This window comes from Cotesia typhae, unplaced genomic scaffold (assembly GCF_013202065.1).
Source record: "Cotesia typhae breed Kobodo isofemale line unplaced genomic scaffold, CoteBio_Ctyphae scaffold_152, whole genome shotgun sequence".
Lineage (NCBI taxonomy): Eukaryota > Metazoa > Arthropoda > Insecta > Hymenoptera > Braconidae > Cotesia > Cotesia typhae.
The window spans coordinates 5,866,670-6,918,385 of NW_027423776.1; the positions used below are offsets into that span (position 1 = coordinate 5,866,670).

The 1,051,716-nt window shown below is 29.5% G+C and overlaps 111 protein-coding genes, 10 long non-coding RNA genes, 2 other non-coding genes and 1 pseudogene across 214 annotated transcripts; 69 read left to right on the forward strand and 55 right to left on the reverse strand.

Annotated features, from left to right (window-relative positions):
* Positions 1-4,498: 4,498 nt before the first annotated feature.
* Positions 4,499-8,772, forward strand: LOC141536175 (uncharacterized). Its single transcript, XM_074256508.1, has 3 exons — positions 4,499-4,823; positions 5,794-5,881; positions 7,914-8,772. Exons 1-3 carry the CDS (start codon positions 4,809-4,811, stop codon positions 8,168-8,170), a joined length of 360 nt encoding a protein of 119 aa, XP_074112609.1. The 5' UTR covers positions 4,499-4,808; the 3' UTR covers positions 8,171-8,772.
* A 313-nt stretch (positions 8,773-9,085) lies between these two features.
* Positions 9,086-15,261, forward strand: LOC141536174 (uncharacterized). The gene is made up of 6 exons (XM_074256507.1): positions 9,086-9,485; positions 10,090-10,159; positions 10,546-12,139; positions 13,588-13,841; positions 14,091-14,253; positions 15,092-15,261. Exons 1-3 carry the CDS (start codon positions 9,468-9,470, stop codon positions 11,814-11,816), a joined length of 1,359 nt encoding a protein of 452 aa, XP_074112608.1. The 5' UTR covers positions 9,086-9,467; the 3' UTR covers positions 11,817-12,139; positions 13,588-13,841; positions 14,091-14,253; positions 15,092-15,261.
* A 6,628-nt stretch (positions 15,262-21,889) lies between these two features.
* LOC141535784 (uncharacterized) lies at positions 21,890-31,815 on the forward strand. Of its 2 annotated transcripts, none has more exons than XM_074255893.1 (6): positions 21,890-21,915; positions 28,008-28,159; positions 28,234-29,256; positions 29,338-29,577; positions 29,646-29,996; positions 30,062-31,815. In XM_074255893.1, exons 1-6 carry the CDS (start codon positions 21,904-21,906, stop codon positions 31,239-31,241), a joined length of 2,958 nt encoding a protein of 985 aa, XP_074111994.1. In that variant the 5' UTR covers positions 21,890-21,903; the 3' UTR covers positions 31,242-31,815. The 2 variants fall into 2 exon arrangements, with proteins under 2 accessions (XP_074111994.1, XP_074111996.1); XM_074255895.1 differs by lacking the exon at positions 21,890-21,915 and adding an exon at positions 22,768-22,941.
* A 262-nt stretch (positions 31,816-32,077) lies between these two features.
* Positions 32,078-37,170, forward strand: LOC141536166 (uncharacterized). The gene is made up of 5 exons (XM_074256500.1): positions 32,078-32,453; positions 33,960-34,333; positions 34,864-35,289; positions 35,720-36,145; positions 36,482-37,170. The coding sequence occupies exons 1-5, from the start codon at positions 32,307-32,309 to the stop codon at positions 36,837-36,839; spliced, it is 1,731 nt and encodes a 576-aa protein (XP_074112601.1). The 5' UTR covers positions 32,078-32,306; the 3' UTR covers positions 36,840-37,170.
* Positions 37,171-37,264: 94 nt separating this feature from the next.
* Cad74a (cadherin 74A) lies at positions 37,265-45,341 on the reverse strand. The gene is made up of 5 exons (XM_074256840.1): positions 45,327-45,341; positions 44,525-44,825; positions 43,109-43,984; positions 38,547-42,687; positions 37,265-38,470 (listed from the first exon to the last, which is right to left on the reverse strand). Exons 1-5 carry the CDS (start codon positions 45,339-45,341, stop codon positions 38,257-38,259), a joined length of 5,547 nt encoding a protein of 1,848 aa, XP_074112941.1. The 3' UTR covers positions 37,265-38,256.
* An 8,376-nt stretch (positions 45,342-53,717) lies between these two features.
* Positions 53,718-55,861, forward strand: Tap (basic helix-loop-helix neural transcription factor TAP). The gene is made up of 2 exons (XM_074256657.1): positions 53,718-53,970; positions 55,155-55,861. Exons 1-2 carry the CDS (start codon positions 53,779-53,781, stop codon positions 55,677-55,679), a joined length of 717 nt encoding a protein of 238 aa, XP_074112758.1. The 5' UTR covers positions 53,718-53,778; the 3' UTR covers positions 55,680-55,861.
* Positions 55,862-66,914: 11,053 nt separating this feature from the next.
* LOC141536681 (uncharacterized) lies at positions 66,915-67,708 on the reverse strand. Its single transcript, XR_012480777.1, has 3 exons — positions 67,606-67,708; positions 67,087-67,527; positions 66,915-67,007 (listed from the first exon to the last, which is right to left on the reverse strand). It is a non-coding gene; the product is annotated as an uncharacterized LOC141536681 (long non-coding RNA).
* A 1,820-nt stretch (positions 67,709-69,528) lies between these two features.
* On the reverse strand, positions 69,529-71,463 carry LOC141536483 (uncharacterized). The gene is made up of 3 exons (XR_012480734.1): positions 71,387-71,463; positions 69,727-70,587; positions 69,529-69,628 (listed from the first exon to the last, which is right to left on the reverse strand). It is a non-coding gene; the product is annotated as an uncharacterized LOC141536483 (long non-coding RNA).
* Positions 71,464-74,349: 2,886 nt separating this feature from the next.
* On the forward strand, positions 74,350-79,236 carry Gc (gamma-glutamyl carboxylase). Of its 2 annotated transcripts, XM_074255968.1 has the most exons (5): positions 74,394-74,442; positions 74,663-74,811; positions 74,962-75,254; positions 75,961-77,743; positions 78,733-79,236. In XM_074255968.1, exons 3-5 carry the CDS (start codon positions 74,978-74,980, stop codon positions 78,908-78,910), a joined length of 2,238 nt encoding a protein of 745 aa, XP_074112069.1. In that variant the 5' UTR covers positions 74,394-74,442; positions 74,663-74,811; positions 74,962-74,977; the 3' UTR covers positions 78,911-79,236. The 2 variants fall into 2 exon arrangements, with proteins under 2 accessions (XP_074112070.1, XP_074112069.1); XM_074255969.1 differs by lacking the exon at positions 74,663-74,811 and having other exon boundaries at positions 74,350-74,442.
* A 293-nt stretch (positions 79,237-79,529) lies between these two features.
* LOC141535884 (organic cation transporter protein) lies at positions 79,530-82,591 on the forward strand. Its single transcript, XM_074256048.1, has 6 exons — positions 79,530-79,810; positions 80,293-80,535; positions 80,792-81,050; positions 81,243-81,411; positions 81,486-81,742; positions 81,966-82,591. Exons 1-6 carry the CDS (start codon positions 79,658-79,660, stop codon positions 82,466-82,468), a joined length of 1,584 nt encoding a protein of 527 aa, XP_074112149.1. The 5' UTR covers positions 79,530-79,657; the 3' UTR covers positions 82,469-82,591.
* Positions 82,592-83,068: 477 nt separating this feature from the next.
* Positions 83,069-85,360, forward strand: LOC141536582 (uncharacterized). The gene is made up of 2 exons (XM_074257205.1): positions 83,069-83,214; positions 83,754-85,360. Exon 2 carries the CDS (start codon positions 83,754-83,756, stop codon positions 85,317-85,319), a length of 1,566 nt encoding a protein of 521 aa, XP_074113306.1. The 5' UTR covers positions 83,069-83,214; the 3' UTR covers positions 85,320-85,360.
* A 9-nt stretch (positions 85,361-85,369) lies between these two features.
* On the reverse strand, positions 85,370-91,452 carry LOC141536581 (protein lin-54 homolog). 3 transcript variants are annotated; one of them, XM_074257201.1, is made up of 7 exons: positions 91,300-91,452; positions 90,857-91,065; positions 89,542-90,045; positions 88,038-89,404; positions 87,526-87,769; positions 87,239-87,438; positions 85,370-86,866 (listed from the first exon to the last, which is right to left on the reverse strand). In XM_074257201.1, the coding sequence occupies exons 3-7, from the start codon at positions 90,025-90,027 to the stop codon at positions 86,680-86,682; spliced, it is 2,484 nt and encodes an 827-aa protein (XP_074113302.1). In that variant the 5' UTR covers positions 90,028-90,045; positions 90,857-91,065; positions 91,300-91,452; the 3' UTR covers positions 85,370-86,679. The 3 variants fall into 3 exon arrangements, with proteins under 3 accessions (XP_074113302.1, XP_074113303.1, XP_074113304.1); XM_074257202.1 differs by having other exon boundaries at positions 90,857-90,947; positions 91,300-91,450; XM_074257203.1 differs by lacking the exon at positions 90,857-91,065.
* Positions 91,453-93,012: 1,560 nt separating this feature from the next.
* Csn4 (COP9 signalosome subunit 4) lies at positions 93,013-96,041 on the forward strand. Its single transcript, XM_074257206.1, has 7 exons — positions 93,013-93,215; positions 93,310-93,389; positions 94,063-94,181; positions 94,255-94,391; positions 94,466-94,770; positions 95,176-95,553; positions 95,646-96,041. Exons 1-7 carry the CDS (start codon positions 93,133-93,135, stop codon positions 95,777-95,779), a joined length of 1,236 nt encoding a protein of 411 aa, XP_074113307.1. The 5' UTR covers positions 93,013-93,132; the 3' UTR covers positions 95,780-96,041.
* LOC141536584 (voltage-dependent anion-selective channel) lies at positions 96,030-99,235 on the reverse strand. Its single transcript, XM_074257207.1, has 6 exons — positions 99,110-99,235; positions 98,016-98,336; positions 97,661-97,782; positions 97,451-97,559; positions 97,018-97,226; positions 96,030-96,773 (listed from the first exon to the last, which is right to left on the reverse strand). Exons 2-6 carry the CDS (start codon positions 98,333-98,335, stop codon positions 96,682-96,684), a joined length of 852 nt encoding a protein of 283 aa, XP_074113308.1. The 5' UTR covers position 98,336; positions 99,110-99,235; the 3' UTR covers positions 96,030-96,681.
* A 1,051-nt stretch (positions 99,236-100,286) lies between these two features.
* Positions 100,287-102,706, forward strand: LOC141535805 (SET domain-containing protein SmydA-8). The gene is made up of 5 exons (XM_074255938.1): positions 100,287-100,362; positions 100,451-100,509; positions 100,662-101,297; positions 101,635-101,861; positions 101,947-102,706. Exons 1-5 carry the CDS (start codon positions 100,348-100,350, stop codon positions 102,534-102,536), a joined length of 1,527 nt encoding a protein of 508 aa, XP_074112039.1. The 5' UTR covers positions 100,287-100,347; the 3' UTR covers positions 102,537-102,706.
* A 110-nt stretch (positions 102,707-102,816) lies between these two features.
* Positions 102,817-105,786, forward strand: LOC141535906 (SET domain-containing protein SmydA-8). Its single transcript, XM_074256071.1, has 5 exons — positions 102,817-103,245; positions 103,329-103,814; positions 104,198-104,482; positions 104,538-104,748; positions 104,807-105,786. Exons 1-5 carry the CDS (start codon positions 102,982-102,984, stop codon positions 105,115-105,117), a joined length of 1,557 nt encoding a protein of 518 aa, XP_074112172.1. The 5' UTR covers positions 102,817-102,981; the 3' UTR covers positions 105,118-105,786.
* Positions 105,787-106,355: 569 nt separating this feature from the next.
* On the forward strand, positions 106,356-108,356 carry LOC141536529 (erlin-2-B). Of its 2 annotated transcripts, none has more exons than XM_074257118.1 (4): positions 106,356-106,516; positions 106,638-106,747; positions 106,815-107,004; positions 107,513-108,356. In XM_074257118.1, exons 2-4 carry the CDS (start codon positions 106,640-106,642, stop codon positions 108,202-108,204), a joined length of 990 nt encoding a protein of 329 aa, XP_074113219.1. In that variant the 5' UTR covers positions 106,356-106,516; positions 106,638-106,639; the 3' UTR covers positions 108,205-108,356. The 2 variants fall into 2 exon arrangements, with proteins under 2 accessions (XP_074113219.1, XP_074113220.1); XM_074257119.1 differs by having other exon boundaries at positions 106,360-106,516; positions 106,586-106,747.
* Positions 108,357-108,563: 207 nt separating this feature from the next.
* Positions 108,564-109,686, forward strand: Lamtor3 (Late endosomal/lysosomal adaptor, MAPK and MTOR activator 3). The gene is made up of 3 exons (XM_074257121.1): positions 108,564-108,794; positions 108,863-109,090; positions 109,374-109,686. The coding sequence occupies exons 1-3, from the start codon at positions 108,786-108,788 to the stop codon at positions 109,509-109,511; spliced, it is 375 nt and encodes a 124-aa protein (XP_074113222.1). The 5' UTR covers positions 108,564-108,785; the 3' UTR covers positions 109,512-109,686.
* Positions 109,687-109,830: 144 nt separating this feature from the next.
* On the reverse strand, positions 109,831-111,762 carry LOC141536530 (glyoxylate reductase/hydroxypyruvate reductase). The gene is made up of 4 exons (XM_074257120.1): positions 111,509-111,762; positions 111,321-111,448; positions 110,703-110,892; positions 109,831-110,640 (listed from the first exon to the last, which is right to left on the reverse strand). The coding sequence occupies exons 1-4, from the start codon at positions 111,577-111,579 to the stop codon at positions 110,070-110,072; spliced, it is 960 nt and encodes a 319-aa protein (XP_074113221.1). The 5' UTR covers positions 111,580-111,762; the 3' UTR covers positions 109,831-110,069.
* A 1,089-nt stretch (positions 111,763-112,851) lies between these two features.
* Papi (tudor and KH domain containing protein papi) lies at positions 112,852-120,680 on the forward strand. Its single transcript, XM_074257116.1, has 7 exons — positions 112,852-112,993; positions 113,090-113,353; positions 113,506-114,103; positions 114,203-114,360; positions 114,433-114,650; positions 118,847-119,030; positions 119,865-120,680. The coding sequence occupies exons 2-7, from the start codon at positions 113,258-113,260 to the stop codon at positions 120,270-120,272; spliced, it is 1,662 nt and encodes a 553-aa protein (XP_074113217.1). The 5' UTR covers positions 112,852-112,993; positions 113,090-113,257; the 3' UTR covers positions 120,273-120,680.
* LOC141536527 (uncharacterized) lies at positions 119,978-135,082 on the reverse strand. Of its 4 annotated transcripts, none has more exons than XM_074257112.1 (10): positions 134,871-135,082; positions 132,460-132,672; positions 131,776-132,026; positions 130,544-131,431; positions 129,560-129,911; positions 128,055-128,460; positions 127,678-127,937; positions 127,298-127,482; positions 126,358-126,562; positions 119,978-120,115 (listed from the first exon to the last, which is right to left on the reverse strand). In XM_074257112.1, exons 2-9 carry the CDS (start codon positions 132,559-132,561, stop codon positions 126,499-126,501), a joined length of 2,508 nt encoding a protein of 835 aa, XP_074113213.1. In that variant the 5' UTR covers positions 132,562-132,672; positions 134,871-135,082; the 3' UTR covers positions 119,978-120,115; positions 126,358-126,498. The 4 variants fall into 4 exon arrangements, with proteins under 4 accessions (XP_074113213.1, XP_074113214.1, XP_074113215.1 ...); XM_074257113.1 differs by lacking the exon at positions 134,871-135,082 and adding an exon at positions 133,634-133,772; XM_074257114.1 differs by lacking the exons at positions 119,978-120,115; positions 134,871-135,082 and adding an exon at positions 123,571-123,705 and having other exon boundaries at positions 132,460-133,181.
* Positions 120,692-124,689, forward strand: LOC141536532 (uncharacterized). The gene is made up of 2 exons (XM_074257122.1): positions 120,692-121,105; positions 123,291-124,689. The coding sequence occupies exons 1-2, from the start codon at positions 121,094-121,096 to the stop codon at positions 123,606-123,608; spliced, it is 330 nt and encodes a 109-aa protein (XP_074113223.1). The 5' UTR covers positions 120,692-121,093; the 3' UTR covers positions 123,609-124,689.
* A 144-nt stretch (positions 135,083-135,226) lies between the features above and the next one.
* On the forward strand, positions 135,227-138,162 carry L(2)10685 (5-methylcytosine rRNA methyltransferase l(2)10685). The gene is made up of 6 exons (XM_074256515.1): positions 135,227-135,379; positions 135,722-135,907; positions 136,179-136,779; positions 136,850-137,136; positions 137,223-137,485; positions 137,974-138,162. Exons 1-6 carry the CDS (start codon positions 135,299-135,301, stop codon positions 138,116-138,118), a joined length of 1,563 nt encoding a protein of 520 aa, XP_074112616.1. The 5' UTR covers positions 135,227-135,298; the 3' UTR covers positions 138,119-138,162.
* Mfs3 (major facilitator superfamily transporter 3) lies at positions 138,132-143,007 on the reverse strand. Its single transcript, XM_074256516.1, has 8 exons — positions 142,902-143,007; positions 142,769-142,824; positions 140,926-141,149; positions 140,467-140,700; positions 139,928-140,392; positions 139,094-139,226; positions 138,781-139,022; positions 138,132-138,702 (listed from the first exon to the last, which is right to left on the reverse strand). Exons 2-8 carry the CDS (start codon positions 142,788-142,790, stop codon positions 138,526-138,528), a joined length of 1,497 nt encoding a protein of 498 aa, XP_074112617.1. The 5' UTR covers positions 142,791-142,824; positions 142,902-143,007; the 3' UTR covers positions 138,132-138,525.
* Positions 143,008-143,411: 404 nt separating this feature from the next.
* LOC141535782 (sperm flagellar protein 1) lies at positions 143,412-144,277 on the forward strand. The gene is made up of 2 exons (XM_074255892.1): positions 143,412-143,685; positions 143,769-144,277. The coding sequence occupies exons 1-2, from the start codon at positions 143,562-143,564 to the stop codon at positions 144,275-144,277; spliced, it is 633 nt and encodes a 210-aa protein (XP_074111993.1). The 5' UTR covers positions 143,412-143,561.
* Lsm3 (U6 snRNA-associated Sm-like protein LSm3) lies at positions 144,278-145,340 on the reverse strand. Its single transcript, XM_074255889.1, has 3 exons — positions 145,172-145,340; positions 144,982-145,089; positions 144,278-144,531 (listed from the first exon to the last, which is right to left on the reverse strand). Exons 1-3 carry the CDS (start codon positions 145,190-145,192, stop codon positions 144,349-144,351), a joined length of 312 nt encoding a protein of 103 aa, XP_074111990.1. The 5' UTR covers positions 145,193-145,340; the 3' UTR covers positions 144,278-144,348.
* A 167-nt stretch (positions 145,341-145,507) lies between these two features.
* Scar (wiskott-Aldrich syndrome protein family member 3 SCAR) lies at positions 145,508-162,664 on the forward strand. Its single transcript, XM_074255888.1, has 7 exons — positions 145,508-146,003; positions 156,470-156,802; positions 156,989-157,142; positions 157,791-157,905; positions 158,997-159,295; positions 159,674-160,404; positions 161,058-162,664. The coding sequence occupies exons 2-7, from the start codon at positions 156,529-156,531 to the stop codon at positions 161,237-161,239; spliced, it is 1,755 nt and encodes a 584-aa protein (XP_074111989.1). The 5' UTR covers positions 145,508-146,003; positions 156,470-156,528; the 3' UTR covers positions 161,240-162,664.
* An 877-nt stretch (positions 162,665-163,541) lies between these two features.
* On the forward strand, positions 163,542-166,685 carry LOC141536216 (activator of 90 kDa heat shock protein ATPase homolog 1). 2 transcript variants are annotated; one of them, XM_074256579.1, is made up of 7 exons: positions 163,542-163,852; positions 163,955-164,166; positions 164,535-164,722; positions 164,801-164,921; positions 165,280-165,494; positions 165,954-166,189; positions 166,302-166,685. In XM_074256579.1, the coding sequence occupies exons 2-7, from the start codon at positions 164,007-164,009 to the stop codon at positions 166,384-166,386; spliced, it is 1,005 nt and encodes a 334-aa protein (XP_074112680.1). In that variant the 5' UTR covers positions 163,542-163,852; positions 163,955-164,006; the 3' UTR covers positions 166,387-166,685. The 2 variants fall into 2 exon arrangements, with proteins under 2 accessions (XP_074112680.1, XP_074112679.1); XM_074256578.1 differs by having other exon boundaries at positions 163,542-163,827.
* Positions 166,686-169,692: 3,007 nt separating this feature from the next.
* Positions 169,693-183,701, forward strand: Machr-a (muscarinic Acetylcholine Receptor, A-type). 2 transcript variants are annotated; one of them, XM_074255614.1, is made up of 6 exons: positions 169,693-170,397; positions 172,904-173,146; positions 175,434-176,420; positions 179,787-180,193; positions 180,300-180,590; positions 181,744-183,701. In XM_074255614.1, the coding sequence occupies exons 3-6, from the start codon at positions 175,964-175,966 to the stop codon at positions 182,320-182,322; spliced, it is 1,734 nt and encodes a 577-aa protein (XP_074111715.1). In that variant the 5' UTR covers positions 169,693-170,397; positions 172,904-173,146; positions 175,434-175,963; the 3' UTR covers positions 182,323-183,701. The 2 variants fall into 2 exon arrangements, with proteins under 2 accessions (XP_074111715.1, XP_074111716.1); XM_074255615.1 differs by having other exon boundaries at positions 180,303-180,590.
* Dysf (neuronal PAS domain protein dysfusion) lies at positions 180,461-196,547 on the reverse strand. The gene is made up of 9 exons (XM_074255613.1): positions 196,410-196,547; positions 196,050-196,231; positions 192,541-192,599; positions 191,090-191,359; positions 189,257-189,441; positions 188,812-188,918; positions 188,506-188,659; positions 186,323-187,291; positions 180,461-180,579 (listed from the first exon to the last, which is right to left on the reverse strand). The coding sequence occupies exons 1-9, from the start codon at positions 196,418-196,420 to the stop codon at positions 180,546-180,548; spliced, it is 1,971 nt and encodes a 656-aa protein (XP_074111714.1). The 5' UTR covers positions 196,421-196,547; the 3' UTR covers positions 180,461-180,545.
* Positions 194,428-195,424, forward strand: LOC141535621 (uncharacterized). The gene is made up of 3 exons (XR_012480623.1): positions 194,428-194,500; positions 195,229-195,274; positions 195,351-195,424. It is a non-coding gene; the product is annotated as an uncharacterized LOC141535621 (long non-coding RNA).
* A 294-nt stretch (positions 196,548-196,841) lies between the features above and the next one.
* Positions 196,842-199,135, forward strand: LOC141535620 (uncharacterized). Its single transcript, XM_074255617.1, has 3 exons — positions 196,842-197,056; positions 197,524-197,707; positions 199,002-199,135. The coding sequence occupies exons 1-3, from the start codon at positions 196,842-196,844 to the stop codon at positions 199,023-199,025; spliced, it is 423 nt and encodes a 140-aa protein (XP_074111718.1). The 3' UTR covers positions 199,026-199,135.
* On the forward strand, positions 199,042-201,075 carry Rpl11 (ribosomal protein L11). The gene is made up of 4 exons (XM_074255616.1): positions 199,042-199,182; positions 199,489-199,806; positions 200,424-200,571; positions 200,869-201,075. The coding sequence occupies exons 1-4, from the start codon at positions 199,177-199,179 to the stop codon at positions 200,994-200,996; spliced, it is 600 nt and encodes a 199-aa protein (XP_074111717.1). The 5' UTR covers positions 199,042-199,176; the 3' UTR covers positions 200,997-201,075.
* On the reverse strand, positions 201,012-211,774 carry Qtc (GRIP domain-containing protein quick-to-court). 3 transcript variants are annotated; one of them, XM_074255609.1, is made up of 7 exons: positions 211,271-211,774; positions 208,743-209,210; positions 205,448-206,425; positions 204,085-204,321; positions 203,865-203,957; positions 203,402-203,503; positions 201,012-202,150 (listed from the first exon to the last, which is right to left on the reverse strand). In XM_074255609.1, exons 2-7 carry the CDS (start codon positions 209,199-209,201, stop codon positions 201,944-201,946), a joined length of 2,076 nt encoding a protein of 691 aa, XP_074111710.1. In that variant the 5' UTR covers positions 209,202-209,210; positions 211,271-211,774; the 3' UTR covers positions 201,012-201,943. The 3 variants fall into 3 exon arrangements, with proteins under 3 accessions (XP_074111710.1, XP_074111712.1, XP_074111713.1); XM_074255611.1 differs by lacking the exon at positions 211,271-211,774 and adding an exon at positions 210,733-210,859; XM_074255612.1 differs by lacking the exon at positions 203,402-203,503 and having other exon boundaries at positions 211,271-211,769.
* A 475-nt stretch (positions 211,775-212,249) lies between these two features.
* Positions 212,250-213,624, reverse strand: LOC141535755 (sentrin-specific protease 8). The gene is made up of 2 exons (XM_074255859.1): positions 213,523-213,624; positions 212,250-213,026 (listed from the first exon to the last, which is right to left on the reverse strand). The coding sequence occupies exon 2, from the start codon at positions 213,009-213,011 to the stop codon at positions 212,370-212,372; it is 642 nt and encodes a 213-aa protein (XP_074111960.1). The 5' UTR covers positions 213,012-213,026; positions 213,523-213,624; the 3' UTR covers positions 212,250-212,369.
* A 321-nt stretch (positions 213,625-213,945) lies between these two features.
* On the forward strand, positions 213,946-215,592 carry Prosalpha4 (proteasome alpha4 subunit). Its single transcript, XM_074255857.1, has 4 exons — positions 213,946-214,154; positions 214,273-214,399; positions 214,888-215,135; positions 215,220-215,592. The coding sequence occupies exons 1-4, from the start codon at positions 214,053-214,055 to the stop codon at positions 215,490-215,492; spliced, it is 750 nt and encodes a 249-aa protein (XP_074111958.1). The 5' UTR covers positions 213,946-214,052; the 3' UTR covers positions 215,493-215,592.
* Positions 215,593-215,661: 69 nt separating this feature from the next.
* Positions 215,662-216,681, reverse strand: Emc5 (ER membrane protein complex subunit 5). The gene is made up of 3 exons (XM_074255862.1): positions 216,493-216,681; positions 216,352-216,404; positions 215,662-215,881 (listed from the first exon to the last, which is right to left on the reverse strand). Exons 1-3 carry the CDS (start codon positions 216,572-216,574, stop codon positions 215,690-215,692), a joined length of 327 nt encoding a protein of 108 aa, XP_074111963.1. The 5' UTR covers positions 216,575-216,681; the 3' UTR covers positions 215,662-215,689.
* A 257-nt stretch (positions 216,682-216,938) lies between these two features.
* LOC141535754 (uncharacterized) lies at positions 216,939-218,624 on the reverse strand. The gene is made up of 4 exons (XM_074255858.1): positions 218,442-218,624; positions 217,954-218,174; positions 217,381-217,543; positions 216,939-217,297 (listed from the first exon to the last, which is right to left on the reverse strand). The coding sequence occupies exons 1-4, from the start codon at positions 218,509-218,511 to the stop codon at positions 217,086-217,088; spliced, it is 666 nt and encodes a 221-aa protein (XP_074111959.1). The 5' UTR covers positions 218,512-218,624; the 3' UTR covers positions 216,939-217,085.
* A 32-nt stretch (positions 218,625-218,656) lies between these two features.
* LOC141535758 (14 kDa phosphohistidine phosphatase) lies at positions 218,657-259,420 on the forward strand. 2 transcript variants are annotated; one of them, XM_074255860.1, is made up of 4 exons: positions 218,657-218,808; positions 219,620-219,784; positions 256,885-257,018; positions 259,201-259,420. In XM_074255860.1, the coding sequence occupies exons 1-4, from the start codon at positions 218,673-218,675 to the stop codon at positions 259,291-259,293; spliced, it is 528 nt and encodes a 175-aa protein (XP_074111961.1). In that variant the 5' UTR covers positions 218,657-218,672; the 3' UTR covers positions 259,294-259,420. The 2 variants fall into 2 exon arrangements, with proteins under 2 accessions (XP_074111961.1, XP_074111962.1); XM_074255861.1 differs by lacking the exon at positions 218,657-218,808 and adding an exon at positions 219,120-219,168.
* On the reverse strand, positions 219,815-245,805 carry LOC141535752 (phosrestin-2). Its single transcript, XM_074255856.1, has 10 exons — positions 244,909-245,805; positions 239,106-239,283; positions 231,863-231,916; positions 230,483-230,618; positions 230,132-230,284; positions 223,752-223,899; positions 222,374-222,574; positions 221,989-222,152; positions 221,167-221,454; positions 219,815-221,064 (listed from the first exon to the last, which is right to left on the reverse strand). Exons 2-10 carry the CDS (start codon positions 239,243-239,245, stop codon positions 220,774-220,776), a joined length of 1,575 nt encoding a protein of 524 aa, XP_074111957.1. The 5' UTR covers positions 239,246-239,283; positions 244,909-245,805; the 3' UTR covers positions 219,815-220,773.
* A 36,255-nt stretch (positions 259,421-295,675) lies between the features above and the next one.
* LOC141535986 (barH-like 1 homeobox protein) lies at positions 295,676-314,781 on the forward strand. The gene is made up of 3 exons (XM_074256181.1): positions 295,676-296,717; positions 305,242-305,467; positions 313,985-314,781. Exons 1-3 carry the CDS (start codon positions 296,255-296,257, stop codon positions 314,469-314,471), a joined length of 1,176 nt encoding a protein of 391 aa, XP_074112282.1. The 5' UTR covers positions 295,676-296,254; the 3' UTR covers positions 314,472-314,781.
* Positions 314,782-351,667: 36,886 nt separating this feature from the next.
* LOC141536067 (ATP-dependent DNA helicase DDX31) lies at positions 351,668-363,402 on the reverse strand. The gene is made up of 10 exons (XM_074256305.1): positions 363,266-363,402; positions 362,700-362,958; positions 360,957-361,664; positions 360,615-360,881; positions 360,311-360,531; positions 359,640-360,189; positions 359,297-359,557; positions 357,440-357,782; positions 354,008-354,209; positions 351,668-351,851 (listed from the first exon to the last, which is right to left on the reverse strand). Exons 2-10 carry the CDS (start codon positions 362,769-362,771, stop codon positions 351,722-351,724), a joined length of 2,754 nt encoding a protein of 917 aa, XP_074112406.1. The 5' UTR covers positions 362,772-362,958; positions 363,266-363,402; the 3' UTR covers positions 351,668-351,721.
* Positions 363,403-363,420: 18 nt separating this feature from the next.
* LOC141536068 (uncharacterized) lies at positions 363,421-365,872 on the forward strand. Its single transcript, XM_074256306.1, has 5 exons — positions 363,421-363,677; positions 363,784-363,931; positions 364,528-364,610; positions 364,709-364,868; positions 364,948-365,872. Exons 1-5 carry the CDS (start codon positions 363,615-363,617, stop codon positions 365,166-365,168), a joined length of 675 nt encoding a protein of 224 aa, XP_074112407.1. The 5' UTR covers positions 363,421-363,614; the 3' UTR covers positions 365,169-365,872.
* A 16,251-nt stretch (positions 365,873-382,123) lies between these two features.
* Positions 382,124-385,188, forward strand: Ints10 (integrator complex subunit 10). The gene is made up of 7 exons (XM_074255865.1): positions 382,124-382,318; positions 382,390-382,457; positions 382,832-383,075; positions 383,156-383,660; positions 383,748-384,067; positions 384,505-384,669; positions 384,740-385,188. The coding sequence occupies exons 1-7, from the start codon at positions 382,166-382,168 to the stop codon at positions 385,163-385,165; spliced, it is 1,881 nt and encodes a 626-aa protein (XP_074111966.1). The 5' UTR covers positions 382,124-382,165; the 3' UTR covers positions 385,166-385,188.
* A 372-nt stretch (positions 385,189-385,560) lies between these two features.
* Positions 385,561-387,678, forward strand: LOC141536252 (pseudouridylate synthase TRUB2, mitochondrial). Its single transcript, XM_074256642.1, has 4 exons — positions 385,561-385,754; positions 386,271-386,679; positions 386,770-386,906; positions 387,341-387,678. Exons 1-4 carry the CDS (start codon positions 385,598-385,600, stop codon positions 387,619-387,621), a joined length of 984 nt encoding a protein of 327 aa, XP_074112743.1. The 5' UTR covers positions 385,561-385,597; the 3' UTR covers positions 387,622-387,678.
* On the reverse strand, positions 387,618-392,360 carry Drosha (ribonuclease 3 drosha). The gene is made up of 2 exons (XM_074256630.1): positions 392,227-392,360; positions 387,618-391,596 (listed from the first exon to the last, which is right to left on the reverse strand). Exon 2 carries the CDS (start codon positions 391,578-391,580, stop codon positions 387,693-387,695), a length of 3,888 nt encoding a protein of 1,295 aa, XP_074112731.1. The 5' UTR covers positions 391,581-391,596; positions 392,227-392,360; the 3' UTR covers positions 387,618-387,692.
* Positions 392,361-392,533: 173 nt separating this feature from the next.
* Rab9 (RAS oncogene family member Rab9) lies at positions 392,534-396,462 on the forward strand. Of its 3 annotated transcripts, XM_074256648.1 has the most exons (5): positions 392,534-392,855; positions 392,966-393,080; positions 393,616-394,083; positions 394,156-394,412; positions 394,725-396,462. In XM_074256648.1, exons 3-5 carry the CDS (start codon positions 393,649-393,651, stop codon positions 394,750-394,752), a joined length of 720 nt encoding a protein of 239 aa, XP_074112749.1. In that variant the 5' UTR covers positions 392,534-392,855; positions 392,966-393,080; positions 393,616-393,648; the 3' UTR covers positions 394,753-396,462. The 3 variants fall into 3 exon arrangements, with proteins under 3 accessions (XP_074112749.1, XP_074112748.1, XP_074112750.1); XM_074256647.1 differs by having other exon boundaries at positions 392,534-393,080; XM_074256649.1 differs by having other exon boundaries at positions 392,536-393,080; positions 394,739-396,462.
* Positions 395,929-399,400, reverse strand: Ctr1a (Copper transporter 1A). Of its 3 annotated transcripts, none has more exons than XM_074256652.1 (5): positions 399,153-399,400; positions 397,775-397,992; positions 397,439-397,671; positions 397,294-397,323; positions 395,929-396,725 (listed from the first exon to the last, which is right to left on the reverse strand). In XM_074256652.1, the coding sequence occupies exons 2-5, from the start codon at positions 397,988-397,990 to the stop codon at positions 396,524-396,526; spliced, it is 681 nt and encodes a 226-aa protein (XP_074112753.1). In that variant the 5' UTR covers positions 397,991-397,992; positions 399,153-399,400; the 3' UTR covers positions 395,929-396,523. The 3 variants fall into 3 exon arrangements, with proteins under 3 accessions (XP_074112753.1, XP_074112752.1, XP_074112754.1); XM_074256651.1 differs by having other exon boundaries at positions 399,103-399,398; XM_074256653.1 differs by lacking the exon at positions 397,294-397,323 and having other exon boundaries at positions 399,103-399,392.
* A 413-nt stretch (positions 399,401-399,813) lies between these two features.
* LOC141536257 (uncharacterized) lies at positions 399,814-401,261 on the forward strand. Of its 2 annotated transcripts, XM_074256655.1 has the most exons (4): positions 399,814-400,058; positions 400,601-400,660; positions 400,727-400,918; positions 401,106-401,261. In XM_074256655.1, exons 1-4 carry the CDS (start codon positions 399,933-399,935, stop codon positions 401,109-401,111), a joined length of 384 nt encoding a protein of 127 aa, XP_074112756.1. In that variant the 5' UTR covers positions 399,814-399,932; the 3' UTR covers positions 401,112-401,261. The 2 variants fall into 2 exon arrangements, with proteins under 2 accessions (XP_074112756.1, XP_074112755.1); XM_074256654.1 differs by lacking the exon at positions 401,106-401,261 and having other exon boundaries at positions 400,727-400,968.
* An 89-nt stretch (positions 401,262-401,350) lies between these two features.
* Positions 401,351-504,818, forward strand: Eip74ef (Ecdysone-induced protein E74). 7 transcript variants are annotated; one of them, XM_074256632.1, is made up of 13 exons: positions 401,351-401,440; positions 401,603-401,723; positions 402,580-402,759; positions 403,347-403,656; positions 403,935-404,177; positions 411,673-411,829; positions 434,186-434,439; positions 435,092-435,365; positions 435,443-435,547; positions 482,757-483,005; positions 484,439-484,606; positions 485,483-485,722; positions 502,915-504,818. In XM_074256632.1, exons 7-13 carry the CDS (start codon positions 434,293-434,295, stop codon positions 503,460-503,462), a joined length of 1,731 nt encoding a protein of 576 aa, XP_074112733.1. In that variant the 5' UTR covers positions 401,351-401,440; positions 401,603-401,723; positions 402,580-402,759; positions 403,347-403,656; positions 403,935-404,177; positions 411,673-411,829; positions 434,186-434,292; the 3' UTR covers positions 503,463-504,818. The 7 variants fall into 7 exon arrangements, with proteins under 7 accessions (XP_074112733.1, XP_074112738.1, XP_074112737.1 ...); XM_074256637.1 differs by having other exon boundaries at positions 485,486-485,722; XM_074256636.1 differs by lacking the exon at positions 411,673-411,829.
* Lsm11 (U6 snRNA-associated Sm-like protein LSm11) lies at positions 419,879-434,160 on the reverse strand. Of its 3 annotated transcripts, XM_074256643.1 has the most exons (7): positions 433,864-434,160; positions 433,497-433,706; positions 433,083-433,326; positions 432,963-433,014; positions 425,464-425,603; positions 422,943-423,081; positions 419,879-420,285 (listed from the first exon to the last, which is right to left on the reverse strand). In XM_074256643.1, exons 2-7 carry the CDS (start codon positions 433,559-433,561, stop codon positions 420,134-420,136), a joined length of 792 nt encoding a protein of 263 aa, XP_074112744.1. In that variant the 5' UTR covers positions 433,562-433,706; positions 433,864-434,160; the 3' UTR covers positions 419,879-420,133. The 3 variants fall into 3 exon arrangements, with proteins under 3 accessions (XP_074112744.1, XP_074112746.1, XP_074112747.1); XM_074256645.1 differs by lacking the exon at positions 433,864-434,160 and having other exon boundaries at positions 433,083-433,266; positions 433,497-433,700; XM_074256646.1 differs by lacking the exon at positions 433,864-434,160 and having other exon boundaries at positions 433,083-433,255; positions 433,497-433,638.
* On the reverse strand, positions 455,456-462,281 carry LOC141536259 (uncharacterized). The gene is made up of 3 exons (XM_074256656.1): positions 461,882-462,281; positions 457,300-457,441; positions 455,456-455,808 (listed from the first exon to the last, which is right to left on the reverse strand). The coding sequence occupies exons 1-3, from the start codon at positions 462,004-462,006 to the stop codon at positions 455,692-455,694; spliced, it is 384 nt and encodes a 127-aa protein (XP_074112757.1). The 5' UTR covers positions 462,007-462,281; the 3' UTR covers positions 455,456-455,691.
* On the forward strand, positions 471,987-475,845 carry LOC141536250 (uncharacterized). Of its 4 annotated transcripts, none has more exons than XR_012480705.1 (5): positions 471,987-473,421; positions 473,866-474,435; positions 474,565-474,876; positions 474,966-475,081; positions 475,219-475,353. XR_012480705.1 is itself a non-coding variant. In XM_074256640.1 (5 exons), exons 1-5 carry the CDS (start codon positions 473,049-473,051, stop codon positions 475,244-475,246), a joined length of 1,371 nt encoding a protein of 456 aa, XP_074112741.1. In that variant the 5' UTR covers positions 472,005-473,048; the 3' UTR covers positions 475,247-475,384. The 4 variants fall into 4 exon arrangements, 3 of the variants coding, with proteins under 3 accessions (XP_074112742.1, XP_074112741.1, XP_074112740.1); XM_074256640.1 differs by having other exon boundaries at positions 472,005-473,421; positions 474,565-474,848; positions 475,219-475,384; XM_074256641.1 differs by lacking the exon at positions 475,219-475,353 and having other exon boundaries at positions 474,966-475,120.
* A 4,848-nt stretch (positions 504,819-509,666) lies between the features above and the next one.
* On the forward strand, positions 509,667-517,824 carry Arp5 (Actin-related protein 5). 2 transcript variants are annotated; one of them, XM_074256922.1, is made up of 8 exons: positions 509,667-509,924; positions 510,031-510,141; positions 510,518-510,832; positions 511,196-511,476; positions 511,620-511,838; positions 511,921-512,222; positions 512,403-512,583; positions 512,663-517,824. In XM_074256922.1, the coding sequence occupies exons 2-8, from the start codon at positions 510,039-510,041 to the stop codon at positions 513,284-513,286; spliced, it is 2,025 nt and encodes a 674-aa protein (XP_074113023.1). In that variant the 5' UTR covers positions 509,667-509,924; positions 510,031-510,038; the 3' UTR covers positions 513,287-517,824. The 2 variants fall into 2 exon arrangements, with proteins under 2 accessions (XP_074113023.1, XP_074113024.1); XM_074256923.1 differs by lacking the exon at positions 510,031-510,141 and having other exon boundaries at positions 509,671-509,924.
* A 1,898-nt stretch (positions 517,825-519,722) lies between these two features.
* Positions 519,723-521,036, reverse strand: LOC141536439 (uncharacterized). 2 transcript variants are annotated; one of them, XM_074256956.1, is made up of 2 exons: positions 519,970-521,036; positions 519,723-519,895 (listed from the first exon to the last, which is right to left on the reverse strand). In XM_074256956.1, exons 1-2 carry the CDS (start codon positions 520,883-520,885, stop codon positions 519,861-519,863), a joined length of 951 nt encoding a protein of 316 aa, XP_074113057.1. In that variant the 5' UTR covers positions 520,886-521,036; the 3' UTR covers positions 519,723-519,860. The 2 variants fall into 2 exon arrangements, with proteins under 2 accessions (XP_074113057.1, XP_074113056.1); XM_074256955.1 differs by having other exon boundaries at positions 519,749-521,036.
* Positions 521,037-522,365: 1,329 nt separating this feature from the next.
* On the forward strand, positions 522,366-525,828 carry LOC141536441 (zinc finger protein 346). The gene is made up of 6 exons (XM_074256957.1): positions 522,366-522,579; positions 522,922-523,091; positions 523,348-523,486; positions 523,766-523,795; positions 524,448-524,629; positions 524,718-525,828. Exons 2-6 carry the CDS (start codon positions 522,930-522,932, stop codon positions 524,985-524,987), a joined length of 783 nt encoding a protein of 260 aa, XP_074113058.1. The 5' UTR covers positions 522,366-522,579; positions 522,922-522,929; the 3' UTR covers positions 524,988-525,828.
* Positions 524,425-530,813, reverse strand: LOC141536413 (dynein regulatory complex protein 1). Its single transcript, XM_074256917.1, has 10 exons — positions 530,203-530,813; positions 530,002-530,110; positions 529,563-529,913; positions 528,810-529,207; positions 527,885-528,101; positions 527,662-527,788; positions 527,368-527,582; positions 526,008-526,703; positions 525,873-525,931; positions 524,425-524,555 (listed from the first exon to the last, which is right to left on the reverse strand). The coding sequence occupies exons 1-9, from the start codon at positions 530,319-530,321 to the stop codon at positions 525,878-525,880; spliced, it is 2,286 nt and encodes a 761-aa protein (XP_074113018.1). The 5' UTR covers positions 530,322-530,813; the 3' UTR covers positions 524,425-524,555; positions 525,873-525,877.
* A 3,518-nt stretch (positions 530,814-534,331) lies between these two features.
* On the forward strand, positions 534,332-625,995 carry LOC141536407 (uncharacterized). 5 transcript variants are annotated; one of them, XM_074256893.1, is made up of 10 exons: positions 534,332-534,484; positions 600,035-600,328; positions 606,212-606,672; positions 608,103-608,908; positions 609,629-610,101; positions 610,579-621,457; positions 621,679-621,795; positions 622,441-623,190; positions 623,638-623,796; positions 623,911-625,995. In XM_074256893.1, the coding sequence occupies exons 1-10, from the start codon at positions 534,402-534,404 to the stop codon at positions 624,037-624,039; spliced, it is 14,151 nt and encodes a 4,716-aa protein (XP_074112994.1). In that variant the 5' UTR covers positions 534,332-534,401; the 3' UTR covers positions 624,040-625,995. The 5 variants fall into 5 exon arrangements, with proteins under 5 accessions (XP_074112994.1, XP_074112995.1, XP_074112996.1 ...); XM_074256894.1 differs by having other exon boundaries at positions 534,333-534,484; positions 608,142-608,908; XM_074256895.1 differs by having other exon boundaries at positions 534,333-534,484; positions 608,202-608,908.
* Positions 625,996-628,640: 2,645 nt separating this feature from the next.
* Positions 628,641-637,185, reverse strand: Nprl3 (GATOR complex protein Nprl3). Of its 2 annotated transcripts, XM_074256931.1 has the most exons (10): positions 637,101-637,185; positions 636,856-637,012; positions 636,241-636,468; positions 635,907-636,178; positions 635,671-635,766; positions 634,798-635,016; positions 634,376-634,709; positions 633,747-633,923; positions 631,974-633,116; positions 628,641-631,191 (listed from the first exon to the last, which is right to left on the reverse strand). In XM_074256931.1, the coding sequence occupies exons 3-9, from the start codon at positions 636,400-636,402 to the stop codon at positions 632,739-632,741; spliced, it is 1,638 nt and encodes a 545-aa protein (XP_074113032.1). In that variant the 5' UTR covers positions 636,403-636,468; positions 636,856-637,012; positions 637,101-637,185; the 3' UTR covers positions 628,641-631,191; positions 631,974-632,738. The 2 variants fall into 2 exon arrangements, with proteins under 2 accessions (XP_074113032.1, XP_074113031.1); XM_074256930.1 differs by lacking the exons at positions 636,856-637,012; positions 637,101-637,185 and having other exon boundaries at positions 636,241-636,557.
* A 421-nt stretch (positions 637,186-637,606) lies between these two features.
* LOC141536410 (low-density lipoprotein receptor) lies at positions 637,607-680,763 on the forward strand. Of its 6 annotated transcripts, none has more exons than XM_074256907.1 (11): positions 637,607-637,954; positions 650,775-650,900; positions 666,171-666,290; positions 669,709-669,831; positions 674,943-675,374; positions 675,995-676,306; positions 676,633-677,225; positions 677,333-677,813; positions 678,631-678,711; positions 679,044-679,318; positions 680,188-680,763. In XM_074256907.1, exons 1-11 carry the CDS (start codon positions 637,852-637,854, stop codon positions 680,230-680,232), a joined length of 2,691 nt encoding a protein of 896 aa, XP_074113008.1. In that variant the 5' UTR covers positions 637,607-637,851; the 3' UTR covers positions 680,233-680,763. The 6 variants fall into 6 exon arrangements, with proteins under 6 accessions (XP_074113008.1, XP_074113009.1, XP_074113007.1 ...); XM_074256906.1 differs by lacking the exon at positions 669,709-669,831 and adding an exon at positions 671,711-671,833 and having other exon boundaries at positions 637,608-637,954; positions 680,188-680,756; XM_074256911.1 differs by lacking the exons at positions 637,607-637,954; positions 669,709-669,831 and adding exons at positions 650,463-650,578; positions 671,711-671,833 and having other exon boundaries at positions 680,188-680,751.
* On the reverse strand, positions 652,743-652,814 carry Trnad-guc (transfer RNA aspartic acid (anticodon GUC)). The gene has a single exon. It is a non-coding gene; the product is annotated as a tRNA-Asp (tRNA).
* Positions 680,764-682,308: 1,545 nt separating the features above from the next.
* LOC141536419 (uncharacterized) lies at positions 682,309-684,835 on the reverse strand. The gene is made up of 3 exons (XM_074256924.1): positions 684,676-684,835; positions 684,415-684,505; positions 682,309-684,341 (listed from the first exon to the last, which is right to left on the reverse strand). The coding sequence occupies exon 3, from the start codon at positions 684,272-684,274 to the stop codon at positions 682,469-682,471; it is 1,806 nt and encodes a 601-aa protein (XP_074113025.1). The 5' UTR covers positions 684,275-684,341; positions 684,415-684,505; positions 684,676-684,835; the 3' UTR covers positions 682,309-682,468.
* A 174-nt stretch (positions 684,836-685,009) lies between these two features.
* Positions 685,010-686,261, forward strand: Tfiia-s (general transcription factor IIA subunit 2). Its single transcript, XM_074256966.1, has 4 exons — positions 685,010-685,320; positions 685,403-685,507; positions 685,934-686,063; positions 686,142-686,261. Exons 1-4 carry the CDS (start codon positions 685,249-685,251, stop codon positions 686,171-686,173), a joined length of 339 nt encoding a protein of 112 aa, XP_074113067.1. The 5' UTR covers positions 685,010-685,248; the 3' UTR covers positions 686,174-686,261.
* Positions 686,262-687,049: 788 nt separating this feature from the next.
* On the forward strand, positions 687,050-690,792 carry LOC141536430 (uncharacterized). 3 transcript variants are annotated; one of them, XM_074256940.1, is made up of 4 exons: positions 687,050-687,066; positions 688,161-688,288; positions 688,524-688,709; positions 689,351-690,792. In XM_074256940.1, exons 2-4 carry the CDS (start codon positions 688,185-688,187, stop codon positions 690,450-690,452), a joined length of 1,392 nt encoding a protein of 463 aa, XP_074113041.1. In that variant the 5' UTR covers positions 687,050-687,066; positions 688,161-688,184; the 3' UTR covers positions 690,453-690,792. The 3 variants fall into 3 exon arrangements, with proteins under 3 accessions (XP_074113041.1, XP_074113040.1, XP_074113042.1); XM_074256939.1 differs by lacking the exon at positions 687,050-687,066 and adding an exon at positions 687,176-687,353; XM_074256941.1 differs by lacking the exon at positions 687,050-687,066 and adding an exon at positions 687,177-687,353 and having other exon boundaries at positions 688,161-688,307.
* Positions 690,793-691,566: 774 nt separating this feature from the next.
* LOC141536438 (growth hormone-regulated TBC protein 1-A) lies at positions 691,567-693,767 on the forward strand. The gene is made up of 5 exons (XM_074256954.1): positions 691,567-691,650; positions 691,810-692,011; positions 692,125-692,625; positions 692,775-692,960; positions 693,237-693,767. Exons 1-5 carry the CDS (start codon positions 691,631-691,633, stop codon positions 693,342-693,344), a joined length of 1,017 nt encoding a protein of 338 aa, XP_074113055.1. The 5' UTR covers positions 691,567-691,630; the 3' UTR covers positions 693,345-693,767.
* Positions 693,434-694,975, reverse strand: LOC141536447 (mitochondrial import inner membrane translocase subunit TIM14). The gene is made up of 3 exons (XM_074256965.1): positions 694,835-694,975; positions 694,050-694,184; positions 693,434-693,972 (listed from the first exon to the last, which is right to left on the reverse strand). Exons 1-3 carry the CDS (start codon positions 694,835-694,837, stop codon positions 693,757-693,759), a joined length of 354 nt encoding a protein of 117 aa, XP_074113066.1. The 5' UTR covers positions 694,838-694,975; the 3' UTR covers positions 693,434-693,756.
* On the forward strand, positions 694,907-696,757 carry LOC141536443 (transmembrane protein 256 homolog). Its single transcript, XM_074256960.1, has 5 exons — positions 694,907-695,035; positions 695,153-695,378; positions 695,441-695,594; positions 695,664-695,773; positions 696,422-696,757. The coding sequence occupies exons 2-5, from the start codon at positions 695,289-695,291 to the stop codon at positions 696,563-696,565; spliced, it is 498 nt and encodes a 165-aa protein (XP_074113061.1). The 5' UTR covers positions 694,907-695,035; positions 695,153-695,288; the 3' UTR covers positions 696,566-696,757.
* A 350-nt stretch (positions 696,758-697,107) lies between these two features.
* On the reverse strand, positions 697,108-709,665 carry Ctrip (E3 ubiquitin-protein ligase ctrip). Of its 7 annotated transcripts, XM_074256898.1 has the most exons (11): positions 709,471-709,665; positions 707,880-707,950; positions 705,648-705,989; positions 705,242-705,547; positions 703,708-705,155; positions 703,220-703,600; positions 702,560-703,130; positions 702,239-702,479; positions 699,727-702,157; positions 699,343-699,661; positions 697,108-698,749 (listed from the first exon to the last, which is right to left on the reverse strand). In XM_074256898.1, the coding sequence occupies exons 3-11, from the start codon at positions 705,958-705,960 to the stop codon at positions 698,553-698,555; spliced, it is 6,207 nt and encodes a 2,068-aa protein (XP_074112999.1). In that variant the 5' UTR covers positions 705,961-705,989; positions 707,880-707,950; positions 709,471-709,665; the 3' UTR covers positions 697,108-698,552. The 7 variants fall into 7 exon arrangements, with proteins under 7 accessions (XP_074112999.1, XP_074113003.1, XP_074113006.1 ...); XM_074256902.1 differs by lacking the exon at positions 707,880-707,950; XM_074256905.1 differs by lacking the exon at positions 709,471-709,665 and having other exon boundaries at positions 703,708-705,131; positions 707,880-708,026.
* Positions 707,984-710,241, forward strand: LOC141536451 (uncharacterized). 5 transcript variants are annotated; one of them, XR_012480729.1, is made up of 5 exons: positions 707,984-708,118; positions 708,184-708,621; positions 708,682-709,363; positions 709,659-709,886; positions 710,103-710,241. It is a non-coding gene; the product is annotated as an uncharacterized LOC141536451 (long non-coding RNA). The 5 variants fall into 5 exon arrangements; XR_012480730.1 differs by lacking the exon at positions 707,984-708,118 and having other exon boundaries at positions 708,208-708,342; positions 708,452-708,621; XR_012480726.1 differs by lacking the exon at positions 707,984-708,118 and having other exon boundaries at positions 708,229-708,621; positions 708,682-708,809; positions 708,860-709,363.
* On the reverse strand, positions 709,893-713,040 carry LOC141536416 (uncharacterized). Its single transcript, XM_074256921.1, has 5 exons — positions 711,737-713,040; positions 711,581-711,666; positions 710,973-711,288; positions 710,658-710,761; positions 709,893-710,567 (listed from the first exon to the last, which is right to left on the reverse strand). The coding sequence occupies exons 1-5, from the start codon at positions 712,725-712,727 to the stop codon at positions 710,013-710,015; spliced, it is 2,052 nt and encodes a 683-aa protein (XP_074113022.1). The 5' UTR covers positions 712,728-713,040; the 3' UTR covers positions 709,893-710,012.
* A 147-nt stretch (positions 713,041-713,187) lies between these two features.
* Positions 713,188-714,110, reverse strand: LOC141536445 (follicle cell protein 3C-1-like). The gene is made up of 4 exons (XM_074256962.1): positions 713,973-714,110; positions 713,621-713,911; positions 713,456-713,527; positions 713,188-713,381 (listed from the first exon to the last, which is right to left on the reverse strand). Exons 1-4 carry the CDS (start codon positions 713,973-713,975, stop codon positions 713,280-713,282), a joined length of 468 nt encoding a protein of 155 aa, XP_074113063.1. The 5' UTR covers positions 713,976-714,110; the 3' UTR covers positions 713,188-713,279.
* Positions 714,111-714,201: 91 nt separating this feature from the next.
* LOC141536363 (uncharacterized) lies at positions 714,202-715,666 on the reverse strand. Its single transcript, XM_074256841.1, has 4 exons — positions 715,466-715,666; positions 715,218-715,385; positions 714,694-714,966; positions 714,202-714,656 (listed from the first exon to the last, which is right to left on the reverse strand). The coding sequence occupies exons 1-4, from the start codon at positions 715,572-715,574 to the stop codon at positions 714,214-714,216; spliced, it is 993 nt and encodes a 330-aa protein (XP_074112942.1). The 5' UTR covers positions 715,575-715,666; the 3' UTR covers positions 714,202-714,213.
* A 1,530-nt stretch (positions 715,667-717,196) lies between these two features.
* Positions 717,197-721,952, forward strand: LOC141536421 (arylsulfatase B). Its single transcript, XM_074256927.1, has 7 exons — positions 717,197-717,447; positions 718,253-718,412; positions 718,503-718,735; positions 719,089-719,329; positions 719,417-719,574; positions 720,075-720,656; positions 720,746-721,952. Exons 1-7 carry the CDS (start codon positions 717,325-717,327, stop codon positions 721,013-721,015), a joined length of 1,767 nt encoding a protein of 588 aa, XP_074113028.1. The 5' UTR covers positions 717,197-717,324; the 3' UTR covers positions 721,016-721,952.
* Positions 717,415-718,306, reverse strand: LOC141536454 (uncharacterized). Its single transcript, XR_012480732.1, has 3 exons — positions 718,184-718,306; positions 717,679-718,114; positions 717,415-717,552 (listed from the first exon to the last, which is right to left on the reverse strand). It is a non-coding gene; the product is annotated as an uncharacterized LOC141536454 (long non-coding RNA).
* Positions 721,953-722,536: 584 nt separating the features above from the next.
* LOC141536423 (arylsulfatase B) lies at positions 722,537-726,696 on the forward strand. 2 transcript variants are annotated; one of them, XM_074256929.1, is made up of 8 exons: positions 722,537-722,600; positions 723,910-724,069; positions 724,203-724,429; positions 724,524-724,791; positions 724,860-725,017; positions 725,434-725,722; positions 725,955-726,238; positions 726,399-726,696. In XM_074256929.1, the coding sequence occupies exons 1-8, from the start codon at positions 722,598-722,600 to the stop codon at positions 726,552-726,554; spliced, it is 1,545 nt and encodes a 514-aa protein (XP_074113030.1). In that variant the 5' UTR covers positions 722,537-722,597; the 3' UTR covers positions 726,555-726,696. The 2 variants fall into 2 exon arrangements, with proteins under 2 accessions (XP_074113030.1, XP_074113029.1); XM_074256928.1 differs by lacking the exon at positions 722,537-722,600 and adding an exon at positions 722,832-722,981.
* Positions 726,697-727,732: 1,036 nt separating this feature from the next.
* LOC141536436 (protein Wnt-11b-2) lies at positions 727,733-739,894 on the forward strand. 3 transcript variants are annotated; one of them, XM_074256951.1, is made up of 9 exons: positions 727,733-727,901; positions 728,056-728,323; positions 728,385-728,593; positions 728,667-728,897; positions 728,996-729,107; positions 734,611-734,852; positions 735,775-736,127; positions 736,289-736,560; positions 739,179-739,894. In XM_074256951.1, the coding sequence occupies exons 6-9, from the start codon at positions 734,729-734,731 to the stop codon at positions 739,354-739,356; spliced, it is 927 nt and encodes a 308-aa protein (XP_074113052.1). In that variant the 5' UTR covers positions 727,733-727,901; positions 728,056-728,323; positions 728,385-728,593; positions 728,667-728,897; positions 728,996-729,107; positions 734,611-734,728; the 3' UTR covers positions 739,357-739,894. The 3 variants fall into 3 exon arrangements, with proteins under 3 accessions (XP_074113052.1, XP_074113053.1, XP_074113051.1); XM_074256952.1 differs by having other exon boundaries at positions 728,385-728,508; XM_074256950.1 differs by lacking the exons at positions 727,733-727,901; positions 728,056-728,323; positions 728,385-728,593; positions 728,667-728,897; positions 728,996-729,107 and adding exons at positions 730,242-730,310; positions 730,401-730,602.
* Positions 739,629-744,631, reverse strand: LOC141536414 (EF-hand domain-containing family member C2). Its single transcript, XM_074256918.1, has 9 exons — positions 744,414-744,631; positions 744,034-744,346; positions 742,977-743,443; positions 742,655-742,881; positions 742,334-742,531; positions 741,153-741,629; positions 740,969-741,082; positions 740,666-740,845; positions 739,629-740,161 (listed from the first exon to the last, which is right to left on the reverse strand). The coding sequence occupies exons 1-9, from the start codon at positions 744,480-744,482 to the stop codon at positions 739,936-739,938; spliced, it is 2,271 nt and encodes a 756-aa protein (XP_074113019.1). The 5' UTR covers positions 744,483-744,631; the 3' UTR covers positions 739,629-739,935.
* A 441-nt stretch (positions 744,632-745,072) lies between these two features.
* LOC141536420 (X-ray repair cross-complementing protein 5) lies at positions 745,073-747,419 on the reverse strand. Its single transcript, XM_074256925.1, has 3 exons — positions 747,129-747,419; positions 746,795-746,996; positions 745,073-746,681 (listed from the first exon to the last, which is right to left on the reverse strand). Exons 1-3 carry the CDS (start codon positions 747,300-747,302, stop codon positions 745,255-745,257), a joined length of 1,803 nt encoding a protein of 600 aa, XP_074113026.1. The 5' UTR covers positions 747,303-747,419; the 3' UTR covers positions 745,073-745,254.
* Positions 747,420-748,049: 630 nt separating this feature from the next.
* On the forward strand, positions 748,050-750,389 carry LOC141536437 (uncharacterized). The gene is made up of 2 exons (XM_074256953.1): positions 748,050-748,918; positions 749,002-750,389. The coding sequence occupies exons 1-2, from the start codon at positions 748,528-748,530 to the stop codon at positions 749,685-749,687; spliced, it is 1,077 nt and encodes a 358-aa protein (XP_074113054.1). The 5' UTR covers positions 748,050-748,527; the 3' UTR covers positions 749,688-750,389.
* A 191-nt stretch (positions 750,390-750,580) lies between these two features.
* LOC141536435 (uncharacterized) lies at positions 750,581-757,672 on the forward strand. Its single transcript, XM_074256949.1, has 3 exons — positions 750,581-751,501; positions 751,585-752,584; positions 752,660-757,672. Exon 3 carries the CDS (start codon positions 755,568-755,570, stop codon positions 756,807-756,809), a length of 1,242 nt encoding a protein of 413 aa, XP_074113050.1. The 5' UTR covers positions 750,581-751,501; positions 751,585-752,584; positions 752,660-755,567; the 3' UTR covers positions 756,810-757,672.
* Positions 757,413-764,203, reverse strand: Esyt2 (extended synaptotagmin-like protein 2). 4 transcript variants are annotated; one of them, XM_074256915.1, is made up of 14 exons: positions 764,073-764,203; positions 763,195-763,583; positions 762,964-763,104; positions 762,813-762,889; positions 762,521-762,733; positions 762,192-762,312; positions 761,963-762,133; positions 760,252-760,343; positions 759,628-759,676; positions 759,463-759,552; positions 759,140-759,385; positions 758,516-758,792; positions 758,134-758,428; positions 757,413-758,041 (listed from the first exon to the last, which is right to left on the reverse strand). In XM_074256915.1, the coding sequence occupies exons 2-14, from the start codon at positions 763,537-763,539 to the stop codon at positions 757,696-757,698; spliced, it is 2,463 nt and encodes an 820-aa protein (XP_074113016.1). In that variant the 5' UTR covers positions 763,540-763,583; positions 764,073-764,203; the 3' UTR covers positions 757,413-757,695. The 4 variants fall into 4 exon arrangements, with proteins under 4 accessions (XP_074113016.1, XP_074113013.1, XP_074113017.1 ...); XM_074256912.1 differs by lacking the exon at positions 760,252-760,343 and adding an exon at positions 760,568-760,668; XM_074256916.1 differs by lacking the exon at positions 760,252-760,343 and adding an exon at positions 761,499-761,584.
* Positions 764,204-764,719: 516 nt separating this feature from the next.
* On the forward strand, positions 764,720-767,739 carry Tms1 (serine incorporator TMS1). Of its 3 annotated transcripts, XM_074256945.1 has the most exons (8): positions 764,720-764,920; positions 765,003-765,167; positions 765,252-765,436; positions 765,738-766,216; positions 766,292-766,492; positions 766,565-766,600; positions 766,922-767,069; positions 767,155-767,739. In XM_074256945.1, the coding sequence occupies exons 1-8, from the start codon at positions 764,894-764,896 to the stop codon at positions 767,291-767,293; spliced, it is 1,380 nt and encodes a 459-aa protein (XP_074113046.1). In that variant the 5' UTR covers positions 764,720-764,893; the 3' UTR covers positions 767,294-767,739. The 3 variants fall into 3 exon arrangements, with proteins under 3 accessions (XP_074113046.1, XP_074113047.1, XP_074113049.1); XM_074256946.1 differs by lacking the exon at positions 766,565-766,600 and having other exon boundaries at positions 766,907-767,069; XM_074256948.1 differs by lacking the exon at positions 766,565-766,600 and having other exon boundaries at positions 764,721-764,920.
* Positions 767,740-767,875: 136 nt separating this feature from the next.
* On the reverse strand, positions 767,876-776,600 carry LOC141536415 (nose resistant to fluoxetine protein 6). 2 transcript variants are annotated; one of them, XM_074256920.1, is made up of 12 exons: positions 776,467-776,600; positions 775,322-775,506; positions 772,809-772,955; positions 771,498-771,736; positions 770,994-771,202; positions 770,626-770,881; positions 769,724-769,884; positions 769,437-769,605; positions 769,184-769,377; positions 768,750-768,879; positions 768,403-768,595; positions 767,876-768,180 (listed from the first exon to the last, which is right to left on the reverse strand). In XM_074256920.1, exons 3-12 carry the CDS (start codon positions 772,828-772,830, stop codon positions 767,876-767,878), a joined length of 1,878 nt encoding a protein of 625 aa, XP_074113021.1. In that variant the 5' UTR covers positions 772,831-772,955; positions 775,322-775,506; positions 776,467-776,600. The 2 variants fall into 2 exon arrangements, with proteins under 2 accessions (XP_074113021.1, XP_074113020.1); XM_074256919.1 differs by lacking the exon at positions 776,467-776,600 and having other exon boundaries at positions 775,322-776,028.
* Positions 776,601-778,104: 1,504 nt separating this feature from the next.
* On the reverse strand, positions 778,105-779,776 carry LOC141536453 (uncharacterized). The gene is made up of 2 exons (XR_012480731.1): positions 778,547-779,776; positions 778,105-778,385 (listed from the first exon to the last, which is right to left on the reverse strand). It is a non-coding gene; the product is annotated as an uncharacterized LOC141536453 (long non-coding RNA).
* A 140-nt stretch (positions 779,777-779,916) lies between these two features.
* LOC141536446 (uncharacterized) lies at positions 779,917-787,213 on the forward strand. Of its 2 annotated transcripts, XM_074256964.1 has the most exons (5): positions 779,917-780,050; positions 780,120-780,232; positions 781,644-781,755; positions 782,715-782,957; positions 784,366-785,014. In XM_074256964.1, exons 2-5 carry the CDS (start codon positions 780,230-780,232, stop codon positions 784,428-784,430), a joined length of 423 nt encoding a protein of 140 aa, XP_074113065.1. In that variant the 5' UTR covers positions 779,917-780,050; positions 780,120-780,229; the 3' UTR covers positions 784,431-785,014. The 2 variants fall into 2 exon arrangements, with proteins under 2 accessions (XP_074113065.1, XP_074113064.1); XM_074256963.1 differs by lacking the exons at positions 779,917-780,050; positions 780,120-780,232 and adding an exon at positions 786,458-787,213 and having other exon boundaries at positions 781,215-781,755; positions 784,366-784,431.
* A 147-nt stretch (positions 787,214-787,360) lies between these two features.
* Positions 787,361-792,419, forward strand: LOC141536433 (gustatory receptor for sugar taste 64f). Its single transcript, XM_074256944.1, has 11 exons — positions 787,361-788,822; positions 789,057-789,136; positions 789,201-789,324; positions 789,755-789,873; positions 790,321-790,515; positions 790,711-790,991; positions 791,396-791,550; positions 791,627-791,789; positions 791,857-791,946; positions 792,029-792,121; positions 792,238-792,419. Exons 1-11 carry the CDS (start codon positions 788,761-788,763, stop codon positions 792,256-792,258), a joined length of 1,383 nt encoding a protein of 460 aa, XP_074113045.1. The 5' UTR covers positions 787,361-788,760; the 3' UTR covers positions 792,259-792,419.
* Positions 792,420-792,492: 73 nt separating this feature from the next.
* On the reverse strand, positions 792,493-796,673 carry LOC141536428 (gustatory receptor for sugar taste 64e). Its single transcript, XM_074256935.1, has 8 exons — positions 796,113-796,673; positions 795,807-796,038; positions 793,952-794,087; positions 793,538-793,737; positions 793,142-793,454; positions 792,897-793,062; positions 792,721-792,810; positions 792,493-792,659 (listed from the first exon to the last, which is right to left on the reverse strand). The coding sequence occupies exons 1-8, from the start codon at positions 796,326-796,328 to the stop codon at positions 792,594-792,596; spliced, it is 1,419 nt and encodes a 472-aa protein (XP_074113036.1). The 5' UTR covers positions 796,329-796,673; the 3' UTR covers positions 792,493-792,593.
* Positions 796,674-797,077: 404 nt separating this feature from the next.
* Mrps14 (mitochondrial ribosomal protein S14) lies at positions 797,078-798,657 on the reverse strand. The gene is made up of 3 exons (XM_074256961.1): positions 798,393-798,657; positions 797,421-797,648; positions 797,078-797,316 (listed from the first exon to the last, which is right to left on the reverse strand). The coding sequence occupies exons 1-3, from the start codon at positions 798,459-798,461 to the stop codon at positions 797,131-797,133; spliced, it is 483 nt and encodes a 160-aa protein (XP_074113062.1). The 5' UTR covers positions 798,462-798,657; the 3' UTR covers positions 797,078-797,130.
* Positions 798,658-799,198: 541 nt separating this feature from the next.
* On the reverse strand, positions 799,199-803,476 carry Ef1a-f2 (elongation factor 1-alpha F2). Of its 2 annotated transcripts, none has more exons than XM_074256942.1 (5): positions 803,372-803,476; positions 801,812-802,009; positions 800,970-801,578; positions 800,463-800,738; positions 799,199-800,228 (listed from the first exon to the last, which is right to left on the reverse strand). In XM_074256942.1, the coding sequence occupies exons 2-5, from the start codon at positions 801,953-801,955 to the stop codon at positions 799,872-799,874; spliced, it is 1,386 nt and encodes a 461-aa protein (XP_074113043.1). In that variant the 5' UTR covers positions 801,956-802,009; positions 803,372-803,476; the 3' UTR covers positions 799,199-799,871. The 2 variants fall into 2 exon arrangements, with proteins under 2 accessions (XP_074113043.1, XP_074113044.1); XM_074256943.1 differs by lacking the exon at positions 803,372-803,476 and adding an exon at positions 803,325-803,342.
* A 5-nt stretch (positions 803,477-803,481) lies between these two features.
* Positions 803,482-806,656, forward strand: LOC141536425 (uncharacterized). Its single transcript, XM_074256932.1, has 5 exons — positions 803,482-803,570; positions 803,648-804,134; positions 804,221-804,534; positions 805,053-805,286; positions 805,355-806,656. Exons 3-5 carry the CDS (start codon positions 804,397-804,399, stop codon positions 806,561-806,563), a joined length of 1,581 nt encoding a protein of 526 aa, XP_074113033.1. The 5' UTR covers positions 803,482-803,570; positions 803,648-804,134; positions 804,221-804,396; the 3' UTR covers positions 806,564-806,656.
* A 1-nt stretch (position 806,657) lies between these two features.
* Positions 806,658-812,072, reverse strand: LOC141536449 (uncharacterized). The gene is made up of 2 exons (XM_074256969.1): positions 811,268-812,072; positions 806,658-808,367 (listed from the first exon to the last, which is right to left on the reverse strand). Exons 1-2 carry the CDS (start codon positions 811,517-811,519, stop codon positions 808,287-808,289), a joined length of 333 nt encoding a protein of 110 aa, XP_074113070.1. The 5' UTR covers positions 811,520-812,072; the 3' UTR covers positions 806,658-808,286.
* A 747-nt stretch (positions 812,073-812,819) lies between these two features.
* On the forward strand, positions 812,820-815,068 carry Sin1 (SAPK-interacting protein 1). 2 transcript variants are annotated; one of them, XM_074256933.1, is made up of 7 exons: positions 812,820-813,039; positions 813,151-813,288; positions 813,347-813,645; positions 813,738-813,907; positions 813,985-814,281; positions 814,365-814,603; positions 814,680-815,068. In XM_074256933.1, exons 1-7 carry the CDS (start codon positions 812,967-812,969, stop codon positions 814,880-814,882), a joined length of 1,419 nt encoding a protein of 472 aa, XP_074113034.1. In that variant the 5' UTR covers positions 812,820-812,966; the 3' UTR covers positions 814,883-815,068. The 2 variants fall into 2 exon arrangements, with proteins under 2 accessions (XP_074113034.1, XP_074113035.1); XM_074256934.1 differs by having other exon boundaries at positions 812,821-813,039; positions 813,368-813,645.
* Positions 815,069-815,082: 14 nt separating this feature from the next.
* On the reverse strand, positions 815,083-816,391 carry LOC141536442 (uncharacterized). The gene is made up of 2 exons (XM_074256958.1): positions 816,097-816,391; positions 815,083-815,608 (listed from the first exon to the last, which is right to left on the reverse strand). The coding sequence occupies exons 1-2, from the start codon at positions 816,254-816,256 to the stop codon at positions 815,172-815,174; spliced, it is 597 nt and encodes a 198-aa protein (XP_074113059.1). The 5' UTR covers positions 816,257-816,391; the 3' UTR covers positions 815,083-815,171.
* Positions 816,392-816,442: 51 nt separating this feature from the next.
* Positions 816,443-816,901, forward strand: LOC141536450 (COP9 signalosome complex subunit 9). Its single transcript, XM_074256970.1, has 3 exons — positions 816,443-816,579; positions 816,664-816,736; positions 816,804-816,901. The coding sequence occupies exons 1-3, from the start codon at positions 816,511-816,513 to the stop codon at positions 816,839-816,841; spliced, it is 180 nt and encodes a 59-aa protein (XP_074113071.1). The 5' UTR covers positions 816,443-816,510; the 3' UTR covers positions 816,842-816,901.
* A 267-nt stretch (positions 816,902-817,168) lies between these two features.
* Positions 817,169-821,280, reverse strand: Dp (transcription factor Dp). 3 transcript variants are annotated; one of them, XM_074256937.1, is made up of 9 exons: positions 821,128-821,280; positions 820,846-820,945; positions 820,177-820,365; positions 819,967-820,064; positions 819,697-819,845; positions 819,088-819,612; positions 818,928-819,010; positions 818,761-818,844; positions 817,169-818,285 (listed from the first exon to the last, which is right to left on the reverse strand). In XM_074256937.1, the coding sequence occupies exons 2-9, from the start codon at positions 820,892-820,894 to the stop codon at positions 818,047-818,049; spliced, it is 1,416 nt and encodes a 471-aa protein (XP_074113038.1). In that variant the 5' UTR covers positions 820,895-820,945; positions 821,128-821,280; the 3' UTR covers positions 817,169-818,046. The 3 variants fall into 3 exon arrangements, with proteins under 3 accessions (XP_074113038.1, XP_074113037.1, XP_074113039.1); XM_074256936.1 differs by having other exon boundaries at positions 821,037-821,212; XM_074256938.1 differs by lacking the exon at positions 821,128-821,280 and having other exon boundaries at positions 820,846-820,996.
* A 370-nt stretch (positions 821,281-821,650) lies between these two features.
* On the forward strand, positions 821,651-823,775 carry Fsn (F-box synaptic protein). Its single transcript, XM_074257265.1, has 3 exons — positions 821,651-822,038; positions 822,117-822,390; positions 822,974-823,775. Exons 1-3 carry the CDS (start codon positions 821,734-821,736, stop codon positions 823,157-823,159), a joined length of 765 nt encoding a protein of 254 aa, XP_074113366.1. The 5' UTR covers positions 821,651-821,733; the 3' UTR covers positions 823,160-823,775.
* Positions 823,776-824,024: 249 nt separating this feature from the next.
* On the reverse strand, positions 824,025-827,125 carry LOC141536615 (transmembrane protein 164). 2 transcript variants are annotated; one of them, XM_074257262.1, is made up of 4 exons: positions 826,918-827,125; positions 826,071-826,519; positions 825,083-825,262; positions 824,025-824,988 (listed from the first exon to the last, which is right to left on the reverse strand). In XM_074257262.1, the coding sequence occupies exons 2-4, from the start codon at positions 826,503-826,505 to the stop codon at positions 824,704-824,706; spliced, it is 900 nt and encodes a 299-aa protein (XP_074113363.1). In that variant the 5' UTR covers positions 826,506-826,519; positions 826,918-827,125; the 3' UTR covers positions 824,025-824,703. The 2 variants fall into 2 exon arrangements, with proteins under 2 accessions (XP_074113363.1, XP_074113362.1); XM_074257261.1 differs by having other exon boundaries at positions 826,071-826,522.
* Positions 827,126-827,661: 536 nt separating this feature from the next.
* LOC141536612 (nicotinamidase-like) lies at positions 827,662-829,307 on the reverse strand. Its single transcript, XM_074257259.1, has 3 exons — positions 828,888-829,307; positions 828,393-828,637; positions 827,662-828,284 (listed from the first exon to the last, which is right to left on the reverse strand). Exons 1-3 carry the CDS (start codon positions 829,107-829,109, stop codon positions 827,714-827,716), a joined length of 1,038 nt encoding a protein of 345 aa, XP_074113360.1. The 5' UTR covers positions 829,110-829,307; the 3' UTR covers positions 827,662-827,713.
* A 356-nt stretch (positions 829,308-829,663) lies between these two features.
* On the reverse strand, positions 829,664-831,019 carry LOC141536616 (exosome complex component RRP4-like). Its single transcript, XM_074257264.1, has 3 exons — positions 830,812-831,019; positions 830,325-830,565; positions 829,664-830,250 (listed from the first exon to the last, which is right to left on the reverse strand). The coding sequence occupies exons 1-3, from the start codon at positions 830,943-830,945 to the stop codon at positions 829,738-829,740; spliced, it is 888 nt and encodes a 295-aa protein (XP_074113365.1). The 5' UTR covers positions 830,946-831,019; the 3' UTR covers positions 829,664-829,737.
* Positions 831,020-831,091: 72 nt separating this feature from the next.
* On the forward strand, positions 831,092-831,952 carry LOC141536618 (uncharacterized). The gene is made up of 2 exons (XM_074257266.1): positions 831,092-831,202; positions 831,436-831,952. Exon 2 carries the CDS (start codon positions 831,448-831,450, stop codon positions 831,931-831,933), a length of 486 nt encoding a protein of 161 aa, XP_074113367.1. The 5' UTR covers positions 831,092-831,202; positions 831,436-831,447; the 3' UTR covers positions 831,934-831,952.
* A 140-nt stretch (positions 831,953-832,092) lies between these two features.
* Positions 832,093-837,759, reverse strand: LOC141536611 (b(0,+)-type amino acid transporter 1). Of its 2 annotated transcripts, none has more exons than XM_074257258.1 (5): positions 837,049-837,759; positions 833,620-834,695; positions 833,151-833,364; positions 832,786-833,091; positions 832,093-832,529 (listed from the first exon to the last, which is right to left on the reverse strand). In XM_074257258.1, the coding sequence occupies exons 1-5, from the start codon at positions 837,071-837,073 to the stop codon at positions 832,465-832,467; spliced, it is 1,686 nt and encodes a 561-aa protein (XP_074113359.1). In that variant the 5' UTR covers positions 837,074-837,759; the 3' UTR covers positions 832,093-832,464. The 2 variants fall into 2 exon arrangements, with proteins under 2 accessions (XP_074113359.1, XP_074113358.1); XM_074257257.1 differs by lacking the exon at positions 837,049-837,759 and adding an exon at positions 834,816-834,950.
* LOC141536620 (uncharacterized) lies at positions 832,917-836,340 on the forward strand. Of its 4 annotated transcripts, none has more exons than XR_012480758.1 (6): positions 832,917-833,058; positions 833,145-833,362; positions 833,611-833,735; positions 834,831-835,124; positions 835,795-835,968; positions 836,081-836,340. It is a non-coding gene; the product is annotated as an uncharacterized LOC141536620 (long non-coding RNA). The 4 variants fall into 4 exon arrangements; XR_012480760.1 differs by having other exon boundaries at positions 834,831-834,936; XR_012480757.1 differs by having other exon boundaries at positions 834,831-835,968.
* Positions 837,760-837,912: 153 nt separating the features above from the next.
* Cyt-b5 (Cytochrome b5) lies at positions 837,913-839,723 on the reverse strand. Of its 2 annotated transcripts, none has more exons than XM_074257268.1 (4): positions 839,382-839,723; positions 839,129-839,257; positions 838,621-838,694; positions 837,913-838,422 (listed from the first exon to the last, which is right to left on the reverse strand). In XM_074257268.1, exons 1-4 carry the CDS (start codon positions 839,520-839,522, stop codon positions 838,401-838,403), a joined length of 366 nt encoding a protein of 121 aa, XP_074113369.1. In that variant the 5' UTR covers positions 839,523-839,723; the 3' UTR covers positions 837,913-838,400. The 2 variants fall into 2 exon arrangements, with proteins under 2 accessions (XP_074113369.1, XP_074113368.1); XM_074257267.1 differs by having other exon boundaries at positions 837,913-838,387; positions 839,382-839,722.
* Positions 839,724-840,048: 325 nt separating this feature from the next.
* LOC141536614 (torsin-1A-like) lies at positions 840,049-842,308 on the forward strand. Its single transcript, XM_074257260.1, has 3 exons — positions 840,049-840,341; positions 840,789-841,054; positions 841,165-842,308. Exons 1-3 carry the CDS (start codon positions 840,188-840,190, stop codon positions 841,774-841,776), a joined length of 1,032 nt encoding a protein of 343 aa, XP_074113361.1. The 5' UTR covers positions 840,049-840,187; the 3' UTR covers positions 841,777-842,308.
* Positions 842,309-843,047: 739 nt separating this feature from the next.
* Positions 843,048-845,879, forward strand: LOC141536537 (torsin-like protein). Its single transcript, XM_074257131.1, has 3 exons — positions 843,048-843,614; positions 843,909-844,174; positions 845,251-845,879. Exons 1-3 carry the CDS (start codon positions 843,431-843,433, stop codon positions 845,824-845,826), a joined length of 1,026 nt encoding a protein of 341 aa, XP_074113232.1. The 5' UTR covers positions 843,048-843,430; the 3' UTR covers positions 845,827-845,879.
* A 168-nt stretch (positions 845,880-846,047) lies between these two features.
* On the reverse strand, positions 846,048-851,586 carry Vav (Vav guanine nucleotide exchange factor). Of its 2 annotated transcripts, none has more exons than XM_074257130.1 (7): positions 851,065-851,586; positions 850,291-850,911; positions 849,825-849,893; positions 849,531-849,660; positions 847,781-848,869; positions 847,003-847,274; positions 846,048-846,907 (listed from the first exon to the last, which is right to left on the reverse strand). In XM_074257130.1, the coding sequence occupies exons 2-7, from the start codon at positions 850,698-850,700 to the stop codon at positions 846,550-846,552; spliced, it is 2,328 nt and encodes a 775-aa protein (XP_074113231.1). In that variant the 5' UTR covers positions 850,701-850,911; positions 851,065-851,586; the 3' UTR covers positions 846,048-846,549. The 2 variants fall into 2 exon arrangements, with proteins under 2 accessions (XP_074113231.1, XP_074113230.1); XM_074257129.1 differs by lacking the exon at positions 849,531-849,660 and adding an exon at positions 849,091-849,289 and having other exon boundaries at positions 846,049-846,907; positions 851,065-851,583.
* Positions 851,587-852,404: 818 nt separating this feature from the next.
* LOC141536541 (uncharacterized) lies at positions 852,405-857,240 on the reverse strand. Its single transcript, XR_012480740.1, has 4 exons — positions 856,963-857,240; positions 853,705-856,387; positions 853,325-853,591; positions 852,405-853,130 (listed from the first exon to the last, which is right to left on the reverse strand). It is a non-coding gene; the product is annotated as an uncharacterized LOC141536541 (long non-coding RNA).
* Positions 857,241-857,358: 118 nt separating this feature from the next.
* On the forward strand, positions 857,359-864,732 carry Dnaseii (deoxyribonuclease II). The gene is made up of 6 exons (XM_074257139.1): positions 857,359-857,580; positions 858,036-858,213; positions 862,589-863,180; positions 863,965-864,067; positions 864,161-864,299; positions 864,436-864,732. Exons 1-6 carry the CDS (start codon positions 857,477-857,479, stop codon positions 864,592-864,594), a joined length of 1,275 nt encoding a protein of 424 aa, XP_074113240.1. The 5' UTR covers positions 857,359-857,476; the 3' UTR covers positions 864,595-864,732.
* A 208-nt stretch (positions 864,733-864,940) lies between these two features.
* Positions 864,941-868,884, reverse strand: LOC141536540 (uncharacterized). The gene has a single exon (XM_074257140.1). It carries the CDS (start codon positions 868,731-868,733, stop codon positions 867,939-867,941), a length of 795 nt encoding a protein of 264 aa, XP_074113241.1. The 5' UTR covers positions 868,734-868,884; the 3' UTR covers positions 864,941-867,938.
* On the reverse strand, positions 868,773-898,350 carry LOC141536538 (uncharacterized). Of its 6 annotated transcripts, none has more exons than XM_074257137.1 (14): positions 897,873-898,350; positions 890,253-891,542; positions 886,583-886,860; positions 885,583-885,824; positions 885,195-885,409; positions 884,760-885,015; positions 883,672-883,926; positions 883,398-883,528; positions 877,853-877,993; positions 877,182-877,334; positions 876,358-876,495; positions 870,731-870,883; positions 870,275-870,652; positions 868,773-869,047 (listed from the first exon to the last, which is right to left on the reverse strand). In XM_074257137.1, the coding sequence occupies exons 2-14, from the start codon at positions 890,884-890,886 to the stop codon at positions 868,773-868,775; spliced, it is 3,249 nt and encodes a 1,082-aa protein (XP_074113238.1). In that variant the 5' UTR covers positions 890,887-891,542; positions 897,873-898,350. The 6 variants fall into 6 exon arrangements, with proteins under 6 accessions (XP_074113238.1, XP_074113236.1, XP_074113237.1 ...); XM_074257135.1 differs by having other exon boundaries at positions 870,731-870,898; XM_074257136.1 differs by having other exon boundaries at positions 876,346-876,495.
* Positions 875,636-885,714, forward strand: LOC141536542 (uncharacterized). Its single transcript, XR_012480741.1, has 5 exons — positions 875,636-875,886; positions 875,959-876,024; positions 879,036-879,161; positions 879,234-879,518; positions 885,590-885,714. It is a non-coding gene; the product is annotated as an uncharacterized LOC141536542 (long non-coding RNA).
* LOC141536543 (uncharacterized) lies at positions 897,978-899,913 on the forward strand. The gene is made up of 3 exons (XR_012480742.1): positions 897,978-898,119; positions 898,209-898,384; positions 898,461-899,913. It is a non-coding gene; the product is annotated as an uncharacterized LOC141536543 (long non-coding RNA).
* Positions 899,914-902,080: 2,167 nt separating this feature from the next.
* Positions 902,081-911,878, reverse strand: Pbl (epithelial cell transforming 2 pebble). Of its 9 annotated transcripts, XR_012480647.1 has the most exons (17): positions 911,155-911,877; positions 910,328-910,538; positions 909,858-909,993; positions 909,575-909,784; positions 909,106-909,252; positions 907,990-908,997; positions 907,625-907,759; positions 907,298-907,547; positions 906,826-906,953; positions 905,870-906,707; positions 905,227-905,381; positions 905,042-905,127; positions 904,702-904,794; positions 904,081-904,255; positions 903,774-903,801; positions 903,477-903,595; positions 902,081-902,830 (listed from the first exon to the last, which is right to left on the reverse strand). XR_012480647.1 is itself a non-coding variant. In XM_074255912.1 (16 exons), exons 1-16 carry the CDS (start codon positions 911,219-911,221, stop codon positions 902,788-902,790), a joined length of 3,792 nt encoding a protein of 1,263 aa, XP_074112013.1. In that variant the 5' UTR covers positions 911,222-911,878; the 3' UTR covers positions 902,081-902,787. The 9 variants fall into 9 exon arrangements, 8 of the variants coding, with proteins under 8 accessions (XP_074112013.1, XP_074112014.1, XP_074112012.1 ...); XM_074255912.1 differs by lacking the exon at positions 903,774-903,801 and having other exon boundaries at positions 906,826-906,944; positions 911,155-911,878; XM_074255913.1 differs by lacking the exon at positions 903,774-903,801 and having other exon boundaries at positions 904,756-904,794; positions 911,155-911,876.
* Positions 911,879-913,568: 1,690 nt separating this feature from the next.
* On the reverse strand, positions 913,569-916,766 carry LOC141535801 (choline-phosphate cytidylyltransferase A). Of its 3 annotated transcripts, none has more exons than XM_074255932.1 (9): positions 916,623-916,766; positions 915,731-915,855; positions 915,383-915,491; positions 915,195-915,311; positions 914,952-915,103; positions 914,615-914,836; positions 914,346-914,513; positions 913,866-913,987; positions 913,569-913,776 (listed from the first exon to the last, which is right to left on the reverse strand). In XM_074255932.1, exons 2-9 carry the CDS (start codon positions 915,806-915,808, stop codon positions 913,671-913,673), a joined length of 1,074 nt encoding a protein of 357 aa, XP_074112033.1. In that variant the 5' UTR covers positions 915,809-915,855; positions 916,623-916,766; the 3' UTR covers positions 913,569-913,670. The 3 variants fall into 3 exon arrangements, with proteins under 3 accessions (XP_074112033.1, XP_074112032.1, XP_074112031.1); XM_074255931.1 differs by having other exon boundaries at positions 916,299-916,745; XM_074255930.1 differs by having other exon boundaries at positions 916,290-916,745.
* A 1,071-nt stretch (positions 916,767-917,837) lies between these two features.
* On the forward strand, positions 917,838-919,937 carry Surf4 (Surfeit locus protein 4). The gene is made up of 4 exons (XM_074255934.1): positions 917,838-917,963; positions 918,036-918,183; positions 918,837-919,511; positions 919,592-919,937. Exons 2-4 carry the CDS (start codon positions 918,133-918,135, stop codon positions 919,676-919,678), a joined length of 813 nt encoding a protein of 270 aa, XP_074112035.1. The 5' UTR covers positions 917,838-917,963; positions 918,036-918,132; the 3' UTR covers positions 919,679-919,937.
* Positions 919,938-920,369: 432 nt separating this feature from the next.
* Positions 920,370-923,740, forward strand: LOC141535800 (rab-like protein 6). The gene is made up of 4 exons (XM_074255929.1): positions 920,370-920,573; positions 920,626-920,677; positions 920,998-921,179; positions 921,458-923,740. The coding sequence occupies exons 3-4, from the start codon at positions 921,053-921,055 to the stop codon at positions 923,404-923,406; spliced, it is 2,076 nt and encodes a 691-aa protein (XP_074112030.1). The 5' UTR covers positions 920,370-920,573; positions 920,626-920,677; positions 920,998-921,052; the 3' UTR covers positions 923,407-923,740.
* Positions 923,741-924,833: 1,093 nt separating this feature from the next.
* On the forward strand, positions 924,834-927,049 carry LOC141535721 (uncharacterized protein C6orf136). The gene is made up of 5 exons (XM_074255816.1): positions 924,834-925,107; positions 925,667-925,921; positions 926,047-926,135; positions 926,307-926,528; positions 926,849-927,049. The coding sequence occupies exons 1-5, from the start codon at positions 924,988-924,990 to the stop codon at positions 926,985-926,987; spliced, it is 825 nt and encodes a 274-aa protein (XP_074111917.1). The 5' UTR covers positions 924,834-924,987; the 3' UTR covers positions 926,988-927,049.
* A 204-nt stretch (positions 927,050-927,253) lies between these two features.
* Positions 927,254-928,869, reverse strand: Rpb7 (DNA-directed RNA polymerase II subunit RPB7). The gene is made up of 7 exons (XM_074255818.1): positions 928,713-928,869; positions 928,537-928,646; positions 928,316-928,475; positions 927,762-927,812; positions 927,536-927,673; positions 927,424-927,457; positions 927,254-927,353 (listed from the first exon to the last, which is right to left on the reverse strand). The coding sequence occupies exons 1-7, from the start codon at positions 928,722-928,724 to the stop codon at positions 927,337-927,339; spliced, it is 522 nt and encodes a 173-aa protein (XP_074111919.1). The 5' UTR covers positions 928,725-928,869; the 3' UTR covers positions 927,254-927,336.
* A 3,516-nt stretch (positions 928,870-932,385) lies between these two features.
* On the forward strand, positions 932,386-935,312 carry LOC141535973 (uncharacterized). The gene is made up of 2 exons (XM_074256164.1): positions 932,386-934,202; positions 934,281-935,312. The coding sequence occupies exons 1-2, from the start codon at positions 933,722-933,724 to the stop codon at positions 934,571-934,573; spliced, it is 774 nt and encodes a 257-aa protein (XP_074112265.1). The 5' UTR covers positions 932,386-933,721; the 3' UTR covers positions 934,574-935,312.
* Positions 935,313-935,513: 201 nt separating this feature from the next.
* On the forward strand, positions 935,514-937,719 carry LOC141535971 (splicing factor 3B subunit 2 pseudogene; annotated as a pseudogene).
* Positions 937,720-937,963: 244 nt separating this feature from the next.
* On the forward strand, positions 937,964-941,052 carry LOC141535972 (uncharacterized). Its single transcript, XM_074256163.1, has 2 exons — positions 937,964-938,635; positions 938,748-941,052. Exons 1-2 carry the CDS (start codon positions 938,380-938,382, stop codon positions 940,034-940,036), a joined length of 1,545 nt encoding a protein of 514 aa, XP_074112264.1. The 5' UTR covers positions 937,964-938,379; the 3' UTR covers positions 940,037-941,052.
* A 650-nt stretch (positions 941,053-941,702) lies between these two features.
* Positions 941,703-944,242, forward strand: LOC141535685 (pelle-like serine/threonine-protein kinase pik-1). Of its 2 annotated transcripts, XM_074255760.1 has the most exons (5): positions 941,703-941,826; positions 941,928-942,075; positions 942,411-942,746; positions 942,908-943,344; positions 943,684-944,242. In XM_074255760.1, the coding sequence occupies exons 2-5, from the start codon at positions 941,961-941,963 to the stop codon at positions 944,026-944,028; spliced, it is 1,233 nt and encodes a 410-aa protein (XP_074111861.1). In that variant the 5' UTR covers positions 941,703-941,826; positions 941,928-941,960; the 3' UTR covers positions 944,029-944,242. The 2 variants fall into 2 exon arrangements, with proteins under 2 accessions (XP_074111861.1, XP_074111860.1); XM_074255759.1 differs by having other exon boundaries at positions 941,735-942,075.
* A 17,331-nt stretch (positions 944,243-961,573) lies between these two features.
* LOC141536713 (U1 spliceosomal RNA) lies at positions 961,574-961,734 on the reverse strand. Its single transcript, XR_012480780.1, has one exon. It is a non-coding gene; the product is annotated as a U1 spliceosomal RNA (small nuclear RNA).
* Positions 961,735-992,077: 30,343 nt separating this feature from the next.
* LOC141535803 (uncharacterized) lies at positions 992,078-1,017,003 on the forward strand. Of its 2 annotated transcripts, none has more exons than XM_074255935.1 (6): positions 992,078-993,121; positions 999,239-999,491; positions 1,001,884-1,002,157; positions 1,003,277-1,003,441; positions 1,014,932-1,015,008; positions 1,015,281-1,017,003. In XM_074255935.1, the coding sequence occupies exons 1-6, from the start codon at positions 992,656-992,658 to the stop codon at positions 1,015,879-1,015,881; spliced, it is 1,836 nt and encodes a 611-aa protein (XP_074112036.1). In that variant the 5' UTR covers positions 992,078-992,655; the 3' UTR covers positions 1,015,882-1,017,003. The 2 variants fall into 2 exon arrangements, with proteins under 2 accessions (XP_074112036.1, XP_074112037.1); XM_074255936.1 differs by having other exon boundaries at positions 1,015,293-1,017,003.
* The last annotated feature ends 34,713 nt before the right edge of the window (positions 1,017,004-1,051,716 follow it).

Sequence of the window (1,051,716 nt, forward strand, 5' to 3'; positions counted from 1 at the left end):
AAATGGTTCCGCCTTCGCTGACCAGCAGAAGCGAGTACGCAGAGTATCACAATCTTCGGAGAAATGGGAGTACTCAACCGCAGCACGATCGGCCTCGGATGGTTAAGGCTCTTAGTCATCAATCGGCGTTACGGTTCGGTGGATCGCGACCGCGTTATTTTGTGACAGGCCGTGAAAAAGGTGACAATGAGAAAGTATCGGAAGGTTGGAAGAACAATCGGTTTATCTCGAGGAAGTTTGTCATTTTAAGGAAAAAACGGGGAGTGTTTAGTGCGCCGATTGTGGTTGATGAGGTTGTTAATGGTGAGTTGGACAAACGGTTTTCTGAAGACGGGGAGGATCAAAGTGGTGAAGAGAGCTTGGAGGTAAATCAGGAAGAAGAAGAAAAAGAAGAAAAGGTTGAGGTCGAAGTGCCGGAATTCAATTTTGCAGAAGTCGTTGCTCAGAATAATAAGTCCAAGACTGCAAGTAATGATAAGGGTGATACTGATGATGGGATTGATGAAGAGAAGTATCCTTTTTATAACTTAATGGAGCATTCAACGGCATTGAAGTATGTAATCAATCCCAGTTTCGTTCCAAGAAAGACTTTGGGAGGTTCGGAATTCTACGATTCGAGGGACAAGTACATGAGCTGTGAAGATGTCGAGCCTGATTTATCGGAAGAAGTTCCAGAGAAGGAACCAGGTACTACGGAGAAGAATCTCCCAAGATTGAAGGGGTTGGGAGACAAGCTGCTGTGCTTGAAGGAGAAGTACTTTGACGAGAAGCCATTAGACAATCCGTTGTTTGTGGAGAAGCAGATAGAACCTCCGACCATGCCTACAGAAATGGACCCAGAAGCATTGAGAGCTAGGTTTGAAAGCTTGACGGAAGACTATGAAGACAATTCATTGCGCAGGATGTCAGGTCCAGTTGACCTTAGGTCTGTAGAAAGCAGAATTGAAGAGAGTGGTGATAAACAGGAAGGGAAGTGGAACAATCATGCTAAGAAGTATCGAAAACGAAAGCGGGTTTCTCCTACAGTTTCGCCCTATCAGAGAGAAGTTTATGATGATGTAATGGGGACCATCAAGAACTTGGCGACGATGTACAAAGGAGTTCATGTTCTGAGCACCCGCCCTCCTCCGAAGAAGAAGCGGCAGGATTCTAGGGAGAAGAATGACCAGGTGAGGATCAACACTAGTTCCAGAGATGTTGTGGTTCCTTTAAGGGCGAGGACCAGGCATCCGAAGCTTGGAGGGTACAGGACAAACAGGGTCAGTTATCGGACTAGGCCGATGGTGAAAGGATTCAAAGGAACGGACGGAAAGGTCGTGGGGTTCTTTAAGACGGTAAGGGTTCACAAGAGGGACCTAAGGAATGTTGAGTCTAATTTAGAGAATGTGGGGATTTTTGATTCAAGGAAGATTAGGAATGTTTCCGGGGTAGAAGGGAAGAATTTCAGCAGAGAGGACAAGAATTCCCGGCCCAGAGGAGCAGTCAGGTTCGGGAGGTTCCAGGACCCTGGAGGTCAAGAAAGGAGAAATGAACCTAGATACACTGCAGTGAGGAAGTTTGATGAGGTGTATGAGGTTGAAACCAAGCGACAGGAGCCCAAGAAGGAGGTGGACCAGTATGATGTTCATGAAGACGTTCAAGAAGCTCCTGAGAAGGTTGAGGAAGGAAAGGAAATCTACAGGCCTGCTGCGAATGAGAATGCGAAGAATGAGGATACTGAAGGGACGGAAGATGATGAAGAGGAGGAGGAGGAGGAGGAGGAATATGAAGCCAATAGTGGGGATGAAGAAGAGGCGGATGAAAATGATGGGTCGGAGTATCTTGGAGACTCAGGATCCAAATCAGAGTCAGAAGAAGTGTCTGCAGATGCAGAGAGGAATTACAAAGAAATGTCTGAAGGAGAAAAGGAGTTTGAAAGGTTCAGTTTCAGGCCTTTTTCGTCTTATGAGAGTTACTATGACCCAAAGTACGCGCACCTGGGGCCGAGGGTCAATAAGCCTGCCTTCCATCATCCTTCTTTTGATTCATTAGAATCAAATAAAAAAGACTCGGAGGAATCTGAAGAATACGTTTTTCCTTGGCATGAAGATGAGGAAGACGCTTCTGAGGAATCTAGGAAGCATGAAAGGTTCACGGGAAGACATGAGTACCCTTGGGAACGCCGAGATAGGGTGAGGAGAGAGCGGGGGAAGAAATATGGGCCTGAGTGGAGTCCTTCGGAGAGCAAGACTTATTTTAGGAAAGCTTATCCTTGGGAAAAATATTCTGTGCCTTGGAAATATGGAGGCAGGAGGGGACATTTCTGGCCTGATGAAGATCAAGGACAAGGAGGTGGTAAGCACACTTATCCTAAATCTAAGTTCAAGTTCAAGAAGCTGATAGGCAAGGGAAGAAAAGTTGATCCTTCGACGACTTCAACGCCGCAAATTCCTGCGACTGAAGAAATGTCTAAAGTTGAAGCTACGACTCCACTGATTTTTACCACGACGACGCCGATTGTTTACACGATTAGGCCCAGAATTAGGAGGCCGGTCACGCAGAGAACCATTGAGAGCTTGAAGGAAGATCAGGCAAAAGCACATTCCAGCCCTAGGGCAGTAAAAGCGGTGCCTGAATTCAGAAAATCGGCGAACAGGGGAACTATAAAAGCGAATAGTTCAAATTTGGAAGTTCCAAGTGATCGAAGAATTCGGGGAAGTGCTACGACTAGGCCTTCTAGAAAGTTTTTAGATAATACAACGCCGCCGTCGAGGAAAGTGGAGCATCGGTCAAAAGTTTCGAAAGAAGAGATCATCACGATGTCGTTTCCAAAAATGGGTAGTAGTGAGTCTGCAGAAGTGAAAGACAACTCATCTGCCGGGAAAATCGTCCAGAAAGTTTCGATCCTCACCAAAGAAACTCCAGAGCACATTTACCGCACCCAAGAAATAGACAAGAATGGCGTTAGGGACACTATCATTTCAGTTATTCCGAATAATAGAACCGGTTCGCTTAAGTCCATGTCTATCGACCGGCTTGATATTAATAGTAATGACGGTAATAATAATAATAATGGTAATAATGAACAGTATACACTAGATATTAGCTTACCGTTGAATAAAAATCTCCAGTTGACTGAGCACGGCACTCGGAAAGTTATTTCGTCTGTTTCCTGGATTGCCGAGAATTACGACTACTAATTTTATTGTTTAATTAAGAAATTAATTGATAGTTGATAACTGCTAACTGCTTATTTAGTTTATTATAGTATAATATTGTATTAACATGTATATAACATATTATTATATTAAATAAAGGAAAATGTTTCAGCGTAAAAAAGTGTATTGGTAATTATAGTTCTAGATTATTTATTTTTATTAAATTAATATTTATAAAAAAAATATTTATCAAAGTTTGTAAATTTTATATTATTATTATTATTATTATTATTATTATTATTATTAATATTATCTTAGTCAATACCGGTAAGTATCTTTTGAAATTAAAAATAATTTAGAATAATTAAGTAATTATAAAATATTCGTTTGATTAATTGAAAGATTTTTTTTTTATGATTTATTGAAACTTTAAAAAACTTTCATTGACAAATTTTTAATTAAAAAAATCTTTTGAAGAATTTTTTAATCAAATCAAGACAAAAAATTTTAAATCAAGTTAAAATTATTAAAACCAAAAAAAATGTTCTTCGAGAATTAAAAATTAGTCAAAAATTCTTTTTTTCAATCAAGTTAAGTTTTTTTTTTGATAAAATCATTTATAACACCAAAGAAGATTGAAATTTTTATCTACATATTTTTGGCTGATTTTTTTCCAAAAAAATGTATTTCTGTAAGCCACCCAAAGCTCCCCCCTTTTCTTCTATTGAGCAAACTATCACTGCGTCAACAAAAGACGACTTATAGAGCCCAGGTAAAGGTAATTGCCGATAATTTAAAAAGAATTCGTTAATTGAGTAAAAGTAGCAGTTTAGCCAAGACCTTGTACTGAAATAATTGCTCCGGTCAATAATCCTGACCAGGTGACCCCGACCCAATTTAATTATTCAAAACAAGATAAGATTGAAGAAGAAATAACAGAAGAAAAAGAAGAAGAAGAAGAAGAAGAAGGAGCGAACAATGATAATATGGAAATGGATCAAGTAGTCTAGACTATTAAGAAATGCATTTGAGGATCGGAATCGATAGTCGGTCCAGTCGCGTGATTGATGACTATTGATTGGTGTCAGGAGCGAGGATTGTGTCGATAAATGGATAATTGTCCGGGTGAGTGATGGATATTGACATTGTTGTTGTTATTTTAATGAGTTATTATTTAAATTGTATCAGCGGGGTAAACAGAAGATAGAGGACATAGATAGAGGATAAGGCGACTAAGAAGTAAGTGTAGAGCCTTGATCGTCTCCAAAGGCACTGATGTGAGAGGTAGAACCTATACTTCAAGGTTTAGGCGTTACAAGTAATACGAGTTACTAGTTACGAGTTGTTACTACGTTATAAGCAACGAGCTACCAGTGATATACCTGGATGGCAAACCACCATTTGCATTATTATAGTCACTGATGTGTTGTGCGTATGGAAGCTGATAGTTATCGATATCTCCGATCGTGTACGAAAGGAAATACTAAATACTAGATTCTTATTGGTAGAAACAAAGCACGCTTAAGTATAAGTTGATCTTGATGCTGATGTTGATACGTTTTGTATGTATGTAATTCAGATCATTGGTGACGACTGTCTGAATCATATCACTTCTTTTTGCTGGTTGTTGTCGTTTCATTAGTGTCGCTTGTTCGGGCGAGATCTGTCGTCATGGTTTCACTTAAGGTAGGTGTTGTGCAGTTTAGAGTTATTTTTAAAAAATTATTTTTTGTAGACGAAAATTTTTTAATCAACTACGGAAATTTTCGAGATTTTCATTTCTTCTTTTGAGAATTTTTTAACCATTAAAAAAATTTTTTTTATTTAGGAAAATTAGAAAATTTTTATTTTTAAGGATTTTCATTGGTAAAAAATTGTTTTTGTATGAAAAAAATTTTTATACAAAATATGTAGATCAATTTGGAAAAAACAATTTTCATAATGATCAAAAAATCTTTTAAAAGAAGAAATATGTTGATAGTTTTTTTTTTTTTTTATAAAAAATAAATTTTTAAAAAGAAGAAATAAATATTTTAATTATTTTTTTATACTTCTATAACTGCTAAAAATAAAAAAAAAATGCTAAAAGAAAGAAACGTATGAAACATATAATTTTTTTTTGATGAATTAAAATTCCGCGCTTTGAATTAAAAGGTGTGAATATAATAAATGAGTGGGATGAATTAAATGTAACTTTTATAATAGTTGTTGTTTTTTGTGTGAAGAATGAAACGAAGCGTAACAAAAACTGCTACATAGTATAATTTGTGTTTTGTTGTGGTGATTCATGAAATTTTATAAAGAATTATAAACACGAAACTTTTTTATTTTATTTAAAAATTTTTTTAAAATGTTTTGAAAACAAAAAAATTGACATTGACTATTGAGATGAAAAAAAAAATTGTTATCGGATATAAATTAGAGAAACAAAGAAATTGAGGTAAAATACAAAAGAATGGATAAAAAATAAACAAGTTCTGAAAAAAATATGTTAAGTATATTCTTCAACTAGTTTTTTTTTTTTTTTTTTTTTTACTTAAAAAATCTTTAATAAATATTTCAATGACAAAGCAAGCTCTACGTCAATCATTAATAATTACTTTATTGCAAATGCAAATCAATAAATCGTGAATAAATCAAGCGTGTTTTATTCCAGATATTTCTAATTAGCCTTACAATAATTGGTATCAACGCATTTCCAGACAGTGCAGGTATCGTTGAAATGGTTAATGGACTTGCTTACGGTGAGTAATACTATTTTATCATTTTTCATCAATAATCATTACAAAATTAGGTATGTTACAGTTCTATGTCCGGTTAATTACAAAATAATTTTTATTGATTTAATTTTTTGTTATTTCTCAATAAACATTAAATATAAACATCATTAAATAAGAGTTTGTTTATTTATACGGAAAATTTTGTAATAAGAGCACAATATTTTATATAACACTGTAAATTAATAATAATTCATGAATAATATTAAAAGTTAAAAGGACAAAGTTTGAAGTTTAAAATAGTGCAGAAATTGAAACAATTAATTATAATTATTATCTGGCAGTAATCATCAATTAAAAAAGTTTATTTAAAAAAAATTAATATTATATAAAACTACAGAAAATATAAGTATAAAAATAAAATAAAAATTTATATTTCAAACTTTACCAAGAAGATAAACATAAAAAACTTATATTAAAAATACATAAAATATATAAGTAGGAAAATATTTTTTTTCAAAATTCTATATAATTTCAAAATATTTAAAATGAAAATTTATTTTTTAGAAACATCTAATTTAATTTCTTATGTTCATCATTTATTTTTAATATATTTTTATATAAAATTTTTTTATGAGCTTCATAATTAATTAATCATCACTTTTTTTATAAATTATCATTTTTTTTTTCATATCATTAATTATTAAACATTTCAAAAATCTCTAATAAAGTAAAAGACCCAATTATTGACACTGGACTAGTTGTTTGACACTTACAATTTTATTTTAGTTAATTTAAAAAAATTAAATGTTCTCAAAAAACGAATTTTCTTAAAATTTATAATTTAAAAATTATATGTATAAATTTATTAGAGCTGATTTGGATTTTTTTTAAATAAAATAGAATTGCAAGTGTCAATAACTGAGGCGTTGAGTTTCAAAAGGGTATCTTTTCATTTTTGATTAATCGAGACAAAAAACTGGTTATCTTCAATCACAAATAATTTTATTGAACTTTTTCAAAAATTAGCTACAAAGTGCTATTGTTTATAAAGCTACAATTCGATTTTCATACAGAAATATTTATAATTCTCGAAGTACTTAATATTTAAAAGATCAAAAAACGGTTTTTTTTAAATATGAAAAGGAACTCTTTTAAAAATCAGCTCTTCAACTGGGTCTCTTACCTTACAATATTAAAATAAAAGTTTACCCCACGCCATCGAAAGATGTCTCACTTACCTCCGAAACTAAATAACTAAATTATCAAAAATTCCCAATGATAATATAATTCACTAATTTTCCTCAGTGCTTCGTTGATAAAAAACCAACAGTTGATAAAAATACTCATCCGTAGCTCGAGGATCAGCTCAGAGAGCGCGGCATCAACCGGTTGTACTTTCTCGATTCCTACAAGCTATAAATAATACTAGTAATTAGTGTTATTATTCCTAATAATCGCTTTGAACTATATAACTATTAAAAATAATAAAATATCTCGCGCAACAGCTCTAAATGTCAAATCCCGCTAAATTGCCACCAAGTTAAATGTCTTAATATAAAAATTTATATTTACAAAATTTTACTCTGGCAAATAAATGAGTCACCAAAGTTTAATTATAAATAATAAATAACTTTAATTACAAATAAAAATTTATCGATTTGACCGAAGGTAACTTTGGTAATAAAATATTTGTTGTAAACACCAAAAGTTCATCTCTTTTGTGACAATAATCTTTGGTATTTCTGTCATTCTCGACTCCTTTCACTTTTGCTCCCGCCTTACCTGTAATATAATGTAATGTAATAACATATTATATACAATATTATTATATATTATATATTATATATTATATATATGTATATAAGAAACCTCATTCACAAACGCCTTCAGCATAACAAATTTATAGACTACATTTATCACCAACAGACGTTTTTTATTCAAAAACAATTCATTAACATATTCAGTGATGTTTGTCAATAATTTATATCATTATCGTATGATAAATACCACTTTTAAATAATTAACAGATTTATTTATTTAAACTCCTGTTTTTTAGGTGGAATTCCTTACGGCAGCCGGTCCGGAGATGTCGGGAGGCAAAACTCAAACCTCGGGTCTTACTCCGGGTACAATCCGAACCAGTACCGACCTCGGCCTGCCTATGAACCAGGATCTACTGTCGTTATTACGCCTAATTACCGAGCGCCGGGACTAGAAAGACGCCGACGAGGACCCGTTCAAATTTATAAACTTCCTGGGGTTGTTGCTCCTGGTGTTATTGGAACTTTGACTCAGATTGGGTTCAAAAAATAAATTTAATTTCTTGTTCATATTTTAACTTATTTTTTTTTTTTTATTTTAACAAATCGGCGAAAATATTAAAAAAAAAAAAAAAAAAAAATAGTTAAGTCTTTTTTGAAAAAAAAAAAATTAAAAATTGACGTTTAAATTTTAAAAAATATATTTATTTCAATTTTAAGAAATTTGTATGTACATATTTTTTAAAGTGCATTTTTAATGAGGAAAAATTTAAGGCAAACAAGAAAAATATTTAGTGTATTTAAAAATTCTTAATTTTTTCTTAATTAAAAATAAACTTAAAAGTAATATTCGTGAAAAAGTTTCTAATATGGTTATATAGCCTGATTTGGTTGGATAAAAACACTGATAAAAAAATTAACTTGACTCAAGAGTCAAAATCTTAAACCAAGAATAATTTCTTAACTCAAAAATTTATTATCTTAAATCAAGAAAATCATTTTCTTCAAAATGGTATTCTTGATTCAAGATTTTGACTCCTGAGTCAAGTTCATTTTTTTATCAGTGAACAAATAAATCATTTATTCTAATTAATTTAATTTTTTTTACTAGTTAAAATTATTTTTATTCATTTAATAATAATAAAAATTTTTTTGATTTTATTTACTGAGACAAATTTATTGAAAATATTCATTAAATTTTTTTTTTTTACTTAATTTAAATTATTTGCATAAAATTTATTTAAATATCGATTCAACAATTTTTTAAAAATGTAAATATAAAGAATTTAAAAAAATTCAATTTTGAAAATAAAAAAATTGTTAAATCGACTATGTTTTTAATATGTTAATGTTATTGTACTTAGTTATGTTATACTATAATAGTTAATTAATTATGCTAGTAATTAGGCGCGGTCTGTAAATTATAATGTATAATTTATAATATGTAAAGAATTGTAATCTAATGTATTATCATAAATAATAATAAAAATAATTGCACAATAGTTAAGTAGAAAAAATTACAATGATCAGCAAACTAGGCAGTAGGTAATAATAATTATAAGTATGTAAAGTATGTAATACGTATGGATAGAAAATGTAAGATGGAAGAAATTAAGTATTTGGCAAAAAGCGTGATGACCGCAAACGCGACATCCTGTCCCTGTCGTGTATGAACATTTTCCGCGTCAAGTAGCATTCGTTTTAATGAATGGGAATGGATGTGAAAATATGCGAGTTATTTATTTTTTTTTTATTATTATTGTTGTACGTTTTCGCGAGTCATGAGTGCCGAAGTATATATGACTAGGAGCACCATCAAAATCTTTTAGTCTCTACAGAAATAAGGAATCATGTGTCGTACTTTGCATGTGAGTACTTCAAAATTTGTCGGATTTTTTTTTCTGTATTTGATTTAATTATTTTAAATTTAATTTAATTTTTGCTGTTAAAAAATCATCGGACGTTTTTATCAAATATTTAAATGTATTTATTTTTAATCGTGAGTGTCCTCCAAAATTTTATTCGCCAATAAATAAAATTTAATCGCTAATTATAAATTACTTGAAATAAACTCGGCTTTTTGATGCATTTATTTTTTATTTAAATCTACGTTCAAAATTTTATTTTTTAAAGGAAGTTTTTTAATATTGAATTAAGTATTCAATTTTTTTTATATTCGATCCTGGTGTCCTTGAATTTTTAAATTTAAATTGAGAAGTTTTTTTTGTGATTAAAAAAAATTGCGGAAGTTGATTTATTAACAAAACATAAAACTTTGTAATGATTTAATACAACTATAAGTTTCTTTTTGTGAATTCTGAATTTTAAGTGAAAAAATTAAGAAGACATTTTTTTAATTTAATCCTAAGCTTGTTGAGAAAAAAAAATAAATTTTTAGTGTTCTTAAAATGTTTTTAAAATTTATCAGATACTTCAAGTTAATAACAAATTTTTGAAATATTTGGTTTACAGATTTTTTTATGTGGAATTATTTGCCTGGGAATTTTTGACAATGGATACACAGTGGAACATCCAGTTATAAGTAAGTGAATTTTCAAACTTGAAAATTCAAATATATTAATACGAAAGTTTTTAATTTTATTACAAAATTTTTATCCAAAAAAAAATCCTACAAAATTATTAAATAATATTTAAGCAATTTTTGAGTAATAATTCAATTCCCAAATTTATTCTAGCCCTAAATTAAATCTACCAAACCAAAAATAAAATTTTCCAAATATGATAATAATACAGAATTTTTTACTAAAAAAATTTCAAACAATTTTTAAATAATAAGTACTTAATCAATTTTTATTCAAAATTGAATTTCTCGCCTTAAATCAATTTCAAATTTTATACCAAACTTTACTGAAAGAAAAGTAGTATAAAAACTCATAAAAAATGACTAAATTTCAAACTTTGTTCCAGCGCCAAATTTACTTTCATCTCTATCAGCAAATGTGGGCGCCATTTTATCCCCAAACCTTCTGAAAGAGATCCAAAACCGCGCATCAAACCGCACCGGCAACAAAGAAAGCCATGAATCTTTCTACAACGACCCGACAGCCTTGCCCGCAACGCCCACTAAGCCCAAGCCAACCAGATTAACCTCAAAAAAACTAAAAGTTGCTGTGGTCCCAAATTCCCACCTCATAAAATCTAAAGAAACGGATTCTCTCCGAGCGCCACAAACTCAGTTAGAGAACCAATTTCCCTTCGACATAAGGAACAACTTCCGTGATTTCGGTACCGGGTACCAAGGAGCTGGGCGCCAACTTTCCGGGCAGTTCAACAACCAACTGGGCCAATTTGGGCAGTTCAATGGTGGATTGGGAAACTTTGGAGATCCCTTTAACTCCGACATCTACCGACCTTTCGCTTCGCTCGACGGTTCTCGGGCGAATGACAATGGCGCCCAGCCCCAACAATTCGCGGGTCCAGCGAACCAAAATAACGGCGCAAACGCTAATAGGCAGTTCAATTACCCCGCGAACCCACAGGACTTTAACAGGTTCCAAGATTTCGGAAGGTTCGGGTTTAATGGACAGTTTCCGGGGAATCGTTTCTTCGATCCCTCCCAGAGACAGAACCAATATTTGAATTTCCCGCAAGACCCCAGAGCCTTGGGGCCAAACCAGCAGAATTTCCAGGACCCGAGGGTCAATTACCAAAACCCTGATCAGGCTAGACTCGGACAAGGGTTAGGGCAAGGTCAAGGACAGGGCATTGGACCGGTAAATGGAGCCTTCCAGCAACAGAATTTCGCGAACCCGCAGAACTACGCGCCAAATTTCAACCTCTTGCAGAATCAAAGATTCCAGTTACCTTTTAATGGAAACTTTGACAGAAACGAACAAGAAGGCTTGAACCCTAACTTCCCCTTCTTCCAGGGCCGTCCTGATGGCGCCCAAGCCCAGCAAATTCCTGGAAACAACAACGGACAGAATATCAACGGGCCAATCAACCCTCAGATTAATTCTTCCCGGAGATCTGAAGAATCTTCCCAAAATTCGCAGAGAAAAACCCCGACACAAAAAACAACCACCACAATTCCCGAAGTAGAGAGTCTACAAATTGAAAAATTGTTCTACCCTCCGGTTAATGATTATTCAGATGTTCGTATCAATTCTGATGCCTTCAAACAGCACTCGGTAGGCGCCAATATTGTTGATAAAAACCCAAAAACTAATATTGTATAAATTTTTTAGCGATTTATGATTGTAAAATTGTATTGTCTTTTTTTTTTACATGTATTTAAAGTTTTAATAAATGTTATTGCAACGAAATTTGTCTTTTTTTAATGTAAGCAAAGAATTTATTTTAATTAGATTTTATTTAAGTTGTAAGCTGGATTTTTAATTATAGTCAGGTTTATTTTATTGTATAATAAAAAAGTTTCTTAATCTTATCGTTGTTACTTAATAACTTTGAGGATGATAGAGTGACTTTAACCCAGCTTTTTATTTATGTTAATGTAATCATCATGTGGAGCAATAAAATGTGGAATATTGTAGTTACTATGGTAATTATAATTGAGATTTTTTAATATTTATTACCATGTTTGTGATCAATTGCGGGATTTTAAATAAATTGATGCTTTTCGATAAGTTGAAGTATTGAAAATAAATTAATTTATTCGAAATAATTATTAAAAATTATTGTTATCATTATTAGTTAAGTAGTTTATTGATAGGTTTAATGGATCGGATGAATTAATGTAGATAGTAAGACACTTTTTATATCCTATAATGGCCAGATATTGATGCAGTTTAATTATAAAAGATAATTTTATGTAGTTGTTGATTTTTTTATAATACAAAATCTGAATATTGCAAAATGCTATTTAATAAAATATTTTAAGCACAAATATTGATTTATTTTATAATTGTTATTAGGTATTAATATTCTGTAATAATTCTAATTATAAGAGAAATAAGCGCTCAATACATCATTAAAGTTCATTAATAAGTTATGAAATCTTTAAAATCCCTTGATCAATCATTAGTATCAATAAATTACGTATTTATTTCCGAAATTAGGTATTAAAATTTCTAAACTACTTGGCAAAATCTTGAAAAAATAAATTTAGATTCTTAAATTACTTATTAAACTTCCTAAAACTACAATAAAGATAGAAACCATACTGAACAAAAAAATCTCAAAGATATTAAACAATTATTAAGATTCCTAAAATTCCTGAAAATTAATCACGTATTTAAATCCTTAAAATTTCATTTAAAATTTCAAAAATCTTTGAAGTACAAATTAAAATTTTTAAGAGACAAAAGAAAAATCTTAAACCACATTAGGGTCATTAAATCTCAAAAATCCTTTAAGTGCTCATTAAAATCTTTAAATTAATATTTCGAGCCTTAAAATCACTAATTAAAATTCTTAAGGTGTCATCTTAAAAATTCATTAAAATTTCTGATATTTTTAAACAAAAAATCAAAATCCTTTAATTACTTATTTAAATCTCTAAAATAATTAAATCAGTAATTAGTATTTTAAGAATAAAAATCAAATTCGTTAAAATTCTTTAAATTAGTCAACTGCTTATGAGTGAAGATTAACTCCGGAAAATAAAAACTTAACAAAGTAATAAACAATAACAATAACTTAGTAATAAACTCAATAAAGTTATTAAAATATAATAACATAAAAAATAATAACACATATTACATAATAACAAAAGAAAAATCTAAACATATCTTTGGCATGTAATTCTGTCATGGATATACACTAATAATTGGTGACAACGGTTACACACAATGCACCCAGATTATCAGCGTTGATTTCTGGGTGGGAACTATTTTGGATGTCAAGGTGCGTTAACCACTCGTGTATAATAAAATATTAAATATATATGGGCGGGGTGATTCGATAGACTGTGTACAGTATTCAGTGTCCTTTACACATTTAGTTACTTATTGTTATTTCATAATCCGCACAAATATACTTTTTTCTTAGAGGAAGACCAACGTTGTTTGACAATGAAGACTATTATTATTCGCATGCGTGTTTATTGAGAAAAATAAGAGGGGGGGAAGCTATGCAAATGTCAATGCATTGTCACGAGTGGGGGTCAGGGAGGAAGTGCTTTTTGCATAAAAGAACTTCCCAGCAGGTTGATCAGTACACTAAGACTGACACTGTCTTATCTTATAGTTCAAATTGTTCATTCAAATCTTTGATCCATCGACAGTATGGCCTGCACCAAGATCGTAAGCTTTTTTCAATATTAATTTCCATTTCGTCTCAATATATTTTTTATTGCTTTACAATTTTACTCTTTTTTTAAACAATATTAATCATTTTAATTAATTTTCATTTCTTCACAGTTTTATTTTTTTTGATCAATATAAACAATTTTCATTTCTTCACTATTTTATTTTATTGTTTTTCATCAAAATTGACAATTTAAATTAATTTATAATTGGAATTGGAATAATAATTATTGTTAAAATAAATAGCTCTCACTGCTATTGATCGCCGTGATGATCAGCGTTGCTACTGCGCGCCCTGGTGGATTCTATGGTGGATATGGTGGATTTGGATATGGATATGGGTTAGGTTACCACTATCCTTACTATGGCGGATACTACCGTTATCCTTTCTATGGCCATTACTACGGGGGTGAGTTTTCGAAAATTTTACCTAAAAATTTCAACTTATTTTTTTTGAGATGTTAATAAATTTGAAATAATCATTATATAAATAAATTAATATACGCAGTAAATTTCCAAGCACTCTAAATGAGTTCTTCAACGCAATACAATGATACGGTGTGTCAATAATTAGCAAATAGCATTGTCAATAATTAACACCGAGTATCAAGCTTTGAAGAAAGAGTGAATCATCGAGTTGTGTTTAGCAAAGACAATTCTCATTAGATAAACATCTATTTATCAACAATTACTATTATTATCATACATTATTCATATTAATTTATTTAATAATTTCTTCTCATACAGAAATTGATCATTGACAATTTTATTTCGTTTCCAAAATTTTATTTTGCATTTTAAAATTCTAATTCAAAATTTTTCTTATGAAGTTTATATATATATATATATATATATATATATATATATATATATATATATATATATATATATATATATTTTTTATACAATTCTATACAATTTTTCTTTCGACAGTTTTAATTTAAGATGAAAAAAAAATTGTTTCAATTCTTTTTCATTTAAAATTTTTAAAAAGTTTCAATTTTTCGTTTGGAAATTATTTTAAAACTATTTCTTGCAATTTCTCGTTTGAATTTTCGCTTAAAGATTTTGCAAGAAATTTTAAACTTAAAAATTTATCTCAAAGCATAAAAACAGGCTTATGATTTTTTATTTGAAGTTTGAAGATCGCTTTTGCAAAGCATTGGCCAAATTTGCTAGCAATGTTCATTTAAATTTTTATAAAAAATAATCTACAATTTTAAAAACGAAGGTGGTTCTCATCCTAGGTTATCCCTACTACGGTCACGGCTACGGAGGCTACCACTACCTTTAGGCGGCTTACCCAACCTAGGACTACTCGGACTGCTCGGCTGATATGATTTCTTCCTAAAACTTCTTTTTTTACTGTTTGTTGTTTGATAAAATGCTTTAATAAACGCAGTGTTAAAAAAAAAAATATGATCTATCATTTAATTCCTTCACCTTGTCAAATTTAATTGGGTATACTTATGAATTAGAGTATTAGCATGACAAATCCTGTCCAGGAAACCAGACGTCCTTGCCAGTTTTAGAAACTCGTCGGCGTTAAAAATAGATAAATATTTCTATTTTTATATTAACATAATTATTTTTTATGTCCGACATAAAAATGGTGTCTGGTCTCAATTTTTTATTTTATCATATTGTATATTATAATTTATAATTATAATTTGAATGGACTTACGCAAGTTAATTTAACCGATTAATTAAATGTCTATTACTCGTAAATTAATTCTTAAATAATTTATTAGAAGCGGCTAATAGTGTAATAGTGATAGCGATAGAAAGATAAACAATTAATCACAGTCGGTCAAAGTTTCTTATTATCTGACAGATGATTGACCGTCATCACCAGCGCTCCCACCACCAGCGTCATCATCTTTTTCATATTATTAGACTCGTCTTCTTGTTCTGAACAGCTAGACATCTAGGAGTGGCAAATACATTATTTATTGAGAAACTTGTATCGAATTGCGACGCTAAATTATATTTTCTTCTTTTCGTCCGTCAGAAATTTATCTTTCAAATGTTCATTTTTTAAATAAATTAATGGTAATTAAAAAGTCTTTCTTCATGTTCAATAATTTTTTTGTGAAGAAATTTTGGTAGGGGAGGAGGGGGTCAATTGAACCACTCGACTTGAAGAATTGAAAAAATGCTTCGTGCTCTTACACAGTAAAAAATTTTTCATCATTGGATAAATTAAAAATTTTTATAAATGCACGTTGTTTACTGACTAATTTATGTGTTGATAATGGAAGTTGACTTAATAAAATACTATTCCAAGAAAAAAAAATTATTATTAAGTTCTAATTCAAATAATAAAAAATTGCTAAGTTTTTTTTGGTTCAATTGACCCCCTCCTCCCCTAATAATTATTACTGAGAAAAAAATTGTGTTTTCTCCATAATTTGAATATTTTCTGTTAATTTTTTTTTTTTTTCATTGAATATTTATTCATCTGTGATTAAAATTTTTTGTTAATAATATTAAATTATAGAAATTTAAAAAAATTATAAAACATTAATGTTAAAAATATATTTTAATTTATTTACAACAAATTCAATTACATATTACGTATAATTTTTTCATAAAATACATTATTATTTTTCATAGATAAAAAATAAATCACAGAAATAAAAAAAAAAAGTGTTTAAAAAATAAAAAAATAATTATTTACAATATTCAATTACTTACATCTAAAATCGAGTTACAATTTTTAAGAAACTTTTCAATTTCTTTGACAGTTATATTTTTAATCCTTCATTTTTTTTTTTCAATTCAAAATACTTTTTCCCAAAAATTGCAAGATTTCGCCGGTCAGCATCTACATCATAAATTTCAGAAATTTGATCTCCCAGCGATAGAAGTTTATCCACAGTTTTCGCGTATTTTTTTCTCAACCCCAAATACTTAAAGCATACGTCTTCGTGGAAATTATTCATCATAGCTTGCGCTGCCTCACACTCCTCTAAGTACTTGATATCTCTGTACAGTTTAATCATACGCTGAGTTCTGGTTACTTTTGCTTTCAACCACATCCATTTCAATTTTAGAAATCGCTCTGGCGATACACCCTTGACTACTAAATGAGCATAATGCATCATGTATCTTTCCTGTCTTATGATGTCTGTATGTGAAAAAACTATTCTTTCTATCACCGTGACCGTTTCCTCCACTGAGTCGTCCATTTTCACCATGCAGCGGGGTGAACAATCACAAAATAACTAAAAAAAAATTTTTTACATCAAATATCTTGGATTAAAAATATATACACGCACAAAATATACAATTTCATTCTTTTAAGTATATGTTGTGATAATTTTGAATTAAATAAAAAAACAAATTTTTTTTCTTACGATTTTTAAAAATTAGTAATTATTTAAACTTTGTTCAAATTTTTATTTAAATTAATTACGTATTTATATAGATGCTAATTTTTGAAAATTATTTTTATATTTTACACGTAATGCGACACCAAACTATATATTGTACACAGCTCTCACATTATCTCAAACTGAGCGGTTGGAAAGTATAGTATGGGTGAGAAAGTTTATAAGATGTTAAATTTTGAGGAGCTAATTATAAAATATAATACATACAGAAGATCACTTAGCGCTATCATGGGAATATTTTGAAACTAATTATTATTAACTATTTGAAAAATGAATTTTTTTCTTCTAAAATTGAACAATAGATTAGATAATTTTTATCTTTTTTAATAAGAATCAGCTGAATTTCAATGAAAAAATTATTAAATATATTGCAAACTAATTTTTAAAATTTATTACATGCAATATCGAAATGCAGCAAAGTTTATAGAACAGACTGTACATCTGGTATAAATATAATAATAATGCATGCAATATTTGTTTTTTATTTTCTAAATATTAAAACACTTTCGTTTATATTTAATCTTTAGTTTATTTATTACTCTTAGACTATACAAAATTTTGGAATTAACAATAATAAAAATATTTATCCAAAAATTAAATAAATAATAAAATTACAAAAATAAATAGAAAAAGAATTATTTGAAAACATAATTGAAAAATTTACATAAATTACTCAAATTTTTTGAATTAATTAATGATTTATTTATTTTTAATAAGCATAATCAAATATTTTCATAGATTAAATTAATTTTTATTTTTTCCTTAATCATAAACAATAGTCTTAAAAATATTTAAAACTTACACTCTAGAATTAAATACTTATAAACAAATATTTACATTTTACAATCTAGACATCTATAATTAAAAAATATTTACAATTTACAATCTATAAATTAACATTTAAAAAATACTTAAAACTTACAATTTAAAAAAATTAAATATTTAATAAATATTTACAATATTGATAATTTAATTACATACTACCTTAATTTAAAATATTTAACATATTAAGAGCTAAAAATTAATTTTCAATTTTTAGCTCTTTAATTCTGATCAACTCCTTATCATTCAGAGTTGATTCAGCCAAACGCTTCGTTCTCTCTGCTAAAAAAACCAAATATTCTTTCTTAAAAGCCAAAAACTCTTGTTTTTTGGCCTCAACCAGTTCTTCCCAATCTCTGGTCGTAATTCTTGTGGAGAGAAACTTTTCAATCATCTTTGAATGTATTTTTCTAAACTCCACATATTCTTTGAATTTTGGTAGTTTTATTCAATCACGCAGAAGAGTTTGAGCCAATTTACAATTATCTATATATCTAATCATATTGTAAAAAAAAAACCTAAAACTAGCTGCACAACATCTTGCTTTTAGCCACTTGAACTTCAACTCCATGAATCTTTCCTCAGTGACACCCTTTGCAACTTCTATAACATAGTCAGAAATTGATATTTCGTTATCTTGTAGAGTTGCATACTTGATGAAGAGGCTAGTGATGATCAAGCGCATGTTGGTGACAGGGTCGTTTGTCTTGGAAATACAATCAGATCTACAATTGCAGGATTCCTGAAACATTCAAAATTTTACTAGTTAACTTCTCAATAAATTCAATTTAAAAAAAAAAATTTTTTTTTTCAAGTTATATCCTCGTAAATTATACTGTGATATCTGTGGCGAAAAAAATTTCAGATAATATCAAATATACTCCAAATTATAAAAAATTATTTTTGTATTATACTCAGTGTAATCTCCGATTTGACCAAGTAATTTTTCTGGTTATGCCGCGTAAGATTACACCGGATATAATTCGAAAAAATATGCTGTATAATTTGTATTATCACGGCAAAAAAAATTTTTACATAAAAAAAATTTAAATGGTCACTCTTTAAAATAATTCACTGACTTATATTTTATTAATGCTCAATATACTGATTGACTATAACTTACAAATTGTAAACAGCACTTCACGGGCAGGCACAGGAAAAAAGACGGCGGAGTTTTCGTGGATATAATCAAAATTTCTACGGAGTTTAATTCAAATTATACGGCATATTTTTTCGGATTATATCCAGTGTAATCTTACGTGGCATAACCAGTAAAATTACTTGGTCAAATCGGAGATTACACTGAGTATAATACAAAAATAATATTGTATAATCTGGAGTATATTTGACATTATTTGAAATTTTTTTTACTATAAATCAAAAAAATAATTTTAAAAGGCTCCAACGTTTTGATTTAAGTAGAAAAATTATGATGAGTGTTAATTCAGCCAACAACAATTAAATTGCAATTTTAAAATTAAATTTTTATTTAGGAATATTGGAAATATGTGTTTTTCAAAATCGATGAAATTCAGTTATTTTAACAATTTTTTGTTTTCTAAGTTTCACGAGCAAACTGTTATTTTTGGTAATTTTGACAGATTTTTAATTTAAGATACTTGTTAAAGTTTTTAATTGTCATTTAAAATGAAAAAATTTTAATAAAATTAAAAATTAAAAAAATTGTTGTTGTAAACAATTCAAATACACATCATTATCACTTTAAAAAATCGTGCGAGTCGATATTTTCATGAAAATATTGATGGTTAAAGTTTTTTAATTGTTGGATAACTTCTAAATTCATACTCATAAATTATGAAATGAAGAAATTTTTATCGGTTTTATTTTTTTTTTCTTTCAAGAATTTTTGTCTTAATCAATCTTATTTTTTTTAGTGTTAGAAAATTTATTCAAAGATTTATAGATAATTAAAGATTGGTAATAACTCACCATTTTTGATGATGAACTTTGTTTAAAGCCTTGAAGACCGCAGATGTAATGTTATAACTCGAGGTTGTGTTGTGAAATACACTTCAATTTTTTAAATGCAATGATTAAAATGCGTTTCAATAACTGAACTACTTGAACGCTAAATGGCCAAATATTTAATGCCAAAACAACATGGTAGTTTCGAAGTCAGAAGTCGGAAGCCGGAGGTATAGTATGCCGCACCGACGTACTACATGATATTCTATAGAATATCACTTGGCGCGATCTATTTAAAAAATTGCATGACAAATATTTTTTTTTCATAATTTCTAAATAGTTTTTCCATAAAAAAAAAATTTGTAAGATCTAAATTTTAATTTTCCGTTAATATTCAAAAATTTTGAATCAAAATTTAATTATTAATATTTTTATTTGCCAATTTCGTTTTTATACAAAACAATTTTAAAAAACATAAAATTTTTTAACACTAAAAAATTTATTTAAAAATAATTATAAGTAAAAAAATTAAAAAATTAACTTTATAGTTAATGATTATCAAAGATTTACTGCCATTATCACAAATCACGACACCAAATAAATTTAATTATTTTCGCCGGTGAAATAACAGTGCTAAAAACTTAATCACGATAATTCGAGATAGTTAATTATCATTTAGAAATCTCACTTCTTTGTCAACAATTAAATTTTTATCAAGACTTATTACAAAGATGAAGATGATGATATTTATCTTTTCCTGCAAATTAACTTGTGAATATCGAAGATGCGATTGTTAATCGGGCGCATTTTACGATATTGTGTAACCTCATACACATTAAACTTTGTAAATATATACAAGTATTATTATCTAAAGATATTATTATTATTACCAAGAAGAAGAAGCTAATATAAAGATGAATATTTGAAGCTTTCACCGGTGATTTTATCTGGCCATAAATATAAATATTTAATATAAAAAACTACTAGAAATGTTTGAAGAACTTGATCTGACTATTAAAACTAAATTTTATTTTCTAATAAAAAAAAATAATCAGTGACTTTTTAAAAATAAATCTATTGCATAAACTTTTCTTAAATATTTACCATGTCACTCTTACTCACGAATAAAATTTTTATTAAATGATTAAATGACAATACAGAAACGTTGAAATAAAGGTCAACAGCACAATTACAGTGTTATTTAATTACTCTTTACTTAATTTTATTTTACAAAATAAAAATAACAAATTTCAAAAAGTATTTTATTTTGAATTTTATAGTTTCTCAATAAAAATATAAATTATTAAATATATTTAAATGCATTCAAATAACATAAAGAAGAACGAAGACGTTCAATGCCGTCTGCCTTACCATCACGACACATCACATTACATATTAAATCTCCAAATCATAAATAATTAACCGGCTGAAATTCTAAAGAAAATTAAGATTCGACCCAAATGACCGACCTTTATTGCGCTCAGTGAGAGGCGACCTTGGTCATCTCCAAAAATCGAACCTCCATTACGATTAGATCGGCAACTCTCCATTTCATTTCCGCTTGCGACAGTAATAGGTTATAACGATAATAAATTTTATTTATTTATTTATTTTTTTTTTTTTTTTTTTACTTTATCAGCCTTTAGGCCATAACAATCTAATGCCTGATTCCGTAACAATAATTCTAATACTTAAATACTAAATCATTTTTAAGATGTTTTGCGCAATTTAAAGGTCATCATTAGTGGTGTCGAAATCGGACGATGCTTATCAAAATTATTACTCCGCCAAATTATGCCTCGATTTTTATAATTTTAATGTTCTTTTTACAATCATTAGTATCGTCTGCGATCTTAACCTCAAAACTTGACATTATCCTTGCTGACTCAAAAACTTCGACACCTCGGGCTACTTCAATGGAGGTTAAGGTAGCAGTTTTTAAGTATTAACACACTAATGGGGCAATATGGCGGTGATTAAAATGGCGTTGGTCGATATAAAAAATTTTTATTGATAGAATTTCAATTATTCTGACTAAAGGATAAGAAATAGCGAAAAAGCAACAGGGATCTTTGTTATAGAAAATTTAATTCTCTACAAAAAAACATTCTTATAATTTTTTTGTATCGTCAATATTTAACCTAGAATTTTGATTTAAACTTTGACTAATTAATTTTTTATCAGATTACTCCAAAAAAATTATTCTTAAGATTTCATTCAAATTCTGGCTGAAGGAAGAGAGATATGAAAAAATTGATAAGGAGTTAATTGGTTGAGAATTAAATTTTCTATAAAAAAAGTTTAGTACAATTTTTTGTATCTTTAATAGTTCGCCCAGAATTCAAGCTTAAAGTTCAGAAACTGTTATTCTAATCAGGATTTCTTTCTTCAAATTTTTATTCCAGAAGAAAAAATAAAAAAACTATTTTAAAAATGAATAAATTAATTTTTATTTACTTTTAATTATAAATGTAAAGTATTAAAGATTTTGTAGTAAAAAAAAAAAAAAAAAAAAAATCAAATGCCTGGCGAATTTTGATGGACGGAAATCCCCAAAGAAATTTGGTTATTAACAAGAGAATTATTAAAATATACAATCCTAGAAAATAATAAATAACTTAGACCAATTAAAGCCCACTACACCGAGGGGAATAATTATTTCGGCAAAAAATCCTGTCGCAAACAGCGCGGCCCTGGGTCAAAACCGGGGAGAATCGTCCCCACTTGCGAGGCCAAGATGAGAGACGAGAAGAAAAAGTTACAGCATCTTCCACACACCTGTAATCACTGGACCGTTTGCCGTCCCCCCACCCGGGGGCCAGAGAATCCTATAAATGCTTCTCGATAACCGTTTTGAAGAAGTCTATTCCCGGGACGCGTGCTCCCGCATTCGGGACTTTTTTTTACACTTATTAATGTTTGTTTAATCACTGGATCGCACCCTGTTTAAGATGGTAAGTGGTGCAATTATAAAAAATGTGCAGTGGTTTATTGAATAATGTTTATGTTTTCTGTTTTACTTGTGGAAATTGTGATTTTTCTGCCATGAACCTTTCGATTAATGAAAGACTCTGATTGTATAAAAGGTTACAGATTGCAAAAATACTTACGGGATTATTTCTTATTGATGTCTTCGGAATGCCCATAGTGAATGCATTTTATATGAATAAACGCAGTGACGGATTGCTGTTGTAACATTTAAAACTAATCATTAGTTTTATTATATTATTTTTCTTATTTAAAAAAAATTTTTTTTCTAGTGAATTATTAATTAATTTTTTAAAAATTGTTAAAAATTTTTTAAAGCTTACATTTTCATCATAAAAAATTAATTGATTTTTATTACAGAAAATATTTTGAATTAATGCAATGCATAGATTAATAAAAAAAATTCACTAAATTCAAGAGAAAAATTTTCAAACTAAAAAAATCATTTACAAGAACTTTTTTACCGTGAATTAAAAAAGAAATTATCGAATAAATTGTTTTCTTTGATTAAAAATGAAAAAATTCTTCAAAATATTGATTTCAATAAAAAAATTTTTTTTTTCGTGCATTCAGTTTCATTTTTTATCATATAACAATTTTATTTCTAAATCTTGGTACAAAATTCTTATAGAAGGCTTATTTAAAATATAAGATATGAAAAATATTTAATTTTTTTTTCAATAGAGCAATTTACAATAATATAGAAAATTTAATGAAATTTTAAAGAATAGAATTTTATAAAATAAAATTAAAATTTGATTAAATTTTAGAGGAAAATTTTTAAGACCAAAAAAAGAAAGAAAAGAAATTTTTTATCCAGAAATTTTAAAATTTTAATTATTAATAATTATTATCAAGTTTTTTTTTAAGGACAATTTTAAAAAAGCAAATTTTTTTAAGACTGAAAAAATCATAAAATTATTGAAAATAATTAAAAATTAAAAGTTTCTATTATTAATTATTTTTTAAATCGCTAATTAAATCATTTATTTTTCACATAGCATACCAAAAACTCTGTTAGTTTATCGTCCTAAAGTATTTTTCTGACTCATACCCGGACCTAATAAAAATAAAACCAAAAAATATTTCGGTACCGATCGGCAAGGTCAACCTGAAATCAGAATGTGAATCTCCATAACTTTCCATCATTATGTAGATGTTTCAAATCCGAGGTTTCAGTTAATTTTATGGTAATCGATTGCGCAATATAAAACGTACAACATTACTTTGTATTTATCAATTTGGGGTTTAGTTTATTGGGATTGTAACTAAATGAGATTTTTTAGTCGACAAGCCATTGGTTCACAAGAGTTTTATAGCAAAGGTTCCAGGTTGCCTAACGACTTAGAATATGTTCCTGCTTATTGATCTTCGTTACGTAACGTGACATTATTCTTTTGCTCCCAGAGGGTTTTCATTTTTTGAAATTGGTTATTTAGGCTTCAGGCCGGATAAATCGTTTGTGCTTGGGGTCATAGTACGCTTAGAAAGTTTTTTTTTAATTGAACGTAATTTAAGGATATTATAATTTTTTTTTCTCTAATTTTATAAATAATTACACTTACTTTTTACCAAATTAAAGGTCATTTTTAATAAACGAAAAGCGTAAAAATAAAAAAATTTTCGAAAATTTATTTTAATAAATAGAAAAAAATTAATAAGTTGGAATTTTTTTTAATTAAAAAATTGTTTATGCAATATTTTTAATCAGGATACATTTTTTTAATGAAACAAAATAATAAATATTTGTTCAAAGGAATTTTAAAAAATTTTTTTCAATCAATGGAAATTTTGAGTTATATATTCTTCTGAAGAAAAAAAAATATTTTTTTTTATTAATGATCTTTTATTTATTTTCAAAATTTACGTTAACTATTTTTTTTTTTAACTTAAGACTTATAAAAGGTATCTTTCTCTTTTATAATTAAACCTAATAGTAATTATAATTATAATTACCTATTATGGATTAATCTTTAAGTTTGCATAACACACATTTCATTATTTAAATTTTACAGAGAATGACGTAAAATTTAATGAATGTGTAAATTAATTCAAAATTAAAAATTCTGAAAATTAATAAATAATAAATTATATAATCGTAATACGAAAAATGAAGAATATTTAAAAAATTTCAACTTAAACATGGAACATTTCACTGTTAATTATTTACATAAATCACCGATTGAAATGTTAATCCTGAAATAAAATTTATTGAAGACGAAATACTTAATATTTATATCGATAAAAAATAAAGTTTCTAAAAATCTACAAGACGCGACCCCTTAAGTGATTGAAAGCCACGCTTCCGAAAGGTGAAGGTTTCAATGTAGCCAATAAATAAAATAAAATAAAATAAAATAAAATCTTAATATCATGGCACGGCTAATTATTATCAGAAAACTTTTTTCATGTAACCGTCACACATCGTCATCGTATTTCACCCGTCATCGTCATCACTAACCTTTTGATAAAATAAAAAAATAGGAGTGAGATAAAAGCTGTGATCATGTGGCGAATCTTAACTTATAATATAACAATTTATTACTCTATACGATGCATACGATACACGCTTCTAAGTCACGATCTAATCCTTATCCTTGTAATTATAGACTGGGACTGAATGGAATGGCATGGGGATGAATCAGTTTGTGTGAACTTCAGAAATTAAAAACAATATGCATAGTTTATGTATGCTTAGTGGTCATATCATATGAGCATAAGTAAATACAAATGATTTACAATAATAATAAACTTTAAAGGTAGTTATACGAAACAATAAAAGTTTAAGTCTTTATTTTCAAAATTCTTGGTAAAATTGACAAGAAAATTTTTTTTGTAGAGAATTTAAACTTCTACAAAAAATTTTTTTCATAATTTTTATATTTTAGCCAAAAACAGGCCTTTAAACTTTTAAGTAAAATCTTCAGTTAAATTTGATAACTTTAATTTTTAACTTTAAATTCTAATTTAAAAAAAAAATAAAAGATAGAAAAAAATTGACAACTTTTTTTTAAAAAATAAAATTTTTCATACGAAAGGTTTGATATTATTTTTTTTTATTTTCAATATTTGAATTGGAAATTAAACATAAAAAATTTTAATAATGAAAATATTCTTTTATTTGTAAATAATAATTTCTTAAGATAAAACAATGAAAATAGTAATATTGTTGGTCGTTATCGTAAGTTGAATATTGAATGAAACAAAAAGCCATTGAAATTTCAATCGGAATACCGTTTATTGTACTTGAGTAATTACGACAAGTTTACGATGGTTATAACAATTCCGTGAATTTTCCCTGGACAATGTTAAATGTTGCAACGATAAGATAAGATAACTTTCCAAATAAAAGAGTGAGCTACTTTCTCTTTGAAGTTCTTTGAAGAGATCGCTACGTGTGTACTTATTCTCATTCGAAAAAATATTAATAATTAACTTAAACTTAAACTGTTGGTAGCAGGATTGAAAAATGTATTTGTGGTAAATTATATATATATTAAGTAACGACAAACCAACTTTGACATTTGATGATGCAAGATGACCATTTATACGTAAACGGTAAGCGCTTATTGGCCCACGGTGGGTTTTTTATAAAGGCCATCTCGTATATTGGTCATCCATTATCGTTCTGTACTGAGGATGTACAGCAACTCGTCCATAATAATAATATAACTTTCTCTGTCGTGGTTAAAAATTATCGCGTGAAAATCGGTATGATAATAATTATTATCGAAATTATTTTTTTTTACATATTTACAGTTTATCCTTTAAATATCTTTTAAAATTAATTGTTCGACAATTGATTTAATTGAAGTATTAAAATAAAAAAAAAAAAATTGCAAAAATTGATGAAGATATTGTCGGGGAATCGAACCCTAGTCTCTTAATTATTAAATAATAAATTTACAGTAATTGTTTTTGAATTTTAACTTAAAAAAAAATTTTAAGTTAATATTAAAATTTGGTTAAAAAAAAAACAAATAATTCTAACCCGTAAATTATTCTTAAATATTAACAAGATGAATATTAAATTTTTTTAAATGAAAATCATTCCCAAACTAATTTAAATCTTAAAAATTTGACATTAAACATCAATTTTATTATTTAACCTTTAAATTTAAATAAATTAAAAATAATTACAACAAACTTCAGCCTTTAAAAAACTTCAAATAGGTTATGGGCCGAGTAACTTAAGATGAGTTTCATTGTATTCTAAACACCCGCAACATTAAATTAAATTTGATAAATTATTTAAAAATAAATGAATGAACAAGGCTGTTAATAAGCAGTGAGTCAGTCGCGGCGGCTTCTGGTCCACGAGTTCCATTCTTTTACCTCTAAACCATAACTACGAATACAAATATATAAAGTTGCAATGACCTTTCGAAGATCGTGCTCACGAATAGTGACTAGAATCTTTCTAAGTTATAACTTATAAAACACTCGTGCTAGTCCTTTGCCGTACTCAATCTTCTATATAAATTACGCTAAAGGTTATTGGGCGCCAAGTGCGGGTCATGCTGCATCAAGTCCTATAATTTTATTATTTTTTTATTTTTAATTCATCCACCGATTGACGAAACTCAAATTTAATTCGGAGAAATTTAATCAGTAAAAATTGGCGATAAAAATAAATGATTAAATAAAAAATCAGAAGAGTCCAATAGATCGCGGACAAAAACCTTTCACGATCATACCGCACTTGGTTAATTCGATGTCGTCTTGGAGTAGTCGGGATATTCTTATATAAGGCCTTGTATATATATAAATAAATATGTATGGATGTATGTATGAATTACCATTGAAGGAGAGGCGTGAGACTATCCCACGAGCCAACGATAATACTCACCGTAATTGCGTAATATTAGTATTTAGTGCAAAGATGCGCGTTATTCCAATAACTTTCTATTAGCGGATAAAATAAGAAGAAAAAGGATTAATTAATAGTTGCTGATTATCATTAAATTTGCTTATAAGTGTTAAATAATAGTAATTGCTATTGCTGTTATTATAATGACAATTTTGTTTACAGTGGAAGCTCTTATGGGCCGCCACGGTAGTGGCGGTTATTTCCACGTGCCATGTAGATGCTAAGAGCAAGCGGGCGATTGATAGTTACCCAAGTCAGGAGAGTAACGGATATTTCTATGATAAGCCTAAGAATCCTCTTACTTTTCCACCTGCGTAAGTATTTTATTTTATCTGGACTTCTTTTTAAATTTAGATCCAGTTTTCATTTTTGAATTTTCATTTTCAAGGAGAACGACTACGCCGGCACCAAGGCCGCCAGTAACAAGACCGCCGATAACAAGACCGCCCATAACAAATCCGCCGGTAACAAGACCGTCTGTTACAAGACCGCCTGTAACAAGACCGCCTGTAACTAGGCCGCCAGTAACAAATCCACCAACTAGGCCAACAACAACACGACCTCCTCCAGAGTACACTTATCCTACTCCAGGAATACCTTTCGATGAGACAAAAACAACTGAAAGGCCAATAACAAGACCACCACCTCCTATTACAACAAGGCCTCCACCTCCTGTCACAACGAGACCACCACCTCGTACAACGAGACCTCCGCCTCCTATAACAACGAGACAGCCAACAACAGGATATAGTTATCCAACTCCTGAAATTCCTTTCAACCCTCCAGTTAGACCACCACCTCCAACTTCCAGACCTCCTCCAGAGTACAATTATCCATCTCCTAATGTTCCCTTTCCTAGTCCAGCACCAAGGCCATCACCACAACCTCCAGCGAGACCACCATTACCACCTCAACCTCCGAGAAGACCACCTCCTCCACCACAACCTCCAGTGAGACCGCCTCCTCCAACTCAGCCTCCAGTTAGACAACCACCTCCAACTTCTAGACCTCCTCCAGAGTACAATTATCCATCTCCTAGTGTTCCCTTTCCTAGTCCTGCACCAAGGCCATCACCGCAACCTCCAGCGAGACCACCATTACCACCTCAACCTCCGAGAAGACCACCTCCTCCACCACAACCTCCAGTGAGACCGCCTCCTCCAACTCAGCCTCCAGTTAGACAACCACCTCCAACTTCTAGACCTCCTCCAGAGTACAATTATCCATCTCCTAGTGTTCCCTTTCCTAGTCCTGCACCAAGGCCAACACCTCAACCTCCAAGAAGACCACCATCACCTCCTCAACCTCCAAGAAGACCACCTCCTCCACCACAACCTCCAGCGAGACCACCATCACCTCAACCTCCGAGAAGACCACCTCCTCCACCTCAACCTCCAGTAAAACAACCTCCGTAAGTATTTTTACTCTGACAAATTTCAAGCGATCGAATAATATGATAGCAGAAGTACAATTCAGATGTTTTTTTTTTAAGACAACCCCAGCCGCCGTCATATAATTACCCGATTCCGGAACAGGAATTTCCTCCTCAAACAACAAGAAGGCCACCAAGCACTCCAAGACCATCGACGCCTCTCGATATAACTCCACCACCGTTTGAGTTTACCAGAAAAACAACTCCAAGAACAACGCTACAAGACAGTTACACTTATCAAACTCCAAAGGTGCCATTCCCTTCAAACCCCGATAGGGTTACATCCAGGCCACCAACAAGGTAAGTTTTTCATTTTAGTGCATTTTTTATTTGAAATTTTAAGATTTAAGCTATCGATGACTTTTCAGGCCTCCATACAATCCATCACAACCTCAACCACCAACCAGGCCACCGTACAACCCACCACAACCTCAACCACCAACAAGGCCACCGTACAACCCACCTCAACCTCAACCACCAACCAGGCCACCGTACAACCCACCACAACCTCAACCACCAACCAGGCCACCGTACAACCCACCACAACCTCAACCACCAACAAGGCCACCGTACAACCCACCACAACCTCAACCACCAACAAGGCCACCGTACAACCCACCACAACCTCAACCACCAACAAGGCCACCGTACAACCCACCACAACCTCAACCACCAACTAGAGCTCCATACAACCCTCCACCGCCGCAAACTACAAGAAGGTAAGTGTTAATATTAATTTATCACTCTAGAATCTTCTTTGACATTAAAATAATCTTAATTCCAGACCATCCCCACCAAGTCGGCCACCATCTACAAATGCTCCGGATTACCTTCCCCCCGTAAACAGACCATCAACTACAACTCAAAGACCAATAACTAGGCCTCCAACAACAACCACCCAGAGGCCAATAACTAGATCACCAACTACTACAACTCAGAGGCCGATAACTAGACGACCAACAACAACCCAAAGGCCAATCCAAACATCTCCCAACAATATCGTAACCCGAACAACGCCATACCCAGTAACTTCTCCTAGAATTACTTTCTCGACTCCAAAACCAACAACCAATGGCCCCGAATACTTACCTCCAGTTACTGCTCCTAAAACAACCAGGTACCAACCACCACCAACTCCTCCAACAACCAGATACACTCCTCCTCCAACGACAACCATTAGAACTACTAAGTACCAACCACCACCAACACCTCCTTCAACCACCAGATACGTCCCTCCAGTCACTCCAAGAACCACCACCACCACCAGGATTCCATACATACCTCCATCGACGACTCCTGCGGAGTATCTTCCTCCATCAGTTAAGACTACGAGATACACGCCACCTCCAACTCCTCCTACAACGAGGTACACGCCACCTCCGACTACAACAACTAGAAGGACTACCAGGTATCAACCACCACCTACTACTACAACTCCAAGGCCGTTTAGCAGATCTACGACTCCAGCTGAATACTTGCCACCAGTTACCCAAACTAGACCGACTCCTCCTCCAGTTACCCAAACCAGACCAACTCGACCTCCAGTTACCCAAACTAGACCGACTCCTCCTCCAGTTACCCAAACCAGACCAACTCGACCTCCAGTAACCCAAACTAGACCCACTCCTCCTCCAGTTACTCAAACCAGACCCACTCCTCCTCCAGTTACCCAAACTAGACCCACTCCTCCTCCAGTGACTCAAACTAGACCAACTTCTCCTCCTCTACCTCCAAGTGTAAGACCACCGCCATACTTGCCTCCTTCAACTCAAAGACCAACTTACTCAACCGTCACCGCTCCTCCATTCCCGACCGTAGTCTACAGTTCAACCTTTAGCACTGTAACCTACAGACCCGTGACTGGCAAACCTTACTCACCTCCAACCTTACCTCCTCCAACCTCCAGGCCCTCGGGATACAACTACCCCATTCCTGACATTCCCTTCGAGTTCCGTAAACGCTAAAAGTTACGATGATGCATGGAAGACATTTTGAAAAAGAAGTACAGTAGAATCTACCAGATATTGTGGATCTCGATCTTACCGATTGTTCAATCACCAATTATTTATTTCTTGTAAAAAGAAGTAGAAAAATTGCCAACGCTGATTTATTAATCAGATAATTATAATTTTTCTTTTCGTAATTCCATTTTGTGGAAAGTGTCTTAAAGTTTTTAATAATTCTTCGTGTAGTTAATTTAATTTTATTATCAAAAAGAGTAAAAATACAATTGTCAAATGTCTTTTGTGGCTATCATAAAAATGAATGAATTAATTAATTATCAATTGATTGCGGATGCTGCCTTATTATCTATAAGAGCTAAGAACTAAAAATTAACACTTAAAAATAATTAAATAAATATTAATTAATTAATAAAATATTAAAATTTTAAGTTAGGGTAAAGAGATTAATTAAACAGAGATATAATTCACTATTTTTGTCATATGCACATAATCATCAAGATACCGCCAGATTGTCTGAATTTTTTTACTTTGTACTAAACGTTGTACTTTTTATACTGATTACTGATTATAAATGTAAAAATATCCAATTAAGTAAGTGTAATCGCTTAAAGAAAATAAAACTTTTTTTTTTTAATTCAATAAACTGTTTATTATTATTTTGTTTTTTTTTTAAATAATTACATATATGTAAGATGTAATTAAGAATAATTGTCAGTCTCAGTGTCATTATTCATTATTATCCTCACACCTTACACAAGTAGATTTAATATAAAGTATTTAGAATTTAGTCATTAGGTAAGTAGCTCACACATTCATAAAATCTCCCCTACCAAACCTCAACCCCCACAATTTAGTGTTTTCTCTCATCTCCGGTGAAAATTATCCTCAAGTTAGGATCCTCTTGTCTTCTCTCAGTGTTAATCTTCTTGAGTCTCGAGATCTTCATAAGTTTCACAATCATTATATCAAGTATCAATTTTTTATCAATTAATTAATTAATCGATAATTGTCAATGATTTTTAATGTGAAAAATCACGATGGCTTGTGAGTAACAGGTTGGAAATAATGTTTGAAACTGGTCGCAGATCGGCAATCAGCAGCTCGGAGCTCGGACTCTACTCAGACAGATCGGATTATTACAATAACAATAAGTACGGACCTGTTGTCAGGAAAGTTGTAATTGGGATTATGGCCGTCGTTGCGGTAATACTGGTAATTATCCATCGATTTATTTTTAAAAGATGTTAGCGGTGAGATTACGTTTTGTGTTTACTGTTACGCTACTTGTTACTCAGTAGTTAAATTAGCGTAGTCATGCGGAAAAGAAATTGTTATACTTAGAATAATGTAATCGTTAAGTCATACATATTTAATATTATAATAAATAATTTTTGTATTTTTCAAAATTTTTAAATTGTAAAAATTTTTTATTTTTAAGTAGAATTTTTTATTTTTAAAATTTCTGAAAAAATTTTTGTTTTAGTATTTATTTTATTTTCATGTCATTTTTGAAACGATATTTAGATTTTGTAATAAATTTTAAAAAAAAGTTTTTTAATTTTCCTAAAAATATATGAAATAATTTTTATGATAAAATTAAACTTAAAAAAAAAATTTATACTTATTATTAACTCAATATAAATTTGTTAAATTTTTTTTGTAATAGTCTCTATAAATTTTTTGGTAATTTATTCCTACTCTTCCATTAATTTTTGTCGTATGAAAAAGATATAAATATTTCTAATATTAATTACATTAAAAAAAAAATAATGAAATTAAAATCACTTTTTTAAAATATTTATTTTGTCATAAATTAGTTTTTATGTCGTATTTTTCTCAGAATAAAATTTATTACGAAGCGAAATTTTTTTTACATATAGATTAAAATAAAATAAATGTAAAATATAATTTAATTATAATATATTGCAGTTTTAATAACTATTTCAATTAGAAAATAATAAAAATACAAGGAGAATAGTAATTGTTAGAAATTAACTTTGAATTATTGGAATTAAATGCTATGAAATTCTTTAATTGCTTCTTTTCATGGATCGTTTTCTAAACCAAATGTTACTTGAACCTACTTACAACATCGACGAGACTTTCAAAATTTTTTTGGACAAATTAAATGAAGAAATCGTTTTTACAATTAAATTGAGTTGCTTCATATTCATTTTTTATAAATTTTTAATATTTATTCACTTTATTAAAAAAAAAAAATAAATAAATAAATAAAAGTTTTTACAAAAAAAATATCATAATTTTCATTATCAAAAATTTAAATTAATAAAATCTGAAAATGATCAAAAATTCGATTTAAACTTCTAGATCGAGCTAATTATTTCAAAGTAATAAAATCCGTGATAATTAAAATGATTATGCGATATAAAAATTTTCTCTTAACACCCTAGAGCATGACGCGGATCGGAATGGCTTGAAGATACTTACAACAATGTAATGAGAATAACAATAGTCCTTATCTTGAAAGAAGATTTCTGCATGCTTCACATATAGGGCGTTAACAGTGCTTTGACACACATTGGACACTATAATTCCACAATGTGAAATTAAATTAAACAACACAGAAAAACACCTTACTGCTTATCTTTATACAGGATTAAATTTAATTCATTGAAAATTAATGCTAATTATTTTAATCACAGTCTTTGTTTCAAACTTTCGATTTAAAATTTGGAAATTTTATCATTAATTTATTAGGCAGCCATCTTCATCTACGATTTTGCATCCGGAGCAGTCGCGAGTAGCAAAGTCAGCCAGGAGACCAAACATGTCTACATCCTCCAAAATCCTCTGAAGAAACCGAATTACTTGAAAAAGTCCCCGCAACCTGATGCAGAAAAATCGACCGCAGAATTACATGATCGGTCCGATTTTGATGGAAATATTTCTTACGTAGACGCGAGCGGAAGGAGCAGAAGTATCGACTTCGATCTTCCGGAAGTAAGGAGTCAGAATTTAGAGAATTATAAACTAAGGAAGAGGATGATGGACTCGGAAGACAATGTCGAAGAAAAAATTGAAAGTAAAGAGGTTGTTAACAATCACGCGGTTGTTTATCGAGTCAGGCAAATGTAAGTCAAATGTCAATGTAATTATATTCGAAAAAAAAAGTACTGTCAAAATTTCTGAAAAATCTGTGAAATTTATAGTTTTACTGTCAACATATAATTCTCAAATTTATATTTTTAAAAATGTAATTTTTACATTTTAAAAAATGTAAATTTAAAATTTGGAAAAATTTTTATTTTAGTTTGCAAAAAATAAAAATTTGGCATGTGGAAAAAATTTTTAATTTACGTGGAAAAAGTAAAAATTTATCATAGAAAAAAAAAAACGATAAATTTACACGGAAATAAAATGTAAATTTAGCAAGTAAAAAAAATATTAAATTTTCACGAAAAAATTCATTCGATAAAACTCGATAAAATTATATGCGGTCAAAAACTTATATGTTATTTTATATGAACATTTACATATATTTTTATATAATTACATGAAATTTGTTTTCTCGGATGAGTAATTTTTACAATTCCATAATAATGTTTTTTTTTTTTTTTAATTTAAGATGATAAATAATTACTTATTTATAAAATTATATTAGGTTCCATCCGGAACCAGTAGCCCAAGTGGAGCCACTCGAATCCAAACCTACGCCATTCCACTTTGAATTAAAAACTCCTCAACCTACATCGTTCAGACGAATAAAATTTCCGCAATTGACGCAGTATCGGTACCCACATCCTTCAAGAAATATCCAGGAAATCATAAAATACTTGACAAACGATCCTGCTACTACGAAACACGGGATTAAGTTCAGCGGAGTTTACATGAACCCGAAAAAACATAACTTTCCTGAAATGGGAAGTTTAGTTTCTAACAGCGATCGCTCGGAAATGGCAAGTGATTCTGAAGAGTATGAAGAATCTGAGGATGAAACTGTTCAATTTTCGGGAGGACATGACCCGTTTTATCCGTATAAGCCAAAGTTTCCGGGAGATGTTAATCTTCTAGCACCCGCTAATGTTAGGTTTGTTGTCTAAGTTTTTTACTATTTGAAAAAAAATTTTTTCTTCACTGTTTTTAAAATGAATTCTAATAAAAAATTAAATTCAAAAAAAATTAACAAGTACCTTACATCAAAATAAGAAATTTGTATTTAAAAATATCAGCAAATTTTTATAATAAATAATTTTTTTTTTAAATACTTTACTATTATAAATTTAACATTGTCTTTCATTTTGTTCGATTTAATTTAATTTTCTTAGTACCAAAAAAATTTCTAGATAAATTAATGCTTAACCATAAAAAATTTCCTTGGTTGGAAAAAAAATTCAAAATGATTGACAATATTAATTCTTCATAAAAGAAAAAATTCAAAAGTATTAAAAAGAATAAAAATTCCATTATTTCCAATACTTTTTAATTTATTTTTTTTAATGAGAGTTGAATTTTCGTAGATTTTCTCCTACAGGAGTCCACCGCTACAATCCATACCTGGAGCCTCCATACCACCGACCAATGCCTCTGAACCGACCAATCACTGCAGAATCCAGCTACGAAAATTCCATCAACGCTGGAAACTACGGAAAAAAGCGGAAACCGAAGCCTTTCAGCGTAATGTTAGACATTTACCCTATCACAGACCTAAATGACCAGCCTTCAAACAAAATCGCCCGACCTAGACCGATTTCCGAAGAGTTTTCCGAAAGCATAAGGCCCATTTTCGGCCGCGCCAACCGCTACTATTCAAATGGCGCCCAACCAATTCCTCTAATCGCTTTGCCAGCCGCAACCCAGAACGGGCAGACTTCCGAAGAAGAAGAAAAGAAACAAATGATCTTTCACCTCAATTTGTACCCTCGGAAGAAGGCCAAGCTCAACAGGTGATTCATATTTCGTAATTACTTATTATTCTTACAGCAAAATCCGAGGTTAGTTTAAAAAGACGTCAATTAACAAAAGTTTCTCTAATTATCTTTGGTTTGTGTTAGACTTGCGCTAATAGAGCGTCGTTAATAGAATAAACAGAATGACTTTCACTGAAAACGTAATCCTCCGTGTAGTAACATGACCGCGGATGATTAGCGAAATGTCATCACATTACATATGACGCAATCCGAAAAATATAGTAATAATATTGGAGAATCAAAGTACTAACTGATGATTTTTTTTTCTGTGCTTAGATATTTATTTATTCATTTATTTATTGTGTATTCCAGAAATGACGTACGCCAGAGATCGGAGGCTATGACTACCGAAGACAAGCAGCAGTTCATTGAAAAGGTCATGTCTCCGTTCGATACCATCACCAAACAGTTGACAGACCAGTCAGCCATCGAGGAGTTAAAGCATAATAGCGACGATACTCCGAAACATTTTCCGCTGATCAGAACCCGGGATCAAGAGAGCTTTCTAGAAATGCCTAACGAGAAACCCGCTGACAAAACTGATAACCTCTTCAATCACAACCACAATCATAAAATGGCACCCGATGATCTGAAAAATGGAACCGCAAAAATTTTTACCACTACTACGGAAAGTCAGAAATTCGCTGACGGGCTTGTTGCAATTGATTAATTGGAAATTTTTCGACTAAAATGGAATTTTACTGTAGAAGAAGAAAAAGAAGAAATATAATTTAATAATCAGACCTTGGCCAATTAAAAGTGAAAGTATATTATTAATCTGATGATTGTAATTTGTAATTGTAAAAAGTATGAAATTAAAGCGGTTAACCATTTCACTATCTGTAACTTTTAATGTTAATCGATTGTTAATATCAGCTCTCTACTAATCTCTGCACGGAAAGCGGATGAGTGATTCGTTAATTATTTTTCATTTATAAATATTATTATATATTTTATATTTTATAAACTCGCTTGTATATTATAGATGAGAGTAAATCATGCTGGAGAAAAAATAAATTAATGTTGCTAGTAATTTTACCTTGACATTTTCATAGAAGGTATATCAATCCTAATTTTAATTTAACACTCAAGACATCGTTTGAAGCTTTTTATCTCTTCTTTTTATATAAATATTGTAAAATATACATATACATTCTTTTTTATATTTCTATTTAAGTTTATAACGTCGTATAACTATTTTTTTTTTTTAACTATACTTATATATAAATTTATTTATATTCGAAAACTAGTTTTGCATTGTATTACGCTATAATTTATAAGTTATATTACAAAACGCAATTACGTTCTAATGTACAGTTTTTTAGTGGGACTTGGTCCCTATCTTTGAGGGTTTGGCAATGCTGTCACATTAAATTGAGCGTAAAATGTTAACTTCTAAGAAGTAAAGTATGATTTTTACAAGTAAGAATATTTTGCACAAAGTAAAAAATTTCTTAATATTAATATTACATTTATAGATGAAATTAATATACATATTCAAGATATATCTTTAGATTGTATTTTAATTTATGTGAATTTTAAAAGTTTTCAATTCATTTAAAAAAATTATTTTTAGGCTCAGTTAAAAAAAATTTATTGAATTTATTGAATTAATATCAATTTATTGGAAATAATATATTTTTTAGAAAAATGTTAAGATCGAACCAAGCCAGGATTCGAATCTGGAATTATTTAAAAAAATGTAGAGCCCAAAAAAATTATAAGATTTTTTAAATAAATTAAAAATCTCTAAAATTTACATAAATTAATATCGGTTTTATCATTTATGACACAAAATAATGAAAATGAAATTAGCAGATATTTAAAAATTTTTCTTTTTAAAAAAATAAAATGTAGAAAATTTGAAAAACCATAAATGTAATTTTTAAAAAATACATTTTTAGTTTTAATTTAACTAATAAAAAAAAATGTTTAAACGTCTGCTGATTTCAGTATCATCACAAAATAATGTTAGTTATTAATCAAAACCTAACTCTAGAGACTCAACCAAAAAACTTATGGCATTGCCAACCTCAAAGAAGAAAATTTAAATTAGCACCACTATTTATAGTAAATTTACACAACACCTAAGACCTAGACAAAGTGCTAGGATAATAGAGTGTCGTATCAGCACCCCACTCATATGGGCCTTCATGGGGCTCTATCGTCACCATAGTACCAGGCAGAGTTCCCAAGGTCGTGTGAGATTGAGCATTGACCATTCCAGACCCTGAAGAGACGTAGCTCAATGGCGGGCGAGTTTGTTCCCTGATTCTGGCCCGCTTGACTCGCCTTTTGTACCTAAAAGCCAAAAATTGATTAGCAATCACCAACACCAACAATTAAGATTCATCAATCATCCAATAAAAAAACTTACTTAGAATGCATACAGCAAAGCGTGCAGCTGGAAACAACAGCAGCAACCCCAACCAAGGCCGCAATGGCCAGGACCCACATTTGAGTCCTAGAAGCATCAGCCCTGGCAACAGTTGCCGCACAATGCTGGACCCGTTCAACATGGAACTTCTCGTAGACCTTCTTTAGCTCATCATTCTTCGGATCCCTGAGCAGCGCCTTCATTTCTGCAAGATCATAGGCCTCTCTTCCCACCATCTGGAAGCAGGAACTCGTCGAGGAAAAGTCAAGACTATTATCGTCCTTGGAGTAGAACTGGGTGTCATAGACATTGACAGTGATGGGAAGAGCCAGCGCCTGCTGGACTGCCTTCTCAAACTCCTCCAAAGTCTTCCTGACCTCAACCGGCGGTTTGGAGAACACGAACTTCAGCATATCTCGGTCCCTTAGCAGGAAAATCCTCAAGGTGACCTTAGTTTCCCGCCCAGGAACCCCAGAATTGTTCGCGGTGATCGGAACTTCCATGAAGCCGTCCGAGAAACCAGCCATAGAGCCAGTTGTTCTCAGTTCTCCAGTGGTAGGATTCAGCGCCAAGTAGGAAGGGATCTTCCTCTTGGCCATGGAAGGCTCTGCCAGGGATGTGAAAGACACTTCACCCATGGTGTAGTTAATAGGAAGCGCGTCCGAGTCTTCATCATAGGCCTCCAAAGTGATCAGACTGGTGTCTATTGGCACGTTCAGTCTGACACCTATGGTGATGTTGTCCTTCCTGAACCTAGGCTTGTTGTCATCGACGTCTATCACCCTGATGAGCACCTGTCTCTCCGAGGGATCTTGGCGATTGTACGGCTTGGGTACCACGTCAGACTTCTGGACCGGGTACTTGAAGCACTTGACAGTGATCAGATGCTTGGCAGAAGTTTCTCTATCCAAGCGACCAACTGTTTTAATAACAGCAGAGTTATTTGGAAGCCGCTCAATAGCAAAGAGGCTGCCTTCGTTCCCGTAAATAATCACGTAGTCGATCATTCCGTTCTCTCCGATGTCTTCATCAATAGCTTCGATCACGCCAATGACCGTTCCTTCAGGAACTTCTTCCTGGATGCTCAATTCTACTGGCGGGCTGTCTAGAGATCTTTTGAAATGAGGCTTGTAGTCATCAATATCATTGATTATGACCTGCAAGACCCTGGAAGCTTGCTGGGGCGGGTCTCCCAGGTCCTGGGCGATCAAAATCAGGGTGTAGCTGTCCTTAGCTTCCCTGTCCAACAATTTTCTAGTAGTGATCAATCCAGTATCTCCGTTGATCCTAAAAGCACTGGCATCGTTGCCAAAATTTCCGTCTTCCAGAAACTTGAAAGTTATTTTTCCATTGGGCAGATTCGGATCATCAGGATCTGAAGCTACGACCTGGAAAACTGGACTGCCGATGGTTGAGTTCTCTGAAACGTAGGCTACTTCATCCAGAGTTGGACGGATAAACAGAGGAACTCCATCGTTGCTGACCACATCGCCAATGTAGAGTGTCAATGAAACATCAGAGTGCAAAACAGGCTGCCCTGAATCTTGAGCTCTAACGCGCATCATGTAGGGTTCGGTTCTGCCTTTTCCAGTGAGCTTCTTCTTGGAGGAAATCTCCCCAGTTTTGTGGTTGATCTTTAACAACCCATTAGCTTCCCCTTCGTCGATTATTTCGAAGTGAATTTCACCACCCTTGCCTTCATCAGGATCAGTCGCTGTGATGTTCACAATGCTGACGTTCATCGGCGCATTTTCAGGGATCACTGCCGTGTAAGAAGGCTGTAGGAAACTAGGAGCGTTGTCATTGACATCGAGTACGTCTACCATCACCAGGACCCGAGCAGTCTTCTGTTCCGCTCCTCCTTGAGGCATGTCCGAAGCAATGACGAAGAACCTCAGCACAGACTGCCTTTCGCGGTCAAGACTGGTGTTTTCAGCGATCTGGATGTTCCCGCTCATGGGATCTATTTCAAAGAGATTAGCATTCTCTCCAGTCAGAGCGTACCTCACCTCGCCAAATCCTCTTCTGATTTCCTGTTCAGTGGTCGAACTGTCCATATCGACCGCTTTGATGTTCAATATGATCTTCCCTGGTTTAGAGTCCTCTAGAACCACGATCTTGTAGTCCTTTTGCGTGAAAGTCGGGCTATTGTCATTGACATCCTGGACCTCGACGATCACAGTCGCCTCGGACATCCTTCTAGTGATGTCATAATCCAGCGCTAGGGCCCGAACTTTGAACTGAATGAACTTCTGGCTCAAGGATTCGTAGTCCAGCCGCTTGCTCAGGACAACATTCCCACTCTGAACTCCAACGTTGACGAAGTCGTGGTCCTGATCTTCTCTGACCAGCTCAAACCTTTGGACCGCGTGCCCGCTGAGTTCCTTCGCAGACAGCATTAGCAAAGTTGTTCCCAAAGGCTGCTCTTCTGGGACAGTCACTCTGATCACCGGGTTGTTGACAGACCAGCCGGGGTTAAGGAAGATTGGATTGTCGTCGCTGAAAGCTTGGATGTAGATGGTAACCTCAGTTCTGTCGACCTGCTGTTTCTTGTCTACTATCGCGTTGACGTCCTCCACTTGGACTGTCAGGATAATCACCGCCGCGACCTGGTAGTCCAGAACTTTGTTCACCGAAATCAATCCGCTGGTTGAGTTTATCCTGAACGCGCTCTTGTAATCGTAGGGAGAGGTGCTTTTCAAGGCCACCCCAGTCTTGTCTACTGCGTTGATAGGCTCTACTATCGAGTACTTCAACTTGGAATCAGTGTCAGGGTCAGCGGCAGTTACCTTCAGCACAGAATCGCCTATCGTAACGCGTTCCGACACGTAGACCAGGTAAGTTGAGTTCTCAAACTTCGGCGGCTTGTTATTGACATCCAGGATGGTCACCGTGACAGTCGTAGTCGCTGTTTCTCTAACGGGAGTCCCGGAATCTACTGCGTAGATTATAACTTCGTACTTTTCTCCTCCACTGTCTAGATCCAAACGCGCGTCAGGCGAAACTGTGATGATTCCTGAGCTCGAATCGATGACAAAGTTGTCCTTAGCCCCCGAAGCGATGTAGTATTGAAGCAAGCTGTCTCTTCCATCAGGATCATTCGCTACCACCCGAATAACTTCAGTCCCGGGACTTGCGTTCTCCAGAAGTCTTGCGCGGTAGCTGTTGGGACCCGGAGGACCTCCCTTGAAGTTTCCTCTGAAGACTGGCCGCTGATTCCCAGGAACTCCGACACGAACCAGCAGCTTTGCTTCGGAGTACAAGGGAGGGTAGCCATGGTCAGTCGCTCGGATGTCCAGCTCATAAAGTCCTCGTTCAGTGTCTCCAGATTTAGCTGGAGAGTTCATCAAGACTTCGCCAGTTTCTGCGTTAATTTTGAAGACATCTTCAGTCATTCCGTTGTGCCGAGCTATGGAATAAGTCACCTTGCCATTTCCGTGAGCGGGACCGTCAATGTCTATCGCGCGAACGAACATCTGGGGCTCGAAACTGGTAGCACCTTCGCGGACTGTTCTGGAGTACTCTTTCTGCTCGAAAACTGGAGGATTGTCATTGACGTCGTCCAGCTCGATCAGAATGTTGACTGTAGAAACTCTTCCGCCCCCGTCCCGAGCTTCCATTGTCAGCGAATAGGACTTCTGGGTCTCATAGTCCAGAGGCTTCGCAACCCAGATTCCTCCTTGCTTGGAGTCTGTTCTGAATTTGTCGGCTCCGAAACCTCGAAGGGTGTAGGTTAGTTCGCCGTAGGTTCCGCTGTCCAAGTCTATGGCGACTATATCGCCGAATTTGACCCCCGGCTTTGAGTCTTCGCGAACTGAAAGCTTGTAAACTGCTTCTGTGAACTCTGGAGCATGATCGTTGGCGTCCAGGATACTGATGTGGACTCTGGAGAATGCTGCGACTCGGTCGCCGACAGAAGCAGTCACGTCAAATTCTAGTTCCCTTTTTGTCAGGATTTCTACGTCGTAGTCAAGGACTTGGGGATCTCGCACTTTGATGACTACTGGGACGCGACCTTGAGCGTACTCTGGGGTGACTAGGAAGGCTCTGCTGATTCCTGGGTAGCCTGGAGCGTCTCGGAGAGATAGACGGAACTTGGCATTATCTCCTACGTCGTCGTCGCTCACCACCATGTTGAGGCCTGTAAAATAGATGATGTTGGAGAAAATTATTGTGGAAGTTAAACTGAGTTGTCGTTTAAGAACACAGTAACAGCAGAATTCTTAGTTTATTATTATTATTATTATTATTATTATTATTTGAGAATTTTTCAATTGAAAATCTTGTTTGTAAAAGCAGAATTATTTTTCAGTTTATACTGTAAATATGAAAAATTGCAAAAATTTATTGCAATTTCAATTTTTTATCAATTTAGAGTTTCAATTTCTTCTCATAAAAAAAATTTAAAACATTTCAAGAAATATCAATTCTAAATCTAATTGTTCATCAATTTATAATCTAAACTTTTTCCATGTAAGGAAATTTTTAAAAACGCCATCAATTACTGTGTTTAAAAACGAATCAGCCTAAAAATATTCCAATATGGCAATCAACAAACGAACCTGGCAAAGGCGTGTCCACCCCAATATCTTCCAGAACTTTAATGCTATAAAAACCATCGCTGAATTTTGGGGAGAGATCATCAACATCCGTGACAACAATGGTCACCACAGAAACCGTAGAATCCGCGGGAATTTCATTATTGATCAACTCCGTGGCCCTCACACGGAAGGTATAGATGCCTCCATCACGCAAAATCCTGGACTCCTCCCTATCTAGAGGGATTTCCGTGGTAACGAGAGTCCCCACAGTGATATCTCCCTCCCTAGAAGTCTTAAGATCAAAATGATTAAGATCATCACCCTCTAGAGTGATCAGAACACTGCGTGACTGTCCAGTATCTCCATCCCGGGCCTTGATGGTCATCACCGTGTACCCGGGGGAAGTGTTTTCCGGAATCGCGGCGCTGTAGGGAGCATTCAGAAAAATTGGCGGCTGGTCTTGGACGTCAATAACATCAACAGCTACTGTTGCTTTGGCATGCAATCTTTTTGCTGGGTCGCTGGCTCCGTCTGTGGCCAGGAGGGTAATCAGGTAGGAGCTCCTCCGCTCGTAATTCAACGGCTGCAAGACACTTATCCTCACGTCATACTTTCCATCGGTTATTTTCTCGGTCGTGACGCTGAAGACTGAACAAGTGTCGTCGTCGGTAGAAGCTGTCACGCATCTGACATCAACGTCTGCGTTTACGCCCCCGTCGTGATCGCTCACCGTAACAGTCCCCTCTGGGAGCAGCAAACTCCCAACGCTGGCGCTCTCAGGGATCCGCGTCGCGTACGGTCGTCCGTGGTAGACCGGGGGGTTGTCATTTTCGTCCAAAACCGCGATTTCGCGGCGTAAAGACACTGTGTTTGGCTCCGAACCCGCTATTCCTTCATCTAAAAATTATTATCAGGTATTAATTATTTATCTATATTATTTACACTGATAAAAAACTTGGAAAATTCTTGAGCCAAGAACATAATTTTAAAGGATTTGTTTTTCTTGAATCAAGTAAAAAAATTCTTAAATTTACTTGATATCCAAGAATTTTTTGTATTGATTCAAGACATTCAAATTCATTAATGAGTATCTTGGGCCAACAATTTTTTCTTGAATCAAAAAATATTTTTTCAGTGGATGATTGAATAAACAAGGGAATATTTTGTGTCCAGGATATTTATATGATAAAATAGCTTTATTTAATTTAATTTTGTATTATTAGAAAAGTCTTGACCTGGATTTGTACCTTTTAAAGGTTTTGTATGCTTTTCTAAAATAGCTAATTAATTAGTTATGATGTTTTCGGAGTAGTTATTAATAAATTTAAATTTCGTGCTCGAAAAAAATTGGTTTATTTATTTATTTTTCTTACATATGTAAGATTTGTTTACGAGCATGTATTTATTGCAAAATGTAAAAGGTTTCTTCATAAATACCTGTGATACTAATTATAACCTCAATGATATCCTGCGCTTCGCGGTCTAGAGATTTACGCAGCGTGACCACTCCATTATCTCTATTGACCGTGAAATATTCCCCGCTGATCGAGTAATGGAGTTTTGAACCTTCTGGGTCTTCTCCTTGGAGTGTGTAAACCGCAACACCTGGCAAAGTACCCTCGGAGACCGCGAGACGCGACATATCACCTCCATGGATGAAATGAGGGGCTCGATTTATAACTTGACCTCTGATTCCAGAGGTCAGCAATGCAAGCCATATTAATATCCTCATTATCACCTAAAATTATTTTAAATTAGCATTACATAATAAACAGTCTTCAAAAGTGTTGATAATAATAAAATAATAAGTTATGATTTAATGACTGTGAAACTTCCCCTATTTTATAAGTTCATAATTTTTGTGACGGAACTCAATTGTCTTTATCGCTTCCTTAAATCGAAGATAATAATTCATTACTGTTGACTTTTAAAAAGTATATTAATAATTTATGGTTTAGAAAGTTATTTGTTTATTTTACGCCCACGCATTAGATAAAAAGAAAATCAATTCTAAATAATTTATAAAAAAAAAGTTAAAAGAAAAAATTTTATGGGAGGAAAAGTTAAATTCTGTTTTTGGTAAATTCAACTTAATTTAAACTCACAACATCATTTTCGACGTATAAAGTTTTTAAATTTCCTAATTTCTAGCTATTTGTAGCCTTATTTACTCAATATAGTAATGTTAACTGTTAACTGTTCATCATTATAAAAATTCTTTAGTTTCAATTCAAGTTACTTCACATTTCTCCATTTCTTGAAGTATTTTAATCAATAATTTTTGTTATTTTTTACTATTTTAAGTATTCTAAATTTTGCAATATATTTTCGAATAGGTAATTAAAATTAAAAATTGAAAAATGATTTTAATAAAATTTTTAATTAAAAATCAATTAAATTTTATGCAATAAAAAAATAATTTATTGCTCAAGTTTACGTACTAATTTTAAAAACTAAATTTATTTTTTCAACTCTCTAACAATTTTTTCGGTCTTTATAATAATTAAATTTTTATGAAAAAAAAAAAAAAAAAAAAATTACTAAAAAACATTTACATGGATAAAATTAAAAAAAATTATAAATGCGAATTTTTAAAAAAGAAATAAATAATTTTTAATTTTTAGAACGGATGCACTAAAAAGGTAAATAAAAAACAAAAACAAACACTTAAGTATTAATAACTATAATTGCAAGTTGCCAATAAGGAAATTTGTGGTCGGCTCAACGCTACCGGTTTCGTGGCCGCGGAATCGCATGATATGAAAAGCCGTTAGAAATTATCAACCCATTTCTGGATCAGAGGCATTAGTTCGTCCCTAATTTCATCCAGAATTGCATTAAGCAGACTTTCTACAAAACTTCATTCCCTGAAGAGAAAACAGAAGTTGAAGTGAAGTAAAAAAATCGGTTGGTAAATTTGTCGAATGAGAATGATGAGTAATTTTCGAGGTATGCGCTCGTACCGCATTCAGATGAGTCATTACTTTAGTTATCTTCATAGACCATGGCGAAAGTGAAGTGATAATAAATTCCTAGATCGACTTTTTCATTATACAATTACAAGTTATTTTATTTATTACTATACTTTCAACTGATCCCGCATCTCGCATCGATGGTGGATCAACTCAAGTGCAAAGGGATGTTGCGCAATCGGTACATAAGATCACCATCTGGAAACGCAATAAGAGATACAATCATATCGGAATATAATCATTTATTTATCCAGAACAATGAAGAAATGAGCTCTCTAGAAACCGAGGTTATAAAACTGAGAATTCGTTGTATCATGGTTCGTGATATAACTAAATCTAAAACACTCTGGGTGGATATATAATATACAGAAGAATAACTTTTAAAACTCCGTTATCGTTTGGTAGCCTCCTTGTTATTCCCTTCACGTTAAAGTTATATGTTACATATTATATGTGCATTTAATTATCCACCAGGAAATACCATGACTGATTTTACACTTAAAAGTTGTAATTATTTTCTAGAAGGAAAAATTAAATAAATAGTGATTGTTATTATCATTATAATTACTAGTAATAATTTAAAGAGCGAAACGTATTTGATTCTAATACGAAAGCATGCTGGCTGACATGAACTTTGATGTGGATACTTAGAAAAATTTTAATGTTAAAAGTCTGTGGTTTTTTTTTTTTTTCATTTTTGAATTAATTGGGATGGAAAATTTTTTTAGATTTTTTTTTAGAAGCATTTTTTTAAATTTATAAAATTCAAAAATTGTAAGATGCATATTAAAGAAATTAAAAATCAAAAAGATTTTTTTGTAAACAAAAAAATTAATTTAAGAAGAAATGTTTGAATAATATCTTTTTTAAAAATTTAATGATCTTGAATCAAGTAAAATTGTTTTTATTAATAATGACAATAAAATTAAAAGACATTAAATCATTTTTATGATTTTTTTAACAAAAAAAAATTAAAAGAAAAAATTTCCTGCGAAGAAATTGTAAAAAACAAAAAATAGTATTTTTTAAAATAATTTTCTAGCATTAATTTATTTGTTTAATAACATTAAAAAATTTGTAATAATAATTTTAACTAAAAAAAAATTTATTGATTTAAGTACTTTTTTTTTTAATTAAAGATCATCAAATATTTCAAAATAATTTTTTTGCTTCAACATTTCTCTTCAATTATTATAAAATTCTCTCTCTAATTTCCCTTCCAATTACAACAATGTTAATTTAAAAGAAGAAATGACAACTATCCAAAAGTAACTCTACTGAAGAAATTTCAAAAATTAAAGTTCAAAGTTCGTAATCTAACTCAGACTTATGCAGTCATTAAAATCTCCGTAGCTCGTATTTTCGGGGTTACTACCCGTAGCAAAAACATCGTCTATACAAATATACATTCATCCCCAACAATTCCTTTATGTCATTTAGAATACCATCGATAACTAAATCGAAACTCAGTATACAACAAATATCAATATCAATGACACTAACAACAACAACAATAATAATGTGTCAAGTATCAAGAAGACTCGTTTTCATTTGATCTGATGGGAAGACTAGAGACTAGACACCGGGACATGATTAACGGCAAGTTCTAACTGTCTTACCACAACTCGATGGCCTCCTGTCCCAGAGTCTTAATCACGGATAAAAAAGTACCGTTACAGAACGGAGCCTTGGAATGCTTGAAATATGTCATCGTTCATTCAATCTTAACTTCAACTTCAACCGAACATTTCCCTGCCCGCTTCCACTCCAACTTTGAACTTTGAGCTTTGAATTTTTGAATTTTTGAATGAAACTTCAACATACTTAAAAAAAAAATCTTCTCGTCCTTGAAAAACTCACCACTAAATCCACCAGTGGTGTAAAAGGTCACCAGTCACCTCACTCTCATCCTCACTGAATAAATCCTTTGGATCCTGATGAACTGGATCAGTCAAATTTATCAAATCATTTAAATTATTTTGACAGAAAATTAATTGATTAATCACAAATTTTTTGGAGTTTTTTTTAATTTTCGACCAAAGAAATTTTAAATTGATTTCGGTAAAGCTAAGCCGGTGTCAGCGAGGCTATGGACAGGCGCACACTGCATCGTAAGGAGGTATGTGGTCTCTAGCACTTGGCTGGGGAGTGGAAGAAGGACTGAAAGAGAGAAAAGAAGACAAGAAGAAAGAGAGAGAAAATAAGGCTAGAGTCGAGTTGTTCTCGGTATACTCCAGCTGTATTAACGTAAACAGGTAATCGAGTGGAGGTAAGGACTTAACATCCTATATCGTGATCGTGCGCTCCGGTGTGACTGCCCAGGATCCAGCTGGAGAAGGAAAAGGAGGTGTGCGATCTACGATATAGTACATTAAGGAGCTGTTTTATATATATGTTTGTATAAGGTTGGGTGTGTAGCAAGATTGTAAGTAAGAGTGAGATTTGAGAGAGAAGGAAGAAAGAAGAAAGAGAGATCTTATCCGTTCACCTACAGACGCTCCATAACTTACTGGTAGGACGTGAAACAGGAGAACTAGAAACTCAAATAATTCTAGTCCTAGATAAGCAAACCAGTCAAATTAAGTCGATTGGACCATACTAATTTCTATTGAGTCAGACGTAGGTGCAAATTTTAAGGAACGTTTATTTGGGCATGATACACAATCTGTCAAATTTGCACCTTTCTAGGATGACCCAAAGTTGCTGAAAAAAATTATTAAAGTCTTAAAAAACAGTAATTTATCAGTTTTCAGCTCGTCACTCACAAACGGCTTGAGTTAAAGATATTTTTCATTAATAACAATTGTAGAAGATAAAATTATCAACAAAAAAGTCAGCAGCAACAATTTCCTACCTGTAAAAAATTAATAAACAATGGCTAATGTAAAAAAAAAATGCTTGAAATCATTGAATATTTGAAAATTTTCAAAAACATTAAAGGAGTAATAAATTTGTTAGATATCAACACGTTCAGATAAAAGAATGTATTTTTTGAATTTGTAGAGAATAAAAAAATTTATTTGGTTGTTTATGTTCAAGGATCAGAGTCCTAAGAGTTGAAGTTTTCTTTAACTTGTCTTAAAATAACAAATTTATTAATAGGAATTTTACTGGACTGGTAAAAATTAGTGATTTTGGAAAAAAATATGAATTCAGTATTTTGGGGGTGATTGAAAAATATGAAGAAGATTTTAGAAATTTCTGGTTTTTTTTTTTTTTAAAACAATTAGTGGTGAAATTTTTAAAAATGAATTAATTTCTTGATAAAAAATTGGTGGTTTTTTGTAGGATTTTAATTTTACATTTGAATAAAAAATTTTTATTGCATTGGAAGAAATGTATAGAACCAAAAAACTATTAAAAATTCCTTCAAAAACTTGACATAAAAAATTAACTATCACCAAAAAATATATAAGATCTTGAAAAGGAAAAAACTTATATCAAAAACTTTTTGATCATACTTTTTGATAAAAAAAGGTATAATTGATAAAATAACCAATTAAAAAATATATGAGAGGAAAAAAAGTTCCGAATGCTTTATAAATATTGAGAAGTTAATTTTTAAACAAAGTATAAATATAAATAATAATAATATGATGATGAAGATGACTTATAATAGGTTTGAGAACGTGTGAAATGTTAAAAATACGTAACACCAATTATAACAATAAATAAATTATGTAAAACGTACATCATCTAAAAGGTAAAAAAACGTTCTCCTTTCATGTAGAACAATTGACGCGCAACAAGTGTTGCGCTTCAGGCTTCAAGTAATAAACAATTAAAATTAAAATAATTTTACCGAAAATTGTTCGCTGAACTCTTTTATAAAAAGAAAAAAAAACCATTCGACTGACTAGGGTTTACGAAAAAATAAAACCTATTCGGGTTACAGTATCGCAATACATAAAATATCTTGCGTGAAATCGACACTCGGGAGCAATATAATAAAAAATATCGAAAATTACACGAAAGATTGCTCGCGGGGCGTGAAAAATTTTCGATCAAATAAAAAGGGTTTTTTTTAATTTTTTTCGCTTCTATATAACGATTCGCTCCGATCGTGTAATTTATCGCTCATGGGTTTCCTGTAATTGATTGCCAGATGTCCTCTGTCTGTGTCTTACAAACCGTAATAATAATAACACTACGACCTTTTACATTAAATAAAATATTGCGAATTACAATTAAAATTATAACAATTACATAAAAATAAAAATGATTTTTGAAAACTACAATTAACAAATAAAATATTTATATTTTTCCATAAATGGGATCCAGAGTGAGAAAAGGCATCGTGAGAAGTGGGTTAACCGTCTATCACCTCCACTCCTTCATATTTTTCGCATCTTCTCATGCAGTAACTTTATAATGTCCGGCATTTCCCAGGATATGTTTTGCCGTTTACCTCAGAACTGCATCACGAAATCCGAAGTGCCTTTCCCTCTTCTCATTTCTACTCGCTTGTACCCTTCTCTATGCAACTCACTGTATCTCATGCTTATAATAACTATCTAACTATTATTTACTATTGTATGCATCACATATAATGTATGATACAATTCTCGCGAATTTCCCAGATTATTTTTATATTTTATTTACATAAATTAAAGCTATCATATAATTATAGTTGTAATTATAATTATTCCGTCCAATGACCTTTACTACACTGATAAAAAATTAACTTTATTAAAGAATTTTATCATTGAAAATTTTTGTTTGTTTTAAGAATTTTTCTTATTAATGAAAAGAAATTCTTAAAAATTATTTTCTTAGTTCAAGATTTTATTTCTTAAATTAATTTTTTTATTAGTTTAAAATTACACTATTGTAAAAAAAATGTATTGTAATTTTTTATTACGTCTAATAATAAATTTTTTGAAAATTTAGTCTTCAGACATAAAAAAAAATTACAGTTTAAAATTGTAATTTTTACAAATTTTATAAACATTTGAAACTGTAAAAAGTAACATTTAACTAAATTTATAAGAATTTAATTTCAAACTTTAATTTTTCCAACAATTTCTTCATATAAATAAAAAATAGTTTAAAAACACACTTTTTATAGAAAACCAAACTAAAAAATAGAAAATGAATTTGAATTAAGAACAGTGTAAAAAATTTTAATAAATACATACTAATTAATAGTGTAAATAAGAAAATAATGTATTTTATTTAAAAAAACTGGAAAAATTACAGTTTCAGATTTTAATTATTACGGATTTTGTAAAAATTACACCGTAAAATATAAATATTACATTAAAAGCTCGGAAAATTAACAATCAAAGTTTGAATTTATAAAAATATTATTTCGAAGTGCAATTTTTCTAGTTTTTTATATGAAGCGACGCTCATTATTATTTATAATGTAATTTTTCACCTTTTCTCTTTTCCGTGTAATATTGCAATAAATTAATTGTAAATTTTTTTCGTAAACTTGATATTTAATTTTAACATATTTTTGGATACCAAAAATTTATTAAATTTTTTAAAAGTATATTACAATGAAAATTTTAATAACAATAATAATAATTTAAATAATTTTCTATCCACTTATCATCATTGATCCCCAATATATAAATAAATTTATTACCAATAATTCGTCACAGAATGTCGTCGAATCCTTTATCCATTTTACACATTTATTTTATACAAATAGCATGTACCATAGTAGCATATGTGATACAATATAACATGAATATGTGTTTACGTATCAATATCAATGCAGAGCCAATCACCCGAAAATTCACTGCTTATTATGCATATGCTAATGAGAGGCATCAAACAAAATTCACCCAAATATATGTATATTATACTCATGCAGTCATAAATATTTTAGATCTACATAATAGAGTGCGTAATCCTCAACCTGCAGACTCTTCCTCTTGTACGTCCTCTATATTTATGTGTATGTATATTGTATTAGTATAATATAATACAATGCCTGATATGTACATGACAATAAAAACTACCTGATTCATGAGGCGTATGTTAATGAATGAGGATCGTAAAATAGCGACAAAGAGATGACAAACCGAAAGTGGGCCACTGTACCGTAGACTTTTTACGCCGGGGGTTTAAAAATTAAGTAACTGTAAAAGAGAAATGTAATCCAATCCAATCTGACTATGATATTACATTTAATACTTAATGATAGTGATAATGATAATGATAATGGAGCTCACCGGTTTCTATGGCAATTTCTTATCGAACGCGACATATGGTCAAGGATTATCTTCCAGTATTTTTATTTTTTACGGAGGTACGGCATTTTTATTTCTAACTCTGCGGTCGTTTATTCTGCATCTGAAGAGTGAGTATGCAATTATTAATAATTTTTTTGTAATTTGTACATAGATATAATTTTTTTTAACAAAATTTTTAATAAATTATTAAAGAAAAAAAAATTGTTGATCTTAGTTTTCAATATTTTTATCAAATTTCGAATTTTTTTGATTTAGTAATAAAATTTTAATGTAAACATTTATAACTTTTTTGGTCGTCATAATTTTGAGCAAAAGAAATTTTTTAATAAATTAATAAACTAATTTTTTGATTAGAAAATGTGTAAAGTGAAAATTCATATAAGTAATTTACAAATTTTAATATTTAAGAATAAATTTATTAATTTTCTTGAAGAATTTTCCAGGATATAATTTTAAATTATTTTTTAAAGTGCTAAATAAATTAATTTAATACTTAAAAAAATTTTATCATTATTTATTTTAAAAATTATTTCTTCACAATAAAGGTGTAATAAAAAATATTCAAATTTATTTAATAGTCAAATAAATAATCAAAAAATAAACTAAAAAATTTTTTCTTTAAAATAAGTATTAAAGTTTGATTGAAATTAATTATATTTCATAATAACAAATCCATAAAATCTTACAAAAATGTATATTAAAATAAGAATTATAATACTCTAAAAAAAAAAATTAATTAATTTTCATAATTATTTTTCTATTAAATTACCGATAATTACTACCATAATAAAATTTTCCATTATATGAATCATAAAATAGTAAATTAATTAACCCTCAAATATTAATTAGGGTCAAAAAACGTGGGTGGTTTGTTAGCGAACAAAACAAACCTAAAAGTAAAAGCCAAGTGAAATTGTGCAGGAAACCTCTAATCCGAAAATGAGGCGTCTAGTAGCTTTTATATTATACACATTTCTCTATCGGCTAGGACGTATAGCACGCGCTTGTGTGTTATGACCGTATGACCGTGTATGGATGTAGATGCACATCAGATAGAAGGTAGAGGCACACATATACGTACACATATATTATATATAGAAAGAAGCAGGACCCCTCTTATTCAGTAGACTGCGTGATGTCGATTACGGGGTAAAACTGGTAGGTTCGGGTGCTTACGGGTACCCCAACGGTAGTTGATTATGGAGGGGGGTACTATAAACTACCCTCGAGCTACTCCTATATATATATATATCTCGAGAGACCCTTAGCACATGCAGTGACGAGTCGTACCCCGAGTTTGGAAGGTTCCTTGTCAGTTACCAGTGATTTCGATCTTTCGAGTACTCTGTTATTGCCAGTATATTTTTAGATTTTTATTTTTGTACATTGGTCCTAGTTTCTGGTGTCCTAGAAATAATAAAAGTGTGCTGATTAATTCAAGTAAAACAGAGTGGAAGAAAATTTACATTTTATTTATCAATTGTCATTGTTCTGTTTGATTGGTTCAGAAGAAATGTCTTCGGAGTACTCTTACTGCAGTGAGAACGGGTTCGACGAGATGTCAAGCTCGTCTGATTCGGGGTTTGACGTCAGTTTTGAGTCCCCGAAACACGAAATTAACTCGATGGTTGATTCTCTGTTTCCGCCGATCAAGGAAGAGAAGAAGAAGAAAACCAGGAACACAAGGTGCAAAAGTCCAACGCAGGTAAATTATAATTTTGAATTTTTTTTTTATCTAAAATTGAAGGAAATTTTTTTAAAAATTTGAGTACTAAAAAATTATTTTGACGAAACACGGGATCTTGATTTTTAGGCGAGAGTAAAGAAATCTAGGTATGCAAAATGTAAAGAAAAAATGAGATAATTTTTTTTTTTTGAAGAATTAATTGTAAACAAGTATTGAAAAATATTTTTTTTTTGTTGTGGAAATTAAAGTTTGTTTTAATTTTTTCAAGGAAAAGAGTGAAAAATTTATTTAGTATTAATAAAATAAATTATTAAAACAAAAATACATTAGAAAAATAAAAAAAAATGAATAATGTTACTTTGAGTCATAGAAAAAAAAACTAGTTGAAATAATATATGTATAATATATTTGAAAGTTTGATTTGCGCTGAATACATACCGAAAATTATGCTTGTAATTTTCAAATCGATGAAAAAAAGTTTTCTTTATACAGAAAATTGATCGATAGTTTACTTCAGTAGTTTTTTACTTCGAAAATAAATTGAAGTATAGTTGAAAGTAAAAAGTATAAATTTAACTTTTAAAATAAATGTATAAAAAAATCTCTGAAAAATATTTTTTAAAGGAATTTAAGTTGAAACATCTATAAAATATTGTTTTATAAAAACTTTTGTTGAAGTTCTGTAATTTTTACTGAAAAAATTTTAGTTTAAAGTAACTTCAATACTTGAAAGATTTTTTTTTGATATTTAATAATTTATTAAAATTTTTCTTCTGTTATTTTATTTCATGCTAGCTTTTACCCGCGGCTTCGCTGGCGTTGAAGCCTTTAAACGAATATCAAAGATCATTACATACCAATAGAACTGAATCAAAGTGATCCTAATTTTTTGACAAACAATTTTTTTATCTTTTGTAAAAAATAAATTTTTTTTTTTAATAAAAAGTACTTACAAACAAACTTACATTCACATTTATAATATTAGTAGGGATTAATATTATTTTAAAATTGAAAATTTTTCAATATTTAAATTTTTATTTAAAAGATTTCTTTTCACACTTGAAATAATCAAAAATATTTTCCTGTACTCAGAAAACTAATAAAAAATATAAAACTAAAAAAATAATGAGTCCAAAAAATAAAAACAAAAAATCCAACGCTTCCCGGACTAAAATACTAAAAAAATATTTATTTTGTGACAGGTCCTGAAGCTCAAAAGAAACCGGCGAATGAAAGCCAATGACCGAGAACGTCACCGCATGCATACGTTGAACGACGCATTGGAAAGGCTGCGAATGGCCCTGCCCACATTTCCCGAGGACACCAAGCTCACGAAAATCGAGACTCTGAGATTCGCCCACAACTACATATGGGCGCTATCCCAGACCTTGGGGAACAGCGAAGCCGGGGAAATCACCGTCAACGTCGGCAACGTCACCGTTAGCATCAGCGAGACCGGCAACATGATCACCTCTTCTACTGGAAGCTGTGCAGTCGCGGCCCAGAAAAGATTAGGACCCAGCCATCCTGCGTTTCCTTACCCCCAGGAGAGATTCGTCCCCGAGTGGCAAGAGTACGACTGCTACAGCGACCAAAGTGTCAGCCCTCCAGTGCAGTACCAGGCCCACTGCTACGATCAGACCCCGATGTACTCGATTCCTCATCAACAGATCAATCAGACGCACTTTGCTCATCATAATCACACTAATATGTACCAGTGTCTCTGATTTTTATTTTTTGGTTTTAATTTTATCTCTGAAATGAGTAATTATAAATTTAATTAATGTGCAGTGTTTTTTTATGTAATACTGTAAAAAATTTTTAGTGATTTGATTATAATTTTCATGTTTAATAAGTGAAAATTCTTTATTATTATTTGATTAATTAGATCGTTTTTTTAAAACGTTTGCAAGAAATGAGATGTGAAAAATTTAATTACCATTTTTATCGATAATTAAATTTGCTATGAAAGTATTCAGTGATTTTTTCCGAATTTTTAATATTTTACCGAGAAGTTGAATTTTAACGCTAGGAAAAAATTATTTGATTTTAAATCTTAATTTTTTTGTTGAAGTTTTTTGATTTTTCTCGAAAAAATACAAGATACGGAAAAAATGACTCGGATCTTTTTCATAAAAAATTCAATTTTCTGTAAAAAAGATCTCTTATGATTTTTTTATATCTTCAATATTTTGCCCAAAAAGTAAAGTTTTCAGTTTTATAATTTTGTTAGACACCAAAAATTTTTTACAGTAAAAAATGTCAATGTTATCTACTTTGTAAGAGATGTTTTATTTATATACATTAATTTTAGCAATTAGTAATAAATAGTTTATAGTTAATAGTTAATTACTAATGCTTGACTGATCAACTAAAGTTCAAATAAATCAGACTGCATTAATATTTTCTAGTCAAAGAACTAATATGTAAATGATCTCGTAATATTTTCTATTAAAATATAAGCTTGCCATTGATCAGAACTTAAAATTAAGATTAACTATTGATAAGATAATGCCTATGACAGTGCTCTTAAAATTTATCTATTCAGGGAAAATATATATGTATTAATAATAAATATTGTACAGATAAATTTATAATGAATATTGAATAAAGTAATATTTTACCAATTGTTGGTGTTATGATTTTAAAATAAAGTATGCACGAGTGTGAGTGAAAAAATTAATCCACTTTACAGGAATGGAATAAATTGATAACACGTGCCTGAGTTGCCGGGGCACGTGCCGCTTATTATACTTTTGTGAAGATCAAAATCACGGACAGATGTATCACTAATTCTCGAGTTTGTAATTTCCGATGCGGTTGGTAATCCATCGGATTACATTTCTATCATGTTTGTCAAATTTTCGCAGGATTTATATTTATATTAATATTAATAATATTTAATATAATTAGATTTTGATACTACTCGTGTATAGACATGTGGAACGTCATAGCATGACCAATCGAGCCGATCAATCATTCAGGTGTTAGAAGGACTATCGGGATTGTAAAAACATATTTCCATAACAAGGGTACCCTACTTGAACCTGAAATAATAAACATTGACGTTTTGATCAGTTAAAAAACACTCGATTTAACTTTGAGATTAATTATACAATAATATTAATATTTTTTTTTCTTTTGGATAGTTAATTGTGTTTCCAAATTTTGACTTGTCCAAAATTTTTGTTTAAAAATTTGTTTTGAACTTTTGAAATTTTTTTTTCACTATTCATTGACTCTAATGGGTTTAAATAATTTAATATTCAATTAATTTTTGTCTTTTCTTCAGAAAAAAAAAAAGTTTATTGTTATTATTATTTAAAATTATTATTAAAGTTGAAAACTTTATATCTATAATCATAATAATAAAAATTTTAAGATTGAATATTTAAATAATTTTTTTATTTCTTCTTTAAAAACAAAAACTTGAACAAAATTCAAATTTGATGTTCTTTAATCATCACCACAAATTTAATGTATCAAAATTTATTGATTTTTTTTTCAAAATTTCCATACTTAAATTGAAATAATTTATGTATTTCTTCTTTAGACGCAAAAACATTAAAATTTCGGCTTAAATATTCAAAAATTATAATCAAAATTTAAATTTAAACTTCTTTAATCATAATTAAAGTCAGTTACCATTTAAATGTATCAATTTATTCATTACTTCTCAAAATTTCCCCACCAAAATTTAAATTCTTCTAGTCTTCTTTCTTCAAGACCAAAGCAATTAAAATTTTGACCTAATTAATCAAAATTTTCAATCATCATTCAACTAATCATCAATTGAGGAGCATTTAAATATTAATTACTTCGAGAATTCTGAAGATTTTTAAATTAAAATCGAATTATAGCTTCATATCCGATAGCACTTTATAGCTAAATTAAGAAAATTCAATAAAAATATTTATAATGCATCAATATATCCAAATTTTCTCAAAAACTCAACTAATCATCTTACCCTTTCTTCAAATTCCAAAACTTCCAAAAATTCAATCATTTAATTATCGAAATCAAAATATCATCACAACTTACCTAAAAAAAAAAACATTGAAATCAATTCCCAACTTCCTTCAAACCCTCCAAAAAAATAAAAATAAATCTACCCAGCATTTACCTAAAAAACAAAAAACAAAACCCCGAAAAATATAAAGATTAACTTTATCCATGTAATTTATTCGAAAAGTAATAGTTATAGTTACAGCAGTTATAGTCGCAGTCATTAATCATCGATTAAGTGCTCAAAGTGATTGGTCAGGGTAATTTTTGTGAATTTCCGTGAATTGGGGAAAGTTTGTCCCCCAGGCGTTATTTGGACTAGTCATTTTCTCTTTCTTCCACACTCAATTCCACATCATATCAATACAAGTTTGGTCCGCACTCCCCTTGGCCCCCTCGCCGCTAAAGGGTCACCTATGCCACCAGTATGTCATTCTACAGACCAGCACCCCTGTACAATCAACAGCCAGTAGTAGTAGTGTGTACTGACTGCTATATACTTCGTACAGTACAGCGAACTGCTTTTCTACCGAGTATCAACCAGCCGACAGCTCAGATGCTTTACCAACTTGTATTATATTATTAGTCCGATCGATATGTGCACTCGACGGTAACGATCATACGGAGAAAGAGAGAGGGAGAGAGGTTCTCCTAAATCACTACCATTAAACAGACATCAGACATTTTGATTTCTATTCGTAGGCATCGTGTTATTGATTTTGAAACATTAAGTATCAGAAAATGCTCAGTCTTGTTTGTTAAATGGTTCCTTCCTCATGCCGTCAGATAGTACTTTGGATATGAATACCTTTCCTTTCCTTCTTGCTTTTCCTCTTTCTTTTCCTACCTGGAAAATTTTAAGTATGGTGTTAGATATGAGCAGGAAAAAAATTTAATGAAAAGGCTACCCCAAACATAAACGCCGGCTGTCACTTTCCCGCTATATACAGAGGTATTGGGTATTAGGTGGTTGCATGAATGAAATACAAACGAAAGAGAGAATTTGGGGAAACGATTGAATCGTGGAACTAACGGATTCGACACAGCTTGCAAGTTTGTTTGCAAATAGCTCTTTTATTCTGAATTAATCATTGGTTTCATTTTTGAGTGATTGGTTCTCTTTATTTATTTTAATACCGAAAAATATTTGATTGGTTGTTAACTAGAAAGATTAGTCAAAAATTGTTTACTGCTTTTTAAATATTATTTTTAGAAAAAATTTGAGTTTTTTTTAAACTTTGATAGGAATTTTTAGAAGAATTTTGATGATAAAAAAACGCTTTGGCTTAAAATAAGATTTTAGATTACTCCAAAATTTATGTCTCTGAACTGCTAATTGGGTTGGGTTTTGCTGTGATTAACATAAATCTGAGATCAAAGAGAATAATGGATATTCCATATGTAAGATCGCACTTTTCCTCGCGCTCTTCGTTATATAAGATATCCAGGCTTATTAATGAATGGGCTCCTGACGTAAATTTGTTCGAAGCATCTTTGGGTAACATTTTTAGTAGAAAGAAAGCTACAAAAGTATTTTTAAACTGATTATTTTGGGAATTATTATTGTTATTATTTTTTTTAATGTTTTATATTTTAAAAGTCACCCTTTCTTTTTTTTTTAGTATAATTTTCATGTACAATTGCATTGAAGTATTTCAAAAAATAAATAAATTTTTAACATTTCATAAAATTGCCTATGCATAGAAGAAAAAATTGATTTGAATCAAATGAAAAATTCTTGAACCAAGTAAAATTTACTTAAACTAAGAAAAATTTCTTAGTTTAAGAATTTTTCTACTCAAATCAAGAAAATGAACTTCTTCAAAATTATTTACTTGATTAAAATAATTTTTTTTTTTTTGTGTGTAATTTTAAAATCTTCTAATCCTTTATAAAATGTTTGTCAATGTAAAAAATTCTAAGATTTAAAAAATGATTTAAATTCTCGTAAAATTTTTTTATATTTTCCAAAATTATCCATTAAAATTAATCAAATTATTTATTTATTTGTCAAATTCATCAAAAATAGTCTTGAAAAAAAAAATTTAGGGACCCTTTCCAAAGCGCAATTGATTCTTCCATACCAAAAATACTAGCAAATAAACAATAGAATTTTTTAAACACAAGCTCATCTGGCAAAAGACGAGTTTGGTTATGACTATAACTATAGACATAGATAAAAGAAAAATTTAGACAAGCATCTTCAGCATCAAATTTCCGCATCTGTTTGAATATCTTTCAGAATAGAGTGTGCTGGTGGTACAAGGGGGTGGCCGCGGCTTTTCATGGCAAGGCATTTGCAGGCTTTTGTAGTTAAACCACGAACAAAGAGCTTAGAGACCACCGCAGGGATATATGTCGTCCCTTTGACATTGACAGCGACTGCGTTCGATCACGGCGACTCTCTTAATTCCGTAAATATGGAAATTCTGTTTGCTTTTATCATTTATCCATCGACTATTCTTCTTTCTCCTTTTCATTATCCTTCAATGGAACTCGGGAGGTTCCTGCCCAAACTATTCTGCAAATAAACTTTATATAATTTTTTGCGGGCAAAAAATTAAACGCTGGTTCCATTTAATAGTTATGTATAAGTATATAGATATATATTTACATGTACAATATAAATTATGAGCACACTAAAGCTGAACTGGGACGATGAATAGAAAAAGGCTCTTACTCTCGCTCTTTAGTACTTGACCATTAATTATTTTACTGCTGAAAAAATAGGACATTGTTGAAGGTATATGTGTACGAGTTTGACTTTTGCGATGGAAATATATATTATATATTATGTATATATATAGTATAGAACGAAATAGTGGGACAGATGTCTATGGGGGGCAGGTGTAGGCTGACGTGCGCGTGCCAACCAACCCCCCGTCGTGTCGCCATTCAAGACTATAATTTACTTGAAGAATACCCTCTACTCTGGAGCATGAGCTGGAGCATTCAGCATTCAACCGCGAATCCAGTTAACTCAACTTTACATTCAATTTTCTTCTTAAAAAAATGACTTAATTTCAAAAATATTTTCACAAACTTTTGATAAATTATTTTGGATAAGATTTTTGAACCGATCAATTTTTTTTAATTTCATTCTTTTAATGTGGAAATATTTGACTATAAACACAGAAAATTTAATGACAATTGAATAATTACTTTCAAAGATATACTTGTAGAGCCGACTTGGGCCGAGGTCAAAATCTTCAAATCCCTTTTGCTCAAAACTGTCTTTTTAAAATCGCTAAGCAAGATTTATCAAAAACGGCTGATTAAATCAATCTCTAATTTTTACAAAATTTTCTTAACTATATTTTCCAGTAAAAGATTAATTAATACGGTAATATTTTACATTTCATAATAAAATAATTCAATTATTATGTTAAAAATGAAAAACTAAAACTTTCATTGAAAATCTAAATTTTTTCTTTGTGAGCTTGCGATTTTGTAAAAAATAAATATTTTAAGAATTCCTTCGATGAATTACTAGATTATATTTTATTTTAGTAGAATTTTTTTGGATTTTTAAATTCTTATGATTTTTTTATTTTAAATTCTTTGAAATCTTTTACAAAACTAAATTTCAAAATGGCTAGTATACATATCTTCATTTTTATGTTAATTAATTAAAAATCTTTTTCAGAAAAAATGATCCAAAAATCATTTTTTGTGACCTTCCAAGTGCATTCAATCTCTCAATTTTAACAATAAAAATAAAAATTAAATGTTTGTATTTTTCTTTCGGAACTATTTAAACAAACTACTGAATAATTTACTGAATGTCACTTCCCCGTTTTAATCTGATGTAAAGAAGAGATTTGACATTTGTGACGAGGCTCAAACCAAATCGATGATATTTAACACGAGCAGATAAAAAACATTTTATTAGGCCGTTGGGGCAAACTTAAGCCGGATTACAACTGAGTGGATTTTATCTCCCATCTCTTTCTCTATCTTGGTTTATCAGGGTCCGAACTGGGCCCCGAGTTGAGCTGCAGGAGGTACATTCTACCAGCAGAAGTTCAGCATCCACAGATAATAGCCCATATCAAATTCACTCACTCGAATTCGAGAGCGCTAGACTAAACACTAAAAATGATTTTCCTTATTAAAATTCACTTTAGCCACGCTTCGGCGATCTCACGTCTCAGGTTACTTTTTTCGCGATATTTTTAAATTACCCGTATAATGGAAATTTAATATGAAAGTAAAATTTAATTTACCTTAACTTAAATTTGTTAGTTTTTATTTATTTATTTATTCAATGTATCTTAAATTTTATATTTGGACGTCTTTTTCTTTGCGTAATTTGATATTTCAAATTTTACGGGCTTCTGGTTTTTCTCTAAATTGACGCTTTTGAATTTAAACTCCATATATTAATACTTTACATCAACAATGAAGCATTAATAAAAATTATTAAACATGCACGTCAAATTTTTTGTACACTTAAAAAACTTTTCAATGGATAAAAATTATTGCAAAAAATTTTTCTTAGAAGAAAACGTTTAAAAAAAATTTTTAAGCTTATTGAAATAAATATTGATAAAAATTTTATGAAACTAAAATTAACAGACATGTGTCAATTTTTTTTAAATTTTTATCTCTAAATTATTATGTTATTACATAAATTTTAATAAAAAAAATTCAACATTTAAAAATTTTTAAGTTACAAATTTAAAAAAATCATTTATAGCATTTTTTAATTTTGCTAAACAAATAAATAAGTTATAAAAAATTATTTTAAAAAACTTACATTAATAGTTTTTTATAATTCCTGTAGGAATTACATATACGTATGGAATTTTTTTATTACAATTTTATTTGATAAAAAAAAATTATCAAATGTATTTTATATTCATTATCATAAATATTTTTTTTTTTTTTATAATTGATTTACAATAAAAAAATAAAAATTATTAGATTTTTGTTAATTTCAGTGTTATAAAATTTTCAGTACTATATTTAAAAAAATTCTTTCTGTTAAAAAATTTTCAGATTAAAAAAATCTATCGATAAATTAGCCGTAAAATAATTTGAAATGCAAAAATAAATAACCGAAAAGTGATAAACACAAGTGTGTTATTTCAACACTTTATACGGTCAGACCCGGTAGTAGTCAAGTGCTTAACGTCACGAACGACCAAGGTACCCTTTCCCCCTTCCCCTTGGTAGTATCCTTCATTTCGTCGTCATCACTATTACTATCAATAGAACGAAACCAGCGAAACTCTGGTTAAGCCCTGGTAAGTCGGCATTGGGTATGTAGTACCCTTCATATTCGAGTTATACGGCAGCTCATTAAACACCCACGGCACCCCTCGACAGGACCCACACCCTGATTTAACCATTGTTTGGGGTTCACTCTTCATATATATATACATACATGTACGACGAAATAGACTGGGGCAACGACTCAGCCATCTGCCGTACTTTCTGCACTCTGTACTTGTATGCGTACGAATGACAGTGGTGCTTTTTTTCGCCAGCAAAATCTACAAAAAATCAAATTATATGTTAGCTGGAAGTTGCATTGTATTATTATGAAAATAAATAATTTTTAATGGAGTAAAGATCATGCGTAGCTTTAATTTTATGTTTTATGTTTGAAAAAATATCACGGTTTGCTGGATATTTTATAACGGAAATTTTTCGGGGGGAAAAACTGAATTAATATACAAAGTGAGAATCACTGAATGCAGAAATGACGTGTTCGCTGATTGTGATCGCATGCAGAGATTATTTCACTGAAGTGTTAGGTTCAAGTTTTACTTAATATTAAAAAAATTTTTTATTTTTATTTATTACACAGTAAAAAATTTTGCATCAGTGCGTCAAAAAATTTTTATGTTAAATATTTAACACTTTTTTGTGTTAATTTAACACAATAAATGTTAAATTTACAAATAAAAGTGTTAAATATTTAACACAAAATTTTTTACGCAATGACGCAAAATTTTTTACTATGTAGGTTCAAGTTTTAGTTAATATTAAAAATTATTTTTTTTATTTATTGAACACTAATAAAAATTTTTATATTACTTAAATTTATTTAAAATACTAATTTTAATATTTTACAGATATGGATCAAATTTCCATGTAATAAGAAACACGCGGTAGCCTTTTGTATAAATAAAAAAAAAAAAAAAACACCCGGCATTTAATTAGTTTCAGATAAAACTATCCATAGTTTTTAATTTTCATTAGCATCAAGTCACTCAAAATGTAAGTTAATGTTAACTAGCTTGAAATTACATAACCGGGTGATTTCACGTACGAGCAGAACCAAGTCTAATCGATTCGACGCTGCTCTTTCACGTCGGGCATATAATTCAAAGTATATGTGCATACAACGAAAGTTTGAGCATTAATATTTCCACTCCTCCACTCCAATCGAACCCTCTAATCACGAATAAAAATAACTTATATTTATTATAAAATAGCCGAACAAAAAATTACTTCAATATTAGATACATTTATGATACACAATATGTTATAATATCTGCCGGATGCAGGAAATCAAATCAACCAAAGTTTCCGGCTATAAATTTCATTATTTAATTAGACATGATATCAAAATCACCCCGATTTGTTAGTTTGATGTTAAATCACTGGAATAGTTATAGTTATTGTATAAAAAATGTTTTCATACAAATCCACTGAAGTACAGGGGGTAGAAGTAGGAAACCCCGAGATCTCACGCTCAAGTTGATAAATTTCATAGGTTTACCGAAAAGAAATAGACAAATAGTGTAAACCCATAAATAAAAGTAACAGTAACAAGTAAATTTACAGTGGGAACCAACAACATAGTCAAGAGCGCGAAAATCCGACTAAGACGGCTCTGCCTCTTTGACCGCCGGCAGTAGTTGTAGTTGAGGGTGGATTTCAAAGACACCGCTCTTTGTCGCTAAGTAGCTGTGAAATCGGGCACACATTTCATTTGTAAACCACCGGTTTCCTTGTACATCACACAGTTAACACATTTAAGATCTATTACGCCGAACACCTACCACGTCTGCACCCAGAAATTTGAGACCCTGAGAAAAAATAGATCAACATTTTTAAATCAATCACTTAATTATTGTGTTAAAGTTAAATACTAGTAAGAAAAGATTTATGGAAAATAAACAGTAATAATTATTGAAAATAAATTTTTTGTTAAAAATTTTGATCTTTTTTGGTAATTATTTACAAGTGGGGTCAACCCCACTTTGGGCCATAACTAGGTGAAAAATTAACATTTTCAAATTTTTTTTTTATTCTGCTTATTTTTACGGCGGATTTATGATAAAAGAAAATAATAAAGATTTCGATAGCTTTTTTGCCTGAAAAAGTTGGAAAAAATTTTGGTTCTCATGTTTTTGGATAAAATTTCTATTTTATCTTTTTTTGATATTTTTGATATATATTTTTTTGAAAAATTCATAAAAAAACGAACAATTAAAAAAAAAGTTGAATATCACAATTTTCTAAAAAATTTGAAAATTTGTTAAAATTGTGACAATCAATTTTTTTTTTTTAATTATTCATTTTTTTTATATACTTAAAAAAAAAAAAAATATCAATAAAATCAAAAAAAAAAATTCGTTAAAAAAAATGAAAATTAAAATGAATGACCCCAATTGTAAATATTTACCTCTTTTTTTTACAAGTAAAATTTTAATTCAAGACAATATTTCGGAATAAAAAATTTTTTTATTACAAAAAATGTTTACTTACTACCTAGCCTATTTATACCCCCAACTGTAACTTTAAAAAAGGGGTTTAGTATTAAAAGGATGTCATATTATTTGAGATAGATCATTTGATGAATAGTCAAATGCTTTTAATAGTCGGATTAAATTCAAAAGTCAATTTAATGGACACTTGATGAAGGTATATTTGATTTTTTAAATCAAACGTTCGGGTCAAACATACATATAATCAATCATTGATCTCTAAATTTTATCCTCTTCAAATAATATTATTTTAACTTACACAGAAAAAAAATTTTTTTAATTAAAAAGAATTTCTCTTTCTTCTGAAGACTCTTCAAAAAATTTTATATCTAATAATCAAGATAACTATTTCTTCACCGTCATCCAGTCCTCCCCTCAGTTAGCCTAAACAATAAACATAAACATAAATAAAGATACTAATAATACAATAAAACATTTTATTTATTTTATAATAGCAATGAGTCAGCTGTTTACTTACAAAAAGTTATCACGATGCCTCCTGTTTAATTTACTTTTATTAACGTTTTGAGTGACGTAATTGATGAGATAAATACATAGATATACACGCACCGACAATGTGCGTATTCTTCGGCCAGGAGCCCAGGGCGAATCACGTGGTACCTAAATACTAAATATTTGTCGACTTCTGTTGAACATTAAACATTTAAATATCCCAAGGCGGTATTTAAGTTACCCATCCCCCGAATGAAACTGATAATATACTGTACCTACGAAGAATTTAATTTTACGCATCACGTATGAAGTGTCAATCGCAAATTGCATGATGCAAATTACCGCTGTTACATCTCATCTAACATGTAACATAAATAGCTTTCTTTTTAAATTTATTTTTGGTCCAGTTATTTCATCTAGCTACAGTAATGAAAAATTAAACTCAAAGTAAATAAACTTAAAGGGCACACTTAGTGTGACAGCCTAAAAAAGGTGATTTTTGGGAATTAAAAAAAAAAAAAAAACTACTGTATAAATTATTTTAAAATTCCTTGTGTGAAAATTGTAAAAAAAATTATCAGTGGAAATTTTTTTTATTTAATAAAATTGATTTGTTATAAAAATTTTGAAAAATTGACAGTATCATAAAAATGTAACATAAATAGTCTAACTATGGTACTGATGCTTCAACAAGCCTTGGGGAGACACGTGCGAGGGCGTTAAGTCGCGGTTCCATAAGCGAAATCCTTGATATAAAATGAACGATCTATCTTGAAAGTAATGATATCTCAATTACGGCTAACTTTTAACACGTGCCGAGCCGATAATTTCACACCGTGATACAAGCATGAGCCACTTCCTTGATACACGTGCCTGTAATGTAAAAGCCCTTCATTATATGGGATATATTAGGCATGCTAGTATTATTTTTATCATAAATGATAATACTTACATTAAAAGCGGCTCATATTTGTTAAAAAATATTGTATGTTGTATATTCTTCGCGCATATGGATAATTTGTGGGAATAAAGCTTTTGTATATCTATTAATATTGATATTAACATTAATATTGCCACTAAGACACTCGAGACGGCACGCGGCCGATAGGATTATTATTTTATTGTGTTTTCTTAGGGATCCGCGGAAGCGATATCGTATCAATCCCAAAAAGTATCAGTATCTCTTCAGCTTTAAGCTCTACTATTAATACACAATCCACACCAAAGGATGCGTGATATCGAAGGAATAGAAGTGTTGGGACGTTACTAAAGTACGTGGTCACGCACGTGCCGGACACGCGGCTGACACCCGGTTGATATGTGTTTTGTCAATTATCTGCACAGTTAATTTTCAACGGGGTGTTTTTTACTGTGTTGTGCCAACTGGAACTATCTGTTTAAATAGATCTTTTTATTAAGTAATATTTAAGTTTTTTATTTAAAATTTTAAACATTAATCAACAATATTTACCTGAGATAATTCTAAAAAATTATCTGAAAAAATTTGTAACTCTTAGAATTTAGAATTTCGTTTATTAATGCCATTTGCCATGGAATAAATTATTACATAAAGAAACATATAGTTGTGAGTACATATATGTACTCACAACTATAGTACTATAGTACAACTGTATAAAATAAAAATATGTTAGATAAATTTGGTTTACAACTATATCGATATTTACTCGGTAAACAATTATGAAAAAACAAGAATTTAAGGTAAAAAGTCTTAATTTCACTTTTACTTAGTTCAACTAATAATTCCATATATTGCACTGAGTTTATCCGGTAATTAATTATTTACAAGTGGGGGTCAATCGTATTTTGGGCCATAACAATTAAATCAAATAGAAAATTCGATCAAAAAAATTAAAATTAAAATGGTTGACCCCACTTGTAAATATTTACCGTTTATCCTTATCACAGTCATTAAAGAATCAATTTTTGACTTGAGATTTCATCATATATTTACTCTTGAAGAAATAATAATAAATCACAGATTTTTAAGAGAGAAGTTAAAAAATGATTAAATATAAATTTTGTCTTCTATTAAAATTCAATGACAAAATAAATTTAAATTGAGTGATACTTTGAATATCATAAATCAGATCTTAAAAGTTATTAAATAACTTATTAGTGGTTTGAATAGTAGTCTTCAACAAAAAGAACCAGGTGAGTTTACCGGAGCGCACGACGCCTTTTGACGTTAATGCCACTATTTCTTTTTATCTTTCAATCCTATCCTGAATGGCAGACCTGAAAATAAAAAATGAGATTCCTTTGGCATGAGCATGAACAGAAAGAACTATTAACAATGATTTGATCAAAATCTCCTGTATTTACTTGTAAATATCCAGTGCTTTAATTCTCTAAGAGTCGCCATTTTAGCATTTTAAGCTTTTAATATATAGTATATACTTGGTATTATATTTTCAGTGCGGCTATCATTTCATTATTTCACTTATCTTGGATCAAAGGACGTCAATGAATCCCCCATCAGACTCATATCCACCATCCACTACCCGCTATCCGCAACGATCTGTCCACCATTTTCTTTTCAACTACCACGCAGTTTTTGGGGCGAATATCCACCATGAACGGGCTATTAGAGATGGATGTATGGAGAGTTTTAAAAGAAGAAATTATTTTATCAGCTCCCTATATACTATATGCTATATTCTTCCTCGGCAAATGTATCCTTTGTTCTGGGATGAGCGATCTACAATCGAGGATAGACTCCAAGTCCCTGGGGAGTCCTGCTCGTAACTCCCTTCATGATCATTATCGTTTTTACGACTGAGACCGATCATCTAAGAAATTATAAAAATATTCTTGGTAATAAAATAAATCCCTGCTGATATTTATCGACCATAAATCACTATTTACAAGGATCATTATTTTTTAGAAAAATGAAAAAAATTATTTTTCTGTACAACAAGCGTAATAATTACCTGATTAACCAAAGAGGTTTGAACAAATCACAGCAAAAAGTCACCCTTACCTCAAGATCATTTTTTTTTTTTTTTTTTTCATAAATATTACTTTTTAAAAACTATTTAATTTTACGGTTGACGCTGAGGGAACTCACCCTCAAGATTTCCGTTGAATTTCAATGACGTCTGAATTTTTCCCAAGATTTTTTTCAGTAATCACCTATTGAAAAAAATTTTTATTTTAGTTATATAAAATATAATTTTATTTTCCCAGGTTTTTAATGTTGATTCAAAAAAAAAAAAAATCCTGAGTGTAAAATAAATTCACAGAATTTTATTTCGTACTGAGCTTTTGAAAAAAAAATTTTTCTAACGAAAAATATAAATAATTCAAAAAATTTATTAAAAAATCTAAATGAATAATTAATTATTCCAAGGTATTAACTATTCATACTCCGATAATTCGCATGAAGTCTTCCAGAAGGTGAACTAGAATATTTATCCTCAGTTGACTGGTTGTTTGCAAATTTAATAGACGAAACATTCTAACGTAAAATCGATCTGAAAAATAAAATGTAATTTATTGATGATAGTATTAGCGACTCGTTAGCATGAGTTGATAATCTGAGGAACAGGATTAACTCCCCTTTTCTTCTTACCTTCGTGCCCTACTGCACCCTTATTCATTTTATATATAAAGCGTATAGTAAATCCTATTCTTCGTGGGCGTTCGCCCGGAAAGACGATCAGGGACAACTTTTTGGCATTAGGGCAGGTACAACAAAAAAATAAAGTGTCTAGTTCTGCTGGGGGTCCACTACAACAAAAAAGACATTTATTATAAATTGATATTGAAGATTGAAGCTCCGATGCTCTAGATAACTCAGGACTTTACTCCGGGGAATTTAAAAACTGAAAGTTGTAAAAAAATTGCAGTCTCTTGGGAGAGAGACTAGACGGGTTCCTTGAAGTTGGGGTCGGATGTAAGAGGGTGAAAATTTGTTCCCTTGTTCGGCTATTACCTCGAGTGGACATAAAAAAATAAAATGAAAATATTAAGAGTAGGGATGCTGGTTTATAATAAAATTCAGAGACAATGACACGCTTCTGTTTATTTACTTTTTTAGGACCATTGTTCTCGGGAGTGTATGATGTATGAAAATATGAGGAAGCCATGCGTGGAGCTTTTGTTATTGGCATGTATTATTTTTATCAAGCAACTGTTTCACTTGCGATGACGGTCCACTTAATTTTCAAGAGTCTGGACGTAGTTGTACTCTATGTGTACGGAGAAGAGCCAATGATGGAGCATCTGCAGCTGAGTATAGATTCAATGAATCTTCCATAGGTGAGTGAGCGGGTAAACGGCTGGAAATCCTTGACACGAGATCAATTATTGGTAATGTTTTTGAATATACATTTTATTTTGGTTTTATGATTCAATTTTTTTTATTTTCAGGCTCTGGAGGTCAAGAACGCACACCGGTTTTGACAATAGTCAATTATGGTGAGAAGGACACCTGGAAGAAAAAGATATTTTTGTTATTAGAAGATTGTTTTGATACCAGGAAATATCCTGGGAAAAAGTGAAATTTACTTTGGGAAATTTTTTTTTTCAGAAAATAGAAAATTAATGATTTCTAAAGGAATAAATTTTTATTTCAAATATTCTTCATTTTAAGTTGTTAAATCAGTAAAAAAGGAGTAAATAAAAACATGAGACTAAAATTAGAAAACCTTTGAAAATTTTTTTATTTTTTTTCATTAATTAAATAAAAATTTTTGAAATATTTTTAAAAAATTGTTCTTATAGTTTTTTAAATCTACAATTCAAATTGTTATTATAATTTGTTTTTAATAAAAAAAAATCAAGAATTGTAATGTATTTTAATTTTCATTTAAAAAACTAGTAAATTGTCTTAAAATTAAGAATTTCAAAAATACATACTTATTTATTGTTTTTATTAAAAAAAAAAAATTAATTAGTTTAAAAATTTAACAAAAAAATTTGTTCCAAAAAATTATTTTTAAAAAATTGCATTAAAATTTTTTTTTTATTTCTACATGTTAATTTTTTTAATCATTTTTTTCTCGTCATAATTTATTTGTTACAAAAATTTTTTAAATTATCAAATATCTGCTAAATTAATTTACACAAACATTTTATCATTCTAATATCAGCCATTTTATGGAGCTTATAAAATTTCTTCCCGAAAAATGTTTCAACCCCAAAAACAGGTTATATAATCCACTTGAAACAATAACCAATTACAATCAATAACCGTATAAATGTACGAACAAACAAACAAATCAGCTCACCACCGTGGAGACGCTGACCAAGCAAAGCACGTGTCAAAACCCTACCGTCACGGCGCTTTAAAGGATTACACGTCGATTACAAGGATTAATTTAAAACTCTCATCTTTCATTGCCGGTAACTCCGTGTACTACGTGGACACCCTTCTGTGGGTTACTCCATGGTTTTACAATCAGTCATCCGTGCTTTGACATGCATAAGGGGTTGCCTGAACTTTAAACTGAAAGAGTCAGATTAACCGGCCTCGTTAGGACACTTTCTCTTCCACTGGGACACTTTGATGCATCGATATCTGAAATAAAAAACAAACAATTACTTTCATTTTACTTCACCCTTTACTGGATTCTTGCCTGTCATTGTTTATCCCGCCCAAGTCCGCTCCGCCCTTTTCCGAAAAGACACTAAACTTCGTTTTACTAAACAGGAAAGCAAACCACAACGTCAAATTTTTATTAATCATTAATTTTTTAAAACTTAAAATTAATTATTTGCTTCTTTACATCCAGAAGAAGGTTATAAAGAACAACGATAAATAATAAGAATAAGTAATAAATAATAAATGATAAATAAAAAGCGGGTACCAGTAGTGCGGAGCTTTTGAGAGATGTTAAAGCTGGTCCCCCGGTTAATGCACAAGGTGCCCCTTGGCTTTTTTTCTACCCATGAATGATGATGTATGAGATGTTGGCTGGCTGCTAGGGGCTCGGTAAAGGGTTCCTTTGTTGGCTTCCCCCTGGAAAACGAGGTCCTGCGAGCCGCGGGGGACAGTGAAATATTACGCAAGCAAATACTTTTATTGCACTGGGTAATGCTACAGTAAACTTGCCCAAAGGTTTTTTACCTTGACGAGCAGAGGACTCCAAAATGTCAGTGCGGCTGTTTATTTTTTTAGACCAGCTTAGGTATGAAAATGAATTTAACAGATAATTTAATGATTTTAAGATTTTTATTAACAAATAAATTATGGCAAAAAAATTGACTTGTATAAATTTTGCAAAATGAACAATTCAATTTTTTAAAAATAATTTTTTTGTTAAATAAAAATAAAAAATTAGTGAGTGATTGCTAACTTTAAAGTCGTAAAAAAATTCGACATTTGAAAATTTTTTAAAATTAAAAATGCAATTTTTTAAAGGGGTACACGACTGTGACAATCGAAAAAAAGGTGATTTTCAGGAATTTTTTTGACAGGGAAAATAAAGGAATTTGGGGATCGGATTTTTTTTATTTCATTAAGGGTACATTAAAGATTATGACCCTAAATTTTTATTAAAAAATATTTAATTATTACAAAGTTATTAACAATCTCGTAGAGCACTAGAAAAAATTTTCCCCTCCATGGTCGGTTCGATAATTCAAAAACGGATCATCTGAAAATAAAAACCTAAATTGTTTTTTAATCAGTAAGGATGTAGTTATCGTCGCACGTACGGATTTTCAAAAATTTTTATTTTAAAGATTTTTTTAACCGGGTTAAAACAAAAAAAAAAAACAGTAAGAATAGTAAGAAAATTTTCAATCAGCCACAATTTTTTTTAAAATGGAAATTTTCTTAAAAAAATTAAAAAATAGTAAAGTAATTGCTGACTTTAATGTTATAGTTAGATCATTTTTTTGAGAAAAAAAAACCAAAAAATGGTGTTAGAACAAAGCGTTAAATTTATATCAACGTTTTTAATTTTTTTTTTGGGGGGTGATGGAGGACAGACATGTAGGGTTAAACGAACTCGAAATTCAATACTCGAGGGAGGGATTTTGAAAAAGAAAAATATGAAAGAGCATCAAAAATACAATATGCAAATATGATCGGACATGGTTAGGATTCGTACATTAAATTTAGTGTTGAGCCCTTGTTGTTGTCATGAGCCAATGTAATATACATACAGTAAAAGAAGAGGTTGGATGACGACAATGACTTGTATTGGACCTGGCACACGCTTGCATTATATTACATACACATATACATGTCTGGCTTGTGACAATAGAAAATAATAAACCGTGATAAATAGCCTAGCAAATAGACTCGAATTATTCGAATCCAGGTGCTCGAAAATATTCCGTATGATATTTTTAGTTGAGCAAATATTCATTCGGAGCTTTGATCTTTGTCAATAAGCTGCGAGAAAATTAATTTACATTGCTGCTCAAGGGTTCTTGTTCCTCGTTTGCGTGTATTTGACTAAGACATTAATTTGACACGTCAGTGAGTCCATTTTTTTTTTTTTTAGCTACTGCTGAGTGATTTTACTTGGTACTTGTGCTGTTTTATTCTTCAAGTCAAAGCAGTCACGTTTTATAAAATTATTTGCGACAAAAAAAAATAAGAAGCGAAGCATCATTAAAAAGCGAGTAATAATATAATTGATGATAATTAAATTAGCCGACAGCTGAAAATTTTTAGAATTTTTTTATTTAAAAAAAATTTCGACATTCAGAAAATTTTAAAAATTCTAAATTCAATTTTTAAAAATTTTTCAACAAATAAATTATAGCAAGAAAAATTTATTTAAAAAATTCCATCGTTAAAAACTCTAAAAAATTATAAATGCAATTTTTTAAAAATAATATTCTAGGCCTAGATTATTATTTTTTAAAAAATTATTAAATTGCTGCTAATTTTAGTATTATTATAATAATTAAAAAATAAAAGTGTTGATAAAATCTTTGCTCATTTTCCGTAACTCGATAGTTTACGTGCCATGACAATAGATGCACCGATACTTGACACTCGATTCCAGTGCATGAAGCTGATTGCAAAAAGTGCACATGCACTTTTTAAAACAACCTCAAGACGTACAAGTATCAATCTAGTAACGATAAAATATAATTGCGCGGGCGCGGGTCAATAGTCAGACGAAGTTGCCGCGGCGACGTGACGGTACTGATTCATCTGCCTCCGACGCCGGCTGCTCCGTCTACTCTGTATCGCGAAACCTTCTACACATAATTTAGAGACGGCTACAGACGATACCATACAATAGTTAACTTTGTATTACTTAAACTCAGTACATTTACAAGTGTCTCGTGGTTTTAAATCAATTTTGCAAACTGGATCCAGGTAATTTTCCAATTTTTCTCATTTATAAGACTTGAAATTGTTTTATTTTTTTTTTTTTATATTTGTGCAAAATATTTATACAAAAAATGAAGAAAATTAAATTCATTCATTTTTTTGCAATGAATTAATAATCAATTTATTTTTTTAATAAATATTATTTTCATATTTTCATTTAAATATTTGAGATTAAAAATGCGATAAATCAAAATCGATTCCGCAGGGACTTACCATACACGTGCTGGTAGCGCGTATGTGACACATGTGATTATGATTACAAATCACGGAATTAAATAACACACACTAGCTTACGTAGCACTTGCGCTACACAATTGTCACGCGAGTTTACAGTCAATGAGCAAAAGAGGGAAGGTAAAAATGTCAATTGGCTATAAGTCATAACTGCATATGAGATTAAGCAATCTTTCAATTATTGGCATTATTGTTCTCTAAACATTTTTTAATAGTCATAAGTAATGTATAATATCTATCTAAGCTTATGATAGTTGTTGCGTGTTTCAGGTACTCAAGGTAAATTATGACAATGAAAAGTAAAGTCGACGTTATCAAAGGGAAGAAAGCTGAAAAGAAGCTAAAATATGAGTACACTGAAGTGAATGATAAATTTTTACTTGAGAAAGTTGATAAAAATGAAAGTAAATTTGGAATTGGATTTTGTGGTAGTAAATTTTTTAGGAATTTTGAAAGTGCTTGCGGGTTCAAGTTTGAGGATTTGAAAAGTTTTGATAAGTTTGTTGCTCTTTTGTATCGCCCAACTGATCCAGCTAGTTTGGGAGTTGTTCGAGCATTATTTGGTAAGTAAATTTTTTTTTACATTAAGGGGTCACATAAGTTTCCTCCGGAAAAAAATTTCTTATTTTCAACAATTTTTTTTTAATAAAAAAAAATTAAATATTTTATTCAAATTTTTTACTGTATTAAAGATACATGTTTAATAAGAGATTACTGGAATTAAAAAAAAATATGTGCTTTAGTTAAGGCTTCAAACTAAGTTTTGAACGGAGGAAAAAAAAATGAAAATTGAATTTGTGGCAGAGGTTTTTACAAAAAAATTAAAAATTTCGCGGCATTTTTTTTTTAAATAGTTGTAATTGAAAAAAAAAATCTTCCGTTCAAGACTTTGTAAATTATATCTCAAAGACCTGTCTAAAATTTCATCAAGATCGGTTGAGTAATTCTCGAAAAATCTTGGTCACCGTCTTTGAATACAACAGTTCCTTGAGCGCGCAATTTTTTAAAACTGTATCTCCGAAACTATTATTCAAATCGATTTAAAACTTTAGGACAATATTTTAGAGATTTTGTAGAATTTAATAAGACCCCCATTTAATAAGTAACCCCTTAACAATTGTTAGTTTTAAAATAAAACTTTTCTCGATTTGCAACTTTGTCCAGCTACTATAGAATAAACAAAAATTCAAACAAATTATCTTCAATTTTTACATATAAGCTTGTTTAAAATCTCCAAACCTGAAACTAAAAGATAAAACATAATTACAGGATTATGTATGGTGTTAGACGTGGTCGAGGAACGAGGTTTAGCAGACATTGATCTAAAATGGGGAGATCCATACAGCTGTCACTTTCCTCTAATCCACGGGATGCGTCCGCCAAATTTACCCTGGATGATCCTTCTATTCACGGTAATGTGGTTGGGAGCCTTCGGAATCATGCTAGGACTCTGGTTCAAGCTGGCCTGCATCTCATTCCTCCTTCCCTACTGGTACATATTTCTTCTAGACAAAAGTTTGTGGAACAATCACAGTTACCTCTACGGAATTGTCACAATGTTGCTATTAGGCACCCAGGCGAATCGATATTTCTCCATCGACGCGCTGCTGTGTCAAGACAGTAAAAACAGCCAAAAAATTCCTCTGTGGAATTACTTCATCATAAAGTTTCAGTTTTTTGCCCTGTACTTCCTGGCAGGATTAAAAAAATCCAACCGAGAGTGGCTGGAAGGCTATGCGATGACTAATTTATCAGACCACTGGGTCTTTGACCCCTTCAAGATTTTTCTTACCACCGAACAAACGGATTTCTTTGTTGTTCACTGGTTTGGGTTCATTTTCGACCTCACCGTCGGGTTTTGGATGCTTTTTGACAAGACTAGACTTCCTGCGATGCTTTTCTGCACAACTTTTCATCTTATGAATTCAAGATTATTCAGCATAGGGATGTTTCCTTACGTTTGTTTAGCGACGATGCCGCTTTTCTGTCATGTTGACTGGCCTAGAAAAGTTGAAAGTAAATTAAAAACATTGTTTGTTAGTTCAAAGTCAATTAATCAAGCCTGTGATTGTGCATCTAGTGAAAAAAGTACAAAAACTTCGTTAATAAATGAAGAAAACTCGTTGTGCGAAGAAAAAATACCCTTTAAAATAAAGGAACCGAGTTTTGAATCAAAATTAGAAATTGAGGATCCAAGACCTACAAAAAAACAAAAATTTGTAGTCACTTTATTATTAATTCATATTTTTTTACAATTTTTCTTACCTTACTCCCACTTTATCACCAAAGGTTACAACAATTGGACTCCTGGGTTGTACGGGTACTCTTGGGACATGATGGTGCATTCCTGGGACACGGTTTTAATCGTAGTTAGAGTTCACGATAATGAGAAGAACGAGGACCACTTTGTAGACCCACAGGCTTGGGTCCAGAATGATAAGTGGTCAAAACATGGCGACATGACGATACAGTACGCTCAGTGTTTGAAAAATAATTTGCTACACCGGAAAAAAGAAATATTGAAGAAAAGAAATTTTGGCATGAGTCACGCTCGAGACGAGTGGTCCCAGATATCTGGAAATCTGAGTATTTATATTGATGTACGGTGCTCTCTGAATGGGAGATTCCAGCAACGGATTTTTAATCCCGAGATCGACATGTTGACGGTTGACTGGCACCCCTTTAAGCCGGTCAGCTTTCTGATGCCGCTGCTCACTCAGTTCAGTGGGTATCGGAAGAAGATGGACGAGATTACGAGGCACGTGTACTCTTGGTCTAATTACACAGATGTCTTCTTTGTGGCTGACTACCCTGGAATGGTCTTGGAAAATTACTTCAGTGAGGATTTTAGTAATATTTCGCTGACAGTTCTCGAGGGAGAGGTCACTTACGTTGAAGAAGACTCGAAGAGTAAAGTAACGATTGCCAAGGGTCACAGTGTGGGAGTTTCTTGTGGGAAATTGCATGAAGTTACGACTGTCAGTGCTTATCCGTCTTGTTATATGTACACTTATACCAATCAGACGAGACAAAATTTGGAGATCATTGATCAGTAAGTTTTTTTGAGTATTTTATTTTTATTTTAAATAATACTCTGAACCCTACAGCAAAGCCATTGAGCGGGTTCCACTAGAAAAAGAAAAAATAACACTTACAATAGTAATTAGTAAAACAAAAAATAGTAATAATAGTAATGAGTCTGTATTTAGCGTAACAGGTAAATAGAAAAAAGGATCTGGCTCAGTCTCTGTTTAATAAATATAAATTCGAGAAATAATCAACAGTATTAATCAATTTTTTATCATATCTTCCCGAGTTGAAAAACTTAACTTAAATAAACTTAACTGCTATAAAAAACAATTGATTAAAGCTCATGTGAATTCATTTTTTCGACTCGGGTTTACTGAAAAAAATTAACTTGAATCAAGAGAAAAATTCTTGAACTAAGAAAATAATTTTGAAGAATTTGATTGTCTTGAATTAAGTCAAATTTACAAAACCCAAAAAAAATTTCTTAGTTTAAAAATTTTTCTTTTCAAAGCAAGAAAATAAAGATCTTCAAAATTATTCACTTAATTCAAGTAAATTTTTTTTTCTGTGCTGATTTATACTTTAAAAATCCACAAAAAAATAAAAAAAAAACTATATATATATATTTCACAAAGTTACACGCTGTTGAAGTAGAGGGGAAAAAAAAGCGTGTCCATCTTGTCACGATTCCTATGGGAAAGGTACACCTTTCTGATCTTCTGAGAAAGAAAAAAAAGGAAATTCTTAATTAGTACAAAAATCTTTGTGGTAGGAGCCAGAAAAAATAAAAAAAAAAACTTCCTTGTAAAATAGCGACGAAAAATCAATTGATGTATATCAATCCAATAAAATTATTCGATCAAAATTTTTCAACTTTCTAAACTATTAATAGTATATTCTGTTAAATGTATGACAAATCTTTTGAAGATTTTTTCGGGAATTTCCTGAAATTTGTATATTATTTATTCATTATTAATTAACAATAGTGTTTTTTTGCAATTTGCTCACCAGAAATCCCGAATCAGCAAGACGTAGATCCGGATGGCCAATAATGAAGGAATTGAACTACAAAATAAATGCCTGGTGGCGTGTACTAGGTCACATTGCCAACGCATTTTTTTACCTCGTCTATGACGTTCCAATGCTAAGAAGAGTTCCACGCTTACTGAATTACTACGAGTATGACTAACCGCTAAATTTTAATTGCCAAAACTTATCCTAAAAAAAAAAAAAAAAGAAGAGATGACAGCACTCCTGGAATTTATACTGATTATTATTATTATTACTATTGTTATTAATATTGATTAAATCAATTAAAATGTTGATAGAAAAAATTTAAAAAAATAACTGTGATTGTATATGTAGATGATATTTGTAATTGATGTAGACTTTGTGTAAGTCAAACTCAGTAATTTATGAAATTACCTGAGTAAATAAGTATAAATATATATTTGTAATGTGTAATTAGATATATATTTTTAAATGCTGTGAAAAAAGTTTATACTATTATGCATATTATTTATCATAATCAGTAAATAAAAACAATGCCTTATATAAAATTGTTTTTATTTTTTGTTACTTGACAAAAGAAATGATTTATTACGTGTTTTATTAAAAAGCACGAAATTAAACAATAAATATGCTAATGTATTTTTTTTTTTTGTGTTGTCAGCAGATAAAAGAATTTTTAAGACAAACAAACATTTAAAAATAATGATAAATCGCTTGCTTCCAATTGAATGAAACTTTTCTGAATTAGGTTTATAAATAAGAGTTTATATTATTGCGTATTTCCCAAAGTTTGGTCAGTTCTCAAACGACCGAACTCGAGTTAGGTTTATTTTAGTTCTTAGTTCCGCGAGTTTCAGTTATCACCGTTAAATAACATATTTTTTTTTTCTCGTCTTATCAATATATCAACAAATTAAATTAAATTATGGACAGTGGAGCAAATAAAAATGTAGATATTTCGGTAGCGCTCGATAAGTTAGGACGAGGTTCAAAATTAGTTTGGACTGTGTTTTTCTTCACTGTGCTCTCGACATTCTTCAGTGCTTTGCACACTGTGTCTTATATATTTACTGCTGAGGTAACAAGTTTTATTTTTGTTATTATTATTAACGATTCTGAAATCAAGAGATATTTGATCATTTTTTTAACATATAAATTGTAGCAATAAAAAAATTATTTAAAAAATTCCACACGGTAAAAACAAGATTACACTGGATATCATCCTAGATTATACTGAGTGAAAAAAAAATCCAGATAGTAGCTAGTATAATCCAGATTATAATGAGTATAATCCAGATTATAATGACTATAATCCAGATATCACTGAGTATAATCTGGGATGATATCCAGTGTCATCTTGTTCTTTCTGTGCACGTGAAGAAATTGTAAAAAAATTTAAGTGCAATTTTTTAAAAATAATTTTTTAGATGCAATTTATTTATTAAATAAATTCTTAAGATGGTGAAATTTCTTCTAATTTTATTTATTATTATTGTTATGTATTTTGTTCACAATTATTTGATTAATTAAAATTCTTAAATTGCAAAATTTATGTCTTAGATTCCAGAGTACGCATGTTCAATCCCGGAACTTCGAAGTGTCAATTGGAGTGCAAGTGAAATTAAAAATATCTCAACAGCAAGTGGATCCTGTAAAAAATATAATTATAATTACACTTATCTAGCTGATTTGAGTTTTGAAGATGCTTTGGAACAGACAAAACCTTTACAATCTAAGCTAGAAGTGATAACTTGTTCGACATTTACTTTTGGAGATAGTAAATGGCTGACAATTGTTGAAGAAGTAAGTACCTCTCTTAATTGTTCTTATTAATAAAATCTTTCCTAAAATTACTCGCGTAGAAGAAAAAAAAAATTGAATGATTAATTAACATTGATCTTGAAAAATAAATCTTGAGGTTAACGGCTTTACAAAATAAAGTAATTCTAAAGAAGACATTAATTATTCAATTTTTTATCTGCTTGCATACGGCTATTGAACCAGCCTTCCGCTCAATTAATCTTATTATAATGCTAATCACCACAAATTATTTTTACAGTGGGACTTGGTCTGTGAAAAAGAAATGTATCGAGCAAACTCCTACCTCGTGTTTGTACTTGGAAAGCTTGTGAGTTCAGGAATATTCGGAATACTTGCCGACACGTATGGTCGCAAAAGGTCAATTATTATCGGAGTGTTAATGCAAATAATTGCTGGGCCTCTTTGTGCAATCGTGCCCTGGTTTTGGGCATTTTTATCGCTCAGATTCATTATCGGTATGAGTTTGACAGCTATTCAGTTTTCTTCATTAACTATCTGTAAGTATAATTAAGGGGCACACCTAGTGTGACAGTTTAAAAAAAGGCGATTTTTGGGAATTAAAAAAAAAAAACTGCTGTATCAATTGTTTTAAAAATTTAAAAGTATATTTATACATATTTTAAAAATACACTGTAAAATTTTTGAAGAAAAAAATTAAATATTTTTCGAGTTACATATTGATTTTTTAGTGACAGAAATATCAACTTCAAAGTACAAACGATGGCTTGGAGTGGCTTTCAATGTCGGATATTCTATCGGAACGATAATTGTTGCTGGTATCGCTTACTATTTACCTCACTGGCGTCATCTACAGCTTGCGATATCTATCAGCGCAATTGTTATGGTGTTTTATACATAGTAATCAAATTAAATATTTAATTAAATTAACGACTGATTGTAGTTCTGGTTTAATTAAAAATATATTTTTTTAGCTTCATTCCCGAGTCTCCGAAATGGCTTCTAACGCAAAATCGCTTCGAAGAGGCTAAAACAATGGTAGAAAAATATACAAAATTAAAAATATCTCAAATTGATCTCCAGAAGGATGAAAGTGAAAAAATTGATAATACTTATTCCAAAAATAGCCTCGAAAATCTCAATATTTTATTTTCAAGCTCAAAATTGAGAAAAAGACTGTTTTCTATGAACTTTTCGTGGTTCATTTCTTCTATGACAAGTTTCGTTCTCGGTAATTATTTCTTCTTTTAAAGACACTGAAGTTAACTGATATTAAAACATTTTCAGAATTTTACAGCAATGAAATTACTGCCAAAAAATTTAATTAAAAAATTTTAAATATAAAAATTAAAAAAATGAACAATTGTCAGCTAACTTCAGTATCATCTATCTTCTTTTAAGCAAGTATAATTATTTCTTCTTCATAATCTAAAATAGTGGTATTAATATTTCAGTGTTAAACATCGATAATTACAAGTCTAACCGTTACCTGTACGTGCTGATGATGGGTATCACGGAGATGCCGACATACTTCGTAGCATCAATAATTTTGATATTTATGGGTAGACGCAAGTCTACTGTAATTCTGTACCTGATAACCTGTGTCTGCTTATTAAGCATAGTAGCCGTTCCACATGATCATAAAGGTCTAATAGTGGGAATAACATTGGCTGGAAGGTTCGCTTTGAACGCAGTTTCTAGTATCATTATACTAATTACCTCGGACTTGTTTCCTACAGAAGTAAGGAACTCTGCAGTAGGAATGAGCTCGCTGATGGCGCAAATAGGTTCACTAGCGGCGCCTTATGTTGTTCATTTGCTTGGAAAAGTCGCCTGGTGGGCGCCGACTACTCTTTGCGGAATTTTAGCATTCGCTACTGGAATTCTTTCTATCATGATTCCGGAATCTGAGGATACAAATTCGGAAACTAATCTAGAAGAAAAAGTAGTAATATAATTTAATGATCTGTGATTAAAATTAGACTGAATTTTGTTATAATAATTTATTAATTGTAAATTATTTTTAAATAGTTTTTATTGTTGGAGAAAAATAAAGATATACTCTGTTATTAATTTATAATTTATGAAGTTTTCTGAAATTTAGTAAATAAAAGTCAAGTTATTTAAAAAATTGTATTTGTTCCCGCTAAAAAAAATTTAAAATTTTTAAAAGTTGGGAAGTGTTTTATTAAACTTCTACCATATTTTTGAGCTCTAAGAGCACAAAAAAGTATTAAGTAAAATTTTAAGCACTTTTTAAATTAATTTATAAATAATAATATTAATGATACTAAATTTTTTTTTTATTTATTAAATTAGACCTAAAAAATTTTTTTTTTAAATTGCACTTATAGTTTTTTACAAATCAAATCTTAAGTAATAATTTTTTTCAATAAAAAATATTTTTTAATTTTTAATGTCAGTTAAGGTCAGTGTCTTTATTATAAAAATAAATTACTTTAGATTTTTGCACTAGTTAATATTTTTGCTACTTTGACAAATTTTCATGTTTTTTTTTCTTTCATGTATTGTGACACGTGGTTATTCCAAGCCATGCGCAGAAGAATTTCTAAATAAATCAGAAATTATTCAAAGTTTAGTATCTCTGTAAAAAGTGAGGTTATTTCTCATCCATGTGGTCGGTAATACTTGGTTATTAATATTTATCGAATAATCTACTTATTAAAGAATTAAAAAACAAATGTAAGTACTCCAAATTTATTTATTAAAATATCTACCAACTTTTTTTTTAATATCGATATTAATTATTGAAAAAATAACAACAGTTTATTTTTTCTTAATTTTTAAAAGAAAATAATCTAAAAAATTTATTATAATGAAATCAGCAGACTGTTGATCATTTTTTTAATTAATTAAATTATTAAATTACAGCTAAAAAAATATAACACTGAAGTTGACAGATATTAAAAATTTTTTTGGAATTTTACAGCAATTAAATTATTAAAAAAAAAGTTTCACATGTGAAAATTAATAAAAATTACAAGTGAAAATTTTTAGAAGCATTTTTTAATTGTAATTGATTTGTTAAAAAATTTTTTTAAATTGACAGCTGACCGCTAACTTCAGTGTCATAAAAAAATATATAAAAAAAATTACACTTATAGTTTTTTCAATTTTCTACATGTGGAATTTTTCTTATAATTTTTTGTAATAATTTTTTCACTAAAAATCCAAAAATTTTTTTTCTCTATGATGGTAAATATAATAAATATTATTTACAGATGACAAGATTTGCACGAGCGAAAGGTTCCAAGGCGTCAAATGAACGGCTACCTGGCGAAGCGACTCCATGGCACGTGATGAAACAGCAGCTGGATACTGTTAAGGTCAAGGAAAGTTCGGAGAAGCCAAAAAATGCCAAAGAGCTGTTGAAAGAAAAGGATGATCCTTATTACTGGGACACAGTAGTGAATAAGACTGAATGGGCGAAGCTTGATACCGACGGACCTTCAAAAAGTGTCAAAAAAAATAACCCTGGTAAAGTTGAAAAAAGTTCTCCTAAAAAAAGTGCCTCGAAAAAAGTAAGTCTTGATAATTCAGTATCTCTTAACGATTCTAATGATGATAAATCTCGAAAAAGGAAACCTGAAGAAGTTGAAAAGTCTGCTGGTGAAACAGAGAATGTTCCTAAGAAGAAGAAGAAAAATAATAAACCTGCTAATGATCAAGTAAATGTTGTTGGAGAAAATAAAAATGTTCCTAAGAAAAAGGAAAATAAACTTGCTAATAATGGAGAAGAAAATGTTTCTAAAAAGAAAAAAAATATACCTGCTGTATCTTCTGAAGAAAATTCAACTGCTGATAAAAAAGTTGATGAAAATAAAGAAGAAAAAAAAGTGAGTAATGTTAAACTTAGTAAAAGACAAAAACGTAACAGGAAAAATAAAATAAAAAATGATAATTCTAATCAACAAGATGAAGTTAGTACACCAATTACTTTTAATGTCGAAGGAAATGATTGGAATAACGACATTAAATTCGGATCCGGTGATGGTAAATCTAAATTTAAGCCTAGGAATAATAATGATAATTCTAAACCTGAGAATAAAAATTATCCCAACAATTACAACGATAAAAGATTTAACCAGAAGGTAGTAAAACAGAGACCAGCGAAAATCCGCGATAATTTGGAGCACAAGCGAAGAAAACCAGAACCTGGAGCACAAAAGGTGATAATTAATGGAATGGAAGTGGAAATAGTCTTGTACGACGGATTTCCGGTGAGAAAAGACGACGCGGAGAGATTAAAGGAACTAAGGAAGAAGTTGGTGATGAACGGAATCCCCAAACCTGACATTGACAGGGCGATGAAACTGGAGAGACGTAAAGCTGAGAAAGCTTTGGCAAGGATTAGGAAGAATGTTTGCTTTCACTGTCGGAAGGCCGGTCACAACTTGTCGGATTGTCCTGAATTGGGGCGGGAAGAAGCTGCTACTGGGATCTGCTTCAAATGCGGTTCTACTGAGCACACGCATTTTGAATGCAAAGTTAATAAGAAGGAAGAGTTTAGGTTCGCAACTTGTTTCATTTGTCGGGAACAAGGTCACATTGCTAAGCAGTGTCCAGATAATCCTAATGGTCTTTATCCTAAAGGAGGTGCTTGCAGTAGTTGTGGAGACGTTACGCATCTTAAGAAGGATTGTCCTACTTTGATAGAACAGAAAGAAGGAGCTAGGATTACGCTTAGTACTATTGCTGATGTTGATTCCGTGGAGACGATTGATGGTTTAGATAATAGTAAAAAGAACGAAGTTGAGAAGAAAAGCAAGAAAATTGTTAAATTTTAATGTAAATTTTTTTAATAAATTTTGTATAAAGTGAATTTTAATTTTTGAGGTAAACATCATTATATTTTTGATAATTTTTTTTTTTTCAATGATTCACTAATTTTGTTATTAAAAAGGATAGCCACGGTGAAATTTAAAAAAAATTTTTTTTTTTATTAAAATTTATACATTAAAAAATATGTATCTAAAGTTTTATATAAAAATTCCGAATATTTTTCAAGTTATAGTCATTTTTGTAACAGTGAAAAAAATTCCCAAAAATCACCTATTTTTTCGATCTTCACAGTGGCTATTCACCCGTAATTCTGAAAAAAATTGACAAGATAAAACACTAAGACTTACTTTAAATTGAATAAATAAAATTAATTTGTATGAAATGAATAATATTTATTTAAAATTACATGTATGAGTTATACATATTTTTAATACACTTTATTTACCGATCACCTAATTTATTTATATTTTGAAATTTACGATAGAAATAAAAGCCGCTAATTTTTTATTCTTAAATTTTTATTTAATATATGAAGTACCGATGAAATAATATCATAGCTACAATAAGTAATTGTTTAAATGAATTTCATTGATGGTAATTGTATTAAAAGAATACATTTATATTAAATCATAATTTAAAATTTAAATATTATATTAATTATAGTAATAATAACAACAATTTATAATTACTGTTATATCATTACTCTACTATAGATATTATGCAAAAAAAAAAAATTCATTGCAATCTTTAATAATTAACGTAATATATCTTTTGTAATATTCAATAATTAATTTAACTAATATTTTATTTTAATATTTGTATTAAATGTATTTATATTTTCACCTATATTACAATATCGTTATTAATTCATTTAATTACGTCATTTACCAACATTTATATAATTATCTATATATCTCCATCATCAGTAATAAAATTATAATTATTTTACGAACGGTTAATTTGTGATGAAATTTATATAGTGTAAAAAAATATTGAAACTAATGGTAGTTAAATATCATACGATAGCACTTTATAAAAATAACCTTTTAGACAATTTAATAATAATAATTATAAATATTAAAGGTATTTAACATTAATCCTTTCGAAAAATTAATATAATTCAATACAAATGTTGTGTCCTGTCACTTGTAAAATAAGAAATGCAAAAATACTTGTAGAACACAATCAATAAGTGTTTCATACTCTAACCGTCTTTGGTTAGCCCGTTAGTTCACCACATACTTATTATTTTGATGTTTTACTTTTAATTAAACGTTTAATATTTATAAATTGTACACATGGTGTCTGACGTAATCAGAATCCTCAAATCGTTTACCCCAGAGATGGAGATTCATAGGTCATTTGCTAAGTCGCTGTCTCGGCTTTGTGGGCTGAGTCAATTATTTCTTTGAGGCATCTACCGAATTCTTCGATTATCATCCTCTCGGATGTGTCTTCGTTGAACATACTGCGTTCGGCTTCATCGGCTTGCGCCATCAAACATTGGCATGTTATCTCTACGACTTTGTCAGTCAAGAAATTGAATGGTTGTCTGCAAAAATTTTATTCAATTATTAATTATTAATTTTTAAGTAATAAAAAAAATCTAAAATATAATGATATTGAAATTAAGAGACATGTAATAATTTTTAGAATTTTTAAAATAAATAAATTATAGTAAAAAAAAATTTCATATTTAAAAGCTCTAAAAAATTATTAATGCAGTTTTTCAAAAATAATTTTCTAGACCTTTAAAAAAAAAATCAACTTTAATTTTTTTAATTAGAATAAAATTGCAAGTGTCAATAACTGGGTCTGTTACCTTAGTATATTTTTCAAAAAAAAAAAAAAAAAAAATGTCAAGTATCTGCTAATTTTAGTGTCATAAAATATAAAGTACAGCATAAAAATAAGTAAAACATACCTAGCACCAGAATTAGAAGCAGCAGGAACTCTGAAAGCCATTTCCGAAAGTTGTTGAATCTTTGTTTTGTTTAGTGTCAACTGAGCTGCCCTAACTTCAACAGCTTCTGCTAAATCTTTCAAAGTTTTCTTCTCAACAGCTGGGTCTTCAATATTTCTGCAGCCTACACATTTACAATTACCTGAGCAAGGAATTTTTGCCTGTAAAGAGAAAACACAATAAATAAAATTATAAAATGTCAAAAATAAACTGATAAATCAATAAGATAGTAAAAGAAAAAAAATTACCTCATAACATTCACAGTAATTTTTAAGACATCCACTGCGTTTGCAGTTGCATCCTTTGTTGTGTCTTCGTATATCATCTCCAGTTTCACGAGCTTTTCCAATCTTGGGACGAAAAGCACTTGGATTGCGTTCGAGACATGACTTGATAGCACGTTGTCTCTCTTCTTCATTGCCGAGATTGTTCGAGCAGTTGTTACAGTTACACATGTGACAAAACTCACCATTTGCAAAGCAATCGCAGTACCTTAAAGCAAACATATCGATGCTAATAAATGGACTATAAATATTATTCAACAGAAAGAATATTAATTCATTTTCAGTAATTAATGCAAAGCCTGATAGTCTTTTTTTTTAGAATAATTAATAAAAGACAACCGTCAATACTAGCCTTTCAAACAATTGACGTTCTAATTACTTGAAAATAGAATAAATATTTTATCTGTTGAGTAAGTCAATATTTTTTATAAATATCTTTAGACTTTTAGACGGACTAAATTAAAAATTACACTTACAATTTAAGACACTGCGACTTGGTACAGTTACAGGGTTTTCGTGGCCTGATACCATTGGGCTCCAAATTAGATTTATTTTTTGGAACATCGCTGATAGTTATCGACTGAACGTTACCTCCCGAAGAGGACTGCGAACTAATAACAGTAGATTTATTTTTATCATCTGCATTCTGCTGCTGAATGTACTGAGCGGGCAAGACCACGATATTTCCCATGTTGGAACCAGTCGACAGAACAGCTTGTCCTGAAGTGAGCTGGCTCAAAGCAGAGGCTGGAATGGCCAGTGCATTTTTCGTTGAATTTCCTGATGCAGGTATCAGCAATCTCTGAGTTCCACCACTGGTGGTGATCGTCGATTTAGGAGCAACTGTCCTCAGTTGGTGATTCCCAGAAGTGTTGAGCGGTAAAACTTTGATAATCTGTTGCTGACCACCAATTTTTTGGGTGATTCCAACCGACTGAACTGTCCCTCCAACTTTGGGCTTACCAACAGTAACAACATTAGTCGTCGTCGCTGGAGCCGTGTTAACTAATCTCACATACTGGACTTGCCTTCCTGGAACTTGAATCTGGTGAAGTTGGTTCGACGAAACAATATTTTGATTAGCTGGAATTCTTATTATCTGCCCGCTGCTGACAACTGACCCGGGTTTCAGCGCGCTTTGTCTGATTATCACCTTCTGCGAGTTCTGAGGCGTTCCGGGCTTAGAATTTACGAACTGCGAGGACCTGGCCTGAGTAGTTGGAGCGGGAAGAATTTTAGCCGGAGTTTTCATGGAACTTGTGGGGATGAGAGTCAACTTTGGCGGCTGCGACGAAGTCTGGATGACTTTGTTGACAATTCCCTTCTGCTGAGGAGACGGTAGAATGTGTTGGACTTTCCCAGGTGGCATGAGACCCATCTGCTGGGCTTGAGCTAGAGTTATTGTCTTGGTAGAGCTAGAAATTCCTTGACTCACTCCAGAAGTTACGACTTTGTAAGTAGGGCCTGCTGGAGAACCCTCGGCGACTTCGTGGCCTTTACTTCCAGAAATTATCATCTTGGCGAACACGTTCTTGTTCTGAGACTGCGCTGGTCGTTTTATTGACGTCGCAGTCATCTTTGAGATTGGCGGGACGTTGGTCAGAGTTATGTTTCCAGACTGACAGGTAGCGACGTGAGGCTTTCCGGGGTGAGCTGATCGAAGGTGTACTATATTTCCCTCAGCAGACTTGGCAGTTATTAGCGAGTGACCTATTGTTTGTAACTGAGAACTTGATGTTGGTGTCGAGTGGGATATTTTGAGATATTGGCTTGTTCCTTGGCCTGCTGGGGATACTAGCATAATTGACTGGCTCTGTGTTGATGGTGTCGATGTTGCTTTTGGCTAAATTATTAAAAAAAAAAATTAATTATTTATTTTATTTCTAGTATTTAAAAAAAATGCATTATTAATTTTATCTCTAGTATTTAAAAAAAATTAATAATAAATTAAATAAATAAATAAAAAAAATATTTAAATACCTGAATATTAGACATAGAAGCTCGAGCTGCTGATTTATTTTGATACGTATTCTGTGTAACCTTAGAAACAGGCTTAAAAGTAATCTCAGGTTCTAGCTCTGGTTCAGGTTCAGGTTCTGGTTGTGCCTCTGGCTCTGGCTCTGGCTCTGGTTCTGGTTCTGGCTCAGGTTCATGTTCAGGTTCGTGCTCAGGTTCGTGCTCAGCTTCAATCTCATTCTCAATCTCAGCTTCTTCAGTCTCCTCGTGCTCTTCAGAGACGTCAGCCATTTCTACGTCTTCACTAATTTCTTCGGTCTCCACGTGTTCTTCTACCGTAACAATCTCCTCTTCAGTGGTCGTCACTTCCTCGGCGTTCATTGACTCCAGCTCGGCTTCGATGCTGGCAAATTGGTCATACTCGCTGGTGTACTGCTCAGAACTGTGTTCCATATTCAGAGCGTCCTCCCCTGATGACTCCAAAGCAGTTTCTGATTTTATACTCGCCATTGCACAAATGTGCCAATCCTGGAATTAAAAATCACTTGTTTATTATTTATATAACTATCATCATCATGATTATTATTGTGATTAGTAATTTAAAAAAAAAAAATAATAACAATCCAACTCAGATATTTAAATTTTCCGGATGAAATGTCGTAACAAAAAGTAACACATGATTCTTGAATTAATTGTAATGATTTAGACGGGGCCTACATCATAAGCGATAAAGTCATTCATTGGGCCTAAATTTAAAAATTCAAAAATTCAAATTCAAAATACCTTCCTTTAAAATTTATCAAAATTTTTACAAGATAACCTCAAAAATGATTAAATTGGGCGAAATAATCGGATATTTTTAAAATAATCACCAATAAAAACCTTAAAAATGTTATAAATATTGATAAATTCGAAGGAACACTCCAATGGTTAGAGACATTAGCGCCATTTATTGCTCGAACGCGCCATTTTCCATTTAACAAATATTTATAATTTATATTTTTTAGAGTTTTAAAAACTCCAACTCCAAAAAACTTCTTCAATTTATCTGCAAAAAAAAATAACTACAGCGCGTAATTATTGACAATTACTCCTAAGAGTGAATTAAGTTGATTTAGAATAAATAAATTATAAAAAAATAACACAAATAGTAAACATAACCTCACTATTTTAAAAGTTGATATTTTGTGTTCATTATGCAAGATGGGGGCGTGCCTAGCGTTTTACTTAATAACGACAATTAAACAGCTGTATTAATTTCCACTAACTGTTTGAGAACACTTACTTGTGCCTGTTGAATTATTTAAATAATATTAATAATTTAATAAGTAGAACATACCTGGTTAGTTATATTGTTATCACGGAATTTGTTCAAAATCACGCGCCCACCATTGCTATCCCAGCATGCACTGGAATGTAAACCGCTGCTGCTGTTGGTGGGTTAAATAATGTATTATATCTAATGTATAAACACTAGCAAAGGTCGTTTTATAAAATATCACCAATTGTCCTAATTAAATGTCTATCGTTGGTACTAAGCCTAAAATGCTGTTCAATATTGATTATTAATTATTAATAATGGTTAATCAATGGCGTTATTTAATTAATTACTCGATTTATCTGGATTCTGTTGAATTTTTTTTCGCGCACTTTGTAAAATTTTACCATTTATTTGCTTTGCATCGCGGCTAAAAACACGTCAGCCTCTTACCGCCATCTCTGCGCCCAATCAAATCAACAGATTTCTCAAATAAAAAATTTTTTTTTAAATATTATAATTACCTTGTTATTTATTTATTTATTGTTTCAGGTTATTCGTGGAGACCAGAAGTCAATGAAGAGTTGGTGGTTGTTGTTTTTATTTTTACAAATGCTTTTGAAGCTCAATTATTTGTTAATTTGTTGCAAATGTGACGCGTATTCTCGCGGGAAACGGAAAAACAATAAAGTTCGTCGCCTACTAAAATCGAAAATAAAATTACGATTGTCCTGACGCCTGGTGGCAGATTTTTGAGTAGTTCTGAGAACCTAAAAATTTTTAATTCTATTTTTTTAGTGTAAATAATGAGTATTTATAATTAATTTTCGTAATTATTATAATTAATTTATGTTTTTTGTTTTTAATTTAATGAAATTTATTTTTTTAAGGTAAATGCATATAAATATTTTTTTTTTTCAAGAAATTTATTTGTACTGACTTACGTTGTTTTTAAAAAGGGAGAGAAGTAAAAATTATCACTTATTATTGGTAAGATTGATACTTCAACGAAGCGAAGTTTATTTTTTCAAGTATAGCACCTGGCTTCTGTTAATGTGTTTATAAATTAATTTCAAAAAAACTGTACCAACTTCAAAAAAGTCTTTGACACTTTAAAGTTTTATAATTAATTTATGAAAATTTTTCAGATTCAATTTTACTTTCACAGAAAGAAAAATTGCAAATCAATATTGAAAATGGCCCAGACTTTTGAATGTATTTGCAATTCAATAAAAAACGTAAATAATACAGTAATTTAAAATGAAAAATCAACTGAATTTTAAATAAATAATTTTTATATTTGTTTAAATCATTGATTGTAATTTATGATCAACATCAAGGTAAATATTTATAAAAAAACAATAATAATAAAGCTAATAACACTGAAGTTGACTGATAATAAAAATTCTTTTAAATTTTATAGCAATTAAATTATTAAAAAGTTTCACATGTGAAAATTCATAAAAACTACAAGTGGAAAATTTTTAGAAGCATTTTTTTATTGTAATTAATTTGTTAAAAAAATTTTTTTAATTGACAGCTGACCGCTAACTTCAGTATCATTGAAGTTAGCCGACATTTTTGATTTTTTTATTTTGCTTAATTTATTAAATTATAACTAAAAAATATTTTTAAAAAATTGCACTTGTACTTTTTGAAGTTTTTAAAAAATGAATCAATTTTTTTTTTATTATTTTGTAACAATTTTTTAATAAAAAAAATCATAAAAATTTTTATATGTCGGCTAACTTTATTTTCATTAAAAAACATTACTGTAATAATAAATTACACTGAAAATAGCAAACACCTGATGATTTTAAGGTATACATTAAATTAATTATTAATGTAAGAAATTTTATAAGAATTACATGTATCAATTTTTTCATTATTTGTTTTGTAATAATTGCCACATGTTTGCTAACTTCAGTATCATAAACTAAACAATTGATTGTAATTTTTTTCTAGAATCTCATTTTATAAAATGATACTTTAGCTGTTGACATATAAAAAAAAAATTAAAATTAAAATAAATGAAGAAAGTTCCGACTGGAATTTAACAAATTATTAACATGGATAAATTTTATTTAATAAATAACTTATTCATGATAACAAATTTATAAATGAAAGTTGTGGAATTGAGTCACGCAGTAGTAAAAGCATCTGAGATGAAAGAAAAAAAAAACTAGAGGTCGTGGTTGTGTACCTGATTGAAGGAATCTGTGATTGTATTGAAATGCTCTATGGTTTAGTGACTAGAGGCAATTGCACGTTTGATGCGTAAAACCAGATAAATAACCAACCGTTTATTTATTAATAAACGTTTATATTTATATATTTAAGAGTTAATTAGCGTAAGGATGGCGATGACTGTAGCCGTGGTGCGCCAACAATTGGCAAATCTCGCTAATTCCGGCGGATCTCACAAGGATCAAGCTGAAAAGTAATATTTTGTTTTTATTTTACATAACCAATCTTTGATGTCAATTACTTTTTATCTTACCTAGTTAATTTTATTTTTAATTATTTGTTTTTAGATACCGGTCAATCCTAGACGGAATTTTGTCAACGTCAAAAGATGATCTTGTTGATAATTTGAAAATTTTTATTGAAGCCAGTAAGTTTATTTATGAAAATTAAATTAGCCGACATCTAAAAATTTTTAGATTTTTTTTATCGACAAAATATTGAAAAAAAATTTTTCATTTGTAAAAAACTTGAAAAACTAAAAGTGCAATTTCTAAAAAATATTTTTTAATTATTGTTTAAGGAGGTTCTTTCATCATCAATGTTAAATAAAAAATATTCGACTAATGAGAATCAATTTAGGAGACAATAATTAATTTAAAAAATTTTTTTAACAAATAAATTATGGCAAAAAATAATGAGAACAAAAAATTGACATTTAGAAAATTAAAAAAATAAAAAATGCAATTTTTCGGAGCAAATTTATTTATTTAAAAAAAAAAAATGATCACAGTCAAATTAATTTTGTATTTAACTATTTTTTTTTTTTTTTTATTTAAAAAATTTCAACGATTAATGCCTCTATTTATTTTTTAATTTTAGGGATTTTTATAGGTTTTTTATTATAATTTATTGAATATTGATTACTCCAGTTTTTGTGATTCAACCGGAGCCAAAGGACTTCCTTATTAAATGAAAAAATGTAAAAAAAATTTTAAACGTCGGCTAACTTTAGTATTATGTTTATTTTGACAATTTTCTCTTACCAATTATTAGTCAGTTTAAAAATAATTTTAATTAATAATTTTTTTTTCTTGTTACAGTTGTTAATGAAAATGTGAGTTTAGTTATTTCACGACAAGTTTTAACTGATGTTAGTAATCGATTGTCACAGTTAGATGATGAAATATCAAAGGCTGTCTCACATTATACCTTAGACAAAGTATTTATTTTTTTACAATTAATTTTTTAAGAAAACCGTCAGTTTATTAATAAACAACTTTAATTATTTTCAGGTACAACCTAGAGTAATATCTTTCGAAGAACAAGTTGCTAGTATTCGTCAGCATTTAGCTAATATTTATGAAAGAAAACAGGACTGGAGAGAAGCCGCCAATGTTCTAGTGGGAATCCCGTTAGAAACTGGCCAAAAGTAATTATAAATTTTATTATGAATTATTTTTTACATGAAGAAATGTGTCTAATTATAATGATTGAAAATTACAGGCAATATACAGTAGATTATAAGCTTGAAACTTATTTAAAAATAGCAAGACTTTATCTGGAAGATGATGATCCGATTCAAGCCGAAGCTTTTATAAACCGAGCATCATTACTACAAGCAGAAACTAAAAACGAACAGCTACAGATTTATTACAAGGTTTGCTACGCCAGAGTGCTGGATTACCGTAGGAAGTTCATCGAAGCTGCGCAAAGATACAACGAACTGTCATACAGGTCAATTATTCACGAAGACGAGCGTATGACAGCTCTTCGTAACGCTCTTATTTGCACAATCCTTGCTTCAGCTGGTAATTATTACAATTTAATAGTCATAATTAAGAAATGACCTTGTATCTCGTGAACTATTGACATTTTTAAAGATATAAGCTCATCCCGATGTTACACTCATCGAGACCTTTCATTTGAGTACCCACATCAATTTTTCACATATTTATATATATTACATATATGTATATATGAAAAATATATCAAAAATGCATGTGGGTACTCAAATGAAAGCTCTTGACGAGTATAACATCGGAATGAGCTTATATCTTTAAAAACATCAATAGTTAAAAAAGTAATTTTTTAACAAAAGTCACTATTTAATAAAGCAAAATTTTATTTATTTATAGTTTACAAGCCACGGCAGTCACATAGTCACTGCAAGATTGCTAGTTAATTTATTAATCAATTTATTTAATTATTATTAGGTCAGCAAAGAAGTCGGATGCTCGCTACTCTCTTCAAAGACGAGCGTTGTCAGCAGCTTCCAGCGTACGCAATCCTTGAAAAAATGTACCTGGACCGCATAATCCGTCGCACAGAGCTACAAGACTTCGAAGCGCTGCTACAGCCTCACCAGAAAGCTTTGACACGTGATGGACTTGGATCAACAATTCTCGACCGCGCTGTCATCGAACACAATCTCCTCTCGGCCAGTAAACTTTATAATAATATTACTTTTGAAGAGTTAGGAGCTCTACTGGAAATTCCCCCGTCTAATGCTGAGAAAATTGCCAGTCAGATGATCACAGAGAGCCGCATGAATGGTTACATTGATCAGATTGATTCAGTGGTTCATTTTGAGAGTAAGTTTTTTTTTTTTTATTTTAAGTTAAAATAATCTTGGTTTATATTATTAGCAGACAAGTAATTGATTGATTTATTTATTTATTTTTAGCTCGTGAAATTTTACCAACATGGGACAAACAAATACAATCTCTTTGCTACCAAGTAAACCAAATAATTGAAAAAATAGCTCAAACACAACCAGATTGGATTGCTCAAGCCATGGAGGATCAATTGGTCCATTAACAAATGTTAATCGTCATAAATTAATTTTAATAATAATAATAATATGAATAAAAATTAAAAAGAAAAAAAAACAATGAGTTTTGTAATTGATGCAGTGTTTTGATGTAAAAAAAAATTTATTAAGCGATTCAATAAAACTGCTTACCAAAGTAAAGTTCCATTCTGCAGTAAACACACATTGTTAAAGAAATCAGTTACATATTATTTTTCCTGTTTCTAAAGTTAATGTAAATAAATGAATACTTGATACTTAACATAACAACTGTGTTTAACTTTATTTTTTAACTTAAGCGTCTTTTTTAATTTTATTGACAACTTTAATAAAACACATTTTTAAACAAAGATTCGTGTCATCGTAACATAAAATAAAACCCAATATGACCTGATTTTAAATCATTAATAATAATTATAATAGTTTAATATCAATAATAATAATTAAAAATTTTAAAATAACGGTGCTGGTGTTTTACAAAGCAAAGTCTATTCCTAAAGATTTTCATACTAATTAAACTCATAGAGCGTTTAAGCGATAAAAGAAAATCCAATTTAGAGTTTTTAAACGCAACAATTTTAATTATTTATTTTAATCTTTGTTTTAATCATCTGCTAATATTTTAATATTTAACTGTACCTAGATCGAATACGTAGACAGAAAAAAGATTTGTTTTATTTTAAATTCATTTTTATTTATCATTTAAGTCTGTCGCTCATTACGTTACTCTGATTAACGTTTTATCTACCTGTTTTTATTTTTAAAATTTTTGAATTATTGGTATTGATCCACATCAAACGTAATTTCTTCTCTTGATTTTAATTACGACTTTTATTAATCTCGATATTTATTTGAGAGTCAAATGGAACAGAAAGTTGGTGTTAAGATGGAGAAAAAATATATAAAGTTATTAAGCTTCGAGATCGAGAGCCAAACCGATCTTGTGGCCTCCTGAGCCGAAGTTTTTGCCGTCGATGTTCGTTGAGAGACTGAGAGTTACGCCTGAAACAAATAAAAAGATTCATAAGTATTATCACTGTTGAAAACCGCTACTGAGCCTCGGAGTTCTAGTTCGTACTTAAGAAAATATACGAGACATAATATAAATAGATTAGCACGTGAAGCTTCTATAAATACTGAAGTTAGTCTACCAGCTTTTTGTCTCGACAAGGGCAGCTCAAGTTTGTAAAGACTCCCGCTATGCAGTAAGATCTTTTATTGTAATACTGTTAAAGTAGCTACGTACCCTCGCGCATTTTTTGCTGATACCCCAACCCGATCTGGAGTTGAGAGTTGACCTTGGCTCTTACACAGGCATCATTGTCAAGATCGTACTTGGTACCAAGACCAAATTGTGTAGAATTGTTGCTTGAATTCCACGCAATGCTGATGGCACCCTCCAATCCAGGTTTTACCTTGTGATAAATGGATCCGTTGAACTCGCGACCGTTGTTTCTAAATTAACAATTTTTTTTATGTATTTAGCTGTTTGTTTGTTAATGAAGATGTTAATTTTTAAATTATCTATCCATTAAAAAATAAAATAAAAATGTTGTAATTATTTTAGAGTGATAAAAAATTTTTAAGGCAATTATCTTTGAATAAAAATTAAAAGTTGGCAACTGTAGTTATGGTAGACATGGTAATTATATTACGTAATAAAGAGTACGTTGACTTACACGGAAGTGTGAACACCAAAGTCTTTTGCCGTGAAGCCCAAGGCAAAGTTGTTCTTGGTTATCTTGTTTCTTTGAGCGTCAAATGATGTTTGATATCCAGCAAGCCATCCTATGTATCATTAAAACAAACGTTATTAATCATTATCAATTTAAATGTAAATTACAATTAATGATATTGTAAACCTAAAAAATAATTAAAAAAAAAAGTACCTTGGTAACCAATGACAGCTGTTGAATGGATCAAAGGAGCAGCGTTTAAGCTTAAATCAAAATCAGCTGTGGCTGATACATTTTCGTGTTTGTACGTAGTCTTCAATTTTCCAGTCTTGCTTCTAAATGATAAAATGCAATTAATTTTTATTTATTTATTTATTTATTTAATTAAATCGTGAGCAATTTTATAAATTTTTTTTTTTATAAATTAAAGTAAATTTTTATAAGTTTTATAAATTTAAATGAGCATTTGAGAATTAGTTTTTATAAATTATAATATAATTATAATACTATTACATTAATGTTTTTTAATGTAATATTGAAATGAATAAAAATAAAAATAAATATTTACCCGGTCTGGGGAGAGAAGGTACAACTGTATCCAATACTGAGTCCTTGAAGAAGTTTGTCGGTCATGGTGACATCTGTACCCAGAAGATTGTCTGTGTTCCATTTCTCAGAGAAAGTCAATCCATACTCCTTGATCTTGTACTTGGTCTCCAAGTTTCCTACGACGATTCCAGTGTCTTGGTTCGAGAATCCTCCGCTGCAAAACTCAACACCAGATTCGGTTTTGGTCTTTACGTCGAGCTTCAGTAAACCAAAGTGGTATCCTCTGCCGAAGACATCACGGGCGCTTTTCCCCAAATCACCATACGTTGGAGGAGCCATTCTGTAATTTTTTAAAAATTATGTCAATTTTTTATAAAAAAAAAAAAAAATTATGTCAATTTTTTGAATTACAGTGTTTAATAAAATTAAATGAGAATAAAATGGAGAATTGACCGCTTCCCAGTCTAGTTTGCTCTAGTTTTAACTGAACAAATTTTGATAGAATAATTGATCACTGTCACCCGTCTTTCAAAAAATACCAACTGTACGCGTAAAAAAATGTCATATTTGATAAAAACTAATAAATATTAATATCAACATTTACTTGGACGTCTAGATAATTTATTATCAAGAATAAAAATGAAAAAAAATTTATCTAAGGCTTCTTGAAAAAGGTTGGCGTCACAAGGCGTTGCATATAAGCATTATTGACCTGCTACGGTTATTACATAAGCCGTAGATCGTGTATATTAACGCTAAATAAGAGTGAGGTTGAAGTTCTCTCTAACATCAGAGATATAAATTAGACAAGGCTGGGATTTCCCAAAAACTGACCAGGCCGAACAGTCAATAGCTCCAGCGGTGATATGAACTATTTAAATCACGATAAACTTTCAGACAAAGTTAAATTTCTCAACGGGAGCCTTGATCTCGCTGCGTAGGCTATTCTGCTCGAAGGTCACCTAGTACGACATTACTTGTCGGATCCAACCGGTCGATCAATAAGCTCTGATAAATAATTTATTATGAATGAATGCTCGTGTTTTAATTGATCACTTTTCTGGGAAATTAATTAATTTAATTATACGTTTTAATAATTATATTAATACTCACGTTAAATGTTAATAAAAGGGAGTTGATGCAGAAAACGATTATATTCACAAATTTGCGTGCGCGCAACGATGAACGATCTGCCGGCCAAGGAAATTGCTCGTCAGGAGATTTTTAAGGCGCGTGCGCACTTTTACGTCACCACATCCCCTGGATTGTTACTTTTAATTTGTTCCGATGGATGGAACCACTTGGGACTTTTTTTGATTAATTTTCAATTTTGATTGTCTGAAAATTCTGATTCTGTTAACTGACATGTTCAATTTAAAAATGTGCAGCAAACTTCAGACTATTTTTTCGTTTTATTTTTTTTTCAATTTAATTTTTATAATTGAAGAAATAGTTTTGAAAAATTGCATTTTTCATTTTATTGATTTTTTAAAGATCAGGTATTTTATTGTTCGGGTCACTTAAATTTAATGACACTGAAGTTAGCAGACGTCTGAAAATTTTTAATTTTTTTTTATTAATTAAATTACAACTAAAAAAATATTTCTAAAAAATTGCACTCATAGTTTTTCCATTTTTTTACAGGTGAAATTTTTTTTTTAATTGTTTAATTGAAATTTTTTCAATAAAATATTTCCAAAAATTTTGAAATGTCAGCTAACTTCATTTTCATTATATTAATATTTTAAGTGCTCTTCAAAATTAAATTAGCAAAAATCTAAAAAATTTAGAATTTTTTTTTATTGAAAAAATGATTACAAAATAATAAAAAAAAATTTTTCATTTGTAAAAAACTTGATAAACTGTAAGTGCAATTTTTTAAAAATATTTTTTTAGTTCTAATTTAATAATTTAAAAAAAATCAAAAAATTAAAAACGTCAAAATTTAAAATCAAAAAATTCAAACATCAAAAATTTTTTTAAAAATTTCGTAAGTAAAAAAACTTAAAAGACTATAAGTGCAATTTTTTAGAAACATCTTTTTAATTTTAATTTAATTAATAAAAAATTTTAAAATTGTTTAGACGTCTGCTAACTTCAGTGTCATTACTTTCATGATTTTTTCCGAGTAAATTAAAAAATAATTTCGTCTTAACACAAAACGAAACGTTTAGAAAGTGGTAGATCTGTGAAGTACAATCTAGATACATCCATTTTGGCAAACTACCCAACGACTTGCAGATGGAAGATATTTTTAATTTTGATAAGAGTATAAAAGTGTTGAGTTGATCGGCTGGTTTAGTCGCAAATAACGCTAGTCAGAAACAACAAGTATTATTATAAATATAAATATGATAGATTCACAAGTGAGTTTTATTCAATTAAATATTTTATTTTACAACACAAACAATTATTATTTATTTACTTACTTGTTTATTTATTGGTATTTTTTAGAGTAAGCCGCTTTTGTCAACATCAACATACAATGTTCTTCAGAATGATAAAATTGGAAGGTAAGTTCATTGACTGTGCTATTTTCTATTTTAAATATTACGACATTCTGATGATTAAGACATAACATTATTTTATAATTAAAAATTTTTATAAATTGTCATAATTTTTAAATTTTAATATTTTTGACACTACCAATAATAATTCTTTCCAGATACATGGTGGCAAGTAAAGACCTGGAAGCGGGTGAGGAAATTCTGTCCGAAATGCCATTTGTGGTAGGACCCAAAGCATCGACATACCCACTCTGTTTGTCTTGCTTTTCTTCCTGGCCACAAACTCCAGAGAAGACATTGTGTTCAAGATGTAGTTGGCCGGTCTGTAACGAAGATTGTGCTAACGCTTCAATCCACAAGGATTACGAGTGTCCAATTTTTGCAGCAGTTGGTGAGAAATTCAATGTTTCCGCTGCTTTGGAAGAATCCAATGTCACCAACGTGCCTCAGCTTGAGTGTATAACCCCGCTGAGACTTCTTCTCGCCATGGAACAGTTCCCTGAGAGATGGGAGAAAGAAGTTAGGATTATGGAGGCTCACAACAAAAATCGCTCGGATAAGAAGCAATGGAAAACTGACAATGTCAACATCGTTTGCTATCTCAGAGACCGGTTGAAACTTGACAGGTTCTCTGAAGAAACCATTCAAACAGCCTGTGGAATTTTGGAAATAAATTCTCATGAAGTTAAAACTCCCATGGGATTCAGTGCTCGTGCTTTGTATCCAACAGTTGCTATCATGAGTCATTCTTGTATATCAAATACTAGTCATAGTGTTTGTTCCAATGACTTTAAGTAAGTTGAAAAAAAATTTATGATCGTGATTTTTAAAAATTCTGATTTTTTAGTTTTTATAAATAATTAACTAGAAATAAAAATTTTTACTAGAAATAAAATATTTATTTAATGCCGTAAAATGGATGGTGAAGTTCCTAAGATGGTCCACCTTTACAATTATGGAATGTGAATATTATTCATACATGCTTGTAAATTAAAAAAAAATTAATTAGAAAAAAAATTCTTTTAAAAAAAATTTCTACTAGAAATAAAAATTTCTATCTAAAAATAAAAATATTGAAATTTTTCTCTTGAATTAATTAAAAATTTTCTTTTTAAATTAATTATTTTTCAGAGTAATTTTACGAACTACCGTAAAAGTTCCCAAAGGCAAAGAACTGTTTGGAAGTTACACACATTCACTGTTACCGACATTGATGAGAAGAGAAAATTTATTGGAAGGAAAACATTTCTCTTGTGCTTGCGCAAGATGTTCAGATCCAACAGAAATGGGAACGCATTTATCATCTTTGAAATGTAACAAATGTGACAATGGAGTTGTACTTGCTCTAGACTCATTAGGTAAGAATTAATTTCTTCCTTCACCAGCTATAATAATGCCCGAGAAGGAATTAGTATTTATTAAGCATTAAATATTAATTAATAGATGCAGAAAGCGGTTGGAAATGCACTCATTGCGAGTTCTCAACATCAGGAGCAGCTGTCAAAAAAGTATTCGACGTGATAAACGCCGAGGTAGAAGCCGCCGAGTCCTACAACGCTCTAGACGGCGCAGATGCAGTGCACATCCGCGAGAACATAATGAAGAAATACCACTCTGTTCTTCACCCTAGACACGCGTTTCTTTCAATTCTCAGAATGTCCTTATCGCAGCTTTACGGCCGAGTTGACGAGTACAATCTCGACGATTTGCCGGACATCGTTCTTGAACACAAAATAGACATCTGCCGAATGCTACTCCAGGTCTTGGATGTTATTGAACCAGGGTACACCAGAGCAAGAGCGTTGACACTCTATGAGCTTCACGCGCCATTACTCTTCATCGCAAAGTCTCAATGGAACGCTGGAACAATTGATGACGCAGCTTTGAAGTCCAAGATGACCGAAGCTGCTAGTGTTCTCAAAGAAGCAGTCACTATTTTGAGTTTAGAGCCTTCCGTAACCATTGAAGGACAGCTTGCCAATGTCGCTAAAGAATCATTAGCGCAGTTAGAAGAGTCGATTAATAATCTTTAATATTTATTTATAAATATTGTATATTTATATTTTATAGTATATATAATTCCAAGTAAATTTATATTTATATTAATTATATTAATCTATATACTTACTATTGTTGTTTTGCAAATTAAATACATATTTTTAAATTATTAAATGACATCTATTAATAAATTTTAATATGTTGAAAAGTAGTACATATATTGTGCTTATTTACATCAACATTTATCACATCAGTAAGAGTTAGTATATAAATGCTTTCTATTTTAGTTTTAACTTACAGAATAAGCGAAATGCATTTCAGACGTACTATATTTCAAGTGTTGCTAATTTTAAATAACTCATTGGTACTCTCTACAGTAATCGAGTCGATTTAAACGCTTCTTAAGAAAGTCGTTGTTGTGCTTTCATTCTTATTATATACATTTATTTATTCTGTATTTTATAAGTTAATTATAAAAAAATGCGCATTGAAGAAGTAACTACCGGTATTGTTAAATATAAAGAGTCTTATTCTGATAAACTTGGCCGCTACTTAGTAGCAGCTAAGAAAATATCTCCCGGCGAAGTTATTCTACGTGATAACCCAATAGTTGTTGGTGCTGCGTCTTTCAACGATAATTCTCTGTGTTTTTCATGTTTCCGTGTGATAGAACCAAAGCCTATCGGCTTGAAGTTTCCTTGTCCTAAATGCAAAGTCGCAATCTTCTGTTCAAAAAATTGTGAGGTAATATATTTACTCTTTATCATTACCGTATTCAATTAACATCACTTTGCACTAAAACTAGACTTTCACTTGAATATTTTTAGACACGAGAGTCATTCCATACGCCAGAAGAGTGCAAATTACTAAAAGACAAATTATCTGAGTCAGTAAATCTGGATGTTAGAGGAATATTGCTGCTGATTCGATTGCTATTGATAAAAAAAAGAAACGCTGAGCAGTGGAACCAGATAATGAATCTTGAAGCTCATTTGGAGGAAAGAAGAAACACTCTTGTATGGAAGGAACGTCAAGAAGAAATAGAAATTTTGAAGTCGTTTGAATTTTTTGAAAACGATGAAGATCTTCAAAGATTGTGTGGAATTATTGATGTAAATTCCTTTGAATTAAGATCTCCAGGTACTCTTGATTCTGCTTTAAGGGGATTGTATGCGGAAGCTGCTTTGATGGCTCATGATTGTCGTGGAAACACTCATCTTACTGTGGATGATGATTTCCAGCTTACTGTCTACGCAAGTCAGTCTATCGATGACGGAGAGCTAATTCTATTTAATTATACTTCTTCTTTACTGGTTAGTTTTATTCCCTGTAATTTATAATTTTAATATTTATTATTCCAAAAGACTGGTTTATAATACTTTTCAGATTTTTCCGTTGATTGGCTATCCAGTCTTGTACAACAGTTTTTTTTTTCTCTAATTTTTCGTAATATTGTTAGTCTGTATTTCTCTCCATAAGAGCGTATAATAAAAATGCTGTTTTTTTTTCTAAATCCAAAAAAATTTTTAGTTTGGAGAAAATTTTTTTTTAGCATTTCTCCACATTTCGAACAAAACTACGTCGATGCCCGAAAAAAAATTTTTTATACGCCCTTATGGCTTTTCACCGGGACCTTTTGCCGGTATATGCTCTCATGGCATTTGGAATGCGATATTGTTAAATGTTAATTTTTTAGGGAACTGCTGAAAGAAGAGAGCATTTAAAAAAAGGTAAATACTTTGAGTGCAATTGTCCGATGTGCGAAGACCCAGAAGAGCTTGGTGCGAATCTCAGCAGCATTTATTGTCCTCGATGTAAAGAGGGATTAATTAGGTATGAAGGCAAAAAAATGAATCCTTATTTGAGAGAGAAGAAATGGAAGTGCAAGAAATGTCAGAGGTTCTACTCTGGAGCGCTAATTAAAACTACGCTGGAATTGACCAAGACACGGATTGATCAAGCTGATGAATCTAGAATTAAAGTAATATTTGTTTGTTAAATAAAAAATTGTTATTTAAAATAATGACATCTTTTAGGAACTAGAGACCTTATTGAAGAACTTTTCGGCTATGTTGCATTCAAACCATTTTCTGATGATGAGTTTGAAACAAAAATTGCTGGCATTGTACAGGAAAGAAATAACTTGCTTGAATCCGAAGAAAAAAATTTTGCAGCGCATGATGGAACTTTGCAAAGGAATTCTGCAGGTTTTGGAAATTGTCGAGCCTGGAATTTCGAGATTAAAAGGTTAGATTGTTCTTTATGTAGATTTTATGTAATTGTTGATTTTTTTTTCTTTTTTTAGGGATAATATTATACGAAATTCACTTACCGATAATAATAATAGCGAATAAAGACTATGCACTTAAAGAAATAACTTCTGAAGATCTGGCAAAACGGCTCGAAGAAGCTGAAAATTATTTGAAGAAATCGCTGAGCATGCTGCTGATAGAGCCGGCATCAACTCCTGAAGGTGTTTTAGCGAAACGCGCTCTTCAAGAATATAAAGTGCTGAGACAAAATTTGGATGACGTTAGATCGTTACCGCCTTCGTTGGATTATAAAAAAATTGATTTTGAAATGATGAAAAAGCGGAAAAATAAAAAAATTAAATGAGTTGCTTTTGTATTGATAGATGAAATTTATAAAATAAATTATGGAAGAAATTTGTTTTACTTTTTATGATACTGACGTTGACAGACAGAAACGTCTTTTAGAATTTTATGGTTATTAAATTATTGTGGAAAAAATTTAATTGAAAAATTCTACATGTGAAAATTAAAAAAAAAATATCAGAGAATATTTTTAAAAGAATTTTTATTATTGTAATTGATTTGTAATTTAAAAATTGACAGTTGTCAGCTAGCTTCAGTAGCATTAATTTATGACACTGAAGTTAAACAGACATCAAAATGACGTACACTGAAGTTGACAGATATTAAAAATTTTTTTGGAATTTTATAGCAATTAAATTATTTAAAAAAAATTACATTAAAAAGTTTCACATGTTAAAATTCATAAAAATTACAAGTGAAAAATTTTAGAAGAACTTTTTTATTGTAATTAATTAGTTAAAAAAATTTTTTAAATTGACAGCTGACCACTAACTTCAGTATTATAAGATGACACGAAAATCAGCTGACATTAAAAATTTTCTTTTATATTTCTAATAAATTAAATTAGAACTAAAAAAATATCATTTAATAATTGCACTAATAGTTTTTCAAATTTTTAACGTGTCAAAAGTTTTTCTTTTTATTTTTTTCTAATTTATTTAATCAAAAAAATTCTAAAAATCATCCGAATTCTGCTAATTTTATTTTCATGACGTGAGAAATTTTTTTGGAATTGTTTCGTAATAAAATTATTATGAAACATAATATTTAAAAAATTTCACGTGTGAAATTAAAATTAAATGAAAAAAAAAATTATAAGAGGAAATTTTTTAAAGTATTTTAATTATTGTTATAAGAATTTAAAAATTGACAGCTGTCAGCTAACTTCAGTATCATTAATTGTTCAAAATATACTCTTTATTTTTTCTCTCTTACAAGTATTTGAAATTCTTATCTAAAGTCTGTTTTCCTTATCGCTTATAAAAATAAACATTGCATGATAAAAAAATAAAAACACATTAAAGATTATAAATTAAATGTAAAAGTCAATAAGAACAAAAAGTTCATTTGAATAATCTAAAATAGTCAATATCAATTAGAGTCGAGGAAAAAATAAACAAACGCATGCGCCATTTAAATTTTATTATTTGGAAAATGTGGAAACACCAATGAACACCATCCACCCCAATAATAATATCATAATCGGACATGACGTAGTACGAAAATTCTTTCCTCATTGTTGTTTATATAGTGAGCGATGCCAGCCGGTACAGTAAACGCATAGTGATTTATTATACTTAATAAAAATATGATAAGTACGTCTAATTAAATTATTCGTCCATTCCAATACTACTAAGCACACCCGCCAAGTTTTATTTCGTATCATTTAGACTTCTCAGGTACAATTATATTTTTTTAGCTATCATTTTCGTACATAACCTCCGCTAACTGCTGTATTTTTTTTCAAGTATTCTTATCGAGTAGTAATTTATAGTAATTATAATTAATAATTATTCATAGCCATGCTGGATCAAAGTATCATCGGTCTTGGTATTATTATCACCTTGGCTGCGGTTTTTAATTTTTCAATTCATAAAATTGATGAGGGTCACGTCGGTGTTTACTTTCGAGTAAGTCATTGCATTGAAGTAAATCTAGTGTTAATTTTTTAAATTATTTATTTTTATTTTTTATTAGGGAGGTGCATTATTACCACAAGTTAGTCAACCAGGATTTCACATGATGATCCCACTGCTAACTACATTTAGGTCTGTTCAAGTTACCTTACAAACTGATGAAGTTAAAAATGTTCCTTGTGGTACCAGCGGTGGTGTAATGATTTATTTTGACAGGATTGAAGTTGTTAATATTTTAGATTCTAATGCAGGTAATTTAATTAATTAAAACGTTCATTACTTTGATTTATTAATTCTATGATATTGAAATTAATAGACATCTGTCAATTTTTTACTTTATTAAATAAGAAAATCGATACCAAAAAAATACTTAAATAATAAAAAAATGTCCGGGTCAGCAAAAAACACCCTTACAGAGAATCACCCATTTGGAAGTCACTTGACCATTTTTTAATTTTAATTAACAAACGTATTTGTTCAGAAAAATTATTTTTAAAAATTGTATTTTTCAATTTCTACATATCAATTTTTTTTCTCATAATTTAAAAATTTCTACCTGTAGAATTTTTTTTAAATTAATTTTATATTTATTTGATTGAGAAGAAAAATTCTAAAAATTGTGAGGTGTTTTTTTATTTCAATATTTTATTAATTAACTATACCCAAGAATTTTGAAATTAAAATAAATGTATCAATAGTATAAAATAATAATTATTTTCACTAATTTATAATTAATAAATTATTCAATTTATTTTTTAGTTCACAATATGGTAAGAAATTTCACTGCAGACTACGACAAGACGCTAATCTTCAACAAAGTTCACCACGAACTTAATCAATTCTGTTCCATTCACACTCTCCACGAAGTCTACATTGATTTATTCGACCAAATAGACGAAAATCTAAAGAATGCGCTGCAGAAAGACTTGAATGAGCTTGCTCCAGGTCTAAGTATCCAAGCAGTCCGGGTAACAAAACCCAAAATACCCGAAACAATACGGAAAAACTACGAGTTGATGGAAGGCGAAAAAACTAAGCTGCTGATATCAATCCAGCACCAGAAAGTTGTCGAAAAAGACGCAGAGACAGACCGAAAAAAAGCGTTAATTGAAGCGGAAAAAGAGTCCCAGGTTGCGGCGATTCAGTACAACCAGAAGATCATGGAAAAAGAATCTCTGCAACGTATGGCTTCGATTGAAGATGCGATGCATTTAGCGCGCGAGGAAAGTCGCTCTGACGCAGATTTCTACCAGATGAAAAAACAAGCTGAAGCTAATAAATTATTACTCACCAAAGAGTTTCTGGAACTAAAGAAGTACGAGTCCTTAGCCAAGAACGCTAAGATCTACTACGGGCAAGACATACCCAAGATGTTTGCAATGGGAGGATGCTCCAACGACCCGAATCTTGGTGTTCATTCTAGTGCAGATGATAAGAGTAATGAAGTTTAAAATTTGTTTATAATTAATTATTTAAGTATTAAATATATTTTGTAATTTAAGTTTTTATTACCATAATTGATACCTGATAAATAATAATTATTTATACCTCCTGTAAATCATCAAATTCGTTTAAGTTAAATAAAGTGTTGTTTTATAAATTACATTCATTCAATATTATTATTATCTTTTAATTTTTCATAGTTCACAATTCGGCAGTCATATAATAACTGTAAGGTTGCTAGTTTTTATTATTTAATTCCAAAACTAAAAATAATTTTTTTTTCTATTGTCAAATTTGAATTTCCCGCTTCAAGTTTTTCGAACATCTAACACTTGCGTCGCTTCTGACAATACTAAAAAATAAATATTTATCAAAACAAACCTAAAAGACTGTTTTTGTATCACTTGAATCTAAAATAAACAAACTTGTAAGTCTTAAAAAAAATAAAATAAGTAAAAAAGTAAAATCCTAATTATTTAAAAAAATTTTTCACAAAATTCAAGAAAGCATAATCACACGTGACATATGATTCAGATTTTTACTCAACTTTACTACACTTAATTAATATTATCATTTTATCATTTTCATCATGACAGTTGTAAGTAGAATTTTTTTAATATTTTATTTTTTTTTTTACCAAAAGATTAACAATAATTTTTTGTCCAGGAACTGAAAAAATTTTTGTATCAATTATTGACAAGTGTAGAAGGACTGCACAGTATTTTAATAACTGACCGTGATGGAGTTCCAGTTGTGTCAGTATCTACAGATACGGCTCCAGAGTTGGCGATGAGAACAAGTTTCCTGTCAACTTTCGGAATGGCCACGGACCAGGGTAGCAAGTTGGGTTTAGGGAAGAATAAAACTATTATGTGCATGTACAGTAGTTACCAGGTAAAATTAATCATTAATTTACGCAAAAGAATGTTTGATCTATTGCTGTGATAATTAAAAAAATTATTTAAATGATTTACGTTGATTGAATTGTTCAAACATAATTTGGACTTTAATAACATATTTAAACTTTCAATTTTTATTTTTATATCTATTTTTCTTTTTGATTGTTTTCATAAAATTATATACTATGTATTATCTTTGTATGGACAGCCGTAAGAAGTTTCGACTTCATGGTTGATGAATAAATAAATAAATAATAATAATAATAATAATTTTTCAGGTAATCCAAATGAATAAATTACCTCTCGTAGTCAGTTTCATAGCATCGCAATCCTGTAATACAGGACATATTCTGGCGCTTGAAAACCGTATCGACCCGATCCTGTGTAACTTAAAATGCGCTGTCGTGGAAGCCTGATGGTTACCAATAGTCCACTATGAATGATAAACTGTCTTAATCTTAATCTGTCAATTTTTTACCACCGGAAGTATCTACGTGGTCGAGTAATGGATTATGACTCATAATTAATGACAATGAAAATGATTAAAAATAATTTTTAAGAGGAGACGACATACATATTTTAAACGAAACAAATTTACATATATACATCAGGTATGAAAAGCCTAACTGAAGTTTGTAAGCTAATTTTGCTATTTAACAGAATTAATATATAATGATGATTATGATTATTAATTTATAATAGTAATTTATAATAATTATTACTGACTATGTATGATTTGTTGGTAATTGTATATCGAATTGTATACATTTTATTAAATATTGTAAGTAAGCATTTTGAAGGTATGTTAGATATAAAATTATTTAAAATATTAGACCAATGTTAATAAACACAAATTTTCTTCATTATATCAAAGACTGCGCCGTGAAATAATAATATTTTTTTCTAATATTATTTTAATAAAATTAGATATTTAATTTGACACCTATAAATTCTTACGAAAATTAAATTTTATTTTATAAAGGGTAAACGAGTGGTTTTCCATCGAGAGCGTTGATAAGATTTTGCGCAGCGACGATTGCCATGTTATTGCGAGTTCTTACAGTCGCGCTTCCGATATGAGGAACTATTTCTAAATTCGGGAGTGTTAATAACTCGTGATCTTTGGGTAGAGGCTCGGGATCAACAACATCCAACCCAGCAGCGAATATTTTTTTTTCCTTGAGCGCTCTCAAAAGCGCGTCTGTTTTTACAATAGCTCCACGACCGATGTTGATGAACACAGCAGTTTTCTTCATTTTGTCAAAAGCTGCGTCGTCAAAAAGTCCATGAGTTTCGATTGTCAGTGGAGTTGCGACGATGACAAAGTCACTGCGCTCGAGAAGATCATCCAGGGACACAAACTCAGCCCCTATTTCATCGGCAGATTTTTTAGGAGAATGACCGGTGTATAAAAATCGCCCGATTTCAAAAGGAACTAGCCTTTTGGCGATCGCTAGGCCGATCATTCCTAGTCCCACGATGCCCACTGTAGATCCTCGGACATCCCGACCCAGGAGCCATTGTGGTTTAGCTTCAACCTTGCCTCTAAAATGTCAGCTTGTTAAGTTATCAAAGTTATTCATTATTTACAATAGATATCTTGTTACCTTTCAAGTAATGAACGACTTTCATGAGCTCGTCGAGCAGAATTTAGAAGTAGCATTACAGCAATTTCCGCAACTGCTGCATTTAACACTGTTGGAGTGTGCCCTACTTTAATTCCTCGACGTTTAATTTCTGGAACGTCAAGATGATCAAACCCAGCAGAAATTGTTGAAATTACCTTCAGCGAAGGTCCTGAAATTTCATCCATCAAGTTATTAGCAATGAATTATTATATCTTGCATTTTTTTTTTTATAAATTATACATAACCTTTTTTCATCAATATATTGATAAAAAATGACACCGAAGTCGACAAACAGAATTTTCTTAAGATAATTTTAAAGCAATTCAATTATTATGAAAAAAATTTCACATGAAAAAATAAAAAAAAAAAAATTAATTGAAATAATTTCACATGTAGAAAGTTTTAAAAATTATGCGTGAAATTTTGTAAAAATATTTTTTTTTTTCTAATTTAATTTTTAAAAGCAATCTTATGATTGTAATTGATTTATCATAAGAATTAAAAAATTGACAGTTGTCAGCTAACTTCAGTATTAAATTGAAAACTTACATCCTTTTTTTTTGTAAATAATTATACATTTTTTATTAAAAAAATTACCTGCAATGTCTAAAAAGTCTGTATTGACATTAACATGGCCAAAAAAATAAAATCCATCATGTCCAGGTATAGCTCGAAGAATTTCTTCCCTGGTTGAATTCGAACCCGGAAGAATAGTCAGCTCGCATCTGTAATAAAAAGTATTGTTAATTAATAAAGAAAATTAATAATAAAAAAAAAAAATTTACTTGGTGCGTAGAAGATCTAAGCCAGCTGTAGGAATGTCGTCTCGATTAACTAGAACCTTTGGCTTCGACATGTTTATAACTTCTCAGTAAGCAAAGAGTTTCTCTAATGAATACTTCAACTGATAACAAAAGTATATACAGTTGACTAAGGTCTTCACGACCTTGAGAACTATCAAATATTTATTGCATTAAATCCACTTTTGTTATATTTACAGAATCTTTTATCAAAGACAGATGTCAGTGCGCAAGCGTAAATTTACCGCGATAATTCATATCTTTTTCCTTTCCCGAAAAATTAATTAATTAACCACACTGCAAATTTCCTGCAACAAAAATATAATAAAAGTTTATAGTGCGGGACAAAACATTTTATTTAACTCTTATTGTGGGTAATTGTAATTTACGCGAATGTTATAACGCAAATAGAGCTAAATAAAATTGAAGGAAATTTAGAAACTTGTACCGGGAGAGTAGGCTCGCGCGAAAATCAAGCAGCGTTGTTACTTCCTCGCGCTCCTGCTACCCTGATCATATCAGGCGTTACTTTTCTCCGAGTGACGGACAAGTTCATGTCTGTTTGACCCGGTCAATTGCCTTGAGTATTGCTTGTATTTATATTATTATTGTATATTATAGTAAAGTACGTACTTGCGTCCATAGGTATTTGTCTGATAATAATTTCTCATGTCATATACTTGATGTTTTCAATACAATATTTGATAAATTAAACTTTTTTTTTTTTAATTTAATTTGTTTACTTGATTAAGAGAGAATTATATTTATAATGGAAGATCAAGTGTTTATCATTTTTCTTACAAAATTATGAAAATGAAGTTAGCCGACATTTCAAAATTTTTAGAAATTTTTTGTTAAAAAAATTTCAATTAAGCAATTTAATAATAAATGTCACATGTAAAAAACTTGAAAAATTATAAATGCAATTTTTTATAAATATCTTTTTAGTTGTCATTTAATTAATAAAAAAAATCAAAAATTTTTTGACAACTGCTAACTTCAGTGCCATACAAAGTTTTAAGAATACAGTAAATAAAAATATTTATGACATTAAAGTAAAGTTAGCCGTCACTTAAAAATTTGTTAATTTTTTTTAGTTAAAATGATTAAAAACATTAAAATTTTATCTGATTTGTTATTGGTTGAAATTAAAACGCGCGCGCAGTACAAAATGTCAACAAAAATTATATTTTAATCATATAAAATATTTTTTAAGAAATAAAAATAATAAGAATAATTAACAATATTATTTATTTATTATAAATTTTATGATTCTTAATTTTAAAATAGTAACATGAATAATTAATACCATTTTTGAATTTTAGTGCAGTCTCCATGACATGACAGCGCCAGTGTTCCCGAGATAACTTTTAAAAAACAACTATATATGTGCAATCAACTGTTAAAAGTCGTTACAATTTCTATGAAATTATTTCTCCTACGACAGTTAATCAAAAATAAAAAGTCATTGTAAGTAAATAAGAATAAATAAAAATTTATCATGTAGAAATTAACATCTAACCACTAAAATTCCTCGTAAATAATTAAAGTTTGTTTTATTTGTAGGTTATCGAGTATGCGCAATTACATCATACTGACGCATTTAAAAAACTAAATTTACTCTGTACTGGTTTCTTATTTGTTCAGAAGCATTTGCATGGGTTGACAAAGCCCTAGCTTACGTAAAATAGAGATTATTAAATTAGCAGCAGTTTACTATCACCGACAGCTAAGATGAGTTGGGCAGCAAGACATGTGTCGATACCCGCGATCATTGGTCTTTCGTTAACAGGTGTCTTTGTTGGATTGTATTATTATTTATACAAAAAAGTAAGTACTCGAAATACCTATGATGTCATGCTTAGAAATGCCGTCAACTAGTTACTCAATTACTCAATTTACATGACGTACACATTTACATTAAAATTTTATCATTTATAATTTTATTTAATAATTATATTTATTAATACTTGCAATTTAAGGAAGAAGAGTCCAAGGCTCCAATAACCGTCCGCGAGAAAAAATTCATGACCATCGAGGTAAAAGTACCCAGAGCATTAGTGCCCGCAGTAATAGGTCGCGGTGGATCAACGATAAAGGACATTGAACAGCGCACTTCCACTAAGATAAAGTTCTCTGAAGATAATGTTGATAACTCAACGAGAATCTGTTTCATAAAGGGCACTTTTGAGTGTATCAAGCTCGCCGAAGCTTTTATTATAGATATTGTCGAAAACCAGCCGGTTATAGAGACCTATGAAATGTTTGTACCCACGCGAGTGCGGTCATTGCTTCTTGCAGATCGCGGGGAAGTTATCAACACGATTCAGGCAACTTCTAACGCCAAGTTGATAATAGAAAAAGGCTTTAGCGCTGATGACAAAAAACGCATTATCATCAAGGGAACTGCCGAGCAGATTGGATCCGCTGTTTGCTATCTCGAGGAACTTGTACAAGAGTCCAAAGACACTCAAGAAAAACTGGAGGTCAGTCAGAGCTCTAGGTCTCCCAGGGGAAGAGTTTCTCCTAGAAGTACTTTTACTCAGTCGGATTCTGTCCAAGCTATTGATTCTTCACAAGGTAAGTTAATAAATAATCTATATTTCGCTTAGTCACTGCAGGTTGCTATTATTTATTTTATTTTCTTTATTTTTTTATTAATTGATAAATTTCTTGCAGACGGCGTGATGGAGGTTTACGTCAGTGCTTCTGAAAGTCCCAGTCAGTTCTGGATTCAGGTGGTAGGAAATAGTATCCTTGAGTTGGACAAACTTATTGATGAGATGACCGAGTATTACTCCAAAAAAGAAAACCAAGAGCTTCATGTACTGAAAAATGTAAGCTATTAATTTATTTATTTATTTATTTATTTATTTTTGTTGGGGCTAAGTTGAATTATTTTGCTCCAGATCTCGGTGGGACAAACAGTCGCCGCTAAATTTAGCTTCGATAACCGCTTCTACCGGGCTGAAGTTATAGCAGTCATGGACGAAGGGTTCAATATTCACTTTCTGGACTATGGAGACCATGAAATTGTTGAAGGGACGGATTTATATGAACTTAGAACAGATTTTCTGAGTTTACGGTTGCAGGCTGTTGAATGTTCTTTGGCAAATATAAGACCTCCGTGAGTATTAGTCATGTTAGTCAAGTTATTTATTATCAATTTAGCGCTTGAGTATTTTTTAATAACTTAACAAATTTAAAAAAATTAACTTTAATAATTATTATAATACAATTTACAGGAAATTAATGATTTAATTAGATTTTTATATTAAATTTAAAAAAAAAATCTTCCGGATTTTATAAAAAATATCAAGCGACGGGTCTTTTTATTAATCATAATATCTATATAATAATAATAATGAATATGAAAATTTATAATACAATATAATCTAGCGGTGAGTAATTAAATTATTCACTTCGGTCTTTTGATCTCCTGCTTGTCTGGCAGATTTGTCAATACTCGCTGGCACGTCGCTATGAGAAGCTCTGACATTTGCGTGCCCTGGAATTTCGTCTTGACCCTTGCTACAGATAAACTTGGTGTCCGCATCTCTGAGATGCCTGGTCAACCTCGCTGGTTCCTATCAATGGAACTGGGAATTACCAATTAATGCTTCAATATTTAACCAGTAATTGCAGATCAGTTACCTGTTTATCGGAGTCGTACTCGGTCATTTGTATTTTTACTACCAGCTTGATCGCTCCATTCTTCAAATGTCTCTCCACGACTGATAGCTCTCGATATCCCAGAGAAACAATGTCCGCTGTTGACTTTAGCTCGATAATTGTTCTACCAATGTTGAAGTACTCCCATTGATTTACTTCAGCATTGTAAATTCCAAATTGAAAGCGAATTTTTGCTTGCTCTGAAGAGTTTATTTTACAGTTTAACATATTTAAACACAAAACAACTGGATTTTTTAATCTCTTTCCTGGAAAAATTATTTATTATCAGTATCGCTTATCTATATTATTAAAAGAATAAGCAAAATTTTGTGGTCAGTGTATTTATAAGATAAAATGGGTTTTCGTAGTTAAATTTGGTATCGTTGGAAAAGTCTTGACCTGGAGTTGTAGCTTTTCAAGGTTTCAAATCATTCTCACTGATAGTCAATTTATTATGATAAGTATTTAGGCTGTATTTGAAAATGATCTATCTCTAGATACATAATTAAGAAATGACCTTGTATCTTGTGAACTATTGACATTTTTAAAGATATAAGCTCATTCCGATGTTACACTCATCGAGACCTTTCATTTGAGTACCCACATCAATTTTTCATATATTTATATATATTATATATATGTATATATGAAAAATATATCAAAATGCATGTGGGTACTCAAATGAAAGCTCTTGATGAGTGTAACATCGGGGTGAGCTTAAATCTTTAAAAAAGTCAATAGTTAAAAAAGTACAGTGCAATTTAACAAAGCTAAATTTTATTTATTTACAGTTTACAAGTCACGGCAGTCACATAGTAACATTGAATTTAATTTTTGTAATATTTTTAAGATGGAGCAGACGTTATATAATTTAAAAAAAATTTTTGAATTAAGAAGATAATTTACCTTCTGGTCCTTTCCAGAATCTGATGGACAGATTCCATGAACTGTGAATTCCATTAACATTGAGGTCAAAAGCTGGACTGTCGATAGAAGTATTCTTCTCGATTATTTTCTTGTAATTTTTTATGGTCCACGGATATTGGAAAATAATATCCGAAATAGCCGGGACGAGTAATTCCATTCTTAACTTTCACTCTCAATACGTTCTATCTCTACTTACTGAGTGTATCTCTACAATAGAGGCAGTATCATCATAGGCTGTTCAATGAATATGATTAAATTACTGTACGTCCGTGTAATTCACTGCAGCTTGCCTTGAATGCAAAAAAGTGAATGTAAAGTACACTTGACCTTAATTTATTTCAGTTTATAGATACTCGACATTTTTTAATAATTATTTGACAAAATAATCCAGAAGTATTAATTTCTAATATAAATAATTATACCTCACTGAGAGCCGAATTTAAATCAATCTCGTGAGTAATGAGAAGTGAGTTATCATTAAAAATTCACGAATGATATAATATGGTTTTTTTATTATCGATTGGGATATTGACCCCCGAAATCTTAGAGGAAGTTTAATCTCAATCTGTTAAGAATTCAGATTTATCGTTTAAATGAGACGTTATTTTTGTTTTAATTGTTGTGAGAGAGAGAAGAAAGATTTTGTAATTATCTTCAAGATATTGTTGACGTAATTGATAAAAAAAATTGGTGAGATTTGTAGATAATAATCTGCGGAAATTAAAAAATTTTTTAATCATTCAATGAATAAGAAAATTAAATTAAAAATTATTGTTTAAAAATTCAATAAATAAAAAATTAAATCAAAGAATTTTCTTTTTAAAAGAAAATTAAATATGCAAGTAATTCTCATAAAACTAAAGAATAGAACAATTTTATGTAAATTTTCGCAGTATAACTGTGACAGTAATAATAATTTAAAATATTCTATTATATTCAGAAAAATAGAATAAAAGAGTCTAAGTAATTTAAATGAAAATTATTTCGGTCATGCGTGCGCTCTCGTACGTTATAGATAGGGTCAGGCAATTGTTTGGCATCACAGGAAGTGCAATTGTACTTTCATCAGATCGTTAGTGAAACAAGTAATTAAACTGCTTTCCGTATCTATCGTTAGTCTGAATCTACAGTATACTTTTTAAAACTAAAAGTTTAACTAAAACTACCTATCATTTATCAAAAACTTGGATATTTTTCACTAAAGTAACAATAACAATTTTATAAATTATTTACAATAAAATTTAACATAAATTCAATCCAATAAAATAAAAAAAATGTTTTTTAAAAAAATTTTTTTTTTGGTTATTATTTACAAGTTGGGTCAAACCCATAAGTAGGTAAAAAATTAACATTTTCAATTTTTTTTTTATTCTGCTTGTTTTTACGGCGGATTTATGATAAAAAATGTCATGAAAGAAAAAAAATAAAGATTTCAAAAGTTGAAAAAATTTTTGGCTTTCATGTTTGTGGATAAAATTCTTATTTTATCTTTTTTTAATATACATTTTTTTTAAAAGTACATAAAAAAAAAAAATTAAAAAAATAATTGAATATTACAATTTTTTTGAAAATTTGTTAAAATTGTGATAATCAACTTTTTTTTTTTAATTGTTCATTTTTTTATGTATATTTAAAAAAAAATATATAAATCAATAAAATTAAATAGAAATTTTTTACGTTCAAAAAAATGAAAATTAAAATGATTGACCCCACTTGTAAATATTTACTTTTCTTTTTAACAACCAATTATTTGATTTGATTTTAATGATGACAATTAAGTTATCGGAGAATTTAAGTGAAAGTATGTAAATTTCAAATAAACTCCCACATAAATTTATAAATATTTGAATGGACGTTGATAGAGATATTGATTAACATTTCACGACTTAATTGGAGTAGGTTGTTTGCAGTATAATTATCGAATGCACACGAATATTCCGATGATGATGATTTACGAGTACGATTCCAATCATTAATATACAGAGAGCAAGTAGTGTAATTAATTGAGAAATAATGACTTTATTCAATCCGCTACTAATATTCGTGAATACATATATTACATTTACAGAGTATCAGCATTGGTATGTGCTTCTATTCCTCAACGGAAACTATTTTAAGATTGAATCCCTAAGTCTCTAATCGATTATCGTTGATAATATAAAACTCATGTATTTCCCGAGTGTAAAAGCTCGGTAAGATCTTGAGACTTGAGGACAAAATATAATACAGGACCTTGACTTACCTAGTATAAGTTCTTTCAATCAATATATTTTAATCTATATCCTATTTACTGTTTTATTTTTATTCTTCCAGTCAATTCTAAAAAATAATTTATTTAAAAGATAATTAATTTTTTATATTCTGCAGGAGTACTGCAGTAAATATTTAAGTACCAGCAGTAGTTACATCCAGCAATTTAAAGATAAAACTAAAAACTCATACAAAAGACAATAACTTTTTTTCTTAAAAAATTTTTCTACAGCAATTATTTTTCATTTAAAAGACTTTATGATACTGAGGATAAATCTCAAGAGAAACTATGTCAGACAAAGTCAATTTTAAAAATTTAAATGGAAATGGAAGAACCTTGACTGCTTATCCATGACTAAAATACACTCAATTAAATAACATGTTATTGTACTTAATGTTTAATTGAGATAAATAAAACTAAACTTACTCACTTTTATTTTTTTACTTATTATTATTATTATTAATTATTTTCAGAAATGGATATGAGTGGAGTGACCAAGCTTGTGATAGGTTCAGTGATTTATCTTGGGTCGCTCAGTGGAAAGTTCTTATTACTAAAGTTCGTGGCTTCAAGGAGCGAGTCATTAGTCAAGGGACTAGTCGAAGAGAAGGCTCACCTATTCCATGTGTTGACCTGTATGATAAAAATGATAAGAAGGTAATATAAATCATCACAGATATTCTCGACGATAACTTTTTTAATTTAATATTTGGAGACACGGGTAAATATTATTAACAATAATTAATTTCGCTTTTTGGTAATTACTTATAAGCCATAGAATTTTTTTTTTTAATCAAATTGATCAATTGTTTGTTTTTATATTTAAAAAAAAAAAAAAAAAAAAAAAAAAACATCTAAAAAACATCAAAAAAAGATAAAATAGAAATTTTATCCAAAAACATAGAAGCCAATATTTTTTTCAATTTTTAAAGGCTCAAAAATTTGTCAAAATCTTCATTTTTCCTTTCAAGACATTTTTCATCATAAATGCACCGTAAGAAAAAGCAGAATAAAAAAAATTTTTTTAAGGGGATAATAAAGACTGAGATAATAAAGTAATTTGAGGAGAATTTTCAAATTTAATCATTGGAAAAAAAAATAACAAAATGATAAATAAATAGGTAGTATTTGCGTGTAAAATTGTCTCATCTTAAGACTCATCACATATTCAAGTAAATAAACTCTACTATAAAGAAATTACTAATAAACATACAACCAATATAGTCTTTGAGATTAATTTAATTTTTTTATTATTCTCTATTTTAGTTTAGATTACTTATAAGTTATAAGACAGAATTATTAAAATGCAGTTTAGTTAGGGTAGAAAATTAATTATCAATAAAAATTAAATTTACAATCAATATATTCAATTGAGATATGTTGTCACTGGTCTAGACTGAATTACCGAAATCAGACTGTACTACATGTTCTCAATATAAATATTTACTCAGAAGATTGCAAATGATAATTTAATATTTAATATTTACACAGGATATTGATATTGGCAAACAATTGGTGATGGAAAATTTAGCGGTTCTCGATGACGGCTCTTGGTCGACTGCCAGCTCAACCGCGTCATTGTTGAAGCAGCAAGATGTTTCGAGTCCCTCTCGGGACAGCACGCTACCAGTGACCACGAAATCCAGTTCACCGCAACGCGAAATCACTCCAGAAGTAATCGACTTGACCACCCCACGCAAGCGAGTCATCGAAGAAGTCGATTTGGTGACTCCGCAAACCAACTGGAAGAAAAAATCAACTTTTGACAAGAAAAAACAGGGCACCAAACAGGAAAATGAAACTGATAAAAAACTTCCTGTTGATACACAATCGCATAAATATTTGCCAGGTGGTGAAGAGAGTTACGACGAATATTCTGATAAACTTGAAATGTTTTGATTAACACTTGTTGAGAATCTCAAGATATTTATTTATTTATTTTTTTTTTTTTATTTAATTGTTATTTAGTAAGAAGTTTTTTCGCTGGTCGAAAGTTTTCTCTGCGTAAAAAGAAATATTTAATTTTTTCACGGAAGTTTAAGTATACAGGAGATTATTGTCGCTATTATTAGTTATTAGTTATTATTATTATGAAAAAAAATTATTCTCCGTGCCTTACTATCTCATTATCCAGAGGTATAAATATTAAATTATATTTTTATACATTAAAAAAAAAACTTTACAATGTTTATAAGTCATTAAGATTGTTTATAGTGTTATCAACTAATTGTCAACTTACCATTCATTTATTTAATTCATTAATTACTAATTTTTTGCTTTAATTATTAACTAAAAAATTTAATGATTTTTTTTTATTTGCCTATACGTAAGATTCATAAATAAAATAAAAAAAAAAGTGTGATAAATAATTAGATAAAAAATAACGAATAAAAGTAATTATTATAACAAACAAAATATTGAAATTTGTCGCAACAATACTTTTAAAAGTAAAATAAAAACGTGATCGGAAGTCAACAGTATCTGTTTTTTTTTTGCGGCTGCGGTCGTGTCTAGTTGTCGATTATGAGATAGCGGAACGAAGCGATACAAGAAACCCGGGTTTTATAGAAAAATTCGTGAAAGCTGTGGTGATGTCTCTATAAAATCCGGGTTTGCTTAATTTCTTCGTCATTGATTGTCAGTAATCGAGCATTACCAGTTGGTACTTGTCAGTGAAGTAAAACGGCTAGAACAATAACATCGACAACAACACCGGCGCCATGAATTATCTGGTAAATAACATAAAACAAGTAATAAAATTTATCGAGATTGTATAGACCGTGTAGCTCATTGTTTTAAGTTATAAGGAAATTGAATTAGTGGTTGAGAACAATTTGTCCCTTATTGTAGTCTACTGCGGTTTCCTGTATAACGCACCACTCTATTTTATGTATGCGTATGTAGTTTATAATAGTAATAGTAAACACGCTCTATATTGTCTAGAGAGCAACATCTATCACACACACGTGACGGCATTAATTTATCAGGGCAGCTTTAATTACTTGTCGTCTCCTAGTATCAATTATTAAATAAACTAGCGTGTTATAGGTCAATTAAAACACGTCTCCCATACTCTCTTTTAACGATAACATATGTTGCCATTAATTTTTATAATTACTCATAATAATTACACTTTAAAGTTGCTGGAGAGAATTATAGAAAATTTTAACAAATTTAAAATTTAAAGATTTGATGTAAAAAAATTTTTTGTAATATTTTATGTGCAGATAAAAAAATTAATTTAATTTAAAAAAAAAAAAAACTAAAATTCTTGATCTAAGAAATTATTTTTGATTGAAATAAATTTTATTTGATTTAAAAATTTTTCTCTTAAATCAAATAAATTTTTTTATCAGCATGTAAGATACAATTATCAAGATTTATTTTCTACATTTGATATTAATAATGTTAAAAAGTATTATTAATTTCGAAAGAACATTAAAGGCGCCGTCTCTCTGTCTCGACACGACACGACAATGTTTTTTAAACTTTTCGATCCAATATACTAAGACCAGAATTGGGTCACTGTACATAGCAGAGTAACACTTTGTATTTACTGAGAAGTAGTATTTGCCCTTTTGCGTATAGTACACTACACTAACATTAGTCAATATAGCGTATGATGTTTTATATTCCACCCTCGAGTCGTGCCATATTATATTTACATTCAGCGTCAGTTGGTTTATGTTCCTCGACAATAAAACCAATTCACCGCTGTCCATTGTTCGCAATAAATATATAATGGCCATACGTACCCATTACATTTACAAACACTCTAGAATTTCCGTATGCGCTTAGAATTTTTTACAATACCAATACCAATACAAAACAGCTCTATGCGATTGCATTTGTGGGACAATACCTTGACCTTAGTAGTTAAATAGAATTTATTTTGCTGTTTACTAACTATTAAGTTGTAAATAAATTTAAAGGGGCCAAATAATACCCATAATTTGTATTTTAAAATTTTATCACTCATTTTTAATGTCATACTTATTTTGATTTATTGATTACATAAAAATATTGGCATTGGTATTGAAAAATATAAAAAAAAAATTAAAATATTTATATTTCTTCTGTATATGCTAATTACTTCTCACAAGTCTTCATGACTTGACGTCAATATTTTTATTTAATATTGATGTCTATTTTTTTTGTTATATGATACTGAAATTAGCAGACACTTGACAATTTTTTTATTTGTTTTGGAAAATAAACTAAGCCGAGAAAATTGTTCTAAAAAATTCCATTTATAATTTTTTAGAGCGTTTAAAGATGGAATTTTTTAAATAAATTTTTTTTCTGATTATTAGTTTACAATAATAATATATGAGTGTATCAATTATAATTTGACTCAGTATATTTAATATTTTAATAAAAAAATTTATCTGTTAAAAATCACTTAACATTTTTATTACTTCTTTTTTAAAAGTATTGTAGATTCTATTAAAAAAATTTTAATCGTTATAATTTATGTCTTAAATAATTTTAAAAAATTATCACATGTCTCAATTTTAACATAATATTTTTTTTTTAATTTCTCGCTGTAGAATTTTTTTCATAAAAATTTTTTTATAATAAAGTTGTTATAAAAATCCAAAAAATTGATGGATGTCTGTTAATTTCACTATCATTATTGTAAAAATTATTTTTCTTACCAATACATATAACGTAGAAAAAAATATAATACTAAATTTAGGCGACGTTTTTAATTTTTTGATTTTTTTTAATAATGAAATTATAACAAAAAAATTTTTTTGAAAAATGCACTTATAGTTTTTCAAATTTTTTACAAATGAAATTTTAAAAAATTTTTTTGTGATAATTTTTTCAATAAAAAAATTTCTAAAAATCTTTAGATGTCGGCTAACTTAATTTTCATAAAAAAAATGTATTTACTTGATGAACTCTGTTTAGAATTTCTTGATAGTAGTGTGCAGTGTTTCCATAACCACCGCGGCAACAAGATATCTCGCGATACCAATCGACGGAATGGACATAATTGAAGTTAATCCGCTGCAACAGCAGCTCCACCCACAGCAGATTCAGCAAAGACCACCGAGACAAACAGAAGCTTATATACCGCAAATTTTGTCACACGGTCAGCAATTACAGCAAGAACGCCAGCAACCGCGAATTGAGAGATCACCCATACTCGATTACGTAGACTTTGGCGCTCAAACTGGGAATAATGGGGCTTATAACTGGTTCGTTGACTATCCTGCTCATCGTTAATTTTCTCTACAACAACAACAGCAGCAGCAACAACAATTATTAATTACTGATTGATAATTATCAATTGCTATCATTACCATATCGCCAATCTGTTGATCTGTAAATAAAATAAGTTGATTATTGAATTACAATTTTTAATAGATTTACAGTAATAGTTATGTAGTTGTTTTATTTTAAATTACATCACTCCAATTCCTCATATATAATAAATAGTTGTTATAATTTTTTACTTTTCAGTAAAGCTTTGATTTTTTGAAATTACTATTTTATTTCTTCTTTCATTTATTCATCATACACATAATAATATTTTGGGTAGTTCAAATAATTATTCTGCAGTGCTAAAGATTTTTTATAATACTTAAAAAGACCGCTTTAAATATTGACTGTGCAAACAAACGGAAAATACTTTGTTTGTTTACATTATGCATGTATTTAAATATTTTTTTTTCTTTTTATAATAAAAATCGATAAATTCTGCCGAGTAGGAATTAGAGAGCATGTCCAGTCACGCTTAACTTTCACGTTTCGAGATTGAAATCGACGTAAAGAAAATACAATAAAAATACTTCTTACATTATACTTATACATTTCTTCTTCCTTATTTTAAAACTCAATAGTCTTTTTTTTTTTTTTTTTTTTTTTTTAAGCCAAGTCGAGTTCAAGCTCGAATGTATTTTAATATTACGCAATCAATATTTCTGTTAACAATATGGTACATCGAAACACTTAACATAATAATTATAGCAATTTAACATCAATTAACATTTTTTGTTACTTTGTTTCCTATTAATATATTTGCTCTCGCTCTTCTGGTCGTTGATAAGCTCAATTACCCTCATATATGTTATTTATCCGTTTACATAATATTATTTTATCGCATTATAATTTTTAAATTCGACCATCCAAGCTCTGGCACTATAATTATATTTATATATTTTTTTTTCTTCTATTTTTATTTTTAAATATTCTTCTACAATAAATTGATTTATTTTTCTCCAGAACACTTTAATTTTTTGATAAGTATGATCTTTTTTTTTTTTTTTTTTTTTTTTTTTTAATAAATAAAAATAATTACAACAAACGAGATCAGATTTTCTTTTATTTTTTTTTTTTTTTTTTTGTAAAAATATATTAATTATTATCAATAATTTTAAAATGAAGTAGTTACTTTAGGAAATTTGCACCATAGCAAAATACTTGTTTTTTAAGCCTATTCTTAGATAGCGCCTCAGTAATTAAAAAATTTTAGATCTATTATAATTTAAATAATAAAAAAATTTTAATTATTAAAATTTTGCTTTATAAAAAAATTAATTAAAATATTTTAAAAATAAATTTTTTGGTTCCAAAAAAAGGCACAATCTAAGAATGTCCTTAAATTCTTAATCTCAAAATAATTTTATAAAAATTAATTACAAAAAAAAAAGAATTACTTAATCTTTGCAAGTCAATGACTTATTAAATACTGCAGACTGAAATATGCTTTTACAATACACATATATATTATTAATATAAACTAACTTAGTTATCATCTTAGTTATGAAATACAATTAATTAACAAGTTAATTAATTTATTAATTGATGTATAAAGCGCGATCACAATAAAATAAAACAAAATAATAATTGTTAAATTTATATAAACAAAAATGGTAGTGCGTTGAACGCATGTTGTACTGCAATGGCATAAACTATAATTAATTGGCATGCTCAAATGTGATGCTAATTATAGTTAATAATAATAACAATAAATTATAAAACAGGTACGATGTTCTTACGATAATCGTTCCAAGGAGTCGAAGTTAACGATCTAACAATTTTGTTGAAAAAAATATAAAAAATTTGTCACGTTATTACAATTTAAATTAAACTTGTCGACTTTAGTTAATAAAAAAAAAAAATAATTATAATCATAATTATACTTATAATGATAATAAAGTTAACACCAATCTTGACACCAGGTACCCTCGTTGGCAATTTGTCATAAATACTTAACTTATTTTATTTATTTTCAGTGCAGAGTATTTTTATAACTCTAACAGAGAATTTACTCTACACAATAAAGATCAATAGACTTATTGAACCGATCATCAATTGTGATGGATAATATATACATACAGACAGTATTATGCTCACAAAGTGTTAATCCAAAGAACAGACAATGTTAGATTCTTCTTTTACTTTTTCTTCTTCTTATTCTTATTATTATAATTTTTTTTAAATTTTTTTACTTGAGTACATAAATACATATAGCTTCAGCCTCTGTAATAGCTTATTACACAAAATTTACGTTAAGTATCCATCATTGAATAAATTTATACACAACCCGATATGATTAATAAAAAGCTCATGACAATATCAATATTATTTATATACGTTAGATATTTAATAATAGTATTAATATATAATTTAATTAATAAATTTTTATTTAAATAAAATTTCCGTGCCATTGCCGATGCACAAATGATTTTCTTACGCATTTAAAAATACTTTTGATTATTATCGATAAGGGTTTTTATTATAATTTCCTTCCAGTCGCCGGCTTAAGGTTAAATAAAATGTCAATGTCGTAGTCGTGGTAGTCATGGTCGTCATTGTTGTCATTATTAAACTCTCGTATCCCTATTTAATTCTCTGTACTCAACTTGCATGTCCCGACGAATTATCTCAAGTTATTCTTAAACTTAACTCAATATTAATGTTTTTATGTAGCACAGAATGTATGCATGTTGGTTTGTTTGTATTTACTCACTGTAAATATTAATAGAATCAGTAGAGTACTATTCCTTGAGATTATCGACCAATTCAACTTCTCTTACATGGTGTACTGGGACAGCAAAATTCGGGGCGTTGTAAATATCGTGGTACCGGTTGAACCGGTCATTGACTCGGGTCAGGTGGTGCACCACGCTAACACCACTTTTTTAAATGGTACGAAGATAGCACGTTCTGATTCACTGTAACAATTTTTTAAACAAACATTTGTAACGTTCCCGTTAAATTTATAATATTTTATTAAATTTTTAATTTAAAAATTTTAACTGCCTAAACATCGTAAGAGCTGGACTCCGATGACTTCTCTATCTATTTGTTAAAGTTTTCTTAAAATATATTTCATTAATCGGAATTGATATTCTTTAAATTTATTTAAATCTTACAATGATAAAATCCTTAAAAGTTAAAAGAGAGCTTAGCAACAGGCCCACCTGAGGTCTATTGACACCCTAATGAGACCAACCTGGAATTAAAAATATTAAAATCATGTCCTGGAAAATCCAGAACGTTACACACATTTAATTAAAAGTTATTAATTATTATATTTGTAATGGTGGGTTATAATTTCCCCAGTGTAAATATTTGATATTTTCCAGTTCCACCGTCAACCTAAGTCAAAACAAGCACGTCTTCTCACAGCAAGGCCACCAAAGAGCACGAACGAGTTATCTTGCAGTAAAATAGCCGCTGTCACGAAGCTAAGTCAGTAGTTGAAGAGTTTAAAAGCATACAACTATTGTTAAATTAGATACAATACACATGTGTATTGCTGTTGTATAAATAAATATGTTTATATGGTAGCAATATAATAAATTAAACTCACAATGGTAATTAACAGTTTCACAACTACAAATATTATTTTTAATTAAATTAAATATTGAAGAAGAAATAAATTAGTTGAAGAAATAAAATCTCACCAGTCGAAGAATCTTCGTCCGTGAAACGTGCCATCTGAGGAGCCGCTTTCAGTTGGCAATTCGACACCCACATGAATCTCTTCTCTGCCGGGAACTGAACCAACGTATCGTACTTTGCCTTGAAGTACGCGGCCTTCGGGTGATATTACTTTTACAAGGTGATCTAACTTGAGATCTCGTGGAACCTTAACAGATTGTTAATAATTGTTTGAATATCCTTCAACGGGAATTTGATTATAATTTAATCTCGTGAATAAATTTAGTTACTATACCAACATCATCATTATTAACAACAACAACAACAACAACAACAACAACAACAACAACAACAACAACAACAACAACAACAACAACAACACTAATTGAAATAAGAAAGTTACTTTTGGTAAATAAGGTCGAGCATCTTGGGGTGGATTCCATTCACTAAATAAATCAGGCTCTGAGTGTCTTCGTGCTCTTCTTCGTCTAGCAGACTGTCGGCTCCAATAATCAGCACTGGATATTGTTAGCATGGAGTCGATGCTACGTCTCAAGTAGTCCTCGGCTTCATCAATCAGCGATTCTGTTGAATCACCACTATTCTCACTGACAATTAAATCAGATCGTAAGTTTGGCAAGCTTCCGCGTATCATCGGACACTCTGAAATAAATACAAAAAAAAAAAAAAAAAAAAAAAAAAAAAAATTGTTATTAAAAATTTTTACAATTTATTATTTATTAAAAAAAAAAAAAAATAAATAAATACATAAATAAATACCTTGGAAGGTTACTTTGGATCTAGTTCTCTTGGGAGGATTCTTAATAATTCTATTGGACACTGAAGGCGGATGGACGTGAGTTGGCGACGAGGGCATCGAAGACCAAGTTGGACGAGGTGTCGACGTCGCAGTTGGCACTTTCCAAGTGTCAAAGGAAGCGGCATTAACCCGCCAGGAATGTCTTCGAGGTGGTCCTCCTACAACTTCAAGCCCCGGCGAGGGTATTGAGGTCAAGGAGCCGCGATATCTTGAGGAGTAGAGATCTGTTGATAATCGACAGTCACAAGGGCTTGATAATCCGGCCCCGAGATTACACCGGGGCCAATAACTTGCTGGTGACCCCAGTGATTCACGTCTGTTGACCTCCGGGGTGCGTATTCCACATCCACGTGAATTGAAGCAATTCTAAGATAAATTCAATTGTAGTTCATTAATTAATTTACGGTTGAGAAAATTTAGATTGACGTTTTACCGATAATTACATCTATACAATAATTGTTTTACTTATTCAGATAAATTTTCATTTTAGAGTTACAATTAATTGTTTAAAAAATTAAATTAATCCCCCATCATTGACACTGTAAGAGTGGTCATGAATATTTGAATTTTTTTATCGTGTTTCAAATCAATGTTGTCAAATTTTTTTTTTGTATTCCCATTATTGACATCCGCTATGCTAAAATTAATTTTAACTCGATAAAGTATAAATAAATGATTATTTAGACTATAAATAATTTAAAATAATTTTAAACAATGCAATTACATAAAAAAAACATTTAGAAGTATGGATTTGAAAATAATTCCTTTCTTAACGATATTGTTAAGAAATTACAAACGTATAAGCAGTTTTAGTACATTTGAAAAAATGAAATTTTTTTACGATAAATAGTTTATATTTTTAATTTTAAAAATATGTAAAATTGCCATGAAATATCAAAAATTATCAACAGATTTTAATAATTAAATAATAAAATTAAATAGAGTATCAATAATGGGAGCTTTTACCTTATTTAAATATTTAAAAAAATATAATAGTTACATAAAAACTTGATTTCGGAATAAAAAAAAAAAAATATTTTCCATTATGTCATAAACAAGGATGTTACAAAGTAGTAGCAAATATAAAACGTAAATGGGTTAAATGAGGACATTTATTTTTCTCCATGGTTATTATTGTTATTATTATTATTATTATTATTATCGGCATCAGTAGTAACGAGATATGTGTAAAATACACGGTGAGTGCATGTTATTACGGCTAATAGAAGATAGAACACACCTATTGTAAATTGTAAAGACATTGCTGAGAAAAAAATGAATGTGGTAATTAGTCATCGGCAAGTAGAGTGCATGTCAGCGTTTAAGAGACCATGGAAGCGAATCAAAATAAAGTGAGTCACGTTTCCTTGGCTCTCGCTTTTATTCCCGCACAAGTGTGTGTTAGTAATAAAAAGCGGTAATAATGTAAGTAAAACGGTAGCGATTGTTTGCAAACAATATTCACCTGAGAATGTGGATCGTGACAGAGATGATCAGCACTGCGAGATAATTCAGGCACCATGCTAGTGAAACTTATGTCGGAGAGCATAACTCTTCTGGCCTCACGTGTCTTGTCTGAAAGCCGAAGTCTGCCGGCTACACCCGTCGGAAGAGCAAATTTGCTCGGCAGAGTCGTAAACGTATGGGCAACTTTATGAGCCAGATAACTTTCTGATCGCCATTGGGCAGGAAGCGCTGAAATGTCTGTTTGTGCACCGGATTCACGTCTTGCGCCACAACTCCGGTCCATTACCGGGCGTAATGGTGTCGAGCTCTTTCTACGACCTGCTGCTAGAGCTTCACGATGGATTATGGGCCTGAATAAAATTATACATAAAAAAATAATAAGTATATACTTGTAAGTTATAACTTGGAATAAAAAATAATAAAGTGCTCCGGAATAAGAGATACTTTTCCCGAGTAAATCTACGTTTTTTATAATATTTCTTCTCAGTATATAAAATTGAAAAAATAAAAATAGTTTAAATTTAAATTTAAATTTCAATTACAATATTATGTAATTATAAATACAGATAAATCGATTAATAAAAATGGTGGCCAATCTATATTATTCAATTGAGCTTATTATCTCAAAGCAATCAGGTTTTACGGTGAGTTGGCTCTAATACTCCAGTACAGTTGCATTTAATCAATACTAGACATAGTGGAGTAGAGAAAACGTTTCGTTTCCAGTATATACTATTACTATTATAGATATACATATATACAGAATATAGAATCCAAACGCCGAGAAACAGATGCCTATTACATAATACTGCTTTAAATTCGATATGATACTTTCCATGTGAAATTTGAATATTATATTTGCACATATCTATACACCTATTCATTTGAATACGTTTATCTATTAAAAAAAAAATTACAATATAATATAAAATGATAAATAAATACTTTAAAAAAAAAAAAAAAAATAAAAAAAAAATCTCACCTGTATGCGGTCGGTGGAGCAGCAAGAGTATTTCTCCTCGCCGCATGTTTCGCCGCGTGTTCTGGTTCTTCGACAACGCCACACTTGCTGATGTCAGTTTCCACAAGAACCGAACACTGTGACCACATTTTGTTTAACCGCGTGTTTGAACTTTCGTCAAAGCGATCGACACTTTCTTCACGGTCGATTGACGAGCTCTGAGAAGACACCGGTTCGTCGACGGAACTGCCGACAGTCTTGTCGCCACTGCAGACTCCGGCCTCGTCCGCGGACTTGTACTTCACCAACATTGGTTGTTCGCCAGTGTTATTATTGTTGGTGGTAGAGTCGTTGTTGTTGTTATTATTATTAGAATTGTTACCGTGCCAATGATCAGTATCAGTGATAGAAACCAAGTCTTCTTGGAGTCCAACGTCGCGACAGGATTCCTCGGTGGTGAAAATCAACTCGATATCGTCCAATTCCTCAGACTCGTTTTCCGACTCCTGTTTTACTTCTGGCGTGAACAGCTGAAGATTTTCGCTAATAACGGAATTGTCTCCGTCAGAAACGCTGCGAAGACTCATGTCCTTAGGATCTTTATCTGGAACGTCGAGGAGGTCCGCTGGCTCGTAAATTTCTTTAGGCGTTGCGGGAGCATCCAAAACGTCAACAGATTCTTTTTCTGTATTTTCATTTACCTCCGGAGTTATTTCTTCCAGAGTTTTAGGCGACTCAGTTATTACTACTACAGAAGTATTTTCAACATTTGTTTCATCTTTATTTTCTTCTGTGATTGACGGCTGTTCAAGATTTATTTGGCTCTCCGCCTGGTCCAAGTCCTTTGGCGTATTCTCTGGTTCAGTGTCCATGACAGTACTCACTACTGGTTGCGATGTTTCTGACAAACTGAACGAATGGATAAAACTCGGTTATATAGAAGCAAACGCAATAAAGTTATTTATAGAAACACTACGCGGCAAACTGTTATTTTAATTGTTATTTAACGTTTTAATCTCCGGTTCTCTGGCGATCCAGCCTTCATTCTTAATTTTAATAATATTAAATAATTTTACATCGTATGTTTCATTTTGAATTTACAATTAGATTTTTTTAAGTATCTAAAATAAAAAATTTTTTAAAATAAAATTCTGCCGAGAAAATGAATATAAAATTCATAAAATAATTCACATTAAAAAAAAAAAAATATATATATATATATATAAATACAATATGAAAAATGAATAACTCACTCTTCAATAATTAAAACTGGTGACAACTGAAGCTTAGACCTCGCGGCCGCTTCCGCAGAACTAATCGACACATCCTTAATAGCTTCGGTTTTAACTCCGTCGAGAATTCTGCGACGCAGCACGTGGTTCTCGAGCGACAGACGTTCAACTGTCTCAACGTAGCTCTCTCCACGAAAGTCGCCAACAATCTCTCGGAGTCGACGCAATTCCTCCCGCGATGAGTCCAGTGCAGATCGCAGGGAGATAATTGTCTATATTCATTCCATAAAATATAAAATTATTAATAAATCTAAAATAAAATTTATAATAAAAACATCAATCATCAAATTGGTATTAACATTTACATTAAAATTAATTATTTTAGCTACCGTTACCATTTAAGATTATAACTAATTATCATCCAAGTCAACAGATAGGGCAATTATTCCTATCGTAACTTTACATAATATACAACGTAAAAATACAACAAAGTAAAGACTCATTGCGTTTGAATTTAAGTGGGAGTATACATTAGTGCGCAAATAAATGCTTAGTTGGATTGATGATAATGATGATGATAATAGTAATAATAATAATAATAATATAATAGTGGGAACGGTACTATATTTAAACATATATACATATATATATACTACGAGTTGTCGTTAAATATATAATGGATTGATGTTTGGTCACAGAACACACCTGGTGCAGGGCTCTTACGACATCAAGTCCGGGGATGCCCGGTGGTAAAGTGAGTTGGTGGTGGAGCCCCTGATGAGCCAGCCGGCTACCTTCAGCTTCCATGCCTCCCCGCCCAAAGTTTCTAACACATTTTTCCAAAAATTGATCATGCCGGATTCTTATTAGATCACTAACTTATGCTATCACTCCTCACACCCCATCACGCTTGTCACTCTAAAAATAATCCAAAAAATGAGACATAAATTAATAAAATGAAAAATGGTATGCTATTAAAATATTAAAAAAAAAAAAAAAAAAAAATAGAAAAAAAAACCAGTGATATGAGTTATGATAAAAATACGTCATGCGCAACACAGATGCACGCACAAAGTAACGAGAGTGCTTAACATTCATACATCAGAGCTAGCACACCAATGTAACACAACGTCATCACGAGACATTGATTTCTACTCAAAGCTTTGGCTCCGCATCCACTACACGCCCAAAGAGCTTGCATACCAGTAAATGCGCTAACAGGTGTCACATTCTCATCCTATTCACCGGCATGATTAATTGCCGATTATCCAGGACGATATACTCTGCTTATAATTAACGACTATGACAAATAATAATAACAATAATCAATTCATTATTATATATTACATCACACCGCTAAACGCGATATTATATCAATAGAATTAAGTCTATGATAATAGCTTCTAATATCTAAATTAGTTCGCTTCTATTTGAAGACTAGACACCGAGCTTATCTGTAAAAAAAATTAACACACGTTAGTTTAACGTCAATACTATTGCTAGTGCTGTACTACTGATTATAATAAGTAAGTCTTTCACAATACTTGTATCGACAAAGCCTGTCAATGAACTCACGTAATTCAATTGTATTGAATAACGTTGGACCTCGAGTCATGCCCTTAATGAACATCTATCAGCGCTAAATAAAATCTCAATAGTAAACACCGATGATAAAAAATATATATAATTATTATTATACCCCGGTGTAGTACTATACCAAGTGAAATAAAAAAAGCGGGAAAAGACCACGGGCAAGCTCTTCTAATTATAGGCCGCGGGCTTTAGGAGAGCGAATCGATCCCGACGGCGAGTCATGCGAGAGGGACCCCTCGTTATTTTTCCTTTCTCTTTCTCCCTTTTATTTATCTTGCTCGCTCACTCTCTTTATTCTTCGTTACGTAGTATCATTATTATCGTTATTATTCTCGGTGATCAGTCCGGTCCATACCACTCCTAAGACCCGTGGGGCTCGCTTTACTATTGCTATCCGTATCCAGTTTCTCATGATTCACGATCGGATCTATGTACCATTACTGAGTACCTATGTACTGCACATGATAATATAATACTGTAAATATAAATACAAATACAATTGTAAATAAAAATATAAATAAAAAATATAAATAAAAGGAACTGACTTATTCATACAACTAATACTAGGAAACGGTGATGCGCTTTGTTAGAAAGTGACGCTGCTGCTGCACTGATGTTTGATGTTGATGTTGATGAACTTACACTTACATGCATTTTACTCGGTACTAGGTACTGGAATACTACACTAAAACTAAAGAGTATACTCTCCAGAGCATCGGGTCTTTATCTACCTCTTTGGTCTATGTACTCTATTATACACATATAGATTTAGATTTTGTAAGTAAGTATGAGCGGTGAAAACTGTGCAGTGTGGTAATATTAACTCTCAAATCACTCGGGCATGATGTTTTTTAAAAACAAAAACATAACGTAACAAATGAATTACATTTAATCCATATTGCATGTGAAGAATATAAAAAAAATGCAAATTTTTTTTCTTTATCTGAAATTAAAAAAAAAAATAAATGTTAAATATTTGAAAAATAATTAATTAAATATGACACTGAAGTTGACAGATATTAAAAATTTTTTTATAATTTTATAGCAATTTAATTATTATAAAAAAAATATTATTAAAAAGTTGCAGATGTAAAAATTAATAAAAATTACAAGTGAAAATTTTTAGAAGCATTTTTTTATTGTAATTAATTTGTTAAAAAAAGTTTTTAAATTGACAGCTGACCGCTAACTTCAGTGTTATAATTAAATAATAAATTAAAAAAAAAAAAAAACTTCCTGTGTGGTTTAATTACGACACCCTTCACGACTAATTCGGATATTACTTAACTGATCAATATGGAGCTTGAGCTTGTGAAAGGTAAACAAGGAAAAGCGTCTACAGGGCCAGTGTATGCATGGACATTAGACATTACATTAATTTAACAGCAGAGTGCACGATTAAAGGCCAAGCCCTTTGATCAGCGCCTTTTTATAAAAAAACCTCAACCTCTAGACTAGTCGATTCAACCGGGAAGTGGGAGCAGGAATAATGTGACATAAAAAGTTTTATTTCTATTACTCACTTTTTAAAAACTAAAACATTAAAACATATAAACACTTTTTTAATATAGTTTAATTACACATTGAGTCAGTAATGATAACTGTTTTTGTTTTTGTAGCATTCAGCTGGTATCAGTTTTATTTAAAACAGGAATCGGTCACACACGGGATCAAAAATTTATCGCGGTTTTCACTCGAATGTCAACAACGCGCCGCTCGAGAGCTGTCATCCTTTTTGACGCAGACGAGTACGCAGAAAAATATAATTACGACTGATAGAACAGGCTGCCAACTGATTTCACTAGATAGTTCTTTATTTTTTTACTAGCTAGGGATTTTCTGAGACAGCTGATTGTTGGTAAAACAGATAAAACAAGCATGGTTTTAACCTTTCAGGACATAGAATGTTGTCATTGTTTAGTTAATAATTGTTTATTTATATTTTTGCAGAATGACATATATTTTAAGGAAGATTAGAGTTGGTTCTTTAATTACAGAGCCCAGGAGGTATAAACATGGAGTTGGTAAATGGGTATGTCGGTTTTTTTTTTTTAAACAAACACTAAAAGACGTCTGATATTTATTTAATTATTTTTAATTAAATTTTAGTATAAAAATTATAATACTGAAGTTAGCGGTCAGTTGTCAATTTTAAAAATTTTTTTAATAAATCAATTACAATAAAAAAATGCTTCTAAAAATTTTCACTTGTAATTTTTATTAATTTTTACATGTGAAATTTTTTTTTAATTTGTTGAAACCAGCTACCTTCAGTTTCATAAAAAATTAGAAAACTGTCAGATGTCTTCTACTGTGTATTTTAATATTTATTTACTTTGTTCACACAAAAATTTTTCAATTATTTTATTTTCAGGTAGCGTTGAGAAATAAGCAAAATTTACCAAAAGAAAAAGCTTTGACTTATTTTGATGACTTTTATCAGACAATATATAGGTCGATGTGGCCAACTATCAGGGAAGCGATGTTGTGTGAAACTCATAAATATGTAGCAGTTGTCAATAATTTTGCAGATACTGAACCAATTGTTCAAAAGCTTCAAGTAAATATTTTTTACACTAAAATTTTATGACACCGAACTTGACAGATATTAAAAATGTTTTTAGAATTTTATAGCAATTAAATTATCATAAAAAAAATTTAATTAAAAAGTTTCACATGTGAAAATTAATAAAAATCACAATTGAAAATTTTTAAAAGCATTTTTTTATTTTAGTGAATTTATTAAAAAAATTTTTTAAATTAACAGCTGACGGCTAACTTCAGTGTTATAAAATTGTTTATTTCTATTACTCATACTCTATTATTTCTAGTTATTAGGAGCTTTGAATGTAAGTGACTTGCATAGAGTCCATAAAGAAAACTATGAAGAACGATTGAGAAGAAGAGATGACAAAGTTTCACCACAACCCGACTCAGAGCCAAAGCTAGTTAGTCAATCAGCGATTGTTAATAGATTAAAATCAAAAGCTCAAGAAGAATTGCAGTCACTGTTTCCTCCCGACTATGATGCTGCTGGACAGTTCATGGACAATAAGGAAAAACACAATGAGGACGAAAATTATGAAGATGAAGTGCCGAAAATAAAAAAACTACTGGAGCCGTCGCAGATGAGACCGATAGAAGAGGATTTAAAGTCTGCTAAGGCTGACGAGAATCGTATTGTCAAACCGTCGATTGGCTTGACCTCTGCAGCTTTGCAAGAATTTATTCCTGCGACGAAGCTCAAAGGTCTGGACGACTATATTCTCGAGTCAGATCCCTATCAACATTACAAAGAGGGTTCTGATTTTCAAATTAGGGTCGAGCCTGAGCCAACGATTGAATTTCCGGAGCATTTAAAGATTTTCGCTTTCGAGGAAGGGAATAATTCAAGGTTTCCTTCTCCTAGACGTTCATTAAATGGCACTTTCGGTAATTGAAGGTTTTTACTTATTTTTATTTGACTTATCATGAAATTAATTGTTATAATTATTTGATTCAGACTATTATTTGATGGATGGAGCTTCAATTCTTCCTGTATTGGCTTTGGGTCTCAAGCCAGGTGATACGATGCTTGACATGTGTGCTGCACCAGGTGGAAAATCTCTTGTTGCGCTCCAAACTCTATATCCACAGATCTTGGTCTGTAATGACATTAAATTGAGTCGGTTACATCATTTAGAAGATGTCATGAACGAATACTTGGGTAATCTTGATCACTGGGAAGAAAGATTGTTCTTAACCAATAAGGATGCCAGAGAAATTGAAGATAAAAATGTTTATACTAAGGTATACCCTCTAGTGGATCAATTGTAATGATTATTTTATTTTAAATAATTTATTTTAAGCAAAATATTTTACAATTTTTATTTTAGATTTTAGTTGATGTACCGTGCACCACTGATCGTCTCAATCTTCATACGGAAGAAAACAATTTATTCAAACCATCTAGAATAAGGGAAAGACTTCTGCTGCCAGAACTTCAAACAGAAATTTTATTACAGGCATTAAAAATCATGCCTGTCGGAGGTACTGTGGTTTATTCAACGTGCTCACTTAGTCCTATTCAAAATGATGGAGTTGTTCAGATGGCTTTGAAAAAATGTTGGGAAGAAACACAGTCAACTATGATTGTCAAGTATATAATTTTATTTCCAAGCTTTTATAACTTATTAAGTAAAAATATGGTAATTATTTACAAATGGAGTTCGACATTTTAATTTTCATTTTTTTGAACAAAATTTGTTTTCAAAAATTTTGATATATATATATATATATTTTTTTTTTTTTTTTTTTAATATAAAAAAATGAACGATTAAAAAAAAAGTTTATTATCACAATTTTAACAAATTTTCAAAAAAATGTATAAATTTTTTAGAAAATTGTGATTTTTTGAATTGTTTGTTTTTTTATGTACTTAAAAAAAAAAAAAAAATTATCAAAAAAAGATATTTTCGATATCACCACCATAAATCCGCCATAAAAACAAGCAGAATAAAAAAATTGATTAAAAAACATTAATTTTTTACCAAGATATGGTCAAAAATAGGATGGTCCCCATTTACAAATAATTACTAAAAATGTTATTAGAAATAAAAATATTAAATTAATTATTTTTATTTACAGAGACTTATATGAAGCGTTGGCACCACTACGTTGTATATACCGCTTTGGAAATGACTTTGGATTAAAATACGGTAACATCGTAGTACCGACTCCTAAACATAATTGGGGTCCTCTCTATTTTTGTAAAATAGTTCGGGTTAATTAAAATGTACATAAGATTAAATGTAATAAATTTTTATTAATTATTTACACAAATTGTTTTTTTTTGTACTTAAAAATAAATATAGTCTACGCATTTGATAAACTTATCCCTGAAATCAACTTCCCACTTAGATATTTTTATCTACATTTATATATCCAGCAATATATATTTTTAGTTAACTAGAATTCAAATTTGCGCGCGCAAGCGCGCGCCTTACTATAGCGTTTGCATATATTTTCATGCTCATGATATATTCGACCAATCACGTTATGAATAATTTGATGCCACATACATTTCATCTCAATTTTATATAAGGATACTTTTTTTAGTGATTTCATCAATTACCATACTCATGCAAGAAATCAACGTGATGTCATTGATTAATAAGTTATATATAAATGAAATTTAAATTAATGTCTGTTTTTTTCCTCGAGAGGAAGAGTTTGATCGCTTGTTTCTTCGTCATGGGACTCAACGTTATTCCAAGATTCTTCTTTACTCGACCCGAAAATACTGAAGACAACTACTTCGATCAGCAAAAAGCCAGAAGTTATGAAGAAAATAATTCTCCACGTTGCGATTGATGGCTGAAAATAAAAATTGTTATAAAATTTTATCATACTTAGTACTAAGAGATTAATTAAATAAATAAATTTAATGCTTACATCTTTTGAAGTAATATGCCCAATAATAATCGGCATAACAATTCCCGGAATAGTGGCGAAGAAATTTGTTATTGCTACAAGAGTACCAGCGAAGTTAGGAGCGATATCAATGTGGTTGCCTAGAAATCCGCTATACATAGCACCCATTGAAGTTATTCCAATGGTCATAAATGTAACAGCAACTTCTCGATTATTTCCAGCGAACGCCACGATAATCAAGCAGATTGTTGGTATTACAGAGCCTTTAAATTTTTTATTTATTAGAATAATTAATTAACAATTTTAATTCATTAAATTTAATTTAATTACTTACTGCAGAAGGTTCCAATTTTTCGTGAAAGAGTTCTAGAAATCCAGTTCTTTGCCTCACATATTGCTAATATTTTACTGATGGCCATCGTGAAGAACCACATGCATAAGTACGGAATAGAAGAGAGTGTTGTATTCTGTAGGCAATTTATCAATATTAAAATAATTATTAATACGGAAATTGAGAGACATTTGATAATTTAAATAAATTTTTCATCTAATAAATTATAGCTAAAAAAATGTATTTTAAAATTTTCATCTTTAGAAGCTCTATAAAATTATAAATGTAGTTTTGGTAATTATTTACAAGTGGAGTTTACTATTTTAATTTTTTTTTTTTTGAAAAATACATAAAAAATGAACATTTAAAAAAAAAAGTTGATTACCATAATTTTAACACATTTTACAAATTTTCAAAAAAAAGTTGTAAATTTTTTATAAAATTGTGATTTTTTAAATTGTTTTTTTTTTTTTTTGTATTTTTCAAAAAAATATATATTAAAAACATCAAAAAAAGATAAAATAAAAATTTTATCCAAAAAGATGAGACAAAATTTTTTCCAACTTTTCAAGGCAAAAAAGCTATCAAAATATTAATTTTTTGATATTTTTAATATTACCACTACAAATCCGCCATAGAAAAAAGCAGAATAAAAAATAACTAAAAAGTGTTAATTTTTCACCTCGATATGGCCAAAAATACGTTTGACCCCACTTGTAAATAATTACCGTAATTTTTCTTAAATAATTTTCTAGATCTAGTTTATTTTTTAAGAAAAATCTAAAATTTATCAAATGCCTGCTAGTTTAAAAGTCATAATAATTAAAAAAATTTTACAGATTTTAAATCAAAGTGTAAAACTTGCTTCATGTAGGTTGGGAGTTGTGTGAGCATCATATACCAGCCAACATTGCTACAGAAGTGTGAAACCAAGATAGCGAGAAAAGGTATAGATTTAAGAACTTGTCCCCAAGGAACCGCCAAATTATGATGCTCCGTATTTCCACTCTGACCAAGCGATTTAAGGATGTAATTTTTTTCTTCCTGGCTGATGAATCTACGCTGCTGTTCTGGAGAGTCTTCAATCATCAGCCACCAGGCAGTACACCAGATAAGACAAAGGAGTCCTTCAATATAGAATACCCACTCCCAGCCCATACTAGCAGCGATAATCCCTGACAGTAATGTCGCGATCACAGTTCCAAGTGCCGTTCCCGCGTAGATGATTGACGTCAAGACACTTCTCTCATTTGGGGGCGCCCACTTGGAAATCATAACATGCATCGCTGGGAAGCTGACACCCTGAAGTAGATGTAATAAATAAATTAATAAATTTATGTCAGAGGAAATATAAATAATTTATGTTAAAGACTTACTCCGCCGATTCCTTGAAGAAATCTCATGAAGACAAATAGCCAGTAATGCCCGTAAGCTGCGGGTGGTGACAACACAGAAGCCGCAACATTGAGAAGAACTGCGCCATTCATCACCCACTTCGCAGATACTAATTCAGACATCCGTCCGCCAGGAAGCATCGAAACTAAATAACCAGCAAAGTATGCTGATAAAATAACGCCCTGCATGCTTCCATCCCAGAGGAATGGTCCGTCCTAGAGCAAAGAAGAAAATAATAATGAAGCATTGTAAATTATAATTTACAATTATTCTCACCGCTCTACTTCCTAGATAAATTGACTTTCTACATATTTATAAAAAACGTGCGTATAATATGCCCTACTTTTAAATATGCAGTAAAGTTAAAGAAGAAAAACAAAGTATGTATACTTGTATTTATAACTTGGTGTATTTATATTACACTTGGTAGTTATATTTACTTCTTTAGATTTAGATGTCACATTGAAGTTCACTGTCTCGTTGATTGATGTGAGATTTTCCGGGCCTTTAAGTCCCGTATGATTTACCATTGCCACTATGGCTATACTGACATTGACCTTGAACCCATAGATAATTGCCAGACCAATTGAACCCATTACCGCCATAAGATATCGGATGGCGAAGCATGATTTTGGTGGAGTCCGTTGATGGACGCCTCCTGCCGCTGAAAGAGAGAAGAATATATTAATTGTTTATAAGGTCATGTTGTGTTACTTATTACTCATTATTTATTTATAGAAGTACAAATAAGTTATGTAAATATTTTTTAAAAATTATTTTTTGGTTTTTCAAAGATTGTATGCAAAAATTTGGGATAAAAAATTTTCAAAAAAAGATAAATTTTTAATGAAAATTAATTTAGCAGATATTTGATAATTTTAATAATTTTTGTAACAAATAAATTATAGAAAAAAAATTGACATGAAGAAATTTGAAAAAATAAAAAATACAATTTTTTAAAAATAATTTTTCGGAAGAAATTTTTTTTGTTAAATAAAATTAAAAAATGATCAAGTGAATGTTAACTTTAAAAACGTGAATCCTATCTTGTCCACATTCCTGAGATAAAAAATGTATTTATGCTAACTTTAACGTCATAAATTTTTCTGTCAATCAATCACTAAAAATGTTAAGTGAAGCGTAATATCAATGATTGAAAAATAATTCGTATTTATGGTAAGAATTTATTCATTAAAATAAAAGAATTAATTTTTTGAAAGTTCAAGAAAAAAAATAAATAATGACATTAAATTTAGCTGTCACTTCACAATTGTTTTAATTTTTTTAACAAATAAATTATAGCAAAAAAAAATTATTAAAAAAATGGACTTGTAGAAATTTTAATAAATTAAAAAAGTAATTTTTTAAAAATAATTTTTTAGAACAAATTTTTTTGTTTAAGAAAATTAAAAAATTGTCAAGTGGCAGCTAACTTTAATGTCATAAATTGTCAGAAATATGTTACTTTGCTCATATACATGAGGCACCATCTATTAGACGTTTAAAGTAATTACTAGGCATCTAGAGTAGTCTCTTACATTGTGACATACTCACTCTCGACTATATATATATAGCTCTGTACCGATCACACGTGAATCTAGAAGTTCAAAAGGTGCAACTACATATAGACGCATATATAATCAAAGTGTTATATTATTACTAGAATAGTCATCCTTCCTATTTTCCACAAATTATTATAAAAATCCTTCATAAATAAATATCGGTATGACAATGATATAAATTTGATTCATTAATATTTCATCAGCAGTACAGATGAAAAAGGAATTATGGGGCCACGTGTTAGCAGTCACGTAGGACGCTTTTGGGCGTAAGAAGTTTTATACATTTATTTTATGAGGCTATCGTTGAAGCAGTTAGAAGGAATAAATGATATGATGCAATGGATTCACGTAGATTTTCATTATACCAATATATGCCAGAACTAATTTTCTACTTAATCAAATCTGGATTAATTATTCATAATAATAATAAAAATAATTAATATTATTTTTCTAATTGAATTAAATGAACAATTGAATCAACTCCAAACAAATTAATTCTATTCAAATGTAAATTAAAAGTGTTTAAAGATCCGTATGTAGTAGATTTCGCGCGCTTACATCGATCTGGAGGGGAAAAACACAAGGTCAAAAGGTCGAATTATGAAATTTCAGCACTTTATCCATCATCCCTTTAAATTAATGAAATTTAATTTTTAGTAATGATAATAAATTTGGATAAAAAAGTTAGTTTTACATAAATTTGTAAATAAAGAGTACTTACAATCAGGAGTTTCAACAGCCATCGCAACTTTTAAACAAAAATTACCGGCACTTTATCTGCAGAATTAATTATTATTGTATTAGATTACTATTGAATTAAAAAAAATATTGATTTAGATGGTTAAAATAAATACCGTTTAATATTAAACTCAGCAACTGCGTACGTGCGTACTGAAGACGCAGAGATGTGACTTAACTTGGGTCTTTTGGAGATTTGGAAGAACATTGCCGGGCGCGGCAGCGTGCGCGTCTATAAATATACCCTACAAACTACTACTACCAGTATCCATCACTCATACAGGTAAAATGCGCATGGGTGAGACTTGTTGAATTGTATTCGATGTCAAATACAAGTAACATGGGGTATTATTATCATTATTATATCAGTGAGTCGAGGGTTCATCGATTCTTCTAAGTTTTTCTTCTTAATTTATATCAGCCGCTTCTTCTTCTTCTTCTTCTTCTTCTTTTTTTTTTTTTTTTTAAACCAAAAAACTGAAATGTAAATTTTTGTTAATAATTTTACTATTAAAATAATTATTATTATTAAAATTTATAAACCTTTTAAGGGATGATGCAGCATTGCGCTGTTATAGCGAAATATTGAAGGATATTATTACATCAACTTAACGCGTCACGTTCAAATGGATTGCGCAATTGTCTAAACTACTAACTATAAGCTGCAAGTTCAAAGTACTTGTGTCCTTAACAACGGTCAAGAGTATATAGAACATAAATATGACAGATACAACTGACATTAACCGAGATTTAAGCTGTCGCTCTTCTTATAAATAATGAGCTATTGTATTAATACAGATGAGCTAAGTGATGAAAGTTTTTACGGAATTAACATCTGGCTGGATCAAATAACTTTCTCACGCCCGCGAAAAAATATCGCCAGAGATTTTTCTAATGCTGGTATTTAATTTAATCTAATCATAGCATTATATTTTTAAGATATTGACATCACTTTTTGTTTGTTTTACTTAAATTTAATCTAGTATTTATGGCGGAGTTGTTAAAAAAGTATTATCCGAGATACGTTGATCTTCACAATTATTACCATGGTAACAGTCTAGCTAAGAAACTTGACAATTGGAGAACGCTTAATAAAAAAGTTTTATTAAAAATAAATCTTAAATTGGATGATAAACAAATTAACGAACTTGCCACATGTAAAGATAAGGCAATCGAAAATTTGTTGTTGAAAGTTAAAAATAAAATTTGCTATGACTGTAACGATGAGAATGCGTCATTGTACTCTGTTGATGAGCAGGACATCGACCGAGTCCACACGATTTTCAATCTTAACGTCCAGAGCAAGGTTAAGCCCAAAAAAGTGATTTTGAAGCTCAAACAGGAGCTAGAAGAAAAAAGTAAGCTTGTTGATAAGCTCAATGAGAAAATCCGGAACCTAGAATGTCTTCTTCAGCTGAAAGAACAGAAAATTGAGGATCTTTCTGCGCAAATAGTTAGATTAAAGTTTGTAACGATGAATAAAACTCGGTGAAATTTTTTATATAAAGCATATTTAATGTCTTTGAGTGTTGATTGACATTTGGGTAAATATATATTTTAATTTCAACACTGAGCGCGCATACTTGGCGGTGAAACCAAAATAACACCATCTCCACGGACAAATAACATTGGGATATTTCTTTTGGTTGTTCTGTAAACTTCTTCGTAGGTTTCTTCGTCAATTTCGACAGTTGTTACCGTTTCTTCGGCATCTCCCAGGATCATATTTAAATGTTGATCATAAGCCTGTAAAGTAATTTAATTTTTATTTTTTAAAAATTTAATTTAAGGTAATTACAAAAATCTAAAAAATTTATGACATTAAAGTTAGCAGTCACTTTACAGTTTTTTAATTTTATTTAACAAAAAAATTTGTTCCAAAAAATTATTTTTTAATTTTTTTAACTTCTACATGTCAATTTTCTTTCTATTTTTTTTTTGCCTATGCTAAATTAATTAAAATAAAATTAGCCTATAGCGAAAAATTTTTATTTTTTTTTTTTTATTAATTGAATTAGCAATAAAAAAATATTTTTAAAAAATTGCAGGTATAGTATTTCAAATTTTTTACATGTGGAATTTTAAAAAAAATTTTTTTGTAATAATTTTATTAATAAAAAAAATTTTTAAAATTTTTAGATGTCGGCTAAAAAAAATTATTAAACAAAAAATCATGAATTATAAAAAAATTATTACATGTAAACGTCCGCGTAATTCACGTTCATTCCTCATTTTGACATAAATCCTTTCATCAATACTCAATTTAATTAAATCCAAAGGTTCCTTGACATTGATCGCCAAAATCTGCGTAAAAAAAACAACAATATAGGTTAGAATATTTTTTAATCGTCTTCCAAGACTCAGTCAAGTCAAAACTAAAAGTTACCTGCTCGGCTTCATCAGCCATTTTTTCAGTAATAATTATTTAAACAAAATAATTCCTCAAAAACAATTGTTACAACAATTATTTGTTGTTAATTTAAATCAATAAAAAACTGCGCGAGATTTCAAAGTTAATCTGTTTTGATCTGCTGAATTAAAGCTACCGGCTGGCTGACAAAAGTAGCTGGAAGATGTCAGCACCATCCAGTGAATAATTATTTATTGTTAAAGTTACATAGGAGGCGCTTTGATACAAACAATCAAGTCATCAACATCACACACCTCCGCAGCTCGTGTCCGTGTATTGAGCATGTGTGAGCTGAAGTGCTGTCGTGTAGTTGTGTAAGCAACAGCCAACGGAGTAGTACCTGCTCGTGATCGTGAACGGTGGCAGCCAAACCAACGAAACGCCATTTTCTGCGTGCTCTCGCGAGAGGGTTCATAACCCATTGCGCCGGATCCCCGATTTTAGTACACTAACTCAAACTGCAAACTATCACCAACACTACTGCACCAGGAACACCACACTATTTACAAGGTCTAGTGCTGGTGCTGAAACTGTCTCTTCCAAGTAAAGGCAGTATTTAAATTTACTATCCATCGTCTAAATTCGACGTGATCTAGTATGTAATATTTAATATGTTGGTGTTGTTTTATTAATTGGTGGATTTTTCAGTGAGTTTAACTGTTACTGTAGTGCTCATAGTGAAGATATTGAATTTTATTAAAATAATTTATTATTTTAAATATCATTCAATAAATCGAAATATTTGTGAAACTAGGAAATAACGAGGGCGATGCCCGGACACGCGACTGGGGGTGCGTCAGCGGATATGGTAAGAATTCTCTTGTCTCCCAGGGAGATTAATTTTAAGATAAACATTATTCCAAGATTATAACTGTATATTATTCATTTCTATTTTTTTTCTATGTATAGGTAACATTTTAATGTGCGTGTAAAAGCGTAGTACTCGTGACATCGCGGACGGTGTTGGTATCACGTCTAAGAAATAGTTAAGACTATTGTTCCGACTAATAACAATCATGTGTGTTGTGCTCGTAGATATTTTAAATATTTGGGTCTCACGAGCTACGCATATAAATAAAATCCCGTAATATCTGGTAGTATATTTACTCACCAGTCAGAAATATTAAATAATTATTTTATAATTTACGTAAAAGAAAATTTTTAATGGAACATCAGTAGCAAGATCTACGCAGATGTAGACGGGGAGGTTTTAGTAGGTGTGGCGAGTGTGTAAGTGTCTTTGAATTAATATTGTGGTTGATTGGTGATTTTATTAAATCATTATTGATGTAATTGCTCGGTACAGTAGTATTGTCGTTGTTATTAATTTATTTAACTGACTACTATTGTCATTTATTATTTTATTACCGATTTAATTACAATTATTATTATTATTATTTTAATTTGCAACCGTCGTTTCTATTCTGTAGATTGAGGGCGTCCGTCCAGAGTGCACTCGACTATTCTAAGGGTGGATTTTTTTTTTGTGAATTGTAGTTGGCAACCAGCCGATATTGTTTTTGATTTGGCTGCCAGCTAATTTGTTATACGAGTGACAGCCTCGACTCGAGTGGAGGCTTTTTATTTGAGAGACAGCAAGAGTTTCCAGTCACCATTCAGGGGGTGAATTTTCACCCGGCTTTTAAGTCTGCTCTCACTAGTACCAGTACAGGTTTCACGTACTTCTATGTAGCTAAAATTTTCTATTATTGAATTTCAGTTGGAATATCTCGTTATGATTTATAACAGATAATATGGCCTAGATCTAAATTTAATTTATCTGTAATTAATTGGCTCATTAGGTCGAGGTGCCGGTGGATGATGAAAAAAAAACAAAAAAAATCATAATGTAGAGTTCGATAGTCAATTAACTCAGTAATTGAGGATAATAGCTATGAAATTGTTCGTGACTGTTTCTATTACGTACCTTAGAAAGCCCATTACGTTTTTTTACTCATTAACTACTCATTACACATTACACTTGGCCATGGCTGTTGTAAATTTGTAAAGTAAATACCATTTGAGTAGATATTAGATAATAGAAACACGATAATGACGAAAGCAATGATGAAAAAAAAAAAAAAAAATATCAATATTAACATTTTAAAAACGATGACTAATCCCCGTAAATATTTATTATCTTCATCATAACACAATTGTATTACTGCATATTGTTTCCAGGTAATTGAGGATAGGATTTATTGGAAAAAAAAAATGCATTGCTGATATTATATATGCAGTACATACTTACATACAATAAGTGTGTTTAAACGAAAACAATTACGGCACGGCGATCGGAAATAAATGAGTATTTAAAACTCGGATTGAATGCCAATAGCATTCCTGATTAGATGTCTGTAAAGCGTCTCAGCTCTCAGTACCTGACTCCTTGATGTTGAATCCTTGTATGTACATTGTAGCGCATTTGTATTGCGACAAACTGTGCTCGTTGGTCAACAGTGTGCTAATTATGCATCACCCCATTTGGCCCGGTTGACATTCCACGAGGGTCGTATTCTACTCATTTTACCCTCATGTGACAAGCCAGCCCACGTCCTCCCTCCATAGAGTAAACTCTTGTATCTGCTAGGATCCGGTAATCGAGTTCCCCACCTCTGAGCTATACTCATCCACATCAAGCCTCAGGCTAATCTCGGATCATCATTTTTTCCACTCAAAAACCACAGAGGCCTCGTGGCTCTATTTCTAGTTTTTTTTACACGTGATAAGATGAACCTTTTAATTTAGTAGTAATTTTTTTTTTTAATTTTATTTTTTGGATACTCCTAAAAAATGAAAAATAAAAAAAAATTATTCTAAAGGTAGCAAATAAAATTATAAAAAGTCAGTGAACATAATTGTAATGTTTGTATAAAGTCTTACTGTTTCATAAGTAAACAACAAATGTATTTTTATATATTTAATCTCTGCCATTTTTTCCAGTTGTATGCTTTATCTTGAATTAAAAAGCATATCACCGCCCACATACGCTCGAAAAGCAAAACCGCTATTGCCATACAGAACACGTCATTATGAACGTTACGCATATGAGTTTATAAATATGATCAAATATGAACATCGATGACATTTGAAGTAATTTCATCAGCAGCAAGACACATGACATCCTTTCTCCAGCATAAGACCGACACCTAGACTACGTGAGTAGGAAGAGGAATTACTCGGATATTACTTGAGGTGTAAAACAACTCTTTTACTTCCTTATGGAGTCAAAATACAGAGTAAGATGTATGTACTTTGTACTCGGTGCTCTTTACAATGTATTTATGTTATGTTGTGTATATACAACGGATTGTTGAAAGATAAAAATAGTCAGCAGTTGGATAAAAAATTAAACAAGAAATCAAGTACAGCAATCTACAGCTGGCCACGATTCAAACGTAAATACCTAATCGATAGACTAAGATCTAGAGAGAACTCATTGCCTCTTATTTCTATTCCAGCAACAAAGGCACACCTCAGCATTACCTTCTCTTGCCTGCAATTCCATCTACATCTGGCTTGGATTTTATATTATTTTATAAAGATATATAAGTATAAAATACCCAATACGAATGTGTAGACGTACACAGTATTTGTAGTGTACTTGTATCGGTAAATTTGTACCAGTATATTTATTGTAAAAAGTACTATTATATAGCATACTGTGCGGAATATTTTTTACCGTTGACGTCAGGATTTATTTTTCAATCATGATGCAGAAGCACTTTAATCTCAAGACCCGATACGATACGAAGCCATTGAGAAGTTTTTCTATTACTATTTAATATGTTTAACGCATCTCTGGTTGTAAAGCCGATAGATTTTTATGTCACTGTGAGTATTAATGTCATGACGAAGAGCTTGACATGTGATAACTGATACTCTCTTTAGAATAGAAAAATTTTAAATGTTTTTCCTTGTTATGTTTAGTTATTGCTGTTGCTGCTATTATTCATTTATTCAAATGGAAATTCAAGATTTAATCTGGCGATAGCAGTATCAAAGTTGACAGCCTTTTGGAGATCTAAAAAACAATTTATTATTTAGAGAAAAAGATTGTCAGTGAAATGAGGTCTCACGTCTGACAAGTTACAGCTCCGGCCCGTTTAACGTCAGCGGTGCTTTTACTGGCATTCAATTGACTTTGTCCTAGACTTGTTTCCAAGACTAGAGGTCGACGTCTCCTCACTGCAGCATGACGAGTGCTCGACATAAACTTCTCTATCTCAGAGCCAGAATTACGTACATGTATATATAATTTCGTAAGACATAATACAAGAATAAGGTTCAAGTTCGCTTCATCAGTTTATTAAATTTTAACGGATTCACGTAGAGAGGAGAGGAAGTTAAGCTTACTACTCCCCAGGTGTTTTCACCAGCTTCTATGCATTATTAAGGATTTTCTTCACTTAATAAAAAGCAACCTGTTATGTCTTAACCAGCATTTAAGAGTGTAACACTCTTGTATCAACGAATGCGTGTAAACAGTTCACTCGTGCAAGGTTGTTGTAAGATTACAACCGGTTCTACGTGTTCCTCAGCTCATTTGATTGAGTTTTATTTAAAAATTACCCCAGGTACATTTAAATAATAATAACATTTCTGGATTATAAAGAATACAAAGTTAATGATGATAAGTTATAAGGCAAAATGTAATATCATTCACACACGCTAAGGTTACTCTTGTAATGACACGCTGGCCAAATTACTGGAAAATATTAAAAAGCTGGATAATGGAGAATTATTCATCCAAGGAAATTTTTCTCAGAGTTTATTTAAATAATTTTCATCGTTAAAAATTATCGGATTTCTTATCAAGTTATTCTTTGTTTTAAGTTTATAACAGTTTACAACGGTATATATTTACATTCATTCATTCATACATTTTATAGTAAATTTTTAATGAAATTGTAGAATTTAAATATTAATTTGTATTCGTTTATGAATATTTTAAAATAATTGTTATTTTTAAAGTCAGAACTATTCTTGAATTAGATTTACTATTTTATAACAATAAATAAACTATCATAAAAGTACTTTAGAAATTTTAAACAGAAAGAGATATTAAAGTTTTAAAATAGTTTAATTCAACGTCAAAGACTTTGTATACAACTTGCAAGTAATCTAAGATCTTAACTCTCAGTAAAATAAACATTTTTTAGGGCTACGGGGAAAATATTTCCGGATAAAATATATTTTATGCTAATAACTTTGAACAAAGTAAACAATAACGCGTATTAACAGTAATTTATTTTGTTAAATATTTTGCTTTAGAAAAAATTTAAATAATCAAACTTTGTTAATTTTAGAAAAAATTTTTCATCTAAAAAAATAGGAATAAAATTGATAGAAAATCCTTGGCCATCATGAATGCTCGTAACATCAGAGCAGAGCGATCCCATTTCTCAGAACATGAACATTTGGGTTTGGCTATCAACTTTGGCTTTTTTTATCCTCATCTTTTATTTAACTTTGGATTGACAGTCTGTTGAATTTTCCTTTTCAGTGTTGGGCTTTGAGCGCTGTGGACTCGACTTTACTTCAACTCGGGTACTACACGGTGACTCACGACCACGAGGGTGCTTTCCTTCCCTCAACTCGACTCGACTCACCCTGCTTCTGCTGCTGTGCGCTTACTATAACAACCAGCACGTCGTCCAACCCTCCCGTCCTGTCCTATCATACTACTACGTGTGTACTACGTACAACTAACACCGACACTGTCTATGTCGGCTTGATCAATATTGCGGAGAGAGCGCAAAGCCTGACTACCGCCCGAAAAAAAAAATATATTAATACATTACTTTGTTTATTTATCTCTCAAATCACGTAGCACAAACTAATGTTCAATTTCATCCATTTTAGATGCTTATTTTGTCGACTAAAAAATAATTTTATATCAAATCAACATTATCAATAACGACACTGCCGATTTGAAGGAATAAAACAGCAGTGTCTTGGATCATCTCCAACTAGGCTTGGATTACGAGTAACACAATCAGCAGAAAATAAATTCCTGGATGAAATTTAAGAACTGGAACTAGAGCAAGAGAATTAAGAAATGAAAAAATAGATAATAAAATTTCTACAGGGTTGATTACAAGCAATGTTGAGGGACTGTGTTCTCTTTGGCATCGTGCTCTTGTCATATCCGGTTTCACCCTTAAATTTTGTGGAAATACCGGTGTCCGTTTCCGGATGATAGACTAAAGAGACAAAAAAGTGCAAATATATGTATATACATACCGAGTATATAAATTACTCGCGTGATATGAAATATTAGGGGAGAGTTTAGTTGGCAAACTAAAACTTAAACTGCCCGCATAAGTGCTCTGACTCACTTCCCATTTCGCCCTTCTGTTTTCACTCATTACTTAATATTATTGTACACTACATACCACATTTAATTTATAATATTGAAGTACATTTGATAATTGAAATTTTTTAATAATGGCTTTATATTCTACATCTTTAAGTGAGAAATTAAATACAAGGCCGGATTTCACATGTTCTAGAGTTTGCTTGTGAAGCTAAAAATTAAGTGACTGATCTATAGAGCGTAGACTGGCAAAATTCAGGGTTTTTGTGCGTATGTGCACATATTAAAAATTAAAGAACCATATGGACAGCATGTGCCGACAAGCTCGTCGGTTAGCGGCATCGAGAAAACTTAATGTAAGGGGATCAGTCCGGAGACACTCGTCAACTATTTTTTTGGTTTAATAAAATAAGAGTAAGAAAAAGACACGGTGGTAGTGGAATTAAACGGTCTGCTCTGAATGTAGACGATGATGAACTAGATGAGAACCATTCGAGCTGATTATATTCTATTATCTTGCAGGTACCGGAGCTATACTCGACTCACCTTCTTATAAGAAAGCAGTTGGTATAGAAGTTGCCTCGAATAGAGAAGAATAGAATAGAAGGGTCGAGAGTCGTGAACGAGGAAGGAATCGCCGGTGGCGTCGAACGCGTGGGAGACTCTGTACTATATATAAATCTTGGCGTAGGGTCGAGGGACCTGTACAATACCATACACTATCATATTATATATACATACTCAAGCTTCAGGCCTTATATATTGTAGATCGGTGAACACTACACTAGTCTGACTCACGCGCAGTTCGCGTAAGCCGTAAGCCAAGGGGTGCTTTAAAATCCGTGGGAGGCTTTTGATAAATTATTCTGAGGCGTCCAGCTATCACTGGACTCTATAAAGTCACCAGCTACGCATGTACAACTAAATCTGTCTAGATATACGTTAAATAGAAGACATATTAATATTGTCTCTATCAAGATAGTATTGTCCTTGATGAATTACAAATCTAAAAAAATTTTTTTTTATACATTTACAATATCTTAAAAATTTTAATATTCTAAAATTTTTTTTTTTTTTTTTTTTTAAATTAATCGACTTCATTGTTACTATCATCTACTAATTGAAAAAAATATTAATTTACACTGAGAAAAAAAATTATTTTGAAAAAATGGGCATTTTTGTGACAAAAAATTAATTTGGTAAAAAATTTTATTTTTTAGATAGAGAAATAAAAATTTTTCTTACGGTAACTTTTTTGTTGAAAAAAAGTTTTATAGATTTCGAAAATTTGACAAATTGATTTTTTTCGAAAAATAAAATCATAACAATATTATGCAAAACATATTTAAAATTTAAAGGTCAAATACTTTAATAAATATTTTTATCTGTTGAATCCCATTTAATCAATGTTAAAAATTAACCATTTTTACCGTCTGTTGTAAAATTTTCTAAATGTAGGATACGACGTATTAGAATGACAGTATCGATTTATAAAAAAATAATTTCGGATGAAAATTAACAAATTGTCTATCTAAATTTTTTTTTTTTTCCAAATCAGCTAAACTTTTTTTTTTTCTACAAAAAAGTTACTGTAAGAAAAATGTTTATTTCTTCTTAAATTAATTTATTATTACAACATTGCTCATTTTTTTTCTCAGTATACATGTTTTGATATTAAAATTTTTTTATAGTTTGTATCTATCATAGAATTTCCGTTACTATCAGATATGTCTTAACTTTATAAAATAATTTAGAAAGTATAAAATATCTGACAAATTTCTAATTTTAATTAAAAGAAATTGAATATTTATATAATAGATTAAAAGAATCTTGATGTAATTGTACAAATAATACTTATGGCCGTTTTGGTATTAAAAATACTGCGTACCTATTAAGCAATAGAATTTAGCAAGATAGTTACTCGCGTGATGCCGATAGTAATCACTACGCAATGAGTTTCATTGAGAGGATTGGAGTAGTTACAAGTAACACTCTCTTTATGAGGAGGATGATGTCTTTAACGTGGGTAAAATGAGAGGCGAGAATCCAGGGGCCTTGCAGGCACACGATAGTTAAACTTGATAGCAATTCCTCTAGTAAAACTTTTTTCTCATTCATTCTTATTCTTCATATTTCTCGTTTTGTTTTTCTGCACTGGAATATAATAATAAGAATGGATGGTGAGAAAAAAGGGTGGATGGTCCTCAGGCCAAAGAAACAGTACTCAGATATGAAATAACTTTTTGCTCCAAGAGGTTGCTTTTGATTTACCATTTCAATGCAAATGTCCGTGTCGCCGCTTTGTTAACCTGAGCCGCGATTTTATTTTTTATTTATATTTATATTACATGAGTGTAAACAAAAATAACATAAACAAAAAAAAAAAAGAAAAACATTACCGCTTTCACACTTGGAGTGCAGGTGCAATGCGCTGTTTACCTTCACGATTTATTCGTGTTGTCGTCGACTGGCAATGAGAATGCTAATTAGACCAAGCCCCTAATAGTAATTATAATTATGTTTTATCTACTACCGCAGTTGTTTTAAGTTATAAGTTATAACAATAACTTAAGTTATGATAGAGCTAAAGTGTGAGTCGCCGGATAGAGTCACGCTCGCGGTTTTATAAGGCTTATCATTTTTAAAATTCGTTCCCACGTTATAATACCATGAATTCACTTCTACTCATTACCAGCGAGTTAACAGACCTGACTATCCCGTTGGATTTATTACATTACATTACATTAGTAGATAGTAACGTGTACTTGCTGCGAAACTCCACCAAGTATCGGGATATCGGGATATATAGGCTTGTATTATGTGTAGATATTTATTAGTAGGCCTGCAAAAACGCCTCTCGATAACACAAACCGGGACACGCATTAATTGAGGCCGATGGGATTACTTATACCAAGACTGGGACGTAAGAGAGGTAAACTGCCATCAAGTGACGTCACTTGTCGTTTAGTTGCTGTTTTAGAAACCATTTGTCATGACCTCTATTTTTTTATTTTATTTTTTTTTTTTTTTTTTTTATATTCTTCGCTTAGTTTCTCTATTTATAGAGTGTTTTTATCTTATTTTTATAATGTATGTGCATATAATGCTTGCGAGCTGTAAAACACCCAGTAAATCAGAGCAGAGATGGTTTTATAGATTTGCCGACGTTGAATTATTTAGAAGGATTATATTACGTAGCCCACACTGCTGGAAACTCTGGAAATGTTGGAATTCCTTTTTTATACTAAGAAGTATTTTATTAAATGATTAAGAAAAATAGTAAAAAATTTTATGACATTAAAGTTAGCAGTCTTGACCATTTTTTAATTTTTTTTTAACAATTTGTTTTGAAAAATTATTTTAAAAAAATTGCATTTGTAGTTTTTTATCATTTCTAAATGTCAATTTTTTATTCGAATTTTTTTTTGCCATAATTTGTTAAAACAATTCTTAAATTTATTAAATATCTGCTAAATTAATTATCGTAAAAATTTTTTTTTAAATGCGCGCCAAATTTATTTGTGCTAAAAATGAACTGAGGATGTCATTATTAATAAACTTTTTATGTTAAGTGTCATTGTCGGTTTTAAGATTCTTTTTTTAATTGTAATTAAATAACTGATGATGTAATAGTGAATTTCAATAGGCTTCTTGTCGCAAGAAATATCAATTTAATAAAAAAAATAATTAGGTCAATTAATAATTCCGTTCTCAAGTTATCGCGTTAAAAAGTTCCTTACACGATAGTTGTTGTAAAGTTATTTTTTTCTTTATTGAAATAACTTTTTTTAAACTCGCTTATTTATAATTATCTTAAAAATAGTCGATAAATCTGTAAGATATTATATCATTTATCTTTTATTATAGTTTATGCTGGAAAGAGTGTTACTGATTTATCACGAGCAAATTAGTGAGAAATTTCGACGTGATCGTAAAACATATCTCGAGCGTTCACGCTTTTTCTTCTATTAATAAACTTATTAAATTTAATCATCAAGAAATAATTTAAAACTTCAACACTTAAATTTATTTATTTTATATGTTAAATACATGTAAAAATTTTTAGAATTTTTTTTATTGAGAAAATTTTTACAAAAAAATAAAAAAAAAATTCATTTGTAAAAAAATTGAAAAATTATAAGTGCAATTTTTAAAAAATATTTTTAAGTTATTTCTATTTCTATTTCTAAATTAATAAATGAAAAAAAAATTTTAAGCGTCAGCTAACTTTAGTATTATCTTCGTTTTGAGTAAGATAAGATATAAATTTAAAACGTGAGGTGTTGAGTCTGTAAGTGGTATGCCCAATCCTTTAAACATTTGACCTTTAATAGACGCCTGTATACGTAGATCAGATAGGTCGAAGATCAATCGTCTGGAAGAGCAATATAATTCAACTATATAATACTCGAATGGTATTATACCTCCAAGCAAACGGTACACTCATACCTCCTTCCTGGAGCAGTTGTCTTCAATGAATAGTCTTCTCGGAAGACTGAAAAAGATTAACTGTCTTGGAATTATTCTAGGATACGGAACAGTGTTATGCATTTCAATCAACTGTTTCCGGATTCCGATCTCTGTTTTTTTATTCGAAAGTACAGAGGGACTTTAATAATAGCTTACTCTTTTAATATTAATGTTAGTATTATTATAAGAATATAAGGAGCTTAATATTAGATGAAAATAAAGTTAGCCGACATCTAAAAATTTTTAGAATTTTTTTTATTGAAAATATTATTACAAAAAAAAATTAAAAAAAAATTTGCACGTGTAAAAAACTTCAAAAACTGCAAGTGCAATTTTTTAAAAATATTTTTTTGTTTTAATTAAATTATTAAAAAATTTAAAACGTCGGCTAACTTTAATGATATTAATATTAGCTATATATAAGAAGAAATAATAAATATTAAAATTAATATACTTTTTTTTTTTTTTTTTTTTTTTTCTTCTAGGTAACCAGACTGCGGTGAGTGGACTTGATAAATAAATCCAGAGAGCTTAAAGCTCGAAGATGCCGCTCCCGAAGAGGCTGGTGGAGCCTGTCCACGTTGCCCGCGGCACGATCCCAGAAGCTTTTCCCTTGCCATCGGAGCTGGAGGCCGCGACGAATGGGACCCTGGCCAACACTATTAGACAGCTGTCAAGTTTATCGCGACACGCCGAGGACCTGTTCGGGGAGCTGGCACGTGAAGCTCATACATTAAGTGATCGAGCCAACTCTCTGCAAGCAAGAATAGACAGACTCGCGGTTAAAGTTACCCAGCTGGACAGCAATGTTGAGGAAGGTTAGTTTTCCAGGAATATGTGATATTACACACTTAACTTTTTAGTAGTAACTTAAAATAGATTTTATTACTCGCTAGTTATTATTCTATAGCTTCTTGGTATTACACATGTGTACTTTCAGGAGCTAGAACAGTTTAAAGATCTTATTTAGAATGTGTAATAATTCAGTTTGTTCTGTTTTTCAGTTTCACTTCAAGACATTCATATGAGAAAGGCATTCAAGAGCTCGGTTGTATTCGATCAGCAAGTCGTTTCACGTGATACCATGCCCACGGCGATGCGTGAGACTTATCAAGCATGTGATACTCCTCCACCATTAGATAAACTCAATGTTTACAGGTAAATATATGATTTAACTTCAGGAAGAAGACCAGTTTTATTTTAACTACCAATTACCAATCAAGCTTTATTATTATTTATTATTTTTTTTTTTTTTAACTAAACTGTATAAAGTTGAATTATTAAATTTAAGGAGGTCCTTTCGTTCCAGTTGAGTCACAACAACTCTAGTAGTCAATATTCGATAAATCATAATAAAAATTCTCATAAAAATTCCTAAAATTAAAAATTTTGAAAATTTGAAATTTTGAAAATTAAAAAAAAAATTGTTAAATACAAAAATTAATTTGACTCTTGTAAATCAGCTGTTAGTAATTTGTCCATGATTTTGCAACGTTATATTTCGATTGTTTACATTTTCATTCGCACAATATAACTTTAATCACGTTTAAGGTTTTGCAGTTTTAAAAATTTAAACGTTAAAAGTTTTAACATTTTTAAAAATTTTTTTTTCAAAAATTTGCAAGGTGAAGAATAAATTTAACTTCACTAGTAGATAAATAAGAAATTTAACTATTAGATAAAAATTAATTTTATGTACAATCTAATATTTTTTATTTAACATTAATGGCGAAAGGATCTCCTCAAATTATGAAATTTTTATGAATTATTTTTTTCGAATTTACTAATTTTTTTATCGTTTTTCAGAGAGGACGGTAAGGATGGATTGAAATTTTATACTGATCCAAATTACTTCTTTGATTTATGGAGTCAAGAAATGCTGAAAGACACTGAGAAGAAATTACATGATAGAGGGAAGAAGGTAATTTTGGTTTTTATTACTCTTCAATTTTATTTAATAGATAATAATAAGCAGTAATATTTCAATTAATAATTAAAAAATTGTCAGTGTATTTATTGATTTATTGAATTATTTTAAACAATACATTGAATCCTACAACAAAGCCATTAAGCGGGTTCCATTAGAAAAAAAAAATAACAGTTACATTATATTTAATAATTTAAATTTATATTACATATCCGATATTCTGTTAGTACATTCGGGGTTGAAATTACTGCTTATTATCATCATATGTTAATAAATTTAAAATACACAATACATTAGGTTTTTTTTTTGTTTTTTTAATAAACAAAAATATGTGATGATTAACCGTCGAAAATATCCCCTTGGTTATAGACCGAGTCAGAATATGCCGAACCGTTCAGAGAGGCAAGTCGATGGTTTGGATCTTTGTAGTTTTACTTTTACTATATTTATTATTTTAATTATTAATTATTGGTTAATATAATATAAATATTTTTTTCACAGTATTAAATTTTTAAGTCATCGATTTACTGTTGATTGTTGAATCACTATTCACGAACATAATATCGAGCTCACAACCTTGTGTGGATTTTTTATTAACTAACTTATTTGCGCTGTTAGAGTTGTTTGATTCTAGCTGCTCGCTTTAAACTTTTATATGTAGTTCCGCTAGGAAATAGTCTACTTAATATATTCATGATGGTTACATTATGTTTAAAAAAAAAAAAAAAAAAAAAATTAATAAAGTTTAAGAATGTAATTTTGTAAATTTTGTAGCCACCATGCATATTATCATATTTTTATGAAAAACTTTATGTACATAAATATATATTACCCATCTAGTAGTTGACTCAATAAAAGTTGATCAACTAGCTAATTTTTTTATTTAAATGCAGGAGTTTTTTCAATCAATCTCTTGCCATCAATCATAAAAATCATTGAGTGTGATCATCGTTTATATAAATTCATTCAATCACAAGTTGGAAATTTTGGCTTACCTATGTTTTCTTTGACATGCACTTTTAACTATCAGTCATTAATTGTTCAAATTATCAGAGCTATTACTAATTGTATTTTTTATCCCACAGCCTCATAGACCTCGGAATGACGGTGGTAATTCTGGTGGAGGTGGAAGACACAAGAAACGTGTAAGGCAACCTCATAATACACGAGAAAGACAACGACAGCTTGCAGTTGGACATGGAGAGTATATCATGCCGACCCAGGGTGTGCAATACAGGACACCCCATAATATTCCAGATGAATCGCTTCTGGGGATGGTGATGACCGAGCCACGACCTCCGAGACCAAATAGTATTGAGCTCAGGCGAAGTTACCCACCAGATGAACAGCATTTGTACAGTCCTCCTACTACGGATCATTACAGGTACTTATCTCTAAATGAATAATTAAGAAATGACCTTGTATCTTGTGAACTATTGACATTTTTTAACATATAAGCTCATTCCGATGTTACACTCATCGAGACCTTTCATTTGAGTACTCACATCAATTTTTCATATATTTTATATATTTATATATATTATATATATGTATACATAAAAAATATATCAAAATGCATGTGGGTACTCAAATGAAAGCTCTTGATGAGTGTAACATCGGGGTGAGCTTATATCTTAAAAAATGTCAACAGTTAAAAAAGTACAGTGCAATTTAACAAAAGTCATTATTTAATAAATCAAAATTTTATTTTATTAAACATTTAAATTAAAAGATAAAAATTAATAAATTATTTCAATTACAGAGCGGCAAATTACATGACCCAAGGTTACGACGATGGAAGTTTATACGGCTCGCACTACGCACCTGGACAAGGACAGCCCGGCAGCGAGGCTTACCAAAGTCCTGGACCAGGTACACCAAGTCGCGGTGGAAGATCGCGACCGTCTCAACCGCCACCGGCGCCACCGAGCAACGCTTCCAGCAATTCAACGCCCACAGTGGCGTCAGCTAATAACACACCGACTCGTGGAAGGTCTATGAGTACAGGAAGAGATACTTTACCACCTCCACCACCGCCTCCTGGTGAAGTAATGTCGCCACCGCCTATAAACGGCACGATACCGGCGCACCTGCTTAATAGAAATGGTAGTCGTTCGAACAGTCCATTACCGAGCCATCAATCGACACCGACTCCACCGAATCACACTCTACCTGCTGGGATCGATGAGCCGGATCCTGCGCCTCAGGATCTACCGCCGCCTCCACCTACTCCAGATCCAGCGCCATCAAGGCCTATATCACCGCCTTGCAACATTCCACCGCCTCCTCCTCCACCACCACCACCTCCTGTGCTTAATGGACCCATATCATGCGTACCAATTAGCAACGGTGATATTGCTAAGATAATTGCCAATAATCCACCGAAATTAAAGCCACTGAAAAGCATAGTTGATGGACAACTAAGGAAACCACAAAACCCCAATATTCCGATTGTTGATCCACGTAATGATTTGCTCAAAGCTATTCGTGACGGTGAGGATCCTTTGATACTGTTATTATAATTACTCGTATGGTTATGATGTTATTATTATTATCTATATTATTAAAAGGATAAGCAAAATTTTGTCACACATTTAAGAAATTACTTTGTATTTCGTGAACTATTGACATTTTTAAAGATATAAGCTCATCCCGATGTTACATTCATCAAGACCTTCCATTTAAGTACCCACATCAATTTTTCATATATTTATATATTTATATATATGTATATATGAAAAATATATCAAAAATGCATGTGGGTATTCAAATGAAAGCTCTTGATGAGTGTAACATCGGGATGAGCTTATATCTTAAAATATGTCAATAATTAAAAAATTACAGTGCAATTTAACAAAAGTCATTACTATTATTATTAACAAAATTTATTATTATTATTATTATTATTATTATTATTATTATTATTATTATTATCATTACTAGAATAAGGAGGATAAATTATTACTTAGTAAATGCTTTAAAAGTATTTGAAATATCAAAGAGTCGAGAAATTGTATTTCATTAATTTCTTGGCTACTGTGTTATTAATTAAAAGATAAAAATTTATAGATATTATCAGTAAGCTAATGAAATGTTTTTTTTTCTATTTTATTTTTTAAAATATAATGTATTTTTTATTATTACAGGAATTAAGTTACGTAAGGTAGAAAAAATTGAGCAGAAAGAAGTGGAGCGTGTAAACGCTTTGAACGACGTCGCGTCAATATTAGCTCGACGAGTTGCTGTTGAATTCAGCGACAGCGAATCTGCATCAGAAAGTGAGTGCGAGAGCGACGGATGGGGTGAACAAGACTCAAGTATCGCGTGACCCGTATCATTTCCGCCAACTGCATCTGCCTCCTAGAGTGAACCAGTCTTTTTAATAATAATACATTTTGTCTATATTGATCCATATAGGTATAAATTAACTTTGTATCAAACAAATGAAAACCCTCAGAAATTTTAATGATATTCTCCGCGTTTGATATGATATTACACTCATGTAATTTATCAGAGCTTTTAAATTATTTTATTATTACTATTATTATTATTATCATTATTATGAATATGGGTACTTTTTGTAGTACATATTGTAATCGCTATTACGTAACTACGGAATTAAGTGGACATTTAATTTTCTCTTGTACATTCCGCAGTACTATAAGTACTTTTGCATATATTATTATTATTTTTTTTATTTTTATTATTAATACTATTCTGATCATTATAATTATATTTGCATGATATAGATTAAAATAATTTTATAATGCAAATCCAGCGGTTAATTATTATTAAATAAAATATAAATTTTTTGTTTCAATATAAGTAATATGTAGGATATATTAAATTTGCTTAAATGAATCATCATCGAAAGCTAGTTATGATTACTTATTAATATAAATAAATATAAATAATTGTGAAGATGATGCGCAATATAATGTCGAGTCTTCCTCCAAGTTTATAACTCGTGAGGTGAGAAATGACTAATAAAAAAATTTAGTTGTAATTAATGAATAAAAAAGAAATAAAACCAAAATACTCCATTTGTAAGTGACGTAACAAAAATGTTTGTAAGTAATTTTGGATTTCCAAAAAATTATTGATTACTATTATCACTATAAGTTAAATAATTAAAATTATATTTAGTTTAAATGTTCATCTGCAACGACAAGTATACATGTACATTGAATTATTTTTGAGCCTTCTATCCATTAAAAAAAAAAAAAAAAAGTAATTGTTCTATGTATTTGTGAACAATTAGTGGATAAAGCTTCTCTGTAATATGTTTAAATATGAAAATATAAATTTATGGTACACAATATAAAAAAAATATAAATATATAAATAAATAAATGTAGAATAACTAGATCGATTTTAAGGATATTAATTATTATTGAATCGCCAATCACGACAGTATTTGTTCTGTAGGAACTAATTTTTGTCTTGTATTTAATATTTTATTTAAAAAAAATTTTTTTTTTAATTATTAATAAAATAACGTCATAAAAATAAAGTAACAGACGATCTGGTGCGATTTCTGGTAATTTTTACGATTTTCTATGTATGAGGACGTGGCTAAGATTAATAAGTAAACTTTTTAAAAAACTAACAAATAAAACAAAATCTTATGTGTAAACTAAATACTTGGATGCAGTTTTATCTGCTTTTAATAATCTATGTTACTGTATTAATTATAAATTTGTAGCAAAATGTACAGAGCCAAATAAATTAAAAATAAATGACGCGAAAATTTACATTTTTTCTTATAAATTTATCAATTAGAAAATACAATACAGATTTTTATTTTTAATTAATTACTTGTGAATATTTTTTTTAAGTCTCAGGTCTTTTTTTTTTTTTTTTTGTAAATTAGAAACTCTTCAGACACTGAAGTTGACAGATATAAAAATTTTTTTAGATTTTTGTAGCAGTTAGATTATTATATAAAAAATTTAATTGAAAAGTTTCACATATAAAAATTAATAAAAATTACAAGTGAAAATTTTTAGAAGCATTTTTTTATTGTAATTGATTTACTTGAAAAATTTTTGATTTTTTTTATTGATTAAATTAAAAATAAAAAAAAATTTCTAAAAAATTACACTTATAGTTTTTCAAGTTTTTTACAGGTGAATTTTTTTTTTAATTATTTAATTGTAATTTTTTCAATAAAAAATTTCTAAAAATTTTGAATTGTCAGTTAATTTCATTTTCATGTTTTATATACTTAATCCTTTGTTTCTTTTATAATTTCTACTCATATTATACTCTCTCAAAAATAAAAATAAAGACATTCAATTTAGCTGTCACTTGACAATTTTTTAATTTTCTTTAAGAAAAAAATTTGTTCTAAAAAATTATTTAAAAAAAATTGCATTTTTTATTTATTAAAATTCCTAAAAAAAAGTCTATTTTTTGGATCATTTTTTTTTGCCATAATTTATTTATTAAAGAAAATTATAAAAATTAAATTTTTATTTATTTAAATAATTCCCGCTTTTTTTTTAAAGATGTCGCAAGTTTATTATTCACCACAAGCGCGCCGATAAAAACGGTCTAGATTTCTCCAACGCGTGTTACAACTTCCGATAAAGTTCTTGAACTTTCCAGAAAATACAAAAGCGTGTCTCTAACCTCATCCAGCGAAAGCATAGACACTATTCACATTCACAAGAACTAGAACTGTTACTATTGCGATCGCATAAGTCGTATTTAATTTTTCGTGTAATTATTTGTACATATTTGTTAATTTTTAGTAATTTTTTATTATTATCAGCTCGACAAACTGTCAGTAATTGTTATTTGTGATTGAGTAAAAACAGCTGAGTCGGTGATACATTTTTTATTTTTAGCCAAACTTTTGATTAGTTGAATTTTGAATAAACGGATACAGTTGTGTCATTCGAGTTGTGTCACCGTAAGAATATTTAATTTATTCGTGTGTGTGTTTTTTTTTTTTAATTATTATGTCATGATTTTTTATGAATTAATTATTCAGACGCCTTCACTTAATTTAATTACAATTTATTAATTTTTTATTTCAGGGTAGAGAGTTTTGAAAATTGGAGTAGACTTTTACTTTTTCTATCGTAAAAAATGGCCAAGTGGGGTGAAGGAGATCCAAGGTGGATTGTAGAAGAGAGACCTGATGCTACAAATGTCAATAATTGGCATTGGACTGAGAAAAATGCGTGTGCTTGGTCGCAAGAAAAAATCAAAGAGTTGTTTAAGAATTTTAAAATTGAAGGTGACGGAAGTAAGTCAATTTTTTATTATCATTATTATTATTTATGATACTGAAGTTTACAGACATTAAAAATTTTTTTGGAATTTTATAGTAATTAAATTGTTATAAAAAATATTTAATTAAAAAATTTCACGTACGAAATTTAATAAAAACTGTAAGTGAAAATTTTTAGAAGCATTTTTTTATTGTAATTGATTTGTTATTTTTAGTAGCTCTGAAAAATTAAAAATGAGATTTTTACAAATAATTTTCTATGCCTAGTTTATATTTCAAGCAAAATTAAAATATTGTTAAATGTCTGATAACTTCAGCCTCATCATTATTTATTATTGTTTACGAATAGATCAGCTGATTAATTTTTATTTTATTTAATTCAGTCAGCTGCACGGTTAAAGAAGTGGAAACTTGCGATGGAGAAGCGGTTGTCAATAATCGCAAAGGCAAGCTCATATTTTTCTATGAATGGAACATTGCGTTGAAGTGGGACTCCAATGACGACTCGGATATCAGTGGGAAAATAAATATTCCAAACTTGTCGGAAGAAAACGATATCTCGGAAGTTGATGTGAGTTTTATGTCTATTGATTTTATTTTTATTAACACTTGATGTACAGATAATGAATATTTAAATTGAATTTTTTAGATTGAAATTACATTGAAGAGTAGTACAAACGAGGGGGAAAAAGTTAAACACTTCTTACACACTAAAGGAAAAGAGAAACTCAGAGACCGGCTGGCTCTTTATATATCTGCTTTGAAAGAAGGTAATGTTAGATTTTATTTTTATAATCTCTTGAAATAAGCTTTACTTTTATTATTATGACTGGAAAATATAAAGACACTCAAGAAGTTTTTTAAATGATACTGAAAGTAAAAGTAATTTTTATGTATTTTGCTTAAAAAAAGAAAAAATAAATTATTAAGAACGTGAAGAATATTTAATACGTAAAAATTTATTTATAAAAATATAATAAGTAAACTTCAAAGTTTTAAAGTCTTATAAAAACTTTCTACAGTTTTTTAAAAAAAAACATGAATACTACGTAAAAAAAGTTTGAGACTCCAGTCACTAAAGATTTATATTTATTTGTACAAATATATTATATATTTATAAATCAACAGAATTTTCCCGAGGGATGATACTGCCTCAAAAAAATAGAGTCAATAAAAATGTTGTAAATTCAGTGCCAGCTTCTAACATCAAAGCAAAAATGAACGAAGCTGTTGTCTCGTCAAATAAATCATTAGGTTACAAGATAGCGACAACGACAATTAAGCAGCAGCAAAAATTCCAGTGTAGAGGTCAGGAGTTCTACAATGTATTTACAACAACTGAGGTAAATTTAAACATTAAAAAATTTATTTACACAATAAACAATTTGTTCTTATCTATATTATCAAGAGAATAAGCAAAAATTTTTTGACCAGTGTATTTATGTCATAAAATGAGTTTTTATGGTTAAATTTGATATCGTTGGAGATCTTGACCTAAAAAATTCTATGAAAATCAAATAAATCCTCTCCCTCCAAAATATCTCAGAAAATGCCCAAACACATTTTGGCACACCCTAATATATCTATATATTTAAAAAATATATCAAAATGCATGTGGGTACTCAAATGAAAGCTCTTGATGAGTGTAACATCGGGATGAGCTTATATTTTTAAAAACGTCAATATTTAAAAAAGTACAGTGCAATTTAACAAAAGTCATTATTTAATAAAGCAAAATTTTATTTCAGTCACATAGTAACTGCAAGGTTGTTTGTAACTTATAAAATATTTATACATTCCAGATGGTACAAGCGTTCACGAAGGGTCCCGTTAAGGTAGATCCGAGAAAGTCCGGAAAATTCGAGCTTTTCGGAGGAAACATATACGGCGAATTTGAAGAAGTATCTCCAACGAAAATAGTCCAAAAATGGCGCACCAAACAATGGCCTGACGGGCATTTTAGCGAAGTAACCATTGACATTAACGAGAAGAGCGACCACACGGAAGTTAATCTCACACAAACCGAAGTACCATCAACGTAATTATCGTTTTAATATCGCATTAAATAGCATATGAGTTTTATTTGATGCTTATTTCTACACTGAGAACAAAGTAATTACTGTTGGCTAATTAATTATTCATTGTTTCAGTGAGGAAGAGTCAACAAAAGAGAATTGGGATCGGTACTACTGGGATGCTATAAAACGTACCTTTGGTTTTGGTTATTTTATGTGATCTAAGTTTCTCATAATACGTATTTATTTAATAATTAAATAGGTAGAACTATACACACAATTTTTATCATTTTAATCAAAGCTTAATCTGATTATTCATTTAACTTTAAAGAAAGACAAATCAATGCAGGATTTGAAACTACCGTTTTTGACGATCATGTCATCATCAAATTTATATGATAAGTTCTAAATATTGATAATTGATAATTGATAATAAAAACAAAACCATTAAAATAAGAAAAATGCTGAAAGTGTTCTGTACACTAATGATTTAGTTAAATAAAAAAAAAATCAGCCAAACTATTTCTTCCTTATTTATTTAGTTATTTATTTTTTATCTTCTTTACCGACGAACTCTCGCGAGATGCCGCTGTTTGTGCACTCCTGGTCGAGAGGTATATTTTTAAAATAAATAACTATGTAGGAGGAACATATAAGAACAAATAGAAAAAAAAAAAAAACGATTAAATCGAACAATAACTTTTCCTACGTCCCATAAGATATTAATGGTATTGATTTAAAGTTTTATTCAATTAATCGATATTATTTACACAGTGAATTTAATATTGATTAATTTGTAGACTGACAGAGTATAAACAGCCCGTATACTGGAAAACTTTTAGAAACCTTAACAAAAAAATCTGTTCCAAAAAATTATTTTTAAAAAATTGCATTTTTAATTTATTAAAATTTCTACATGTCAATTTTTTTTATAATTTTTTTTTTTGACATAATTTGTTTGTTAAAAAAAGTTCTAAAAATTATAAAATATCTGCTAAATTAATTTTCATTAATATATCTATGATATATGTCCTAAAATATGAAGACCGCAAACTTCCTGGTATGTCATCATTATTATGAATACTGACTGATTATTTACGACCTACTTCTTCATAAATAATCACCGATGAGTTGTAAAATAAAATGAAGATATATGTATATTTAATATAAAGAATTATCTGGTGAAGTAAGTCAGCCGAGTGTGACAAATTGCAAATTATATATGTCTCGTCGACTATCAATTGATGTAATAATTCACCTGTCGATGTCAGCTGTCAACAGGATTAAATTTTTTTATAAATTTTTAATAACTTTTACAGATTTTAATAAAAGTGAATTATCAAGAGAGCAAGTTTTAAATGAAAACAATTTCCCGTGGAACAACCTGTGCGGAAACAATCTCTTTAATAATAATTATTATCATGAATACTTTGATAAATCTGTGTAAAGAGAGACAGTGAATAACTTTGATAATTCAGTAAGTAAAAAAGCTGATTTATTTTTATTTTCATTTATATTTATTATATAATATTTACTTTACAATACTTGAATAGTAAAATATCATGACACTACAAATTGACAGATATGAAAAAATTTTTTCAACAATTCTATCGCGATGAAATTGTTATGAAAAAATTTAATAAAAAAATTCCATATGTGAAAATAAAAAAAAAATTATTACTGAAAATTTTTAGAAGTATTTTTTTATTGCAATTGATTTGTACAAAAATGTACAGTTGTTAAATAAAATTAATATCATAAAATAAACAGACATCTGTCAATTTTTATAAAATGATACTAAAGTTAGCCGACGTTTTAAATTTTTGTTTTTTTTTTTTTAATGATGAAATTAGAAAAAATAATTATTTTTTAAAAATTGCACTTACAGTTTTTTACAAGTGAATTTTTTTTTAATTTTTTTAAATCATTTTTTTAATGAAAAAAAATTTTGAAAATTTTTAAATGTCGGCTAACTTAATTTTCATTATTATAAAAAATAGCAATCATTTGAAAATTTTTTAATTTTATTTATCAAAAAAATTTTTTTCCAAAAAATTATTTAAAAAAAATTGCATTTTTTAATTTTTTTCATTTTTACATGTCATTTTTTTGCCATAATTTATTTGCTATAAAATTAAAAAAATTATTAAAGATATGCTAAACTAATTTAAAAAAAAAAATTCCACGTCTAAAAATATAATAAATTTATAAATTTTTTTTTGAAAAAATTTCCTTAAAAAAATAAAAAAAAAAAAAATTGTCACATGTAAAAAACTTAAAAAACTATAGGTGCAATTTTTTATAAATATCTTTTGAATAGTAATTTAATTAATAAAAATAATCAAAAATTTTTAGCCGTCTGCAAACTTCAGTGTGATAAAAATTGTTAGATATCTGTTGATAAAATTTTCACAAAAAATCTTATTCCTATCAATAGAGTATAGAGAGCCTATCTGGCATGAATGGGCAGTGCGGGGCGTAGTGCGTAGTACGTAAAAGGCTACAATTGTACTACGTACGTGTACCAGCAAAGAGAAGATTACACCAGCTCGAAAGAGATGTAACTTATTGGTATCTTCTAAATACTCTTGGTATCCATTGGAGGATAGCTGTGGTGTCTCTTCTATCGGTGCGTTTGCTCGTAGATCGGCGGCTATTATCCGCGGATATTCCTCGTATAAAAAGCCACCAGCAGAGGTAGGGGGATGCAAAATTTTCTCTAACCAAGAGAGGATGGGGACGGGAGTTGTGGGAGTAAAGTTGAGTATAGTAGAGTGTGGAGTAGTATAGAAGAGATGATATGAAGGAATGGATAGAAAGGCTCGGCAAGTGCGCGCGCCTGCGAAAATCAAAATCAATGTAGTCTGCTCGCGCGGTTCGCTCAGATTGCCCACGCCCTAGTCCATCGCGGTCCTCCACATCCACAACATTCGGGCTACATCATCAGTTGAGACAACTGCGCGAAAGGGGTAGCTTTCTGGATGACAGCCAATGTGTGCCAGTAAGATCCTGCTAATCGCGGCGATCCATTCACCCGCTCCGTCAACGTAACTCACTATTGGAGCTATTTTATTAATAATTGTCAATGATTTAACATCATCTGCAATAATAAATTTAAATGATTAATTAAATTGACAAAATTAAAAAAATAAATAAAAATAATTGCCAGAATGAAACAATATAATAATAATAAAATTACAGAGATAAATATCTGTAATAAAGTTTGGTGATGTAATAAATCCGCGAGTGTACAGCACGAGGTAAATTATCGGTTCGTAGTGCTGGTGGTAAATAACATTGGTCCCGTAGCAAGTTGGTGGGTGTTGTAGTATGTGCCCTAGTGGTGGTGCGTAGCCAACCCAATAGGAGGTGAGTCGAAAAAGATTAACCCAGCATCCAACATCGAGCATCGCATCGCATCGCGGAACGGTCAGCCGCGACCTCGTGACGACCCCACCGTATACACACAGATAGAGAATAGACACAGACAACAGAGTCTCAGCACGACCCCGTAGTGGCAGCAGCGTCGTAGGGAGTAAGAGGTGAACCCTGTGAGAGCATCCAGGAGAAAACCGCACCCTCGTGAGCACCTTCACGGACAGTTGTACAGTTGTACAGTTGTACAGTTGGTCAGTGGGAGTGAGCGTAAGGCGCGAGTTAACGTGTCACAACATTATATCCGGTCGAGCAATGAGACACTCTGCTTCGACACGAGGATAATAATTCATCACTGTCTTCCTCAGCACAATGTCTCTGTTACAGAGACTTATCGTTCACCGGGTATCAGTCAACACTCTAGATTTTAACTGGGGAGATATCATTTTCATGTAGACTCTAGTCAACATTATATTTGTATTTATTATATTTATTGGGGATTATATTCTCATATAATCTTCCCAGTATTTTTGTTATTATGTAACGAGCCACCAGTTAATCGGTCTTTATCTGTGCGGACTCGACAATTGTCCTGCGCTTCTGTGTGTACTCCCTCCATGAGATAATCCTGGACTGTCGACGTGTGTCCGATGTATACATTTTTTATATCTTCGTATTTTAATCTAAGGACTAACTGTAAAAAAATAGTTTTTAATATTTATTATAATAAGTGCGATGGGGTTGTGCCGGAGACGGTATCGACGAAGATCTAGACATCGTAGAGGCCACATTAATCAGACTACTAACTTTGAAGAATCAAACTCGCCTTACCTGTACCTTTTAGTTCCAAATAACAGTAAGTAGTCTTCTAACTTTTAATCTAATTATCTTACTTTTTAATTTTATCTCTACGATTTTATTTCTTCTTTTTCTTTTACAGAAACAACAAGTTGTAGAAGTAGTAGTGACAGTACACAAAAAAAAAAAAAAATTACTTGAATCAAGTAAATAATTTCATCTTCTTGATTTTAGTAAAAAAATTCTTAAACTAAGAAATTATTTAGGGTCTAAGTAAATTTTACTTGATTCAAGAATTTTTCGTCTTAATCCAAGATAATAAAAATCTTAAAAATTATTTTCTTAGCTTCAGAATTTTTCTCTTGATTCAAATTAATTTTTTTTTTCTGCATTATTATTATTATTATTATTATTATTTTTGGTGTTAAAAGAATAAATAGCTTTGTCAGGTTGCTCCAATTTCATCTCGCATGCGTGCCCAGTGTTGTTTGTTCTATTTATTAATATTTTCACTTTCAGGATGTCATTTTATTGGATTTCCCATTTGCATTTAAATCTATATAAAATATAAAATGTAACTTATATTATAATATAATATATCATAATATAATTTGAATCCTTTGGAGCGAGAGTGGCTCATGAAATTAATGATAAAAGAGAGTGTATTGCAGCTCTGAGAGTGACTCGGGCATTTACTAAGGGAGAAAGTCCCTGGGGGACAGAGTAACGATACAAAAGACTGCTAAAGAGACCCGGTAAAAAAATAATTTAAAAAAACTAAGCCAGTATAAAAAAGTGTACTGCTAATTATCGCTTGGCGTTATGACGCTCACTTTAATCCTCAGAGCGGTAATTCTTTAACAGGAGCTATTGGAAAATTTATTTTTGCACCGGCCAGGATGCTGCGATCTGTAATGGTGTATATGCTGCTGATGCTTACATGATCACGATACGCACGCACACTCATATATATATATATATATGTTTATGTGTTTATGTATTTACACCTATTGTTTGTACACAGGTGTAAATATCTCTCAGAAGTATAAGCGATGGGGTACATTGATGTAGTTATAGATATATCAAAATGGCAGGCATGTTGCATGAGGCGCGATGATTATCCCAGTAGCCTGTTGTCCGACAGAAACTAAATATAAACATATATCAACATCAACATAATATACAGGATCTATAACGTCAGTATCTTTCCTCCTTGTTTAATTCACTTACTCGGTCACTCTTGTTATTTTTCCGCTTTCATTATTAATCACTTCATGCACGAAATAATTTTTCCTCTGTATTAAGCATCGAGCTATTTTTCCTCTTCTTCGTCTACCCACTACTACAAACTAATTTATTAATAAATTAATAATTAATAATATAATATAAAAATTTATCTATATATTAATATTACAATTATAATTATTATTAAATTGTTAGTTGACCTGGTATTAATTTATTTAATTACTTTTTTATAATTGGAAATTATCTGACTTTAAATTATGCTCGTTTTTAATTATATTATTTCTTCTTTATCATATTTTCACAATTTTTTTTTAACAATTTAATGAATTTTAAATGAAGATACTCGCAAAATTAAAGATGAAATTATTTAAAAATTTTATGATTGTTTTTTAATTTTAAATGATTTCTTATAATTAAAATTAATATCTGAAGAAATAATAATTTAATTCGAAAAATTGTTCTAATAATTTTGAAAATGAGAAAATTGTAAGTTTAACTAATATTAATATTTTTTTTTACTAATTTATTAAATTCTATGTGAAGAATTAAATAATTTTTTAATTTTAATATTGATTTTTTTATAGTAAATATTTAAATTTGAAGTTATTATAAGAAGAAATAATATTTTAATCAATAAAATTATTCTAAGAATCATAAAAATAAAAAACTTGTGATTTAAATTAACATTAATTAAAATATAGAAATGTTTTTCTATCAAATATCTTACAAGAGAATTAAAAAAACAAAGTCAGCTTGAAAACGAGTAAAATTTGATTTTATTCACAAAAAATTTGTAAATTTACCTCGTTTTTTTTTTTTTTTTTTTTTTTTTATAATTACTTAAAATTTAATAAATCAAGAGACCCTAAAATTCAATTTATTAAACTCTGAAGCGTTCAATGCCCTATTTATTTTATTACATGTATAAATTTCTGAAGTTATACTATTTTATAAATTTAGCAAAAAATAAACAAATAAAATAATCTGTAAGAAAATTTTCGTTATGCGAGCTTAATATCTCCGTAATTTGTCTTGCGTATCAATTTTATCTTACTAAATCTGCTAAACTAGCCAAGATTAATTCAACTAGATACATTCAATTATCCCAATAAGTGTAATCAATTTCCTAGAAGTAAATTAAACGATTTTTCGTAGAAATTTCTGATGTAAAAATTTTGACAGATAAATTTAATTAAACGAATATTAATAAATAATAATTATAATAATAATAATGATAAAATTGTGAGCTGACCTGATATAAAATAATCAATAATTAAAAGTTAATTAAAATTAAAACAATAATATTTTTGTTATCACAGGAGGGCAGTATGCGATGTGCGGTTAACGGAGGTCCAGACGCGTTGTCGCGTCAACGCAACATGTATCACCGTGCAGTATCATCGTCATCATCAGCATCATCATCATCATTATCATTGTCATCAGCTCGAGCCCCAGCAAGGACATCAGAAGAAGTAGAAGCAACAAGAGCACCAGTCGCTCATATACTTCAACATCGATGTTGGGGTTTACAATGTCTACTGGAAGGATCATTTCACTGCTGAGTAAGTGTCCTTCACCATTCACCACTATCACTATCAATATCACTGATAATGGTTATCCTGGTGAATAATTAAAACCCAGATTAACTTAACTGCTGGGAGAAAATTTAAAAGTAAGAGTTAGTTAGTCAGTCAGTCAGCCAGTCAGTCATTCAGTCAGTATCGATAGCAATTCAAGTTCTCGCTTATCCGATTAATAACGATGGTTCCAGCGAAAAATAGTACTGTACCACCGATAAGTAATTCAATGAGTTAAGGTTTTATCGATAAATCAATTAGCCAATTTTAAAACTCTGACGGACACTCGATAGCTGACAGTATTATATTATAGGTATACATCTATCAGCCAGCTTGATTCGATGCTATGTTGGTGGTATGGAAAAAAAAAAAAAAAAAAAAAAAAATAACTAAAAAGAAGAAATATATAATCTAAAACTGACTTTTCAGATCCCGCTACGTTTTATGCCACAAAGTCCCAGACAATTACACGACAATCATGCTCTCGACACGCTAGCAAACGTGACAGAGATTCTTCTTCCTGTCCAACTTGTCTGTACTAGGCTAGACTAGAGTTTTTTTTTTTTTTTTTTTAAATTCGCAGTATATAGCACCAGTACGTGGACTATCTGGCTCTTCTCGGTCAGTGAATCAGAGTTACTTACTACGTCGAAGCTTTATAGTTTTAGGCTTCTGGTGTGTCTTTCACCAGAAGAAAAGACAGAGAAAGAGTCTGGATGAAAGAAGAAGATGAAGAAGAAGAAGACGAATAATGTAGAAGAAGAAATAGAAGAAGAGATTTTAGTGTGAAAGGAAGAGAAATGTGTCGGAGCGCAAGTGATATGGTATAAAGGCTTGGGCTGTAGGTGTAGGTATAGGTACCGTACATCGCACATAGATATTATATAGATATGTATATTGTATTATATATTATATAGCAAAGTAGGAAAAGTAGAGGCACGAAAGGGGATGATTGAAAGAGAGGATTCGAGGGGTGATTTTCTCTCTCAGTTTTTATCTCACACCACTTTGCCCAGTGGTATTGGTATCTGGAGCCGTACCGTGGTTCTCAGTGTAGGTATAGGGGGTCGATTGCGTTTTGGCGAGATACAGGAAGGGCGCTTTCGAGAGTACAGAAAGAGTACAGTATTATATGATGATATGAGGGTAGTTGTTGGTAGTACTAGTGCTGGTATCTGTGGTGGTGCTGTTACTGCTGCTGCTGCTACTGCTGCTGCTGCTGCTGCTGCTGCTGCTACTGCTGCTGCTGCTGCTGCTGCTGCTGCTGGTTATAGTATTAGTATTAGTCAAGTCGAGGAGTAAAGTTGATGCTAGTATACCCCAGTATTGAGAGTTCCAGGCGATGGGATATACGGGCATGCGTACAGATCCAGTGACTCTCTCGCGCGCTTAAATCCTCGGTTACTGGAGCACCGTCTGCTCCTGTGGCTCGCATTATTCAATGGCCTGCCGGGTAAGCAAGTCGACTACTCTCGAGTAATTACATCAGTGCCAATTTGGTAAGGATTATAATTATATTTCGTATATTCCGTCTGCTTGTGTGTATTGATACATTTATTATTATATTAAATTTACATAATTTATTATTATTTATTTTTATTATACTATTTTAGTGATATAATAATATTATCCGTCGTAATTGTTAATTAATTAATAATAATAATAATAATAATAATAATTATAATAATAATCGAGTGTGTAGTGTATAATTAAATAAAATGGTGAGTAAATTTATAAACCACCATTTTAAAATTCAACTTACGCACACACGATTCGTAATCTGTACTCGCGTGGTCATAAAAGAGAAAGGTAATATATATATATTTAGTTAGTGGAGTAAAGCGAGAAGAATATGAGGAGGGGAGTTGGCGGTTTAACCGCGAACTGAGATCATTGGTTGATGATCTGGGGGCCGTCACTTTTAACTCAGGCAACAAGTTTTACATTAAGTGTCTTGGATCTTGAATCTTAAATAGTTATTTCTTCTTTGTATTTGTGTGTTGATTTTATATAAAAAATAAAAATTTATATAATTTTATAGCGGAAAGATGAAATGTTAATGAATGAGATGAGATCAAATGTCCAGATAGGAGAGTTACACATTCAGATAGATTAATATCCTCAGATTATTGTATAATTGTATATATATATATATATATATATCATAAGCGTGATGATATCAGATCAGTTGGGTCCTCGATGTAATTAAGTGTCTTAAATAGTATCCTGTTATTTATGTTTGATACTGATACTTCTATTTACTCATTTTCAGATTGGATGCTCACGAGAACGAGGACAAGATCCGTAGGATGTAGTTGACGTTGCTCGTCCCTCCGGAGAGAACGCGAGTGAGCGTTGCAGAGGGTGGCGAGTCTGATAGAAAAGTAACAAGTAGAAGCAAGATATACTGAGGATAGGGGATAAACAGGAAGAAAAAGTCGGACGAAGGCTGTTGGAAATTATAGAAGGGTGGATTAGGCACTTTTCGGAATTTTTGGAGGGTGCTGAATGCGTTGTATGCAGCGCCCTTGTATCCTCAACGGTTCTGTTCACTTGACGACCCACTGGAGGGTGAAACTACTCTGAGAACTTTTACGCCGACGGTATTAACGTCGGTGAGAATTAACTGTTACAGAGAGCCGTGGAAACGTTTGTTGGAACTAAACCGAGATTTAAGAGAGAAAAATAATAATAAAAAAAAAAAAAAAGAAAAAAGAAAAAAATACAATAAAATATAAGAAGAAATATTAAGAAGAAGAGAAAGAGAGATTGAGCGGGTTTTAAACGCTCATAAGTGACGAAATGAACGTAACTGAGGCGTCATTAATAGAAAATGAATGCAATTTAACCGGCACTTCTAACAGCAGTGAGCATAAGTACGAAATTTGGGAAAAAGTTGTTATGACATCTATAGCGCTGTCACTCAGTCTGCTTACTGTTATCGGGAATAGTATGGTAATGATATCATTTAAAATAGACAAACAGTTGCAGACAATATCAAACCACTTTTTGTTCAGTCTCGCTGTTGCTGATTTCGCAATCGGGCTTATTTCAATGCCACTGTTTACCATTTACACTTTACTCGGGTACTGGCCCCTTGGGCCTCACGTCTGTGACACCTGGCTGGCCCTCGATTATCTCGCCAGCAACGCGTCGGTACTCAATCTTCTCATCATCAGCTTTGACCGGTACTTTTCGGTCACCAGACCTCTCACCTACCGGGCCAAGAGGACTCCCCACAAGGCTGGCGTTATGATCGGTAAATATTATATTTCATATTTCATTTTTTATTTAAATATTTAAATATTTCAAAATTTTTTTTTTATATTTGTATTTATTTTATTATTTTTTAATATTAATGTTATTAATGTTTACTTATTTATGGACTACCGGGTACAAACTTACGCACGGTCGGGCTAAGCGTAATTGCCGACTACTCCGATGTTATCGTTATCCTTGTGCGCCTGTAAGAGACTCTGTCGTGACACATTGCGACATTATATAATAATTAGAGAGATTCAACTACAGACATACCTAGAGTGGAGGCGTGTGAGTACGCGGTGTATGCGCGAGGATGATAACATTGACGATGAGTTTGTTGAAATTCCGTGGATACTTATGTTGACATCCGTACCAAAAAATAATAATCATCATCATCATAATAGTGGTACAATCTAGTTGCGAGCTATTTCTCATACGGTTCTTTCACTCCTCATAAAACAGGGCTTGGTTTTGCGCTCTTTACAAGCAATGACTAGATAATTTAAAAAGACTTTAAATTAAACTTTGGGCTTTTAATTTTTAATTTGCTACTATTACATTGAATTCTTAGAAAATACTTTGTAAAAATTTTTTTTTATGATTTAACTTGTAGTTAAATTAATCAGTTTTATCATCAAAAATAATTATTGTAATCTTTGCTTAGGAGTTATTGTCTATGACATAATTTGTCTGTCATTCTTTATGCATTTATAGTAGCAAAAAAAAATATTAAATTCTTCAAAGTTAAATTATTAAATTTATAAAATAAAAATTAAATTATTGCTTGTAAAATTGCAGCGTAAAACACTCATGTAAGTAATTAAATTTTTGGTTTAAAAATATAATAATGCCTGAATGGTAAAACATATTAAATGATTATTAGAGACTTTGAAAAAAAAAAAAAAAAATTAAAATTTAGACATTTATATAATTGAAATTTTTTTTACCTCTAAAAGCAGATTGTACCACAATAATTACTACCAAATGAATGGATAGTTTATAAAAAAGAAGACGATAACGTTATACATTGTTCCAGGAGATTTCCCCAGCAGAAATCCTTGTTACATGATAATAAACGACCCACATAGCTCATATATGTTTTAAAAATATCCATAAATATAAAATATATAAACAGAAAGAGATATAGCTGGTATGTGTATGGTATGAAAAATAATATCAAGTATGAAGCTTTGGATGTGCGTTTATGTATTATGATAGTTTACGTCGACGATAGATGTACGTGAAAAGCCGACAGCAGTGGTAAATAATAGCAGGCAGGCGTAGAGGACGACGGTAGATGATTGTGGCTTGTGTTTATATATCTTGAGTTAAAATACTGCGTTACCTGACACCTGTTGCCGACATATATAAAGAAGAACTGTATCGACTTATCGACATGCTGTGACAATGGACGACGTGCTATTTTGCATTTCTCTCTTTAAATGCACCCACACATCACCATCCACCGGATGGTGTTCTTGCTCACTTATTTATGTGCTTATAAATACCTGGTACCCACCCAACTACATTTACATTTACACACATCAGTGAAGTATATATAAATACAAAATACAAAATACATACACTAGGTACGTATGGAGTAGGACATAAATAGTCTATTTGCGTATTGAGTGTGTTATTGTGAGTAACTGAGAAGAGATGGATAAAAAGTTGTTGGTTTGTGCTTTAGGAATGAAACGAGATGACGAGCGGTGGCGAGAATGAGTGGCAGAGTCGTTGAGATCCAAATGAGAGCGCGTGGTCGGTAGTCACGTGCCGACAACCAACAACTGGTGTATGCTGGCTGCTGTGTGCTGCATTTCATACATTTATATATATAAATATATAGATATATGCCAAAGAAGATACGTGATATATATATATATGCCAAAGAAGAAACGTTGATGGCACTTCCGAGGTCGAGATTTATACTTGGCTGCGACTCGAGACAACACCACCTTACACACTTGAAGCTATACGCGAATCGCTTTAGCTTCTCCCTTTGTTCTTTTGTCTGTCTCTTCAACTCATTCCCTACACAACACTGTAATACTATACAGTTTACTGGGGTACTATACAGCTCTCTGGTGCACCTACTACATAGTAATAGTACTTACATACTGACACTGCTGCCTAAGACTCGACAACCTCGAGAGAGTCTTTATGACGACCTAATGTCTCTCGTTTTGTCCTCATTGTTTGATCTATTATTATTATTATTCTCATTATTGTCATTATTTTTGTTATTAATGTTATTATTGTTAAGCCATTGTTTCTATCGAGTCCTTGTTCGAGCGCCAAATCATTTATATCAAGAAATTTTACTTTTGGCGCACGAATGAGGACATCTTTTATTTATTACGGGATTATTATTTATTTTAAATCAGCTCGTTGTTATGGAAGTTTTTATTAGCTGTGAAGTTTAATTAATTTTTTAGTTATCATTAGGAAAGTGTAGTAAATTATTTTTAGGAAATTTCATTGGTCAATAATTTTGCAGTCATCTGCTGGAGTAATTGGAAATCGGTTCTTATACGATCGTTATTTTCATGCTAAATAACAATTTTTTTTTTTTTAGTATTGAAATTTTGTTAAATTACTTATACGTTTATGAATTATAAAAATTTTTTGGTAAAGATGGAATTTTCTAAAGTTTTTTATTTCTTCTTTCGGGTTAAATAAATATTCGGAAATTATTTACAAGTAGGGTCAATCCATGTTGGGCCATGTTAAATTTTTTTTTTTTCATGTACTTTTAAAGTATTTCATATACTTTAAAAGTTATTCCAAAAAAACCACATTTGAAAAAGGTTTTTTTTGTAGTTTTTTTTAGATTTTTCAAAATCTACTGGTTCGAATCGATCTAAATTGTATTCAAAATCTAAATTTGATCAAGCCCTTTCGATTGGCGTCAACCGAGATGAAATCGGTCAAGCCGTTCAAAAGTTATAAGAGGGTCATAACTTTCCGATTTTTGAAAATTTTTAATTTTTTTAGCGGGAAGTTAAAAATATATCAAGAACATAAAAAAAAAAAAAAAATGAAATAAAAATTTTATCCAAAAACACGAAAGCCAATTTTTAAAGGCAAAAAAGCTATCAAAATCTTTATTTTTTCCTTTTACGACATTTTTTGATGTTTTGATTTTGAAAAAAAATGAAAAAATGTTAATTTTTCATCCAGTTATGGTCCAAAACGGGGTTGACCTCACTTGTAAATAATAATCAAATATTTTTGGTAAAAAAATTGAAAGATTGTTCTGTTTTTTTTTTTTTTTTTTTAAATATAAAAACAAATGGGATGAATATTAAATAAATAAATAAATTAAAAAATTATTGTAAATTTTATAAATTTTTTTTTTCAGCTGGCGCATGGGGAATATCAGTGTTACTCTGGCCACCTTGGATCTACGCCTGGCCTTATATCGAGGGCAAGAGAACAGTACCAGAGACAATGTGTTATATTCAGTTCATCGAGACAAATCATTACATCACCTTTGGCACGGCTATTGCCGCATTCTACGTGCCCGTCAGCGTAATGATATTTCTGTACTGGCGGATATGGCGTGAAACGGAGAAGAGGAAAAAGGACCTAACGAATTTGCAAGAGGGAAAACAGGATGCCAGCAAACGCAGCAACTCAAGTGATGAGGCGTTAGATATGGACGGATACAGACGCGGTCGCAGTGAATCCAGCACTGGCGCTCATGAAATCGGCCACGCTAATCTGACCATGTCTTATCTCGAGAAGCATTATCCTGATTACAAAAATGTACGCACTTATTAATTTGATTAAATTAAATTAAATTTAATTAAATTAATTATTAAGCTGCGTGAAAAGCTTCTTGCTTTAATCAAAATTTATTCATTTCTCCCAGAAGCATCGACCATTTTCGTGGACGTCTTTGAAGATGTGGTGTGTTGCGTGGTGGCACAGCGGTCGCGACGACGATGACGACGACGATGAGGTCGGTGGGACAGACGTCAGCAGCAGGACTGTACATCCCGGGTGCGATGAAACGTTGACGCCGGTCTCTGCTGAAACTCCGTTCACCGACGGGCAAACTCTTGATGGGATGTCCGTGAGCACGCAGTTGACGAGCGAGCATCAAGATTACCGAAGATCACAGACATCTAGTCAACTTAGTAAAGATGTTTCTGGGGATAAAGTAAGTCATTAATTTTTTTTTTTTTTAAAGTTAATATACTGCAAGTAGAGATGGATCACCTCAAACTATCACCAACAAGTAAAAAAGATATTTTTCATTAGAAACAAAACGATTAATCACTACAAAATTACTGGGGTAAATTAAATTTACTTGAAAAATAAAATAATATTTTTACTGATTACTTTAATTATAAATTGTCGCTAATTAATTATAATATAATTTGTATTTATTAACACCTGTCGAAAATAATTATTTACTGCTCGAAAGTTGATTAAAGTTAATAATTAGTTTGTACTGCGATTCAATTATATTTAATATTTTTTTGTTAATTTATATAAAATCACAGTTGACTTTTGTTGATAAATGATTTTTCAAAGTTCTTGAGTGGCTCTAATTTGTTCAGATTGTTTAATATTGATTAATTGTTTTGTTTTTGACAGTTTGAAAGGCAAAACTAAAATATTCATTTCAATTTCAAATGAAAAATTATTAATAATATAAAACAAAACTTTATTGTTATTTCAAATTTTTATTTTTATTATTAAAAATAATAAACTAATATTTACTTATTTTTAATAATTATGTTTGAATTTTTCTATATTGTTAAGTTTGGAAAATAATCATCAAAAAAGAATAATTAAAAACTAGCAACCTTGCAGTCACTATGTGAACTATAAATAAATAAAATTTTGCTTTATTAAATAATGACTTTTCTTAAACTGCACGGTACTTTTTTAAATATTGACCTTTTTAAAGATATAAGCTCATCTCGGTGTTACACTCATCAAGAGCTTTCATTTGAATACCCACATGCATTTTTGATATATTTTTCATATACACATATATATAAATATATAAAATATATGAAAAATTGATGTGGGTACTCAAATGAAAGGTCTTGATGAGTCTAACATCGGGATGAGCTTATATTTTCAAAAATGTCGATAGTTCACAAGATACAATGTAATTTCTTAATTATGTATCTAAAGAGAAAGCATTTTCGAATAATCTAGATTAGTAAAAAAATTTTGAGGTGGTAAATTTCCAAATTATTTATTCATAATTTATTCAGATAATTTGATTTGATAAAATTTAATAATCCTTAATGATAATTGAATTTACAATTAATGAAGATGATAAATTGTGTGTTAAGGTGTATACAATTCTGATAAATGTGGGGCCAAACGAGCCAGGTAGAATACGTCTGTACGATGACCTGATGTTTCACGTTCCGCAAACGAGCACTGGAGTTGGGGAGGACAGTGTCAGTAGAACAAGTCGTCGCGTCGATTCTCTGTCAAATCAATCGACGTCGATGATACGTCGTCCATCCCAGATGCCGGATGTCAGGCTACCTCTCAACACCAAGAATGCTAACAAAGCTGGGGCTGCTAAAGGTATTGTTACCAAACAGCCAAACAAAAAGAAAAAGAGTCGCGCGCAGGACAAAAAGGCCGCTAAAACGTTGTCGGCTATTTTAGCGGCGTTTGTAATTACCTGGACGCCGTACAACATTCTCGTGCTGCTGAAGCCCCTTACTAAGGCGTGTGTCGTCGAGATTCCTGAAGAACTTTGGTCTTTTTTTTACTATCTCTGCTACATTAACAGCACTGTTAATCCGATGTGTTACGCCCTGTGCAATGCCACTTTCAGACGAACTTACGTTAGGATTCTCAAGTGCAAGTGGCAAAATAGAAACAGAGGCGCCGGCAGAGCCTATTGTCCCTCCTAAGCGTGCATTTATGTCCAATTTATTAATCAATCAATCAATAAATAAATTTATCGATCGGGTATTTTTCATAAATGCTGGATATTCGTTTTAAGTCGAACCGGACTCATCGCTATCCGTGATTTTATTTATAACTTACGACGCGTTATTATTTCTTCTTTTAACTTAAAAAAATTCTAATGATTTTTTTTAATAAAATAACTTATTAAAAATTTCATTAATTATAAAATTATAATTATTTTACATCTCATTTGTAAAAATTAATTTAAATGCCAAGAAAATGCCAAATTTTATGTTAAAATTAAAATTTTAAGAAGAAATAATAATTATTTATTAAAAAACCACCATTAGCGCTGGTTCTGTTCTTCATAAGCGAACCGATTAATTATTTTCAGACTCTCTTCTCACTTTATTGTCTATCACCAACAATTGACGAGAATTGAGAGACGATTATCGCGGACAATCGTGAAGAATAACTTTTAAAAATAATATTTATAAATATAAATAAATAAAAGACTTGTCATATTTGGCTTATTTAAAAAAAAAAAAATGAGTGATTTGAAAATTTTTTACTCGCGATCAAACGGTAAAATTATTTAAATTTTAGTCTCGTCGGGCGCGATACTAAAAAAAGTATATTAAAAATAATAACAATTATTAATATTGTTATTAATATGAATAATAAATAATAATTGATAATTGATAATTATTGTAAAAGTAATAAATTAAACTGAGAATACTTATGAAACACGAATCATATATGAATCGAAAACGCAAGTGAGATACTGCCAAGGGAAATTATCTACATAATATATATTTTGTTCGCCCGAAATTGTTTTCATCGAGAGATTTAATCGATTCACTATACAGGCAGATAAAATAAAAAAAAAAAGGTCACTGTCTTTTTGTTGGATTAATAATGATAAATTAAAAATGATAAATCCGCACAAAATAGTTAAAATATAAACGTGAAGGAAGAAATGATACAAAAAACAAATATAACAAAAAATAAATAAATAAATAAAAAGGTAGTTTGAAAGAAGAAAAAAGTAAATAAATAACGTGTGAATAAGTACGAGCGTGAGTGGGTGAGTGAATAATAAATAAAAAAGCAAGAATATAATTATTTGAGTGTACGGTAATAGATTTATTAACAAGTCGCAACGACGTTAACTTCATTGTACATTGTAAGCCCGTAGCAAGTGATATAAATTAATATTAAAAAAAAAATAATAATAATAATAATAACAAATAAATTGTAAATGAATGTTCTAAATGTAAACTCATGGGAGGTGGAGTATCAGAGATTAATATAGTCAAGCAGAAGCAAACGGTGGAGTGGCAGGAAATATACCGTCAGTTAATAGAAATCATTGATGAGAGGAAATAATGTTAAGAATTATAAAGTAAAATATAATGAAATGAAATAAAATATATATATATATATATATATATATATATATATATATATATATATATATATATATATATATATATATATATGTATTTATTATATATAAAGTTGAAAATGAAGGAAAATACTACACAAAATCGATTGCTTCCGTACTGAAAACATTCTAATTATAATACGTGCCAAACAAAGCTTTAAAAAAAAAAAAAAAAAAATTAAACAAAATAAATGAAACTAATATCGACGTAACGAATTTGTGACGCGTTTATAAAAACAAATAATAAAATGCTTTAGGAATTTCCATTTGAAGAACGGTTATCCGTTATCGATTGTAGTTCGTCAAGGTTGTGCGATCATAGTCATACTTATGGATCCAAAAAAAGTATAATTAAATAAAGCAAACAAACAAATAAACATATTTATACGTTATACAAATATATAGTAAATAAATAAAAAAAAAAATATATAAATATAATTATAAAATATGAAGCCAAAGCGAGATTTTCGGGTGCGAAATGTTTTAAACGCCATTGGCGTTTCTTCCAAGAGATAATTTTTAGTTTTGTACGCACGCGGTTTTTTTTTTTTTTTTTATATATATATATATATATATATATATATATATATATAAAGAAAAACAACTCACGAACCCTGATTCGAAGTGTCTTACGGTTGCATTACTTGTAGTGGACTAGACATACAAGTACAAGTACAAGTACAAGTAAACACGCAAATAGACGGATAAGAAAAACAGAACAAGGAAGAAATAAGAAAGAAGAAATGATTAAGATTAACAAAAAGGTCAACTTAAAGTTATATATTACTTTGCTACAGTATACTTCTTCTCTTTTATCACGTTTATCCACTTTTATGAGCACTCGTGAGACTTTTCAAACAGGGTTTTTATCCGACTACTGTAACAAACAGTCGGTTAAATTATTTCAGGGGTACACCCACTAAATACAGACATTGTATACAAACAAACACACAAACTTACATATAATACATTTACAAACGCACACAAACTTTATACATATACATATATATATATATATATATATATATACTTATGTAGTTATATATGTATGGATGTATATACACATGAATATACATAGTCATATTAATGATGCCCAAGGGGGTATAAACACACGTGGGTGCAATTGTACAGCGTGGGAATTGCACATTCGTGTACTGTACCGCGATTATACACAAGTACACATTTACGCACAAAATTTAAAGAATAATTAATAAATAAATTAAATTATAAAATATTAAATAAAAAAAAAAAAAAAAAAAAAAAAACATTTCTAATGGGTACTGAAGAAATATTTAAACAAATGTGAAATATGTACCCGTTAGTTTCTACCTGTCTGCGCTTCTCGAAACGGAGATATGCATTGTATTGTACTTTTTTTAAAAAGTAATATTTAATTATTATTGTAATGATAAATATACATTATAAATATATCTATACAGACATATGTATATTCTAAACACCGATGTATTCAGTCTATGTTTATATACGTGTTTTATATTAATAAAAAAAGAAATAATAAATTAATTAAAAAAAAAAATAAAAATATAAAATTGTGAGCGATGGACATAAATACAAAGAAGAAAGGAAAAAAAAATGAAAAAAAAAAAGTTTTTGTGATTTTTTTTTTTGTGAAAAGTACTGCTAATTATATAGATAATTACTTTCGTGAAAAATACAGTGAAAGAAAATAAAAAAAAAAAATACGTAAAGAGATGTAATTACGCATAAAGCAACGACAGGTATTTATGTATTGTATAAAAGAAAGATAAAAATAAAATATAATAAATGAAATTATAAAATAATGTAAAAGTTATTTATAAATTTATTTGTCGCGGGTGTAAAATTTGAGATAGAATTTTAAAATGGTGATTAAGTGTCACTATTAATATACAAATACAAAGTTATGGTTACGAGTAACGAGTTAAGGTACGACTGTAGGCAAAATGAGAAGAAATAAAATCTAAGACACATGGGCTTGTAATTGTTTATAGGCATTATGTAATACTGTCGAGCGATTGTCCCAGACAATTTTCGGTGAGAAACTCGATAAGACATATAAAAGACATTCATGTTTTTTACTCTGTAATTAAAGTGCAGATTACGATGATAATAAATGCTATTTGACGAGTGACGTGTGGTTTTTTTATTTTTATTTTTATTTCAATCTAGTCTTTTAGATTTACATTATTAATTTTTTTTTATTATTTTGGTTTTTATAAATAAAAATATTTGAAGAAATTTTTATTTAGAGAATTGTTTTGCCAAAAAATCAAGATTTAAATCGTGGGAATAAAACATATATTAATAATTAATAATACTCTTAATTAGAATAAGGCACATTTTGTTTATTCCGGACGGAAGAAATATATAATATAATATATTTATATATATATATATATATATATATATATATATATATATATATATATATATATATATATAAAATATAATATAATTAATTAAAAGTCTAATAAGTACCATTAATCATCACGTTCTGATCTCTACTTAATCTAAGTATCAACTATTTAAATTATAATAAAATGGTAATACGTCACTTGTCTTCATAATCTTTGCTACTGGCATCAGTTTGATTCTTTCTCCTGGGAAGGTGAAGGGTAAGCGGCTGCTGATTGTCTCTGTCCTGCCTCTGCTCCAGGTTCTTGCGGACCATAATCTTGGAACTAGGAACATGTTGCTCGTGGTGAGTCCAGTCAAAGTTAAAGACCGGGACTTCTGAGTGCAAGTCCGCGGAGTCTGGAGTGTCTACAGGAGTGGTCGGGGTAGTGATGTACATCGGACTGAGATCCTGGTGAACGACATCAGGAACCCTCTGGAGGGCGTCGGACCAAATTGGACTGGAGTTCCACTGGTCCATAGTTTCATGCGGATCAAGCATCATAATTCCGTTTGTTTTGCCTGCCCGCTTGTGTCCAGAGTTTCTCTCAGCACAAGCATCTCCGTAGGCTGAGTCCAGGTCAGTGTATTTCGGAGACTCGGCAGCCGACGAATACTGGCGACCATGCAGGTAATGAACCGCCAATTTACCCCTGTACCCACAAAACTTCGGCGTCATCCTCGCATGCTGATGTTGTTGGTGATAATGATGATGGTGCGCTGGAACTTGTCCGGGTACTTGCTTCGGGAACTCGATGTTTATCGGGTGAGACAACTGGTAGAGAGTTCGTGTCTCGTGCTCTCCGCTGCTGTTTATCGACATGTCAACTGGCTCGATGTCTTCTTGGTTGGTCACCTCCACTTTGGTAAGCGTCGACGCACTTGGTACCGGAGGATATTCCGCGTCAATTCGCGCTCGGTGATTGTCATCCAAGCTGTACGAACTTACGGATGCTTCGCTGGGGTGCACGGGCTGCATCAGAGCCGGCCTGCTGTAAGACTCTTGATACGACATCGTGCTCGAGTGCGAAGACTGGTTCGACGAGGGGCAGATTCCGTAAGTAAATTTTGATTGGGAAGAATATTGGTATAACCAGGAACTTGCTCGCATCACTTCAGCTTCTTTATCACTGAAATTTTTAGTATTTTTTTTTTATTATTTCTTCAAGAAGAAATTTTTTTTTGGTAAATATTTACAAGTCGGCGGCTGCCCGATTTTTAAATACAGTAACTGCAAAATTTTTGTACCTGATTTTTTTCAATATTGCTGCATTTCTTATAAATTTTTTACCTTAATTTCAAGTAATTTTTACTTAATGTAAATGAAGCTATTCTCTTATTTATCTTTTATCCAAAAATAAATATTGATGCTCTTCTCTTCAGAAATTATTAATTAATAATAATATTTGTTCATCATCGAGTATCTTGAACTAAGAAATTGTTAATTGAGTAAAAGTATTTTTTTTTCTCAGTGTATATCAAATTTTTTATCAATTTGGCGCGCAAACTTTTTTAAATAAGAAAAATTAAAAAAAATTTTTAAATTGTCAGTTACTGTGTCTTGAAATTGGGCAGCCGTGGGGTCCATGTTAATTTTCATTTTTTTGAACAAAATTTCTATTTGATTTTATTGATGTTTTTTTTTTTTCTAAAAAAATACATCAAAAAATAAAAAATTAAAAAAAAACCGTTATCACAATTTTTAAAATTTTTTTAAAAATTATGATATTCAACTTTTTTTTTTTTTAATTGTTGGTTTTTTATGTACTTAAAAAAAAAGAATAGAAAATAGAAATTTTATCCAAAAACATAAGAGCCAAAATTTTTTCCAACTTTTGAAGACAAAAAAGCTATCGAAATCTTAATTTTTTTCTACATCCAAATATGGCCAAAAATAGATCGGACCTCACTTTTAAATAATTACTTTTTTTTTTGAAGAAGAATAAGAATATAGTCTGAATAATTATCGCTTTTATTTTATAATTAAATTCACGGACAGTCTGTCGTTGAGTGAAGTTTGCTATTATATATTATGCATTGGATAAATATAGCACAAGATACAAGTAATAATATAATATAATGTGTTATAAAATAATACTATAACAAACAAGTTTTGCAAAGTTAACTTTGACTTAGTTTAGTTTAGATTACTTGTTACTTCTTCTTCTTCTTCTTCTTCTTGTTCTTGTGATATTTTGAATGCAAGTTTAAGTTAAACAATAAGTTTGTTAAGTGTAGTTTCAGATGAAAGAGAAGACAAGTTATAGGTATTAGCACCTTGAGTAAAATGGTGAGAAAGAGTTAAAGCAACCGCAATAAGGAGAAGAGAAAAGGAATGGATTACCTCAGCACTTGGTTTGTGCATACGATAATAGGATGTTGGCATTCTTCAGAAGTTTCCTTTACTTGTAGAACACAGTGAATCCAAAACCATTTGCCTGAACAACTTTGTAGCCTCAGTAGCGCTGTGCTCGTTCTCTCTTGGTCTGACTGTATAACTGAATAAATCAAATCCATTAGACGTAAGCCGTATATACACATGCTTAATTATAATCATGATATATAAATATAACTATAACTTATTTCATTGCGCAATGTAGTTCATTTCACTTAGCTATTTACTTTTATATATTTATATAGAGTGTTTTACCCGTTTGATGCTTGCAGTAAGCAGTCCTTATGCAATCCCAGTGAAGGAGGTTGTACCAAGAAACGCCAACTAACTCAGATCTGGTATATTCCAAGTGACTCTCGGCCCTAGGATTTTTTTTTTTTTTTTTTTTTTTTTAAAGAAGAAATATTTTAAAATAAATAAATAAATAAAAGGAAAACAAGTTGAGATCGATAATGCCAACTATATCAGCTGAATTGATCGATAATCACCGTCTATTCATAAAGTTTAAACTCCTTTAAACTAGCAATCTTTAAGAGAATTAGAGAGTACTCAGGAAATTGAGTGCCATTTACTTAACTTTAGTCGATTTTATTTTTTATAAGCTAGTTTATAAGCGCTTTAACGTTTCGAGCTTTAGTTTGCGGTGAAGATATTTTTAAGAAAACTTTTAAAAACTCAATACTTATTTTTATTTACTTACGTTTTGTCAATGTGTAAATATTTCATGTCCATTGAATGGATTGTCGTAAATATATTTGTTGCACCCTGTACAACGCTTTCACGGGTTTCAGGTAATACTACTGGTGTACATGAAGCCAAAAATACTGATTCGTTACGATTACATAGAGGTACAAATGGTAAATAATGACCTTCTACTAATACCACCTGGAAAAATTAATTTTTTTTTAATTATTGACAACTACACGGAAAGAACAAAATTACACTGCATATCCCCCGATATTATACTCAGTGACATTTGTGGGGAAAAAAAAAATTTCAGATAGTGTCAAATATAATCCAGATTATACTAAATTATTTTTGTATTATACTCACTGTAAGATTACATTGGATATAATCCGAAATAATAACCCGTATAATTTGAATTATACTCAGTAGAAGCTTGGATTATATCATTTTTTCGAAAATTGTGATATTAAACTTTTTTCTTTTTTAATTTATAAAATTTTTTAAAAATTTGTTAAAATTGTGATAATTAATTTTTTTTTTAATTGCTCATTTTTTTATGTATTTTTCAAAAATGCAATGCAATGCATAATAGAAAATATTTAAGGAACATTTGAGCACATTTTTTCTGTTAATTTGGAGTTTAAAAATTTTTGGTAAATATTTTCAATTCGAGTCCCATTTTAATTTTTATTTTTTTGAACGAAATTTTTATTTGATTTTATTGATATATTTTTTTTTTTGGAAAATACATAAAAAAAGTGAACAATTAAAAAAAAATTGATTATCAAAATTTACACAAATTTTCAAAAAAATTTTTAAACTAAAACAGAAAAAAGTTAAATATCACAATTTTCGAAAAAATTGTATAATTCAAGATTCTACTGAGTTTAATTCAAATTATACGGGATATTTTTTCGGATTATATCCAGTGTAATCTTACGCGGTAAAACCAGAAAAATTACTTGTTCAATTGAAATGTTAATACTTTATCTCAATTTATTTTTATTTTCTTTTTTCACCTATAACTAAATTTAATTGATGTAAATCTAATATATAAAGCCGATTGGCGTCTGAATGAATAAATAAATAAATAATACAAAAATGATTTAGTATAATCTGGATTATATTTGATATTATCTGAAAATTTTTTTTCCCACAGATAACACTGAGTATAATATGGGAAGATATGCAGTGTAATTTTGTTCTTTCCGTGTATCTTTAATAAAAAATTAAATTGTAAATCTATAATCCCTTCGACAAAAATTATTTCATTGTTTTTCCATAAATTTTTGCGGTTAATTATTTCTTCTTTTACAAATTCTAGAGTAAATAAACTGTTGTAAATAATGAAGTATGTAAAACAATTTCTAAATATAAAAAATCAATAACTTGACACCTTGTAACTATTAATAATTTTTATAATAAGAAATGTATTTAAAAACTAATGTTTCATTATTACTTCACTTTAAAATAATAGAATTATATTCAGTTTATACTTTCAGTCACCTGAAAAAGTTGCTATTTAAGTCGGTAAAAACTTCAATGACGTATTTGTTTATTATTAATTAAATAATTGATTATATTTATACCTGAATATCGGATGAGATGATAATAATAAGTTAAATGAAAATAACAAAGTAGTTTAAGCTCACTGTTTTGATCTGCCACTAGAGCAATTATTAATAACTTAGCGGTAAGCTCCTACAGGTTACAATTTGAAATTATAATTCAATATCAATATCATAAAGCTGCTCGGACAAATAATGAATCAATTTGATAATCAATTAGTTAATTAATTAATTAATAAATAATTAGAGTAATGAAGTGATTGATTGATTGATTTAACCTTCTGATCGCCAAATCGTAATTGACGTCGTGAATTTCTCGACACATTAATGCGACACAGAAATAACCGTTTGTCGTTGCTGGACATTGGTCCACTTCTCGCCAATTGATTTTGGACTACCATATGATCCTGTTTGTCTATAACGTCATACACACTGTCTCCGTGAATCAGCAGATCTTCCATAGAGTGCCCGAGATACTCAGCCGCGTTTTCAGATATGTACAGCAGTTTTCCTTGATGGGTCATCATCATAATAAATCCTGACATGGCCTACAAGAAAATAACAAAAATTCAATAAAAAATCAGCTGACATCTGACAGTTTTTTTTTTTTTTTTTATAGAATTAATTATAAAAAAAAATTTCCACTTATTTTTTAATTTTTAGACAAATTTTTTATTAATATATTTTCATAACAAATTAAATGACACTGAAGTTTGCAGTGATAAGAAATTTTTTTGGAATTTTATGGCAATAAAATTGTTATGAAAAAAATTTAGTAAAAAAATTCCACATGTGAAAATTAAAAAAAATTTTTAGAAGCGTTTTTTTTTATTGGAATTGATTTAAAATAAAATTTTTTAAAAATTAACAGTTGTCAGCTAATTTATGAAATTAAAATTACCCGACAGCGAAAAATTTTTATTTTTTTTTATTAATTGAATTAACAATAAAAAAAATTTTTTTTAAATTGCACGTGTAGTTTTTTTAAATTTTTTACAGGTGAAATTGTTTCTTTGAATTTTTTTGTAAGAGTTTTATTGTGAAAAAAAATTCTAAAAAAGTTTAGATGTCGGCTAACTTAATTTTCATACTAATTCGGTAATTATTTACAAGTCCACTATTTTAATTTTCATTTTTTTGAACGAAATTTTTTTTGAAAATTTTGATATATTTTTTTTTGAAAAATACATAAAAAAAAAGTTAATTATCACAATTTTAACAAATTTTTTTAAAAATATATAAATTTTTTAAAAAATTGTGAGATTCAGGTTTTTTTTTAAATTATTAGTTTTTTTTATGTACTTTTCAAAAAAAATATATCAAAAACATAAAAAAAAGACACAATAGAAATTTTAATCAAAATCAACTTTGCAAATAGTTGATAATTTTAAGAATTTTTGTAACAAATAAATTATGGCAAAAAAAAATTTATAAAATTCGATAAAACACACAAAATGTTTACTTAATTGTATATTTATATTTACATTAACATTGATATATATATTGATAGCAAGTGCGAGACGGTAAGTTGACTTTTATCGTATACTTAAAAAAGGTTATAAAATAAGTACGTGATAAAAATTATTGCCACAAACTATTTTAAAAATTTTAGCCTCGTAAAGCCTTGACTGTTTTCCTTTATTAAAACTTTTTATATTATTTTTATTTTGTTTCAGTTTCTTTTATTAAAAATAAAAAAAAATATTGTATAATAAAACAAAGTTATTACTTTTGAAAATCCAATATTTGGCGTCGGAATATTTGACTCTGATGGACTGCTCTTCAAGGCTAAAAAAAAAAAAAAAAAAAACAAATAAAGTTATAAATTAATAATAAATACTATACAATCTTAAAGTTATGTTTTTCTTTATCAAAGTTGAGTATCATCGCCAGCGGCCGGCTATTTAGCTCTGAGCTCAGAGCTGTTTGTTGAAAAAGGAGGAATAATGATAAACGTTTAACATGCTCGACAGTACTTTGAAATCTTGAGATTTTAAACTTGGAAATAGAGAATTATTAATCCAGGAAGATTTTAATTTATTTTTTCAAACTTGGAAAAATTAAAGTCAAATAAAAATGATAGGTCAATCTTTGGGATCATGAGAAGAAATATCTTAAAAATTTTCAAAGAAGTATAAAGGATATTTTTATAAAAAAATTGCAATGTATTATTTATTTAAAAGAAGAAAATTTCTTCTTTATTTATATTTAATATAAAAAATTTTAATAATTATCTTTCACAAATTTCATATTTGAAGGAATGGAAATTAATTTAGCAGATATTTATTAAATTTTAATAATTTTTTTAACAAATAAATTAAGTTAATAAAAATAAATAAAAAAATTGACATGTAGAAATAAAAAAAAAATAAAAAATGCAATTTTTAAAAAATTATTTTCTGGAAGAAATTTTTTTGTTAAAAAAAAAATTAAAAAATTATTAAGTGACTGCTAACTTTAATGTCATTTTGGAGGAAGAAAATTTCTTCTTTATTTATAATTAATAATTAATTCTCACAAATTTCAGCCAGAGAATTATAATGTATAAAAAGTATTGAATGTATTGAAGAGAAGAAGAGAAGCCCGGGGATGAAATTAACAAAATGTGTGGCCAGGATGGTTAAAGTAAGTATGCGCTTAAAAAATGTTCCAACAACGGAATTTATCCGGTAAATCAAATAAAACGGTTTTCACATGAGTATGAGCTAAACGTTGGGATTTTCAGGTTGTATTGATGCAGTAAAGGGGATGTAGTTTCTGGGAGTACAGCATCTACATCCATAGGAGGAACCACCGGTGCTCGTACCCGTACTCGGTGTATTGGTACATAGTCTTCCTCTTGCATGATACATGCTCGAAGGAGGGAACGAGCGAGGAGAGGACAAAGAGACTGATACGAGAGTAGAGAGAGAGTAGTAAAAGTATATAGATGAGAGTAGAGGTACTGGATAAAAACACAACCGTCTTTTATATATATATATATATATATAAATATGTGTGTACGTATAGTACATACGATGTACGATGTACCTGGATATATACCTTATGGAAGCGAAGGAGGAAGAAAGAGAGAGGACAAGGATGAGGTGAGGCGAGGAAAGAGGAAAGCACGGGCGCCCCGATGGGGGAGTATGGGTTACAGGAGCGTGAGAGTGTTGTTGCAGAGGCCGAGAGGTCAGCGGATCACCCGGAACTCGCGCTTAGACTTAACTTATACTCTCTGGTTCTGGGTGCTCGAAACGTCGAGTAGAGTTGAGACTCGAGGATACGAACCGTGCTGGTGAGTTTCTGTTCTGTTCTGTGCACGGACTTCATCCACGGCGTTCTCCCTTGCTCGGACTTTAAACTTTACCAGCACAACCTATTCCTTCTCTATATATTATAATACTATTTAATATATATATATATGTGTGTGCACAGTCCTGGTCTCTGCTCGGGTCCACGGTCTCCAGTTCTTACTTCTTACTTCTTAGTCCTCAGTCCTCAGTCCCCAGTCCCACTTCTTTTGTTAAACTCATTTTTATTTCTTCCCGGGCTTCCATAAAGTACCCTCGACGCCCGTCAAATTAAATGTCTTCGTGTACTTACATTTTAATATATTAATATGTATGTTTCAGAGATTTGTCCTGGTTTAGGATGATTGTTCTCTGGGAGACAAGACGGTGCTACAGCTTGATGATAAGTTGCGAGTAGGTGAAGAATAATAATAAATTTTAGTGTCGCGAAGAATACTTGCAAATTTTACTGACATTTTCTTTATTAATTATTTTAGAGAAAATTTTAGATTTGTTTAAAGTTAAAAATTATTAATGCAATTTTTTTATATTGTAATTAATTGTCTTTGAAATTTCTCATGAATTTTTTTTTTTTTTTAATTAAATTTTATAAAAAAATAATTGATTAAAAAATTAAAAATTTTTTTAATATTTTTTTTCATACTTTAAAAGATTTTATCATTCATTTTTACAATTGTACAGACATCTGATAATTCTTACAATTTTTCTTACAAATAAATTTTATGAATTTAAAAAAAACAATAAATGCAACTTTTTAAAATTCTAAAAAATTTTTCATGTTTGAAGTATGTAATACATTAGAAAGAAATGTATATTAGTAAAACATGAATTTTATAACTTTAATGTAAATTTTATAAAAGTACAATTCCTTGTACTTGTTTGAAAACTTTAAAACTTTGTACATATTTTTTCTAAGGTTTCAAAAGATTAACAAGGTTTTGTCTATTATTTTTACAACTTAGCACAAATATGAATTTTAAAAATTATAATTGCAATTTTTTAAAATATTTTTTTAGTACTAATTTATTTTTTAAATAAAATGAAAAAATTTTTTGCTAATTTTCAAATTATATTTATAAATAATTAAAAGAATGAAAATAATTAAAATTTTACTTTTCTAGATTTGAAAAAAAGTAAAAATCTATTGCCAATTAAATAAAAATTAAAGTGAGTGTGATTAAAAACAACAGAAAAATTACAAAATAACAAGATCAATAATTAATCACCCAATTTAATTTTCCAGATATCCTGATCAGATCAGACTACCCGCAAATTAAAACAAAAAGTTTCGTCGAAACTCTAGACCGTGACGAAAAGTTCTTAATTTATACCCCAGCTTAAATATTTATGTGTGAGAGAATTAACGAAAATGCATGCAGACATTAAAAAAAAAGTTTTTATCAGCATCTATTATTTATTTACTCCTAATAACAGGTCCGAGCAAACTCATTAATCATTAATGACAATGATAATGTTGATGCTGAGCCAGTATAAAAAAAAGAGTTCCCGGATATCTGTAATTTCAGTATCATCTCATCTCTTAAAAAGCGACTCGGAGGTTTGAGGACGAATGACGAAGAAATGAAGAGGTGACGGTACAGAGATTCTAAAGTTTACCAAGGGGGTCGAGCACCGCAGAGACGCGACCGCGACCGTTGCCGGGAGGTCCCAGGTTCGAATCTTGGAAAGACGTTCCGAGGAATGTCGGTATAATTTCAAAGTACCAGAGCCTCCGTATTATACTTATTCTCAACTCTCTTGCTGGCGATCAAACGACTGAAATATTACAACCAAGACTACCGGCTTTGAGCAAGTCTCTGGTAAATATGACAACTAATTTCCAAACCTTATATATATACCACTTACTTTATTTCTTCGAAGTACGAAAAAATCATGAGTATAATTTAAATATTTAGCTATGATAAAAAAAATATTGACTCACCCTGTTGAAAATAATTAGCTTTCCTCAGAAAAACACAAACAAGAGCCATCAGTTGCAACTGGGATAGTCGCTGTCTTGTCGAGGGTGGTAAAGGCAGAAGATCACGTAAATTAGCTATTTCGGCGTTTATCAGGTCCCTTCGTAGTTTGCTGGCGCCTTTCGTCGATTTGCTTGAATCTATCCTTCAAGAACACACCGTTTTGTCACTTAATATTTGATGGATCAAAAATATAAAATATCACTTCACAGGTAACAACGATAAACTCAATAAAAAAAATTGTAATAAACTTTTTCCAAAAAAAAAAAAAAATAAATAAATAAAATTTTTGCAGGTAGCAATTATAAAAAATATAAACTTACCGATTGAACATATTTTTCCTTACAAAGGGATGACATTAGTGTTGTACTGGGGTACGACGTCGAGCGGGACATCCGGGTCGGCGGCAGGTACTCGCGAAACTGCAGCTGCAATCTAACATCCGGGTCATAACGCGCTACTACAGTGAACACGTGGATACTGGCCTGGCAAAGGCACGTTCTCTTGGTTTAGTTGCCTCAACTTAACTCTATCCTACTCGGGTCCGCCGTACTGGTACTGTACTGCTCCCACCAGCAGAACAGTACAGTGGTTTGTTGCCTACCGTGATTTTCGTGCTCTTTCTCGAGCCGTAGTCCTACCCGGTAACTTTACTGTAGCTATTTAATGCGCCAAACAACTTTACTCGGCCCGTGGTGGTAACATGAGGATCTGATGCTGATGCAGGATGGAAGATCAACTGACGAGGATTGAGGATGCTGGTGCTAGTGGTGGTGGCGGTGTTAGTGATGGTGGTTCTTCCTCTTCCCAAAGAGGCGCCCGCCAACTACCGAGGCTCATATTTACAAACAACCCAGAGAGGAGAGACCAGAAAGGCTACCCTAATATCCAACCTGGAATTTGATTGTTGTGGACTCTCTGCTCGGGCTATTAAATTAAATCCGGGTCTGCTGATATTTAAATTTACTTGGTACCTATTTTAATTTAATAGCGATCATAGGCTCATAATAATAATAATAATAATAATTATTATTATTATTATTATTATTATTATTATTATTATTATATCCTGAATAATGATAACAGTAAATTTAATTAAAATAATAATAGAGTAAGAGATAGAGATAGAGACTATTAGATGTCAATTCAAGTGTTGATAATCTAAATAGCAATCCTGGTATTTCTTTCACTTAAAACTCAAGCATCCTCCTTACTTCTCTGCTCACTCTTACTCAATACTTGCGCTAAGACTCCTATCCAAAGGCTCTTAGCTCTTGGCTTTTAGCTCTTGGGTCTTTGGTCTTGCATAAACTCTTTCTCTTTCTGTCCTCTGGTATTTTACCAGTAAAGCGCGGGTGGACATACCTATCTGCAAGAGTATTTGTGTAAATATATGTATTATATACCTTTACTTTATATAAGTATGTTTGTTTGTAGGTACGGATGTATGTGGAGCCAGACTAACATCAACATCAACATCTCCTGTTGGGGGTATGGTACTTTACTTGGTCTTTCTGTTTATGTTCGGCTCCGTACTATACTGACCCACTCACTCTTGGCTACCACCCGCTTTATGCCAGGCTGTGTTGTTGCTCACCGTCCTGCTCCTTCTAAGTGTAAGGTACTGTAGTGGTTTCAAGGTTTTTATCACGCGACACCAGTCGCTTCAGTTTACTATTATAAATAAATACCTAACTATTGCCAATTTTCACGTTTCATCTTATGTATTAATGCTCCTGCTTTTTTTTTTTTTTTTTTTTTTTTTTAGATACGGGTTTTACGGTGTCAAAGGAGTGTGCTCGACAGATATTGATTACTTTGCTTTTTTTATCACTCGATCTTAGTTTACAAAAGCTCAAACGCGCTCAAGTTTTTTCGAAGATTTTTTTTTTTAATTTAGTTTAATTGAATTTTTTATTCAACAATCTTTTCAACCGGTTCTTTAAAAATTTTGATATAAAAGTTTTAAAATTCAAATCTAAAAATTTTGATATAAAAGTTTTAAAATTCAGAGTTATTTTTAAAATTTAGTTTTACTCAATTTGGAGTTATTGATCAAAAAGTTTAAATAGCTGCCATTCGTAAACTAATCAATCGATTTTACTCATTCCCGAACTTTATCTCGAAGATTGGATACAAAGTTTCAATGTTTACTTTATTTTATATATTTACGATTACATATACATACAAATATCTAAACGAATCTTTTTTAAAAGTTTATAAATTAATATATATTAATTGGTTAATTTTTAAGAATTTTTTAAATCTTATAAATTTGTTTTATATTTACTAAAAGTAACCTTCAGTAGATTTTATGTTTTTTTGTCGTTTAATTTTGTTTTATGACTCAGGCCATAAAAGGTTTAAATGTAAAATAAAGTGAGTCATCGGTAAAAAAAATAATTTTTAATCGATTTTTTAAATTTTAAATATTAAATTAAATTTATTTTTTGTTCTATTTAAATTATAAAATCATTACTCATCATTTATCACATTCCACTGTTATTATTTCATAGTACTAAAGTTTTTTTTTTAATAATTGATTTAAAACAAAAAAATATTTTTTTTAACAATAATTAAATTAAAACAAAAAAAAATTTTTTTTAAATTGCATTTTTAGTTTTTTACAAATGATTTTTTTTTTTTTATTTTTTTATAATAATTTTTTTAATAAAAAAAAATTTTTTTAATTTTTAAATTTCGGCTAACTTAATTTTCATAATATAATTATTTTACATATCTTCACAAATATTTCAAATAATAAACAGTAACTTCAAATTATCTTTAACCTTGGTGAGTTATTTTTATTATTATCCGAATTTTTATATCAGCTTGAGTAATTTTAAACAATAAATATTTTTATTTATTTTAAATATTTATCAAAGCTGATAAAATTGTTTTTTTTTTTTTTCCAGGTGCGGGTAAAAAACAATTTTTAAATTTTCGCGCGTAATTCCTATTAGCTTACAGCTGACCAATAGGCGACTATGAAATCTTAATTACGCCAGTGAACGGCAGAGTGAGCACGTGTTCCGTTCAGATAGAGAAAGAAGAGCTTCTTTTTATTCTTTTTGATCCGCTGCCGCAACGATGGTGGTGAGTCCATGTTATTTTTATAAAATTATCTTTAAAAATCCATTGTTTTCTCAATAATCTGTTTAAACAATGAAAAAATTTTAATTCTAACCCATAAATTAATCATTAAATTGCACAAAAAAGTCAATCTTTCGATGATTAATCTTTAAAAAAAATCGCGCTCGGTGAAATAATGACACTTGTGAGGTTAGCCATTGGTGTTTTGCGTCAGCATGTTCCACGTTAACTTGCAGTGAATTATTTATAAAGTTAATTCTGTATATTTTAATCATAAATTAAATTAATTGTTTTATTTTTGTGATCCAGGAAGCCAAAGTATCTGTCCCCGCCAAAAAGACCGGCGTAAAGAAAGACAAATCCAAAAAAGAGCCTAAGGATGCGTCGAAAAATGTGATGAGAGAGGTCAGAATCCGCAAGCTCTGCCTGAACATCTGTGTCGGTGAATCTGGAGACAGACTGACCCGTGCTGCCAAGGTGTTGGAGCAGTTGACCGGTCAACAGCCCGTTTTCTCCAAGGCCAGGTACACTGTACGTTCCTTCGGTATCCGAAGAAACGAAAAGATCGCTGTGCACTGCACTGTTCGTGGTGCCAAAGCTGAGGAAATCCTCGAACGTGGTTTAAAGGTAATTGAGTCAATATTTTATTATAATAACAATGATACTAAAATTGAGAGCAATTATAGCATTAAAAATTTATTTAAAAAGTTTCATCTTTAATAGCTGTAAAAAAAATAATGATATTAAAATTAGCAATTATTTGATCATTATTTAATTTTTTTTGCAAACAAATTATTTTCAAAAAATTGCATTTTTTATTTTTGTAAATTTCTACATTAAAATTTTTTTTTCGCTCTAATTTATTCGTTAAAACAATTATTAAAATGATCAAATATCTGCAAGATTAATTTTCATAAAAAATTAAAATGGAATTTTTTATAAATAATTTTCCAAATTTGGTTTATTATTCCAGAGAAATTAATTATATCAAAATTACCAGCAACTTGACATTATTTTATACACAAATTTGTTTAGAAAATTATTTTTAAAAAATGACATTTTAAATTTCTACTTGTTAATTTTTTTTTTGCCACAAATTATTTTTTAAAAATTTCTTAAAATTATCAAATATTCGCTAAATTAATTTTCATAGAAAATTGTCAAGTGTCAGCCAATTTTAATGTCAATAATAATATTAATTTTTTCTATTTTGAATATTGTTTTTAATTAATATGATTGTCTAGGTACGTGAGTACGAGTTGAGAAAGGAAAACTTCTCAGGAACTGGTAACTTTGGTTTTGGTATCCAGGAACACATCGATCTTGGAATCAAGTACGATCCCAGTATTGGAATTTACGGTCTTGACTTCTACGTTGTCCTCGGTCGTCCCGGTATGTTTAAATATTTTTTACAACTATTATTATAAATTAATTTGATGAATATTTTTAAATTAAAAATCTGCACTTCTGGCATTGTGGACATCATTGGTTTTACATTTTGTCTATTTTTATTTATAAAAAACATGTGCTAAATAAATTGCTTCATGTTTGCAACACATGCTCACTAATTTTACTGAGGGTGTTACTTAAATGTTGCGACAATTTATTAAAAAAATTTTTGTTTATTTTAATATCTTTTTTAATAACATTGAAAATTTATTAATAATTTATTATTTATTTATTTTGTAGGATTCAATGTAGCTCACAGAAGGAGAAAGACCGGAAAAGTTGGATTCCAACATCGTTTGACAAAAGAAGACGCGATGAAGTGGTTCCAGCAGAAATATGATGGTATAATCATAGCCAGCAAAAAGTAATTTACGGTCTGTGTGACTTTGATAAATAAAAAATAATTTACAACAATAAATAAAACAAAAAAAGAATATAAAAAAAAAAGCTCAAATTTTTTTTTTTGAATCATTTTATTTTATTATAATTATAATTAAAATTAATTTAAATATTTTTGATAATTAAATTTATTATTTGGACAGTATCTATGCAGGCATATAAAGTTATTCATTAAAAATAAGGTCGCTCGTACATATTTAATACTAATTACAATTATAAGTGAAGGACAAACTATCTTAGTATAATTGATAAAGGCAGAATATTCCCTCAGTCTCAATCATAATCTATTCCTGTGTCCAGGAATGAGCCACCAGTCTCCACCAACTTTCGTTAAATATATTACTTTATATTTATTAATTGAAATATAAATAAATAATGATTTGCTTAATCTAGTCGGTGTTGCAATCGTAAGCAAACACAGCCGTGAAATATATTTTTAAAAGTCAACATTAATTATTAATTGGATGTTTTATTAAATAATTGAAAAACTAGATTGCAGAGCTTGCAATTATCATAATTGATAATATTTAGAAATAACAATTTTTATCAAATATTTCTTTTAATTATAAATATTTAAAATTCCCCCCGATATTTTTAAATATTTGGAATAATGCATAATAATTAATCTAAAGCTATTATCTACTGATATAAATTACAGCTAATCAATAGCTGATCGTTACAAATCACAAACACGCTGATTCTCTTTTTACAATATTAATCTGATAATTAAAAACTTGATATTTTAAAATATATTAAAACATTTGATAAAAATAAAACTAAATAAAGTCTTCGATAAACTAGTGGTCAAATATTTAAAATAGTCTGTTGATAAAATAACTCAATACCGGCAGGTAAAGAATATTGATAATGCAATAATAAAAATAAATAAATAAATAAAGGAAGAAACTTAAACTTATTACTTTCGACTTGACCCGTAAATCCGATCAATGTTGAGCTTCTCGTTGTCCGTAAACCCAAGAATACTCTCAATGGCATTCAAGTGCCCGTGATGGTTTTCTTTGTCGGTTAAAAAGTAGTAAATAGCGGATTTCAAAAACTGTAGAGTTATTTCTGGATCTATTGCTGCCTTGTTGCGAGACTCGATTATTCTTCTGTACATGGCCTGGAAAAATAAAGTTTCTTTAATGTTTGCTACAAATATTTACCCTCGACAAATTTATCTACATTACAGAAAGAAGAATATATTTGCAAACATGAGTAGTTGAAGGTGTTACCAAAATTTTTGTTTTAAAATTTTGTTTAAATTATTGAAATTTTTTTTTTTTTAATCTTATTTAAATTATTAAACTTTTTTTTTCATAAAATCAACACAACATATTTTAATGATTGTGAAATCAGACATTGAAACATTTTTTGGTTTTTTTTTTAAATTAAATTAAAACTAAAAAAAAAATTTTTTTCAAATTGCCTTTACGATTTTTTAAAATTTTCTATGTATATGCAGAATTTTTGATAAATATTTACAAGGGAAGTTAACCATTTTAATTTTAATTTTTTTGAACGAAATTTCTATTTGATTTTATTGATTTATTTATTTATTTTTTTGAAAAATACATAAAAAAAAAAAAACAATTAAAAAAAATTATCACAGTTTTAAAAAATTTTACAAATTTAAAAAAAAATTTATAATTTTTTTAGAAAAATGTAATATTTATCATTTTTTTTTAATTGTTCGTTTTCTTTTTATATTTTTCAAAAAAATATATATCAAAATTATTAAGAAAAGATAAAATATAATATTTATCCAAAAACATGAGAGCCAAAATTTTTTCCAACTTTTTAAGGCAAAAAAGCTATCGAAATCTTTATTATTTTCTTTTATCATAAATCCGCCGTAAAAATAAGCAGAATCAAAAAAAAATTTGAAAATATTAATTTTTCACCTAGTTATGGCCCAAAATAGGGTTTACCCCACTTGTAAATAATTACCGAATTTTTTCACAATAATTATTTTAATAATAATAAAAAAAATCTTAAAAATTGTCAAATGTCTGCTAATTTTAATATATTTAATAAATTTATTTTTTTTTGTAATATAACCCGCATCATAACATCTTCATGCACCCATTCACTTAATTACAAAAAGAAGCAAAATAAAAGAGGCTGTTTCAGTCCAGGAATTTCGTACATGCTTACACTAAAATGTTATTAAAATTACACTAAGGAGTTTGGTGCGATGGTGAATAGCGAACGTGCACGCGATTCAGTATTTAATACTAATACGAGGTAACTGCAAATGAAATAGAAAAAAAAAAAAAGCAAAATAAAAAATACATAATAAGCAGTAAAATACAAAATAAGTATAAATTGGCACTGAAATAATTCACGTGGTGGACGTCCCGTAAATACAGACCTTACGTGTGGCAAGTACCCAAAGAGAAACAGCCTCCTGCGCACTTAGTAAACATTGGCTACGAGCGACTGAAATGTGAAGTTGTGGCAAGTAGTTTGTACCCTGGAATGCAAGCCGCGACAAAAAGTGGCAGATTGTTAGTAAAGACAATGCTGAGAGAGTTAATTCAAATAAGGGCTCGTGGTCAGTGGGCGAGATTGTGAAAGCAAGGACTAAGTAAAAAAAAAAAAAAAAAGAGTACGAGGATCTGTCTCTCCCTTTATTCTATCTATCTCTATCTCTATCTTGATATTTTCAATGTTATTATTTTTATAATAATTATTATCAAATAAAATAATCGTTGGCTCTCTATTGAATAACTATTTACTTGCCATTAGCCTTAGTAATCTTACTGACAGTAAGTATTAAAAAGTACCCAACGAACCACTGAAATGTCAATAAAAAAAAGTAATTTTTATTTCACCTTGACGTTCTCCAGTTCCGCTTGAGTAACGCTCAATTGTTGCAACAATTCGGTGACAGTGACATTTGGCGTCTCTGGTGCTTGCTCCGAAGCCTGAAAGCAATTCATATGTTAAATCTTCTTATTCAGCTCGAATATAATGCACATAAGTAAAAAGCTCAGCATGCCATGGATGTCTGGCTCGGAGCGAGCAATAAAGAGTCTGGGCCTGAGTACATACCGGATCATTTAGCTCAAGTCTTGCAGCCTCTTGACCCTTGGCATACATTTTCAGGTACATTTGCTTGTTCCTCTCTTCTTCCTCCTCGAACAATGCCTTTTGTTCCTCGAGTTGTGTCTTGGTACGCTCAAGCTCCGCTTCTAAATCTCGTACCTTCACCTCAGCGGTATCCAAGGACGGACGTAACTCGCAGTAACGAGTGTTCACTTCAGAAAGCTGATTCAGTAGACTCTCCACCTAATTTTTATATCAATTTTTTTTTTAGTATCAAGAGCCTTATCACATCATTATTACTATTATTGAAAAATAATAATAAAAAATTGGTAATTCTCAAATAATTGTAACTATATCTGTTATTTTTTGTAACTATCTTGATATGTTGCATAACTTAGATTTAATTTATTTATTTATTTAATTCTAGTTTATATAGATGATACTGAAGTTGAGACATATAATAATTTTTTTGAAAAAATAAATTACAATAAAGAAAATTTATTAAAAAAATTCCGTATTTAGAAAATCTAAAAAATTATTAATGCAATTTTTTAAAAATAATTTTCTAAAATTTATGTATTTTTAAAGAAAAATCCAAAAATTGTCAGTAATTATTTGCAAGTGGGGATAACCACATTTTGGGCCATAATTAGGTGAAAAATTAATACTTTCAAATTTTTTTTTGATTCTGCTTGCTTTTAAAAAATGTGGTGAAAGGATAAAAAATGTCGTGAAAGGAAAAAAAAAAAAATTTCAATAGCTTTTTGCCTTTAAAAGTTGGAAAAAATGTTGGCTCACATGTTTTTGGATAAAATTTCTATTTTATTTTAAAAAGTACACGGAAAAAATAAGATGATACTGGATATCGTCCCAGATTATACTCAGTGATATCTATGGCGAAAAAAATTTTAGATAGTAGCTAGAAAAATCTAGATTGTACTGCATGATATCTGGATTATACTCATTATAATCTGGATTATACTTATTGTAATCTGGATTATACTAGCTACTATCTAAAAAAAACATTCCACTCAGTATAATCTAGGATGATACCCAGTGTCATCTTGTTCTTTCCGTGTACTTAAAAAAACGACCAATTAAAAAAAAAAATTGATCAAAAAAAAAAAATTTAACATAGCCCAGCATGGGTTGACCTCACTTGTAAATAATTACCAAATTGTCAAGTGTTTGCTAATTTCAGTGTCATTTATATAGAATCAAACAATTAAAAAAAATTTTTTATAGCTCTGCAGAAATTATTAACTATTTATAAATATCTGTCTCAAGTGACGCTGTCATTGACCTATGAATGTCGGGTTTTAATAAAGAAAAATAAAATTATCTTTTTTAATATTGAGATAATAAAAACCTTATCATTGTGCTTTTCTTTGAGCTCTTGGAGCTCATCGATATGTCTTCGGTGCATTTCTTCAATCCTCTGTTCATAAAGATCAACTATTTTCTTCCTTTCTTCATCAGACAGCGTCGCGGGGTTATTGCTCCGAGATAAAGCGACACTTTTAGTATCTCTGGCGCCGAAAGTTCCGTCGACCGTTGAAGCACCAAGTACAGAATCCTTTGAATGAATAGAGTCATCTTCAAAGTGTCCCGAGTCAGCTAATGACACAAGACACTCTCCGAATTCATTAACACTATTATTAGGCGTAGGAGTACTATCAGCATTATTATTATTATTATTATTATTATTATTATTATTATTATTATTATTATTATTATTATTATTATTATTATTATTATTATTATTATTATTATTAGTACTAGAATTATCAATAGCTAGATGAGATTTATCAGGCGTACGTGGACTTTGAATCTCAGAATTAGAACTTTCTTCAGGAAGATCTTTGTAGGGTGATTCTGGTGAGAAAGGATTATTCTCACGGACGGTTAATGCCTCACTGCTGTCCGTTCTCTCATCGGGACTGTTGAGCGAGGCTTTATAGAGTCTCAGCTCAACGACTTCCTTCGTCAGTCTCAGTATCTCTCGGTCCTTCTCCTCAACCTCCTTTCTCGCCTCGCTCAGCAAGCTCTGCAATTTACGCACTTGTCTGGCGGCTCGTTGCGTTGGTGTGAGATACTGTTCGGTATCTCCATTGTAATTTGAACAGTGAACAACATACTTGCGCGAGCGCCCAGACCAGGTGGTGCCATTAAGCGCAAAGTGTGCGTGATCACAGGCACTTGCTGTGCTGTAAGCGCTACCATAACTCTTTACACTGTCAACATCACTGTCGTCCCCAGCTCCTGATGATAATAAACTCTCGCCAGTTCCACTTGTGTTCAGCGCCGCGTGTCCCAAACGCGGCCTTGCTGGTGTCAGTGAGAGACTCTGGAAATATTATTTAACATCAACATTTGCAATTTTTATTTTATATAAATATAATTATTAAACATTCTATATTTAAGTCCAAGATTTTTACCAAAAATATTAGTCTTATAAAAAAATTGTGGAAAATTTAATTTTTTGTCAAAAATGTCTTTTATAATTTTTTTATAAGATCAATTTTTTGTAATTATTTACAAATCATGTTAATTTTTTTTTTGTTGATCAAATTGATCAATTTTGTTTTAATCGTTCATTTTTTATGTACTTAAAAAAATATATATATATATATATATATATATATATATATATATATATATATATATATATATATATATATATATATATATATATATATATATATATATATATAAAAACATCAAAAAAAGATAAAATAGAAATTTTATCCAAAAACATGAAAGTCATTTTTTTTTTCCAACTTTAAAAATTTTTTCACTGTTGGGAAGCTACACTATCCCCGTATTATAATTTATATTATACAAATTATGATTATAAACTATCAGACATATTATGTTTTCCTTTTCTTTCAAATTTTTTTATAATTTTTTCTTTTAAATTAAAAAAAAATTTTTTTTTTTAATTTCTTAAATTTATCTTCTCTTTGCAGATGCTATATATTGTATAAAATACTAATACTATTACTAAATATTCTACACATAAAAATGTAATCATATTGTTGTAAATTGCCGAGGGTGTTTATTTACAAATAAATAAATAAATATTGAATAATTAAAGTTTTTTTGAAATTAAAACTTTCCTGTTGGTTTTTCAAAAAATTTATCAGAGACATTTTTTTAAAAAAATTAAATTTTGAAGAACGTTTATGTGCAATATTTTTTTATAAAACCAATATTTTCGCCGTAATATCAAAATTTCAACACGATTAATTATTAATTAATATTTTGAAATTAAGGCAAAAATCCTGGCTCTATTAAATAAATTAAAATTTTTTAATTAAATTATACATTCTCTAAATTCACGCCACTAAAACTCACAGAAGGGCAACTGCGTGAGTTTCTTTCACTCCGCGAGTCCGACCGAAGACTCTTCGACATCTAGGTATTGAATACCACTGATAAAATATATAAAATAATATTCCATTAGATACAAGAGTAAACACTGTTACAATATCTCTCTGGCTATTTATTTATTTAAAACATGTCTGGCTTCTTATCAACTGATTTAATTAATATATATTATAAATTAGAGTTAAACGGAGCTTAGTAAACACTGACTGTGATATACGAAGCTATTACTCGGACGTACTCCACGATAAACTCCACTAAAAGAATTAAGAAACACGACATTAACACACGGTGAATCTGCGCCGACGCGTAAATTACCAAAGGTCAGGGTGTCGCTACAACCTCTCCAGGAAGTAGCTAGGAAAATTGGAGCAAATCGTGAGGGTGCGCGCCAGGTCTTGTCTTTTGTCTTCTTTAAACAAGGTACGAGTCAACCGAACAGTTTTATCTAAATAAAATAAATATCCGAGATGGAGTAAAAAAAAATTAAAATAATTGGTACTGTTATTGACGTTTAGATTTTATCAATGTCTCAGTATTGTGTATCATTTATTTATTTAAAGATAATTGTCTGAAGGCAACAGGTACGCAGGATCCTCGAGCAGAAATTTTATCGATCCAAGTAACTTCTTATCTTACTTGAAATATAATGATACTGAAATCAATAGACATCTTAAAATTTTTTAGATTTTTAATAATTAAATTATTAAAAAAATAAAATATTTTACAAGAAATTTATAAAAAATTATTTATTTATTATTTATTATTTTTAATTTTTAAAAAAATTTTTTTTGCATCATGATTTGTTAGAAAAATTTAAAAAATTGTCAGATATCTGCTGATTTTAATGTCAAAAAATATAACACTGTTTTAAAACGTCGGATGTGATTGATAGTAAGTCTTGTCGATAAATTTTTGTTATCAGGTCAGACTATTCTAAAAGCAAAAAAAAAAAATACTGAAATTAGTAGACTTCTAACAATTCTTAAAATTTTTATAAAAAATCAATAATTATAAAAAAAAAATATTTTTTTTTAATTCACACTTATAATTTTTTTTAATTTTCTACATGCGAAATTTTTTTTATAAAAATTAAAAAAATTGTTATATGTCTATTAAATTCACTGCCATAGCAAAAAGATCTCAAGAAATAATTATCCACGTGACAAAATAAAAATTTGCAATTAAAAAAAAAAAAAAAAAAAATTAATGCGTGAAATTAAATTTAATTAAAATTAATCAGATCAAAGCAAGTAATTAAATAAAATAAAACTTACAAGAGAGCGGTGTCGCGGTGAGTCCAGACCATTCTCCGTGATTGCTGGGAAGATTTCCGTCTGGTGCGAGATATGATTGTGTCGATGGTAATGGTGTTGATTGTGATGATGAGACAAGGAACCTGGACCCAGTGACCCTGTCGTGCGTATGTTTTGCACGCGTTCTCCACGTATGCGCATGCTCGCTGAGCGACGCAGAGCCGTCGGAGATGGCCGAGGTATGCGCGAATCGGCATTGCTATTCCCGGATCCGGCCCCAGGAGACATTGACGAATTTAATGTGCTGTGGGCCTCTGGTGATCCTGCACCTAGAGGCGAGTTTCCGATTACTCCCGTTTGTCTCGGGGACGACGGCTGTGACGTCGGCGACGTCATTGGGGCGCGAGTTCCTGAAGTCGGGCTTTCACTTTGATTTAATCTCAGCGATAAAGGTGCTCTTTCACTTCTTTGTTGCACCATTCTCTTTATCTGAAATTATAATTTAGTGGGTTAATACATATTAGAAAATTTATGTATTTTTTATTATGTGAATTGCATTTAAAATACTGACAAAGAGAGTTTTTTTATCATAAATTAATTTTTAATTAAATGTGAAATTGAACTGATTGTTTTGAATTTAATTTTATGAGTACAAATGATAACCCGGTTTTTTTTTGCTTAATAATTTTTAATAAATTTTAAGAAATTGAAGTTAGCCGACGTCTGTCATTTTATTCGTAGATTTCATAAAAATCTAACTATTGCAATGGTCCGGAAAACGAAACTTTTGAAAAATTTTGCTCGACGAGCTGAGTCAGAAAATACATATGGTTCAAAAGTTTGTACTATGACAATATAATTTGTCTGTAAATTTTATATTTTTTTTATAAATATATATCAGTGAAACAAATATTTTGTTAAAAAATTACTATCAATAAAATATTGTCAATTTGACACTATTGAATAAAAATTTTTATAATTTCATACTATTAATAAAATATCCGCAAATATTAACATAAATAAAATAATAATACTTATTATCCTAAGATGGAAATAACAAGACTAATTTAGCTCATTTTCGAACATGACCTTCATATTTATCGGTAGAATAAGAATGTTAAGTTTGAAAAATTATCCGTATTCATTATGGCTATCGTCGTTTCCGATCAAAGTAATTTTTAGATTTTTAATCCAAATATTTAACTATTGTATTGTTTCACCAGTTATTATGGTTTCAAAATTTTCATGCATGTATAATTGCTTAAATATTCATTTTATTCTTTTCTATGTTTTCTTAAAATATTATTTAACATTGTTTATAATCTTGAAGTCGCTCATGACCATACTGTTTATGTGACTACTAAATAAACAAATTAAAAAAAAAAAAATATTAAAAAATTAAAATTATTAAAAAATTTTTTGACCTATCTATGAGTGAAATTTTTTATATAAATTTTTTTATAATAATTTATTTGTTAAAAAAAAATCCTAGAAAATATATGTCAGCTAATTTCAGCATCATTAAATTTTATATTCAGTAAAATTTAATGAAATAAAAAATGGAAAATTCTAAAATTATCCAAAAAAAATTTTTATAATTTTATTCAGTGTTATTTTAAAAAAATGATGAATATTATTTCGCAACAAGTCTTTAAATTTATCTAAATAGCTTGCGTGTAAAATAATGTCTTAACAATTTATAAATCTGTATTAATTTCTTAGCTGATACTGCTAACAAAAAACTAGAATTACAAGCGTAATTCGAGATCGAGAATACGAAACGTAGGGTCGAGGACATATTGATTAATGTTATGTATAATTTTATATTATGTCAGGTCACTTTCCTTCTCCTTAAAATTACTATATCGCAATGTTTTTTAGTTGTTGTTACATCACGCAAATATACATTATTGAAATATCAAGTGAAAGTTTAATAAAATTAAATATTATCAGTCAGCATAAATCATGGAGTTTAAATACCCGTAAAATAATGTCGTCATTAAATACTCACAAATAATTTCAGTATGCTTATTTTTTTACAACACAAGATTGTAAACTATACTTTATCAACAAGTACTTGATAATAAAAAAGACAGTCTCATAGATAAACAAGATGATGAAAAACAACAGACTGCAGCGGATTGATTCGTGAATATTGGATGTATTTTTAGCTTGCTTGCATTATACAATCCGATCGATTGTACATTCTGGTATCGTAAAAACTCATTAATATTTTATCACAATCTTTCATTTTTATCATATTGCTAATTTTTAATGATATTTTAATGATAATGACAGTCTTCATTTTCAGATCTATTATCTTTGGGAATTAGAGTTAGCTAAAAATTAAAAATAAATTATTCGCTTCAGACTAATGACTTGTTGATGTTATCATTATTATCTGTCTGTTTTATGTCTTGTCTGTAATTGAAATAGAGTCTGAAAAAACAATTGAAAATTAATATAAAAAACAAATGATATTGAGTGACTTTACAAAATAAAAGATAGACAGATAAACGTTTGTCACATCATAGACGCGTGATACTCACTTGTCACGTGATTTTGAATTAGCCGGCCTTTTGCATTCTGCGAATAAAAATACAGGTGATTATCTCTCTGATATTTATGTAGATTTAAATCAGCTGTCCTGGTGAACTGATGAACTTGGCGGTAAATAATTAATATTTAATCAACAATCCAGTCACATTAATTTCACCAACACATGGAATAAATATAGTTAATAAATTAGACTGATTAAGTGGAGCTTTAATGGTTAATAGTCGAATTGCGGAGTAAGGTTGTACCACTTGTGCTATTTAATAACTCGCTCGCGAATCGTTAACCAACACGTCAATTTTAAAATACATATATCTGCACATGGATGTATAAGCAGACGTCAATCGCAGGCCACGACGCGATTCTAACTGATGACGAAAGCAAAATTATTACAATTCTGCGGGAAAAAAACACGATTGGATGTTAAATGTGTGGTTGGGGAGGAACGACCACTTTATGACAACTGATTTTTCAGTGGCGCGCTCCTGCGGAAGCTTGTGCTGGACAGTTGAAGGTTGCTTGTTTTTCAGCAACTGGTAAGAATTTTCTTCATAAATTTTTTTTAATTTTTTCATACGTGTAAAAAATAAAAAAATAGAATATCATTAACTTAGCAGATATTTGATAATTTTAATAATTTTTTAAATAAATAAATTACTGTATTGAAGAAATAAAAAAAAAAAAAAAATGGACATTTAGAAATTTAAAAAGGAAAAAATAAAATTTTTCAAAAATAATTTTTCGTAACAAATTTATTTGTTAAAAAAAATTAAAAAACAGTCAAATGACAGCTAACTTTAATTAATATCATAAAAAGTAATGAAAATCAGAAAATCTTAAATTTTATGACATTGAAGTTTGCAGATATTAAAAATTTTTTTTCGAATTTTATAGCAATTAAATTATTATAAAAAAATTTAATTAAAAAGTTTCACAGGTGAAAATTAATAAAAATTACAAGTGAAAATTTTCAGAACCATTTTTTTATTGTAATTAATTTATAAAAAAAATTTTTTAAATTAACAGCTGATGGCTAACTTTAGTGTTATTAAATTTTGATTAATTAAAATAAATATTGTTTTAAAAAATAATTTATTGATGATTTTGTTGGCTTAATTTATTAATAAGATCAAGCAACTTCCGTCTTTTATATATACTTAAAGACTTAACTTTACAAAAATTACATGTTTCAACACTTGAACTAGATTTCAAGTGTTCCAAAATAGCATCCGTGAAACAAAGTACAAAAATACCACAGTCATAACCATTGTCCTGCTGCGGACATTCAACATTTTTAAAACTCGCAGTCTTGTCACCAAGCAACTGCTTTGATATTTTAAGCCCGAACGAACGAGCCTCAGCATTATTATTTCCATGAGCAGAATCAAAATGAAAACAAGTTTTTTCATTTTTAGAATACACCAGCAAGCTCCAGTGGGACCCACCAGCTGCATCAGACTTCTTGCAATCATTCAGAGGGAAGAAAATGTAATCCATGTCTGTGGAAATGAATGGGAACTCCTGTGCTGTCATTTTCAGCAGCTGAGTTACTTCAGGACTAAATAATTTTATATTTTTTGAGATATTACTAGCTTCAAGAGTTTGCTCCAAGTACTCGAAGTAGAATCCAATTATCACATCATTGAGCCAATGTGAATCTTTTAATAAAAATACGTCGCGGTCTCTCAACAAACTGTCGTGATAACTTAGTACTATTTTGTCTCGTTTTAACATTTTTAATTATTTAATCTGAAAAAAGTATACAATTAAATTATTATTTAAAATTAAATACAAAATAAACTGTTTAAAATTTTTTTTTAATTTTTTCATTAATTAAATTAGAAATAAAAAAATATTTTTTTAAAAATGCACTTATAGTTTTTTTAAATTCTTCTTATTAGTTTTTTGTTATTAATTTTTTTTAAAGAAAAATTCTAAAAAATTTTCAAATTTTATTTATTACTAACATTGATTCATGAAAATTAAGTTAGCTGACATCTAAAAATTTTTAGAATGTTTTTATTTTTAAATTATTAAAAATAAAATAAAAGAAAAAATTTCACATGTAGAAAATTTTTAAAATTACACATGCGATTTGTTAAAAATATTTTTTTTGTTATAATTGAATTTCTAATTGAAAACTTTATTATTATTATGATCATTAATTTTATTAAAAAATTCAAATGATTTCTTCTTTTCTATTTTCAAAAATTTTTTTAATTTTAGTGCTTATTTATTTACAAACCTTGTTGAAAAAAAAAAAATTGTAAACAAAACACACTGGTGAAATACAAAAAAACAATGGAGACTACTTATACACGTGTATCTCTATAAAAAAAAAAAAAAAAAAAAAATTACAATGCTGAATCATACTGAAGTTAGCCGTCAGCTGTCATTTTTAAAAATTTTTTTTAACAAATCAATTACAATAAAAAAAAAAAACTTCTAAAAATTTTCACATGTAGAATTTGTAATTAATTTATTTTAATAATAATTTAATTGCTATAAAATTATAAAAAAATTTTTAATGTCTGTCGTGAAGTTGCAACTGCAGTGTCATCATGTCAATTATTGATAAACAGAATTTCTGCATTACTGACAATTTAACGACGTCAGAATAAGTTTCACAGTGAGTCGTCAAACTTGTAACCTTAGCCTACTGGTATATAGTTATATATACTCAACCAAACATCACCCTGCCGGAATATTAAAAACGGTCGAGTCATTTTGTTAAAAAATTATTTTGATAAAAAGTTTATAACTTAAACCACTAAAATGTCAGCTAGGTACGATAGAGCAATAACAGTATTTTCTCCTGATGGGCATTTATTACAAGTCGAGTATGCCCAGGAAGCTGTGAGAAAAGGGTCCACTGCCGTGAGTTTCATTTATATGGACAACCTAACCTTATAATTAATATAAATTTATATTTGTTTACTTACTGAAATTTATTTGTTTATAAATTAAAAAATTTATTTTTTATTTTTTAATCTAGGTCGGAGTACGCGGTAACGATGTAGTTGTCCTGGGTGTTGAGAAAAAGTCAGTTGCTAAATTACAGGAGGAACGTACTGTTAGGAAAATTTGTCTTCTTGACGATCATGTTGTCATGGCTTTTGCTGGTTAGTATTTTATATCTTTTTTTTTTTTTTTTTTTTTCCATGACATTAAAATTAGCAGTCACTAAACCATTTAAAAAAATTTTTTTTGACAAACAAATTTGTTCCAAAAAATTGCATTTTTAATTTTGTAAAATTTCTATATGTCAATTTTTTTTCTCATTTCTTTTGGCATAATTTCTTTGATACAAAAATTCTTAAAACTATAAAATATCTGTTAAATTCATTATGAAAATTAATTCAGCAGTTATGTGATTATTTTAAGAATTTTTTTAACAAAAATTATGGCAATAAAACAATAATAAAAAAATTGACATGTAGAAATTTTAATAAATTAAAAATGCAATATTTTTAGAACAAATTTGTTTGTTAAAGAAAATTAAAAACTTGTCAAGTATGACAGCTAAATTTAATTACTTAAATTAATTTTAATTTTTTTTTTTTTTTTTATAATTCAGTACTTGATTAATAATGAGTAATTAAATTGACAGGTTTGACTGCGGACGCCAGAGTGCTGATAAACCGTGCTCAAATAGAATGTCAAAGTCACAAATTGACTGTTGAAGATGCTGTCGCAATAGAGTATATAACTCGTCATGTTGCTGGACTCAAACAAAAGTACACTCAGAGCAACGGACGTAGACCGTTTGGAATATCATGTTTAATAGCTGGGTTTGATTATGATGGAAGCCCGCATTTATTTCAAACAGAACCTTCAGGCATTTATCACGAGTGGAAGGTAAAAATTAATTATTTTTCAATTTTTACATTAAAATTTATAAAATTTATAAGTGATAATTAATTGTATACATTATTTTTCTAGGCTAACGCAACTGGACGTGCTGCTAAGACTGTAAAGGAATTTCTAGAGAAATACTACACCCCAGAAGAAGTAGCCACTGAGCGAGGTTCAATAAAACTCGCGATTAGAGCACTTCTTGAAGTAGTAACGTCCGGACAAAAGAACCTGGAGATCGCTATCATGCGTCGCAACGAGCCGATGCAAATGCTTGACTCAGACACGATAGGCGAGTACGTAACTGAAATAGAAAAAGAGAAGGAAGCTGAAGCCGAGAAGAAAAAACAAAAAAAGTGATCGAGTGATGTTATTTTGATTATTTTATATATTTCTCATTCATAAATAATAATAATAATAATAATGATAATGTATTATTCGGCATTGCTGGATAAATTTACTTAACTTGTCTTCTTTAATCCTTTAATCCTTAATTATTTTTATTTATAAAATTATTTTTTAGCTAGTTTTTATTTATTTATTTATTTATTTATTTATTAATACGGTGTATAGTCCGGTGATAAACATTTTCCTCGATGATTAAATATTTGGAATGACGCCAAGTTTCTCGTTGTTTCCCAGGTCTTGCTCTCTAGGTCAACAACTGCGCGAATTTCTTTAAAGTCTCCAGCGATATGTAACACTCCGTACATTACAATAAACAAACTAATTATTCCTTGGATCAATATCTAACAATAAAAAAAAAGTGACATGTAATAAATTTACTAGTACTGATGAATTTTATATAAAAATTAAGTTAGCCGACATTTAAAAATTTTAATAATTTATTTTATTGAAAAATTATTTAAAAATAAAATATTAAAATTTTTTTTGTAATTTTATAGCAATTAAATTATTAAAAAGTTTCACATGTAAAAATTAATAAAAATTACAAGTGAAAATTTTTAGAAACATTTTTTTATTGTAATTAATTTGTTAAAAAAATTTTTAAAATTGACAGCTGATCGCTAACTTCAGTATTATAAAAATTTCACATTTAGAAAATTTTAAAAATGACACATGCAATTTTTAAAAAATATTTTTTTGTTATGATTTAATAAATGAAAAAAAATTAAAAAATTAAGAACGTCGGGTAACTTTAGTATTGATGAATTTTGTAGTAATTTATAATTCTAACTAATAAAAATAAAATTCTTACATCAATCGGCAGTGTTGTGAATTCCTGCTCTGTTATTCTAAGGTAAGATCGATCTGAAAAAACATTTAAATTAATGTTTGTCATTTAAATAATTATTTTATTGGTATTGACATGAATTTGAGTTAAATAAAAAATGCTTACGTTGAGCAGCAGAATAAGCAGTGTGAAGTATTGAAATAAATCCAATCCATGTTATAAACTTGTGTGTTGACGTAGCAGGCATTTTAGTAAGTCAATAGCAAATTTATTTGTTAAATAATATTGATAGTTATTTACAATGACCTGGAATTATAGCTGGGAGGTTAAATAATAAACACGACAGCTTGACAACAATGAAAATTATTTTATTTTGGAGTTGGTAGTCGAGATGGTAGCGGCATCTGTCAATTTTCTGGAGTTTTATTCTTTTATTTAATTGGTTGAAAATATTCACGCAGCTAGACTCACTGTCCAATAAAATTTGAAGAAATATTTGACAGTTTGACAGATTTAAAAATTTTTTATTCTACGTCTAAAGAATGTTACCTAATTAATTAGTTATTCAAAACTAATAATAGGTATCTAATTAAAAAAAATCACTCTTTAAATATCTTAAATACTTTTATTTAAATTATATAACTTATATTAATCATGAATATTATTATTATTAAGTTAAACTTAAAAAATTAAAAATTAAAAGTATTATACAAAATTATTCCAGCATTTATGAAAAAAAATTCCGATTCCTTATTCAATTAATCTTCGTCAGAAAGAGTTGGAATTTCAACATCGAAACAAGTAAGATCGTTATTTTTAACCGTAAGAGAAGGATGATCTTGTTCTACAACTGTCAACAATGATTCGGAGTCGTCTTCAAAAGGTTTTATGACGTTATTAACGGGCTTATGAATTGCTGAAAGTTGTTTAGCTTCTTTATCGAGTGCATCGACTCGGCGTAATACTCGATCTGTGAAAAAAAAATATTTTAAAATTAATTTTTATATTTTATTATTTTTTTAATAAAATTTCATAATAGTTTAAGTAAATTACCAAAATTTTCTTCAAAGTTATAAAAGCCTGCTAATTTTTCTGGCGGTGGATAAACTTGAGTATTGACTTTAAGTGGCAAAGGTCTTTTAAATACTGGACTTACTACTTTGTGCGGCGATTTGGAGTTTGGAGATAATCCTTGTTTTTGCTTCTGCAGTAAAGTCTAGAGAAAAAATTTATCATGAGTTATAAGTTATCACTTGTTTTTCAATACAATAGAATTGATTGTTTCTAACTTTGTCAAATTAATGATGACTTTTCTTCAACGTTAATTGTTCACAGAAAATTTATTTGAATATTTATTTATTTTTTTTTTTTAACGACAATATACATTAATATATAATTTTTTCAATTTAATTATTAATATTTGGTATGAGAAGAAATTCATGACTAGTATGACAATAATTATCTTGACAATAGAATAAAATAAATTAAGAGATCCAATATTGATCGAGTATGTCTGACAAGTTGAACTTTTTCAAGTCAATAGTACTTTAATTATAAATTAAATTGACTCAATAATAATTTTACAATTTCTATCTAAAATAATGATAATAATAATAACAATCTAACCTTTGATACTTTATTCTTCAAGAGAGTTGATGTACTTTTTTTAGCTTCATTAACTTTAATAGTCGATGATGGTTTCGTTGGCACTGCAATATTCAAGTCAGACTGGGACCTGATGGATAAGCCCTTGGGTTTTGCTCCAATCGGCGTGAATGATTTTGATGGATAATTAACGTTGGACATCATTTTTGTTGAATTCGACATTGTTAGTGAATTAGCTCCATCTAATTAAAAAAAATGTATGCAATTAATCGTCTATGTCAATCATTTTAGGATTGAAGAAAATATTTCAAAAAAATTTATGACATTGAAGTTAGTAGTAACTTCACAATTTTTTGATTTAATTTAACAAAAAAAATTTCTGCTAAAAAATTATTTGAAAAAAATTCTAAACATTATTAAATATCTGCTACTGTAATTTTTATAAATATTTCTGGTTTACTTTGATAACCTTAAAATATTTGCAATATAGTTTTAATACTTTAACTTACGAAAATTGAGTTGATTTTCTGAAGTAGTTTTTCTTGGTGTGTGAAAAATACCAATTCCTCTGGTAGACATCCTTAAATATTTTAATATCAGTTTCAATAAGTTATTTTATTGTTTGTCTTATTCACTTAAGTGTTATTATTAATGTTTGCTTTTGTTCCGACTTCAGTAACGGATTTTTTGTTTTATCGGGAAATGTCTGATTTTCAAGTGACGATAAAATTTTTCTGTAGATGGCGACTCGGTTTTTGTTTTTTCGGATAAACAAGTTACGCTTATACGAAAAGGATATAAGTCTGTTTATGGCAGTCTCTGTTATTCTGTCAACATTTACTCGTGGTTTACAATCCGGCTTAAAATTTAACAAAGGTACACTTAAATTATCGTATTTATTGAATATAATGTATATACTACTTATGCAATTACTTTTATATTGTTTCAATTAGAAAATTGATAGTTGAGGTTAAATTCATTTTTTGTATTAAATAATTTATAAAATTTTTTTCCGGTTTTTTAAAATTAATTTAATTAAACAATTCAAAATTTTTTGACAATTATTTGGTAAAGACATTTGTAAAGAAATGACAAATTTTATTTTTGTATTGTAATAATTGTATGTAAATATTTATATATATAAAGTACTTTTTAAAAAATAATTAAAATTATTTTTAACATCAAGGGTTACAGAAATATTTATTTATAAATTTTGCGAATTTGACACTTGAAAAAGTATGACAAGTTTTTCTTTTAATTGATAATGTATTTTTAAAAATATAATACCAACGTTAGCCGACGTTTCTAATTTTTTAATTTTTTTAATTTGTTAAACTAGAATAAAAAAATATTTTTAAAAAATTGCACTGATAGTTTTTCAAGTTTTTTACAAATATATTTTTTTTTTGTAATAATTTTTTCAATAAAAAAACTAAAAATTTTTAAATGTCGGCTAACTTAATTTTCATAAAAAAAATTTTTTTTTTTAATTTTGAGTAATTCGAATTTTATAGAAACAAAAATTTTAGTTTTTTTTTTTTTTTTTAATTTTATGTATTGTTAAATAATTAAAAATTTCCAGACGATAAAAAAATATAAATATACTAATTATGATACAAAATTATTTAACAAGCTTAATGAAATCAATTTCAAAAATTTTTATTCCAATTAAATTTTTCTATTTTAGCTCCAATCAGAAGTCTGTCAAAAATGGCAACAGCATTGGATGGAATTCCTGATGTAAACATTGATCCCAATGGTGTTTTCAAGTACATTTTAGTGTATGTCCACGACGACAATACTAAGCAAAGCAAACCGATAGTTCGAGGGTACAAGAAATGCAAATTTCATGGTAAGTAATCATTGCTAATTTATTCATTTTATGGCTAATAAATTATGCCTGAGGAATATGGTTAGGGAATTAAATCAATAGCTCATGAAATTTGATAGTTTATTCAGGAACCAAGGAAACGCCGTAGACTACAGGGTTGTAACAGTCAATAGTTTTATTTATTCATTTTTGTGCATAATATCCAATTTATTAAACGAACATTACTTGACAATTAAACAATTACATTCCTTTGTACAAATCCAAAATAGGACTTTACTTATCTTATAAATTCAGCTGGCTTAAATAATTGCAGAGTAAGAAAAATAGGTAGAGTTTTTTTTTTTTTTTTTATGACAGATTAAATATCGATGGCAGTAAAAAGATATATCTGTTACCAGAAATAATAAAAAAAAGCTTATTAATTAAGTAAACAAATATACATATACATAGATATATAATCCTTTTTTCTTAAATATCTACTTTGGCTTCTGTACAAAAAAGATTTTCTAGTCTTAAAAATTTCTACAAGACTCGTAATATTCTCTAAAATATTTTCAGTTTTACTTCAGATCGAAATTTTCACTGAAATTTTAAAATTTACAGAACCAAAATAGACAATCATTCTTACAGTGAAAAAACATCCAACTTAAAAATTTTACCGGGACCGAGAATCGATCCCGACTTTCCCGCGCAAGAGTCACTTGCCCTCTACTCGTATCACCATCGTGAAAATATCCAAGAGAATAATAATCCTAAGAATAAAATTGACTCTTTTAGTTATAATTATAATAAACTTTTTACATAAAAGTTAATTAAATTTATACACCAATGAATATACACTAGGAGGCTCGTCGAAAGCAGAAACAAGCTCTTTGTATACTGAAACCTTCGTCACGATCTCCGTGATTGGTATTACCGAGAGTTCTCACAGCAGTACTTTGAATACTTTTATTATTATTCGAATTAATGTTACAGGGCTGACTTACGACAGTGTTAGCTTTAACCCGGTCTCAGGTGCTTTCAAAGAGCTTATTGTTCTCTTTACGATTCACGTCAGCCATTTGCCTGACTTGCACCAATGCAGTGGTAACTTTGTTCCCGTTAGCCTGAATAGATGTTTCCATTACTGCTAGCGGTTTTTTTTTATCTTCGCCTCCGCTATTTACGTTTGAAGTTTCTACCGGCGGGCTCTTCAGTGACGGAGAAAAAATCGATAATTCGGGATCTGGATCCGGTCGCATTAACGTAAAAGGCAGCTTCAGAGACACTGGGCCACACATCAGCGATACCTGAAGTTTTACCTGCAAGGTTGAATAGTTGTATAAGTTTAACTAGGTAATTGCATTACTCATTACACAAACTCATTGCTTAATACTCAGAGCTTAATGCATTTAATTAATTACTTGTACATAGTAGGAGACATTTATAGCATAAGGATTTCTGTCTTCTTCATTGTATACTGGAGAAATAATCGTCGACGCAAGACATTTTTCCTTTTCTTTCTTCGTATAATTGTATTCAAGGGCGATCCAGTTTTTCGTTGAAATCAGCGCCGGCTTCAGGCTGTAAGTTTTTGAAAATTTTGCCCCAGGAGCCAGGGGACAGTTTTCACGTTCTGATTCAGCTCCTACGACATTTTTGAACTTACCGTGCTTGTACATGCAGACGTCAACATGTTGCAGTAATATGATCTGTAAATTAATTTAATAATTTATATTATTAAGAGAATAGATAAAATTTTATGGCCAGTGTATTTATATGATAAAATAGGTTTTTATGATTAAATTTGGTATCATCAGAAAGGTCTTGATAAGAATTAGAGCATTTTGGCTTTACATATTTTTTAATAGTAAATTTTTTGGAGAAGTTTTTAATAATTTTTCGGTTTTATAAATTTTTTCCGTCACATTTCTCCATTAAATTATTTGTAATTGATCCTGTGATAGCACTATTATTTTTAAAATTTATTTAAAAAGTCCCCAAGCTATGTGTAGTGTTATAAATATAAAAAAATCATTAAGCCAAAGCTTTCTTATTCATAATACGTAAATCTCGGCAGTCGCATAGTGACTGCAAGTTGCTAGTTAGTTAATTAATTGATTAATAGAATTAATTAGATCAGACCAGCAACAGATTTTTTTAATTTTAGCATTCAGAGGGATAAATAGGAATATCTCATAATTTGTTCCGTTAATGTACAGTGACTAGCTGATTAGTTAATGTACCTCAATCCTCCTTACGGACCTGTGACTATCATTATTCACAGTTACGTGGACTTGTACATCCTCTCCGTGAGTATAATTAGCGCGGTCTAGATGCACCTCTAGGCGTATTGACCCGGCGTTAAGCAGAAGTTGCTTCTCTACAACTGCGTGGGGCGGTTGGAACTCTGGAAGTAGTTAAAATTTTTTTATTATTTATTAGAAGAGCATTACTTCTGATTTAATAAAAATAAATTGAGTGGATTTATTTTTAGGGGTTGATTAATTTAATAGCCAGCGGAGACAATGTAGCTGTATGTTTTAGGTTGATGCTTAAAAATTGAGTTAAATCTTCTTTCTAAGTAAGTTGGTTAACTGTTTAGTTCAATTCTCAGAGAATATTACTCACCGTCACACTCAACAACTTCATTCTCGCTCCCAAGTATTTGTGTCCCTTGCGGATTGCACTCAGATTGAATTGTTGCCTGTGGTGAAACCGTCGAGAGATTATTCACCGGTACAGGTGGTGAATTTGTACGGAGTATTACGTTTATTTCCATTCTAACTTCTGAACCAGGGTCTACTTTTTTGTCCGCTCGTTCAGCTGGAACTACATTTATATTTAAGATACATTTGTTTACCGTGGAATTTATTGTGTTTAAAATGTAATTTGTCTCTGGGGTAGGTAGTGTATGTCATTTGGTGTTAAATTTTTATTAACTTGTCTTTTTAAAAAAATTTTCTTAAAATGAAAAAAATTTTATTGAAATTGTAAATTTTTTATGACTCAAATTAGTCGGAAAACTTTTTTACGATTATCAACTTTTGATTGCCTGTCTTTTATTGATAAACTGATCGTGTTATTGTAAAAGTTAATAACAAATTTTTTATGATATTTCATATTAATTATCATCGATAGAAATTAAATTTAAAAGAGATTAAATCAATTCAAAAGAAATGAGACCTTGGAAAATTGGTCTCTATAATTAATTTGAACTTTGGAATATGAACTTTAGGGTCTTGTAATTTATGCTCGGAAATTTATGCGCTTGCATTAATGTTATAGAGAAACCAATGAGTTTTAAATGCTTTTATGTACTTACAGAAATTTACGTACTTTTATCGCTAATATCACATTTTTTTAAATTTAAATTACTATTTTAGTTTATCTAACCGTGTTTTTTAATTAAAATATTTTCATGTCAAAAGAAAAATTAAAAAAATATATGGTAAGGTAAATCATTGTCTCGCTTAGAGTCAATAATTCACAGAATACACATTTTTTTAATAATAAAATATGATACTGGTTTTTATTCAATCAGATAAATAAAAACGGTATTTTATTTACAGCGCGGTAAATATTTAGCAAAAAATATCCTTTGAATGTCAATAAATTTTTTATATACCGAAGTAAATATATTTTTTTATATAAAAAAAATTCATGCAAATTTACCGATAACTTTAATTACACATCATGTTTGCATTCAGGTAAAGAATAAATCGTTTAAATACAATATATTTTGTTGAAAATACTTTCTCTCTATTTCAGTATCAAATAAACCGATCCATGATCAGAGTACCAATTAATAAAATTGTAACAACAATTTAATTGATACTAAAAGTATTGATCAAACCAAAGTTTAATTTCAGAAGTTCAAATTGAAAAATTATCAAATAAAATTTCCACATTGTTAAATTTCGTTTCAAATTAAATTTTTAAATTAAAAAAAAATTAAACTTATTAAAAAAATAATTTATTTATTTATAAAAGTTAAATTAAATTTTACCAGCATAAATCGTAACAAGATAACTGGTGCCAATGGGCGCGCCATTATACTCTTTAGCCGGGTGAAGATGAACAGAAGGTGGTGCTACCGATGGTATTTCCAGGGAAAATGCATGAGCTGTAGGTCCTTCTTTTCTCATTATAAGATCCTGTATAACACATAAAATAAATGAAAAAATAAAAGCGATGAACGATGAACTAGATTAGTTTAGTTTTCTCAAGCCATCAATCTTACGTAATTTTCTCATATAACGAAACAGTGATGGATACTTTTCAGTCGGATGTTTTATCAGTAATTTTGATGGCAGTCGATGCCAACGTTTGCCGTGTTATAGATGAGGATATATAACTTTTATCGTGAAATGTATATCGCTGGGATAAATATTGCGAGACATGAGGGCGATGCTTGTCACAAGGTTGATATAGATTGATTAGCCATTTAATAACGGAAGACACCGACTCGGGAACAGGAAGTACGCGATATTTTATACCTCTAGTGTTAAGGTTTTCTTCTTATTGCTAAAGTTAATTTTTAATTATCACTAATACAAGTAGTATTTTTATTTTTATTATCTTTGTGATTAACACTTGTGAAACTCGCATGGGTAAATTTAAAAAGTTTGTTCGGCTTGTTTGAACTCGACTTTATTATACTTTATTACCTCTATTTCTCTAATTCACGAATATATCTAGTATAATTTGTATGGACAGCTGTGAGCATTTAAACAATTTAATTTTTTTTATCTATTTATTTTCCACTTTAAATTGCTCATGCCAGCGGATAAAATAAAAACTTTTTTAAAGAGTTTGTCGACTAGAAACATGTTCAAAGAATTCCTCTCGATGCATATAACTTATATTATTTTTTTTTCATTTATCAAATTGTTCAGACGGGTGACATTTAAACTTTTCTTTGAGTTTTACACAAACGGTTAATGTTACTTTTTTTTTTTAATACCTCTGATTTCACTGAAAATTATTTTTATTTAATTGATTATTGTTATTTTCTTAAAATTTGGAGTTCTTTTTTAACCAATTGAAGTAGAATTTATAGAAGGTTGGTGCTCCGAGAAAAAAAAATTTCAAAAATTACAATTATGAAAATCGAATTTTTACAAACTTTATAAGAATTAAATTAAACAAAAATATTTTTCAAATGATAAGAAATATATATATTTTGATTAATTCTGAAAATATTCATAGAATTTTATTTTTCATTTCAAAATCTTATGAAATTTTTTTTAGAAAAAGAAAAAAAAAGGAACGCACTATAATCGTAGATTCGTGACGTTACTCAAAGCTAATCAGAATTTTTAATTTTGTACTTATGTATAAAAAATAACTATTTTATATCAACCAATTTATAAAATACACAAATAAATGATAATAATAATTACAATAACAATAAATTTAAAAATAATGTTAAGAAAAATTTTTTCATAAAATTATTTACCAATTGTTCAATAAAAATAATAATAATTATTATTATATTAATATATTTCAATCCAGCATACATTAGAGTTTTCATTTTTACAAAAGTCACTTTGCATAAAAAAAGTAGGCTGGTTATTCCATGGATTGACAATGACATGCTTATACATTTTCATTTTATTTTCATTTCAGTTGTACATAATAAAGTGTGTAACGAGTGAATTGAATAATGACGCTGTATTTATGAATAATATAAAAAAAAGTTTTATAAAAATGGTTTAAAGCACTCTCGGTGACGAAGGTTTCGGGTTCGCGACTCGAAAAAAATTCTGTACGAGGTGTAGCAATATCGAATGGAAGCGTAAAGAATCTCAACTCATGCCAAAATTTATTGTTAAAAAATAACAATCCATTGTGCAGTTTATATTTTATTATTTCATATTTTTATTCCATTAAAAACGGAATTTTTACCAGCTGAGCTTTACATTATCCTTATTATATTTTAAGGAGCTTACAGATAAAACAAATTTGAAATAAAATAAAAGTAACTTTATCTTAACATAAGCCATAAGCTATTCTAAATAAAACGAGCTTTTAGCAGAGCGCTAAGCGATCATCCATCAAAGTTGATAGAGAGAGAGAGAGAGAGAGAGAGAGAGAGAGAGAGAGAGAGAGAGAGAGAGAGAGAGAGAGAGAGAGAGAGAGAGAGAGAGAGAGAGAGAGAGAGAGAGAGAGAGAGAGAGAGAGAGAGAGAATATTATAGTGATCGACCGAAAACCGAATACATTGAGGCGATAGAAGATAGATGGAAGAGCAGTAGTATGAGTCTATTTGAGCGGTACAAACCGCTGAGTTATATTGGACTTTGTATTCGGTGCGTATTCTATTCAACCACCAGCGCATTGTAGTCTAGTTCATACAAGCTTTGCTTTTCTTCGCTATATGTATTATATCTGGCTTCCGGCGGGCGGTTGCCACCCTTATTCTGTCTCTGTTCGTACGTTTATATCGCGAGCGCGAATAAAGGTGAAAAGATTTATGTTTACGGGTGAGTTCCCACTAGGACGGAAATTTAAGGGCGAACAGATGGCGTGTGACACGAGATACCAAGTTAAGCTACTTTATCAACTCAAATATGCTCTATGAATGCACTGTAAATAATTACTAGTCTCCGGTCCACTGTAAATTATTTAGTGTGAAAGTTTTCTACCAAGTTACTTTAACCAGTGCTTGAGCACTTAATTCTCCGAGTATGATAAATTACATATAACGATGCAAAAGAAATTACTTGATTCTCGATTATTTTTTTTTTTCAGTGTACTCGCATATAAAAAGTTGAAAATATTTTTTAGATTATGTTGACGGAGAAATTTTGTTTTTAAAAAGATTTTTCACCTATTTTGAATAAAGAAAATTTTTTTGAACTGCAACGTAAGATTTTTAAATAAAACGAAAGTATAATGAAGATTTCTTTGACAACTATAAAAAAATAATGAATTTCATGATGATGATCTTTGAGAAAAATTTTTAAAAAATTGTTCTGATGAAATTGACTAAATTAAAATTTTTTGAAAGCTAAAAAATAATTTTAAATATTCAGTACTCGTCAATTGACTAATCGAAAAAAAAAGTTCTTAAAAGTAAACGCAAGTATTTTTAGTAAAAAAGAATTTTCTTTATCGACTCAAGGTAAAGATTTTGTGAACCAAGAAGTTAAAATTCAAGGCCAGAAATTTTTGAAACTAGACAATAATTCCAAAAATAATTTTTTTTAGATAGAAATAAAAATTTCTTCTAAATTAAGATAGCTTTTCTCTAAACGTAGTGAATTTTTGCTTCAAAAAATTTTTTCTTTATTGTTGAAAAAAATTTCCTACACCGCTCATCAATAAAGCTCTCGGTTATTCATTGTCGATGTATATTGTACATTGTTCTCGGCCGTGATGTTGTAACTCGGTAGCCGGTCAGAAATAATTAAGTAGGTAGTAGCATCTATAACAGGCGAGACTCCTTCCGGACACAAGTTCGAGATAATAAATTTCGCGAGTAGTCCTTAGTAATCTTGACTCTGTGACCTATCAAAACATCCTCTTAATCTCGTATTGTTTCAATATATCGACTAGAGATGAGAGCTAAAATTGATGGCCTTCTAAAAAATGGCGTAGTTTACACCTGAAAGAAAAAATACGGTACACAATCTTCTCAACTATCTATATATAGTTGTCGTAAAGTGGTAAACGCGATTAAATTCGCGGTGGGTTTATCGAGTAGAGGCCAAGGTCAGGTCCCGATACTCTGACGTCAGAGTGTACATCTCTTCTGATGCAGAAAAATAAAAACGTTTTATTATTTCTTCTGGTGAAAAAGAATATGTTTCATTTTTTTTCTATGGTCACGCCTGTATCACGTATACTCAAATATATATACATAAAGATATATATGAATTCGTTTGATATATTTTTTATTATCAAAACCTCAATGGATCTTATATTCGATATTACATTTACATTTTTTCGTTTCGCTGAGTCAAGTAATGTGTCAAGACAAAATAGTAGCTGAATTCGAGTTTGAAATTGAATGTCGGCAACACAAAGTCAAGGAGGATTATGACGGTCGTTGGATTTAATATTCCGGATATTGATTACGGGTACTGTAATTATTATTAAATGGAATTCATGTATAATCGTCAAAAAAGGAGATAGACTTTTGACGTTAGATAATTAACGAAGATACTGTTGGAAATTTTCCTGAGAGTCAAAAGGAAACTCCTTAAGGGTATTATCATCTTCACAGTCTGAGATATTTGTTATGATGATAATTATGTTCTATGAAGATTTTCTTTCTTTTAAATTTACAGCCATTAATTGAATTTAAAAATTTTTTTCGTTTATTTTGTAAAGATCAAATCGCTTGTATTAAAAATTTGAAGTAATCCTCAGAAAAAGTTTTAACAAACGCTCTAAAAATCAAGGCTTTGTAGACTTAAATTGACAACTCTTGTCCAAGGTTATGCCACACTTAGAACTAGACTCAATTAAAACCTATCGAATCCTTTTTCTACGTCGATATGCAACAAATGTATCAATATTTGTCCTTCAGATCGAAATCGAAATCAATTTAACTCGAAATGACTATTCTGTGCTTTTTTTTTTATTATTTTCTGTTACCTTGCCATTTTTACAGTGAAGCGGTAATCGAACGTTTCGATTTGTCAAAATATTATCCTTTTGAAAATAGTCCTTCACTCCATAAATTTCTTCAATTTTGTAACAATCACTCACGAAATGAAAAAAAAAAAAAAAAAAAACGAAAATAAAAAATGTGAACTGTTGGATTTTTATCCTTTGCAACATTGTCATGTAAAACAGAATTTCAAATGCGAATAATTATTTAAATAAAACGTAATTATTTAAATTTAAACACGAAAAACCAGTACAAGAAAAATGAGTTCATGCATGCAATTACTCATTTTTAAAAACGCTGGAAAAAAGTATAAAGCCGAAATAGAAAAGGGGATATTTATGTGTTTTTAATAAAATGTAAGTTCCATTTAAGTCAGTACCTCTATTATAAAGGTTTTTGTTATATTCTATTATTTTCCTTTTTACTCGTTAGTGCTTCCTTCCTCATGGTCTATATTTTATCTGGTGTTTCTCATAGTGATTGTTTTTTACTGATAATTTACGAAAAAATATGAGGTCTGGCTTTACCAAATTTTTTAGGGTATTTATACATTTTGTCTCCCTTGATAAAATTTTATGATCTGTCTATACATAATTTTTGATGTTCTTATATTCTTATTTATTCCCTGATATGAAAATTGACTGTATCAAATTTTTGACAAAATATGGTATTTAAAATCTCTGACAGAGGTCGCATGGTCGCTGAATCATTTCCTTACAAGAGAGTTAATTTTAAAGTATTAAGTTTTTAAAATAAAAATAATTTCTTTTGACTCTAAAAACATTTAATTAGGTTTTTTAGACTTTTTTTACTTACATAAGAATAACAAATACATGATAGAGAACATGAACATTTATAAATAAAACAAAATGAGAAAAAATTGAGCCAAAAAGAGGAATTTTAAAATAACTATATTTAATTAAATGCCATACAATTAGAAAATTTTTTTACGGGAATTTATTAAATATTAATTTTTCATGAAAACCTTGAAATTCTTTCAGTGTAAAAAAAAAAAACAAAAATTTGTTATATTTTGTTTTAATGGAATAGAATTGTTTTTTATTGCAAGTATATTTTGTTGAAAGAGATCAACGGGTTCCAAATTTTAACAATATGTGTATAATGCATTTAATTCCGTTTATTGCCAATTTCAAAAATTTTTTGAAAAATAGTCATTTGTGTTCTTCCAACCTCGATAATCAACACTACAAGGGCAAAAATTATTAATATTTATATCTGTAAAGAATTTAATTTGATCTCAATAACTGGGATTAATTTTTCTGTTCGGGGATGATTTATGTTGTTGATGGTTATATTCATAGCAAAAGCAGTCGGTCATTTTGTTGTAGCCGTTATTCTCATTAAATTGATTAATGAACAGCCCGATTAGTAGTAGTAGTTATCAGGTGAGCTGGGGGTTAATCGAAATGTGCTGCTATGTTACATTACTGTTACCGTTGCATTAGTTAGTGTCCAGTGCGGACAAGTGGGTTATGAAAAATAATAAATGCGACGAACTATGTAATAACTCCCACTTGGATGATACCCGATAATTGTCGTTGTAATCGTAAATACCTGTTAATCATGTTATGTATGTTCAGAATTCAGAATCCAGGATCCATACATGTAGATAGTCACGTAGATGTATGACTATCATGGGTTGAATATGTATGAGCATATAGATGAAATGCAGATGTGTTGATGATGACAAATCGAATAATTTATCGAAGTGTCGCAGTAGATGTATTTTAGAGAACTCAGGCATACCTGTAGAGCTGTCGATGGCTCTTGGTGATCCGAGTCAGAGCATGGAGGATACAGTTGGGTGAAGCAGATTATTGCCTCGGTGCAAAATTTTATTCCCATGTACTCTTCATCCTCTCGTCCATATCGGAAGGTCAAAGTGACTTGTCCGTACACCTACCAACACACCGAGCATTCAATCGAGCATGAAATACCTGTCTATTGAGTACTTCATCTGGTTGATTCAATCCTCAATACATTCTTGGTACTCAGTATGCACCACACATATATGTCTATGTCTACAGTCTTGCATATATGTGTTCGTACATATGGTCCATTGTGCATCATCTATATATCAATACGAAAGTTACTTACCCGTTTGTTTTTAATGTATTCTGGATCAGCCTTTATTACGCCAAACAGCTTATCTATTTTACCATTGTTCACTATCAGATCCCGATTAATTAGGTAGAGGATTAGCTTCTCATTTCTCGATTCTTTTCTGAAGTACCTGAAACAAATAGATTCGAGATTATAACCAATTCATCTGGAATTTCAATGATTAGAGAGAATGTATAGTAGAATCTCGAACACTGATAAAAAATTTTGTCATGTTAATATACGAATATGTTGAAGTTACGTATTGAGTCTACGAAAAAAATTTACAATTCATGCATTGTAATTTTATGGTGTTTCCTTGCAAGTTTATAATCTATTTATAAAGTTTACTAATATTTGTGTACAAATGGTTTCAAAATCAGCTTATTATATAATTAACTACTTATTGGTAAGATTGTAAGACAAGAACGTGTTAAAATTAAATACCGAATTTAGCAAAACAAAATCAAAGTGAAGTTTAGAAATTTGAGATATTGAAAATTTTTACCAATTTAGGGTTGAAGTAAAGGTTTTAAAAGTTTAAATTTTAACTTCAAAGTTTATTTATTTGAAAATTCAATTTAGAAAAGGTAGATTTTTTTTAAATATTATTAATAAGTATTTTTGTAACTTTTCAACGAATCACTTTAAAAAAATAATCACTAAAAAGATTAAAAAAAATTTTCCGCTTGGTTAGAATCGAGTAGAAAACTTAAAAAATTTTTTTTTAATCAAGTTGATTTTATTTCTTCAAAAACTTTTTTGCTTTTCATTGAAGGCCAGCATTTGAGTTATCCGTTTGTTATTGAGGCTCTAAAGTATTTAATTAGTTGTTCGATGCAGTTGTGGATTTTGTGAAGTCAAAGTTATGGATATGAGTATTAACTTATAGGGCGTGTGTTTGATACACATAAAGAGGTTAAACAGAACATGGGTTAAAATAACTATTTATACCTTGTATTAATAATTATGTTTTGTAGTATTGATCATACATGGAAAAAAATAAAAATTAGTGAATTTAATTAAACTGATAATGAAGTTTCAATGAAAAGTATTTAACATTGAAAATTTCTAGTATCATAATGAAGACCAACGTGTTGCTAAATTTGTTGAATACAACGGTTCGTTAGTATTTATCACAGAAAGCTGTACGAAGGAAATGAACTAATATTGCACGAACAGTTTTAAATACTATATTAAAAAAAAAAAAATGATCGACAGTGATAAAAAAATTAATTTGATTGAACGGAAAGATCTTTAGTTTTTTATTTTAGTTAATAACTACAAGACTAAAGTTTACATTTCTTCTAATACTTCGAAAAAAAAAAAATCTTGCCTACGTGTAGGTATTAATTAAAAAGATAAATGAATGAATACCATTGATTGCTAAAAGTTGAAGCATTGATAGATGGCGAAATGGGGTGGGTGGCTCTGTAAATAATAAATAACAGTCGTAAAAATATGAGATGAAAATAGTATCGCGTGTCAATTGATAAAAAAGTTTGATGTACTGCTGCAAAATTTAAAATAAATATGCATTGTACATGATAATTTAATTGGGGTTGTGTTCTACGTGGACGAATTTGTTGACAATGGAAAATTTTTGATGCTTTAATATGCTTTGCATAAGCTATTCAATTTACCGTTGCTGCATACCAGAAAAAGAGGAAGCTACGTAAAAATTTCATATAGCTGCTATTACATTAAATTTTACCGTTGGATAATTATATTTGTACGGTATATTTGGTAGGAAAGCACTTTCGCATAACGAGATACCTTTATATAAAATAAGTATATATAAATAATGGATGGGTACTATATAGCGCAGGTATTCGTGTAAATATACATATAGCAAGTAGAGAAGATACAGTCTATGCTTATAATAAAATTGAATTTTTATCTTTTAATATTCTATTATTTTTTAATCAAGTTAGTTAGCAGCGTGCTTATTGTTGATTCACTGATTCACTCGGGTTATTAAGGAAAAGGGAAGAGTAATTTGATATTGTACTCTGACAAATAACTAATTAATTCAGGAAAAACATTCTTAATCACAAAATTATTTTGAAGAGAACCGACTGGCTCAATTTAAGAATTTCTTTTCTTTAAACTTATTTTCTTAAGAGAGAGATATTATCAAGAGATTGTTATTTTAGTAAGATATACATTCGAATTCATCATTTAAAAATACAATTCTTGAAAATGAATGATAATTACGTTTTCCTTTACAAACTTTATAAGAAATTGTTCTTAGTTTGAGGAAATCTTACTTAATTTAAGAATTTTTATTCTTGATTCAAAGTGAAGTAATTCTTAAAGATGATTTTTTTAGTTCAAGATTTTTGCTCTTGAATCTTTAAATGACTTTATCCCAGCAACGTAAAAAAATTCTATATTTTTTTGAGATACTATCGAATTTTTCAACGAAAAACACAATTCTTCAAAACTAACAATAATTTTATTTTTTTTTTCAAAGAATTTTATATTCTCGCTTCACGAATAAATCTTTTTATTCAAAGTACCAAGAAAAGTTAATAAAATAAATTTTTTACTTGAAGTTATTCTGAAAAGTATTTGAGACTTATTGTTGATGATATAAAAAAATAACCAAAATTTGAGCATAGTATTCTTGAAACAAAAAAAATTTATTTTTTTGTTTGCTTACTGCTTTTTTTAGTACTTTCAGCAAACAATTTAATATATGTTTTTCTTACACCGACTTTTATTAATAAATTTTTTAAATTTAGAGCGCACATTTTTTTATAATTTGAAAAATTTGAAAAATTTAAGAAATTTTAGTTAATGTATTTTGAAACGAGGCAGCTGAGTTAATAAAAAATAAATTAAGTGAAATATAAGATATTTTATTCAAAAATAGTAAATTGCTTCATTAAATTCTTAAAATTCTCAAATGTCAATTTTTTTTTTTTACGCTCAAGTTTTGTTTTCTTAACTCGCGCATTAATTCGATATTTCTTGAATTAATTCGACCTGAATATTTCGAAGCTAGCGTAGAATTCTCAAGTTAATTTTTTTTTTTTTTAATTCATTTAATTTTTTTTTAATGTACATTTTATTGAAATAAGTAAGGAATTTGAATCATCTCATTGAAAGTATATAGTTACAAGACTAACTTGGAGATTTAGTGGTTATTGAAATCGATTTTCTCTCATCTCGTACTTCCGGATTTTCAAGTCTCATTTTTCTATTTTTATTATTAATCTTCCTCGGAGAATCGACCGTGTAATGAGCAAGATACGCTAGCTGTTGAAAAGTTTAATGAGAAAATGGATGCAGCTTTAGGTCTTAGCTTATTGTATTGTAATATATACTGTATCTAAAAGAAAGAAGAAGTAAGAAATAATTTAGGATGTAATTATTATAAAAATAGAGTAGAAATTTTCCAATTGACTGCTATGGTTTCATTATTATTTCTTCTTTTTCAAGGCAACAAAAGTACCTTTGAATTGTGGTCTTATTTATAAAATAATTTAAGACTTAAACCAGACTAAAATGACATTTAAATTAGTAAATTGCCGTGAGATTTATTCAAACTGTTCCCCTTATTCTCCATCTTGAGACGAAAAATATTTATTTCAAACTTTTGTGAAAGATGTCTTACTAACGACTAAAACAATTTGCATTTAACTGAGGCAATTAAGAGTTACTATCTGGCAAGTGTAATTTAATTTTAAGATCAATGACTTCGAAAACTTGGTGGAAACTTTAATGAAAAAGTTTTCTGTTAATTTTTATTCATTTTAACTTTCTTGGGATGACTCGGAAGCTTCTTGATTAATTGATTTCTAAATCGAATTATCTTACATGAAAGTTGCAATTATCAGTTTTCACCACGGTATTAACGGAATCATTTATATTACTAAATTAACTTGATGAATAAGTTGTTTAATTTTGTTAAATAGTTAACAAAAATTTTTTTTTTGTAGTTAAAACTTGTGCGAAAAATGTGAGGTAGTTTTATATTTCTAATTATATTATCGATGGTTTGCTATAAGAAGTACACTTGAATCAAGTGTACTCTTGAGAGGTGAACTTGATGTTATTTTAGGCCTATAATATAAATTATCTAGAAAAAATTTTATGGACCGATTGGTTCTTTATTTCTTCGGGTACGTCTCCCAGAGGACTTGAACTGACCTTATTTTTTTATTTGCTTCAGATTTCTTTAACGGGAAAATTTATTGAATATCACTGAAGTAATCCGTATCGTTTATTTTTCGTAATTATATTTATTTTGACTTTTGACTTTTAATGGCTAGATTATAAAGTCATTAATAGAAAAAATTTTTTTATTCCAAAATATCTATAAAAATTAATATCAAGCAATTAAAGTTTTTCATTGATCGCTCTATTATAATTTTAAACTTTCTAAAAATCATTCAAAATTTTTTTTTACTATCTAGATTAGTTTTCTGTTATTTTATTTTTATGCTGTTAAAAATTAAATTTTGTTTTTTTTTAACTATAATTTTTTACATTTCGGGAACAGATATTTGACAGAGTTTCACCTTTTATAAATCCAGATACAATGGAGAAAAATGAAGTCAATTAATAAAGTCATCCAATACTACATTCGTTGATTCGAACTACAGATTAATTAACACCCACATCACAATTCTTCCAATTGGATTTTCTTTTATAATTGCTTTTCGTGAAAAGCTCTTCAGAGAATTGCATTTTTAGAAATAAAGTATTTTTTTTACAGTTTTATATTTTTTATAGTGTTATTGCTGCAATAAAAGAGTTTCAAGAAACCGGAGAGAATCTTGCAATATTATTTTCGATTTAAATTGCTATAAAAATTTTCAAAAATTGAAAATGGTGATATCAAAGACACTTGAAATGTTGTTTGGGGAGAAAAAACCTCTTAAGAAATTTTTATTCATGAGACTATTAATGCCATCTACTATGAAAAGAGAACTTGTCCGCTAAAGGTATTCACAAATGTTGAGACGTTTGTCAATTTTATCATAACTTTATTCAATACCAACCTGTCACAATTTATTAAAGTTAATTTTTTTTATTAATATGCTTGTCAGATTTTTAAGTGAAAATTATGTGCTGAATATTATCATTTAATGCCATGTATTGTGAAATTTTTTGATCATTGGGCATAAAAACTGCTGTAACTAGCTTGACGACTTGTGCACTCAACGGTACCCACGTATACGTAGGGTAATTATTTGTACTAGCTAATTAAATACTCCGTTGAGAGAATTCTGGTTTCTGGTGCGTAAATTTTAACTAAAGTTGACACATGTACAGTGTTTCATGTTGTAGGATATAAATTAGATATTTTATATCACTTATTGTAAAAAATTTGCCGTAAGTTTCTAAAAAGTTCTGATGGAATAAAAAAGATTTGAAAATTCTGGGCACATTATCAAAAAATGTAAGAGATTTCGTCAGAAGAAAATTGAACTTTCTAAAAAATATTTTCTTATCAATTTTTAGGATAGAGCTTCAATAGAAAGTAAAAAAAAATCGGTATTCTATTGGATGATTTTTTTTAAACCATTTCACAAAAAAATTTTTCAATTTTTTACAATATATCTTTCTATATTTGAAGGACAAACATATTTACTCCTTTAAATTGAATACTTGGGGAAAAAGTGATATCTAAATCGATTCATTAAAGATAAATATTATTTACGTTTACTTTTTTCAATTTTAAACATCAAACTGACGTTTTTATATCTACCAAATATTTCGCTTGATAAATATTTATTTTATCATCTTAAATTAATAGCGTATCATTTTTTTAGTGACATTAAAAGTAATTGAAAATATCGGCTTAAGACATTCATCTGTAAAAAATTCCGACATTGAATTTTCAATTTTCCGAATGAGAACTCGAGAAAATAAGTAATATAAAAAGTTGTAAAAAATATTTGATTGAACGAGAGATTTCCATCATCCGCCCGCTGAAATCTTGAACGTTAGGAAGCCGTAAAAATTAGCTATTGTTATTCGGAGAATATACTTAACTTGAAGTAATAAAGTTAAGTTCCAAGATAATAGAACCTAAAAATAGTAGATTCAATGGTACGCTTTTTATCAGTTAAAGTCTCTACTGTTCTTTTCGAAGAGAAGAAAAAGAAGTCCAGATGTATTTCTCGCGCTAAGGGAATAGAAAACAAGCAAACACTTGGGAATAACAACTAAAATAAGAGCATAAAACTCAATATTTATATACCTGTATCAAGAAAAAGAATCTAGTCGATTGAAATTTCTGCTGCAGTTTCAAGACATATGACACGCAGAGGAAATTTATTTATTCGCAATACTATATTCAAAACAATAACCGCGGTACAAATATTGTGAAATTGTCCTTGTGCGCATTGTCAGCCGGCTTTCAATATAAATTTATCAATACACCCACATCTACACCTATACACTTATAACATCTTTTATCTTAAATGCATCTTTTTATTTTCCTTAAGCTCAAGGGTGGCCTACTTTTGGCGAACTCGCGTAACCTTTTTGCCACTTTGTCTAACAAACACGCACACACAATATAGATTATTGGTGTATCGATTAACTAAAATGACAGCGTGTTCAAAAGATATATAATATTCATTTCATTAATTATTTTCGTCTTGGGTAATTGCCATCAACCGCTCCCTGCCTAAAAACCATTTTTTCATGATACCTAGCAATAAAACGATATCGAAGATCCGATAAACTCAAGCACGCTTTATCTTGTAGAGTGGTTTTCATGTTTAGTATTCTGTAATTACTAATTACTCTCGTGGTTTAACACGATGACCGAAATTTTGTCACATCGTCATTAGCTTTAGATTAATTTCTATACCACACAGGGATCGTCTGACCAAACTTATTAGGTAGATTTCATAGAAATTAACTTTCAACAAAAATTTATGAACAGTACTAAAACTTTTTTTTTTTTTAAGTGAATGTTTTTTTTTTTTTTTAGTGTGACGTAAAGATTTTTTTTTTAGTTTGTTTAAAGTCGCATAAACTATTAAAATCATGAGCGTCTACTGTAGGGAGTAAACTTTTTGTGGTTGGACTCGTTTTATTTTTTTTTTTTTTTGGACTGAGCAGAATAATACACAAATATTTAAAATATTCATTGGTGTACGCCGGGCTTGAACTCGGTCCTATGCTTTGGTAAGCAAGAGCCGGATCCGATAGGCTACTGCGCGCCTCTGATGTAAAGATTGTTGATAAATAATTTTACAATCTTTATAAAATTTTATATTACAATCTTTATAATATTTTACAGAATAATTTCATGCTAAAAAATCGTTTATTAACAGTCAATAAATCTCATCAAATATTAACAATTCCTTTTATCAGCGTGGATTAAACAAGGATTCTTTATTTAAACCAACGTGTCTATATTATAAGTTTTTTCCGGGTTTATAAGAAACTACCGGCAGAATAAATGATGAGATATGAAAGGAAATAAAGGACACATATACATTGTATGAGGGGTAAGATAGAATGGAAGGATGAGAGTGACAAGCGGGTCTAAGACGGAGACACTTTACCGCTGGCGCTATCATCGAATTGTATAGGGGTGGAAATTTCATTGTTATAGGAAGTATCACTCTTTTTTTTCCACATTTTATCATTATTTTCCGCCCGATATCCGCCCCAGTACATAATAGACATTTCGTTCCATCATGACCTGGGTTGTTCTTTTAGTAGATCAGAGAATAGTGCCTGAAACTCCAACCTGTAGAGTTTTAGCGATAAAACGCCTTATTTTCCGAATGTTTCCGAGTGGCTGCCACTCGTAATTGCGATGCGATACCTCTGTTGCTGGTGGAGCTATCCGTTAGCGATGTTATAATGTAATAAGAACAGCAACGTGCCGGCACATAACATTTCTGATATAATATTCATCAAGGATATAACTACATACTATACTAGTTACAGTCCATAAATAAAACATGCAATGTGATAAGCATCCCAGTATGTAGTCAGGTTACCTAATCTCATTAAATACAACCTTAGTTATCAAATTCCTGTCTGGGTTAATTGGATGGAAACAATGATTCAATGGTCGATCGCCTCGGTACATGGCTCGGGTCGAAAATTGTGCGGCTCTTTTAAACTTTTTTATTCTTTTAACAAATTACTTAATTACAAGAGCGCCTAAGGCACGCATATTTCTATTACTGCTCATATTTTATTCCCAACAAATTGACGGACTTTTGATTAATTTAATTTGTCAGCAAAAAGGTGGTGACTTAATCCAATAAAAGGGGTTGCTATTCCCAAGTGTTGGTGTTAATTTTGTCGGACTAGCTTTGTTATTCTTCCCACGTTTTTGAGTTCTCTTGTTTAAGGTTAAATGTGTACAAGAAACCAGTTATTTATAAATTGATTAATTATCCGAAATAGTTTATCGAAAGTTTAAGGAGCTTTGATGGGAAGTTTCCACAAGAACATTAACTACCAAGTTTCTCCAGCGTTCAGAATGTGGCTTACTTGGTTAGAGTTTTAAATTCGCTAAAGTGGTTCATAATGTCAAAGTAGGATAGTAGTTGACATAATACCATGTACAATGACTACGGTAGTGATAATGACAATGTAATTAAGAGTAAAAGGGTCGTATGTCTGTTACCTCGCAGAATATTCCATGTCTGTCTGTAGGTGATGTTGCAATTCACTTGATGTTTCTTCCTGACCCACATTTCTGGTTGTTTCCTCGTGCGTTTCGTTGTCATCGCTGTTGGCGTTTTCAATGGCATCGAGACTGTCCATTGTGGATAAGCTTCCTTTATTTAATATCCTAAAAGCACCTGCAATTTGATTTATTGTCATTAGTGACACATCGAAAGCAACATCAATTCCAATTCCAATGCTACCTTTGAAACACAATATTGGATAGATCGAAGATACGATAAGAATTTGTACACCAGAAAAACGGATTTTTTGACTCAAGAAATTTTTTTTTTGGCTTAAAAAAATTTTCTACAGCCTTTGATTGGAAACTGAAATTTTCTCAGGTTGAGAAAAATATTTTTGTTAAAAAAATGAGTACAAAAAAAAAACAACTTTTGATCTGGGATTTAGAATTGAGCATACAAGATTCTTCCGAGAGAACAATTGAAAAAATTATCTGATCTAAAATATTGAAATTATTTGAATGAAAGTTAAATATTTAAAAATAAAAAAAGTTGATTCATTCAAGAATTCTCCTGGTTTGAAATGTCAGTTTTTCTGGTGTATTCTTCGATTGTGTCGATGTCAGGATTAATCATTTGTCATATTGGTTAAATTTTTATCTCATGATTTACTGGTTGAATTTTTCATGTTGTAAAGAGGCTTAGCTGAAAACGGTCTGGCTTTAGAGGCTCCTCAGAGTTTATATAAAACCTAGATTGATTTTCTGGGGGTTGAAATCTATATGCCGTGGAGAGAGCTAGCCGGAGGAAATGAAAAGGAAAAAATGTGAATAGGATGAAAAAATTCCATGGAAACTTGTGGGATTGATTCTAAAGAATCAATCCGGAATTTATGGGCTTTTCAAACACTTAATGTTTATTTTCACCTACCGATTTTATGGGGGATAAAAATAAGAACAAGTATAAAATTTCGGCGCTCTGTTGTCGGTTATTTTATTCTGTTTTATGACGTTGTTCGATGGGATTTTACTCTAAAAAAAAATGATAAATATCTGGCAGGTTATTAATTATTGAAGACACAGCTCCTGCTTTATGAATAATAGACTTGGTAATCGGCCGTTAATAGAATGGGGCGTGATAAAAGGTGATAAGACTTAACTTGTGTACATTGATGCGTGTTCCTCGGAAATCCGGATCGAAAGGAGATTATTGTCCATTGGGGTTTATCTTTACAGGAGCGTGCTTCCATGTTATCTGTTTTTCGATTATACACATTTTCGTGTTGTCAACAATTTATTTTCGTGATACTTTAAGTAAGAGGGATATGATACTATTTTTTTTAGCTCCAATTGATGTATTGGAAAAACAATTATGTTACAATATGCACTCGATGGATTTTAAGAGCTTTATTCTACAATTTTTATTTGACTGATTTTTTATTTAGTTATTTAATTTTTCAATTTTTTGTACTAGAATCTCTTGTGAAGAGGCGGAAAATTAATGGGTAAAAGAGATATCGCATTAAGTGGGAGAAGCGGAGTTACATTTGTAAAATTAAGTAATTTTACAAAGATTTTTTTTTAAAAAGAATTTGATAAATTGATATCCGGTTCTGAAATATAAATTTTTTCATAGGTGAAAAATTATATTGTATTAAATTTTTTATTACAAAGGAATTTTTTATTCATCTATATTGAAACAAAACTAATTAGTTTAAAAAAATATTCTCTCATAAATTTCACTATGTTTTTGAGATAATAAGCTTTAATTAAATTTATTGACTCATGAATTGAATCGAAAAAATAAAACTTTTGAACAAAGAGAAAAAATTTTCCATTGGAGAATTTTAAGGATTCGATGAAACACTTTACTATTTGTAAACAAGATAACTTTTATTTCACCCAACAATTTTTCTCTTTAAAATTAAAATCGGCGGTAACATTGATTAAAGATAGTCCTGACTTGTTTTAAGAATACTAACTATGCTCAAATTTTTTTTTTATTTTGTATATTATCAAAAATAAGTCTTAAATTCATTTAGAATGGCTTCGAGTAAAAAATTTATTTTTCTTTGGTATTTTTAATGAAAAAATATCTTTTTAAAGTAAAAATATGAAATTCTTAAATCAAAGAAAAATTTATTATAAAATTCTAAATGAAATGATTGTTAATATTCGATAGTTGTACTTTTTTAGAAAAAAGGCGCTGTTAAAAATTATTTTCTTAGATCAAGTGATTTTTTTTCTGTATACTGAATGGAGTTTTAAACAAAATATTATTTAAATAATTTTGTAATAAAACATTTCTTGCTCCTATAGCAAAAAGAGCGTTAAAAAAATTGTTTTTTGCTGTAATCAACTTAGGAGTGCTAGAAATGTGAAAATTGCCTAAAAAAACAAAATTCAAGTTATTATAACACTTGGTTAAATTTATAAAAATGAAGCTCTTATCAAATTCCAACATTTTGATGTTCCGAGAGTCTACTGTAAGAAATTATTCAATTTTCATTGCCGCAGAAGTTAAAAATGTTTGCTTTCTAACTTGGTTACTTTTTTGCATATAAATATGTTTTGATCAAAGTCTTTCCATTAACTATATGATAATATTTTTGTAATGAAAAAAAGATTCAAGGCAAAAGAATTTCAAACAAACTTTCCAACCCCAAGTATCTCATTTATCTATTCTTTCAAGAAATTATCTAGAGTGTAAATAAAAATATAACTTCGGTAGCCAAACATAATTAATCCAATTTATAATCATGGAGATATTAAATTCATTAAAGCCCTAAAAAATTCAGCATGTCAGCAAAAACTGTGCACTTTTAATTAGTTCAACTGTTTTACATTGTTTGAATTAAAGTGTCAAAAGTGTTAGTATAATTATCACAAATTCAGAAGCCCGGCAAAATGGTTGCAGAGTTAAATTATATTAGAGAGTTAACAGTGATACATACAAACCGAAAAGAGCTTCACGCTTTACTGGTGGGTAATTTATAAAATCTAGTTCAACCAACGCCTCTTTTGCATTGAAATGAACGATTATAGCCAAGCTTTTTAATTAATTTTCAAATACACACTGTACTATAATATAGTAAATATTCACAAGCCACCGTTTATAGCTCTAGTATCTCTGATTCCCATTTTGTCTATCCACAAACCGTATCGAGATAAATTGTTGGTTAATGCATCCACACCAGCGCGGCAATTCAAAGAATGGGTGTAATTTTGAACACGCTCACCATCATACGTCCTTTTTTACCACATAGTGAAAGATAAAAAATTTAAAAAACGTTTCTGGCTAAAAGTGGTTAAAGAGTCAATAAATTGTTTGATTGTGCATAATAACAATAACAGTTTGAAGTCTCTTGAGTGTTACTTGGAGTCAGATTCCGAACAAAGCCCGTCATCATCATCTCGTGTCAAAGTCAAAAAAGAAGTGTCATTATCTTAGCGACGAAGACAAAGCGCGGAAAAAAATAAAAGTGATGAAGTGACTAAGTAATAGCTAAGCGTGTAAATAGCAGGAAGAAATTGAGCTTGAGCAAGACGTCGGTCATTAATTTATGATGACCATAAGAGAGTTAAATAGTTACAAGAATCAGAAGTCAAAAAAATTTTTCTTAAATTTCTTTAATGGAAAATTGAAAGGTTTGATATCGAGTAATTGAATAGTGAAATTAACAACTTATTTTTATAGTTTAATGGAATTTTAAAACCTTTTTGCGAGGAAAAATGAAAATAAATATTTTTTGAATCCCCCTATTGATTACACACGCGAGTTAATCGAGTTAGTCGGGAGCGCATTTCCACCTGGCTGATAAAACAACTAAACTGAAAATTTAGAACGAAGATTCGTATGAAATACGACTATCACTATTGCGTTTTCTTGTATTTTTCCAAAGGACTTTACGTCATTACATGCCGGATAACTTCTACCGACCTCGAAACATAATACATACTCAACAAGTACTCGTGGAACATTTCGTGTACTGTGTAGTATACCTGTTAAGTTAAGTGTGCTTATATGTGTATAGTATTCAGATGAATATATATTTATATATATTAATGCTACTTGGGAAAAGTACTAAATTTAAAAAGTTTATTCATTTTTCATAACTTGTCCTTGACTTAACGACGACCATCTTCGAGATGCTTTTGGCTATTAAATTAACTTTTATTTTCACTCCACCTGTGTTGTCAGAGCCATTTATTAAATTTTTGTCATTTATTTTAATTATTTGTTTATAATTTTTTTTTTAATAAACTGTGAGATATGAGGTGATATAATCTTAAATGTTTCCATAATGTTTTTCTTGAATTATTTTAAACTTTTAGAGTCAAATAAGTGTCAAATTTTATTAACTTTGCCGTACTATTGTTTTAAATATAATAATTTAATTTGGTTCTTTAATCAACAATTTTTTGTAAAAAATTAAAACTAAACAGATGAAAAAATAGTTTGAAGAGTAAAACTTTTAAATCAAGAAGAATTTATTTAAATCAAAAATGAATTTTTTTAGTTGATTTAAGATAGTCAAACTTAAAAAAATTTTGCTCTTATTTGAAGAATTCTAATCATAAATCAAGTTAATTTTATTATCAGTGTATTAAAAAAAAATTAATTTGAATCAAGAAAATAACTTTGAAGAACTTCATTGTTTTGATTTGAGTAAAAAAATTCTTAAAAAAAATTTTTTTTAGTTTAAGTAAATTTTACTTGATTTAAGAATTTTCCGTCTTGATTTCAGATAGTAAAACTTTTGAAAATTTTTTTCTTGATTCAAATTAATTTTTTTTGTGTATAAATTCTATTCGATACATTATCAAAAAGAAATAAAAAAATATCAAACAAAATTTATAATTGTCAAGAAAAAAAATCAAATTCTTGGTGACGGTAATTTTAACCAAAAATTTTTTCCATGTAGAAATTTCATCAGATCAATAAAATGTCTATCTAAAAAGCTGCCAACTTTTTCTGCAGTTGATAGTTTTATTGGCCACGATTTTTACGACTATTTTTTAGCGAGTTCAAGAACACCGATAGTGCCCGATCATTCGGTGATCACTAGAAGATTTACAATGTATCTCATGACTCGTTCGGTTAATCAAATGGTCGATGCCGAGCTTGATAAGGATTTACGTTTTTGCAAGACTCCCTTTTATTGGTCGAAACCGACTTTCTGTTCTTTGAACGCGACTAACCGATGATCAAACCCTCATCAAAAAAACTTTTAATGATTTATATTTCAAATAATCGATCTCCTTTGAATATTTACGAAATTATAAATAACCAATTTTCTTCAATCCAAAGTACATGTGCTGAAGTTCAAGTTTGTTAAATTAGTTTCATTGTTTCTAAATTATTTAAGTTATTACAAGTTACAACTTTAATTGAAGATTTATGAAGCATTCAAGTTCTAATTTTCAATTTTTAATTAAAAAATTCACGTTTTAAAATGAAAAATTAGTAAATTTTTGTCAAAAGTGACAAAGTGATTTTTACCTAAAAAAAAAAAAAGGTCTAAAATTTTAAAATTTAATAGACTTTAATTTCTTAATCATCTTAAAAGTTGAGTAAAAAATAAATTTTTAAACTTTATAACTTGTCAGCGACCTATCAAATATTGTTAATTAATTAATCAAAAAAAAAAAAAAAATAAAAACAAGGGACAGCACGTATAAATTTTCATTCCAACAAAATGCAGCCGTGATATTTTTTCATTTAATCTAACAGATATTTATAATCCGAAGCAGGAGAAAGTTGGAAAAGTATAATTTAAATTTGTTATAAATCATTTACCTTAGAAGATTTAATCTTCGTACCACTAGCTATAAGATATTAGCACTATATTTTGCTATATGACAAATTATATTAACTGTAATAGTATAACCAGTAAGGTTCGCTTGTTGCACTGCACGTTAAAGTTTTTATTATTATTTCTGTTCTGTTGATTCACTGCACGTTCGATCGAGTGATATAACGATGGGCACTGCAATCAACCACCATGTTTACAAATAATAAGTAAATAAAATACCGGTTGAATAGGCTTTTAATATCCTATAAATTTCACGAGCTCTACCATTATTTTATTTTATTTTATTTGTTGTAATAATAAATATAGATACAAATGTAAATTATAATATCAATAACGTAATTTTCCCTACTCGTTTATTCAAGTCACGCACAAAGATATTTTACCTATTTTCTTTCATGATTAATGTCCGAATGAAATACGGAAAAAAAATAAATAAAATATTTACATCATTTAACTATAGATGAACTGAAGAAACTTTTTTTACAATTAAATAAAAAAACTTTTCTTGGTTTAATTCTTGATCGGATGATTGTAAATAATTTCGTTGGATTAGCTTAATTACGATGTCAAGTGAAACTAGTCGGTGTAACATCAGACCGGTCCGATATCTGAAGCGGCTCGTCGAGCACTGAAGGCAACTCAGGGAAGCTCACGCAGGCGTTTCGGCATCATATCACGTTATTCTATATTATGAACAAACTTATGATAATAGGAGTCTGCGTTGTTATTTTCTATTTTATTTTTTTTTTATAAATATGGATGAACGAAGTAACCGAGGCAAAACGGAAATATGAAAATTGGTGGTCAAAATCGTATTTTTTTTTCTTTTTTTAAGATTAAAGCTTGTCATGTGTGATTCTTTTGGCACAGTGAAAGAAACTTGGTAATTACTTTTGGATCGAAAAAGTTTTAACGGGAAATAAGGTCCTGTTATTAATGTGCAATTATTTTTTACTTTATTGCTAACATTTTGTCAACTTTTTGGGGTTCTTTTAGCTTTACTAATGATGACATTAATTTACTAATACAAATTATTGAATGCTGGGAAGAAAATCTAGTGATTTATATTTTTGATCATTTATTTGCTTTGTTCAATTTTTTTTCATTAACAAAAAAAAATTCACTTGTAATTAAAATATTAATTAAATAGAAAATCTTTTAAAAAAAAAAAAAAAAAAAAAAAAAAAAAAAAATGATTGCAAGGTTTTTAAAATTTACACGCGTATATTTTTTTTTACATAAATTTATTCGTTTTTATTAAAAAAAATTAATTAATTAATTTTTACGCGTGGAATTTTTTTCAATTTTTTTTTTACACAACTATATTTGTTAAAAAAAAAAAATTTTTTAATTGATAAATGATATTTTTAGCGTCAAACTGACAAAACCGAATAATTTCTGATAGAAAATTTTTAATTAACAAAATTTATCAATTAAAAAACAACTTTTTCATAAGCCCAAAGCCAATACTTTCCGCTGTTACCCGCCATTAAAATGTCAAAACTCTGCAGAGTTAAAAGTTACAAGTAAAAAGTTAAAAAGTCAAATTTAAGAGTATGAGTCATTTAAATAGAAAAATGAAATCTTGTCGATAGTTTTTAAGTGAAAAATTTACAAAATTGCCATTATAAAATAATCTTCTACTTATATTATCATATCAAATCATTGTCACATTTATTGAGTCATTTTTAGTGATGATTTTATAACGAACACTTATATTACACTAACTTGGACTATTATCATCTCAGTACAATGTAATACTCCTGACTTTTCACGGTCAGAGCTTTTATTACAAGTTTTATTTCAATATAAAATCTTCAACAAAGATTTTATTAAATCAATTATAAAATAATCGAGAATATAAAACGCGATGGAGTAATTTTCGCTGACAATAAAACAATTAAAAATTAACGATCAATGTTAAACCTTTTATAGTTAATTAAATTTCTCAATGCAGAAATAAAAAAAAACGTAATATGCGTCTATGATGTATGCGGACGGTTAAATGCATAATCATGAAATTTATTCGATTGAATTGATTATTCCAATGGACATATGCACAAGTGAGCCCCAAGTGGTCGCCTATTGATCGGCGTTTTGTAATCAATAAAAAGGCAATGTCAATTTCTAGGCTCCCTACCGTGGCATTATTTCATAATTGACACGTTACTCTTAACACTTAAAAGCAACTGTTGAACATTTTTTAATATTTTAAATATCATCATTTTTATTTTGATTTTTTTCGTCGAAGTTTTTACAATGTAACTACATCCACGTGTTTGAAATAAAATGAATAAGTAAACGAATTTTATCTAGCATGAAATTATAATTTGTTTATAACTACAGCGAAAAGTTATCAGAATAAATTAATTATCGCTGAAAAGCATATGAAACCTTGAAAAGATAGATTCGGGTCAACACCTTTCAAATTGTATTAAATTAACTAAAAAAAAAAAAAAAAAAAAAAAAAAAAAAACATTTTATCCTATAAACAAATCAGAAAAAAATTTTTTTATATTTTCTTAATTATTAATTATATACACTAAAAAAAAAAATTATGTTGCTTCAAGAGAAAAAATTTGAACCAAGAAAATTAATTTGAAGAAATTGATAATTTTAAATGAAGTATAAAAATTTTTGAGCCAGGTAAAATTTACTAAATTAAAACTTATCTTGGCTCAAGAATTTTTCAGCTAGACTCAAATTTTTCAAAATAATTTTTTTAGTTCAAAATTTCTACTCTTGAGTAAAATTAGCTTTTTTATCTGTGTAGATAATTGTTCTAAATCTATTTCAAAGGAGTCAATTATCCGGTAACCGATACGACACCCAACATGTGTTGAATAAACTAGTGCACAGCATGAATGTAATAGACGAAAGCATTATTTGTGCAACAATGTCTTTAGTATTCCAAATTCGTCTCCGACATGTACAAGATTTTGCCTCTAGCTTATGTGTACGCAACTACTTAAGCTAAGCTGTTGCGCTTAGCAGTTAGAAAAACTATTTACAATTTACAATGAAAATTTGAATTTTTTTATTTGTAATAAAATACAGTTTCATTGAAAATATACATTCTTAACTTAATTATTTTATTAATAATAATAATGGCAACTAAGTTTGTCGAATTATGAAAGCAATGGGACTAATTCATATAACTGATTAATTATTCGTCCGTATGATTCGCGGCTGAAGCCCGTGTTTATATTTTAAGCTATTGCATTATTTAGCATTAAAATAAAGCAATTATTTAAATGCAAGTTTCGAATACAATTATTTATGTATAATATAAATAGCAAGAATTTTAATAGTAATATTAAAAAAATAATTTATTTATCAAATTTTGTTACTTTAATCAATAATATTACTTCTATATTTCATATTTGTATTTCTATGATATTTATTTTATAAGATATTTCAATGCCGCAAAAGTACTGACGGTTATTTATAAGGTTTTATTGTTAATTGAATTTTATCAATATACTTCAAGCTTTTTATCATAAAAGAAACTCTGGGCTTTTATATTGAATTTGAAATAATTAAATTTTTCTTTGTACCTTAAAAAAAATTGATAGAAATATCTTAAGTAATTAGTTATAAATTTATTAAATTTTACTTGAAAAGCGTAAAAATTTCTTACAAAAATTTTAATTATTTAAAAAAATTAATTTTTTTTTAATCTAACAAAAATTCAATTTAACTAAGATCAATATTTTTTCAAAATTATTTTCTTGGCTTAAAATTTTGCCTCTTAAATTTAGTCAATTTTTTTATCAATAAATCGTAAGTATCCTTAAAACAAAGTTAACGATTTAAAAGAAAAATTTTTGAATCATTTAAAATTTTTTTTCTCTATTCGATAGGATAAAATTTTTTCGACTTATAAATATTTTTTTTTAGCTTAAATTAATTGAAAAAAAAAAAATTAACAAATTTAAGGAAAAAATTTTTGAATTAAAAAAAACTCACTTAAGCGAAATCAAAGTTTCATATTTTATTTATAGACTCTACTGGGCCTATAACCTGTTGAAATATCAAAAATTTACTCTTGCTACTTAATAGTCATAGTCAAGACCCATTGTTAATTCCAACAACTTTAAGTAAAACTATAAAAGAACAGGGTGTCAATAATTGGGGCTTATTCTTATAAAAAGTAACACAATATCTTCCCTTGTTCATCTCAGAAGCGGCGTTCTATTTTACCCAGAATTCCGCATTATAATTTATAATTAAAGCATTCATGTCCTCACTTTCCATTGTCAGTATAAAGAATCCATATTTTCATTAAGACGTTACCACAATAACAAGTTATGCATACATTCACTCCCAGTTTAATTTTAATTTTAATATCAACACTGAACACCTACGTAATATAGTTCTAAATATTTATATTTATACCTATAATAATAATTTTATTACACAACAGAACAAGAACAAGAGTAAAGCATTTGTTTTCAGTGCTTCAATTACTAACAACAAAGAGAACTAATTAAAGTAGGAAGCAAAGTTGAAATATTTATAAATATTTTTTTATAATTATGTTGTGACGCAAGAGATGTTGCATGAAAACGTAAAAACGATATTTTATATTGAATTTCATGGACAGATAAGCGTATTTGAATGATGTAATGACAGGATCGGTGTGTAGGAGAATAAAAATGTCCTACCGGAAATTATAAGTGTCAAGAGAGGAATAAAGGAAGCAGTTAATCGGGATAAGAGAAAGCTTTTTACGGAGTTCTTTCTACTTTAACATTGTGTGGATGTTACCTCTAAGATCTCGGTTAACTTTTCTAATACAAGTATAAGTATAAATTTGATTACAAGCACACCCAACTTTAATAAGCTGGCTTAATGTTAAACTTTCTTTATCGAGCTATTAATTTTGTTCTTTTATTTGGCACGTGTGAAAAAATCTAATGATTCATTTTAACATGACATTTATGCGCCGGAATAGACTCACAGACGTGATGGAAATTTTCAATATAAATTATAAATACTAACTAATAATGGAGGCTTGATTTTAAATTGATCGGAATATGAGTTGCGGTGAATGTTTAAAATCTCGCGCACGAGCGATCGGCAATGAAATTATGTTTCTGTTAAAAATAGAGCTTTATTGTGGAGTTAATTGATGTTGTTGAACGCAGTAAATATGTATCAAGTTAATAAACAGCCCAGCGATTATTATTATTATTATTTTTTCTTTTCCATCACACAAAAATAATTTTGCGGATTTCGCATCCTGCCGACTATGTCAATTGATCTGATTACTTAAACAACAAGTCAATCTATTTTTGATGTACTCTATACAGAGCGCTGTATAAATAACCAAGTGGTAGAACTAGAAAGTTTATTCACTTTGTCAATATTTTATTTTATTCCAAATAGAAGGTTAACTCGTGATTAAACGAATCAAAATCGATGAAAAATTTTGTTGTGAAATTAAATATTTATTTCTTTGGCACTGGAAAAAAAAAAAAAAAAAAAGTATGTTCATCAAAACAAGTATAAATAAAAATTAAAAATGTAACAATAATTTTTTTTCAAGTTAACATCAAGAATAATAGTTCAATTCTATTTTCACCATTGTGTGAATTAAATTAATTGATTAATAGCGTGAAAAGCGGCTAATTTTGCAGAACATTTTAAAAATTTTTTGATATTTTCGAGCTCAAAATATTCAAAAATTATCCAATTAGTTAATTTAAGAACTTTTTTAAAACAAATTTTTTTTTCTAATTATTTTTGGTACTCATAATAGATTGCTTGAAAATTTTTCTGATCCGAAATAGAAATCTTAAAAATAGAAAAATAAACTGCAAAAATTAAATTAAAAATTTTTTTGGTACACACCGTATTAACGTTAAGCAAAAAATTATTAAAACTATATTGGAGAAAAAAAATTATTTTTTCTCTTTGAAATAGCTTGAACGACTGACATCAAAATCTAATCATATTTCTGTGATACATTCCAATTATCCCATAACCAATGAGCATTAGTACCGCTATAGAGTACTTTTGAGCTGAAAACTTTCTTGAATTATATTTATTAATATAAACGCTATAATTGTGAAACTTAAACGAGATATTTTGCCGGGATATTAAAGCATAATACATATTTGTTAGTTATTTCATAAAGTTTCTCAATAACTTGTGATGGCTGACGCAATCATGCTAATTAGTAATTACGATGGGATCCCCCATTAATGAGCTTAGTTGTTGATGGAATTACTTGGATAAATCTATACTATCTCTATTTTCTTTTTCCGAGCAATTATTTATTTATATTTCAATTTATATTTCTGGCATTCAATTACTCGCGGATGTTTTCTTCTCGGATAAACTTTTGTCTATTATAACAAATCGATCGACAAGTGTTGACTTCTCAACTTAGTGAAGGAAAATTCCCTAAAAGAAAACAAAGAAATTTAATTTCCCAGTTGGTATTTAATACCGCTTCGGTATTAAGTAATAAAAAAAAAAAAAACTTAAACAATATAACCCGTTGTTGGGTTATCTCAATTTTAACAAAGTTTCACAACTCCGACGGAGGAATTTACCCGTAAAAAGCTACCCTGAATGAGCAGCTTCTTCAATCCGTTAGATCTACCTTTTCAGGCCAAATAATATCGTTAGTAGCAAAACCCGATAGCAAAATATAAAATAAAAACACTCTCTAATTTAAAGAAGTCAAAAAAAAAATCAAATCAACACAAAATCCTGTTTGTATATAAATATACATTTGATTTTTTTCATGTTTATTATTAACATTCGTTATTTTTCTCAGCGAGGAATGCTCCAGAGAAAATAGCGAATTATGAAACGTCGAGATTTTATTGCGTTTTATTTCTAAATTTTTCATTAACTGGCAGCGGATAGTGGAAAAAAAACCTGACATTTATGGGCATATTCATGCTGATAAATATGAAAAAGTTTGTGACTGTCAAATAAGTCCGTAAACGTGACTTTTTAAACTTCAAATTCATATTTATGATTATAAATTCATCTGTAGTGAATAATAATCAATAAATAAAAATGAGTGTTAATAATCAGCAGGAACCCTTAATCGATCGTTAAAAACAAAATACTGGGGGAGTCTTTGCTTCCGTTAGCATACTCACCACCGGATTATCATAGAAATTATTTGCGCTTCAATGACGCCAAAAACTGTCCTATTTTTTTTACTCATCCAGTCAGCTCAGGTTAAACCATTTTAGGTGAGCGCTACTGGCAAGTATTCTGTCATCAATCTATTTCAATATTCTGATATCAGTCTACCTACGTTTACTCTTATTTCATCCTAATTTATTACTTATTTATATATATTTTTTTACATTGAGAAGGGTGGCAGAAATGAGGGAACTAAAGAAAAATGATCTTTCATATACTTGATTTGAATTTTTCACTCCTGACTTGGAGCTAGCAATTTATGTGTTTATAATAATTTTTATAATAAGAGTCTACACGGAAAAGAAGTAGGAAAAAATACAATTGTTATACCGAAATCCAGGATCAGACTTTCAATATCTTTATTTTGAGAATTTTACATTTCAAAATTTACATAAAAATTCATATATAAACTACTTTAATATTCACAATTTAGGTTTTTAATAGTCATTGTCACATTTTTGATACATTAAAGACAAACAAAATTTTATTTTGTTGAAGAAATTTTTTTATTGAATTAATTTTTTTATTAAATTAATTTTTTTTTTAATTAATTTTTTTGTAAAATTAATTTTATTTTAATTTACAAGCATGTATGGATAACACTCACATTCCATGTTTGTAAACGTGGACCTTCTTAAGAACTCCACCGTCGATCTTACAGCTTAAAACAAATTTTATTTTGTTTAAGAAATTTTTTTATTGAATTAATTTTTTTATTAAACTCCTTGATTTAACCTTCAATCTACATTTCATATTCTAACTTAGATCGTTCTTCCAGTGTAATAACATTCCAACTTCCAAAGATAGCAACGATTAATTTTATTTCCATCCTAAGTGACTCAAATTTAACATTAGAAACGATCGCCGAGTTGTGATGATAAATAGCAACCTTAGTAAATTTTTAGGAACATGATAAATGATAATATAATGATAATCTACCTTCCTAATTTCCTCATACCCTCTCTGTTGTGTCTCAAGATAACTCGGTTAATATTAAAAGGGTCGAATAAGGTCAGATCCATCGAAAATAACAATTACTGGCGCAGCTCTTGAAAATTTATAAGGGTTACCTAATACAATCTCGAGCATTTAAAATAATTTTTTTTTACTCCATTTAGTCTCTTCATCCTCACCTGCTCTGTTACGTACCTTGTACCACTCGAAACAAAGCTAATCGTTGTACAAATCACCTTTTACAAACTGCAACCCCAAATCTATCTTCTCATCTTTTATCTTTATTTGAATTTCCCAACTCGTATAAACCGTTCAAAGCAACGTTATATAAATGCATTAGAGTTTGCGTTTTTCATCGCTTCGCATACCATGAGCAGTGTTTGCACAACTTTTATACTCGTTAAAAGTAGATCCGATGGTACTACTCGTTGTCGGAATGTTGTGTAAAGCTCGTTAGCAAACAAAACCATCCCTATTACGCAACGCATACCTTTATTTGATACTCACTATTTTCTATTAATATAACTTAAACTATAAATTAAAATAATTATAATGATAACAATATTGATCATAATGACGATAATAATAGTAGTAATACATCATAATTATCGCCTCTTGAACTTCAATCCCCAATAGCCATCAAATTGTAATTGCGTGCCGTAAAATCGAGCAAATAACTCATTTGCGACTGAAGGGAGGACCCTTATATATATATTTACTATTCCGCAATAATAATGTGAATTGTTTCATTGTTAAATATTTATTATTTCCATCTGTTTGATCAAGCCAAGTCAATTTATATTAATAAATACAATCTTTTATATTTATTCATTCAATATTGATTCGGAGCGACGATAAAACTTTTTATGATACTAAAATTAGCGGACATTTGAAAATTTTCGAATTTTATTTGATAAATAAATTAGGACTGAGAATATATTTTATATAAATTACATTTATAATTTTTCAAATTTAAATTAAATTCGACACCCATTTTTTGAGACAATGATTTTTGATCGAACTTGAAAAATACGTAAATTTGTCAAATAATTCAATAATAATTGCAATTCAAAATTTTAATAAAATGCTACTATACTTTCACTGATTTTTCTTGAAATAAATTCTGAAAGTAAAGACCTATTGAATTTTTTTAAACATCTAAAAGCTCATTGAATGAGCTTTAATTTCCAGATCTAATTTTTTTTCTAGATCAACAATGACCTATTTTTCCACCTAATTAAAGAAATTTTACTGTTGCATTTTTTTAATAGATTCTGCAAATTTTTTAAAGTTTCAACTTCCGCCTGTATTTTTTTATTGTGCTGTAATTTTTTATTCATATTCTGTATAAAAATTTATTTACTTATTTTTCTCTCCTTGCACTCATCGAGAGAAACCGTACTATCTTTGTCGCACTTGCAACAGCAAAGCTATTGCAAATTTATGAATTTTCTATAAAAAAATAAAAATTTCGTAAAAAATTCTCTGATCGAAATAAGATAATTTAATAATCCATCGAGTATTAGAGAGTTTTTTCTAAAATTTTTTTTTATTTAGGAGAGATTTACAAAACTGCAATAGCTAGGACCAATCTAAAATTTATCAGACGTCTTTTAATTATAATACCATACTCTTTTTTATTGCTTCTCATGATTCCAGGTAGCTATAAGCTCTGTTTAATCGAATTTTTCAAATCAATCTCAAATTTAATTAATTAATCCAACGTTCATGTGTCCTTCGTTATGCATTTGATCGTCTGGAATGGAACTCAAGGTTAATAAAGTGAGTATAGTTCCGAGCGGGAAAAGCGGAGCTACATTTGTAATTTTCCCGATCAAAGCCAAAATACTTGGCAATTGGCCAATACGAATAAAAATATTAAATCAACTAATGGTTCCTAATTTATCGATTTAATTAATAGTAAATGTGCACTATAAAATTGAAATAATAATAAATAATTATTTTGGATTAAATGTACTAAAAAAAAAACATAAAACGTAAACTTTACGATGTTTTGCACTTAACTAGAGAGTAGAGACTCGGTGAAGCTTTTACTACCCACTGCGAAAACTTGATCGATTTCTAGTAATTTTCAGTTTACCTTCACCGGTATACACTTCCTGTATTCATTTTGACCTGTGTAAAAGCAAAAAAAAGAAAAACAAATTTTAACTACACCTGGAACGAGAAGATCGAGCAAGGACATTCTATAAATTAATCTATAGTTACCAGTTAATTTATTCCATTAGATAACAGTTAAATTTTTTCACCCAAGATTAAATTAAAGCTCCTGCTATTTTTACAATTATTGTTCAGTGCACAATATTAAAAACAATGGAAATAACAATAATAATAATGACGACTATAATAAACACATTTAATGGTTAGATTGCTTTGAATAATTTTCATCCAATGTTTATTTATTGGAGTAATTTACATGGCTTAATTGAATAAATTAAATCAATTCGGGCATTTGAGAATTCGTTCAATAGATAATATTTCTCGATTTCTGTGTTATGTGTACTTGTTGTTTGCTGTTTGTATTTATTCGCTAATTTTAGTGTAATGCAACATAATGAATAAATGCTATGAAGCAAATATGAATATGAACAGATGACAAATATGTTAGATATGTCATTGCTATTACTCTGATTATTGTGCAGTGATTTGTCATTAATTGTTATTGAATCGATTGATGGTAGTTTCATTACTTACTTAATTTTAATGATACAAAAAAAAAAAATGTATATATTTCTGAAATTCTATACAAAAGTAGAAAATCTTTAGCGCTTTTGTCAAAATGGTTAATGTCGACAATTTAATTAAACAATGATTTTACAAATTTTATTCATTAATATTTAATCGATGCCTTGATAACCGTTGCCATGGTGGTTACCATAGCAATGAAAATGTCACATCAACTTTTTAATAAATGATTTTGATCATTTTGGCAAGTCGTAAGTTTAATTATATTGATTTTATTTTTACAAATAAATTATTATTATTATTATAAATTTATACTATAAAATACAAATAAAAAGCTTATTAAAAAATTTATAAATCAATTCTTTGGAATCTAAGTGAATTAAAAAGTGATATTCCATTCTGCGGCAATACCAGTAAGAACCTTTTTTTCAGCTGAATATATAATGTTTAATGTTATCAACGATACTTCCAACAATACAATACAGAATGAACGTTGAATTCATTGTAAAATTTCTTTTCCTACAATACAAGTTTTAAGGAGAAAATTGAAAGTGTAACTTCTAAGTTGCTTTCAACCGTAAAAGTTTTTTTCTCTCAGTGTAAAAAGAGTTTATAGTGTTGACCTTGTCGTTTATGAATATATATTTCTTTTTAATTGAACAAAAACAAAAAAAAAACACTTAGATACTGAAAGTTTAGTGTAGTAATTAATTGAAAGTTATTAAAGCGGAAAGAGAGCGTATTCATAAATGTATTCAGTATTTTTAATACTTTGTGAAGTGGAAGTACATGAGAATTTTTTTATAAAAACTCGAGAGGGAAAATGTTATTTTTTTTTTTTTAATATTTGAATAGTGAGTTATTTTTTACGATAGCTAAAATTTATCTCAAATATTCTCACATGCATGAAGCACGTGGTGATAGAGAGCGAAGTTGCTAATTTGTAAAATTATCGAATTCACAGAAATATTGGATTCCGCGATCCATGAAGTTAATATTGCCGACATTATTGCATAAATCGTTGTAGGGATTAATTACAGGACTGGGTGAATTGGAGCAAGTTTAGTTGCGGGTGATTAATTTCAGTTTCTCTATTTATTGATAATCTTTCTTTTGTTTGATTACAGCTGATATCTATGAAACGATTGGAGAAGAGGAAATGAAAAAGTGTGGACCTGGGCTAGACACTGAATGCGTCGGGGGTGGCAGGATCAATCATAATGTCGAGGGAAAAACTATCAAGGTTTACGGATACTCACAGGTAGGGGAAAGTTATCGATTCCTTCGGTCACGAAAGAGTTCGAGGTTGATAGTTATAGATATTTTAGTACATTGGAAAATTATTTGGCCACGCGCAAGGTGTGAAATTTCGGGAGTTAAAAATTTTCATACAGAAAAAAAAGGATTTCTTACGCTAAAAAAATTTTGCACAAGACCAAAATTATTTTGTAGCAAGAATAAAATTTTTTGGCTCAGGAATTTGGAGTCAGGAATTTTTTTCTTTCTTTGGAGCTTTAAATATATTTGTTTAGTTATTCGTTTTAGAAAATTTTTTAAAATTTATTTTAAAATTACGAAATCTTGGATCTTGGTTAAAAAAAAAAATATCAAGTAATATGCACTGAAAAAAAAAAGGTATTGTTCTTATAAAAAAAGTATTGTGATTATCAGAGTATTAATATTTGGACAAAAGAATATCAATATCTGTTTCCATTATTATAAGCAAACAAATTAATGCTTCACTTGAATTGAAGAAACATGATTTTAATCAATTCGATCGACTCTTTAGACAAGAGAAAATTCTCCAGACATTGTTGGAAATTGTTAAAAATATACATTCTTATGTTAAGAACATAAATTCTTAAAAGACGTATTTTTCTTTTCAGTGCATAGCTATTTTCCCCCATGCAAGTATATTAAAAATTACTACGCCATCATATAGGAATAATTTCTATGATAATTTCAAAAATGTACTTTGTTGCATTAAAATATTTTCCATATTTTCGAAATTATTTAAAATCTGTCTTCTCATCGATCTATATTCAATTTTTCGACATTTATCTGCTATATCAATTGACATTCAGTGTAAACGTATTAATTTGTCAGTACAAGAGTCTTTGTTTCGAAGAAACAGTAATTTAGAGCCTTCTGAAGTGCTGATAATGCTAAGAAGGCCTTTATCTATTTCGAATGCTATAAAATTTAATAGGGGATAAGATAAAGATCTTTAGGGGATTTTTTCTTTTCCAAGGATTTCGAGGATTTTTACCAGTTTATTTTGATCCTTATAAGCCCGCCGGCCAAGTCTTATAGCCTTTCAGCAAAGAATATCGAATTGGTACCTGAGGCGAAAAACATTTAATTTATTGATGTTAAAATAGAGGTACAATACACAAGCTACTAAAACATATTAATTTTTATAAAATAGATCATTCAATTTTTTACGCTCCTCTAAATAATTATATAAGAGGTTATGCAATTGAAAATAAAATAAAGGTACATTTAATAGTAACAATAATTCCATCCAGATAGACTACAGCGGAAAATGAAAAAGAGCTTTTATTCTCTGTACATTGAAATAGGCGAATAAAAGCATCTTTGAAGCACTTACACAACTGACACCACTTTAAATATTTTTTCAAAGCTCGGATTTTTAACTTCACTTTGTTTGGTCTTTTATTTTTCTTTAACTAAATAATAAAAACTTTATCTGTTACAAAACCTTTGTCAGTAAATAAAATCAAAATTAAAATTAATTCCTGTTACCTTTAAACTTTTCAACATAAAATTAAACTTTTGCACGGTTAAAATAACATTATTACCATGGGTTCGGTGAATAAACAAACTTTGAAAATGTGAATTCTATTGTTTTCATTAAAACATTCAACAATTATTAATTTATTCTATTTTATTTTATTTAATTTTAATTTTTTTTTTTTTTTTTTTTTTTTTTTTTTTTCAAACAAACCGAATCCCCTTCACCTTTTATACGTATTGTCAAAAGTTAAATAAGTAACAAGCAACATTTGTTAACATCACTTCAATTCACCTTCTATTCCGCAGCTTGCTCTGGAAAGTTACCAGCTTATAGAAAATATAAAGTTTCGTTATCGGATTAATCTCTTAACAAAAGAAAATAAAAAACAACTCCCCTCATTGTTTAAAGATTGATTTTTTAATTGAACATCTTCATCAATAATAGACGGCTGTCTACTTGAAACTAATAACTCGTTTATAAATCAATACTACAGAAAAACGTCAAAATTTAATGTATTCTAATAAAAAATTCAAAAAGGATCCTCACAACGGCCGTATTTTATGTATACTGGCCTAAAAGAATAAAAAAGCCTCTCTGAATTTTCCAGACGCTTTTATTTCAAAGGAAATCTTTGATTTTATGTGTGAATGTATTAACTTAAATTTATTCACGAATATCATTCCAGGGATTCGGAAAAGCTGATCACACTATTGCGGTTGGATTGCTGAAGAAGAAGTACCCCGATTACACAATCACTTGGTCCGATGAAGGCTATTAGAAGGAGCAGCTACATTATTTTCCAGCAAGTACATTTTAATAAGCTCTTTAAATCGGAAATATTGTACAATATTCATTGTATTTTCAATTCTGCAAAAGCCGCATTCAAATAAATTATTTACGAGTAATTTTTTGCATTATTGACCTCGCTGTCGGTACATTAGTGACCTTTCATTTACGATACGATAGAAAAAATATAGAAAACATACTTACAGCGGGTATAATATTTTGCTTTGATTATCGAGGAATCTTCTTTTTCAACAGTCGATGTTACCGTAGTGTGCTAAAGTACATTTTTTATAGTACTTCTTGGAAATATTATTACAAGATGGAGTATACTGTGTCTCAAAGCTTTCATTTTTGCATGAAATTTAGCTGATAGGTATTGAATACAGAGAAGATTTAATTAGATAATTCAAAGATTTTTTTTTTAGACTTTGATAAATGTCTTCAGATATTTTTAGAAAAGAAAAAAATTACTAAATTGTCATTTCGATTATTACACGGAAAGATTAGAGCTTGACTAGTTCGTGTTCTGCACCAGACTCAGTCGTGTGCAAGAAAAATGGAAGAAAAATTAGTTAAAAAAAATTTTCATCAAATTTGACACAATTATTTGTGTTACTGACTGTTTTTACCGAAACTAATGTCAATTCCTGATTCTAGTGTGTTGAATCAACACATGAGAATATGAAATTTTATATATTAGAGTGTATAATATTCTACACAAAACTTTTTACACTTTACACAATGACGAAAAATTTTTTACAGTGTAGAAAATGGTTGATTAGTTAGGGCTCCAACTTTTAGATTTTTAACTCTAATGATATTTTATAGACAAACAAAATTCCTGAATTATTCATATTTATTTAATTTCTCATTAATTTATTTTTATAAAAAGATTAAAGAGCAAAAAACCTTGATCCAAGAATTTTTTTAATCGACTCTTTATGAGTAAATTGTATGAAGTTTCTCTAATAAATAAATAGCTTTGAAATTTTTGTTTTGGTAACCAAGCAACGATTGTTTACAACCAAATAAGTAACTATTAAAATTATCAGTATGAACTCAGCAAATAAATTTTTGTATCACGTAAAAAAATTACCAAACTCGCGAGCTTACTCCGATTTAAAATCAAAATGTAAAACATTGAGTGAAATTTACAAAACAAAGCCGGAACAATTTGGAAGTCCAGTTCCAAAAAATTCCATAGACCCCGGAGCGTTTGCCAACGAATTAATAAACTACGCACTCCCAAAATGTGCGCCTCCAAAATTAATCCCGCCAGATCCGTGTCCGTTTTCAATTTCAACTCCAATAAATTTTTCTGAAAAGAAGAATGAAAATTTCCACGAAAAATTCTTCTTGGCAACAAATCTTCCGAAACCACCATCACCCCCAGTGATTCTCTGCCCGTGTCCGCCACCCCCGAAGTTGCCTCCCGACTGTCCTCGAGTTTCAAAGATCGCGACCAACAGCCTTCAAGACTCGAAACCAGATTTTCCAAGTCCGCGACCAAATTACCGGTTTTCAAAATTCTGGAAGCGCTAATAGATTGAATAATGATAAATATTTTATATTAACAGTGTCAAAGTTGATTGAAATAAATGACTTATATATTCGGTGATAATCGTGATTGTTATTTATATAAATGTGAGGTTTACCGGATACGTGTGATGTCATGAAGACAACATATATAACATAAAGCAGCTATCATTTTATTGCGTATAAAAAACTCGCTGGGGGTGACCGCACACCCTCAGCATTTTTCTTTCACGTCTCTGTATTGTCCGGCTTGTCTTTTAGCATTTTTTCCTGGCACACTCGAGGCGCTTGTAATAAATAACACGATTATCCTTCAGTGAAGAGCATTAACGAGCTGTCAACTGTTTTTTCCTCCTACTTTGCTTTATTATACAAAAATAAAATTTTATTTATCAATTTGATGACTTTTAGTGAATAAAGGATTTTACAACATTTATCACTAATCACTAAATCATGTTAGATCATTTTTACGCACATTAAAAATTGAGAAAATCATAAAATAGAAGTTGAAAATTTAAAACTCAAAATATTTGAGTTTTTTTTCTATCAATTAGATTAAAAAAAAAATTTTTTTCATTTTTTTTATTATTCATTAAATTTTTTACAATTTCGAGAATTTAATTTTTGGAGTAAAAATAGGGAAAGAATTTATTTCCATAGAATGTATGGTTAAATACATTAACTGAAAGTACGAAAACACAAAAAATGTCTAAATTATTTTTTTACAAGTATAGCTAAAAAAAAAAAAATCCAATTTAAATGCTCATGTTAAAAATAAAACCCGGTAATAGCAAGTTTTGTTTTTCACAAAGCTTCAAGCCAAAAATTTTATTTGCGCTCATAACTGCTCACAAATTTCGCCCGTACGTGTCCTATAACAAATCTGTGATAACTCATGCATCGAATAGAATGATTTTATCGTTCATTTTATAACTGAACGCTCAATTAATAACTTAAGTGCATGTTTGTGTTTAGAAATATTTTGGATATCATCAAATTTTATTCATAAACATATTCATTATTATAGAAATAAAATTAAAAGGAGTGATATTGAATTGTGTCTGCATGAATTTATAAATAATAAAAAAAAATCAGAAAGATTTATCAAGTCTTCCGTGAGATGTCTAGTTAACAAGCTATTATATGTACTAACAAATATCAATAACAGTGTTGTTTCATTGGCTTTTTTAAAATAATTGTTGTGCTAAATAGATGGAACAATGTCAAGTTTGTTCATTAAGATTGAAGATAAGCGCAGTTACTTAAGCTTACATTTTATTGACAGTAAAAAAAATACGATTAATCTAGGATCACTAAATAGATTTTCAGATAGTTTTTACTCTAGAGACAGTAATAGTCAAAAGATATGAAAGATATTTGAAAAATATTTTAATTGAGCGCACGGAAAGAAATTTTCTTTAAAAATTACCGTTAAAATCACAGTAATTGTGGGATATTCGACAATTCCTGATCTAATTACAATTCTTTCAATAATTATTTACTCATACAATGTAAAAAAAACAGAAACTTAATGTATAAAAAAATATATATAAAATTGATAAAATCAACTAAAAATTTAATGTTGTTTAACTAAAATCCACTTTTTTTAAACGTAAATCGTTTAAAATTTATAATAATAATATTCCATTGATTCCATTGAAACAATCCGTACAATAATAATTATATTCCATCTGTGCGGCAAGCGGCATTGAAAATTAAAAAATTGTTTTTTACCGGAGTAAAATTTTTTACTTAATTTAAGATTTTTTTTACCCTTTACAATATGATCAAACTCTTGACGTTTGTTCTTGAATCAAGTTAATTTATTTTTGCTAATGATATATTTGGCTTGGTACCGTCCTATATTTTTTACAAAAACGATTTTTGCTCATGATAAGTAAAAAAATATGCTTTATTTAAATAATTTACAAAAAAAAGTGAAAAAAAAACTCATCAATTAAATTTTTGAAAATGATTTTCTGATTTCAAAAATTTTTTTTTTTTTGGATAAAATGAATTTTTTCTATCAATTTGTGCCTTCAATATAAACTACTGTAGAAAAAAATAAATAAACACACTGGCTGTTGTTTTGGGCGTGCAATATCGAATCGTAAGTTGATTGGCTGGTAGTCTATATCGCCGTACCCAAAGTTGGTAAATTCGGAGGCACTATCGTTCGCGAAACGTAAGTGACGTGTTCGATTCCAGTGCTGGGATAATCCGAGTGGAGGCGGAGGGTTGGCTTGGAAAAGAGAGTCCCGGATGGGTTCGCTCGATGGAAATGAGCGGGACGGATAAACTTTGAAGCGACTGGCCTCCAGGGTAATGCATAATTCAAGAATCGTCACTGCGAGGATATTGCCAATTTGGCGTCGATGAAAATACGATCGGATTCGTCGAGCCGACTCGAATAGTTTCAACCAGCAACTGGCTGCCTACGCTTGGATACAGTGAATTTATCTCTTAATTCGCTTTATCTTCTCTTTCTCTCTCTCGATCTCTCGATCTCTCTCTCTCTCTTTTCTCTTTTCTCCTCACCGCCGATAATCACCCTTGTTTATTGCTCTATTGAATTTATTAATTATCCAGCAACAAACTGCTTCAATATTTGTCCCCATTATTCGTAGTAAATAATAAATAATAAATAACAACAACGGCTATTTCATTAAATTTTAACGTTATAATATTATTAACTTAAATTCCATTTTTTTGACCTGAAAAATGTTTTCTGGTAAAAAATATTATTGATTAATAATTAACAAATATTTATCAACAGTTAATAAATTAATAAACATTTATTGAATCACTTAGTATAAGAAAATTTATTAACAGTTGAAGCTTAATACGTGGAAAGGAATTTTCTTCTAAATATACTTTTAAATTAACTTTAAAAATTATTAGCAATATTAAAAAATCATTTATTAACAGTTAAAAAAGTTTAATAAATATCAACAGGCTCTTCTATTAGTGTGTGGGCAGATATTTCAATTAAGATGTACAAATAAAATATAAAAAAAAAAAAGTATAATTGATTTGTGGTAGAAGGCGGAAGAGTGGGACTAGAGCTCGAGCAAGACGAATTTTTGATACTGATTGATGAAAGATGATCGCCGGACTTATAAAGCCCTGAAAAAATCCGGCGTAATGATTTTGCCACACGAAGATAAATTTAATATAAGAAGAGAATATAATAGAAGAGAATCGAGAGTATGAAATATTTATGGCTTATGGTAGCAGTGTAGGGTTTTGAAATATAAGAGAATAGTCAAAAGAATACATTGGTATCAATTCAATTTGTCAACACACTGGTAATTATGATATTATACCGCATGTGGGTGGACGTTGGAGTACGAACTCTAGGCTTGAGGATGAAAAAGGGGGAAGTATCGTTCGACCATCAATAATCTGTAAAAAGTTATTCTGTAACAATAACTCCGTGACTAAACGTGTAGACAGAGCTGCTGTGGATTACAAACATATTTCCCGTGAATTTGGTGATGCTGATCCTGATGGTGAGCACACGCTAAAAAATCGGGATTAGTTTTATCGGATTCTATCGTCACGCGTATGGCCACTAACCTTGTGCGAGGGTTCATGGTCCAGGTGGTTCATATCTTACTTGTTGTTGTATTAGTTATAAATTTATAATTATATTTGTATTGCAATACATGGATGCAGAGATCTAGTATAAAAAAATATAATATCTTCAAAATTTTACTCGTAGTAAAAAATATTAAGTTTGAATTCAAATATTTACTTTAATCAAGAAAATGAAATTAAAAGATAAGGAAACTAATTTGTTTATTTTAGAATTTTATGAATAGAGAAAAAGAGCCCAATTTAAAACTGTAATTTTTGCAGTTTTAATCACAGAGCGCCGATTTACATCATATAATGTAATTTTTCCATTTTTCTTTTTTCCGTGATGTATTGACAAATGATAATATACTATTGACGGAAAATTTCGTATCCCTTGGCTAGAAAATCAATTTCAAGGGAAAAAAAACTCTTGAATCAAGACAATCAGTCTCTTCAAAATGATTGTTTTGAATCAAGTATTTTTTTATCAGTGAAGAAAAGTTAAAAAAATTGAGAAGAGTTTTGAAAGTCGAAATTTTTATAATAATTTTTTGATTCTGGTATTTATAAGTATACAATAAATTAAAGAAGGGTAAAAAATTACGATTGCAAATCCGTAGATTTGGCTGTTGTGCAATGCCGAACTTGGGGGAGTAAGAAGGGGAAGGGGCAAAGAAACCGTTATTTATTGCCCGGATACGCGAATACGGTAAAACTTTCCTGATTCCGGATCCGGCGGAAACTTTCCTCGGTCTTTTCACGTCCTTTTTTGCCAGTTCTTCATTAATGTCACAATAGTGCTGAAAACAAACAGAAATGGAAGCATTGAGGGTCATCTTTGATGATACGCTTTTGTAATAGTAAATTATGTTGGACGTTTTGGGATGTAAAACAAGAGTAAAAAACAAAATCGACAATAGAAAAGAAGAAGAAAGTTTTATAGAATTTAAAAGTGAACAAATTGGATTTTCGACTCCCGGAAATTCGAGGGGTAAGCGTCCAAATGGTTCTTTTAAGTCTGGAAAAGCTTGGGCTCCTCACGGCACTTTATCTATCCATTCGTTTGTGCTATCCGGCACATCCAGAGCAATAAAAATCAATATGTCATCTTATAAAATATTAACAATGCACCTAACCATAAAAGACGCGAGTATTAGAGTAATGCGAGGTATTACTATTGAGCACGTCTGAAGTCTGAAGAGTGCCGGGCATTTGGTAGCAATTCTCTGGGATCATTAATATAAATGTGTCCCCTTACACTGCAGGAACTGGGAACACCCCATCGATAATTCTCATGGTAACCTCAAACCCTGCCACTTGCAAGTTGCTGTGGCAAGTTGGTTTCCCTTGATCACTTCAAAACAATAACTAGTAGTTATAAATGTATTTAACTGGCGAGTTCATTGTTGCATATTGTCAATCTCTTGAGTCATGTAACTCCGAGAGCTGAGAGCTCTTGACTCGATTTAACTCACTCCCATCCTTAACTCGGGCGCTACTAGTAACTGCTCAATTTCAGCCTTAACCGTGAGAGTTTTAACCCTCGAGCTCAAAGTAAACTGTAGGGGTCTCTCCAAACACTCGAGGAGTCATTACGGCACTTTGCTTGGAGCCAAGTGCTGCCAAATTAACCGTATGCTTTCAGTCAGTCATCGATCAACGTTTTCGTAGTCAGATCATTTTTATCGTAATCTATTTCGGTGATATTACTTTATTGTCTCATCAATTAAATCTTTTAGTTGTAGCTAATTTCGCTGTTCAGATCTTATTAAATATGACCAGTTTAGATCATAGGATAGAAGTACCGTTTGTGGCCAGTGTACCTTTTTTGGCCACTTTATTTTCAAATTATTGTACAAATATTTTTATAAACGCAAGACTTTAAGAATTCAATTCGTATAAATGTACTAATTTATAGATTTTATAAAAATTCTACTTGAATAGTTAAAATTTTTACAAATATAATACTAAAATATCAAGTGGCCAAAAATGATCCTAAGAGTCAAAATCGGTACTTTTATCCTATATGATCATAAAAACTGAATTTTGGTTCAAATTATTTTGAATTTTTATATTTTTTCTAATAAATTTTTCTAACAAAATCAACACCAATTTAATAACAAAACGATTGAATAAAATCGAAAAACTAAAATCAGTATCAAATCAATAGGTGATAGTTACCCAGGAGGTTTTCCTGGGAGTGATTTTCTGATTAGCGGAGGCTCGAGTGTTGCGGTTAACCGGTGTTAGGTGCGATTGGTATGCATGGGCTGGGACTATGGAGCCTCGGGCCGAGCCCTCTCACCAGCAATCTCTCTTCTCTCTGGTAATACTTTTTCCGGAATCCGCAATCCAGAATCAACTAAACCCGTATACGTGTATGTAGTTTCTGATAAACCATAACAGCACTAGATTATGGTTACACCCATCACGGAAATAACACAATCTACAAAATGACACTTAATAGTCATCGAATTACGGCTTTTACACCTACGTTCAGAATAAATTTACCGTCTTACATTACCGCATTATCCTTTCACGGAGCAATATTAATGTAATGAACAATAAGTAACATATAATATAAATTATTGGTCATTTTTCAACAATTGACTTTTGTTTGACACCAACCACTCAACATACATTAACCCTCCGCAAAGTGGAGTGTGTACACCAATTTCAAGGGATTTTCATGAGAAGGGGATTGTGTAATAATTCTCCTCCCTGTCTTTACATACAACCACATCTACATACATACTACATACTACATACTACATACTTCATACTACATATATGTTGGGGTACTTGCATTAATATACAGTCGCCCAATTGAGGGTTACTATTTCCCATGGGTTACAACACTTTGATTATCCCGTAGTATGACGACGTAGTCAAGTGACACGCTAAACCACGCCAATGCCACTGCAAAAAATATAACTAATGTTATGTATTATGTAGGTTATACTTCAACACCGTGCCAATACGTGATACGTTGGTCAATTGAGTACTTCGTTTATTGTTACTTAGAATCTGGGGAAAAGCAAAATGTCTCGAGAACCATCCAATGGTAACAATAAACTGCCCGCCAGTTGTTTTTAACCATTGTTTTAATTTTCGAGCGGGCCCTAGATAGAGCAATAGCTGTTAAGATTGTTAGGCAGCACTCATTGTCGCAATACGCCCCTCAGTGGAATCAAGGATCTGTGAATGAAGAGTTGGGTTGCAAAAAATATTTAACAGTTACTCATACAGAGTCAGGCCTCGATGTAAGACTTAATTAAATAAAATAAAATAAAATAACATAAATGACAAAGAGAGAGAGTTGCTGTGAAATATTTAGTCATGCATTCTTAATACTTGCTATTATTTAGATTTATGTTGATGTTTATGTTCATGTTGATGGTAATACTGAGTACTTGATAGTTTTTCAGAATTAATAAATCTAATTCGTGGCCGTTATAATGATAGCATTAGTCTCGATACTTAGCTCTCTTGGTGTAATCCAGGATCTCGTGTTTGATTCCGAATCGTCGACACGTGAAGCCACGTGTCTTACCCTAAGTTAGTCCTTGTACTCGATCAAATGTGGTCAAAATGTTCATTTTTGAATTCAAGTCTCAGGCTGAGTTTATAATACTTTTTTTTTTTTTAATGGTAGAAAAATTAAGCTCACGTTTGTCATTTGTAATCATTATTGTTATTATTATTTCTGTAAAAAAACTTTTATATGACAATATATAGGCACACATGACCCGATCTGATCTTAGATGGTTATATCAAGCTATGAATAAGAATAAAAAAATTAGTTATTGCAATTTTTTATTTTTTCTGTAAATATGTACGTCAATTAGTATATTGAATTCAATTAAAATTGGTTCAGTAGTTGATTAAGAGTCAGAAAAATAATTTTTGTTTTAAAACTTAAGTCGTCAAACTTAACTCTCCTATAGGGAGAAGATATTGCGACAATGCGCCATCTATCGGAGATTTTGAATACTCCGATTAAAAAATTATATATGGTCGAATCTGGCCAAATCAGAAATCTTTTTTCCAGTATTTTATTATTTTCATTATTATTATTGTTATTTACTAGTTTTATTTTTAACACGGATAATTTCGAGGGGTACTTTAATCAACTAATTTTAATATTCATGAGTAATTTCTGTTTAAATTATTTTCTTCGTCAGATATTGAGTTTTATGTCGGGTCATATGCATAAAGAACCTCGGAAGAATATTGCGCCCACGTTGCTTTTAATGTCATATTCTCGGATGCTTTACACTTTGAGAGTTTTTTTGTTAGAGAATGTGAAAATTCATTTATTGTGCTTAGAATGACGTGTCCAACGGAACGGCCTTTTTTAATAAAATGGAATTCGGATTTGAATAAACGGAAGCGGAAGAGTATGAGACAATGAGTTCTGGTTAATTGTTTCGTTACGTTTACTTTTGAGTTAAATAGCTTAATTTTTATGGTAATTGATAATTTTAAGGTTTTTAGATAAAACTGAAATGATTCTTTTCATGAAATTAACAAATGTAAATGTGACAATTTAAAAAATTAGGTAGATTTTAACAATAGGAGATAATAAACGTAGATTTTTCAAATGCATGATGCATGTCTTTTTGTCATTTAAGACGAGATGTTTAAGCATGATATCTTTCAAAATATTTTATTAAGTAGCCTGATTTTTTTTTAAATAAGAACTGATTACAGAGAAAAATTCTGTGAAAAATTACCATTTTAATGGCTTTTAAAAATTTTCAAAAAGTGCAAAAAATTGGCGGGCAATTTCAAAATTTCTTTATGAAATTTGGTAAAGATAAATATATTTAAAGAAAGAATTAAAATGTACAAAAGAAAAAATTAAAATTTATTTTTTTGTAAGTGAGGTTTAGAGTAAATTTACACTTTTTGAAAACATCGTAAGAATTTCGATAGTATGAGCTAATTTAAATATGAAAGAAGAAAAAAAAATAATTTTGATTAAAACAATTTATTTTATAATTCAAAGGTGAAAAAAAAATAGGGGGTAGCGTTTGGTCAGTCATGATATTCATGGCTCGAGACCACCTTGGGGTCATATGACAAGAAAATAAGCGTATAGAGAGAAACGATATAAATATACAGCAATAAGTTATTCGATCTGAGATTTGAATATCGAAAGGCCAGCGAAAAAATTCATGTTTATTTTATATTTCGTCGTTCGTATAAAAGAATTTTTCCCAGTCTGGTTAAATATTTAAATCTACGCAACATAAATAATTATTTTTTGAATAAAGAATTAATGAGCAGACAGTAATATTACTTATACTTGATCCACCTAAAGAGTTATTAAAATAAAAATAGTAGCATTGTTTTCCGAACAATGAGTTTAGTATTTATTTCTTTAATTACGTCATTATTACTTAATAAATAATCATGTTCACACTATTATTCATCCAATTATATTATTATTTTCATTTATTATCAAGATAACAAGTATTCCGCGTAATTTGTTATTAAAAATATTAATAAATTAAATATTCCCAATTAGATGTTTTTATTATTTAATAACGTCTTCAGTAAACTCATAAAGAGGTTTTATTTATCGAAGCTATTGTTTACTGTAAATCCTTCAATTATTCAGATTTATTCATATTCTTGTCTGAGAGTAAATTCAATTTTTTTTAACTATTTTTTTTTCTACGAACTTTGAAATAAGATTATAAATTATAAGAAAAAAAAATTATTTGTTCAAGTTTTTGAAGCTGGAATCTGAGTAAAATATTGGAGATACAAAATAATCATCAAGATAATTTTTTTAGGAAATTTAAATTTCGACAAAAAGTGTTATTAATTTTATCATATTTCTTATTCTGTTTAGACAAAGTAAAAATCAAAAAATTGTGAAACTAAAATTAGTAAATTTTTGATTAGTTTTTAGTACCAAAAAAAAAAATGATTTTTAAATAAATGGACTTGTAGTTTTATAAATATTTATTATAGATTAAAATACAACTTTTTTTCATGTTTAAGAGTTACAAAAAAATCGTAAAAATAATATAATTTCAGATTTCAGGATCAAAAAATTAACAACTTGAAAAACATCACGCCTTTTGTGCATCAATACCGTGTCAAATTTTGGAGTCTTCTTCAATACTACCTATAAGACATAACATACAAATAAAATAAAAGGCATACCTTGAAAATAATTTCTTAACAATACATTAGAATGATCCAAATTTCACGATATTACGTCGATTTATTTAAAAAGCATAAGGGCCCAAAAAGAAAACATTTTTATTTCTATATAAAAGTAATTTGCCGATGAATGGTTTATCAAAACAGAATAATGGAAGCGAGTTATTCGAGAATATCTTTATAAAAATGTTAATTTATCTTGAGTTCTGATGGAAGACAGGTGTTTTACGATTTTTTCTCAAAAATACATTCATTTTAATTTAATTTTCAAAATCCAACAGATTTCGCTGCGGTTATCCGTGATCTTGCATTAGACATGTGTGCCAGTGTTTTCAATTTGTCGTTCCATTATGTTTTGAACATCTTCTTAGTTTTTTTATTAACGCGCTCGACCTGATCTTTACAGTCAAAGTTACAATGTTGGATTGCGCATGGATTCTGAATAGAAGAAGAGCACATGACGTCTTGACCACAATGCTCAATTTGCCCAACTGTTGCCCGCAATACATCGATGAATCATTAAAGATCCCCAGCACGCGATCCAACTCATTTCAATCTTATTATTATTATACAATACTCGAAAAAAATGAAAAATTTAATACTCTTCCTGTAGCTAATTCGACAACAAATCCGGGCTTCAGATTTCTTTTTTCTTCCGATAATAATTATGCTCCGGAAATCGGAAGTCCTTTGTCGAAAATATTGAGAATAAAAAATCTTTTCTCAAGTCAATTCAGGATTATAATACTCCTGCAAAAGGAATTTATTATGTTCATTATGCGTCTGCAAAAATATAAAAATCAATAATGAATGATATATATCACCTGCTTACCTTATATTATATTTGCAGCCACGCAATCGTCATGCTATTAATTTTTATAGAACGGTCATCACGCAAACCGTTGACTTCTATCGAGAAACTAAATCGAATTAAATTGATATCTCCTTATTTCCGAGTAAAAATAATAAAGATTATTAATTTATTATTTTCTTTCCAAGTAATAACCGGTAACTGTTTTATCTTTTTTTATTAGATTGTTCATTTTTGATTAAAATACGAGTTTTTTTTTTTTTTTTTCGTTAGTGAAACAAATAACTCAGCATAAGCTGTAATTATTTAAAATTAAAGAAATTATTATTTTAGTTAAATATAAATTGATTAACAAGCGTTTTAACAGATTTGTTGCAATTATTAATTTTTTTTTTTTTTTTTTTTTTTCATTATTAAATCATTCATTTTTTTCAATTTTTAAAATTTTATTTGTTAACTTCATTCGTTATTTATACATAAAAAAATTTTCTCGTATAATTTTTAACTCCAGTTAAATTTTGGTTAATTTAAAATTATTTTTTTTTTTGGCTCAATTGTTTTACAAATTGCTTTTTACAATATTTGTAATGTAGAAAATTGAAAGAAAAAAATGATTACAAAGCACTGAACAGTTTTCTAACAAGATACATAATCTCAAAAAAATACGGTATTTTTTTTTTTTTTAATTATTATGATTTTTTAAAAACATACCGTGAGTAAAGAATAAAAAATTTTTAATCAATTAATATAAATTTAAATATTTAATTTATATGTGGCATTTAATTAAAAAAAAAATTTACTTCATTAAAAATATCTATAGTACATGTTTAAAAAAATAAATTAAATTTATAAATGTCAAAAATAATAAATTAAATAGCTTATAAATAATATCCACTAATTGTAATTGTGATAGGGCAATAAATAAAAGTAATAATTAAATAATGAATTATAAATGTTAAATTAATACAATAACAATAAAAGTAAAACTAAAAATGTGTCTGTAATGACGTAGCACACACCACTAAGATAGTTATCAGAGTGTAGAGACGCAAATTATTAAAAGTAAGGGGTGAGATCCGAGGCGAGAAGGAGAAGGCAGGTGGACGGAAACCGATCACAGTAATTAGAGCAAGTGCATTATGTTCTGTTATAAAAAAACTAAGAATGAGCCGGGGTGTCAATAATTACAGAGCTCATTATAAAATAACTTGTACATATTTATATTTGTCCATTTATATATAAATTAAGAGAATAAAAGAGAGGACTAATTCAATTTATATTAATTGTTTTTATTTGTGGGTGTATCGGATAAATTATTTATAAGATTGTAAGACAGAGATTTTGTAAATGCCTAAGTGTTTAAGTTATAAGTTGAAAGTTAGAATAAGAGACGGGATAATTTACTAGTTGTATCTTTTTTAAGGAAGTAATGGATGCCAGGAAGACGTTTTTACTGGATCATAACAAATTTAAAGCGATTAAATAGCCACTTAACACGGATACCCTCTTAAAAGAGGAAATCCCTCGTCGAAATAGAGCCGTGATTAGGTGGGCGACGATAGAACTTTAATAAAAATAACACTAAAAGTAAACGGACAGAGGACAGCCCGAATACCTGAACGGTGTTTCCGATAACTTTTTTAAAAGTGACCGTATACTAATCGTCTCATCGTTCCTCTACAAATAGAATAAGAATAACGTTTTTCGGTCCTTAGATAATACAACCCGAGTAGAAGTGAGGTGCGAGAGGAAATATTTAAACTGTTGTACTTGTTAAACATTACTTTTTTTCTGGCCATAAGCCATAATTTAAACATTCACATTTAGATTTAATAAATTGTTTTTTTTTTATGTTTTTTTAACATTCTTGAAAATTTGTTTTTTAAATATTTTAGGATTATATCTGTGATTTAGATTAATATTCTCTCTTGTATCTTGTATCTTTTTATTTAAAAGATACCGAACTATCACATTAAACACGGATATTATAATATGACAATAAGTGTGTAGGTATCACTTTTATCGATTTATTATGCGGTTTTTTTTAAATTTATAATCTTTCTTTTTGTGATGTCAATTCTAGAAGAAATATTGGAATTAATTGATTGATAATAGATTTTTTAAACTAAAAAAAAATCACTTAACTCAAAAAAATATCTTTTTGATAATTTCAGTAAATTTTAGTTGATTTAGAAATTTTTGGGCTTTAAAAAAAAAAAAAACGAAAGTATTTTTGGCGAAAAAAAATTTTTGTTAATTGAAAATAACATTTTCTTAGAAAGTTATAATAGTTATAGACCGAAGGTAAAAATCTCTTAAACCAAGAGTTTGAAATTTAAGGAAAAAAAAAATTCTTGAAGCAAGGTAAAAATTTACAAAATAATTTTTTTGAAAAAAAATTTTTTTATTAACCCTAACTATTTCTTTATCAATTAATTTACAGAAGTTAAGAGAATTGTAGACTTGAAAATTTTTTAACGAATTTTATTGAAGTTATACTTTAAATTAATGATCGCATCAAACAAAACTTTTTTTGATAATTTATAAAAATTAATTGTACTAAAATTATTCTACCAGCAATTATTTATTTAAATATGAAATAATGACATAGTATTTAAATTTATTAACGAATAAATCAAGAAAATTTTTTTAAAGAAATAAATAATTCTCATCATTGGTGCAAGTAATGTCCAACAAATTAAAACACAATAATTAATGTCAGAATTAACAGCTTTAAAAACCCGTCGGTTAACAATTTTTGTAGCACCTCAGTTATAAAATCTGCAGGTGCGCTTTTTTTTTTTTTTATTTAAACGGCTCTTAATACTTTTAATATAAGTGTACAAGTAATTTATATAAAAGAAACTTTGTAGTTTGTTGTAAACACTACAGGCTTATTCTTAAACCTGGAGATAAAAATAAATAAATAAGAGACATAAACAAAAATGTTTGCATAAAAATCTGGATAAAACGGGTTTGATGGGACGAGAGACAAAGAATACGATAAACGGTGCAAAAGTACGACTGTTTTAACAGCTATATATATATTAAAGGCGCCAGAGAAAATTAGTAAAGCATGTTGCTGATAAAATACACACCATCAACACGTTAGCTAAATTTTACAAACTCAGCAATTTATCTAAAATATTTTACACTCATAATTAAATAGTAAAATAATTAACAGCAATTAAGTGAAATGAAATTGAAAAATTCTAAAACCTAATTGATCTGATAATTGGATATTTAGATAAATATGTCTATAAATAAATAAATACATAAATATATACCTCGTGAGATAAGAGACCTGAACGGTTTTTAATAAAAATAATGATAATATGAGCATTTGATGTCGTCGTAATGAGAGTCCGGGTATACGGGGTATCTCGAAGGACCATGTTACTGATAACGACGTCACATCAATCATCCCCACTGTTTCTTATGTCCAACAAAGAGCCCAGACGCCTCGACACTAACGAGATAGAGACGGACTGACCTCATCTGAGCTAAGTTTTATACATTTTATACATTTACACATATAACACATATTTGTATATAATAAAGTACTTAAAATATACACAGCTATAATGAAGACACTCTTCCAAGTCCTGTGTGGCAAGTGGAAGCTTTATTGTTATTATCATTCTTAGTAGTTATTAATATGCTTAAGACTGATGAATTGAAAAAATTTTTATATTAATTTTTTAATGGTACACAGTAAAAAAATTTGCGTCAAAAGATTTTGTGTTAAAGATTTAACACTTTTATGTGTAAATTTAACATTTATTGTGTTAAATTAACTCATAAAATTCTTAAATTAACACAAAAAAGTCTTAAATATTTAACACAAAAATTTTTAAGACAAAATTTTTTGGCACTTTGACGCAAAATTTTTTTCTGTGTAAAGACTTTCCATTTCCTTAATTTGAGATTATTTTTGCCATTTTTATTAAATTAACAATTAAATTTATAATGAAATTCAAAAAATTCAGGTTCGATTACTGGCTTTATCCAATCCTAATATTATTTCAAAATTATTATTTTTTTTGGTGAATTTTTATTGTAACTAATTGTAAATTTGACAAAAATGATAAAAATTGTAATTAAAATTAAAAAAAAAAAAATTAATGTTACAAAAGTTTTATTAATAATTTTTTTTTTTAATTATATGTGTCCAATTTTTTTTTTTTATCGAGAACTTGTAGAAAGAATTGCAAGGCTTAAAGTGACACATTATCCGAACGCAGGACACAAACGACCATTTTAGTAGATGACGTTAAAGCAGAAGTGAAAAAGGATGCAAATGGTTTGCTTACGATACACCACTACCTTATTCAGCAGACACATTGCTACAGTAGCCACTCGGTTATTAACGATCTGAGTAATCGACCGGTTATTATAGTCGTCGGTTAACTTTATTTCCATCCGTAACTTATTTACCCTGAAAAGAAATAAATAAAACCAAAAATTGAATTCATGAGAGCTGGATGATGATGATAGATTTTATTTCAATATCAATTTATTCAACTTTGTCGCTGATTACATGTAATTGACAAATAAAATCATTAATTTTGTCGTTATTGTATTATTATTGATTAAATAAAATCAATGTTGCTCATTATCCATTATCATTATCATTGTACGGCCTCATGCACTTAGTTGTAGCTGTGCTGGTGAATTAGTCCAGCATACAGAATAATTGACCGCGGCAATGCATATAATATAAACCGCAGCATGGCCGACGCCCGGATAATTAAATAACAATTACAGGACTCAGGTGGGGCGTGCAGTCGCGCGTGCATTCCCGATCTGAACGGCATATTTTATGGTAAGTATAGTTTTAACATTCACATATGCTCTTTTTAATATTTGAATTTGTATTCACTACTTCACAAACAGAGCATTTTTATAGATGTAAACTTTATGGTTATACATATTGCGATCATGATCAGTGATTATGGTTACTCAAATACACTACATTGCAGTCAATTTGTCTTTTAATATGTCACGTAGCATTTTAAGAAAGTAAAATTTCAAAATATCAAAGACTAATCATAGAATCTTCAATCTATTACATAAAATATTGAGAAAAAATTTTAAAATAATAGATTCAACCTCATTAAAGTGATTTAATCAATTATTGTTTATAATAATGCAAAATAATTTTTAAAATTAATTTGCAAAATTTTTAATTTACACTTTTGGCTTTTTTTTTATTAGAATTGTAAATTTCAAAATTTTTGAGTGTTTAAAACAGTTAAAATTAATCTGCGTAAAATTAAATGATTGTTCTAGTTATACAAATAAGTTATAAGTTTTAATTAACTAGTTATAAGGTTTTATCTGAAAATATTAAAAATTAAAAAAATTATGATTCTTTTCATAAAACTTTATTTTTAAAAATTTTTTCAAGTATGTCAGAGACTTTAACGATACTAATAAAGTTTATAAATTATTTTAGATACATGTAATTTAATAAATGTTTCGGTCTAACTCTCAAAAATCTTCCTAAATTTGATAATATATTTTTGAATATGAAGTTTCATATTGAATCATACATTCGTGATTAAATAAAAAAAATTATACTATTAGTACTTTTTTTTTAATTTTCTAGTAAAATATTAAATAACTGTTAATTAGTTTACTCAAAAGTGTATCTCCGAATTTTTGAAAATGAAAAATTTCAATAGGATTAAAATTTTTGCCAATCAAAATAAAAATAAATACACTGATAAAAAAAATTAAATTAATTAAAGAAAAAAATCTTGAACAAGAAATTTTATGATCCTAAATCAAGCCAAAAAAATTTTTGTATTAAATTCTATCAAATAGTTTACTCTTAAAAATGACTCTTTAGACAAATTTCTCAATTAAAAACTTTCTACTTAATTCAAGCTAAAAAAGCTCATTAAAATGATCTTCTAGTCAAAGAATTTTCTTCTTAAATCAAATAAATTTTTTTTCCTGGACTTTTTTTAAAAAAGACCTGTGCACATTCTATCTGAGTATTATTTATTAATATTTGAATTTTCAATGTTGTTTTAAAACAAGAGAGTACCTCAGGTTGGCTGTCCCCTCGCTCGTGTACATACTGTGTTGTTCGTGATCGTTCGGCCGCGAAAGCACGATACCAGCCGCACGCCATAACCACAACTTCCTCCGTTTTAGCTTTTTGCCTCTATTCTCTTCTCCTCTCTGTCTAAATATCTCGGCATCTCGCTCTTCAACTGACAGTTCGTATATCTGAGTAAAGGCCTTTTGTCTCCAAAGCGATGGTTTAGACGCAATACCTCTGTTTGTTGTTATTGTTATTTTTATTTAGAGATAATACAATACAAATGGAAATGAAAATAGAAACAGAGAGTCAAAGTATGAATATAGAACCTCAACCAGAACCATAAGAATTAGTGCCTGCGGCGATTATTATTAAAAAAAATGCACTCTTCTGATATCCGGCTCCATCATCTGGGATCAAGCCGTATTAAAAATGATATAACAATATTATAGACTTTAACTTTAATTATATTAGAGATCTATATTTCTTTTATTTCGTGAACAATAACAATAACAAATTCATTAGTTTTTAAATTTCAATGCAGCCATCTGTTTTTCCTTTTACTATTATATTCTTCTTCTACCTAAATATTTTGCGTGTGGCCCACTCCGCGGGGGTGTGACTTTTGTTGGTCACCTGCACAAATTACTACCGAAAAATAATTAATAATCAAAAGAGTATACAAAATATGTATTAATAAGTATTATTAAAAAAATAAATTTAAAGAAACACGACTAAGGCTTTATACAGCTTAAATTTGAGGAAATGCCGAGAAACATCCTCCCATTACCTGGGAACTAATAGTCAGTAGTTTGCTCGAATCTTTTTTTGTAGAAGATGAGGATCTCCTCCCTTCAGGCCCTTTTCTAAATGCTCCTGGAAGATCAGATTGAGTTGATATGCAGCGCATCCGGTTCGTCCTCTTCATTGTCGGGGGAATAATTTTAAGGAAAATTAAACGACTGCTGAGGAAAATTAGAGGTCTTCCGTCTTCGGTCTGCGTCGGAAATTGGACATGAAAAATGTTCTATGTTAACAGAGTCACTGAAAAAACAGAGCCACTGGTAATTAGTGGGTGTTTAAAGTTAATTGACCGACAGTTGATGTTGGTTTAATAGTTTGTAGGTGTATTATATATGAAAAAATATATTCTTTATTGTACAACCACGTATATTTTTTATTGTTAGACGGAGCATTGTTCCATCTGCACAGTAAGAAATTTTTCATTGTATAAATAATTATTTTTGCGGTAAATATTTAACAATATTTATTATTTACAATCAACTTAAACATTTTAAAACCATGTTTCATTTAATGGAATTAATTTTATTATTATTTATACTGTATTGATAATTGTAATTATTTCTTTTTTTGTCACAATTATTCAATTTTTTTTGGAAGAATTTTTTTATCTTCTACTTATTAATATTTTGTACAAATTTGATTTTTTCCTTTTTTTTTAAACTGTTTAATTTTAATTTTTTTTAGTATAATTGACCGCTTTTTATTAATAAATCATAAAAAATTTACTTGAATCATTATTAAATAGAATATTTTTTAATTTATTACAAATATCGCTTATTTAAGTACTTTAATCGTAGTTTAAATTAAAAATAATTAATCTGTATCAGTACATTGACAATTTTAGTCTAAAAACTTTTTTATTTAATTAAAATTCTTTGAAATAATTTTTATTATATTTAAAAAATTTCCCTTTTAACCAAATTAATTTTTTTTTAAAATTGTATTTAAAAACTTGCCCTTGATACTGTAAAATAAATTTTTAATAATCGATTCAACAGAAATATTATACACTGTCATTAACTTTACAATGTTAAAATAAAATAAACATACTTTACAAGGAAAAGTAAATTTTTCTCAAGTAATATTATTCTATCACGACATATATTATTACGTATGTAGTACATAGTATGCAGCATTGTTTCACACACCTGGTGGAGCCAATTAAGCCCCATAAAGAATAAAGACGGCTTTGGATCCTTGTCCTCACAGTAATTATAATAATAAATAATTATATAAATGTAAATGTGAGCGTAAAAGTATCAGTGTGAGTTTAAATGAATAAGAATAAACGTGAGTGAAAATGACGCGTAATGCGTCAAATCGAATTAAGCGGGCGCAATTACCGGGATACAAATCCGTGGCAGGCGTTAATGAGCGCCAGCGGAAGTATTTCTTTCTCCTTTCCTCACCCCCTCCTTATTGTGGGTTTCCGGCTCGGCTGGGGGTTCGCAGAACTCGTACTCATGGTGAATAGAAGCAACACCAGCTTCGGGACAGGGAGACAACCTGCAGGTGGTGAACCAAGATAAAATCACCTAATTGTTTCACTAAGCGAACGTGACTGTCCAACTGTGTACATAACAGATAATAGCAGCGAGCCATATTATTCAAACATGCAGTGCAAAGTTGATATGACCGAACTGAGTGGATACTTTCTGTTGTTTGATGTTTGGCTGCTATTGTTATGAAAACTGACAACTGTAGTATTAGGAAGACAATGGCCAGTTATTTGTTGAAAGTTAAATAAAAAACGCGAATATGGGCAATCATTTTTAAAAATACTTACGTTTAATACACACTTAAAAGTTGAGCGTAAAAGTTGGGTGAAAATAAAGGACTTATTAGCAGACATGTTGCCTGTTGCCTGCACCATGGTGCCTGGTGAGTTAAGATAGCCGGGGGTCATTATTTCCGTGTTTTGATAAGAGACCGAGACCATCAGACATCTGAGTTCCTTAGGACTCTATATGCAGTGTCCGGGTTGGAGAGAAGTTCGTGGGAGCTCTGCTGGTGCTAGTATTTGCTGTGTAAGAATATTTATCCAGACGTGATTCTCTGAGCACTTGGATCTTGACATGGACACTACTGGATAACTGGCGCCAATTATCTCTACCCTTCTCCTTTGTTCTATTTTGGTTAATTTTACTTGATTCAAAAATATTTTTATGCTAGATTTAACATGCAATGATTCTTGAGAATTAATTTCTAGATTCAAAATTTTTATCATTAATGTTGAAGAAAAATTTTGTAATATTTCTTTTCAATAAGGAATTTTTTGTTGGATTTTTACAAAAATCTTTATAAAATTCGATCAATATAAATCTAGAGATTTTTACTATATTTTTTTTTTGTATTCTGCATGTAAAAACAAAGAAAAAACATTTTTTTATCGTGATAAAGTTACAATTTTTCAGTCTCAAATCCTTGAAACATTAAAATATTTATTTTTTATCATTTTTATGATCTTAGATTGTAATTTAGATTGTAAACTTTTCAACTTTTTATAAAAACAAATCAAATAAATATGAAACTTAGTAATTATTTGATTTTTGATTTATTCACAAATTTTTTTAATCAAAATCAATTAATTCTAAAGTTATCATAATTTTCTTAATGAAAAAAATTAATAAGTTTTGAAATTGACCGATACAGTAGTTTAAAAATTCTTTCAATAAAAAAATTTTATCAAAAAAATTTTTTTTTGCAATTTCTCAAAATTTATCGGGCCAAATTATTTCAAATTTTTAACATATTTAAGTATAGATCTAAAAATTTTGGCAAAAACAATAGCTTCCCAATTTTCACCGCAAGAAGTTGAAAAATCTTGAAGATAACAATGTAAGTACTTAAAAAAAATTTTTTATTCAGTCAAAAAATTAAAAACTTCCAAAACTTACATTTTTTTCTAAAAAAATCTTACACACATTTATCAGTAAATAAAATTTCTTACTTAATGTTTTAAAATGATAAAATAATGAAAATAGATACCTCTCGGATCTAGCGTATTAAATATCGATCCTCGTGGAAGTAATACTTATTATTACCATAAGTGTATTTTTATTATTTTCCAATAAAACGTCTCGGTAAAATGATATTTCCAAGGGCATTTGGATAAATATTATCCTTGAGCTATCAGGCCGAGACAAAGATTATTTGCGAGTTGGGATTTCCACTATGGAGCACTGAAACGCGTGATTGCACGTCTCGGGCTGGACCATAATGGCTGCTGAGCTCGGCTATTGGCTCTTCAGTATAATGATACGGTCTCCCTCCGAGTGCAGTTTACTCTCCATCTTACTCTTTAGCGTCCCGAAGACCAAATCGGAGATCCAATAGCCGAGAATATTATACGCTGTGAAGAGGTATGTGGTACCAATGATGATACCAATGATGATACCAATGATGATGATGCCATCCAGTGATCCGATACCGTAAAACATAAAACGAGCTGTCATTACTCGGTCTATCATCTTCGGCATTAGACATTATTGTCCATCAGAGATAACTTTTATTTCATCTCAGTTCATCTTTAAATTAAACTCTTATATGTACATTATAAAAAACTAAAAAACAGTTTCCTTTTTTGCAAGTTAAAGATCCAAGATTTAAACTCAAGCACAAAAAAAAAAAAAAGCATTATAATTGACGGTGATTTTTATTCTTGTGAATGAAGCGAGTGACTTTCCCCGAGGCGAGGTTCTGCGCCTGAAAAAAATAAAAAAATATATAGACAAATAGTAGAGGCAAAGTGTGGAGTGGATCTGAATGGACGGTCTTGAGCAGAGCGAGCAAAAAAACTCGGAGACACCAGAACCAAAAAAGTGTTTACGACTGAATGAGTGTAATCTTTAACTCTACAACTCGAGATGATTTTTTTTTCCATATTGTTTTTGTGGGTACAAAATTGCTGAAATGAAATGAAATGACACAGTGGATCTTGGAAAGTTTTATTGAGACGGAGACGATGATGCCTGTGTAATTTTAATAATCAATCGCATGAACGTCGTTTAATTTTTATAATGATCGACGAATCATGGATCATGGGAACTGCAACTCGATCCAGTTACAGTTTTGGAGTTATATATACCGATAATAATATGAGGGGTTATAGTATATATGGTATATATATTGTATCACTCCGAGTCCGGCGAGAGAGGTCGAAACAATTCGAGATATTGAATCGTGACTGATCTATAAGGCTATAACTATCTTGAAATGTTTCTTTTATTCGGTCGTTTAATTTTTTAAAAATACACCACTGATCTGGATCGAGTTTTTTTGGCTCATACAAAGTTGGAGAAATTACTGACCAGAAAATTAATACATGTAGTAGAAAGTCGGTAATTTTTTTATTAAATAATTTGTTCAATTATTTTATTTAATTTGTTTATGTACGTATATATACACTTTAATATCAAATGCTCAATTACGATTTTACGAAGTTTCTTTAGACATGTACCATATTTAAGACCTGTAACATCACTCAAAATTGGCAGTGAGTAACTTTTGAATATCTGTGTCAAAAATAAAAATTTTGAGAATTTATTATCAGTGTATTAATATCAATAGGAAATACATTTTTCCCAATTTTGCAAATATCTCGGTGGTAGTTAAAAAAATTTTTTTTATTTGTGACAAAATTTCGTAAATTCAACTTTTTTTCACGGATTTTTTATGCTCTACAGATATGAATTTTTATGAAAGAACTTGGATTATATATGTATGTTTAAAAAATATAAAATTATAATAAAATACTCATATACTTTGGATTGACATACAATTAAAAAAACTCCGAAATTTTCAAAAAATCTGTAATTTGATCAAATTAAAAATTAATGCCAAATAAGTTCCTTAGGGGAGCCTAAAAAGAATTTTTTAGTTCTAAATTTAACTTTTCAAACTTAACTCTCATATAGGAAGAAGATTCAGCGATCGTGCGCGATCTGTCGGAAATTTTCAATACTTGCCATCGAAAAGTTATACATAACTATATCAGGCTTGTCGAAAAATTTTTCATAGGTACAGTTATAAATTTTTCACAACCTTGGGTCTAAATTTTTTTCGTGAGGTTAGTTGGAAAAATTTCTTAAATGTGAATAAATTTTATAACTTATAGAATCTATTTTTTCTAAATATAAGTGGAAATCAGTGGTATAGTAATTTACCCGAGAAAATTGTCCGGACACTTTCACATCGGGAATAATTTACACGCATTAACGTATATAAGAACGCAAAACATGGAACATATAATGCATGAATATTGCCATAGGTGTAGTGTTATAATGTATAACACAGAAATTGCCGAGAAACCAGGTATGTAACTTTGTTCCTAGTGTCTTATCCAGTAATTTGATCGACCAACCAAAGCGCCCGCCCGTCGACTTCATAAAGCTAATTACCGGATCCAAGAGTGTACCTGGCAACACCACGCGAGTATATGCTACAAAACTCCAGGCTTGGCGATGCTCAAATTAGTGAGTAAGTAAAGCTAAGTCATCCACAGGAACTTGATAGCATTTGTCGCCGAGAAATAACTTTTTCATATTTTTATTCAGGGGCTGATTTCAAGGTGATATCAACATCAGAAAAAAATTCGGTTGAAGGTGTCATTGTGTGTTGTTCTCTAACTTTTTATGAAAAAGTTGTTTTTAAAATGTTAATTAAGATCTTTTCAGATAAGATTTGTTGATAATAAAAATTCTTCTATTTTATAAAATTCTTAACAATAGAATGTCGGAATTAAGTTATTATTTTTCACTGCAACATAAGAACCATCCAAAAAAATCAAATTGAAATTTTTATGTCCCTTTAGTGTTGAAAAAAAAACTTAAAATTTTATTTAAACAGTATTATAAGTATTAATTAAATTAATTAATTCACGATTTAATAAAGTATCTCCTTAGCAAAATTATTTCGATGAGTTGTGAAAAAATAATTTATTGTAATTTTTCAATATTTTATTCCTTCTAATTATCATTGTTTATGAAGCAAACTAGTTGCCTAAACTAATAATTAATGTCATAGAAGCTTCTTAAAAGAAAAATAATTATTTTTGTTTTATAACTTAAGATCTCAAAGTTAAGTCTCTTGTATGGAGAAGATTCAGCGATCATGCGCCCTCCGTCGAAAATTTTGAGCACTACCTTTGATCGAAAAATTATATATGGTCTTATATCAACATTTGAAACCAGTCATGGACATGTTAAGTCAGTTATATCTTGATATAGAACAAATATGGCCATGTCAAAAAACTTTTTAAGGGAATAAAAAATGTAACGATAGAATAACCATTTTAAAATCAGCAAAAACAAACTATAAATATATATTTTTGAAAAAAAAATTTTAATTCTCAAAATACATCGTAATTTTTGGTTTATACATCGGCTTTAGGCCCACGCTGCTTAAAACTCACACGGAGGACCTGCGTTCGATCCTAGCCGCCGTTAAAATCATTCTCAAGCAAAAATTTTCTTTTTTTTTCATTCTACCCCCATTTAATTAATTAAAAAAAATTAATCTCCAGTATAATTACAGTAATTAATCTGGGGAATGTGAATTAATAGACTTTAGAACCTCTCAGCGTCACAATAATTAAGCTCAATTTTGTTTACTCATAGCCAAACAATAAAATAAAGCGTAAAGTCTCGGTCTTATTATGAGCGATGGAATGAGAAGAAATACTCGAGCAGGATAATCAGACTCGGTAAACATTTTATTGTTGAAATACGATAACACTTGTAATTGCATCCTGCTTCCAAACACAAAGTAAAAAATATTAACGCTATATACGTCAAGCATTTCATGTTTAACTTTAAATAATAGCGCTCATAAATGTAATGGTTAATATACAGATGTAGATGTAGATGTACACACATAATATGAATATATATATTTATAAATATAAAGAGACGGTAATTTTGTATATACAACAAAGATTATCGTCGAACAATCGAGCTCTAGAATAGATTTCACTCCATGTAATAATATCTATCTTATATATCTGTATATGTGGAGCTAGAGACCGTGTGAAACGCAAGTGGTGGTAATGATAACGACGAGTAGCAACATATACGTCCATATATTCAACCGAGTAGAGCATTTTAGCTCTGGCGGGCTCTTAATAACTCGTTAATTATCGTTTTAGGAAATCTACGATGGAGCAACCAATTAGCTTTACGTAACCCCGTCTCTTCCTGCTAATACATATATATATATATATATATATATATATATATATATATATATATATATATATATATATATATATATATATATATTAATAACAACAAGAATCGTATTTTACACACGAATCGCCTAATTTCTCTCCGGCACTACCGCTGGCGCAGCATTGCATCGTAATTGATTTAATTGCGGGTGTAATGAAAGAGAAAAATAATAATTATTATTATGAGGTATACCTCATACTACTACAAAAAATAATTTAGCATTACAAAATATGTGTATACAATAACAATATGTATAATTTTAATATTTTAATTTAAAATAATGTATATTATACATGAACAAAGTCATTGTACCTATTCGCTAGTTGGTCGACGTGTAGAAGTATGGTGAAAGGAAGGAAAAAATTATTTTTAGGGTAATGATGGGCAAAAGTCCAACAGATTTACTTGGTTCAACTCAGTCCGAAGGCGCGATTATGTCGGTTTTAACGGCATATAACGTTACTAACAAGAAGATCGCGTGTTAACTTGAATCCCAGGGTCGAAGGAGGTAACCACGCGTGCACGTGGTACACTACCTGTGTAGGTTGACTATTTTTGTTAGTAATTTTGTTTAGTTCTTGGATTAGGAGCGATGGTTTCAAAGGTCTTATTGGCGATAGGGGATGATTTTTTTTACTTTCATTTTAAATAGAAAATATTTTAATGAAATCTTAAATTGAAAGTGAGTTTTTTATATTTTTAATTTTGTAAAAATAGTAAAGAGATTTTTCTTCTAGGCGATTAATAATGTTTAAAAGATTTAATTAGAAATAAAGAAGATTTTTTCTCAAGATTAGTTTTGTAGGAAATTTAATAATTTTCCGTGAAAATGAAAAAAAATTTTTTATGTAATGATGAAGAAAACAATTTTATTATTTTAAAGTTCTTACAGCTGAAATTTAAGTATTTGGTGTAATTTTATATTTTTAGAATGAATTTATAAAAAATATTAATTTAATTTAAGAGAAAAAATAATTTTGAATCAAATAATAATTCCTAAGCCATACTGATAAAAAAATTAACTTTAATTAAGAGGAAAAATTTTGAACTGAGAATAAATATTTTTTGGTCTTAAATTAAGTAAAATTTTTGTGTAAGTTTCTCAGTTTAAATACATTTTACTAAAAAATTTTTTTTAATAAAAAAAATCAGTTTTTCACTAATATAAGCTTGAAAAAATCAATAAAAAATTAACTAAAATTTACATTCTTGAAACGATGTAAATTTTATTTGAAAAATGTAAAAATCATTTAATAATTGATAACTTAATTATTGTTAATTAAATAAAATATTTGCTCATACAATATTTATAAATAATTTATTGAATAAATCATGAACGACGTACCAATTTTTGTTTGTTTTTTTTTTTACCTAATTATTTTACTATTATTATTATTATTTAAGAAAACCTAAACTTGAAATAAAGTATAATAAAAATATACTGAGTATCTTCTGGTCTGTTTACCCCTTACCTTACTGTTTAACCTCAAGAAGCTATAACCCGAGTTTCTTCAAGAACAAAAACAACTTTAGCAACTGATTTGAGCAAACAAAAGGGCAAAATAGACGGACGGAAGTTAAAGCCGAGTATATGGAGGAAAAGCAACTTGAGACAATAAGAGAAGCGAAGGAAGTTGAGTAGAAGACTCTTGGGTGTCTTAGACAGTAAAGGTACAGCTGAAACTGAGAGAAGTGATTCAAGTGTTTTGACTTCTCTATATACTTCTCTAGTCAGGTCTACTTGGAAACTTAGCGCTTATTTTACACGCTGTTACCTCGCTAAGTTAGATTAAAGCTCTACATACTCTGTATACATATACTTTTCTCTTTTCTCCGTCTTCCATGCCGCTACTTCCAGTTAATATGCTAATGAATAAGTCACCGACGCTCGTGTATCGTGTATATTGTGGGCATGGATTATATCTTAGTTAACTTTACAAAAGACTTTTGTAATTTTGTTCATTACTTTACAGCTTATTACCTGATTTTATAAGAACGTAATAATTAACAAACTGCTAATGACACATTGCAAAAAAAAATTACTTGATTCAAGAAAAATATTCTAAATTTTACTCTTGCTTCAAAATATTCAATTAAAAAATTTGCGGAATAAATTAAAAACATCAAACTCTGGAATAATGAGAAAAATTTCGACATTAAAAAAATTTAATATTTTAACGGAGCAGGTTTTTTTTTTTTTTTTTTTTCCCAAAAAAAATATTCTACTCTAGGAAAAAAAAAATTAATCAACATTATTACGAAATAGTTAAATCAAGACGATAAAATAATTTTTTTGACTCAAGAATATTTTTCTCGAATCAATACTCCAATTTTTATTATTTTCATATTATCAATAATGAATCTTAAATATATTTTAGAACGAGTTTAAGTAAAAAAATTTTTTTTCTTTAATTTTGTTTTTTTGATATTTTAAAACAAGAAAATTTCTGTCGAATATTAAAAAAAAAGTCTGAAATTTCACAATTCTTCTTTAATTTTCAAGCATGTTTAAAAAATTAATTAAAATTCCTTTATTAAACTATTTCAGCTATGAAATTTCGAACATTTTTGTTCCTGAATTTTACAAATATTTTCAATTGTGTAGAAGATGATCTAACTCTTCAAAATGATGTTCTTGGTCCAAAATTTTATCTTCTGAACAAATTTAATTTTTTATCAGTGTCAGGAAATAATTTCCCAGACCAAAACTCCTGAGTTAAGTCAATCAATTCTCTCAAAAATAATTTCCTTAAATGAAATAGTTTTTGTCCGTGCAAATGTGCGTATTTTGAGTGTAAAGTATTACACAACAAAAGAAAAAAACAGAAAGAAGGAACTGAAGATTTATCGTGTTGATAAGGGTGTTGAGCAGAAACCCATGAAAAATAACTAAAATTTAAGTGGGGCAAAGAGAGTAAAGCGATTAAGTCCATTATACAGTTTTATCAGCATGAGAAAGATCTAATAATGGGGGAGAACCTCCCTGCAGCAAGTCTAATTCTCACCCCAGTGATATACATGAGTGTAAGAGCGAATGAGTGTAGGTAGCTACGTGTTAATACTAATATACCTACATAACAGTATACTGTGAATAAAGTTGAAAAGAGTATGCGGTGAAGTCGCAGTGGGACACAAGTGACACCCTCTTGTATAACATACGATGTGTCATACAAATACACGCCACTCGTCTAACTTTTCATCTATATTAACCACCTCCACTCTCTACTCGGTGTTTATAAGTCGTAACAGCCATTTTTTTAGACACTGCATTACACCCCAAAGGCTGCATTTGACCAGCAAACACCTGCAGGAAATCACAATCATAAATGTAAATATTTTTTTTATGTCTAATTTGAGAAAATAACACGAGAAATATCAAATTATCTCGACGTGTTTATTTTTTTAATTTATACTTTTACTACCGTGATTGTTGAAAACTTTTTTTATCTACCGGATTTAATTAATTTTTTTAATAAATTATTGTTGTGTCAGTTTGATTTTTTAATGCTTATTACTCAGTATTTATTTATTTTTTTAATTTTAGAACCTAGAATTAAGTTCTATTTAAATAATTTTTAATTAAATTTTATAATAGTAAAATTCGGATAAATAACTTAATGGTAAATTTTTTTTTACTAAACAAATATTGACGTGTTACTTTATATTATATAAAGTTTATAAGGAGACAATACGTGTTCAGTTTAATATTTTTTATCACTTATATAGAAAAAGAAATGAAAGAAATGAAAGCACTTTTCATTGTAAATTAAATGCACGATACCGATATTAGTATTTTTTTATTATATATCGTGCAAATAAGTTAAATTGTAGATTGCATATAACTGCCAGAAAAAAGAAAAAAAAATCACGGAAGAAAGTGAATTTGCAGTACAAGTTGTTCTATAAAAAGATTCAAATATTGACTCTACACTTGTTAAACTTTTTTTACAACATCAAATTGCGTGCAAACGGAAAAAATTACCATTTATATGTTTCTATAGATTTTAGAGGGTGCGAAAAAAATGATACTTTTGTTCATACATCGTACCTGGAATTAGATATGTTATTATCACTTTAAAATATTTTTTACAGGTGCGAAAAATATTAATTTAAGAGATTCAGTTAATTTGGCGAAAAATTTTAGTTTAAATCTTGATGATGGTCAATTTTAAAAATTCATGTATTGTACTTGCGTAGAGGCAGGAACTGTCCGCCGTCGTTTGGTTTCAAGGAAGTGAGTAATACAACCAAAAAAATGTCTTGAACCAAAATAAATTTTTAAATCAAAGAATTTTTTCTGCGAAATTCAACACAAAAATCTTTCAAAGAAATAATTTAATTGAATAAAAAATTTCTTTTGCTTAATTTGCAGGGTCAGAAATTGTTCAAAATAATTTTCTTGGTTCAAAATCTCTTAAAAAATTTCAAATTAAATTTTTCCTCGATTTTTTTTTTTTAATGAAAAAATGTTACTTAATTTAAAAATTTTTCTGCTTCATTCAAGGAACAAAAATTCTTCAAAAAAATTTTATTTTTTCAAGTTCCAGCTTGAAATTTTTCTTGAGCCAAAACAAATTTAGCTTGATTAAAATTTTTTGATTTTTTATTTTATTAATTTAAAATTGAAAAGATTAAAAAAATTTTTCTTAAAATAAAAATCTTGCAACCAACTTTTTTGATTCAAAATTTTTTTCCAGAGTCGAATCAATTTTTTCATCCGTATATTAATACATTTTATCATAACTCATTACTCATTACTTATTAACTTCTGGTCGGAAGGTAACGAAGGACTTATGACTAAACAAATGTAAAGCTAAAAGGTTTACCACCAACAATCACAAGATAGAAGATAGTAGGGGATTAATTCAGCATACTTTTATCAAATAATTGAACATAACGCGTTAGAGTTTTACTCGAAACAATGACAATGACAAGGTAAAATATAAAAAGCAATAGGCGATAGATCGGTTTGTTTATGCTCACGCTTACACTTAGCCCCTCTATCTTACTATTATATACCCTCAGCACCCAGTCCGTCGACGTATGACCTGTCTACCGTGTCGAATGCATATTCATATGAACATATATTACGAATTACGATGGCATACAGCCAGCCCGGCTTGTCGATCTTAGATTAAGGTAAACGCTGGTTAAGTTAACGGCTAAACTTAAGCGGTGTTCCCTAAGGCCAACTTGGAAGTATATATCCTCCACGGTGTATGCGCAAGCGTACCAACTTTAAGTGTGTTCTGCTACTTGCAAACTCCAGCCTGTCACTGGTTGGTTTTACTTGTACTTGCGGAATAGGAATACGGGCTTAGAGGATATAATACTCTGCTATACCAAGAGCTCTGTTGGTCTTCTGCTCTCTTCTCTCTTCTGTTATGTGCCGAGCTGTTTAAAACTAACTCGGATTATCAGCCCGGGCTCGGGTTACATCTACAGCGACCAAAGAGCCTCCATTACCGGCAATTTGCATTGATAGGAATGAGCAACCGGCTTAAAACCGATCTAAAAGCTACTTTACGGGCTATGATGTACTTATTGGCTCAAATTTCGTTCTCGGCTGGCTATTTATCGAATAATTCACTTTTTTTTTTTGATAGTATATAATTTAGATTTATTTTTTGAAGTGATTATTTAATTTAAGTATTCACTTATCATAAATCTGTGACAAAATTTTGGACATCGTCATATATAGCCACATATGATAAAATATGAACATAATACACCAAAAAATAATTAACTATTCAAGAAAAAAATTCTTAAACCAAGAAAATCATTTTAAAGAGCATGATCTTAAATTGGGAAGAAAAATTTTTGAACTTAGAAATTTTTCTTGGTTCAAATAAATTTAATTTAATTTTAGTTGATGAAAATCTCCGACAGAGGGCACCTGATCGCTCAATCGTCTTCTTAGAAGAGATTTAATTTTGCAGCCCTAAGGTCTAAATAAAAAATTTTTTTTTTTTACTTTTCTGACTAGCTTCTCTAAGATTGATTAAAAATCAACTGTTAAGTCAATTTTTGTTTGATATTTTTTAAATTAACGTATTTTTTAAAGTAACGCCATATACGAAAATTTTCTCACAAGAAGAATATTATAACTTACAAAAAGTCATTCTAGATCCTTATTAAATTTAATAATGTTTCGTCAAATTTCGGGGTAAGATAATTTCTAAAAGTAAATCTTAAAGTGCTGTTTAAAAAAATATTTTGTAAGAAGGGCGTTCACTAGCAGAAGGTTTGAGGGCGTGAAAAAAATTTTTCGGTGAATTATAAGCGTGAAAATGAAAAATCAAATTTAGTCATTTTTAAATATTATTATACTTTTAAATTTGTCAGGTCGTTTAACTTTTTAAAGCCAAATAACTTTTGAGGGAGTATTAAAATAATGGAAAAATGTTTAAAATTGTAATTTTTTATACATTCTAGTATGTAATTATTCATTTATATACTATTTATTGTGTAACATTTTTTTTACAATGAATATTGTATAAGTTAAGTTAGGTTGTATTCGTCAAATGTGTTATTAACATTAACAATACACATTGTGATTGAAGACCCTCATGGCGCTCAAATTTCAGGGTCTACAAATTTTATTAAATAAGTAAATAGATTTATTTTCATGAGTATTTGAACAATAAATAAAAAAGTTTAACGTGCTATTGTGTTACACGTTGTTAGAATTTTAATTAAAGCAATAACTGTCAAATTTTTCTGTACCGTTCACTAAAAATAACAATTTAAAAATAATTATTAACCAAGAATTTAATTATTTTGAAATTTAACTGATCTTAAATTTTATTGAATTTGAGCATTTTTAGATGAACAATATTTTAAATTATTGATGGCAAATATTTATTTTCCCTTAAAAAAATCCCTCAGTGAGTCTATATGTAGTTAATTTACCCTCCCTAGAAGATATTTACATTTATAATAATAACACACTTATGGAAGTAAAACCTTGTAAATTTGAATATGTATATCACTTAAAAAGTTTTATTGTTTAAAATAGTCTGGGCGTTTTGCTCGACCGGATACACTGCCGATACTCACTACCGAGGTAACCAACATAAATGTAACGCATGTAAATGTACTGAGCGTTCTTTATTGCTCAAAGAACACATGTGTTACTTCCCGGCAGGATTCTTATCTCTTGAGTTTTCAGGAACGCTTTAAACGCTCGTTAATTCCATTCTCGTTCATCCGACAGCCTTTTTAGATTTTTTTATTTATGAAAAAATAAAACTGCCAAGTATGTATACCTATACTCGTTTAAGTTTCTTTAGGTATAATACCTAATAGGCGTCAGCTCATTTTTTAGTGCTTCTGTTAAAACTAAACTGGTCAGTGTACATTATTATCATTATTAATTATTTATAATAATGCGTAAGCGTGTAATACTCCCACGAGCTTTATAAACATTAATTGGAGTACAATTAGCTAACTACTTTTATATTCTTAATATGCCATTAACGTTTTCATACTTGATTATGAGTCGAGCAATTACTCATTCTGGAATGAATACTTTAAAGTATGTGTTGTCTTTATTTGTACATCATACATTAAAAAGAAAAAAAACACAAAACAATAATAAAGTTTAAAAAAAATTTTTTTTTTTTTTTTTCAAATAATTTTTTCACTACATTATTTATTTTTTTAATACTTGTACAAACTCTTTTTACAATATTATTTAAAGAAGAGTATCTTGAAGCATGATTATCAAGTATTATATATACTTATTTTTATTTATATATACGCTTAGTCTTTTAAGACTTAAGACGCAATGTTACGCTTTGATGATCACGTTACGAGCTCCGTTAACTTTTTTTTTCACTCTTATGAACGACGTGTTGTTTTGTCGTCCAACCATTTAAGATTACGCTTCAGGTATACAATACATTTATATATATTTTATTTTTACCTCGACTCAATGTCATTTTTATTATCAGCCTAACTTTTTTTTTTAATCTATAAACTGTCTTAAGACAATTAATTTGTTTGACTTTTTCTATTGGAGTCAATCTTGGAGTATTTTGCGGGTTATTTTTTATCGGGCATCATCGAGTGATAAGCGATGACAACAAAAGCGACACAAAGAGTGGAGGGCAGTCGCACGCGTGATGCCGTAAACGCTTTTATAGGCATGTCGTGACCGTGATTGACAGCAGAGTTGATTTGCTATTCACAGAACGATTGCTTTGGATAAAAGCTTCGTACTCGGAAATAAGTAAAGAATGTACATAATTAACTGAAAATATTGCTGCAGGGCGCAAGTCATTTCCGCCCGTGTTACTCTAAATGACAACCAACTTGTCCAGATGGCTTATTCTAATATTATTATCTCTTTCGATCGAAAATAGTCATTTTAATTAATTCTTATGTTTTATTTATTCTGTTTTAAACTATTAAATATTTTCATTATCACATCTATCTTTATCACTTTATTTTTCATTAAATATACAATTTTTTTTTTTTCTATTTTTCACTCTCAATTTTTTTTAAATGTATATTCATAAGTTATTCCTAATCAAATTTTTGTTCTTTTTTATTTTTGTTATTTTTTTACTGTTTCACTTATTAATTAAAAAAATTTTTTTTTCATCTAAAAATGAAAAATTTCATCTCTTCAAAATTATTTACCAAAATTTTTAACTTGAAAAAAAATTTTTTGTATCATAATTCAGTTTTTATAAACGTTTTCTTGAATTTAAAATATTTAGCATGAGAATTTTCTTACAGAATGTGGAACTATAATTTTTTTAATGAAAATAAAAAAAAAATGTTATTCCTTATTATATGATCATTTTAATTTTTTGTAATTATTATCGAACTAATTTTTTTCAACAATTAAAATATTCCTTTTTTTGCTACTCTATATTCATTTTCCACAAAAAAAAAAAATTTTTTCAATTTAATATTTTTTCATTTGAATCTCTTTCTTCAGGTTAATTATTTTTGTGTAAGAAATAATTTAGAATTTAAAATGAAAATAACTTTATGTTCAACAACATTTAATTTAAATTAAAAAAATATTATCAAATGTGCACTCATTAAAGTCTTTACTCACTTAACACTTAAAATTTTCTTCATACCAATTACATTTAAATGATCAATAATCACAAAACAACCCCTAAAATTTTTATAAGTCAGAATTTAACATCCTACATAAAAAAAAAATTTAACGAATCAAAAAAAAAATTTTTGATGAATTTTATCGTCTTGATTTAAGACAATAAAACTCTTTAAAAATATTTTCTTGGTTCAAGAATTTTTCGTTTAATTCAAGTGAATTTTTTTCAAGTGTAAAGACCTCAATTAAACCACAGTCGAAAATAACCTCCCGCTTAAATTGGTAAAACCTAAGCTAGCTCGCTCTCACTAATTATTATGTTTTTCTCCTATCACATCTCCAGCGTTTTTCACCCTTAACCTTAACCCTCCCCAGCAAAGTATTCTCAGCAAGCATATCAGGCTGTCACTCTCAGTGGGTTTTTTCTTGGCCCCCCGCCAGTAATCCTCCTCGGCACGACCGACCATAATGAAAGATATTAACTACAATTTTATATCGAATTACTGCTGAAACACATTTCAAATTACTTGGGCGTATCTCGCGGATGATGGAACGCCGAGGTTTCCCAGTTGCTCATTGGCCGAAGCGTTACCGTCTTTCTCAAGCATTGGCTGAGATTACCCTCTGGTGGGGATGAGTCGGGGCGGTTCTATTCCGCGGTATGGCCGCCCCAGAACTCAGGGGCTACCGCCGTTTGCTACGAAAACGCTTCGTTCAGTCGAGTCAGCTCTATCGAAACCTTCACACGCTTCTTATTACTCTCAGTGTTGCTTGTATTATTATTACCAATAATTGAACCTAAATATCGATAATTATAATAATAATTAACGTGATTTTTTAAATGTGTAGTGATTAAATTTTTTTCATTTTTTCATTTTTGCACAAATCGGAGTACGAACTGACGAATTTTTTAAATTTATTCAAGTGACTGTTTGTTTATAAACTATTTAATCATTTATATAATATTAAAAACTTAAACAATAATTATTATTGTAATCAAAGAAAAAAGTGATAAAAATTAAAATTACATGAAGAAAAAAACTTTAAAGTAAAATAAATTAATAAAGGAAGAAATAAAAAAAATTTTTTTAATTAAATAAAGAAAAAAACTTTAAAAATAAGTTAAATTATTTATAATAATAAGTGATTAAGTTACTGATTGTGATAAGTGATTAATTATTGTGATCTCTCACTGGAATAAAAATATTTAAAAAAATGATTTTTAAAAATCACTGTCGCTAATTAAATTAATAGACTCTGGTACCCCTTTTTGCAACAAAAAAAAAATAATAATAATAATAAAAACGGAAATGGCTGACGGGTGTGCTTCTGTGCACGGTAATTATGTTAAGTGGGCAGTTAGTAATTAAGTAAGAAATCGAGCAAGCGCACCTTCTTAATTGCTGCGCGGCCAAACGAATCATTCTTATTAACGAGTCATGATCTTAACATTATTTTTTTAATAATAATTGCCCCCAATCAATGATAATTTAACTATCGCAGTTAGAATAATTAATAAACATTTATAATTGAAGCTTTGAGTTTTTTGTGTTGATAAAAAAAAAATAGTTGGTTTAAAAAATTGGACTTTAGCGGAAGACTCTCGGAAAAATTTTGACTTCTGGTAGCGACGTGGTGGCGACAAAAAAGCAGAGAGCGAAAAGCCCTGAGCCGGGGTCGCGACTCGCGATGACAGTTCACCACCAGAGTCACCACGTAGCTGCGTTGAATGGGATCACGGTGCAGGCCGGGGCCGGAGGGTTGAATCTCACCCGGATGCCGGGTCTCGAGGCACACAGGTTGGAAAGTGACAGGCTGAGCTTGGACTCAAGGGCGGATGTTATCAATAACAATAATAGTCATAATCATAGTCATAGTCATAATCTTAGTTTGAGTCTGAATGGAAATCACGGGGACCGCGCGGATAATGCCTCAACGACGATGCCGCACAGGTCGAGGTTCATGATCACTGATATCCTGGCCGACGCCTCCAGTCCCGCGTCCTTGCAATGCCAGGAGCCACCCTTGAGTCCGCCGGCTGCTCCCAGGGACCTCAGTGTTCGCCCGGGGAAGAATACTGGCGGAATCAAGAGGAAAAGGGACGAGGACAGTGATGCCAGTCACCACGATGCCACTTCTATGTCTTCCAATGGTGAGTTTTTTTTCATTTTGATTTTTTTGAAAAATTTTTTTGAAAAAAAAAAAAAAAAAAAAAATATTTTTTGCGTCAAAAAAATTTTTAAGAAAAAAATTATTTTGGAGCAAGAAATTATTTTTTAAAGAATTTTCCAATGATACATTTTTTTTTCTATGTCTATACACTGTTAAAAATTATTTAAAAATTTTTTTAAAGTTACCATAAAAAATTTTTTTACAAAATATGAACTTAAAAATTTTTTAATTTTTTATTGCGAATTTTTTAACATTACGCAAAACTAACTAACCTGCACATTAATATGATATCGTAATTTTACGTGATTCACGAAATTCTATGTTTCATTCATCAAGACAATGAAATTAAAAAAAAAAAATAGTTTTGTTCGTTAAAAATTTTTTTCCTTGATCAAACTAAGTTATTAAAAAAAAAATTAACGTTTAAACGTTTAGGTAATATAATTTAAGATTAGTTATTCGACTTCCTTTGTCCTTTTTGTTCTATCTATAATTACCGACCCTCATTTTGTTTCTGATTTCATTCATATATATCCCACAGTCTCTAGTATACTCTAGGTTCATATATACCTGACAACCTGACGCGGAAGAACTAATATAAACGCGTGTGTTTTAACATAAAAGATGTTACATGGTCATCTCTGCTAAATATACACAATCACGGTGGTTAATAGCCTTAACTCGGATCTCCCTTTTTTATTTCGGGAGTAATATATGTTATTACACGGAAAACGCCGAGTAAAATCATTGGAAATTCATTTATTTTTATTAGTTTGTATGTAATTTGGTTCTTACTTAGTGGAGTAGAGTTGGTAATTTTATTTATTAAAATTTATTTGAAAAAAAAATTATGTAAAATAATATAATTTATCGAATAATTATGAATTATTTTTTTCAATAAATTTCACAATTTCAATTAAATAAATCATAGATTATAAATAAAATTATAATTAAAATTTTTGGTTTTATTTAAAAAATAAATCAGTGCAAAAAAAATGATTTTAGAAAAATTACAGTTATTTAAAATCTTTACAAGTAAATTTTTAAAAATTTATTTAAAAAAATAAAAAATTTTCAGATTTTTGTATTTTTCAGAATCATAAAAAAATTTTACAATTTTAAAAGTTGATTTTTTTTGTTAAACAATTTTTTTCACTTGCACGTATATCAGTAAAATTAAATACTATGAAACGACATAAAATAGCTTCAACCGTATCCGATAGAACCCTTCTATAATTTTTTCCCATTATTATATTTTATTCTTACATTCACATTTAACATGAAAATAAAATCCAACCATTTACGCGGCAAAAGCGTCCCATGCGATTACAACTGATTACCCGTGCAATTAGTATAAAAAACCTCGGAGTAAAAACAAGCTTGTAGACTACTTGCTGTATATAACATATTATATGTATATAATATATTTATTTGCACAATAAAAATCGCGTTCTTTATCTACCAAGCTAAGCTGTTTCGCGTTATCGCGAGGACGCGGTTGTGGTATAACAAAAACGTGGTTAGACATAAAATACGCTACTCTAAACGGGACTGGACTAATACTATGTAGGTATAGTACGGCAACAAAGAGAATTAATGAGCGTGATTACGATTAGTTTAGAGGCGCGTGCTCTGTAATTCTGTTAAAGGAAAAAATCAACGTGTATATATTTATGTTATAATATAATAAAATTTAAAGAATCTTATATTGTATTTTTTTAATAAAAATAAAAATTAAAAAATAATAGTAGCAAAATCTTGACGTTTTTAATTTTTGATAATCTCAACAAAAATTTTATTGTCATTGGTACTAATTATTTTTTTTTATTTAATAAAAAATACTAAACATAAACAAACTTTATTTTTTTTTTTTTAAGGAATTATTTTTCATTTAAAAAAAATTTTTATTGTAAGTTGGAGTTTTATATTTGACTAAATATATCAATGATATATTATTAATATTTTTTCTAAAATATTTTTTTTTTTTTTTTAATAAAAAATACGAAATTATTAATTTCATAAATATTTAATCATTTTCATAAAATAATAATAATAAAAATAATAATAATAGAAGAAAGAATAATATAAATATGAAATATAAAGTGTGGGCTTGGGTACAAATAAAGTATAATCCGCTTAAAGCTTGCCTTGCCCGTTGTAGTTGTAGTTATGTATTTATCAGGCACCCGACTTTGCTTCACGCTCTGTCGCTGTGTATTTCTGCGCATAATACGTGCATACTAACAACCAACAACTAACAACTCTCAAGCAGAGGTGTCGTAGCAATTGTCACGATCGGGACTACACGGTCCCATTTATAATCCCCAAACCGGAAATGATTGGCAAGCGTTTAGAGATCGCTCAAGAATACTGTTATGAATCTGGCTATGACTGTTTAACGCTTGTCAACGTCTTGACCTGCAGGATTAATTTTTTTTTCACATATATAAGTATGTATAAATACTGATTTTTTGGACAGAGATGTACGTCAACGAGGCATATGTGAACGTCGCGCAGAGAAGGGTGCTTTAAATCTGACAGTTGTACGGAAGTGTAAATTAAAAAATCACAGTTTGACTTGTACCGTCGCGGGATAAGTATGTGTGACGATTACTAGGCGACAATGGTGTAAAAAATAAATTAAGTGGAAAATTTTAGGTTTTAAATGTTTATTTTTGTAATTATTAAAATTGCAATTCGTTGTATAAATTTAAACTTGATTTTTTGACTAAAATATCTGAGCTAGGAAAAAATTATAGAAGATCTTTTTTATAGAAAATTAAATTTTTTACTAAAAAGATTTACCATTTACCATTTACTTGTAATAATAAGCTAAAGTAAAATTAAAAGTACTTATATTTTATATTCAGTATTTTAATATTACAATAACAGAAATTCAAATTCAAAATTAAAATAAAATGCTAATGATCCTCGAACACGATGTTACTCAGACGTAGTCATCATTATCTGTCGAGACGGAACGCTGTCACCGGTGAATGCTGACGGGGTCGTAGGTTGTGTATACATGTATGTTGCATGTGCTTGAGTGTGTGGGCAGTCTGGCCGGGAGACGGGGAGTCGTGTAAATTCTCTACGTACATACTTGCATGTGTATTTAACACCGATAACGAGATTCGCGAAAGCCTCTTAACCCCACATTGTTGAGGGCAACAGCTCCCTGCCCCTGGTCTCTGGACAGATTTAACTCTATTCAATCCCAAGCTTAATAATTGTATTATCATTTACACCATATTAGAAGGGTTAAATTTTAAAGATTTATTTTTAAATTTAGATTGTTATTAATATTACAAATTTTTAATCAAGATTTAAAAAATAGTCAACAAAAAAATTTTTTAAATTATTTAACAAATAACTTTTTCATGAAAAAAAAAAATTTCCCTTCATATTTTATAAAAAGAATATAACTTTTCTTTTTAATACATTTCTATACAATAAATATAAATTAAAAGCCATATGCTAAATCTAAAAGTACAATTTAAAGTTCTACCCTGGGCAATATTTTTTTCAAGTTTATAATTCGCTTAACCATGCAATAATTTCAGCGCAACTTTTATTTGCCTGAAGACTGAGAAAATTTAAATATTTAAATGCAGGAGTTAGATTGCATTAGTTGATAAAAAAAAAAGGTATTTAAATGGGATTTAATAAAAATGCCTTTTATTTAAAAGTATAAAAGTCAATGCTCGGCAGTCCATAGTCCAATAGCGGCCCTACACTCGACCATTGCTATTAATTAACATTAATATATATAAGGATAAAGTATTAGATCGAACTGGAAAATGCATACATGTTATTGGCACGCGAGCGATCCATGAGTGTCTGCAATAAAAAATAGCTAGTAAGCCAGTAGTATAGAGTTGTGTATGATTACATGTTTGAATAAATAAGTATCTGCATACATATAAATATAAATATAAATATATATGTGTACACATGTATACTTATAATACACAAATCGACGCGGTTACTAACGCGCACCCTGCTGTTGGACAAACTCACTGGACTCCCCGCGTAGTTGCGATCCTTCGTACATACGCATCCAATATAACATGTGGTTTTAGTTGTGAACGTTAACAGAACAGCCCAGAGCCCAGCCAACCACTTGGTGACTCGCTAACAGGGTTATTGCGTGACTAAAAGTATCCATGTATGTGTAAAAGTCAAGACTTGTCAGTATGAGAGTAGTTTTGGTATTAGTACCCAGTTATATTAGTTATATTAGTGTGGTACCTCGGGCTAATGTAATGTAAGAGAACTAAGAGCCCCTTCACTCGAATCTCGACTCGTGTACTCGGTGTGGTGCCGATTCCTGCAGACAAATCAAACATTAGCTTTCATCTTTTATTATTAAATGTAATACTTAACTTTAATGACACAGATACCCAGAATAGAAATCATTTATTTCAGATATGTAACCATTAGAAATTTTTTTCGGTTCAATTTATCAACATTTTTTTAACTAATAGCATGAAATTTACTTTTGATTGATTTTTTGCACGCCAAATAGTTTTATTTTATTTTTAGAATTATTTTTACAATTTAAATTGATCAATTAAGCGGTAATAGGGAAAGAAAGTAGTGCGATTGGTTTTTATGGAGACGCTTTAGATAGTTCCAGGACGGCCGCTAGGTGGCCAAGTGCCCAGAAGTTCTCACGTGTAGAGCGGTGAACTAAATAATAAACTTCCGGTAGAATTCTGATAAGGCGTGAAGAATATTTGAGTCTTTTTTCAGAATTTTTTATCGATAAATCACAAATTAAATGTTTATTGTGTGCCATTAATCGTAATTTTTGAACTAATGGTCTTTTTGTTTGGCAACTTTTTATTTGTAGACTTAATATTTTTTTTTCATTTACAAAAGATTTAATGAAATATAATTCTTCCAAGCTAATCTTTATCTCTATCAATTATTACTACAAATGTATATAAATTTTGCAAGTAAAAAATTGATCATTAAAATTTATAGAAAAATTCTATAAATTCTATTATTTTCCAAAAAAATGATGCCAAAATTACTACTTAATATTTCAAGTACAGTAAAAAATATTCATTTACGATGATTTTTCTCGGCAATTCATTGTTTTAAATATAATAAAAGCCAAAGTTTCATCCTCATTTCTCATCCCATCCCCAAACGTCAAATCTATAAAATAGCTGTACCAACACAAAACATTTATTCGCTAATCAAAACCTGACAATAGCCAATTCTCCCTCTCAGACGCAAATAAATAAAAATGTACAGCAGTCCCCGAGGTGTCGAAAGGTAACACACAATAACTGGGGTCAGATTCGAGTAGGTATTGACTAGGGGCCAAAGAGCAGCCGACGTTGTGTGCTATGTATGAAATAAAAAAATTCCACATAGTATCCCATCCAGGGGTTGCGGTAGAGCGTGTAGAACACACTACTCGAGAGGGTAAACTCTCATGAATGCCGATTCATTTTTCACGCTCTACCTTTTCACGTTCGACAATTTGACTTTACTCTCTATTTATATATATTACCCACATAGTTATACATACACACATACATACATTTATCCATGAGACTAGTTTTCAACTTACGCAATCATTTTCACATACATCACATTTAATTTGCAGTGATTTAATTGTTTGATAAACATCCGTTAATCATCATTATGAGTCGCATTGTTTTTTTTTCTTTATTTTCCACCGCTATTATTTTATTATTTTATGAGTTACATGTCCAAGGAAAATACATACTATCCTACACATATATATGGATTCATTTATTTTCTCGTGAAAAAATCTTTCAATATAGTTATATATGACTGTATATGGCCATTTTACAAAAATGTATATGGTCTGATTTATAAATTGACTATATCAAGCCATATATGACCATATGTGGTTACATAAGTCCATATTTGGCTAATTTTCGTATATAACCACATAAATAAACATATCTGACTTGATATATCTTAATATGACTTGATAAATATTTTTTAAAATTAGTATAGTGTTTAAAATCTCCGATAGGCGGCGCATGATCGCTGAATCTTCTCAATACCAGAGAATTGAGTTTTAGATATATATAATATATTAAGTTATAAAACAAAAATAATTCTTCCGCTCCTTTAAAAATCTTACTTAACATTGATTTTCAGTTTAATTAACCACATAATCAATTTTTATTTGATACGATATTTTAAATGACGTATATAGCCTAATAAAAAATTTTTTCATGGATTGAAAATTGAAAATACCAGCAAGCAAGACTTATTTAAAAGAGTCAAGTAACTCAAGTTGCATGTGAATATATGTTTGTATATTTATCTCTTACGTGAAAAACTCACTAATATAAGAAAAAGTTCTCCTTTCTGGTATACTCTATCCGACAAACGTCTTGGAAGTGTCTCAAAAAGAAAACTCACCAGCGGGACTTCTCTAAGTGTATCACATAGTAAATTTAGTTTTCCAACCTCCGTTTCAGTGCAAGAAGTTTATTTTCCTCTTCATCCCTTTCCCTCAATAAAACTCTTACAGCCTTTTACTCTTTATCTTCTTCTCGAACTTAAGCTATCCACAGCGCAATGTGCTACGTGTGTGTGGTGAATATCCGCGGGTAGTCTCTCCCATTTTCTTTCTCCCGGAGGGTTTTTCTCCTATCTACCAGACTATCCACCGAGAATTTTTCCTCCGGAGGAATGGCCGCCATTTCCCAACATGGTGGCCGAGTCAGATCGTTCAAGCGAATCTGTCCGATCAAACGGGGGAGTAAGAGCCGCGCTTTCGCCTGAGTTAACTCAATCTCAATTCTCATGCTCAGCGCTGACTGACTTTTTATTCTTCATTTTATTTTACTTTTTATTAGCTCTATTTCTATTTTTCAGCACAATATATAGCTTTCCTCTATTCGACTCCCGGCTATATCGGCTATCAACTATCCGCCGGTTCCGATCGATCAACCCGCTACAACACGATTGAGTCTTTGCGAACCATTCCCCGTGGAAAGAGATTTAATTCTCGAGAATTTTTTTTTTTTTTTTTAATGCAATAGGAGCACTGAGTCTTCTTTCTTACATCATTTCATTCGTATAAAATATTTTTTTTTGGTTAAAAAATTCTTCAAAAGATAAGCTTGGAAATGTAAATTTAAAAATAGATGATAAAATTTTTAACATGGATCAACTTGACTCGAATAAACATATAAGAATGTATATGTGTATATCAAGTACACGATGGTGGAGATCCACACCCACGTCGTTAAAATTAATTCACGCGATTATTGCGTCTGCGTGGTCCAATTTAGCAACTCAGCCAATCGTGTCTCGAGTGGTATGCGCAAAAATAATAAAGTAAAACGAAATAATGAGCAAGAAAGTAATCAATTATTTTGTTTGGATTAAATGTAGTTTTATTTATTATTAATTAATGTTATTGCTATTAAATTTTAAGCTTGTTTTTATTTAAAGTTTTTCTTGATGAGATATTTTTTTTTGTTTGTTGAAAATTGTATAAAATTTTCGGGCTTTTACTTCTCGACAAAGTTAATTTAACATTATTATAGAGTAAATTCGGGAAGCTATTAATAATTTCTCTTTTGTTTTGAGTTATTGATTTATATAGGATTAAAATTGGAGGGAAACGAGGGAAAATTAGATAATAGAACTTCAATTTCCGGAAGAAATTGAAATATAAGTGGCCATTTTTCGGATTGGAATATTTTTTGGATTTTGGGTCGGATGTAAATGGCTTCGAAATTAAGAAAAATTTTTATACTCCATTTATTCCGAAAAATATAGAAAGTATAGAAAAAATTTTTATTGTTTACATTCTCAATTTTGAATCTTCAACTGATAAAACATTTTTAAAAAATTTTGTAACTTGATTTTTCTTTTTGAAAATTAGAACAAATTTTTTTGTCTTTAATTCTATGAATTTATATAAAATTTTTTTCTCTATGTATTGAATACAAAATGATTATCCAATTTTTTTTTTCTTGAGATTTAGAAAAAAAATATTAATGAATTTTTACAAATCCTTATCCAAATTTTTTAAAAAACATTCTGAATAAAAACCAAAAAATCATTCAAATTTTTTTTTCTAATTACATTTTATCAAATTTCCAACAGTATATTTTAATCATTTCTATTTTATAAAACCACCGTTTATAAAAGGGGATGAATTCAAAAAATTCATGAGAGTAATAATGAATTAATAAATAATCACCCAATAAGTAGTACGATAAAGTTAACATAAAATTATAATATCAAAAAAATATGACATTATAAATAGAAAAGTCAATAAAGGTAATTATCGTAGGGGCAGGTAGTCACGAAATAGCCGCAGTTATTAGATATTATGATTATACAAAAAAATGTAACTCCCACTCATAAACACAACTATTCACGTCATTACAATTTTGATAATCTAACAACAATGATTCTTCATCCAATTAATAAAAATATCTCAACTTACAAAACTTTTACCAAAATAAATAATCTAATAATAATTTCAGGTGTTAAAGAGGAACACGATCAAAAAGAGTCTTCTTCCAGTTCCCAAAACTCACCGCCAAGTAAAAAGCAGCGCAAAGCGCGGACGGCTTTCACAGACAACCAGCTCCAAACACTCGAAAAGAGTTTTGAGCGGCAAAAGTACCTGAGCGTTCAGGATCGGATGGAGTTAGCGGCCAAGTTACAATTAACGGATACGCAGGTCAAAACGTGGTACCAAAATAGAAGGTATTTTTTTTTTAATTTATTATAATAATAATCGTCTTTATACAAACAGATCGGAGAAAAAAGGCCAAAAACAAAAACTCAGTTTTAGTTTTATATTTAATTAGGTACAATGTATATACTTTAAAGACTTTTGAAGCCGATCTTAAGTTTCAGCGAACGGCGGCTGCTGATGTATATAATTAGAGAACAAAGAAATGGTAAATTATCGGTGTAGGTTAAGCTTCTGCAGGGGTAAACTTTGCTCAAAAGAAGAAGAAATAAGAAGCAAGAAGTTCTTTTTTACATTATCATCATACTCTTGATTATACAAAAGTTTATCTCGGGAATAATTACTCAGTGTATCCCGATGAACAGAAGGTTTTGGTTTGTTGGGGTTACCGTCTTTCGTCTCGGGTAAATTTGTGTCGGTTGATTATTGATCCTCGAACGGAAACCCGTGACTAAATAGAGAATGAAAATCGCGGCTTTCGATAAAAGGCTCTCGTTTAACAAGTTAAACGCATCATCTTAAACTATAACTAAACACTTTAATCGGTTATTCTGGTAAAAGTAACTGGGATTATTTTCAGTCAAGCTCGTTTATCCTTAAACTTGTTTTTCCATTATCCATTATGTAAGATATTATGTTTTTACTGGCGTCTTTAAAACAACATCCACCAAGTCATTCGGATTCATTCCGGCATTATTTAGGTAATAACAACTACAAGACAACCTGACTAATCGCTTGTCCCGAGTTTCTAGTCCAGCTATAGTGTACACTTTAATACTCTACTCATTTAATTATATTATACTAAATTCTGAGGTTGAAGGCTGAAGAAACTGAACCCCGATTGAGGACCAGGACTGGAAATTGAGGGCCAGTATCACGGTATAAAACCAGGCGCCAGTGACTAAGCGTTTATTTTGAAACATTAATTAAACTATTATAATCTAGCAAATTTGTAATTAGTCATTTTTTAATTTAAAATGTTGCTTCTTAGCTTTTTATTTTATAAAAAGAAAATACATCAGTGTCGGGGATATTTCTTGTTATTAATTGCAAATAAACCCCCGGATGTAAGAGCTGAAAATTTTATTTTGGATTTTTTATAAAATAGTATTAAAAATTTTTAAATTAATTTGTTTTACTAAAGATTACTTTCTATTTATTAATTAAAGTTTTTTTGAAGCCTAAATTTTATTTTGCTCATTATTTATTAAAATCTTAGACAATATTAGTTTAAAAATGAGAAAAATTTTTTTCAAGGAAAATAATTTGAACTTGAACAAAAACAATTTTGATAAAACTATTAACATTCACACAATATTCCACGAAGGTTTGTAGGCGGGCAATCGTTACGGGTCGTTAAATAACCCCCCCGAGAAATCGTTCCGACTTATCAGCTAATCACGGACGCGAGTATATGGACGTATGGTCAAAATGAGATGGCGTGACGTTTAATGCACGAGTTGAGTTTTAATGTTTTGTTGTATATTATGTATTATGTCGTCGTGATTGTTTCCTCGACTCTCAACTGTATATACAAACACGGTTGGCTGCTGAGAATGCGTCTGAATTAAAGCTCCTCCTTCAATTCCTCTTTACATCAACTCTCCATTGCGCTTTGGAATTATTTTATACATATCACACTAGATATCTTTGACTTCCATTTTCAAATTATACTAGTATATTTATAAATATTTAGTAAGTGGAATTCAAACCCCTGAAATCTGAACGGTAATTGTAAAATAAAATAAAACCTGTGATTTTTTACAAGGATCAATAATCAAGTCAAACATTTTTTTATTATTAATATTTTTCTCTCGGTTCTCTGAAGCTTTTTAAAAATTTAACTGGTTTTTTATATTATGATAGTGTACTAGTATGCCAAATTTAATTAAATTCTGACCGGTAGTTCTATAACTGAGGATACTACCTAAAATCAACTAAACGGACTGTTTTTCTGACGAAACGTCACTCAAGGTTACGTTGGATAGTAATTTTGACAATATTTTTCACTTCGTGTACTAATCTTAAAATACAAACTAAAAAATCTAAGAAATAGATAGTTTGACGAAAAAAGGCAAAACCAAACCGTCAGCCGGTAAAAAACCAGCTACCGCATAATACTCTAGAATTATAAGAGTCCGTCCCGAGGGCAGGATCCTCTTACACGCATCGACTACTGCTGCTAGACGAGAACGTTGACGGATGACGTATATATACAGCCTTATACCTTATGCCTCATACTCTTGAATGTTGGAGCCAGTAAACTCGACAGTACAGAACCTTAAGGAAAATTATTACACGTTATTCACGCTGGTTTATCCTCTTTCGAATTCTTTATTTTTTACCATTATCCTTTTAGATTTAATATTTCTTGTTCTCCAATTTATTACCTCCCATCTGATGATTAAAGAGTCAGCGGCTCCTGAGAAAGACGATGACAGATCGTTTCAAGACTGTAAATTAATAATACATATACCGTAAACCAGACAATAAATATGAATTATTATTAACAGAATAAAAAACTAAAGGAAGAAAAAAAAAACGATTACCTCAGCATCAATCGGAGGAATTTTTTCCCTGCAAATGTGAATTGTACTTCCATTTCGATTTCCATTTCCTACGGTCCTTACTACTTGCGCTTTGCATCAGAGTGACACTACAGTCCAATAGCCATCCACCGTGAGAATTTTCTACCTTGTGTGCTATAAGTCTTGCTCTCGAGGATGATCCAGGAAGACTTTGGCTTCACTTCCCACGCTACTGTACACCAATCCTTATAACGTTATAACGGCCACACACGATCATTATCGTAATGCGTTCTCGTTTTACTAAAGTCCATGCCACAGTCTTACTAATAATCTACGTAAATACAAATATAATATACACATTTTTGTTTATTCATACATTTTAAGTACTGGCAAGTTAGAAGGATATTTGTGATTAAATAAAAAAATATATAATTTAATCAACAAGTATTCATTTTAATCATTATTCAAGTGTATTTTCTTTTAAATATCAACAAGAAATTTTTACTTCTACCATAAACAAACATAAAATTATACATTTTACAAAATCATGCATGGACATATTTTGGCTTGATAAACTGTGATATTTCCATACATCTATGTTCTAATTAGCAAATTGCCCAACTCCATTTTTACATAAAAACAATTAGTTCAACATTTATTGTCACTTTAAAAAGCAATTTATGTGAGATCTTTTTTTTTTTTTAATGAATATTATTTTTGCTAAAGTAAGGAAATAGCTTTTAATTTAAGTTTACGTTTATTCAATGATAATACAAAATTACAAATACGTCTTTCGACTTTGCTCGCTCATTCACAACTTAGAGGTGTAATATCCAATAGAAGTATAATATTTTGATTTAGATCATTCAAATAAATTATAATTAAACTATTGCTGTATCAAAATATTAAAAAATTATCTTCTAAAAAATAAAGAGTTAGACCAATTGCTAATTAGACCGTCAATTTCATTTTTCTACTGAATTAGTGTTGAAAACCTCCGACAGAGAGCGCATGGTCGCTGAATCTTCTCTTTATAAGAGAGTTGAATTTCTAAGGTCTTAATTTCTACAATAAAAATTATTATTTTGACCTCACGGAACTAATTTGAAATTGTTTTTCAGTTGAATCAACTACTAATCTAATTTTTATTCAATACATGGTAATTTCATTCTAGAAAAAAATAAAATATTTCATGAATTATTTTTTTATTTTTATACATAGCAGGATCAGAAAAATCTTTTACGGGTTACAATTAGATTAAAATTTCAAAAATTTTGTAAAATTACGAAACTTTAAATGATGATTATTATTCTGCAAAAGTTTCAAAATTTTCTTTATAAATATTATTTTAAGTTGAAAAAATTTTTTTTTCTCAAAAACTAGCATTTTTGTTAATGCTTTACTGAAAGTTTTCCTAAATAATTATTAAAATCAAAATTTATATAATTTTCTCTTCATTAAAAATATCTCCTAACTCGGCCTCATTACTCACGAGCAACTTATATATATCCATAGCATATAACCGCGAGTCAATAATATAATACCGTTTTGAAATATTGCTGTCTTGCATTATTTATGATAGGGTATCTTTTGGTCAATTTGTGGACAAGCAGCTAACGCGACGATTAATAGATAACTCGATACCGTTTATTTATTTATTATGTATTTATTTATTATCAGAATAGTCACGAGCTGAAGGCATTTATTTATTGTAATTTCCAACTTATGGTATCTATCCAAGGATATAATATACTACAGTTAATAGTTTGAGGTTAGCGTCACTGTCAGCGTCCCCTACTTATGTAATTGTCATCAAGCATATGCGCTTAACGATAGAACCTTAATAACAGACATTTTAGTTTAGATAATTACTATCAAATGTGTCCCCTTATTATCTAGTTTTTTTTTTTTTTAATTTTAACTTTTTCCTCCAAATACGTCGGACTACTATTATAAAACTACACTGTTACTAGTATTATTATTATTACAGTTGTTATTGCGTGCTTGTAGGTATCAATGTGACGTATGGTAGACCGTAGACCGCAAACTTGAAACCAGAAACTGGTGATGCCATTATAAATACATTAAATCCAAGTGTATGTTATATTATGTATTATGTTATATTTACTACTATTATTTAAATACTTCGTTTACTCAATAAACGACAAATTAATAACGTATTCCTGTAAATATTACATTACATATTACATATATACGTTGCTTTGTTGCGCAATATGCTCATATTTTCATTTTAATCATAATTATACGTAAAAAATTGTTTGTGTTGTAATTAAAATAGCTTTTTTGAAGGATTTCGCTTTTTGTCGGTGGTAATTGAATTTATTTATTTAACCGACCAGGAAGTTTGTTTTAGTGACGGATTTTAAAGAAAAAATTTAATTTATTCTACTTAAATTATAGGTTCCGTTTAAATTTTATTTATTCATTAATTATTTAGCTTTTTTAATGATTTTCCGAGTTCAAAATTTTAAATTAATAAGAGATATAAAATTTTTACTGTTTTCGATAAAATATGATTCAAATTTTTAAGTAACATTGATTTGTTCCCTGCATATAAAAATTTTAATTAAATATTGAACTTACAATGTCCAAACATTCAAAAATATTGTCATGTTTTGTAATTTAAGAGAATCTAACTTAAGTAAAATTTTTAACGAAATTTAATCCATTAATTATGAATGTAAATCTGTTGATACAATTACATTTTTATTCAATTAAATAAAAAAATGATCAAACTTTGATAATAACTAAGAATATTTTAAAATCTCTTTTCTTTTCTGGGGTACAAAGCTACGTCAGAATACCCTCGAAATATTATTTAACTAGACTAGATCCTTGTTTAAAAAATTCTTATTCGCTAAATAAAAAAATAAAAAAATTCAACTACTTAAGAAAGAACTGGTCCTTCTTATTACCACCAATTACAATAGTAATTCATTGTTTGGCAATAAAAATAAACCGTTTGTACGAGACATTCATATAAAACATATCTCATGTGATAAATCAATAACGCTCGAGTGCACTGAGGGTACGCGGCCAATTAAGGGTGTTTTAGAGTACCAAAAATAATAATATAACTATCTAAACTTAACCTCCTTCAGAAGTAAAGTACAAGATACGAAACACGAGGGGAGCAATATAATAGCAAACCGAGTATTAAAAAACATTACTCATCACATAATCGCGAGCATTGCTCTATTATACTTGGGGATTTTTTTCGACGTCAAACCGCACACGGACATGAGAAATGATCAGCCTGTTTTAAATTCATAAACGACTTTAATATCACAATGCTCCAATGAATAAGTACCTCGATGCCGTATATCGTGATCGTAGATCATAGTAAAGGGTGTGTATGTTAAATGTGGCCTATATTTTTTTATTTAATACCATACCCTTGCGAATTTTCCAAATCATCGAGTCATCATACTTACATATTATGAAGATCAAGATTCTCGCACCTGACCTGTATCAATTTTTTGGCATCTAACGGATATTTATTTTATTATCCTCAACTTTAATTAACCAAGAAAAAAAAATTCTCTTCAATTACAAATAATTTCATTTTTTGACAATTTTTAAACAAGTTAATAATATCTTAAGCCAATGTTACTATCTTAATCCATAACGAAGACATTCTTGGATGAAAAATAAGTACTAAAGAAAAAAATAAATAAATTCTTGACCTACAAAAATCATTTTAAAAAATTCCATGCTCTAGAATTGATCAGAAAAATTCTTATACTAAGTTAAATTTACTTAAAGATAGGAAAATTCTTAAATTAAGAAATTAAATAATTTTTTAAGCAATAATAAAAATTAAAAGTGCTCTTTCCCGTGATCCCCACCATACGTATTTATTCCCCGACGTGCCCTCTAGATGCGCAATATACACAGCAAAAAATTTTGCGCCATTACGTCAAAAAATTTTCGTCTTAAATGTTTAACACTTTTATGTGTAAATTTAATATTTATTGTCTTAAATTAACACGAAAAAGGGTTAAATATTTAACACAAAAGGGTTAAGTATTTAACACAAAATTTTTTACTGTGTAAAACAAGTTTTCCCACATATATTTCAAAGGTACGCTTGATCTCTCAATTCTGATACGCCATTTAAAATTCAGGGTAGAACAATATCTCTGCACTAGTAACCTTTAAAGAGCAAGTGCCTTTAGAGGGAGTTAACTGTACTTATTTTACTCTTCAACCAAAAAAACTCTTTTAAAAAAATCTCTGTTTATCCTAGAATAAATTTAATTAATTCCAACTAAATATATCAAAAAAAGAATAAAATTTTGAAGACTATTCTTCTCAAATCCAGTAGTTTTTTTTAGCACATTATTATTACTGAGTATTTATTTATTTTGCAATGAAGATCGTAAGCTGATAGGTCGATCGGTAGCTTAGGGTTGTCTCCCTTTGGTTTCATGCTATTAGCACGGCGTTGGAGAGTACGGTTGATAGTTGATAGTGGACAGTGGAAAAGCGCTGGGCGTCAGTGTGCGTGGCATGATACGTGATGATTAGCCACTGAACTCCATGGGCTATTTGTTAGTATAATAAGGGCCGCAGTGTGGCAAACGTAACCACTTGCTAGCACGCCATTCCGTTTTAGCGTAATTTTCTCAGATGATAATTTACATACACGGGTCGTGGGTCAACGTGGGACGTAAGGGAGAGCTAAACGTTACTCTACATATATCCACATTTATATATGTATTTATAGAGATGAGGGAGTGGAAATTGTGATTACTCGATGCAATTCATAGGATTGCTTTCAAGAGTACTCCACCCACTCGGCTATCATCCACCGCACACATCACCCTCAATACTCGGTAAAAGTCACCCCACACACGATTCGTACATAAGCTTCCGTTGATTTTACACGTTAGGTCTAAACCAGTCCCGCAATCTCCATGCTCAGTACAAACATCGTAATAATACGTCTAACGAGCGTTAATTTTTTGCTTATTCTTGAATTTATTTTATCGCTTTCCGGAATTATAAAACTACACTAGAGTTTTATTGAATTTCAGATATTATGCTTCGTTATAAACTAATAAATATTATAATCATCAGTTTTTATTTTTATTATTCATAGGTTACTTTGTATGAGCTTCTCAACGTAACCTCAATTTTTATGTTGATTAACTAACCTGTTAGGTTAGTTTTTACTCATATCACCTAACCTTTACTCGAACCATAATTTACGATTAGATTAAAAATACTGTTAATTGTTACTTTGTTAGCAAGTAGATAAAAAAATGTTGTTATCAATTAGAAATTTGCTTTGTAATTACGGTTTAATAAAATCTTTAAATGGTAATTCAATATGGCGGATTCTCCATTTTTCATTTAGTATCTATTTTTATTATACATTTAAATTCATTAATAGTTATTCAATCATTTTCTAACAAAGTATAGTTTAAAAATTTAATTTTTTTTTCTTGAATTAAGAAAATCTATAAAAAAAACAATTAACTGTAAGCCTAGTTTTTTTAATTTAGAATAAAATCATTATTGCTATTGTATATTAATATACGTGAAATATATTTTTACATTAGATGAAAATTTATCTTGGATTGAAAACTGGCTCTAAAGTATAGTTATCAAATCTTAACACTGTTTAGTACTCAATGAATTTAAGTGCAGCTAGTTAGTATTATTTTTAATCATGATTACAATAATAATTCAGCATGAATTAGTTTTGATCCATGATCTATAATAAATTAATTTTATATTAATAAATTTGAAATAAAAATTTAAGGATATATTTTTACTTTAAAAACTTATGCATAAATGGCAAAATTTTTTATCGGGGTAAAAAAAATCGACGATAAAAAGAAAGAAATAACAAATTATGTACTAAATACTCTATATAATACCCGAACACTGAAATGATACAAAAGAATATTTTAAAGTCAAAACTCAAGCAAATAAAATAAATTCTAAAAAGAAATTACTTTTCTGTTTCAGAACAAAATGGAAAAGACAAACGATAGTAAGCTTCGAAATCCTTGCCGAGGCAAGTAATTACGTGTCCTTCGGAAATGTGTACGCCGGCCGAGCTGGTATGCCGACGCAGCCTTCCTACTGGTATCCTGGAGCACCAGTAGGAGTACCTCCACCAAATGAGCTCTTCTACAGACAAGCATCAGCGGCAGCCGCAGTAACGCTGCAAAAACCGATGCCCCACCGATTTTACCCGCCGATGCAGATGCTTGCGGGTCCTAGTGCAAATGTTCCCCTTGGAAACCTCGCGGCCAGCTCGAGTCTCTCCAGCCTTAGCAGCTACTACAACCGCGAAAGTCCAGAGATAATGCCAGACCGGGAACGGGAACATCTGGAACGTGTAGCGCTCAGGGCGAGGAGCAAAAGCCTGGAAAGGAGTCCTCCGCCTCGGGATGACAGTCCGCAGAGTAATCGCAATGACAGCGACGATGAAAGCATCAACGACATCTAGGACTTGGCTGATGGGTTCCATGTTGACCCCGACAGTCCCTGGAATAGCCAATTCAGTGAATGAAATTGAATTGAAGATCATTTTTGGTTGATTATTCAATTTTTAAATTTATTTGTTTTTAATAAATTTGTTGTACAGACGAAAGTTGTTTTTAGTGAATCAAAGTCGAGTGTCGGTGCCGGTTTTAATGACAACCGGACGAAGGAAACGACAAATAGTAACATGATACGGGGCCAGGGCTTGACATTTTTAGACATTCGAGATTTGCGAGAAAATATAATGTTATATAAATATATAAGACAGGATGTGACGTGCGGTTAACCGATATTATATATATATATATATATATATATATATATATATATATATATATATATATATATATATATATATATATATATATATATATATATATATATATATATAAGGCCTAAGAACAGAAGAATAATAAACTGATGCTGATTAATCGATCCAATGTTTGTGGTGATTTTTAATAAAAATTTAAAATGTGTGTTAGGATTTATTTCTGGATTTAACTTAAAGGGATTATTTGATGGTTATTGTAATTATTATTTTTACTATCATTGTTAATACACTGTAAAAAGTCGGAGGTGAAGAAATGAACACTGCATATGGAGTAAATCTGGAGTTTTTTTAGTGAATAAGAATTTTACTAAAAAAAACATCCGATCGTGGTGTTTTTAGATAAGAAAAAATTTTTATTCCGCTAAAACAATTTTTTTATGTCGAATTACTCATACATACACTTCAGGCAATTTATTTCAAGTTTAAGTTTGTAAATATTAATTATATTTTTCCAAAAATTTGACTTTTGGAACATTGAACTAAATTTTAATAAAGATTTTTGATAAACGAATTATTGCAAAAAAAATTTATTAAAAAATGATAATTAGAGAAATTGAAAAAAAAATTATGCAATTTGTGATTTCTTCAAATACGCATTTCTTCATTTCTTTTTTTTTTTTTTTAATGATATAAATAAAAATTTTTTCGCAGTGAATTTTATATCGAAGGGGTTTAATTTAATAACAAATCATTTAATCCGCATATTTTTACAGTGTATTATATTATAAATATGTGCAATTTACTTTGCGAAACTTGAAGGTTTTGTTATCAGAATAACTCACGAAACCACAGATTCTCATTCAGGAAGATTTTTATTAAGCGACTGATATTTTATTACCTGAGGTAATAATTTATTGTACGTAGAGATTAAACTAAAATTAATAAACTTTGTATTGTACTTAAAGTTAATTTTTATATTTTAAATAAAATAGTGAAGTAATATTTAATGCATTGAACAAATATTGTACATATATAATAGAGATACTCTGTGAGTTTTGTCAAAATGTTTTAATGAAAACTAAGAAGGATTTTAAGGTTCTGAATAAAGAAGAAAAGTGTACATAAACATTTATAGACGTAATTAAAATTAAGTGCGAATGGTGATCTGATTAATTGAAAAATTTTAATACCGATAGATTCTGATAAGTTTTAAACAAATAAATATAAATATATTTAAAGATATTTTTCAGATTAAAAATACTGCGCATGGCGCTGTTTCGGCACTTACTTAAATTTCGCAGTACAATTGCGTTATTTTTAAATTTTAATTAAGTAAAATAACAACAAACAAAAAATTACCAGTATTATGAGTGTATAAAAGTAGACTAAGATGGGTAAAGATGAGTGTGTTTATAAATTGCTCGGCACTTGCAGTTCAGGCACATACAATGGGTTTGAAAAAAATAATTGTGAGTTTGCCGGGCAATTAATGTTAAATCTTGCATCGAAAATAAAATAGCGAACTTATGCTTTGTATAATAATGTCTGTATAGCAAAAAAATTATTATATGAAAAAATATATTATACTAAATTTATTCTGATTATTATTTATTTCATTTTTTTTTCAAAACCTGGATAATTTATTTTATTATGATAATTAGCTTCTTGGAGGGTTAAGTTATTGCAGTTCGTCCAGTAGTTCTCATTCTTTCCCTCTTGTAATTAAGGTAATCAGAACCAGTTACTTTATAAGATATTTGTAATAAAAAGAAAACAATAAATTTCAATGGTAATAATTATTTAAGGACATTTTTTAGAAAATATTTACAAAAAATGATCATTTTTACTATAAACAAAAAAAATAAAAATTTCAGGATAGGCTGTAGTAAATTTAATATATTTTCGAAAATTTTATTTTTCTCATTATGTTTCAAATAAATTTTTGAATCCAATGAAATTAAATTTTTGTAAAAATTAATTAGAATAATAGTTTTATGAAAGAGTCTGATACAAAAATATTTACTTGAATCAAGAAAGAAAGATTTTGAATCAAGTAAAATTTTCTTAAAAAACATAAAAAAAATTTAATGGCTCAAAATTGTTTTTTTGAATCAACCTAATCTGTCTACCAGTTATTTTTCAAAGTAAAGAATAATTTCTACCATAAAATTGAAATTTTTTCCATGTTAACATAAATTAAATTTTTTATTACTAAAAAATTTAAGACTTGTAAAAAAAAGAATAGTTATTTTTAAAATGTCGTCATAGAAATTTTTTTTATGCCAACAGAGAAAAATTCCAAAAACTGCATGGAGAAAAATCTAATTTTAACCTTGGAAAAATATCTTATCATTCGAAGAATTTCAGTTATGTTGACATGGAAATTTTTTCTTGTTTACGTAGAAAAAATTTCTGTGTACATATAGGGCAATTTTTTTATAACAGTTTGTAAAATTTCTATAGTACAAAGTATTTTTTTTTTTCATTAGAAAAATACCCATACAAATGCGTAGTTGAAATTTCTTTCTAAAATTGAAAAACTATTTTTTTCTCTGCACGGTAAAATAAGACCTAACAATTATAATATTTTAAAAAGACTAATTTTCTTATTATTTATAGTAAAAATAATAATTTATTCTTCGTATTAAAAAAAAATACACTTGAATAATAATTGATACAAAAACTTGCTGACTAAATGAAACATTAATAATTTTAATCACTTCTACCCCTTACGACCCGCGAATACCTTACTTAAAATTAATTTAATGGCCATTAGTGGTCAGAACAAAATTGTGCTTGGGGCTAACGATTTTCTATCCAGTAAACTCAGCGAAGCAAGACACTTAAGAGTTCTATTCACCCACCATGTCCAAGAAATTCTCTTACAGGCAACACCCAGTTCTCGAACTTGAATTGCCCGACGCAACCCAAAAGTAATAACTAAATAACTGGATGTCAATCTTGATCCAAAAGGTTGTTTCCGGCGGTCTTACATAATTCACATGTAATGAGTATAGATCCTCACATAAGTGTGTATTTATAAATATAATAGTGCAGCGATGGGAACGTTGTTCCGTTGATATAGAAACTAAAGACGGCAAAGTTCCATGCACACGGGATGTGGTTAACCCTTGCACGGTTAGATCGCACTTTTGCAAGGCTTCTGCATCCTCTCGACAGCGAACTTGCAAAGTCTAAAGTACGTTGAAACAAAAATCCCAGGCTAAGGCCTTTTATTTTATAAAATCTCACACATATAACATCAATGGCAACTTAGCCTCGATGTGTATCTGTGAACAAACCAAGACAATTACGACATTATACTCATCACCATCACGAAACTGATGAGGGTACAGGTAAAAAATGTTGAGACAAATGAGAAGAAACATCCACACACGCACACACCCATCGGCCTGATGTATATTTATAAAAGCACCTGCTCAATACATACACTGCGTTATCTGTAGATCGACAAGTGGCGAGAAGTAGCTGCTAGACTCCACGGGCTAAACGTGATTTTATCTTTACTCCAAGACCAGCGGACCACTTATATCGTTAATTGCTCCAACTTCCGGTTCACCATTTCAGCGCACGTACTCTTATCCACTGGCGTGCGCCATTTACATCATCTATCTCTATAACCGAGGTATTACTTTTATTACTCTTATTCTCTTCACCATTAATTTATTTAATATAATGTATATTAACTTAGCATACAATCAGCTCAACCTCCATGCCCGTGTCCATGTCTTTATTCATTAAATTATAAGCAATTTTATAGATGTTATTCAGCTGTAACAATCAATGTGCTGGAATTCCCATAGAATATTAGTGGATGGAGAGACTAGACTGATTAATTTATTCATTTTCAGGGGCTATTATGTCCAATATTCGATCGATTGTCATCTGCTTCAATTTTCACCAAGGATCATTATTCTGTCTAACGCCTAGTTGGTTGCTGATTTGATGAATGGGTCTAGCTTCGTAAGTGGAAATGCTACTAACAGTTAAAGACAAATTTTTGTTGATTTAATACTATTTGATATTTTATTTTTATTCAAATGTTTTATGAGGATTTCATCTTTGATATACTGCCAAGACGTTGAGTAGAGGTGTGAGTAAAATCAATACATGGTTTGTATGAAGTTGAAAAAAAAATTTTTTTTCAACGGAGATACAATTATTTAATATATTTTTATGATGTGATAAAAGTATTGATTTAAAGAATAAAAATCTTAAACAAAAAAATAATTTTGTTGTTTTGAATTGTGAAAAATTATTTTTGAAGAAGGGAATTTATCGTGGGTTTTAGTAAATTCTTATTTAGTTCAATAACTTTTCTTTTTGATTTATGTTAAATTTTCTAACACTATTGATAGCTTTAAAAAATGTAAAGAAAAATGTAAAGATAAAAAATTTGACTCAGATACTTAAAGTAAAAAAAATAATTAAAAAAAAAAAACATTTAATTTTTTATTTAATGTACTGAAAAATTGATAGTATATTTTATAAGATCCAATTCTTCAATAAAAAGGTATGATAAAAGGTTATTACTCTGAAAAAAAAAAATTCTTGACTGGAGTGTAAATTTTCTTGGCTCAAAAAAATATAAAGAAAGATTGAAAATTTCTTACATGAAAAAGTTTCTTGAGCCAAGAAAATTTTTTTTTGCTCCAAAATAACTTTTGTCTTCCTTAAAATTTTCTAAGTGCAAAAAATTTGTTTTTTATGTGTAGAATCGAATGAATGTGCTAATAATTTCGTATCATATCTTTTACTAAAAAATACATATCGAAAAAAAAAATGGAACCAAAAATTTAGTCGTAATTTTATTTTTAAATCGGACAGCCGTTTTGAGTAAATTAAGGAAAAAAGCCATGAAGCTAGAAGCATTATAAATGGTTATAAATGCGAGTATCAGGAAGTTGAATCTTGTTAAAAATAAAAGTTAATGAGTCATTATGATCACGATAAAAATGAACGTCTACATATGAAGTATATGTTTTGTTAAAGCGTAGATATAGATGGCAGATCAGTGATCAGAGCAGAAGAGTGGGTTCGTTCCTTTATTTCCTCTCTTTAGTAGTTATTTATATCTATATTTATAATTAAAATGTATTATTCTATCATGATTATCACTGCGTAGCATTAATTTTTGGTAAAAGTTTATTAGTGTAAGCACACATGTCGGTTACAGTAGGCACATATATAGCATTGTAGTATTTTAAAATTTAAATATTGTAATTGAGTATGATCATTATCTGGAGTTAATCGTGAGATGAAAGCTTCCTTCCTACTTATACTCGTTCATCGTTGCCGTCAACATTCAACATTTACCGTTTTTCTACACGGCTAAAATGCGTAAACATATGGCGCCTTTTAGACACGATTATGCTACAACTTAAAGTTATATTGCCCACACCTATGGGTAATATAAATTGTCTGTGTTGGGTGTATGTATGAGGGAATGCGGTAAAAGTGCTCAAGTCTTATCGCTCACTGAGATCCGTTCCAAACGGCTAATCTTACGTCTTTTAAGACGTACAAGCAAACCATCACAAAACAGAGAATCAGCTTGAGTTTTTTTTTTTTTTTTTTTTTTTTTTTTTCGTTATCGGGCTCATTATTAATTTGTATCCTACTTTTTATAGCCCACTATATTCAATTATAATATGCCAGTAATGCGTTTAAATAAATATAAACATGATCATTGAATTTTTAAATATAATTAAGAGTAAATTATATAGAGAAAGTTTTTTTTAATTTAATCGAGATAATATCCTTATTATTATTATCATCGTTTTTATTTACATTGTTATTGCTCGTTATTTAAATTATAAATAAATTGCTTTTTTTTGAGATTGAAAAATTAAATTTTATTTTGGAATTAATTAAATTATTGGAAAATTTTATATTGTATTTTTTAATATTAATTATTTTTGAAGTTTCAATGGATATTAAATTTTCCAAAACATAAATTTTGTAATTATACAAAGAGGTAATGCAGTCATGAGAATTTTTTGTTGAAAATTGTATCCGTGGGAAAAAACATAATTATTTTGTCGCCTGAAAATTTCTCACAAGTTCTCATAAATTTTTAACTTTTGAACAATAATTTTGTAAATAATGATTTAAGTTTTCATCGTTTTATGTAACTATTATCTTAAAAATGTATTATTATTATTAATAATAATAGTAAGTTGTAAAAAAATTAATAGATGTGTTGAAATATCAGAAGATCAATACCGGAAATACTGTCATAAGAAATTTTCTGAGAATAGAGATCCGGATGTCAAAAGACTAATATATATATATATATATATATATATATATATATATATATATATATATATATATATATGTGGGATGTTAGAAGATAAATGGTAAATCATTTAGGTAAAAGTAGTAGGCTCGGTGGGAAGGACTATTAATTATGACAAAGAAACCGCAAGAGTCCGGCAATCGTAGTATTCAAGACTTCCCGTAGTGTAAGCGGCGAGTTTGAAAGACCCAAACGATTAGTTACTTTAACCAAATTATTCGTCAAACAATGAGTTAAGTATATTGAGTATAAGGATGAAGATGAGGATACACTTCACTTCGATTACCATACGAACAAAATTCATCTGACGAACACATGCTACTCTTTAAATTTCACCCGTATGCAGCTACGGTTATTTCGTACACATGAAACTGATGATGATCGATCACATGGAAAAAATAAAAAAAAAGCTAAGAAAGAGAAAGATGAGAAAAATAAAGAAGAAAGAAAGAAAGAAATATGTATATATTATTCAAAGGTGGCGGAAAAATAAAAATATGACAAAATTAAAAGTTAAATTGTAATGAGCACGCAATTACCAAGAGAAAGGATAAAAGACCGCAATGATGAGGTGGCAAGCGACTCTCCGGCATTGTCTTGATCGTCGCTGTAGACAGCATGATCGTCATCCATTTGTTTCCTGGCGGGCGGCGGCGGCATTCGAGCTCATCTGTAATTTCGTACGTCAGCACCGAATATTAATTTGAATTCGTCCAGCCACACTCTTGCTCACTCTTTTCCCTCTTACTCTTACTCTTTATCTTTATCTTCGTTTTCTTTTCCCTCAGTCCTCAGTGTGATGCCCATCATACTGTACTGAAAACATTATTGCCTTTTTGTCGTTGCAAATTAAATATATTCAGATAGCCTCAGTAGCCAACTTGTATTCGATCATCTTTTTACTTTTTTTATTTTCACTTTTACTATTGTTATTGTCATTGCTTTATTATTATCTTTAACTCGATGATAATCTCCCGCAGTGAGTAAGTGGAATAATCGTTTCGACAAATCTCTCAAGATAAATACGCTTTTATGTCTTTGACCGTTACTAATTTATTTTTCCATATGCCGCTTTCCCATATTCCTTCGAATAATCTTGTAGAATTCAAATTTAAGGTAGGATAAAATTAAATAAAAAATAAAACTTCGTTGAGCCTTCTACTGCAATGACAATAGCAGTGGTGATTTCAAATATCACCTCATAAAGTCAAATATGATCAAATCAGAAAATTTTTCTTCGGGTGTTCTTCAATATAATCTTGGTACAAGATTTTTTTTTTTTAATAATTTTCATCTTATACTTAAAAATTATTTTAATTAAAAATCAGTATTCTTTTTTACATTGATAAAAATGTAAATTTGATTCAAGAAAAAAAATTTTGAACCAAAAAAAATCAAGTTGAATTAAGAATAATTTTCAGGCTCATAAATTTTTTCTCTTAACTAAAAAAAATGATTTTTTTCATTGGACTATTTTTACAGTGGACTGATATTTTTCAGCAATTACAGGACCAATGAATAATCCAATATAGTACCCTGTACAATGACAAAACTATTATAAAAATATATCCTAAACTTTCCATTTGATATTATGACAATACCTAAAGTTCCGGTGCAGCGACATATTTTTTTGCCTTGTAATGCACTGGGTTAATAAAATCTATGGCGTAAATGGGGTAAAGGCGTAGAGGGAGGCGATGTGAAGAGTTTTAGTTGAGGGCAATCGAAGGATGTGATAATTAAGGTGGGTATAATGTAGTAGTAAATAAGGTTGTGTGACGTGTAGTGTATCGAGGCGGAATACATAACTTAGTGACATTTATTGATGATGGTAGCACTACTGCCATCTTAAAACTACCGCAGCGTTGAGGATCACGTGAAAGGGGCGAGAGATGGGTTAAGGTGAGAATAAAGGAGTGAGATGAAACAACAAAAAAGAAATAAAACCAAGAGACAAATGAAGAGAGATAGACAAGAGGTATTAGAGACTAATTTGGCAGCGCACCGCTTGTTAATTTTAATTACAAAAATAATCCGTTAAAACTTTCGTCAGATGAAAAGAATGAAGAAGACGAATTGTTGTTATAATATTAATAGCTCGCTGCTCGAGAACAATTTTTTTTTTAATTGTAGATTGTAAATTATAAATTAGAAAAAAGCATTTTGAATTGTAAGATATGTTTCTATAATTATTTATTTATTGGAGAATAAATGATTTCCTTATCGTTGGATCCGTACCGATAAATAATTTGTCAGTTGTCAAAAAAGGGGACAATGTCCCGTGGGACACCATAAATTATAAATTATATGAATTTGAATATATTTATTCGTATATTAAAGATGAATATACGGCGCTATTGATTCCCACTAATGAACCACAAAAAATTTAAACAAGTAACACGTTGACGTTTTATCCAAGCGATTGCAAAGGGCAGTGCACCAAGAAAGGACAAATTTCACGGGACATAGCCCGTTTCTTTAAGAAAATTAAACTCATCAATTTATATGCTGCTAAATACATGTTTTATTTTTTACTTTTGAAAGAATTTTCAAAAATTTATTTAGTGACAAATGTTGAAATTTTTTAACCTTGCATGGTATTTTATAAAATTAAATTATCAAATGATAAATTTTAATGTTTTTTCACAAATATTTTTCATTGAATGAATAAAAATTTGATGAAATTAATAGAAATTTAAATCTTTTTTTTTTAAGATTAAGTTGCAAATAATTAAAAAAAAATTAATTTTTATTTTTGATCCTAAATATGTGTAATTGTGATTTTAATGGATGTGCTGTAAAATTGTTTAATTTTCCTTCAAAAATTAATTTATTGACTTAGTAATTCAAAAATTAGATTAAAAATGTTTTTTTTTATTATTATCTATCCCAAAAATTTTTTATTTCAACATCATTGTAAAATTTTTTTTATGTAAATAATTAATAAAAATTCCTAATAAAATATAAATTACAAATTTATCACAAATAAAAACAAAAAAATGAAAACAATTTACATTTTTCCTAACTTGAAAAATAACTAAATAGCAAATAATTTTTCATCGTATTTAAATTTTTAAAATTTCCTGAATATATTATCAATTTTCTTACATCTGATAAAATTTTCCCTAAGTGTGATATTGCTATAAATTTAAAAACCCATATGTTTCCAAACCATTGAATTTGTTAATAAAATAAAGGGATTATCCTAAAATTTTCATAACTCAGGCTTAAAAATTCACGGACAATTATCACTAAATATAAACGCCCACCAACAATAGTATTTGTAAATACCTTGAAAGAGATTAAACAAAAATAAAAAAGGTAATGTTAACATTAAACCAGTGTTAAGACAACTTATACCTATGTATTTAAGTATAAAAGTGTATAATATCTGTTTAAAAGTGCAAAGAAAGGGTTATGGAGGTTAAATCGAATTAAAACTAAACTCAGTGGTTACAAGGAACAATGTATTTACTTTTTCAAGGTTTTTTCAACAAATACACTGACAATTATCAACACAATACACGTAAATCCCGAAAGCTAACCAAGAAGAAGTAAATACCCCTCTCGGGTTGCCACGCCCTATCTGGATGCACCCCCGCTACGCGCCTTTTGTTTCGCGGTTCATTTGTCTCCTCGGTCTGCCCACTCTTCTACAAATTACGGTACTCTGTATATAGATACACTGTGGTGGATATCCTGTCCATGAAGCACCGAATAGAACCTCAAGAGAAGGAAGAGGAGAAGAAGCTGAGTTGGAGGTGGTGGTGGTGGTGGAGAAGATACAGAGATAAAAGATAAAAAGAGCTTGTTAACTGACAAGCGAGAAAGGGAAAGAAATATGCAATCGAAAGCGCACCACGCGATAGAAAAGAGAAATACAAGAGTGGACCATAAAGCGATAAATTAAAACCCCGCGGAGAGACTGCGGGCAAGCGTAAACCCATCATCCCCCTCTTCAACCTTCTATAGTCTTCTCTCTCGAAAAACTATCATACATACCAATACTAGTTGGATAATAGTGTGTGAATATTATTACCCGATCGGGAACGGGGACCGTTACTTCCCTTAGATGTCGCTTTTTGTTGTCAGAGTTATAGGCGCATCGTTAATAATTCCGCTTCAATCGATTGTCTCGAGTCTGGATAGAATATGAGTTGCTCGCTTTATGTTTTACATCGCCACCTATCGGTAGCGTTTCATTATTATTTTTTAGACCATTGAAATCATTTCACACTCTAAACGCAAAGTCCAATGACAGTGCTTCGTTTAGAAATTTTGTAATATATTTTTGCAGAGTTGATTAACATTTATTAACATTTTTTCAGTATGAAAGATAAAGTACTGGAGGGTAATGAGGTCTAGCTATAAAGAATATTTTTAATAAAATGATATGTATTCAATTTTATGACTACCCCCGCGATCACTTACAACAACAGAAAAAGCGTAAGTTTAAGATTATTAAAGATAATTTTTTAATCAGCGTAAATTGTCTAAACATATCTCGAAGCGTCAATTTACCAGAAAATAAATCATTGTCTAAACTTAATATCACAAATTTTCAAAATTATGAGAAGTTATTGTTCCCAGCTCTATTTTTTTTTTCATCTTGTCTTATATTATTATCATTATACTATATTATCCCCTATAATAATGATTTAAGGCATTTAATTTTATCATTGGTTTAGATTCAACAATCTCGGGCTCAGTTGAAAAAAATCAAAACAACAAGCGTGTATTATATTTTGGTGTTGAGCGTAAGTATAAGTATAAGTGTAGAAGTTGAATCAATGGAGATGATATCGGGCGAAATAGAACGATTCGACTTATACTAGTTTGGAAGAAGCGAGGGTCATTCTCATATTCCGAAACTGGTGCCGCAAATGACAGTAATATTGCTGGGTTGCGGTTTTGAGCACCACAGACTGATTATAGCCCACTTCCGACGCGTAAACAACGGTTTGTAAAAGAAGGAGTCGGTCCCATCGCCGAATTTGCGCTATATATATATATATATATTTCAAGTGCATGAGAACCAAAAAAGTTCATTTTTTCTATAGATAAAGTTTGTGGTTATTTTGTCATGTCTAATATCATAATTCATAATTTTAGATAAAACTTCTCACACATGCTCAGTAAATATTACAAATGTCAAAGCACCTGGATAGAAAATGAATGTGACTCGATACATATTTTGGGAATCGTTTTGCCGCCAATTAGAAGCATTACTGGTATGCAGTTAAAATTTAAACGGCACACGCAGTTGAGATCGAGGATTTGAGCTCATTTAATTCAGTGTTGGGGCAGCTGCATGATCGGCCCTAAAGGATTCACTGATATATAAAAGGCATGCGTGTACACATGGCCCGTGCCGGGTATACAGGGCTTTCAGGATCAAAACGACTTACACTTAATATAACGAGCAGTCTGTACGCAGTTAGTATAAATAACTCAGTCGTATAAAGTATTAAGTATAAAATATGTAGCATTATGAATTGTCTTTAATTCCGTTTTTGAGGATTCTGGAACGTGTAATTTTTGTGGTGAATTCTTCGTAAACGATAAATTGGGCTTACCCTTTCTTTTTTCCTTAAGCTGCCTAATTAAGATACGACATATGTGCTCAGTGGCTCTCAATTATTTTTAATACGTCATTTTACAGTTTGGAGTACTTTCTTCACTCAATACAGTTTATTTGATTTGTTGCATAAATGTACATTGTAAAAAAAAAATTGATCCAAAACAAAAATTTTTGAACGAAGAAAATTTCTTTGAGTATCAGCTATATATATTTAAAAGTAAGTTTTGCTTACATGGTTGCTCAAAGGACAAAAAATTTCTCATTCAGCCGAAAAAAATTAATTATAATTAAACAAAATAATATTTCACTGCAATTAATTTTTAATAAAAACTTTTAAAATCTACATCGTAAGTCATTAAAACATTTTTTTTTTTCTTGTAAAAATAGCAATTAATCAATTTAACAATTATTGACAAATTCGGCGATCATTTTTATTTATAGTATTGTGATTTTTGTATCATTTATATGTTCACTATTATGTCTGGTATGATTTAATGTGACAATATATTGAGATTTTAATTTTTAATTTTAATCGAAAATTGGTTCTTAATATTATCATCAGCAGACAAAAATCAAAAATTGGAATTTTTTCTGAATATACTCATTAAACTTAAATTTTCCAGCACTCGTTTATTGAATCAGTCTTTTTCTATTATTTTTGATCATCAAATTAGTTTTTGTAACCTTATCAATTGCATAAAATTAAAGACATAAAATAAAGCGGGAATTGAATTTAATCTATACATTTTTGCAAGTGTCCGTTTAAACTATCAGTGATTAAATTTTATGATAATCTACTTCTCCAATCCCGAACATTATTCAACGGATACATCTCATAAAAATGTAATTAATCCGAAATCACAGTTCTTACTAAAATTGTGATACAATATATACAATCAACAATTATTAAAGAATTTAAATGAAAGAAAATCTCTAAAATGACAGCCCAATGTATGAATAAATGAATATTGCAGCAATAGAAGAATTGAAATTGAAACAGTTACGGTTGATAAAATAGCCTGTACAAATGAGAAAGAAAATAAAATAAAGAAGAGAGAAACAAATGTGCGCCAACGCCAAGCACGTCCCCTTCATATTCAGTTCTCTGTAATTTTACACTAATCCTCTGGCTCGCAGAGAAGAAAATATTATCCCTTTGCCAATTGCAATATAATCTTTCTATCTATTACAGCCACTCATATATAAGCGCTCCTAGTAGTATTAAAAATGATATACATATACATATACTGTGTACTTAGATCGTGGTCGCATACCGGCATAACCTCTATTCTACAAACCGACATACCGAACGCGAAAACTGAACATATTTCCATAAATACGAGCACAGAAATCGAAATCGGTAATAACAATCGTAATATTATTATTCATTTTTGAGCTGTTTATAAAGCTAATTTCATTTGAATTATTTTTTATTTTTTTGGTCGATGTCGCTGCAGTCGCACGAAAGTCATATTAAAAATCAGTTACTGTCGTCAAAAGCACAAACGGGGACCAAACATATAATATATAATCCTTATTCTCTTTTACATCCATGTGTCATTCTCTTTCCTTCTTTACGAATTATTCTACTCCAATGATCGCCATCCACATACATACTAAATACGATTTTATATGTATACACTCATACAGATATATCTACTTATTATACCATATATTTATCAAACATTTCGATCTTTAGTTGCGTGTTAACGTCCACGTAATCGTTCGCCAATGCAGAATCGTTTTATCATGACGCAAAAAAAAAAGTCTAGAAATAAATCGTTTACAATTACTCAAGTATTTTTGTAAATCGGTTTCATTTAAAAACGACATTCGGTGAAAGAAATTTTGGCGGAATAACTCTCTTGAGTTTTACAGAATTCTTTTTTCAGGAGACTATTTTGTTATTTTTTTTAATTCTGAGGTTACATTTCAGTAAACTGAAATTATTTCTCTATTTTAATGGATTTTATATTTAGATTTAATAAAAATTTAACTATTGGTAATTGTATTTGTCTTCCATGACGGAACGTTTGAAAGCTGTCCTATTTTCAGACTTAATTCGTCGAGATTAAAATTATGTTCGGTTCAAAATTTTATGTTTATAATTATTTATTCGATAGCGAACGCAATTTTTAACAGATCTTAATGAAATTTAACATACTCATCCTTTGGATAATTTTTTAGGTCAATTTTTAAGATAAGCCAAAATCAGTAGATTAGTTTAAAAATTACAAAAATTCAAAATTATCAAAAAATGTAAATTATTAACTGGCACACTTTCACAGTTTTTTTTTAAATAAATTTTTAACATGATTAATAATAAAGTTATATATATTACATTAATTTTAGCAATTCTGCAAGTTTTTACACAAAAAAAAAAAATAAATTGGTTCAAAACAAAAATTCTTCAGTCAATAATTTTAATAAAATATGGAAAATTTCAAAATTTTAACACTTTTCAAATGAAGATTTCAAACAAATTTTTTGGTTGATAAAATTAAACTCTGCCTACAGAGAAAAAAAAATTTACTTGAATCAAGTAAATAATTTTGAAAAATTTTACTCTTGATTCAAGTTAATTTTTTTTTAGTGTACTTTTTTCCTTAAACTTCCGTCCATTATTCTTTAAAACAAAAATTTCCTTGAAGCTGCTAAAGGCTTGTAACTTCCGTAGCTCATAACGTGAGAAATAGCATCTTGATGAGAAATGGATGTTAATCCTTTTAACCACAGAAACGTTAAGTCCTTTAAATAGCTAATTCGTTATCCTTTATTTACCCAACAAGCTAAAGATTTACGGTCAATTTGTCGGTTTGTTCATTCATTCATTCATTCATTTATCCGTCCATTCATTATGAGGATAATAGTTTCTAAAGTTTTCTCGGCGTGTCTTTATGATTACCAAGAGATCCTGGCACACTATATATATATATATATATATACAGTATATAGTATATAGTATATAGTATATAGTATATACTATAGTTATTCTGTTATTTACAAGGACTGGTTTCGATGGAGACTTTTCTCGCTCGAATTGCAATCTGTCATTGATTCGCAACGGCCCTGCCGCAACTTTTAGCCTTTACTTAATCCAACAGTCTAAGCAGCAGAGACCTTTCCTTCGAAATTTATTACAGTCTCATCCTCGAACAAGAATTAAAGTACCTATCTACACATATTTATTTATTTATTTATTCATTTTCTTATTCTTATATACACAAAGACAACCATCGTATATAATAGTATTTTAAGCCTGTGGTTTTATCTCGTGTTGGCGCGTCCAATCTACGAGACTACGACTCAATTATTCACGTTTGACTATCAAACATTTTCCTTATCCTCAACTTTGTTGAGGTTATTTAACTCAATTCTAAGCTAGAGCCAGGTGAGATAGAGCTATAAAAATAACATTTTAAATCTCTAGGCAAAGTATTATGCTAATAGATTATAATCGAGTGAGACACCTCGACGACGTTTGGACACTCGGTTCGTCGCCCAGATGAAAGTTTGATTCAACGGTCCAGTCTGGTATGCCAGAGACAGACCGGATAACGACTAGTATATAATACCCACAAGGATCACCATTATCTGACGACAGTCAATCTATATCCGTTCATTTATTATTTATTTTTATTATGTTATTTATAAATTGTCCAAAAAAAATTTAACATCGATCGGTGAAGGATTTCTCGCTTGGCTAGATTCCACATTTTTATTTTGGGTTAACACGGCTTAATATTTTAACTTGTTTTTAAAATTAGCTGAGATTGTATTATAATGATTAAATTGAATTAATTACAAACAGTTATCATATAGTTACAGTCGTTTATTCTCATAAAAATAACATTTATTTATTCATTGAGATAATTGATCAGATACTCAATGATGTTTGATGTGGAGAAATGAAACTACCGTTATTGTGATGAAAAATCTTTATATTTAAATACGATCATATATGATTCATTTGTTAAATTTAATCATATATGATTATATATGATTTTTAAAAGATCATAAAAAATTTATTTATAATTATTTATAATGTCATATATGATCAACAGATTTTTTACATAACAGTCCATGTAAAAATTTATACGATTCATATATATGGTCAAATATAATAAAAACTTACATATGATTTATATACTATTACATATGACATCATAGATGATCACGTATGAACATATATGATTCATATACAATCACATATGATCACATATGATTCATTGCACATATGATCAAATTTAATATCACATATGATTTATCTAGATCACATATAATTATATAAAATTCATACACTGATAAAAAAATTAACTTGAATCAAGAGCCAAAATCTTGAACCAAGAATACCATTTTGGAGAAAATAATTTTCTTGAGTCAAGAAATTATTCTTGATTTAAATAAATTTTTCTTGCCTCTCAAGAATTTATTCTCTTGACTCAAGAAAATCATTTCCTCCAAAATGGTATTCTTAGTTCAAGATTTTGGCTCTTGAGTCAAGTTAATTTTTTTATCAGTCTATACAATCAAATATCAAATTTTATAAAATCACACATGATCTATATACTACCACATATGACATGTAACGATACATGAATCATTTGTGATTCATCTAAATCACATAATAGCAAACGTGATCGTATATGTTACATTTTATATGATTCATATACGATCAAATATGCCATTTTATGAAATCACATATTATAATTTATATACTATCACACATGATCATTCACAATTTATAAATTGTAAGATGGTCACATATGACATCATATATAATTCATATTAAATCATATTCAACCATATTCGATCAGATCAATATTTGATTAGTTTTTGAACCTCAAAAGTTCGTAAGCGGAACATAAAACAGTAAGACCAGTAGCTTGATAACTCAGATAGTTACCTAAATAAAAGCGATTAAGGTCCGGGCTGAGTTAGAACAAATAAACTAGTAACAGTTGTAGTTCTTTTTAAAATAACAAATTAAATTATATTGAGTACCTCGGGGACTATTTTCTAGAATATAGAAAAGACAGCACGTATCTCAAGTTACCGATTATAAGGGCTCGAGTTATTAAATTAGGATGATACAGTGTCCCACGTCCCGAATGATTATACCAGTCGTGGAACGCTTTAAGATCATCGCTTCAGTCCGGGCACGGTCAATTAGCGATGGGGATCGTCACCCGGTTCAACTCTCTATGTATCGAGTTACCCACCACGTGGGAGGTCTCCAGCATCTTTTCCAACAGGATGAGCCATTGGGATTTCATAAGAGGCTTCCACTCTCCTTCTTTGTCTTTCAATCCACGGTTTTTTTATTTTTATTTTAATTCATGTTTTAAGACCATCGACTTGATTATAAAATTAACGACAAAAAATCTCCATCTTGCTGCAAATTTTTTCTCATTTATGATTATGATAATAATAATAATTAATAATTATGATGGCACACACATCTATCGTCTGTCCTTTTGACATTACATATTGTATAACATTCCAACATATTCCCATTTATGTAGCGGTGCGCACGGTAGCTGCAGCTTAGACAGCCTCACAAATTTCGCGCAATCACCGTGAATTACTCGACTGATTGGATCGTTTATGCTGATCTTTTGATCCTGCCCCCTCTGGCTCTAACCTCATCTTGATCTTTCCTTCAAGCTTCTCTCTCTACTCTTTACTCTCTCGAAGCGAATCCAGAAGGAAGAACGCATTGTATGGTGTAGTTTGCTCCGTTAGAATTAATCATTAACCAAATAAGGCATCTGCAAAATGAGGATCATTCTCTCAGGGTCCGACAAATTCTCTGCGGTCAGGAACAATCATCCGCGAATCCAATATCATTGCTACTGATGCACGCCACCAAAGTTGCAAGAAATATTACGTATAAATTAGACCGGTTCAAAAAAATCGAGCATTTTTTTTTCAAAACTCCACTGAAATATTTTTGAGAGGATGAAAAGATATGCTTGTAAAAAAATAGAGTTCTTAATGTTTTTGATAAATTGAACTCTCCAAAAATTAATAAAATTTTAGGTTTTTTTTTAACTTTTTTGAAAAATTTATCTGACCCATTTTAAAATATTTTACTTGAAATAATTTTTCTTGGAGTTTTTTTTTTTTCAAGTTTTGAGATTAACTCAATCACATCATAGCAATTTTTAAAAAGAAACTTATTTTAGGCAATTTTTATTAGTGTATTAATAAAAGACTCGCGATGGTGGAAAGGAGAGAAAAAAATTTTTTTTTTCAAAAATCGATGGCAGATTTTTGTCGACAATTTGTTTTAGTTTTTGATTATTTCCAAAATAATTTGATCGTAAAAGCTCCAATTTTTAGGAAATTTTAATTTTTAAAGAGAGAACATCCACAAAATTCGTAAAAATAATTAAAAAAAATTATTTGGCGAAATTCATTTACAAAAAAATGAAATAATATTTTTAAAATATTTCTTTTCCAGTTTAAAAATCAATAAAATTAAAAATTTTCTAATTAATTATAATTGAATTAAAAACCTTTACATTCTAGTGACTAAAACCTTCTTAAAAAAATAAAAAAAGTGTTGTTTTTATTTTTTAAAAATTTGATATTTTAAAAAAATTTCCAAGTTACTGCCACAGATTAGATAGAAATAAATAAAAAAAAAAATCAATATCTAAATTACAACTTTTAAATTTATGGCCAAGTTCCTCAATAAATTCCCGCCATAATACACATTCGCGCCAATAAGGAGCGAAGAAGTGATTAAGCTTGAGAAAATCAGTCGGAAATCTCTGGAGCGTCGTAAAACGCACCTAACACTTTGCATTATGGAAGCGCAAAAATCATCGATGTAATGAGAAAAATAATAACAATAATAAAGATAAAAGCTAACGTTAATGCGAGCCAGAGTTTACATTTATCATTTAATTAAAGCTCCAAGTTTATGCGGTTTCTAATTTACTGAGTAGAGAAGAAAGATTATAAATAGCCGAGCTAAGAGGTTATACATTAAATAGTTATTGTTATTGTTATTATAATCGTCAAGTATTATTAATATTACTTAGTAGCAGGAGATGTGTACTTGAGTAGCAGTTTTATAAGCAGGTACACTGCACCAGGGAAAATGTCAATTATAGGGAGCATGTGGGAATTCATAAATAAATATACTTTGTTGCTACTGCTGTTGTTGCAATTTCTCTGTAACGAGAGTTCAAGTTGGGCTCTTGACTGGTTGCTCCCATTTAACGACATCCAGTAACGAGTCTTAAGTATATACAACTAAATAAGGAACATAATGACCGATTATTTTAATGTCGCTTTTATTCTTTCACTCGATTCTTCTCAACATTTTCATTTTATTTTTATTACTGGAATTATTATCACTGTACACCTATTTTATTATTTATTATATTATAAACTTTAGTATGTACGCTCCTGCATCCCTCGCCTCTTCATGTAATGTGCTTTATTATTTCCCAGAATTACATTTATTACTGAATAGTTATTTTTATAAAAATGTCATTAGAAATTGTTTTATAAACAAACAAAATTAGCTTTTAGTTTAGAAGCTTGTTTAAGACAAAAACACTTGAAAAAAAATTTTTTATATGACTATTTTTTATTTCGGACTGTATGAGAATAAAAAATTAGTTTTAATTTTATAAATTTTCTATTAAAAAATCTGTACATCAATTATTATGTGAGTAAGACAAAAATTGGTTTAGTAGTTAATAAAATTAAATGACAGATAAGCTCCTTAGAAAAAAAAATTTTTTTTTCAAATGTCGCGCCTTTTATAGAAAATTATACGCAATTTATTAAAAATAAAATTCTCAAAATTTTGACGTCTATAGCACTAAGCTTGTTTTCCGAGTAGAGAAAATAAACTTCATCGATCGTTTCTGGAAAATTTTTTTACCATTAATTTTTAACAATATTACAAAATTAATAAAAATATTTTTAAAAAATTTTATTTAGTTTGACGGTCATCTAATTTTTTGGCTTGAAAAATTAAAAAGTTAAAATTTTGAAACACAGTTTTTAATTATTTTATTTCGCGGCAAATTTCAAATAACAATTATGAAAATTCATAAAAATGAATTACATAACTTTTTATATCAACAACAATTTAAAGTCTAATAGTAAATATAAATATTTTTTTTCCAAATTCTGTAAATAAAAACAGTTTTCCCAAAATTAATTTTTTAATTTTTTTAAATAAAAAAATTTTTCAACCACTCAATTTTCAAAAAACTTAAAAAATAAAAATTTCAAAAATAATTTTAATGAGTATAAATATTCCAAACCGTGAAACAAAACAATTATCGTAATTTTTTTTTATTTCCTTTTCCATTTAATCCGATTTTCCATTTTTTATTTTTATTACCTCGTTTTTATTCGAAACTCAGATGCATTAACATTTAAACTTACTGCGAATTCAGTCAGAGGATTGCCGTGCATAAAAGAAACCCCGCGGCCTCGCGAGAGCCTCCTGGGCGAGATGGATTTGTGGCAAAGTTGGCGCGGAACGACGGCAATTAATAGTGAGCTATAGGGTGCCCAAGAAAGTTTAATAAAACGGCTGAAACTGTGGCTTTGGCGGCACTCTTGCCGAGTCATTAGGAGGAAACGGAGGGGGATAAGAGGCCGAAGGATTGAGGGTGGGTACAGGCTCCCCCGCTTCGGGGCTTGCACCGTGTTTATATGGATGGAACCAGATAAAATTAAGGTATAAGGTTTAGGTATAAACCTTATATGAACATTGTATTGTATTGTATTGTACAATCTCGTGCGTTACCAGTTGAATCGGCAGCATGAATGCTATGTGCAGGAAGAGTAGAACCAGAGGCAACCTTGCGTTTCACCGCAGCTGCGTTACTATACCGGCACGAGCGAAATAATATAATTTATAATTGCCTCTGATTGCCGCATTCAACAAACAGACCGACTTATCCTCGGTCTTTTATTTTCATTTGTATTTGTATTTGTATTTACATTCATATTCCGAGGATTTCTTGTCTATACACACAACAACAACACAACAAATAACAGCGTTTACCAGTTTACCCGTTTTTACGTCCAACGCTATAATAATTTCTTCTGCAATATAAATAACAAGAATTTATTAACAATAAAAGAATGCATGTAAGCAAGGATGCCGATGTTATTACGGCAGCTCGTTTGTTAATAAAGGTAATTAAGTTTTTACATTCTCACACCGACATCACACCCCCGCATCATAATTCTGACGTTGTAATTCTCAGTGTTGCTTTTATGGATGATGGATGGTCTGCAAATGCGATCACCTCTGCCACCGTCTAACTACTTATGCTGCGTTATACACGCATCAACATCTTATGTTTTTGCTGCTGCTGCTGCTGGTCAGCTCTCTGCCAAATAAAACCTAGAACCGATGAAAAATGGATGATAACTTGTCGAGACACTTTTTTGCTGGGCCTCTTACACACTGTTTTTAATTCTCCTGGTCCTTGTTTTTGCGAAGAAACCTTTTTTATTTAACAGACCATTAATACACTCGAGTCGAAATCGAAAACTTGCGATTGCTACTAGACTGTAGCATCACTTTTGAAAAAAGATGTTAATCTTTATTGAAGTGAAATTTGTACAAGTGGAAAAATTAAAACAAATAGAGTGTTGTAAATCTCCGACAGAGGGCACATGCTCGCTGAATTGTTTCTTTACTAGAGAGTTAAAACTGAGGTCTTAAGTTTTGAAAAAAAAAAAAAAAAAAAAAATTATAGAAGGTCACATATCTTTAAATTTGTAAAATCAATGTATTACGACCTGGAAAAAATTCGATGATTTAATCAAAACATTTTAACTCGTTAAAAATTCCTTCTCTTCAATGAAATAGAGAAAAATTTTTATTTATTGACTTTTTAAACATTGAACCGACGAAAAATAAAAATTTCCTAATTTTTATACGCCTGTAAAAATATTAACTTGATTCAAAATTTTTTCATGTTCTAGATTTCTTTTTTTCAATTAAACGAATTTTTCTATTACTAATATTTAAGAATCATACGATCATGTATACTTTGTTTATATTAAGAATATGTCACTCAATTAGCCCCTCATTTGATGAATTACGCCCTTTAAATTTCACAAAGTCCTTCCTCAACTTATTAAAGAAACGTAAGGAAGACTATTGATTATTAAAATCGAATCAAAGACTAAAAATAAATCAGAGGACAGTTGGAAATAAAAAATCGTAATAAGAGGACAGTTGGGTGGATGGGCATGATCGGATCAGCGAGGCGCGAAGGTATCGGTTAAGATACGGAATGCGGTTCCGCAACTTTTATACTTTGTAACTGATCGTTCGAATCACCTCGTCCTCTCTCTCGGTTTTATTATTCTTGCTTGCGCAATTTTAGTCCTGGGGCTCGAGCATAAGTCGTTTGAGCTCAGGTCACATCAGTTACACGATACACGTCTCTCTTGCTCGTTTCGCGTGTCCTCTGCTCCTGTCTTCTCTTCATCCTTTCTTCTTCATCTTCTTCTTCCTTTTAGTCTCAGTCCAACTTCTTGTTCTTCTTGATCTTCTTGGTCTTCTTTACTCCACTTATGAGTTTAAGTTATAATTTCTCTCTTGCTCGTGACATCTATACACTGAGTGTCCACGCGGCAGGCTTCAGACCACAGAACCTAACGTTCCCATATGTATCGTGTGTTGCATATTTTGTGGGGTAGACAATTTTCTCCGAGATCCAGCTCAGTAACGATCATTACCTCACATTTTTATTTTATTCTGTGCCTAAAAAAAAAAAATTCTGGTGTGAGATGATACTGTTAAGTAGTAGTCATTAAAAATATTATTAAATTATTCAATAAAATTTTCATCGAATATTCTGCAGTTTTATTTTAAATTTTACAGAAATAAAATTTTGGAATAATTTTACTTGAGTAATTTTTATAAAATAAACAATTTCTAAAAATTATTTCTTTTTTCATTTTAATCGTCTTCAAATTTATTCTATAAACTATTTCATTAATTTTGAAAAGAAGAAATAAATTAAACATGAAATAAGAATATAAATACATTTAAAAAATATATTTAAATCACCACAAATTGATTTTAAAAAATTATTTCAAAATTTTCTTGAATAAATTTTTCTTAATTCAAAAATTTTTCGTCTTAGCTTACAAGACTCTAACTTGTCAAAAAATATTTTTTGTTCAAGATATTTTCTCTTAAATTACGTTAATTTGCTTATCAGTGTAGCATAATGAAATTCTATTCAATTTTTTGATTCGATTCGTTAATTTTTGAATTAATTCAAATTGACTCTCTCAAAAAAAAAAATAATAAAATAAAAAAATGACATTTTTCTTGAATCAAGTAGTTTTTCTTCACTAACGTATTGCATTGCAGACACACTGAAAGAAGAAAAAAAAACTTTAAACAACCAATAATATCTAGAAATGTCTCGCAGCAATCCAGCGGTCATAGTTGGAGATTATATACGTTTACCTTGCATTAATCATGTCGTTTTATAGGTAATATAATCTATCGTCCTTCTCAATACGTCTAGTCTGAAAGATTCGTAATTCTGCAATTGATCCATGAATCGATACTCATACACTACATATTCATCATTGGTATTAAAATTAAAAACATGCGCAACTGAGTAATACGATACATATTTACAGTGATCTAACCACTTTGATCAATAATACACTTTTTCCCAATGCCTACTACCCGTAGAATCTTTCATTTTTTCTTATCACCGTCGATAGCCGCTTACAACCAATATCATGTTGCAATTTAATTTCTTTACATGACAACTTATCCCGTGTATATTTATAATTCATATATATAAATAAATAAAATACACATATGATTGCGGCGGGTTGTTTTTAAGTATTAAGAGCAACATCATCTTCTATTCACCGGTTTCTTCATCATTTTGCTGACACACAATACTCGAGTGGTTAACTTCGTACATGCTCCATCGGCTCCGATCAAATTTGAGAAAAGTATCTATATACATTTAATTTAACATATAATATATATAAATAAACAATTTTTTTATGAGCTCTTTTATCGAATTATTTCTTCTTTTAATTTTTAGTTGAACGTCATATTTATTTATTTACTTATTTATTTAATTTAAATTCCAATGCAATGGTCGAATGGCAAATGATACAAAATGACAAGTAAATAGTCCAGATAATTATATAAATAGATTTAAGTAGAAAAATTCTTAAAATGAGAAATTTTTCTTGGGTTAAGTAAATTTTACTTGATTCAAGACAATTGGTCTCTTCAAAATCATTTTTTTGGTTCAAGAGTTTTTTTTTTTATTAAAGTTAATTTTTTTTCACTGTATAAAATTATATAAGAGATTAAGCAATATACGATTTTATGAAGATTCAAATATAATGCATTTTTGAATATAAAATTTATAAATTTTTTATTGCTCAATTAAATTAATTCTGTATGCTAAATTAAAATTGTTTACAATGTAAAATTTGCATTTTTTCTAAAAATTACATTTACAAAAACGTAATCTTGACAGCTACGTCTTAACAGAAGAAAACCAGTAAATTTAACAGATTTTTTTATAATTGAGACAGGACTTTTTTACCCGCGCAAATTTGAATAAGATGAATGATCGAAACACAACGAAGACCAATCTTGAGTATCCTAAAAAATTTCAATATACATTAGGATAAAATGAAGATATAATAAAAGTATCTACACATGATTATTTTACCCAACACACAACGAAGAAATAATAATAAAAAGTCAAAAATACTTGCACATTTTACATTGCGCATTCCATATGCATATTATATCTATATTATATATATCGATAAAGTACTCAAGAAATAATATAAAGAGAGTAATATTTATTGTGGTGGCAAAAATATGATGGCCACAGAGCAAACGTCGGTCGGCCGCAATCTTCGGGCAATTTCCTTTACACTGACCAATCTACCTTATGCTGAGTAAACATAAAAATAAAATAAGTGTATAAATTCGCAGTATGTATATTGTGCATGCTTCTGCTTCAGATCGAAAAGATAATACCGAACAATATTACTAAAAAAACAACAAGTAATAATCTTAAATAAAATAACAACGATATTTACCAGTAATGTAGGTGGTTTTTTTTTCGGTAGCAATCCGTAAAAACAATCTACTCTTTCGATAATAGAATTCCAAGGCAATTGTTTCAATATATTCTTCCCTTGTGGACGTGATAAACGCCTAAATGGTTCCTGCTGAAATTATTATTATTATTGCTAAAATATCTGTAGATAATTTAAATCCTCATTTTTTACAAAACATTAAGAGAAGCTTGGTTATTTTTTTCATCCATATATTCATCTACATCCACGATATCAAAGATCATCGGATCGGAGAAAAGAAAAAGGGTACGGGTGAAGTTGGAGGTAACAAATGAGCTTTAGACAGCCGAGGTTGAAGGCGGTACTTTTGAAGGCCTTTTTCTTGGCTGCCGGGGGTCAAAACTGTCCGGTAGCAGCATTATCTTTCTCTTTCTTTCTTATATATTTATTATTGTATTATATTATATATTATATAGGTTTTTTTTTTTTTTTCTAGCAGATACATGTGGTGGCTTATTCTTCTTCGGACCCTCGGCTGATCGAGTCAATTCCCCGGTACGGTACGGCTACATGCTTTGAGGCAACTGGAACTGGTAATGAATGAGACCGAACAATAGATTGACGTAGAACCCGTCATTTAAGACCGCGAGCGGGGTTAATGAGACTTCCCTTAGCTTCGATCGATCGTAATTACAGTTTGGTAGCTCTTCAGAGTGCCTTTTCATCCACTAAAACAAGTATTAATTATTATTTTATTTTATTAAACATTATTAATTAGTAAAAGTTTTTCTAGCTATCATTAATTTCGATAATCGTTGATTTTTTATCAAAGGAGTATATTTAAAATGTAATTAATTTAATATTTAGTTATTTACTTATTCACTAGAAATAGAGTTAGAATTCGTATTTATAACGATTATATATTGTAAATTAATATAAAGTTATGGATAATTAAATAACGGTAGAGCCACGAACGTACAGTAAATTAGTGTGTGGGGTCGGTAAATTCATTTGGATAGAGAGTTAAATCCCATTCGGGCGTGTTTCTAATCCTCGTGGCTGTCCACAAAGAGCTTCGGGTAATTAATTAGGTTTGACTTGCCGCACGTGAATTACTGAGCCAGAGAAATAGACTGAGAGAGCTCAGGAGAGGAAGATGAAGACGAGGTTCAGAAGTGTTTCGTCGGAGGGACTACTCGATTAATTAATCCTAAGTTGCTGGAAATTCTGGAACTCTGTTGCTTTGATTTACCCACCTTTTAGAGTAAGTGACGTCTATCATTATTTATCTTCCGATTTTATTTATGTTCAATTGGTTGATTTTTTTTTTTTTTTTTTTTAATAAAATTTATTGGATTTTTAAGTTGAGTTGGGGAACTTTGAAGGAGAAAAATTTTAAGTTGTTGAAATCAATCTGAAGAAATAGACAATTATAGTCACTGAAGAAATTATTTCTTTTTTTTTTAAGAATATTAATTGTTTTCAAGATTTAATAAGAAAAATATTTTGATAGCAGTTTAAATATCACTATAAATTTATTAATCAATAAATTCTTGAAGAAAAAGTAAAATTTTGAAGAAAACATCTGATTTTTTTGAGTATGTATAAATTAAATTTTTTCAACTACTAATCTATATTATTAAGAGAATAAGTAAAATTTTGTGACCAGTGTATTTATATGAAAAAATAGGTTTTATTAAAAAGGTATATATCATCATCATCAATTGGGTTTGATATTTTTTAGTGATAATTATTTTTGATTTAAATGATCGAGAGAGTAAGAAAAATTTTGTAAAGAGCATATTATTATTTTTAAGGAAATTTTTATAGTTAAATTTGGTATCGTGAAAAAAATCTTGATAAGAATTATTCTTTTTGATTTTATATATTTTTTATGTCAAGGTTTTGGAGGAGTTTTTAAATAGTTTTTTGGTTCTATAAATTTGTTCAGTCACATTTGTCCATTGAATTATTTGTAGTTGATCCTGTGATAACACTATTATTTTAAAATTAATTTAAAAAGTACCCAAACCATGTACAGCGTGATTATAAATGTAAAAAAATCATTAAGCCAAAGTTTTTTTATTCATAATTTGTAAATCTCGACAGTCGCATATTGACTGCAGGTTGCTATTTTTTTCTTAAATGAAGAATTAAGTTTCATTGAACCTTTAAAAGGTCTTTTAAACGTACTGAATTTTTTCACCCTTAAAAGACGGACAATGAAAACAATTTTCAATAAATCACCTGTAACTAATTTATAGTAAGAATTGAAACTGGATTGACAAAGAGAAGAATTTTCCAAACTCAGAGTAAGTATAAAAATATATATAAATATATTGTAAGCATCTTCACATCTATATATCTATCTTTCTCTTAAAGCCATTTATTTTTATTTACGGAAGCATTCTCGTGGAGACAAAGTGCCTGCGCGACGCCGCGATAAAAGCGTTCGGGGGAAAAGCTCTTCTCGAGAATATAAATTCTTCCTGGTACGCCGCTGGTAACTCACTCTATATATCTGTCTTTATTTTTCAGCTAAAAAGACACGGGGTGGTTTAGTTTAATAGAGTACTGTGCTACATAGAGAACTGTCTCTTGTGCAGCAACAATAAAAATAACAACAACTGCTGCTTCTACTGATTCTACTGGTGAATCCCAACAACATAGTACAGAGTATGCACAGAGCAGCGAAGAAGAATACTTTAGTTTAAAATCGCGAGAGACCCAAAATGGCGGAGATTACGCGAAATTATGCAAATCCTGAGGCATTGTAAAGTGTGCGGGTGATGTTTTTCGTTTTATTGGTAAGCGCATTTCGCTGGTTATGTAGAATAAAAGAAAGAGAGAGAAAGAGTGACGGGTGCGATGCTGATGGCGATACTCTATATACTTGTATATACTGCCAGTGGTGGTGAGTATCCTCGCTCGTATAACCGAAACAAAAGCTTATATTAGCTAACGCAGAGACAAAGGGTACGTGTGGCGAGAGCCTCTGAATCTCTCCAGCTCTCTGGCTTTCCACTCCGACTCTGACTCCCGGGGCACACATGCAACGGTTTTAACTGCTTCCCAAAGGCATTACTCTTACTGCCTTTCTTTTATTTTATTTCTTTATTCACTCAACACCACACCACCCTAACTCATTCTCATTCTCATTACTATTCCTCTTTCCTACTTTTCGTTTATGCATATTTTTGTTTCATTTTAACTTTATTTTATTGTTAGGACACCAATTATCATTGTGATACTTAAAGTATCACAAGGGCCAGGAGATGCAAGTTTTTTCAATTGTTAGAATTTAAGGCTCACTGGTAAGAAAAAAGGATTCGAAACGATTGATGATGTTAGTTCACTAAATTTTGGAAAAAAAATTGTATCAAGAAAATAATTTTCTAGAGTTTCATTGTTTTGATTCAAGGGAAAATATTTTTGAAGCAAGTAAAATAAATCAAAGAAAATTTATCAGTTTAAAAATTTTTGCGCTTAAATCAAGACGATGAAGCTTTTAAAAATTATTTTAGAGGTTCAAGAATTTTTATCTTGAATCAAATAAATTTGATTTAAAATTCTTGAAAAGAATTAAAATTTTATTATTTTTTTTTTTTTTAAATTAAATCCGAAAATTTTTGTCGTCTTAACTTGAGTTAAAAAATTTTTTTTCGTCTCAAGAATTTTTCTCTTGATTCAAATTAATTTTTTAATTTTAATTTAACTATTTAGAGTTCATAAAAAAAAAGAAAAAAAAATACAAGATAAAAATTTTGCTAATTTTTTAAAAAGCTCTAGAGAACAATTAAAACTAAACTAAACTTTAAAAAATTGTATGATACTGAAATTTAATAATTTTTTACAATTTTTCTTCTTAGATTTTCACAACCCAAAAAGACCCCAACGTACCACTCCCAACAGTTAAAGTCCGCCGTTAAAAACCGACTCTAAATAATAATTAATTAAAAAAAAATTTTTTTTCTTCTTTCAAAATTATCCAGTTTATTAAAAAAAAAAAAAAAAAAATATGATTAACTAATCCAAATAAAAAAAAATCTGAAAACAAGTCCAAATAACAAAACAAGTAGAGACAATATAATTTTCCACAATAAAACAAAATCTCATAGCAAGTTAGATTTGAATTACACTGCACGCTATTCCCTCATTATAATTACGGAACAAGAATGTATGTGAGAGATATTGTTTATAATATATATAAGTATTATATGTACGACTATGACTTGTTTAGTGGTAGTGTGTCCAATATAAGTACCTAGTTGACGATTAATCGAATCTCCCGTTGGTTATTTTCCAGCATGTGAGTCATTAGTGCTCATACGAAGTACCATTATCAACGATGTATGTATATAAATCAGAATATATATATTATAATAATATAATAATGTAAACCTTATCGGTAAATCCATTTACCCATTGGTTATTACTCCACCACCATTACAATCATGTAGATATACTCATTATCGCTTGAATGGGTGTTTGCTCCGACAGCCGTCATTTACACGTTATTTATCACATTGTTCACACGTTCTTTGTACTTTTAAATCGCTGATAGCCTCGAGGAATCCAAAATCTAGAACCAAATACCAACTGATAGTTTACAAAGGTTGTTATATACATTATATATTTATTCTTTCTTCCCTGCATGCTAGAGCTCCAGTGCCAAATTTATATTAATTATAACTTGGAGTAATTTTAACACATTGAGAGCGAAAAAGTGCCGATTAGCTTCGCTGTTATTTTCGGTTCAGGCGTTCAATTTTTATTATTATTTATTTACAAACAATGTGTAAAACATAATGGAAATAGCAAATAGTGTATTGATGATAGTAGGACTTACCATATGTCGACATGTGGATGGTCGGCTCGCGTGCGGTTTACTCGGAGGCTTTTTAAAATTCACGGCGTCTCACGTGAGCTCAAAGACCCGTCATCGAGCTGTTAACAATCGCTCGAAGCGATTCAATTAAACTACTCAAGGTTTGCTGGTGTTAATATAACATGAGCTCCAAAAACATATAAACGCTCTTATTTCTTCTTCTTTTATTTATTATCTCAAAAATTGCCAAATATATATAAAGAGTTGAAGTTAAAGCGGCGTCTTGCCGGCTTTAGTTTCAGTTTTTACTCAGCTCAGTCCTTTTTTATGCCAGCACTTTTGTTAATGAGCTGACTCTTAATTTTATACTTTTTTAACGGCCCAACAACTGTCGAAACATTTGGGGAGAAGAATTGTTGCCATGCTGGATTTAATTTATTTATTACTTCAGTTGGCTGTAATTTTTATGGTGAAAAATTTCGATAAGACGTTCCGAGAGATTGGCTGCCAAATGGAACAATGTTACGTTTAAGGTAGCTGTCGTGGTTAAAGCATACCGTCAGAAAATTCTAAATTTTTTTATACTTATTAAGGATATGTTGATACAATTACCGTAAAAATTTGAAGTCGATTGACCCCTTAGCATTCGAGAGGAATTCAATTAAAAATTGGATATTTAACATTGATTGCATACGCTCTCTGCAGTTCTGTACCAGTTTCTTAGTTATAAAAAAACTAACTGTCAGAAACTTTCAAAAAACTGACAGTCGTTTAATGGATTTGTTGTGAGTTTAAAAAAAAAATTTTTTTTAATTTTTGACCGTCTAATTATTTATAAATAACGGATTAAAGTTAAAAAATTTATGAGAAAGTCTACACGGTAAAAAATTTTGCGTCAATGCGTCAAAAAATTTTGATGTTAAACATTTAACACTTTTTTTGTGTTTTTTGTAATTTTGTAATTTTTAATACGAAAATTAATTTAAAATAAAAAAAAATTGTTGATAAAACTTTTTTTTTAAAGATAATCAAAACCTAATGATAATAAATTTTTATTATTATTTATAAAAAATTTTAATTTTGAATACAATGTAATTTTTTAAACTATATTTTATTTGATATTAACACTAATTTTTTTCAATTAAATATTTTGAATAAATTAAAAATTTCAGTAAAAATAATTGCTAGTTTTTTTTTTCTATTTTTATTTTAATAAAAGTAAATAAAGAGAGAAAAGTTATTAGAAGTATTTATAACCGCAGGAGGAAGTAAAGTATATTCAAAGTAGTGGCTGGATAAATTACCTGGAAGTTTACCAATTCGATATTTTTTGTTGCTGCTATTTGATTTTTTATTTCAACTTTATTTATTTACCTTTATTCTTCATTATTATTATTATTTTTATTACAGCAGCGGAACGCACGAATAGGATAAAAAAAGGTTCACCAGTAGGGAGAAACTGATAATCTTGGAAGGGGCTTTTTAAATTGGCTCCTTTGACGCCAACGTGCCGGGATGAGTTTCATATCAGAATAATTTTCGAGAGACCCCCTCCCGCCTTTCTTTTACAATTTACTTTTTTATTTTTATTTGTCCCTTTTTTACACTCCTACTCGCTAACCAGAAATAACATCGCTGATTTGCTAAATACAAAATCATCCTGATGTCTTTCTGCTACTTTACTTTATACAAGATAAATTATCATTATTATTTTTATTTATTATTATTACCATTATTTATATCACTACTGCTTCCCATTAAAATCTTTTAATAATTAATACATTAATTACTTCCGGCGTAACATCTTAAATTACATTACACATATTACACATAAATAATAGTTCTTGTTTTTGTTATTATTATGAAAAATCCATATTTAACGGGTTATTATATTCAATGGACATTATTATAATTATTATTATATTAAATATAATAGTATAAAGTGAAAAGAAAGTTAACAGAGGATTTCTCAAAACAAACTTAAGATTGGCGCGTGATTAATGCTAGAAAATGAAATTACTGTTGAGAAGTCGGCGCTAAGTTTATGCATACACACAAATATAAATACATATATATGTATAAATTTATATTATATATTATACACATAGTTGAGAACCGGGAAGATGGGTAAAATAAAGTAATTGTTGCCATTACTTCAGGTAAGAACGCGCGTGTTTGGCTGAACTCACCGAGCCGCAGAATGTGCGCAAACGCAAATGCAATAATACCACGGAATTATCCGCGTTTGTGTATAAGTGTATTATATCTATATATAAAAGTAATATGCTTATAATGAGCCCGCGAATGTGTGTGCTCACTCTGTGAGAACCGCGGCAATTATGAGTTACATTCAGATCACAATCCATGAGTTTATAACTAATTAATTTAGATGTCTCAATTGCTCTTATTAATTGTTGTTATATACTCTACATTCTTACTAATCACTCACACTACTTGGTATAATCATTCAACTAAACATATATATGATATGATTACACTTTTACATACACGATAGAAAAATTATTGACGGTGTAAATTTAATGCGCTAATTTTTATGTTAATTTTTTATTTTTTATAAAGAAATTCAAAATATTTTTTTTTTTGTTTTTTAAAGTCGTATAAACTACTTAGGTCATGAGTGACTAGGGTTTTGTTTTTTGGGCTGAGCAGAATAATACACTTAAATATTGAAAATATTCATTGGTGTACGCCGGGCTCGAACCTGGTCCAATGTTTTGGTAAGAAAGGACTGGATCCGATAGGCTACTGCGCGCCTTTTAAAAATATGTGTAAAAGTTTAAAATTTTATGTTTGCTCAAATATTGAAGATACAAAAAATTAATTTTTTATAAAATCATCCTTCATAATTTTTTTATCGTATATCTTTAAGAATTTAAATTTAAATTTAAAGAAAATTAAACCTTTACATTTGTGCGCAATTCAAATTTAAAGATAAAACTTTTCTTCTTTCATTCATTAAATATCTAATGATTGTAATAATGATAATAATTTCTATTAATTTTATAACGTAATAAGATTCTAATGAAATTTTTATTGATGTGAAAATTAAAAAAGTTAGAAAAATTAAAAAATTTTAAATAACTGTAGAGAAGAAAAAATTAGGTAATATTTAGATGAAACAAGATAGAAAATATAAAAAAAAAATTCTAGAAACTGCATCTAAAATTTTAACATAAAAATAAATTATTATTTGAAATTTCTTCGTATCACAAAATTAAAAAAATTAAAATTTTTATATTTTTTTAGTGACTTAAAAAAATTGAAACTATTTCCTCGAGTGGCGTCAAGCTCAGTATTCTGTACATAAAAAATTTCACACGAGCAATGAAGATGATACCTGTAAATTAGTTAAAACAATTTAAATTTTCACATCACAATTTTTTACATCTTAACTTTTATATGCTCACACAAGATTACAATAACAATTAATAAAATGTATATAAGTATATTATCTCTATAATTTCACTTAGTTGTTAGCTAAGAAACTAATAAAAGAGCAAGAGCTAGAACAATAACAATAAATATAAACAATAATAAAAAGAATCCTCAGATGTACATTGTGTTATTATATCTTTGAGGAAATAGCAGGATTATAAACGCATATACAACGTGATTACAAACATACGTCGCTCTCACTTTCCTCCTGGGAAAGTTTACGCACAGAGCGTGTTAATTATAATGCAAGTTAAGTAATGCCGATATAACGAGCTATTAACGTGTATTCCGGTACAAGAAAAAATCACGAAGCCTTCGTGACAATGTATATGTGAAAAATAATCCATTTAATATACAATATATAAAATACAACATACAATGAAGTATACAGTGTAGAGAGAAGAAAATAAAACAATAATTCATATCAGGAAGATGCATGCATAATTAATGCCGTTCAGAGTGACACGATGACGAGAGATTAAAATAAAAAGTAACTACACGTGGAAGCGTGAATTAAAACAATTAAAAATTCATAGGAACAAGTGAGCGAGATCGATAGCGATAGCGATAATCATGAATCATGCGGGAATTATATTATGAATTAACACGTCTCAGGTGTTAAGGTAGTTGTCATGATACAATATTGTCAAAAAATTAGAGATTTTACGCGCCGCAAAAGTATATAAGCTTGTAGCTAAGTAATCCTTAATTTTTACGCAAAACTGTATCCGTGAAGACGCAACGCATACAATTTTTTCTGTCCTACTCCGTCGACATTTACTTTTTCATAAATTGTTGAACTTTAATCCCGTTATTTATAAATAATTAGACGGTCAAAAAATTTTTTTTATTTTTTTTTAAACTCACAATAAATCTATTAAACAACTGTCAGTTTTTTTAAAGTTTCTGACAGTTAGTTTTTTTTATAACTAAGAAACTGGTACAGAACTGCAGAGAGCGTATGCAATCAATGTTAAATATCCAATTTTTAATTGAATTTATCTCGAGTTATATGTAATGAATCGATTTCAAATTTTTAGGGTCATTTTGGGCCATAATTAGATGAAAAATTAACATTTTCAAATTTTTTTTCCTGCTTATTTTTACGGCGGATTTATGATAAAAAATTTCGTGAAAGAAAAAAATAAGGATTTCGATAGCTTTTTTGCCTTTAAAAGTTGAAAAAAATTTTGGCTCTCATTTTTTTGGATAAAATTTCTATTTTATCTTTTTTTGATGTTTTTGATGTATATTTTTCTGAAAAATTAAAAAAAAAAGTTAAACATCACAATTTTCCAAAAAATTTATAAATTTTTTTGAAAATTATGACATTCAACTTTTTTTTAAATTGTTAATTTTTTTATGTATTTTTAAAAAAAATATATACCAATGAAATCAAATTGAAATTTTGTTCAAAAAAATTAAAATTAAAATGGTTGACCCCATTTGTAAATATTTACCAAAAATTTATAATTTTCTGACGTTATGCCTTAACCATGACAATTACACAGTAAAAAATTTTGTGTCGTTGCGTCAAAAAATTTTTATGTTAAATATTTAACGCTTTTTTGTATTGATTAAACAGAAAAAATGTGAAATTTACACATAAAAGTGTTAAATATTTAACACAAAGTTTTTTGACGCAATGACTTGAAATTTTTTACCGTGTACCTTAAGTCAAAATTTAGTTAACGTTAACTAACCAATGAGAGTAAATTTTGGTTTAGCTTATATCAAATTTAATGTTTGTGAAGTAAGTTAAGGGTAATATTACCTGCCTTGTGCAAAATAACGTATTTAATTTACACATATATGTAACGTTAGGTGTTATATGTGTGGAGATTTTAACCGGAGTTAGTCTATGGCTTCTTTGCACGATAGGCCAATAAACCGTTTCCACGGTTTACAACTAGCGTCTCTATAAAATGCTAATTTACTTTTATCTTATTTTCACCAGGATGTTTTCACTAGAGAGGTACGCTTTAATACTTATTTGATGATCTTCCTGCAAGTAAATATTTCCGGTGCCGATGTTGATAATAACACTCAAAAAATAATAAACAGATAAAATAAAATAAAAGAGAACAATGGATGATACATAATTTAAAAGTAATTGTTGAATTAAGCTGTAATTTAATCACCTTGCCTTAGCTTTAAATAATACGTTATTGTCACGTTGCTCTTTTTCACCGCCATCACCATCGCCAGAACAAAGTACTCTACTGAGGAACTTTAGAGCCATCAAGATACCGCTTCAACCCTTCAGGCGATCCATCTACCAACCAACAGAATAATAGAATGATAGCGAAGAAAAAAGACTAAATTAAATTCAATTAAAATCTTTTACTTTATACTTGCATATGTCTACATGAGATGTTTAGATAGATGGCCCAGCAAGTGTACTTGTACTTGAAACTTCACCGGCGGATTTATTTGCAAGTAATTTTCACTCACAAAAAGCCTTCAAAATAATGCTAAGGTATTAATCTTATCCATCACAATTATCTTCTCTCCTTTAACAGCCCTCTTCAAACTTGCTATACATTTACTTTACCGTCTTCGGGTTATAATTATGGCACAACAATTATGAGACTTTATTAACTTCCAAGGGTTTATTAATGTTTCTATAAGTTGCTACTCAGATCATTAATCATTGTTAAGTTCAATTATTTACATAATTGCACCACGGTGTGGTTATAAGGCGTCGCTACGGGACTTGACCTTAAAATTCAGAGTTTGATGTTCAACTACAAGTTAGATCATTTAAATATTTATTTTTTATTCATTTTTAACTAAAATTTTTAATGTTTTAATTAATAAATTAATTTTATTTTAAATTAAAATTTTTTTCTAAGTGTGAAGCAATAAATGGAAAAATGTCTGGAGATACTTCTGATTACAAAATGGCGGCGTTCGCATTTATTGAATATGTAGATAAGTGGAAAAATAAATCAACTACTTTTTTTTTTCAATCACCTTAGGAATGTTAAGAATGTAAAAATTTACTAAAATAATAGAAAATAAAAAATTTTTTGGCATTGAAAAAAATTCTTTAAACCATAAGGGCATAAAAAATTTATTTTTCGCTTTAAAACTTGTTTGTTTTAAGCTTCTGGCTATTAAAATTGAAAATTTACGAAAATCTTGGTGTTTTAATATTCTGTATTTAAGCTTCCAGTAGTCTAGTTCGGAAAATTTTGCATTTTCATACACAGTAAAAAAATTTGTGTCATTGTGGCAAAAAATTTTGAGTTAAAAATTTTTGTGTTAAATATTTAACACTTTTACGTATAAATTTAACATTTATTGTTTTAAATTAATACAAAAAAGTGTTAAATATTTAACACAAAATTTTTTGACGAATTATTTAATACAAATGTACAATTAGACATTAGTGTATAAATATATTGAAGAAATAGATCAAAAAATGAATCAGAATATTAATTATATAAATCGGCTGATGTTGCATTTCCGTATATAGCAAAAATATTAACAGTAGTTTACATCTAATAAATTAATTAAAATTTTTTTAATAAAATTTTAGTGTGTTAATTTGAAAAAAAATTTTTTTACACTTTTTATCATCAGTATAAAAAAAATCACTTACAACCAAATGATTCTTTATTAAAAATATTTATTAAATATTTTTACAATTAAAATAAACCTAATAATTATTTTTTAGATTTCTTTAAAGGCGCCAATCCATCTCCATACTCGGAAACATTTAGCATTCGTGATCGTTTTAATGCGCCGGCACCGAGTCTATGCTCCTTGGATTGTTTGTGCCTTATTCTTTCAGGCCTGAAATAAAAAAAAAAAAAAAATGAGTTATGTGACTGAAATAAGAGGACTTTTTTTATCCATCTAAAATTATTAAAAAAAAAAATGTTTTTTAAAAATTCCAAGATTTTACTGGTCTGAATTTTAGGATGATATGAATATGAGCTAGAATCAGTGGTCCCACTCATCTTTATTATTAAAACTGGGTAATTTTGATGATTCGATGTAAACGACATGTGGTCCACATTGGGGGGTGCCCAACGGCGGTGAGGACAGGACATTATAATGAGAAATTGACAAAAAATGATTCGCTTCAAAGTGAGATTATACCGGTGAGTAGAGCGTGACTACCAACGGCCGTGCCGAATTATTTTATTTCTCATATATTCTCATTCATTTTTTGTGTGTATACATATTCTTAGCGACTGTTCTGGGTATGCTCAGCGACATCACACGCTCATCATATATCTGTACCGCCTACGGTTAAATCGTTGAGGACGCACAGTCCAATACACCAACAGACAGACAGCCTCAATAGAAGGGAGAGACTCTTTCGAAAGGGATTCAGTAGTAATAGCGGTAACATCATTAAATAACTAAATAAAAGTGTCATCAGTTATTGTGTGATGTTACATCACAAGCTGACATTTAAATTTTTCCAACCATTTTCCCGGCTCATTTAACAACCGTGAGAATTTAATGGATTGTGTATTGTATATATTAATAGTTTTCACCCCCAATTGCGTCATTAGATCTCTATTTTTCTTTTTTTTTAATTTAGAAAATTAAAAAACTCATTATTTAGATTAATTAAATTATTTTTCTTGTATCTTTACATTAATCTTCAATTATTTTTAATTTTTTAATCATAAAAAAATTAAATTAGTATAAGAGAAATAATTTTGGACCAAGATCAAAATTAAAAAAAATTTTTTTGCTTCATTCAAGACAAAAAAAATTAAAGATTCTGCCTGATAATTTTTTTCTATTTCATTAATTTCTTCATATTGTTTTGAATAATTAATGGTAATTATGCAGAAGTGAGGCTCCACTCATTTTTGATTGTAAAAAATCGAAAAATTGATTTTTTTTTAATACTTTTTTTTTTTTTTTTTTTTTTCTCAAATTGTTCTAGTTTTATTTTAACTTTTTCTTAAGAAGATGGGAGCCTTGCTTTGCATAATTACCTAATTAATAATTTAAATTAAACATTCAGCCAATTAGGAATAAATTTTTGTTAACAATGACAGTGAATCAGTTGCTTATTAATAAAGGATTCATGGATCGTTACAACCCCAGGAGAACGAGAGAGATAGGGTTGTAAACTTGAACTAAGGGTGGCACTAAACCATAGTAATGTGAAAAGCGTCAAGGTGTCATTCGTCATGTACGACAAATGGACATGATGTCGTATGGTAGCAGGCATACGTCGCCACTATTTATCTCGCTCTATCTCTCTTCCTCCCACCTGAGCTCTTCAGGTCGAGCTTGCACTTGGTATCACATTCGTAGCATAGTAGTCAATGTGAATAGAACGTGAATACTCGGATTCGCACTTGCTGGCAGTCCTCCCCACTCATAAGCATCGTTCATGCCGTTCTCTGGCGTTCTCGAGGTCTCTCCATTGTTCATAATTATACAATACGGCTATTAAACAGACTGATGCGACCGCCACTTCCGGCCTTGTAACTCGGTCATTTACGGAAACTCGGTTGTATGCACGGCTCGACAAACCCCCGTATCTCTACCTACTGCGTTACTATTTGTGGTACCATTACCCCGGTTTCAAATTCTCTGCATTCATTCTCTGATTTTTTTTTCTTTTTTTTTTTTCCAAGTGTTACCTAAAGTACATGTTTTTATGTGTACACGTAGTAATAAATTTTTTATTTTTAGAACCCGTTTTATTCATGAAAAATTTTAAATAAAAATTAGAAAATAATAAAAACTTGAAAAGTGTAAAAATTTTATTAATTAAATTTAGAAAAAAAATTTTTATTTTCAAAAAATAAATTAAAATTTTAAATCACAAAAATAAAATTTAATTTGCTAATTTTAGGAATTAACAAATTAATTAAAAAGAAAATCTTAAATTATAAAAATAAAATTATTTAATTTATTTTAACTGAAAAAAATTTTTTTTCATTAAATTTAAATATATAATATCTCATCAGTACCTGTTATTAGATAATCGGTTATTATGAACCGGCTTCTCAGAATTTTTTTCACGGATCTGTTTGTTGACAGAGCCAATTCGCTGAGGCGGATCTCTCAAAGCAAAGCTCTTGGCATAGTGACCCAAGTGAAGAGTTTGCCGATTAAAAATCTCGCGCATATCCCGCGGATAACTCGTGTAGAAACGTACCCAGGAGGAATAAGCTGAAAAATAATATGAAATATCATATTAATATATCTTGTGAAATATTGACATTTTTAAAGACGTAAGCTGATCCCGATGTTACACACATCGAGACCTTTCATTTGAATACCCACATCAATTTTTCATATATTTTATATATTTATATATATGTTTATATATGTATATATGAAAAATATATCAAAAATGCATGTGGGTACTCAAATGAAAGCTCTTGATGAGTATAACATCGAGATGAGCTTATATCTTTAAAAACGTCAATAGTTGAAAAAATACAGTGCAATTTAACAAAAGTCATTATTTAATAAATCAAAATCTTATTTATAGTTCACAAGTCACGGCAGTGATATAATGACTGCAAGGTTGCTAGTAGCATATTAATATCATAAAAAAATCTAAAACTATACAAAGCCACTAAAAAGTAAATAAATAAATTTTATTCCTCGTCACATCCATCGGATATCCAAAAGCGCAAACGAAGGAAAAAAAGTGACGGGAAGAAATAGCTATTATACGAGCTGCAATATTTCCTCGGAGTTTTTACATTATTTTTTATTTTATTATATTATATATATAATATAATAATCCTGAAGAAGTCACTAAGTATAAAAGGGAATAAATGTTTTTCTCGATTTAACACATAAATCTAGAACGGCGGAGGCGGCGACGAGGGTGGCGAGAGTGAGAAGAATTAATATAAGATTAAGAGAGAAAGAGAGAGTGATGGGTGGAGAAGCCTCGCAGCGGCGGGTAAGCATTGTTCCTAAGTGATGTAACTGCGTCTTATTGTATTTGTATCCTGTATCGTATTGTTAAGACTCTCTTCGCCACAAAGCGTAAGTGGTTTCGGCGGAAGCCACATTCAGTGGTTGGATTGTGTCGGTCCTCACACCCACAACTTTATACCCTTATATCCCAATACTCAGTATGTAGACAGGAGCAGCACAGTAGCAACAACAACAACAACAACAACAACAACAACAACAACAACAACAGGAACAAAAATTCCCTGGCTGGTGCAAAAGCCGTTCGTGCTAGCTAAAACCACACTCAAAGTAACTTGTTATTAAGTCCAATCAGATCTACCTACTTACTCTATAACATCACTGAAAAGGTTGCTATTAACTCCATTAATCATTAATGGAAGAGAGAAAAAACTTACAATCATTAAACAATTATTAGGAAATAATCTAGCTGTTAGCGGAAAGACTAATGACTAATGACTCAACAATGGATAAATAAAAATAAATAGAATAAAAAAATTACCATCAAACTAGTGTAGTTCACACTAAGTGAAGAGGGTGTGGGTATGTATACGACCAGACTAAGAGAAGGGGGTTGAGTGGATGAGTCCCTTGGCTTAGTGGCGGCTGCCGAGGGATCCAAACCCAGGGGGTTGCTTGTTCTATAGAGCAATACTTGCTATTAAGGGCTGTTCAGCTCTATTGGGGTGATAATATTACGAATTAGCGAGATTTCCACTCTACGCCTTTACGTTATATTGCTATTACTTCCAACTAAAACCACCACAATCAGTATCACATTGAATTAATTCAACCCAAACTATTCCTGGTAATGGTAATAGTGTAGACAATTCTTGTAAACCAGCTGGGATCGATTTCAATGCTTTTATTTCGTACACGAAGAGAATTTTTAAGTTTCATTTTGAGTAATTGGGGTAGTGGAATTTTTTTTAGAAATTTTAAAAATTTATTTATAAATTTTGAAGTAACACACTCTAAGAAAAAAAATTTATTTTTAAAAAATTGACATTATTGTCAAAAAATTAATTTTTTGAAAATTTTAAACAATTTTATTTTTTAACTCAAATAATAAAAAATTTTTTTGCAGTAACTTTCTTATTGAAAAAAAAATTTTTTTTCTAATTGTAAAAAAAAAATTTTAGGTAAACAACTTGCGAATTTTCATCTAAAAATATTCATTCTCAAATCTAAAAAACCTTTTTTCAACAAGAAAGTTTTTGTGAAAAAAATTTCAATTTTTTTAGCTAAAAAATAAAATTGTTAAAAATTAAAAAATAATTAATTTCTTATTACAATAGTGTTTATTTTTTTTTTTTTTTAAGAAATTTTTTTCTCAGTGTACTGCGAAATTTAAAAATAAAAATTTAAGATATTAAAGATTATATTATTTGTCTAATAATAATCCGGAAGCATGAACGTCCTATAAAATAGAAATAGACCAACTTTCATATACTGGTTGATCAGTATATCCAAGGACGTATCGATGACTTGGCTAAATATTTTTTTCTATGCCACAATTGGATAATAAATTGAGTCTAAATGTAGTTTTATAGATTTTTCCCAGAGGCATGACAAATTGTGAATTTGATGTGTGTGTGTGTGTGTGTGTGTGTGTGTGTGTGTGTGTGTGTGTGTGTGTGTGTGTGTACATTATATGTTTCATGTATATAAATTGACTGGCAATTTTTATTCCCACGAATAGCTTCAAGCAATTAATCTATCAGTCATTTGTGTGAAGAGAAATGGTCAAGTGGTTTACCGTGTAGCGTCAGTCAACAAAATTCTCAACTGTTAACAGCTTTGAAAAAGTGTGGCTAACCTTCGTGTAAAAATCCGAGCTATTTCGTCCTTTTCTCCGAGATTTACGATCCGAAAATTTTATTTTTGCCAGTAAGCAAAGACCCGAGACAGCTAACTCGTTCTGAAGACATCGTTATTTTGGGGAGGAATTATTTAAATGCATGTCAACGCATATTCTATATAATACATACATATATATATATATATATATATATATATATATATATATATATATATATATATATATATATATATATAACACCCCACTGAACGAATTCGAGTAGTCTTATAATAGATTTATTATTACAGCAAATAAATTCCTCCCCGAAACAACCCTAATAGAGTAACTATGGCTTGACAAACAAGATCATCCCTCCCTGGTCATATACTATGTAAATATAACTGCAAGAAGCGAAAAAAAATCTGAAAGAGAAAGAGCAAATGAGTATGAATGAGATACATGAATATACAGAGAAGAGCGTATGGGGTGACTTTATATGCTGCGAGGGTGCTATAAATATTGGCTCAGCGCCCTTTAATATCCTTCTCTAGCTCCAGCTCCAACTCCGAGTCACTAAAATTTAGTTTCCGATCAAACGAAATCAGTGTTGAGACTATTTCTAACACTTGATTACACATTTAAGTTAATATTTTTATTAGATTCTCACCCTTACAAGCCGCGTTGTACAGCTTACTGTCATTCAACAAAAAGTTCTCAAATTTATTCTGCAGACTTGTGGCGGCTTCTTGGATCGTGTGCTGTCGCGACAGCGGTCCCATCAGCTTCGCCAATATCTCATCCATGTCCTCTTGTTTTATTCGTATCTTACGTGACTCGAGCATCCGGATGAATTCTATTTCCGGCGGCGTCAAGAAAATAATCGCCGTGCCTGAGGTACCTGCACGAGCCGTACGTCCAATTCGGTGGACATAATCACGCGCTGACAAAGGTCCGGTGTACTGAATTACACTGTCTACTTTCGGTAAATCTAAACCACGGGCTGCTACATCCTGGAATTAAAAAAAAATCATTTTTTTGTTAATAATAAAATAAAGTGGATTAAAAAATTTACTAGCAACCTCGCAATCACTATGTGCCTGCCGTGACTTGTGATATTACAAATAAATAAAATTTTGCTTTATGAAATAATGAATTTTGTTCAATTGCACTGTACTTTTTGAACCATTGACGTTTTTAAAGATATAAGCTCATCCCGATGTTACACTCATCAAGAGCTTTCATTTGAGTACCCACATCAATTTTTCATATATTTATATAAATTATATATATGTATATATGAAAAATATGTCAAAATGCATGTGGGTACTCAAATGAAAGGTCTTGATGAATGTAACATCGGGATGAGCTTAAATCTTTAAAAATGTCAATAGTTGACAAGATACAAAGTCATTTCTTAAGGGGGGAGATACATGTAAAATTTTAAAAAAATCAAATTTTTTTTTTTGCATCAATAGTTAGTATAACACCCTAAAACCACAAAATTTTGTTTATTTTCTTAATAATATAGATAATTCAATTTTCAGTATAAATACTTTTAATATTTCTAATTAAGAAAAAAAAAAAAATTAGCATCAAAAGTCAGTAGTTGTATTCGAAAATTTAAATCATCGAGTAGTAACTGCAGGTTACTAGATACTATTAATTATTTATTATAATTATAATGAACTAAATAATTTCCCGTTATATGAGTTTGTTTTAAAAATTTAAAAAATATCTTATAGATAGACTAAAAGGATTTTTTGTTTTGATCCCAGTGACCAATAAGTCAACGCGCTCGAAATATATAATGCCCGCTGAGGACTCCAACGGTGAACGTTTGAAAGCGAGCTCGTCCTTCAAACGCTCTCTATGTTTGGCTAGCTAATGATTTAATGTCGCGAGCATATGAGACTCCACTTGATGGTCCGAAAAGTCTCGCAGCAGTAGGGGGGCACGTCCAGTGGATACTAAAATTCTTTCACGAAACGATTATACATCAATATATTTTATTCAAAAAATATATGGATTTTTTTTAATTCTATTTTTTATTTACTATCAAACAACTTTTTTATTCACCTTAAATTATTTTATTTTATTGCTATTTTTTTTTAACTCCGATTAAATTAATTCAATGGATGCTACGCTGTTCGTATCGGCTTAAACCGCGGCGCCAGTTGAATGAGACCCAGCGGTCGGCTGCGTTCTCTGCCAAAGAGCACAAGTGATTATGACAAGTACGTTAATATGTGTACTTCATACTTGTATAACAACTTTTATTAACCATTAAATTAAATACTCTTGTGCAAATAATCCGGGACATTTATTTTCGTTCTCAGATAGTATTTCTCACCGAATTAAATATTAATTATTTTATTCAATTAATTATATCACACGATGATCACACACCGTATATATTTGATCAACTGATATACTTGTTTTTTATTTATTCTCCGATTTTTACCGTGACAAACAGTATTGTGCAAGCAGAACAACAAATTAGCAAAAAATACACATTTTAACTTACCGTACTGAGAAGAACGCCTGTACGAGACAGTCTAAAAGTCTTAAAGACTTCCGTTCTTTCTTTTTGCGTCATGCTCCCATGTAATTTAAAAAATTCAACGTCTATTAGAGGATCCATGCCTTCATCTCCTTCATCATCATCATCATCATCATCATTATCATTATCATTTAACTTAGTTAGCGTTGAAGACAAAATATTTGTGTAATAATCTACCATGTCTTGGGTTGCCATAAATACCAAAATTTTATGTTGACCAGCGCGCTAAAAAAATAAAAAAATAAAAAAAACATTATTTTTATTTCTTCAATTGGACCTCAGTAAATCAATAAAAATAATTACTTACCTTACAAAGCCCTATAATAGCAGCGGCCAATGTAACCATCTTTAATTTTGGCGGTATAACGACGTAACTCTGAATAACACTTTGAGGTACAATTAAATCTTCATTAATGTCACTCATATTACCGGATGAATTTTTTAAATTATCTGCAGCGGCGTCGATAAGTACTGGATTGGTCATAGTGAGCCCAGCGAGTTTTTCAACCGCGTTCGTCAAAGTTGCCGATAACAAAATAATCTGACGTCTACCTTCTCTGACAGTCGTACTTTTATTTTCCTCATTACTGCTATCGTTGGATTTATTTTTTTCTTTATTTAATTTTTTGGCTTTTTGTTTTTTAACAGACAAGTCTTCAGAATCATTGTCACTATCTGTGGCTGAATGATACTCTTTACTTTCTTCTTCTTCTTCTTTTTCTTCTTCAACACATTGTACCGTGGGGTCTTGCTCAATTTCATCATCAAATTTCTTAACGGAGTTCTGACGAAGTAACTTCATCGGATCATACCCAGAGCTCTCGTTCGACTGTGATACATTTAACGCAGACACAATTCTAAAAAAAAATTAATTAACTTATTAAATACATTTAACGGTGTAATAAAGTAATTTATCAAAATGAATTGTAAAATTATCGGCTGTAATAATTAAGTATGTCATATTAAAAGACCACCTACTCGGATATATCTTTCTCGTAACCCATGTCGAGCATGCGATCAGCTTCATCCAACACCAAACACTTGACATCATTTACTCTTAAGGCTTCAGTGTTCTTTATGTGATCCAATAATCTACCTGGTGTAGCGACTAAAATAGTACAACCACGCCTCAATCTAGCCTTTTCAGCTTTTCTCTTCTCTCCACCAACCAAGTATCCCGGTACAATCCACGTAAAAGGCTAAAATAAAATAAATTTTTTATTTTTCTGTACCCCTACCCACAAAAAAGGATTTCTTTATCAATTACCAATCAAACCCTTACTCTAATTAGTTTTATGAAGCACTCGTAAGTCTGAAGAGCTAATTCACGGGTCGGTACGACTACTAAAGCCTTTAGTCCGTCATTTCGCGATAATTTGGGTCTTATTTTCTGCAATGACTCAACAATCGGCAGTGCGTAGGCTAAAGTTTTACCGGAACCTGTTTGAGATCTAACTAAAACGTCCTTTCCAGATAAAATTTTAGGGATTGACTTTTGTTGGACTATTGTTGCATAAAGAATTTCCATATTTTTCTCTAAATTCGATACCTAAAAATTAAAAAAAAAATTATTTAAATATTTGGTAATAAAATAATTAGGTAAAAAGTTATAATGATAACTAACTTCATGTGGATGAATACCAAGTTCAGTGAATGTGACTTTACTGAAAACTGGTTCATTAACCGGCTTAACAAGTCTTTGCCCAATTTTTGGAATATCTGGATTATTTCCAAACAGCGAGGATATTTTTCCAGACGGTTTGTTATTATAAACTCGTTCTTTATCGTATTTTTTTTCATTATTATTTTTAGCTCTTGAGTTATCGCCAAATCTTTTGTTTTTAAAATTCGGTCTATCATCCATAAAACTTTTCACGGGTAACTCTTCAATTTTTTCCTTTCGCGAATCATCCGTAACAGTAGAATTCAGTAACAAATTAGAATCTGATTTAGATTTTTTGTTAAAAGTATCAGCTACTTTACTAGATTTATTGTCTGATTTTGTGTTGTAAATATCAGCCAAAGATTTACTAGCCTTGTCAACTTTCGGCTTAGCTAAAATTGTTTTTAAACCAGTCGACGAAGGTTTTACAAAAGTAATCAGTTCACTACTTTTATTCTCTTCTTTATCTTTACTTTTATTTTTTAAAATTCCAGTTAACTTTGTATTAGAATCTGCATTTGTCGCAGCAAGTTTAGTTACACGGCTTCGATTCTGAGCAACAATTGTCGCCAACGACTTTTGCTTGACTCTTTTTTTACTATCTTCGTTTTTATTAGTCACTTTTTTGTCTTCAATTGATTTTTTAGTGGTATTATTTTGATTTGAGCCCTGTTTTAATTTTGAGAGGATTAATAATAATAGAGGATAAATACAAAATTATTAATAAATCAAGTACAATATTTTATGAAATGATACTGAAAGTAATATGATAAAAATTGATAGAATCTATAATAAAAATTCAATAATGACATTAAATACTAAAACAATAAATTTTTTTTTCAATAAATTAATACTAAAATTAACAATTATCTGACAGCTCTTTAAATATTTATAATTAAATTATTATCAAAAAAATTATGAAAATGAATTTACAAATTAATTATAAAAAAATTATTCTTTAAGAATGTTCACTTGTAATTTTTTTTAATTTCTAAATGTGGAATTTTTTAATTAAAATATTGTTTCATAATAAAATTGATGAAAATTAAGTTAGCCGACATCTAAAAATTTTTTAAATTTATTATTGAAAAAAATTATTAAAAAAAAATACAAAAGAAATTTACGATACAAAAATTAGCCGACGTTTAACAATTTTTGAAGTTTTTTCAAAAATTTAATTGCAAGTAAAAAAATACTTAAAAAAAATTGAACGCATAATTTTTTAAATCTTCTACATGTGAAATTTTTTCTTTTAATTTTTTAAAATAATTTTTCAATAAAAAAAAAATTCTAAAAATTTTTACATATCGGCTAACTTAATTTTCATTTATAAAAATCCAAAAAATTGATAGATGTCTGTTAAATTCAGTTTTATAAAAAATTTCCCACGTGTAAATTGAAAATAATTACAAATGCGAGTTCTTAAAAATATTTTTTTCATATTAATTAATTTTTTATTAAAACTCCAAAATTAAAAAATTATAAAATTTCTGTTGATTTCAGTATTACAATAAAATAATCAATAAACATCTGTTATTATTATTAATACTATTAATTAGCTATCAATTTTGTAAATATTTAACTAATTTATTAACTGAAAAATTTTTCAATTTTTTTCACATAACATTCATAATTTTTACTGATAAAACATCATTTATTTAAAAATTATTTCCAGGATCACAATGTTTAACCTCCAAAACTTACCTTCCGCGCCTCTGTCTTCGGCGAAGAGGCAGAAGAAATATTTAACATAAGACTCATATCTCCGAGTGTCATTTAATAAATTTCACTATTTTTACAACTTTCAACAATCAATATAACTCAACAAATATCGAAATAAATAGAAATGCACAACAACAACAAATTAATTCCGTGCACGTGGTAATCACGACCAGGCACTGACTGACATCAGCTGTACCAGCGCATGCGCGCTCTATTCCCAGTTCGCTCCGCAATTCAAACTCTGAAAAAAAGTAATAACACTTATTAATAAATTCATGAATTATTTATGCAAATAACAACACTTAATAAAATCCAGATAATTCGAGATGACAGAATATAGCAAATAAAATCACGACAATGATTAATTATATTTTTATAACCGAGTACAGATGTTTTGTTGTAAAAATAATCACACAATGAAATAAATAAATAAAAATAAAAAAAAATTCACTAATATAAACTTATTAATTAAAGGAAATTTTTTCAAGGAAGTAAATATAAATATTTAGATAAAAGTCGATAAATAAAATAAATATAAACGATAATACCTGTGCTGTGTATCTTAAACATTAAACTGTAGATCCATTATATTATTAAACTTGCGTGTGGCCCATGTGGTATTTACTTTTCTTACTATAATCATTATCATCGCTCAGTGTCCTCGAAATCAGTCGCATTGAATAGAATAAAAGTTTGTCATTCGTTTAACAGTTGTCTTGCGGCGTGTAATTAATTTAAATACACTGTCATACTCCGAGTTATTATATTTTCATAGAGTTTATATTTTTCTTCATGCTCTGCAACAAGTGAAATTTATTATCATTAATTTTTTTTTTTTATTTTACTAACTTGGATAATTAAATAGTTATATAAATATATACATTTTATTTAATAAAAATGAATAGTTTGTGTTGTGTTAGTTTAACGATCGCTGCGAGAATAATTGCGGCATTAGGATTGGTGAGATTCTTTTTTTTTTTTCATTCAATTTTATCACTCTGTTATTAAATTTAATTGGGCTTATTTATTTACAATTATTATTTGAATTTTCTTCGTTTATTTTTAGTCAATTTCAATTCTTATGATAAATGTGGTAATGAGCGCTTTTTTTGTAAAAGTTCAATCTGATGACTTTTACTCGACTATTAAAACTTGGACCATATTAGGACTAAATTGGACGCAGTATATTAAAAAGTTTAATTTATCTAACGAAGGTAATTTTATTTTTTGTTTGTTTTGTTATTAGTTATTAGTGTAATATAAAAGTAATTAACCTTTGCTTTTCTGTCCGTAAAAAAGTTCTCAGATTTTTTGCAATTGTTGTTTATTTTTAATCTTTGCAGCTGTGAATTGATGGGAAAATTTGATTCGTCCTTGTAAACTTAATAATTTTAAAGTTAAATAGCTTTTAAAGTATGAATAACATATATATATTTAAATCTAACTATTTTTTTAAACGTTATACTCGTTTTATTTTTATAACTTGTAATAAGTCTATTATAAGTTTTTATTTTACTTGATTATAAATTATCACAAAAAAAAAAAAAACATTTATCAAAAAGGTCAATAAATTTTCGTCAATATTTTATTAATAAATTCTAATCATTTTAATAAAAAACTCTACCGAGAAATTTTTTGTCTAAAATTATATTTTATCTAAAAATTATTTCTTATTGAAAAACGTCAGTGATTTCTATTAATATGACATCAATTGATCGTTAAATAGATAAGATATATATGGAAATGATTTCTAATAATATTTTTAATGGAAAAAAAGAAATTTTTAATTTACTAAAATAATATTTTTTAGCTCAAGCTGTTTTCTTCTGTTTCCTAAGTTATGCATTTTTGTTATTGATATCATCTACCTTACTCGCCTTCGCAACAATATTAGTAAGTAATAAACTATTTGCCTTACTTTAAATAAAAATAATAATAAATATAAGGAGAAAATTTTCTAACGATATCAAACCCTTATCTGTTTACTCTAGAGAAAACCAAGTTGTGCATTACCATGGATGTATTTACAAATTATCAGTATAGCCGATCAAATAACTGCTTTAGTAATTTATTTAACGGCTAATTCGAATTCTAATAATAGCCAGTCGTCACCTCTGTACTGGCATTCTTCACTGTCCAGTATTTTTCTCTGTAAGTATAAATAATATATTTTTATTTAAACTTGTAAATTAAAAAAAAAAAAATAATTAAAATATAATTTATTTTTTAGTAATTTCCGCTTACTTTTGGATGGTGGTGTTCTCGGCTCGTGAAAGTTGGCTGGAAAATCACATCCGTAGGACCGTTAATTTTGAAAACTTTTATCCGACAATAGAAGACAATTTACCACGTGATTCAAACGTTCCTAAAACGCCGTCTTATCTCGCACAAAGCGGGATTTTTTCGCAGCCTATGTCTGATAATTTTTATTCAAAGTCCAACGTAGTTTAATTACCTAAAATACAATATAAATACATAATTAGTCTGACGTTAATTGCCTCAAATTAATTGTATATTAAGGCTCGTGACTTAAAAGTAAATGCGTGTAAATTATATTATCAAATAGCTCTCTTATAATAAGGTAAAGAATACCATAAAAATAAAATACGCCAGTCAAACAACTAGTTCTTTATCTATAGTGACTAGTGATTACTTCTTTCGTTTTGATTTAGTTAAAATTTTAAATAAGAAATTGAAAATGTTATGAAATTTTCTTACAAATAATTAAGTTGTAAATTTATAAATAAATAATTGTAAATATTTTTGTAATATAAGCGCCTATAAATATGTATAAAAAAAATCTAAATGATAAAATTTATAATATAATATAAATGATTATGACAGACGATAAACTCAAGTTCAGTGGCGCTTGAGTTTTTTTACAATTGAATGTATAAAAATATTGTTAGTCACGATAAATCAAGGCGGACATACAACTAATAGCGTGTATCAAATGTGCGTGATCGTTGAAGCATGATAGCATAGAAAATATGAGAAATGTCTGCGTTTTACGTCAAAATACTTTTAAACTCGTTAAATTTTTCAATCCTGTTATACAACGCAGTACTGGCAAAATATTTTAAATGTTTACCGAATTAAAATGTAAATATATATTATAATCATTTAATTTAAATAATAAATATGACACAGTATAACTTGTGATATTGTCAAATTTACAATAATACAAAAGATGAGTTTTTTAAATACATTATTTGCCTTTCGACAACATTAATAGTCATTCGTCATTATTAATTATTATTGATGTGCAAACGACTAATTTTAATACATAATCATATCCTCGCAGTTGCCCCAGCTTATCTTATCAATTGTATCATTTTAGTGTAAATTTTAAATAAAATTATATTGTTAAATAATTCGAGCTTGCACTGTAAAAAATGTCTGACATTGTCTTGTGTGATGTAAATGATTGAGTGCGTGAAAATTTAACAAATTAATTAAACCTTGGTACTAGAAGAGATTATTTCATTGATTGTCTGTTTTATAAAGAAATTCGACTAAATTAGATTTTTTAGGTGTAGCACTGCGTAGAGATGACGTCAGACAAGAATATCTCCGTATACCGCAGGCTAATTGAGTCATGTATGACAATTCATTTTTAATTCATAGCATACGTATTTGGAATGCACTGCCAGCTGAGATTGTGGCTGTAGATAATTTGGTTGAATTTAAAATGCTTCCTCCAATCACTTTTTTCAACATGATAATTAATAATTGCAATTGTCATTTTGGTCTCATTTAAAATATTAATTTCTATTAGCAATGTTGAATTATGGCTTAAAATAATTTTTTTATTATTAAATGATCTATCTGTATTTAATTAAAATTTATTTGTAAGCCTTTAATTAATTTATTAATTTTGTGCTGAGTTATATTATATAAAAATGTAAATCAATGTATCTTGAATACTGATAGCTCTGAGGAAGCTTAGATTTCAGAATCAAATAAAATTTTTTATCTATCTATCTATTTAAAAATTTAACTACTTGATTTTTTAATAAATTCAATCCAAAAATAATTATTAAAATTCTCAAGCTCAACAATTCCCTTGATGATCTACACGTATGTCTTGTCAATACCACATCGTTTTATTATTCGTATCAGAACGATCAGCGCTGTCATGAAATGGAAAAACTTTATCAAAATTCATAGCCGGGTATATTCAACTCAGCTTGCTCTTACGTGTATCATTCGTTGGTGATATCACCCACCGACATAACACAAACTTAAAAATATATAAATATATATATATATATATATATATATATATATATATATATATATATATATATATATATGTATAATACAACCTGTACACAGATCTATATTCTTTATACCAATAGACAAGAGGGCTGAAGAGAGAGAGAGAGAGAGAGAGAGAGAGAGAGAGAGAGCGAGACGCCGCGGTTGGTTGCTCGTGCTTTTAAAAAGAACTGAGCGGGTCAATTTGTAGTCTGTCGCAAACTTTTAAAACACTAGTTGACAACCTAACCAGTTTCTATCTGGTCTACTCTTTCTATCAAGTACCCGGGATTTAAAACTCGAGTTTCTCACTCTTGCTGAACTACTCCCAGTGCCTTGACATTCCTGTTGAGTCCACCCTCCGTGTCGCGGGAGCCGATGGATTGTAAAATAAAACTAACTTGGCTTTTTCGTGGCCTGGAAACGAATAGAAGTACCAGGACTAAATTTCATTCCCTCGAGACTCGAGAGCTTTCCGTCCTCTACTTCTGTTCCAGCTCTTCCAACGAGAATCTCTTCACCACCACCACCGCCACCACCCTCATCAAACCAAGTGTCTATGTCCAGTTCCAATAATAAAGAGTAACTTTCCCGGAAAAGTTACAATTACCTTTGGACCCGATTGCGATACGATATAATACGAGGAGCGACGATAAAACTTACGGGTACAGCAAACATCTCGTAAATCTCAGCTCGTCGTCTATAGGTCCTATACTTTGCTCCATTAACTTGCTCCCTGGAACCCTGTAAGAAAAAAGTAACAGTTAGTATTGATGTTGATGTTGATATTGAGAGCAATAAACAATCCTGGTCAGATCTTTGACACAATACAATGTAACTGTCAATGATTGTAAATTTTAGATAGTGTATTTACAAAAAAGCTTACCCAGATGCATTAAGAATTGTATAATGAGTAAATAAAAGAATGACTTTGACTTTTGGCATGAAACTTTCAAACGAACGGTCTTTATTGATCCGCGATACTTGAGCGGAACTGAACGGTCCATAAAGCTAACCAATGCTAATACTTCGTATCTCCGCATTGGCGTCGACGTGTCCAGGGGGTGAGTTTTCGTTTGTATCTATAATAGTAATAGTAATAGTTAGTCGTAAGTGTGGAACAACACAGAACAGTATTCTGTAACCAAACTGAAAATGTTGGATCCTGTGGTATGGATAGTAACATCAAAATACGAGTATAGTCACCTCCTCCCGACCGGAATCCGCAATAAACGCGTAACCGAAGCTAATTCGTAATGCTGGGCCAGTCATTGTGTGGGTATTGTTGTGGGAAGCGAAGAGAACTGAGAGTGCAAGGGCTTGTGGCCTCTGTATCCCCTGCGATTGTCCGATAACCATATAAAATACCGAATGGATAATTTAAGCTCATCCTATAAACTACCCGGGTAGTTCACTTCTTTCTCTCTGATGTAAATCTTCTACCAATGTACATCAGATAAAATATACTAAGCTAAAAGAATTAAGGCCTACGTATCTAATATGTACAATAATAAAATACCTAATGTAACCCGGGAATTAATTAACATTTATATGTGAATATCCAGCTAAAGGAAATGGGGGTCCGGTGATACTCCATCCGTTGGAGTTTCAATTTTATTTGTATTGCCAAAGAGGCCACGGGAATTGGCCGCTGAAATTTAAGCTTTAGATAAATGCCAACTACTTATATATTTATCTAACGTTTTTTCTCATTTTCTCCTTTTTTTTTTTTTTTTTGGTTTCTTCTTTTTATAATTTTTTTTTTTTTTGTAAGCCAGTGATAAAATACTGACAACATGAAGTAGCAAATAAATGTTAAGTCGAGGGAGGGACTATTGCTTTTGAATTTATTTGGGGATGTTTATGGCACGTGTTGGGCTTTTTCCGCGACTACGAGGGAAATGGACCTACGGAAGTAAATTTGTGAAGGCGATGAACGATGGACAACAATAGGCCGCATTTAATAGTACATTGGTTACGACGGTCTGCGAACATAAACTCTCAACTCTCGGTGACACGGTACGGCCCATGATTTTCCTTACTCGGTCTATAGTCTATCGGTTAACTTTATTGAGAAAAAGTAAGGGTAACGATGTGCACCGAGTAATACCGCTTGATCGGTTTTAGTTTGCTGTTCAGCAGTATTTCTCAATAATATAATATAATGCCAACCCAGGAAACTATCCGTCGCCAATTGTCTGTGCACCCGCCGATATTCTCCTTGGCTAATACTGCTGCTAATGGTAATAGTCCACACTATGGATTACTCCTACATTTTACAAAAGGATCTATTAACTGGTATTAAAATTAAAAAAATTCATATTGTTATGATTAAAATCAATGATACTGAAATCATCATTAAAAAATAAATTAGCTGTGAAAAAATATTTTTATAAATTTAGGCTGCATTCAAAAATGATCTATCTTTAGATACATAAATAAGAAATTACCTTGTATCTTGTGAACTATTGACATTTTTAAAGATTTAAGCTCATCCCGATGTTACACTCATCAAGACCTTTCATTTGAGTACCCACATCAATTTTTCATATATTTATATAAATTATATATATGTATATATGAAAAATATGTCAAAATGCATGTGGGTACTCAAATGAAAGCTCTTGATGTGTGTAACATCGGGATGAGCTTAAATTTTTAAAAACGGCAATTTAACAAAAGTCATTATTTCATAAAGTAAAATTGTATTGATTTATAGTTCACAAGTCGCAGCAGTCACATAGTTACTGCAAGGTTGCTAGTTCTTTTTTATTCCTGCAAGTGGAATTTTTTTATAATAATTTAATTATTTTAAAAATCTTAAAAATAATAAAATGCCTGATAATTTCATTTTCATTGCAATTAATCTATTTTTTGTAAAACTATAAATTTTTTTTTATCGCATAAGCTCTTACTAAATATTAAAACGTATTTTCATAGTTATTATTATAATTATCAGAATTATTAAAAATAAAAAAAATAAAAAGGTAATAACGAGGTGTCGGAGGGATCTCTTTGAACGCGAGTCGGGTGATGTAGCTTGAACGGGCCGCAATTAGGCGGTGCCGGTTCCTCGACTGGCTTTGGTATTATGCAAAACAGATTTTAAATTTAGATGCAACGTTGGTGGGTGAAGTGTCCAGTGTATACGGGTTTTGATAAAATACACATACATATATATCTATATCCATACAGATTTAAATATACAGAGCAGAGAGTGAGAGCAAAGTGGAGGCAGAAAGAGTATGAGGGTGTCGTACGTGGGCTTGGTAGCAGCGTCGACAAATTAGCGCGTTTTAAATCCAATCCAAGCTAAAAGGGGACTACTTTGCATTTCTCGCGCACACCCAACATTTGAGGTGTAAAATATTAAATCTCGACGCCTCTGCCTGGGCAAAGTTCCTGCAGATACATACACACCCTGGATACACACACAGGATTATATCTGCCGCCCTCTGTCTCGCTCCGTGCTTCTACAGAGCAGCTCTGTTCACCAGCTGCTGGCTGGTGTGGCACGGCACTCTACGAGTTTACATTTAAATGTAAAAGTGTCGCGAGTACCGTGGAAAGCTGCTGTTTTGCATTCGAAAGCTCATGATTGCCTCTGAGCTTTGCTTTTGACGTAAAGCACAAGCGCCATCATCCGAAGAGTACCAGCTTCCATGAGCATGAGAGCTTTATCCCGTATAACGCGTACTCTGCTCGCGAGTTGAAGGTAAGTAAGGGGAAATTGAGGAGCTGGAGAAACACTCCGCTAAAAAAGTTATCATTCAAACGGAATATCCCATTATTATAAGCGAGAGATGTTGTGAAAACTATTCACATTAATTATCTTCATACTGCACCACTGTCTTTAGTCCTCATATCATCAAGTGTTTTCATCAACCTATTTATATTACACACATTACATATCATTTTTACACGGTGTGTTTGTACTGGCTCTGTAATAAATAAATGCAAAAGCATTACAGATAATAGATAATAGTGATTATAGATATCCGCACCTATAACTCAACATATCATCGATTATTATGCACATACGTATAAACAAGTTAAATACTTGTTTGCCAATTCGAATAACATATTAATAACTACACGTATACATTTATGTAGCCATAGCTATACTGACCTCAATAGGGCACGAACAATTTATTTTTCAAGGACTTGACAATTCTTGGAAGACTGGCGACACCGTGGTTATGCCTGCGAGGAAATAAAATTTATATACTATAATACACATGATAATACACATAGGTACTTACTTGTGTAAAAAAAAAAAAAAACAGAAAAAAAATGTTTATAAATATAATAGAAGAGAACAAGCCTCAGCTATTTTTCTAATATGTTTCACGTGAGCGATAAAAGAGCTTCGTGCAATTTGCTGTATGATAGATTGTGCTCATGGACAAGTTCCATTACCGAGCTCACTGAATTATTGAGTGGGCAATTTCCCGAGACACGCGGTATCCTGCATCAAAGTGTCAACGTGCGCATTGAGCGTCCTCCTCTGTTGATTTGGTCCCCTCTCACCCCCGTCAACCTGTGCGCTCATTCGCAGTCTCTGGTATTATATCTATACCTATATGATTACTATTATATATACGTGTATATATCCCGAATCATATGAAACGATGTAGCAATATCCCGCAGCATCCATTCGTCCGTTAAACATTATAATTTAACGATTATTACCCCTTTTACTCATTATTCTTCTACTTGGGTAACCTTGAATGTCAACGAGAAATGATTGATATGATAAAAATTTACCCGTTTCTCAGCAAACATAATATCATCCTGATAATAATTGTTCTCTTCTGTCATCAATTTCTCATTTTTTATTTTATACGTCATGTATCATTTAATTAAAAATTAACAGACTATTTTTAGATGTGGTTGCTGAGCTTTAAAGGACATTTGCATGTAGAATGTCAAATCACAAGATTACCATGGGAGATTGCTTCCGAATACACACAATCCCTTGACACAGGACCTGCAGATATGAACAGTCTATTTGAAACAGTAGCGATTCAGTAGCCGGTTTACATTTACAGGATTTGATGAACTGATATAGATTGTTATCTCGTCCCTACGGGCTCAGTGCTAGTCCATAGTCCATATGCCAGGCTAATAACCAAGCCACCCTTCGTGACCTGTCACTAAGTATTTTTCTCCTCGAACGGTCGCGCTGGGAATTAACCCGCGATTTAAACCAAGATCTTGAATAATATTTCGTCTCCTCATTTTCCGGATCTTAAAGAGCAAAAGAAAATAAATAAATAAATAAATAAAAACATGTTTACACAAATGATTAAATTGTCTCAAGTGACACTAAATAAATAAAACAAGACGACGCTTACAAAGGAATAGAAGGTGTTCTCTTATATACAGCCTTTATATAGAGAGTAGAGGCAAATAGAACATTATGGAGATGGCGGAGAAAAGCTTTGAGAAAAGACACGAGAGTCTCTGATCGTTATGCAGATTCACGATGCTGTAAAATGGCGGCAATATCACAGCTACCACTGGTTTTATCTCTGTTACTCTCTTTAAAAGTGGTTGGGTCGTAGATCGCAGGTCTCTTTCTGTGTACGGTAGCAGATCATAGAGTGTCTGGTTCTGGGTCTGCGTCGACGAGCATAGCATTGGAGGCCAACCCCGAACCTCGCACTCGGTGTTAGTGCGGCAGCCCCTCCGCGTATCCAAGGCTTGAGGCTGGACCCCGCGGGGATACGTGTTTCGGTTTCTCACCCTCTCAACCATGTCCCTCCCACGTTCATTTTCACACCCCGGGTATTGCCTTGCCATTCCCGTTAAACCTCTCCTCTCATCCACTTTTCTCTTTCCCATCTCCAAGCTACAAGCTACAAGCTACAAGCTCGAAGCTTTCGTCTTCCAGCTCCCAGCTCCCAGCTCACAGCTCACAGCTCTCATCCTATCCACTCTACTCTCTTTTACACCCCGAGTTTCTCTCCAAGGGGGTGAACGTACTCTCATCCCTGCGCGACTGCGCGTCCTAGCTTTCAGTAATACACCGGATCTGATTGGAAGACATCCAACAACCCATACACACCACCAGACACTACACTTTAAGATGTCAAGAGAATCCGTTGTTACCCCATCTAGCAACCATTTATTTTACAGCATTATCCGTAATCTCGAGAATATTAAATCTGAAAATAAATAAATAAAATAAAATAATGATTAATTATAAATTATAAATTATAAATTGATGGTAAATACATTAACACTTTTTTATATTAATTTTTTTCCATTAACTAAAAAAATGATAATTAATCAACGAGTCAAATATACACAAGGATAAAAGAGACTTGTTAGCCTCAAGTGTCCTTCTTTAATTCTGTACCATACTCCAGCTAGATGTTTTATTCATACTGCATGAGAAGAGCATATACACACATACACGTCCACAGTGTAAACCAAAAAAGATATTTAAATGTAGCTCTTTCCCGCGGCCCATAAAATATTTCAACGCCTCGAAAAATTATTCTTATATGAATTTAGTCGAGAGAATACTGAAAAAAGTTAAATAAATAATAAATCATTGTTTCATTCGCTGGAATTTAGATATTTAAATATTTAATATACCTACACTACTGTTGAATTCTTATTCGTGTCTGTAGTCTGTATTGTCAGTTAATAGATATCTATTATCCTTCAATTAATTTATAAATTGCCGGGCTTAATACCGAGGTATTTTCATATTGAATCGTTAATAATTGATTTGCGTAGAGATATGATAATCACGATGACAGAGAGTCAGTCATTACTTAGTTATGAGTTATGAGAAATAAAAAATATACATGTATGCACTTACAGGCGTGGTATTTGTATACTACTTCCAATGCAAGCCATTAAAGTATACTATCTATAAAAATATATGTATATTTGATATTATATATGAGTTGTTAATAATTATTTACCGGAGCAGTAGAACATCAAGTTCAATGCGAAATGCGAATCATATGAACGATGGATTCCAACAATGAGCTGTTTATAACCAGGTTGTTTATAAACATAACTAAACCAGAGATTGCGAGAAACGAGAGAATTACCCTGACAGTTTAACTATGACAAAAGCACAATAGAATACCTCGTTTCCTGAATATTCAACTCAACGGCATGCAGCTGTAATTTTTGCTCGCTCTCTTTTATTAATCTCATTTGTAATAGTCCTGTCTTTTTTAGTGACTTTTTTTCGCTGTCTTTGTCTATACATTTACTCAGCTCCGAGCTCCGGTCTTCTCTTCTCATATTTTTACCCTGGCGGCTTATTTCAAAATTGTGGATAGCGGATATTGCGGACAGTTTAATGTCGTGCTACCGTCATGCATGCTCGTTAGTCGTTGACGATACTTTAATTTAATCGAATCACCGGTAAAACCGAGTAGAGCTAGTTGGTGAGTCGTGCACGAATGTCTACATATCACATCGACGTGGATGACTGAAACCGCGTGTAATATATATACGCACCGTTGTCTTTTTTTGTCATTACTTATATATTTTTAACTTCCTAGAAATAAAAATAAAAATATATACATATTACGTTCACCAGCTAGATTTATGTAAAGAGTCAATAAACTAAATTATTTATTGGTCATACACACAATAAAGATTACGTTAATATCAATGTTATTACCGCTCTTTAACTAATAATAATAAAAATCATAATTTACCTTTTTTTAGGATTTATACATACAACTAAATGATCATCACTTGATGACGGTTATTACTATGATACGCTGTTTCCTGCGGCCGTGAGTATTTTGTAACAATGCGACAAACAGTCTCGTCTGTCGGTTGAACATGTCGCAAATTAATTGTTTGAGGGTTGAAAGATTTTTTATTTTTTAAATTTGTGTTAATTTTTTTCCATTCATTTCTTCATGATATGATTCGAAAAAAATTGGTAATTATTTACAAGTGGGGTCTATCATTTTAATTTTCATTTTTTTGAACGAAATTTCTATTTGATTTTATTGATATATTTTTTTTTTTTTTGAAAAATACATAAAAAAATTAGAAAATTGTGATTTTCAACTTTTTTTTTTAATTTTCCTTTTTTTATGCACTTTTCAAAAAAAAATATACCAAAAAAAGATGAAATATAAATTTTATCCAAAAACATGAGAGCCAAAATTATTTCCAACTTTTGAAGGCAAAAAAGCTATCGAAAATTTTTTTTTTCCTTTCACGATATTTTTTATCATAAATGCGCCGTAAAAACAAGCAGAATAAAAAAAATTACAAAATGTTAATTTTTCACGCAGATATGGCCAAAAATAGGGTGGACTCCATTATTGTAAATAATTACCAAAAAATTTTTTATGACTTGTTGGGTTTTAAGAAATATCTTCGTCCTGCAATAAAAAAAAATTTTTTAAATAATAATTAAATGAAATAAAAATGATTGTAATAAACAATTGTTATATAATTAACGTATTTACTTAGAGAATGGTGATTGTTTAAAGAAAAAAATAAAATAAGGATATTATAGAGTCTTAGTGAGCAGTTCCCGGTATAATATAATATAATTGAATTGGAGAAACAAACGAGCTGGCGAACGTGGCAATAAGGGATTCATCTTCCACTTCCCGAGTGCGGTTACCTCGTTATCGGGTTACTCCATTACTCTTCGAGGTGATATCAACGGAATATCAATTATAGTGATTAACCAGGACGACCGTACCAAGAAACTTTATATCCCAGAAGAATAGAAAGAGAAAGATAAAGAATAAGACAAATAATGTAGAGTAAGAGCGTCAAACCAGATCGTTGTAGAGCAACTAGACGGACAGACGAAGAGTGAATAATGCTCCTTTTGTCTGAACTAAATTAGCGAAGAACATATTATTCAAAGGCTTTCGCATTTTCTCAACTCTTATTTGATGCTGTCGCTGTCGGCATTACAATCTTCTGGTGCGCGACCCTGCTGATAACTTAATTAATCTCCCTTATTTTTCATAGTTCAGAAAATTCTCTAATGCATTTCATTGCATATTATAATAATAATAATAATAATAATAATAATAATAATAATAATAATAATAATAATAATAATAATAATAATCAACTTGGACACAAAATTGACATTTCTCGGAAACAAGTCTCCCGCATTCAGTGTGTGATAGAGTATGTTAGTACTCAAAGACCGTACACGCCAAAAGTTCGTCGCCTGACGGCAGAACTTCGAAGGCGACATCACACACTGAACAAGAGTACTCTTCTTGTCATCAAAGAAGAGTCTCTTAACAGGTTGCGGGCTCTGGTGGCTTCCAAAAAGTCACTAGAGAAAAGGCTGAAGCGGTTGATCGACAACTCTTTGTTTCGATCCAACCCTTCACGCTTTCTGTCACCTAAGACCGCTGTTCCCGAGAATTATCCATCATCTGAGCGAGTGGAAGCCTTTTGGAGTGAATTGTACGGAGATCAACCAAACGTCAACCCGGATACTCCAGCTCTGCACGACTTCGAGGCATTCTGTCGAGAACACCGACGGCAGGATATCGCCGAAGAGAGCCCTGCAGTCAGTGTGCAAGAGGTTCGTAAAGCCCTGAATGGCAGCAAGAACTGGGCTGCCCCGGGTCCAGATGGCATAAACATCTTCTGGTGGAAGAAATTTTCTTCTACACATGCTCATCTGGCCCGGATTTTTACATCATACATTCAGGGCGACGAACCAATTCCAGACTGGCTGGTAGAAGGGCGAACCGTACTCATCCCTAAAAAGGGTGACTTGTCCGACCCAAAGAACTACAGGCCTATCACTTGCTTGAATGCGGTTTACAAGATTTTTACAAAAATCTTAAATAACCGTATCTTGCAGGAGATAGAGCCTGTGTGGCAACAGATATACGAACAACGTGGCAGTAAACAGGGCGTGTCAGGTTGCAAGATCAACTTGTTGGTAGATAGATGCGTCATTCAAGACGCAATCTACTACCAACGCAACCTGTCTATGGCCTGGATTGACTACCGTAAGGCATTTGACTCAACTTCACATGAGTTGATTCTCTATCTGCTCAAATGCCTCGGAATCAATCGCCAAACAGTGGGATGCATACAACGTACGATGCAGCTCTGGCGAACGCGTTTTCACATAGGAAGTGGAAATGCATTGCACGTAACCGGAACTGTTCAGTACAAGAGAGGCGTCTTTCAGGGAGATTCTCTGAGCCCTCTGTTGTTTTGCATCTCACTGCTGCCAATATCTGTTGCCCTCCGACAAACTCGTGGGTACTCTGCGGGGCTACCGAGTGATCGAGTATACTCGATCACTCACCAACTGTTTATGGATGATCTAAAGATATACAGTGCCAACAAAGATCATCTACAAACGGCCATCAACATCGTAGCAGAGTACACACGAGATGTCGGAATGTCTTTGGGTTGGACAAGTGTGCGGTCGTACACCTGGCGAAGGGTAAGTGCTCTGATACGGGTGGAGATGTCGAATTAGTGGATGGGAGCGTCTTAAGAGAATTAGACGCCGGAGAGTTGTACAGATATCTAGGGATTGAAGAGCGGCAAATGCATGCCGTCTCTGAAGTCCGAACAACTCTTCGCAGTGAGTATGTTAGGAGACTCCGGAAGATCTGGTCATCAGAACTTTCCGGCAAGAACAAAGTCTCAGCTACTAACATGCTCGCTGTCCCGGTCCTACTTTACTCTTTTGGGATCCTGAAATGGCCTCGAAATGAGTTGAAAGATCTCGACATCAAAACCCGTAAAGTCATCAATATGAATCAGAGCATGCACCCTAACTCATCAGTCGCCAGGATGTACCTCTCCCGGAACATCGGAGGGAGAGGATTGCAGAGCTTGGAGCGGCTTCACGATCGTTTGGTTCTGGGTTTAACATACGAGGTTGCCAATTTCACAGCAGACGAGGACGACTTCCTGATGCAATTTGTTCATAGTCATGAAAATGCGCGGAAGGGGTCGTTCTTGTATAAGGCAGCAATCTACGCGGCAAATACCTTAGGTCTCGGAGAAATAAACGCTCTCATTGAACTCCCGAAAAAGGAGTTCAAGAGCGTCGTCAGGGTAGCCGAGGAAAAAAACTCCTCGGTGAACACATGGACAAGTCCATGCACAGCGTGTATTTCAAACACGTCCGTGACCATGGCTTGTCCACCCAGCTGACATTCTCCTTCTTGAAGTCAGCTGGCCTGATGTCCGAGACCGAAGGGTTTATATTTGCCTGCCAAGATGGTGTTATCAACACTCTCGAATACCGTAGCAAGGTGCTCCAGGCGCAGCTTCCGGACACGTCCTGTCGGACGTGTAAACAACATCCGGAGACGCTGATGCACCTTTTGTCGGCATGTCCTGTGCTGGCAAGAGGTGCCTACATACAGCGTCACAATGCTGCCCTGCGAGTACTCTATTATCATCTCAGATATAGCTGCGGTATCGATGAGACACCAGTGCTGCCTTATCTGCCAGGAGATATTCCGCAGGTTGTTGAGAATGACAGTTCCAAAATTTATTGGAACATACCATTCGCAACAACCCGGCGGATTGACCACAACAAACCTGATATTGTGCTCTTTGACAAGGCTACTCGTGACATTTATGTCATTGAGTTTTCGGCCCCAGCCGAATACAATATCTCGGCCAAAGAAGAGCACAAACACCAGATATATCAGGATCTCCTGTTTGAAATTGGCAAACTCTACCCAGGTTACCGTGTCAAGCTCGTCGTTTTGGTTGTCGGCGTCCTTGGAGGGATGAAACAGTCTTTTGTGTCTTCACTTGCGAAGATACCGGCTTGCAGTTCAGCAGCCGTGTCTCTAGCGGTGCGGATGCAAAAGGCTGTCATTTTGGGATCCCTGCATCTACTTAGGCAAATGAATTTGGCCTGCTGCACTCACTAACCGCCTTGTTGTGTGGAGTGGTGCAGCAGTAATGGATGGCGCTCAGGCTGGGCCCTCGGAGAGTCGGACTCCGGGGAAAACCCCCCTGAGCAATTAATAACAAATAATAATAATAATAATAACAGTAATACTCAGTAGACCTACGTCCAGTCCTGATGTCACGGTAATGGTGATGTGGACGGGAAATAAACCATTGGCAATTCTCTACGGTTTTGTGAGTTGTTTCAATTAGACCCAGGGTATGTACATATGTATTATAATGTGAAATCAGATGCCTAAGGCAAAACTCGACTACAGCTGTCATCTCACGCGTATTCGCACATCGTAAATATAGTACACCGTATATTAAATAGAATAAGAGGAGGAGGAATAAAGGTGATGCTCGATGACCATTGTGCTCCACCAGATCCTGGCTAACCAACCGTAAATGTTTAACGTCTAATTGACAAATTCGATTTCACATTTACAATAGACACATTAACAATCACACTTCTCTATGCGTCTAGTTTTCATCTTAGTTATTCAGGAATTTCATTTACATTTACATCAAATAAATGACTCACATTATTGACTTTTCATTCCAAAAATTGATTTATCTAAAAATTATGATTAAGAGAAAAATTATATGTATATGTCAGTATAACTAATTATAATTTAAATATTCAGAGTATAACATACGTGGAGGGTCGTCAGGTGGTCAAAGTTTAAACAGAACAATAACCAAATCTGCAAGCTGTAAATCCGCCGACAAAATCGTCTATTCAAATACGATCTTTATCCCCTGCGTCAAATGGATCTAAGTAGGTACTTAGTTGCACATTTGGCTTAAATTTTATACGATGCCACCCGTCCAGAGTTATCAACACGATCATCTCTGTACTTCTCTGCTAGATATATGTGAATATAAATATACTGAGAGGGTTTTTAGCTCTAATATAATATTTACGTGCATAAAAAATAAACTTTAGAGATTACTATCACTAAAATGACAGTAAAATGATCCAATGTCATTTTTTTAAATGACATTTATCTAAATGAAAAGTTTATTTAACTGCAAAAATTGTACCACTAATTAGTGTAATTTTTAATCAAGACCAATGTCAATTTTTTAAGTTAAAAAAGTAATTTGTTGAATAAAAAATTGTTCATTTTTTCAAAAACGATTTGTGTTCATTTTAACGCAAAATTTTTCACCGAGTACCTACTGATTACTCTTCCATTAGTTGCTTTGATTACTGCAGATTATTTTTTTTTTCAGTGTATTAAACACAAGTGGACGTATTTTGTAATTATTCCTGTAACAAGTGGATGTAAATAAATAAACAGAATAAAATGTATGTAATACGAAGCAAAGCAGTCATTTAGTAGCATTAGAACACACAAGTCATACTCATCCGATTTTTGGCATTAGTGAGAGCTTGCGTTGCATTCCCTAGACAAATATCAAGGCTAAAGTTTGAGAATAAGAAGAGTCGTTGGGTGATTTAGGTTTATCGGAGCATAAGCAGACAAGGTACGCTACGTGCTCTACGTGATACGCTTGGTAAATTTCCTGCTGGCTTTGTTAAACTCGGATTCTGAGTGCCTTTGATACGTGTACTTGCTCGCTAACTAACCAACCTCTAAGCTATCTTAGAGTAGATACAAACCGAGTTTAATAATATTAACAGTTTCGATACAATATACTTGTATAGTATATAGTCTTGTTATTGACTCAATATTCATACTAATCTAATTTTTATACTCACAACCCAATATAACTAACAATTGGTTTAAAATTAATCAACAGCGTTCTCTTCTGCGTTGATTATCAAGATCTGTCAATTATTTATAATTTATAATATTTTATTAATTTACTGCTAATTTATTCAGTTGTAAAAAGTACTTTCAATGTTAAATTGACACGGACGTGAAAATTATCAGACATTGACTCTCCATTTTTCCTTGATCTGTCAATTTCTTTGTCTTCAGTTCTGTGGCAATGATGATGATAACTGAATATAGCATGACATTGAAATTTTTCTTGAACAATAAATAAAGTCTAGAAAATTATTTTTAAAAAATTGCATTTATAATTTTTTAAAGCTTTTAAAGATAGAATATTTTGAAAAATTTTTCTTGCTATAATTTATTACTTAAAAAATTTTTAAAAAGTATCAGATACCTCTCAATTTCATTATCAATAATAATAAAGTTAGCCGAAGTTTTGTAATTTTTTTTTTTCATTTATTAAATTGGAACGAAAATAATCCTTTATTGAAAAATTGATGTAGGGTTTTCATTGTTGTTGTCGCTTTTTGTTGCTATGGTGACCACTTTGGCAGCGATTACCATAGCAACTTTATCTATAGAAATGGTTACCATACACAGAAAAAAAAAATTAACTTGATTCAAGAGAAAACTTTTTGAACCAAGAAAATTTTTCAATCAAAAAAATTACAAAAATTTTTAATTGTCAGCTAACTTATTCATTCTCTTTCAGCGTCATTATATAGCCTAAAAATTATTTTTTTTTTAAATAATAGTAGAAATATAAATGAAAATTAAATTAACAGATATTTGATAATCTTAAGAATTATTGTAAGAAATAAATTGTGGCAAAAAAAATTGATATGTAGAAATTAAAAAAAAAAATATAAACTGCAATTTTTAAAAAATAACATTTCAAAAATTTGTTTGTAAAAAAAAAATAAAAAAATGATCAAGTGACTGCTAACTTTGATGTTATAAAATATAAATATAAAAAAATATACAGTTAAAGATTGTCATAACCACTTAAGAACTTTGACCCTCGGATTAAGTTATAACCGAAATAACGCTTTCAACGTAAAAAAGCATAAGCGGCTTTCAGTCGTTGAGTGCTCATGGTTATACCTTTATAAATGTAGTCACTTTACGATGCTCCATATATATCTTATACAGATTTCCATAATACTCATCTATTTATCAACATAATATATCACTCCCTTAAATATTTTTTTTATTTACATATTTGTATTCACATTTCTATTGATCTTGTTTGGTAATCTTCTTTCAACCTTCGATTTCTGTCAGTTCATGAATTACGATTTTTCTGTCAGTAGTCACTAATTTCATGGTAACGTCATCTAGTTTCAGCTTTAACTTTTTCAAAATTACTCTGCCGGCAAAAATTATTTCAATGATAAACAAGAAAACTAACCTACCGATGATTTGGTAGTGCCAATAATATAATAATAATAATAATAGTAATTTCTGTGTTTATTTACTTTGTACCGTAAAAAAATATTTGGAGTTTCAACAAATGGAAAAATGTTTGAAAATCATCCAATTACGAATAACACAATGTCCAAAGAAGATTATTTATTATTACGAGCTAAAGAAGCTATGTCCAGTGACATTTATGCTGCTAAATCATGGCTAATCACTGCTAAATCATTATTTCCACACAGTGCTAAAGTTCAGGTTAGAATTATGCCGACGGTAAAAAAATAATCAAAGTATGTTTACTAATAAAATAAATTTTTTATTTTTAGTTTGAAGCTTATCGAATTGAAAAACTGTCAAAAAATGTCAAGGAAGCAGCGAAATGTTTCAGTGAAATGTAAGTTATTAAAGTTAACAGTCACTTAAGTATTTTTTAATTTTTTTTTTTTCTTTTTTTTTATTTTATTTATTTAGCGTCGCTCAAACCGAAAGGTCCTTGGCGACGGATATTTTTTAATTTTATTTAACAAAAAAATTATTTTTAAATAATTGTATTTTTTATTTTTTTTTAATTTCTAAATGTCAATTTTTTTTTTTCATTTTTTTTTTTTGCTATAATTTATTTGTTACAAAACTACTCAAAATTAATAAATATTTGCCAAGTTACATAAATAACAAAAATTACAAAAATAAAAAAATTAATATAATATCAAATAATAAAAATATTATTGTTATTGTTATTTATTATTATTCGTCTAATTAATTTTGTAGTTTTCAGAATTTTTCCGAAAGCCGGGAAATTTGGACAGAAATCGAATCAATAACTGCATGTTTAAGATCTGAAAAACCAGATGCTGATTGTGAGTTATTATGTCAAATGTTCCAACATATTCCTCAAGAACTCCAGCACAGGTTGTTGATAATGACAGCTGATCACAGTGAAGATACTATGGAGCATTGTAAATTATTGTTGTTACTATTAAAAAGATTTCCGCAAACAATCCCAACCCACGGAGTAAGAAATCAACAATTTTTATTATTCAATATCTCTTTTATTAAACATTTTTATTTTTCTTATGATATTATTTTTTTTAGCCAAGACTGATTGAGACATTACTGACGGCAGAAAAACACAGCCACCCAGGACAAGCAGTGAATGGATTCCGACGTCTACTAGCTTGCGATGCATTGCCACTGTTGGGAGGAGCGCCCGTTGAATTGAGCCCGCGATTGAGTTTGCGATTGCTCTGCAAAGCAATAGAATTCTATCTGGCTTATATCCAGCAGCCGCTGGACTCACAGATCCAACAGCCCTGGGATAGACTGTTCCAGGTGATGGAAGTGATGGGCGCAAAACTAGGCTGGGAGTTAGGCAATCTTTTCGCTACGCCTTGGAATCAAGAATTGTACTGCGAAAGAATTCAACAGTACATTAAAACTCACACTAACGTTTTAAATGACGAACCAACAATAAAACAATTGTCGATATGTACAGTTGTTGTATTAATTAGGATTTTAAGTGGACATTATAGTAAAATTAAAAATGACGACGTGCCTTATTGTCTCATCGAAGCTTTTGCTGAACCATTCCCTTCTTCAGGTACTTGGATTCAATTTTTAAAACTATTTTTTTTTTTTTTTTTTTTTTTTGTAACTAATTTATTAATTCCATTTTTTTTTTCTACAGAAACAAAGATGAAAAAACGTAAGAGAGAAGAGGGACCAGGAATAGTTCTGACTAGCGATGGAGAGTACGACGGGCAAGGATTAACCTCAGCAGTAATGTTGTGGGATATTTTACACAGTACTGAGTACATGCAAAGAGAAATAACTAAGCTCAGCCAGCAAATGCATCTTGAAACTTGGATAAATCCTTTCCTAACAGACGTTGCTGTGTATAAGGGCTTACATCACGATTTGCTAGCAAGGTTACCGCAAGATACCAGTGGAACTCTTGCTGTACATTTACGCTTAGCTAGCACGTATTGTTGTATCAAAGATTACGGGGTAAAATATTTATTTTATTGATTTATTAAAGATGGACCGTAGTGAATATATTTTATAAAATTTTATTTGGTAATTATTTACTAGTTTGGTCAACTCATGCTGGATCATGTTAAATATTTTTTTTATCAAATTGATCAATTTTTTTAGATACTTATCAAAAAAAAAAAAATTTTTAATTTTATCCAAAACTATGAAAACCAATTTTTTTTTTCCAATTTTTAAAGACAAAAATTTTTAAATTAATTATTATAAAGCTTCTGCAATAGCTAGTCATATATTATTTTTTGGAAACCTGATTTTATTTTATTTCAAAATTTATTTAAAACATAATTAAAAAAAATTTTAATTTCTGGAAATTAATTTATTACAGCCTAAATTCAATAATTTTTTTTAAATTTAATTTTTGTAATAATTAATTGATAATTTAAATTTAATAGGCTATGTTGGACTACATTGTGATGATAGCAAGCTCGTTGCCTCAAATTCGAGGTAAAGTGTCTAATAAATTGACAATCCCAAGTTTAAGACACTTGCACTATTTACCGCTAGCAGAATTGCCAATTCTTCAGTATTGCTCGAAATTACTATTAGCTGGTATTAAGGTAACTTGAATTTTGATGATTAAATACTTGACTTTTGATTTCGATTGTGATTATTAAATGATACTTGCAGCATAAACTGTCAGTAGTAGGAGACACTGGAGACTGGGCGATAGGAAACGCTTTGGTTCTCATGCAAATGGACTGGCCTCAAGAGTCTAATTTCTTGGGAATTATTACCGATCGAATACATGCTAACAAAGCTTTTCAGTATCCGCTCTTCCTGGATTATATTATAAACATTGATATCCTGGAAGAATTGACGTATTTGTGGACAGAACATGGCGGTGGGATTTCTTTAGACATTGCCATCGGGTCAGAAGTACTGCAAAATCGGAGAATCACCACTAGAGGTGCTGATAAAGGTGTTCGTGAAGAAATCAGACAAGCGATGAGAAGACAAGCGGCTCGAGACTCCGTAGATTCAATTAATGAGTTGGTACAAAGGTTTATTGTTAATGAAAAAGTTGCTCTGTTACACAGTTTAATGATGAAATAATATTTACATTATCTTACAATCAATTGTTGACTTTTATTATTTTTTAGTGTACTTTTTTTCTCTTTCCCATTTTTATTTTGTTAATTATTTTAATTTTAAGTTAGAAAAAAAAATGGAAGGCTAAAATTTTGATTTTAAAAAACTTTTGATACCATCAAGATTTTTAATTTGATGAAAATTTCCTTTGAATTATTTTTTTTTTACTTGATCTGAAAAATTTTAGAATTTTTATAACAAATCAAAATAATAAAAAAAAATTTTTCAACAAAAATTTGCCAATATATTTTTTTTTAATTTTTATAAATCAAATTTTTTTATAACAATTCTAAAAAATTTTTAACTGTCGACTTAAACTTTAAAAGCGCGCTACATGGTGTCAGTAGTTACTCCGTGGTTTTATTGTTATTCTCACATGTTTATATTTTGAAAACAATGTCGCTAGTCAAAAAACCTTTGAAATATATAACAAAGTACACATCAAATGCTGAAGAAATATGGAAAGGATTAAACGGTATTTTTGCTATTTACAAACCATCCGGGTTTTCTACTTTTAAAGTAAGAGAAATGTTGCAAGCGCATTTGTGTACAGGTTAGTTTTTCTCTGGGTTAAAAATTTTTTACCTTCAAATGAAATAAATTATAAAAGCTAATTTATGAATTATTTTTTTTTTAAAATGCATTTTTAATTTTTTAATATTTCTACATGACAATTTTTTTTTGTAATTTTTGTTTGTCATAATTTATTTATTAATTGCAAAAATGATTAAATATCTACTAAATTAATTTTCATTCAAGATTTATAAGATAAAAGTTTTTCTAGACCATTTTTTAATTTTTAACAAACAAACAAATTTTTTTTTTTAATATTTCTACATGTCAATTTTTGTTTGCCATAGTTTATTTGTTAAATAAATTATAAAATCTTTGTTAAACTAATTTTCATTTCAGATTTAATAGATTAAAGCAGTTTTGACCATTTTTTAATTTTCTTTAACAAAAAAATATTTTTAAGAAAATGCATTTTTAATTTATTAAAATTTCTAGATGTCAATTTTTATTTGATAAACAAATTACTAAAAATCTGCTAAATTAATTTTCATTTTAGATTTAAACCAACTGAATGTCAGAGAACCAGAACCATTTGTCAGGATAGAAGGTGAGACAAACAAAGAGTTGACTATCAAAGTGGAACCTAGTTACGCCGACCATGAATTAGTCATTGGACCCAGGTACCAGCCATCAGAAATGAAGATGCATCATGTGAATTACTTGTCATCCGAAGCATCCGGGATCCAGCTTTGGGGAGTAAATAAAGGAGCTCTTATTAGTCATTTAATGAGAAAAGCCAATTCTACTCGGTTTTACAAAGTAAAAGGTATTTTAGGAAAAGCCACTGATAATTATTTTACAACTGGTAAAATTGTTGAACGATCTACGTTCAAGCAAGTCAAAAGGCATCACGTTGATATGATTTGCGCTTCAATGCAATCATCCCATCAGAAAAAAATGTTTGAGTAAGTAATTTAATTTTAATTGTTATTTCTTATTTCTTATTTTATTTATCATCATAATAGTTATTTATTTATAATTTAATTATTCGACAGGTTATGCGGCCTAGATATTCAGTCACAAGCGGCTTATGAATTAGCTGTTCAAGGTCCAATTCGTCCATCGGATAATAAAGTTCCGATGCTCTATAGTATAAAATGCGTGGCTTTTGATCCTCCCGATTTTACTCTAGGTAAAAAATAAATAATTTACTCAGAATAATCATCTATAATTACAAATGATTCATAAAAGATTAAGTAGATAATAAAGTAGTTTATTATTCCAAGTACTAGAACAATGAAAATAATTATTGTTTATAATTAATTTTTTTTGTTAGTAATTGATTCTTAACAAAAGTAGTAAAATATTCTATAATATGTTTGTTAAGTTAGCCGACATCTAAAAATAAAAAAAATTTTTTTTTGTTGAAAAAATTATTGCAAAAAAAATAAAAAAAAATTTCATTTTTAAAAAATTCGAAAAACTATAAATGCAATTTAAAAAAAATTTTTTTTAGTTCTAATTTAATAAATAAAAAAATTTTAAACATCGGCTAACTTTAGTATTATATTTATTACGTAAGTGAAAAATTGTTCTAATATTTAATATACATTTTTTTTATTTCAGAAATAGTATGTATTAACGAAGATGACATGTTTTTAAAAAGTCTCATCCACAACTTAGGTTTATTATCAAGAACCAATGCTACTTGTAGTCAAATCCAGTGCTATCAATACGGAATATTTACAACAAATTTAGGATTGCTAAAAAGAGACTGGTCAATAGAAAATATAATGAAAAATTTGCTGATAATCCGCAGACTATTGAGCAAAAATAAATACTTATACTGCGAAGATAATCAAGAAGCAATTTTACGGGAGTATTTTGAGAATAAAAAAACAAATTGACTTAGATTATTTGTATTTATATAACAAAAAATAAATGTACATTGTTTATATAACTAATTTAAAAGTTACAATTATTCACTATCATCAGAAACATCACGACTGTGACTTTTTCTTCTTCTTCTCTCGCGCCTTCTTTGGCTCTGTGAATACTCATCATCGTCTGACTTCTCAGAGCCAGCTATTTTGTCTCTAGACTTAGGCCAGCGCTGCATCTTCATACTCTTGGCAATAACACGTTTCTGGTGATCCAGCTGCGGGAAGAGTTCCTGTGAGTTTTCAAGAGCTTCCTTGGCAGCGTTCATCTCAGCTTCCTGAATACTGTGTCCAGAGGCTTTGGCCAGCCGCTTACCTTGGAAGTAAACCGCGACTGTGTAGACCCGTGTGTTGGTCGGTCCCTTGCACTCAATCACCTTGTACACCGGAATGTCTGGCTCTCCACCGTCCATAGTTCTCAATGTCAAGCAGCACTGCTGGAGTTTACTCTTCGGGTCGTTCCAGTCCTGGTTCATGATAAAGTTCTGGAGCCTCGGGAAGAAACAGACATTGCAGAAGACATGGCAAAACTCCAAACCTTTATCGACGTAAAGAGCTCCAAGAAATGCTTCCAGCAAATCAGCGCGATCTTTTGTCTTCAATTCTGCTTTGGGATTCCCATACAACGCGTACTGCGTCATTCCCAAATCATCGCAGACAACAGCTTGGGTTTTATTGTTGACCAACGAGCTACGAAGTAACGACAAGTGACCTTCATGATGCTCCGGGAAATATTTGTACAGATACTCTGATACAATTAATTGTAAAACAGTGTCTCCTAAAAATTCAAGCCTTTGATTCGATCCGAGAGTCAAATTAGTGTATCCGATACTCCTGTCGGTGAAAGCTCTTGCGAGCAATCTGACGTGTTTGAATTCAATGCCGATAGATTTTTCAAACTTGGTCAACTTTTGCAGCAACTCAAAGCTCGGAATCCACTGTCTATCGCCAGTAGGTTCTTGTTCTTGTAGCGGATGTTTCGGATAATTCACCCAAACATTGCCTAAATCTTGTTCATTCTGGAACAGAGTCTCTCCGAAAACTCTGTCAGCGACGTGAATGCCTCCGTCAAGGAACAGTGACCCCATAAGCGCTTCAAAGCAATTGGCCATCGCGTGTCTTAATTCTAAATCATGACAAAGATCGCTTCCGTGGGCGTAAAGCATGTACTGCTCCAGGTTTAGTTTCTTGGCTAGAACAGCCAAATGCTGATTCTGGACGATAGCTGCTCGATAAGTAGCCAACCCTCCTTCTTCAAGATCAGGAAACATGTGGAACAGGTGTATCGAGGTAAGAAACTCAACAACAGCGTCTCCAAGAAATTCAAGTCTTTCATTGTGTGCAATTGAAGACTCCGTTTCTTTTCTAGCACCGAACCTGGACATAATATTTATAAGAGTATTTATTCCACGCTTCCTGGTGTTCATATAATGAATCCTACGGTCACCGTACTCGGGCTGACTGATTCCGCAGTTAGTTAGGGAGTTACGCGCGTGATCTGGATTCGTTCCAAAATTTTCTCGGTAGCTGGGATGCGTCAGTGCGAGTTGCAGTAGGTAGCGGTTCTTGAATTTGTACTTTAAGGTTTCCTCAAGATTGTCCAGCGACTTGTGGAATCTCAGGTGACACACCAGCACGGGGATGAGCATCGCGTGCTGAACCATGTCACACATTATCCCAGTTCGGTAGAATCCTTGAGAACTGACGTCGACAGTGACGTCTCGCTTCATTTTGCTCTGAGTTCGGAGCTCCTGAAGTCGATTTTCTTTGGCCTCCAACTTTCTCTTGTCCTCGAAAGAAGGCTTTGGCATGTTGGCTAAAAGATGTCGGAATTTGACGTAGTCTCGCCAGGCTTTTTGATAATCAGCGTTGCCGGCGTAGCTTAATTGAGGAGGGCGGATTCCGAAGTGAACTATTTCGGGGTAAGCGGTAATTCCAGGTGGCTGGTCTCCTTGGGTCCTGTCTAGTTGATCTACTCTAACACTGCAGGGCTTCTTACCAGGATAAGTCACCACCATTCCTTTTACCAGGTCGGCATAATTTTGCCATTCGTACTGCGGCATCGCTATAAGACGATCCAGCTCCTCGGCGTCGATCAAAGGAGTGCTGCTTTTTATCAAATAGTTCAGGACCTCGTTCATGGATAGTATCTCTTGTCCTTTATCCGGGAGGTCACGTACGAACCTCGGCATGAAATGAAACTGACCACACCCAGAGTAATTTTGCGCGGAATGTAAATTGAAATCTACAAGCTCTAGAATTTCTTTAAAAAGATACTCTTGAAAATAATTTAATTCATTAATTGTAAAATTTTCTGGCAGTTTTTCTTCAATATACAAAATTGTATACTCAATATTAAATCTTATTACCTTGCAAGTAGGTAGTTTTACAAGCGGAAAGTGCGAAAGCATTGAAAATCCTTCGAAAATAAACTCATGCTCATCATGTTCAATAATAGTTGGGGTTTTGGTTAAAAAATTTGTCGGAGGACTGATTGTGATCCGGTAGTGATACAACTTATCAGCATTGTTAGTGTCCAAATCACAATTATAAACAGATCCTTCACCAGCATAAATTCCATGACGAATTCCCGAGCGCTGAGATTTAGCGCTGCACCTACACAGTGGACCATCATTCATTTCTCCGGGATCGTTGAACCACATCTCGGGATGTAGCCGCTGCGGGTGCTGTTTTTTGGCCATCAATTCCTCCATAGTCCGGTCATCATCATCAATTGAGCTGTCGCTGTCGCTGTCCGAAGAACTGCAAGCTTCAGACTTGTGCCTGCACAGCCTTGCTTTGGTTCTTCTCGGCGGTGGCTCGTACGGCGAGTGTTTGGCTCTAGCCGCATTAGCCCTATCTAAAAGCGACCGTTTAAAATTGTCGGTAAGTTCTTTGAGCTTGGACGTAGCTCTCATTATCTTTGGGTTGTTTTCATCTCGGGTGTAGTACAGATCAGCAGGAGCTGCGCGTGTCCAAACTTTTTTGTCACACTCCAGAATCCCTTCCGGGCCCAGCTCGTCGATTTTCCGCTCGATGTCGTAACTAGTGGCACAATAATTACGCCGATACTTCTCCAAGAGCATTTCGCGTTCAGTCATTTTCTTTTTTCTAAATGGAGCCCTGGAAGAATGAGAATGTGATTCCGGGGTCCTGGACCTTCTTTTGCTTGACCTGGAATTCGAATAGTCATCTTTACTTCTGCTTCGGCTATGACTGTCGTCTCTGCGCGATTTTCTCTCAGTGTCTTCGCTGACGTATTTGTCTTTACCGTCACGATCATTGTAGCGATCGCGATGCTCCTTGCTAGCGGATCTACCGCCGTAGCTCGGGGACCGAGAAGACTCAGGTCGCCTCAATGAAGTCCAACCGGATTTTCTGTCCGATATTTGTTGATCAGTCTTTCTGTCTTTTTGATGATAGTTTTTTTTAACAAGCTCGGAGTTACACCAACGGTCTTTTTTCGGCGCACTTTTCCAAGTACTGTCAGCAGTTGAATTACTCCAATTGTTGTTACTGTTGCTGGTAGTCGTGGATTGCCAACGATCCGTAGAGTTATATGCTTTCCACTGAGTATTGTTACTCGCTTCGGCAGTGTAGTAGCCATGGCTTAAAATCTCAGGGTAATTTTGGTATGAATACGAGTAATTATTTGGGTATCCTGAGTAATAAGGATTGCTGACATACTGGCTGGAGTAACTGTTGTTGATTACTGGAGGTGGTGTACTTATTACTGGAGGCGGTGTACTCATCACTGGAGCTAGCGTATTCACAACTGGAGGTGGTTTTACTATTGGAGGTGGTGGAACGTTGAATGACGGTGGAGGATAGACGAAATTTGGCGGAGGTACTGGTACTAGTGGTGGAACTGAGTAATAATTTACTTCTGGTTGAACCCATGTTGATTCTGTAGTTGCTGGGTTCATTTTCTATATTTACAATCTGAAATTTAGAATTTTTAATTATTGATTTAATTTAGCATAGAAATTTTTTTTGTTCATTATTACATTTTTAAATTATTAAAATTTCTACAAGTCTATTTTTTTAATAATTTTTTTTGCTATAATTTATTTGTTAAAGAAAATTAAAAAAATTGTGACAGCTGAATTTTTTAATGTCATAAAAACTTAATGTAATAGTAACATGAGTGATAACACAAAGTGATTAAAACCATGTAAAATGTATGGAATATGCAAGGATTCTAAGAGCATGCATTGAAATAAAATATACATATATAGTAAATAAATTCGTACTAAAAAAATGTATGTTAATAAATTGAGATTATTGAGATGTTAATGTACAAAACTACAAATTATTTTTACTTTTCAAAATTTATTTATAAAGTACTTCGATAATATTGACACACTTTAAACAATAATTTTAATTCCAGCTATAAAAAAAAATTATTTCATTTTAAGAATAGCCACTCCTTATAATTATTTGCGTTTAAAAAATTTAAAGAATTTTAAAATACCTGCAAAATTTAAATGTAATAATATTTTTGATTTAAATTTTAATTATTAGTTTTTTTTTTTTACTTCTAAGAAATAATTAAAAATTATTTAAACTTACGTGTGTTGAAAATTTTTAACTTAAATAAATAAATAAATTAGGTTACTGAAAAGGATGTAAATAATACAATAGGTTATGGTCACATTTTCGAACTAAATGATTGTATCCATTTGCGCATGCGCATTACTAAACTTGTGTGCAAGTGAGAAAGTAATGTGTCTTTTCTCAGTTTTTATAAGAATCAAGAAACGAATAATAATAATGATAATATTTGTTGGTACTGTTATTATTATCGCAGCGGTATAATCGATTTGTTGATATCGAATTCTAGCTGTTGGTGTATTGATAACTTCAGTTTGTTCTATAACAGCATGGGCGTTCCTGTTCTTTGTTCTATTTCATTATCAGTGCCAGTCTAAGCAACAGTGATGTGTCAAGTGTTTTTTTAACACTAACTAAGCAGCCAAAGATTTTATAAATATATTGCTACTTTATAAAACAAAAATAAATTATAAAATAAAAAAAAAAGTTCAAACAAAATGACGGAGTAAAATAGTATTTTTTAAGAATGTTAAATGACAGCTGACCGCCAATTTATATTTTGTTACAATTATTTAAATCAATAGTAAAAAGTGAAAATAAAAAATTTTTTATATAAATATTTACTAAGGTGGATAAAAATTTAAAATGTATGAGTGTACCTATAATATATGATAATTATAATTACATAGATTTGTTTTATGTACCAAACAAAGAGAGATACTTATTTTTTTATGATTCTTATACATGCAACAACAAGTCATATGACCTTCGGATAATTCACTAACTTCCGAAGCTGAGTGATTGTGTACAAATAATGAAACATAGAAGGAAGTCTAGCTAATTTATAATAATCAAAACTTAACAAGTAACAAGTAATTATTTTTTTTTAATTATTACATTTATACTGAAATTTATAGACGTGTTATAATTTTTTTAATAAATAAATTATGACAACAAAAATTTATTTTAAAAAATTGCTTCATTACAATTTTTTTTTTTTTAATAATTTTCTGGACCTAGTTTATTATTCAAGACAAATAAAAAAATTGACATCTAGAAATTTAAAAAAATAAAAAATGCAATTTTTTTTAAATTGTTTTTTGGAATAAATTTTTTTGCTAAATAAAATTAAAAAATTGTCAAGTGACAGCTAACTTTAATGTCATTATTAAGTTAAAGTTAGCAATCACAACAATTTTTAAAATTTTGTTCCAAAAAATTATTTTTAAAAAATTGCATTTTTTACTTTTTAAAATTTTTACATTTCAAATTTTTTTTCTAATTTTTCTTTGCCATAATTTATTTGTTATAATATTTTTAAAATTATTAAACACGTGTTAAATTAATTTTCATGATTTAAGTGTCACATTATATTTTAATATTTAAAAATTTTAATTATTTTGATAGATGATAATTTGATGAAGACGGATAAGTTGAATTATGTCTGGAAGCAATTCATTGACAGCAACTTCACCTCGAAGTGCTACTGCGCCGAATAGAAATTCGCACAAATCAACTCTGCTGAAGGTGGTGATCCTGGGAGACGGTGGAGTCGGAAAATCATGTTTGATGAACAGATTTGTGTCGAATCATTTTGACGAACACAGCTTCCATACAATTGGAGTGGAATTTCTCAACAAGGACATTGAGATAAACGGCGAAGCTTATACTTTGCAAATATGGGACACAGCTGGCCAAGAAAGATTCAAAACACTGAGAACACCATTTTACAGAGGCTCTGATATTTGTTTATTAACTTACGCTATTGACGACCAGACTAGCTTTAGAAATTTAGCGTTATGGAGATCAGAGTTTTTGTACTATGCAGATGTGCAAGAAGGCACTTTGTTTCCATTTATTGTCGTTGGTAACAAAGTGAGTTTTTATTTTTATAATGTACTCTGAATTAAATGACAAGGTATTAAATTTAAATAAATATAAATTTAGGTTGACATAGCTGAGTCTGAAAAACAAATCACAACTGAAGAAGCACGTGCTTGGTGTGCAGAAAACGGTAACCCACCTCTAGTAGAAACGTCTGCTAAAAACGCAACTAATGTCGAAGCAGCTTTTGGTGCAGCTGTCGCAGCTTGGGCTAAGCTAGAAGCTAGACTTGAACGTCCGATTGTAGAGGATACTATTGATCTCTCAAAGCAGCACTCGCCTCAACGTACTAGCTGCTGTATGCCATTGTCTAGTGCCGAGTAGGTGTCTCAAAATATCATACTTTATTCGTTTATTAATTAATTAATAAAGTAATAATGCATGTGCAAAACTATTATTTACACTCATAACTTGTAACTAAATTGCCAAGCCAACAATTTAACTATTAATTAAACATTTTTTGTGATTTAAACCAAAGTTTTTGGTGAATTGTGTTAGTTAAAGTTTTATTAATACGAACATATAGTTATGTTTTTTTTTTTATTTTCATTTTTTTGTTTAGTGTAGAAATGCTAAGTACTGTTTTATTTATATTCACAATTTTTTTAACGAAAGCACTGTTATTTTACCAGGACTTATGTTTTAGGTGTAACAAAATAATTTGAAGAAAGTACATGTATGCTGTACTGTAAAAATGCTCATGGTATTGAAAAATAATTATTAAATACAACAGATTTAATGTTATCCCATAATAAAATTGAGATCCTTATATAAAATTGAGATGAAATGTATGTTGCATCAAACTATTCGTAACGTGATTGGTCAAATATATCATGAGCATGAAAATATATGTAAACGCTATAATAAGGCGCGCGCAAATTTGAATTCTAGTCCTTATATAAAATTGAGATGAAATGTATGTGGCATCAAACTATTCATAACGTGATTAGTCGAATATATCATGAGCATGAAAATATATGCAAACGCTATAGTAAGGCGCGCGCTTGCGCGCGCAAATTTGAATTCTAGTAAAAATAAATAGTATAAGAGTAATCTCACGTACCGTGTGATCAAGGCATCAAAGAAAACAAAACTCTTATGTATTATCAATTAATGCTATTTGTTTTTATGATTTATTTACAGTATTAGATTTTTAAAAGTTCACATACGATCGGCTTGTGATACTCAAGTATAGCTTCACTAATTATTTAACTCATTAATCTTTTTGTATTACTAAATATTATTATAAATTTGTACATATTTTTAATAATTTTGCACCTCCTTTGAGTACAAGTGTATTAATTTTGTTTTTTAAAAAAAAAAAAAAAATTTACCCCAATTTACGTAATAAGTGTAATAGGTGCTTTATCATACACATTAAAAAATAATAATTGAAATAAAATAAAAGTGACAGTAACAGTGATTTATAATTCTGGCTGTTTGTAATGCGCAAATAAAATCATATCACGATATATATGTAAATCGGTAGTTAAATTCATCACATATTTTTCGGATAAAATCTATTAAATGTTGCGTGTCATGTTTTTTATAAATAAAATATATTGTATTTAATGATAATGATTACGCAAATATATTTATCTGCCGCCATACGTTTTTTAAATGAAAAAAAAAAAAAAAAAATTAAATAAAAAAAATAACGTTATAATAAGATAAAATATTTACTGACTGCGCCTTAATGAAAATTTTTGTATTGTTAGAAAATTAAGATAAATAAAATAACTATGCTTATTTAAAATTAATTTTCTCTGTTTAATAAATTTTTTTTACACTTTATAAAGTTAATTAGATTAGGTAAAAAAATTTTATTTATAAATATTTATTATTTTAAAAAATTATATTCAACGAAACCAATAATTTTCTACATACAATTATCAATATACTATGTTGCAATATTTCAACAATATTTACAAGTACAATTCATTACAATAGCAACTTTTTTTTTTTTTTTGTAAGATTCTATCCCTCACAATAATAATATTTGATACTTTGTTTATTCAATAGATAAAGAATAAATAAATTGATTTAAGTAAGCAGTAAAACTGCCAACCGATATACTAAAAATACTGATAAAAAAGGTTTAATCATTTTCCTCTTTGTACGACATCATTTTCAAAAATATATTTTTATGAAATTCCACATTAGCTAATTAGGCACAATATAACGTACAATAAATACGTTGTCTTTTTTTGTTTATCGTATGGATTGAAAAAATGTTGATAATTTTGTCTTGGATATATTTTCCTGGTCAATTCTACTTGTATCGATCGTATTAATATCATCAACCTCGCAACCACGCCAGTTCGATGAAATACGTATCATAAAAAAATTAAAAAAAAAAAAAATAATAAAGACAAATCAATTGATGTGCGCGGGTACAATAATTATGTTAATGACACAGTATTTCATATTGTTAATGACAGTGTTCTGTAACGTCTACTATTACGGATTTTTTCCAGCCAAATAAAAAGTATCCGATTGCCGCACCAAATACTACTGCGACGCAAAGCCACACGTTGTACGTCATAAATATCAGCATGAGAAAGTACGACAGAATTATTTGTATGATGTGTAAAAATGTTTGGAAAGTGTGCATCCATGACAGCATTGTTGGCCTGAAACATAAATTAATAATTATGTTTATAAAATTATTAATATTCATTTTATAAAACAAAAACAAATCATTGACTAACACTTGTATAGAGATATTCTTTTAAGAAATTTTTGGTCATTATTTACAAGTGGGGTTCACTTGAAAATTTTAATATATTTTTTTTGAAAAGCACATAAAAAATGAACAATTAAAAAAAAAAAAAGTTGGTTACCACAATTTTAATAAATTTTTCAAATTTCAAAAAAATTTATAAATTTTTTAGAAAATTGTAATGTTTAACTTTTTTTTTTACATTGTTCGTTTTCTTATGTACTTTTCAAAAAAAAATGTATGAAAAAAAGCTAAAAAAATATAAGACAATAATATTTTTACAAAAGTTTATAGTAGTCATGCGTATAAAACAATACAATGAAAAAGATAAAAATCATGCTTTGATTGTATAAAAAATTAAAGATAAAATTGATGCTTCAATAGCTTAAAGACTAAAACAGTCAATAAAAAAAAAGTGAAAGGTACGTCATGCAGGCAGAGTAGCTGTAAACAAAAACAAGTAAATTATTTCTACTTACGGTTGTCTGTGAATAACTTCTCCAACCATACTACAACGTTAAATACAATATGAAAATTACAGTAATAATAGAATTTTATTATATCAGTTATTATGTTTAGTAATAAATTAGTGACATTATTTAAGTAAAAAATTTTAAAACGTACTGTACAACGCGACCGTCTTCAGCAGTTACGTTTTTTTCTGGTGGCGACGTAACGCTTCTGTACTGCAGCGTATTGTATGTTTTCCAAAACAAATATTCTCTGTAGTACTTTAGTCCTTCGTAAAGTGCAGCCATTATAATAATACCTATCATCGAGCCAATTAAGCCTCCAAGCGTTGAAATTTTCCACGACTCAAAGAGAATTGTTTCAACATACCCGAAGTGGAAAGCCATCTAAAATATTACATTATATTATATAATTTTAATTAAAACAATGATCATCATTATGACTTCTATTGTCAATCGTAATTAACTAGCGAATCGTTATCATTTTTACCGTCATTCCAGGCATATTATGCATGCCCATCATGCTATGGTGAGACATTGAGTCTGGATCACTGGCAACAACTTGAGCCATATGGTCCGTTTCTGAATGTCCTCCGTGATGCATGGAACTGTGATCCATGCTATGATCAGCCGATCCGTGATTCATATGATCGTGATGTAAAAAACCCGAAGCATTGAAATGCTCCATGATATGATCTTGCGACATTTCTGAAAAAATTTTAATAAAATTAATTTAATTTTATACAATTCGACGGAATATTGAAGACGTAATTTAAATACATTTAAAAACATTGTTATCTTTTTTATGAAAATGCTTTTTTTATCTTTTTAAAATTGCGGATAACATTAAAAAGAAAAAAATACTAATGTAGTAAAAAATGAGTAACTAAAATATATACTATCTATTAGTGTATTATATTACTTTTACCTCAAGATGGCTTTAAAGTTTATCAACAACGAGAATCGCTACCACAATTTATAAAATAAAAACCACAACTGTCAGATATAAATTAATGATACATATGTTTAAATTTAAAATAATTATTTGAGTTATTGCTCAATTAAAATAGAAAAAATATATATTAATATTTGATGAAAAGAATTTCGTATTAGGGCTTTTTGAATGGCATTCCTCTATAATCAATACATACTTCAGGAGTTTTATCATCAGAATTTATCTATTTATTGCGTCACCAAATCAATGACACAGATTAAAATAAAGTTGATTTTTTCACATTGTCGATCTTATTGATATCAATTGAATCAATAAGACCCATGTTACAATTAATAATTTCATCATCAGTTGGAGAAATAAAGGAGAATGTGCATAGTTATCTTTCTTTAGCAGTCCAGCTAAAGATATATTACACGTAATGAATGTCAGAGAAATATGTGAGTTCAAGGATCTGATTTTATCCTGTTTTAAACGAATACAAGTAGAAAGTTCATACGTGGAATATTGTAAACACGTATTGGTAACTAATAAGGAAAAAATAATACAATCTTGGTATAATTATTCCGTGAATTGGATTTTCTGCTTATTGAAAAATTATTTTATGCTTATAAGTAATTACTTAGTTTATAATTTCCTTGTTTAATACAATATCTAGTATTAAATTGCTAGATATCTTATTGATAAGAATGGTATGAGATACTAATGTGTGTAAACACGTAGTTAGCCTACGTAATAATAATAAAATCCATGAATCCAAGCTAAATTAATAAAAAATTAAAATAATGAATTATTAATGAGTGATTTAAGATTGGGAGGTCATTAGTACGAATGTCAATGATAATAAGATTTAATAATAAACTTACTGTTTAGTAACGCAGGTTATATCACAATGTATTTTTAAAAATATATATACCAGTAACAGTTGTCACGATAGTCCAATGCGAGAATGTCTGCTAAAAATCTCCAATCTCCGGTACTGTTACTTTTTACAAAGTAATGTTAATGCCTTGAGAAGTGACTGGAGAACGGATTGCTTTTGTAAAAACTAGCACAACTTTCTACTCCAGTTTTAAATTTAAGTAATTAAATATATTGTATTGTGTTGAATTATATTGTGGCCCGCGTAACATAAGCACCATTTAAGAGACTGCGGAGTAATAAAATAACTGGTGAATATATTGGTGGTGATGGTGCTCCTGCCCCTGCTGACTAGCTTCTATGCAAGTAGAAGAGGTGGTAGATGGTAGGAAATCAAGACTTGGAGCCAGCCATTAATCTTGGTGGTGGTGATAATGTCCAATGTTGGTGTGCTAAGAAATGTTGACTGTCAATGTGTTGGTCTGGTCACATGCCGCATGCAGCGGAGATAACACGACATCAATCGATCAACATTGCAAATATTTTCAATAGATTTTTTGTCTTGATGCGAGATGGCGCGCGAAAAGTTTGAAATTTACAGATTTTGTATCTACAGTCGGCAACTTTTTTTCAGAAGAAATCTAGGCTTGTCATTGGTGGAAAACTAGAATTTCAAATTAAGCCGCGCATGCGCAGAGAATAATTTTTATAATGTTGTGATTGGTGATAGACGCCATTGTTTTTTTCTGGAAGCTTCATAACAAACTTATTTGCTACTTGTCAATTGTCATTCTCATGAATTTTAGTATTTTAAAATTAACAAATATTTAAAATAATGTCTTTTATGCCACAATGGCCGAATCTTCGGCCGAGAGCTACAGATCCGCTGTGGTTCAATGTTGACAAACCTATTGACGATGAAGAGGAGGTAGAAAAACTTGAAACTATGAACCAGGCATGGGTATGTGTATTTTTATTATTGATATTTAAATTAGTTGTATTATTTTTAATATTTAAATTAATAAAGGAAACTTTAAAAGTCATTTTTTATTTTATTAAAGTTGAAATTGTTTTAATTATTAAGTTAGCCGACATTTTTCATTTTGATTAATTTATTAAATTTAAACTAAAAAATATTCTTTTTTAATTGCACTTACAATTTATCAAATTTTTTACAAGTGAATTTAAAAAAAATTTTTTTCTAATTTTTTTTTGCCATCATATATTTAAAAAAAAAAATTCTAAAAATTATTACATATCTGCAAAATTTATTTTTATTTAATTTAGCAGACATTTCATAATTTTTTTAACAAATAAATTGGAGCAAAAAAATATTAGAAAAAAAAATTGACATGTAGAAATTTTAAAAAATGCAACTTTTTGAAAATAATTTTTTGGAAGAAATTTGTTTGTTAAAAAAAATTAAAAAATGGTCAAATGACTGCTAACTTAAATTTCATAATGTTGAAATGTCATTCAATATTTATTTTTAATAATTTACAGAAAGATCGTGTCAAAGCTCTGTACAGTGATCAAATTCCTATTGGAAAATCAGCAAGTGATGTAAGTGATTTTTTTTTCTAATTGTTTAAAAAATATTTTCTAAAGCAAATTTTATTTTAAAATTAGTTCCGTGGCTCAGAGGAAGAGGACGATGAAGAAGAGGAAGAAGAAGGCGAAGGTGAAGAAGAAGAAGAGTCAGACACTCATGAAGAAGAGGAAGAAGAGTTTGATGAGATTGACATGGAAGTGAGCTACACTCATCAACAGCAAAGATCTAGCCCAACTGACACTCCTACTGATCCAGTTTCCATAAGAATGGTGACTACTTCTCGATACTCATAAGAATAAAACCTAAAATTATAAAATCATTTACTATTTACTAACTTTATTTATTTATTAATTTATTTAATAATTATAAAGAAGCAAAGTTTATAAAATTAACCAAACAATCGTCGTAAATAACAATGCTAATTGCTAGATAATAAAACTTGTGATAATTTTACAGATGTGAAACCAGATGTAGTTAAGTAACTCCTGATCCTGAATGAAAATATTCTTCTCATTTATCCTACTGATCCATTGGTAAGCAATTTCCTTGAAAAAAAAATTTTTTTAAACAAAAAATAAATAATTATATTAACGAAATAATAATAATTGGAATATATTTTTAATTTAAAGTTAATAATTGTCAAAGTTGTGGTTTATTATTAATTATTTAAAATAATATAAATCCTACTTATAATTACATAGATTTATTACCGAGTGAAACCATTAAATGGATATTTAAAGCCGTAAAAAGAAGGCTGTCTTAAATGCGTTGTGGTGTATGTAAAAATGAAGGTGCGTATTTAGGATTTATTTTATTACGGTGCTCTGCTCGTTAAATTAAAGATAATAATTAAATTGTCATAAAGCGAGAAAAGCACGTATGGTTTGAATTTAAAAAAGCTTAAATAATGAATTTTTTTTTAACATCCGATTATTAAATTACTAAATAACTAGTTGCATACGAGCATTATTATCAAGTTAACTGGGCAACTAGTCTCTACTCCGGCAATTTACATGAGCATACAAGTACACCAAAGGCACAGTAAAGCCACGGAGGCATTCAAGCTGAGTATAGGTAAGCTATAGCTAAAGCTGAAGGTAAAGTGTAAGCAAGGGCTACTTATTATTATGTATTATGTTAGAATAGAAGAGAGTTAGAAAAGAGTGTATGGTTTGGTATGGTATGGCATCGTATGGTATGGTATCTTCCTCACTGGATTTTCACCTATACACTAGGTGTGTGAAAGTGTAGTACCTATAGAGCGCGTCGAGTCTTTCAGCGAGTAACTGAAGTAAAGCCAGGTTGGTGCCCCCGGTAGGGTGAACGAACGGCAACGCTCAGGCAAAAGCGATCCCAAGCAAAGCACCTCCGCCTCTTCTCTTCTCTCTATATACTGTATACATTCACACAACTCTGTCCTCCGCGAAAGGCCTTCGCCTCTGACGTCACGGTATTTAAATCGGCGAAAAAAAACACGCGAAAAGTTAATTAATAAAAGATAAACATTAATACTAAATTATATACTTACTTATGAATTTATAAATTAAAATAAAAAATAAATAATAATCATATGGATACTCGTTTAAAAACCCAAATAAGTTTCTCTACTTAATTTCGCGGGCAAATGTAATAACTGGTTTTGTTCTCCGAAAATAATAAAAGCAATTAATGAATTTAAATGTTTTTAACAATTTAGATCGAGATGAAATTTCTTTCTTTGATCTTCCAGTTTTAATGGTCTCAATGTATAAATGTTTCAATGTATGTATTATTTTTTTTATGTATGTATGTGTGTATAAATAAAACCCCTTTCACTCTAAAACCTGTGTGAGGTCTAAAGTAATTACGAAACTCGGTCCGAAAGTTAATCTTAATATCCAGAGTAGAATCCTAACCTGCCTCAAAAAAAAATAAATATTAAATGTTACAGCATAGAAGATAATAAACCGCGGGGTTACTGGTGTCTGGTGAAGAAGTTAAGAACCGGGGTACAGAGAGGATGGATCGATATTATGTCGGAAGACTTGTATGTGTGCAGGTGGAAGAGTTTTTAGAAAAAAAAATATAAGGAATGATGAAATGAAAGAATGTTTTAAACCATTTATAGAAGGTAAGTAAAAAAAATAGAAAAATAAAATTTATTTTGATTTATAAGTTTGAATTTTATTTTAATAAATAGGTTTAGAAAAATTATTAATTTTAGGTGAAACTAGTTTGTAATAAATTTTATTTAGAAAATATACACGATAAAAAATTACCGGTTTCCTGTATGGTGTGAAAATTATTACCATTAATGGTGTAATAGTTACGTTGCAATATTTAATTTTATAATTGTTGAAAATTGAAGTTAATTTTTTAATGAAAAAAAAATTTTTTATTAATTTTAATGCAACTTTCATTCTTTAAACATAAATTTAAAAAAATCTTTCGCTGAGAAAATTTCACACGATCAACTTTTTACAGTGATTGGATAAAAAATTCATAATCATAATAAAAATAATGTTAGCTAAATATGTAAAAAGAGTTTGTTGTGTAGTCAACAAACTACGTTTAAGTAAAGAGAAAATATAATTGAGTGTAAGAGTAAAAGATAACAATAATGTTGGGTAACAAGCATGAGGGTTGCAACGGGGTGACTTGTTATTATTATTACCACTATTATTATTATTATTATTATTATTATTATTATTGTTACAGAAGGGGAAAACTTTCTGGTCGGTAGTTAAACTAAAGAGGGAGAAAAACCAAGAGAAAAAAGTGCAAAGTTAACTCTACGCGATAGATCGGAGCCTCGTACTCGTGTACTCGTATCCAGCGCACCAGCATATATAATATATAATAGCCCAAGAAGACTGGAGGATAGTGGATGCTGGATAGTGGATGAAATGAAAGCAGATGAAAGAATGAATAGAGGATAGGAGCGGTTCGGAGCGAGATGAGAAGTGGATAGGTGCGCACGCGAAACAAGGTCGGGGAAAGAGTATTGGAGCTTCGCTGAGAGGAAAAGGTGCGCAAGTTAAGCAAAGAGGGACGCCGCGAGACGTCCAAGAGCGAGACGGACAGTAGGAAAAGGCAGAACTTTGCCAAGCCAGAGAACAGAGTAGAGTCAGCCCAGAACTCACTCTTGCTCGTATCGCGGCTGGTTCGCTCTTATACTTCGGACTTATATTACGTTAACAGCCTACACGAGATACGCGTGGTTAGCAAGGCTGAAGTGTCGCTGCAAAAGACCACGTGCCGTTCGATCGCCGGCTAGTTCATTACTGTTGTTATTTTGTGTTTTAGTTGTTATCCTCTCTATCACCGAGATCTACCCGCCTACCGGTTGTCTGTTTTCAGTGTTTGTTGTTCATTGGAATTTTTTAAACACTTTTGCCAACCAACACGTGGTGATTTTACAACAAATGGTGACTTATTTAAGTTTGAAAATTTACATTCACTAATTACATCAATATAATATCAAGTTTTAATTGAGGAATTACGTTTTATCAACCATCAGTGGATGATTGTTGTCTTCTCTCTCTGAAGGTAAGATTTAAAATTTAATAAACATTAATGATATTTTATTTATACTTTAGTTTAGTTATGATTAGTTCCATTCAATTGAAACACAGTCCTCAAGATTGGATTATTTCAATGAATTGGCTTGTGCGAATAAAAAGGGAGCTTGTGTAATATTTAAGCGCGGACGGATTTTCTCGCGGTATTAAATAGAGCTAGAGGAGGCACATTATTGAGTATTGTTGGGTCCAGGTTAAGATAGAACAGAGTGGGTAACGTTGTACTGTTTGCACCGGCTCTGCGGGGTCTCTGACCGGGCGTCCGCGCCTCTCAACTCGGCTCTGCTCTCTGGTATAATACTGAATACAGCTTGTGTGCTTAAACTTGTCGACGTTCTGCAGCATCGTCGTCGAGCTAGCTATTATCATACATAACACAGATACTACGAATATTCGGTAAGCGCGATTGACTGAAAATTAAAACTTTTCGCTATAAAATCTCAGTTATTATTACTGTAAAATTTAAAAACCGCAGAAAATCATTTTATCTCAAGCGACTATTGCGTCATTTTAAATTGTGGTATTTTTTATCTCGTTTTTTTATTCAGCTTTCTTAAATGCATTTAATTGATGATTTATATTCATTGTTATTCAGCAAAATGTTTTATTTTTATTATTAATGGAGATGTGTAAAAAAAAAAAAAAAAAAAAATATCTGATGGTTGGTTTAAAGTTTAAAAAATTGTTAAAAATCATGAGAAAGAAAAAATCCCCGGTAAATTTCTCCGTGAAAATAAATTCAGATGTTTATGTAGTATAGCCGAGATAAGCATCACTCGTGCACGTGGAATCACCGTATATATTATTACCTGAAAAAATTTAATATACTTACTTCTATACATTGATACATACGTGCATACTTTTTTACTAAGTAATATATAATAATAATATATAATACAACAGCAAACCAAAGTCATTTTTAGTGTATGGGCAAGAATATTCTGGATGAGAACTTCTCGAAGAGACCGTTACGTAAGAAACGATTGAATGCTCGTTCGCAAAAGCATAATAGTATACATCTAACTGACCGCTCTGTTCTCTGGTCTCTGTTATGCTGATGCTGAGTTCACGAGGATAAATTATTCCATGTCATTATTCATTACTATACATCGATATTAATTATGAGAAGAAAGTGCCAATGATGTGATACAATATCAACATCAAAAGATTTTTTTTTCTTTTTTTTTTCGAACTCCAGAATTAAAAAATTACAAGCAAACTTTTTAATTTTTAATTTTATTCTCCGGAATAATAAACAAATTAATTCAGTAAATTATTTTTTTGGCTATAAGTTTAACATATTAGACTTGATTAATTTAAAATAGATGTATATTTATTTATATAGATGTATGTAGATATATTTAATGCGTTAATTTTCTCCCTTGTCTGTGGTCTTCCTAGGTGGTACTATTTCGCATTGCTGCTGAGAATAGATTGTGCCGATTACCCAGACTTACTGTAACAACGTCGTGTATTAGAGCTTACATAGTCAAATTTATATCTATATATTGTTGTGAATGTAGGTTTATGTACATGTATATATAACTAAATACTATACGTGGAATAATGCGAGACAGATGACGTCAGAGTAATTATAAATAACATGGAGAATTATTTGGACTGGGGATTTATTGAGAAAATAGAGTAGTCTAAACAAAATAATGTTAAAGTTGTTTGAAAAATAATTTTTAATACATCTAAGTATGAATGTATGTATGTACGTGTTATCTGGCGGTATTGCGGCTTAGCTTTCTGGTGAAACAGCTCGCCGAAGAACGGGCAGAGCTCCCGCTCAGGCAGTGCCCGCAAGAAAGAAACGCGCCCGACTCTGGTGCATTGACCGCAGTTGACCACACGTCATCAAATAAGTGACGTCACGAGCACTGCAGAAATTCACGTCACGGTTGGTTGCATCCCTATGGGTTATGGGAGGTATTGAAAAATAAAACGCATTTTTTTTACAAGAATTAGGACACTTTAATTAAATTTTACTCGAAATTTTTCTTTCAATTGACTTTGATTTTAATTACGATATTTATTGTTGTTTCTTTGCCTTTCGTTTACATTATGCTGCACTTTCATTATGTACCACTGATAGGAACATATATATATTATATTTATGTACTGTGTACTATACAGATACAAGACGATTTGAGCGATTGCATTGCTGCGCAGAGAGACAGCGAGAAAGTCGGCAACTTTCTCCAGTGGGTTTAGTTTGCACCACACGGGTCACCAGCTACGGACATTAAGAGCAAACGTTTGCTAGTATCATATACTATTATTTTTTATTTTATATTATTGTTATTATGCATTTATAGAGGTACATAAAAGTTATCCATGAAAGCGCGTAGCACTTGAAGCTTTTATTAATATTATATCAAGTGTTAATAAATGCTTTTCATTGATACATTTAATGTGTCATTTAGTTTTTACTTTTAAATGTTTCATTAAAAGTATTTTAATGAGTGAATAATATAAAAGAGGTCACTTTTTAGTATAAATTAAAAAAAAAAAAAAAATAATAATTAAAAATTTTTCAATTAATTAAATGCAATTTTTTAAGTAAGCTGAAAGTTTTTTAAAAATTAAAATTTTTTAAGATTAGATAAAAGAGAAACTATTTTTGGTAAAGATTTTTTTTTTATATATTAATTTACACTGAACGCTGTATTATATTTTTAAATTGTTATTTTTTTCTTTTCCAATATTAGATATAAAAAATACCTGAGAGTTTAACGAACACTTGATATTGAGCAATTTGTTAGTAACATTGGCCCAAATATTGGCCAGTGATCCCAACAAAATGTGCGCGGCTTGTCGGCTCATCACTTTTCTGAGTCATATAAATATATACATGTATGTATAAGTATTAACTTAACTTAAGAGTATTATATGTATATAGTTATATTACGAATACGGAGGTGTCATTGACTGACACTGGCCCACAATTCGTACATTAACATCGGTTCACTGTAGGTCAAACTTTGAACGACACCTACGTTACAGAGGCGCGAGTGATATGAACACTAACTAGTAAAACGTACGAGGTACATGTGGATAATGTATAAATAATCTGTTTCACTATCGCCAATATAATTCGAGAAAAAGAGACATGATAGATTATGGAATTTTATATTTAGTTAGATTTACACAGTAAATATAATAGTGAGCGAAGCCGTACAACAGACAGACGGTTGTAAAAAAATCAATTTTAAGAAAACAGAAATAATACGGTAATGTTTAAACTAATTAGCCGATACAAGATTATTTAACTAGTGATTAGAATAAGAGTAAAATAAAATTGAAGCATCGGAATTAAATCTGTGGCGAGTTGCGTCACACGAGTTAATATAATGGTAATGAGTAATAATATTTTTTAGAGTGCAGTAAAATAAAATAATATTTTAAAAAGTTTATTTTATCTACTCGAGGTCGTTTTACGAATTAACATTGTAATAGGTGTTATTATTGTAATAGCTCTATAGATTATATTGATATTGTTAATTTACCTTGTATTTTAACACCTAAACTTCATTTTGTAACATTTTATTATGTTAAATATGAGATAATAGGAACCGTGGACCCCCCAATTTATATGTCACGGCAAGTCATTGGCTGATGAACCTTGACTATGTTACCTTATGCCTTAGGCAAGTCCGTGCCCGTTGAAATAAAATATTAGGAATCTGTCGGATCCGCCAATTCAAGGTTGAATATTTAAAAACAAAAAAGAGAATGGCTTTTGATAAGTTCATTAGAAGAATAATAAACCAGGGAAATCAAGGCTTTGTAAAAAAAGACCTTTTAATTTTATATATTTAAAACATTAAAGGTAATTTAATAATTAAACATAAATGTTGAGATATTTTTCATTGAAAAATTAATTATTTAAAAAGTAAATTCTATTTAAAAAAATTTTTTTTTAAATGAGCGCTAATTTAGCTCCCTTTTCTTTGTATAAAAATTACAATATAATATGTAAATTCATTTTATAAAATTGTATCCATATTTAAGTTATAATGAATTTAATAACGCCATTAATTGACGCGGAAGAGCAAAAGAGTAAAAAGTGTAAAAAAAAAAAAAAACGGAAGTAATGTAGATGGTTATCGGTAGTCTCGTTCTGTTCGGGAAATCATGGAAAAGTGTTTACTGCAGAACTTCACAAGTAAACGCGGGAAAGTATTTTTCAACGGCTGTTATTGGGTTTAGATGTTACGCAGACCCGCAGAAAATACTTGCACTTTCGTTAGAAAGTTTTGAATCGTTCACCATCCGTTGCAATTTAACCACGGACCTTCTCAAACGTTTTAATTATACATTTCCGTATATACCAGCATAGTACGCCATATAATTTTTTTTTTTTTAGTGCTCTGCTGACAAGTAAATCTATTGTGTGTTGCAACAATAAATAATATATTAAAATATATATCTATATCTATATATAATGTGATATTATTCATTGTGTCTACGAGGCTACGTACCTAAATTAAATTCCTAGCGTCGAGTAGATTGTAATTTAAAAAGCTCCGTAATGTCTATAATAGCAAACACCTCTACGCATTCAGTACTGACATTGTAAACCCATCTCACTTGTTATGTGCGTGTATATAAATATAAAAATGATCTTGACATAATATTTAATAATCCTTTGACGAGTTAAAAGGAAAAAATCAATCAGGGTTACAAAAAATTATATTTTCAATTTTATTTATTTATTTATTCTGTAAATATTTGATGTTTATTTTCCAGTAAATCGATTCTTTTTTTAATTATCATTTATGATTTCTTTAATGGAAAGTAAACGTTAATTTTTTATAAGAATAAAATTATTCCATTAATTTTTTTTTAGAAAAACTAGTTAAAAAAAAAAACACATTATATTATTTATGAAAATAAATCACAAAATTTTTATTAGAATATTTATAGAAATTCCACTTTTATCTTTTTTGTGAAATTTGAATCAAATTTTACAGAATTTTGTTTTTCTTTTTTAAATATAAAAAAAATAATATTGAAATTAAAAAATATTTTTTTTTTAAAGAAATTATAACTGAAAAAATTCTACTTGTAGAAATAGTAAAAAACTCTAAGCGCCATTTAAAAAAAAAAAATTCGAGATCTAATTAAGTTTTTGAAAAAAAGAGTTTAATTTTTACTCTAAAACATTTAAAATAATTAAAATTAATTTAGCAGACATTTAATAATTTTTTTAACAAATAAATTATTGCGAAAAAAAATTGACGAGTAGAAATTTTAAGAAATTAAAAATGCAATTTTTTTAAAAACAATTTTCGTTAAAAACTAGTCAAAATTGCCAATTTTAATGTCATTTTAAAATATCTTCTTTATAATCATCTTTTGATTTCTTCTTATCAAACTTAATTTTCTACAAAATTCCCCAAGCTCATTTCCTGAAAAAAAAAGATCCTTCATACCCTAAAAAACCAATTTCAATCAATAATTACTTAAAAAAAACCCACTCCCTCAAGTTAATTATCAAAAAATCCTGTGCGTCATTCAATAAAAAACCAATTACTACCTTACGCACTAAACCATGCAAGTTATCCATTGATACACAAAATCTAACCTAAAAAAGTGTTTGGCAGTTAAGTACCGCCCCAATTCAATGATAAATATCATTAAAGATTAGCTGCACACTCTTGATAGAATGACATCAAAGTTAGCTGTCACTTGACAATTTTTTAATTTTTCTAACAAATAAATTTGCTCCAAAAAATTGCATTTGTAATTTTTTAAAATTTCTAGATGTCAATTTTTTTTCTCCATAATTTATTTTTTTCAAAAATGATTAACTATCTGCTGTTAATTTTCACGTTGATAGAACCTAAAAAAAATGAAATATTAATCCAATTAATGTGTCTTATGTCTCCAGTGATTATTGATGCTCGATCTCTTTCAATTAGATAACAAAATCTGTAAAACTATCTCACTTATCTCTGCGTGTAGAGTTTCGAGTATGTTTAGTAGTTGGACATTATTCTACATAGCGTAGTTGTAGTTGTAGTTAAAGTAGAAAATGTGTGAGCGCAACTTAACTCGGTGGCCGTGGCTATGGCCTTACTAGCCCCCTCCGTCTTACCGAATCCACGCGACGTGTGCACTGTGTGTATCGTCGTCGTTCATCGTCATTATCATTGTGTTTAATGTACTCACTCACACAGACAGAGCATACAGGTACCTCCACCTATACACTAGATGTACTATTTTTATATATGTATATATACACACATATGCGGTAAATAAATGAGCAAAAGCGAGACGCATGTATTATGAAGACTATACGTACCTCGAGTTAGTAAGAGCAAGCGTAGAGACAGTACATACTCTAGACTCTAGTGTAGCACTTAACTTATAGAGCTGTGCTATTATATATATATATATATATATATTTATACATACATACATACATGTTTATATATGATACACTAGTGTAGTTGTGTAGTTGTGTAGTAGCGAGGGCGAGCCGAACAGAGAAAAACAGAGAGGGAATTATCTCAGGCCGAGGAGAAAAGAGGAGTAAACCTTCCTTCTGGGAGAGAGGTCCGGGAGGGTGTAAAGAGTATCTAACCTAGGATAGTGGTGTTTAGCGGTGGCTAGGCTAGGCAAACTCTCGATCGAGTAGTTGCCGCTTCGACGCTGCGGCTGCGTTCAGTGTTCCTTCTTCGCGCGTACCATTCATTGTACTCACATAGACTTAAAAATTTATTTACTATCTTTTACGTTTATTATTATTACATATATTATATATGTTTTACATGATATATATTATATGATCATAGGCAATAATAATAATAATAATTTAAAAAATTTTGATATATATATATATATGTGAATTTATATACTTGTAGCTGATTTTTTATATGAAACTCTTTTACAACTCGATAAGTGTCGCGAATGGTTGTGAACCTGTCACTGCATAGATAATAAGTGGAGACATTTTATGAATATAATTATAATTGATTTTAAAATTGATTGTTAAGTGATAACAAGTGTCGCAAAGACATTCTTCGCAAGTGATTTAATGCCAGTTACGAAAATGTTTGATTAAAAAAAAAAAGAAGAAAGAGAAATAAAACTTTTGTTTTAGTTTGAGGAATTTTTGAGTAAGATAATATTATGGTTGTATGGTTAATTAAAACTTCCTTGATTTGAATAATCGGTGACGTAAATGTGCGTCCTCCCCGCGATCTTTATGCAATAAGTGTCGCAAGTTGAGTCAAGATTCGCTGTAAATCCATGGATGTTTTAATATACATTTTATATTGTTGTATATTTTAATTAATGCTACTGTTTTAAAATTCAACACTGAATTTGGTAATTTGTGCATGAGTTACGAAATTTGTTTACTGTTTTTTTTTTTTTTTTTTTTATGTTATTATTTTCATTTAATTATTATTTGAATATTAAATATTAAATAAAGATTTGTTTAATCGCAGGTGAGACGAATTCATGTGCTGACAGTGAAGTTTTGTTATGTATATTGCATTAGTTGTCGGTTGATGGTGAACCTGAACGGTCGACGTGACAATAATTTTTGTTTTATTGTATTTTTGGTTGCTGTTTAAGTGATTACAATTGGAGGTTTTTTATTCGGTAAGATTTGATTTGATTTATTTTTTAGTTTTTAATTGTGTAGTGGAATTACCAGATTTGACTATTTTTTAGTTTGTTTTGTTTATTAGTAAATTATTTATAGAGAAATTTAAAAACTGGCTTTTCATTTTTTTTTAAATATTTCTTTTTGTTAAAATTTTTTATAATTTCAGCCAACACTTTATTATTTTTCGATTTTATTTAACGGATACATTAATTCTAGAAAATTATTTAAAAAAAATTTTTTATGAATTTTTTTTTTTTCAGAATTTATTAATTAAAAAACATTTTAAAAATTTTTTAATTTGTTTTAAATTTATTGGAATTTTTTAAAAATAAATTATTACTGAATGCAATAGATATTAAAAATAAAATAAAGAAAAAATTTTTGAATTGAAAAATAAAAAAAATTACAAGTTCAAATTTTTTAAATATTTTTCATAATAATCGATTTGTAAAAAAAAAAACTAAATTGATTTAAAATATTTACTAATTTAAATATCATTTAAAATTTTTTATTTATTTATTCAATAATTATAAAATTTGTTGAATAAATAGCACAAAAAACAAAATTCATGCAGTTTTTTATAAATTTTTCTAAAAAAAAAAAAATTGTCAGACATCTGGTAATTTCAGTACAATTTTTAAGTATATGTATTTGTACTTTATTTTGTCAAAACTTTTAGTGAAAGTGCCAAGTGTGTAATTTGGTTTTGAATAGCGCGCCAAGGCTGCACAGATTTAGTTTTTGCCAATTAAAAACATATAGATTTAACATTCTGCTTCTGGCGTCAGACCTTGTCATTTATACATTATTTTTATTGATATTATTAATATAATATATATTTTTAAATAATATCCAATATGCGTTTGTTTTTTTCGAGTTAGAGCCGTGTAGTGAATGAATCATCATTTATATCTTGTGTAAAAAACTAGTCACGGCGGAATAGGGATATATTTATACGGATAGTTGGTGTATAGTTAATACATATAAGTATGTATATATTTTCTATAAAATTATTTTAAGTCTAGGTCAACCTTCAAACGCAGCTTTTCACGTTGCCGCGAGTTTATTCTATTTCACACATATCGAATGTGTGATTTTACACCTCCTTTATCTGTCTTTTTAAATCTCGGCTAAACAACGTTGGATTTAAACTTGCCAGAAAATTTGTCAGGTCTTTAAAAATTAAATTCATCAGTGAATTATTTTTATTTATAATTTGTAAATGAAAATTTCATTCATTTTCATTATATTTTGGCTTGCTGTACAAATAACTACTCATATATTTTATTTGAGAAAATTATAAATTATTAAACTCATAGAAGAAATTAATTTCATTAATTTAATATGAATTTTATGAAAAATTTTAAACATGAATGATTTAATTTATTTTTATTTCAATGTCAAACAATGAAAAAAAAAAACAATTGAAAAAACAATTCTTTACATGTAAAATTAATATACTTCATTTAAGATTATCTTCAATACAATCCAGAAATTTTAAAAACAAAAATATTTAAATCATGCAAAATTTTAAATTTCTCAAATGAATTTTTTTTGCTCCAAAAAATTTTGATTAAAAAATTAAAAAATTAAACGCAAAGAAATTAATTTAATTTAAGAGAAAAAAATCTTATATCAAGAAGATAATTTCAAAAAATTTTGATTTTCAATCAAGTAATACTATTTTTTAGTTCAAAAATTTTTCTGCTTCGTCAAACCCCTCAAAATAATTTTTTTTCTCAAAACAAGTTAATTTTTTTTTATCAGTGTAGAGTTTTGATTTCATTTTGAATTAAATTTTACACAAATTTGATGTATTTTCTATTAATTAATTGAAAATAATCAATCTTCATAGACAAGTTGGCTATCAGTAAATTAATTGCAATTATAGACCGTGATAACTTTGAAGTAAATTAGTGCCCTAGATCGGAGTCAAATGTTTCGCTCCCAATCCGGAGAAAAAGTTTTAAGGACATGGAAAAAAAATGTGTAAAACAAAAAAGGTATCCTTGAGTCCGGCCGAATGCACAGTAAAAGTAATTGACCTTAAGCCTTCGCGCAACTAACGAGAGAAAGACTGACTCGATATAATACGTAATATAACGAGTAGTAGAGGTCCAAAGCCGCAGCATACAGCCAGAGCTGATGCAAAAAATAAGAGTAAAGCCAAATACAAAATACAAAAAAGAGACTTCAAGGCATGGGTTTAGTTTGTCCATGTGACCTATCCTCTGGACCAGTGGGTCTTCGAACCCGATTTGGGACAAGACCTTGACTCTCTCCATTTCCAGCCCAACCTAGTCCTTCTGATTCCCATCTCACCGTCTAAAATTCTTTTAACCCAATCTGTATCTGTATCTGTATCTATATTATATGTAATCGTTGACCTTCACTGTAACCTCGAATAGGGACTAATGTAAGCTGGCAATCAATGACGCAACATGGGGCGATATATATATATATATATATATATATATATATATATATATATATATATATATATATATATACATACATATACATATTAGTACCTTGAAAAGCCCCCCAGAATAATATTAACTCAGGCCATAAATCAAGTGCATAAACCCTTCCTCTCGGTATAGTAATACTATTTTACATTTCACTTACGTATGTCGTCACTTTGTAAAATTAACGATACAGCCCATCATAACTGATGCATAAGTGCAAAAAAAAAGTATTATGTCAAAAATACTAATTCAGTTGTGGCTTTATCTCGTGACGGGTAAATATGTCTTAAGTTATAACTCCGGTTAAATATAACGAATGATGAAAATAATATTAAAAACTCGGGAAATCCAAAAGCGCAATTGGTAATATAAATAGAAAAATTTTTGGGAAATCCAAAAAGCTGATCTTGCAATTTTAATTTTTTCTACGAAGAAATTTTTTTGTTGAAAATTTGGAATTTAGTTGTAGAATTTATGTTTTGTATTTATTTATTTAAATTTTCTATGCAGACTTATAAATTGTTAATGAAAATTAATGATTTAAATGATTTAAATACTGGTAAGATTATGCTGGATTCGAACTCGCGACCTTATACTTGCAAGGCCGTTACAATCCCACGATAAATCTATACTTGGGAAATTTTATATTGATTTTTCAATTTTGAAGTTTTCGTTTTTATGAATTTATCTTTTGCTTTTGATGAACAATTTTAAAAAAATTTTTATTTTAATTTTCAAAGTTGATTTTAGTATTTTGTTAATTTTATTTTATCAATTCTTCACCAATATTTCCATGATTAACTATTAGATTGACGTCTTGCTGGATTATAATAAAAATTAAATAACAATTTGAACCACAAAAAAATTATATCCGATGACATAAAGTTTGTAAATTTGTAAGCAGAAGCAAAATTCAATTAAAAATTTTTTTCCATTTCAAAAATTTTATATTTAACGTCATATTTTTTTTTTATTTTCAAACTAAAAGTTTTTCATAAATTAATAAATTTTTATGATAAGTAACCGATTAAATATTTAACTGAACACTTGTGTTATTAGTTCTTCGTATGATAAATTAAAATCGATGTTATTGATGCCAAGTAATACTCGTTCCTCATTAGTAGAATGTTTACATCAGCTATCACTTTTTTTATCGCAAATAACTCATTTACTCAACGCAATTGAACCATTCAAATAAATACACTAAAAACTTATCAACAAATTAATTACAAATGAAAATTTGTTTGAACATTTCAAAATTGCATTGAATAAATTTTTCTATGAGAAAAATATTACCAAGAAAAAAAAAATTTTAATAAAAATAAAAAATTAAATACTCGAATCTATTTGAGATAAGCTGGAGTGTTTCTCTATGAGGGCTGGTCAGCTTACTCGTATATATATATATATATATATATATATATATATATATATATATATATATATATATATATATATATATATATATATATATATAGACAGATAGATAGTTATATGTACATAGGAGCGTATAATAACGTCACTTGCCGCGCAATTGCGGAAGGCTAGACGATCGGAAGGCCGTACCAATGTTAACATATCTCGTATATTTAAACACTAAAGTTAACTATTTATTTATCTGACGATTTTATTACAAGTAAATAAATATACAAGCGAGAAAATATCCGGATTTCTTTTGGACACAAAAATATATATTTAAAAAAATTTTCGGTTTATTTAAAAATATTTTAAGACTTCAATAAAAACATAAAACAAATAATTAAAAAATTAAAATCCTTTTTTTAAATCGTTGGAAATTAGAATTTTTTTTTCTTGAAAAATGGTCAAGAAAGTTTTTTTTTATTTTCCAGATTTTTTGGTAGAAAGTTTTTTATTTAAATTTTAATTAGTTGAAAAAATTAATTTCAAGCTAAAATCCTGAAATTTCTTACAATACTTTAGTTTTGTAATTTATTTAATAAATTTTATATTATGAACTCTATAAAAAGAATCAATTTATGCATCAAAGGCTTTCAATTTCCGCTTTAATAAAATTTTTTCTATTTAAAAAAATTCGACTAAAATATAAATAATTTGAGGAAGTGGGGTTCGCTCTATTTCTGACTGTGGAAAATCTAAAAATAAACGATCACAATATTTTTTTTCCATTTTATTCTCTTTAGGATTGATGACTAAAAAATAAAAAAATTGATTATTTCAACGAGTTGTTCAATTAAAAAAAAAAAAGGTCAATTTTTTGCGAGTGACATTTAATTTACTTGAATAGATTTTTATAATTACACTCCAAAAAATTTTTTTTACTCGTATCAACTATGGAAATAATATTTACAATTAATACCAGCAAGTAATATCTAATAATTAAATTTTTATAATTTTTATACGTTGCTATAAACTTTTTTCCGTGGTGTAAAAGTGTATTTTCATTTAGTGATAGTCAAGGTCTGGCCTCGAAAGATAAAGTGTCTAATGCAAGAGGCCAAAGTTTCTCACGAGATGGAATAAAATAGTAGACATATGTGGAAAAATATGAATGTCTATTAAAGATTCTTTTGTCTACTGTGGGGAGATAGGAGTACGTGGTACCGGGTGCGTAGATTGTACTCATATTTTATTCGTAGTGAAGTTAATGTATACATATATACATGTATATGACAGTGTAGTGTAGTTTAGATGCTGTGAAAATTCTTTATAAAACAATAATTATTAATTATCATTGAAACGCTCAACTTATTTCTTTCTCTTTCTTAATCGCGGCTCACAACTCGCGGCTAAAGTTTTGACCTTGTCTGATGGTGAGTTTCGAGTCATCGACGAAGATCTCTGTGTTTGCCGAGGTCTTACTAGCATCATTGCACCTCCAAGGTACTGGCCGGTTGGCCCTGGCTGCCAACCATTACGTGTAATTCACTAATACTCAATACAAATACTCGATAATTTTATTACTTTTACTAGAAATTTTAATCGCACGCCTTCATTTCGGCCACAAGAAATTGCGACATTAATGAAAAAAATTAATTTGACTTCAAAAAACAACTCTTGAACCAAGAAAATAATTTTTAAAAATTATTTATCATCTTAAATTAAGTAAAAAATTTTTTTTTCGTTTACTTTTTGAGTTTTACTTCATCAAATAATTTTTCATCTTGATTCAAAATAATAAAATTCTTAAAAATTATTTTTATACTTCAAGAATTTTTCTCTTGAGTCAAGATAATTTTTTTATGAGTGTACGGAAGTTATTTACAATAATTTTATAATTAATTAATTTCACAAATAATTAATTTTACGTTATAAAGTAATTTTCTCTCTAAGACCTTATTGATCTTTTTTTTTATCACTAATAGACTTTTCTATCGTGTAAGTCATGGAAAGAGTATTATATTGGAGTTAGCTCGATATCTATTGATAAAAAATTTGCCAAAACTTTGAAGATGCCGAAAAAACTAAAGTGCTGAAAATTAAGACTTCAATCCGTATTATTTCTTCACTTGAGTCTTTTTAGGGCTTTTTTTTTTTTATCTCTTATATAATATATTATTTTTCTGACACTTAAGAGTCCTAGTAGACCAGAAGAGTATCCCATGGGATTTAACTCGATATCTACGAATAGAAAATCTTACACTAAAAAAGAAACTACTCGATTCAAGAAAAATATTTTCTTGAAAATTTTATTCTCGCTTTGAGATATTCAGTTTTAATTAATTTAAGAATTTTACGAATTTGATGTAACATTTTACTTTTTTCAAACAAAATAATTTATATTTCACTCTACAATTTTTTTTTATCGTCAAACATAAGTATCAAATTTCAGAATAAGTTCAGGTTAAATTTTTTTTTCTTTCAGATTATTTTTGATATTTAAAATTCAAAAACTTTTTCTCAGACCGAGAATATAAAAAATTTTTTAAAGAAAAACAATTGTTCGTTTTAAAAAACTGAACTTTTAGCAAATAAATTAGATGTTATCTCATTAAAGCAATATAATCTTGATTGAAGACGTTAAATTTCTCAATCTAAGAAAATAAGTTCAGTTTAAAGACAAATAATTCCCGAATTAAGAAACTTATTTTTCTCCAAATTAATTTTCTTGAATCAAATATTTTTTTTTGTGTAGATAAATTTTTATTTTTATAAAATTACAGTATTAAAAAAAATATTTGTCAGGCATAAAATTTTTCAATGATAAAAAAAATTTTTTTTTACAAATTATCATTATTATTACTATTTAGAAGTTAGCATATAATAAATATTATTCGAAAATTATTCATTAGGAGGTGATAATAATAATAATTGTTATGCCTTAACAGCTTGACGCGTGGTTGCGCATATAATTGCTTCCATAAAATTACACATACATGCTATTCACTATCCTCAATGTCAAATTTCGAGTATGAATAAATAAAAGAGGGAATAGCGGGTAGAATGGGACGGCAATGAGTGAAATATTTGAGAGTAACATTGTTATAAGTTACAACAATAAAGGTGTTGGGTAAATAAAAGAGAGAAAAGTAAAGCGATACAATGTACAATTAACACGGTTGGAAATGTAGCTAACTAAATAAGTTACTTATGACTCTAGGAGTGCATTAACCTCTTAACGTTGGCACTAAGTATAGAGGCATGGGTGCGCAACTACACGGGTACCAAGATCCGAGTGTAGAGTTACACTAGGAGAGTAATAATATAAGTTTAGTTTAGCTGAGTTGAGTTAACTTGGTAACGAATAATTGTAGACGTAGACGGCTAACTCTCTCGACAAATCGAAAGTGCTGAGGATAGAGACTTTAAGGAGGAGTTCTCTGTAACCCAGGAGGTCGAGGAGGTGGTCCGCTGGGTATAAAGAAAGAGAAAGAGATGATAACTTATATTCCCCGGTAAGGCTAGACTTTCTCTGATCAAGTAGGAGAGCGAAAGTGAGAGGCCCTCCTACTTGTAGAGTCTTTGCTTTTGCTGTATATATTTTTGCTAACATATATGTGTATATGTAGATACTTATGGCCCTGACAGACCAACGATATTCCTACGCTAGAATCAGAAGCACCCTCGCCCCACTTACAGGCTGCTTTCACCAGAATAATTCACTCTTTAGTTCACCGGATATAAATTTAATCGAAATTTTTTTAATTTATATAAAGCTACAGGTGTTTTGGGATTATTTTTTTATATTTACATATTTTATAGTAGTTGACTTGTCAAATTTTTGCAATAAATTTGAGAAAACATTTATTAACAGTAAAAATATTTCAAATTTTTTAGAGTAATTTTAAAGTTGAAATTCTGAGCGGAACATTGAAGATATAAAAAAATCATAAGAATAGTTTTTTTCAGAAAATTAAATTATCAACAAATAAGGTCATTGTCAATTTTACCCTATCTCTTATCATTTCGTCTAAATTTCAATTTGAAAGGTATAATATATTTAGAAATAAAAAAAAATTAGTTAGTAAGTTTGAAATTAAATTTTTAAGTAAAATATTAAAGATATGAAAAAATCAGAATTAAAATTTTTCGAATCATTTTTTAAAATTAATAATTTTCAATAAAATAAAAAAACTTGTTTAGGTTTTTATAAACTTCATTGTATTTAAAAAAAAAAATCGGTAATTTTTTCCATTAAAAACTTATTAAAAAGATTATTACAGAACAATTAAAAAAATGTAGTTTAAATTACAACAGAAATGATGCAATGAGTAATTCGATCTGTCAATTTGTCTTTCTAAAACTTGATATTATTTAAAAATGAAAAGTTTAAAAAATAAATAAATACATTAACAAAACACACAGCGTGCAGTGTAGATTAATTGGATAATAACAAAATAATTATGTGGGTCAATTAATTTTTACGATCATGACAACTTGCTCTCCCCGTAGCATCATCTGCGGCACGTGTCTCTTCAAGGTCTCTGTCTTTCCGTTAGACGTCTTCACTATCATCTTTGGCACGTTCTCGTTAGCTTCTTCCGATTTTACTGACGGGATACCTGCAATAAGTAACGAAAAAATATTTTAGTTGAATAACTCTTTAATTTAATAATATTTTTATTTAATAACATTTTTTATTAATTTACATATCGAGAATTGAATGTTGTAATTGTAAAATAAATTACTAAAATTTTTTTGTGTAATTAGGTGAACATTTTTTGGTAAACATATCGTAATATGAAACATATAAACGTCTACTAGGAAAAAATGAACGACAGTAGAGTGAAGTAGAAGCATAGATAAAAGATAGAAGAGTCACTTTAAAATTTCAGCAGTTCATTGACACAGAGAAAAACAAGCTGCGTATTCGAGGGGTTAAACTCCTATCCTATCCGGTGGTCTCTGTCGCGAAATATATATGTACATATTATGTATACTTATATTGTATGGATATGTTTAATATGAGAAGAATAGGATGAAAGGAGCAAAATCTAGAATGGAAGGGAAAAAATAATAAAAAAAGTTAAGTAGAGGCGAAAAGGAACCTTGAGAGGTTTCATGCCGTTTAGGGCCAAAAGACTGCACGATATACAATATACGCTAGTAATATAAAGGTTCCATATCAGACACGTGTACAACAATCGATCCATTCTCTACTTTACCGGATAGTCTTTGGCACGCCTCAAGGTCGTTGGCTTTTATCAACCCCAAATTTATATCGATGACCTCCCAACCTCCTTCCAGAGCTGGACGATAAGTCAGTGCGTTACTAGGACATCAAAAAGTATTTTCATTTGCTGGAAAATATTTACGGTTCAATTTTGTAACCGAAAATTTTGATCAAAATTTTTTGGGCATCTCTTTTATTAAAAATTCAAATTTTGACGAAATGATAAAATATGGGGAGAAATTGACAATTATTTTTTTTGTAGAAGATTAAATTGTCTAAAAATTTAATCTTTTGATTCTAAAATTTTTTGACTTTAAAATATTTTATAACTTTAGAATTCAAATTTGAGCTAAATGATAACAGATAAAGTAAAATTGATAAGGACTTTCTTTGTAGAGAATAAAATTTTCCTCAAAAAAGGTTTTTTATTACTTTTTCGTATCTTCAATAGCTTGCTTAGAATTGAAGTTTCAAATTAAATAACTTGACATGTATGAAATTTTTTTTCTCAAATTTTCATAATTAAAAGTATTGGCTCAAATATTTACACCTATAAGTAATTTGTAAGTAACCAAACTGTCCTTCAACGTTTAATTATTCTAATAAAAGCCGTCATTAGTCCAACCATTGCAAAAAATGACATCTTTAGTGTTACGTCAACCGATTAAAAAAAGTACGACCGGAAAATGGACTAGGGTGTGATATAATAATTCGATACACCTAAAAGGTCAAAGCTCGGAGTTTGGAGCAAAGACCGGCCTTGACTATACATGTATGTGTCTGTGTTTATTACGTTCGATCGCAGCCCACGTGCCCTCGGATTTCTTCTACCCTCTATCATTCTCGTGCTCCAATTCTTCTTTTTCACTCTTATTTGCCTTTTTGCTTCAATTTTTGTTTTATTCAATTTCTATACTTTTTACCGGCTAATGTTTACACAAAAAAAAAGTACGGAAATTATCATTATCTGTCGCTAGTTGAGTGATAGTTTTAATTTTTTTATACAATATATATTATATATTATTATAATAATAATTATAGCGTACTATTTCACATGGTTGACAATAACATCGTAATTACTATTAATTATTTTCATTTTCAATTATTTAAAAGTATACGTGAGTATATTCATATTTATTTAAAGTTCAACATTCAAGGTTGCACTTGAGTAAATATTTAACGATATATATTTTAATGATAAGAACTTTAGATAAATTGCAAACTCTAGAAAAATATTTTATTTTAATTTATTTCACTTCAGTTATTTTTTTCTATTTACTTTCTCATTCCTGCTAAAAAAAAAAATACGAAATCTTGGGATAAAAAATTTTGACAGTGAAATATATGTATTTGCTATTTTTAAAATAGTTAACGTTATGTTACTCTAGTATTTTTTCATTTAAAACTATTTATGACAAGAAATTATTTAAAATTATTTTTAATTCATTTGTTTCGCAAATTTTCTGTATTTAACTTTGATAATAATTTTTTAAGTTATAAATAGAAATTCTTTTTCCGCCGCTTGAAAAAAATTCATTCCGGCTTGTTTAAGGTTCAATTTTTAAAAATAAATGAATTTTTTTATAACATCGATCATTTTCTATTTAAACTGATGAGTTATTTAAGAGAATTCCAATATTTTACGAGGGTAAAAATAAATTCTAGATGAATAAATTATCGTTTTTTTCCGAGCGATCTTACAATTTTCAAGTTTAGAAGTTTAAAAAATTAACATGACAGAAAGAATTCAAATGTTATTAAAAATAAATTTAGAGTTTAAAAATAGGAGACACGTGACAGAAAAATTTTTCGGCTATAGGATATAAGAACTAATTTGTTAAAAAAAAGAATACTAATATTTTTTAGTTGATTTATTGTATTAGTTCAGCAGATTAATGACGTGATATATATTAAAGGTAAAATATAAACATAAAAAATGTTTTTAGTTTGTTCAAAATGTAACTATTGAAAATAATTTTTTTACATTATTATTAAATTAATTTGGAGTTATTTACATTTAATGTTTTTGTAGTTAAAAATAATTACCTAAAATTGGTGCTTTTCTTTTAACCTTACGTGTCCACTCTTCGTAACAATCTTCGAGAGCTAAGTTCCAATGTTTATCAAAAGCCGCGACATAAGCTTCGATGAATCCTCTGACGCCTCTCGCGCTCCTTGTGTAGATCTAAAAATTAAAACTTAACAATTATTAATTGTTAATATAATATATAATAAATGATTAAAGTTATCATTAAACCTTCGTAATTTACCGTTTATTATCGTGTGTTCATGAAGTTAATGTAAATATTTAATTAGCCGAGGACAATACTTGTTTCTCAATCACATCCAAATGTTTCCGTATTGGGAAATAATTTAAAAATTCAATGTCATTAAATAAATAACAATTTAATAGTTTATTATTGTTAAAAAATTATTTGTTATCTTTATAACAAATAATTGCTGATTATTATATTATTTTTAATATAATAATAATGACTAATAACTAATAACTAACAATAATTGTTTGATAACCTTGAGACGTAAGCTTAATGGTTCTTTATTGTCACTGCGTTTACGCAAAAGAGAAAAACGTTAGTATATATAGTGATAGAGATAAAATTAAATCAAAAGGTGATACCCGGAAATAATCTGCAAAAACAAGGTCCTGTCGATGTTTGCACTGATTTTACATACGATACGCGTCGGGAATAATTATTCAAACATGTATTTATTTTAATTAATTTTTTATTATATTTTATTTGTTATCTAGATTTGTTTTTTTAATTGGTAATGATTCAATTTTTTTTCTTATTAATCAGTATTTATTTTTAAAAATTTTAAATCAACGCGATAATAATAATAATAATAATAATAATAATAATAATAATAATAATGATAATGTTTATTTTTTTCATTTTTAGCAATTTGATATTTTTTTACAATATTTTAAAAAATATATATATGTATTTGATATGATTAGGTAATTGGTTGTATAAATTGTGTCCGAATTTTATGATAGATTTTTCAGCAGTATGGGTTTTTGTCTTGTCTATTTGAAATTGATTTTTTGTCTTGTATCATAAAAATATATATCTTTAATTAATGTGGAGTTTGGTGTTAATCCAATAATCACTTTTTGAATTAACATAACTATTAAAAATTTTTTTTTGTTTCACTGAGAGCCATTCGAGAGTATTTAGCATCAGTTGAATATTTGTGTATGTATTTGCACTTAGAATTATTCTCATTTCTTGATTTTAAAGTTTTTGTAGCATAGTTATAATTATTTTGTTATAATTTAAGACTATGGAACTACAATAATCGAAGTACGGAAGAATAATCGATTCATAAAAAGAACATTGTTTTTCATTTTTCTCTGTTGTTATTTAATCTTTGATCATCTAGTACTATAAGTACAAATTTTTTAATATTTATTTTGACCTGATTTTTTTTTAACCAACTAGCTAAGGTTTTAATTTAAAGGTTTAATAATAATAACTAAAATTGAAATTCTTACAAATTTATTACTTTGATTATTATTTTTTTTTTTTATTATTATTATTAGAAAAATTATTATTTATTTATTTATTTTCATTAACGCTTAATAGAATATGACCTCGTAGTGACTGCTAGCAGCAGGCAAGCAGGCATCAGTATGAACGAGATGGCCTTCAAGGCCTACAAGGCCATATAAGCGATGTAATGTCATGATGATTAGTCGTCCGGACATGCAATATGTGGGTTATAGGGGCCGAAAAATTTATCGTATCGGGCATACATAATATAGCAAATAGAAAATAATACTACAAATCGTTATTTGTTGTTACATCTCATCTTCCATCAATTTGTTCTTTAGAATACAATATGTTTAGCTCATTTTTATCCACATTCACTATATCTATACAATCTCAATTTTTACGACTATGACAACGATCACGATGATGATGATGATGATGATGATCATCATCATCATCATCAGTAATCATTTTATTCCGTCTTATACGAATATAAGATGAGCAAGGAGCTGATGTAATACATTTTGAACTTGAAATGTGACCTTAACAGTGGATGATAAATTTTGCAACTCGATTCACCCGAAAAAATATAATAAAGTATCAAAGCATCGGAGATAGCTCTATATATCTATGTATATTATAATACTATACTCTTCGCATTCGATGGGATTCTCATTCTAGCTTAGGGTGAGACTGTCGTCATGGCTACGAATGTTGACCCTAGAGTAATCGCCCGCCGCGTAAAAAGGCTTACGTTTTAAAAAACTATGTCACGTAAATTTTTGCGCTAGAACTTGTATTATTACTTATTCCACCGATAAAATGGTCACTACTTTTATGTTATTGCGGCAATAAAAAGCTGCAAATACAAACACATACACATAATGTATTACATTTTTATTTCTAGAAGCTTTAAATAGAACGAAGGAGATTATTTAATGTATAGATAATTTGTCGGCGCTTTGAAACAAGTCACACATTATATTGTTATTTTTTAGTTAAATACCATGTTTATGTTATGTAGTGTTGTATGTTATATGTTAGTTACTTGCCTTTACTCGTGACTTTGTCTCCATACACGTGTAAATAAGTTGTAGAGGCCCAATCGTATTTGTCATACGTGATAAAACGTTTCTGCCACTCTTGAAAGCATCGTATTCCTTTTCTATTTCCTTCTCTTTCGTTTTTTTTACTGTAAGGCAATTTAATTTAATTTATTTCTAGTTGTATGTCAATTCAAAAAAATCAGATATTGTAAAAAAGAAAAGAAACTCTCGTAAAAAATTTTTCAAATTTTTTTACATCACTTATTTTTTTTTCAATATTGTTATCAGTGTGCAACTTTTATCAAAATGGTTTTTAAATTATAAACAAAAATTATATGGATCGTAATTTTATTAAACAACAATTTAAGTTATTTTTTGTAAGCTCTAATATTAATTCATTTAAAAAAAAAAAAACAATTCATTAAGAAACTGCACTTTAATTTTTTTTATTGAAATTTTCAAATTCAAAATAACAAAAAAAAAATTGAATTAAAACCTTTTTTTAATATTAAAAATTTTGCAAAAAGGTTATGATTCACTTTTTCTCATTTAAAGTGATCGAAAAATTAAAATACCGGTTTCTTCCTTAAAAAAAATATATAAATTATTTTCATTAAAAATTTAGAATCAACATCGGATAGAACCATCCATAAAAAAAAATAATTTTCAATCTAAAAATGAAAACTAATAAAATTAATAAACACTTATTCATCCGGCAAATTAAAATTAAAATTACAAAAAGACTATTTATCGATAATTATTCAGCCGGTCAATTAACAGAGAGTAAAAGTACGCATTAATTATAATTAAAATCAAAACAGTTATTTTATATTGACCATAAAAATTAAATAATTTTACTGTCGATGGTTAAAAAATAATTATCTGTACGATCAGCATCAGGTGCGAGCGGTCGAGAGGTATAATAAAAATGCTGTAAAGAAATACAAGCCCCTCGGGAGCAAATCAAGTACAAGTACATGTACATACATATATACACTTAACCGTAGAGTCTAGAGTGTGGAGTACGTACGTACTAGTATAGTGTTATACAGTGTCAATTGGCTTTCTCCGATAACTTTCATCCTGCTAATATAAAGCCAGTACAGCAGACAAGTAGTACAGAGGCTGGTTGTGCTGACGGAGAGGAGCGCACGCGACTAAACAAAGTTCGATAAAGATAACATAAACAGCTGCATTACTATTACTATTACTTGTACAGGATTTTCTCCCACTAGTAATAAACCGCGGTTTAGTTATTTTTCGCCTTTCTTTCTTTCTGGCATTCGACAATCCACCAACTCCCGGGGGGAGCTCAATAGAACAAGTAAGAAGTGGGTACACTTTTATATGATACGCCTGTATTTCTACTGGAAAGAGTGAAGAGCAAAGAGGGACTAGGTAACAAACTTTCACTATCGCCTGATCCAAATGGCGAAGACGAGAGCAAGAGTTTAACGTACTACGTATCGTGTGTCTACGTGACATGAGAGCAGTAGCTGAGGAAGAACTTCATTGCAATCTAGTCTCGTCATTATCGAAACATTTAATGATATACATTTAACCGACTTACTTATTATAGTACACGTCTATATATATATATATATATATATATATATATATATATATATATATATATATATATATATATATAGACATAATATACAAGAATGTTCTTTGCTGTTACCATTACCAGCAAAATTTACAAACAAAATAGTTTTATTTTTTTTTATTCATTTGCATAGCGAACCGAGCGAGCTTCTGCATTAATCAAAATTTCACTTTTTGTGGTTCAGTTTTACTTAAAAATTAAAACAATACGTATAGACATTTTTTAAATACAATTGTTTATATTTATGTTCATGATGAAACAAAAAAAAAAGAATTGATTTAAGAGAAGAGTTATTGAACTAAGAAAATTATTTTGAGGAATTTCGTCGTTTTGAATGGAGCAGAAAAATCATTAAATGAAGTGAAAATTTTGTAGGAATTAAAGAACTTTTTTTCTTAATTAAGACGATAAATCTCTTTAGAATCAATTATAATTGTTTTACTTAATCTGCATGTGTTAACGAGAAAAAATTGTAATTTCACTTTTGATTTATCGCTCTTTTACTTTTTAGTTATCGAAAAGTCGTACTACTATAATTGAAAATTGATATGTACTAGGTGAAAAAATTTGTAAAGAGATTTTATAAAAACGGAGTGTCTTGAACAAAAAATTGGAAAATCACAGTTTGAAAATATAAAAATTACAGTTTTTACAAACTCTGTAAAAAGAACATTTAAAAAGTGTAAAAGTCAATACTTGGAATTTTATTTCATAGAAATGTTGTTTTAAATTATAATTTTTTCTTCGGAGTTTCTATTATTATTATCATTATTATTACATAAACTGTAATTCTTCAATTGCTACACAGAGAAAAAAATGTTTTTGAATAAAGTATATAATTTTGAAGAACTTAATGTTTTTTATTTGAGTAGAAAAATTCTTGAACTAATAAATTTTCTTGATTTAAGGAAATTTTACTTGATTCAAGAATTTTTTGTCTTGATTCAAGACAATTATCCTCTTCAAAATTATTTTCTTGGTTCAAGAATTTTTCTCTCGAATCAAGTTAATTTTTGACATAGATTTCATGACTTAAAACTTAGTTAACAAATCCAATTTTTTAAATAAGAAATAATTTTTTTCAATTTGAATTCTTTCAGCTTCTATTAATTAATTCACAATAAAAATTTGAATCAATCTCGTTTAGAATCTTAATTCATTTAAAAAAAATTCACATACTAAAAAAAAATATGAAGCAATTATAAATAATTACTAAAATACACCATCTGCAAAAATAAAAAAATTTTTTTTGTTAATATTTATATTCATGAAATCTTATATTAGCGCAATAACGCTTGTGTAAATCCAAAGGGCCATATTGTCGCGAAAGTAACAGTACCTACGGCTAGCTCACTTCAACTCCAGTCAGTACAGCAACACAAGTACAGAGTACCGAGTAGTGAGCAAAGTCAGTAAAGGTATATTGTACATTGTGTATGTATATAGTACATAGTATATAGATATATGTGGGCTGGTGCGGTCGCTTGGTTGCTTGCTCGTGCGCTCGCTTGCCTCTCGGGTGCGCTGCCCGGCAGGACGTTGAACCCAGCGCGACTCAACTTGGGGATCATCTGCTGGTAGGAGATAAATTCGAGGGATTCATTTGATCTAATCGCTATTCACCTGACCACTACTTCCCCCCGACGCAAACTCCGACTTACTTATTTATTTAAGTCTTTAAGTCTTAAACTTTATTGATATCAATGATGCATTATTTACCAAAAGATTTATTATGAATATATATCGCGAGATTTATCCATCATGGATCATACTTTTTATTTCAATCGATCGCTCATTTCGAATTTGCAATTCAAATTGAGGAAGAAAATTTTGTTTTTAATGAAAATTTTTTTACATTTTTATCGCTTCGCGTGTGTGTTAGCGTGTGCAAACCTAACGGTTTATTTTATACAGCACAAATGTTGGCGAGGCCGTGTTATCGCATCTAGAGGAGCTGCGGGATGGGAAGTGTATGAGAAAAACAAAGAGTAATGGTAGAAAAATAACACTTAAGAATTTTTGGAGGAAATTCGATTTTTTTTTTTTTTTTTTTTTTTTTTTTTTTTTTTTTTTTTCAGATCATAGATTGAGATTGTGTGAACTTTTGATAAGAAGCTTTGTGTTAGAAAATTTTTTACCAAAAATAATTCAGGCAAATTTTTTGTATCTTAAATATTTTTCTCAAAATTTTGATTACTAATATTTTTGATTTGGAAATATTTTATAATTTTAGAGTGTAAATTTTGCTGATAATTCTTTAAAATTGATAATTTTTCCGTATCTCTAATATTTTTTTCAAAATTTTGGTTCTGACTTTGACAAATATTTTTGATTTCAAAATATATTACTATTATTGAATACAAATTCTAATTAAATGATAAGAAATATTGGTGAGGACTTTTTTTGTAAGAAATTAAATTTCCTACATAAAACGTCTAAAAATTTTCTATAAAAAATTTATAACTATCCGAATAAATTAATTCGTTCCGAGATAAGATAAAAAATGTAACAATTATGATAAAAATAGTAATATTAATAATAATAACAATGCTAATAGTAATTTTGAGTATGTAGTATATATTATTAGGATAGGTCAGTGACTAACGTGAGTACAGCACACTAAGACCCATGGAATTGGATCACTTAGTGTACATATACACATACGGGATAAGTATTCGCGGTGGTATATTCTGCCGAGCGCTACTGTACCGGAAACCTCGGCTCCATGTGTAGTGTAGCTAAAATAAAATGAACGTAAATTAAATTATGCAACAGCTCTTAAAACGCATTACTCAGTTATTTTATTTAGGGAGCAAGTTTTGTTATTTAGCGCAAACCTGAAAAATTTTAGTCGTTTATAATTTCTAATTATTGACAAATAATTGATATTATTCGTATGGATTTTGCTGGTTTGCTGGTCGGTAGGTAGTTTTATTTTAAACTTTAAGATTTAAGAAATAGGACCAAAAGCGAAAACTAAATGGCGAATGTGCAGAGTACTACTGAGTTAAGAGATGCGAGCCGAACTGAGGTCGACGGCCGACGCAACAAGTGCTGCACTCGGTACATATACCGGCTACGTGCACCCCACGTCCCTACCCCGCCCTGCTGTTGTTCTCATTGCGAATCTACAAGCACCCGACCCTTTATTTCTGTCGGTCAGGCCTCTTGTTACGGAGGTTTTGTATAAGGGAAAAATTACTGGTTTGGGGATCCGGTGCATGGGAAACTTTTAGTTTGGTTCATTATAAATTTTTTGTAATATTTGGAAGAAAAATTTTAAAATTGTTAGAAATTTTTGAAAAAAATTTTTTTGAAATATTAATAAAATTTTATATTATATAATTTTAGAATCAATATTCTGAGTAAAATATTTAAAATATGACAAAATTATAAGAGATCTTTTTTGTAGAAAATTAAACTCTTTTTAAAAAAAGTCCTTGCCAATTTTGTCCTATCTCTTATCATTCCGCCAGAATTTAAATTCTAAAGATATAAAATAATAAAAAATAAAAAATTTTAGTTTTCTAAGAACAGAATCAAAATTTTGAAAATATAAAAAAATTTATGAGTCATTTTTTGTAGGAAACTTAATTTTCTATCAATTTTATAAAAACTTAAATGTTTTAGTCGAAATTAGAGTTAAAAGTAAAAATCAAAAGAATATTCTAAAAAATTGTACTTTTTACCAATTATGTGTCCAATGTTCGGAACAGTCTACTGGGATTACATCTTGTCTGCGTGAAGTACGTACCAGAAGTAAAGAAGAAGCAGCAAAGAAGAAAAAGGAAAAAGATAATTCAATAACTACACTCTAATGAATATAAAAATAATAAAACAAAAAGAGAAAGAGTGATGAAGATAAATGTACACACATGTGCGTGACTTTCACACATGTACTTTTACACTGACGGATGCATCACGTAAATATAAAACTACACTGGGTCAGGGATCCATGATTTATCGAGCGGCGCGTGCAATTGGCCGCCGGCCAATAGATAAATCATTATTCGGGGTCATTTAAGGAACTATATCATCAAACATTTAACCGGAATCGTTAAATAATTCGCTGATAACAGTTAAACGTATTTTATTTACTATTGCTAGACTTTTAGAGTCACGCGGTTTTAATTTTATTTTAATTAAATAAAATTTGAATTTTCTGTAGGTCAGGACTTTAATTCCGTGCAAATATTGTATGTGGATGTAATAGTACGTGACTTTTTATCAGTTATTATATTTATACAGTTTTATTATTTGTACGGTTAGATATATGCTATATATTATGATTATATTATGACCTTGGTGGTTGCTCGTTAGATAGTAACTTGAGCCAGCTAATATCTGGATGAGAGTCAATATCGAGTTTTGTCCGTGTAAGAGGCCGTGAAACCTGGTGGAGAGAGCGAGGTACAAGGGGGTGCTGTAAGATCGAGATAGCGGTACTCGTGAGTCATTCATTCCCGATTTAAAAGATTCATTGCCACACATATTAATTAAATTAGCAACTTTTATTCCATTACAAGTATTTCATTAATCTTTTGCTTATACATTTTTTATTCTGTTATCAACCAAAACTCGCTTAAAACTTTCTTCCGATTTTACTTTTATGATCCAAGAAGTGAAATGAATTTTTTTAATTTGGGTTGCCGGCAATTGCATGCTCTGAGATTCGGATTTAAGTAAATATTCGAAAGTATGAAATCTTCTTGCGTTTTAGGATGAAATTATGCCAGACGCATCTGATCATTTTTAGAATTTTTTATACAAATTGTTTTATAAAATTTCACTTCTAAAAATTATAGACATAAATAAAAAAATTATTTTCAGATGTATGCTGATTTCAATATCAACAAAATTAAATGTAATTTATTTTTTTGGATTAATAATTAATAATTCATAAATTTTTTACTTTTTGTTATTTTAAATTAGTAATTTTTATGTCAGAATTTTTCAGAATATACTTAAAATTTTTAAAATTGAATAGAAAAAAAAATATCAAAAGCATTATGTTATTGAAAATAACTTCTTATCAATTATATTCAATACAAGAGTCTATAAAAATTTTAACTTATCAAGTTCAATACTTCAGATAATAATAAACATAATTACGAAACTATTTTATTTACATAATAGAATATGTAAACATTAGAATAATAAATTTATCCAAAAGTTATTGATTATTTATCCAATTACATTTGATTTTTTTTTTTTACGTGTTCCGAATAAAAATTTTTAAGGTAAAATTTCATTTATGAAAATTTCTGGAGTAATTTTAAGAATTTTTGTAACAAATAAATTATGGCCTAAAAAAATTAATAAAAAAGTTGACAATTAGAAGTTTTAAAAAATTATTTTTTTAAAATAATTTTTTGGAGCAAATTTATTTAAAAAAAAAAATTAAAAAATTGTCAAGTGACAGCTAACTTGAATGTCATCAAAATTAAAAATTTCATATTTTAAAATATTTCGGTTACTTCAGAATCTTATAAAAATTAATTTAGCAAATATTTATAACATTTTAAAAATTGTAACAAACAAATTTTGGCAAAAAAAATTTTTTTTTAAATTGTCATGTAGAAATTGAAAAAAATTAAAAAATGCAATTTTTTAAAAATAATTTTTTGGCACAAAATTGTTTGTTAAAAAAAAAAAAAAAATTATCAAGTGACTACTAATAATGTCATCAGAATTTCGCCTGACCAATAGACGGCAAGCTTCGAATTTAAACCAAACCCCCACTGAGGCGCCACCTGTTGAGAAAAAGCAGACCTGGCACTCTAACCTCAGTCTGTCTCGTAACATAAACTCGTATGTTGTAAACACGTTTTCATTTTTTGTCCACTTAAATTAATAAATAATTCCATTAAAATAATGTATAATTCAAAAAACTCACCTGCAATTGAAGTTCTGTTTTCTTTTTTTCTACCCTGGCCTATCTCAGTCGGCTGAAAATGAAAATGAAAATAATAAAATCACCGAAAAAAATCAAGGATTGATAAACGTAAATACTTACAGCAATACCCTTCAACACAGATTCAAATTTAGTGATATTATCATAAATAGGAGCTTTTTTTACAGGTATTTTGGTTTTGTCCGAGTACAGAGCTTTAAGAGGGTCGAATAATTGAGAGGTTGGGTCCAGAGTTTCGTCGGGCGAACTGCCGGCGTTCTCCATCTTAAAAACAACTGACACAAACCTGTTAAATGGATAACGGATATTCCATTTTACAGAATATGAGAAGAAATGATGGATGAATCTTGAATTAAATATAATTTTTATTTTAGGTACTTTTGTTTATTTGAAATAGCATTTTACAAAATAATAAATAAAATTTATTATTTAAGTCTGAGTACCTGCATTAATACCAGTGATAGTAATAAAACTTCACAGTTAACTACACAAATACAAACGAGAAAGGATATTCACCTTTGAGAAGTAGAAACTTTCTTTCTTGGTTGGCTATTACATAAATACAACAGCAACAACAACATCAACTACTACCACAACTACGAGTCAGTTTAAAAACTAGCAAATAAAATATATAGTTGAAGTTCTGTTTACTGGGCATAGAATGCACCAAGCATCGACTAGATAGCAAGAGAGTAAGATTACGCGCGCAGGAAGTGAAACAACCTACTGAAAGAAAGTTTTCATTTAGTTTTCACTTTCATGGAAATGTCAGGTTTACTTATATATACTTATACTTAACTTATGCTTGCACATTTACCCGTTATTGTTGTCTATTATGTATAATCACTTAATCATTAACTAACTATTGGCTCTGACTACTTACACTTTACTGGCATCGCTTCAAATACGAGGCTTGCAATTTGTAATTTACTATTTACAATTTACCATTTTTTACTCTGATAATTCTAAGTTCATATAATGAAATAGCTTCACCGAATAACGTGTAACGAATAGTTAAAGAGAGAAACTTAAGTTGCTATTAAACAAGCTTAAGCTGTCTAATTATCTTATATATTAATAAACTATAATATATTAAGTCTTGTAAATTTATATTTATGTAATAGTTGTTGATGATTATGGAAATATTATTTTTTTATCATTATGGTTATATTATTTTATATTAAAGAGAGTTTATTCTATTCCAGAGGGAAGCTGGGATCCAGCTGACGGGTGCGAGAGACTTGCCAGTGGTTTTGGATGTTAGCAGGCGCGGGGGTGGCTAAAAAGGCCCCGCCGCCCGGCACGGGTCTCGATGCCGGTCCCTATATCACAGACTTTTTCGCTAACCTCCAGCTTGGTACCCAAGGAGGAATCATCAAACATGCCCTTCATAGACGACGAATTGCTATGGTGCCCTGACAACGATGGCAAAATGGTTGATTTAACTCAATGTTTACAAGTTTGTATTTTTATGAAATTAAGTATTTTTATTATTTGATAAATTTATTTTGAACTTTTTACTTGTTGACACTACACGGAAAGAACAAGATGACACTGGATATCATCCCAGATTATACTCAGTGATATCTGGATTATAACTCATTATAATCTGGATTATACTAGCTACTATCTGGATTTTTTTCTTACTCTAAATAAAATTTATTTTTATTGAAGTAAGATAAAAAATCTTATATAAGTTGATGAAATCAAAAAAAGTTCAATGTAAATTTATTATTTTAGATCTCAAACTCTTATTTTCATTCAAGTAATGATAAAAAAATCTTCGAAGTTTGAATAAAAGTTAAAAAGATGAGTAAATTTATAAATTTTATAGGACAAAAAATCTATTTATTTTATTTAAAGTCACGTTCAAGAGTTAAATTGTTTTTTTTTTTTTAATCAAAAGCTATACTTTAAATCCAAAAATTTAATATGATAATAATTTATTCAAAAATTAATGTTCAAAATAAATATAAATTTTTACTAATGAAGTCAAAACTCAAAATAAATCTTACTTGATAAATAACTTCGTCTAAATAATTTTAAGAATCATATTAATAAATAACAGCCTAAAAATAAAGATAATTGACTAAAATAATTTTATTTTTCAGGAAAATAACCCAGCACAATCAGTCGAATTTTCAGCAATGGAACTGAGTGCTTTCGTGGGTGCGCCAACAGCCTCCAGTGTACCTTCAGAGGACGGGGAAGGTGTATCAAGTGTTAGCGAGGAGCCATTTGATACTTTGGATACATTTTTACGAGAATTGCAAGCCGATTTGGCGGAAGCGAGCCAACCGACTTCAACAACCACACCGCTCAGTACAATAACCCCGTGTAGGCGGCAGAGGTATAACATCGCCGCTGCGAATCCTCTTCTAGCCGGTGCGTACTCGTTTACAATTTATCTATAGAACTAGGTATTAATTTTCATCTGAATCCATATTTGTTTTGAATTTCAGAAAAATTAGCCGCTCCGTCTATTCAATTATCACCAGTGTCTTCTACATCCTATGCCGCACGAGCAGAGATCAAGTCTGAAGAGATCATCACCGAGGGCAGCAAAGGTAAGACTCTTTTTTATCACCTGCAATCTATTGTCATAATTATTTTCTTTACCGGCTGTGACCTCCTTACCGACCAAGCAAACCAAATAAATCTTCACTCGATCACCGCGACCACGACCTTACCAACCACTTCCAACCGGTACTACAGCAATCTCTGAACTGGTAAACCGGATCGGACACACTTGATACGAAATTAGCATACGAGGACGAGGATGTTCTCGATGTTGTTTATTATAAACTCGTTTCCATCTCCATCTACATATCGAAAGACCCATGCGTGTGCATATGTATCTGGTTGTGTCTGTGATGTCGTGATCAGATCAGTAATACAAACCGGTATGTAACTAGCAATACTGAAAGGGAAACCGGCCAAGGCCCGTACAAATTGCAAACGGGCATCCGCGTTAGCAATAATTGCGTAGCCATTCTCATACTTAAAAATTACTTGAGTAAAGGTAAACGGCGCACGCGTTCTACGCATCATGTTTATGCGTGGCCCAATTTCAACAATTTACAATCATTTCGTAACATTACGTACTTATATATCCATACACACATATATACAAATTATTTATACGTAAAGTAACTCTGATCGCGCAATTTAATCTTTACTTGTACGTGTCTTAATGTCATTTTATTATCTATTGGATACTTTTATATCGAGGGTTTTCTAACGCAATTACGTATCACGATTTTCGAAGATACAATTGATAAATATTATTTTTAAATAACTATTCATTTTTTAAATCATCTCTAAAATTGTCATTTTTGAGATACGAGATTGCATTAGAAAATCCTCGATATATGTGACTATTATTGGTATTGATATGTTTTATTATCACATTAATATTTATTGTTCAGTAACACGTATAGAGAAATTATACTACCGTTTGGGCAATGTAATCAATTACACTCCTGTCACTTTTTCTCTATATATTTAAATTTTAACCAGCGGTATCAACCTTTTGTCTCGTTTATCTCAATTCGTGATTCATCGTTTTTTAAATAAGCCGTTGTAATTTTAATTACAAATATTTTTTTCATTGAAGATACGCATAAAATTAATTACAAATTAGTCGAGTTTTTCCTCATGTAAATTTTTGTCGCAATTCAAATCACCGAATTAAACTCATTTGTCGGGAGAGACACTGTTTTTAATACATAAATATCTATTAAACCAAATGGGGAAATAGTATTTAAAGGCAATCCTTTTCTAAAAAGTTGATGGCCGGATGTCGTATCGTTTTACGTCACTTCTGTGACTATTTTATTCGGTTGTTGATTTGTCGACTGAGATAGTGGCGGGATTTTTAAAAGAATGAAGGCGAGCGAAGCGAGCGTGTTAAGTCTAGTGAATAAAAAAAAGGAATGAAAATGTGGAAATAAAAATTCTGATTCAACGATTATAATCCTTTTTTAGCTTAATAGTCAAGTTAATTTTACATTGAAATACTTTTTCTAGATTTATAGATATATAGACATTCTGTACTAATATATATGTGTGTTATAAAAGGAAAATAATAATAAATTAGAAGTAAAAAAAGCGACATAAAGCATCAACTAAAGATCTAATACTAACACGCAATGAATTCGTAGGTAGTTTATGGATACTTTACTTGTTTTTAGGGCGTGTATCACTTTCGCTGTGTTTACAACTCCGTGACAAATCTCACCGGATCCTCGCATCAATCACTAATATATTATATATTATATTTCATACATGCACGTGCATATAACACTTATTTTCACTGCATTTATTAAGATAATAACTTATTTCATTTTTCCTCTTTAACACTCTAATAACTACCGCTGTCTTTTCATCTTGAAGAAGTAATATTTTTTCAAACAAAAGTAATGTTTTTATTCTCAGTTCAGTGTTGATTTTTGCAGAGGATATAGAAAGTTAACTATTTTTGCCCAAACAGAACCCGGTGATTGTAGTTATAGATGTGGATATTATTTGGTTTAGTAGACAAAAAACGGTAGAACTATTTGGACCCTCCCGCGGAGATTTACCCCTGTCTCTTGCACTTGTTAGTTGTTACTGCGCTCCCTTGACCCTTTTTGTTGCCATAAATCTTGGACTCATAGCTCCAAGACCTCATGTCGGACCCCTAAAATAAATTCTGACTTCCCGATCTCTACCCTATGTCACTAGGGACTCAAACATTTGTCACTTCAATATTGCTTTGAACTAAGTCTTTTATTATTAAAATTTAGACTGACAAATGTCTATTTTATGAACTTAAAAAAAATTGAGTTAAAATTTTTTTTTCAATAACAATAATTATTATTAAAAAAATTTTTTAGTTTATTTAAAAAGTATAAAATATTTTATTAAAAAAATAATTTAAAATTGATAATAACAACAATAAAAAAAAAATAACACGGCAATGAAAATTGAAATTTCAATGAACAATAAAACTTTCCTGTAAACTGTCTCTACTGATAATTATAATTAAAAATAACTAGTTTAAATTACAATGCAAACTAATAACAGGTACTTATTATCGTCATTACTTATGACGTCAAATAAAAGAACCAGTCTTTTAAAATTAATTTTCATAATTAATCATTTATTGCTGTAAAATAATTAAAATAATTATAAAGAAGTCCTCTGAAAAAGTTTTATAATCAAAACATCTATAACATACAAGTCTACGTCTGCTCAAACAAAAAATAGACTTAAGGTTACCAGTTCGCTCAACTTTTCCAAGTACGTCATACCGTCATATTCACATAATAGTAATAGTAATGATAATAATAATAATAATATTAACACTGAAGGTTGAAGAAGAATTTAATAAAATAAAATATTAAAAATGATCTTTAATTAATATTTTATTAAAAAATAAAGAAAGGGTGAGAGATAATAGTGATAGATATAAAGAGATAGAATGTTGTTGATGTGGAGTATCTTTAGCCTCCTATCCGGGAATTGAGCAACTGGCTTCCTAGTATTGCCTCACGGCCCGATAACATGTATATTATATGCAATGTACAATATACAATATGCAATATACAATGTACACACCGTCTTAGTTCAGCTAGAGCTTGACACCACAATCTACATGCATAATATAAACATACATACAGTTACACATCAAACACCGCAAGATCCCACAATATATGCATCTATGTACCTATATATTCAAGAGAGATGCTTTAAACTCGGTGAATCGGTGAATCGGTGAGTAGTGGCATGATAGCTGACGGCTACTTGTACAATATTAATGCTCGGATTCGCACTATACCACGCAAGGAATCGCTTCCAACACACGTCGCTAACTGGTATGCTACATTGACAGGAGTGTTGACATTTTGTGTAATCGGGGTCAGGGCTTCCAATCATTTTAGTCTATTGCCGCTTCTTTTTTCACTTTTTATTCACTTATTTGAGCGTCAATGTTTCTCTGTTGCCGGGCTTTTATTTTATTTTATTTTAACTCGAATGTTCGCTCCAACTGCAAACAGAATTTAACCTAAATGATCATTTTTTCTAATTTTATTGAAAACTCTTTTTATTGAAAAAAAAAATTAGCAGAATAAAATTCGATAAATTTTCAATTAATTACACTAAAAATTTTAATAAAAATTTTAATGAATCAGTAAGTCTTTTAGAAATTTTACGTAAAAATGTAACTTTTTTTTAATCTCTGGGGAAATTTCATGTAACAAGAAAACTTTGTTTCTGTCCCCTTTACATCAGTGATAGCGATGAAATTACAGTTACTCTCGAGTATGATCTAATTAGTTATTAACTTCCTAAAGCAATATTTGTCGATTTAACTCTGCTAATAATTAAAAAAAAAAAAAAAAAAAATTATTTACTTTATATTTTTTAAATTAAATATTTTTTAAAATTTTTATTTTTTACACTAAAGTTGACGTCTGAAAAAGCCTCTCAAAAACAAGTTCAAACTCTTAATGGCTGTACAAGTTAATCAATCGCAAAATTGCTAATTTGCGGGACCTCTCATATCCGTGACAATTTAATGGTGAAAAAAAAAAAAATTAAATAAAAATAATAATAAACCCGATGGAAATGCGTACGTGTATAAAGAGTCGATCTATCGTGAACCATGTAATCTTTTATCCTTGGACCCTATCCTATGTGCCGGCAGGTAAACAGTTTCGCAAGAGAATCGCGGTTTGCCATCGAGAATTTCCTTATACACGGTTAGCTACTCACTCATCGAGCGCAATCGCAATCTTTATCTGTTTTTTTTTTTATTTTATTTTATTATTTTAACGTACTTTTATTATATTTTTTTCTCCTTCTCAACATATCCATCTCTACACGTATATAAATATATATATATATATATATATATATATATATATATATATATATATATATATATATATATATATATTTATTTTAGAATCACATTGCCGTATTTTATTAAAACTCGATAATTAACGTTTATAAACAACAAATTTAATTAACTCAATTGCATTATTTAAAAAAATATTACGTTTTATTTGTGAAAGCTCGGTAAATATTTGCGATTAATTTATTCCCAAACATTATTCGTTTTTGTTTTTAAACAATTGTGTATGTAATTGATAAATTTAATTACACATATTAATAAATAAATATTATATTTTATGTACGGAAATAATTGATCAAGATTGTCATAACACACGTGTGCTCGTGTGGCGAATTAACGTGAGCGCTTTTCGCGGTTTGACATACGTAGAGCGACGTCTCTCTTTCTCTCTCACAATTTACAATCACATTAGTATTTAGTATTTACAGTATTTACCGACATACCTATATATACACACACATGGACACATTGGGCACAAAAAAAAAAAGAGGGAATGGCAACGCAACAGTTTACAACCAAGTACGTTACGTCAGTGAAAGTGTTATGCCAATGTGGGCCGAGGCTAACCTGTAAGCCCTGTCTCCATACTCGCTTATGATACAAGCCTATACGGACTTACTTCTATACATACATTATTATGACGCATCTTTTCGATCCCGAATCAACGCAACAATAAAGTGTAATCAACTCTCTCGAGATAAATCACACTTTGCATTTGTACCCCTTCAGTATTCTGAAGCAATCAAGGGTGTGTATGTACTTATATGTTCGGAAATTCTTTTCAATAATTTTCTTCGGATATAATGAACCGAAACGCATTCATTTTGGAAATAAATTTTAAAAATATTTGTCTCGAAAATTCACTTCTCAGATACTTTTACGAATCCGAGCTTAATTTTTAAATTTTAATAGAAATTTCACGAAATGCAAGACAGTTTAATTTAGATATTCATTTTCGGTTGATATTTAATTTATTTACATTTTATATGCATTTGAAATTAAAATTGAAGGATTCATTTATTCATAACTGGCCTGGATAACTGAAATTATTATTTTTTTATAATTTTGAGGTATTGATATTGATTTTTTTAAGTTTGACACAACGGAAGTCGGGAAGGTTTTATCTGGTTGGTAGTTCCTGTTAATAAAGATTAATATTCAAAACTTTTATGAGAAATGATGGGCAGATTTGGGTTTATAAAATTGAATACCTTACAGTTGAGCGCAAAAAATAATTATATTGGATCAATTAAAAAAATTTTATATAAAATTATTTCGAAGAATTTTTTTAACTTCCTGCTAAGAAAATTGAAAATTTTCAATAGTTGGGAAGTTGTTGGTTTTACCCCGTTTTTCGAAAATCAAGTTTCTAAGTTTTTTATCTTTTTACTAATTTTATCAACTTTTTTCATCAATCGAATTCAGCTTTTCTATAAATTTTCCTTTTTATAAATTATTACATTCAAATGATGGACCTAATAATTAACCACGCCTTAAAATGCACAAGTATTGATTGTTAACCAGACACAGAGTTCAATAACCATAAAAAAAGTATATTTTTAATTTTCTTTAAAAAATTTTCCAAAAACGAAAAAAAAATTTTCTTCAGACGTGTCTGAAGATGTCATTCACGCGACATCTGAGATTGCATATACATATGAATCCTTCAATATCAAACTGAAATATTGAAGCATCGTGTATAAAGAATAAAAATAGCTAGTTATAAAATTTCATAAAGTTATTTCCGTAGAACAATGAAAATTTATAATAAATGTAATATCGTCGGTGAGTTAATGTGTCGGCGACAATCGATCTGCATATTATGTTTCCACACACATAATAAAGTCTATATATCTATATTTTTCTATAACCCTCTATGTTTTACTGGTCGCCGGAACATCCATCCAGACAGAGTATTTATATTTTAAGTGAAATTAAGGCAAAAGCAATACAAATCACGTAACATCTTTGTGATTTAAAATTGAATTTAAAAATGATTATCTGACTCTTGACTCGCGACCTCATTCGCGACTTCTCGAATCCATTTGTTAATATAGAGTTAATTAATAACGAGTCTCGTCGGGAATTATTATATTTGGAAAATAGATTTTGTCTGGGTCACATTTTCTATCAATGGAATGGATAAACGGGCAATCAATAGTGTGTCTTATCACTTATCATTTATATACTGTTGCAATAAATGTAACATAAATAAAACATTTCACTTAACATAATAGATATCTATTTATCGAATAAAGTAAATCAATGCTTATCAATCAATGGATTTCATTAAAAATTATGTTTACAAATCGATCAATTAATTTTATTAATAATAAAGAAACTTCCTCATTAAGTATGAGCGATAGTGTTAATGTTAATAAATAAAATACTTGTTATTTTTTAGACGTTGTTATTTATTTATAAATAGTGTGCGTTTGCAATGAGTCTATTAGCATAGAGCATAGACTGCCATGCACGAGGGCCTTGACACATACCACCGTCAGCATTACATGCGATAACAAAAAGTTAAATCTATTTATCACGATTTATCGGTAATTCTGAGCTGACTGCTGATACACACGCACGTCTGAGAATTTACAGGCTTTAAATACATATTACAAATATATGTGTGGACGGATAATGTATGGTACATATCTGGACAATCTTTACTTGGATTACATGATATACAGCACGTACAACACCGGACAAATGTGATTAAACAAATTACATTTTACTTTTTTTTCCTCTTACAGTTATAATTATTGCTTTTTAATGTTTTTGTTTGATGTTTTTATCTTTATTTTAGTACATTTAGTGTTACTTTTAAAAGCTTAGATGATTATTATCAAACTGGGGTGGTGATTTGTTTTTTTTTTGTTGTTTATTGTTTTATAGAAAATAATTTTGTTTTATTTAAATTTTATGAGTTTTAATTTAGAGCTTTTGATTTATAGATTATAGTGTGTTTTTTTGGACCCAGACAGATTTTTTTTCAATAGATTCTATAAATGTTACTTTTGATTTAAAAACTTGATGAAAAAATTAACTTGATTTAAAAGAGAAACTCTAGAACCAAGAAAATTATTTTGAGACGTCTTGAATCAAGCGGAAAAATTCTTCGATCTAGTAAAATTTATTTAAAAAAATCAATCAAACTTTATATTCAATCAAATTAATTAGATTATTTTATCAATGTTTGAACCAAAAATTAAACTCAGACTTTTAATAATAACTAAAAAGTGTTTTGTTGGTAAGATAAAAATTTTCTCCGTGAAATATTAATCGAAGATCAGAAAAAACCTATTAGACCATAAATTAACATTTCAACTTTGATTATTGATTACATTGTTAATAATTTTCGAAACATCAATTGATTAAAAATCTTATGCAACTTTAATCAATTAAAAAAATTATCAGAGCAAACTATAATAAATTATAATAAATCACACAGCTGAAAAAAAAAAATTAAGAACAAAATATATTCAGGGCTTAAAATTTTATAAAATCCAACAATTTAATTTCTACTAAAAAAATAAGATTATAAATATAATTTCAAAGTGAAAATCTGCGTCCGTAAAACTCACAGGCTCGTTTCCTAATTTCTATTCATAAATAAATATGACAGGACAATGAATATAAAAAATAATAATCGGTATTAAAATTAGTGAAAGTCGGAAGTGTGTAATTTAAAAATATTTTGAAAATGAACTTTTTCCACCGTTTAATACTAAAATAATAATAAAAACAGAGACACAAGGAATCGATAAAAACTTTGTTGCTGATACTCCTCTTTAGTCACCGGTTGTTTTTTAGTATTATTATTGTTACTTGTTTATTAATAACTTTTTTCATTCTTTTCCCGTTTTATTATACCCTATATTTATTTTTTTTATATCTCTATACATTATGTCCCTACTTGTTGTCCAATGATGTACTAAGCCGGAGGATAATATAATTTAGCAAGTTTTTCACGATGAAAATTACATGAAGCGCGTGTTATGAGTTGGTAACCAGCGTACGATCGACGACCACAAAAGACATACATGTCATACATGCCAGCTAGCTGGTAACTCAAGGTAGAGGTAGAGGTATAGGATACGGTAAACGAATATATAGCATACAGAGGATAATTGTATGTGGAGAACGCGGACAAGAGAAAAAAATGTGAACGGTAGTCCGTAGGTCGAAGGGACAACAAGGGACGACGGTCTTCTGTTCTAAAGCAAATTAGCATGTCTGAGTGAGCTTCGATCACTATTATGTACTAGTATAGCCACCAGCACATGTACGGCTACATTGTCCTCTGGATAATGTATCAACTTATATATACACATATATGTACTACACCGGCAACCAGAGAATCAATTCTACAGACCATTGACGCTAAAACACTCAATGTATCCGTTATTCCTGTTCATGTTACCTAAAAAAGAACATTACATTATTTTACGTTACATTAATTCCTCCGGAGTTTGCTTCATGAGAAACAACAAAAACAGCTGATTGTTTTAAAACAAATTAATAGGTTGGTTTAGAGACTGAATTCTAAAAAAAAAATGTTTAATTAAAAAGTCGTTAGTTCAGTTGATAGTTAACTTTGTTGAGTGCCTACTAATTGTTGTGTTTTATTTTTATTTTATACTTTAGCTTCGGTTGTGATAATTAAGCTGTCAACCATTTGTCGTTAGTATAAGAAATTTTTTTATTTATTTTTTTAATTCAAATCTATAGAAGTAATTATTTGATATTTTTTTTATAGAAGTAGAATCTAGATTTATGATTGATTAATTGTACTTGAAAATTTGGATATTTTACTCTGAAAAATTTAGAATTTTTTGTATTTGAACTTTATTGATTAATATACAGTGATAAAAAATTTAATTTCATTTGAAAGACAAAAATTTCAAAGTAAGAACCAGTGTGGCCAGATCGTGCGATTTTTTTACCCCCACTTTGTACCGCTTTCAATGTAGTCAGATGAGAGTGTCCTACAAAGTGGGGGTAAGAAAAGAGCACGTTCTGGCCACACTGGTAAGAACATCATTTGGATGAATTTCTTTACTTTAGATCAATGAGAAAAATTTTTTATCCAAGAAATTGCTCTTGATTTAAAGAATTTTTTTTTTTTTTTTTTTTTTTTTTTTTTTTTCAGTATAACTTTTCAAATTAATTTTCTTATGTCTAAATTTTTTTTTTCTTGAATCAAAGTTAATTTTTTTATCAACGTATGAGTAAGGTTTGAAAAGGTTTCATTGCAAAATTTTAAATAATGTAATTGTGAGAATAATATAATTATTGTTAGAGATGAGGCAAGTATTTCTGAGCCCTGGCTTGAAGACATTTAAATCATTCACCTGAAGTATTTCTGACACTATTGAATTACTTGTAACTCAGTAGAATAAATAAAACGCAGCAAATAGATGTATCTCTCTTTGAATTTCCATAAATAAATGTCTGTATTGTTCGATATTTCTTATCTCAACAAATTAACTTAGTTTCAACAAAAAATCAAGTTAATGAATTCATTTAAAAATCATTATGCCCAAGTATGCCTTGTCTCGCATCAGTAAATTTTATATTAAACAAAAAGTAGAACTGTTCTTTTGAATTGATAAAATAAATCAAATATGCATTGGGATCATTTTTATTTCTGATACTTTTGAACTTTAATGCTGCCATTTCCCAGGTCGATTTCAAATCCAGAAAAAATTCTAAAATATTCACCTTTTAGCATAAATATTAATCAGCATCAGAATTCATATTTTATACTGAGCTTTCTGCTACTTTATATGAGAAAAATGTATCAAATGCAGGGTGGCGATCAGCCTAAACTAATATACAAAATTAATGATGACTTTTTCAATATTTATTTGATTTTATAGACTTACAGATTTTTATTTAATTAAATTAAATTTTTTATTTTCAAAAAAAAAAAATTTATAAAAAAATTGACAGTAAATCATAGTCACAAAAATTTTAGTATTTAATTTTTCAGCTGGTTTTGTAATTTTATTTCGAGTCAGAGAATTTTAGGATAAACTTTCAATCCATCCTGAAATAATAATTGAAATTCAAAAATAGTTATTATCAACTTTCCAATTACCAAATTGTCTAATTTCATATTTTTTAGGATATGATTATTTAAAATTTTCAGAAAATGGATCGTAATAATCCATAAAAATATTATTTGAGTAATCTAATGTCCTAGATATTTAATTTATTTTTAGACATAAAAAAAAATATAATTTCCTTTTTTTCCGCATAAATTAATGATGTGAAATTGATTGAGACAGTTTGCTAATTATAACGTCGTTATGTTGTATAACAGATAATTTTCGGCATATGACAAATGTTAAGGATGTGAGGTAGGACATGAAGGAAACGAGTACAAGTTCCCTGAGAAAGTATTCGTAATGTCTGTGTGTTGCGTACATAAAAGAATAAGTAACAGAAGTAAAGTAAAGAAGCTCTACCCGATCCGGGAGAAAAATAAGGTTAAGCTGAGTAGAAACTAGGCGTCGAGACGTCCGGACGTTTTGGAGGTTGTGAGCCGGGCGACTCGAGGGTAGGTGGAGGGTGGTTGCTCTTTCCAAGGTCGTCTGGGGCGATTCTATCGATTTACCCCGGGGAGTCCTTTCCCTTTCCTCCCTTTCCTTTTCTTTTCACCATACTAGCTAATGCCTAACTCCCTAACCGACGTATGTAGAACTGCCGCGTCGCAGTTTTCGCGTACCCTCCCTTTTCCCCTATATTACTGTTGCTGTAGGAAACGCAGACTTGCGTCAATACGCCAGGAAAAATTTATACCTTGTAATCATCTCATATTTTATTCAAATCACCCTTCAGGCGACATACTCCCAAGTATCGATCACCTGTTAGGCTTAAACGCTCCATTATATTTTTAAAAGTAATATTTAAAAATTACACCGCTTTATAAGCTATATATATATATACCCATATTACAGGTAATAGGACTCGAATCGGGTCTAGTTAGATAACGAGTCGACCAGAATAAATTCGACTACAACTACTCTACACCCTTTCCTTATAAAAAGGATCAAAGTACTTTTTTAGATAACTAATGCTGAACTAATGTCCTTTTGTTTCCTCAAAAACTAACTTTTCTCACATATTGTTAGTATTATTTTTATTATTATGAATATTGTTATATTATTACTATTATTATTATTGTCGTAGTTATTTTTAAAAATTCATTTTCCAACCCTTGTATTTAAAAATCATATTTATTCCCGCGGTCTTTTTCGCCAATTATCGACGGATGAATAGAATGTAAACTCCCGGTCTATAAATAATAAATAACATGTATAACAAACCAGTACGGGTAAACAGAATAAAATATCCTCCCCTTAATGCGTTTAACACATGGTTCCAAAAATTTGTATTTATATCATAAAAAAACAATTTAATATTTCAAAATATAGGTCTGTTCTTTTCTTGTTTTTTAATTAAGTACAATTGGGCTTGAATTTACATTCTAGGAGTCAATTATCAGCTAAGATAATTTTTTTTTAATTTTTCATGCATTGATAAAAAAAGTTAATTTAATTCAAACACAAAAATCTTCATTAAAAATACAATTTTGAAGAATTTCTTACTGAATCAAGCAAAAAATTTTTCTTAGTTCAAGTAAACTTTATTTAAGTTTATCAAATTTTCCAAAACAATTTTTTTAATTCAAAATTTTTTTTCATCAGTCAAATTCATTTTTTCTATCAGTGTAGACATTGAAATAATGAAAAAATAGAACTATCATTACTAAAAAAATTTGAATTAAATTTTTCAAAACTTTCGGAGTTCTGAACATTACAAAAAAAATTTAGTGATTAAAGAATTTGGTATCTTGTCCAATTATTAACTTTTGAACTTAGTATCAAAAAAGATTAAATCAAAATTTCTGCATAAGAAAAAAAATTATTTAAACCAAAAATCTTTTAAAGTATTTTTTCGATTTAAAATTAATTTTCCAAAATTAAGTTTGTCTATTAGTGTCTCATCGATCAATAACATAAAAGATATAAGTGGTTCCGTGTCTCTGATGTAACTATCAACCTCAATTAACGCAGAAAGGGCGAAATATATAATGGCTAATAGCAATGAAATAATAATCAGTGAGGCCGGAGGGTGAAAAATAAGCCGAGGTTAAAAAGTTGTAGAGTTTTGTCGTTTTCGTTTTTTGAAGTGGCATATTATATGGAGGGCGCAGAGGGAGACATTATGTCTCAAGTCTAGACTGATGAGGGGTCAGACCGGGCAAAGAAGTAAAGCAAAGCATAAAGGATCTACTTCTCGAGTTTTAGCTCAGGTTTTGTTTGCGTATGTGTAATATCTACAATAGGGACCTATAATCATAATATATAACGTAGAATGGGGATCTTTGAAACTAGAGAAGAGAAGAGAAGGAAGATATGGTTGGTAAACGACAACAGCGAAAGTTCCGGCGGCTGTACTGGCAAGTATCCAAGTATACAAGTGGGTGGATGGTGGAATAGGCTCGATTCGAGAAACAGTGAAAGTCCTCCATACTATCCTGCTGGCAATCCTGCCGCTCGATAACCCGCACACACCAAGGTCACGGTCGCTGGCTGGCGGATAGTTGACTGGCTGCTTCAACGACTTATACTTTGACCCCTTAGCCACGCTCATCGTAAACATCTAGTTTTTTTATCTTTTTTATTCCAAGTCAACTTATGTTGGATTCGATTTGGTGGGAATTCTATGACGCAGTCTTTTGCTTGAGATAAAACTTACTTATCTGGTGTTTGGTGTGCCCAGATGGACCTCAGAGGGGTTGTTTGTATCCTTTTTTATTTAAGATTGGTAATTTTTTGTTCAAATTTCAAGTTTTTACAAATTTATTCGGAATTTATACAAAAAAAGGATTATTGTGATGAAATTCAAGAAAAAATATTTGAAATTAGAAAAAAATTTTCATTTGATTTTCTGGACTTGAGAAAAAAGTTTTTAAACCATGAAAAATTTACTCAAAAAAAAAAATTATTGGCATAAAATTAAAAAAGAAAACAAAATTTTACTTTTTCTTTTTAAAAAAACTTCTAAATACAATGATTCATCACATTTTCATAAAATAAAATATGAAAGCTCATTATATATGCTTTAATTGCAATATCTAATTATTTTTTCGAACCAAAAATTATCCAACACCCTTTTCTATTTGTTTGATAAAATTTTACTATTGTAGTCATTTAACTATTTGGTAACTCCAAAAATTCTAATTCTATTTCGACTACCGGATGGTATTTATTTTTCAACATAAAATCAAAGCCTTTAAAATTTAGAGAATTACAAAGTTGAACAATTTAAATAAACTATTACGAAAAAATTACAATAAAAGAATTGCTTCCATAAAATAATAAAGATAAAAAATCAGATGGCATCTTAAATTAGAAATTTATTTTCAAACAAACAAGTGTTGTTTTTAAAAGCTGGTTTAGTACTCGTTCATTGACACTAACTCATCAAGGTCACCTTAAATATTTTCCTTTCATTAAAAACAATTTATTACATTAAATCAATTCAAGTATAAATATTATTTACAATTAAGCTTGTCATCATCAATTTTAAAATTCAACTTTTACAACTTAAACTCTCTATTCTCTTCTTCTTTTATCTTATTTTCTATATGTCACTCATATCACAATCATGTCCCCCAAAATCCAGTATCCAATATCCAGACGAATAACCATTTCGGTTGATTATAATATAATAGAACCCTAAAATATGCATCGGTGAACTTTGAAGACATATAAAAAAAAAGCAAACGTTATCTGTCTTTTATACTTATATTGGTATTAGTGGCTATAAAAAAAGTATCGCATAGAACCCAAAGAGTAAAGAGTGTCAAGAAATTTGACATTGAGACTTTTATTATTTTTACGCCGCACGTAAGAGCTTGGGGCTTGGGTGCGTGAGTAGTAGGAAAAGACTCCTCTTATCCCGTAGTCATGGCGACTGCTGGGTAACTCGTTGTGGTCGATCGATCTATCGGGGTCAAGGTTATTGCCAAATATTTAAATCTCAATTAAGATACGCCCTGCCTGGCCCTTGATATTACCTTAAGGCATAAACCGTAGAATAGTTCGTCCAATAAATCCTTCGTCTACCCACAGTACTTTAATCCATAAGCTTTTTATACCTCATTGTTAATTGGTTGGTTAACCACCGGCTAGTTGGTAATTATTCTGCTAATCTGGATGAAAAACTAAACTTGATCGTGGATTTTTTTTTTTAATTGGAAAGTTTTGTTGTAAGAAATTTATTTTTTTTTTATAAGGCAATATTGATTAGAAAATTTTTAAGGATAAATATCAAAAAATTTACTATTGTCTCTTTTTTTTCAAGCAAAACTTTTTTCGCCTCTTCTTTGCAACTATTTTTATTAAAATACCCTAAAAATTTGTTCCTCGTCAAATATTAGAAATATGCTTTTAGCCTTGAAGCAAGCCAATTTGACGAAAAATCCATTATTGATATTTTTTTTTTTAAATAGACTCGATTTATCCCTTTCAGTATTTTTTTGTACATGAAATATATACAATAAACTTCAAAATACTTGAAGTATGCATTGATTCAATAATTTTTAATAAATTTGAAATTTAATATATTTTTTAAAAAAATTCAATCATCGTTATAATTAATAGACCTTTGAATCTTCGAAACTTATATTTGTTACGGAAGAAAAAAAAAATGCCATAATATTATTTTTGAAAAATTTTACTCAGTTTTTTATAATTTACACAAGTTGAATTTTTTTTTTAAATCTATCAAAAAAATCATAAAAAAATATCTGTGAATTTTAGCTTCATAAATTTCCAACATATTTAAGTTTTTTTTTTTTTTTTTAATTTAAAACTTGAAAAAAATAGATGACATTTTTTTATAAAAATAATACACATAGTATAGCAGTACAGTCTCCCATTTTTTGGGCGGTAATTTGATTGATGGGGATAAAAGTACGTCAGAAAATTCATCGCCCGTAAGTGGAGCAAGCGAAAAGCTAGACAGAAGATAAAATAAAATGAATTGAGATTTTTACGCTCTTCCCACTTTCTGGTGGATAAAACCAAGTTCAAGGACGACCACGCCCTGTCTGACACCTTCGATCATCCCCGTGGGTACGGATCAAGTTACCCCAATACGTTTTTCCCGCAAAAATTTAATTATTTATACTTAAACTCATCGCAGTCTTTCGGTTAGAATTGGACCCTCCCATCACATGGACCATCAAAGTGTATTCTAGCCTCTGTTCAACAGTTTGAAAAACAATTCTGGCTTTCTAGTTTATTAAATTAATTTTTTCTCTTCAAATTATTATTGTCTTATCTCTGCTTTTTAAAGTAATAAAAATCGTTCAAAAATAACCGAAGTTTTATGAAGGAAATAAAACAATTTTTAAGTTCGAAGACTTCAAAAATAATTAATTAAATTTAATAGGAAATTACTTTTAATTTTTTTTTCTCAGTTATGTTCCATTCGAAAACACTTGAAATAATTTATCGTAATTTTTTTTTTTTATAATTCTAAACAATAAATTTTTTTTTAATTGAACCCCGAATGTTATAGGTCCTGGGATGCGCTTAATTATTAGCTTCGATAATAAAAAAAACGTCGCAGTTGTATGCTTGTTATCATTATATGTCCGCAGTGTCTTATTATAAGCAAAAGTAGTCGATAAAAAATTGCGAGAGGTCACAGCTTATCGTTTGGTGTTGCGGAATCACAATTCAAGGGAAAAGAGTTTACTAAAAATGAAAAAGTGTTTTTTAAAACGAGGGCGTACCTATATTCATGTTTATCATTTTTGTGCGAAAGTTTCGTTTATATCAACGAAAGCGTTGAAGAACTAATGCACTAGAGTATAGTGAGAGTTGAAGTTATCAGAATAGAACAAAACATATAAGTAAATTTATTCTTAATCAGTAAATTTTTTCTCGAAGTTGGAAATTTTTTTATCTCATTGTTTTGTTTTTGTTTTTTTCTATCAAAATAAATTTCCAATGTCAACTAAAATTGAATTAAAAGAATCTTATTTATTTACACGCAATCATTTGTTTATTTTTCGGTATCTAGCCAATTTATACACAAAAACCAGCGATAAGAAATAAATTAAGCAATTAAAGTTTTTACGATACACAATAATATGTATTTAAATTTAACTGAGTTAAATTAAACATTAAACTCGGTTATTTATTTGGCTGTTTATTTTTTTTTTATACTTTTTTAATAAAACAAAAACAAGTTTATTGCTTTTATTTTTTACTAAAGTAAGACCGTCACGATAAAGGGTCCGTAAAAAGCGCCAGTAAAAAAACTAAATAAGAGCAAAAAAAGGTTATTCGTTGCGTGAACAGACAAGGGCGGTGTTTTATCTTTATCGCAAATGAAAAATAGCTGGAAGTATAATATAACGGTTGGGATAGGACGTCGCCCAGTCAACACATAAGAAGGTTACTCAAAGGACGTCGGGAATTTCGTCAAGGGTAATAGGTCTAGGTCAGCAACAGCCTACACTTAATCAATACACCCTCGATTAAATTATTCTCGAACATTCCAATTCTTCTTAGTCTCAGTCTCGATCTTAGTCTTGCTCTTTGTCTTTATCTCATTCGCTTTCTCTACTATCGCCGATTAAGATTACGACGCTTTACTTGTATCCATCTTATCGCATTTCTGATACACGTAACAGTTAGACCAAACATTTACTCATCGCAAAAATAAATAACTCCATTTGCACCGCGTGCAGTTGATATCAGGAGAATATTTTGCTGTTTGATGTTCAATGTTCGCTGTAAATAGATTTTTTATAGAGGTTAAATTTTTTATTGAAAATCTTTTTTAAACCAAAATTTTGGTTTAAATAAAATATTTTTAGTTAAATATTTTATACAAACTGAATTTATTGATAAAAAAATTTTTATTTAAATAAGTAATTATTTTTTATTTATTTTAAAGTTTAAGTCTAGTTGACAGTTTTCTTCTATTTAAAATAAAAAATCTCATGTCTTCAATTTTTTTTAAGTAGATGCAAATATTTTTTATTAAAATAAAGTAATTAATTTCAAGTCAGTATAATATCAAATTTAAAATTAATTATTTCTACTATTAAAAATATAAATTAATTTTCAATCAGGTTTTAATAGCTAGAAAACAGAAGATTTACATTAAAATTTTTAAAAACTTTAAACCGATTGATTTAAAAAAATTTGAGTAATTCTAAAATGCATCTTTGTTTTTTTGTTTATCAATTTTCCATTTTTTTTAAATTTATTTTTTGACATAAAACACTAATTAAAATTTTTGAACATTATTTCTTTAGTTAAAAAATTTTTACACTTCCCATATTTTTCATTTTTACTCCAATTATTTTTTTATTTTACAATATTGATTAATAACAATCAATCAAATTCATTGCAAATTTCACTTCAGTTGTTCACTGAAATAAAATAATTGTATTGTTATATTTTGATTTTAAATTCAATTTTTAGATAAAAAAAAAATCTACCATTTTAAATTAAATTCTTACTTAAAAATGAATAAAAATAATTTTTCTAATTACTCAGCGCTCCAAGTAAGTAATTAAAAAGAAGCATGCATCACAACTTCCCCTAATGAAAAAACTAAATAGGTCACGATAGAAAATAATTGAGAAAAGTTGAAAATAAATGGTTCGAGAGCGTTGCGGAAGGGGGTAGGAATCGCTTTCGACGCACGGTACCGTGCAGTGACGACTCTCGCTATTTTTACATGAGAGTGAGGGGCTTTCAGCTGTTTATGTTGTTCATACTCATACAATTATCAACTATAAACACAATGCACCTTATTCTTACACTTTAATTGACATCCACAACAATTCAATTAAATGTGGAAGTAATTGCTAGTAAAAATGACATTACTTATCACTTATCATATCATAAATAGCAATACACACTTTACACCGTGTGTTATTATTTATTTGTCGATTAGTCTATTTATATGTTTGTATTATATTATATTATATTATATTATATTATCGTTCTGTTAGTACGTTGTACAGTAGTTGTATAAATAGTAGTTATTGCAGACTCATACTTGTAGATGATAGCAGGTAGATGTAACAGGTAGAGAAACGTCAGTGAGGAGAGAAGTGAGCGATCAGCTTGGCTTGTAAGTATAAGTATAAATAATAATAATAAGCCATAGCTTGATATAGAGATAGATATAGATATAGAGATATATATTATAAAGAATCTAAAGAAGGGAGAGAGGAGAGTTTCTGCACTAGAGTACCGAGAGTACAGTAGTATAGGAAAATTCAGGTCGCGCCTTGACACACTTGCACTTACCACGTGCGTCGTTACCGAGGCGCATGCGTCGATCTCGCTTTTTTTTTCGCGATTCACTGCATATCTAATCGCTATCAATTTTATTATTTTTTTTTTTTATCAAATTCTACTTATTGTCTGCCTTTTTATTTTAATTTAATAATTTAATATTACAATCAATTAATCATTTTAATTATTAATATTAATATTCTACACATGTTATATGTTATGCTATTTATTATATATTATATATTACGATCATCGAATATTTGCAATGACTGTTTCATTACGTGTCACGAACGTACTATTTAATTTATAATATTGGATCAAAATTTGCCGGTTAATATTTTATTTATTGAGACATCGCTTTTTTGTGTTTATCCATAACAAAAGTTGATATTATATTTATACATGTAAAATGAAAATGAGTTGAGTGTGGATTTTTTATATATTTTCTTTATATTGTTGTATATAGACGCGCTAATTTTCACAGAGATCTGCTGTGCGATCTTACTTATTCACTCTACTATACTCTAGTTGGTGTTTATGTGTGTGTTTATGTTTATAATTCACGAGACTTTGACTGAGAATTAAACTCACGTGATATTGCTTTACTTAAACTCATGCAATCCCCCGTCGATACCATTTCCTATTCTCTCTTTATCTCGGTAAAATCGCTGTTGAAACTTGTACGTTTAAGTCGCTACTGCTTCTACATCAATTACTATAAGAGTACTAGCTTTTTTAGGTCAATATTTAAAATTTTTTTTTTAATATTTTAGTTCAATTATTTTTTTACTTACTTGAAAAATTTTTTAATAGAAAATTTATCATTAATCATTTATTACATATAATTTATTTTTTTTTTTAATTTGCAAAATTTTTTTCGTGTAAAAATTTACTTTTTAAATTTATCAATTTGTATTTTTTTACCGTCCAAAATTCATTGAAATTATTTGTAAAAAAAAATTATGAATAGTTGTAAATCATTCAATTCTAATTCACTTTTTTTTCAATGTTTCTGTAAACAATATTATCAATTAAAATGAATGTTAATTAGTCCTACTAAATTATTAAAAAAAAAAAAATCTGCAATTAAATCAAAACACTTTTAAACTTGATTATTTTTAATATATTTACAACTAATTAATTAACTGTAAAATCCAGGAGAGTAAACGAATAAATAATAAGTACATATTTATCTTTAAATTTATTTCTCTTAAAAATAATTTCAATCACTACTTAATATCAATAATTACTCAATCATATCATATAATTGCGGCTCAAAATTTTTCAATAAATTATTATTTAAAATACCAATTTTGATTGTCGAGTTGAATAAAAAAATAGAATTAAAGGATCAAAGAATTAGGTACCACGCGATAAAGTGAACGCTGGTATGCTATGCAACGGAAAGTAGTAGAAGCATCATCGCGGATCGTTGGTCGCGAGTAGTAGTGGCAGCGTTTATCTAGGCCATGGCTAGCATGCGTTTGTGCGGCCGCGTTATGTACCCACTGGCAAATGCAGCGTACCGAACCACACCGATGATCTTCTTTGTATAAATATGTCTATCATCATCACAATCCTATGTACAGCAATCAGTAATACAACTGAGATTACTATTACTATTTATCTTTACATTTATATTTTCAATAACTCAAACAAACCAAACAAGTATTAATAATAAAAAGTAAAATCTGCCACGCGTGTCATTAATCCTTATTCAGATACTGAAACGTCTCGATAAATAACTTTCTACTTTTAATGCTCTTACACATGATAACATACTCCATTATAATCCACCCGCGGATATTATATGTCTCTTATTCAATATAGTTATAACTTTAGATAAAAAGGTTCAATTACTTTGATTTTATCTTATGAATTATATTGACAACCGTATAAGTTCACTTTAAAGAGAATATCCTAAAGAAATTCAATTTTAATGTTGATATTTATTGTACGATTATTTAGGATATATTGTTTTAATTTTTCTGTTGTAATTTGAAACCATTGCATATTTTTATTAATTTATTGTCTTAATTCAAAATTTCTTTTAAAAATTTTAAAATAAAGCTTTTGCTCTTTTTATATCCGCTCCATAATCGTAGACTCGTGTCGTTATTTTAAGTAGCTAAAATTAAAAATAATTGAATTTAAGTCACTCAAATTACAAATCATTAGAATGTTAAAAATAAATTTAGCATAATTTTCACTAAAATAACAAATCTAAAGGTCATAAATTTGTAGTTTTTTCTTTAAACGGAGAGAAATTATATCATCTGAAATACAAAATTTTTCGTATTTGTCGTCTAAGATAGGAGTAAAATTTTTCTGTGTTTAAATAATTATTTTTATAAGAACTATGATACTTTTTAATGTTAACTGTTGCCATCTTTCAATTATTCGTATTATAAATATCTTTTTGAAAATTATAAAACTGATAACAATATTTACATTTTTTAATTGTATATCTAATAAATAAATTCTAATGAATAATATTAATATTATACAGTATGAAGGAATTTTTTGCGCCAAGAAAATTTTGAAAAAAACCAAAGTTATTTTGGAGCAAGAAAAAAATTTTCTTGGCTCAAGAAAATGTGACTTTGTTCAAGAAATTTCGATTTAATTCAATAAATTTTCAGTCTTCCTTAATATATTTTTGAAACAAAAAAATTTATCCTCGAATCAAGAATTTTTATTTTTCTATAGATGAATATTTTCTAAAAATAAATTTATCAGCTCTTATTAATATCAATAATTGTAAATTTTGTTGTACGGTTAGCATATACTTTAATGCTTAAGTTATTTTTATTCCCATCGAGAATATTTTAAAAAAAAAACTAGATGATAATTTTTACTATTCAATTCTCAGTGTAATATTTGAATTCCAAACATTCATAAAATACTAACGGTAATTTTTACCAAAAAATATCTTCCTCTTACCAAGTAAATACTCAGTAAAAATTTTCAATAACTCTTTATCGCACATAGCATTCGTGCAACCCATTATAATAATTATTATCATAATCTATTATTTAAAGTAACATTTCTGTTCCTCCTTAAACCTTACATCGCTCCTCTTAGGCCGTGCATGACGAGAAGCATAGTAGTGGTATTCTTCAAGGATGAGAAAGGGATATGCCAAGTCGACGAGTAGAGCCGATGGCCTTCCGCGAGTTTCCACGAAACGACTGCACACTCCGCCGGAAATGCTAACAGACGTGAAAAATAAATTAAAACTCATATAAATATAAATAACACACATATACCATCTTACAATTAATCAAATACCAATTTACAGTATTAAGCAATAAGCAATAACAAATTTATATGGCCAAATATAGGAATAAATATTATCTAAAAAGTTTAATTGCCCAATCAAAGAAAAAAACGTTTTAAAATATTCTTAAAAAATCAGAATGATTATTTTTTATCGCCTAGCGGAAGTATCAAAATAATTTCAATTGCCGATGCTGATAAAATATGAAATAGGTATTTTTTATTGAAAGCATAATTAATAATTTGGGTTAAAAATAAAAAATCTATTGAAATAAAATAATATTGAATATTATTAACTTGAGATGAAATTTAGCAAATGTAATTTCTTGGGATTGTAATTTTATTTAGTTGTCGGTACCGGCGATCAGGGGAAGGGTCAAAAATACGTGTAGCATATAGCATATAGCTTAGTAGCAGAGGAGCAGATTCAGCTTCAGCTTCAGCTACAGGCAACAGCAGAATTGCATCGAGGATGTTTGAAAAGTGGGGATTAGGCCTTGGAAGAGTTCGCTGCACCTCCTATCCCGTCCATCGATGCGTCGTCTTCGCGCCCTCCCTCTCTCTTTTCCCTGGTGTAGTTATAGCTGTAGCTGTAGCTGGCGTCCTCGCGTTTTTGCCACTTTAGCTTTGGTTTTAGCTTACGTACGCTTACACTGACTACTATACACTCCGACTTCCCCTTTTCAAGCGAGTTCCAAGCTGCACATGCAACCGTGTCCGCAACGCCACCCAACCACACATATCATCACACATGTACTTATCCATGTGTTTATGTTTATGTATATCTAACATATAATATAATATAATATACATTGTATGTAAGCTTAATATAAGTAAAGAAGATATAAAAATAAGAAGCATCAGCTAGCATGCTAATATTACATATGTGGATTGTCTGCATGTGTATGTAGACCCATGTGAATGTAATGGATGTGATGCAGTGTAGCGTGCTCTGGATGATCGTGCGACTCGCGGTGTGACGAGTAACACTGGCCCACTGGTGTCTCGCGCCCAAGAACCCTAGTAATTTTTACAGTAAGACCAACAGAGACAGACTTATGTTGCATGTAGGAGAATATGTACGGAGAGTTTATTTCTTGTTAGTAATATGAGATGTTAAATCCGCTGATATCATTTTTTAGAGATTTTTTTTTATTTTATACAAGAAAAATGGATCTTTGGAACCAAAAATTATAAGGAAGGTCTGACTTCAGCTGTAATGAGCATTGATATGTTTTAAAAATTTTTTTGACTATGTACTTTAAATTAATAAGCATTTTTAAACCCAAATATGGGATCTGAAAAATTTTTTTTGATATTCATTTTTGAAAAATTGATATCCACAATTTTTTTTTTTTTTTAATTTTTATGTGAAAAAGTAGTTAATTTTTGTCGATGATGAAAATTCAGGATGTAGAGATCAATTTAATTATGTATTTTTATAATCTTTTGTTATGTGATGAAAAAACAAATATTAATTATTATAATTAATTCAATAACAGAGATCATAAATCAATAAGTACATATGTCAAATATACAGTCTCAATGTATTTATCATTACAACAAACTTTTGTTTCAAAAACAAAAAATATATAAGTATTTCAAAAGTCAAAAATATTCCTACTTTTTTTTTTTTTTTTTTTTAAAGAAGAATGTCGATTTTTTTATTTTAGCGGACTAACGCCTTTTATTATTGACGTGAAAAATGAACTTTGTCACTGAAGACTCTAAAAATATATAATTACCAATTTAATTTGTTTTACACAAAAATGTTTTTTTAGTAAAAAAAAAACAATTTGTTAATAATTTTGTCTAAAGAAAATTTACACAAAAGAAAAAACTAATTTTCTTCCAAAAAATTCTTTTTATTTTTCTACATTATTAGTTTTTCTGTATATATTTTTCGGATTGGAATTCACAAATTTTTTATCTAATATACTTGCTCAGGCTAAAAATTTGAAAAAAATTTTTCAAAATTATTGAAGAGTTTTATAAAAAATTAAATTTTTTTTAAATCAAAAAAAAAATTCAAATGATCTATCACAAATCTAATTTCACTGAAATTGAAATACTGACAATAAAAATAAAGATTAATTAATTTGTCCGTACTGGAGTAGCAATTAAAAATAGCTGTCTGTTGTTTTGAATTGAGTAACATTTAAAGCCCAATTAAAAATGGTCGTAAACACTCGACGAGATTAAATGTTAACGATTAATGACTTTTAAAGAAGAAAAGAGGAGGAATAGTGTGTTGTTGGTTGAAATGTGTGAGTGTGTTAAATATAAATATAATAAAAATAACAAAAATAAAATGAGAATGAGGTAGGATAGAGGCGATAGAGAGTAGAGGTGGAGTTGCCGTGGCGGGACCTTGGAAGTAGCGGATCGGGGGAATCTTTCCGGTTCTCGCGGATAGGAGTGCATACAACAAACTAAAGGGTTTCTTGTTGGTGCCCTTGAAAAGTCGTGCGAGCCGGAGCCAACTAACTCTCGACTTCTTCACGGTTTCCGACACCTTGCTCACGAGTATGGAGGAACAGAAAGATGCAACCACCACACGGCTGCATGGGAAAAGGAATACCTAACCAGGCGTCATCCGCTTCTACTCGTATACTCGTACCCGGCTTAATATAAGTTGTTGATGTTGATGTTGATATATTCTATTCGACTGTATATTGTATGTTGTATGTTGTACGTTGTACGTCGTATGCCTGGATATGTCCATGAGCTTATGTGGATACGTGAAGATCTGGACATGTGTGCGAGCCTGATAGTTATTCTGGAAACACTTTCTGAGGCCGATGTCTGTGTGCAAAGTGAAAAATAATTGCCGATGGCTCTTGCGAGCTTGTATACTGCACGCCGCACCGGAAGCCGAGAATTTCACTGACAGGAAAGTAAATTATTTTTCTCACATCATGAGAAACTGTATCGAGAATAACCAGAGCTTAGCTTCCATCAGCAAATATATTTATATTTATAATAATGTGCAAATATGCTAGCTGCTGCTCTGGTATACATTTTACATTTACATTACAGGATAATTATTGTTTTTATTTCATTGTTGTTATTATTTTCGTCTACCTTAACAATTGTTACGCATACGGAAATTCATTTACTCTCATTTTATTTATGTTTTTCATTCTCTAAGTGCTATGAGAGTTTTATTGTGCATATGCATGAGGAAATATAGCTACTAAATTGCTCTTTTAATTTTTTATGATTCTGAAGGAAAAATTTAACCATTGGGGATTTCTTTTTAATTTATTTTTATAGTGGGTTAATAAATTTCAATTTATTTAGATTGCTCAATTTTTATTGTGATTAGATTTTGGTAAGTTTTAAAGAAGTATAATAAGTCAAGAAAATTTGAAAAATTTTTTTAAGTACATATTTTTGAGGGAGTAAATTTGAAAATATGAAAAAAAAATTTTTTTTTGTTTAATTTTTTAAATAAATTTTTATTATTGTCACTCTTAAAAATTTCAAGTTTTTTTTAAACAATTTTGCTCCAAATTTATTAAAAAAAAATTCTGTTAGAAAATCAAAATTTCTTGTACAAAATTAATTTTATTTTCTGTTTAGATCCACTGTGTATTTTGTTAAAAAAATTCTTCACATAAGATCGGAAGAATTAAAAAAAAAACTAGACCATGAAATTTTCACATGAAAGCCAGTTTTCTTGCGATAAAATTTTTTCTCATGAAATTTGAATTCCTAATTTTTAAACCAATAATAATCTACCAGAAAAAAAATTTTCAAATTTTTTTCCTCAAATTTAAAAATGAATTTCTTATCTGATTGTTCTGCAATAACTTTCAGTCGCATCAATTTCTCTGAAGAAATAAAAATACATAATTTTACCTTTTTGGGCAGCTCGTAGTTTTAAAATCAATTTTTTTCATAAATGTTTGCATTTAAAGTACTTCTGAGTAGAATTGCAAGTAGAGAAAGTTTTGTACGCTCTTTTTGCCTTGATCCGTGAATCAAATGAAAAAAAAAAAGAAACAATGTTATCATTTATCATTTATCATTATTACCAAAATTTAAAAGCTAAAAATTTTTATTTGAATCCGTGAAAATTTATTCAATTTCTTAACGGATTAAAGGTCGCAGCATTGGGGTGTGGTTTTATGTTATTAACAATTGCTTTCAGATACAATAATATTATCTACAATGAGCCGTATTTAGTTATTTTATTTGTCCTCAGTTATTTATTTAAAACGTCGCACGCAACGAGTAATCGTATATAAATTGTCCGGGTTATCGTCGGAGACCCGTTATCGCTCGCTATATCTCATTTACGTAGTGATACTGTTGAGATTCTCTCACTCTCGGGTTAGGCGTGTTATGCTACTCACGTGAATACTTACTCCGTATTAACTCGCGACATAACAATGTATTGGATAGCAGTTAAGTCGAGACGACTAAGTCGCACTGTAGAGTAGAGAAACAGTCTTAAATAAATTCTGTTGACTCTCCTCCACTCTTTATACATATATAAATCTCTCTCTCTCTCTCTCTCTCTCTCTCTCTCTCTCTCTCTCTCTCTCTCTCTCTCTCTCTCTCTCTCTCTCTCTCTCTCTGTGTGGGGGGGTGGAACGTCAGAGTATCAGGTAGACCGCAATCTTATCCTCGTTGGGGCCGCGACCACGTACCCCAACACGATTATCCAGCCGGAGATTTCATCCCGTACCGTATAAACGCTGACTTACACATTAAACTTTACATTTTTATTTTATTCATAGCGAGTTAATATATTTGCTGGGAAAATTACCTTAAATTTTCCTCTACGCTGTTTAATTTTATACTTTTAAATTCTTACATTTTATATATTTTTTTAAATTGATATTTGGAATGTTTGTCAATAATACTTTCATTAATTTTTTGCTTCAACAATTTTATGACTTTAAAATTCAAATTTTGGTGAAATGGTTAGAGATAACAGAAAATTTATAAGAACTTCTTTTGCAGAAAGTTAAAATTCCTGCAGAAAAAGTCTAATGATTTTTTTGTATTCCAAATATTTTGGCCAGAAATTTAAATTCAAATTTTGAAAATAATTGTTAGAAAAATTTTATAACTTTGAAATTTAAATTCTGGTTAAATAGTGAGAGACAATATAAAATTGATAAGGATCTTTTTTTGTAGAAAAGCTATCTAAGTAATTTTCTATATCTCCAATATTTTCTTCAGAATTTCCATTACAATCGTTTAAATCAACAATTTTGCTGAATTCCTTCAAAAATTTTCTTTTACAACTTTTCTGTTCCAATTTAAAACTTTCAAAAAATTTTCTATCCTATTGCTGACCAATAATTTCTTCCAAAAGACATCCATGTAATAAAACCATATAACCGTGCTAATAACCAATCCGAATGAGAGAAAAATAATAACAAGTAAGGTGTAAACTTCCTTTTTCCCTGAAATGTGCCATACCTAAACATACAAAAAAGTACTTGACCAGTGACCGAGAGAAACTAGTGACTCTTGCCTGTGCTATCTCGTGGTACTGAAGACAGGCATGAAGTATGAGGTAGGATACGTCAGCACGACGACGCCCAATCCAGGAAAACGACAACTTTACAACCGATTTCTAATTCATCATAATGTAAGACCAAGATACTGAGGTTGTAAGTGTGCTCGTTTGTATTTGTATTTCTACTCGGTTTAGTTTTATTCTATGTATTCCATTTTATTTAGTTTCATTCGCCGATGAGTAGGGAACGCGACCGTAATCGTGCAAACAACCGGAACCAGGTTCTATTGTTACTCAGCACGGGTAGACACAAAAAATCTCCGCGAAAAAGTAAAAATAAAAAATAGCCTCTGCTCGATTGTTGGGTTTTTTCTAAGCGCTAAAAACTCGCATAATATTAAAACATAATGGAGTTTTTAGTACAGTAAATAATAAAAATAAATTGACAGATGTGTGGAGCAAGAGGTTAAATTATAATTATAATTATAAATGATCAGATGTTTTCGGAAGAGCTCTTTGCTGTAAATTAAAAATATTAGTCAAGGTAATGGATGATATTGTAATAAAGGGGGAAACAATCGCGAGTTAAGAATCAGTAATTCCGATCTGGAGGTGGAAGGTGGAACGAGTGGAGTATTAACCAACGATTCAGGCCGAGACTAAGGTGCACTTTTCCTCAGCTCGGCACGTTTACGTTTCTCTTCGCATCTTTACTTTATATTTACATTGAAAAAATATAGAGACACTTGTCAATTAAGTTTAATGAGGGAATCAATGTGTAATGATCGATGTACGATCTCTTTTAGCGGTAATTAGACAACTTGGTGTTTACACTAATTTTTTTTTTGGATGAGAAGTACTTAATTATAAAGAGGCGACATGATATTGAAATTTTTTTTTAGTAGATTTCATAGAAATCTAATTATTGCATTGGTTCTCATGACGGAATTTTTGAAAAATTTTGCTATATTCCCACTTAACTCGACGCGCTGAGTCAGAAAATACATATGGTTCAAAAGTTTATATATGTGTATATATATATACGATATAACGCAGCTTGTCACGACGGTAGCGTCACCAATTTACAACGGATTTTTACCAAACTCAACATACTTATTCTACAGATAAATACCGAAGTTAAGTTCGAAGATGAGCTTAATCGGTCAAGTAATTTAGAAATGCCAAGATTTCAAAATTTTCAAAATCATAAAAATTCATATTTCTTCACTTTCTAACTCGAATAACTTCTGAATGGAATAACTTATTGAATCTCTGTAAACTGCATTTGAAAGTGCTTTAAATAAGCTTTAATTTGAGTACCAAATCATATGTGTAGTCTTAAAATTAGGTCCTATTCCGCTATGCCAAATATGAAATTTGCTGTTGCACTCGTTTTAGTAGATTTCATAGAAAATTAACGATTTCCAAATATCGAAAAGTTATTGTTTTTACCTAGTTTTGTAATAAAAAAATGAAGCCATATTTGAATTCTACCCACTGAATTCCAACTATTGTCGTAACAAATCCTGAAAAACTAAAAAAGAAAAATTAACATTACCTTGTAAAAAATTATCAAAAGTTTTTAAACAACAAAATGAGTTCAAAATGATAAAATTTTAAATTATACCACTTACTTTGATTCTTCAGCATTTTCAAACAATCTGAGTTCCTGACTCTCATTAAACTTTATTTTAACCATATTTTCAAATATAGATCAATTTACAATTATCATTCTGATTACTGATAATCTAATAATCATTTCAATGACAGTTTTCTTAAATAACAAAATAATATTTGTTTATTATGTGAAGTTAGGAATATTTAATTAACGAGAATATAGTTATTAAATTCACCACAATTCGTTTGCTTCTAAAACTGACTGTGACGTTGATTATAACTATTTTCTAATTACGGTTATAATAAAACAATAAATGTATAAAAAAATTTGTTAGGTTCACAAAATTAAGTCAATATAATAAAAAATTAATTTACTATAACAAATTTCATGTAATAATAATTAATATTAACAAATCTCATGTAATAATGATTAATTATGATAAATTTTATATAATAACTGTGTAAACTTTGATTACAATGATTACAATATACATCATACGTTAATCTAATTGTATTTTTGATTAATAAGTGATAAAATAAAATCTACTTCCATTTCGGCTGCCGAATGGCTCTTTTTTTTTTTAAAGCTGAAAGAAATAGTTTTAATTTATATTTTTCTTTGTTATAAACTTAAAAGTTGGTTTTATTTAAAATTTTATAGCAAAATTTTTTGCTCGTGAAAAATTACAATATTTAATCGGAAAATTAATATTAAATGTAAATAGTCCAATATAACAAATTTTTGAACCAAAAAATTTAATCTTTAAGTAAAGAACATATTTTTGAGGCACTTAAAAATTTTTATTCTTGTATCTAACCATTTTTTGATTTTATTTTAAAAATTATTGCTATTCTAAATGTTAATTTAAATAGTTTTTGATATTATTCGGTAAATTTATCTTTCGCTTTCTTTAGAATAATTTATTGCTTAAAAAAAATGGTAAAATTTTTAATTTTTGTATTAAAATAATTTTCTTGGTTTAATAATTTTCCTCCTCAATCAATTTCATTTTTTTTGTCTAGCTCAAGACCGAAATATTTTCAGTTTGAAAAAAAAAATTTTTTTTTGTGTATAAACTCCAAAAAAATTTCAAGTTTATCTTTCTGATAACAACTACCAAGGTCAGTTCTTCAAACTAAAAACTAAAAAATAAAAACAAATAAGTACTAAGTACACCATATCTCATTTCTCATTTCTGTCTCGGTAAGGAAGCTCCTAGGGAACGTTGCGGTAGGCTCTCAGCGTCGCGACGCCGGTAATTGACAAACGGGCAAGTGCCTTACCTACATTACTCACTTACCACACTATACTCTACAATCTACCTCGTTCCACACATCGACACATGATACACATGACACACATGGTTAGGTCGCGGACAAGGTGTGCTAGGAGTATGTGGAAGTAATATAACTATAAGCAGATAATATAAGTAAAGAGCAAGTGAGAATAATTGGCGGGCGGCGGTCGGCTAAAAACGAGCTTCGGCGAATCCACCCGAGTGGTTTGCTTACTGAGCGGTGCGACTGTTGTGACTCTGTCTGTGTCTGTGTCTGTATCGGCACACATACACAGAAACCCAATATGCGACTTACTCTCGAGTCTCGAGTCGAGAGCGAGTCTGGATAGGATACTATAGGATAGGAGTCGGATACGAGTACGGAGTCGCGAGTTGTGAGTGAACAAGCGCGCCTGGACTACCGACTAGCGGCTCTCCGGCTTGTAAGCGCTGAGTACAGTCAGTCAGTGTGCCAACGGCGAGCGTATAGTTCGTGGGTCTCCACTCATTACATATATACATAAATATATGTATATATATATATATATATATATATACATGTACATTACTTATATTTACAATAATATTAAATGTCATTACTGTGCTCGAGTACTGTCAATATTATTTTTTTATTTTTAATCTTTCAATTTTAATAAAAAATACCGTCCGTGAATTTTAATCCGTCGAGTGAAAAAAATTTTTTTTGAAGAAAAAAAAAAAAAAAAACAAATTATTACTTGCAAGTGTCAAATAAAATTACGAGGTAAAAAGTAAACACAGAACCGTGGGTGAGCTGTTTAGTTTTTGACAGTGCCGGGTTTGTGCTAAAAAAAATTTTAAATTAATTTCAAGGTACTTGACCGATAATTTTTTTTAAGTGCAAGGTGTGACTTATTTTGGATTAAAAAATAAACTAAAAAAATAAAAATTGTTTGGAATTTGAATTTGATTTTTTAAAAGAGACATTTTTAATTGTGAGTGACAGTAGTGATAAAAGTGGGTGTCATGAATAATAATAATAAATGTTATAAAAATGTGTCTCTAGAAAATTGATAAAATTGATAGGATTTAAAGGGAGAGGAGAAAGCTTAAAGGGAAGAAAGGACAAAAATAAGAAAAATGCTGGAAGACCAGCCGCTGGATTTGAGCGTCCGCGTGGGCGACTTTGCGGAGTACGCAAGAGAGGAAGAGGATAGGGAAAGAGAGGTTGAGGGCCAGCACAGAGATCGCAAGGAGATTGAGGACTGCGATAATGCAGGGATCAGGCTAAGGGAACTTTCCTCCGGGGAGTACCAGGTTGAAGACAGGACCTGCTCCGAGGACTCTGATGACTCCTGCTCAGATAACCATCATAAGGAACCCGGAGCTGGATCCAGGAGCAGGACGAGGCCTCCGGGGACTAAACCTTACAAAAAGAATCTTATGCGGCGATATCGTGAGTCGATTTTTGAGAATTACGAGGGGTGCGATTTTGGAGGTGAAATTGTGGAGATATTAAAAAGTTGTTGAAATTTTTTTGGATAGAATTTTGTGGTCTACAAAAAAGGTCTCTTATAGTTTTTTCGTATCTCTGATCCTTTGGACATAATTGGAATTTTAAAGTTGAAAAAAATTTTGGAGTAACTGAACAGTATTATTTTCATAAATTTAATTTTGAATTTCGAGGGAAAATATTGAAGATACAAAAAAATTATAAGACGTATTTTTTGTAGAGAATTTAATCTTCTGCAAAAAAGGTCCTGATAAATTTCGCCCAATCTCTTATTATTTAGTTGGAATTTGAGTTTAAAGCATTAACAGTCATATTTGGTGTTCGATTTAAAAGAAGCATCAATTATCTCGATTATCAAAGAAAGCACTTGGAAGTAATCAAATATATCTTACTGAAATATTTACCGTAATATGTAAAACATCTGTATCACGATAAAGCATTTAGTAAGACATATCGATTAAAATCCGGGTTATTACGATTTCAAGCATGTAGATAACTAAATAGGTCGGTTTTAAAAAATAAAACAATTAACTGGTAAAATACACTATACATTACAAATTATATATTTAACATTTGTCGAAATCTCGCGCTTGATTTTGTCGCTCATTCTCATACAACTAATTAATATAATATGGATATGTTTATCTTACATTTAATATTTAAACTTATTAATTATTATGAATAGTCTTTAAATATTATAATTTCTTTGTCTGATTACTGATTTATGATTTATTCATTATTTCTTTAATTTAATTTACCTCGCCTAAAATTATACAAGAGAGAGGCATGGCGATGCGCAATTGTGCTCGTCGACATCTTCAGTATTATTAAAAAAAAAAAAAAAAAAAAAAAATATGTATACACATGCATACATATTTTATTTCATATTATATTATATTTTATTTTACAATATAAAAGTGTGAGTTTATAATTCCGTCGATAAAAAATTACACAATCACATTTGATTTCATCAAGGTCGTTTTGCCGAATTTGCATTACCATACAAATATATGTATATTTTTCACACAAATGTTCGCAATTTTTATTTTATTTTATTCCATCAAGAAGATACAATGCTAAATTTTTATTCTTTCATTACAAACCCAAACCGGGTTTCAAAAAATTTTTACTTACAACCTACCTCAATCTCAATATTGGAAATATTTAGACAAATTTATTGAAACTCAAAAAAAAAATTACAATTTTTCTCAACAAAATATTATAAAATTTTTTTTTTTAATTTCACATAAAGAAAAAATTTTTTCAAAAAATTTTTTTTAGTTCTAATTTATTTATTTTAAAAAATTAAAAAATGCAATTTTTAAATAAAATTTATAAATTTTTGTGTCATTAAAAAAAAATTTAAACTCATCAGAAATATTGAAATATAATAATAAAAAGCTTTACCGGAATTATATACGGAAGTCGAAAGTGAAAGTTTAATTTTTCCAGCAACAAAAAATTTCTCCCATTTTTCATTTTTCGTCACAGTCGAACCCCAATTGTGCCATTGAGCCAAAATTAAGTACAAAATACAGACAACAATTGCCATAGTATTATATCTATAGTATGAACAATTACTCTCACTAACCGCATAGCGGGCTCCATTTACTCTCTATCTCGTTCCTCGTCAACGTTAAATTTTCATTTAAGACTTTCACTTTTTTAAAAATAACATTTATTGGATACTTCCTGAAATAACCGACTCATAAACATGACCATACATCGGACATCTATTGAGGTGTATATATCTATATATGTTTATAAAAATAGATGGATGTCCAAAGATAGCTCGTTAAATGTTAATTCTTTTCTTTGGGTTTTATTTAAAACCACCGTCATTTGTTCCGAGAAAAAAATGTTCATTGTGATTCAGGATATATTGGTCCGCGGTAGTCGTAGTCGAGTCGCCGGTCGCCGGTTTGCTGGTAAGGAAGGAAGGATCAACTTCCGGTCTGTGTAAGCAATTTCATTATTTTTCATCATCCTCATATTAAAATAGCCGTCAATGTCACACGCCCACCTAATAATGTAATATATCTGTGATTTTTAAAATTTAAAACCCTCAACTCCCCACAACTACTCACACATTTATTAGGAAAAAAAATGAATAATTCAGTCCTATAATTTTTTTAATTTGGCTTGAATTATAAGATCTTTTTTTTATGAATTGATCTAAATAATTAGTAATTAAGGGCGTAGAATAGTACTTTCACACAAAGTAAAAATTATAAAGTTATTATTGAAAATTGATAATAATTGAGCATGATTCTAGAGTATTGAACTACTTAATTATATAGCCTTTTTTCTGCTTTAGAGTACAAATATAATGACTTACAGTAAAATATAAATAATAGCCAATAATTATTAACGCTTCAATAAATTTTTGAAAAAATCTAAAACGGGAATAACTTTGCTACTTTTTTAGTGTAAAAATTTTCGAGACAAAAAATAAAATTTTTCATTCATTCTTCCTAATCTATATGTATGAAATTTTTTTATTAACAAACTTAAAATAATAGTTTTACAAAATGAAAAATTTAAAACATTTTATCAAAATTTTGATATTTTAAATATTAAAATGTCAGTGTAACATTTAATGATAAAAATGATCTTTTTCTAATCTAATTAAAAATTTTCGCATCTTTGCCACAATAATTATGAACCCTCATACCGTCTAGTTAATAAGAACCAACCCTTAACATTTAAAAAAAATTTTTTCTTCCTTACAAATTACATTACATACCCTCGTTTTATTTTCCCGGTACGGTTTTCAATCATGCATATAATTTCGGCCTACATTTTGTCGATCTCTGTAAAAAGCTAGGTCTAAAAGACTCTCGGTATAGTATTTTCCCTGTACTGTATATGTAAGCATCACTACTTTACACGCCTGACGAATTTTCACCTTTAAAGAGGTAAGGATCGATTTTCCGCGCCGATCGGCCCGGAAGATGTACACGTATATCTACAAGTAAAGTTAACTATTTGCTACTAATAACACCAGCATGCGCACAATCAGTAGAATAATAGTAATAGTATGAATATATATATATGTATTGGTTTATGTATAGACAGTATAAGTAAAGTACAGCGAGGATTTACCCGCAGGCCGTAGGCGGGTCAGCAATAGGAAACTAGGGTAGGCTGTCCTTGTGCTCTCTCGAATGGTTTGTTGGTGGGTTATTGGAACGTTGGCACGAAGACGTGTTACTTTCATCTACACGGTGAGCACACCGGAAGCTCTGTTTATATATTTCAATCCAATCTAATCCAATATTACTTTTTTCCTACGTACCACACGCCGCACTGTCGCTGTCCCACTTACAATCCCGATTATATTATATTTTCTCTATTTTTATTTTTTATTTACAATCATCAATTATTATTTATTGCACGGAAAAATCTGGTTATTTTTAATTTATTTTGCAATTTTGCAAATTTTTATATAAATATTCGTAATTATTTTAAAAAACTTTTCAGTTTTAATTATAATTACGAAAAATATTTTTTTTTTATTGGAAATTTTATTTTAAATTTTAGTAAGATAATTAAAAAAATTTTTTTAAAAGAAAAATTTTGAATCAAAAAGAAGATGTCGAAGTAATCAGAAAATGTTTTGTACTAAAAGTAATTTTAGCTTGATTTAAGAATTTTTTTATTTATCTTCAGCTGAAGTTACTCCTCTAAATGAATATCCTTGTTCAATTTTTTTTTCCTTAAATCAAGTCAATTTGTCTATTAAAATATTCCAAATAGAAAAAATTTTAAACTGTACAAAATGATAATTACAAAATGATTATAAGAATTTAAGTTCAGATTTTTTTTTTTAATCTATAATTACAATAATCACATTTTGAAATTGTTGTGAAGAAAGTAATCATTTTTTAACGCTACGGAATGTTTTTTGTTCACTATACTCCCAATAACACTTAAAATTATCCCAAACTCATTAAAATTATCTACTATGTCAGTGTTGAAATTTTAAAAATGTAACTTTAGTATTTCTAATTAATTTACAAAAAAAAACTTCTAATACATTGTCTTATAAATATAACATGCCAACCATTTATAAAATTTAGACCTCCTACTCCAAAAAAGTTTATACATTTCCAAAAGCTCCCTTGGAAATTCTATCAAAAAATATTTTGAAGCTTCGGTAAATAATTAAAAAAAAATTTTCTGACTTGAAATTTTTTTATTTAAATTATTCGATTTAAAAAAAAAATTATCCAATTTAATGAAAAAAAAAAAAAAAAAAAAAAAAAACTTGAATTTTTTACAAAGATCCGTCTATAAATATCTAAATCAAGTAAATATAGAAAAAAATAATTATAAAGGCAATAAAAGTAAATAAATAAATATAATATATATGAGGTAAAAAAATGAAAGTAAATTAATATAAAGTAAAGAGACTGGCGTGGTGTATGTACTACACCCGTTATAGTTATAGTTAGATGAATAGCATACGTCGATGGATCAACGTTTTAAAGCGTGTAATTTTTTCTTGAGTCTTTACTTAGTCAGTCTTTGTCACAGCACATAATGGTGCATACTCGTTACTCGCTTGTTGGTTTCCCTCTCGATGGGTTTACTTGCGGATAGTATGTAGAATAGAACAAGGCATAGAGGTAATGACAAGCCTCCTCTGGGTATAGTAGAGTGCATGTATACGTCCATATATCATATATATTAGAGTGTATCAAAAAAATCGACTATTTTTTTTTTTCAACGAACATTGAAAAATCGTTAGAGTATCTCTAGAAGAAGATCCTCTGAAAATATGAGCTCTTAATATTAATATTTAGAGATGGCGTCATGTGATTTCTATTTCCCATTTAAATAACATAGGAAAATTTTTTTAAAGTTTGGAATTTTGTACCATGATAACGAGCTATCTCATAGGTTAAACACTTATCAGTCCTTATAGGAAATTAAATGCTCTACAAAAAAGGTCTGATTGACATTTTGCATAAGTTAAGCCGTTTCAAAGATATCAAGCGTCAAACTTCAGACTGATAAAAATTGCGCTTAATTTTTTTTTTAAAGAAAAAAAAAATCAATTTATATGTATTTAAAATCAATTATCATCAATTTGAGAATAAATATATGAATATATTTAATAGAATGCATATCCAAAATTCTTAATAATTTTACAAATGCTAATTTTTATTGATTTTCAGCGAAAAATATTTACTTACATAAAAAATATTTCACAAGTTTATTGTAAATTTATTCAAATTTTGTATTAATAATAAATATTCTGATTATATAGTATTATATGTTAATGTGTTAATAGTCCATTTCACTTCATATCAATTTTTTTTTGTTATCTACTTATTTAAGTAAATCGGTAATCCAAATGTTTGTAGAATAGATTATACAATTGTTATTTGCGCCCTCTACCAGCTATTGTCTATAATTAACTCCAAGCTTTTGTACTATTATACATTTCTTCTCCCTTTTTAATGTTACTGATTACATTTTATTCTGATGATTGTTTAAATTAACCGTTAGTTTATCAATCTTCGAAGAATTAAGTTTATTTATTAAGTGTTAAAGATGGAAAAACAAATTTATTTAATTGGCTACCAAATAACAAAATTTGTGGGACGTAAACTGCCAAGTTTAAAAGAGGTTATGTCTCTTTTTTCCATTATCATAGTTCTCAACGAATGACAATTAACAAAAGTGCATTATTTACGATTAAAAACGTTTTTGAGTTATGGGCTGAAGCTGGAATTCCGACGTGTACCCAAAGTTCTGCAATAAGAAAGCTTGTTCATTGTCATACTCTTTGGAACAATTTGGTAAAAAGTAAAAATAAAAAGCAGTCTCATAATAAAACATCACATTTTCGTGTGCTAATTGAAAAATTGTTTGACGTTGCTCATCATAATGCAACGAAACTTATTGACAAAGATAAGAAGTTATTTTTGGAAGGCCAACGGCAATTGAACCGACGAGGTTTTATTAATATTAATCCTCAAAATAATATGGAAGTTGACCTAATATCTGATAGTGATGTAAATCAACCAAATGAAATTGGTAAGTGTTTCTTTACTTTTTCGCAGTCTTAGGTAACTTTTGCATACAAATTATATAGAAAATCGTTCACTTTTGAATCGTACATTGTCTTCATTTTTCAAAAACTTCAAAGTATTTAACTGATTTATTTTTTAGATAATAAAAAATGATCTTTTAGAATGTTCTCTTGATAACTAGGCTTTTCTATTTCATTCTTGATACTAGCTTTTTCATGAGTATTTTATGATCCTTGAAAATCAGCAAAGAACATAAAAGTTTAAGTTCACCAAGATTTTTAATTTGCATCTAAAAAATTGCTAAAATGTTTTAACGAATCTTGAAATTAGAAAGTCAAGTTTGTTATGTAACTTATCAATGTTTGGTTTTTATTTCTTCTTGCGGTTAAAATTTTGAATTATTTTACAAATTATCAAGAATTTAACTGAAATTTTGATTATCTTATAGAAAAAAATCAGTCTTTTGTCAACGATACCGGCTTATTAAGTCAAAAAACCGATTCCAGTCTTAGTCGAACTTCACACTCAATTTCTGGTTATGAAGATGATGTTAAATTTTCGCAACAGCCAAAAAAAAAGGACGTAGTGACACCTCTACTTGCTAGTACACTTGATCGTGCGAATGTGACTGACAGAAATGCTACTTACATCATAGCTGCTACGTTGACGAGTGTAGGACTTGATATAAACGATTACAATATAAGTCATATGACGGTCCATCGAAAGCGTGAATCCATGAGGGAAAATGTAGTGAAGAATTTACAAAACAATCTAGCACTTGATAACTGCGTTCTACACTGGGATGGAAAAATAATGCCTGATAATGAAGAACCTGGGAATGTCGATAGACTGGCAATTGTGATAACAGCTTCGGGACAAGAAACATTTCTTGAAGCTCCCAAAATTTCGTCTGGAACTGGTGAAAATCAAGCTTCAGTAATTGTTTCAAAAATGCGGGATTGGTCTGTCACTGACAAAGTTAAAGCGTTATGCTTCGATACTACGGCAACAAATACAGGTATTATTTACTTGAATTATGGCAGATCTACTTTTTGAGATGTCTTCAATTTTTCATAGCCATGTTTTGATTGTTCAATTTGTCATTTATTTATTTATAAAAATTAATTGAAAATTTTTTATTTATTAGGAGTACACAATGGTTCATGCGTTTTAATAGAACAAGCATTAAAAAGAGAGCTTATTTATTTACCGTGTCGTCACCACATTCTTGAGCTGGTTTTAAGATCTGTATTTGAATCATATTGGCCTACATCATCTGGACCTAATGTCCCAATTTTCACCAGATTCAAAGATAAGTGGAGCGAAATAGATCAACAAAAGTATGTTGCAGGAATTTCAGACCAGGGAGTATTTGGAGTCATAGGTGATACCAAAGAACAAATACTGATTCTTCTTACGAATTATTCACAAGTAAAAATAAATATATTTCATGTCTCCCGTAATAATTACTTTAATTATATTAATATTGATTGCAATTTAATAATAATAATAATAATAATAATAATGTTATTAATTCATGTTAAATAGATATCACAACCAAGAGGTGATTACAGAGAGCTCTTGGAATTGGCTTTTATTTTTTTGGGAGCGATACCACCTAACGGAGTAATGTTCAAACGACCTGGAGCGGTACATCACGCAAGGTGGATGGCCAAGGCAATTTATAATTTGAAAATATTTTTATTTCGAAATCAATTTAAACTTACGAATTCTGAAATGAAAGGAGTGCGGCAGGTCTGTGTTTTTATAATAAAATTTTATGTGAAAATATGGTTTTCAGCAACATCGGCAATAACAGCACCAAATAATGATTTGAAGCTAATGCAAGAATTGCTTTCCTACAATAAAATAAACCCACTTGTTTCTAAAAATGCATCTGAAAAAATGGCTAAGCATTTATGGTACCTCTCAGAGGAATTAGCTGCTCTATCATTATTTGATATGAATGTGTCGCTAGAAATAAAAAAAAAATAGTTACAGCTCTAAAATCGAATGAAGGCACACTTATAAATAAGAAGCGTTTTCAAATAAAAGGCAAAAATTTCAAAACATTATTAAAAAAAGATTTGAGCGACTTTGTATCTAAAAAATCTTTAATTTTATTTGAACGGTTCGGTTTGTGTACAGATTTTCTTGATGTAGACATAACTTTATGGCCAATTCATGAAAGCTATCAAAATAATCTTCAATTTTTTAATTTGTTAAAAGTTGTGAATGATGTTGCTGAAAGAAATATTGCGTTAATTTCTCAATATAATCAACGCTTAACTAAAAATGAGGAGCAGTTTCAAGGTTTGTTACAAACTGTGAAAAAACATCGACAAGATTATCCAAATTGTATGAAAAAGAATTTATTGTAGATTTTACTGCTAAGAAGTTCACTAAAAATGTTTCAATAGATCTTGTATTTTACTGTTGTTACTGTTTAATTTATTAATAAACCAATAAATCTATTATTATTAATTGAAATGGATTATTATTACATAATATAAATAGTTTTATTTGAAACTTGTACCACAATTTTTACGTAAGTAAATATTTTTCGCTGAAAACCAATAAAAATTAGCATTTGTAAAATTATTAAGAATTTCGGATATGCATTCTATTGAATATATTCATATATTTATTCTCAAATTGATGATAATTGATTTTAAATACATATAAATTGATTTTTTTTTCTTTAAAAAAAAAAATTAAGCGCAATTTTTATCAATCTGAAGTTTGACGCTTGATATCTTTGAAACGGCTTAACTTACGCAAAATGTCAATCAGACCTTTTTTGTAGAGCATTTAATTTCCTATAAGGACTGATAAGTGTTTAACCTATGAGATAGCTCGTTATCATGGTACAAAATTCCAAACTTTAAAAAAAAATTTTCCTATGTTATTTAAATGGGAAATAGAAATCACATGACGCCATCTCTAAATATTAATATTAAGAGCTCATATTTTCAGAGGATCTTCTTCTAGAGATACTCTAACGATTTTTCAATGTTCGTTGAAAAAAAAAAATAGTCGATTTTTTTGATACACTCTAATATATATACATGGTGCATAGAGGAAGAGACAACCGCTCGTTTAATGCACCAGCCCTGACCTACATAGTAATAATGCACGTTGCTGCTGACTACACACTCGCACTCTTACTCTTACTCTATATCTATATCTATGTTTATGTCCATGTCTAATACGAGACTCTGTAGCTAATGAGTTAGATGGATTATATTATTATTATTATACTGCTACTAGTTTTACTATTATACATAGAAAGCATGCTTTAGACCAACACACGTTTAGTCTATTATTGTCGCGGAATTACGAATTATTTCGCGCTACCACATTTACTATAATACACATATGCGTCACCTCAATCTATTCTATCTCTATTATAAAATAATAATAATAATTTATTTGATAAAAATTTTAAGTTTCCTTCTATAAATTATCTCAACAAAGCCCAAAAAAATTAAACTGTCGGTAAAAAATCATTTTTCTACATCCAAGTAATTTAGACTAAAAACCTAAAAAATCTTGCCCCAATTATCTCTTCCTAGTTCCAACAACCTATAAACCTACAACTGTAACTGCAATCTAAAAAGGAACAAAACTAAAATCAATTTGTTTGGGCTCTCCCACATAACATCCCATAATAGCTTTCACTTTCGTAGTTCATAGCCTGGCGTAACAATTGTATAATAGTATAGTTATATATTACCTCAACTCATTGTCAGATAAAATAAAAGTTGTTTAAATTGAAGGCCAAATTTAAAATTCTTCACCGGTTACCGGAAGTATTGTCAGTATAGTATTATATAGGCGGTATTCAAATAAATCACCGATACGCTTAACACAGTAAATATTTAAAGTAGCAATATGATTATAATTACAATTACAATTATACTACTATTACTTAACTCACTCATGTCGACTATCTATCCCTATCTCTATCTCTATCTGATGATCTCTCTGCATTATAAATTACACATGTTTTGTAAATAAAACATTATTATTGTGATTTTTATTTTTAGTTTTAGTTTTATTAATTATAATAATAATAAATAGCGAATTTATGTCTGTTTATTTCTACTTCGAGCTTTTACAATAAAAAAAGTGTCTAATATTTCTTATTGTCCTTGACATGTATAATTTTTTCCGGTAAAAACAGCGAATTAAAAAAAAAACTTAAAAACTAAAAAAAAAAAATAGCAGTGTTTGTCGAGGTTCGTTTAAATGAGATTGAAGTAAAAATAAATAATAAAAAAATAAAATAAAGTACATAGACAGGATTTATTTAAATTCTCAAGCCGTTCTCTTCCTGTTGTGTTGAGTTTTTGAAGGAAGTAGGCGTATATATGTGAGGTCGCGAGTAGTTATACGTACAAACGATGACAATGAAGTGACGACGGCGTTTAAACCGTTTGCAAGCATTCATGACGAAAAATATAAATATAAATTGTATGAAAATAGGTCAGGGTTGGACTAAAGAAATATAAAAGTACTCTACGAGCACTTCCTTCTTGTATTGGACTCATTATACACATAACAGTGCAGTAGAACAGCGAAAGTATTTTATTGCTACTACACTGCCGGAAAAAAATAACTAGTGTGTCAATCAACCGGCATTTATAGAAATTATTCACGCTCAAATGATTTCTGTTTGCTTTGAGAAACAATTCGAAAGTTTTCAACAATAGTTGAGGGCAAAACAGAAGCTAAACATGTTTATGTTTATGGTTATATTTATTTATTTACTTTAACAATAAACTTGATAACAATATAATTGTTCCACGTGCTGTATTTTTTAATTGTCGAGTCATGTAATGAATATCGCGGTCGCAACATTGTCTTCGATATAATTGTTTCACTTATTTGACTTCTTATCGATGTATTATTTCCGTTGACTATCTTTCAGAAGTCAAATAATTATTTTTCCCTCAGTAAAAAATTTACTTTATTTTTTTTTTTAATGGTAATAAAATTTATATCTACAATTTTCATTACTACCTATTAATAAATTTCTATATAACTATCATAATTATTGTAATCATCAATTTAATTTTATTTTTTATAAAATGGATCAATGATTCAATAATTATTTTCTGAGAACTACATATATATTTTTTATAAATACTTATATTGTTATGAATTAATTTTATTTAAATTAGAAAAATTTTTTATTAACAAAATTAGGATCAATTTTAAGAATACGTTCGTTAAAAGTTGAATTTTGTTGCAATAATAAGAGCAAAAAATTTTTATTAATTTGCTCAAATAATTAATATATTTAGAATTTATTTCATAAAAATTAACAGGCATTTGAAAACTTTCATGATTGTTACTGGAAAAAAAAAAAAAAAAAAAAATTCAATTTGAAAAAATTATATTTTTTAGAAATAATTTATTTTGTTAATAAATTGTTAGTTGACTGCAAATTGCGTCTTTAATATTGCAATCACTTGAAAAAAATTTTCCCGAAAATCGTCTACAACTATAGCAGCTAATTTTGAGCGAATTTGATAATGAAAAATTTCATTTTACAAAATTTTGTATAAATACTCGAAAGAAAAAATTCATGGTTATAAAGCAAATAAAAAAATATTTATGAAAACTTCACTTCTCTTGGCTGAATCGAAGTTTCATTGAACCAAGAAATATTCTTTTTCCAAAACAACTTATTAATAAATCTCCCGAAAATTTTCTTAGCTAAATGAAACTTTTTTTTTGATATATGAATTTGACTGTACATCAGCAGACAAAATATATAAAATATATACCGACATAAAATCACGTATATTTACCATACATTACGTCAATACGACAAGCATAACTAAACACACATAACATATATAACATATAAGATACAAGATATAACCCAGCGTGTTGTACTTGAACGTCTGAGAGCTCGTGATGTCACATAGAAAGAGAGAGTCTCGCGTTACCGTTACGCAATGCCGGACTCAAATGTATGTACCAGCATGTAGCTTACCTATATATATATATATATATATATATATATATATATATATATATATATATATATATATATATTATGTTTACATTTAACAGAGAAAGTTATCCCGTAGCGTCCTCCGTCCGGCGTCCATACTACTGACCAAACACTCAACACTGACCTTACTATTTTACATTACATCGCACGCACGCTTATAATATTCGTCTGCTGGCTGTTGGTTTCTGATGGCCCAATAAGTCACACATCATTTATCATTACACCTATAAATAGACAACGATAGAAAAATTATTTATAGCTGATATGTAGGCGTCATAACATAATTATAAAAAACAACACGTGACAAGCGACTAATTTATTTGATTAAATTTTGAAAGGACGAGACATATAGAGAATCATATACAGAATAGATGATATCCATGGATCGATGTGGCTAGACGTCCATCGCCCTCGACCCTCCGTCCTCCACTCATCTATATTTATTCATCTTTTCTCTTTCTCCGCTACCGCATTTTCACTCTTTATCTTTATTCGACTTTTGACATTAGTTTTTTTTAGTGCTCACCTACGGTATCAGCAATGTCACCCAAGGTCGGATGCCCTTTTATCAACCCCTGGATTAATTGATCCCAGTTTTGCTTCTCTTTTATAGTTTGATTTGGCACGAGGTTCTTTAGTTTGCCAAGGTGTCCTTTTTGTAGTGAATAATGCTAATGATCTTGAGGATTTTTAAATTGATTTTCTGAATTTAATATTCGACACACGGAAAAATTACAGGGTACCTTTTTTGTAGAGAATTTAATCCTTTACAAAATTGGACTTTATCAATTTTATCATAACTCTTATTATTTATCTAGGATTTAAATTTTTGAATTACAATATCATTTAAAAAAATTTAAACTTCAATTTCTGGTTGAAATATTAAAAATACATAAAAAAATTTTTTTTATAGAAAATTTAATTTTCTACAAGAAAGGTTCTTGTTAATTTTATCCTATCTTACTTGGCTTACCATTAAGCCAGAATTTTAATTTTAAAATAATAAAAATTTTGGAGCAATCTAAAAATATTACTTAAAAAAAAAAATTACATTTGAATTTCAAGATGATCATGTAAAATTCTGGTAGTATCAATTTAACAATCTGTGATGTTAATATTTTTCTTATGCTCCATACGCTTGAAACACGTAAATATATTTACGCAAAAATGATAGTGGCAAGGTTTCAATAGATTTTGAATAAAGAGCGACATATGATACAAGATATTTGAGCAACATTGAACATGTGTGAAAATTTTTCGCAACACCAGGTGCATTTAACGCAAGTAAACCAGCATTGGTATTCATTACGTGGCATTGGCACATACTGATCTTTCTCGGCTATTGACTGTATATCCATTTATTTTATTTATATATATGTACATATGTGTTTATACTTCTATTCGTGATACTTGACGTTGGCCGTCAGGCGAAATAAAACAAGTACAAAGATATAGGAAGCGCTGTACTAAAGAAAGGTTAAAAAAATCTATTGACATAACAACCAACAATGCTCGTACTCAATAAATGAATAAATAAATAAAAGAATACGTATACTTCAATGAAGATGAATAAATTAATCGCAACAATATATCACAACTCACATCAAGTATCAGTGAACTCGGTGGATATGGGCAATTGCCCTCAATATTTTGACTGTTCATTCTAAAGCATTTATTGCCTGACCCTCTGGCAATAACGTAAATTACACCTACACTCTCAAAACTCCAAAATCATATTCATATTTATATTTAATACATAGTCGTGTACATTTACAATTTTTTAAACTCTGCTTTAAATTATTTTTTAATAACTTTTAACCATCCGAAGTCAAAAATTCATAAATTTTTAGTGTTCTGATAAATCCATTATACGATTAAAAATAAGCGTTCGTCACATGATTTAAGTAAAAAAAAAAAAAAAAAAAAAAAAAAAAAAAAAAACTTTTCAATCGCATTTTTAATGACACTTTTAAAAAAATTTTTTTAAAACTTCAAATAATATAAAAAAATAAAATTAGTTACCCAATCTGTTCCACAAATAAAGAAATTTTTACGAGTTAATAAAATATCTAAACAATAAATTTTTTATGAAATTAATTATTAACTTAAGTAATAAAAAATTTTGAGTTTTTAAAAATTTAATTTTGAAATAACAAGAGTGTTATAAATTTTTGTGAAAAATAATAACCTTTGGGTTCACAAAAGTAAATAGTTTAATAAAATTTATATTATATCATCCGTTGTCGAATTGAAATGACTGGCGCTGCTGAAATTTACTGAGTAATAACAAAGAGAATTGCTTTTTCTTGTAAGGTAGCTAGTAGTAATGCGTATGGAGCACGTCGTTATGTTCAAAATCTGATATTAAATTTATTATCATCTTACAGTCTAATTTATTTAAATAATCTAACTTTACACACTAAACAAAAAAAAACTATTTATTACAAATAAATAATTCTTTTTTTCCTTTTACTGTCGCCGAGAATCAAACCCTGTCCTCCCGTACTAGACTTCTGTGACTGTTTTCCGCCGCCACAGTCACTTTAAGTCATTTAGAAAATATTCAAAGTTCAGATTAATAATCGCAAAGAATGTTATTTAAAAAATGATAAAAATTTATAATAATATTTATTAGCATTTAATAGAATATTTATACAAATTCTTAATTACAATTGGCCAGGAGTTCACTGACTAAAAATGATAAAAATAAAATGTGAATAATAGTTTGAACTAATTAGAGCGCAAAATAGGTTCCATTTACTCGTATAGAAAGGAAGTTGTGTTTTTATAAATAATTGAGTTATTGGGTATCATTTTCCATAACAATTTTCCCTGATATCGATGAACTCGTTGAGAAATTGCTTAATGAACCTGATGGTAGTGTACTGGTAGTGGCTGAAAGGAAGGTAGAAATATTGCAGTGGGTCAAGGAGAGTCTACAGTGGCTTTCACTTCCTCTCCAGCGGTTTAAACACAGCACAACTCAACTCACTTGCTGTGTAATGCTATTGCTGGTAGCTGGTTGCTGGCATAAATACAGACAGGAATCTCAATAGAACCTCCGAGCTCCGAGCAAATCTCTGCATATATTCCGCGTCATTAAATATAAAAACAATATCCCATTTTTTATCCCTCCTTCCTCTACTGAATGCCAGCACTGGCGATTGCTCAATCGGCAACTTCTTGCTGCTATCTCAACTGGTAGTGACTGTTGTAAATGGTGTAACCCGTAATCCGTAACCCGTAACAAATATTCAGGAGTGTAAAGACAGAAACAGGTATTTAATGGGAATGTTATTTAATAATTGCAGTGGATACGAGGGAAATACAAGCGCCACATGACTCAGCGGACCCTGATGAGGCGATGGCCCTCGCGACAGTTAAGGCCGAGCCAGGTAGTACTACAGGAACACGTTTGCTCCATGGAATTCTATCACAGCATCCTCCCCAGCACAATCTTGGCATGCCCAACGGAGGGTACAATCGGCATTTGACCAATCATATACAGCTCGGACAACCTCCTTACACCACTAATGGAATCGCCACCACAAATACACCAGGTAAATAAGGAGATATGTAGCTCGAACGTTATGTTTAGGGTCAAAGGGGTATCTTCTGGGATGGCCTGAATATCAAATTCGTCAAACTTGTCTATATGAAAGACCAGAAAATTTATTTTAGTTCAACTGAGTTTTATTTTATGGCACTGAATTTTTGATATTTTTTTTTCTTCTTTAAGAAAATTTATTGATGCTAAAAAAAATTAGAATCGTATAGTTTTAGGAAATTTCTTATTTTTTATCAAATTTTTTAATATTGAATTTTTTAAAATTTTTTTAAATAAATTTCTTAATTTTACTTTTAGAAATTTCTAAAAAATTGTATATGCAATTTTTTTTTTAATATTTGTTGAAAACAAAAAATCAGATTTCTGATTTCAGATCATTTATTTATGTATAACACAATGCATTCAACAACGTAGCCATTTCGATAAAATTGTCAAGAAAATAAGCGTACATAGTTTAAATTCGCATTTTACATAGAGCTTAAAACATGTAATATTACGTACATGGTACATTATTAATTATCGTAAAATATTTCCAACATTATTAATTAGCAAAAAACCCAAATAATTATCGAGGTTCTTGAAATTTCGTTTGAACCAAAATTATTCAACCGAAAAATAAAATTATGATTTTTTTATCAATCAAAATTACAAGTTAAAATAATATTCAGAATTTAAGCCATAAAAGTCGCTACCAATCAATTTTTATCCCTAAGAAAATAAATTTCTTAATCAGCCTAGTTACCAAAATAAAAAAGTATTCCTTTTTTCTTTATCAATATTCAATTAAAAATTTCTATCACTGAACAAAAAACCTAAAACAAAATTTCTAGGAATTTATAGGAATTTTCTAGAACCTTAAAGTAAAATAAACTCCTTATCTGACAGTTGATCGTCCTGCAGTTACTGTCAGTGACAAAGTAGCAATTTTCGACCTTTTTAATTCGGTGAACATGTTATACGGCAAAAGAAAAGCTGTTGGTCATTCTCGGGACAGTTGTATGATAAAAACAGAGATGATAAGTCGTTGGTGAGTGGTACCGACATCATCCAGCTCAGCATCAGGATCAGCTCGAGCTCGACTACTCTTTCTTTACTTGCATTGGATTTACTTAGCATAGTCTCAGCTTGAACAAGTTTTAAATAATTGTCTTGGTAGCAACAGCAAACAGCTATGGCTCGGGTTGGTTACCGTGGGAATACTACTGTTGTATGCATACTAAATGACAAGATGACCTTCGGCTCTTGCATAAAGATACCTTTAATTGAACAGCCACGCGAAAACGAGTTTGCGTTACCCATATACCATTCGATCGAGTTAAGTCTGAGCTTAACGACATTACTGTCATATCAAGTCTCACTTTTTCTTTCTCTTCTTATTAATTAATTTTAATTCATTTTTACTCAATTATTATTTCTGTTAATTAGGAAGTGGATCACTGCCAGCGAGTCCTGCAGACAGTGGAGTCAGTGACGTCGAGTCGAGCACATCATCCGGTGGGAATGAAGATGCTAATTTATTGCTCAAAGCAAGACTTAATCCTAATTCATCTTTACAACAAAATCTTGGTTCCCATCACTCTCATATGCCCTCAGGTATTTTTTTTTTTTTTTTTAGATTTTAATAAGTATAAAATTGTCACAATAGGAAAATAAATTTCGTGGCAAGGTTAAAGAAATCAATTGCTTTCTGTTAAGCTAATATGATTATGATTTGATTGGTTAATTTGAAAGTTTAAGATTTTGAAAGCTATTGTTCCTTCATACATGAGTTTCTTTTTTTGAGGCGTGCAATCACTAAATATTCTTACGATTAAATAGTTTTCATTCGAAGATCATTTGGTGATTAAATATTTAGAACGGCTTATTTTTTTTTATTTTTACAAAAATTATATTTTTTAATTTATAGTTAATGTTAAAAAAATATTTATATTTTTAATTACAAAAATTCGATCATAAAAAAAAAATACTTGAGTAAAAATTTTCATTTTTATGTTTTTTATTCAAATTCATTATTTTTTCTTTATATATCACTGGTTAATAAAAATTTTTCTAAATAATATTGTAAGAAAATTTCAATTTTCTCTAACTTTAATATAATTTTTTATTTTCGAAAATTGCAATCATAAAATTATAATTTTTAACTTCAAAAATAATTATTTTAAATTATAAAAAATAAATTTAACATTGTATAATTTAAACCAACATTAAAGTTATTTATTTGAACTTCTGACACAAAATACACAATCATAAAAATGTGCATACATCAATTAAATAAGACCGTTTAAACAAAAATAAATAAAAATGCTGAAGAAGTTTAACTAAATAAACAACACTGTAAATTAAAAATTACGCAACAATAATACACGTACAGTATACCTTAGCTTTCAATAAAATTAATCAACTTCATAAATAAAAATGTTAATAGACAATTAATATTACATATCTGATATGTTATGTGTTACGAAATAGCAGCGATCGCCAGATCGGCTTGCCATAGCCCTGGAGTGTATTCGAGCTCGACGGGATTCTTGCCACCCTCTTACCACCCTCATCAGCACCACACATCCCAATACCACCCTCATCGAGGAAGCTCGCCTCACCACCCCCACGGTAACCACGGTATGCCGTCAGCAATGGGACCACCGCATCACCATCACCACCATCAAACTCAGAGTCTTCAGCATCTCCACTATCGGCAGCCATCGACGTGTAAGTTTTTTTTTTTTTTTTTTATTTTCTCTTATCTAAATTTAATATTTATTTTATCTACGCATGAATAAGATTTAACAAGTAAAATAGTTTTAGTCTACTCTTTATTTACCGTACGTTAGTTTATTTTCTATGTACTGCCCCAACTCAGATCAGACACCGGTTAAATAAAAATAGACCTAAAAAAATAAAAATAATAAAGTTACTTGGTATAAAAGCAACGTTTCGAATAGAAGACTTGTGATCTAAATGTCGTTCGATAGCTGTTACTGTCCTAGATAAATTTTTCTCTAAAAATTACTATTTATTTTTATCATTTCTTTACTTGACTACGATCAGCAAAAAAAAAAAAGATGGATTTGATCGTACATCTCTTAAAATTTTTTTTATTATTTTCAACTTTTTTTCAAGCTTAAAAAATTTATTTATTTAAACAGCCGTTTAAATCTTCAGAATTACTTCTCGATCATACGCCGCATAGTTCTTATTGAAGTCTTATTTTTCTTAATAATTCAATTTATAAAAATGTCAGTCAAGAATTCAGCGCTTAAACAAAATGGCTTCATTTCAATGTAATGCGGGAAATGACGTACATAGAGGGCGCGATATTAAGCGCGAAAAATTTAAAAATTCAAAAAAAAAATTTTTTTTAATTGAATAACATTGATAATATTATAAATATTCAATTGTTAATTATTTGTCAATGAATAATTTTTATTAAAATCTCAATTTAAAGAATAATTAGCCAAGAATTAAGCGCTTACATAAAATCACACTTTTTTAATGTTGGTAACACGGGAAATGACGTACATAGATGGCGTTAATAAAAAAAAAAATTTATTTTTTAATTCTCTCAATAAATATCAATAGTCGTGTCGTAAAAATTAATTAATAAGTTTAAGTTAACTTTTTTATGGCACTTAAATAATTAAATGAAAATTAACAAAGATAAAGACATTAATAACAATAAGTAATATAAAGGAGGAAACGGAGCGTTCATATTTTACCAATTGATGGAGTGTGAATGCAGTAGATGTATTTAATTATAAGTAAAGGGTAACAGGTTAGAGGAAATGCCAGCGAAATCCCGAGTTAATTATTTAAATAAAAAAAGTTTTTTGTTTATGTTTATGTTTATGTGTATGTATGATAGTTTGACGAATAAGACCGAGTTTAGCTGGCCGAGCCCACTGCTCAGCAATATACAAGTATATAAGTACATAGCTGAGTACTACACAGCATAAGCATTACAGACGGTAGTGACGGGATGCCGAGTAAAAGTGTGTCGGATTGTATAATCGAACGTGAATAAGCAAAATGTTGCGCCACGACGATTTGGTAACTTTGAGAGACCCCGCTGCCGCTGTGTTCCCATTGCGGATACTATGCCAACAGATATCACTGCGATGCCGCGCATAATCGCGACACATTACCGTAATCGCCTGCTAACAATGTAATGTCAAGAAATATTACCATCTAATTTATATTTAGTTATTTATTTATTTCATGAATTTAGCTCATTGGAAATTTTTCTTCATTCTTCATTCTAATCATTTCAATTATTAGTTTTTTTTTTTTTTTTTTTTTTTTTTTTTTTTTAATTAAAATTTGTCTTCATTCTACTGGAAAATTCTTTATTTTTTTTTTTTTTTAACGTAACATTGAAATTCCATTAGTTAATCTTATCTTTAAAATAGGAACAAACTAATATAAATAGTGTAATAAAAATAAAATAATATGTAATGTGATAAAAAAATACCAGGAAGTAGAACAAAAAATTTAATCACACATTTTACTACGAAATTACGTTTTATTGCTAGCATAGGCTATGTTAAAACTAAATATCCAGAACACTACAATGTGACATAATTACTTAGTCCACATAATTAAAACATTATTTTATGAATTTCCAAATTCATTTTTAAAATTAGAACCTTAAGATAGATTTTTTAATTTTATTAAACAAGTCATATAATTTTTATAGAACTTTATCCGCCTTTAGCTTTTTTGATTCCTCAATTTTTTTGTAAACAAATAAAATTTTGCTAATTTTTTCAATTAATTTGAATTAAATACTAGAAATAATTTTTTAGTTTAGTTTTTTAATTTTTAAATATTAAATTAAAAATGTTCTCTTTGTTTTCAATCATACTTATCATTTAATGAAACAACTGAAGGCTTCAATTAAAAAAAAAAATTATTTTTATTGATAAAAATTTTTTAAATAATTATTTATTAAAATTACAATCTAAATTAATCATAAAGTGTTTTTTTAAAAAGTAATAATTTAAAAAAAAAAATTAGGAGTGAAGGTTTAAAAATTTCCACCGATGGCAGTAGTTTTATTTTCCTCAAAATAAACTTTTCATTAAAATAAATGTTTCCCAACTTTTCTTTCGATTAAGAAAAAAAAAATTTCCACGCCAATTAAAAGAAAATTTTTTACTGTATAATAAAAAAGTAAAAATTTCCAATCTAACATGATATAAAGAAATAACCCGTGATTATAATTAAATAGTTATGGTTATGACGTTGCACGGCCTCAGTGTCAACGTTACGAAATGGCCCTGTGGATTTCACTTTTATGACACTACACTTCTCGATATCGTAAGCGGATTCACTGTCTGGTATAACACCGACGCAATACTTGCCCAAGTAAAGTGTTGGAGTGTTGGAGTGTGTGATGTGATGAATTATCAATTTCATACATATTTTCATGTTATTAATTTATACTTAACTTAATTGCATTAAGAAAAAAGTAATAATGATCAAAATAACAACAACAAAGTTATCTCTCACTTGTTTCAAGGATTTATATCTTATATTTTTAATAATAAAATAAAATAATATCTTTTACCAGCAGAGAGATTATATTTAAAGAGTAAAGCGTTAAATTTAAAAATCCGCGGTAATTTATCGTTCCCGTTAAACGTAAACTACCTCAGCGCGAGTGTTAATGAATTTAATTATTAAGATAATAATATATACTTAAACATAATACCTTGATGATGTTACGCGGAGATCAAGAACGTTTCGGTTGTCCCAGATCAAGTACTCGCGGATATTTTTAAAAGATTGCCATATAATATACGCAAGACCCACGCACGCAATAATGATATAAGCGAATCTATCTTATACATATACATATTATATTATTGTCATTATTCTACGTTATTATATATTTAGAATACAGCTGAGAGATATTTTTCGTATCATACTTATACTCATATTTATGTGCTCAATTATTGATAGTAAGTCTCTGTGTTTGCGGACACACTTTCATTTATTATTTATTTATTATATATTTATCGTACTCTCAAGATTATTTTTTAAAAAGATTCGCATGGTAGGTACAGGACAGCGATGTCATGACGCAAAACGCCGCGGGTATAAATAAAAATTCTATTCGCCGGCGTTACACTATCGTAGTCTAGGTCTAGGTCGGTTATTAGCGCACAGCCGCAACACACTAGTTGTATATTTATGTCCACCTTATCTTACATCCTTCATTATATTTATATTTTTCCATATTTATATTCATATTCATACGCACTTGATCAGTAAATTAGAAATTTTTTTTTTTTTTTAATTTAGAATATCTTAAAGTTAAAATTGATTATTTTGCAAACATTTATTACAAACAAATTTATATTTATTTTTGTTTTGATTTATTTAATTTATGATTCAATTAAAAATTTTTTTGTACTTGTAAAATTATAATATTTAATCCTTTTGTTTTAAGAAGTAATTATTAAATTTAATAATAAAAATATCAAATATTTTTGTTAAGATAAAAACAGAAAAAAATAATAACAGTGAAAAATTAAAAAAATTTCCTTTTACAAATGATAAAATTAAAATTTTTTTTATTTAATCAAAAATAAAAATAAATTTATTGTCAATGACAAAAATAAATACTCTTACCTTACTTTCATTTTATTTACAATTTAATCAGTTGATAACAAATTATTAATAAATTATCATATGATTATTCTAACGCTCCGAATAATTTTTAATAATTCATGAATATTACCAATAAGTGAATTTATTAATTTCATGCTTCCTTTAATCATAATTAACATATGTTTCTGAATATAACTAAATTTAAATTCAATCAAAGAGTTCAATTGTGGCTTAATTAAAAAATTTTTCAACTCTAATTTTTTCTATTTAAATTTGTGTAATCAAAAATATGAAAAAAAATTTTTTATTTTCAAACAAAACTAAATATGTCATAAATAAAAATTTAAATGATATACTTATTAAATAAATTTAACTAAAAAAAATAAAATTTCCACTATTTCCCTTCGTAACTCTTTAAAATAATAAATACATCTGCAAAACGATTGGAAAAAAAAAAAAAAAAAATTACGTTGAATGTTGAACATACAACTAATATAACAAGTACTGGGAAGTTTTAAAATCTGTGCCGAATATTTTCGAAACTAAGCTGGCAAAATAAAAAAGGCTCAGCAAGTGAAAATAGAATTCGACGACCTTCTCGGTCTTAAATAATAAAAGAGTTAAAAAAGTTGATTTTGTTATTTAGTGCATCCTCACTAGCACCAGTACCAGCAGCGTATCCGATGTCTAAGATAACTTCTTTGTGCGTTATACCTAGAAATAAGCGGTCTTGCTCGTATAGGATAATACATGCTACATACTGCACACACTTAATGTGTGTTGATGCACATATGTGTTGTGTGTTGGTTCTTGGTGTGCCGGCGACTGGCGCGTGTCCTTCCTGGGTCTCTGCCCCTGTGCTGCTCTACAACTCACGATGGCATTGTGTATTTGCACTCCACATATTATCGCTACACACATGTGTGAATGTTACATTTGTAGTGCGACAAACATACATACATACTTGCATACATACATACATACATACAGTGGTGTCGTCGGAGAAAAATGCATAGCAAAGCGTTTGAGAGGGACAACGGTTCTCAACTCACACCACTCATTTGTACATATGTGTCTCTCATCATATCATGTGTGCTGATATATATGTTATGTATATGTACATTATATGGTACGGATGATCGATAGTTCTCGATCCGATCGAGAGTGAACGCGGTATACTAACGGAGAACCGCCTGATATCGGTGAAAAATAAAATAAAATAAAATTTTAAATAAAAATAATCTCAATCTCAATTGATAGCGACTGGGAATAAAACCCGCTGTTATTTGTCTCAAGGACTGACGATACTCGTCCCTGTAAGTGTGAATAGAATCAACTTAACCGTCTATTTGCTACATACACTTCGGAAAAAATTAATCTTCCCGGTGGTAATGGTTTCGTGTATACGCTACATTAAGTGTTTTATTTTATTGTGGAAAATTTTTATCAATTTTTTAAAATTTAATCATAGGTTTGTAGTTTTCATTTTTGGTTAAATATTGAAGATAAGAAAAAATTATAAGATATATTTTTTGTAAGAAATTTTATTTTCTACCAAAAGGTCTTTACTAATCTTAACCAATTTTAGGTCTTTACCTATTTCTAATAACTTAGAATTTGAATTTTAAAACTTCAAATATTTTGGAGCCAATCAAAAATTTTAGTTGCTGAAGTTTAAAATTAAAATGTTGACCAAAATATTAAAGATATGGAAAAAAGTAATGAGACTTTTTATAGAAAATTTAATTTTCTACAAAAAAGGTTTCTTATTATTTTTTGGTATTATCGATTTTTGAGCCAGAATTTGAATTTGAAACCTAGGCTTTACAGATAAATGAGAAGTCAGAAATATTTTTTACATACTATAAATAAAAGTTAATAAATAATATTTATGCTTGTTGTTTTTCTGCAATTTATCTTAACTTACCGGTTTATTATTTCTGAAACTCAATAAAAAAACACAAATATATGTACAATTATTTCCTGAAGAGCGATAAGTAGTTAATGACCGAATTCCTCGACGGCAACGCTGAGTGTCACTTTCCTCATTCCATATGTGCATCTGAGGCACACATATATACAGCCAGTGTGTATGAGAACTTCGCGGATGCGGACGCGGAGTAGAGAGAACTACCTACGGGCATACATATACTTGCGCATATTTATACAAATGTGTATCTGTGTGTAACAAAACTAAAAGGATTTTGTGCGTTGAGTACTGGAGAAGCTATACAAAGAAGATCAAAAGCTACTTTTGGATCTAGAAAAAATTTTCAAAAATTTTAAACCTATTACAAGTTTTGTAAATTTAATTTTTAGTTTTACAGTTCAAAAAGCTGGAAAAATTTTTCTGTTAAAATTAGGAAAAAAATTAATAAGCACCTTTTTGTAGAGAATTTAATTTCTTTTAAGAAACAATTGACCGAAATTGAAAAAAAATTTTTTTTCTTATCTCTAATGATAAAAAATATAAGAAGCAATCAAAGAAGATTTGTTCCAAGTTTTAGACTTTAAAAAGTTGTAACTTTTTTCCTGTTAAAATTACGATAATACTCAATGAGTAATTTTTTGAAAAGAATTAAATTTCTTACAAGTATCGATTATTGAAAATTAAAAAAAACATTTTTTTATAAATTTTTTCAAAAAAAAAAAAAACTTAAAAATTTTTGAGCTTAATTTTTTTATATTATAGTAACTTTGAAGCTTTTTAAAAAAATAAAGTGTATAATAGTAAAGCACCCTGCACACATCACATCTATATCTATATATAAAACATGAGTGGTTAGAAGAGGGAGATAAGAGTGTACGGGTAAAGTAGTGTAGAGCAGGAGGTATAGACGATGACCTTGTCGTCGGCAATTCACCCCGTCTGCCCGTTCCCCTAACGCCGCACTCCGCTTCACCGGCAAACTCCGCATCAAATCGAATGCTAGGCAGTGGCAACTGCTTCCCACCACTCCCCGTTCCGCAATCGAGAGCTCTCCGTTCAGTTCACGACTCCCAACTAAACCTTTTTTCGAGTTCCGCCCTTGTATTGCTTGCACGCCACCCCACCGTCGATCGTTAAGATTTACTCTCATTTTTTATTATTTTTTATTTTAATTATATTCGCTTACTTTGTCTCACATCCTCATAGAATAACATTTGTGTGTTCATTTCATTATCAGCTTCTGGATGTGTAGAATAATTTTTTTATTTTAAATATTAACTTAAACTTTGTTTTATCCTCGACTTTTAACCCCGTGCATTTATTTAAAAACCATACTCCCAAAGGCGAATAAAAAATTATAAAATTATTCATTTCCGGTATAATGTATGCTATGTGTGCCTGGGGAACGGATCTGCCGGCTGATGGCTGATGCTTTACTTACTTCATGCTATCCACTTTATTTTACTTTACTTTATGTTACTCTTTTAACCAAATTATTATAAATATATATTTATATATTTATAGCACTCGAGCTCTAACTGGCCATACCATGCTTTCACGGTATTTCCCAACATAAGTTCCGTAATCATTTTTTGTTCAATTTTATTTAAACTGTATAAAAATACGCGGATGTATTTTGTCATTTTTTCCTTGCCGGAACTCATAAATTAAAAAAAAAAAAAAAAACTAAAAAAATTTTATTCGGTTTAAAAAAAAAATTTTAATTTAATATATTGAGTTAATAATTTTCTTAAAATTTATATAAATTTTTTTATTGAAAATTAATAAATTTATTAAAGTAACATTAAACAATTTTTTCTCTTAAGAATGATTTTTTTTTTTTTTTTATTATTGTTCATTTACAAAAAAAGAGTAATGGAAAAATTCCATGACTAAAAACTTAAAATTATCAATGAATCTTAACAAAAAAATTTTTTTGTGTGTCATCAATAATATTTTTAAAAATTTACATAAATTCATTCACTTTGAATGAATTTATTAAATTAATATTCAAAATTTTTTAGATCACAAAAAAATTTTTGGTCTTCGGAAATTTTTTTTTAATGAATGAAGCTATCAAAAGAAAAATGCTTAACTAGAAAGTTAAAAATATCAATGAATACTATCAAAACAAAAATGTTGAGATAAAAAAATTTTTAGTGAGTTAGTAATACATATTGTGTGATGAAAAAAAAAATCATTAATATTAATTAATATTTACAACTTTATCATATCAAAATTCTCAGTACGGTAGTCTAGTTCATATCTCGGAAACGTGTTAATTTAAGTTATTGCTTATCAAAAAATTATCAGGGTCTGATTATTAAATTCACTGATAAATAGAAAAATGTACAAAGCATTCAAAGTAAATCTTAACAAGTAAATAGTTGCAAAAATAAACCAATAGATCAAAAAGTTGAGAAAAAAAGAATTATGGATATAAATAATAAATGAGTTAGTTTTGTTGTTTCTTAAAAAAAATTTCTTTCATCATCACACCACATATATTACATATAATCGTAGTACATATATCTGGTTCTGCATATGAGGGACGGTTAACACTTAACTAGTGCATTATATATTTAGAAACTCGGTATTGGAGTGTAAGATGCACACATCAGAGGAAAGAAAACTTTGCGGAGGAGTTTAATAAGACTTTGCTTAATATTAATATAAGGAAGAGTTATTTTTATTTTGTTGTGAGTTACTGACGCGAGAAATAATAATTTTGACGTCTTAAAAAAAAAAATTATTTTTAACAGTGACAAATCCGAATTTTTTTCATGAACTTTAAGATTAAAAATATATAATTGTCCAAATTATTTTTGAAAAAAATCCACAGAAATTTCAAAAGAACCATAATTGCAATTTTTTGATTTTTTCGCACTAGATTTTAAAATTGAACCAAAACAAGAATAATTACCAAAAATTTATAGAGTTAAAATTAAAATCAAAATTTTACTCTTTGTTAAAATGAATATACTCAATAAATAATATTTTTTTCATAAATATTTATGCGAAGAAAAAAAATAATCTTTTGCAACTTTTATTTATAAATTATCTACTTTACAATTTTTTTTGCTCCAAAACAATTCAAGTCTTCTTAAAAATTTTTTCATTGTAACACAAACATTCATCGATTACTTATTATAATTATAATAGTAATAAAACACTTTTAATTAACTTTTCAACACACAATTTTTTCCTTAATAAAATAAAATGTAATAAACTTGTTAAATGCAGTCTGTCACGTAAGGCTCTACCTACTTTCTTTATTCTCTCACTCTCATTAATTACCTACACACAATAAAAAAAAAAAAAAAAAAAAAAAACCAAGAGGGTATATTATATATACACAGCATTTAAAAAATACATAAAATAATAATAATAAAGTTGGGTCAGACTGGATTGGTGCGACAAACAATGAGAATAGAGGTAAAGAAAATAAAATAAAATAAATATCCCTGACAATAGAATAGAGCAAAACTAAACGGTGTAGTAAGTGATGGCATGTACTGGTATAATATAGCGCTCGCGGCATCTCAGTCTCAGTATGAGTCTGTCTCAGGCGGACCTAGACCTAGACCTAGACAAGGCTCAGACCTAGACCTAGACCTAGACTCGGTGTTATATGTAGACCCATTGAGTTTAGTTTGTCTACTATTATATCTACTATATTAAACACCACACGACAAGTAGTAGGACTAGAAGTAGAAGTAGACGAAGAAGAGTTTTGTCTAGGTGGGGGTATGCCTCTTTGCCTCCACAACACCGTGTGACGTCACCAGTCGCGAGATCTCTGCTAAAGCAAAAGTAACATATATATATTTATATATCTCTTAAGCTAAAAGGAACAAAACCCAGTTAAGATGTTATGTGGATCGTTGCGGCTTATCAACAGAACAGAGACCGAAGAAAGTGAAATCAGTAAAATAAAGATGAAACGCGGAAGACTACGTGCATACGTGCTTTTTTTCTCGTATGTTCACTTGTATTTGCTTTTTATTGTAAAAATAATACCTTGTTTTGCGGGCTTATCACAAATTGCTCTGCGTTTGTATCACTATTTTATTTATTGATAATTTTATTTTATTACTTTCGTGAACAATCGATTAAAAAAAATTAGGTAAATACTAAATTTTTATTATTCTTTTTATAGTTAATTAGAGGAATTATATTGAAGGAAAATTTTTATTTTTGAATGAAATATTGAAGATATAAAAAAAACGTAGAATATTTTTTTTATAAAAAATTTAACTCTCCAAAAAAAAAATTTCTCCATCAATTTTACTTTTTTGTCTCTTATTATCCTATCAGAATTTCAATTTTTAAATTCTAAATATTTTGGAGTAATAAAAAATTTTATTTTTTTAACTTTAAAGACAAAATTTTAACTAAATTATTGAAGTTACAGAAAAATGATAAGAAACCTTTTTTGTAGGAAATAAAAAAATTCCTTATCAATTTTCCCCTATTTAGTATCAACCATAAATCCATAAATCAAAATCAAACTCCAAGAAACATTTTCCTCAATAATTTCTCTATTAGTACATTAATAAAAAACAACTTGCATCACTGTTTTCCATTGAACTTATCAATAAGTTATTTTTATAATTGCTCAGTGATGTGAGTAATCGTAATTATTGTCATAATTATTTATACTCGATTATTTGTTATTAAATTACCAATAACAGAAAAATAAAGAGACAAAAGATAATGGCTGAGATAGAGAACGGGGGATTAAAGTGCAATAGGAAGGTTTAGATGATGAAGGTGCACGACTTGCGGATGGCGGATGCCCAGGAACGGGGATGCGGGTCGTACAACTAAAGCGAGAAAGAATAAGCGCTTTGGTTCTGTTCGTATTGCCGGGATGGGATGGAAGCTACACTATATACTATATACTAACCAGCAGCAGCAGCAGCAGTCCACTGAGACAAAATAAAAGGAAGAAAGAACGGGGATATGTAAGCATATGGTGCATCAGACTAGTGTAGCAAGAGAGTGAGCAGTTGGGAATCGGCGTAGAGCTGAAGAAAGAGAGAGTTAGAGCAAACGGGGGATCAACTAAACCGCGAGAGACAAGGACAGAGCTGTTAAGTTAGTCTGTCGGTCAGTGACTGGCTGACTTTCCCGGCGCAGCTGAAGGTCAACTCTCCCCTTCTCTCATCAACCTCCATCTTTACTTCACTCCCTTCCGTCTCCGGCTCTTCTATGCACCGATGTAACGCTATCATGTATAAAATCCTAAAAGTTTCAACGTTTTTGCTAAAACTCTCCATCAAACTCAAATATATCCCCGATTTTTGCAACATTCGTGTCAATCAACTTATAATTGGTCCTTCTCAGTACTCGCTATTAGTATGGACCTTTAATATTTATGTGTATTGTAAAAAAGTTCCTCGAGACTCCCACCACAATAAAATACATATTTATATTTTATTTTCTCAAAAAATAAACACTCAAGTTATTCTAAGACTTGAGGATAAAGATACCCGCCAACACACACACACACACACACACACACACACGCTCAGACCGCAGACTGGTGAGTTAACTGCTAAATACCCAGCAAAAGCATCCGGGTATTGTCGATATAAATATGCAATCATTTTTTATGTTTTAAAAAATCAAGACGACTGTTTTAATGATAAGACACTCGGTGAAAAATAAAAAAACAAATGGATGCTTCGTTTTAGATTTTTTATGGTTAAATTTTCATTTTAAGTTACTTGAAAAAGGGGTATTTAATAGTTAACTCAAGAAAATTTTGTTTTGACACTTAAAAATTTTTTTTACCGACAGAACGGGCTTTCGTTGCCGCTTTTGGGGTGTATTTCGAAAAAATTCCGCTAGGTGGTGCTTAAGTAGAAACAAAATTGTAGAAAGTTGCCATTTTGATTTATGGTGGCCATTTTGACGAGCATAAAATGATAAAATGATAGAAAATTTCATTTTTTCGTAGTAAAATCGGTTAAAAAATTTATTATAGATCAAAATTGGTTCAATGATTACTTTTTGGTTTGATTTCATGGCAGCGCTTGTCACTTTTTGAATTAAAGTGGCGCTCTGGTGACTCTTTGAAAGACTAATGTCATACTAAGATCAAAAAATTTTTCAAAGAGTTTTAAAATCAAGTAAACTCAACATCTTTTTGATGTAAACTGAACTGTCTATTACGCGGCAGACAATTCAATTAAAACAAAGCTATCTTATAAATATTTTCTTTTATTTCGGAACTTATTGTAATTTTTTTATCCTCGATTCTATTCCGGCAGTCTCTAGAGTTTTTGCGCAGAACCCTTTAAACCCAGATCGAGAATCTTCGCCTTGGTCTGGGTTATAGCAAGATTCTTGGTGTTGATCTCGCGTTGTCTTGCCGGGAAGATGGGAAGATTGCCCTGTCCCTGAAATCTCCACTACACCTTAGATAGTTCTTTCTGGTCTCGGCAGTACAGCGCGATCGTCCCAAAGCTTCTCTTGCCTCTTACATCTCCTGCATAGTACATTTATCGACTAGTCGGATGGTTTCCCCTTCTTGTTCTGCTATACTTGTACTTCCGGTCGCGAGGCTAGCGCAAATTCTCGCAAAATAAACGACCGTCAGTCTTCAGTCTTCCTTTTCTTCACCTTCTTCAACCTTGTTTTTTATAATATACTTTTTTCCCTTTTCTTTCCTTTCATTTTTTACTTCACTCTTTGCTTTTGTCAGACGTAGAACGTATACGCCCCAACTTAATGCCACTCACTCTTACTCGTACTCACACTTGCTCTCGTACTTACACACATGTATTTTTAACCTCCTGATTCCATTACGCGTTTCACATTCGCCTAAACTTCCTGTCATGACTGTCAGGAAGAAAGACTACCGGGTAATTGATCCAATGCAGCTTGCAATTGCCCATTATTTTTCTCGATCTTTAACCTTCAAAACATTTATTATAAAATTGCGAACCTCAAAAAAAATTCTTCATATTTTTTCTCACATTAAATTTCATTTTTTTTTTTTTTTTTTTTTTTAATTAAAAAAAAACAAATAACAAGTACTTGAAAGTAAATTAATACTAAAAAAGTAAAATTATTCAGAAATTTAATTCTCTACAAAAAAAGTTCTTGTCAATTTTTTTCTATATCTTATCAATTATCCAGAATGTGAAAAAAATTATAAAACTTTTTGAGCAAATATTTTTTTTTTCAACAATTTAAACTTCAATTTTCAACTGAAATAATCAAAATACGAAAAAAAGACAAGAATCTTTTTTTGTAAAAAATTTAATTCTCTACAAAAAAGGTTTCTATTAATTTTTCCATAACTCTTGTCATTTATTTAAAATTTTGGTTTCAAAGTTACAAAACTTTCGGAGCAAACAATATTATTTTGATCGTTTTAATTTGAATAGTAAACGCTAAATTTGTTCAAAATATTAAAAATACGAAAAAAAACCTCTTTTACAGGAAATTAAATCCTCTATAAAAAAGTTCTTTGTCAACTTTACCCTATCTCCTACCGATTATCCAGAATTTAAATTCCAAAAATTTTAACCACAAGGGACTATTAAAAAAATTTACGAGTATGTGTACAAAAACCAATTCTAAGCCAGCAAAGCACTTGGAGCGTTCCGTGATAAGCAGAGCAATAGATAACTCTATTAAATTCTATATTTAGCGGTAAATCCGATGGTAATGATGTCGATAATAATAATGACGACGGCGTTGATGATGATGACGACGGCGTTGATGATGATGATGATGATGATAATAACAACGCAGAGTATAGTGAATGATAGCGAGTTCCCGTGGCCTCGGTTTACCTCATCACCGTCACTGATAGTGGTGTAGGTCAGTGAAGCCAGAGACCGTAGACGACTCCCCACCCGAATCCTAGACAACGGTCTACGATTGACTCATCTATGTTACACTACTAATAATGATGATGATAATAATAAGCAGAAGCAAAAGCGAATCCACAATACATATAACTATCCGCTTGTTCATATTGAGTATTCACGTGGAGTGTTGCGCGAAATTTCCTGCATAGCATCTCTAACTCGAATCGAGTCTGTTATATGTTATATATTATGTATATGTATAGTTGTATTCTATACACTAACTCGTTTCTCTGACGCTGACGCTGACGCTCCTGGGGTCTGCAAAAAATAAAAGACCACCACCAACACTACAACATAGCAAGTATAAGTAACTAAATCGAAAGTAAGATGAAGAATAACGAGCCAAGCCAGTATACAGTGTGTAGAGTGTGCTACGGAAAAGTTAAGTGTAATAGTAAGAGAAAAAGATAAAAGCTGAAGCTGAAGCTGAGAAAAAGAAGGGAGACAACAGTCAGTCTTCTTATATTATATATTTTTAGATGATACCACTACTTATACTTCTGACCAAGCACATACACACTCGATACTCGCTGAAGAATTCACCAGGATATCTTGTAGTTTTTTTGGTCTCAGTTGCAGCATCTCTGGTCTCTGGTCTCTGCTCTTCGGGCATACGGGTTTTATTTAATGCCTTTTACTCTACTGGTTAGGTATACACGGATTTTTTACTTTTCGATATTATTTTCCTAAAAATATTGTTTATTCCTGCAATACACCCAATTGCAAGATTATACGCATGTATCATTTACTTGAGAACTTTCAGCTTTAGTTTTGGAGTCCTCAAATTAGAGAGAAGAAATCTTGAAGCGGAAAAAAAAATTTTTGGCATTAATTAAACAGAAAAATTTTTGGACCAAGTGAAATTTATTTAAGCTTGGTTCAAAATTTTTATAATTAATTAATATAAATAATTTAATCAACAGCTTGAAATTACTTTTTTATGAAAGAATATAGTCAAAAATAGGCCAACAAGGCTTCGATAAGCAAATTATAAATTTTTAGAAAAAACTGTAGAAAACATCATCTAATAATTGATTAAAATAATGTTTATTTAATGCAAGTGAAGCTAGTTGTGTTTTTGCTTCTTACAACAATAACAGAGATTGATAATTCTTCTGTTGAAAAATTAATATATTGAATTGTTAATTTTATCAAACAAGAAAATCAAACGCGCTTTTGTCAAAATTTTTATTATTGACAATTTAATTAATCAATATTTTTACAAATTTGACTCATTAATATTTAACTGTTGCTATACACTGAAAAAAAAAAAAAATTAACTTGAATCAAGAAAAAAATTCTTAAACCAAGAAAATAATTTTGAAGAGTTTCATTGTTTTGATTCAAGACCAAAAAATCTTGAATCAAGTAAAATTAACTTAAACCAAGAAAAATTTCTTAGCTTAAGAATTTTTTTACTCAAATCAAGAAGATGAAATTTTTCAAAATTATTTACTTGATTCAAGTTAATTTTTTTTTCTGTGTAGTAACCGTTGCCATAGTAACAGTTGCTATGATAACTGTTGCCAAAGTGGTCACCATAGCAATGAAAACGTTACATCAACTTTTTAATAGAGGATTGGTATTTAGAAATAATTTTTATTTTTTCTGTGTAACAGAAACCGGTAGCGTAATTAAATAAATATTGTCGATATCAAGAAAATATTAAAAGAAATTGAGTAAATTGTCATTTCTTATTTCACGTAAAATATTCTGATTAAAAATTCGACAATATATGTCATACATTTTGGGATTAATGATAAATACTTATCTTAATATCTTATATCAGTGATTTGATTATTATAAACATGATACATATAGCTATTATGCAGATATCTTCACTTCTATTCTTAAACTTTAAGTTCAGAGTATTATATGTAATGATTTCACCTTCATCCTGATATGTGAACATATGTGTATGAGTATGTACTAGTTGGCTCAACTGGTATTAGTATCGGCTCGGAGCTATCATAAAACGCTGTCATTATGCACTAAAACTTGATGGCGTCACCATGCAGCCTTGACTCGGGTCAGTCCTCTATCATACAATATACAACATACAACAATATTATATTGTACAACCAAGTGTAAGATATAAGTAGTATACGTATAAAAGTAGTAGTGTGGTGGGTTTGCTATCCAATCCGTTGACGAGTAGCGCTATTATATGTTGGTATAAACTATTATATGGTAGATAAAAGATGGAAGATGGAAGATGGTGTTTGTCAGTATGTTGCTATGTTGTGTGCAGTCTGTGCAGTCTTTGGAGCAGTGTGATGGTGTGTTGCAGCAGACAGTTCTCTTCGCTCTTTGCTCTTCACGCCCCGCGTGTTTCCCTTCTCACTCGTCATGCTTCTGTACGGTCTCGCTCTTCAGCTCCCACGAGATCACCAATCCTGTTCTTTTCTGTTCTCCATCGAAGTCCATCCTTCGACTATATGTGTTGTATATGCTATATATACTGTAGACCTGCACTGTTAAGACTTTAACTACTTTGTTATTCTTTTATTGGCTATTTCGTTTTTACTTTTACTTTTTATTGAAAGTAAAAATTTTTTTTTTTAGGTTTTAACCGATGTCTGATCTGTTTAAATAAACGATGCATGAATGACTATATTTTATTATTATTATTTAAATTAAAATTTTGACATTTATACTCCAGAATAATTTAAAAAATTTTTTTGGTTAATAATTCAAAAGATTTTTATCATTCTCGAATTAATCAATTATTGTCCGTTAAAAAATTAATTTCAAAATTATGTGGTTTTTTTTTTTAAATTAAAATTACTCTAAAAAATAATTAAAAAAATTATTTTCAAAAATTTGTCATTAATATTTATGGTACAATTTTAGAGTTTCATACTTTTTATTAATATACTAATTTCTTATAAGAAACTATAAAAACTATATCTCTATAATCCAGATTACAATGAGTATAATCTAGATTATAATGAGTATAATCCAGATTATAATGAGTATAATCCAGATATCACTCAGTATAATCTGGAATTTTTTTAGCTACTATCTGAAATTTTTTTTTGCCACAGATATCATTGAGTATAATCTGGAATGATATCCAGTGTCATCTTGTTCTTTCCGTGCATAGAAAGAAAATTTCTTGACTAAAAATAAATTTTATTAACTCGAAAAAAAAAATTTCTTCTTTCAAAATTATTTCAATTTTCATTTAAAATTTTTTGATTCAAGATATTTTTTTTCTTTGGATTCATAAATTAAAAAAAAAAAAAAAAAAAAAAAAAAAACAGAATTGACAAAAAATAAAAAATTTTTTGAATGATAAATCAAAAAATTAAAAAAAAAATATTTTTGATTAGAAAACAAAGAATTGAAAATTATTGATACGAGAATTTTTTCAATTCCTTATAAATAATTAAAATGAGCATTAAATTTATATAAATTATAAAAAATTACAACAAACAATAATTAAATGAAAATTTTTATGTTTACAGTAACGGAGAGTTATAACAGTTATGTTAACTCGATATACGGCGGTAACGGGCAGTTTGCGGCACCCTGCACCCTGAGCCCACCACGAGGACCAGGAGTACCAACGAGCGTGATCCAGGCGGCTACCAGCTCTGTCTCAGACGACCTGTACCTCCTGGAGCTCGGATTCCCTCCGCGCGCCAAGAAAAACAAGCTCAAGAAAGCCCGACAAGGAGATGGTGCCACCGTGAAAAGAAAATCCCGAGAAGGCTCAACGACTTACCTGTGGGAGTTCCTTTTGAAGCTGCTCCAGGACAGAGAATACTGCCCGCGGTACATTAAGTGGACGAATCGCGAGCGAGGTGTCTTCAAGCTGGTCGACAGCAAAGCCGTATCCCGTCTCTGGGGCCTTCACAAGAACAAACCGGACATGAATTACGAGACAATGGGCCGCGCTTTGCGATATTACTACCAACGGGGAATCCTCGCGAAGGTTGACGGGCAGAGGCTTGTTTACCAGTTTGTCGACGTACCAAAAGACATCATCGAGATCGACTGCACAGGAGCGTGAAACAAGGCTTTCTTTCATTTATGATTAATTAATTAATTAATTAACAATAAAGTAATCGATAATCCTCGGATTTTATTATTATTTTTATTAATTTTTTTATAAATTTCAATGTTGAGCTCTTCCTGCCAAATAATGTCTTCTTAGTGACATCTTACTAAAATGTACCCTCTCTGACTCCGTTATTATAAATATTATTATTATTAATATTATTGTTAATTTAAATATTAAAAAATTTGACAATTAATTATTGATACTTTCACAAGCAAGATTTAAAACTTTTAATTGACGTTAGAGCGCAAAAATGTTGAAATTTTAATTGTTTTGGTACTAAATGTTGATAAAAATTTATTGTTTTTTTATAGTACTGGAGTTATCAAGAATTTAAAATTTTATATATATTTTTTTTTTAGAAAAATAAATTTAATTTATTTGTTTTAAAAATACATATATTGAAAATTCTGAGAATTTAAGTTAAAAAATGAAATTTAAAAATTTTTTTAATGAATTTTTGATATTTTTTATTATTATTTATTTGTTAAAATTATATTAAAAAATTTCTGTTGACTCTAGTATCTTTTTTTGTTATTTTTGAATAAAAATGTTGGAGAATAAAAAAAAATTTATGGATAAATGATTTTAAGTCGTACGAAATTATGGTGCTCGTACTGTTGTAATTTTGTGAAGAATAAAGAAAAAAAAAATGAAAAATGCTGGCAATTTACTTAACTGATATAGAATTTTTAAGCGAAATTGTAAATTTATAAAATTCTATAATTATTTATTATTGTCTATTTAATAATTTTATAATATAATAATGATAAAAAAGTCTAAAAAAAATGTAATAAAAATTGTTATCTAATCGGAATAAAAAGAAATTAAAGATTGAACCGGATGAAAAAAACTAAAAAGTGAAAATTAATGAAATGTGGGCTGTGAAATGGTTTAAAATCCTTTTCGGAGGGGTTGTTAGTGTGGACGTATGTAGAAAAATAATAATAAATATTAAATTGTACGAATGAGTGTGTCTAGGGAGCCTTGAGCTCAGGGAGGGTTACACCGTATATTTTTTCAAAAACAAATAATAATATTTAAGAGGTGTAAAGCTGGTGCTGGCTAACTGCAACAGAGGTCCAAGAGTGTTATAAGCAATTTGTTTAATTACGATTCGAAAAAAAGGAAAAAAAAATTATAACTTACGTCTAAAAACAGACAACTAAATTTCTGTAAATATTATATAAAAAAGTAACGAAAAAAAAAAAAAAAAAATTATAAATACAAATTAAATATTTCGTAACTTCTATTAAAATATTATATAATTGTATATGTATATGATATATAATATAAATATATATTGTATGTTATTGTCATTAAAATAGTGAGTGTCGATGTGTCTCTGTGAGATGTATTACACCACATCAGGGATCAAGGACGAGGAAACAAATGAAATACATATATGACTTTTGTGGGTTAAAATTTACCTATTAATATTATTATCATTATTATTATTATTATCATTATCATTATCATTATCATTATCATTATTATTATTATTATTATTATTATTATTATTATTATTATTATTATTATTATTATTATTATTATTATTATTATTATTATTATTATTATTATTATTATTATTATTATTATTATTATTATTATTATTATTATTATTATTATTATTATTATTATTATTATTATTATTATTATTATTATTATTATTATTATTATTATTATTATTATTATTATTATTATTATTATTATTATTGTTATTATTATTACTATTATTATTACTACTATTATTATTATTATTACTATTACTGAATTACTACATAAATATATACATATTGTCACAGTACAATATTTGTACCAATCTCATAATTGACCAATGCTCAGATTAATTGTTTAAATAATAAATTTGCATTAATAATTCAGCGCACATGAAAATAATAATAAAAATAAAAAAAATAGCTTCCATGTTTTTATACCGAAGCCTTCTGTTATAAAATTAGTGCGTTACCCTCTCCCTGATCAACCTGGGACATGTAATATTATAAATATAAATATTAATGAATTAACGATTAATTATTAATAACAGTAACAGTAAATAAATAAATAAAGTTTATTATATTATTTATTCACGCACTGGCGCGCGTTGTGAGCTTTTAAGAATTAAAAATAATAATTATATGTCATAGTAACAATTTTTGTATATAAAAATCATTTAAGAAATATTAATATCTATCATAGTTTTAATCGTTGTTTAATATAAAGACGTATTAAGGCATGAACGATTTAATTATTAATATTATTATTGAGTTAATTAATGATAATTAATTGTATAAAATATATTGGGTACGTACCGGTGTTACCTACGAAACATAATTAATAATTATAAATAATTGGGTATATAGAATGTGTTGAACTCATAGCTCTCTTTATTAAATTCAGACTTTTACAATTATTTAAAAATATATATGTAAAAGTAAATAGAAAAAAAATTTATATTAATTTTATTTTTAAATAAATCCAAACAAATAACTACAGTGATTAAATGCTGCCAATAATGCCTGTGTCCCATGCATTTTTTCTAAATAAAATTTTGATTGAAATTTAATAGAATATAAAAAAAAAAAATTAAAGTGAGGAAAATAATAATTATTGTAATAATTTTAATAATAATGTATTAATATTAAATCAGCATAACAATTAATATTCCGGGACGCCAGACATACTAATGATACAAAGCAAATTGCCTTTATATGAATTACAAAGACACGTTGCCTTTTATAAAAAAAAAAAATAATGAAAAAAAGAAAATAATAAAGTGAAATATTAAGAAAAAAAATATGAAATCCTTTATACGTATCACGATACTGTAATTGTCTCATCGTCAGTACTTAAGAAGAAATATAATAATAAAAATAACGAAGTATATGTGTCATGTTCCCTTGACCCAATTATATATTATTTTCAAAATGATTAAGAGATTTTAACGACGAAAAAGAAAATAAAAACATGAAAAAAATAAAAAAAAATTAATTGATTAAATGGAATAAAATATTATAAATGATAACTTTTAATACGCAAATATTTGGAAGCGATATATTATTACGTATATTTAAATAAATTATATAATAATATTAATATAAATAAAAATATATATTGATTATTGAGTAAAATAAAATGAAAACAGTACAATCGACGAAGCAAGTACCTACATCAATAAATAAACATTTATCAATTGAATACAAAACAACCATAAGCATATTTGTAATACATGGAATTATTAACTAGTACCTATTTTTTAGGTCCGAAATTTGTAACTGATAACTGATAATATTTGATCACAGTAAAATTTGGAATAATTTAATCTAAGACTTTATTATATAAATTGTAGAATACGTTAATTGTAAATGTGAATATATTATTATTAATATTATTTCATTATTATTATTTTTAAGGTTATTATTATTGATAATATTATTATAATATAAATTTAACATTAAGAAACTCTAATGTAACGTTCTGTGATTCGTTGTTTCTAGGTGAAATTTAATAAAAACAATACTGTATCATAACAATAATGTTTCTTTTTTATTTCTTCTTATTTTTTTCATTCTTTACTCCTTAATAATTATAATATATACATATGTGTTCATCAATTATTATTTTTAATATCAAGAAGACTAGCGACAAATCTGTTGATGAAATCTCAAGTAAAATTTTAATCTATACAAAAAATTTTAATAAAGTATCATTTATGAAATCTTATAAAAAATACATAGAATACATAATTTTATAATTAACTACTAGAATTTATTTTATACTTCATGTTTTTTTAATTTAACTAAATTTAACAATTTCTCAAATTTTTAATTTTTATAACCAGAAATTCAAGACGTTCAATTTCTAATGCGGAAAAATAAAAAATAAATTTTTTTTATGTAAATTTTTTTTGCATTAAGAACTTTTTTTTTAAACAAAAAAAAAATTCATTTTTTCAATCAATTTTTACAATTTGAACAATCTTTAGTTAATTGCAACAAAAAAAATTTTTTATCGGCTTTTTTTACTTTAAGAACGCGATATATATCCTTGATTTTATGATTATTAATATTTACTCATTGAATTCTATCTTTCAAATAATTTTTCTGTAACTTTATTATGATAACTTTTATTCAATATATTACAAGTTTATCCAGATCGAGAAAAATTAAAAAAGTAAAACAATTAATTTCTAAATTCTTGTAATTATAGTCAGATACAAAATCAATTACGTCTTTAGTTTCTCTGTCTTTAACAAAACTGTAATGTCTATCAAAAACTATATTAATTAATTACATCAATATTAAAAATAATAATAATAATATTTACAATTATTTTTACCGCGCAATAAATTTTATCCAAGTATTGGTAATATATTTTGTACCCTAAACTTCAGAAAACTCATTGTATAGTAGCAGATAAAAATAAAGTTCGCCGAAATCGAAAAATTAAAAAAATTTTTTTTATTGAAAAAAATATTGCAAAAAATTTGAAAAACTATAAGTGCAATTTTAAAAAGATATATTTTAGTTCTAATTTAATAAATAAAGTAAAATCTCAAAATTAAAAATGTCGGCTTACTTGTATTATTAGTAGCAGGTATCTCCGGGTATAAGGATGAGTTAACTATTTCTTACTATTTTTGTGTTCTGTGTTGTTCATTGTATTTTTCCTTTTTGACGGACCAAAATGCCACTTTCGTTCTGCTTCTTCTACCCTAATACCAAAATGCATTCTAATGAGCTCAATATTGAAATTTATAAATTTTAAACTAAAATTTAAAATTTTACTTCTTGTGATTCATGTAGCTCTAAGCAAAAAATACACCTTAAATTGCTAAAGGGTTGAAGGGTTGACGATGACGCAAAATTGACTCCTAAAATGTCGAGCATTTTAACAAGAAACTATAAGGATAGAAGAAGTAAATGGTCCTGGTCGTGTTTGGGAGCGTCTCTTACCTGCTTGTCTTACCTGCTAGTCCCTCGACTGAAGAGGGAAGCCCGTATGCACTTTTAGGTCACCGGATTCTGATAACTGGTATTTACGTATTTTTTGCTGAAGAATACGGAAAACTAGATTATTTTATTCACCAATGGTAAATTTAATTGTTATTAACAAATTAATTGTTAATAACGACTTAATTGTTTAAACCGCTATAATTCAGGAACAGATGATTTGACAAGGAAGTTTATTTTTAAAAACATGTTTAATTGCCGAAGATACAATAATTACCTAAAAAATGTTTTTCATGTTGATTAAAATGCTTTAATTAGAGGTTTTTTCTATAATTTCATATAAATGGAAGAAATTTAGTGCTTATTTTCCCGGGTCAGACGATTTTATATAACACTGAAGTTAGCAGGCGTCTAAAAATTTTTGATTTTTTTTATTAATTTAATTTTTATTAATTACAACTAAAAAGATATTTATAAAAAATTGCACTTACAGTTTTTCAAGTTTTTTACACGTGACATTTTTTTTTTTTAATTGTTTAATTAAAATTTTTTTAATAAAAAATTTTTAAATTTTGGCTTACTTCATTTTCATGATTTTATGCCAAAGCTTTGCTACTTTCGAAGTTTTTGATAATTTTTGCGTATTTAAATTGCTGAAGATACAATAATTTGGTCAAAATTTTTTCAAAACCGTGGTTCTGTCTCAATTTCTCATAAAACACTAACAAGAGCAAGAAAGACAACCTGGGTAACTTTTAAGAACTATCACTGTTTAGCCAATTTTTAATCTAGAGCTTATTGCCATCTATTTTTACCACCGAAATTAAACATTCTTAACTGAGTATCATCAATCGATAAAAAAGGAGTTTGTCATCTCTTCTATAGATACATTTTTGTATGGTCCCTGACAGCCACCTTACCTATAACTTACTGTCAATCTACGTCCGCAATTTGAAGCAAACTTGACGGAAAGAGTTGGCAAAGCGAGCGATTACCTATTAGTTACCTATAACTTACTCTGCAAATAGACGTCAAAACTTGCTCTACAAGTATTTCCTTCAAATTGTAGTAAAGTTGAAAGGAAATTTAACTACAAATTTGATTATTAACTTGCAAGTTAATAATCAAATTTGTAGTTAAATTTCCTTTCAACTTTACTACAATTTGAAGGAAATACTTGTAGAGCAAGTTTTGACGTCTATTTGCAGAGTAAGTTATAGGTAACTAATAGGTAATCGCTCGCTTTGCCAACTCTTTCCGTCAAGTTTGCTTCAAATTGCGGACGTAGATTGACAGTAAGTTATAGGTAAGGTGGCTATCAGAGTGTATTCAAGTTGCGGCCGTAGATTTCCGTTAATTTGCTTACAACTGTTGTTGAGAGAAGAATTACCGCCAACTTGATGTATAAATTAACCGTAACTGCTGGAAGTCAACACTTACTGAGAAAGCGCTGACTATCAGGGTATTTATTATTTATTTATTATTACGCGTCACAGTTTTCACTCATAACCTTAAAAGTTGACAATTTGATAACAATAACAAGCAAACGTTTATTTACAATATTTTAGGTTAAACAATGGATATAGTTCAATTAAAAGATGTAAAAACAATTCAAGATATTATTCATCTTTATCCAGATAAAATAAAGAATGAATCAATTCCATTAATTATTGACAATGGTATTTTTATTTTATTTTACATTTTATTTATAAAATTCAAAATACTAAATACTTACCGAAAATTTGTTTACAAATCATTTTGAAAAAAAAAAAAAATATTACAATTTATTTATAAATACTTTTTTAAATTATTTATGTAAATTTTCAAATTTTTTTTTTTTTTTTAATTATTTCCTTGGAAAAAAAATCACTTGTTTGCTGACTTTTGTATTGTACTATAAAATTTATAAAATTACAAATTTTTTTCTAATTTACTATTTTAGCTATCATAAATTTTAAAATTTAATTTTTTTACTCCAATTAACACGCTTATTTATAAAAAAAAATACAATTGATATAAAAATCAGTTGAAGCTTCTTAATAATTATTATTCCAGGTTCATACAATTGCCGGGTTGGTTGGGCAATAGAAAACGAGCCCCAATTGATATTCAAAAATTTAATCGCCAAACCCCGTAAAGAACGTGGTAAAAAAGACGGAGAAGTACAGGTCGGTAATGACATAACAAATATCGAGTCAGTGCGTTTTCAATTGAAAACCCAGTTTGATCGCAATATTATAACCCATCTGGAAGCTCAAGAACAAATATTCGATTACACTTTCACTCATATGGGCATTGATACTGAGGGCTGCGTTAATCATCCTGTCGTTTTGACAGAAGCTTATTTGAATCCTAATTACTCCAGAAATTGTAAGTTCCATCAAGTATTTTTATTTTAAAAATTTTTATTGGCTTACATATGTAATTCTCAACCAATTTTTATAAGAATTTAATATGATATGAAACCTAGAAAAGGTTTCACACAATTCCTGGTCAAAACCTTTCCAACGATACTAAATTTAACCATAAAAACCCATTTTATCATATATATACAATGGCCACAAAATTTTGCTTATTTTCTTAATTATATAGATTATTTAATCAAGAATATCTGATCACGAAAAATCATAAAAAAACTTTGAAATAATTTATCCTATAATTACTATAAAATCCACCTTTGTAAATAAGTCTTCACACAGTTAATTGTTATTTTTTTTTTTTTTTTTTTTTTAGTGATGGCAGAGTTACTTTTTGAATGCTACAGTGTTCCATCAATAGCTTACGGTATCGACTGTCTTTTTTCATATCAACACAACAATTGTCCTCCTGATGGGCTCATAATTAATGTCGGGTATCATACAACACATGTAATACCTATCATCGATGGTAAAGTTGATACTGTAAATTCACGTAGGATAAATGTCGGCGGGTTTCATGTTATATCATACATGCACAGGTTATTACAACTTAAATATCCTGTTCATGTTAATGCTATTACACCTAGTAGGTCTGAAGTAAGTTATTATGAATTTAAAAAAAAAAATTTTTTTTATTTATCTTTAGTGATAATAGATAAAAAAAATTATTTAAAAATTAAGCCTCAATAATTTCCATATTGAAGTAAATTAATAAATTTATAATATAAATAATTACGCAGGAAATAGTACATGAATACTCAAGCATTGCACTTGATTATCAAGATGAAATAACGAGATGGTCAGACCCAGATCACTATGACGCAAATGTGTTAAGAATACAATTGCCGTATGTAGCGCCAGCAACAACATCTGGTTTGACAGCAGAGCAGCAAAAAGAGCGAAAACGGGAATTGGCACGTCGCTTGATGGAGATGAATGCTCGTAAACGAGAAGAAAGAGTATCTATATATAAAAAAAAATTAGCTAATATTCATTATTTTATTTTAACAAAATTTAACATGAAAAATAAATTTTTAACAGCTAGCTGAAGATGAAGAGCAGCTCAATCAATTGCTGGCGATTCAAGATTTAGTGGAAGAAGGCGAGCTCGAGGAGTTTGAACAGGCTATTAAATCATTTAATTTAGCAAACGAGGCTGAATTAACTAAAATGATTAATAATTTGCAAGCCAAAGTTGAGAAAACTAGACAAAAAATAGTCGCTGCTAACTCTCAAGAAGATAATGTTGGTACTGAAGAACAAAAAGTTAAAATAAAACCCAGTTTGCAGCCAAAAGATCAAGCTGAGTTTGACGAATGGATATCTAGTTTAAGGAAAAGACGGTACAGTTTATTTATAATTATTATACTTATTTTTTTAAGCATATAGCTAGTCATAAAAATTTTTGACTATTGTATAAAAAAAAATGTTATTTTTATAAAAGTTATTCTTTCAATTTAAAAATTTTTTTGTATCAAAATATTTATTTAGATGACAATTTTTTAATAATTTTTTTTTTTAAGACAAGAAATATTAGATAAAAAATCAGCCAAGCGACAACGTAGGCAAGACATGGCTAAACGTAGAACAGCTGCTGCACAAGAGAGAATGCGTATAATAAGTCAGTTAGCGAGGAAAGAAAAACGTGACGACGATTTTGGAATGAGAGACGAAGACTGGGATGTGTATAAAGCTATTAATAGAGTGAGTTATATATAAAACATCTCTCCTGAGTTACTATTAATATTAAAAAAAAAAAATTATTTCTTGTTAATAAAAATAGGAAGGTGGCGATTCAGATTCTGAGTTGGAGCAAGAACGACTCCTGGAAGTTGAAGAAATTTTACGTCAACACGATCCCGAGTTTGACGGTCCAGGTTCTAATACACCGGTGATACCTGGAGAAACTCATCAGTTGCACGTCGGATTGGAGCGCATACGCGCAACAGAAGTGCTTTTTCAACCTTCGATGATTGGATTGGTAGAAGCTGGTATTCCTGAGACGATAGACTTTGTGTTGAAGCTTTATTCACCAGAAGTACAATCACTGCTTGTGTGCAATGTATTTTTAACCGGCGGAACCGCCAAATTTCCGGGTTTGCTCGGACGTTTAAATCGCGAGTTGCAAGAGATAAGGCCATTTAAGTCGGATTTTAAAATTAGTATAGCTAAAAATCCGAGTCTCGACAGTTGGTACGGAGCACGTGACTTTGGTATTAATGATAATTTGCCCGAATTTTTGGTAACGCGTCAAGAGTACGACGAAAAGGGCGGTGAATATTTAAAAGAACACTCGGCAAGTAATATTTACACCAAATCACCAAATCCGTTGCCGCTGATACAACCAATTCTCGTTTCTGAACAAATGGTAGTTGAGGATGCTGCTGTCAACGTCGAGATTGAATAATTACTTTGCCAATTTAATTAAATAAAATTGTACAAAGTAGAATAAGATTGATAAATTACAGCTTAAGCAAATAAATTTTGTTTTTAAAAAAAGGAAGAAAATTATGGATAAATTTATGTTACACATTTTTTATCTTTTTTTGTTATTAATGACATTACAAGCAAACTACATTGTAGTTTGTTAATCGATCACAATATACAATTGTCATTATTTTTATTTAATTATTTTTGTTGTGAGAATATTCTAGACTTCATCTAGCTTGACTTTATCATTTTTCTCAATCACTTTTAATTGATTAATCGATTGAATAGCTAGAAAAAAATCAACATAATTATTCTGTATAGTTTTAAAATTTTTTACTAAAGCAAACAAAAATGATAATTATGAAAGTGATCCCTCACACTAGCGTCCGGTTTGACTAAAACGACCTCAATTCACACTTCTGACATATATCGTATCTTAATCTAACATCACAATATATAACAATAATAATATTAATTATATATATAATATATAATAATGAAAAAATATAAATAAATTTTCTATTCCAAATATTATAATTTAAAATTTTAATTCAAAATAAAACTTAAAAATAAAAATGAATTCAATTGATAGTTAAATATTTAACAATAATAATAAATTAAAAAAAAAATTATAAGGTTTATTTTTTTAATTTATAATTTAAATAATATTCATTCTATTATCACAGTTTGAGGTCGTTGCAGACTCACCAGTTGTTAATTCTTAAAAGAGACTGTTCTAATTATCAATAAATTTAATTTATTTAATAAACAATATTGTTTGTAAATTAAATAAAATTAAAAAAAAAATTTTTTTAAGCATCACCAGCAATCTTCTCTAATTTTTTTTTTTTTTTTTTTTTTGTGTAGAAAGATTGTTACTATCATTTATGTAGAATTGAGGTAGAAACCAATTTATTTTTTCAGATGCAACTATTTTAAATTATAATTTGGTTTTTATTAAGAGAACAGTGCTGATAGTGAGGGTCTACTTTCACTACGCTTAGACTTAAAAAAAAAAAAAAAAAAAAAAAAATTGCAATGAATTATTTTTGTTTTGTTTTATATGTATAATAGCAATAATCATGAAAATAATTAATAATAGATAATTATTACAACAGTGGTTAATGTCTTGCAGTACAATGAGTTTGTATTTTATTTATATTTATATATAATTAATTATTAATCATATTATCCGTAATAATGGACATAGGGAAGTAAATGACAGCTATTTACAGTACATACTTCTTAGTTGTACTAATTATTATTATTATTAATATTAATATTATATTTATTTATATATTTATATAATAGAACTCTAATTATCTTTCGTAAATTATTTTTATTGTTTTCTGTTTAAGGGTATACCTTTAGTTTTATTTTTATTTTTATACGCATTTATATTTACCCTATAGAACATTTATACTCGCTAATGTATGCAGTATGTACGTTTAATTGTGTTTTTATTTGTTTTAAATCAGGATATGTCGGTGAGAGCTAAAGTCAAGCGTCGATTTATCTTTTTTGTTACTTTTTAATTAATTATTATTAATATTATTGTTATTTATTTATTTATTAATTACCATTATTATCATTATAATTATTAATATTATTGTTATCATTATCTGCTATTACAAAAATTTACTTGCACGCATTTTCATTGATCAAGATACATATTTATTAATAATCGCGTGACCTATGCTTACCTACATTTTTTTTTGTATTTTTTTTTTTAATTTTTAAATTTTTTTATTCATTGTCGATTTTATTACTTCGGTGGATCAGACGTTTCACAGCATATTCTCGTGCATATGCCTTAATATAATTACCCTATATTTAATCATTTTAGTTTTTTCGTTCAATTTTTTTTTTTCACGTCGATTATTTTTTTATTCAAATATTAAAACTTTTATTTTCATTTTTACGCAATACCCGGCACAGCACGAGCGCGTATCGTCTTCTCAAAACGATTTTCTCTTAATCGTAGTTTTTTATTTTTTTATTTAATACATATATTTATATTTGTTTATAAATATAATATCGTATCGACTGTTTAGTTTCAATTGTAATAATATATATCGCGTGATTATAAATTCACGTATATTTATTAACTGTTTTTTTCTTTGTATATTTATTTTTTTATTTTTCTGTTATCATGGCACGCGACTCATTATCATTAAATGGCACCCACCAACGATAAATCTGTTAAACATCCACAAAAACTCGCTTCTTTAAAATCTAAACTATTGTCTTGATTTTAAAAATAATTATTTATTTTATTTACTGAATAAATAATTATAAAATAACAATATAAATTATATAACTGATAATAATAATTAATAATTAATAATTAATGAATTGGTAGCTAAATTTAATGATTTAAGATTTAAAAGAAGCGAGAGTATATGAGTGTTATGTATTTTGATGCAGGCGATTCATATCCGCGGTATAATCTAATTGTTAATGATCTACCCTACTCAGGCCTCTAAGACTTACGGTAGCACGGTAATAAACCTCTATATAAAAATAATAACTATCCCTACGTAAACGTATTACAAAAATAAATGGCATCGTATTCTGCTAACGAAGCAAAATGGTACAGGCGCAATTTCGAGCGACGTAGACATTATTTTAGTTTTTTTTTTTTATTTTTATTTTTATTTATTATTACTACTATTATTATTATTAGGTATCATATGTATTATTATTTTCCATAATTACTTCAGTAATTAATTATTTAATTATTTTGCCTGCCAATCTCGCTCGATATTCCTTTAATCTCTATCAAAAAGTATTTTAGATTAATCTCGCATTATGTTTCTTATCGAATTCACATCTATTTTTTTTCTACTTTTTGTGTATACGTAACACAAATTACAATTTTATCGTATAATTGTTGTTTATTATTATTAATATTATTTTAGATTTTAAATTTCAAGTAATTTTATTATTCTAATTACTAAAGTGCTGTCACATAAAAATTTAGCGGTAAATTTTCTAAAATTAAGATTTTTTTTTTTCTTACTTAAAATGAAATTTTCTACGACTATTTTTCTATGCCTAAAAAAATTTTTCTTTATTTACAATTTTTCTTAGCTGTTTAAGCAGACTATTTTAAATAATTAATAATTAATAACTTAACGTATTTTTACAAATACTAATCCTAAACTATTAAAATACCAAAAAAATTTTATCACTTAATTTACAATCGAATTAGTTTTATAAAATTACGTTAAATTATTAAAATAAATGACAAGTTAATTTTTACTACACAATAAATATTATTTTTTTTTTTTTACGTATTGACAATTATATAAACAGCTAAGCTGATATTTTTTTATAAATAATATTTTTTTTCTTCATGAAGTTTTCTAAAAACTTTTGTAAAAATTGGTCGATATATTTTTGTTTAATTTTGAATAAAAATCTGGTGGGTAAATTTATTTGTCAATTAAATTGACAAATATTAATAAATTGTACAGTTAGAATAATATAACAAATTATTGATAAGAAAAACGAGATTGCTAAGCTTTTTTGTTACTGAACAAATAAAAGTTTTAAAATTATAAAACAAGCGTACTGACAAGAAAAAAAAATCAAAGCGACTATTTAATTATTTCAGTAGTTACTTTGTGTTGAAATAAAAATATAAAAGTTTATACATAAATAACAACTAAACCTGATTATTATTATTATTATTATAAACTATTAAATAAAGTAACACAAGTATACTGAGAGATTAAATATAACATTTAAATATTTAGTTACATAAAAGTGGACTGCGATGACTAGCCAATATAGTTTATTATTATCATTTGTTCATTTTAAATTTGTTTGATTAAATGTTTGATTTTATTCTCAACATGAATAATCGTTTTTTATTACAACAGTCTGTTATAATCAGTCTTTACCGATACCTTTAAATGTTATTTACAATCTCGAGTATACTTATGCCAATTACACATTAAAATAATAATAATAACTCAAATTTGAATAGAATAATTTAAATTATTTACGAGCTGATTTTTTAAAAAACTAAAATATTTAATTATAAAACAACAGAACATTTTGTTATTTTTTTTTATCACTGAATTATTTAAAATAAACGGATATTAGTTTCTTATAAATTTTGTTTTAAATTATAAATAGAATTATATTTTTATCCTAGCTCGCAATTGTCATGGCTCTTCTCGCTTGTTTAGAAGAGATTAAATTATAAATAAATTATTATTTAATTTTGATAAGTACAACCACTAAATTAAATAATTAATGTTCTTTATTTGTTTTAATTTTTTTTATAAAAATTTTTAAATAAAATTTTTAGTTTTTTTTTTTATGTTACACAAAGAAAAAATAAATAAATTTTTATATAATTATAAATATAGACATTTTTACAGTGAAAACAAATTTTTTTGTTTTTTTTTTTTCAAGAACATTAATATTAATAAAGCGGCTCTAATGTTATTCTAAAAAAATAAAATCTAAGCGGACATACATTTTTTTTTTTTTTCATTTTTTCATTTTTTAGATATAACATCCCTGTTCAGCGTAACTTCTATATTTACATTTCTATCATCGGCATTAATATGACATATGCGACAAAACGAACATATCTATTTTTTTTTATGTTTGTAATTATAAGTACTATACAAATAAAATAATATTGTTTGCGTAAACTATTTCAAATGAAATAATAGATATAATAACCTTATTGCAATTAATTATAACTATACATCTAATAATTGTCAATTACAACTAAAATATGTAAATAATTATCTCTATAGAAAATAGTAATATAATCAATTAATGAATGAATCAATTAATTAATTATTTATTTATTTATTATATTAAAAATTAATTGTGATAGAAATGAATAAGGAAAAAGCCCATGAGAGACCATGACCAATACCCTCAATCTCACACACACGTAGATCATTAATCCTCTTTTAATAATTTTTTTATATATATTCATTTCAAGTATATATATTTTTTTAAAATGAATTTTTTTTATGTTAAGTTAAGCAGTTTCAATTAGCAATTAAAAAAAATAATAAAACGCGGCAAACTTTAATGAGAAAAAAATTAAAAGAAAATAAAATAATATCAACAACTCTAGTTGTCAACATTAAAACTATTTAATATCTATCTAAGTAGTTAACTAATTAATAAAAAGAAAATATACTAACAAGTATTGTCGGTAGAGACCAAGTAGAGACCATCATTATAACTATTTTTTACTTCTTTCTTAGTGATTGTGTTGTGTTTAGTACTGTGAACTATTATTAGTTGTGTTATTGTAATTGTTGATATTAATATATATCGAATTCAATAACTACACCGCTCCGTGACATTGCTTTATAATATTTAAATAGTCTGTCTGTTAACATGAAAATATTAAACCAATATTTCGGTACTTTTTTTTTTTTTTTTTTTTTTTTTTTTTTTTTCATTTTAAATCTTGCTGATAATAATTACTATCTATATCACAGATTCAAGTGACTAAATTCCTTTAAAAATATAATATAAATATGTATGATGATCGTATCATTATTATTATTATTATTATTATTATTATTATTATTATTATTATTATTGTTATTTTTATTATTACTATTCTCATTAATCATTAGTAATTAGCAATAATAAATATACATATTTCCATACGTATATATCTGAAAATAATTGTTTAAGCAAAAAGTGCTGATACGATTTCATTGGAAACGTGTAGAGATTTGGAATACCGATTTATACTATCATTTAAGTATTATTATCACTACTTTCATTCAATATATAAATTATATTCATTTTCTTTGTTTTTAAACAAAAAATGATAGATAATAGTAATAATAATAATAATAATAATAATAATAATATAAATAACAATAGTAATAATAACAATAAAATGTTAAATTGTTAGCATAAATTAGTCGCTTCAATTGTTGCGCTGAATGTATTCAGGATAAGAAATAGAAGGAGTTGTATTAGTGTACTGAGCGTACAAATATAATGCGGGATGAATTCCTGGTGGTGGAATACCACTGCGATTAATATGACCATGACCATGATCAAGTTGGTTATGGTTATGAGGATGAGGATGAGGATGAGGATGAGTATGATTATGATTATTATGATGATGATGATGATGGTGGTGCGAATAATGAGAGTTTGGGGACTCTGTGGAAGTAATATAGTGAGGATAGAGATAAGGCTCAGAAGTATGTAACGAACCAGATGAAATACGAGTTTGGTAGACACTTATTGGTGTTGCTGTAACTGCTGTTGATCGTGATGGTGATGGTGAAGGTGATGACGATGACGACGACAATGATGATGACAATGAGGATGATGCCGTAGTTGCTGTCTGAATCAAAGATGGATTAGTAATAGTAGTTATTGCCGCTACTGTAGTAGATGGTGTTACATTTGGCGGTGACTGCTGCTGACGATGCTGCTGCTGCTGTTGCTGTTGCTGCGGATGATGGTGGTGGTGGTGGTGGTGGTGGTGGTGATGTTGTTGGTGTTGCTGTTGCTGTTGCTGATGCAGCGGCAGAGACTCAGACGCGCTGCCGTTTAAACACTAGTTGATAGTCTGCGGATGTAAAAGTGGTACCGGAAGATGAAGACTGTTATGTTTAACTAATATTGCTATTTCAGGAGATATACCTTTACCACCGCCGAGTCCGTCAAGTGATGAGGGGCCCTCACTGTAACGCAAATCACAAACAGGACTTTCAAAGCCAGTACCAGGAGTTGTAGCACCACCACTGCTCTGCGGAGTTGATGGATTGTGATTTGAATTATTTTGGCTCAAATCACGGTGCACTCGATTCTGATGCCGAATCAAGTAACTGTCACGTACAAATGTGCGACCACAAATATTACACTCGTACGTTGTACTGGCAGTATGCGTACGAATGTGAATAGCAAATTGGCTTTTAGATGTAAATGTAAGTGAACAACGGTCACAAACAAGTGGCTTCTCAGCAACATGACTCCAACGATGTGCTGTTACGTAGCTTTTAACAGCAAAACGTTTTTGACAAATATCACACGCATACGGTCGCTCCCCTGTGTGGACACGTTTGTGTGTATTGAGACTACTTTTTTGTGTAAATCTCTTGAGACATAATTCACATTGAAACGGGCGTTCCCCGGTGTGAGTTCTCATGTGCACTTCGAGATACGGTTTTCTGCAGAAACTAGCCTCACAAATAGTACAATGATAAGGCTTATTCCCAGAATGTAACTTCATGTGTACGTAATATGAGGAGGCCGATGACAATACTTTACCACATACCTTGCACGGTTGTGGTTTTGCTCTGCTACCCTCTTTAGTTGTCTGTTGACTACTAGACTGACGCATCGGTCCATCCTGTGTATTTTGATTTCCTTGATTTTGTTGTTGCTGCTGCTGCTGTTGCTGATGCATATTTTGTGCTTGAATTCGCTCTTCTTGTGACAAATCCTCACGATCCTCTGACAAATTTACCATAGAATTAGAACCCTCTGATCTACTTGATGCCACTGAGTAAAATCCCATTGGTTCACTTTTAACTTGGGGGTCAAACATTGATGTCATAACGTGACGGCGAGCTGACGACGTTGGCCCGCCAGATTGCTGTTGGTGGTGGTGCTGTGATTGTTGGTGATGTTGCTGTTGCTGTTGTTGCTGCTGCTGTTGTTGCTGTTGCTGAGATGTTGGAGCAGAAGAAGCAGACGGTGGTGGTGGTGGTGGTGGTGGTGGCGGAGGTGGAGGCGGCTGCCCTGCTTGTTGTTGTTGCTGTTGAGGTCCTGGCTGTTGGTGCTGATGCGGCTGGTGGTGGTGGTGGTGGTGGTGATGCTGATGTATTAAATGTTGATTGGGGAGCAGAGTCAGATTGCGCTTGACAAACTGCTCATATCCTGCGTACCAATCCACCTGTATTACACAATTTAATTAATAATAGTATGTACCATCCATCATTACACAAACTATTTTATCATCATCATTGTCATTATTATTATTATTATTAAAACTATTATTATTATTTGATAATGATAAATAAAACTGTAATTATTATCAGTACTGACAGTATTGTTATTATTACAATGGTAATAGTGCAATGATCGTCCGCGACATTGACCAACTACCGGGATCTTATTACTTTGACATTCATTTTTGACAAGTGACAAAAGAGATCTACTAGATCAGCTGATTGCATAACGTTTTTCCGCGGGCATTAAATAATGATTTAATAAATTATTAATATTAATAATAAAACTAATTAACAATAAATATATCATAATAAAAATAAATAATAAAAATAATATATATTTTAAGTGCAGCGTGATGATATTTTGACGCCAAAACCGGATTCTTGATTCACACAACGCGCGCTGACTTGATGTATAATCACACCAACACACGAGATGATGCTACTGGTATTAGAAAAAGAAAAATATATATTATTATTAATAAACATATAATAACAAACCTTTGCTAATATAGTGGTCCAGGTAAACAGTAAAAAAGATACGCTTCATCGAGCGTACACTTAACGTAAGTTAATTTAACACTATCAGCCGATACATTTGTACAAATAATGTTTTTCTTTCAACACAAAATATAAGATGGCTGCTGCTATATTTCACGATACCACGCACACACACATATATATATCATCTCCAACATATATTACCAGATATATACATACCTACCAAGAGAAGACAATTTATATATACCTATATATATATATATATATATATATATATATATATATATTTCATTGGTATATATATACAAGTTATATATAAGTATTAAGTATATATATATAAGCTATATACAAATAGATATACTCCTCGGTTTGGTGTGTGTCAATTCACGCTTCTACATACCAGCTACCAGTCGTGTAATTGGTTGGTTACTTTAAGCTCCTACTCATTCAATATATAAGAATTATTTTTATTTATAATAAATCCTGATTGGTCGAACCGACTGGGCGATTAAAAAATTCTGTCGCTCTAGCGGCTTAAGTCGCTCTCGCAAATTTCGCTGTCGCTCGGGTTTATCATTGGAAATTTGACACATTCGCTCAGGGATTTATAGTTTTGCTTCAGCCTTCAATATTTAACTTTTTGCTGTCGAATATCAAAATTGTTTATTTAAAAAATATACACTTTACTATAAATCTTGACATAAAAGGCTGGAATTATTATTGTTGATAAGCTAATTAATTTAAACTCAGCTATTTTTATTATTAATTATTTAATTAAAAAAGTTTGTTTTTAAGTACAGTAAGTATTTGTTTAATGCCAAGATTCTATTGATTTTTTTCTGTTCGTTTTTTTTTATCAATTATTGTAATTCATTTGTTTTAATTTATTTAGATTGAAATAAAGTTCATTTGAGTGTTGATTAAAATAATCATACTGAAGTTAGCCGTCAGCTGTCATTTTTAAAAATTTTTTTAACAAATCAATTACAATAAAAAAAAGCTTCTAAAAATTTTCACTTGTAATTTTTATTAATTTTCACATATAGAATTTTTTTTAATAATAATTTTATTGCTATAAGAATTTAAAAAAATTTTTAATGTCTGTTAACTTCAGTGTCATTTAAAATAATATTATTTACAGAAGCAATCATGCAGTCCATCACTGATCCTGTCACAAAAGCTGTAGTTGATAATATTATGGGAAATTTGCCGACCAAAAAACCATTAGTTAGGTGTCATGATTGTGATTTGTGTTTCACTAGTGAAACTGTCCTAGATGCTCATTTACAAGGAGCACGACATGCAAAACAGGTATTTTTTTGTTTTCCTGGTAATTAATTATAAAGATTTATAAGATTGCTGGTTAATTTTATTTTACTCGTTTTATTTTTGTAGATGTTAAAAAAAATATTTTGATATATAAGTAGTGATCGACAGCTACATTTTTACTCATTTTATTAAGGGATATATTAAACTAGAGTATCACCAATACATCTTAGTGTTTCTTATACATGCAATTTAGAGAATAAACAGCCGGTAAATTAATACAGCACTTGAAATTTTTTAGATACGTTCAAAAGTAATTATGGAAAATTTAGGAGGAACGAAAATAGCATTCTCCAAAGACCAAGAAGCCAGCGGATTAAAGTGTAATGTATGTAATGTTAGTCTCAATTCAATCCAACAGCTTCAAACTCACTTAAATGGTAATTTTATTTTTATTTAAATAAGATTTAATGTTTATCATTAATTTAAATAACAATTAAGTTAGCCGACATTTAAAAAATTTTTTATTTTGTTTTCATTGAAAAAATGACGACAAAAAATTAAAAAAAAAATTTTATGCGTAAAAAATTTTAAAATTGTAAGTGCAATTTAAAAAAAATTTTTTTTTGTTCTAATTTAATTATTAAAAAAAAATTAAAAACGTCGGCAAACTTTAGTATTTTACAATATTAATCAAAATTGAATGTTTGATGTTTCAGGAAACAGACACAAAAAAAAAGCTGAGAAAGGTAATAATTTAGATGAAAATCAAAATTTATTGTTCAGTAAACGTGAAATAAAACGTTTTACTAAATTGAATAAGTGGTCCAATAGAAATGCCTTAGTGATAGTTTGCTGCTCACAACTTTTTACTTTTGCATGTTTAATATTCACATTACTTTTTGTCTGCCATTTTATAATCTATTAAATTACTTAATTTTTTTAAAATTAAAATTCTATTTTTCATATGTATTGTTAATAATTAATTAATTATTTGTATTTCTTTATTTATTTTGTTTTTTGTTATTAATTTATTTATTTAATGTCATTTGGAAATTCAAAACTCTATGGAAAAAAATTTCTATTTAAATGAATAAAAAAAAGCTTTATTTATATTTTTATAACAATTGCTTAATTTTTGTTTTTTTTTCTTCTGCTAAAAAAAATTCTTTAGACCTGAAAGCATCGTCAGAATTTTTTACGCAACACAAATATAATAAAAAATAATAAAATTCTGGATGAATATTTTTTATCGTCAATTGTGTTACGAAAAAAAACAATCTTTCGATTAATGAGTATTCTTTTTGGGGCATGAATGTAGCTCAAGCTAATTTATTATCACAAATGGCATCTATTGCAGTTGTGATAGATAGATAGTGTTGATTGCACATTGATGCATAGGTGGATGGACCGGAACCGACACCGGCAAGCCTGCGCAGCAGCCAGCAAAATCTCCAGGAACTCAAGCCGATTCTACAACAACAACAACAACTACAGCAGCGGCTGCTCCTAAAAAGAAAGGAGAAATACTGACTTGTGAACAGTGCAATAAATTCTTTAACTCTAAACAGCAATACGATGTGGTATGGCTAACTATTATCTGTAAATAGAGATAATTTATCTAAATTTTCTAAATTTATTTTTTTAATTATAATTTTTTCAACCCGATAGCATATTACGTCGAAGAAACACCTGCACAAAGTGTACAAACCTATTTTAAAAACGGCTAATAAGAAAAAACGTTACATGCCGTACGGAAATAAGCAGCAATATCAACAGCCACATCAACATCAACAAAATCATCACCAGCAACATCATCATCACCAACAACATCACCAGTATCAACCACAAAGAAGTATGCAGCCTTACGATGGTTCATCGTATGTCATACCATCGCTTGCAAATAATTTTATTTCTGGCGGTTATACCAGTAATTATTAAAAAAAAAATTTTATTTTACAATAAATCGGTTCTTGTTTTCAGGATATTTAATATTTGATGTTTATTTAATTTTCATACAACGTTTCGCCACTTTCGCAGCTTCCTCAGCTGTTATATGTTTTGAAGATTAATTTAGACGGTGTGAAAAATTATTTTAAATTATAAAACTTATATTTTTATATTTTATTTTATTAATTTAATAATTGACAATTTTATCTTATTTTTAACTATTGTGAGATGATACTAAAAACAGAAAAAATTACAAGTCGTATGAATGACGAGATTATTATACATAAACTTAACAGTTGATGTTTATAATTGAGTACCTGAGGAAGCTGCGAAATTGACGAAACGTTGTATAAAAATTAAATAAATATTAAATATTAAATATCCTGAAAACAAGAACCGATTTATTGTATTATACTATGGATACCCTGGTTTAAAAAAAGTATTGAGACAAAGTAAAAATTATTGAAAGAATTGGTTTTCTAGTCAATCCAATTCTTTTCAATACTTTTTTCTTTGTTTCAATACTTTTTTTTTTTATCCAGGGTAAGAACGCGAATAAAATTTTTATTTTATTTTACATCACATTTTAAATATTTTATGCGTTTATCTCACTTTAAAATTACTGATTAAAAAATAGTTATAAGCCTTAAATAATTTTAATACGCTTTTTAAATGATTCAATTTTAAATAGACTATTTAATAATGGAAAAGAAAAATGAAATAGTGCAAAGCAAAAGTCATTCTACAGTATTGTGTCAGTAATTATTATATCCGTCTGAGTAATAAAAGTGAATTTAAACATCACAATCAATACAATATTGCTTATCATCAAGATTGTTTTATCATTTTTAAATATTTAATTATATGATTATTTACATTAATTAATTAAATACATTAGCTGATTTAGTTTTTCGGTGCATTGACCCAGCGTCAGGCTGAAAGTAATTTAATAATTAATTAAACATTAATTTTCTTATGATCAAAAATACATAATGAATAGTTAATATTTACTTTGACTCTACAACTCTCGAGCAGTCGGCGCAGTTCAGCATTTTGACGCTGGATGCCTTCAATATCTCCCATCAATTTATGCCTTTCTTTTAAAATATCATGATACTTTTGTAATCCAATAATCATCGCATCCCAGAGTTTTTCTTTCTTGTCATCGAATATTTCTCTGTAACGTCGCCAGTACTCAATAATATCTTTCTCAGATATGCATCGTGACAGTACAATCTTATTATCTGCAAGTACTTTTTCCTGTTTGAAATTATCGGATAAGTCACGTGTCACTTTACTGTATTTTTCGACGAATTCACGAAGAGCTTTTATAACATTTGTTGATTTAATATCCAACAAGTGGCCCTTATCACACGTCAATTTTATTTCTTCTAGCTCACTTTTACTACCAGCACATATTACATCACTCGAGTGTTTTGATTCGGTATCTGCTTTATCATCATTTTTCCCTTCAGATCTAATATACTTTAAAACTTGTTCTTTTAATCGTAATGTTTTTTCATCCATAATCAATGTCATATCATCAGAATTGCCTTTATCTGATTCTTCTAATAGTTGATTTTTTTTAAACTCATCCGATGATTCAGTATCTTTGTCTTTTTGTTCCGAACACGTCAAGCAATATGAGTAAGGTAAAAAAAAATTTATTAATAAATAAATTTGATCTGTCGACGTTATATTTAATGCCTGTAAAAAATATATTCTTGTGACAAAAATAATTTAAATTAATTAAACTTATTAATAAATAAATTGTATGAGAACAAAAATTTTAATGTATAGATAAAAAAATTTTTTTAATAAATTTTAAAATAATACTGAAATTAGCAAATATTTAAAAATTTTTTAATAAAATAATTATTATAAGAAAAATTGTATCTCGTGAACTATTGACATTTTTAAAGATATAAGCTCATCCCGATGTTACACTCATCAAGAGCTTTCATTTGAGTACCCACATTAATTTTTCATATATTTTATATATTTATATATATGTATATATGAAAAATATATGAAAAATTGATGTGGGTACTCAAGTGAAAGCTCTTGATGAGTGTAACATCGGGATGAGCTTATATCTTTAAAAACGTCAATATTTAGGAAAGTACAGTGCAATTTAACAAAAGTCATTATTTAATAAACCAAAATTTTATTTATTTATAGTTCACAAGTCACGGCAGTCACATAGTGACTGCAAAGCTGCTGCTAGTTTCTATAAAAATCTAAAAAAATTTTTCAAATGTTTGTTAAATTCAGTATCATATATTTTAAGCAAGAAAAACTTTTAAATAAAAATTTTAAACTCTTCTATCTTTTATTAAATATTTATTAATAAAATATTAAATTATGTTACTTGGAAGACTTGATCCAGTTTAAAAATAATTTGAGCTTTTTTAGTGTGCGTTGACAAAAGTTCATGAACTTTGTCCTCAATCATAAATCCAGTTTCGTCGGCAATTTTTTTCATTATTCGATTTAATAATTTTCCTTCTAAATTTATTCGTTCTGATGACGAATCTTTTCTCTGGTGATCATATAATTTCGTCATCATATTTTGATCTTCATTACCTACGGTTTAAAATATAAAATATAATAAATGCAATACTCATAGACAGAAATAAATATATAAATTAAAATGAATATTTACTTTGATTAATAATACGCATAGCCTCTTGATACGACGATAAATCTTCTTTTTTTAGCAGACTCTCCTCCGGTGGCTCCCACTCTAATCCTAACATTTGTTCATACAAAATTTTATCCACTTTGAATATCTTTAATTTAATATGTATTTTATTAATTAATAAATTTCAATTACACAATAAATATATTTTAATATTTAAACAATAGTATTTTTTTGTAAATTTTACCTGCTCCAATAATTTATCGGCATTCCTTGTATTCATTTCCCAAATTTGCATAAATCGTTTGTCATTGACCGACGTGAAATGATTTGACTTAGATTCCAATTCTTGAATACTTTTTTGGGTTTTTAATATTTGACTTTGTAACTTTTCAATTTTTAAACGCGTTGAATTTTCTAGTTCTGCATAATTCTTTTTTAATTCTGTAATAATATCTTGAAGTCTGGAAATAAATTAAACTGATTTATTAATTTATTAGTTACAATATTTAAGTATTATAATTGTAAAATGATTTATTTCTATAGCCAATTTAATTGAATAAATAACCATTTATCAATTAATTTTAAGTCGGTTCATTTAAATTTAATTTCTCTATTAATATTTCAAGTTAAAAATACTAGTTGAAAAAATATTCATTGATTTATTTCTGTTTAATGTGACTTATGAAAACTAGTAACATCACTGACTGAATTAAAAGTATTTAATTGAACTTTAAAATTTGACATTTTAACAAAATTATAATTATTTCAATTATAACTTTTAGTTGAACTTTTAAACTTTAACATATATAATGTCAACTTTGTAATGTAATCTTAAAGTTTCAATTTTTTTATAAAAAAAAATTTAATTGATAAGTTTTGTTAAAAGAAAAATTTTTCTTTGTAATAAATGAATCAATAGCTTAATTTTGAAAAAAAAAAAAAAATCTAGATAAATATTAAAGTATGACTTTATAGAAATAAACCCGTTTGTATTTACTGCGGTCTTTATTTTTCAACTTGTTGACTTGTAATGTATTTTATGTAACGCGCCGGATGATGTCAAGATCATATCTTGATGTGTTGCGACTTGAAATAAACGTCTGATCATTATAAAATGAGACTAGCCGGTGACTAAAATAATTTATACATCACTAATAGTATAATCGTACTTGTTGATCCGACGTTTTTGTTGATTTTTAATAATCGCGTTTTCATCTTCACGTTTCTTGAGAACAGCACAGTTGTAATCCAGTTTCTCGAGATTAAACATACATAATGCTTTCATATTTTCAACATCCTGCTGAAGTTTCTGACATTCAGTCTCCAGCCAAATCTTTTGTGCTCGATACTGCTCTTGATGTTCAATCAATACACGGTTCATTTCATCCTCATATTCACGCATTATTTCACGTCTACGTTCGACACCTTGAATTTCATTATCCTGTCGGTCTTTGTACAATGAATCCCACTTCTTGGTAATATCTTCCAGTATTTTACTCCGTTCATTTTTTAATGCATCTTCTATCAATACTAGTTCCCGGTGATATCCTTTATTTATTATATTTACCTATAAAAAAAATTTTTTAAAACAATTATTGATTTTTTTTTTTTTTAATTGAAATTGTGGTGAAATAGACATCTAATAATTTAATAAATTTTTTTAAAAAAATTAATTATAAAAAAAGTCTTTATGTAAAAAATTATGAATGAAAATTTTAAAAAATAATTTATTTGTTAAATAAAATAAAAAATTATCAGATATCTTCTAATTTAAATAAATTAACTTAAATACTTATTCATAATTTTAATTCAATAAATTAATTAAAAATTTATTAAAGAATAAAAAAAAATTTTTATGTGTAAATTATAATCACAAAACTCATTAAAAAATTCTTAACATAAATTAAAATAATTAAAAATACTTGAGAGTCAATTCGGTCAATCAATATATCAATATCTTCATCTTGTTTCTTCTGATCTTCAGCAAACTTAATATCAGCATTTTCAAGCGCTTTTTTCAATTCCCCAATAATAACATCTTTTTGCGCTAAAACTTTCTGACACTTTTCATTTTGAGAGTGAATACCATCATGAATGTCAAGAGGATCTTTTGATTGAAGTAATTGAGGCCACTTTGAATTTATTTCTTCATATTTTTCCAGCGAATCTTTTAGCTCAGCTTCTAATTTTTCAAATAAATTTTTGCGTATAGCAAAATCTTCTTCTTGCCGATGAACTTCACGGGCTTCATTAGCTATTCTCACATTTGAAATCTAATTTAAAGCACACAAAGTACAGACTTAATTTTAAATAAAAAGTTAATTATATTTACCAGAGAATTAAATATTTTATTTAACCTACCACTTCATCACCTTCGGCAACTAACTTTAGCATTAATTCAGCGCTTGCATCTATTTGTTTTTCCGTTTCTGTTTTCTCATCTGATTCCTTATCCTCCTTATTATCCTGCCTTCATAAAATGAATAAAAAAAATTTTAATATTAAACATTTTATTTAATTAAATTATTTATAAGTAATTATAAAATAAAATATTGTTCTTACTTTTTAATTGTCTCTAATCGTTTCTGTATCCGCATTCTTCTAGCGAGAATCCGTTCATTAGGATCTTTTGACATAACAGATGGCTCTTTATATTCATTATTTAATTTACTCTCTGACATTTTTATTATTTATTTAATCTATTATTAGCCACGTTTATTATTTATGTAACACAATAATGCTTTTTCTATTTAATTGAATTGTTATGAATACAAAAACATTAATCTCGTCAACTGAAAGAGTATTTACGGCCATGAAAGGAATGAGTAATTATATTTAACTTACCATAAACACTTTTGGTTGCCATTAGAAACCTCCAGTTAAGTATACAAATAGTATAACAAAACAAACTCTTTTATATTTTAACAAATGTATACCGTTTAATTTCAAAACTTTCATTTTATTCCAGTGATAAATTAAAAATAATTTTTATTGAATAAAAATTGTTGTGATTAGCGCAAATAATTAATTAATTAAAATAATCACTTTGTATATTTATTCAATTAAAAAATATTGTATTTCATTTTATTTAAAATCATTTTTAAATTATAATTGTTATTTTCAATATAAACTTTCGGAAACGTTAATTTTCTTCTGAAGATGATGAAGTTAGAAAATTTATATTTAAGATCATCACAATCAACACTTTTATGATTATTACAATAAAGAAAGTTATAAAAATATTTAATTTGATTGTTTATTATAAAAATTAATTCAATTTTTAATAATTACATAATTTTACATGAAAAGTATTGATTATCTTCAATTGTTTATGGTCAATAATACAAGTTTAATTAGTTCACTTACTTCTTTATTAAGTTAAAAGTAAATTTTAAATTGATTCAAAGTAAATAAACATATTAAAATTTTAATTTAAGATTTATGTAATAAAACAATTAATTAAAATACATAAATATAACTTTATTAGTATTAATTTATTTTTAAAATGATTGGCTGCGGTATATTAATAATGTTTACTTTTATTAAAAGTTAATTATAATTGGTGATTAATAAAATTCCTTAATAATTGTAATTATTAAACAAATAAAATTAATGAAATATGTAATTTATTTATTTATTGAATTTTAAATTTATAAAATATTATTCAAGTTCTTAGTGGAACGGTAATAACTACTTAAAGACAACGGTATAATTTAAAAATTTTATCAAGTAAAAAAAAAAAAGAATTTGTAGATTGAATTTTTTATTAAAAATAAAATTTTACATAAAAAAAAACGGAAATAATATTAATTTTTTAAAACTAAAATAAGTTTATAAAATTTTATAAATAAATGTTATTTTTTAAAAAGTTTTTTAATTAAATTATTTATAAAATAAAAATTTTTACACAATTACACACAAAAATAGGAATTTTATTTTTTTTTTTAATTTAAATATTGGCGGGCTTTTAAAACGCGCTGATAAGCGCGCCACTTTCAGTCGAAAGAAACAAACCGCAGATGGCGGCACTTATCTACCAACTCATCCCGCATCTCACATTTCACGTAATGGCGTTCTGGGTCAGCCATCACTATCGAATCATCCAAAAATAATAACATTTTTATTTTATTGACCCGCTAAATAAAAAAAGTAAATCGATAGGCTATCTGAAACTAAAATAAAAACAATTAAGCGAAATAATGCTAATAACCGAAAACAAAGTTGACCTTTCACTGATAAATTTAGAGACAAAACAACCTATTTACTCGTTCCGTAAAATTTTTTTATGAAAAATAAAATTCTCAGTCCGTTACGTCATCACGCGCCCGGGAGAAAAATACGCGGTATTCCTGAAAAAAAATAAAAATTAAAAAAAAAAAAAAGAACGCAAAGTATAAAATTCTGTAATAACAGATAATCCAGAGAAACAAGAAACTTGCAGCATATGTCTCGATAGGAGGCCAGAACAGCGTACCCTGATCCTGATACTTTTAATGTTTCATAAAATGGCGTGGTGTAAGGTAAGACAACTCCAAATAAAACTAAAGATGAACTTAAATTTAATCCAATTCCACATGTCTTAGTTCCTGGTCACAAATATAATCATCCACCGATAATCTCAGTAAAATTTACAATTAATCCAGCGATTCCTTAGAATCAGAGTAAATATAAATGTTCGATGTAAGCAAAAGCAATGCAACAAATACCGGGTGTTAGTTGCGCTGGATCCAACAACAGCAACAGCAACAGAAAGTATATAAAAGATCAGCATATAAATATATACAAGTTAAAAGAGAGAAGAGAGAGAGAGAGAGATGGTGGATGTGGATGGTGAAAAAAATGGCCTGGGTTTAGGCCGCGGTGCGGGGGTTGGGTTAGCTCGTTCGACCCGTTATCCCTCCTTTTGAATCCCGTGCTAGCACCCTCTTCACCCCACATGTCCTTGCTTGAATTCTACTGAGTTAGCTTTAGCTTCTCTCCCTATCCCTACCTCTTTTACCCACCTAAATACATCAACATCTATTATACGTACGTTTATACATATACTGTATGTGTATGTACTCACATAAATGTAGTATGTACTCGCTGTACCTATGTATAGCAAGTCTATATACTACACTGTATACTATGTATAAAATGTGTGAGTGTATGTGTAGCGTCAAAAGCATTTCCCCCCCACCACAGTGAGTATACCTCCCGGCGGGGACTTTAGATCGTGATCGTGAGCCGCCTCTCGAGGTAGACTCGTACCGTGCCCCTACATATCCCTACTAGCATGTAGAATCGGTTGGCCAGCGAGCCACATTACGAGCCCGCCACGGTGACGTCACTTCGTGTAGTGTAGTGCAGTGAGAAGGAGCGAGCACAGCTCCGTCCGTGTACATGTTAAAATTAAAAGAGCGGTTGTTAAACTGTATACACATATTATACTTATTATTATTACTACAATAATACTCGATATCCCAGTTATTAATTATTTGCTAAATTATAATATTTATATAACAGTGTATACGAGTTTTTATTATTTTTGTTTAATCAGTCGTATATGTATTAATACATCATTATTAATTGATTAAATTGCTTGGAGAAATAATAAGGATAAAGTATTAAAAGTATCCAGTGAAATATTTCAATGGAAATAAAATTCTAATCGAAATGGAGATTGTGAAGTGATTACGATGTGAAGCAAGGAATTAACCACCAGTGTTTAATTTAAAAAGGAAAAAAAAAGTATTTTTATTTGTTTGGTTATTTTTTTTATTAAATATTCATCATTATTTAAATTATTATTATTAATATTATTATTATAAATGTATAACAAGTGGAAGTAATTATTTGAAATTGGAATACGGGGCAGCAAGTGTTTGAACGTTATTGTAATTAAACGTATGGTAATTGGTGGTAATGGTGATTAATAATAATAATAATGATGAAGGTGGTGTGGGGTGTAAGATTAGGGTTTATTAGATTTTGAGTGTGTTGTTGTACCATGTGGCGTTCAGCAACAACGGTTAATATTGCTGATGCTACTGTTAATGTCAGTGGTATATTCTTTATATTATTATTATTATTTGTTGATAATTATTTAATTTATGCGATCGCGGTGCTACTTTATCGCGAACGCATTATTAATGGTTTATGTTTTTTATTTGATATATTTGTGAATTACTGCAAATATGTATCAGCGGAAAAATATTTAAATAATAATAATAATAAATATAATAATTATAGTAACAGCGAGAAGAGCATAGGTAATCAACCCCGTTTTACTACGGGGTCATCACCTTTTACCATCAAGTGATTTATTGTGACCAGTGTGTTGATTGATTGGTTAGTGGTGATACATAAAAATAAAGGAATAAAGGAATAAGAGTTTAGCATTTTAATCAGTGCTATTTAATCAGTACGGTTCGAAATATATAAGATAAAGTTTTAAGTATAACGCGTGTGTTTCTACCAGAGGAGTCAAGTTCTACCCTTTACTTGGCACTTGTGTGGTTTTTCTTTTTTTTTTTTTTTTTTTTTTTTTTTTTTGCAAATGGTGAAAAAGTGTGCCTGTGAAAAAAAAATATATATATAAAAGCAAATATATATTTATTATTAAAAAAAAAAAAAAATATATATATATATATATATATATATATATATATATATATATATATATAAATTGATTTATATATTGATTTGTAGTTGTGTGTCGTTGTACAGTGCCGCAAAACGATAACACAACATCCGATCCCAAATGAAGAGTTCGGAGCAAAATGGTTAGAGAGACACGTCACCTGTGGGTTGGAAATCTGCCGGAAAACATCCGAGAGGATCGTATAAGAGAGCATTTCAAACGGTATGAATTTTATCCATATTTATATTAATTTTTTTTTTTTTTTTCTAATTTTCAGTTCGATTAATAAATAAAATTGTCAAAACAAAAAAATGTTTGTAGTCATCATTATCGTAATACTTCTTATGAATCATATCACTGATGACTTGTGGGATTTAAAAAAAAATTAAATCCAATATAAATACTTTTATTTATTTATTTATTTATCTTTAAAGAGTATTAGGGAGTACGAGTGAATTTTCTGCCAAGTGCGTTTGATATACGGGGAACGCCCTTGCAATTGCTGAAACAGAAACGAGGAATTTTCACATGCTGAAATATCAATATAATTTATAATGCATGGCCGTGTGTTAATGCGGTCGTACGTTAAACAAAATATTTATATCAATATTAATATTTAGCATGTGTATTTATCCAGAGTTGACTTATAGGTTATATTAATCCAGCATGCTTTCGTAGAAATTCTTTGCAAAGGGCAGGAATATTTATCTATTTAATTGTAGAGCGTGGAGTGTTCAAATACAAAAAATACAAAAGTATAGTTATAATATGTTGGGTGTATTTTAGTAAGCATAAAGAGTTGAGAGTATAATCCTGAGTATAAATCGACACCAGGGCCTTGGATACTGTTTAGTGTCCTCTTCTCTCTTTTTTTCTCTCTGTTCTCTCTCCTTGTAGCGTGAAGAGAACACCCCAGCGCGCGCCTCTCGTCGTTTGTTTTTTTCCAAAGTAATAATAGCAGAGGACAGCCATTTTGAGAGCTCGCGGCGGCACCAAGTTATTGTTCGACAGTGCGGCTCAACTTGGGGCTACCCTTCATCTTAACTTTAATACATGGTGCCATAGTACACAGCAGTACACACTACTGTGGATAAATATTTAATATTATACTACAATATTATCTTTATTCATAAAGGTTTAATATAAAACTTTAGTTTGCCTTTTTAAAGGCGATTTTTATTGAAATTACTTTGTAGGTTCCTTGTATTCACTGCCAATATCCTATCTATATTGATTCTCTACTCTGGATATATGAAATTTACGAATACTGTTGAGTGTAGTCATTGGTGGGAGCAAGACAGACGGTATTTTTCTGTGAGTATGACCGAGAAGGCTGGTGAGTTTACAAAAGCAAGAGAGAGACAGTACTCTAACGGTGACACGATTCAGTGTCACTCAACCTGGGGATCCTTTTTACAAGCTTGATATTTTCTTTATTTAACATTTTTTAATACAATATCATTAATAATTCATTTATATTTCTTCTGTGTGACAGTAATTTAATGATTTTATGGTAAAAAAGGTTCACTGGATCTCAAAAACTCATTTGGAAGGTTCATTTAGAAATCATTGGTCATGTTTCCCTCTGGAATAAAATTTAATTCGAATTTTAATTCAATCTGGAGGGTTACTCGACCAATTTTATTTTTCTTCATCATCATCTTCTTGATCTCTGTAAATTCTAAAGAGGGAAGCTCTAGCTGTTCATCTGGATTTTTATTTCGTGTAAAAATCTCAATATCTGTAATGAAAACCAGAGTCTCTTCTGCTATTGCTCTGCTCCTGCTGTCTGGGAACAATAATTTGTATTTTAGGAAACGGAAACAGTATAGCATCATCGTCATAAATATTTAAAATGGAGTTGATGGGCCAGTTGTCAGGCTAGACTTACCGCTCCATTATGTACATTGTAGCATACGATAAATTGAGGCCTAGTCAAATCGAACTGAACGCAGTATAAGCAGCAGCAATAGTATGTATCGCATAATAGCATAGCATAGCATAGCATAGCATAGCATAGCATAGCATGGCATGGCATGGCATGGCATGGCATGGCATGGCATAGTATAGTATATAGTAGTAGCCTGTACTAGTATAGCAGTGGCAGGGACGGCTGACAACGTTTGCAATGCCAGACAGTACATTGCCGCTTCACGTGCCAGCTGGCGATATTAAACGGTCGTTTCGACGTATATGACGACGAGGGCGAAAACTCATGGACGAGCACATTGTGCTGCTGTAGTCTTACAATTACTATTACAATTACATTTCTCTTATTTTACTCAACAGATGAGTATGTCACCTGGACTTGCGTAATTTATTTTATTTTATTTTGTTAAATAAAATAATATAAAATGCAAAATAAAATAAAATAAACTAATTGTAAAAATACTTATTAAGCATCTTGAAAAGGCTGGTGTTCAAGATGGCGGTAAAGTTTAGTTGTGTAAGCCGTGACCCCGGCATTCATCGAAATAAAGCTTTAAGATCGCCATCGCCTACTCTTTTCCTCTTCTCATTTTCTTTATCTGTTCTCAGTTCACCTCGACATGATCGGGGCCTTCGGGACATCGCTCTTGGATCTTATTACTAAAATAAAATCATCATTTGCTTCATCATCCCACTCTCTATCTCTATCTTCTGATGATGCATCTGAAACGCTTTACTTTACTTTTCTCATAATAAAACATCCAACTCAAATTGAACATTAAACTTTATTATTATATATCATACATTACATCATCATATATTTTATTTTGTAGACTCCAACTTCTGTATAACGAAAAAAAAAATTATTATTGCCGCAGGTCCAATTTTTTTTTTTTAATTTACTAAAAAATTTTTACAAACTCAATTTTTTTATAATCACTGAGTTTAAAATTACCTAAAAAATTTTTTTTTTTTTTTTTTCAAAAAATCAAGATATCAGAGCCTAAATAAAAATTATGGAGGAAAAATTTACAATACAACAATTTATTATAAATAATTTGGATGAAAATTTAACATATAGTGCACTATGACCGATGACTGGCTACATACTTTGGCAAAAATATATAGATACACGATGGATGATAATAATAATGTATAAGTAAAGTTGGTCTTTATATTGTATACCGTCACACATATATATCGGGTGGTACGTTTTGACGATACTTCCTGTATGCGTGGCTACTGGTGTACTGGTGCGCGCGCGCCCCCGCCCGCTGAACGCATGTGTACGTGCGTCCGTGCGCGGCCATTCGGGTGTGTATGTGTCGCGGCTTGCCGGCGTATTTTGGTATATTGATCGCGCGCGGTCTACTATATTTATCTCCCTCGCTCTCGCTCAGAAAGAGACTCGCTCAGTAACTCACTCTGTCTTTACCTCTCTCTCTCACTCTGTTTCACGTCGCCTTCTACTTCATGGGCTCTGTATTCTCGCCTGCCCCCATCGTCCAACGTTGTTCGCTGTTCTGTTACTGCGCTTCTTCGTCTCTTACATTTCTCCCTCCGGGATAGGACGTTACTCGTTCGTTTCCCATCCGTACCAACATATATACGTCTTCTCTTCTCTTCTCTCCATCACTGCTATTATATGTATATGCTCAATATCTTTTACTCCGACTCCGATCCTGCCTATACTGCTATACTGATATATTCTATGTACTATGCCTAACACTCCTATAAACTGTCTAGTGTGTAATGCTAAGTACACAAGGTACATACCAGTTATATTTTAGTGTGAGTTGTATTCAGGGAATATTTTATAAATATTAAATTTTTCTCTGTATTCTGTATTTTGTCTCACCCTCGATGATCTAGACTGCTCCTATTGACGCATGTCACGCATTTTCACCCATCGAATACATTTTTTTGTTGTATTATTCTATTGTTGATATTATTTAGGAGCATTAATGTTGCAGGGTTAAATGAATTTCGGGTTAGAAATAAATTAAAAGGGATTTTCGTACCATCTTGGGAAGAATATTTGTTTAGTTGGAGGATAATTTATTTTTCTGACGTTTATAAATTTATTTTTAAAAAAGCTTGTAATATCATACAGCAAAGTTATGAATAATTTGATTTTTAACATTAACAGGATAATCACAAACTGATATATTAAAAAAAATTATAAATATCTCGTTTTTTTTTTTGACAAATTAAATTCTTAAAAAAATAAATTCTGCAAAAAATAAATAAATCTACTTGGAACATAATTTATTTAGTTAAAAACATAAAATGATGCACCAAAAATATCAAAAAACAATTTTGAAAAAGTTTTTTCTCCAAAAAATATCATTAAAGTAGAAATCGACTATTTTTTTACAAAGAAATTGAAAAAAAAAAATTTTTTTTTTTAATAAATTACAAAATTGTCAATTTCTAACTTTAGTATTATTAAAAGACTCATATTATATTAATTTTAATAAGATTCTCTCCACAATTCCAAATAAAATCAATAACTACTTTGTCATTATTATTAACAAAAATGCAATAATGGCAGTTGAATACTGGGACCATTAAAAATAACAAGAAACAATAAATTTTTAACAAAAAGCCCTAATTTTAGATTCTTGATAAAAAAAAAAATTATCCAAGTAAAAACCACAAATTTCTCAATTTCTTCGTTCATTTTGAACGACCTAACCGCAGCAATTAACGTTATGAAATACGTAATGTATAATATATAATTAATGAATTACAGCTAATGCCTAAACGATCAATAGATCAATGAAAATGATTTTATAATTACAAGTTACACTATAAAATGTATAATAATATATACTAGCGTAGGTGCGTAGTTAGCTTGAATTTAAAGCGATATAATATTCCCGACTATCGATTATAACATAGGACGTTTATGTGCCCTTTACCTTCTGGGCTCCCGAAGGGCAGCTTTTACAACGCAATTAACTTCTCTCTCCCTTCGCGTTCGTGATTATCACCATCGTAGTACCCACTACACACTATACACCCATAAGTTCATTGTAAATATACGGTACGTAACAACATACAACAATCAACAAGATCGTCCTGATACTCATTGTCAGCAACCATCTACATCATCGCATCTCGTGCTGCTACTCGTCACGAATGTACAATTTTATATTTCATTTTTATTACTGTCTTTCTCCTGCAGTATACATAGAATGTTCGTACATGTGGTTTATATATTTTTCTCTTAACTTATAGAGCACAATTCTTTTATTTCGAGCGTCCTTACTAAAATACAAAAGATGACTCACTCAGTACAGTAGAATAAAGAAAAAAATATTAAATAGAAAAGAATAAAACCGGTGAGATGACCTTCTTCATCACTTACTACACTGTTGTTAAATATTTCAGAGCATCTTTTTTTTTTTTAAATTCACGAAAGCCTTTTTTTAAATTTAATTTGTTGTTTTTTTTATTTTGTAATATAGTTATCAATTTACTGTACGGAAAATAGATCATTTTTATTTTTTTTTTTTAATTAAATATTAAAAAATTTCAATCAAAAAAAAAGATAGAGATAGCTTTGATTAAATTTTCAATTTATCAAATTGATATAAAAAACTTTTTTTAGTAATTAAAAGAGAAATAAACGAGAAAACTGAAAATAATTTTATTGTGCTGTAAATTGTTTGATTATTAAAAATTTTTTTCAATCATAAAAAGATCTATACTTTTGATTAATTGAAAAATTATTCTGTAAATAGAATTTGTATTGATAAAAAAATTTTAAAGAATGGAAAAATACAAAATGATAAAATAAGAAATAATAATAAATAAATAAACAGGTTTTGAAATTATAGTTTTTGAATTTTGAAATAAGACAGCCGACTGATATATCAGTAACTGTTATGCAATAGATAAAAATTTTAAATAATACTTTTATAGTTTTGTTTTTAAAAAAAAAAAAAAAAAAAAAAAAAATAAAAAAGTTTTAAGATTTCATAATGAGTAGTTTGAATTTAATAAAAAAATAATTGAAGTAAAAAACTATTTTTGAAAATTTTATCGTTTACGTTTTAAATATTTTTTTTTTTCTTTTAATACAATTCATCTAAATAATTTTTTGAGTCACCAAAATTTATTCTAAGAATTGTTCATTCAAGTTTATAAATTTAATTACTTAATATTTTCTCATCATTCATTAAAAACAAATAAAATTCTGATAAACATGAAAATTTTCATTATTTATCAATTCGAAGCTAATAATTTTTATATTTTATCACTTGAATACTTGATTAATTCTTTTACTATGCAAATATAGACATAAAAATTTAATAAATGGCTCATTACTCCACTTAATTCTTATAATAATTACATATTCAACAAACATGTACTTTGTCTCATGAAAAAAATAATTATTTATTCGAAAGCAAATTCATTTGAGAAAATTTTCCGATTTAAAGTTATTCTACACACAAAATTATTTATTTAATATCATTTCTTAACAAACTTGCTCTATATAGAGCAAAAATGTATAAAAAACTAAAAATACTCTTCTCGAGATGCATTAAAATTAATAATAATAAAATGAAAAGTAGCTTTATAAAATAACGAGTGAGCTATTTTAATAATTTTATCCTCGGGGTGCAATAAAGCTGTCCAGTTTTCTCTGATCTCTTATCCGTGAACTTGGATGTTACTTCGTACCGAAAAATTTCTATTTTTAAAATTTTACAAGTATCATCTTTATATAAATTTATATATTTATATTTATTGTCGTTTTTATTTTAGTGTTTTGTCTTTGACCGTCCTTCATTAAATTATTAGGCGTGCGTCTTGTTTCCATAAACTATCAGCAGTAACGGAGATGATTTTGTTTAAAAATTCAATGATGTCACTCATATAAAAATATATTTACAGCCGCAATATAATGTAAAATAAAAATAAATAAAAAAGATGTGAGAACACCTTTATGATCGAATATTTCCCGGGGAGGTGTTCGATCGCTGCCTAGCGACAGTGTGTCGGCGTTATACAACGCATATTAATCATCATGCATGTCATATATAATGCATACATACACATTCTATAATATGACTCGCGGCAATGTCAATGGAAATAAAATAAAAATGAATATTACGGGAGGAATTAAAACAAATATTAATTAAAACAAATATTAATGAAAAAATTCATGCGTACATACTTGTGAATTTTAAGTCAATAGCCTTCTTGGTAAGGCATTGTTTTATTATCTACGCGTGTATCTTTAATTAAAAAAGTCTATTGAAAATTCAAGTGCACTGGAAAAAAAAAAAAAAAAAAATAACTCGAATTACGACGAAAAATTCTTGGATCAAAATAATTTTTTTTCTGAGTTTTGGATAAAACAAATAGTTAAAATTTTTCTTTAATCAATATCAATAATTTTTTTTTTAATCCCATGCAAGATTATATTATAATTACAGAAATTTGATGATATCTTGTTTAAATTTATTCAAACTATGTAATATATAGAAAACTTTTATTTACAAATCAATTCTTATTGCGTAATATATAATACATTAATGTATACACGACATTTAGGTACACATAAAACAGTTTTTGTTTTACATTAACTTACTTAGAGACTTTGAGTTTGAAATACTTTAGTTGAATATGGAAATTTTGTTATATTTAGAATTGAAAAGATAAAGGTTTTTTTTTTTTTTTTTTGAGTAAAGTGATGCAAGATTTAGGTCTTTAAATTTTATTGTTTAAATGACAAAATGATTTTTTTTATTTTTCATCATTGTTAGAAGGCTATAACCGTACATTGTTAAAAAACGAAAAAAAGTAATTTATTATGCTCGAGTTTTTTCATAAAATACATGTCAAGTTTTTCGTACAAATATTAGCAAACTTTATAAATAGATCTTAAACTTACACGGTAATATCGTAATATTACTATGCATGAATTATAAATTTTTTTCGTGGACTCGATATTTAATTTTAACATACATTTGTGTACTACAATGTAACTAAACTTAAAAATTCTTCAGCATGTGTCAAGTTTTGGCTGTTTGTTCAAACTCTAGAAATATATATGAAAAATTATCCGTAAATAACATTATAAATTCATGGTTTTTTAAAATTCATGACGTTGTGATTACAATAGTCATGTGTGTGCTATCGTTGAATTTGATCACAATGTATGGTTTTTTCTTTCATTCAGAGAAAAATACTGTAGAGAGTTTTCTCTGTTTTTTCACAGCAAACTACGATGTCTATAATTGTTGAAAAAAAATTAGTAAAATATTAAATGAATCGAACATAACATAAATATTATTAAAGCGACAATTGAATGCAAAAAAATTTAACAACATAAATTCTAAAATAAAAGATAAACAACATTTTTTTGATAAAAAATAATCCGTAACAGTCTTCAGAGGACTAATATTTATTCGCATACATCACAAGTGTATAATAATAAGAATAACCAAAGAGAATGTAATTGAACATAAGTATGTAAAGGTAATATGATGAAAAAGAGACTGGTTGGAAGCATGGTTGGTACAATTGCTCTAGCTGGGTGCTTCGTGCGCAGTTGCCAGGTTTCTTCCTAAATAAATACCTATATCTAGCTTGGGGAACTCCTACACTCTTGGCAACGCTGCTTCATCTTTCTCTGTTGTTGTAGTACCAAAGAGAGTACCTCAGCATCAGCAGCAGGGAAGTAACAGCAGCAGCACAAGTACGACGCTTATTCTTCTCTTTCATTAGTATGTGCTGTCTCTTCTCTTCTCATCTCTAGCACAGTCTGCTCTGTTCTTTTCTTCCTTCTGTCTCTATCATATATATATATATATATATATATATATATATATATATATATATATATATATATACATAGACAGTTGTCGTCGTGATACGTGTTCGCGCGAATGCATTTTCTCCGTATCATATATATGGCAATGCCAATCGTCGTGGAAACTCTGACGCGTGGTTGTTGGGTTAGGTACTTGCCCTGTTACTAGTTATAGCTGTATTGTATTTTGTGCCATACTGTGCACTGGAACTAGTACTAGCATCAGCAGAGAAGCTTGAGAGCATCATATCAGTATATGTACTCCGTAATAGAAATAAAAGACTCGAACAGACGAGTATAAGTGAGGACAGCGTAAGAAGAGATAGAGAACAAGTAAAGCACTTGTGTCTCGATGATACTTTTGGAGTACGTATGTCGTAGTTGGTAGTTGGTACTCGGACCAACCAGAAAATATATCTCTGAGATATATAAAATTGCTATTCTACTTCTACTCTACTGGCTCTTTTTTGGATATGACAGTCTCGAAGTCTTCCCTCGCTGGATGGCTAGGTTGTTGTTTGTTAGTTGTTAGATATTTTTTCACCCCTCGCTGGTGTAGACATAGATGTCGCGGACTCTTTATCCTACATAAGTGCCAGAGTCTTATTCAATCCGTCACTAATTCCCCCTGTGTATATATTTTCGCTGTCCTTATCTTGTACATTCGAATTTTGGGGAGACAGAGCTAGGTATGATGAGAAGTGAGATCCTCGTCGAATTTACTCACGAGTGTCTGCCACACCTCGTGTGAAAAGTACCCTTTTGTGGCAAAACTCCACGAGATAAAGTTCGTATGTGGATGAGAGTTGGGTGGATGTGTTTATGATCATTGTTGTTGATGCTACTGGGATGTATAAATCTTTATGATGAGATGTTTTCTTTGGATGTAGGTTGTTCTTGTTTATATTGTACGAATACGGGTGAGAATTGTTAATTATTGTTTTTGGTATACATAAAAAAAATTTTGATTACGAAATTCGGATCTTGAAATAAATATCTTATCATGAATTTTATGGAAAATTAATTTAATTTTTTGTTAAAAAAAAATGGAAGTTTTAATCTAAAAATTAAGCGACCTCAAATGTTTACTTAGGATTTCATATATTAAAAGTAGGTACTGAGAAATAATTAAAACATCACTTGGATAAATTTCAACTAGATGAATTTATTTTTATTTTTAATAATTAATTAACATTCCTAAGAGTTGACGCACAAATTTATGGTAAATATTTACTCGGAGTGGTTAGATAAATATTACTCGTATCGTAGCGTGTTTAAATTAATTTTTAAATTAAAATCCTATAGAGACTAGAGGTGTGCGTTTCTTATGCTTTTACTAGAATTAAATTTTTTTTATTATAGTTGCTTACATTTAAATAGTTGCGCCAATTTATCGGTGTGAAACTGAAAGGTTAAAAATTGGTAAATAAAATCTAATTTAATGATATTAAATATTTTACATTTTATTTAAAAATTCATTAAATATTTTCTACCTTTAGATAAATTTTTTTAGGTTTCTAAAGAATGTTTAATATTATTTACAAGTATAATTTCCATTAAAAAGTTCAATATAAATTTTAAAGTTAATAATTTAAAAGAATCTAATCATAATTTCTTACCTAATTAATTTTTGATTAGTTTTTTAAAACTTACATTGTACTAATTTTATAATTTCTGATAATTTGAAATTATCGAGCATTCTATCGTAAATTGATGATCAGCTTATCATATATATTAATTTAATTGATATCTACAATTAATACAATAACAGATTATTTCATTAAATCCGAGAATCAATTAACTAATTAATCATATAATTCCTGTTATAACTTAAATAGCCCAAGTACAAAGTCCTCATTTGAAAGAAATTTCATTTTACAATCATAATTAATAAACAGTATATAATTAAAAATTAAAATAACACTTAAATATTTGGAATTAATTTTTAAAATTAAATCTCAAACTCAAATTAAAAATTTTAACTTTTTCCTTTGTATAAAAAATAATTTTTATTTATTTTATTATTTTTTTATTATATTTTATTTATTTTATTATTTAATTATGACACGGTTAACGGTAACCTCATATATGAATGCAATCAAAAATGTCATCTTGCATATTGTTTTATCACTAAAAAAAAAATAAATAAAAACCCGTTAGAAAAGAAACTAATAACAATAACATAGCGCAACAAAGGATAAAGGTCTAGCGTTTAAACCGCTGCTGGTTAGGTGATAACATGAGGAAAATATAATAATGTGAGCGAAACCACCGTCAGTTGTCTACACATATAATACCCTTATATGTGCAATGTGTAATATAAGAATATGTACATTGCACATCTATACAGTGTGTTGTAGTGCAGTATAAACTTATAACACATGGTGACATAATACGGCTCTCTAGGTTTTGCGGTATCCTACTCACCAATATAATTACACCAACTATACCTTAAAGTCACACAACACACTGCGAACATTAATGTCTTCCATTATACCGATACACAATTATAATTATATTCTACATATTTACGAAATTACTTTAGAGACAGTAATACTACGGGATGTTAGTTTACTCAATTCAACATTTAAGTATGCTCACAAACTTTAGCTCACGTCTGAAGATAATGCCCACACTATTACTTACCTGAGTACATACGGTAATGTAATATGTAATGCGTAATTCGATGTAATATAAATCCAAACTAACGCATAGCAGCAAATTCTGTAACTAACTTCATACTAGCCGACCAAATTCTCCATTTACTGTACAATGTAAATGTTAATTAATAAAAGCGCGTCATTGTATTACATACGTCGAATTTCAACAAAGTGTATCAGTACAAGTGTTAATACTCTGCACTGCCTGTCATTACAGTAACAAGAGTTCTGTACACGTACTGCAGTATTACGTATAAACGTACAAACAATAGACCTAAGAGAGGGCTTTTGTCAGCCAGGGTGTTGCCGTGTGTGATATGGCTTTCTCGTATCGCATCACTAAACTTTCACTATGTGTTTTACCTACCGTGCTGTAAAGTATATATTACATCACATTTGCACAAAAAAAAAAAAGTTAACTTTTAAATTTACTTAAACAAGACCATAAAAATTCCCAAAATGATTTTTGGTTTAAAAATTTTTCTCTTGAATCAAGGCAATTTTTTTTTTTTTTTTTTTTTAAATTTCAAAGTTACGAATCGAAAGAGTTGATTTTTGATAAATCTTAACATTTCTCGTTTATACAAGCTCTTTTGAAAAAATCGACCCTCTGAATATATGAATCCTGATGTTTATTATATCCCATGACGATGCATACACATAATATTAAAACCAGTCTACTCGGTTAAAAAATGTCCGAAAGTCGACCGCAATGACGTTCTGTAAAAAAAAACCTTAAAAAATAAAAAAATATGTTACAAAAAAATGGTCGCCTCATTTTCTCAAGACCCTCTTCGTGTTTCTCGGCCACGAACGGGTTTCTTCTTGTGTTATAGTCTTCTTCTTATTATCATTATTTATTAAGATTATTATTTTTTGTTGTTATTATTGCTTCAAAGTCGAATAATTCTAGTCTAGTCATGTCTACTTTTATCTTACATTTAGTAGGCAGTACATTGATACAAATAACAGTTCAAAATGCAAAAAACTAAAAAATGATAAAATAACTTTTTTTTTTTTTTTATAAAAGTTTTCGTAAATACGTATAATTTTATATTTATATATATGGTAATGCAGTTATTTCCATTCGTTTCATGCTCTTTATGTTAACAAGTAAGGTCGCGGTCGTTGAGGAATAGTTTGATAATAGTGCTGTTGAATTTTTAACTTATCAAGCGCCAGTGCACTGGTTCTTTTTTTATTTTCTTTTATTGTAAGCCCATATGTATTACTTTGTATTATGTGAACATAATACCGGGGTATAAATAAACATGTAATGGACAAAAATTAGTTTGTATGTTGTTTATAGGGTAAGGATGATAATAACCGGATACATTCTATAGCATTGCAGGAAATAACTTTGGAAAAAAAAGTTGAAAAATAGTTTTGCAAATAGTCACGCAAGTTTATCTCTATGTTATTGATTTGCTGATATAAGTTATGTTTTAATTCGTATATCCTTAATTTACCTGTAGAGCTTATATAATTATAGTTTTTAGTGTCTTGATAAAAGGTTGTTAGGTTGCTCATCTGTTATGTCTTTCGGTTTTCGACTAAGCCTTATTATTCCTTCAAGTTTTAATGAATTATTCGGCTTCTATGGAATTAATTGCAAGCTTATGATCTATAATTTATTATTACAAGTTTAACGATGTAATTTTATTGAATTAATGCATGAAAATTAAAATTATAGCTGTAAGATATGCTTTGAACGCCTTTAGCGTGAACGCTAATACGAACTTTATTATAGTATCGTGATTTTATGCTTCTCTTTTATATAATTTGAAGGGAAAGAGTATTTTAATGGAAAATATTTGCGTGTAATTATTTGAATTTTTTTTGTAAAAATATTGAGATTTGATAAAGTGCGATTAATTTTTTCACTCAAAAATTAAAAAAATTTTTTAATTTAATTTTGTTTATTAACATACAATGTCTCTGAAAAATATTTGCGTTTCATTTAACAAAATATCAATTTATATATTATTCTTCTAATACAAAATTTCTAAAAGCTCAAATTTTTATTATAACTATTGTTATTATTTTTTTTAAATCGTCAATACGTATTTACTAACATATTTAAAACATCAATGAAAATTTTTCAATTTTAGTTTTTTTTTACCCCATTAAATTTTTCTACAAATTCATTATTAGTTAAAACTTATGTTCTAAAAATGACAATGACGGAATCATATTCTTCAGTAAAACTGAAGTTCGTGCGTCTCTCTAATTATCGTGCATTTGTTTTTATCGCTGTAATTGGTAGTGAGTTACATAAGGATCATTAATAACCAGTCCCAGTTAACATTTAACCTCTTTTCATCAGCACAATATACATAATATATTTTTAAAAAAATAGTGATTAGTATTAGAATGAAAATAAAAATAAAATGAGTGATTAATACTGTAATATTGTAAAGAGCATTTTGCAATGTGGTCTTAAATCTTGAAGAGTCTTATGCTGTGTCTTACCCACCACAACTTCCCACGTACTTTTCCGCCTAAGGCGTTTGTGTATTCCCGACAAGGCTGTTCGCCTCGATGTGTTGCAAACTCGCTCCTCAAGTCTTAGAACTCGAGACACCTGTTTCATTTCTATATCTCATACTCACTCGTCAATTCGTTTCAGTATACACTTCTATATCTATACATAGTACATACAAATACACACAATACTCATTAATAATTACAATAAACACTGCAGCGTGCATTAGTGGTTTAATAATATTTAATATTATATTGAGGGTGCACGATTTGTATTTACATATTACATTAACGTCAGTGTCGTCATACACTTACAGCAGTCGTTAAATTATTGCCTGTTGCTTACTGTACTGTACTTTACTTTAATTTCATTCAATTAATATTAGACCCAGTTATTATTTGATTATTATTAATAATTAAATATTTATTTCTCCTAAAGACGGTCTGGGCCGTCCGAATTATTTTTTCAGTCAAGTTTATCTTTAATAACAAATTTAGATATTAATTGTGGCTAAATTGTTTATGTCTGGAGGAGAATACAGGCTAACAATATTACTATAAAAAAAAAATAAAAAATAGAGAAAAATTGCTGTATTAGACTGGATAGCCAATTAACTGAAAAATTTAAAATTATTGATATTATTATTAATGGCGTTTGCGGTAACGTTTTAATTATAAATTTTTTTATTAAAATAACTGATATATAAATTCTTTAATATAGTTCAATTATTAATTTTTAAAATTTATATTTAATTTCCAAAGCACGAACAAAACATTTTTTGAAGTAATTATTATTTTAAATCCTTGATTATTATTCTATTGTTGAATTGTGCTCCGAACGCTGGCAATTCACAAACTAAATTTAAACAACACATCACATTGTACACAATAAATCATCTAGACTTACATATTTATGTCAATATTGCAATTTATATCAAAACTAACGGCGAATAGATATCAGAATTGGTTGAAAACAAGAATAATTATAATTTAAGGGAAAATTTACACAAAAGAATTTATAATATTACGGGCCTCGCTGTGTAGGCCTGGATATTTTTTAGTCGTCTTGAACACAATATATACAGAATAAGAAGCATAATAATGAATAAAAAAAGGCCCCAGAAAAAGAGAACTGGCAACGTCGCATCAGTTGAGTATCTCGGGGCCAGTTTGAACGCTTGTTTTTGTGCCTTTCAAGGCCTCACCCTCTCGCGTGTACGCGGGGGGAATTTAGAGCCGACTAATGTAAAAGAGAGAGAAGACTAAAATGAGAACCGATGAAAGAAACTCAGAAAGTAAGCGAAGGAAAGAGACCAGAGATGAGCTCGGTATTGTGTGCCCACAAAAAAGTGAGAGATTATAAGAGAGAAGGATAATGTATGTCTAAATGTATAAATGTATATATGTATATATAAAAAGAGGGGGGTTGCAATCGAAATATAGGGCCCCTACCTCGACCTAATTGTGTCACGTTACACCTTTTTCTTGAGTCTTTGTCATACCTCATGTCCTTATGCTTTAAAATTGCTTCTTTGCCGTTAATGTCTCGCCCTAATTCCTGTCTTGTCTCTACGAAATCAATTGTCACTTATTCAATTCCTTAGAATTCCCGGACAAAAATAACGTGTGGCGTATATTGGTTGTTTTTGTTGTGAAAATTGATCCGAAGGTTAATTTTTCTAAATATTAGCTTGCATTTATTATATTTTCTATTGTGATCTTTTTTTTGATCTACATAAGAGCCATGACTTCAGATCAAAACCATTGGATATTTTTGTATCATGAATAATATTCAATAGTCCACTGAAAAAAATTAACTTGAATTAAAAAAAGTTTGTTCAAGAATTTTTCTACTCAAATCAAAAAGATTATGTTCTCTAAAATTATTACTTGATTCAAAAACATTTTTTTTCTGTGTACAGAGGACAGTATCTTGCTGACGCTTGGGTTCGAGCTCACGAACTGCGGAGTATCAAACTATCTCATTTATACTTTATTATACATAAGTTTTTAAAGAAATTGAATATTATTCTAGTTCATTTTTTTTTATTAATCTCACAAATTTCTTTTTTTGTTGCATTAATTTTACGTGATTGAGTCGATTAACCAAAAAATAATTGTTAATAATTTGAAAAACTGATGCAATTGCTAAACTTCAAAAGATTAATTAAAAATTTGAATTTTTCCGTCGTCAAAGTTAATATTTTTTTTTTCTATTCTCTTAGAAACTAATCACTTAGTTTTATTGATTTTTAATGAGTTATAAAATTATTAAACTAAAACACTGTCTGAATAATTGATTTTATTTTATACGAAAAATTTCAAGAACGAATTTTGTACCTGGCTATCTTCACTAAATCAGTTTTATATAAACTTGTGTGAAAAATTTTTTATGGAAGATTTTTTGTATTTTATCCAACAAATGTTTCTTGTTAAAAAAGTAAATAGTAAAAAAACAACTTATTTTTGAAAATTGTATGCTAGGCATTAAAGTAAAAATTAAAAAAATCTAAAGATCTCATACAAATATATTAACTAATTATTTACTAAAATTTTTATTTAAAAATTTTTCGCCATACTAAAATACACAGTTAATTTATCGGATTAAACAATAAAAGGTTATTTCTTAAAATAGGTGTAGATTAAGCTATTAATTGACATGAATAGCATGTTAGTTAGACTCTAATGAGCTAGTAATAATTCTTTATCGGTTTTGATCGTTGGTATCGTTTTAACGATCGTTCTAAAAACCTTTAACCTCTTTTATCTCATTTCATATTGTATTATATTATATTATTATTATTAAATACTTACATACTTTTACTAATACGCTTATACCCGAGGTTTTTATGAATATAACAACAAAATAGAGTTACTTAATACATCGCAAACATGTCAACAATTATTCTTATTTTTATTTATACAAACCATGTTGATATTGATGCTTGTAGAATCCGATATGAAATACTACGACGGAATAAAATTCAATGTGTTGTATTATGAAATTGGTGTTTTTTATTCGGTTGAATTATAAATTTATATAAATACCTGGAATTATTTTAAATAACAGTCGGATGTAATAAATAACGAGACCCTGAGAATGAATATAGTATACTTAACTATATATTTATATATGTACTGTAACCAAAATATAAAAAGGGAAAGGTTTTTATTGTCCGAGAGTACACAAATAAGATAATAACAAATGTTGTGAAATGTCAATTGATACCGGGAACTTGTGTTGGATTAATTTTTCAATTTTTAGCCATTTAAATTCACTGATTCGGAAAATGGGATAAAAATTTTTAAGTTTTTTTAGATTGATATTTTGTAAAAATGTTTTTTTTATTTGTTACATTTGCGTTTTAAAATTTTTGGAAAAAGTTATCCACTATTTTAAGACAAATATATAAAATAAAGATAAAATTATAAGAACCCTCGGCCTTCAATTTTACCAGGTTTTGAAATTAAACAGAAACAGCTGTATCCCAATATGAGATCATCGGGAATATTCCTCAAAGTAACACAAATTTTTATTAGAAAAACTCTTGCGATAAATACATATACTTAAGTTTGCTTTGGCTCTAAATAATATTATTCTATGTTTCAGAAATATAATTTTTTTTTCAATGTGATAACGAATAAATATTATCACAAATGTTAGATTTTCTGATGTTACAAGTTAGAAAACTGAGAAAACATTCATACTGTTAGTTTTTTATATATATATATATATATATATATATATATATATATATATATATATATATATATATATATATATATATATATAAGGACAAAAAATAGTAGTTGGTTTTGACCTAAACCAAACTCACTTTTACTTTCCTTTCCACTAATTCTAGGTATATTTGAACAATTTTTTACCTGAAATATCGGGATTTTCAAATAGATCGGTCCGGGAAATTTTGTTTCACAATCAGGTTTTCTAAGGAAGATGTTTTTATTCAATTCTTAGTAAAAATACAATCGAGCAAACATATACTTTTAAAAGTGTATACTGATGTAAAAATAACAATATTTAATTAAATATTCCCCAGAAATATCACTCACTCGAGTTGGTAAAATGTCAAGTTGTTTGTACATATGTTCACGAAATTGAATTCAAGAGGATTTAGTATTAATGACTGAGTGACGTTGAAAGACAGACTCAATATATTTAAATATATATACTCAACACTTATATTACTATTAAACATTAGAGTATAACTAGAATTCAAATTTGCGCGCGCAATCGCGGGCATGAATTTAGGGTTTGCATATATTTTTATACTTTGATATATTTGACCAATCACGTTACGAATAGTTTGCTTACACGATATATTTTCATATTTTTCATCTAAATTATAAAAGTGGATAAAAATCATATTTAAATTAATTTATAGTAATAAAAATAATAATTAATTTTTTAATTAATCATCTTACAACAAATTTGTACAATTTCAATTATCGAAAAATTAAGACAATATTTTATAAATTTTAAAAACTTTTTGATAAATTTTACAGAATTATTTTTTTTATAAATAATATTGATCAATTCCTAAAACAACTGAACTCTATCAATATGTATTTACTAGTATTTAAAATATAATTTGGTAAACATAGTAATGATTTTTTTGAATCATTGTCAACTAAAAAAATAAAACTTTAAAAAACAATCTTCCTTGGTTTAAAGTAAAAAAAAAACTTCTCAAAATACGACTTCTATCCCATGTTTCCACTCAATCATCCAAAACCTCCATAATCAAAAATAGTATAAAAATATAAATCTAAAATACGAACTGTGGTTACTAGCACGTGTTAATATTAATCCTAATAACTAAAATTAGAGAATTTTTTACGGATCAGCAGCCGATCTGCAAGATTAAAATTGAGAAACCGAAAATAAGGGGCACCCCAGTACTAAACCCTAATGTATAATATGTAAAATCATCCATATACATCCATACATAAATACTACAGTATCAAAGTACTGTAAATGTATAGTACATATGTATAGTAGGAAAGGCTCTACTCGGTGAAATAAGATCGGAATAGAGCACAGCAAGGTTCGATGTGGTGTTGAGAGCAGAAATACAGTGGAGTGTGTCGACTTGGCAACACCACACATTTCAACTAAATCCGGCAACCTCGCTCGTCAGACTATTATGTAACATCCGGCAACGTTGCCGGCACAGGGCGGTTGAGGGGAATTGAAACTGAACACACACATAATATACTAGTACATAGTACATACTACACAGTACATGGTATATAGCGATGGAGGGCTAAGCCAAAGTCGACGTGCGTGTGAGTGTAAATGTGAATGTGAGTGGAAAAGAGGATTGGACGGTGTTGTATATTCTGTATTTGATTCTATATACCGGGCTGGGTATAGTACATATGATGCTAAAGAATGTGTGCATCTATGTATGTATGGACATAGAATAGAGTAGAATAGAAGTGAACCAAAGAAGGGCTCGTCCGTTGCAATGATGGAAAGAGACAACACCACTGGGTGCTCACGGGATATCCCAGCGACTCGGGTGGGGAAAACAGCCATGAGTCGGCGCTAACACTTGGATGTGTTTGTGTCGATTTTATATATCTTGATATAACATAACATGAGGGAGAGAAAAAGAGAAAGGAAGATAGGGGAAGCAAAACCCATGCAAGGGATAGGGACGGGGCATCTTCTACTGATACTGCGTCAGTGCCAGTAGACGACTAGGGTTTGCAACCCCTTTAGCCATTATTCCCTCTACTCTCCCTCTCCGCTTTATACTTAAACCCACCGGAGGCAGGAGCTGAGGAACAGAACGGACACCGGCCTTGCTAGCTTCTACATTCTACATCCTACCCCATTTCCCATTTCTCCCTTGCCTCGAATACGGCCACAAGCTTTTCTCTTCTCCCGTTTTGTATTGCTTCACTCTTTCTCTCTCGCTCTTTTACTCTTAGTAGCTAGAATACTCGCCCCACGCAATTCTACGATACACGGACCCGAAACTTGAATTTCATGAGAATTCAGATATTCGGGGAATAAGGTAAAACTATAACGCATACCAAGCTTCAAATTTGTTTTTGGATAGTGTAATTTAATGCAAAAAGAAAGTCCTTGAATTCTTGGGAAAAATAAAATTTTATTGTGCCTGCTGGTAAAATTGAGTGACCTCGAGGAAGGCGAACTGGAAAGTTGCATTTACATTTTTTTTTACCTTTGGTTTGTGGAGGAAAAATAGGTGTTTTCAAGAAAATGATGTTGTAGGAAATTATTTGGCGATAAACGAGCCAGAATATTACGAAGAGGAAGATTTATATGAAAATTAACTTCTGAATGGGTTTTGAAGAGAAATTATTATGATGGATGAAAATAGTTGAGGAGTAATTTGTGCAGCGGAGGTGATTTTTTAAATGATTCTAGGAGAAGTTGTTAAGTTTATCGTTTTTAGGAATTATTAGTTTTGTTCTGAATCATTTGCTGGAATTGTATTGGATAGTAGAAGCTTGATAAATTAGTTTTGATACAGAATGTGAGTTCCTTACATCGCTAGAACCTGAAAATTTAAAAAGCTGTATTTAGAATTTTATTTTATGAAAAGTCTATTTGAAATTGGAATTTTTAAAATATATCTCTTACAAATTTTGTGAAAATTTTATTTTGAAATAAATTTTATTTTGAGATAAAAAAAAAAAATTATGTCCAATAAAATTTTGTGAAAACTAGTTTATTTTCAGCAAATTTCGATAAATAATTTCAGTTATTGTAATTTTTGAGTCTATTAAGTTAATGTTTTCACATCAACGTAAATTTAATGTATCATTACTTTGACTCAAGATATAATTGGATTTGGAAACTTTCCTATCCATAACATCTCTGCAATTTAAAAAGTAAATACCGAACATCTTGCTAGTGTAGACCATTAATAGTCTTATAAAGAAATCCGACTGTAATTTTATCTTTTTATCAATGTTTTCAACTTCTTTAAAAGTACATAAAATGATAATTCTAATAATAACAATTTAAAAGTACAATTAAAATTAAAAATACTATTGAAGGAAAAAATATCAAGATTGTTAGAAAATGATACAACTTTTTTAAATTAAACTGAAATATTTTTTGTTTAGAAAATTCTTTTCGCTAACGTAGCATAGAGTTCTAAATAAAAAATATTATTCCTTTGGTATGGAGCACGGCAGTAAAGTATGAAATCCGGATATAATGTTGAATATAACTGGAATAAATAGTAGATAGAGTTGTCAAGGTGGCACACAATAGCAACAATAGATGAGGGTATATAAAATGAATTTTAAAAAATAATACATGCGAATTCTAGAGTATGATTAAGATCTTGTCTGACATTTTTAACGAGATTTCATCCCCCGGTTGACACTTGTGTGCCAGGCATTTGTTGTGCCGTTTTTATTGTTATACGTAGTTGCGTCATCGCCATTGTGCTCGACACATCTAAAGCAATAGTTTTTTGTTTGTTTGTTTTATTATATTTTATTATATTTATATTTTATTCGAGAGACGCGAGAACGCGTAACCACGTCGCATTGTAACGGCGCAGCGTGAGATTTTTCAATAAACGCGAGAACAAAAATGCCCTGACAGTTGCATGCAATTTACCAATGTTGTTATTTACTTTTTGCCAACGATGACAATAAAAAACTAATTAATTACGTTCACATTTTTTGATAAAATACATATCAAGTTTTGCGTGCAAAGATTGCGAAATTTTTTTTTATTGACGTAAATAAAATAGAAAATTACCATTGAAATATTTTTTTTATTGATTTGACCTGTATGTATTTACACTGTTAAAAAATAAAAGTTTATAACCAAAATGTATCAGAAGTTTATTTTTTAACAGTGATGTATTTTTTTACACCAGGTCTGTTAGTAAATTTTCTACTTTTTAATTTTATTTGCTATTAAATTGTATTTGTTCAAGTTATTTAAACAGTAATTTTTTACAATCCTGATAATACAGTGACTTCTGATAGTAACGGCAATTTTAACGTAAAATTTTCTTCATAAAACAACGATCAAAGATCATAAGCCGCTCACACCAAATGTTTGGCAATTACCTTTGGCAGAAGAATGTTGAAATAATAAAAATAAAAAGTAAGTCGTTAATCGAGCGTGTGATGATACTTTAAATAAAGTAATATCTTCAAAAATATATCCGGTGAAGCTTGTATTCATTCGGGCAATGTTTTTTCATTTCATTCAGTATTAATTTTTATGATGTCATTAAATCATTCTTATTCTACTCCTATTTCCACTTTATTCTTTTAGATAGGTATATGTATATACATTTTTTTGACTTTACCATTCATTTATACTTGTACAAATGTATTAAGTTCGCAAAAAGTCACGTTCCGGTTTCCTGTTTCTTAGCTTCCATAGTCTTAAGAAATATCGCACCTCTTTTTATTATTTTTATTTCTTTTTTCAGTAAAGTCTAGTACAATAAGAGCTAGACTGTAGTTCAGTGACATCACCGTAAATGTACCTTTACAAGCAATATTCTTCTTCAAGAGGCTCTTGAATACACAAAACACAACCTCTATTTTATTTCATTATTATTGATATTATTTTTATTTTTATTTTTATTTTCATAAAATCATTAATTTCAGTTTATTTTTTTAATTTATTTAATCATGAATATAATAAATTTAAAAATTTTTGAAATTAATTTTAATTTCTAGTAATATACTCCCATTGTTGCAATAATAATAATTTTGGCCTCTATCAGTAATAAAATTTTGAGTGAAGCAATTTTCTTAAAATAAACAATTTCATTTATTACTTTTTAATTGTCCCAAAATATAAACACATAAAAGTAATTTATAAATAAAAGCTAATAAATTTTTTTTCTTTTTTGTTACAGGTAAGCCAGTGCTAAAATTTCATAATTAAAAAAAATAATTAAAACGTCAGGTTCAAAGAGAATTCGAAGTGCTACTAAAAAGTGGTAATCAGCAACATTAAACAGTAATGACATTAAATTTATAAATTACTCAGCTTAAATATTTTTAATGAATAATGAATAATGATAATGAACAGCACCACTAAATAACATCCATAAGCCATCAAAGTGACAATAAAGATAACCAGCTGAAAGTTTGAATAACTATTAAGCTAAATAGCCCCACCTTACAATAAACAGTAATGTAGCATTACCAATGAAACAGAATAGCGACAGTTAATATTTGGCTCCGACATAAAACGGCATACGTAAAGAGCAAAAGACATCAGCTTCATCTCGTAATGTTACTCGAATGCGAATAAATATTCACAAGCATACCTCGTTCTCACATATGAGCATATATGTGCCAAATAGTTTTGCAATTTTTTAGCGTATCGTTACTTTATATTGCAGTATCGCCCGTTAACTTTTCTATTTCATTAAATTCAGATGTGCATTCTGTCATAGTCGGTAGAGTTTAAGTTGAATGTGCGTGTTCGTCCCACGTTGCATGTAGCACCTCCACTCTTGGATGGAGCATGACTCCCTTTGCACTTTATACTCTTCAAGTGTTATGTATAATAGCGAAGCTTCTCTTTAGTGCACCAGTACAAAGTACAGACGTCCTTCTTGTTCCCTGCACACTAGACTATGCTCTCTGTATTTAGTCAAGTGACTTTGAAAGGTTAAACGTGTCTCGCACGGTCTGGAGCGAAAGAAAAATGAGCAGTCATTCGTGATAATTTTGTTCCTTTTCACTTGCACACTACTTTTTTTTTTTAATTTTTTTTTTATATTCAAAGTGGAAGAAGCGACGGCTTCATTTATTATTTAACTTTTTTATCGATTATTTTTTTATCCATAATAGCTGACAGCATGAATAGCTCAAATATATCCCTATAGATTTCTACATAAAAGATTTTACTTATAATACACATATGGTACGTCTCTCTCATACTCTGTTGTGCCAGTCTTCACTTCTCCATTCGTGTTTTCTCTACATACTGCTACATCCGAACGTTTAGCTGTCGTCGTATTCCGCGAACGTGCGCCACTACCAGCTGACCGTAACACGATTTAGCCTCGGGTATTTGTCTGTATTTATATACATATATGTATTGTATCTCAGAGAGCGAGAGGTGAGAACGCGATCAATGCCCGCAGATACATTAAAAAATTACCTCTGGCTTTTCTTTACTTATTTTGTTATTATTTATTCAAAATAATTCAAGCTACCTCTTTATAGTTATTGTTTTTTTCCTTCGTTAAAAATTTCATTTACACTGTAGAATTTTTTCTTAATAGAAAATATTTAAAAATTGATATTTGTGGAATAGAGCTCCAAATTTCTGTGCAAAAAAATTTGAATTTTAAAATTGACAAAATTAATATTGAAATTTTTTTATAAAAAAAATTTTAATTATCAAATAATAATTTTAACATGATATGAAATTTTTTAAGAATTGGATTGCGATAAATTTTCTGTTCAGCAAAAAAAAATTCATGACATAATTTCATTAATTATATCACTTACTTAAAGAATTTTTAGTGTAAAATAATTTACCAATCGTATAAAGTTTAAAAATATCTGATAATTTTTAACAAAATATTTATTATTATTTTGTAACATATGATGACTCAAACATTCAAAATAATGAAATTTTAATATATATTTTTTTTTAACTGAGGAACGTGATGATCAGTGCGAAAACAATATAATTGCGTAAATAATTAAATTACTGATTTGTATAGGCCATGACTCAAGAGTATGGATATTTAATGCAAGGTTTAATGCAAGTTTTACTGGTGTGATTATTATTTTTATTATTATAACAATTATTTTGATTTTTTTATCACATTTTTCTTGCGCAAGTCTATAGTTCAGTTTAAATATATTTTTACACTCTTTATAACAGAGATAAAGAATAAATTTATTGAGTAAATTACGTCCAATGCAAAGTTCATATAATTGTACTTGATATTAAATTTTTTATGCTTATCAATAAAATAAAGTGGGGTGAATTGATTCGCTAGCATTTTTATCATATCAAAAATTACTCATAATGAAAAAAAGAAAATTTTTTTTATAGATTAAAATATTTCATTGCTCATTAATTTTTTTTTTTTTTTTGTAATTATTGAGCAACTCAAAAAAAAGTTAGAATAATTTTATTCAAAAGACATCCTGCTCTTTTATAAATGATCTTGATTACGAAATTAACTAATTCTAATTAGTAATTACCAACATCAATTTTCTCTTTTAAGGCTTCGTGGACGTTAATTTACCTATCGTTAAGTAATCATTGATCTAATGACGTAATTGCAACATCTCTAATTTATTCTTAACATCCGTCAATAATTTAAATCAAATTACCTATTTTTTAAATTTAGTTAACAAAACTTAAATTGTCTTTGGATTATTAAATTATTATAAGTCTATTCAGTTGCAATTTTATTCCATAAATGAAAATTATTTTTATCATAAATTATTCTCAAGAGTTAATTGTTAAAATTAAATCAACTTATAGTAGGTTAATCAATACAGCCTTATATATTTATAAACTTTTTAACGTCATAACTCATAACTAAAAAGTAAATTTTTTTTTTTTTTTTAATTTTTCATCATCTCTATTGAAGACAAAATGAACAATTGGATTTTTTTAATTTTTCATAATTTATTTATACCAGTTTGTCTGCGAATAAAATTAACTTACACGTGAGATAGCAAATTTTGATATAATACGACATGATTCCAATATTAGAATTTATAAATTCAAATAATAGAATAAATGATTTATCTATCAGTTATAATAACAATAACAATCATAATATTAAATGACATAACATTCTGGAAAATTTCAAACTTATGTAAAAACAATAATAATCGTAGTAACGACGGGAGTTGGCATTGATGCGTGGAAATAGCAGCCAGATATAGATTGAACTTTTCCTCTTACATTAGCTGAGCGGTGATTAAAAATTGTTTGCATCGCATAAGAGCCAAACACATGACTGATGAAATGCTGAAGCTATAAAATGGAAAATAAAAATATAAATATAAAAATAAATATAATCAATATTATTTTTATATAATACGTTGGTTCTAATTTTAATTTATAAATTATAAATGGATTGGACGGATGTTCAATAAACGATTGAACTCGATTACGAACCGTAAACACTTGGCATGCCAGGGTGTATAATAAGCGGTATACATTATACATAATGTGTATGTATAGATCCCAGAATATAGAATAATGTGTATAGCATCAACGTTAACATCTATACGCAATGAGGCCGCGATTGGTTATCGTTGTACGTATTTGTACAACGAGTCCTCGGACTTAATCGTAATGCGTAAGTACCCACAAGGCCGTAACTTGTTATCGTTTATATATTTAAGTATTTGTATAATGAGTGAATAAACACTCTGTCACATATATACATTTGCTTGGGTATGTGTGTGTGTGTGAGAACATATATGACATGATATCATATGATATGATGATATGTCAACGTAGCGATCCGGATATTATACCACACCAATTGGTGAAAATGAAGGCTTGCAATTAAATTATTTTTAGTGTCATTGCAATTTTTGGTTAAGTTAGTCTTCAGGATTTTTTTTTTAATTTACGCAGATGATTTTTCATATAATTCTGCATTGAATCGCACAAAATGACAATTTTCTAACAATACAGTTTTGGCGATATTTGAATTTTTGAGACACATTGCACTAGATGTAAAGTCGGAAAGTTTACTTATAGGTGCGATTATAATTAAGGAATCCTACTAAAGGTTTTAAACAAAAATTTTGAATTTTTTAACAACAGTTTAAATTATTTTACTCATTTTATTTAGACTTAAATATTCACAACTGGAAAATTAATCTTGAACAAGTTCAATTAGAATTAGTTTCAATTTTAGAGGATCATTAGTGTCGGGTATAATTAATTTAATTAATGATTGGGTTTGCATATCATTCTATGGTAATTGAATACCATATTAAGCTTTGTTGCAGGAAATAATAATGATCATTATAGATTTACAAATTGGACGGTTTCTGTGTTCGTGTAATTAGTAGTAATATTTGGACATTATATTAGAGCTTAAAAGTAATGAGATGTGTACTAAAGAAAAGTTTGGGATAATTCGTCATAAAATTATTTGAATTTTTTTTCTTGCTAATCATGTTTGATAAATTAAAAATAAAAATTCATAAAATCACCGATGTGAAATTAAGGGGAAATAATTATTTGATATGAAATATAAGAAATCTAAAAAATTTGGCGTTATGAAAAATTGATAAAAAATTTGATAAAATCAAATAATACACTTTAAAAAGTGTTTAAAGTGATTGCAATTGTTCAAAAATTATAATTCCACACTTAAAAAAAAAATAAATCGGATATGACTTGATGAAAAAATTTTCTGCCACACCAACTTTTAATTAAAAAAAAAAAAAAAAAAAAAGTTCTTTAATATTTTTTAAACACGTGAACAACATTGAAGATTTAGAATTTTCGTAGGACAGACTTTCTCCAAAAAAATAATATTCGTTTTATATATTTCGTAGCAATAACTTTCAGCTGTTATATATTTATAACGACTAGGGAAAAATATTGTCCGGGTAGGAAAAAAAATGTAAAAGACGAATCTCTCTTAAAATCTGCATGCTTCAGCACACTTCCTGCGTTCTTAAAATGTAAATTATGCAAACCAAAACACACCCGGCGACACGCTTTGAATATTCGCGGGATTTCTTTAGCTTTTGTATACTTTTATTACAGACGTAAGTAGTTCATACATACATACATATATAGATGTACATATTTCTTACTACAGACCACATAGTATAGCAGTTAGTTAAATACAGAGACATCCGGGCAAATGTATAGCAATAGCAACGTTTAAATAGCCTTTGCTGGCGACTGCGTTGTTGAAAAAGTTGACATGTTAAAGAGTCCATGACGTCAGAAGAATAATGCCCGTATTCGTAACATTAATAACATTAATGCGGTTTTAGTTGGTTATACTTTACGTGGGAATAGTACCAGTACTGAATTTTATCTAATCTGATGCATGTATCTGTCAGTTAGATTGCATAAGCACTAATCTTTGATGTTTACTATTTTTATTGCTAGCGCTATTACATGTTCTTATTGCCCATTAATCTTTTTTATTTTTTCGATGCCCAAAATTTGGCTTTATTTATTACGGCATTAACACGCGAAGTTATCTTATTGTATTTTTTATTTTATATAACAGAGTTTGAATTGTAATTATTGCATGAAAAAAAAGATCTATCTTTTATTCTTCTGTTAGATAATGTTCTTATGCAATGTTCTTATGGAAATAAATTCCATGTAACATCGTCGTCATCATCCAAATGATTGGACGAGGCTCAACTAATCGGAGAATCTTTCAAATATTTATACAATTGACATCAAACAATTTTTTATTTGAGGTTAAATAATTATCTTTTATTGTCTCATCACATGAAATTGAATTCAATTTTAAACACTAAAAAATATCTATTTACGATCGTATTATTTTAAATTTCGAATTTTTATGGGCGCAATTATGTTATAAAAATAATTTTTTATTAAAAAATTGACCAATTATTAAATTAAATGCTGTATTTATCTGAAGAATTTTATTTTTATGTTTAGCCTCAGGAATCTTTAGTTGAAACTGATCTTGACCAATAATTTTTTTTTGGAATAATAATAGAGGAACATTTTTAGTTTTTTAAAAATTTGATTCTGCAATAATTAATTGAAGTTTATGGATATTTGATCCATTTATATTTTTATGTACTATGCAGTATTTTTGCAAGGTTTCAATTTAGAGTTACGTTGCAAAATTTAGTGCAATACCTACAGAACAAAAAAGCTGATTGGTAGTAAACGTTTTGCAAGATTGCAATGAAATTAAGTTTGCTTACGCGGAATTTTTTTTTTCATGACTTGGATCATTTTCATTACTCGGGTGTGGAAAGAAAATTGTTGAAATTTAACCTTTTCTTTTTTTTAATTTGACACTTCGTATTTCCCTAAAAAAAAATCTGACAAAAGATTGACATTTAATTTTTGTTTATAGCAGAAAAAATATGACAATTAATTTTTCCGAAAAAAATATTTAGTATTTGGGCAAAAATAATTTTTTTAAAATCATAATTCCAAAAGTTAAATATTAAATTTCTATAAAATTGAATTTTTTTAGCAAAAAAAAAAAATAATTAAAATGTCAGTTAACTTTTCATTTTATTGACAGAAAAAAATATTTTAAAACCGAAAATTGATTGACGTATTGTATATAAATTTAAAAGGATTTGACGTTTGAATTAAAATTTATTATAAAATATTCGTATGACGCACACACGGACACAACAGAATTTATAGAGGTGCATTGTACTTTAAAAACAATATACTCTTTATTATTCTATTCAATTCTATTCATATTATTATAAAAGTTAATTGTACAGCCGTCGTTGAATTTTCCATCTGTTAAAGTGTCCAGATTATTTTCATTTTACTATTTTTATTTTTATTTATATCTTTTTTTAATTGAATTTAAATGGCTTACGCAGTAGCTCGTGCGGCGTAAATGAATGTAATGTAAAAAAAAAAAAAAAAATTAAAATAAAAGTGTTAGCAGGTGTAGTTCGTCGAGTGTATATTCACATGTGGTAGATCGAGAGAAGATACTTAGCATTTATTTTCTCTTCACCATCTTGAAAAGCACCTGCAGCTAAATATAAAGTTACGTTTGTTGTCTGTATCTTTTGAAAGCCACACACTTTGAAAAAAATTCAGTACAAAAAGCGATACGAGAATAAAAAGATTTTTTTAAATAGCTAAGGTAGTCGATAGAAATTTCTTTTTATTTAACAATGCGGGTGTAATTATATAATTTTGTCTCATCTTGCCTTTAATACATTCCTAAACAAAACTACCTGCATAAAACAATTTATTTTATTCATTTGATTTTTGTTGAAATTAATTGATTTTAAAAATTTCCCAATTATTCTTAAAGTCTTCTTTGTATTCTAATTTTTTGAAGTAACAAAAATTTGAATTAAATAATTTTATTTTCAACGAAAAATAATGACTAATAGTTGAGATTGTCTTGAGGAAAAAAGTTCTTTTCTAGAAAATTTCTTAATTAAAATTTTTTCTTTATTTTTTATCAAAATTTTAGAGCAAAAAGTCTGTTTTTAGTTTGTGTATTTTTGATCACTCCATGACTAAATCACTGTATAAATAATTTTATAAACGTCAAACTTTAGAAATAAAGAAAAATTTACTATTTGCTTCATTCAAAATCATCAAACTCTTCAAAACGATGTTCTTGGTTAAAAATTTTTCTCAAGTTAATTTTTTTATTAGTGTATGAATTTCAAAGTTTCAAAATTGTAATTTTAACATTATGATTTTCTCTTGATATAAATTTGAAGTAAAGTTGCAAAAAACGGCAGTAAGATAATCAAAATCGTAATTTCTTCATTTTTATAATTTTTGATTTCATTCAAATTTACAGTACGAATAAATATACAGTAAAAATACATTGTCTTTAATCAAATTAGAAAATTTTCCCTTGCATATTACCAATTTGTAATTTTTTAACACCACGACCAATAGCCATTGAAAATTAGACCTTCTGCGCATTGAAGCTCATCATCATAACGAGAATAGCCTACAATTTAGTAACCTGTCATAGCGATCTAGTTATTACTATAATCAATAATAAAACAATTCCATCAGATCTACAATAATATAATACAAAATAATTACGGTTCGTAGAAAGTGGAACGCAATAAATTAGCGGTTAAAATATTAAGTATCAATTCTGCAAAGTTTCAACTCAAAATTTTATTTCTTTCAATGCACATGAAAAATATCGTACTACTGCGCCTCCTTTGTGCTAAGCTTGAAATAAAAATAGTTAGAATTTTAATTTGTTGAATCAGGATTACTTTTTTTTATAAATATTAATATAAGGACTCGGCTGTTAGCCTACGCTCTTCTGCTTTTATTCGCAACTGTTAACCGTGCGTAACGAGAGATCTTGTTGTCTTTATGCTCGAGATCCGTCGTAGCACCTTTCATTGTTTGCAGGTCGTTCGTCCCGTATTTCTTTCTCTTAATTTCGATGGAATCGTAAATATCCGGCTTTCTCGGTACTCCCTTACCTCATTACTCGTTATAATAAACTTACCTGTAGCATTAATTTCCCAAAAAAAAAAATTCAAACATTCAATAATAAATACCATTAATTTTTTGTGTGAATTAAAAAAATTTATATAATTCTAATTACTTCTTTCTTTGAAATAAATTAATTAACTTTTTAGTTTCATTCTAAGATAAATTTAGCTAAAACAAAAATTTGTTAATTTTTTTAACAAAACTTCATATAAAAGAACCCATTTATACTCGAATCAGTTTTTTTAGTCAATCTAAATAGCATAAACAACTTAAATTATTTAATGACTGCGCAAAAAAAATATAATGAGGTTGTAATCGTAGATAAAAAAAAAGGTTACGTGTATCTTATTTACGTAGAGATTCTATTTATTTATTTTTTTTTTTTTTTTTCATTGTGATTTTTTGTAGCGACATTATTAAATTTTTAATCTTTGGTAGATTAAATTTGGTATCTACTTTTAAATAGAGGAATCACAATAATTGGTATAATTACCTGACGCTTAAAAAAAATTAAAATTAAAATTTTCGTTTATTTCTAAAACTTTTATCAAAATATCAACAAGTAGTTTTTTTTATCTATATTGCACTGATATTTTAGATGTGATTATTTTTCTAAAAATTCATATCCCAGATCTAAGAGCAAACAAACTATGAATTTTATTGCATAAATAATTAAACATCCGTCGATCTCTAATGAGTTGATTAACTGACGTTCATTATCGATATTATTAGCCAAATAATTACGTTACCGGCATGTGTCAAACTCTAATTCAATTGACCCGATTATTATTAGACTGAATCGATAGATTGTTGAATCTTAATTCATTTTTTCTAAACTTTTTATGAATTACTTAACAAATTTTATTTAAAAAAATTAACAATTTGATAACAATTGATAAAAATAAAAATTTTTTCTCAGATTAGACACAAAGTAGGATCTTTGGAATTAAATTAAATGGTTGAATAATTCTACGACTACAGAAGTTGTATTCAGTAAATATCTTCTAAGTATTATAGGATACTGAACTACAGGTATAATAAAAGATTTTTAATAACGGTATTTATCAAATAAGTATGATTTAATTTAATAATATTATATAAAGAAGGAATCAGAAGTCGATAAAAGTCTAAGTTGAGACTTGCGAAGCATATTATTTATTCAGATCGCTAAAGATAAACGATCGGTAGTCCGTGACTTGGAACTAAATAACAATACAAATTATATAATGAATAAATCTAAGTTCGATAACTCTCTGTATTGTATTGATCGTTAAAGTTAACACGTCAGCGATTGCTATTGAATGCTCGAACAATTGATCGACATTATATATTACGAGTTCTCATAACATTTTCAATAGATTTTCTCATAATCGGCCCTGACGCTTGCTTTTGTATTCTGTTATTTAATCATTTTTTTTTAATATTAATAATAATAATTTAATTAATTTTATAAAATTATTATTATTGTTAATTTACTTGCAGTTTTAAAAAGCTGAAAATACGGATTGTGGCTAAAGGACTGAAGATACAAAAAAATGATCACATCTTTTTGATAGAGAATTAAATTCTCTGCCTAAAAAAAAATCTTATCAATTTTATCGTATCTGTAACCCTTGAACAAGAATTTTAATAATAAAGACACGAATTTTTACTGTCTTATATAACTATCAACTTAAAAATTTAGTATTATTGTTATTATTATTATAAAGAAATTTCAAATTTTCTGCGATGATAATAATAATAATAATAATAATAATAATAATAATAATAATAAAATTAAATATACAGAGACATGGCACATCAGTAGAATTTCAAACATCGAGTAGAAGGCTTATCTTTTACAATCTCTAATTATGATCCGCACATTAACTTGGTACATCAACTCTCAATATTCGCCTCAGTATCCCCAGTATAAATATCCAGGGTACACTAATAACTTCACAACACCGAGCTTACAATTAAATTTTCTGGAAAATATATAAAATAATCCATAATTTATTTCTACATTCTTCTTTTTATATTTCCGATCATCTATTTTATTTTTTCCTATCGAATATCTATCTTCTACTTTATATTATTTATATACCAATCTATATACACATTATACAAGTATGTACTGACTATAATAACTATATCGATTATGCAATTACATTAATTTTATTACTATAGATAAAAATATGAATTTATTAGAAAGCCACGGGCAACTTCCATTAGCGTATCAATATGTTGACATCTATGCATGATTAAGCCTAATTGTTTTATAAATATCGTATATACGTCTGGAAAAAATTTAACTTTTTTTTTTTTAGTTTATGTACATTTGCCCTACAATATTATTTTGCAGCATTTTTTCTTTGTAAAAGAAAAATCGTGTAATTTTCAATATATTGTTTGGTTTTAGTTCAAGTAAGCTAAATTGATTCATTAACATTAATCAAGTAAATTGATGCCTTATATAAGTTTATTAGGTCGTAATAACTTTATTTTTATACACACAAAATATGATCAAAAGTTCAATAGAATATTTAAAAATTTAGGATCACACAAAAAATTATAAATTTTATATTTAACAAAAAAAAATGAAGATAAGTTAATATTTTTTTAATCACTGAAACCGCTGATGGGAATTTTATTCATCAGAAAATTACAATAGTAATTATTAAGTAGATAATAATTTTTTGAATCAAAACTAGTGTACTTTTTATTGTCTACTGTAATTACTGTTCACTTTTTAGCCTCATTCTTTTATGCCGCTGCAGTAGATATAAACATTAAAAGAGACATGAAAAATTCTCATAGCGTCCATGAAAAAATATCACCAACAATAAAACTATTTTTAATTATAATTAGACCAAAACAAAAGTTTTTATAGGCAGAAAATTATTTAATTTTTCACATTCATTTTGAACCAATTCAAAGAAAAATTTTTTTCAAATATCCAATAAATTTTGCCTTTTTGAAAGCCGATAAAAATGAGCAGCACAATATCAAACTACAGAGATAACTGCAACCAACAATCATCAATATATCCAATAACATGAAACACCTTGACACTACAGCAGTTAAATAAATATTTTTGTGCCGTTGGTCCTCAGCATCCATCCAGAATACAGAGCAAGCACTTTCAATATATCGTGTTGATTTGATAGCATCCACGTGGTAGTTATATACACACATTTTCGAATGCCTGTAAACCACAGTGGGCTCTCGCCACCACGTTTCTGCGGCTTCTCTTCTGGGGATCTTCCCTTCTCTACTATTCCATTCGATTTCCACATATTCTGCAGTCTACTCTTGTAATAAACTATTTCTCCATTATATCAGTTATACTCTGGCAAATTCATGCCATTCTCTTTCTACTACCGTAATGCATTGATACAATGCTCATAATTTACAATAATATGCGGACATTACCAACAAAAGTGACTTGAGAGAAAAAAAGTTTGAGTTTTAGAGCTCCTCACATGTAACTGAGAGGTCCGGGTTCGATTCCCGGCTTGGTTGTGATTCTTATTACCTTTATAGACCGGAATGGCTTTTTAATAATAATAATAATAATAATTTCAGAACACGCTGAACATCAACAAAACACAAACTGCAGGACTTAGTCCATAAATATCAACATTACAAATTTAGTTGTCGATGATTGATAAATATCATATTCATATGTGCCATGCATTGTTCCATTTATGGTCACAACTTTTACGTGACTAGACAAGTTCCGCGTGCATTACACCTCCCCAGTTCAGTCCCAATGTATATTTATCTAGCGTTTTCAATTGAAAGCTCTCATTTGTGCAACATCATATGTAGACTAGACATGTAGACATGTATTTACTAACACACATGTAGGTTTAACTCGTAAACAAAAGAAGCAAATAGTGCGATAGCCCCAGTACTGATAAATAATGAGGAAATAAAAATAAAGTACTCTATTTTTTGAAAAGTGGGAACAAACATATAAATTTTATTGCTTCACATGTGTGTTATTTATTTTTTTCAGCTTACTTGTTCTGTGTACTTATATTATAAGAGGGCTAGACCTAACCTCAGTGGAAATTCTAGTCCACGCGAGGAAGAATTATTGGTTGAATACTATTTAGTATTTGTATCTGTCTTCCCTTTCCCGTTGCTATTACTACTATTACCTTTAATTCCTGGCAATTTGTCCCTTCCACGATCCCGATGATAATACATTGTGTGGAAACAACACACAACACACTGTTGCTGTCGAGTGTGGCCTGACGACGGCTGACGATGATAACGACGTACGACTGACGTGGCTCTGAAAATGAAACATGAGGTTACTCCTTGCTCTGAGTCGAGTTTCGGCGCCCGACTCGTAAACTGCTAGACACTTTGTTCCTCATATCATATAATATAATATATAGTATGTAGTTTTGGCTCCAGTATGAATATATTAGCCGAGATAAGTGTTCAGTTGACTGACGGTGTAGTTTGATAGTTTGATGATGTTGATTTGATTATTATTGTATTGAGTTTGGTGCACGTGGTGATATTATTTTAAAGAAGCTCGATGAGAAAATTGGTCATGATATCAAGGTCATTAAATTGAGTTACATTGAATTCTTCTCGGCAATTCAAAACGGAATTAATTAACGGGTATTCTATTTATCTATCATGAATGTACGTTGTTGTTGTTATTCATACTATTATTATTGTTATATTCATGAATCATGTTTGATTCAGACTCCGATTCTGAAGACAACAATTTTCAAATCGTTATACGGATTACGAGGTGCGTTAATTTGTTTTTGACGAGTGTATTTTTAAATTTGGATTTAATTTATTTTTCATTCAATTTAAACGTGCATTGGTGGATTTGTTGCATTGTTCTTTTTTTGCACGGGTTATATTAGGGTTCAGGCTGGTTGGTATGGTAAGACCTCCTGTTTTTATTTTATTGATTACGTTTACGTAATATATACTGAAGATATAAATATACAATATCTTTATTAGGTGTTAAAAATTTTTAAATTGTAATTAATTTAATGCAAAAATATTTTTTTAAGGCTAAATTAATCATCATTACAAGAAACGAATGATAAAAATTATACTGACGATTTATTTTTGTATTAATTACATCAATGATAATATTTGTATCTTTAGAATAATTTTTTATATCGTTAGGTATTAAACATCATTAATAAGTCCGCATAGCAACACGAAGACGATGCCTTCAATGGGAAACTTGAAATAAGATTATTTTACCGACAATGCGAGTATTGGAGTTTAAGATAAAACTTTAGTAATGAACTTAAACTTGAATAAAAAATATATTTAATCGTAAAACTGACTATTCTACGTTGGATTAACATAATTGTTGTAAAGTGTTGTAAAAATTAAAAAAATTAATTATTTACAACAATAAAGAGTCAAATCAGCAAATAGTCTTTAAATTAATAGAATTACAAAATTTTTATTTAAAATTTAAATTTGTATAATTAAAGTACAGAATTGATGAGAATTTATGTTAAACATTCAAGCTAAAATTTTATCAATTTAATATTTTAAAAGAAATAATACAATTAAAAAAAAAAAAAAAAAAAAATGCCATAATTGAATACATTCTTGAGTTTAAAAAATTATTGATGACAACTCCGCCTAATTTAAAAATAAAAACGAAGAAAATTAATAGTTTTGTAAATAGAAGCTCTAGACTATTTTTTATGCTATGATGCAATATGTTATGTAATAAGTCAATGAAACAGTAACTATAGCCTTTAATTCTGGCAACAGGTACTGATTTCGTGAAAAGATCAATGACGCTTGAGAAACTAAAACCACTTACAATAACAATAAATTATTTAAAATTTAAATGTTTTAAACAAATTTAATGTGACACACCTCATTCATGCCGAATTAGTCATGCATGCTAGTTATTTGTTTAGTACTACCACCAGTACTAGCATGTGTTGAAATATAAATAAAATAAAAGATGTCCGTATATTGAATTAGTCATTTGGTGAGCTTAGTTATCTTTCAAGATTATCTACGATCTTACTCTCAAATTTATCCGTATACTTTTATACACACTCATTTATTTTTTTTTTCTTTTTCAAGAACATCGTGTTATTATTATTAATATAAATATTTGTCATGTGAAAAGATTAGAAATCTTGTAAGATGTCGGGAAACATGATAATTATTATTATTCTTTTTTTGATTGATATATAATTGTACTCTGAGTAACTAATAATTAATAACTATTTGTTATTTTGACAGGTGATAATTTGAAGGATGGAAGGAATAGAAAATGTAATTCTTTAAGTCAAACAATTTTTTAGATTTTGCTTCTATGACTAATTATCATTCATAGTTTATTTCTCAAAGACGTTTTCTTTTGTGGCAAACTTTTAATAGGTATTCACGCGAGAGGCGTACAAAAGGTGAAGGTATTTCTAAATTAAAAAAAAAGGTTTAACAAAAAAATTCGTTCCTGATTATATTTTTATACAAATTTTAAACAAACGTTCCTTAAAAGAAAATTAAGGTAAAGTTTTAGAAAGCTTCCATTCATTAGTTTACATCAAATAATAAAACGAGTCAATAAAAATTATCGTGCTTTGAATTGTAAATAACAAAACCTAATCTTACTTTTAAATCAATAAAAAAAAAAACTTTTAATTAATAAAATTTTATATTTTTTACAATTTAACCGTTCAACTTTCATACAACGAAATAAAATTTTCCGTAAAAATTTATTTAAGAAAAAATCATATTTTTAATAAATAAATGCGGTTACAATGATATACATTCCAAGAAAATATTTTTTAGCATCCGTAATAACTTGGTTCATGAATATGACTTTTTAAAATATTTATGTGCATATTATATTATATGTTTTATGCTTTATGCTATCGAGGATTGCGTGACAAGTGCCACGTTATCACTGAAGAGAAAAACGAGGCGTTAAGCTGATAATAAAAATAACTACAAATAAAATAATATGAATATAAAAAATTAATAGCATAGTCTACTCAATTAAATGATAAAAACAATTTTCTACATTATACATGACCTATATAATTAAACGGTTTCTGTTGATATCGAGAAACTCCAACATATAAATATAGGTATTTGGATGTGTGTATTGAAAGTATGACATCATTTGCGGTCTTGACACTGCAATTGAAAAATGTTTAATAAAAGTATTTACAATGTTAATAAATTTTCATATATATATAGATATATATGAACATACGTCCTTCGCGGCATATTTCCAGGGTATATGGACGTGAAATAAAAAACTTTTAAACTTTTCATTCTATATCTCTTTTTTTATAGCTATATGTCATATACTTTATGTTTTTATTCAATTCTTGTCATTCTTCTCTTTTTTGTCCTACTTTACAACAACTTTACTTTATCAACGGAGGTACAACCTAAAAATAGGGAAACTCAAAAAAGAATTGATATTTTTAAGGTCTGCGAAAAAATAAAAAGTATATCAGATTGACACTTTCCTGATCGAGCAATTACAATTAATGACACACATTCGCTCGGTAAAGGTCACCTTTTCTATTTTTGCAACCACTTATGTATTATGTAGGATAGAATGGCTGCATATATGTCTTTAGTAGACAAGAGTGTGGATGGAATAAAGCTTGCACTTGCTGCAATAGACAACTCACAAGAGGGTGACATATATCTATGTGTTTGAAGATTGTAGACTCTAGTTATAAATTGCTTGTTATGAGTAGAGACGTTTTATGTCAGGACGTTCAATAATACTTGACGTTTCTTAATTCTTGAACTCAACTCAAAATTCTTTGATTTTAAATTAAAGTTTGCTTCTAATACCTGGGAATTAGCACAAAAATCGGGTTTGGTTTTTGTTATATTTCTACTGATATCATACAAGAGTTTTTTAAATTTATTTTTGTTCTGAAAAAAAAAGGGTTATTTCTGTCAATTGATAATTATTTGTAATGGAAATTATTATTGAGGTTTTGTTAGGTCACATTGGTCATTTGTGCTATGGTAACAAATACTGTTGCGTATGTAAATGTGTGATACATACTTACATTTTCGAGCATTGCAATAGCTTGATTATAAATAGTTAAATCGTTTATGTTTTTAGTATTTATCTAAAAATTAGTGAAATATAAAAAATGTTTTTATTCATGAATTTTTGTACAAGATATTTATTGAAATTTTAAGAATATAAAAGAAAAAAAAAATTAGCACACAATTCACTTTTGAACTAGAAAAAAATCGAGGAAAATTTAATAAGTGTTTAATTTTTAATAATTATTAATTAAAACATTAATATTGAATAAAACTATGTATTTTTTAAATTATTATTTAAAAAAGTAAACGAACAGTTGAAATATAAATTTTAATATTATTATTATTATTTTTATGAACAACAGTGTATAATTTTTAAATAATACTCATTAAATTGTCTTAATTGAGACATTTAGCAAACTAATTAATGTTTCATAAACTTATTCTGATTTTATCAAACTAAAGTACGTGATTACTAATTAAAAGTTATATTTTACAATAATAATAATAACAATATTAGTCATGATTATAATAATAACTGTCATTGAAAAATTGAATAATTAACTCCTTAAAAAGTAGTTAATTAGATGTAGTTATGAGTTATAACTACTTGTTTATCATTTTATCAGATAAATGTATTATTTTTATTACTGTGATTTAAAGAAACTGTTGATCAGATTTCAATCATAAATAGTATGCAAATAAATTTAATTGCACATAATAAAAAACTCCAATTAAAACGTGTATCTCCATGATTAATCATACAGAAGCATAGTAACCGGAATATATTCACTTTTGGACTTTCAATAACGTTAAGAGTCCAAAAGCGTTATAAACTCTTGAATTTATAAATAAATCTTGAAATTCTGAAATTAGAGCCTAGGGATTTTCCAAGTCAGAAATTTTAATAAAATGAAAGTGTATCAAGCTGGTGTGGGGGTGTACTGTAGGTTGCAGTGCAGCATAAAAATACCTCTCGAGGAAACTGAACACGTCCGCAGGCGAGACTTGATCCAGATGGTCTCGCGCGTCCGGGAGAAACAATCGGCGGCTGACACCTAATGCCCACCTGTTGCAAATGCATCCACACACCAGCTTCTCGTTGACAAGAGCATGAGAAAGACAACGATAACTGCTCTCTATACCTAGAAAAAGAGCTTTAATAATACTGTTATGTAGTTCTAGTGTATTAAATTTTCTGTACGCTGCATGCTATCATCTACTGCACGCCAAACTTTTCGTTGTTGGTTTAGTAATTGTTCATGAGTGTTAATGTTCATAACAGAAACAATTTGAAACAGTTTTTAAAGTTATGAATAATAATATAAAACATATATTGCCATAAATACAACATATGACTATTTGTATGATCACATATCTCTGTACATGACCGTATATGCATCACACGTCTTGTTTCTTACAGTATTATTGTTTTTATTGAAGTAATTTAATTGGTTGATAACATTAACAGATAGTTAATTAATTAATTCTATCGATTTAATGAGTTGTATTATAAAATAAGAGAGCAGTCTAATAATCAATGTATAAGATTAATGTAAGAGGTAATTTTTTACTATCAAGTTTCATTAGTCAATGTACCGAGTAACACGACGTTGCCTCTTTTTCTGTATCATGTAATTTATTTAACTTTATTTTTAAAAATAAAAATTTATCTTGTTACTTTATTTAATGTTTATTTTTTTTGTTTTTGCAAAAAAAGATTTTCGTCACGGTCGATTATGCTTTCCCGTTGCTAAGAATTTCCGATAAGGTCGAAAGAGCATCGTCCTCTTGTGTCGTCGTCCACTCCCAGGATACGGTTGATCGTTAGGGCGACGGCCTCAAATGGCATTCTTCTTCGATTTCCCAATGTCCATTTTAGTTTTATCTACTTAAACTATTTTATCTTTATTGTTATTTTATTATTTATCATTTATATTTATTGTCTTCCAGCTCAATAATTATTTTACCATTCGTTAAAAGTATTTCAAGCTTTGAACACTTAAACTTATTCTCCACGGAAGTAAATATCAATTATGGATTATAAAAGTACAGTTTCATTTTTCATTATAATATCACAGTATCCGCTGATCGCTGACTGTTTTTCACCTTAAATATATTTTTAAACACTTACTGGCTATTATCGAAATTGCATTTATTTATTGTTTTATATAACCGGAAAATACTATTTATGATTGCAGAATTTTTTATAATTTTAATTAGAATTTATTATTTGCAGTTTGACTCAAAATAATTTCTTTTTATTCAAGAAATTTCTCACCATATATGGTCACATATAATTTATAAGTGATCATATAAATTTTACAAAAAAAAAAAAAAAATTTATCATAAGATTCATCTCAAAAATTTCATTCGCTTAAATAATAACAATAAACATTGCAATAGAATATTACAGCGCGTTTGATTATACACGCATGATATGTAAATAATAAATAATGAAATCTCAATGCAATGAATGTTCTCCCTTTCGTGTGGCAAAAGAATGACTGTGTGTTTTACTAGAGTAAACATTTATGGTAGTCATTGAAATATCGTAGATGCGTAATTTTCTCAGCACAAATGACCCCCATGCCCATAAGACACTACAATAATAACGATTTAACGACGTGTCATTAAATCAACTTACATTGAACGTTACACACTTCACATCTACCAGTCGACTATAAATATATTAAATTGTACATCACATATTGTAGGCAATATGCAATTATTGTAATTTTAATGAGTTTATTTATAAATTAATCGAAATTACAGGATAGGGTGCGGCTTAAACAAAAGTTTAATTCTTTATGAGGTATATTAATGTCAATAATATGATTAAAGTGTTACTTTAATGGTATAGAATTAAAATCTTACTCATTTCGGTATTTTATAATTAATTAGACAAATTCAACAATTTAAATTTTTGAAAACTCAAACAAGTATTTTCTTCAGTTGTAAAGAATTGAAGTGATTTTTTCCACAATTTTTCAGTGAATGTTATTAAACGTGACGATCAATTAGAAAATGAAAATTCACACAAAAGCCTTTTAGATTTTAATTTAATAAAAAAAATTAATAATGTCACCAAAAAAAATCACATTAAAATTAATAAGAACTAAATATTTTTTTCATAAATAATTAAAACTAGACTTTAATTTAATTTCTTTTTATAAAATTATCGAAAAAAAAATTAATTGCTTTAACTTGTTTAGCACTAACGCATTTTTAATTACTAAACCTTTCAATCCATAATTATTCACCTAAAAAACATAAACCGCGAGTCACTTGAGGCTGCTCTAAAATTATATATTACGTAGGTGGAATATAATTATAGCTAATAAGTTTATTTATAATTAAATCCACATTACATCTAATGAAAAAGCAAACTGCAAACTGCAAGTGAATAAATAAATTATATAAATAAGGTCACGAGATTGCAATTATAAAGGGATCGAGAATACTAAAAAGTAAAAAAAAAAAAAAATAATAAATAAAAAAAAAAAAGCAAACAAGTCGCGTTACATTAGGAAAACGACCGTTATAAACAAGCACATGTAGCTATTGGTACATATAAATGTTCTCGTTCGTCCACCTACTCTCTCGCTCTTTTTATCTCGACTTACTCTCTTCTCATCTTCATTTATTTTTATTACTCTTTCGCCTTTGACCAAACCCATTCCCATTCTGGTTCCGCAGCATCCCGTTCCTCCTGGCTCCTGACGTTATCTCCCAACTTCTCTTCTCTTTTCTACTGGGCAATGCCGTCCGTACTTATTTTCTAAAACAGAGAACAGACGCAGACAGTTTCTAAAGCTCTCATGAGTGAAATAAAAACTTAAGCCCACCGGTTGCTACTGCATCGTACACTCTAGAGAATAATCAAGAAATGATAAATTTTATTTATTTCAATAAAAAAAAGTCTGTCCATTAGAAAATAATTTTTTTTTTATAACTTCTTTAAGCTTAAAGTAAATTTTAGTTGTTTAATTAATTAAAATGAAACTTGACTAAAATTTGTTTTAATATTTTTACAAAAATTCTTAAAATGATAATTTTATAAAATTTCAGTGTTACCACTTATTACTTTCAAATTGATCTACAAATTTGAATCATCTTCGTCCTTGATTAAGGTCTATATAGAATGAATTAACAAAAATTTATTTAAATTCAATGAGAATTTTATTGTAGGCATTTAATTGATGACAACGCATTCTATTATCCAAAAAATTTTATTTAAAAATTTTTGTTGGATAAAATTAAACAATTTTGCTATTAATTGACTAATTTAATATTTATTAAATTGAACTTATGATTTTTTAAATATTCTGTAAGAGAATTTCGTATTCTCAAAATTATAAATTTTTACAAACATCAATTTAATACAAAACTATTACTAATTGCGAAGTTTAACTGTAATTAATTAAAAAATTATGAAAATAAATGTGTCAACTGATGAAACTAATGTATTTTTTATATTTTTTTGTTACAGGTAAGGAACTATATTAATTATATTAAGGAGCTTAAAAACTTGGATATTCTCTATAGTAGTGTCTAGACAACATACAACTTTTTCTTTCCTCGAAGGTTGTGACGATTAAATTTACGATTTTAAAATGTCATGAGATGTTACTAGGTGTGTATGTAATATTTATACAAAAATATCTGTAATATGTATATCGCATATCGCATATCTGTAATGTGGATAAAAGTGTCCCGTGTGGACAATACTAACTCAAATAAATAATTCAGTGGGTGTATTAAGGACAAAAGAGAAAGAATTATTTACGTTGGTAGATATCAAATCGATTCGATCGAAGTTTATACATATACATATATATATATATATATTTAGAACTATACTCATATTTATGCAGATATATATATATATATATATGAAATGTGCACCAGCTCATGCACGTGAGGATAAGGTTACCACGTCCCGTATCGACTGACCCCGAGCGCAATATTATTCCTCCAACGCATAACTGTACACTTTGCAGTAAATATCCGCAGCTGTGATTTAAAGCCTATCGTCTAGTCATTTCGCTACACATTTATATTACTTTTATTATCGCTCCTCATTTTCGGTCTAACTCACAAATCTAAGTTTATTGTCTTTTTGTTTGAATTATTTTAACATGTATTATTTATTATTATCTACTGCTGCGACCTTGAATTATCATTTTTTATCTGTTACTTTGAATTATTAATTAAGCAGTACCCGCACGCTTCACTTAGCGGCCATTTACTTAGCTTTTTTTTTTTTCTCTTTTATTGTACTTGTGTGTTTAAAAATCAAAGTGAGCGGGAGTTCAGTGCAGCTGCTGGGCGTAGCAGGTGAATAAGATTAATTTATGTTTTTTGTTGTAAAACTAAATACTTGTCAAAATTATCGGATCTTATTTTTTACGATAATGACATTTAAAAACTTTTAAAGTTTGATTTCTGATTTTAAAGATAATTTTTTTGAATTTTAAAGATAATTTTGAAGGAAATTAATTTTTCTACAAGGAAATCCCTTATCAATTCCGTCAATCTCTTACCGTTTGATCAGAATTAGAATTTTAAAAAACTAAAGACAACTTACTGATAACTAAGCTTTTGTAAACAGTAATTTTTCAGTTATTAAAAAAATCTTAATAACTCTCTCGATCTAAAAAAGTAGCTTTCTGCTTTCAGAATTTTCCTTCTATTCTATTCCCTAGACTTGATGGCTTCCCGATACGGTGGTCGATAATTAAATATAGATAATAGATAGGGCAAAGTTAAAGTAATATAAAAAATATGAGAGTAGACTAGTCTTTTGTGGATGCTGCAATGGATGTTTAATGTAAAACATGAGTGGCACGATAATATTCCTCTCACCGTCAAAGGCCACTGAGGGTATTCATACAAGAGTAGCTGTAGTTGATGCTGATGTTGTTACTATTACGTATTTATATTTATATAGGTATATTTTATACGGTAACATACTATTAAAGTAGTATTAAAGATCAGAGAGCTAGTCACGTCAGTTACAATGTATAGTATACAAGCGCGTGTGACTGAACGACTCCTAACCGCTAAATAATCACTATTCTAATCGACATTTATTATTTTTCCACTCCTTTTATTTATAATAACTATCTTTTTCTTTTTATTAAGTCTCACGATCTTTTGGACGTTCGGGTCATCTATTATTATTATGATTATTATTATTATTAGAGATGCTTAATTATTTCAAATAAAAAATTAAATAATTTCTTTGAGAAAATTTATGTGTAGATTTAAAAATTTTTCATTTAATTTTTGTCATTTATTTTTAAAACAATTAACTGTCTTATAATTTAAATTTATGTTGATAATAACTGTAATTCATAATATATCAGTTAAATTGTTTTATTACATGGAAAAATAACTTTTCATTACTGAATAACGTGTCCATTAAATTATCAAAAACACGTATTCGTATATTTTAAATAGTTTTTAAATTAAAACAAATTTTCATCATTTAATTAAGTTTTTTGATAAACTCTAACGATGTAATTTGTACAATATTTATGCACTTCATAATTCCAACTTTTGTTTTATTTAATTTTATTACTGTTTTATATTACAAAAAATTTTTATTCACTATTTACTCTTTTTGACAGATTTATTCATACGTAGAAAAAAAAAGTAACGAAGCAAACATGGAATTATTAATATTTGCTTTTATTAAAATCCGAGCAAATGTAAATATTTTTAATATTAGAACTCTCACAATTAATATCAACATAAAATTTAGACTTATTAATGTCAATTAAAAAATTTATGATTATTTTAATAAATCCAAGTCTTTCCTTCTGTGCACTGCAATTAAATAGCAAAAGACATTCGATCAATTTTTATCATTTTTAATAATTTCGTTCCACTTTTCCAAAGCATGTTACATATAAAAAATAATTCTTGGCAAAGTTATAGTTAACATACTTATACCATTTTAAACCTTCATAAAAATCAAACTTGCGTTCGCTCCATTTGTGGAGTGATTTTAAAAATCTCCAGAACTGGAGCACAAAAAAATAAAGTTAATTTCACAATGAACGGCATTTGAGTGTTTAAATGAAGTTTAATTTTAAAAATAAATGACTCAGTATTTCCAATTAAAATAAAAAAATTTGGTCTGAATTTTACAAATGAAAACAAAGTTTTGCCGAGTTTTTCAATAAAATATCTGCAATTGAATCTAATAATAATAATTCTAATGGAAATGGAATTAAATTATTCAATTAAACTAAACTGATAGTGAAATAAAGTGCCAGTGCAATTTTTTATATTTTTATCTCTGACAAAGATTGCGAACTTCTGACACCAACAATTGCCTTACTTTGTGCTGCTGCACATAAATATTCTATATTATTTCATTATTGTTGCATTAAACAAACGAAATGCTGCGCAATAAAGTAAACAAAAAAAAATAAATAAATAAAACGTGAATATAAGCATACCGTATATCTGGGATTACACCGTGCAAATGATCAAGCTGAGAAAATAAAGCACGTGAATAATAAAAATAGACCAGAACTGAACAAAATAGAATAGAACAGTAACAGTAATGTGCATATGCATATACATAAAAATATATATGAATAGTATGGCCAAGTACAAGTAATAGAAAGAGTTATAACTTGAGCGAAGCATGCGTCCGGTTTACCACCCACAGTGCGTTCAAGAACTTAGAAATTGTACCGCCCATGACGGTTTTAATTTATTACGTGTTTAACCATCCCCACTGCTTAAATATATTTATATTTATTTTTATTTTTATTTTTATTTTTATTCCCTACTTTATTTACATTATATTCATTTCTTCGCACACATATAATGTGGATACAACTAGAAATATATGTATGCTCCATAACTACTCTTAACTCTTAGCATGCTTTACTCGTATCGCAAATCGCGAACCTTACGACGTCGTTCGACCTGTTTTTACGAACTTCTTAAAATGGACAACCCAATAATGTCATATACTCCATAACTTATTATCTTGTCTTGGTTATTTTATTAGCAATTAATATTTTACGGCCTTCAAGGATTTTATTTATTATTTGCGTGTAAGTAGGTAAGAGCAATGATTTTCTTTTAACTATTAGATAATTTGATTAATTTTTAGTCAAAGGAGGGGTTGATTTTTTTTTATAAACAAAAATAATAATCTTTTATTTAGCTATAAGCTACATCATTAAAAATTTATCACAGCATTATTCAGCACATTTGTAAAATTAAAAAAATTGCAGAAGTTTATACATTTTTTATTATTTAAAAAAAAAATATCTACGGTAAAAAAGAAAAAATTTATTCAACAATTGTACTTGTGAGGATTAAAAATCGAAGCGTATTTAATACAATTCTTAGTCTCGTAAATTCTACTTTGCTTTATTTCTTTTTTAGATTATCTTTAAAACGCTTATAATAATAATACAATGTTTATTATTATTATTATTATTATTATTATTATTATTATTATAGTTTAAAACTCAAATCTTACTGCTCTTGTTAAAAAAAAATTATTAATTATTTTAATAAAAAATAAAAATCACCTTATGTGAAAGAAGGTTGGAGAAAAGGATTAATTTATTGTTATTACTGTCATGAATTGGATTGATAATTAATGTTCAGTAATATGGGTATTTATTTTAATTATTGTGCTTCAACTATTTAAATTCAATTAACTAATTAAATTTTCCTTTTGAAGTTTATAGATTTCTATTAATTTGATAAAATTGTCCTTTTCAGTACTTGAATCTGAATCTAAACAACCAGCGAAATGTCATACATAAATTATTAATGAACATTAATTATAAATTTTTATCCAATAAATCGTGAACATAATTATTAAAAAAATGGATATGAATAATACATATATAAAATAATAATAATAATAAAGATTGTAGAAATGTATAGTTAAATGGTGGCGATTCTGTTGTTGAGTATTGACAATAGAAGCAAGATTGGTTGCAATGGGGACAGCTGTCTTTGTATCATTTATCCATCTCGGAAAACGTCTTGGTTGATATATAATACTCGTATAGATCGAGACATTATAATGAGCGCGTGAAAACGGAATAACGTTGACAATTTTGACATGATAACAATAGGTGTCGACTCAAGAGATTCACCATCATTATATATCATCTACTTGTCATTCGCATTTGCCTTTATATCTTTAATTTCCACATCAACTTTCAACCTTGAAAATCCAACATCTAGATATATCAACAATATACCTCGTGTGCTAAATTCAAAACATTGCATAAATCGACCCATACTCTCTAAATAAACAAAAATTCTCATTATTATTATTATTATTATTATTATTATTATTATTATTATTATTATACTAAAGACGATTAAACTTTAAAAGTATCGAGCACAGTAATTGAGAGAATAATTTGGGTGACCGGGCGTTTTCCATTCGCAGTATTTGACGTAGAGACGTGAAAGTTGTAGTTGAGTATCCGCTACCTCTGCGCTCGCGCTGCTAACGGGTCGTTGACCTCACCTGGATATAATACCTGACTCGCAGCTACTCGAGGCTTTGCTTGCCGCCCATTGCCAGTGGCCATACGCCTGCTTGCTGTATGTACATACATATAACTAACATATATATATCTGCCTCTCTCAACTTTTATTATATATAGTAAACGGGCCAAAAGCAACGGAGGAATTATGGCGTGTCGAAACACTCGCGCCTACTGTATGTGTGTACATTTTTACACACATCACACTCCACACATGCATGTATGTGCATCTTCTCGTCAACTCTCCCAATTCAGTGGAAAACTCCGTACAAATTTTTTTCTCTTTCCTTTTGCGGAAAATTTTCGCAACACCGCGCGAGTTCTTGACATTCTTCCTCTTCTTCCATTTAAATCCTCCATTTAAATAAAAGCTGAAACCGGAAAAAATTGTCAAGTATTTTTACTCTTGCGTCAAAAAAAAAAAAAAATAAAAATGGCAACTGAATTGCAATTATTTTACAATCTACTGGAAAAAAAAAAGGCATGAAATATAATTCTAAACTCGTAGGTAACGTAATGACTATCGTCACAATTACCTGTGCGTCGGCGCCGGAAATTCAATGCGACTATCGCGAAAATCTATTTCCCACCTGATGTTAAATTACTATTAACTTCATCCAGCTATACTATCCACCACTGAAACCTATTGCAGCAACGCCCTCTCTCTTTCTACCTCATTTCACATTATAATGTGATTTTTTTTAATTTTTTTGTTGGTGTTGTGAATGCTTTGTTTTTATGAGCAGAGCAAAAAATTTTGCAATCACCTGTCGGAAGGATCCACTGGTTTTTTTTTTCCAGCTGATATTTCATGCATCATTCACGTGAAACATTAGCTTTATTTCTAAATAATACTTTCTCATATTGCACTCGCTCCTGTTTACTTTGGTGTAGTGTATTAATGTTGATGTTGTATTATATTTGGATTTCACAAGGTTGATGTGTTGAGTAGCTACGAATATTAACCAGTTCTTTAAGTTTTGTTTTATTGAGATTTAGAAGTGCTGCTATAATAACGGAGGCAATTTAAAAAAAAATTAATTTTATAGTTTTAAGAAGACACTGAAAAAAAAAAAAAAAAAAAAAAAAAAAAAAATTCTACTTAAACCAGAAAATTTTTTTAATTAAATTTTTCGTATAATTTAATATTTAATTGATTTTTCTTACAAAATTTTATTACCTATGATGACAACTATTGAAAAATACAAAAACATGGATAGAAAAATTGATAGCCAACGACTGAACATAGAAAATACTTCTTTTATCAGAGTGATATTTTTTGAGTTAATATTGAGCTCTTTTTAGATCTACCGGAGATTTGATACACTCAAAGCACGATTACCTGTCAATTTAAAAACGTCAGAATCAGAAGAAAATCTAAAAGTCTTATAATTCTTTATTATTCGGTTGTCAACTTGATTCGTTTGCCTTGTCAATTCTTTTCAATCGAGTTTTTTTTTACCGGATACAGTACAAGCCTTGATAAAGTCTTTCGATTGTTACAAAGATTGTTTGGAACGGTCATTTAATTTAAAACATGATTTCAACAAAAATAACAATTTAATCAGATGTATGTCTTTTTATACAATTATATAAATAATTTTCAAACCAACGAAAAATTAAAAAAAATTTTTTTTAGGTTTAAAAATTGACATTGATTTTTTTTTCTAATTTTTTATTAAAAAAAAAAAAATCAATGATGCTGTCTTTTTTTCATAAATATTTCTATTAATAAAAAATTCAACACTAATGCGACGTGTGATGAAAGAAAAACAGTCCAGAAATAATATTTCAAAACTTTCCACAGATAAAACTTAAAAGTTGGTTACAACAATTTGTACTGCAGTCAACTTTAGATAGAATAGAGTACACAGCTAAATAAAACTAGTATACAATATAGTAGCAATGTAATCGTGATGGCAATAGAGAAAGCCAGACAGTGTCCGGCGCGTGCTAGGTATAAAATATACTCCATGTTAAAAAAATAAAAAAGGGAATAAAAAAAACAGCAAAATAAAAATAAAATATAAAGAATGAACAGAAATAAAACGAATAGAAACCAAGTACTTGGCTCTCGCTCTTGTAATTTGTGCGGGAGAATGAGTACTCGAGTCATAAACGGTGAGTTCTGGGCCGAGTATGGGGTGAGTTGTGAGTTGTGAGTGTCATGGTAAAAGGGGTTGCAAAAAATATGAGTCGATGGTGTTGTGTGCTTCGAGTGCTAACTCGAGTCTTTTACCAGACCTCTCTCTCTCTCTCTCTCTCTCTCTCTCTCTCTCTCTCTCCCTCCCTCCCTCCCTCTCTCCTCTCTCCTCTCTGTCCGCATAATACATATCAAACACATATATATGTATATCTCTCTTTATCTTTTTATGGAGGCTCTTTTTCAATGCACCGATTTCTCCATTCCACGCTTAGCCATGCACAGTGCAATTGCTATTGCAATATAAGAGTTTGTTGTTGAATTGCGCTCTCTATTCACATATTATTATCCATACATGCAATGTACAATAGTCCTATTTATTCTAACAGCATGTAATCCTCGTGTGTTACTTAGTATAAACAAATAGTAAATAATTTCAATGATGTCTCTATTTTATACTGAATGGACATTAGATCTCGAGATTAAGAAATTTTAATCACCGTAATTAAGAGGACTGTGATAGAAACTAACAAAAAAAATTTTTTTAAGCAGAATTTAGCAATATTTATAATTGAAGAGTATTTTTTGATTAAAAATTTTGCAAACTTTTGTTTGTTCAATTGAAAAGACACAATAAAAAAGTTGGAATTTTTTGATTTTTTACTGTTTACTTTTTATAGTTTAAAATTTTATACGAAATTCTGTTTTTAATAATTTTGTGTCAATGTTTGATTCATTCAATATTTTACTACTTTTTTTTTCAACAATTATAGACTTCGTAGTTTGCTGTGAAAAAATAGCGAAAACTTTCTACAGTATTTTTTTCTAAATGAAAAAAAAATCATATATTTTGATCATATTCAACGATAGCACACACATGACTATTGTAATCACAACGTGCATTTTAAAAAACCATGAATTTATAATGTTATTTTCGGGTAATTTTTCATATATATTTCAAGTGTTTGAACTATCAGCCAAAACTTGACGCGTGCTAAAAAATTTGTAAATTTAGTAACATTTTAGTATAAAAATGTATGTTAAAATTAAATATCGAGTTTACGAAACAAATTTATTATTCATGCATAGTGATATAATGATATTACCATTTAAAGTTTAAAATCTATTTATGAAATTTACTAATTATGCATATATTTATTTAATTATTATTAAATAAAAAAGGCAATACTTCAATCAATGAAATCACAATTCCTGTTTTTCTACTTGACCTAATTATTATAAATTACAATGAACAATCAAGAGTTTCAATGAAATAATTAAAAATTCATTAACGTAACATTGTAAATTATCGTAAATATTTAAATACTAATTGCATAATTTTCTGTATGCATGCAATTACAATTAATTAATTAGGACAATTGATCACTGATAAAGGTATGAGCAATTATTAAATGATTGAATAATTTTATTAATTTACTTTTGAATAAAAATTTTTAATTTTTTATTTTTTTTTTTAAATAGAAATGAGTTTGCCAAAAGAATAAATAATAAAATAATGAAAAATAAAAAATATTTATGTATAAAACTATTGTGAGAATGAGTCACTGCAAAACAATATAATATTTCTGTGACATTAAAAAGATGCATAAACATGAGGAATCAGGGCCATCGTACTCGCAACAACAAAACGAACTACCGTTACTTCCTTACCCAGTAACATTTTTTCTTCTCATCTGTATATTTATTTTTTTTATTATTCTTTACTTTTATAGACATTTATGCTGTAAAAAGCCATTAATTTGTGTGGAAATTTACGACATTAATAATGCAAAAGTTTAGAATTTTATCAAAATTTTTGAAGTAATTAAATTCTGATTATTGGTCAAAGCTTAAATTAGAAATTGGGGGTTTAAGATTGAAGATAAAAAAAAATCATAAGAAATCTTTCTTGTAGAAAATTAAAAATTTTATGAGAAAGGTCTCTTATGATTTTTTGTATCTCTTACTGTGTAACTGGAATATCAATTTAAAAATTGAAACTTAAAATCTTAAATGATTGGAAGTATTTTTTCGAAAATTTCGATAAACAATTGTATAATAGGCATTATAAATGTAATTTGAGCAGCTCTCGTCACTATCACATTATACATTACATACTTTCTGTACATTCACTCCATCCATCTACATCTACATCTACATATACACATTAATTTATATTTATACCTACATACATATAAAGTACTTGATCAAAACATATGAACTGGATTTACCGGATACATTGATTCGTACAAGTGATATTGTCGTCCATGGTCAGTGACGTTGTTAGAACTCAATGATTTATCTTTATCTGTAAAAAAAATCAACGGCAAATTATCGAGGACAGAGAGATTTATATCCTACGTGCATAAATATGTTTACGTGGATCTAACGTGTAATAAGTGTTGAGTTTTTATTATAAAATACAATTTTATTATAAAAATTCTCTTACTATTACTGTTACTTGAATAAAAAGTGTATTGGAATAGAAAAAAAAATTTTTTTTTAATTCACAATCTAATAATATCATTGAACTATTTGCGACTGTGTTTACCAAACAGCGAGTCTAATTGTCTTATGCTTGAATATGGTCAGTCCGTTAGGTATTTCTATTCCTAACATGTACATAAATATCATATCATATAATATAGTATATTATCAATATGTACATATGTATGTATATGTATGAATAGAACAAGAAGAAGAACACAAACAGACACCCACGGTGTATAGTACAGTGTAGCCTCTTTAAACTCAATAGCTTCAGCACCAGAATGTGTATTTCCAACATAACACATATATTTGTTTTGTTTCTTTATTTTGAAGCCAACGTATAATGGAATTACTTTTGCAACATGTTTAAATTCATTTAGAATAATAATAATATTTTTTTAAAATATTGAAAAATATTTTTTAAAATATTAAATAATAAGAAAAAAATATTGCGATATAAATAGATAAACAATTTGTCGTTAGGTATGTAAACAAAAACGTAAAAAAAAAATATGTCCATGAAAGAGAAAGGGTTAACCTTCCGATGGTTGGCGGAGATTTTACTAGGTGCAAACGTGGAGGATATAATGCCAGTTGTCTGCTTAAAGTAAGGAACGAACAAAGCAATACGAGCAAAGTGAGTGAAAGAAAATAGCGGGTTGTTTGCCCGGGAATAAAACAAAATAAAAAAAAAAAATGTATAAATATAAATAACAAGAGCTAAGGAACCCATGGGTAACTCACAGGTGCACAAGATAAAGACCAGAGCGCGTCGTTGCCAAATCTCGAAACTGGCACTTGACTCAACTCTTGTCTTCTCTTTTCTTATTCTCAATTGGCCTCTCCACTCTCAACTCTTGCCATCTTCTTACTCCTTTCCAATCCACCTCATCTCTATCATTCTTATTCTTATTTTTATTTTTATTTTACATCTACGTCTACATTTACATCAACATCCACTTCATATCTAATCCATATCCACAATTAAGCTCAGCATTTGAAAGTAGAACAGCCAACATCCAATGCAACGAAATTTAACTCGCGAGAAACTAATGCAAGACTTTAGTTAATGTTTACATTATATACATTGTATATTATATAGACATGACCCACGACTTTTACCACAAAAATTGCAGGAAGGGAACTTCCTGCCTTATTGCCACAATCTTCGATTCCCCTCATTTTCTCTCATTTCAGCACAAATTTCATTCTTTATTTTAACTTTATTTACTCACGATCACGTATTTTCAAGCAACGGCGAACGTTTAACATTTAACATCATGGTCACTAATAATAATCATTTATCTAGAGCATATATCCATATAAAAATAAAAAATGAAATTATCAGTAACAACAACACAAAGTTGGTCCTTGGAACGTCCTTCCAGAGGCTGTTTCGGTTGATTAATGGCTAATGTAATTAATTATAATCCAATCTCCAATTGTCTATCACCTGAGCGATAACGCTCTGACCAATAATCGATTTAATGTTGATTAAAAACACTTGCACACGCCAGAGTCTTTATACATGAGGAATGAGGATGTGTTGAAATCTTGTACATACACAAGTCAACTAAAAAAGTTCTTAATTCAACATTTTTTAACTTTACTTACTTAATTTTATGAAGAGTCACAAAATCGTAACACCAAAGAAGTATTGACAGTGCTTAGACTCTATTAAAAATGTTTATATTTGTCCTAAAATGACTTGTAAGATATTTTCTTCTAACATGTAAGTTTTTAAAAGAGCTCCAGTATGTTGATTAAAATATGTAAGTCCTTATTCACTGAAGAAGCACCTGTATCTGTACCTGAATACAATCCAAATATACATATAATCTTTTACCAAACATAACAGCTTAACAATGCTGAATAATAACAACATTGAATCAGTGAACGTGGCAGCAAGCAGTAACCTGTATTGCCATGAATCGCGACCATAAATCACGGTTCAGCGACAATCGTTATATATAGATATATACCCAATCTCGGCTGTATCTTCGATGCATTTTTGTATTATATATTATATTGCCCACGCCCAATACCCACCAACTTGCCATTGTGCATCTACGGCATTGTTACCTTTTTTAAGCCCAACAATGCCTATCCATTTATATTACTCAGAGAATGGAAACCAGTTGGAGTTTGTGATCCTTCTAAACCAAAACCAGCTTTAATAAAAACCCTTTTCCTATCCAATCCTTTAAATTTTTAATCTAATTTCAATTTATTACTTTTTAGAAAAAAAAAAATAAATTTATTAGTTAAGAATAGATTTCAGAAAAACTGCTTGATTCAAGAACAAAGCTTTTTTTTTTTTTTTTTTTTTAAATAATAGAAATTCAAAGATCTTTGGTATTCTTAAGGGGGTATTTTAGTCTAGAAGCACAAATTTTAGATGTTATTTCAAGTACAGTAAAAAAAAAAGGATATAAAATTTTTTTTAATCCATTTTTAACTAGATATTTATTGATATTTTAAGATTATACAAATAAATATTATAATTATTTAAACTATCAACTTGAAAACCTAAAAAATTAAAAGCTGGTAAAAGTAAGGGACTTCGAACAATGACATGCCTTCATATCTATGATTTTTTAACTCTTCTAATCACAGAATTTTTTTCCTAAAGTAATGATCGTTTGAAGAGAAAGATATTTTCTGACATTTCTGAATTTTATAAAAGTAGTAAAAATTCAAATTTTTTAGAATTCAAGAACTTCACTCAATTAGTGAGATTTTGAATCAATTCGGACTGAATAACATTTTCCTTTAATCAACTAGTTTTTTTTTTTTTTTTTTTTTTTCAATGAATTTCATTTCTGTTTATTGTAATGAATTTTTCTATCAGTAATCTACAGGCATATCACCGGTGAATTTCAGTAAAAAATTGAACCGTGATCAGATGTGCAAGCACAACAATAAAAATAAGTAATATAAAATGCAACCAATGCTCTGCGAAGCAAAATATATACTATAATAGACATCCAGAGAAATTATAGCAACTGAATTTGAGCTAGAAAAGGAGAGAGCTATTACAATGATGGTATGGTATAAGATAGGAGAACGAACCAGTTGTCAGTACACGTAGATGTAATGTAATGGGAAACGCGAGTAGAGTCTGGGGCACGAGGAATAAAAGTGGAAGGATACCCTGTGCGATGTACTCTGTATAGAACTGTATCTGACTGACTCCTGGTTACATGCTAGTGCAGATATAGAAGCACCAGTGGTAGTACCAGATAAAGAGGAAGAGGGAGAATGGTCAGAGGTATCTTGCATGAAAGAAAGAGACAGAGAGTATTTGCCACGAGTCACCAAGTACGAGCTGATACTGGTATGGGGTTGGGTGTTAGTGTCAGCCGCCTGACGTCGAGCAACACCGTGGGCACGAGAGAGACCCAGCATATTATATTTATACGTGTGTGTGTATTTGTGTGGAAGATAGAGAGAGAGGGTTAGATGAAAAAAGAGGAACAAAAGTGGAGAGCTGAGTCATAGCAGTGTTGCCACGTTGGGAATTTACGCTTTCGTGCTTCTCTGGACTGAGAGGATAGAGGATGATTCGCTGCTCGTACGGTCTACGTCTGTCCTGAGGGAGAGAAGAGACTATTTCTCTTTACTTAACAAACTTGTCTTACCAATCTTCTTTCGTCTTTACTTGGCTATCTCTCTCTTCCTCTCGCTGGGCTGCACTTGTGTGTATTTTTATACTTACCCGCGTTGCATCTTGCATCGATGCTTCTATGGCTTAACAATAAAAGCAAGGCTCACGTTAATGTTAATAATAAACAGTACACGGAAAATTCTAAGAAAACAGGGAAAATTAATTATTTATCTTGGAAATTAGTTGTTGATGCGAGGATTGAGATTTTAGTTTTCTAGAGTAATTTTATCGAAAATATACAATTGAGGATTTTTGGTCGAATTAAAAATTAGAAGAAAAGTTACTACTGGAAGAATTGTGGAAAATGGTTCATTTTTGTACTTGGTTAAATGGGTTTAGACTAATAGAAATATTTGTTAAACAATTTAACTTTTAAATTTTTACGATGAGCTACATAGTATTGTTGTGATTTTATTTTAAAAGAAAAAAATCAATTCAAATTTTGTGGGTTATATCTTAGAACGTTGGTATTGATATATAAACTTTTAAAGAATATTTTATGTATTTTTTGGACTAGTTCGACGAGTTAAGTTGGAAGATAACAAAATTTTTCAAAACTTTTTTCTATTTCAATTTTTCAAAAGCTTTACAATGAAATCTACCAAAAAAGTAAAAACTGATTTTTTTTTATTTAATTTTTTTTTTTTTACTAATTAATATTTAAAATTTGGAGTATTGGAACTGATTTTACTTATTTTTCAATTTTATTCCTGAGTACAGAAAGTGACATTTTTCAAAATAAGTGAAAAATTTTTAAAAAGCAAAAATTAGGAAAAAACTAAAAAATAAATAAAATATAAATTTATTTCTGAATTTTGAATCACTTTGAGGATGAAATTATAAAAATTAAATAATTAAAAATATTCATCTGAATAAATTCGCATTCGTATTTTGTATTTTAGAGGATTCGCTTAGCTCTTGTGCATTGTGCAAGGTTGCTTCTTCAAAGTCTCGTATAATATGATGAATCCAGGTATGAGATGAGTAGAAAAGAGAAAATAGTCTTATCCAGATCAGTCTTATATTATATGTACATATATAGATAGGAAGGCAGAGGAAGATAGAAATAGAAAGAGAGAGAAGTAAAGAGAGACCGTGAGACTTGACCACGCGCAGCGAGGATTTGTGCTTCAGCAGAAGCAGGAGCCCAGCAGCAGAGTATCAAAGAAGCGGGGCTAAACCGGACAGGGATCAAGGAACAAAAGCCTCTTCCCCTTGCTCGCCGTTGATGCCGCGTCCACATCGCGCGAGAGCCCAACGGCGTTTGTTCTGCATTGTTCTTCTTTTATTTTTATTTTTTCATTATACTTTTTTACCCATCTACTTTTCGCAGAATCGTTGAGCCTGCACCCCAGACTCGAGGTTCTTCACTTTATCATTCTCCGGGCATTGAGTTCTCCTTTTTTGTTGGGAAAAAATTTAATAACTAAACTAACTTAAATTGTTACACATATTACTCAGATATTTCTGTTACTTTTATCTCAATAATAAAAGTATTAGGTATTTTAAATTCAGTTTCTCGGGTTTCACTGTTATAAGGATCAAACGTAAACTTGAAAAATTTTTTTGTTAGGACGACACGAGACAAGTTGTGGGTACAAATTATTGAGATAGCAAATTTTATAATATGATAACAAAATATAGGTTTTAAAAAATAATTTTTAATCGTAGCAAAATCTTTTAGATAGTTTAAAAACAGTTTAACTGAATAGACAAATTGGTTTGTTGAAGCAACAAAACTGTTACAAAAGGGATAACAAATGATATTTTATTGCAGTAACATAAACTAGTTAGCTGGTGTAACAAATTTTATTGTTCAAGTAGCTAAATCATTTTGTTTTAAAATAACTAATAGTAACGGCAATAAATTAATTTTATTATGGCAATAATTTAATTTTGTGAAGGCAAAAAATAAATTCTGTTATCACAACAAAATCAGCTATAATTTTTTTGTAATAACAACAAAATGATTGTTGTTGAGACAACAGAGTGATTTGATAGTATTAAAAACTGATTTGTTGATGCAAGTTAGTTCACTTTGTTAGTAGAACTAATCAATTTATTACTATAAGTAATTGATTTGTATTTTTCTGTAATCCCGTATTTTGTTATTTTATCAAAATCACTCTATGAGTGTCAGCAACTTTAAAATAAGTACAACCGACATTTATTTATTTTTTGATTTACTTTTTGAAACTTTGTTCCAAATTCTAAAATATTGTACAAATTCACATAAAATAATTACAATCAATAGGTCGGGACAAATTTTGGTATTTTGGTTTTTATAATAAAATTCTTTAACATTTTTACAGTTAAGTCAGCCAAAATTAAACTATTGTAAAATTTGTGATTTATATTATCAGAAAAAAAATCAATTTATGTTATCTAATACTTTTTATTTTCAAAAGAAGCATTGAATTTCTTTTTTACAGATAATAAAAATTGAAAATTTTATTGAACAATAAAAAGTAATAAATAACGAAATAGCCATAGGTTAAAAAGAGAAAAAATATTTGATTTAATCATTGGCGTCTCCTCTTTTCACCCCTAATAGTTTATCTCGCTCTGGAATTCTCTCGCTCAACTGTTGGCCGATGTATTGATTTCTCGTAGTGTGTTTCGTGTTCTGTTCTGTTCTGTTCCACTCTACTGTGTTCTGTTAAATTCTACTGGTTTCCTATTTAAAATTACAACAAGTGAAATAGAAACAAAAGCAAAAGAGTAAAAAGACAATCGCAAATACAAATACAATATACGAAATACAATAAAACGGTAGTGCGTAATAGAGATCACACAGAAAAGGCACTACTGTGTGACACGTTTGCTTACGTGGCCAGCGGAATTTTGTTAAATTTATCGGTCCAATGATCTCTCTCGAGTTCAACTTCGATCTCTATCGTCGCACCGGCAGAAAAGATAGAGATCGTCGTTGCCAGAATTACGTTGTTGAATTCACGCGGAAATGAATTCCGGATGTACGACAGAACGATCGCAATACTACAACATATACTACATACTACATTCAACATTCTACATACGTTCAATCCACTGTCCTCTCAGTCGTCAATGCCAATACAGGTATTCACTTAGACATCATTCTGAATCAACAGAATATATCATATATTTATAGGCATACGTTCACGCATGCATTCTAAACGATTAAAGTAATATAATTTCATTGTTTTCTATGTACTTTTGTATTTATTTCAATATCCTCATTATTATTATTATTATTATTATTATTATTATTATTATTATATTTCAACTTTGATCACTTATTATACGAGTAAACGCTGTTATCATAATAATAATAATAATAATAATAATAATAATAATAATAATCAGCTGGGGAGATTCCATGTAATATTCAAAATAATTATTTAAAATAATTTCTTACGATAAAAAACTCGGTTATCGCTGCTCACTCGCGTTATCATATGACCTACGTAAACAACCTGTTTCTTATTTTCAACTGATCCATTAATAAGATAATTCAATGATCATATCATAATCCTACTCCGGTAGATATAAATATCATTTGTCATTATCAAGCGCAGTAATCCTCGGGTAGAATTTTTTTTATATAAAAATATATATCAATCTTAAAGTCTGACAATTTCTCAATATGAAAAGATTAATATGAGGTTGACCTAGAGACTGGCGTTAATGTCATCGCTTAAAGCTGTAAGTTATAACTGTTCTAAAGCTTTATGCATTTGTGTTAAACTTACAAAACTTTCTGTGATTAAATTTAACTCTGTATACTTTATATGTATTTTTTATTGTATTCTTCAGATCCCTTTATTTTATGTTCAACTACTGCGCAAAATATTGAGTTCACTTAGTAAACAAGAACAAGGATAAGTGAATACTACATTCGAGATATATATATATATATATATATATAAATTAATTATCAAGTTTAACATTTTTTAATGAAATTTTCTGAAAATAAAAAAAAAGTTTTAAGACATGATTTTTTATTGTAAATAATTATTTTTAAATTGTTTGATAGGTTCTCGTGTGTTTTTCCTTGGATATTGTACAAAAAAATAACTTGTTCAATTCATTAAAAACAATTCAATTTACAAAAATAAATCTTTTTAAAAATTTCTGATTGCTCCAAAAGAATTTTCTAAAAATTTTTTGATTGAAGTACACATTCACCCTATTTCGAGTTTTATCAGGCGCTGTACAAAAAAAAAATCATAATTTAATAAAATTTTAACTTCATCCCAATATTCTTAAATTTTTTTTTTTGGTTCAGTTATAAGCTCTTTTTCCTTAAAAAAATCTTCGACTCATCTCCGTCTTCAATACACACAAAATAAAAAAAAACTTGAGTAAGAGACGAATTGACAGTTTTCTTTCCAATCACCTACCGTGACTTATTCTTTATATCATATCACATTTAATTTCTTCTCCATTTTAAACTTATATCCCGTATCATCATAAATATATAGACTTTTTACATATATATACGTATATATAGAGCCAAAGCTCATCCTGAAGTTCTTGTCCTTCTCCGCACAATGCGCGCGCAGCGGAACTTCCCCTGATTCTCCCCAATCCGACTTCAACTTCTCTCACTACTTGTTCCATTACTATTACCATTACCCGTACTCAATACACCCTCCCCGCCTTAAATGTGAACTCTATACTCTATACTCTCGTCCATACTTCTATGTACTTCAATATAAAACTATACCAGCACTGAGATACTAAGATTCGCGATTCGAGCGACGCGTGCGTCAATTGTGGTGGTAGTTCCAAAGGGCGTTCACGGCGTAAGGGGATTTGTGCTTATACATAAATATATTTTATATATATATCTATATATATATATATATATATATATATATATATATATATATATATATATATATATATATATAAATACAAAGAGCATGTCTATTGTACATAAAAAATACAATTGAAGCCTAGAGGCGATTACGAGTGGGTTTTCTTGAGTAAGATTGCGGATATGCGTCAAGCTGAGAAAAGTTCAAATCACAGTGGTTAGATTTCTTCACTACTGTACAATATTACATACTATGCACTGTACATGTACTTGTTCTTTTCTTATATACGCTCGGAACTTGTTTCATTTCCTCTCTATGCTAGTATAAATTAACTATTTTTATTTTATTATCCATCACAAAATAATTTACCCTCAAGAAAGAGATCATCCATCGAAATAAGCACATCTACTCTCATATATATATTTTATAGGATGTTGCGGTTTGAGCACCACAATAAGCTTTTGCTTGAGGATTAAATTGATTTCCACCACTGAAATTCATTTTTTACTCCAATAAAACACATATCTCCGGGATATTGCGCTTTTTTTTTTGTAAAAAAAACCTTTAAATTATTATTTCGCTCCAAAAAAATCACCAAAATGTTTCAGAAATAAATATATATATTTATTAAAAATTTTATGCATAAAAATCGAATATTTTTTTACCATTCACATATTTTTTGTACGGTTAAAAAATTCTGATAAAATTAGCTAAAATAGAATAAAAACACATTAAGTAATAGAGGAAAATAAAACACAGTAATGATAAACATGTAATATGTATTGATGTATATATATATAGATGTAGACGGAGGTTTTATCGCGTAATCATGTCCGCCATTTTGTGTATCTACTACGTTGAAGCCTTTTCGTGCCACGACTATTTATATTCAACTGCAACAGCCACTTTTTTCCTTCACCTTTTTATTTTATTTATAAAATCCTCAATTGATGTAATGGATTTTGTTGTGCTGGTAAAATCAATATATCCATTAAATTATGATCCAATATAAAGTTTAAGAAAAGTACATCCATTCATTCGATTAAATAGTGAAAACAAAAAAAAAACATATTAGAATTAATTCTAATTAAAAATCACAAAAAATAATCCTTTATTTAAGGAAAAATAATCCCGAGTAAATCGAAATAAAAATCACGAAAATAAATGTGAAGATAGAGACGATAAGAGAGACAAATATAAATGAAATTAATTGGATTGATTACGTGGTAGCGAGAATTGAGAGCGCCTTGATTCGTGAGGGGACCCGGTGCTTTACTTGTGTCAGTTTAATATAACATTGATGAGGAACTCCGCCCTGTACTACTATTACATTATATTAAATTGTTATAAATTATATATTATACATTTAATTACTCCTTTTATATCCAATGAAATTTATTTTTTCATTTAAAATAATTAAATTCTGTTATCAATATTTCATTCTTTTATTAATATTACAAAGAAATTATTGGAGCTTTAATTAATAGTAATAGTAATAATAAAAATTAATGAAATCCTCGCTTCCAGATGTTCAATGATTTACCACTTCAATAAACATTACTTATAATTTCACATTGATTATTTTAATTACATTTAAGTAAAAAATATCAAAAATTCTCAATTAATTTAACGCTGAAGCAATAATAGATAATTTGTTGATTTTTAAATTTAAAAAAACGGTTTAAATGATATCAGGAGGCAGCGATAAGTGCGTGTAACTCGCGCGAAGAGAAACGGGTGACTCCCTGGTTGAGTCGGGCGAACGGGCGGGTTCTCTGCGCCTGCGCGTCCACGTAGTCGATCAAAATCCCCCACTCAGATCGTTCCTGATAGCAACCACCCCTCTCTATAAAATATATATATATATATATTACATACAATACAATATTAAATTTGTGTGACCTGAGTAGTATATATAATGCAGCTAGCACCCCTCGACCTCCTTCCTCACCTCACGCGTTACAGTAACTACTACTGTAATCTTTACCAACGCCATCTCCTGCATCAGCTATATCTATCCAACAGAAAATTCCCCTCCAGTCTTTAACTCATGAATAACCATTAGTATCATCGTTATTATCATTGTAGTTTTATTTTCTGTTCAAGTAAAGCGTTATCTACTTTAATGTGTGATATGCGCGCGCGTAGACGCGATACCTCACTCTTACACGCGAAAAACTGGCGGAGTTACTCCTCTTTTGCTGTCTGTTAGTAATGCACGGTATTGTAATCAGTTTTGTGGAAATATTTTGTTTGTTGAGCAGATCCTAGAAAATTTTTTAAAAATTCAACAATTTTATGATTTCAATAAATAATTTGACTAAAGAATTTTTTTCAGGATTAAAATTTAATTTTTATTGAAAAAAAATAAAATAAAATAAAAAAACTATTTGATTCAAGAAAAAATTTTTTAATTTAAAATTTTTGAATTTTTTTTCACGAAGCATAAAAATATTGAATGAAGAAATTTTTTCAAGTCAAATTGTCTAGTCTTCAATGAAAATTTTTAACTTAAAAAAAAAATATTCTCTTTTTTTCTTGAAAAGTTCTTCAGTCAAAAATTTTGAACTTGTTTTTTTTCAATGCACTAAAAAAATTCTTGGATGAAAAAACCCTAAAAATATTTTATATCTCTTTTGGAGAATAAAAAATTTATCCAAAGAGTAAAAATCTTTGACATACAATGTTGGCTTAAATTTCGTTCTATCCTGGAACTAGTCAGTTTTTCGAATCATTGCATTTTATTTTTTTCTCTATTCATTCTCTCAATACCTTTTCAATCTCTAATTTAAGTTATTTTTATTTTCTTTTTCCTCTTCCTTTTCCTTGATTTAAACTTTTTTTAACTTGATTCAATTTCACCGGCTCGTGGTATTATAGAAAGCCCGAGTTCGCTAGCGTAAAACCAAGTTCTTGCTTGAAAAAGGATTATTATCATCATTATTATTATTTTATTTTACATTTTATCTCTCCTTCTCTCTTTGTCATTTTTCATCCGAGAAAATTCATTCTACTTCAATGTTCTATTTCTATGACACTCGATGAAAAATTACAAAGAAACCCTCTATACTTATATTCTTCGCTTTTCTTCTTCATATATAGAATATACATACACACACTTTATTTTTAATTAATCTCTCAAACAATGCACCATTTAAACTTTCCAATTATTAATAATTAGACGGTTTTTTATTTTACGTTTTAACAGAACGTCGCAAATGTATTTATAGAAAAAAAATCCATTTGCTGGGTAAAAAAATTTTTATTATAAGCGGATTATGTTCCCTTGGCAATAATTATCCCTGATTCTGCAAATTAGAGTATAATTAGTCAGCGCTGAGTAATAAAATTAATGGAGGAAGGAGGGAGGCTATAAGATGTCAGTTACTTACAGTTACTAAGTAATTGTATAATTTATTCTTACAACCTTATAGGAAGGTTAAATAGAAGTATATTGTCTTTGCAGACTCACAAAAACAATAATAATTATTTTATACATAAACCTTGATAAAAAAAAACTCAATAAATTAATCAGTTTTATGGACAAGTATCTAATATTGACTAATTTTATCAAATAAATTAATTATAATTTAATTTAATCATTTTTTCTTTTTAATAAATTAAGTTCCTAAATTAGAGTTTTTTATTTGAAATTGATTTTGTGGTTAAATGATTAGAGATACGGTAGAATTAACGATAAGATTTTTACAGAGAATTAAATTTTCCACAAAAAATGTCTCGTATGATTTTTTCATATCTCCAAAATTTTTGCCGGATTTTAAGTGAAATTTTTTGGTAATAGAATTGTCTGTTTGCTAAAAGAATTTTACGACTTTTTATAAAAGTTTAAAATTCAAATTTAAGCTAAATGATAAAAGATACCAAAAAAATATTCAGGACCTTTTCTATAGAAAATTAAGTTTTCTATAAAAACAGACTTTTTTGATTTTTTTTCATTCTTCTAATTTGAAATTTTTCATACTAACAAAATATGAATTTTTTTTTAGGTATGGACGCGTGCAGAGCGTCAAGTTGTTGCCCCGGGGCGAGGAGTGCCCCGTGGACGGAGCCTCCGGTGGTTCACTTGGCGAGGGAAGTGAGGGTGGTTCTGGCACGGGCTCCGGGAGCGGAAGTGCCGGTGGTGGCTCGACGAGCAGCGGGGGTGCTTCAGCGACGGTGGCGTTCATGGATATCAAGTCCGCAGCGAAGGCTCACGCGATTGAGCACACCCTGGACGAACGAGCCCTTACAACCCAGTACTACGAACCTCAACTTATTCAACACAGGTTTCCCTCACACGGGTAAGACTAAATATTTATTAAGAAACAAATATTTATTAGGGATAAAAAAATTTCCTATTATAATAATAATATTTGATTCAAAAATTTTACGACTTTAAAATTCAAATTCCAGCTAAACGATGAGAGATACAAAGAATTTAATGAAGATCTTTTTATGAAGAATTAAATTTTCTACAAAAAAAGCCTTCTATGATTTTTTGTATTTTTTTACATTTAATTTAATCTATAATTTCAATTTGAAATGTAATCAGCAGTTTATTTAGAAAAAAAAACCTTTTTTAACATTTACAAGCTTAATAATAATTAAAAAAAAAATTCTCAAATAATTTCCTTTAAAAAAAATTTTAAAATTGAAAATTTCCAATTAATGATTAAAAAGTAGAGACACTTAGCGACAATATTAAACATCATTAATAAAATAACATTAAAAAACTCATATCTCTTCGAACAATAATAACCTCATAATTATTCCATAGAATTTAATAATTACATGGAGTACTTAAAAAAAAAAAAAAAAGTTTTGTTTTATTATTAAGAAGGTAAATATTTATATAGCGTTACTGGATGGTATGGTGTTCCGTGTGTATTTACGGTATTAAAATTACGATGAGTCACAAAGTAAACGTAGTGTGAAATAATTAGATGGCACGTCGTGTCTGAGCAGTTCGTACGTATCTTCCGTTGACTCGAATCAAGTGTTATCGAAATACCTGACAAGGCTCCTCCGACGCGTCCGGAATTAAATTTTTTGTTACACGCAACTTACAAGATTCAGAAGCCGTATTATTGATATAATTATTTGACTCAAACTCAATAACAAACTCACTTTACATTAAATCAAATTAAATTAAACACCGGCACACACATTAATTTAACGTATGTGTAATTGTTATCTTAAATGAAGAAATATTTGAACAATCCGAAAATATCCTTGAACAAACACTTATTTTTAATAATTAATACGTAATATTAACTTGAAGTTAATATTTAATTGTATTTGTTAAATATTTAACATTAAATATTTAATTAATAATTATAACTAAAATTTTAATTATTAATAACAAAATAACACGGAATTTTATTTAATTACTTACATATTTTAGTCTTCCCCTACTACTATTATTATCTTAATTGCTGTATAGTCGATGTAAAGAGTAGAGACCCGATTACGCTCTCAACCTTTTCTTCTCTTGTCCTGTATAATTTACCATAAGGTTTAAAACTTACTTCAACACAACAAATATTATACATTATAAAATTAATATAACAAATTGTACACTGTAATTTCTTTTTTTTTTTTTTTTTAAATAAGCAGTTACTGTACATCGAGCACACACGTACACATACTAATACATATGTTGACAATATGTATTAAATTAAGCCACAAGTTAAATGAATTGTCTTCACTATAAGTGATAATGATAATATTAATATTGAAACAATGTTATCGTTTAAAATAGTGAAAATGTTCCTGGATTATTTCGAATTTGGATGCCTTTGAATCTATATAATTAATACTCATAATAATAATATGGACATTACAATAATATATTCCTTGAGAGACATAGTGCTGTTATGTAGTTATAAATTCAAATCCATGGATGATAACTCGGTAGATTGCTCCAAAAGTGACGACGATTGGGAGAGTAAAAAACTGTGGCTTGAATTTAATATTCAACCGCGTTACAAAAATATTATTGATTATTTTGCCGACTATAATGTATTTCCAAATAAGTAAGTAAATTATGTGTAATTTATTTTTTTTTCTATTTGTATCGTGATACTAAACAAATATTGATGCAGCAGTCTCGTAAATAACTTTCAAATAATTGTCATTAGAATTAATAACATAATGTTACAATGTTACAATCGTAGGATAAAAAAAAACGTGGTAGATAAGATAAAATCAATAAATTTAATTTTTTGACAAATTATAATTATCGTGTGAAGCAATACCTTGATAAAGTCTCACTGAAAACATTTATCACTTTTTTGATAACGTGTTGTATTACCTTTTGAAAAAATATTCACTGATTTTGCCTGAAATTTTTTATTTTTAATTTTTTTCACTTAAGTTTAATAATTATTTTAAATAATTTTACCTGGCAGAACTTTTACTAAAATGTTTATAAACTTGAGTTTCTTCCTAGAATAAAGAAAATAAAAATTAACAATAATCTTAGTTGAGAGTTATATTTAAGGAATTAGCTTCCTGCTGCCACGTCAATTATACCACGTCTGCAATAAAATTTTAATAACTTCAGTGATGTGTCAGAGATACTTGGCCCCTGTTTTTCCTTTTTTATCTAAAAAAAAAAAAAAAAAAATAGTATCTTTAAATTAAAAATATATAGTCGAATTTATTTTAACGAACAAGGCAATCTTAAACGAACAACAAATCACTTATCGTTTTTACAAAATCACACGTTCGTGATCGAGCACATGTTTATGAGCGACAAAGTAATGTCTTCACTTACATTGTATGTTGTATTATAGATTACTTCACCTTAGAATCGTGTGACCGTGATGACTGTTTGATCGTATGATAATGCGGTGTTGCCATTTTTTATTTAAAGAGAGTCAGTATGTCTGCGCACTTCAATCCGGTGATTTCTTGATATAATATGATATGACGTGATAATTTTATCATATGTGTAAAATTATGCTGTTTATATGTGTGCATCAGTATGTGAGTAAAAGAATCAAAAACAATTGTAGATGGTAAAAAAATGTAAAAACTAAAGACAAATTTGTGAAAATTATAATTTTTTTTGTTCGCGTTACGGATTTTAAAAATAAAACGCAATTAAACGTTGAAGATTTTGGTGAGGAAACGGTATAAGTTGAACTGGTAATTTTGATACAAATTTTGTTCTATATAATAAATATCATTTATTTTAACAACAACGATAAGCTATCACGACAATGTCGTATCGCAATAAATTTTAAAATTGCTGCTGTTATCAACTCAGTGTTTACTTCGATAAAATATGACTCAACTATTTTTGAAATACTAAAAGCATATTTTGTTTATAAACAACAATAATTTTTTTTCTTGTACTGGATACTGATTAATTGCGGTTCATTTTTAAATATAATTAGAATATATTTTAAAAAATATACAAGAAAAAAAAATTCAATTAGTTTAAAAAAACATTTCTTGTCTGAAAAATTGGTCAAATTTATTAAAATAATTTTTTTTATTATTTTTACATATTTATTATGTATTTTTAATGTATTTCTATTATAGTTAGAATATTTATAAAATATTTGCAATAACTATCTAAAAGTTAGCTATTGAAAATGTATTTTTAATATAAACATTCCGGGATTAAAAACTATTGGCCTGACTCCAGGGGCTTAAAAAAACTTTTGAATTATAAACTTTAAACTTTGAATCTGCTAATGCAATTTCGTTGCTTGTTTTGCTCATTTTGGTGGGTTACTATTTTATTTGTAACAATTGCTGGTTAGAGATAAAGTAAATTTTGATACAAGTTTTTCAATGGAAAATTGTGAATTTATTGTCGATGAGATAAATTTTAGGAAAGTTTGTAAGTCACTTATAAGTGAGATGGTTTCAATTAACGATACATTAACAAAAATTTAATTATTTATCCAAGATAATATAAATACTTTTAAGCTATTTATTATTCAAATAAAGAGTTAGTAGATCTTTTTTTGGCTATAAATAGTATGTAGTTATTTTAAAAAATATTTTAGGATTAAGAGATGTAATTAAATGAATGTTTGATTAAAAAGATGATCCATTAGAAATTCTTATAATATTTAAATCAATTAAAAATACAAAACGAAATAGTGGAACTCTTTTTCACCACTAAAAATTTCACATTATCAACCCTCAATAATTCATCGCCGTAGACAATCATAAACATCATTCCAAAAAACTCAAATCACCATATTACGATAAAACTATTATGCTATTTAAATTTCCAACCTTGTCATTAAAATCATCATACATCTTCATAATACATACATCACCTGAACAACCGATTGCCGATTTAATTCATTTGTACAATATAAAACACAAAAAAATAATTCCATACGTATAACAAATACAAATGACATACACTTGAATATGTTATCGCATCATATCGAGTTGGATATATCTTATGGCCTTGGAATCGACTGTTTTCATACGTTACATGTCTGTCAGTACTGATACAACGTGCATAATGTACACAATCGTACCTTTCTTCTCCTCCTTCACCGTCATTATCATTATTATTGTTATTACTAATAATATTTTTATCGGTTAATAACATGACACATTCACATACATCTACATACAACCCCTTTCACATAAATGATAATTATTATTCAAATATTTATTTATTTATTTTTATTTTATCCTCCATACACCTGGCAATCAGTAACACTCATGTTGCACGTCAAAACATAACAAATTACAGTATTATTTATTCTAACCGATGATATGTACCAGTGCCTCGCCCGGAATGTAATGTCGCTTAATGCACTACAGTATGTACAGTTCATATATATTATCCATAAAACATATATATGCTAAAACTAACATATTTGCTAGCTTGGGATGGGATCGGGAAGTGAAAATAATTTTTATTATTTCTTCTATAAGTTTTATTTCTTCTTCTAATAACAAATTAAGCAATCACAAGTGCATTTCAATTATTTTATTTTTTATTATTATCGTGTCCATTTTTTATTTACGATCATTATTGATGTTCATGTGTGTGCATTAAAGATAATATCGCGAAAATCGTTACATACATGCATATAATGGACATATAATACAAATTTTGCGACCTCGACTAGGCTTCATCACTTCCATGAAGCGGTTTTAGTTTTAGTTATATTTTTATTTTCCACTTACATGACATTACGGTATATAGGAATAAGTAATAAGGCTTCCATTTGTTAAAACTGTGTCTGTTATGCAACTATACCGTCGGATATATATTCACAGATATTCACTTTATTTTTCACAGTATTGTTATACTATGTAACAGACGATATATTTAATAAGTATTATCTGTACTTTAATACCTATTTATTGTAAGAAAATTTTTTAATTATAAATTATCTAACAGTATTTTAATTTTTTATTTTATTTTGGTAAAGTAAACATGAAAAGCTTATCTTGTTGTGACTCTAAAATTTTTATTTTAAATTTTGTGAGGAAAAAGTGAAGATATGTCAAAAAAAAGTAAAAAATCTTCGAGAAGAAGGTATACATTTTTTTGGTGATTGAAAATTGAAGGAAGGAGATTTGAGATTAATCAAAAGTGAAGTTTACTTTGTTTTTGGACAGTAATGAAATTTTTTTTTTCGACAAGTGTATTATTTACCATTTAAACGACGTTTTAGTCCTTTTAAATGGAATTATTTTGAAAATTTTGAATAATTTTAATGTAATTAAATCTTTATTTTATTATGACTGAAAATCAATTTTTTAAATAAAATTAAAAGACAATTTTAAGCATTAGGATTTTTTTAATAACAAAATTATGATAGAAAAAGATTAAATAAAAAATTCAACATGTTAGAGATTGTAAAAAAAATCTTAATGCAAATTTTTTAATATAGTCTTTTAGAACTAATTTATTTGTTAAGTATCATAAAATAATTACACTTAATTTCATATGATAAAATTTTTAAAAATTATTTTCTTGGCTTAAGATTTCTTCTCTTGAACCAAATTAATTTTTTTATCAGAGTAGCATAATTTTTTTTGAATTTATTGATCAAAATATTCAAATTGCTAATTTATATTTTTTATTTAAAAATTTTTTTAAATTGTTTTAACAATTATTATCGTTATACTTTACCAATAAAATAAAATAATCAAATAGAGTGATTATTAATAAATAATTTTTCTAACAGAAATTCCGAGGATCATGGAACCAGCGTCGGCGTCAGTGTCGTCGGTAGCGGAGTCTCAGGGAACGCCGTCAACGTCGGCGTCAGCGAGCGCGGAGTCGAAAGAGTTAGCGAGACTTTCGAGTCGCGCGTATCCCACGGAAATTTCTACCCGGGGGAGCGAAGTAACCGGGTGGAGCACTCGGTCGACTCATCGGCGGTTGATCCGGTGGGAAGCTACATATCCCGTAGTAGGCCGACCCCTTCTAGCGGGTACCACGTGACGGCGCCCAGGGCGCGGGAACGGTTATATCCGCGTACAAGTTCGTACGTCACCGGTCCGCCGCCCTCGTCACACCTAGATCGCCATCGGGGTGCTATGTCCATGTCTTCCTGGCTCGGCTACGAGTCGGGTTCCACGAGGTATAGCACCGGTCCCCCACAGCAATCACCAGCCGCCACTGATAATTATCAAGAAGAATCTGGTAAGACTTTGTTGAATTCTATTTTTTTTTTTATTTTCCTTTTTCTCCTTTATTGTTTCTTCATGTTCTTCAAGAAACGGGGCAAAATGGGGTGTATAGGTAAAACAGAGTACTTTTAAATTTTATAAAGTTATTCAAAAAATTTTAATTAATAATTATTGATTAATTTCTATATCAATTTACAATTTCAACAAAATTTTTCATCATTTAAAATAATTTGAAAATACGATAAAAAATTTTTTTCTAATCTTAAATCATATTCTGGGCTTTGTGTATCAAAGATTTTATTTTGCTTGGAAAAATATATTTATATTCTTTGAAGATACTCCATTTTACTAAGACACTGAAAATGACAAATAAATTCGATGATTTAAGATATAAATATTAGCAGATACTTGAGCAGTGCTTGTAATTTTTTTTAATTAATTATTTTGAAAGCAAATAATTCAAATATGTAAACATACAGTTTGCTAAATTTTTTAGAATTGTATATTTTTCTAATTTCCATTGTCATTCACTTAAAAAAACTCATTAAATATTTGTCATTTTTAGTATTATGATAAAAATTTCCATAAAAAAAAAATGCACATAAAAATACATGATTTATTTAAATTCTAAACTTCCTTCTCAATAAATGTTTAGAATAACATATTTTTCGAATATTTGTTACATTTTCTACTACAATTTCATTACAAAATTAATTTTTCTCACAAATAAAATTTATACAAATTTTGTTTATACATTAAAACACTGCACTTCTTTACTATTTTTCTTTCAAATCAAACTTCCATCGTTTTCGTTCCATAAAATTATATTCGATATTTATGTACACTAATATTAAAATTAACTTGACAAAAGAAAAATTTTTAGTTTAAGTAAATTTTATTTATTAAAAAATTTTCTGCTTAACTCAAAATGATCAAACTTTTTAAAATTATTTTTTCTCTTGAATCAAGTGAATTTTTTTATCAGAGTACCTATGTCAAATATAAAATTTTGGCTATCAGTGTACAGAGTAATTCTCTAAAACTGAATTAGTGAAATTTTAACTTATTGAAATGCTGTAGTAAGTTTGAAAATATTAAAAATTTAGTATTATTTTTGACTAATTTTAAAAGTCAGAGTATCCAAATTCAGAACAAAATGATTGATTTTTTCATTTTTGGTATTTCATTTTCTAATTAGTAAAAAATTTATTAATTTAAAACATGACTATCTTTTTTAATTGAAATAGTTGATATGAAAATTAAAAAAAAAATAACAATTAACTGTAAATTAGTAATTATTCACTAATTTAATTTTAGAGAGAAAATAAAAATTCTTATCAACCCCGTTTTGCCTCTCCTTTCAAATGAACATAAAATACTATAACTGTATTGTATAAAATAACAAAATTCACTAAAACACCTCTGTGATAACTTGAATGCTAGACATACACGTGAACATAAACTCACTCTCCACACAACTAGTTGGCCAGCCGTCAATTAGACCGTCGTGGGACATACCATCACGCTCTGCTTTTCTGTCAGGTGGTGGAGTGAATAGCGGAAGCGGCGTCAGTATCAGCAGCTGCGGGGGCGGAGGAGTAGTCGGAACCGGCGGCGGAGTCAACAGTGGCGGCAGTGGTGGCGGCGGAGGGAACAGCGGCAGTTCCATGAGACAGCACAAAAAACAGAGAAGAAAATCGAGAAGCGGCAGCAGCTCACCAAGCGGGTCAAGTCGTTCTGGTAGCAGCAGCAGTAGCCGGAGTAACAGCTCCGCTGGCAGTACCTCGGGTGACAGTAGTTCCCCCGGGAGTTCTCCTCATCGTACCGGAAACGCCGCCGTCTCGGACGACAGGAGGCCCTTGGCCATTTGCGTAAGGAACTTACCCGCCAGGAGCAGCGATACCTCACTAAAGGATGGACTCTTTCATGAGTACAAAAAACACGGGAAAGTAACCTGGGTTAAGGTGGTCGGCGCGGCTGGCGACAGGTATGCGCTCGTCTGCTTCAAGAAGCCCGAGGATGTCGAAAAGGCCCTTGAAGTATCCCACGACAAGTTGTTCTTCGGATGTAAAATAGAGGTCGCGCCTTACCAGGGCTATGACGTCGAGGACAACGAGTTTAGGCCCTACGAGGCTGAGCTGGATGAGTATCATCCTAAGGCGACCAGGACACTGTTCATCGGTAACCTGGAGAAAGATGTTACCCAGACTGATCTCAGAAATAATTTTGAGCAGTTTGGCGAAATCATTGTAAGTATTTTGTTAAGTTTTATTTATTTTTTTGCCTTAAACGCTGGTCTGATGATAGCAAGGAGAGGGTTGCAGTTAACTAGTCAGAGTAATATAACAATATTCTGAACTATTAAAGAAATAGAAAGTACTATGGATTTTAAAGATCAGAAAAGAAAAATTTCGAAGCTACTTCAGTTAAAATCTTTTATACTCAAATCTCAATAATTAGATTAATATAATGACGAAAATTTTTATTTTTAATGGATAAATAGACGCATCATAATTTATCTGAAAGTATTAATTAAAGGAACTTAAGTAAAAATAGTTCATTGGATTGATTAGAATTTATAATTTTTTATTGATTTATACAAATTCTATTTTTTATGAATTAATTATTGAATGGTTTTTATTTTATTTGAATTTTTTTTTTTTTTTTTTTTTTTATTCATTTTAAACTCATTAGAATTTTATACAATCTATATTTAACTATTCAGAATATAGTTGACTGCAACCCATATTGGAACAATACTTAAAAATGGCGTTTCATGCGTTAAAAGAGCGGATTTTTTTAAATGAAAAAAATTAAATTAGGAATTTTAAATAATGAATTTAATTAAAAAAAAAATGCTTGAGGCAGGCATATTTGAATTGACAAAACAAAAAAAAGTTTAAGTGTATATATTTTGGTACTGAATGAATTGACACTGATGCATTGATTACTGTTGTATTTATTTCCAGGAAATCGATATTAAGAAACAGGGAGCCGTGTCGAGTTATGCATTCTGTCAGTATGCAGACATCAGCAGTGTCGTAAAGGCAATGAGGTCGATGGACGGGGAGCATCTTGGCTCGAATCGCATTAAACTCGGGTTTGGTAAATCCATGCCGACAACTTGCGTCTGGGTTGACGGTATTGGCGAGTGCGTCTCGGAAAAGTACCTGAATATGCAATTTCACCAATTTGGACCTATTAATCAAGCGGTAATTGATCGTGAGCGAGGCCACGCGCTTGTATTTTATGAGCAAATGAATTGTGCTCAAGTTGCGGTCAAAGAAATGAGAGGTGCATCGCTCAGAGGACGTCGACTGCAAGTTGACTTTGCCTCGAGGGAATTGCAAGAGTCATTTTACGAACATCTTGAGAGACAGGGTGTCACAGGCGAGAAGCCATGGGATTCTCGACCGTCACCTGCGGCGACATTTGATGTTGCGTGAGTCTTTTACTTTACTTTTATACTCATATTAACTGCATAGGTCGCGACTTTTTAAAACTAAGACAACTCAATTACACTTTACCTTGATAAACTTTGTTAACTATTTTGTTATTTGTTGTATAATTAAACGACAAGTCCCCAAGGAGTTTTCACCTCTCTTACTCTATCAACAACTTTTTGATTTTACTCACAATTATGTAAAAAAAAAAAAATTTTATGTAAATAAAATTCTTGACTTTTATTAAAAATTTTTTTATAAAATTAAAAAATCAATGAAATTTCATTGAATGTTTTTTTTTTTTAATTATTATCAATATTAAAGGGTGACAATTGAGAGCCTAGTACCAAATTCCCTAACATTTTTATGAATTATTTAAATTAAACAATTGATAAAAAAATAAAATAATTAATTAAATTATAAAAAGAAAATTAAAAAATTAAACTAATAAAATTTTTTTTTTTGATAAATTTCAGGCGAGAAAGAAGCTTTGAAGCGGCTGTTACAGTGCCTAATGCAGGAAGCAGGTTTACCAGGTATGAAACGCCACCACGAGCGAGGACAGCGAGTTACTCTCGTACTCCAGGTGGTGGTAGCACACCTGGCGCGAGTCCAGCTCACCCGACGGCAATGTCACGGACGAGCAGACGATCATATCAAGCGGATCCGTACTACGAGGGTGACTACACAGAGCCAACGTCCAGGAGGTTCAGAAGTTACGATGAGTTCAGTCAAGGGAGCGGTGCCAGTCACGACGACTACGAGAGCAGTGTCCTGGGTGACAGTAAACTCAATGATGACGATTTACTGCCACCGCCCCGACGTCATGCTATTCAGAGTGTGGTAACGAGTGTCGAGCCTCCAGTACCATCTTCATTGCTATTGCCACCGCCGGACATTCGACATCTCCAGAAAGAACGGGTGCATTTACTCGAGCAGCTCGAGGAGTGTCATAGCAGCGGCGACGAGGGATTCGCGCCGAAAAAACGGCCAAAGCTCGATAGTTCCTCAGCGATCCTCTGCGACGACGATGAGCCCGAAATAGCTTCACTTCTCGTGACGTCCCACTCCGGTAGGAAGGGCATGGACGTCAGGAGGGTCAGCGATAGCAAAATTCTTGTTCATCACAATACTAGGCGCGGGAGTTGCGAAGGTCGTGGGCCAGGGCCTTGCAAAAGGCGACGAGACACTTCCAGTAGGCATCACGAGCATCATGACAGCTCGAGACCTGGCACGCCTCTCGTCGACGAGCGACCGGAAAATATCATTCCAAGTGAACCGAGGAGGTTTCGAGAACGCAGTCAAGAAGGTCCGCTTTCTTTACCGCTTCCGAGGTTTGCTGCACAGATGATGAATAATAATAATACCAGCAATAGCAATAACAACAACAACAACAACAACAACAACAACAATAATGTTAATGTTAATAACAGTAATAATAATATTAATAATAATGTTAATAATAGTGTTAATAATAGCAATAGTAATAATAATAATAACAATAATATAAATGTTAGTAGTAGTAGTTGTGTGAGAACAACTAGTGCACCAGCGTCCAAAGTAACAAGTCCAACGTGTGCAGTGAGTTTGTCATTATCGGTACCTAGTCCAAGTGCGGCGGCCCAACCACCGGCTTCACCGCCTCCCCGACACCCGAGTCCGAGCCCAACAAGTTCAGACAGCGAAACAGCCCCACAGTCGCCTAGTCTCGAAGAGCGAATACGATCTCTCGACGAGAAATACGAAAAGTGGTCGGGTTCACGGGCACTGAGTGCCGCTGGTGGTGATGCATTAGCCAAACTCGACGCGACCACCTCTGAAAGATTTAAGTTTCGTCACAAATTACTGGATCTTGATCTCAATGAAGTACAACCTTCGGACATTGTTAAGTCAGTATTGGCTAAAAGAAGTGTCTTTGACGAGGATTCCAAGAGACTGGAGAATTTCAGTGAAAAGTATGAACCACGTGAATTCACCGGTGTTACTGGAATACCTTCTTCTTCGCTGATAAGCACCACAAGTTTATCTTCTTCATTAGTTAGCTGTAGTACCAGTAACAGTAGCACAACTATCAGTAATAATAAACCACCCGGTGTTGTTGGAGCTATGACTGGATCTGCGACTGGAGTTTCACCCGGAATTGGACCGGTTCTAGGAGTTCAGAGTTCCTGTAATAGCAAAGTTGGTTTGCAGTATCCATTCCCTAGTCATCCGCCGATACAGCAGTCCGCGGGTACATCTTCTTCTAGTATTGGAAGTATGGTCGTACCTTCATCGTCTGTTGTCATTACCACGGCAATTGCTCCGATGACAACACTGGTGTCGTCATCGCTAAAGACTGATCCAAGAACAGCGGCCCACAACTGTGTGCATCCAGTACCAGCGACTCCTATTACGCCGGGAACTTCGATAAAAACAGCCAGTCCAGAATTACCGCCGGTCTCACTGCCCATTGGATTGGGAAGCGGTACCGCGGCTGGTAGCTGCTTTGGTACTTCATCTGGGAGTAATAATGCGGCTCAAACCGCGCGTACAACAAACATTGGATCTACCTCGTTGTTATCTAGTACAACAACATCATTATCGACATCAATGTCGTCTAGCTTGTCAGCTGGCTCGGCATTAACCTCGGCGAATTTGGCAGTAATTAGTACAATAGCATTAGTGACTACTGCGACGACAACTATAACGACATCATCAGCTAGTGATAGTCGTCATTCAACGTTAATTTCATCCTCGTCTAGTGATTCGACGTCGATGATCAATAATAACAATAATAACAACAACAACAACAATAATAATAATTCTATTTGTTCTTTACCTATGACAATAACGACGGCCTCGGTGACGATAACAACTACAACCGCGACTGCGACAACTTTGATATTTTCTACAGCAACAACAACAACTGCGGGAACGACGACGACAACGACGTCGACGGTAGATCCATCACGTGTTAAACAACGAAAAGACGGCGGCAGTAGAGAAAGCAGAGACAGTAAAGAAAACAGAGACTCGAGGCACAGTCGAAGTAAAGACGGCTCGAGAAAAACAAAAAAAGATGACAATGATAGTGAGAAAATTCGTAATAAAGAACGGGATGACAAAGATGAACGATCCTTGTCGTTATCGTCATCCTCGGGTCTTAATGCAGCAGTTGAATCGTCGAGTGATACTCTCACGGCGACAGACACTCACAATAATAGAGACATTAAAGAGAGCAAAGAGGCTCGTTATGAACGTAAAGAACGAGAGGAACGTGAGAGGCGAGATAAAGAAGATCGTGAACGTCAAGAGAGACGGGATAAAGAAGACCGTGATAAACTTGAAAGGAAAGAACGTGAGGAACGAGAGAGACGGGAAAAAGATGAAGAGCGACGTGAAAAAGAGAAACTCGATAAAGAACGAAGGGATCGGGAAGAGAGAGATCGAGAAAGAAAAGAACGAGAAGAAATTGAAGCTCGGGAAAAAGACAAGCGGGAAAAGGAAAAAGAACGCTTGGAGAAAGAACGTAAAGATCGGGAGGAGAAGGACAAACAAGAACGACGGGATCGTGAAGAACGGGAACGTAAAGAACGTGAGGTGAGATTAGAACGGGAAAAACAGGAAAAAGAACGCCTCAGGAAGGAACGTGAAGAGTTTGAGAAACGGGAAAAGGAAGAACGGGAAAGACTTGAGAGGGAACGAAGGAGGGAGGAGAAGGAGAAAATTGATCGAGAACGCAAACGTGAGAGAGAAGAGCGAGAGAGACAGGAACGTGAGAGAAGGAAAGAAAAGGAAGAACGCGAGCGGGTGGAGAAGGAAAAACGAGAGAAAGAAGAGAAGGAGAAAGTTGAGAAAGTTGAGAAAGTTGAGAAAGTTGAAAAAGTTGAGAAAGACAAACACGAGAGGGAAAAACGCGAGAGGAGAGAACGAGAGGATCAGGAGAAGCGGGAGAAGGAAAAAATTGTTGAACATGCCAAAAGGCGTGATCGCGATGACAAGGACAAGGACAAAGATAAAGATAGCAAACGCGAGCGCGATGAAACCAGGCGGCAGCCTGTCGAAAATCATCATATGGGGAACCAGAACCAGGTTCAAGTTTCTTCGCCAGCTCCTGTTTCGCTCAAGCGACGATGCTCTTCTCAGGAAACTCCTCAGGATGATGAGAGCAACAAGCGGATGAAAATATCTGACCACCGGCGTGATAGCAAAGACAGACCTCGGCAAAATCGGAGATCTGAAGATCGTAAGCACAGGAATGATTCACATCGTACTAGTCGGGAGAGCAGGGAGAACCGGGACAGCAAAGACTCTTCGACGTCGACCCAGAGCCAGGAGAGTCGTGAGAGCAGAGAACCGTCATTGCAGTCTCACGGCAGCAATGAATTACCTGGTAAAGATGTTATTATTTCTTCGAGTCGAGAAATTAAGGAGTGTCGAGAAAATCGTGAGAGTCGCGATAGTCGTGAGTCGAGGGAAAGCAGAGACAGTCGTGAAAATAGAGATAATAATCGGGATATTGCGACCAGTGGAAGTGGTGGCGGTGGTAGTGGAAGTAATAGCGGTAACAAAGATAAACAACGGAGCAAGCGAAATCGATTGGAACGAGAGCGAATGGAGAAGGACCGCAGCCCACGCGTCTCTCATGAACTTGACAAGGAGTTTCTTTCAAGGATCGAACTTGCCAAGCGAACGGATAATAATGGCAGTCCACCGAATAATAACCAAACAGGCGGATCTCATCATCACCATCACCATCACCACCATCATCATCGGGAGTCTCAGCGCGAGCACCATCACGTCCCGATAAATCTGCACAGCGACAACGATGATGGACACTCCTCGAATCACGAGATGCAGACACGGCACCCCTCTCAAACGGACACTGACAGTGACGAGCCGAAGAAGCACTCGATATTCGATATTGTCGATGACGAGCCTGCTTACATCAGTATGTACGACAAAGTAAAAGCCCGGTCGACTAAAAATATGCAGAAACTCGAGGAGGAAAAACGTCAGGTCAGATTAAAAGACAAATTTTCACAGTTGAAGCAGAGCCGTGCCAGAAGAGAAGAAAAGAAACAAAGTACTTCTTGGGACGGTGATTCTGTCAGCAGCAAGGCATTAACTGAAGACGAGGGTACTTCTGAATCAGACTCAACTCGTGCCAAATCGCTGTCACGTAAGGGCTCAAGATCACGCATCCACTCGGACACCAGCGAAGAAGACGAGTCCTTCAATAACAAAGTCCACAAAATAAAAACCGAGAGATTTCTTGAGAGTGACGTTGACCTCGGGTTCGCAGACACCGAGGAGAAACACACACCCACGGAGAGCTCTTCGATCAACAGCTTGCGTACTGTTAAGCAGGAACCAAGGTCATCGGACGATGATGAACGCATCCCTGTGGTATCCTTTCCGTCAAACCATCCGGCTGTTAATAATCATCAGCGTGACTCGAGGAAAAAATCACACAAAAAGAAACAAAAACGACAGAAGCTATCAATCTCCAGCGAAGAGGGCAGTATTAACATTAAAATTGAATCACCGGACAGTAACGAGCACAAAAGGGAGACCTGTAAAAATATCATATCCACCTCCGGTGACTGTCGTGTTAATCATGTTAACGATTCTACGACTGTTACAACTGTCGCTTTGTCTTCCTCAGTTGCTTCGACTCCCGTTGAAGTCTCTGTTACCTCTGAGGAGCGCATCAGAGCCGAGAAAAAGCAACGCAACAAGAAGGACAAAAGACGAGAGAGAACCAGCGAGGACAAAGCCAAAACTCGGAGAAAGAGACTAAACCGACAAGAGGCCAGAGACTCACAGCGCATGGAGGATATTTTTGGTCCCCTGTCAGACGATGTTGATGATGCGCCAACAGCGCCCTTCTTCAATCGTCTTGGCAGTCTACCGTCTGAAAATAACGCCTACGGGTCTGACAGCGACGGCATGCGTAGTCCTATTTTGGACGTCGACAGGGTGAGACGTAAGGCTGAGAAGAAACGCCGTCACCAAATCGAGGACGAGAACAGCGTTGATCTTGTGGAAGCCGGTCGAGAGATTGAAGCCAACTTACTCGGGCTCCCTGTCTCGCCCAAGCCCGCGGCCGTCTGTAACGAGAGCAATGACCATGACGTCTTCAGGTTCACTGATGATAATGACAGCGTGGAGCCCTCCACGCCCACCACCGCCCCCGAGAAGGTCAAAGAGAAGAAAAAAAAGCGAAAGAAGTCCAAAGAGGAGCGCAGCCGGAAGGATTATCACCATCACCACCACCATCATCACCACCATCACGACAAAGCCGGCGCGCTACCCTACCTGGGCGCTGATCCGAGTCCTCCAAGAGCCAGCAGTCCCATCTCTCGCAAAACAGTTTCGCCTCCACCGTTGCCTGTTTCCAGGGACACTATTCTCAGTCCAATTCCCAAGACACCCACCACTACGTCTACCCCAGCGACGACTTCGGTTACCACTCCTACTGTGTCTTCTCCGTCTGTGGTCACGTCACCGACCATTGTCTCGAACAAGTCCGAGAAGAAGAAGGACAAGTTCATCCCCGGATTCGGAATGGACATCGACGAGAAGATCCACGAGAACGCGATCAAAAGCATCTCAGAACCCGAGGAGCGCGAAAGTGGAAGACAATCTGGTGCTGGGAACCACGAACCAGAGCCTCCGGCACCAGCTACTCCACCTCCACAAGTCGAGGACAAGCCCCGCGTGGTTATTTCGCAAGAAGAAACCGAGGACGCGGTCGCGGCACTGCTCGAAGAAACATTTGGCGGATCTACGGAGGACTTTTCCTACGAAGGTGATGAAGAAGAGCCGGAAGGTGACGGTGCCAGCGTACCACCGCCTGACGCACCTCAGGAAGACGTCGATGAGATGCAGCAAGCTGTTGACAGTCTAAACGCTTCCACCGGTGCCGAAACAGACGCTGATTTGAAACCAGACACGCCTCAGAGCGAGCACGACCTTCAAATCGATACCGACACCGAGGAGGACCCGAATTACGAGTCTTTCGATCTAACTCAGCCACCAAAGACTCCGGATATTCCGTCGTTCTACAAGTCTCCAGTCAGCAAGCAGTCTGTCATAACGACAACAGCTGTCACCACAACAACTACCACAACGACGACTCCTGTAGAAAAGACACCGAACTGCACGACGCCTTCACCGGTGGCCGTCAGGTCGCCGAGTCCGCCAGCGTCCGTCATCTCCCACTCCTGGACCGACGAGCACAAGCCTCCAAAGGCAGCAGAGACTCCAGAAGTCGAAGCTGGTAAGGACAGAGAAAGAGAAAGAGCTCCAGTGGCGACTCCATCTTCGCCTCCAGGTCAGTACAAGCCGCCAATGCCTTGTAGTCTGCCGATAATCAGCAACGAAGCCCCAAGACTATCAGCGGCCAGTCCACGTCCGCCTGTAACTTCCTCGCAGCCTCTCTATCAGAGACTTCCAGTCTCGCTGCAGAGCCAGATGGTGCCTCCTCTTCGACAAACGCCTCCAAGAATGTCAGTCGCTGTAACGACATCTCCGTCAGTCACAGTTCCAGCTACGACTATGACAGTCCAGCCACGTCCTTCCACGGTCATCCCTTCACAAGCTCCATCTTTGTCGCCGAACGGACAGTGGTCCAGGAACATCCCGATAAGCTCTCACTTATCTCACGGCATGAAGACTCCCTCGATAACATCAACAACCTGCAGGATCCCAGTGAGTGTTCCGATAACTGCTCCTATTCATCGAGATTTGTCGTCACAGCACATCTACTCAACGGCAGCCAGTCAGCAGCCGGTGATCCAGCACGCACCAGGAATGCGGGCACTTGCGCCTAGCTATCCTCGTGGTGGTCTTCCGCCCTTGACGCTGAATATTCCACCGCGGCCTTACATGTCAGTGCCCCCGCTGGTATCGGGAATTCCACGGGACTCTGGGAAACCACGAGACTCTATGGCATTTGGTGGCAAGTCTGTTATAGAAACTCTAATTCCCGGTCATCTTAACGAGTCGCCACAACGACTTGAAGAGCCCAAATTGTCACCAGCGGTGATTCCCGAGCCAACGAGCAAGGCCTCTACGTCACCGAAGGTCCCCTCGCCTAACCAGCCGCCCACCTTCATTCCTGAAACGGCCAAGATTGAAATATCTGCGAGCACATCTACGCCAGCAATCAGTAAGCCTGCTGAGAATGTTTTGTCACCAAGGCAAAAACAATTGCCGGTTAATAACGCTGTTGAGAGCGAATTGTCCTCGAAGAAACCGGAACTGACCAACGTTCATCTGCTGACCACCCATCCACCCCACACATCTGCGCCCAGTCCAGTGATCGTCGCGCATGGTCAACATCTGGTTCACAAATCAGTGGTGCACTCTTTGATACCCACCACTGTTTCTATTCCCAACCAACCGCTGATCAAGACTGTGGTTCCGGTGGTGAGCCAGTTCTCTCAATCCCACGTCGCTCTTGATAAACCGGCAGTAACGCCAGTAGTTCCCTTAGCTGGTCAACAGCAACAGCAACAACTACAGCAACAGCAGCAACGACCACCAATTTCTCAAGGAGTTTTACTGATAAAACCTCACATTCCACTTGTCTCAACAGTCTCCCAATCGATAACTCGCGTGTCTACAAGTGTCACTTCAATGGCTACTCCCATGATTTCGTCCCCTCAACCGAAACCAACGACATCAGAAGCGCTGGCAGAGCGCCAAGAAAGATTCACAGAGATCCAGAAACCTAAAACAGAAGTTACTGATTCAGCGACCGTCCAAACTAAATTCTTACCATCTCCAGAGGTCAAACAAGAAGATGTTAAACCTCCAGTTGATCTTATCAAGGAAGAAAGCAAGCCGGTTGAGAAAGTTGAGGTTAAAGTCGAGAAGATTGAGAGTGAAAGCACCGAAGCTCCGGCTAAGGTTCTACCAGAAGTCATTGTACCGAAAGAGGAACCTTTGATTACTGAACCGCCCAAGGAGATAAAGCAACAACAGGATGAGGAAGAAGAACCCAAGTGTGAAGAAGACGAGGAAGATACTGCTGATGAAGCTCGAGAGTCAAACGATCCCCTGGCCATCGACAGCGCCCGCGAAGATCCTACGGACAGCAAGGAAGACAGTGATTATTGGTCTGCTAAGGAGGTGAACATCGAAAGTGTGATAAAAACTGTCGACGCGCTCTGCGATGGAGAAGGTAATGATGAGGTTCACGATGATGAAGACAGCCACAATGATCAAGAGACCAATGGCGAGTCCCACGACACCAGCAAGGGCGAAGACTGGCCTGACACCGAGTCCACAGAGGGCGATAGTAAGAAAGATTTCTCCAACAATGATGAGCAAGACGAAGGCGTTGAAACATCTTGCGAAGTTGAACCTCGCTCCCGTCGCGTCAGGTCTAAGACTCGTCGCGGTGGTGGCCGTGGTGGAGTATCCAGCAGGCGGGTCAACAGAACAGCGGCCTCTGGGAAACGTGGAGGACGTACTCCGAGAAACAGCAAGCAAGAGAAGAACAAATTGCCTGCTGATGTTTATGAATTCCACGATGACAGCGAGGAAGACAACGCGGGTCGACCGCGGCTTATTTTGACGATAAAATCACCTGGACCGACTGCAGCTGCAGGACCCAATGCACAACCAGTAGCAGCTGTCAAAGAAGTCGCTGCAGAAGAGTTTGTCTCTCCTGCGACCAACACCCGGAAATCCAAACGACTGGCGGAGAAAGACATCAGCAGGACCACTGTTGATGACACCATTGAGGACGTGGTCCGCGGATCGACTCCCAACAAGGCTCTGCTTGGTGTCCAAGCCACTCGAAGAAGCACCAGGCACAACAACGGTTCCAAGCCTCTCCAGCCGCAACTTATGATCGTTGAAACCAGAAAATCAAGAGGCGGGCGACGAACTTCGCGCAGAACTTCCGAGACCAATGAAGACAGCGGGGAAGAAAAGAGCAAGGATTCCAGGCCAGAGATAGCAATTACATCAGCACCGTCTCCGGTTTCAATTACCACCACCACGACAACTATCACTCGTGACAGCGAAACCACTGAGACAGCTTCTGTTGCCGTTCCTGAGACTCCGGTCAAGCAAGAGCCGGTCAAACCAATGCCTGCTGCTCTGGGACAGAAGTCTTCTTTAGAGCCAATGACTTTGATCGACCCGGTGACTGGCATGCTAATTCCCATGAGAGAGTCCGAGGAAGGCCAGTACATTCCAGTCTCGACAGCCTCCGGACAGATCCAGAATATTCCCAGAAGCTTGGTTGAAACTCGCACAACAACTGACATCAAGGGAGACAAGTTCCCGCCGACGTTGCAACCAGCCCATCCCAGACCTGTTGAAGAACCCAAGGCTAAAGTTCCTGAGGCGCCGCCTAATCTGGAGCCTGCTGATCTCAGCCAGCCGTCTAAGGTCCAGCCGAGTGTCATCACCAAGTCCCAGGCTTCTGTTCCAGTTCCTACTACTGCTCAGGTGACTTCCTCGGTGGTCGTCCAGCCGACGATGACTTCGCCGGTGTCTACGTCTGTGCTGACCAACACGCCGACCAATCTGGTGACCAGTCAGTGCAAGCCGACCAGTTTGAAGGCCCACGTGCTGAATCCCAGCAAACTTGCCAGCACTCCGGTGGCTCAGCAAATCGTCGTGTCCAAGCCGGTGACTCCGAGTCAGCCCGCGGTTCAGAATATCATCAAGCAGCCGAACCAGGTCATGTCTGGATTGAGGTTGCAAATTCCTGCTGGAAGAGTCTCTTCACCCGGATTGAGTCCGCGTAGCAAGCAGCCGGTTCCTATCAGCAGCGCGAATGGAAAACCGGGACAGCCAATGTCTCCGGTGCTGAACAGCTCGAATATCCCGCCGAACCCCAAGCAACATCTTCTCCAGGCTGCTAAACAGCAGCAACAACAGCAACAACAGCAACAACAGCAACAACAGCAGCAGCAACAACAACAACAACAGCAACAGCAACAACAGACACCGACGATAGTGAACATGCAGCAGAAAATGGGAATCAATGCCCATCCAAGCAACGTAGCGACTACTCCGGTCCAGAGGATCCACAACCCCATTTCCCAGGCTACCAATCTCAAGGGAATTAACGGGCAAACTCATCTACCAAGCCCGAAAGCTCATTTGCTCCAAGCTGTCGTTCCAAACCCGATAATGAGCGGTGGAGTTGCCAGTCCACCTACCCAGCCGCACATTATTGGAGCACAGGCGGTTGTTTCAGTGGCTAGTTGTTCGAGATCTGCTGCGGCGAAACCACAAATCGCTGGGATGGAACCACCCAAAGTTGAAGTATCGATGTCTGGGTGCATTATGGTCCCTACTGCTAGTCCGAGCCGGGTTTCTGTTCCCTACGAAGCAGCTTTGGTAAGTATTTTTATTTTGGCTTTATAATCGCCTGAATTTGTTATAACAGTAACCTCGCTTTGCTGGGTGGTTATTTTTTTTTAAGAAATTTCATTTATTTATTTTTTTTTAAATATGTAATTTAGCAAATTTCATAGAGAAAAAAATCTTAGTTTATTAATAATGCTAATTGTGATAGAAATAAACGGCATTAACAAAAATCTTTGCTTGGTTTTGGTTAGCATGGACCTCCAGGCGCAGCTCCATCACCAGGAGGTCAGTACGGACTCGTTCCACCACACAGAACACAGAGCCCTCCATTACCTCCGCCTGCTCATCATCATACTAATGCTTCTCAGGTACTTACAGAGCTATATAATTTACACGATTGGAATTAAAATTAAATTTAATACTGAAACAAACTGATGGTTGAGAAAGGTGTAGTCAAATTTTTTAAAAATTGATTTTTTTCATTTTTTTTCAAGTATAATATCTCGATAATATTTCCCTATAATTTATATGTAATTTATTTAATAGTTTTTGAGATATTTTAAAGCCGGACTGAATAATTATTTTTAAAAAATTTTTTTAGTAAATGAATTAATTTTTTTTATTAACTTGGATAGTTTTAAAATTTATTTTTAGAAAATTTAATCAAAATTCTTTTTTTTTAATTTATAAATTTTTTTAAATTTTATAAAAAGTAGAATACGTCGTGTGGAATATTAAAAGTATCAAAAGCTGTATTTGATCAAAGGATTTTTTTTTTTTTTTTTTTTTTTTTTTTTAACACTAAGCTACTACTTTTCTATAAAATTCACAAATAAACTGTTTGAAGTTGTCATTGCCTTAATTTTTAAAATAAAAGAAAAAAATTTTGATAAATTAATAATTCAATGTTATTAATATTTTAAAATAAATTCAATAATGTCAAAAAAAAAAATTATAATTTCCTCTGACTGATATTTTTTATTAAATATTAATATTAATATTTTACTTTTTAGGGTGACGTAGTAAATCATTACGGTGGACTATCAAGAGCTGGTGAATTACCACCACCTTACATGCTTCCTATTCAGTACCAGTTCTTGCGAGCTCAACAAGAGGCAGCATTGACAACACCACGTATAGCGTATCACGTACCCGACGCGCGTTCGCCTCATCTGCCACTCGATCCTAAAATGGAAGCCAGCGGTGAAGAAAGCCACAGCCCACCATTAGAGCTGGTACGAGCGACCAGAACTCCTCACGACCGGACAACAGACAGCCCCCAGGTCGCTCAGGTCTATATGATGCACGGTGGTCAGCGTTTGCCAGCACCACCTCAGTACAATACCGGGAGTAATCCTGTTTTTGCTGGTGGACCCACCGGTGCTCGCGGTCCTTATTATGAGCCACCACCCGCGCACATTCGCTCTCAGTATCCAATGGCTGCGAGTGAAGCGCCAGATCGCGCGTTGACGCCAGACCGACACAGAAAGCATCAAGTAGCTACACCACCTCATGCTTCGCAAGTTCCACCTCAAGCGGACTCACTTCTTATGCTCCTCAGGCGGTACCCCGTCATGTGGCAGGGTCTGCTGGCTTTGAAGAACGATCAAGCCGCTGTGCAGATGCATTTTGTTTTTGGTAATCCTAATGTTGCCACGGAGAGTCTTCCATGTAACAGTGACAGGTCAACTCCGCCACTGAGAATCGCACAGCGGATGAGGCTAGAACAGACTCAAGTTGATGGAGTAGCAAGAAAGATGCAGGTTTGTAAATTATTTATTAAATATTAAATTAGCAACCTTTCAGTCACCATGTGGACTGCCGTAACTTGTGAAATATAAATAAATAAAATTTTGTTTTATAAAATTATGAATTTTGTTAAATTGCACTGTACTTTTTTAACTATTGACGTTTTTAAATATATAAGCTCATCTCGATGTTACACTCATCAAGAGCTTTCATTTGAGTACCTACATACATTTTTGATATATTTTTCATATATACATATATATAATATATATAAATATATGAAAAAATGATGTGGGTACTTAAATGAAAGCTCTTGATGAGTGTAACATCGGGATGAGCTTATATCTTTAAAAACATCAATAGTTCTCAAAATACAAGGTCATTTTAATAAACACCAAGTTTTCTTATTACTTTAACAGTGAAAAATTTTTATTTATATTAATTTACTAAATTTTTGTTAGACTGACAATGAACATTGTATGCTGTTGGCATTGCCTTGTGGACGAGATCAAATGGATGTTCTTCAGCAGAGTAAAAATCTTCAAACTGGTTTTATAACTTACTTACAACAGAAACAGGCAGCTGGTATTGTAAATATTGCTGCACCGGGTTCACAGCAGGTTAGTTAAATAAATATTATTTACTATTAAATTAATAAAAAAATAAATTATATATTCACTCGTATTTAAATCGTGATAAATGACAGTAATAAAAATTAATAAATAAAATTTCAGCCCGCATACGTAGTCCACATCTTTCCATCATGCGACTTTGCCAATGAGAGCCTGGCCCGAATAGCACCAGATTTGCTGCATCGAGTAGCTGAGATTGCTCACCTGGTCATCGTAATAGCCACAGTTTGAGACAACGTCATCGGTCAAGCAGCTAACGTGATCAATCTCTTGATATTTACAATATTAGTCCTCCGTCACTGGTCGTCATTATATAAATTTTGTCGACTGCGTACAAAACGCACCGAGTTAATGATTTTTGAGTGTCACGGGAGGCATGAAACCTCCGCGTACTTATGATCATTGTGCGTTTAAGAAAATAATTACCGATAGTAGAAACTAATTACCCGAATTTGACAAATGTTACTATTTAAACGAAAAAAAAAAAAAAAAAAAAACAATAATGAGACAAATTGTTCTCACTTACACCGTTTGACAATCATAAAGAGAACTGGCTTAGCAAGTTATCTAGGATTGTACATCTGATTGTAACTCTTAAGATCATCATCATCAAGAATATGAATAATTATTACAATTACAGAAATGACAATTAATGATAGGATGGTCGGGGTTGTGACGCGGAGGAGGTTAGCACGGTTATTAATATTACATGAAATCCTTGCGTTCCTCTTCACAGTAATTTTATATTTGGGCATCTGTGTCCTGGAATCTTGATTGAAAAAAAAAAAAAAAAAAAAAAACAATTTAATAGTATGCTTGTTATGTTTGTGGGAACGACCGACTTCACTCTTGGTCTCTCCGACAAGCTGACTTGCTTGTTACACCCCCTCCTACCCTATAAGTAAATTATTATATTAATAATAATAATAATAATAATAATAATAACGTTATTTAAAAAATATTTTTACTCCGATATGTGACAAAGACAATTTTGTTAATTTATAATTGTCGAGTATAAGTTCTCCGTATTTGTTCCTTTGAACAAAAATATTACAAACAAAAACAAAAACATTAAAAAATACAATGTATACCTTCCTAATTGCACTATGCGGATTTTAGCAAAACTAAAGTTACAATTACAAGTAAAAAATAGATAAAAAAAAATTGAAACAAAAATAACAAATTAATCAATCTTTAAACAAGTTTAATTTTTAAGGCTTAGATTATAATATTGTATAAATATAAGGAGCCAGCGAAGGCATGACTACTGTGATTTTAATTATTTAACGATTTAAAAAGAAGAAAAAATAATTAAAAAAAAAAAAATAAATAAAACATAGTAAAAAAAGAGACCACTTGAGGTCCGCGATATGTGATGTGTTTTTGTATAATAATAATTATAATAATTATTATCTTATTATACATATTATATATACATATTTATGTAATATATATATAATATATGATATATGATGTATTGTATATATATTACATATTTATATAAAAATATAAATATAAATATGAATGTATTATATTAATTGTAACAATAGTTGCTGCCGCCGCCGAAGCCGCTGCCGCTGCTCCTGTCAAACTAGAAAGTGAAAATGATAAATAAGATATAGTGTTTTAAAGTAAACATACACAAACAAATATGATAGCGTATAAGAAAAAATGTTAATAATGATAATGATTAAAAAAGAAATTCCTATTTAAAATTAATCTAGACATTAAATATGAAAATAATGGTTTTTTTTTTTTTTAACAAGGACTACCTTAATAGGATTTATTTTTATTGTAAAGAAATAAATTCCTCTAGCAGGATGTACCATATTTCAATTATAATTAATACAACTATTATTATTATTATTGATAATTATTATTATTATATATAAATATATATTACAATTATAATTAGCTATGTACATTATGAAGAATTTATAATATTAATTAATAATTATTCTAAATTCTTTAATCTTATTGTCATTATTATTATTAATTTTATTAATTATTATTATCATTTTATTAGTTATTAATTATTATTATTATTCATGAAAAATTTTAATTCATGATTATTGCCTAATGCTATTGCTACTGCAATTAAACACTACGCTCCTACCACTACTATGCTACGATTATAAAACTTCTTATCACTAATTAAAAAAAAAAAAAAAAAAAAAAAAAAAAAAACTATTTCTAATACTACTATCAGCTACTACTCTACTATTCTTATTGCTGCAATCGATTATTACTAATGTTATTGAAGCTCTTAGCTAGTTTACGTATCGATTTGCACGTTGAACAAAATAAATATAGCAAAAAACTATTTTTAAAAAAAATAGAGGGCTAAAAAATTGTCATACGCAAGTATGATCGATCTCAATGACCATTGACGCCGCCCTGCTAAAATAATGATTGAAAAAAAAAAACTAAAAACCTCCATCCCGCGTTAATTAATTGAAGAAAATTAAATAAATTATTAGTGAATAATAAACGAGTATATTTGAACGGTGCAATTTGCACATTATTATTATTTTTTTTTTTTTTTTATTTATAAACAACGCGTCAATAAAGTTTAACAATTATGTCCGTTCGGTTGTGCGCTGAAGAGACGCAGCCCTGAAAACTGTAAACAAAATATTATTAATTATTAATTAAATAGATTAAAAGTTAATTATGTTACATAAATATTACGATATGCTTCTGCGCGTAGGGCTTACACGCCTGTAGAGATAAAAAGAACCTTTTTTTTAAAGATTTAAAAAAATGAGCGATGGGCGGAACTGTATTGTAAATTATTATTATTATTTTTTTTTTTTTTGTTACTTTATTGATCTTTTTATTTAAATGATTAATTTTTATTTAAAAGAAAAACGCATTTATGTATAAATAATTCAGACTTGAGTGCGACTAGATATTTTTTATTGCACACTGATTCTCCCGATTTAAAAATGATTAATAATTATAATGATATTATTAATTAAATTATAGTAATATTAATTATTATGAGTAATTCAAAATTATTAATGATAAAAATTAAAATAATGCTCTTACACTTTTTTATATAATTAAATATTGCTATTCATTAACAAAAAAAAAAAAAAAAAAAAATGATAAAATAAAATTAATGTAAATTCATTTGTTGATTGTAATATCGTGGTATTTAAATTTTCTACACGATAATTGTCTTATAAATATTAATACAAGGATTATCGAAAGAATTATAAAAATATATATAGATAAAAAAAAAAATATATATATATATATATATATATATATATATATATATATATATATATATATATATATATATATATATATATATATATATAAATTTTTTCATGTTTGAATGTACGAATTATCGGGAGTTCCAGTTGGACAATATTGAGATACTTAAAAAATAAAGTTACCCAGTTATTGAATATATAAATGAATAAAAATAAACGCGCTCATGTCTCAGTAGTTGAAAAGAAATAAAAAAAGTCATTATTAACAGAGACTAAATAATGGAAAAAAAATAAAAAAAAATTGTGTAGGAAACAAGTTATTCCTATTTAATGTTTAATGACAATGGTAAGTGTAATTGATAGTCGAATAGTCATAAATATCCTGCCCATCCTTATGTAAAAGAAGTAAATAATATAAAATAAAAAAAATATGAACAAATAATAATAATAATAATAAATACTAATGAGATAAAAATAAGGCAGCGCAGATACTCGTGGAGCGTATGCGTGTACAGTGTAAAAGATGCGTTGTTCATATGTACAGTATATAGAAGTAAAACTATTAAAGGATCAAATAATTAAAAAAATAATAAAACGATACAAAAAAATAATTACATATATTACAGTTAAATAAATATTAAAATAAGGATATCTGGTGATGGGGCTCGCACACTGCTCATCGAAAAATTTTTAAATAATTCATCGGTTATTTAAAAATAATTATTATTTTTAAAGCTTAGATAAAAAAAATATTGTATTTTAAGTTTATTTTTATTTAATATTTTTGCTATTATTATTGATTATAAATATTGATAATGATAATGGCAACTATTATTATGATTATTTTTTGTTTAATAAATACAGTGTGTCGATGCCCTGGACCTTATTTATCTTGTATAATATCTGTGAATATTATGGTTTAATTTCGTCCTATCTTAGGCTACTGATATGCAAAAAAATAAATAAAATAAAATAATATTATAATAAAAAAAAACGTTTATGTTAATCACATAAGAACAATGTACAGATATAACTTTTTTTGTTTTGTGTTTTGCTGTAGTTATTGATAATTATATGGATATTAACGATAATAATAACTATGATTAAAAAATTAACTCTGTTATTCATTTTAATATTTACCAAAAAAAAAAAAAATATAATTTTTTATTTATATTTATTTATTCCTGTTAAAATTATATCATGCATTAAATATTGGCTTTGGTTAAAAGTGCATTCCAATTATAAAACGCGATTATTTTCAACTAAAATTAAAAAATTTATTTTTTCACATTTGCAAATTTTGCGTTTATTCGAAAAATCAATTGTCATGTACATACACATTTTATTTCTTGTAGATAATGCGTTTGAGACGCACTAAATATCGGAATCATTTTAAAAGTAAAGTATATTAATTACTTGTACTATAAAAAAAAAAAAAAAATTATATTAAATAAGATAATATTAAATAATTCTCCTTTTATAAAAAATTTAAATTACTAATTTTATCAGGTATATATTTTAATGACTTTCTATAATTATGAAATTTTAATCAATATTTGGTTGAATTATTGGAAAAAATTTAGAAAAAAAAAAAAAAAAACACATGGCTGTTTTAAATATGAATTCAAAAGTGAGTTTTATTGAATATTTTTACAACATGTACAATTATTATTTATTTATTGACATTTTTTTAGAACCTATTTATTAGACTAGACACAAGGGCGTATAATAAAAATTCTGTTATTTTTTTCCAAGTTCAAAAAAAATTTTTGTATGGAAAAAAATTTTTTTTTGCATTTTTGCACGTTTCATGAAAAAATACGCCGGTTCCCAAAAAAAAAAATTTTTTTTCGGGAATGAACGCATTTTTGTATGAAATGTGTCGAAATGCAAAAAAAAATTTTTTTCTTTAAACTAAAAATTTTGTTTGGACTTAGAAAAAATAATAGAATTTTTATTATACGCCCTTATGGAATCTGTAACGTGATTTAGTAATGTATCAGTGTCTGATCACCAGTTTTTGGACATGAGAGTGCGAATTATTAAAAATTTTTGGTGGCATTTTCGCTTCAGATGTTTTATGTGTATATTCCATCGAAGTTTGCTGTCAAAGTACGTACCAAGAAGTTTAATACGACAAAATCTTTATTGTGACGAAATCTTAATCTCATGTCAACATTCAACAAATTGAGCTAACTTAATTTTTAAAACAGAAAAATCAATTCAATAACCACTAATCAATCAATAATCAATAAAATAACCAGTCAATATTCTAAGATCCCTATTAGTTAAATACCAAAACAGTTCTCTAATAAAAGTATCGGGTAATTCACGGTAAAAAATATCGCTAATAACGTCACTAGATTTTTCCAACAATTTTTTCCTATCAATAGTTTTTACCATCCGACTATATATAATGTCAGTATATAATGGAAAATTTAGGTTCAAATTTTTATAATCACGAATAACATTATCATCAACATATTTAAAGCGCATTGCCATACTGTGTATAGAAGTATGTAATGTATCATAATAAGTCAACGTTGTAGTACCTACATTCATTGTCTTCATCAGTGTAACTTCATTACGACATTTTTCAAACAAATTATAAAACTCTGCTCCACCGATAGCTGGTGGTAAATTAACATCTGAAATCTTAAAATCAGCCGCTTTAAACATAACAATCCTTCCTTGGATCAACTTCTTGAAAACGTAATTAGACTTCAGTTGTTCGTTCGATTCATCAGCAATAATATCATTAATATCAGCTCCACGGATAATAAGATACTTAAATAGATTGTGATCTTCAGCAGCAATTGCTAAATTTAACGGCGCAATCCCTGCCGAGAATTTATTAACATCAACGGCAGCCTCGATTAAGGTTGCAACTAATCCAAAATTTTTATTCTGCACAGCGATTCCGAGAGCTGTTTGGCCAGATTTCGTGACAGCTTCAATATCGGCACTATTTTTAATGAGTAATCTGATTAATTCTTCATTTCCTTTTTGAACAGCAATGTGCAGTGCTTTTTGTCCAAAATATTTTGATTCAGGACTGCTGTCTGCGTTTACTTTAGCCCCATTTTTAATCAGATGTTCAACAATTTCGAAATTATCGTAGCCACTCTTAATAATCGCGAATTGCAAAGGAGTGACGTACCTGGAAAATAAATTGACATCTGCGCCGATACTTATTACTGTTTTTATTAAATTAAGATTGTGTTTTTTTTATGGCTGTACCTAGAGCCGTTTCATTGCGTTCTACACAAGTAGTTGCATTAATATCAGCCTTGTTTTTGATAAGCAAATGAATCATGTAATCGCTTTCAACGTCTACCGCATAATACAATGGAGTTTTACCACAACAGACTAAATTAACGTCACCTCCATTTTTTATTATAAAGTCAGTCATTTTGTGAATTCTCTTCGATATCGCCCATTGTAACGGAGAAAATTCAGCAGAGGGATCATCGACTCTCGCGCCAGCCTTGATTAAACATTCCGCTAATTCATAATCGTTTCTTTTCACAGCTCTGAAGAAAACACTCTCTTCATATGTGTCTTTAACGTTTGGATTTGCATTGTTTTCAAGCAGCAATTTGATTATATCTTTGTTTTCTTGATCGATGGCTTGATGTAACAGTGATCGACCTAGATAATGAATCACATTGATATCGGCTCCTTGCTCGATCAATTGCTTAGCAAGGTGGTAATCGTTCAAATGTATGACCAGCTCCAATAATGAAAATTTACCGCTTATGTATGTGATGATTTTTCCGTGACATGATAAGTCAAGGTTTTCAAATAAGTGGATATTTTCTTTAAATTCATTGAACCGACTTGAAGTAACTTCTAATGCAGAAGACGTAGTATTGGAATTAACACTTTTGACAGTGTAATACATGATAATGCGCTCAATCAGGTCGTAATCTTTGCATTGGATAATATGACTTAGAATACTGCTGTCATTTTCCAAAGCAAATATGTATTTAATATTAATGTTTACACCTTTGGCTATTAATTGATCACGAAAATTGCAGTAACATATTATTTTTCTCTTACTGTTTTTTTTTTTTTTTTTTTTCAGGGTGAACACCAATTGGGGTGTAGGTCCGTTTTGTAGCCCTTATTTTCTTGTTCATAATGAATTCTTTGCCGCCTGAAAAAAAAATTAATTTATTTAAAAATTTTTTGAACTTCCCGCTTAGAAAAATTTTTTTTTGAATTTCCCGCTAAAAAAATCGGGAAGTTATTGGTTTTACCCCGTTTTGCAAAAATCGAGTTTTCATCAGATCCCAAAGTTTTAAGGTCACAGGAAGCTTCACTGACTATTCCCGCGAAGTTGTCACTATGTCTGTCACTGTATTCATGTGTGAGTGTGAAAGTAAGTGAACCGCTTATAACTTTTGAACGGCTTGACCGATCGATTCCAAAAACTAATCAGCTTTTAATATCAAAAAACTACATTGATCGCCGCCGAGCAGGTTAAGATCGGTTGATTCGTTTGTGAGTTGTCGTTGACGAAAAAATCGAAAAAAAATTATTTTTCCGAATTACTCCAAAATTTTCGGTCTGATTAATTTGTGTTTAAAGGTAAATCAAAGGATTCAAAAAAATTTCAAGAAATGTCGAATGTCTGCTAATTTTAGTATCTTTTTGATTTTAAAATCAAAATTATGCTTAATATTAATTTAATAATTACTTTAAACGTAACCAAACATTAATTCTAACCATCAATTTATAACCACGTGTTTACAAGTAATGCGAAAAAAATTAATAAAAATATTATTTTTAAATTAACTTATTACTAAGGCCAGGAAGTTGGCGTTTATTCTTTATTCAATTTTTAGGTTAAACGTATGAATGCTCATTTAAACAACTGCAAAAGTCCTGGCCCTACTTATTACACTAAAATAATTTTTAATTTATTATAAAAATTACCTTTTTAGTTGTACAGTCGTTGTTTAATTTAAAGTTTGACAATAAATTATTCTCCGCTTCAATAAATTATTCAGAAAAAGAACAAACCGGATGACATTAAAGTTAGCTGTCACTTGACAATTTAAAAATTTTTTTTAACAAATAAATTTGCTCCAAAAAATTACTTTTAAAAAATTGCATTTGTAGCTTTTTAAAATTTTTAAATGTCAATTTTTTTTGCCATAATTTATTTGTTACAAAAATTCTCAAAATTATCAATTATCTGCTAAGTTAATTTTCAAACAAACCGGCACGGGTGGAACTTCTGGCCCAAAACCTGGTACTCAAGTACCCGCTAAAGCGTAATTTTTTTAATTAATGTATGGCGTGGATATACATTACATATACAGATATTGAACTTATTCAGCCGTACCAAGTCCTGAGTAAACTGATTAGTTAGCCTAAGTATTGTCAAAGCATTCCCAGCTATACATGTATCGATCTACTATACTATACATATCTTACTAAGTTTACTCAGGACTTAGTTCGGCCGAACAGGACTATTATATATAAAATTTAACAAATTTTTATTTCTATAAATATATTTTCAAGTTTATTTATATATACTTATAAATAATAAATAAATATCTAAACAATATCATTTTGGTTTATTTTTTTTACAGCAAAAATTAAAACTAAATTTATTATTAAATAATACTATTGCGTACTAAAATATATCGATTTATTTTTTTTTATTATAAAAATGATGAAAACAGTGATATTGATTTATGAAAAACCATGTTGAGAATAAAACAACGTTATTGCTGGATCCTCGTGCTTGGAAATTATTAAAATATTACGGAATTTTTCTAAAATTTCTAACAATTGAGATCGACGTATATTCTCTAAATACATTATTTCTTCGAGATGGTGCTGTCCGTCAAAATAATTCAGCCCACAAAGCTTATCGAGCAGCATTATGTCCTCGGAAGAGATTGGAAAATTCTCAGATCGGTATTCGAAGATTTCTTCTTCCTTGGACATTGAGATTGATTTATCGATTCTCATCTCGCTAGATATTCCCTTGGGTGTATTATTATAACTCAAGCTGCTGTCGTTCTCCGTGGCTCTATTTGGACTCGAACAGTCTTGATTTCTCGTCTCCTGATAGTGAAACACACTCAATAATTAACTACTCAATGACAAAAAAATAACTTTATTCTTTAAAATCAATACTGAGATAAATGTTTCAATTACTGGCATTGTCTTTGCTATTGATACTTTGATTAACTTTTAATATTAAGTGAAAGTCACCTTAGATTTAAATTAAAATAAATATTTGTAAGTTCAATTTATCTAAGGTAAAATTTCCAATTATTGGTTTAAATATTGACACTCTAAATTATTTTTAAATATGTTACATAATCATCTGTTATAAGAATCTCATATTGACAGCTCTATGACGCCTTTTTTTTTTACTTTAATCTAAAAAATTTACTGTAAGAGTTTGAACTCTTCTGATTAAATAAATTATTTTTAAATTAATTTTTATATTTTTAATAGCAATTTATCATTTATGGAAATTTTTATTATTAAACTTTAATAATATTGATTACTAAAATGATTAGTAAAATTAATAATTACTTGAGATATTATTACAAACAAAATTCAACGATATTGATATTTGATTGCTTAAAAAAAAATTAAATCATAACTTTGTCTTTAATAGTTTCAATAATTGGGGCTTTTATTTTTACCTTATTATTTTATAAAATTATTATTAAATTTATTTACTGCTGAATCTTGTCCGTGATCGGTCGGCATAAATTGGACATATGTATGCAATTGCAGGAGCAGACGATTTTTTAATAACCAAACAATTATTTTTACTATCTGTTGTTGCTGCTGTGGTTGTCCTAATGGATTCAATTTCTCGCTAATTGACGTCGGTAATGAAAATTCACTTAGAATCTGTAAAATAATATAAATGTTATTACATTACATAATTAAATAAAATTAATTATATTGTGTAATGATCTGAAAATATTAAAAAAAAAAAAAAAATGTCAAAGCGGGACAGAAATTTAAATATTTAATTGCACAGCTTTTACATTTTATACCGTTAATAAAATTTTTTTTACCTACGTTTTTTAAATTTAATCACTTTAATTAAAATCTAGTAAACAGTTACGTTAGAATTTTTAATCAAACAAGTCTTAAAGTAATTAATTTTGCAAAACCGTCACTAAATTTAATTACATAAGTTTGTGAAAATTAACTTGAATATTAAAAATCAAAAGACGTTTATGATGCAGCTGCTGCATAAATAAATAGCAGCTTTATTAAAATTAAAAAAAATTACTGTTTGTAGAAAGCTTATGAATTTTTTCAAAATAAATGAATGTTTTTTGCTTAATATTTACTTGTAAAAGATTCAATCCCGGAAATTGATCAGTGAATGACTCCATAAGTTGATTAGAAATGACAGCGTCGGGCGAAATTACATAAACATTGCTTTCGCACAGCGGATATATAACAGTTGCTTTTGCCCAATAAACCAGGTGTCCGGTTAGTTGAAAAATTTGCGCTAGTGATAAATCTGTATCAGCAGCCAGAGTTTGAAGACTTTTCAGCGGATTATACATATGAATCATGCGTCTCAGTGCAGGAGATGCATCGGTTGGTAATGATTCTAATAAGTCCACCGGCTCAATTAACAGAAGTAGGCCGTGGTACGGTCTTAAACTATTTAAACATCTAGAAAATAAATTAGAACAATAAAAACAGTTCAATTATTTTAACCTCTTTCAGTATTGCCATGTAAACAGCTCAAAGATCTTTTTACCTATCAATCATCTCAGGATTCATTATGAACCCTTTTTTGTGGATTTGATGTACTTTTTGAGGCAGGCAAAAATTAACCAATGTCCATTTATTAATCATCAGGTTGACGATTCCTGTGTTATATAGGCTGTCAAATGCTGATTTTAAATCTTTCGCAAGCAAACTTTTTTTTAGTATCAATTCATACGGCGATTCTTCTCCTTCACTTTCTTCTTCAGACCTGAAATATTATTAAATAAATATTTTTTAAATAAAAAATTTCAAAGTATCTATCTAAATTTTATAATTCAAAACTTTTTAAACTTTTAAGATAAAATTTCAACAGTCAAAATTAGATAAGTTTAACATTGGAAAGTTAAACTTTCAAAATTTAGATTAATAAAAGTTTCGATTTACCAGAGCTAGAATTTCCAAAGTTTTCAAATTTCCAAGTTCATCTCAAAGTTATATTTTATAAAGTTTTTTTTCTAACTCAGTTGCCGACTTTGATCCTAACTCAATTTTTCAGCTGATTGAAACTAGTTTTTTTTTTTTTCTTCTAATATATAAAATAATTACAGAGTATACTTTTATGCTCATTTTTTCTTTTTTAAAAAAACTAAAATTTTTTTTAGTCAATTAATTAAAAAAAAAAAAAAAATTACAATTAAAAAATTATCATGTAAACAATTATTAGCGTATTTTTTATCCACCTGTTATGAAACTAAATACGAAAAAAAAATTCAATAAAAGCTCAATTTAATTTTTTTACAACCGAAATAGAAACGAAACATTTATTCTGTGAAATTACTAACAATAATCGTAGCATTTTAAAATAAAAAATCTCGCATCTAAATAAGTATTAATAAGAATTATGATAAGAAAAAAAAATTACCTCGTCGCTATTTCATCAAGAGTAGATACCATCATTTTTATTTCCTCCGTTATAAATCCACATCTTTTTTCTTCGTGCCTGAGTGTTATGCCTAATCTGCATAAAAAAAAATACAACCAGGAATAACAATAATTACTGTGTTATAAATAAGTACCTAGAGTGTATGAATAATCTGAGAATAATTTAAAATGATTGTTTTGTTATTGATTAACAATTCAAATGATTTAAAGACTGACCTTTTGCTCAAGTCGTGGTAACACTTGACAACAGATTGATTAGCTTGTGCTTGTAACGCAAATACAACATTAAATAACATGGAAGAATTAACTTCTTTTCCCCTCGACGATGGTATCAAAGTTGGATGACCAACAAAACGTACGTTATTTAATTTTAACTCGAATTTCATTTCACAAAGCTCCGGTTTAACAGCAAACAGCGTCGACAATACTTCATCAGATAATCCAGATAAATTTCCATTAGTGATATTTGATGTTGGACACGGCAGTGACTAAAATCATTAATTCATTTATTATTATAATTTATATACTTATTAATAATGATAATACTAACCTGTAATGAATCTTCAGCTATTATCAATGAATAAGGATTCTTTCTTTTTGTACACTGATTAGAATCCTTTTTATTATTATCCATATGCGGATATCTAAATAACATTCTATCACCTTTGCTATCTCTTTTTACAAGAATAATACTCAATGGATTTATTTCCATTTTTAAATTATTTATTTAACCAAAAAATAACGTTAAAAGTCACTTTGTTAATTTTTTAAAACACAACTACATTTTAAAATAATTTATTTCAACGAATAAAATTTAAAAATTAACAATTAATATTTAATTCAGCAACTCCATTATTAAATAAAATTCTAAATTTAATAAAAATAAAAAAAATACACTATTTTACAAACTAGAGGTTAAATTTAAAAAAACAGAATAAATTATCTAAAAATTGCAATGACTAAAAATATAATAAATAAAATAAATTTAAATCAGAAAAAAATTCGACATTAACCTCAAAAACAATTAAAACAATCCATTAAAAAATAAGCTGACAAGAATGACAATTAAAATAAAAAAATAAAACAAAAACTATAAAAAAAAATAAAGACAGCTAAATTCTGATGGAAGACATCAATTGTCGAGAATTTACAGCAAGATGAATACCAAAATAATTTATCGTCCAGGTTAGGCTAGACTGAAGAATTAGCACTCTTTCTCTTCCCACTTTCTCCATCACATATTTTTATCCTTTTTTAGTTTCAAGTTTTAAAATTGATAAAAATAACGAATTTATAAAATCCACCTTAAAATCATGAAGAATCTGCAATACAAAAAAACAATATAATATAAATATCCAAATATTACATATCTATATTAAATACATGCATGCATATAAATAAAATACACACTGAACATTGAGATTGAGAGTATATATACTCACTCACATGAACGTGTTTACACTCGTGACAGGCATTCAGCATCAAGCAAAAGTGAGACAGTGCAAAAAAAAATTTAAAAAAGCGGGAAAGAGAGAGAGGTTCAAAATGCGCGCGCAGGTGGCGCGATGTCGGTGCGTCAGAATATCAGTGACTCCTGTCTCGCCCGGGAGAGAGAAACGTCGTTATTGGTAGTTGTTATATCCTCTGCTCTGGTCTTGGTTGTAATTGCTACAACGATGGTAATCGTGAATCAGACTCAGTACAAATACGAACCGGGGTCTCCATGCTATCGTTAATTTTTAACACAAAACGCCCTCGCAAGTACCCGGCGCGTTTTATAACGCCAAATATAAACAATAATTAGACATTAATATATATATATATATATATATATATATATATATATATATATATATATATATATATATATATATATATGTATACATCATTACCTTTCACTTTACAATATTACACACACATAATAATTTTAAATATTATTATCATCATCAATTAAATAACCCAAGTATGCACGTTTGTCAGCGCACTGGATGTTGCTAAAAAATTCTAACTGGGCTGAAATTGCCGATAATTTATTCCCTTAAAAAAAATAAGTAAATAAACAAACAAACACGGCTATTAAAATTTACAAAAAGAGATCGTTGAAAAAAAAAAACAAAATCAAATAATATAGTGTTACGTGAGTGTGAAGTGAGGGTGGGTTATGGAGCTTTATCCATATCGCGTGTATTTACTTTTATCTTCGATTATTTTAACATGTTTTATTGTCGGAACGTCAAGAGCATCCGATGGGATCCCCGCAGATCGTGAGTATATTTTACAAACATTTATAATCACAGTGATAGATAATAAACCATGTGCTTTTTAATTCATTATTTAATTTTTTTTTTTTTTTTTTTTTTTTTTTTTCAAGCGTTTATTTATAAACAAAGTACACAAGAAGGTACTCAGACAATTATTCATTACTTAGACTATTGAGTAACAATTACATAACGAGTCTACGGTTTTTACATTTTAATTGTTGGATATTGAGTATGTTTATTCATGAAGATCTGCCGGAATATATATTGTAATTTTTATTCTAAATTATTTGAATAAAAATAATTGAGTGTATATCATTATATACATAAATACATATTGGTAAGAAAAGGAAAGAACTAAGAAATAAGATCTTTAAATTGGCCAATGTCTCAGCCTTGTTCTGGTTCTTTATTCTCTTATTTTTTTCAATACATAATTCTCAGGATCATTGTCACAAGCACAAGGGTGACAAATCCAATCCACTGTTTCATATATATTTTTACGTACCCTCGTATTCGTTGTGAGGGTGAAATAGCTTTAGCTTCTTTTCCTATTATTTTTAAAAAAGTTTTATGTTCGCAACATCCCCCGAGTTTTTATTCGAATTTCATGTGTTTCAATAATTCCAGGAAGTAGTACAATGCATACACAAGTACAATGTCTTTGACAATTTACAATGCGCTTTGTACCGAGATTACACATTTGGATTTAGAGTTACTTTATTAGATTTAGTTTTCATTTTAAAATTGTTGTTATTATTTTTGTCTATTGGGTAGCAGAGTAATCGACTTGATTTTATACAAGGGTACTTGTTTTTTGTTTATAGAGATATATTCTATGCGCATGTTACATATTTTTTGCTACGATACATATGTGTATATATTTATATATATTTATATTTTATAACTATATCTACATACAAGCGCTACAGCGAGAGATGAAGTTAATACGCTTTTTTATATTTTTTGTACGATGAAAACCAGATAGTGCAGAATGAAAGAGAATGGATGGAGTAAAAAAATATAAAATAAAGCATGGGATGAGCAAAAGTGCTATCTCGGTACAATCTTTATTCGTCGATGGAGAGTTAAGCTTTGAAGTTAGATTTTTTATACAGTATTATTATATACGTACATGCTAATTTATTTATTTATTTATTTATTTATTTACTTATATAGTTATGTAGATGCAAGAGCTATAAAAAACAGGAGCTGAATTAATTATTAGGTATGGAGGTAATAGAATTATTCTTTTATTAAAAATTCTCCAACTAACGAACGCATTCACATTTTTCAAATGAAAACTACAACGCCTGATCTTCAATGATTTTCATGGATAAAAACGCGATCCTGTGAAACTTTTTAGTTCTTTAGAGCTTCTAATTTTGAAAATCAGGTGCGGAGTATCGTAAACTTCCGTAATTAGACTTTCCAAGCAATTAAATCGTTGAAAATTATTCAGAAAAATTATTATATATTTCTGTGGGTCTTAAACTCGACTTGATACTCAACATATAATTTTAGTAACCAAAATAACTGTGAAAAGCTTCAAATAAATAAATTTCATTTCTAATGTAAAATTTAATAACAACCAGTTGGATAAAAAAAACTTTGACTGTCAATCCCCTTAGCCTTGCGTTCTACCGGACACTAATTACTATCCACGGGAAAAAACTACTACTTGCTAGTAGAAAATAAAAATAATGAGATTTGTACCATCAATAACAAGAATCGTTTACGCCCATGATTATTAATTTAATTAATAATTAATAAAATACAGTAGGAATTGAAGGCAGTGTGTGCTTGATAACTTTTTCACTTTTATTTATTTGATTAATTTGGCTCGTCAAGATTCTAAGCTATTGATCACATGGTAGTCAATATAATCAAATCAATATCAATATATAAACCATCAAATAACTAATACAATTAGCTATTATTCTTTCAATATCCTTTTTCGGCATCTTAGCCACTGACATTTGTGTTTAGTTAAGGAAAAGTTCAAAGTCAACTATATGTATGTCACTAACAAGTTATCAAGCGCCAAATATTGTCCTCAGTTCCCACAATATTACACCGTTTTAATACAACAAAATTTAACTATTCGAAGAATTATAATTCTAACTAATAGGTTACTTGTTCAATTATAATATAACTTTAATCCTTAACTTCTCCTTTTATTTTAGTTAACACTAATTATTTTTATAAAAAATTAACTAAAATTTATCAAAAAAACTTTTTAACGGAATCTAAAGTGAAATTTAATTAATTAAATAAGTATTAATCGTTAACTACTAACCACAGTAAGCTGTCATGACAGAAATTTTCCCTGTTAAAAATAAAAAATCTTTCAAACGTCTTGGAAGAAATTCCTTAGACCCTTTCTAATGAGCGTAACCTGCGGACAATCCTTCCATCCGTTGAAATTCTTTTTTTTTTTCCTCAAAAGTGTAATGATAAAAATTTAAACGCATCACACATTCACGCTCGTTAAAATAAAAAAATTTATATCTCCACTACCAGAAAAGTACATGATCGAGTTAAGTAGGTGGTAATAATAAAAGATGTTATTTTTTAATTTTTTTTCCAACTGTAGGAAACTAATTCGTGATAATTTGTGTTTAAACACTTCTCGTCTAAACCAATTAGAAGAGCGGAAAGAAAAATATAGACGTAATAAAGAGCAGTAATTTTTTTTAATTATTTATCTGCGATAAAAATATACGTGTATATTTTATGAATAAGGATTTGTTAAGAGTACTAATTATTTATAAATAAAGAGATATATTTCTTTAATGTAAGGGTTTATTAGAGTAAAAGGAATAATTAATAGTAAATTAAAATATTGGTAAATTAAAGAGACACTTTTTTTTTTTTAAATCGATGATTCAACTCTGGGTTTAAAATTCATCGCTGCACAGCTTCGTTACTTTTATTGGCTTTTATTAAAGTCGAATTATTTTTTAATAAAGGCAGAATATGGTCCTGGGTATTATTTTTTTATCAATTAAAAGTCGCTACGTGTTAATATCAATTAATGTTGATACTAAAATTCTTTATTAGTTTCATCAATTTTTCTTTTATTAAATGCACCATTTTTGTAATAAACGCGGGCTTTTAAAATTTAAAATTGCAAATAAACTTTATTTGACAGGGCTTTTATTATAAACTTTAATATTAATAAAATAAACTGACAGGTTATGAAATGGCTGTGGTATTATTTTTTATTTCAAAAGTAATCATGAAAAAGTTGGAAAATCAATTTAGATTTTCAAATAAATTTTATCGTGAATTATTTCAAATGATTGGATAGAAAGCAAGTGCCGGTACGTAGCTAGTTGGTGGACGTTTTAATTTTTTTAACATCAATTCGTTGGACGATTGTGGAAAAGTTATAAAAAGATAAAAAAAATTTCAACGTAAAATGCTGTCAATCACAAAGAACACGATTTTAATTGAGATAAAATTTTTTTTTTTAACTATGGTATGAAATGTCAATGAATGTCATTGCTTTTGTAAATATTTTTATTGAATTTGATGAAAATATAAAAATTACGTTCGTTGTAATTTTATTATTTACTTTCGAGCATAGACTGAAAGATTTTATAATTGTGAAATACAAATTGACTTGGAACAAATATTGCGGAAATTAAATGCCCAAAGGGTTTCAGAAAATTACTTTTTCTGGTTATTTATATTATACGTAGATATAATTAAAAAATTTTATTTACATTTTTTTTTTGTCTAGAATAACTAATGACGGGAATACTTATAATTTATTAGTTACATGCCCTCATTGCACAAATTATGCGATAATTAAATGATAAAAAACTATTGATTTAATTATATTTTTAAAATATTCTCATTACTTTGGTTTTATGATAAAATGGTAATAATAATTATAATAATAATAACTTTTTCATTTTTTTGTATACAATCAAATTTAAATCATAAATTACTTGTATTTTTTGAGTAAATTTTCTTTCTCATAAAAATCTAGAAAGAAGAAATTTTTTGACTGATTCATTAAAAATAAAAATTTCCCTCTATCAGTAGTTTTCTCGAACTGACTATAAATATAGAACGAAAAGAAACGAGAATTTATTTTTTAGAAGCTAAAGAAATCGTGGAATTTGAAATCGTCAGAAATACAGCGAATGTCATTATCATTAATTAAAATAAGGTACGAGTCTTCATATGGTCAATATTGACATTACTACAGTCCGTTGTGTGCATTTTTATTTTACTATAAAAATAAAATTACCAATTGAAATGACATAAAATTGTTAATATTTTATTATTTAACAAACATACTCAACATATACATTTAATTAACTGACATTGTTATTGCTCACAATTCATGATTAATAAATGTAAATAATTAAAAATAGTATATTTATTGGAAAATTCAGTTTTATTATCAGTTGTCACATGTTTTAATTGTTTAATAATAAGTATTTACACACGTAATTTAAAAACGATGAACTTCAATAGCCTGTTAACTTGTACGCACATATAAATGGATTTTTTGCCCTCCGTTAATTTTTGAAAAGTTTAAAAAAATTTATCAACGCCCCGAATGTATAACCAATGTGTCGGAATTTTTTTTTTCTTGTAATAATAAGAAAAGCACATTACTTTTTATTTATATTTTATTTTTGCTCTAGAAAACAAAGTATCAATCGATATTTTGTTGACTGTATAAATTAGCTATTTAATCCGTTGCGGCTAGACGCGATTGATTTTTATTGAAGTACATTACTGTTATTATTATAGTACATAAAGCCAACTTGAAGCGAGTCCTTATCCTTGAGACTTTCTGTATTTTACTTCCAATTTACAATTTAAAACTCAATATATTTAATATATTTTTCTTTTTTTTCTCTCAAGTCGCGGCCCATAAATTTTATTCGCGTACCGTTTTTATTTATGAATGCCGAAAAGAGCAACTTTTTTTTTCAAATTTATGGCGATAAATATTTTTATCTTGTTAGAATATGAGTTTGATGGACTACTGTTTTGATGAGGGTTAACTCTGTTTTCTTCTTCTGCATAAAAATATTCGACATCTCCTGTCTATCGTGGCCATAAATATAACCATTACTAATAATATATATTTTCTTCATAATAAGCCCTTACGGCGTCGTAACACGTAAATATTTAATTAATTACACTCTATTAATTAAAAAAAAAATTTTCTTATCATCTTATTCCCCATGATCGCCCCTGTTATTATAAAATTTAATTAATTTTTATATTAAATTTAATTCATCAATATCAATCAAGGATAATTATTTTTCCACATAATTAATAATAAATAAGATTACTAAAGCTCGTTAATATTGCAGTGAAAGGAAAATTTCTGAACCAAGATAATAATTTTTAAAAGATTTGGAGTTTTGAATTTAAGTTAATTTACTAAATAAATTAAATTTAAATTAGTTTAAAATAATTAAAAAAAAAAATTAACTTTACTTTAAAAAAAAAAAAAGTAAGCTGCTTTATAAGATATTTTTGTCATATCCTTATTTTTACCAATAAAATATTTATTAAAATTTTACGCACTTCACACTTTTTTACAATAAAATTACTTTTTTTTTTAATTACTAAATTATTATTTTAAACTTATAAAAAATTATTTTTCACTTTTAGTTCGGTTTGTTATTAATTAAAGTTTGGTCTAGTTTATTTATAATTATGCCAAAGCCAAGGTCAAATAGCAATGAGAAAATATACATAAAATTTTATATTTTTTAGTTTCTTTAAACAAAAATTTTTTTAGTGTATTTTCGGAAAACTGATTCAGATTTCGTAAAACATGATCTTAAATTCATTACTCTAGTGTATTCATATCAAACTTCGTTAAAAGTAGTACATAATTCAAGCACTCAGCCAATTATTAAGAAACTCGTACTGCATATGTTTAGTAATACATTTCACAACCTCTGTTTTTGATTTTATGAAAATAAAAATAAAAAAAAGCGTATTAAAAATTGCACCGCGTTTTGAGACTCTCGTCATCGCTTCGCTGGATATCGATTAAATTTAGAAAAATTTATATTTTTCCACACTTCTTTTTCTTTATAGATTTCAAATTTACATAGATATAAATGCGGTCACACGTATAATCCTTAAAAAAAAAAAAAATTCGTTTGAATTTTTTTTTTCTAATCAACCTGACGAGGAATCTATTAGAAAATAATACTACACTTTTTCGTACTATCGGTTTTTAGACACCGGAATATTTCAGTTACATAAAAAAAAAAAAATGCAAATTTTTTTTTATTTTAAAATAAAAATGACATTTATTTCTACCGGTGAATAAATATTGATGAATGTAAATAGAGGAAATATAACATTTTGTAAATTGTCTGTAGAAATTCGAATTGTCGAACGACATGATAAAAAATCAAAAATCTTGTTGATATTTTTGTATGTTATTTAGCAAACATTTGGTTGATTTTAAAGGCTTTTTTCATATTTTTTTTATCTGCATGCTGCAAACTAAGGGGAAAATACTCAGCAGTTTTTCAGTGATGCGGGTACAAGTATAAAAATACAGAAGAAATATGTCATTTAACCGTAAAAAAATTTATTTGGTTCAAGAGAAAAATTCTTGATCCAAGTAAAATTTATCAAGTAAATTTAAATCAAGAAAAATTTATATTAAAAAATTTTTCTACTTAAATCAAGACGATAAAGCTCTTTGAAATGATTTTCTTGGTTCAAGAATTTTTCCCGTGAATCAAGTTGATTTTTTTCTATTTTAGTATGTAGATATTGATTAAAAGCTTGGAGTTTGAATTCTTACAATATATTTAAATTCAGTAAAACGTCTTTGATTGATTTAACTTATTAAAGCCTTCATTTAAACTTAAGACGTTTAAATATATCATTTATCTTCGGTGAAAATTTGTTAAATAGTTCAAGATAATCATCGGAATAGTTAAATCTTAAAAAATTATATATTAAAATATTGAACATTTAGATTAACTAAATATTTTACAGTGACAAGAACCAATATAGCTTACACAAATCAATAAAACGAGAGATTATTTGACATTAAATAATGAAAATTATTTAATAGCTAATGAATAATAAATTTTAATAATCGCACTTCGTAAATTTATTTATCTATAATTTTATTTTATTACCGATTGAAAACAAAGAATTTTATTTGAAATCTATACTACAATGAATCTCAATAGTTTGCAATGCCACATTTCCAAATTATTTTTCAAATTGAACCTCTATCTCTCCTGTTATGGCCGTCATAACTCGTTGGTCGCTGTGTTTTTACTATTCTCATAAAAGTAAGAGACAATATTTTTTGACCTGATTGGTTTTGAATTCTCAAAAGCTTTAATCATTTTAAAATTGTAAATCAATCACAAATATCAGCATCTAGCACAAAATTTAACCAATCGATTAAAAAATAGAATCAAATGATTTTTTGACGTAAAGATAAAATTCAGTAGATGATTATTCAAACAGCAGCTTCAGACATTTTAAAATACAGTAACTACAAAATTATTTGATCTAATTTTTTTTATTGTTGCATTTTTAATTATTTCAAACGTTGTTTTTTGTAAAATTTTTTTCTCTATATCTTATCAGTATAAATCAAATTTTTGATCAATTAATTTAAATTAACCAATTAATTTAAAGGGTAAATTTTTTTCTTGTAAGAAAAAAAATTTTCTAAATCTAAAAAATATCAATTACTGTGGTTAAAAATGGGCCAACCGAGAAACTTAATACGTTTAGCCTAGTAGTATTCAAGTTAGGATGGTATCGCATGAATCTAATACAAAAAGACGCTTTGTCTCGATTTTCAGTGAATATGTGATTTTCGTTCTCATATTATACTCTAAAGACATATCACTATATCGACTGTCAAGAGACTGAAACTAACATATAAATTATTGAAAATAACAATTCTTCTATCAAAAATATTTGGAATAAAAATTATTAAAATCTTTGTTGTCTTACTAGAATTCCCTCTTTACATTGATGCGTTTATAGTATTATTTTAGGATGTACTATAAATTTACTATACCGTCATCACTATAAATGATTGTCTTAGATTTTCCATTTGAAAATCATAACACCGATTTTGAACTCTAAACTATTTTTTAACACTTTAAACTTATTTTAATAATGATTCTCTATAATTTAAGATAATAAATTTTTTGTTCAACTACAAGAGATCATTCTGTCGGTCTGTTTTCTTTACAAATTTAGTTACAAATCATTCTTTCAAATGAACTGGGGTAAGAACCGCAGTCCTCAGCCCCTAACCAATAGTCAGCTGGCCTTGGTCCTATGCTTTGTATTAAACATAGGATCAAAAAAATCAAATAGGGATATGGATATAATTAAATGTCGAGTGGTGATTACTAGTTTGGGGCAGGGTATTGGTTTTCTTTCCCTATTGTGTAAACAGTAATAATTTATTCATCTTTGTTGAATCTATAGTATTCAAAAATTTATTCATTTTTTTATTTTAATTACGCAGGTAAAATTTGAAATTGTTTGGAGAATTTTATATATCTGATATTACTTTGAAGATAAACAATTATTAGATGTCAAAAAAAGCAAGTAGAAATTTTTTAACGCGCTGATAAAAAAAAATTTTTTTTTCTCTTGAATTGACTTAATTTTTTTTATTAGTGCGTTAAAAATTAAATATTGACATTTTTATCCGAAAATTGTCCAAGTCCAAATTTTTAATGATTTTTAAATTAAAACAATTTTTTTTTTTTCGGGAAAAAAATAATTTCAAATTAAAATGTTCACTATAATTTCTAAGTTAAATCATAAATTATTGAATTTTATTTATTACGTAGACGTAGATATAATAATCAATAAAAATACTCTAGTCTAAAAAATAGAGTCCATATCTTGACGATTAAAATAATTTTATAAATGAAAAAATAATATTAATTAAATAGATAATTTAATTATATAGGTGTCAAAAAATGATATTTAATCTTTGAATTAAATTTCTTAGAAATTAATATACATAAATGTTCTCTACTTACTACTTTAATAAAAATTTGTCATAAATATTTCAATCAGTCAAATAAATTCTAAAAATTTTTATTTTTATGATAATTATCTTGATCACGCTACAAAGTAATAACTAAATTTGTCTAAAAGGCTATTTAGTATTAAAATAAACAAAATGATTCAATGTTTAGATTCCAAGTACCTTTTTAAAATAATTTCTATCCGTTTTTAAAAGAATCGTTTTTGTCGAAGTCAATAAATTTAAAATTTTTATTTCTTATTCATAATTTATAATCAATGTCTTAATTTCCTCGATTGATTTTCATTATCCAACAACACCGAAATACAATTTAAAGTTTTGAAAAGACCGAAATCGAACTTTGTAAACTTATCTTTGGTCAATTGCCTTGATTATGTTTCCAGGCGAACAAAGTCGGTCCATTAGTCCGGGGAATGATCAGCGAAGGAAATTTGAATAATTAATCGACTTATTTCTCAAATACATTATAATAGTTGTCGCTCTACGGAGTATAAAAGTTTGCTAGTATTGAGACGTCTACTTCCAGTTTCTAGCTGCCAGATGTTCTTTTCGTTAATTAATATCGGCCGTATTATTTTCGGATACGGATAGAAATCATAAATAAATTAAATATTTATACACATTAGAAGTGTATATTTTTTATTGACTTTTTTATCTTCTAGAAAGCAGCAGTCGATAGGAGATAAAAGTTTTATTACGGCAATCAAAAATTGTATGACAATTTTATGGTTAAATATATTTGAATCCACTGACTGGATTTTTATAGTTAAAATAATAAACAACAGATTGTTTTTTTTGGATATTATGATGATCGTCTCCAGATAAGCATATACAATTTAAAAACACAATCACGGATATTTGGAACAATTTATGTCAAAACAAATTAAGTAACAGACAGATTTTTTTTTTAATATTTAATAAGCATTTATTACTATTAACAAATTATTCTTCAGCCGTAAGGAAGTATAAAAAAATTCAAATTTTTGAAAAAATGTTTTTGTCAGTTTTATATTTCTAAATTCTAATTCAAAACTCGAACAATTTTAATTTTTGTAAATTTCAATAAATTTTTTCAACATTAACTTTTAATTAATTTTTAAACTAAATGACTGATTTGGCTGACTTTTGAATTTATGCCTGAAATTTTGACTTAAAAAAAAATGTAATCGTTTGTAAAGAAATTTATTTAAAAATAGGTGTAAAAATTTTAATAAATGGAGATAAAACAAATAATTTAATTGATTTTAACATAAATTATTTAGAATATACGTGATTCCGTTTGTTACTTATTTAGTTGTATTTTGTATTAATATTACCATATGCTTTTGAAATTTTTTGACTCTTTGGTGCATGCAGTTTCTTTATAAATCACAAGTAATATAAAGCATGTAAGAGAATGATGAATGAAATTTGCCGAGCTTAAATATTTATAAATATCTCAAATAAAAAATGTATTCGTCTGATGAATACATTAATCAAGTATGAATTTGTTCGTAAATGAGGTGAATTTATAATGAGGTAATTTATCAACAAATATGTATGCAAATGCTCATAGATATAAGTATAAAAGTTTTCTTTGTGTTTTAGGGTGTAGCATTGTTGCCCGCCGGTAGATTCGTATCGAATTTGTTGTAACAACAGAATATTGGATATGTTACTCCATATACCGTTTCGTTTTACAATACACTAATTACGAGGCATATATAAATTGTATTTACCGACATAACAAACTCCCTATAGATTTTTTCACCGAAAATACAAATAAAAAAAAAAAAAAAAAAAAACAAGTGACTGATTGGAATCGAACGTACTATTGTTATATACAGAATAATTTAGTTCTACCCTCGATTAATAATTAATGCTTGACGTCATGAATATGTCCGAGCGACAGTTCTGATTTTAAAATAAAATTAATTATGACTGCATCCATACATGATTAATACATTAATCGAACATGATAAGGTACTTTTTTTTTTTTAAAGTAAACTGAAAGTAACTAGTTGGTTCATTAAAAATATTTTTATTAAAATTTTGCTCATGAATATTAAATTCTTTGAGAAAAAGAAATGATTTTAATTTTTAGATCTGAAAATAATTTTTTTATTGGATCCAAAACACTTTTTTTAATCCTGATAAAAAAAAATGAATTAAAAAATTACAAAACAAAAAAATTAAATGATTATAATCATTTTGAATATACAAAATGGAAACTATTACCATAAAAAGATTTTAGTCAATAAAAATGTAAGATTAGTAAACTATTATAAAAGAACGAATAATAATAATTACAATAATTTATTTTTTTATGTTAAACATAAATATCTGTATATTTGCGCACGCATTATGCAAAGTACTTTAAAGAGATTGAAACGTGCAAATTTGATGGATTTTACTTTTTTTATTTTGACTATTTTCTTTATAAAAAAAATAAGTGCTAAAATAAATTCACGCTGGGGAAAAAGCAGAGAGCAAAAGAATCGTATCGCGGCAGTTACTCTCCGGGACTCAACTTGCTTTACTCTACTTCCTTTTTATATTTTTATTAGAAAAACTACCCCGTGGACTAATTATACTTGCTAATATGGGCTATCGAAAATTCTAATTACTTAGAGCATTCCAACTTTTATTTCAGTAGGTCCAATCGATTTAAATATACTTTTTTTTCTTTCGATAATAAATAATAAATTCCAAACTTATTATTTAAATAAAATTCAATGTTTTTTTTTTTTTTTTTTTTTTTTTCCCAAGATTTTACGGTGCTCAATTAAAATTACTAATTTAAAACAACTTACCAATTTTTTCAAGTAACTAAAACAATAGTAAGCGCTGAAAGTTAAAAAATAATACAAGAAACTTTGAAAAGTTAAATTGAAGAAAATACAATTATACTTAGACCGAAAGTAATCAGAGAGATAGTTTAAAAACATATTTCAAAATCATCCAATTATAAGTAAAAAAAAATTAGTGGCTTGTACAATATTTATTTATGTACCGTGAAATATAGTTCAAAAGTTTGGCACGGCCTAGCCAAAAAGTGAGAATTCTGCAAACAAAATATGTTATTGAAAACGACGGACGAGTTGTTTTCAATAATAAATTCCTGTTTATACATTTGAATTTGCATATATGCATAAATTCACTTTTTGAATAAATACACATGTATTTGTATTTATTATTATCATATTTCATATAAATACGAAAACTATGCTAGTACAAGTTTAGAGTATCCACGTGTATATTGGCATAAAAAAGAGTATAAGTGAACCAAGTGAGCTAAAATACACCGGGGGTTACTAATACTTGCACTCTTGAGTAATCACGTATATGCATTTTCGCATATATAGATATATTTATATAGTTATGTATGTAGCCGTTTTCCTCTCGAAAGAAGAAACTCATTTGCACTAGATAGATGGCGACACCAAGTGTATTTGCGCAGTTGCTTTATTGGATCGATAACTCTTGACACTTCTTGTATTGAGTATCGCTAAAATTTTAAAAATCACTTATTTCGCATTCTTGTACTGTGGGCAATAAAGGTTCTTTATACTTTAATATTTTTTCAACGGAAAATCAAGGTTCATGATCAAAATATAAAAATGGTTTATTTATCTATTTATATATACGTTTATTATGTAATAGTCATTCACCGAACATAAACACATTAAATATTTTTTGAAGTATACGAAAATTTTAATGCATACTACAGATAAGAATATTATTTGCATGTAATATGAAATATGAAAAATAAATATTTTTTTTTTTGTTTTTCAGCTCAAAAAGTATGTCCCTTGAGGCAGTTTCAATGTAAAAATGGTAATTGCTTGCCTATGCCATGGGTCTGTGATGGCTCAGACGACTGTAAAGATAACTCAGATGAAATTCCAAGCATATGCAAACGTAAGTTTAACTTATATGCATTTGTTTATATAAATATAACTAAAAATATGTATACCTATATATTTTATCTTGTATCTTATTCACGAGATTATGCATACATTTACTTATATAACAAGATAAAAAGTAACAATGAACCAAATATTACGTTGCTACATTATTCAACTAAAGTTTCTTGTACGCGGAACAAACAAGAACAAACTTAAAAATTATCGTGTTTTTATTTTTTTATACTTATAATTAACATACTCAATTATTATTTTTATTATTAAATTATATTGTTTTCGTTGTTGGTATGATTATTTAATGATCTACTTAAAATTTTTATTATTTCATAGCAATAAAACTAAAATCAAGCAGCTTACGAAAATTATATGAGACTATATAAGACTTAAATACCTAATCAGATTAAATACAATTTAAGCATCAAAAATAATTTTTATCTATGAAAACGTGTATGTCTTTTGAAATTTTTCTCATAAATAAAATAATGGATAATAAAAAATATATTATAAAACTGTATATACAAAAAAACAGGAGTTATATTATATAATGAAAAATTAAATGAAGCTGCTTTTTAAAAGGTCGATTTGGGTTAAGTGAGGTATGAATAAACGAAAGCTTACTCGCTCATTCAAGTACGCTTCTTTATTGCACTTCTCTCGTTAAATTAAATATTCATATGGGTCATTGACAGCAGTAATACATGATAGTGAAAAGCTTTTGCTTTTGCTGCCGTGTTTTATTAAAGATTCCATCCTTCTACTCCCCTGTAAAGTTTACTTTTATAACAAGTAGTGGACGTAGTAAAAAAGAAACACAAAGATTTATAGAAGATGGTGAGGCATTGCAGCCCCCTCAAAAATTAGGAAAATTTTTTATTTTATGTTTTTCTATGAAAAACATTTTTACAAAAATTCATTATAATGAAACTTTTTGAGGTAAAATAGACCATTCATAAAACTTGAAAAAAAAATTTTCCATCAAAATTAAAAAATAAAGGCTATTCATAAATGGCATATGATTATTACTGTGCATCTCTCTTAGAAAATGATAAAATTATTGATAATAGATGTTGTAAGATATGCGGCATTTACTTTGCTTCGTGTGTAAAGCTGCAGAAGCACAGGACAGCTCTTCATACGGTTCGACGAGAAACTGTTGTCAGGATTCAACCAATGCGTGTAGTCAAGCGCCGTGCTAAAGAGCTTCTGTGTGTTGTGGACGAAAGTTTGGAGTGGATAGACGAAGAAAACGTAGACATTTCCCCTGACCGTCTTCCAGCACTACCAGAAATCTCAGATGATATGTGTCCAATTATTTCAATCGAAAAAGTATATGAGTCTCCAGGGATTGAGTAAAAATTAAAAAAAAGTGTTGTTTTTATGTTTTTTTTTTTGCTTTGAATTTTATTTAATTTAAATAAATTAACTAGAGTATACTTGAATTTCTTCGTAGAACTCAATTCAATCCGAAATGGGACTCAGTTCAATGAAGATTGTCCTCACTACAGTCTACATAGAAGTAGTTATCATCTGTACATTTTCTCACTATAGTTCACTATTTTTCACTTTTAGTTTCAGGTAATGCAGTCGAAGGTTAAAGTTTCACGAAATTAGGAAAGGTTCGATAGGTGTCGTTACGTTACTTGTGCAAAATTATTGGTAATTGAAAATTGTCGGCGTAAAGAAGTAAGTAGAAGATGGAGGAAATAAGTCGAAAACAGATGTTATGCACGTGTTTGACAGAAAAAATTTTAAGAAATTTACAAAACTTAGGATGTGAATCATTAAATCTATAATACATGTACGATTAAAATTTTACAAATTAAAAAAAAAATTAATTCTCCGCGGCGGGGAATCGAACCCCGGTCTCCCACGTGACAGGCGGGGATACTGACCACTATACTACCGCGGACGTTGAAAAGTCAAAATTCACAATTACTACAAAAGTAGCAAAAAATATTAAAAAAAATTTTGAAAATTTTTTTCAATCCATGGTCTTGGCAAAATTTTTTCCAGCTGAGTCTCCATATGCAGCTAATAGTCCGTTCATACAGATTTAATTTGGCTAAAACCATATTTCGTTCATTTCAAAATACTTCTTTATTGATCTTCATACGACAATTTTTCACTGAAATACAGCCAATCAAAAATCACCAAAAAAATGGAATTTTTTTTTGCTTCTTTAACTTTTACAAAGTGTGTTATTTAATCATAATGGTAGTAATGATAATAATACCGTATAACATTTTGATAAATAGTTTCAACAAAGCTGCAAGAGAATCAAAAGAGTTCCACATTAAATTATTTATTATAACTAGTAACACTAAAAATCTTTTGAATAAACTTCAACTTGAGCTTATTCGGAATACTGGAGTACTTTGATGTGAAATTATAATGAAGTTAGTTGAAGTAAATGCAAATTGTGCTGAAGATAGCTATAAGACGGATTCGGTGTAATAAGTGAATATACTAGTAATATATAGATCAAATAAGTTAGATGCTTTATTTAAGATGAAAGAGTATCAATAAATGCAATTTAACATCTATAAAATTATTAACACCCCACATCTTCTCTAGTTATCTCATTTATTCAAGATTATATGAATAAAAAAGATTATTCCATGGCCAGAAGCATAAATAAAGTTATTTTTCAAATTAACTGACGAAACCGAGATGGAACATGGCAAAATTTTTTGCCTTGAAATTACAATAGAACAAGAAGTTACTACTTGACTAACGCAAAACACTGGAACAAGACAAAACTTTGGAAAAAAAAACATATTATGTTACATAAAGTCCATTTAGCATTGAAATAACTTAAATAATATTAATGATCGATAACATTTATTCCAAATACAAAATACTCATCACTTCATCACGTGGTAATGCTTTGACTCAATATGAAAGAAAAAAAAAATATGGATTTACATTTATATTTATTTATTTTATAAATAACTCCAGAAACTGCTCCTGAAACTCTCGCAGAATAATAATTTTTTATTAATGTTTGATATTTTCACAAAACAGTAATTGTTGATTCAGAAATCTAATTTGGAATGATTAAAAAAAATATAAAATGATTTTAGTTCACTAATATATAAATATACACTTCGCATGGATTAAATAATTTCAAATTAGATTTTTTAATCATAGGATGACATGCTTTTCTCCTATCCTTCACTATTGTCAACGTTGCTCTTTCCTCAAGTAAACGTGGTTATTATTTCATACAATAATATAGTAGATCATAAACAAAAAGACATATTTGATAAAACGAAACAATCAAATATATAAATTCATTCCTTAAAATAAAGTCGAATTCAGGTATTAAGTTTTTATAATTTTCAAAAATTTGTTCAAAAATTTAATTGTATCATTTCGTGAGTCACTATCCAAATGGATTACCAATATTCCATCAGTTTTCCTTCTTGTCTTCACGACATTAATCATCGCTATTATTATAAATACTTATACGAAATATGAAGCACACTTCCATCCCACCTAAATGTGGCAGAGAATATCGATTGACCATAATATGAAACTTCGGATCCACTATGGACCATTCGCTATTGAATTTATACTCTGTATGAAGCCATTCTCTCACCTACACACATACCTACATACATATATTTCTTATGTGTGTGTACTTGCGTTTATTAATTTGACTGTAACATACGATATCTCAGTTTTGAAGCTTCTGCAGCAGGTCAGGTTGTTATTTTAATAATAACTAATCGTTACAGAGTTACAGTATTCTATACGCGCTTCAACAGTGTTATGTTATGAATAGCTATGATTAGAGTAATTGGTAAAGAGCAATAACTTTGAGAATATGAGATTTCTGCTTTTTTATGAAAACTTATGCACAGAAGTTAGAGCTTTTGATTTCTTACTTGAATTTTAATGAATTAAACTTTTGAAAAATATTTGCATTATTTTGCATCGTCCTACGTTAAATTTACATCGTTTTATTGATGATAATGTTCAATATAAACAGCGTCTCGTCAATATTTATTATGTCGCTTTATTTCCATGATATTTAATGACATCTAATAATTTCTAAGTTTTATTTAAAAATTAAATTAGTATTAAGGAATAATTTTTTTTAATTTGCATCCATAGTTTTTTGTTTTTTTAAATTCTACATAATAATAATTAATAATAAATAATAATTATTTTATGTTACTTTAAAATATGCGAAATACTGAATCAAATAATGAATTCATAAAAAAATATAATTACAATATTTACTGTTTTATCTAAAACTACTTAAAGATCATTGCCAAACAATGGTTATAGATGAAGAATAATATATTCATTACTCACAATAAATAAAATAGAAAACTGTGATAATGATAATTGATAAGTAAAGGCTATTGTACTGTCAATATTAATTTAAATAACAAAAAAGTGATACAAGTTTCTCATAAATTTTTCTTATTGCGAATTATAAAAATAAAAGATTCAAGAGTTTTTCAAACCAGAATTTGTTAACCTAGATTATTATTATCAATTACAATTACGATAATAATAATTTGATGATTATTATCGCGTATTTGAAGGATAAAAAATTTCTGAATAAACAATTATTGTTATTATTGTGCAAATCAAATAATATAACGAATGTTGACACGACTTTGTTTACATTGAGCATTATCATCAATGATGTAAATTAAATGTATGGCAATAATGAATAATATAATTATTAGTAACGTGGCTGAAACTTTACAAATATTAAAAAAGTAATGGATACATATAATTCTAATTTAAATTTCGATTATGTTACTAATTACTTTATGATAATTCGCGTATAACGTAAACTCAATTACAGAATGTTCGTAATTACATGGATCACACTAGATGAAAGATGTGCTTTGATAATTTTTGCATTTTATTATCCAAAGGTTTGGTATATAATTTAAGCTACACTCTAATTTTTATGACATAATTTATAATGAAAGATAAATTTCAAATTTTACTAAATTTTAGATATTATTATGTGACTCTGCGACCATTACCATTCATTAATTATTTTATTCAGATTATTATTAATTGTAAATATTAATATTACTACAAATGAACTATGAGTTGTAAACAATTCTAGACTTTGAATGATCTCCATAAAGTTTAGAGTTATTGAGTTTAATTCTAACATTAAATATTAAAATTTGGTAACAGTTAAGTACTGTGAATTCTGAAGTGGAAATATATTTTCATTTTAATTAATTTGAATGAATTCATCAATAATGAATTTTATAATAGTGATAATGTAATTTAATTTATTGAATTAGTTGAAGGGCAGAATTCCTTTAGAACCAAATGCAATACATAATAAGTTATAAAATATAATACAGATCATACAAAAAAAAAAATCTAAAGTAATTCTGAAATAAAATTTTTTTTTAAAACACGTTTGTTTTACTAAAAAAGAAAAATAAAATATGTTTATTAAATTATGATTGAAAAAAATTTTGGCTCAATAATTTTTCAATATTTTTAATCACACTATGCAAAGTTTGAGTACTTATGAAATAAATTTTAAAAATAATTTTGCTATGACAAAATCAATTACCAATTATTTAATCAAATAATTAACTATTACCAAAAAAATATATAAAATATTAAGAAGACACAAGGCTCTGGTCGACCTCTCCGATAGTACGAAATTTAATTACATATAAACCTAATCTATAACAAAAATGTTACTCAACTACACAAATAATAATAAAACAAATCTTAAAATAGAACATTCTTAAAATAAGACTTTATCAACAAATTAATACGCATTAACGTTTAACGTTCTACTTTAACAGCTTCATTTCATCAGGTTATCTTAGTACAAGAGTCGAGGATCCGACCTTTCACTCTTTCTTGTCTCTATTCTCTACTATAACCACACAACACCGACAAAACTATATATAAACATAGACATAGCCACAGACCGATTCAACACTACAAGTAATTCAAGACAAGACCAATTAATTTATTAATTCTCAACAACCCGCATCACGTGTCCATAAAAATCCCAGTATCTCCTTCAACATAACTCCCAAACGTACAATTATAAAATTTCCATCTATTTTCCTCTAGGTCACCAGAGCTATCCTTAAGCTAAAAGCCATTTTCTCTTTCCCAAATATCCTCAATTTCCGCATTAATAAAATAAACAAGAAAAAAGCTTTTACTGAACAAATAACAAAACCAAATTAAAAGTAAAAAGATAAAACTAAAACTAGTACAGAAAAAGAACAAATATTACAATCAAAAGTCTAAGAAGCAATCAATATACTTATTCTTACATTCTCCGACAATTCTCTAAATACCATCTTATTCTGTATATCTCAAGCATGATGAAAGATTCCAGTTGTATGGCGTCTTTATGTTACTTTTCTACTTTTTGTTTCGTTATTTTCTTAATTCCAAAGTAAGCCGCCTGTATATGCGTATATATATCTATATACCTCCACGTGGAGTACATCACGCAGCCTCTTGAAGATCTTGCATCAGACAAAAGTAGTCACGCCCTTATCTTTCTTTTATTTTATTTTCTAAAACTTTTGACTTTTGATTCTCTATTCTGTTTGATGCTTTTCTTGATAATCTTTTTCTTCTTCTTGTTAATATTTGGACCACTAGTTTTGGCGCCACATGACACCACACCGGTAGTTGTCCTTAACTACTACTAAGTCTTTATCTGGAGATCCATCGATAAGGATTATCGTTAGGGTCCAATGAGGATGATTGTTAAACATGTAATGTCATCGAATGTAAATGCGATATGTGATTTCCGATCAATGCGATATAGAGTTTTGGACTTAGCCTGGTTGACAATAGGTATTTAATTTAGTGGTAACCAGAGTGTTGAAGCTGAGGCAGTAGACTAGAGACTGGAGCTTACAGCTGAGTATTGAACATTCAGCATGACCCTTTTGTGTCTTGTCTATTCTCATCTGCTGTTCGTACCGTCTTGTGTGCTGCCTCCTGGCTATTGTAATTCATAGTGCAAGGTCTGGCAATGTTGACTGTTGCATCAGAGACTGGTTGGCCAGGTCCCAGTCTCTAGTCTCTAGTCCCCAGCTCCCAATGCCGTTTATATCGTTAGTTATTATATAGAGTAAGGTGCTTAATCGTATCATTTATATATAAGTATATATATATATATATATATATATATATATATATATATATATATATATATATATATATATATATTTTCACATTAATACCACATACTAGGCAACTAAGTCGTCCCAATACCATACCATATAATTACAGTGAAAGCCAACCGAGTATACACGACACGTGTATTCATAAGACCAGAAACACTGAAACAGAGTAAAGTCATCAGGTGGCTGTACCCTATATGTGCCCTGTTAATGTATTTAACTCCATTACACTCAACTTTAAGCCCTGGGAATTTACGATCGTGAATACATTGTTTGTCGAACTCACATTTTATGTCACTGATGCTTATTGATTTTTTTTTTTAGAGTTAAATAAACAGATAAAAAAAATTTAGGAAACATTACAATTGCCACGTCGTAATACAGGACCAGACTTTCACCATCTTCACTTTCATGAATTTACATTTTCAAATTTATGATGTTACATCGTAAAAATGCGTATAAAAATAGTCATTGTACGAATTTTTACGATGTAACATCGTAAAATTTTAAATTATTAAACTGAAGGTATTAAAAGTCTGGTCCTGGATTACGATGTGACAATTTTTTAATTCCTTTTTTTTTTGTATTGATTATTTTTATTTCGGAAAAAAAATTGATCGTCTTATTCTTATTCTTTATCTCCAGGAGAACTGTAGATATAGGAGTGTAGTTGAGGCGTTTTCTTTGAAAACTAGTTCTATTTTGTAATCACTTGATTTGTTGTCAGGCTCGCTAATATAACTTCCGGCAAATTTTATTATTAAATGATGGATAGAATGTGACACTAATTGTTGAGAATTTAAAATTTTTATTTCCGTGTTTTAGTTTTAGTCGCTGATAATGTTGGAGATTGAGAACTTATTGAACTCAATTATATTTGATGATTTATTGTTGAGATTATAAATGATTACTATTAAAACTGGACCGTTCGAAGTGTCGGACAAGTGATTTAATGCTTGGAAATTTCAGTTTGTAAAGTAAAGGATAATTCTTGTAGAGGTCATGCACGCAATATAGATAATTGATAATGTAAATTGATGTGATAAGAATAAGTTGGAAAATTTCTATCAATGTGAAATTTTGATGGTGTTGTTGCTGGAAGATATGGAAGTTTAAATGATTTTTTATTCTTAATTAATTATAAATTTAGAGTATAATTTTTTCGGAAATTTACATAATTAAATACTTGAAATTTTTTTCGTAAAAATAATTGTATTTTCTATAGAACTAAATTTTCGAAAAAATTGATAAGGATTTTATTAATTAAAAATTGAATTTTCTATAAAAAAGTATTCTTACATTTTTTTTGTATTTTAGAAAATTTAACCCAGAATTTGAAATTAAACCTTTGCAAATTATTTTAAGGTAATAAAATTTGATGATAGCATAATTTTCTGAACGTAGGCCAATTACTTTTTACGATATAGATAAAATGATGTGTTAAAGTGTTAATCTATCACAAATTTTCGGTTTTACATTTCAATTAAGTTTTTATACTCGTAAGTTTATAAAAGTACAGAAAAATTCAAATACAAATAATTATAACTTTTTAAGTTTATTAAAATTTTGAACTGTTATTGTTTTATTGTAACTAAAAGCGAGAATGAAGAAATTAAAAAAATTTTTAAATTACACTTCTTGGAAACTTTTGAAACTAAAATTACACATAATCTAGATGGTTATCTACACAAGAAAATTTTAATTTACAATCTCCCTTCTGGTGACAAACTACATGGAATTCAGTTGTCTTCAAAGTCGAATTTTTTTCTCTTTTTTCCAGTGGTTATGTTACCCTGGAGAGGTATTGTTTTGGTTTCTAAGAAAACCCAGATAACAAATACTTTAAAACTTTTCTCCATTTTTTACCTCGGATCGGACACTTGCGGATTTATAGAAAAGATCTTTAAATTTTTATAATTATGTAAATTATAATCTTTTAAAAATTAAAAATTTTTATATTAAAAAATTAATATTCAATTTAATTTCACATCACTCAAAATAAAAAAAAAAAAATAATGTGATTCTTTGTTCACAGCCGTATTGTAGTTTTATAAATTTATTCAGTATTCAAAAAACTTTTTAATGATGATTTTTTATGGTCAGTAAAAAAGTATTGAAGAAACTGAGAAGAAAAAATTCTATTAAAACTGAATGAATTTTTATTTTTTAATTATAAAACTATTTCACAAGTTTACATTATAATTATCGTTTATTTTTTAAAGTATTTTTCATAATAAATAATTAAATACATCCGTTATATTTTTTAAATTTATTCTCTTTGACTTATAAACTTATAAACGTTATAATAGTTTTTTTTATTTATCTATTTATTATTACTTATTTTTTGTATACTTGACAGAAGTAAAAATACTTGAGACAAGAAGGAAGAAGTACAAGCAAACTCGGCTTAATTTAAAATCCCGCCTACAATAAATTTCAAATTGAATTATTGAGTTTGTAAGAAAGTTGTTAAAGTAAATTTAAATATTAATAAATAAAAAAAAAAAAAAAAAAAAAGGGGAGGTAAAGTTTAAAAAATTATGAAGTTAATGAGTCGAGAAAATATAACAGATGTTCTCCATTACTTAATAACTATTCCATAAAAATTCCCGATGCTACAGCATGCGAGCCAGATGGATAATTTATATGGAAACTTGACTAATATAACGGCGGTACAAAACCATTTATAGAGTAATATAATAGTTTACTCCCTCTACTATACATATATAAATACTTCTTCAAAGTACTAGTTGGTGCAGATTATTTTATTATTAACTTACGCTGGAACAGATTGACATCTCAAAAGTCAAGAACCAAGAATAATTTTACTATTATGAATAATTTCAGCTTGATTTAAAAGACGTTTCTGTCAAAGCTTTGATACAGCCCATTCGATGAAATGGTAAAAATAGAAAATTATAAAAATAAAAGTTATGAAATTGCAGGAAAATCTAATATATTTTCAATCAAATAACTTTTAGATGGAAAAATTACACTTATTTTTTTTATTAAGAATACGTAGTCACCAATGAAATGAGCTCAAAGTTACATTACTAATTTCTTATTTAAAAATAATTATTATCCCTTTATTAAAAATTTGTTGAATTGACAATAAACTTCGAAAATTGACTTTTTTGGTTTTTATTCTCAAAATTATTAAAATTTTTAAGTTTTTAATTGATCAAACGCCTTTAAACTTATTATTTTTATTGAAGTATGAAATCTACATTCATTTCGGCTACCGAGTGGCCTTTTTTTCATATTAGACTGTTTTTAATTATAGTTTTTATTATGAATGCTAAAATAAATGAATTGGGACATTGATAATATTTTAAAGAAAAAAAAATTACTTTTTATTGGTAACCCAATTCAACTTTTATTTTTGCTCAAAATGATGGACCATCAAAGCAAAAATAATTTTCACTTTGGTGATCAATATCTCTACTCATGTATCAATCATGGATCAAAAATTAATAGAAGAGTTATGAATAGTGGAAAACCTGCCCATCAAGATATAAAACGCTGTTTCTAGTACAAAAACGTTTGTTGATCGGTGAAAAAAATTTTTTAACATGAAATCCGTTTTTTTTTTAATTAAAATCTATAGAAATTACCGAATGAGCAATTAGCTATAATAACTCATGGTTCACTTTTTAAATATAAATATATAAAATTAAACTTTAAAGTTAACAATTGATTATTCAAAGCAATATTTTTTCCCTTGTTTACTGTGATTAACTTTAGCTCTATTTATTTCGTGTCCGCTTTGTTTCTATTATATACCTGGTAATGTTTAACAATGAATTTATATGCTCAATATATCTTGATTCCATCCCGGTTGTGTTTTAACAACAAACACGATCGGATTTAATTTCATTGAAAATGTCCTTGTGGCCAAAAAAAATATCGACCCCAACTCTTTTGAACTGGTTTGCTGCCTACAGCAAGTCAACCGCTTAATGATGATGCAATATTTTTCAACTGATAATCATTCAATTTTCATCACTCAAGATAATAATATAAAATAGAAATATTTTCACTATCAATTTTTTTTTAAGTTAAAATTTTTAATTTCTTCATTTTTTACTGTGCATAAAATTATTTAAAATTTATTTTAATAAACTAACGTTAATTAAACTTAATTAAAAAAATACCAATGAAACTTTGATATGAAAAAGTAATATAACAACAGTAGAAATAACTTTGATCTTCAAATATAAAGAAAAATTTGTAGGAGCAATAATAAAAAAAAGCTTTTAAAATGTACCAACAGAACAATGTCTTGAAAAATAAAGTCACGGTACACTAAGCCAAGAATTCAGAAGAATGTTGTTCTACAATGTATTTTTATGAACTATCTACACTGAAATACCCTTATATATTGTGTTTTATTTTTTAGCTTCTTTATTGCGCTTTTTGCTTTATATTTCTTCCATCTCAACTCGTTTGTAGTATAGATAACAAAAGATAATTAAGTTAACGTAACTCGACTCAACTGTTTTTTTTTTTTTATTTAATTAATTAACAAACTTTTTTTTATTCTGTACTTTTGTTATTCTTAATATCGCGCTCTTTATATTGAAGAAAGAGAAATCTTCACGTAAACGGGTCATAATATTCCCTTAAGAAATGTATACCATCTCGTGATGATTTCTCAGAATTACGTCGGAGATGAATCTTTCAAGTGACCTACTATGTGTACCACTTTATATTACGTTATAGTTATGACCTTATCGTTTTTATTAGTTTTTTTTACTTTATTTTTAAACGACATTTTACATTGTCATGTTATCTTGAGATTTATAATTCCGTTTGATCATTTAATAACTCAAAATCTATTACACTAATATATATCGTTCTATATTTGTTTAATTTGCTTTTTCGAGATATTCGGATTTATTCGTGTGAATAGTTTCTATAGGATACAATTTATATATTTATGGATTTTCTTGGATTGAGCTGACTTCAACCATTGATCCCATTTATGTATTTGAGTTTATATTGGCGATATTGTTTTCAATTTTGATATCCAACCGGATATAAATGAAAGCAAAATTGAAACTTCTGAGTAATTTAATATCGTCATTTTGGTATCACATATCTAATGCAGATATGAAAAGAAGTTGCAAAATAAAACTGTTAAAAATAGTATTTTTGATGATAAATTACTATTTATTTATTTATGTAGTTATATATAGACGCGAGAGCTGTAAAAAACAGAAGCGGAATTAATTATCAGGTATAGAGGTAATAGAATTATTCTTTTATTAAAAATTCTCTAACTAACGAGCGCATTCCCATTTTTCAAATGAAAACTACAACGTCTGATCTTCAATAATTTTCATGGATAAAAACGCGATCCTGTGAAACTTTTTAGTTCTTTAGAGCTTCTAATTTTGAAAATCAGGTGCGGAGTATCGTAAACTTCCGTAATTAGACTTTCCAAGCAATTAAATCGTTAAAAATTATTCAGAAAAATTGTTATATATTTCTGTGGGTCTTCAACTCGACTTGATACTCAACATATAATTTTAGTAACCAAAATAACTGTGAAAGGCTTCAAATAAATAAATTTTATTTCTAATGTAAAATTTAATAACAACCAGCTGGATAAAAAAAAATTTTGACTGTCAATCCCCTTAATCTTGCGTTCTACCGGACACTAATTACTATCCACGGGAAAAAACTACTACTTGCTAGTAGAAAATAAAAATAATGAGATTTGTACCATCAATAACAAGAATCGTTTATGCCCATGATTATTAATTTAATTAATAATTAATAAAATACAGTAGGAATTGAAGGCAGTGTGTGCTTGATAACTTTTTCACTTTTATTTAGTTGATTAATTTGGCCCGTCAAGGTTCTAAGTTATTGATCACATGGTAGTCAATATAATCAAATCAATATCAATATATATACCATCAAATAACTAATACAGTTAGCTATTATTCTTTCAATATCCTTTTTTGGCATCTTAGCCGCTGACATTTGTGTTTAGTTAAGGAAAAGTTCAAAGTCAATATATATGTCACTAACAAGTTATCAAGCGCCAAATATTGTCCTCAGTTCCCACAATATTATACCGTTTTTATACAACAAAATTTAACTATTCGAAGAATTATAATTCTAACTAATAGGTTACTTGTTCCATTATAATATAACTTTAATCCGTAATTTCTCCTTTTATTTTAGTTAACACTAATTGTTTTCATAAAAAATTAACTAAAATTTGTCCCTCATACTTTTCTAAATTTTATTCAAATAATATATAAACATTCGATTGACTTCCAAGGCTTTAATAATATCCGTAATTTCTCCAATGAATATTTACTCATGCATTTACCTTTTTCGTTTCCAATAAATATTCATAAATTCTCTCCTCAATTCATCCCTCCTACTAAATAAAAAATATATGAAACAATATATCAGGCGTTTATTAGATTGAATCAATAAGCCGTCAGAAATAAATAAATTGTCAAGAAAAAAAAATTCAAAGCAAACCAAAAGAGTAAATTTCATAAAAAATTGTTTAAACGGCTATCGATAAAACCAATCAACGAATTTTCATCCCAGTAATTTAATTGTCTCAATTTATCCAGTGGGACAAATCCCCAGTCGCCTAGAATATCTAGTGTCCTCTCATTTCTCATTTTAAAATAAATGAATAAATAGATACCAAAAAAAAAAAAAAAAAATAACATACATATTCCGGTTGAATTTTTTAATATACACTGAGCTTAATTTTAAAATAAATATTTTTTTACCGACTGACCGATTGATTGATAGTACAAATTGAATATATCAAATCCTAGAAGCCAAAAGGTCGCAGTTGAAATTTTTAAATCATTTTTTATTTATTATACAAAAAAGTTTAAATCAAAAATTTTCATCCACTTAATCTATTCTTCTAGTAGAATTAAATATAGTACAAGAAAAATAATTTGTCACCAAAAACTTGAATGAAATAATTAAAAAAAAAATTTTTTTTTTTTATATTTTTTTTTTTGATAAAAAAAAATTTTTTTAATTTCCAACAATTTACATGTTTGTTACAAGAAAGCTCTTTTTTCTCAACAGAAATTTTTTCTCCGGAAACAAAAAAAAAAATTTTCTGTAACTTCCGCTATAAGACTAAATACAATTATTAAATTTCAAATAAATCTAACACCGTCACAAAAATAAACTTCCATTAAATATTTGTAAAAAAAGTATTTTTTTCTTTCAACAATAACACTATTGTATATAACAGAAGACTAAATAGCATTAATGATAGTTCTAATGCAGCATATCGGTTCAAGTCCATAGAAACTAAAAGATAGTTACGTAGAAGCTATTGAGAGAATTCAAAGTGTTGGATAAGAAGTCGTTTGACCGATAGACATGACTGTAATACTCAACACTATCGTCAAGAATCCTTGGAGAGTTTGAGTTTGATATACTTGAATAGATCCAGCACGGGTACTAGCACAATTACGAGAGAGTGGAGGTTCTTATACAACCCTCACATCACTCCTGTCCTCTGTTCTTGCTCTCATCTGAGTGTCTCAGTATTGTCTACGTCTACATACAGTCATATAAAGGCAAAAGTAGCACCCTAGACCCGAGTCTCTGAATCCTAGAGACAAATAGAAGAATCAGGGATACTGAAGGATCAGGAGCATGATAGAGAGAACCAGACTTGCGCGCGTGATAGTAGATCGTTTGATCTGGTTCTCTCCACACAGAAGCGTCAACACCATCATCCTCCTATAGACACAGATACTGATATGTGTAATATATGTAATGTCTCCTTCCGAGACTATATATAAGCCAGGTTCGCACGCGGCGGCTTACAGCTTTCGCGGCTTCCATCGCACGACCATCCACGTCGATACGCTTGATCGTTTACATCTTTTTAATGAAAAATAAAAAAAAGTATCTTTTTCTCTGTTCGCCTACGTAAATGTAAATTGCAACTGTGATTTATTATTATTATTTAATATTTATTGAAATGATAAAAGATAAAATGGAGAATTTTTTATTACTTTACGTGTGTTATTATTTTATATTTTGTGGAACGGCAATTGGGTACGGTTCTGATGATTACGACCATTTTCCAGCGAAATCATGCAACCAAACTGAATTCAAGTGCAAGAGTGGCAAGTGTATACCCGGAAATTGGCAGTGTGACAAAGAACATGACTGCTATGATGGCTCTGACGAGGATCCTGCTGTTTGCCGTAAGTTTTTACTTTTTTTTTGTCTACTTTCATATTTTTAACTTGGTAATAAGGATTTTAGTTGGCAGGTATTTACGGAAATTTAATTAAAAATTTTTTTCTATAATGACAATTTAGTTTTTTAGGTTGATAAGCTGGGCTTTATTTGCTGAAAGTTTCGAAAAATTTATTTTTCTTACTAAAAGTTATTAAAATTACAAAGGGGGAATTTTTTTTTTTAATGTTAACTTGATATTTTTCGATTTATAATTTAGTGATAAAGAAAAAAATATTTTAATAATTAAAATAGATAAATACTAATACTAAAGTTTAGAAAAATGAAATATTTTTTTTATTTTATTAAAAGAATGAATAAAAAAAAAAAAGCTCTAAAATGCTCTTGTAGAAAACACTAATCTTATTAAATTAAATTTAATAAAAATTAGATATAATGATAAATTTAAATATGAATAAAGAATCGTAAATTAATAAAATAAATTTTAAAAAGCTTATAAAAAAATTTTAGTTTGTATACATATTTTTGATCAAATTATTTTTCAACTTTTTTTTTACTTTGATGGTCAGTAAATCTTGTAAAAATTTAGTACTAGTCTATTTTTTTTTCAAAAAAATTTTTCTTAAATTATTATACAATCAATATAAGTTTATTAGATTATACACTAACAAAAAAGCGAAAAGTCTTTTAATCAACAAAATTATTTTGAATAGATTAATTTAGGAAAAAACTATTATATTAAGTAATCGTACTTGATCTTAATGAATTTTACTTGACCCAAAAATTTTTCTTTTAAATGAAATTAATTTTTTATCGGTGTCAGTTGATTTTTTTTATTCGTGAAAAAAGTTACTAAAATTACTATAGATATTCAATAACTTCAGCCAGAAAAAAAAATATGATTTTTTTATTAATTACAATAAATAATTAATTGGTCAAATATTAATACAAACATACGTAGAAAATGGATTAATAAAATTACATGAGCATGAATTCTCATGCTCAAATTTATAAAAGCAGTATTTTTGAATGTAGGATGTAAATTTTTAAAACAGATAAAACGTCAGTATGAATGTACGTAGAAAGGTATCCATTTGCATAGAATACGAAAGCAGGAAGTAGCTGGGTTAATGATAACAAGGGCCAATCGAGATCTTTTATACCAAAGTGCAACCAAAGCTATATATTTTTGTGTACATGTGTATCGCAAAGCTAAAAAATCAAAGATAACTATGTACATATTTATCCATATATCTATGTCTAAAAAACTCTCCAGTACACAAGATAAATTCAATTATAACACGCACTCGCATTTATTATCAAGCTGCATACGAGCACTTTTATATAATTTATTAAAAATTCAATATGTTAAGAGCATATACAAAAAATTTATATATCTCTCTGGATATTTCAAAACCCATATATGATATACATGCAGTATTAATTCAAAGTTTGCGCACAATGGCAAGCCCGAGACTCAGAGATAGTAAAATTGTTTAGCTTATTCAGCAGCTACCGTTGAATATATACCATAAATATATTATCTCTTCTATTTTCATAAATACATTCCTTTTTATATTTATTTTTCTGACATTAAGCATTAATTTATCTTATCACTACACGCGCCTTTTGAAATTTTTTTTAAATTCTCCGATTTTTTTAATTTCAATTAAAACCAAAAAATTATTTATTTGTACCTTAATTGTTTTCAAGAGAGTGTTTGTGATTATAACCACTATAAGTAGATTAAACAATTGTGTTTTAATATTCGAGTTTAAAGGCAATATTTACTTTATCAGATTGAATTCTTTAGATCGCTTTATTAAAAGTTTGCTCAATGAAACTTTTTTAAGTAAATATTAATGGAAAAAATGGAAACGCTTTTTAATACAATTCTCAAACAATAATAATAATATTTACTTTTATTATTGTGAAAGAAGTTACCGTTTGCAAATAATTATTTATTCAACTATGCGTTAACTGACCAGAAAATTATTTATGAGATAAAATAATTTTTTATTTAAAACTGTTATCGTTTTAACTAAATAAGTTTTTTTTAATTTACTGTGGATATAAAAAATAAAAAATTTTTTATGATGCGTTCTATAAACTTTTTTTCAATTTAACTTTTTGAGCAGTGAGTTTTTTTTTTTAATTAACAAAATAAAAAATAGAGTATTTTTAATTAAAAATTTTACTGATGTTTTTTAAACAATGTTGAGATTTTTAATTGTTGAAAAAAATTTTTAACGTAAACGTAATTTTAAAAAAGGATTATTTATTATTTTTTATCAAAATATATATTTGAATCAATAATTATTATACTCATATCCATGATAATTAACAACTATTGATAAAAAATTTTAAGAATAGCAAATGTATACTGATAGACGGATTTTTTTGTATTTAATAAGCTATATTAACTGTTAATAAATGACTTTTTAACATTATAGAATTTAACAAATATTTATTAAAATAAAAAGCAAAAATAGGAATTTTCTTTTGACACTTTTTTTTTTTAACTCTATAGCTGAAATACATGATGATAATTCAATTCACTAAATAAATTAACGTTTTTAGTATTTAAAAATATAAAAGATAATTATGAGTTGTGATAGAATTTGGTTTTTAAAATAAACGTTATTATAATGTAACATAATTAATGGAAATAATTTAAAAATTTAATTAATAAATACTTATTAAGTATTAATAAATATTTGTTGAATGTTAAAAAAATATTTACTAAAATTTAATAAATTGAAGAATTGTCTTTAAATTAATTAAATTATTAATAGTTAATAAAATAAATCCTTCTATCAGTATATTATCAATTATCACTTATCATTAAATATTTATTTATAATTTTTGTATGTGTCGTCAATTTTTCGGGCGGCTATCAAATCTTGGAAAAACAATAAAAATTGAATCAATATTTATGACAAATAATTAAAATAAATGAATAAAAATTTAATATCAAGTAATAAATAAATATAAGCCAGGAAAATTTTTCCTCAGTAAAAATTTTATCAGAAAAATTAAACGGGTCATTTGTTTTTGCGTTCACTTGAAAACAGATTGAGATCATAGTTCCACTCTAATTATTAGTTTGATTACGCGCTATAGTGATGATGCAATGAAAATCAGCGTATCTGTTAAATTTATTTAAGTTATTAGTGCGCACATGGTTAATACTGCAAATAATTAATAATTCAAGTTTCAATTAGTACCCCAAATCCTAAATCGTAATAACCAATAATGTAACTACAATTATTGGAAATAATTATAAAATTAGTATAATAATAATTATTTTATTAGATAAGTAAAATACAATTGTACTTAAAATTTAATTCTCATTAAATTACATGTTTTCTAATTAATTAATTAATTAATTACTTAATGTGTGTGGTAAAATTTGAACCAAAGGGCTGAAACCATGCAATAGGGAAACAGAATTTCAATGTAGCCCAGGTGAATGCATCACTAAATTCTGGATTTGTGATCACCAAAATGATTGTCAAAATGGAGCAGATGAGATAAATTGTCACAGTAAGTTTATCGATCGATCCCGAAGCATCCGACGATAATAATATAGTTCTGCGTCAGAGACAAGAGAATAAATTACACTATGTTTGTATAATATATTACATTTTGGAAATCTTAATCTGAGAGAGTAGAAAATATTTTTTCATTCATTTTCTTATTTTAGATTTACGATCCGCTACGGAACAGATGATGAAAACTTCCCTTTTTATAACCATTTATTTTATTTTTTTTCAGGAGATAAATTATTTAATCAAATAATAATAATCATTGTGGAAATGCATGTAAACAAAATGTTGAGAAAAATTCAAATATAACCAGAACTATTGATCCAAAGATAATTTCATTTCACACATTATTTAAATATTCAAACATTCATAAAAGCTATTTAAGTGACCATGAAACTTTAAAACTCAAGAGTATAATTATAATATTATTTTATGGACTTCAGCCATATATGCTCCAGTTAATAACACACGTGAGCTATCATTATTGACCTTTTCATTTTTTTTTTAAATAATTAATTACAAAATTTCTTTTTCTTTTCATAATTCATAACCATAGCTTCAACTACAAGATATGCGTACGACTTATTTTATTTTAAATTTATCGGTATTAATAACTAATAATTAATGGCGATAAAATTCTTTTACGGAAAAAGTTATACAATATTAGTAACTGATACTAATTCTGTATATTAATAGTGTGAATACTCAATATCGAAAACCGAATTAATTCTATTACTGCAAACTAGTATACAATGCATTTTACATGACATTCCATGAACGATATATTATATATTATATACTTGAGGATACGTCAATATCATAGACAACAATACTGCCATAATCCACAAATCCTATTATGATTTTGTTACATAACTACTTTATTCTTGCTTGTGTTATAAAGTCGGAAATCAAAGTTTGACAAGTTATATTTTTGAAATTAAACTAAAAATGAAAAATATTTTAATGTTTTTTGTTATAAATGTAAATTATTATTGATAATGATGATTAATACAAATTGTGATTAAATTAAATTTTTTTTTATTATTTAATGTGTATTTTGAATAAATAAGTAAATTATAAAATAAACTAATCAAAATTTCAAATTAAAAATATCGAGAATTTTTTTTTTAATTTTAGAAAATTTTACAGAATTTTAATTGATTTAATATTCATTCAAAAATTCTATTTTTGATTTTTTTAAAAATATTTTATCATTTTTCTAATTTTGAACTTGAAAATTTTCAATTTAAAACAAGATAAAAATTTTCATTTTAAATTTCAAGATAAAAATACCAAAAAAAAAAAAAAAAAAATTAACTCAACTCAAAAAATCTTGAACCAAGAAACTTATTTTTAAAACTTTAATAATCTTTAATCTTGAAAAAAAATTTTACTTGATTCAAAATTTTTTCTATTGAATCAAATTGATTTTTTTGTCAGTATCCTGAACAAAAATTTATCTTATCGTGCTAAAAATAACTACAAACACAAAAAACCATGAGTCTAAATTTAATTCCAATAAAAATAATCAAGACTGTTTAATATGTTTTCAATTAAACATAATTAAATCTCCAAAAGTCAGAATTTGTATTAATTACACTAAAACCATATCTTATGACCCTAAATATCATTTTACATAATATCTCTCTCAATTAATCAAATTTTGAACACTATTGTTCAAATAACAACCAAAATGAAAATACATATCTCGTTATTAAAATTTTTCTCAACATTAAAAATAATTGGTATCAAATTTATACATATCATTTAAAAATAATTAAGCAATATCAAGTCTCATTATTAAAATATAATTACACACACTATCACATATAACAGTAAAAATAATTATAATATCATCATTAATTTGGGAATTTTAGATACCAAAAATTGTACAGTGGACCAGTTCACATGCCGTTCAGGCAACGGTGAATGTGTGGCACTGGCTTGGATGTGCGACGATAACCCAGACTGCTCAGATGGTTCTGATGAGGCTGACTGCAGTAAGCTGCTTAATATGCACCACCCACCGTTAATGCCTTGTGTTATACTATAACCTATAATTATAATAATAACAATTATAATTATAATGATAATATAATACCAGTCACTTAATATCTGTAGATTCAATTCTCCTTAACAAGCATCCTCGCTTTGATAATCTCGTCTAACACTTTCAAATCTGACTCTATTCATTCATTCATTCTTTCATTTATATAAATAAAAGTAAACCTTGCCTTTTAAATAATTTACTGCAAAACGTATACTTATCACTGCATTCTGCATGCATATACATTTATTATGTAGAAAAGTACATACATAGTGGCTAGTATGTACAAACTTGATACACATAGGAACCCTTATGTTCAAGGATAGAACTATCGATCTTTAATACTCAACAATTCATAGTATGTATGTGGTATACAGTATATAGTATTACTTCGACGTCTCCTGTTTGGTTTATATCATGAATTTCCACTCTCAAGGATACACGAAAGTACACTCAACAAATATTCATTACCACTTTGTATTTCTCTGGCCATTTATTGACTATATGCATGAGCTTTTAACTATCATGATCCTCTACTTTATGTTAAATTAATTACTTAATATAAATATTGGGATTACTCAAACAAGTTTATCTTTCCATTCACTCCAGGGTAAATTTCGGTCAAAACTTTAAAAGGCCGCTAGCTTATTTTCAATATAATGGTTTTCAATTTGGCTGTAATGGAGCACTTATCAGCTATGTTATGCTAGCTGTCCATTTCTTCTTTTCAATAAATATTTAATATCAACCGATTCATGTCAGAGTTGCCAAAGTCAAATTTAGTTTTTCAATTCCAGCTGACAACTCTATTTCCCTTCAAAGTATTACTTACATTTTAGATTTTTCATAGTGGACATTCAATGTTAAAAGAGTTTTTTTTTTTATTAAAATGTGTCGGGGAAAAAATGCTTTTCAGTCGTACATTATTGACAGATTTTTTAATTAAATTAATAAAGGGTGAAGTTTACATTTAAAAAATTTATTGTAACATTTTTTTTAATTTTTATTCATTAAATTTACGCTTTTAATTTTGAATAATCAAGGGCTAATTATAAAGAAGGCCCTTCTGCGCACGCGTTATTCACCTGAGAAGAATTAACGCGTTAGAAAATACAAAAAATTTTATTTATGAAATTTTTAATAAAAGAAAAATAAATTTTTGTAAAAATTTAATTTTTCTTCTATAACAATTATTTTCGATAAATATTTAAATATTTTAATGAAGCTTAGTAGCGCGCTTGTTTTGACAAATAAATAATAGTAATTATTAAAATTAAAAATACTTGTTTAATAATTTTTGATTATCATATTGCCAAACATAAATTACTAGTTTTTGTATTAATTTTTAATTATTCAAAGAATCAATAATGAATTTATCCGAAAATAGTTTTATAGTTTTAAATAGATAATAAGGATTGATATCTATTATTTTCAATCCACTTGTTCTGGTATTAATAAATTTTATACAATCTTAAATATTCATTGAAATGAAAAACAGTTATTAGCAGTAAACAAAATATTTACGCAAAGAATTTCTTAATTAAATTAAATTAAACCTTTTGTTTATTCATTTTGTAAGTAAAACACCAGCTCATTGAGAAGCGCAAAACAATTTACTTGAGTTTATCGAAACAACTCGAGTTTCTTAACTATTTCGATAAGAAAAGCAATCTTTTAAAAAGATGAGTTCTCTCATTCTTCCTCCATTTAATCACACCAAAGTGTACTTTCATAAACAACTATAAAATAAAAAGTCATTTTTAAGTAAGCCTGCTTAATACTGATTTATTTTTAAAAAATAATTGCTAAAAGTGAGCTTAGATTGTTAAAATAATTTTATAAAATTAAATGAAATTTTGAGAATTTTTTTTCATAAATTAATTATAGCAAGAAAAATTTCATCTTTAAAAGCTTTAAAAAATTATAAATGCAATTTTTTAAAAATAATTTTCTAGACCTAATTTATTTTTCCAGAAAAATTAAATAATTGTCAAATGCCTACTGACTTCAGTGTCATAAAATTAGAATTTTTTACTTGATTTAATTTTGATAATTGGTGCAAAAATTAGCGAGTGAATAGCGCCTGCGCATGCGCATTACAAAGTCAATAATTTGACCAGTAATTTTTCACCCGAAAAAATGGTGTTTACTCTGGTAATTAATTTATTTTTTTCTCTCTAATATTTTAAAAAATTCTTCATATTAAAGCAAAATTTAATTAACCGGACAAAACTCAAAGTATCAATTAATCTGATCCATCAATTTTTAATCAAGCATGTTACACTAATTACAACTGTCGTACTATCAAAAGTTTTCACTACTAATTAAAGTATATTAATATATATCATAAATAGACTGTTGTCTCTTCCGTAGACATATCAGTGCTTTTAAAATGCCTGTTGAATATATATTGTAGATCATGTAATTCTGTGTATATATAATATTTACATACCAATATTATCGTTGCTAATGTGAAAGCAAACTCTCTCGAATTTCCTGGTTCAGTCACGTACTGATAATAAAGTAACGAAATAAAAAAATTATTAAAATGACAATAATAATATTCGTATCATAAATGAACGGAACTATTGAATATTAAGTAATATATTCATAGACTAAACATTTTTCCGCGTTTATAATATAAATTTAACAATAATTTGTATATATACTAAATGTTGACACTGAACAATTTAAGTATTGAGTGTTAAAACAGTCATTTTAATAATAAAACATAAATTAGAATTTTATTTAATACCTAAAGCTTTTTTAAATTGCTAAATGTTGAGTACTTTAATCAGCTTATTCTTTGTCTACCTTTTTCTTTGTTTTTGTTCTCTCTTCTCTATTTTACTATTTTACTTTCATTTAACTTGAAAAAAAAAAGAAAAAAAAATTAAATATGTATATTTTTAAAAAAAGTTTGTTCCAACGTAATAATATTTAAATGAAAGTTGTAATTAAAAATGTTTCTTGTTGGAAAAAATTTTTCTTCAATAATTACATATTTAATTGCATTAAAAAAAAAATTCATAATGCAATAATAATAATGAAATTTAAATTAGATGATACCTGCCGGTCGGATCAATTTACCTGTGCAAACAAAAAGTGCATCCAAAGCAGCTGGGTGTGCGACCAAGATGAAGATTGTGACGACGGGAGTGACGAGAAAAATTGTCCACCAACGACCTGTCGTCCGGGAACTGATTTCGCGTGCGCTCAGGGATACTGCATCACGTCTCGTTGGAGGTGTGACGGCGATTACGACTGTCCGGACCATTCCGACGAGCTGGGATGTAAAAACATCGATAAGCATTCAAGCTATTGTGTTGAGCACGAGTTTCACTGTGGTGATCACTTAACTTGCATTCACCGGACTTGGGTTTGCGATAATGAAAAAGATTGTCCGAACGGATCAGACGAGTCTCCCGAGAGGTGTCATAACATAACTTGTCGGGCTGATCAGTTTCAATGTGGAGATCGGACATGCATTTCAGGTACTGAGTTACTGTTTTTTTTATTTTTATCCATGATACTGTATTTAATAGGCTTATAAATTTTTTAGATTTTTATAACTGTCAAATTAATTAAGCAGATATTTTAGAATTTTAAGAATTTTTGTAAAACGTAAATTATGGCAAAAAAATTAGAAAAAAAAATTTTTTTTATTTTTTAAATTTAAAAATGCAATTTTTTAAAATAATTTTTTGGAACAAATTTGTTTGTTAAAGAAAAATTAAAAAATGGTGTCAAGTGGATGCTAACTTTAATGTTTTATCAAATTATAATGAAAAAAATTCTATATGTAGAAATTTTAAAAATAATTTTTTTACAATCATTGATTAGTTATAAAAATTTTAAGAATTGATTTTTTTTATTGAAAAAATGATTAGAAATAAATTAAAGAAAAATTTTCATTCGTAAAAAACTTAAAAACCTATAAGTGTAATTTTTAAAAAATATTTTTTAGTTTTATTTTAATAAATAAAAAAAAATCAAAAACGTCGGCTAACTTTAGTGTTATCACCACTATTATTATTTTTAGTTTTAGTTTGGTAGTTTGGCTATCATGTATTTTGGTACGTTTTTTAACAATACATATTGTTTGTTTATCTAGGCCACTCATATTGCGATGAAAAGCCCGACTGTAAAGACAGCAGCGACGAGAAAAATTGCTCAACAAAAGCATCGCCCTGTGATTCACATACACAGTTTGAGTGTAGCGAGGGGTCTTGTATACCATTGGACCGGGTTTGTGACAAGAAGCCAGACTGTATTGGTTGGGAAGACGAGAGCCAAGAGCGATGTGGTGTCAATGAATGCTTGAAAAACAACGGCGACTGCACGCAAATATGTGTTGATATGCCAATTGGTTACAGATGTACCTGTCGACCTGGTTATCGACTCATCGATAATCGTACGTGTGACGGTAAGTGAGATTAAACACCACCTACGATTATTCTCATCTCTTCTCTTCTCGTCTATTATATCAATCGAGCTATATTCTATCCGCAGTATATACGTTAAATTAATCCATCTATCTATTTGGGTACACGGTACACGCTCACTTAACATCATAAATTACAATGCTATACCCAACTCGATCAAAACCGCGTTCAATTAAATTTACATCCATATATAGATCATCACTTCCATTAACCATTATTATTACAAGCCCTAATCCTAATATCATTATGATTATGATTGCTATTGCTTTTAGAATTGGTAATAATCGATAAACTAATTTACTTACAGACATAGACGAGTGTCTTGAGCCAGGAAGCTGCTCGCAGTACTGTTTCAATGAAAAGGGCACATTTAAATGTACGTGTGCTTCTGGTTATCTTCGAGACCCTAAGAATGTCACGAGGTGTAAAGCTGCCGAGGGACATGCCAGTCTATTGTTTGCTCGGCGACATGACATCAGAAAAGTTGCACTAGATAGACAAGAAATGACGGCTATTGTTAATAATACTAAAATGGCGACGGCATTAGATTTTGTATTTCGTACGGGGATGATATTCTGGAGTGACGTACACGAGAAAAAAATTTACAAAGCTCCAATTGACGAGGGTAATGAGCGGACGGTGGTTATTGACAAGGATTCAACAACAACTGATGGGCTTGCTGTTGATTGGATTTATAATCATATTTATTGGACGGATGCTGGGAAGAACACCATTGAGCTTGCTAATTTTGAAGGTAATATGCGTAAAACGTTGATTAAGGATCAAATACAAGAGCCCAGAGCTATTGCATTGAATCCACTGGAGGGATGGATGTTTTGGACAGATTGGGGTGATGAGGCACGCATTGAAAGAGCCGGGATGGATGGATCTCATCGATCAGTATGTATTTTATCTCTCTGCTTTTTTATTTAATTTTTTTTTAACCATTATTTATCTTGTCAGATAGCATTAATTACTCTGGTAATTTATTTTTTTTTTCTCTTCAGGTTATTGTTGGAAGTGAAGTCACGTGGCCGAATGGTCTCACGCTAGATTTAATCGGTAGAAAAGTATACTGGGTTGACGCTAAATTGCACATTATCGCATCGTGTAATTACGATGGAACTGGAAGACGCACTGTTTTGTATTCACAAGATAATTTAAGACATCCGTTCAGTATAACGACATTCGAAGATTATGTTTATTGGTCTGATTGGGACAAACAGACTATATTTAAGGCTAATAAATTTACGGGAAAAGAAGTTAAGTCTGTGACACCGCTCAGGTCCTTGCAAAATCCAATGGTTGTTCACGTTTATCATCCGTACAGACAACCCGACGGCACTAACCAGTGTCAGGCTGTCAATGGACACTGTAGTCATTTGTGCTTACCAGCTCCTAAAATAAATTCACGATCGCCTGTTCTCAGTTGTGCTTGTCCCGACGGATTGAGATTATTACCCGATGGGCTAATGTGTGTCGAAAACGGTAAGTTAATTTTATCAAGCTTCAAGGGGATGTTCACTGCTAATTACTGCTTACAATACATTGGATGTGCTCTTACTCTCACTTGGTATATATATAGAGTTTATTTTGCATCGCATTACAGATTAGAATAGCTACTAGAGCTTTTCTTAGCAGCTGTACAAGTTATGAGGGTACAAAAAATTTTGTTTTTTCATTTATTAAGTTCATTTATGAATTTTTACGATGCAAGTAAAAATAAACTAAAAAATATTTGATAAATTTTAGTATCATTAAATTTTATCTTTTTTAATTTTGAAGAATAATTAAAAAAAAATTTTTTTTATTAAATATTCTTCAATGAAAAAATTTTAATAGTTATTTTAAAAATTTAATTCAACATAAATCGTTAAACTCTTTAGAAATTATCATATTATATTGATAAAAATATAGTTATAAATGCAGATCAAAGTATAACGACGTGTATATTACAAAAATTGTTAAAAAATTTTAATGGCCACCCTCATTTCAATAGCATAAAAGTATATTTATACGCTTTGATGGAATCTGTAATGCGATATATTATATATGAATATGCAATGATGCGATATTCTATAAAGGAATGAATTTCAAATAGTGCATGCTAATGTATTGGGAAATACTTAATATAATTTCACATTTTTATTTGAAAAAAGAAAATGCTATTAGTTAAATTTAAATATATAAAAATTTTACATACTTTTATTTTATATTAATTTAAATATTTATTTATTTTTCTCATTTTGCATCTATTATTTGCATCAATGGTGCATGAAATAAAAAAAAAATAAATTGGGATCAGTAACAACAACGTTGGAGCCTACGACACAAGAATCAACTCGGCCGTTCAGGAAATTAGAACCTATTATTCCAACGACAACTGGTAAGAATTTGGGCATTCATTTTAAAATAAATAATTATTCATTATCTATAACCAGGGAATGATATATCAGCATGGTTATAATAATTCATCATTCTGGGTATTAAACATAACAATCACTAAAAAAAAAAAAAAAAAAGTAGTAATTTATTGGCCTGAAGTGTTTGTTAAATGTTAATGACTAGCATTGTTTACTATTGTTACAAAAGTAATGTGTAAATCATTTGGAGTAATGTTTTTTATCTAGTGTGACAGTATTGTAATAATATTCATGATTTACAAAACTACATTGTCATGTTTAAAATAATATATTGTATAATAAATGAGATTTGTAGTTTCAGGACCTGCGGATGCAGCTGATGCTAACGGAAGCAGTAATCCAGGCAACGAGCCAACAGATCCTGGCTTGGTTGCTGGTATAGTTATTGGTGTAGTAACCTTAGGTCTTCTATTACTTGCCCTGGTGGCAGTATTATGCTACAGGCATTATTTACATCGCAATGTTACAAGTATGAATTTCGATAATCCAGTCTACAGAAAAACTACTGAAGATCAGTTTAGCCTTGAAAAAAATAGGTTCCCCTTACCTACGGCTACTGTTGGCGAAGAAGTAAGTTTACTTTTTATTTATTTAAAAATAAAATTATTTTTTTACATTTTTAAAATATTTAGATTTTTTTTTAATATTCAATTTTTTTAAGTTATTTATATTATTGAGAGAATGACATGACATTTTTAAAGATATAAGCTCATCCCGATGTTACACTCATCAAGACCTTTCATTTGAGTACCCACATCATTTTTTCATATATTTATATATATTATATATATATATGTATATATGAAAAATATATCAAAATGCATGTGAGTACTCAAATGAAAGCTCTTGATGAGTGTAACATCGGGATGAGCTTATATCATTGAAAACGTCAATAGTTAAGAAATTACAGTGCAATTTAACAAAACAAAATTCTATTTATTTATTGCTAGTTATAATTAACCATTTAAATAAATTCGTCAGAAAATTTTATTTATTCATTTATAATTAATGAATTCATTTAATTTCCGCTTGTCGATGCCAGAAAACTGACTGCCAATCACGGGACGTTGTGTTGACAACTTTTGTTTATTGATCAAATTTATTGTAAACAATGACATGTATCATAAATTATATGTATTAATATAATATATTTATTGAATGAATGAGGTGTTCAAACTTACATACCTGTTTGCATATAATTGTTCGTACATATCATTGATTAAATTAATATATTACAATGAAAATAATAACGAAAATGATACATTTTTATAGTAATTTAAATATTTATAATTTATTGCAAATATTATTTTTTTTAATTCAGTAATTTGAATTAAAATTTAACTTTTTTATATTGTAATTTATATAATTTTTTTCTTTTTATATTATTTATTTATCAGTTTTGATTTCTAAGATATTAATTAATAAATTGTGTTTTTTAGGCACAAGAACCGCTCACAAGCCCTGGCACCAATGACTACGTTTAAAATTCGTAACGTAAAATAAAATCGTAAAGACAGCGGGCTGAGAAATTAAACAAAAGCTAATGGAAATAATGAAGAATTGATTATTGGAAAAGTTTATAAGAAAAATGAATATATACCGAAAAGAATACAATCGAGTTGAGGCAGTATGTGCCTGACCGAAATGTTCGCCTGCTGCCTGCCAATTAAGCTGTGATTATGTTTATTTTTTTGTACTATTTTTATTATGTTTAAAAAACAAAAAAAAATAATAACAAAAATACTATAATAATTATTGCATTTTCATCGTTCGATCTATTAGATTTACGTTTATATTGCTCACACATAAATAGGTAATAAAAATGCACTCACTATTGTCACAAGTATATTAGACGTATATCCTTAAAGTCGCCAAACTAATTTTATGATATATATATATATATATATATATATATATACATATAAGGGTATATGTGTGTGTATATAAATATAAATATAATATAATCGAATTTAGTATTTTTAAGATCATACTCTATCAGTCTCTATCTATGTCACTAAAATTAGTGATTTGTTAAAAAAAAAAAAAAAAGAAAGACAAAATTATTTGTAATGTTTGGCTTAATTTTTAAAAATTTAAGTGAGATTAATTTTTTTAAAAATTATCTGTGGTATAAATCTCAGCTTTGATTTATTCGAATTTATTATTTATTTATTTAAAATTGAACAAAATTATTTTATTTATTTATTTCGAGTCTGTTGATCAAATTATAAGGATCAAAATTAAATTTTTGCTAATTAATTACTGGAATTAGCGTTAGATTATTTTTTTTTTTTGTTAAAACGTTAGGATGATGTTTGGCTTATTGTAAATATCTTCAAAAAATAATGTGTTTTTCAATCTGATACGACTTTTATTATCGATAATTATTATTTACATAACAGTGTATATATAATTAGATTGAATTTTAAATATACATAAATTATTAATCATGGTATGTTAATTCTGGGTTAAAAAATGACGATTTTTATTTCTACAGTATACAGCCGAAAAAAAATTTTATTTTAATTTTTTTTAAGGCTTTAGAAATATTTGTAATATTAAAAAAAAAAAAAAAATGTGACTGTAAATTTTATTTTTCAAAGTTATACGAATTAACAACGTGTAGCTCATATCACAAAATCATTATTTACCAAAACAATTTTAGTTTACACCATTGTAATTGACATAAAAGTAATAGATCATAGGATAAAGTATCAATTAATTAATAATTAATAATATTAATGTTAGTTAATAAGAGCAGCTCAATGACACTAAAAAATCTGACTGTGTCGATTTAAATAACGACTATTTAGATATTTTGTGTTATTGAATGAAAATATAAGTCATTGTACAAGTAATATGTATAGAAATATATTTAATATAAGAATTTATTTGCTTATATACAATATAAAAAGATAAACTTATACTTAAAAATAATAATAATTATAATAATATTAAATCATAATATCTACAATGTCTTCTTTAGAATTAAATTCATTCGTGCTTCGTTGTTTTGTAATCTCAAAAAAAAAGTCACATTATTTATAATAAACATGAAATGTTTTTTTAATTTTACGCACATTTTATTTGTTAAATAATTCGTAATATATTTTATTTATAAAAAGAAAACACCCGTCCAAATTACTCACAATTTTTCTTAATTATTTTTTAAAAAATTAACAGATCATACTTTATTAGATTTTATTTATTGTGAAACTAATTACAGAACAAAAGTAATATTAATATTAAAATTAATAATAATAAATTATGCTATTTTTATTGTAAACGATGTAAAGTAAAAGAAACAATGCATGCTTGATTCTTACCGAAAAATAAATAACATTTGTGTCTGTATTACTACTGTTTATTTTATTTTATTACATATTTATAATTATAAACGATAACATGGTTTTTTTTTTTTTTAAATTTCAATCAAAACTACAAAATTAATGTATAGTTATTAATTAAAGACTAATTTCTGACGAAATGTATTATTTTTCAAGAAACTAATAATTTATTACTTAAACAAATACATCCTAAAGTATTTTATATAATTTATAACATGAATGTAATTAATCTAATCACACTCAAGTTAATTTGTGTTACATTAAAAAAAAAATTACAACCTTTGAATTAATTATTGTCCTATAAAACAAATTATTTAGTTTTAACCACACAAAAAAAATTATTATATAATTTTTTTTTTTTAATTATTAAGTCTTACAAAAGTCTAACATTTAGTATTTCATAAACCATTTTATTTCTGAAATACGGCATGTTATCTTGAGAGAAGTTAAGTTTTCTGTTCGCACAAATAAATTCAGCAAAGGTACACGAGAAAACACCGCAATCACTGCCGTTCATTTGCTGAGGAATGTCTTTCATACTCTCAAGAGTCCAGTCACTTGCATCGTATTTTTGTTTCTTCTTATCCAGACTTTCGTCCTCGATGTAGCGTTTTAACGCATACAAACATTTAGGATTTTCTCCACCCATACTGTCATAGTATCTAATCGACTTCTCTCGGAAATCTATAATCGACATACACCAATGGACACCAAGATGAATAGGTACAACGACGATATCTTTCGCGAAGATATCTATTTTTCGAGTCCACCGTTTCAGCGACGCATGTCCACCAGACAACAATTTGGGATAGAAAAATGTATTCATAGCATGTACGGGTGGATACTTATCCGTGCCTCCGCGAGCTATCAGCAGGTTCATATAGAAATTAATGACTTCATCATTGAGCCAATTAAGACCTGCTAAGGTATGAATATCTTTGCACGTGATTCGTAATCCAAAGCTCTCAACAAGTACTTGGTTCGGCGGGTTAGGATTTAATGCTCTAGCCACTTGATCAAGCATTTCGTCAGTCAATTCTGGCAACGATGGTTCTTCATCATAATCATCTTCAACTAAAATTTCTTCAGCTATTTTCATCGACTGCTGTAATTGCTGTTCAAGACCAATTTCACGGGTCAAGCGATTTTGCTTCGACAAAATATTTGCCATGCGTTTCATTTCTTCAGCTTCTCGGTGACGCTGCTCTGTGCGTTCATTGTAGGTGTTGTTGATACGCGAGACAAAGTCTTTTTTAATTACATCATGTGCTGACAATTTATCACGCAAAGTATTTGTAGCAACAATCGCTCTGAGACTCGGTTGCGTCACCAATATTTTTGGTGTAACTGACTTATTTTTCGTTGTTACAGAGTGAGTAGATTCAGTAGAACTGTCATCACTGTCTAGTTTTATTTCTTCGATGGATTTTTGTTTCCCGTGTTGCTTTGGCGTGAACCAGATCGAAGAGTTGACGGGAGTTGAGTATCTGCTGGACCCGGGTGTTGACAATCTCCGGCTCTGTGACAGCGAAGTCGCGTATTTTGGAGTGGAAAAAATTTCCGGAGTTTTAATTGATGACTGCTCATTTTCGACGTCGACAACTTCGATGGGCTGTAGGTGATTGCGACGACTCTCTTTTTGTTTTGAAATTTGAACTGTCTGTGGCAGAAAATCTTGAAGCAGCTGTCCATATTTTTCTTTATCTTGCAGCCGGTAGGATTCACTAAGTGCCGCGTTACGGGATTTTCCATTTTGTGAGGAATTTTTAAGATGCCTTTTAATGAATTTTGAAGCAGAAAGCTGTCCAGCATGATTAAATAAATGATTTTTGGATCCCGCCGTTTCATTTTTGTGCCGAAGATATGAATGCCGATTTACATTCAATGGAACTTTACGGGCTGACTTGTGAGGCGCGTTATTACTACCATTTCTTTCATGTATCTCAATGATATCATCGTCGTCGTCCTCGACTTCTACTACTTCGTGTCCGTTTCTCATTATGTGATTGCAGCAGTGTCGCTTAGCTGGCACACTGTAAAAATCTTCGTCTTCTTCAAAATCAAATGGTGAGGACTCAAAATGAGCACGCCGTTTTCGTGTTTTATTCTCAGCCCAGCTAAAAAGATTCCGTAACAAATTAAATATCATCTTGCTCAGTATCAAAGGCCAATTTTTCATAATACAAAAAATAAGTTATTTTTTTAATACTGTCCATTCAACAGTTTATAAATTTAACTTTTGGAATCTATAACAAACAAAATGTTGCATTAATAAATACGTCAATTTTTTTTTTTTAAATAAAAAATTTATTTACTTACGTGTAACATTTTTTGAAAACATTTTCTGATAATTTATGGCAATACTTAAGCTACAAATTTACATTCTGACAGCATCTACAGCAAATTTAACCTAAAAGTAATAAAATTTCCATTAATAATTAAATAGAAATTAAATATCAAAGAAAAATTAAATTTTAATAATTATATTGAGGTTATGTACATTCTCTAAAAATTTGGACATTTAAAACTAAAAGCAATTTATTAAAAACAAATTAAAATATCCGCGGCTTATTAACTTACCAACATCACCAGAATTTTAATTTACAAAATCTACATTTACTTTTTCTATTATATAATAACAAAACAAACTTGATGTTTAAAAATGAAAATAACAACTTTTATAAATTTAAGTTTTGTTTATGAAAGTTTATCTAAATAAATTTAGTACATACTTTCTTTAACGTAAACCGATACTGAATTGTAGATTGTAATTGTGAATAGAGAAAAAGTGTGGGGTGATGATTTTTAAAACGCGACTGTCGTTTTTCATGAAAACTGAACTTGAGTGACAGATGAGCAACTTCAGGTAATTTTTTTTTGCTTTATGGTAATTAACATGTATTTATAATTTGTTATCACCAACTTAATGGTTGACACACTGTTTTCTGGAGAGGCTTGAGGCTTGAGAGGTTTTTTCCTTTTACTACCTGCTTCTGCCTTCGTCTAAATATTATTTTTGTGGACATTAATAATTACTAAAATTACTAATATTTTAATAGTTAATTCATTAAATACCTCAATACAGTTTTTTGAGTATCGTGTTTATTGGAATTATTTATTTTAATAAAAAGTATTAAATTATTGTAGAAAAAGATGTCTTATCAATTGTACAGAAATACAACATTGGGAAATACTCTCCAGGAAAGTTTGGATGAGTTAATACAGGTTAGTCATATATTTATTTTTGTATTTTTATATTTCGATAAATGATATTTAAATTTATTAATATTTTTATTTATTTATTTAGTATGGACAAATTACTCCTCAACACGCTCTTAAAGTTTTACTACAATTCGACAAAGCTATTAACCAAGCTTTAGCGACACGAGTTAAGTCTAGATTAACATTCAAGGTAATATATTTTTATTTATTTGAATTTGTGGTGTTGGTTTTCTCCATTTTTATACAAGCAAATGCAAAATTTACTAGCTTAACCCAACTTTTTATTTTTTTCACAACATTAATTTTTTCAAAATATTAAAAATAGTAAATCAAATAATTGATGTGATTTTATAAATTATTTATTTGAAATATAATTAAAATTTTACAAAATGAACCACATAATTTTTAATGAAAATTTAGCCATCTAAAAATTTTTAGAATTTTTTTTTATTCTAAAAATTTATTACAAAAAAATAAAAAAAAAAATTCATAAAAATATCTAAAAGTTGATCAATATAAAATTTAATTTTAAAATTAAAAATTTTTTTATCAATTTTCTATTAAAAAATTACTTAATCGATTATAAAAATTTTAATAAAAAAAAAATTTTTTTTAGGCTGGAAAATTGAACACTTACAGATTTTGTGATAATGTATGGACCTTCATGTTGAATGATGTCGAGTTCAGAGAAGTACAAGAAGTTGCAACTGTTCGTAAAGTTAAAATAGTCGCTTGTGACGGAAAAGGTAAGCAATAAAAAATTACTAAAATTAATTGATCACTAATCAATTTACAAATATATTAATTAAATTTATTTATTTCAGCACTAGACACGGATTCCTTGGCCAGACGATAACACGAGTCTTTTCGAGAAAAATGGACACTTTGTGTTCACTTCTAGAAATTAATAATTAATTTTAAGAAAATAAATAATTTCATTTTTTTTTTGTTGATGTCATGATCAAAGGTTTCCAATAATTTAATTTCTAAAAGAGTATATAATATTTATAATATGACCAAACAAAATTGAACAGGCTTGTCACTCAATTTAAGATCCAGTAACTTCTCTTATTTTTCTAATTATTTAATTTAACTTGTCATTTAAATAACATTAGCAAGATATGTACAATCATTGACAACTAGTAAAATACTTTTTATTTATAATTTTATTTCAATAATTATAATAATAAAAAGATGAATTACAATCGTAATTCATTATTTGTTATCATTAATTAATACTACAGGAATTAATAAAATAAAATGAAAAAATATTAATTTTATTTATTGACTAAAATAAAATTGGTTTCATTACTCCTATATTAATTGAATGATAAAATTTTTATGTTAATTATTGTTTTAATAAATAGATAACTAACTATGTAAAAACCATGAAAAATATTTATACATTTGTGTATGTATATATACGCGGTAAGCTTTAAAAATACATAACGCATCCATATATATTAATTTAGCCATATATAACAGCTAAATTTGTCATTAAAGACAAATTTTTTGGAAACTGATGGAAATAAAGGATAAAGGGGGAAGGGGAGGACCGTTACGCAGTAGGAATTTTCGGTAACTGAAAAAAGTAATTCGGACAAGCCCAGACGACCGGGAATCGAACCCGGATCATTTGGTTACGCGCCAAAGGCTTTACCAGTTAAGCTATCCGAGACACCATCCGTAATTACTATTCAGTCACCTAATAAGGCCTATCGAGTAATAAACACCACCGTCCATCTTACGGTAAAGAGCTAAATATAGAATTTATTTATATTTATTACGCATCGGAGTAATATTTAATATTTATTTAATAATAAATACAAAGCGGAATAACCTAAAAATTTTATTCGAATCTTTTAAACTTGAGAAATGTATTTTATAATTTTATTCTTAGTCTTAAAATTTGATAAGAAATATTCAAGTAAATAACTAAAGAATTAAAATATACATTTTTAATCAGAGTTATTAAAAACATTTAGGTTAATGATAAAAATTTATAAATTTTTATAAAAATGAAGTGATAAAAAAAAGTGAGTAATTTTTTTTAGTCATCAGTAAAATAATTGATGAAGATAAAGTTAGCCGACATTTAAACATTTTTATAATTTTTTTTATTGAAAAAATTATTGTAAAAAAAATTGAAAAAAAAAATCACATTTAGAAAATTATAAAATTATTTTTGCAATTTTTTTAGTTGTAATTTAATTGTCGGAAAAAATTAAAAATTATTTAACATCGGCTAATTTTATTATCATAAATAATTGTATGTATAAAAAATCTTGTGACGGTCTACATGCTATACACTATTCCTTTTATGATAGTTTGAATGCTTTTAAATTTCTTTAGTATTGGTTTTGCAAATTTCAAGTGAATCTTTAGTTGTCATTTTATTTATTATACTTAAATTACCATATATCTGTCAATTTTCTGGACTATTACAACAATAGAATTATTATGAAAACATTTTATTTAAAAAATATGAAAATTAACTTAGCAGATAGTTGATAATTTTAAGAATTTTTATAAAAAATAAATTATGACAAACAAAAATTTATAAAAAAAAATTGACATTTAAAAATTTTAAGAAACTAAAAATGCAATTTTTTAAAAATAATTTTTTGGAAGAAATTTATTTGTTAAAAAAAATTAAAAAATTGTCAACTAACAGCTACCTTTAATGACATTTAAAAAATTCCACTTTTAAAAATTAAAAAAAATTACAAGTGCAAATTTGTGTTAAGTATGTTTTTTATCGTTGACCTGTAATGAAAATTAAAAAAATTGACAGATGTCTGCTGACTTCAGTATCATTTTTATTTATGTTTGTTTATTTGCAGTGATTGTTACTATTCATTGGAGGCATGGAAATTGAAAAAGAAAACGTTTTAAAACCATCAAGAAACCGAAAAAAATGGTTCTTTGATGGATATTCATATTCTATCAAAACTCGATATTGGAATGCTGTGTAATTCATTTATTTTTAAGTACTGAAAAAACAACATAAAAATTAATTATGAAACTCATTAGCCGACAGCATAAAATTTTTATTTTTTTTTTTTTTTTTTATCAATTGAATTAGCAATAAAAAAATATTTTTAAAAAATTGCACATATAGTTTTTCAAATTTTTTGCTTCTTCATTACTTCTAATCTTTATTGAGCACACTATTATTTTTTATTTATAAAGTAATTTAATTACAGATATCTCTATTGTAAAAATAGAAGCCGAACACAATGTCCAGCCCATGGTATATTTCGTAATGGCATATATACTCCAAGTGTCAAAAAACATACATGCAGAATTGAAACAAATGATAAAAAACAAACGAACTTTTCAAATATAAAAAAGGAAAAAGAAACTAATCAAGCAAAAAAAATAATCCTCAAGTAAGTTTTCTAACAATATTTTTTAATTGCATTGTCTTTAGTCATCAGTTAGTATTTTAAACGTCAAAAAATACATCACGCTTGAAAATAATTTTTTTTTTTCGTTATATATACAAATCTTGATAAAAAAAAATTTTCATGTATACGTGTACAATGTCTGCACATAAACTTATCCAGGTATACATAGTACACACGTTTGTATCCCACCAAAATATTTAGTTTTTTAAGCAATTTTGATGAGTTTATAATTAAAGTGAATTTCTAACTATCATAAAAATATCTTCTGAATTTTTAAATATTTAATCAAACATCGGTAAGGATTTATTAGTAATTTAATTAATTACCATTATAATATTATTGCAAAGAGGTTATATTTACAAATTTATAATGTATACTCAATTTTAAAAATTTTTTTAAGAAATCAATTACAATAAAAAAATGCTTCTAAAAATTTTCACTTGGAATTTTTATTAATTTTCACATGTGAAATTTTTTGTTAATAATTTAATTGCTACAAAATTCTAAAAAAATTTTTAATGTTTGTCAACTTCATTGTTATGCTGGTATTTGAAAATTTTATTTTCTTAAATGAAAGTAGCAAAATTATTGAACAAAAAATTAATAATAATTATACATTTCAGACCTAAAGAAGCCAAAATGCCGCCAGTGTCACGTCTACCGAGATCTATAGCAATAGATATAACATTTAAATACGTGGACAATTTCACAGAAGAGTCGCTTCCACCATGGTCCTCTGAAATATGGAAAAAAATGAGCAAGGATTCTGGTGAAGTGTGGAACAACCACGCGTGGTTTACAAATGTTCGTGAAGATAGACGTGGAATATTAACTGAAGCGAGAAAAAGAGCCGGGTTACCACCGATAAAGTCTAGAAAAGCGAAAAAACCTGAATCTGATGAAGAAAGCTTTGATGGTGATGATATATATGACAGCGATTATGTAGATGAATTTGATACTGATAAAGAATCATGGTTTGAGTTAATTTTAACTCACAAACAGTGGTCTGAGATAAAACCACCGGATGGAATTGAATTGAAGAAACCTCCGTTGAGAAAAAATGTATGGACTAATATTATCGCAATAACATTTTGGGAACAGCATGGATTACCATGTGCTTATGTGTTTAAAAAAGGCTACGTTAATAAGGATCCTACTTCGAAGTATTTTATTGAAATTAATGGAAAATGTAGGAGCAAACTGTGTGGCAATAAATTTTACGCTGTTGCTGAAATGGAGCCAGAGCCTAATGAATCACTTTGCTTACGCGTTAGGACCAGAAATACGACTATGGAAGACCATGAAGATGTGAAACGGCCGTTGAATGGCGAACGAAGACGAGAGTTTGCTCAAGCTGCTGTAATTGAAGGTACCACTAATCTTAAAAAACGATTAGAGTTTACGATGCCTCAAAAAAACTGTCCGTTGATTCCGAATACGAGTACAATTAGTACTGCAAAAAAACAATTACAAGACGAATGTTTAGATTCTGGCGTTAAAATAAATTTAAAAGCTGATTGTAGTAATATATTAATTAATAATAATCACAATATTAAAAATAATAATAACAAAGAGTCTATAGACGTTGATAAGGATATCGATGCACCGTTTTTAATTTTACTTAGCACACCCGAACAAAGTCAATATTATCGCGATTGTTGTCATTTGGATAACGTTAGAGCCGTTGGTATTGACAAAAAAGGAAATTTGATACCGTTTGTATAACATTTAATATAAATTATTTAAGGCTTTGATTAATATATTTTTTTATAATTAAAATATAAGCAAGATAAGTGTTAGTCTGAAGTATGGATGTATCTCGAAGAAATTCATATGATTTTATATTTTTTGTGCTGTTAGATTATTTAGATTATTATATCGTTTCGGCTATTGATTTCTAATTGTAAGGTTACTAAAATGTAAAACTTGTTGTAGTCTAATAATTAATATGAATGTTATTAAGATTAAAGACAAAGTACAATGTTGCGATAAAAAATTGAGCTGTAAAAAGTAATTTTTATACTGTCAAAAATAATGGAAAATAAAATAATTATAATATTAATAATTTAAGTGATTGATTAAAAGGCAAAGACTTAGGAGTAATTTAATTATAATTAATTTTTTTTTAATAATTTTTTTTCATACAAAAATTCTAAAAATTTTGAATGTCATTAGTTAGCCGACGTTCTAAATTTTTTGATTTTTTTTAAATAATTTAATTAAAACAAAAAAATATTTTTAAAAAATTGCAAATTTTTTTTTATTTTTTTATAATCATTTTTTCAATAAGAAAAATTTTTTTTAATTTTTAGATGTCGGATGACTTTATTTATAATGTTAAAGTTAGCTGACACAACCATTTTTTAATTTTATTTAACAAAAAAAATTTGTTCCGAAAAATTATTATTATAAAATTGGATTTTTAATTCATCAAAATTTCTGAATGTCCATTTTTTTTTTTTTCATTTTATAATGTAGTAATTTATTTATTAGAAAAATTATTAAAATTATTAAATATCTGCTGAATTAATTTTCATACCTTCTTTTCATGCTACTTTAATTTCCATAAAATCCTATAAATTAAAATACATCAAAGTCTTGAAGTTTATAAACGCGTAGTGCGCTATTTACATTTCTAGTTTTTTAAAATAAACTAGATGATTACACATGAAGTTAACTGAGTATCGATAAATCGAAAATATAACTCGAGATTTCCTATTGGTTGATATTGAGATGCGCGCGCAGGGCGCGCGAAATTTAAATTTCCATTAGAAAGAAAAAAATTAAACAAAGACAGCTGGTTGTCGCTTGGTACCAGCAGGTACCAATACTACCAACAGGAAATTGTAGCAGTAGACTTTTACTAAAGTGGCTCCAATGTTATCAGTCCTCCCACGCAGGGTATGGCCACCTCGTGTTTCAGGTAAACATTCGTTTCTTAACTAATTTGATTAATCGCTGTCATCGAAATCATAATAATAACAATAATTGTTATCTCTTAATTACCATAATCATATTTGCATTTAATTAACGAGCCAACGTAAGTGATTTAATAATATTATTATTGTAATTAAAACTGTAGCAATGTGGACGAGTATGGATTTGAAAGGCCTCAAAATTTTGACTATGGAACGTACGAAGAATTCATGTCTGGATACCTGAAGGTACTGGCCAAGAGAGCAAAAAAATGGGCTGACATTACTGGAGATGGAAAATCGCTGGAACGTAGTATCACTGTAAAAAGATATGTGCGAAAAGGTATTCCAGGAGAGTACAGAGGAATGGTACGTAAAATAATTGTTTTTCATCTTACTTTCTTTGTTTAATTATTTAACGGAGTGAGTAAGCAGTGAGTCATTGACTTGCAATGAACTTAAACGAATGATTTTATGAGTAGGTGTGGTTAGCTGTAAGCGGAGGCGAGGACTTGAAAAACGCAAACCCAGACTTGTACCAGAGATTATTGAACGGGCCTCACAATGACCAGGTTACTGAAATTATAAAGACTGATCTCCCGAGGACCTTTCCTGATAATATATTTTTTAATAACACTGTTAATCATCAGCACCAGCTGTATAATATTTTGCTAGCATTTGCACACCAGAATGAGACTGTAGGTTACTGCCAGGGTCTCAATTACATCGCGGGATTGCTATTGCTTGTCACCAAGAGCGAGGAAACTGCGTTTTGGCTGCTTAAAGTATTAATTGAGAAGATACTCCCGGATTATTACACGCCGACGATGGATGGGCTGCTTACGGACATTGATGTACTAGCTGAACTTGTTAAGCTCAAGATACCTGAAGTTTATGAGCATGTTACTAATTTAGGACTACCCTGGGCTGTTATTACGACCAAGTGGTTTATATGCCTTTTCGCTGAAGTCCTACCAATAGAGGTATTGTATTAAGGTAGTTGTCGTGGTTAAGGCACACCGTCAGAAAATTTTTTGACAATATTGTGCCATGACAACTACCTTAAATTAAATAATTTTTTTTTTTTTAATGTTTATCTTAGGAGTAAAGTGCTAATTGATTGTTATTGCAGACAACTCTCAGGATATGGGACTGTCTTTTTTATGAAGGTAACAAAATAATATTTCGCGTTGCTTTAACACTTATTAAGAGGAATAAAAATAATCTGGTGGCCTGTGATGATTTTGCGTTATTGGCTGATTGTTTTAAAGGGATTACTAAAGATAGTATAGTGTTACAATGTCACAATTTTATGCAGGTAAATATTATTATTATTGTTTTGAAAATTATTTTAGAAAAAATATTAATTTACTTAAAAAAAATTAATCAGTTACTTATCCAAGTTCTTGGTCCTGATTAATTTTAAAAATAAACTAAAAAAATTTTTAATTTGAACTACTAATTAAACATTTTTTTTTAATTAAATTCTAATTAATTTTCTAAATTAATTTTATATTTTCTTTTGATGTATATTGCTGATAGACGCCTGTTGATAAATGAATAAATAAAATACTAATTAAAAAATTTGTTCCAGAGTATTTTTAAAGTACCTGGATCATTACCTGGTAATACAATCGCAAAATTGCGGACAAAAGTATCTCAGGAACGAGCGAAAAACAAGAAAACAAATTTAAAACGATAGCATTTAAAATTCACACCAGTATACAGTAATAATTAAATCAGGCTCTAGTCAAACCTATCGTTTTAGTTTAAAAAAAAAAATACGTGCAATTCTTAAAACATTTTTTTTAATTATCTATACGTATATATACACAAATCAATATTTTGGTAACTCATTTTAAATATTTCAATGAATTGTTAACTTTTAGACCGTTGTAAAAATAATTCAGTGTTCTGATAGCTTTAAAAATTGTATTTAAATATTTTACTCCTTCTTTCTCTCTATTAATTGTGTAAATCGCTGGATCGATAATTTTAAGTAAATTTACTAATAATAATTATAGGATAATCTTGATTTCATTTGTGATTTTTTTTTTTTTTTTCGGTTAAGTATGTACATTTTGTTGCCTAATAAAATTTGTAAAAATAAATAACTACTTTTTTTCCAACAAATCTTTCGCTTGGGATATTTTACTGGCTAGGTAAGGTGATCCTTGACAGTCCGGATGATTAAGGACTATCAGTTTTTTGTATCGTTCTTTTATTTTAGATTTACTAGCTGTTGGCGATACTCCTAGTATCAAGCTGGCTTCTCGTTTCGTCATTGTTGGCTCGAATCCTCCTTTGTAATACTTGCTGTTAGCTAATGACTGTTAAACATAAAAATAGATCAATCTCTCGTTTTATCGCCATATGTAATTATATGTATAAGGAGAATTTAATTTACTTTTGCATCTAATTTAGGTAAAACTTTGTAAGCTTCAGCCATTTTTTTCGATAACGTTGGCATTGACTTTACGATGTATCTTCCAGTAAATCCTACTATTGCAAGTCCTATACCAGCTACAACTGCAGCACTAGCCTGAAAAAAATTATTTTATTAGATTAATTTATGACATTAAAGTTAGCAGTCACAAGTTAATTTTTATTTTCATAAATTTAGCAGATATTTAATAATTTTTAGGATTTTTTTGTTTGAATAAATTATGGCAAAAAACATTAGGGAAAAAAATTGATATGTAGAAATTTTAAAAAATAAAACGCAATTTTTTAAACAATTTTTTAGGACAAATTTGTTTGTTAAAAAAATTAAAAAATTCTCTAGTGACTGCAAACTTTAATGTCACTCATTTTTTAATTTTTAAAAGTTTCTACATGTCAATTTTTTTTGCCTTAATTAATTGTTAAAAATCTGCTACTTTTTTCATGTTTTTTTTTTTTAATTCCATCATTCTTCACGTGTTCACTTTTTGATGATGGAATTTATTTTTTACTAATAATCACTGACCACAAAAATGTTAAAATTAACAATCACCTTAAAATAAAATACAAAAATGAACAATGAATAGAAAAATTTGAATTTTTAATTAAAATTTAATCCTTCAAACTAAATTTTATAGGTTATATTTTTAAGAAAAAAAATTTTTTACCAATTATTAATTAAATTGACAAAAAAAAAAAATATTAAATCTTATTAAAAATATAAAAATAAATAAAATTAATAAATCTTACCATTTTTATTGTCAAAACTTATAAAACGCCGCAATTGTTATTGTTGTTTAAGAAATATGAGGCAATCAGCGGCAATAATAACGAAAGACTGGATTCACGTGGTGAAACGTCACTTTAGTCACTTGCAAAAAAATTGCCAAGACCATAAACATTGATCAATTACTATTTTTTTTTTTTTAAGAAGACGTTGAGAGTAATTTTGTAAGTAAATAAAAGTGTCAGTACATAAATATAATATAATATAAATTCTGCTTTTAATAATTCACTAATTGTACATAAAAATTTTTTCTGCGCACGAAATTAATCAATCACCTGCAGAGTACTTAAAAATTGCACTGTTGCAAATTGCAATAAATAAACCGGCGACGTGACTTATTAAAATAAATCCGATAAAATTACAATATTTATCAGTATAAAGTTCGTGTCAATGCTTGTTGACCAATAATCATTACAAATGAGTCTTTATGATGCAATAAATTACGTAGTATTTACAAACCCACTGAGTACAACTGCTGGACAATTAGCTAAATCAACAGCACATGCTGTAAGTTTATTTTAAAATAATATTAAAGAAAGAATAAATGTTTAAATTTTTGTTTATTACAGATCGTTAGTTACTCAGGATTAACTCCGAAAGTTGAATACAAAATGATCCCTCCAGAGCCTTTATGGAAATTAGCCGCTTCGTCTGGCCCATTTATTAGGCTTGCTGGTATTAATGGGGCCGCTGCTGTTATCCTCGGTGCCTACGGCGCTCACAGTACGCTTATTAATTATTCATAACAATTAATCTTCATGTGTACTACTGTTAATTTGTGAATTATTTTAGGAAAGTTTCCTGACGATAATCTGAAACAAGTATTTGAAACTGCTAATCGCTATCACTTTTATCATGCACTCGCCATGCTTGGATTGTCTTTGTGCCGTGCTCCGATGATCGTAAGTCAAATTAATTACCCATATATTTATAGATAGATTGAAGATACTATTGATATATAATGAGACTGCAAATCTCGGAATGATACTAAAGTTTTAATTTTTTTTTAACAAAAAAATTTATTTTTAATTTTTTAAATTTCTACATGTTAATTTTTTTTCTATTTTTTTTTTTTGCCATAATTTATGTTGAAAAATTCTTAAAATAATATATCCACTAAATTTATTTATGAAAATTAACTTGGCAGATAGTTGATAATTTTAAGAATTTTTTTAACAAATAAATTATGGCAAAAAAAAATTTATAAAAAAAATTGACATCTAGAAATTTTAAAAAACTGCAAATGCAATTTTTTAAAAATAATTTTTTGGATAATAATTTAGTTATATAAAAATAACAGATGTCTGTCAGTATTATCTAAAATTATGAAAATTAAGTTAGCCGACATTTACAAATTTTTAGTTTTTTTTTTTTAATTATAATAAAAAAATTTTCACTTGTAAAAAACTTCAAAAACTGTAAGTGCAATTTTTAAAAATATTTTTTGTTTTATTTTAATTACTTAAAAAAAAAAAAAAAAAAAAAAAAAAAAACCGTCGGCTAACGAGTATTATTCTGAAATTTATTTAAATTATTAAATCTATTTTCAGACTGCAGCATTTTGGTTGTCAGGAACCATGATGTTCAGCGGAAGTTGTTACTACTATGCATTTACTGGAGATAAGCGTCTGAGTAAAATAACTCCCTTTGGAGGAACATGCTTTATTCTTGGATGGCTGACCATGTGCATTTAAATCAGTAAATAGCAAATATAAAAATCATATCTTTTCTTTTTTGTTTAATTAAAATTAATTCAATTATCTAGAAGGTAAATATTGATTCTTTGGAATTGATTTCTTTTTTTAATAAGTAAATATAATTACTATAAATTAAAAAATTATTTGAAACAATTTAATTTCTATGAAATAAAGTATATTTATCCTGAATTTATTTATCTATTTATTTAAATAAAAAAAGGTAGAAAGTTTAGCATTAGTAAGTAAAAATAAAATAAAATTTTAGGATTTACTTCGAAGATAAAGGATTTATGAGTTAAAAAATATTTGTGACTAAATATTATATAAATTCTGAGTTTATTAATTAATCCTCAAAGAAATAAAATATAATTGTTATATTTTTTTTTGTTTAAAAAATTAAAACACATTTAACAAAAAAAAAAATAAAGCAAATTAGCATCGTCAGACGTTCATAAAAGTACAGTTTAAAGTATGATGGCAGAAATAAAACAGTATAAGTAGTATTTATTAAGATATTAAATAAAATTATAAAATATATATATTTTTCATTCGTTTATTTTCATAGAAACAAAAAAATAAAGGTATCAATTAATGATTATCCTTAAAATTAACGAAAAAACAAATGATAAATAATCTAGTATCTTTTATCTCAAAATAGTTACAAACGACAGTGTTATTTATATTGGTACTTATTGGTTATTAATTATAATTAGTAATTTATATTTTTATGTATATAAACTCACCATAATTGAATGATTTATTTAAAATACTTATTTAATAGCAAGCCGGGGTCGTCTGACGATGATAACGCACCCTTAATTTAAACTAAAGTTATTTCGCTACCTTATCTACAATAATAATAATAAGAAATAATAATGATGATAAACAATAATAATAATAACTCATAAGTAAACTTAAATAGTGTTGCGTGATATTTTGCAGTGCACAAAAGCTCTGCTAAATATCTGACAGCAAACAAGAGATCAATTACAACACAACGAGCAAGACACTGTTATTAAAATTTTTTCCTTTTCATCTATCTTCAAGGGACGTTGATTTCTTATACCTACAATTTATGCCTTATCGCACATTATTAACTGAATCTTTTTTTTTATTTTAATTTTAATTTTTTTTTTCTATTTTTTAAAATTATTTTTATATATTCTCATGTCTTTGACATAAAACATGAGCATTGGCGATGCACGGTGACCGAAGTGCACCACCGATATAAAACTTGACTTAACACATTTAATCGTCCTCACATGTATTCATTTTTTATAACTCCAATAGTATCAGTGCTTCGTGGCTGTATGATAAAGTATTTATTTGTTTGCGTATATCAAACTATGCTGAAATAACTATTATTAATATTTACATCTCCTTGTCTCCACATGTTTCTTAATGATTTTTTTGTTTATTTTTATTTTTATAATTATTATTTACTTTATGTTTGCTTTATCTCAGTTATAATACGTTGAAGACATTGCTTTTAATTTACTTAAACATTTCTTTGTATCCGGCAATTCGGTCGCGCGATTAAATTTATACTATCAATTAAATCGTTATTGTTGGTTTTTTTTAGTTTTTTTTTTTTGAAGTTTTTTGAAGTTTTTTTATTTTATATATATATATATATATATATATATATATATATATATATATATATATATATATATAAATTAACGAGACTTATATGTAAGATCAAACTTATATTAAATTTAAATTTATTAAAATTCGAGCTCATAAAAAAGAAATAAAGTCATTTAAAATGATACTAAAAAAAAAAAAAAAAAAACCAAAAAAAAAATTCACAATTTAACATTGATGGTGTTATGTGAGAGACGTTATTTTTTAATTTTTATTTAAATTAAATATTAATTTTATGTTTTGTTTTTTAATTATATATTACGTTGGCTTTGCGAAAAATGTTTTATGGTCCCTATCCTAGAAAAAAAGGGATACAAATATTATTAAAAATGAATTTCTAGGACAGATGAAAAGAGTGTTGGCCTTCTTGCGCAGCTATCCGCAACTTTTCTCTCATTATTTCTAAAGTTGTATAATCCGGCAATTTAAGGTAATTAACACACGTCATTACTGAAGGCAAAAAATCATCGGTTTTCATTGAAGCGTCGAATGTTTTCCGTACTATTGTCAATGGTGGAGTTAAGCTCTTAAAACCTGTAACAAAAACAAAAAAAATTAATCAAATACTAACAACCTTGCAATCACTATAAATAAATAAAATTTTGCTTTATTAAATAATGACTTTTATTAAATTGCACTGTACTTTTTTAACTATTGACATTTTTAAAGATATAAGCTCATCCCGATTTTACACTCATCAAGAGCTTTCATTTGAGTACCCATATGCATTTTGATATATTTTTGATATATACATATATAAATATATGAAAAATTGATGTGGGTACTCAAATGAAAGGTCTTGATGAGTGTAACAACGGGATGAGCTTATATCTTTAAAAATGTCAATAGTTCACAAGAAACAAGGTCATTTTTTAATTATGTATCTATAGATAGAGCATTTTCTAATGCAGCCTAAATACTTATCATGATAAATTGACTATTGGTGAGAATGATATGAAATCTTGAAAAGGTACAACTTCAGGTCAAGACCTTTCCAACGTTACCAAATTTAACCATAAAAGCCCATTTTATCATATAAATATACTGGCCACAAAATTTTGCTCATTCTCTTAATAATATAGATTAATTGTAAATAAAATAATTTTTGAAATGCTTAAAATACTAACCACCAACGGGCAAACGAGGAGATCCCGTAACAAATTGTATAAATTGTCTCTGCTCTTCGCTATTATACTCCGACATAACTTCAAACAAAAATCTAATTGCACGTGACTCCGGTGTGTAACCATGATCAGTTCGACAGCATTCCATAAGAATTTTAACATCCCACTGGCCGCCACTTTGTCCATGACCGCAAAATACTGCTTCGAGCTCTTCTGGGAAGAATAATCTTAGCTGATTTGTTGGAAATACCGACTCAAAACCTTCTCGGAATGCCTCCATTTGTCTTGAAACGCCCTCACTGAGGAACCAATGAACCACAAGCTGAAAAAAAAAAAATACTCAAACATTCTGCCAACACCATACTCGACAAATTGTACAAAACTTACCTTTATATATTGATCCAAGTTGTGAATTGTAACGGGTATTTCACTTCCGCCTTTTCTCAATTCAATGTTTTCGTAACCCGGTAACTCGTAGACTAAACTTAGATTAGCTATTGTACAATTGTCTAGATCAAGTGACTCTATCAATTGAGCCTTTTCGTGTGGTCTTAAAGTTTGGTCTCTTTCGATGGCTTCTTTTCGTCTTACGACTTCCTGAAGTCTGTTGAGCGTACGATAAACATCTGGGCATACGTAGGCCAAATCGGCAAGTGTAAGTGTGTGTTCTTCTCCCAATAACCAACGATAGAATGTCAAACTAAATGGCATATCTATCATACGCGAATCGTAAATCGCTTTGGCCATAAACTTTCCTAAGAATTTAAATTTAGCTTTAAGTTTAGCTAAATGCGGAATTTTAGTATTCCACGGCACTGGCTTTGTAAACAATCCTTTAGATCCATTAACATAACCCGTAGCATCAGGATTTGAAGAACCGTGCCACAGATCTAAATCTGCACGCTGCAATTCGCGGGAAACTAGAGCATAAAATTCAAGTGTTGGACCTAATCCAGTACCAACTTCATTAATATATTGCACTTCGAGTAGAGCTTTGCTTGATGCTAAATCTTGGATAACTTGTTCAGCTTGTTTCAAAATATCTGTTCGTGAAATAGTGCGTTTGCGTCTGTCTAAGCGTGGTGTCACGCGTTCTTGACTGTCTGAGCCAGATAATTCAGGCGCTGAATCAAGAAGTCTCTGCAGAGCACGATCACGATCAAAGGACGTTGCATACAACAGTAATTGCCTCGTTTCAAATGGAAATAAAAATGGACATACTGTTGCTATTTGTTGCAACCAAGAGGGTAAATTACCCGTCATAATAACTAGTGGATCTTGTAATTGTCTATTAGCTTTAGCGGCTATTTTAGTATTTATAAAATCTTGTGAAGACAGTAGAGCTGGGCTCTTTAAATGGGGGAACAATACACCCCAGTGACGGTTCAACGCGTGAAGCAGTCGAAGTAAACACAAACCGTCTAAAGAAGCGTCAGAAATAGTGACCGACGGCAATGCTGGCGATAAATACGGAGCCAGAGGACACTTGGGTGGTGGTATGACACCTTCGAGCCAAAAACTATCTTCTTTTCTTTTAGAACTAATTTTTGTACTTTTACCTTTACCTTTTCTGCTTGAAGTACCTTGGGAGCTAGAGCCCGGTTTAGGCGAGGCAGAAACTTCTTCTTCGGGCACTGGTCGATAGTAAATAGTGTGAGTTTGAACCCAAACAGCGTCATGACCCAGAGGCGGTTCACTATCAGTCTCGGCCTCTGAGTGATCCATTCCCGGGCAGCTAAATTGTCTGACAGCTTGATAAACAGTCATATTAAATGGCAGGATTTCATCTCCAATTAAAAATTGAAGCTTATGCTTAGACCCTTGACTTATAAAAACAGCCGCCAAGGTATCATCGATATCGTCTTCGCTGTTTTCATCGTCACTGACCATCGACTCAGCGTCACGAATTCTACCGTATCCACGTACCATCAGATAACGTTCAATAGCTTGAACTAATGCAAGAGGATCTATTTTAACTGTGCCGCCTTTCCACTGTTTCAAATTATTACAGTCTGGGTGCCGTTGTAAATTACATTTCAATTGATGTGTATTGAAGAATTTAAGGGCACTGGTACCTCCGCGACCGGCTCCAGATCCAGCTGGTAAATCGTGTACTTTTACTGGAAATTGTTCCAACTGTGCAACGCAACTATTTAATTTATGTACTAAAGCACCAAATGCTCCTGGATTAACTTCAATGATGTTAATACCATCCTGTTGCATTGTCGATTCTGCAAATAGTTTCCAGAACATTCGCAATCTGTCGTAACGATTACCCGGTGCGTCGGTTGTTGTCAGGTAATTTAATAATGCCTTTATTAGGCCACTGTAATTCATTTCAAACGGTGAAATATCACTTTCAAGCACAATATCACGCAGTTCTGTTAACGCTGATAACATTTCATCCAATTCGTTTGATTGTAAGCGTTGGATAGCAGCGGTGAGACGTGAAAGTACCGTAAGCGCTGGATGTGTACACGGTGCATCGTCTTGATACCTAGCGAGGAAATTTGACGCTTGTTCGCGTACCCATGCTTTAGCTTTATCTCGATTACCACCAGTTAAATTTGGATTGCTTGGTGGTTTAGTAAGGCTAGCTGATGATGTAGAATCTCTTTTTTCACCAGAACCACTTGAGCCTGATGATTTTCTACCCCATCTTGCGGGATTTAAGTTACCCAAAAATCTATTATTTTTTTGCGTAAAACCAGTAAATAATGAATCTGGTTGTTGAGTTTGTTGTGGTGTAGTTGTGTTTCCCAAACGAGAAAACCTACCTTTTTTATTTTGTCGTTTTCGTTTCAATACATCTCCAAACCTTGATAAAAAAAAAAAAAAATTTAATAATTAGTACGTATTAATTGTTGAAAATTAAATTATTAATAATAATTATATTTACAAATGAGCACTTTGTGGTGTGTTTGCTTCTTCAGCATTAGTATTTAAATCACTTTTGCTTCGGGTTTCCATCGGTGAAGCAATAGTTGGTTTAAGTTGACTTGTTGCAATAGACCCGAATAAAATATTTCCATTAGTCGTGGGCGATGCGACTGGGGACATTGCACTGCTTGAAGATAAAGTCATTGTTGATGAAATTGGTGTGTTTGATGGACCCGGTTGTGGACTTGGTAATGATGTACCTATAGCAATAAAAAAATAATTTATTAAATATAATAATAATAAATAAAATAAACTAGGTATTATAAAATAATAAATTTACCAGAAGGGCACTTGGGTGGTGATACGCCAAGAGGAACCTCAGGATCAGCTAACTGTCTAATTTGATGTAAGACTCCTTCTCTGTGGAAGTGTACACCAAATACTTGAGGCAATCGTTTCATTAGAATGCTCCCCATCTGCAGCGCACCGATAACTATTCTGAGGTCTTGTGAAGCTAACATCCCAGCAATGTGAGAGGATACAACTTGATTCTTGAGTACGTCTTTGAGAAGATCAGTAGACGCGTAGTAGACCATGCGTAAAAGAGCACGGAGACATTTACATTTTACAGCAGGACCAGCAGAACTGCTGTAGACCTCATATAAAACGGAAAACAATGTTCTGATGAAAGATACTAGCCACTCGTTTGTCTCAATTACCGGCGGTATAACATCCATGCTTGATGAACAAGTAGGGCTCTTATTCTCGGCAGGATCAGTCATTACACGACGGTATATACTGCGAGCCATTCCAATGTCTTCATTTATTTGTTTCATAGTAGTTAAATCAATAGTGTAGGTTCTACCCAATGTTGAAAGGCAAATTTCGTCTTCTCCATTTTGAAAAGCCATCTGTTATTAAAATATTTATTTATTTAAATAAAATATAAAACATGTACATAGCTTTAGATAGGCAATATATTAAGAATAATTTAACAAACCTCTATAATTCGAGAATCAATAGTGCTAAATGGATGACAACAGTGTCTTTCGTCACGCCATTCCCAATGAACAGTTTCTTGGTGACTGGTTGTTCTTTCAAGTAAATTATTTACACTAAATATACCGTCTGTTGGCAATGGAGGCATTAATTCTTCAATCAGACAAGTTATTTCAAACCACTCCTGAGGCGATCTTGTTACTAATTCAACATCTTCTGTTTTAACTTCCAGAGATCCAGTCAATAGATAACTCAACGTTAACGCAATATTTTGTTGAAGAAGCAGCTGCGCCAAATCAGGACAGCGATTTGATATCACAGAGAGCATTCGTAAAACAGTTATGAAGTTGCCAATACTATTTACTGGCGGTGTAATCATAAGCTGTAATTGAAAAAAAAAAAAAAAAAAAAAATTAAGTCCTAATTGTATTCAAAATCTAAGTACATTTTTAAAGGAAAAAAAAAATCAAAATTTATATTAATATTTACCAGTTGTTGTAAATTCTGCAAGAGCTCGGGTGTAACAATTTTATGTAACATCACAGGATCATGTTGAAAACTATCAACTAATCGGCTGAAAGCTTGACAAACACATTCGACACTTTTCTTGTCTTGATTGGTCAGTCTAGTGGTGAGCAGAGTTAGGCTATCACTGACCAAATGGAAATCATCGGGATGAAGATTTTGACAACAATTAGCAGTGATTGTAAGGGCAGCACGTTGAGCCGTTATGTTGAAAAAGTCGACGAATTTTAAGCAAGCTGAGACACCACCGGCGTGAAGAATTGTTTTACTGTGCCGGCGTGACAGCATAGCAAGAGCTGTGAGGCATTGTTCAGCGACGTCCATACACTCGATTGACTCGAGCTTCTGAAGAAAAACAGGGACCGCGTCGACCACCACTGTCGATGACCTCGGCAATGCTTCCATCATGTAAGTAAGAGCTCTACAAGCATGGGTCATAATTACAAAATTATGTTCAATTCCAAGCAAGTTTATTAAGGCTGCAACAACTTGTTTGACCGGAAAACCAGCGAGAGTGTCTTCATTTCCCATCACAAGGATTTCACCCATTCCTATCACCGCTTGCAGCTGCTCGCCTTCGTCGTCAACGGCTTGTAATCCAGGTAGGAGCTGTTGTGCTTTGGCAGCTGAGTTGGCGCCCATACTGCGGTTAAGCAGATGCTGCATACGTGGACCAAGAGCTCCAAATACATGAGGAGGCAGTCCGCGTGCTTCAAGTAACGCTTGCAGCCGACCAACTTCTCCATCATCACTTTCACTATCTCCAGTGGTTCCAGACATTCCAGAGGGACCACCACTTGGTGCCGCAGGAGTCGCACTGGCTGCAGACACCTCTTCAGGCACAGAAAGATTCAACTGTCCTCCGGACGCAGACGCAGATGTTGGTATCGCGGTGCTGTTAGTCAGTGAGTCACTCGTAGACATAACAAGTGCATTAGCAGCAGCAGCAATGGCAGCAGTCGAAGTACTACTCTCTCCAGCAGCGGATTTTCTAGCACGTGACTGGGAACGATGCCGTGAGCTCGAACAGGATCCCGTTGTACTGTCTTTTTTATGATGCTTACTCAGTGACTTATTAGCCCCAGTAGTTGTAGCAGAAACTTCTTTAGACTGTTCGCCAGATAATTTCACTCGTGAACGTAACAAATGTTTGTGCGTTGGGTGATGGTGCGCAAAGTTGGCACTCGCGGAGGCAGACACCGGGGGGTTGCCGCCAGTGGACGTTGTAACGCCACTTGTGCCTGCCCCGTCATGTGCCAACGCCCCCCCTCCGCTCTCCACAGAGTTGCTAGCTGCGTTACCCACTCTGATGCTGGACTTGACACCCAAAACTTGACTACCCGTTCCACCGTTTGCGTAATTACCTCCAACAGTTTGCAATTTTGAACCTAAAAATATTTGGGTCAAAAAGTCTTTATTAATTATGACGTAAATATTAGTATTTTATTTATTATTTATGGTTTAGAAAATTTCTAGATATTGTAATTAGTGTAATTACCTCGTCCACGAGACGTCGACGGATGACTGATGAAGGAATTGCTTGGTGATGCTGCTAAATTTGGCAGCGTAGTGGAAGATTTTTTGTTATTGTTATTGTAAATATTATTGTAAATGCTGGCCAGTGAAGCTTGAAAGTTATTCGAGGTTTGAATAATCTGTGGGACTTGAGGAACACGAGACCGAGTCCGGGAAGCCACGCAATCGATGGGCGCTGAATTAAGTTCAAATACAGTACTTTTAACAGCAGATTTTCTTCCAGAGTTACTGTTGCTACTAGAACTATGTGCTTTTTGTTTATCCGCGTCTGAAAGAATATTAGAGTTAATATTCATTTATTAAAACAAAAAAAAATGAAGAAAAAAAGGGTGATAAAATTAATTGATTGTATTTATTGGAATACTTACCAGTAACTGATCCTACACCACTTCCATGGTTTTTACGATCTCCTTTGGCTTTACTTTCTCCTTTGGATAAATCGATTGAGCGCCGATGAACGGGGATAGCAGAAGCTTGTGAGGGTTGTGAATCGGTCTGGTGTTGCTGCTGCTGTTGCTTACGACGTTTCTCTCCTAGTGTAGCAACAACGGTGGTAGTTCCCTGACGCTTTCTCGAACCAGCCGAGCTGCTATTTTTCCCCCTTAACTTAGAGGCGTCTGCTGAAGCACTAGCCTTCTCTACAGACCCCCCGAGTGACGACTGATCTTGTTGATCTGCCATAGATTAATCGACGCATGCCACTATTCTGTCTGAAATTAAACAAATAATAAATGGTTGTAATTATCATTGTAATTGATAACATTATTATTTATTTTATAATGTTTTATTTTTTAATAAATATTAAAAATAATAATCAAACGTTGCGTAAACAAACTAATACATTAGTTATTTATTTATTATTATTATTATTTTTTTTTTATCGACATATATGCATATTATAGGTTACGTGTAATATTTATTCTACACGAGTTGATGGCTCGTAAAAAAAATTTCGCAAACTGATTAAACTTGATTACTACCATTTATATAAAATATATAAGCTCCCAGTATATAACATCACATTGTTATTAAATTATCACAATATTAAATAAAATATTATAATTATATTATTTTTAATTCAGTGAATAAAATTGTGATGTTTTGTAGTTAGATGCGCAATTAACACTTTTTTTTTTTTTTTTTTCCTCTAAAACCAATGTTTTATGTATGGAAACAAATAAAAGATAAAAAAAAAAAAGCAACATACAGAAAAAAAAAAACAATTACATCGTAAAAAAAAAAAAAAAAAAAAATAATAACTACTGGTCTGGTTTGTCTCAATCAACAGTATGATAAAAAATGACAAAACAATAAAATAAAATAAATTATCAGTAAAACCTGACGAATCACTGGAATGTACACATGAGGAAACCACGAGAAACTAAAACTGAACTGTAACTGCGACGGCAATAAGAGTGAATCCACCAGCAGCTAGCAACTGATGATGATCATGGTCTAGGTTGTCAACGTAATGAGAAAAATCAAATTGTTGATAGATATCTATCTTGGAACTTACAACACACACGTTTATTATTTCAGTACTGTGTAATTGTATAAACAGTGGCTGATATGAAGAGTGAAGAAGTAAAACGTAGGTGAATAACAAAGCCCTTACTCACAGACCTCACAGCAGCAGCAAGCCACCATTTGCTTGCTTGCTGGTATAAAGTAATGGAGGACGAGTTTGTTTCTCCCTCTCTCTTTCTCCGATTCTCTTGTCGCCAGAACCCGTGAGTAGAGCTCAGGGACTGAGAGGTAGGCTAAAAAGAGAGAGGGAATCATGCAACTTGGTATATATTATCAATGTGTGACCCTATATACCATATTAAATTATTGTATATCTATATATGCATACATACACGTATACAGATAGTTAAATCCACGCACACTTTCCTAAGTAACCTACAACACAAACAGAAATAGACTGTTTATAAATAAATAGCTATAAATATTATAAAATAATATTTTTTTATAATTTAGAATAATTAAAATGAATTTACCTGAGTATTGAGAACCGTGAAAACCATTGTGATACAATATAATTAAATTAGTAATATTAAAATCGAATGTGAGGTATGATCGTCCGCTCTCTGCTTGTACTGGTTGTGAAGTGCTTGAGACACGGTGTACGATGTACGATGTTTAAGTGTGTGTAGCGCAGTACACGCATGCACAATAATGTAGGGGGTAGCTCTCGCGGATACAACACACACAATTGATTTCGACAGCAGACATATACACAAACTATATGTATGTACAATGAAGATATATGTATACAAAGGAAAAAAAATCTACCAAGTCACTACCCCGACGAGGTCGACGACGACCAAATGAAACTCTTCACTCTTCTACTGTTATATTACAGTACTATCAAAATGTACGGGTTATCAGACTTAGGATTGGGGAGCCTACAGGAGGCGCTCCGCCCACTTGATAAACGGCTGAAAAATTGGAGAAAAAAAAAATAAAGACAAGAACAATGTCAGTGTAGACGCAATCAACTTCTAAGTAATAAAAATTCAGACAATGCAATACGACCTAGAGTTTATTTAAAAATTTTTAAATAAATATCAATATTATATTTAATGTCTTCTGCTTACCATACTCCCTCGAGACTCGAGAACAAACTCTTGATTTTATATTATTTTTAATAATACAGTAAAGGAATAAACTAAAAAAAAAAAAAATTTGTAAATAAAAAAATTAAATAAATTAAACAAAAAAAAAATGATAATAATAATGGATGACGAGCCACTAGTTGGTTGTGGCCTCAGACAGCCTGACAATGCGTTCAATCATGGCTAAGACATCAAATCCACCACAATAAAACACTGTACTGGTAATTATTGTATCAATAACTATTTATCAAATTGACACTGATCACTATTTGTTTGTAATTTCTAGTCCGTAGGTTTTTTGAATTCATTGGAGATTGATAAATATTAATTAATGGATGCTATGGAGAGCTTGTGTGCTGAGTAGTGAACAGTCAACAACAGCAAAGGCGATACTTGGATACAATACTCGGAGAAACTCTTGTCTGGTGCTGGTGCGTTACCTAAGGTACCAATGCGCAGGTGTTGGAGAGTATCGGATAGAACGTTGTAACGAGTTTACTTTTAATGAAACACAACTGAACTGTAGAACTGTGTTGTTGTATGTTGTATGGTAGATGGTAGATGTAGATGTAGAGGTAGAGGTAGAGCCTGAAACCAGCCTAAAGCCAAAGCAAGCCAAAGTGCGTGGCGTGCAGTGTGTATGCGGCATGTTTATTTCAACAGGACTGAGGACTCATACTCAACAGAGAAATATATTGTGCTGGTTATACTCTACTGTATCCATGTGTGTGATACTGTGTATATATATATATATATATATATCTACTGCTTGCTTTATGTGTAGGTATATGTTGATGGCTGTCGCGGTGTTGTCAAATCTCCATCGATCTCACCGCGGGAACATCCATTTAAAAAATGTCAACGACGTACTTTCAGATAACGAGTTATCTAATTGTTAATTAATAAACACTGGTAAGTTAAATCTGGAGAAAAAAATTAATGACAATGAATTATTGTTTCAGATGATCAATAATAGTGTTATGATGATTTTTGGTGCACTGTTGGTTTTATAAGATGTAATAATCAATACAATACGTTGTTTCGCAATTAAACGTGCAGTTGCAGTTTGCTCGAGGACGAGAACAATTTATTAAGTAGTTGTATTGTCGTTTGTCGTGTTATATATATGACAACGTCGATAATCTAACAGCTGTTTGATGCTGGTCCTTTTGTCCAGTCTCGGCCTTCAAATCGAGGAACGATTGGTGGAGATCATCCCGAGACTTTTCATTGGTCGTTGATTTGTATTTGACTTGAGCAAGAAAGAAAATCTCGTGTTCTATCAAAAACGTTCTACCTCTATCAAAACACAACCTATTATTCACATTAATCTCCAAGGTTTCATCATTTTAATAATCTTGTAATTTATTTTTACACCATTATCTATTTTAAATGAATTTCATTTGACAAAACACGTGTGACAGGATAAAATTAACAATTAATAAAATGTCATGTCTGGAATTACAGTGAGTACCTATTTACGCTTGTCTATAATAAATTATTGTTTTAGATTTATCGAAGATAAAATAATAATGTAATTATTTAAATATATTTATGATTTATTGCGACTTACCAAAAAAGGGAGTTCCTTCCGCCAAGGTGGAACTCAAATTTATTACGCAATAAATAATAAAAGTTATGAACACGTGGAATTATTTAGAATAACAAAGTCTCAAATGGGTATTTTTTATTTGAACGATATTTTAAGGTTCACCGATAAACCTTTTATGACTATTTTATAATTTTAAAATGTCCTTTCAGATAGTCGATAGTTAAATTAAAAAATGACCGAACTCACAACCTTGCTTGCTAGTCAACTACGAACTCTAGCAGCTCTTGCAGTAGGCCTTCAATTTCCGTGATGTAGCCGCCTAGCGTGTAAAACACGAAACACCAAATTTATTCAACATTTAATGTCCTACTCGATGGATAATATCAAATATTAAGGATTCTACTTGTTTATTGAAACTTTTATTCTGTCTATTCAAGGTGAGGCTGAAAATTTATAAGCAAAATAATTTATTACAGTTGAGACAATAATAAAAAATTTGACAAATTTTGATTTGTCGTGTTTTGACAGTTTAGAAAGCTTACAAAAAATAAATTCAATAAAAGTCAAATTTTTTTGTCTATTTCATACAACAATTGTTTGAATGATTCATCGTTTATCGTCTCCAGGGCATTTATTTCCCGTCTTTCTTGCAGGATACCGTCGATGGCATGTTTTATGTCTTTATGAAGATCTGGAGCTTCTTGAAAAGGCTCGTCAAGTTTCTGATGCTGATAACTATCTTCATTAGTAGGTGATGAAAGTCTTAATTGCTTCATTTCTGTAGATGGTGAGGACAAATCGGGTCTTAGGTCTGGCGAAATAGCGACAAATGGGTAAAAGTCATCGGGATCATTTATTTGAAGTGATTCATGCAACAGTGGGTTACACTCTTGAGACAAAGTTGAATTTATTTCCTGTTCGCGTTTTAAAATTGGCTGACCATTGTCAACTACCAGGACAAATTTATTCTCTTGATTTACTTCTGAGATTCCGAGATTTTTATTGTTATCTATTTCAGTGGTGACTTCATTTCCACCGGAGGAATTTTCAGAGTGATCTGATAATGATTCTTTGGCTTCCGCTGTCTGAACTGGACACTTATGAGTTCTTAGACTCACCTAAGATGAGAAAAAAATTTTTTTTTAATTTTATAATTGTAATTATAACAAAAAGTAATTTAATTAATTTTTTTTTTTTTTTTTAGTTACTTTGTATCGAAAGCTCCTTCCACAAGAAGTGCAAGAGTAAGGCATCACTCCAGTGTGGATCCTCTTGTGCACTAAATACGACACACGTTGCCTGAAGCATTTTCCTATAAAGATAAAAAGATGATTACTTATTTTTGAATTAGCAAAGCGGAATTATTAAATTATTTATTTAGTATTTAAAAAAACTTACAAAAATAAATATCATGCTTCACACGATGATTAGTTAGTTAATGACTGAAAGCATTTGAAAAAGCACTTTAAAATCTCCCAACATCTATAAATCTGAACGATACATTTAAATAATTAAATACAAACCACAAGTTTCGCATGCGAAAGGTTTTTCACCCGTATGAATTCTCTCATGATTGTGCAATGTCGAAAGCTCTTTGAAGGACCGGCCACAAGTGGTGCACGTGTGTGGTTTATCATCTTTGTGATACAATCTGTGTTTATGATAAGACTGTTGAAATGTAAATGTCTTGTTGCATATATTACACTTGTATGGCATTTCTCCAGAATGCAATCTTTTATGTTTCTTCAGGAAATATTTTGTAGTAAACATTTTACTGCATACATCACACTCCCATTGCTTTGCTTCATGAGTTTTTAAATGTTGGGTTACATGTTGCTCCTGAAAATAAAATTCATTATTATTCATCAATTAATTGTAAATTTAAATTACTAGACTTATTAATTTATCATCTTCAATTTTTTTTAATAGAAGCTATGATAATTTTAAAAAAGAAGTAATAAAAGTTCAGTGACTTTTAAGAGATTAATTTTTGTGTTAAAATATTAAATATACTGAGTCAAATTATGATTGAGCAAATTAACACACTTATATATTATTATTCTAAATTTCAGATGGCGTTAAATAAATAAATTTTATACAAATGTGGGATTCCCAATAGAAAAAAATATACCTTGCGAAAATTTTTACCGCAAGTTGGACAATTGAACCCGTTTTCACAGCAACCTTGACTTGAATCTTTATCTTTTGATAATGAACCTGAAAAAAAAATTAATAAATTAAAATATATTAAAATATATGAAACGAAAAAATAAATTGAAATAGTTACCTAAATTAATACCAGTGTGAGCGACTCTCATATGAACCATCAAACTCCCACGCATCTTAAAAATTTTATGACACAAATGACAAGGATAATTTTTCAACAACGCTTCTGGTTTGATATCAATATCTTTTTCGTCAATCATATGAACTATTTGTTTATGTAACATTAAAATATTGTAATCGGGAAAGTGAAAGCCACATATATTACACCGTTCAGTTTTCTCTTTAGCCATTAAATTATTTTTTAATGTTTTTAACTGTGGTAAAATGTTTACCTCATTATTATTACTATTGCTATTACTGTTAGTACTAGCATTATAATTACTAAGATCATTTAAATTATTAATCATAACTGACGTAGAGCTTTCAGGAATGTGTAAAGTTAATTTTGATCCAATTTTATCATTTAAAAATTTAGCTTCCGTGGTTTGGATCCGCGAGATATTTTTACAACTTTTAACGTCTACGATATTAGACAATTTAATAGTAGATGTTGGATTTTGTATACCGTGTAGCGATAAATCGTTCGACCAAGCTGATGGTAGTTGACGTGGCTCACGCTGGTGTAAACTATTTATAGACACTGTAGCAACGTCTTTAGATTGAATCACACATGAATTGACTATTTTTCCTAAACAATTTTCTGTACGGGTCGATTGTTCCAAGTCAATTTTCAACCCACAATCCCCTTGATAATTAACATTTTGATTTTGATTTTTATCTACTGAATTATCATAGAGAAAGTCTGTATTTGTTATTGCTTTAGTTTGATTATCGTGAATTAATTTTGTTGTTCCTTCAGGTGTATTTATCGTATGACCGAATAAATGAATTGTCAATTTATCAATGCCTAAAAGTGTTTCACTGCAAACAGGACACTGCAGTGGTCGTGTTGCTACACTGACAAGTCCTATTCGCAGTGAATCCAATGATTCAAAACTAGGCCGAGCACACAGTGGACAAGAAAATAATTGAGCGCACATTTTATCCAGCATAAATTAACCATCAGTACTGCTAGTTCACTCTTACTTTTTATTTTAACTATTTTTATCCAGTCTTTATAGTAATATGCTATTATAATTATAGGTATTATTCAGTATATTTACAAATCACTAGACGCAGTACAAGAAAATTGATAGCATCTTTCAAGTGCACTCACCACATCATCACCAAAACTATTATTATCTCAAACTATTTAATTTAATTTAAACGCTCTCTTTAAACTTGACCCAACTAATTAATTGCCGTTATTTAAACTTTGTTTTGTTATTTAATTTGAATAAAAAAATTTTTTCATAATTCAAATTTTGATAAATAATTTTTTTTAAGAACAAATATTTATATAAGCTGCAGTAAATAGACTTTAAAATACATCAGCTGCATGTTTAAAAATGAGTTCAGGGTGTTTGAGCTAATTTTAGAATTACCGCGGGATATTTAAATAAATTGCTTACATTATTTTTTACTTACATATTATTCCATCTTTTAGGTACAAAATTAATAATTAATTTGATAAAAAAAAAAAAATATTTCTATTTCTTTCAACTTTAACACTTATAAGGTAGATTGTTTTTGCAGCAATACTCTCGACCAGCCGATAAGTTTGTCCGGATCCATTTATCACTGCCATTCCTTATAAATAAATGAGCCTGCATAACAATACAATAAATATATTTTATTTCTTCATAAGTTTTTCATAAAAATCAATATTAATAATACTTACTCGTTCTTTGTAACAGTCGCGATTTAGCGCACTACAGATAAGTGTTGGACTGTTAGGTAAATATTTTATTATCTGAAAATGAAAAAAAATTTTTTAACAATAAATAAACTATTTTTAAAAAAATCTTATGGTTAATTTTTTTAAATAATCAAATTCACGACTTACAATTGAGAGACATTTTTTTGTACACGATTTATGACCATCGGGATTGTTAGGAAACTTTTCAGAAATATTATGACTGATGACAGGATCTCCTTCTGGTAATTCTTTGGTCCATTTCTTCGCCTCAAAAAGATAGATACCGCAGACGCAACCCAAAGGAGCTTCTGTTGTAATTGTTGAATTATCATCTGTACAATCTGGAGTAATGTTGTTGACGGCTAATACCGAATTTTCATGTTCTCTTCCACGAACAGCAGACACACAGAATAAAAGTAATAAAACTCGCAAAGTCATCTGAAAAAAATCAATTAATTATTGAACAATAATTAAACGATTAAAAATATTAAATACTTACCATAGATACTTAGAAAGCAGATCAAGTGACAATGAAAGTTAAGTTTGGATGAAACTCTTTTTATACAGACAGCAACGTAATTAATAAAGTAAACGAAACTTATGAAATAATGAACTTGCAAAAATGCAACGTTGCAATTATTGATACAAAAGTAAATAACATTTTTACATAACTATCGCTATTAAAATTAAGTAATAAAAGAATATGAATAACCAAATAAAAACATTTATTTTAGGTCATATCATTTTAAAACTTTACTTGTAACAAATGTACCCTCTCCTTCTAAGACAACTCGCTCGTCATCAGTTACGAGCTTGTACCCACATTTTATTATTTTTCTTGCTGACAAAATTTCAATTGTTATGTCAATAGTGTCACCCGCATAGCAAGGCTTTGGAAAATTGAGAGTCTGGTGGACGACAATCGTCCCGGGTCCAGGGAGTTTCGTCCCAAGTACTCCGGATAAAAATCCATTTAGCAAAGCGCCGTGTACTAATTTCTTCTCTGCACTTACGTGAATGGGATTATAATCATTTGTTAATTTCGCAAAATTTATTACATCATCGTCGGTTATTTTTCTAACTACCGAAACTTTATCGCCAACTTTGAATTTTCTTTCAAAGTCAAATTCACTTGACGTAGTAAATTTTCTGGATGAAATACTTAGTCGCCTTGTTAATTTTAATAAATACATTTTTTATTTATTATTCAGTTGATGTACTTGATACTGCAGATGTTTCAGTGTCATTAAAACCACAGTAGTCTTGTAAAAAAATAGTCGCTAAATTTTTAACGCGATTATTTGACGAATGAGATAGAGAAACTAATTGGTTTATTAGTTCTGGTGTTATTATTTCTGCTCTAGATGTTTCTGTGATTAAAAATATTAGCGTAGTGATCGCCGATAGCAGAGATGGTTCATCATCTGATAAAAGAAGTGGTTTTATTAACTGTACTCCGTGATTGCGAATTATATATTCCTTATTTATTGGATCTGTGATTAAATAAAAATAATTAATATAATTATTTGGCATAAATTAATGAGACTGAAATTGACAGACACCTGTTAACTTTTTTGATTGTTATAAAAAAATTTTAATAAAAAATATTCCTTATCTAAAAATTTTAAAAATTACAAATGAATATTTTTTTTTCACACTCGATTTTTAATAAAAATAAAAATTATCAGATCTGTGCTGATTTCAGTATTTTATAAATTAATAATATAATAAGTTATAAGCTTACCTAAGCATAAATTACAAAGTCCTCCAATGGCATATTGTACAAAAACTTTATCAGACTCAGAGAGTACATGCAAAAATAAATCAACTATTCTTAATTGTCGCATGTAATCATAATTAACTGGGTCATATGCGAAGTTTGATAAATTTGCCAATACTTGTTTTCTAGCTTCTGTAAATAAATATTGTTATAATTATTATTATTGTGATCTTGTTATTGTTTTTTTTTTTTTACAAAACAATAAACATTACCTCTAGACTTTGATGTTTTAAATTCCGTCGATAATAATTTTAAATAATCATAACGACCTGTATTATTGTAACCAGTGCGTTCAATTAGTTGTTTTTTTGTAGAAAACATTTCTTATTCCATTTTATAAAATAAAATTTTTAATTAAAAACAAAATAACCTTCAAGGTAACGTGACATCAACAGTTACCATCACCACCGCACTACAGCTGATTGGAGGCTAGCGTCATCTGGAAATTATTTTCGTAAATTTAAATCCAAGATTAAACAGAATATTATTTATTTTTTTAATATCTCTTATTTCAATTAATTAAACTAATTTAATTTGATTATGCATGTTTTAATAATTATGAAAATAGTGAAAAACAGAAAATACATTAAAAAAATTACAATTTCTTCAATTTCAATATTTATCAAATTTTAATTTTAATAAATGTATGTGAAGAAATATAAAAAATTTTCAGGTCTTTTTGAAATAATTTATAAAATTTTTTAGGTTATTATTTATAATTTATAAGAGATAAATAAAATGTTACAAAAGAAGAAATAAAAAAATTTTTCTAATTTTTTATATAATTAATAAATTAACACATAATTTAAATTTTACATCAATTCAATTTTATAATTTAAAATTTTAATAAATATAATATTTGTTAAAATTATTATTTAATAATTTCTTAACAACCTGACACTTGTTAATTAGCTTACGGGTTTTGAGAGAATAAGTAAAATAGGGGCCCTAATTTCACGTTGAATTATTTAATTATTCGATAATTCCATTAAAAGTAGTGTAATATGTTGTGCACCATGAATGATGTATGCAATGGTTTAAAAACGCCCAGTATTTCGGGAAGGAAACGATGAATAAAGTAATTGGTATTACTACTTAACTTCACTTGACCTTTACCCTTCATAGGGCGACTTACTATTTCGTTGTTTTAATTATAGGATTCATAAATAAGATTAATAATGGTTAATATTGAGACCAAAGAGTTGCCGAACATTTATTATGATATATATTTTATATTTTTAATTATCGCAAAATAATTTTTGTAGCGCATCATTATTATTTAGTTTCGTACAAATGTGATTAGGACACTTTTTAAATTATTTTTTATAACTACACAATATAAAGTTATTATTATCTCTTTCGAATTGAAATTAAAAAAATTTATTGACTTTATATTCAAAAAAAAAAAAAAAATAAATAAATAAATATTGATACGAGCATTAAAAGACAATTATGGGTAATTTGACGATTATTCGTCGGCAAACATTTTCAGCGGCAATCTTTATGATAATTTTTTATAGTTATACTTTTGTAAATGTTTGCAAATGTTATATAATTGATATTATCTAAAAAATATACATCAATTTAATCTACTACCCGTATAAAACAATTAGCCGGCTCCCAAATAAAAAATTGCATATTTCTTCCCTACAGTATGATTTCCAATATTTAAAAAATAAAAAAACGAATCTAAAATTTATTAGACTATGCAAGTAATCTGATAAGCTAGACTTACGAGAAAGAGCAATAGAGAAGAGTATACATGACGCATGATAAACGTAACAAGTTGAGCTACGTTATTTGTTTCATTGATGTAATCATTAAGAGCATCTTCCAGTCTTCCACATCCCCTACATACATTTCATTCAACTTTAAATACATACACTTACCCACACAAATATTTAATTGTGGGTGTAGTATATAAATTCATGGCTCTCATCAAGGGCCTCCAGTCGCTGGTTTACCATGTTTTGATATTCTTCCCAAGAACCCTAAGGACATTTCACTTAAATCTGAGTAAAAGTGCCTGTAAATAAATAATTTAGTTGTGCCTGGTATTTTAATTACAAAAATGCGGTTTTTTTCCGTTTGCTGGACACTTACTCTTTTATTTTCTTCCGGATTCTGTGCTAAATTTCATGACGGACAGTATGAAACTGCACCTCATATTATTATCTTCATGGTGGATGATTTGGTATGTCTAATTATTTATATTTAAAATTATTAACACGATACTAAATTACCATAGAGGTAGCAGGAGTCTTGCGCGCAAGACCTGGGTTCGATTCTCGACACCGGTCTGTAAAAAACAAATAATCATGATTAAAAATGTAATATTTAAATATTTAAAAATCTCTATTGATGTAAAAACAATTATTATTTATCACATACTTAATAGTAGTAAACTTTGCATAAAAATAATTACCAAGAAGCATAAATATGATTCAAAATAAATGCCCAACTTAACCTTCATCATCATCATTATCTTTCTTCTTGCCATTATCAATCTGGCCCACTTGGTATTTTTTCAGGCATCATAATTCAAATTAAAGTTAACAAAATAGGAAATTAAAATATTTTCTTCCTCCATATATCTACATATTTAATTTGATATGATTACTCTGTAGTATAAAATTGTCTTGAATTAATGAGAGCCTTAGTTAAGACAATTACTAACGGCTGACACGTTATGTTATCAACGCCCACATGGTCAATGAGGATGCTCTTCGGATGATGACTCACAACAACCGACACAACAAACAATTATTTTCTTCAAAGTCACAAAGGCATCTGCACCGCTATACCAGTTATACAACGCCGTAATCATCATCATCATCATCTTCATATGTCCACACTTGCCCCTATGCATTACAAGCAAAACATGAATTACAACTATCTTTACATTATTCTATACATAATATATAACTTACTCAGCAATTAAAAATAACTCGAGCCAATTATTAATTTTTTCACTCACTAATTAGTCTCTAAATGCATAGGGATGGAATGACGTAAGTTTCCATGGATCCAGTCAAATTTTTACGCCGAACATCGATGCTTTGGCTTACAACGGAATAATATTGAATAGACATTACACGCTGCCGTCATGTACGCCGACCAGAGCTGCATTTATGTCGGGGAAATATCCAATACGGATGGGTTTGTAGATATTTTAATCGAAAACAGTTAAACAGATGGTTTATGTAATTATTGTAATTAATCTAAAATACCTGTTATTTAAATCAATAGGAATGCAAGGGGAAGGAATAGTAGGCGGTGAACCACGTGGACTACCATTAAACGTACGAATTCTACCGGAGTATCTCCGAGATCTTGGATACTCGACCAGACTTATCGGCAAGTGGCACCTGGGATTCTACACCAAGCAACACACTCCTCTGGAGCGGGGTTTTGATCACTTTTTTGGATTCTATAACAGCCATATTGCTTACTTTGACTACAGATACAACTCACCTTCAGGAGTAATTATTAATTATACTGAAATTAGCCGACATCTGAATGAAAATAAAGTTAGCCGACATCTACAAATTTTTAGAATTTTTTTTTATTGAAAAAATTATTACAAAAAAATTAAAAAAAAAATTGCACGTACAAAAAACTTCAAAAATTGCAAGTACAATTTTTAAAAAATATTTTTTTGTTTTAGTTTAATTATTAAAAAAAAACCTTTTTTATTTAGAACGTCGGTTAACTTTAATGACATGACATCTAGTAGTTTAAAACTTGAATTTTATAAAATATAAAATTGAATTCTTGAGAAAAAAATTTTTATAAACTGCTAATAAAATTTTAAAATAACTTACAAATATTTCAGAATGCCAGTGGGTTCGATTTGCACCGAGATGATTGTCCCGCTTACGACATTCGCAACCAATATGCCACGGATTTGTTCACTGAAGAAGCAGTACGTATAATTGAAAATCACGACACAACGAACCCGTTGTTCCTCCAATTGAGCCATCTTGGTGTTCATGCTCCGATAGAAGCACCGCTCGACAATCCTTATATGGAAAACTTTGCTCATATTCGTGATCCAAATCGCCGGAAATATGCCTGTAATTGAATGTTTATTTAGAATTATTATTATTATTATAATAACATATAATGTAAAATAATTAATTGGATTTTTAAACTGATTTTAGTGATGGTATCACGGATTGATGAGTCGTTAGGTCGCATTGTTGCGACTTTAGGTGATAAGAATATGTTGAAAGACAGTATAATTGTTTTTATGACTGATAATGGAGCACCAACTATTGGAACGCATCGCAATTCTGGATCCAATTGGCCCCTGAGAGGTGTAAGTATTTAAAAAAAATTTTTTCACATTGAATTTTTCATTTCTTCAGTCATTTAATTTGGAAGAAATAATTCTATTTTAAAGAGAAAAATTTTTGAACCAAGAAAATTCTTTTAATTGAGATATTTTTCCTGTTTTAAGTAAAATTTTACTTTATTCAATAATTTTTCAAAAAATAAAACTCTTAAATGATTTTCTTTCTGTCTTGCGTATTTGTACCGCTAGCTGGCTAAAAATACAATGTATATCAATTTCTTCTCACATGAGCAAGTCTATGATTTACCGAAATTTTTAAAACTTCATCGGTCTGTTAAAGTATTGATTGAAAATTAAAAAAAATTTACATTTTAATAATTTTAATCGTAAATATAAAAATAAAGTATTAAATTTATAAAAAATTGACCAAAAAAAGTTTGATAATTAAACAATTAAAAATTTTTTATAGATAAAATAAAGCAAAGTAATTAAAACACAATAAAAGTTGATATAAAATTTTTCAGACCAAGTATACGTTGTACGAGGGTGGTGTGAGAGTTGTAGCAGCAATTTGGTCTCCACGATTGCACGCAATGGCTCGTGTAGCGAACAACCTAATGCACGTGACCGACTGGCTACCGACTTTGTACTCAGCAGCTGGAGGGAACGTCGTAGATTTGGGCGGAATCGACGGCGTGGATCACTGGCCGCACTTGAACCGGGGCAGAGATCCTCCCCGTCATGAACTGCTGCTCAACATCGACGAGGAGTCTAAAACAGAAGGAGTTATTAAGCGCAATTATAAATTAGTCCGCGGTACTTACAAGCGCGGGTACTACGATCAGTATTACGGAGAGTCTGGAAAAAATCACGACGCACTGGCCTATAATTTCACTTTGGTCCACACCAGCGTGGTCTCCTCGGCGATCCACGCTCACTTGGGCCACCCAATGACCCAGCCGACTTATATGACTCACTTATGGGAGAATGCGACAGTTGTGTGCGAGCACAAAAGTACTTTTTCTTATTGCAATGAAACAGAGTGTCTCTTCAACATTCTTACGGATCCCTGCGAGAGAACAAACATCGCTAAAAGATATCCAAAGGTTTTTTTACAAATTACTTTCTAAGTATTTTATTAAAAAAAATTTCAGAATAATAGGAATGACTAATTATGATTTATAAATAATAATAGGTTGTCTCTGAGCTGGATATGATCCTGGAAAAATACGGCAGTGTATTAGTGAGGCAGCCGAAGCTACCAATTGACGAGATGGCCGATCCTAAAAGACGGAACGACACCTGGGCACCCTGGCTTGATCAGGGACCAACTATCTACCCTTGGCCAGGGAACAATGCAGCAGCTACAGTTTGTACGTTAGCAGTGTGTGTTCATGTTGGAATAGCTTTACTTATTGTCAGTATAAGTGCATTCTTTGGACTCAATGACTCTGTCATAAGCTAAAAAAAATTCTGTTCTGCAACAATTTCTTTTCTTTTCTTACTAGGAAGTGTTCAAGTATTACCTAAGCAGGTTTAAGGATTTCATACGTTCAATTTTTTATTTTTTTTTTTTTTTTTGCTAATAACATGAAAAAATTTCAGATTTAATTTTTGGTAATTATTTACAAGCTGGACCATGTAATTTTTTTTTTTTTTTTTTTTTTAAATTGATTTTTTTTTATGTACTTTTCAAAAAAAAAAAAAAATATCAAAAACATAAAAAAAAAAATGTTATCCAAAAACATGAAAGCCAATTTTTTATCCAACTTTTAAAGGAAAAAACTTATCGAAATCTTTATTTTTTTTTTCACGACATTTTTTTATCATAAATGCTAAAAAAAAATATATAATATAATATAAAAAAAATATTAATTTTTCATCTAGTTATAGAGTTGACTCCACTTGTAAATAATTACTTAATTTTTTTACAAATGAAAGTTTTCTTCTTCAATTTTCACTTTCAATTGTTAAAACGTTTAAATTTATTTAAATTTTAATAACGAAATACTTGAGCGCATCTATTATTATTAAATATTTAGTTAACATGGTAATTATTAGAAATTAATTAATTAATAATTGATGATCAATTGTCGAGATTGAAAAACAGACAAAACTAGTAGCGATATTATTTAATTGGCTAAATATTTAAAATATCTTAATCCTGATATTTCTTCTTTTATATAAATTTATTTATTTATAATTTGTTATTTACCAATTTAAAGTATTCCATTTTAAATTTAACAGTTTAAGACATATAGATTAAGATAATTGTAAATACACAAACCTGTTTTATGTAACCCTGAGTTTTCAATATAGAATCCTTGATCAACTTATCATTTTTTATTTTTGTATCATAATTTAAGATTTTTTTTTTTTTTTAAGCTTTTGTATGGTGGGCAAAAATAATAATTTTTGTTATAGACAATTAATTATGAAGATTAATTAATTAAAATAAATTAAATCTTCGATTTTATCAGAACTAATTATAGAAACAGAGATAGAGTTTTTACTTTCATTTCTTCGGATGAATTTTTTCTGATTCGCATGGCCGTGACTCGAATTGTATGACAATAATAAGAATAATGAAATAATTTATTTTAATTATATGATTTAATGTCAAATGAAATAGAAAATAGTTAATGTAAATTAAAAAAAAACTTTCGTACTTGACATTTATTCAGTAAATATAGCGGAAATAAATAAATTTTCATGTTGTTTTCCGTATTGCTCATGAAAGCATATCCGAATCAATTTTACTGTCACTGAGGTTGTCGAGACTTCAACGGCAAGTTTAACATTTTTTTTATTTTTTAATCCTAACATTCGAACGGTGGATAGTCAGTCGCTGAATGATATCACATTGTTTAAACATGAAGTCTTCAAAACTGTTGAATTTAATAAGAATATTATCAGTGATTACTGCTGTGATTCTAGTTTCTGTATTTATTTGTATCGCCGCTTCAAGATCTAAAGTTCCGTGGGGTGATAAATTACTTAAAAAGATAACGGTCAAACCTCATATAATTGTTATTATCACTGATGATATGGTAAGTTACTATTTACACTGTTGTAATTAATTTTAAAAGCCTGCATTATTAAGTGTGTTCAAGTCAATATTAATAATTATGAGTGATGTTTAAACAAGAAAAAAATAATACTTATTTAGATTATCTGTAATCACAATTGAGTCAAGGATGTTTTGTCAATTTAATATGCGGTTTAAATATATATTCTTTGACAGTTGTTATAATACTTTTGAAGAGAACGGGTTGATTAATTAATTAAGCGTTACAATGATTTTTGAAAATTTTTTCAGTTTGTTTTTTATCACTGTTGGTTTTACTGTAGCTGATGACGTTTTAAATGCTAATAAACTTTTTAAATTGAGGAAAAAGCCTCATATTATTGTTATGCTTGCCGATGATCTTGTTAGTATTTAGAATGTTATTTTATTTTGATTTAAGTAAAATATGTGGTTTATATTGTGGAAATTTTAAATACAGGTGTTATCAAATTTGCAATTAAGCAAACAAGAAAAATTGTGTGTAGAAAAATTAAAAATTTCAATTGTAATTATAAAATTTTAAATGCGAAAAAATTATGAGATAAAAAAAATTTTTTTTTGTTAGCATTTTTTTTTACACTAAAAAAAATACTAATAAGGAAATTTTTTTGAAGATATTTTTCATAATTATATAGAAATAGTGGTTATTTAATTTACATAAAGCTATTCGTATGTTTTCACTTTGCAGTGGATAAGTGTTGATATTTTTTTATCAATTGATAATCTTAAATTGTTTATTTAAAAAAAATTTTTAACAAAAATAAATTTTGAATATAAATGATTTAATACTAAATATTTAATAACAATCAATAATTTTCGTAAGTATCGTCGATCTCGAGTATAAAGGTCAATATTATTTCATGTATAAGCCACTCAACTGATTGTTACATTCTCAAAGTAAAGATTAAAAGAGTTTAGCGATTTCTTATCTCTCATTAGCCGAAAATAATTTAATTGTAAAAATTATTCACAACTTCAGACTAACACCTGACATATTTACGAAAAATTTTAAAAGATAAAACAGTTTTATATTATTCAATAATTCAAAGTGTAAATATAATCACAAAATAAAAAAATTTCAACTACAATAATAACTTTATATTCTGAAACAATTTACTACTAACATAACTACCATTAAAGAGATATATATCAATGCTAAGAATCAAAGTAAAAAAGTCCTTTGTTAATTTATAATTAAAAAAAATTTCTACTAACACATTACACAAATTATTTATGAAGATGATAAAAAATTATTAAATCAAAAAATATATTTTTGTTTATCAATAATTAAGGGGTGGAACGACGTAAGTTTCCACGGTTCAAATCAAATTCCCACGCCAAACATCGACGCATTGGCATACAACGGTGCAATATTAAAAAACCACTATGTCCTGCCAGTATGTACGCCATCAAGAACAGCATTCTTTACCGGGCGTTATCCGATAAGAGACGGTACGCAAAATAACTATTATACTAATCTAATATAAGCATCGCAGTTTAAATATGATTGTTTATTTTTGCATGAATTAATAATACTATTAAAATAATATTCTTTGTAATTATAAATATTGATTAAAATCATCAGGTATGTATGGCTATCCTCTGAGAGCTGGAGAGGCGCGAGGTATTCCATTAAATACAACTTTACTTCCTGAACATCTCCATCGTCTCGGTTACTCGACACATATGGTCGGTAAATGGCATTTAGGATACCAGTCAGATGAATACACACCAGCAAGACGCGGATTTGATACTTTTTACGGCTACTACAATGGCTACATTACATACTTTAATTATACAATAACAGAACGTGTAAGTATTTACATATTTATTTATAAAAAATAAAATTTTTCTGATGCATAAATTATCCATTTTGTATTGTGTTATGTTTTCATGAATAATAAAGGGCCAAACAGGCTACGATATGCATCGAGATGATGCTCAAGAAATAAAAGTTGACTGGTCTCACACAAATGAATACGCAACTGATGTATTCACGGACGAAGCTATCAAAATCATTGACAAACATGACAGAAGTCAGCCCTTGTATCTTCACATATCTCATCTCGCTCCACATGCCTCTGACGCCGAGGAAACACTCGAGACACGTGATTTTGCAGAAGTTAATCGCACATTCGCTTACATACGTGACCTTCAGCGGCGTAAATATGCTGGTAATTTAGCGATATTTTTTTACTCACTGCGATAAATTGCTATTAATTGGTGACAATAATTATCGTAGGCATGATGACCGCGCTGGATGAATCAGTCGGACGAGTTGTTGCAGCCTTAAGCCAGAATAATATGCTTGAAAATTCAATCGTTTTATTTATGGCTGATAATGGTGCTCAGACCGTAGGATTCCTTGAGAATCATGGATCTAATTATCCATTACGTGGGGTAAGTTATTATCAGTAATTACTATAATTTTATAATAACCAGTGTTTTGATTCACTGCTTTTTTATTTATTTTGTTTTTTTTTTTATGCTTAATCTTCAAAGTTATAGGCAGTTTATTTAATATCTTTATAATGTTTTGGAATATCTTCAATATTTTTTTTTTATTTTCATTTACTCATTAGTAATTTAAAAATCACCTGGAGTATTTAAATCTTAAAATATGAGACTGATGTCAGTAGACATTTGACAATTTTTTTTTTTTTTTTTTTTTATAAAAAAATTTGTACTTGTAATTTTTAAAATTTTATAATGTGAAATTTTTTTATATAAAAATCAAAAAAATTATCTTAAAATTATTGAATAAATATTTACATGAAATAAAATAAAATAATTAATTTAAAAAATAAAATTACCAGTTAAAATTCACACTCTTCGAAGGAGGCGTCCACGGAGCAGCTTGTATATTTTCCCCATTAATAAAACAAAAGGCCCAAGTCATCGATGATCTTTTCCACATGACTGACTGGCTGCCTACTCTATACAGCGCCGCTGGAGGTAAGACCGCCGACTTGGGAGTGATCGATGGCGTTAATCAGTGGCCCACCATCAGCCGAGGAAAATTCGGTAGACGTAATTCCTTGTTGGTTAATATTGACGAGGAAAATCTTGAAGCAGCTATTTTTGGACAGTACAAATTACTCAAAGGTAACAAATGATATTTTTTATTCACTTAAATACTTATTACTTACGTAAATTTTAATTAAACGCATACCAAAGGCATTACAAATACTTCATCGAGATGAATATAATTTTTTACCCGTGTAACATCTAGACAAAAAAAATTCAAAGTTATAATTAATAAAAAAAAAAAACTTATTTTAAAAATAAAAAAAAATACAAATACCTACTTACATATTAAAATATATTTTTTTTTTAGGAGCCGGTCGGTTGTACAACGGCTATTACGGTGACAATGTTGATGATAACGATCCGTCAGCCCCGGCGTATGATGTAGATGCAGTAATATCCTCACCCGCCAGCCAGGCTATTGCAGATACAACTGGTATCATTATGACGCCGAAAAAAATATTACAATTACGTTCCAATAGTATGATTGTATGTAAATCATTTAATAAGTACGCCAACTGTTCGAGTCGTTGTCTATTCGATCTCCGAGTTGATCCATGCGAAACGACTGACATTTCCGAGCAACATCCTGAGGTAAGTAGACTATCCATCAACTTATTCTCTTCATCCTTATTATATTACTTCCTTTTACAACACAACAACAGCCACAAACGCACCACTACCGTTACAACTTAACTCGACACGTGACAAATTATATTTCATCCCTTTTATATTTCTCTGTCCCCTTTTACAGATGGTTCAAACACTCGAGCATTACATTGATAGCTACCGAGGAGTAATGAAAGAACAAAGTAAAAATCCGGTGGATCCAAGCTCTTATCCTGGTAATTTTGACGGCGTGTGGATGCCCTGGCTAAATAATCATGATCACCAATTATTATCATATTAATATTAATATTATTAATTATAATTATTAATAATTAAGTTTTGTATTTATAGAATTAATTTTAACTGAAATAAGCAATAAATCTTACCTTTTTTAAATAAATCACGAAAAAAAAGCCAATAAAAAAATTTTATTCAAAATAATATTAAAATAAAAAAAAAAAAAAATGGTAAAACGATCAACTCGTTTTGGTGATTTTTGTACTGGCGCCTGTGTTGTCATTGTATAAACATTATGGAGATGAGAATCGCTTATCGGTGAGTTATACCTTGATATCGCTTTAATAACCGCGTTCTCGCGTCAGAAACTCTTGGTCCGGTGCATAAATTTCCGCGCACATTAATTGTCGAAGAAGACTATGTTTTATCCTACAGACTCTGTCTATATCCTACGGATTGTTCAAATATATTAATATGTATAAAATATAACAGCAATTTATATTATTTTTTTTGTACCCCGTAGCCCTGAAAGCTGACAAAGTTAAAACGTCACTCGCACCCCAGCGGCGTACTCTTCTTTCCTACAACTAAAAGTGTGCATTTGTCAACTTGGCCCTTTCTTCACCCTGACGAATCATAGCCAAGCGATTCGCAACGCCAGGGCGGTTAGCGTCGATTGCATGCATCGCCGATGCGTGATAAATTTTTCCTCCTCAACATCTTTTTATTCTTTTCTGTTTTCATTACATTATTGACTTGTGTCTTCTTTCTCGTGCCTATTGTCATGGTTCATATGTATTATTATTATTATATTACATTATATTATATTATTATTAGTATAAGTATTATTGAAAAGATTGTAATAGACAGTTTTCCCCACTTTTTATGATGATACTAAAATCAGCTGACATCTGAAAGTTGTTTGAATTTTTTTTAAATAAATTAATTATAATAAAAAAATATTTTTAAAATTTGCACTTACAATTTTTTTTGTTTCTTCATGTGGAATTTTTTTTCTAAATTTTTTTCATAATAATTTGATTAACATATAAATCTGAAAAAATTTGATTATTATATTTTTTGGATATTAAATAGAATAACCACAAAAAATTTTATAGAATACTTATGCAATTTAATAATTAAAAAAAATTTTTTTTGCAATAAACTGTAGTAATATTTGACACAGTTTATATAATGAAAATAAAAAAATAGATCCGTCATGACACTAAAGTTACTTTAAAAAATTGCACGTTTTCTTTTAATTTTTTAAAAATTATTTTTCAATAAAATAAATTATAAAACTTTTTAAAAGTCGGCTAATTTAATTTTCATACATCCGCCATGTTGAATTATGACCCCCAACTGAAAATTAATTGATCTAATTTCACCGAATTAATTACCCACAATAATTGTAAGTATTTTTTTTTTTACAGTCTATAAAATAAAAACATTTGTGATATTTTAGAATAATCAGATCTAAAAAAGTGGGGGCGTTTAATAATAGCCTTAATATAATAAATGTGTGACAGTCACAATAGGCTAATTGTAGGTTGTATATGTTATAGGTTATGTGAGCAGAACGGACATAAAACAAGGATGATGAGTGAAGGATCGAAGACTGGAGCCTGCTGAGGGGTTTGTGACAAGAGACGCAAGAGAGGAATTAGTAGTAGGGGATCCCGCGGATTGTACGCCCGCGAGGGTTGAGTAAGTCGGTTTTAATAGCCGACCAACTACTCGCAGCTGCCGCTACTCACTTGCGTTCCACCCCAAACTCTCAACAGAGTGTGTCTTTGGCCTTTTCTTTGCCCGATTTAACGACGGGCTGCTATGGTTTGTTTTAATAATTCAAATATATGCGCAAAATATTTTATTTAATTTTTTAATCCCACAGGAGATTTAGGGGATTACGGACGTGTACAAAAAAGTATTTATTGAGGATTGAGAAGTCATGACATGAGACGAGGGCATAAAAGTCAACGAATTGAGGAAGCTTGTGTAAATCATTGGTTTTGAGTGTAAGTCACTTTACAGTTCCTCGGGGGGATGATAAAATGAAAAATGTGCTGGTCCGGTGTAAGTGTAGCTGGTGGCTGGTGGCTGGTAAGACGGACAGGATGAGGAATATAACTGAGTGAGGTGAGGTATGAAACTCAGGTATACCCGTGCTTATTAGGTTCGACGCTCGAGAAGTTGAGAGAGAAGAAGGTGCGGAATAAGTTTGGCCCGAAACTTAACAACGTAATGAACGTCTGACAGAGGATTATTTATTGGCGATGGAAGAAAAAAAAATAACCCGGCAGAAGGAGTAACGGCCGCGAGGATCTGAGGGATGCGCTGCTGAGAAGAACAAGTAAGAGGAGAAGGAGCTACAAAAAGGATAAAACAACATCGGATTTTAAAAATGGTAAGACAAAATAAGATTTTAATAATGAAGAAATATATATGTTAAATATTGCTCCGGACTGTAACTATCGTCGTACTAATTATTGATATGAATGCTAGCTCTTTCAGGGCGCAGACCAATTGACGTTCATTTGATGTTAATGCAGGAAGACCAGTTGGATTTATGTATGAATAATATGCACCTCTTCAGCTGGTAGCTAGCTCATCTGAGGTAATAACATTTAGAGGTAATAGTTATGGGCGAGATGATATTTTTTAGCTTATAAATGATGACTACCCTGTTAATCGTTTGAGAAATCTATAATACGAGTACAAATGAAAGTAAGAAGGAGTGGTATGGAGTGCAAGTGAAATAAAAGAGAATAAGAGTGGCCTCAAGTCAGCCCTTTTATACCACACGGCAACCGGCAGGTAATTACCAGGCGGCTTCTTTGTCACGATATATTTTTCTTCTTACCTGCTTCGCACTCTTGTTGATAATTTAACCATTATAATATACTTGTACAGGTTTTGTGATACTTATAATTTTATTTTTATACTTGTTATAAAAATTATTGCATAAATATGCATAGAGGTGATCCTGATGGTACGTGTTTAAAGAATAATGCGATGCCTATACCCGAAACTTTGATAGAGACATCGAAAGTTATTGGGTATAACTAGTACAATAAATAAATAAGGAACAAAATAAGATGATACACAGAAGATTTATATGAATTCAACGTGTGGGGCGCTTTCCACACGTATGTCCAGAGGAATCCAACGAGGAGGCGCGGGAACAAAATCAAAGCTAAACGAAAAATAGTGAATGAGTAAAGTAGAGACCACGTTTATTCAGCATCAGTAGAGTATAATGTATGACAGATGGTTATTGGATAGTGGTTGGATTCCGATGTATATGGTGGGGTATCCTGGATCCTCCTTCGTCTCCACCTTCTTCTGCCTCCACTCTACCTTGGCCGGATCAAAACTTTCTTCTTCTCCTTCTACATTCTGGATTACATTTACGTAGTACGTAGTACCTAGGTACCGGGTCTTTATTCTTTGGCTGGATCTACTCTATATCTATTAGAGCTTCTACTCAGTAAGGACGTCTACTTGTCAGGGTATCCAGATACCGTATTGTAGATAAAAGTTTGTGTTTTAGCCTCGTGTCCACGCGCCGACTCCACCTAGGGCGCATCCACTCTTCAACCACCGTTTTTGCTTACAAGCATACACACCATCACGCGATTACCACCACCATACGTTTGTAACTACCACTAACGTCACTCCTCGAGTAAGACGCTTCATTTCGGACACCTGTAACTTGTTGGCCGCCTCTCTTTCGCCAGAGTTTCACCCGGGGAGTTTAAAACTAGTCGTCGGCAAGGCGTCAAGCTTTTAATCTATTTCTTCTTTTTTTTTTTCCAATGTATGCTCTCATGTTACTTTAATTGTGAATTGCATTACCTAAAAATAGTTTTAAAGTGTTTATTTTATTTATTGTTTTAATTGATTTTAGCTGTTACTTTACCAAAGGATGATTGAAGAATATTTTTTATTGAAGTTTATTGTGAAGAATAAGAATGTGAAGAATAATAGCTGATTATTTATGAGTTATTTTAAAAAATGCGTGTAATTAAGTGTGTAAAGACATCAGAAGTCATGTTACTCTTATTGTTCTCGCTGTCAATCATCCAAGATGGATCGTGCATCAAGTGGTTGTAAGTACCTGACAAAAAAAAAAAGTAATCTAAATTAGTTGCTTGAAGTTTAATACTTATATAATGAAAATAAAAATAATTAAAAATATTTGTTAAATCGTACACACCGGTGGTCCATGAACCAATATCCCTTTGGAGTAAATATAACGAGTCTACTCGGCGTGTGTTCGCACGCAGGATCCATCTGTCTGTGATTAATGTACCCACTTTAATGAGAAACAAATAGAATGATCGAGAGAGCGACCCGGGTAAGCAACCGCGGGTGATCTCAGACGTTCTTTTATCACGCAGGTAGACCAGACAATTCCCAGCAAATTATTAATATATTTTATTTTATATCATATTGTATTGTATTGTATGAGTAACTAATTTAAGCTATAAATACCGAGTTATTGTGTGTCTTATTAATGTTGTAGAACTATCAGATGTTGTAGAACTGAATAGAGTGGAGAAAGCTTAAGCGTCGACGTAATTACTGTAAGATCTCGCTTGGACTTGGACGTTAGGCTCGGACGTTGAATTTGATCAGACACGCGGGTTGGGGCCAAGAGGGAATGATGAATGAAGGAGCGATGGTGGTTTTGCGTGTTGAGAACAGAACCTCGAAAAAAATCCACATAATACCCTATACCAGTGCACTCTACTACCATAAACTGTCCGCGGGGTTGAATATAAGACGAGATATAAGATTGAAGCCTCAGGGGGAGTTGAACGCCAAAGAGTTGAGTAGGAAATAAAAGGGAGTGAGATTATAAGGGGGCACTATCCACTATTCTATACTACATACTCTTGCCGATTGTGATTTATAAAAGCTTATACTACCACATCTACCTCTATACTTACCTCTGGTTATCTTGCTCTATCAACTCAACTACAATCGCTATCTCATCATTCGGTTATTCCTTTTAATTACAACCGCACCTTCAGTTTATAAATTAATCCCCGATTTTTATTTCTTATTTCTTCTTTTTCTTTCTTCGAAAGTCATTATTTTCTTCAATAAAACTTCATTAACGCTAATGCACGGGCAGTTCGCTGTCATGTGAAAGAAGAACATTATTAAATGGTTATTAATGAAAAAAAAAAAAAGAAGAAAAAAAAATAGCATTTTATATAAATACCGTTGGTTACGAAAGTTTACAATAACCCGGTTCCTCTACACGTTAAATAAATAATCCGATCCCTGTTAGGATATTACGTCGTATTAACGTCGCCTCGTGTGGCCGAATTCCGCAAGGTCGTAGGCGCCTATTATCAATGTGTATAAAGCTTATACTTTACGATCATGTCCCAGCATTATAGTACTAATTTCAAATTCGTGGGACGTCAGTAGTTTTACGCCCTTTCTTATATAAATATACATATATTCATTCATATTATACATGCATATCTTCGGATCGTCAATGACTAACTTTGACCTTTGTTTGAAACAATTATTTTCATCAGTTAAGTTATTTACAGTTTTGGGTTGAAGAAAATATTTAAAAAAAATTAAAAGTATTTCATTTCTTCTTTAATTTAATGAATGGTCATTGTAACCTGTAACAAATTAATTCATTAGTTTATTTTTATTTAGCCTCAGTGCAAGATTGATTTGAGACCAAATTTTAAATGAAATTAAGACAATAAAAATTTACATTATGTCTTTTTTTTCATTATTAATAATAATCTTTTGTTATTTTATATTTTCCAATTAAACAATATCTTCAATCAGTGATGTCATAATTTTTACTCATATAATTGTAAGCATTAACCATCATACTCTATTCGGTATCTTTTATCGCCGTTTGAATGTTTTATTGCTGCAATATTCACTAATTACAACTGATAATTACTTGATGTACAAGTTTAGCCATATGTATATTAATATATATATATATATATATATATCTTACGGGTATGAGATAGAAATTACTTAAATATTGCCAATGGGGATCATCTTTCTTCCGCGTATCGCAAACGATGATCTAGAAATAAAGTATTTGAACAGGTTTTCATTCTCGTTTACTTCAATACATTTATATATCATATATTAACATGTATATATGAGCGCTTAAGATCAGGTAGGCCAATCGAATTGGTCCTGTCACGTGAATAAAATTGGAAGTTAAATGTATACTTATCACGCATTTAATTACAGCTTTGATATTTATCCCGATTAATAGCACACGAGCGATGAGCGATAAATAAAATGTCGCTTTATTATCATTACTTTTTTTTCCTGACACATCTGGCAATCATTGATAATCGATCGCGGATTAATGTAGGCGTGCAAATAATTATACCCAAACCTCCAGGCTGAGTGTGTGTGTGTGGATGGATAGTCAGATGAGGGAAAACAGATGGCACGTGTTGTGTATCGCTAACTCATCACTTCTACATCTATATACATTTACATTGACATCACCAGCATATATACAATTTATATATAAATGTGTCTGTATATATCACAAGCTTTTTGATAGGGTCATTTATTGGTGAATTGTCAGCGTCAACCCACGGTTGGCAACTTGGCCATTTAAATAATACAATAAACTGACAGGAGTTTTATGTCGCAACCTATAATATATATTTCATCTGATTTAATATTTCCTGAAGGATCATTTTATGTTTTAAGGTGTTCTTCATGTTTGTATAGGAATTCTGTAAGCTTTAAGGACGACCCGTTGGTATATTTCTTCTCAGCGAAAACATACATACACATCTGAGATGAGTTTGTTGCCCTATAATTTCTCAGATCCTCGAGATTTATGAGCATAAAATGTGTATATAATATATAATATACAATAAAATATAGTACGGTTTGATGGTATTCCGTGAAAAGGATCACACTCTGCCTATTAGCTTGATTGAGTGTGGCATTATTACGGTATTTTAGATGTTATATGTGTTCACATGGAGAATAAATCTAGACTTCTTAATACAATTATAAAACTGTAGCAATGTTAATGTAGTTGTGATGTGAAGTAAATCTTACTTACTGCAGACTTAAAAAAAATTTGTTTTGAGATTTCTCAAATAAATCGTGCAAATACTTGTCATTGAAAATTTGACTATTTTTTGAATGATTGCACGGTGTTCCATGATATTTTTTCTTGAAATTTTTTTGAACAGAAACTTGATGAGTGGAAATTTTTCATGCTGAAAAATAAAATTTTAATGGTTAGTGGAAGCTATTTCTTTGAAAAAAATAAATAATCCCAATTTAGCTGACAGTATTGCAGAGATTCTTACCAACTTTTAATTACCGACCATATTTACTTCACTTTCTTCTCCTAAATCATGCAGTATAGAATTTCTTCATTAAAAATTGAAATGAGTATTGAAGTGAGAGCTTTTTCATTTTTCTAATGTTCATCATGAATTTTAATTAAATATAATCATTTAGATTTATGTCAACTCTTTTGAAATTTTTTATTTATCAAAAAATTGACTAAAAAAAAATTTTATTTTTAATGAAAAACGAAACTAAAAAAACTTTTTAATTGTTATTTTTATAAATTAAAGTATTGTGATCTATGAAACTTAAAAATTACTAGTTTCTTAGATTTTATAAAAAGATATTGAAATACGACGTTAAAGTTAGCAGTTATTTGACAATTTTTTAATTTTATTTAACAAAAAAATTTGTTCCAAAAATTAAAAAAAAAAAAATTGCATTTTTTCATTTAAAATTTCTAAATGTCAATTGTTTCTTCTCATTTTTTTTGCCATAATTTTTTTGCTTAAAAAAATTATTAAAATCATCAAAAATCTTTTAAATTAATTTTAATGATTGAATTTTATTTAATACCTTTTTATTAAAATTTTAAAGAATCAAAAACATTTCCAAAATAATATTGTCACAATAAATTGAGGTTAAATTTTCTTGTTGTCAGCCAACTTCAGTATATCCCATTATTGGTAATTGTTGAGTTCTCAATTTTTGAATAAACAACTTGATTTGACTGACGTAGTTATAACCTATATTTAACCTCTTTAACATGTAAAATAATTTGTGATTTTCAGGGCCTTAGGTAAGACATCCGACGGACGAGTTTGGACCCGTGAATTGTGTACGAGCGCAAGAAGCTCAGGATTGTTGGAGAGAAAACAAGCGCGAGCATGTCGTGCTGCCCCAGATGTGATGCCGAGCCTTATACAAGCGGCAAGAGACACATCTTTTGTCTGCCAACAGGCTTTCCGAAATCGTCGATGGAACTGCAGTAGCATTGAACGGGCGCCTTACTACACGCCAGAGCTGCTCTCAGGTAATCCAAAAATTTATTTCTTTAATAAAAAAAAATACATATTTATAAATATAGTATAGGACAATAATGATAATCTTTATTGATTTAAATGTGTATTTATCTTAAAAAACAATAAATATCTCAGGTTAAATGTATTTTCATTGGTTGTATTGATGGCGAACACTCGGATTTCATTATTATGTGGGAAGAGAGGCGGAGCCGATAACTCACAGGGCAATTTCTGTGTACGAGTGTTCCCTTTCAAGATGGGAAGAGAATAAGAATGAAGAGGAGTTTAAAAAAAGGAGAGGAGATGAGAATAAAAAGTAAAAAACGTATGGTACGGAGAGCAGAGAGTTGGCCATTCAATGGGAAGACCCCGAAGCGACTGCGTAATTAGAGGCTATTACCAAACGAAAAAGATTAGGCGTTCTCTACTCTCGCCAAACTGGCTTCCCTCATCGTATTCTTTCTATCTACCTTCTCACTTCCTAAAAGGTCTTTTCCTGATGCGCTCAACAACGTACCACACTCAGCTCTCTACTTGCTGCTGCTACTTCTGCTTCCAACCTCGCTCGGCTTTTAATTAGTACTCAATTCCAACAGAGTCCTGGCTATGGAACCTGGGACTTGGAGATACTCAGAGTTAAACAGTCAATGAGATTTATTATTACTGAGTCAGTTGTGTTTTCAGACCGGCTTATACTTACCTGTTTTATTCCATCAATTATCATTATTATTCGCTAAATTCTATAAATATATAAATCAATTTTTATTACTCCAATTTTAATTCAGTGTCTAAGACCTCAAATCTTGCTAAAAAAATTGTATTAAATTATGTATATCAAAAGTTTTGATCAAACAATTAGTACTCACTAACATAATCATTTATTTCTGTAATAAAAACTTTATATGTATATATAAATTTAATTATTTTTTTCAGGAACCCGAGAGCAAGCATTTGTTTACGCGATGTCAGCAGCCGCGGCTGTCTGGAGACTGGCACGTGGATGTGCTCTGGGAAATTTGGCGGCCTGTTCTTGCGCGACACCACCTCGTAGAGAACCACCGTCACCCTCGGCACTTATTTCCTCTAGCTCGTTCATCTCCAGGTCTGCGTCTTTCGACGCAATGTCCGCGAGAAACTCATTCAAATGGGGCGGGTGCGGGGACGACGTGAGATCAGCTTCGCGTATGGCCAAAAGGTTTCTTCAAGGTTCCAGTCCAACTGGTTCTGGCTCCACCAGCAAGTTTTTGCACGCTGTCAATATGCACAACAATCGCGCCGGTCGAAGGGTCAGTATCTTGCTCTCAATCTCTCGGCTCATTATTATTTTTATCTTGATCATCATCATCATTATCATGTATGTAGAAGATATGAGATTTGAGATTGATAGTGAAAGAAATTCACGTTCTATTGTAATTCAGTTTGTTAATTTTTTAAAACTTTTCAATAGGCAGTAGAGCAATCGTTAACGCTGGAGTGCAAGTGTCACGGTGTATCAGGATCATGCAGCGTAAGAACCTGCTGGAGAGGACTGGACTCTAAAGGACCAGCAGCTGCTGGCGTACGGCTCTTTCGCAAGTATGCCACCGCCGCAGAAGTGAGACCAAAGTCGGGGAGTCGTCTGCCGCCGCTATATCATCATGATAATTTGTTGTACACGACAAAAAGTCCGGACTACTGTCTACCAGACAAGAAAAGAGGCAGTCTAGGCACTATTGGAAGGTGAGCCGTCATCCATATTTATGTATAAATGTATACGTGGGATTATTATCGATCAAATGACAATGTGGCCTTGAACCCAGCCGTGGAATTTGCTGATACACGGTTTGTTAAGGATTAAATCCTTTGCTTCGAGTGCCCGGGGGATAAGTATAAAAGATTTGATAGAGGGGGGTTGTCTTTTTAAAAAGAATAATAAAAATAAAATAGAGTTAAATAAGTCGGACTTTTGTGCAGAACCAGCATCAGGGGAGAAATCCTAAAAAATAATAATAAACAATGGAATAATCCTCGTTGAGCAGATAAAGATAAAGAGAAGAAGTCATCATCCTTTCTTTTTTATTTTGACGTTTCTTCTTTGCTTAATATTTTAAATGCTACAGAAAAAAGGTAACCCAGGTATTAAAAGACCTGGTAGTGGAATGATTGTGTGGGAATTATTTTATATTTAGTTATCTTTTCAATTAAATATGGTAAAAAAATTTTTAAATAATTTTTAAGATGTTATTTAAAATTTTAATTTTAACTTTTTTTTTTTTTTTTTTTTAATGTGAAGATAAATTAAGTATAAATTTTTACAATTATTTTTTGGTTTAAAATTTTTTATAAGAGTGATGAGTAAAGTCATTTTTTAAATTATAAATTTAAATTTAATGATGTTTAAAGTGGTGAAAATCAACCGTATACTCTTAATCATTTTAGTAATGGGTCTTTAGCTTTAAATATCTATTTAAAAAAAAAAAAAAAATTGAGTAGGTATGTATAAACCTAAATGATGAAGATCGATTAATCATTTGTGCAAATGACAATCAGCTCATTACGAATAATATGTCGTCGATTGAGGATGAAACGATAAATCACCTCACGACGGGATATTCTTGTTGTGTAGTTGTCGCAGTTTTAAAATATATCGTTAACGAGATCAATAAAGAGATGGCTTTTAGATATGATCTGTACCAGTAGCTAAACTTTTTAACGATTTAAACGAGCATTCCGTGACGAGGATGATGATGATGATGGTTTAAGAAATAAATAAAAAATAAACTCAAAGACTTAAGAGTTAGCCATCAGGCGGATACAAGAAGAGAAGAAGAAGAAAGGATCCAGAATAAGGATAACAAGAGAAAGAAAGAGGAAAAGACAAAGACGAAAAAGGTGTTTTGTGGCAGTGTATTGAAAACGCGACAAATCCAGCCTAGGGAGAGAAGATCCAGGTGTGCCTCACTACACTACACTCGGCAAAAACCGCTTACTCGATTAACTTTTACGACGCTTTTAACGTCCACGGCATCAATGGGAGTCAAGAATATTCTCCGTATATCTGGTCCTATCGATTAGCCCAAAAAAAAAAGCCTTTTAAATTTAACGATTTATTTATTACAATTATTTATTTTCATTATCATTACGGCATTGATATTATATCTCTTCAGGCATTTAATGTCTGTTTATATTTACCCGAGTGTGAGTTTGTACTGATCACACTCAGACACGAGCTTTACAGGAAATTACTTATTTTACAATGGTGGTCAATGCATTTGTATAAATGGCTAAACATTTTAAAGAGGCTTTTATTTTATTTCAGGTGCTAATAACCGATTCTCTGCTCTCTCTTTCACTCGAGCTCTTTCTTCAGTATATAGACACTAAACTGGCTCCTATCTCATTGATGTATGTACGAATAGTTTGGTATTATATCCAGCAATATAATACATACTTACAATATTGTATAAATACAAGAGTTGAGTTTAAACCTAAAGGCCCACACAACGAATATCTCAACACGCGTTATCTCACTCGATGTCGTTTCTTTATTTATGTCAGCGTGAAGGTAATTATAAGTGAAAATGAACGCTCAAGAGATAGGAGGTACATTTATTTATACTTAAATAATTTTCTTTATTTTATTTTACAAAATTAACTTTAGTATCTGGGAAACCAGTTTTTAAAAAACCTGGCGAATTCGCAAACGGGACGTTAACCCGCGCTGAAACCCAAGATCTTCTTGTACTTAAGAATCTAATCAGATATTTATTTATATATAGAAAAATATGTAGACGTATTCATTTTAATTTTTTTTGTTGTTGTTATTGTTGTGTTGTTGTCATATAGATATATATAAATAAATATATACAAATGATTCATTGTGTATATTCGAAGTAAGGGGAGTGGTTTGGGTTGAGTGATTTTCATTGTGTTAGAAAATAAAAAAAATATTGTAGAACCATATCGAAGACGTGCGTTTTTGTTCATAATTGAATTCGCTACGGATTTTCTACCGCCAAAGACGAGGAAATGAAGGAATCGATGGCGACCTATACCCGACCTACCGCGCCCTCAAATTAGCCACGCTGATTCTATACTTCTTAGTTGTTGGTTCCAAGATCCTGCTATTGGAAACAGAAATCTTTTCTCAGATTTATGTTCGTGCCATCACGCATCTAAGCCCATGAATATGTCCTTTGTTCTTTTTTTTTTTATTCAATATTTCTTCATCTTCCTTTTCTTCTTCTTCTTTATCATCTTTCCCTTCTTAATTTTTACACTTTCTCTTTTTTTTCTGAGTTTAGTTTCAGTCTTTAATCATGACTAGCACAATATAAATGTTGATATCATTTTTTCAGGCAATGCAATGGCAGCAGCGCCGGATACGAAGGCTGTGAATATCTCTGCTGCGGTCGCGGGCATGTCACCAAGACACGTGAAATCCTCGAGAGGTGTGAATGCAAATACATAAGCTGCTGCTACAGTGTAAAGTGCAAAACCTGTAAAAACACCATCACCACTTACGAGTGCAATTAAATTTCACTTTCACACTTCCTCATTACTCACACACTCACTCACTCTCTGATTAATTATAAATACACTTACACAGCACACAAGTGATACTACGGACGTTTATCAAACGATTCATTCTTTCATTAATTTATAATTTTTTAAAACATTCGTAAGGTTCAAGTATAATTATTAATTTAAACAATTAATTTTTTTTTTTTTTCATTAATACCGTACTTGTACCAAATCGTTATTTATATTACTAATTATTATTATTAATAATTAATTAATTGTACTACTGTATTGTAAGCGATATTTATTAATCCAGTATTTGTATTTGTGCTCCAAGTCATTTATATTTACGCGTATTTATATTGTATAAGAATAATAGATGTCGACATTAGTTTTTAGTAGAGTGTAAATAGTTATGTCGGCCTCGATGTATCAAACTACTATTATTATCCATTAATAATAATAATAATAATAATAATAATAATAATAATAATAATAATAATAATAATAATAATATAATAATATTAAAAAATAAATGCATAAAAAAGATGAATATTAATGTAATTTTAAATATTCAATATCTGACTATTAAAATTATTGAGTTTCTGGTATCGCTGAAACGGGATTATCTTCACTTATACCAAGGTCGGCTAAAAACTTGCACCAATCCAATCCAGGACAGTAATCTTTATCTTCAGAAACCCACCCGAGCGAAGTTTTCAAAGACATCGGGACAATTGGAGCAACTGGATTTATTTTAACATCCAAGTATTGTATTAAATCTCGACAGTCTATTTTTCCCTCTTCGTTTTTATTGATCCTATAATGATAATTTATAAAATGTAAATCTATATTATTAAGAGAATAAGAAAAATTTTGTATCCAGAATAGTCTAAGATAAAATCGGTTTTTTTTAGTTAGATTTAGTGTCATTGCAAAGAAATGACTTTGTATCTTGTGAACTATTGACATTTTTTTAAATATAAGCTAATCCAGATGTTACACTCATCAAGACCTTTCATTTGAATACCCACATCAATTTTTCATATATTTATATATATTATATATATGTATATATGAAAAATATATCAAAATGCATGTGGGTACTCAAATGAAAGCTCTTGATGAGTATAACATCGGGATGAGCTTATATCTTTAAAAATGTCAATATTTAAGAACGTACAGTGCAATTTAACAAAAGTCATTTAATAAAGCAAAATTTTATTTATTCATAATTCACAAGTCACGTAGTGACTGCAAGATTGCTAGTTTAAATTATTTAAATTAAAATCAATAATTAATTGAGTTACTAATAAATATTTACCTTTTAAGCATTTCATCAATAAGTTTCGGATCAACGGGAATTCTACAGCCACGTAAGATAGTATAAACTTGGCTGGGAGGTAAAAAACCACTACCTGCAGGATCCCAGTGCTTAATATCCTCCTCAAGACGATCCAAGTCATCCCACAAGAATCTCTTGAGCTCATTATGAATCAAACGCCTATAGATCATTCATTTATATGTTCATTCACTCGCTCAGAATGATTCATTAAATACAAATTAGTTAAATAATTAATTAGCTGTCCATTTTATTGCGTAATAGCTTTAAAAAAAGTTTAACTACCTGATGTCTTCTCGTAAATCACGTTCAGGTTTTTCTTTCATCGCGTAGTGCCTTGCTGTTGTTATTATTTCGTGTTCTACTATATCATTACCCAGATACTTATACAAAGCCTCTCTATGAATTTAAACTCATTATTATTGTTATAGTAATTAGTTGGTTAGTTTTAAAAATTAATCACCAATACCTCAATTTATCGTAGGAAAGCACAAGAGTACCAGATACTTGAGTAATTGGTCGAAATTCTTGAATAAATCGCCCGTAAACAGGCTTAAGAGCGGCTCGAATTTTATCAATAATTAAATTGGTATTAGCTTTGGGAAATTTCTCACAATTATTTTCCATGTAATGGATAGCGTAGTCATCAGCGGAAGTTATTTCAAAGATAAATTTTCCAAGGTTGAGACGTGCTCCGACATAAAAAGAGCAGGGATCATAAAATTTCGGTTTATCACTTGAATAAACCTTTTGTTCCGGTAGCATCACTTTTATACGCTTCTGGAAGTAACACTGTTGAAATCCGGTGTTTTTTGGTGCTAATTCAAAAATCGATATCGTGTTATCTTGTAAGTAGGTATTAATTACAAACAACCGGTCTGCATTTTCTGGGACTTCGGATATCATTCTAGCCCCGAATCTTAATATGTGGCTATCTTTGTCTTCCCTGTAAAAATTTATATTATTATGGTAATTTAATTTCATAAAAAATTTGATCTTATACCCAGTAAAAAATTTACTTTTAATTAAAAAAAAAAAAAAAAAAAATAAATTTTCTTTGAAAATTTATTTCTAAAAAATTGCATTTTTAATTTTTTTAATTTTCTAAATGTCAATTTTTTTTGACAATTTATTTGTTAAAAAATTCTTAAAATTATAAAATATCTACTAAATTAATTTTCATCACATTTATGATAAAAAATTAAAATTTTCGATAGCTTTTTGGCCTTCAAAAATTGGAAAAAAATTTGGCTCTCATGTTTTTGGATAAAATTTCTATTTTATCTTTTTTTCATATTTTCGATACATTTTTTTCGAAAAGTACATAAAAAATGAACAATTTAAAAAAAAAGTTGAATATCACCATTTTCTAAAAAATTTATAAATTTGTTAAAATTGTAATAATAAACTTTTTTTTTTTTTAATTGTTCATTTTTTTTTATGTATTAAAAAAAATATAAATATATAAAATCAAATAGAAATTTTATTTAAAAATGAAAATTACTATGGTTGACCTCACTTGTAAATATTTACCAAAAAATAGAATGCTGCTAAAAAATCCAAAAAGTATAAAATTTAGATCTAAATGAGTGAATTTACACTGGCTTACAAATATAGTTAATAAATAATCACAGTATGTTATAAGCATACTTATCGTATGAGAATAGTCTCACGTAGTCAAGTTTAGGTGGTTTGGGAACGACCCTAAAGCAGTTACCCAGCGAATCATCATAAGAGCCAAAACCATTGTACGGCGGTGGCTTGTATTTTTCGGCACTCGTGCAATAGTAATCGTGCTTTGTATCCGGCCGTTCAAGCGGTTTGAATTCTTCTATGCCATACTTGTTCCTTGTGATTAGAAGAATTGGAGTATAAGAATTAATAGAGTAAAAATCAACGAGCTTATTGTGTTAGAATACAACAAAAAAACATAATAATAAATAAAATGAAAAAAAAAAAAAAAAAAAATACCTATAATATTCTCTTGTAGCAGGATCAAGGTCAGTAATGACGACTTCACGACCAAACACATTGATCCTAACACCAATAGCCAGATCGCTGTCTTTGTAGTACTCATTGGCCAGCTTGCCGGTGTTTAATGAATCTGCGATCAAGTAACTTTGCTCTGTACTCTCTCCTAGCACATTGAGTACCGTGAAAGGATCATTGACACCTATGGGGTCGACGCCAGAGTAGAACTAGAATCAAAACCGCACTCTAATTAATAAAATTGCTGAAATAAATTTAATCAATAATTTTAAGCTGATAATTGCACAAATTATTTTTTCTTTACCTTGGGAATTTTCATCCGCTTAATAGACATCGAGCTCATGTCTCTTGCAGAGTTTGCTGGCAATATTTCCTTGATTTCAATCGTGTCATCAGCCAGATACAATCTCAATTCTAGATCATGAATGACTCCATACTCACTGACAGTGTCGTCCCAGTAGCCAGTAAATTTCAAAACCTTGCGATCGTACTTAAAAAATTTACCGAGGTTATCGGGCTTTCTGTTGGGCTTCTTCGGAAATACGGGAATACTTCGGTTATCATTGTAAGGATCTGATGGAATTTCTATTGGATCAGGCACTGCGATACCCATGCGATTTAAAAATCTACGGGTAAATATATCGCAATCAACAATCTTGTACACTCGCCCAAAGATTTCTGGCTCTTTCCCGATATTTAAATCAATTATATCGATAAATCTATACTTTACGGGATCGGGCATTGGGATTCTTTGACGTCTCACTAATACACCTGTAAAAGTCAGTGACTAACCTCTATTAATAATTCGGATAATTAATTATTAATAAATTATATTTAAGTTAGCTGTTACTTGAAAATTTTTTATTTTTATTTAACAAAAAAATTTGTTCCGAAAAATTATTTTAAAAAAATTGCATTTTTAATTTATTAAAATTTCTAAATACCCATTTTTTTATGCAGCAATTTATTTGTTAGAAAAATTATTAAATATCGGCTAAATTAATTTTCATGATAATTAATTTTGCATCTATTTAATAATTTTAAGAATATATATTTTATAACAAATAAATTGTGGCAAAAAAAAATTGATCTGTAGAACTTAAAAAAAATTAAAAATACAATTTTTTTTAATATTTTTTTAGTAAATTGTTTGTTTTAAAAACCTAAAAAATTATGATTTTAAAGTTAGCAGTCACTAGAGAATTTTTAAATTTAATTAAAAAAAAAATTAGTTCCAAAAAATGATTTTTAATTTTTTTTAATTTTTAATTTTTTTTTGCCATAATTTATTTGTTAAAAAAAATTCTAAAAATGATTTAATGAGCCATTTTGAATCTTTTTTAATCAGGGATAGTACATACCTTGTTCTAGTCCACTATTATTAACAGACGGTTCGACAATTTTCATGGTTCCATCTTCCAGAAAAAAACTTATCGTTACAACCCGAATCTGGCGACCGGATTCTCTTCTCTCTTGATCGGACTGTTGAAAAAATGCCTTGAACATGAGTCTTTGGCCATCGTAGGCAAGCCATGGTGGAATTCGTTTCTCCTCGTCGTACGGGTAAAATGACGGGTCGCGAATTTGGTTGATACTAGATCGCTCGGTCAAGTAATAAACTCCGTCGTGAATTTTGTCAAACAACTGACTTATATGGTGGTTTTTCTTTTCAGCCTTAATAAAATCTTTATCATTTTTCAATTTTATTTATATTAAACATGAAATTAGAGATTTTACTTACTGGTGCTTTGGTATTGTAGCCTGGAAGAGGAGGAACGGCTAATGAACGATAAGAATTTTTTTCTTCCATATTTTAGGTATCAAGGTAAGTTTTTAATTGTTTGGTATTAAATACAATAGTGAGACGTCAAAATTGTTAGATGAGAAGTGTGTTTATATATTGAGCCACATATTATTTCGTTACCTTGGTGACGGTGTCTATTTCAAACAGCCTTTTAATTCTTTCATAGTGAATTAAATTTTAAAAATAAAAGTAATCCAAAATTGACAGCTGCTTTTTTTTTTTTTTTTTTTTAAATGAAATTATTAAACCAAGATTAAATAAAATGTCATTTTTTTTTCTCATTTATTTTTACTATTAAATGGTTCTTATTTTAAATGATAAGATAAACTTGTTGTCGCTTATTGTCTAAAATAAAGTACTTAAACTTTCGCAGTAATATTAGTCACTGCGGTTTACATTCCTAATAAAGTATTTTTATTTAAATTGAATATAAATTTTATTTTAAAAATTTTTCTCACTAAAACTTTACTGTAAAATTAAAGAACTATAAAAGCCTAAATAAAATGAAATACTTGTAGAATGATGTAAATATTGAGACTACTAGGTAATCATTAACATAATTCGTTACGGAGATTATAAAACATATAAACAGTCGATTACATCAAAATATCATTTATTATTATATTTTAAAATACAAAAAAGTAAGCTTTGCCCTGAAAAAACATCAATCTTATGTAATAAAAAACTAAAAATCAATAAACTGTTTTCATAGAACGTTAAACTCTTAAAATACTCTTTGAGAGGTAATGGTTGATTAAAAATCCACGACTTAAAATATTTATAGGTTCGTAGCTTTGTACTCTTCAAGCCTGTTAACAAAATCCTGTTTTTTTCCCTGAATGCTTAAGTTCAGAGCTCTGAGAACCGCCTTCAACTTATCATTAGTAAGTCTAGCAAAGTCTCCAGCCTCCAAAACTTCTTTGACGTACTCATCATCGGCCCTGATAACTTTTGCAGATGGTGCAAGCGGGACATTAGTGCAGATCACATTTTGTAACCGGTCATAAAGGTTCCCCTGACTGAGACGATCGGTAATGTCCTCCATCGAGGGAACCGTAGTATCAGCCGGTAGCTCCTGCGGTGGTAAATCCAGAGCTAAGTTCTCCAAGACAATCTGCTGTCTCTGAGATTTAGGATTCTGGAACATGGTAACGTCGTACTTGACACTCAGTTTCTTGACAAGATTTTTCATCAATCCCAGCTTCTCCTCGTTTATCGGTGCCGGATTTTCATCATCGAAGAAATATTTATCCGTTACTTCATCAATGTCTCTCGCCTCGTGCTTAAACGGAATACGGAAGAGGTAAAAGCCACCGTACTCAACATATGGTATCAAATAAGCCAATCTAGGAGGTGCCAACTTTCTGGTCGTAATGCAGCAGACCGCCATAAGCTTCTTCTCGATCATTTTCGACAGCAGGACAGCAAAGAACTCAATCTGTCCTTTACTGGCTTGACTGTGACATCCAAGGAAATACGGGTTGCTTATTTGCTCCATAGGTCCTCGATCTGGCATCGGTTTGAACCCTAAAAAATCAATTCCTTGCTCATGGACATGACGTAATCCCCTGACTTCTTCTGGAGTAAACAAAATTTTTCTCCCGCCATAATTCTGAGCACGTTTTATTTCGTAAGGATTTTGCGCAAATCTAACTTCTTCTCCGTCATTTTCCTCATCATCAAACATGTCATCGAATGTCCACCAAGTATACTTGTCCAGCGGTTCGTTAGTAGCTTTGCTTGCAGTAATCTTGGTCATTGGTCTCGGTGGTCTAGAAAATGCTTGGATGGTCACTTTAATTTTTAAAGATTGGATCCTTAAACGTAAATTAGCAGCGACGAAAGATTTGTGAGTAATATTATCTTCCAATTCGTTCAAATCAACTCGCCGGAATTGTCTAGCAGCAAGATTCTCAGATATTTCTTCTATTTCCTTGAAGAAGAGATCGTAATTCCACTGGTCGCCTAAGCCGATCACATGGAGTCGTATAGCGAGATCCTTGAAACCCTTGGCGTTTATTCGGATGCTGTGAAGCTCCTGGGGCTCGGATGGTTCCGGGTTGTCCTCGCAAGTTAGAAAATATACTTTACGAGATGCCATTATTTTTTTCACTCGGTTGTAAGTTCGGGTCGCGTGAAGAAAGGCCTCTGATATTGAATAATCATCAGAACATAGCTGTTTGAAGTGATCAATATCTCCATTGCCTAAAATTTTAATTAATATTGTTGCTAAATTTTTATAATTAATCGAAATAAATATCTGCTATTAATATGATGTCTTTTAATTTTATTATCATATTAATAAAATTAAAACTTACGAATTTTTGCGATATCCATATACATTTCCCGTTTAACAGGTTGAAATTTTTGTAATGTCAATACATTTTTCGGCTCAGGATCATTTTCATCATCTGGTGGATATTCATCTGCCACTAGATCTTTATTTACATTGCATAATATCAGACCCATCCAATCTTCGGAATTTGCTGACAGCTTTTTTTTCAAAACGCTCAAGTAAGTCTGCATTGCAAAGATGTAAAAAAATTAATTAAAAATTATTGTCATTGATTATTAATATCATTTAGTGATGACAATAAAGTTAGCCGGCATCAATGTCATTATTTAATGCTAGATAAATAAAAAAATACTTACATCAAGACATTGGTGAAAATAAGTAACGTCAAATTCATTTTTTGTAAACATTTTAGGTGTAAAATCAAGAATGAAGAGGTTACCCACTCGAAAGCTGAACTCAATCGGCTCATTTCCATAGTGATGAGGTTCTGGTAATTTTAACTGCGACTTTGGTTGTGTCGGTGCTGTCATTTTTGAATTGTTATAATTATTTATTGATACTAATCAATGAATTAATAAATTCTTATAATTTAATAAGAAAAACAATTATTATGGTAAATTTAAGAATCAGATGGAATGTTTTTATTGACTGGTGTTAGTTCACAATTTCGACACTAGAGCGGTATTCAAAATAAATAAAAAGATTTCCCACCAAAATTAAGCTCGGCTATATTCGGAAGTACGAAAATATTTCGGCTATGTACGAAAGTAACTCAACTGTCAATATTCAAAAGAAAAATATTAATACTAAAGTTAGCCGACGTTTTAAATTTTTTTGTAATCATTTTTTCGATAAAAAAAAATTATAAATACTTTTAAATGTCGGGTAATTTGACTTTTATAAAATATTATAACAAATTCAAAGACCTCAATAAGCATAATATGATTTACATGGTTATTCTGAAGAAATTAAAAGAAGCTTTAATACTTTATAATTTATTGAAAGGACACTTTTTTTTGTGGAGCTTAAAATTTATGACAAGTAATAAGTATTGACAATGCTTGTATTTGAGATAATATTATTAGTCAATAGAGTAATAAGGTATTTTGTTATCAAATGTATAATATTAAATTTTATTTTACTCAGAAGTGCAGATTGACCATTGTAAAGACACAATATATCTATTTTAGGAAAATATTTACAATAAAAACTGCCAAATTTACAGTATGAAAGTGGTGGGAATAATCCAAGCTAATCATTTGAGCTTCAATTGCTTCATTACAGTAAGGCTCGAGCTTCTCTAATAGTATAAACACAAATTACTTCGGTTAGAACAAGAAAATAATTTATACAAACTGACCAGAGTTGTGTTGTGCAAGCTTATAAAATTAATTTACACTTTTATTAATTTATTTTAGAAACGTTTGAGATAATTATTCAGATTTTTGTGTGTGTCAAGAAAATATATTGATACCATGAATGAACAGAAAACAAATTCTCCAAATAATATAGTAAAGAATGAAGAAATTAGTGAGTCTTTGGAACAGACAATGTCTGCAAAAGGAAGAAAATCTCCAGAAAACATTGTAAGTCTACCAAACAATCTACCTATAAAAGAAAAAGAAAAAAAGACGTCCACGTGTGACTTTAAGTTTGGAACAAAAGTTAGTTATTATTAAATTAATATTGATTGGAAAAAAAATCCAGAACATCGCTCAAGAATTCGGTATCCCTCATACGTATGTGTATTATTTAATGAGAGACAAAAAAAAAATTATTCAGAAAGCAAATGAATTACAAGAAGCGGATTTTAAAATTATACAAATATTAAAAGATGTAAAATATTTGATTCAATTCAGACCACTTGAAGATTATCTTAACAAATGGTTGGGTGCGATGTACGTTAAGGGACTTCCAGTAAGCGTAGCAGAGTTTCAAGTAAAAGCACTTGAAGTTTATAAGGAATTGAAAGGCACTTATTACTTCGAGCCTGGATATGATTGGGTCTGTTATTTTGAAAATCGTTGGTGCCATAAGTTTCTTCGTGACGGTATTAAAAAGGCAAGCGATAATAATAATTTTTTGATGCGAAAGAGATTTAAAGTAGATGATGATCACGACCAAAGTCAGCAAGCTTATAGAAAAGGTAAGAGACATTTTTTAAAAGTAATTTTCTTTCTGAACAATTGACTGTTTTTTATCGGTAATAATAATTTTTATTTTTCATAGATCCAGAAGATGCTTCAATTAATGATACATCGAACTTCAATGCTTCTGGTAACGTTGAAAGACAAGTTTCAAATGATTGTGAGTCTCAACAAAACACTGAGTCTACAAAGTATAATCCAAACGAACTTGAGGTTTATGACAGCACATTATTATATAAGATGACTTTTAATGATTGCATACATTCGTTGAAGGTTCCTGATTTTGCACATCTACTATCCGACAACCAGAAAGAAGATTTAGAGAACAATTTGAGATATTTTATGTCAACAATGACTTCTGTTGAGCAATTACTCAATGATCTTCTGATGAATGAGATCTGGAAACCCTTTGGAAAATTTATGTGTTTTGGAGACGTCGCTTGGGTTTGCCAATTAAAAATTGAAATAGAAAAGGAAAGTAAAGAACGTAATATAAATCAAAAAGCTGTTCTTTGTACAGCATGTTACGAAAAATTAAAAGATTCCTATCAAAAGTATGACTGTGTCAAGGAAAGTAAGTTCCATCAGTTAGATTTAGATTTCAATATAATGCAAAGAACGTGCAGTGTGTGTCTGAAATCGACTATTTATTATCGGCCGGCTGCTCAGTGCTGTTTTTGCATTATTATGTTTTGGGTAGCAAAAAATATTGTATTATCTTTGCACTCGAGAAACGAAATTAATAAAGAACACCATTGGCTGAAATAAAAACTTTGACTAATTTTATATTTATAATCATTAATGATAAATTTTTATTTTAACAATTTTATAAATTCAATTTAAAATTTTTAATTTTTGTAAAATTTGTAAAGACTCATCAGTCAATTTTATAAAGTTCAAGTGGATAAAACATATTATGACAAATTGCATCAATAATAATTCATATTGACTCAAGTTTTTTATTAATTTAATTGCTGTAAGCTTTTTTGTGAATACACAAAAGCTCATCAGTCAAGTTTGACTAGATATATCGTCATAACTATTAATTGGCGTTGGTATTTGGTGTTTTATCCATGAATTTATCTTGTTGCGCATCATAAGTAAAATTTGTCTTATTGAATTTCTTCTCATGTAAATAAATAAATAGATTTTATTTAATGAAGAAACAATTTTTATTTATCTTTAACTACTTTTTTTATTAATGAAATTATTAAATTATATTATTTCATTAATAATTGGTGAATATTATTTTATAGAATTAGTTCACGGATTTATTCAATAATCAAAATTATTTACTATACTACATTAATAAAATTGAGGAATAATTGGTTTTGTAGAAGAAATAAGGGTTTTATTATTGACGTGAAGATTAAATTTATAGAGTAATACATATATGTCATAAAAATGAAAAATCGTTTTTTTTTTTTTTTTTTTTTTTTTTTTTTTTTTTTTTTTTTTTTTTTTTTTTTTCTTGAGCTTAATATTTATGACAAGTGATAAATATTTAAGATAATATTATTAGTCAATAGAGTAATAAGGTATTTTGTTATCAAATGTATAATATTAAATTTTATTTTACTCAGAAGTGCAGATTGACCATTGTAAAGACACAATATATCTATTTTAGGAAAATATTTACAATAAAAACTGCCAAATTTACAGTATGAAAGTGGTGGGAATAATCCAAGCTAATCATTTGAGCTTCAATTGCTTCATTACAGTAAGGCTCGAGCTTCTCTAATAGTATAAACACAAATTACTTCGGTTAGAACAAGAAAATAATTTATACAAACTGACCAGAGTTGTGTCGTGCAAGCTTATGAAATTTATATACACTTTTATCAATTTATTTTAGAAACGTTTGAGATAATTATTCAGATTTTTGTGTGTGTCAAGAAAATATATTGATATCATGAATGAACAGAAAATAAATTCTTCAAACAATATAGTAAAGAATGAAGAAATTAGTGAGTCTTTGGAACAGACGATGTCTGCAAAAGGAAGAAAATCTCCAGAAAACATTGTAAGTCTACCAAACAATCTACCTATAAAAGAAAAGAAAAAAAGATGTCCACGTGTGACTTTAAGTTTGGAACAAAAGTTAGTTATTATTAAATTAATGTTGATTGGAAAAAAAATCCAGAACATCGCTCAAGAATTCGGTACCCGTCGTGCGTATGTGAATTATATAATGAGAGAAAAAGAAAAAATTATTCAGAAAGCAAATAAATTACAAGAAGCGAATTTTAAGATTATACAAATATTAAAAGATGTAAAATATTTGATTCAACTCAGACCACTTGAAGATTATCTTAACATGTGGTTGTATGAGATGTACGTTAAGGGACTTCCAGTAAACGTAGCAGGGTTTCAAGCGAAAGCACTTGAAGTTTATAAGGAATTGAAAGGCACTTATTACTTCGATCCTGGATATGATTGGGTCTGTTATTTTGAAAATCGTTGGTGTTGTAAGTTTCTTCGTGACGATATATTAAATGCAAGCTATAATAATAATTTTCTTAGGCAAAGGAAAATTAAAAAAGCAGATGACAACGACCAAAGTCAGCAAGTTTATAAAATAGGTAAACGAAATTTTTTAAAAGTAATTATATTTCTGAACAATTGATTGCTTATTATCGGTAATAATAATTATTATTTTTCATAGATCCAGAAGATGCTTCAATTAATGACGCGTCGATCTTCTTTACTTCTAGTTACCCGGAAAATCAATTTTCAATTGATTATAAGTCTCGTCGAAACACTGAGTCAATACATAATACACATAAACTTAACCATTTTGAAAACACATCATCATATTGGCGGACTTTTTTTTATTGCATCCATTTGTTGGAAGATCCTGATGTTACTGAATTCTTATCCAATGACAAAAGAGAAGAACTAAAAAGTGAATTGCATGTTTTGATATCAACAGTGACTTCTTTTGAGCATTTACTCAATGATCTTCTGATGAATGAATCTTGGAGGCCCTTTGGAGAATTTTTGTGTTTGAAAGACGTCGCTTGGGTCTGCCAATTAAAATATGTAATAAAAATAGAAAAGAATTACAAGAGAAAAATGAACAAGTTGTTTTTTGTACATTATGTCGTGAGAAATTAAAATATTTCTATAATATGAATATCTGTAACAAAGACAGAAAAGTCCCATCGGTTAGATTGCGATTTTAATCTAACGTGCAGAACGTGCAGTATTTGTCTGAAATCAACTCTTCATTGCCGTCCGGCTGCTAAATGCATTTTTGTATTATTTTATTCTGGAAAATAAAAGATAATTTGAAATCTCACTTCGGAATAAACAACACTTATACAGAACGACATTGAGTTAATTGAAAAGTTTGACTAATTTTATATTTATAATCATTACTGATAAGTTTTGATTTTTTTTTATTATTTTAATTTCTACAAATCTTAATGTGTGTGCGCAAAAGCTTATCAGTCAGGTCTGACTAGGTACAGTAATACCTAGTAGTCGGCACTGGTATTTGGTATTACATCTGTAAATTCATCTTGTTGCGCATCATCAGTTAAATATATCTATATCACACTGAAGGCTAATCAATATTACACTCGTCATCAGAACATAGACTTACGACTCTGTAACTAGAAATTCTTGTGATGTTTTGATAAACTATTGCAATTTTTTCTTATGTAAGCTAGTAAATAAATTTTCTTCAGTGAAATAATAATTTTTATTTATCTTAAACTTTTTTTTTTCATTTTCAGGATAATTAATGGAATTATTCAAGCACTTTCTTTCATCATCAATCGGTAAATACTATCTTTAATAATTTGTTTGATAATCAAAATTATTTGATATATTACAGTGATTTAGTTGAAGAATTGATTAGAACGCCGAATTATCAGTGATTTTGAGAAGAAATTAAGCTATTATTTATGTGAAGAAATAATTTAAAAAATAGTGAATTTATATCATTAAGATGACAAATTAATGAGAAGAAATTAAGCTATTATTTACGTGAAGAAATAATTTAAAAAATAGTGAATATCATGAAAACGAAAAATTAATGATTAACTGATTAAGATTTAAAAAAAAAATTTTAATGATTGAGTTTCAGTAGTGAAGAACTTAAATATTATTAAAATGAAAACTTTCGGAATATTTTTAGGAAATTACACTAACATTTTTTCAAGTTTTTTTACAAATGAAAATTTCTTTTTATTTTTTTGCAATGATTTTTTGAATAAAAAAAAAATTCTAAAAATTCTTAGATCATCGGCTAGCTTAATTTTCATTAAAATGAAAACTTCCGGGGTGAAAACTGAGAAGATCATGAAAAAATTCGGCTTAACTAAATCAAAACTATTAATTTTCCCAAAAAAATCGCAATAATTATAAAAAGCTCAAAAGAAGTTTTTTTTTGTCATTTTCAAAAATGAAAAAATTAATGGCTATGTCACGTAAATATAAAAAACTTGAACAACGTCTTCTCATCTGGATAAGAGAGCTCAAAAGTCAAGGGCTTTCACTTGATGAATTAGCATTCAAAAGAAAAGCTATGGATTGGTACAGAGAGATGGGACCGTCGTATCCTTTTAGAGCTTATCACATTTGGATTCGACACTTTCAAAGAACTCACAAAATTGAAGTTACTTTCCAAGGAAATAAAAGCGAGGAAGAAGAAGAAGATAAAGTAGTGCAAATTGAATCGAATTCAGAAATCAAGGATAATCAGTCTGAAAATAAGGATGAAAAATTAACAGAACTTGATGAAGAAGCTACGATGAATGCAAAAAATGATGAAAATAAAGAATTGGAAAAAGAAAAAGAAAAATTTTTTTTTAAATTGTTTCTTCTTTCTAAAAACAGGGCAGTCAGTCGCGAAGAAAAGAAAGAACAAGGAATTCAAAAAGACGTAGAGAAGAAAAATAGAAAAAAAATAAAAGTAAAAACGGTTGAATTTTTAAATCCACCAATTTTTAAGAGGAATGTGAATGAAGACGATACAGAAACAACAAATCCAATTACAGGTAATGAAGTATTTCCATTTTGAATAATAGAAAATAAAAAAGAAGAAATCAAAATTTTAGCTCATGAATCAAATAAAAGTTTGATGAATGTTTTTGCTGGTTCAAATGATTTAAATGATGAAGAAAAAGAAAAAGAATTTTTGTGTGATTTTTCTAGTACTTCAGAGAATTCTACTAAAAATGTTAATGATGAAAAACAAGTGTGTCTAGATGTCGGCCTACAAAATTCAATTGTACCTAAAAATTTAAGAGATGAAGCAAATGCAAAGCTCAAAAATTCTGCTTTAAAGAAGAAATTTGAACAAAGGCTGCTGAAATGGTTAAAAAATGCACGAAAAATCGGCTTCACTGTGCAGGTTGAAATATTTAGAAATATAGCATTGAAATATTATAAACAATCTGGTATTTCAAATTATTTTACGGCTAGTCGTATGTGGATTTATCGTTTCGAAAAACGATACAACATCAAAGTAGTTAATAAACTAATAAAACCATCAAAAAGAACTTGGCTTTATCTTTCGGATAATTCAATAACTCAAAGAGAAAAAATGAATCGAAACAAAGAAATTAATAAAGCGCAAGTAAAAATAGAAGAAGTTGAGACGGAAGAAAATGAAGAAGTGATATTATTAGTTTTAAAACTGAATTCGATCAAAAAAAAGAGCTTGATCAAAATCTTTTGAATTGGTTAAGTGAAATGCGAAGTCAGCGTCTTGAAGTTAACGGAAAAATGTTCCAAGAAGAAGCATTAAAATTACATAAATCATTAAGTCATACGTATTATTTTAAAGGGCATTATCATTGGATTTGTTCTTTTGAAAAACGCTATCAAGTTCAAAAAATCTGCCATCGTCGTAATAATGATTCAAAGAAACATCAATTAAAAGAAATTGGAACAAAAGATTGTGAACGAGATGAAATAGAAAGCCTTGATGAAAAATACGAAAAAATATTAGAACTTCCGTGTCAGAAACAAGGTAGAGGTGAAAGTATTTCTTCAGAAGATCAAAATAGTAATGGGGGATCGATTTCGATGACTAGAAAATCAGTGATTCAAAAATCATCGAGCATTGTTGGACTTGATGGTGAGAGTGTAAGAAAATGTGACTTAGCTTCAATTAGAGACAGTGATTCTTCATCATCATCATCATCATTATTAAAATCAGATTTAAAATTCGGGGTCAATAATATTAAAATTAAAGAGCCTTTAGAATTACTTGACAAAGAATTGATACGAGAAGAGAAAGTAAGTAGAGAAGTCGAAGATGATTGAAAAGAAGAAGTAGTTAAAATAGCTAAAGATGAAGATGAATATCGGAAAGATTATGAACAACAAGAATTAGAAGAAGAAATCGGCGAGAAAGAATTAGAAAATGTACAAACAGAAAATATAGAAATAAAAGATTTAAAAGTAGAAGGGACGGAAATTAGGGAAGTTAATGCAATAGATGAAGAAGAAAATATAAAAAAAGAAATAGATGAAAAAAAGGAATGCGAGGAAGAAAAAGAGAAAGATGAAGTTGATACGGAAGATGATGAGAACAACGATTCAGTTTCATACGATTTATTAAAACGCTCAGATGTTTCAGAAAAGTTGGTTTTGGATAAATTAGAAGAAGAAATAATAAATGTTGATAAAGAGATGCAAATAGACGCTGATGACATGACAGAAGAACAAGTCAAAGTAAATAAAGAAAATTTGGTTATGAATGGCGAAGAAAAAGAAAAAGATGAAGAAGAAATAGTAGAGGTAGAAAAGGATGAAGATAATGATTCATCTTCATGTGGTTTATTTATAGACTTGAATGTTTCAGAAAATTTGATTGTCAATGAAACTGATGAAGAAAAAGAAGTTCAAGATAAAAATGTAAATCTAGCGACAATGGAAGTTTTTGTCGATGAAAAAGAAGAGATGAAGGAAAAAATCATGGCGATAGAATGTGAAGAAGAGGTAGAACATAAATCTAAAGAACAAGAAGTAGAACTAAGTGATAAAGATTTAATGATCAATGTCGAAGAAGATAAAAAAAAAGAAAATAATAGAAAAGAAGAAATAGAGGACGAAGAAAATATTCGAAACGAAGTGAAAAATTTTCATGTGATGAGGGATGAAGAAAATGAAATGGTTATCGTAGAAGACGAAGTGGACAATTTAGAAATTGAGAAAAATAAAGAAGAAATAGAAGAACAACATTTAAAGCGAAAGAAGAAAACATTTAAATTGGTAACTTTTGCTACTGATGTCGAGATCATCAATGCTCAGCAATCACCAACAAATTGTCTATCACTAGAATCATCACCTGTTAAACCAGTGAATAAGAATATTAACATGAAGGAATATGTAGAAATACTAGAGTATAAATTGGTTTTTAGCAAGTGTAAACAATTTATAAAGGACCAGAATATTCGACAGTATTTCAGAAGACATCAAATAAAAGAGTTCGGACGAGCGATGGATATTTTGATTGAAAAAGCTACTTCTGAAGATGATTTATTGGATGATATGTTGATGAATAAGAATTGGGCGCCATTTGGACGAATGTTCTGTTCGGAAGATATTGCTCGGGTCTGCGAAGGTAAAATTATTTGCACCTTTTGCTATGAAGATGATAAAGATGAATATAAAAATTATTCCAAAAGTTCTATCAATCATAAATTGACGTCGAATAGAAAATTAAGAGGTCGTATTTGTGATAAGTGTAAGGAAACAACTGTCGATTTTCGTCCAGCCGCGAAGTGTATTGAATGTATTATTCCATTTTGGAGAAGTAAGTCTTATTATAAATTACTTTTTTGTAATGAAATTGGTAATCTTAAAATGACTTCGGAACAACTGTTACTTATCAATTCAATTTTGACTAACATGCATGAATTTGAGTATTAATCAAGCTATTTTTATAATTGAAATTATTTACCAGTGATAGATTGTGATAGCAAATTATTCTCAAGTTTATTTTTGCTCAAAATATTTAATAATGTAAAAGTATTTTTTAACGATTTTTAAGTATTGTAATATTTGCTTTAAATAATTAATTTTCGATTTATTATTTAATAAAGTTAAATTAAGGTATTTAACTTGAAGATATTATACAATTATAAAATAATATAATTATTATGTATTGCAATATTAATTCTGAATGTCGTCTACATATTGTCTAACATATTTATTTAAAAAAAGTCTATGTATACAAATATAAAAATTAAAAAAAGTATTATACAAATTGAATAAACTAACAATTAAAATTAAGTTGTTATTCTGAAAATTTTTATCATAAAGTATACTTATAAATTTATTAATTTTATCTGAAATATATAACTGCGCAAATCCTCATAATTTTTTATTAACATTTGGACTTACTGATTTATTCTTTCAAGACTTTATCATATCGAAAAAATGACGATTAATTTTTTAAATTAATTTTTTCAAAAAAAAAAATTTCTCACAAAGAAAAATGGGTCAAATAAAAGTGTAAAAAAAATTTTAATATTTGATTGATTATAAAGTTATATTTATTAATTTCTTATGTAAATATATTTTTTAGTTTAACATGATTTTCGCATAGATTAACTGAAGTAAAGGCCTGCCTTCGATATTAACATTAGTTTTTTATATAAACTTTTTAATCAAATTTAATATTCAAAATTAGCATTATATTATATTAATATATTAGTATAATAATAATAATAATAATAATAATAATAATAATAATAATAATAATAATAATAATAAAAAGTTAGTCCGTCAACGTTAAGTAAACTTTGAGATTAAGTTAGAGAACTTTTAAACTACTCTTTTTTATCTCTGGCATCAAATCATACCAATTTGTAAATGCTTGGGTGACATCGATTTCAGATAAATTTATACGAACTTGACCCATAATGTTGTTGCTTGAAGAAAGCCACGCTTTTTGCGTACAAACTGAAACTTCAAGAACTCGTTCATTCAAGTCACCCTGAGATACCACATATTCAAATTGTTCGTCGTAAACTGGGTTGCAATTGTCCTTGAGAACAGCTGTCTTGCGTTTTGTTTCCTTATGCCGATCTGGGAGTAAGTAAAGTTTCACATACGGGTCAGGAATACTTGACGGGTCATTCAAAGGCAGAGGTAAATTGCTGAAATAATTAATTAATTGATTAAGAATTTTATTTTTAAATAAATAAATAAATTTATTTTTTAAGTAGATTTTTAAATAATAAATACTTACGCAACTTTATGAACTACAACCACTAATTTCTGCCTGGGGACACTGTAACGAAGTGTCAGCTGAATTCTACCGAGCTTCCAGTCTCCAGTAGACGATGTTATACTAAAATGGCGTTTAATTAATTCAGGATGGGCTGAACTAGTGTTCACAGACTCCGATAGGATTATCATTTCGCGGTCAATATCTTTTTCAACTTCGCCTGCAGGTGGGACTGCAGCGGAACTTGAAACTGTGCTATTTACAACGCTGTGAATCGACTCTTTAGAGGCTTGTTTCTTCAGAGGGGTTGACGGTACTAAAATTTAAATTGACATAAATTAACTTTAATATTTATGATACTTGAAAAAAAAAATTTTTTTCAAATTCAAATTTAATAATTTACCACTGCTGCCTTGAGAAAAACTTATGTTAGATTCTTGACGCTCTATTTTTTTTTGCAACTGACTGAAATCCTCTTCGTCTCCTTCCTCGTCGATATTTATCTCCGGTGTTTCATATTTTAAAACGTGTAAAGACATCGACATTATTACTTTACTTTCAGGATCAGCGTTCTGGAGATCATAAGGATGCTGCATGTCTTCGAGATTTAATTTAGTCATTAAAATTGAGATACTGTACGTTAGAGTTCCTACTACTGATCCTGTTTTGTCATCTAGAATCTATTTAAAAAATTTCAATGATTAATTTTTTTATGATAAAAAATTTGTGCTTATAATTTTTTTAATTTCTAGACGTGGAATTTAAAAAAAAAAATTTTCACAATAATTTAATTGTATTATAAAATTCAAAAAAATTGATAGATGTATGTTAATTTCAGTATTAAATTTTTTTGATTAATTTAACTACTCTACTGTACTACTAAATTTTTTTCTGAATCTATAAAATTTTTTTTCAACAAAAAAATTACTGTAAGAAAAATTTTAATTTTTTTCAACTAAGAAATAAAATTGTATAAAATTAAAAAAAAATTAATTTCTGACTACAGTGAAATAATTTAAAAATTTACTCTGATATTCAAACTGCTTGATTCTGGATTTCCGACTAAAAAGGTAAACCCTTGCTCCCAAATCGGGTCACAAGACCGCAACATTGTCGCAGTTCTCTCTGTTTTATTACCAACACTCGCTTCTAAGTAAACATCCGGCTGTTTGCTACCCCGGAGGCAAGGTAAATTTTTAGCTGAGTCTACAAACAATGTCAAAATCGCAGTACTCATTGACGTAACACGTAGCTGCTGAGTTTCCACCAACGCCTAAATAAACCACAAAATAATTAATTAATTAAATAATCTATTGATTCATAGTTGTCTCGTCGAATATTTCATCATACAGCCTGTAAGTCAGCAACATTTTTCGAAAGACTCAACCAGGTCAATCGGAGATGTACCATTCCGTGTTTAGCAAACTCGAGTGTAAACCACTGAAAAATAAAATAAAATTTCATTAATAAATTAAACATCAAAATAATTAAAAATTTTTGAATGTATCTACTTACATTATCGATTGTGCCCCTTTTCTTGACTTTGCTGACCTCGATGCTGGCTCTTCACATGTACATAAATTCGATTATTTAAAATATTCAATGCACTTATCCTAAATATTAACATTTTGTGAAATGAAATAACAGTACTAATGAATGTCGCGTGTTTTGTGAAAATAAAAAAAAAAAAAATAAGTAAAAATGAATGGCATAAAATGCAACTAGTATATAACGATTACTTTTGTTTAGAGGTATGCAAAAAAAAATAATAAAAAAAAGAATGCTGATTTTTATACACACAGCAATTCATGCGAAAACCCACAGTGTACTTTTAAAAAACTGTACATTTTAGCACACCAGTTTGTAATAAGTTATTTTTATATTAATAATAATGTTAAAAAATTATATAAAAATCATGCGTTAAATTAAAATGGAAATGAAATTTATAAATTTAGTAAAGTGCAAATCAATAGATTATTTCTATTTCTAATTAAATAATTACGAATTAGATACATTTCTTCTTTTATAAATTAATTAAATGTAATTTACTATAAACTAAGATAAATACTTTTTAAACACTAAGTACATTCAAGGGATTACTCGTTTATTTAATTTTGTTTTTGACAATAAACAAAATACCTTCCGAGCTGATCATCTTGTCCGGTTTTGTCTTTGTCAAAAAGATGAGTTATGACTTTGTTGTTGACTCCTGAGCTCTGTTCCACTATAAACTGCCACCACACAAGCGGATTTAGTTTGTTATTTCAAATTAAAAATAAATTATAAAAGGTATTGTGGATTATTAATTAATTTTTTACTCTTTTATTATTGACTATCCTTAAAAAAAATTAAAAAAAAAAAAATTGGAAAAAAGTGTCAGTAGCCGGACAACAAGCTCTAATTTATTAATCGTTATAACTATGCATTAATTCAAACCGATCATTTTAGGCACTACCTTCCAAGTAAATCGTCAGTTTCAACCCCAGGAAAATTTGGATCCCAATCCCAAAGACTTATAGCAACTTCTAGTCCTGAGCTTCGTGTATTGATGATTGCCTGTATGGCATAATTTTAACAATAAACACCGTTTTTATTTATCGACATGTTTTGATAATTCATTATTTATTAAATAGCTTTTTTAACAAATAAATAACAAACAAATAAGACATTTTCAAATACACAATACAAATAGAGACAACAATTAGGACGAGTAGACAAAAAAACAATAAACAAAACTTTTGTTAGTAATTAACAACACAATGCGTGTTAATCCACCGAATGCATAAGCAGTAAAAAAATCATAAGCTTAATACAGCAAGCGCAAATAATAATTACCAAAAAAAAAAAAAAAAAAAAAAAAAAAAATAGGATAGATGTTTCCAAGTTTTTTTATGTTATCAAAATAATACAAAAAAATATTACAAGTGTTTTTAAATTACTTTAGTCAATATCGTGAAGCATAAATATTTTTTATGTTCTCAATAAATCAAAAAATAAAGTATTGAATAAAAAAAAAAAAAAAAAAAAATAGAACTTCGTTAAAAATCAATATTTACGTTCTAAAATTCAAACTCTTGAAGTGACATCGTCACGATAGGTTACTATTAATCAATATTAGTTATAAAGAATGAATAATAGCTTTTATAAAAACTTTGTAATTAAAATTGAAGGCTAAGTAATGATAACATTTTTTAATTTCGTAAAATAAAAATTCTAGGTAAAGATAATTACTTCTTAATAAATAATTATTTTGTTCAATTTATTTTATTGGATACTTTGGTTTCAAAAAAGGACTTTAGAAGCATTTACCCAAATTTGAATAAAAAGTATGATGAAAATGAATGAAGAGTTATAAAATGTATAATAATAATAAATCTATAGCATACCTTCCAAGGCTCTCGTCACCCTTTGTGTCATCGTAGTCCCACAAAGATATGGTGATCAAACTTGCGACGGCTGATGTCACGATACACTAATCCCATACAAATATACACGCATCACATAGCATACACACAAATTTAGGATTTTTTTTTTTTTTAATGAGTAAGTTTACTAATTAATAAAAAATTTGGTAAATCAATTATCGTACGTGATTGCTTCAGATGAATTAAAAAATTTATATGAAGCTTACTTTCAATAACGCTAAAAATTTTTCCTCTGGAAAAATTAAAATGAAATCTATTGTAATAAGTAATTTGACTAAGAGCTTACATTTGACGTGACTCGAAGATAATTTTTGGACTTTAAAATAGTAAAGGCTAAACGAAAAATCTTTGAGTGCAAATTTTCAGCTAAGCACGTGCACAAACAGCCGATATTTCTGACAATAAACGATAAAAGCGATGCATACCTCACACCAGTAGTCCCACTTAGGATCTACGGTGTTATCGATTGTTTTCGTCCTAAATTCTTGGGCGCCAATATTGATGACAGCATAAGGATCGGATTTCCCTTTGCCCAACATTCCGATGTCCTTTTTCATCAAATGCTTCGCTTGAACAACATGAATCCTCAACACTCCCTGAAAAATAAATTATGGGATTGTCTCTTCACTCAAAGAGGATCAAATATAAATTTACCTCCGGTTCTGGCATTTTCAAAACTTCAGCAGGTACATCTTCGCTCAATGGTACGATTATTTTATTTGGTAACACTGCAATCGCGGAAACCTGTTCCTTTATTACTTTTCGCAATGCTTGGCTGTTGATTAATTAAAATTATCAATACATAAGATCAAAATTGTTTTAATAACAGAAAAATATAGTCAATATTTTAAAGTGGGGTCAAACATTTTAATTTTCATTTTTTTTAACGAAATTTCTATTTGATTTTATTTATAAATAAATAGGGTTGATCCTACTTATAAATAATTACCAAAAATATTTTTATATTATAATTTTTTTTTTACCTGAATCCAGGAAAATCAAGAACATCCACAATTCCTACTAAATTAAAATCAATCGATGGATTGTTTAAAAAGAACAATTGAAATCCTCCTACTAGAGGAATAACATTTAGCATTGGCTTCAAAATAACACGAGCCATTCCACGTAATTGAAAATCTCTTATTCCTCCTTTGATATTACCCAATGAAAAAGATATGTCACAATCTCCAGCATATCTATCAAAAATTATAATTTTTTTTTTTAGAAAGTTTTAATATAAATTATATACAAAATTAAAAATTTAAATATACTAACAATATATCGCAATCTAAAACAATTTCATTTCTTGAAGTGTTTGTTTCGTATACTTTAATTCCATAAACTTTGGGTGGCTAAAAATAAAATTTGACGTCATGTTTAAAGTAAAAAAAAACGAAAATAGATGGTATTAATTTTTCTAACTTACAATTCTGCCTAGAACTAATCGACCAAATTGAAATCCCGTCATTTTATATTCTGATAAGGATTGAACAATAGCGGGCTGTATTTTTTCTTTAACAATATCTCGAACCAAATGATTCATACCCGGCCAGACTTTATATAAGATCTACATAAATAAAAAATATTTATCATTATCATATTATACAATAAATTATAAATAAAAAACAAAATATTAAAAGTATGTATAAAGGCATACTTTGTTGAGCCATTCAACTCTGTCGAAATCAGGAAAATAAACCCAGGATGGTAATTCATCGAGTCTGCTTGTAATAATATCTTTTTCTTTGGCCATAACGGCAGCTTGCGCCGTAAGTCTCTTAAGCTCCGAGCTTCTGCTATTTTCAACTTTCCATACAGAGAGTATCACTGGAGGAAGGAGCCATCCAATACTCCAGTTCATGTATCCCCATCCCCAAATAGCTCCAACGGCAGCTACTTTTAAAATCAGAGAAGTTGAAAATGACTTTATTGTCATATAAGGCCAGCTAATTTTTTCTTCTGCTGGCTCAATTAATTTATTTTCTTCCTCCTTGTCACCCATGGTACCGTTATTCACTCAACAAACAATTAAAATCACTCCAACGCCTGGAACAATAATATTTTCAAACGTCAACACCTTTATTAAATAACTGTCTAGAATTTTATGAAGCTAAAAATGATTCATAGCGCGACTAATATAGTGAGAACAATCCATTAAAACACCTATATAATGCTAGATAACGTGTCTATTGAATTAGCCTTCAACATATGACAACCTATGAGCTAAATATTAAATAAAAATATGACGTCAGTATCATAAAATTTCAAGTTTGACAAATTTTGTGATAACTATCAAAGTTGGGAACCTTCCAGCATTATTCTACTTTATTTCTTAATCGAAAATTTTTAGAGCAAAGCAGATATTAATAATTGTTTTTTAATTATTTTAAAACACTAATTGACGTCTAATTGTGTTAATTGAATTTATATCAACCAAGTAATATCTATAATGGCTTTTAATTGTTCTGAAAAATAATAAAGAATGGAATTAATTAATATTTTAAATGTTATTAATAACTGATGAGTAAGCTTTACCTCAGACATTACTTGAACTTGCAGAAATCAACTGGTACGTATTTAGAGTAAGAAAAACAACAATATCGACTTAATTGTCAGCCGTCCCGGCGCCGACTGAAAAAAATAAATTTCAACAAAATAAATAACTTGCTGATAAAATATTCAGCGCCATTCTAAAGTTGTTGAGAATTTTCGAAGGCTGAATGTCATCAGCTGACTCGGATCTGAAATATCGGAGATGATAAAGAAGATTGAAAATTTTCTTTTTGTTTTTAAATAATTAATTTAAGTATTTTAAAAAAACAATTTAATTTTAAAAGTATTTTTTTAATTTTTAATTAAAAAATTTTTAAGTGTTTTATTTTGATTTAAAAAGTTAGTTAAAATTATTAAAGAACATGTGATAATACTGAAGTTAGCGATAAGCTGTCAATTTTAAAAATTTTTTTAACAAATTAATTACAATAAAAAATCCTTCCAAAAATTTTCACATGTGAAACTTTTAAATTATTTTTTTTTTTAATAATTTAATTGCTAAAAAATTCTAAAAAAATTTTTAATATCTGTCAACTTGTGTTATAACATGTGTAGGTAAAAAAATATTCAATGAGTTGAAGTTGGTCACAGTTGACGTTTTGTCAATATTATTATCAGGATTCTTAGTAAACTGCGTCAGAGTGAGAATCAAGTCAAGTGATTCCGCCATTGAAAGTCGAAGAATTGTTTTTAGTGATTCATTTAATAATTAAAGGCGTAGAGATCATTAAGATTGCACCATCAAAAGCACCAGTGTCACTCAGTAATTCTGATAAAAGTTTGAGACTCAAAATAACTTCAAAATGGGTATAGCTTGTTCAGCAGCTCAGGTAATTTTTTTTCTTTGTTGTGTTTGTTTTTTATAAATTGTTAAGTAGGTTATTGAAAAATAATTTGTTATAATTTTTTCAGACGGCTTGTCTGTGTGGAAGTGCAGCCTGCAGTTTTTGTTGTTCACAATGCCCGTCATGCAGAAACAGTACAAGTGCTCGAATTATGTACGCATTGATGTTGATGCTGGGAACAATAACAGCTTGCATCACTTTAGCTCCAGGGCTTCAAGATGTCCTAAAAAAAGTATGTTTTCAGATTAATTTGAAATCCTGACACTTATTAACATTATTATTATTATTTATTATTTTTGTATTGTTTTCTTGCCAGGTTCCATTTTGTTCTAATAGTTCAAATTACGTCCCAGATACATTTAAAATTGATTGTGAGTCTGCTGTTGGATACTTGGCAGTTTACCGGATATGTTTCATCGTCTCACTTTTCTTCTTACTGATGTCAGTGATGATGATAGGGGTCAAAAGTTCAAAAGATCATCGAGCTCCTATTCAAAATGGGTAATTTACTGACAATAATAACAATAATGATAATTACATGTTTTAATATTTCCTAATGGTACTAAAATTGAGACATCTGATAATTTTTTTAATTTTTTCAACAAACAAATTAAGGTAAAAGACCCAGTTATTGACACTTGCAATTTTATTTTAATTAAAAAAAAAGCCAACCCCAATAAATTAAAAAATATAATTTGTAAATTATAAATTTTATAATTGGTTTTCTGAAAACATTTTTCAAAAGAGTCAAAACTCATATAATGAAAAGTAATGATTGTAATTTTAAAATCTTTGTTTCTAGATTTTGGGCAATAAAATTCTTGCTTGTAATTGGTGGAGTAATAGGAGCGTTTTTCATCCCTGAAGGTTCATTTGGTCCAGTATGGATGTACTTCGGAATGATAGGAGGATTTTTCTTCATAATTATTCAATTAATATTAATAATCGACTTCGCTCATTCTTGGGCTGAAGCTTGGGTTAGTAATTATGAAGAAACAGAATCTAAATGTTGGTACGCAGCACTGTTGAGCGCAACTTTCTTCAACTACTGCTTAGCAATTGGTGGAGTAGCGCTGCTTTACATCTACTTCACTCTGCCATCAGACTGCTCGCTCAACAAATTTTTCATTTCATTCAATTTGATCCTCTGCGTAATAGTCAGTGCGATATCCATTTTGCCGAGTGTCCAAGAGTTTCAACCACACAGTGGACTTCTTCAGGCTTCCGTCGTGTCTCTATACGTTGTCTATCTGACATGGAGTGGTGTCTCCAATAGCCCATGTAAGTGTTTCAACAAAGTTTGAAATAATAATAATAATAAGCAATAAATATTTAAAAAAATTTTTCTTTTTACAGACCATGAGTGCAATCCAGGACTGCTGGGAATAATTGCTAGCAATGACATCCGTAAACAAAACCAAGCTGCCTTCGACAAAGAGAGTGTAATTGGTCTGATTATTTGGTTCTCTTGCGTACTTTACAGTTCTCTTCGTACAGCATCTAAGTCTTCAAAAATTACAATGAGTGATAAGGTTCTCATCAACGACAATGGAGCTGGTAAATAATGAACTTGTATTATAATATTTTTAAACCCAATCTCTTAACTTTTATCTCGCTAATTTTACGCAGTTCGCAATGGAGACACTTCTCTAATCGACAACGAAGGTACGCACATACGCTAAGGACTGTAGAGTAATGTGCAACAAACTCAGTAGCCTAAGACAAAACAGCCTACAGAGAAGTAGTAAAATAAAAATAGTAGTATACACATAGAATGTGTGTGCCTGCCTTTTTTGATCCCGATATCGGATTAATGGCTGTTCTGTCGCTTGTCAAGTGTCAGCGTCACTTGATTATAAAAATAATTAGTTTTTTATTTTATTTTTAGCCTGCTATTTAAATGAAATTAAATTCACAATCTTGATTTTATTTATTTTTATTTTACTTTTATTGTTTATCAAATGAAAACAGACTATGTTGCAATAGATGGCCGTAATCATGACGCTGAGTCTGGAGCTGAACCCAAGGTCTGGGACAATGAAGAAGATTCTGTCGCTTACAGTTGGAGTTTCTTCCACTTGATGTTTGCTTTAGCAACTCTTTATGTTATGATGACGCTTACTAATTGGTACAAGTAAGTATATAATTTATTTATCTTCTTATCGTTATTTACTTTATTAATTATTATTTTTGCTAAATAAAACAATCAAAATTTTTAGGCCAAACTCGACTCTCGAAACATTGAATTCCAACCCTGCTTCCATGTGGGTAAAAATAATTTCATCATGGATGTGTCTTGGAATGTATGTTTGGTCATTAGTTGCTCCAACAATTCTTCGTGATCGCGATTTTTCGTAAATCGTTAAATAAAAACCGCCGTGAGATTAATCAAGTATTGATTAATTTAATCAAACAGCTAAAAATTTTTTGATTTAAATATTTAATATGTAATGTTACCTTGTACTACGTATTTTTACCAATATTTACAGTTATAATTAATTATTTAAGTTACTATTAATAGTATTTTTTTTTTAATAATAAACAATTATAATTAATGTAATAATTAAAGACTCATTTAAAATTACGGAGTAAGCTTGTAAATAACGTATCCAGTTATAAAGTTATATTGAATTAGACTTTTCAACGTGATAATTGTGCGCAATAATAATTAATTAGTGCCCACAAAATACTCTTGTTATTATGTATAATAATTAATATCATTATAACGCTTACAGAAGAAAGTAATTAATAATTAATGTCATTTATTTAATCGTGATTGTATCAAAATAAACAATATAAATGAATTATTGTGTGCAATCAGTTACAATAGCTTAAAAAAAAAATATTTACAATCCCTAACACAATTTATCTTATAAATAAATGTTTTGCTTTTAAAGGCAAGGTAAATTAGATCTATGTACACGCTTAAATAACTAAGATCTATTCGACTTTAACATTTTTATAAATCATTTCATTAGCCTTTGAGTCTTTCGATTTAGATCTTAAATAATAATTTTTAATATTTTGAAAAGGAGTATCGAATAAAAGTGTAAGTACAGCGGCTGTTGTAATAATCCAAAAAAATTCATTAAAGTTGAAATGCATTCTGACGAATTCATACGTCTCTGAAGTACGAGTTACACCGACATTGTAGAAAAATACCGGAAACTGCGTTAAGTAAACAGCATAACTCAATTTTGTGCTGACTAGAAAGCCTCTCCATCCGAAGAATCTTGTGAGCAGTGCTGGAAAAAAAAGTTTTATTTGTACTAAATAAATTCAAGTTATTAAGGGGGATAGCCACTGTGAAATTAAAAAAAAAAAATTTTTTTTTTTTTAAATCAAAGTTTATATGTTAAAAAATATGTGTCTAGATTTTTATATGAAAATTTCGAATATTTTTCGAGGTATCCCCTTTAATCAAGGAATGTCGTTATAATTAAAATTTTTTAATAATAAGTAAATACTTGTAGAGTTATCTGTATGAGAAACAACAACAATCCAGGCGAATAACGCACACCAACCGATTGGAGCGAAAGCGTTGTAAGCTGCTGCGTGTATTGGATCGTAGACGTAGTGGATGGAACCCATACCAGCAGGTCCTAAGAAGGCAGCAAGAGCTGCTAAAGAGGTCACCATCCAGCCGAGTCTAATGATCGACTGTCAAATTAAAGATAAATAACAGCAGCTGTTTATTTCGCAATACTTTATATATATATATATATATATATATATATATATATATATATATATATATATATATATATATATATATATATAATACTTTCATCAAGAAAAGTGCCGATGGCATTACCTTGTTTATTTTTAATCCTTTGGGGTATCTTCTAAGCAAGTAACCGAGGTAAATTCCAATTATATAAACAGTCAATCGATGAGATGGCAATATGTATGAAAGATTTGCAGTATCAAACAACTGTCGTATGCTGAGGCAATGTTAAATATATCCATTATACATCATAAATCATTATGTAAATTAAGTTAGCCGACATATAAAAATTTTTCGAATTTTTTTTTACTGAAAAAATGATTGCAAAAAAAATAAAAAAAAATTTTCATCTGTAGAAAACTTGAAAAAAAAAATGCGCGAAATTTTTTAAAAATATTTTTTAGTTCTAATTTAATAATTAAAAGAAAATCAAAAAATTATAAACGTCGGCTAATTTTAGTATTATTAAATCATTATTTGTTTGCGAGAAAGTAATAAATCCATAAAAATAAAATACTTACGATGTACCGAAGAAAACATAATTACTAAGACGTTTGTAATAAGTAACGTAAAATCGCAATGCTGTTGATAATAAAGCAATAACAGCAAGTGTAAGTCCTCCAAACTTCGGCCATTTGTAGAGTGTCAATATCAGTAATGGAGATAATGCAAATAATTGAGTATCAATGCCTACATGATGTGTGTGCGTCAAACACTGTAAACAAATTACTAAGTTAAAAGGTAAATAAATAAATAACAAATAAAATATATTACCATATTTTCAAATCCAAAATAGTTGTGAATGAATAATAAATTTCTCCACCAAGTTCTTTTGCAAATTTCTGCATGATGAGTTACTACCAAGTTCCACTGAGGTCCTAAACCAATGTACGGCATTACAAAAGTGCAGAAAAGTATTAACGCTCCTAAAGTTGGTACCAATCTGGGAAGAATATATATTTTTTAAATGCTATGAAAATACCAAGAAAAAATCAATTAAAGATTCATTTTAAGTATCATGCAAATTATATTTTATAATGATGTAAAAAAAAAAAGTGTACCTTAGTAATCTTGATAAATATTCTTTTTTAATATCAATTTTTCCTGACTTATCTAATTGCTGTACAAGCGAATAAGTGGTCAAAAGTCCTGATAACATGATAAAAGGATCCGTATAAAGACTGGCTGCTCGACCTAATACTGTCCAAGGCTGACCAAGATACTGTTTAATAAAACCAACATAAATTAAATAATATGTAATTCATTACTAATGTAAAGTAAAAGTAATTATTTACAAGTGGAATTCAAAATTTTATTTTTCATTTTTTTGAGAATTTTGATATATTTTTTTTTTTTTTTGAAAAATACATAAAAAAAATGAATAATTTAAAAAAAAAGTTGATTACCAAAATTTTAAGAAATTTTACAGATTTTCAAAAAAATTTATACATTTTTTAGAAAATTGTGATATTCAACTTTTTTTTTAAATTACTCATTTTTTTGTACTTTTAAAAAAAAAAATACATCAAAAAAAGATAAAATAGAAATTTTATCAAAAAACATGAAAGCCAAAATTTTTTCCTACTTTTGAAGGCAAAAAATCTATCGAAATCTTTATTTTTTTTCTTTCAAGATATTTTTCATAATATATGTGCCGAAAAAAGAAGCAAAATAAAAAAAAATAAAAAATGTTAATTTTTCACCTAGATATGGCCAAAATTAGGGTGGACCCCATTTGTAAACAATTACCAAAGTAAATGAAAGTAATTTTTTCGATGGTTCCTATAAAACATTCTTAGCTAAATTAAAAGAAACCTTGTAATTCCGAAATGCTGCAATACTTTTTTTTCTTTGTTTCTTTAATAATTTTATTCTCTCAAAAATAAAAATAAATTTTTTTGTATTATCAATATGTATAAAGCCGATTGGCATTTAAATAAATAAATAAATAATTGAGACAAACCTCGGCCATAGTAGTTCTGTTGGCGTAAGGATAAAAAAAAATAGCCATACTTTTATGTGCTACTATTAACATCAGCGCATTAATTGCTCTTACACCATGGACAGTTGCTATGTCATTCTGACTGCGTTGTAATGATATAAGTTTACGGAAATTACGTTTCAGGGAAAACGACAGTAAGATCTCATTAGCATAAACATTGTAGTGATCGCAAACAGCGCTAACAATAGAGAGAATTATAACGCCAGCGAAGAAAATGCTGTAAAATAAAAAATCAAAGTAGTATTAATAAAATAACAAAGGTTAATAATTTTCTCTGCTATAAGTATGTGTCAACAATTTAATTTAAAAAGTAACAAAATAATAAATACCCAACGATGATTGTCGCAATAGGAAGTGACTTGGTCCTTTGAACTTGGCACATTTCACGGTCGACTCTAATGGTTACGTCAAGACCAGTCCCTGTTGTGTACTTAGCGAGCTTATCCTTGAAGCTTGTTTCAACATCTTGAGGTGAACAGCTAGCTGGTGTGCACACCGCCCAGTTAACAGTGCTGAAACGCGGTACCCTGTGGCCTGGCTGCAATAAATTCGAATTAATTAAATAAAATGATCAGTTTGTAATGAATAATAAAAAATCTAAATAACTATTACAGATATTTAATATCTTTAACCAAGGACATGACCTGAATTATAAGTCACTAGCTTTTACTTTCATGTTAAATATTTTAACGAACCAGCTAGCGGTTGATATAAATTCAAACGAGGTACTCAATACCTTATTACTGTACATTCAACTCTCTAAACCATGCAATACCGTATGCATAAATGAACTTATACTTTATTTATATCATATTACTCATAATCATACTTACGTCTGTTAAATTACTCCGAAATGCGTAGTGAGAGTGCGTGAGGCGATGAAGATACGTCAAATCTGCCCGGGACTTGTCAATATTTATTTGCAGATAAACCAAACAGTACTGCCCGGTAACTTGCTCGTATAATTGATCTTCTGCCGGCGAATTAACACTCAGACACTCGTCAAAATCACCCAACTGATTTACATTACCACTCAGTAATCCTGATGGTATTTTAGCTGTCGCATCGTACACTGAAAAATAAATTACATTAAAGTTAGCTGTCTTTTGACAATTTTTTAATTTTCTTTAATAAAAAAAATTTGTTTTATAAAATTATTTTTAAAAAACTGCATTTTTTATTTATTAAAATTTCTATGAAAATAAATTTAACAGATATTTAATAATTTTTTTTAACAAATAAATTATAGCAAAAAAAAATTGATATTTAGAAATTTAAAAAAATTAAAAATCCAATTTTTTAAAAATCATTTTTTGGAACTAATTTTTTAAAATTGTTATTTGTTAAAAAAAATTAAAACAATTGTAAAGTGACAGCTAAATTTAATGTCATAAAATTAAATGATACTGAAGTTAGCTGGCAGCTGTCAATTTTTTTAATTTTTATAATAAATCAATTGGAATAAAAAAATGCTTCTAAAAATTTCCACAAATAATTTTTTTTTAATTTTAACACGTGGAATTTTTTTATTAAATGTTTTTCATAATAAATTCATTGCTAAAAAAATATAAAAACATTTCTAATGTTTGTCAATTTATGAAAATTAAATTAGCCGATATTTAAAAATTTTTAGAATTTTTTTTTATTGAAAAAATAATTACAAAATAATAAAAAAAAATTTCATTTGTCAAAAAGCTTGATAAAATGCAAGTGCAATTTATAAAAAATATTTTTTTAGTTCTAATTTAATAAATAAAAAAATTAAAAACGTCGGCTAACTTTAGTGCTATTGTCAATTTCAATGTCATAAAAATAAATACTATTAAAATACCATGACTGTCTATCACAATACGTGACCTTATATTAAGCTCGTGAGCTCGATCATCAGGAAGAGAGTAGGTGAAATCGAGACAATTGTAAACGCTCACGTGTCTTTTGTTACATTACTAAATACCAAGCGCATTTCTTATGACAACTTTGTTCATATCATGTCTACACGGTAAACATCTATTGGGTTTTATGTGTTTTATGTAATCTATCGGCATTGAGTGTATTTGTGTACACAAATATAATACCGCATCGCCATAAGTCATAATCATTTGAGATATAATAACATTCTTAATTAGTTTATTATTAAAACTTACTCTTCACAGCCCAAAGACTCATCTTTCTCAGTTCACGCTTAAATAACTCCGAGTCCTTCCGACACTGCGCGCTTACATTCTCCACACTTAAATCAAACTCAGGAACTATTTTGATGAGAGTATTTATCTCTTGAGTTTCTCCATTTCCTGGTGAAAAAAAAAAAAAAAGGAAAAAAAACGTACAATAAGTTTATTTGATTTTCTTTGTATTTATTTACATAATTTATATTTCTGAATAAATTCATATTTTTAGAACTATCTTAAAAAATTATTCTTAAATTAAAAAATTATAAATAATTTATCTAACTATAAAAATATTTGTGATAATAGCTGAAGATAGCTGTCATCTGATGATTTCTAGTATATTTTATGAAACATTCTACAGATGTGTCAAAAAATTATTGTTGTAATTTTTTAAAAAATATTTTCTAAATAGTAATTTAATTGTTGTGAAAGTCCAAAAAATGACAGATGTTTGTTAACTTCAATTTCATAAATCTTTTGATTTAAATTCGGCGGTACCGATTATTTCTTCTAAAAAATTAAATTATGTACAAATAATTTTATTTAATTTTTTAGTGACTTAACTCTGAATTGGAAAATTAGTAATAACTCATAAGTTAAATTTAAACTGAAAAAAAAAAAAAAATAAAATAAAATAAAAAAAAAATTAAAATTAAAATTAATTTAGCAGATATTTAATAATTTAAAAAATTTATGGCATTGAAGTTAGCAGTCACTTAACCATTTTTTAATTTTATTTAACAAACAAATTTGTTCTGAAAAATTATTTAAAATAAATTGCATTTTTAATTTATTTAAATTTATACATGTCCATTTTTTTTACCACAATTTATTTGTTACAAAAATTCTTAAAATTATCAAATCCCTGCTAAATTAATTTAAAAAAAAAATTTTTTTAACAAATAAATTATAGCAAAAAAAAAATGAGAAAAAAAATTTAAAATAATTAAAAATAAAATTTTTTTTAAATAATTTTTCGGAACAAATTTGTTTTTTAAATGAGCTAATTTAAATGTCATAGAACAAAAGTAATGAAAACACTTGAGCCTAATTAAGAGCTTATTATGAGTTGGGTATTAGAAATAAAATAGAATAGAAAAAGATTTCAAAATTGTACGAGTTACAATTACGATCGTGTAGGTGTCCCATACAATGACATTATATATGTAAAAGTGTGCGTAATGTCTTGCTCGCTCTTGAATGATTCTTGCACCAACGACGTACGTGCGTCGCGTCCTAAATACTAATATAAAAAAATTACACGAACCGAATTCGCTATTACATTGACAGCGCATCATCTGAATGAAAAAAGTATAAATAACAAAAGTAAAAACGATTTAAGTATAAAGTTAACATTTAGCTTCTACAATCGTTTTGTAACAACGGAAATAATTGACACAATTGCAAATTACGGTATGCAAATATTTATAATAACGTGAAATCGAATAAATTTATTGAAGCTTATGCACTAAAAATTTGCCATTCAATTGTAAATCTTGCTGTGGGCTTTCATCTGTAATAAGATTGCTTAAAAACGCACGACTTTGACAAGTTGTCGGCTGAGTGTTGCAATTGTGAATATAAAAATTTGCTTTTATTGCAACAGCGTCTATTATAAATAGTATTAACAACAGTGTTACCTATTTAATTATTTGTTATGATAATTTTTTTAATTGTTTCATTATCATAATTAATATCTGACATTAATAGTTTAAACTGTAACTATTTTATCAAACGATTGGAATTTGATCGATGGAATTGAAAGTAATGGTTCTTATTCTACTTATTACAGTCACAGTAACATTTAGTTGAGTTGTACTACTACTTGGGAGTACCAACAGCTTACTTGCATTCAAGACGCGATCATTTTTAAATACTAGCGAGAAAGGCACCCGCGTGCTTTGCAAAATAAATATTTAATAATTTGTCCTTCAATCACTGTATTTATCTGATATTCAGATTTACTATATTTCTTACACATTATACATTTATGTATAAATGAAAATACTTTTTTTTTTTAAAACGTGATTGCAATTGTTAATTTAAAACAATGCGCTTAAAAGCTTCCGTGTGTAATAATTTTATTTTAATGTGAAAACTTTTAAGTACTACTAATACAACTCAATAAATTATAATATTTTATAAAAAAAAATAATTTAACAATAAAAATCAAGCCAAGAAAGAAGAAATAATATCTTAATAAATTTATACTTTTATTTAATTAAAAAATTTTTATGTTAATTCTTTATTTTTTTAAATAAATTTATTTACTATTGAGTTGATTTTTGCTGTGTTTAAAAAATGACATTTAGTCTCTTATTCTTAGAACTAATTTATGTATCTCTAAAATATACATTACAATTGCTCAAGAAAGCCTCAATGAAAAAGAAACCGTAACAAGTACATTTCAACAAGTGATTGTTTTGTTTCGTTCTAAATACTTGTCGATTACCTAATTACTATTAAATAACAATAAAAAAAACACAAACCTGTCACATAAGAATCAGTTTTGCCGTCAAGATAAAAAATTTCTTCGGTATCTTTAACAGCAATTGTCAAATTTTCAAAATCCCTTGCATTTGATTTGTTGTGTGTAAATACTCTGATGATATCGTTATCATTGAGATCTAATGCAGATGTCGGGATAATATGTACTGTTTTCCTTGCAGCTTGACTTAAAAAAATAAAATTTATCCATACAAGTGTTTTTAAATTGAATTTCACCATTTTAACTTATTTATTAACTATTAAAAAAATATTTTTGAATTCTTCCAGCTTAATTTTGACTAAGCACAGTGAAAAAAATATCTAGAAATAGCGTAATAAAAATTATTTAATCAATCACATCTCATTTTTAAATTATTATTTATTTAATAAAGAGTAGCTCTAAGAACAAACACGTTTTCTGATTGAACGTGGAGTAAACTAAGAATCACTTGTTATATGTTCGATGAAGTTTATGTCGCAGATGTAAAAAGAGGGGTACATTTTAACTGTGCAACTCCCCACTTGTGGCTTTGGACAATCAAAAAGAACAACACGGTGTTATTGTAGACAGTAAACACCTTCACAAATAAACAAACTTTGATTAAAAATAAAATATAAATAAACAAAATCACGTGACTATTATAAGATTGCAATAATAAGTAACTTAAAAGCTCTTTGACTTAAGTACGTGATGTCACTTCTAATTGTGAAGAAATAACAAAAATATTTTTTTAATAAATCTTGTATATTTTTTTTTTGAAAAATACGTAAAAAAATGAACAATTAAAAAAAAAAAAAAGGTGATTATCACAATTATAACAAATTTAAAAAAAAAATTTCAGATAGTAACTAGTATAATCCAGATATCACCCAGTATAATCTGGGTTATACTAGCTACTATCTGAAAATTTTTTTCACCACAAATATCACTGAGTATAATCTGGGATGATATCCAGTGTCATCCTGTTCTTTCCGTGTTAGCGGCAAAAATTTTTCCAACTTTTGAAGGTAAATCTTCATAAATTTAATTTTTCAATTTTAGAAGTTGAAAATAATAAATTGTGATTGTATCAATAAATACGCATTGATCTAGAAGCGAGACCTTGTTAATCTTAACATCTTTAAGTATACCAATAAAATTACTTACTTTACTTATTTCAAAGGAGCTTGTGAAATACCTATGTACATACCTAGAAATAAGATCTTTAATTATTCTAATTCGTTTTGAGAGTACTCAGAGTCATACAATCAATCTTAAGTAGTTACGCGTCCTTAATTAATCAACTTTTTTTCTTTTTTTTTTCTCCAAATAAATATAAAAGATCCGAGTCATCTCTAATGTAAAAAATAACTGATTTTATTTTTTAATTTTATTCTTAATAATTACCAATTAATCAAACTGATAATGTAATTGTATATTATATTACTTATAAATTAAATGTAACTAAAATTTTTAAAAAATGTTCTTTTAAACTGTTTTGAACAAACGAAAGTTAGAGAGTGTAATCATGCATTCATTTCGTGAATATTAATGTTAAATTGAACGTATAAATCATTTATTCCATCGGAAGCTTTCATTGTTCAGAGAATTTTCATCGCCTCGTTTCTTCTTGTACTCAATATCTTGGTATTGTGGTGTTTCTTCTTGCAATCTCGAGGACACCTCTTTATAGAGTCTACCCAAAACATCTCTTCAATTACCATGACATCTTTACCATAACTACTTATCATATTATTGATAAATAAGTGAATAAATTTAGAATTCAATTGACGATGTCAAGGGTAAAAATAATTGATGATAGAAATTATAACTTCTCTGTAAAGCAGATATTATTTGCCTTGGTTTATAATCATGACACTGAAGTTGACAGACATTAAAAAATTTTTCTATAATTTTATAACAATTAATCATTATGAAAACAATTAGGAAAACAGTTGACTCTAAAGGCTATCCCTGCAATCTCCGAGCTTAAAAGTTTGATAGAAATTCAATAAAAAAGTATTTATATTTTTTAAAATCATTCTTATGAAGTCAATTCTTCTTCCTAATAAAAAAACAGAATAAATAATCATATATAATTTTTTTAGTCATCTTTGAACAATATTAATTACTTACGACTCATTACTTGTCTTAGAAAATGAATAAAAAATTTTTTAATAATGTAACTTTTCTGAAATAATTAATTTTTAAGCAAGTCATCTAAGTATTAAATAAATTTTCTTTTACCATTGTCAATTTACCTTTAAAATAGTTTATTTAAAATAAACAATCGCTGTGAAAGTTTTGCAAGGACTTTTCCGTTGTTGACATGCGTGCAAATGAGAAAAGATGGCAAATAACATCTTCAACTTCAAAGATGTCACCAATTTAACATAGATGTAATTACTTCACTAACTAAAGATGGTGTAAGTAAACTAGTAACATTTCTTGACAACAAAATTATTTATTGCCTCGTAAAACGTATTTTTTTATGATGACAATTACCATAATTCATTATGAAAATTAATTTAGCAGATATTTTATAATTTTAAGTATTTTTTTAATGAATAAATTTTGTCAAAGAAAATGAGAAAAAAAAAATAACATTTAGAAAATTAAAAAAATTAAAAATGCAATTTTTTAAAAATAATTTTTCAGAGCAAATTTATTGATGAAAAAAAATATGACACTGAAATTGACAGATATAAAAAATTTTTTAGATATTCATAGCAATTAAATTATTATAAAAAAAAATTAAATTAAAAAGTTTCACATGTAAAAATTAATAAAAATTACAAGAGAAAATTTTTAGAAGCATTTTTTTATTGTAATTGATTTATTAAAAAAATTTTTAAAATTAACAGCTGACTGCTAACTTTAATGTCATTAATTCATTTAAACCTAAAAATCGTGTTTTAAAGTTTGTATTTTAAATAAAGTATTTAAATACAAATATAAAATTTTTACATATCATTAACGATATTTACATTTATCTTGTTTACAGTAAACCATTCTGGGAAGCCTGTTACGTCCTCACCTTCATTCGCAGATGTCACTATCGCTCATCTCAAATATTACAAACTAGACTAAAACATATAATAAGATATAGATAATAGATTATAATTATAGAACTATAAGTAGGGACCATAACAATAAGTAAAGAATAACTAGTAGATACTAGAACACTTAAGAATTATCTAACAATGATTCAACACGCAGTAGAACAAATAAGTTGTTTTTAAGTTACCATTAACATTCCAACAAGGAACGCTTAACGATAACACAAATGTATAATAAAATGTAAAGGGAAACTAGAGTACAGTACGCGGCAACATCAGAAAGTTTCACGAAAAGAATGTCCTAAGTCAACAACAAACAATTACGTAGACTAGACTCTGGAGTGGCATCAGCCGATGAGCCAGCTCACCCTGATGACGCAGGAAGCGTGAACTCCAAAGTCTAGAACATTCTATATTTTCGAGAACCTGATAAGCAACCCTACTCCTACAAGGGCGCGTCCCTTGGGGAGTCTATAAAAGCGAGTTGCATCGGGAACTCGAGGCCTTTTTCATAATATCATTAAGCTACTAAGTACTGCTCTAGAAACCGATAAACATTACACTGTACGATGGTTTTCCCTCCTGATAATTAAATTGTATCGCATTACTAATTAAATAAATCGGAGACTATTAATTTCAAATTAAATCAGTTTATTTCGGAGGAAACTCGAGTCCACCTACTGACGACACTGGAGGTCGTCTCATTCTAATTCTCCAGACCCCTTTATATTATTTAGGGCCGGTTCTTCTCAAACCGCGCGGTTACGAGGACGTAACAGCCATTGAAATACATAGGAAAATCCAGAAGTCGTTCATTTAAATCCATGCACAAATACTTCGTACATTTTCGTAGCTCCCCGGATTAACAGAAATAATTTCGTTTATCTTCGTTCAAAACCGTTCTCACAATTCACCGGCACATGGTTTTTTATCAGTAACTTCTTATCACCGGCTAGATCACTATTGGTTCAATAAATTTTAAATTTACAAACTTGTAAACAAATTTACAACATTTCTTCTAAAACTACCCCAAGTACTTATTTTTTACTAAAAAAATTCGGAAAATAAAATCAAAATAAAAAAATAAAAACGTATGTGCTGTCATCTGGCGCGCAAAATTTCATTGACACACATTATAATCACATGAGTGCATATGTGCGTCGAACATAACACAAGCAGCTGACAAATATGATAATTATCATTATCGATACGGTCGTTGCTTCCACTAAAAACGTTGACCTTGTCTTCATTCAAGTTAACAATTAATGGACAGTATTCGGTATTAGAAAAAAATATTTAAAATTAGCAAGTTTACAGTTGGAGTTTTAAAAATAACTTGTAAGAAAAATTTTTATGTAATAATTTAGCCGTCAGCGAAGGGGCACAGAGTCAGCTTAACTCAGAATTTCTTTACTCCAACCGAAAAGTTACACCTTTATTCAGAGCCATCTATACTTCAAATTGACTTTACTCAAATTGTATGACATGCTTATTGAATAAGCATGTCATACAATTTGAGTAAAGTCAATTTGAAGTATAGATGGCTCTGAATAAAGGTGTAACTTTTCGGTTGGAGTAAAGAAATTCTGAGTTAAGCTGACTCTGTGCCAGCGAAGGAGTTGGACGCGAAAAGCATCGATTCGTTCTATTCAGACGTTGACGCTCGCTCGAGTTGTTACATTGCCCGTCTTGGTTGGTTATAAACGTATATTTATCTACAATAAATATTTAATAATAACAATATATTTTTCTGTATTTAAGGTGTAAGGAGTTACGTCGGTGTCTAACCTACGTGCTTACTCAGTTATATGGTTAAGTATTAAGTCTACAGATGCTGGTTTTTAGGCAGCCAAGATAAGAGAACTTTATCAATGGTAAGTACCTTACGTTTGTTTGTTATTATTTTATGGTTAGTGCCATGTGTTATTTCGTTGCCCCACTGGATTTTATTATCATTTATTACAATAAAGTATGTACATAATTTTATATTTGTATATATATACCTATATACATATATACTTAAATATATCTATTGTAAAACACTCAGTATTTTTATTATGTCAAAGTCGCGTGTCATTGTAAGATCACCGATGATTCATTTTTGTTTTTTATATTATAGTCTTCTCGCGTGTTGTCATTGTTTCTGTTTATTATTTTTTAATACATATATATGTTACTGTGTTTATTTAATTATTTATTTACTTAATATTGTTGTTTTAGCTATTTTTATATTACGCTGGAGATTTTAAAATCAATCAGCATGAAAAAACAATGTGCTGAATTGTTTTTATCTTTAATTTTATATCCAGATGTCCAGTAGAAAAACTCCGAGCTTCGTAATTTTATCAGAATTACATTTATGATAATGGTAACAGCAGACAAAAAAAAATTTAGCCGGTTCTTTGTCGGCGAATTATATATATATATATATATATATATATATATATATATATATATATATATATATATATATATATATATATATATATATATATATATATATATATATTTTTTTTAATAACTCAAGGGATTTAAAAATATATTTAATTAAATTACAATTAAATAAAAAATAGTACTAGTTAAAGTAAATAATATTAAAATTGGCAGACATACGTTTTAAATAAATAGAAGAAAAAAAATTGAATGTACTTTAAAAAAAAAATTTTTTTAATAATTTTTTTGACAACTAGATAATTTTTTTAATTTATTTAAATATTAAATTTTTTTTTAAATTATTATTTAATAATTATTTTTTAATGAATTATTATTCATTTTATTTTTGTAAAAAATTTTTGGATATTAGTTATTTCAGTATCATTTACTCTAAAATTATTGTTGGCAGTCGTCATATTAATGTCTGATATTATTAGACATAACTGTCTAATAAAAGTTTGACATTGAATTTTTCGAATTTGTAAAAACTATCTTTTATTTTTTTTTTTTTTTTTTGACTAGTCTATAAAAATTCTCATTAAAAAATCTACGGTTTTTACTGCGTAAATTGATTTATTTATATACTTAAAATCTTCAAAACAAAGTTGATAAAAAAAGCTAGCTTGCACAATTAATGATACTACGGGTTGATGAAACAAAGAGAGCTTTGTGAACTACCTGACCCTCTAAAAATAGTCCAAGTGTCTGGAACGTGCTCAAAGGGTTTTAATTTCACACACCGTAATAAGAAAAAAAATTAAAAAATTAAATAGGCGTTTATTTATATTAATATTTGTGGTCTTGATAATGATGGCTAGAGAGAAATTAGTTAAATTTGAAAATAAAACTCAGGTGAAGCAGAATAAAGAGTCACATGATGGTGACCGAGCCCTGAAACTCAAGAAATTAAACTCCAAGAAGAAGAAATGCGCTCGAAGAAAACAACTTATTCGTGCTGCCAAAGGTAGAAGAAAAGAAACAACAAGCAACAAAATATTTTTTAAGTAATCTAAACGAATCAAGGCTTTTAATTATACGTGACAAACTTACCCTTTTACGTATTAACCCGCACTTTTAATGCTCTCTTTTATAACATTTTACTTATTTATTCATTTATTTACTTAGACAAATAGATAGATTAACGATAGTAGTCTTTTACTTATTTTATTGCACGTCAATAGCTATAATAATATAACATGCAATTTTGGTAATCTAACAAATTGTACAGAGCCCGGAGTAATTGGATGCGTGTGTGATCTATAATTTAATCTGACATAAATGTATGCTATACATTTTGATCACAAATTCCGGTTTATGAATAATGTATTATTAAAAAAAATTGTAAATTTTAAATTAACTAAAAATAAATTTTTAAATTGGAATTTATTTATATTTATTATTAAAAATTTGTGTGGACATTTTTTATCACGTACACTATAAAATGGAAAAGATTTGTCAGTAATCAATTCCCAGCGCTTTTTTACGCAGCAGATAAAGTTTTGTCAATGATTAATTTTCTTCTCACGTTACGTTGATTTATTAGATTACGTATTTTTTATTCAAAATTCAGTTAGTTATTTTTTATCTTGTGACACTTTGTTTAATTGATGGAAATATTTAAAAGCTAAATGGAGCATACTGACAATAATGATGGTAATATTTTAATATAATAATATTGAATAAAAAATAAAATAAAAAAAAAACCAATTATTCTTGGCTCAATAACTTTACAAACGTCTATGACACAAACTCCATCGAACGTGTGTGACAAAAGTACACGTGTCTATTGAGAGTACAAAAGCGTCATGCCGATGTATCATGAGTTGAATTATGTTTTATTCTGTTCTGTTCTATTATATTTTATTCTCTATTATTAAATTGCATTGTTGTAAAAGCGTAACAAAAATCCGAATGTTGTTTCAGTGTTGAGAATGCTGTCGCAGAAGAATACGGAGTCAGACGCTGAGAGCGAAGCTGGCGGAGGCGGTGGAGATGCTGAGGGTGCTGTGACGCCGGGGAGTGTTTCCAATGGGGAAAGTACTAAAGAATTTCTTTCAACCGGGAGGACGGGGAGGAGAAATGCCATGCCTGATATCTTGGGTCAACATGCTGAGACAGGGACAGCTGATTTACCCTCGCGTCTTGAGGCTCTTACCACTAAATCAGGTACTATTGACTTTTTTGTATCAATATTAATGTCATTAGATAAAGTGACTTTGCGACTAGAAACTATTTTCGAGATAGAATAGTAATTTATTCAACATTTATAAATTAAAAATTTATTTAGAATATTAAAAGAAACTTTATTAAATATTCTTTACAATTTTTTTTTATTCATCATGTGCAATTTAATATGAATAAAAAATGACCTTGTTTTTTGTGACATATTGACATTTTTTAAGATCTAAGCTCACCCCGATGTTATACTCATCAAGACCTTTCATTTGAGTATCCACATCAATTTTTCATATATTTATATATATTATATATATGTATATATGAAAAATATATGAAAATGCATGTGGGTACTCTAATGAAAGCTCTTGATGAGTGTATCATCGAGATGAACTTATATCTTTAAAAACGTCAATAGTTAAAAAAGTACAGTGCAATTTAACAAAAGTCATTATTTAATAAAGCAAAATTTTATTTATTTATAGTTCACAAGCCACAGTAGTCACTATGTGACGGCAAGGTTGTTAGTTTTTTTTATTTTTAGATTTATTTTAAATAATTTATACGAAATAAATTACTGTCAACTACTTTAGATTATGATAATTTTAATTTATTATCGGGTTGGTTAAAAATTTCATTGATGCTTTACTTTATTTATTTTATGAGCACAAAAGACTTGGTACTAGACAATTGATAATAAAAAAAGCTAGTTTTTTTATTTTAAATTTTTATTCCAATTAACTTTGCTCGTGAAACAATAAAGGTATTATTTAAATGGTATTACTTCAACCAAAAATAATTGACCCAATTAATGGAAATAGTACAAAATGTATGACAATTTCAATTGGTGTGTAAATTGAATCAAGATCAATGATGGAAAAATTTTTAAGAAATATTTTTATCGATCACCTTCGAGATAATATGTATAGACAAAAAAAAAGTTCGCTTTAGTAATATTGATTTTAACTACAATATTTGATTATAACAACTCAATATTTAAAACGAGTATTTGAATAAAAGTTGATTTTTATAATGAAATAAAAAAAGTAAATTGTAATGCTAAGAATATAATTAAACTCGTGACCTGACGTAATTTTATCATATTTATATCGATCGTTACTATTTAATAACTTGACTAGGTAGCTCGCTTCACAAAGTAACTTTGTTGGACTTGAACGAAATTTAATTATATAATAAGTTAACGGAGTTTCAAATAAGATGAATAAAAAAAAATCTAATTATTTACTGTAAAATTACAAGGAAAATTTAAATTAGTTTAATGGATAAGTCACTTTGTTTGATAGTATATTTAATTAAGAAATTTTAACTTGAAAGTATGTCGAAAAATAGATCAATAATGTGTTTTTAAAGAAATTAATAAATGATTAATTATTTTTAGATCAAGCCAGTACGAGTGGTATGGATCAAAGTGGCCCGCCGACCTCTCAACAACAGATGGGTTGACGTAAGACAAAATTTCATTCTCATGATAATTATTTCCCAAGATATTTTGTCTTGACGTACATATTTCCGACAAAACTGAAGGATCAATTAAGTAACAGCTAAAAAGTAAATATATTAACTGATTCTGACAACGGCGATGTAATTAAAGCGTTATCAACGACAACCAGAATCATACTCACAAACTGAGACTGTTAATGAATCGTCATCAAGAATAATTTATCTTAAAAGACTTGAACCAACGCAGATCTTGATTACTGTAGATTAAAAAATTTTTCAAATTTATGTACACACACACACACACACACACACACACATATATATATATATATATATATATATATATATTGTAACGGGTATTTTTTCGGTTTCCGAAAGGAGTGAATTTTAACCGTTGGTGATTTGGATAAAACTTCCTCAAATATCTATATCCCCTAGCTCGAATGAAATCTCGCCGGAGTCCAGGATCTTTTCAGGGATAGCTTATATTACTTATAAATGAAATTTGAGCCTGATTATAATTAGTATTCTATTTATTTAAGACAGCAAACAACAAATATCGAAACTTAAGTTATAAAATTTACAAACTTTATGTCAAACTTTACTATATCATACATAACCCGTACACACCGTTTGTTTTTTTCTGTTTGTCGGTGCCACCTGGTAACCAAACTCTGTCTACTACCTTTACGCAGTAGTATTCCTATTTTACCGACAGTTGCGCACGGCCCTACCTGCCCTTAATCCCGTCTGGGTGCTTGAAAAGCATCCCTTTCCGGCCCTACTTGGCTCTGGGTGCTTGAAAAGCAACCCTTTCCGCCCTACTTCCCTCTGGGTGCTTGGAAAGCAACCCTTCCCGGCCCTATTTACCCCTAGTCCAGTCTGGGTGCTTGGAAAGCAACCCTTTCCGGTGGCCAAATTTCCCCCAATGGACAAGTCAGCACTTACCTGGTTCCTGGTTGGAGACAAGGTACGAGTTCCTTGGGTACTTCCTAGTGAATGGTCTTCTACTGGGAAGGTTATAACCACTGGGAAACTTGGTTACTTTTCCCGTGAATCAAAATCGCTTTTGTCATTTCCTAGACCTTTCTCCAAGAGTGAAAGATCTGGGAAAATTATCGCCATCTATCGCTCGTCGTCAAACTTAAGATTTTTCAATTTATTTAAATCTGATCAAATATCAAATTCATCCATCAATTTCAATAAAAAAATAATTTCATACAAAATCAATTCCATACAAAAGTCGTTCGGGACTTAGAAAAAAAATAACATCTGTCAATTAAAAATTTTCACCAACATAATTTCCCATACTAATTTCATTTCTGGGACTTAAGTACAAACAAGTTAATTCACAAAGAAAATAATTAATTAAATAATTATTCAGATATTTTGAATCTGTTCGAGAATTCAATTAATTCTTTCTTTCCGGTAAATAAATTTTTGTTCTTTAAAAGAACAAAAATTATCGCCACGCAGTTTCGCTTATATTAGCTCGTCGGTTTTTACTGCAAACGGACGAGTGGCGAAATTCTTCGCCATCTCTCGCCGCGGCGGCGTACTAATTATAAAAAGAAGTTCGCGCGTATTTCCAAATAATAATAAATCGCAGTCAAAATATTTAAAATCTAAATAAACTTTTCCATTAAACAAAGAAATGTAAATGAACAATTATATAAAATAAAACATCTTTAGTATATTAACTACACTCCGGTATTAATAACGACAAGAACGATAATAATAGTAATAATAGTAATAATAATGATGATACATCAACAATAAATTCTGCTGCTCTGCCGTCTCGCTCGCACTCACTTTCCACCATTACAATATATATATATATATATATATATATATATATATATATATATATATCTCTATAAATATGTACATTAATTGCCGTGGAACGGCATTAAAATTGTGTGATAATTGATGAATTATTTTTAAACAAAAGTACTTGAGTGCGTGAATTTGAATTCGTTAATGGAATTAGTATTTCATCTTAATTTTTTTTTTTTATTATTTTTCTCTAGTATCGCATTACACCGATCGCAGATTTTGTACCTCTGATAATTACTTACGGCTATAAGGCTCGTCGAGTTTATTGATAAATTTATTTAATGTTATCTGTATTGCGTGAGTGTAAGTTGAATCGGGATTTGCAATGTAATTGACTAGTCCATAAACTTTATAAATATTTAAATTTAGTATCCGATTAGGTACTCATTTTATTTAAATAATAAATTATTATTTTTCTCTAGAGTTATTATAATGCATATTGATTAATAATTGCATATGTATTAATATTAAACGAAGCTGTGGCCTATAACTCACTACCAGTCTGTATCGCACAATTATAATTCTATAAAAAAACAAATATTTCTTTAAAATCATCTATATATCTGCTGTCATGATGTTTTTATTTATTTATTTTGTCGAATGTATAACTTGTAAAACTAAAAATCTTGAAAATTTTCAAGACTCGTTCAGACACTTATAGACAAGGACCCGCATTGAGTGAAAACTATTTTTACCTATCGATCGTTAACGACAAAAGCTCTCACTACAAATTCCACGTTATTTCACTGAAACAAACGAGAGATCAACAATGATATTGAATAATAATTACAGTTATAAGAGTTATAACAATTATTATGTAAAACACAGCTTCATCAAAATTATGTATTAACATATTATATATTTTTAATTATAATTTATAACTTCATAACTCTAGTCAAATTAAAAAGTTAAAATGTAATATGAATTAATTAAAAAGTTTTTTTATGTAACTATTTTTTGTGTAAAATAACCGCTCTCTTTGCCTCTTGAAATATGAAAATTTGTCCTCTTGTTGGCCACTTTCAAGGCACGTCCAAATTTTTTATAAACAAAGGACTTACTTGAATGTAGTTAAATGTATCTATCAATAAAGAACATTTTTTCATATAAAAGATTTTTAATTAATCAATAAAAATGTATATAGAAGTATATTTAAATAATAGAGTGTAACATATATTCTGTAAGCGTTTCTTATGATCATGTCCTATGTTACGTCCTCACCTTCATTCGCAGATGTCACTATCGCTCATCTCAAATATTACCAACTAGACTAAAACATATAATTAGATATAGATAATAGATTATAATTATAGAACTATAAGTAGGGACCATAACAATAAGTAAAGAATAACTAGTAGATACTAGAACACTTAAGAATTATCTAACAATGATTCAACACGCAGTAGAACAAATAAAGTTGTTTTTAAGTTACCATTAACATTCCAACAAGGAACGCTTAACGATAACACAAATGTATAATAAAATATAAAGGGAAACTAGAGTACAGTACGCGGCAACATCAGAAAGTTTCACGAAAAGAATGTCCTAAGTCAACAACAAACAATTACGTGGACTGGACTCTGGTGTGGCATCAGCCGATGAGCCAGCTCACCCTGATGACGCAGGAAGCGTGAACTCCAAAGTCTAGATAAACATTACACTGTACGACGGTTTCCCTCCTGATAATTAAATTGTATCGCATTACTAATTAAATAAATCGGAGACTATTAATTTCAAATTAAATCAGTTTATTTCGGAGGAAACTCGAGTCCACCTACTGACGACACTGGAGGTCGTCTCATCCTAATTCTCCAGACCCCTTTATATTATTTAGGGCCGGTTCTTCTCAAACCGCGCGGTTACGAGGACGTAACACCTATAAAAAAAAAAAATGTAAACTCTGATGACAGTGCAATTGTCTGTTATATCCATCGTTCCTGTGGGAACTTTGCGTTCAAGGGAATGCTGTTATCAAAGTTATTAGATTCTCTCGCCAGCATGTCATTCAATGCACGTTTTATATAATGAAATTAACTTGTTTGTGTTCGACACGGTTATTCATGTCTAATGTATATAAGGATGCACTTAACATTGTGAATGCTGTCTTGAAATAATGAGAAAAAAAAATATATACCAATTACTGTGATAAGAATAATATTGTATGTTATCAACCATCATTCGCTTAAATAATAGCAAATAGTTTGAGTTAAGCATCAGACATGACCATCTATTCCGTTTAACAATTCAGTTAAGTACACCTCACGTGTAAGAGAAAATTATAACAGTTGATATATCACGTCGAGTGCAGTGCAGGACAAATACTGTACATATTTATTTTTACTGACATGCGAGTTTACACACTGGCTAAGCGGAGGGTTGTCGGAAGGATTAATCGTCCGGCAGAATCCTCCGCGACAATAAAACTCGCGTACAGCTTGTTTCAAGTTTCACTTCGGCTTTTCCTCTGATTGATTTCTGCTGCTCTAAAAATTTTTCCATGATACATCCGGCTGATAAATCTGGACAGCTGGCTCTGGTTGTCGCTGAAATAAAACAAAAGTGAGTAATTTTTTATTAATTGTTTTCGGTGTATGTAATTTAAATTTAAATAAAAACTTATCACTATTTTTCTTTATATACTTTTGTCAATCATCTGAACTGACAATCGTTAAATTCTCGTTTACTATTGTCACTCTGCTTCTGGTTGCTGGTGCTCGAGAATAACGAATTACTCGATTGAGTAAATAGTTACTAGACAGTTATTAGAGATGTAAATAACACAATATTTTTTAGCAGTTTTACTCGGTCTTTTATTCCAGAGGCCAGCCATCTGAACCCGCATTCGATACCTGGAATTTACCAAAAAAAAGTCAGTGAGTTTTGATACATTTTATTAATAATTTATAATTTAATTTATTTATTATAAGTGTTTAGCAGAATCGGATAAAATGAGAAATTCAGATTGTCTTCATGTTGCTCTAAGGCCTGTTATTACTCTTGCCCAGTGCTTTGGGCTTTTTCCAGTCAACGGAATTCGAGCACCTGATACTTCTGGTCTTCAGTAAGTCATCTAATGAATAATTAAAATTATGATACTGAAATCAACAGACATATGACATTTTTTTTTTATTTTATTAAAAATAAATTACAAAAAAAAAATATTTTTAAATTTTTGGATATCGAATTTTTTTAATAGAATTTTTATAAAAATTCAAAAAATCGACAGATGTCTGTTAATTTCTGTTTTATATAAAATCTTTTATTTATGACATTAAATTTTGCTGTCACATCACAATTATTTTAATTTTTTTTAACAAACAAATTATGTTAAAAAAAATTATTAAAAAAATAGACTTGTAGAAATTTTAATAAATTAAAAATGCAATTTTTTTAAAATAATTTTTTTGTTAGAAAAAATTAAAAAATTGTCAAGTGACAATGTAATGTTATTTTTCATGTAATTTTAATTTATTTGAATTTATTATTTTTAGATTCACTTGGAGAAGTTTAAAAATTTTGTATTGTCTATTGGCACTTATTATGTCGATGAGTATGACAGTATGCAGTTTTATTCGCATTATCTCAACAAAATTTCACACTACCAAAATGAGTAAGTTTTAATAATTGATAACAAAAGTATAGAATTTATTTTTCTAATTTTATAATAAATAATTTATGATACTAAAGCTAGCTGACAACTATTAATTTTTTTTTAATTTTTATAAAAAGTCAATTACAATAAAAAAAAAACTATTAAAAATTTCCATTAATAATTTTTTTTTAATTTTCAAATGTGGAATTTATAAAAAAATTTTTTTCATATCAATTTTATTGTTATAAAATTCTAAAAAAAATTTATTTAGCAGATATTTATTTAGTTTAAACATGTATAAATTTTAAAAAATTAAAAATGCAATTTTTTAAAAATTATACTTCGGAAAAAATTTGTTTTGTTAAAAAAAAATTAAAAAATTATCAAGTGACTGCTAACTTTAACGTCATAAAAAATTTCTACAACTTTAGTGTCATAATAACTTACATTGTTTTTCTTTTACAGCAACTCTGGTATTTTCGGTATCATCTTGTTTAACAAATATAATATTCTTGAAATTGGCAAGAAAGTGGCCAGAATTTGCCGCCTCGTGGGAAAAAGTAGAACATAAAATAAAAGTCCGGTATCGTCAACCACCCAAATATTCTTTGATAAAAAGATTTAAAATAGTTACAGTAATAATAATCACGCTTGCATTTTGTAAGTAGTTACTTTTTCTTCTCTTAAATAATTTTTAGAATTTTTTTTACAAATAAATTATAACAAGAAAAATTTATTTAAAAACTCTAAAAAATATATAAATACAATTTTTTTTAAAATAATTTTCGAGACCTAGTTTATTTAAAAAAAAAACTGGTTGTGTCTGCTAATATTAGTATCATAATAAATTGACAGGTGAACATGCTTTTTCACTAGCATCAGGATATATCAGCGCCCGCGAATGTGCAGATCTTCACGACAACTCTGACATCACGGCTGTTTACTTCAAAAATCAATTTCCCCAAGTGTTTACTAAAACATCTTACGCACTGTGGAAAGGAATTGTCGTCCAGTTCACCCAGGTTCTAACAACTTTTTCATGGAATTTCATGGACCTGTTTCTTATTTTAATATGCACGGCATTAACTCATCATTTTCATCAGCTGAATGAACGTCTCTATAATGTTAAAAATAAGGTAAAGTTTTAATCACATAATCACAAACAGTGAAGAAATACAAAAAATTTTATTTTAATTATAGGACTCTTAAATTAGCATTCACTTGACAATTTTCTAATTTTATTTAACAAGTAAATTTGTTTTGAAAAATGATTTTTAAAAAATTGAATTTTTAATTTTTTTTGCTATAATTTATTTATTAAAAAAATGTTTTTAATTATCAAATATCTACTAAAATTAATTTTCATAAATTTAGCAGTTACTTGATCATTTTTTTATTTTATTTAACAAAAAATTGCATTTTTTATTTTTTAAATTTCTATTTGTCATTTTTTTGTTTAATTTTTTTCTGCTATAATTAATTAAAAAAAAATTTTTTTCAATGATCAAATATCTGCTGGATTAATTTTTATTTTTATTAGACAATGCCTGAGTGGTGGTGGGCAGAAGCTCGATCTGATTACAATGATCTCGCTAATCTTACCCGACAAGTAGATTCTTATGTCGCGGATGTTGTGCTTCTTTCCTTCGGCACTGATCTTTACTTCATTTGTATTCAATTGATGTTTTCATTTGAGTAAATACCAAATGAATAATAAATCTTCTTTAAATTTAAATTAATCAATTATAAAAAAATTATTTCAATATTTCAGCCGCATGACAAGTTTGATGAGAACTATTTATTTATGTTACTCCTTTGGATTTCTTCTTAGCAGAACAACCGCAGTGTCTCTTACGGCAGCCTCCGTTCATGATGAATCTCTATTACCGGCTCCTATTTTATACGGCGTTCATGCATCGAGTTATTCTACAGAAGTATAATCAATGATAACTTATAAAAAAAAAATATTAATATTTAAAAAAAATTTTTTTTTTGTTTTAGGTAGTAAGATTTTTAACCCAAGTAACTACAGATAATATTGGTCTCACAGGTATGAAATTTTTTTCCATCACTAGAAGCTTCGTACTTACAGTAAGTATTTCTTCTTTATTTTTTTAAAAATAATTTATCTGAAATTATTAATGGATTTCATGATAAATTATTACAATTTTAGGTTGCCGGCACCATTGTCACGTATGAGCTGGTACTGGTACAGTTTAACAGTTTTCAACAAACGAGCCCCTTAAATATGACGAATGTATGCGAGGTGAAGTAGTACCGCAATGCTCCTATATTTTTATGGCAAATTTAATCAATCAATGCACTTATAGTAATAAAATCTAATACTACTATCATTACTTTCTTTAAATAATATTTTTTCAGTTGTTAAAGGAAAATAATTAATCAGCTATTCAAAGGTAATTTGGGTTTCTTGTGCATCATTAAAAAGAAGTTTTATTTTTTAATAAAATCTAAATCATTTTTTTCAACACATCATGAAAAATCAACAATATTTTAAATTTTCAGTGAGATATTAATTTAAAAAAATAATTAATTTATTATCATACAATAATATTCTCAAAGTTAACATAAAAATGTAAAATTTATATAATTAATAAATAATTAAAACATGCGATGTTATATTAATTAAATAAAAGGTTTTTTATTTGATTAATTTTTTTAATCACGTTGTTCATTACTATTTTAATTATATTAATACACATGTTACTTTATTATTTTTATTTTTTCATTGCCACATTAAATTGCAGCAATACAACTTCATAAGTAACGATTGCTCCAGCGACCTAAATCACAAGAAGTTTAATTGTTTATAATTAAATAAATTAATTTAATTAATCAACTTACTGCAAGCATAAAATTCCTTGTAATATAAAAAAATTTCAATCCAGTTAATGCTACTTCATCAGTTGTTAATTGAAACTGAAGCCGTTGCATCTAGATAAAAAAAATCCATAACAAAATATCTGTTAACAAATCTAATAATTGACATTAGGAAAGTACATATTAAAAATAGGTCATACCTCAACTGTATAATTCGCTGCAGTAGAATTGTAAAGTATTGGTAGAGCAACTTTACTTTGATCATTAATCCTGGCTGTAAATAAAGTTACAGCGATTGTTCTGGATAGTAAAAATGCAAAAGAGAAGAAAAAATACACTGTATTTAACATGCTCATATCTTCAGTCCTGTTGAAGAAATATTTTTATTTATTTATAATTTTTTTTTTTTAAGTCAATCTGGGAAAAAAAAATTTCTGGGCCTTACGATAGACCGTTAAGCAATTGAAGGCATATAAAATATAAATTATTAACGAATGATAACAAAATAACAGGTGACATGCCACTATCAGTTCGTTTAACCAGACTACTCAAAGTAGCATAATTCTCTCTAAATTCTCCCCAATCGATAGTTGAATTTTTAATCGACGAAGTCTTCAACAAATATTTATTCAAACTCTTGTATCTTTCAGCGAGGCCTGTTGACACCAGCATAACAAAAACATCTGTGAAATTCCACGTGAACGTCGCGATTTTGCTGATTGTGAACAAAAATATTCCTAATGCAACATTATAATTTACTAAAAAAAAAAAAATTAATTATTTATCATGAACTTATTTATCTTTTTTTTTTTTTTTTTTTTTTTTTTTTTTTATTACTCACAGCTGCTGAGAATAAATGCATGAGATTTTTGACTGTAAATTCTCAGTGAATCTTTCCAAGTATTATTTGAGCTCTCCGGTTCTCTATTATCGGGTAAATTCACCAGGATACTCAGTACATGCTCAATAAGAGCTAGAGTCATGATTGTAATAGTTATCACGCGGAATTTCCAGCAAAGCCGCGGTCGCGATTGTTTACACCTATAATTTATCACGAACTATTATTATATCTAAATTACTGAGGCCTATTTATGTTATGACATGTTACTTGAAACTTTCATCAATTATTTGTAGAATCAGGATAAAATATAAGTATGCGAGCTTTTTTTTATAACAAAGTCAGTTTCGAAAACAATTATTATATATTCTACTCGACTAGTTAATCTGATTATATTAAAATAAATTGAGATAAAACCTATCTAGTTGTAACTCCATAGATTTCCATTGTTGTTGAATGCTAATCCATCGTGGAGATAACCACATGAATAAACCAAGGCCAAAGAGACTATTGCCATAAAAAACCGCACCTGCTGTTGCTGCTGCTATTCCTCCTGGAATATTATTTAAAAAAAATTTTTTTTTTTAAATTCAAAATTTTTTTCATTATTATTATCATGATTTTTTATTTAGAAAAAATCTCGTATAATAATAATAATAATAATAATAATAATAATAATAATAATAATTTTTTATTGAAAATTCTATACATAATAAAAGATTAAATAAAAAAAAATTGTTTGATGTCGGTACAAAAGAGATTGACTAGAGTGCTCTTATGAGTATACTCAAACTTTAAATATCTATACTTTATATTTAACATGGGTTATTCTCATGGCAATTTTTATTATCGTTCTTATGAACGCGATGTCAAATGGCGGCTGCACATGCGCCCCATGACTTAGCGGGAAGAAGACCGGCAAGCCCGGGGCACGAGGCCGGTGGGGACGCCATGAGCGGCAGTTGTACTAGGACTAGTGACTAGTGCAATATACCTGCGTTCTCTCTGACAAAGAAATTATTCCATTGTGTTTTATTATTTGCTAACGTAATTAATTATCAGTTAATTATCAGTTCTCATACTTAATTAAATTCATTGATTCGACATTTGTGCATCAATTTTAAACTTAACATAAATTCGTGGTCAAATATTTAAGACGCTAATAAAAGTACGTCGTACTTAGCGTTTAGCATCGCGGCCATTGTCTTCAATCGCGTGATAAATTAGACGCAATAAATTATCATTGTTAAAAGTTTGTCAAGAATCTTCAATTCAGTTTCATAATATTCAATTATAATTAAAATCATTGTTAATTAGTTATATTTTGCAAGTGTTAATTGAATTTAGTCAATCGTAATTATTAACTTAACTTCATTGATGTGCTTTATTTAATTAAATTTAATCGTGTTAATTGTTAAATTCAAATCAAATTTACAAGAAACAAGTACATTAATAAATTCATATATTTAATAATTTGTTGAGTTATTCAGAAAGTAATTTAAATTAAATAGTAAATTCTCGCGTAAATTAGAAAACTATATTCAACTACTAATTTAAACAAAATATTCAAATCATTTAAATCAAAATTAATTCGATCCTCTCGGATCATAACATAACTTGATCCCACTGATCAAGGATTCGATCCCAGCGATCAAGGATTCGATCCCAGCGATCAAACTTATAACACAACTCGATCCCAGCGATCAAATTCAATACTTGAACCTACTGGTTCTTTCAAACCATTCTAAACACACAGTCAATTCTCTTCCGATTACAAACACACGATCCTTTCTGATCATAATTACATTTTACATCTCTACTGAGATATTAACGGTTGACGGTTAACCACAATAACCTAACGGTGGCTGAGATCTATTCTCACCCTCATTGCACAGCAGTGCAAACATATATACATTCATATCAACACACATATTCATTCACATATCTCTCAACTGTAACATCTTCGAGGAGTTTTTCTCTAGCAATTGCTAGAGTTTTCTCCTCTTGGGGAATAAATTAATCACAATTATTCACCCCAACACCGAGTCTTTTATTTTAAACAGATAGATCCTGAACCAATTCCTAACTAATCAACTACATATAGAAGAATTACGGAAATTCTCCTTAGTGGAGAGTTTGCGACAATATAAAAATTTTTTCATTCTTACATAATTAATTTTATTTATTTATTAATCAATAAATAATTTTTAAAAATGTAATAAAATAAATAAATAAATAAATAATTAATTTTAATAAATTATTTTTAACTTACCATGAATTTGAAATGCATATGAGTTCAAAGTTCTAACCATGTGAATAATAGAAATTACAGCCATAAAAATAAGTGCTATCATTAAAGTAATACTATAAAAAGTCTTAAGTGAATTTAATTTAAATGATAGCTTCTGAGATGATGGAGCACGTATACCATAGAGCGGTAAAACTCCAAAAAGTTGTGCCACAGCCAAAATAGATCCAATCGCTTGGTGAAAGCTTTCATTATTCTGTAAATAAATAAACGTTGGATATAATTTAAAGAACAATGCACACTCTTGATAATTTAAATTTATTTCAATACCTCGTCTGGTGAGTTACGTTTACTACTAACTTCTGGCGCTAGAAAATTCTTTACTGGTATCGATCGATTAACGGTGTAATGATGCAAAGCTCTGTCATCTCTTGAATTACTCATATTATTATCTTCAGTGACTAGAAATGGCCATGCCTTGCGACACGCGCTCTTGTAATCAACACTGCGTCTAGTATTGCTGTAAGACCCTTTTGGACTCAACATCACAATTTGTGTCCATTAATTTTAGATATTAAATCGCTCATATGTGTATTTATAAATAAACTGCAAGTGTTAGAAAAAAAAACATGTTTATCTTGAATGAATTAATTATAAAAATAAAAAAAGTTTAGTTAAAGGATAGATAGTATCATGTTGATAAATTAATTGTTACACCCAGTTGTGAGCTCCGACGTATTGGCGATGATTAAACACATAAATTTGTCAACTATATCTGTTCTATCTTTGGTGGAAAATAAATTTTAAATAAATAATTTTTTTTTTTTAACATTTAATTCAAAATCAATAGAAATTAATTTTTAGTAAAATGTGTATAATTATTAGATTAATTGAAAATATAAAAATTTAAAAACTTACCTAATTTTTAAAAATAATCTTGACATTTGACAATGATCACTGATAAATTTTAATTATTAAATAAATAATTATATTATAATATTACTAAATTAAGTACTTAAAAAAATATCAAACTATATGCTAAATAGAAATCATAAAAGATAAAAAAGAAGTTACCAGCGTTGAGCTTAAAAGTAGACTAACTCGTAAAAAGTTCATAATCCCGCGATTGAGCATGCACTTGCGCTTTACTGCGTGTTAAATCAGATAGAAAAAAAATCACGATCTGAGAATAAAGATGATCATTTTTATGGACATGTTACCCTACGTGTTGACAGATGTTTATCTAATTTACAAATTCATCGTCGAATGAAAAGATTAATAATAAAAACACCAAGTTGACATACTTGATTTAATTTATTGTATTTTACCATATAAAATATTAATCACTCTACCACATAGCTCGCTGGAGACCGGCGATTTTATTATAATCAGCCATGTGCCTGAAGATAAATCTTGAGAGTCTCCACCGAGAAAGATTACCACGACTACGAGACGTTACCGCGCATCTCCCAGTCAACTGACTTCTAGATGATACTCTTGGTATATCTTCTATCATTTGTCTGTCAGCAATTTCCTGTTAAATAAAAAAAATCATATGTTAGAAAAATAAACAGATGTCATCAAATTAAAAGCCATAGAAAAGAGGAAAGAAGTTTATAATTATTAAAATCAACATACTGTAATTTCCTTGGGTAAGAAAGTACATCTTTTGATTGCTATTAAACGAGCGCGAACTGGAGCATATTGTTTTACAGCACGACGTCTTTTTACATCTCTTTTCATCCAGGCATTCACCCACTTGTCATAGTCATAAATTCCGGCTGCTCCAACTTTGGGTGTTGGTACCGGTGGCTTAGCTAATACATAATCGGGTATTGGTATATCTGCTTTATGTCTCACTTGTAACTAAACAATAATTTTAAAAAATTAAAAAAATTATGAGTGCAATTTAAAAAAAATATTTTATTATTTATAATTTTTATTGATTCAAAAAATCAAAAATTGTTAAATGTCTCCTAGTTTTAATATCATATTATTATGAAAATTAAATTAGCTGACATCTGAAAATTTTCAGTTTTTTTTTGGTTGAAAAAAATTATTAAAAAAAATTACATTAAAGTTAGGAGTCACTTGATAATTTTTAATTTTATTTATTAAACAAATTTTTTAAAAAAAATTATAACACTGAAGTTAGCCGTCAGCTGTTGATTTTAAAAATTTTTTTAACAAATCAATTATTACAATAAAAAAATGCTTCCAAAAATTTTCACTTGCAATTTTTATTAATTTTCCCATGTGAAACTTTTAAATAATATTTTTTTTATAACAATTAAATTCCTTTAAAATTCTAAAAAAATTTTTAATATCTGTCAACTTCAGTGTCAAAAAATTGCATTTAAAGTTGTTTTTGTCATATTTTATTTATTAAAAAAAAATTCCAAAAATTATTAAATATCTGCTGAATTAATTATCAAAAAAAAAAAAAAAAAATAATTAAAAAAATTTCAAATGTCTTCAAATTTTAGTATCACACAATAATTGAGGTTATTTTTTTATATTTACTTGTAAATAAAAATATAAAATCAAACCTATTTTTAGTGATTTAAAAATTAATTACATTATTATTATTAATAAATAAAAAATACTTACCACAGTGCTACGTACTCCTAAAAAATTTATTTTAGATACTGCAGACCACAACGACCTTAGATTCGCCATTTCTAAGCACTCGTAATTTCAGTAAGAGTGGCTGCAAGAATTATAGATTTTCCGGCAACTAATTTTTAATTGTTATTATTATTTTCAGCGCTGTCACATTTGAAGTTATCAAAATTATTTTATCTTTCAAGTTCTTAGATTAGATGCTTTGTTGCTCTCCTGCCAAAATTAGATATAGTGGGGGTCAAAAGGGAACAACCCCTGGTCATTTTTGTTGATTTAAACCAGCTGATCAGCGCAACCGCGGCGCCACCTAGAATTTTTAATTTACACAGGAACTAATCAGCATTATTAGACAGCTGTCTGATCACTGCTAAGAATTGCAAAATTTTTTACAACTAAATTCTCAATATTTAAAGTTAAAAAATAAATAACAAGAGTATTTAATTTCCAGTTCCGCACTTATTGGTTTCCAAATGTTACGACAAAACCACCTTTGTAATTTGTTTATAATTATTATATATACAGCATACTGCTATAAATATCAGCAAAGTGTATGAAAGTATTTATTAATTGTTAATAACATTATAAAATTGACCCCGCCTTAATTAGAGCAAGTGAAGATTTAAACAAATCAATTATAACTATAATTCATATTATAACGAACTCAACAAATACATGCTTATTGAGCAACTTTCAATATTTAAGATCAAATAAAACTAATTAAATATTACAAAATTATTATTAAGTAGGATGAATGATGAAAGTAAAAAAAATCAAAGAAAAAAAAAAAGATGTTCTTGTCGAGTATCGCAGATATAGGATTTATTATTCCGTATAATTAGAAAATATAATTAAGCCGAACTAAATTATGATGTTAATTGTTAAACAGGTGTTTATATAATAGCTCGCGTAAGTTTGAATTCAATCTTTTTACCACTCGTGCCTACATGGTGACAAGGAGACGCGTTATTCATTGATTTTTTTTTGTTGATTATTAGTTTTTTTTTTTTTTTTTTTTTTTATAAACCTAAAAAAGAAAGTATACAATAATACAAATATGACAAAATTTAATAAGATATAATTAATTATGCAGCAACAGCAGTAGCCATAATTGATTCCCGACGTCCTTTCCTACGGAATTCTTTACGATGAAAAGAATTTCGGATTGAACGTTTTGATGGATAAGTTAAAATATTGTTGAAATATGGCATGGCTATTTTATTACACTGAACAGTGATAATAAACCGTCTTGATCTTTTAATATCGTTATTAGTTTGTCTATTCTTTGCAGTCTTAAAACTATTTGAATTTATTTTCATTATCGATGATGTTACGCAAGTTGTCATTGTTTGTAATGAATGCATCTTCCTTAGATAGTCACATGAGAGGCTCAAAGAGAGACGACAAATTACTGGTGCTACTATATGCCGGCATACACCCGGCGGCTCAATTTTACGCGAAAACAGGTTATTTCTTCTTCTGGGCTTTTTCTGCAGCCTTGGTGACCTTTCCAGTAGCGTCCTTGAATGATACGGCTTTGATGACACCGACGGCAACGGTTTGACGCATGTCACGTACGGCGAAACGTCCAAGAGGTGGGAATTCTTGGAAAGCCTCAACACAAAGGGGCTTGCTGGGAACAAGGTTTACAATAGCAGCGTCACCAGACTTGATGGCTTTTGGGTTTTCTTCGGTGGTTTTTCCTGTACGACGGTCACATTTCTCCTTGATCTCTGCGAATTTGCAGGCAATGTGAGCTGTGTGGCAATCCAATACAGGCGTGTAACCATTGCTGATTTGTCCAGGATGGTTCAATACAATAACCTAAAAAGGAATTAAATTAATAATTAAAATTCAATTGTAGTAAAGTAAACAATTATTAAATAAAATAAAAAAAAATAAAAAATTGTTAAACAAATAAATTGATACTCGGACGCCTTAGGCCATCATTGAAATTCTCTGGTGGAAACCACGAATGAAGTAAATTTTTCATCATCATTGCATCAATTTAATAACATAATTTATTGCTCTCGAAAAATAAATTCCGATGATATTTACCTGAGCGGTGAAGTCAGCAGCTCCCTTGGGTGGGTTGTTCTTTGAGTCTCCAGCGACGTAACCACGACGCAATTCCTTGACAGAGACGTTCTTAACGTTGAAACCAACGTTGTCTCCGGGGACGGCCTCAGTGAGGGCTTCGTGATGCATTTCTACGGACTTAACTTCAGTGGTAAGTCCAGCGGGAGCGAAAGTAACAACCATACCTGGTTTCAACAAACCAGTTTCGACACGACCGACTGGTACTGTTCCAATACCTCCAATCTTGTAGACATCCTAAAATAAATAAACAATTTTCATTAATTTAAATATTCATTTTACAAATAAAAAAAAAAAAAAATTTTTTTTAATTAAAAAATCAGACGCGTTAGGCCGTCATTAAATAAATTTCCGGTGGAAACCACGAATGAATTGAACTTTAAATCATCATGAAAAATTGATTGAATATTTAATAGTTGATAATAAATAAAAAAAAAAAATAATAATAATAATAATAATAATAATTACCTGAAGGGGAAGACGGAGAGGTTTGTCGGTGGGTCTGCTTGGTGGCAAGATAGCGTCAAGGGCTTCGATGAGGGTGGTTCCTTCACCGTTACCTTCTTTACGTTCAACCTTCCATCCCTTGAACCATCCCATTTTGCTGGATGTCTCCAACATGTTGTCTCCGTGCCATCCAGAGATGGGGACGAAGGCAACAGCGGCTGGGTTGTAACCAATCTTCTTGATATAAGAAGATACTTCTTTCTTGATTTCCTCGAAACGGGACTCGGAGTATGGTGGCTCGGTGGAGTCCATCTTGTTGACTCCGACAATCAATTGCTTGACACCAAGGGTGAAAGCAAGAAGAGCGTGCTCACGGGTCTGTCCGTTCTTTGAGATACCAGCTTCGAATTCACCAGTACCAGCGGCGACGATCAAGACGGCACAATCGGCCTGAGATGTACCAGTGATCATGTTCTTGATGAAATCTCTGTGTCCAGGAGCATCGATGATGGTTACGTAGTACTTGGCAGTTTCGAATTTCCACAGAGCAATGTCGATGGTGATACCACGTTCACGCTCGGCCTTCAATTTGTCGAGTACCCACGCGTACTTGAAGGAACCTTTACCCATCTATTTGGAAAAAATAAAAAATTTGAGATTAAATTTGTATTGTATTTTTTAAAAAAAAGTTATTATTTATATTATGTATCAGATGACTAAAATTCCAACATTGAGCAAGGCCCCGGCACCTTAAACGAAGCTCATCGGTCGAAATCCGATATGATTTCAAAGCCTACTCATCATTAAGCAAATTTAATTTGTCGAGTGTTCCCGAATAAAATAATTAAAAAATGAAAATTTACCTCCTGGGCTTCCTTCTCGAACTTCTCAATGGTACGTCTGTCGATACCACCACATTTGTAGATCAAATGTCCAGTAGTGGTAGACTTTCCAGAATCTACGTGTCCAATAACGACGATGTTAATATGAATCTTTTCTTTACCCATGTTGAAGGTTTGGTTTTTTTCAGTCGAGTCAAAATCTGTTAATTACGGCAAAATCTATCAAACAAAAACAAAAATTAATTATTATTAAAATCATCTGAAATATATTTTATTTCTTAAAGTTAAAAATAGTCTAAAAAATTAAAATCAATAAATCAACATTCAGACGCCTTAAGCCATCATTGAAATTCTCTGGTGGAAACCACGAATGAAGTATAATTTTTCATCATCATCATGCTAATTTATTTAAATTATTTTTATAAAATTTACACGTGCAACTTAATCAGAAAATACTTGGTAAAAAATTACTTTTACTGAAATTTGTGAAATGAAATTAAAAAAAAAAGTGGGATAAAACGAGGGTCTTCTTGGAGCATCCACGTGGCGATGCTCTGAACCTTCGAGACTAGCCAGCCCGGCAGCCATTTTGTATTCCCGAGTTCACGGTGACGATATATAACTGTTATAATCGTGACGCTTTATGTTATGAGTATTGCAATAATGCCGAGTTAAGCTGCTTTAATTGAACATTGCGTAACTAATTCTAATCGATAATTTTAAAAATATTTAGTATTGAATGTTAAAAGTTATCATTACTAAAAAAATAAGTATCTGATATGGAGAATTTTAAAATAAAAAACTATCGACTCGCCGACATATTTATACAGTTGCATCCGGATCAATTAAAAATTAGTCACTGAGTCGGCAAATTATTTTGCAACATGAGGCAATGAATCATTAATGCATGTGTTAGTACAAATATGTCGGAAGTGATATGATAGAGATAATTCTTAATATCTACAATATGTAATGTAAAAATTCTACGACTTATAAAATATTTATTTTTATACTTAGAAATTACTATCGACTTTGGTGTATGTACTATAAATACTTAATTATCAAGCACTAATTACAAGTATTGAGCGAATAAGTATAATATTGAATATTGAAGTAATGTCTGGAAAAAAAAATGAAATTTTAATAAAATTTAACCGGCGAAAAATGTGCATTTATAAAATTGAGAAGATTGAAAGTAGCGAATAGTAATTTATGACAATCGGTGGCCATACTGCATCCGGTTGGTCGTGATTCGAAGCGTTGCGTTCCCGTAGCGACAAAGAAAAATGAATTGAACCGTAAAATAAATTAAAAAAAATGTGAATTTATGATTCCCAAGACTCGTAATTATTTTCTTAAGTAATTTACATTATCTGAAAAATAAAAACGGATATAAATAATATATTTTTCAACAAAGTTTTAAAAAATCCTCGTGTAAGGCACAGCCGGCAAGATACGAACATACAAAAAGACCATGCGTTGAACTTGAAATTAATAATTACACCGCGAATATTAAATAATTAACAAAACTTACAGCACAGCACTATTTTTAAATATTTTAATTTTAATTATTTTTAGTACCTAACAGTCGATGCTAATTCCTTGGTATATTAATTTTAGGATTATACTTGAGTGCAATATTCACGCACAACCACTCACCTCTAGATGCCACGACAGAAAGAGATTGTTCAACTGAAGTGACATGCGCGTTTACTTCCCAGCCGTAGTCTCGAACCAAGCGCCCTCATCATATCGATCACTCCACAGTCTTCATTATCAAGTAATTAGATATTTATTCATTTATTTTATTTTATTTAGAAAAATTTATATTATTTAAATAATTCTTACGATTTTCAGGAATTTATTGTCATCATGCTTGGGGATCATTTTTCTTTTATTTTATTTATTTAAATCATTTAAAGAGGCTCAAAGGTTGCTGAAGATGCTTTTGGGCTCGAGATTATTGTGCAGGAGTGAGGCGTGTCTCGAGTATTGTATACATACACCAAGTCGCATATGTGTGCAACTATTGTATATATAATATCTGGAACCCTACCCGAATATGCATTTACATACTTACATATATGTATTTTGCGCTTGCATTTATGAAAATGAAGTTAGCTGACATTTCAAAATTTTTAGAAATTTTGAAAAACTTGAAAAACTATAAGTGCAATTTTTTATAAATATATTTTTAGTTGTAATTTAATTAATAAAAAAAAATCAAAAATTTTTAGACGTCTGCTAACTTCAGCGTCATCTTGCATTTGTATTTAGCTTCATCCGGGAGACTAGCCATCTTCAACAAGTTATGATTTATTCATTCTCACTTTACTAAATCTTGGTAGTTATTGTCAAACAATTTTTAATGAAACCCGATTATTAATAATCGATAAGAAATTTATTATTAAATGTCGATTTTATTTTTAGGTGAATTTAAAATAGAAAAATAATCAATTCTTTGGAGTTTTAAATCGAGAGAGAAGAATCGATTTTGTTTGTGGTCGAGCTCAATTATTGGTGATTCAATAATCGGCTGTGTTCGTGCTGTTTGAAGAATTCACTTTTGCGCGGACTAACAGTTGACAATAACGACAATACCAAACATGTCGCAGATAAAAATAATTAATTTAAGCAATATATGTCGAGTGTGCCTTAAACAAGGATTTAAAACAATGTCACCGATATTTGGAGACACTAGTAATAATATTGCTGATGTTATTAGTTATTTAGCAGACGTTCAGGTAATTTAAGGTTATTTTTTTATTACAATGTTTACTATGCAGTAACAGTTGTATATTTTTAAACTAACATGAAAATTAATTTTGCTGATTTTTAATAATTTTAAGAATTTTAGCGGCAAATAAATTATTGCAAAAAAAATAGGAAAAAAATTGACATCTAAAAATTAAACCAAATTAAAAATGCAATTTTTTTTAAATAATTTTTTGGAACAAAAAACAACTGCTAACTTTAATGTCATAAACTTACTCTAAATTAAATTTTAAACCTGTTCCAAAATATTATATTAAATTGTGAATAGCATTTATTTTATTTTCTTTAATGCTTTTATTGAATAAAACTTAAAAAGTAAAAAAAAAAAAAAGAGACCTCTGATTTTTTTTTTTTTTTTTTTAAATAAATTATGTAAAAAATTATATTAAAATTTTAAAAGTATTTTCACATGCTATATATAAATTTCTTTTTTAAGTATTTATTTTATTTTTACAAATAATTATCTAATTGTTTAATTTAATTACAGATTAATCTGCAAGATGGTTTACCTGCTACTATTTGTTTGAATTGTAAAAGAAAAGTTGAAGAGTTTTACAAATTTAGAAACTTGATTGAAGTTTCAGACAAAACTCTCCGATCTTATTTGAAAATAAATAATGAAAATGATCTGGATTCCGATGGTGAACAAGAAAATATTTTCCCTGACAATAATGATTCGGGAATTACTTACGTAGTTACGATGCCCAATGATTCTACGCAGGTAAATTTTTTTTACAGTCCTTTAGTTTTACTATAATCAATAGCTTATTTAAAATAAAATGCTTACAGATATGGGACACTGCTGATACGTTGGAATTGAAAAAAAATGCAGATGAAGAAGTAGAAATATTCGATCAAGATGTAAAAATGGGCTTATTTAATGAGAACGAAAATGATGGAGACAAAAATAAGATAAGTAATGTACAGAAACAGAAAAAAACTATTGATATTTTTTGTGAGTTATGTTCTAGAAAATTTAATTCGGTTAAAGATTTAAAAGATCATGTAGATGATCACTGTTTATCAAGTGAGATCTATGATAAATCTTCTCAAAATAAAGTTGAAGAAGAAATATCTTTGAAAACTGAAATTAAACAAGAAGAATCAAGTTTGGATGAATTTGATGAGAAATCAATTGAACCAGACAATTCACAATTATTATTAGACGCTCTGACAACAAATTCTGAGCCTGTTTCTGAAGAAATCGTTAAATCAAATTCTGAATCTGAAGATATAAAAACGAAGACCGCTGAAGCTACTAAACCTCAGAAGAAACGAAAGAAAAAAACGAACGAGACAAAAAGAACACAGAACCGACAGTTTCCGAGAGTTAAAAATAAGTTAGATAGAATAATTGACCAAGGCGGTATTTGTTTGGGTTTTAAATTCAAAGACAGTTATTTTGAAAGTGTTGTACTGTGTAAATTTTGTAGCGAAGAACTAACGACAGACATGATAAATGATCACGCTAGTCATTGTTTGATCCAAAACCGTAATTTAGTGTGTGATGAGTGCGGTCAACAGTTTGACGAAACCGCGGAGTTGAAAAGTCATAAAGCAACTCACTCATCCCAGCCGCTGACATGCATTCACTGCAATACTAATTTTTCAAACATAAACACGTACAACACACATATGAAAAGACATACACTTGGCAGTCGGTTTAACTGTGAAACGTGTGGAAAAAAATTCTTTTCAAATTCCGAATTGGTACGACATGTTCAAAAACATTTGAACAACAAACAGTTTACGTGCAATAATTGTGATGCGTCGTTTGTGACACGTCCAGAGTTAACCCGGCACCTCAAGTACCACACAGGATTCAAGAAATTTAAATGTCATATATGTGGTAAAGCTTACTATGAGTCAGGTCACTTAAAAGTACACATGCGATACCATTCTGGAGAAAAGCCTTACATTTGTCAGACTTGCGGTAAAACATTTATTACAAAATCAAAATTATTAAGACATGAAAAAATTCATGGATCAAAAACATAACAAATAATTATTAATAATTGTCGGTACCAACAATTCAAGTGTAAATAATATTTTTATTTATTTATTTAATAAAAAAAAAAAAAAAAAAAAAAACTCATGGTAGGTTATTTTTATTTAAAATTTTAATAATCCAGATTATATACGCTCTGTGTACAAATCCAGTTAATTTACTCATCAAAATGTATAACAGGTGTTTATTACCGCGTCGTCGCACAGTGGATACAACTCAACATACATCAATTGTACCTGCTAGTATGAAGTTCTACTATATTCGCATATTCTCATCACCAGGCGACCCTAACGAAGCTCCTCTTTATACTCAATCTCTCCTTCTCTTTATCTTTCCTCCTCACTCTTTGTGCTTCTTTGCATACTTGATTACTCGACTGTTTTATCTGCTGGCCATTAGAATGCAAATTTTTTTTAAACAAGTTTTATCTTCGAGCCAAAAGTATGTACATAGTATGTAACTAAAGATAGTAAAAAAATTAGTTTAAAGGCATCAAGGAGATTAGATCGATATCAAATGCACGAAAGCACTTACACAAAGGGTTACTAATCTATTTTATTATTTTTTTTACTCTATTTATATCCTCCTTTTCTTCATTACCCTTCACATTTTATAAAAACCCGTCGCGCTTTTAAAGTACTTTCTCTATAAATTTAAAAACATTATACACAGTGATGTAATTAACGCCTCAGAGCATCCTTTTCTATGGAATTTCTCCGAGCATGACTTACATATTACTTGGAGCTTTCGTGTATTGAAACTGGTATAGAGTGAAGAGAAAAGAACGCCACAAACTGTTAACTTTCAAGTAAACCTACCGAGTGTACCAGCATGGATCCTTATGTAATACTATACAAGTACGCGCTTCAGACATCGTCCGGATGACATTGTCAAGAGTATAATAATGATAACGCTTTAGATTTCAAGTTATATAATTCGCTGTTGTCCTAAACAATAGCTCTTATCATTCGTTGTAACGTTATATATTTATTAAAATTTATAATACGATAAAAGCCCGTGAACAATTTTATTAATTTCCGTTTAATTATTTTTAAATAGATTTTAAAAGCTCAATATTATATTTTTAAAGAATAAAGACCTCCACACAGTCGGGTCATTAATAAAACTCGTAATATATGCGATTCATTTAAAATGCTAATTAATCTTTGTATAATTGCTCAACACGGAAATATCAGCACCCTTTTTAATTACTCATTACCGTAATTAATTATTAATATTAAAAATTTTAGTGTAATTACATTTTAATAATTATTTTTTTATAGTTTAAATATTTTTACTGTCGTCAAAAAATTGAATTTGCGATTATAGTATTAAAACGCGATTATATAATAGTAAAAACGTAAATTTTATTTCTAGTCATTGTGTTGTTCATTCATCAACAACAAGAAGACACTTTGAGATGTAGAACTTGTGTGGAAGTATAACAATAAAGTCACGAGTCTCTTGTGAGCCGTTGTCTTGGTTGTCATAGCCGTTGTTGTCGGAAAGCCAGATATTTTTTGCCTCTACGATTATTATAGTTATTATTTATTTCTTATCTCTTGTTATATTCTTTTTATATTTCTTGCTCTGTTACTAAAGCATAAAGAGTTCTGTGACGGCATTTCTTGTATATACATTGTTTTCCGTTGACAATTCACACTCAGCGTTTTTGCAGATCGATCCTGTCAGCATTCCACGGCACCAACAGCACTAGCAGTCGTCTTGGGTTGAAGAAGTGTACAAAAGTGCTGCAACTCTTTCCGAGAATTTCCCAGATACCTTGGGACCACACTGAAATAAAAATAATAAAAAAAAGATTATCAATTTACGCCTGGTAACGAAAAAATAAAGAATAAAAATAAAATGCAGAAAAAAAATGGCAATAAAAAACAAGATGATTGAATTTCTTTAGGGTGTTCAGCCAACAAGAATTCTTCCAATTTCGTATGTCTCTCTAACACGGCATTTATTCCCACCAGGCCACTTGAATCGAATCCCAAATCGATATACACAGAATATTGACAGTGCAAAAAGAAATAAGAGCCGATGCAGAAAGCATCTGGACGTCTATCACGTGTGCATTATTCAATAGTGAAGAAAGAATTCGGTTAAAAATTTACGACTGAGAATACCAAGTAAGACTAAGGAATAAGAAGAGGCTGACAATGAGCAAAAAAAAAATCCTACCCAAAACGTACTGCTGTAAATTATGCAACTGGAGACAGAAATTCAATACCGTAAATTGACGGTTTTTAAATTTATTAAATAAGCCATTTATTAAATCTTTAATTTTCGTTACTATAGAGACAGAATTGAAATTCTCGGTACGCAGAGCAATGACATTTGTTGTATTAATTGCTCGAATGAATCACTGAAAGAGATGAGATTCGCTGGTGGGTTGAGCGTCTAAATTGAGTAGCAGTACTCAGTACTCTCATTTGAATTATTACACACCGTTGAGTCTTAACCAGTCAACACACTTTAAGGCTCCTTTATCTTTATTCTATATCCAACGGAAAACCACATATTTACGACATCATGTGTGCATAATTCATCTACACTTGGCACTGGTTCCGTCCTGGAGAAGACACCAAGGGCTCTGTATCATTCTCTCTCTCTCTCTCTCTCTCTCTCTCTCTCTCTCTCTCTCTGGGTTTTTTGAATAATTTTTTTATCTTTGTGCCGACATTAAACTCTCAAACACGGTCTCGGATGCATAATCTCATCTGAAAATATTTAGGTTTTTTTAAAATAAAGTTATTAAATAATTATTATTATAAAAAATTAAAATTAGAGAGGGAAAATATAAGTTTTGATTAAAATCTGTGAATATTTAATGAGTTGAGAAAATGAGCGCGGGTGGTTTGATTCTCATGTTTCCTTAGATGAACCCAGAGAAAATGAGTAAGGAGGAAGAATATATATATGGAAGAATGGTGCAAATACACTATGCTATGTTTTATCGTGCTCGCAGTACTACCAATGAGATTATAAGAGGTTGCGTTACAGATTTATCTTGAGCGTGCCAACGCAAGCTGATATTTTTTTTGAGTCAGCATATAAACTAGAAGAGAAAGAAAAAAAAATAAGATTCAAGGCTTTAATGTTGAAGGAATTATAATTTTAAGTACTTTAGTGCAAGATAGTTAACACTTTTATAAATCAGGAAGCTTAATCTCTTTTTTTTTTTTTTTTGTTTTTTTTATCTATCTATCGACTAGTAAAAATATATACCGCTAAAATGAGAAGGCGCAATGTAAAATGTTTTAGCAAATAGCTTGATAAAATTCTTTAACAATTGACTTATTTAATTCAAATTGAGTTAAAAAAACGCTTGTGCAATTTCATTAATTTAGAAATTATTTTTTTAAAACCAAAAATTTCATTTTATTGATTTTAACTTTACTTCAAAAATTGCAGTAGATTATAATTAAAGTCAAATAGAAGTTGAGCAACTCAGTAATTTTAACGAAGCTCAACATCCAAACTCCAAATTAAAATTTTAGTTAATTAAAAAAGTAATTTGACAAAGTTTAACAAATAAATTATTTTCTGAAATTAAAATCTAAATTCAATAAAAATAAATTAAAAAGTTAATACAGATTTAAAATTTAACGATAAATCAACATGTTTTTTCAATAAAACAAGCAAAAAGTATTCTGCAGTGCCAATACAGGCATAAATTATCTGTAAGAGGTTTCCTGTTATTTAAGTTGTAGTTGATTAAGCACCAGCGAGTAATACAACGGAATTAACTTCTCAACATTTCGGGCAAGTGGTTTATTCTATACGTATATATAGAGCTCTAGCAAGCTCTAGTGGCTCACAGCATCCGGCTTTATACGCGAAAGTCCTCGAATTAAGCTTCACAAACACAAACAAAGCCGTGTTTTTTTTTTTTTTCTGGTAGAACTTGATTGAAAATTTTAAACCCTCAGATATTAAGTTTAAATCTAAGTACTTAAACTCATTATTATCTGTAAGTACTCAATTCCGAAACTTTTTTGAGGAACAATACCCATTTTAACAGAATGCATATTTTAATAATCAAATCTGTAAAGTGAAATAAAAAAAATAATTTTAATTTAATGAAACATAAAAATTTCAATATGAAATAATTCAGCAAGATAATTAAAAATTATTATGATCAGAAAAGTTATTCGAGGTATTTAAAGAAGCTATTCATTGAAAATTTATTGGCTCGCTCGCTCGAGTGGATACTCAACTGGTACACTTTCATACACGATAGGTACCTATGATAAATCGATGGCCATAATTATTATTGAAATTTTAATTAAAATTCAATAATTAAATAATGGTGATAAAATTGTGAAAGCAATTACTAACTGTCAGTGACATTGACCACGAGAAGGGTCCGCTCACTACCGGTGACCGCTACAGCCCAAAGTGATTTCCTCCCACGAGGCTAAATGAGAGATTAGTCTCCCTCAATTAAACTTATCAAAGTACACTAAGTTTCATAGTATGCTACTAAAATTTATCGAACACGCTCGCTGGGTTAATTTGAAGCTTTTACAACTCAAAGACTTTAATTGATTACATTTAAGAGCCGGAATAAAAAAAAAACAGCAACTTTTTTACGCTAAAAAAAGAAGAAAAAAAAAACAACATTATGTAATGGAAAAAATGAAGAAAATAAATGAAATAGAAGAAAAAATTTATAGACTTACTGGTTTCCTGATAACTGTGTGGATAGTATCTCCATCCGGAGTCGTCCAACGTAAATAAATAAGTCCACTTAAAAGTATTAAAAAAGTTCCAAGAAAAACCACCCAAGCATGTGCATTTTTCGTACGTGTCAGGAGCTTCTTCGCCGGACGTGTTGTCAAGATTTCCCGCGTTGGTAAACGTAAATGTCGAGCACGTCGGAGAATATTTTCCAGCCGTCGCTGAGCTTCGTCAACATAATCCGTCGTCTCCATGTAAGTTATTGGATTAATTTTGTTAATTTTTTAGTGCAAAAATTTATCTAATTAAAATTTTTAAAGTTGATGTGACGGCGCCTACACCTTGGCGCCAATGTTTACATCTACATTGTGGAAAAAATCCGAGTAATGTTAGGTAAGGTCCAGGTAAAGGTTATTAATATCAACACTGGATTGCTGATGATGATTGACATTGTCACATGTGGTTTTTGGTGTTGTTTTTATTTTTTACTATGTATGATTTTTTATAACTGACTATTTATTTTTATTTAAGATGAAGTAAGGACTTTTTGTGATATCTATTAATTTTTTTTTTTTTTTTAGCGCCGTGAGATCCTGCTCGGGTAAAGTCCTGTCGAGAACTGATTGCTCATGTCCGCAGCTCGGCCGGATTTAAATTTTAGAGCTTTTAAATCTACCACTTTGGCGCCACTTTACAATAAATAAAATGGCGTTGGTGAACTTTAATTTTTATGAAAATTGTCTTGTCTGGAGAAATTAGTGACAAAAATTTAGAAAAATATATTAAATTTTTTAGAAGTAAATTTTTTAATGGAAAAATAATATGACAAGCAAGTAAAAATAAATTATAATTAATATAATTATTATTACTTGTGATACTGAAGTTAGGTGACAGCTGTCAAATTTTTGAATTCTTATAATAAATTATTTACAGTAAAAAAATGCTTATAAAAATTTCGAGTAATAATTTTTTTTTATTTTGACAGGTGGAATTTTTTAATTTAATTTATTTTTAATAATTTAATTGCTATAAAATTCCAAAAACATTTTTAATATCTGTCAACTTCAGTGTTAAAAAATTTTTAGAATTTTTTTTTATTGAAAAATTATTTAAAAAAAAAATAAAAGAAAACATTTCACATGTAGAAAATTTTAAAAATTAAACATGCAATTTTTTAAAAATATTTTTTTATTATAATTTAATTATTAAAAAAAATGAAAATATTAAAAACGTCGACTAACTTTATTATTATTAAAAATTAAAAATTTTATTGTTTTAAGATTCTAAAAAAATTTCTAATGTCTGTTAACTTCAGTGTCATATTATAACTTAATAAACTCTTAACTTTTTTTTATAGTATTGTTAAAATTTATTCTTTAAAATAATTTTAATTTAAAATGATTTCTAATTACAGCGCACGCGTGATAAATTTCAAAAAATTTTAATTAATCATTATCGCCATCTACCGGTTGATTAAGAAAACCCCGTTGACTGAAGAGTTATCGATTGAGATTGCATACACTCGGAAGGGGATTTTTTATGATAATCCGAGTGTCTGTGAGTTAACAAGTTTGCGTGTGTGAAATGCTAACGAAATAGCGGGCGGCAAACTGAATATAATTACATAAATAAATAATTGAATAAATGTGAAAAAGACAAGAAATGATTTAAACTTAATAAAATCGTCGAGGCAAAATAATCATGGCCTTGTACGACAATAAACATTGGCTTCTTTCATACATCCGTGACAGTTTTATTTCTACAGATGACACTGGTTTGTATTGCGACTCGTAATCCAACCTAAAACTTTTTATTGTTATTATAGTTTTATCAACAATAGTACTGAAAAAAATACATTATTATACAGTCAATATTTATTGCATAGGTATGTGTGAAGCTGTAATGCCGAGAGAAGATATACCAAAGCAACTAAAAGCCAACGGTGCCCAGTGTTATCTAGGATTTGAAGAGAGCGATGATGAAGATCTTGATGCTTTGACTGAGTCATACGATATACAAATGGGTGATTATATTTATTTATTTATTTACTATAAATTACTTATTATTGTACTTGTTACTAGTTGGGGTATCGTTAATTTTAGATATGAGTTTTGGTCACAGACCAAGATCAAATACTGCTCAGAAGCTTGAAAAAATGGAGCTTGAGCGTAAAAAAACTGCTAGAGTTAAACATATAAAGTGGGAGTCAAGATCTGTACGTTTGACTAAGGAAGAAATTGCTGAGTTGTTTCAGCAAAAAGATTTTCGTAAAAAAAACAATAGTAATGTTAAAAATCAATCATTATTGTCTGAACAATTAGTTAAATGTCCATATATTCCTGTTAATCGTTTTATAGAATACGTTAAATTCGATGGCAGTGTAAGTTAATTTTTTATTTTTTAGTAAGTAGTTAGACGTCTGCTGTTTCCATCATTGCATTGATAATTTTCTTTTCTTTTTTTTTTTTTCAGGGTTTAGTTGGAGTACCAGTGCGTAAATATCGTATATTTATGTGTATACTTCCGAAAGAAGAGCGTGTTTATCCAATGCAAGTTACTGTGATGTGTTCAGCAACGGTTGAAGAATTTATCGGTTTAATTTGTTATAAGTATGCTACAGAAAATCCTAACCATAATTTAATGTAAGTAATTTTTTAGCTATTTAAATAAAAATGTTCGATTAATAATTAAAGTAATTTAAATTAATTTTGTCTTATAGAAAAGAAATAAATAAGTATGGCTTGTATATAGCTGAAGATGATGGAGAAGTAGATGGTGACTTTCCTTGTCTAGATCCAAGGGAAAAAATAGGTAAATTTGAATTTTCCGCTTTGGGCTTAGTGGAAATGCGTCTGAGTGATCGACAACGGCATGAGCCGACTGGACCCGTTCTTCCTGTGAGTACTGGTGAAATTAGAGAGGCAACTGAAAAAGAACAAGAAATTTTCGCTCAAGATTTAGCGAGAATGAAAGGTCATACTACAGCTATTGAGGCTCCGCTGTATCAATTATATAGGTACAAAATTTCACCTACTTATTATTTATTGTGGTGATAAAAAAATAATAAAGCATTATTTATGTTGATGAAATTTATTACAGGGTATATGTTCTTCATAAAATGAGAGCAAAGACTGAAATTCATCTTGGTGTATCAGGTGATAAAATAGAAATAGATCCTTTAGTAACGAGCAAAAGTGCTTATAGGTTTTGGAATCGTCAGCATCGTGTCAGTTATCAAATGGAAAACATTGCGTGGTGTGAAATTACGGAAACTAAAGGATCTAAAACATCATTTACTTTAGTATATACTAATCCGTCGACTTCTGATAATATAAGTGGTAATATTTTATTTTTTTATTGATAAAACAGTCAAAAAAAAAATTCATGTTAGTATACAATGAAAATTTTTTTCAGTTTCTTCACTAAGTTCTCCATCTCTTCATCAATCAATGTCATTCAAAACCCATGATTTCGAAGCTGAGTCAACGATAGCCGAAGAAATAGTTAGAAAAATAAATCATATATTAGAATTACGATCAAACAATGCGCGCAAAGAATTTATAGCTCACAGAGAACGTAAATCAATGAGGCGAAAAAGTTTTCATCTTCATAGGTGACCTAAGTATTGGCTATATGTATTTTTAAATTATTCCAAAGATCATAAAATAATGTAAATCATAAAGATATCAGAGTTTCTGAATCAAATTAGGCCAAGTTAAATTTTTTAATTACTTATTACTATAAAATACTAATAATAATACTTATTATTATTATTATACATATTATAATTATAATAGGAATAATATGTTGTTAGTCATTATTTAATTAAATCACGCTGTCACTTTATTTCAATAAATCTTACATCTCGTTATTTATAAAAAATATTAAAATAATTAAAAATATTACTTAACAATTATCAACAGTATCATTTGTCATTTGTATATATTTTTCAATTATTTTTATCTTTGATTCTTTGATTTTTTCTCCAAGTAACTGTTGCAAATTATCGTTCAAATGATTTATTTCAATATTTCCTTGAGCGACTTTAACAGCCACTGGCACGAGGTCATTAATTTTTTCACAAATCACTTCATAATTGGGACGCGCTTGAATAAATTCACGCTCTGATTCTGTGAATATATTAATGTCAAGTTCAACTCCGCCTTTTAAAGCTTCTTCTTGCTTGGCAAGTAATCGACGTTTGTGTTTTCTCTCTTTCAACGTTTTTTTCCATTCTTCATACTCTGCTTTCAACGATTTAACGTATTCCTCCAAATTAAATTCGTCGGGTTCTTTTTGAACGTTACCTTCTTGAGCTTCCGACTCATCTTGAGAGTCAACATCTAAAGAAAAAAAAAAAAAAATTAACAATAATATTATGATACTGAAGTTAGTTGACAGCTGTCAATTTTTTTAATTATTATAGCAAATCAACAAATTTTTATGACAATAAATTTAATAGATAGTAATTCATTTTAAAAATTGTTTTAACAAATAAATTATGGCAAAAAAAAATAAGAACAAAAAATTGGCATCTAGAAAATTAAAAAAGTAAAAATGCAATTTTTCAGAGCAAATTTATTTAATAAAAAAAATAAGACAATAATAATAGTGACAGCTAACTTTAATGTCATGAATTTTTTGATTTTCAAATTTTTTACAGGTGAAAAATTTTTTTTTTAATTATTTAATTGAAATTTTTTCAAACAAAAATTTCTAAAAATTTTGAAATGTCGGCTGACTTCATTTTCATTATAATTTATTTGTTAAAAAAATTCTAAAAATTTTTAGTATCATCTAATTGTAAACAAACAACACAAACAATAAATACCAAAGTAGCGTTGACTAGCACGGGACTGAAAAATAGATGATCTTCTTTTATTTTGTTCTAACACTTCTTTTTCTTCATTATCATTAGATGAATCGACATCTGATTCTTTACGATCACTCATTTTATTTAAAATATTTATACTATCAAAAAAAAAAACCATAACCAAATAAATATCAAAAATTATAACTGACAGTTTGAGCTAATCCGCGTCACCACGTGACTTAAATTGAGAATATACCGGGGATATAAATACTTGTCATGTCAATGTTACTGGAAATTCCCACCAGAGGGATTGTATCTTGAAGAATAAAAGTAATTGACAAGTCTGATAAATTTGTGATAAACTTTAGCGACATTGTTTTTGTAAAATTTATTTTTCAAATATTTTTTTTTGACAACAAAAAATTCACCACTATGAAACCAACTCAAGTTGCCGATGAGATGTTCCCTGAAGGTGCTGGTCCGTACATGGATCTCGAGGAGGTAATGTCATCATACACTAGGTTAGGTCACAATAAAAATCATAGATTCATTTATTTATTCATATTTTTATTTTTTATTTATTAGGCCGGTGGATCCACTGGACTACTGATGGACCTTGCAGCTAATGAAAAAGCTGTTCATGCCGATTTTTTCAATGGTAATTATATTAATTTACATTATCATTATTAAAACATTAAATGGTAATTAAATCTTTACCCTTTCAGATTTCGATGACCTGTATGACGATAATGATCTCGTATAATTTTTAAAAATAAATTTTTTGTTATTATTGGATATAAAAAATAACATAAATCTTCAGGTATTTTTTGTTTTTATTTAAAGATTCCATTTCTCTAAATTAATAACTAAAGAAAAAAATAATTATAGATACTAGTAGTAAATATAATTAATAATAATAACTATACAAATGTGTAAGAAAAAAAATTTTAATAATAATTATTATTATTATTATTAATACAATAATATTAGTAAGGATAAATTCTAAAAATTGTATCTGAAATGAAGTATTAATATATATATATAATTATATTACTATTAAATGTATCCAATAGATTGAATTATAAATTGAAATTACTTTTCATAATAATGGTTATTTTTTTCTTTTAATAAATTTGTTATTTACCACAGTTTTAAAATGTTAATATAAATGTGCCATATGAAATTGTTATATTTTTTTATACATGTACTCGAGATAATATTGATTGGATTATAATTTATAATACATACATTCTAGGTATATAAACCTGTGATACGATGCGCGATTAAAATAGCACCGAATGACAATCACCTTCCACACATTAGCCATTGTTATTTTATTGTATTTTTTTTTCTTTCTCTTTCTCATTTTTTTTTTTTTTTTTTTTTTTTTTTTTTATTAATCATCATTATCATTATTCTTTATCTTAATTCTTAATATCATTGTTTATTATTTTCATTTATCTGAAGAAATAATAACTTACAATACAATAATAAATTTAAGCTCACTGATGAGCTCAAAAATAACTTATCATAAAATTAAATCGTTCTGAACTTTAATATTTTATTAAGTGTCATCTCAGTAATCAGATGCTTTCCAAATATCTCGTTGATAAATTTATATTCAAAAATATCCAGTACGTGTCTAATGATATAAAAAGGAAAAATGTTCAAGCCACATTTGCATTAACTAATGCAGTAACAAATTATCACGGCATTTACAACAGATCTATTAATAATTAAAATATAGTTTCTAATAATTGATCTGTATATTTATTATTGAAATATAATAGCGTAAAGAACATGTTTTAAATTTAAATCTGGGTGAAATGATCTTATAAGATCTTCGTTTGTGTGAATTAATAGGTATCATTGATTTCGCGAAGCAAGAAATCTTTTTCTTTTTTTTTTTTTTTTTTTTGTTCTTATTAATAGTTAATGTTAGAAAATTAATTCATCAGTTTGAGAGTGCTAGTTAACATCAACATCACTGTCAACTGTGTCGTCTTGTTCACTCATTTCTTCTTCCTCTTCTTCGTCTTCCGAAAAGTAATGTGATGGAGGAGACGCTTCTCCGGATAACGAAGTGTGCGATGAGGACGGTGGCCGCGAGCCAGAACCTTCCATTTTTATTTCCACGTCTTCTATTGGTGCACTTGGTCCGGGAATAGTAACGGGGATAAACTTGTCTAAATCGCCTGAAGCCATCTCTATAAATCGGTTTTTAATTTGCATTATTGTGATTATTATTATCATCACTACAATTACTGTTCAAAATTTATAAATAATCTACGCATGTCACATTATATCTTTGATAATAAAAAATATAGGTAATTATTTACAAGTGGGGTCCACGATTTTAATTTTCATTTTTTTAAAACTAAAATTTTTTTTTTTAATTTTGATATATATTTTTTTTTTAAATTATATATTAAAAATGTCAAAAAAAGATAAAATAGAAATTTTATCTAAAAACATGAAAGCCAAAATTTGTTCCAACTTTTGAAGGCAAAAAAGCTATCGAAATCTTTATTTTTTTCTTTCACGATATTTTTTATCATAAATGCACCGTAAAAACAATCAGAATAAAAAAAAATAAAAAATGTCAATTTTTCACCTAAATATCGCCAAAAATAGAGTGGACCCACTTATAAATAATTACCAAAATATAAATTAATAACTTACGTTCGACATATTTTTCCAGTGACTTAGGTACCATTGATTTAGCTCGCCGTAAATTCTCTTCTACACACTTTCCACTTTCTAAACCTAGTTCATTCAAGATAATTTATTAATAATTAATATCAACTTTATAATTTTATTGAATAAATAAAATAATAAAAAATAATTACCAAAAGCCAAGCCCATGCGTTTTAAAACTTCGATATCGTCATGGATTTCAAATTTATTGTTAAAATTGAACAGGTACTCGGATCTAAAATAGAAAAAAAAAATTAACAAATTAATTTAATAATAATTATTAAATTAAATATAAATAAGAGTTATAATTACTTGTCGTTTGTGATACTACAGTCAACAACAGTCTTTTTGCTAGTATTCAATATAATAAAAGGCAACTGAATTGCCGAATTAGGTTTAGGTGGACCGTGTAATTTTTCATTACAGCTGTTACGTTCGACCAAATTTTTAAATGAAATGTGTTGCAAAATAAGCTGATGTAACTGCTGAGTTTTAGTTTTGATTCGTTCAATTTTTTTCTTTTTGTCTTTTTCAATTGAAACACACTCTTGAAGTGAATTCGTCGGCAGCCCCAACCATCTAATCTCTTTCTTCTCTTTAGAAATAATGTTCATAGCCATCAAAACATTAAGCGCGTCGTAGACCCGTCGTCTGATGTTCTTTTGATCGTACTGCTGATCAGTTATTGAATTCATGTGTGCTGGATTCGTGAACTCACCCACAAGTTCATCTGCTACTTCATTATAAGACGTCGTGCCTTTTTTCTTAACTTTTTCACAAACTTTCATGGAAAAGTGTCGTAGACCTTTACCAACTTTTTCAGATTTTCTTCGTTTGCTAAATAAAATTAAATTTAAATTTATATTACAGTTAATAAATAAATAGAATAAAAAAGATTAATTAATTAATTAAATATATTACTGTGGCACGTAATCATGACCATCGGCATCATAACGCTTCCGATTAGTTGAATGGTCAAGTAATGGAGTGACAAATGTTTTTCCAGATGCATCTTTTATTATTTGTTGACCACCGCCTGAATGTGCCATAACATTCTGTTTCAAAGTGCTCTACAAAAAAAAAAATATATATGTACATATAATAGCTGTCGTAATCGTAAATCGTGCTACGTACTAACGAAAGTATGCAGTCATATAGGTTATCTTGATTTAAAATAAAAATAAAACAAACCATTTGAGCAGACGTTAACTGGATAGTTTTAGAACCTTGAGAATCTCCACTTTTTACTGCTGTCATTTTAGTATTTTGCAGCGGTATTGTCACCAGTCCTAATTAATCAGTGTTAAAAATAAAATAATTTTATAATAATTTAATAAATAGTATTTAGCAGTATAAAAGATATATTTGTTGACAATAAAAAACAAAAAAAAAAAATCATACTTTGACCAGGTGTTGATTGACTCTGCAAACTGATGGTCCTCAATACTTGTGTTCCCGGTTGTAAAACCTGTGGGTCTTGACCAGGTGTCTTGAATACTTTGATCCCACTTGTATTAGTGGCTCCCACTATGCTAGTCAATGCACCTTTATTAGGTGTACTCTGTACTACCTTAATAAATTGCGGGTGCCCTGTTTAATAAATAATAAACAACTAAATAAATAAATAACACATTACGAATAAAAGATAATAATCTTATGGTATGATAAATCAACTGCTGAAATGAATTAACCGTAGCATTTATTTTTCATTAAATCAATTAATACCATACTTCAATTCCACAAAATTAGATAAATTAATAGTTAAATAAATGTAATAGTAAATAAAATATTTAATATCTAATGGAGCATCGTAACAATTAGGATAAAATATGTCCACATTGTCGGGGAATAAAATTGAGGAATTGAGTTGGCAAAAAATTTTTTTAATATGATAATGACCGTAGATTATCTTACACCGAGTAGTGATATCGAAAGTAGATTAATTACAGAGTGTAAAAAAAAATAATATATAAAAAAATAAATTTATAAGGATTTATTATAACAGAGTAAAAGTTGAGCGTAAAATAGGCATACATGTCTGAAGTATTGGCGGGCATTTGTATGACTTACCATTAGCGTCTTGTATATAAAAATTCATTGTTTTATTTTGCTGTGTCATCACTGATATTAATACCACGTAATAATATACTCAATATACCCAAATGTATAACTGAAATAAATACAATTATTAAAAATATAAATTATACTGCCGCACTTACTAACTCACGGTATCACCAAAATGGCGACATTTGTTAAAGTACCATTTTCAAACACTAAATAATAATAAATAATAAATATTATTAGACACTTAATAATCTAAGTAACAGATATTTATTAACTAATTTATTATACCAATAAGCTCATCCTCGTTAAAAGTAGTTAAACACTTTTTAGGATGAGGCAACAGGGAAATCGTAGCTTCTGCGTGCAACTAGACCTGGGGATAAGCTTGGCGGCAGGACAAAGCTAAACAGCTGGTTGGTTGATATTATATCACGTGGTATTCCACTTTTTTCTCATTCTAACTTATTTCCACTGAGGACTGTGTCCTTGTCCTTACCCTTATATTAAATATACATGTATAATCTAGATGCGCGCGCTGAGACGTGTTCCATACTCGATTATTTCAGTCCTTGACTACTTGGACACTCAGCAGGGAAAATTGATCGTTATTTTCTGAATGATCCTTCTCAGATGCCCTCTCGTGAGCGAATAAGAAAACTGATTTTTGGGACGGATGATTTTGATTGGCTGTTTTGCAGCCCGTTTTTCAAAATTGCCGTCGCAAAATGAGGGTTAGGTTGTTGAAAAAATGAAAATAGAGACGAACCTTGAAGAAAAATAATCCAACAGCTGATTGCTGATTAATATTACGTTTGTGTTGTGTGTGTGTGTTCACGCCGGCGTCTATGACAGTTTTTGTCTTGATCAGTTTAAATAATTGACAGCGACATTAAAATGGACGATATAGTACTCAGGCTGTCTGATCATGTATTAGAAATAATATTTTCATATCTAGATTTAAATACCATTAGAAATTGTTTATTAGTTTGTAAAGCGTGGTATAGATTTTTAAACGATGAAAACAATGAAATTTGGCGGATGCACTGCATTAGAAAATTGGCTCAAGAAGCACTTAGCTCTGAATTATTATCATCAGTACCTACTTACAAAGATAAATTACGAGCACTTCATCATGCCTGGAATCCCAATGACTGTTCGAGAAATATTTTTATCAAACCCAGTGGATTTACTTTACACAGGTAAATTTATTTTATTATTATTATTTAGTTGGTAATTTATAGATTAATTCGACAATCTAATTGATTGTTTTATTTCAGGAACCCAGTGGCTCAGAGTACGGACGGATGTCGTGGAAAAATCGGATTCCGACATGGACGTCATGCTTGGGAAGTTATTTGGGAAGGTCCACTTGGTACTGTCGCTGTAATAGGCATTGCTACCAAAGAAGCATCGCTTATTTGCCATGGTTACGTAGCTTTACTGGGGTCTGATGAACATTCTTGGGGATGGAACCTTGTTGACAATCACCTTTTACATAATGGTGATGCACAGGGAAATTATCCGTTACTTAATAATGCTCCAAAATATCAGGTACTTGTGTGATATTCTTAAAGGTGTTCGTTTTTTAATTTTTTCTTTATAAATTTAATTTTTTTTAATAATATTGTCATTTGGTTATTGACCATAATGAAAGTAAAAAATCGAAAACAGAATTTTTTTCAATTGTTTTATTTATTAAATAAAATAATTTATAATATTAAATTCAGTAGAGTTTTGAAAATTTTTATAACAATTTAATTGTTGGAATAATTCAAGACACCTGTTCTTAATTTATTAAAATTATTGATTTTTTTTTGTAATAAATCAGTTATTTATATTATTTATTATATTATATTATTACTATTAATTAATATTAAACTATTAATTACAATATAAATTTTGATTAAAAAAATATTTTTTTACAATCATTTTATTGTTATAAAAATTTTAAAAAATTTTAAGGTGTCAGTTGATCTCAGTATCATAATAATTATTACTTTGTAAATTATTTAAATGAAAGACCGAAGGTTAATAACAAAAATTAAATTTTTATTATAAAAATTTTGAAACGAAACATCTTGTTAATAATAATAGATTTTATAACAATACTAACATTAATATACATAAACTCTAGGTTGGTGAAAGAATCCGGGTAATACTTGATTGTGACGACAATACACTGTCATTTGAAAAAAACTATGAGTTTCTCGGTGTCGCATTCCGCGGATTACCAGATAAAAAATTGTTTCCAGCTGTTTCTGCGGTTTACGGTAATACCGAAGTATCAATGGTGTATTTAGGTCCACCTCTAGATGGCTAATCATAAGAAACACCATAGACATTTAAATTTGGTTATTGCCATTGTCATTGTCACAGTTAATTTACAAGATTCACGGTGTTTATAATAAATTGTGATACCCAGTGGCTCTGATGGTTATAATCAAAGTGATTATCATCGAATCATATGTCGTTGCTCATCGAGACCTTAATTTTAGCAAAATTATTCAAAAGTCATTGAAATACTCATTTAAATTACTTCGTTTTGGATTGTATATTAGATATAAAAAATTTTTTGGAAAGGAGTAATTTTTCCAATTTATATTAATCGTTTATCTACGATTGTTGTACAAAAATGTGACTGCTGTTACTCATTACGTCCTAAGTATTTATTTATTTATTTATTTAACTTTGTAAATAGTTTATTTATTTTATACAATACTCCAATCAAATAGTTGAATTGTTTTCCGTAATAATGCCAAACTATTCCTATCACAAATAATGTGATTGCGGATAAATTTGTTTTAGCTGCTGCAATATTTAATTACAATTGTACATTACAATTGTTTTTGAGTCTTTATACTAATAAGTCTATAAATGTCTAAAGTAACAAACAAACAATCGATCGGATACAAAAAAAAAAAAAGAAACTAATTAAAGTACTAACTAAAGATTTCCATGTAAATATTTATTAATCTACATATAAAATTATGTAGTTTAGTAAGTTTTGTACAAAGTAGTGTATATAGCTTCCATAAATATTGAACAAAGTAAATGTCATTTCATACAGATTATTTTTACATGACTTTAAAAGAAAATTGACGAAAATATAAATAAAATAATAATAATAAAGAAAAATAAGGAAAACAATTTAGGATTTAAAGCAACAAGTAAAATTAAAAAGACAATTACTTAAATAAATTAATTTTTATTTTATTGCGATTATTTATCAGTACTGAGTGAGTATTGTTTGTATACGTGCAATTAGATTGTTGGTAATTTTTTAATAGTTGAATATTTTTACGCTAGCGTCCAATAAAAGACAGAAAAATATAATTATTTAACAGTTAACAATTAATAAAGCTCGGCCATGCGTAATTAAATTTTGGAATTTTAATAAAAACTCCAAATCCATTTTAAACCAATCAAAAAAAAAAAAAAAAAAAAAAAGAATTTGTATTATTATATTACAGACTTGTAACTTGTCACACAATTTTATCAAATATACTGCGTAAAAACATCCAATCATTTTACTTTATTTATCATTCATGTACTCAATTATCGCAGCTAAGCGATATGTAATCAAAATAATTATATTTCATTTATCGTATTCACCTTTCATGATGCTAAGTTTATTATTACTCGTCACTTCTAATTATTATTAATTATTTATAATTTATAATATACTATTAACAAAAATAATGAGCTTAATATAAATTTTTTATGAATTGATGTAGATGTTTAGTCCTAACTTAATTAGACAAACTTATCATGTGATCACAGAAATTTTTCATTCATTGACATTTTTTATGTTCATATTTATATATTTATACTTGATAGCTGAGATCGTGACTGGAGAATTAGCAACTATTCGACATGTAAATCTCCATTTTTAAGCTGCTCTTTGGAGTTCGAGTCTTCATCACTACACTCGCCTTGTGGAAACTTATGCTCGATGGTATGATTGATGCAGGACTTGACTTTAGTCACCGGAAACACCGTGAGAAAATAATTAAAAATTAAATAAAGAAGCTTCGCAAGCAGCGGGCACAACAATCCTTCATGAACAACTGCACACAGTCGATAGAATCTGCCTTCAAATGGATCCAACATCGCCGGACACAAAATGTGGCTCAGATTAACTTGTACGGGCTATTTTCAGGTAAAATTTAATTGTTATTATTGTAAAAATTACAGAAATTAACTGTTTAGATTTTTGATGGTGTTATCAATTAATTATATTTACCAAAGCAGCCAGTTGCAAGATCCACCAGTGATAAGCAAGATTACATCCATAAGCAAGAACACTCCAACTAAAATCTGATAATGGTTCGACGCTGTAAACACCACCGATTCGCGTCAAATAGTATGGAATTACTAACATTAGGCCGTGTTGTAAGTAGTACATTGCCTTATCAGCGAAAAGCTGAAACAAAATTTGTTAATTTTTTTTTTCGTTTTGGTTTTATATATCTGATAAATATTTAAAAGTTCATAAAATCCTTTGCAAGTATTTTTTATATCTTCTCTACTTTAATTGACTTCTAAAAATTAAAAAAAAATTTTAAATTCTAATAATAGTATCGGCTATAAACTTTAATCTTTTTTTAGTTCAAAAATCCATTTTATGATTAAAACTTCAATTTTTTTTATAATACTGAATTTAACGGACATCTAAAAATTTTTTAACAATTTAATTATAGTGAAAAAAATTTAGTAAAAAAATTCCACACGTAGAAATTTAAAAAAAATTAAAAGAGCGAATTTTTTTAAATATATTTTTTATAATAATTGATTGGCTATAAAAATTACAAGAACTGTCAGATCTCTGCTGATATTAGTATCATCTTTTTTCTCACAACTTTTAATAATAATACTAAAATTAGCAGACCTCTAAATATTCTTTAAATTTTTATAAGTAGAGTTTTTTTTTGCTGAATTTTTTTCATTACAATTCACTCGTTAGAAAAATTTTTTAATTTGTTAAATGTCAGTATAGTTTTCTAGATAACACTACAGTTAGCCGACATTTTTAATTTTTTTTTATTAATTAAATTAAAACTGAAAAACATTTTTTTTTTAATTACACTGATAGTTTTTCAAGTTTTTTATAAATAAAAATATAGATTATATTAAATGTCGGCTAACTTAATTTTCATATTTTCTAGTAGCACATTAAAGAATTTTTTTTTTTCCTAAAATTTAAAAATTATTAAAATAAAATAATGACTTACTTTACGAGATTCAGTTTCAGGAAACAAATACGCAAGTACAGGCCCATTCATCAGGTTCAATTGTATCCTAAATAGCGCAGTGACCATCGAACTTGGTTTAGCAGCCAATAAATATAATTGTATAGCCGTTGTAATATGACAGGGATTTAATATATAAACAAGAGTACGACTGGTTATCTTAAAACCAATCTCACAGCCAAGTACCATTGACATTATTATTAACAATACTTTCTTCCCCGTCCTGTCTTGATTAACATACTTAACATTTTTAGGCAGAGTTATACTTTTAAGCCCTTTTACTATCAAATAGATAGTCAGCATGGACACACAAATAGTTTCTATAAATCTGTATTTTAGTGATAAGTACTCAACACATTCTGGTCCTCTGTTTCGAGGAATTGAACTATTTACACCGTCGTAGGCCCACTCGAGCATGTTGGAAGTACTTTCTACTGAAACAAAAAGAATATTATTATTATTATTATTGTAAAAAAGTAAGTCAATATTAATCAACCCTTAATTGGTATTCCAATGTATACATTTATTTATCGATTTAATGCAGTCATGCGGCACTGACTTTTTATAACTGAAAGAAGTTTCCAAAATAAAAATTATAAATTATACAATTAACTAATTATATTAAACTTTTAGATAACCCAGAGAATTTTTAATTAAATTATAGATAACATATAAAAAAATAGCTTTTTAAATTACTTATAAAGGTCAGATAGATTTAACGCTTCAGTCTATTTATAATTAAATTAATTAATTGTTACGCAAATATTCTAAGGAAGAAATAAGAAATTATTATATTTAAAATTAAATGGGTTTAATTAATTAAACTTACAGTTGCAGTGGGCACAAATCCCTCACAAATGCAACTAAACAACGTAACCGGACGGTATTAATGACTAACGTCTATGACGTCAACGTTACGACGAATACTAGAGTCGCGACGGAGCATACAATAAAAAAGTACCTGCCACGCATGCTTCGCTCCTATTCTATCTTTTTGCACTTACTTATATTATTATATTACTTTATATGTGTAACATATAACGTGTCAATATATAAATACTTATGTTTAAGTCTAACCACGTGTAATACGATACAAATAATGTTTACAACTAAAAACAAAAAATAAAAAAAAAAAATAAAAAAAAAAAAGAACGTATGCAAAATACCACTATCATTTTACATGATAATACGTTTTATTTTTTTTTTTAATTCTTACAGTAATTAATAACAACTGCATGACATAATAAGGTGCAATGGTAGACACGGATTTCAACAGCATGAAAATATTAACAAGTTAAAAAAAAAAATTATTAAATAAAAAAACCAAGTTATTGAAATTTGCAATTTTATTTTAATTAAAAAAAAAACAAAAAAAAAAAATTAAATTTCATAAATTAATAACTATAATTTTTGAGTTAAAAATTTTAAGATAATTAATTTTTTGAAAAAATTTTATTTTTTTAATTAGAATAAAATTGCAAGTGTCAATATTACTGGGTTTTTTACCTTAAATATTATTTACAGACTGTTTTGTCTTAAAATAAATAAATTAAAAATAATATAAAGCATTAAGTACTCCGCATTAAATACTAAATTTATTTATCTAAAAATTGAGAAACAATTAATTATTTTTCTTTATCATTAATTGCTTCTTTAAGGAACTGTTTTATTTCAAGAGCTAATTTGTATCCGAGCTCAGGCCTGCGATCGCGGCCTTCTACCATCGCCTTTACTTGGCTCGAGTTAACGATGACACCATTGCTGGCGATCACCATCGCCTTGGTCTTTTCAATATCGACGAGGTCAACCCCGCGGCTACAGTCGTCGATCAGGATTGTGCGATATCCGCTGGTGAGCGCGTCGACGGCGGTAGCTCCTACGCAAACATCATAAGCAAGTCCGCAGATGTAAATGTCAGTAGCTCCCTTATCTTGCAGTTGACTTGATAGCGTTGTCGTTGTAAGTTTTTTGTTATCCCAAAAAACGGAGTATGAATCAACTTCCGGATTTGTTCCTTTGTAGATTTTAATAGCTTTATCAACTATTTTTAAATCTTTGTGAAGTTCTGCGCCCCAGGAATCCTGGACACAGTGGCGAGGCCACAATCGTTGTTTTAGACCAAGTGGACCTTTAAATGTTACTGTATCATAGACTTTTGCACTTTCTTTAGGAATTAGACTTGATTCATCAACATCTCTGTAAAAATATTTATTATTATTATAAAAATTGTAATAATTGTTTATTTATTTATTTATTTAATAATTTATTGTAATTAATAATAATAATAATTATTATTAAATTTACCTTAAATGTAAATTATCAATAAATGATACATGATCAACAGGATGCCAATCTAATGAATAAAAAACAGAATCAAAAGGTACTGTATCAAGAAGACGATTTATCGGTTCGATAACTTCCGAACCATCGTGTTGTGCAGCACAATGTTTTATATTCAATGACCCTGTTATAAAATCGTTTTGTACATCAACAATCAAAAAGGCACTCCTTGGTCTCGTGCAAATTTTAATCCACCTATTCCAACAGACCTGAAACCATAAAAGATAATTAAATTAATTGACTATTGGCTCGTAAAAAAAAAGAAAAAATAAATAAATAAATAAAGAAGAAAAATAGAATAATGTCCCTGACCGGATGTACCGGCGTCACAATTTTATATAACTCTACATATCCGTAGATATAATTAAATAAAAAAAAACCTTAGACTTACTTAATAACCAAAAGTTTAAACAACTATATAATACAATTTAAATGGTATAAATTAATAAAATGATTTACCTCAAATTCATCACGATCAATTACGCCGTCTTTTTTAGTATCAAAAATATCAAATATCTCTCGTAACTGATAGTCTTCAACTCCGTAAATTTTACCTCGATCATTGCGAAAAAGAGCCCGGTATATTAATTCAAATTCTTCGATCGATAGGAACCCATCGGCGTCCCTATCGAAAGCTGAGAAACAGGCGTCCATGTCGAGGTTTACCAGACTATCAACCATATCAAGCCACTTATTTTTTAACGTTTCCAAGTTATTTGTTTAATCGATAATAACGCTAGTTCCACGAATACGTAATGCACGTATTCGATCGACTTTTTCCTGCCGCTTCTATTCGGTTTGTTATTGTTACTAGTATCGGTACCACTTACTTACTCATCGACGCGTTAGGCTTTATATTTATATGGTTGTTGATGTATGTACAATTATAGTATAGCGTAAAACACGCTAGGTCCTTCTTCCACACGTGCTCGGCTCTGAGGAATAACGAGACAGAGAAAAAAGTAGAGGGAGAACATTTAATGCGTCCTCTAACCACGTGTTCAATATAATGTCCATCAAAGAATATTTATGCCGCTTAGCTCTAGGTACTTTAATATATTCTGTCATATAACAATATACCAATTAAAGCCAGCAATACTGCCTAAGTGATATGACAATTAAACTTGGTGATAAGAATTTTATTTCCTTGCCTGTAAATATAAATTTATCAGTGATAGATATATTTTTTCTATCTACTAGCGCTTATTTGATCATATAAAAAAAAAAAAAAGTAATTTATCTTTTATATTATTTTATTAACATAAAAAATAGTAATTAAAAATTACATTTAATTTTGCAAATATTAAAGCTATTGATTCAATCTGTGATGCGTCAAGAGAGCAACGTCAACAATAGCTTCAGGTTGAAGTAATTCGTTGGCTTTATATTTACCCGATTCTTCGTAGGCATACGTAACTGATGTGTCTGTTAATAAAATATTACAAGTTGAGAGTATGAGTACGCAGTTTCGCAATCTCGCGCAAATTTCCCGGTCTTCGTGAGCTACACGGGTTAGATCCTGGGTGAACCCACCCTCAGATTTGTCAGTGCTTTGAGAGCTGGCGCCAATCCAAACGTAGCCGTTGTTGCCGAGAATCAGAGTCGCGCCGTTAGCTAGATGATGGAAATGAGTCTTCTTGCGCTTAATCAGAGCCGGCGGTACTTTAACCATCACTCCCTGGGATAATTTGCCGTACTTTAGGACTCGGGTGTGCAAGGACAGTGAACCGTCTTGGTAAGTACTCTGTACTTCGGCACAAATCAAATCCCCTTCTTGGAGATAACGACGCATCGTTTGTTCATCTTCTGCTGATCTCCGTCTCTGAGGATTTATTTTATTTTTATGTTAAAAAATTAATATTATTAATAATTTAATGCAGCCGTTTGAAAGCTTACCAACTCTCCTCCTGGTAAATTAACACTCGATAAAAGTAAAACAGAGTCGAGTTTTGAGTTAGTGTCTACTTTCCAACGACTCTGTTGAACTTCTGTGATTCTGCCAACGATAACATCACCAATTTCACCCTGATATCTGGCTTTCAGAGGACGGATTGTAATTAGTTTGTTAACTTTTTCCAGTATTCCAGCTACTGATGCTCTCAAACATTCGTCTTCGTCAACATATGTACCATGGCCTCTAAAAAATAAAAATAATAAAAATGATTGGTACTTAATTTAAAAATTATAAATTAATTTTAATAATTAAATTGTAACAAAAAAATATTTTTAAAAAATTGCATGTGTAATTTTTTTAATTTTCTACATGTGAAATTTTTTCTTTTATTTTTTTTTTAAATAATTTTTCAATAAAAAAAAAAATTCTAAAAATTTTTAGATGTCGGCTAATTTAATTTTCATAATTAATTTTATAAAAAATAAATACCTTAGGTAGTCTGTTTGAGTCAATACACCTTCTCCAGGAGTATAAATACGTGGTTGAATATTATCTCTTGATATTAAATTAGTATCTATACGATTTACTGCTAGTCTTATATTTATTTCAGGAAAATCAGCCATTGTTGATAAAATATTTATTTATTTGTTGATAAACAAACGTTATGTGTTGACAATTTCGGAGCAAGTGTTGAAATTAACCTAAAAAATATTTTTTTTTTACCGGGCTGATATAAATTAATTTTATTAACTTACTTGCTCACTAGATAGCGACAAAGGCGAAAACATGTGTTCGTTGAATTTTTAGGTTATCAATTTATATTTTTGTTACAAGTGTCAGATGGTTTTGGTCTTGGTGATTTTATTTAAAAGTAAACAAGGTAAATAAAAAAAAAATTAATGTAAATTAATACAGCAGATATTTGATAATTTTTGGAACAAATGAATTATGGCAAAAAAATTGACATGTAAAAATTTTTTAAAATTAATAATGAAATTTTTTTTAAATAATTTTTTGGAATAAATTTGTTTGTTAAATAAAATTAAAAAATTATTAAAGTTATTTTAAATGTTTCAATTGTTACTAAACTAATTTCTAAAATATTATTTCTAGACATCTGTTAAAATGAGTGGATTCATAGTAACAAGAGCTGCTCAGTTGAAAAAGAATGCTGAAAATAATTTTGTAGCCGTAAGTTACACCGCTCCACAAAGAAAAAAACCTATTGACAGGATAGATAAAGATAAAAGTCACAATCCAAACCAATCTCAAGAAGAAGAGGACCAAGAAAAACAAATGAAGCGTCTGCGGTGGGAAGTTTTGAAATTTGGATCTTCAGGCCTTGCAGGTACAGATAAAAAAAAATCCAAAGTCGCTCTGGCTATTTCTTTGGGAGCTAAGCCCCCAAAAAATCGACGAATGAATTACAAAAATCTCAAGTTAAAAAAGAGCAAAGAGAAAGAAGAAGCTGCTAAGGAAAAATCGGAGCATCAATCGGGTTTGACCCACAGCCTGAAGAAAACGACGAAGAAGAAGCGGGTACAAAAAGACAAAGGAATTTTGGGAGTCTATGGAAAGGTTTCTAAAAGTTTAAAAGATAGGACGAAATAAAAAAAGCAGTAATTTAAATAGTATTATTTGCTCACATGATTTACAACATTTATTTTCGTTTTTTTTATCTATTGCTATTGGTAACATTCAACTATATATCACCTTGTTGTAGACTACGCAGCATATAACGAGTAATAAAATAATATTTATGTATTTATATATATATATATATATATATATATATATATATATATATATATATATATATATATATATATATATATATATATATATATATTTATCAATAATAGAATTGGGCTTACAAAAAATTACCCTCACCAAAGTCAACGATAAAAACGTTATCTCTGTATCCTTTAAAATGTTTTTTTTTCTTAATAATCTTTAATCTCCAATTAATAAAAATACAAAATAATTATTGATTTTATATTTATGTCTGTTTGTATGTAAGTATGTATATAGTTATATAATATAATTTATATCCAATGCCACAGTGGAATGATTCGGCACCCAAATATTTAATTATATTATTTTGTGATTCTGTATTTTATATTTATCAATATATAAGAAGAATCAATCGTATGAGGCGGCTGTTGGTGCCACCTCCAACAACATCTGAAGAAAAACGTTGATCCCTTCTGAAATATAAGTTAAATATTTAATGAGTAAATTTATTATAATTTAAATTATTTTTTGAATTTTAGTTGTCTCTTTAATTTCCAAGCGTCAAAAAAAAAAAATTGACTTTTTGGAAAATTTTATTTAGCAAGAAGTCAAAAATTAATAATTGTCAACTTAAATTCAACAAAATATCATAAAAAAATTTTTTATGCCGCTTGGGAAGTGATAAGTAATAAGTAAATACTATAAAGTAATTATATTGTAAAAACATACCCATGAATTTGGGTACATATCCATATTTGACAAACGGGAGGTAGAATAACATGCCAGCAGCGATAAATCCGACGGCATACAGATACTCAATCTGAGGCTTATCAATTATTGGGCCAACTATCAGGTACATGGAAATTCCTAGCACAAATATTGGTATAACAAGCGGACATTTGTAAGGACGAGGATGATTAGGTCGTGTCTTGCGCATAACTAATAGCGCGAGCATCGCACCTCCGTAGAATATCCATGCAGTGAAGGAAAAGAAGTCAATTAGTGAGTTGATATTACCAGACAACACCATTGCGGCTGAAAAAATTTAATAATTATTCATTTATAGAAACATTAAATATTTTTTTTAGAGTTACCTGCCACTAAAGAGTGAAAAATAAGCCCCGGAGCCGGGGTAAAACGTCGGACGTGAACATAACTGAGACAGTCAAGAAGATGGCCTTGTCGCGAGGCAGCGAAACACAGTCTTCCAGCAGCGAAGAGGGTTCCATTTGCTGATCCAAAGGTACTCACAGCTACTGAGAAGGGCATCAGCCAAGCCATTACTCCAAGAATACGATTCCCGAAGGTCTGCAATATAATATTTTAATTAATTATTTATTCAATTGTCGCAATAATAATTAATATTGTAAACTGAAGGTTTAAATTATTGACAATTTATAAAAATTATTTTTGATTGCAATTATCTAATAATTGATAGTAAAAATAATTAGAATTATACCCAACATTGATATAATTTTATGATATTAAAATCAGCAGACATTTGACAAATTTCAGTATCATAATTTTTACTAAGTATTTTTTTATATAAACTAGGAGACTTACAACTGCTACAGCTTCACTTTCAATCATTTCCATGGGTGACATGACAGCCAGATAAGAAAGATTAATAAGAGCGTAGCATACGGTGACAAGAGGAATTCCGATCATAATAGATCTGGGTAAATTTTTTGAAGGATCCTTTATTTCTTCAGTAACATAATTAAGATTGTTCCATCCATCGTAAGCCCAAAGACCGGTATAAAATGCAGTCGCAAGTCTTCCGATAGTCAGGGTGTCGGTTTCATCTAACATTTTAAATGCACCTTGTAGATGTTGAGTGTTGCCTTTGGCAAGTGACCACGAGCCGCCGGCTATTACGACAAGTATAGCAATGAGCTTGGCAGCTGTAAAGGTATTTTGTACGCCAGTTGCAAGATTAACGCTGTAACAATTAATGAGCAGAATAACCGTGATTGCAAGAAGTCCGACGATTTTAACAAGATGTTCTGGCGGTTCGCACTCCGCGGCAAATGCCTCAACGGCGTACTGGGCAAACGAGAGGCATATTATGGCCATCTGAGAGGGCTTGAGAACGAGCGTTGATGTCCAGGAGAATAGAAATGCCGGCGGTGCTCCAAATGCGTCCATGAAATATGCATACTCAGCCCCGCTGCTGGTGTTCATTGTACCAAGTTCGGCGTAAGCTAACGCTCCGCACAAACTGAGTACTCCGCACGCGGTCCATACCAGGAAACTCATGCCGACACTGCCAGTGCGGATTAACAAACCCGTCGGCGATACGAATATTCCTGAACCGATCATGGTTCCGACAATTAAAGCCACCCCACTGACGAGTCCCACCCGTCTCTTGAGGTGAACAGGGTCGTTCGTCTCTGGGTCCTTCCCCTCCAGCCCTCCGCGCCTTCCACCCCCGTCTTCGTCATCCCCCAGACAAGAAGCCAGTTCATTGTTTTTGCCTTGTGTCGAGCTGCTCCTACGAAGCCGCCATCTGTTCCTGTTTCCTGATAAGTTGTCTTGCGTCGGCGATGTGCTCCCCGTTTCTCCGATGCTTCCTGATTGCTTTGACAGTGTGTCCATGGTCTCGCCATTTCGCGTTTCTTGCTCGTATCCCACGTTTGCTAAAAAATAAATTATATTTTTATTTAAAAAAATTTTTTATCACTTTTAAATTATATTAAAAAAATAACAAGTATTAAAATTTAAAAAAAAAAAAATTAATTGTAATTAAAAATAAAAACCTAATATTGTTTCAGGCTGAACGCGAGTAAGCGAAAGAGCAGAATTGGCTGATGTGTGATACATTCCTCTAACTACTGATCGACAACAGCCGGGACGGCTAAAATCATTTGTTCATCAAGCGTAATACAATTCAGCATATTTAGATGTTGTATTTTTGTTAATAGCTCTCCCTCTCTCTCTGTCAGAATGTTACATCAAATTTCACCTTTAAATAATACAAACTAAATGCTAAAAATATTTTTTATAGTTTTTCACTAGTTTTGTTAAAAATTGATCGTCGCCAATTTCCCTGGGTACTTTTACTCAAGGTAACTCGTTTAATCGATGAATTTTTTAATTTTAATTTTAAATTTAACATTTATATTTATTTAACTTGCCGTCATGAATTATTATTTATAATTATAATCAGATATAATTTATTCAACAGCAGTGGCTTATAACTAAATTAATTTTTTGGCCGTATCTTGTATTAAAGTTAGTCGTAACCGTGACATTGACGTACATAAGTACCTTGGCGTATACTACTTGCCATGATAATCGCGCTTAGCTTTACCCAGACAGACAACCGCTTAAAGTTATTGGCTTAGATTTTTCGTAACCACGAAATTAGGGTAGCTCCATATTTAACTGTCTCGTAACGTTTGTGCGTAATGAATATATACATCATTTTATTTTAATTTAATTTAATGAATTCAATTCAAATCATTTAAAGATTAATATCACACGCTATAAAATTAATTATCAAGATAAATTTACTATATACATCATAGCATCAATAAATAGATATTTAAATGATGATTGTGAGGTAATTTGATACGTCTCATATTAATCTATATATTTATTGTCGCAAAAATTTTATTAGTTGCTCTACAACGTGTCAACATTTTTTATTGGCTAAACTTTATTCGCTCTCTCAATTAATCATTGTTAAATATATCTTCATGCTTTTTTTCATTTTGTTAATTGACAATGCAACAGACCAAAATTGGATGGACTCGTTCCAAGAAAAAGTTGTTGAAATAAAAAACAAAATAAAAAAACAACAGATAAAATTTAACCATCACATGAGTATGACTATTTTTATGTCACTCGGGGGCGGCTGATTTAAATATATACTTATGAGCTTTATATTGAAATGAATAGAAACAACTGGTGAGTTAAGAGCTTCTGTCAACGCTTCATGCTTATTGATTGATTAATTGATTGAATTTTTACTTTTATTTATTTATTAATAGCCTTATTTATAATTTTTTTTTGCTTACAGAGACAATGGATTATTATTAGCACTATGGCAATGTTGGAAGAAATGTCACCAGTGATTTTTAAAAATGATGACGCAATTGTACGAAGCCTCGTGGTAATCAAGAGCAGGGGTCTACATCATGTTATTGCATACGATTAAATAATTTTATAATACATTACTCGTGTAAAGAATTATACGTTCGTACGAGTGAATAGATCATTGATCGTTCTATAAAAATACTTATAAAGAAGCTATCTTTTTTTTTTTTTTTTTTTTTTTTTTCCATAGACGTAAAAAGTTTATAAAACTTGACAATTTATAAATTAATAATGAAGAAAAAATAGTAATTAGTTATAAGTTATAAGTATTGGTGTATAGTGATTTTATATCAAGTATCGAGCATTTAATCAATTGAATTCAAGGTGAATGAGTAGTGTCAGACTGATCGCGTAGTATTAATCAACCTATTGTCTGCCGTAAATTTAATGAGACATAGTAATTAGTATAGTTAATTCTTTACACGGTATTTTTGGTGATAAATTGCTGTACATTCAATCAAACACGTGTTCCATTGTTAAGAATGTTTGTAGGTGCATGAAAATCATTGTAATTGTATGATATAAGCGGCTGTTATATGTTACGTATTTTAAAAAGCGCGCAAGTCCAATGACGTTTAAGCTATTTTACTTCATTCATGGTAAGTTCAATTGAACTTTAATCAAAATAAAAATAATATAAGACAATAATAAACAAAACAAAATTGTATATATTGTAATGTTCACGTGATATTTATTAGACAAAATTGGATTGATTGAAACGGCGTCAAAGCGCTCTGATGTATTAGCGGAACGCGTATTTAATAACGTGAGAAATAATTTATGTGCATGTCAACTAATTAATTAAAAATAAAGTACTTATAAAATGAAGAAAATTCTTATCTTAAATACTAGTTACTAGATTATATATAAGTGAACAATTAAAACAATTACCTCGTTTGAAGGGCGCGACATGCATGACTCTACGTAGGACAGATAAAAAGGGCGGATTGTGAAACCGCCTCTCATGACACCTTGACGACTTTTAAAAATTCTAGCTTCTTTTGTCCTTAACTTTAGATTATTATCTTTGATGATAATTATTCGTTGTTTTATATTTTGATTTAAATGAAATAAAATGATCACAGTTGTAATATTATTACGCAGTAGATAATTATCTGCAGAAGTTTATTAAGCACAAATTAAATCAACTAACTTGTGCCTAAACATTTGATTTATTTATAATTTCCAAATAAAAAAAATAAAAATAAATAATTCTGCAGATAAATATTTTCTTATTTTTTAATTTTTATGTTTATCAACTATTGCTTCGTTTCAGATTATTATTATTAATTATTATTATTCGTAAAAGGTAACAATAATAATACTATTCGTGTTATTATGTGATTGGAAGCACACACGGAAACCAAGTAGAAAGAATGAGGACTCGCGGCAAACTGGAAGTTATTATTCGCCAGAAGAATATAATAAGTTAATATCAGCGTGGTCTTTAAACATTTAAATACGATGTACAATCTTCTTCTGTAGCAGATGTTATACTGTCTACCGGGCCGCACTCGCTGGCTAATTCTCAGCGTCGGCGTAGATATGTCCACCCATGTCGCTCGATATTTGCGCTCTCGCTCGCGCATAAAACCTTTACTCTTCAATTCAATCCATTACACACCCCTATAATATAATATATTCTTCATATTATTAAAAAGAAAATTTTTATTGATATTAATTATCAGATTAACACCTAGTGCTTTAATATAATTTACATAAATAAAATTAAAATTCAATAAAACAAGTGCTATGTAACATAATTAATTTAATTTATTTATCAATGAACGCATTCCGTATTATATATATTAAATATATATAGTTTCTCTTGTTAACTTCATTAGCACAATAATATTATTATTCCACAATGATATTTATATATTTAGATACCCATCATAAAAAAATACTTACAATAGTTATAGTAAAAATAACTGAAAATGTTTTTTCAACAATTGTTTACAAAACAACCAATAACAATGGACGTAAAGAAAACAAAAACACTTTCTTATGCACTTTTTCACCTTATTTTTTTTTTTTTATTTTTCTTCCAATCCATCCTTTCTTCTTTAATTACTTTCACCACTGTTGTAGTTAATCTCTTCTTGTGTATATTTTTGGGAATGTTTTTTTAAATAATCATTTTTCTTAGCGAGCAGCAATGAAGTAGCGGTAGACAACGGTTGCCAAGATACCCAGAACGACAGGAATCAGCCATGAACTCCAGGAACCACTGGAATTTCCAATCACATCAGCATACAGCAGCGACTATTTGTATCGTATATTACATTTGATTTTAAAAATAAATTACTAAATAAATTTTTGTTAATAATTTAAGTTAGCGTTAACCATTTTACTCTTCTTGTTAAGCATATGAAAAAATAGTGTTATTAGTCAAAAAAATATTAATCAATTACGAGTGTTGGTAATTATTGAAGCAAATAAATATATAAAATATATAAATACCTGGGTTCATCACTGTCACCACTACTTTCCCAGTTGTTATTCTTTTTCTTATCATATGAGTTATCTCTTTCTTCCTGTAATTAAGTTTAAATTAACACTTTAATGAGTAATTAATTGTTAAACTTATAAAACGAATACTGAAAATACGGCTGCCCAATTTTAAAACACAGTAACTACAAAATTTTTATACCTGATTTTTTTCAGTATTGCTACATTTCTAAGAACTTAATTTCAAGTAATTTTCTTTTTAAATATTTATATTAAAGTATTTTCTACTCATAAATCAAATTTTTTATCAATTTGGCGTGCAAATTTTTTTTTAATAAGAAAAATTTTTAAATTGTCAGTTACTGTGTTTTGCAATTGGGCAGCCAAATAGCTGATTATTTTTTATAAAATTATTTTGTAAAGAAAAATAAAAATAATATTGATATTATTTGTTTACAAAAATAAATGCTGAAAGCTATTTTGATTATTAATTAAAAAAAAAAAAAATTTGTTAAGTCACCTCAACGAGTTCGCCGACTTTGTATGGTTCCATCATTTGTCTAGCATCACTTGAGTGCCCCACGTCTTCAAATGGTTCTGTACCATCTTTACCTGCCTGCTCAAGTAAAACTTCTTCCCCTCCTGGATGCTATTGTAAAAAAATAGAAAATATTGCAACGTCACCAAATTTAACTAAACAAGTTCATAGATTATAAAATATGGAGTCAGAAATACGTCATAAATAAAATAATTAATAAAAAAATAATACTTACTTCATTTAAAAATTTAGTAACATCATAAATGCTGTTATGGATAATAAACCATGTACTTTTGCTGTCATTATGTGTAGCAACTTCAGCACGAGAATAAAATTTAGTAGTTGATGGAATTGATGTATTTGCTGGAGTCTCCATTATTAGTTAGTTATTTATTTATTTAGTTAGTGGCGTGATAAAAAATTTATTATTATTTTAAAATTTTATTCTAGAGTTTTAGAGAAGTTTGTTAATAAAAATTTACTTCCAAATATTGAACACGTCTTAGTCTTTAGTTTTCAAGTCTAAAATGTGAAATCAAAAGTAATATTTTATCTCAACTGTCCGACGTCTTGAATCATCTGGGCATTTTAACTGTAGCTTAATAGCAGTAACTGTAGAGTGAAAAAGAGCGACATCTGCAGTGGGAAGTGACAAGCTTAAAGCGCAGAATTCAAATTTATAAAATTTATCTTTTAAGGGCTCACCAAACTTAGCACCCCAACAATAAGGAACAAACAACGAACTAATGGTATGTGAGAATGAAAATTAAAAAATTCGAAAAAAAAAATTTTTGGGGTGCTAAGTTTGGTGAGCCTCTTTTAAGCCAGTCTCTGTTTTTGATGATAAAAAAAAAATGACTAGAGATTCATCGTCATGGGTGCCAATTGAAATGAAATAAAAACAAAAAAATGTCAGCTGTTATCAAAACATTTTCATACTTATAAACAAACGAATAAAATCATAATAACAGTTCAAATAAATTAAATGTCAGTTATTCTAAATTAACTAGTTTTCCTAGATGAATATTTATAAAAGTAAATATGAATTTATCATCAATATTTTTTATTTTATCTTTTATTTTTGTAAGTCAAGTAAATTGTAATAAATTTTGGTGGTTTGAGTCGGCGGTTGATTTTATAAAATGTCCTTTGGGTGACTGCTGTAATGAATATTATATACCTCAAAATATTACAGGTAATTTTAATAATTATTATTTTTCATTTTACGACTTGACAATTTTTTAATTTTGTTTAAGAAAAAAATTTGTTGTAAAAAATTATTTTTAAAAAATTGCATTTTTAATTTTTTTAAATTCCTACAAGTCTATTTTTTTAATAATTTTTTTACTATAATTTATTTGTTAGAGAAAATTAAAAAAATTGTGAAATGACAGCTAAATTAAATGTCATCACTGAAATTGAGAGACATTAAATAATTTTTAGTAATTTTTTAATAAATGAATTACAGCAAGAATAATTTAACAAAAATTCCATTTTTATAGACTCTAAAAAAATGATAAGAGCAATTTTTTATAAATAATTTTCTAGACCTAGTTTATTATTAAAAAAAAAAGTTGTAAAGTGTCTACCAATTTTAATCTAATTTTATTTATTTATTCTTATCTTTAATTGAATATTTTAGGATTGCGTAAAGAGTTGGACAATAATCTCTTCGGTCAACACATCGCCCAAGATGCAGTAATTAGTGCATTAGCTGCACATATTACCATAGAAAATCCTCCAAAAGCTCTGGCAATGAGTTTTCACGGATTGGCTGGTACTGGAAAAAATTTTGTCGCTAGAATAATAACAAATAATTTTTTTATGAAAGGCTGCGAGAGCCGGCATTTTCAAGTATATACAGGACGAATAGAATTTTTGTTACAGGACCGAATAAATTTATACAAGGTATATTAATCTCATTTTAATTTCATGAAAAAAAAAAATTTTTTTTTTTCACAATCATAATAAATAATTAAAATTATTTAACAATAATAAAATGTATAATTTTTTTACAGGAATCATTAGTGGAAAAAATAGTAGAAAGTCTTTTAAGATGTCCCAAGTCGTTATTTGTTTTTGACGAAGTGGATTTGATGATACCAGGTCTCCTTGATGTTTTAGTGCCATTTTTAGACCACGGTCCAGTTCGTGTTCCTTACAAAGGAACAAAACAATCTGTCCCTACAAATAAAGCGATTTTCATTTTCCTATCCAACACCGGTAGTCATGAAATAGCTAAAGCACTTGTAGATTTACGTACCCAGGGAAAAAGCCGCGAAGAGACAAGACTGGAGGACTTTGAAAGTTTAATTGCCGTGGGAGCTTTCAACGAGAAAGGTGGATTGCATCGCAGTGACACTATCAGTACTAGTTTAATCGACCACTATGTGCCTTTTTTGCCTCTTGAAAAGCCGCACATCAGACAGTGCATTAAAGCGGCTTTCAGGTTGAGAGAGATTGACCCCAGTGAAGAACATATAGAAGAAGCCATATCTCATGTTACTTTCGGAGACAAACCTTATGATCTCTACGCTAAAAACGGGTGCAAAAGAGTTGACCAAAAAGTCGCAAGCATTGTTTACAAAATAACTAAATCTAATGAACTAAAGTCGCATAAAGAATTGTGAACAAAATATATTTATTTACCTTTTTTTTTTTTTTTTTTTTTTTTTTATTATCATTTTCAATAAATATTTGTTAATTTTTAAAATCATTAAATTTTTAATCATATGAAATTAAAATTCGGTGATAATGTTAAAATTTTTGAATTAAATACAGGATATCCTGTTGGTTGATTTCTTATTGTGTACTCGTAGCAATACGGCGTGATTAAAAAATCTATGACATATGAATGTATGTATTGGAAAATCCTCCACTTGAATACGCCACCTGGCGAATCAAATGTGAACTACTCTATGCAGGTCGAGTATAAACAGCTAATGTCATATAATATGCCGAAGCTGTAATTAAAAATTGTTGAAATTCTTTTTAAAATGTTAAGTAATTAATTATTGTCTATAAGCTTAGTTACTATTGAAAATAAGATCAACTTTAACACTTGACCAAAAATTTGTAATCATTGAGTTTCCTCTACGAGAAAATAAAAATAAAACTTTCTGCTGCGTATATGGGTGTAATAGCAAGTCATGACAATAAAGTTAGCCGATATCTAAAAGTTTTTAGAATTTCTTTTATTAAAAATTAATTGAAAAAATTTCACATGTAGAAAGTTTTATAAACTATACGTGCAATTTTGTAAAAATATTTTTTTATTCTAATTTAATTGATAAAAAAATCTAAAATTGTTGAATGTCGACTAATTTTAATGTCATTAGCAAGTCTAGTAAGAACAATACAGTTTGATTTTATACTTTTCCTCCGGCAAATTCTAGTTCTGTGGTGATAAAAATAAATTTGGTGAAGATGAAGTTATAAACCGTCGATTAGCTTGGAAAATGCATTAAAAATCTGAAATGAAGTTACACAGCTCAAGAGAGTGTCCATTACATTTCATCAAAAATGACTTTATACCAATTAACATAAATATTGTTGTAATCACAAAAAAACAGTAATTATAAGCTGTGAATTTTTAAAATACAATGTAATACGATAGGCTTACATTGCTTAAATAACTTAATAAATATTTTTGTAAAATTAAGAATCGTAATTATAGTTGCAATGTTATAACTACAGTAATAAAAATAAGTTACATGAATAATTTTTAAGTAATTAAGAATTTTTATGACTGGGCTTAGTACTTGCAAATTCATGATGCTGAAAGGGACAGACATCTGTCAATTTTTAGGTTTTTTTAATAAACAGATTCTTACAAGAAGAAAAACAAAAATAAAAAAATTAACATATAGAAGTTTTAAAGAACTGAAAGTGAAACATTTCTAAAATATATTTTTTGTCTTAATTTAATTCTTTAATAAAATAAAAATTTGACACGTTATCTGCTGATTTCAGTATCATGCAAATTCACAAATTTCTTTAATTGAGATTTTTATTAATTATTTAATTTCTATTAAAAACTCGATTCTAATAAAACTTGTAAATACATGATTCAATATAAAAACACGGCAGCTGATTTAAAAAAGCGTCTTAAAGTAGTAACTGCTTCTGCCGCAAGGAGAAGCCACGCTCCCGGCTGATTTCCCAATATGCACATTTGTGACATGTCACGCACATTTGTACATGCAAAATAAATCAACTAAATCAAAGCCGGTAGTTTTTACCAGACGTATTTTATAGGCTAATCGCTGATTTTTTCTTTAAATAATGAATACTCACACAATAATTAAACTTATTTGTATTTTCTTTGTATCTAATGTTAATTGTTTAATTGATCCAATAACCGGTGGTGCTATTGCTGCCGGGTTTGGCTTGTTTTTTGGATTCAACAAGATAAAATGCTCATTTTCAGAGTGTTGTAATGAAGAGTACATTCCTTATGACGTTAGAAGTAAGATTTATTATTATTGTGTTGTTCTTGTGTTAGAAAGACATAAATACCATGAATTAATTGTATGAAAATGAAGTTAGCAGGCATCTGACAATTTTTGTAATTTTTTTTTATTGAAAAATGTATTACAAAATATTCCAGACTTAGAAAATTTAAAAAACAACATGTGAAATTTTTAAAAATATTTTAGTTCTAATTAAATTAATTAAAAAAATTGTTAAAAATTTGATAAGTTTAGTATCATACTAATTATTTATTTAAAAAATGAATATTAAAATTGATAGTTATTGACAGGCCTCGATCGTAAACTTGAGGAAAAATTATTTGGGCAGCATATAGCCCATGATGTTGTAACAAGTGCCTTGGGTGCTCACATTAAATCAGAATATCCTCCAAAAGCTCTAGCAATGAGTTTTCATGGTACACCGGGTACAGGAAAAAATTTTGTAGCTCAACATATAGTCAAATATTTTTACAAAGAAGGTTCTAAAAGTAAATACTATCACTTCTTTTCCGGAAGATTGAGTTTTCCTTTGGAAAAAAATACATTCATGTATGAGGTATGTTTATTTCATCCATAATTGGGTATTTGCATGATTTTGATATTCATAAACTTTTGATATTTTTACATTCTATATAATTTTTTTAAATTTTTGGAAGAAAAATTTTTCGATTTTGTTCTTAAAAACTTAAATAATTTAATAAATAAAAGTGATCCTAAATTACATAAAAGTCACGTGATGTAAAACGTGATGTGATTGGTGTGACGTCATTGTGCTGTTTGTAGCGCGTATATTTGAATGAGCATTTAAGTATGTATAATATTTTACATTGCTAAAAACTTAAAGTTAAGTTTTTTTCAATTTTAAGTTTTATACATTCTATTTTAATGCTAGATTTTGTTGAAAATAATTAAAAGTGAAATAAATTTTTGTGAAATGTTTTTTTAAATTTAAAATGAATGTGTTTGGAGGTTATGAACATGTCAATGTTGTTATACTAAGACTTTTGAGAAGCATCACTTCAACAGTGTAGTTTGTGATTATCAACGAATTAATAAAAATGCCTCGGCGAAAAGTGGATCCTGATTTTTCCGTTTAACAGAATTTAATGAAACATTTATAAAAATTTTTTCTGGTGTCGATTTACCAGTATTTCTACACGTTGGAACTATACACCAATAAAACTCATTTTTGACGACATTTCGAGTAATTAAATAATTTTATTTTATTATAAACAACACAACCAGATCTTTTTTAATCAATCACAATTAACACAACAATTGTTTACACCTGCCACGTGTTTACAAGAGATTGGCGCTTAAAATTTCAAATGAAATAAGCACTATGACGTCACATACACGAGATGGAGCTACTTATTCATTTAAATATCTGCTTTTTTTTATTTATTAAATTATTTAAATTTTTAAGAACAAAATCGAAAAATTTTTTTTCCAAAAATTTAAAAAAATTATATAGAATGTAAAAATATCAAAAGTTTATGAATATCAAAATCATGCAAATACCCAATTATCACGTTACTCATGCCAAAAAGGCGCATCTCACTATCTAAGCAGAGTCACTACTTTAAATGGATGAAATTTAATATATAATTAATAAAAATAAAATTTTAACAGAAAGAATTAAAAGAAACAATCATTGATAGTCTTCAGCAATGTCCACAATCTTTGTTTGTCTTCGATGAAGTAGATATGATACCTCCAGGACTTTTGAATGTGCTGGTACCTTTTTTGGAGTATGGAGAACCGCAGATTTGGTACATGGGTAGACGAATTAATATCGAAACAAACAGAGCTATATTTATATTCTTATCAAATACTGGGAGTCAAGAGATTGTTGAAACTTTACACAACTTGTGGCAGGATGGACGTAAACGAGAAGACACAAGACTCTCAGATTTTGAAGACTTGATATCTAGAGGAGCTTTCAATGAAAAGGGCGGCTTTCACAAAAGTGACACAATAAGTACGAGTTTGATTGATCATTATGTGCCATTTTTGCCACTGGAAGCTGAGCACGTTATTAAATGTATAAAAACGGCTTTTATTAGTCACGGTAGACAGCCGACTAATCAACAAATTGAAAATGTTATGCGCCATGTCACTTTTAGCGAGCCTGTTGGAATTTTTGCCAAAGCTGGATGCAAAAGAATCGAGCAGAAAGTTGCTCATACCATGTACACACGCTCGTAAAAATAATTACTCATGCATGGTGTGATATATTTAGATTTACAATAAGTACTTTTTCAAGAAAGATAATATTATATTTTTTAGAACGAAATATATACATTATATTTGTCTTTATTTCTAAAATTTTATTGGCACGAGTGGACAATATGTCTTAATCATTAAAAAATAGCATATATATATATATATATATATATATATATATATATATATATATTTCGTCAAGAATAACAATTGATTTGTATTTTTTTATGTAAATATAGTGGTATATATATATATAGGCAAATAAAAGCTCTGACTTAATTTTTTTTAGTACATAAAAGCATTTGTTTTTCAAGCAGTCTCATTTCCAAGCAAAAATGAGTAACAATTATTTAACAGTTTCATTACTTGGTATTTAATGCCGAATATTTAACAACAATTCAAGTATTTTATGAGCGACATATTGTTGCTTGACAGAATTGTCCGTTGATAATTGTGCTAAATTAAATATAATTTTTTTTTTATAATTTATGTCTACGTTTTAAACGTCAACTGTTTGTCCAAGGACTAGTTTCAACAGTGATTTAAATGCGATTGCACAAAAGACATATTATCGTATATTTCTTTGGATGAGTGCTTGCCTAATTCATTAATTACAATAATTAATATTTTATTAATAAAGAAGCCGTGCAATCAAGTTGACTTGGAAGAACACTATTTAATAATTTTACTTTTAATATCTGTAGGCTATTCTTCCTCGACGTATTCTTTCGGAAAAAATCCAACTTGATCAGCTATTTTACCTTTCCACCAGCCTTTTGCGTCGCCTTCTTTGCTCAGTACGACAACCCGACACCCCCGTCTCAGTGTCAATTGATTACGCTCGCCTGCGCGAAAATCAAATAGTGCTTTCGCTAACACGCGTCTAAAAGGCCATAGAAGCCGTTGATCCAAATTTTCGAAATTCTCCGACAAGGATGCACGCTCGTAGTACTCAACAAGCTCGACGACGCTCTTGAAGAATCGAGATTCGCTCAAATAATACAGCTCCGTACCATCAACATCACGTTTGAAAACCCTTATGTGTTTAACAGCTCCATCAGTTCTGAAATAAACATTTAATTTAATTTAAATATTTAAATAGTCGAGCAAAGGCCAAACTTTAAGTAATTAATTTAAAATTTATAACAAAATATTTACTTGATACTCAAGGCGTAATTAGTTTCATGTTTTAATCGAGGTTGCCCAGCAGGCCGCACTCGCAACATGTATGTTCCATCCTCTCTGGCCTCAAGTTTATGTGCAGCCGCATCTCTTCCCATTTCGCCTACAAACCACAGTTTAACCGAGAGAGCACGGTCACACGGTAGAGGAGGAGGTAATGGTGGTGTGGGAGGTACCGGCATACAACGTCCGGAATATGATATGCATTGTTTGTGTACTGCCAAACGACATACATCGCAGCTATACCCCTATCACAAGATATTTATCATTTAAACTTACGATTAAGCAGAAATTTATCTTTTGTAACATAAAACCGTAGTTAAATATTCAACATATTTCAAGGAGATTCGATCGTTAAACATGAGCCAATTTAATATTTATGAAAAAAAAAAAATAAATAAATAAATAAATAATTAGTTAATAACTCAATTCAACTTTGCTAATCCAGTAAGCATAAAAAATTAAAATTATCATTTATTATTAAAATGAATAGCGATGGAATTTTTTTGAATTAACATACACAATAAAAAATTAATTTGAATCAAGAGAAAAATTCTTAAACCAAGAAAATAATTTTGAAAGCAAAATAAAAAAAAATTTTTAAATGTTATGGTCAAAAATAGGGTGGACTCCACTTGTAAATAATTACCAAAAAAATTTCTTAGCTACTCAAATCAAGAAGATGAACTTTTTAAAAATTATTTACTTGATTCAAATTAATTTTTTTTTTCTGCAGGAATGAAATTTTACTCACTTGAAAAATACGCCCTTTAAGAAATTTACCACAGCGCTGACAACTTCTAGCAGTCTCAAAAGTCATTAACCGAAATTTATGATTAGTTACACGACAAGCAGCAGGATTAACATTATCCATAGCATCTTGCATAGCTTTCATCCACATCTGCTTCTGGTCCTCGGTGCGTGCGTAGAGTGTGTACGCATTGTAGGCTTGTTTGTGAACCAATAACCACTGATAGGACCACCGAGAATCTCGTCCAAGGATTCGCCGGCCTGTGTGGTCTTCGAGCCGATAATCATCAAGTCTAAGTGTTTCTCGATAGCAATATTGATCGCCTCTCCCGGCTTTGCATAGCAGTACGGCTTGTTCAAATACAAAAGCATAACGAGCTTTAACTCTTTGATCTCCGTGTGCTTTTACTTTGAGCTCGCCGTCTCTCAATAACCTGCCAAAGTCTTTGAGCTGCGTACCATCGCTTACGTCCCAGTCGACAATAGACGCTTGAATATCTTTTATAATATCGAGAGTATCAGAATCACGTTTAACTTCGTTAATATATTGAGCGACGTCCACCATCACCTCCCGAGCTTTACTTAACTGACGTAAATCTTCAGCCAGCTCACGAGATGTCTCTTCAACAAGTTTGTCCAACAACAAGTGATACTTTAGCACTCGTTGCATTGGAACTGATAGAATGTCACGAAGTTTGAACTTTCCATTGTTAGCTTCTTGTTGGCAACGAATAACTTCTTGATTAACTAGTTCATTGCGCGAACAAGCCTCTTGGAGGGTATTTTGGGCTACCGTAAGATTAGCACAATAATCACCGTAAATAAGGAACTTCTCTCGCCAATCGAGAAATACTTGAGCAATAGCAGCACCATTACGTGCTTTACGTAATTGACTATGCACACCAGCGTGAATCTCAGATAAATCTTTAATACCAAAAAATATTCTTGCTGCATCTTTTGGACGTAGTGATGTCGATAATGGACGTGCAAAATGTCGTAGAAGACTATTTAATACTTCGGAATAATTACGCTCTGTTTCAACGAGCTCTTGTATAACATAATCTCTTTTTTCTCCACCTGGAATAGTTCCTCCCTGTAAATTAATATTCATTTATTATTCTAATAATAACTAATTCAATTATCAATACAACATAAATATGAATAATTAATTACGGTTAAAAATAATAAATTTTTTTTTTTACATGCTTGATATATTTTTTAGATATACAATTAGACCTCATGCAGGATTTTTGCGTTTGGCATAAATACAAAGTAAAATAATAATGATAATAAAATAAAAAAAATAATAATGACCTGCGCGGCGCTTGGAGGAGGCGGCAGGTGTAGACTACAAAGGTCATGGTAGATCTCTTCGCTTTGTGCGTGACTACAAAAGGCCCCGTAGCCATCCTCTTCCTGGTCAACTGGATCTTCAATTTCATCTCCTCCTTCACCACCTGCCTCATCACCTTCTCGCCGTCGCGATCTTCTCCGGCGACCCTCAGTCTCACGACTAATTGCATAAAAAAAAAAACAACAAACCAAAAATAAGGCTCATGCACTACGCAAAATAGCTGGCTTATCACCAATAACGCAGCATGATTTTTAAAATGAACCAAAAATAAAAATAAAAAAAAAAAAAAAAAAAAACATTTAATAAATTTGCCAACGCTGGGATTTATCAGGTACTCTAATTACAAATCCTTTAAACTACAGACGTTAAATTAGTCTGTGTTTAATAGCAACACAAGTACCTCGGTTGTCGTAAAAGACCATTCGTGGTGAGCTGTTGTTGAAAAGCAGAGTAACTCTTGATATACTTGGGATTCATCAGGATCCACTGCTCTAGGTTTTATGGTAAATCCCACCTCTGTACTCGTGGGACTAAATTTATTTGTTGTAATATTTATATTAGCATGAGGAGATAGTTAGATTTATCTTTTTATGGTAGTGGGAAGATGACGAAAAAAAAATTTAATTATAAATTTATGATCTGTGCTAGATGATTAGTTTTGGTTAATTATTATTTTATTTTTATTTGTACTAACCCAACTCCTGCGCTTTGAAGATCTTTGTATGCATCTTCCTGTGACCGATCACGTCCAATAGTAAATCCTCTGTAATTAGAAATTATTTTTAGTAATTACGAATAAAATAAACAGATTTAAAAATCATTTTATTAAAATCTTTAAAGACTTTTTTTCTTGTTTTTTCATTAATTAAATTTGAATTAGTTTTTTTCTTTTTAAATTAATGATATTTAATTTTAAATAATTTCTATTGATGTATATTGCCGATAGGCGTATGTTAATTAATAAATAAATAAAAATTTGAGTATTAAAAAAAAAACTTTAAGCCATAATATTTAATAATCTAAAAAAAATAATTTCAATTTCATTAAAATAAAATTTAGAATTTAAAATTTAGTTTGATGAAAAAATTAAAGCAGCTTTATCTTCTAAATATGATAATAAAATGATTTCTATACTAAGATAATTTAAAAAAAATACTCACGGAATGTTTTTACGACGAAATCTCGGCGAATGTGATAGCGCAGACAGCGTGCAAAGAACTTGATGAAAGTTTGACAAATCAAATAACACTAAAGGTTCAAATAGGTCAGAATCGGAAAGACCAAAGGTTGAGGAGCAAACAGTTAAAAATAATTTAATATTTCTCAGGCATAAAAATTGTGCCATCTGGGGTTTTTGGCTAACATCCTTGATGTCAATGCATCCTGGATCTATTAAATTTAAAAAATTACAAAGCAATACACCATCTCTTAGGGTGTACGCTAAATCAAATGCAGTAGCTGACGGCCAGTTGGCTTTGTGATCAGCTCTAAGGGCTCCACATCTTGTCAACCAACTGGCACACTCCTGCCATCCAGTCTCAGAGTCAGTACCATTTTCAGTTGTACTCATTGTGCTGCTTGTACTTTTGGCAACCGTGTTAAAAAAATAACTTTAGTTATTGTTACTTTTTAAAAAATAATAATAGCAATAATAATACTATTATTATTACTGGTATGTATATTGTATAATTATCAATATTTTAGTTATTGTATTATCCCATGGAAGGAATGATTTATCAGCTACACCAAAGTGTATTAATACTCCATTTGTTTTATTGGCACTGAAAAATAAAAATATTAATAAATAAATTACCAACATTGTTCAATTTATTTTAATTAAAGTGTTTGTTTTATTTATCAATAGAAAAAAATAAGAATAACAAGTACTCATTGTTTAACTGTGTGAAGATAGTCGAGTGATCAATAACAATTACCTTCAATTAGAATGAAGATTCAACCACATCCCGATTCCCTTTATCACTTTATAATAATATTACTGAGTATGGGATGCACGGTTCAATTGACAAACATCTGATCCATTGTCATGCATCTTCAACTTCAGCTTCGGGTAACACTCGTATCTAATTACTATTATTTTGTAATTATTATTGTACATTTGACAATATGAGCCGAGTGATGAACTCATATTGTTTTTGGCACAAAAACTTACACTTTTATTTTTTAACCACCTATTATAACACACACTTTCTATTTATTTATTTATTTATATTTATATTATGATTGAGAGGGTGATGTTTAGATGAGCTCCAGCCCAATCCACTCGTCAATGCCATCAACCACCGTCAACTAAGCGGGGAGAGTCGAGGTGCTAAGCAGAGTCCATTTTGATGTTGAGACCTTGAACGTTCGTTCAGTGTGGCCAGATCGTGCGATTTTTTTACCCCCACTTTGTACCGCTTTCAATGTAGTCAGATGAGAGTGTCCTACAAAGTGAGGGTAAGAAAAGAGCACGTTCTGGCCACACTGCCACGGAGGCTAGATATATATCTAGCCTCCGTGGTGTCCAGAATGGAGATCTTCTACTACTATCTCCCGTGTCAAGAGTAAGATGTCGCTTTTTTAGTTTCACACCCGCTAAATATTTATTCATTCAAATTTATTGACAGTGGCATATATTATAGTTTTATTGTTGTTATATAATTTATGCTATAATTAGTGTAATTTTTAATGATAATATAATTAGCCAACGGTAAGCAATTATGACATTAAAGTTTGTTGTCACTTGACAATTTTTTTATTTTCTTTAACAAAAAAATTTGTTCTAAAAAATTAGTTTTAAAAAATTGCATTTTTAATTTATTAAAATTTCTTCAAGTTTATTTTTTTTATAATTTTTTTTTGCTATAATTTATTGGTTAAAAAAAATTAAAACAATTGTCAAGTGATAGCTAAATTTAATGTCATTAAGCAATTTTTTACTTGCAATTCTCAATTAAATTGCAAGTAAAAAAAATGAAAATAAAGTTAGACATCTAAAAATTTTTAGAATTTTTTTTTATTGAAAAAATTATTACAAAACAATTAAAAAAAATTTTTATTGGTGAAAAACTAGAAAAACTGATGAACTTAAATAATTTTTCATGAATATTTCATGAATATTAAATAAAAATTATTTCAAAAACTTAAAATATTTTTAATAAACACATTTATTATCATTCAATACATAAAATAATTAATTAATCATGTATTTAATAATGTATTTTTATAATATTAAATTGATATTCAACACTAATAATAGATCATTTTTTTCACAATGTTATCTTCTTTGATATTTTTATCAATTAAATGAGTTTTATTATTCATAAATTATTTCTTCATAGCTATAGGCAATTTAAAATTATTATCAATGTATACATTATAACTGTCACTTGATGTGTGGATCAAAAAATATTTATTTAATTTTTTTATTTAATAAACTAAAAGTTATTTAAATAATACTTGCAATTATTATAATAATTGGTATAATTTAAAAAACGATAAGATTTCTATAATTATATAAACAAATGAAAAAAATTCAACGCGTATTTGTTTGTGTTACTCCGATCAATAAACTTTTTAGATACTTGTCATTCTTAATAAACAATTTTTTATTAGAGTATCATATAAAACTAAATTTAAGAATATACCTTGCCGCCCGATCAAATTTTTCTTTTAATAGTCAATTGTCGCGTGCCCGGTGCTCAAAATATTTTCTTAACACGATATCTTCCGTCATACATACCATACAAGCCACACAGAAAAAATGCGTTGTAATAAATAAATAAGCCGTTATGCTGCACGCGCGATTGATTAATTTTTCATCATTAGATCGTGATAATTTGGAAAATTATATTTTATGTCTTGTAGAACGAATTTTTTTGACGAATTTCAAATACGGTGAGCTATGTATTGAATATTGAATTATTTCCGATTGATAAAATGTTGAAGATCCTGTGATTATATGCTGAATTTTTCGGGAAGCATATGGTGCGTTTTTTATCTGTAAAAAAAATATAAATATATATTATTAATTCAAAATTTTGAAAAATTAGAATTTTGTTTTTTTTAAAATTAATTTTTGTTTTTTCAAAAATTAATTTTAAACATAATTTCAAATTTGGAATAATATTTAAATAGTGAAGAAATAAATTAATTATTATCGACAACAATTGATATGAATTTTATAAATTTTACCTTTGAATAAAACAGACTTAAGCTTTCGTCGATCACGGAATTTACTTCTTCACAAGTATCACGGCAGATTGATAATGAGATTAAAGTTGTGAATTGTCTTCACTTGAAGCGTCACTAGAATTATTTGAAGGCTTTAGGAAGCGTATTCACGAAGAAATTCACAGCATCCAACCACAAAAACACAGGTGCATATTTAGAGAATGATGATTTACGATGTAATGTGAGTTTGAGTTATTCAACATTGATATCAATCTTGAGTAGTTATACCTATTAGTGAAAATATAATCTATATTATTAAGAGAATAAGAAAAATATGATAAAATGGGTAAGTAAATTAAGTGAAAAATTAACAGTATGATTAATGATAAATTTTTTCTTACCTTGCAGACGGAAGATGCTGATGGTTTGTCAAAATAAGAAGATATTTTTAATTGAACAATTTTGAAACGACAAAAGAAATTATTTTTAAGGAAGTACTATTTTAAAAATTAAATAATAGTAACTTAAAAGTTTTAAAATAATTTATAGTGGCTACTAAATAATTTGAATCAATATATTCATATTTGTTATAAATATATTAAATATAATAGCGAAATGAGCGGCTGAATTTTTAGAGAACATTTCTACTCGCTGTTTGAACGATTGTTGCTGACCCGGGGAATTAAACATTTTTATATACTTCCCCGGTGAAGACAGTCAGTGTCGTATATATCAGGTTTAGTAAAAAATGTTGTACTTTAAACTCAAAAAATTACCCTTTGAAAACAGTTTTAATTTATACGACACTGTTCAAAGGTAGAGAAAGGGTTAAAAAATTGTTGAAAAATTAGCATCTATCCATTCACAATTTCGCACGTAACATATACGAGCTAGTAATATTTTATGATTGGTTCTGTTGTCATCTAGATTTCATACACTTCTCTATAAGCCAACCGGAAAGCTTCACATAGCTGTAATAAGCCGACGTGTCCTGTATATCGATCGATCATTTTAACTTTTACTAACTTCATTTGAAACGGATAGTGTAGAGAATATATCTTAGTTCTCTATTTTTAAATCGTTCTAGTTTGGCCATATGATAATTGTAAAAAGTATTGATTAATTTTTAGACGTATAATACATTTTGTCCTATATTTCTTCTCTACAAGAACTGAAATATAAAAATAAATAGCAAAATTTATTTACAATTCAACAATTATTAAACTTGAATTTATAAGTCAAACTTTCGGCAATCATTTTGGCAGCTAAATTCTGAGCTACTGCTTAAATAAAAAATTAATGATAAAATTTCTGAAATATTATAAAAAGTGCGAAAGAGCTTGGTACTGTTCCAAAGAAGCATACGTGTCCTTTAAGCCGATCGATCGTCGTAAGCTTCATGTGTACCTTGATGAAGCATGCATGTATCCCAGTTTTTTCTTTCTAGTTCATATGCATAATATTTATTTCGACAAGTATTGATTTAGAGACATACTCCTTGGAATAGATTGTTTTGTTTATATAATCTTTGATAGTTTCAGCTTGATACGTATCGTTGTCGGTGAAGTACCTCAAGAATTTTTTCTCAAATCGTTCGTTTATTTCAAACACAGCAAAAACGAATTTATCCACGATCAGCATATCAATTTTTACATTGGGTTCTTCAATTATACAATTTTCTTCGTCTGTCATTAAAGGCTCAATCGTCGCAGTGATTTGACGAAGTTCATCTAACGCGTTGATCACTTCTTGTTCAAATTTGTGATTTTTTACTGGCGAATCAATTGCTATAAGCTTTTGAATTGCCTTCCAGCCATATTTAGCCACTTTTCTCGGAGTTTTTGGATTTAATTGCGAAGAAGAAAGCGTAATTGATAAAATCAATAACACGTATAATGAAGCGCTGAATTTAATTTTTAAATTCATTTTTTGAATAAATTTAATCACCTTTTTCTGTATTTTGGATTTTTTACTCGAGTTTAAAAAAAAAAACTCTGAGTTTTCAAAGTGCTCACTAGACAATCTAATCAGAGCTTGCTTGCTTTTATACAAAAATTGTGTCCTTTGTTCACCTTGAAGACAGTTATGTTAAAAATCAAAATTAACAACGTCTTAAACTATATTGTTATTATTGTAAATATAATCAATAATTTTAAATATTTTTAAGAGACTGAATTGTTTCTCCAAACTTATATTCCTCTTTCTTGATATTTTAAGTATAATTTTCGATTACTGAATATTGTAATTATTTTAGTTAAATATAATTATTTTCTACGACTGTACTTACAGTATTAAAACTTATTTTACATTTCGAAAAAGCCATTTTGCCATTATTTTATAGATTTGAAGATTAGACAAATGGACTATGACTCATACATATGAGTCATGCACACATCTAATGGATGCAAAGAAAAATGACAAGACGCAAGTACGAATTTATATAGAAAAAATTTTAATAACTATAACAGATAATCTATATTATTAAGAGAATAAGCAAAATTTTTTTGCCAGTTTATTTATATCATAAAATGGGTATTTATGATTAAATTTGGTATCGTTAGAAAGATCTTGACCTGGAGTTTTGCCTTTTCAAGGTTTCATATCATTCTCACCAATAGTCAATTTATGATGATAAGTATTTATGCTGAATTCGAAAATGTTATGTCTCTAGATTTATAATTAAGAAATGACCTTGTATCTTGTGAACTATTGATATTTTTAAAGATATAAGCCTTCTATCCAAATTCGATGACTTTTATCAAAGCTTCAGGGTTTATTTCTCCAGAAACCGGTGTACTTGTAAATGCCAACAGTGCGCACACCATCACACCAATTTGTCGCTTTAAAATCATTTTTTATTAAAATTTTTATGAATTATATCTATTTACACCAAATATTTACGCATTACACAATTTTTTGTTTTCAATTTATTCAGGCCTTTGACAAATTCTACGGCGTTGAAGTTCTGTTACAAGTGTCTTGTGTCAGCTATGTTGATACATAATGACGTTACCAGAAATATAATCAGATGGGAATCCCATGTGAACATCACATCCATGTTTTAGCTCACTCTACTGTAGAGATCTGAAATATGAACGTGTTTAATTAAAGCTCAAGTACAGTCTTATATAAAAATATATCTTCAAGATACTTATTCAAATTTTACTAGAATTTGTCTACTATTTACTAGAATTAAAAAAAAAACATTGACATGTAGAAATTTTAAAAAATGAAAAATGCAATTTTTTAAAAATAATTTTTTGGAACAAATTTTTATGCTAAATAAAATAAACAAAATTGTCAAGTGACTGCTAACTTTAATGTCATTTATATTAAAAAGAAGAAAAACTGTCAAATGTTTATGAAAATTAAGTTAGCCGGCATCTAAAAATTTTTAGAATTTTTTTTATTGATAAAATTATTTTGTAAAAAATTTGAAAAACTAAAAGTGCAATTTAAAAAAAAATTTTTTTAGTTCTAATTTAATAAATAAAGACTAACTTTATTATTTATTATTAGAAAATATTTTTTAAATTTATTTTAGCATTGTTCATGGAATATATTATTAATAATAGTTTTAATAATAAAAAAAAAAAAAATAAATAAAATAAATAAATGTCAACAATGTAAATAACCGAGAATGAAGTTATAAATAATACCATGCGCAAACTGATATAACTCTAACTATATTTCTTTCATTCTTCCAATCTCCATCTGATGAGTTTATTTTCTGCAGACTGCAGATCTAATGCGCAAAGCCGTTTGACTCATAAGATAGTTAGCAGTAAATAAAAAAAAATTTTTAAATTAAATGCTGATTTAACAATTTAAAAGTTATCAGCCACGTGACTAGACATATGTTACAAGACTTAAAAGCCATGAATCTTTTGTCTCATATTTACTAATAAAACACGCTTTGTAGTTTTCTCAGAGAATTCAAGATCACTCATAACATACGAACATACCTACCACAAGTAGAATATAATAATAAAAGAAAAGAGCAAGAGTGGGAATGTGGAAGTGGAAACATAACATAAAACATCAGCTCCGTCAGCTGACTAGTTGACACTACCAAAAGCGCCAGCAGTTGGTGAAAAAAAAAGTCTTGACACTTGACTAGGATTCGATGATTTGTAGATTTTTGAATCCATTTATCAGCGCGCGCTCTTGACAATGTATTTAGCTTACATTTTGTTAATAATTTACACAACTGGTGTTGTTAATAGTGGTCAAAATAAATTACAATGCAAGGACGAAGCTGGCAATGATGTCGACTGGTAATTATTCATCTATTTTATTCATTTATAATTTTTTCAAAATAGTTTTATTATTTTTATAATATTTAAGTTAGCTGACGTTTTTAATTTTTTTTTCATTTATTAAATTAGAACTTAAAATAATCTGAAAATTAACTTAGCAGATAGTTGATAATTTTAAGGATTTTTGTGACAAATAAATTATGGCAAAAAAAAATTTATAAAAAAAATTGACATTTAGAAATTTTAAAAAACTTCAAATGCAATTTTTTAAAAATAATTTTTTGGAGCAAATTTATTTGTTTAAAAAATTTTTTAAATTGACAGCTGACGGCTAACTTCAGTATCATCGTAAAATAATATTTTAAAAATTATACTTAAAGTCTTTTTTTCAATAAAAAAAATTATAAAAATTTTTAGATGCCAGCTAACTTAATTTTCAATATTTTTTTTAAACCTTTTTTTTCTTTTGACAGGTATGTTCTGTATAAAGTACCAAAAACTTCTGAAAGTAGTGATCCAATTATCAGAAAGGGTCTAGCATATCTTTATATAACAAGTGATACAGTTGCTAATGGATGGCAATTATCGAAAAAAGAAATCGGATCCAAGGATTCGGTGCCAGGAAAAACTCTATCTTCATTGTACAAAGATGTGAGGATAACAATAAGTTTTAAATATTCTTTTTTTGAAGATAAATTTTTAAGAATAATAAGAATTTTTTCTTACAAATTTCAAGATTTAAAAAACGTCAAAAATTTTATCTAAAAAAATAAATTTTAATTAATTAGAATTTTCTCAGTGTTTTATAAATATTAATTTGTTAATTATTTCTGGACATAGTTATATTTTTATTTAAATTACACAAACAATATGCTTATGCAGTATCAAAAAATAGCATGCTTGAATTTGAATGAAAAGCATTTAAAATATCAATTTTATTTTTGTAAATTAAATTTTTTCGATGCGGTTTTTTAATAATTTTAAAATCCAGGACAATATTAATTAATTCTATTAAAATCTATAAATAAAACCCGGGTATGTGTTGAATAATTAAACCGCTTCGAATATTAAAACTAATATTTTTTTATTATTAAATTCCCCGTATTTTTAACTGTAATGAAATGATTGCTTTTTGATAAATATTAAAAAATCTGTACAACCTACACTTCTCACAAAAATTAAGGGAGCAGAAAAAAAATCCAAATTTTTGGGGGATTTTCAACAGGCTGTAACTTATACAAAAATGGTCGTACAGCAAAACAAAAAAAAGCAAATTGTAGCTCTAAGTGTTTTGTTTTTGGATCTGAGTTTGAAAATTTTTTTTTGAAAATATTTTTCGAGTAATCATAAGAAAACCACCGAAAAAAAAATTTTCGAAATTTTTTTGGTTTTTTTTTAATCTACGGACGTGGAAAAATTTTTTCGACTCAACCTCCATATGGACCGGATAGCTTGTTTATTCAGATTTAATTTCGTTTTTTTAAAATCTCGATACGAGCATTTCTCGCTGAGATATCGATGTTTGAATGGAAAAAGATCATTTTGTCTTTGATTACCAATATCTCAGCAACCAATGATTGCACAGAAATTTTGAGGTTGGTTTTAAAAACTTGAATAAATTCTCTACAAGGATTGGCAATTGAATTTTGAAAAAAATTTTTTTCAATCATTACATGAATTTGAAAAAGCATCCAAAAAGGGCTTTTTGTCGTTTTTGGAAAATCAAGCGCCCAATCAAAAATATTGCGGAAACCACTGACGTTAAGTGTGCCTCTTACTGTTCAATATACCCACAAAAACCCTACAAAGTTTCAATTCAATCCAGCCAACCGTTTTTTTTTCCCACTTGATCGAATTTTTGAAAAAATTAAAGGAGCAAGAATTTCGCTCTGAAAATGTCATAATTTTTATCAAAAATGAAAAAATTTTCGTTACGAGCTAACGTTCGTAAATTGGGATAATTCTGGCGCAATCGGCGCTTCAGGATATCCCAGACGTGCTCGATAGGGTTAAGATCAGGGCTTACCGCTGGATGCCTTAACAACGTTATGTCGTGTCTTTGGAAAAACCGACGGGTGACGTTTGCTGTGTGAGGCCGGGCATTGTCTTGCATAAAAATAAAACCTCTAGTTTGCTGCCGTAGAGGCAAGACAACAGGTCGTAAGATCTGATTAATGTAACGCGTAGCGTTTAGATTTTCGTGGACGATTACCAAAGGAGTTCGTGAAAATCTCGAAACTCCTCCCCAAACCATCACCGACTCTCCGTTGTAAGCAGCTACCGGTCGAGTGAAGTTACGTGAAAAACGCTCTCCCTGACGGCGCCAAACTCGGGGTCTTCGGTCATTTCTAAACAGGCATACCCGACACTCATCAGAAAACAAAACATTGTTCCATTGCCTTACGGTCCAATGAACATGTTGACGAGCGTAAGCCAGACGGTTTCGGCGATGTATGGGTGATAACATCGGTACTCGGGCGGCACTTCTTGATCGCACTCCAGTCTCACGGAGACGATTTCGAACCGTTTGAACTGAAATGTTCCGCGGTTGTTGTTGTCGTCGTCGTCGTTGTTGTTGCTGTTGTTGTTGTTGTTGTCGACGGTTCGGAAAATTTCGGGCGACAACGTTCGCAGGAACGAAAGGTTCTTGACGAACGCGCCGAACGATCGCTCGGTCATCACGAGGATTTGTTGCGCGACGACGACCTTGGCCAACTCGTCGTTGGTAACCACCGGTTTCCAAATACCGATTGTATGCGCGAGATACGACAGATGAACTAACGTCCATACGATCCCCGACTTGTCGGTAATTGTACCCTTCTTCCACTAGAGTCACTATCTGAGCGACTTGTGGCGCGGATAAATGCCGCCTAGGCATTATGAAAAAAAATAAAAAGAAAACTAAAGTTTGCAAAAACTCAGTTAATTTGCTTTTCTAAAAATTAAAAAATACGGTAGTTTTGAGAAAAACTGTTGATTGGCTCGATTACCAAGAAAGCAGGTTAGTTTTAAGAAAAACTGTTTTTTTTTAGACACTGTTGGAATTCGCACGAAAAAATTATTGTCCCAATATTCGTAGAACGAATATTCGACTTGCCTTGGGGGTATCAACTTTTAATTTATTCAATTAATTTGTGACTAGGAAACTTAAAGTGCGGAAGAGTAAAATCGGTGAGAAAGTGAGTCGCTACATTTTTTTTGATTTGGGCCAATTGAAAAAAATTAAAAAAAATTTTTTTTTTTTCTCAAAAATTTTCGATTTTTTTTTTTTTTTCCTTAAATTTTTCAAGTCACTAATACAGAATTGAGAGAAAAATGAAAAAAATTTTTTTCATTTTTGATAAAAATTATGACATTTTCAGAGCGAAATTCTTGCTCCTTTAATTTTTTCAAAAATTCGATCAAGTGGGAAAAAAAACGGTTGGCTGGATTGAATTGAAACTTTGTAGGGTTTTTGTGGGTATATTGAACAGTAAGAGGCACACTTAACGTCAGTGGTTTCCGCAATATTTTTGATTGGGCGCTTGATTTTCCAAAAAACGACAAAAAGCCCTTTTTTGGATGCTTTTTCAAATTCATGTAATGATTGAAAAAAAATTTTTTTTTCAAAATTCAATTGCCAATCCTTGTAGAGAATTTATTCAAGTTTTTAAAACCAACCTCAAAATTTCTGTGCAATCATTGGTTGCTGAGATATTGGTAATCAAAGACAAAATGATCTTTTTCCATTTAAACATCGATATCTCAGCGAGAAATGCTCGTATCGAGATTTTAAAAAAACGAAATTAAATCTGAATAAACAAGCTATCCGGTCCATATGGAGGTTGAGTCGAAAAAATTTTTTCCACGTCCGTAGATTAAAAAAAAAAACAAAAAAAATTTCGAAAATTTTTTTTTCGGTGGTTTTCTTATGATTACTCGAAAAATATTTTCAAACTCAGATCCAAAAACAAAACACTTAGAGCTACAATTTGCTTTTTTTTGTTTTGCTGTACGACCATTTTTGTATAAGTTACAGCCTGTTGAAAATCCCCCAAAAATTTGGATTTTTTTTCTGCTCCCTTAATTTTTGTGAGAAGTGTAGATAAAAATTACAGCTTAATTAAATTATCAAAGTTATTTTTAATTGATTGATGTTATCACCATCGCATTAGTAATTTGTGAGCCATTAGACAATAAATGTTTTATTAACTTAATTACACATAAAAATATATCATACTGGAGATTTCTCCAGAAATATAGACTAAAAGTTGTTTTAATTGAAAATTATCAAATATTAATTACTTATATGTGTACCAAATAAACTTTGATAAATTTATAGCAGCAATTATAGAAAATTATTGGCTTTGGTTACAAGTTATGTTAAAAAATCAATACTGACTAGAATATTAAAGGGGTGTTCTGGTCTAAAAGCATGAATTTCAGATAATTTTTTGGTGCCGTAAAAAAAAGCAATCGATATTTTTATTATAAATAATTTATTAACAATTTAAGAATACAGAACAAAATAAAAAAATTTTTAAATTCAAAAAATTAATAGCTGATGAAGTGGTGGGGTCTAAAAAAATTTGCACGTGACCATACCCACGATTCCAACCCTTCTAGCAATCTGAAATAAAAAAATAAAAAAGATTATTAGTCTAGAGTAATGTTGCTATGGCCGGAATGACGGAAAAGTTGAAAAAAAAAAAATTTTTTTTTACAAAACGGCAATTGCCTGAAAATAAGAGAAAAAAAATTACTTTTTCGAATTTTTAAAAAATAGTAAAAATTGAAATTTAGAGATGACTATAGTTTCAATCATAGCGACATTACTCTAGATTGATAATCTTTTTTATTTTTTCATTTCAGATTGCTAGGAGGGTTGGAATCGTGGGTATGGTCACGTGCTAATTTTTTGAGACCCTCACTTCATCAGCTGCTAATTTTTTGAATTTAAAAATTTTTTAATTTTGAAATTCATGCTTCTAGACCAGAATACCGTTTTATTACGTTAATAAAACTAATATATAATTTATTTATTTAGGATTTGGCGCCAGATATATTATGGATTTTATACAATGATCAAGCACCAAATAAAAATCAAAGTACAGTTAGATACGGACATACCAAAGGTGTATTGATGACTGATAACACTCGCGGCTTTTGGCTGATTCACAGTGTACCAAATTATCCACCTGTGCCTAAAACTGGAACGGAAAATAAATCCCGAAAATCGAAACACTCGGAACACAGAGAAGCTGGAGATGATGATACTAATGATGATCATAATAATGACGGTAACATGAATATGGATGTTGATAATGATGATATCCATAATGATGTGCCCGATGGTGAGTATGCGTATCCCAAGTCTGGACAATTATATGGACAGAGCTTCCTGTGTATATCAATGGTCTCCAACCAGATGAACGCTGTTGGTCTACAGTTAATGTACAATCAGATAATGACATATCGGTACAATTTGCCCGAAATAATGCTCAACGAATACCCGAGCCTCGTTAATGCCTCCAAACATGTACGGCCCAAAAAGGCCCCTTACTTTCATAAAGAAGAATTAGTTTCTGCAGGAGGACAAGAATTTATTTCATTTGCTAAATCTGACAAGTGGCAGAAAGGTAGTTCATGAATTTTATTAACAGCTTGCTTAGTATTAATTAAAAATAATTATTTAAATACATATTCATAACTCTTGAGGGTTTGAATATTAAGAAGCGATTTATTTTATAAATTATTCATACGTCAATTTTATATTAAATTACTCCAAGATTAATTTGATAGTTTATAAACTTTATTTAATTATTTCAAATTACAATTTGACTTTATGGAAATTTTTTTTTAAATCAATTTTTATACATTATATAAATTTAAAAAAAATTATTTTAAATTGTTATTAGTTAGTCTTTATATAAAAATTTTTTAAGTAAATTTTAAGGTAAAAAATTCAGTATTTTCAAGTATTATTTCAAGAATCAATTTTTTAATTAATTATCACGGAAGCGATTTTTTAAAAGAAGAGTCATATTTAAAAATATAGTTTTAACAGTGAGAAAAATTGATAATAATTAAAAAAAAAAATTTTTGTAAAGTCATTTAAATGAAGTTTAACGGGAAGATAAAAACTGTATGATCCATGAATTTAAATACTTAGTCCTAGAAATTTAAAAAGTAATAAAAAACAATTTATAACTCTCAAGACTATGAATATCAAAAAGTAATTAATTTATACTGTTATTAATCGACATAGAATAGTAAGTTGCAAAATTTATTAGTCACTAAAATGAGCATAAACTTGAATATTAAACTTAACTTGTTGAATATTCAGACATTAAAATAGAATTTCTGATCTATGACAAATAATCCCATAAAAAATAATGACTAATATTAAAATAATTCTTTTAGAGTTATATGACGACTTGATAGCACCAGAGCTAAAATCGAATTTATTAGCAGAGACATGGCTGAATGGACGTGGAAAACTGCCTTCTGAATGCAATGGATCCAAGTAATAATAACAATTATTATCGAGACTGTTATTGAAATGTCATGGCTTTGTTACAGTAATTAATCCTGGACAATATTTACTTTTTCACTCCAGGGTACAGAACGTGCAATCGATAGTATTAAATACAGCGAATGTAGACTTCAAAAGCTCACGGGATCATTCCAAATGGGCTGTAACGCAGACCAACAAAAAGAATCGTAATTGGGTTTGCATTGGTGACATCAATAGAGCGGTAAATTATTATTGGATTGTTGCTAATCGCTATTAATATACACAAGTTGAAACAATATTGAAAAAAAAAAAAAAAAAAAAAAAAAAAAAAAAAAAAGAATTAAATTGTTACGACAGATCAATTATCCTTGTTACAGAACACTCAATTCAATCGAGGCGGTGGTGCGGTTTGCGTTAATTTGCCGCAGCTGTGGACTAATTATCGCGGCAGTGTTAACGAGGTAGAGCCGTGCCCGAAAAAGAAAAAAGGATTTTTTGGTAGAATTGCAGACTCTGTTTTTTCATGGTTCAGTTGAAAAATCAAATTAATTGTTGCAATATTTTATTTTATTTATATTCAAATTCTTATATAAGGTATAAGAAATACTATTTTAATAATAATTAATATTTAATAACTAATAGTTTAATAATAATAATAACATTAATAATAATAATTGTTTTCATTATTACTATTATCACTGTGAAAATAATATAATACAAATACAGAATGATTGAAATTTTATATTTATTGAGATAAAAATTCGTAGGGAAGAAAAAACTGGAACGCAATATATAATATTTAACCGATTCAAATTTTTTTTGTTCTTTTTTTTTATCATTTTCTGTTATGTTATTTTTGTTTCTCTTTAAATTTCATATGTTGACATCAACCAATTTTATCGAGTAGCGTTTGTCATATGTATTTTGTAGTAGTATTAGTATTAGTATAGTAGGAAGACTGCAACACCGTTGTTTGGCATTTATATCTATTGCATTTTAGCTGTCGCAAGTACCAGCACTATTACTAGTACGAACCGTCAAATAATAATCTATACGGATGGGCACTTGACGGTTTATGACATAATCAATATACGCTTTATGATATTACAGGTGAGTCCAAAATAATTATTATGATTATAATAATAGTTATGATCAATAATTATAAATATCTTGTGTGACGCGAAACATTTTCTCTTTATTACATATAAAGATTGATTATCATTTTTAAATTACAGATCTATCCTATTTAGCATCGTATATTTACATCAAAATTTTTTATTCCATTTAATTGTTAAATTTTAAAAGTAGTTTTTTTTTTTTGGCTTTTCTTTTCATTTTTTTTTAAATATTTTTTATAAACACGAGGAGTTGATGTGACGCAACATTAATAAAATTGGTAATAAAATCAATAAATAAACATATCTACATATTTATATACAAATATATAGATATATTTTATTTAATGAGTAAGAATGATGAAAATTGTTAACCATTAATATGTTTGTTTTATTTTTATAGATGAGTTTATTTGTTGCGATGCCGCATAAATTCGTTTCGCTTGATTCGTGAAATTATTTAATTTGTAAATAAATAAATAAATAAATAAATATATATTTATTTGTTCACCATATTAATGGGTACATTACGGTTTATTCGATCAATTGGATACATCTAAAAATTTAAATCACTTTGACTAGCTTCAAGTATTAATTCCATGTATTCGTTATTTTATTATTTATTTTTTGTGAAATATTTGTTTTGTTATCCGTTAACTTTGATAATTCCTTTCAACTCCATTTTAAAAGCATTCATATAGATATTGACAGACAGACAGACAGACAGACAGACTCACTCACATATCCCATTGACACAATTTTACATTGATAAAATCGGATTGTTTTCTATCTAGATTATGAACAATTTAACTGATGAGTTTGAATTGTTTGTTGTTGAACAAAACGCTTGTGTTAATGTGTACGTGATTCATTGAACAAAATCTTACGCTCCCAACTGTGATTAATTTTTTATTTTTTATTCGACTTTTTTATAGTGTTTTGTAACTGCCGTGTTTTTCAGATATTTTCACACTTTAATAATATTTCAATTCATTCTTGCGCTCTTTTTTTTTCTTTATACTTCTATTATTAAATTTAGATTTGTCTGTAATAATATTAATTTATTATTACGATTATTTTTATTTATTAATCTAGTGTAATATAAATTATAAATTTATTATTATACAATTCAAGTCTCATCTTTTTCTATATATATATATATATAATAAATAAATTGTATGGTAGTTTCTATGATACACGTACATTAAATTAGTGCTTTAGTTCGTACATTAGATAAATTACGAGTGTGAAACGTGCTTACAATAAATTTTAAATCCATTTCTTTACTGATTTTGTTTTACGATGCATACTGAACTATCAATGTACAAACAGAGCTCTTGGCATCGTACAAGAGGAGTTTTATAAAACATAAATAACAGTAGAATAATATTTACTTTTAATTATAAATTTTTTTTTTCTATTACTTTTATCTGCAAATCGATAAAATATTGTCGCCGTGAATCGACACGTTCTGGAATTAATTTACGTTACTATTATTATTATTAATTTTTTTTTCTTTTTTTCACAATTACGTTTACCACACTTTTTTTTTTTTTTTTTTTTTTTTTTTGTTCTAATTATGTATTTTTATTTGTTAATGACGTCGTTGTATTGTGAAAGGCAGTCGACACATGATTGAATCACACAATAAAAAACTCTTGCCAATTGTTGGGGGCGTGAGAAATTTCATTGACGAGTGAGTCATCCACTCAATTATTTTCATCAGTGCTTATTAATTTATAAATTTTATTGCAAATATAGCTATATCGTTATAAATTCCGTAATTGAGTACAGGTGCACTCAGACCAATTTAGTAAAATATTATCAATCGGCATCATAAATCACAATTATGATCATCATCATAATATAAATTTTTACGTATTGACAAGACTATCGTAATTATCATTATTATTTATTCAGTACCATCAATTTACGTTAATAGTTACGACAATTAATAATAATAATAATAATAATAATTATTATTATTATTACTATTATTTATAATGATCAAGGTCAAAGCGGCAATGTAGTTTGCGTATACCGACAACATAGTGCACTCAAAATATCATCAGCATACATAATATTCACTCGTCAATTAACACACAAATGGAGATTAATGACACTGTTAGAATTAAGAAATGGATAAATTCATCAGGGGCAACCTTTTTTTTCTTCTCTAATTATTTCCTTTCTTCTTTTTTATTTCTTCATTAGATAAATACTGCTATTAACGTTTTCTTCTCTGGCTGATGGCAATGGCAATCAATCGATTATCCTGTCACAGTCCTTGTACTCATTTTTAAAGGGGGTAGACATTATAGTTTGTTATTTGCGAATTCAGGCATTTCTTGGTCCCGAACACGAACCGTTAATCGTGTTTAAATAATTAATAGTGCAGTTCACACTTTCCTGCTTATCCTCGTTTTTTTTCTCAATTATCAATTTTTTATCTGTTTCTATTTATTACAATAATAATAATTATTATTTTTTTTTAATTTTCAAGCGTTAAGTAAATTATCACTTATATTAATTTCTAATCTAAATTATTATTCGTGCAAAATGAAGACAATTTTATTTTGGCAGTATATATATTTACAGTGCGTAAAAATGAATTAAAGTCTACCGTAAAGTATTATTATAAATAAATAGTCTATCACACAATACTTAACAATGTGATATTTGTATTGTGATAAAATAATAATACCTACTATTATCATCGTTATTATAATTATTAAAATGATGAATATAAATATTAAATATAATATTTACAAAAAAAGCACTAGCATACTATTAAAATATCTACTGTGCTGGGTATTAAATCCAGCATTGTTAGACTCATTTTGAGCTCCATTTGCGTCGTTATTATCAACCGCTTGTACGTGTTCAACAATTGGCGATAGTCGATCAACGGGTTCGAATTCGCGATTATTAATTGGCGCACTTGAATCATCATTAGTGTCATCAGAGTCGCCGTCAAAAGACTTATCATTAACGTGGATTTTAACAACCGCGTCGACGGGATACGCACCACCGGCTTCACTGGAGGATGAGGGTTGAGTTCCAGATCCATTTTGCCCGGGGCTCTCAGTGGTTTCAGTAGTGCTGGGCTCTTCGCATTTGGAACACAGAACAATCCCCTCTTCCTCGGTGGTGCGATCATCGTCCTCGTAGCCGAAGCAAATCAAATCCGGCTGCTCGTCGTGAGTCATAATATCACAGTGTATGCAGCGATCGTCGGTGGAAATCTGCTGGGCGGCGTAGCACTCTTGGCACCTCAGAGCACGTTCTTCCTCGAGGTACCTCCCGGTCTGATTGACCGACTTACGTGGACGGTAGGAGCAGTCCCGTGATTCCATATCGCACTGCATGCAGAGAAGTAAATTAGATTTGCTTCCAGGATGGGAGTTGTAACCATTACAAGTTCCCAATTGACGATGTGGATCGTTTTCATTGTCGCTCTCGCTGTCAAATAAACGCTGACTGGGACTGCCTATTGATAATCCACAGGGTGTCGTCGGAGCGGTCATTGTACCTTCCATATATCGCCTGATGTGCTCCATTTTAGTATCGCCGCGTTCTTTACGCGGCCAGATTTCTCGTTAAATGATGCTCTCGCGATTACGCTCCGTGTCCTCGATACTTGAGGTCGAACTTGCTCCACATATCTGCATCTCTATTTCCGCAAGTCTGTGCTCCACTGCCCACTGTTGTTGATTTAACTTGTCGCTCATCGCTGCGTTCTCCGTTTCCAGGCATATCAAACGCTCTCTCAGTCGTTTTATCTCAGCAAGTAACGCCGCGTGACTGCTAACACCCAACAGCGGTGTCATTGCACCCTCAGATACTAATTGTGTCATACTATTGCAAGTCATACCTATTTTTAAAAAAATACAAATATATATTCATAGAATGTTTGATAAAAACTTTTACAATCACTTCTAAATTTTTTGCTGATTCATTCATATTTAATTTTTTGCCAAGTGTCATGTAATGTACATGGAACTTTTTTAAAACTTTCAGATAACATTATTATTCGGTTCAATTCTTTTTTTATCGAGTTTGTACTTTTTATGATAAGAACTCTATTAAAAATAACTATTCAAATTTTTATTAGTTTATTATTATTGTAGTTAATGTAAAAGAGTTTAAATTGCCAATCCGCTACTAAATGGAAACTATTTACATAATAAAATAAGATTGACATCTGGAGCAAGTTTTTTACAATAAAATAGAATAAGGATTTTTAAAATAAAATTATTTTAGCTACTGTTATTTGTTAAAGGGCACCATTAGTGTTAAATTTTCAAAAAATTTTTTTTTTTGTATTTTGTATAAATTTATACTTCTAAAAATAACACTAAAAATTTAACTATATCGCCACAGATGCCTAAAGGGCGTATAATAAAAATTCTATTTTTTTTCCAAGTCCAAAAAAAATTTTTTTTTAGAAATCGGTGTATTTTTTCATAAAATGTGCAGAAATGCAAAAAAAAAAATTTTCTTCAAACTAAAAATTTTTTTGGACTTGGAAAAAAAAAATAGAATTTTTATTATACGCCCTTATGGCATCAGCAACACGATATATCTTAAATAGTTCTTGAGTTTTTCAAATTTACTGTAGTTATTATTTAATTACAAATCATCCAATCGGATTGTTTAAAAATATTTTTTAGTACATAATTTTCTGCAAGATTCTCCAGTTTTTTAATTGCATAAAAAATTTTAATTTTTACTTGCCAAAAATCATCACAATTTTTATTTTTTTTTTTTCTGTAACAGTTAGGTATATTGAAGATTTTTTATTTAAAAAAAAAAAAAAAAAAAAATTCAATAATTTTCTTGTGAAAAATTTATAAAAATTATTTATTTATTTTTTTTTTTTTTTTTGAAAAGTTACACTAGTGATGCCCCTTTTACAATATTGCACAATAGCTAGCAGTGTATACTTTTGGATTAACCAACTTTAGCCATTACTAGTACCCCGGCACTGACTTAATAAAATATTAATGAATCACAAGTAATACATGGATACAGAGAAGGAAAAAAAAAAGGTGTATTTAAATGTAATTTTTATTTTTTGGTAAACTGCTGACGCACTCACCAGAATGGGTCGATTGCCGGCCTATCGACGGCTGCGTCGTCGTTGAGTGTGGAACTCGTGCAGTTTGGTCTTCACTACTGCGAGCACTACTGGTAGCACTCACTGGACTATCAGCAGCAGTCCGTGTCCTATCCGCCGCAGCGGCTGTTCCAATAGTATTAGTATCAACAGCTGTATCAACTCCAGCACGTAAGCCGTGAAGAGATGAAGCGGTGATAGGACTAGGACTTGGTGAAAATAAAGAACGCGGAGTACGTAACTCATTGGGTGTTAACCACATATCTTCGAGGGTAATCCGTCCCTCGGATTCTACCAAACCTGGGGTACTTTGGCTTCTTCCCATCGCCGCTGCACAGTAATTTAAAAAAGAGTTATCTGCTAATAAAAGTGTGATTAATTTATGATGCAGAGCAAATGTTTACCTAAGGTAAAAGTTAAATTTATTTAATACAATACCTTTTTCAAGTGGCGCTCGCTTGTATTTTTCAAGCCTTTTTACCGCGATAGCCTCAAGCCGCACCCTCGCTGCTGGATACTCCTTCAACACGTCCCACATGTCTTTCTTGCTCAGCACAAAGAGGTCGGAATAACCGACAGACCTTACACTGGCTGTTCGTCGATTACCTGCGATAATGTAGCCATTTATCGGTTATCGGGAGATGTTCATCAAGCTTATAACATATCACGAGCATTCTAATATTTATAACAATAATATTAATAATAAGAATTTTAATACTATAAATAATAAATTTGAGTTTTTGCCTTTTTTTTTATAATATTTTATATACTCATCATTAAAATTTAGATCATTTCTGTTTTTTTTTAGAATTAAAAAAAAATTTTTTTAAACTTCTTAATACCTAAAGATAAATAATATAAATTTTTATGCCGGAATTTATATTAAATTTTGCTGTAATATCTTTTATTTTATTTAAAATAAATAAAATTTTTTTAAATTATGCCAGAAAATAACATTAGCTTTAAGAAATTTGTGGTATCAATGAAATCTTCGGTAAAGTTTCAAAATGGGCCGAATTCTTCTATTAATTATAAAGTTGTGAATGTTTGAAAAATTATTTGATTTTTATAAAAATCAAAATTTTTTCAAATTTACAATTTATAATTGCTAACTAAATTCTTTCAATTTTATATTAAAATTAATGTACTTTCTTCAATTTATATTATTTTAATTTTTTCTTAAAATATTTTTTTTTTATTTTTTGACTGTATTTAAAATCAGTAAAAATATAAAAAATAATTAATTTTATATATCTCTAAATAACTAATTAAATAAATTACAATTCTCACTATTAAATCTATAATATACGCCCTAATTTATTTTTATATTTATCCTTAATCTATAAAATGTCTTTGCTTACAATAACTCTTTTTAAATATCAAAGATGTGATATTCTTCCCAATAATAAGCATTTAATATATTCAAAAGTGTTTAAATATATATGAAAACTTTATCCCAAGTACACTAGCGGACTACTAAGTAGGACTTATGTTTACGTACTCTACTTGCAAGTGCGGTACCTTTACTCCGTAGAATAAGCGGAGCCAAAACAACGTAATGTAATATGCAAGGTGCATTAACCCGACAGTAAACGGCTGATAGTTCATATGCAACTGTTTGTAAGATTTGCTGTTGTTTTAATCTTCAAGTGGTTTAAAAACACAAATATGTTAATTTTAATTTTACAAAGTTGAGAACTGTTAGTCAAGATTTAAATTTTCGCTCTACGGCTTAACTTTTGAACATTATGGCGCGATGCACTATCGTGTTTTTGGATTTTATATATTTATAAGATAATTTATACTTTTAATTTATTTTATAGCAAAAATTCTTAAAATTATATATTTAGACAGTTCAACTTGAAATATAACTCAAATTTAGTAAATAAATTGTCTTTAAATTTAATTTATTGAATTGTTAATAATTAGATACTGGCAACGCGCAAAAACCATATAAGATACATTCAAAAGATCTTGGTTCGATTCCCGGTGGCATTAAAATTTATAATATTAATTTCTTTAATATTATAATTCATAAATTAATGAATTTGTTAAATAATATTATCAAAAGCACGGAAAGTAAATTTATTTTTAAGCTAATAATTTTTAAAAGACGCTTTTAATTATTTAAATATCAAAATTTTAGCGGGGTTGCAAGTCAATGCCTAAAAAATGAAAACTAAAATCTGTCGGTTATTACAGAAGGTAAATTTAAGCTATGAGGTAAAACCGCAAGCTCTAAAAATTTTTATTCACTGAATTTTGATCAGTTTTTATCAAAAGTCGCTCAGCTTTGTCATTTAATCAAACGGTTACAAATTGTTGGAGTGTTTTAAAATAAAATAGATTTATAGTTTTTTTTTTTTTTTTTTTTTTTTTTTTAAATACAAATCACGTATTAAAGAGAATTTCAATTTATCCTTTAAACGGTATAAATTGTATTTACAAAAAAAAAATGTATTACTGTTATTTAATTAAAACGGGTTTACAAAGATTAAATTTTTTGAGCTTAAAAATTTATTTATACTTTAGAGTGTTTCTGACGGAAATGCAAGTGATATTGTTTTCATAAAAAATCAAATGGAAAATATTTTTATATCTCTCAAGTATAAAAAAAAGACAAGCATTCAATAACTGTAAAAAACAAAGCTTTTAATAAAGGAAGTTCTATTTCGACGGTAGGAATTATATTCTCAGAATAGAGATATATACAAGTATGTTTTTAAAATAATATTTCGACGTAGAAACTTTTCCGAATAAATTTAAATATTAAAATAACTAAAAGCATCTTGTATTATACTAGACTTAAACTTTAAAAATACCTATTTTAACTTCATACAAAAGTTACTGTATTATGGCTCAAAGAATGATCCTTTAGAAATTTATTGATGAGCGTATAATATATCAATAATAATTATATTGACGGCAGAAGAACATATATGTCGATATTATCGGACACAAGCAAGAAAATGAGGATGCTTTTGAGATAATTTATATAATAGACATTAGATAGATGTACATATACAATAGGGTCATGATATTTTCTCTACCAATATTTTTGTCTGCATGAATAAATGTTTGCCTGGAGGATTTTAAGAGTCTTAAGAGAATTATTTTTTAAATATTTTAAAAATTAAAAAAATTTTTTTTAATCTATAACTTTAAAAAAGATAAAAAAAAAATTTATTTTCTAGAATAAAAAAATTAAAACTTTTTTCCTTTGGCCATAAATTAACTCATAAAATTTTTATAGCAAACATTTGTTCATGTAAACTTAAAAAAAAATACCACATCCTTAATATAGATATATTTGTTACTAAATATAGACATATTGTATACATAAACAATGTATATGCAAATGGACGTTACGGAAATGACTTCTTGACATCGAAATGTCGATACTCTTGAAAATTAAACACTTTGAATGGCAGACACGAGAGGTAGTATCTCGCATCATCGCTCATCAGATCCTCACCTTGCTTGGAATAATCCCGATCAGTTATCGATATACCATGTCCAGCCAGCGTAAGCCAGAATATGGAACATCGATTACAATATTGTTATTATAAACGTATATTTTCAATTATTTTTCCGCAGCGTCAATATTACTTTTTCATTAGTTCTCTATAAAATAATTGAAATGCCCAACTCTACTCATAGCAAATGCATCATATAATGTATAAAAATATATATACACTTATATATCTGTGTCAATATATAAACATATATACTTCAGACTCTACATCATACGTACGATATATAAAAATAAAATATAACTACAAAGATAAATGTACAAAAAAAGCTTTCTCTTAAGTGTATATGTATATATTTATATATATAATGTATACTTGTATCATTAAGTTGCACATACAAATTTTTTATAATAATTAAAAATACAAATATGACTACTTATTTATTATTTTAAATGCTACGTATAGTAGAGTTAAATATGTAAGACAAAATATGTGAGCCAAAGTATAATAGAGTGTGGTGCAAATCAATTTTAATATAATAAAATAAAATAATTATTTAACCGCAGGCATTTAATTAATTAATTTATTTTTTTATTTTTTATTATCATAAATATAAATAAAAATATCAATATTTTTAAATGCCTTTGGTAAATGTGTAAAAAATATTTATAGGTTAGTATAAAAATTAGCGTGTTTAATTTTGTTCGAGAGTATATGCAGAGTTTTAATTATAAGTAGAACAGGGGAAGTAAAAAAATATATTTGCGGTATAAGTTGATCCGAACAAAAACAGTTTCACTGTAAAAAAATCGTGCCAAGTCCACGTTCATAAGACTATTAAGAAAAAAAAATTTTATTTCTTTACAAAAAGATATAAAATAAAAAATTAAAAAATCCAAGTAACCGATATGGTTGTATATGATTTTCGAAAATTAAAAAAAAATTTTTGTAAATTTAAAAATTAAAAGAAACAATTTGGGAACGTATTTAGTGTGCGTAGTTACGAAATATTTCACTTTTTATGAAATTCCTAAATTGTATCTACTAGGACACTTAAAAAAAAATTGAAGTACACAATAACGCACACCAAGTACGTTCCAAAATTGTTTCTTTTAATTTTTAAATTTACAAAAATTTTTTTTTAATTTTCGAAAATCATATACAACCATATCGGTTACTTGGATTTTTTAATTTTTTATTTTATATCTTTTTGTAAAGAAATAAAATTTTTTTTTCTTAATAGTCTTATGAACGTGGACTTGGCACGATTTTTTTACAGTGAAACTGTTTTTGTTCGGATTTCAGTTTTTTTTGTAATTATAATAAAAATTGACAATTTTAATTTAATACATTTCCAGTGGCAAACTATCCCCTTTAAGCTATAGTCATGTAAAAGTTATTCTTGCGCCGCCTGGCGTGTGTAATTGCAAGCTGTCAAATATCTTTTTTCACTGTAGTTTCCCATCTATTATAAGATTAGCATGCATCGTTATATTATTTAGTCTCTGGCCGTCCGCTTTTTACATAAGAAAAAAGTTAAAATCTAAAAATCTGGGTCGCTATAGTTTGTGCTGATTATTTTTAATAATTTTAAATAGAAATTATAAAGATAATTGATAATAATCAAGTAATACGCGTAATAAAAAGCATGAACTACTATTATAAAATATCATATAAAAAAAAATCAAATTAAATTTGAAAAAAAACTTGTAACCTCAAAAAACGATTCTGCTTACGGTATATACACACTCGGTAGTCTGGCTTGAGAACGGAACTTGGCGCCAGATTCTACCGAATCTGTTGATCAAGACAAACTGCCTATCTTGTTAATTATAATTATATTGCATTTTTTTTTTTTTTTTTTTTTTTTTTTAATGAAATATATTGCACTATGAATAACGCGACAATAAAAAATTTCTCATTAGAGTTTACTTTAATTATATACTAATTTAAAAAAAAAAATATGTTGTATACTTTAGCTGGTATTTGCTCTTATGGAAACTGTTACGCGTAATTGGAAAGTTAAAAATAATGCTAAGTTCACTCGAGCCAGTTTGTCATGATCGATTAATTAAACTACAACCGAGAGAGCAAGATGAAAAATAAGGCGAATGAATAAATGTAAGGAAGGAATATTAATGGTGTACTTAATGTTTTAATAAACTATTTTTGAATTTTTTTTTTTTTTTTTAGTATTTGACAAGGTTAATAGCCAAGGAGCAATCGGTGTATAAGTACACTCAGTGGACGTAATTAAGAGTAAGTAAGGTTGAACCAAACGTCGATTATAGAAAATATATGTATAATAATTAACTACCAGACAAGAGTATTTGAATATACTGAGTAATGAGTATCTTGATGATACATTGAAGTAGAGAAGAGTAAGTATCATTAATGATCGGCTCATACCCGGTTTCTCGACGTCTTGCTCAACGACGAGAGGGATAATTTAGTTGGTGGATATTTATGGTTAATAATAATATGATTGATCTGATTGACTGATCTGATCACTAATGAAAACACGAGGGGGACAGCGCTCGTGGCTTTGACAAGGCCCCCTTGGCTGCTTGGAATATTTACCGCACTCTTTACCTGCAGTCCCCATATTGAGAATGCTGATTTCCCCGAAGTATGAGCCGGCTTTTAGTGTTGCCAGCACAGTTTTCCCGTTGTCTGCTACCACTTGCAGTCGTCCGCGATTTACTATGTACATTTCCTTGCCTACCTCACCTGCAACAAGTGATTTATAAAATTTTACATCATCATCTTCTTTAAACTCTTATATTTATTTAACTAATCCCGGTAAATTAATTTTATTGCATGAGGTAATAATTTTATAAAATTGCTATTATTATTCAAGTTGGTTATTTTTAAAACTTAATATTAAATGATGCATCGTACTCATTTTTATAAAATACATAATTAAGTTTGAAGAAGACATTTCAATTTTAAAAAGCAATTCACTTAATCAAAAAAATCAAAAGTCAAGTCGCTTTTTAATGCAAGACTGTCAATTTTATAATTTAGTTATTAATTACACCGTAAAAATATTTCTTCTCAAAAAAATAACTTTCTCAAGCCAATAAATTATTCGTTTCATAACTTTGAATGACATAAACTTCATTTATTTATGTCTATAAATGATAAATTACCTGTTTATAAATTTTCCAATTTTAAACTTTAAATTATTTATTTTTTCTGAATAAATAATAAATAAATTACTAAAAAATGTTTTTATTATAAAAACGGTACTTTATTTTTTAAAATACTTTTCTCTTCGGTAAAGTAATTCAGTCAGATAACTATAAAACATTTTATCATCACGAGAAAAAATTTTTTTCTGTAACCATATCTTCATTTGATATGATTAAAATTTTAATTACTATAAATATTTATAGATAAAAATTTTAATTTACCTTTTCGACATATATAATCTCCCGGTGAAAATAGAACAGGTCTTAATCTAAGCACTAACTCACACAGAAAGCCAGCCTCTGTATTTTGAAATATTTCAACCCTCCTGAGCGTATCTAGGTGAACATTTATCGCTATTTCCGCCTTTAGTTTATCTGAAAATCACCAATATTCAAACTTTACTTATTACATTATACTATAAATTATACATAACATGTTGTATATATTCTGCCAAAAGCAATTAATGATTAGCACGAAGCGTTAGATATCGAGGATTAGAGTTACTCGATTAGTGTCTCTCGTATCTATTATACTATATATATACATATATATATTTACATAAATACACATATCTATAAATGCACAAATTTATATAGACATATAGTAATTTTAATTTAAATATACAAGTTTACTGTGTTCCCAAGTAGTCTTACGGCTAAGTAAAATTATTCTCAGAGCACCACAAAGTTGTGACTACTCAGTTAAACTATTAATTTTGTAGACGGAGTTTGTGGTGATGCATTTGAAGTGTCGATCTACAGCTGGTATACATCAGTAACATTGATTCAAAACACATCGATGTATATAAAGACACAAGGCACAAGACATCGACACTATCACACTTTAAGTAACTATCTAAGTGCTTAGTTAAGTGTCGGTTTGATTAACTTACCAGGCAGACAACTCACAGCCTTCTCCTCGTCTGAACACTTTTGCGTCAGCCATAAATAGTCAAACCATTTTATCACTTTGATTTGCAGATGATTTGGCACTCGGCGCATCCGCATATAAGTCTTAACTCCATCCAATTTCGCTAAAACATGCAAATTCACTGTTAACTTTAATCCTCTCAATTAAATAAGTCGCAAAATAAAATTGAGTTTAAGCAAGTACCTGATCACTGAATCTATATAATTAAAAGAATAAGCTAAATTTTGTGACCAGTGTATTTAAATGATAAAATGGGTTTTTATAATTAAATTTGGCATCGTTGGAAAGATCTTAACCTGGAATTGTGCCTTTTCAAGGTTTCATATCATTGTCACCAATAGTCAATTTATTATGATAATTATTTAGGCTGCATTCAAAAATTCTCCGTCTCTAGATACATGATCAAGAAATGACCTTGTATCTGGTAAACCATTGACATTTTTGAAGATATAAGCTCACCCTGACATTACACTCATCGAGACCTTTTATTTGAGTATCCACATCAATTTTTCATATATTTATATATATTATACATATGTATATATGAAAAATATATCAAAAATGCATGTTGGTACTCAAATGAAAGCTCTTGATGAGTGTAACATCGGGATGAGTTTATATCTTAAAAAATGTCAATAGTTAAGAAATTACAGTGCGATTTAACAAAAGTCATTATTTAATAAAGCAAAATTTTATTTATTTATAGTTCATAATTTACGGCAGTCACATAGTGACTGCAAGGTTGCTGTCAATTTTTTAAATTTTTACAACAAATCAATTACCATAAAAAAACTGCTTTAAAAAATTTCCAGTAATAATTTTTTTTTAATTTTCACATGTTGAATTTTTTATTAAAATTTTTTTAACAACAATTTTATTGCTATAAAATTATAAAAAAATTTTCTATTGTCTTTCAGCGTCAGTTTTATTTTCAAAGCTGAATATATTATATATAATACTGAAGTAAGCTGACAGTTGTCAATTTTATAAAATTTTTATAAAAAATCAATTACAAAAAAAAAAATTTTTTTTTAATTTCCATCTATGTAATTTTAAAAAAATAATTTAATTGCAAAATTACAAAAAAGTTTCTAATGTCAGTTAATTTCAATATTTTGAATATATTTGTAAATTTTAAATTCTAGGAATCTGAATTGATGCGTGAAATAATGTACATCAAGCGAATATAAAATACTGACAGTGAAGAAATTAGAAGTAAAGTAAAATCTTGTTCCCGTTTATTTGGACTTTAAGATGACTTGAAATTTATCGTACGTACATTTTTCCTCAGAATTTCGATTTATAATAATAGTCTAGTTACTTTATTCTGTAATTTTTTTTAGATTTTGGAAATGTAAGCTTAAGTACAAGTGCAAGTACGAGCATGTAGTAAACAGTACATGAAGCAAAGTGGAATTTAAAAGTAAAAGGCACTTGGAGATGTTCCTGAAGACGACGGAGTACAAATTGTTTGCTAAATATTCATCGGTACTTGGTAGAAACAGCCTCTACGACTTAATTCTTGCTATTCACATTTTTGGGATACATGTTACAGCAAGTACATACGTTATGGATTATGGCGTAACAAGAACAACTTCCGTAGTACCACCTACTAGGAGAGCATAGGTGTATGTATGCATTAAGAGCAAGTATATATATATATATATATATATATATATATATATATATATATATATATAGAAAAGCGAGTAAGTAAAGAAAATAAAATAAGAATAAAAGCGGAAAACAAGTTGGATAAAGTAAAGTCGTTAGCAATATCATAATTTTGGTGTTAGTTTCTTGCAACCAGAAGAAAGACAAGACTCGGTGAACTTGTTGGTAGTAACAAAAACGCTTAACGTATGTACTCTATTGGGTAGTTTCAAAACCAAAGAGCTTTTCGAGTAATACTTAATCCCAATACTTTTTATTACTAAGATTGTTAGAGCTAACGGTTTTATTTCAGTCGTTAAATTCTCGGGTGTAGATATATTGCTTAGATCTGAAAAGCTTTCACCGTATATTTATACTTTTTTAATAAATATTAAAAAGAACGAACTGAAATGGACGGCTGATATCTGACGGTAGATGGTTGATGCGTATGAACCTGTTTTATGGATCATTATATAAAGAATTTAACCATAACCGTAGTATACCATTACTTTGACAGTTTCAGGCTCAGATGACGAGCTTTTATAATCGGCGTTATGAGTCGAGAAACGATAAATTATTTCGCAAAGTCGGTTTATGTACATTATTATACTCTGGCAACATTACACTATATAGGCACATTCTCGCACGGTTGATGTGCATTTCGAGTTTAAATTTCGAGCTTTAGGGTGAACCGAGATACGACACAACACCCCCGTATTATATAGCTCAGTGAGTTCAATTTAGATTTAAATTTAACGCGATACTGTTTCCGCGTTCGTCACCCTTTTTGAAGCTTCGATGAACTTGATCTCTGTCTGCTGCGTTATAATTATTAAATTACAAGCAAATATCACCTCTTCAATGCGAAACGTCATATAATTTTCTCAGTTTACTGGTAATTATCTCAAGATCTTAACAGAAAACAGTTATTTAACTTCAAACAACCGTTTAATCTTATCTTCAGTGTTCCAAAAATAAACAAATTATAATTTTACATTTTTTTTTTTTTTTTTTTTTAAATATTTATTCAAAGTTATTCAGCCACGATTTGCCGAAAAAATGTCGAATCCCTCTGGGATTAAAGGCGTGATATATTTTAACTGAACATCGTGTGTTGGATTTTATCATAAACAACCGGTGTTTCGCTTTAAAAATTATTTTTTCATTATAACATTTATCTCGAATTATCTGATGCGATTAAAAAAAAATCATGTTTTTAAAATAGCGATACATTATTTATAAAAATAAATAATTAATTCAGAATTTAAATAATTTTTTAACATCTAAAGTTTAAATAAAATTATTTAAAAAATTTCATATATTAATTTATTAATATCGATTATAAAATTATCTACTTGTAAAATAATTATAATAAAAATTGTTTCGTCTTGATTCAAGACAAAAAAATTCTTGAAAATAATTTTTTTTGGCTCAAGATTTATTTTTTTAAATAAAGTTAATTTTTTTTTATCAGTATACAGAAAAAAAAAATTAATTTGAATAAAAAAAATAATTTTGAAAAATTTTATTGTCTTCAATCAAGACGAAAAATTCTTGAATCAAATTAAATTAAGAATTTTTCTACTCAAATCAAAAAGATGAAGTTCTTCAAAATTATTCACTTGATCCAAGTTAATTTTTTTTCTGCGTGATAAAAAAAAATTTATATATATTTAACAATGCATTAATACAATATTCAAGTACCAGATAAGGTATGACGAATACCAAAAACCGTAGCTGTAAATAATATCAAGGTTTGGGGGTAGTTACGCGGCGCCTCAGGGTCGATGTACCTCTCTCACGAGAGTTTGCGTTTTACGGATATTTCACGAGATATATCTCGAAATTATCCTGGATAGAAGTACTACGTAGCAGGGGATTGCTATCCGCAAGTTGCCTCAAGCTATTTCTTTTCCTTATATTATTCTACCTCTAGCTCTTCTCATCCTCACGGCAGCCCCATTTCACCCCGTCTCCCTTATTCCACAACTTTTCTAGTCTTGCTCCGACGGAAACGAGACATATTCTTTCCCGCATCTTCGCGGGATTACCTCTACCAATTTTAAAATGTTTTATTTTTAATGCCTCACTCTTTACCCCGGCACAAAGACCCGACTTGCCGGTATGTATGATACTATTTCCTTGCGCTTCTTTAAAATCCGATTCTCCATCTTTTTACTCAACATATCATATATAATTCAGACGTTGATTTATAACTCTTCTTCTATAATTCATCTGACAACTTATTGTTCTCATTTGTTCAATACATCGTTCACTTTTCACAATTCCCGATCTATACATCTATACATTCATCCACACACATCACATAATATACAACATACAATATATAATATATAACTTGGTTGTTACATAACATCAGTTAACATCTAGTCGATCGATTTTCATTTACAATTTTTTATTAATACACCCACTACCATCATCGATATTGTAGTCGATATCAATTTATAACAACTTTGACGTTGTATTGAATTAAAAAATAATCAACAACAGTAATTACATTACATGTACTATAAATTGTGCTTCTCTTACCCTCAAAAATTTTTTTTATTAAAAATTTTATTTTTGACTTATTGATTAAGAATTAAGTTTCATATTTGTTATTTAATTATAATTTCAATCTTTCTTCTTAATAATTAAAATCAATTGATCATATTTCATTCTCTGAGTAGTTTTTTATTTTCCTTTTTTTAATTTTTTTAATCTATGAAAAAGTGCTAATTAAGTAATTTTATACTTTGACAAAGTTTCAGATTTCATTAATTATTGCCAATAGTCGCTATCAATTTCACTGCGTCTTGTTTTTCACCGACAAGATTTTTTTCAAGCATCAGAAAAAAAAATTTCTCCAGACTGGAAGATAATGATGTGATAATCGTTGATAATAATCGAAAAAACTCAGCTTCTTATAAACTTTTGTCAAACAAAAAAAAAAAAAAAAAAAACTCTTATTGTTTGTACAGCTTGGATAAATAATAAAAATTAAATTGAATAATATGTTTACTTTGTCAACCTCTAGAGATAGTTTTTATTTGTAATTGTAAGATAAAATTTATCTGAGTTATATTTATCCAGTTAGTAATAAATCGTAAAGCAGTTAGAAAGTAATATAACGACGGGCCAGGTTTATCCGAAATTAGGGTAGATTTCGTAGTAATTGACTTAGCAATATTGAGAATTAAATTTGTATAAAAATATACGTCAGAAATTTAATGTCGGATTTTATTTTTATATTTTAAAATTGCGGAAATAAATGGTTTTGATTTTAATATTTAGTAGTGTGTAACCACAATTTTGTATTTCTTATTTAAATAACAAGGGTAAACTTTTGTAGGCATCTTTTGAATTTTATAAATCACCAAGGGAAAAGTGAACAGAAATGACCGGTTAATATTTTTCTAGGGGATCAAATCTTATTTTATATACAATAAAATCGTAAGCTGAATTTTATATGAACATTTGTATGATATACTAAAACGCCGAAGGCCGACAAAGTTTAATCTTATTTATGCAAAGAATCTCGTTTTAAAATAATTGTTTAATTTATGTTGTTTCGTTTTCAAAATTTCAGCAATGACAAACATTAATAAAAAATATTATTTAAAAAAAAAAAAAAAAAAAAAAAAAAAAAAAAACATGAAAAGGCCAAAGTTACTCGAAATCTTTTCAATGATCTCAAATTTAAATATTTTTAATAAAAAAAAAAAAAAATTGCAAAAAGTAACTTTTAAATATTAATATGCAGTGCTCGGTTTTTAAGATAATATTTTTGTTACCTACAAAAAAAAAAAAAAAGCTTACTTTTTTTAGGTAAGCTTACGTACAGCAGCACATACCTTGAAATTCTTTCCGCGCTGCACTGACAGACGTTACTATATTGGCGACATGACCGAGGACTGTGGCAAAAAGCAACAAACCAAACAGTAGCTGTCCGATGACAAACAAATACTCGCTTTTGCTCCGTGGTCTGTAACATTAACGTCAATAAAAATACATGACTAATAGAATAAAAAGAAATAAAATTTGATGCTTATAGAATGGAGTAAAGGGATCCAAGTTGTAGAAACTAGTCGTTAGTGAAAATAATGTAGACATATAGGCTATGGGTACCTCGGCAAATCGCCTATTGTTGTCAAGGCGAGAGTGCACCAGTAGTAACTTTGTAAGTACTGTTTCACAACATCTGCATTCTCCGAGTCATTGTATACCCAGTTTTTGCTCCCGAAACCGTGGTTCTTATAAATAATATGATAGAGGCACCCGTTCCAGTGAAATATCACCAGTAAGTAATGAATCAAGGATGTTGAACGAAATAAATTCGGATAATTGGTATGTCGCTCTGTACGATCCATGAACGCCCAGAATCTAATAACAAAAAATAGATTTTATTTTATAAAATAACACTGACATTAATTTTTAGATTTTCTATAAATTTTTCTATCTAAAATTGAATGTAATAATAATAAATTTTATATTAAATTTTTCGGTGGCTGTATATAAAATTTTGGTGCACCAATTTTAAATTGTGAATGAACTTGAAGCAGAGTTAAGACCTTTAACTTAATTTAAAACAATAAAACGGATTTATTGAAACGTATTAAGCTTTTTATTTTAAAAGAGTTTATAGCATCAAAATGTTTTTCTTGGCAATTTTGTTTTGTAGCATTGTTCTGGGATTTATCTCTTCAATTACGAGCGAAAATAAAACAAAGCATATTTGTTTTCTTTTTTTTTTTTTTTCTCGTCCTTATAAAGAATTTTTTTATTCTTGTGAAATTAGCTGAACAAAAAATTCCGCTACATGAGGATTGAGAACTATCATTAATTGAATTCCAAATTTCATACGCTCCAACATAACTTGAAAAACAAATGAAATATATTTAAAATTTTATCAGGCACCGCGTGTATTCACAATGAACTTTAAATGCTCAAGTTTTTGTTTTAGGTAATTAAAAGTTGAGCCCTCATCAGTTGCTAATTTTATTTGTAAAACTGGGCTGTAAACTTTATTTAAAAAAAAAGTTATGTTGTATTCAAGTATAATCATTAAAAATATTATTTTATAAAATATGATGGAATTCCAAATGATTGTTTAATATAATGAGAATTATTAAAATCCAGAGTCTATTATTCGTAAAAAATTTATAAAAAAAGTAAAGTTATTTTCTAACGAGTAAATCAATAGATAAAAAAGTTACCTATAAATTTTAACAAGCCTAAAACTTCGGAGTATACTGTTGAATCCTATAGATAAGTATAAAAAGTCGAGGGGTAGCAGGCACAGGCAGTCAATATAAAATGTTGTAGTGTTCATGTAGTGACTTCTTAATTTAGTAGCGTCAGTTTGCAGCACCCCGTCTTCGAGATAACCCGTACGAAAATGAAATACAATATCCACGAGATAAAGAAAATCTGAAAAGTAGTCGAGGCAAAACCACACTACCAGCGTTTCACCTGGGAAAAAAAAAAATAAATAAATAAATAAATAAAAAAATAAAAAAGAAGAAATGATGATAAGTATAAAGTATAAAAAGTTGATGATGAGATGACGGAATGAAATGTCGGATTAGATAGCTCAGAAAGCTCCGAGATGATAAAGCTATTGAGCATGATTGCCGGCTTAGATGACTAACCATTTATTTCCTGGAAGGCAAACCTATAGATGATGACCCAGAAGTTGTAGAGAAAAGCCAAAGAGACCACCATCGACCAGTAATAACATAATCGTCCCGCGGGATCAAAGACAAATGACCAATTAGGTGCGCCGGTTCTAAAACCTCGTTGGCCAGGTTGCCCCGGGTATCCTCGGCTCCCTCTTTGTTGTTGCTGTTGTTGCGCCGTATATCTTCTGTAAAGTTTTAAGCGAAACTTTAATTTATATTCTTCGGAAGACTAACTCCTAATTCTTAATTCTCAACTCTTAACTCTTAACTATTCTCTACTGATTACATAATAAATATTTCTATAAATTACCGCTAAGGTTACTGCTAAAAATACCCAGATAATTTATAAACAACTCACGTTTCAGTGCCATTGCAGCTGCTGTTACCATTCAGATGATTCGTGGAGGCCAAACTGCGCAGGTGGGACGCGTCCCGCGACGAGCTCAGACTCACGACATTTGGAAATTTTAACTTACCCCGCAGCTGATCCTTTCTTCTTGACTTACGACTCAAGTCTAGCTCACTCGCACCACGAGTTACGTACCCCCCGTGCAGGGAGTCTCGGGAGGAGCCAAAGTATCTCTGCGAAACAGAGTAAATCTACGAAATATGTTTTATTAGATGTATGCTAAATTAAAAAAATTATTTATCATTAAAATAATAATAATTATTATTTTTTAAAGTTAAAAAAAATCAATATTTAATAAAACTTTAATACTTCAACAAGTTTTTAGAGTTTTCATGTACAAAAATGACATTTTTTCATATAATAAATTTGATAGCAATTTTTACGATAACTTTTTTCATAAAATATATAGTCTGTTTTTATTAACCTCAAAAGACACATTGAAGGTTCACCATTTCAGATCATAAAATGCTTATCCAGAAAAAACTATTGAATATTTTAATATCAAACTTTAACGGGGATATTCTGTCAAGTTTTTCTTCGAACAAGAATTAAGTTTTTAAGGTCATACTACCCTCGGTTGGAGATTTACCGCTCAGGATTTTATGAAATTTGATATTTTTTGTCAACTATAGTAAGACTATATATAAGCTTGCTAAATTTTTTGAAAGCTCAAAAGAATCAGTAAAAAAAATATTGAGTTTTTAAAGATTGTCTTATGAGATATTACAGTTTTTATTTAATTTTACAAAAAGTTAAAATAAATTTTTCCGTATTTTTTTAAAAAAAAAATAAATCTGCTGATTTCAGTATCGTAATCAAATAAGGCTCTGATGTATAAATAATTTAACACTTGAGATATCTGTAGTACTACCTAAGAAAAAAAAAAAAAAAAAAAAACCAAAATTAAACACAAATAAAAAAAAAATTTTTTGTAACCAATGAAACAAACCTGCTGCTCCTGATGGCGGCCTCTCGAGTCTTTTGACTGTTGATGCTGCTGGTAATGATGTTGATTATAATACCGCTGGTTGGAGGATTTTCCAACCAGCCGATCGAAGCCAGTGTCGAACAAGCTCTGCTTGGACCTCGATACCGTGCTCTCGACACTCTTGGTGTCTTCCTCGACCCTGAGTCTGATGTCCGGTGTTCGGGCATTATTCCCGGTCCGCTTATCGCCGTCTCCATAGCCGCCGATCAGACCCGGATAACTGCCGGTCGATGCTTGACCTAAGAGACATTTACAGCAATGATAATTTGTGTCGGTATTCTGTGGATGGTGTCCAACCGGATATCGAACGGTAATCACCCAGAAGATTCGGCCTAATTTGCCTAAACACCCCACTGAATTTACTTTACATTGATTTACTGTTCTAGTACAACAATCGACTCTATATAATCGAATTTGTCAATCTGCTTCTGGTGATCTCTCCCTGCAATACTATCCGCATAAACTGTAACTGGTTACTGGTTACTATAAACTATAAACTCTTGATATCCTTCATCATTCATTTACAGAGATACATTCAAAAAAGTTAAAAAATATTTCCAACGTTCGGCTTACTCGTTTCAACTTTATTTTATTTTATTTCTGTTTTATTTAACGAGTAAAACCTCGGGGTTGACGCGAGTGAAATCAAACCGATCGCTAGGCCGATATAACACCAAAAAGCAGAGAGCACAAAAATTTTTAGAACCATACTATACTAGTTACTGATTCTGTATAAAATAACATTCGATAACTGGCAAATGGCCAATAGCATTGAACAATCTCACTGTGGGATCCATCGATAAAGGCAGGCCTATATTTTTGGGCACCATTCCAGCCTGCATAGTACATAGTACAAGCTACTGGTATAGTATTGACTTTGTTATATCGCTAGCTGGTGCATATACTGATCCCACTGCCGGCGAACCAAAGTTAAACCATCGATCAGTAGTATACGGGAATGCATTTAGCATTTATGCCAGTAGAGTTTAATTTACCAAACAAATAAGACCGGCGACTCCAGCTTCGGCAAGATAAGCTCTGCCAGTATATAAATTTGTATTATTATGGTAGATGTGGACTTTGCTCAAGAACTGACCTCTGAGTGATGTGTAATTTTTTGGAAGAACTCGGAATTTTAAGGAACTAATGTTTAAGCAAATTTCGAGGGTTTAGTTGGCAAAAATTTATTTAATTTTGAAGAAATAATCTATTTTGTTTGGTTCATTATTTGATAATTTAAAAAATATATTTTTTAAGATGAGAAGGTGATTTGTGGAAAATAAACTTGAAGTTATACGCAGAAAATATAAAATAGTTACTTGGTACAAGTTACTACCGTGTCACAGGATTTTAAATTATTTAGTGCTTTTAAATAAATATAATGCGTGTTTTTTAGTTTTTTTTTTTTAACTATTATTTATGAAATAAAATAAAAAAATTGTCAAATTAAATTTTCACACAGGTGGTATAGAAGAAGAGTAAGAAAATGGTAAATTATTATTATTTTTTTTTTTTTTGTATTGAAGAAATTTCAAGAGGCGTTCCCATCTATTACAGGTTCACGAATTTTTTCTAAACTAAGATAAATTTTAGAAAAGACGCTCTGCTACGCAATATATTATTTATCTATTTTCTAGGAGAGAATTTTCTTTAAATTTTAATTTATTTAAAAAAAATTCATGAATTTACAATAGCTTTTCTGTTGCAAATGCAACAAAAATAGTGCGGTTTCTCTTAAAGAGTGCAAGGAAAGAAAAAGATAGGAACCGTTCTTAAGAACTTTATAAAAAACTATTCGAATAATATATATATATATAGTAATAAATGAACAATTACCCTATAAAAATTTTTAAATTCCCTATCTAATAGCTTGTAAAAGAAGCAGCGCGAGTAAGTGAGAAAGGAACCAATAGCATGAACTAAACCTTGGGAAAGATCTACCTTAAATTAAAATTTAATCTTTATAGAATTTAAAACCTACCCTAGATAAATGGACTCGAAACTTTTTAATTGATTGTATGTATATATTTCGCGGTAACAATGGAACTTTTTCATGTTCAAGATAATGAAATTATATCAGAGCCGTATGATTCTATGAATGATATTCGCAATGGACTACCGTGTGTGTGCGGCATTGTGATATAATAACTGAGTTGAATTTTTGAGTATCAATTTATCAAAATTTACTGTAACAATAAGTGAGTATTTAAAATTCAAAAGAGTGCTTGTTAGTTTAAAAACAAAAAAAAATTTACTTTTGAATCTAAATAATGAGGAATTTACGAAAATAAACTTTTTACTCAAACTCAGGAAATTATCCCTTTGATTTAGAAGATAAATTATTTCAAAGGTTTTCATGTGAATAACATATAGAAATGTCGAGTATAAACTTGAATTAAGCTTTCAAAGACAAAAAAAAAGAATGTAAAGAGTTTTTAAATCTAGATTAATATTATTTTTATGAAATAAACTCGTCAAAAACGTGGTCAGCGTTATTATTTAGCAAAAAATGATCAAATAGACGGAAATGTAAATTTATTTAGAAACTGCGGTTTGATGAAAACCTTTATTAAAAATAAACAGCTGGCGGCAATTTAAATTAAAGAATTTCGTTATAAAGTTTAGACACTGTAAATTTTTTTTAATAAAAAAAAATTCTTGGGTCTGACTGAAGTAATTGATGTTTCCCTTATGCTTCGACATAATGTCGGATTGAACCGCGACCTTACTCCTGACCTTAACATTTATCACACTGATTTTTCTTGACTTTAAATCTTGACATTTTAAGACTAAGCTAGCTATCAAAAAATTGAATTTTTTTTTGCTAAATTTAATATTAAATAATTAATTTTTAATTCAAAAATGAATAATTTTGTATTTTGCAAATAGATAAAATTTTTTAATAAAAATATGTTTTTTTTTGTTCCTGTAATTTGACTATTGAATTTTTTAAAATTATCGTTTAACATCAGTAATTTTAATAAATTTTCAATAAACAATAATATTTTCAAAAGTGAAAAAAATTTTTAAATATTAAAAAAAAAATTCCTAACATTTAATAAATTAATTAATTTTCTCTTTAAATTTATCAACAGTAAATAAAATAATTTGCTGAAAATTTTGTCTAACATTAAATCGAAATGATAATAAACTCAAACTACTAACAAAATAGATTAAAGGTAAATTCTAATTCAAAGTACACTAAAATGTTTTATATACGTCCACCGATATAATGTATTTATATATACAACTAGATAAATACAAAGTAGAGAGCAACTTTCAATACTCTCATCTCGGTTTAGACAGAATCGAGTTGTCGTTTAATTGGATCAGCCTCTGTCACCCGGATGTGCCGAGAAGCAGAACGATGTTTCCAGTTTAGTCACCGGGGCTCAACTAAGGAAATTCAGTTAAATACAAAATGTTGCTTTTGCGCTTGATGATTATTTGTTACGGTAACTCGATAAGCATAACCAAACGTGAATTTACAATCTCCATAAAAATTAACATTTGAATTAAAATAACAAAAACAATTGTTGCAATAATAGTACAGTATAAATAATAATAAACACACAAGAGAAACACAATAGTAAAATAAATAAATAAATAAATAAATAATGAAGTGACTCACCAGCAGTGGTAGCAGAACTTCGCGCGATGGAAGATATCGCGGATGCTGGAGCAACAGGAGTCGAAATAGCCGCTGGCGGCACCGTTGTTGCAATACTGTACAACGTTTGTCCACTCCCGTATTTGTTCCCAGAGTAATGACAGGGCGTAGTTGGGGTCGCAGCACCCCCGACCACCGATATCTCGTCAAGCTCGTGACCGCTGTCGTAATAACAGAGTCGCGTGGCACTAGTGCTTCCAGCTCCAGAATTATCAACACCACGGACAACAAAACAGTCGTTTTTACCAAGGTGTCCTCCTGGTGTTTGTCCGCTGGCACTACCACCGTTACGGCCCCTCAGCGACTGCACGAGCCGCTTGGCGCCCGAAGACATTCCACGGAGGTAATCCAGCCTTCCGATCGTCGTCGGCGCAGCCGCCAATGTAGCCGCGTCTCTCCACGTGTGATTATCCTCTGACAAATTACTATTATTTAAATAATTACACTTTACTTTCTCGATATTATTGTTATAATCATCATCATTATCATCACCATCATATACAAACGGTAATAATAATTTAGTGGCGGAAGAACGGCCGACGGAAGCAGCTTGCTCGAGTGCCGCTTCCTCACTGCAATCCTCCCAAAAACCCATTCATTTCATCATAATCGTAATTTATAATTCCAAGTGTAATTACTTTTATAATTTATTATTTATTATTTTAATAATTTATTAATATTGAGTCATACTTGGTTGCGTCTTTAGTTACCAATAATTAAGTATTATCAATTAATAAAGTTGAAACTTGAACAAGTCTGTTGGTTGTTGAGATAATACAATAATTTTGGCCATTTAAACCCTGTCTTTTGACGCGAACATGTCCAACCAGGATTGGACAATGCGCGCGACCGGATGTCACCGCACGAGCCACAACTTGCCCTCAATCATTTTACGTGTCAGCGCTTCACGAATCGTTATACCTGATGCACCAGCTTTTCCTTCTGTATTTCTTGGTTTTTTTTTCTGTAAATGTGACCACTGGTCCTACCACCACCACCACTACAACTTGTTTGACAAAAAATAATATTTTATCCAGTTCAACCACCCGGCCGCTTCCTCTTCTTCCTCCTCCCACGTTCCCGTCCACTTACACCTTTTCTTCATCGGCTTCTGCCTTTGTCGCGAACAACTCCCTCAAGCAACAAGTGTCTCTGATCTACGACCAACTCATTTCCCATGCGTTGTGATGCTAGGGTATCCGCGGTAGTTTGATCTTCTCCGCCTTAAAATCACCGATGACAACCCTTCATCTGAAAAATAATTATGTGTTAATAAAAATTTTATTTTAAGTTTAATAATTATCAGACTAATTGGTACTTTAAATTATAAAATTCAGAGCAATTGCTTTGGCTAACAACTTCCTTGGCTTTAAAAAAAAAAAAAAAAAGCCACCCTGCAACCGGAAATAAAAAAAATATGCTTTTTATAAATATATAAACCTATTAAATTACTAAATTGTAAATAAAATAAAAAATAATTTAAGAGTTTAAAATTTGATCTGTTTTTTTCATTTGAAAGTTATGCAAGAAAATGGTATTTAAAATAACTCTGTTGTCTTTGAAAACTGAAAATGGGTATCGCTCATAAAATACTTAATGAACTTGACTACTCATCTTTGAACTTTAAGAAAATAAAATAAATAAATACTTAAAAAAGTAAAAGTAAATAAAAGCCAATATTATCTACTAAGAGCTTATGTTTTTAAATAGTTCGTATTATATATATTTATTTCTGTGTATTTAAAAAGTAAAATAGATATTGTGGTAACATTCTTTACACATAATACAAGTCGGCTAAATAACTTTAGGTTTTCATTAAATACACAGAAACTATTGTAAAACAAAAAAGTAAAAAATAAAACTCTTTAAACTAGCTTTTATGCTCTTTTACAAAAATGGTTTGTTTCATTTCAGGATTATTTGTAGGTTAAAAGGTTGCCTTGTTAAAAATGTGAAAAATAGATATTTAAAAAAACTTTTTCAAACAGTTACATGATCTTTGTAACTCGATACTATACTGAAAAAAATTCCATAAATTTTTCTAGCTTGTAAAGGTTTAATATTTTAGTAAAAATAATTATCACTATGATGAAATAAAAAAAGCTTTGTGAAACTGATATTTTGCCACCCCCATAAATAGCAGGTGAAAAATATTTAAAAATCATTTTTCTGGGTATAGAGATTTGGAAATTTTTTTCTAGTTAAACCAATACTCGCATCTGCTAGCTTGTTCATTCAGCTTCGATGTGTATTTTTTTACTTTCTCTGCGTCTATTTTTCGGTTAGATATCCGACTTTGAATGAAAAAGGATCTTTTTGTCTTTGATCATTGATATCACAGAAACCAATGCTCGTATAGTAAATAAAAGGACTGTTTTAAACATAAATAAATGCTGTACAAGGTCTTTTCATATTTTTTTAAGAAAAAAAAACTTTTTTCCTTGACATTAATTAGAAATATATAGTTAAAAATAATTATTTTTAAAGTTTTAAATTATTATTATTATTATTAAGAGAATTTTACTTTATAATTATGATCGAATTTGAAAATTACATTTAGAATAATTATAAAAAAGATCATTCGGCAGCCGAAATAAAAATGGATTTCATTTTATTACGTATTAATCAAAATTGCAATTAGATTTTTTCAGTAAAATTTTTATTTTACTTTTTTTATTGGAAAATTTCATTCGCTTAATTTTAAGACTACACACATAATATGGTACTCAAATTAAAGCTTATTTAAAGAGCTTTTAGATGCAATTTACAGAAGTTCAATAAGTTATCCCCATTCAAAAGTTATTCGATTAAGAAAGTGATGAAAAATGAATTTTTTGAATTTTGACAATTTTGAAATTCTGGCATTACTAAATTTCTTGATCGATTAAGCTCATCTTCGAACTTGACGTCGGTATTTGTCTGCAGAATAAGTATGTTGACTTTGGTAAAGATCCGTTGTAAATTGGCAACGCTATCGTCGTGAAAAGCCGCGTTATATTTGATATATATGTATACATATATAAACTTTTGAACCATGTGTATTTTCTGACTCAGCTCGTCGAGTTAAGTCGGAATACAGCAAAATTAAAAAAAATTTCTTAATAGTTAGATTTCTATGAAATCTACTAAAAATTCTGTTTTGATTCTTTACTGATAAAAAAATTATTTTTTGAACTGTACACAGAAAAAAAATTAACTTGAATCAAGTAAATAATTTTGAAGAACTTTATTTTTTTGATTTGAGTAAAAAAATTCTTAAATTGAAAAATTTTTTGTCTTAAATCAAGACAATGAAACTTTTAAAAATTAAGTTAATTTATCTATTATTAAATAGTTTGGATCGATGAATCATCAATGAAGTTAAAACTTAATTTGACTTTCAAAATCCCAAGTTTTTTCGAGTTTGGTCGACTGATTACGACCCACAACAGCAAAGTTATTTTCCAAACTTCACCATGACAGATAGATTCATCATTAAACCTTTTCGTTCGTTTTTTTTTAATGAAACCAATAGAACAAACGAATAACCATAAAAACCGGTATCCGTATTTTAAACGGTTATTTATCGTCATGCAGACTCGTACAAAATTAGGTTCAACAAAAGGTTGTCAAGGGGCCAAATGAAAAATAGTCTCTGTCACGGAGGATCGTCGCCTTCATTCATCTGCCCTCCCAGCACAATCTCTACCCTGCCGATATTTATATCTTGATATATACGACGATATATACCTATACCTATACCTCAAAATGTATAAGAGTTTGTACTCGTGTACCCGCGTCATCCCTTGGGTCACATCCTAGTCATCGTAGTTTGTAGTCGCGTGCGGATAAAATGGTCGCAGAGAAACTAAACGCAAAGAGCCCTTACTCTTACCCTTACACGTTATTCAACGATCTCTTTCTGTTCTCCATTCTCCACTCATACTCGGTATAGTATTCTATACTCAGAGGGTAGCTCGACCGCGCCACTACACCGGGAAAAGCCAGCAACATAGCTCTCGGGTTACCATGGAGACTGAAACAACGTCCCGGTCCGAACTCCCCGCCACTCATTTTCCTCGTGCTTCGCTCTCGTGCTGGTGTACTATGCCAGTGTGCTGTACAGTAGTATTATAGAATAGAGTTGAGTTGAGCTCACGGCGATTGTATTTTCCACCACACTCTTCTCTTCTCTTCTCTTCTCTTTCTTCATAGTATAGTTAGGTACATGTATATGTATATACCGTTGATACTTTTCTATTTTGTCATCTCTTTGAGACATCCATCATTCTGAAAACTCGTTACTCGGTCGCCTTGCAAGCACAGGTACACCGTGCAATCAACAACAATACAATAATCACTGGCACAAGTCTCGGCAAACTTCAAACTATTTTATTCCTCGGAAAATTTATGTTTGCGCACTTTGTTGCTTCAGATACTTATCCTTTATCCATTAATTAGTATACAAATTTTAATAACAATTTAACATATAAATGCTCTCTGTCAGTTGTTAAACTTTTTAAGTATAACTTTTTAACAACGTGATTAATCGATCCAATTATTTTTATATTCAATTAATATCTCTTAAGGTAGTACTACTGGTTTTAGAATTGACGTTCAGAATTTTATAAAACTGAGCATATATACCGAAAAAAGGAAAATAGAAAAATTACAGTTTCAAATTGTAAGTATAACAGATTTTATAAAAATTACATTTTAAAATGTTATATTTACATTGAAAGCTTTGAAAATTAACATTCAAAGTTTTTTCTTTTTTCCGTGTAAGTACATAACAATATCTTAATTAACCACTTAAATTTTTTTAGGCTTACCGAGAACTAAAAAAAAATATTAATATTTACATATTTTTGCCTTTACCATTGATCCTTACGAAAAATCACACTTTCTTATAAAAATTAAGACAACGAGAGAAAATAATATCAAGAACATATTTAATAACAATCAATATAGTTTCAGAGAATACAAGAATATTTTTTAATAAAAAACATTCAAAATTTTATCTCTGTCTCTCTTTCTCCAACACGATTTAGTATAGAGAAATCTAGTACGTTAATCAAATAAGATTAGGTCTTGGGATTTGACCCTTGTGGTAACGGTAGTACTACTTTAAAGGAAGAATATGATTGAAAATGCTAATCTTAATTTTTTTTTAATTAAATTATAATTAATAAAACAATCTTTAAAACTGGCAGGCCGACGTGAAGTATATTCAAACATAATTAATAACACTGAAGTTGACAGATATTAAAAATTTTTTTGCAATTTTATAGCAATTAAATTATTAAAAAAAAAATTAATTAAAAAGTTTCACATGTGAAAATTAATAAAAATTACAAGTGAAAATTTTTAAAAGAATTTTTTTATTGTAATTAATTTGTTAAAAAAATTTTTTAAATTGACAGCTTCATTATTATTTAGTATTATCATAATTAATAATATCATTTAGTAGTTATTTATTAACAATACAATTTTAACCGCGAAATTTAAAAATATAAATAAAAGTTTATATTTTCTTTAGGCATTATTGGTGACTTTTTTCTACCACGTGAGCGTTAGAGTTTAACAGTTTAAAATTTAAAAACTTTTTTAATTATTAACTTTTAAATTATTAAGAATGTAATACTAAAATACAATATGTCTACATTAATTTATTTAAACAAGAACACCCGTCGCCATTTTCTGTGCCAATTAGGTCAAGTAAACGCCAAAAATAGAATTTTTAATTAAAGAGAATTTTTATATAAAGACCTTTAGGTACTACATAAAATCCCCAGTGTGAATATAATTATATATATATATATATATATATATATATATATATATATATATATATATATATATATATATATATATATATATAAATTTTTATATTAGTACTCTGGCTAATGTGTTCAATCAATTGATTTTTTCGCTTGTTATTTTTTAAACAGTTACAAGAGTAAATTAGCGTGCGGTTTAGTTTACTAGACTACAGGCGATTTTCCAGGCTTTCGGAGGTTTTAGATAAACGTAAAACACGTGCAAAACCGCGCGACAGTATATGTTATCTCTTGTAGTATATATATGTCCACATGTGATGCATATACACAGAGAAAAAGAGAAAGAAAAAAACTATAAACTTTTCTTCACACTGTATAGTTGAAACGTGTGACGTAAATCAAGAAGAAAAGCTCTCAGCTAAAATGTCAATTCTGCGGAAAATGCTGAAATTCCAAAAGTTGCCTCGACCAGCGAACGTTGACTTTTTTATATCTTTTATTATATTCTACCATTATTATTATTATCATCACTATTACTGCTATTTTTTCACTCCGAAACGTTTGGCATACTTTAATAAACCAGGAACGCTCCAGCCCGGCTACACATGGAAGTTGGGATAAAAATCCCGAGGGAATTTACAAGGCTCTATAAGTATATAAGTTAGGTCTTAGTTTTACTTTTTTAGTTTCCCTATTACCTTTTTCTCATAGACGAGCAGCACGTCAACGCGAGTCACTCGAGAAAATCAATCGATACCCGTTCGTCTTCTTAAATCAGACGACAAATTCAAGAAATCGCGGGTTATTTTTATTTCTTCTTATCAAACGCTATTTCTTCGAATAATGCAGAAACTACCAGACGTCCGATAATTTATAATACTAAATTTAGCCGACATTTTTAATTTTTTTTAAATTTATTAATTAGAACTAAAAAATATTTTTTTAAAATTGCACTTGTAGTTTTTCAAATTAAATTTTTGTAATGATTTTTTCAATTAAAAAAAAAAATATTTTTTAATTTTTAGAAGTCGGCTAACTTAATTTTTATACTGTAAAAAAAAAAAAAAGTTAGAAAATATATGACATTAAAGTTAGCTATCACTTGACAATTTTTTAATTTTCTTTAACAAAAAAATTTTTTTTTTAAAATTGCATTTTTAATTTATTAAAATTTCTACAATTCTATTTTTTTAATAATTTTTTTTTTGTTATAATTTATTTGTTAAAAAAAATTAAAATAATTGTGAAGTGACAGCTAAATTTAATGTCATAAAAAAATGACATTAAAGTTAGCTGTCACTTGACAATTTTTTAATTTTCTTTACCAAAAAAATTTGTTTTAAAAAATTATTTAAAAAAAATTGCATTTTTAATTTATTAAAATTTCTACACGTCAATTTTTTTTTGCTATAATTTATTTATTTAAAAAAAATTAAAACAATTGTGAAATGACAGTTAAATTTAATGTCATAGAAAATATTTATAAACAAAAAATTTTGATAATTTCAATTTTAAAATTTCCAATGTGTATTTTTGTTAAAAAAATTTTTAGCTCTGCTATTTTCAGTATCATTTCGTCCAAGCAATTTACATTCTTGAAATACAGTTGAACCTTATTTCATCAATAGTGATAAATACTTATATATATATATATATATATATATATATATATATATATATATATATATATATATATATATATATATATATATATATATATATATATATATATATATATATATATATATATATATATATATATATGTATTTTTTTCTATGTAAGTTCATAAGACATATATAGAAAAATATAGAGAGTACTTACTTGTATAACCGAGACACCTCGTCACTCTCATCTCGAACTGACACAAGAGCCCTTGAGATAAAAATATATCTAAAGCCCTCGGATATAAAAACTCGAGAAAAATAATGATAATAAAAAAGGTATTAAAAAAAAAATAATGGGATTAATCAACCCAGAATGTGTCCGCCATCGTTGTTGCACTTAGTCTGACTATTATTATTTTTCCCACATGACAACTTAAGATCAATGTTCTTCACTTTTGCTCTAAGTATTAATAAAGTTTTATCGTTAAAACTTTTACTATTACCATTACTGTTATCATTACCGTCAATAATAATAATACTATTTTTATTCCAGCACATCATTAATACAATGCCACAATGTTTTAGAACGAGACTAGTCTAATAACCTATAATCTTCACCACGTTGAGAGGACGACATTAATATTAAATGTAACATAACCGACACCCAGTGATATGACAGCAAATGTACACTGACCGTATATTTGTATCATATTTTATATATGACGTTTAGTAAGTACATAAATAAAGATGTCATTAAATGTAAACAAAATCCATCAGTCTTGATTAACATATTCATATTTTACAGGGTATACTCCTGTCGATGGATTCACATATCATTCTGATCATTATTAGCATCCGACACATTGTACACACAGTTTACTTCCTGCATTCAACAGTATAGTAGCGATACTATTATATCATAATACATATACAAACACACTCACCCACATATATATATATATATATTATCAAGCTTTTTCGAATCTCACGATACCCGTGACATGGCGGGATACCGTGAACGCGTGATTGGCCGTAGTTTATCACTGGATTTTATTTTTCCGCGTTTTAAAAACTAAAATAAATTTTTACAATTTATGTACATACCGAATAAAAATTATTAATACATTCAATAATTTATCTTTCAGATGCAAGACACTACAATAAAAGATCTTGCATTGATATCACAGACAACCACTGAATAAACTGAAATTGGATTTTCATTGCTCATGCTCACTATTAATAAATAAATAAATAAATAAATAATTAAAGCTCTTGTTAACCTAAGTAATTATTGTATAAATATTTATTTACAAAAAACTTGACTTTTATTGGCACAAATAACTTGGTAAGTTTTTCACATAATCCATAACCGCAGCAATAAATGAACAAATCCTGAATGATAAGCAAAGACAGTGTTATTAATAGTGATTAATTTTAAGGAATATCAAAGCACGTTGCTCGTCGGTTATCGACACGAAATTAATAAATCCGGCTCGGGGTTAATAAACTGATTTAATGATCAGCAGGAAGCGGCTATGGAGGCAGCCTGGCTCTCACTGGTTAAACGTCAGTTAAATCTGGCTAAAGGGTGACGGCGTATCTTCGCGCAGGACCAGTCGACGTCAAAGGCTGATGGAGAGAGTTTTGAGATAGGGGGATCACCAGCAGCATCCAGGGCGCAGGAGCACCGTGTCATCGGTCTACATCTACTCTATATACTTCTGGCTCTGGCTCTGCTCTGCCGGTTTTATTATTCCTTATTCTACTGTCATATCTATAATCAACGTTACGTTATGTAGATAGTTATACATTCTTATTACTTATTTAATTGATAGTGTGTCACCAGGTCTACCTAGCTAAGTCCGGTGATAATGATGCTACTGCTGCTGCTGCAGTAATTTATATTAAGAATAGTTTATGGTTAGTTACTTTTTTTTATTTCTTCATGCTTTTATTTCTTCATGCGCCTGGACCGTATGACTATGACGTTGCGTCATAACGCTATCACTGTTACTGCGTTGCGCCATGTGCGACTGCAGTTATATATATGCTGGTGATATATACTGATGCCGGTCGTTGCTGAGCCACGCGTTTAAGCTCATCTTTGTCGACTAAACTGGATAATAAATCGCTGGAAATATTTTTTTATTCATAACTTACTAAAATAATTCAATCTATCATTTTTATTTTATCCTCAGGTTGGAAATCATGATGATAACTTTGCAGTTATCCAAAGTAGAGACTTGGTCAAGACTCGTGCCAACTACAGTGACATGATAGCTGGAAGATGATAATTATGATGATGATAATAGCCGTGATATTGATGATTAATTTGATCAGAGAAGAGTAATATAATCCACAGAAGGATTATATGGACACTCAAGCAAAGAGAATGACCTAATGTAGTAAAAAGAGGCAGTTATAATTAATCAGCACGCGTCAAATAAATTGCGTCTACGATTCGGCGCGTCGAACTGCGTCGACATACTCTCTGAAGCTTTACACGAACGGATCGATTAGTCATTACGCTTTGACGATAACATCCCTCTTTACTTATATACTTAACTCGTATTATTATGCACTATAATGGAAAAAAATATTTAAAATTTTAAAACAAGAATCCACGGTATGGTAATAAATATATATTTTATTGTGAATAATTGAATACTTAGTCGTACTTCGTATCCATGTTTAAAACTTTCTTTATTAAGAAAACAGAATGAGAAAAAGAAATATTGTGATGTTGGATGTAAGTTTTTTTTTTTTCTTATTTTATTTTTCTGCTGTTATTATTATTTGAATTTTTTATATACGCAAGTAGGGATGAAGATAAAGTTAAAAATTAAATAAAATTAGGCCGCTAAATTATGCGTTAAGTCTTAGAGAGAAGTCTGGCACCTGTGATAAAAAATTACATACTTTTTTTTTAACCCTGATAATTCGTCGCTTACTTAACTAGATTTTTTTAAGTTAGTTTTTTAATCTACTCATTTATATTTAATTTTTTTTTCTTAGTGTTTCTTTAACGGGCGTTAATATTGTTTTTTTTCTTCTTCTTCTTCTTCTTTTATCTTTTGTCACTATTATTATTATTATTGTTGATAGAGTATATAGTGGTTACGGCACTCTTTAAATTACGCGGTTGGCGCAGCCTCTTCGTCGACGACGTCGTCGTCGGGTCGGTGCACGACTATAGAAAAGAACGAAAAACTTTTTCACTTCTAATGACACTCGACATTTCAATCTTTCTTGTTGGCTTTTTTTTTAACTATTCATTCATCAAATTTATCGCTATCTCAAGTACCTATTTAGCAAAAAAAATTAATAAAAAATCTAAGAAGACTAAAGTAAGAATTATTATTACGTATTTTAGATAATCTCTATTAAATTTTTAAAACGACCATTTAAGTAGACATTAAACTTTAAGCAATTATCTGGATATTAAATTTGAAATTATTTAAAAAAAAAAAAAAATAAAAATAAAATATAAATCAATTATCTATGTATAGAATATAATATATAATATAATTCAGTGAAATTGAGGATAAAAGAGAAGGAAATTAATTTATATAATGCTTTAGGTGTGATCTATAATCTATAATCGATTGAAATGATTAATTTAGGTAGCGCTTACCATACGAAGATGATAAATGAGGAGAAAAGAACGGATAAAGGAGAAAGTGGTGAAGAGAATGAGGCCGAAAAATATGGTAGGGGAGATAAAGAGAGAATTAAAGGTGGAGGTGGAGGTAGAGGTAGAAGATGTAGATGTAGAAATAGAAGTAGAAGAGATTGGCAGAGAACGAAGGCCGCAGCTTCCATTCGTGTTTAAACCACCCCTGGATCCTCTCAACCCCCGTAAAAATCAATGTGAGGCACTATGGTACACCTACTAGCCGTTCTGATAACATTTTTGTCTTCTCTAAACCAGAGCACATTGACCTATCAACCTATCTACACACGATTCATGACTATTATTTTTTTAACTCTATTTTTTTCGATCTACCCTTAGCCATTTTATTTTATTTCTCTTCAATCTTCCTTCTCTAGTCGTTACTTTCTCATTTACTGCTGCTCAAAGTGTCCTATATTCGCACATCTTATTTTCTCCAGTGACAATATGTTCAATTTTATCAACGTTAGTTATTTTATTTATAACTATCAAATAATCCGACAATCGTTATCTATTTTCCGTATGTAGTTAAATTATAATAAGTAATAATAATAAAGTTAAAAAACTTAAAATTTTTTTTTTTTTTTTTTTTTTTTTATAGTTTACATATTAAAGATCTTAAATTTTTACAATCCATTATTTATTACATTATTTACTTTTAAATATAAATAGTTATAGATTATTTTTAAAACTAAATAAGTTTATAATAAAAAATATATTTTTAAATCTAATTATTACTGGGAAAAAAAAAATTTCTTGTTTGCCTTTTGTATATTTACAATAAAACGTATTAAAATAGATATATAATAGCTTAATTGACATGAGTAATTTTATTAATTTTTATTTAAATGATAATACCTTACTTTAAATATCTATTTCAAATTAAACTTGTACAGCACTGCTGTGATATCGAGTATTTTTTTTTTTTTCAATAAAATTTTGTATTGATGTCAAGTATAAACGACAAATTGTTGTCTTAGTTTCATTTAAATACTAACTATAAATTAGCTCGTTAAAATAACTTTAATATTCATTATTCAACTTCAGCTAACCCAAAACTGCTGTTCACTGCTCTTTAAACAATCAAAATGCGTTACCTATAATAACTCATTAATTGTTATAATTTATATTAAACATTATTGTCATTATTTTTTATTTTGTCATTAAATTTAAATTTAAATAAAACAATGACAATTAAAATTAGATTTTTAATTATTTATGACAAATTTCCCAATTTATCCAATGGCACAATTATTATTTTTTTTTTTATTCATTATTTTTAATAAATTTGAGCTATCGTTAAAATGCGACTGTTAAAATTTATATGTATAAATATTATTGTAATTTATATTTCATGATTGATGTTTTGAAGATTATTATTATTATTATTATTATTGTAATATTTAAATAATTATTCTAACAATCTTGAAGTAAATTTATCAGACGATACTGTTGTAATTCAAACGTTTGTTTTTTCTTGAATCGTTTCCTCTGAACAGTTTCTGAACATAAATAAACAAAATAAAATTTTATAAAAAAAATATATTATTTAACAGCTAAGTAGTAATTAACGTTTGAAATTGTCGATATTGGTGAATCGAATCCAAGTGTAATTAGCCAATTAAAATTTTAAGCAGTCAATTATGAAGCAGTTTTGGCGGCAAAGAGCTGTATGATGAATTTGTTAATTAACTTGCACGGATAATTACGCAGTCTGTTATATCACTAGTTCTAATACTATTTTTATTTTTTTTTTTTAATTCTTAATTACTTGCAATATAAATATACAAATGTAAGGCACTTAAATTATTGTTATCGTTATTTAATATTAATTTTATTAGTTTAATGAGAAAAACACTTAGAAAACCATACAAACCGGTGCTCTACGTATAATAATATAAATAAATGTTTATAATAAACATAAAAAGCAGTCAATAATAAATAATTAAAATAAAAATTAATACCAATTAATGTTTTGTTATTATTTAAATTTGTATACGTTTGACGATAGCATTAAATAATTTAATGCTTATGATTAATTAAAATAGTAATAATAATAATAATAATATTTAAAGCGCAGGTGTTATACAAGCGAGTGATGATATGTGTCTCGCGATTTATCAAAAATTTTATAAAAATAATTATAACCTTCGTAATGAAGCCATACTCAAGGAGCTGCACTTAGCCTTTCTGGTCGGCTGAACCGACATCGGAGCTACAAGAACTTCATCTCTAGACGGCGAATCTGTACCACCATTGCCCAGTTCCTAAAAGAGATATTTATTTTTTTTTTTTTTTTTTTTTTTTTTTTTTTTTTTTAAAGTCATTACTTATAATAATTTACTCTAAAAAAAAAAAATAGTTGCGTAATTTTTTTTATCAAACAACCCATTAAAATTAGAATTAGACAGTAAAAATTTTTCTATGACAGAATAAAGTACTCACTTGTAACTTGACGATATTTATCCTGACACTATAGCATTTGCATGATAACAGGTTAAAGATATCGCCAGATTAGTTGCATGGTTAAGATATTAATAGTGCATTAATTTTAAAGTTATCAAAGATAGATATTTATTGTGTGTTATTTTAAATTAACAAAGCAATCAAACGCACTTGGTTACAAAAAAAAAATTAAATAAAAATAGCGCGTTAAAGTTGTTAAGGATGAAGCTAAGCAGTGTAGCGTTTGACATAAATTTTACATCGCTATGTAAAATAATAGTAAATTGTAATTAATAATTCAACTAACGTTAATATTATTACAACTTGCCAAGCGCATTTGTGCAAGTTGCTGGCTCGCTGGTGTAAGGCTGTTTGTCGATCCGAAGGGCGACATCATCGTGGACATGGCTCTTTTTAATTTGCTCGGCGTTTTATTGAAGCTGAATGCTCTGCCAACTTTCATCCTGGTACGCGATGCAAACCTGATATAAAAAACAAATTATTATTATTATTATTGTTGTTGTAATTATTATTGTTATCAAATGTATATGTATGGATGTAACTATATATGCATGGGCTAGTAAACATCATTCATTATTTTAATGGATATTATATTTCACAGCATAAATTCACTTGCAACCTCAAATTTATTAATTAACAAGCACAACTCTTTGTTTTATCCTTCAACGAATAATTCTCCGTGAAATAAATTCAAAAGTTTGTTCAACTCACTGGTGCGTGCTTTAATATTTTAAAATACCATGCCAATGCGGTTAATTGTATGATATTATTGAATTTTGTAAACAAAAATTGTTGTGATGGTAATAACAAAAATAACAGTGAGTAAAAATTAATTAAAAAAAAATTCAACATCGTCAAATTAATGGCAAAGTAAAAAATAAAATAATATATTAAAAATAGGCTTAACGGTATTGGGACATGTAACGTAGTTTCACACATGCTATTGAGTAGGAACACATACGGATCCATATACTCCAGGTAAAAATTATGAAATAGGCTCCTGCAACCAAACGTCACGGTGTCCCATTATTGTTCCGCACCCATGCATTATAAGAAAGAAAAAAATTAACATTAAAATAATTATTTTTTAAATAAATTTTTTTTAATTATTTTTTTTTTTTTTTAAATGTGTCTATCTCATGTCTACGACGATGCGAATTTTAAAGAAAAAAATAAAATAAAATAAAGTGCGATCTAATCTACTGCTGAACATTTACTTTACTGATATTATAATAAATTATACTCACTTAAATGCTTTACTTAATGTCCCCAGTGCGACGTCACTGGTATCGATTTCAAGTTGATGTGAATCGAGACTTATAAGGAAAGTATCCTGCAAAAAATAAAAAAACTTTTTCAATAATTGCACTGCTCGTAGACGTTTATGGAATTTAAAATAAAACTAAAAAGTTAATAAGTTAAGTATACTTACAGCATCGGCTTTACAAACTGTATTGGCCATTTGTCTGCACAGAGTCCGTAAATAATTACATTTATTTACTTCCTCGTCGGTTATTGTAAACGAGTACAGCTTTTCTTTTAATTCTTGATTGTTTCTAACCATTAAGGCAAACACATTTTGACATTCTGTTTAAATAAATTTTATTAGTTATTATTTTTTTAATTAATTTATCTATTACGTTACAAATACCATAAAAAAATATAATAGTTGATAAAAATTAGAAAAAAAAAATTTTTTTTTTTTAAATAAATTAAAAGTTTTGTCATTTTATTTTGAATTAATTATCAACTTATTTTTATAAGTTAATTTATTTCTTCCCTTGATAGCGTTAAAACTCAAAGTAACCAATAAAAAAGTCTTTTTAATTAAATTTAATTTCAATTCTTATAAAAAATATTGAGAAATATTTACATAAAGATTTTTATAAATTCTTTTAAGTTTAGTTCATGCTTGTGTTTTTTTTTTTTTTAATCTGACTTCTTATCTGAATTAATTATTAAAAAAAAAAAAAAAAAAAAATATTTTACACCCTTATGGTCTGCAGGTGCCATACACTTTTACGGAATCTGTAACGTGATATTATATAAAAAATAAAAAGAATAAAAATTCTTACCATCAGTTTCACGAATGTCTACCACTTTTTTAATGGTACTTAATGACAATAATTTGATATGTTTATATGGTTTACCCTGATTAAGTTTAACAGCATGTAATCCATTGACCGTATTAGGACTCTTGAGTGAATTAAAAGCCTTAGAACGTTTTTTACATATCTCAAGAGTATCAGTGAATAAAAATAAAACTAAATGATCGCCACGACCACTTAAACCTTCACTCAGTTCTATAACTTCACATTTACTGATAAACGAACGATGCGACGAGACTAGATGGGGCGGACAGTTGTCTATTTCATTGAAGATATCAAACATTGCTAATTGACCTTCTGTTTTTCTTTTATCCTCATTAATATACGTCATTACCTCTTTAATACTACTGATTGACAGTTCTAAAGCACTGTGATCCGGATTATTTTTATTCGTGTGCTTAAGAATATCCGTTAATAATAAACTAATACTGGGTAATCGTTGTACAGGCTTTATCATTAATTCTTTCAAACTCTGTCTACCACACTCTGGTTTTGTTTGACATATCTTCAAGAATGCGTGAAATCGTGGTTTATTTTGATCGCACTGCTCCAACATTTCTTTTGTGTTTTCAAAAAAATTAACATACGGCGGATACGCTTTCATTAAATCCGGCACATATTTTAAAAATATATTTCCTATACTTATGTCTTCAGTCCAGTGTGCCGCACTATATCGTAGCTCTTCTAACATTTTCTTGTGAACTTCGTATATCGGTGGAAAATTACCAAATATTATTTTAGCCTCTGTACTATTTAATAATTCGTTGCTTGTTTCGATGTAATCCTCTAAAGGCGATTTGAACAACTATTAAACAAAAAATTAAACAATCATTGTTATTCTCTACCTACAATTTTTTCTATTAAATTAATTTAATCATTTATATAATTGCTAATTTTTATTATCATAATTAATCATTACTTACGGTCATTATTGTGCTAAGGATGCCAACGTAATTAGATTCTGTCTGTACTAATTCCAAAAACACTTGATGACGTGGCGATAAATTTTTACGAGTCGTTTCTGTATTTACTGCTTCTACCTCTGGAATATCTGTTAGTTAATACATTCTATTTATTTATTATTTTTTTTAAATTTTATTAATTATTACACCACCACAGTTAATTATCCTCAAACAAAATATCCATCAAATAAATAAATATCAGTCAAAAATTTTTTTGTTCTTTACAATTTAATTTTAATCTCAATTAATTTAATTTTATTTTAATATCTAATCATTAATAATTTTTTCTAATACATGAATATGATTTTAATTATCTAATAAATTTTTGCAATTAATTAAAACATTATAATTTGCGGATATTTTGTTCTTCAAAAATTACTTCAGTTTAAGTAGTTAATAATACACAATAAAAAATAATGATTATTATTATTACCATCTAGCATCTGCTTATCAGGACTCGCAGTGCAATCTAAGAAGCTTCCACTAACACTCAGATGACCTGCATCACTGATGCTGGATCTTCTTTTATGTACAGCCGGCGAATCGGCACCATTTTGCACCAGACTTGACAAAGTTTCAGCAAGACGTTTGCGTTTTCTTCTAGTTGATGCTGTCGTTGGTGTCGCAGCTTGTTGACTATCTTTGCGTATTGATGCATTCGACGATAGCATTGATTCCAGATACTAAAATACAAAATTAAACAAATTATTAGTTTTATAAAACAATTAAAAAAAAAAAATAAATAAAATAAAATACTTACATCCTCAAAAAGATATTCTTTTTCATCAGCAGCGCCTTCATTTTGTACCGAAGTCCAAAACCACTCAGCTTTTACAATGTAAGCACGCACTGACGCCAAGTCGGGTAATGTATTGACATTTGATTCATCAACAACCTTTAAAATAAAATTAAATTAAATTTAGAAATATATTTACTATTGATGAAATAAAACAAATAACATATAATAAACCAGAACAACACATTTAATGATTTTGCTTCCTATAATAATAAAAATATTATTAGTACGACAAGGACAATAGGGTTTATTAGTGCCTTCACCAATAAATGCCGACAGTGATAATCCGTAGATAACAACAACAAAAAAAAAAAATATAAATAAAGTACCATCCTAAATGGGCGATCCTTCTGCTTGGTATATTTCTCTCTCAGTGAATCAGTATTACAGTCATCTGCTATGTTATCAATGGAATTAAAGCCCTCAGTATGTTCGAATAAATTACAAGTCGATGATAATAATTTAGTTTTTTTAATTTGCATAGAAAGCAAGCCACATGATAACGAGCGTTTGTTTTTAATCAGATTGACTCGATATGTGTCAGTGTTTGAATCACTGCAGGTATTATTATTTACGTGCATTGTGTGTTTAAATGATGGCCCTAGTGTAATGCCTTGCAGTGAAGTTAATAATGAGTTTCTACGATAATTATATTTAATACAACGAGTTTGTGACGGAGACTGGTGATTAACGCGGTAAGTTTTGGCTTTTGCCTCGAGCGTTAAATGCTCTTCGGGATATTTTTTGAACGGCCCATTGAATAATTGAGTTTTAGAGAATCGCGATTGATTCATCGTCATTTGCGGGAGTGAAAAACATGATTTAAATTTCCTCCATTTAACGTAACGTCGAACTGATGCTCTGTGATCACTAGTAGCTATCAATTGGCGATCATTTATTAACGATTGTGAATTTTTAGCTCTATAGGCAAGCGAGGGAGATTTTGAGGGTGAAGAGGCACGGGTCGATTTGCTTTGGAAGTCAAGCTCGTCAGAAAGACCGGGAGATTCAGATCGAGAGTTAAAATCCAGAGATATTGCAGAGTCTTGGCAGCTGATATCGTTAATACTATTGGTAATAATATTAGCTGGATATTTATCGAAATTAACCGAGTCCAGTGTCATTAATGAGCTGACACTGTTGATTCTACTGTTGACGGACTCGCAATCACCATCATTGGGACTTATAGAGTGCAATTTATTGGATTGTGAATCGTAATAAGTGAATGTTTTATTGTGACAAGGAGGTGAATTTTCATCTGAGTAGCATGAGCTCAATTTTTTTTGAAGTTTTAGGTGATAGTCCTCGATGAGATAGTCGCTGTTTATGTCGATGATCTGGAGAAGTTAGTGTTACAACAATACAATAATGTTAAATTTCGTTAGACGGGATAATTTGTAATTCGTTATTTAATAAAAAATAAAAAAATTATTTTGAGTACTTACAACGTGACTACAATCAGGATCGTCAATTTCAGTGGACTCGCCACCTTGTTGCTGTAACACTTCACACATATGTCTCTTTTCATCTTCCGGAAATCCGAAGAAACATACTCGTGCACCAAAAAATGGTTTTAACTTAAAATGATTTATCTGTCATAAAAAAAATTTTAATGTAAATATCGAAAGATAAAAAAATAATTATCTTTAAAAGTGAATTAATTATAGTGTATAATAATTATTTAGAAGGACTTCACCTGTTCCGATAAGTCAAAAATAAAAATACAGCTTTAATAATTCTTCGCGTAATAAATAATAATTTTTATTTAATTTTATAAATAATATTTAAAAAAAAAAATTGATTTGTATTTTTGCTGTCGGATGATAATTTTTTAAAATAAATTAATCGCAAAATAATTTTTTAGTCCGAAACAAGTGAAACTTCCTCTAGATTTTTATCAATATAAAAACATACCACGTCGTCATTGTTTCCATAACGTGTTGCGTCATTTTTAGCATCCCAAAGTGCAACAACCCAATTCATTGACATTATTGGCACCCTAAATGTAACGGCATATCTATATTTGTCACCACCACAACAATTAGCTATTAAATGAGTAACTTTAGCACCCATTTCTTTTCTAATACTACCACCCATGCTGTGAATCATATTGATGAGCCTCGTCTGAAATTTATAAACAAACAATTTAATTATTGAGATAATAAAATAATTATATAAACAAAAAACTATTAATTACCAATTCATCTTTCTTTCTAAAGCCTGTAAATACTATAACGGTTCCTAACATTGATCTTGAGTACATCGGTCTATTGATACTCGGTAAAGATTCTTTTTTGTCCGCCAATTGGAGGAGAGCCGTAGGCCCGAGAATTCTATTTAATTAAAAAATTATTTAAATTAAAAAAATACTATTTAAATTATAATCTAAAAGTATCATTGAAAGATTTAATATTTTTCCATATTTTATTTGGAATTTATCGCGCAACCTAAAAATACTTATAAACATCATACAAATAAAAATATTTAATAAAGCATTGTCGTCAAACTAAAAAAAATAATAATACTAATGTCAATATTAAAAATCTGTACGTGTGTCATAAGTATAATTAAATTAACTTAAAAAAGTTCAAAGACATTGCATCTTTCAATGATAATTAAATCGTTGTATTTAATACGGATAAAATAAAATATTAATAATTTATTTACCTATGAGGGCTTTTGTGTAAGATTTCATATTCAGATCCTTCAAAATGCTTGAGCACAAAGTACGTACAGTAAGTAGTATCGTCAATATACTCAGCTCCTGTTTCTGATTTTAGAACTGGGACACCAAACTGCTGAGCAGCAGTTCCTAGTGCTGGATCAGTGCTGGCCGAGCCCACTAAACATATTCTCTTTTTTCTCGGTAAATTTATTGCTGTAAACACAAAATAACATTTATATATCTTCCTCTCTTTCTCTCTAATAAACATAAATAATAATAACAATAATAATAAATAAACGAGTAATTATTTTTTCGATGATACGACAGTTTATGTTGTTAGCAACTCTGACGTAATTTTTAGTGGCTCCAATATGTCAAGGACGTGCACAAAAAGCTAAAAAATATATTCAATTTGCAGAATTTATTTTCAAGGGCATTAACAGCATATTGGACTATTGACCGCGGTTCTGAAAATTATTCATTATAAAAACAATAATTATAATAATAATAATTATTATTATTATTATTGTTGTAATTATAATGATTAAAAATCGGGAAAAAATTATTTTGATGTATGCTAAAATAAAAATTAAAAAAAAAAAAACATCCCTTATAAATAAGCAAGTATTTAGGGGTTCGAACAGTTGATTGATAAATTTGAACTTGAGAATAAACGGCACAATAGCCGTGTGACGAAATGCAAGGCCAATTATTTATTATTTCGTCCGCTACATCTACGACTATAAATATATATAGCTGAAATGAAAAAAAAAAATAATAATAATAATAAAAAAAAGTTTTTTTTTTGTACGTTGTTGATAAAACGTACGTTCAGTCTTAGCTGGCTCCTCACTATTTATATCACTGATACTGCTGTGAACGCTGCGTTCTTCCATTTTGACCGTTTCGTTACAACATCAGGACGCCCGTCGTCGTCGTCGTCGTCGTCGTTGTTGTCCGTTAGCTGAACTTGTACCTCGCGAATATATTTCGCGATAACGATCAACAAATATATATGTATATTTACTTGTTAGCTTCTTCTGTTAATATTATTAAAAAGTCTTTTATTATAACTATTACTATTAAAAATATATGCCACAATATACTCCACTTATATATTTATCATTTAAAATCCATTATAAATTATAAATATTTATTTATAAATCCACCATTATTAATAATAATAAATACATTTTTATTACTCCCGCCTTGTTACACTGACGTTACTTTTGTACACATTTAACTCAGAACTATATCTATATAGTTACATACATCTATGTACTATATAGTTAAAATATTACTTATAACTATATAACTATAACTTAAAACAGCAAGAAATCAGGTTTATAAATGATAGAGTGAGACACCAAAATCACTGAGTACTCGAAGTCGGAGGGAGTTCACTGCAAAACTTTCTCACAAGCTTGTCTTGCCACTACAAAATTGTTAAAAAAATTATTTGTTCCCTCTCTCTCTCTCTCTCTCTCTAGCACTTGTTTTTTAAAATGGAATTAATGTGTAACAAAGATGTAAATAGTTTGTACACTCACTCCTGATTCACGAAGACCAACAATACGATACAAAAACATAAGCCACATTTTTTTTTCGCCATAGCTATGTCACTTAAGTCACTAGGCTTGATTGGCACTACCGCGACATCTATACTCGGTTGTTTAAATAAAACGGGGGAAAAAAAAAATAAAATTTAAACTTAAACTAAAATCAATGTGACATGAATCACTAATATGGGATTTGTCATGATTTATAAATATATCTTGGGCATTAAATAATAAATTTTATTAATTTATGTTAAAAACAACCATTTACATATTTAGATTGATATTAATATTAATATTAAATTATTTATTTACGTAGAGCTGAGAAGTAACGAAGATACACATCAACAAAACAATATTTACATTTAAACACATCACAATATGCTGTTCATTATATTTTTCGGTCATTTTTCAAAAATATACATATATAATAATTTATTTTTGAATTTTTTTTTTCTTTTTTTGTTTTTTTTTAAATGTACGCAGTAAGAACAAGATTACACTGGATATCATCCCAGATTATACTCAGTGATATCTGTGGTGAAAAAAAATTTCAGATAGTAGCTAGTATAATTCAGATTATAATGAGTATAATCCAGAATATCACCAAGTATAATCTGGATTTTTTTTAGCTACTATCTGAAATTTTTTTTCACCACAGAACTCACTGAGTATAATCTGGAATGATATCCAGTGTCATCTTGTTCTTTCTGTGTAAACTAATATTTTTTAACTTTTTATAATAATAATATACTAATGAAGAAATAAAGTTTGATTCATTTTATGAATTTTAAAAAAATTGACAGCGATTATTTAATTTTTTTCATAAAAAATGTACATGCTATTATATTATATGGGGGGGCGCTTAATTACTAGTTGAAATAATTTATAGGCACCAATGGTTAATTATGGCCCTTTTATCACGATGACATTTATCAACTGATTTTTAGTATAAATCATAATTAATCTATGTATTAGTTGGGCCATCGATTAAGCTTCTAGTATATATATATATATATATATATATATATATATATATATATATATATATATATATATATATATATATATATATATATATATATATATATATATATATTTTTTTTTTTTAATTTATATACTACAATAGTTTAAGCTACCTTTATTTCTATATTCGATCAGTAAATTAAAAGTAATTAAAAATAAAAAAAAATAATAGTAGTAGTAATTATAATAAAAAATGAACAATTCGGTGCATTAACGATACTATAGGAGCAGTGTAAATAATCTTATCAATGGACAATTATAGCAAAAATAAATATTTGTATATATGTATGTCATTTCCCTCGCTTGCAAAACACTTTTTCATGCGCACAATAAATTATATTAATAGATTCTAATTAATTATATTTAATTCATTCGCTGGATTGCATAAAAATAACGAGTTTTAATATAAATAAATTAATTGTGACAATAAAATTGATCTTTTTTTGTATAGATTACCAAAATATTCAATCTTGATGTGTTTAATTTAAAAATAATAATTTTTAATTACCTTTATTATTTTAATTTAATTATCAATTAATGCAATAACAAGTGACTAGGTCATTTAAACTTGCAATTGCTTTTAAATTCAATACTAACTTTATAAGTCATCAATTGCAACTTAATAGTGCCGATTTTTTTAAGTAAATAAATCACACGTCAATTTAGTAAACAAATCTATAATGTCTAATTATTAATTAATTACAATTATTAAAGATGTTAAGATAAATATATCGAAAGTTAAATAATAAACTAAACTCATAAACTATTTGGAATGTGAATTTATTTCTTCGTCATCACTGTAATCATCACTCAAATAGTGATTACTATTATTTGGAAAATCGTAGCGACCAGTTTTCTTTGGTGGTGGACTGTAAAAATAAATATATAAATTATAAATAATTAATCTTCTCATTTATTATTGATAATAAATATTTATATGGTTACATTAATAGATTACCTGACTTGATCATCGTCATTATTACTACTACTGCTCCCATTTGGACTACCCGCCCGTTTAGGACTTGCTGGAGGTGAAAGCGCTTGCATCAAACGACCTTTACTTTCGTTCCAAATCGTCGACTGTAAATAAATTAATCAATTAGTTAAAAAAAAAAACAAAAATCAAATACATTTATTTATCTTAAATTAATCTTATCATAGATTTAGTGAATAAAGAAATGAATGAGATTAATGAATTATGTTTTTATTCAAAGAAACATATAAAATACTTAGAACAAATTTGGATAGACAAATAAATAAATAAATAGGTGTGGGTATAGATAAAAGATTAATAATTAATAGATTTTATCACTTGAGTTGAATTTGTTAAAATATGAAAGATTCCACTTGTGAGACAGGGTTTACAATGAGCCACTCCAATGAGAAAGAGAGATAGAATGAAAAATAAAAAACAAAAAAAAATTTTTTTGGTACAGACCAGTCGACCTTCTCGACCAAACAGTAATAAAAAAGCGTCTATAAAATCACGAGATTTTTCTTCCCACTTGCTAATCATATCCATACGCTTCTCTTCAATGTTTTCCATCACTCGTTTTCCCTTGTCTTTTAAATCATCGAATTTATTTTGTAATCTGAATTTTTTTTCCTGAATAATTTAAATAATTATTAGTATTATTTGAACATACATTAAAAAATTAATACATGTATAATTGTACATATTTATCAATTTAATCAACAATGACTTACACTTAGAAACGAGACATTCAACTCCTTGGCACTGTAACCTCGAGCTAAATTTCTTCTAACATAAATATCATAATCTTTGACAATTCTAGCAACAATATCTGATGTAGAGACACCCTCAGTTCTTTGAGTAGCTGCAAACATTCCTTTAGCTTTTATCCAGCCATACACATCGTCAGCTTCGTCAGTTGAATACGGGATGTCGTCGTGCGCTACAAAGTCTATCTGAAAAATTTTTATTTTAACGTTAATATTAAATTAAAATTACGAGTTACAATAATAATGTAATCAAATATGATAATAAATGAATATTATTTTATGAGTTACATATTATTAATACCTTGTGCTGGGCTAGATATTCTTCATCCAGCTCCCATGGAGCGTCTCGCACTAATTCATCGACGTAACGGCAATGCCGTACTGCTTCATATCTCTCATCATCGGTCATAACAGTGCGACCTTTTTTCGTGTGAGTCAATTCGTCATTGCAAACTAAAATTTAATTAAGTGACTGTTATCAATTGATTAAATTAATGAAATAAACTTTAAATAAATCAACTTAAAATTGGAACAAACATCTTACCACCGACAATCAAATAAACATTTGGAAAAAGATTTTTTGCCTGCATCAGCTGACGAGCGTGGCCTTGGTGGAACAAATCATAAATTCCGTCTGCGTAAACTCGAACCCGTCTAGGCGCTAAAATGAATATTTTATCAATGATATCTTATATTAATCTATCTAACTTAATGACAAATAATTATACAAACCTTTCCCGCTCTTTGCCATTTTTATGTCAATTTTTTTAGTGTAGTCGCATGCTTCTAACTCTGCGATGGCCTCCGGGTCATCGCTAAATGGTGCTTCTCGATATATTGACTGCAATTTTATAATTGAATGAATAAAAATTTATCATAAACTGATTACTTATTTTCTACGTTAAAATAATGTCCAACCAGCATTCAAATGTTCTGATAAACTTTATATACTACATGAAGTAATAATGAATGATTAGTCAACTGTGTTATGACTTATGACAAGCAACAACGGAAACATTTAATGTTTTATTATCGCATTACATTACTATTTATAAATATTAACCATGCAAATATACTTACCGGGAATACAACAGGAGAATCGTCCCGCGATCCAGGAAATGCATGATCTCCATTTTCATGATTATTTTCAAAATTCATTTCAGATTTTATTTTTTCTTCTTCTAGTTGATTTAAATTTTCGCTATCTGTAATAGAAGTAAATTAAAAATTTTTTTTAATTTTTTTAAATTAGTCACGGTACTTTTTTATCAACCGATGTGTCATATTTCACCATATGTACATGGCATAAATTGTTTGATAGAAAAATATCAACTAATTACATTAAAATGGATCTCACCGATTTATAAATAAAATAAAAATTTTTCTTTATTTTTAAAATATCTGTCTGGATAAGTATAATTATCTAAAAGAATATTTTAAGTCAAATTGTGACGATAAAATAAAAATATTGACGTGTGAAAATTAACACCGTAAAATTAAAAACAAATGAAGACATTTTATATAAATTTATGAATATTGACATATGACTGTCTAATAAAAATAAATGACTAAGTAATTAAAAATGCCAAGTTTATAAAATGTGATACGTCTTTAAAAAAGCCGGAACACAATGACATACCACACAAACCTACGATTCCACATGCCCAGCTGACCTAGCTACAATTCCAACTGGCTTTCAAATTCTCACCCACGCACTTTTGAACTATTACACTACAATGTATTTATATATATCATATACTTATGTATAACTAAGTGTATATATACATATATATATACTAATGTAGTTGGAAAAATTAAATTGACACAAAAACCGGTCAAGTTATAAATAAATAAAAAAATTAAATTAATAATAAATAGTAAACAATAAGCGTTAAATTTTTAACCTTAAATATTTATAAATTAAAAAATTAATAAATAATAATAAAATTTATGTAAAATCACAGTTACTGACTTATTGGTAGCTACTGACTAAAGACCAAAGCCGATACGTATAAACGCAATTATATTATGCTTATATTATCGTACGATATAAGCAAGTGAAATAGTAAAACCGAACTGTATAAATTGTTGAGTTCAGCTGGTTCTCTTATGCCGACAAGTACATTCAGATGAGTAGGGGTACAACGTAGAACCAGGGCCGTAACATCAGTAATATAAAGCACCAATTAATATGTTAAATTGATGATTGCAATTGAAATTGATTTATTTATAAAATTGTCAACTACTACCACCAGAGCTTGTAAGAATGAAGTCTCTTCTCATTCAAAATTACTATTTGAATTATTAATCACAGGTAATAATCTAATAGTAAAAATATGGTAATTCCAGTTACGAGTAATAGCAATAACAAATGTAATGTAATGAGAATGAGTATAGTAATGCTAATGAGCGTTGAATTAATTAATTTTTTTTTTTTTTAATACGCAGTGATTATTATATTTTAGATAACGCACTTTCCCGGTAATTATCACTGGAATGCCAATCGACGTAACATCGGATGATCCGCGACGTCACGTGTACGTTTAGCTTAAATTATTTTTTTTTATTGATACTAAAAATAGATAAATCATACCGATGATGATGATGAGGATCAATTATATTTTGGTGTATTTAAATAATTAATTTTGTTATTGCATTGTCTTGAAGATTCTTCATTGTGATGAAAGACTTAATTTAATTTCAATGAAGAAATACCAGTGAAATTACTTGCAACGAAGTTTATTTCAAATTAAAAAATTCTTTTAAGCAGTTGCAGCGTAAAAACTAAAAAAGAAAAAATGTACGGATAATTTTAAATTCATTGACTGATGTTGATTTTTACATTTTTTAACATAATTATTTTTTGTAATAAAATTTTTTTCTGCAAACACAAAACTTGTTTGTCTAGTATTTCTACTATCGTTAAAATAATTAACCGGATCGAAGCGTATTAATGTCCAAGGTTATATTTATTATTTATTGTATTATATATTTTTAATCACGACATATATTAATTATTTATTAATTTTATTTTTATCTTCCAGAGTGCAGTAGTTTATTGATTTAAATTTTGGAATAAATGGCAGGAAATTTAAAAATTAAAAAAATCTAATAAAAATAAAAATAAATAAACGTTAATGACACGTGCTAAAGAAAATGGAGCAACAAATAAATTATATTTGAATGAAAAATATTTTGGCGGGTGACACGTGAACCGGAAGCGACGACATGCGTGTAAAATTGCGCAGTATATCTCCACATCATGCTCGAAAAAGATCTTTTGGAGGCTCTTTGAGCACACACATATAAACAGGTAAACTTGTGTTTAAAGTAATACATATAAATAAATTGTGTATGAATTAAAAATTGTATTTAATTTTTATAGGTGGCTACGGGTAAGAGCTAGCTGTGGTTCTTTGCGTGCGTGTATGCGAAGTGTGGTATGTGGATGGGTCCTTTTTTTTCATTTTTAAAAAAGCACGATGGAGATTCAACCCGAATTAGTTTCTAAAGCCGAGGAAGTTGCCGATCAGGTAATTATTTAAATAATAATCACAATAATATATTGTTTGCTGATGAATAATTAAACAGCTCTGGTATAAATAACGTTATTTTAATTGGTGAGTTATCAACACATGAGTGATCGTTAATCGACGTATGTATTTTTTCCTGTGGGACAGGTGTGTTTCTCCTGTCAACGTCATCGTGACCAGATAATACAACTCATACTTCATAATTTCAGCTCAGCATATTTTTATCAGCATCTGTGGCTCATTTATACACCAGTGATTTAATTGTGCATTATCATATTGTGCCAAGTGCAATTTACCAGTCACTAATTTAGCAGTCTAAGAGTCTGCAGGTTATGATTTTAATTTAAGCTGTCTAATCTGATCTTCACCTACATTTGTTTATATCAAGACTTTGTTGTTTAAATACTTTACTTATTATAATTATTAACAATAATGGTACTCCAATTACGAATAATAATAAAAATAATAATTATTTAAAAAATAATAAAACACGCAGATGTCCACGTAATCACTTATCGTGATAACATATTTAAAAGATTGATAATAAATATTTTTTAAAAAAGTTATCAATGTCAATTCCGACATTTATATTTAGATTTATAAATATAAAATTATTAAAACTAAAAAAGCTAATTAAATAATTTAAATTGCAGGTAATTCGTAATGGAAAACATGTGCTCCCAACCCTTGCACGGCTTTGTCTTATTGCCACGTTTCTTGAAGACGGCTTACGGATGTGGTTCCAGTGGAACGAGCAAAGACAATACATAGACATGACATGGAACTGTGGAAAGTTCTTGGCAACTTTATTTGTCTTGATAAATTTAATTGGACAACTCGGAGGCTGTGTAATGGTAATTGGAAGATTTAAGGTCTCGATTGCCTGTGGTGCCCTGTTTTTCATAGTCGTACTCCAAACGCTTGCCTACAACATACTGTGGGATGTACAATTTTTATTCCGCAATTTGGCACTTATCGGTGCATTGTTGCTGGTACTTGCTGAATCACGTGTTGAAGGAAGATCTTTGTTCGCTGGGGTACCTACCCTCGGGGAGAACAAACCTAAAAATTATTTACAGCTGGCTGGTCGCATACTTTTAGCATTTATGTTCGTAACGTTGATCCGTTTCGAAATATCATTCATGCAAATAATGCAGAATATTATTGGAGGTATTTTGATGGTGTTTGTTACTGTTGGATACAAAACAAAGCTCAGTGCCTTGTTACTTGTTTTGATGCTCTCGGCGTTAAATATGTACCACAATGCATGGTGGACTATCCCCGACCACAAGCCACTGAGAGATTTCCTAAAATACGATTTCTTCCAGGTAATTTTTTTTTATATTATTTATTAAAAAAAAAAAAACGATTAAAAAATTAATAGTGATATTTAAATATTTTATTATAGACTTTATCTGTCGTTGGAGGACTTTTCATGATTGTATCACTCGGTCCAGGTGGTGTGTCGATGGACGAACATAAAAAGCAATGGTAGATGTCTTCGAAATTAGATTATAATTATATTAATCTTAAAAAAAGAACTCATTCTTGGACCTTGATCATATGTTTCTGTCCACTATTTTAAACTTGACACGTAAATCCTCGGATATAAATTAATTTTATACTGTATACTAAATTTAAATGTCATATTCTATTATCGTGGATTCAATACATCGGCCGGGATATAAATAATAATAATAATAATAATAATATAAGTAAATAATTTTATTAATAAATTAAAAATATAAACTTCATGAGGTGTGTAAAGATTTTGAAAATAATTGCTGGAAAAATTTGTAAGTTTTTTGATGTGGCTGTTGGGTAATGAGAGTAAATAATAATAATTAAATGCAACTTAAGACTTATTTATACAACATATTAATAAGGATGGTATTGTAAATATTACAGTGAGCAATTATCATTGTACTTGGAAATACATTTTTTTTTTGGTTAATATTTTTAATTATTAATTATTAATTACTAATTGCTAATTCATTGACCTAAATGTTTCAATTCGTTGACTGATTTGTTAAAATAAATAACTGTTATTGTAATTCAAGTATCCACTTTGTAATATTCGATGATTTAATAATTTTTTTGTATCTTTAAAATTATTGTCAGTTAATTATCCAACTTTATTAATTAAAATTTTATTTATGTACTTAATATTTTATTATTTAAAAATACACCACGTGGATAACAGCTATTTATTTATTGACAAATAAATAGTAAGACCAGTGGCGCCCTTTTGAATTTAATTCCATCGTCCACACTAACTGGCAGCGGAACAGCTGTTTCGTGTCAATTGCCACTTACTTGTTCACTTTACGTGTCATCTTATTGTTAACTGTATATATAAGATGTCTTAGCAAGTGATTATTTATACATACATATATATATATATATATATATATATATATATATATATATATATATATATATATATATATATATATATATGGGGATATATTTTTTATATTTAATAAATTTCACAGTAAGTCGCTTCAGTCATTTTTTATAAATTTGTTTACACAGTTATCATTTTTTACTGTTTTTATTTTTACTTAATATTTTTTTTTTACATATTTATATTTATATTTGGTAAACTTATAATTTTTAAATGTAATAAATAAAAATTATGATAATAGTAAATTTTTTTTTTTTTTTTAAATAATTTAATTCAATAAATGTCTCAGTGGATAAAGGATTTGAGGTTAACGGAGCTTGACAATTAATAGATCAAAGTTTAAACAAAGTTTACTTCTATTCAGTGTTTACAAATAAAATTATATAGTTATTTATTTACTTATTCAGGTAGTTACATTACATGCGATTCAGATAACTATCAAGTTCTTGAGAACTTGTTAAAATGTTGTCAGCGTTCAAGAGATTGGCTGGTAAGCATGATGGGCTTGTTAACACATCACCTAGACCTGCTCATCAATCAATGCCAACGACATTGCAGAGAAAATTTTCTAAAGGAGTCCAATATAACAGTAATTATAAATAATTATTCATCAATAATACATAATTAATAAATGACACTGAAGTTAGCAGACGTTTGAAAATTTTTGATTTTTTTTATTAATTAAAGTACAACTAAAAAAATATTTTTAAAAAATTACACTAATAGTTTTTCAAGTTTTTTACGAGTGAAACTTTTTTTTTTAATAATTGAATTGAAATTTTTTCAATAAAAAAATTATAAAAATTTTGAAATGTCGGCTAACTTCATTTTCATATTAATGAAAAATTAAATTTATTTAATTTTCAGTGAAAATAATCATCAAGGGTGATAGAAATGTTGGTAAAACATGTTTGTTCCATAGACTGCAGGGCCAAAAATTTACAGAAGAATACATTCCAACGGAAGAAATCCAAGTAACCAGTATACAATGGAATTATAAGACTACAGACGATGTCGTGAAAGTTGAAGTTTGGGACGTAGTTGACCGTGGAAGGCGTAGGCGAAAGTTAGACGGCTTGAAAATGGACAACGCGCCATCAGATGCAATTATCGAAGAGCCGGCACTCGACGCAGAATTTCTGGATGTCTACAAGGGGACCAACGGCGTCATCGTGATGCTGGATGTCACTAAATCCTGGACATTTGATTACGTGCAGCGTGAGTTGCCAAAAATTCCCGATCACATACCGATAATTGTCCTGGGCAATCATTGTGACATGTCGCACCACCGTACAGTCACCGCGGATCGTGTTACTTATTTTATTGATTCTCTGACTGATAGAACTGCTCAAGTACGTTACGCAGAGTCTTCGATGCGTAATGGTTTCGGATTAAAATTGCTGCATAAATTTTTCAATCTTCCATTCCTGCAGCTGCAACGCGAGACGCTGTTGAAACAACTTAAAAAAAATGAAGAAGAAACCCAGCTTACTATTCAGGAGTTGGATTTGTTTCAGGAGAGCGACGACGCTGATTACGATAAGTTTTTGGACAATCTTGTTAATCGGCGACGTGCTGTCGCTGAATCCGTATCAGCGAACATTCTAGTCCCAAATGTAACGTCATCATTAAGCACACACCACGCATTGTCTTCCAGTAGTAATAACGGTAATTTTAACGACGTCAGAAGATCTAATTCAATGCCTGGTCCGATTGGTGGTGGTACGCCCATTCCTGTTAAATCTTTTGAGGCCAAAGTAATACCAAAAAAAGAAACCAAGAGCCCGCAGACAGATTATAACGGGAAAAATGTGTCTTTTGTAAGACCAGATTCTATTTCTGATGATAGGAAGGAAAAGCAGCAAAATTTCGTCGCTAAAATGCTTGCTGTTGGGAAAAAAGATGATGTTACACCGCCAACAACAACAGCAATAACTGCTACGACAGTTTCATCAAGTGCAGCTAATAATAAAAATTCTTCTCCGCTGGCGAGCGTTGAGGACTTTGTTCCGGACGACGGAATGCTAGATAGGTCTTTTTTGGATGACAATAATCAGTCACCTCAGAAAACTCAGGCTAGTAGTAATGTAGTTGATACAGATAGTGAGACAGAGACTGCTAACCCACTTGTTGCTGGGTATGAAGACGATCTCTCGTCGGCTGACGACGACCATTCCGTTCCAGTAGAACCGAGGCTCGCGGAGAATCCCTTGAGCAAGTCTAAGAGGCGAGAACGTGATCCTGGTTCTGAGGATAAAAAAATTGTCATTTCTTCGGAGAAACGGGACTCGATATCGTCCAGTGAAGAGCTCCAGATCTCGAACGGGGATTTCACGTCGCTGGATCACCAGGATGGAAATTCCGACAGGTTTAACAGCTGGTTAAGTCGAGACTCCAAGTGGCGGCAGAGCCCCGAGGGTGGGGAAGATGTAAGCAGCACTGGAACCAGAAAAGATAAGCTGGACGTGAGTGATAAGAGTTTAGATGTCAGTGTCACCAGTTCAAATGTCCATCTGGAGCTGCTGGATAATTCGAGCATTCGGCAAGCTTATCCTTATGCTAATTCTAATTCTAATTCTAACAGCCCGGTGATGAAGGAGAAGAAGAAGCATCGAGATAAGGGCGAGGACAAAGAAAAAAGGAAGAAGAAAAAAAGCAAGGACAAGAGCAAGGATAAAGATAAAAGTGATAAGAGCGAGAGGAGGAAGAAACGCTCTCAGAGGAAGGATGAGGACGAAGGGAAAGATGAGCTTGAAGAGTTTTTAAACGGACCTGCTTCGCGACCATCTATTGATATGGCTTATGAGGCTTTGTAAAGTTAAAGATTTAAAAGCTTCGACTTCCATTTATAAAGTTGTTCACATAAAATAGCTTGTGTTGTTTATGCCATGGTCTATAATCGATTATTAAATTATTGTAATGACTTATTGACGGATGAACCCTCGATTAAGTTACTCGAGTATAAACAATAACAATAACACATTAAAGATTTACAGTTTTAATGAGAATATTGAGCGGAATTAATTAAGTAATTAACCGATTTTTAACTTGGGTGTTAATTCAAGTTAATAATAACAACTTATTCCAATAAATGATCTTCAAAATACAATAATAAATCGTTAAACAGTTAATAAAATTTTAATAAATGCAATTTATATATAAATATATATATATATATATATATATATATATATATATATATATATATATATATATACGCTCTGTGAGCATAAATTTATATAGTATTTATGGTCAAAATTTTATTATTTTCTATTTGTATTTTTGTGAGAAATTAATTGTAAGTATGATATTTTATAATAATATCGTTTCACAATGGACTTTAATAACGGATCGTGTAATTGTATTTATAAAGATTATTATTAATATTATTTATAAAACAAATAATTGATGATTATTATAAATTATAAGTAATTTATAAATTTAAAATTGCTACTTATTGCATCATTTTATCACTTGTATGTAAACGTTCAAATGCTTTAAGTAATAAATGTATATTTATAATTGAATTATTTTTATTTCACTGTAATTACACATTCTTGATATTTGATTTTAAAATGGTGTGGTAAAATTATCTTAAAAAAAAATTGGCTTCAGAAGTTCTAAAAAATTTATAAATAAATTTTTTTTTTAATAATTTTCTAGACCTCATTTAGTAAAAAAAAAATTAAAAGAAAAAATTTGACATGTAGAAAATTTGAAAAAATTCAAGTGCAATTTACTAAAAATATTTTTTTTCTTATAATTTTTATTGATTTAAAAAATCAAAATTTGTCAAATGTCTGCTCATTTTAGTACTAAGTTAAATAATCACGGTAAATTTAGCTGTCACCACAATTTTTTAATTTTCTTTAACAAACAAATTTGTTCCAATAAATTATTTTTGAAAAATTGAATTTTTAATTTTTAAAAATTTCTACATGTCAATTTTTTGATGAAAATTAATTTAGCAGGTGTTTAATAATTTTTTTAACAAACAAATTATGGCAAAAATTGACATGTAGAAATTTTAGAAAATAAAAAATGCATTTTTTTAAAAATAATTTTTTGGAAAAAATTTATTTGTTAAAAAAAAATGGTTAAGTAACTGCTAACTTTAATGTCATATTTTTTTTCACAATTTTTTTTGTCTTAAATTAATTTTCATTGTTAAATTTCGTTGAAAAGAGCAAGACTTAGAAAGCAAGATAAGAGAGAGGTAAAAAATATAACTTAGCGTGTTGCTTCGCGCTGGTCGTACTATATACTCCAATAAAAATGGTGGTTACAAGCAATTTTATTCTAATTCACCAAATAGTTTAGCCTCAAAAAATAATTAAACCAAGTATTGTATTAATTAACCAATTAGGTAACAATTACAAAGTAACAAGTAAACAAAAATGGCACTGTGTGTAAGAGCAATTCCAAATAAAATACTGTCTTTTGTTGGAACAATAAGTCAAACGCAGCTCGATCGCCGGCTGGCAAGACTCATTGGCACATCTCAATTCTTACATGAGGTTTTTTTTATTATTCAATTAAAATATTATGAACAATTTGTTTCCATTTAATTTTATTGACTCAATTTGCATGATTACTGCGTTTTAGTTGTCAATAAATATTTTATTTATTTACTAACGTTATTGATACGTTGTGTTATTAACCTATAATTACATAACTTGGACTACACATGGACTATTGAAATTTAATTTATCAGATATTTGATAGATAGTTTTTAAAATTTTTTTAACAAATAAATTATGTTTAAAAAAATTAACATAGAAAAATTTTAATTGCAATTTTTTAAACAACACTGAAGTTGACAGATATTAAAAATTTTTTTTAGAAGTTTGTAGCAATTAAATTATTAAAAAAAAAAAATTTAATTAAAAAGTTTCACATGTGAAAATTAATAAAAATTATAAGTGAAAATTTTTAGAAGCATTTTTTTATTGAAATTGATTTGTTAAAAAAATTTTTTAAATTGACTTAAATGTCATAAACTCTTACTATATACTACTGACATAATTGATTTGATGTTGATTAATTATTTTACTTACATATATATTTTTTTGACAGACCCAGTGCGTACCTAGGAAAAGTTCTCCTGAATTAATAATACCCTCAGCGTACAATGCAAGAGAATGTCTGAATAATTTTAAGAAAAATACCAACGAAATAAAATTGTATGCAGTTGCTTCACAGTTACCAAAAAAATCAGTTGATTTGCCGAAGCAGGATGAATTTTCAGGAGAAAATCCTGATCAGAATAGTAATCATGGGCAGCCGACTTCAGAAACGTTGTTGAATGTCTACAAAACTCTCCAAACTGATGTAAGTTTATAGAAAATTTTTTTTTGCTTTACTTATGACAATTTTTATGTCATCAGATGTAGATAAAAATTATTTAGGTGCTCATAAATTTTTTATGAAATTAAAAAAGATTTTTTTAAATTTAGCTCCCAAAATTTTTTGTCACAACAATGGATTACCGGATTTATTCACGCGAAATTGAATTTATAAATCACATTAAAGGCACTGCTACACAGTAAGTCTAAATAAAAAAATTTTTTTTTTCGTTTTTGATTAATTTTAAGGTAAAAGACCCAGTTATTGACACTCGTAATTTAATTATTATGAAAAAAATTATGTTCGATTTTTAAAAATATTTTTCTTAATTATTGACTTGCAGTATCATTAATTTATTTAAAAATTTCAGCGGCCTTCATAATTATATGAAACAAATATTATTTTTGAGGGTGGGTGGACATTTAACGTATGCGTACATAAAACTTGAAGTACTAAAAATTACAATGCACTCTGAAGACAGTACCATCAGAGTCAGGTGGAGAATTAGAGGCCTTTCAACTTATAAAGCGTTCGTCAATTTTTGGAAATTTAAGTGGTTGAAGTCTGTTGGTGGTATCCAATCTCTAGAGTCGTGAGTTAAATATTTATTTATTTATTTTTTTTTTTTTTTCAATTTTAAGCTTATAATTCATGAAAATTAATTTAGCAAATATTTAATAATTTTAACAAATAAAAAACAATTAAAATTTAACAGAAATTTTAATAAATGAAAAATAGTTTTTCAAAAAAAATTTGTTTGTTAAAAAAAAATTAAAAAATAGTCAAGATTGTTTGGCTGCCTAATTTCAAAACACAGTAACTGAGAATTTTAAGATTTTTTTATTAAAAAAAAGTTTGCGCACCAAATTGACAAAAAATGAATTACTAGTTTTAACATAAATATCATTACAGGTGGTATGATGGATACTCTGTATTTTCTGTCAACGCCCAGGGTCAAGTATACAGACACGTAGCTGATAAGATGATGCCCGATGAAGAAATGACCCCAGACAAAGGAAAGCCAGACATCGCGGCTAAATTGGCTGCCTGATTAGGGCTCTCATGAGATTTCAACATCTTGTTGTTCAACAATAAATTTTGAATCTTACATTACATTCACCTAGCACTTGAATTCACATTATTTCTTCTGAGTATCAGTAAATTCAATATTACTATAATTTTTTTTTATTAAATAGTTTCGAATTTATTTATTTTGTATTTATTACAAGAATATGACGAAAACTTAATTAATCAAAGCATCAATTGTTAAGTTCATTTAATATTAATACCAATAGAAAAAATAATTATTATAAAATATTGTTTTATAGCTTATTACTTTTATTAGTATAATAAATATGTTATAATTGTATCCATAGCGTTGTTTTTAAAGACTTTTGATTTTATTGACAAATTAAACCTGAAATAAACGAGTGAATAAATATTTTTAGAACAATTACAGAGATTTAAAATTAGTTGAGATAAATTACCTAGATAATCGTCCATAAGCGTTCCTATAGCAAACTGGAACGTAAAACAAATTTAATAAGTATCATAACAGACAAAGAAAAATTAAAAAAAAAAGTTACATGCAAAACTTACAATTCCTGTGGCGTCAACACGAGTACCCACTATTTTTAATCGTATTTCATCATCGGCTTGAATAACAACATCTTCTTCTTTGGATTTATAGCATGGTGGACTTATATTGGGGCAAAATTGCATATCAGCTGGTATGGACTGCAAGTTAAAATTTTGATTATTAAAAAATAGATACAAGGCTAGTAATTGAAATTTATTAAAAAAATAGAAAAAAATATATATTTACGTGGTGAGAAATAAAACATGAAAGAGGTCCTATTTCAGCAAACATTCCAACCTAAAATAAAAAAAATAATAAAATTCCATCATTTAAATTATTATTCTAAAATTGAGAGACATGATAATTTTTAGAGTTTTTTTTGACAAATAAATTATAGCAAAAAAGAGTAAATAAAAAAATTGACATTTAGAAATTTTAAAAATGCAATTTTTTTAATAGTTTTTTGAAAAATTTTTTTTTTGTTGAAAAAAATAAAAAAATTAATGGCATTAAAGTTAGTAGTCAATTACCCATTTTCTTTTTTTAAAAAACAAATTTTTTTTTTAAAAATTGCAATTAAAATTTCTACATGTCAATTTTTTTTTTCAAATTTTTTTGTTAAAAAAATTCAATATTTAGAAGCTCAAAAAAATTATATATTAAATTCTTTAAAAATAATTTTCTTGATCTAGTTTATTTTTAAAGAAAAATAAAAAAATTGTCAAGTGTCAGCTAATTTTAGTGTGATATTTAAATTAAAAAACATATTTAAGAAGTAAAAAATAATAAAAATAGTTTACTTTGTTGACTTGAGTCACTACAGCATCCAACACTTCCCCTTTGAACGGCCTGAACACAATAGCTCTGTATTTCACGGGGTAAACAACGAAACCCTGGCCGGGTTGTATGATACCGGCGCCAATACTGTCAATCGTCGTGACAGCTACTACGAAGCCGTATCTAGAAAGTAATTTTTATTTGTAATTTTCTTAAAATTATAAAATGAGTAGCATAATCTTACTTTCCGGTACATGTGCCCTCGACTTCGGTGTAAAGCTTTTGTTTGACTGTATCCAAGAGCTGGGGACCAAAGTAACGGGGGTGAAGCAAAATCTCCTGTTCGAGAGATATCTATAAAAATTGAAAAATGTTTAAAGTATTTATTTTATTTAGAGTAAAATTATAAATATTACTTACGTGATAAAACATTTTAGAAAATTTTTTCGTTAATTGGATAAAAAATTAAGATTTATATTTTTTTATAAATTCTGATTGTATACAAACACTTGGTGGTTAGTTATTTTGTTATTTGAGGTTAAGGACAGTTGTTCAGGAATTTTGGCGGAATGTATCACGACGGAGCTGTTGGGTAAGTAGTTTACTGTTTAATTGCATGTAAATATTTCATCGATTGACAAGTATGCAACTGATGATAGTGAAGCGAGCTGACAGCTGTCAATTTTTTTAATTTTTATAACAAATCAATTACATTAAAAAAAATTATACTGAAATTGAGAGAAATCAGATAATTTTAAGAATTTTTTTAATAAAATAAATAACAAATTATAGTCTGCTAACTTCAATCTCATCATAAAAATTCTTTAAAAAATTTCCACTAATAATATTTTTCAATTGTTATGACTATTTTATTTTTTCTATTAAATAAATTTGATCCGAAAAATTAATTCTGAAAAATTGCATTTTTTACTTTTTTAATTTTTTAGATGTCAATTTTTTGTTCTTATTTTTTTGCCATAATTTATTTGTTAAAAAAATGAATTATTATCTGCTGAATTGATTCTCATTGAATTTTTTTATTAAATTTTTGTTAAAACTGAAGTTAGCAGACATCTAAAAATTTTTAATTTTCCTTATTAATTAAATTACAACTAAAAAGATATTTACAAAAAATTGCACTTATATTTTTTCAAGTTTTTTATATGTGACAATTTTTTTTTTCAATTTCTTAAATGAAATTTTTTTAAAAAATATTTTCTAAAAATTTTGAAATGTCGGCTAACTTCATTTTCATAATTTTTTTCAGAATAATTTATTCTTAATTTCACAAATAGTTAAAATAGCTTCCTAGGACCATAAAACTTTTAATTTAAAAAAAATTTTTAATTTCTATATTAATAAATTAAAAATATAGTCAACTAAACAAAGAAATATTTATTTTCCACAAAATTTCGTCACATACACTTTAAATGAATTTTATCGAATACACTCTAAATTCTAGGTTTTATAAGTGAAATTCTTCTTTCAGCATTGTTGAAACAATATTTCGTTACACTGAAAAGATATGTATAAGTAAATACAAATTTTGACAATTTCCAGAGCAAAACTTATAACTTTTAACTTTTTCTTCGCCCAAAAAAAAAAAAAATTGTTTTTTTTAACGGGTATTGCTTATCAATAAATGTAGACAGATGTTACAGTTGACCGTTTCCGTTGAAATCTATGAACACAAATTAATTTTAAAGTTATCAGTTGATAGAATGATCACTACTTATAATTTAGATGAAAAATATGAAAATATATGTTGTTGCACAAACTATTCGTAACGTGATTGGTTAAATAAATATATATTAAGCATGGAAATATATCTAATTCGTGACTACTTGCACGCGCGCGCTTGCGCGCGTACTTAACTCTAGTACTAATTTATTTTTGAAGAGTAAAGAAAATACTTTTACCATTTGAAAACGATCATTTTACTTCACTGCAAGAGAACTCTACTACATATCTGCAAAAGATGTTGATTAAGAATTGAATAAAAGATTTATGCTGTGAAATTTTAGAAATATTTTACTTGATGATTCCATGTCTGATGGTCCCATATCTGATGGTCCCATATCTGATGGTCCCATATCTGATGGTCCCATATCTGATGGTCCCATGTCTGGCGGTCCCATATCTGGCGGTCCCATATTTTGTGGTGAGCGTTTGTTGTGGGAGCTTTCTGTGATTGAAAATTAAGACACAGAAAATTTAATGTAAATTATTCATACGTTCAAAATTTTGTCCTGGTTCATGAGAAACTTTTCGATCATAAATAAAAATTTTTTCTAAAAATCAATTCTCTTTTCGTGAGTAAAAATTATAATTAAAATTGAATTTACCAACGAGTACGCTGACAATGAGTAGAACAACTACGAAAGCCATTACTCCGAAAGTCTTCATAATTGAAAGTTCCTTTATAAATTCAACTCTAAATGAAGAGAAAGAAAATTACTGATAATCCACGAAGAGTCCGGGCCCTTTTTATACTTTGTCCAAGTCGGTGCAATTACCTATACCGATAGAATATTTTTTTTTCTTATCAAGTGACCTCATTGGTATCCCTTATCATTTGGTGAAAATTTCCACTCAGTCATAATCGCGATGCTTAGAAAATTGTTATTATTTATGGTTAACTTTGTAAGTATCAAGCGATAAAGAAGTATAGAAAAATAACAATTAAAATAATTTTCGAAATTATGATAAAACATTCTGGAAAGCGGCTGATCTTGTAATTTATTGCTACTTGCGATGAATTTCACTCTTGTTTAAAGATATTCAGTTATCTTAATCCAAGAAATTAAATCTTCAATTAAGAACATAAAATTTTTAGACTAAGAATAAAAAAAACTCTCTTTATAAAAATCTACTTCTTCAATAAAGCATTACTGTCTTAATTAAAATATGATACTTCATTTAAAAATTAAATTCTATTAGATTAAGGTAGCCGATGACATTAGTTCACAAATTATTGTTAATTGTAACTCAATTTCAATATTAATTAATTCTACCTTATAATATAACTGGTCGGTAGGAAAATAGGAAATGTACAAAATTGATAGTACAAGAAAATTTTTTGGAAAGTTAATAGATAACAGTTGGAAAAGAAATTTTTTTGAGATTCAAGGTGATGAATATAGGAACTGATTATGACGATGAAGGGTAAGGTGTTGAGTAAAAATAAATTTTTAATTTAAACTTTTCGTAAACTATATTGACAAATACTCTCAGGTGCTCGGCAATAAATTACAATAATTAAAACGTAATACTAACAACACTGCAATATATTATTCTTAACATCATCGATAGTTTTATGCTTAAACTTAATTCAAATTGAAAAATATTTTATTAATACTTCAAAGTTAATTGATTACATTAATTTATGTATAACGTTTATTAATTAATTAAATCACAAATTTTTTATTTATATCTTTATAGTTTTTATAGTTTATAATGTAAATTGTGATAGTTAATTATGCCAGGACAAACTTCTGAAAAAGTTATTGATGTTAAAACTGAGTGCCAAAATAGGAAATATACTGAAAAGCTTATACACGGAAAAAAAATTGTAGGAAAAATTACAATTTTAACGCCTCTTTGAATCTACTCTTTTTTTTTTTTAATTTTTAGGCCAAAAATAAGCATTTTATTGAATTGCTTAAAAAAAAAACTTTATAGGCCTCTTTAACTTTAGGTCATAAAATTTTTTAATTTCTAAAGCTAAAAGGGCTCATAATTAGAGACATACGCCCTTTTAGGTTTAGGAAATCAATGTTTCTTTTTTAGGTGAAGAATATGTCTACCAGTCGATTGGTAAAAAAAAAAAAATTATGCGCTCTTTTACTCTTTTATTGATAATGAAAATTTTTTCGTTTTAGACACAATTTTTTTCCCCGGTTATATCGATACCGAAATTTTCTCCCGCAGTATATTTCAATAGAAAATACCATTAATGAAAGAATTATCAGTATAACCATAAAGACATAACCGAAATGTATGTTTTCAAAATCTATTTGAAAGAGTTTTGAAGACTCTTCAATCTTTTCTAAATCTTTTAAATTTTTCATCGGATACTTGTAACCTTTCCAATTCTAATAATCTATTATCCCGAATTCAGTTAGTCTCGACGTTATCTGATTAACTCGTTTTTTCAAAGCCCAGTTACGCCGGGCCTAGTAAGTGAAATACGTCTTGAAAATTCGTGATTCGGACATATGTATTTTACTTTTATGCTTAATCGCATACGGTAGTAAAATAGTACTAAAAGCAATGCACGCAGCCTTAGAGTTATTCAATACCCGATAGTAGTAATTGATATCCGAGCCCTTTGTGTAATTCAAAAATTTCTTCTCCGAACCTATCCATAATTTTTCGCTTTCGATGAAATTTTTTTCGGCAACATGAACGTAAACTTTGTACTTAAAGTAGTGTAAGTCTTGTAAGTTTTCCACTCGATAACTCTCTGAGCCCGACATTAAGGCTGATAAGGTTCCTTCTAATGCAGGCCTCAAAATGAAAAATACCACGATCGAAATCAAAAACACAAAACGAATGGAGAAATCCTTCATTGGTGTCATTATTCCACCGTCTAATATCATTTGAAAAATATCTAATAATCTGTATAATCAGTATAATCTAGGATGATACCCAGTGTAATCTTGTTCTTATCGTGTAGTTAGAATTTTTTTTAAATTTCACTTGTCTGAACTTTTTCTTAAAAATTTTTGTTTCTAACGAAAATTCAAAAAAAAAATTAAACCTATCTTCGTCGATATTTTTTAGATTTTCGTAAAAAAAAAAATTAAAAATTTCTCGATGATTATTATATTTGATTTTTATTAGTAAGTGATCTCAACTATGTTTACTTGAAACAACTGCTTGTTCAATCTGAACACTGCGTAATATGCTTTATTTCATTTTTTATCTCAATCATCGTAACTCATTAAATGTCATTAATATATAACTTAAAAATTAATAAATAAATTGAAATGAATTATTCATCTTTATAAATTTTATTTAATTGAAATATTTACACCAACTTGTTCATCATTAATAAGTTTTTTCCAAGATACCAGACTTTTTGAGTCTTACTGAATAATTGATAAATCAGTAAGTAAAGAGGTTATAATTTTTGAAGTTTTAATGTCGATTAATTCCAAGAAATTAACAAATTAATGAATTTTCACAGGACTGGAAATATTTATCATCTTATTTTATTTAAAAAAATATTTATCTGTGATAATTAAAAATTTTTGAAAGTGATGGACAAGAGAGAGTTAGCATCGTCTTCTATTTTACGCAGTAATTAAATATTATTAGTTATTTTTTAATTTTAACAAAGTATTAGATAGTAAATAATGAATTATTAAAGTTATAGCAATTTATAATCAGTTATATTAATTCCGCACATTGTTATAGTGTTAAAAATGAATCACGATAATATACGCTTTAATGAAGATAAATACCAAGACAAAAGTCATTCCGCAATACTGAGCCGTGGAAAGATAGCAGAGGTCGGCTCGATGAGTGAACAAAAACATGATTGGATGGACAATGATAACATGGACAATGAAACCGATAAAGTGCAAGGATTAATTTATCTTGACAAAGAGAACTCTGAAAGTGAAACTATAATTATGGATGATTCCGAAAGTTACTCTGGAGACAACAGCAATGTCGATACTGATGATTACCTAATCTATCAAAAATCTAACATCGCTGATTATCTTGTCAAACAAAATGAGTTTATCAACCTCTCTTACTATGTCGAGAATTTCGAGTCAATAATTAATGAAAAAATCGGAGCTGAAGAGTGTAATGAAGACAATTATGACAGTAATCAAATGTTTGATGAAAATGGATCCAAGTATCACTGCAAAAAGTGCGACAGGACATTTGATGTCTTCAGTAAGTGTATTTAATTTTAATTTTTATTATTTATTATTTCTTGAAAATTATAAATTATTTTAAATTGTACTTCAACAGAATTGTTTGAAAAACATATACTTTACCGGCACACAGAATTTAAGCGTCACCAGTGTAAAGAATGTGACTATGCAACTAACAATTTGTCACACCTGAAGCGACATATCAAGACACATGCCGAACAGCATATCACCCACAACTGCTCACATTGCAATTTTACTTGTGAATCTTCGCGTAGTCTCAAGAAACACCTTTATACTCACAACAATGTTCGTCCTTATAAGTGTCCTTTTTGTCCATATGCGAGCGTTACTCTCAATCATTTGACTCGACACAAGCTCATTCATTCCTGATTGTTCTGGACAATTTATATATTATTTACCTTTATCATAGTTTACAATCTGCTTTTATTTAATAAGACGTGTTAATTAACTGTTTAAATATTTATTATTATAAGTTAATCGGAGATTGATAGACTTTATAGAAGAAAAATTATGCATGAAGAAAAATATGAATAATTATATTATTAATCTAAATGAAGATGAAAAATTGGTTTGAATAATTTTCTATAATATTTCTTCTTAATAACAATGTGTAGTAAGAATTTAAAAAATTGACGTAGTTATTTGTATTAATGATTATGATGTTTAATTATTGTTATTTATAAAGGTTTTCAAACCCCTTGTAATTTCAAGTGATGCAATCAGTTTGACCGTATAAACAATGGTTGTATTAAATATATTCTGTTTTTGTTGAAAATGAATAGACTCTATTAATTCCATAACAAAATTTGCGCTAGAAATTTTCTATTACATTTTATTATGGTGCCATTGCATTCCTGGATTGTAACGAGACTGATAAATTTTATCAATTCTGTATGTTCAACTTATTTATGGAAAAATAAATCTATCAGTTCACTATTTCAGTTACAAAACAAAAATACACTAAAGACTTTGTTGCTTTGAAAAAATTTTTAAATTCTGTATAAGTATTTCTTAAAGACACGTCTTTTATATTATTTTCTCTGTAAGTGTACTAAGAGCAATTTTATTTTCTAGTAGATAGGCCTGGATAATTTGGACAATGGAAAAGTGAATGACTATGCGTATTTTAATAATTTTCGATTCTGCGCGTTTTATGTCTACATAGTAATGAGCAGTAACTCAAAGAACTTGGTCATTAGGTATACTCATGAAAAATATCTATGCAGCGGAACTAAAGTTTGTACATTTCAATCGTCTACCTACTTTGATACAGGATATGTCGTTCGAATACAAATAAAATATTTGCCGGTATGACCTCAAACGTTCATCAACTCATTGATTTTTCAACCTCAAAAGCAACACGTGGTCAGTGAAAAAATATCACAAATAAAATAAGTGCAGTTTATCATCCAAAAGTGTGTGATTACTGTTTTTAGCGATTAATCGTGTAATTAAAAATGAAATTGCACGAAGAAGTGATTGATTTTGCCGGCGAGCCAGGTGAAAGTAAAAACGTGGAATTACCCGAGTCTATTGAAAGAGCAGTGGAGCTAAAAAATGAAATTTCTAAAGAAACTCCAGTAGAAAACACACCTGTGGATTCTGAGTTAACTGCGACAGTAGAAAGTGGGGATTCTCCAGTGAAATTAGTGACGGATGACAAAAAAATAGATGGCAACAACAATCCTTCAAAGAAAGTCCACAAGAAGAAGATAAAAAGAGGTAAGAAGAAGAAGCACAATCAAATTAAATTGACCAGTGAAGAAAAATTGAACAGTTTAGAAAAGTCTGAAGCTAAAGATGCACCAGAAGTTGAGTATGTTCAAGATTTACCAGATGTGAGTGACTTAGAACCAATGTATCGTCAGTTTGCTTCAGTTTTTGAGAATTTCCGATTTGTCAAGCCTGAAGAAGTTACTGAGGAGTTTCAGCTTCCATTGGTTACTCCAATAGATGAGCCAGCGAAGGATTCTGATGACGAGGATCAGAAGCAGACTAAGCAGTCAGATGAAAATGAAGCTACATTATCCAATCGAAAGCTTAAACAGTGCTTACGTCCTAGTATTGCCCGGTTAAAGCGACAAGTGAGCAAGCCTGATGTTGTCGAAATGCACGATGTGACTGCTCGAGATCCTTTTACGTTGATACAACTGAAGGCTACGAGGAATACAGTTCCCGTTCCAAGACATTGGTGCTCAAAGACAAAGTACTTGCAGCGCAAAAGAGGAATTGAAAAGCCGCCATTTGAGCTTCCAGATTTCTTGAAACGTACTGGTATCTCAGAGCTGCGAGCGACTCAGCAGAGCATTGAAGCAGATAAAACGTTGAAGTGCAAGATGCGTGAAAAAGCAAGGCCAAAAATGGGCAAAATTGACATTGAGTATGAGAAACTCTACGACGCGTTCTTCAAGTGGCAAACTAAGCCCCGGCTGACTATTCACGGAGACCTTTACCACGAGGATAAAGAGTTTGAGATGAAGTATCTGGACAAGAAGCCTGGTGTGCTGTCTAATGAGTTAAGAATTGCTCTAGGAATGCCTTCGGGTCACAATCCTCACAAATATCCGCCTCCATACTTTATTCAGATGCAGCGTTACGGACCGCCGCCCAGTTACCCGGATTTAAAAATTCCTGGGCTGAACGCGCCTTTGCCAGAAGGGTGCGCTTTTGGGTACCATGTTGGAGGATGGGGCAAGCCTCCAGTTGATGAAGCTGGAAGGCCTTTGTACGGAGATGTCTTTGGTGTTTATAAGGAGGATGAAGCTGAAGAAGTAGATCGGAAGCTATGGGGTGAGCAGGAGTCAGAATCGGATGAAGAGGAAGAAGAAGAAGAAGAAGATGACGATGACAAGGATAATGACAATGAGGAAGCTGATGATACCAGTGGACTTGAAACGCCGCTTGCTGAAAGCGTGGCAGCCAGTGACTTTGAACCAACGGCTGAGGACTTTGCAGCTCCTGATGATGCGATCGAGTGGAGAAAGAAGAAGATTGAGAAGGAAATGGAGAGCCGCGATGTTCATTCCTTGTACACTGTGCTCAGTGAGCGCAAAACTGAAGGCTTAGGGGCCAGTACGATGGGTAGCACTCATGTCTATGATATGACTGGTGCTGGTGGTCAAGTTCCTCCCTCGGTTATTGCTGCTCGAAGAGGTGCTTCTGGAGCGGAGGATATCAAAGCTAAGAACAGTGTTGAGCTTGCACTGGATCCCAGTGAGCTTGATCTCAATCAAGAGGCCATGGCTTCCAAGTACGAGCAGACCATGCGGATCAGAAATGCTGATTCCAGGCAAGAAGACATGTCCGACTTGTTGCAGGAACATTTGAATCGGCAGAAAGGTCAGAGCAAGAGGAAACAGCTCCAAACTTCGGATACCAAAGCTGTGAAGAAATATAAAGAGTTTAAGTTTTGATGTTTTTATTTAATTTTAACGTAATTGATGTGATTTTTTTAAACATAAGAATTTTAAGAATTTAATGGTGTAAACCTGAATAAATTTTATCAATATAACAAATTTTTGTCATTTACTTTTTTACTTGGTATCAGATTTTTTTTTTTACGACAGTACATAGAATATTTATATTCTGGGGGACTTTATCAGCTTATTGTATAAATATCTACAATTTCTCCGCCTACGCTCAACATATTGACTAACTCGTCCATCGAAGCAACGATTAATATCTCACCAGCAGAAATTTATAAAATCCAACGTTTTAACGGGAAGAAATATTTTTTGAATTAATTTCTTTTGAAAGTAAAATGAAGTCGGTTTTATTGATGATTGCCTTAATTCGGGTGGTATTAATGAGTAAAATAAGTTTACCTCAAGTTCAGAACGAATTAATGGTTGTAAGTGATATTTTGGTGAGTTTTTGGTTTTTAAATACTATGTTATACAATTATGTGAAATAAATTGTAAAAATAATTTATTAAAAATTTTTTAAGGAACACATATTGGAAGAGTGTTATCCTCACACTAAAAATATTATTATTTTTAGACAAAAACGTTAGAATTCTTGAAAAATTGAGTCCAATTGCTACGACGTTAATAAGTTTTTCATCCAACGACGTACCTTTTTATTATTTAGCAAACAAACGAGCAGATAAGGAGCCAATAGATATATTTATTTTGATCGCCGATTCACCTTAAAAATTAACAGATCGTCTCTCGGGAATGAAGAAACTTATTCAATTTTATGACATTAAACCGAAGTTATACTTTATGTTTGTAACTCACAAAGATAATTGTTTACTCGATGGAACTCTTTTCACTTACACATTTGACAGACACCCATTAAATTCGTTTATATTTTGTTATAGTGCTTTTGATGATTTATTGATTTTTACTTACAATTTGTACATAAATTTAACACATAAACATTCGGATTTTAAATCTTTCGGAGAATTTTACTACGCATATTACAATAAAGGTAATATATTAAAATTATCAACACAAAATTGAAATAAATATTTCAATAAAAAATTATTTTATTTTTCATGAGATCTTCCTTACTTAGTTGATAATTTGTTATTGGTTTGCAGATAAATTATGCAGAGATTTAAATTTATATGATACAGCCGAAATTAGAGGATATTCTATAGCAGTAGGGTTTGATTTAAAAGACGGTAAATTTTTGAGCGAAGATTCTATCTTAAGCTACAAAAATTACACTGATTACGTAGATGGATACGATGGGGAATTTATAGGCGCAATTCTGCAAGCGTTGAATGTTAAAATAAAATATACTAAATTGCAGCGTGGTGATGTGATTTTTCAAAACTTATTTCGCTCCGGCCGCTACGGAGGTGGTTATTTCTTGTCTGTGTTTACTTCGTTTGCGCCAGTTCACCTAATTTTTCATGATCCGGGTCAATTAACGCCTCTTGAAAAAATTTGTAACTATTACGGAGTGACAACTGGAGTATCATTGATAATAATTTTATCGGTTGTTTTCATTGCAGTATTTTTTTGGGGAAAAACAACGTTATCATTTGCATTTTTTGAAATTTTCCTCCTTTTGATTAATACTGAAATAAAAATTCCGATGAAGAGATCATCAAAGCGTGTATTTTTTTCAGTGATTTTTCTGTATTTTTTGATCATCCATGCTACTTTTGTAGGATATTTGGCTGAATTTTTGACCAAAAAAGAAAACCGGCCAAGTGTTGAAACAGTAGAAGACCTTCAAGATTCGCAGTATAAGGCAGTACACGGTTCACATGTGATAGAGCGCTATTTTTGGGATATTTCATCACTTGATAACATCAATGTAACTTTTTCATACCCAGATATAGAAGACTCAAAATGTAGAGATTTAATAAAGAATGATACATCAGTTGTCTGTGCAGACGATCCCAAAGTGCTACTAGACGAAATTATTTCATTTAATTTATTGTATTCCAAGAGACCTTTCATCCACCAGTACAGATATTTAGCATATACTGAAAATTTTCCGCTATTGTCACAATTTGATAGTGTAGTATTGAGATTACTGGAGACCGGCTTATCCGAGAAATGGCGAGAAGACTCTATTGCAAATAATGTTTATAAGCTAAAAGTACTAGATGCTAGATCTTCGATTTACTACCGGCCAATTGTCATCGAAGATTTGTATTTCATCTTCATTGTTTTATTTACTGGATATGTGTGTGCAATTATTAGTTTTGCTGTTGAAAAGCCATCCAAAATACAATTGATTTTTAGAAACAAAGTACGGAAATTTCATGAAAAAAGACAGTGTAGAAAATTGTACCGAGCATTGAGACGGATAGCAGAGATTGGGTTTATGTTTATCCAGCACAGAGGAATTAATAAGCGATTGCGAATTTAAATAAATTATAAAAATTTAGTACACGCATCCTAATTCTCTCGATGATAATTTTATAAAATAAAAATGTAGTCACGCACGTCAACTTGTCTATTAAAAATTTGATATTTATCGTGGAAAAAGAAGGCTTAACATTAAATATTGGTTTTTAATAAAATATTCACTCTATTCACTGTTCAACTTGTTTAAATATCAATCCTACGTCATTTGATTCATAAGAATACTATACGTCATTTACAATCAATAAAAGTAGAAGAATATTAACATTTCGCATTAAGTGTTCAATTTTATTCTTGTAACAATACAAGCTAGTTCTTATTACTTTACCGAAAAGTTTTTTAAGCTGTAATAGTGAATAAGTGTTGAACAAAAATTCACAACTCCAATAAATTACCATGAAAAAAATTATTTTTCTATCTATCTGGATAGTAATGGTGGAAAATTTTAAAATTAAAGTTACAAATACTGAAGCTTCTGTTCTTCATGATGTTATAGTAATTCTATTATAAAAATTCTTCTTATACACATGTTGCATCCGTAATTTGTTTAAAATTTTTTAGAAGTATAGAAAATTTTATAAAACAATTTGAAGTGTTTTACTGACTTATCTAACACCTGTAGCAAACGTATGATAACAAATGAGGACTGTAATTGATGGGGAAAGTGAATTAAATTGGTTTAAAAATAATTAGTGACGTAAAAAGACACGATCATGATATTATGTCGTGAATCGAAGTTCAATCTATAAAATTTAATTACATAACAACAATTCAATGTAAAAAAATTTACAGTAACAATATAAAATATTGATTGCCTTTTTTTACGACACTTCAAAAATTACTTTAAATTCAGAATACCTCCTTAAATATAACTAATTATTAGTAGATTTCATAGAAATCTAGCTATTGAATTGTCTTCATGACGGAACTTTGGAAAAATTTTGTTATTTCCTGATTTTCAAACAATTTATACTGTTTAAAAGTATATGTATGTATGAATTAAATATTTCTTCATTATAATTATTTCTATTAATTTTATCTGGTCAATTTATCACCTATCTAAGATAAAGATTATTTTTAGAAATTATTTTAATTTTCAAAATCAATTATTTTAGCAACAATTACTTAGTTATTAGGTACGTGTAATTACATGCTTTTCTTTTACATCAAAAAGAATTACTTAAAGATTATAAATTAAAGAATTTTCGTTGGACGATATTTTTCATCATGTGAAATATGATTTTTTACAAGAAATAATTATTTATAAATTATTATATCAAATATGCACGATAAAGATTATTTAAAATAAAAAATACTGCACAATATATTTTTTTCACAAAAACAAATTATTTAAGTAATACTGCATTAAATATAAAGGATAAGACCTCGGCTTACAAATCCTAGTATGTAATTTAAAAATCATGAAATCCTACAAAAGACGCTTAAATCTACGAATTAAAAGTTCTTACTCGAGTTTCAGTATCAATTTTCGTAGGCTTATGTCTAGCTTTAAGTACCAGATAATGAATGAAAATTTCCCTCGAATTTTACGCATACTGAAGGACTAACGACAGTCTGGTGGATTAAAAAGAGGGGGAAAATTTTTCGAGAACATAATGAATAGTTTAAGGTAAGTACAAGTCATTTCTGATTGTCTAGTGTCTGGTAGACAGAGTCTTGTGGGCGTTCTGTTTTTTTTTTTTTTTTCAAAATTTTAGATATTACAAAATAATTTTTATTTAACTTGATTAGAAAAAAAAAGTGCGTTACAATTTAGTTTAGAAAATAAGTAATGTAAGTATCAAAACTGATAAAAATTTTTAATGTGATGAAATAGTGCGAAAATTAAAAAAATTACGGAAATTCAAAATTATAATCTTGAATTATTTCTTCAGTTTTAAAAAATAAAGTTTTAAAGAAAGTTGACAATGTCTTTTGTACCGTTGTGGAAGAAATATAAATACATATACGATCTACCGTATGTCGAACGCGTGAAATTGTGCAGTATATTGAACACAAGTAGAAAATGGGAAGATCTTGCTGGTAAGAAGTAATTTTGTATTAATGAATAATTTTTTTTAATATAATTTAAATTCACTAAGAGAAAAAAATACTTGTTTTGAAAATTTATTTATTTAACACAAGAATTAATATTCTTGAAAATTTTTAACACTTTAATGTATTGTCTGAAAAATTTTTACTTGTTCATTCGTTTACTTCTAATGATATAAACAGATATTGATAATATTTTCTTGTCAAAATTTTAATATATATTGAATCATTCAATTTAATAAATTCTTGAGTCAAAAAATTCTTGTCTGAACATCATTTTTAGACAAAAAAAATAATTATTTTTGATTGTTACTTATAAAAACAAGGCAGGGGGATGCAGTTCAATATGCAGATAATCGAAGCTCTCAGGAGAGAAGACGACCCGGTAGATAAATTGTTGACTTTGTGGAGTGATTACAATCACACGATTCTTGAGCTGTTCATTTTGCTGAGTAGATTCCAGCAGACACAAGCAGCCGATTTATTGAAGCCTTTCGTTGACGAGAAATATTATCATGTGTCAGCGAAGAAAAGAAATGACCTTGCTGGGTCATTGTTAAATTCGTTGCCACAAGTATCATTTGAAGAACTAACTGCAGCGACAGGCGGCTGGAGAAGGGATAAAATTTTGGGCAAAGGTGGTTTTGGTGTAGTTTATAAAGGTATTTACATGTATTTATTTATTTATTAATAAACCCGACAGCTCAATGGCCAATTACAAGGTTACAAAAAATTAATCTACGTAGCACGTATTGCTAGCAATTATAATAACATTGCATTAAACAAAACACTGACGAATCCGATTTTTTACGAAAATTTTCAGGTATGTGGAAGAACACAGAAGTCGCAATAAAGAAATTAGGCCGAAAGGAATTAACTGACAGTGAAAGTATCGCACTCGAGCAATCATTCAGAGAAATAAGGATTCTTCATTCACGGCCTCATGAGAATATTCTTCCACTGTACGCGTTCAATCTCAGTGGACCTGCTCCTTGTCTCGTGTACAAATTTATGGCAAACGGGTCGCTTGATGACTGGCTGATGCTTCATGATGGTAGATCCCCTGCTCTGACCTGGCTTCAACGTCACAACATCGTAAAAGGCATCACCAGAGGGCTGCAATATCTGCACACTATCGGCGAGAGACCTCTAATTCATGGAGACATAAAAAGCGCCAATATTTTGTTAGACAAAAATTTTGAGCCCCGGATTGGAGATTTCGGTTTGGTTCAGGAAAAACCTAATGAAGATTCTCCTCAAGTATGTTACTTCATTCTTAAAATATGTAAAATTTAGGCATGGAAGAAAAGTGCGGTCAAAATTACGGGAAAATTTTTTAAATTTACATTTTTAGAAATGTAATTTTTACACACAGAAAAAAATAATTTATTGTGTCTAAAAAATTTTTAGGAAGACCAAAGTTATTTTGAAGGAAAAAAAATTTACTTGGCCCTAGAAAATTTGATTTAATTTGATTTAATTACGAAAAATCTAAATTTAGATGGAAAAAAAATTTTTAATTTACATAAAAAATGTAAATTTGCCATTTAAAAATTGATAAATTTTTTTTTTTTTTAAATTTATTTTTCTATTGTTTAGGTTGAAAAACTGCAAGGAACCAGAGCATATTTACCAGAAGATTTTTTGAGAACAAAGATTCTTTCCACAAAAGTTGATGTCTACAGCTACGGTATCGTTTGCTTGGAAATGGCGACCGGGTTGACAGCGTACGATTCCTCCAGATCAGAAAACAAACTACTCAGGGATTATGTTAGCGCTTGGAGTGATAGGAATAGCTTCGACCAAAGAGATAGAAAAGCTGGTGATAAAAACAAAAAAATATTTTACCACTTATTTCAACTGGGGAGATGGTGCTCCAGTAAGTTCGCTAAAGATAGGCCTGAAATGGAGGATGTTTTTAATGAATTGGATGATATATTATAGTTAATTTTTTACAAGTAAATGTTAAATATTTTCATTTATAATAATGATAATATAATATTAAATTATACTGAGAAATTAATCTAAATAACACAGCAAGTATAGAAACAAATTAGTTGTAATAGATTTTATTGTTCAAGTAGCTAAATCGTTTTGTAATGGAATTAAATTGATTTTTTTAAGGCAAAAAATAAATTCTGTTATCACAAAAAAATCAGCTAAGTAATAGTAAACAAAATAATTTTGTTATAATAAGAAGTAGGTATTATATTGTATTAATAAAATCACTATAAAAAAAATTACTAAATTGTTCTATATTAATGGATTGACTTGAACATTTTCTCTTTTATAGAACGTTATTTTTATTGTAAGAATCAATTTTAAGTAAAATTAAAAAGAATAAAAATTTTTGGAATTCATACAGCCCTCTTATTAGAATAAGAATTTACAATAATTTTTTTCAAATAAACCACCCTGAATAATAGTTGTAATCAAATTGCCGAAAATCTACGGCCGCAATTTGAATGCAAGTTAACAATCAAACTTGTTGTTAAATTTCCTTTCAACTTTACTTCAATTTGACGGAAATTTATAGGTAAAAAATAGGTAATCGCTTGCTTTGCCAACTCTTTCCGTCAAGTTTGCTTCAAATTGCGGACGTAGATTGGCAGTAAGTTATAGTTTTATTTTCTACTTATCAAGCATAAATTACCTTCCGTAATTCGACTAGTAAGCTGTACAACTGACAGTAAGATACGACGATACCAAATGAGCAATAATTTTTATGCAATTCCTGTTTTATCTTACAGATGGCGCTAGCCAATGGTTTTCCAGGAATAGCATCAAATGACGTCACCACGGATTTTACAGACATTTAAGATATATTCATGAAAAAATATTTTCTTAATTAAAACATAAACTTTTTATGAATAATTAAATTATTTTAATATGTCTGATCCTAGATAATAAAAAATCAACTGATTGAATTTAAAAAGACAGTAAAAACTGTAGTAAAAAAATGATCTTTACAGCTTGAATTTACATCTCGTCATCGAAATAAACGCGTCTTTATCTACTTCCACGAATTGAAAAAGTAAAACTAATATAATCTTCCGATAGAGACTTGACTATCCTCAATAAAAAATTTTTTGCCACTCAACTAAAACTATAAAACTCATAATATAACTCGATATCTTACGTAGCTTGGGCTTATTTCATCACCAGCTCTCAGAATAAATTCACAACTACTGACACATCAAGTACCCTAGATCCTTTAGTACTTTTCTAAGTATCTTCTCCTTTCTCTCTCTTTTATAAATCTTCAGTATTCTATTCAACAGACGGTATCTCGGTCCTATCATCCACGATTTTATGTTTAAGCGTACCGCCATCCAGACCTGGCTTATAATCAAATACCAGACATCAAATGTGTCCGCATGTCACTATCACCCAGAGCCAGAGAAGATTTTCTTAGATTACGTCTATCGTCTCCTGAAAACACATGCCCTAGCTCTCCATTAACGCTAAATGCATCCATAATCGAAACCCATAATAAACATACCCATGACTATTTAAAGATAATCAGAGATCAGAGCCTAAATATCAACGCAAGAATCACAGAGTCAATAACTAAAGTTTCAGTCTCATGTTCCAGAAGCATAAAACCAATCTGCGTGTATCCTGTCACGATTAATCTTCAATAAGTGGTTTCAAATGCTCGAGCAATTGCGATCAAATAATAAATTCAATAGACTCTATTCTTGATCGTCCACTGTATGGATGGGAGCTCGATTTCCAATATATGATTGGAACGATCCGTGGTCGCTTTAATGATACCAGTAGAAGTCCATCATTATCATTATTATTTGATAATATATGCCTTACACTGAAATTATTCTACATCTGGGATTTAATGGCGCTGAATATTAATACAAAGTGAAAATTTTTTTTAGGAGTGTTGTAATATCAAAACTAATTGAAAACTTTTTTTTTACCAATATGATAATTGATAAAAAAATTAATTATTCTATTTTGAAATTAAAAAATTTTTATTTTGACTACTTTTCTTTAAACCAGTGAAAAAATTTTCAATTTTTTTAATCTCTTTTTTCAAAGCTGTTATGATACTTTTGCATGGAAATAAAAAAATCTTACTTCAGTCGCTTGCTGATAATTTATTGAACCGAAAAATTTAAAATATTTTTTTTTTAAATAGCTTATTGTTGAAATTTTTTCATAGGCGTTAAAATTTTTTATGAAAAAAATATCCATCATTTATTTATTTTTTTAAATTTCAAAATTTTGTAAAAATTAATGAAACTCACTTTCAAAATTTCTTCATTAGTTCTACTATTTTTATTCAATAAATAATAAACCTCACTCAAAATAAAATTTTCTTTATTCATAGCCAAAATTTCAACCGCGATAAATCCTTCAATAAAATCAATTTACAACAGAAATAATTAAAATACTCGATCGATTTGACTACCATCTCAGACATAACTAAAAACTCAATACCGAAAGCGTCATAAAACTGGATTACAGAATTACCAATCAAAATGAAAAGTTCAATGCAATTAGCGTAGTTTGTAGTTGGATCGAATAGCAGGACGGTAAAAGCAATTTAAAGATCAGGTGGATGCATCGAGCATTACAAGTCCGTAGGTAAAACATAAAACATAGGGAGCATGAACAGCTTGAACTTGCAACTCGGCCATAGTGAGTTGTTCGGTGCCTGTGAAGCCGGCACGTGCGAACGGAAAAATAAGGGCTGGAAACTGGAGATATATAGATAGATGTCGATGTACATAAAACGGGAGGCAGTCATTTTGATCATTTGATGGAATTGGCTGGGTCTGCTCTTGCATCCCATCTTGAATCGATAGGAGAGCGAACCAGGAATGAGAAAAAGGAATCAAGGAGATGAAGAACCCGAAGAAGCATATAGTTTGAACGCCATCAGGCATCAGGAATCAGCCATCACCGTGTCTCTCGGGTACGAGTGAACGTTGCGCCCTGTGGTTACTTCAATTAGGTGAAATCGTGCTCTCTGCTTCTTTATCGACGCCGATCCACCAGCAGAAGCACCAGCTTACAAGGGAGTAAATTCACGGGCACTAACCCATCGCACAGATATCCCCAGTAAGAGCTGAGTCCATCAGCATTATGCTCATTCAGATATGAGTTTAACGTCCTACACTCATATCTCCACTAGGAGAAGTAGATGCTAGCTGATACCAGGTACTGAGTTATTGTACCAGTAGTAGTCTTCTGGGCCAACCAGATCGCGCTAATTTACTGATACGTGATCCTACCCTTTAGATTATCTCAATCGATGACGATACACCGGTTGTTATCGGTGGATTCTCTGTTCAGAGTCCATCCATCCACTCTGATGGTCATCTATTGATCATGGGAAAAATTTACATTCCAAATTACTGGGTTGCGGTAATCACGATGACATTACGGGAAATTTGCTATGAAATTGCAGAATGGTAAATTGATTGTGGAAATTTAAAACTAAAAAAAATTGCACTCTTATTTTTTTGTGCTTTTAAAATAATGCATTGCTGGTGAAGATGAAAATAAATTTTGAGACAAATACTTTTGGAACTGGCAAGTTAATTTTTGCACTTTTTAATGTTTTTTGTAACGTACTTTTTATGCTTTCATACTAAATGATTGTGTTCAATTATGAATTGAGTGAAACAAATAGAACAAATTTTTAATTAAGTATAATTCAGTTAAGCCAAGAAAAATTAATTAGTTTAAGAATTTTTCTACTCGATTTATGGCAAAATTCTTAAAAATTATGAATCCTTTATGAAATTTAATTTTTTAAATAAAAATAACTTTCATAACAAATTTGGCAATAAATCATTGTAATTTTCTTTAAGACAAAAATTAAAAAGAAAGGAACCAACTAAATTTTATGAAATTTTTTTATGATCAATTATAAATTCCAGATTATATAAATTTTGATAAAATCTGCAATCCGTTTTTGGAGTATAAAAAATTTATTTACATTTTTATAAAAAAACATAAAATTAATTATACAATTTTTTTCTTCTTCCCTTTAAAATGAACTTTTTATCAAAAACGCCTAGTATCTCATAAAAAGCATCACAATTCTAAAATTTAGAAGCATTAAAATCGAAAAGTCCCTTAATAAGGTCTAAAGACCACTCCAGCATTCACACCTCCATAAACCATCTCGAACAACCACCAAAGTTTCAATAAAAAACTAAATAATAAAAAAAATACAGGCAACTTCTTAGAAGCAGAAAACGCAACAATATAAACTCAATAATCCAAAGACAAATCGAACAAACGTTTTCAACATTATACACTATTTACAATTCTAAATTTCAAAGTTTCGAACAATCGATCACCCGAAGTAATTTAAACAAACTCATATCCATATTCTTCAGAAGCAGACGTTTAACGTTTATAGAAATGTATGATGGGTTAAAGAGAAACTATGACACAAGTAAATCATCCCACGCGTATCGCGATGGGCGGCCCACACCGTTGGTCAACGAGTGTTTATATATCAAAGCTAGCATATTATATTATACACATTCACATATAAATATAAATATAAATATAAACATAACAAAACACGGGCATTTTGGGATAAATAATGGTGCTGGATGGTTTACGTGGTGAGACATCGGGGGGTGTAACACTAGGACCCGCAGGAGATGCTATCGCTCCAAGAGAAAATCTAGTTACATATATATCGAGCACACACCACTCGAGTGTGACGATGATAGCCATGTTTTAAAAGTTAACGACCACACGCCTTCACCAATTTTGTTGTTACCCGCAGACAGACAACAAAGGAAATCTATTTAACGTTATTTTAAAATATCTTTGTATGTTTTTTCTTTAGCACCCTTAGCACCTGTGTAGTTTGTCTCTTTCGGATAAATTTAAACTCCAATATATTTTCTCATTTACCAAATAATTTATGTCTCAGCTTTCTCACTCGAATAAATCCCGATCCCGAGTAACATCGTCAACCTCCACTTATTAACCCTCCTGAAACGTATATAAATACATAAATACATAAATATATGTATGTTGTGTCTTGTATATGAGTAAACTAACACCCCATGGGGTGATCCTGTGAGGGTTTTTAAAGTACGATTGAATACTTACCTTTTAGAGATAATAAATTCCCGTGGTTTTTGTGACAATGTTTTTATTACGATTTTTTTCTAAACATGCTTGTGTATAAATATCAAGCCCACACGTACTTCGTAGTCACGTAATTTTTTTTTATATTCAATATGTGTTTATGAAATAGAATGAGATCTATTTATATTTCAAACGCTTATGATTGTATATATTCTGGTGATCAGCCCCCCTCCCTCTCCTTGCCGGCCCGGGTGTGAGCTCAACAATGGGTAAACCATTTTTAAACGTTCCCTCCAATCAAATGGTTATAGGATAGCTTTCTTAATGCTTTTAGTTATTTATCACTTCGTCCTTGCTGACGTTTTTCAAAGGCACATCAAATACCGAGACCTTGATAATAGAGTAACGATGACCATGGAGACAACTAGACAATGCTTCATTTTTTAGCAACTCAAGCTGTTTAAATCTTTATTTCTTTTTGTAGGACAAATACTTTCTTGGGAAAATACTAGTCGTTAGTTTTAATTCATTTATTTTTGGAATACTTTCAATGGAAATAAAAATCGAGAATTATAAAATTGAATCAATTTGATGTAAAAATTAACTTATTAATATAATTCATCCGAAAAATATTTTTTCATGTAATTACATAAGAGTTTTGGCTGTATATAGTTTTATACAGTGTTATGTAAAACTTAAATTTACACCGAATCAAAAATAAAGAGATTTCGCTAAAAATGGCTAATTTATTTCATAATTAATGTTAACTAGAATAAGGACTTTCTTTCTTACGTTTATTTATGTCCAAAAATGTACAGAAGGTTGATCTTAATCAATAAAACATTAAAAAAAAAAAAAGTACATTTTCGGATAATAAATCATCACTGTTACTTTAAAATTTTTTTTTTCTAAAGCAGTAGCAGATTTTTCAGCCGTAAATTATGATTTAAATAGTAAAAAAAAAAAAAATTAATTAAAGCGCGATAGTACAAATCACAAAAAAAGTAATTAAAAATTTATAACGCACTACTAGTACGTCGGCTGATGCAATGTCGCTTTTTCATACTTACATTTATATTAAAATTTCTTCGATGACTTTTATTTGTATTAATAAAATTTTTTTTCGTTATTACATTGGTAAAAGTAATAATAATTTCTTAAAAAAATTCAAAAAAGGTTTCGCTTAATGTATCAACATATTAAAAAATTAAATTTAAGATTTAAAAGTTTAATTCATTGTATAAAGTTTAGTACAATTATTTATCAGGTACAGAATTTAAAATTTATTAAAAGTAAAAAAAACATAATCGGTAAAAAATTTGTTTTTGCTAATGTTTACCACTTAATTTATTTTTAAAAGTACACACGTACTTGAGTAATTAAATATTGGCTCTAAATTAATGATTATTATTTTAAATCTTAAAAACAACCTACCATTTGCATAAGAAATATAAATATTCGTTATTAAATTTAAATAAACACATCAATTTCTTGAGAAAAGAAAAAATAAAATAAAAAAAAAATGTCTTAAAAACAACCCACCAGCAACATATGTAAAAATGCCGTAGGATAATTAGATAACTCGAGATTGAATCTAGAAGATCACAAAAACGGCACTCGACACTCATAAATCCATAACACACATAACTAAAAAATTTAACCTATATTATATATAATATATAAAATAATAAGATAAGAAACGTATATAAATACATTATAATAGTCCCTTGGGAGCGATGTCTGCTACGTGGGAAATGTTTTATTTCTCAATTCTTACAAAACTCCGGTACAACATATACACAACACTCGAAAAGTCGAGAACTCTATTTAGTTGGTGAAAAAATCAAGACCGCCTTTGATCTTATGGGAAAAATTGTTAAGTATAATCCACTTTTAGAGGAAGCGTTTTATAGATAATAGTTACAGTACCTTAACTTTTCTTAATTTAAAAATAAAAATAATAATGATAATAAAAAAAATAAAAAAAAAAGTAACTAAGCTACAAACGGGATTTTTTATTTTTATTCTGGTGAGTTTGAGTACAGGGCTCCGATAGACGACACGTGCCACTTGTATCTGCTCTTATCGTCCTCGAAAAAAACAGTGGCTCTGGTTATGGTGTATAGTAAGTTTATCTGTGTATGTAAAAATTTACCCGGCATAATAGCTCGCTACAAGCTGCACTTGACATCACGATCATGATCACGATGATGATGATGATGATGATGATGATGATGATGATGATGGTGCTCTTATATTCTTAATGCTTGTACTCTAGTGGCACCAACTGGCCCCCGCCGGTAAGATTAGCTCGTTGAGAACATTATACACTGGTATGGCTTTCTCCAGCATCCTCAGAGCTGCTTGAGAATGTTCTCATTATATATCCTAAAAAAGTTATTTGCTTCATATTCAGTCTTTAGTTTTCGTTATACTCGAGTTATCTGTTCGTCGTTTTCATCCTGGTGATATGATATGGATGTATGTACATCCACATAACACCCGCCAGTAAAAGGAGCTAGAGTGCGGTAGTATTTGATATTGATAACGGAAAATGATTCATTTACTCATTTTTGGTTTATCTCAATGTTTATTACACTAAAAAAAAGAAAAAAATTTTTTTTTTATATATATTTGGTTCAAAAGGAGAAATTTTTTTTTTTTGGACAAAATTATTTTTAAAGGTATAATTATTATTTAATTTTAACTAAGAAAAATATCTAATTTTCTTTTTTTATTTAAAACAAAATGATATTTTTCGAAGTGATCTTAGTTGAAGATTTTTTCTTTTCAATCAAGTTAATTTTTTTACACTGATAAAAGGATTTCTTAATATTTAAGAAGATCTCTTTGTATTTAAAAAATATTTCTTATTAGTTAAGAAATATTTCTTAAATACTAAGAAATGATTTTTTAAATTTAAAAAAATCTTCGTAAATGCTAAGAAATCCTTCTATCAGTGTAAGTATAAAAAAAAACCTCAAATTTTTTATTCAAGTGAAATTTATTCAAAAAATCAACAAAAAATTCTTGTCTCAAAAATGTAGAGTGTTTAAAAAAGTAGAAAGTAACTTGACATTTTAATTTTATTGGCCTGAAGTCCAGGCCCTGGATTGCTTTGTTTTGCTATTGCATAAAATGAATAAATAGATGATATTATGGCTAGAAAGAGCGCAACACGCTATTCGGCTATTTATATTTATATTTTAATAAAATAAAAGTATGGATGGTGAATTGTTGATGAAATCGCATTTCTTACCCCTTCCCTTTGGCAAAAGCTCATCGCGAAAATTGTTGTATGAGGCAGTAAGTGTATTATCGCTTGATCGGGACACGTTATAGCGCAATTTATACAATTCTAAACATACTAAATTGATGGTGAGACTTTTAGTGAAACTACTAGATAAATATTGTCTTTGTCTTTGTTAGTTTTAAAATTTATTTTTTTTTTTTTTTACAAAAGTATGTAATTTTTTTAATAGCAATTATTTTTTATTAGTAAATGTTACCGTCAATCGAACTTCGAACTCAAACCGATTCTTCTTCTATCCACTTAAGTAAATACTCCACAGCTATTCAAAATTTTATTTAACTAACCCAAATGCAACTGTCTACCGAATATGTACATTAACTTAAAATTAAAATGTATTTTCCATAACAATAATCGTTCCAATAAGAAGCTTTCGATCAGAATATCAAAGATCCATTTCCTTTCAGGCTTATCCATATAAAACTTTCCAATAAATAAAACAAAAACTCGCTCATACAACTCCGGATATTAATAAAATTTTTACCAAAACCGATTCTGAAAGTCACAATACATACTATACATTAACTTCTTGCTCTCATATCAATTTATAAGCTATGCAAGCATTAACATCCCAAGACATCCCAATCAAATAAAATGGAATAGACATGTCTGGTAATATTAAATAAAAACTAATGAAGGATTTGACTTCGACTGGGTTTCAATTTATATCTAACAATTCAAACTCAAATCGATTATCTTACTCTCGGAGCGACTATCGGCATCGGTAATCAAATCAATCAGATAAATTGTTAATTTACAATATCCTTTCTGATTAAATCCATCATCTACTTGGCTCATATTATATCAATATTATTAATCCAGTTATTATATATCTCCGAACCGGGAGTATTACCAATTATCCGCTAGTTCATTAAAACAAACCTAATTATTTCAACTAAATGTTATTTAATGTAATCGGTTATCGAATTACATTTATGATTAATCGAAGGATAATATAAATCTAATCAGAATCGGTAATCGGTAGAAGGATTAATCTCAAGAGAAGAAAAGGGCAAGGGGTTATTCAAATGTTAAAATCCAATATATATGACTGTGTACTAAATAATAAATATTACCCACAAATCGTTAACTGAATTAAAGTCCCATGAAAGTATTCATCGTGGGTGGCAATAATGGCTCTTGAATTTAACCAAGCACAGAACACAAAAAAAATTTGAACTGAGAATCACAACCAGTAGAAGCATGATGATGATGATGATTTTACCTAAGAATTTGGTAGTGACTCGTTCACTCACTCCTTAGTAAACCTATTGTCCGGATCATTTTTTGTCTTCTTATTCTTACCATCGAACTTTTTATGATCGATCCAGCGGTAACACGCGCGTGTCACGATTTGTCTCTCACGCATTATAATCACTGGCCTCAGGCTTAAACGTTTAGGTTTATCTTTATGTTTTTTATTATTTATCTTATTCTCATTTTCATTCTCATTGGGTCTCTTTGTCAATTTAGTGTCTCTGTTTGATCCATACGTGCACTAAAAACTGTGGCTATAACGATGATCCGACAGAGTCCAAGTCCATCAGAGGAAGAACACCCGATAACTGATATGATCTCTATCGGCCGTAACGCGTTCACATGTACGTCACATATCTCGAAAGCTTTGTATTAACAAAAACGCTCTTTCAAAATGCTACACCATCATCTTCATCCGAGGAGAAGATCTTGATCAATCAGCTACCATGCTCAGAAAAGTGTTATGGCCTCGCTAAACCGTCTTATCCGAGGTCTTTCGATTTATTCTGATGGATTTTGGTGCTAGCTTTTGGATCGAGTTGCTTTATAGGGTACAAATATGGTTATTGATTTTATCGTTGTGTTATAGAGAAGAATTGTTATTTTAGAACTTGTTGTGTCAACTTTGTAATAAATGTGTTAATAAAAAATTATGTAAGTGGTTAAATGTTTTGTTGTGGGACATTAATTTTAATTTTGAGATTTCCATTGAGAGAACAATAATACTACTGGGAAAAAAGTGCTGTCAAGATCAGTTCATTATAGTTACAGAATTTTTGAGAAAACTCATTTGTAATATTTCGATTTAAAAAATTTTTTTCTAAATATAATTCTAAAGAAAAAATTTATTTGGTAAAACAATTTTTTTTTTCTTACAGAAAAAATCTTTAATTTATCGTTGGATATTTTGTGATGTCACCAACCATTACGTAAAATAAAATCGAATGACTTCTTAAACAAAAAATTATCAACATAATTTGTTTAATAATAATTTCACGTAGTTTATAGAGCTCCAATTTTAATGAAATTTTTTTTAACAAAAAACTTGCTCCATTAAAAATAAAAATAATACTTCACAAAAAAAAAAGTCATAAATTGCTCATTTCCACAAACGCATTTAAATTCTCAGTCTGATGGCTAAAATAAGAAAGAAAATCTTAAACTAAGAGCAATAATTGTTCCCCTCAGAAAGTAAAAAACAACCGGACATTTTTACGCATGCTTGAAACAATCGATTGCACACATTGTAGCCCTCCCGTACCCAGCACACGGTATTATATAGTAGAGGTAGAGAGCAGAGGAGATATAAACGGATCGCAAGTCCACCTCGGTCCATCCGTCGCATATCATACAGTTCCGTAACACGTAACACGTCTATCAGATATTCTGTCGTGGAAAAAACCGCATCAATTACACTGTTATTTTTGGAGACCACCAGAAACCAGAAAACGCGATCTCAATTTATTTTGAATTTTTTTTAACGGATCAGATCCATACGGTTTTATTTGTTTTTAATTTCAAACGCGACAGCGTGACCACCAAGCGCATTTTAATACTAATTGTTTGGTTACGGTCTTTATTATAAAACTGGCACATGTCGAATAAATAGACTGAGGCTCATCATTACCCTGTCTCCCGAGAATCGGGCAACTTACCCAAATGTCACGCAGTCATGTATACTCGCAGTAGTTAATATTAAAAATTATACCAAAGCACAACTGACCCTCAATTAAGGACCATTCGCTCTTTAATGTCTAATATTACCTATAAATTACACACATTACTTAATATGTCTCAATTTTCATTTAATTCGTAATTTGATATTTATGTTTTAACGATTTTTACATATTATACCATAAACATTTTTCATTTAGTTACTCTTTATCACGAGAGGCTTAAACTCCACCTGATAAACTCATAAACTTATCTTTTTTTTTCTAACTCTAGGATGTAGCGATATTTTTGCACGCTTCATAATGCGCTGCGTTACTCTTAACTCAACTTATAAAGCTCAACCAATTTTTCCTATTATAATCGCTTCTAGCATATTCATATTGTACTTTCAGAACAATAAAAAGTACTATATAAGTTAATTAAAAAAAAAAAATTATGAAAAAAAAAACTTCATTTCGTTCATTACCAAAATATCTTTATACGTTTACACTTTAACAGATTTTTGATAAGAATATGTTTAAAACAATACTATTAATAAAATATTTTTTACAAATTTTTAGAAGTATATTTTTAATGTGATGATTAAAATTCATTTTTAGAATTATATTCTGTTAAGTTTTTAAACAGATATTATTGATCCTATATAATATGAAGTTAAATTAATATTGAATTGATTTATAAAATGATATTTTTATTACACTTTTAAAAAAATATTTTTCATATTATTTTTGACTCATTTTTATCCATTTTGTCAACAATATTTTTGATAGCATATTTTTATCAAATTTTCAAATACATTTTTTTAAAATAAAATTTTTACCCGAATTTTCTAGTTTCAAAACCCATCATTTATTTTTCTGCAGTTTTTACCATCTATCAAGCATCATAAATTTTTTTTATTCCATTTACAAGTCACACAACCCATTCTCAAATATTTTCTTCTATATTTCGGAAAATTCATACTAGAAAATCAAGTACAAACCTACCAGCATCCCTACCTATAATATCTCCATGTAGAATAGGAACACTGCAATAGTAGAAATAGCAGGCTCATCAGGCTGATAACCCACGAGAAACGCGTGTCGCACTCACTGTGATTGCTACAATATCCAAAAGCTCTTCCCTCACAGTTTCGCTGTTTCACCGTGTACACCGCACATATTATATATGTATTATGTGTCCTAGTTGTATCAGTCTACAGCCTACATCTACAGCAGTAGCAATATAATCGCAGTAGTGGTAGTTTAGTTGATGTCTCACCCCCTTGCCAACGCCTTCGGGAGTCCTCGCCAGTGAGCGAGCACGCCAATCCGTTCACCAGCAGCAGCCTCGACCATCCCTTGATTTAACCCTCCTACAAGTAACACCTCTATAAGCAACAGACTCTCCGGTTTTGGGTCTATTAAATGGATAAGGACAGCTTAAATCTAAACCAGAGTACTCTAATCAGCATCAGAATCGGAAAACCTATTCAATATTATTATTATTATTATTATTATTATTATTATTATTATTATTATTATTATTGTTATTATTATTATTATTTATATGACATTTTGAATGAAAAAAAAATTTTTAATGATAATAATAATAATGATGATGAATTTCTGAATTAATATAATAATTTTTTTAAAAAATGTAAGCTCATTCCGATATTACACTCATTGAGACTTTTCATTTGAGTACCCACATGCATTTTTATATATTTTTCATACATACATATATATATAATATATATAAATATATGAAAAATTGATGTGGGTACTCAAATTAAAGCTTTTGATGAGCGTAACATCGGGATGAGCTTATATCTTTAAAAACGTCAATAGTTAAGAAAGTACAGTGCAATTTAACAAAAATCATTATTTAATAAAGCCAAATTTTATTTTTTTATAGTTCACATAGTGACTGCACAGTTGACAGTTGTTATTATTATTATTATTAATATTATTAAATCCAAATCTGATTCAAAATTTAGTTCAAATTCTCTCAAGACTATTATACAGTCCAGAGTTTATTTAATCACCGGTCATTGTCATTGCTCGATAAGATATCTAATTATTGGTGGCTTCGACTCAACCTTCGATCTTAGAACAATATACAACATATATATACAACGTTAAGAGAAACAATTAGATAATAATTAGTCGGGCAATGAAGAGTTGTTCCAGATAATTGTCAATAAAGGTTAATTGCTTTTTGGTTGTTTGATTAAATTTAATTACCAGTGATCACGGATCGTTTGAATTAATCCAATTAATGGGACGTATTTGCTCGGTGTCCTCTGGGATGAATTTACCGGCTGGTCATCAATTGGTTTTTTAGGTTTTAGTCCCTCGCTTGCTCGTTAGATTCCGAGCACGGGGTTTATTAATATTTTTTACTGCTTATGGAGCAGAAGGGGTGCAGGAGGAGGAAGAGAGGTAACGAAAATTGGATACACTTTCTGAGGATTAGGTTAAAACACGCGTGCGTGATCCACCCTTGACATTACGCTGTGGTACGTGAGTTATATTATTATTAGCGTCCTCTCGATTTCACTTGGATTATTAGCTGTAATGGCTGCATATTAAATACAGATGACGTACGTAATCCCCCTGTTGGTTGTGGTTATGCTATATGTGTCTAGGTATACATATATTTTATGCAGTATTCAATATATTCATTAACTAATTTGATTGTTTAATAAATTAAGAAATTGGAAAGATTAAAAAAAATTTTTTTAAGAGCTTTTAATATTTTAGAAATAATTTATTTTATTTATAATTAATAAAAGGACTTATGAGACACCAGAAAATTTTTTATTGAGTTTTAATAGTCATTTTTAGAAGTTTAAAAATAATATAAAAGTTTAACTTGTAAAAATATGTTAAATTTTTTCTACACAGCAAAAAATTTTTATTGCGTAAAAAAAAATTCAATGTTAAATATTTGAAAATTTAATTAACCTAATTGTATTGAATTGCAGCGCAAAAATTTTCAAATAATCTGACATTAAAAATTTTCGCACAAACTTATTTGACGAAGTGACGGAAAGTTTTTTAGTGCATGTGTAACTGAAAAAAAAATTTTTTACGCTTTGCTGTTTAGTTAATCAATAGTAAACTCAACAACCGAACGCAATTAATGACTGATAGGCTTATGTGTTTTACAAGAACTTGTAATGAAAGTAACATGATAAATTGCATGTATTAAACACAGTTGTGATGGAAAACGGTAAGGGGTTTGTCCGCATGGGTATAAATTATGTTAGATACTCACCTTGTAGTGAACGAATGTGCTGGTATCATTAATTGATACTAAGTTTAAATCATTGTCCTATGTTATGAAATATACGACCAGGTGTGAGGTTATAACATGGTGCATTAGTGCATTAGCCAATAAAAAAAAAATTTCATTTCAAAAATTTAATACCAGGAAATTAAAAAGCGTATTAAAAACTCTCCGTTATAATTATTAACATTTTGAAGTTTTTTTTTGTGTAATAAAAGTCTCGGGTAAGAAGGTTTGACTTTTTATTAATTTTATATAAAATATAGATTTTGAAACAAATGTGACTTTTTAATATAACAAGAAAATTGAGATTAATTAAATAAAAATTGATAAAATTAACTTAACATTAGCTATAATTTTTTTTGTACTCAAAAAGTTGCCGTCGGTGCCCCAACGATAAAAAAAATTTACTCCATAAATTTAATAAAAAATTCTATTAGATAAGGTGCACCAATAATTTTTTTTATAAAAAAATTACGATTGAGAAAATGAAATTAGTTGTGAAGAAATGGCTATGTATAATTTTTTGTTATGACCATTTATGTTCTGCTATGAAAATTGTCGAAATAAATATATTAAAAAATATTTATTTATCTCTAATACGTAAATAAATTATTTCTGTACAAATGAATTAATTAATAGTTACTAAATAATTCTATGGGTGTTAATATTAATATAATAATAATTACTCAATTCTAAAATTAACTCTTAATATTTTAATTCTAAAAAAAGCAACTCATTTAAATGACTAAAAGTCCAACTACAAACGCAAAGCCCCTTAATTTAATAAAATAACAACAATCAAATGGCCCTCTCCCATCTTTTATAATTCAAATTACCATAGAAACAATAAACAATTAAAATTAATGCTCTCAATATTTCCAAGAGCGTAAACTCCGAACCCTCTCGTGGTAAAATCATTTGAAACTACTATTTATAATTTCCCGCAGTTTTATTAATCTATTTTTCAACACTGAGTACTCATCTAGATATCACTGAGCCATTTTCCACACATCCATCTATCTATAGCATAATTTGTAGCTTTATATACACACCTACACACATTACATTAAATATCGAGAGTCGAAACGTAAGGGAGTTAAAACGCGATCCAATTTCTCAGGCCATTGAATGCGGCGACTACCATCTGTCTAACGCGGGTGCGCGTTCCATTCGTCTATATACAATACACACTCACTGGAGTACTATACAACTTTAGACGTTTTTTTACAGACGAACCGTGAAATGCGCAAACAGAAGGCACGCGGACTACTCCTTTACATTTTAATCAAACCATTAATATAAAAGATCGCCTCTTTTTTTTTATTTTTATTCAAACCTTTGTTTAAATCTTTCCGATTTAATTATGATTATTTATAATTAATACAACAATTTACAATTATTCTATCGAGTCTATTGACCGCATCGGCACCAGGAATTACAATTACCCTTTAAATATTTAATAACGCCCTTTTTTATTCCCCTTATTTTCATTCCGAGTTGAAATTTTCATTGCAAGTTGCAAGAATTTTATATTTTATAGACACATTATTGTTATTATGTATTTATATTGCTGAGAGTTAATTGCTCGTCCTTTTACGGGCATGAGTATATACATGTGTTCATATATGTGCATGATATGAATGGACGAAGACGGATAAGTATCTCGCGAGATTTAATATTGCTATTATACAACAAATAACACATACAACATGTAAAAGCGCGAGTTATGGTAAAAAATTGTCGGTAATTGTCGATACAATTAATAGTCATTTGAAAGATCGCGAGTTATTCTCGAGAACACAATTTTTTACAATTTTTTATAGTGCTATGCAGTTTACTGGCACATGCGCAAAGAAAGTACCCCTTTCCGTTAATTTAATGTTGATGTAATATAAGTAGACGCCTTATAAAGACCAACATTTAAATTTAAACTTTCAGTCTTCTGTATGTATATATATTATATTTTTTTATAGTTATATACCGTGACTGAAGTATGATTAGAGATATTATTTTGCTTTTTAGTCAACCACTTTTATTTTTAAGCTTAGTTATTGATGGAAAATATTTATTAAACGCCGGTTTTATGTTTATTAAACGCGGGTAATAGAATTAGTTTTTTTTTTTTTTTTTTTTTTTTTTTTTTAAAGCGTGGGAAGAGAAAAGAAGAAGTTTTGCAGAGGAAAGTTTTAGTTTAATTTATTTTTATATGTACTTGCAAGTAAATTTACTGTTAATATATTGCTAAGATTTCTGAAAAGCGCGTCAGAGATTTTATAAGTTATGGTTGCACTAAAAATTTTTTTAAATTAATAATTTTGATATTGAGCTTAATTTAAAATTCTACTGATGATTTTTTAATTATTTTTCTATTTTTCAAATTTAACACTTAACATTTTTTTTCCTTTTTTCCAGACTTTTCAATAATCTTTTCCGTTAACAATTGTCACATTATTTATCAACGTATGCTCGACAAATTATTCAACATCTGCCTTATTTTTAATTAATAAACTTAATTTAACCTTAGAAGAGGTCAAAATCAATTATTCTTAATAAAATTTTTTCATATAGCACTACAGATTATTTTTTACTCTATTTTTATTAAAGTACTATATAATTTAGTAAATAACTTATTACATTTTATACCATAATTCCTTCGTATTTTATAACCATGAATTAAGTTTTATCCTAAAAATTTATAATAACTATCAATCAACTTATTTAATTATTTAGATTTTTATTGTCGATTAAAAAAAATAACAGTACAGTAATTTTAAAGTATTTTCTATCAAATCAAATTTCTTTATATCTAAAATATTTTTTAGTCACTCGTACTTCAACAACTAAAATGACCTAGAGTTAAACAATTTAATATTACCTAAAGAGTTGTTGCCGGGATAGCGCGAACGCATTCCCGACTATCAAAAATTAATGCACGAGCTATCCGCATGAGGGATAGTCGCGGAGGTCAATTCTTCCTCAGTGCAATGGAAGAACATCGCTCCGGAGGAGCTGCCTTCATGATCGCAGTAACCTCTACATATCGTAATTATGCTGTGGTGACGTTCGCAATAAAATTTAACACTTCTGACGTAAGTATCTAAGTTGTAACAAATAATTCACGTGCGAGCCACCTAGCGGATGCTTTGAGAGGTTCATTAATTATTAAACCCACATATAAGCGAATATGTATTGTTAATAGTTCATATAAACTTATGTATAAAGTAAACACTTACGATAATTTTTTTTTTTTGAAGTGAAACTTCTTTGCGCGCGTTGAGGGTAAAATTTCAAGGTCGCGTCATAATAATAATAATATGAGCGTCACAATAATCATAATATGAGCGTCACATTAAAAGACGCATATATGTACGTAGTCGGAGAGAAAAAGATAAAGATATAAAGGAATTCTATACTTTTACACTATAGAAATGTTATTTTCATGTGCACATGCGTTGTATTTTAGATTATAGGTACACTGCTCTTAAATGTTATTATTATTATTATGTATTTTATAACCTCGTGTTTGTTTATACTGTTTTATTAACGTTTTTATTCAGATATTTTAATATTCGACACCATTAATTAACTTTTTATATGAAAAATTTAGTCTGCAATTAAATAATAATTCTAACATGTCGACAACTAAATACGGAACCACAATAGATGCCATTTTTATACGAATATTTAGAAAATATTGAAACAAGAACTTATGTTTCATATTTTAGTTACCATATAAGGCTTTAGTGACAATCATACCATTACAAATATCATCAGATGATTAGGTTGTACATATTGAAGAAATAAATTGAAAGAATATGTGACATAAATAGTGTAAATTTTTCTCATTCAATCCTTTCAATACTATATATCAGTTAAATTCTTTCCATACTATATATGCATAAATCCTTTATGTACCTGTCTTTGATATCTATTAACTATTAATTAATGAATTATAAATTGAGTTTGCCAAAGAAATTTCACTTCTAACATGTGTACTCTACACACGCTTTTTTTTTTTTTTTTTTTTTTTTAGCAGACAATATTAATTCACGGGACTTTTAATATTGATAATTAATGATAATTATGAATTCTAGCTTTTTATAGATATTATTAAAAATGTATGTATGTCGATACGTCGAGAACGTAATTTGACATTTCACTGACTCATTGCAAGATTGTTACTAATGTTACTTGATTCATCAAGTTTGATTATAAATTTACTATTAAATTGTTATCATCTTTCTGTTACTGTTACCTCTCACATTCATATTTTAGGGACTTTGTAAAATTGTAAACGTATGTTGGTGTTAGTGCATCGAAGAATTGTGATACTTAAATAGACATTTTAGTAACATAATTTGTAGAAATTTAAAAATATTATGAAGCGCTTAAAAAATTTTTTTTTCCTAATTGTTTAGCAAATTTCAGAATTTAAAAGTTTTTTTTTTTTTCAATTTCTTCGTTTTGAACAATATCAAAATCAACAGAGAAAATTTTTCTAAACGTGCTTTTTTTGGCAAGAAACTCTATCTAGTTGCTGTCATACATCCCTACTGGCATTTGGGCCGCGATATATGTACAAAAAAATTTGTCGACTAAAAATAGTGTTAAAAATGCCCGACAGAGTGCACATTAATGCTGAATCGTCTCGTTACTAGAGAGTTAAGTCTAAGTTATCAAGTTTTAAAATAAAAGTCATTTCTTCTTTTTTCTAAAAAGCCTCTTTAACACTGACTTTAAGTTTTACCATGCAAGTATTAAAAAATTTTTTTTATTTTGACATACAATTTTTAAGAAAAAATAAAAATATTATAATAAATAAAATTTTTTGAATAAACTTAAAAAATTTTTTAATTTGGAAGAAAATATTGATTATAAAATAAAATAAAAGTTTGTATTAAAAAAAAAATTATATTTGTACAGTGAAAAAATTTAAACAATAATATTTGCAAGAAAAAAAAGTTTAAAGAATGATTTCAATAAATTTAAAGAATGCTGACACACATACACTTGGACAGAGGAGGTATTTTCATGTGAAAGCATTCAGCAATTCGCGAGAGTATATCGCCATCTCGACGCTCTTTGGGTGAACGTCTATCACAAGATGTAGAAAGAGGGCAGCCGAGGGAGAGAAAGAGGCCAAGGGAGAAATGTGGTGGAATTGACTCGTGGGGGTGATAGTCACATGGGATAGAGCGAATAAGGAAGAAGGGATGGTGCAGAGATGTGGGTGGGGGTTGTTCAGTTTGCGATGGAATTCTGGGGTGAAGAGATGGATAAAGTAAAGTCGATAAAGTAGCGATCGTACACAGGACTCAATTACACGCTCCGACGAATCCTCTCTTTCTCTCCACTCAGCCTAAACTCTCTTTTTATTAGGTAGTACCACGCTCTTCACTTTACGTCTCTCTTCCGCCCTTGCTATTATTTTTATCTTTTACAAGTCCTTCGCTCTAAATCTTCCTGCATCTTTTACGTCGACGATCAACTATGATGAAAGTCTGCCGAATTTTTATTTTTTTACGGTTCAAGTGACTTTATTTTTTGTAATTATTACATGATTTGCAAATTTGTAACCAGATTTTGGTTTTTACCATAAAATTAATTTACAATTAAAATTTATATTGAGAATTAAAAATATTGAACTTTAATGGAAAAATTAATCTGATTAAAAAAATTATTTTTAAGACTGTTTCAATAGTAAATAAATTTTTAATACCAAAAAAAATTTGTGTTAATTGTAGTAAATTGAAAAATTTCTTACTTTTATAAAATTCCTCATTTCCCGACTCAAAATCTATTTTTTCAAATCAAGAAAGCCGAATACTGACAATAAAAGAATCTATTTTTTTTTTTGTTACAAAAATTTCTTAGACTAAATAGCATCTAATTCCGATAATTACATTACATTCATCTAATCAGGAGTTATTTAAAAGGCTGTCATCTCTCAGCGGAATAAATTATCTAGTAATATACTAAAAAGGTTATTTTATAGTATATTTGTAAATAGTAAATTGTAATAGCGATAGAAATCTCTTGAGAGATGAATATGTATGTCTATGACTATGGACAATAATAAAATATAAATATAAACAGTCAAATCGTCCCGTCAATCTCCTGTTCGTTAAAAAAAGGTGTAGTTAGACGCCTAGCCGCCGGAGTATGATTGATAACGCCCTTTTGTAACAACTACGCGAGTAAATTATCCTCAAGGAGAATATAATGTAATCAAATGATTATCTACATTACTTGATACGGTAAAATGAAATGTCAGAATCAGACAATGAAATCGCCAGGTGATTCTTCGTCTTCGATGACGAGTAGAGAGATCTTATCCCCATTTTTATACTCATACATATACATACATAAGTATAAGAAGCGAAAGCAAAAACTAAACTGTATATTCGTATAATAACACATAACATAGGACGTTAGTCTTGCTTGTTCCTTGTTGCTGGTTATTATTTACTAAATCGCTTTTGGGCTGATGATGCCTTTTTTATTCTACATATTTTTAACACCAAGATCCGATCAGATGGATTATCATTATTGAGATCTTTCACCGAGATATTGATAATATCCGTGAAAATGTGATATTAACTGGTAAATTATATAGATACGAATTATCATTACGTATTACGTCCAGTCCAATTTTTTTTTTTTAAGCTCAACATTTGCATATCATCGTTGCAAGAGTTATTTTCAATTGTTTCTTCTCGCTTACCTTAATAATTGGTTGTATTAATTTAATTATTCAATTTAATTTAAATTTTGAGCACAGTGAATATCGATTTTTTTATTCCGAGGTAATGTAATTTAATTATTTAACGCGAATACACAACTGCATGGATTCTTCCTCGGAAAAATGTGTCAACGGATGAGATGAAAATTGTTTAAAATATTGACATTTGTGCTTAAATTTTTGCATTTAAAAACTCTTTCCGACGACAATTTTTAAAGATGTATAAGAAGTTAATTTAATAGTACTTTCCACGAGTGCTAAATGTCATTTTAAGTATTGAATTATACAAAAAATTTTGGTATATGAGCATGTCATTTATTATAGAAGAAAGATCTTGTTAGTTTTTGAACTCAACAAAAAGCTTTTAATCGGGTTTAAGAGTTTATTTTGGGTTATTTGTAAGTTTAATGAATAGTGACTGGTTGTTATTTTAAATGACAGATGAGAAAATGTAAAAAATATGATTTTATTAATGTCGCTGGTTTTTTTTTAAATATAATGACTAAATTTAGAATTAATTGAAGAGAATTTTATTTTCGGCGTGATTGATCAGATTTAGGATGCAAAAATTAGAAAATTGTTTTTTTTTTTTTTTTTTTTTATGAGACTTTTCATTCCGATTTTGCAATTTATAGATTTTTAAGGACATTCTAGAATATATTTATAGATTTTAAAAATTTTTTTGAGGAGATCCAAGTACATGTTTAATTTCTGGAAAATGGGTTTTTTTTTCATGCTAGATTTTTTAAAGGGCATTTTGGAATATATTGCCATTAATAAAAAAAAACTGACTTAAATATAACATATAATATATGATATATAGGAAAAAAATGAAACATACTATCAATTCAAGTAGTACAAGAAAGTCTGATATATTAGTACATACGCTCTAAATTAGGAAGGATAGGTGCGAAAATTAATTATCCCGGGAATCCGGTGACTACTACCTAAGCCCAAGATTAATTCAATCTTAGCCCGTTCGTGTTCTTGGAATAGTTTTGCTCAATTTCATAATACAACGACGGCCCCAACCCATTCTAGGCTTCAACCGGGCACTTGATGAATACTCGAAATTACCCAGTTGCTCCTTAATTAGTAGCGTTATGCGGGTGCTCTTCACCTCCTTCGTCCTCGCAATTTATATATGTACATACGATAAATTAATTTATCATGTGTGCACATCTTTTCACCTTATAGCAACCACCTGGAGTTAAATCCACCTACTTTTATTCGAGATTCTCACAACGATAGTCATAAAAAGGTTACACTATGATGTAATTTCCAACTCGTTATCATTTCCGATTTTAATTAAAACTGCAAGATAGCAAGTGTTATATTATATTGCTAGTTAACATAAACAGAGATAATTCTTGTATGCATATGTGTACGTGTGAAGTATTAAAATCTTTTTTTCATATTGTCATTAAAAAATCTCTGTATTTATTGCAATTAATTCTCGGTGATAAAAAATGTATCTAAACTTTTTTTCCTACACAGAAAAACTACTTGATTGAAAAAAATATTTTTAAAGTAATTTTCTTCAATCAAGAATTTTTTTTTTCTTTAATGAATTGGCTTGATGTTTTGACCATAACTCAACCGAAATTTCCAAAAGCAAATTAATAAAACACAAAGACCATAAACAAGAGCAGCAGCAATAAGCATGCAAGACTCTTGATAAAATAAATAATCCCCAAAGAAGAAATAATAATAATAATAATAATAAGAAGCTGATTAAAAACTAATTAACCACTGAAAAACCCGTCGATCGTTAATCGCTGCTCAGAATCTGCGTTTGCTATTACTCAACCTCGGAGAAATAATAATCCAAGCTTTCTCCTCCTCGGAGCTTAACCCTTTCATGAAAATCACCCGGACAATAATGTATCTCACGTGGCGCACGGAGCTAATTGAATGCTACCACGGTAGTTGGTTAGTTTCTTAGCTCTCCATCTGGACGTCACGGGTTTAAACTTGAATTTATCCCGTTTTAGTTTCGGTGTGCGCTCGGTGAAGAGCACCATATTGAATTCAACGAGGAAATACCTCTTAAGGCTCCTCCGTACGAACCAAGACAAGAGACAAGACAAGAGACTGAGGGTGTATCTCGGTTGTCTCGGTGTATCAGCTCGCTTCTCCACCGGCTCCCAGTTGGATGAGGACAATAATTAACCTGCGGTTAGTTTACGTCGCCCCCTGGTGCTCACTTGCCACGAAAAGGACCCCGGGATATCTTTTTAAGTGAATGGGAGTACGAGAAAAATAATATCGGCAATAATAATCATAATGGTTGTGTTTTTTAAAAGCAAAAAGAGTGCATTTTTTTTTTTTTTTTTTAGTATGGCTGAGACCGCACTCTGAGCTGTGAGATGCATTAATATTAACTGCCTCTATATCTGTGTAACCAAGTAGGGTCACACCTTCTTATAATTATTAATGCGACAAATGACCGCACATCGTCTCTGTAAAAAACTAACATATTATTATTTTTTTTTAATGATGTTGATGTAAATCTTCATATTTAATGATATTAAAATTTTATTTCAGATTATAAATACTTATTACAAGTTAAAAGCTAGATCGTTCGAGAAATTCTAGTTCACATGTAAATATTTGTAATAATTATTGTCAGCCGTTAATTATTAACAAACGTCAAATAATTGCTTTAGAAGGCTTAAAATTTTCCTAATTCTCTGACTATTATTTTGTACGTGAAATTTATTAAAAAATTCATCAATCTATCTGATTTTTAAACAAAAGTTTTTTTTTAGTAAGAATTTTTTTGATGAACATTAGACAAATATTATCATGGGATCAAAATCAAATTTTGCAGATTTGAATTTTTATTTTCAATTGAACAAATTTAAATCACGTGACTAAAATTTTGAAAAGATTGAAAATTTGTTAAAAAAACTGATCACCATCGAAATAAAGTTGAAAGTTATCAACCTTCACCTTTTCTATATACCTATGTCTACATGTTCCACGTGCTCTATTGATTATCGAGGTAAAAAAAGTAAGGTAAGGGAGATAAAAAATTCCAGTAGGTGAAGACGTATAGCAGGTGTCTTAAACCCAAAAATAATAATCTTCACGATCAACGTGACTTTATTTATCTGATCTTGAAATCCAACTCCGCCCACACTTCTCCTTATACACACAATACACATACACATGTCCTCGGTTTTACGCCCATACCCACACAACAATGCTGAATAAACTTTTATTCTCCAATCCACAAATCAATTGACGACCCGGTTCGGGTGCTACATGATACAACGATCAGGACACCGATACTACCGCGTATCATTTTCTCCTTTCATAGAATAACATCCAGCTTATATATTACACACATGTAAGCTCTTTTGTTTCCTACTCAGGCATACCAACCTCGGTAGCATCACCAGTCTCTAAGTGTTAATTTAATTTTTGAGAAACACGCATTAATAACCAAATCATAAAAAAATTACAAGTATATATCCAGTCAGAGATATAAAAATTAGTGAGGAATGCTCGGGCTTCTGGAATTTGGCTACACGTCTCTTATATTGTCTCTTGTATCTTCGAGATGTTTTTTCTTCACACATTTATATGATATGGAGTCAACGCCGCGTATAAATTCTTCTACTCATGTTGGACAAGGACAAGTCGAAAATAATTTAAAAAAAAATCAAACGATCATTTTAAATGATGTAGTCAAATTATTTTCAGTCAGAATTTTGATACTGACGATAAAGTTGTATTAGTACACAGAAAAAAAAAATTACTTGAATGAAGTAAATAATTTTGAAGAACTTCATTTTCTGAATTTAAGTAGAAAAATTCTTCAACTTAATATTTTTTCTTGATTCAAAAATTTTTCTTTCGATTCAAGTTAATTTTTTTTTTATCAGTGTATAAGTTTTTTTTGGTGGAAAATTTTAGTAAGTGTTCGACAAAAATTAAGTAAAGAATAAATAACTAATATGTTATAATAAAACAATGTTGTCATTGTAGCAGAGCTCTTTAGTAAGTTCAACAAAACAGTGTAAAGTCTAACTGAATTAGAAAATCGGTTTGTTGAAGTAAAAAAATTATTTCAGAGGGATAACAAATATTTTTGTTGGTTTAACAAAACATATTTTGTTGTAGTAACATAAACTAGTTAATTTGTGTAACAAATTTTTTTTTTAAGTATCTAAATCATTTTGTTAAAATAACTAATTGTAACGGCCACGAATTAATTTTATTATGGCAATAAATTGATTTTGTTTCCCACTGGATCGAGATTTACCAAAGTTCAACACCCGAACACTCAACGTCACTTTACCCAAATAATAAAGTCATGTTTTAACCTGGATATTTATCCAGTATCGGAATCCCAAGTGGATGTTTTATTTTTTCTCGCTTGGATGTTTTAGTGGTGAATATTACATCCTTGTGCATTAGAAATTTATGCGTGTCATCATTGGCTGTTGTTGGTTGAAAAACGATGATACTAAGTATCGCACATAGAAATGTGGGGTGGATACATAACGAAGACGATGACAGGGAAGATGATTTAACGATGAGGCTGGTTAATGGCCCTCGGCCACGGCACACTCGGGCTATTCTTCAAAAACCATTCACAACATTATATTGGTATCGCTTGTATGTGCCATCGCCCATCGCTATGGGACCGTAGTTTGCCTCTGCTGTAGTAAAAGTAGCCTGACACTGAATCCTGTACCATAGGACCTACACTTACTACCACCACACACATATTCGAGGATTTTTATTTATATATTATATATGTTTAATATTTGGTTGCTGTCAGCTGCTTTCTCTTTTGGCGTTTACCCCCCGTGGACAGACTAGTCGACTCGATCGCACCAAATCGTTTCTCACCCCGGTTTTATTAATCCTTTTGTGGACAGAGTTTGTTGCTCGATGCTTGTTGCTACACTCGGTAGTTGGCCAATGTTCATTTTTTTTTTTCGTGGAAAAGTGGAGAAACAGTTCGGAAGGCAAACAATTGTTGAAAAGGTTTGATTCAATTCACAAGCCGGAAGAGGCATTGTATGTAATGAATGCATGCTTCATTTTTTTTATATAAAATAAATAGTTAGAGTCAATTAAATGTACTTGCATGATGTTTGGTTTGGTGAAAGAGATTAAAAACCACTTGAACTAACTTCCGGGAGAAGTGAGTCAATGACAGCGCATACGTTGATAAAGTCTCTGTTTCATTTTTGGGAATTGCCAGCATAATATGTGGTTTTATTGAGTTTTGTAATATCTATGAATGAATTGGATATTATTAATAGTTTTTTTACGTAAATTTGAATTAATTTTCTTTCTATAATTTAAAGCTTCAATGAAACATTAACTATGTAGAAAAAAATTTTGCGTCATTGGGTCAAAAAATTTTGTGTTAAATGTATTTTACACTTTTAATGGTTAATTAAATTTAACATTTATTTGTGTTCAAGTTTGTATTGTCAAGGAAAACATTGTTTATGAAGCATTTCAAAATTATGTTTGTCACGACAATATTCTTCGTGTTAATTAAATTCAATTTTTAACGTAAAAAGTTTAAATACAAACTCTTCGTTTTTAATATGTGTATAATATATAATTCTAGGTAAAAATGAAAAATGATAATTCACTTTATTATATCAAAAGGTAGCAGTCCTTTTATTATACTAAGCAAATAATGTATTCAAAAAATTATACATATTTACAATAATTTAAAGTAAGTGTAAAATTTTGTTTTTGTAATTCAATTTTTTGAAAGACGCTTTTTATAAACCAAAAACTAAATATATTATTAATACTTGAATGAATAAGTAATTTTCCGTCTAGACTTTTGTTAAACATCGCATTGGATGGTTTTATAATTGTAGCATGAAGAATTGTGACAAATTACAATTGTTCTTAATGTTATAAGTTATCTACCTTGATGAATATCAAATTGTAGTTCAAGAATATTTACTAAAAATCTTTTTTAAAAAAATCTAAAAATATTTTTAGTCTTGAATCAAGTAAATTTTTTTCAGCGTATTTTATCCATAAATTTTAAATAAATATTTATTTTGTTAAAAAATAGTAACAGAAAAATAAAACGAGTTGTTTTAACTCAATGAAAAATCTGTACAAAATTTTTCCACCCAATTATATTCATCAAGGATCATCATTATCATATTATCATTGATCGAAAATAAATTTCTTCAGCACCCTTCCATCCAACAATTGGAATTCACGACAACTAGTTAAACAGGTAAATAAATAAATCCACCTTGAATTTTCACAACGAAATAAACAACAATAAACAAAAATCTGTGTGGCTTAGACTTAGCCTCCGACTCTCCCAACTCCCGGAGATTAGTCGAACGTTAGTGGCGCTCCGCAGGGGGTTCGTAAGCAGTATAACAGAGAGAAGACAAGTGACCAAAGTTAATAAAAAAGAGAGAGAGTTTTTCAGGGCTTGCCACATTCCATCCCCACTCGGAGAATAATCATAATCAGGATCGTCGACTCAGCTCTTTAGATTTATTTTTTTATTTTTTATTGATCATCTAAAAAATGAAAGAGAGGAAGGATTTAAATAAAAGTAAACTCTAACTCGAGAGTATTGTATCTGACACTCTAGTACCGGTATCATCGGAAAGTTGCCTCGAGATTTAACTTTGGCTTTTATTTCTGAACGGTACATGCTACACATAATATCTTCTTGCTCTGTGCACGTGTGAGTACGTGTGCGTGTAAATGTATGTATCGATAAGATCGCTGCTATGTATAAACCGATCTTGCTCTTGTCTGCAGTTTTTAGCGAGAAAGAGCGAGAAAGAGAGACCCCATTGAGTGAGCACGGCGGTGGGTATTCTGGGTACAACCTGCCACTCGTCAGCAGCCCACCCTCATATAAACCTGGGCCTTGAGCTACCAGACTCTGAAGACTCAGTTTATAATGCTCTATCATATTCATATTCATATTCCTGTATATCACGCTTACATCCTACACAATATCCTTTCGTTTGTTGGTTCGCTGGTATGCTCATCTCCAAATACAAGTACGAAGAAGAATACAATATATGTATTTCTCATCGTCAACTCACGAGTCCAGAACTCACGATCTCCTGCTCACCTGTGATACCTAATGTTGATAAAAAAAAAAAAAAAAAAAAAAAAGAGCTCCTGACTCCTGACAGTGGGATCTAATAGGCTTGAAGCTTGGATGTGATGATGCTATATAAAAGCTACTTGCATAAATTACTGAATGAATGCGAGACAGGAGAGATTGAAAAGTTTTGGATAAGAAGGATCAAGGATCTTCAGATTGTAGTTTATGTTATTAATTATTAATATGCTTAAAAAAAATTAAATTAAATCGACAAAAATTTTTCTTGATTGAATTAAATTTTACTTTATTAAAAAATTATTCGGCTTAATTCAAAAACACCTAACTCAAAAATGATGTTCTTGATTTAAAATTTTTTCTCTTCAAAATAAATTAAATTTTTTATCATCATATCAATAAATTTTTTATTATTATCGACACTTTTTGTTATTAATAATAATAAATAAATAAAATTTAAGTTTATTGAATTTTTTATTAAAAATACGGGACTCTTTTTATAAAAAGTAATGGATTTATTTATTTATTTACGTTGTATTATTTTATCCTTTATTTAAGTTTATACCTTTTCTCTTTTCTTTCATTCAATGTTTTTCTTTTTTACAATATGGATATTGTAGCTTGTTTTTCAAGTTCGCGCGTAAGCCATGACCAAAAAACTTGGAATACATTAATAATTTCCAGGAGCTATCCCCGGGGTCTCGCCGAAATTAATTCTACCGCGTGTTTAACGAGCGTCCTTCTGAATTTATGCTCGACGCCTCTCCATCGACGCTGTGAGTCTTTCTCGATATATATTACAGCTTCTCTCATCATATATACCCGTCTTTTTTTACTTTATTTTATTATTATCGTTATTATTATTATTTTATTATTATAATCTTTTTGTAATATTCCTCCTTATATCTATACGATGCGAGCATAACTACTACCGGACAGTAACCAGTTTCCATTTTATTATTTCGTGATATTTAACTTTAATTGATGAAGTGAATACTGTTGAGAACTCCAATAAAATTCGTTTTGTGTTTTGCCCAAGCTGTAAACATTTTTTATCCTTTTTTAAAACTTGTTAATACAATGTCAATGTCAATGTACATAATGTTCTATCTAATCTTCGATATTTTTATTGTGAAAGTAAAATAAAAATAAATGCCTCGTTTCTCGATAAACACCCATAGAGGTTGTTAAAATTTAAATAACGATTAATTTATTAATTTATTTATTTTACTAACTAATAATAAATCAAAACTTTTCTAAACATTAATGAGCTTTAATTACTCGTTAAAATTTTTTATGACTGATAATTATTTTTAATTACTATTGCAAAATATTTGAATACTAATTAATGGTCGATGATAGTGCAACATCGCGGAACGTTACGTTGCAATGCTACGTAATGTTATTGCAATGTAATAAAAATTCTGTACTGATGAGTATTAGATTTAGAAGTTCATAGACATTAATTTCATATTATTAGGGTAAGAAATTAAAAATTTTCAGAGTTTTCCAGAATCAAGAACCTGAAAATTTTTTATTTTGTGATTTCATAGCGCAAAATTTGTTAATAATCTATAAAAATTATTTTTCTGGAATTAAAAATTCATACGATTTCAATCTTTTCATTACAAATATTACAAGTACCTTGTTAAATTTTTAAATTCAAACTTTAATGATTTGGAGCGATTATATATCAGAAAATATCAAAAACAAAAACTTCAACTTTTGTATAAAATTAATTTTTAAAAATTAAACTATTTTCTATTCACAAATTTGAAAAAAAAAAATGAAAAATAATTTTTTTAGAGTTAATAAATACATTAAAATAAGGAATTTTTAATTAACTAAAGTTGAAATTAAATATTTCAAGACTTTATACTTTCAAAAAAATTTTTTGAACACAATAATTAAGCCTTAATACTTTATTCAGTGCAAATTTAATATGTTAGTAGTTTACAATCAAAAAGTGACTCGTTAAAAAAAATTAAATAATTTGTTTCTTCGATTTCCAATTTTGAAATTGCTTTTTTTAGTTTATTAATATACATTTAATTCATTCCTAAATAATCAAATTAAATTAAAAATATTTTTTCAATCAAACTTTGTCTATCAAAATCTATCAATCAGAGATGATATTTTTGTCCTTCACAAAAAATGTGTCTATTTTAAAAAAAATTCCTCTTTTAGTTATTTTTTGCAAATTATCAACAAACAAATAAATAAAATATTTACAGTGCAACATGTGAGATGAATCTTGAAATGTTTAATAATTATGTCAGTTCAAAAAATTTAAGTTAAATTAATTTATAACGGGTATCTTCGCTAATCCGAAAGTCGATGGTTCGAATCCCCGTCAGTGTAAAAAAAATTTTTTTTTCACTACGATTTAATTATCAATCACTGCTACTTAATAATCTGCAATTAATCTTGGATGAAATATTGAAAATAATAAATTGAAAATTAAAATACTGTCTTGAAGCGATATATCCTCGAAGAAAAATGACCGGGAATTTTTCGAGCTCATAAATAACGTTCTTTATTCAATTACAAGAAAAAACATCGACGGCGATGGGTGATTATTTTATAATGAATTAAAAATGAAAGTAATTGAGGAACTTATTGATCCACATAATTTTAATGGACAGTATCTACATACCATTAACTGCGGATAATGATTAAAAAAAGTCCGAGTACCGTGTCGATAAATAAAAAAGTGTCTCAAAACGCACGTCGTGCTTGGTACGTGCGAGGTCATGTATCTCACGGCGGGGCAATAATTCCAGCGTTATATCACCTATCGACCTAAGTATTAGGCGGCAATATAATGACGTATCTGAAGCGTCGGTAGGAGGAGCGATCACCAGGTTCTCCGCGTTATAACTTCGCTCAGCTGTACTCTGTGTAAGATGCCGCTCAGCTCGATCGCGGAACGCACGATTACACGCTATTGAGAACTAATTCAAATCAATTTACTTTGGCTGCTGCTCTCTATACTTCATCATCCATCCATCCAACCTTACATATACATTCATATAAATATCCACCAGTACATACTCCGTTCAATTCAATTTTAAATTCAACTTCAATTTTACAATAATTAATTTAATTGTCTATGACGAAAAAATAAATTATATCCTTACTTTAATAACAGAACTGATAATCTAGAAAATATTTTTTTTCTGTGTGCTTGAAAGTTTATTTTATTTTTTTTGTCAACTTATAAAAATTCAAAAATGCAAAATATATGGAGAGAATTTTATTTAATTTGTTGCTATTACAACAGATGGCGCGATAGCTTTATTTTGGAGTCACAGGAACACACATTAATGTCACAAGCTGTGATTTCTTGATGTTAGACAATTCAATGAAAACATTGTGTAGAATTTTTTGTTGAAAAATTCTTCTACTATAATAGAAGAATTATTTGTACTCAAAAAAAAAAATTTTTGATCCAAAAAACAAAAATATGTTGAGAAAAATTTTTTGTCTTGGATTTTGATGTCTGGGTTGAAGGAATATTTATCTTTGATCGATAACTATTGTAAGTTAAATCAAGAGAATATTATCTTCAATCGATAAAATCAAACAACATTTATTTTGTTAATCAACAAGTGATTTTTTAATTTAAATTAGCGAAAATTAAATAAAATTTTTAAGTTTTATAAATTAAAAAAATTCATATCTTGAAGTAAGAAAATGTTTATTTTTGAATTAAGTATCTTGAAGATTGTGAATGAAGTGAAAAATTTTTAAATTAAAAAAAAATCACTTAAGTCAAGAAATATTACTTAGTTTAAAAATTTTCCGGCTTAATTCGAGAGAAAAAAGTTTTTATATAATTATCTAAGTTCAAGATTTTTTTTCGCGAGTCAAGTTAATTTTTTTATCAGTTAGATTGGAATAAAATCGTGTAAATTAAGAAAACTTTTTATTCGATTATTTTTTACCATTTTATAAAATAATTTAACTTAATATTGGAAACGAAAATAAAATAAAAATATTATTACCATATTATACATCTCGATTTTCACAACTCACAAGCCACTTTTCTCATAAACCCCATCCGAATAATTTTTTTCCTGGATGATTTACACAAACGCACATTATGTGGATAAAAAAATCCAGCTCTCAAGTTTAGCTTTTTTAATACTGAATTTTTATAATACCACGTATTATATATATTACGAAAGCGGGAACTGAAATTGACAATTCAGAAGAACTTTTAAAAGCGTCACCTGCGCCACAGCTAACAAACTCGATCAATACAGAAAAATATTACTTAACTTTTTATCATCCTTATCCTCATCCTTGCCATCATATCGAATATTAGCTCGCTCAATCCTGAAAAATAATTTCCAGTATTAGTGACGAGGTATTAAAAAAATTGTGCATATATATAAACACATAAGTACCAATAAATATGTATTTAATGAACCGTATAAAATTTTTTGTTTTGACAATTGCTGATTTAAAGTCACAAAGGATTAACCATTTTACGGTCAAAACTCCTGTGAATTACACGCTTCCGCTTTAAATCCTTGATTTACGGGCTTGACGCGCGCAACCAACTAAATAATATTGGGGTTGAGGTGTATAAGAGGGAGTAAATAGCCACAGTTTCTACACACATTACTGAGCTGTATCACCTCCATACGTACTTACGACAAATATACATACAACTAGATATATCTGACGTAGAATTTTAAGGGGTATCTTTCTCCCCTTCTTCGCACTTTTTATCCAGGATCTCAATCTCCGTGGAGAATTCAACTGTTGTCGAAATTGGAGCGAGACAAAGAAGGGTCATCCGTTGCCGTTTCACCCCTTGAGTTGTCGTGTGCTGCTAATTTAATCCCCCTGAAAATATAAAACTCCCTCACTTTGATTTTAATCAATTGGATTAAGTGTATTTCTGTTTAGCTATAAAAAGACAATCATTTTTCTCAGACTTAAATATATATAGCTAAAAGTTTTTTGATTACACCGCAAAAAAAATTTTTTTGATATAGCCAATTTCTTCATCTAGCCATATATGACCCAATATGACCATATATAACTTTATGGCCATCTTATGACCTTATGTGGCTATTTATGACTCAATCTCACAATATATGATCATCTTATGACCTGATATGACTATATATGATGTAATATAGCTGTATGTGACTTAATTTAGCAATATTATGACCTATTATGACTATAAATGATCCAATATGACTATATATGACCTCGTACGGCCGTATATGATCTAATATTGCCATGTCTTGACTCATTATGGCCATGTTACGACCTAATATGATCATATATGGCTATATATGATCTAATGTGGCCATATATAACTTAATATAACCATTCATGGCCTGATGTTAACATACATGACTTGATATAGCCATGTATGGCCATATCAGGCCATATATTAAGCCAGATAGGTCCTGATGTGCCGATATGTAAGCTTTTATAGCTAATTTTCATATTTTACCATCTATTGACATATATATAGTTACTTAAAAATTTTTTTTCAACGGTAACGTATACTAAAAAAAAAAAAAAATCATGTTTCTTTAACGAGTAGTTGTTTTTTTTTTTTTATATGTATAGTCAAAATTTTTTTGAATGTTCATCCTAAAATATTGATGAATAATAAATTTTTATTTTGAAAATCAATTTTTTATTTATCAAAGAAAATTTATAACAAATCTTACGTAATTAAGTAAAACTTGAAATTTCGCAATCTGTATGTTTTGATTATCGAGGTTGTTGAATCATGAGAAAATTAATTTCGAAAGCCACGACCCCCACGAATAATATAAAATAAAAATATGTTTCATAAATATTGTATGTATCTTGTATGTTGACTTATGTGTCGACATTTATGTCAACAGATATACTAAATATATAAATATATACCCGCATGTGTAAATATATTTGTGCGCAAAATTATATATGTTACATATAACATTTATTTTTTTGCAAAACATATTTTATAAATTACATACATATTATTTATCCAAAAAATAAATTATTGCGAGTGTCTAATCAATCTTTGATTTTTACTATTAAAATTCTTATCAATTATTTTCTATTTCAATTCAAGAAACTTGGTACAACATTTTACCGCGCATTATTCTATTAATTTTATTTTTGATCATGTATTTATGGTAGAAAATTGTATCAATTAAGAATTTTAAATAGTCATGAAGCTAAACAAATTCTAATTAAAATTTTGTTAAGAAAATATTAACACGTGTTTAAATTATATAAATTCAAATAAAAATCTGCCGTTAATCGTGACATTGAAATAGAAAATAAACTTTTCCATATATTCAGTCTAATTAAATAGGAATTATAAAATTTAGTTAAAATTTCATGATCTAATACAAACATCTATATCGTATGATCTAATATCTACAATACATACCTCCGCTGGGACAATAAAACAGCTTGAACAAACATTGCTACTGTAAGTTTTGATAAACTACAAGAGTAAAGACTTAAAAATATTAATAACTTTATTACCATTTAAAGAAAAAAAAAAGAGTTGCCCTCTTTTTCTTTATCAAAAACAATTACGAAATCCGATAATCACGAGGCGCCTAATTGATAATCGATTAGCAAATTAATTGCACCGTTTCGTAATTAATAAATTACCCGATACGGATACTTGGGGCTCTTATCATTCCTCATAATTGTCGTCACATAGTTGCCGCCATTAAAAATTATCTTTGTATTAGCAGACTTTAGCATAAGTTACAATTATTAATCAATGTAGAGCCCCATAATCCAAATATTTGACATCACTTCAAATTCTGTCATCAGCCATATTCTTTAAAACCAGGCAAATTTACCTATATATTTAAATAAATATCATAAATTATATTCAACCAATGTAAATATTAAATTTTTTCAATACATTATACATAACTTATAATAATAGTAACAGTTACAGTAGCAGGAACTCAACGTCAAATTAATGTTAATTGTTATCTATCATATTGCTTTTTTTTTATTTTGTCTAATTCTTAAGAAAAAGTTTTGATTTTAACCACGATTATAAAGTTTTTTTTAAACAAATTATTGATATTACAAATTTATCTGATCTGAAAAAAATTAATTTTAAAGATAAAAAATTATAAGCTGAGAAAATTATTTTAAAGAATTTTTTTTTCTTAAATTAAGTGAAAAATTTTTGAAACTAATTTTTTTGATTGAATTTTTTTCTCTTTAATCATGGTAATTTTTTTAGAACCCATGACAAAATTTTCTACTATAGCTGGATGAGAAAATATTTGTACGAGAATAAAAATTTAATTGTCTAGAAATTTTTTTTTGTTAACTAAAGTGACATAAAAAAAAATAGTTGAGTAGTTAATTGAACCACAAAAGAACATTTGACAAGCATTTAAAAAAAAATTAAAAAAATGGTTTATATTTTGAAACTTAACTCTCTTGCAACGAGATGATTTAGCGATCATGCGCCCTCTCTCGGAGATTCCAAAAACTTACTTTGTTCGAAAATTTACAAATCGGTATATATGACCATATTTGTCTTGATATGGCCAATTTTCATATCAAGCCATGTAAGGGTATGTCAGAAAATATAAAAAAATATATATGTTCATATATCAGAGAATTTTTCATAATTAGCATTAATTCATAAAAAAAAATCTTGAACGAAGAAAATCATTTTAAACAAAAAAATTTCTTTAAAAAATTAAAATTAACTTAAAGCAAAAAAATAGAAACAATTTTTTTTTTTGTATTTCATATATAGACAAGATATTAACTAAACCGAGTTTGCAGTAATAATAAGATTATATTACTGCGATCTCCGCAACACAGTGAGAGAACTCAGATGTTGTTTAGATTTGAACCCCACAGGACATTTGGTATGCTGGTCGACATGACAACATGCTGCGTTATCAGAATAGCCTAGTATAGCCTTTACAACCAATATCAGGGCTAATGCGACGCGTTAACATTCGTGAGGGCGCGTCGAGCGTCGCATACTCGCAAGCTGTGACCTAACCGGACTGTTTGCCTTTGCCTTCTCGCTCGCTACTGGTATTGTAACCACACATACAATATGTAATGCTGTATTTGGAGTAGAAGTACAGGGGAATCCCATAGACATAAACATGTGGATGTCTAGAATATCGACATAGAACAATATTAAACAACAGGACACAGTCATACAATTGATATCGACGTATATTTAGACTTGACATTGCGTATATGATACAGAGAGTACTATTGGTGTGTGCCTAAGGCGTCATCACAAGTGTGTAGTGTGTAGTGTCTTTCTCCTCCACTTCAGTCATATCACATATGTTGCGGAATCGAAGAGGGTTCAAGCTGTTTTGAAGTATATCTCAATCTCTATTGTTCTATTGCTCAATTTTGCCGTATCATGTGCTCTATCTATTTGAATATATTTATTACATATATGATTTTGGATTGGAGATTTGCTTCTTGGGCCTCTAACTTACGTTGTTATTGGCTACAACGTGTGTCGCGGAGCTCATAATTTACTTTATTTTTTGGGATTATCTCTTATTTATAATATTTAAATATACGAATATATATTCTGGGGAATATTTTTCGTTCGACAACATTACTTTAATAGTTGGAATAATTTTTAAGTTTATTCTAATCTTATGAGAGACTTGGAAAAATTTTGGATTTTTATATTTTTCAATAATGATTTGAAATATCCACTTAGAAAAAAAAATTAACTTAAATTAAGAGAAGAATCCAATTCTTGAATCCAAAAAATAGTTTTGAAGATTTTATTGTCTTAAATCAAGACGAAAAGTTCTTAAATTAATTAAAATTTACTTGAATCGAGAAAAATTTCTTAATTTAAGAATTTTTCTACTCAAATCAAGAAAATATAGCTCTTTAAAATTATTTACTAACAAAAATAAACTTTTCCCTTCAATATTTTCAAATTTTTTTACTAGGAATATTTTTGTATAGAAATTAGTTTATAGAATTATTTTATTTTGAGTCAAAGAAAAAAAATTTTTAATCAAGTAAAATTAACCTAAATCAAGAACAATTTCGTGGCTGAAAAACTTTGATATTTTTATTAAAATTATTAAAAATGATCTTGGTTAAAAATTTTTCAATGATACTAATTTTTCTAATTTTTACACTAAAAATCGTTTAACAAAAGTTTCATGAGAAAATTCAAAAATCGTCATGCATTATTTTTAATTTTAATATTTTTCTGTAAGAATTTGTTCGACAAAAATTTAAATTCAATAATTCTACACTAAAAATCAAAAGTGTTAAATGTTTTAAATAGCACCTTGAAATATTTTTTTTTTAAATCAAAAATGTTCCCTATAAACGTTCAAATAAATCATACGTTCAAGATGACATTAATCAAAAATTTAATACCGAGTTAGACGAAAAAAATTAGAAGCTAAAAGAAAATAAAATTTTTGAAGATTTTAAGAGCAAAAAAAAAAAATAAAAAAAAATAATTATAGTTCAATGAACACTTTAAGGAAATATTAAGTCATATATATGAAGAATATCCATACACAAGAGAGGACGATGATCATCAGTAGTGGATAGCGCAAGATGAGAAGGAGGAGCACAAAAGGGGAAAAATAAGTGATGAAGAAGTTGAAGCCCATACCAGCAAAAAGATATTTAGTGGCTCAGAAAATCTATATCTTCTACTGTTCATTTTATTTTATTTTATTTTGTTTTATTATCATTATTATTATTATATATATTCTTAATATTTTGTTTTGTAGCATTTGATCATCTCTTTCTCTTATGGACGTCTTTCGTTGGGTCTTTTCGCCGTGACTTTAGCTCACCGCCCTGTAATCATTGGGAGTCAGTGGCGGCGGCCGCTAATTATGTTTCATAACACTTCTTACCCCTACCTAATATCTACTCCCTTAAGGGCACCTCATCATTTATTTACATCATATTTATCCCAGGGGATACCGTGCCGTGGCGTGTTCCCAACTGCACTTTAGAGCCACACAAGTATTTTCTATACAGATTATATTCTTTTCTTTATATTCGCTCACACTTATTCCTCCTTTCCTCCATACAAACACCAACACCAACAATATGTCCCGTATTGCTATATATATATGAATATATACATTCACAAAGACTACAAAGCTCTTTGCTATTTTTCGAGCCGCGGCAACAGCAAAAACACAAAACATCCTTATAAACTTATAGAATAATAATATCCATTTACAAAAAATCGCATTATCCTACCGGTCAATGTTTTCTCACTTATAAAAATACCGGAAATTTATACCGATTAGAAATTACTAATTTTTATTGTACTTTTTTTATTCTAAGTTTTCTACCTTTTAAGGCGGTGTTATTAGCCGATGACTTTACGTGGCTTAGATAAATTCTAACCACTTTTTGCTCATTAACCTTTTTATCAGCTATTTTGATTAGAATTTTATAAAATAAATGAAACAAAAAATTTCTGCTACGTAACAATAGTGTTGAAATTATTTTTGTTCAACCGAGCAATTTTTTGCTTACATAGAAAATTTTTGAATAATTGATAAGTGGCACACATGTTAAAAAAAATTGTTGTTTTTTTTTTCAAATCACTATTTCTCTTTTTAGTTTAATTATAAGATATTTATAAAAAAAAAGAAAACTTAATATAAATTTAGAAGTTAATTATTATTTACCTGAAAAAAATTTTTAAAGCCTTATCTTATGTACCCCGTCGGAAGTTTGCCAATGTCGTAAACATTATTCTAAAAGTTGTTTTGAATTTAAAAAATTGTCAAAAATGGCTTCATTATTCGGGTAAAGTGACGTTGAGTGTTCAGGTGTTGAACGTTGGTAACCCTCGATCCAGTGGCAATTTGTTTATTAGGATTTTTAACAAAATGATTCAACTAAAAAAAATTTTTTTTTACTATAGGAAAAATTTTCTCTATGAAAATTCATGTTGCCAAATTGTAATGTGATGACTTTTAGTATAAAGAAAGAAAAAATAAAAAAAAAAACGTTAGTTTTTAGTTTTAAAAATTGCAATAAAAAAAGATGAATAGTGACATTGTCCGTGTAGCGATAAAAAACAATAAAAACAATGTAACTCTAAACTAAAATCCACGAAAACTAAACAACCCGTTGGACAAAAAAAATATGCGTCGAGAGATCAACTTACCAAACGAACCCGTCAAAACTAAAATGATGGATCGATCGTAACCTTGTGCAAGGGAGTTTTGAGTGTTTGAAACCGCGTGAATAAAATCGCAGTAAATCGCTCACACTCTTTCCATCACGCCGTTATTCCGTTTCATACATTCATACAGAATTATAAATATACCTAGAAGTCTGCCGCTAATTTTACAAGCTCGACGTTTGCAAATCCGAACAATCATAGATTTATTGGCTGAAATATCTGAACAGAGAAGAATAGTGGGTGGAAAGAGAAGAGAAAATTTACTCGACGTTAAAAAAAAATGTATACCAAAGAAAAAGAAGAAAAAAAGTTATTGTATAAATTGGGGAAATTAATTAGATTATTAATGGTTGTTAATTTGGAAGTTTAGGCCGGAAAAAGTGTACCAGGCTGAAAAGAGAGGCAGGAATTAAATAAGACCCGGCAGAAGAGCAGAAAGACAAGGGTGGTTCTTACTTAAGACCACTTAATTGTTTGGCCGCAAAAGTGCCACAAATTTACTGGTCTAAACGGAAACTTTTGTGGAGTAAAGTCAGTGTATATCTGTATGTGTATATAGTTACAGCAGGACGGTTTAAGGGAGACGAGAACATCACAGTTGGCACTCGAAACTCAAACTCAGTTACTTCAGTACAACACTAAGTAATCCCTGAAATCCGCCCTGGCTCTCACGTCCCCAACCGCAACGTCTATAGAGAATATAGAGGTATAAATGTGTACCAAGTATGCTGAAGACTAACAAACACAGTGCAACCCTTGAAGGAATCTAACGTGCCAGCGAATTAATTCAGTTGTGTTGATCCTTCGCTCCTAATTGACTTTCGTTCAACAATTCGAATTGCATTCATATTCTTGTTTAACGAATTATTTTAGAATGTTTATGTTGCTTGCACATTGTTGTGTCCACATTTTAGGATACTGATAAAAAAATTAACCCGATTAGATCAAATTTTTGAAGGGTTTGATCATATACTCATGTGAATTTTTTATTAACCCTTGAAAAATATTTTTAGATAATCGTATAATTTTTAAAAAGTTCTGAATAACTTTTGTAGAAATAAATTAATTGAAAAATCATAAGAGACCTTTTTTATAGAAAGTTTAATTTTTTAAAAGTAAAAATATTGATTATTTAAAATATTCTTTTAATCATAACATGATCTATCGATTGATATATTTTGAAACTTCTATGACAAATTAAATTTCTATTAATAGTTAAAGCTCCAGATAAAAACTTTTAAATTAAAGAAGAACAAATCCGTAAAATTAACTTGAATAGGAAAATATTTAACTAGGAATTTAATCTATTAACTACATAGTCATATTAAAGAAAGTAAATAAAAAAAATAGATTCCGTATGGCTCCATACGGCGATGGTTAATCTTGAAAGGGGTTTTCTTTGAACAAAGGACCAGAAATGTTCATAATATCACAGCAGTAGTTCATCATGTATCCACTTAATGTAGGACTACTTAAAGCTCAAATTGAAGAAAAAAAATATTAGTTTTTCAAATAGACATGATGTATGTGCGTTACATATACATATATCAATACAAGCATAAGCTGGATAGAGAAGAGGATAAGAATCGACTTAGTGACGGTTATAGAATTCATAAACGTAAACTGGTCTTTTATTTTTGACGTAGAAAAATTTAAAATTCATCTTGATTGGTTGAGGCTCCTGTGAAATGTGAACAACACACTTGTTTCTTTTTTATTTTTTCTCGGTATCGTGTCAATAATTGACGAGATTGAAGGAGGACAATTCCCATTCGTAGAAGGTGATTTTCATCGATGAGATGAGAAGAGTGACCGATATCCGATCACTGATGTCATTTACGGTCTATGATACGAGTTTATAAGGGAGTTAACTCGTGGGATTTTTTTATCTACGTAACAATAGACAAATAGTTGTGAAATATTTTTTAAAGGCGAGATAGATAATACACTTACTCATTTACAAACACAGCTCCCGATGGACCAGACAACCGAACTCCCGTGTCGAATCCTGTATTATTCTTTGATGTCACTTCATGCTACCTCGTTTTGAAGGGGCTCCAATAATCTGCTTAGCTTGACGCTGATCCGGACAAATCGCCGCGCGGTTACGCGACACTTATCCGTAATATAACTGCTGCACCTACTGTCGCTTAGAGCCACATATTTTATTCGGTTTACATTTTTTGCTCGAGTTAAATAATAGGTTCAATAAAATATCCAAGAACGCCCGGATGTCGTGAGTCTGCAGGATTTTTTTCGATCGATAGATTTGATAAGTCTGACTTGTTAAGATTTTTTTATAAACTTTTTACTGGAAGCTTACAAAAATTTTTAGTTTTAAATATCACGCCCGTAATAAAATAGTCAAGAGTTGAAAAAAATTTTTAATATAATTCTTTTATTGATTTTTTTTTTCAAAATCATCGTTTTCCCAATTACTTTAAGAAAAAAATACTAAATATTTTTTCAAAGTATTCTAAAACTAGAAACTTTGAAAAATGTTTTAATAGTAATTGAAATAAATATTTAACGTTTCTTGATTGATGTAATAAATAAAAGTATTGAATATTTAGATAAGTATTATTGTATTTTAGTGACTGTTGTAAAAATATTTCGAAACAAAATAAAAAAACGTGACTGACAAATAATTTTACCGAAATGATGTCAAATTATCATTAATTTACTATTTTTGGCACACGCAAAAAATCATTTAGAAAACATTTATTACTTTAAAAGCTAAATTCAAAATAACAGTATAGATGTATTGTATCTGCATGATTAAGTGTAACAATAGGAGAGTAGCTTGTTAAAAAAATGATTGACGTCTACGTCTATTGTAATGCTTAAGGATTAAGGAAGAAAGGATAGAAGGTGGTACATGTGGTAAACGGCCGGCATTTATGAATCTTCGTGCCCGGAAGGGTTGATTTGGACGAGCAGGCAAGTGAATAAACGATTTACGGAAAAAAGGAAACAAACATATATCATAGAGAAGAAATGAGGAATCGACACGCGTGCCAACAGTCTCGTTTTGCGTTTAGATATGTATTTTATAATGGGAATGGGATAATACGTAAATAAAAAGAAGTTTGAAATGAAATGAGTAGAGTAAAGCTGTAGTATTATGTGTAGTGAGCTAAACAGGCTCGCGTGACAGCCCAACAGTCCAAACATACTGAAACCTTTGATGCCGGCCGCTTTGTGCTATAGCGAAATAATATAATATGCCAGACAAGAGGTGGATATGTTTTAGGATGTTATTGAGAAGGAGAGGGTGCAAAGCTTTAAAAGATTTAGCCTCGTTCGCTAAAGAGTTCTTTGGATTTTATTTTGTTCTCTCTGATGTTATTACACATTCATAACAAGCTCATTTTGTAAGTAAGCTGCAAAAGACACACTTTCGGCTTCGGTGAGCTCCAGATGTCCGAGAAGTTTTGTTTTTAATCCACCATAATTTAGTCACACATATGATCAAAAGAATTTCTGTTTCTTTCTTATTTAAAAAATTTTTTTTAAAAATTATTTTTGATTTTTAAATTCAATTTTTTTGTACGAAAAAAAAAATGAATGCCATATTAATAGTTAGCTGTCCCCACAAGATAAAATAAGTTTTTAACATAGAAGTACATTTAAAAAATTAAAAATTAAAATTTAGACTTGAACTGTAATTATTGAATTGTTTTTTTTCTGTGTGATTTTTTTGACTATAACTTTATTTTCTTTCATGCATACAATTCAATAATTATTATTTCTATTATTGCAAATTCTACCTTATAATGATACTCCACAATAATTATTACAGAAATATAAATTCTCAATCATACTCTTTCCCACGATTTTTACATCCTTAATAGATATTGAAAAAAAAAAAAAAAATAATTTATTTATTGAAATTAATTTTTCATGATCATCACATTTGTTAACTACATAATTCGTTTTCCGATTAAAGGGTATCTGTTTAATTTTCATACTTTCAATTTCTTTAATTATTATAATTAAATGTAATCAAGGAGATTGCTTTTTTTTTTCTGGATGTAATAAAATTCAAATTAGTCGATGTACTTATAAATTATCATATTAAAAAAAAAATACCTATCCTTCATTTTTTTGTAACATAAGATGTTATTATTTTCAACCTTTCACTAAAAAATTGCACTTTTAAAGGAAAGATAAAAATTTTTTCTTATTATTTTCCTACAACTTAGCTAATTTATTTTTATCGTAAATTTCAAAAATTTTAATTATTAAATATTTAATTTTACATTTTTTTCAATGTTAAAATTTTCATAAATTTATTTTAATCAAAATTAAACCAACTGGATTAAACAGTGACGAAATAACTGAAAATTTTAGTGAAATTTATTTCCAGAAAGACATACCCACTTGATCTCATAATTTATCCTATAATCAGAGTAACTCGCTATCATCTCGATGCACCGTAATACGTTTAATAATACACACGTCTGTTATCTGTTTATATTTAGTTTATATCTTCTACTAATAACAGTCTATATCAGCTTTAAAGTTATAAGTTATAAGTTATAATTTCCGTCTTATATATGTTTGTGCAGATATTTATATAAACATAATATTATCACCAATTTCTCACTTATTCATCAAGCAATTAATTTAAACTAATTAACATCCACAAGTTCAAATTCTAATTGATTAACAAACGAAAAAATAAATTTGTAATCAATAAATAAAAAAAAAACGCGCCCTGGGCTTGAACCCGGGACCGCCAATTTTTTCTTTTTTGTCGTGAAAATAAAAATTGAACATAATTTTTTATAAAATAATTTTTTTATTATCTTGAAGTCCACAATTAAATCGAATAAAAAATAAAAAAATAAAACAATTTCATTTCGAAGAAACTAAAAATGTTTATATTTATATATAAAAACAGTCAGACTCGTATAAATTTTAAAAGCCTCTAATTAACTTAGAAAAGTAATAAAACTAGTCCAGACCATCGCAGAGTCCAAGACTCGCTGAGCCGTAGTAACTTTACGGCAGTATGAAAATTCAAAACATAAAACACAGTATATTAATCATACATTTGAAGTTTTGCGAATTAACGTCAAAGATGAGCCGCTTGTTCGCTCTTCCGGTTTATTATTTATTTCTACATATTCGCCTGTATATATATATACACTTATAAAAAATATTTTTGATGTAAATGTATGTATGAGAATAAGTATGTGTTTTTAAAGGATATTATAACGCCATTTGAAGCATTTATTATTATGACTGGTGCATATTATGATCAGGTAGGATGTGACTAGTGACTATTAACGTGAGCAGACGCGGCGAAGATATATATGTTTAGTACAACGCTCCGGAGACCACTTCAAAGCGACGTGACATATAAACAGCGTGGATCTTTATATGTTATATTTATGTGTATATACTTTAATATAAGCTTACTCAGTGATGTGCAGACAGCAGTCTCCATCATCTTCTCTTCATATATTTCTTTTTATCCTGGTCGTACGAGTAATTCGTATCTTGTGTTGATGCTAGATATGTTGTTGCTATGTACGTATACATTCAGAAGTTGAGAGCTAGATCATCCGGGAAATTCTAGTTCACGTGCAAATGTCTGTAATAATAATTGTTAGCCGTTGAAGTACGAGACATCATTCATCATATATTATTTATATTCTAGGAATATTACTGGAGGAAATGTTTTTTGTAAATTTATTGCGAATAATAGTTGTCTTGTTGAAAAATTATCTGTCTGCTTATAGTTTTGTATATTGTACAATAACTTCCTTATTACAGATAAAGATGTACTTTATTTTTAATATTGAATGTGGAAATGTAAGTTTCAATTTTGATGTTTAATTTATGAAAAATTGGGAAAAACTTGGGAACTGTTTCATATTTTTTATATTTGATAATTAAAATCTTTGCAGATGGTAAAGAGCTAAAGAGCGAAAAGAATAAAATTTGAGAAAATAGTTTTCTTAAATCTACAATATTGTTCGATAACATTACGACTGATATTTATAAGGTAATCTTTGTAAAAGTGAGAGTGAAAAATTGTATGGGACATCATCAAAATAAAATTAAAAGTTATCAACCTTCACCTTTTATTTTATATCTATGTTTAATTTTTTCGACCAGGAATGTCAAGTTCAATATTTTTCAGCTACACTCATTAGTGTTTTTATTCAAACACAAAAATTTCATCGACCTCAAAAATACGATACATAAGAAAGATAGAACGTATACTATTTACGCAAGAATGTAAACATTAATCTTGACGTCAATATTAGTTCTAACGTTGAATTAAATTTTGTAATCTAAGATATACTACCATTCATCAATTAGAAAAAATCAAAATCTTAAAAGCTCACATTTATCTGTACTTTCTTTTCCATAAAATCAAATCATCATCTTGTATGAAAATGTACACTCCTGATTGTTAATATTCATCTTACATATTATTGCGAATAATATTTTAAAAGTTAAAATTTCTATAATTATACAAAAATATCATTATTCCTTTTACCAAAGAATAGAGGAGTTGAATGAAATTAAAATTACGACTTGAACGACTGATTTTTTTTTAATTTTTTTGTAAAGATGAGAGGCGAGGCATTTACAATTTTAGCCCCTCGAGAATATGCAGTAATAACGATGAGAACAATAAAAACCTTGGAGAAGTTGTGAGGAAGTGAAGTGCTGGAGTATCACAATGTGCGCCAGCCTCAACAATACATCTACATCCAGCACATCGATATACACCACAATATAATGTATACAAGGATGAACAAAGGCGTCGGAAAAGCAGAAGAAAAGAGGTGGAATAATACTTGCGACATATAATCCCTTAGAAGTCGGTTCGCTTGGACTGATAGGTGTCGACTGTCACAGAACACCCTTATAATTTGAAATTTCTCCGAATGAGAAAACCTCACAAAAAAAATTACCGAGAAAAATTCAAGCTCAAAATGTCAAATGCCCAGCACAAAGGCATTGTTTATAATATTGTCTTGCGAATTTTTCCTCTTATAGCTTATAGTAAATAGCAAATAGTCTACAGTACTCTTGCTGACCCCACCCACATTATCAAAATGATAAAAAACGAAGAAAAAGCCCTATCGGACCGTCCATCCACTTCTACTTAGTTCTATTAGCGTCGTCCATCTTTCTCCCACCACAAGTCTCGTTAATACAATAACGCACTCCACCCGCCCAATGCCGGCCGCCCCCGCTGTTGATAAGGCCTCCGCCCATTCTCACACCCGAGACCTGATAAGTGATCCGCGGGCCAAGTTTCAAGTCCGACGGTCGACGGCAAAACAATGAATCGGTGCCTTTTTGAAACCTGGTGGCTGTTGAGGCCACTGAACGAGGACTTGGAGGGCCGGAGATGAAGCCCATACCATATCAGGGCTGATGTAAACCAAGTATCAGCAAAGAAAAGAAGAGAGGAGTGAGGGGATTCGGACCGGTTTGCTCCGGGTCCAGAGTGCTGTCAGCAAAAGCCTCCCACCTCTGAAACTCCTGGTTCTGGTGGCAGCTCCCTCTTCAGCACATCCCTTTGGGAAGAAAAAATGGCAGCTGGCTCTGGGTGAACTGGCACCGCTTATTGTAGGTTTAGATGGCGCGTACGAGACCATAATATTGAGTATATAACAGCATCTCTTCTTTCTTCTCCCCAATCCTTCTTGGTTTTCCTTAGCATCTCTCTCTATTAGTAGGTTCTGTCTCACTCAGAGGTGGTTGTTTATTTTCGGAAAAGAGAGAGAATGATATTGGTGGTGTACCGTGCATCACACTTATAACCGTGGCTCACACCACAGGCTTCATCTGACGACTACCAAGAGGAGTACGACGACGCGGAGACTAAGGAGAGAAAGGTGATGTTTTGATAAAAAAAGGTGTTGTCTGGGTATCTCAGCTTGGCAACATCAGAGTAACCAGGACAGAAGAGAGACGAGGGTCGCCACCCGTGAACGTTCGCACGTAGACGCCGTCCCTTCCAACGGGGTGGCATCGCTTTTGGTGGTGGTAAACGACCACGATAAAGATAATGGGCTTGTGTTGAATAAAGACAGTCCTGGTGTTGGTGAAGAGGCGTTCTGACAGCCTGCAGATCAAGCAATAACGACCTGGGTATCTCTTGGGGGCGTATCCGGCTGGTGGGACCCAATGGGTGGAGTCTCGCCTGACAACGCCCAGAGTCAGTACCCGAGTAATACGTTCTCGTTGATGTCGTCGAGTCGGTTCAGAGTGGGAAAGAAGGGTAGGAAAGAAACGCGGGGGGCGGATGTGAGTGCGAGCCATCCCGTAAACAGCGCAGGTCAGTCTGTCAGGCAACCGGTCTGTTACTCGGTCCAACCGATCGTCTGTCCGCGCGTTCACGGTTCGATCCACCCCATTCACACTCACGATTTTTTGAACACATCTTGCTCTTCTTGCTATTTAATGTCTGACCGGTCTCGTTGGCTCACTTACACACGTCACTCACATATACTGATAACAAGCCTGGGGCCGTCTGATCACCAACCTTGCTCCATGTTGCTCAGTTTGCTACCCATCAGTGCTTGATAACGTTTCGAAGTGATAGTAGGCGGTAGTGCGGCCTTTTTGATAAGGATACCTGGTGAGGATGCTCAGTTTCTTGATGAGTGATCATCAGAACCTAGCTGCTGCATCCACTCTGTGCTTATGACCCTTCAGACTGATAGAGGAGCTATGATCCTTGGTGTGCACCTCGATTAGTGTTTTAAACTCGGAAGATTAGCTGAAGTATTCGTTAGTGGAAGTGAATTGAAGTTTTATTAAAGGACTTGGTGTGATTAGTTAGGAATTGACTGACGGATCTGTGATTGGTGATTGAAGATTAGGACAGTGACCAGGAACAGTACCCTTTGCAAAATAGTTACCAGTGTAGCTGGGGATTTTGGTGGTGTCTGCGGGTATAGGTGATGTTGCTGGAGTCGCGAGGAATTGCTGCAAGGAAGAGAAACGGACTGACCCTGACTACCTACGGCGGGGTGGGTCCCGGCAGCGAGGAGGACGAGGAGGACTCATCACAGTCACTTCTCGGGGGTGGCGCTGACGGCGGGAGAATGCCGCGATGCGGCGAACCCGAGACAACTCCTGTCTCTGTGACACCTGGAGTCATTCCTGACAGATGTCCTACGAGAGATGACGGTCCTGAAGGAGATGACAGCTCCAGGTCGCCGAACAGTAGCCTCCTTAACAATTTGAATAACAACAACAGCAGTAGCAGCAGTAATTGTAACTCAAGCCGGCAATCTGCCACGGACTTCAGCATTGCTGCCATTATGGCACGGGATTCACGTCAACAACAACAGCAGGCTCATCAGCATCAACAGCAGTCCAATAGGCATCTTCAACAATCCATTGGCGGGAAGCTTCACCAGCTTGGTAAGTTATTTGTTGTTTAATATCTTAGCTTATAGTTATTAAAATTTGAGACGAGTAGTAGTTATGACCGTGTCACCAAATTGTGAGCTAGGAGGATAGATCATGAACATGATTATGATTGTTATCATATAACCGCATGAGGCATTCTAGCAATGCTATTTTCTGATTCCATTCTTGACAGATAAATTAGTTCGGAAAATATGAATTTTGAGCGTGTTCCAACTATGAACTACCAGCAGAATAAGTTGTGAATATTTCTAAATAATAAGTGAGCTGGTCTAGTAGTGGTAAGGCAACCTTTTTGAAAAGTTATTTATCAAGCAAAACTTTTGAAGCTTGAAGCTGCAAATAGCTTCTTCATCGTCCACTTGTCTTCGAGACATATATTCAAGCCACACATGATGTAAAATGACAGCGCTAATGAACCGTCTTGGTGCCACACACACCATACTGAATATATAGATAGATATATAGAACTAAACGTGTGCCAAAGAGGCTACGTGCCAACCCGTATCTCAATCTTATTAAACTCAGCTACTAGCTATTTCTTAATATTTATTTTATTCCTGTTTGGTCTTTTATTGTCAAGCCATGAATACAGTAGACTACTACTCAACAGCGCAGTTAGCCGACGATTACAATTACACTACTACTATAACCAAGGTATTGTGCATCATCCGTAATAACGACGTATATTGGTGACCAAGAATGTGCGGGAATGCAAATTGGTGAATGTTAAATCAGTAATGGTTAAAAGCTATTATCTTTATTACTAAATATATACAACCACACAGACAATCACAAGCACAGTCATGGTTAAATGTATGCATACACGTCTATTAATTCAGACATTATCAACGACAATCTGTTAGAATTAATGTTGACAGCACACTTATCATATTAATCACTAATTGACTTATATTCAAACTTTATAAATTTCAATAAAATATCCTCAATTATTATTGAAGCTAATCAACAACTTAATTATACCAAAGTCTGTTAGCCAGAAAAGACATCTGGTGGACGACGCGAAATAACTAAATCCCAGTTGAGCGTAAATGCTAATTATCAGGTTATTCAATAATAGCCAATTCTGAAAGTACGATGATTTTATTATTGACCGCAACCACAGAATTCTAACTCAGAGTTACAAGTGGATTCCATTTGCATGTGGCATGTTAGAAATCTGTAGCCACAAAAGGTCCTCTTTGCAATATGTTATTATATATTATATATGTATTTGTAATATAATAATAATAAGTATCAACGTTTTGCCGCAATTGCAATTCAGGCTGAAACGTCGAGTGGCGGTCCGCCTTCTCTTCAGTAAACGGCACTGCATATATCAGAATGGCAAGGGCAAATTATAGAATAGAACAGAGCCACGTGGATGGCTAACTATCAGCTATTAGCTATTATCCTACTCGTTTTCCGTTCAATTCACGTTTCTATGTAATTTAAACTCGATAACCTTCTATTCCTTTTCGCGGATCGCCATGACGACTAAGTGCAGCACGCGAACTTATTCTTATACCAGTTGCCAGTTACTCAATAAGTATACATTTGCCCACAATGCAAATAATAGCTTAACGGGACAAAACTATGTCATTGTTTAAGTGATGGATGTCAATGCTAAAACAACCAACATGCTGGTTATTTACGAACTCTTTCTCATACTTTACTTACTCGCTATTAACCGTCAATTAGGCATTACGTCTTACGTCTTACGTTTTGTCTCTTATCTGTGGCACATACACGTATGCTCAATTTATGACGATCAAGGTGATGAGGATACTTGTGAGGTGGTCTTCCTGTGTACTGAACAGAGACTACAGACTCTCGACAAATGACTCTTATGAAACAGCATTGTGTGGATACGGCATACATTATTCTTCAATGAATTATTATTAGCTGATGCACTTGTGACCTGGACAATAGTACTCCAGGCATCATCAACACTTTTTTTCAACAAAACGCCAGTCATTTTTCGAGATTTTGAAAGTCATTCCGTCCTTATGAATTGCCTCCACTACATACACCTTTTCTGAAGTGCCTAATGCCTAATAAAGACACTCGACTATCCAACTATAGTTGAACCTATAAAAAAATTAGTCGATCATCACAGTGACGCTTTTTCGAAATATTTAGCTATTAGGCATCTTTATAGATTAAACTTGGCACGTAATTTCGGTTAACAGCTCGACTTTTGGCAGCCAGGTGAAGAATTGAAATCCTTTTGAAACAGATTCTATAAACTAGAGTACTAACTTTAAAGTGCAGTCCAGCTAAAGTCTAGCATGAAAAGATGGCCTGGTGCCACGTGACTGTGATCTTGGCCAAGCTAGGGTGTTTTATTGCTCCGGTCCATCATTCTTACGAGCACACCATCTGTTTAAAGTCGAATCATGAGCATAGCAGTGAGTTTACTAATCTTGATGATTAAAACTTTCTAACTTGTCTAGAGTCTTGATATTTGAGTATTAAAATTAACTGAAAATATTTTTTCCCTTCGGCACTCCTATTCAGTTGTATCTTTTATGATGACATTCTTATGCGCCTTCTGAATATTCTCGTAAATAACGTCCCACGCATTTTCACACACTGACTTTTCTCCGTCTTCATCATCATCATCATCATCATCATCCTCTACTTCTTGAACCTCCACTGTTATTTATTCGTCGTCTCTCATTCTAAATAAGTTGGAGTAGGTGCCGGTCTTTGTCATCAGCAGTAACAGTGTCTGCTCTTATAACTATTACAATTTTTTATTTTCTGTTCGGTGTCCTTTGCTTTTCGTCAGTCGTTTAACACTAGCGTTGACGTTGTCGAATAAAAATACCTTCCTATGCCATAGAGAAGAGGAAGATATAGACCACACACATTAAGAAAATGAACAACCGCTCCAAGGATAGACACTTCTCTCGCCAATTAAGAGATACTTCAGTGTTGCAAATTTAGACCAATCTTTTAAGCAACCCAGCTTCTTCTCTTATTGTCATTCCTTCCCATTATTTACGTGTAAATGCATACACGCTTTTCTCCCATTCCTTCTTCTTTTTTTTTTATTTTTTCATGGCACTTTTTACGATATAATAATAAATTAAAAGCATATGCTAGAATTTTGAAATTGGTCACGCGTATGTGAAAAGAGCCTTTTCTTGGGCGGTTCATCAGCGGTGTGTCACCAAGCAGGCACGTGTGCCACTAAAGTCATTTCATCGGACATATGGGACTCAACATGCGGATCGGATCTTGAGAAAATGATACTATCAGGTATCAATTGCAGTTAATAAATATTACTTGGAGATATATAAGTAGAGCGACGGCTTCTTGACCTATGTATGTATGTATGTATGTATGTAATGGACACTATTTACGTAACGGACGTATGTACTTGGATTTGCATTGACAAAATCGGCGTTGTCGTGCACGAGCTATGAGTATGTGGCATATGCGTGTAATCAGGGTTTCACCGAGAAAAACATATGGTGATTAATAGTGTGGAAATAATATTTAAGTATATTTAAAATGCTTTAGTTTGAATTTTGATAAAAAAAAAGTTAAATGTTTTTTTAATCAATATTTGGATTGCGACAACATATTATTTGATGTCTTAATTTTTTTTTAATTTAATTTAATGAGAGTATGTATAAGTGTGTGAGCTTATTAATATGCTACGTTATTATCAAAATTATTCGCTCAAGAGTGGAATTAAATTATCATTAATTTGGATTTTATAAAAAAAAATTATGCTGAATTTTTAGCAATAAATTATAAAAATAAAGGCCGATGGTGTGATAAAATTTTTCCAGTGTAAAATAAAATTACCATTTGGTTAAATTACGGGAATTGACTAAACCCAAAATCAATAGAAGCATATAATTTATTTCTCGTTATTTATTAAGTTACTGTGAGTAAAAACACCCGATAAAGAGGTGGTGTGCCTGAAAATAGATTGAAAAGTTGATACGTGGCATGTGGATTAGAATTATTAATTATAAATAATATGTGTACGCAGAATAGGTGCATTTAAGGTTTAAACTTTTAAGTATGCTCATTCAATGGAGTCATGTTGCTTTGCAAGTAACACTTATTATAGGTGAGTTAACGATAATAAAAGCACGCATAATAACCGGTGTTAGTTAAGCCGCAGTAAGCTATATAATATACATTATATCTCTCGTCTTAGCTCTCTCTTTCCTCACTATGCAGTTTTCTAAGGCGCAGGTGCTGTTATTAATTTATCGTAATATAGTATTGAGATGTTAAAATCGCTTTATGTCTTAAGTTTAGTCTAGAATCTTGGTCAATCGTTTCTTGCGGGAAAGGAAAAATTTAACGCACTTTACTCGTCAATTTTAGCAGTAGTGGTAAAAATAATTACACTGAAAAAAAATTATTTTATTTTAGAGGAAGATTTTTTCGATCTTTAAAATTTTTGGATGATTAAATAAAATTTTTTATTGAAAAAATAATTCTTAGAAACTAAAAATAATATTAGTTTTTTTGTAAAAAATTTATCATAAATTTAAGCAGTTTTTTTTTTTATTAAAAATCGTCTTTAAGAAATAATCTGCCACAAATTAATCTATTAGACAACAATTAAAACTTCTAATGATAGATAATAAAAACACAATCCGTCAATCAGAAAAGTACTTAGAATAAATTTACCAATTAAGCTCGTTTACTCGTCTTGGCTCGACGACTTTTAACTAATGAGAATGAGAGTAAAACAACAATTGTCGTAAACCAAAGCCACAGCGTAAATTAATAATTAAACGTTTTTATCTTGAAACACCGCAAAAGACCGAAGAACTTAAGCCGCTTGAAACTCAACCAAGCTATTACCTATTACCTTGCTTCACCTTTTTATTAGTTATAGTTATAAGTAATAAGTACTGTAGCCTAACCGTCAGGCGTAGGTGTTATTACATCTTTAGCTCATACTATTTCTCCCGATATCTCTGCATTATTTCCTCTTCCTGATATTTTTCATCCTCAAGTCTACCGAGCAATTAGTCCCGCCGAGCCTAATTGCGTTCTGTTCAAGATGAAGAAAAAAAAAAAAAAAAAAAACTACCGCACTAAGTGCCAAGGAGTGAAAAAGAATCTCGATCTCAGCTTCTCTTTATCTTCAGAAGAGTTAAGTCTTTTAGATCCTGCTCTTTCTTCTTCTTATTTCTTCTTTTTAAACTTTTATTTTCGAACGGTAGCCTTCAATTCGATTCGCATTTGCTCGTATATTTCCTTCAAACTTTTTTTAACTTTATTATTTTTTTATTTTATACGCATATATATATATATATATATATATATATATATATATATCTATATATATATCTATATATGTATATGTATATAGTATTGTATATTTTCTTCTGGTGCTTATGCGAAGAGTTACTAGCCAGCAATTCAAGAAGATTATATTCAAGTACTTTTACTGTATTATACATTTATATGTATGGAAGACACTAATTAGGAGTGAGCCGTTGATATGTAACTGAGGCATGAATGAAATCTGGGTGTGTGTTTACAAGCCGCATGTGACACACACGATGTCGTATGTTATATATTTACGTATTATGTACTTGTACTATTTCTGATAAACGGAGAAGGAAAGGAAGAAAGACAAAGAGGGTTAGTATAGCGGAGTGAAGGTATGAATGAAAAAAGATGTCATGTTAGTATTAAAAAAAAAAAAAAAAAAAATTTCACTGCAATGGCTAGAAAAAAACTAAAAGTTGGCAATAAAAATCGGGGTCGAATTGCAGTGGCTCGACGACATGTGGGTGGATATGTGGAGACCACACTCTCAATTTTTTTAATTATTTTGTACTCTTATTCTTACATCAGTTAAGCTCCAGATCTCAAAATGTTTTTTACTCGCCGACAAAATTTTTTTCCTGGGTTCATTATCGCGACTGAGTCGCGCATGGTCGCGTTCGAATTATCGCTCGTAAAATTTTAACGAAAAAAGAGGGAAGCTTTGAAATATTAAGAGGCTAATTTAATTTATTTATTTATTTAGTTAAAGCAAAAAAAAATAAATAAATAAATAATAAAAATTTTTAAATGATTTAATTTAATATATTTAACTTGTAAATTTTTGTTTTACAGAAAGAGAGGCAAGTGGATCAGGAGTAAGCAGGATACCACCAGCATCTCAAGACTCGGTCGACATAGACGACGAAATAGAAGCTGATGATGCCGGAAGCACCAGTGGAAAAGCGCCATCCCCTTCAAACCCTCTCCTTCAGGAGCATTCGAATTGCGAGGAGTTAAGGCACGTCGTCTGTCACCTGGAGACAAAAGAACTCTGGGACAAGTTCAACGAGTTGGGCACCGAAATGATAATCACAAAAACCGGAAGGTAATCAATCTTGTTATTTTTCTAACAACCCTATCACTAGATTAAAACGTCAATGACTAAATCCTTGTATAAATAAATGTGTGAGCTTGCTTTGATTTAATTTTGTCTGGATATTACTCCTTAACACGAGGATAGAAGCAAAACAAAAGAAGAAAAAGCAATAAAACGACACTACCACCCGGCAGATCGATTAAGTTATATCAACCCTTTGGTCCCAGGGGTAAATTGCTCCCCGAGCCCAAGCCCGAGTTCGCTAATCGTAAGCACCAGTACATTTGGTATAGTACCTAATTCATCAATGTCTCTACTCAGGGAATGTCAACGTCAACAAGCGGCGACTCTTTCTCATTAACAGCCTTGATCCGTGAATTTCTCTCTCCCTTTACACTATCCAGCTGAGCGACCAGAAACTACACCAGAGACTTCTATCCACAGGGGGCGAGATAAAGAGCTAACTGTTTGCTGGACTACTTGCTGGTTCAACCTCCTCAGCAAATTCAATCACGGCTGGCTCTAGCTTTCGCTATTTTTAGCTTATCATTTAGTCATAAATTAAATTTGAATTATAAGAATTTTTGTGAATCGGTAAAAGTAAATGCTGAAACAACAATTGATAAAGTAATTCAAAAATTTTCTGCAGTAATGAGTTCAAGGGTTAGTAAGTGAAGTCGTTGAAGAATAGCTAGTGGAAGTCGACGCGGGTGACGGTTGCCTAATTGGCCGCTGCACCCTCAACTTCTCTCCAAGTTTGCATTGACTACACCACCAGCTTAATGGACAAAGTACCTACGAATAAGAAAGCCAAGAACGAGGAGCAGCAAAAGACGTAAAGTAAAAGAAAGAAGAAGAAGAAGTTACTTCACCCGGCTGAACACTTACTCGGGCGTCAGTAATTAGATCTATGTCGCAGTTCCTTTTCACCCGTCAACTTATGCCTTCATTTGCCATCCACTTTCAAGAATACGCTCCTTCACTTCCTTTATTCATTCGAATTGGAACATTTTTTTATCGTACTGTTAGTTTGAAATTGGTCAAATTGATTGAAATTTTAAATAATGTTATGTAATATTGAATCAAAAAAATTGATCGGATGAAAAGAGACTGAGTTTCGAATCAAATTAATTGAGTTTACCTGAAATTTTAGGGCCAATTTTTAAATAAATTAACAAATTGAGGTCTTTAAATGTTAGTTCGCTAAATTTTGATGCATATTTATTATGATCCATTTAGATCTAGTCTAACCCAATTTCAAATCGAACTAATTGAACTTTTGCTGCGAATTATGATGTATTAACAGATTAATGTAACATCAAACATTAGTTTTTAATCAATTACATCAACTACATGCTACCTACAACCAACTCTGGAAAATCATGCACCAGAAGTTGAAGTAGCACTTCCCCTTCTTTCACTTATTAATCTTAATTGCAAATAAATCTCCCTATATATCTGTTTGTCGCCGCTGTCGCGTTAAATTAATTAACAAAGAAGATTTTGATAAATAAAAAGCATTAGTCACAATATGTAGAGTGCGGAGTATGCATTCACTGGATGAATGCATACATTTATGTATAACGATTGGGTATAAGGAATAATATAAGAAGGATAGAGAAGAGGGACGAAGACGAAGAAAAGATAAGATCGGCGGGTTGTCCACCGTATATACGTTTTAGTGATCAAACAGCAGGAGACCAGACACGGTATTAATGTTATTTTCATTCCTTGGAGCCGAAACATTTACGTTTTAAATTGTGTATATCCATATACACAAGCTGTGTAGGCCTACATCTACATTGTACATATATGTTTATTCACACACAACTAGCCACCAGTTGTAAGTCGTAAGTGGGCAAGCAGTGGCGAGAAGTGTGATTGTGATCATTCTCAAACAAAAAACTATCTTTTTGGACGAAATAATATGTTTGTCCTGGGTTCTGATGTAGGTGTGGTTAATGTCAGCCAATTGATTAAGGCACATGTGTACCACACTCCCTTGCATGTATACAATATCTTTAAACTTTGGGTGTTTGGGTCTTTGAGTCTTCCTAACAAGTTAACCAGGTAACCAGTAGCTTGCAATGAGATTTAATCAGCGCTTATGTTTCAATGTCCTGGAATAATTATTCATGTACTGGACAGTAGGATTTTTTTTATTTAAACTAAAAAATTTTATTATTATTTATTTATTTTTTTTTTTATTTCATTTATTCAATTTTTATGTCAAGGCAAATACCCGAACTCAGAAGTTTAATCATTTTATTATTATTTTTTGTAGAAATTTTCCTTATTTCTCTAAATTTCATGAATTAATATTTGATACATGACGGGAACATCGACTTAAATGCATTATTATGATTGTACTATAACGGATCTGTGATTTGTTCTGTTACAGGAGGATGTTTCCGACCTGTCGAGTGTCTTTCAACGGACTAAGACCTGACGGTCGGTATGCTGTGTTGATGGACATTGTACCGGTTGATAAAAAAAGATATAGATACGCCTACCACAGGAGCTCGTGGCTGGTGGCTGGAAAAGCAGACCCTCCAGCGCCGGCGAGGCTCTATGTTCATCCCGACTCTCCTTTCACGGGAGAACAATTGAGGAAGCAGATTGTTTCTTTTGAAAAAGTTAAGCTTACTAACAATGAAATGGACCGACATGGACATGTAAGTTTTTTTCTACTTCAGAAATAATTAAAAAAAAAGTGTGAATAGAGGCCCATTTTTTATTTAAATTTTCGCGCCGTTTTCTGTTCAGATGATAAAAATGCAGCGCTTGCGCTAAGAGTATAAATCTAATTAATGTCGTCTTGAAAACTGACCTCTATTTACAAAAAGGTACAGAGTCGGAAAAGAATAGAAATTTTTTTGTTAATTATAAATAATTGATATTGAATTAGGCAGCCATATTTAATATGTCTTCGTTTAAAGTCATTCTGAAAATAATTAAAAAAAAATGGGCTTGATATTTGAAAGATTCTGGGGGCTAGAGTGTTTACAAGGAGGAAATTATATATTTACATATTATATTCTTTATATATTTGTAAAATCACAAGTTGAGGAGAAACAAGCGTTTGTTTTAAAAGAAAATGTTTATAAAATTGTTAACATTACCAAAAAATACTTACCGTCTGATGAATGATCATTCTCTTTGTTCTCAAGCCCACAATGGGCGTCATTTAAAAAATTGCCGAACAATGAATATTTTGACTTTGGTTGGTTATTTTCCTTTTAGTTGGGTTTATTATTTCAAGATAGTTTATCGGGTAAACTGTCATAATATTTAAAAAGTGTAGCTTAACAACATTTGAAAATGAAATGGAAAATGAAAAAAAAAAAAATTTTATGATTTAGTGATAAGATTTATTATTGGAAATTGTTTAACCGGGTGGATAAATAATGGGGTATTGTAAATTTCAGGATATATATTTATGAACAGGAGGTACTGCTCCAAGAATAAGCTCGTAAATATTTAAGTCGAGCTTCAACAATTTATTAATCCTAGTCGGACGATTTATATCGGATGATTTAATGATCAGACGACATTTAATTTTCGTGTATTTTCGATCTCCGTACAATAGCTTATTTCGCGATCGTTGACATTATTAATTCACTTTAATTCATTTCGAGAGTCTGCAGACTGTCTGACTCAATATTAGATCGATATTTCTTTTTATTATGTTAACTAAAAAAAAAAAAATTTTTTTTTACAAAATTAATAAACAAGATTGAATATTAAACGTAAATATTAATTTATGATTTTTGATTTGATTTTAAATAAAACAGCTGGTATTAAATTCAATGCACAAGTACCAGCCGCGAATCCACCTGGTGAAACGACCGGACTCAGGTGCCAAGGACCCAATAGAGGATCTTGAACGCGAGCCACACAAGACCTTCGTATTCCCGGAGGCCATTTTCACCGCCGTCACCGCCTATCAGAATCAGCTCGTAAGTCTCATTTTTATTTACACGCTATTTATTTTTATTTTTATTATTATTTCACATGTCTCTTTGCTACCGTTCAAGTTATTATCATTATGATTTTTATGTTATTTATTCCGGTTTTAACTTTTATTTCTTAAGTATTATAATCACCGACAAATTAACAACTTTAGTCTTTAAATGTTTCGTGTCAAAAATTATTTTATGAATTTGCTTGTTAAGAACTCAAACAAAAAATATTGTCAAACATTTTTACTCATAATATCATCAGAATTTCCTAATATGACCTGAAATGTTCATAAATGACTGAATCTTATAATTTAATATGTTCATATATGGTCTGCTATGAAAATTGGTCATATTGGACCATATATGGCTTGATAGTGATTTATCCATCTTGATAAGCCTACACCAGGCCTTAAATGATTATGTATGCCTGTAAACAATTTTTCGAAAAAATTTAGTATTAAAATTTTCCGACAGATTGCGCATCATCGCCAAGTTATCTCGTTACTAGAGAGTTAATTTTCAGGAGTTAAGTTTTAAAGTAAATATTATTTTCTAACCCTTCTAAGAAGATTATTCGAGATCGGTTTTTGATTTATTCAATTGTTAAACAGGTTTTTTGTTTAATAAAATATATTAGTTGACGTCAAAATTTCTGTACATAATAAAAAATTGAAAAATTATCTCTTTATCTCATATATATCCTGATATGGCCATAGAAAAATTTTTCGCAGACAGGTTATGGGCCCATACCAAAAAAATAATCAAATTAAAATTGTCCATAAGCAATAATATCTCCATCAAAATCGTTTATTTATTGAAAGTGTTTGCTAACATTTCATTTATATTTTTTAAATTCACATAAAATTTAAAACTAGCCTCATTAATACCCAAAATGAATATAAACTCCTTAGTACCTTAAACAGAAACTTCTCCACTTACTTGAACGTTCTCCGAACCGTATACAGCACCTATAGCCTTCACACAAGATGAAACGAAAGAATTAATTCGCCTCGGCCACTCCAGGCAAGACGTTGACGAAAGAGTTATATGCTCCTGCTTGAATTTTTATTAAATATATTTTTGATCCTTCATTTAATATATATTTCTTTTCCACACACATGTACACACATATATATATATATATATATATATATATATATATATATATATATATATATATATATATATATATATACTTCATACATATGTACAGTCATTTTTAATTCCTCTTCCGAGTCCAAGACGTTTAAATTGATTTTTTGCGATAATCTTTAAATGCATGCGATTTATCTTTTACGGATTGTTATTTATTATAATTATATTTTTGTTGCGAAATTAAAAAAAAAAAAAGTAAACGTTTTTTTATCACTCTGGTCATTATCACTCAAAACGTCAAAGTATTTTCTTGTTTTATAAAATATTGAAAACATATATATATGTTTTTTTAAAAATGCTTCTTTAGACAGCAGAGCTCCAAATTACCATATTTCATTATGGTCGTTTAGAATGGTAGCATCTTGGGTGGTCTGATGCACATCACGACTAATGTTGCATTCTCGGCGACGTATGTCATATTTACTAAAAAATATTCAAAGAATGTTGTGTGTATATATATGTCCGGCACACATGCTGGGTCAACGATTATTTTTCAAAATTTTTCCAACTCTTTCTTCGCCTTCTCCTTCTTCCATTGAGCCACTGTGCTCAAAACCTATAAATAGGTGGAAAAAAAAAAAATTTGAAAAATAATAAATGGTGAGCTTTTCATTCATCACGATAAAAAAAATAGGTGAAAATATATTTTCAAATACTTATGGACTAGCACGGGTGGTCTTACTTCCTCTCACGACGTGTTTCGTGACGTTTATACGACGACAACAGCCCTAGCTGTTGATGATGATGATGAGGTGCGAAGAGATGCCCCAGCAATTACCCAGGGTTTCTTGCTCTTGGTCGCGCTTCGTTCTCGCACCACTTTCTTCCTCACTTTTCACGTCTGTTCACTACTCCGTACTGTCATTATCGTCTTCTCATTCTCATTCTCGAACAGTCTGTTAATCTTATTTTGATTTATTTATAACTATCATCCAAATCCATATTTATGAAATTTTATTTTCCTATTTATGTATTCAATTTTTTTAATATCATTGCGACTTTTTGTGATCAAAAATTTTTGAAAATTAAATTTTTTTTGTAATTATTAAGTATCACACTCCTATATTTTTTTAAAAATTTTTTATTTAATTGAAATATAATTAATATTTAAAAATATATTTTTTATTTATTCTATTTCACGGCAATTCTATAATAATGATAAAAAATATTTGAGAAAATACATTTTTAATTAATTATAAAGCCTTTAATATGTTAAAAAAATTTTTTTTGGAAAAAAAATGTCAAAAATTTTATTGATTTTAATATTTCAATTTTATGAATAGTCAATTCTTAAAAATTATTTTTTAACTCTACATATTTATTATTTTTATTTTTAGATTTATCACACTAAAATTAAAAAAATAATTCATTAATTATCATAATATTTATAAAAAAAAAAAAAAACTGCTAAAATATCGATTAAAAAACAAAAAGAGTAAAAACCGACAAGTGACATTTTGAAACACATGCAAGCGTTGTTTGTCAACCCAAATAACTGCTGTCTATCACACTCGACACATCCGCGTCTAAAATTTCTAATATGTACTATCTAGCTATGTATTCCTTTTTTTTTTTTTTTTTTTTAATGACAATGACGTTTACCCAAAAAAATAATTTATTGTGTACCTTCAACAACAACCCATAAATATATACAAATTAGTAAATTCCCCGTCATATATCCATGTATTATATATCCTTAGAACATTTTTATATCCAGCGAAAATAGATTGATGGAATAATCCTGAAGAATTTTGACATGATCGCCGGCAGCAATTCGCACGTCGGCATTTCTTGTGTCTGTTCACTCGCCGAAACGATCAAGTGGCCAGTCGTTTAACTGGATATTTTTTGGACTTTTTTAAATATTCGTACAGCTATACTATATATATATGCTATAAGAAGGAGACAAGAAACCCGGTCCAAAAAATAAGAACAAGAGTTGAACAAAAAATAAGAGAAAGGTTCTGTTGGTTGCAGTTACTTTTTGCTTCCTTCCTCTTGTTCACCACACGCACATTTACTGAATCTCATAACGACCTTTTGCGACCGACAATAATCCTTCTTGCTCTACTCGCGCCACGTCATAATTCATAACTTAACTGCTCTCTTTCTTTCTTGTTCTGGTATGGACCATATTTTAAATTTACAATACTACTCAACTCATATTTATTCTTATTTTATTATAAATTTTATAAAGTTACGTATTTTTGTAACTGATCAGTGAAGTAAAGGCTTTTTTGTACAAAATCTTAATTTTTTATTTCAAAAAATTTTTTTCAAGAAATATTTCAATTTTAATTTAAAAAGAAAAAAATTTCATTACTTTTGGAGTAAATTTTTTGATGTAATTTTTCCAGAGATCATTTAAACAAAAAAAATACTATTTTTTTACTTTCTTACGAAAAAAGTTACGTACCATGCTAAAATATTTTTCCTATTTTTAATTTTGATCCGAAAGGAAGTATTCATTCACTAAATCTTAAATATCGTTAAATTAAATAAAATAGAATACGAGCATTGACTATCTTAAACCGACTATTCAATAAATTTAATAGCGATCAAAATACATATAAAAATAATTTAATTCATAAATTTTAATTTTGCGGTGAGATATTTAAAGGAAAATTAAGATATGAGTCCTAAGATTAAGACTTCTCTATTGAATCCAAGCATATGAATATCCAATCATTTTATCTAACTATACTTCCACTCAATTTACTTCACTCTGAATAGATTCATCGTTTGATTTTAATTTCATCTGAAGTTATAATTACAAAAGAAGTTAAAATAAAATCGTGTAGATAACAAATTGATTTTTCAGTTCCGAAATTAATTTCAATCTCATGAAATTAAATTAACAATGCATAATTTATAAATGTATTAATTTAAATAAATTTCTTTCCAAAACACCGGACAATTAGAGATAAACTGGCTGGCAGCCAATATCTTCTTAGTCGAGCTATTAAATTGATATTTTTTGGCGAATCGCCTTGGGTGCTAAATTAATCACCTGTAGCGCCTCTTTGTCATCTTGAATACACTGTATGCACTAAAGTATTATGCACTGTAGATATATTAGGTATATTACATCTTTAGATGTCTGCTTATGACTATTTGTCTATCAACCGATGGTAGTTTCAACAATCACCAAGATCTACTATTTAGTTTCAAAACCAAACTAATAACTCGCTTCTATTTTAAATTCATCATTTATTTGTGTCCTTTTATATTTTTCATTACTCACGCATAATTAGTGTCTTATCCCACGTTTTTAATTTTGGTAAATGTATAAATATATTAATAAAATATTAACCAATAAAAATTCAAAAATTGCATAAAAAGAAACTTTAAAACCCTTTTAGATTAAGTATTCTATTGAAATTCAAAAGAACCGAAACGTCTGCTGCTAATCCGCAACTTTCAACTCCAACATCACAAAAACTTACTCTCGTTTAGACTCTACTCTTTCTATCGCGTGCGATAACTATTTATCACCCATAAAAGAGTAAATACTAAAAACTTATATTATATTATAGCTTATATTTCCATATCAATCGTCAATAGAAAGCTGTCACCCAGTACCCGGTTCTGCTTAAAAAATGATGTAGCGGCGATTACGATACAAATAAAAATGTGGGGCGCATTAGCAAACCGCACGTAGCAATACATAACTTGTCGTACGTCACCAGTGCGTGTTCCTGCACATGAAAAGGGGGCTTAAAGGAGGAGCCGATGGTTTTAGTCGCTGCAGGCGTCGGCGGTCCACGAAAGAAAACATAAATAATCAAGTTAAAATGAGACAGGAGGCACTTTTGGTTTTTGAGCCACACAAGACGGCTACCCTATACTATATTAACTGATACATTACTCATAACTCTTAACATCTCACATTAAGTCTAACACCTATCGCCAAAACGTTTTGGGACGATCTACACAAGAATGAAAAATTTCCGTAAAAAATTTCCATATGTGGTTATGTATGGCCATACCAGGCTAAGTTTGAAAATAGAAAAATGATTAATACATTTTTCAATTTTTTTTTTTTTTTGAAATGTGTGCGTTAATCAATATGTTTTACTAAAAAAATTGGTTTCGTAATTGATGAAGTTAAAAATTAATGTCAGATAATTTTTTTTGAAGAGTCAGAAAATTTATTTTCATTGTAGAATTAAAAACCTCGAACTTAACTGTCTTCTAGCGAGATGGTTCAGCAACCATGCGCCACCTGTTGGCGATTTTTAGAATTAACTTTAATTGAAAATTTATATGTGAGTATATATGATCATTTAAGACCTGATATAGGCATATTAATGTCGAGTGTAAACTTATTTCTTATAAGAAAAATTTAAAAAAATCTAAAACATGTCAATAACTGTGTTTTGAAAAAAAGAGCAGCGAATATATGATCAAATGAAGACATATATGGCCATATTAGAAAATCCTTAACGAAATTTTAAAATTTTCACAATAATTCTTAAAAATAAATTAAAAAGGCCACATTTATGAATGTATAACGTGCAATATGTAAATAACGAGTGATTCAAGGGCTTTAAAAAAATAAACAAGTGCTACTGTGGTGGTTAATAAAATGCAGTATCATTGCTACTTGGAACTTGCTACATTAGCGGCCACTCGAATAATTCAAAAGTAAGAGCAAGAGTGAAAAAAAATAAAACTATGTGATATGACATCTTTAAGGATCTGGTTTAAATGTAGAGAGAATAAAATGTATATGTGTCCACTCCCCGTTTGTGTTATTGTGGCCACCGTGGTTGAAAACTGAGAAATGAAACGACTTATGCCGGTGGCCGTTGCAAACTTACTCCCTCAATGAGCGTGTCTCTATTAAATCTATTATTAGAAACCTTAGTAGTGCAATTCTCTTTATTCTCTGTTGGTGTAGTGGTGCTGTATATTATCATTATTGTTAGAAATATATATAATGGTGAACGAGTTTACGAGGCATATCCCTTGCATTTAATTTCAATTAAATGACACAACTTAATTTACATTATTATTTGACAGGAAACATTCCTGGTTTTACGTTTGCTTTCATTAGTTTTTATGGATTTTGGCTGGGAACTAAATTTCCACTTTTTTTTATGTTTCTTTAAAATCAAAAATCATTTTTTTCTTTAATAGAATTTTCAAAAATTTTTTTTCTAATTGATAATTTTAAAAATAAAAATTTAATCATTTTTTTAAAGGATTTTATGATAATAGTGCTAATTAAATAAATGTGTGATGTGATCACAGTCACCAAGGAAAGAGTTGTATTTAGCAATGTCAACGTAACCATAAAAAGCGCGTAATTCTTTCCGTGACTTTGTACACGGTTAAAAGGGTGTGTAAATCCAGTTCAGAACTAAGTTTTATCCTAGCTTCAACATTTAGCACGTTACTTATTTTTTTTTCTTTTTTACCATAAATCTATGGCCTCACATCTTGCAATCATCAAAGGCAAAACCATTTAGTTTAAAAGTAAGAATAAGTAAAGACTAACTCTAACTTCAGACTGACTTTTGAAACTGTTGGCGGTCTAGGTTGAAAAATGTGCGCTTCAAATGTTAAGACATTAACTCACGGTTAGCTGTTCGATCGTAAATGCCCGGAATGATCTGTTTCTCCATAATTTATTATTCTTGATCAAATGTCGTCGTCAGCGAGGTGTCATGTGAATCATTAATCATTTTTCTAAGGTTCCATATGGAAATAACGTATGATTATTATTGTTATTTAAAAAAAAATTTTTTATATTATTGGAACCTTCCTAATCGTTTAATTTGACGTTTTTTTTTTTTTTTTTTTTTTTTTTTTTAACTAAAAATTAAAATTACAATGTTTTACCAACAATTTCTGCCATTTTTTAATTTTTTTCAATTAACAATAAAAATTATAGCAAAAATTCAATAAATAGTACAAAAACAATTTGAAAATCCAAGTCAGGAGTTAAAAAAATTTTTTTTGCTATAAATTTTTCCTTAGAAAAAAATTCAAAACGGCAGTTTATGTTGTGGAATAATTTTAGGGTAATTATTGTTAGAATGTTTGTACTTACATATTCTTTTTATGATATATTTTCGGAACGCCTGAGGAAGGTTTAATAAAAAAAATTTTTCAGTAAATTCCGAATTATTAATTTAAGAAAATGAGAAAAATTATTACTAAAATGCTCTGATTAAATTTTCAATAAAACTGACGTCAAATTAAAGAGTCTGAAACCCTTTAATATTAAAAAATTAATATTACGAATTTAAAATTAATTATTCTTGAGTATAGTAACTATGAATTATTATCATTATTATTTACGTATAAGATATGGGTACATATATTATATTCAAAAGTTATAAAGCGTGGCTACAAGTCGTAGGCAAGTGGGCCAGATGTTTGGCTAATGATGTCAGCGGAATCGTAACTAAAACCTCCGGCAATGGCAACGGCAATATAAGTATAAGTATAAGTATACTACACTAGACTGAGTTAGTTTTGTGTGTTTTACCCGCGTCTTTGAAGAAAAGAGTCTTATTACCCAGATCCAGACGTACGGCAACAACGTTGAGGGTAAAAGGCTGCACGTGCTTAGTTTATATTCCTAGTCTCTTCATACTGCCAAAATAAGAGGGAGAGAGAGAGAGAGAGTGATAGAGGTTTTGTGAAGCCGCGAAACCAGAGGGTAATTGGACCACCCATAAAATGCATTTCTCTTCCTCATTTACCACATTTTCCTTCCGACACATTTCTAACACCATCAGACCGCCAAGAGGAAGGAAATTAAGGACCCAACGCTAACACTCTAAACACCCGTATTAGTAGTACTTTGTTGAAATAACAAATTTTAGGATGATCGGAAAATTTTGTCAAAAGGGATTTTTATTAATGTTTTTACCAGAAACTGTTACTAATTTTGACTTATTATGTCTTTTTTTCTTCTCAAGTTACATTGGGGATACTAATGTATTTGTTGGATTTCATCAGTTGGATTTTAACACCAACGATAAAATTTTTTCTTTCAGTATATTTACAACCTAGTCATTAATTTTTTTATTCAAATTTTTATTGATTAAATTTAAATTTAAATATTTCAAATATAAACAGTTATATTGTCACAATAGTCCAGTTTTTGTACCTTACTTTAAAGCTTTCAGAATTTTAAATTAAGCAATTTGACCATTTTAGGTATTTTTTATCAGATTAGGTCACAATAAAAAATAATATAAAAAAACTAAATGAAATAACCCAGTTAAAAATCTTTAGTAATTTTTAGATATTTTTGTATTATAAATTCGAGCCTGACATTAGTTCATGTGAGAAGAGAAGGCGCCTGGCGGAGATTCCGGTACTAAATAAGACTCTAAAATCAGTGAATTATAATTTTAATTAACAAAGATTCCTTTTACTCAATATTTTTCATCAACCATCAAAAACTTAAATTTAATTTTACCAAACTTTGATTTTATTTTTATTTCCAAAAGAATTTCTTAATTTAAAAAATTTTCAAGTTTCAAAATTTTTCCTCTTGCATCAAATTAATTCTTTTATAAGTGTACAAAACAAAATTTCAATCATAATTTTCTCTCACATTCAACAAATAATTTTAATTAAAATTCGTAGAAACTGAATTGAAATTCCGCTGAAAAAGTTGAAGAATATTCCCCTAAAAGTACTCAAAGTTCCACTTAAAAATTACAGACTACTTAGGGCCGAAAATCCCTCGTCTACAATGATATCTTATGGAAGAGTAGCTGTCAAAAGAGACATGCCACCGTATTCCGCCGTCGGGTTTTATTTATCCATCTTGACACTTCTGGATGATTACATCAGAGCAAATGATTAATGAAACCCGACGCGGTGTTCGTTCACTATATACACACATATATAATATATACCAATGGAACACATTACATCTCAAGATCACACAATTAGTCATACACGTCTCCGTATCTGGATAATCCAACTCTAAAAATACAAAATAATGATAATCAAAAATGATAATCTTTTAGCATCAATGAAAATAGACAGCAGAGCAATTCAAAATTTTCCTGAGCAGAAATCTTTAGACAATTCAATCTGGTAATGTTTGCTGTCAGTGCCTACGAATTAACACATATCTCACCCACGCATTATCATCAGAATGATTATGTGTAGTATAAACTAACACATGGAACCAATACGAAAAGTATTAATGGTATGGCATAGTGTTGCCTCTGGCGGCCGGTTTAGTGATTCAAGGCCACCTGTACATCCGCCGTGCGTGTTGGGTGGGCTGTGGGGTAACAAGCAACACCGTGGGGTCCCTTGTCGCGCACTAGAGACTTAGGGTAAGTTTGCCAAGTCTTTAAGAGCTGGTTATTCGCACACTCACCTATATGGCTTTGTTTTAGTCTTTCGAAGCTCATATGTATGGATTGCAATGTTATATATTTATTTCTCGTGAGTGTTCGACGTCGTATAACTCGACACCGCAACACCAATACTGACACCAGGGCATTACTATTACAATATACGTACGTGGAAACAAGGCGCACTAAGAAATATTACTTGGTTTGAGAAAATTTTACTCTTGTTTTGAAATATTTACTCTGAAAAATAAAATTTATTAGATGTTTCATTTTTTTTTTACAATTTTTTGATAGAAAAACCAAAAATGTTTTCCATTTTTTTGTTAGTTTGAAAAATGTCTAAAATTTAGGCTTCTAGATCAGAATTCTTTCTTAAGAAGGAAATTTTGGAATCAAGTAAAATTTACTTAAGCAAAAAAAAAAAATGTTTAGATTCAAGAATTTTTCCTATGCATATATTTAGATCATAAAGGCTCTAAAATTTCCCTCTTATATCAAGTTAATTTTTTTTTTTTAGTGTGGTTTGAAGTGATTCGAGAAATTCTTTAATCAAATTAAATTAAAATTACTTTAAGGTCATGAATTGAAATGTAAGGTCGGATATGAAGGTATCTGATGTAATACGTCCTAATAAAATTTCATATGGCTGTATAAGGTCATATATGTTCAGATATAATTTTTCGACGAAAGTTAGTATTAAAAATCTCCGACAGATGGCGTGTGATTGTTGAACCTTCTCGCTTCAATAAAAAAAAAGTTTTATAAATTTTATTGGATACAGTGAAGGTTACTAACTAAGTTTTAATTTATTTTTCTCGTTAAGAAACTTTACTTTGAATCAAAGATTCAAAATTCTTAAAAAGAAAAATAATTTCTTGAAGAAAAAAATCGTGAGACTGATTATGGTAATTAAGCCATACTTAAACTTTTCCGCTTTCAGATTGAAGTATAGATCTATCTATATCTCCGACACTACCAGAGGCCTGATATAAATAGAGGAGATAAAAGGCCAATAAAAATGTAGATATAGATATAGAGAATAGAGCGGTGTATAAAAAAGATATAAAGGGGTATTAACTAGAGTGTAATCGTGATTACGATATATCTATGACAGGGCTAAAGAGATTTGTTGCACTTGGTAATAATTGAAACGATCGAGCAATCTCAATTCACCCTATTACATTGTATATTTGTATGTGTCTGTCTATCAGGACAAGGAAATCTTGGTATCCTAATTTCCACTTTGTGATTTTGTTTTGTCGGGTGTCGTGTACCCTGCCTCTAATTTTACGAGCCGTTGACTTCCGATCGATTTTAGGGATGGGCATTAATGTGAACGTGTTTCAATGTATTGCTTTGGATTCATTTGATTATTATGTGAGAAAATCAAGAAAGGCTCCTTTAAAAATTTTTAATGCAACTTTTTTATCAAAAATTTAGCAAAATTTCTATCAAAAAAATTTTTTTTGAAGCTTTAATAAAATTATAAAAAATTTTTTTTGATTTTGTAAATTTTATGTTTAACTTAAAATTATATTTTTTCCAAAAAATAACCGATCAATTGGTTTTATTTTCACAGAAAAAATTTTTCTTATCGCCATTATTATTATTTTTATATTTATTATCGTTGGTGTGGGTGTATAGAAGATTTCTATGAGGCGTTGGATCGTAGTTTTGAGCGATACGGATCGTTGATTTAGTCGCGACGCAGTTCTACAATACAATTCCGGGACGAATTTCCATTCGACAAGCTACCCGACGATAACGAGGACCCTCCAAGGACGAGAAATCAGCTTCATCTTTTTATGTGCTGTGTCAATGTATATGTATGTAGTGTATAGAGACTTGAGAGAATTGCACGGGCAATAAAACGCGACGATTTTATTTCTATTTTACCCTCCCTATTTTAAGGCTGCTTTATTTTGCTGGTAGTATTTTTTCTCGAGTGTGCAAGCCAGTTGGTAATGTCAATCAATCTTTTTACTGCTTTCAGATAACGAAACTGAAGATAGACAGTAATCCGTTCGCAAAGGGCTTCCGGGACTCTTCACGTCTCACGGATTTCGAGAGGTGAGTCTTAGTCTCATTATTGACAGAATTACTTTTATTTTATTTTTATTTTTATTTTCATTTGAATTTTTCAAATTAATTTAAAACTAGCCTCTCCGTGTTAATTATAAAATTTTACAATATTTTATGAATAGAACTCTCCTGAATTATTTAAAATTTTTTGCATTTCACTATTAAAAAAAAAAAAAAAAAAAAAAAAATCACATTTAAATAAAAAAAGTCCCGTGATTTTTCCAACAAAAAATTTGAAAACCAAAAGCATAATCGAGCAGTTTTCCTTTCAGGGAGACGATGGAGTCAATGTTGGCGGAGCAGCAGTCGATGAGATTTCCCCACCGATTTCCCTTCGAGATGGAGCAGCTTCAAAGCGGCACGAACAACTTGAGCCTGGAGGAAAAAGCTCTCTGGGCAGCGAGATCGCAGATTCTCCTAAGAGCTGCTGCAGCCGCGGCAGTGGGTCCTTACGCCCAGCTGGTAAGTCCAGCTCTGGTGTACCCAAGTGCCTCAACAGTCGCCGGATCTAGCCACCAGCAGCAGCAACACCAGCAACAACAACAGCAGCAACAGTTAGGTCACCTCTGGTGGGCCTCATCTCTGGGACCAACGCTTTTCGCGGCGGCCCACCACCACCAACAGCAGCAACTCGCGGCCTCCAGTTCCCAGCAAAGTCCTCCCCCAGGTCCCGCAGCCCCGCGGCCGATCTACCCCTCGGCTCTCGCGCTAGCTCATCACAGATTTTCCCCATATCAGACTGGCATCGCCGGACGAAAACCTTCCGTCCCTTCAGCACCTTCTCCCTCAGCTTCCAGGAGAGCTACGCCTTCACCCACCGATAGTCTTTACCGCGAAGCACAGGATTTATCACCCTCGTAGTCATCGACTATCTTGTAAATCATCACATCATTTTCATCTTTATTGTCATTGTCATTGGTTTATTTGTTTTGTAATTAAATGTTAAATTAAAAAAGCTCACAGTTGAAAATTTTGTGATACGTTCGAAAGATTTATTAATTTTTTAAGAATATTAAATTAGTCAACAAAAAAATGTTTGTTATTGTTTATCAGTCCGTAAAAAAATTTTTTAATGTAGCCATATGCTTTTATGTAATTTTTTTACGAAAGTTAGTATTTGAAATTTCCGACAGATGGCGCATGATTGCCGAATCGTCTCGCTACAAGAGAATTAAGTTTGAGATACTTATGTTCTAACGTGAAAACCAATTTCTTAACTCTCTTAAGAAGCTCATCTGACGATGATTTTTAATTTTATCAATTGCTAAACTAATTTTTGTGTGATAAAATATGTTAATTATAAAAACGTACTAAAAAATATTCAACTGACTAAAAATAAATTACCAGAGAAAAAAATGTTTAATTTAAAAAATTGACACTTAGTGTATGAATAAATTGATTTATTTTGTTATTTTAAATACTTTATTTATAATAAAATTGAGATGTGAGTTATGTGCAAATATAAAGTCTCAATTGTGTATAATAAGCTGTATTATATTTAATATCAATGGTGATTAATTTTTATTATTATTATCATTATTATTATTAATATAAATATTATTGTTATTATTGTTATTTATGTTTTTTTCTCTTTATTATTATTATTATAATAATTATTATTTTTATTATTACTATTATTATCATTATTGATTATTTGAAGATAACAGAATGTTGTCCGTACCTGAGAATTGTTAATAACGTACCGAGATGTAATCTGTAGAGAGATAATTTATATGTAGATTATTGGCAATTCTCAGCATACTTTATATATATAAATAATTATTGCTATTACGGAAGTATAGTGTAGAGTTGAATGTTATTAATTAATTGGATGATTAATTAATTATGTATTGTTAAACTGCTTGTGTTTTCGAAACGAAAAAAAAAAACTGTATTAGCTATTTCGATGGATCGCTATATGCAAGCTGTTTTACCCATGTAAATAAACTCCCGTGGACGAAAATAAACAACTAAAACTCTTGTACTGAGCAAATGTTTCTTTTTTTTTTCATCATTAAAAAATTTTTTTTTTCACCTTTTCTTCATTATAAAATTACATTTTTATTGAAAAAAAAAAAAAAAAAAAAATCTTGTATCAATTTCTTAAAAAACATTACGAAAAGTATGCCATTGCATTTCTTAATTATTTTCATATTAGTAACATTTATTCAACATCATATTTATTATTATTATGATCTTTATTATTATTAGTAGGATGATTATGATTATTAGAATTATTACAGAAAATTTATTTACACTACAAACATCATTTTGTCCCGACACACAAAAGGTCATGTCGAGTTTATTAAAAATTAATTCAAATTGCTCCGCAGGCGCATCATAGTTCATGTATATACATATTAACCATAAACTGCAATCCCCTCAGGAGCGTTGAGTGATTCTTTCCTTTCTACAGGGTAGCAAGCATTCATACTTACTTATATACAAACACTTACTCACGAAGCAATACGAGGGCAAATGTTAGCCGGAACAATTTGGCCCGAGTTACCGCTCTTATAAATCACGCGATTCTTTGCCCGAATTTTTGATTCGCCGAATTAAATATTTACTACACTACAATATCAATTCGCGAAATCCATTTTTTTAGTTTTATAAGAAATTTTATTGAAATTGTGATCGAATTTTAGAAAAAAGTTGTATTAATGTTTAAAATTTCGAAATTCGCGCTTTTTTATTCTCAAACGACTAACAATTATTTTATTAATATTATTTAATAAAGAATTAACTCGACAAATTTTTTTTTTATTAATAATATGCATTTACAAATTTTTTACGGTGTAGTTTTATATTTAATTAATTTATTTTTAATATTTCAATACACACTTTTCAAATAAAATTTTTTGATACAAAATTACAATAATTAAGAGAAATTTCTGATGTAAAAGTAAAGTTAACCAAAAAAATTATATGAGATCTTCTTTTAAATTTCAAAAATAAATTAGAAAATTATCTGCAAAAGGCAATAAATTAATTAAAAAAAAAAAAAAAAAAAAAAAAAAGTCATTCAGAAATTTTAAAATGATTATAAAAAAATACAAAATTTAAAGTCAAGTATCAATGAATGATTATGTAGAAAAATTTCAGCATTTTCTACTGAATGAATTAACCAATTTCAAAAATTCTTTCTGAAGAAGTTGCGATGAGGTACATAGATTAAAATTTTTATTTATAAAACTAAATTGAATTCTAAGCAACGTTACTTTTCTCATACATACAAGAGCTGGGTTCATGTCACCGTAATAAAATCTTAACATGAAAGGCCTTAAAGGCCTCTAGTCAATAGTCAGACTTGATAAAAAGGTAAAATCGGTAATTCGTTACAAGGATGTACATCATCAAATTGTATGGATATAATGATTCGTGTGAAACTTCCGGCAAGAAAAGGTGTCGAGTCACAATGTAACAGAGCCTTGCACGCAGTACGCAGTATCATGCACCTTCGGAGTTCAAAGCCGACTTGCAAACAATAACAATAACCACTAATACCAAGATAGCACCTAAATGCTAATACAGCAATATATCTCCATCTATTTCATCCGTAAATAACAGGAAAGATGTGCGTGCGTGAAATGTTAAGTTATTAGTTATTAGTTATTAGTTACTATCCGAGTTTAACAGAAACTTACAGCCTACCGCTGATGAACTTAGCACGTCGAAAGTTAGTCATTATCTGTACCTACTACGTGCACGAATAAACCCGCCGACATAAAATCAAACGGAGACTTTAACAGCGAAATAAAAATAACTACAGCAAGAGGAAGGCCACCGAGCAATTGCCCTATGTTGATGTTGATGTTGATGATCATACACATCAGACGCAGACATTAGTACTGCTAAATGTATTCGGGTGTAAGTGTGTCAAGGTGAGCTCTACCAGTCGCCAATCGTCATTAAAATAATAATTCAGATCCAGAAAACATTAAAATTTAATGATTAAACACGGAAAATTAAGTCGCTGGATTTTTTTAAGGAATTAAGGCATTATAAAGTCATTAGGATCGAGACTCCTCCTTCTTTAAGTTTATCCTCTTTCGCTTGTCTTAATTTATTTTTTGCTGGCATGAATTTTAAGGTCTTGTACAGTATTTAGAGTAATTTACGTGCTAATGCATCTCTGTTTTGTTTGAATAAATATTAATGACGAGATAAAGCTTTGAAGGCCATAAAAAAAAGTTTGTCCGACCATATATGGTCTGATATGAATTGATATGTCCATGTAGAATTTTTTAACCTAAGTTAGTATTAAAAATATCCAACAGGTGGCGCATGGTTGCTAAATCGTCTCGCTACAAGAGAGGTAAGTTTGAGATACTTAGATTCTAAAATGAAAATTATATTTTTGACGCTTTTTAGGAACTTATCTGACAATGATTTTTTGTTTAATCAATTACTAAACCAATTTTTTTAATAAAACATGTTAACTGTTCTTACACATTTCTCAATAATTTTGAAGAATTTTATGTTCTCAAACAAAAGTGATCGCCGAACAAAGAAGTAAACTATTAGTTCCCCATTTCAACACGGCGCAGAATTTTTATTCCAGTTTAGGTGAGCTTAATAACTAGTTAGTTAATCGATGCCGGACCGAGATCCGATAGAACATACAACACAGAACGTTGATGCTCATCCAGCGTGTCTGTTAAATCGTTAATTACCCTGTGTTCTAGGTGTACGTCAGGTCAGCCGAAGAAAAAGCAGGACATGATGAGTAGCCTTACACTTACACTGGCTTCACCAGCAAGAACAGCAAGAACAGCACAAACACACTACAGCTTGTTCGGTTGTTCTGCCCGTCAGTCGGCAACGCAACGCCCACTTCCGCCAATAGAGGTAGTTTATTCCCGCAAGTTGAGATGCACCAAGATTATTTATACTGCATACATATTTATCATTCTAATGCACTCTTCGCTGATAGTCGACACATTTTCACTAATCTGATTATTGTTATCATTATTTTTTAATGAAATTTTTAAATTAATTATAAGCTTAATTTCTAATCCAATTATTGACATTGCTACTTTTTATTATTAATATTATTATTATTATTATTTTTTTTTTTATAAATGTAGAAAGTTAAGAATTTGATTTATTTATAATAACGGGTCTTAATAATTTTAATTGTTATTGTAATTAAAATAACGAGGTGTGTAAAAGTGTGTACAAAAGCAGCGAGTAGTGTGTAAAGTTAAATGTTGAGTGTGTATAATATAATATAATAGTTGTAGTGTTACATTAGCTAGATGTAGACTAGCATTAATTATGTCTGCTTCACAGGTGCCAACAACTCGATTATCAGCAAGCGATCCGATCTGATCGTACTGGGGTTTGGATTGTTGTGTGTGTCGACTGCTCGAGATATACTACGCGCATAAATATACACACATGTGTAAAAATATATACACATATAGTTGTACAAAAGTGGTTTTACATGCAATTTTAAGTATATACCTTACACACATACTGATGCTCACACATGGTCATGTATGAACATTTGAACATGCATGTATCGCGTGGGCGAAGCTAATATTTTGTTATTTGTTGCTAAAACTCACGCATCAGTACAAGCAACGCTACGGAAATAAGTGTGGTCGTGATGGTGGTTTACGAGGGAGTTACTTACTTTTTGTGCATTCTCCGGCATTATACTTTTATTTTACTTTTATTTCAATGAGAGACGGTAAAATAATGTCGTTGGATTACGACAGTATCGCGTGTGATAAACCCTCGTTTTTACTTTACTTTTTTAATAATCAACAATAATTATCGCATTGAAGTATGAATTATTTTTATTATTTTTTTGGTTTATCTTTATTTTATGTGGGTGTTAATTTTTAAAAGTACCATTTTATCCATAATTTTTAATTCATGATATTTTATAATTTTATATTTTAAAGGCGTGTAAGGTTAAATATTTTTTTCACCTCGAAAAATAAAGCAGCATTTTATTTTTAATAATTTTTTATTTCAATTTTAAATACAAAATATTATGATTATTTATTTAAAAAATTTCAGGTGTAGTTCATCAAAAATTTAGCACTAATGGAAAACGGAAGAGTGTGTCTTTATGTTCTGAATTTTAGATAGGACACAGAGTGATAAATTTTTCGTTAAATTCAAAACAAAAATTTTTTACACTCTACTCTTGTTGATGAAAAAATTTTTACTGTACATTTGTAAAACAAAAAAAAATTGTAAATGTAAATTTTTGTATTAAAAATTGCAAACTTTTTTTTAAAATGTATCTCTTTATTCGTAATACTTCTGTTGATTATAATTTTAAACACAGAAAATTATTTTTGCATCAGATAGATTTATTGAGTTATTTTTCTTAACTGACATGTTTATTTTGAGCGGTTAAAATTCATTAGTATTTAATAAACTTCTATTGCCTGCCAATATTTCCAATTCGATTGAAGATTTAAGTTTATTATTACATCGGTTCATTAATATTTTGTAAATAAGTTATTTTGAATTTAACAAAAATAAGTGATTGTCAATTATATATATAAATTTAATAAAATTGGTTAAATTCATCGCTTTATATAAATATTTGAAGTTTGAAATATTTATTAGTAGTGTAAGTCAAATATTGATTTAAAAATTTGAATTTTTCATAAAAATAAAATATTTAACGATTTAATTTATTTTTAACGATTGAAATTTTTTTTTTCTTTCAGTTACAATTTTTCATTTCATTGGAAGAGTTGAAATGTTCTGAAATAAATTTAATAAAAAATTATTTATTAAAAAAATTAAGTTTTAAATCATTTTTAATATTTCGTAAAAAAATTAAAACGATCTCCTCTTTTCAGCATTTTATTGAATTAATTTCCTGCAATTATGAAATTAATTTGAACAATTGAAAAAAATTCTGTCGGCTGGATTTCAATAATGCATTAAAAAAAAAAAAAATAAAAAAAAAAAAAAAGGAAGGAAAAAATAGGTTGGCAAAAATATGTAAGTCAAAACTGGGTAGTAAATCAAGTCGACAAAAGCGAAATCTGAGTTGACTTTTACATTCAAAATAACGCTTTGGACTTTGGAGAACAAAGTGGTCTATTGTCATGGATCTGCCGAGCAGTTTGCAAACATATAATTACAGAAAAACAAGCCCGGATTAATTAATTATTAAAACAATTTATAAATATTAAAATAAAGGTATCAAATTACAATTGAAAATAAAAGGATGAAATTTTGAATTTTAACATGCTCATAATGTACATTAGATACATTTAAAATTTAAATTTAAATTAATTCAAGAATCACTGCGGAAATAATAACAGTGTGCAACGAGCTGTAAGGGACATCGTATTGGATTAAAACCGTCGCGTAAAATCAGCGAACAAAATTTAGGGTGTGTTATTTGGGAAACACGGGGCTTAAACATCCATATATATTTTGGATCCATGTGAGTCTTTATGCATGTGCACGGGCCTTTGTGTGTTGGGCTGTTGGTTCTATAGTAATTGCCGCACGAGGCACAATGTATTTCGAATTGTGGAAGCCATACGTACCAAACACGTTCGCAAATTAATTCGATCAATTAATACGTGCTCGGGTACACTACGTGTATTTTCAAATCTATGATTCCATACTCCATATGCGTTACATTGTATTAAATTGCTCTATATACATACAAATATAAACATATATATGCATATAAAATTTGTAAATCCACTCGATATTCGCAGCTGTGCAACATCCCTACGAAATATTCTCTCTGGTTGCTTCCTCTTCAATTTTCTCATCCATGGATTTGTATATAAATATAAATATATATATTGGAGTTTTCCGTTATTTAATACTTACATTTACTAAAAAAAAAAATCACCTACAAAAATTTTTCTCTTTTATTTAAAAAGTAGTCACTGTCATTTATAAATATTTTGCTTTCTTATATTGAAAGTCTTACTTTTTAACAATTGATTTTTTAGTTTTTCGGTACATATAACTTCAACCTATAAACCTGACATTTAGAATTTTTTTCAAGCGAATTTTTTTCAAAAATAAATAAGGAAAAATTTTCATAAAATTTTATTACAAAAAAGAAATTTACACAAATAATTGAATTGATTTTTCGTTAAACTTAAACTTAAAATAAAATAAATAGATATTTTTATTTATAATTCAATAATCTAATATTTAAGTAACTAAATTATATCTTCCGGATGAAGAAAATATTATATACACACGAGCCACAGTACAACAGCCCATAGAATTTTGATTAATTATTCAAAGCGACTCGATATATTATATCGACCAAAAAAATTTTCCAAGGCATTAAATATGTCACAATAGTGTTAAATACCCTGATAATTCCTTTAGAAAAAAGTAAAATAAATGATTATTAAATTTGAAAAAAATATACTTGTGGGAAAATAACAAGAGTGGTTCAAAACCTTGTGTATTATACATATGTATATTATATTTAATAAAAAAGCAAACAGACGTCACGAGTTCTTACCGATCTGTATGCGCTACACAGTATACGGGCGACATTTTTCCTGAGAAACGATTTAAAAGGACGAAGACTAGTGTGCATCATCAATAAATTCTTTATGTATCCATGTATTTATATGAGTGTGTACATAAATGTATACCACACTTATAATTCTGGGTACTACTTGATAGATCTCAAGCTCAACAGTATTAATGTCATAGTCACATTCATTAAAAAAAACCGATCAATCAATCGTTTTCGAGTGGCTAACAGTTTTCATAATAATAGCTTTGGTAAAAGTTAGAAGTTTAAAGTGAGGGGCTTATTATATTGCCCTGGTGGTATTTTCTGCGGGTTACCATCATTTTCATTTATAATTTTTTTATTCGTAAGTATTTTTAATGATTATTTGATTAAATATTGTTACTGTTATACATTGCGTCCTTAAAAAAGTTCCTCCGCGACAGTTTACATGAAAAAATTTGGCTCACTATTCTGTTATACGTATGTACAGAGCTAAGGTCGTAGGTTAAGTTTTTTTAACGTTACTGTACCCTTAAACTTCTATATTCTCTATGTATACATACACTGCGGTTTCAGTGACTATTAGGAGCTGTTTTTTTTAAAGTTGGCTTTAAAAAAAAAATTCAAGGAAAAATACTAAAATAGTTATTGTTATGAATAGAAAGAGAAAATTTTCTTGAAAAAAATTTCACTAGAAATTTTAACTCCTCAATTCTCTTAGGAAAAATGTTAAAATTTGTGAGAGTGAAATAATCGAGGAAAATTATTTTTTAATTTATTTACTAACAAAATTAATTTTTTTTTTGACGCATGTTAATTGATAAACATGTTCCAAAAAAATTACAAATTACAATAAATTATTATCTTATTTTTATCAATAATCTGAAATGTCCATAGAAAAAAAATTTTAAATGGAATTGTAATATCTGTAATTTAATTATTTTACATCACATATAAAATTCTTTTATGTAGCAATATTTAATAATTTTCAATTTATTTCTATTACATTTCCATTTATACCGGCTATATATTAATTTATTTACATCAAAGCGACGTCTGGGACGGTTATTATTGTAATTATTAATAAATAAAATCAATAATCCATTATTAAGACATTGAAATAACCATCAATATTAATAATACATTATTAAACTAATATAATAATTATCAAATACTAAACAGCAACTTTAATAGTGCAAACACAAACACAAATATAAATCCAAATAAAACAAGAACTCAAGATGTTTATTTATAATATAAGAAAATGGGATTAAAATAAAGAGTGTGTCCCGTTACCGTGTTTGCAAATTGACTTCTCAGGGCCTTTGGCTTTCTCGATAGATTTCTTCCTTATTTTGTTCGATCAGAAATTACCGACTCCCACTGCACCTTATAATACATACGAGATAATTCGTAAAGTTGCGTGCCATCTTGATACGCCCGTGCAATTCTAAATTCCCTTCGAAAAGGAATCGAACATGCTTCTCAGAGTTCACTCCTATATTTATATATATATATATAAATAAGAGAAGTAAAGAGTAAAGAGTGGAGCAGTTTAAGGCTTGCTCGTTTTCTCGTCTGCGACAGGCAAATTGCCTCGTTTCCTGACGGCTCGTGCTTCTCCAAGTGTAACGGCCCCAACAGGATTGGAATTTACGGAATCCCGTTTTGTCTTGTTTATTCGATCTGGTGTGAACTACATACACGACCATCGACAGAGCCATTTATTCCTCAATCTATTTCGACTGATTTGCTGTTATTTTTCTAATTTCTCCATTCCTCACTCTTTGTATAGTAAATAAATAAATAAATTCATGTTGATGGTGCCCGTCGTAAAGAGATGTATAAGGGTGATTGATTGACAGTAAATAGATGTTCTTTTTAGATTATCAGAACTACCTTTTTTGGTGTTGGAACACCAACTGATAGATTAGATAAAAAGACAAAAGCTTTTGAGACACGAACACCAACTCTCGATCTAAGAACCGTAACTTGTTCATCTACCCGACATCATGTCGTGATTTCAAGTGAATGAGCAGCTTCCTTTTGAAATCATTTAGGCCCAATCATGATTATCTCTCAAATAAAATGTAAATTAAGTCTTTGTTTAAAGGATCACGCTATTCAATTTCTATTGCACCGAATAATTATTTTAAAAATCTGTTTTGGTTTTCCATTGGATTATTATTTAATTCGCAAGTATTTTAACGGAATTCATTTAATACTGGATTACTGAAAAAAATAATTTCCTGTATATTGAAGATCCTCAAATATCTGAAGGACATGTAGTTCAGTCTGATATCGGTAATTCAGTCTGGCCCTATTTGACAAGCATTTAACGAGAAACATTTCATGCTACTCCACCAATAATTTCACGGTTTTCAAAAAACCTAATCCAATACAAACTTTTAATATAAATACCAAAGAATATCTTGTACTCTTTTTGACAAAAATTTTCCCAAAATGATCTTAACCATATGACAAATTCGTGTCTGGAAATATTTTGAACCTTCTTTCATGAAAATTCGTAGTTGATATCCATAAACAGGCATTAGGCGCTTCATATATAAAAAGAACCTTTTTCCGTTTTCAATTCTTTATGTTTATGTTGTGGTTCTTCAATTATGCTACTGTTGAATAACAATGTTGCGTTTTTAAATGCAAAAAAAAAAAAATGTGTATACTGAGAATTATTATTGTATAACGATAGCATAACATAACATACTATGAGAATATATGAATCGATATCTGTTAAGTTTCGACAGCAAATCTCTTGTTCATCCGTCAACTTTTTGTCAAGAGTCTTTTATCCTGTTAAACTGTCATGATCGATTATATAAAAATGAGTGAGGAGTTTTTGTCGTGGTTTATTTTGTTTTGTTGTCAATCAAATCTATATTTTGTATGGAATGACCTATTAATATTTGCACATTATAAAATTTTTAAATTGAGAAAAAATAATAATAATTATAAATAATTTTTAGAATTTAAAATTAATATTATTATTATCTATATTATTAAGAGAATAAGAAAAATTTTATCTCCAGGATCTGTTTGTCTCTAGATAAATAAAATTTGCCTCTAGATACATAATTAAGAAATGACATTGTATCTTGTGAACTATTGACATTTTTAAAGATATAAGCTTACCCTGACATTACATTCTTCAAGACCTTTCATTTGAGTACCGACATCAATTTTTCATATATATATATATATATATATATATATATATATATATATATATATATATATATATATATATATATATATATATATATTATATATATGTATATATGAAAAATATATCAAAATTCATGTGGGTACTCAAATGAAAGCTCATGATGAGTGTAACATCGAGATGAGTTTATATCTTTAAAAACGTCAATAGTTTAAAAAGTACAGTGCAATTTAACAAAAGTCATTATTTAATAAAGCAAAATTTTATTTATTTATAGTTCACAAGTCACGGCAGTCACTTAGTGATTGCAAGGTTGCTAGTTATTTTTAGTTTTAAAAAATGTCATAATAATAATAATAGTGGTGGTAAAAAGTATAGTATATATAATATATTGAATAAAATGTGTAAAAATATAGTACAATAATAAGTCAAAATATACATTACATGGAAAAGTAAATTCTTTGTATATATAAATAGTAAAGTTTGTTGAATGAGAAGGACAATAGACGCAGTGGATGTTGTCTAAATAGGCTGGAAATCGTTGGTGGCCGTGGTGGCAAACGAGTAGTGGACAAAATACGTGTGGTGTCCGTGACGAAACGCGCGACTGCAGGTGGCCCACAGATGCCAGGGATTACGGGGTTTTATATACCCCAGCGGGATATTGATCCTATTGTGCTGAGCGTCGGGCCAACAGCGAGAACGACACTGCGAGATGTGTGAGAAGTCAGAAGGATATCCATAGGTATAGAGGTAAAGTATAGCTGGATGAATATAAGATAAGATAAAGAAGGAACTAACCAACCGAGATCATCAGAAAAGACCAGGGAATAAATACTCAGGATAATAAATAAAACCGTAAAAGGTGAACAGAAGATCTGATGGGTGCCCAGCTAACCACGCAACACTCTGATTTTTCATGCATCTTTACACGCATTATCGTTCTTTCATTTTCTATTTATTAATTTCGGTCTTAGTGGGTCAATAGGATTTTTTTATTATTATGTTCATGTTTGCCTCAACAGTAGACGTATTGAAGTAGTGTTGAAGTCGTTTGTTATTAATTTATTAAATAACAATTTAATAAAAAATGAATTTAATTTTGAAAAATATTATTTTTTTCAAATTATTTTTTAGTATAAATTATTTAATTTATTTCACTGATACAAGCTACAAAATTTGCGTTTAAAGTTTCATTATTATTTTATCTAATTCTTAGAATTTTTATTAAAAATAAGTTTTTAATTTTTAAATACGTTAAATTATAAAATTTTAAAATTAAAAATTTGGACAGCCCCAAAAAAATTTTGAAAACAAAAAAATTTATTTTTTCAATTAAAGTAATAAAATTTAATCAATTAAAAAAAATCTTCAGTTTAATCCTTAAGAATCCTAATTTTCTTTATTTAATTTCATATAACTAAAGCTCTCGAATTTTTCTCAAAATTTTAAATAAAAAGACAAAAATAATTTTCTCAAAATTTCACCCACAATTCTTATCAGGTCCTCAGCCATTCCTTAAATAAATAATTTTCTTTTGAAGTCTAAAAAATCGCAATAACTAATTCAAAAAACGCAAATGTCTTGGACTAATCCTCGTGACATTACCAGGACAAAGCTTTCCTTTAGTCTACTTACTCTCTAGTGCATGTTACGTCTACAAAACCTAAAGACTAAAGACTAAAGACTAGAATCGTTTGTTCCGCCATCAAACGCGCATCACGCAACTCTAATTTGTCTTCGATTGCTTGTCGGACAACAACAGGCGACTACAGCGTGGGAGATCTCTGTTTGGTAAAAAAGCTCCACCCATAGACATTATCCGTAAAAAAGCGAACCTTAATTTTTAATTCCTCGATTTATATAAAATAAAAGTTTCTTCAGCACTTACATTAACATTTACATATACATTGCTTTTCATTGATACAAAATCAAGGCTCTTTTCCCTGAACCCTAAGGCTGACACGAGTCTTAAAGACCACTCGGTGCTTGTATATCTTGGGTCATCAAAGACAATAATAACAACAACAATTCTTAAACCCTCGGTTTCATAATAATATTATTATTGCCGATAAACATTGCCATAAATAATCGTTTGTTTCAGAGGTAATCAAAACCGCGGATCAAAATAATCTAATAAGGTACCAAGTTGAAGTGAGGTTTGATATCAAAGAGTTATAAAGAGAGTTCGAGATCTTTAGTAACTTCTCTGTTACTTTTGTGAGCACCGAAAAGGGAAGGGGAAGGGTTCGTAACAAGTTTGCCGATTGCAATGATCGGTAGATGTTTAAAATTTAAAGATCTAAGAAGAAGAATTCATTGGAAATAAAGGGGCAGAGTGAAGAGGAGAAGAAGGGGGTTTAAAGGAAAAATAATAATAAAATTTAGTCGATTCGAGCGTTGGAGTGGAGGCAAATCCGAGTCGAATAAGTAAAGTGTAAGTTGGAGAAGAGAAAAAAAGTCAAAGGGTGAACAAGTCGAAGGAAGGCATTGTTCGCAACCGCTCGCTCGTGACTCGTGACTCCTTCGACCCGGATGACCCCTAGCCTCAATTACCTCAGACACATCCGCCCGTTTGCTGGGTGCTGGTCTCATCGCAATCCTACTCCAGGTCACACTCATTATATTTTTTTTTGGATTTTTCTGTTTTCGTCGGTAGTGTTTCTGAAAAATTTTTTGACATGGTCAGATCGGAAAATTTCATATATTCATTGATTTCCGGATATGATAATTGGCCATATATGGACATATTTGATATGATATGTCGCTTAACTAAATAAATACAACAAAATCAAAACATAAAATAAAAAATGTAAATACCACAAGATTTAAAATAGTTGATGCAAAGGCTTAGGAATCATAAAAAATCAGTACATTCAATTGAATTGCAATAATATATAGATATTGTAAAAATATGGAAACTATCAAGAAATAAATTGAAAAAATGAATTTTTTTTCTCACTCTTTTAACAAGTTCATCTGACGTACATTGGATTTAATTTTATTTAAATCTACTTTCCCATTTAAAAATTCAACCCTAATAAAATTTTTACGCTCATTTTTTTTTTTTTTGTATTTTAATATAATATATTAATTGACACACATATTGTTAGAAAAAATAAAAAAATTGTACTAAATTATTTCCTTAATCTCATAACTTGATATGGCCATTCATGAAAATTTTTTCACGGGTATATATGAAGTTTTATAGTTATCTATGAAGCCTAAGGACTTCAGGGAAGGGATGGAGGGTAGTATGAGGCTCAAGAGGGACAGGGATGGAGATGAGGATAGGAATGGGAATAGAGAGGGTGAAACCAATCTTGGAAAAGCTAAGGACAATAAGATTGCGAGATAATTGAGTAGGAAACCATTAAGAGTGTAATCGCGTCGCTCTACCCTTTGAGGTCTCGAGGGGTCCCACAATTAAGAAATATCCGAGGTGGAATATTCGGTGAACGGAAGCAACTGGAGCCGTCCGCTCGAGTTAATTATACTGAGCTTGAGCTGGTTACAAATACAAAATGCTAGACGTTTGAAATTTACGTTTGTTAAGGGGTAATAAAGTATTTTGTATTATTTTGGTACTTAAGTATAAGAAAATAAATAAGATTCTTATTCTTATTTAAGGTTTGTTTACTGTTCAAGGTTCACTTTTTTTGGGGAAATAAATTAGTGTACGCAATGGCCCGAGAATGAATTATTTTGTAATTTAGTAATGATTAAAGTCTTCAGGGATAATACCGAATTACTGGATTAAGTATCTATTGATGAAAACGTTGATTAAATTGGAAATATTTTTTGGAAAATTATTTAAATAATAGTTGTTCAGTTAAAAATGATTCATCTATAAGGAGAACTTAATTTTGTCCTCAGTTAGGAAATATTATATATATTTTTATATATGTTCAATTTTTGAACTTGTAATATCAAGTTCAAAATTCAGTCACATTTATTGACCTCAAAAATATGATTCACAGAAAATATTTTTGACCACTAAATTTTTTAATAAACAAAGGTTTGAAAATTTCAATAATCAATTTTAAAGATCCAAATTTTCACATTTATATATTCAAGCAATTTCTATTGATTACAAAACTGTATTATTTTTTTCGTCTTACAAATAATTGCATTCTCCAATTTCATCACCTCGAGTAATTTAAAACCTTAAAACTACCACTAAGATTTGGATCTCTCCTGAAAATAGTTGTTATTTTCCTTTTTCCCATTCCATATCCGTCAATCGAAACAAATTCAATTACGAAAAAAGCCGAAAAGTCTGGAGATAAATTAGCGACGAAAGATAAAATTTAAAGTGTAAGTAAAAATAAGCGCTCGACAGATTGCGTGTCTCGGGTTATTATTACGCCATTAAAAATCCTTCCATAGTGAGTAGTAAGGTGCGAGGATTCGCGGCGCTTTGAGATGCTAAGGATATATATCTACCTCAATAACACATAACACATAAATACATACTCCGTGCACACATGTGAGTACCAACATCAACATCGCCGAGTTCAAGTTCTGGCTTATTCGTACCTCCAGGTATAAGAGTTAAATAGCAATATACAACTTACAATACTTATATGAAGTGAACAGCGAGCAAAATAGCCCGAAGCGTCTGGGATTGAACATACGCAGCAGCATATACTGCCCAGAAGGATCATGCGGTAGGTGGACGGTAAGGTAGCTGGCTTAATGCTCGTACACTTAAGTCAATGGAACACACGCGGTACCCATCTTGCTCTTGGTCTTCTTCTTGGTGCTGATGTTGATGCTGATGGTGGCGGCAATCTCGTTGGATTTCTTGACGATATGCCCACCGGAAGTCTGAGACAAGTCCGACGAGAGATACTGGCCAACGGGTACATCAACACCTTTAATGTTACTCGCTACTGTCTGACTTTAAAATCACTTTTATTTAATAGCTCATCATCTTTATCTTAATTTTTCATTTTTTGCTCACACACTCACCTGAGGTTTGCTGAGTAATTACACATTTTTTTACGCCATGTCATTAATGGATATTAAAAATAATTTACAAAAAAAAAAAAAAATAAAATAAAACTTTAATTCACCGAATCTTGAAAAAATTTTCTTATATGGCCAAAAGAGTGATTCGTTTTTAATTGTTTTTTTATTTACTGAGAAAAAATTCCCAAAAATTTGAGATCTGACTACTTTTTTTTAATCTTAAAATTTTTCTATTTAAAATTTATAGTAAATAGGATTTTTTTTAATTTCGTATAACTTATCGGAATTCAATGCTATGCAATTTTACTGCAATGCACCAAAGCACAATTGTCTGATATGGTCATAAATGAAAATTGTCCATGTGTGGTCATATCAAAAAATTTTTCACAGGAAAACAAAAGTCATTTTTTTTATTTATAACATTGTCACTATCGTAAAAAAAGAAAGCGATGGATGAATTAAAGTAAAAAAAAAAAATTTTTTTTAAATATAAATGCTGCAGGTCGCAGAGACAAATTAGTTTTATCCCGATGGGATCTAAAAAGTTTAATATGTGTATATGTATACTATAAATGGTGGAAGGTTGACCGCCCTGACTAATTTTAAAAACAGGACTATCTTCTGATGGCATTCTTATTCGAATTTTATCTTGAGATGATCTTTACACTCATGTTTATACATCAGACTAATTTGTAAGAGATCGACATGACTAACTTTTTTATCAAGAACTAAATAAAGTTGAGTATAAGGTAGGTAAATATAATGTAGGTAAAAGGAATGAAAGGAATGACGTGGAGAAATTATTATTATATTGTATTATATAAAAAGTTACTAATCTGTCGTCGAGTATCTAATGGAATTTAAGGCCCTCTAAAGTGTTAGGTTCATTTTTAAATTTATGGTAATCCCGCGCAGTATTTTAAATATGTCATGCTTTCTTTCGGTTAATTTAACTCCGATTTTTTAAATTGATTTGATTTATTTGGGTAGGATGTTTTTAAGAAAAGATATTATAATCCGAGAAATTTTTTAAGAATGTTTGTAGTATGATTTTGAAAATTATTTATCTTTTTACGAGTATTCAAAATTAATAAAATATTATTTTGTATTACGTGAAAAACAAATTTTTTTTCTTAATCTTGATTAACTGCTTATTAAAACATTTCCAAGTGTTGAAAAAATATTGTGTTTGATGAGATAATTGTCAATTGTTTCAACACTTTTCCACATTCTTTCAGGTGTAATAACATTTTGTTTTACGCTTGATGAAACTCTGTAAATATAATTTTTTCACGCTTTTCCGTGCTGTTTTTAAAATTCGAATAAATTTTTATTCGAAAAAATTTTTTAAAAAAAAAATTATCTTGTTTTTTTAGAGAGGATTTTTTTGTTAAAAAAAAATATAATTTTTTTGAAGTATTATAAAGATACAAGCCTAATCTAATTATAATTGGCCACGATATAAGACAATTTGCGCCCTCACCTGTTTGTAATTATTATTTCAAAACTGCTAATTTTCTTCTTTTTTTTTTTTTTTAAAGATATTTAAAGAAAAAGTACATTTTTTTCGACAAATTCTTGGAAATTTTTTATTATTAAAAAAAAATAAATTTTAAATTCTCTTTAAACTTTCTTAATTTTTTTAAATCAACCTAATTTTTTTTTTTTTTTTAGAGCAAGAAACATTGAAAAAAATTTTTTCACATTTCTTTCTTTAAAAATTTGTATAAAATTTTTCTATCTTCATCAATTTTCAAAAAATCACCTTACACGCCAAGTTTTCCAAATCGTTAAAAATTAGTAACCATAAATTACTCAATTTCGTCTATAAATTCCACGATAAATTTTCTCACTAAAATTTATCACTAAAATACTGCAAAAAAATTAATTGAGTCTCTAACCAGGCATAAAAAATAAAATTTTACTGTCTGCACATAAAATCGATATAACATACCCAGCATCTAAATGTATATACATATATACATTTATATAGATATATAGGTAGTTAGTAACGTGGGTGTTGCGAATTTAGAGCCGCGTGTCACCTTCAACCCTCGAATATCTGTCTCTGTTTTTGAGGACGTGTGGGAAAAGGCCGGCACGTGCTCGACTCTCTTACTCTCGCCGATATAGGTTCGTAGATTCTCTTTGGTCCTGTTGTGCAACATACAACACAGAACATCCAAATGTATAAATACAAGAACGACAACGAGGGGTTGCCATAGAGATAGCGGATAGAAAGTGAGAGAATCTTCCGCGCCCGCGCTACCGCCAGCAATAATAACAACAATCATTATCCATACTCGAGGCTATCTCTCTTTCATTTATACTATGCTGTGTATTATATAACAGAGAATAGTGGTGCGACTAATACATAGGTTGTTACATCGAGTTAAGGGTAAGGGTCGTCAGGGATAACCATTTTAAGATAAATGTAATGTAACGTAACGAGGGAGGCGGGTTAAACATCTCTTCCGTACTGGAATATACTGTAGTCATTGGTATGGTTGTCGTCGTCGCAGTCGTGGAGTTCTGTCGTCAACGGACAAAACGCTACGCTTCCTATAACCTCCCTATCTACACCCATTTTATCCTATATGTATATTTATTTATATGTATTGTGTTCATGTGTGTATTGGGGAGGACAAACCGACACGGCCCTAACAATTTGTCTAAAAGAGATGCGCCTTGTCACCCCGGTTATCTCTATAATAGTCACCCCTACTTACTAAAGTTATCTGTTTTTTAATGCGATGCCAAATTTAGCTTCTATTTGTGGATAGAAGGTTTATTAATTTGGTATGGCATGTCGGCTATGGGAAATTTTTAACGCAAAAAATTGAGTTGGATCAAGATTACCCGTTTTTTTTAATTAAATTTTTTGTGATTATTTGTTGAAAATACAATTTTGAACTTAAAAATTTCTTAGGTCAATGATTTTTCTAGTTGATTAAGAATGATTAATTTTCAAAAAAATATTTTTGGTTCAAAATTTTTTATCTTTAATTAAGTTTCATCTTTTAGATGAAAGAATATTTTAAATTAGAGCAAAATGAAAAATTTGAGTCAAAAAGACTACATTGATAAAAAAATTCAATTGATTCAAGAAAAAAAGAAATTTCTTGATTAAAAAAACTTTCCTTCGTTTCAATCAATTTTACTTCGATCATGAAATTTAAATTCTTTAAAATGATTTTTTGGCACAAGTTTTTTTCTTAAGAATTATCATTTTTTTCTAAATAATTTCTTCATAAAAAAAATTATATTACTCACTTTCGTCTAAACCCTTCAAAACAATTTTTTTTATTGAAAAAATATTACCCAAAACATTTCAAGGTAGTCTTATTGCCCTCATAAAAAAAATTAATTTGCAGGTAGTTTCATTTCAGAGGCTCACATTTATCCGGTTTAAACCTTAATTATTAACCATTAAAATTTGTATTTATCGAATAAAAGCGTATACTTAAGTCTTTACCCAGATGACATTGACATGTTGGAGACGGAAAATAAAAATTACGGGACATGCTGGTGACAAAATAGCGTGCTGAATTTTGGCAAGTATATTTACGGCATAATTGGCAGTTTTGGATCCAGTGCAATTTGGGTGGGGGGTCTTTAGGAGTATGTTGATGAGGATGGGATGCAATGGCTGTTACATGAAAACGGGGAGTCAGGCTGGTTGCTGGTATCTGGCTTGGCTGTAACTGGTGTTACTCCTCTTCCTCTTCCTCTTCCTCTTCCTCTTCCTCTTCCTCTTTCTCTTTCCTCTTTCATCTTTCATCTTGCGCACGCGTGTTAATCTACTGACGGTGCATGTGGGTATACGGAATGTACGCCCATGACGATTGTGCCCGGGAGAAAACGGTAATTCGCGAAACGCGACGGGAATCGATCGTCTGGTATAGAACTATATAAACTGTATACGTATAGTACTTGTATTGCTGCTACATATAACTTTAAATTTTACGTATGCTGACATACGCCTCTCGCGAATTGTCCAACAGATGGTATGCGTCCCAAATGACACGCGTGAGGTTAATGGCTGCTTTCATAAATAAAATAATTATATCACGATTTCTTTTCGAGAGAAAACTAAATTATCCCTTTTTTTGTTTAATCATATTTCCTGCTGCGTCTTTTTCGAGCTGGTTAATTTTTTTTTTTTTTTTTTTTTGCGCCCAATTATTCCAACTGGCGACGGAGATCTCGGAAATTTTACAACAACGGTTTAATGGAAATTTATACTCCTCAGAAAATAAATAAAAATATTTTTAATGCAACAGCTGGTTAAAAAGCATAAAAATATTCAATTTAAAAAAGTTTTGATTCAACAAAGAAGATTAAAAATAAATCAAAATTAAATTTTCGAGCTAATTAGTCCCGCAAGACGGATTAGTAACACGCCCTGAATCTATTTACTGAATAAAGAAAAAATCCGAGTGACCTTAAATTTTTGACCGATGTGTCGACTCTTGAAGAAAACAATGTAATATCTAAGATTGATACCGTCCCATTACTCACAGCCCATTTTTTCCTCTTCTAAATTCATTTTTTCGGAGAAGGCGTTTTGTTGAAGCTCTGGAAAAAAAAATATTTCTAATCTGATGATTTTTTCGAGACAAAACCCCTAAATGAGTCAGTATCGTCATTTATTTTGAATACACCTTAGTATGTTGTTTTCTACCTTTTAATTCAAATTTTCAAAGCTTATTTTAAGATGAGTTTCAAATTTATTATCGATTTAAGACTGCATAAATTTTTTGTATCGAAAATCCTCAAGTCAAAGGTAAAAAATAATAATAATTTAATTTGAGTGAAAGCATTTCCAAAATTACTCGGAGAATTAACTCAGTCACTTGATTAACAATAAAAAAAGGCATGAGTATTAAAAAAGCAATACAATTGCACATTGCAGGATCTATTTTACGCCAGCTGTTGATTTTCTTTGGGCTAATCCGGGTTTAATGCATATATATACACAGTATACGTAGTTCTGGTGTAGTATAAATACTAATCTGGGTTTCCGAGCGTGGCACGTGACCCATAAGGGTAAAACGAAAATGTTTGTGCCTCAGGGTGTGACACTGCGGGATAACAAGCAACACTTGACTCCACTTTGTTCGATGAAACGTGTAGTAACTCGATACAATTCTCTCGTTTGTCCATACGCGTGTCGATAACACTACAATTTCCCCAATTGTATATCTCAAACTAATTTACACCACCATCAACTAAATTACAACTAAATTACGTTACTTCGGAATTAAATAACATTCTCCATTCCCAATTCTCATTCGTAATTTGTTATTCGCAGATCAAGAAGAATTGAATACAGTCTCACAGATCAGATTACAAAAGACACTTTGACTTTCTAGACCACTAATTTAATGATCCAAACAATTGGCAAAGCTAGCTTCGTTCCACCGCCAAAAAGGTATGCCTATAAGTATTCTAATTTGTACAAGATATGAAGTTTGGACACAATGACGATGCTATTGTAGATAATGATATAAGGTTTTGTATTGTGTAGGAGACTAAAATTTGTTGTGTCCATAACAAGAATCTCCTTAAGCTTCTTTCTCGAGTCTTCGAATTGAGGCAATTTGGTTGCCCTAGGCACGCGTCCGTGACAATAAAGAACCAACAAATAACAGTGGAATTGAAAACAACGCGAATGATTGAATATGTGGGTATTGTTAAGTACAAATTTTTGGGAAAGAAATCGCGTGATGAGCTGCAAAAAGACAGAAGGGCCATTACTGGTACCACAGGTGACTAAGTAGCTAAGTACAGGTAATTTATATATTTATGTGGAGCCATTGTATTGTATGTTACCATTAATTTGTCCGTTACAGAACGAATTCAAGTTTCGAGTTATGGATACCAAGACGGAGACGGGCTTATTATTTTGGCCGTTAAGAAAATAAACATAAGGCAGAACTGGGAAATAACACGCGAAGAATCCCTCGAAAAGGATAAAGACAATAAGGTGGCCATTTGGGTTGGGATAAAGAAGAAGAAGAGGGAAGGATGAAGAAGAAGAAGAAGAAGAAATAAAGGATAGGATAGCCGCCGAAATTATAGACAACCGGCCAAATGGGCTTAAAAAATGCTTAACCACAAATCAAGGTGCCTGGACAGAAAGCCATCTGTCGGCTCATCCAAATCATTTAAAACTCGCTCGGAATTACCGCTCCTGTGTACATTTCGGCAAATTTATTGGCCTGTTAAAGAAACTTGGGGATGAGAGTTATGTTTTGCAAGTCAAGAAATTTTAAAATTTTATTTAAAGCTTTTAAGGGCTGTTTGTGACGATTTAAATACGACGAATAATGCCATGTTGATTTTGATCTTCATTCAAATGAAAACTGTTCTGAAGATATAAAACCAGAAATTTTTTTTTTTCGAATGATTTGTTCAGTATTGATAATTTAAGGACTATAAGTTCTTGAGGAATTTTATTTATTTAAGGCTTACACCGGGCTTGAAAAAATTCTAAATTTTTTCTCACTCTCAAAAATTCTATGTTTTATAAACAGCCGGTAATTTTTGAATTTTTATAAATAATTGAAATATTAAAAATAAAAAATATGTCCACAGATATTAACTCGTAATAATTTTGTATGCAAAATTTCAATTTTTCTCAATTAAATTTTCCTATTTATCAAATAATCTAAAAATTAATGCTTCCCTCCTACTTATTTTTGTCATAAAACAGTCTGTCCAAATATAAGTTCCATCAAAATTGACTAAGTCCACTCAAAATCACTCATCCATTCCACCAAGACATCAATCTAAAAACCAACACCCTTAATAACAAAAATCATTTACAAACGACCATCCATGTAACGCAACTAGCACTAAATTCATTGAGGCGTTAATAAATGATACAAAACGGTGTCCAAAGATTTGATGGTTTACGACCAAACTCACTTAGACCTCCGCAGTTAAATAAATAATTCGGTAAAGTAGCCGACGAGGGAGCTCGATAGATTTGGAAGCCAGTCTTCAGGGACTCGAAATGTTGCGTCCACTCAGTATCTTGACCCAAGCTTCTCTCGATTGTATCCATCGTGATTTTAAGCTCCGAATTGCCTGATGTATTTAATAATCATACATTTCTAGTTATGTATTTCGCTGCAAGCTGGGGTAAACTTTTCGAGAGTGTACAGTATTTGGTGGGTTGATCTAAATCTAAATAGGGGATATGATACGCTCGACTAAAGTTCACCATCAGGACAATCTGATGCACAGCGCTTAGTTTAAAATGTACCATGAGATAAAGACGGAGATAAAGATTGTAGGGGTAAGCATGCAAGATGAGCGGACAAACTCACGGAATTATGGACGGAGGTACACGGTTCGATGGAAATGGCCCTCTTTGGCTATTGCACCAACCGGAGTCCGGAATGCCCTCACCCTCTATTTGGTACTAATACATAGTAATAGTCTGGGGTGTATTTCAACTTCAACGTTAGCGCTTCTACGTTCTGTAGTTTGCAGCCCACCCAGGCTAGAGAGTAGAGAAATAGGAATAGAAGAGGATCCGAATACGCGGAACGGGAACAAGAACATCAATTTACTCATCCCCTCGGTGAAATATGCACTGCTGTGGTTATACGCGGATATGGAAAAGCATTTTGTTGATTCAACGGATTCGTGCTCTTCGTTCCTCGGCTATTTCTTATTCTCTTTTACCTTGTTCGTATAACTGAAACAATAAGAATAAGAATCAAATCAAATATATTGTGAAATGTACAATTTTTTTTTTTTTTTTTTTTTTTTTGTTGATCCACCTGCTGCAAAAACTCGAATTGTAAGCAAAGACAATGGAAATTTCGCAATAAAATAATAAAAAATGAGGCGAGGCTGAGCATGAGCGTGGCCTCTATGATTGGGTCTAGCGAACCCAGAGTATGCCAATAAAAACGGTGTCATCTGGGGATGAGCAGCACGTGCCTGTGGATCATTTTTCTGTATCGCATCATATCAGTATTATGTTCAGAAGTGTACAGAGGAGTCAACGTGGAGAAATGGATCCTGATATTTATTAGTGAGTCGTGATGGGGCGAGACGGAGAAAGGGTAGCTGTATTTGAGACGGTAGAAGTAAAATAAAATAACTGGAAAAGACGAGTTTTGCCGATTGGATACACTAATACTAGAAAGTTTTCAGTGTGGAACAGATATTGATGTAAGTACAACTGGCCACCCTCCAATGTCATATATCTTGATTTACAGGACCCTTCTTATGGGTATCAGGTTCCACACAAATCGGGAAAAGGTTTCGATTGGTTTGGCTCTTGGGTAATCCGCGGTAAAAGTCATGGGAAACACCACAACCCCTCGAGATATTGCTAATATATATAACATGATAATCGGAGGAAATTACTCACGCATCTGCGGTTATGAATTGAGACAGTTTTGGTCGTTAGGGGCTCTGTTGTTTCCCCTAATGACTGCTTATTTAGGAGTTTTAGGAATTTTGGAGATTATTGAGTGAATTGGGATATAAATTTTAGGATAGAAACATCTGACTGACTTTTATATAATTGTGATAAAATTTTGGAGTTCTAATAGAACAACTTGTGGCAAAATGAAGAATTCTAAATTTTTATTTTTATTTTATTACTTTAAAGTTTTTTTTTAAATGTGGTAAAATACAAAAAGAAAATGTGTATACATTTGACCGAAAGTTTTAACTTTCACTTTCTAAAAACTCCTAAAAAATGAAGAAGGTAACAAAACATGGTACAAAAAAACCGCTCGAGGAAAGTTGGACATATGTTGACACAGTTAATTTCTTTTCGGAAGTTACGGTTATCAAAAAATTAGTCAGGCTCATGGCAGGAAATTTTGATAGTGTACCTCCTGATCCTTTTAGTCGGAAGTGAGAAAAAGTGATCCGGATGTAAAAAACTGAAGCGAAGTGAAGCTTGAGGGCAGGAATTGAGCATTAGATGTTTTTATAAAATAAAAAGGAACAAGAGTGAGGATAGTAGACCACACGGGCGTGGACACGCCTCACTAGAGAGCGCTCCAGTTGCTATTTAGCAGCCCTTACCCACTGATTTACAACTGTAGTGGTTTTGTAGCATTTGTGCCATCTAGGGTAGCTTCATTTACGGACACAGACAAACATAAATGTATATTGACTCGATAAAGTGTCAGTGTAACTCTGCACCGCAGGCATTTTAGAAAATCTCAATCTCTCTATCCATTAATTTCCCCTTAAATAGAAACGCCCTTCCATTCACTAGACCCAGAATTTCTAAAAATACAAAAATAAACGATACTCTTTAAATAAAATACTAAATTCCCGGTTCTCGGTTATCGATGCAAAGGAGGACCACCCAGCAGAGTAACACACCCCGTACTTAGTTACTTGTCACTTTGTCATGTTAATTAACTCATTTTACTCAGATGGATATATTTATTTTTATTTTAAAAGTTGAGACAAGGTAATGCGTACCATGCCAAGCTGAGGTGAGGCTTAGTGAAAAGAGTATCATGTAGAATGGATGCACTCCACGCGCACGACAAATTATTATTCCGGAATAATAATCAAGAATGTTAAATAAAGTAATAAAACCCGGTATCATGCTTCATTCAAAAATAAAAATAAATAATTATCTCGTCAGGCTAAATTGCATATTGCCTCGGATGCGTATAATATTATATCAACGCGGAGAATAATCAATTTACGATGTAATCCATAGGTACACGGGTTAATTCACTAATATACTGTATATTCAATGAATAAAATAATAATGATAAAATTTTTATAAAAATTTCCTTTAATATTTCAAAGTCAAATTTTTATAAAAAATATAAGTAATATTTACAAACTAAAAGTTGAAGGTATTTTTTTTTATAATTTAATAATTTCCGAATAACGGAAGTGAAAATTTATTTCCTATTTTTCACAACATATTATTATTTTTTAATCATTTTTTTTTTTTTACTACTGAAATGTAAGAATATAAATGTACAAATAAATATATGGTGGATGTTAAGTGTAGAATGTAAAAGGGTGTACTGCATAATCCACAGGGTACAGAAGTCTTGAATAAGCAGCGAAGATCGAGGGAGAGAGTGGCTAAAAAAATACTTTGCCGACAAAGCTAAAGATTTCCCGGCTAATTACTAGGCGACTAATTGAATGCTGGTCTGCCGAGTGGAGTATCGTTCTCTCTTTTATCTACACGGTTATTCGCAAACTCATACCTCATCCCTCTTATATGTACCTTACAGCGTACCCTCTGCTCGGTCGCATCCATATTGCTGGTCTTTCAAACCGAACTTGACAGTTTCCTTGTTGCGCAGAGGTAAAAAAGGCGAAAGCTTTTAGATTTACTGTCTTTGTTACTTTTACTACTGTTTCTTTGTACATTTGGCTCAGGCTCTTCCTTCTTGGTCTTACTTTTATTGTTATTCTTGTTCTTGCACTCGTCGTCGTCTTCGTAGAGTTGTCTTCCTTTACTCTGGCTCTCATTCATATTCATGCAGTGGTAATAGTCTGCCGCCTGCCCGCCGGCATTACTACACTTCTTGCTTGCGTTCGCGCCACCGTAAACCGCCTTGCTTTATTCCCTTGTACTTATATACTACTACACCCAGTTTAGCTGAACCTTTCTGTATATATATATATATATATATATATATATATATATATATATATATATATATATATATATATATATATATAAATACACGTTGTTCTCAGTCCTCGGGGACATCTTTTTAATGCTATACTTTAATATTTAATTATTTTATTTTTAATATTATTAAATAATACAATAGATTTTTCGTTATTATTTTGTGATGCGAAGTGCTCTTGTGTGAGTTAAATAAAAATAATAAAACCTTATTTAATATCATCATGTAACAGTTAATAATTAAAAAAAAATTTAATTTCTTATCTTTACTAATTTTATAAAGAGGAAAGATTTGATTGTTTGTTTATTTGTTTGTTTGCATTGAATAGGCTTCGAAACTACTGAACCGATTTGAAAAATTCTTTCACTGTTGGGAAGCTACATTATCCCCGGCTGACATAGGCTTTATTACACTTTCAAAAAAATTAGAGATACTTACTAAAACTCCTACTTTTATTAAATACCCTTGCGAAGCCGGGGTGCTAGTAAAAAATATCTTTGTAAAAATTTGACTGACTATAAAATAATTTTTGCGATGAAAAATTTAATTATGAAACTCAACCTGAAGCTTTTATTTTATTATCTGTTATATATGCTTTAAATTTTTACTTTTAAGATTTTCTGAAGAAGAAATTTGTAATTTTCAGTTTAGTTGAAGTTTTATGTAAAAAAAAATTTTTTACAATTATCTACATACCAGGAAAAAATTTTTGACTGTAAATGTAGATGCTAGTATGTTTATTCAGCTTAAATTTTCTTTGAATAATTCTGTATAGGACTATTGATATTGATGGTTGTTGAAATATTGAAGGTTGAATGAAAAATGACTTTTGTCTTCAATAATCGATATTTCAGTAACAAATTATAGGGCAGTATGTCCAAGGACGGTTTTGAATACATACATAAATTCTTTAGGACCCACCATGATTTTCAAGGAAAAAAATCTTTTTATCCTTGACCTTACTTTGAAAGAACTAAAAAATAAAACTTTTTTTACGGCAATTAATTATTGTTTATTAACTCATTATTGGGATACATTTTTCTGTAACAGAAAAAAAGGCTTTTCTAAAGTTTTCCTAAACATGTAATATGAAATTAGATTAGAAAAAAATTGTAATTGTCTTGACTTATTGAAACTTCACTTAAGAAATTTTTATAATAAAAAAAAAAAATATTTACACATTTTTATTTTTAATATTAAAATTTATTATATTAATTTTTTTAATTTTTAAATACATTGTTTTTCATATTTAAATGAATAATAATTTTTTTATTATTATTCAATAAAAACAAAAAATCATTTTTGATTTTTTTTTTTTTTTTTTGTTAATATGAAGAAATTATACTTGGAGTAAATTTTACTTTAAAAAAATTAAAAAATAAAAAATCATCTACTTCCCAAATTTTTTACAATTTTTTACCACAATAATTTTTATTAAGTCATTCACAAAATACTTTTTTTAAACCATACAATAAAAATATTTACCCTACAATTCATAAATTCACCTCAAAATATTCCATTTCCCACAACGACCATCGATTACTCTACCACAAATAAATAAATACTTTTGTCCTTGATTACAATATTCAGCTTAACGAAAATCACTTTACCTCACTGGTAGAAGTCCACCTTACCAGTAAAAACCACGAGAATCATCCTCCCAAGTGCAAAAACTTCAAATATTTATGTTTATCATGATGACTATGAAAAGAAAGCATTAGCAAGCTCTCCAGGAAGCCGTTAAGAACATTCGTCACCGATAAGTTTATACCAAAAATATGTTGAATGGACGATGTTTATTCCCGACGGAAATCACAGCTCCATTGACACAGCAATCGCGGAAAATCGGTCAGAAAAACCGCCACGCCTCCGCGTGTGTCACCAGTCAATTGTCAATAGTCACCATTGTCCATTGTCTACAATTTAAAAGTCATGATTGCCGTGTAAGAGTTCCCTTCAAAATAAATACACATCCTATTATACTTACATCTGATGTATGGTACGACTCAACATATATATTTATCCTTTTGCTTGTAAGCATGTTATTTTTGTTATTATTTTAGAGCTAAACTTTTCTATTTTCCGTAAAACTCAAAGTTTAATCTCCAGAGTACCAAAAGTAGGAGGATGTCTTGTATTATTCGATAATTCGCCATGAAGTTGTCCATGAAAAGATCATTTTTCACTCAAAACTTGATTCAACTGGTCCAGTCTCTTAAATTCTCTGGGCTCGACTTAAAGTAAACAAGAGATTGTTCTCAAAACTATTCTGAGTGACGGAAGAAAATTATTTCAATAGCAGCTATTTGACAGTTTCCGATAACTTTTGTCTCTCACTTTTGCCCTGGGAACTTGAATAAATAGAAAAAGAAAAAAGTTAACGATTTATAAATGAATAGGGACAATAATAAGTGTCGAGGAGGGGCAATAAGAGTGAAAAGGTGTTTGGCCTCTGGGATATGGCCATTAAATTGCAGAGAAAAGTTATTTTTATTTTAACTTTTTAAACTCTGTGTACATTTTTACTCTAAGATTTTAAAGTTTCACAGAAATGCCCGTGACGAATCGACGGGTGATTTTTTGTCCTCGTTAACCGCAGCCTCGAGTCAACATTCAACATTGCCGACTCCCCGGGTTATGGTGCACTTAACTACTATGTATAGTAGTTACAGCTAGTACATCTGAGTTTGCTTGTACTTGAACTGACGAAATGTTGAATTTTAGGGTGCAACGTCGACACGATAAATTTTGAGCATTTTTACTAATACAAGACTAATGTGGGATCGATATATGGGACAAGGCTAGACTTTGTTTTTTTTTTAAAAAAGAGAAAAGAGAAGACTTTCGATAAATCTTGTCGACGTTATCTTTGGCATTTATCTTAATTAGGAGATGGAAATCTTAATGTTGTCATTAATGTTACTTATGGGATTTTCGTGGAGGTTGTTTTCTGTCTGGTTCAGAGAAGAGATGAGATAATTAATTTTGTGAATTGTTTGTTTCGTTAGAATATTAAATAGACGCGAAAAAATTTAAAATTAGGGAAACAAATTATTTTTAGTTTAGTCGAGTAAAGATATGAAACAAATGAGGAGAATTAGATTTTGTTCAATGAAAATTGGGAAGAAATGTAGACAAAAAAAAATATTTGATGGATTAGAGCAAAAATTTTGAATTTGAAATATAATATTAAAAGTTTTTAAACAAAAAATTTTGCATTCAATATTAATTATTTAATTGTAAAAATTAATTAACTGATAAATATAGAATTTTATCTTATTAAATTTTATACTAAAATTTTGACTGATTTCTTTACTGCAAAAATTTCTAAATATCACTTTAAATTTTTATAGTTTTTTTTTTTTCACCTAAAGAAATGATTTAAAAATATGAAAAAAAAAAATTTTAATCTTGAAAAATTCTCATAAATAATAACTAATTATTTCCAAATAAAAAATTCATGATAAAAATAATAATCAAAAAATTTTAAGCCTAAACAAATTCATAAATAACTTGTTATTTATTTACATTGATTTTTTCAAAATCCAAATCGGCTGATCGGCTTTACTACCTGCAGCATCTTCGGCCAGTAAACTACCAGTATCAATATTATTAACATTATCTGTTTAGTTCCAGAAACTTAACAAATATTTATAAGATTAACTCGAACGATAATCACTCTAAATATATTTAAGACGTTCGTGTGAAAAAATGTGTCCCGTGTCAAACTTATTTTAGAGGTTCTACGATCGTGGGTGGAGTCGATAGGTACCCTCAACAACAAAATCAAAGAGCCTCAATTCTTACTGCATAGTTCGGGGACTGTACCATAATAACAATAACACATTTAATTCCTTCGGAGAACTAGTCAACAAGGGATGATTGAAGAACTTGAGGTAACTTATATTTCTCCGGACTTTGACTGAATATTTGGTCCCAGACGTAGACTTAAACCCAGACCTAGGCCTAGACCTAGACCCAGAGACACAAAAAAAAAGAGAAAGACAAGGAAAAGAAAAAGATAGATTTTACCAGATAAAACAGTAAATAGCACGTTGTTGGTGGATTAGGTCACAAGACCGTAAACAGTTCCCAAGTAAATAGACGTGAAGATAAAAAAGTTATATTTATGGTGAAAATATTTGTGCCTAGTGCGAGTTCTTGTAACATTGTATGTTACTTGTAAATTTTGTAACGAAGATAAAGAGCCATTCAAATAAAAGTATTTAGAAGAAAAAGATGCGCTGCTCTGTCCTCTGTCCTATTTATTTTTTGGCTCGAGGGTAATGGTCAGGCATTGACAGTTTTGTTGAAAGTTTCACCCATAAATCCTGTTTATATTGTTCAACTTTAAGAGGAAACCCGCAATGCCATTGTGATGCGCCTTTAGCCTGTAAATAATAAACTCCATCCTTTTTTTTTTTTTTTTTTTTTTTTTTACTACGATTGTTTTTATCAAAATTTATGATTGAGAGGTCATTTTTGAGTTAGTTAATTTTTGATGAATATTTGCATCATTGAAAAATTTTAGATTCAATCTTTTTTTTCGAAGATACATAAAAATTTTTATTGTTTTATTTAAAAAAATTTTCAAATCCAAAAATCTTTGTCAAATTAAAATTTTTGAAAGTTAAATTTATACCTTCAACAAATATCAATCCACCAAAGATAAAAATTTTAAATCAGTGAATTTTTTAATTTTTATGACTGAAAATATTTTTTAGTGAATCTCTATTTTTTGGGTAGTAAAATTTTTTCTGTTGAAAAAAAAAAGTTGTAGTAAAGATGCCACTGAATTTTATCGACTTTTATGACAATTATATATTTTATTGATAAATTTAATGACCCGAAAAATTTTTTGGACATAGTTATGACATCATAAAATGTCGAAAATCTATGTGTCAATTGGTGTTAGTGGTTTTATAGGTAACGAAATTTACTTAAATTTTAATAATAAAAATCTAAAAATGGCCGTGATGTTTATTGTGAATATATATTTTCATAAGGTAGTTAAGTAGCTATATGTATCAGAGAGGCTTATATTATGTATATGGAATCCTGGGGATTCAACCTGTTGAGTTTAAATCCCCATAAGCAGCTATAAATCTGTCTATCGTGTTAATCGTATTATTTCGTTTGTATATTTTGTATTTCTGACTTTGTATATATTATTATATATTATATTTATGTATTTATAAATATATTTGTAGATTGTAGACCCTAAATGCATAGGCGTTTCTTTTGTCCACAAGAAGCCCGAAAAATAAAAAATATTAAAAGTGTCATCCCACGGTTATGAGTAGACGATAAATTTACCCAAATCACAAATTCTACGGAATATTTTAAAGAGGTGTGAGCCGTTTTTATATTTTAGATTTAGTGGGTAAAGATTTTTCTCGGGGTCCGAGCGAGACAATAGATCTCATTAGAGAACGCTGACGCCAAATTATTTTTATTGTAGTCAAAAAATCAAATCTTTGGTTTGTTATATATTATATGTATTATGGGTTGTTAATCTTTTGTTCGCTTTATTTGTTTTAAGTTGGGGTGAATGTTTTATAAATAGTTTTAATGAAATGTAAATAAGTTATAAATATTAAATAGAGTTTTTTGTTTTATGATTAATATGATTGGTGCATAATAAATTTTTGAAATGATTTTAGGACTTTTTTTTCGATAAAAAAATTTTTTTTCCAAAATAAAAAAAAAATGATTTTTTATTATTTTGGAAAGTAAATTTTTCTCAACATTTCATCAATCAGTGTGATAAAAATAACAAAATATTAGTTTAAAAATTTTTATTTCCATAATAAAATTTTTAAATGATACAATAAAATTCCTCCATATAAAAAACAATAAATTTATAAATTTTCAATTATCCACAAAGAAAAAAAAACAATTTTTTAATTACTTCCAACGAAATTCAAAATCTCATAAACAAAAAAACAATCCCAACGCTCCCATAAAATATATTCATCTTAAGAGAAATCCTCACATCGGTATTTCACTCACTAGCTACCGTACATTACTCAATTTCACCAAAAATTTGCGACTTGTCTCCTATAACCCGAGCGATGAGTTTCTTCAGCATTTTCATCTCGTAATTGGGCTGCATTTCACAGTCTACACACACTTACCCATATATCCTCCACCATTTTTATTTTATTATTCACTTTATATCTCCTCATCTTATTCCATCTCACCGCATACATTCTCTACACATGCATACATGCACACACAAGGTTTTATTTGACATGCGTTAGTGGAACTGGAAATTCACGTACACACTTCGTGACACCGTAGTTACTTGGAGATATATATGCATATGGGCTGTAATATGTGAGTGGAGGCATGCGAGGCGCGAAATGAATGCAAGAAGCGACACCAGAAGCAGCCACCCACGGCGAGTCAGCAAAAGCTTTACTTGCAGAAACGCCACTGCACCACCAGCATCATCATCATCCACACCACCAACTACGTCCACTATTTTTCGTGTTTTATCCGCTACATTCTCATTTTTGAATTATCCCGCCCCCACCTCAGAGCTCATTATTTTTATTATAATCATTATATTAAAATTTTTGTTACCTTCACACACTTTGCTTTATTTATTGAACAATATAACAATTAATTAAACATAAGTTTAATTTATTTATCGCGTTTGAATTTTTTTTTTTTATTGAAGGAATAAAAATTGTAAGCCTGAAATATTTTTATAAATTTTCATTTATAATCCATAGAATTTTTTCTAGCTTATTTTTATCCTGTTTTTGATGGAAGCGATGAAGATTTAATTCTTTAATTTTTGTTGTGTTGCAAACATTGACTCAGAAGTTTTTTTTGAACTTCAACTTTAAAATAAAACTCTGAAGGTTGATTTGATGGTTGACTATGATGGTGTATCTGTATACGGGGTGTTAGTCACAACTCACGACTCGATCTCCAAGTCCAAGTCCCAAGAGGTTGACTGCTGGTGTTGGTACTGGTGCTATATACTGACTGCTACTTACTGATATTTATTGCGCCCAGAAATGTGTATGGAACTCATAAATCTCCGCATTCACACGGGCTTTCTAATTTACATATTCCCGACGTTCTCTCATTCTTACGTTTATTCTTACTCACTTACTCTCTATATCTATGTAATGTATACATAAAACAGTGATATATATGTATAAAACAGTAAATATATGTATATATTTATTTGTGTATAAATATAACACATACGCATTTAATATCGTCTATTCTATACAAGTTTAGACTCCGGGGCACTTATTTAACCCAGTGTACCAAGTACCTGCATTATACGAGGGTGTACAGTCGCTTTTACTAAATTTTATGTCACTCTTTAAATAACATTTTATCACATTTTCAATTTTATTTTGACAAATAGTCTTTATTTTTTTTTTTTTTATGAAATTAATTTTTGGTAAAAACTTTAAAAAATTTTTAAATAAAATTAAATGTTTAAAAATTACAAAATGTACATTTAGAGATTTTGAAAATTAATATAAACTTTTTTTTAGTTTTATATAATAAATAAATTCTAATATTTAAAAAAAAAATTACATCAATTTTTAAAAATAGCATTTTTTCAATAAATTCTTTTTATAATAATTTATTTGCTAAGAAATCACAAAAATTGCTGTGTAAAAATTAATTTCAACAAAAGTAATTGATTTTATTTAATTAAACGGAGTAATTTTAATAATTTAATGTTATTTAGTTTAATATTTGTCAACGAGGCTCAAGACGAAAAATAATTTTTACTAAAATTTGGTTAAATGTTAAAAAATTCAAATTTTTATAAAAAATATAATTCTTATTTATAAATTCAAACCTAAGATAAATTATTGAAAATATTTGTTAGTAATTTTGGATATGAACTTTGTTTTAGCTAATAAAAATTTCGAACTTGGAGTATTTTATTTTTTTACTCCGGTAATCCGCGTCGCAAGAGTGAAAATTCACTCCCAATTTTTGCTAGTGTAAGTAACAACACATTGAAAAAAAAAAATTTTTTTTTAAGCGAATTATTGTTTAAAGCGTCAAAACCCTCAAACTGAAAAAGCGCATCTTCCATTAACATAAAAAAAAAAAAGTTGACCCCTTTACCATAACTCTTCGCCCTAAAACATGAACCTACATATCCCTAAAACTAAAACCGTGGGTAATCGCTGAAAAATGTATTACAGAGCATTTTTCCCATAATATTATTTCACCCTCGCCCTCCCACAGCCTTTTTTATTATTTCACTCAGGACTCAGGATCCGTCCCATCTCCCATCGACATTTTTCACCGGCAAAACTACCCTTTTAACCACAACGTAAGAAAATATAATAATTGCACCCATCAACTCGAGACCGCCCAAAAGTGGAAGCCTGAAAACAAACCCACGCATTAGTATTAGCATTATCCCAATACAAATGAAACTTTATTAAAGAAATGGGTGTAAAGAAAATCGGAAAAGCAGATAAAGAAAGGCTTTTAGAGCCAGAGGCTCAACTTCTTTGAAAAAAGTATGAAATGTGAAATGTTAAATTTTAGATAAAGAGGTTTAGTTGCTTACATAAATAATGCACGGAAAAGATCTGAAGCCTGAGATGTTAAACGGGGGCGGGGTGCATCTTCTTGGATGTTGAAGCGCGAGTAGAGGCTTACCTCAACTTAAACTCGTAAAATGGAAATCAATTACATCTACACTTAGCCACTTAAACTGGTTTCGCCATGGTCCTTTAGCTGAAGCGCGGACCATGCTTATGATCGAGTGAAGGGAATAATTCTTATACCTCGTATACTTAAAACAGTTCCATGTTCCATCAAGACCAAGACCAAGACCAAGATGGGGATTCAGGATAAGTACGAAGATGTTACAAATTAAAGTATCTTGATATGTTTTTTTTTTTTAATATTCTTATTGTGAGATATTGTTATAATTGGCCAAGGAAAAATTTAGTATGCTCATAATAAATTGGACGCTCTTTAAAAGGACTTCTAACAATTTTACTTTAATTGGACTTTCGTGGGTAGTATTGTATTTAAAATTTATTTTTTCGGATATTTTTTAAAGATATTGAAAGAACAAATCGTTTGATAAAAAAATAATTTAAATAGAAAATTTACATTATGTTTAATATAATAATAGAAATTTCCTATAAAATTAGATTTTACTTTTATAATTCTAAAGCACGTGATTTTTAACAGATGAACAATTGAATATTTATAAATCATTCGCATGAATTGTATCAGCTTTCAAATTATATTTTTGGAAACATTGAAAAAATGGTTAGTTTTATCGAAAAAATTCAAACAAAAAAATTTTTAATAAATTTAATTTCCTACAAAATTTTTCGTTACATTTATATCGCTAGAGTGCGTAGTTTCAAAGATATGACCAA

Bases quoted from the DNA above. Each gene is read 5' to 3' on its own strand.
- LOC141536437 (XM_074256953.1), top strand. From the start codon at position 748,528: ATGAGAGACAAAAAAAAAATTATTCAGAAAGCAAATGAATTACAAGAA. The intron at 748,919-749,001 runs GTAAGAGACATT...TATTTTTCATAG, and splicing joins TCAGCAAGCTTATAGAAAAG to ATCCAGAAGATGCTTCAATT.
- Tfiia-s (XM_074256966.1), top strand. From the start codon at position 685,249: ATGTCTTATCAATTGTACAGAAATACAACATTGGGAAATACTCTCCAG. The intron at 685,321-685,402 runs GTTAGTCATATA...TTATTTATTTAG, and splicing joins GTTTGGATGAGTTAATACAG to TATGGACAAATTACTCCTCA. The intron at 685,508-685,933 runs GTAATATATTTT...AATTTTTTTTAG, and splicing joins AGTCTAGATTAACATTCAAG to GCTGGAAAATTGAACACTTA.
- LOC141536537 (XM_074257131.1), top strand. From the start codon at position 843,431: ATGAATACTCACACAATAATTAAACTTATTTGTATTTTCTTTGTATCT. The intron at 843,615-843,908 runs GTAAGATTTATT...AGTTATTGACAG, and splicing joins CATTCCTTATGACGTTAGAA to GCCTCGATCGTAAACTTGAG. The intron at 844,175-845,250 runs GTATGTTTATTT...AAATTTTAACAG, and splicing joins AAAATACATTCATGTATGAG to AAAGAATTAAAAGAAACAAT.
- Tms1 (XM_074256945.1), top strand. From the start codon at position 764,894: ATGGGTATAGCTTGTTCAGCAGCTCAG. The intron at 764,921-765,002 runs GTAATTTTTTTT...TAATTTTTTCAG, and splicing joins TAGCTTGTTCAGCAGCTCAG to ACGGCTTGTCTGTGTGGAAG. The intron at 766,217-766,291 runs GTAAGTGTTTCA...TTCTTTTTACAG, and splicing joins TGGTGTCTCCAATAGCCCAT to ACCATGAGTGCAATCCAGGA.
- LOC141536252 (XM_074256642.1), top strand. From the start codon at position 385,598: ATGTCGCTAGTCAAAAAACCTTTGAAATATATAACAAAGTACACATCA. The intron at 385,755-386,270 runs GTTAGTTTTTCT...TTTTCATTTTAG, and splicing joins GCAAGCGCATTTGTGTACAG to ATTTAAACCAACTGAATGTC. The intron at 386,907-387,340 runs GTAAAAAATAAA...TTTTTATTTCAG, and splicing joins TCCTCCCGATTTTACTCTAG to AAATAGTATGTATTAACGAA.
- Csn4 (XM_074257206.1), top strand. From the start codon at position 93,133: ATGGCGATGACTGTAGCCGTGGTGCGCCAACAATTGGCAAATCTCGCT. The intron at 94,182-94,254 runs GTATTTATTTTT...AATTATTTTCAG, and splicing joins CACATTATACCTTAGACAAA to GTACAACCTAGAGTAATATC. The intron at 94,771-95,175 runs GTAATTATTACA...AATTATTATTAG, and splicing joins CACAATCCTTGCTTCAGCTG to GTCAGCAAAGAAGTCGGATG.
- Cyt-b5 (XM_074257267.1), bottom strand. From the start codon at position 839,522: ATGGAGACTCCAGCAAATACATCAATTCCATCAACTACTAAATTTTAT. The intron at 839,258-839,381 runs GTAAGTATTATT...TTTTTACAATAG, and splicing joins TTACTAAATTTTTAAATGAA to CATCCAGGAGGGGAAGAAGT. The intron at 838,388-838,620 runs GTATTTATATAT...TGGAAATTCCAG, and splicing joins GGTGACAGTGATGAACCCAG to TGGTTCCTGGAGTTCATGGC.
- LOC141536443 (XM_074256960.1), top strand. From the start codon at position 695,289: ATGAGTCTTTATGATGCAATAAATTACGTAGTATTTACAAACCCACTG. The intron at 695,379-695,440 runs GTAAGTTTATTT...TGTTTATTACAG, and splicing joins CTAAATCAACAGCACATGCT to ATCGTTAGTTACTCAGGATT. The intron at 695,595-695,663 runs GTACGCTTATTA...GAATTATTTTAG, and splicing joins CGGTGCCTACGGCGCTCACA to GAAAGTTTCCTGACGATAAT.
- Machr-a (XM_074255614.1), top strand. From the start codon at position 175,964: ATGAACGTAACTGAGGCGTCATTAATAGAAAATGAATGCAATTTAACC. The intron at 176,421-179,786 runs GTAAATATTATA...TTTTTTTTTCAG, and splicing joins CAAGGCTGGCGTTATGATCG to CTGGCGCATGGGGAATATCA. The intron at 180,591-181,743 runs GTAAGTCATTAA...TTGTGTGTTAAG, and splicing joins AAGATGTTTCTGGGGATAAA to GTGTATACAATTCTGATAAA.
- Lsm3 (XM_074255889.1), bottom strand. From the start codon at position 145,192: ATGGCTGATGAAGCCGAGCAG. The intron at 145,090-145,171 runs GTAACTTTTAGT...TTTTTTACGCAG, and splicing joins TGGCTGATGAAGCCGAGCAG to ATTTTGGCGATCAATGTCAA. The intron at 144,532-144,981 runs GTAATAATTTTT...ATTACTTTACAG, and splicing joins AATTACGCGGACGTTTACAT to GCTTATGATCAACATTTAAA.
- LOC141535801 (XM_074255932.1), bottom strand. From the start codon at position 915,808: ATGAATTTTGAAAATAATCATGAAAATGGAGATCATGCATTTCCTGGA. The intron at 915,312-915,382 runs GTTTGTATAATT...TATTCATTTTAG, and splicing joins AATGGCAAAGAGCGGGAAAG to CGCCTAGACGGGTTCGAGTT. The intron at 913,777-913,865 runs GTAATCTATTAA...TTATTTTTACAG, and splicing joins AATGACGATGATCAAGTCAG to TCCACCACCAAAGAAAACTG.
- LOC141536425 (XM_074256932.1), top strand. From the start codon at position 804,397: ATGTCGCAGATAAAAATAATTAATTTAAGCAATATATGTCGAGTGTGC. The intron at 804,535-805,052 runs GTAATTTAAGGT...ATTTAATTACAG, and splicing joins GTTATTTAGCAGACGTTCAG to ATTAATCTGCAAGATGGTTT. The intron at 805,287-805,354 runs GTAAATTTTTTT...AAATGCTTACAG, and splicing joins TGCCCAATGATTCTACGCAG to ATATGGGACACTGCTGATAC.
- LOC141535721 (XM_074255816.1), top strand. From the start codon at position 924,988: ATGGCACTGTGTGTAAGAGCAATTCCAAATAAAATACTGTCTTTTGTT. The intron at 925,108-925,666 runs GTTTTTTTTATT...TTTTTTTGACAG, and splicing joins CATCTCAATTCTTACATGAG to ACCCAGTGCGTACCTAGGAA. The intron at 925,922-926,046 runs GTAAGTTTATAG...TTTTAAATTTAG, and splicing joins ACAAAACTCTCCAAACTGAT to CTCCCAAAATTTTTTGTCAC.
- LOC141536441 (XM_074256957.1), top strand. From the start codon at position 522,930: ATGCAGTCCATCACTGATCCTGTCACAAAAGCTGTAGTTGATAATATT. The intron at 523,487-523,765 runs GTAATTTTATTT...TTGATGTTTCAG, and splicing joins GCTTCAAACTCACTTAAATG to GAAACAGACACAAAAAAAAA. The intron at 523,796-524,447 runs GTAATAATTTAG...ATTGATGCATAG, and splicing joins CAAAAAAAAAGCTGAGAAAG to GTGGATGGACCGGAACCGAC.
- Ctrip (XM_074256902.1), bottom strand. From the start codon at position 705,960: ATGGCAGATCAACAAGATCAGTCGTCACTCGGGGGGTCTGTAGAGAAG. The intron at 705,548-705,647 runs GTAAGTATTCCA...ATATTCTTTCAG, and splicing joins TGGTGTAGGATCAGTTACTG to ACGCGGATAAACAAAAAGCA. The intron at 702,480-702,559 runs GTAAATTTATTA...TTATTGCTATAG, and splicing joins ACCACCCAAGTGCCCTTCTG to GTACATCATTACCAAGTCCA.
- LOC141535620 (XM_074255617.1), top strand. From the start codon at position 196,842: ATGCTGGTGCTAGTGGTGGTGGCGGTGTTAGTGATGGTGGTTCTTCCT. The intron at 197,057-197,523 runs GTACCTATTTTA...GTTTGTTTGTAG, and splicing joins CTGATATTTAAATTTACTTG to GTACGGATGTATGTGGAGCC. The intron at 197,708-199,001 runs GTACTGTAGTGG...TTTTTTTTCCAG, and splicing joins CTGCTCCTTCTAAGTGTAAG to GTGCGGGTAAAAAACAATTT.
- Prosalpha4 (XM_074255857.1), top strand. From the start codon at position 214,053: ATGTCAGCTAGGTACGATAGAGCAATAACAGTATTTTCTCCTGATGGG. The intron at 214,155-214,272 runs GTGAGTTTCATT...TTTTTAATCTAG, and splicing joins TGAGAAAAGGGTCCACTGCC to GTCGGAGTACGCGGTAACGA. The intron at 215,136-215,219 runs GTAAAAATTAAT...TTATTTTTCTAG, and splicing joins GCATTTATCACGAGTGGAAG to GCTAACGCAACTGGACGTGC.
- Mrps14 (XM_074256961.1), bottom strand. From the start codon at position 798,461: ATGGCGAATCTAAGGTCGTTGTGGTCTGCAGTATCTAAAATAAATTTT. The intron at 797,649-798,392 runs GTAAGTATTTTT...ATTATTGTTTAG, and splicing joins TAGGAGTACGTAGCACTGTG to TTACAAGTGAGACATAAAGC. The intron at 797,317-797,420 runs GTATGTTGATTT...TTTATTTAACAG, and splicing joins TCTTACCCAAGGAAATTACA to GAAATTGCTGACAGACAAAT.
- Dnaseii (XM_074257139.1), top strand. From the start codon at position 857,477: ATGTATTTAGCTTACATTTTGTTAATAATTTACACAACTGGTGTTGTT. The intron at 858,214-862,588 runs GTGAGGATAACA...TTATTTATTTAG, and splicing joins TATCTTCATTGTACAAAGAT to GATTTGGCGCCAGATATATT. The intron at 863,181-863,964 runs GTAGTTCATGAA...TAATTCTTTTAG, and splicing joins ATCTGACAAGTGGCAGAAAG to AGTTATATGACGACTTGATA.
- LOC141535803 (XM_074255935.1), top strand. From the start codon at position 992,656: ATGTTGCTGGAGTCGCGAGGAATTGCTGCAAGGAAGAGAAACGGACTG. The intron at 993,122-999,238 runs GTAAGTTATTTG...TTTGTTTTACAG, and splicing joins CGGGAAGCTTCACCAGCTTG to AAAGAGAGGCAAGTGGATCA. The intron at 1,015,009-1,015,280 runs GTGAGTCTTAGT...ATAATCGAGCAG, and splicing joins CGTCTCACGGATTTCGAGAG to TTTTCCTTTCAGGGAGACGA.
- LOC141535800 (XM_074255929.1), top strand. From the start codon at position 921,053: ATGTTGTCAGCGTTCAAGAGATTGGCTGGTAAGCATGATGGGCTTGTT. The intron at 921,180-921,457 runs GTAATTATAAAT...TTTAATTTTCAG, and splicing joins TAAAGGAGTCCAATATAACA to TGAAAATAATCATCAAGGGT.
- LOC141535884 (XM_074256048.1), top strand. From the start codon at position 79,658: ATGGACAGTGGAGCAAATAAAAATGTAGATATTTCGGTAGCGCTCGAT. The intron at 81,051-81,242 runs GTAAGTATAATT...TTGATTTTTTAG, and splicing joins GTTTTCTTCATTAACTATCT to TGACAGAAATATCAACTTCA. The intron at 81,412-81,485 runs GTAATCAAATTA...ATATTTTTTTAG, and splicing joins GTTATGGTGTTTTATACATA to CTTCATTCCCGAGTCTCCGA.
- Dysf (XM_074255613.1), bottom strand. The intron at 189,442-191,089 runs GTTAAATCAATC...TAATTTTTCCAG, and splicing joins TACGATTTGGCGATCAGAAG to GTGGTATTAGTAGAAGGTCA. The intron at 180,580-186,322 runs GTGACGTATTAC...CTTTATCCCCAG, and splicing joins AGCAAAGATTATGAAGACAA to AAACATCTTTACTAAGTTGA.
- LOC141535973 (XM_074256164.1), top strand. From the start codon at position 933,722: ATGAATCACGATAATATACGCTTTAATGAAGATAAATACCAAGACAAA. The intron at 934,203-934,280 runs GTAAGTGTATTT...GTACTTCAACAG, and splicing joins CAGGACATTTGATGTCTTCA to AATTGTTTGAAAAACATATA.
- Drosha (XM_074256630.1), bottom strand. From the start codon at position 391,580: ATGAACCCAGCAACTACAGAATCAACATGGGTTCAACCAGAAGTAAAT.
- LOC141536538 (XM_074257132.1), bottom strand. From the start codon at position 890,886: ATGGGTTTTTGGGAGGATTGCAGTGAGGAAGCGGCACTCGAGCAAGCT. The intron at 885,410-885,582 runs GTGAGTTGTTTA...AAAACTTTACAG, and splicing joins AGCTGCAATGGCACTGAAAC to AAGATATACGGCGCAACAAC. The intron at 877,335-877,852 runs GTAAGTTAATCA...GGTGATTTTCAG, and splicing joins GGCTGTGAGTTGTCTGCCTG to ATAAACTAAAGGCGGAAATA.
- Vav (XM_074257129.1), bottom strand. From the start codon at position 850,700: ATGAGTACAACTGAAAATGGTACTGACTCTGAGACTGGATGGCAGGAG. The intron at 847,275-847,780 runs GTGAGTAAAATT...ATCTTGTGATAG, and splicing joins TTAAAGGGCGTATTTTTCAA to GGGTATAGCTGCGATGTATG. The intron at 846,908-847,002 runs GTAAATATTTTG...TGTTTATTTCAG, and splicing joins AATTACGCCTTGAGTATCAA to AACTGATGGAGCTGTTAAAC.
- LOC141535752 (XM_074255856.1), bottom strand. From the start codon at position 239,245: ATGGACAGTCTCGATGCCATTGAAAACGCCAACAGCGATGACAACGAA. The intron at 230,285-230,482 runs GTAAGTAACTTT...GTGTGTTGGTAG, and splicing joins AATACATTAAAAACAAACGG to GTGTACGGACAAGTCACTTT. The intron at 222,153-222,373 runs GTGAGTAATATT...AACTACTTCCAG, and splicing joins TGAAGTTGTTGAGTGTGACG to AGTTCCAACCGCCCCACGCA.
- LOC141536615 (XM_074257262.1), bottom strand. From the start codon at position 826,505: ATGCTCGAGTGGGCCTACGACGGTGTAAATAGTTCAATTCCTCGAAAC. The intron at 825,263-826,070 runs GTAAGTCATTAT...ATTTTGTTTCAG, and splicing joins CTGAAACTGAATCTCGTAAA to CTTTTCGCTGATAAGGCAAT. The intron at 824,989-825,082 runs GTAAATATAATT...ACCTGAAAATAG, and splicing joins TCTTGCAACTGGCTGCTTTG to CCCGTACAAGTTAATCTGAG.
- Lamtor3 (XM_074257121.1), top strand. The intron at 109,091-109,373 runs GTAAAATTAATC...ATAATTTTTCAG, and splicing joins GCATGTACAGTAGTTACCAG to GTAATCCAAATGAATAAATT.
- LOC141536612 (XM_074257259.1), bottom strand. From the start codon at position 829,109: ATGGTTGATAGTCTGGTAAACCTCGACATGGACGCCTGTTTCTCAGCT. The intron at 828,638-828,887 runs GTAAATCATTTT...TTATGGTTTCAG, and splicing joins TTGATCGTGATGAATTTGAG to GTCTGTTGGAATAGGTGGAT. The intron at 828,285-828,392 runs GTAAATTTAATA...ATATTTTTACAG, and splicing joins ATTGATAATTTACATTTAAG to AGATGTTGATGAATCAAGTC.
- LOC141536413 (XM_074256917.1), bottom strand. From the start codon at position 530,321: ATGTCAGAGAGTAAATTAAATAATGAATATAAAGAGCCATCTGTTATG. The intron at 529,914-530,001 runs GTAGGTTAAATA...GCTTTAAATTAG, and splicing joins TTGCCGAAGGTGATGAAGTG to ATTTCAAATGTGAGAATAGC. The intron at 528,102-528,809 runs GTACGATTATAC...ATTTATTTCCAG, and splicing joins CAAAAACGTCGGATCAACAA to ACTTCAAGATATTATTACAG.
- LOC141536416 (XM_074256921.1), bottom strand. From the start codon at position 712,727: ATGCTGGATAAAATGTGCGCTCAATTATTTTCTTGTCCACTGTGTGCT. The intron at 710,762-710,972 runs GTTTGTATTTAA...TTATCTTTATAG, and splicing joins TTTCGCATGCGAAACTTGTG to GAAAATGCTTCAGGCAACGT. The intron at 710,568-710,657 runs GTAACTAAAAAA...TTCTCATCTTAG, and splicing joins GAAGGAGCTTTCGATACAAA to GTGAGTCTAAGAACTCATAA.
- LOC141536250 (XM_074256639.1), top strand. From the start codon at position 473,049: ATGACAATTAACAAAAGTGCATTATTTACGATTAAAAACGTTTTTGAG. The intron at 474,436-474,564 runs GTATTATTTACT...TTTATTTATTAG, and splicing joins TACTACGGCAACAAATACAG to GAGTACACAATGGTTCATGC. The intron at 474,849-474,965 runs GTAAAAATAAAT...CATGTTAAATAG, and splicing joins TTCTTACGAATTATTCACAA to ATATCACAACCAAGAGGTGA.
- Lsm11 (XM_074256643.1), bottom strand. From the start codon at position 433,561: ATGTTGTTGTTGCTGTTGTATTTATGTAATAGCCAACCAAGAAAGAAA. The intron at 433,327-433,496 runs GTGAATATCCTT...ATTTAATTCAAG, and splicing joins AAAGTTTCTACTTCTCAAAG to ATTCATCCATCATTTCTTCT. The intron at 423,082-425,463 runs GCAAGTAACTAA...TTTAATTTTTAG, and splicing joins AGACAAAGTCACGAGTAAAG to ATCTACACAAGGAGCGCGAG.
- LOC141536414 (XM_074256918.1), bottom strand. From the start codon at position 744,482: ATGGAAGAAAAAAATTCTTATCGTTCATTAGCCGTTCCTCCTCTTCCA. The intron at 743,444-744,033 runs GTATGTACTATC...TGACTTTTACAG, and splicing joins TAATAGTGGACTAGAACAAG to GTGTATTAGTGAGACGTCAA. The intron at 742,882-742,976 runs GTAAAGAAAAAA...TTTTGATTCTAG, and splicing joins AGCGGATGAAAATTCCCAAG to TTCTACTCTGGCGTCGACCC.
- LOC141536450 (XM_074256970.1), top strand. From the start codon at position 816,511: ATGAAACCAACTCAAGTTGCCGATGAGATGTTCCCTGAAGGTGCTGGT. The intron at 816,580-816,663 runs GTAATGTCATCA...TTTATTTATTAG, and splicing joins CGTACATGGATCTCGAGGAG to GCCGGTGGATCCACTGGACT. The intron at 816,737-816,803 runs GTAATTATATTA...TTACCCTTTCAG, and splicing joins TCATGCCGATTTTTTCAATG to ATTTCGATGACCTGTATGAC.
- LOC141536447 (XM_074256965.1), bottom strand. The intron at 693,973-694,049 runs GTAAATTAAATT...TATGTTTAACAG, and splicing joins TACCTAAATTAGATGCAAAA to TCATTAGCTAACAGCAAGTA.
- Rab9 (XM_074256647.1), top strand. From the start codon at position 393,649: ATGTCTGGAAGCAATTCATTGACAGCAACTTCACCTCGAAGTGCTACT. The intron at 394,084-394,155 runs GTGAGTTTTTAT...ATATAAATTTAG, and splicing joins TTATTGTCGTTGGTAACAAA to GTTGACATAGCTGAGTCTGA. The intron at 394,413-394,724 runs GTAGGTGTCTCA...TTATTTTACCAG, and splicing joins ATGCCATTGTCTAGTGCCGA to GACTTATGTTTTAGGTGTAA.
- LOC141535755 (XM_074255859.1), bottom strand. From the start codon at position 213,011: ATGTTAAAACGAGACAAAATAGTACTAAGTTATCACGACAGTTTGTTG.
- LOC141536216 (XM_074256579.1), top strand. From the start codon at position 164,007: ATGGCCAAGTGGGGTGAAGGAGATCCAAGGTGGATTGTAGAAGAGAGA. The intron at 164,922-165,279 runs GTAATGTTAGAT...ATAAATCAACAG, and splicing joins TATATCTGCTTTGAAAGAAG to AATTTTCCCGAGGGATGATA. The intron at 166,190-166,301 runs GTAATTATCGTT...TCATTGTTTCAG, and splicing joins CAAACCGAAGTACCATCAAC to TGAGGAAGAGTCAACAAAAG.
- LOC141536436 (XM_074256950.1), top strand. From the start codon at position 730,508: ATGCGTGTAATTAAGTGTGTAAAGACATCAGAAGTCATGTTACTCTTA. The intron at 730,603-734,610 runs GTAAGTACCTGA...TGTGATTTTCAG, and splicing joins GGATCGTGCATCAAGTGGTT to GGCCTTAGGTAAGACATCCG. The intron at 734,853-735,774 runs GTAATCCAAAAA...TATTTTTTTCAG, and splicing joins CACGCCAGAGCTGCTCTCAG to GAACCCGAGAGCAAGCATTT.
- Mfs3 (XM_074256516.1), bottom strand. From the start codon at position 142,790: ATGGCTGTTGAAACTCCTGATT. The intron at 139,023-139,093 runs GTAAGTAATTAA...AAAAATTTAAAG, and splicing joins AAAAATTGGAACCTTCTGCA to GCTCTGTAATACCAACAATC. The intron at 138,703-138,780 runs GTAAGCATTAAA...TTTTATTTTCAG, and splicing joins GGCATATTACTTCAAAAGAT to CCATCAATCGCAACGTGGAG.
- LOC141535685 (XM_074255760.1), top strand. From the start codon at position 941,961: ATGTCTTTTGTACCGTTGTGGAAGAAATATAAATACATATACGATCTA. The intron at 942,076-942,410 runs GTAAGAAGTAAT...TATAAAAACAAG, and splicing joins AAAATGGGAAGATCTTGCTG to GCAGGGGGATGCAGTTCAAT. The intron at 943,345-943,683 runs GTATGTTACTTC...TCTATTGTTTAG, and splicing joins CTAATGAAGATTCTCCTCAA to GTTGAAAAACTGCAAGGAAC.
- LOC141536428 (XM_074256935.1), bottom strand. From the start codon at position 796,328: ATGTTGAGTCCAAAAGGGTCTTACAGCAATACTAGACGCAGTGTTGAT. The intron at 794,088-795,806 runs GTAAGTTAAAAA...ATAATATTCCAG, and splicing joins ATATGCATTTCAAATTCATG to GAGGAATAGCAGCAGCAACA. The intron at 792,660-792,720 runs GTAAGTTGATTA...CTTGTGATTTAG, and splicing joins CAAGGAATTTTATGCTTGCA to GTCGCTGGAGCAATCGTTAC.
- Qtc (XM_074255609.1), bottom strand. From the start codon at position 209,201: ATGGTGCAACAAAGAAGTGAAAGAGCACCTTTATCGCTGAGATTAAAT. The intron at 206,426-208,742 runs GTAAGTTTTATT...TAATATTTCCAG, and splicing joins CACCGCGACACCGCTCTCTT to AGTCTCTCACTGACACCAGC. The intron at 203,504-203,864 runs GTGAAATAAAAA...CTTGCATTCCAG, and splicing joins CGGAACTGGAGAACGTCAAG to GGTACAAACTACTTGCCACA.
- LOC141536175 (XM_074256508.1), top strand. The intron at 5,882-7,913 runs GTGAGTAATACT...CCTGTTTTTTAG, and splicing joins GGTTAATGGACTTGCTTACG to GTGGAATTCCTTACGGCAGC.
- Scar (XM_074255888.1), top strand. From the start codon at position 156,529: ATGCCGCTCCCGAAGAGGCTGGTGGAGCCTGTCCACGTTGCCCGCGGC. The intron at 157,906-158,996 runs GTAATTTTGGTT...TTTATCCCACAG, and splicing joins TACATGATAGAGGGAAGAAG to CCTCATAGACCTCGGAATGA. The intron at 159,296-159,673 runs GTACTTATCTCT...TTTCAATTACAG, and splicing joins CCTACTACGGATCATTACAG to AGCGGCAAATTACATGACCC.
- LOC141535754 (XM_074255858.1), bottom strand. From the start codon at position 218,511: ATGTCTACCAGAGGAATTGGTATTTTTCACACACCAAGAAAAACTACT. The intron at 217,544-217,953 runs GTTAGATTGTTA...TTTTTTCTCTAG, and splicing joins TGAAGAATAAAGTATCAAAG to ACTTTACTGCAGAAGCAAAA. The intron at 217,298-217,380 runs GTAATTTACTTA...TTTTTTTCACAG, and splicing joins TAACTTTGAAGAAAATTTTG to ATCGAGTATTACGCCGAGTC.
- Rpb7 (XM_074255818.1), bottom strand. The intron at 927,813-928,315 runs GTAAACTATTTT...TTTTTATTTTAG, and splicing joins TAGTGACTCAAGTCAACAAA to GTTGGAATGTTTGCTGAAAT. The intron at 927,458-927,535 runs GTAAGTTTTGCA...TTTACGTTCCAG, and splicing joins GTGTTGACGCCACAGGAATT to TTTGCTATAGGAACGCTTAT.
- LOC141536421 (XM_074256927.1), top strand. From the start codon at position 717,325: ATGCGGTTTTTTTCCGTTTGCTGGACACTTACTCTTTTATTTTCTTCC. The intron at 718,413-718,502 runs GTTTGTAGATAT...TTAAATCAATAG, and splicing joins GAAATATCCAATACGGATGG to GAATGCAAGGGGAAGGAATA. The intron at 720,657-720,745 runs GTTTTTTTACAA...AAATAATAATAG, and splicing joins TCGCTAAAAGATATCCAAAG to GTTGTCTCTGAGCTGGATAT.
- Pbl (XM_074255911.1), bottom strand. From the start codon at position 911,221: ATGGAAGAACGCAGCGTTCACAGCAGTATCAGTGATATAAATAGTGAG. The intron at 905,128-905,226 runs GTAAGTATACTT...TATTTTTTGCAG, and splicing joins CAGTTTGTAAAGCCGATGCT to GATACTTTCCTTATAAGTCT. The intron at 903,596-904,080 runs GTTAGTTGAATT...TATCTCTTTTAG, and splicing joins CAAGTTGTAATAATATTAAC to GAACTGGGCAATGGTGGTAC.
- LOC141535784 (XM_074255893.1), top strand. The intron at 29,578-29,645 runs GTAAGTTTTTCA...ATGACTTTTCAG, and splicing joins ACATCCAGGCCACCAACAAG to GCCTCCATACAATCCATCAC. The intron at 29,997-30,061 runs GTAAGTGTTAAT...TCTTAATTCCAG, and splicing joins CCGCCGCAAACTACAAGAAG to ACCATCCCCACCAAGTCGGC.
- Rpl11 (XM_074255616.1), top strand. The intron at 199,807-200,423 runs GTAATTGAGTCA...ATGATTGTCTAG, and splicing joins TCCTCGAACGTGGTTTAAAG to GTACGTGAGTACGAGTTGAG. The intron at 200,572-200,868 runs GTATGTTTAAAT...TTTATTTTGTAG, and splicing joins CGTTGTCCTCGGTCGTCCCG to GATTCAATGTAGCTCACAGA.
- LOC141536433 (XM_074256944.1), top strand. From the start codon at position 788,761: ATGATACATCCGGCTGATAAATCTGGACAGCTGGCTCTGGTTGTCGCT. The intron at 788,823-789,056 runs GTGAGTAATTTT...AATATTTTTTAG, and splicing joins GTCGCTGAAATAAAACAAAA to CAGTTTTACTCGGTCTTTTA. The intron at 791,551-791,626 runs GTAAATACCAAA...TCAATATTTCAG, and splicing joins CAATTGATGTTTTCATTTGA to CCGCATGACAAGTTTGATGA.
- Emc5 (XM_074255862.1), bottom strand. From the start codon at position 216,574: ATGCCTGCTACGTCAACACACAAGTTTATAACATGGATTGGATTTATT. The intron at 216,405-216,492 runs GTAAGCATTTTT...ATGTTTTTTCAG, and splicing joins TGCTTATTCTGCTGCTCAAC to ATCGATCTTACCTTAGAATA. The intron at 215,882-216,351 runs GTAAGAATTTTA...TTTTATTGTTAG, and splicing joins TCACAACACTGCCGATTGAT to ATATTGATCCAAGGAATAAT.
- LOC141536363 (XM_074256841.1), bottom strand. From the start codon at position 715,574: ATGTTTTCTACAAAAAAACAACTAATTGAACGCACTGGTTACAATAAT. The intron at 715,386-715,465 runs GTAATGTTTATT...ATTTATTTACAG, and splicing joins TAAAACATCAAAGTCTAGAG to AAGCTAGAAAACAAGTATTG. The intron at 714,657-714,693 runs GTACATCAACTG...AAATGTATTTAT, and splicing joins TGAAACATCTGCAGTATCAA to TAAAATTAACAAGGCGACTA.
- Dp (XM_074256937.1), bottom strand. From the start codon at position 820,894: ATGACACAGCAAAATAAAACAATGAATTTTTATATACAAGACGCTAAT. The intron at 820,065-820,176 runs GTATGATTTTTT...CTGATTAATTAG, and splicing joins TCAATCAACACCTGGTCAAA to GACTGGTGACAATACCGCTG. The intron at 819,011-819,087 runs GTAATTATAACT...TTTCTATTTTAG, and splicing joins TGTAGTATCACAAACGACAA to ATCCGAGTACCTGTTCAATT.
- LOC141536174 (XM_074256507.1), top strand. The intron at 10,160-10,545 runs GTAAGTGAATTT...ACTTTGTTCCAG, and splicing joins AGTGGAACATCCAGTTATAA to CGCCAAATTTACTTTCATCT.
- Eip74ef (XM_074256632.1), top strand. From the start codon at position 434,293: ATGCCGGTCCCTATATCACAGACTTTTTCGCTAACCTCCAGCTTGGTA. The intron at 434,440-435,091 runs GTTTGTATTTTT...TTTATTTTTCAG, and splicing joins ATTTAACTCAATGTTTACAA to GAAAATAACCCAGCACAATC. The intron at 435,366-435,442 runs GTGCGTACTCGT...TTTGAATTTCAG, and splicing joins TGCGAATCCTCTTCTAGCCG to AAAAATTAGCCGCTCCGTCT.
- LOC141536530 (XM_074257120.1), bottom strand. From the start codon at position 111,579: ATGTCGAAGCCAAAGGTTCTAGTTAATCGAGACGACATTCCTACAGCT. The intron at 110,893-111,320 runs GTAATTTTTTTA...ATGAAATTTCAG, and splicing joins AGACTTTTTAGACATTGCAG to GACCTTCGCTGAAGGTAATT. The intron at 110,641-110,702 runs GTAACAAGATAT...CTGACATTTTAG, and splicing joins AGTCGTTCATTACTTGAAAG to AGGCAAGGTTGAAGCTAAAC.
- Fsn (XM_074257265.1), top strand. From the start codon at position 821,734: ATGGACGATATAGTACTCAGGCTGTCTGATCATGTATTAGAAATAATA. The intron at 822,039-822,116 runs GTAAATTTATTT...GTTTTATTTCAG, and splicing joins AGTGGATTTACTTTACACAG to GAACCCAGTGGCTCAGAGTA. The intron at 822,391-822,973 runs GTACTTGTGTGA...CATAAACTCTAG, and splicing joins ATAATGCTCCAAAATATCAG to GTTGGTGAAAGAATCCGGGT.
- Arp5 (XM_074256922.1), top strand. From the start codon at position 510,039: ATGGATATAGTTCAATTAAAAGATGTAAAAACAATTCAAGATATTATT. The intron at 510,142-510,517 runs GTATTTTTATTT...TTATTATTCCAG, and splicing joins TCCATTAATTATTGACAATG to GTTCATACAATTGCCGGGTT. The intron at 512,584-512,662 runs GTGAGTTATATA...TAATAAAAATAG, and splicing joins TGTATAAAGCTATTAATAGA to GAAGGTGGCGATTCAGATTC.
- Ctr1a (XM_074256652.1), bottom strand. From the start codon at position 397,990: ATGTCGCAAGATCATATCATGGAGCATTTCAATGCTTCGGGTTTTTTA. The intron at 397,672-397,774 runs GTAAAAATGATA...GTAATATTTTAG, and splicing joins ATAATATGCCTGGAATGACG to ATGGCTTTCCACTTCGGGTA. The intron at 397,324-397,438 runs GTACGTTTTAAA...TTAACGTTGTAG, and splicing joins GAAGACGGTCGCGTTGTACA to TATGGTTGGAGAAGTTATTC.
- LOC141536435 (XM_074256949.1), top strand. From the start codon at position 755,568: ATGCAAATAGACGCTGATGACATGACAGAAGAACAAGTCAAAGTAAAT.
- Sin1 (XM_074256933.1), top strand. From the start codon at position 812,967: ATGGCCTTGTACGACAATAAACATTGGCTTCTTTCATACATCCGTGAC. The intron at 813,040-813,150 runs GTTTGTATTGCG...TTTATTGCATAG, and splicing joins TATTTCTACAGATGACACTG to GTATGTGTGAAGCTGTAATG. The intron at 813,908-813,984 runs GTAAGTAATTTT...TTTGTCTTATAG, and splicing joins AATCCTAACCATAATTTAAT to AAAAGAAATAAATAAGTATG.
- LOC141536445 (XM_074256962.1), bottom strand. The intron at 713,528-713,620 runs GTAAGTCGTGAA...TTTCATTTTCAG, and splicing joins CAAAAAAATGTCTCTCAATT to ATAATAAAATATTTACCTAA. The intron at 713,382-713,455 runs GTAAGTATTATT...ATTGTTATGCAG, and splicing joins GCGACTGTTACAAAGAACGA to GCTCATTTATTTATAAGGAA.
- LOC141536616 (XM_074257264.1), bottom strand. From the start codon at position 830,945: ATGGCTGATTTTCCTGAAATAAATATAAGACTAGCAGTAAATCGTATA. The intron at 830,566-830,811 runs GTATTTATTTTT...TTTATTTTTTAG, and splicing joins ACTCAAACAGACTACCTAAG to AGGCCATGGTACATATGTTG. The intron at 830,251-830,324 runs GTAAGCTTTCAA...ATAAATCCTCAG, and splicing joins ATTTACCAGGAGGAGAGTTG to AGACGGAGATCAGCAGAAGA.
- LOC141536529 (XM_074257118.1), top strand. From the start codon at position 106,640: ATGCTGGATCAAAGTATCATCGGTCTTGGTATTATTATCACCTTGGCT. The intron at 106,748-106,814 runs GTAAGTCATTGC...ATTTTTTATTAG, and splicing joins ACGTCGGTGTTTACTTTCGA to GGAGGTGCATTATTACCACA. The intron at 107,005-107,512 runs GTAATTTAATTA...TTTATTTTTTAG, and splicing joins TATTTTAGATTCTAATGCAG to TTCACAATATGGTAAGAAAT.
- LOC141536423 (XM_074256928.1), top strand. From the start codon at position 722,847: ATGATTTTTGAAAATTTTTTCAGTTTGTTTTTTATCACTGTTGGTTTT. The intron at 724,070-724,202 runs GTACGCAAAATA...TAAAATCATCAG, and splicing joins GCGTTATCCGATAAGAGACG to GTATGTATGGCTATCCTCTG. The intron at 725,723-725,954 runs GTAACAAATGAT...TTTTTTTTTTAG, and splicing joins ACAGTACAAATTACTCAAAG to GAGCCGGTCGGTTGTACAAC.
- LOC141536430 (XM_074256940.1), top strand. From the start codon at position 688,185: ATGGAAATTGAAAAAGAAAACGTTTTAAAACCATCAAGAAACCGAAAA. The intron at 688,289-688,523 runs GTAATTCATTTA...ATTTAATTACAG, and splicing joins ACTCGATATTGGAATGCTGT to ATATCTCTATTGTAAAAATA. The intron at 688,710-689,350 runs GTAAGTTTTCTA...TATACATTTCAG, and splicing joins GCAAAAAAAATAATCCTCAA to ACCTAAAGAAGCCAAAATGC.
- LOC141536410 (XM_074256907.1), top strand. From the start codon at position 637,852: ATGGAGCTTTATCCATATCGCGTGTATTTACTTTTATCTTCGATTATT. The intron at 676,307-676,632 runs GTAAGTGAGATT...ATTTACTTACAG, and splicing joins CGATAATCGTACGTGTGACG to ACATAGACGAGTGTCTTGAG. The intron at 679,319-680,187 runs GTAAGTTTACTT...TGTGTTTTTTAG, and splicing joins CGGCTACTGTTGGCGAAGAA to GCACAAGAACCGCTCACAAG.
- LOC141536581 (XM_074257203.1), bottom strand. From the start codon at position 90,027: ATGGCGAGTATAAAATCAGAAACTGCTTTGGAGTCATCAGGGGAGGAC. The intron at 89,405-89,541 runs GTATTTAAATAT...TTAATAATTTAG, and splicing joins CTTCTATGTCTAATATTCAG to CCAAAAGCAACATCGACACC. The intron at 87,439-87,525 runs GTAATTTTTTTT...TTCTCTTTACAG, and splicing joins ATTACTGTGAATGTTATGAG to GCAAAAATTCCTTGCTCAGG.
- LOC141536166 (XM_074256500.1), top strand. From the start codon at position 32,307: ATGTTTGAAACTGGTCGCAGATCGGCAATCAGCAGCTCGGAGCTCGGA. The intron at 32,454-33,959 runs GTAATTATCCAT...TTAATTTATTAG, and splicing joins CCGTCGTTGCGGTAATACTG to GCAGCCATCTTCATCTACGA. The intron at 34,334-34,863 runs GTAAGTCAAATG...AAATTATATTAG, and splicing joins GTTTATCGAGTCAGGCAAAT to GTTCCATCCGGAACCAGTAG.
- LOC141536259 (XM_074256656.1), bottom strand. From the start codon at position 462,006: ATGTATAAAGAGTGGAGGAGAGTCAACAGAATTTATTTAAGACTGTTT. The intron at 457,442-461,881 runs GTAAGTATTCAC...CACGTCTGTTAG, and splicing joins ATGTCGCGAGTTAATACGGA to CATTTCCGGCGGAGTGTGCA. The intron at 455,809-457,299 runs GTAAGGTTTAAG...TGCTGTACATAG, and splicing joins CACGGCCTAAGAGGAGCGAT to GATTGTGATGATGATAGACA.
- LOC141536442 (XM_074256958.1), bottom strand. From the start codon at position 816,256: ATGGTTTTTTTTTTTGATAGTATAAATATTTTAAATAAAATGAGTGAT. The intron at 815,609-816,096 runs GTATTTATTGTT...TTTTTTCTTTAG, and splicing joins TGCTAGTCAACGCTACTTTG to ATGTTGACTCTCAAGATGAG.
- LOC141536582 (XM_074257205.1), top strand. From the start codon at position 83,754: ATGACAAGATTTGCACGAGCGAAAGGTTCCAAGGCGTCAAATGAACGG.
- LOC141536439 (XM_074256955.1), bottom strand. From the start codon at position 520,885: ATGACATCAATGTTTGACCCCCAAGTTAAAAGTGAACCAATGGGATTT.
- Tap (XM_074256657.1), top strand. From the start codon at position 53,779: ATGTCTTCGGAGTACTCTTACTGCAGTGAGAACGGGTTCGACGAGATG. The intron at 53,971-55,154 runs GTAAATTATAAT...ATTTTGTGACAG, and splicing joins GGTGCAAAAGTCCAACGCAG to GTCCTGAAGCTCAAAAGAAA.
- LOC141536611 (XM_074257257.1), bottom strand. From the start codon at position 834,879: ATGTATCACACATCAGCCAATTCTGCTCTTTCGCTTACTCGCGTTCAG. The intron at 834,696-834,815 runs GTTTTTATTTTT...TTTATTTTTTAG, and splicing joins TCAGCCTGAAACAATATTAG to CAAACGTGGGATACGAGCAA. The intron at 832,530-832,785 runs GTATGTTTTTAC...CTTATATTTCAG, and splicing joins ATATGTACCCAAATTCATGG to AAGGGATCAACGTTTTTCTT.
- LOC141536618 (XM_074257266.1), top strand. From the start codon at position 831,448: ATGAGTGGATTCATAGTAACAAGAGCTGCTCAGTTGAAAAAGAATGCT.
- LOC141536415 (XM_074256919.1), bottom strand. From the start codon at position 775,559: ATGGTGAAATTCAATTTAAAAACACTTGTATGGATAAATTTTATTTTT. The intron at 770,882-770,993 runs GTATTTATTATT...TTTATTTTACAG, and splicing joins ATTGCGACAATCATCGTTGG to CATTTTCTTCGCTGGCGTTA. The intron at 768,880-769,183 runs GTAAGTATTTTA...ACATTGCCTCAG, and splicing joins TATGTTTTCTTCGGTACATC to CATACGACAGTTGTTTGATA.
- LOC141536067 (XM_074256305.1), bottom strand. From the start codon at position 362,771: ATGACACTCGGAGATATGAGTCTTATGTTAAATATTTCTTCTGCCTCT. The intron at 360,532-360,614 runs GTAAGGGTTTGA...ATTTTATTTTAG, and splicing joins GCTTCATAAAACTAATTAGA to CCTTTTACGTGGATTGTACC. The intron at 354,210-357,439 runs GTGAGAATCTAA...ATTATTTTTCAG, and splicing joins GTACAACGCGGCTTGTAAGG to CTTATTCCTCCTGGGTACGT.
- Esyt2 (XM_074256912.1), bottom strand. From the start codon at position 763,539: ATGGGTGACAAGGAGGAAGAAAATAAATTAATTGAGCCAGCAGAAGAA. The intron at 758,793-759,139 runs GTAAATTTTTAA...TTTTTTAAATAG, and splicing joins CAAGCAGTTTGAATATCAGA to ATTCTAGATGACAAAACAGG. The intron at 758,429-758,515 runs GTAAATTATTAA...TTTAAATTTTAG, and splicing joins TTTTTCTCAAGGCAGCAGTG to TACCGTCAACCCCTCTGAAG.
- LOC141536420 (XM_074256925.1), bottom strand. From the start codon at position 747,302: ATGACAGCACCGACACAACCAAAGTCGCAGTTAAAATTACCAGAACCT. The intron at 746,997-747,128 runs GTAAGTATTTTT...TTTGCAATGCAG, and splicing joins ATTTTCACCAATGTCTTGAT to ACTTACTTGAGCGTTTTGAA. The intron at 746,682-746,794 runs GTAAGTTTTAAT...TTAAAATTTTAG, and splicing joins TATGGATATCGCAAAAATTC to GCAATGGAGATATTGATCAC.
- Nprl3 (XM_074256931.1), bottom strand. From the start codon at position 636,402: ATGGAAATAAATCCATTGAGTATTATTCTTGTAAAAAGAGATAGCAAA. The intron at 635,017-635,670 runs GTAATTTTTTTT...ATAATATTTCAG, and splicing joins CTTGATGAAATAGCGACGAG to GTCTGAAGAAGAAAGTGAAG. The intron at 634,710-634,797 runs GTAAAAAGATCT...TTTATTTTCTAG, and splicing joins AATCCTGAGATGATTGATAG to ATGTTTAAATAGTTTAAGAC.
- Ints10 (XM_074255865.1), top strand. From the start codon at position 382,166: ATGTTTGAAAATCATCCAATTACGAATAACACAATGTCCAAAGAAGAT. The intron at 383,076-383,155 runs GTAAGAAATCAA...TATTTTTTTTAG, and splicing joins AAACAATCCCAACCCACGGA to CCAAGACTGATTGAGACATT. The intron at 384,670-384,739 runs GTAACTTGAATT...TGATACTTGCAG, and splicing joins TACTATTAGCTGGTATTAAG to CATAAACTGTCAGTAGTAGG.
- LOC141536584 (XM_074257207.1), bottom strand. From the start codon at position 98,335: ATGGCTCCTCCAACGTATGGTGATTTGGGGAAAAGCGCCCGTGATGTC. The intron at 97,560-97,660 runs GTACTTTTTTTT...AATGATACATAG, and splicing joins AGCTGTCATTGGTTACCAAG to GATGGCTTGCTGGATATCAA. The intron at 97,227-97,450 runs GTAAGTCAACGT...TTGTTAATTTAG, and splicing joins TTTGGTGTTCACACTTCCGT to AAACAACGGTCGCGAGTTCA.
- LOC141536257 (XM_074256654.1), top strand. From the start codon at position 399,933: ATGTCTTTTATGCCACAATGGCCGAATCTTCGGCCGAGAGCTACAGAT. The intron at 400,059-400,600 runs GTATGTGTATTT...AATAATTTACAG, and splicing joins AAACTATGAACCAGGCATGG to AAAGATCGTGTCAAAGCTCT. The intron at 400,661-400,726 runs GTAAGTGATTTT...TTTTAAAATTAG, and splicing joins TTGGAAAATCAGCAAGTGAT to TTCCGTGGCTCAGAGGAAGA.
- Cad74a (XM_074256840.1), bottom strand. The intron at 43,985-44,524 runs GTATTTATGAAG...AATAATTTTTAG, and splicing joins GGTTATAATTAGTATCACAG to ATGAAGGAATAGCGGGTTCG. The intron at 38,471-38,546 runs GTAAGTTTTTTT...TTTGGCTTTTAG, and splicing joins CTTTGCTGTATGCATTCTAA to GTACAAAAGGCGAGTCAAGC.
- Surf4 (XM_074255934.1), top strand. From the start codon at position 918,133: ATGGAGATTCAACCCGAATTAGTTTCTAAAGCCGAGGAAGTTGCCGAT. The intron at 918,184-918,836 runs GTAATTATTTAA...TTTAAATTGCAG, and splicing joins CCGAGGAAGTTGCCGATCAG to GTAATTCGTAATGGAAAACA. The intron at 919,512-919,591 runs GTAATTTTTTTT...ATTTTATTATAG, and splicing joins TAAAATACGATTTCTTCCAG to ACTTTATCTGTCGTTGGAGG.
- Papi (XM_074257116.1), top strand. From the start codon at position 113,258: ATGAGTTGGGCAGCAAGACATGTGTCGATACCCGCGATCATTGGTCTT. The intron at 114,104-114,202 runs GTAAGTTAATAA...AATTTCTTGCAG, and splicing joins AGCTATTGATTCTTCACAAG to ACGGCGTGATGGAGGTTTAC. The intron at 119,031-119,864 runs GTAATATAAATC...ATATTTACACAG, and splicing joins ATGATAAAAATGATAAGAAG to GATATTGATATTGGCAAACA.
- LOC141535782 (XM_074255892.1), top strand. From the start codon at position 143,562: ATGAGCTATTGTATTAATACAGATGAGCTAAGTGATGAAAGTTTTTAC. The intron at 143,686-143,768 runs GTATTTAATTTA...AATTTAATCTAG, and splicing joins CAGAGATTTTTCTAATGCTG to TATTTATGGCGGAGTTGTTA.
- LOC141536614 (XM_074257260.1), top strand. From the start codon at position 840,188: ATGAATTTATCATCAATATTTTTTATTTTATCTTTTATTTTTGTAAGT. The intron at 840,342-840,788 runs GTAATTTTAATA...TGAATATTTTAG, and splicing joins TATACCTCAAAATATTACAG to GATTGCGTAAAGAGTTGGAC. The intron at 841,055-841,164 runs GTATATTAATCT...ATTTTTTTACAG, and splicing joins ACCGAATAAATTTATACAAG to GAATCATTAGTGGAAAAAAT.
- LOC141535758 (XM_074255860.1), top strand. From the start codon at position 218,673: ATGGCGACTCGGTTTTTGTTTTTTCGGATAAACAAGTTACGCTTATAC. The intron at 218,809-219,619 runs GTACACTTAAAT...TTTCTATTTTAG, and splicing joins CGGCTTAAAATTTAACAAAG to CTCCAATCAGAAGTCTGTCA. The intron at 257,019-259,200 runs GTAGGGGAAAGT...ATATCATTCCAG, and splicing joins AGGTTTACGGATACTCACAG to GGATTCGGAAAAGCTGATCA.
- LOC141536438 (XM_074256954.1), top strand. From the start codon at position 691,631: ATGGCCACCTCGTGTTTCAG. The intron at 691,651-691,809 runs GTAAACATTCGT...TTAAAACTGTAG, and splicing joins ATGGCCACCTCGTGTTTCAG to CAATGTGGACGAGTATGGAT. The intron at 692,012-692,124 runs GTACGTAAAATA...TTTTATGAGTAG, and splicing joins CAGGAGAGTACAGAGGAATG to GTGTGGTTAGCTGTAAGCGG.
- LOC141536068 (XM_074256306.1), top strand. From the start codon at position 363,615: ATGAATAGTTTGTGTTGTGTTAGTTTAACGATCGCTGCGAGAATAATT. The intron at 363,678-363,783 runs GTGAGATTCTTT...GTTTATTTTTAG, and splicing joins TAATTGCGGCATTAGGATTG to TCAATTTCAATTCTTATGAT. The intron at 364,869-364,947 runs GTAAGTATAAAT...TTTATTTTTTAG, and splicing joins ACTGTCCAGTATTTTTCTCT to TAATTTCCGCTTACTTTTGG.
- LOC141535805 (XM_074255938.1), top strand. The intron at 100,510-100,661 runs GTAAGTTCATTG...AATTCTTTCCAG, and splicing joins CAGAATGATAAAATTGGAAG to ATACATGGTGGCAAGTAAAG. The intron at 101,862-101,946 runs GTAAGAATTAAT...ATTAATTAATAG, and splicing joins ACTTGCTCTAGACTCATTAG to ATGCAGAAAGCGGTTGGAAA.
- LOC141536446 (XM_074256963.1), top strand. From the start codon at position 781,599: ATGATGGCTAGAGAGAAATTAGTTAAATTTGAAAATAAAACTCAGGTG. The intron at 781,756-782,714 runs GTAGAAGAAAAG...ATGTTGTTTCAG, and splicing joins ACTTATTCGTGCTGCCAAAG to TGTTGAGAATGCTGTCGCAG. The intron at 782,958-784,365 runs GTACTATTGACT...AATTATTTTTAG, and splicing joins GGCTCTTACCACTAAATCAG to ATCAAGCCAGTACGAGTGGT.
- LOC141536540 (XM_074257140.1), bottom strand. From the start codon at position 868,733: ATGGAGCACATCAGGCGATATATGGAAGGTACAATGACCGCTCCGACG.
- LOC141535906 (XM_074256071.1), top strand. From the start codon at position 102,982: ATGCGCATTGAAGAAGTAACTACCGGTATTGTTAAATATAAAGAGTCT. The intron at 104,483-104,537 runs GTAATATTTGTT...GACATCTTTTAG, and splicing joins CTGATGAATCTAGAATTAAA to GAACTAGAGACCTTATTGAA. The intron at 104,749-104,806 runs GTTAGATTGTTC...TTCTTTTTTTAG, and splicing joins TGGAATTTCGAGATTAAAAG to GGATAATATTATACGAAATT.
- LOC141536407 (XM_074256893.1), top strand. From the start codon at position 534,402: ATGGTTAGAGAGACACGTCACCTGTGGGTTGGAAATCTGCCGGAAAAC. The intron at 534,485-600,034 runs GTATGAATTTTA...ATTTTTTTTTAG, and splicing joins ATAAGAGAGCATTTCAAACG to GTATGGACGCGTGCAGAGCG. The intron at 610,102-610,578 runs GTGAGTCTTTTA...GATAAATTTCAG, and splicing joins GCGGCGACATTTGATGTTGC to GCGAGAAAGAAGCTTTGAAG.
- LOC141535986 (XM_074256181.1), top strand. From the start codon at position 296,255: ATGACAGTTCACCACCAGAGTCACCACGTAGCTGCGTTGAATGGGATC. The intron at 296,718-305,241 runs GTGAGTTTTTTT...TAATAATTTCAG, and splicing joins CACTTCTATGTCTTCCAATG to GTGTTAAAGAGGAACACGAT. The intron at 305,468-313,984 runs GTATTTTTTTTT...TTTCTGTTTCAG, and splicing joins ACGTGGTACCAAAATAGAAG to AACAAAATGGAAAAGACAAA.
- LOC141536527 (XM_074257112.1), bottom strand. From the start codon at position 132,561: ATGGAAGCTGAAGGTAGCCGGCTGGCTCATCAGGGGCTCCACCACCAA. The intron at 129,912-130,543 runs GTGAGATTTTTT...AATTTTATTCAG, and splicing joins GCTCCACCGACCGCATACAG to GCCCATAATCCATCGTGAAG. The intron at 127,483-127,677 runs GTAACTTTCTTA...CAATCTGTTAAG, and splicing joins CTCGACCTTATTTACCAAAA to GTTCCACGAGATCTCAAGTT.
- LOC141535972 (XM_074256163.1), top strand. From the start codon at position 938,380: ATGAAGAAACTTATTCAATTTTATGACATTAAACCGAAGTTATACTTT. The intron at 938,636-938,747 runs GTAATATATTAA...ATTGGTTTGCAG, and splicing joins CTACGCATATTACAATAAAG to ATAAATTATGCAGAGATTTA.
- Ef1a-f2 (XM_074256942.1), bottom strand. From the start codon at position 801,955: ATGGGTAAAGAAAAGATTCATATTAACATCGTCGTTATTGGACACGTA. The intron at 801,579-801,811 runs GTAAATTTTCAT...TTTTCCAAATAG, and splicing joins TCGAGAAGGAAGCCCAGGAG to ATGGGTAAAGGTTCCTTCAA. The intron at 800,739-800,969 runs GTAATTATTATT...TATTTATTTTAG, and splicing joins CTCTCCGTCTTCCCCTTCAG to GATGTCTACAAGATTGGAGG.
- LOC141536449 (XM_074256969.1), bottom strand. From the start codon at position 811,519: ATGGAGACGACGGATTATGTTGACGAAGCTCAGCGACGGCTGGAAAAT. The intron at 808,368-811,267 runs GTAAGTCTATAA...TTTTTATTTCAG, and splicing joins ACACAGTTATCAGGAAACCA to TGTGGTCCCAAGGTATCTGG.
- LOC141536419 (XM_074256924.1), bottom strand. From the start codon at position 684,274: ATGAAAAATTGGCCTTTGATACTGAGCAAGATGATATTTAATTTGTTA.
- Gc (XM_074255969.1), top strand. From the start codon at position 74,978: ATGACAATGAAAAGTAAAGTCGACGTTATCAAAGGGAAGAAAGCTGAA. The intron at 75,255-75,960 runs GTAAGTAAATTT...ACATAATTACAG, and splicing joins AGTTGTTCGAGCATTATTTG to GATTATGTATGGTGTTAGAC. The intron at 77,744-78,732 runs GTAAGTTTTTTT...TTTGCTCACCAG, and splicing joins AATTTGGAGATCATTGATCA to AAATCCCGAATCAGCAAGAC.